The 935,000-nt window shown below is 52.4% G+C and overlaps 292 protein-coding genes across 292 annotated transcripts; 138 read left to right on the top strand and 154 right to left on the bottom strand.

Annotated features, from left to right (window-relative positions):
- Positions 1-5,967: 5,967 nt before the first annotated feature.
- Positions 5,968-6,924, bottom strand: ACET3X_000636 (uncharacterized protein; the record flags this gene model as incomplete). The annotated part of the gene is made up of 2 exons (XM_069447953.1): positions 5,968-6,198; positions 6,358-6,924. 2 exons carry the CDS (start codon positions 6,922-6,924, stop codon positions 5,968-5,970), a joined length of 798 nt encoding a protein of 265 aa, XP_069310878.1.
- A 1,935-nt stretch (positions 6,925-8,859) lies between these two features.
- Positions 8,860-10,231, bottom strand: ACET3X_000635 (uncharacterized protein; the record flags this gene model as incomplete). Its single annotated transcript, XM_069447952.1, has 3 exons — positions 8,860-9,712; positions 9,775-9,930; positions 9,984-10,231. 3 exons carry the CDS (start codon positions 10,229-10,231, stop codon positions 8,860-8,862), a joined length of 1,257 nt encoding a protein of 418 aa, XP_069310877.1.
- A 1,389-nt stretch (positions 10,232-11,620) lies between these two features.
- ACET3X_000634 (uncharacterized protein) lies at positions 11,621-12,703 on the bottom strand (the record flags this gene model as incomplete). Its single annotated transcript, XM_069447951.1, has 1 exon — positions 11,621-12,703. The coding sequence occupies one exon, from the start codon at positions 12,701-12,703 to the stop codon at positions 11,621-11,623; it is 1,083 nt and encodes a 360-aa protein (XP_069310876.1).
- A 503-nt stretch (positions 12,704-13,206) lies between these two features.
- ACET3X_000633 (uncharacterized protein) lies at positions 13,207-14,292 on the bottom strand (the record flags this gene model as incomplete). The annotated part of the gene is made up of 3 exons (XM_069447950.1): positions 13,207-13,651; positions 13,705-14,222; positions 14,275-14,292. The coding sequence occupies 3 exons, from the start codon at positions 14,290-14,292 to the stop codon at positions 13,207-13,209; spliced, it is 981 nt and encodes a 326-aa protein (XP_069310875.1).
- Positions 14,293-17,030: 2,738 nt separating this feature from the next.
- On the bottom strand, positions 17,031-18,730 carry ACET3X_000632 (uncharacterized protein; the record flags this gene model as incomplete). Its single annotated transcript, XM_069447949.1, has 3 exons — positions 17,031-17,380; positions 17,438-18,573; positions 18,621-18,730. 3 exons carry the CDS (start codon positions 18,728-18,730, stop codon positions 17,031-17,033), a joined length of 1,596 nt encoding a protein of 531 aa, XP_069310874.1.
- An 859-nt stretch (positions 18,731-19,589) lies between these two features.
- ACET3X_000631 (uncharacterized protein) lies at positions 19,590-21,246 on the top strand (the record flags this gene model as incomplete). The annotated part of the gene is made up of 5 exons (XM_069447948.1): positions 19,590-20,559; positions 20,613-20,909; positions 20,965-21,091; positions 21,156-21,179; positions 21,234-21,246. The coding sequence occupies 5 exons, from the start codon at positions 19,590-19,592 to the stop codon at positions 21,244-21,246; spliced, it is 1,431 nt and encodes a 476-aa protein (XP_069310873.1).
- Positions 21,247-21,660: 414 nt separating this feature from the next.
- ACET3X_000630 (uncharacterized protein) lies at positions 21,661-22,850 on the bottom strand (the record flags this gene model as incomplete). The annotated part of the gene is made up of 3 exons (XM_069447947.1): positions 21,661-22,260; positions 22,313-22,744; positions 22,827-22,850. 3 exons carry the CDS (start codon positions 22,848-22,850, stop codon positions 21,661-21,663), a joined length of 1,056 nt encoding a protein of 351 aa, XP_069310872.1.
- A 363-nt stretch (positions 22,851-23,213) lies between these two features.
- ACET3X_000629 (uncharacterized protein) lies at positions 23,214-23,682 on the top strand (the record flags this gene model as incomplete). The annotated part of the gene is made up of 2 exons (XM_069447946.1): positions 23,214-23,225; positions 23,278-23,682. The coding sequence occupies 2 exons, from the start codon at positions 23,214-23,216 to the stop codon at positions 23,680-23,682; spliced, it is 417 nt and encodes a 138-aa protein (XP_069310871.1).
- Positions 23,683-25,560: 1,878 nt separating this feature from the next.
- Positions 25,561-27,709, bottom strand: ACET3X_000628 (uncharacterized protein; the record flags this gene model as incomplete). Its single annotated transcript, XM_069447945.1, has 2 exons — positions 25,561-25,919; positions 25,984-27,709. 2 exons carry the CDS (start codon positions 27,707-27,709, stop codon positions 25,561-25,563), a joined length of 2,085 nt encoding a protein of 694 aa, XP_069310870.1.
- Positions 27,710-28,163: 454 nt separating this feature from the next.
- Positions 28,164-30,536, top strand: ACET3X_000627 (uncharacterized protein; the record flags this gene model as incomplete). Its single annotated transcript, XM_069447944.1, has 1 exon — positions 28,164-30,536. The coding sequence occupies one exon, from the start codon at positions 28,164-28,166 to the stop codon at positions 30,534-30,536; it is 2,373 nt and encodes a 790-aa protein (XP_069310869.1).
- Positions 30,537-30,659: 123 nt separating this feature from the next.
- On the bottom strand, positions 30,660-32,705 carry ACET3X_000626 (uncharacterized protein; the record flags this gene model as incomplete). The annotated part of the gene is made up of 1 exon (XM_069447942.1): positions 30,660-32,705. One exon carries the CDS (start codon positions 32,703-32,705, stop codon positions 30,660-30,662), a length of 2,046 nt encoding a protein of 681 aa, XP_069310868.1.
- A 354-nt stretch (positions 32,706-33,059) lies between these two features.
- On the top strand, positions 33,060-34,634 carry ACET3X_000625 (uncharacterized protein; the record flags this gene model as incomplete). Its single annotated transcript, XM_069447941.1, has 3 exons — positions 33,060-33,117; positions 33,171-33,218; positions 33,343-34,634. The coding sequence occupies 3 exons, from the start codon at positions 33,060-33,062 to the stop codon at positions 34,632-34,634; spliced, it is 1,398 nt and encodes a 465-aa protein (XP_069310867.1).
- Positions 34,635-34,702: 68 nt separating this feature from the next.
- On the bottom strand, positions 34,703-36,301 carry ACET3X_000624 (uncharacterized protein; the record flags this gene model as incomplete). Its single annotated transcript, XM_069447940.1, has 4 exons — positions 34,703-35,229; positions 35,276-36,085; positions 36,162-36,182; positions 36,286-36,301. 4 exons carry the CDS (start codon positions 36,299-36,301, stop codon positions 34,703-34,705), a joined length of 1,374 nt encoding a protein of 457 aa, XP_069310866.1.
- Positions 36,302-36,825: 524 nt separating this feature from the next.
- Positions 36,826-37,792, top strand: ACET3X_000623 (uncharacterized protein; the record flags this gene model as incomplete). The annotated part of the gene is made up of 2 exons (XM_069447939.1): positions 36,826-36,909; positions 37,037-37,792. The coding sequence occupies 2 exons, from the start codon at positions 36,826-36,828 to the stop codon at positions 37,790-37,792; spliced, it is 840 nt and encodes a 279-aa protein (XP_069310865.1).
- Positions 37,793-39,790: 1,998 nt separating this feature from the next.
- Positions 39,791-41,141, bottom strand: ACET3X_000622 (uncharacterized protein; the record flags this gene model as incomplete). Its single annotated transcript, XM_069447938.1, has 4 exons — positions 39,791-40,364; positions 40,414-40,744; positions 40,798-40,888; positions 40,938-41,141. The coding sequence occupies 4 exons, from the start codon at positions 41,139-41,141 to the stop codon at positions 39,791-39,793; spliced, it is 1,200 nt and encodes a 399-aa protein (XP_069310864.1).
- A 797-nt stretch (positions 41,142-41,938) lies between these two features.
- ACET3X_000621 (uncharacterized protein) lies at positions 41,939-43,600 on the bottom strand (the record flags this gene model as incomplete). Its single annotated transcript, XM_069447937.1, has 3 exons — positions 41,939-42,149; positions 42,200-42,782; positions 42,832-43,600. The coding sequence occupies 3 exons, from the start codon at positions 43,598-43,600 to the stop codon at positions 41,939-41,941; spliced, it is 1,563 nt and encodes a 520-aa protein (XP_069310863.1).
- A 476-nt stretch (positions 43,601-44,076) lies between these two features.
- Positions 44,077-44,787, top strand: ACET3X_000620 (uncharacterized protein; the record flags this gene model as incomplete). The annotated part of the gene is made up of 4 exons (XM_069447936.1): positions 44,077-44,536; positions 44,584-44,590; positions 44,634-44,652; positions 44,710-44,787. 4 exons carry the CDS (start codon positions 44,077-44,079, stop codon positions 44,785-44,787), a joined length of 564 nt encoding a protein of 187 aa, XP_069310862.1.
- Positions 44,788-45,137: 350 nt separating this feature from the next.
- On the bottom strand, positions 45,138-46,862 carry ACET3X_000619 (uncharacterized protein; the record flags this gene model as incomplete). The annotated part of the gene is made up of 4 exons (XM_069447935.1): positions 45,138-45,496; positions 45,544-45,967; positions 46,020-46,369; positions 46,418-46,862. 4 exons carry the CDS (start codon positions 46,860-46,862, stop codon positions 45,138-45,140), a joined length of 1,578 nt encoding a protein of 525 aa, XP_069310861.1.
- A 1,268-nt stretch (positions 46,863-48,130) lies between these two features.
- On the top strand, positions 48,131-50,893 carry ACET3X_000618 (uncharacterized protein; the record flags this gene model as incomplete). The annotated part of the gene is made up of 4 exons (XM_069447934.1): positions 48,131-49,920; positions 49,969-50,056; positions 50,658-50,677; positions 50,878-50,893. The coding sequence occupies 4 exons, from the start codon at positions 48,131-48,133 to the stop codon at positions 50,891-50,893; spliced, it is 1,914 nt and encodes a 637-aa protein (XP_069310860.1).
- Positions 50,894-50,922: 29 nt separating this feature from the next.
- On the top strand, positions 50,923-52,441 carry ACET3X_000617 (uncharacterized protein; the record flags this gene model as incomplete). The annotated part of the gene is made up of 7 exons (XM_069447933.1): positions 50,923-51,103; positions 51,218-51,378; positions 51,519-51,595; positions 51,643-52,029; positions 52,078-52,121; positions 52,183-52,263; positions 52,317-52,441. 7 exons carry the CDS (start codon positions 50,923-50,925, stop codon positions 52,439-52,441), a joined length of 1,056 nt encoding a protein of 351 aa, XP_069310859.1.
- Positions 52,442-53,830: 1,389 nt separating this feature from the next.
- Positions 53,831-55,116, bottom strand: ACET3X_000616 (uncharacterized protein; the record flags this gene model as incomplete). Its single annotated transcript, XM_069447931.1, has 2 exons — positions 53,831-54,438; positions 54,486-55,116. The coding sequence occupies 2 exons, from the start codon at positions 55,114-55,116 to the stop codon at positions 53,831-53,833; spliced, it is 1,239 nt and encodes a 412-aa protein (XP_069310858.1).
- A 927-nt stretch (positions 55,117-56,043) lies between these two features.
- Positions 56,044-56,628, top strand: ACET3X_000615 (uncharacterized protein; the record flags this gene model as incomplete). Its single annotated transcript, XM_069447930.1, has 4 exons — positions 56,044-56,109; positions 56,163-56,455; positions 56,530-56,561; positions 56,621-56,628. 4 exons carry the CDS (start codon positions 56,044-56,046, stop codon positions 56,626-56,628), a joined length of 399 nt encoding a protein of 132 aa, XP_069310857.1.
- Positions 56,629-57,199: 571 nt separating this feature from the next.
- Positions 57,200-57,627, top strand: ACET3X_000614 (uncharacterized protein; the record flags this gene model as incomplete). Its single annotated transcript, XM_069447929.1, has 3 exons — positions 57,200-57,341; positions 57,451-57,518; positions 57,586-57,627. 3 exons carry the CDS (start codon positions 57,200-57,202, stop codon positions 57,625-57,627), a joined length of 252 nt encoding a protein of 83 aa, XP_069310856.1.
- Positions 57,628-58,416: 789 nt separating this feature from the next.
- Positions 58,417-59,529, top strand: ACET3X_000613 (uncharacterized protein; the record flags this gene model as incomplete). The annotated part of the gene is made up of 3 exons (XM_069447928.1): positions 58,417-58,665; positions 58,722-59,206; positions 59,256-59,529. 3 exons carry the CDS (start codon positions 58,417-58,419, stop codon positions 59,527-59,529), a joined length of 1,008 nt encoding a protein of 335 aa, XP_069310855.1.
- Positions 59,530-59,789: 260 nt separating this feature from the next.
- On the bottom strand, positions 59,790-61,605 carry ACET3X_000612 (uncharacterized protein; the record flags this gene model as incomplete). Its single annotated transcript, XM_069447927.1, has 2 exons — positions 59,790-61,386; positions 61,436-61,605. The coding sequence occupies 2 exons, from the start codon at positions 61,603-61,605 to the stop codon at positions 59,790-59,792; spliced, it is 1,767 nt and encodes a 588-aa protein (XP_069310854.1).
- Positions 61,606-63,075: 1,470 nt separating this feature from the next.
- Positions 63,076-63,708, top strand: ACET3X_000611 (uncharacterized protein; the record flags this gene model as incomplete). The annotated part of the gene is made up of 3 exons (XM_069447926.1): positions 63,076-63,085; positions 63,137-63,176; positions 63,234-63,708. 3 exons carry the CDS (start codon positions 63,076-63,078, stop codon positions 63,706-63,708), a joined length of 525 nt encoding a protein of 174 aa, XP_069310853.1.
- Positions 63,709-64,334: 626 nt separating this feature from the next.
- Positions 64,335-65,716, top strand: ACET3X_000610 (uncharacterized protein; the record flags this gene model as incomplete). The annotated part of the gene is made up of 4 exons (XM_069447925.1): positions 64,335-64,442; positions 64,502-64,664; positions 64,724-65,469; positions 65,546-65,716. 4 exons carry the CDS (start codon positions 64,335-64,337, stop codon positions 65,714-65,716), a joined length of 1,188 nt encoding a protein of 395 aa, XP_069310852.1.
- A 6,929-nt stretch (positions 65,717-72,645) lies between these two features.
- ACET3X_000609 (uncharacterized protein) lies at positions 72,646-76,021 on the top strand. Its single transcript, XM_069447924.1, has 8 exons — positions 72,646-73,268; positions 73,320-73,446; positions 74,147-74,408; positions 74,461-74,721; positions 74,770-74,900; positions 74,956-75,310; positions 75,360-75,472; positions 75,526-76,021. The coding sequence occupies exons 1-8, from the start codon at positions 73,226-73,228 to the stop codon at positions 75,776-75,778; spliced, it is 1,545 nt and encodes a 514-aa protein (XP_069310851.1). The 5' UTR covers positions 72,646-73,225; the 3' UTR covers positions 75,779-76,021.
- Positions 76,022-82,200: 6,179 nt separating this feature from the next.
- On the bottom strand, positions 82,201-84,240 carry ACET3X_000608 (uncharacterized protein). The gene is made up of 2 exons (XM_069447923.1): positions 83,107-84,240; positions 82,201-83,057 (listed from the first exon to the last, which is right to left on the bottom strand). The coding sequence occupies exons 1-2, from the start codon at positions 83,554-83,556 to the stop codon at positions 82,359-82,361; spliced, it is 1,149 nt and encodes a 382-aa protein (XP_069310850.1). The 5' UTR covers positions 83,557-84,240; the 3' UTR covers positions 82,201-82,358.
- A 4,448-nt stretch (positions 84,241-88,688) lies between these two features.
- On the top strand, positions 88,689-91,411 carry ACET3X_000607 (uncharacterized protein; the record flags this gene model as incomplete). The annotated part of the gene is made up of 2 exons (XM_069447922.1): positions 88,689-88,854; positions 88,905-91,411. The coding sequence occupies 2 exons, from the start codon at positions 88,689-88,691 to the stop codon at positions 91,409-91,411; spliced, it is 2,673 nt and encodes an 890-aa protein (XP_069310849.1).
- A 441-nt stretch (positions 91,412-91,852) lies between these two features.
- ACET3X_000606 (uncharacterized protein) lies at positions 91,853-94,251 on the top strand (the record flags this gene model as incomplete). The annotated part of the gene is made up of 2 exons (XM_069447920.1): positions 91,853-93,840; positions 93,900-94,251. The coding sequence occupies 2 exons, from the start codon at positions 91,853-91,855 to the stop codon at positions 94,249-94,251; spliced, it is 2,340 nt and encodes a 779-aa protein (XP_069310848.1).
- Positions 94,252-95,022: 771 nt separating this feature from the next.
- Positions 95,023-97,313, bottom strand: ACET3X_000605 (uncharacterized protein). Its single transcript, XM_069447919.1, has one exon. It carries the CDS (start codon positions 97,241-97,243, stop codon positions 96,182-96,184), a length of 1,062 nt encoding a protein of 353 aa, XP_069310847.1. The 5' UTR covers positions 97,244-97,313; the 3' UTR covers positions 95,023-96,181.
- Positions 97,314-98,340: 1,027 nt separating this feature from the next.
- Positions 98,341-100,481, top strand: ACET3X_000604 (uncharacterized protein; the record flags this gene model as incomplete). The annotated part of the gene is made up of 3 exons (XM_069447918.1): positions 98,341-98,373; positions 98,425-98,629; positions 98,683-100,481. The coding sequence occupies 3 exons, from the start codon at positions 98,341-98,343 to the stop codon at positions 100,479-100,481; spliced, it is 2,037 nt and encodes a 678-aa protein (XP_069310846.1).
- A 551-nt stretch (positions 100,482-101,032) lies between these two features.
- Positions 101,033-101,846, top strand: ACET3X_000603 (uncharacterized protein; the record flags this gene model as incomplete). Its single annotated transcript, XM_069447917.1, has 3 exons — positions 101,033-101,092; positions 101,155-101,650; positions 101,704-101,846. The coding sequence occupies 3 exons, from the start codon at positions 101,033-101,035 to the stop codon at positions 101,844-101,846; spliced, it is 699 nt and encodes a 232-aa protein (XP_069310845.1).
- A 158-nt stretch (positions 101,847-102,004) lies between these two features.
- On the bottom strand, positions 102,005-105,011 carry ACET3X_000602 (uncharacterized protein). The gene is made up of 6 exons (XM_069447916.1): positions 104,840-105,011; positions 104,136-104,770; positions 103,552-104,089; positions 102,435-103,504; positions 102,238-102,384; positions 102,005-102,187 (listed from the first exon to the last, which is right to left on the bottom strand). Exons 1-4 carry the CDS (start codon positions 104,971-104,973, stop codon positions 102,859-102,861), a joined length of 1,953 nt encoding a protein of 650 aa, XP_069310844.1. The 5' UTR covers positions 104,974-105,011; the 3' UTR covers positions 102,005-102,187; positions 102,238-102,384; positions 102,435-102,858.
- A 483-nt stretch (positions 105,012-105,494) lies between these two features.
- ACET3X_000601 (uncharacterized protein) lies at positions 105,495-106,015 on the bottom strand (the record flags this gene model as incomplete). The annotated part of the gene is made up of 2 exons (XM_069447915.1): positions 105,495-105,757; positions 105,811-106,015. The coding sequence occupies 2 exons, from the start codon at positions 106,013-106,015 to the stop codon at positions 105,495-105,497; spliced, it is 468 nt and encodes a 155-aa protein (XP_069310843.1).
- A 1,621-nt stretch (positions 106,016-107,636) lies between these two features.
- Positions 107,637-108,787, bottom strand: ACET3X_000600 (uncharacterized protein; the record flags this gene model as incomplete). Its single annotated transcript, XM_069447914.1, has 4 exons — positions 107,637-107,826; positions 107,879-108,206; positions 108,267-108,445; positions 108,534-108,787. The coding sequence occupies 4 exons, from the start codon at positions 108,785-108,787 to the stop codon at positions 107,637-107,639; spliced, it is 951 nt and encodes a 316-aa protein (XP_069310842.1).
- A 2,939-nt stretch (positions 108,788-111,726) lies between these two features.
- On the bottom strand, positions 111,727-115,936 carry ACET3X_000599 (uncharacterized protein; the record flags this gene model as incomplete). Its single annotated transcript, XM_069447913.1, has 6 exons — positions 111,727-111,906; positions 111,963-113,676; positions 113,725-114,617; positions 115,004-115,259; positions 115,310-115,712; positions 115,765-115,936. 6 exons carry the CDS (start codon positions 115,934-115,936, stop codon positions 111,727-111,729), a joined length of 3,618 nt encoding a protein of 1,205 aa, XP_069310841.1.
- Positions 115,937-116,223: 287 nt separating this feature from the next.
- Positions 116,224-118,001, bottom strand: ACET3X_000598 (uncharacterized protein; the record flags this gene model as incomplete). The annotated part of the gene is made up of 3 exons (XM_069447912.1): positions 116,224-117,341; positions 117,391-117,649; positions 117,699-118,001. 3 exons carry the CDS (start codon positions 117,999-118,001, stop codon positions 116,224-116,226), a joined length of 1,680 nt encoding a protein of 559 aa, XP_069310840.1.
- A 771-nt stretch (positions 118,002-118,772) lies between these two features.
- On the bottom strand, positions 118,773-120,257 carry ACET3X_000597 (uncharacterized protein; the record flags this gene model as incomplete). The annotated part of the gene is made up of 5 exons (XM_069447911.1): positions 118,773-119,029; positions 119,082-119,449; positions 119,502-119,762; positions 119,817-120,183; positions 120,239-120,257. 5 exons carry the CDS (start codon positions 120,255-120,257, stop codon positions 118,773-118,775), a joined length of 1,272 nt encoding a protein of 423 aa, XP_069310839.1.
- Positions 120,258-121,364: 1,107 nt separating this feature from the next.
- On the top strand, positions 121,365-122,852 carry ACET3X_000596 (uncharacterized protein; the record flags this gene model as incomplete). The annotated part of the gene is made up of 4 exons (XM_069447908.1): positions 121,365-121,646; positions 121,703-122,125; positions 122,175-122,590; positions 122,648-122,852. 4 exons carry the CDS (start codon positions 121,365-121,367, stop codon positions 122,850-122,852), a joined length of 1,326 nt encoding a protein of 441 aa, XP_069310838.1.
- A 163-nt stretch (positions 122,853-123,015) lies between these two features.
- On the bottom strand, positions 123,016-124,378 carry ACET3X_000595 (uncharacterized protein; the record flags this gene model as incomplete). Its single annotated transcript, XM_069447907.1, has 3 exons — positions 123,016-123,099; positions 123,148-124,264; positions 124,314-124,378. 3 exons carry the CDS (start codon positions 124,376-124,378, stop codon positions 123,016-123,018), a joined length of 1,266 nt encoding a protein of 421 aa, XP_069310837.1.
- Positions 124,379-125,023: 645 nt separating this feature from the next.
- On the top strand, positions 125,024-126,387 carry ACET3X_000594 (uncharacterized protein; the record flags this gene model as incomplete). The annotated part of the gene is made up of 3 exons (XM_069447906.1): positions 125,024-125,258; positions 125,338-125,799; positions 125,852-126,387. 3 exons carry the CDS (start codon positions 125,024-125,026, stop codon positions 126,385-126,387), a joined length of 1,233 nt encoding a protein of 410 aa, XP_069310836.1.
- Positions 126,388-129,518: 3,131 nt separating this feature from the next.
- ACET3X_000593 (40S ribosomal protein uS13) lies at positions 129,519-130,757 on the top strand. Its single transcript, XM_069447905.1, has 4 exons — positions 129,519-129,573; positions 129,721-129,745; positions 130,067-130,272; positions 130,323-130,757. The coding sequence occupies exons 1-4, from the start codon at positions 129,570-129,572 to the stop codon at positions 130,553-130,555; spliced, it is 468 nt and encodes a 155-aa protein (XP_069310835.1). The 5' UTR covers positions 129,519-129,569; the 3' UTR covers positions 130,556-130,757.
- Positions 130,758-133,268: 2,511 nt separating this feature from the next.
- On the bottom strand, positions 133,269-134,221 carry ACET3X_000592 (uncharacterized protein; the record flags this gene model as incomplete). Its single annotated transcript, XM_069447904.1, has 2 exons — positions 133,269-134,095; positions 134,149-134,221. 2 exons carry the CDS (start codon positions 134,219-134,221, stop codon positions 133,269-133,271), a joined length of 900 nt encoding a protein of 299 aa, XP_069310834.1.
- A 620-nt stretch (positions 134,222-134,841) lies between these two features.
- Positions 134,842-136,544, top strand: ACET3X_000591 (uncharacterized protein; the record flags this gene model as incomplete). Its single annotated transcript, XM_069447903.1, has 2 exons — positions 134,842-135,331; positions 135,385-136,544. The coding sequence occupies 2 exons, from the start codon at positions 134,842-134,844 to the stop codon at positions 136,542-136,544; spliced, it is 1,650 nt and encodes a 549-aa protein (XP_069310833.1).
- Positions 136,545-137,324: 780 nt separating this feature from the next.
- Positions 137,325-139,190, top strand: ACET3X_000590 (uncharacterized protein; the record flags this gene model as incomplete). Its single annotated transcript, XM_069447902.1, has 1 exon — positions 137,325-139,190. One exon carries the CDS (start codon positions 137,325-137,327, stop codon positions 139,188-139,190), a length of 1,866 nt encoding a protein of 621 aa, XP_069310832.1.
- Positions 139,191-139,504: 314 nt separating this feature from the next.
- Positions 139,505-141,417, bottom strand: ACET3X_000589 (uncharacterized protein; the record flags this gene model as incomplete). The annotated part of the gene is made up of 6 exons (XM_069447901.1): positions 139,505-140,041; positions 140,097-140,202; positions 140,269-140,508; positions 140,568-140,844; positions 140,909-141,317; positions 141,370-141,417. 6 exons carry the CDS (start codon positions 141,415-141,417, stop codon positions 139,505-139,507), a joined length of 1,617 nt encoding a protein of 538 aa, XP_069310831.1.
- A 1,777-nt stretch (positions 141,418-143,194) lies between these two features.
- Positions 143,195-144,490, bottom strand: ACET3X_000588 (uncharacterized protein; the record flags this gene model as incomplete). Its single annotated transcript, XM_069447900.1, has 1 exon — positions 143,195-144,490. The coding sequence occupies one exon, from the start codon at positions 144,488-144,490 to the stop codon at positions 143,195-143,197; it is 1,296 nt and encodes a 431-aa protein (XP_069310830.1).
- Positions 144,491-145,013: 523 nt separating this feature from the next.
- ACET3X_000587 (uncharacterized protein) lies at positions 145,014-146,144 on the bottom strand (the record flags this gene model as incomplete). Its single annotated transcript, XM_069447899.1, has 1 exon — positions 145,014-146,144. One exon carries the CDS (start codon positions 146,142-146,144, stop codon positions 145,014-145,016), a length of 1,131 nt encoding a protein of 376 aa, XP_069310829.1.
- A 554-nt stretch (positions 146,145-146,698) lies between these two features.
- ACET3X_000586 (uncharacterized protein) lies at positions 146,699-148,417 on the top strand (the record flags this gene model as incomplete). Its single annotated transcript, XM_069447897.1, has 1 exon — positions 146,699-148,417. One exon carries the CDS (start codon positions 146,699-146,701, stop codon positions 148,415-148,417), a length of 1,719 nt encoding a protein of 572 aa, XP_069310828.1.
- Positions 148,418-151,037: 2,620 nt separating this feature from the next.
- ACET3X_000585 (uncharacterized protein) lies at positions 151,038-152,235 on the top strand (the record flags this gene model as incomplete). Its single annotated transcript, XM_069447896.1, has 2 exons — positions 151,038-151,307; positions 151,693-152,235. The coding sequence occupies 2 exons, from the start codon at positions 151,038-151,040 to the stop codon at positions 152,233-152,235; spliced, it is 813 nt and encodes a 270-aa protein (XP_069310827.1).
- Positions 152,236-152,306: 71 nt separating this feature from the next.
- On the bottom strand, positions 152,307-155,709 carry ACET3X_000584 (uncharacterized protein; the record flags this gene model as incomplete). Its single annotated transcript, XM_069447895.1, has 7 exons — positions 152,307-152,513; positions 152,569-152,850; positions 152,916-153,208; positions 153,273-154,425; positions 154,560-154,721; positions 154,784-155,490; positions 155,562-155,709. 7 exons carry the CDS (start codon positions 155,707-155,709, stop codon positions 152,307-152,309), a joined length of 2,952 nt encoding a protein of 983 aa, XP_069310826.1.
- A 1,062-nt stretch (positions 155,710-156,771) lies between these two features.
- ACET3X_000583 (uncharacterized protein) lies at positions 156,772-158,012 on the top strand (the record flags this gene model as incomplete). The annotated part of the gene is made up of 3 exons (XM_069447894.1): positions 156,772-157,449; positions 157,502-157,716; positions 157,766-158,012. 3 exons carry the CDS (start codon positions 156,772-156,774, stop codon positions 158,010-158,012), a joined length of 1,140 nt encoding a protein of 379 aa, XP_069310825.1.
- A 581-nt stretch (positions 158,013-158,593) lies between these two features.
- Positions 158,594-159,098, bottom strand: ACET3X_000582 (uncharacterized protein; the record flags this gene model as incomplete). The annotated part of the gene is made up of 3 exons (XM_069447893.1): positions 158,594-158,864; positions 158,914-158,972; positions 159,024-159,098. The coding sequence occupies 3 exons, from the start codon at positions 159,096-159,098 to the stop codon at positions 158,594-158,596; spliced, it is 405 nt and encodes a 134-aa protein (XP_069310824.1).
- Positions 159,099-160,482: 1,384 nt separating this feature from the next.
- Positions 160,483-162,144, top strand: ACET3X_000581 (uncharacterized protein; the record flags this gene model as incomplete). Its single annotated transcript, XM_069447892.1, has 2 exons — positions 160,483-161,090; positions 161,217-162,144. The coding sequence occupies 2 exons, from the start codon at positions 160,483-160,485 to the stop codon at positions 162,142-162,144; spliced, it is 1,536 nt and encodes a 511-aa protein (XP_069310823.1).
- Positions 162,145-163,378: 1,234 nt separating this feature from the next.
- Positions 163,379-164,482, bottom strand: ACET3X_000580 (uncharacterized protein; the record flags this gene model as incomplete). Its single annotated transcript, XM_069447891.1, has 5 exons — positions 163,379-163,700; positions 163,753-163,818; positions 163,869-163,950; positions 164,003-164,140; positions 164,302-164,482. 5 exons carry the CDS (start codon positions 164,480-164,482, stop codon positions 163,379-163,381), a joined length of 789 nt encoding a protein of 262 aa, XP_069310822.1.
- A 258-nt stretch (positions 164,483-164,740) lies between these two features.
- Positions 164,741-166,822, top strand: ACET3X_000579 (uncharacterized protein; the record flags this gene model as incomplete). The annotated part of the gene is made up of 3 exons (XM_069447890.1): positions 164,741-164,753; positions 164,807-165,056; positions 165,106-166,822. The coding sequence occupies 3 exons, from the start codon at positions 164,741-164,743 to the stop codon at positions 166,820-166,822; spliced, it is 1,980 nt and encodes a 659-aa protein (XP_069310821.1).
- Positions 166,823-167,026: 204 nt separating this feature from the next.
- Positions 167,027-168,228, bottom strand: ACET3X_000578 (uncharacterized protein; the record flags this gene model as incomplete). The annotated part of the gene is made up of 2 exons (XM_069447889.1): positions 167,027-167,904; positions 167,955-168,228. The coding sequence occupies 2 exons, from the start codon at positions 168,226-168,228 to the stop codon at positions 167,027-167,029; spliced, it is 1,152 nt and encodes a 383-aa protein (XP_069310820.1).
- Positions 168,229-168,474: 246 nt separating this feature from the next.
- ACET3X_000577 (uncharacterized protein) lies at positions 168,475-169,791 on the top strand (the record flags this gene model as incomplete). The annotated part of the gene is made up of 4 exons (XM_069447887.1): positions 168,475-168,599; positions 168,652-168,701; positions 168,753-168,815; positions 168,869-169,791. The coding sequence occupies 4 exons, from the start codon at positions 168,475-168,477 to the stop codon at positions 169,789-169,791; spliced, it is 1,161 nt and encodes a 386-aa protein (XP_069310819.1).
- A 191-nt stretch (positions 169,792-169,982) lies between these two features.
- ACET3X_000576 (uncharacterized protein) lies at positions 169,983-171,485 on the bottom strand (the record flags this gene model as incomplete). The annotated part of the gene is made up of 1 exon (XM_069447886.1): positions 169,983-171,485. One exon carries the CDS (start codon positions 171,483-171,485, stop codon positions 169,983-169,985), a length of 1,503 nt encoding a protein of 500 aa, XP_069310818.1.
- Positions 171,486-171,549: 64 nt separating this feature from the next.
- ACET3X_000575 (uncharacterized protein) lies at positions 171,550-175,905 on the top strand. The gene is made up of 3 exons (XM_069447885.1): positions 171,550-171,823; positions 171,897-174,730; positions 174,788-175,905. Exons 1-3 carry the CDS (start codon positions 171,593-171,595, stop codon positions 175,713-175,715), a joined length of 3,993 nt encoding a protein of 1,330 aa, XP_069310817.1. The 5' UTR covers positions 171,550-171,592; the 3' UTR covers positions 175,716-175,905.
- Positions 175,906-176,483: 578 nt separating this feature from the next.
- Positions 176,484-178,460, top strand: ACET3X_000574 (uncharacterized protein). Its single transcript, XM_069447884.1, has 6 exons — positions 176,484-176,620; positions 176,673-176,765; positions 176,812-176,930; positions 177,007-177,235; positions 177,296-177,396; positions 177,446-178,460. The coding sequence occupies exons 1-6, from the start codon at positions 176,569-176,571 to the stop codon at positions 178,169-178,171; spliced, it is 1,320 nt and encodes a 439-aa protein (XP_069310816.1). The 5' UTR covers positions 176,484-176,568; the 3' UTR covers positions 178,172-178,460.
- Positions 178,461-181,353: 2,893 nt separating this feature from the next.
- On the bottom strand, positions 181,354-183,077 carry ACET3X_000573 (uncharacterized protein; the record flags this gene model as incomplete). Its single annotated transcript, XM_069447883.1, has 3 exons — positions 181,354-182,091; positions 182,140-182,489; positions 182,543-183,077. The coding sequence occupies 3 exons, from the start codon at positions 183,075-183,077 to the stop codon at positions 181,354-181,356; spliced, it is 1,623 nt and encodes a 540-aa protein (XP_069310815.1).
- Positions 183,078-188,091: 5,014 nt separating this feature from the next.
- ACET3X_000572 (uncharacterized protein) lies at positions 188,092-188,695 on the bottom strand (the record flags this gene model as incomplete). Its single annotated transcript, XM_069447882.1, has 2 exons — positions 188,092-188,510; positions 188,599-188,695. The coding sequence occupies 2 exons, from the start codon at positions 188,693-188,695 to the stop codon at positions 188,092-188,094; spliced, it is 516 nt and encodes a 171-aa protein (XP_069310814.1).
- Positions 188,696-190,058: 1,363 nt separating this feature from the next.
- On the bottom strand, positions 190,059-191,897 carry ACET3X_000571 (uncharacterized protein; the record flags this gene model as incomplete). Its single annotated transcript, XM_069447881.1, has 3 exons — positions 190,649-191,897; positions 190,460-190,584; positions 190,059-190,395 (listed from the first exon to the last, which is right to left on the bottom strand). Exons 1-3 carry the CDS (start codon positions 191,720-191,722, stop codon positions 190,059-190,061), a joined length of 1,536 nt encoding a protein of 511 aa, XP_069310813.1. The 5' UTR covers positions 191,723-191,897.
- A 1,371-nt stretch (positions 191,898-193,268) lies between these two features.
- ACET3X_000570 (uncharacterized protein) lies at positions 193,269-194,255 on the bottom strand (the record flags this gene model as incomplete). The annotated part of the gene is made up of 1 exon (XM_069447880.1): positions 193,269-194,255. One exon carries the CDS (start codon positions 194,253-194,255, stop codon positions 193,269-193,271), a length of 987 nt encoding a protein of 328 aa, XP_069310812.1.
- A 1,160-nt stretch (positions 194,256-195,415) lies between these two features.
- On the bottom strand, positions 195,416-198,015 carry ACET3X_000569 (uncharacterized protein; the record flags this gene model as incomplete). The annotated part of the gene is made up of 5 exons (XM_069447879.1): positions 195,416-195,933; positions 195,983-196,203; positions 196,258-196,678; positions 196,733-196,912; positions 196,962-198,015. 5 exons carry the CDS (start codon positions 198,013-198,015, stop codon positions 195,416-195,418), a joined length of 2,394 nt encoding a protein of 797 aa, XP_069310811.1.
- Positions 198,016-198,550: 535 nt separating this feature from the next.
- On the top strand, positions 198,551-199,212 carry ACET3X_000568 (uncharacterized protein; the record flags this gene model as incomplete). Its single annotated transcript, XM_069447878.1, has 3 exons — positions 198,551-198,747; positions 198,805-199,065; positions 199,125-199,212. The coding sequence occupies 3 exons, from the start codon at positions 198,551-198,553 to the stop codon at positions 199,210-199,212; spliced, it is 546 nt and encodes a 181-aa protein (XP_069310810.1).
- Positions 199,213-199,430: 218 nt separating this feature from the next.
- Positions 199,431-200,815, bottom strand: ACET3X_000567 (uncharacterized protein; the record flags this gene model as incomplete). Its single annotated transcript, XM_069447876.1, has 2 exons — positions 199,431-200,675; positions 200,726-200,815. The coding sequence occupies 2 exons, from the start codon at positions 200,813-200,815 to the stop codon at positions 199,431-199,433; spliced, it is 1,335 nt and encodes a 444-aa protein (XP_069310809.1).
- A 260-nt stretch (positions 200,816-201,075) lies between these two features.
- ACET3X_000566 (uncharacterized protein) lies at positions 201,076-204,533 on the top strand (the record flags this gene model as incomplete). Its single annotated transcript, XM_069447875.1, has 12 exons — positions 201,076-201,111; positions 201,165-201,210; positions 201,261-201,291; positions 201,349-201,388; positions 201,440-201,536; positions 201,584-201,916; positions 201,964-202,090; positions 202,178-202,213; positions 202,263-202,347; positions 202,395-202,440; positions 202,493-204,309; positions 204,378-204,533. The coding sequence occupies 12 exons, from the start codon at positions 201,076-201,078 to the stop codon at positions 204,531-204,533; spliced, it is 2,850 nt and encodes a 949-aa protein (XP_069310808.1).
- A 433-nt stretch (positions 204,534-204,966) lies between these two features.
- ACET3X_000565 (uncharacterized protein) lies at positions 204,967-206,391 on the bottom strand (the record flags this gene model as incomplete). The annotated part of the gene is made up of 3 exons (XM_069447874.1): positions 204,967-205,180; positions 205,232-205,827; positions 205,891-206,391. 3 exons carry the CDS (start codon positions 206,389-206,391, stop codon positions 204,967-204,969), a joined length of 1,311 nt encoding a protein of 436 aa, XP_069310807.1.
- A 246-nt stretch (positions 206,392-206,637) lies between these two features.
- Positions 206,638-207,186, top strand: ACET3X_000564 (mitochondrial 54S ribosomal protein mL49; the record flags this gene model as incomplete). The annotated part of the gene is made up of 1 exon (XM_069447873.1): positions 206,638-207,186. One exon carries the CDS (start codon positions 206,638-206,640, stop codon positions 207,184-207,186), a length of 549 nt encoding a protein of 182 aa, XP_069310806.1.
- A 383-nt stretch (positions 207,187-207,569) lies between these two features.
- On the bottom strand, positions 207,570-208,797 carry ACET3X_000563 (uncharacterized protein; the record flags this gene model as incomplete). The annotated part of the gene is made up of 3 exons (XM_069447872.1): positions 207,570-207,574; positions 207,778-208,432; positions 208,519-208,797. 3 exons carry the CDS (start codon positions 208,795-208,797, stop codon positions 207,570-207,572), a joined length of 939 nt encoding a protein of 312 aa, XP_069310805.1.
- Positions 208,798-211,537: 2,740 nt separating this feature from the next.
- On the top strand, positions 211,538-214,075 carry ACET3X_000562 (uncharacterized protein; the record flags this gene model as incomplete). The annotated part of the gene is made up of 9 exons (XM_069447871.1): positions 211,538-211,657; positions 211,770-211,781; positions 211,960-212,003; positions 212,056-212,079; positions 212,130-212,158; positions 212,209-213,072; positions 213,124-213,612; positions 213,671-213,774; positions 213,824-214,075. 9 exons carry the CDS (start codon positions 211,538-211,540, stop codon positions 214,073-214,075), a joined length of 1,938 nt encoding a protein of 645 aa, XP_069310804.1.
- A 716-nt stretch (positions 214,076-214,791) lies between these two features.
- Positions 214,792-218,957, bottom strand: ACET3X_000561 (uncharacterized protein). Its single transcript, XM_069447870.1, has 6 exons — positions 218,057-218,957; positions 217,652-217,989; positions 217,562-217,599; positions 216,995-217,512; positions 216,532-216,947; positions 214,792-216,478 (listed from the first exon to the last, which is right to left on the bottom strand). Exons 1-6 carry the CDS (start codon positions 218,163-218,165, stop codon positions 216,233-216,235), a joined length of 1,665 nt encoding a protein of 554 aa, XP_069310803.1. The 5' UTR covers positions 218,166-218,957; the 3' UTR covers positions 214,792-216,232.
- Positions 218,958-219,768: 811 nt separating this feature from the next.
- Positions 219,769-220,311, bottom strand: ACET3X_000560 (uncharacterized protein; the record flags this gene model as incomplete). The annotated part of the gene is made up of 3 exons (XM_069447869.1): positions 219,769-219,864; positions 219,928-220,237; positions 220,307-220,311. The coding sequence occupies 3 exons, from the start codon at positions 220,309-220,311 to the stop codon at positions 219,769-219,771; spliced, it is 411 nt and encodes a 136-aa protein (XP_069310802.1).
- A 2,276-nt stretch (positions 220,312-222,587) lies between these two features.
- On the bottom strand, positions 222,588-223,356 carry ACET3X_000559 (uncharacterized protein; the record flags this gene model as incomplete). The annotated part of the gene is made up of 3 exons (XM_069447868.1): positions 222,588-223,102; positions 223,175-223,270; positions 223,335-223,356. 3 exons carry the CDS (start codon positions 223,354-223,356, stop codon positions 222,588-222,590), a joined length of 633 nt encoding a protein of 210 aa, XP_069310801.1.
- Positions 223,357-225,973: 2,617 nt separating this feature from the next.
- On the bottom strand, positions 225,974-226,941 carry ACET3X_000558 (uncharacterized protein; the record flags this gene model as incomplete). Its single annotated transcript, XM_069447867.1, has 3 exons — positions 226,819-226,941; positions 226,756-226,768; positions 225,974-226,707 (listed from the first exon to the last, which is right to left on the bottom strand). Exons 1-3 carry the CDS (start codon positions 226,900-226,902, stop codon positions 225,974-225,976), a joined length of 831 nt encoding a protein of 276 aa, XP_069310800.1. The 5' UTR covers positions 226,903-226,941.
- A 151-nt stretch (positions 226,942-227,092) lies between these two features.
- Positions 227,093-228,788, top strand: ACET3X_000557 (uncharacterized protein; the record flags this gene model as incomplete). Its single annotated transcript, XM_069447865.1, has 7 exons — positions 227,093-227,124; positions 227,179-227,458; positions 227,507-227,681; positions 227,751-227,958; positions 228,226-228,281; positions 228,340-228,422; positions 228,504-228,788. 7 exons carry the CDS (start codon positions 227,093-227,095, stop codon positions 228,786-228,788), a joined length of 1,119 nt encoding a protein of 372 aa, XP_069310799.1.
- Positions 228,789-228,892: 104 nt separating this feature from the next.
- ACET3X_000556 (uncharacterized protein) lies at positions 228,893-229,835 on the bottom strand (the record flags this gene model as incomplete). The annotated part of the gene is made up of 2 exons (XM_069447864.1): positions 228,893-229,463; positions 229,513-229,835. 2 exons carry the CDS (start codon positions 229,833-229,835, stop codon positions 228,893-228,895), a joined length of 894 nt encoding a protein of 297 aa, XP_069310798.1.
- Positions 229,836-230,149: 314 nt separating this feature from the next.
- On the top strand, positions 230,150-231,565 carry ACET3X_000555 (uncharacterized protein; the record flags this gene model as incomplete). The annotated part of the gene is made up of 1 exon (XM_069447863.1): positions 230,150-231,565. The coding sequence occupies one exon, from the start codon at positions 230,150-230,152 to the stop codon at positions 231,563-231,565; it is 1,416 nt and encodes a 471-aa protein (XP_069310797.1).
- Positions 231,566-231,808: 243 nt separating this feature from the next.
- ACET3X_000554 (uncharacterized protein) lies at positions 231,809-236,005 on the bottom strand (the record flags this gene model as incomplete). Its single annotated transcript, XM_069447862.1, has 7 exons — positions 231,809-231,941; positions 232,023-233,661; positions 233,709-234,258; positions 234,324-234,807; positions 234,863-234,917; positions 234,974-235,945; positions 235,996-236,005. The coding sequence occupies 7 exons, from the start codon at positions 236,003-236,005 to the stop codon at positions 231,809-231,811; spliced, it is 3,843 nt and encodes a 1,280-aa protein (XP_069310796.1).
- A 504-nt stretch (positions 236,006-236,509) lies between these two features.
- On the top strand, positions 236,510-237,261 carry ACET3X_000553 (uncharacterized protein; the record flags this gene model as incomplete). Its single annotated transcript, XM_069447861.1, has 4 exons — positions 236,510-236,687; positions 236,745-236,864; positions 236,917-237,120; positions 237,170-237,261. The coding sequence occupies 4 exons, from the start codon at positions 236,510-236,512 to the stop codon at positions 237,259-237,261; spliced, it is 594 nt and encodes a 197-aa protein (XP_069310795.1).
- Positions 237,262-238,051: 790 nt separating this feature from the next.
- On the top strand, positions 238,052-239,211 carry ACET3X_000552 (uncharacterized protein; the record flags this gene model as incomplete). Its single annotated transcript, XM_069447860.1, has 4 exons — positions 238,052-238,109; positions 238,161-238,321; positions 238,377-238,949; positions 239,011-239,211. 4 exons carry the CDS (start codon positions 238,052-238,054, stop codon positions 239,209-239,211), a joined length of 993 nt encoding a protein of 330 aa, XP_069310794.1.
- A 3,106-nt stretch (positions 239,212-242,317) lies between these two features.
- On the bottom strand, positions 242,318-244,904 carry ACET3X_000551 (uncharacterized protein; the record flags this gene model as incomplete). The annotated part of the gene is made up of 3 exons (XM_069447859.1): positions 242,318-243,344; positions 243,396-244,396; positions 244,833-244,904. The coding sequence occupies 3 exons, from the start codon at positions 244,902-244,904 to the stop codon at positions 242,318-242,320; spliced, it is 2,100 nt and encodes a 699-aa protein (XP_069310793.1).
- A 564-nt stretch (positions 244,905-245,468) lies between these two features.
- On the top strand, positions 245,469-246,095 carry ACET3X_000550 (uncharacterized protein; the record flags this gene model as incomplete). The annotated part of the gene is made up of 1 exon (XM_069447858.1): positions 245,469-246,095. The coding sequence occupies one exon, from the start codon at positions 245,469-245,471 to the stop codon at positions 246,093-246,095; it is 627 nt and encodes a 208-aa protein (XP_069310792.1).
- A 3,978-nt stretch (positions 246,096-250,073) lies between these two features.
- ACET3X_000549 (uncharacterized protein) lies at positions 250,074-250,552 on the top strand (the record flags this gene model as incomplete). The annotated part of the gene is made up of 2 exons (XM_069447857.1): positions 250,074-250,185; positions 250,311-250,552. 2 exons carry the CDS (start codon positions 250,074-250,076, stop codon positions 250,550-250,552), a joined length of 354 nt encoding a protein of 117 aa, XP_069310791.1.
- Positions 250,553-250,946: 394 nt separating this feature from the next.
- ACET3X_000548 (uncharacterized protein) lies at positions 250,947-253,592 on the bottom strand (the record flags this gene model as incomplete). Its single annotated transcript, XM_069447856.1, has 1 exon — positions 250,947-253,592. The coding sequence occupies one exon, from the start codon at positions 253,590-253,592 to the stop codon at positions 250,947-250,949; it is 2,646 nt and encodes an 881-aa protein (XP_069310790.1).
- Positions 253,593-254,025: 433 nt separating this feature from the next.
- Positions 254,026-254,771, bottom strand: ACET3X_000547 (uncharacterized protein; the record flags this gene model as incomplete). The annotated part of the gene is made up of 4 exons (XM_069447854.1): positions 254,026-254,318; positions 254,374-254,538; positions 254,587-254,668; positions 254,715-254,771. 4 exons carry the CDS (start codon positions 254,769-254,771, stop codon positions 254,026-254,028), a joined length of 597 nt encoding a protein of 198 aa, XP_069310789.1.
- A 1,083-nt stretch (positions 254,772-255,854) lies between these two features.
- ACET3X_000546 (uncharacterized protein) lies at positions 255,855-260,135 on the bottom strand. Its single transcript, XM_069447853.1, has one exon. The coding sequence runs from the start codon at positions 259,667-259,669 to the stop codon at positions 256,259-256,261; it is 3,411 nt and encodes a 1,136-aa protein (XP_069310788.1). The 5' UTR covers positions 259,670-260,135; the 3' UTR covers positions 255,855-256,258.
- A 678-nt stretch (positions 260,136-260,813) lies between these two features.
- On the top strand, positions 260,814-263,094 carry ACET3X_000545 (uncharacterized protein; the record flags this gene model as incomplete). The annotated part of the gene is made up of 3 exons (XM_069447852.1): positions 260,814-261,065; positions 261,228-262,820; positions 262,879-263,094. The coding sequence occupies 3 exons, from the start codon at positions 260,814-260,816 to the stop codon at positions 263,092-263,094; spliced, it is 2,061 nt and encodes a 686-aa protein (XP_069310787.1).
- A 441-nt stretch (positions 263,095-263,535) lies between these two features.
- On the bottom strand, positions 263,536-267,215 carry ACET3X_000544 (uncharacterized protein; the record flags this gene model as incomplete). Its single annotated transcript, XM_069447851.1, has 9 exons — positions 263,536-263,703; positions 263,757-263,993; positions 264,044-264,072; positions 264,122-264,184; positions 264,239-264,304; positions 264,386-264,464; positions 264,759-264,913; positions 264,988-267,073; positions 267,138-267,215. The coding sequence occupies 9 exons, from the start codon at positions 267,213-267,215 to the stop codon at positions 263,536-263,538; spliced, it is 2,961 nt and encodes a 986-aa protein (XP_069310786.1).
- A 754-nt stretch (positions 267,216-267,969) lies between these two features.
- Positions 267,970-272,334, bottom strand: ACET3X_000543 (uncharacterized protein; the record flags this gene model as incomplete). The annotated part of the gene is made up of 11 exons (XM_069447850.1): positions 267,970-268,036; positions 268,088-268,532; positions 268,580-268,636; positions 268,690-268,788; positions 268,842-268,974; positions 269,034-269,069; positions 269,122-269,191; positions 270,528-271,564; positions 271,627-271,744; positions 271,798-271,891; positions 272,247-272,334. 11 exons carry the CDS (start codon positions 272,332-272,334, stop codon positions 267,970-267,972), a joined length of 2,244 nt encoding a protein of 747 aa, XP_069310785.1.
- A 3,050-nt stretch (positions 272,335-275,384) lies between these two features.
- On the bottom strand, positions 275,385-276,190 carry ACET3X_000542 (uncharacterized protein). The gene is made up of 2 exons (XM_069447849.1): positions 275,786-276,190; positions 275,385-275,737 (listed from the first exon to the last, which is right to left on the bottom strand). The coding sequence occupies exons 1-2, from the start codon at positions 276,026-276,028 to the stop codon at positions 275,615-275,617; spliced, it is 366 nt and encodes a 121-aa protein (XP_069310784.1). The 5' UTR covers positions 276,029-276,190; the 3' UTR covers positions 275,385-275,614.
- A 150-nt stretch (positions 276,191-276,340) lies between these two features.
- ACET3X_000541 (uncharacterized protein) lies at positions 276,341-277,161 on the top strand. The gene is made up of 2 exons (XM_069447848.1): positions 276,341-276,647; positions 276,701-277,161. Exons 1-2 carry the CDS (start codon positions 276,400-276,402, stop codon positions 277,053-277,055), a joined length of 603 nt encoding a protein of 200 aa, XP_069310783.1. The 5' UTR covers positions 276,341-276,399; the 3' UTR covers positions 277,056-277,161.
- Positions 277,162-277,975: 814 nt separating this feature from the next.
- ACET3X_000540 (uncharacterized protein) lies at positions 277,976-281,928 on the top strand (the record flags this gene model as incomplete). Its single annotated transcript, XM_069447847.1, has 2 exons — positions 277,976-279,769; positions 279,820-281,928. 2 exons carry the CDS (start codon positions 277,976-277,978, stop codon positions 281,926-281,928), a joined length of 3,903 nt encoding a protein of 1,300 aa, XP_069310782.1.
- Positions 281,929-282,839: 911 nt separating this feature from the next.
- Positions 282,840-285,605, bottom strand: ACET3X_000539 (uncharacterized protein; the record flags this gene model as incomplete). Its single annotated transcript, XM_069447846.1, has 1 exon — positions 282,840-285,605. The coding sequence occupies one exon, from the start codon at positions 285,603-285,605 to the stop codon at positions 282,840-282,842; it is 2,766 nt and encodes a 921-aa protein (XP_069310781.1).
- A 567-nt stretch (positions 285,606-286,172) lies between these two features.
- ACET3X_000538 (uncharacterized protein) lies at positions 286,173-289,039 on the bottom strand (the record flags this gene model as incomplete). The annotated part of the gene is made up of 3 exons (XM_069447845.1): positions 286,173-286,694; positions 286,744-288,681; positions 288,752-289,039. The coding sequence occupies 3 exons, from the start codon at positions 289,037-289,039 to the stop codon at positions 286,173-286,175; spliced, it is 2,748 nt and encodes a 915-aa protein (XP_069310780.1).
- Positions 289,040-291,057: 2,018 nt separating this feature from the next.
- Positions 291,058-294,821, bottom strand: ACET3X_000537 (uncharacterized protein; the record flags this gene model as incomplete). The annotated part of the gene is made up of 8 exons (XM_069447843.1): positions 291,058-291,256; positions 291,309-291,451; positions 291,501-291,659; positions 291,708-292,470; positions 292,521-292,789; positions 292,845-292,938; positions 292,984-294,701; positions 294,753-294,821. The coding sequence occupies 8 exons, from the start codon at positions 294,819-294,821 to the stop codon at positions 291,058-291,060; spliced, it is 3,414 nt and encodes a 1,137-aa protein (XP_069310779.1).
- A 559-nt stretch (positions 294,822-295,380) lies between these two features.
- On the bottom strand, positions 295,381-300,283 carry ACET3X_000536 (uncharacterized protein; the record flags this gene model as incomplete). Its single annotated transcript, XM_069447842.1, has 8 exons — positions 295,381-295,392; positions 295,446-297,984; positions 298,049-298,195; positions 298,350-298,371; positions 299,294-299,670; positions 299,724-300,032; positions 300,085-300,124; positions 300,175-300,283. The coding sequence occupies 8 exons, from the start codon at positions 300,281-300,283 to the stop codon at positions 295,381-295,383; spliced, it is 3,555 nt and encodes a 1,184-aa protein (XP_069310778.1).
- Positions 300,284-301,115: 832 nt separating this feature from the next.
- ACET3X_000535 (uncharacterized protein) lies at positions 301,116-304,600 on the top strand. Its single transcript, XM_069447841.1, has 5 exons — positions 301,116-301,356; positions 301,406-302,049; positions 302,102-302,608; positions 302,699-304,069; positions 304,119-304,600. The coding sequence occupies exons 2-5, from the start codon at positions 301,480-301,482 to the stop codon at positions 304,218-304,220; spliced, it is 2,550 nt and encodes an 849-aa protein (XP_069310777.1). The 5' UTR covers positions 301,116-301,356; positions 301,406-301,479; the 3' UTR covers positions 304,221-304,600.
- A 2,507-nt stretch (positions 304,601-307,107) lies between these two features.
- On the top strand, positions 307,108-311,939 carry ACET3X_000534 (uncharacterized protein; the record flags this gene model as incomplete). Its single annotated transcript, XM_069447840.1, has 3 exons — positions 307,108-309,811; positions 309,870-311,602; positions 311,655-311,939. The coding sequence occupies 3 exons, from the start codon at positions 307,108-307,110 to the stop codon at positions 311,937-311,939; spliced, it is 4,722 nt and encodes a 1,573-aa protein (XP_069310776.1).
- Positions 311,940-314,206: 2,267 nt separating this feature from the next.
- On the top strand, positions 314,207-315,817 carry ACET3X_000533 (uncharacterized protein; the record flags this gene model as incomplete). The annotated part of the gene is made up of 6 exons (XM_069447839.1): positions 314,207-314,334; positions 314,384-314,477; positions 314,537-315,011; positions 315,067-315,505; positions 315,571-315,740; positions 315,792-315,817. The coding sequence occupies 6 exons, from the start codon at positions 314,207-314,209 to the stop codon at positions 315,815-315,817; spliced, it is 1,332 nt and encodes a 443-aa protein (XP_069310775.1).
- Positions 315,818-316,285: 468 nt separating this feature from the next.
- Positions 316,286-317,206, bottom strand: ACET3X_000532 (uncharacterized protein; the record flags this gene model as incomplete). The annotated part of the gene is made up of 1 exon (XM_069447838.1): positions 316,286-317,206. The coding sequence occupies one exon, from the start codon at positions 317,204-317,206 to the stop codon at positions 316,286-316,288; it is 921 nt and encodes a 306-aa protein (XP_069310774.1).
- A 2,266-nt stretch (positions 317,207-319,472) lies between these two features.
- ACET3X_000531 (uncharacterized protein) lies at positions 319,473-323,221 on the top strand. Its single transcript, XM_069447837.1, has 7 exons — positions 319,473-319,996; positions 320,045-320,224; positions 320,272-320,367; positions 320,421-320,521; positions 320,567-320,619; positions 320,682-320,917; positions 320,987-323,221. The coding sequence occupies exons 1-7, from the start codon at positions 319,813-319,815 to the stop codon at positions 321,604-321,606; spliced, it is 1,470 nt and encodes a 489-aa protein (XP_069310773.1). The 5' UTR covers positions 319,473-319,812; the 3' UTR covers positions 321,607-323,221.
- A 335-nt stretch (positions 323,222-323,556) lies between these two features.
- On the top strand, positions 323,557-326,232 carry ACET3X_000530 (uncharacterized protein; the record flags this gene model as incomplete). Its single annotated transcript, XM_069447836.1, has 4 exons — positions 323,557-324,259; positions 324,312-325,183; positions 325,683-325,864; positions 325,989-326,232. 4 exons carry the CDS (start codon positions 323,557-323,559, stop codon positions 326,230-326,232), a joined length of 2,001 nt encoding a protein of 666 aa, XP_069310772.1.
- Positions 326,233-327,444: 1,212 nt separating this feature from the next.
- ACET3X_000529 (uncharacterized protein) lies at positions 327,445-327,841 on the bottom strand (the record flags this gene model as incomplete). The annotated part of the gene is made up of 3 exons (XM_069447835.1): positions 327,445-327,533; positions 327,584-327,677; positions 327,812-327,841. 3 exons carry the CDS (start codon positions 327,839-327,841, stop codon positions 327,445-327,447), a joined length of 213 nt encoding a protein of 70 aa, XP_069310771.1.
- Positions 327,842-328,519: 678 nt separating this feature from the next.
- On the top strand, positions 328,520-329,932 carry ACET3X_000528 (uncharacterized protein; the record flags this gene model as incomplete). The annotated part of the gene is made up of 1 exon (XM_069447834.1): positions 328,520-329,932. The coding sequence occupies one exon, from the start codon at positions 328,520-328,522 to the stop codon at positions 329,930-329,932; it is 1,413 nt and encodes a 470-aa protein (XP_069310770.1).
- A 5,473-nt stretch (positions 329,933-335,405) lies between these two features.
- On the top strand, positions 335,406-339,564 carry ACET3X_000527 (uncharacterized protein). The gene is made up of 4 exons (XM_069447832.1): positions 335,406-335,706; positions 335,775-338,307; positions 338,356-338,453; positions 338,504-339,564. The coding sequence occupies exons 2-4, from the start codon at positions 338,212-338,214 to the stop codon at positions 339,222-339,224; spliced, it is 915 nt and encodes a 304-aa protein (XP_069310769.1). The 5' UTR covers positions 335,406-335,706; positions 335,775-338,211; the 3' UTR covers positions 339,225-339,564.
- Positions 339,565-340,145: 581 nt separating this feature from the next.
- ACET3X_000526 (uncharacterized protein) lies at positions 340,146-341,197 on the top strand (the record flags this gene model as incomplete). Its single annotated transcript, XM_069447831.1, has 2 exons — positions 340,146-340,645; positions 340,696-341,197. 2 exons carry the CDS (start codon positions 340,146-340,148, stop codon positions 341,195-341,197), a joined length of 1,002 nt encoding a protein of 333 aa, XP_069310768.1.
- A 3,263-nt stretch (positions 341,198-344,460) lies between these two features.
- On the bottom strand, positions 344,461-346,183 carry ACET3X_000525 (uncharacterized protein; the record flags this gene model as incomplete). The annotated part of the gene is made up of 3 exons (XM_069447830.1): positions 344,461-344,647; positions 344,701-345,404; positions 345,452-346,183. 3 exons carry the CDS (start codon positions 346,181-346,183, stop codon positions 344,461-344,463), a joined length of 1,623 nt encoding a protein of 540 aa, XP_069310767.1.
- Positions 346,184-346,649: 466 nt separating this feature from the next.
- ACET3X_000524 (uncharacterized protein) lies at positions 346,650-347,617 on the bottom strand. The gene has a single exon (XM_069447829.1). The coding sequence runs from the start codon at positions 347,348-347,350 to the stop codon at positions 346,712-346,714; it is 639 nt and encodes a 212-aa protein (XP_069310766.1). The 5' UTR covers positions 347,351-347,617; the 3' UTR covers positions 346,650-346,711.
- A 5,842-nt stretch (positions 347,618-353,459) lies between these two features.
- On the top strand, positions 353,460-356,884 carry ACET3X_000523 (uncharacterized protein). The gene is made up of 3 exons (XM_069447828.1): positions 353,460-353,609; positions 353,671-354,110; positions 354,194-356,884. Exons 2-3 carry the CDS (start codon positions 353,911-353,913, stop codon positions 356,649-356,651), a joined length of 2,658 nt encoding a protein of 885 aa, XP_069310765.1. The 5' UTR covers positions 353,460-353,609; positions 353,671-353,910; the 3' UTR covers positions 356,652-356,884.
- A 229-nt stretch (positions 356,885-357,113) lies between these two features.
- Positions 357,114-360,294, top strand: ACET3X_000522 (uncharacterized protein; the record flags this gene model as incomplete). Its single annotated transcript, XM_069447827.1, has 4 exons — positions 357,114-357,200; positions 357,257-359,736; positions 359,787-359,908; positions 359,957-360,294. The coding sequence occupies 4 exons, from the start codon at positions 357,114-357,116 to the stop codon at positions 360,292-360,294; spliced, it is 3,027 nt and encodes a 1,008-aa protein (XP_069310764.1).
- A 1,503-nt stretch (positions 360,295-361,797) lies between these two features.
- Positions 361,798-363,046, bottom strand: ACET3X_000521 (uncharacterized protein; the record flags this gene model as incomplete). Its single annotated transcript, XM_069447826.1, has 2 exons — positions 361,798-362,976; positions 363,026-363,046. The coding sequence occupies 2 exons, from the start codon at positions 363,044-363,046 to the stop codon at positions 361,798-361,800; spliced, it is 1,200 nt and encodes a 399-aa protein (XP_069310763.1).
- Positions 363,047-363,981: 935 nt separating this feature from the next.
- Positions 363,982-368,785, bottom strand: ACET3X_000520 (uncharacterized protein; the record flags this gene model as incomplete). Its single annotated transcript, XM_069447825.1, has 2 exons — positions 363,982-365,253; positions 365,306-368,785. 2 exons carry the CDS (start codon positions 368,783-368,785, stop codon positions 363,982-363,984), a joined length of 4,752 nt encoding a protein of 1,583 aa, XP_069310762.1.
- Positions 368,786-369,515: 730 nt separating this feature from the next.
- ACET3X_000519 (uncharacterized protein) lies at positions 369,516-370,855 on the bottom strand (the record flags this gene model as incomplete). Its single annotated transcript, XM_069447824.1, has 2 exons — positions 369,516-369,961; positions 370,009-370,855. The coding sequence occupies 2 exons, from the start codon at positions 370,853-370,855 to the stop codon at positions 369,516-369,518; spliced, it is 1,293 nt and encodes a 430-aa protein (XP_069310761.1).
- Positions 370,856-371,053: 198 nt separating this feature from the next.
- Positions 371,054-373,132, top strand: ACET3X_000518 (uncharacterized protein; the record flags this gene model as incomplete). Its single annotated transcript, XM_069447823.1, has 2 exons — positions 371,054-371,650; positions 371,756-373,132. The coding sequence occupies 2 exons, from the start codon at positions 371,054-371,056 to the stop codon at positions 373,130-373,132; spliced, it is 1,974 nt and encodes a 657-aa protein (XP_069310760.1).
- Positions 373,133-373,509: 377 nt separating this feature from the next.
- Positions 373,510-374,066, bottom strand: ACET3X_000517 (uncharacterized protein; the record flags this gene model as incomplete). Its single annotated transcript, XM_069447821.1, has 5 exons — positions 373,510-373,532; positions 373,581-373,622; positions 373,693-373,771; positions 373,862-373,994; positions 374,044-374,066. The coding sequence occupies 5 exons, from the start codon at positions 374,064-374,066 to the stop codon at positions 373,510-373,512; spliced, it is 300 nt and encodes a 99-aa protein (XP_069310759.1).
- A 303-nt stretch (positions 374,067-374,369) lies between these two features.
- ACET3X_000516 (uncharacterized protein) lies at positions 374,370-375,912 on the top strand (the record flags this gene model as incomplete). The annotated part of the gene is made up of 4 exons (XM_069447820.1): positions 374,370-374,518; positions 374,570-374,700; positions 374,750-375,174; positions 375,223-375,912. 4 exons carry the CDS (start codon positions 374,370-374,372, stop codon positions 375,910-375,912), a joined length of 1,395 nt encoding a protein of 464 aa, XP_069310758.1.
- A 1,682-nt stretch (positions 375,913-377,594) lies between these two features.
- Positions 377,595-378,208, bottom strand: ACET3X_000515 (uncharacterized protein; the record flags this gene model as incomplete). The annotated part of the gene is made up of 3 exons (XM_069447819.1): positions 377,595-377,650; positions 377,704-377,996; positions 378,153-378,208. 3 exons carry the CDS (start codon positions 378,206-378,208, stop codon positions 377,595-377,597), a joined length of 405 nt encoding a protein of 134 aa, XP_069310757.1.
- A 368-nt stretch (positions 378,209-378,576) lies between these two features.
- On the top strand, positions 378,577-379,488 carry ACET3X_000514 (uncharacterized protein). Its single transcript, XM_069447818.1, has 3 exons — positions 378,577-378,867; positions 378,970-379,129; positions 379,185-379,488. The coding sequence occupies exons 1-3, from the start codon at positions 378,702-378,704 to the stop codon at positions 379,273-379,275; spliced, it is 417 nt and encodes a 138-aa protein (XP_069310756.1). The 5' UTR covers positions 378,577-378,701; the 3' UTR covers positions 379,276-379,488.
- A 559-nt stretch (positions 379,489-380,047) lies between these two features.
- Positions 380,048-381,486, bottom strand: ACET3X_000513 (uncharacterized protein; the record flags this gene model as incomplete). The annotated part of the gene is made up of 2 exons (XM_069447817.1): positions 380,048-380,519; positions 380,576-381,486. The coding sequence occupies 2 exons, from the start codon at positions 381,484-381,486 to the stop codon at positions 380,048-380,050; spliced, it is 1,383 nt and encodes a 460-aa protein (XP_069310755.1).
- Positions 381,487-382,110: 624 nt separating this feature from the next.
- ACET3X_000512 (uncharacterized protein) lies at positions 382,111-384,582 on the top strand (the record flags this gene model as incomplete). Its single annotated transcript, XM_069447816.1, has 2 exons — positions 382,111-382,231; positions 382,280-384,582. 2 exons carry the CDS (start codon positions 382,111-382,113, stop codon positions 384,580-384,582), a joined length of 2,424 nt encoding a protein of 807 aa, XP_069310754.1.
- Positions 384,583-385,702: 1,120 nt separating this feature from the next.
- ACET3X_000511 (uncharacterized protein) lies at positions 385,703-387,483 on the bottom strand (the record flags this gene model as incomplete). The annotated part of the gene is made up of 8 exons (XM_069447815.1): positions 385,703-386,056; positions 386,105-386,370; positions 386,423-386,765; positions 386,813-386,872; positions 386,920-386,989; positions 387,040-387,082; positions 387,158-387,234; positions 387,323-387,483. The coding sequence occupies 8 exons, from the start codon at positions 387,481-387,483 to the stop codon at positions 385,703-385,705; spliced, it is 1,374 nt and encodes a 457-aa protein (XP_069310753.1).
- A 712-nt stretch (positions 387,484-388,195) lies between these two features.
- Positions 388,196-391,604, bottom strand: ACET3X_000510 (uncharacterized protein; the record flags this gene model as incomplete). Its single annotated transcript, XM_069447814.1, has 5 exons — positions 388,196-389,912; positions 389,964-390,277; positions 390,324-390,555; positions 390,609-391,480; positions 391,557-391,604. 5 exons carry the CDS (start codon positions 391,602-391,604, stop codon positions 388,196-388,198), a joined length of 3,183 nt encoding a protein of 1,060 aa, XP_069310752.1.
- Positions 391,605-392,253: 649 nt separating this feature from the next.
- ACET3X_000509 (uncharacterized protein) lies at positions 392,254-393,382 on the top strand (the record flags this gene model as incomplete). The annotated part of the gene is made up of 3 exons (XM_069447813.1): positions 392,254-392,357; positions 392,419-392,969; positions 393,021-393,382. The coding sequence occupies 3 exons, from the start codon at positions 392,254-392,256 to the stop codon at positions 393,380-393,382; spliced, it is 1,017 nt and encodes a 338-aa protein (XP_069310751.1).
- A 1,317-nt stretch (positions 393,383-394,699) lies between these two features.
- ACET3X_000508 (uncharacterized protein) lies at positions 394,700-395,873 on the top strand (the record flags this gene model as incomplete). Its single annotated transcript, XM_069447812.1, has 2 exons — positions 394,700-395,198; positions 395,263-395,873. The coding sequence occupies 2 exons, from the start codon at positions 394,700-394,702 to the stop codon at positions 395,871-395,873; spliced, it is 1,110 nt and encodes a 369-aa protein (XP_069310750.1).
- A 724-nt stretch (positions 395,874-396,597) lies between these two features.
- ACET3X_000507 (uncharacterized protein) lies at positions 396,598-398,437 on the bottom strand (the record flags this gene model as incomplete). Its single annotated transcript, XM_069447810.1, has 4 exons — positions 396,598-396,873; positions 396,933-397,433; positions 397,481-398,231; positions 398,280-398,437. 4 exons carry the CDS (start codon positions 398,435-398,437, stop codon positions 396,598-396,600), a joined length of 1,686 nt encoding a protein of 561 aa, XP_069310749.1.
- Positions 398,438-398,546: 109 nt separating this feature from the next.
- ACET3X_000506 (uncharacterized protein) lies at positions 398,547-400,533 on the bottom strand (the record flags this gene model as incomplete). The annotated part of the gene is made up of 4 exons (XM_069447809.1): positions 398,547-398,555; positions 398,638-398,695; positions 399,700-400,361; positions 400,414-400,533. The coding sequence occupies 4 exons, from the start codon at positions 400,531-400,533 to the stop codon at positions 398,547-398,549; spliced, it is 849 nt and encodes a 282-aa protein (XP_069310748.1).
- A 2,074-nt stretch (positions 400,534-402,607) lies between these two features.
- Positions 402,608-403,580, top strand: ACET3X_000505 (uncharacterized protein; the record flags this gene model as incomplete). Its single annotated transcript, XM_069447808.1, has 3 exons — positions 402,608-402,698; positions 402,787-403,052; positions 403,104-403,580. 3 exons carry the CDS (start codon positions 402,608-402,610, stop codon positions 403,578-403,580), a joined length of 834 nt encoding a protein of 277 aa, XP_069310747.1.
- Positions 403,581-405,020: 1,440 nt separating this feature from the next.
- ACET3X_000504 (uncharacterized protein) lies at positions 405,021-407,332 on the top strand (the record flags this gene model as incomplete). Its single annotated transcript, XM_069447807.1, has 3 exons — positions 405,021-405,187; positions 405,238-406,774; positions 407,141-407,332. 3 exons carry the CDS (start codon positions 405,021-405,023, stop codon positions 407,330-407,332), a joined length of 1,896 nt encoding a protein of 631 aa, XP_069310746.1.
- A 2,190-nt stretch (positions 407,333-409,522) lies between these two features.
- ACET3X_000503 (uncharacterized protein) lies at positions 409,523-411,202 on the bottom strand (the record flags this gene model as incomplete). The annotated part of the gene is made up of 2 exons (XM_069447806.1): positions 409,523-410,997; positions 411,046-411,202. The coding sequence occupies 2 exons, from the start codon at positions 411,200-411,202 to the stop codon at positions 409,523-409,525; spliced, it is 1,632 nt and encodes a 543-aa protein (XP_069310745.1).
- Positions 411,203-413,424: 2,222 nt separating this feature from the next.
- Positions 413,425-415,694, top strand: ACET3X_000502 (uncharacterized protein; the record flags this gene model as incomplete). The annotated part of the gene is made up of 2 exons (XM_069447805.1): positions 413,425-414,357; positions 414,402-415,694. 2 exons carry the CDS (start codon positions 413,425-413,427, stop codon positions 415,692-415,694), a joined length of 2,226 nt encoding a protein of 741 aa, XP_069310744.1.
- Positions 415,695-415,997: 303 nt separating this feature from the next.
- ACET3X_000501 (uncharacterized protein) lies at positions 415,998-416,957 on the bottom strand (the record flags this gene model as incomplete). Its single annotated transcript, XM_069447804.1, has 5 exons — positions 415,998-416,032; positions 416,094-416,138; positions 416,202-416,363; positions 416,449-416,586; positions 416,648-416,957. 5 exons carry the CDS (start codon positions 416,955-416,957, stop codon positions 415,998-416,000), a joined length of 690 nt encoding a protein of 229 aa, XP_069310743.1.
- A 1,678-nt stretch (positions 416,958-418,635) lies between these two features.
- Positions 418,636-421,794, top strand: ACET3X_000500 (uncharacterized protein). The gene is made up of 3 exons (XM_069447803.1): positions 418,636-419,954; positions 420,012-421,370; positions 421,426-421,794. The coding sequence occupies exons 1-2, from the start codon at positions 419,409-419,411 to the stop codon at positions 420,771-420,773; spliced, it is 1,308 nt and encodes a 435-aa protein (XP_069310742.1). The 5' UTR covers positions 418,636-419,408; the 3' UTR covers positions 420,774-421,370; positions 421,426-421,794.
- Positions 421,795-422,067: 273 nt separating this feature from the next.
- On the top strand, positions 422,068-423,043 carry ACET3X_000499 (uncharacterized protein; the record flags this gene model as incomplete). Its single annotated transcript, XM_069447802.1, has 2 exons — positions 422,068-422,622; positions 422,672-423,043. 2 exons carry the CDS (start codon positions 422,068-422,070, stop codon positions 423,041-423,043), a joined length of 927 nt encoding a protein of 308 aa, XP_069310741.1.
- A 648-nt stretch (positions 423,044-423,691) lies between these two features.
- Positions 423,692-425,301, top strand: ACET3X_000498 (uncharacterized protein; the record flags this gene model as incomplete). Its single annotated transcript, XM_069447801.1, has 2 exons — positions 423,692-424,464; positions 424,530-425,301. 2 exons carry the CDS (start codon positions 423,692-423,694, stop codon positions 425,299-425,301), a joined length of 1,545 nt encoding a protein of 514 aa, XP_069310740.1.
- Positions 425,302-427,135: 1,834 nt separating this feature from the next.
- ACET3X_000497 (uncharacterized protein) lies at positions 427,136-428,092 on the top strand (the record flags this gene model as incomplete). Its single annotated transcript, XM_069447798.1, has 1 exon — positions 427,136-428,092. The coding sequence occupies one exon, from the start codon at positions 427,136-427,138 to the stop codon at positions 428,090-428,092; it is 957 nt and encodes a 318-aa protein (XP_069310739.1).
- Positions 428,093-428,729: 637 nt separating this feature from the next.
- On the bottom strand, positions 428,730-429,626 carry ACET3X_000496 (uncharacterized protein; the record flags this gene model as incomplete). Its single annotated transcript, XM_069447797.1, has 2 exons — positions 428,730-429,329; positions 429,384-429,626. 2 exons carry the CDS (start codon positions 429,624-429,626, stop codon positions 428,730-428,732), a joined length of 843 nt encoding a protein of 280 aa, XP_069310738.1.
- Positions 429,627-430,233: 607 nt separating this feature from the next.
- On the bottom strand, positions 430,234-431,034 carry ACET3X_000495 (uncharacterized protein; the record flags this gene model as incomplete). Its single annotated transcript, XM_069447796.1, has 2 exons — positions 430,234-430,857; positions 430,912-431,034. The coding sequence occupies 2 exons, from the start codon at positions 431,032-431,034 to the stop codon at positions 430,234-430,236; spliced, it is 747 nt and encodes a 248-aa protein (XP_069310737.1).
- A 1,926-nt stretch (positions 431,035-432,960) lies between these two features.
- ACET3X_000494 (uncharacterized protein) lies at positions 432,961-436,578 on the bottom strand (the record flags this gene model as incomplete). Its single annotated transcript, XM_069447795.1, has 8 exons — positions 432,961-433,527; positions 433,578-433,837; positions 433,899-434,409; positions 434,466-434,819; positions 434,873-435,008; positions 435,063-435,781; positions 435,830-435,955; positions 436,345-436,578. The coding sequence occupies 8 exons, from the start codon at positions 436,576-436,578 to the stop codon at positions 432,961-432,963; spliced, it is 2,907 nt and encodes a 968-aa protein (XP_069310736.1).
- Positions 436,579-439,177: 2,599 nt separating this feature from the next.
- ACET3X_000493 (uncharacterized protein) lies at positions 439,178-442,488 on the bottom strand (the record flags this gene model as incomplete). Its single annotated transcript, XM_069447794.1, has 4 exons — positions 439,178-440,046; positions 440,093-441,140; positions 441,195-441,626; positions 441,673-442,488. 4 exons carry the CDS (start codon positions 442,486-442,488, stop codon positions 439,178-439,180), a joined length of 3,165 nt encoding a protein of 1,054 aa, XP_069310735.1.
- A 591-nt stretch (positions 442,489-443,079) lies between these two features.
- Positions 443,080-444,013, top strand: ACET3X_000492 (uncharacterized protein; the record flags this gene model as incomplete). Its single annotated transcript, XM_069447793.1, has 3 exons — positions 443,080-443,286; positions 443,340-443,737; positions 443,785-444,013. 3 exons carry the CDS (start codon positions 443,080-443,082, stop codon positions 444,011-444,013), a joined length of 834 nt encoding a protein of 277 aa, XP_069310734.1.
- Positions 444,014-444,278: 265 nt separating this feature from the next.
- Positions 444,279-447,466, bottom strand: ACET3X_000491 (uncharacterized protein; the record flags this gene model as incomplete). Its single annotated transcript, XM_069447792.1, has 3 exons — positions 444,279-444,430; positions 444,488-447,386; positions 447,443-447,466. The coding sequence occupies 3 exons, from the start codon at positions 447,464-447,466 to the stop codon at positions 444,279-444,281; spliced, it is 3,075 nt and encodes a 1,024-aa protein (XP_069310733.1).
- A 382-nt stretch (positions 447,467-447,848) lies between these two features.
- Positions 447,849-449,525, bottom strand: ACET3X_000490 (uncharacterized protein; the record flags this gene model as incomplete). Its single annotated transcript, XM_069447791.1, has 2 exons — positions 447,849-449,054; positions 449,109-449,525. The coding sequence occupies 2 exons, from the start codon at positions 449,523-449,525 to the stop codon at positions 447,849-447,851; spliced, it is 1,623 nt and encodes a 540-aa protein (XP_069310732.1).
- A 3,960-nt stretch (positions 449,526-453,485) lies between these two features.
- On the top strand, positions 453,486-455,391 carry ACET3X_000489 (uncharacterized protein; the record flags this gene model as incomplete). The annotated part of the gene is made up of 5 exons (XM_069447790.1): positions 453,486-453,491; positions 453,548-453,703; positions 453,771-454,670; positions 454,724-455,194; positions 455,248-455,391. The coding sequence occupies 5 exons, from the start codon at positions 453,486-453,488 to the stop codon at positions 455,389-455,391; spliced, it is 1,677 nt and encodes a 558-aa protein (XP_069310731.1).
- A 651-nt stretch (positions 455,392-456,042) lies between these two features.
- ACET3X_000488 (uncharacterized protein) lies at positions 456,043-456,966 on the bottom strand (the record flags this gene model as incomplete). Its single annotated transcript, XM_069447789.1, has 1 exon — positions 456,043-456,966. One exon carries the CDS (start codon positions 456,964-456,966, stop codon positions 456,043-456,045), a length of 924 nt encoding a protein of 307 aa, XP_069310730.1.
- Positions 456,967-457,692: 726 nt separating this feature from the next.
- ACET3X_000487 (uncharacterized protein) lies at positions 457,693-458,856 on the top strand (the record flags this gene model as incomplete). Its single annotated transcript, XM_069447787.1, has 2 exons — positions 457,693-457,906; positions 457,958-458,856. 2 exons carry the CDS (start codon positions 457,693-457,695, stop codon positions 458,854-458,856), a joined length of 1,113 nt encoding a protein of 370 aa, XP_069310729.1.
- A 768-nt stretch (positions 458,857-459,624) lies between these two features.
- On the bottom strand, positions 459,625-461,397 carry ACET3X_000486 (uncharacterized protein; the record flags this gene model as incomplete). Its single annotated transcript, XM_069447786.1, has 1 exon — positions 459,625-461,397. The coding sequence occupies one exon, from the start codon at positions 461,395-461,397 to the stop codon at positions 459,625-459,627; it is 1,773 nt and encodes a 590-aa protein (XP_069310728.1).
- A 283-nt stretch (positions 461,398-461,680) lies between these two features.
- On the top strand, positions 461,681-464,590 carry ACET3X_000485 (uncharacterized protein). Its single transcript, XM_069447785.1, has 3 exons — positions 461,681-461,844; positions 461,904-463,538; positions 463,587-464,590. Exons 1-3 carry the CDS (start codon positions 461,740-461,742, stop codon positions 464,445-464,447), a joined length of 2,601 nt encoding a protein of 866 aa, XP_069310727.1. The 5' UTR covers positions 461,681-461,739; the 3' UTR covers positions 464,448-464,590.
- Positions 464,591-466,556: 1,966 nt separating this feature from the next.
- ACET3X_000484 (uncharacterized protein) lies at positions 466,557-467,441 on the bottom strand. The gene has a single exon (XM_069447784.1). It carries the CDS (start codon positions 467,320-467,322, stop codon positions 466,780-466,782), a length of 543 nt encoding a protein of 180 aa, XP_069310726.1. The 5' UTR covers positions 467,323-467,441; the 3' UTR covers positions 466,557-466,779.
- Positions 467,442-469,002: 1,561 nt separating this feature from the next.
- On the bottom strand, positions 469,003-469,906 carry ACET3X_000483 (uncharacterized protein; the record flags this gene model as incomplete). Its single annotated transcript, XM_069447783.1, has 3 exons — positions 469,003-469,268; positions 469,318-469,794; positions 469,846-469,906. The coding sequence occupies 3 exons, from the start codon at positions 469,904-469,906 to the stop codon at positions 469,003-469,005; spliced, it is 804 nt and encodes a 267-aa protein (XP_069310725.1).
- Positions 469,907-474,172: 4,266 nt separating this feature from the next.
- On the bottom strand, positions 474,173-477,449 carry ACET3X_000482 (uncharacterized protein; the record flags this gene model as incomplete). Its single annotated transcript, XM_069447782.1, has 4 exons — positions 474,173-475,232; positions 475,289-477,139; positions 477,225-477,279; positions 477,380-477,449. 4 exons carry the CDS (start codon positions 477,447-477,449, stop codon positions 474,173-474,175), a joined length of 3,036 nt encoding a protein of 1,011 aa, XP_069310724.1.
- Positions 477,450-489,375: 11,926 nt separating this feature from the next.
- ACET3X_000481 (uncharacterized protein) lies at positions 489,376-495,960 on the top strand (the record flags this gene model as incomplete). Its single annotated transcript, XM_069447781.1, has 3 exons — positions 489,376-489,653; positions 489,700-495,862; positions 495,916-495,960. The coding sequence occupies 3 exons, from the start codon at positions 489,376-489,378 to the stop codon at positions 495,958-495,960; spliced, it is 6,486 nt and encodes a 2,161-aa protein (XP_069310723.1).
- Positions 495,961-499,653: 3,693 nt separating this feature from the next.
- ACET3X_000480 (uncharacterized protein) lies at positions 499,654-500,486 on the top strand (the record flags this gene model as incomplete). The annotated part of the gene is made up of 6 exons (XM_069447780.1): positions 499,654-499,679; positions 499,726-499,736; positions 499,787-499,827; positions 499,878-499,945; positions 500,006-500,342; positions 500,394-500,486. 6 exons carry the CDS (start codon positions 499,654-499,656, stop codon positions 500,484-500,486), a joined length of 576 nt encoding a protein of 191 aa, XP_069310722.1.
- Positions 500,487-501,074: 588 nt separating this feature from the next.
- Positions 501,075-502,840, bottom strand: ACET3X_000479 (uncharacterized protein; the record flags this gene model as incomplete). Its single annotated transcript, XM_069447779.1, has 3 exons — positions 501,075-501,925; positions 501,974-502,667; positions 502,721-502,840. The coding sequence occupies 3 exons, from the start codon at positions 502,838-502,840 to the stop codon at positions 501,075-501,077; spliced, it is 1,665 nt and encodes a 554-aa protein (XP_069310721.1).
- A 1,020-nt stretch (positions 502,841-503,860) lies between these two features.
- On the bottom strand, positions 503,861-505,138 carry ACET3X_000478 (uncharacterized protein). Its single transcript, XM_069447778.1, has one exon. The coding sequence runs from the start codon at positions 505,080-505,082 to the stop codon at positions 503,871-503,873; it is 1,212 nt and encodes a 403-aa protein (XP_069310720.1). The 5' UTR covers positions 505,083-505,138; the 3' UTR covers positions 503,861-503,870.
- A 227-nt stretch (positions 505,139-505,365) lies between these two features.
- ACET3X_000477 (uncharacterized protein) lies at positions 505,366-507,668 on the bottom strand (the record flags this gene model as incomplete). Its single annotated transcript, XM_069447776.1, has 8 exons — positions 505,366-505,566; positions 505,617-506,131; positions 506,181-506,592; positions 506,643-506,915; positions 506,966-507,259; positions 507,311-507,386; positions 507,438-507,525; positions 507,581-507,668. 8 exons carry the CDS (start codon positions 507,666-507,668, stop codon positions 505,366-505,368), a joined length of 1,947 nt encoding a protein of 648 aa, XP_069310719.1.
- A 356-nt stretch (positions 507,669-508,024) lies between these two features.
- On the bottom strand, positions 508,025-508,618 carry ACET3X_000476 (uncharacterized protein; the record flags this gene model as incomplete). Its single annotated transcript, XM_069447775.1, has 3 exons — positions 508,025-508,208; positions 508,259-508,399; positions 508,452-508,618. 3 exons carry the CDS (start codon positions 508,616-508,618, stop codon positions 508,025-508,027), a joined length of 492 nt encoding a protein of 163 aa, XP_069310718.1.
- Positions 508,619-509,043: 425 nt separating this feature from the next.
- On the bottom strand, positions 509,044-509,498 carry ACET3X_000475 (uncharacterized protein; the record flags this gene model as incomplete). Its single annotated transcript, XM_069447774.1, has 5 exons — positions 509,044-509,052; positions 509,102-509,188; positions 509,246-509,316; positions 509,367-509,404; positions 509,458-509,498. The coding sequence occupies 5 exons, from the start codon at positions 509,496-509,498 to the stop codon at positions 509,044-509,046; spliced, it is 246 nt and encodes an 81-aa protein (XP_069310717.1).
- Positions 509,499-509,673: 175 nt separating this feature from the next.
- Positions 509,674-512,335, top strand: ACET3X_000474 (uncharacterized protein). The gene is made up of 3 exons (XM_069447773.1): positions 509,674-510,095; positions 510,147-510,334; positions 510,381-512,335. Exons 1-3 carry the CDS (start codon positions 509,745-509,747, stop codon positions 512,194-512,196), a joined length of 2,355 nt encoding a protein of 784 aa, XP_069310716.1. The 5' UTR covers positions 509,674-509,744; the 3' UTR covers positions 512,197-512,335.
- Positions 512,336-512,556: 221 nt separating this feature from the next.
- Positions 512,557-515,414, bottom strand: ACET3X_000473 (uncharacterized protein). Its single transcript, XM_069447772.1, has one exon. It carries the CDS (start codon positions 513,643-513,645, stop codon positions 512,605-512,607), a length of 1,041 nt encoding a protein of 346 aa, XP_069310715.1. The 5' UTR covers positions 513,646-515,414; the 3' UTR covers positions 512,557-512,604.
- A 469-nt stretch (positions 515,415-515,883) lies between these two features.
- On the top strand, positions 515,884-517,499 carry ACET3X_000472 (uncharacterized protein; the record flags this gene model as incomplete). The annotated part of the gene is made up of 2 exons (XM_069447771.1): positions 515,884-515,980; positions 516,031-517,499. 2 exons carry the CDS (start codon positions 515,884-515,886, stop codon positions 517,497-517,499), a joined length of 1,566 nt encoding a protein of 521 aa, XP_069310714.1.
- Positions 517,500-520,525: 3,026 nt separating this feature from the next.
- ACET3X_000471 (uncharacterized protein) lies at positions 520,526-521,176 on the bottom strand (the record flags this gene model as incomplete). The annotated part of the gene is made up of 1 exon (XM_069447770.1): positions 520,526-521,176. The coding sequence occupies one exon, from the start codon at positions 521,174-521,176 to the stop codon at positions 520,526-520,528; it is 651 nt and encodes a 216-aa protein (XP_069310713.1).
- Positions 521,177-521,375: 199 nt separating this feature from the next.
- Positions 521,376-522,277, bottom strand: ACET3X_000470 (mitochondrial 54S ribosomal protein bL31m). The gene is made up of 2 exons (XM_069447769.1): positions 521,911-522,277; positions 521,376-521,845 (listed from the first exon to the last, which is right to left on the bottom strand). The coding sequence occupies exons 1-2, from the start codon at positions 522,253-522,255 to the stop codon at positions 521,708-521,710; spliced, it is 483 nt and encodes a 160-aa protein (XP_069310712.1). The 5' UTR covers positions 522,256-522,277; the 3' UTR covers positions 521,376-521,707.
- A 191-nt stretch (positions 522,278-522,468) lies between these two features.
- ACET3X_000469 (uncharacterized protein) lies at positions 522,469-525,204 on the top strand (the record flags this gene model as incomplete). Its single annotated transcript, XM_069447768.1, has 2 exons — positions 522,469-522,535; positions 522,585-525,204. The coding sequence occupies 2 exons, from the start codon at positions 522,469-522,471 to the stop codon at positions 525,089-525,091; spliced, it is 2,574 nt and encodes an 857-aa protein (XP_069310711.1). The 3' UTR covers positions 525,092-525,204.
- A 253-nt stretch (positions 525,205-525,457) lies between these two features.
- ACET3X_000468 (uncharacterized protein) lies at positions 525,458-526,069 on the top strand (the record flags this gene model as incomplete). The annotated part of the gene is made up of 3 exons (XM_069447766.1): positions 525,458-525,471; positions 525,522-525,571; positions 525,738-526,069. The coding sequence occupies 3 exons, from the start codon at positions 525,458-525,460 to the stop codon at positions 526,067-526,069; spliced, it is 396 nt and encodes a 131-aa protein (XP_069310710.1).
- A 370-nt stretch (positions 526,070-526,439) lies between these two features.
- Positions 526,440-527,764, bottom strand: ACET3X_000467 (uncharacterized protein; the record flags this gene model as incomplete). The annotated part of the gene is made up of 3 exons (XM_069447765.1): positions 526,440-526,803; positions 526,868-527,046; positions 527,105-527,764. The coding sequence occupies 3 exons, from the start codon at positions 527,762-527,764 to the stop codon at positions 526,440-526,442; spliced, it is 1,203 nt and encodes a 400-aa protein (XP_069310709.1).
- A 503-nt stretch (positions 527,765-528,267) lies between these two features.
- Positions 528,268-535,397, bottom strand: ACET3X_000466 (uncharacterized protein). The gene is made up of 2 exons (XM_069447764.1): positions 534,647-535,397; positions 528,268-534,596 (listed from the first exon to the last, which is right to left on the bottom strand). Exons 1-2 carry the CDS (start codon positions 535,255-535,257, stop codon positions 528,503-528,505), a joined length of 6,705 nt encoding a protein of 2,234 aa, XP_069310708.1. The 5' UTR covers positions 535,258-535,397; the 3' UTR covers positions 528,268-528,502.
- A 178-nt stretch (positions 535,398-535,575) lies between these two features.
- On the top strand, positions 535,576-536,446 carry ACET3X_000465 (uncharacterized protein). Its single transcript, XM_069447763.1, has 2 exons — positions 535,576-535,985; positions 536,044-536,446. The coding sequence occupies exons 1-2, from the start codon at positions 535,721-535,723 to the stop codon at positions 536,319-536,321; spliced, it is 543 nt and encodes a 180-aa protein (XP_069310707.1). The 5' UTR covers positions 535,576-535,720; the 3' UTR covers positions 536,322-536,446.
- Positions 536,447-538,084: 1,638 nt separating this feature from the next.
- On the top strand, positions 538,085-538,635 carry ACET3X_000464 (uncharacterized protein; the record flags this gene model as incomplete). Its single annotated transcript, XM_069447762.1, has 3 exons — positions 538,085-538,303; positions 538,364-538,463; positions 538,511-538,635. 3 exons carry the CDS (start codon positions 538,085-538,087, stop codon positions 538,633-538,635), a joined length of 444 nt encoding a protein of 147 aa, XP_069310706.1.
- Positions 538,636-540,172: 1,537 nt separating this feature from the next.
- ACET3X_000463 (uncharacterized protein) lies at positions 540,173-541,090 on the top strand (the record flags this gene model as incomplete). Its single annotated transcript, XM_069447761.1, has 2 exons — positions 540,173-540,246; positions 540,307-541,090. The coding sequence occupies 2 exons, from the start codon at positions 540,173-540,175 to the stop codon at positions 541,088-541,090; spliced, it is 858 nt and encodes a 285-aa protein (XP_069310705.1).
- Positions 541,091-541,765: 675 nt separating this feature from the next.
- ACET3X_000462 (uncharacterized protein) lies at positions 541,766-543,530 on the top strand (the record flags this gene model as incomplete). The annotated part of the gene is made up of 4 exons (XM_069447760.1): positions 541,766-542,128; positions 542,177-542,649; positions 542,699-542,816; positions 542,871-543,530. 4 exons carry the CDS (start codon positions 541,766-541,768, stop codon positions 543,528-543,530), a joined length of 1,614 nt encoding a protein of 537 aa, XP_069310704.1.
- Positions 543,531-544,573: 1,043 nt separating this feature from the next.
- Positions 544,574-545,607, top strand: ACET3X_000461 (60S ribosomal protein uL11). The gene is made up of 3 exons (XM_069447759.1): positions 544,574-544,681; positions 544,835-544,951; positions 545,010-545,607. The coding sequence occupies exons 1-3, from the start codon at positions 544,678-544,680 to the stop codon at positions 545,384-545,386; spliced, it is 498 nt and encodes a 165-aa protein (XP_069310703.1). The 5' UTR covers positions 544,574-544,677; the 3' UTR covers positions 545,387-545,607.
- Positions 545,608-545,943: 336 nt separating this feature from the next.
- Positions 545,944-547,207, top strand: ACET3X_000460 (uncharacterized protein; the record flags this gene model as incomplete). The annotated part of the gene is made up of 2 exons (XM_069447758.1): positions 545,944-546,370; positions 546,438-547,207. The coding sequence occupies 2 exons, from the start codon at positions 545,944-545,946 to the stop codon at positions 547,205-547,207; spliced, it is 1,197 nt and encodes a 398-aa protein (XP_069310702.1).
- Positions 547,208-548,512: 1,305 nt separating this feature from the next.
- On the top strand, positions 548,513-550,354 carry ACET3X_000459 (uncharacterized protein; the record flags this gene model as incomplete). The annotated part of the gene is made up of 1 exon (XM_069447757.1): positions 548,513-550,354. The coding sequence occupies one exon, from the start codon at positions 548,513-548,515 to the stop codon at positions 550,352-550,354; it is 1,842 nt and encodes a 613-aa protein (XP_069310701.1).
- Positions 550,355-550,868: 514 nt separating this feature from the next.
- ACET3X_000458 (uncharacterized protein) lies at positions 550,869-551,438 on the bottom strand (the record flags this gene model as incomplete). Its single annotated transcript, XM_069447755.1, has 3 exons — positions 550,869-551,095; positions 551,210-551,308; positions 551,405-551,438. The coding sequence occupies 3 exons, from the start codon at positions 551,436-551,438 to the stop codon at positions 550,869-550,871; spliced, it is 360 nt and encodes a 119-aa protein (XP_069310700.1).
- Positions 551,439-554,108: 2,670 nt separating this feature from the next.
- Positions 554,109-554,792, bottom strand: ACET3X_000457 (uncharacterized protein; the record flags this gene model as incomplete). The annotated part of the gene is made up of 1 exon (XM_069447754.1): positions 554,109-554,792. The coding sequence occupies one exon, from the start codon at positions 554,790-554,792 to the stop codon at positions 554,109-554,111; it is 684 nt and encodes a 227-aa protein (XP_069310699.1).
- Positions 554,793-555,001: 209 nt separating this feature from the next.
- On the top strand, positions 555,002-555,897 carry ACET3X_000456 (uncharacterized protein; the record flags this gene model as incomplete). The annotated part of the gene is made up of 2 exons (XM_069447753.1): positions 555,002-555,341; positions 555,398-555,897. The coding sequence occupies 2 exons, from the start codon at positions 555,002-555,004 to the stop codon at positions 555,895-555,897; spliced, it is 840 nt and encodes a 279-aa protein (XP_069310698.1).
- Positions 555,898-556,603: 706 nt separating this feature from the next.
- ACET3X_000455 (uncharacterized protein) lies at positions 556,604-557,838 on the bottom strand (the record flags this gene model as incomplete). The annotated part of the gene is made up of 2 exons (XM_069447752.1): positions 556,604-557,493; positions 557,550-557,838. The coding sequence occupies 2 exons, from the start codon at positions 557,836-557,838 to the stop codon at positions 556,604-556,606; spliced, it is 1,179 nt and encodes a 392-aa protein (XP_069310697.1).
- Positions 557,839-557,963: 125 nt separating this feature from the next.
- ACET3X_000454 (uncharacterized protein) lies at positions 557,964-559,962 on the bottom strand (the record flags this gene model as incomplete). The annotated part of the gene is made up of 5 exons (XM_069447751.1): positions 557,964-557,980; positions 558,048-558,079; positions 558,744-559,134; positions 559,184-559,837; positions 559,887-559,962. The coding sequence occupies 5 exons, from the start codon at positions 559,960-559,962 to the stop codon at positions 557,964-557,966; spliced, it is 1,170 nt and encodes a 389-aa protein (XP_069310696.1).
- Positions 559,963-561,651: 1,689 nt separating this feature from the next.
- Positions 561,652-567,420, bottom strand: ACET3X_000453 (uncharacterized protein; the record flags this gene model as incomplete). Its single annotated transcript, XM_069447750.1, has 5 exons — positions 561,652-562,941; positions 562,990-566,883; positions 566,933-567,082; positions 567,143-567,267; positions 567,321-567,420. The coding sequence occupies 5 exons, from the start codon at positions 567,418-567,420 to the stop codon at positions 561,652-561,654; spliced, it is 5,559 nt and encodes a 1,852-aa protein (XP_069310695.1).
- Positions 567,421-567,699: 279 nt separating this feature from the next.
- Positions 567,700-568,155, top strand: ACET3X_000452 (uncharacterized protein; the record flags this gene model as incomplete). Its single annotated transcript, XM_069447749.1, has 2 exons — positions 567,700-567,717; positions 567,766-568,155. The coding sequence occupies 2 exons, from the start codon at positions 567,700-567,702 to the stop codon at positions 568,153-568,155; spliced, it is 408 nt and encodes a 135-aa protein (XP_069310694.1).
- A 12,162-nt stretch (positions 568,156-580,317) lies between these two features.
- On the bottom strand, positions 580,318-581,622 carry ACET3X_000451 (uncharacterized protein; the record flags this gene model as incomplete). Its single annotated transcript, XM_069447748.1, has 1 exon — positions 580,318-581,622. The coding sequence occupies one exon, from the start codon at positions 581,620-581,622 to the stop codon at positions 580,318-580,320; it is 1,305 nt and encodes a 434-aa protein (XP_069310693.1).
- A 336-nt stretch (positions 581,623-581,958) lies between these two features.
- Positions 581,959-584,019, top strand: ACET3X_000450 (uncharacterized protein; the record flags this gene model as incomplete). The annotated part of the gene is made up of 2 exons (XM_069447747.1): positions 581,959-582,280; positions 582,338-584,019. 2 exons carry the CDS (start codon positions 581,959-581,961, stop codon positions 584,017-584,019), a joined length of 2,004 nt encoding a protein of 667 aa, XP_069310692.1.
- An 863-nt stretch (positions 584,020-584,882) lies between these two features.
- On the top strand, positions 584,883-586,172 carry ACET3X_000449 (uncharacterized protein; the record flags this gene model as incomplete). The annotated part of the gene is made up of 6 exons (XM_069447746.1): positions 584,883-584,963; positions 585,089-585,229; positions 585,295-585,463; positions 585,513-585,730; positions 585,807-585,947; positions 586,029-586,172. The coding sequence occupies 6 exons, from the start codon at positions 584,883-584,885 to the stop codon at positions 586,170-586,172; spliced, it is 894 nt and encodes a 297-aa protein (XP_069310691.1).
- Positions 586,173-587,706: 1,534 nt separating this feature from the next.
- Positions 587,707-588,392, top strand: ACET3X_000448 (uncharacterized protein; the record flags this gene model as incomplete). Its single annotated transcript, XM_069447744.1, has 2 exons — positions 587,707-588,218; positions 588,269-588,392. The coding sequence occupies 2 exons, from the start codon at positions 587,707-587,709 to the stop codon at positions 588,390-588,392; spliced, it is 636 nt and encodes a 211-aa protein (XP_069310690.1).
- Positions 588,393-589,782: 1,390 nt separating this feature from the next.
- On the bottom strand, positions 589,783-591,594 carry ACET3X_000447 (uncharacterized protein; the record flags this gene model as incomplete). Its single annotated transcript, XM_069447743.1, has 3 exons — positions 589,783-589,931; positions 590,006-591,263; positions 591,325-591,594. The coding sequence occupies 3 exons, from the start codon at positions 591,592-591,594 to the stop codon at positions 589,783-589,785; spliced, it is 1,677 nt and encodes a 558-aa protein (XP_069310689.1).
- An 870-nt stretch (positions 591,595-592,464) lies between these two features.
- On the top strand, positions 592,465-593,251 carry ACET3X_000446 (uncharacterized protein; the record flags this gene model as incomplete). Its single annotated transcript, XM_069447742.1, has 2 exons — positions 592,465-592,851; positions 592,919-593,251. The coding sequence occupies 2 exons, from the start codon at positions 592,465-592,467 to the stop codon at positions 593,249-593,251; spliced, it is 720 nt and encodes a 239-aa protein (XP_069310688.1).
- Positions 593,252-595,939: 2,688 nt separating this feature from the next.
- Positions 595,940-602,121, top strand: ACET3X_000445 (uncharacterized protein; the record flags this gene model as incomplete). The annotated part of the gene is made up of 2 exons (XM_069447741.1): positions 595,940-598,861; positions 598,912-602,121. 2 exons carry the CDS (start codon positions 595,940-595,942, stop codon positions 602,119-602,121), a joined length of 6,132 nt encoding a protein of 2,043 aa, XP_069310687.1.
- A 742-nt stretch (positions 602,122-602,863) lies between these two features.
- Positions 602,864-604,103, bottom strand: ACET3X_000444 (uncharacterized protein; the record flags this gene model as incomplete). The annotated part of the gene is made up of 3 exons (XM_069447740.1): positions 602,864-603,963; positions 604,011-604,038; positions 604,089-604,103. The coding sequence occupies 3 exons, from the start codon at positions 604,101-604,103 to the stop codon at positions 602,864-602,866; spliced, it is 1,143 nt and encodes a 380-aa protein (XP_069310686.1).
- Positions 604,104-604,687: 584 nt separating this feature from the next.
- On the bottom strand, positions 604,688-605,511 carry ACET3X_000443 (uncharacterized protein; the record flags this gene model as incomplete). The annotated part of the gene is made up of 2 exons (XM_069447739.1): positions 604,688-605,415; positions 605,472-605,511. The coding sequence occupies 2 exons, from the start codon at positions 605,509-605,511 to the stop codon at positions 604,688-604,690; spliced, it is 768 nt and encodes a 255-aa protein (XP_069310685.1).
- Positions 605,512-606,422: 911 nt separating this feature from the next.
- ACET3X_000442 (uncharacterized protein) lies at positions 606,423-610,534 on the top strand. Its single transcript, XM_069447738.1, has 3 exons — positions 606,423-606,692; positions 606,752-609,656; positions 609,717-610,534. The coding sequence occupies exons 1-2, from the start codon at positions 606,494-606,496 to the stop codon at positions 609,490-609,492; spliced, it is 2,940 nt and encodes a 979-aa protein (XP_069310684.1). The 5' UTR covers positions 606,423-606,493; the 3' UTR covers positions 609,493-609,656; positions 609,717-610,534.
- A 796-nt stretch (positions 610,535-611,330) lies between these two features.
- Positions 611,331-613,320, top strand: ACET3X_000441 (uncharacterized protein; the record flags this gene model as incomplete). The annotated part of the gene is made up of 6 exons (XM_069447737.1): positions 611,331-611,425; positions 611,475-611,594; positions 611,648-611,908; positions 611,963-612,310; positions 612,434-612,871; positions 613,014-613,320. 6 exons carry the CDS (start codon positions 611,331-611,333, stop codon positions 613,318-613,320), a joined length of 1,569 nt encoding a protein of 522 aa, XP_069310683.1.
- A 450-nt stretch (positions 613,321-613,770) lies between these two features.
- On the bottom strand, positions 613,771-615,856 carry ACET3X_000440 (uncharacterized protein; the record flags this gene model as incomplete). The annotated part of the gene is made up of 10 exons (XM_069447736.1): positions 613,771-614,095; positions 614,145-614,694; positions 614,742-614,856; positions 614,921-615,031; positions 615,085-615,182; positions 615,237-615,301; positions 615,355-615,380; positions 615,431-615,512; positions 615,605-615,627; positions 615,677-615,856. The coding sequence occupies 10 exons, from the start codon at positions 615,854-615,856 to the stop codon at positions 613,771-613,773; spliced, it is 1,575 nt and encodes a 524-aa protein (XP_069310682.1).
- Positions 615,857-618,267: 2,411 nt separating this feature from the next.
- On the bottom strand, positions 618,268-620,098 carry ACET3X_000439 (uncharacterized protein; the record flags this gene model as incomplete). Its single annotated transcript, XM_069447735.1, has 5 exons — positions 618,268-618,301; positions 618,351-618,521; positions 618,576-619,334; positions 619,386-619,483; positions 619,754-620,098. The coding sequence occupies 5 exons, from the start codon at positions 620,096-620,098 to the stop codon at positions 618,268-618,270; spliced, it is 1,407 nt and encodes a 468-aa protein (XP_069310681.1).
- Positions 620,099-620,651: 553 nt separating this feature from the next.
- Positions 620,652-621,382, bottom strand: ACET3X_000438 (uncharacterized protein; the record flags this gene model as incomplete). The annotated part of the gene is made up of 4 exons (XM_069447733.1): positions 620,652-620,730; positions 620,782-620,951; positions 621,026-621,251; positions 621,303-621,382. 4 exons carry the CDS (start codon positions 621,380-621,382, stop codon positions 620,652-620,654), a joined length of 555 nt encoding a protein of 184 aa, XP_069310680.1.
- Positions 621,383-626,546: 5,164 nt separating this feature from the next.
- On the bottom strand, positions 626,547-628,570 carry ACET3X_000437 (uncharacterized protein; the record flags this gene model as incomplete). The annotated part of the gene is made up of 3 exons (XM_069447732.1): positions 626,547-626,729; positions 626,782-628,359; positions 628,418-628,570. 3 exons carry the CDS (start codon positions 628,568-628,570, stop codon positions 626,547-626,549), a joined length of 1,914 nt encoding a protein of 637 aa, XP_069310679.1.
- Positions 628,571-629,269: 699 nt separating this feature from the next.
- On the bottom strand, positions 629,270-631,028 carry ACET3X_000436 (uncharacterized protein; the record flags this gene model as incomplete). The annotated part of the gene is made up of 3 exons (XM_069447731.1): positions 629,270-630,216; positions 630,264-630,856; positions 630,925-631,028. The coding sequence occupies 3 exons, from the start codon at positions 631,026-631,028 to the stop codon at positions 629,270-629,272; spliced, it is 1,644 nt and encodes a 547-aa protein (XP_069310678.1).
- Positions 631,029-635,581: 4,553 nt separating this feature from the next.
- Positions 635,582-638,316, top strand: ACET3X_000435 (uncharacterized protein; the record flags this gene model as incomplete). Its single annotated transcript, XM_069447730.1, has 9 exons — positions 635,582-636,092; positions 636,131-636,199; positions 636,338-636,542; positions 636,575-636,820; positions 636,873-637,017; positions 637,385-637,499; positions 637,548-637,976; positions 638,013-638,218; positions 638,281-638,316. The coding sequence occupies 9 exons, from the start codon at positions 635,582-635,584 to the stop codon at positions 638,314-638,316; spliced, it is 1,962 nt and encodes a 653-aa protein (XP_069310677.1).
- A 385-nt stretch (positions 638,317-638,701) lies between these two features.
- Positions 638,702-639,553, bottom strand: ACET3X_000434 (uncharacterized protein; the record flags this gene model as incomplete). The annotated part of the gene is made up of 1 exon (XM_069447729.1): positions 638,702-639,553. One exon carries the CDS (start codon positions 639,551-639,553, stop codon positions 638,702-638,704), a length of 852 nt encoding a protein of 283 aa, XP_069310676.1.
- Positions 639,554-640,248: 695 nt separating this feature from the next.
- ACET3X_000433 (uncharacterized protein) lies at positions 640,249-642,590 on the bottom strand. The gene is made up of 6 exons (XM_069447728.1): positions 642,497-642,534; positions 642,190-642,409; positions 642,092-642,139; positions 641,605-642,026; positions 641,075-641,551; positions 640,361-640,940 (listed from the first exon to the last, which is right to left on the bottom strand). The coding sequence occupies exons 2-5, from the start codon at positions 642,380-642,382 to the stop codon at positions 641,282-641,284; spliced, it is 933 nt and encodes a 310-aa protein (XP_069310675.1). The 5' UTR covers positions 642,383-642,409; positions 642,497-642,534; the 3' UTR covers positions 640,361-640,940; positions 641,075-641,281.
- Positions 642,591-642,729: 139 nt separating this feature from the next.
- Positions 642,730-645,981, top strand: ACET3X_000432 (uncharacterized protein; the record flags this gene model as incomplete). Its single annotated transcript, XM_069447727.1, has 5 exons — positions 642,730-642,767; positions 642,928-644,713; positions 644,765-644,852; positions 644,908-644,921; positions 645,135-645,981. The coding sequence occupies exons 2-5, from the start codon at positions 644,379-644,381 to the stop codon at positions 645,979-645,981; spliced, it is 1,284 nt and encodes a 427-aa protein (XP_069310674.1). The 5' UTR covers positions 642,730-642,767; positions 642,928-644,378.
- Positions 645,982-649,305: 3,324 nt separating this feature from the next.
- ACET3X_000431 (uncharacterized protein) lies at positions 649,306-650,074 on the bottom strand (the record flags this gene model as incomplete). Its single annotated transcript, XM_069447726.1, has 3 exons — positions 649,306-649,343; positions 649,393-649,571; positions 649,635-650,074. The coding sequence occupies 3 exons, from the start codon at positions 650,072-650,074 to the stop codon at positions 649,306-649,308; spliced, it is 657 nt and encodes a 218-aa protein (XP_069310673.1).
- Positions 650,075-652,199: 2,125 nt separating this feature from the next.
- ACET3X_000430 (uncharacterized protein) lies at positions 652,200-657,763 on the bottom strand. The gene is made up of 3 exons (XM_069447725.1): positions 657,269-657,763; positions 652,842-657,204; positions 652,200-652,790 (listed from the first exon to the last, which is right to left on the bottom strand). The coding sequence occupies exons 1-3, from the start codon at positions 657,643-657,645 to the stop codon at positions 652,233-652,235; spliced, it is 5,298 nt and encodes a 1,765-aa protein (XP_069310672.1). The 5' UTR covers positions 657,646-657,763; the 3' UTR covers positions 652,200-652,232.
- A 353-nt stretch (positions 657,764-658,116) lies between these two features.
- Positions 658,117-661,143, top strand: ACET3X_000429 (uncharacterized protein; the record flags this gene model as incomplete). The annotated part of the gene is made up of 1 exon (XM_069447724.1): positions 658,117-661,143. One exon carries the CDS (start codon positions 658,117-658,119, stop codon positions 661,141-661,143), a length of 3,027 nt encoding a protein of 1,008 aa, XP_069310671.1.
- Positions 661,144-661,286: 143 nt separating this feature from the next.
- Positions 661,287-665,278, bottom strand: ACET3X_000428 (uncharacterized protein; the record flags this gene model as incomplete). The annotated part of the gene is made up of 4 exons (XM_069447722.1): positions 661,287-662,099; positions 662,149-662,502; positions 662,550-665,157; positions 665,271-665,278. 4 exons carry the CDS (start codon positions 665,276-665,278, stop codon positions 661,287-661,289), a joined length of 3,783 nt encoding a protein of 1,260 aa, XP_069310670.1.
- Positions 665,279-665,772: 494 nt separating this feature from the next.
- On the bottom strand, positions 665,773-666,919 carry ACET3X_000427 (uncharacterized protein; the record flags this gene model as incomplete). The annotated part of the gene is made up of 2 exons (XM_069447721.1): positions 665,773-666,743; positions 666,793-666,919. 2 exons carry the CDS (start codon positions 666,917-666,919, stop codon positions 665,773-665,775), a joined length of 1,098 nt encoding a protein of 365 aa, XP_069310669.1.
- Positions 666,920-667,080: 161 nt separating this feature from the next.
- ACET3X_000426 (uncharacterized protein) lies at positions 667,081-670,757 on the top strand. The gene is made up of 5 exons (XM_069447720.1): positions 667,081-667,516; positions 667,567-667,965; positions 668,097-669,339; positions 669,393-669,946; positions 669,995-670,757. Exons 1-5 carry the CDS (start codon positions 667,360-667,362, stop codon positions 670,654-670,656), a joined length of 3,015 nt encoding a protein of 1,004 aa, XP_069310668.1. The 5' UTR covers positions 667,081-667,359; the 3' UTR covers positions 670,657-670,757.
- Positions 670,758-671,099: 342 nt separating this feature from the next.
- On the bottom strand, positions 671,100-673,824 carry ACET3X_000425 (uncharacterized protein; the record flags this gene model as incomplete). Its single annotated transcript, XM_069447719.1, has 5 exons — positions 671,100-671,821; positions 671,874-672,145; positions 672,195-672,420; positions 673,444-673,713; positions 673,767-673,824. The coding sequence occupies 5 exons, from the start codon at positions 673,822-673,824 to the stop codon at positions 671,100-671,102; spliced, it is 1,548 nt and encodes a 515-aa protein (XP_069310667.1).
- A 795-nt stretch (positions 673,825-674,619) lies between these two features.
- Positions 674,620-675,801, bottom strand: ACET3X_000424 (uncharacterized protein; the record flags this gene model as incomplete). Its single annotated transcript, XM_069447718.1, has 1 exon — positions 674,620-675,801. One exon carries the CDS (start codon positions 675,799-675,801, stop codon positions 674,620-674,622), a length of 1,182 nt encoding a protein of 393 aa, XP_069310666.1.
- Positions 675,802-677,125: 1,324 nt separating this feature from the next.
- On the bottom strand, positions 677,126-678,362 carry ACET3X_000423 (uncharacterized protein; the record flags this gene model as incomplete). Its single annotated transcript, XM_069447717.1, has 4 exons — positions 677,126-677,183; positions 677,238-677,784; positions 677,848-678,290; positions 678,349-678,362. The coding sequence occupies 4 exons, from the start codon at positions 678,360-678,362 to the stop codon at positions 677,126-677,128; spliced, it is 1,062 nt and encodes a 353-aa protein (XP_069310665.1).
- An 897-nt stretch (positions 678,363-679,259) lies between these two features.
- ACET3X_000422 (uncharacterized protein) lies at positions 679,260-682,381 on the bottom strand (the record flags this gene model as incomplete). The annotated part of the gene is made up of 4 exons (XM_069447716.1): positions 679,260-680,307; positions 680,355-680,542; positions 680,592-682,162; positions 682,213-682,381. 4 exons carry the CDS (start codon positions 682,379-682,381, stop codon positions 679,260-679,262), a joined length of 2,976 nt encoding a protein of 991 aa, XP_069310664.1.
- Positions 682,382-682,797: 416 nt separating this feature from the next.
- Positions 682,798-684,556, bottom strand: ACET3X_000421 (uncharacterized protein; the record flags this gene model as incomplete). The annotated part of the gene is made up of 8 exons (XM_069447715.1): positions 682,798-682,889; positions 682,939-683,196; positions 683,248-683,799; positions 683,854-684,193; positions 684,245-684,272; positions 684,322-684,381; positions 684,434-684,458; positions 684,511-684,556. 8 exons carry the CDS (start codon positions 684,554-684,556, stop codon positions 682,798-682,800), a joined length of 1,401 nt encoding a protein of 466 aa, XP_069310663.1.
- A 451-nt stretch (positions 684,557-685,007) lies between these two features.
- Positions 685,008-685,889, bottom strand: ACET3X_000420 (mitochondrial 54S ribosomal protein uL29m; the record flags this gene model as incomplete). The annotated part of the gene is made up of 3 exons (XM_069447714.1): positions 685,008-685,133; positions 685,184-685,491; positions 685,544-685,889. The coding sequence occupies 3 exons, from the start codon at positions 685,887-685,889 to the stop codon at positions 685,008-685,010; spliced, it is 780 nt and encodes a 259-aa protein (XP_069310662.1).
- A 183-nt stretch (positions 685,890-686,072) lies between these two features.
- On the top strand, positions 686,073-687,260 carry ACET3X_000419 (uncharacterized protein). Its single transcript, XM_069447713.1, has 2 exons — positions 686,073-686,636; positions 686,684-687,260. The coding sequence occupies exons 1-2, from the start codon at positions 686,570-686,572 to the stop codon at positions 686,995-686,997; spliced, it is 381 nt and encodes a 126-aa protein (XP_069310661.1). The 5' UTR covers positions 686,073-686,569; the 3' UTR covers positions 686,998-687,260.
- Positions 687,261-689,017: 1,757 nt separating this feature from the next.
- ACET3X_000418 (uncharacterized protein) lies at positions 689,018-690,318 on the top strand (the record flags this gene model as incomplete). The annotated part of the gene is made up of 4 exons (XM_069447711.1): positions 689,018-689,097; positions 689,151-689,217; positions 689,265-689,348; positions 689,398-690,318. The coding sequence occupies 4 exons, from the start codon at positions 689,018-689,020 to the stop codon at positions 690,316-690,318; spliced, it is 1,152 nt and encodes a 383-aa protein (XP_069310660.1).
- Positions 690,319-690,715: 397 nt separating this feature from the next.
- On the top strand, positions 690,716-693,827 carry ACET3X_000417 (uncharacterized protein). The gene is made up of 5 exons (XM_069447710.1): positions 690,716-691,121; positions 691,217-692,406; positions 692,485-692,497; positions 692,557-693,224; positions 693,275-693,827. The coding sequence occupies exons 1-5, from the start codon at positions 691,032-691,034 to the stop codon at positions 693,486-693,488; spliced, it is 2,175 nt and encodes a 724-aa protein (XP_069310659.1). The 5' UTR covers positions 690,716-691,031; the 3' UTR covers positions 693,489-693,827.
- Positions 693,828-695,259: 1,432 nt separating this feature from the next.
- On the top strand, positions 695,260-696,987 carry ACET3X_000416 (uncharacterized protein; the record flags this gene model as incomplete). Its single annotated transcript, XM_069447709.1, has 5 exons — positions 695,260-695,307; positions 695,356-695,485; positions 695,540-695,594; positions 695,654-696,117; positions 696,170-696,987. 5 exons carry the CDS (start codon positions 695,260-695,262, stop codon positions 696,985-696,987), a joined length of 1,515 nt encoding a protein of 504 aa, XP_069310658.1.
- Positions 696,988-697,219: 232 nt separating this feature from the next.
- On the bottom strand, positions 697,220-699,082 carry ACET3X_000415 (uncharacterized protein; the record flags this gene model as incomplete). The annotated part of the gene is made up of 1 exon (XM_069447708.1): positions 697,220-699,082. The coding sequence occupies one exon, from the start codon at positions 699,080-699,082 to the stop codon at positions 697,220-697,222; it is 1,863 nt and encodes a 620-aa protein (XP_069310657.1).
- Positions 699,083-700,892: 1,810 nt separating this feature from the next.
- Positions 700,893-706,285, top strand: ACET3X_000414 (uncharacterized protein; the record flags this gene model as incomplete). Its single annotated transcript, XM_069447707.1, has 8 exons — positions 700,893-701,187; positions 701,252-702,099; positions 702,523-702,563; positions 702,619-702,739; positions 702,793-704,829; positions 704,881-705,255; positions 705,302-705,975; positions 706,027-706,285. 8 exons carry the CDS (start codon positions 700,893-700,895, stop codon positions 706,283-706,285), a joined length of 4,650 nt encoding a protein of 1,549 aa, XP_069310656.1.
- A 3,083-nt stretch (positions 706,286-709,368) lies between these two features.
- ACET3X_000413 (uncharacterized protein) lies at positions 709,369-710,216 on the bottom strand (the record flags this gene model as incomplete). The annotated part of the gene is made up of 2 exons (XM_069447706.1): positions 709,369-710,021; positions 710,114-710,216. 2 exons carry the CDS (start codon positions 710,214-710,216, stop codon positions 709,369-709,371), a joined length of 756 nt encoding a protein of 251 aa, XP_069310655.1.
- Positions 710,217-710,538: 322 nt separating this feature from the next.
- ACET3X_000412 (uncharacterized protein) lies at positions 710,539-712,966 on the top strand (the record flags this gene model as incomplete). Its single annotated transcript, XM_069447705.1, has 2 exons — positions 710,539-710,772; positions 710,822-712,966. 2 exons carry the CDS (start codon positions 710,539-710,541, stop codon positions 712,964-712,966), a joined length of 2,379 nt encoding a protein of 792 aa, XP_069310654.1.
- A 4,201-nt stretch (positions 712,967-717,167) lies between these two features.
- Positions 717,168-720,390, bottom strand: ACET3X_000411 (uncharacterized protein; the record flags this gene model as incomplete). Its single annotated transcript, XM_069447704.1, has 5 exons — positions 717,168-719,225; positions 719,272-719,427; positions 719,475-719,882; positions 719,932-720,310; positions 720,362-720,390. 5 exons carry the CDS (start codon positions 720,388-720,390, stop codon positions 717,168-717,170), a joined length of 3,030 nt encoding a protein of 1,009 aa, XP_069310653.1.
- A 955-nt stretch (positions 720,391-721,345) lies between these two features.
- Positions 721,346-722,966, bottom strand: ACET3X_000410 (uncharacterized protein; the record flags this gene model as incomplete). Its single annotated transcript, XM_069447703.1, has 4 exons — positions 721,346-722,154; positions 722,203-722,427; positions 722,473-722,791; positions 722,844-722,966. 4 exons carry the CDS (start codon positions 722,964-722,966, stop codon positions 721,346-721,348), a joined length of 1,476 nt encoding a protein of 491 aa, XP_069310652.1.
- Positions 722,967-723,675: 709 nt separating this feature from the next.
- ACET3X_000409 (uncharacterized protein) lies at positions 723,676-724,761 on the bottom strand (the record flags this gene model as incomplete). The annotated part of the gene is made up of 3 exons (XM_069447702.1): positions 723,676-724,229; positions 724,288-724,606; positions 724,717-724,761. The coding sequence occupies 3 exons, from the start codon at positions 724,759-724,761 to the stop codon at positions 723,676-723,678; spliced, it is 918 nt and encodes a 305-aa protein (XP_069310651.1).
- Positions 724,762-725,110: 349 nt separating this feature from the next.
- Positions 725,111-727,317, top strand: ACET3X_000408 (uncharacterized protein; the record flags this gene model as incomplete). Its single annotated transcript, XM_069447700.1, has 2 exons — positions 725,111-725,164; positions 725,215-727,317. The coding sequence occupies 2 exons, from the start codon at positions 725,111-725,113 to the stop codon at positions 727,315-727,317; spliced, it is 2,157 nt and encodes a 718-aa protein (XP_069310650.1).
- A 1,674-nt stretch (positions 727,318-728,991) lies between these two features.
- On the top strand, positions 728,992-729,566 carry ACET3X_000407 (uncharacterized protein; the record flags this gene model as incomplete). Its single annotated transcript, XM_069447699.1, has 2 exons — positions 728,992-729,058; positions 729,109-729,566. 2 exons carry the CDS (start codon positions 728,992-728,994, stop codon positions 729,564-729,566), a joined length of 525 nt encoding a protein of 174 aa, XP_069310649.1.
- A 499-nt stretch (positions 729,567-730,065) lies between these two features.
- On the bottom strand, positions 730,066-731,028 carry ACET3X_000406 (uncharacterized protein; the record flags this gene model as incomplete). Its single annotated transcript, XM_069447698.1, has 1 exon — positions 730,066-731,028. One exon carries the CDS (start codon positions 731,026-731,028, stop codon positions 730,066-730,068), a length of 963 nt encoding a protein of 320 aa, XP_069310648.1.
- Positions 731,029-733,764: 2,736 nt separating this feature from the next.
- ACET3X_000405 (uncharacterized protein) lies at positions 733,765-735,414 on the bottom strand (the record flags this gene model as incomplete). The annotated part of the gene is made up of 4 exons (XM_069447697.1): positions 733,765-734,095; positions 734,151-734,576; positions 734,624-735,173; positions 735,228-735,414. 4 exons carry the CDS (start codon positions 735,412-735,414, stop codon positions 733,765-733,767), a joined length of 1,494 nt encoding a protein of 497 aa, XP_069310647.1.
- Positions 735,415-737,019: 1,605 nt separating this feature from the next.
- On the top strand, positions 737,020-738,744 carry ACET3X_000404 (uncharacterized protein; the record flags this gene model as incomplete). The annotated part of the gene is made up of 3 exons (XM_069447696.1): positions 737,020-737,407; positions 737,455-738,159; positions 738,212-738,744. The coding sequence occupies 3 exons, from the start codon at positions 737,020-737,022 to the stop codon at positions 738,742-738,744; spliced, it is 1,626 nt and encodes a 541-aa protein (XP_069310646.1).
- Positions 738,745-739,504: 760 nt separating this feature from the next.
- ACET3X_000403 (uncharacterized protein) lies at positions 739,505-740,506 on the top strand. The gene is made up of 4 exons (XM_069447695.1): positions 739,505-739,676; positions 739,766-739,906; positions 739,962-740,064; positions 740,120-740,506. The coding sequence occupies exons 1-4, from the start codon at positions 739,578-739,580 to the stop codon at positions 740,296-740,298; spliced, it is 522 nt and encodes a 173-aa protein (XP_069310645.1). The 5' UTR covers positions 739,505-739,577; the 3' UTR covers positions 740,299-740,506.
- Positions 740,507-743,497: 2,991 nt separating this feature from the next.
- On the top strand, positions 743,498-745,724 carry ACET3X_000402 (uncharacterized protein). The gene is made up of 2 exons (XM_069447694.1): positions 743,498-744,998; positions 745,059-745,724. Exons 1-2 carry the CDS (start codon positions 743,806-743,808, stop codon positions 745,297-745,299), a joined length of 1,434 nt encoding a protein of 477 aa, XP_069310644.1. The 5' UTR covers positions 743,498-743,805; the 3' UTR covers positions 745,300-745,724.
- Positions 745,725-747,376: 1,652 nt separating this feature from the next.
- ACET3X_000401 (uncharacterized protein) lies at positions 747,377-747,814 on the top strand (the record flags this gene model as incomplete). The annotated part of the gene is made up of 3 exons (XM_069447693.1): positions 747,377-747,413; positions 747,467-747,526; positions 747,594-747,814. 3 exons carry the CDS (start codon positions 747,377-747,379, stop codon positions 747,812-747,814), a joined length of 318 nt encoding a protein of 105 aa, XP_069310643.1.
- Positions 747,815-752,764: 4,950 nt separating this feature from the next.
- On the top strand, positions 752,765-753,277 carry ACET3X_000400 (uncharacterized protein; the record flags this gene model as incomplete). Its single annotated transcript, XM_069447692.1, has 1 exon — positions 752,765-753,277. One exon carries the CDS (start codon positions 752,765-752,767, stop codon positions 753,275-753,277), a length of 513 nt encoding a protein of 170 aa, XP_069310642.1.
- A 257-nt stretch (positions 753,278-753,534) lies between these two features.
- On the bottom strand, positions 753,535-755,197 carry ACET3X_000399 (uncharacterized protein; the record flags this gene model as incomplete). The annotated part of the gene is made up of 2 exons (XM_069447691.1): positions 753,535-754,173; positions 754,226-755,197. 2 exons carry the CDS (start codon positions 755,195-755,197, stop codon positions 753,535-753,537), a joined length of 1,611 nt encoding a protein of 536 aa, XP_069310641.1.
- A 1,609-nt stretch (positions 755,198-756,806) lies between these two features.
- ACET3X_000398 (uncharacterized protein) lies at positions 756,807-758,464 on the bottom strand (the record flags this gene model as incomplete). Its single annotated transcript, XM_069447688.1, has 3 exons — positions 756,807-756,899; positions 756,947-757,203; positions 757,258-758,464. The coding sequence occupies 3 exons, from the start codon at positions 758,462-758,464 to the stop codon at positions 756,807-756,809; spliced, it is 1,557 nt and encodes a 518-aa protein (XP_069310640.1).
- A 541-nt stretch (positions 758,465-759,005) lies between these two features.
- ACET3X_000397 (uncharacterized protein) lies at positions 759,006-760,142 on the bottom strand (the record flags this gene model as incomplete). Its single annotated transcript, XM_069447687.1, has 4 exons — positions 759,006-759,065; positions 759,112-759,118; positions 759,218-759,879; positions 759,939-760,142. The coding sequence occupies 4 exons, from the start codon at positions 760,140-760,142 to the stop codon at positions 759,006-759,008; spliced, it is 933 nt and encodes a 310-aa protein (XP_069310639.1).
- A 1,570-nt stretch (positions 760,143-761,712) lies between these two features.
- On the bottom strand, positions 761,713-764,486 carry ACET3X_000396 (uncharacterized protein; the record flags this gene model as incomplete). The annotated part of the gene is made up of 4 exons (XM_069447686.1): positions 761,713-763,204; positions 763,279-763,485; positions 763,885-764,092; positions 764,339-764,486. 4 exons carry the CDS (start codon positions 764,484-764,486, stop codon positions 761,713-761,715), a joined length of 2,055 nt encoding a protein of 684 aa, XP_069310638.1.
- An 8,485-nt stretch (positions 764,487-772,971) lies between these two features.
- ACET3X_000395 (uncharacterized protein) lies at positions 772,972-773,598 on the bottom strand (the record flags this gene model as incomplete). The annotated part of the gene is made up of 4 exons (XM_069447685.1): positions 772,972-773,127; positions 773,189-773,228; positions 773,324-773,433; positions 773,491-773,598. The coding sequence occupies 4 exons, from the start codon at positions 773,596-773,598 to the stop codon at positions 772,972-772,974; spliced, it is 414 nt and encodes a 137-aa protein (XP_069310637.1).
- Positions 773,599-775,833: 2,235 nt separating this feature from the next.
- ACET3X_000394 (uncharacterized protein) lies at positions 775,834-778,874 on the bottom strand (the record flags this gene model as incomplete). The annotated part of the gene is made up of 4 exons (XM_069447684.1): positions 775,834-776,336; positions 776,388-777,431; positions 777,487-778,218; positions 778,268-778,874. 4 exons carry the CDS (start codon positions 778,872-778,874, stop codon positions 775,834-775,836), a joined length of 2,886 nt encoding a protein of 961 aa, XP_069310636.1.
- A 4,931-nt stretch (positions 778,875-783,805) lies between these two features.
- On the bottom strand, positions 783,806-784,632 carry ACET3X_000393 (uncharacterized protein; the record flags this gene model as incomplete). The annotated part of the gene is made up of 3 exons (XM_069447683.1): positions 783,806-783,890; positions 783,939-784,043; positions 784,097-784,632. 3 exons carry the CDS (start codon positions 784,630-784,632, stop codon positions 783,806-783,808), a joined length of 726 nt encoding a protein of 241 aa, XP_069310635.1.
- Positions 784,633-784,809: 177 nt separating this feature from the next.
- On the top strand, positions 784,810-787,369 carry ACET3X_000392 (uncharacterized protein). The gene is made up of 3 exons (XM_069447682.1): positions 784,810-785,164; positions 785,222-786,833; positions 786,882-787,369. Exons 1-3 carry the CDS (start codon positions 784,962-784,964, stop codon positions 787,227-787,229), a joined length of 2,163 nt encoding a protein of 720 aa, XP_069310634.1. The 5' UTR covers positions 784,810-784,961; the 3' UTR covers positions 787,230-787,369.
- A 408-nt stretch (positions 787,370-787,777) lies between these two features.
- Positions 787,778-788,378, top strand: ACET3X_000391 (uncharacterized protein; the record flags this gene model as incomplete). The annotated part of the gene is made up of 2 exons (XM_069447681.1): positions 787,778-787,885; positions 787,956-788,378. 2 exons carry the CDS (start codon positions 787,778-787,780, stop codon positions 788,376-788,378), a joined length of 531 nt encoding a protein of 176 aa, XP_069310633.1.
- Positions 788,379-788,528: 150 nt separating this feature from the next.
- ACET3X_000390 (uncharacterized protein) lies at positions 788,529-789,047 on the bottom strand (the record flags this gene model as incomplete). The annotated part of the gene is made up of 1 exon (XM_069447680.1): positions 788,529-789,047. One exon carries the CDS (start codon positions 789,045-789,047, stop codon positions 788,529-788,531), a length of 519 nt encoding a protein of 172 aa, XP_069310632.1.
- A 968-nt stretch (positions 789,048-790,015) lies between these two features.
- On the bottom strand, positions 790,016-792,001 carry ACET3X_000389 (uncharacterized protein; the record flags this gene model as incomplete). The annotated part of the gene is made up of 2 exons (XM_069447679.1): positions 790,016-791,708; positions 791,772-792,001. 2 exons carry the CDS (start codon positions 791,999-792,001, stop codon positions 790,016-790,018), a joined length of 1,923 nt encoding a protein of 640 aa, XP_069310631.1.
- A 611-nt stretch (positions 792,002-792,612) lies between these two features.
- ACET3X_000388 (uncharacterized protein) lies at positions 792,613-794,469 on the bottom strand (the record flags this gene model as incomplete). Its single annotated transcript, XM_069447677.1, has 1 exon — positions 792,613-794,469. The coding sequence occupies one exon, from the start codon at positions 794,467-794,469 to the stop codon at positions 792,613-792,615; it is 1,857 nt and encodes a 618-aa protein (XP_069310630.1).
- A 689-nt stretch (positions 794,470-795,158) lies between these two features.
- On the bottom strand, positions 795,159-796,748 carry ACET3X_000387 (uncharacterized protein; the record flags this gene model as incomplete). Its single annotated transcript, XM_069447676.1, has 1 exon — positions 795,159-796,748. The coding sequence occupies one exon, from the start codon at positions 796,746-796,748 to the stop codon at positions 795,159-795,161; it is 1,590 nt and encodes a 529-aa protein (XP_069310629.1).
- Positions 796,749-797,192: 444 nt separating this feature from the next.
- ACET3X_000386 (uncharacterized protein) lies at positions 797,193-801,368 on the top strand (the record flags this gene model as incomplete). Its single annotated transcript, XM_069447675.1, has 9 exons — positions 797,193-797,369; positions 797,418-797,710; positions 798,158-798,301; positions 798,354-798,430; positions 798,598-798,614; positions 798,673-798,797; positions 798,849-800,057; positions 800,103-801,248; positions 801,302-801,368. 9 exons carry the CDS (start codon positions 797,193-797,195, stop codon positions 801,366-801,368), a joined length of 3,255 nt encoding a protein of 1,084 aa, XP_069310628.1.
- A 916-nt stretch (positions 801,369-802,284) lies between these two features.
- On the top strand, positions 802,285-804,091 carry ACET3X_000385 (uncharacterized protein; the record flags this gene model as incomplete). Its single annotated transcript, XM_069447674.1, has 5 exons — positions 802,285-802,357; positions 802,413-802,554; positions 802,673-803,548; positions 803,598-803,955; positions 804,020-804,091. 5 exons carry the CDS (start codon positions 802,285-802,287, stop codon positions 804,089-804,091), a joined length of 1,521 nt encoding a protein of 506 aa, XP_069310627.1.
- Positions 804,092-804,586: 495 nt separating this feature from the next.
- On the top strand, positions 804,587-805,205 carry ACET3X_000384 (uncharacterized protein; the record flags this gene model as incomplete). The annotated part of the gene is made up of 2 exons (XM_069447673.1): positions 804,587-805,112; positions 805,165-805,205. The coding sequence occupies 2 exons, from the start codon at positions 804,587-804,589 to the stop codon at positions 805,203-805,205; spliced, it is 567 nt and encodes a 188-aa protein (XP_069310626.1).
- A 4,556-nt stretch (positions 805,206-809,761) lies between these two features.
- ACET3X_000383 (uncharacterized protein) lies at positions 809,762-810,972 on the bottom strand (the record flags this gene model as incomplete). The annotated part of the gene is made up of 3 exons (XM_069447672.1): positions 809,762-810,541; positions 810,605-810,772; positions 810,823-810,972. The coding sequence occupies 3 exons, from the start codon at positions 810,970-810,972 to the stop codon at positions 809,762-809,764; spliced, it is 1,098 nt and encodes a 365-aa protein (XP_069310625.1).
- A 2,535-nt stretch (positions 810,973-813,507) lies between these two features.
- Positions 813,508-814,932, top strand: ACET3X_000382 (uncharacterized protein; the record flags this gene model as incomplete). The annotated part of the gene is made up of 3 exons (XM_069447671.1): positions 813,508-813,817; positions 813,897-814,564; positions 814,624-814,932. 3 exons carry the CDS (start codon positions 813,508-813,510, stop codon positions 814,930-814,932), a joined length of 1,287 nt encoding a protein of 428 aa, XP_069310624.1.
- A 179-nt stretch (positions 814,933-815,111) lies between these two features.
- On the bottom strand, positions 815,112-816,683 carry ACET3X_000381 (uncharacterized protein; the record flags this gene model as incomplete). Its single annotated transcript, XM_069447670.1, has 6 exons — positions 815,112-815,486; positions 815,535-815,612; positions 815,662-816,140; positions 816,243-816,325; positions 816,379-816,536; positions 816,585-816,683. 6 exons carry the CDS (start codon positions 816,681-816,683, stop codon positions 815,112-815,114), a joined length of 1,272 nt encoding a protein of 423 aa, XP_069310623.1.
- Positions 816,684-816,954: 271 nt separating this feature from the next.
- ACET3X_000380 (uncharacterized protein) lies at positions 816,955-818,583 on the bottom strand (the record flags this gene model as incomplete). The annotated part of the gene is made up of 4 exons (XM_069447669.1): positions 816,955-817,086; positions 817,139-817,404; positions 817,468-818,280; positions 818,331-818,583. The coding sequence occupies 4 exons, from the start codon at positions 818,581-818,583 to the stop codon at positions 816,955-816,957; spliced, it is 1,464 nt and encodes a 487-aa protein (XP_069310622.1).
- A 1,521-nt stretch (positions 818,584-820,104) lies between these two features.
- Positions 820,105-821,415, top strand: ACET3X_000379 (uncharacterized protein; the record flags this gene model as incomplete). The annotated part of the gene is made up of 4 exons (XM_069447668.1): positions 820,105-820,152; positions 820,204-820,484; positions 820,535-820,623; positions 820,673-821,415. 4 exons carry the CDS (start codon positions 820,105-820,107, stop codon positions 821,413-821,415), a joined length of 1,161 nt encoding a protein of 386 aa, XP_069310621.1.
- Positions 821,416-821,854: 439 nt separating this feature from the next.
- ACET3X_000378 (40S ribosomal protein eS17) lies at positions 821,855-822,543 on the top strand (the record flags this gene model as incomplete). Its single annotated transcript, XM_069447666.1, has 3 exons — positions 821,855-822,024; positions 822,216-822,393; positions 822,448-822,543. 3 exons carry the CDS (start codon positions 821,855-821,857, stop codon positions 822,541-822,543), a joined length of 444 nt encoding a protein of 147 aa, XP_069310620.1.
- Positions 822,544-826,124: 3,581 nt separating this feature from the next.
- Positions 826,125-827,840, top strand: ACET3X_000377 (uncharacterized protein). Its single transcript, XM_069447665.1, has 2 exons — positions 826,125-826,371; positions 826,425-827,840. The coding sequence occupies exons 1-2, from the start codon at positions 826,299-826,301 to the stop codon at positions 827,621-827,623; spliced, it is 1,272 nt and encodes a 423-aa protein (XP_069310619.1). The 5' UTR covers positions 826,125-826,298; the 3' UTR covers positions 827,624-827,840.
- A 312-nt stretch (positions 827,841-828,152) lies between these two features.
- Positions 828,153-828,807, top strand: ACET3X_000376 (uncharacterized protein; the record flags this gene model as incomplete). Its single annotated transcript, XM_069447664.1, has 2 exons — positions 828,153-828,233; positions 828,283-828,807. The coding sequence occupies 2 exons, from the start codon at positions 828,153-828,155 to the stop codon at positions 828,805-828,807; spliced, it is 606 nt and encodes a 201-aa protein (XP_069310618.1).
- A 2,585-nt stretch (positions 828,808-831,392) lies between these two features.
- On the bottom strand, positions 831,393-833,878 carry ACET3X_000375 (uncharacterized protein). Its single transcript, XM_069447663.1, has one exon. It carries the CDS (start codon positions 833,464-833,466, stop codon positions 831,568-831,570), a length of 1,899 nt encoding a protein of 632 aa, XP_069310617.1. The 5' UTR covers positions 833,467-833,878; the 3' UTR covers positions 831,393-831,567.
- A 3,685-nt stretch (positions 833,879-837,563) lies between these two features.
- Positions 837,564-839,411, bottom strand: ACET3X_000374 (mitochondrial 37S ribosomal protein bS1m; the record flags this gene model as incomplete). Its single annotated transcript, XM_069447662.1, has 1 exon — positions 837,564-839,411. The coding sequence occupies one exon, from the start codon at positions 839,409-839,411 to the stop codon at positions 837,564-837,566; it is 1,848 nt and encodes a 615-aa protein (XP_069310616.1).
- A 485-nt stretch (positions 839,412-839,896) lies between these two features.
- Positions 839,897-840,796, bottom strand: ACET3X_000373 (uncharacterized protein; the record flags this gene model as incomplete). The annotated part of the gene is made up of 1 exon (XM_069447661.1): positions 839,897-840,796. The coding sequence occupies one exon, from the start codon at positions 840,794-840,796 to the stop codon at positions 839,897-839,899; it is 900 nt and encodes a 299-aa protein (XP_069310615.1).
- A 426-nt stretch (positions 840,797-841,222) lies between these two features.
- Positions 841,223-845,013, top strand: ACET3X_000372 (uncharacterized protein; the record flags this gene model as incomplete). The annotated part of the gene is made up of 3 exons (XM_069447660.1): positions 841,223-842,927; positions 843,136-843,168; positions 843,218-845,013. 3 exons carry the CDS (start codon positions 841,223-841,225, stop codon positions 845,011-845,013), a joined length of 3,534 nt encoding a protein of 1,177 aa, XP_069310614.1.
- A 651-nt stretch (positions 845,014-845,664) lies between these two features.
- Positions 845,665-847,365, top strand: ACET3X_000371 (uncharacterized protein; the record flags this gene model as incomplete). Its single annotated transcript, XM_069447659.1, has 1 exon — positions 845,665-847,365. The coding sequence occupies one exon, from the start codon at positions 845,665-845,667 to the stop codon at positions 847,363-847,365; it is 1,701 nt and encodes a 566-aa protein (XP_069310613.1).
- A 3,294-nt stretch (positions 847,366-850,659) lies between these two features.
- ACET3X_000370 (uncharacterized protein) lies at positions 850,660-852,337 on the top strand (the record flags this gene model as incomplete). The annotated part of the gene is made up of 3 exons (XM_069447658.1): positions 850,660-851,046; positions 851,103-851,723; positions 851,774-852,337. The coding sequence occupies 3 exons, from the start codon at positions 850,660-850,662 to the stop codon at positions 852,335-852,337; spliced, it is 1,572 nt and encodes a 523-aa protein (XP_069310612.1).
- A 104-nt stretch (positions 852,338-852,441) lies between these two features.
- Positions 852,442-853,260, bottom strand: ACET3X_000369 (uncharacterized protein; the record flags this gene model as incomplete). Its single annotated transcript, XM_069447657.1, has 1 exon — positions 852,442-853,260. One exon carries the CDS (start codon positions 853,258-853,260, stop codon positions 852,442-852,444), a length of 819 nt encoding a protein of 272 aa, XP_069310611.1.
- Positions 853,261-853,491: 231 nt separating this feature from the next.
- ACET3X_000368 (uncharacterized protein) lies at positions 853,492-854,110 on the bottom strand (the record flags this gene model as incomplete). Its single annotated transcript, XM_069447655.1, has 2 exons — positions 853,492-853,988; positions 854,047-854,110. 2 exons carry the CDS (start codon positions 854,108-854,110, stop codon positions 853,492-853,494), a joined length of 561 nt encoding a protein of 186 aa, XP_069310610.1.
- A 3,329-nt stretch (positions 854,111-857,439) lies between these two features.
- Positions 857,440-858,445, top strand: ACET3X_000367 (uncharacterized protein; the record flags this gene model as incomplete). The annotated part of the gene is made up of 2 exons (XM_069447654.1): positions 857,440-857,734; positions 857,793-858,445. The coding sequence occupies 2 exons, from the start codon at positions 857,440-857,442 to the stop codon at positions 858,443-858,445; spliced, it is 948 nt and encodes a 315-aa protein (XP_069310609.1).
- Positions 858,446-868,283: 9,838 nt separating this feature from the next.
- Positions 868,284-869,174, bottom strand: ACET3X_000366 (uncharacterized protein; the record flags this gene model as incomplete). The annotated part of the gene is made up of 1 exon (XM_069447653.1): positions 868,284-869,174. One exon carries the CDS (start codon positions 869,172-869,174, stop codon positions 868,284-868,286), a length of 891 nt encoding a protein of 296 aa, XP_069310608.1.
- A 272-nt stretch (positions 869,175-869,446) lies between these two features.
- ACET3X_000365 (uncharacterized protein) lies at positions 869,447-872,484 on the bottom strand. Its single transcript, XM_069447652.1, has 3 exons — positions 872,252-872,484; positions 869,785-872,204; positions 869,447-869,732 (listed from the first exon to the last, which is right to left on the bottom strand). The coding sequence occupies exons 2-3, from the start codon at positions 870,772-870,774 to the stop codon at positions 869,508-869,510; spliced, it is 1,215 nt and encodes a 404-aa protein (XP_069310607.1). The 5' UTR covers positions 870,775-872,204; positions 872,252-872,484; the 3' UTR covers positions 869,447-869,507.
- A 572-nt stretch (positions 872,485-873,056) lies between these two features.
- On the top strand, positions 873,057-873,965 carry ACET3X_000364 (uncharacterized protein; the record flags this gene model as incomplete). The annotated part of the gene is made up of 1 exon (XM_069447651.1): positions 873,057-873,965. One exon carries the CDS (start codon positions 873,057-873,059, stop codon positions 873,963-873,965), a length of 909 nt encoding a protein of 302 aa, XP_069310606.1.
- A 2,218-nt stretch (positions 873,966-876,183) lies between these two features.
- ACET3X_000363 (uncharacterized protein) lies at positions 876,184-877,323 on the top strand (the record flags this gene model as incomplete). The annotated part of the gene is made up of 1 exon (XM_069447650.1): positions 876,184-877,323. The coding sequence occupies one exon, from the start codon at positions 876,184-876,186 to the stop codon at positions 877,321-877,323; it is 1,140 nt and encodes a 379-aa protein (XP_069310605.1).
- Positions 877,324-877,697: 374 nt separating this feature from the next.
- Positions 877,698-878,302, bottom strand: ACET3X_000362 (uncharacterized protein; the record flags this gene model as incomplete). Its single annotated transcript, XM_069447649.1, has 2 exons — positions 877,698-878,002; positions 878,053-878,302. The coding sequence occupies 2 exons, from the start codon at positions 878,300-878,302 to the stop codon at positions 877,698-877,700; spliced, it is 555 nt and encodes a 184-aa protein (XP_069310604.1).
- A 451-nt stretch (positions 878,303-878,753) lies between these two features.
- On the top strand, positions 878,754-881,132 carry ACET3X_000361 (uncharacterized protein; the record flags this gene model as incomplete). Its single annotated transcript, XM_069447648.1, has 4 exons — positions 878,754-878,792; positions 878,954-879,138; positions 879,186-880,055; positions 880,106-881,132. 4 exons carry the CDS (start codon positions 878,754-878,756, stop codon positions 881,130-881,132), a joined length of 2,121 nt encoding a protein of 706 aa, XP_069310603.1.
- A 320-nt stretch (positions 881,133-881,452) lies between these two features.
- Positions 881,453-882,415, bottom strand: ACET3X_000360 (uncharacterized protein; the record flags this gene model as incomplete). Its single annotated transcript, XM_069447647.1, has 2 exons — positions 881,453-881,649; positions 881,722-882,415. 2 exons carry the CDS (start codon positions 882,413-882,415, stop codon positions 881,453-881,455), a joined length of 891 nt encoding a protein of 296 aa, XP_069310602.1.
- An 874-nt stretch (positions 882,416-883,289) lies between these two features.
- ACET3X_000359 (uncharacterized protein) lies at positions 883,290-887,260 on the bottom strand. The gene has a single exon (XM_069447646.1). The coding sequence runs from the start codon at positions 887,178-887,180 to the stop codon at positions 883,605-883,607; it is 3,576 nt and encodes a 1,191-aa protein (XP_069310601.1). The 5' UTR covers positions 887,181-887,260; the 3' UTR covers positions 883,290-883,604.
- Positions 887,261-889,343: 2,083 nt separating this feature from the next.
- Positions 889,344-891,013, top strand: ACET3X_000358 (uncharacterized protein; the record flags this gene model as incomplete). Its single annotated transcript, XM_069447644.1, has 2 exons — positions 889,344-889,526; positions 889,589-891,013. 2 exons carry the CDS (start codon positions 889,344-889,346, stop codon positions 891,011-891,013), a joined length of 1,608 nt encoding a protein of 535 aa, XP_069310600.1.
- Positions 891,014-893,912: 2,899 nt separating this feature from the next.
- Positions 893,913-894,620, top strand: ACET3X_000357 (uncharacterized protein; the record flags this gene model as incomplete). Its single annotated transcript, XM_069447643.1, has 1 exon — positions 893,913-894,620. The coding sequence occupies one exon, from the start codon at positions 893,913-893,915 to the stop codon at positions 894,618-894,620; it is 708 nt and encodes a 235-aa protein (XP_069310599.1).
- Positions 894,621-895,111: 491 nt separating this feature from the next.
- ACET3X_000356 (uncharacterized protein) lies at positions 895,112-895,894 on the bottom strand (the record flags this gene model as incomplete). The annotated part of the gene is made up of 3 exons (XM_069447642.1): positions 895,112-895,337; positions 895,391-895,752; positions 895,799-895,894. The coding sequence occupies 3 exons, from the start codon at positions 895,892-895,894 to the stop codon at positions 895,112-895,114; spliced, it is 684 nt and encodes a 227-aa protein (XP_069310598.1).
- A 1,548-nt stretch (positions 895,895-897,442) lies between these two features.
- On the top strand, positions 897,443-899,122 carry ACET3X_000355 (uncharacterized protein; the record flags this gene model as incomplete). The annotated part of the gene is made up of 7 exons (XM_069447641.1): positions 897,443-897,571; positions 897,724-897,989; positions 898,048-898,193; positions 898,246-898,448; positions 898,502-898,581; positions 898,638-898,805; positions 898,870-899,122. The coding sequence occupies 7 exons, from the start codon at positions 897,443-897,445 to the stop codon at positions 899,120-899,122; spliced, it is 1,245 nt and encodes a 414-aa protein (XP_069310597.1).
- Positions 899,123-899,417: 295 nt separating this feature from the next.
- On the top strand, positions 899,418-902,960 carry ACET3X_000354 (uncharacterized protein; the record flags this gene model as incomplete). The annotated part of the gene is made up of 1 exon (XM_069447640.1): positions 899,418-902,960. One exon carries the CDS (start codon positions 899,418-899,420, stop codon positions 902,958-902,960), a length of 3,543 nt encoding a protein of 1,180 aa, XP_069310596.1.
- A 983-nt stretch (positions 902,961-903,943) lies between these two features.
- Positions 903,944-905,753, top strand: ACET3X_000353 (uncharacterized protein). Its single transcript, XM_069447639.1, has 3 exons — positions 903,944-904,324; positions 904,374-904,576; positions 904,628-905,753. Exons 1-3 carry the CDS (start codon positions 904,061-904,063, stop codon positions 905,649-905,651), a joined length of 1,491 nt encoding a protein of 496 aa, XP_069310595.1. The 5' UTR covers positions 903,944-904,060; the 3' UTR covers positions 905,652-905,753.
- Positions 905,754-906,381: 628 nt separating this feature from the next.
- ACET3X_000352 (uncharacterized protein) lies at positions 906,382-907,197 on the top strand (the record flags this gene model as incomplete). The annotated part of the gene is made up of 1 exon (XM_069447638.1): positions 906,382-907,197. The coding sequence occupies one exon, from the start codon at positions 906,382-906,384 to the stop codon at positions 907,195-907,197; it is 816 nt and encodes a 271-aa protein (XP_069310594.1).
- Positions 907,198-910,369: 3,172 nt separating this feature from the next.
- ACET3X_000351 (uncharacterized protein) lies at positions 910,370-912,282 on the bottom strand (the record flags this gene model as incomplete). Its single annotated transcript, XM_069447637.1, has 6 exons — positions 910,370-911,016; positions 911,081-911,418; positions 911,465-911,748; positions 911,799-912,045; positions 912,092-912,197; positions 912,249-912,282. The coding sequence occupies 6 exons, from the start codon at positions 912,280-912,282 to the stop codon at positions 910,370-910,372; spliced, it is 1,656 nt and encodes a 551-aa protein (XP_069310593.1).
- Positions 912,283-913,775: 1,493 nt separating this feature from the next.
- On the top strand, positions 913,776-917,118 carry ACET3X_000350 (uncharacterized protein; the record flags this gene model as incomplete). Its single annotated transcript, XM_069447636.1, has 2 exons — positions 913,776-916,868; positions 916,921-917,118. The coding sequence occupies 2 exons, from the start codon at positions 913,776-913,778 to the stop codon at positions 917,116-917,118; spliced, it is 3,291 nt and encodes a 1,096-aa protein (XP_069310592.1).
- A 1,960-nt stretch (positions 917,119-919,078) lies between these two features.
- ACET3X_000349 (uncharacterized protein) lies at positions 919,079-923,944 on the top strand. Its single transcript, XM_069447634.1, has one exon. It carries the CDS (start codon positions 919,879-919,881, stop codon positions 923,437-923,439), a length of 3,561 nt encoding a protein of 1,186 aa, XP_069310591.1. The 5' UTR covers positions 919,079-919,878; the 3' UTR covers positions 923,440-923,944.
- A 1,392-nt stretch (positions 923,945-925,336) lies between these two features.
- ACET3X_000348 (uncharacterized protein) lies at positions 925,337-926,263 on the top strand (the record flags this gene model as incomplete). The annotated part of the gene is made up of 1 exon (XM_069447633.1): positions 925,337-926,263. The coding sequence occupies one exon, from the start codon at positions 925,337-925,339 to the stop codon at positions 926,261-926,263; it is 927 nt and encodes a 308-aa protein (XP_069310590.1).
- Positions 926,264-926,524: 261 nt separating this feature from the next.
- ACET3X_000347 (uncharacterized protein) lies at positions 926,525-928,105 on the bottom strand (the record flags this gene model as incomplete). The annotated part of the gene is made up of 1 exon (XM_069447632.1): positions 926,525-928,105. One exon carries the CDS (start codon positions 928,103-928,105, stop codon positions 926,525-926,527), a length of 1,581 nt encoding a protein of 526 aa, XP_069310589.1.
- Positions 928,106-930,613: 2,508 nt separating this feature from the next.
- ACET3X_000346 (uncharacterized protein) lies at positions 930,614-931,944 on the top strand (the record flags this gene model as incomplete). Its single annotated transcript, XM_069447631.1, has 3 exons — positions 930,614-930,694; positions 930,759-931,312; positions 931,362-931,944. 3 exons carry the CDS (start codon positions 930,614-930,616, stop codon positions 931,942-931,944), a joined length of 1,218 nt encoding a protein of 405 aa, XP_069310588.1.
- A 553-nt stretch (positions 931,945-932,497) lies between these two features.
- ACET3X_000345 (uncharacterized protein) lies at positions 932,498-933,738 on the top strand (the record flags this gene model as incomplete). Its single annotated transcript, XM_069447630.1, has 4 exons — positions 932,498-932,649; positions 932,869-933,001; positions 933,054-933,555; positions 933,713-933,738. 4 exons carry the CDS (start codon positions 932,498-932,500, stop codon positions 933,736-933,738), a joined length of 813 nt encoding a protein of 270 aa, XP_069310587.1.
- Between the last annotated feature and the right edge of the window lie 1,262 nt (positions 933,739-935,000).

Below are 935,000 nucleotides of genomic sequence, written 5' to 3'. Positions count from 1 at the left end.
TATCGTATCTTAAGCCCTTTTCTAGATACTTACCTCTCCTCTCTTAACTTATTAGATAATACTACTAAGGATTAATATAAAATTCTCTTCTATATAGATAGCCTATTTACTATAACTCTTATTTACTTAGGTAGTATTACTTTATTAGCTAGTACTAAGATAAATATAGAAGTAAGGTTATCTATTACTATAGAGTAGAATATTTATATTAAGAAGCTAAGAAATATAATAGTAGCTAGAGGTATACTTATAATAGAGTAAAAGGTATATATTAAGATAGTTATAAGGGAACAGCTTTAGACTACTAGACTATACACCTCTTAAAAGAGTAGTAATAACTAAGTAGTTATTTCTTATCTAGAATAGTATATATAGTATATAATACTTCTTCCTTACTAGTCTCTTTACTAGGTAAAAGTAAGTCCTTATACTACCCCTCCTCTTTAGAATAGAAAGTTCTAGTCCTCTAGAATATAAAGTAACTTAGTTCTTTCTAACTAGTTCTTTCTTATTCTAAAGTATCCTAGATATATATACTAAACCCTAAGTAAGCTTACCTTTTATCTTCTCTATACTATTCTAGACTACTAGTCTCTAGATAGACCTAGTCTAAGTAATAAGTATAAAGGGCTACTAGGCTTCTTAGTAAATTAAACCTTTAACCCTTAGGTTTACTTAGTTATTTTATAAGGGAATAGCTCTAGACTACTAGACTATATACCTCTAAAAAGAGTAGTAATAACTAAGTAGTTATTTCTTATCTAGAATAGTATATATAGTATATAATACTTCTTCCTTACTAGTCTCTCTACTAGGTAAAAGTAAGTCCTTATAAAAAGGTAGTTATAAGTAAGGACTATAATAGATAGCTATAGTAGGTCCTTAGCTAGCTTATCCCTATCTTATAATTATATAAAGTAGGTATAGCTAATAATTACGCGTATAAGGTAAGTATTAATAAGGTAGTAGATAATTAATTTAATAATAATAATAATAATATAGGAGGCTTAGGATATAGCGTAATAGGACCTATTAGGTGCGTAGCGGCTATAGAAGAGTTTAGGTAATAGTACTACTAATATATAAGCTTTATAGCCGCTTAAAGGGAATTATAATTATAACTATAACTATAACTATAACTATAACTATAACTATAACTATAATAATAGTAGTACTTATAATCTTAAAATATAATTACTATAATATAATAGAGTTTAATCTCTAGGTAGTATTAGTAGTATTTATAATAGTAGGGATATTAAGGTAGTATAGCTAAGTATAATATAAGTAAAGTAGATAGAGAGGTATTATAAGTAAAAAGAGACTTCTAAATATATTAGGATAGTTTAGGCTTAGTTTTAAAATTTCTTAATAATATAATATAAGATTATACTATAGGCCCTATCCCTAAGGCCTAGGGGGGATAATATAAGCCTTATATATACTTAGAAGCTAAATTTAGTAGTTAATAAAGAGCTAGAAGAGTAAATACCTCTAATACTCTAAATCTTTAGTAATAGTAAATCTATTAGCTAGTACTTTATTAAGAGGTCTAGAGTTAGTAATATTATTATAAAAGTAACCTATAAGTAAACTAGAATATAGTATCTAAAAAGTGTTATAAAGTATAAGGAGATTATTTATACTAATACCTACTACCTTATTAATCTCTTTATATTTAGCTACCTTACTTACTTAACCTTTAGTAAGTAGAGTAAAGAGACTAAGAGATAGCTATATTACTAAACTATTAATATTAAAAGAGTATTTAAAGACTAGTATTAAGGGAAACATATATTCGTATATAGTGCGACTCGATCGTATGCGGTGCGACTTATTCGTATATAGTAGCATACTTAAAGTAAGTTAGTATTAGTATAAAGGTTAGAAGTAGCTAGGCTTTTATAGAAATGTACGAAATTCTAGGTAAGCTTAATTGTAGTAAAGATACTATGTCTTCCTCCCTTTATAATACATTATAATTGTATCGCTAGCTAATGCTAGCGATCCCTATTAGGCCTACTAAGGTTTAATAGGTGTCTTTTTAGTTGCCTTTAGTAAATTTTTTTAACTTTAGTTTTCGCGTATAGACGTTAGAGCTTTACTACTCTAAAACACTAATTAGTCTAGCGTTTAAATCGCGTTGTTACTTTATCTTTTTTTTTATTAACTTTTGTAACTGATAAGTAGAGGGATAGCTGCTTTTTACTTTTTTGAAGTTTTATTTTAATGATACCCCTCCACTTACAGAAAATAAAAAATTAAAGACTAGTATCTTAGGCTTAAAGAGAAGGAATTTAAAAAGATATTATAAGAATAAGAGAATAAGGCGTAAGCTATACTACTATTAATATTCTTCTAACTAAAGCTAATTATTAAGTAGTAGTAGTAGTAGCTATACTATAAGTAGTTAGCTTTAGCCTTTATAGTACGTTTAGAGACTTTTTTAAGATAAAGTACTAACTAAGTAACTATAGGCTTATACTTATATTTAGTATAGCTAGTATATATATAGTATATTATAAACGCTAAATACTAAAGATATATAATAGTATTATATACCTACTAGAGATAAGATAATTTATAGTAACCTTCTAACTTATACGCTATCCCCTACTATCCTCTACTATCCTTTACTATATCTACCCTTTATAACTACTACTACTACTTCTACTACTACTACCTCTACTACTACTACCTCTACTACTACTACCTCTACTACTACTACTTCTACTACTACTACCTTTACTACTACTACCTCTACCCCTTCTTAAGAATAATTAACTAGTTATTTATAGTATAGCTATTACTATCTAATAATTAGCTTTAGTTAGAGGAATATTAGTACTAGTACTATCTATACCTTATTCTCTTATCCTTATAGTATCTTTTTAAACTCCCTCTTCTTAAGCCTAAGATATTACTCTTCTAATACCTTTTTAATATCCTTTATCTACTAGTATAGCTAGTTCTTAGTTTCTTAACTAAAAGTACCTTATTTAGGAATAATAAGGTAGCTAAATATAAGGAGCTTATAGCTATAGTAGCTATCTATATAAGCTATATATACTAGCTCCTTTACCTTCCTCCCTATCTATATCCTCCTCTACCTAATAGCTACCTCTATAATAATATTATTAATACTAGAGATATTAACCTAAGAGGCCTTTCTATTCTAGAATAGGAAGTAGAACTTAGGTAATTACTTATCTAACTTATTAAGGACTGCTCTAGGTAACTCCTAAGTATATATAGGGTAGGTATATTATATACTTATAGATATATTAATTAGTACTTATCTAGCTAGGGTTTTTAGGCTAGGCTAGAAGACCTCTTAGATAAGGATAAAGAGGAAATATATATATTTATATATAGTATAATTTAATTATATATAGTAGGATACTTAAAGTAAGTTAGTATTAGTATAAAGGTTAGAAGTAGCTAGGTTTTTATATAACCCTCTCTTAGTTATAGTAAATATACTATATCCTCTCTCCTTTTTATAATATATTATAATTATATTACTAGTTAATAATAGCTAGTAATCCCTATTAGGCCTACTAAGGTTTAATAGGTATCTTTTTAGTTACCTTTAGTAAATTTTTTTAACTTTAGTTTTTATATATAGATATTAGGGCTTTACTATAATAAAACGCTAATTAGTCTAGTATTTAAATTATATTATTACTTTATCTTTTTTATTAGGTTTTATAACTAATAAGTAAAAGGATAGCTACTTTTTACTTTTTTAAAGTTTTATTTTAATAATACCCCCCTACTTATAGAAAATAAAAAATTATACTATAAGTAGCTAGTTAGTAATTCTTAAGACTATATAGCTATTAGATACTTATAATATACCTATTATAGTAATTTAATTTTCTAGTATATATAAGGGTAGTAGTAGTAGTAAAGGGTAGAAATAGTAAAGGATAGTAAAGGATAGTAGAGGATAGTAGGAGATAGCGTATAAGTTAGAAGGCTATATCTTATCTTTAGTAAGTATATAATAGTATTATATATCTTTAGTATCTAGTATTTATAATATACTATATATATACTAGCTATACTAAATATAGGATTATATAAGCCTATAGTTACTTAATTAATACTTTATCTTAAAAAAGTCTCTAAATATATTATAATAATAAAAAAAAAATCTATAAAGGCTAAAGCTAATAGCTTAGTAGTATAGCTATCTCTTAGTCTTTTTACTTTACTTACTAAAGGTTAGGTAAGTAAAGTAGTTAAATATAAAGAGATTAATAAAGTAGTAAGTATTAGTAAAGATAATCTCCTTATACTTTATAACCCTCTTTAAATACTATATTCTAGTTTACTTATAAGTTACCTTTATAATAATATTACTAACCTTAGACCTCTTAATAAAGTACTAACTAATAGATTTACTATAACTAAAGATTTAGAGTATTAGAGGTATTTACTCCTCTAGCTCTTTATTAACTACTAGATTTAGCTTCTAAGTATATATAAGGCTTATATTATTTATATTTAATAAGTTAAGGGGCTCTTTACTAGAGAGAGTATACTAGCCTAGCTAGATAGCTATAATAAGTTACTTTTAGGGATATATAGTATTAATATATAGTATAATTTAATTATATATAATTTAATTATATATAGTAGGATACTTAAAGTTAGTATTAGTATAAAGGTTAGAAGTAGCTAGGTTTTTATATAACCCTTCTTAGTTATAGTAAATATACTATATCCTCTCTCTCTTTTATAATATATTATAACTATATTACTAGTTAATAATAGCTAGTAATCCCTATTAGGCCTACTAAGATTTAATAAGTATCTTTTTAGTTACCTTTAGTAAATCTTTTTAACTTTAGTTTTTATATATAGATATTAGAGCTTTACTACCCTAAAATACTAATTAGTCTAGCGTTTAAACTATATTATTACTTTATCTTTTTTATTAACTTTTATAATTAATAAGTAGAGGGATAGCTACTTTTTACTTTTTTAAAGTTATATTTTAATAATACCCCCCTACTTATAGAAAGTAAAAATTATAACTAAATAACCTTCTACTTACCTAAGCTTAGATATTTTTAGTATACTTTATTACTACTAACCCTAAATAGAAACGTTTACTAGTATTTATCTTAAAGTTTTAGTACCTAGAGAGGTTGTGGAGTAACATCGCGGACTTAAGCGGAGCGAGCACAGTAGATAATAAAGCCCGATAGGTGCCTCATTTCCTATATTAGGTAGGTTTTTATCTACTTATTAGTATTTTAAGTCTAACTAAGAATATTATATAAATAGATAAAAAATAAGATATTACGTAACTTAGTGTAATATATAATAAATAGAGTCCTAGGTTTATAGTTATAGTATATTAGGGAAGTATATAGAAGGCTAGAAACACGGGCCGACAGCCTCCAGCGGTGGCTTCGCTTAGCCCCGCCGCTCATCTGCCGCCCACCCCTCCTGCAGGACCTGAGCTCTCGACCTCATTTCTCTTCGCATAAATCCCAGACGCCCAAACTGACGCAGTTGCTTTCGCCAACGAGATGCGTTTATTAAAAGGTTAGGAAATTATTTAACAACGACGTGCCTAAGGGCGCCCAATAATAACAGCTCAGAACAAGCGCTGAAGTAGGGCGGGTGTCCGCGCGATTTTGCAACTCTGAAACCGTGACTTGCTGACAATTCGTGCCGATGCGCAAACTCCATAGCGATTTTGGAGACAAAGAGCTATGTTGAGTCATATCATCTGCTAATTCGAGCATGATGATTATGAATGGAGTGCGAAAGATATAGCTTTTATATATAGGAAGGCTAAGCCTAGGACCCTATTAAGTAATATAAAGTTTATAATTTACTAAAAGAGTTTAGTATCTAAATCTAGACTAGATAAATACTTTAATATAAGTAAAAGTAAAAATTAATACTTTAAGCTATAAAAGGCTTTATTAACTCTAAAGACTTCTCTTATAAAGCCTTTTCTTTCTCTTTATTATATACGTAAGGAGCGTAACTAAGCTCATTCGACGCAGCATCGGTGTTGATGACACTCGCGATCTGGCAATCCTCAAGGTACTTTCCGCCTTGGCCTTCCAAAGCGTGGGCCGTAGCTGCCCAGACTGTCGTGGCCGCACCTTGCTGTGGGCTCTTGAGCGCCTTGCCAATGTTGGGGTCCTTGTCCCATGCCTCCATCGTGTCCTTGTCAATGTGTGTCATTAGGCCAGTGAAGATGAGACCGGGGTGGACCGACCATGCATTCACACCTTTGCTTGCGTATCGACGGCTAAGTTCGGTCGCACAGTAGATATTAGATATCTTACTCTAGCTATAGGTAGTCTAAGGGTAGTACTCTCCTACTAGGTTAAGGTTATCTAAGTGGATGCCGCCCATGCGATGGCCAGTGGATGCAAGAACGACGACCCGCGACTTGAACTCCGGGGTAGCCGACTTGACCAGAGTGGGAAGAAGAAGTTGGATCAACAAGAAGTGGGCGAGATGGTTTGTGCCGAATTGTGTTTCGAAGCCATCTGCCGTGCGTCCTTCTGGGCATGCCATGATACCTGCGTTGGCAATGAGGATGTTGAGACGATCATGCTGTGCCAGGAATGTATCGGCGCACTTCCGTACGCTGGCAAGAGAGTTGAGATCGAGCTCTAGGAGGTGGACGCGCTCGCTTTCCACCAGGCTTCCGAGTGCGGTCTTTGCTTTTTTGAGGTCTCGGGCAGTGAGAAAGAGAGTAGCACCGGTCTCGAACAATGATTTGGCGGTCTCGATACCGAGACCAGAAGAGCAGCCAGTGATGAGGACTGTCTTGTCGGACCATTTGCCTTGGAGCTGTTCGTCCTTGACGATCTGATCGGCGGTGGGACGTTGATCGCCAGCGCCGTTGGGGGATTGATGAGCGGATGCATATCGGGTAGTCATGTTGACGGTGATTATTGGAGGGTTGGCAGTGGTTTGAATGCTTAGAATCTGAATGTAGAAGTTGTGGTGCTTGATGGGATATGCAACGGGTAGGAGCTACTAAACTTATATTTCTTTAGCCTTTACTACTTAGTGCGCTTCTTATCTATAAACTATAATTCCTTATCCTAAATCTTACCCTATATCTAACTAAACTCTAGATTTTATAAAGAGCTTAGAAATACTATCCCCTAGGGCCTTATATTATATATAGTTTAAAAGAAGGTCTACCTTACTAATTTCACTACTCTTCTACTTATATTAATATATAATTCTTAACCTAGTCTTATTAAGGAAACTTCTTTTACCTTGGCGCGTCGGAAACGCTACGCTACACTAGTTGTGGTACTAGGAGGGCGGAGTGGGAGTGAAAGCAGTCGGCCCTACTTCTCACCAGCGACGCATATTACAGTACAGTGTCTATGCGCGGGTCGAGCCAGTTCGCGGGTTAAGCTACCCTACTAATATTAGATAATTATAAATATAAGGATATATAGCTAGACTAAATAGCTATTATTATAAGGTTTTTTAGAGTATTATATAAGGGGTAGTTATAAGTAATAGTATTTACTTTATACTATAAGAGAATAGTAGGGGATAGCTCTATATTCTAATAGTATACTAAAGAAAGTAATAATAATAATTCTTACTAGTCTTCTTACGCGTAAAGTATAAGTAAAGAGTAAGTTCCTTATTTATAGAGATAATAAGAGAAGTAATTATATTAGGACCTTAGTGCCCTTCTAGCTAAGATATATCCTATATATTATATATTAATATATTAAAGCCTCTAAAGCCTTTAACGAAGGTGTATACTTTATAGCCTAGGAGGCTTTATAGCCTACCTATACTAAGACCCTATTATATAGGGGTTTACTATACTTCTCTAGGCTTAGTCTGTACTAAGGTAAGGTAGACTAAAGTAGTAGTCTATAAGGTATTATATAGAATAATTAAGTAGAAAAGAGTTATCGTTATTAACTAAGAGGTAATAATACTAATTCTATAAATAATAGAATAACTAGTTAATAATCTATATAAGAGATAAACTATTTAAGTTAACTATAATAAGTATAATAATAAAATCTATCTATCCTATATACTTATTACCTTAGGTCCTATCCTCCTTACCCTCTCTTCTAAGAGGGAGGCCTAGGAGGGCCGTAGCCTCCTAATCCTTACTAGCCTCCTAGAGGCTAGGTCTTAGCGGGATACTATTCCTTTTACGTAATCTAGGCCCCGCCTTAGATCTACTTTTGTCTATTATGTCTGCCTAATAGTCTTCCTTTATGCAACCTATATAAGAGGGAAGCAACTCCTTGTTACCTTATAACACGAACTAGCTTGACCCGCGCACAGACACTGTACTGTAGGTACTATACAATTATCTCGCTCCGCTAATTCCGCAACCTCATCGCAACTATTACGACATCGTCAATTAAGCCGGGACAGCGCGGATCGTGTCGCTAGCTCCTTCGATCTTTGTCCTGTTATCTTCGCAACAGGTTCACTGCCTGCTACTTCTCAACTCTGTTGTTTTCCTGAATTAGCGAGCAGCATGACGGTCAACTGAAAAGGACAGCCTTTGTAGACAACACCGCCTATTCCGACGGCTGTTTAATGTCTTGCCCCCGAGATAACCTTTCAATCGCCACTGTCACCACCGTTTCTCTACCACCAAATCAAATTGGAAAGCAGAAATACCCAACACGACTGCTCAGGAGAAGACGGTCGAAATCCAGTACATTTAGACAAAATTCTAGGTTTGGCTTTTCGAAGATTTCATCAATCACAATCACAATCGATACCCAGCCCACACGCACCGCGAACGTATTCATATAGTCTAAACGCGGCTATTAAATTCTACAAAAGGCAACAAAATTACAGGCAAACATTTTATACATAGGTGTAACAGAATGGCGCGCCACCCATAGTGCTTGAGGCATCTTCAATGGTGATTGGCCCAGGATACGCGAATCCCATGTCCAAAGTATCCTTGAGAGTTGCGGGGGGCGAGCTGAGATCTGAAATGTAGGTAGGACCATACAAAGCAGTGATACGCTCACTCGGCTTCAGGTTCTGCCAAGTCCAATAGAGTCGGTCAATGGACGCATGGTGGAAGAAGAAGAACGGGTCACCAGGAGAGGCCGAGAAATCACCTGCCGGATCGCCGCCGATGATGAAGTGACCAGCCGTGTGCACGCCCATGAAATTGTTCTTGAAGGTGTCTGGAGGGGGACCACCTTGCAGAGTTTCCCAGAACGATTGATAACTGTCGCTCTTGAGCAGAGATACCACGTCATCATCCTTCAACCACCCTTCGCCGGTGAAGCTGGTAATGTCGCGCATAAGACAACGAGGGTTGTAGCCTAGGCCAAAAACAGCATCGAAATCCGTGTTGGGGTTTGGTCGAACGCACTCCGATGCGGGAAACAATGGGCCAATATTGACGGACCAGTCCTTGAAAGGTCCAGAGGTTACGCAGCCACCGCCTGGACCATGTGGAATCTTTATTTTCACATCGCTGTTTGACGGAATCCCAGTAAAGGTCTGATTGCTGCAGCCCTTAGCACCCTGACCGGATAATGATGTGTCAGACCCATCAAGCAGAGGCGACTTCGTAGGATCTTTGTACCACCTGGAGTAGCTGTAGTAGGGTTGGGTGCCCTTGTAACCGCACTCGTTGCGTAGGGTCTGTTCGTACGCCCAAGTGAAGTATCGGTGCCAGGTAAGGAAATTCCCTGTGACGCTAAATGTTGTATGCGATGTCAGTGCATGCCTCATATGCAATTCGCGAAGGGGATATTCTACTGGATATTGAAGGTTTGCTGGATGTGGGTAGCAACAAAATCGTCATAGCGATTCCTACAACCAGGGCATGTCTCCTTTGGTGTCTTGGACGGCAGCTTCGCTAGACACTGGACTGCGCTGATGTATGCCTTCTTCTCAGTCTTGGAGAAGGTAGACCTTTAGCACTGTCAGCATGGAGATCGAGAAGCGTTACGGCACTGGAGACATACCATTCCTGCCGGACTTGAATGTTGGTGGGGTTGCATTTCTTGTACTGCGCCGGCTGTTGAACAGCTTGATAGAGTTGCTGATTGATTGCAGCACCACCGGCCATCAGGTCCTGCTTAATGCTACCTAGGCCAGCGAGAATGTCATCAACGCGATCGAAACTTCTCTTCTCGAACTGCTTGCCCTCGTACGGGAGCGCATTCCCTAAAGCCAAAGGCAGTAGCAACGCCGCTTGAAAGGAGCCCCGCATGTCGTCTGGTCTGAGGACGATGGGATATATCAAACCAGATACATGAAAGCACGCCGGATTGAATGACGGGACGACGAAATTTTCAGTCACTGTAAAAGAGACGAGGGACGAGTAGCTTGCCGGCTGTGCTAGAGGTGCGCCTTGAATCTCTTCTTATAGGTTACCAGATGAGATGAGAATGTCGGTCGGACTGATAATTCCAGGGAATTTACCTAAGTGAGCTTCGGAACACTGCCATTTGGGGTCACTATTGCCGGCGTATGGAGGGGCCTTACCTGTCGTTGCCTCGTATGCATGGTACAAGAATTCAGAGAGGCATAGCGTAGCGTTCACCTAGAAGAATCCCATGTTCTCGAGCTCGTGTGGCGTAGCTAGAACCGCAATCTTCTGCCGTGTACATGCAATTTAAATGCTTCTAGGCGTACGCGATGGTTCGATACCCATATTCTACGAACCCTGAAATACCGTGTAGTCCGAGCGACGGGGCGTATGGATTAAATGGTACTGTCGGCGGCCGAATACCTGCATTGGTATATCAGCCGGCGTCCGCGCAGCTAGGATGCTGTACGCTTGACTACTACCCGCAGGATTCTATGGTTCCTCGGACCGGTCGCTAAGAATTGTTGCCGCGCCATTCCCGCTGATTGAGCCTCACGAACCTCTATATTTCTTCCAAAGACTAAGATGACGATGTGTCTGTGTACTAGACCTGTGTGTGCTACAGATGGTCGAGACTCCCGTGGAGAGAAAAATCGAGCGTTGCACGGCAGTTGCGCTGTGGAAATATGACCGCTGGAGAAAACCCTGAGCTTGGTTTGCAGACTGCGCCGCCTACCAGCAGGAAGGCACTATCGCCTACTCAGTGTGGCGTCTCGTAAGGATGCAATGTGCATAAGCGAGACTGATTTAGCCTATCCTGCACCCTACCAGCCGATGCGAGTCCCATCGCTTCGCAATCGTCACCGAAAAAAAACTGAATGCGGCAGAAGAACTAGTACGCTCAAGGGAAGAGTTGTTGATGATAACATATGCGAAATGGCTGGTTACTCTGATGGACGTCCAGACTCATGCGTGAGTTACAATCGAAGGAACCAAGCTACGCGTTCCGGATTTTCCACAATGCCTTCGCGCGGCTAGACTTCCACTGTAGGTTCATCTCGCATCCATACGTATAGAGACACTGGTTGCAAAACCACTTGATCTGGCTGGCCCAAACAAACATCAGACTTCTGAGCTTTTCTGTTGGTCTCATTGTTGATACACTCTACGACTTCCAACAAATCGATCAAGATGACTGTGAGACAAGTATCTGAACCGTAAACCAGGCTTAGAGGATGTACATATACCCGACTGCAAGGCTTGTTGTGTGGTTATAGCAATGATCGTTCATCACACGTACTCCAGCCCAACAGGAACACCAACATCCTCAGTATCGTTGTTCAACACCTTGAACACTGGTCCCCTTCCACTTCCACTCCCTCGCCACACGACCTCAACTAGCTTCCCAAATACCGTTCTTCCGGCACTACTAACGACGAACCGGACCTTCTGTTCCACCCCATTGCGATAAACAGCAAAGCTTGTGATAGCAAGAGTCTGTTTCTCGCCTGTGGAATCATTCTCAAAGAACAGGGGCGATTGGCTTGACGAGATGAGAGTGCCTGTCGGGATCGGAGTATTCAGAGAACCAGATGTGGAAAGCTGGGACAGATAACGGTCGAGATACTTAATAGCCGTTGGAGAATCACTCTGTCGACCGCCTTCAGTCCAGAATAGCGAGTCCTTTACGACACGGATTTGGCCTGGTGTCTGAATCCCACTGGCCAAAATTTGCTCTTCCCCAAGCCCACTTAGAGGTACACGCCGTATGCTTCCATCATCAACACCACGGACAGAGCTCCAGTACAGCCAACCCCTTTCTTCGTCTACTGCTATTCCCCCTGCGTAGGCGACGGCTGAGGGATAGGAAGGGATAGAATAGTCTAGACCTTGAGACACATTCCGCACTGCAGAGTCGTATGATCCATCGAAATTTGCTTTCTCGATTAAACCCGTAAACGAGTTGCCATAGTAGACCTTTTGTTCTTTTTCTGCAACCGCCATGCTCGCAGTTTGCCCATAGTGATCTTCTTCATCGTTCAGGATAATCACCGCATCGCCACCATCTACACTTGTCCGGACTGCGCCGTGACCTGTCGCCGAGAAGAGAAACGAAGTCGACGATGAGTATGCGAGTGCATATGCACCAATGGGCTCACTGACTTGGGTCGCATTCGAGTTGGCACTAAACTGTGCGAGAACAGTTGCGTTGGTACCGCGCGTGGTCAAGCTCCGGAGTGAGGTAAGCCATCGAGGGATGGGTGTGCTGCGGTGACCTACACCTGTGTCGAGGACGATGAGGAATTGTGGTTCTAGACCAGCAACGGCAGTGTAAGCCTGGAAGCAGGTAAGCAATGAAAGTAAGAAGATCATGATCTGCGTCCAGCTGGCTACTCAAGACGTTGGAACCTCACAGTGCGAATTGAACCATTTCATACCCATCCTCTCCTCCGTCCAAGCTCGTGTCTGCATTGTGATATATGATACGAGCATTCCTCTTGCAGTCTTGTTCATCACAGTAAACCAACGAAAGTACAGTGTGCATTAGCCTGCATTTCACATATATGCATTCAGAAACAAGTCTGAAATATGCCTGTCAGATGTAAGCGCTTAGGACTAGCGCACGTGGAGATGTAGTCTCATGCGTCGGTTTATGAATATATATTGCTCGCGTGCGTTCTCCGATGCAGGGACGAAGGCTGCCAAAGCCACCAATAACACGACTAAAAGAAAAAAAGCCCCGCCTAAGATGAGTGCTGTAAGCGTAGATAATAATGCGTGTCTATTCAAACGCTTGAACGCGGGTATCGTAAGCATATAAAACCAAATACTCCAATGCTTTATGCAATGCTACTCTTTGCACACCTTCTCGTTGCTCATGGAATAGCCGCGGGGTCCTTGGGCCAATTGGCCGCGAATGCTGTCCATGGTGTACCTCTCATGACCAGGTTGCCGTCCTTGTCAGGTACGTACAACTGTGGTTCATAGCCTTGTACACTTGCCCATGACCAGAAAAGTCGCCTCCAGTAGCAAGTTACTGCCGCTGGTGTCAGATACCTTCGGGTAAATGTCTCGTAGCTGTTCCTCGCAATCTCCTCTGCTTCGTTGTCATGCGCACGGTAGTACTCCATGGCCGATTCGAGGTTTCCAAAGTTCTCAGATGCTTCGATGTAGTTCACATCAGGGCCAGCTAGTCTCATGAGGTGGGTATGGAATTCTTGCCATTCGAGAGGGTGTGTGATCAGGGCTGAACGACATAGTTGAAGGTATTTAAGGCGGCCGGAGTAGGAGGTACCTTCGGTTTGGACGGTAAACTTGTACCTGAGAAATGGTTAGCATTGTTCTGCAAGTCTTTTCGTGGCTTTTTATCATACCCGCAGAATTCCCTGAGATTCATAACGTCCTTGGTATGCGGGTCGCTGGCGTTGTTGATGACAACGGGCTTGATGTCACTCCACTCTTTGCCTTCACTGACCCGGACCAGCTCCTTCCTAAGCTTGGCCATCTTGACCTTGCCCCGCCATACGACTCTAGGATCTTTCTTCGCCCATGGAAGTTCAGTCTCCTTGAGCTCGATCTCCTTCCTGATGCTATTCCAGCTCGGAGCGTGCGTATAGTTCCAAGCCCAGTACGCGTAGTTTGGCATCATCCAAATATCCTTGTACTCTGGCCCTTCCTTCCGTGTGTAGCCAAAGAATGTTCCATGTTTCCTGGATCGCCGTGGCAGATCGTCGAGAGAAAGCGAGAATTCGACGTTCGGGATGGCGGGGTCGGATGTTGAGGCAGTCGTGACAGCTCGATCGATCTGTGCAAGAGTTCCGAGAATGCGTTCTCTCTCGTTTCCGTTCGTTACGTAGCATTCTTCTGGCTTTCCGGCGTCGATTACGAACAGCTGCGAGTACGATGTCAGATACAACGTGGAAAGCTTCCAAAGGGGTGTGTACCTCGCCCTGATAAATCATGACCCGCAGCATACATCTTCCTGCCTCGATCTCGATATCTTGAATGTGCACCTTCCTGCCTTGTCGGAAGCTCACCGCCTGATCCAGACTGTGATACAGCTTTGGAAATGCCGAGTCGCACTGCTCATGGCTAAGTGTATGCACATTGGCGTGCACATCGGGATTAAAATCCCAATCCCGCTGAAGATTCCTATGAGAGAAAGGGAGGTAGGTGTGTTTCGATTGTCCCCATATGGACCATAACTGCGTCGCGATTACAAAGGTAGAGATATAGAAAACGAGGTGTGAGAAAGAAAGACGGTACGCCTTTGGAATCATGATTGCATAACGAGTGAACAACGCGCGACTGTATTAACGAATGACTGAGGGTAAGGAATATGTCCAAAGGCGAAGTTGACGAGAGGCAAGATCCCCAAGAGACGGACAAGACTCGAGAGGAAAGAGCCCGTCACATAGTGCTCCATTTGATACGAGCGTCCATTCCAAAAAGCCGCGTCTGAACAAAGCTAACCATTTGTGGCGGATGCGTGTCCATGCGAACCCCTGGGCTATCCTCACGCCATCACGGACCAGGCAAGTGAGAGTTGACAGTTCGAGTGAGGCCCTATCAGAGAGCCGCTGGAGCCGGATGCGATAAGAGCATGGCTTGAAATACGACCAAAAGGATCTGAAGGTGTCAGGAAACAATGGATAGGAGTGGCGTGCCCGGCGCGTTCAGGGGCTGAAGCTTCAGTCAGACTCTTGCGCTAAGACGCTTTAGGCTCGGCTAGCTTTCTCTTCAGTTAGCTAGAAAGAGCACGTGCATGCGAGCGACTCTTACCACGAACGCTAATGTGCATCACTAGGTGCACCGCGTGCAAATCGCCAGATTGCACTCCGCCGGGAACTATACAATTACAGTTCAGCGAGGTAGAGGTTTTGGAGAAGTCTCCGATGCAATAACGATAAGCAATGCCATGCAACCGGAGAACTCTTGGATAGCATGCGCGCCTTAGCGCGGGAGCTTAGGTAGGCTTGTCGTCCCCTGACATCTACAGCTCTATGCCCTGGGCTGACTGTACGGGGACGTGATGAGATATTGCCAGACGGTCATTATAATCAGGAAGGTAGGATCAGCAACATGCTATGAAGATCAAAGCACCCCAACCTGAATGCAGCAGCCGTTGGACCCTGCGCCGCATAGGGGGGTCTGCATGCCCCTCTATCTTATCATCAGCGAACGCGTGTTTGAGATGCTTATTCGTTCAGAAGTATCGCTCACTCCTCAGTGCTCTCACGAGAAGTCGTGAGCTAAGTGTACGAGGTACTCAGCTTTGTCTAATTTGGACCCGTGTTCTTTCATTTACCGATACGGCATGATCCGATGGAGGATCGGGTGGGTGCGGCACAGAAGATTGGTAGAATGCCTACGAAGAGAGCATGGCCTGAAGCTCGCGCTTGACCACCTTTCTGTCCCAACGCATTGAGCTGTCTTCAGATGACACCAAGGCATGGTCATGCACGATACATTGCGCGTCGGTGCCGTCAAACACCAGATCGTGACGCTTTGATGCTAGAGAAGCAAAATGGCGAAAGAAGCTGGTTGTCGATATGACACTTCTGGTGGCCTGACACTAGCTTTTTCCTGCATACCGTTGAGCGGTTTGGAACTAAAAACAACATGAAACTAGTCTACCCAAGTGACAATGCGAGAATGGTCCTGCATACCAGTTGCGCGCACCAGAAAACAACATTTGAGCGCTGCTCGACAACTGACTGTCACATACAGTCATAAGGAAACGCATATGCACTGAACACTATAGAGTACTCTTCCATTTTTCGAGAACTGACCTTGAATTCTGTCGCGGCTCACGGGGCGTCCAGGCGCAATCTTGGAAATCCTCACACGGTCGCCTCAACATTTGCGGCACTCAGATCATCCTTTGGGCAACGAAAACAACTTTCAATAGCAGCACGTCGCTCAGTAAGGACATCAAAATACTTGCCAATCTCAATGCACATTCTTGTCTCTGCGAGATTTCGTTTTCCTTGTGGCGCGTGCCAGAAGTGAAGAGGGCTTCCTGCAGTCGTGTCCATACTCATTGGCGACCACATAGGGCCGGCGCCCTATGTCCAAGTGTCTTGTCTGTATGGTTATATACTACAATAGATGGAACGTTTTCTTGTACATTCAACAACTGTACGCCTGCCACATGAGTGCTTCTTCAAATTTTACTCTTTGATCTGTCCTAGTCATCTACACTAGACAGCTTGCCATCACTTAGACAAGACTGTACAAGCGTTTCCTTCTGATCGAAACGGACCTCCCTGGATTCCAGTTCCATCGCGCACTGAATGCCTACCATAGCATGACAAAACATGTTTGTCAGACCGTATCCGGCGCGCTGCGTCTCAACGTTGCGAGTTGACACAATCTTGCAATTAGCATACGTTGTTTCAAGACGGAGCCACAAGAGCTTTCGAACAGAAGATAGCTCGAAATGATGTTTCGAGTTGTCTTCTCTTTTGTTCGATCATACTGTACACTGCTTTCAATGTGATGTAGGATTCCATGTATACTTGGAAAGACAGGGGCAATATTTTCCCCATCATCAACAGTGAGTCTCATGGCTTTGTTGTTGGTTGATTGATTATGTACAAGTCCCATGGACTCGTAATGCTTTCGAAGAGGATATGAAGAAGCCCAGGATATTCCACCATCAGCAGCAGAAGCCCCTGACCACGGAAGACCATATCCACTACCTCTTCTTATTCTTCTTTCCCCTATTCGCAACCGATTTAAGCGCGGCGTGTTTAGGATGCTCTTTCAAGTGTTGGTGTAATTGCGTCTTGGAGGGAAAGCCAGCACTGCAACCAGCGCACTTGTTTTTTACATCGGGCTCCTCACCCTCCGCCTGTTTTGCAGCTTTCTTCAGGCGCTTCAACGCAGCTTTGCCGAGCTTAGGTTCTGGAGGGGCAGCGACTTCTGGTTCTGTGTCATCGCTAGGCTTCAACTCGAGTTCTTCCGTTATTGCCGTGGAAGCCTCTGTGGTGGCACCAGCAAGTCGAGCCTCGATTTCGGACCGCGAAGCGTACTCGTCATCCATATCTGAGCTTGTTTCTGAGCCAGTAGCTAATGCAGACACTGTGTTACTAGGTGCCATACTCTTTGACCGCGCTTCTTCTTTATCCACACTGTGATCGTCTAAATCTAGCTCGGTCGTTTTCGTCGCAAGGTTTTGGACAGATACGTCAGACCCTTCATCACCCGAGACCTCGACATGGTTCGCAAGGTCGTCCTCAGCTGGTAAGATCTCATCGCTCTTGAGAGCATCCTCATCCAAGTCCAGATGGGCATTGTCCTTTTGCATCTTCCTCTTAAGGGCCTGGATTGCTTTCTGATGCTTCTTGCTCTTCTCGTGGGCGTCGTATTGTCGCTCACTCTTGAACGTCTTGTTGCAAGCCACGCATTCGTACAGATCCTCCTCAACTTCTTCTTCACTCTCTTCCTCAACCTCATCAGCCGGACGTGCTGTAGCCCAATGCGGCACTGCTTGCTCCTCTTGTTCCATTTTCGCCATCTGAGCTGCCCTCGCGCGTGCAGCCTGGGCTTTTCTGGCGTCACGCTGTGCCTTGGCCTTGTCTTCGGCCGTCTGTGTGTTTGGGGTGTATCGCGGATCTCGCTTCCGTACGAACGCAACCAGAGTCCTGACCGCATCGTTGAAATCCCGTCTGCCTTCGTCGCGAATCTTTTGGTTTTCCTTCTCAGCAGCCCGACGGTAACGACGGTCGGGTTGTAAAGAAGGATTGTATTCGTCCAACCATGCAAAGCTCTTCACTGTAGCGAAGCCATTCCAAGCTGAGTAGAAGTCGCGTACAACGCCTTCGTACTCATCATCCTTGTGACCAAAGGTGGGGTAGTCTGGTACATCAAGGTCGTCGTAGTCTGCCGCGTACTCTTCTTCGCGGGCAAGTTGTTCGAATGTCTCCCGCACGAAGCCAAAGAAGCCATTCGGCGAGTCTGAAAAGTCGACGTTCCCCCTGAACTTGCTCATCATCTGAGTGATGTCATCGGCCGTCGTAACCTTCATGTCACCCTGGTAGTGGTCGCCAGACTCGTCGCCCGTGCTACCCCGCAGTATGTCCCTCTCGTGTGCATCGTACCATGCGCGTTCCTGATCATCGGAGAGTACTTCGTATGCGGATCGGACTTCGGCGAAGAGGGCAGTGGTACGTTCGACATCGCCATAGTTTCGGTCGGGGTGTAGTTCGAGCGCCTTCTTTCGATATGCCCTCTTGAGCCTGGGACGTGTTACTACTGGCGTTGCTATCAGGTCGGATTAGTTTACTCGTCTGGTGTGGCATTGCGTTCTACACCCAGCAGTTCGTAGTAACTCGTCTTCACCTCGCCCCCACCACTGGGCGCCTCCCCGCCACCAGTCGACTGCGACGCGCCCATATGGATTGCTGGCTCTGATGCAACTAGTCACTATGGCCTGAACTTAGTCCACGGCTCTCCCGGTCTCGAACTAGTTGCAGTGGTCGGGTGCTATAGTCGGATTGCGTGAGGCGTATGTGGGTGTGGGCGTGTGATTTTGTAGATGAGCTTTCACTACACTCCCGGTGCGCGTGCGCGTGCGGACAGGCATGCGATCCACCGAGACTATCCCAGGGTTCACATGTTATTATTTTGGTGAGTCGCGAAGAGCCATGTTGCGTCACGACACGCAAATCGCCTATGACTGTGCGCTTGGCGTTGATTGGTCGCGGACAGGCACCGCGAAAAGTTTGAGCAGACGGTGAATGAAGAAGAGCGCTATTGGAGCCACCACAGTCTAGACAACGCCGAAAGCCGGCACAAGCCATGTATTTGTTCTTCCCTCATAAGAGAGGCGTTTCCCCCGTGTCTTCGCGATGGCGTAAGGATATTCTCCATTGAATCCTCGGGTATCTCCATTTAGCGGCATCCTTCGCAGGCAGACAGGCGCATGACCCGCAGGGCAAGTCGACGTTGTTGACCAGTCGATATTCCCTCATTCGTTCGTTGCCACTTCCCCTCCACCCACACGCCCTCCATCCATCGAAACACCATCTTCAAGTTCCATCCTCGTCTCCCCCTACTCGGTCGCATCTGTGCTGCATATCCCAAGCGTGGGTGATCGCTGAAAGGCCCCGTTAGCCTGGTCGACGGAACTGCGGCGGAACAAGCGTGGAAGGTACCCCGCTAAGCGTTGCAACCACTCACCTCCCCACGTGCCTCCTCTGCGCCTCCTGATCGGCCAGTCTGACGACGCTTCCTCGTCGGCCTTTCCCCAAACATGAAGTTCGGCCATCTGTTCAAGCAAACGCTCCGGGACGAGGGCTTCCCGCCAGAGTGGGTCGATTCCGCCATCTCATACTCGCAGCTCAAGAAGTGCATCAAGAGGCTTACCGACGAGCTGCAGCAAGTGGGCCTTGATCCTGCAACCTTGTCCAAGCTGCTGAAGCATGTCGAGGACTACAACGCCTCTGCACAAGATGATGACGACGAACAAAAAAGACCGTTTGAATATATCCTCAACCCTGATAGCTCCGCCGACAATGCTTCGTCGTCGCGGAAGGCTTTCCATCCAAAGCTGCTCTTCTACGTAAACGAGACAAGCGGAGAAGTCTTGAGCGCCCAGCTAGATGATGAGACCAGGCGCAAACTCCAAATGCTGGCCGTTGAAACCGGCATGTCTGATTTGCGCGTCTTGGACGACTCGGGCTCGTCCCTGCAATCCGTCAACTCCGTAGATCCATCGAATCCCGTGACGACCACTCCAACGAATACATCTCGCAACCGACCGGGTTACCGTACAGTCGAGGTTCCCATTACCTCAGACACGGAGTTCTTCACCAGGCTTACCAGTGAAGTCACCGGATTGGAGAAGCTGCAGGAGCGCGAACAGAAACGCATGAATGTTCAGATCGAAGCACTAGGGAAACAAGTCGCCAAGCTGACCAACCCTGACCGAAGAGCCAATAGGAAGATGCTCACTACTTGGCGTCAGATCTTCCAGATATACGTTGAAGAAGGCATCTTCTTTGGAACGACGGAAATGGACCATAAATCGCATGATTCGGAAAAGGCAATGGCAAGATTAGCTGGCTTCTCAAACAAGATTGCCAAGGCCGGTCTGGTAGAACAGTTGAAGAAGAAGGAGAACCTGCAGGCATTGAACACCTTCATGCACATTAACCGTGAGATTCTCCAAGGCCTGCGATTCGGCGAGATCAATCACAATGCCATGATCAAGATTCTCAAGAGTACGTTTGCGAACCTGTCAGACACAGGACGCGCTAGGCTAACGTATCTCTAGAATTCGACAAACGCACAGCTCTGGGCGTCAAATCCACATTCCCCCGTCAAGTAGAATATCCAGAGTTCTCTGAACATCTCGCCAAAGCCGTCTGCGCAGAGGTAAACACACAGATCCTCTCGCACGTCCCGCAAATAGACGACTATTCGTGCCCCATGTGCATGGAAATCCAATGGCGGCCCGTCAAACTCAGCTGCAACCACACCTTTTGCATCAGGTGCTTGATTGTCATGCAGAACAACAAGCAGTACAACTGTCCCTTTTGCCGAGAGAAGACGGTTTTTGATGCAAACTCAGGTAAGCATTCCTTCCTTGTCCACCTGTCGCAAATGTGTTAATGACTTTGTTGCAGATAATCTGGATACCGAACAAGCCGCCTTTCTCAAAAAGTGGTTTCCAGAAGAAGTCAAGAACAAGCAGCGATACAATGAGCTGATGGCAGGCGTGGACCAGTATGGCGAGGTGTATGCGACTGAAAAGTGCGTTGTCATGTAACCCATCGCTGCTCTTTTGAATCGCATGCTAAAATTGTCGTGTCTGAAGGTTCTTGCGTGCTGGCTCCCTGTGGTAGGTTATATGCATACTCCGTTTCGAGAGGGTAGTAGGCTAACACTCCACCAGGCACATGATTTAATATTATCGAACGGGGTGCAGTACAATCTAACAAGAGTCGTTTTTTTAAGAGTTTCGCCCCCAAGATACCCAGCGCAGTTTGTGCATGTACTAGAATCAATAGACTAATTCAACATGTCTCTACCATCGCTTGTACTCTATGAGCTTTATTGTGGTATCATCACCAGCACTAATGTAAACGCATCAGCGAGGTGTGCACATAATAGACCTTTGTATAAACGAGACCCGTGGATCGGGATATAAACGGTAGTGTAGTAGATAAGCAAGGAAAATCGTGCAGTAATGTGCTGCTACAACAGCGAGACTTGCATCTTTCCATCTGTCTTTAACCAAGAAGAACTCCTGCCTAGATGCAACCAAATAATACGCTATGAAGAGAGAGAAGAAAATGCCAGTCCAAGGCTATTTGAAGAAATTATACACTGCGCTCTGGGCTCTCACCCTCGGCGACGACAGCTACACCCAGCCCCCGGTCTGGAGACTGGAGAACAAGTTGTTCGTGCCGCCTTGCCCTGATGAAATCAGATACACTCTTGATCAGGATAAACCAGCCGACAATCATCAGCCCGTATGCTATCCAGTCACTGCCTGTGATGGCACTCGCCGCGGGTGTCATGTCACTGCCACCCGTGCTTCCACTGCCGACCTTGTTGGGGTCAAAGTCGTGGGCATTTGGGTCGTTGGGAACGCCCCCGTCAAATCCTTGCCCAGGGTTGTCATTGCTGCCGTTGTTCGGACTAAGTACTGCGGAACGGAAACCAAAACCGAACTGTACGAGTGTGATACCGAGACCAGCACGGGATCCATTCTTTGCGGCATGTGTAGTGTGGAGCAGGTAGGTAAGGAGGAAACCAACGAGTTGGAAGGACATGGAGATCATGGCGTTCCAGAGGAAACTGAACAGGGAGCCGACGGGAAGGCCTTCGACAAAGACTTCGTCGCCGAAAGTGCCAGGGGCGAGGATGGTGGTTTCCCAGTAGGGTGGTGTTGCATCTGCGGCAGCTTGTTCGTAGGTCTGGTAGTTGTTAGCAATGCTTGACATGATTCATGCGTAGTCGAGTACGCACCGGAGGCTTCTCCTCAGCGTCCTCCCCTCTGGTCGGCTTTGCGCTGAGATTTGCCCATACACCACCGTTTCCTCCACCGTAGACGCGTCCGCTGCTCGGCGCCTGTGTGTTGAATACTGGCAGTTCCGTCACTCTCCGCTGGATGCCCGGTGCGACGGGCTCGTCTTCTGTCGTGGGAGTTCCCCGCATCAGCCGCTGCCGATCATCGCGCCCATCGTTATCGTCGTCGTCATCGTCGTCGGAGTCCGAGTCGAACGTGTCGGCCAGTGTGCGGTCTTCCTCGTTTGTGGCCGGATCCTCGGATAGAAGACGTCGTGATGTGCCGTTTGGTGATGATGCGCGCGAGTGGAATGACGGTGGCGGCGATGCAGGCGGCCACTGCTGACCAGCCTGCAGCCTCTGGGGTGATTCTTCGTCGTCCTGGGCGGCTACCTGGGTGGATGCGTTAGTTTGGGCATTGTGAAAGCCATGCAAGGGGGTTGCGCAGGCGCATGATGCCTGGGACACGGCGTACCCTCTCGTAGCCCTGGCTAGGCATGTTGCGCGGATAACCGGATGTGTGACGTGAAGGGAGCGATGCTGTGTTTACTATTGTGTGTCGTCGAGCGAGATGGTCGTAGGAATGGGCCGGGCAGCAAGCGGGAACGAGGGAAAGGCGGCGGTTGGAATAGGGAAGTGCAGGTGGTGGAGCGTGTCAGGCGGGAGACGCAGTGGGCGGAGGAGGCGTTTCAAATGCAGTTGCCTGACTTTGTCGCTTTGGGCCATGGCGTGCTGCGCCACGATCCAATAATGCACGGACTGTGAATCTGGACTGGACCCTGGCTGCCAAAGCATCATCGACTTTTGGATCGCCGCGCAAAGTGCTTCAAGGCCCGTCGTCGACATTTCACACACCGCAGCCATGGCAAACACGGTGAGTCTACAGCAATGCATCACACCATAGCCAGCTGACATGCCTCCGCCAGATCGCAAAACAATACACCCGTCTCCTCGCCCTCTGGCCAAAGGACGCTTTGCGCCCCAATCTTCCCTTCACACGCGCAATCGAGCATCATGGCAAACCATTCGGCGTGCAGCCCATAACTCCCGCCCCCGAAGAAGGCGCAACGCCCCAGGCCCCGGCATCCACAACACCAGCTGCATCATCACCACCTGCGAATCCGAAGCTCGAGCAAGCCCAAGTCAACGCACTATTTTCGCTACTGGAGAACCGATATAGTACCAAATATGCACTGTCGCCGGGTGTGTTAAAGCCGAAATCGGTACCAGAGCACTACACAAGGTTAATGGAAGAGATTGAGCGCGCGCCTAAAAAGACGTGGTGGGAGGCCAAGCTGGATCAGTGGAAGATGAAGATTCGATGGTCATGAGGAACCAAGTCACGACTCTGTACTATATCATGATGTAAAATAGACACGAACAAATCATCGATACCCTAGTGTGTCCTCCCTATGAATTTCAATTCACTACGGCATCCATGGGGTTAGAGGAGCCACTTGAGAAAATGACGAATACATAAGAAGACTTGCAGAAATTTGACATTACATTCATCTGTAGTGGCATGCAATGGAATCCATCAACAGGTACGTCTCTCGTAAGGCGCTGCGTCCGGGATTCAAAGTCACTACACTCAAGAATTAGTTCCAGACATCTAACCTGATCAGAACTAGCTTACCCATCGTCTAAACCGAGGATGCCTAAACCCAACGCACCTGCCTCAAGACAGTCTTCCTCAACTGACCCTCTTTCTCCCTAAGTCGCACCCATCACATCATGAACGACACGAGCAGACAACACAATATACCTCTCACCAAGACTCACGTCTCACCTGCTTTACCGGCCGAGCTATGGCTCAACATATTCGACCATGTGGGCACCTACGACACTCACGTTTTTGATCATTCTCTTTGTCATGTCCGTAAAAGCACTCGTCATCTACAGAAACTGCAAAATGTATGCAGATCATGGAGGGTACTGCCTTTTCGAAACTAATCTCATCCTTCATATGCCTGACACTGCACAGGACATGATAGAGCCAGCCGTCTATCGCCATGTAGTACTTGGCCGCAACAGTAGCCACCCAGGACTCAAAGGCAGTCCTGGTTTGGCAAGAGACCATATCACAGCTCTGGCCAGTCTCCTGCATAGCACGACCGATTCTAGTACCACCAAGGCTTCCTGGGTTCGCTCATTCTGCATTCAGGAAGATATCTGCGAGAAGGGTACTACAAAATTCACAAAATCGCTGCAAGCATCATTACCCGGCCTGATGTTGCGTATGGAGAACCTCCGTGAACTCTGTTGCCGCGTCGCCCTCGACCACCCCAACATGGCATCCATTGCCCACTCGCACGGACCACAGCTCACAAAACTGGGTCTGGGTTTTGGCGATCCAATCCATACATCAAAATGTCTTCCACTTTTGAAGCACTTTACAGCTCTGAAAGACCTTCGCCTCAACGTTCCCCACCCCTTCCGGAATGACATCGAACCACTCGACCTTCCGAATCTACGTTTACTCGAAGTGGTCACGGAATTTGCCACCGATGGACTACTGGCTTGGCTCACGCAGTGGACTATGCCCATTCTCTCGGCTTTTGCTTTCCTGAAGCCACATTATTGTGGTAGGACTATACGACCCGACCTCGGTCTTCTGACGGCTTTCATGGCAAAACATGGCACTGGCTTGAAAACAGTAACTTTTGACAATACTAACCCAACCCTCACAGTCTTTCCATATACACCATCTCTGGACATATATAAGCAGTTTGACATAACAGATGTCATTGAAGGCCTTCCGGTATCAGTTACGCAAATTTTTATCTGCCAGTTCGGTGAGAACTTGGGCTACCAGGTGCGGATACTAAGGCATCTATTCCAGACTGTGGAATCGCTGCCACCAGAAAGAAAACTGCATACAATTCGCGTAGTTTCGAGACGTAAGCATCTCGGCGGAGCGCCGTTTTCCTGGCGGGACAGAATGCAGTGGGTAGATACAAGAAGACTGAATACTTGGAAGGATTTCAACAAGCTTGCGAGAGGACTGCTGGAGTTGGGTGTCTCAATTTTAGATGAGCAGAACCTCGCTCTTACAGACGTCCTCGAGGAGATGGAGCCGTCGCAAGAGTCAATGTGCACAGAGCTTCTAGAGAGCGCAACTGATGCATTGCTAGGCTCAGAGGAATAGTGTGCGTTGTATATATTGAAAAGAAAATGAGCTCTTGGATCACTTCGTAACACATGGCTACTCACATGCCTCTCGTGAAACCCTCACACTCAACATCCCAATGTGACGGCCAAACCGGCCCCTCATACCCATCCCAACCACCACACATCATCCCAACAGCAAGCAATAGGCCCGCCGCACTCGGAAAGTACGGCGTAGGCACCCTCGTTCCACCCTCCGGCATACCCACCTCGTCAAAAGCATTGTTCACATCAAGCAACTGACTAACCGCTCGTTCTGCATCACCCCTCCTCGCCTCCGTGATGGCCAACAGCGGAAAGTCCCAGCCGTACGAGAAAGGAAAGTTCCAGGTCTCGTGCACTTTGGCAATAGTATTATTGAATACTGTCGTGTTAACGCGCGAGTCTGGAGGTAGCCAGCCTAAAGGTCGCGTGTACCAAGTCAGTGTATGTTTCTTACGCAATCCGTACATGGGAGTGTTTACCGTAAATACCTAGTATACCAGGGTGATCTTCTGTATACTCTGGTGTGCTCCACATGTCAGGTATGCCTTCATATGTTACATAAGCATCTTCTTCAGTGGGAAAAAGTGCGAGGTTATCATGTACGTGTATCCAAGACTCTGGAACAGACTTGTTTTGCCGTGCTTGCCACTTGGAAGCCACGTCGAGACCAAATCGCCAATATGCAAGCTCGAAAGTAGGGTTGATGGTGTCGTTGGGTTTAGTGTTCTCAGAGACTGGGTACATTGGAGGCCCAAGATCATAACGATTCGTTGTGGAGTTCCAGAAGGCATAGCTGGCCATGAAGTCTGCCACGCCCGTCAAGATGTTGTCCCATTTTTCAAGTGTCTTTTCGTTCGGGAACGATCGATATTCCATCTCCGCAAAGTACATTGGATGCGGCTGTTGCCAGATAAGAAGGCTGTTGATTTCGCCTGGCGCAGACCGGCCGCTTGGATCGCTCATCTTGCCGATGCGGGCGCCTTTGTATCCTTGCTTTTCTGCCCTGTCGAAACTGCTGGGCAGGAAGCGCTGGTAGACGCCGATACTACGATCGTACAGGTCCCATTTGTCCCAAAACATCCAATGAGCCAGATGCCAAAACACCATTTCCATGTGAAACTTGCCATACCAACCATTGTTCACCAGGCCGGATTCTTGTGCAGGATCTTTGCCAGCCCCGTTGACAGCGAGAAGGTACTGTGAGAGGATCGTGCGGCGCTGCAACTCATCAGCCGAAGAGTTGCTAGCTGAAGGTAGTGACAAAAATGCGCCGGTCGACCAGTAGTCTGCCCACCACGTCTGAGCCTTTTGCTTGACCGTTTCGGGAGTACAAGACATGTTGACCACGCGAGGAGCGTATGTAACAGTGAACGAAAGCTTCTCGGAGTTTTGGCTGGCAGCCAGGATATACTTGTGCTCATCGCTGTGTAGGCGCGAGAGCCGAGCATACCCATCCCAGGCAATATCCACTACATATGTTGTCGCATCCAAAGTGTGGATGATCGTCGCACCTCTATTTCTATACTCATCCGTCGTGGTGTGGTTGGAAGTAGCGTTAAAAAGGCCGACGAATGGCGCATCGAATTTGTTCTTCCCGGTCGCATGAGGGAAGTCGAAAAAGGCACCCAATCCTGCTGTCCTCACTAGGCTTGAGGATATCTCTACAGCCACAGTGTCTGTCTCCGGACTCGCAACAGTTGTCACCCGGACCTCTGCTCCATGAATAGAGAAAGACGAGCTGATGACGCCTTCCCAGAGGTCCAGTACCTGCTCTCTTCCATCAAGTAACTTTTCGGTGACATTGCCTCCGGCAATACCGCCGAACCACAGTCCAATTCTTCCCAGGTTGATTCGATGTGGGTTTGCAATCATCCATTGACTGATGTCCTTTTGTTCAGGATTGGGTTGCGCGTAGTTGACAAGACGACCATGAGTCCACCAATCGACGCCGGTATAGTCTGCTGGAGTCTGATTCGTTGTCGAGTTGTGCCATCCCCATGATGAAAGAGTATTGTGCGGAAGGAAGGTCTGCAGTCCGGTAACGTCAACACCAAACGCAAAGTTCCCGTTGCCGACCTGGACTGGGCTGTATGGGTGCGATTGGTTAAGCCTGAGATTATACTGCTGGACAATTGATTTACGATCAATCTTACTCTCCACGCCTGTCGACGCAAAAGAGAGCAAAAATAAGGCTCCAGCCCACATCTTCCGCTGTATTGTAACACGATGGCTTCGTGATTCGTTGATACTAGGTTCTACCAACGCATCTTTATAGGGCTCATGACGGCGTCCTCCGTGATGCAGGCTAATTTACCGGTTGATCATCTTCTAGTTGATCACCGCCATCGGCGGGGTCAACCATAGAGCGCATGGTATCGGGGCAATTCACTCCGAAAGACACGGAGCCGTACAGTGTACGACTGCATCCTATTCGGCGTCGTCATGAAAAGGCGAGGAGCAACTAAGAATGTGGGGTGGAGGTGGAGGTGGAGGTGGAGGTAAAGGTGGATCCCTATTCACGCTAACTCTGTTCAGACACGCGTTCTTATCGATAAGAGTTTCTAGAAGTTCGAAAAAATTGGCAACGCGCAACGCGTATTCAGTTGCAAGCGCACATACTCAACATTCGCACTCAGTCTATTCAGTCACAAGCACGAGGATGTCCAAGGAAAAGAGCGGTGAACTGCATGTTGAACAAAAGGAAGATCAAACAGTAGGGTTAAAGAAAGGAAAGAAGAGAAAGAGAGCTCAGCCGGCGAAAGATGGCTGGAGCGGCAAGAAGGGAGCTGGACAACTGTTGAAATTCGACGATTCTGATGATGAGGTTTCCAAAACTACCCCAGAACGCGTGGCTCAAGCCGGCGAAATCAAGAAAATAAAATCCGAGTCGACGCAACCCAGCAAACCTGAGCAAATACCCAATCAACAAACACAGCCGAAATACAAGCAGCCTACCAAAGCCCGGAAATTGCAACAAGACCTAAGAGTACCGTCTCACGTGATTCAAAAGCGCGATGAGTTACGGCAGGTCCGTAAGTCGCTTCCGATCTGGCCACAAGCGGACGCCATCAGGGCAGCTCTCCAGAGAAATAACGTGCTTGTGTTAACCGGAGAAACTGGTTCCGGTAAATCAACACAAGTGCCCCAGTTTCTGGTCAACGAGTCCTGGTGTACCGGATGTATAGCAATAACGCAGCCTCGAAGAGTAGCCGCGATTTCGCTGGCACGTCGTGTGGCAGATGAGATGGGCAGCTTGCTTGGCGACAAAGGTCCTACAGCAAAGGTGGGATACAGCGTCCGTTTCGATACAGCCGCAGGGAAGCATACCAAAGTCAAGTTCTTGACAGAGGGTATGCTGCTTCAAGAGATGCTCAGAGATCCGAACATGCTGCAGTACAGCGCGGTAGTCGTAGACGAGGTCCACGAGCGAAGTGTTAACGTCGACTTGATCCTTGGATTCCTCAGAAATCTGTTGGCCGCTAAAGAGGGTAGCACAGCAAGAAAGCAGCCGCTCAAGGTCGTAGTAATGAGTGCTACAGCAGACGTGGAGAGTCTAGTCAAGTTCTTTGGAGACAGCCAGTCTGTGTCGAACACCGAAAAGACGGTCGCGAAAACTGCGACAGAAAACAAAAGCAACGTCTCGACCTGCTACGTAGAAGGTCGCCAATATCCAGTCAAAACGGTTTACCTCTCACAGCCAACGCAGGATTGGGTCGAAGCAGCCCTAAAGCTTGTCTTTCAGATACATTACAAGGAACCTTTGCCAGGTGACATCCTCGTATTTCTGACAGGTCAAGACACCATCGAAGGGCTCGAGAAACTCATAAATGACTACGCTGAGGGTATGGACGACGAGGTTCCCAAGCTTCTTGCGCTGCCTCTTTTTGCCGCCCTTCCACAACATGCCCAGCAACGCATCTTCCAGCCAACGCCTTATCGCACTCGACGCGTCATCCTTGCGACCAATATCGCTGAAACATCCGTTACTGTCCCTGGCGTTCGTTTTGTGATAGACTGTGGCAAGTCAAAGATAAAGCAGTTCCGCAATCGCCTGGGTCTCGAATCGCTACTCGTTAAACCAATTTCCAAGTCTGCAGCTATTCAACGAAAAGGTCGAGCTGGTCGTGAAGCACCTGGCCAATGTTATCGGCTGTACACTGAGAGCGGATACAATTCTATGGAAGAACGCACAACACCCGAGATCCTGCGTTGCGACCTTAGTCAGGCAATCCTGACGATGAAGGCGCGAGGTGTCGACGACGTACTTAGCTTTCCGTTTCTCGATCGGCCGCCGCGAGAAGCCCTGGAGAAAGCTCTTCTACAGCTCTTAAATCTACAAGCGCTTACCGAGACTGGTGAGATCAGCGACACTGGTCTCAAGATTGCTAAATTTCCGCTCACGCCTACACTCGGACGAGTGCTAGTTGAAGCAGCGAAACCAGAGCGGGACTGCCTACTCGACGTGGTCGATGTCATATCAGCGCTCAGCGTCGAGAATGTCTTCCTGAACCTTGTGACTGAAGAGCGCAAAGAAGAAGCAGAAGAAGCTCGGCGTGAGCTATATCGCCGAGAAGGTGACCACTTAACACTTCTCATGGCCGTCCAACGATACGCCGCTGAGCAAAAGTCACAGCGCAAAGCCTGGTGCGATAAGCACTACGTATCTCATCGTGCTATGGAGAATGTGATGAACATCAGGAAACAACTGAGGCAGCAGTGCACACAACAGAAGCTACTTTCGGCCGACGACAACGAGTCCGACAGTGCGCCCTCGGAAGCTAGGAGTCAGGCTATACTCGCATGTATGTTACGGGGATTCATCTCCAATACAGCAAGATTGATGCCGGATGGAAGCTACAAGACGTTGATAGGCAACCAAACTGTTGCGATTCACCCCAGTTCGGTGCTTTTTGGAAAGAAAGTGGAGGCTATTGTGTTCAATGAGTTTGTGTTCACAGGCAAAGCCTGGGCTAGGGGTGTCAGTGCGGTTCAGTTGGATTGGGTGTCGGAAGTGGTTGAAGCTACTATGTAGATTTAGCAGTAACATGGCCGTTTGCTGAGTTACTTATTTTGTCCTTTACTGTTCTCCTTTACTAAACTTTTGTACATCTACAGCTCCTATGCTTCAGAGTCTTAGCAAGCTCAATGTATATTTTTACCTTCTCCTTCCCACTCCAGCACCCTCTTTGTCCGCCAGACTGACAACTTCACCGATACCTGCTGCCTCCTGCTCGTCCTCCAGCGCACGAATCTCCTCTCTACAATCCCACCATTTCTCCTCTGCCCTGTCGAAACCCAGTTTCTTGATCTCTTTCGGGCTCTTCTCAGCGATCTTGCCCTTCTTCTCCAACTCCTCCAGAATAATGTTCTGCCACTGCTCTGATGTACGGGCGTAGAAATCTCGTAGGGATTCGAAAGGACGTGGGTGTGGAAGAGTGTCAGTAAGCGCAGAAATCTCTTCCTGGGGTCCAAGATCTTCGGAATTGATGGGAGCAACAGCAGGGGACTCTGCAACGCTCGTTGGAGCTGTCGATACAGACTTGTCATCCTCGTCGCCTTCCTCATCTTCAGAGTCCTCCTCGTCTTCTTCATCCGAGTCGGCTTCGTCTTCACTGCCTTGCCAGTCTTCAAGCTCACGCTTGAATATCTCAGTCACGCCGTCCAGATGATTGAGGTTGATAGACCACAGTTCGTCGAAGGTGAACTCGCGATCGCCTTTCTCAAAAGTTCCTCCGTAGATGTAGAGCGTGTCAGCCTGCACTGTGAGCGCGGCGTTGAATCTTGGGTGTGGATATTCGAAAATCTTCGGCTTTTCTGGTCGCGTGTTTTCTTCTTCCTCGTCTTCTTTAGATTTTTTAGCTTCGCCATCCGAGTCTGCATCTGCAGAGACACCAGCCTTCATCTCGAGAGCTTTGAGATTAGCCAATAGCTCCTCCTCTGCGGCCTTGCCACGATCTCGACGGCTGATGTTCGCCTGCTGAGCAGCCTTCTTGTTTGCGTTCATTTTTGGTCGACGAAGAGTAAGTGGCATGTAACGGTTACGCTCAATGTTCCAGATAAACAGCTGATTGAAGAACTCGGAATCAATGCCCTCTTCGCTTTCCTCTACATCGTGCACACCACCGAAAAGAACACCTCGACCTTTGTGGTAAGCCATTGTTGCACCCGCGCGCGGTGGGTTCGGTGCATTCGCTGGTTTTTTACGCTTCTCCCACGATACGGTCGGAGGCGTTGTAGACGGCTGATCGGCAGGTGGAGGTGTGATACGTATGAACCAGGTATCATCGTGAACCTTGGGCTTCAGTACCATGCGCGATGCCGGACCACCACTGCTAGTCTTCTTACCCTTGCCTTGCTGCTGTTGCTTGCCGCCAGCCTGGGTCTTGACGCGAGAGTAACCACCATAAATAACCGCACCTTGCTCATGTGGCAACAGACTGAAGCTCGACCGCGCGTCGGGTATTGCGCGGGCTGCTTGGAGCTTTGGTGTATGCCACGAAAAGTTGATGCAGTCGTAAATCCAAAGATCATTAAGATACTTTGTGGTAGCAGATGTATCCTGGAAACCTCCAAACAGGATAATGTACTGTTTGAAGCCAACCATGCGATGTCCGCTTCGCGCTGGCGGAGCGGCTGTCTTGCTCTTCCCCTCCATGCGCGTCCATTCTCTAGTGACTGGATCGAGCTTCCAGAAGTCGTTATAGTGATAGAATGTTCCTTGCTTCGGAGAACTGAACTCTCCGCCAAACAGATAGATTTCTTTTGTATTTGCAGCCCGACACCAGGCATGCCCAGATCGAGGCAGTGGCGAATTCGGACTTGTAACTTGTTTCCAGGAATCTTGCTTGACGTTATAGATCATGAGGTCATTGAAGAACTTCGCGGTCGCTCCGTTGAAGTACTCGCCTCCGAACAAGAAGATCTCATTTTCGTTTGCTGGACTAGCGATGAGCGTGCTTGAAGTCCGGGCAGAGGGCGGTTCAGCGGGTATTTCGGTTATCGCATGATGTTGTTCCTGCTCTTTCGCGTACTGCGCTAAGATGGCATCTAGGTCGACATCTTCCGCGTCAGAGTCAATCTCTTGTGTCTTCGAGGCGACCTTTTTGTCTTTTTTGCCTGCTTTCTTCTCTTGCTTGGCTGCCTTTGCTGCTTTGACTGCGGCTTTGCCTCCCACTGCCGCCTTCTTCTTGTCCTTAGCCATTTCTCAACCTGGTTCTTGAATCAATGCAGTCGCAAATCGCAGTATTTGTGGCAACTATTCGGTCTGCCGATAGAAGTTCTCCGCGTTTTGCCCCTCAGTTGGAAATTTTCCAACGTCAGCGTCGATCGTACAGCACCTTACTTCCGATTTTACGAACACCCGAAATGATTGCGATTAAGCCTCCAGATCTGAGTTATCGTAAGAAACAAATGCGTTCCTGCAAGTGCGAGTACAAATTGTCGCGTGCAGCATGTTCAGTATCGTGGATCCTTCGGAGCAGGCGCTACGGGGTGGGCTTCCTTATCGATAGCAACCATACATCCACTCCCCGCCTTACGTCTACGACTACAAACAATGACGAAGATGGTACAAGCGGCAAAGATCCTCGGGCAGAAGAGCCACTTAGTTCCTGGTATCGCACTAACCTTGCACCTTCAGTCAGATTTTTGAACTAATTACAGACAGGCAAGCTACGGATAACCGAGCACTTCTTCGAAGTACCTCGTGACTATCGTACGTTGCAAAACCCCCTTTTCAAAACGTCATCTTCATCTGAAAGTCATGTTCTAGTGCAGAACTACCGGCTTAGGTATTATAAGAGATGAAAATGCCCTACTGACACTTCCTTCCTGTTTAGGCAATCCTTCGGCAGGAACGATCCAGCTCTTCGCTCGCTCAGCTCTGAAAGCCGAAAAACCCGCAGACTATACCTCAAAATCACATCTTGAACCCTCCAAGACCCAGCTTCCATGGCTCGTATATCTGCAAGGCGGTCCAGGCTTCGAGTGCCGCAGCCCCGAAAAAGTCTCCTGGACTCACACAATCCTCGATAAGGGTTACCAAGTGCTCATGCTAGACCAACGTGGAACCGGTCTGTCAACTGCAATAAGCCAATCGAGTTTACAATTAAGAGGCGACGAGAAGGTGCAGGCAGATTATATGAAGAGCTTCAGAGCTGACAGTATCGTCAAGGACTGTGAGGCCGTAAGAAAAGCATTGACTGAGGATTATCCCGAAGAGAAGAAGAAATGGAGCATCATGGGACAAAGTTTTGGAGGATTCTGTTGCTTGACTTACCTGTCTCACTACCCCGAAGGAGTCAAAGAAGCGTTTCTCTTCGGCGGCTTGCCACCACTCAGAGACGACCCAGATGAAGTTTACCAGCGCCTCTATGCACGTGTCAAGAACAGGAACGAAGGGTATTATGCAAAATATCCTGAAGACATTGATCGCGTCAAACGCATCGTCAAACTCCTCTCTCGCTTCGGCGATACAACTGTGCGCGTCCAAGGCGGCGAAGGCTTCCTTTCCGCACGTCGCTTCCTGCAGCTTGGGATATACTTTGGCAAACATGGAGGCTTTGACGACGTCCACGAATTTGTCCTCCGCGCCGATACTGATCTGACCCAATTTGGACATTTGACGCGACCCACCGTTCTCGCACTAGAGGCAGCACAGAGCTGGGACACGAACGTCATTTACGCTCTTCTCCATGAGCCAATCTATTGCCAAGGCAAGGCATCCAACTGGTCTGCGGAGCGCCTCATGCCTAAACACCCTGAGTTCTCGCTCTCTCGCGTGGACAGCGACCAACCCGTCTACTTTACAGGCGAGATGATTTATCCCTTCATGTTCGATGTTTACCCAGAGCTCGCCAAGCTTAAGACTGTTGGCAACCTTTTGGCAGAAGAGAAAGACTGGCCGCAGCTGTACGACAAGGAGCAGCTGAGAAAGAACGAGGTGCCTACTTATGCCGCAGTGTACATTGACGACATGTATGTTGACCTTGATCTGAGTATGGAAACGGCAAACACTATCAAGGGATGCAAGACTTTCATGACGAACACGATGTACCACAACGGAATCGGTGCGAAGACGGATGAAGTGCTGAGGCAGATCTTCTCTCTAAGAGACGATGTTATGGATTAGGCAAGAGGTTTCTTCGAGAGCTGATGTGCATGCTATTCAGGGTACGAGTTTAGAACCAACTCTCACGTCTATTGCTTCATAATCTTCTTTGCCTGCTCCAATTGTGCCTTCAGATCAATATCCCAGATCCATCTCATCCTGTGCAAATAGCTGTCTTCAATTTTATCTAGGTCATCTCCGAACAGCTCGAAGTCGTACAGCTTGCCAGCTTCATAACTCGTTTTCACGTTCTTCTGTGTTCTCTCTCGTCTGACTTGGTCGAACGCGCCAAAAGCCCGCTGCAGCTCGTCAACGTTGTTCGCGTCCTTGACCAGGTTAGCGAGGATATAAGAGTCTTCTATACACATGCCAGCGCCAGCGCCTTGATGGGGTGTGGTCGCATGCGCTGCGTCTCCCAATAGACAGACGCGGCCTTTGGTAAAGGTATCGCAAGGTGGATGCTGGAATAGTGCCCAAATATCTGGCTTCTGCATTGCCCCGACAATCTTCTGGACATGCGGACCCCACTCTTTGAAGTCTGCCTCCATTTCCTCTTTCGATGTAGTCACGACCCATCTCTCATTGTCCCAGGTATCGCGAGAGCCGAATGCAACCACTGCAATAGTCAGCAAACGTCCTTTCTTGACCATGGTTGACCTTACCGTTCATCGTCTTCCCTTGCTCAATCGGAAAGGTGAGCAAGTGGCCATGATAACCAAGATACATTGAGCTGTTTCGTGCTACGTCGTCGCCCAACATCTCAACGGCCTTGTCCATGGGTATCAGCCCTCTATAGGCGTATTTTCCAGAAAAGACGGCCTTGGACGCGGGGTTATCTCTCCCAAGTAGCCACTTTCTCGTCAAGGACTTTATGCCATCGCAACCAACCACGGCGCTGTGCTGTGCTGTCGAACCATCGGCGAACTTGAGAACTATATCCCTGGAGCCATCCGGAGCTTCATTCATCTCCACAAGCCTCTTGTCAAAGTTGGCAACACCATCGGGTACGTCTTTGACGAGTTCGTCCAAGAAGCGCGCTCTGTACACACCGCCGCTCGCACCGTTCGAATGCATGGGTACCTCGAAAAGTGCATCTCTGACTTTCTTGCCCTCTCTTACGTATCCATTCTTGTCCTCTCTCCTAGCATCTCCCACCCGAATTGTAAACCAGGAATCCATCTTGGAGTTGTCTGCGTTCCCTGTCTTGCATTTCATGAAAGCCTGGTATATCTTAGGGGACATGAGCTCCATTGCGCGTCCGGCATTGGGACCGAGTGAGACGCCAGCCCCGATTTCGCCAAAGTGTGGTGCGGCTTCATAGATGGTGATGGGGACATCGAATTCGAGGAGGGCTATCGCAAGGCAGAGGCCGGATATTCCGCCGCCTACTACAGCGAGGGAGTAGGGTTTCGAAGAGGAGCTTGGAGCCATTTCGTGCGCCGGGTGGTTGGGCTTGGGACCGAGGAAGATGTCTTTGGTGGTTGGCGTTAGTTACTGTATATGCAATGGAACAACAAGCCATTGCCAGCCGTGGCTTTGCGCACTCACTTTGGTCTTTACCAATAGGTACTCGATGACGCGTGGGATGCCGGCTCGCTCGATGTTATCTACTGCGAACTTGTACAATGGTCCTGCAGTAGCCAGAATAAACACGGCACTCGCCTGCTCGTACGCGACGGCGTGTGCATCATATGAACGAGTGCACTACCCGATACTGAGCATGCTGGAGAAGAGCCCATCCGAGGCAACAAGCGTCAGGTGGCATTGGACAGCTCGCGGTGGTGTGGGGTAGACGACGGTCCGGGAACGAAGTCGGCGATTGGGGCATTGCGCATACGTCACTCAGGGACCTCCTCTATTGGGCGCTAAACCTAACCGAGTGCCGAACTGTATCCACGACCTGACCACAATCCGTTTGGTAACACAGGCTGTGGTCATCGTGTTTCCTCGTCTCATTGGACTTCTTTCTGTATCTGTAAGTGTTGCTGTTCCTGATTTGAGGTAGTTGACAGGCCTGTAAACGTGCCCTTTCCCAGCCTCATCATGTCGTCATCAACTCGCTTCGTCGCAGCTGCACATCATCATTACAAGCAGTACCGTTCACAGCGCCTTCACACGGCATCTCCCGCTGCATGTGCTAACACTACGGTAGTCTCTTCTGTTTGGTTCATCCCATTCTTCCAAGTCTGTCATCCGCTAGGCCTGGTTACCAATGCCGCCATCAAGTTATGCTGCGCTGCAGCCCCCGAATGAACAAGGAGAGAAACCAGTAACCGTGCTGGTCACCGGGTTCGGTGTATGTCAATATCTCCCTCCAACCTCCCGTGACTTCCCCAATGCTCTGCAATCCGGCCCACGTCTCCTATTGTGCTTCTAGTCAGACACCTTGGGTGCGATCATTCGCCAGACTAATATCTATCCAGCCATTTTTAGAAAAAATACCCAAAAACTCCTCCTGGAGTATCGCCTCTGCGCTCCCAGCTCTGATACCAAAGTCATCCACAAATCAAACTCCAATCAACATTCACGTTCACTACGAGCCTATCCGCGTAGCATATAATACTGTCGTCAATCTCGTTCCCAAGCTTCTTCCACCAGCCAACCCTCTCTATCCTCCCCCAGATATTGTGTTGCACATCGGTCTAGCAGCCGGACGAAACTATTTCGCCATCGAGCAAGGATCCCATAGTCACGGATATGGAAAGATTCCCGACGTAGACGGCCAGCGATTCGAAGACTCTGCAGCGGAAAAGCACTTCCCATCTTCAAAATACCCACACAAGTTGAAGACCAGCTTCGATACATCCGACGTCCTCGCACGCTGGAAAGCAAACCTAGGACGTACATCTGTCGACGGCACGAAAAGCGACGAAAGATGTACAGACGTGCGCATCAGCATCGATGCCGGAAACTTCTTGTGCGGCTTCATCTACTACAACAGCTTGGCGCATTATTTCAACATCAAGGAGGACGAGAGGCCTGTCATATTCTTACATGTACCTGATTTGAGCAATAGTGAAGATAAGCTAAGAGAAGGGTGGGAAGCTACAGTCGCTTTGATCAAAGCACTAGTCGAGAGTAGGCGGATTTCGGGTGGCAAGGTTATTGATGGGGATAAGAAGAATGGAGGACAGGAGAATGGCAAAGAGAAAGAGCGAATGGACAACAACTTTGTATAGCCGGATCAGGCTCCAGCACGAAGATTAGAAGGGGGACAAACCAATCCTTCATCCTAGATTGGCTAGAGCAGGACGCCCTTTTGAGGCCCGCATCATCCTTGTATGTAAGCATAGAGGCTCTCTAATTGGTTAGAGATCATCTACACATCGCCTTCGAGCAAGTTGACGCTCGCGAGGAACACTCTACATAGACGGCTACTGTGAGTCACAAGGAGCTGGGCGACAAGCCAAGTCTTGGCCAACATAAGTGCTAGTGGTATATGATGATGCAGAATACATTCATATGCTCATTCATCGATTGCGCTGTCTGTACTTCATACCTCAGCCTGGCCATCACCCTCGAATCACCTCCAATGTCTCCATCAACGCACTCCCAGACAGCTACCCATATCCTTGACCTCGCAAACTACACATCTCATCACTCTGTTCCCCTCGCCCCAAAGCCCACTACTTCACTTCCACCCTCCTCTCTCCGCCTCCGTACCACCATTCTCAGTCTGACAACGAACAACCTCTCCTACGCACGCATCGGCCATTTGATGGGCTGGTACTCTACATATCCGCTTCCCTCTACGACATCCGCTCCATATAACGATTCTTCAAAATACGGTCGCGTGGCAGCATGGGGTTATGCTGAGATCCTAGAAAGCACTGTCGAAGGCATCGAGAAGGGAATGAGCGTGTATGGCTATCTTCCCAGTAGTACAGAGTGGGAGGATATAACTGTAGAATGGGCGAGGGATGCACAAGACGGGAGTGTGATCAAGGACCAGATTGTCGTGACAGATGCGCATAGACAGCGTTTGTGGAAGATTTACAACCGGTATCGGATTTGCGGTCCGCTTCCTGAGATGACTGGTCAGAGTGAGGGGAAAGACGCGTTGGGCTGGAATGCGCTGATGATGGGCCCTTTCACTGTTGGATATAACCTCTGCAATTATGTTTTTTCACCACAGGAAGTGGGTGAAGGGACGAGGGGACAAGGGAACCGAATACATCCAACAGGAAATGGGGAGTGGAGCGCGGGAGACGCAGACTTGAGAGATGCAACAGTTATTATGCTGAACGCGAGTGGCAAGACGGCCTCATGTTTCGCATATGCCCTCCGACGTTGTCGACCTGCTGAGCACAAACCTACTCGCATTATTGGTGTTGGATCTAGAACCTCCATCAAAGTGATCCAGAGAACTGAATGGTACGACAGCGCAGTTCTCTATGACGACTTCGATGATACCGCCATGGAGATCAGAAACTCGAACACGAAACGTATCGTCTTCTTCGACTTTGGCGCCCGAACTGGAGCAAACGCAAACTGGCGATCCGCTCTATCCTCGCTCTTGCCCACTGTCCCCTTCACGCTAGTGACAGTTGGTGGTGAGGTTGCGCCTCAAGATCCAGAGAAGGCGGCACAACGACTCGCTAACAGAGCTTCCTTGAACATTGTCAACGCGGGCCTGTTGCAAGAAAAGGGTATTGAGACTGATGGAGGCAAGTTTTTTGACAACTTGTATGCTGCGTTTCAGGGGTTCTGGAAACAGGCTGGAGACGTAGGAATGTTAGAGTTGAAGTGGGGTGAGGGGCTGAAGGACTGGGAACAAGGCTGGGAGATGCTATGCAGGGACGAGGTTAAAGCTGATGTGGGCCTGGTGTACAGTATTTAGCTGTCTCATGTGTTGTTCACATATGGCTCTTTCAACACCAAGGCGGGAAGAATATACTCAGGTCTTCCATGGTCTGTGCAATGTTTTAATGGGAGTGAAGATTTCAGCTAAAAGCGCATATTGGGTATCTGTAGGCTGCACCGTTGATGAGATTTTGAGCCATTTTGTATGATGAGATATCTGAGACTACTGGGCAGAGCAAAGTACTTCCGTCTCGGCCTATCGCTAATGTTAGCATGAAATGTAATCACAAGAAAGACTGTGCAACAGGCCAAGGTATCCACTCTAAAACGCGCGCTGAGAAGAAGATTGATGTCGAAATCGTCGGCGTCGCTCATCATCGCTTGCCCCACAGGCCTTGCTGGGTCTCTCTAATCCTCCGCTCTTGCTCCTGTATCATTTCTTCGGTCTGACCGTGTCCGTTTCCTCTACTGTCAATCTCCATGGGGTCGTCTGGCTCCTCAGCTGGTTGAGGAATGTTGGCGTGAGGGGCACCTCTTCGTGGTTCAGCAGAACGCTGGCCGTCCATCATACCAGCCGCACCACCTGCTCTCAGCTGGTTGATGGCACGAATCGTATCGATAGCTGCGTGCAGCGTACGTCGAGCGTTGAAGTTCTTCTTGATAGTGGGCAGTAGATCCTCTTCACCATCAGCATTGTTCTTGCCGAGCTCCGTGATCCAAGGATGAGACAGCGCTTCATGAGCTGTCATGCGTGCTGCTGGGTCCACGGTCAAACACCGGCGGATGAACTCGCGCGCTGTGAGAGAAACACCTCTCCAATACTCCAAGGGTGTGAAGGAATAATCCGCGACTAAAATGGCCTGCATCTCTTCGAGGTTGGAGTCGCGGTCGAATGGAGTGTAACCGCAGAGGAGAAAGTATGTGATAACGCCGATAGCCCAGATGTCACTGATTCAAACGTTAGCACTCAATCGCGAAATGGCGCAATATGCCTTACACTGGCTTGCCATGCCCAGTCTTGCGGAAAATTTCCGGTGCCATGTAACCTGGTGTCCCGCACGTCGTCGTCAAAACATGGAACTGCTCTTCATCCATGATGCGAGACAGCCCAAAGTCGGCAATCAGCAGATCGGCATTGTCTTCCGGTGTTCGGAACAGGAGATTCTCAGGCTTCAGGTCTCGGTGTACAATGCCGTGGTCGTGGAGGTATGCGACGGCAGAGAGTGTGGCACGGATAAGATCGCCAGCGTCGGATTCGTAGTAATTGCCCTTTCGGCAGATGCGGTCGAAAAGCTCGCCTCCAAGCGCGAGGTCGGTGACAAGGTAAACTAGAGAAATCCATATCAGCAAAGGGTTTGGTCCAAGCAAGGTTAATGCGTACGGTTGTTCATAGTCTCGAAGTAATCGACAAGTGTCAGAATGTTTCTGTGGCCCATGGATACTCTCTTGAGTACGGCAATCTCATTTCTGACCTGGCAATTGTAAGCCTTATCGTCCTGTGTCGCTCAGTACCAAGCTGACCATGTGTTCCCGGCCTGCCATGAGCCGCTTGTTGATGACCTTGGCGGCATAGTATCTTCCTGTATCAATGTGTACGCACTCCTTCACTACAGAGTAGCTGCCTGCGCCTAGAGTCTTGCCAGTCTTGTATCTGCAAGGCTGAACTTGCGCTGCCGTCTGTGTACCCTGCGCTCCAGACGCGCCGTTCGAAGTCCTCGTCGCCATGGTTTAGCTCAAAGGGAATTCCAGAGAACCGAGGTGACCGGAAGTGTTGTAGCACGAGTGTCTTGTGTTGGTTGCGATTACGAGGGTCTTGGGAGGGCGCAGTCGGGCACCGATGCCTGAAGCTAGCTACCGTAGATCACAAAACCGACAGGTGAGCTTGTCGATACAACACAAGGTAAGCTTATGACAAGTTGTGTCGCAGATTGAGTATCGGGGAGCGGTAGCGCAAGTTTGTGGAGACTCGGGAGTATTGCGACGGCTCCTGATCGACGTTGATAGTGGGTTCGCGGAGCTGCTTGGTGGCACGTGGTAAGATAGTATTGGTGACGACGGAGACTGACGCCAGTATCTCTGCTGGCGGTAAAACGAAATTGCGTTTCAAACACTATGGATATAGCAGACGAAGCTTTGGGGGGAAGGAAAAGAAGGCTGTCGGGACTTGGAGTGCGCAAGGAGGGGTCCACACGATTCCCCGCCGGTGACTTTACCCCTGCTGTTGCCAAGGTTGCGCGTGTTAGAATAGTGGGATGGTGGCCGCTCAGCCGGAATTGAGGATCCCAGTTACAACCCATGGAGCGCAAAATGTACAGCCAGTCGTATGCAAGCGACACCTGGAGCAAGAACCTTCCGGGAGAAATGGCAATGCACGTCATTTCATCGCTGTTTATTCATTCCCGTCTATGTGAGTTTCTATACGTCATAGCTCTTCCCGTCTAGATCTGTTCCGACCTAAGCAAAGAATGTCAGGACGATGCGTCCAAAACCTGTCGCCTCCAGTCTCTATTGCAAACGGAACTCTACGACTTGACGAGCAAGCTGTGGCAATCCATGTCTTCAGGCTGCTGAAGACCCATGGTTGCAAGTATGGTAGGCGCAACGTCACCAAGCACGCCGTCAGACTTCTTCAGGCTCCAGCCTTCGGGCGCGTTAGCCATGACGAAAGGCACCTTGTTAGTTGTGTGGGAGGTCTTGGGAGTGCCCTCTTCTGTGAGCATCTCTTCGGCGTTACTAGCAAAATGTCAGCCCTGTCCCAAAAGTTGCGGATCACAAGGACTTACCCATGGTCAGCGGTGACGAACAGAACGTATCCGCTCTCCTTGCACTGGTCATAGACCTTCTTGATAGCCTTGTCGGTCTCTGTGCATGCTTCAATGGCTGCCTTGTAAACACCAGTGTGGCCAACCATGTCTGGTGGCGCAAAGTTGTTCATGAGGAACTCGAACTTGCCGGTCTGAATGCGCTCGCACAGCTTCTCTGCGACAGCCATGGCGCTCATCTTTGGCTCCAGATCGTAAGTAGCTACCTTTGGGGAGGGAACCATCTCACGCTCCTCGTTCTCGAACTGCTTCTCGACACCGCCGTTGAAGAAGAAGGTGACGTGAGCATACTTTTCGGTCTCGGCAACGTGACACTGCTTGACGCCCTGCTTTCCTAGTGTTTCGGCAAGAACGTCGGTCATGCGCTGGGGCTTGAAAGCAACGTTGAAAGTGTACTTGGGGTTGTACGAGGTCATGGTCGTGAGGTGAATGTTCTGGGGGTACGGGAAGTCGGGCTTGGGCGAGCGGTCGACATCGCCCAAGAGCTGAGTGATTTCTCGAACACGGTCGGAGCGGTAGTTGAAGAAGAAGACGGTGTCGTTGTCTGGACGAATCAGCAGGGAGACATGCAGGTGCTCAGCACAGTGGCATACCTTGTATTCTTCGTTCCTTTCCTCCCACGATGATGGGCTTGAGGAACTCGTCGTTTTCGTCTTTTGCGTATCGCTCCTTGATGGTCGCGACTGGGTCGCTGCTCTCCTCGCCCTCTCCAGTGACCAGACCCTTCATACCAAGCTCGACACGGTCCCACCTCTTGTCGCGGTCCATGATGTAGTATCGTCCGACGATTGTTGCGATGTCACCGAGGCCGATTTCCTTGGTAGCCTTAAGCAAAGTCTCCAGGTATCCGACCGCGGACTTGGGGTCAGTGTCTCGGCCGTCTCCGAAGAAGTGGATGTAGGCCTCCTTGACGCCCTGGTCCTTTGCAACCTTGAGGAGGGCAATCAAATGGTCCATGTGGGAATGGACACCGCCGTCGGAAACCAGACCGCAGAAGTGCAGCCTTCCGTTGCCGTCGATGGCACGCTGGAACGACTTCTTGACATTTTCCACGTCCTTGAGCTTTTCATTCTTAATGGTCTGGCCAATTCGGACGGAATCCTGCCATACAACGCGTCCTGCGCCAATGTTCAAGTGGCCGACTTCGCTGTTGCCCATGAGGCCTTCGGGAAGTCCGACGGCGAGAGAGGAGGCTTCGAGTTCGGTGTAGCCCTGTGCGGTTTTGGAGCCGTCCCTGGCGAACTCGTCCATAGTAGGCGTGTCGGCTGCGAGGATAGCATCGCCATCCTTGCGCGACTTCTCCGTCGCGACGCCCCAGCCGTCGATAACGATGAGGACCGCCTTCTGGTCGACCTTGGCCATGATTGTGAGTCGGTCAGGTGATTTTGGGAAGGAGAAAGGAGGAAAAAAAACTCGAGGATTCACTCGAGCAGCAAAGTTTGCAAGGCTGGTGAGAAGAGGGTATGTAGGGAGCAACTTGTTGACCGAGGGGCAGGGTTGGCGGGGCTAAAATGGTCAACTTCGAAAAAGCATCGCCGGTTCACGTCACAACCAAGCTTGGATCCTGACCTTTGCACCGCCGCTGATCCACCTTGCCCCCCACAACCCACGTCCGGAAACCTATCTGGAATCGTGGCCAGCAGCCGCGCTATTTGTCTATCGCTTTGACATTCAACAACTCCTACCAGACAGACATAGCCATTATCATCTGCAGAAGCTCCGTCCAATCAGCACCCCAGCCTTCAGCCTTAGCCGTCCAAGGAGCAGGGGGAGCATCATCCCGTCGACGCGTGCTGGCAAGACATCTTCGATTCGGGCTCGTTGTATAACCCACAGCCATGTCGGCAGCCGCGACACCCTATGCGCCTGCCTCAGCGCGAGCCTCAGTCGCACCTACAGGCTCTCAAACGCCAGCCCAGCCTGCGCCGCCGCCTCCTAGCACGAGCACCCCGACCCTCCCGGCACCCTCGACGTTTGACATGCTCCCCGACCTCCACACGCTGCTCAAGCGCATTCTCGAGACGCCTGCCCAGCCGCCCGCTGCGACGCCAACACCAGCCCAGCTTGCCGCAGAGGGGCCGCTCGAGATCCAGCACGTCGCGACGGCAGCAAACGACATCCGCCTCAAGATCCAAAAGGCTCGACGCGCCGTCGCCGCCTTGCCGGACATGGACCGCACGTGTGAGGACCAGGAAGATGAGATCAAGGACCTGGAAGCGCGTATTGCGCGGCTCAAGGCTTCTCTCAACGACCTCGGTCGGCCGGTCGCTCAGGCCGAGGATGCAGAGGGAGACCAGAGTATGACTGGCTGAGACGCCGTCCGGACTACCATTGATCCCTTCTAGGACCACTGTCTGTCGACTGCATGGACGCACTCGACCTGGCTCTCGCCCAGGGCTCGTGACGGGCTCATCGTACGCGACTTGTTTACGCCTAGTTGACCGAGCACTGATCACTGATCTTGTACACAGAGGGCGAGTGTCGCCACGCCAAAGATGCGCGTTGCGTCGTATTGTGCGCATAGCTACCAGCACCTCACACAATCTTGATAGCCCTCTGAGCCTCACATGACCACGCGATAACGCGTCGAGCGCGTACGGCCAAGAGCGCGCTTGGCTTCGTAGCCTTGTGGCATATCTTGTATCTAAACACTGGCAAGACTCTCTGTGGAGACCTCGCTATACGAAAGGGGGATGCGTACGTATGAGCGGTCAGGGGTGTGGAGTAGATACTCATGACAAGTCATTATCATTCCAAGGCGATATTACCGGATATTTAGTTGGCTCTACACTTCATCTAGAAGCAGAAGCCCTCATGAGCTTGGATATACATACTATGGAAGGAATTTCATCGTTCAACGATATACTCCCGATCGTCCCTCGTCTCTCGTATCTCGTCTCTAGGCACGGAAAGCACGACGTCCAATGCCAAGCTTGCTCAAGTCGAGGCCTGCGATTCCGCCAGCCTCCTGTTGGCCAGCACCAACATCCGCTGCGGCACCACCGCCAAGGAGGCTGCTGATAAGACCTTGGATGCCGCCCTGCTCCTCCTGCTCCTGTTGCTGTCCGCCCGCCTGAAGAGCTGCTTCAGCCTCCTGAAGAAGCTGTGAAACGCCATTGTTTCCGTTGTTGCCGTTGTTCTTGCCCTTTCCCTTTCCCTTGCCTTTGCCGTTGTTGTTTTCAGCGTCGTTGCCGTTGCCGTTGTTCGCGTCTTCAGTACCGTTGGCTGCTGCTCCGCCATCAATTACTTCGGTCGCGTCTAAGGTCGTTAGCGATGAACTGGTCATAACGATATATGTCACTTACTTCCACCTTGAGCGGCTTCTTCCATGGCAGCTTGGTCGGCAGCGGCTTGATCAGCAGCGGCCTGGTCAGCGGCAGCTTGGTCCTTGCCCTCGGCGGCATCTTGTTGCATCTGCGCCTGGTCTGCCTCCATCTGAGCCTGATCCTTTGCCTGTTGCTCCTGGTCAGCTTCCTGTTGAGCGGCCTCCTGCTCAGCAGCCGCTTGCTCTAGCTCTTGCTGCTGTTGCTCTGCCTGGTCTTGCTCAGCAGCAGCCTGATCAGCTCCCATCGCACCCTCTTCTTGCTGGGCAGCATGCTGGTCGGCCGCGGCCTGATCTGCCCCCATAGCATCCTCTTGCTCTTGGGCGGCTTGCTGATCAGCTGCGGCTTGGTCCATTGCATCTTGTTGCTGCTGTCCATCCTGATTTTGCTCCGCGTCCTGAGCAGCCTATCGTGATCAGTTAGTCATCTCGGTTCATTATATGGGTTTCACTACATACCTTTTGGTCGGCCGCAGCTTGATCGGCCGCGGCTTGATCGGCTGCAGCACCGTCCTGCTCCGCATCCTGTGCCTGTTCTTCACCACCAGCCGCGGCATCTTGCTGCGCATCTTGATCAGCAGCCGCTTCGTCCGCCGCCTGTTGATCGTGGGCGTTCTGCGCTTGATCTTGGTTCATGCCCTCGGCAGCGTCCTGTTGAGCAGCATCTTCAGCAGCCTGCTCATCGGCGGCAGCTTGGTCTGCTGCTCCCATCGGGTCGGTTGCATTCTGTGCTTGACCCTGGTTCATCATCTCAAGGGCCGCAGCATCCTCCTGCGCCTGTTGATCGGCAGCAGCTTGTTCCTCCTCAGCTAATGAGAATCAGCAAACTGTGTGAACAGCAAATTTGAGAATCTTACCTGCTGCAGCGTCTTGTTCAGCCTGCTGATCGGCGTTCTTCCCCTTGCCTTTGCCTTTGCCATTGCCATTGCCCTTCCCCTTGCCCTGAGCAGCATCTTCAGCAGCAGCATCTTGTTCAGCAGCGGCAGCATCCTGCGCTGCCTGATCCTGAGCATCATTGTTACCAGCGGCCGCAGCGCCCTCAGCGTTGGCTGCCTCGGCTTCAGCATTACCATTATCCTTGCCCATGCCGCCGCGTGCAGCCAAGAGCGCACCACGGAGCCTGAGCGCTTTCTCTCCAAAACTCTGTACAATATCTTCCTCTCTGCGACCAAAGTTTGTAGAAGGAATAGCTACATTCTCGGTACCAGCCGCGACTACAGGTCCCTGGCCCACAAAAGGCGTTGGGACTGCTGCCACGAACGAGGCTGAAAGAAGAGTAAGAAGGGAGACAGAAGTCTTCATAGTGACGGTAGGGGGTTGATCTGGAAGGATTGAAACGAGATGTGTCGAAACTTAAAGTGAGCACAGCTCTTGAGAATTGAAATGAACTGATGGTGCTCTGCACAAAGGAATGATTTGGAATGTTGAAGCTGAGCGTGCCGTTCTATCCGCCTGAGGAGACTGCTTTATATAGGAGCGTTGGCTTATAGGACCTCCACGAGTACCTGAGGGATACAGTGACTAGAATAGATCAGGCGACGATGGTCGGGATGACCGTTCGTTGCCTGCCGTGCATGTCATACATGCGCCGTTGGAGGATGCCTTGGAAAGACCAGGCGCGAAGGAAGCACATCGGCCATCCCCACAATTCTCTCACAGGCACGAAAGCCTTGTCTCGCATGACAGCTGTAGATCAAGATGGACACGGGATCGGGTCCGTAGCCTGGCTGGAAACGGTCGAATCAAACGCATGAAGCAGAGGGTACAATTGCGCAAGAGAGAGCCGATGCCAGCAGAGTCGTCGTAATGGCGAAGATCCAGGCTGGGGTCGAACGTGTGTGGTTTGAGAACATGTTGCAGATGGGGCAGGGGCGGTATATGCGGAGAGATGTCTTCCTAAACGCATAAGTTTGGTGTATGACTGAGGTTCGCCGGCATAACATGGGCCTGAGTCTCTGCCGGTTTCAGGCACGCCGACGCGCCCACTGGAAGTTCCAAGCGAACTGCTGGACATGCAAAGACGCAAGAACATGCTCCCCCAGCTTCTGAGATCATTACAAGCTCTGTTCAACCTGAAAGAGCTCTACGCTTCTGCTATACAATACTTGGTGTCGCACGAGTATTCTACTGTTGCTGTGGGCCAATCACCGTCTCGTTGCCGGAACATGTACCGCGTGTCAATTCACGTGGTATCGCGCATGAGTTCGTCCGCACAGAGGTGTGGCTTCGAGAAGGTTTCAACGATGAAGATGTTCAGGTGCGGTGACTTTGACATGTGCGGAGAGAAGGATGCGGAATGGTTTGGCCAATGACGTGCTCGGTATTGCAATCCCGCACTTAGCCTTGTAGCCTCGGCTGCAACTTTTAGACATCGTCATCTCAAGGTTTAGCATTGGCGACGAGCGTACATGTTGGGTGCCGCAATTCTGTCGCATTCCTCACCATTGAGCACTGTCAGTTCCGGCCTGTAGTGCGCCGCCGGTCGGTCTCGTAGGAAGCGCAAAAATCTGTCGAGTCATTCATTCTCGCAATCAATTCCATCTGTTTGCCTCCCCAACACGTCCTACATCATGGCCTCCAGATCAGTCCCCGCATCCGTAGCACGGCAGTTGCTTGCAACTTCTCGATCCACACGCATATCATCAAGACCACTCGCGTGTGCACCGGCCCCGAGGCGAAATGCATCTGCCCTGTACCGTCCTGCAGTCCGAATTGCTGGTCAAAGAAGAGGCCTTTCCACGACGCCACGTACACGGCTCGCCGCCGTAGACGACACATTCGATCCAAAGTCAATAGAACGAGAATCTGATGAGGTGGATGTGCTCATTGTGGGCGGAGGTCCTGCTGGCCTGTCTGCAGCCATCAAGCTGAAGCAGCTTGCAACGGCGGCAGGCAATGAAGACTTTAGGGTTTTGGTCTTGGAGAAGGCGGGCGAATTGGGCGACCACATCGTGTCTGGAAATGTCATAGAACCGTCTGCGCTTGACGAACTGCTGCCCGACTGGAAATCAGAGGACAACCTGAACCGCTTCGCCGACATCACCCCCGCCAAGGAGGACCACATGTACTTCATGACTAAGAACAGTGCAATCCCTCTACCCAAGCCTCCGCAGATGAACAACCATGGCAACTACATAATAAGCTTGAACCAAATGGTCAAGTGGCTCGGCGAGCGTGCCGAGGAAGTTGGTGTTGAGGTTTACCCTGGATTCGCTGCGTCGGAGGTACTATATAACCACGAGGGCGTTGTACGGGGTGTGGCTACCAATGACCTTGGTATATCGCGAGAAGGCAAGGCCAAAGACTCATTCGAACGAGGAATGGAATTCCATGCACGCGTCACACTGCTTGGTGAGGGCTGTCATGGCAGTTTGTCCAAGCAAATCATCAAAAAGTACGACCTGAGGCGGGACAGTCAACACCAAACATACGGACTTGGCATCAAAGAAGTATGGGAGGTACAGCCCGAGAAATTCAAGTCTGGCTTGGTGGTTCACTCCATGGGCTACCCGCTGCCAAAAGACACATACGGTGGTGGTTGGATGTACCACTTTGGCGATAACTTGGTCAGCATCGGTCTGGTTGTTGGACTCGACTACCCCAACCCGTGGTTGGCTCCCTACGGCGAGTTCCAGAAGATGAAGCACCACCCATATTACAAGGATGTGTTGGAAGGCGGCAAGTGTATCTCTTACGGTGCGAGGACACTGATTGAAGGCGGTTTCCAGTCCATACCTAAGCTCGCCTTCCCCGGTGGCGCACTTCTTGGGGATGCCGCCGGCTTGCTCAATCTACCAAAGATCAAGGGTACACACAATGCCATGAGGTCAGGTATGCTGGCTGCCGAGGCGACTTGGAATGCCCTACAAGCCAATACCGACGGTGGTACCGTGTTCTTGTATGACTACGAGGACAAGATGCGTAAGTCGTCGATTTGGTCAGAGCTCAAGACTGTGCGCAACATGCGCCCATCTTTCCACACCCCACTAGGCATTTACGGAGGCATTATGTACTCCGGCCTTGAAGCATATGTCCTTCGAGGCAAAGCACCGTGGACGTTGAAGCACGGCAAGCCCGATCACGCAGCGACCAAGACTGCAGACGAGTGTCCGAAGATTGAGTATCCCAAGCCAGATGGTAAAATCAGCTTTGACATATTGACGAGCGTCAGCCGAAGTGGCACAAACCATGAAGAGGACCAGCCCTGCCATCTTCAAGTCAAGGACCACGATGCACATGCTCAGAAGGAATGGCCCAAGTACAAGGGTGTCGAGAACAGGTTCTGCCCCGCCGGCGTCTATGAATACGTCGAGGATGATAGCAAAGAGCTGGGTGTCAGGTTCCAGATCAACGCCCAAAAGTAAGTTTAGCCGACCGAGTTGCTGAAAAGTCCGCTGACAACATACAGCTGCGTTCACTGCAAGACTTGCGACATCAAAGTGCCCGATCAGGACATCAACTGGCAAACACCCCAGGGCGGCGAGGGACCAAAATACGTACTTACTTAATTTGGACACCGGAAAAATAGAAACCATGGCCCAAGCCGTGATCCACGCGATCAGAAGACATGTACATTAGGAAGGGTCGCATGTATACATACTACGCAACGGCTTCAGCCCGAGACTTGTTGCTGCCCAAGTGAATTTGGGATGTCTGTAGAGGCTTGGACCGAGGGATTGATCACGTTGCTCAGAAACTAATCAATACCTGGAAAAGCTTAAGCGTGTTCTGACCTTTTAAAAACATAGCATTTCATCCGTTTGGGATAGTCACAGTCCACTAGTAGCCCTGAGAGGGCGAGCGGTTCTATTGGAGGCAAGACGCACGTGATGTCCGTGCCCGAAGCTTGGGAGACTAGGGCGAGTGAGGCGTTGGGCGAACTTCCTTCTCCACCCTTCGTCACCGTCCACCCATCACCATCGCCGGGGCCTATTACATCAATAGCATTCCGGCCGTCATCTATATTTGCAATCTGTTGTCGCGACACTGGGCCTACTAATCCTCTGCCCAAAAATCGATTGCGCGACTTCTGCACTTACCCGGCTCCTTCCTGGTCCTCTCAAGCTCTCAGGTTCTTCACGGCCACCCTGCTTCCAGCGCCCGACTCTATCTCCAAGGTACGACTAGCCGCCTGTATTGTATGCACTGGAAATTCCTTGCGCGTCTCCCTGGTTCCTGTGGTTTCGCACGTCGCTGGACACTGGCTTCCTGCCGTCGCGTCTCTGATACCGAGGCAACCCGTCTTTGGCACGCACCATGCGCGCTCCCTCGATGGCTTCCCGCTTGCTCATGGACATTTGCTCACGATTCTCTCCAGACTAGGTTATCTTTAGGATAAAGCTCTACAGCAACAGCCGTCACCATGACCGAGGTATCCTCTACGCGCCTGTACCTTGGCAACCTTCCTCGCAATGCCACCAAGGCAGATGTGGAGGGCCACTTCGGGACGCATGGCACTGGCGAGATCACTGAGATCAAGCTCATGAACGGATTTGGCTTCATCGAGTACAAGGACGCAATGGACGCTCGTGATGTCGTCCCTGGTAAGTTCAACTACGCGCCAATCTATTGAATTTACGCTAACCTTCATGCAGCATTCCGTACGTGACTTGTCGTGTCCAGAGTTCTGAAATTACGTTCTAACTGACTGATTCAAGATGGTTCCGACTTCATGGGCGAGCGCCTCATCGTCCAGTTCGCTCGCGGCTCGCGCGCCCGTAACGAGAACTTCACTCCCCACGAGCGCGTCCCCCCGCGTCCTAGGCGCACACCATACCGGATGAGAATAGCAAATCTTCCTGTGGAGACCAGCTGGCAGGTCAGACTCCCCGATCCTTGGATTCCTTCAGTTGCCTGTTAGCGCCAGTATACCGTTCCTGGACCAGTAATGGCCTTTGTTCTCGCTTGCTTCCCGTTCTACGTTCTGGATTTGGGCCTCGCTTAACTTCGAATATATAGGACCTCAAAGACTTTGCCCGCCAGTCTGGATTGGACGTCGTCTACTCCGAAGTTGGCCGCGAGCGCGACGGCACTGGGTACGTGGGTAGAACTGCAGCAAGTCACATGTGCTAATCCACTACAGATTTGTCGAGTATGAGACGGCCGCTGATCTGAAGACCGCAGTGGAGAAGCTGGACGGCCGTGAGTTCAAGGGACAGGAAGTCACCTGTGTCCAAGACGTCTCTGACCCTCCCCCACCTCCACCTTTCAAGCCGCGCGCTCCTTACGGTGGCCCTGGTGGTCCTGATGACCGGGGCCGTGATAGATACCGATCCCGCTCTCCCATGGGCCGTCGCGGTGGCGGATACCCGCCCGCGCCCTACGATGATTACTACGACCGTCGCGGGCCCCCTCGTGGCTACAGCCCTCGTCGTGATGACTATCGTCGACGCACACCTCCTCGCGAGTTTTACGACAGGCGTGAAGGCGGTTATGGACGTTCACCGCCCCGTGGTCGCATGCCTGATGAGTATGGCCCACCGCGTGCGCGTTACCCTGACGATCCTTATGATGCTAGGGCCCGACCTCCTCCCCGCGGTTACGATGACCCATACATGAACGGTCATGGACGCCCTTACGAAGGAGGCCGACCACCGTCCCCACGTGGTGCCCGTCCCCGTAGCCCCGGAGGCCGTCCGCCTTACGACGCTGCAGCGGCTGACTACCCACCACGTGGCCGCTACTAGACAGACGTCAGAAGTAGGTTCAAGTCTATGTGTATTCTGTTCAGAGGACATGCTGACAGTGACTAGGTAGGCGTGCTTACCCTTGAAGACTACTCACCTCTCAGAATATCTACCTTTAAGACTATTCTACCCGTGGATATGTATTATGCGATGACGGAGCCCAAATACAGACGGAGGACCAAGTGTGCTGCATGAACCCAATGTGACTGCTTATGTGTTTCCTGTTTCCTGGTTTCTTGGATGTTCCATGTGTTTGTTATTTCAGTACGATTTCCTTCTTGGTTCACCGGCTGTCATGACAGGGCAATTCCCTTCATGTTGGCTTTCCTACTGTTCTTTCGGCTGCACGGGGCTGCTTAATTTTCTGTAACATCAAAAAGTCCTTTCAGTACACGTGGACATATTCTATCTGATTGTGTGCAGTTTATGGATTATCATGTACTCTATCCGTGGCTCTGCTTGCAGACTGACCGCTATGAACACGAATCAATGTACTCCATACATGACCACTCTTTATTTGGCACTGTCTTTCCTGTTAACGACCATCGGGTTTGTTCTTCGAGTACAATATTCGTTTGCTTACTTTGTCAGAAAATCCTTCCTAGGGGATTGCTTTGGTCTCGAAGAGAACCGCTGACAATGCGAACTTGCTGTGTTGCTGCCCAACACCTTGTTACTGTCATCGCAGGAACTCATCCGTTTCGATGGTCAGGCCAGCCTGTGTTCCTGAGATACTCTCAATATCACATTGTCATCCACACGAAGACTACAATATTTCCTGCATCTCTAGGCAATCACATTATACTGGCACTACATTAACCAAGGCTAGACCAATTCTGTCAGCCAAACGGACTTCACGGCCAGTCATAGAGTAGGAGCAAGCCCATGCAGCTGCATTCTACATTCCTCTTCCAAAAATAGTAAGTTGTACCTCATCTGCACATGTCAAAGCTGCAAAAGAGTATACTAGAGAATCTATATCTGTGGAAGCACAAACAAAATGACTGGTGCAACATGGGAAGTCAGACATATACACTCGGCACTGGACCGATGTGCCAATAGAGCATCGCGATGAACACGGGGAGCGTGCAGCGGAGTGCAATATTGGAAGTGAAGACGCTCTTGAGACGGACAGGGAGGACTAGGAAAATCTGATGTCATGTTTGGGTTTTAGCATATGACAATATCGATGTTGATAGAAATCACAGCAATAGTAATCAGTGCATAAAACAACTGAACCGATAAGGTGCATCTCTTAATCTAAATCCAAGAGGGAATAGAAAAATACAACGAATGTGCCATTTTTCAACAGAAACTTGCCTATCATCAATGCAGAGTATTTTGAGCAATTCGTACCGACGTAATGCTGCACCTATACAATTTTTTTCGTTGCATCGCCGATAACGCCCTCACCACAGAATTGGAAGCAAACACCTATATAGCTGGATGCCAAAACGATTGTGGAATTAAAACAACCTTTCCTAAGAGACTCATGCATGTGACCTAAAAGTACCTACGAAGGACGCCATTTAACGCCAGATCCAGAATATTTCGTAGATTAGAGACGATGATGATTCTTTCAGCTCACATCCCAGTCGTAGAGATCATATCCCAGTCATCGTCGTCGTCGCTGGTGTAGTCGGTGCCGCTCGCAGCTAGGATGTCGAGAACAGGAGTCGGAAGCATCTCAGGACTGGACATCGGTTCGTCAATCGTAGCCAGGGTGTGCGGTTTGGGTCGAGAGACTAATGTAAAACCCTGGTCTTCCTCCAAGGCGTCATCATCAGGTGTTGATTGCGTAGCAGCTGGATTGAACAAAGCGGGCGCTGAAAAGCTAGTAGTTGTTCCAGAGAGCTTCGACGTAGAATCGTCTTCGGAGCGACCAGAGTGAGTATCCATGGACTGCAGATCGACGTTTGTTTCTGCGAAGGTGACTCTCCGCTCGGCCTTGGGCCGATGCACAAAGGTTGTAATAGCTGAATCGACCATGTTATCCTGACTCGCCTCCTCATGGGTCTTGTACGGAGTGGCAGCCAAGTGATCGCCATGAGAGTAGTACGATTCGCGTGGAGTGTTTGTAGAATCGCCACAAATCATCTCTTGTGGTAGGTCTCTTGAGGCAAGGAGGGTGGGGCGAGCGCAAGGCTGAGTCCGAAGGGTGTCAAGGCTAAAACGTACAATGTCCAGTGCGCCTATCGAAGTTAGCCTGAGTATTTCTGATAGTTACAGCAAACCTTACATTCATCCTCGAAATTGCGCCCCATGTTTGTGCAACAGAGGTCCTGACGAAAGTCTGGAATGTCGGCTGCAACCTTGAGGAACTCGGCCTCCTGTCCGAGTTTATGCGTCAGGAAAGTTGAGATGCAGTAGTTGAGGATTGTGCCAACAAGAGCGTGTTGTCGACGGGCCTTCTGGCTCGCGTAATGTCGGTACACGAAACGTATAGTCTCGAATAAGTCTTGTGGAGGAGCGGGTAGAGAGCAGGCGAAGTCAATCTGGATCGCGATATTGCCATGCGCAAGGAGCTGTAGCTCTGGAACATCAAAGTCTTCAGCGATCTTGTAGGTTTCGACATGCGGAAGAAGCAGTATTGGCCCATACTCTGCTTGTGGAGGGAGGTAGCTACCGGTGTAGCAGTAACGGAGAAGCGATATGATGGCATATTCGGACGGAGCTTCAAGGCTAGCTTGTAAGCGACTCTGGAAACCGTACTCGAATGCATGGTACAGCAGAGGGCACTTGTCCAAAAACTTGAAGGGGCAGATGCGATCCGAGATCTCGCGAACCTCTCCGTTGGGAAGAACTACCTTCAGTGTCGCATTGCTCTGGCCTCGCTCGAGGTGTGCGTCTAGGAAAGAGAGGTCGTCCATGTTGATTGTGAATGGAAGGGCCCAAGAGCGCGCAAAAGGCTCGAGATCCAGCACTAACTTGTCATATGCTGTACAGCTTTTCAGTTAGTCTCAGTCGTCCGGATGAAGCAACGAGGCTGCTGGCAAGGCGTAGCAGTGAGGGCAGCCCTAGCTTGTCGTCGTAGGCAACTCAGGATTGGTGCGATAAAGCAGAGTGGTGTAGAAGGGTGTGTTTAAAGTCTGAAAGCATTCTATGGAGAGGAGGATGCTACCTGAGTGTCTGACAAGACTCAAGACTCGAGGTGGGTAAGGCCAGGCAGCCGTCTGCGTGAGCAGGGCCAAGCGCCCGTACTGTGGGAGGCCGCCGGTCAACGGTCAATGTAATAAAGACGAAGCAATACCAAGATCTGCTTGATCCCCACTCAAATCAGTGGATAAAACTGTGTCCGAATAACAAGTGGTATGGCAACGGAGGGGCATAGCTTCTTAGGAGCTGTCTCCCTGGAGGGGTGGGCGTGCTGCTGCCAGTATGCCGGACATGGCTAATTGGCTTCGCAAAGCTAACGCCAGGTTGCCACCCAATCAGGGTAACAATGATTGTACCGCCTCACATAAGGCTGAGATGTCAGCTGCATCTAATGTTCAGTGGTTCATGTTTAGTGGTTGGTGTTGGATCGGTGATGGTGAGGCCGGTGCCGAGCTGGGGAAAGCTTCAGCCACGACCCACTTCGGTCCGCATCGCGGCGGCTTGATGATGATGACGGCCGATCTCTCCACCAAACGTAAACATCACCCACCTTTGTCATTGGAATTCGGAGTCGTGGGTGGGCGACTAGCGTCAATCCAATTGTAATTATTCGGTGCATCACCAGACGCTCTGCACTCCTCACGCGACCATTATCCCCAGCTTCATCTTTCTTCCAGTGCACATATCCGCTGCGCCCCGCCATGGGATTTCTCTCTATTCTACCGGCGAACTTGGCCGTGGTAGAAACGTGGATCACGCGCATATTCGTGAGTATAAAATGGCGCCTTCAACCAGGTTCTGTCTTCTCACAGTAGAATAGCTCTTTCTCGGCCTCGTGGCCATCGGCCCATGGGCAGCGCTGCTCGTCTACGACCTACTCCTCTACTGCTGTCGCGCCGGCGCACACGAGATACCTTTCATCGGCGGACGCGCTCGCGGCAAAGCGAGACCTCGTGCCCCAAGTCTCACGGAGCGGCCGAGCGGTCGCCGTCGGAAGTTTAGTATTGCCTCTCGAGGTATAGACAGGCCGGTGCTGAGTACAGGGGGCATGGAGGCCGACTCTCAGGATGCCCGGCATCGTCGTATAACAGAAGAGCAGACGACGCATTCTTCGTGAGTGCGTGATTGGAGATGAACGTACAATCGAACCTCGGCTGGCGGACTCCTGCCGGGTTGCTGTGAACGAGAGCTGGATCTTTGGGCGTGTCTGTGGATACAGGTGATTCAAGGTTTCAGAATCTCAGATGCTCGGGCCCTGACATAGAATCTCACCCGCAGAATGGTAAACGTCGAGGTACAATCACCACAGTAGAAGTCGTTCGAGCACTAAAGGACCCGTTGCGCCCCTGTTACGACAAACTAAGATGCACGAGGATCCGTATGGTCACGCGAGCGACTGGGCCACGGTGGCCCAATCCCGTCAGACTGCCTTGGACATGCCATTGAGCGTCCCCGAAGGCCAACACGTTGCTCACGTCAGCTCTATGGTTTGTGCAATGAGATTGTGCACTCTCGGTAGGCACGATCGCGCATTCCATGCTGCTATCCCTCGCTTCTGGAAAGATTGTTAGGGGCGCATATTGCTATCTGTTTCATGTGATGACCAGCACCAATCGCATGAGACCATATTTCCAACGTCGTGCAAGCATCTAGACAGGCTATCTAGTCCATCGGGGAGGCGCATTGAAGATTAAGCGTAGCTTAGTGCGGTCTGGGTCGCGCCTTCTCTCAATAAACCTTCAGTTCACACCCACCTCCCATCAATGTTACAACTACACCACGACTTCACCATTTATCAAACAAGATTTTCCCATTTGACGACTCTAATATAACGCCTGTCACTATCTGCTGCCCAGCATGGCCAATCCCACTACTGCCAAACCTGCGACACCGAAAGCGATCAATGGCGCGGGTGTCAAGAAGGCTGCTCCCAAGGGCCGTCGCGTTGGCAAGAAGAACAACAATGCGAGGGTTGCCATGGCAAATATGCAAACATACTGTAAGCCTGTCACGTTTGACGCGTTTTGACGCGTTATTTGAACGTGTTATTCGAGGCGCAATAACATTACAACCATGAGAGGCTGGCACCTGCTAACGAGGAGTAACAGTCAAGGCCCACCGTGACGAGTACAAGGACCTGTCTTTCAAGGAGCAACAGCAAGAGCTCGGCAAGATGGTATGTTACTCGACCGAGCTTAGGACATGACCATGCAACGACGAGTGACTTGGCTAATGTTTGGCAGTGGAAGGCTTCACCAGAGAACCCAAAGAACAATGCCCCATGAGCTTGCCCACTGACTTTGACTCTCTTTGGGTGTCTCCGATCCACCTTGATCGGCCATGTCTTTTCGATGGGTTAATATGGGTTGGCAGCATGCGGGTGGAGTTCGGGATGATGGGTGGGAACAATCACGGCGCACATGATTACAGTTACGATACGCTTTAACGGCAATATGGAAGAAATTGACGCATCTCGTTATTGTCATAATTGCATGCATTGACTGCGTTGTTCCTGCAGCTTTAGTGACACAACATGTCTAGGCTAATTGCCAGGCAATCGTACCGACCATGGTTCACAGCGTCAGTAGTTTCCCGGAGTCTACTCAGGTACACTACTGTACTATTCCATGGAGCTGCCAGGGATGGTCATGTGTTAGCAAAGGTTGTGATTGCACAACTGAGGCTGCTTGTAAGCTCTTGGTAAGCTGGCGCTGCGAGCTGCCCCGCATCCCAGGTACCGAAAGCCCCCCCCCCGACACCATTACCTCCGCCTCGTGAACTCTCTGCCGGCGCCTGCAACTCTACGCTTTCCAGCTATTCGACCTATAAGCTTTCCGGCTTGGTCAGCGGCACGCTTCTGGGGTGGATCCGATGGAGGTCTCTCGTGTTAAGCTATGCGGCTGCTTCCCGTTCGTCAAGGTTACGGCTAACTGCAGCTGAACGATCCTTTGGACCGTTCCGAGAGCGTTGTTTCATTTCTCAACTGTAGCACATCGTTACCGCTGTTACTCTCTATCTCTGTTGCTCTTTGTGCCTCTACACATCCCTACTACCTGGCCGTCTCGTCGCACATCATGACATCATCCAAGGGCGCAGATGCCTCTACGGTTCCCGTCCTCAAGGACCTCACCATCGAAAACATCACTGAAAATGTACATCGAATAAATTCGCAATGCAGCGATCCACGTCTCAAGTACGTCATGGAACGTCTGGTTTCGCACCTGCACGACTTCGCGCGCGAGACGCGATTGAGCTTCGATGAGTGGATGGCAGGCATCCAATTCCTCACCCAAGTTGGGCAGATATGTACCGACGTCCGACAAGTATGCTCCCCATCTCCTCTCGCCTATAGAAAACCAGAAATACTGACTTGTTGTAGGAGTTCATTCTCCTCTCAGACATTGTCGGTCTCTCCCTCCTCGTGGACTCCATCGACCACCCAAAACCGCCCTCTTCAACCGAAGGCACAGTGCTCGGCCCCTTCCACACGCATGACGCGCCATCCGACTCAAACGGCACCTCAATCTCGGCCGATCCCAACGGCGAGCCCCTACTCGTCCTCTGTACCGTCAAGACCACGACCGGCGAGCCTGTACCAGACGTCAAGGTGGATGTGTGGGAGACAGATTCTCAGGGCAAATACGACGTGCAGTATGAGGACAGGGGTAGTAAAGCAGATGGCCGTGCCGTCATAAGGAGCGACAAAGATGGTGTATTTTGGTTCAAGGGTATTGTACCCGTGCCGTACCCGATTCCTAATGATGGGCCTGTCGGCAAGTTGCTTGAGAAACTAGGGAGGCACTGCTGGCGACCAAGTCATATGCACTTCATGTTCGAGAAGGAGGGTTTTGATAACCTCGTTACGTAAGTCTTCTTGCTGCCCCTTTGTTTACACGTGCTGATCGATGTGTAGGGCGTTATATGTCCGTGGTTCTGACTACGAGACATCCGATGCCGTCTTTGGTGTCAAAGAGTCTCTCATTGTCAGCTTAGATACCGTGACAGCAGAACAGGCTAAGAAATATGATGCTAAAGAGGGGTCAAAACTGCTCAAGTACGACTTCGTACTTGTCACAGACGAGGAAACGAAGCAGTTGCGACACGACGAAGCGGTCAAGGCGATGAAGATGTTAGGAAGAGAGGGCATGATGATTGTCAATGGACTACCCGTCCCAGAGGTCGACTAGTCTGTAAATCGATGTTGCACGTTTAATAAACATCAAGACATTCCACCATTTGCATCGGGTTGTGAACGCGTGTGTTGAGTATCATAACTAAGGGGTAGTCGATTCATGAACAAGTAAAAACAGGCTTAGACAAGCCTTGACGATTTGAGTCAGAGAAAATGTAACCAGAGACAGTGGTACCAACCACCCTATGCAAATGCTTCAAAGGAAAAGAAGAAGAAGAAAACATTCATATCATGCACCAACAACGCGCCCTCGCTTTAACTGGTAACTCTCCTCACCCACAAGGCACTGCCGTTGGAGTTTGGATCGTCCCTCTCCCTCTTCTTCCACGCGCGATGGAGCTTAAGCCCAATGTCATGCTCCTCGGCGCGAATCTCATCCAACTCTTCCTGAAACGCCTTCTTCCTCTCTTCTGCCGCCCTGGCCTTTTTGAAGTCGGTGACTAGCGGGTTTGTCGGCGCAGCGTTGTTCAAGTCCTTTAGCAGACGGTACACATTGTTACGGCGGATGCGCAGGTCTTCTTGTTGCGATTCCAGGTAGGCAATGTGGTCAATGGCACTGAGGGCGCTGGGAGGATGGGGCAGTGCCTTCTTCGAGGAGTTGGAAAAAGTGGATGAGGCGTAAGGAGAAGTTGGGTTACGGGCGTAGACTTTGGCCATGCTGGGCGCGTTGGCGCTTTCTGCCGAGGGCACTGGGCGGCGTCGATTCAAAATTGACGACGCGGCTGATATGGGTTCTGTTACGACGCGCTTCGCAGCCGGTGGTGAAGGTGGTGGTGAGTGTTGGGCGGTTGTCCCGCTGTTGTAGGTAGTCCACGAGAATCGACTGATGGGTGCTTGCTTGTCCCTCTCCGAAGGCGGGGTCGTGTTCCGTAAGCTGGGGTATAGCGTCTGTTCTACTGGTGTCACAGTGGCCGGGGACTGGTTCAGTTGTGTGCGCGTTGTTGGAGTAATAGGGCTCGGATACGAAGTTGTAATTCCCAAGCCTTGAGGTGAGGTGGGAGCATTCTTTCCTACTTTAAGCGGAGCAATCGGCTTAATGCTATCGTTGTAGCGCATCTCGTTGTCGCGCGGATCCTTGGGCGCCATTTCGGTTGTTACAAATTGAGTATCAGGCAGTTTGGTATCGAAGATGATTGCGGCCGCAAGCGCGTTTGATACCTCCTGGTCCGTGCTCGGTGAGACTGTCTTTCGTGGTATCTGTAGTGGTTTGTCTGCAGGCTGGTATTTCAGCGGAGGTGCGATTTCTGATCGTCCCGTAGCTCGGCTCCACGGCTCCACGGGTGGTGGTGAGCGCTTCGACCCGAAGCGGCCAACGCGCTCTCCGAAGCTTGTGTTCTTTTTCTGAGGCCCACTGACTGACACCTGATACCCCATAGGCCTGCTGTCTGATGACGCCACACCTTTCGCATAAGACACGGGATCAACTGACGCGGCCTTTCCTGCACTATTGGGCTCGCCTGAATACTCGTCCCACTTCACTTTCGAGTTTGGTGCAAGCTTGCCTTCCCAAAACTTCTGCTTTGGTCCTGGCTCTGCGTCGCCATTTCTAACCACGGATGGTGCTCTGCGTAGAACAGGAATGTGGCTACCCGCGCGGGGATTGTCTTCGAGCTTCTTGCGGTCTTCTTCCATGGGTGATACGTCGCGCATCGAGCGGAATCTTCGAGGTAGAAAAGAGGAAGAGTACTGTTCTGGTTCGGGAGAGCTAGGAGGCGAGATGTCTTCGTATGCAGAGGGCGATGTGGCTGTGGGGTTGTCGTTGTTGTAGCAGAGAGTGTCTTGTGAGTAAATAGACGAAGCTGTTGGTACTTCTGACGACCTATAGTGGGGAGGCTCGTGATGAGACGAGAAACTACCAGACAATCAGCGACGACGCGGGCATTGAGGATTCCAGTACTTACTGCGAGAGCGGGGGGAGCGCATAATTGTGGTGACTGCCATTTTGGAGGTCGGTCACTTTGGGATTGCGATTCAGTTGATCCTCGTCATAAGTGGTTTCAAGAAGTACGGGATTGCCTATTCGTGCATGCCTCTCCTTATCTCGAACGGCACCCTGTAATCGTTTCCACATTATTAAGGATTCTGCATGAAACAAAGATTAGCCCGAATTGATAGAGGTAAAGGTATACATGAGCATCACGAAGTAGGCAAAGCGACATGCTCAGTGGCCGAGGGCTACTTATTGCGACGGAGCCTCTCCTATTCTCAGCGGCCTTCAGAGTACATTGCATGATTTGTTCGGTGCTTTTTGAAACCCGTTGACATCGCGAGACTTGGCAAGGTCCCAGATCTGGTGGAGGCAGCTGTGGGTGCGGGCGATAGGCGAGAAATATGGTCCGCCGATCAGAGGTGTGGGCGGCGAATACCATGGGATGCCCCTACAGCAAGGCAGATAGGACGTGCGATGTGCTCCAGTACTGTTGGCGAGTTTGAGAAAGGCGAGAATACCGACTCTTGCTAGGCCATGCATAATTCTTCGTCTCGAGGAACACGATCTGGAAACCAGCACGAGCGGATGCCGATGGTCGATGTCGATAATGCAAGTACCAAGTGCAAAGAGCTGGAGACAATATAAGGAATATACGTACAGGATATTATTATGCGTAAAGCGGACTTGTTGACGGGGTAGTTGATTGTTGATAGTGGATGTTGACGCTCAGATTCAACAAAGAAACAGTATGTATGTAGATTGAAGCCTCGGATCCTTCGTCAGGCGTGGATCCGAGGGCGTAATCTTGGTAAATGAAGGAGGGCGATCAAGTCGACGTCGAGAGGTAATGGTGTCAGCTCACTCTAGGAAGACCAGACCAGCACAGCACAACAACCAAGTAGGAACTGCGCCTCGACCAAAGCGCCAGCGGCACGATATCGCACCGGTGCCGCAAGTCTTTGTCTACAAGCAGCGGTTCGACGGCAGCGAATTGCTCTCTGACAATTGTTTGGATGCGCCCAAGGCGACAAGTGCAGCGTAGGCGAATCAGCGCATCCCAAGGGGGCGGAAATGAATCGCTGTCGCGCGTTTCAGGGCCTCGTTTCAAAGGGTGAGGCGCAGGGATGAGTTGGTGGAGCAGCGCGAAAGGTCGTGTTGCGCGCAGGTAGGCGCGTGCTTGGGACTGTGAAGTGGAGGTGAAGAGGGAGTGAAAGTATCTTAAGATTGCATGGCGACTCTCCGGTGAAAGAGAGAGTAGGCAGGTGGTTGCGCAAGGTGGCTATGTCTCACGTGCGCCCAGGTTGTGAGGTCAAGTGCAGTACAATACACCCACCCCCCTTTCACGACCGGCTGGCGATGCGAATCCATTGCTTGCACAACTAAAATCGAATGTCTGCAATATGTGGCTTGCAGGTTTGTGATAGTGGTGGCGGTGGCGCGCGGCGGCGGAAGTCCGTCGTGCATGTCTGGTTGCCGGTAGTGTTGAGCATTCGGAGTTGTTGCATCATCGTCAGCAATTAAGCTCCCCGCGCCGTCTAAACTCTACCACCCACCACGACAGCACCGTCGATTGTCACTCACGTAGCACATCTTTGACTTGCCGTTCTCGCCATGGCCGATGGTTAGTTCTGCCAACTGTGGGCGTGAATAAAGGTCAAACTAACGGCAACAGCACTTCCTTCACCTCTTCCGGAGCCCTCGGCAACCCACGTGTAAGCAAACATCATGAGCTCCCCAGCAAGCACTCGCCTCGACTCACAGAACCGCAGCGCCTCCATCTTCACGCCGATAAACATCCTCCTCCTCTCCCTCTTCGGCCTTCTCGTCTATCTCCGCCTCAAACCAGCCGCCCCGCAAACCCTCCCACGCGCTCCGCCGCCAACCGTCTTCCGCACCTTCACCCCGCCCTCGCTTTTTCCCTACAATGGCCTGAACAACATGCCCGTCTATCTCGCCGTTCGCGGCCGCGTCTTTGACGTCACTTCCGGCCGCAACTTCTATGGCCCGGGTGGCCCTTATGCAAACTTCGCTGGCCGCGATGCGTCGAGAGGCCTGGCCTGCGGCAGTTTTGATGAGGACATGTTGACCAAGGATCTCGACGGCCCACTCGACACTCTGGAGAACCTGGATGCTGAGCAGCTCGATGCCTTGAGGGGTTGGGAAGAGAGATTCGAGGAGAAGTACCTTGTTGTGGGCAAGCTGGTGCCTGTAGGTCACCCGGAAGCTGAGGACGCCAAAGCATAAACACACCGACGGCGACGTTGCGTAATACATACCATGGCTCAGATGAGGAAGCAAAAAAGGCTTCGTGGATTCGAGGAATAAGTGTGTAGGAGATGATGACACGGAGGCAACCAAGTCTACTACAAGTCTGTACCGAGTTAGACAGTTTCAGACGCAGCATCGAGACAGGATATCATGTAGAAGTAAGCATTGGAGAATCAACTCAAGACTGCGACATCATCGTGAAATGACAGCAAGGCATGGCTTCGTTCCAATAGCCCTCGACTGCGCATTCCAGGATTGTCTACCAAGACAGTCAACCTCAGAAACTAGTCCAGTGTCAAGGGAACGTGCAAGACCACATCGTTGTGACCTGCCCCGTTGCTAGTACGGCATCTTAGCGTAACCGCTCCAATGCGGGGTTAGCTTTAATAGGCAACTAAATCCCATTTGTTTCGACAACTGATAGCATTGCTGTCGCGATTGGAGCGTCTGAAGCGTCTACCACTTCATGTCTTCTTTCTTAGATGACACGACGACGACTTGTCAACTCGACGCCCTACGTGCGCAACATATACATTGACGTTGAACATAATTCATACACGGCCATCCTACATGATACATCTGAACAGGCCGTCGAAGTCATCATGGATCAACTTGACGTTACCAACAGTCCGCTGCCATGGATCCTTCTGCTATTGGGAGCAATCGCATATGTCTACTCCCAAAGAGCTCGTCTACAGAATAGCATCCGTGTACGTTCACTTGTCCACTGATCTTCCATACCATCATGTTGACGCAACCTCTAAATCAGCAGTCACGATATCCATCGTCGTCAGCACCTGTCAAAAACAGATCCGAGGCCGTATACTCGGAATCCGCATACGAAGATATCGCCCCTCTTTTAAACTTCCATCTGGATACAGAGCAACCTCTCAAGCTTCGCCCTTTCAAACCAAAATACCACATGACAATGGGTATAGTCTCTACCACCTACCAAGATTATGAGTGTGCACTAACGGTGATACCGTACTAGCGCTCGAGAACACTACCCTGAATGATCTAATTGCAATGGACAATACGCACCGCGAACGGCTACAAATCCGTAAGGAACTAATCGAGAAGGAACGATACGAAGTCCTCGCATGTAACCCAGAGGCCGCCCCGGCTATCTTGGAACTCTACGAATGGCTTACAAGAACATATCTGCCCCGCCGCTTTCCAAGTCTTTACACCGTCACAGAATCAAGAACGCATCTGCGAAACCACGTCACAGATGGCCTGATCCCACTGCACATGACAAATGGTGAAGAAGCCTTGGAAATCCTAGGCTCCAATATCGACACGGAATTCTTACTACTCACCTCCTCTTCCAAATCTCCCAATACTTCATCGTTCGCTACCACTGCCCAGACCAAATACGTACTAACCGCCTTTATAAACTGTTTCCCGAGCGGCTTCAACACACGCTCCAAGCTCAATCAGCTTCTCGCCGCCATACATAACCCTGTCCCTGGCTATGCCGCCAAGCTAGAAAAAAGCATGGATCGCTTCTTTGCCAACCTGCCCGTGGGCAAGATTGTCAAGCGGAGCAACTGGAGCATCAGTACGAATGGACAGTTGTTCTGCTTGGAGGGCAACCACATGACTGAGGAGGATCTGGCTCTCAAGCAGAAAATGGAAGCCGAAGAGGAGATTGACTTGGACAAGACAGTGTTGAGGTGTGAAAGGCAGACATTACATCGTTTACCAAAGACTGGTGCGCTGGTCTTTGCTTTCAAGGTAATGTAATCTTGGCTAACTTTGAGGGCTTCGGATTGAGTTCATTTTCGCATGAGAGTCCACTGACGACGTTTAGACGTATCAATACCCGTTATGCGAACTGAGAGATGAAGGGAGTGGAGAGGTGCTTGCGGAAGCTATTGATGGGTTGGGCCTCGGCAGTGTTCCTAGCATTACAGTCTACAAGCGTCAAATCATCTGGGGTGATAAAGTGAAAGCGTTTCTAAAGGGAGAGATTGACGCCTGAAATGCAGCATGATTCTAATGCAAATTCATGACTCGGAATCGTCTGTGGCGCGTGATCTCGATGTCATCTATAATCTAAAAGTGTACATGTGAAGACGTGCTTCGGTATTCCACCCCATGATACATCTGTTGCTAACTATGTCACATAACTCAGTAAGCCGAACGGGAAGTGCTTGCTCTCCGATACGGGTAATACCGCTCCCCCATCCCAATAGTCGTCGACCTCAGCGTAAAGAGAGAACACGCTTGAGAGCTGTAGACAAACAGCGTCGCAAGGCTGGCGCCCGGTCCTACGGCAAGGAAAATGAATCCCACTCACTTCGAGAATCAGGTTTCTTTGCTGCTGTTTAATGCAACTAGCGTCCTCGATTCCAGAAACCAGTCCGATGAATGCCTGGTAACTCCCTGTGTTAATTCCCCATACTCCGGATCCCACACGGATACCCAGGCGCCCTCCTCGAAGACAGCCCATTACCTCATGCTGAAAGTAAAGAAACAGAACAACGCCAAAAGTCAATAGAACAGCAACGCTAAAAATTTCAATTCGCTGTGCTTACCGGCGAACACCAGGTGTACCGACTGGGGTACCACGCTTCATCATGGGCGGCTTGACGACAGCAGACTTTGTAGTTGGGGCAGTCTTGGGCGCAGGGGTCTTGTTAGCAAAGAACTTGTGTGCAAGAGCTTCCTTTGGTGATATGCGCTTCTCGACGTTCATGTGTAGGCTTGCACTCAACAGATCCGCTAGATCGTTCAACTCGCCGACGGTTGGTCCTCCACTGGATATGTTTCGGGCGGCGTCGTGGACTCTAGTCTTCATATCGCGGCTGACCTTCTTCTGCTGCTCGATCTTGCGAATAGAAAGCTGCGAAAATTTAGCTCCATCTCTCAAAAGAATAGCGAAGCGTACCTTGTTGTACTGATCAACTTCACGGCTAATAAACTTCAGTGGGGGTCCCAGCTCAAAGTTGTCCAGAATGTTGTTCACGAGGCCCTTCTTGAGTAGTTTCTCGCTCGGCCATCCCAAGCAATCCATAAAGGATTTGATCATCTGGTTGTTCGATCGTCCAGTGAAGAGGATTTTACCAGTCCATAGCTCATATATGGTGCAACCTACAGCCCACATGTCTACGGGATAGCCAACGTCCATACCGAGTATGATCTCAGGTGCACGGTAGAACCGACTGACAAGGTACTCGGTGCGCTCGATAACGTCTCGTTTGTCGACCGCGGTACCAAAATCGGCGAGCTTTATCGTCTTCTTGTCAGCAGAGACCAAGACATTGTCGGGCTTCAGATCGAGGTGAATGACCTGACAATTCTGCAAGTGTTGGAGACCAAGGAACATCTGACGCGCATAGATACGCACAGCCGGAAGCGTGAGACCATGACCGTTAGTTTCTTCCTTGAGCAAGTCCCGCAAGTTCTTTGACATGTGCTCAAACACAATACACAAATGCCCCTTGTGGTCGAACGATCCCAGCAAGCGAATAATGTGGCGCTTATCTTGCGGATCTGCGTCGTTGACTTTGCGCAGAAAGTCCATTTCCTTCTGACTGGCCCTTCTCATCAAGTCGTTCCTGCGGATCATCTTGATGGCGACAATTCTTGAATGTGTGTTCCCGTTGTCAGTATTGATCTCCTCAGCCTGTGCGACATTGGCGAAAACACCACGCCCAAGACCCTTGATCATGCGATAACGTCCACCATCCACCAGCTCGTTGCTAATTAGCTTATAGTATCCTTCGGGATCGTCCCAGTTATCGAGCATCTTCTCGTCGAGTACAGTGCCTTTCGCAGCGACAGCCTCCTCAGTTGCAACATCTTCCTCCTCGTCTTCGTCGTCCGAAGCGAACATGTCGAATTCCTTTTTCTGTTTCTTGACAGGCGCTACCTTCTCAGCTGGAAGGGTAGAAAGGGCTTTCGGGTCGGTCTCGCGGTACGCATCTGAGGATACTTCGGCGTTCTGGTTCTTCTTGGCCGCTCGGTCACGGTCGTCCAACATATCCTGTAGCGGATCGTAATCCGCCGCCGATGGACTCGCTGCGGCAGGACTGTTACCGGCGCTGAGCCCCCCTTGCTTGTCGACTATCATGACGTCTGGAGAGGCGGGTACGGAGTCGAGGTCGCCGTTGCGAGGCGACGCAAATGGTGAGATGGGGCTGTCTGCGTAGGCTGCTGGAGAAGCAACATTAGGCGTCGTCGCTTCGGACGCGTTAGTAAGGACGGCCTGCTGAAGAAGGCTCTCCCTCGACTTTTTTTGCTCAGCAGCTGCGCGTATAGCAGCCCAGCGTCGACGCTTCTCTTCACGTGATTCTTGGGTAGGGACTTTTTCTTCGACGGGAGCTGGGGTGTAATCAGTAGTATCGTCGACAGACGTCCTGTTGCAGAGTCAGCCTTGAACGGGGTTAACTGACAGCTGGTGCACCTACATCTCAACATCCTCCGCCACGCTTGCCTGTTTTTCTTGGGAATTGGACTCTTCAGACGGTTTCGGTCTGTTCTGTTGCTGCGTCTGGCGAGTCTTCTCACGCTGTTGGTCACCGTAATGCGAGTTCTGGAGTGGCTTATCGATTGGCAGAGGCTCTCGAAAGTCTGGGACAGGATTGGGATTCTCGACCTCGGCGTACGATATAGGCTTCGCGTGCGGTCGGTCTGGCACACCCTTCTGCTCCTTCACAAAACTGGCCTGGTGAGGTCCCAGGGCTCGTCGAGAATCACCTTGTCTGCCATGATCAGCATGGTATCGCTTGTCAGGGCGACTGCGTGGCGGAGAGGCCTTGCGCTTGTAGCCCCTTGAATCACTCCCAGCGTGATCAGCTCGGCTTCGTCGGTAAGGCGATGGCGATCGGTCGACGGCGCGGCTCCTCCGATATGGCGACGGAGATCGTGATGGCGTGCGCTTGCGGCGGTATGGCGACGGAGAGCGACTCAAGGCGCGGTAATTATCATAAGCACCATCCAGTCCCAAGGACCTGTTTGAGCCGTTAATCGCAGGTTCGTTGCGCGAGTTGACTGTGTTTGCCTTGTGTCGGGTATCCAAGATCTCGCCCTCTGAGGCAGAGCTTGAGCGAGACTTTGTCATGTTGGCTCTTGTTGTAGTGCTGTGCGACGCTATCTTGCTTTAGAGAATAGATTCTGGGCGTCAGCTTGCTTCTTGTTGACGACAAGATTGAGTGTCTCTATCACTGACTGTGTAGCAGAGAAGAAGAGACAGGCGCGATCACAGCGATGCGGCTAGCAGGAACGCGCTGGTGAGTGAGGAATTCGTCGTCGTGTTGTCGCGATTGGCTTCGCGATACAGCGGGGAAAGTGCAAATGAAGTCAGAGCTTTTGCTGTTACCTAAGCGGTTCACGTGATCTGCGGTGCGTGGCCTTTTCGACCAGGATACTATAGGTAGGCATGTTCACTGTGACCACTTCCACGCCAGCCTTGATGTGCTCCAATGATCACCGCAGTACACCAGGAACGACCTTTGAAGAGAATCGATCCGGAGCTTCTGCGAGCTGCCTCGACGTTGCTTGCCAAGTTCTTACCTACCTGTTTCAACGCGCTGCCAGGGTCCTACGCTGAGCTGTATGCAAATCGATAGCTGAACGAAGCCGCTGGCATGCATGCGCACAGAGGGTCCCATCGGAGTTGGCTGGCAAAATATTTAACACGAATACCATTCAGCGCCAAGACCATTCAGTCAATGTGACACAAAAAAAGTCGAACTCAACTTGCCTCATTGCGTAGACTCGACACCGCTGCGAGATCCAGGTATATTGAAACAGCATCTGATGAGAGACTAGCAAAATCAAAAGAGCGCTAATGCCTCACCGTCCTTTTTCTGCGACTTTGGCCGTGCAAGAAACACGAGCTATGTGGTCTGATTCTCATGATTAATGCTGATTTCCAAACCCAGATATCATGACTCTCTTGACCGGATCTGCACAGAAGAAACTGTTGCGTGACGGGTTCATTGTGTCACGCCTCGGGCTCAACAGTACCTATCTAGGCCTGAATGTGTGGAACTGATTGCGTCGGCGATATCCTCCCGAACGGATACCCATCCTTCATACCCACATCTACCGAGGCTCTTCGACCCTTGATTGTATGCACCAGGTTAAGCACTTGGTTGTTTACGCCTCCCTCCGTCTAGCTTCACGCACTCGAAGATCTTCCGCATCTAAGATTCGCGAGCCGATCCATGTAACAGTAACATGTCGGTTACAGCCCAGCAGGGCAGTGCAATGCTAGTGGCATGTCAATCTTCCTGTGTCCGCAGAAGTATGTCACTGATGATCACCGTAAACAGTACAGATGCATGCTGAATTTGCCTCGCAACTGTCTAAGCGATTGGGCCCCAAATGCCCCTTGGGTAGAGGTGCAGCAGATTACTGAGCACTTTCCACAATTTGGGGCGTATTGGTATCAAAAAGCACGGTCCGCATCATGTTGCAGCGGTGAGCAGTAGGCTCCGTCTCTGTAGCCAACTTCCAAACTACGAAATCGGAGTGTATCCTATTGAAACACGGGCCATATGTTTGGCGGTCACAAGAAACACATTGTACACCTGGTCTCCGAAACTAGGAGGTAAACATGGATGTTCGAGAATGCAGCGTAATGGCGAAGCTCAGATGAGATAAACTTTGCACTACATCGAAGCGAAGGTCAAAACCCTCGCAATATGCAGGGACATGGTATCTAGCAGAGTCTATTCATTCTAAGAGGTGGAACGGATCCGTCAAATAAGGCCCGTATCCAAAGGGTGCCTCATCTAGTGGCTTTGCTAGCCACGTTTTCAGCATTCCTCTGTGCCAACAACCTGTGTTTCTCACCGAGGATCTTCAGTGGTTAGACGACCCTGTGACTGAGCTAGGCGAGCAGGCGAACCAGTCATATTCAGCGGAGTCGCCTCCGCATTCGCGAGGATACGAAACGGTAGGGACCCTGATATAGCGTTTGCCAGACTACTGGGTCGAGATAGAGAACCGACAACAGGGGACTGCGAGAAAACCAGGTCTGGACCTCGATCTATAGCCTCCAACACATTCGTCTTCTACGCCTCTTCGACGCTTGCAAAACAAGCATTCGTAGTTTGCGGCGCATACGCACTTGTATCCCAACTTGACGAACGATCCATCGATGTCCTACGTCATCAGCCGGCCAAACCCGGCCACACCAGAGGGGTACCATGGCACACCTAATAACGAAGTTTGTCCTGAACTCCTGAACTCCAATCTATGCCAAGATAATTCTTCGGTTCCAAGCCTCTTTGTCAATAGTGCATAGTAATAGGTAAACATTAGAGATGCACAATCCCTGAAGACTGTAAGAGTGAGATAACTGTGCAGCTTAAGGCGTACGCCTCAGATTTCACGTGGATTGAGGCATTGCCGAATCTTGATGATTCTCGGCCTGCCCGGTCTAATACTAATCCACTGAATGGCATGTCACTGAACGGGTAGCATTACAGCAACCACCTTGGTAGTCTTGCTGAGTCCTCTGAGACATTGAAGCCACGATATCTAGCGCATGTCTGTACGTAGCCGCAAAATCTGCGAATTTGAGCTGGCTGTTTGCGTGTCCGTAGCTCAAGGTTATAGATGGAATGTGAAGGAGCCAAATCTCGGTGAGGACGTCGGCTTTGCCACGTTATGTCAAACATGGTAGGCGCCTCCGTCTCCGTTTTCGAGCAAAGCAGAATTTCTGCCCAAGCAGAATTTCTGCCCGGGCAGAAGAAAGCATTTGAACGCCAGTCCAAAACCACGACGGCAACGACTCAAATCTGTGAACATGAGGTGGGAGCATCCCGAACCCGCATCGTGATAGTAAGCTCGAGTCTAGCTTCTGTTCTTAGAGGCATGAAGCACGTGGGTGTCCCTAGTACGGATGAATGCTCGGTGAAATGGCGTTACCTAAGTCATAGATGCGATCGGAGGCCCAATCACACATGGCTAGAGCAATGGACTAGAGAAGCGTTGGTGAAGATTTCCCCGTACCTGTGTCTTCTGGCCAGACGCTAGACGAAAAGCCTCGTGTTCCGTCCTAGGGTAGAAATGCCATCTTGGGCCAAGTTTGGGCCGACTTCAGATAATTGTTTGATGACAATTAAAAGGCGTCAGGAACAAGCTTGAAGAGGGGCACTACAATAGCATCAACGCAAACGGCGACCTGTAAAGGTTGACAAAGACGATGGTGTCGGAAGTTTCAGACTTGACGCTATATCGCCATGTAGTCTGGTTACGGTGTATTCGAGTATCGAGTATCTAGACTTAGTGAAGAGAAGATCTCGGGTGTTGTTTACTCCTGTACATACTGAGTGGAGCCGCAGCCGCAGCCGAAGAAGAAGCATCACGCCTGCCAGGTTGATTGATTACTTCGCTTTGTAAGAGTAACTCTATCCGTCTCTGACACAACGTGGGAGGAACAAGCGCATCGATGTGAATTTCTCTATCAAGCGCATGGCATGGCTCGTTGATAGTGCTATGCACTCTAATGCGCGTGCGGGAGAGTGTTCCTGCCCAGCTGCGTAACTATTGACCCTGTGGAAGCCCCTTGGCCGTGTTGGCCTTAGCCTCCGGACGTCCTGAGGGTCTCACATGAAGCGGACATTGGCAAACTTTAAAACTACGTCACATACGACTATGCTCAATGGTCTAAACACACTGCGTTTTTCTCCCGGCGGATCCTGGCCAGGCGCTTCGACGCGGCAACGCATCCAGCGGGCTCTGATGGTTATCGGTCCGATTAGATGTTACCACTCCGGCTTGGGCCAAGAGGAGCGTGCTGCATACATTCTACGTGTCCCTAGCGAAATACCAGCAAGCGTCCAGGTTAGATTGAGCTCATCCAGCATGCTAAGCCAAGGGGGCCTGGAACTTGGTTGAAAGTTGATTCGAGGACGATCTGCCGCACGTCACTGCACCAGTGAGGATGCAAAGTGATGATCGGCAGGCGTGATCTAACTGTACCTATGTTTACTCCCAAGAAAAAGGGTCCGATTGTCCGATTCCACATACCAACCTTGATCGTGCATACGACGCGTTGGAGGCGACTGAGCAGATTAAACTACTTTCGCGATCGCGACTCGTACAAGACGAAGAGACTATGCCATGGAATCATGGGGTAACATGCCCGCGTTCGGTATCGCATGCCTTTGCAAGCACCTTGTAGGAGCGGCCGTTCTAGCCTAGTCTAACAGTGCCGTCCGCTAACCCGATTTCCCCGCGGTCGTCGCTGTGTGGTGCGCTAAAACACTAGATCCAGCTGCATCCGAAAGCTGGTGTTTAGATGGGCGACGCTTTTGAAACTTCGTCCCAGCTCTATGTGCGTGTCAGCAGTTCCGCATAGGAGTTCGCCGGGCACTAATGAACCTCAGGCTCAGTGCTCTAGTAAAGGATATACAAAGTTAATGCCCGATATGCATTGCGGATCTTTCATATGAATTTTGCAGAAGCAAATCCTTCCCTCCACCACCTTACTCCGACATAGCTCCTTTTGTTGATAACTCCGCCTTGAGATATGCTCGCATTCATGCCGGCACAATCATCGAACTCGTCTCCGGGTATGTCGGCAACATGACCAGCTCTTGATCTCCCACTAACATACACCTCAGGATTGAACTACTGGTATGGCAGTGGCAGCTTGCCTGACACCTTAGAAGGACTTCCGCAAGGTAGCGCAAGTCCCCGCTTGATGCGTCGTGCCTCAGAGGCCGTTGGACAAGCCCAAGGGATCCAAATGTGAGTATGTCGGTCTTCGCAGACTATCCCCACCATCATACGCACGACAGCAATCGATTTCCCTTCCCTGGACCGGACAGGACACATCTCGCGCCCGCCTGTCATCCTGCGACGATTCGGCAAACTACGCAACCGACACCTGGAGTGTGACAGATGGCCTTCCAGTACGACGAGCGATGGCGTTTGCTGCAAACCTGCGGACGGCTCCAACTCACATCATCGACCACAGAGACAGAGAGCATGTATCGAAGTACCGGTACGATCCGGACATGCCAAGAAATATACGGCAATCGTGAGGGATTGCCCAAGACGTAGTCGTCCCAGGAAAGGATCGGCATTTCGTCTTACGTTGGCCCGTGGCTGTGCGATTCGGCAAGTTCTACTGGCGACGGAGAATAAGCCCCTCCATTTAGGGTCTCCTGATTATCATGGCGGTAATTTCAGAGACCTGCCCGTTGTGGCGTCAAGATGACCCGTGCATTGCCACCCTCCCAAGGTTGTCCTTCGGCATTGTTCTCTGGGCTGCCAAATTTGGGCTTCAGGCTCGGGGTCCAGTCCAAACCACCATCGAAGGCGCGCATATCGATGCATGTTTTACGCAACAAGACGCGCAAACCGGATGCGCAACTGCCAGGATGCATCCGGACTTGAAACTGCAATTTTCACAACTTCGGCCTGGATTTCGCTAACGATTGATCAGCCAGGAGCCCTCTGAATGGGACGAAAGCCAAGTGCCCCTCCACCTCGATACCAACCAAACGAATCTTGTGATTCGCCCATTGGCAGCGTCCGCCGCTGCAAATCACAAAGCCCCGCTGGCACCCAAGCAGGGACTTGGGGGCGCCCGTGCAAACGCTCGAGGACAGCATCAGTCTCCGATTGCTGGCACCTATGCGTTACGAACTCCTCGTGGCAAGATCACATCTATAGCATGTGAGAGCTGCAGAAAACGTAAATCCAAGGTACATATCCACTTCATCGATGTTGGACCGAGTGCACTAACAGGTGCTCCAGTGTGATGGCGTGAGGCCCAAATGCAACACCTGCCAATCCAAAAATCTCACCTGCGTCTACGATGTGGCAGAAGATGGGAAAACAACAACCCAACTGCGGGCCCACGTCAGGCGATTGGCCAAGGAGCTGGATGATATGAAGTCTGTCGTGTCGCTGCTGGCAATGGCACCAGATCGCGTGTCGGCAGCGAATTGGGCGTCCGAGCTCGAGAAGAATGGATTCGCACATTATTCCGCCGAAGAAGTCAAGAAAGCACTTTCGGTAGGTTTGCTTCCGCCTACGGCTGGGATACCGCTGAGCGAGAAGCAGGAGTCTTTGGGTCCAACACCAGCACTCCCAGACGCCGATTCGTTTGGAACTCCGAGTAGCAGCGAGCCGTTTGCTGGTCACACGCATCCTATGGGGGGCTCCTCGTATGGTAGTTCCTCTCGAGAAGAAAGGTGAGATCGACCTAGTCAAAATGTCCAGAAACATCATCTAACGTCGCTTGAGCAGAGAACAAAGCCAGTCCTCGCTAGCCTATTCGCACGACAATGCCGTTGATGTTGCCGTGACCGCGAACCCATCCCCCCTCAGCCTCGAGGCTGCAGCGAATGCCCTGAACAAGTTCGGGTTCGATTGCGCATTTTACCGGAGGACGAAACGAGATCTACTTGCGAATGGGTGGAGTGAGGTACAGATATTTGGAAGGTCGGAGATCGATGTGGACACTCTTTTACTGGGTTTCCTGGATCCGCAGGATGCGCAGCCAGTCTCGACATGGTGTTCCAGAACAGTAAACAAGCTGCTTCCGGCGTCTCCTCTTCCTGTCAGACTCGCGTCCACATGGCTTTTGACCAAATTGATGCGGGTAAGTCCATCGTTCCGGAGGTATCGAGTCGCAGCTAATGTATCTACAGTACCTCATCTGGCCAAGTGTTGAGAACATGAACGCCAATCCGGAATGGTTGTTGCCTCCAGTAGGGAAACAAGAGACATCGCCATATGATCTGCTAATCGATCTGGTTCCCTGGTATGTGTCCAGACTCTTTCTTCAAAATAGGCTTCCTACTAACAGTTTCGCAGGCCCCAAGTTCGCCAGCTACTATATCAACATCCCCAGGAATATCCAGTCGCTCATATCGTCGGCCTGATTGGTGTTACGTGGCCATACGCGGACGATGCGTGCCATTACTGGGATATTGAATCAGGGTACACCCGCATGACGCCGCTGTTTGAGAGTACCATCGCCGATCTGAACAACTGGACAGTCGACCCAAAGGTTCTTGAGATGATGCCTCAACTAGAGGGGCACATTCCAGTAAAGCCGGTAGCATAATATAGTTGTAGAGTCTCGGGCCATGAGGTTTGTAATTCTGGAGTTTGGTTCAATGTGGGGGGTTGTCGGGAAGACCTTTTTTTTGCATTTGGTGGTCATGATTGGTGTGCCTATCGTTTAGTTTTGGGCGTTGGTCATCTAGCAGGGCGGCTGTCAGTAAAATCCGCATTTGGTAATTAGTTCCTTTGATCAACGATCCTAGAGCATGTTCTGGGTACAATAATTGGGGGAGGTAAAGGGACGACAGAACAAAAATGTAACATACTTCGATGCTGGCAACAAGTGCAAGATTGGTAAAATAGAACCAGACGCGTTCTAGGCAGCGCGAGGCTATCCATATAACAATCGTTCGAGTCCGCGGAAAGCAGTCCAGCCCCGAGCTCCACTACCGGCCTTCAGCTATGTGGCTCTCCTAGCCCTGCCGTATCCACTCTGATGTTTGTGATGCCAAGGCCGTACCGGATGAATCGTACCGGTGCGGCGATCGGTGGAACGTCTCGATTCTTTACAAAGGCGATCCCGCTAAGAACTTTACCATGGCCAATGGTGATCCTAATCGAGAACCTACTCGAGTCGGCGGACATTTCTGGTTGGATGAATTCTAACACTCGCAGCTGCTGCGCAGATATCTCGGGTTTCCAAACGGCTCTGAGTCGGTGTATATCCTCAGGACGACGATTATTTTCTGTACCTGAAAACGACGTATCTTGGTTGCAGCTCCGCACCTTGCTGATTCCGGTAATCTAGAGGGCACGCGTGGGGACTTCGGCTTCTGCCGTAGTTAAATGACCCACTCGCGACAGGTCGTTCTCCCGGGTGGGCGTTAGGAAGAGATATCCATCTTTTGATCGGTAAGGGCTTCTAGGGTGTTGTTGTATGGGCTGAGCAGGTGCATCGGTCAGGGGGCGACAGCTCTGGCCTTTTTGTGAAGTATGCTCTCCGCGGAAGCCGCAATGGCCGGGCCAAGTATCTTCCCGCCCTCCTGTCCTGACGTTGCAACCATTGTCCCACTATATTCTAGCTTGGACGAACCGATCTCCCGGAATTTAATTATCCCCGAATACATGTCTCCCGATATGGGCTGCGACATGCCATGCCGCCAGTGGAGATGAAGCTGCCCGCGGAACGAAGTGGTGTCGAACCAGCAGACAGGCATACCAACTTTGGCCACGTATTTCGTCGTGCCTATGTAATTCCTCACCAACGGCATTTTGTCCCGCTCCAACATGAGGCTGCACACGTGAAACGTTGCCTCTGGGAGGGGTGGAGCGGTTTGAGTATCTCGATACAAGAATCCGTATTCGGACTAGCATGTGTTCTGAATGCTAGATGCTTGAGCCACAACCAGATTTTGACCATTTCGCCTGCCAATCAGCATGTGGCGCTTCTGCACCGAGCATCATCCCGCATTAACGCGGTGGGGAATACCTATTCAGGCTGACGCGCATGCAACCACGAGAAGGGCGGAAATCAAACGACACCTACCTATGGTGTCACCCGGTAGAAGAGCCGATGGACAAATTCATATAAACTACTGCACGGAAACGTCAAGATGGATTAAAAATCACATGTGCTTGCTTATTGCCAAATATGGACGAATCAAATCCCATCTTCCGATACCCACCACCTTCACACCACATGTCAAGTCCACTTTGTCATGGTGGTCAGAAAGATTATGTTTGCGCGATGGGAAGGTACAATTTCGATTGGCTCCAAGCTAGTGTATCACCACCATCACCAACTATGCGTGCATCTGAAGTCAGACCGAAACTGCCATCAAGCACACTTCGGCCGTCACTTCCGGCACCTCTGTCACAAAAAAGGATGCGATTTGATCGCGATGCCTCGGGCATAGTGTTGGCAGGTTGGAAATGCATTGTCTGTGGACTGCGTGAGCGGAGAAATACCGACATACTATTGATTTATCTTATATTTCGGATTGCTACATGGCCTCTCGCGCTCTTCATCGAATCTGCATTTTGTAGGTGAGACTGTTGCACCGGCTGACTTTACCGGACGTGCGGACTGTTTCCGCATTAAACATTACTCATGCTGGGCCAAACGAAAACTCTGCATTGTACTGTGCCGCATGTGAAAGCTAACAGTTTGAAGCATTCGGCATACCAGCGGATGGTCAAGAGCAGGAAAGATGATCCCAAAATCCGCCAAAAGAACATCTTACTTCAGAAGAGATCTTCGACATTCATAACGCCGAATCCAGTTCCTCCGTTGACAAGATGTCCACAAGATCGACGACTACGCTTAAGGGGATCTGTACTCTGGTCGCCGACCAAGTCAGCTATCTCCAGAATCCACTTACTCCGCCCAGCCGTCTTCATGTCATAAGTGATCTTACTGTCTATGCGGCCCACATAGCTTCCGACAACTTTGTGCACTCTGACCTTGCCCTCGGGGTCAAAAACGCGAATGCTCATGTTTGCACACTTTCTAGTAGCAAGGATACGCGACTGCGCTGCGAGACGCGATCGCATTGGTGTAAGAATGACCTCTGTACGACTTGAATCGAACATCGGAGAACTGACTACAGAATCAACACGTGATGCTGATGCTGCCCGGTAGGTGGAGGAGTTATGTGTCTTGGATGTAAATGTAGCAGACTCTAGCATTATGGAAAATCCGTCTGAAGTGGAGATGCGTGATGCGGTCGCAAACTTGGACGTATCAGACGGGAGAAGCGCTGTCGCGAGAGGTTTACAGAGCGATTGAATGACGCCTTGGGGATCGTGAGGTATGCGAATGCGACTGAGCGATGGGAAGGCGTGTGCCTGGATAGCTGCCGCAAGCAGAAATGTCGCGAGGCAAGCGGTTGGTTCGTGGTTCGTAAAAGGAAATGGTTGGGATTCCGGCAGTTCTATCGATGGCGAAACGAACGGAGGCAGAGAAGAAGCCTCAGAGCATAATTCCCAGTGAACGTATTGAAGCGACGACGACCGAAAGCTAGGCTCCGAGCTTCGACATGGTAAGGTGGGCGCTCTTGCTTGAACAAGTGAGAATTCCCTTAGACTGGAAAGGTGCGTAGACAGTATGTCTGCTATGGTGAGAATGCTCTCAATGTTCAAGTCTATGAGTGCCAACTTCCGGATAGACACGGCCTGCTGAGAGGTAGCAAAGCGCTGTATGCCCCTTTCCGTTATGCCCGGGAGGTTCTCAAGGCGCAGCGACTCTAAATTAGCCGGTATAGCATTCAAGGCCATGTTGGTAAATGAGTTCGCCGATAATCCAGATACCGTAAGATGACGCATGTACGGCGAATTGCGGAAAGTTCCAACAATAGCTCTAAAATTGAGACTTGTCGAAATTTGTTCCTTTTCTTGATGCAATACCAGAGTGGATAGCGCGGAATGGGTAGAGCTGAGTTCAAGGAAGCGTTCGATTGGGTCGCATTCGGCAACGTATATGCCTCTCAGCATGTCTTCGTCTTCGTCGTCGTCTACTCCGACGTCTGTATCTCTATCCGCCAATATCAACACCCGCTCCTTAAGATTTGGCCTTGTTGAAAGCGCGTGTGACAACCGATCAAATGTCTGCGAGGTGGGGACGTGAAACCCTACCAGGCGTTCTAAGCATGGACAGGCCATGACCAAAGAAGCTACCAGGTTCGCAATCTCTTCTCGCTCGATCGTTGCGTTTTGATAAAGCGACTGAAAGCCATGCATGTGTAGTTCTCGTACGCGTCGGGCTAATCCTGAGTTGTCCCGAAGTGTCCTCCGTAGTAATTTCAGTCTACTGGTGCCCTTGGTCCTGAGCTTCGGGAGCCCATCGTGTTCTTCACTAGCAAGTAGTAAGGCTTTGTGATACATGGTTGTATTTGCAATTCTTCCCCATGCACGACTCGTCAAGGAAAGGCTGTGAAGGTCTCGTAAATAGCATGATGAACAAGATTGGCCGCGGTCTTGGTAGATCTGTTCAAGTTGCGCAACTATGCAGTTGTATACCTCTGTGGGGAGGTTCTTGAAGATATGCATAGGAAATCGGTACACGGGCCTTGAGCGTCTTTGTGTTGAGTTCTGCTTGGCTCGTTCAAGCTCCCATGGGGTTTTGATCAAGCGCGGCACAGCCCAAGCATCGTATGCTACGGCTTGACGTGGGCTCAGGACTAAGCCTTCAGTATGGAATGAAGGATCCGCTGGTCGTTGAACCGCTCTTGGGACTGGCACTGATTTGGATGTGGTAGATGTCCGATTGGTGGATTCGTTGATGGATCTTGGTCGAGACGGCTCATATCTAATGATCGTTAGTAAGGTGATAGAATACCACATTAGCGATAAGCTGCCTGCGATGTTTCAAAACATTCCCATGAAAACGCCTTAGGCATCGCAGTGGTTGCGTACTGTTGCCTCTATATTCAATGTGTTTTGGATAAATGGCGTTGCTTGAGCAAACTTACAGATCGATTGGATGTTTCTCCCCTTTATCTTTCCTAGATCTCGATCGACGGAACATAATGCGATATCCTGACCAAAACGATGCCGCAGCTGCTGAGGACGGGGAAAGAGAACGAGCGTTAGTATAGAATGGACGGTATTTGGTGTCGCATCGTTTGAATCATGAACAGTGTGACCCAGAGCCAATTCAGCGTTGACGCAAGCGCATGTAAAACGGACCGCAATGTTTCAACTTTAGGAACCTTCATATGGTCCCTGTACCCCACTTGGATATCGCTCCGCACGGGCATCAACCGAGCATAATGCCGTTACCAAATCATGAACTACCCTCTCTTGAGCTAAACGCCGTGATGGTAAATCTGCAGCGGACGAGATCAGCGGTTCAATCAGAAAAATGCATGTACGCCACGAGCGAATCATGGCGGCAACGCTAAGATTCGACAGGTCTGTTCCTTCGGCTGTTCTGGAGATTGCGAATTCTGAGCTGGGTTGGCAAGGGTTTAGCGCCACCGAAACCGCGAATAAGGGGAATGACAGATTGCGGAACCAGGAACGAGACGTCATTTCTTGATCGCTATTGTTGTGCTATGGTTGTGCGACTTTAAGACGGACGTTCACAGCGTGCACTCTCAACAAGTCGCACAGACCCACGTCCTCTGAGCGCTGAGTAGATATGGTTGTTATCTGGAACATGAGGCAAACCTTGAAGTACTTGTGATGTGGAAGGCTGGATGAACTGTGAAAGGGACGATGAGATCTCGGAACCACCACGGCCCTGGTTGACGATCCAATCTCTGATCTTCGGATTCCTTTCGCCAATCGAAAGCTCGGACGCTACGAAACACTAGGGCCTGTTCCAAGAAGATGCATGCGTCCGCTGTTGTGGAGAGCTGAACATTAGCTTTCTGTCGCTTCGTCTGATAAGATATACCGCGATAGCAGAATCCTATTTGATACCATGGTAGCGCAATTTCTCGTGGATCACGTAGGTTGCCAGAGTCGTTCCTGCATTGATGTTTCCATGACGTCCGTGCTATGGAAGGATCAATATCCGCTTCCTTCGAAATCTCGACGGCCTTCCTGATCGGATCCGACATTATCTCGCTTGCATAATTGAGTAATGTACCTGTGTACAAAGGAACCCCTGTGTCTGATGTCCTTCCTGATATCAGCCCGACACTGCTGCGGGCGGGTACCCGTGTGGTGACATCTTTTACGGTGACATCTCGGATGGTGACATCTCGTATAAGCACTCACGTTTGCTTTGTTATAGAAGGTGGGGGTCCTTACATCCAGGGGGCAGCCGTGTCGACATCATCGCGCCAGTGATCAGGATGCGCGATAGGGTATACAAGACCTGTGTGCTTTCTCAAAATATTGCCAAAAATTAAACTTGCCCTATGCAGTAGGTGTTGAATGCAGCACTAAAATGTCGTGAGTGTTTAGCGTTTGGATCCTTGCCGGAGTAGCTCATTAGTACGGAACCTTGTAGGCTCCGAGCATGCCGAAGCTGTTTTAATGGGGCAGCCGGTGCGGTGGCTTGAGCGCTACTTTGTGGCACAGTTCGTCCAACACCAGTTTAGGAGGCACCAAGTGCAAGGCCTCATTGATGAATGGTCTCGGTTAAACTGCAACCGAAGAAAGGGTTTGCGCAAGGACCTATGTCATCAGACACCCGCCATGGTCTCATCTCCTTTGGCTACACTACTGCTATGTCATGTTGTAGACCATTGTGCAAGGATGGGAGCTATCCCTTGTGAACATTGCACAACGTCATCATCTCAAAAGACAGCCGTGCGGTTGGTGTGCTACCTGATAAGTCTTCCGAGATGAAACAGAGCTATTATTAGTATTTGAGAAATGAAATACTGTTACAGCAAGCTACGAATTTCAGTCAGACCCAAATCGTTAGCTTACGTGAGTGCGAACGCCGTGACGGTTGTCCAGTCGCTACCTAGGTAATCAGAGCAGAACCGCAATATGGTCACATGCATCAACACACGCGTACTTCCTCAGTTTTTGACAAAAAGCAAGGTTTAAATTCATATCTAACGACGTAACTGGGTGAGCGAATGAATTGCTCAGGTATATTACATTACAATATAATGATCGTCCTTCACATAGGTTCCTCTTGGATATCATCTTCGCAACAAGCCTGGCACAGTACACTAGGCTTACAAGAAGTAAACAGCAGCAGCACCGAAGAGCGCACCCATGCCAATGGCACCGGTTTGCCTAGGGGCTGCGTTCTGAGGAGCGCTGGTGGTAGCAGAGCTGGTGGGTTCCGCAGCCTCGGTAGCCTCCTGGTTGATGCTGGTAGTGGGAGTGGGCTGGCCACTGGTGTACGGGGCATCAGAAACAGATGAGGCTCCCGCAAATGCAGGCTCTCCCTCGTCAGAAGAAGGGTCGGCAATGGTAGCATTGGCAGGGTTCAAGACCTCATCAATGACGTGAACGACGCCGTTGGCAATGAGGATATCGGAGGCGACAACACGAGCATTGTTCACAAAGATGCCATCGTCACCGATGGTAATGGTAAGACTCTCGCCGTTGGCAGTAGTGAGGGTGGTGCCATTCTCAAGAGTAGAGGAGTAGCCAATACCGCCCTCAGCAATGACGTGGTAGGTAAGAATGCTGGTAACATCCTCGGTGCTGATGTTGCCAAGCGCAGATCCAATATTCTGGAATGCCTCGTTGTTGGGAGCGAAGATAGTGATGTCGGGAGTGTTGTTGACAGTATCGAACAGGTTGGTCGCATTGATAGCTCCACGGAGGGAAGCAAGACCAGCAGCGGAGAGTGTATCGGCAGTGTTCTGGGGAATAGACAACACAGTGTCGATGATGTGAATCACACCGCCGGTGAAGTTTACGTCCTGGAACTGTTAGCACTAGAAAGGGGCAGAAAGAGAGAAAAACACATACAGCTGTCGTAACAGTGGAGTTGGTCAATAGACCACTGTAGAACACCACATTATCGTCGTCGGTAACTGCCTCAACAACCTGACCTCCGGTGACGTTGGTGAAAAGAGGGTTGGTCAACGCGGTAGGGACGAAAGCGCTTGTGTTGGTGATGGCGGTGGAAGGGAATGTGCCGTTGAGGACGTGGTACTGCAAGAGGGCAGTCAGAAGTCCCTCACTAGAGGTAAGTGCCGATAGTGTCGCATTATCGATTTTTCCAAAAGCAGCGTTGGAGGGTGCGAGAAGAGTGATGTTGGTGAGACCAGCCAATGACTCCAATACGCTCGCAGGAACGACCGACTGAAGGATTGAGAGCTCCTCTGTGGAGCCCAATGCCGCTGCAAGGTCCGGAACGGACCCGTTCTGAGCAAGCGCGAAGCTCGCAAGTGCAAGTACGGAGAGTTGCTTGAGCATCTTGTTGAGCGTTCAAATTGACGTTACTACGTGATCGATGCTGGAATGGAGCGAAAGAGGGTAGTATGAGGTGGATGATTTCCAGATGCCTCACCACGAGAGGGGAACTTGGGTAATAAGTACTATGGCACCCATGCACATAGCCACAGACGATCTGTCTCGCGAGGTATCAGTAGCGTTGGCATTGCTCTTCCAAGCACATCTCCAACCAACGCCATCGGCCAGTTCTGTCCGGAACCCATGTTGACCAATAAGCCGTCTATGCGTTGCACGGTCGTCCGGGGCGAAGCTTGTAGCTCTCAGCGTTGCCCAGTGACAACTAGAAAGAGTTTGCCAAGTGGTTGCGTAAGTGGAGCTATGACACACAGCTGAAGCCGTAGATGCGACCAGTATATCGTGATCCAAATTGGCTAGCATTCTCCGCATGCATCTTGCGTGGCATGGCATGCCGGCATTGGGGCTGTTGATCACCCGCAAATGTTTGTTTCCAAGATGCATCCAGCTCTTGCTCCATGATCTTCTGTCAACGGTTTTGATCCATAGTGGCAGTTTCTCCCGGCAGTGCTTGAGCTACCTGGCCAGAGTCTACCTATATTTTGTCGGTCAGATTCCAATTGACAAGCGTCGCGTTGTCTGAACCTGGGATACAGGGCTGAAGTGAGGTGCAACAAGCACCAGCGCCGGCCGATCCGACGATGTGTGGGGTAAGCAGCACTAGCCTCTTGGCAGACGACACCATCACCCAATCGAGCGTGTCTCGAAGGTCTTGGGCGCGTACCTAAACTCCGTTCTTTGGGCACATACGATGCGCGCATCGAATATTGCTGCAGAAGATCGAGCCGGGAAGCGATGTGGCTAATGGAGCATTGCGCGTCTTTTCAACGCGGCCTTGGATGTTGTCTTGTTTATCCGCCACTGTCGAAGGAGTTAGAGAGGGCTTGTACCAACAGAATAGTCGCATCCTCTAGCAAGAATCACGCGTGAACAGGATGACTTATCCCCTCAAACACGACGTTCAAGACAGAAGTCAAGGATCTGTTATGTTCCAAGGTTTCACTAAGAGTAAACACAGTGGTACATGACGACACCATTCACCAAAGCTTTTACTCGTTTGAGGTTGCTTGAATCTTCCCTCTAGTTACCAGAAAGCCGTTTCTAATCAATCCGAGACTAACCTTACTATACCAATAAAAACAAAGAAATCACGGCAGCTTTTCGCCGGCCACCCTGCTCCAAACCCGAAACATATATTTTACCCGAACCCGGCAGACAACACTGCCACAAACGCTCCAGGAACGCAACGGGCCAATGTTGTCGCTCCGTTCTAAGCGACTCCGTCTTCGTCTCTACACACCCCTGTATCATTTGCCCTGGACATCGAGCACCAACAAGACTGCCACTAGACTCAGGTACCCTTTCAGGTTTTGTATATCTCAGACCCTGATCTGGTAGGTTGACTCACATAAGCTTACGGAGCGGACCTCCGCACCACTTTTTCTAGGCATCGTGGACTGTGCTACCAGGAAGCCTTAACTCTGGACAAGGCGACTCATAGCATTTGTCCAACAAGATTTGGTGCCCAGCGCAACATGGACCATGACTGAGTTGTACCGGTTAAGGCCTTTTTTCGTGCATCACATGTGAGACTTGTCAACGTCATACTAATTAATGTAGGACAATGCTCCGCTCTTCTTGAGCATCACGCCATAGCCGAAGCGATGGCGACTGAGCTTGTAGATTGAATTTTCTACCCCCAAGGTTCTCATCCCTCTCCCAAGTCTTCTTGTTGTCCCCTCCGATCTATATAATGTTACAACCGGCGAGGATCTGGAATCGCCCACACGGAAGGAAATGTTTTTTCTTGGCATCCGTTCTGACCATCCGTTCCCAGATACATGATGCAATCCTGGCTCCCAACCGAAAATTCTAGAAGGAAACCCACATCTCTTTCCGTGGTGTACGATCTAGAAAGATGTAAAGTGTTACCGCCTGTTGGCTGCCTTTTACGATTGTACCTAGTCCACAACCGTCTTCCTTACTGTATGGTAATATACAGTGCCTAACCGAGGCTTTCCAAAGCGCGCAGAAGTTATTTCACTGGTGGTGCACGTTCTATTCCATCGTCGCGTCGTCGATGTGAAGAAACATTGCGAAGGCTTCTTCGGGGTGAGCGCCTTTCGTGCAGTTCGGAAGTAACAAATCCGGTCCTGCATCACTATCTGTCGATCGTAGAGTGTATGGTACAAGCGTGTTGCTGTACATCATCCGTCTATTCAAGAGCTCAAGGGTGAGCATCAGAAAGAGAAGGACCAACATATGGATAAGGCTAAGCACTATTCTCGTGCCTGAGTTCCAGCTCAGCTCGCATCGTAGAAGTTGTAGTGCTCTAGGTTGACAGGCGCAGCATCGTCTCGTGCAATGAAACTCGATGACTGCATAGGTATGTATTCGCTGAACAAATCAGCCATACTTGCTTCCGGACCAAAACCCAGGTTTTGCATAAACTGTGGTTGTGTATCCGATCTAGCTGCGCTGTCTAGCGACGCCAATTCGTCAAAGAAGCTTTCTAAATCGCTGGTGGGCTCTGGACAACGAGGGTCGATTTGTGAATGACTAGGGCCGGGAAGAAATGCATGATGAGGAGGTGCCGCTGGCGGGGCTACCGGATATGTGTCCGAAAACAAAGACTGCAATGAACCTGCAGATAACATTTGCGCATCGGTCGTATGCTGTCTGAAAGGCATGACTGTGCTCTCGGGCACTTGTGTTTCGTCTTGTGTATTGTAGTCAGACATGTTTCTCTCTCGAAGCTTCTCCAACCGCATGCGATTTACATCATGCAAGACAAGTCGCGCAGCCTGCCTGTTCGCAACCTCTAGGAGACACCGGACTGTTGGTGGTAGGGTTTGGGAAGTTGGATGCTCGAAACATCGATCCAAGACATCCAATAACCGGCTGAGGCTTGCATCAGACGGAGCGCAAGCGAACGAGGCGCAATGGTATGTTGCCAAAAGAAGAGCAGCTGGTGGAGTAAGGGCCGAGAAACCATTGTCGGTGCATATGTGAGCTAGTTTTGTGGGCAGCGTCGCCCTCCATTGTTCAAGACACCCGATGGTGTCATCGTGAATGTGCCGCGTAGATGGCTGCTCGATGCTGATAAGAAGGTCGACAAGTTCAATAAGTCTGTTAAAGATGCTGAGTGAGAGCAAGGGCGCTCTTCTTCCTGCGTGTGAGGGGTCAAGAAAGCCAGACCACGGCTGCCACTCTTCCAGACCATCCTCGTCAATTATTCCGAGATGTTCCAAATCGCTCCTTCGAAAATGCGGACGCCGTTGGAGCTGGAGGGCGAGCATGCCGTCGAGTAAAAAACAACCGTAATAAACATGCTTGTGCCTAGGATTGCCCATAAGTGTTAGTTGGTCCACACTTTCCAAGACCCTCGAAGCAGACCCAACAAGCAGCCATGCTTCCCCATTTTGCCCTCGGGCCATGTTAAACACGGCCAAATTGAGAAGCGCCTTGATGCAGCCCACATCGAAACGGTCCAGTTCATTTGGTACCAAGGATTTGGCACTCTCATACAGCTCAGTAGGCTTTGCTGATGAAGAATTCAACGGATAGTGATTCGTTGTGTTCGTTCCATATAGCGAGGCTACCGCCAGAACACTCCACAGCTCAGCATGCAAACCCGAGTCAGGTCGGTTGGACTTGGTAGAGGGTCCTTGTGTGGGGTAATCATAGGCAGTCTTCAGGATGTCATGCTTCTCGCAGATAGGAAGCCAGGATTGTATATTGGCGAAGTAGACCTCCAAGAGCTTCCAGCTTTCTGGTGGCATGGCTGTTGAGACAATCTCTCCTGCTGCTAGTCCGGATGGTGGTGCTACAAGCTGACCAAGACTTGGAGACTCTGCATCGTCTTGTGGGTAGCAAATGTGATCCTGGGTACGGCTAGCATGTGCAGCGAAAGCCTCTTCTGCCCCAGAACCCTCATCACTAGTATGAGGTGAGGCTGCCGCAGTCTGTTCATGACGCGAAGTTTCTCCTCCAGATAGCAGCTTGTCAACATCGGTGTAGAATTTTGCTTTCCGCCATCGCCTGTGAAGCTTGTTTGACTCTTTCGAGTCGCCACGACCCAGCAGTAGCGAGGACGGTCCCCCCTGCGCTAGCCTTTCATTGAGGGCAGTTTCGTTTTCGGGATTTTGCTGAAACAAGTACGCCAGTGCCAACTCGAGAGTGCGAATATAGCCGGGCTGAATGCCTCTTTTCTTAGGGTTGGCTGTGTACGAGCATTCTCTTGACGTTCCTGAGCAGGTAGAGCACGTCGGTTGTACTCCGTCGCACTTCTCACGAGCGACACGGCATTGATCACATGCTCGTGAGACTCGTGTTCGTTTAGCAGGCTTCTCTTCCGGCTGGGGTGCGGAACGACGCTTTGTCTGAGCTTGGGCAGGCATGAGCCTGATTCAGACGCGAAGGCGGCAAGTGAGCAGGTACCGAAGCTAATCTCGGATGACAAGATTGCCAGTGACGTTTCTGCATGGTTCGCGTATTTGTTTTCTGCCATAGTATAAGTAAACACGGGGCAAAGATCGGTAATAAGCACCGCGAACCCACCGTTTAATCTGTTCACCAGCGCCGCGGGAGCTCAGCAGCTGCAGGGCTGGAAATGTAACATCTAGAGGCGACAATTGGCCCGCAGATAGGATTGTCGTAGGGGTTTGAGGCTTGCAAAGGAGTGCAAAGCTGTCGTGCGTCCAGGCGAAGTCGGAAAGGCGCAAAAGAGGGGGGAGAAGGCTTATCCGGAACCTGCACTGTGCGGGTGCTCATCTCATCAGAACCACCATTCGTCAGCACTCAACCACCATCGCGACATGGCGTCGCGTGAACACTGTTGTCGCAACACTTCCAGCTTTTTCCTGTACGCTCCAGGCTGATTGCTTGCCACTTTCTGTCTACGACCTTACCATGCATACCCATAGAGGTCGCAGACACACCCGGCTCCGCAGTTTACGCATCTCACCTCTTGCCCTTTGCAGTACAGGAGCTTCGATACAGGCTCAATATCCCGCCTTCTAGCATCGGAATCAAACGTTGTTGGAACTACAAGTTGCGCACCCATGGAAGTCTCGACCATGGGCTCTGTAGCTGTGGGGAAGCGCGTCTTTGCGACTTTGGACGAGGACGACGGAGCCACCAATGACTTCTACCGTCGGCACCACGGCTCAATCCCAGAGCACGCCACGACATCCAGGACTACTGGACCCCGTCAAAGGCGAAAGATCAACGAAGACGATATGGGTAGGAACCAGCCCAGTACTTTTGTTCGGCCGAATACTGACCAACGACAGCCTCCACAGCATCTAGTACCCGATCCACCTCCCTCTCTATCCCAACGCCTGTCTCCCCTGCGAGCTATCTTCGCCGTACGTTCAAGGCCGACGCCTCGATTGTGCTCCTTGGCATGCCAGGGACTGGCAAGTCTACCTTGGCCGTCATTGCCTCAATGGCTTGCCGAAGGCGCATTATCGACGTTGACGATGTGTTTCAAGAAACGACTGGGTTTTCCACTGCCAAATATCGCAAGCAGTTTGGTGCGGCCAACTACAATCTACGTCAGGAAGAGCTGCTGAGAACGCTCCTTCTTGAACATAACCACGGTGCGATACTGATATGCAATGGTGTTTCCCTGGAGAGAAACGGACAAGTCTTACTGCAAGACTTTGGCCGAACGCACCCAGTAGTCCACGTGCTGCGCGACCTTGCTAGTCTGCATAATTACTTGGGAGGACTTGACATGCAGAGACTCAACGACATGCTCGCCTATACCGCACCTATGCTTCGGCGCTGTTCTAATTACGAGTTCTACAACATCTCTGAGGTCAAATCGCCGAATAGCAACGCGTCTAATGCCCAGTCGGCGGCTCCGGCGTTTCTCGCGTTGAAGAGAGCGCAGAGAACCTTCCTCAAGTACTTGTCACTTATAACGACTCCGGAGCTTCCGCACGAGTCGGTTGGAGCATCCATTCCACCATTGGAACCCGGATACCCGCTTTCTGACGTTGCAACCGAGCTCCGCAGATATACATACGCCGTTCAGGTATCTGTGGACGACATATTGGCTGAAGATGCCGATATTCAAAGCCTGGAAGTTGGAGCAGACGCCTTTGAAATTATCCTTGATTTGAGTCAACGACGCCCTATGACCAACCTCATGGATGATGTTAGCGCGTGTATATCGAAAGTTCGAAGAAGCACTGTAGTTCCCATCATATATCATGTGCTGCCTACTTCGACTTCTGACGGCAGCAGAGCCACCTACCTGGAGCACGTACACCATGGATTACGACTGGTACCTGAGTACGCATCTATCGATCTGTCGCTAGACCCTACCGTGCTCGCCGATGTGGTGAACACTCGTGGTACCACCAAGATGATCGCACATCTGCATGCCGACAAACCATGGGACGACCCTTTCTGGGTGACTCAGTACGAAAAGGCTGTACACTTGGGCTGCTCCGTCGCACGACTCACTCGACCAGCATCTTCCATCGACGACGACGTTTCGGTTCGCAGCTTCAGTAGTCGAATGGAAACACACGAGGCAAAAGTCCCTGTGATTTGCTACAACACAGGGCGAGCTGGTCGGCGCTCGATATGTTTCAACAAATATCTCACGCCTGTTGTTGCTGCGTCCAAGAGAGAGAAGACCAACCAGATGGCGTCAACGGCACAATACCCTCACGACTCCTGGCTCACTGCCAAGGAAGTAACACAAGCCCTCTACAGCTCGTTCACATTTGATCCCATGCAAATGTACATTATTGGAGTACGCCTAGGATATAGCGTTTCACCGGCGATGCACAATGCAGCCTACGGCGCGTGTGGCATGCCTCACACTTTCAGTCGCATCGAGAGTCCGTCTGTGAACATACTCCAAGAGCTGGTACGTAAGCCGAACTTTGGTGGCTCTATTATTATACAGCCCTTCAAGATGGAGGTGATGGCGCTGGTGGATTCGCTGAGCCAAGATGCCCGAGCAATCGGGGCTGTTAATACTGTAATACCCGTACGTCGAAGAAACGAAGACGGGAGCATTCCCAGCGACCTCGAACTCTTCCACGAGCGCAATCAGTCTGGTCCGGTTCAAGCTCTGTATGGAGACAACACGGAATGGATTGGAATTCGATCTTGCGTGCGGCGAGGTCTCTCTCCGGCTAACGCGGTGCGTCCGTCGACTTGCGGACTGATTATCGGAGCTGGTGGTATGGCGAGGGCAGCTGTTTATGCACTGTTGCAACTGGGGGTGATGAACATTGTAATCTTCAACAGAAGTCATGAAAGAGCCGAGAGTCTCGTGGCGCATTTCTCCCGCCTTACGTCGAGTTCAGCAGATGGCACCACGGCATCAGCCATGATGCGCCAGAAGCGGCCAAACTTGACGATATTGAGATCGCGCGACGAGGCATGGCCAGAGCACCTCCGGGATCCTACCATAATTGTTTCGTGCATACCAACTGATCCGATAGATGGGGGCCCGGCAGCTCAATTTACGCTTCCGCGGCAATGGATTCAGAGTCCTACGGGCGGTGTGGTGATGGAGACGGCGTACAAGACACTCAAGACGCCCTTGTGGCAGCAAGTACAGGCCTGCCCGAAGAAGTTGTGGACCTATATGGACGGCTTGGACTTTATCCCAGAACAGGCTTTTGCTCAATTTGAGCTGTTCACAGGCAAAAGAGCGCCGCGACGGGTTATGCGCGAGGAGGTGCTGCGGGCATGGAGGGATGAGCAGGGCAATACCGATGTAGAAATGGTGAGGAAGAGGCTCAAAGCCATCGACGACCAGGAGCCATGAGGCTTGCATGATGATACGAAACGTAATGTTGAATGACTCTTGTTAAGACGGCGGGGTACTGCTCGAGCATGTCAGCGTGAAGATTGCATGTGTGAGGCTCGTTGATGGACGGTGTCGGAACAAGGATCCCTGTGGCGATCTCGTGTGGCGCACGTTCCCGGTGAAAGTCACGACGCGTCGGATGACAACAAGTGCAGCACAAGCTAATGCGCCAACCTCTGCAACCACGTCAGAACATTGAATAGCCCCGCATATATTCCGACTCGACGCCGAACAGATTACTATGCACCATCACCATCGAAGCGTTGCACGGAAATGACAACGCGCCAGCCCCTCCAAGCACTTCCCCCACCGTCGGCCAGCCTCGTCAATACACGCTACGCCCACGTCCAGCGGCCCACGACCAACACCACCGCCAGAAGCACAAATGGGCCCGCAGTCATGGAGGCGCAGGGACACGGCCAGGAAGACATGCACGATGCAGCTTCGGTGGGCTCTGCCCTAAGCGAGCTCGAAAACGATGCCGAGGACGAATTCGAGAAGCGCATGATACAGAATGCGCGCGACGAGCGGCGGCTGAGCCAGGCGCTGGGCGGCAGACCCCAGGCCTTCAAAAAGGCGCGGACCCATCCCCGTGTCGGACTGACTCTGGACAACCTGGAGAGGAACAACGCGGCAGCTGCTGCAGCGGATGCGCAGGTCAAACTGCAGAGTCCGCCGAGCAGCAGCGGGAGCACGAGGAGCGATCCAGCCATACGTGCGCCAGCGTCGTGGGGGAGGAAAGGCCGGACCAACAGGAGCTGGATGCGGACCATCACCTACGAAGAGGAGCAGGAGCAACAGCTGCAGACGCCAGTCCCGGCCGATGACAGCATACACGGCCACTTTGACCACGCCGACGCGAACGTGGCACACCGCCCTGTGCCGGACAGCCCGCTCTCGCACAAGGGCACACCACGCAACGACGAATCGCCAGAGTGGGACCTTACCTTTGAGCTCAACGAAGCCTCCATGATCGCATCCACGCCCTACATACCACGAAGCACTGTGCTGGACGACATACGGCAGAGGGAGGCGGAGAGCGCCAGAGAGCAGGCGACGCAGGCCTCCCGTTCGCCCAAGAGGAGGCTGCGCAGCCGAACTCAATCGTGGCAGTCCATTGGGAAGGCGCAGCCCGTCACGGGCATGGGCAGCCGAGATCCGCCTGTGGCCATGTACAAGAGCGTGGAGAGCATAGCGACAGTAGATCGTGAAGTAGTCGCCACGCCCCACGTGGTGCCTCCGAGACGCATGCCGAGCCGAAGAGAAGATTCGCAGGATCTGCTGCGACGGCTAGCAAGAGTGTCCAATACCCCAAGCCCGAAACAGGCAGCACCGTCGCGACCAGAATCGGCGCCTCCAGGACCACTGAATCCTTCCTCGCACACGACGGCGACAGACACGGCGCAAGCAGAAAGTCAACCGGCGTCTGTGGAAAAGGCGCCTGTTCCTGCCGAGACACCCAATGAGGCAGCTGCGCCCTCGGCCGTTCAGCAGGAGCAAGACAAACCAAAGGAAGCTGAACGACCGTCAGAGCCAGAGCCAGAGCCAGAGTCAGAGCCAGCACCAGAGGCTACAGGAGATGCCCATAGTGTGGACGCCACCCCCATGCCGAAAGAGCGACCCGTCCTGAACCCGAAGACACCAGTGGTGACTGGTGCTTGGGTCGACACACCAGGCCCGCGTACTGTACAGAGACCTGCAGCAACCTCAAGGTCACGTTCACGTTCGCCCGAAAAAGCCAATCCGCCCAGGCAGAGCTCATCTGAACAAGGCGCAGGCCCCACCGCAGAGGAGCCATCGGAGGCTGTCGCTATAGAGCCCCTTCGCCCACAGCTGCCAAAGTCTGCCTTGCAATCTCTTGTCGACGAAGCAAAATCCAAGGGCAGGCGACCGTCGGCAGACTACGGCGACTCAACTATCAACTCTCTGGAAGACCTCATCGCCCCATCTGCTGAAAGTCCAACAGAAGAAGATACGCTCCACGGTCTTGAATTGCCAACCGAGACTCCTCGCAGTGAAGCAGAACGACAGCGACAACAGGAACTGCTACATCTCCACCGCATGAACGACCGCCTCCGTGCAGCGCGAACCAGCATTCGCGATGCAAGTCGTGGCATGAAGCGTGTCGAAGACCAAGTGGAGCATGTTGAACACGCGGAGAATGGCGACAAGGTCAAAGTAATTAGTCGCGCATGCCCTTGCGCGATTGATGGCCATGTGCAGACTTTCTCAATGTGGAAATGGTCCAAGGGTCTGTTTTGGGAACAACGGTTGAAGACCCTGCGACAGAAATCAGGCAGCCTTTGGAGGATATGGGGCGGGCTTACAGGCTTGAGCATTTTCTTGATACTTCTTTTCACTTGGTGGATGAGTGAAGAGATTGCTTGGTATGTACTTGAGCGTCTGCCCTTTTGCGTCAAAGAAAACCGGCTAACCTACTCGGCAGTGAAATGTACTGCCAGCCCATGTACGCTTACTCGTCGCCTTACCCATTCAGCGTCAACGCGAATGCTCCCAAGTACCCCTTTGTTATTCCTACTCTCGTCTACCGCACCTTTATCCAAGGCTGGTGGATACCAATATATTCCTTCTTCTCGTGGATTGGCGCTACCATATGGGCATCTTTCTTTGGTTTCGAAGAAGCGCATCTTGTCAACCACAGTGCCAGCCAGACCATGACAAGTACTGCTACTATAAGAGAAAACCGCTGGATTAGTGAAGAAGCGGCTCAACTCTTGGAAGAGAAAGGCTGGGATCATAGTATGTTTGAAGATGAAATTTTGCCAGGAGGCCGGTGAGCATAGAAAAGCGCTTTTGGTTGTTGTCATTCATTATTTTTCTTTTGTGGCATTGGTTCAGCGAGGCGTTTTTTTGTTTGTCAAGGGTCTGGATCGGGAACAGGAGTTGCATACCGCCATGATTGTATCATTATGATAGCGTGTTGTATAGCAAGATGAGCGGCAATGATCTGGTTGGCTTATGCACAGGTCATTGATTCAACTGCCGATGAAATGAAATTATCACTTATCCCACCCTCGCAGCTCCATTTCATCATGGCTTAGCGACAGTGAGAAGATAGGCTGTAAACGCCATCACACAAGTGAAGGTAGACTACACAAGCAATGCGTTCTTTGCAGACCTTGCCTCCATTCAACTCCAAGCTACATAAGCCGCCGTGTGTAGATTGCTCAGCCGGAGTCTGATGATGAGCGACAGACGCCAACCTCCAGGCCCGCGTGGACACACCATCGAGCCGCTACCCCAGTCTATTGGCGCGTACCCCTCGCTTCCAGATAAGCTCAGTTCTGTATCGGGCATGGTGTCGCGGACTCCAAACATGTGCTACCACAAATATCCTTGCAACAGACTATCTGAAACATGCTGATTGGTTTCAGGCACCGCCCGCCAATCCTCCCTCGAACCTTACCACTAATAGTCTTTCGATCTGGGATGTCGTTCACAGGATTAGGGCCGGACTTGCAACGCGTCCACGGGTACCCTGTGAGATTATGAGATTACAATGTCTCAGTGTGCGGCGGTTTGTGGGGGGCTTGACATGATGGTTAAAAGGTGGAGGGGCTCGCTGCTGCGCGAGAGCAGGTAAAAGCAACGTGAATCAAGTCCAACAACTTGCGGACGTCGCGGTGTAACACCAGTTCTTCTCCTTCGAGCGCGGGCCGCACAACACTTTCGTTCACTTCTTATTGACCAACACGCCGCATTTGCGCCGTAATTTGGGTCTAACAGGATTACCATCACACCGTCTCGTCGACCGTCCCTCGCCCACGACCTCGGGACCGTCAGCTTTGCAATCTGGCTTCCATTTACACATACCATACTACGATCTCTAGTCAATCAAACGGCCCAAGGCCACGATGTTCGTCGCGACCATCAAACTCTTCTCTTTCCTGATAACCCCCGAGTTTTGGTCCAGAACCGGCTTCTTCATTGGCTACATTTTCGCCTTCCTTTTTGTTCTAGAGGTCGTCCGTCTAGTAGGCACAGATGCCAATCGCAAAGAAGTGGAGAAGATGCTAGACGCGTATGCCGCGTCGAGGAGCGATGTGCGCACAAGAAGACGCCCGGAGGAAATCGAGGCGAAGAAGGTGGTGCAGGTATCTGTGTCTGTTGACGAACTGGAGGATATGGAGAGAAGAAGTGTGGCAGCAGAGAAGGAAAGGATACAACAACTACAAGGAGCACGAGAGCGGATACGAACACCTAGCCCTGCAGTGGCTCGGACGTCAGAAATCAAACATGGCGAGGAGAAGCGCAGACGTAGAGCGACATCTACCTCTTTATCTCCTCACGCCACCTCCCAATCGCATTCACAGCCACAGGCCTCCTCTTCGAGTCCGACTCGTCGTCTAAGGAAGCGTAGCGATACGCTCAACTCCTCCAGCAGCGCAGAAGCCAAGGGTGCTGCTCCACGGAGACGTAGGGAGATCTCGCCTACCGAGACAAAAACTCGCGAGTCTAGGCATGCGAGTCCGACGCCGAGACCAAGAAGCAAAGAGGCGAAGATTTTGGGTGGCTCGTTGGGCAAGATGCTCAGGAGTAGGGGATAAAGATGGCGGAAAACTCAAAGCGCATCTCAGGTGTTTGTTCACGCTCATCAGTCATGACTTTACGAGGACTATGTGAATCTGAAATGTATAACACTTGGGTATCTCAGTGACATCATCTATGCTGCATTCTTCTGTGCCAAAGCTTGACGACACGTCGAGGTTAAGCACCAGCTATGTCATGCATACCTCCAATCTCCTTTTCAAACACCTCAAAGTCTACACCTTCGTCCTCGAACATCTTCTTCACCTTCTCCGCAGCTGCGATTTGCCTCTCTTGCGTAAAACCACCCGGCGCGTTGCTTTCGTACTGGATAAGCTCGACCCAGCGGAAGAACAAGCTCTCCTTGCCCATAGCCGTGAGTCGTTCTTTGAACTGTATGACCTTATCCCTCGCTTCCGTCTCCGAGCCTTCGTCAAGTTTTGCGCATTCCCAGATAGCCCATTGTCCATTTTCCGCCTCAGGATCGCCGACGTAAACGAGGACGCTTTTGCGGAGGTGTTCCAGCGTAATGTCCTTGCGATCAAGAAGTTCAGTTGCAGCGACCATGCCGAAGAAATCCAGATCATAGTCTGCATCCATGAGTAGGTATCCCGTCTTCTCTCTTAATCTCGACTCGTCGACCGCGGGTAGAACTCTGGTTTTGAAAAAGGGACTGTCTGCTCCGGCCCGGCCACTCCCACCCTCGGCCTCTCCAAGCAGGTCTTTCGCTCCCCATGACCTGCTCACTCTCACATATACTTCTTCATCTCTGAAACCTACGTTCCACCGCCAGCTCACCGGATTGCCTGGCTGCTCCACAAAGAATGTGAATGGCCAGAGTGCCACAAAGCGGAACAGCAAGAAATCCAGCATGAACATGAGCATGCGTTTTCCCACTCTCCATATCAAGGACCCCCATGATGTGCTGGCCCAGTATATAGTAGTTTCGTTATGGTTTCCGAGGACGGAGAGGAGAATGGCCCAGTAGTGGGGTCCGATTGCGTACAGGCGCCATAGCACAAGCGCGAGGATGGTCGTGTTTAGGAGCACAGGGACGGCGAATATGCGGCGTTTGAACCATGCTGGATGCACATCGACATGGGTTACGTACACGAGCGAGCGGTCAAAGGTGGAGAGGAGGGTTTCGAGTTCGGCCGGAGCTGCGGTGAAGGGCTGCGGGATGGCTTTCTTGAAGGCAGAGTTTGTGGGCTTGGCTGCGCGTTGCTTGGACTTTGGCGGCATTATAAAAGACTAGAAGAGCGCGGAAACTACCACAGGGTGTGAACGAAGCATTGACCGGATTGCGTGTGGTACGCGTTATTGTTGGGCATGACGTACAGGCAAGTTCCGACCTCAATCCAAGGTTCCGATAAGTTTCACCGCGCCGAAAATCTGGGGTAGCTGCCATCAGCCACACACACACACACGACACCTCAAGACAACTATTGCCCGCCTTGGAAACTACAACTCCTTTCCCCTGGCTCGAAATCAGGCGAGATAACCTAATCCGCTCCTTTATGCAAGGGCAATACCATCTTTCTTCGACCGCCTGTATGGTTTCACATGCAACTTCTATTTCGGGATAAAAGCAGAATCGGTCTTTTGTTCTGCATAGCGCCCGATACACGCATCATTCACTACCGTGCCTTAAATAGTGGTCTGTTTTGGGTTCATCTGGTCGGAGCTCGTTTGACGTTTTCACCGATCCTCCACTCAGGAAGGCACTTTGCTGATCTCCGGCATCATTGAGGAGACCCGGTACTACCATCAGCAGTCGATAACGTCAACATGGAGGCGCCTTATTGAGGCACAGCAGAATACACGAAAACTCAGGCTGCGCTCTTGTTCAAGAGAAGGGTGCCTTTCAGACCGCAAGTTGCGGCAACACCTGGACACCGTAGACAGGAGACCGGATGAAGAAAAAGCATACCATGCGTTGAGATTAGCAAGGCGTTGGATCGGCGGAATGATCGCTCGCGTACCACGGGTGCGGTAAGCATCCACTCCCCGAAGACGCCGGCACCCCAATTTAGTGAAAGCGTTATGCTGCCCACATCTGAGCATGGCTGCGGATAGGGCACGCACACCACATGGAACTATTGTCCATCCAATTGGAGGCAAGTACGGCATCTTGACTGCATACTCGTCATCTAGTTTGCTTATCTGGGGCTGCTGGTGCCATGCCTAAGCGATGCATACTATCGTCTAGATCGGAGCATTGCATGGTCGTGGAACCTGATATACACCACCTCTTTCCCGCCTCCTTCGTGGAGCTTTGTGGTTCTCTCCAACCTCCTCCGCAGCAAACGTTTCACACGTCGAACATCAAACTGGCAAAGATGTCTTCGCAGCAAGGGACCCAGGGTCCTCCAGTGAGTGATGTCAAGTTCAGCCACCTGCTACGCACAACTAACCATACCCAGTCCGGAGCATCTGGGCAGGGCGGGCGAGGTCCCCCGTACGCACCTCAGGATGCTGGCTTGGGTGGAACACCTATGATAGTGCCTGACGTGCCAGTATCAATCATTTTTCTTATCCTATACCTCATCTTCGGTGTCATCCACATCAAGATCCTAAAGGGCAACAAAGGTCGCGGACACAAGTTCATTTTCAATGGCGCTATTCTTGGTATACTCTCACCACACCCTCCAATCGGCATGGTCACGACTAACATGTCGCAGGTCTCTGCAAGATTCGACTCATTACCATGGCCTTGCGGATAGCATGGTCCAATTATCCCAGGAATGTCGGCCTTGCTATCGCAGCGAACATCTTTGTCTACATTGGTACCATTATCTTGTACGGCGTGAACTGGTTCTTCGTCCAACGCGTTATCCGCGCCCAACACGCACGTCTAGGATGGTCAACGCCGTACCGCATCTTCCATAGAGGCGGGCTTGTCGTGCTGGTAGCTACGCTGCTCATGCTCATCGTAAGCCAGATATGGCAGTTCTTCACGCGCAACCAAAGCAAACTCGACTCTTTCCACGTTTTGTTCGTCATCGCGCAGACATACTTCACCATATTCTGTTTCGCACCAGCTATCCTTGTCGGCATCTCGCTCCTTATTCCACGAACAGAAATCGACAAGTTTGGAGCTGGTCGACTGAGATATAACATCACTATCCTGCTCATCTCGGTGTCCCTCCTCTCGATTGGACAGATCTTTCGCTGCGTATTGGCCTGGATTCCCGCAATCCCATTGGTCGATGTCCAGCGCGGCATCGTCGAGTTGCCGTGGTACCTGAGCAAAGGAAGCTTCTACTGTTTCAACTTCGTCACGGAGATCCTCGTCATCATCATGTTTGCTGTAGTCCGTGTCGACTTACGTTTCTATGTACCGAATGGTGCAAGAAAATCAGGCGACTACTCTAGAAGTCATGTTGACCTACAGGACATGAACGAGAAGAATCTATCCCTCCCGGCGCCCGTCCTTCCTATTTCAATGATGCAACCGAACGACTCAAATCAGACATTACACAGATATCAGTCCTCGGTGTTCGAGGATACACAGACACTGGCTGATTCGCTACAATACCCTCACTCGACACTAGAGGTAGACGACAAGACAGGCAGCTGGAAGGTCAAGCGCCTTTCGGGTGATTCTTCCAGAAGTCGGCATACGACCATTTCTTTCGCGACCTCCTCTAGAACGACGCTAAACGACAAGGCTCCGCGCGGCGAAGCCAGCGTGCCTCCAGTTCCTGAGCTTCCTGCCGAGTGGCCGTTACCAGCTTCTACCCCGCCGCCGAATGCAAGCTCCGTTCTGGAGCACACAAACCCACCCTCGCGTCGAGCCACACCATCGCAGCAGACCTATGAGCTTGAGAATCACCACTTCAACGACGTAGACGTAGGTGACGCGGTGACCGACGCTCTGGCAAAGTTGGAGATGAACAGTGAAAACCCCAAATCCAGCCTTGTGACACCGCCTTCAAGAACACATCGAAAGTCTCCAGTACAATTTTATACGCCCACTCTACCGTCCGCAAACGATCGTCGCTCGCCATCTCAAAATTCCCGCAAGCGCGTTACTTTCCCACAGAAAGAGGTCATTCGCAGTCGCGCGAGTAGCGGTAATTCTCAGGGGGGTCGAAGAACTCCTGCTGTCGAGCAGATACCCGAGATCCCAATCCAGAAGCCTGCAGAGTCATTAACCAGACCCCCTCACCGCCCTGGTCCGGCCAGAAGTCCTAGTCTGGAAATTATCTCACTGCTAAACCATATGAGCAGCGATTCTACTCGCATCGTAGACGCATCGCTCCAGCGAACACGTGCCACCTCAGTCGCAGGATCGGAGGACCTCAAGAGCCCCAAGACTCCCGTGACCCCAGCGACCCCTGCTTCCTATATGATGACACGACAGACAAGTTCAAAGTACAGTCCGGATAACAGCTCCACAAGCTCCGACGCAAGAGAAAGGGAGTTGGCGAGGGTGGAGTTCCGTCGTTTTAGCTCAGAAGCGCCCCACAGGTACTGATGCAGCGGCGCCCACGATATCATGACTTTCATTAATTTCTAGTGGCTATCCATTGTATATCGACATTTGGCTGTTGCCTCTAGCACGTTGTACCTATGGTACGCTACGCATACAGTGGTCCATACACCGTTCTCTACGAACGTTTTCCTTCTTGTAACATTCCTACAACTCAGATCAGAGAATTTCCTATACAAGTCTCTTAGGCGTCTAGTTTTATACAACCAAACTTTGATTTTCTGTTGCCCAAGCGGCACGGCACGTTTCTCAATATCCGCTCCGATTCGTTGTCTCCACCTAACATTTCAGGCAGCAACATTCTTGCAGCCACTATTCGCTTGTGACAGTGAACCCAATCTGAACGTGCACAACAACACAGAAGGATGGAAAGAATGGGTAAATATGTATGGTAGTGTAGACGGAGCGGGATGTACTGGTACACCCGGTGCGTACGATTAAAGTTGTATAAAGTACCAGGCGACGATGACCCATGGCTCAAACAGGAACAGCTCTACAAACTCCAAGTACTTTCTAATTATCCCAATACCACTGCAATGTCCTCGACTAAGACTCCCATCCGTGTCGGCGTCCTTTACGAAGGAACTCAAATGACCGTAAGTGTCTCTTGTTCCAGACATACGGGAGATATACACTGACTTTGAACGCCCATATCCAGGACCTCGCAGGCCTCGACCTCCTCGGCAACCTGACTCCCCAAACCATCAACATGGTTACATCTATGCTTCCGCAATTCGCTTCCATGGTACCCCACGCTGTCCCCATGGACTTTTTCTACATCTCCTCCTCCATGGATCCCGCCCATGTCACACCAGACATGTACGTGCGTCCCACGCACACCTATGCAACTGCTCCGCGCGACCTCGACATCTTGCTCCTTGGTGGCCCGAACCCAGCGACTGTCAAAGAAGAGAGTCTGGTCTTCTTAAAAGAGGCGAGTAAGCAGACCAAGGTCATTCTTACAACGTGTACGGGAGCCATGTGGCTGGCAAGGAGTGGAGTGTTGGAGGGGAAGAAGGCTACTACGAATAGGGTCATGTTGGGCTTGGCAAGCAAGATGTTTCCGGGTACGGAGTGGGTAGATCGCAGGTGGGTGGTTGATGCGGGGTGGTTTGATGGTGCGGAGATTTGGACGGCAGGTGCTGCTGGATGTGGTAAGTCTTATCGAGATGTGGATTTGACCTGGCTTGTGCTAACTACGATGCAGGTATTGACATGTTCATTGAGTACACGTACCAGAACTTTGACAAGAAGATGGTCGAGTTTGGATGCATCGGGTTGGATTTCAATCTTGAGGGGCGTAGTGAGTTCTACAAGGGAAAGCTGCCTGCTGACATGACCATGGATTAGTCCTGCGAAGGGGCTAGAGTTCGTTGTCTGGAGCAGTCGTGGCAAGATTCGGCTTCATTAACATTCTCGATTTTCCCATGCTATGTACTTGGTATATGAGGGTGCAATATCCATGTACATGTAGTCGTACAAGGAGTTCCAATTCAAAACAGGCACTGCGTCTCCTTTTCCTACTAACATTACTTTGGTGCCGTGACCACGCCTTCGTACTCTCGACTCGCTATGTAATCCAGGGTGCGCTGAAAGTGTTTCCTTGGGTTCTCAAGCGAAGAAGCATTCTCGTTGGATTGCAAGTTTGAGTGGATAAGCTCGATGAGGCCGTTGAGGTACTTTGTTGTGACCTGATGATTGTTAACAAATGACATGGGAGAGGGGGCAGATTGAGACTTACAGCTTCGTTCTCTTGATCGAAATAGTAGACGTATCTATTCAGTATCTCGACAAACAGCTCAACAGAGACCGCAGCGTCCATGCATGCATCAGCCACACGAAGAGCACGCTGTAAGCACTCGAGCACACGCTTGCCATCGCGGTAAAGCTGTAGCTGTCAGTATCAATCTTGTCGCAACTGGACTTGATCTCACTTACGTTCTTTGGATCCTCCTCGCCCAACGCACGGATCTCAGTCGCCCACCACAGGTGACTTGCAAGGTACACCGCACGGCATTGATCCGGCTTCTTGAGTAGCTTGCTTCCATGTAACGCGCACTTTGTAATCAGAGTATCATAGTTCTCCTTGCCAAAGTTTCTTGTTGTATGCAGGCCACTGGCAATGACACATACGGCTTGGAACTGCGCTCTTGAATCGCTGATTGCTTCCTCGTATATTGTAAATGCTTGCGCGAAGAACTCGTACGCGACCTCTTCGAAACCATTTTGATCTGCGACTTGACCGCAGGCGACGAAGAGGCGGAGGGAGAGATCCGCGGAGCCTGCAACGCGGGTGTAGAGCGTCGATAGGGTGCTGTGCATGAACTTGTAAAGAGCGGATGATTGCGATTGCCAGTTGTCTTCAAAGTGTTCGCGCTTCTTGTATTGACGTGCCAGCTTGAGTGATGCTGTGATAATGGCCGGGGATGTGTACTTGACGCGCTCGTTGCCCTCGGCAAAGGACTTGCGCGCAGTTTGGAGGAGCTACAAGAGTTGTTAGCGTACATTCTGGTTGAATGTCAATTGTACTCGCCTTGAATTGGGTATCGTTGTCCTTGCCGCGGATGAGATGCACTATCCGCGCTAGCCATCCTTGCTCTTCTATAGTCTCCTCTGTCTCCTGTGCTCGTCTTTGGATCGGCCCACCTGGGTATCCTTGGGCTTGTTGGATGCCTTCGCGGATAAGAACCTTGAGGATCTCCAACACGCTTTCGAGGTTCTCTACAGATGCAATGGAGGTTTGATTTCGCATTAGACTCCTTGCAACTTCACCGGCAACTGCTCTCCGAGTCGGGTATGGCTGTGAATGTAAGAGAGGGATGAAGTTTGGTAGTGCGAGCGCAGTGAAGAGAGAGATGTAGGTCTTGATCGGCGAAAGGAGGAGGCTGAGGATCTGGCTTTGGGTGGCTTGCGAGTGTAGGTCGGCACTGTTTTGGTATTCAGTGACTTTTTGGTTTGCAAAGGTCAGGACTTGGTCAATGTAGTCGAGTCGTTCGGGGTAGATGTTTCTAGTAGAATTAGCGCAATGGCCGTTGTAAGTGTCTGCAAAACATACAAGGCGAGATTTGCCAGCGACACCAGTAATCCGATTGTGTCTTGTATTGGCAGCCGCTGCATCTTAACCAGCGTCTGCACCTGTTCGTGGAAGATCTCGAACAGCTTGACATTGTTGGGTATACCGCGCCTCTTCTCGACTTCGCCATCTGTCTCGGTCGCTTGATGTTCTTCGCTCTCAGCAGAGGCCTCAGCTGGTTTGGATGGTTCTTCGGAAGCCTCTTCTGTGCTTGGTTCCGCCTCCGAAGTCTCTGGGGCGTCTCCATTTTGCTGCGCCGGCGCCGGCTCTGGCTCTGCGGCCTTCTTCTCCTTTGCTATCCGCATTTGCTCCATGAGGTGTGCTATCGACTCCTCTTCCGTCTTCTTGCGCTGTTCTGGGCTTTCGGATTCGGCTTCTCTTTGCGCATACGAGGATAGGCGGTCCATGAGGCCTACAACAATGGCCTTGACGTTTACATGTGGATTCAGGCGTGCGACGGCGGAGAGGAACTGATCGAGCGTGTGTAGGTGGAATTCGTCGGGGAAAACCTGTGTGACGACTGCTGCATGTTAGCGGTTTCCTCGTGTCCAGCGTGTGGTACGCACCCTCGAGTAGGTATTCTTGCGCCAGAACATCCCGACACTGTACAATCTGCTCGAGCAAGGGATTCAAGATCTTCTTGTAGTTGTCCAAGTCGACCAATTGGCTGAGCCTGACCAAGTTGCTGCCGACGAGAAGTTGCAGTTCCTGGCGCTCCTTGGTTCGCTGCTCGCGCTCCCTGGAATGTCCCTGGTGTTGTAGGCGCACCCACAGCTTGTTCATCTCGACAAAGTTTGTCAGGATGAAGCTGATGGAGTCCTGCAGATTGCCTTCAGGCCCCTCGCTGTCGCCAGACGGAAGGTAGTCGCGTGCCTGGCCCGCAAGGTAGTAGCGCAGAAACAGGCCGCGGATAGGGTGCTGGACGCCGCGACTCATCTCCATCATGTCCTTCATAATCTCCTTGACGGGCGCATCCTCAATGGCCATGTAGACGGTGCCGACGGTGACCATGAGGTACAGGCGGGGGATGATGTTGCCGGCATACTGGACGAGTTCGTAGAGGTCGGCGAGATGGTTGACGGGGTGGTTCTCGCGCAGGTAGACGGCCAGATGGCGCAGGGCATCGAAGACGGCCATGTAGAGCTCGTAGTACTGCTTGGGGCCGAGGCTGCTGGTCCGCAGTTCCGAGACGAGTGTCGAGCTGTGCATTGGAGTCGTTAGCACTGCAGCGCATGGCCAGGACCGCCCTCATGTCACGGCATGCGCGTACCTGCACTTGAGCGCATCCATCAACTTGCCCGGCGTCTCGAGACACCGCCGCATGAGCATCGTCTGCTGGCGCACCACGGCCAGGGCATCTTCAAGCAGACGAGCCTGGTCTTCTACGGGGGGCGGCGACGCCATTGTGTGCGAGAGAGAGGCGGATCGTCCGGGGTTGTGGAGGTGGAGAGCTGGTCGTGCTCCCATACGCACCGCCGCCCTGGGCGTAACCGTTCGCCAAGCCCGGCAGGCATGGGAGCTTCCTCTTCGAGCTGCGTCATCACTACACGAGTCTGGCCATCACGCCTCCACTCCAACACTTGCGCTTGTTCATCACTCTATTGACTAATCTAATTATACATGTGCACTCGTCTCGCAGACGCGTCTAGTCATCAATCTTCATATCCTCGCCGTCACATGCTGGCGTCCAACCATTACTCGTATATATCGTAAAACACAGTAGAAGAAACGAACAGGCAAATGGGACCAGTCCACCGCCCAGGTTAAAGAAGAGAACCAAGGCCCCGTTCAAGGTACCTCAGGATGCGAGAGAACAAGATCATGCAGCCGGCTGCGGGGCCGCCGTGACAACCGCAGCAGCCTCAAACGTTTTGATGCGGTAGTACGTGTGCCACATGCCATCGTCATAGTACTCGGTAGGACCTTCATTCTCCGAGATTGTGACGGTAACGATGATTGGCTTTGGCGTCGAGATGCTGCTTGAGAACACGCTTGAGATGGTTGGTGTTGGTGTTGGGGTCGATGTCGATGAAGGTACCGATGGGCTGGGGGTTGATGAGGATCCACCTGCAGACGAGGTCAATGTCGTCGTTGGTGCGGGCGTTGACGACGATGGCCTGGGCGTCGACGAAGATGAAGACCTTGATGCGCTGCTCGACTTGCAGCTCGTTGTCGGTGCTGGCGCTGGCTGGGGCTTGATGACGGTCGCAGTAACTTGTTGAGTGACTGTCTTTTCTGGACCGACAACTTCGACAGTCTTTGTCGTCTCAATCACCGAAGTGGCTGTTGCAGGCGCTGGAGTTGATGCATCTCCACCAACATTGACAACCGAATAGCTCTTGTCGCGTCGGCCAACATCGCGGGGCTTTGGCGAGTCAAAGGGCCGACCGGTGACCAATGTGGAGAAGAGAGCGGCCAGAGCCAGAGTGTGAGCGTTGAAAAGCATAGTCTCAAAAGTATCGAGGCTTGTTGATTGTCCGGCGCCAATGATAGTCGTATACACGTATTGAGCACGGCTTCTGTATTGGTGTGCGCTGGCAGAGAGCAGTGTGGGAACTGCGATGTAGGTATCCGTTTATTAGATCCATAGTCGCTGCCGTTGTGTTGCGTACTTTCTCGAAGGCTGGAAATGTGGTGGTTGGGCGATGGCTGGTGACGCACAGGCCATCTTCGACGCGACGTGGAGGCGGCCGGCTGGAACCATCCAAAACTTGGAAACCTCTACTACTAACCACATACCTTGGAACCGTCCGCTCTGTCCAGAGCATGTTGTTATCAGTCAAAATCTCGCGCCCTTATATCAGAACGCTGATGTGAAACAGAACTCTGGCATTGCAACATGAAATAACTCAGCGCCTCTCAACACCCCCGCCCTGCGTCCCTCCTGGCATTTCCTGCGGAGGATGTCGCTGATAACTCAAAGGCATTTCCTGAGCATCGTGTGTTCCTTGTGCTTCCGATATCATGCCACCTTGGAACTGGCTATCATACGGATGCGCATTCATCTCCTGGGCCTGGTATCGCTGGTACTGGTGCGGGTTGTTTTGTGCCTCGATCTCAGTCCTGTATGCCAGCCCGTCCACTTCGTTTCGCTGCCCTATCCATGGTTGTGGCGGGTGCGTCTGCTGCATGTTCTGCTGCAGTAAATTCGCCTGTATCTGTGCCTGTTGGTTTATCTGTTGCGTTCGTTTCTTGCTGTGCCGTCGGAACGCCCAAATAGCCAGGCCAGTGAAAAGCAGAAACAGTCCTACTCCAACCCCCACGCCTATGCCGATTGTTCTCTGCTGCGCGTTCACGGCATTGTCTGGTTCAATAGTCAGTTTGACTAAAGAGCTTCGAGGCTGCAAAGATGGGCTCACCGAAGCTGCTCTGCATACTGTCTGACATACTGTCTGACATACGAAATTAGATATTCGATCGTAAGCCAGAACCGCATGGTATACTAACCGAAATTACTCCCTGAAGCAGACGTGCCGCAAATGTAATTGCCGGACGATTCCTGGTCGCAGTCCGAAAGATTTATGGAAGTTGGGAAGGACATGAGAGAGTGGTCTTTCAGTATATCAATTCGCATCAACGTATACCGTATCAAAGGGGATGACGGTAAGCACTACCGATATGCGACAGATGACAGAATCGTTCTACTTATATCACCACGGCATCACAAGGCTATGTCCATCATTCTCATGGTCAAGCAGCACAACGCTGGCTCTTTCAGGTATAGCTCCTGTGATCCAGGAAACGCCCTGCGCACCAGCAGAGCTGATTGGCAAACTCTCAAGGTGCCAAGTACGCACACAGCCTCGTCATTGTGGCATTGAACTGGACGCCTAATTTGGCAGGAAGATCAATATCCTCTTCTGAGGTATGCGGCAATGATCATTTTCAGGAATCCTGCCTTGCACCGCGGTTAAATCAGATTTATCCCGACGTCATATCGGTTCTTCCTCTCCAGTCTTTCGATATGTATCGATGGTGGCGACAGCGGCACAGCACCAATTCGCAAAAGCAACACATTTGACTGTACAGTGGTTCAGATGACCCATCTATTCTTACTCATCAGCTTATCAAGGCGTCTTCGCCTGTCCGTCCGCCATGCTCGGTTTCGGGTTTCCCTCAAAGCTCTTTGCATATTTCCAGCCCTCTTCCAAAGAACTCGCAAAGAGTCTTGTAGTACCCCAGACATCAAACTGCACAGCAATCCCCCGCATACCTGACTGAATGGCCATCGGTATCTGGTCTAGCCCCATCACACCACTAATCATCCATCAGCTACGTTGTTCAAGATCGGAAAGGACAATAAACTTACCCAAAGATAGGTAGGTCATGCTTCGCAGCCGCAGCACTGAACCTACCCATCGCCTCAAAGAACTTGGGGTCAGGATTTCCATTCAAGAACCCACCGATATCCATACCGGCCTCGATCATGTAATCTCCAGGACCGAACATCAGACCAGAGATGCCTTCTACTGCAGCAATCTCCTCGCAGTTCTCGACTCCCTTGATCGATTCGATCTGCGGGATGAGACAGATGTGATTGTTCGCCGTCTGCACGTTGTAGGGGTCGTTGGGGTAGAGAGACTGAACCATTCCAGGAGTGAAGTTCCAGGGGCTGAATGAACGACGGCCTTTACCGCCTAAAATAAACGTATTAATACCATGGGAAGAAAAACGAAGTTGAGGGAAGGGTGACGTACCACCAAAGTACATCTCTTTCATAAAGTCCTTGACTTCTTGGGCGGACTCAACATGCGGGATGACGATTCCGGCGCAACCTGCATCGAGTGCTGTTGTGAGGCTGAGCTCGTCATGTTTTGGCACACGGCAGATGACCATTGATTTGCCCTCTGAGTGATGCTGTGCGGCATGGATACAGCTGTGTCGCGTCGGTCAGCGGTATGCTCTCATGTATACCCCGGCCCTAGAACTATCTCATGGTTGAACGAGTTAGGAAGACAACTTACTCGTGTAATGTTAACCGGTTGTACATGCCATGTTCCACATCCATCCAGATGAAATCTGGCTTCGCGGATGCGATCAACTTGGTCACAAAGGTACTTGGAATGCCTTGGGCGATACCCATGAGGGTTTTGCTCGCATCGGCCTGAGCGTCTTTAAGCGCTTGCTTGAGATTTGCAGGTTGGGTGAGCATAGCGGCGCGGTAAGGCGCTTTGGCGTGGAGCTCGGGCTGCTCGCTGTAGGGCTTGAAGTCTGCCATAGTGAAGGTTTGTTTCCAACGTAGCGGAAATGGGTAACAAGGGAAGTGTAGGATAAGTGAGAACGATACAGTAGCAAGAGATGTTGGGAAGAGGAACTTTGAATGTTCCTTTACAGATGGTGCGTTCAGTTCGGTAAGAGTGCTCTGGTATTTATGCAGGTTGAATACCTCTCCATGTGTTTATCGTAGAGAGTAAGCGGTAGCACTGGAATGGAATGGCCACGACAGCTGCCTTGATAGAGCGTCTACTCCACTGCTAAGATATGAATCGTGGAGCATGACGGTGGCCTCGTTTCTTGGTGCTTATTACCTAAGACGTTTCGCGCTGGCCGTCACACGCGTTAGCAAAGTGCTATCATCACGCCCCATGCATCGTTGCTACACCATCTACGCAGAAGAGGAAGCAACTGCCTTTTTAAGAGCACATATATTGCGCAGCACGTCGATATGAGTCGCTGAAGCATATGCTAGAGACTAGCAATCAAAGGATCTGTTCCTTCTACGCGGGGCGTATCAAAGCCTTCATTACTACTGCAAGCGCTGACGCTGACTGATTTTACAAAGCTGCAACCTGTGTCAGCCGTATTTGGCATGACAATGATGCAGTGTGACAGCCGCGAATCGGACCAAGACGCCTGAGGATAGAAAGAAAAAAGGACCTGGTGCCTGGACCACAGTATGCTCGACGGTGCTCGAGAAAAGCTAAGGCTGGTACGCGAAGCTCAAGCGTACCTAGTCTTGTACTGCACAGCGGTGATAGCCGTTAACTCCGAACACCGTGTAGACAAAAGGTATCATATTTCCGAACATAACGCCTTGATCTCATTGCAACAACACGTACACAAGGGTTGTTGAGATCATTCCGAATGTTAACGCCGAGCAAATGTGTAACAGTTGTCCTACAGCCCGGCTCGGCCGAGATGGTGTAGGGACGGACGGATATTACGAAGAAGTTTGTAAGACCAATGCCAGGGTCCTAGTAGCCTCATGACGACGTCGAAGTACTCGAATATACCGGCGACGGATGTATTACTATAGCAGGATGTGCGCATTGACACTCTGGCGACGCCGACCGATCCAATTGTGTGCTGGAGTATTGGCTCGGGGATTTCTTCGATGTTTTGGTAGTCGGGGATTTGGGAGCGCCTCTTTCCATCTCGTTGATTCCCATGGACTTTTCCTCAATATCCATACTCTTCTTCTCCATCTCTTCCGCTGACATGATGCCTGCGTTCTTTTTCTGCCTCATCCGCTTGGGTATATCCATGATGACAGCGGTGATGACGATGAGTGCCAGAAGACCTCCTATGCCACCCACGGCAATTACGGCGATGATACTGGTGGAAAGACCACCGACCTTGCTTGGTCCAGACATTTTGATCGAACAAAATGCTTGGCGTTGGCTACTGTGAGGTTTGCCGACGCAAGATAGGAAGATGACGATGATAGTAGGAAGAAGTCTGGATGAAGGAAGTTACAGTGAACTGGAGCAGTACACGGCTGAGCTGAACAGATGGGGATAGAACGAGTGTAGGTGCGTTTGCAGCGCTGCTTTGGAGATGTGGTTACACTTCAACACCATCACTGCGCACCAGTCTCCTTATACAAATCGTCTCATGACCTGTTATCCACTTCTCCAAGCAAAGAAGCGGGCAAAGTTCCCATGTAGAGCCATTCTAGCCCGGCAAGCGTCCGCATCGTGTCAATAATTCAGCTGGTGGCTTTCCCACGAAGCAGATTCAGCAACACTACCACTTTCCCGAAGCCAGCAACGCAAGCCACGAGACTGGGCGTCATGGGCATGATGTCTGTCTAGTCGGCCGGCATCGCTGCTGTACGAGTAAAAATAGTGGATTATCCCAAGCGGCACTGGTAGCCTCATGGGCTGATTTGCTCAGGGGTACCAAGGCTGAGCGCTAACGCGATGAGGTGTGTCGCGCTTGTTCGTTGTATCGAATTCAGAGCGCTTTCATTTTTACCGGCTCATTCTGTGTTCGAAGCGAGAAGTGTGTTGTGAAGCGCGTCACCTAGCGGCATGCTAGGCCGGTACTTGAGGAGATGTTGTTGTATGCCTATTGTTCACAGGCTGGGGATATCTGGTTATTCGGTCTGGAAGTCTGCTGGTGGCGTCTTACGTGGATGTGTTAGCTGGTCCGGTGCCTGCCTGCAAGCGCTTGACCTTGGAAGGCAAGCGGCAGTTGAGCTGCTGAACGGTGAATGAATTCATAAAGGCCTCTGTTCAGCATAATAAGAGGAGCTTGTCGGGGCGGCCGAGGTCTCGCTGGAAGGTGCGTGAGAGCTAGTCACTGACTTGCGCTTTTAGCGCCTGCCTGACTCCACGTTTTCGGTCGTAGCCGCGGCGGTTCTCGACTAGGACAAGGCTTCGCTTCAGACTGTCACAACGTGGAGATTTGCACTGGCCTTGGTCGTACAATCACCCGGCTACCAGTTTGACGGGCTGCTATCGCTTTTGGGACTGATGCCTCCCCTGCTGTCGAAACAAGCTTGAACATTGTAGCAAAGGCATCAAGAAATCTTGGAACTGACTTTCAGCTCCACACATTAAGAGATTGCGACGGAAGATGTCTGTCGCAGCCGAGTAGCAGAGAGCACAGTATACACCATCGAACGTTCAAGCGCCACTACCATAGATCGTCGATCGCTGAGATGGTTCCCGGCACTAAATTCCATGGCTCGCGAGTTATGCTTAAATCAAGAATGCAGAAGTCGAGAAGAGAAGAATAATCAAATGGTGATGGTGGTATTCACCAGAAAAACTTGACATGAATACAATGCCGACCTAGCAAAGCCGAAGCCCAGCGCTACATACGAGATGTAACCCCCCCAACCCAGTGGATGCAATGTTGCCATTCTTTCACTCTACGCCCAAACACCACGGAAATGCAAACTTTGCTATACAAGACATATATATACATATGTCAGCCGAGCCTGTCGCTCGCGCGGCTCAATATATCAGCCGTCTTTTTGATGGCTTTGGCGGCAGCTCCCCAGTCTTTCTTTTCGATTGCCTCGCGTGCAAAAGGAAAGACGCTAGCTTCGAGGCCATTCTTAAGGTCCGGGGCGAAGATGACGTGCTTGTATTGATCACGGTTGGGGAGCTATGCGTGTGTTAGTTCAAGTCAAACACATGTGTAAAAGAAGGAGCAAAACTTACGCCATGTGGCCCTTTGTCATCCTTGCCCCTTGCAAGATCAAGCAAGTCGGTCTCAAAGCCCGCAATCCTCCCGTTATGTGCGACTCTTTGTATGGTGACACCGCTGCTCTCAAAGCCACCAGTCGCATAGACTTGGTTATACCAAGTTTGCTCCCAACGCCCAAACGCCTCTGCCTTCTTCTTGAACATACTCAGGCTGTCGACCAGAGGCTGGAAAATCTCAATATCGTACTCCCCACTACCGCTCACTTTCTCAGTCCAGTCCAGCAGTTTCTGGCCCTCTTCTTGCAAAGAGCGGGCATAGTCGTCGATCTTCATGGGAATGATGGGCTCCTGGGCGAGCTCGAGGATGAGGAGGACCCACAGTTGGGCGAGCAGGGCGTGGTAGGAGAAGGAGGGGTCGATGTATTTGCGCATCCAGGAAAGTGTCTCGTAGCAGCTGCGCGCGATAGGGTTCGATTGGCCTTCTTTGGTGGTGAAGCCAAAGTCAAGCGAGGAGGTACCGACAATAGACTGGAAGGCAACGTAATCACTTCCAGCCCCTAGGTTGCCAATCTTGGAATCTGACGTCTCCCAAAGTTCTTTCAGAGTCTTGTTCTCATGGGGATCGGAAAGTCGGTCGAGCACGCGCGTCCACGCGTGTTGGAAGATGGGGGAGCCGTTGGCCCAGAGCTTGTCACCTGTCACACCCACATCGACATTGAGGTAGGCAATAGCGCTATCGCGGAGGGCTTGGACGTTCGCTTCAACGTGCTCTGTGGAGCCGATTCTGTTGTATTCGCCAGCATCCCAAGAAGCAAACTCGATAGTACGGAGTGGTCGCCACCCTTGGGTACGCAGCTCGCCTAGTACACGTACGACTTCGAGCATGACAGCAGTGCCGGAGCCCGGGTCTGCTGCGCCGAAGCACCAGGAGTCGCGGTGGTTTCCAACGACAATCTTGCTAGCGGGGTCTTCGCTGCCCTTCAGAGACCCGAAGACGTTCGTGATGCGCTGTTGCTCGACCTCATCCTGGTGGTTTTGCAGGAACACCTTTGGAGAAGTCTCGTGATGACCAGAGAACCATTTGTCGCCAACGTCCGGTACACCGCCGACCCAATCATCCGGCAGCTGCTCGCCTGAGCCTTGGAGCGACTTGAGGAGCTTCTGGGCATCCTTCCAGGAAAGTGGTAGACTGGGGATCTTGGGTAACGCGGGGTTCTTGTCTCGCGGCATTCGCTCCACCTTGCTCACACTCGGCCGTCCAGGGGTCAGAACATCTCCCATGATCATGTTTGTCTGCGCAACGGATCCTCGTTGCACGCTGTCCCCAGGCCGCCATTTGCCATCTGGCCAGGGGTTTCCCTTTTTGAAACCGTCGTCTGCTGGATCCGAGTATACCAAGACACCGGCAACTCCAGCGTCTTGCGCATATTTGACCTTCATGGCCAGGTCTGGTTGAGTGCCGTAGTACCGGCAGAGCACGATTGCACCTTGTACATCCACCCCGCTTTCCCATAACCGCCTGAAGTCTTTCTTGTCGCAGTAGTTGACATAGATCAAGGGCCCAGTAGCGTTTCCACTGGCGGACAGGGCGTGATAGGCGGGCGTTTGCGCTTTGGCCGGGTTGAAGACGGACGGTTCTTCGAGTTTGGCTTCCCATTTCTTCTCGGGCGGGTCCACAATGGCGACTTTGCGGCCGCCCTTGGTCGCGTAGTTCATGTATACGTAGTATCTGCTCAAGTCAGCGTGATTCCAAATCATGTCTCAATGTCTGGCATACTCGTCGTGGGTATAAGTGTCCATGTGTGCGTCCTTGAATTTGCCTTCGATCCACTGGCCCAGCACATAACTTCCCTCGGTTCCGCCTATGTGGTCGTAGCTTGTGATGTACTCGAGGTTCTTCTCAATTCTCCAGCCCTCGACGCTGTCCATGGCCGTGGACCGCACCCACTCGGGGTTGAATGGCGTGCCGAATCCACCGCCCATGGGCACCACCTCGCTGACGACCAAGAAGTAGACGAGGATTATGATCAAAATGAGGCCGAACAGCCGGGCAATGATGGACCATCCTGGCCTGTACTCTTCGGGTATCGTGGGTATGTGGTCCGTCACGGCGCTGAAGTTGGGACGCCAGCTCGGCCAGGGTATCCGGGGCAGGTTCCAGCTCGACAGTGAGTGTCTGATGCTGTAGAAGCGCTTTGAGAACCTCCCTCTCGACCTGTTCCGCCGCGTGCGCCCTTCCTCGACGGCCTCTGGGTCGAGGATGTCCATCTCCTCCATGGTCTGGCGCAGGTCCTCGTCCTGGCTCTCCCGCACCGGACTCCCGAGATTCGAGTCGTCATCGTCGTCGACCGACTGGACCGAGGGCGCCTGGTAGTAGCCGTTGCGCCTGCGCGGATCCGACTGGATGCGGACATCTGGGCTCAGGAGGCCCTGCCGCTCGGCGTCGTCGCTGGTCTCGTTGGGTCCGAGGCGTGCAGGGGCATTGCGCGACGACGTTGCCTCGTCGTATGTGGGGATGGGCGGCGGCGATGGCTCGCGCACATAGCCATGCTTCTCGTCGCTCATGGCGAGCTGCGGGCAGGGAGAGCGGGTGTCGTCGTGCACGTGGTGCTCAAGGTCGTGGTAGGGGGTGCTCGCCCGCGGCGAATGGTCCGCGAGGGCGACTGATGGCTAACGAGATATGCGGATGCTTCTCCAGAGGGCAATTGGTGACACGGGCTATCGGTTGCGCGTGTACATGACGGACGCATCGAACGAGTGACGGCTGTGATAGGAATACACGCAACAAAAGAGCCGACGAGGGGCGGCGGCGTCGTCTGTCTGGATGCTGCGGCAGACGACTGGTGGCAGATGCACAAGGGCATGGCGGAGCGGAACACGCGCGCCGAGACCCTGTCGCAAGATGCTTGGTAGTTGAAACCATACCACGGCCTCTTGCGACTCCATCACCACAACAAGTGTTTGGGCTGCGAGCCGAGTCGGCACACTGTCGCACCACTCTTCTACTTTGTCTACATGTTCCTGCCTCCCGTCACCATGATCGTCTGCCCGCTTACATAACTAAACAGCGGACTCGCCACCGCCAACACGGCACTCGCTGCCTCCGTCGCCGTACCCGCTCTCTTCAGCGGAATGTCCATGTACTCCTGGCCCTGGACTGCGCCCGCCTTTTGTGCCTGTGGTATGCCCAGCGCCACCTTCTCGCCATCGGGCGTCGTGACAAAGGCGCCAGCCTCCTTCGCTGCCGTCAAACGTGTCTGGATGTAGCCAAAAGCAACCGTGTTTGCGCGCACGCCAAACTGAGGACCCCATCTGAAGATACGTTAGCCGGAACATAGCTGTGGAATACGACAGGGACATACTCTTTTGCAATCGTCTTGGTCATACCAGTGACACCTGCCTTTGCCAGCGCGTAGTTGATCTGTCCGGCATTGCCATTCACGCCACTTGTGCTCGAGATGTTGATAATGTTCCTGGGCTCGCCGTCCTTGACCCTAAAGTACGGTGCGGCAGCCCTCACAATCTTGAATGGCGCGGTCGCGTGCAGGTCGACAATGGTGTGCCATTGCTTGTCCGTCATCTTGTGGATAACACCATCCCATGTGTAGCCGGCATTGTTCACAATGATATGGATCTTGCCGCCTCCAAACTCGGCCGCCTTGGAGATGAGCTTCTTGATGTAGGCATCGTCGAGCACGTCGCCTGCTACGGCTATGGCGCTACCACCAAATCCGTTAATCTCCGCCGCTACAGATTCCGCCTTCTCTGCGACCCGTTAGTTGCTATTTGGACATCCAGAATACTCGCATCAACCCACTCGCATCTACATCGGCAACTACAACCTTCGCGCCCTCTTTCGCGAACAGCTTCGCGGCCTCGGCTCCAATTCCCTGTCCAGACCCTGTAATGATGGCAGTCTGGCCAGCCAACATACCCTTGGGGTAGTTGAGATGGCCTGCAATCTGTTCGATGCGCTTCGACGAAGACATTGTGCTTACAAGTTCGCTTATGTTCTGACTGTAGATTAAGGACCGTCAAACTTCACTTCGCAAGGGAGCTCAGTGTTTATACACGCTCTTGCTCGAAATGCGGAGTAAGTCACCCGCAACGACCGACATTATTTTCTCAACATGCCGAGGTTCGCAGTTAGCGCGTTTTGCGGCTGCCGTGGACGCGCTTTCCTAGGTTTGGCTGACTCGACTAAAACACCATCGTCACACAACAGACAACGGAGAAAAGTCGGCTGGACTTCGCGTCAAGTGTCATTCAGACGAAACTATAGTCTTCTGGCTCTCTCTAACTGCGAATACGCCAGCTCAATTTCCTCCAGGTAGTCTTGTTCAACAGCTTTCCTTTGCACCACTTGCTTGAAGTTGACCTGGAGCGGCTTCTCTTTCTTCGTCGTCATAACCGTTTCCCTCGGAATCTTGATTTCGTCAATGTCGTTCTTGTTGGCGCCGACAATCACGCTCTCGTACAGCTCATCAAGCAGCTGCGCCTCGCCCTTTTCATCTAGTACTCCCTCCTTTATTTGAACAATGACGTACGGTGCAGGACGACCTTCTCCGCCCACTACCACGTTCTGCACCGCCTGGTGTCGCAGAATCCGGCTCTCGATGCCCTGCGCATGGAACTTCGCCAGCCAGTCCAATTTGGTCAAGTCATCTTTGCGAGCGGAAAATACCCATCGCGTGCGACCATCAGAGTCCTTGACAGGCCGGTACAGCTCGTTGGTTTCAACAAGCTTCAAGTCCCGGTGCCCTGAGTTCCAGAAAGCTAGCTGGAAAGGGTTGGTACGACCATCTTTAGCATTTTCGAGGATAAGCTCATGAAGACCGTCCGAGCCCTCCGTGTCCAGAGGCACCATCTTATGACCGTTTTCCGGAACGAAATCGTGCGTGTACCAAAGGCTCCTGTCCGCTGGTCGTAGGCCAATCTGGTCTCCATTCTCCGTGGAGCCGATCAGTGGGCTCAATCGCGTATGTTGACAGAGGTCATCCCCAATCGCTCGATCCAAGGGTGCGCCCATATATACAAGGAACTCCAGCGATTTCAACATATCTCTAGCTACTGGATCCTCGTAGAGGCCGGTAATAGTAAAGGGCGGACACTTGATGCCGTCGATCTTGTTCATCGAAGTGATCTTTTTGAACAGAGCAGGAGTCAGGGCGACTTCGCCTCTGGGCATCATCACACATGGAGCATCCAGGAACAATGGCGCCATGATCATCGCATGCAGGCCGGCTATCCATTGTGGCGGACAAGGGTTGAGAGCTGTCTTTCCGATCCAGCTTTCGTATACAATGCCTCGGGGCCAGTGTCTTCGGCTAAGTAGGGTTACGTTTTTCAGCGCGGCCCACATTCCGTTGGTATGGAAGATGGGTTTAGGATTGCCTGAAGAAAAATGAGCTTGTGACATCCGAAGGCGTTCTACTTGACTTACCAGTGGTACCGGATGTATGGATGATGACTATCTCATCCCACTTGGCCTCTTCATATGTTTTCTCGTATGGGTACCGCTCTTGTCCTTCGTTATCGAGCATCCACTCCAGTGACGGCACTGCACATAGCTTCAAGCCTGACTCCGGTCCGACCAATGGTCCTGCAGCGTCGTCCTCCGCATAGAGCCAAACGTTGCAACTGGTCAACTTTATAAGGCCCGCCAGCCCTTCATTGGTCACACGACCGTCCGGAACCAGCAACTACAAGAGCTATCAGCCAGAAACTTTTATCTTGCGAATCGAAACTTACCCTGCGTCCATTTTTAGCTACCGCCGGCACCAGGATGGCATATCGGGGATCGTTCGGCCCAAAGTAAGCAACTGTATCGCGACCTGACGCCTTACCAAACTGTTCATCAAACCAGAAAGCCAGCTTGTCGACGGCGTTGGCATACTGCTTCCACGTAATTGTTTTGTAGCCGTCCTGTTCCCAACCTTCCAATGCATATCTCATGTACATGTTGTTTGGTATCCATTGTGCTTTTTCCTCGATGGCGTGCACTGGGAGTTGGCCTGGAGGATATTCCGGTTCGTTCTCTGCTATGGAACCCATACTGGTATCTTGAAGATGAGATGAAGTCCAATGGTATCAAAGTAAAGTTTGAACAAAGATGCTGGTGCGGATGCACCTTTTATGGACTCTCCATCCATCTACGCCTCCTTTAGTCTTTGCCAGTATCGCATAAATGCTGGCAGAGTAGCCAGCCAGCCAGCCAGCCAAGCCGGCAAGTACAACCCAAGTTTATTGCTTGCTTGGTCGAATCAGCTGTCGCGGATTTGCACGTCTTTCCCGATTTGAAGTTCTCCGACTTCTTCATTTGGCTAGTGCTGAGCTCATCGGCTACGTCAAGCTCTCACATACAGGCCTGAGACGTATGCTTATATCGGCTTTCGCGGCTACAGTGAGAGTCAGCACGAATGGACGCATATCCGCGAAGGAATTGGGGCCGGGTGGAAATGCTAAAGGAGCAAGTCTCTTCACTAGTAAAGGATTTGGCAAAAGGTGGCTTGGAAAAGAGTTATCTTTCGTTGGAACATGTCAGCGCTTGAGAACGGCATGAATAGAAAAGAAGCGCTGATATTCATGCAGGATGCCCTATTGATGACGGTGAGGCGGCTAGACAGTTAGTGGCTCATGGCTCGTCTGCGCGTTTCTCTCTCAAGCCCCGCCGGTAACGGCGAATTTGGAATTGCAAGCCACGAGATTGCGGTATCGTGGAACACCAAGTCTGAAATTACGTCGAATACTGTGCTCATGATTATACTATGTTCGCACAAATGGCTCCGTTCCCAATCCTCCAACGAAAGGTTCATGAGGTAAGCCTCAGACCTTGGTCTGGACCTCAACACTACCCATCTTCTTTTCTTCGCGGTATTGTTCTTCTGCAATCACATCTGCAGGGATGCGATCGGGCGTCGAATTCACCAGCACCAGCATCGGGCCCAGAGCAAGAGCCATCAACCCGAAAGTGACGCAGAAGCCGATTAAAGGTGATGTCTTGATCTGCGTGTTCATGCCGTATGAGATGGCTTGTCCGATGGCCTCAAGACAACGGAAAGCTGCGCCATTGCGCACGTTTGCTATGTTATATTAGTTCTTGACCTGTTGGGGCTACTGAGCCATGAAGCATACCTTGAGCGTCTGTTGCAAAAGACGAGAGTAGCCAGTACATGTACGACTGCGACAAAGGACCTGTAGTCTGAACAAAGAAGTATGGCAAGAAGGAACGCGCATACAGCGAGTCGTCCCAGTCGATCTTTCCGGGGTTGTTGCTGTTGAAACGAACTTGCATAACAATCGACCAGATGTAAACGCCAAGGTTGAGGACCACAACCGTGAAGAGACCGATCTGCGCGCGACGTCGTTGACTGACACCCTTGAGATCAAGTATGAAGCCCAAACCGAAGCAGCCAACGATACAGAAGAAAGGTGAGATGAGGGAGGAGAGCGCGCGGGCGCGGACACTGAAGTAGGTACCAAGGTAGGTGGACCATGTACCACTAATGCCTTATTAGCAAGTGTTCTTGTCAGCATCTGGCAAGATTGACGAACCTGTAGAAGAACGACCATATGGCCCAGAAAGCAGATAGCAGGATCAGCTTCGAGGTCATGGTTACCTTGATCTGTTTGAATTCCATCTTCGTGCCGATTTTCTCGGACACTAGGATACGCGTTCCGTCCGAGCGTACGACTCGTTCAAGAGGGGATATGAGGAAGGCGAAGGGCAAGGCCATACATTCGATGATCAAAAAAGCGACATATGTATCGGGTGTCACGCCACCGACGACACCTTTCTCGTGGTTTTTCGACAGACTGTAGGGCAAATGTCAGCTATCACTTCATGGGTTCCGCGTTGGGAACACTCACTTAATAGCACCGCCAACGAGCTGCCCCAAGTTCCTAGCAACGATCCAGAGTGCCAAGTATTTGCCACGAGATCCGGATGGTGCAAGAGACATGATAGTGCCCGACTCGGCCACATACCAAGTGCCGGTCCCAATGCCAGTGAAGAAGCCACCCAAAATCAGGTACCATTGGTTTCCAAACTTGGAATTGCAGTAGTACGAAGAGCCTCGAATTGGAAATGAGCAAGCACCGATGACCAACGCCCATTTGGTTCCAAGCTTGTTAACGATGGGTCCACCGAGAGCACAGCAGACAGCCAGCATCGTATAGTTGACGGCTGTCGCGATATTCGACGTTTGAGGAGTTGCGAGACCACCTCCACCGAGACCTGAAGCCTTCTTAGCTTGAACTGCTGAAGTTTAGCACGGCGATAAGGAGCCTACCAGCGATAGCATCAGCCATGGCAGGGCCACAGAAGGCCTGCACACTTAGTAACAGCATTTGCGTCAAACTATGTTGCCAGATCCTCTTCCATCTTGGCACTGTTCTGGCATACTCTTCCATGTTGATTCTTTCATCCGCTACTTCGTGTGTGGGAGGAGGGGCAGCGTCGAACTTGGACATCTTTTAAGACTCTTGTTGGCAAGACCGGAAGGGAATCGAGTTCGGTGTGAGCTGAGCTCCGGTTTGAAGTGCAATCAAAAGCATACCACCCAAGCCTTATATATACTAAGCTGCCATCACACATATCTTCCACCTGCCGTCTACACACGCATCCAGCATCCCGGCTTATCTGTGGACTTCGGGCCTACATTACCCCAGGATGGGGTAAATCGAATAGTTCCCGCCGAAGGGTCCAGCTGATAGCGACATGTGGAGTCAATGATGTTGGTGATAGACGGGCGTTCGAGGGAGAGGACAGTTGGGATGAGAGTGCAGACTAGACTGAACTAGGAAATGCGACCAGTCGGGAAAGTGGAGGCTCGATGCTAGTATGGTTAAGGCATGGTAAGCATGCGCTAGCCATGGGATGCAGCCTTTGCAAGGCTTAGATGTTGGGTTGCTACGTTTGGGTTACAGCATGCGAGTCAGATGCAAGATGCTCCGCGGACTGAGTGCCGGGCCCGCAACAGTTGGAGCTTGTTGATATCGCAGTACAGCTGTATCGACCCATTTCCGTTATCGCGATGTGAAGGATGGAAGAAGACCAGCATTTGTTCGATGCGCAAGCCGGGTGGGAACGGAGATAGCCGCAGCTTTACGCACCACTGACGTCCGCCAGCCTAGCCCTATTTGGACACTGTAACAGTCGGGATCACCAAGCGAGGAGGGCCGGCGATACTTGGGACGGCAGGCCTCTATTACTCAATCAAAACCTCCTGAGCTCGCATCTGACGCGTGGAGAATGGATCGCCATCGTATCATCTCACTGGTGGCGTGTGCAGCCTTGATCGATACTTAACCGGCGGAATTACACCGCGGATCGGTACTGATAACGACTTCCGGCATCGCCCTTTGGTACTACAGCACGCGAGAAGTCTCAAGCGTGACAGACACTGTTACTCCAACATGACACCTACCAAGGCAAACACCTCTGTCATTGTGGTGGGTGGCGGCGGTACCATTGGGTCTTCAACAGCCCTTCATCTTGTACGCTCAGGATACACACCGTCGAATGTCACAGTTCTGGACACTTACCCGATTCCATCATCGCAATCAGCCGGCAATGACTTGAACAAAATCATGGGTATCCGCTTGCGGAACAAGGTGGATTTGCAGCTGAGCTTGGAGGCGAGGCAGATGTGGACAGAAGACGATCTGTTCAAACAGTACTTTCACAAAACAGGGCGGGTGAGTGACAACACGTCAAAAAGTATGCGCACGCTTGAAGTTGATGAGTCTTGTAGCTCGACTGCGCACATGGCGAGAAAGGACTCGCAGATCTTAAGCAAGCCTACCAGGCCCTGCTCGATGCGAACGCTGGTCTGGAGGCGACTACAGAATGGCTAGATTCCGAGGATGAGATTCTAAAGAAGATGCCGCTTCTCGATCGCGAACAGATCAAGGGATGGAAAGCCGTCTTTAGCCAAGACGGCGGATGGCTTGCTGCAGCAAAAGCCATCAATGCTATCGGTGGATACCTGCGCGACAAAGGCGTCAAATTCGGCTTCGGTGGAGCAGGCTCTTTCAAACGACCTCTTCTTGCCGAGGGCGTTTGTATTGGCGTTGAGACGATTGACGGAACAAAATACTATGCTGACAAGGTCGTGTTGGCGGCTGGTGCATGGAGTCCTACATTGGTCGATCTTGAAGAACAGTGTGTGTCGAAGGTATATTACTGCAATCCAGTCGTTAAACAAGCACATCTAAAATATACAGGCCTGGGTATACGCTCACATGCAGCTGTCTCCAAGCGAAGCCACAGAATACAAAAACGTTCCCGTAGTCTACAACGGCGATGTGGGCTTCTTCTTCGAGCCCGACGAGCACGGTGTCATCAAAGTCTGTGACGAGTTTCCAGGATTTACGCGCTTCAAGCAACATCAACCTTTCGGCACATCTTCTCCGAGACTCATTTCTGTCCCGAGATCTGCCGCAAAACACCCTACAGATACCTACCCAGACGCGTCGGAGGCCAGTATCCGCAAGGCCATCGCGACGTTTCTGCCCAGATTCACCGAGAAGGAACTATTCAACAGACATCTGTGTTGGTGTACTGATACGGCAGATGCAGCGCTGTTGATGTGCGAACATCCTGAGTGGAAGAACTTTATTCTGGCCACGGGTGACAGTGGGTAAGACTTCATCCTAATGTACTATACATTTTTACACGTTTCTAACACCATGTGTAGCCACACTTTCAAGCTTCTGCCTAACATCGGTAAACATGTGGTCGAGCTTCTCGAAGGTAGATTGTCAGATGACCTAGCGCATGCGTGGAGATGGCGTCCCGGTACTGGCGATGCGCTGAAGTCACGAAGGGCGGCGCGTGCTACGGACCTCGCGGACATGCCAGGATGGAATCACGACGGTGAAGCGCCCAGAGCGAAGATATAGTTTCAGCCGAGATGGTGTTAATACAGTGCCATGTGATCGATGATAGTTATATGATCGTCCTGGATGTGCGAATATCTCCGCTTTGAGGTAACACATTAATGCCCGCTACCCAACCTAGGCTATGAGAGTTTCCATCTGCTATCGCGGTAGAACTACTACACAATCACAAGCTCGCTGTAGCAGCCCCAGTGGTCCTGTGAGTGTCCCGAATGAAGAACTCAAGGTGCTTTCGCATGATTCTCAGCGTCTGCAACCAGTTTTAGTTCAGTCTCTATACAAGTCTTGGGGTTCTTACTCGTTTGCACCGCTTTCGAGGCAGTCCCCGTGGTAATTTCTTGATTTCTCTAGCTTTCATGTCGAGCCACTCTTCGGGTGTACCAGCCGTGAGATAATGGTTGAGTTGTTCAGAAAAGATGTCTTCATCATCGTCTTCGGTGGTGCTGAAGAAGTCGTAGCCCAGGACTTTGATGTCTATGTTAGCTTCGCGAAGCGTCATGAACACTGGCTTGATGGCCTCGAGCGCCTGATAAAATGCTAAGCTCGATTGCATGCCCGCTTCCAGATAGATTTTGATGCTGATATCTTGGTAATCTTTCAACATGAGCAGACTGTTCATGCTGTCGGTCAGAGCGTCCAAAGCTATTCTTTTACCTGGATAGATAGTCATAGCGGTCTCTTCGATCTTCATAACAAGGCACCGAATGTCCTTCTTGACCGCGAATACCATGGGACCAAAGTGGTTGCGCTCGAGATGGGCACGTACGTAACGGTAGTCGAGCTCTGCACCTGACAAGACCCTGAAGTACCTAGTCGCAGCCTCAGATGCGAAGTCTACGCCAACGAAGGTGACGTTTGCGAAACGCGGCACAGGCAGCTCTGGTGCATTTGTGGCAGCTTCGTCTAAGAAATATTGCTTAGGAACAAACGAGATAACCTCGTCCATGCTCTCGACGTGTTCCCCCGTCCAGAGATAATCGTAGACATGGTCTCGAAGTTCGCGAGGAAGCTTCGCAAGGATGATTGCTGTAAGGGATGAACATAGCTGCAGATCAGCGCAAGCCGTAGCGATATGATCAATCGAACAGTTGACGGCTTCCATATCTCTCACAAGATTACAGAGCTTGGTGTCCTTGTCCATCATGTTTTTGAGTTTCGCATGTCTGAGCTGCTCCTCTTCAGTTGCAATAATACCGTAGTCGTATTCAAAATTGAAGTCCCCACGAGCCAAACACTCCAAGTCATCAGTGAGGTTCGCGTAATCCTCGTGCAGCTTCCGCCTTGCCCAGACTTCTTCTTGAGATTTGTTGTAGTCCGTCATGAGCAGCCTCCCCGCATCGTAGAGATCAGCGACACGAGCGCTGTCGTCTCTGTTCAAGCCCCAGAATCGACGGTCTGCAGCTGTATTTGAAACACTACAAATCTTTAGCAAGATGTCATATACCAAGCTGGATGGAATCATACATTCGCGGCCGTTTCGCTGCTGTGAGGTCGGAGCGATGCGGACCTGAACTCGCCGTACGTTTCATCTCGTCGCCTGGTATGACAGAAGGATAAAAGACAGAGGGAGAGAGGAAGAAACTGGAGGGCGTGATGGTGTTTGTTGACCATCCTGGCCACGAATCAGGCACCAGGGTGATGTGATTGGCTCGGGAGGTGCTGCTGCTTGCGCCACAACTACTCTTCACATTGTGCGCCGCATGTTCATTTTCGACGGCATATTGATAGAATCTAAAGATCTCATGACCATCTGCGGTGTTCACACAGGTCAACCTTCCAGGACGATGAACGAGACCAGTGGCCGTGGTGCTGCGCAGATGGCGACGCCGCTTTCGGGTTACTGGTAGCCGAGAGAGGCTTGCAGGGCGCTACGTCATGCAGAATATGGAGGACGCCGGCACGACTCCACTGGAGCCACTCAAATAACCAGCTTCCAGCAATACTCATGTGAGCCCACACCGACAATGCGCCGCCATATGCATGGCCACGCTGCCATTGCCCGTCTGCGAAGAGTTGACCTGACATTGTGCATCGCGAAACGCCGTCGATAGCATCTCATCCTTCGTCTGACGGCCCCAACTCGAAACCGGGATAGCTACGCTTGCCAATAGTGGAGCTACTGCTGCCATCGCGTGAGCGCGCATGCCAGTACGACCACGACTCTGAACCACGACATGGCGCAACAGTTTCTTGCCGACCGCAATGGTTGGCTGTCGTTCAGGAGCAGCACGCCCGTGCTGTACATCACCGCCGAAGATGCCGAGTTCGATATCGAGACGATGAAGGCATGGCGCGACGAAGGCTTCATTGTTGAATACATACCCTTCGGGAAAGGCGGAAAGCAATATGTACAGACGCTCCATAAACTAGGCGACAACATGGGCATCGGGGAACGGTATGCCATCGTAGGTATACAGCCCCCACAAAGCCTGGCACATGTCATGCGCCCCGTTACCTACCCAAACACGTACTGACTACATCGGTCCAGCCTTTGGTGACGCTGCAGCCGTATGTCTAGACGTCTTCTCGGAACCAAAAACTGCCACCTCGAAACTCTGCTCCCTCATCGCGTACTACCCGACCTCCATTCCGGATACGCGACATCGCTTTACATCCTCTTTTCGCGTGCTCGTGCATCTTGCTGAGGGAACATCTGGCAACGAGAACACTGTAGGCGTGACGCGTCGCCCAGAAGTCCTGGGTATACAGGGCAAGCGGAAAACGGTGCAGAAACGTGTTACACGTGGTATCGGCGCCGGAGGCTTGCAAGACAAGATCCTGTATCCTTGCTTCACATATGAAGGCGTGGATCCAGGGTTTGCAGAGCATGATCTGGATGAGTACGATGCCGTCGCCGATGCGCTCGCCTGGAGTAGGAGTTTGAGTACCGTTCGCAAGGGTTTCAGCGCCGAGGTGGATCTGGAGCGCGTATTGGAGGAAAACGAAGAGCGTGCGCATAGTAACCCCTTGTCCTAATCCATACACGAGCTGACACCAAGCAGAGAAGTACCGTGGAAAATCGCTCGATAAACTCCTAGAGACCTACACTAAAAAGCCCACGCCCTACACAAATTTCACACCAACCATGACTGGTGGAAGCGGACTCCCCGATCTGAAGCGCTTTTACCGCGACTACTTTCTCAAAACCTCTCCACCGTCCATGCACATGCGACTCATCTCGCGCACAGTCGGCGTCGACCAAATCGTAGACGAACTCTACATCCAGTTCAAGCATACCTGCCAGATGCCGTGGATCCTTCCTGGCGTTGAGCCCACGAACCAGAAAGTCGAGATAGTGGTCGTGAGCATCGTAGGATTCAGGGCGGGGAAGATATGGTCTGAGAGAGTCTACTGGGACCAAGCTTCAGTGCTATTCCAGGTCGGTCTTCTCGACCCTGAAGAGGTGCCAAAAGATTTCAAGAAGACAGATGACGACGAAGATGGACTGGAGATGCTACCCGTTAGTGGAAGTGAGGCTGCCAGGAAGGTCATGGATGTGGAGAGTGAAGAGTTTAATGATATGATTGATGATTGGTAAGAAGCAATAATGCATGGCTCAGGCTTATTTGAGAGCTTGCATGGGAGTATCAGAAGCGATAGTGTTAATTACGCTGTATACAGTGCATACATACTATTGGCAACAGGCCAGTATCGCGATATAATACACTTTTACTCCACTTCATTATACCTGATTGTTGGTATCAATAGCGGCAATTGCATGTTTTGCTCAATGAAAATGATGTCGACCTCAGTACCTGGGTGACCGTCCAGTAAGACTTCACATATGAAGAGAACCTTCTCCTCATTTTTGCTATCGAGATGTCGTAACAGCAGACACGATTTAGAAGATGGTCCTATTGAGAATCGTTCATTTGTACGCAGAATGCTTATATCTATCTGTACTTAAGGAAACCCCAAGCGAATGGACACATCGTGAACTATGATCGTAATTGACAGATCTCGTCCCAACCTGTTTGACTCATGACCGTAGAGAGCGAAAGACCGGAAACGCGCAATGCAGTGATGTAAAGTCGAAGAGAGTGTGTTGAACGAGATAACGTCGTATACTAAGATGAAAGTTGACTTGAGAGATGACACAACGGAACAGACACTTGGAACGCATCCACTTCTAAAAATCGTAAGAATCCCCAACCACACTGTGCGTTCAACTCTGTAAGCTTATATCGGCCTCGGGCATCGGTGACGGAACAGAAGGCGAACCTACACGTCCTGGTGCCTCTGCGTGTTCACTCTCTTCGTTTAGCGGAGTTGGGTGCGTGGGGTTTGCGGTTCCGTACCGTAAACTGAGGAAGTTCTGTTGAGCGAACTGCGGGAGAGACGATTGCTTGCACGCCCTCTTGCGGTAGTAATGGTCCTGACAGCATTTCCAGTTGCAGCCGAATCGATCGACAAACGAGCATCCCCACGGTTTAGACGTGTTTGCTGCCACTCGTTCATGACACTGTGCATCGAGAGAGGGCGAGGAGATCCCGATCCACGACGATCGCGTTGAAGGCTCTCAATCAACAGCTGATGTGGCGTAGGAGCCATCATCACTCGCTCAACAGCAGTTTCGGCGTCTGAGAGATTCGTTTCGCTCATGCTGAATGGCCGACTGTCTAGAGTATGGGTACTTCCCCGGAAGGTATCCCAGTATTCGTTAGTACCGAATATGTTTCCAACGTAGGCCAAGGCAGAGTGACGTCTGGCAAGTGGTCGATGATTGAGGAGTAGCAAATCCTCAGAAGCGTCAGCTTGAGTTCCGGTATCACTCATAACAGGAAGGGCGGCCAGGGTAGCAGATCCCGTGTAGCGAACTCTAAAGTCTGTCATTTGCCTGCGGCCCCATTCGATACGCTTGTGTGGAGGTAGAGTCTGGATGGCCTGGGTGTCGACCGCTCTGAGCGCAGCTAGCGCACCTGCAGCGGTAGTGGAAGGAGTGCAGACATCGAAGTAACCTTGGCTAAATTCTTCGTCAAGATCTACGCGGGACTCTGTAGGATCCATCGGAGCTGGCGAAAGTGCTATGGCGGGCGCTACAAAGGGCGACGAAGGCGTGATAGCCGGGATGTGGTAGTCTGGGATGGTATGACCCTCGCTCGGGAACAACGGCTTGTCGGTACTTGCTCGTGGCGTGCGGAAACTTGCTGCTACTTTGCGTTTGAGACGAAGAAAAGCTTTCCAGCCCTTGGATACCACAAGTTTGCCAGTGTTTGTATGCTTCTGGCTGGAGCTTGGTAATCGGACCGCACCGTTGGAGTCGGAAGAGACTGGATTGGACTCGCTGTCTATAGCAGCTGAACGCCGCTGGATATAACTACGCCCAGTTGAGCGCACGGAGGTCTCCCGTGATGGACTGAGCGATGCGACTTCTGGAATGGCCGTAAGAGTGGGAGGCAATGCGACGATAGAGTTGGCAGCCTTGATGATATGGACCAGGGTGCTATGGAATTCGGTCTCAGCTTCGAGCGACTCCGGATCTAAGCTCTTCGTGGAAAGAAGAGATAGTCGCCTGCCATTGCCTTTCCCGAAGGCTAACCACAACTTCTTGCACTTATCACAGCGGACGTCACCGACGGCAGGAGAGTCGCCTGATATACGAACACGCACCTGCACAGAGTTGTGGTGGTGGTGGCAGCTCGGACAGTTGCCGCTAAGATTCAGTGCCCAATGACCTTCAGACAATCGATTTGCACTTCCGGTAGACGATGCCGTGTCATGTCTGGCGAGCTCGACCGTATGGACAGGAGCCGTTGTATATCCGAGGCTGTTGCATGATCCACCTATATGGACTGAGGGAGCCTGAGAGTCCATCCTGGAGAGATGTTTCCCGGTTGCGGGCCGTTGCTAAGCAATGAATCGAGTTCCGCGACTGTGTTGCCCCAGACAGTGCCTCGCTTGGTGCATGGGAATGATCCGGTCAGAGAAAACGGTAAACAAACGGCAGATGAGAGGTATTTTCTGGAACGGATGTGCCCGCAGGCTGTATGGATGAAGGCTGATTGGTATGAAAAGGTTGAGGCGGAGCTACCAGATGCATTCTGACCATGGATGGTAGAAACCTTTAAGGATCAGGCCTACATGTGAACGCAAGGCATACACACCGACTGATAGCTTGTGCCTGATTTTAGGCATCACGAATTCTAGCAAATGACTTGGAGACGAGGGAAACTGTTGAGGCCAACTGTGGCGCAGCCATCCTGGAGAAGTTTGGCCCCTTCACGAACCAGTGGAGGCTGACAGAGATGTGGCTGGAATCATGGCATCGTGACAACAGGGCCTGTATGGGATGAACTGGGAAAGAATCAAATGACGTACCGGTCGTGTGACAGGCAGTAGTTTGGGTCGAACGCATGAAGAGATGCATTGTTAGGCGTCCTGTGGTACTTGTGCACAGCCACAAACTCATAGCCACAGCATATTATCTGCAGAGGCAGGGCGACAAGAGCGGTGAAGCAAGACAGCATCGGAAAGTGGTGTAGCCGAAATCTCGCGGCTTGAAACCGATTGCGCTGAGTCGCAGAGACTTGGTGAATGCAAGGGAGAGGAGTTGCAATGCGTGGCTTCCGTGCTTGGTGATCGTCACGTGCAGCTCCCGTTTCGGAGTGGCTGGCTCGCTTATCTTATCAACAAGAGTCTGCACACACTCCTACTCACAGAATTAGACCTGTCCTCATCGCCAGACAACACCACATCGACGACGTACGACAAGCCGCCACCATGTGTGAGTATACCCGGACACTGTCGACTTGCATCACTTCCTGCGATCCGGGCATCATTTGCGCCGAGTGCGCCGCCCGCAGCGCGTGGAGTGGGGACGCAACAATCGATGTCGAGACACTCAAGTAGAGATATGCTGACTATCTTACAGCGCTCGTCTCCGGAGAGAAGTCCAAGTACGTACAGAATATAGCCTGCAGAGTCCTGTTCAGTCCGCTGCCTTCGCCTCGATATGCCTGGTCCGATTAAAGCCGCACAATATCGCGATTCGCCCTTCCAGTCCAGCAGCAATCCGAGGATAGTGAGAGAGGATAGAGCGATGCATGGACGCAACAAGCGTTTCAGGAAAATGATGAGAATTGCAAGCGAAGGGAGGATTTCGACATGCTGTTTGGACTGGAGTGGCCAATTGCGGTAGCGGATGGCTCTCGACTACAGAGACCTACGAACAGAGACGATGCACAACCGTGTGATTAGAGCAGTGCTGACTTTCCCAGCTTCCAGTACATCATCCGTTTGTTGAACACAAACGTCGATGGAAAGCAGAAGGTCATGTACGCCTTGACCAAGATCACTGGTGTCGGTCGCCGCTACTCCAACTTGGTCTGCAAGAAGGCCGATGTCGACCTCACCAAGCGCGCTGGTGACCTCACCTCCGAAGAGCTTGAGCGCCTCGTTACCATCATCCAGAACCCTCTCCAGTGTACGCAATGGCAGTTTCCATGGCAAAGGTCCCGCACTGACACTCCACAGACAAGATTCCTTCCTGGTTCCTCAACAGGCAGCGCGATATCGTCGATGGCAAGAACAGCCAGGTCCTCGCCAACGGTGTCGCCTCCAAGCTCCGTGACGATCTCGAGCGCTTGAAGAAGATCCGCGCTCACCGTGGTCTCCGTCACTACTGGGGCCTCCGTGTCCGCGGTCAGCACTCAAAGACCACCGGTCGCCGCGGCCGAACCGTCGGTGTCTCCAAGAAGAAGGGTTAAAGGTTTTCGCATGCGCTGGGCAGCTGGGGCTGGAACATGCCTTTACGAAATGGGTGGTGCACTTACGGTGTTTATCAAACGGCTTTCATTGGCTTTCACGCTTACACTCCATGCGGCAATGCACGATGTGGAGTGAGGTGGTGCGGCACGGTTAGGGTTGGCCGAATACAGCCTGTACCAAAATCACACATTCAAATTTCGACTTGTTCCAACATGACATGTGCTCGCTTTCGACAGTCGACAGGTCGTATTGGCCAGCTTGGGGGGACGGCTCTATGGTGCCTAGATGGGCCTAGATAGGCCTAGTAATTGGTGATGAAGGACTAACTTCGCATACGCGGCCATACTTCGCCCACCACGTCACACAACCACCACGCTTGTTAGGACCTCGCTACGCACTATGTTTCCTGACTACTGGTTCTTGATATTGGTAAGCAGAGCCATCGGCTCGGTCCGCTAAAGGCGTCTAGGTTGGTTCCCTTGGATCCCACAAGCATACACAACAACAATCACGGATTAAGGTTGCGATCGGTGGCGGCTGTCGCGGGCAAAAATAACCTCCTGAGTTTTCACATACCCAACTAAGTGTGTCGGTCCTTTGTGACCTATCTGAATGATAGATCAAGCGCCAAGTGTGGAGTGCGCTGTCCCACGCATCCTGCAGCAAATCGACCTCTCCCGATCGTCGGCATCTGCGGTATCATTGTCTCCTGTTCGTTGGTGATCCCGTGTTCCCCGCAGTTTACGCCTTTTCTCAAAGGAGGGAACGCGGAAGACAATTGACTTTCTCGTATGGCGCCGGATTCGTGGCATGGCTGCATATTCGACATGCAGGGCTAGCGAAACGGCCGCATGTCTGAGGTGATTACGGTGGATATAAGCCTTACTGACGGTGCCGACACTCGTTAGGCCGGCAGAAGGCCTCTTTTTCGTGGTTTCTCCTTTCGTCTGGAATTTTTTTCCATTCGACCGCAGTCAGTACTCCGTCATGGCACTACTCACAGCACCACCCCGTACTCCTTCCCCAAGAGTGCGCATACGATCACAATCGTTCGACTCGCCGTCATCGCGTATCAGTATTACCCCTACGGAAGAATCTCCACTGTCAAAGTCCACTGGCTCGCTCATCACTCTCTCAAGCTACGATGCCATCAAAGCTGCGGCACAGGGAGCAATGCGCTCCGTCCGAATGCTACTCCCCCTAAACACCAAGATGAGCGATGAATCTATTTTCTCCGGTGCCTCTAGTCCCGCTTCTTCAGCGGCAAGTTCTCCGAGCTCGGCTGGAAGCGAGACGGAATTTTTCACAAACCCACCACCATCATCGTCGCATTCGTCGCGACGTCGTCGTCCCCGTCCTCACCCCCTATCGTTCACACAGCAGACCAGCCGTGAGGATGATGCTGTCATCGTTGAACCCACCTCCCCGTTCCTCTACCAAGACACCAGTTGTCCAATGTACTCGCCGTGGCTAGTTCGCGTAGTACTGGACATGTACGACGTCAGGGGTCTGGATTGGATGGCGATTGCGGATCCGATTGAGCGGGTGTGGGGAGTACAGACGAGCAGTGCGGATGTACTTGGGATATTGAGCGACAATGGGCGTGTGCCCAATCGCCGGTGGTGGGATTGAGCCAGTGACTGGCAAGGTCGCTACAAAGATGCGTTCAGCGAGCTGAATGCACGCCTGAGCTGGGACGGCACGACTTCAACGATAAGCTGGTGTTGCAAGTTTTCCTTTTCACTCTCTGTCTTTTTGTTGTTGTTGTTGTTCTTTCGTCGACTTTCTTTTTTGGCGGGTTTCTTGTTTCACAGCATGGTTCAGGTACGGCATCCGCATAGTAACGATAACGACTCAGGACTCCTGCACACGAAGCACACGACGACAATTGACGCATACAACGAGAAAGCACAACTTGACGACCCCTTTTCACGACTTACGATCAGCAAACATGTGTAAACTACTGCCAATGAATGAAACTCTGTTGCGCATCCACAAAGCCAACCTGTCTGACCACTGCGTATACGCATTTGTGATTACTATCGCTTCCCGCAGTTACAAAAAGATCCCTAAGCATCTGAGCTCGGGACTCCGAACCCATATCGTCCAGAGCTCAATCTTGACCACCCCACGTTTCTTACATGCGGGAGGATGCAAGGCTATGCACGTCGGAAACAGCTGTCCCGCAGTGAGTGGCTCTGCGGTAATGCATCAGGACTGTCGCAGATAGCACTGCATTGGTGGATGATTTATAGTGGTAACATGCCAAAACGAATAGAGAGAGAAGTCGTGGTGCTTCATGTGAGGCTGACGACTATGCATATAGTTTGAACGGGGCAGGATTGTTGTGCATTGTGAATACAGGCAGCTGATTACGCGCTCGCTTCACTGTACGCGTCTACCAGGGTACGTTCTAGAGTGATGACTAGCTATGAATCCGCAGTTCTCCAGGCCACGGACGCCGTGGTAGGTGGCAGTATGCAGGTCCATCAGGGCGAGCTTGGTGGAACTGGCCCAGAAGCGGTCTTTTGTGGGGTGGCGGACATGTGCGTAAAGACCATGCTTGCCTTGTTCCTTGCCTATTGATAAAGCAAGTGCTTCATCTTCAAGAGGCACAGGGAACTGGCCTGTGAAAGGTAGTCTCTGTCATATCGCTGCGGCATGCGAGGGCGAGCGCCCTGGACGATGCGTGCTTGTAAGACGTGTCACCACTCAGTCGTCGGCACCGACAGCCATCTCAAGGACCTCGACGTTACCCCTTCCTTTTGTCTGGCCCTCGATGAGCTCGTTCAAACCCTTGAAGGCTCCAGGCTCGACAAGACCGACAGCTTCCCACTCGGCGCCTATTGTGTCTTGGCTCTCAACGTTCTCCATGAATCCCAATATCGCATCCTTGACAGTGCCGGTAGTTCCCTTGTCGTCTGTGCCTGCTTGCGCCTTGGGTGCGGTCTTTATGGCTTGCTTGAGAACGGACGTCGGGCAGGTAATGCGCAGCTTCATCTGCATACGGGCGACGGGTATGGGTTGGTGGGCTATAAGCGCCTTCATAGCGAACAGCGCCTGCGACTTGGCCGACTTGTTTGTGACGATGCCCGACCACTTGGGCAGTTCTTTTGCTTTGCCCTTGTCCTCGCCATCCTCCTTGCTTTCACTCTTGTCTCCTTGCTGCGTCGCCGCTGCCGAGCTCAACTGGTCGAGAGCCTTTTCGATCATGCCCGTGGTATAGACACGCTTTGTTTTGGGATCCACAAGTTTCCCCGCCACGATATCGATGACCTCATTCTTTGTTCTCTCCAACTCGGCGTTGCGCTCCTTCTCCCCCACCTGCAGCTCGCCATGATCTAGTATGTCGATGATGATATCTTCGAGCGACTTTTTTGGGAAGGCCTTTTCGAGATCGGCTTTGGGTGCGACTTGGCCTTTGGATACGTTGAGAAAGACGTTTTCAATTTGCAGGACGTTGGACAGATCCTTCTCGATCTTGTTGCGCCATTCGAGGACCTTGTTCTTGTAGCATGCGATTTCGAAGCGCTTCTTGCCTTTCGAGTGTTAGTTTTCACAAGCCATGAAGGGTCTAGCGGGGTCTGCGCACCCTTCTTCATGCGCACCAGCGAGACATTGGTGAGCTTGATTTGGTTAGACGGCTGGTTGATTCCGACGGGCATCGTGAACGACTACGGGTGTTGGTATGGGTGTAATCGTGGTTGGAGTGCAGATGTCGGGCGCAAGTTGTAAAAGTTGCATGACATTTTGGTGGGGTCTGCGCGATGACATGCGTAGGTGCACTCACTATGAGTGAGAACAGCGCTAGGCCGGATGTGGAGCATGCAGGTCCGGCTCTAGCTTCCCGCCGCTCCCAGACCAGACAGCTCGGAAGCAGGAAACTCGCCACGGCTTCCATCTCAAGGCGGCTGGGGTGAGGCTGCCGGCGTCATGATGTCTATGATAGCTGGCCGTGGCCGTCGCGTGTCCTGCCAGACGCGCCGATCAACCCTATCGTGAAACGCTAAGCCCATGTGATGCTGGAGCTCGGACGGGCTGTCCAGCCACTCTGATAAGCTGTTGGGATGCGTCATGCTCCGTTGCCTGGACAAGCCGCGCCTCCTCCGCAAGAGCTACCCATAGCTCGACTTAACTAGACCCGCCCCATCTCTCCTTCTCCATCCATCCCTCTTCCTGCCCATCCATCATCGCGTGCTTCTTCATTCACTTGTAGAGGTGCCCGTCTTCCATCTGCTCTTTCACTTATCCACCGCTACAGCTCCGGAAGCTTAGCACCGCCATCATGAAGGTCGCCGCATCGGCGCTCCTCGTTGGAGCCGCTTCGGCCGCTATTGCGCCCCAGCAGCAGCAGCAGCAGATTCTCAAGTTCCCTGATTCCTTCAGCGAGCTCAAGGAGTCGACATCGTCATGGACCAAGCCGCTCCAGAACCTCGAGGAGAGCCTCAAGTCACTCACGGGCGAGGCTCGCGCCGTCTGGGACGAAGTCGCCATGATGTTCCCTGAGAGCTTCGAGAAGGCTGCTTTCTTCTCCCAGCCCAAGCCCCACACGCGCAAGCCCGACAGCGAATGGGACCACATCGTCAAGGGCGCCGACGTCCAGAGCGTCTGGGTCGAGAACGAGAACGGCGAGAAGCAGCGCGAGATCGACGGCCAGCTCGAGCAGTACAGCTTGAGGGCCAAGAAGGTCGACCCCAGCGTGCTCGGCGTCGACAAGGTCAAGCAGTACTCTGGATACCTCGACGACGACGACGAGGATAAGCACCTCTTCTACTGTGAGTACCCCCATGGCCAGCAGACACTCACCCGTATCTAACACACGCCCCAGGGTTCTTCGAGTCGCGAAACGACCCCAAGAACGACCCCGTTGTGCTCTGGCTCAACGGCGGACCCGGCTGCTCTTCGCTGACCGGCCTCTTCATGGAGCTCGGCCCGGCGTCCATCACCAAGGACCAGAAGGTCAAGCACAACCCCTACTCGTGGAACGCCAACGCTTCCGTCATCTTCCTCGACCAGCCCGTCAACGTCGGATACTCCTATTCGAGCGGCTCAGTCAGCAACACTGTCGCTGCTGGCAAAGACATCTACGCCCTGCTTACCCTCTTCTTCAAGCAGTTCCCCGAGTACTCGCACCAGAGCTTCCACATCTCTGGAGAGTCTTACGCCGGACACTATATCCCCGTCTTCGCCTCTGAGATTCTGTCCCACAAGAACCGCAACATCAACCTCCAGTCCGTCCTCATCGGCAACGGTCTGACCGATGGCCTTACTCAGTACGAGTACTACCGTCCCATGGCCTGCGGTGAGGGTGGCTGGCCCGCTGTCCTCGATGAGTCTCAGTGCCAGTCCATGGACAACGCCTACCCTCGTTGCGCCAGCCTCATCGAGAACTGCTACAACTCAGAGTCCGTCTGGTCTTGCGTGCCCGCATCCATCTACTGCAACAACGCCATGATCGGTCCTTACCAACGCACTGGCCAGAACGTCTACGATATCCGCAAGCCTTGTGGCAGCAACTCTCTCTGCTACGACGAGCTTGACTGGATACAGGGCTACCTCAACAAGAAGGAGGTCATGAAGGCCGTCGGCGCTGAGGTCTCCAACTACGAGTCTTGCAACTTCGACATCAACCGTAACTTCCTTCTCCAGGGTGACTGGATGAAGCCCTTCCACCGCGTCGTTCCCGGTATCCTTGAGAAGATCCCCGTCCTCGTCTACGCTGGTGATGCCGACTACATCTGCAACTGGCTCGGCAACAAGGCCTGGACTGAGGCGCTTGAGTGGCCTGGTGCCAAGGGCTTCAAGAAGGCCGAGATGGAGGACTTCAAGATTGACGGTGATGGCAAGACCGTTGGTCAGGTCAAGTCTAGCGGCAACTTCACCTTCCTGAAGCTCCATGCTGGTGGCCACATGGTCCCCTACGACCAGCCTGAGGCTTCGCTTGAGATGCTCAACAGGTGGTTGTCCGGTGACTTCTGGGAGTCGTAGAGGATTTCATTGTGCATTTGAGTGGTACAAATTGTCATTGGGAAAAGTGATTATGCAGTGATTGGAACACTTTCCGCTCCTTACTTGCATCATACGGACTTTGCTGGCTTTTGTATCGAATAGCAATCAACACAAAGAACCATTCTCCGTTCCCGTGATGATATCGTCTGTATGGTTCGTTGCAAAGTGCGCGACTGACCCTAACGACAAGAATACCCAGTTGTCCTAGTGGATGGATGATGTTTATCATCTTCGTCTTGCTGAATGCCGCGTTATCTAGTATGACAAGTGAAGTATGATGAGAAGCTTTTGTGATTTCTCAGTCATGGAGTAATGGCCTGCAACCGAGCAATGTGATTGAATGTTCTGTCGACTTGCTCGTGTCAACGAAATTTGAATCACTGCTCATGTGCACTTTCAACCATCGCCCAGTGAGACCTTCTACTCATCTAGACTGCACTAATCACGCAGGCGTAACCATCGCAATCGCCACTTGCCAGTTTCCCACGGCCTTGTACGCCTCTCTCTGACTTAGCTACATGCGCGTTCCGAACTAACCTTGGAACGCTTTGCTCTTCCACTTGAATCTTAAAACACTGGAACTTTCTCCCAAAAGTTTCTCCTACAATATATAGTCTACCCTGATCAGTTTAAATCCACGGTTATAACCTAACACGACTCAAGATTGGGAAAAGAGTTGAATTGACACAGAAGCGTAAATCTACGGATTTAGAGAACGGCGCCGAATTTGTGACTACCTACAACACCACCTCTGCGACCATGAAGCGTCCTAGAATGATACGACCAATAGCGACAAAAAAGCCACGCACACCTGCTCTCTCTCATCCCGGCGCGGCTAACGACACGAACACCACAGCCACTAATACGGCTTCCCTTTTGCAAACACGCCCCTGGCTTAGGCGTCCCCAGCAGATATCCGAACAAGATCTCTGGATCCTACATCACCGCGACAATCTGATTCCAGGAGCGACGGGACCGCAGGATTGGCATGTGCTCGCGGCAGAGTTCAATAAGCGTTTTGAGGACGAGCTGAAGAAACCACTAGCTTACAATACGTTGAGCAAGCGATGTGGAGTCGCGAGGAAGACGTTCTTGAAGACCAATCCAGAGTATGCTAGAGTATGCGTGTACCCTGTTCCAGAGGCCGAAGCTGAAACGGAAGAGGAATCCGAAGATGTGGAGATGACTGATTCGGAGGAGAGTGTCGATCAGACCGATTCACAAGAGCAGGGACTATGGTATCCGCCAAATCTGGATAATACTAACATGTTCCACGAGCATATACCCAATCTCGCTCAATGGCAGACTATTGCAACGCCAGCCGATAGTTTGGAACAAGAGACTCCTAGTGAACGAGCCTCTTATTCCAGAGTCAATACTCCAATCCCGGGCTCATTCAATCCTTCCACGGTTCAAGACAACTACATACCTCCCACTACCCGTGCAAAGTTCCACCTACAGCACCGCACCAACAAGCCAGTCACATTCCACTTCTTCGATCCGCATGAAGAAATTCTCATGAGAGACGATCCACAGTACATTGACGCCGATATCCTGAAGTTTATCTCACCGTCGTACTCCCGAAAAGCGTTGAGAAGTCCCGAGAGCGGCGTCATCAATCTACCAGAGCACACTGGTCCACGAACAGTAAACATCTTCATCCAACTCGTTTCACCTGAGCGTGCCATTGAGTTGCCTACGCATTATCTTTGGAAAGCGAAGGCACCAGTCCCAGGTGTGTTTGACCGATTTGGTGCCATCCATGTGGAGAAGATTGCTTGGACTGTAGATGCCCTTCTTGAACTTTTGCTCCTCGCTCAGTGGATGGAAGTGTACTGGATCATCGATATGGTAATCGACCGGATGCACTACTTATTCACTCAGCAGGCTAGATACAAGGCCTTATTCGCGGCCATAGGCAAGTCCCCCAGAGGATGCGATGGTGTTGGTGGCCAGCAAGTTCTTGTTGGGAGCCAACTACCGCCTGTGGACAATACCTTCGCCAGTATTGCACCAGAAGACTTTGATGCGGAAACTTTGACCCGTTTCGTCAAGTTTTTTGTGGAAACGCCTGTTTGGAGATTCGTAGCGGACATGATCTACGCATTGGGAGGCGAGGCGGAAGGTGGCGAATGGGTTACCGCGATATCGGGAGATGTGCAATACGCTTTCTCACACGTAGAGAAAAGGTACCTCGATGCAGATACTACGCGACAGGACTTTTGTAAGCGGTATCATCATCACGCTTCAGGTCCAAATGCTTGCTACACATCCCACCCCATTCATTCGGCCAACTATATCATCGATACTCTTTACGCTTCGTCGTACCCACAACGAGAGAATGGTCTCTCTGATGAACTGGCCTCAAGAGGCAGTTTGGTCGACAGCATCTACTCCAGTATCGGCGTTGTTAGTAGGCTGAACAATGGTAACTTGACGCGCCCAATGGTCGCATTAGAAAAGATGATACTGGAGATGGAAACTCGTCTGCACGAGGCGAAGAACGCAATGTGGAGGGCGCTGAAAGCTTCCGATGAAGAAGAGGGAGAAGCAGCTACAGATGAAGTGCGTAGGGCTGTGCTATCAATGTACAGTCAAACGCGCTGCTCGGTGACAGATTCGTGAGCACTTATGTTTGTTAGAGTCGTTCATCATCTGGGATTTTGTTAAGGTCAGATGTCTGAAAGTAGAATTCCAAGTTTGGTTCAATGTCATAATCACCAGTATAATCAAGGCACGCAAATAAACCTAGAGAATAACAACAGAGTGTCTCGATGCGAACAAGGGCAGAGAAAAAAGCACATGTGCAGACAGTGGTTGATGCATGAGTTTGGGAGAAGGGTATCGCGAGAATAAGTACTACCACTATGTTGAAGTTGCAGTATTGCATAATGGTGTGACATGCATATTGTCCGCAGACAAACTGAATGACTTCCGACCTAGATCTTCTCGACTTCGAGAACGTTTCCTTGCGCATCGGTGGCGACCTTCTTCTTGACGAGCGATGCGTTCCTCGGGTTTGGCGCGTTGAAAATGTCGTCGATTTCTTCGAGCGTGCGGTTCTTGGTCTCGGGGATGAAGAGCCAGACAACGAAAGCCTGTATCGGGCACCAGCAGGCAAAGACGATGTACAACCTCCAGCCGATCTTCTCCAGAGCGATGGGGTAGGCAAACTGGTTGATCAACATGGCCGCTGTAAGCGACAAGTTGGAGAAAGCCATGCCCTTAGCACGCATCTCGAATGAGAGCACCTCGACGGGGTACAAAGCCTGGAGCGGCGTGATACCGAAAGCGAAGACAGCATTGAAGAGGAAGACCAGTGCGACGAAGGCGTTACCAGCAGAAATGCTGTCCGTCTTGTTCTGGTAAGAGACCGCACCGATAGCTCCGGCCCAGATAACGGTTACAGTCGAGAAAGTGCCGATTAGCATAGGGCGTCGACCCAGTTTGTCGACACAGAGAGCGCCTACAACAGCCTGCGTACAAACTATCAGTACCCCTAATTGGTGATCTTCATGTAAGTTGACTTACGAAAGCAAGCTGCATACAGCTCTTGCCCAGGTTGATGTTCATCTTCTTGATCTCATCTGTGACGCCTGCGGATTCAAGCACACCGGAGATGAAGTAGTCGACAGCACTGTTTTACAGAAGAATCATAGTCAGCCTCGTTTCTTCTGACGCTGCATCTGGAAGCTTGACATACCCGTTACCTGCCCATTGACCAAAGATAGCAACGATACAGTTGCACGCGAGACGGTAGCGCGCGGGGCGTGTCTTGAAAAGAGCGCCGTAGTCCCACCAGCGCTTGTCACCTCCATCCATGTTGAGGTACTCTTCGTATTCGCGGATTTGCATGGAGACCCAGATACTGTCCTCGTTGCCACAACCATGGTATTTGGCAAGAGTCTTCTTGGCTTGGGTGTGTTTACCGCGGGTGTACAACCTAGATCCTGTCAATATGCATTCTCATGCACGAAACATAGGGAGAAGCATGCTACTCACCAGCGAGGACTCTCGGGAAGAAGAAGCGGAAGTACAACGAGCAGGGCGGGGAACAGCATCTGCAGCCAGACAGGAATCCTCCAAGATTGGTTGCCTGCAAGATTGGCGGATCCACGTGTGACACCGGCTGCAAGAAGCGATCCCACAAACCAGAAAGTGTTGTAAAGACCAGTAATGACACCTCGGTGGGCTGGATGCGCAGTCTCGATGACGTGAAGGGGACCAGCTGTTGTCATGATTGGGACCGCGAAGCCGAGTAGGAAACGACCACCCATGACTAAATGTTGGAGCGATAAGTTAGCGTGTATTCAATGTAAGCATCTCATATGGGCGTCTCTTACATTGGCCGACGGGGTTGGACGCAGGAGCAGTCGACTGAATGATTACTCCAATGCAACCAAGGACTCCACCGATCATCATTCCAATTCTGCGGCCCCAGGTATCGCAGGCAGGGCCAATGAAGGGAAGGGCGACAACTCCACCAATCTGGTACATGGAAGTGACAATGCCAGCCCACGCGCCCGTGCTTTCGACGTTGTAATACTCCTTGAACGTGTTGTTGGTGAGGAGGGAGTTGAACATGGATCCGTCGAAACCGTTACATGTCGAGCAAAAGAAGCCAACAAATGCACAGACGTAGAGCAGCATAGCAGAAGAAGAGAAGCGAACTACAGGCTCCTTCAGCTTGGCCTCGGCTATGGCTTCAGAGCCAGAGATGATGACGATATCAGCCACGGCACTTTTATGGTCCTGTTAGGGTGTAAGTAAACTCGACGCTTCATGACTTGAAGATGGTCCTTACGCCATGCTCTGAGGTTGTAGTGACATGAGACTCCTTGATGTCCGACATTGCTGCGGTGGAGATACTCCAGGCGAACTGTGCAGAACACATCTGGGATGCAGCTGGGTTATTAAACAAAATCGGGAATGCACAAGGGTAGACCTGCAGTGGCCAGAGTGCCGGGCTATGGCCCGCAATGTCCGGCTAATGCTGCATCCTAGCGGCGTGCCGTCGAAATCACAGTTCTGGAAACACGTTTCCGAGCTAAATGATTACGGAGGGCTCTGGTCCGTGGGCCTGATTAGGAAGCGGCTCCAGCTCCTCAAGAAAGCCTCAACCGTCCCGTTTACGTGCAGACGCCACACGCTTGGGGAGTATGGTCACAGCGAGAGTTGAATCTTGCGGAATCGTGGGCCGTAGTCAAGTGTTCTGACCGCTCTATGGCAGCTGCCACTAGTCAAAGACACTTCCACCACACCGAACACATTCCTGATAGATAGCGGCGCCGCAAACGCGGGGGATTTGATGGGGCCCCGAAAACCGGGATGTATCCTGGTTCAACAAGGGTATCTATTTTGCTGTCCTCGGCAAGGCTGCCCCAGTGGATGCGCATCAGCGTTGAGAAAAGATCGCCTGTTCCCGAGTATGCCTCCCGCCTGGGTTTTAGAAGCGGAAGGGTAGTCCTTAATATCAGCAGATAGCGTCCAACACATGCTGGAACGTAGATCGCTAGTTTGAACAGAGGCGCTGGGCGATCTCTGCGCAAGACTATCAGCATGGTCACGCTGTATAGAGGAACCAGCGCTGGCGTGCGGCCGCCTCAGGTGAAAATAGCGCCCATCGTGATAGTAGCAGTTTTATCCGCGAATAAGCTCGAAGGATTGGCGCGAGCGCATCGTACAGCATACCTTAGGGGCGTTTGCTGAGAGGTTGCTGACGCTTCATCCTGCATGATAATCGGCTCTAAGCGCCTCGACGCATGTCCGGGGTCAAAAGTAGAATCAACTTAATGAGAGCTAAGTGTTTCCAAGTTGGCGTGTCATGGACAAGTGATGGGGTGAGGATGTTGTGGTGCAACGGAGGAATCCCCATCCCTCGAATGCCCAGCCGTAAGCGACGGCGCTACTGTGACCTTCCCGCGGGGTTAACACAAAGGGGGACAGGAGCTACGGAGTGGCCGTCTCCGTGCCAGCTTCAGTCAAGTAAATATCCTCAAGCTAACGGTTCCACGACGCCTCCATTGTTCGCCTTGAAAGGGACCTTGACTGCTTGGCTGAAATGCAACGTGCGGTAGGCGATGCATGATCTTTGACCTGCCAAGGTAAAGCAAACCTGTCACACATCTTCTGGGCACCGGTAACCCGGTCCGGCTCGGTCGCGCACTAGATGTTTGCACTGGGATCGTTTGAGCTTAAAACATGTCCTTGAAGTCTTGTGATTTCTCTAGACTTCGTTCCGGATGCATCCCCATTCGAGCAAGACTCCCCGAGTCCAACTTTAAAGGATTCAGCAAAAGGAAATTTTAGTTCAACCTGAGCTAGACCTGGCCTTCCACCGGATTGACTGCCGTAGGATTACTCTTGTATCTCGGAGTTGTTCACGACTTTCCCGCGCCCTCCATTCCGCTCTACACAAGAAAGATACTAGTCAGTACAACCCGCGGAAAGATTGCAGGTGGACCACGAAGCAACACGATTCAGAAGAAACTACAGCACAAAGGAATAGACTAATTGATTCTGGACAAATAGGTCATTTACATGGCGCCGAGCTATATCGATCGCTGGATACTCATGTGATCAAGAGCCCCGGATCTCGTTGTGGCAACTAACTATTCTTGAGGCATTATTCACACGGGAGCTCTCGCCACCATGTCCTGGATCTCGGCGATCAAGTCCACACTACACTCGTCCATCTGAACGAATTGAGCAGCCAATCCCGCAGTACGAACGGTGGTAGCCCAAAATCTCCGCGCTGGATCCTCGCTGCAAGTACACTTAAAGAACAGGTTGAGATCTTCGACATCTAGACTGACTTTGGCGTTCGACTCAGCGAAACGGCGCCAATGAGCTAATATCAGCTCACGAACCCAATCATCTTCGAGCTGAGCGGCGAAGCAGTACAGGTGTATGAGCGAGCCATTATCGTGAGGGAGATCAGCCGGCAGTTCAGCCAGCCCCTTTGATGAGACACAACGTACGTACCATTGAACGACTCTAATGTCACAGCAATCAAGCTGCACTTGTATGCTAGCATTGCCATTCATCAACCGTTGTAGCACAGCCGAACTTCCAAGGTCTTCACGGTTAGCAGTAACAGTCCCTAGTGATACATCCTGCGCATCAACAACCTTGATCACTATTTCTTCGGTTTGTGTTGACCTCAGTTGATCTAGGTATGTGTCCAGGTCCGCCGTCTCATTACGAATGTCGTCTGGTGGCATCCATCCACCGATACGATGGTCGGGGATGTAATCTTCGAACGGGTCGGCAGCTGTCTGCAACTCGTCGGCGCCAACATCTCCCGTACTACGAATCTCTTCGTCTCCGGTGCCACCTTGCACGCGATGATTATGCGGCTTGACGACTAGGATAGCTGAATGCCGACCCTGCGATGGCTTGGACTTCTTCGTATATACTATGCTGGTTGGATAAGTTGGATGCTTTTCCATCCAAGCACTTCGATGTTGCCGTGCACGCTTTTCCATCGCCGCTGGACCGACGCTCAGCTTATACTTCTCGTTGTATGCTTTGGCGACAGTTGGCCACGAGAGGGGGCCATGCGTTTCTGACGTTGCACCGTATGCGTCCGGCTGGTTGTTGTCACGTGTCATAATGATGAAGCCGACCTGCTCGTCAGAATGACGCTGTTTTGCTTCTTTATCCATGTTGTTCATGGTGTGGGAAGCACCAGTGTGCGTGATCTTCGGTGTATCCATCATCGATGCGTCCTCTTGGTCGTCCTCGACCTCATGGTCGTCCGGCTGGTATTCATCTGCGCTGTCATCCGCCACATCTGTGGCAAGTGAGCTGTCCTGATGATGAGTTGGATCTGCACCTTTAGCAGCCTCCGAATTATTGACAGTGCATATTGGTGTGCTTTTGGAACCTGTTTTCACAGCATCCTGTTCATGTGAAGACGACATGTCAGCGGTGAGGCTTGTCGTAGAGTAGCGAGGTCTAGGTAGTAATATGGAAGGGTACTAATAGATCTGTTAGGCCGTTGTGTGTGATTCATGTAGAGATCGTTTACTGGACGTTATACGTTCACATTCGTGAGCTTTCTTCGCATTTTTTTTTCACACCGAGAGCCAGCCACAACCTACCACACATGTATTGGAAAGGGCGGTACCCCTATAGTACAACCACATGTCAATTGGGTCTCTTCAGGAGTGTCCGAACTTCCCTGGTGTTTACACAATACATCGATCTTACGAAGGCATCGAAATTTCAATTAAAATAAGGAATACATATACAAACTCTGTTTGCACTGTGTCTGCAGATACGGCTCGAATCGCAAGGAAGTATTGAGGGTGGTAGACAATTCCAGGGAAGACACTCTATTTCGTCGCAATTTTGCGCATACAGTTGATGCGGATGAATTGCATTAGAGGTCTACAAAAGGAGTAAATGAACAAAGACGGACACTGAGCAAGCATTGCTACCCCCTCAGTGAATAGAAAACCTTTTCCCTACAAACTTCTTCTTTCCAGATAGACCAAATTTTGCCTTCACAGCTGCCCATGTACCTGGCTCTTTCTTCAGACGCGCTAAAAAGTTTGCGACATCCCCTTTGATTGAGGTTAGGATTTGTAGTATATCTTTCGCGCTCTTCGAGATACCATTGAGATGTGTGCGAATATGCTCTTCCGCAAGCCCCGAATCTTGGCACATGGTTCGGTGCACCTCGTTGTAAACGTACAAGTCCTGGATGGCACTATCGAGAAGCGGATCCAGTTCGAGTGGCAAGCTGGCTATGTCAGAAGTGTATGGATCAGAGAGCGATTGGAAAAGCAGTTGGTAGATTTGCAGCACTTTGAGAGCACGAGAGAACAAGCGATGTAGAGGTGCTACCTCGCTATAGATAGCGTTGTGCAGCATTTCCATCTTACGTAGTAGAGTGGCCTTATCATTAACAGAAGTGGCTGCGGATGATATCTCAAACTCTAGCTTGTCAATGAGCGTGGTGAACGTTTCGTTGAATTGTTCGTTTTCGTCCTCGATCTGAGAAGCGTGTGACAGAATGTTAGCAATACGCGCTTCATTCGTTGCTATCATTTCTGCGTCTTGTGCTCGGAGGTCAGCGAATGTCTCAGCCATGCGTTCGTTTTCTGTTTGTAGCTGCCGGATCGTAGACTCATGCTGGCCAAGCTCATTCTGTAGACGCTCTAGTTTGGCAGTGACTTCATTGGAGGCAACTTGGTCTTTGACAGCGAGACATAGATCGCGCTGGTAGCGTTGCGCACGTCGTTGGGCATCCTCGGAAAGCTCACGGTAGTAGTCGATCTGGCGTTGCGCTTGTTGGAGATCGACCTTGAGAGCCTTGAATTCTGCTGGCTGGTCGTCGATCTCGGTTTCTTTCTCCTTGATTTTGGCTCGCAGGAAATTGTTGTCGGTCTGTAGATCCTGCTCATGAGCCTGAATCTCCTGAATGTATTGGCGTGCTGCGTTCAGCTCACTCATTTTTGAGAAGTGATTCTGCACATTCTCTGGGATGACGTCCGCGATCTTGTAGCCTTTTCTTCTCCCCTCTTCCACAAGCTGGAATATCTGCTTCTGCATATCGCCCAGTGTAGACATGGCGATGGTGATGATTAGTGACTGGCGCTCGGCGTTTAGTAAGCTCTGCAAAGTTGATACAGTGGAAAGGACCGAGAAGGTTTTAGGGTTGAAACCTGGGTAATATACAGTATTGCCATGATATGCCTACAGTGTGGTTATCAAGGTACTTTAGGTCTGCTGCAAATGACTACCTATGACGGAAAGGCGAGACAGCATCGTGCTTGTACAGTGTTTTGGTTCAGGACGAGACACAAACTTGACCTGTAAGAGTGGACCAATTGGATGATGAATAGCTAGATGCCTATCGTGGTTGACTTGGAAGCAAAGCAATCGGCCCGGTGAAGGGGTCCACAGTGGGATTTCTTACTTTGTGAGCACCGCCGGGTGGGTGCCAAGAGAACTCGTCGAGTCTGGTCCAGCGAGGTGGAGTTGGCGAACTCCGCGCGAAAGCCCCACATGTCGGCAAAACCTTCCGCCGCCCAAATTTTCGAGCCAGGAACTTTGCTGCGCGCGCCTTCCAAGTCTCACGTCTCACGTCACCATCCCATACCCGGCTCTACTCGCTCGGCACCATGTTCGCTGTTCCCGGGTGGAACGTTGCAGTACAGGTAAAGACTCAGGTCGAGGCACCTAACCAGAAAGATTCCACGAAACCTGGGAAGAAGGCGCAGAAGAGGAAAGAGAAGCGCGAGGAGCAGCAGGTCAATGCGGATAACCTGGCAGAACAATGGGACAGCATAGCCAATGGAAAAGGAACGCAAGTGGAGAAGACTAAGAAGCCAGAGGCGGATGGCGTAGAAGCGACAGATGAGGCTGCGCAAGAAAAGCGTGGGAAGAAGAGGAAGCGAGGAAAAGCTGGAGGCAACAAGGACAAGGCAGTGGATGGTGATGGCGAAAAGGGAGTAGAGGCAGAGGCTACGACGGTAGCCGGAACTTCAAAGATCAAATCAGATGCTACTGTGTCTGCTGAAGAGAAGCCCTCAATGGCTGAGAGCGAGTCAAAACGCGAGAAGAAGAAGCGCAGGAAGGAGTCCAAAGCCGACAAACTGCTCGCCGCGAATGCTGCCGACGCGAAGCCTGCCGCTGAAACTTCAGTCTTGGAGAACCTCCTTCCCGAACCCAAGGGCCTCACACACCTCCAGCGATCTATGCGCAGCAAGCTAGCTAGTGCGCGATTCCGTCACCTGAACGAAGCCCTCTACACGAAGCCCTCCGCCGACAGCGCGTCTCTCTTCAAAGAAGACCCATCCATGTTCGAGGACTACCACCGCGGATTTGCGCAGCAGGTTGAGGTATGGCCATCGAACCCTGTAGACGGGTACGTGAACAGCATACTCGTCAGAGGCAAATTGCGGAACAAGGACGTGCGGAAGGACAGAAGAGGACCAGCAAAGAACGGAGTCCGCAGGGGCCCAGGCTTTGAAGAAGAGGAGCCTACAGGCATAACACCTCCCCGAGGCGACGCGAAACCACTGCCCAGAGACCTCAAAGGCCACAGCACAATCGCCGATCTCGGCTGCGGAACAGCTTCGTTATCGTACCGCCTGCAGCCGCACCTCAAGTCCCTCAACCTCACATTCCACTCGTTCGATTTATCCAAACCTACGGGTCCCTCTGCCGACCTCGTGACCATAGCCGACATCTCCGCCCTCCCCATTCCCGACAACAGCGTCGACGTAGCCATCTTCTGTCTCGCTCTGATGGGAACAAACTGGCTCGACTTCATCGACGAAGCATACCGCATCCTTCGCTGGAAAGGCGAACTGTGGGTTTCGGAGATCAAATCCAGATTTGGACGCGTAGATAAGAAGAAGGGCGGCGTACCCATAAACTCTATTGGCTCGCTCAAGAAGACCATGGACAAGAAGCCGCCCAAGGCGAAGAAGGCAAAAGCGGATAAACCATCCGAGGAAGGCCCTGTCGACTCGGAAGACGAGGCCGAACTTGCGGTCAATGTGGATGGACAAGAGGGCAAAGAGGGAACGGATGTTTCCGCGTTCATTGAGGTGCTGAGGAAGCGGGGATTTGTGCTTGATGCTCTGCCGGAGAGGCCAGGGGATGCGATTGACTTGAGCAACAAGATGTTTGTCAAGATGCAGTTTGTCAAGGCGGCACACCCGAGCAAGGGCAAGAATGCGAGAGAGGACCAGAAAGCAGGAGCTGTGGCGCAGAGGGGCGGGGGTATGAAGTTTGGGCTCAAGGGCAAGAGGCTCGGTGCGGGTGAGGGAGAGGGCGAGGGCGATGAAAAGGACGGAGCGGTGTTGAAACCTTGCCTGTACAAGATCAGATGAGCGGAGCGTATGATTGGGTGGGCCTGCGAGTATACTATCACAACAAGAAGCGCGCAGGTGGCGTTGAAAGCCTTTCGTCAATTGATCTATCTGATCTTCGTGAAGATGTGTTTATGCATAGGACACTCTTCAGCTTCTATTTCCGATCAATGATAATACATGCATCCATGCTATCCGATGCCATGTCGTGAGCTCGTTTCCTCATCTCCTCATGTAAAGAATTATTTGAATCATCCACGTCTTTTGAAATGGCAAACACCATGTCAAGCGAGTCGTAGGCAAAGGCAGGCAAGCGCCGTGTATAGATACCGGGAATATCCTGATGTCCCTGCATTCGCTAACCGATGAGAAAGCTTGCAGCGTGTTCGACATTGCCTCCAAACATCTCCAGGGCCTGTATGGCTTCTTGTTCTGAGCAGCCAAACATGCCGGTGAGTTGCTGCACGTGCTCGCGGGGGAAGTTGCTGCTAGGTGCAGACGGTGCGGGTGCCTTGGATGCTGTGGGTTGGGCCTGCGGCTGTGCGGGCTGAGACGACGACGATGAGGCGCCTGTATTTGAGGAACCAGCTGCAGCGCTGCCTTTTGGTCGTACAGCACCCGTCTTTGCACCAATCTCCTCTCCATTGGGACCAGCCACGGTCGGCTCATTCAACTCGGCCTCCTCGAAGCTCCTGGGAATTTCCGACTCGTGCAAAAAGGGCACTTCCTGACCTGCAAAGCACAGTGCGTTCTTCTCGAGATCAATCTTGGCACGGTAGCGCTTGAGCATATCCAGACCAAATAGTAGATCAACGTCCTTGCCTTCCATGACTGTGAAAGCGCAGGGCATGACTGCGCCACCAATCTTGATCTCGGCGTGATGGACACGGCCCAGAATGCGCGCTGTACCGACACCACGCGCCATGCCGGCGTATCGGACGTCCATGAGCCGCATGATACCACATCGCTCTGCGCAGTCGGGAGACATGATTGTGGCCTGGGCGCCAGAGTCGACAAAGGCCTTGACGGGCACGCCGTTGACCTCGGTATTGACGTAGAGCATGTGCACGCGAGTGAATACTGTGCGAGGTTAGCGAGGGCTCAACAGAGTCGGACTTGTGTTTATGTTTGTACCTTCGGGGTTCTCGTCGTATGCCTTTTGCAAATTCTCCACCACACGGTCCTGGCGAATGATGTCTTCTATCTTCCGTTGCGCCTCGACGTTGAAGGGGTCCTCGTTGAGCAGGGCGATCTGGTTCTGGCGCTCGCGCTCCGACTCCTCGGCCTGTCGTTGCCTCATGGCATATGTATCTCTCCAGCGGGTGGGGTCGTTGACGGCGGCGGCGAGCTCCGGGTCGCCCTGACGCAACTTGTTCATCTGCTGGGGGTCGTTGAGGACGAGCTGTCGCACGCCCTCTGGATCGGGTTGGGCGGGCCTGCCCGGGTGCTGGACGTTCCTGTTCTGTCGGGGTGCGGGGCGCATGACGACGGCCAGCATCTCGCCATCCCGTACGCCGGCATCCTCGAGCGTCTGCGTGTCTATGGCTACCGGCTGGCCGTTCAGGTAGAGGCTCTGTGACGCCGCGGGCAGGTTGGTGTCGGCCTCGATGAAGCCCTTGAGGTCCTTGACGGTGCTGCCGGGCGGCAGTTCGAGCGTCAGCAGGTCCGTGTCGGCCGGTGTGCCGGGCGCGGTGATGGATATGGTGACGCGAGGCCTGGCAGCGGCGGGTTAGCAGCGTGCTTTGGGGGGGCACATGTGGTGGTGGCACAGCAACGGTTTCGGTAGAAACTCACATGGTGGAGCGGAGCGCGTTGGGGCGTATGCGGGCACGTCTGGATGAGGCCAAAGGGTGTGACACGCGGGGGGGTGGTTGAGGTTGGCGTGGGCCGGGCGGGAGCTTATAGGGAACGAGACACTGGGCCGGGTGGTGTTTTTGTCGCAACCTTGGGAACGCGGTCGTTGCCTGGGCTGGAAGGGACTGGAATGTCGTGGAGCCGCGATCCCAGCGTCGGATGAATCAGCGCGCAGGCGCAGTCGAGGGCGTGGGCGTGAGCGTAGTCGTCGGCGAGTATACGGAACCACGACGTTGGCCGTGTAGGCCCAAGCTAGCACAGCGTCTGCCATGCTTCGACGTCGGCCCAACGCAGCATGCAGGAGAATCATCTGGCCGCTGCACCCGTCCTCATCCTACTGCACGTCATCCGTAAATCAGTGCCTGCCCCGTTGCTAGTCAGGGCATGCACGAGACGAGCGACGGCCGTTGGGCAGATGCCGCCAACACGACTTTGCTGCCGCGTTTGAGCAACACGGTCACGGTCACGGTCACGGTCACGTCTGGGATGAGTACATGATCCACGACCACGACCACGACAAGAACACCTGCGAGACATGCCCCCCCGCCAGCTCCCCGAGTCAGCTCCCGTCCCCAGCTAACCCGGAACGATCTGCAACGGCTGCGCGAAGCGAAGCGAACCGCTAGTAAAGGCGGGGCTGAGGCCGCAGAGTCTCGTGACTCTGCCAGGAACCACGAACCCACAAACTCACCACGGCAATCCGGCTTTCTGCGGCTGCATCCACCTGCCTCGCTGCCGTACCCTCCCCATCGCCAGCCCACGACGCCTGGCGCCACCCACCGCCAACATGCCACGAGACTTGCTAGCCGACAAGAAGACGCTGGATGCCATGCCCCAACTATCAAGAGAACCCGAGACCGTCTCCAGCCCGGAACCCGTCGAGCAATCTGCCGGCAGTCTGGTGCCCCATCGCAGCTCCAACATCGCCCAGGAAGAGAGACTGAAGCAGATGGGAGTTCGTCCATATGCTTCTCTGCTGAACATCGACGACCTTGATGACTGCGACTGGCTTGAGCATGCCGCCTTTGATCCGGTGGAAGCCGCGTCGCGCGAGAAGGTGAGAACGACATTTTGCTGTCTTTCCTGTTTCCCTGGTATCACATTCGGTGCCTGCATCTCTTGTTTCAGTACCACCGTTGGGCTCCGTCAGTCCTTGCCTCATGCGCTCTTCTCCATGACCAGGTTACTCCAGTCGTCTCGTCTGCATGCTTTTCGTCTGCCTTGATCTCCATCCAATGCTGCACCAAAATTCATATCTCCTTCTTGCTTCCATCAATGGCGTCAATTGAGTTTGTCTTGTCGTGCGCTGGCCGGTCGCTCTTTCCTATTTCGGCCGTTTGCGTGCTACGCCCCTTCCCTCTCCAGACTTGGTCCAATAGACTCTGAGCTTGCAAGCCAACCGTGATACAAACGTTTCCAGGTCTGGCGCTGACCAATCGCAGCTCGAATATCGCCTGCGAACCTGCGGTGAACTCTGCAGCGGCCTCTTCTCTTCCGCCTACCCCACCACATCAGGACCACTAGGCGAGACCATCAAACTGCATTCGTTCCCCTCATTGGACTCGACCGACACAGACCGGAAGCGTGTGATCATCGGTCACATCATCTCAACCAAAGCGAACTCACCTGTTGTCACTGATGACGCCATGGACTACCCCAAGGACTGGAAGACCAACTACCAGCTTACGCCAAAAATAGGGCATAACGAAGACGGTCAGACGGTATGCCTGCATTCGCTATGTGTGCATCCGAACTTTGCACGCAAAGGGCTCGGCTCGATATTACTGCAGAGCTACATACAGAGAATCAAAGACTCAGGTGTCGCAACGAGGATAGCGCTCATCTGCAGAGACCGATATATACAGTTCTACGAAAAGGCGGGATTCAAGAAGATTGGTCCGAGCAAATGCCAGTACGGTGGAGGAAATTGGGTCGACATGGTGCTAGACTTTGAAGACAGTGGCGATGATGGGTGGGAGTATTGAGTGAAATTGGCAGGATGGATTGATAGCGATAGACTAGATCATGTGCTACAAAATAAGGCGCCTGCCAAAGTCTACGCATACTGACTCCTATCCTCCCACCCACTCTGCAACGCCTTTCCATCAATGTTCGCAAACGCGAAGCCACTCTCATATCTAGCATACTCAATCAACTTCAGCGTATCCAACTTCGCACCAGCCTCGGTCTGCGCCCACATCACCACACTCAAAACGTTCTCGCCATTCGTGTTGAGAATACCAGGAGGAATAGGGAAACGAGTCTATAAAGCAAGGTCAGTCTATGTCTCACATGCATTCCGTACAGCCATGACATACCTGCGGTCCAATGTGCGGAACGTATTTGCCATACTGATACCCGTTCATGAAAAGCAGCATCCGGGCAACGGTACCTTTCGGTGCACCGACTTCAATGCCGAGAGGGACGTCGAGGTCGGAATCAACAGAAAGAGAAAAGGTCGTTGTGAACCAGCCGATGGCGGCGCCTTGGACGCCGTCAGTGGTGGGGCTAGCATCTTCCCAGGAGGAGGTATCGAAACCGGGAAGATGCCATCCAAGACGTTCACCGTAGAGACCGCCTTCGTTCATGGGGCCGCGAACCTAAACATCGTTGTACCAGGTCAGTATATGTTTCACATGCGTGTTCGTAAAGGACAGTTACTAACAGGGTCGATGTTACGCTCTCCGCCCGCGTTACCTTGTATCTTCCATTGGTCAAAGGATAGCTTGGTGTTGTTGCCGCTGAGGAGCTGTGCACCGAGTATACCACGAGGGTTCTCTGCGCCTGCTGGGCCTGTGGACGTCTGGTCGTGGCCGGTATAGTCCGTCGCTACTGTCAACACATTGCCTTCGTCCTTCAATGTGATGTTCTTGAAAGACAGCAATGCTGTCGTCGAAGTCTGCGACGCGTTACCGGGATGGTAGCCAATCGACTTGCCGTTCAACCATGCGTTCCATCCTAATGTGATCATGTAAACGTCAGTATGAGTCTCACATGCAATCCGTACAAGGGCCCGTCTTACCTGCAGCCACACCACCCTGAACTGTGATATTGAGAGATGTTGCAGATTTGCCTGAGAAGTACCCGCGGTAGATCTTGGCCCCAGTATAGTACTTGTAGTCGCTGCTGAAGAGTACAGGAAGAGTGAGGGGCTTCACAGGGCTTAACGTGGTGCTCTTGTTGGCGACTACCCAATTGCTGTCGTCGTATGAGGGTTCTATCTCGGGCGAAGATCCAGCCGCTTTGAAGTTGGAAAGCTCCGGAAGAGTGATTTTGCGGTCCTTGGTACCATTGATTGCGGCAGTCAGGGAGCCGTAGGGCGTCTTTGTTGTAGCGAGCTCCTTTCCATTCCAGGATATGGTATTCACACCAGAGCCAGCGTATACCTCAATGGTCGTCGCATTCGCATTGTCGCCAACAACAGAAACTTTGTCGCCCGATATGCTAGCCGAGCGAACCAGATATGGTCCTTGCACAAAGATCTGGTGCTCGGGAGTGACGTTGGGATCTTCAGTCGTTGGTGGCGCAAAAAAGGTATAGGCAGTTGGTATATCGAGCAGGTAAGCAAGCACGCCGTTTGAGAACTCGACCACCGTTGCACCCTTGCTCTGGGTGTAAGAGAAGCTTGAGTATGTGCTATTCGCTGGCGCGCTTGCAATGTCCGACTCTACGCCGTACGTTTTGAAGGTCAGGTTGTTCTGCGATTTGAACGCGAATTCTCCCGTCTGTCCTTCGCGTGTGTAGAAGACGATGACAGGTCGATCGAACAAGCCATAGGTCGCGATCTCAGCCGACGAGTAAAGTAGTGTCTCTTTACCCACAGAGTAATCTGTGACCACCCATCGACTTTGTCGACCAGCAAGCTGTAAGCTCGAAATCTTGACATCGCCTTCAGATGTCTTGACCGTCATCGAAAAGTCAGTCACGGCACGGGTGCGTGTGTTGTTGTTTTCGGCGAGATAGAATCTGCTCTCTGTATCGCGGTTCTTGAGTTGCCAGGTCCAGATAGCTGAACTGTCGACTGCATTTGCGGTGCCGTTGTTTTCCATAAAGGTGTTATGAAGACCCTTGCTAACACGAGTGAAGAGGGCGAGAAGCTTGTACTGCTTGAATTTGTCGCGTACCTCTCGGGTCTCGCGTAGTGGTGCGTCGTAGTCGTAGGAGGTGTACACTACCTAGATACAGGAGTACAAAGTCAGTATATGTCTCACATGTAGTTCGCAAATGGCAGTTACGTACGGGAGCGGCACTGTAAAGGTAGAGGTACGAAGTCAGTGTATGTCTCAAATGCGTTTCGTGCAGTCCCAACTAACCTATGTCCCCAGTTTGTACCTCCGTACGCCATGTACAGGTTCAAAAGACTAGCTCGTTGTCCAATCAGTCCTTTGTAGAAGACATCCGCGAATTCAGGGCTCTGTTCAGCTAAGCACTGATCGAAGAAGTAACCACCCCATGGCTGGAACCATCCTCCCTAGAGAAGTGAAAACAGAAAATTAGTGTGTGTCTCGTGTATATTTCGTTTGTTCAACTTACTTCAAACTCGGGGAGATATTCAGGTTGAGTGGGGGAGACCTCCTGGAACCACTGGTAGTAGGTCCTCGGCAAGTTGAATCCAGTATCGAGATTCGTGCAGCTCATGCCACCGGGGTAGCTGTCCAGACCGTAAACGTTGATCGCACCACCGACATTGTTGTAATCAGTGGACCAACTCTTCGATCTAAAGCCCTTCTCGTTGTGTGACAAAGGTACGATGATGCCTGCGTCTTTGAAGGCGGTCTTCAGTTGCTCCATGTAGATGACCAACGTGTTGTCGGCTTCGTAGCGAGTTTGCTGGAGTTCGTTTTCGACTTGGGCTAGGATGACTGGTCCACCGTTGGTGATCTGGTTCTGCGCAATGATTGTGCCAACTTCAGCAATCCATTCCGACCATGCTTGCCGATATGTCTCATCTGATGTGCGGTACTTGCCACCACTCCCGTCGCTGGTCCAAAGTGCGAAGCCACCACCGTTGGTCTCGGCGTTGCAGTACGGCCCTGGCCGTGCAATCACGTAAAGGCCGGCTTCTTTGGCCATGTCAAACAGGCGCTGAATGTCCTTTCCAGGCGTCGCGAAATCGTACACGCCTTTCGACGCTGAATGGTATGACCAGAAGAAGTAGATTGAGACAGCGTTCATGCCATTGGCCTTGAACTTCTGGAACACGTCGAGCCATAGTTCTGGAACAGGGAGACGAGCGTAGTCTGAAAAGCACACACGCAAGGGTTAGCATATCTTTCGTGTAGGATCTGTGCATTCCATCTCATCAACGTACGGAATTCTCCACTCATAATCATTACGCGCTTGCCATTAACCATGAGCGACCCATTATCCCATTCGACGTCCGTTTGAAGGCCATTGTCGGTAGCCAACACGCCAAAGAATAGCGAGATCGCGACAGCAAAAAGATGGAAGAACCTCATCTCGACTTCCTGTGTAACCAGACAAGGTCCAACACTGGACGCGACGCGACTTTTGCTCAAGCACCCAGCCTCAAAGCTCGCATGTAATTAACCCGTAAATTTTTACCGCGGTCAAAGACCATGCTCCGGGCCTGGGCTTCACGCAACGATATCATTGACGGTATAATGTTCGCCATGGAAGAACTACTGCAAGCGAGGCCGTGGGGTAATATATGCAAGGTACTAAGACCCCAGATGTGGCGTTTTGCGGAGAAGAGGGGACATCATCTGCCCGAAAATGCCGAGGTGCCTGTAAAGGGAGCTTGCCCAGGTGCACACGCGGAAGGTTTGCCCCAACAGGAAGGCACAATTCCGATGCGCGTCATGGAAGAGTTCAGCAGCGCCTGTTCTGTGTCCTTTGCTGGCCTTCGACACGCAGCCACAGAGACGGGAAGGAAAGCACGAGCGACTCGTGAATCGCCGGGAATAACGCAGGTGCGTAATCAGTATCCGGTAGACGGGCTAGCCGTTTTTGTGCGCTACCTCATCCATCGCAGAGAGTTTTCTCATGGTTCTCCCCTGAAGTGGGCTACGGCAGAGTCAAGCATTTTAGTTTCCGTATTTCCCGATGCTTGTCACGCGGCTCTAGCAACGCATTGACACGGCAACGAGCGTGCCTTTGGACGACAGGTCTGGACATGTCCACAGGTGGATTTTTAGTGGGTTCACCTATTGGAGGATATTTTCCTGAAACGAAAGTCCCCTGGCGACACACACGCACTGAGCAAGTGTTGCTTCGAGCGATCACGTCTCTCTCAACTCGTTTCGATGCTCTCCACTTATTGGAGGACTTCGAAACAGTCCTTCATCTTTCAATATGGAGAAACTCGACTCGGGAAATGATGGGCACGTCAGCTCTACCACCGATACACCAGTAGGAAGCTGATGGCTAAGTCATTGACGTGTGTGTATATCATTGCTAGAAATGTATATATATGTGTGGCGTACCAAGCATATAGGCCAAGCGACCAAGCATTTCACCCACTCTTTTAAGCTTTTCTTCAATATCAAACATCTTTCACAATGGTTGCCTTAACTCTTGGTATCTTCTTGACGTCCCTGGCGGCGTCTGCTGTTGCAGCTCCGGCCCCGGCCATCACTCCTGCACCCAAGCCCGAGGTCGTGAAGCGTGTCTCCAGCTGCACCTTTTCAGGCTCCAGCGGAGCTGCTGAGGCTTCCAAGTCACAGTCCTCATGTGCTACCATGGTCCTTTCCAACGTTGCTGTCCCTTCTGGCACAACGTTGGACCTCTCTAAGCTGGCTGATGGCACCACTGTCATCTTCGAGGGCACCACCACTTGGGGTTACTCGGAGTGGGCGGGCCCTCTTCTTGACATTCGCGGAAAGAAGATTACTGTCAAGGGCGCTGCGGGATCTGTTCTTAATGGCGATGGTGCTCGCTGGTGGGACGGTGAGGGTGGCAACGGTGGAAAGACCAAGCCCAAGTTCTTCTCCGCTCATGCTCTCACCGACTCCTCCATCACCGGAATTACCATCAAGAACCCTCCTGTCCAGGTTGTCAGCATTAACGGCTGCGATGGTCTTACCGTTACAGACATGACCATTGATGCGTCCGACGGCGACAAGGACGAGCAGGGCCACAACACAGATGGTTTCGATATCGGCGAGAGCAACAACGTCATCATTGATGGCGCCAAGGTTTACAACCAGGATGACTGTGTAGCTGTCAACTCGGGTACCGTACGTATTGCCACAGGATTGGGGTGTCCATACCTGCTAACAACTCGGCTAGGAAATCACCTTCAAGAACGGCCTCTGCTCTGGTGGACACGGTCTATCCATTGGCTCGGTTGGTGGTCGTGACGACAACACTGTCGACACGGTCACCTTCTCCAATTCCGAGGTCACCAAGTCTGTCAATGGTGTCCGCATCAAGGCCAAGTCTGGCACAACCGGCAAGATCAACAAGGTTACCTACGAGGACATTACTCTGTCTGATATTTCCAAGTACGCTGTCTCCCGGTTTTAATCGTCATCTAATACTAATTCGTTCCAGATACGGCGTTCTTATCGAACAGAACTACGATGGCGGTGACCTTCATGGTGACGCGGACAACGGTGTCCCCATCACCGGCTTGACACTCGACAACGTCACTGGCAGCGTTTCAAGCAGTGGCTACGACGTCGTTGTCACTTGCGGCGAGGGCTCTTGCACTGGCTGGACCTGGACCGGTGTCGACGTTACTGGTGGCAAGACCTATGCCAAGTGCTCCAACGTACCTAGTGTTACCAAGTGCTCGTAGAGACTTGATAGCATGCGGGCCCGGCTCGGTTGAGATGAAGCACAATTCCTCTTGACGTCTGGCATGTCGCTTGAAATCTGCAGTCTTTTCTTATGCTGCGCTGTAAATATTCGTTTCCTCTTTTTACGTCTTCGGAAAGGCGGGGGGTTAGGCCCTCCTTGGAACTCGTGTAGCCAATACATACTTTCTCTCGCTCAATATGCTGAATCTTCGAGATCGGAACCGGACATGCGCGACACTCTGTGTCTTGTGGGAGGCACCGCGCCATCTGCACAATGTTTGAAGACAATGGCTGGTATTGCAAAGGGTCGAGATCGCGAGCATGCCGGCGACCGGAGCAGTGCGCTTAGTCCTGCCTTCTAACCTTAAACGTCTTAGCTTGCCCGGGCATGACGCGACTGTCGCGGCAGCCATGACCGACCCATCGCTCCTCACACATGCCGCATTCCTCGCTTCAAGATCAATGCACCAAGCTCTGGAACCACAATCGCCTTGAAGCACATGTCAAGTATAACCTCGTATCTTGCCCGCATGCTATCTGGCCCTCCAAACGGATTAAGAAACTAGAAAGCACTAGCCGGCTATCGCCAGTACGCGTGCCGTCCTTCCTCCAATCCCTTCCTCTCAGAAATCTGTTCATTCATCGAATAGCGACTCAACGCTTCCTGCGAACCAAAACACTTTACCGTGTCCGCTACGAGCCCCGCGACCGCCGTGACCTCATTCTTCGCATCCGGTGTGGCCTCTTGCAGCGTCCGGCTCAACCGCTTGAGGTTCTGGATTTGCAGCTCGATACTGTGTAGGCTAGAATGGACCACGAAGCTAAGGGACTCTGTTGGGTCTGATTCACAGCTGGAACCGTTTGTTAGCACAATCGTCTTCACATCCTACAGGCACATACCTGTTGTCATCTCCATCTTCGAACAAGCTATCGTCGTCGACTTCAGGAAGCGCTCTGAACTTTAGATCCCTTGGTTTAGCCCTAAAACAAGCATCGTCCAGGGTCGTTACCTGATCCAGCAGACGATCAAGGCTTCGCGATGCAGCGTCCACGACCTCCCTTTTGCGTGAGTCGATCCTGGCCATGCCTTCAATATTTGCAAGATGAGCCCACACCCGCAAATCGAAAGCAAATGCTTGAGTCTGTTCAACTATTTTCTCAAAAGTGAGGTCTTGAGGCTCCGCTGCTTCGACATCGATGTATGGCGCACAGGTGCTGCTGATTTGGTGGAGCTTGTTTTGAATTGTCGCATATTGGTATTGAAGCTGAGGTTGTGCAGTAGGTAATCTTGAGCTGGCGCTTGGGCTCCTCTTTAGCGCAAGGGTTGTGCCACTCATCGGCGAAGGAGGATGATCTTGGTGGATTTCCACCTTGATGCTTGGCTTTTTCCGGTGTTGCAATCTTCGCTCGTATTGAGCAGGTGACTGACTGGGTAAGATTGGCTCGCTGGTCAAATCATACCTGTCGACCGGTGCGATACTAGGTCGCACCTCCTGTGTGTTGTACCTTCGCTCTGGTTCTCTGGGCCTCCTGCTAGCATCTGAACTCGACCGAGCTCTTCCTGTTGTCTCGAATACAGGAACGCCGAGCCGATCGGGTGCGGGCTGATTTGAAAACCTTGGATCTGAGGCTGTACCATGGCGGCTGTTATGGTAACGTTTCATCTCTCTCTCTCGGCTTCTCCGGTCCCATCTTGTCTTCTCTTCTATGTGGTCGACATAGCTTCCTGAACGCGACCGAAGGTGGCTCGGATGTCGATTGTCGCCATCAATTTCAGGTAGAAATGTTGCCATGGCGTAGGATTGAGCCAGGGGAAGAAACCGGTTTGCTCAAGAGCTTGTTCTGTTGTGCCAGTCGAGAGGCGCCTGTGTCAATCCTAAGGTACTACGGGGGTGACAGACATGCATCAAATCTCTCTTCTGCCACCGCTCCCACTGTAGAGAAAACCCATGAGTGGAGTCAGAAGCTCAAAAGAATCTCGGAGGTGGAAGGCAGTCACGCTCATTAATCAGTGCGACCCAAGTGCCTGAGCAGGCAGCCCGATTCTGACATCTTTGGGGGCCGTTGGGGGCTGAAGACCACCAAACGGTGACCTCATCCCTGTGCAGTGTGCTTACAACCAATCTTGTCGCGATACCCCACACCAGAACCGACGAGCTGAACGTTCGCATTAGTTCAGCCGCAATAGTTTGTGGGTCATGTTACCATCTATCTAACATTCTTGATTGCTCTCTTTCTATCCATCATATCGATCCCCCTCTGCTCGACCTGCCGACACGCAATACCAGCACTACGTTCCACACGGCATCGCGCGATACAACATCTGCCCTGCGTAGCTGTTATGAGGATGTTACCGAGTTGCGCATAACTCAAAGATTCTTTCCGTCAACTCTGCGTGCGCGTTTGCGTCATTGAAATTACGTTCCATCTACGCCTTCAAGACAACACGGCAGTCGTTCTGAACACAACATGGCTGGAGTCATACGTGTCATTTCCGGTCTCTATGCAGCAGTAGAAGCTCTGCATACCTTCGCACTGCAGGTTAAACCATGGAAGCTACTCTCTGAACGACTTTTCGACATCAACGAGGGCCTCGAGTTCGCAAAACTCTCTCTTGACAGCTGGCAACGCAAGTACGACATTCAAGCTCATCGATCTGATATCTATATTAGCATTCTCTTTGGGAAAGAGGGTCACGAGCGCATCAAAGCCATAGTTGGTACTATCAACGTAATCGCAGGGAGCATCGAGAGCGACGTCAGCCAAATCAGAGATGTCGCTCTCAAAATTGAGTATAGACACGCCTCCTATGGTGAACATCAGGGTATTGGTAACGAAGAACGAGTCAAAGAATGCCTCCGAAAGATACAAGGCAACAGCACATGGTCGCGCAGATTCTTCTTGAGCGTTCTAGCAAAGACATATGATTTGGAGATGCGCCTCAAGCGACTGAATCAGAAGCTCACCATGCTGGAACGCTGTTCCGATTTCTATCTCGAAAAAGAGCACGCGGATGTTTTCTCGGAGATTGAACGACTCCCTGGACGGCACATGATCATCACGGCCGGCGATGGAAGGTCAGACACAGTCCAAAGCAGGGTACTAGATGTTGTCCGTGCCCAAAAAGACGCGGAGCGGCTTCATCGATGTAGTGCATCGAGACATCGACTGCACATTGGCATTGCAGTTCCTCAAGTCCATAGGCGCGACTTTGCGTTTTTACTCAGTATGGATGGTACAAATCACGAAGTCCTTGCCCAGCCTGTTACCATCAAAGCCGTCCACGATCCATGCATGGTCGCAAATGACCTCGCTACTGCCGTGTCAACTCTCGCGAAAGATGTGCAGGATAGTTGCTACATGGTGCCAACTTTGTCGACATCGGCAGGGTTCATTGTCAAGAACCCGCCGACGAGTCTCCTCTCTGACTTGGAATACAAGGAGCCTCTATCGAGTACGATTAGCGACCAGAACGTCTATCTTGGCTCACAGAAGCTATACTCGCAAGATCAAAACGCGATAGCGACTGGCGTCGCGCAAGGCTGTTTTCGATTGATAGGAAGTCAGTGGCTGTCTTTCCTCGACTGTTCGAACATTCGCTGGCGCAGGACCAAGGATGGAAAGTGGGTGAGCATGCTAACCGCAGCGCCTGGCCAGTCGTCGACGACACGCATTCTAGAGCGATGCTACAAAGCCAATCGTGAGAGGAGAGACAGTCGCGACCTGTCCAAACATATCCAAATCTTCCGTATCGGGCTCGTCCTCGCCGAGATTGCGCTCAAAGCGCCGCTCTACTACATCGACTTCGACACTGCGACATACACGACGAAGTTGTACATTAACGACGGCGAAGAAGTCAGTGCCCATGAGGTCGCATCGCAAGTTGAGATGAAGAGCAACATCTTCTTGGGAAACATGGTGTTCTTCTGCCTCAGTGTGCTACAGGACGACAATACCATGGATGAGAGGAGCATCGAGGGCGGTTACTTCCATAATGTGATCAAGCAAGCGGAGGAGCTCGAAAACATCCTTGGGTCTGACAGACGAAGAGGTGGGTTGGGTCTAGGCTCAAGTCCGATGGGAAGCGGTTCAAACACCCCCAGATCAGCTGGGGGCGTATATGTGTATTGATGTTTGTGGAACTTAGGTAGCAATCTGAGCTGTTTGAACTCATCTATGAAGTCACTGCGTTGACTGGAGCGAACAATGCTCCTATCCAAAAGATCGAGATTTGCTGACCTTCACTTTACTTGAGGTACTGGTCAAAAAATGCTTCCTTTAGTAGATGTATCAGATTCACTTTATAAGGGAGCAGATGCAATCACTTGACCGCAAAAAGCCCACCAGCGCATGTCCCTCTCATCTGATATCGTTGCTCTAGCTCAGCCATGAGCAACTCCACGAGACGTCTTGCGTGCCCCTCCCTCAACATAACTCAGGTTTGCCCCTCCACGAGCACCCCGCGGTGCCCCTCGCACACTTGCCCCTCATCGTTGTGCCCCTCTGATAGTGCTGCAATCTACGCTTTGTTGAAATTGCCGTTTTTGGTAGCGTAACGCTGCGGTGAAGTTTGCTAGATGCGACAGACGTCACCACCCATTGACAAAAACATGTAGCATCTGCGCAGACGCGATGCAGGAACCACCACCACGCATATCGGGGTCGCAGTTCTTTATCAAAAATTAGGCTCACAAACTGATGCACGAGAGACTATTACGTTCTCAACAACCTCAATATTACTATTTTCAAAAACTCTAATGTCCAGCCACTTGTGTGCAGCACTGCAGAACGCAAGCCTCACCCCAACATGACCTTCCATGCGCAAAAAATTGTCCCCTGCCAGACTCGAACTGGCGGCCTTGGGATATCTGCTGCTGAGAGCAGTCATACATGACGATATGAGACCCACGTGATAACCAACTACACCAAGGAGACCGTACTACACCAAGGGACCTCCGCCCCGAGGGATTCACTACACCAATCGCGGTGAGACTGCATTGATGGAGGATTTTTGAGAAAGATGAAATGTATTCACGGTTGTTTAAAACAAAAAGCGACATTTGGGTTTTGAAAAATCTCGTTGGTGCAGCTGGTGGGGCGAAGAAAGAGTTCTTTGGGTGAGGGGCACCAGGGGTTGCAGAGTTAGTGTCACTGGTTGCAGATGGCGAACCATGGTCGAGAATAAATGGATCTGCCTTGAGAACATTAGAATTATGCCGTATCGCGTCGCGTACATGTCTGTACAGAATAACCAATTGTCCATATCACAAGCACTACAACACACCTCAACGCCTCGTGACGTAGACTCCGAGCAATGCAGAAACGCCGGTAGCAAATTGACAGCCCAAATTCCTCGTTGACTCGACTATGGCCCGAGTCGTTGTCCGCCGTCAGGAGTCCTACTGCTCAGTGGCACGCTCGTTGTCGGAAGTACACCATATCGGCCGTATGTCTTCTGGTCAACACTGACGTAGTGCGGCAACCTTCCAAGCAGGTTCAGCTTCGTCTCGACCCATCTCAGAATCTTCTCGTGTGGTACGAGGAACTTGATGCATCCGGAAGCCCAGAGGTAGCCGAGGCCTGCGCCGCACAGGTGGCCCACAAGACTGACGTGCGGGACGAGGATGCTGGTCAGAACGATGAGAATGAGGGGCGTGGTCCAGGTAGGAATCTTGTAGGGTCCGACACTGGGTACGGTTAGTAACAGTTGGGTCTGGGAGGAGAATAGTGTGACTGTACCTAAAGTACGGGTTCGCTTTTTGTGTCTTCATCACTTCGGCTGATAGAAGGAGGAACACCCATATGCTTCTTCTGTTAGCAAATCGCCATGCACGGGCTACCTGGAAGTGGCATACCTCGCACCCATGACCGAGGTATTGCTCCTCAGCACGAACTTCTCCAACAGAGTATATACGCCTCCCGGTATGGTCCCGAAAGCTGCCACATGGTCAGCCTGATATCCGTGCATGTCACTGCGACTATATCTTACGCCCGGTGAAGAGCGCCAACGTGACTAGTGTCCCGTATTCGGACTCGAAGCGCTCGATAAGTGGTGTTACGGCGAAGAGGTTGAAGATCATATGGATGAAATTCCAATGTAGGACGGGAAACAAGTTGAGTCGGTGCACTACAGGTATATACTATTAGCTCTCTGTCTTCTTCCTCTCTTCTTCCCAGCTCCGTGACTTCCGCGCCCGGCCGCGCCCATGATACGCCTGCGCCGCAACACACGGCCACAGGTCGAGCATTGTCGCCAACCCTGACCCCGGTATAACAAAACAAACATACTCTGCGTCAGATCCATCTTGGCCGGCTCCAGAGCCCCAAAGTCCCTAATCCACGGAAACGGAATCGTCGCAGCCCATAGTCCTACAATGGCCGCCACTAGGACTTTTGTGCAGAATGGCAGGCGCAGGATATACGACCGTATCCGCGCAGGGCTGATCTGGGGCATCGAAGTTATAGGCATCGTTGTCGCGAGCACGCCAGGCGTTTGGGGTGGTTGTTGTGCAGGCGCGTTGTGTTGTGCTAAGATGAACAGACTGGAAGATTACAATGGGACTAGGGTCCAGGGTCGACGGCGCGCTAGTGACGATCCTCCCGCTTGAGTCGACTTAGCACCTTCCCAGACGGATTGTGTGGGATGCTGGGCAGAGGGCAAGGACACGATCCGTTTTTCTGCTCTCTCTCTCTCTTCTCCTGCATGACGGCCGACTGAGACGTCAACATGGCCCTTCTGTGTAAGTTCTGGCTCTGGGTGCGCGCAACAGTGGCCGACAGCTAACATGTGAAGCCTCGATACTGGCGCTCCGGCAAGATAAACGCCTACTCAAGCTTCCGCCCTATCTTTCCGCGCTCTGCATAATCATCGGCATAGGATGGCTACTGGTCCTTCCGTTGAACGACTACTCGCGGAGGACCTATGTCTCTGAGAATGCGCTTCTCCCTGGACAAGTACATACCTACTTTACCGGCAGCGAGCACAATGTCTTCCGAGCCTATCGCCATGAGGTCCACGGACTGATAGATAAGCCTGTCGCAGAGTGCGTATGCATACTGGAACTTGAAAGCCTGAAGCTCATCGTGCAACAGGCGCTCGCAGCGACTCGAAGCCATCTTCCGTGAACAGAACCTCAAAGTCGCAACCCAGCACTACAACTACACCGTCTCGAACCGGACAATCGCAAACGAAAACGTCTATGCTATCCTCCAGGGTCCCCGCGCAGACGCCACCGAAGCCATTGTCTTGATTGGGGCATGGAAGAACATGGCAGACGAGGTCAACAACTCTGGCGTCGCATTGGTTCTCACATTGGCGCGCTACTTCAAGCGCTGGAGTCTTTGGAGCAAGGACATCATCCTACTTATTCCCGGTGATAGCACCATTGGGTCGCAAGCCTGGGTCGATGCCTACCACGAGGCGCACGATACACGTTACGTTGAGAGCTTGAAGATCAAGAGCGGGGCACTGCAAGGCGCTGTCGCAGTAGACTATCCCGCTGGTCCTTGGGGTCATCGGTACGACAAACTGCACGTCGTGTACGATGGCATAAACGGCCAACTTCCCAACCTGGATCTTTTCAACACCGCAGTGCAGATCGCGTCCGGTCAGATGGGCATTGGCTGTGTGATCCAGCGCATGTGGGACCACAAGGACTCATACAAGGAGCGGCTTCAGACCATGCTTCGAGGTATGCTCTCGCAGGGCCTTGGTCACGCAACTGGACCCCATTCGTCCTTTATTCCATACCACGTCGACGCCGTTACCTTGGTGACGGTTGGGGACGGCTGGCATGACGAGATGTCGCTTGGAAAAACCGTCGAATCGCTCTTCCGAAGCTTGAACAACCTCCTCGAGCACCTGCATCAGAGTTTCTTCTTCTACCTTTTGCTACAGGATAAACGTTTCGTCAGCATTGGCACATATCTCCCCTCGGCCATGCTAATCGCCATCAACTTCAGCATCGCGGCAATGGCGTTATGGGTGAAGAGCGGACGTGCCACAGAGCCCGTCAGCAATCCCGCTGCCACAAACCCTAAAAAGGCACCGACCGAGAAGTCCTCTCCCGCCGACATCAAAAAGGCCGAAAACGAGACTACCAAAGACGAGCTCAAGAAGAAGGACACCGACTCCGAGACAAAGCAAACAGAAAGTAAAAAGGAATCCGCACCTGAAGAACCAGCGACCGAGCTCGTCGAACAAGACGGCTCCTTGGCTGTTGTCCCCAAAGCCAGCACGAAAATAACAGAACGCCATCTCCTCCTTCCCCTCGTTCTCGTCCTCGCCGTCCACGCCTCTGGCCTGGTCCCCCTATACCTGTTCAACAACTGGGACGCCGACCACCTCGCCAACTTGTTCCTCACAACCAGCAATCTAACCACGCTCGCCCCACTCATCATAACCTTTCTCTTCTGGTGGTCTGCCCCCGACGTGCTGACACCGCAAGCCCTTTGTCTGTTCCAGTGTTTCTCCTTGCTACTGCTGGGTATGTTCCTTGCGGCCTTGGCGACGCTGAACTTTAGTTTGAGCGTCTTGGTTGGCGTGCTGTGCGTGCCGTTGAGTTTTGTACGCAAGAGTAACAAGCGTGGGGTTACTGGAGTGCAGTTGCTGGTGCTGGCCACGTTGAACCCTGTCATGGTTGTGCAGACTGCGACGAAGCTGCTGGGAGCCGACCTGATGGATGTGCTCATACAGAGCGCGATTGGGTGGCATGTGTGGGGTATGTGGACGCAGGTTGTTGTCTGGTTGGTTTGGTTCCCTGCATGGCTTGCGGGAGCTATGGTAGTCTCGACTGGGTTCTGGGAATAGAAGTGGACTATACAGTACATAGTATACAGTCATGGAGTGCAATGAAGTCGTCAGTCTTTTCATTCGTTGACCGTTTATGGCCACTACCTATGATTACATGAAATCGAGCGTCTTGCTTATAGCTGATGCATGCCACGTGCTGAGAGTGGAGACGACGTCTTCCAAAAGGCGTATACTAGTGACCTAATGCAAGACGGTACCGGTTCAAGCAGCCCAGACGTCCTTGCCTACACCCTCGATCCAGTTACCCAGCTGGTTGACACTGGCATCCCACTCCTTCAACCTTGTCCTCATGCCCTCAATCTGCTTCATGTCCAGAACTTTGGGCTGCACCCAGTTGATACGCGCAATCTCGGCCACCTGGTCGATTTGACCCTTGAGCAGTCCCAAGCTCAGCGCCTTCATGATCAGGTGCTCAATCTCGTTGGGTTGTACCTTGGTCTCCTGCGAGATCTCAGAGAAGGTCATGGCGCGGTCGTGGGGTGGGCGGCGGAAGACGGTCTCTGTGAGGGCGGAGAGCGAGATCTTCTGGTAGAGGAAGGTCTGGTGCTCCTTGAGAAGAGGGACCTTTGTGATGTTGTTGGAAAGCACGTCGTAGGCCATCAGGTCGCCGCGGTTGAAGGCGAAGAGGAGATCGCGCAGCCATGCATGTGGGGTGTTGACCAGCGAGTCGAGGATGGGGTGGAGCAGCAACTCTCCAAAGTTGTAGATGGAGTCTGAGACGAGCGCGGCGATGCTCAGGTCGTAGGCGCGCGACTGGCGTTCGCGGAGTTCTAGGTCGTTGAGGTCGACGCAGGCGAGGAACAGCAGGGCGTTCTTGTAGTATGCCGCGAATTCGTGCTTAGATTTGTAGTACTCTGCGCTTGCCCGGTAAAAGGACGCATGCACGACGGTCTCGACCGAGTCGAAGGTATCCAGTATCTGCTCGCACTCCTCTAGCTTCTTCTTGGCTCCCTCCTCGTCCTTTAACCGTAGCTGTATGCTGGCGGCAGCGACTGTGGCGTATACGTAGGCGTCTTGTGAAGCGGGCTTGTTGACGCTCTTTGCGAGGTCGTTGACAAAGGTGAGGCGCTCCTTGTCATCTGTCGAGGGTCAGCTCTTGTTCCAGTCTAGCAGGAAAGGGCCAGGCTACCCTTGTATTGTGAAGCTGCGTTGAGTCCCAAGGTGACGAGCTTCAGCTGGTTGATCTTGTTTGCAAAGCTCTTGATGAAGGTCTCGAAGAAGGGTATCCGCTGTTTGGCGCTCTCTGGGTGGTCGAAGAATTCAATGAGCTTGTCGGTAAGCTCGTGCCACAGCTTTCTCTCCCAGAAGTCCTCAAAGGCGATGAAGTATTCCTGGAGTTCCTCGGGTGCCTCGTCCCGCGCGTCGCCCAGCAGGTTCGGGATCGTGTCTGTGTCCATGGCCATGATTGCCGCGTAGTGGGTTTCGATGGGGTGAGAGAATACGGGTGTCGGGTTGGGTGGGAGAGGAGGGAATGGCAGGAGCTGGGCTGTTGTGTTGGAAGGCGGGACTCGCTGTTGCTGTCATGGCGTTGCGGCGGAAGCTACGATTAGCGCATAGCGCCAAGACCATCAACCACGGATGTCTGGACATGGCAGCCGCCTCGCAAGCAGCTCCCTTCGACATACCAGCAGCCATTGAACGCCGCAACTATGCTGCCACTCCGCTGCGCTCGGTCGCCAGTGGCGCTGTCGGCGCAAATGCCCTTGAAGCGTGTCGCCAACCTGTCCACCTCGGCCTGTCGACAACAACTCAACTCGGACGTCAGGATAACCAGGTCCGCCCGACTGCACCCTACGACGCCAGAACGAGTGCTGACAACGGCATAGGACTGGAAAGCCGATTCTGACTGTCTCCGGTGGACGATCCTCGCTCGGAGGTGCGCTGCGACCCGCATCCGCCTGCTAGACCAACGCTCACACACATGCAGGATATACCGCGACTGTTTTCGGAGCCACTGGATTCCTAGGACGATACATTGTGAACCGATTGGGTGTGTGCACGTCGTGAGAAAGCCGAGGTGCACTGCGCTAACAGCACAAACAGCCCGTTCAGGATGTACAGTGGTAGTCCCCTTCCGCGAGGAGATGGCCAAGCGTCACTTGAAGGTCGCCGGAGACTTGGGCAGAGTCATCTTCATCGAGATGGACCTCCGAAACACTGCGTCTATTGAGGAGAGCGTGCGCCATTCTGACATTGTCTACAACCTCATTGGTCGCGACTACCCCACCAAGAACTTTGACCTGGAGGATGTACACGTCCACGGCACAGAGCGCATCGTGGAGGCCGTCGCCAAGTACGACATTGACAGATTTGTCCAGGTCTCATCTCACAGCGCACGCTTGGACTCGCCATCCGAGTTCTACCGCACCAAGGCTCAGGGTGAGCAAGTAGCACGCTCCATCTACCCAGAGACCACCATCGTTCGCCCTGCGCCCATGTTTGGTTACGAGGACCGTCTTCTCCACCGTCTCGCTTCCCCCTCGAACATCATCACCTCGAACAACTTGCAGGAGCGCATCCGTCCCGTCCATGTCATTGATGTCGGCATGGCCCTTGAGAAGATGCTCCACGACGACACCACTGCCGCTGAGACTTACGAACTCTACGGCCCGACAGAGTACTCCATGGCTGAGATCAACGAGCTCGTTGAGAAGGAGGCCATGAAGCCGCGTCGCCATGTCAACATTCCCAAGCGTCTCCTGAAGCCCATCGCACACTATGCCAACAAGCTTCTATGGTGGCCCATCCACTCGGCTGATGAGGTCGAGCGGGAGTTTATTGACCAGATTATTGACAAGGATGCAAAGACTTTCAAGGACCTGGACATTGAACCTGTTGAGTTGAAGAGCTTGACTTTTGAGTACCTCAAGGGCTACCGAAGCTCGAGTTACTATGATCTACCACCCATGAGCGAGAAGGAGAAGAGGGAAGAGAAGAAGTATCTGCACGTCCTCGACGACCAGTAGACGGGTACTAGCATGGCTAGGATTATGGAAAATTTTGTAAATACCTGTGCCCCTATGCTGGGCGGACATTGTCTGTAGAATTGAGATTATTTCCTTTGTGCCTTTTGCCTCTGGTGTGTTCAAGGTGCTCGTAAATTTAGAGTGGGGTATCATTGCGCTAAAATGCCATCGTAATGCTCTCGTTGTTGAGTTCAAAGCTTCGTCTCCGCTAACCTCTCCAGATGACTCCTCAGTAACGCCTCGGTGCTCTCCGGGTCGTCCTTGCCCCTGCGCTCATCCCAATGCCGATAGAACTCAAGCACTACTTCCACCGCAATGAGGGCAATAATCGCCCACTCAAGTCTCAGCCCATGTTTCTCACTCAACTGCTCTCTCAACACACTAGCAATTTCTTGCGCAAACCCAATCTTCTCGTTGAGCACTTTGATTCGTACCCCAACGTCGAGCGCACGTCCAACTTGGTCATAGTACTCGCCCAACCCCAGCTCGTGTCGCGAATCCCAGAAGATATCGGGCATGCTGTCGGTGAGCTCCGAGTATAGGTTTAGCTGGGCACGGAGAGACAGCAGTTCGCCGGTTTTACGTAGGATGAAGGAGCGTGTAAAAGGGGCACTGCGCCGAGGGGAAATGGTTTTGGAGGAGGCGAGCATGGCGGGGATATCGCGGGTCGAGTTTTGGTAGTCTGATAGTAGAGTTTCCAGAACGGCGAGCTTGGTGCTACGGGCGAGACCAGAAGAGAAGGCTATTTTTGCCAAGACAGTGTCTACTTCTTGACGTTGGTCAGTGGGGTTGGCAGACTCATCGGGCTGCGATGACGGTGGGTTGTCGGATACAGGCTCTGCTTTTGTGCCGAGGACGATGGTGTCGCCGACTACCTCGCTGGTTTCTTTGCTGGGGTCTTCGAGGTAGTCCAGGTCTTCGGTTTCGAGCATGTCTAGATGCGAGCCTTCAGCTGCTGCTGGCAGCACCTGGTTGACCAGCTTCAGCGCTTCTCGTTCCCTGACATTCCATGTCACCACCGTGCCAGAGGGGAAGATGAATATATCGCCTTGCTGGAAATCCTTGACCTCTGACGGTCGTTCGGAAGTCTGGACGTGTATGACCTGCGGGTATAGGCCGGTCTGGAAGGGATCGAGCTCATAGCCTTGGGCTTTGACAAGCCGAGCAGCAGTGGTAATGTCATAGGTTTCGGCCGCACAGTACGCGGTCACCGTCTTGGTCTCGGCGTCGGGATCTATGAAGCGTGTTCTTCCCCGTGACTTGACAAAAGCCCGCGACCTCTGTGCCTCAACCGCAATACTCCGCAACGACGTCTTGCCAGCATTCTTCCGGGGGCCCTTGCGGTTCGTATTGTGCTGCGTCCCCCCGGCGGCCTCATCTTTCGGGACTATATCCTCGTGCTTCTGGATCAAGTCGACCTTTTTCGCATATTTGCTAGTCGTCAAGAATAGTCGGTTTGCGGGGGTGCGCAACAAGGGAGGCGTGTGTAGGGTGTTTAGTGGAAGGCGCGTAGCAGGACACCGTGTCAAGGCGTTGAAGGCGTAGTGTCGGTAAGCCGTCATGGCCAGCGCGAATTCACCTCGGACATGGTTTCCAACAGCAAGCAAGCAGCGGAGGCGATCAATCTTGAGAGTGGTGGAGCATTTGCGGAGAGCTAGACCCTTGCAAGTCCGCGGGAATGGCTTGGCCAGCATCATAGGCCTAGATCGACAGGGCATCGACACCGACAACACTTACACGTCTCCACGCGCCGGAGCTATCCCAGGCCTCTACCACGCCCGCCGCAGCTCATGCCGCCAGCATGGCTGCGGAAAACACCCCAGACGAGCCGCACACGCCTGTACGCGACGCCAAACTTGTCGACAAGGTAGCGAGCGAAGGGAAAGAGAGCGTCGACCACGACTCGGATGACGACGACGACGACGTCGACGAAGAGCCCAAGCTCAAGTACAGTCGTCTGACAAGAGACCTGGGACCCGTGTATCGCAATGGTGACGCGACCGCTACCTTTGTCGTCGCTGGGGACAAGATGGTACGGTCATAGCTCCCTGCTGGATGCGCATGAGCACTGCCAGCTGTCGACTGGATGCTGACACTGCACGTAGATTGTAGGCACCCACAATGGCAACATCCATGCCTTCAGCATCCCTTCTTTCCAAATCCTTCGCACCTACAACGCCCATCCCGCGGCCTCGGTGACTGCCCTATCGGTATCGCCGCTGTTGGCCTCGCAGCCCTTTGTGCCCACAGCCTCGGATCTCAGGTCAGCAGACCAGACAAACGCATCTTCCAGACGAACAGACTCGCCTGCGGGCAACGCAGGGTCTCCTCGCACACCGCGCCAAGCCCAGGTGCCGTCGACGCCGTCGAATCAGATATACATAGCCTCTTCTTCCATTGACGGGCACGTGTGTGTATCCTCCCTGGTCGATCCCAAAGACGTCACACTCCGAAACTTCGGTCGCCCTGTGCAGGCCGTTGCGCTTTCGCCGGACTACAAGAACGACCGCTCATACATATCCGGTGGATTAGCTGGCGAGCTCATCCACACTGTAGGAGGACCAACCGGTGTACGTTCCAACGCCAATACCAGCTCCGCATCACAGACAGCTCAAGGATGGCTTGGTGCGATAGGTCTTGGCGGACACAGTGGGAAGGACACTATCCTGCATTCTGGAGAAGGCACCATAACTGCCATCAAATGGTCCCTCTCCGGCAAGTTTGTAGCTTGGTCCAATGAACATGGCATCCGTATCATGCGCACCGATCTCCACCTCGACAGTGCCGACTCCGACAACGCTTGGAAAAGAATTGGCTTTATCGAAAAGCCAAACCGTCGGATATGGCAAGAGATGGCCGGCGTATGGAAAGCACGGATCGAGTGGGTTGACGACCGGTCGCTCGAGTCGGACGATGATGCTATAATGAGCATGAATGGCCACCACCTTGCGGATAAAACCGAAGGCACATTACCACACAACCGCTCGTCCCAGGCACCCAAGGACCCCAAGAAGGAGAACAAGTTCGAAAAGCTCATTATAGGATGGGGCGATGCCGCATGGATCGTCAACGTTCAGCCTGGCGGGGCTGGCGTTGGCCGCGATGTTGGTGAGAGATCGGTCGGAAGCGCCGAGGTGTTTCGTTTCCTTCGTTTCGACGACTGTATTGTTTCTGGCATTTCGCTCTATACCCCTTCTTTGCTTCTTGTTCTTGCATACCGAACACGCGACGATGATGACAATCCAGTCTCGGGGCCTGACACGACTCCTAGGGGAGGAAGGCACCGTCGCACAAATGGTCTTTCTCCAGAGCTCAAACTCATCGATGCTGCAACCTCGGATGAAGTCGAAGTAGATTCTTTGACCGTCAGCCGATTTGAGAGCCTCTCGGCTGCCGACTACCATCTGGGAACTCTGTACGTGCCACATCCAAAGATAATGACTCCGGCACAGAGAAGCGCACTGGAAGCCATCGGGGGAGGAATATGGGACGTGGGTGCTGCCACCGCACGCATATTCAGCTCTGGAGCAAGTGTGATGAACCTCCAAATTGGTTCTGATAAGCCGCCGTCGAGGGCACCGTCCATGTCGTCAGCAAGCGCCGGAAATGCTGCTGGTTCGATATCAGGCAAGCGTCAACAACCGGTACATCCGAACGCTGCAACAGCAGGGCTGAAGGTCTTCATACAGAGTCCATATGACTGTGTACTAGCCATCAAGCGAGAACTCTCAGATCACTTCCAGTGGGAACTCGAGCACGAAAACTACAAGGACGCATGGGAGCTTTTGGAAGACCATCCTGAGATCATCGCGTCTGTCTCCCAATCAGCTTCAGAAAGCTCAGACCCCAGTACGCCTACAAAGCAACAGGGAAGCTTGCACGAATTCTTCGCAGACGACAGCGCATCCCAGACAACCTTATCTGCCACGAGAGCGAATCAGAACTCGGCAGTAGAGAAAGAGAAGCGTCGCATCGGAGATCTATGGGTGCAACAGCTTGTTAGTTCTGGCGACTGGAAGCAAGCAGGCAAGGTCGCTGGTCGCGTACTCGGCACTTCCACAAGGTGGGAACATTGGGTGTGGAAGTTTGCACAGACCAACCACTTCAACGAGATCTCTCCCTATGTTCCCAAGAAGCCCATACAACCGCCACTGCCTTCCATGGTATACGAGGTGATCCTTGGTCACTACATCATACATGATCGCATACGCTTCAAGCACCTGCTTGAGGATTGGGATCCAGACTTATTCGATATCAACAGTGTCGTTGAGGCTATCAAAAGCAAGCTCTCTGCTGGCGATGTCACTGAGGAATCTATCGAGGGTGGTGTACAAGGCCGAGACTGGCGGATACTGCAGGATGGCCTTGCAAAACTGTTCCTTGCCAGTGGCAGGCAAAGAGAAGCGCTACGCTGTTACATTCGGTTGCAAAACGCGGAAGCAGCCATGACTCTCATACGGGATTTCCATTTGGTAGAAGCTGTACGAGACGATATTCCTGGCTTCATCATGATGGGTGTTTCGAAGGAGCAGATGAAGTCAGCTTCAGCGAAGCTAGAAGAGTTGGAAGAAGCCTCGGCAGAAGCCATCAATGTTCTCGTAGAGGAAGGCTGCCGTGGTACCATCCCTGCGAGTGATGTTGAAAGCCAGTTACAGGCGAAAGGCCCAGCGTTCAGACCATTCCTGCACTTTTATCTACGGAAGCTCTGGAAGCCAGAAATGCATGAACGAACAGCGAAGACGGCTAAAGAGCGGGTCGCTGAGGACCGCCTGGCGGCTGACGGCAAGATTGTTGCAGAAGAGTTTGCGGATCTCATGGTGGAGCTGTTTGCTGAGTACGATCGACCGCTGTTGATGGAGTACTTGCGCAAATCTCAAAATTATGATCTGAGCAAAGCCACCGCCGAGTGTGAGAGGAGAGAGTACATTCCAGAGCTTGTGTAAGTCGAGACTGTTTCCAGTGCACCAGTTTTACTTGATTTGCTGACCTACTACAGACACATCCTCTCCAAGACTGGCCAAACCAAGCGCGCTTTGTACCTGATTATTAAGAATCTCTCGGACGTCAGCTTCGCCATTTCCTTCGCCAAAGAGCAAGATGATCCTGATCTCTGGAATGACCTCTTGGAGTATTCCATGGACAAACCTCACTTTATTCGCGGTCTACTCGAGGAAGTCGGCACAGCAATAGATCCTATCAAACTCGTCCGCCGCATCCCCGAAGGCCTCGAAATTGAAGGGCTAAGGGACGGCATAGGCCGCATGGTGCGCGAATATGAGATACAACACTCCATCTCAGAAGGCGTTGCGAGAGTTCTTCGGGGCGAAGTAGCAGCTGGCATGGACACGCTACGTGCCGGCCAAAAACGGGGTGTCAAGTTTGAAGTCATACCATGTGACGGCAAAGGTCACGAGAAGCATCGCCACGCAAAAGGGCAAATCGACATTGAGCCCAAAGGCATTGATCCGGCAACCGCAGCAAAAGCAACAGCTAAAGCTGATAAGAGAACTACAGCCGTATCCTCAACTACCACGGCCCCGAACCTCGACCCCGCTCCTGCCGAAGCACCTGAAGGCGAAGCACCACCTGGCCACTGTGTAGGGTGCCATCGTCCCTTTACGCTCCCCACGGCCGAAGAAGAGGCCGCCACCGTCGAAGGTGGGCCTATGCCTCTGTCTCGTGACACGCTTGTGGGGTTTGCATGTGGCCACGTCTTCCATCTCACTTGTCTACTTCCCAAGACGAGTGCTAGCGCGAGTGTCGCAGCTGGCCTACAACAGCAACTCGCCGCTGATGCTCAAGAGAGTGGCGGAAGATGGACAAGAAGTGTGGGCGCTAAGGTAGCGCATGCACATGTTATCAAGAAAGCAGTAGGCCGGGGCTGTGTTGTTTGTCGGGAGCAGGAGGTAGTTGGCGAAGAATAAATACGAACGACAAGAGACATGCTACGAAGGATGTATATACGACAGAGATCTGTAAATTTGGACAAGACGGGTGTGTACCGAGGTGGATCACACACTGTATCATTAGGTGTCAAGTGGTGGGCTTGAGCCACCGCAGCATTGCATTGGAGGCGCTGGAAGCTAGTTGGGTTGATACGTGTGTATGGAAACATTGGGCCATGTCCATGGATATGATTTCTAATGCTTATTTCCGATTGACGGATCTTTCCCAAAGAAGCATCTTTGACAAAGCTATTGAAGACTGTGGAAGGGCGTGGTGACATGCAAAGAGGTAAGGGGCATGAAGGGCGTGAAATTGACATGCCGTCGCTATCAGGAAGCCGAGGCGTCTAAGCCGTATATGAACGCGTTGGTGCGCTCCAAAAGTACTCATAGATGGCCACTTAGACTCTCGCGCTTATCATCAAAGCCGTGCTTTGGTGGAGAGGATGATCGTGATGGCATTGGAGAGCTGTTCGGAGTGTCTGACGTGTCACTGCGTTTCCGTGGTTGTTGGTGGGTCTCTAGGGCACACGCTCATTTTCAGATATCAGACAGAGAAGAACAAGATGCTGCCGACGACCCTAGACTGAGAGGTACGTGAGGACATTTGCATGTTGGAGTGCAAGTGCTAAAGGCGTGGTAACAATAGACTACCCTATACCCCAAGCAGTATCGGTGACGCACTAGCTAACGCCGGCGGATCTCCGGCGTCTTGATGGTCAGTTGTTCGCATCAACGCTCCGACAACGAACAGTTTGCGCCTCTCTGCACCGCCCTCGGCAGCCTTGATCGCTGGAGAGGATGATTGTTGTCAGAGGCCCGCGACTACGACATGGCATTTGAGGTGTCGTATGACCTCGAGAATGAGCAACAGTTCTGGGATGGTGAGAGCGTCTGGCAACCCCCACCAACAGCCTCGACTAACACGCTACACAGAACTCGACGATATAGTCTCGACGCGCTGTCACCAGCACGACACCATCGACAACTCGCTGCGATCCTTTCTTAATGTCACCACAAATTATAGATGTACGCATCTTCGACCCTTGCCGTGACCGACGTTGACCACCAACAGCCGAATACCTCCAAACCGACTTTAGCGTTGCGAAATGCATCTTTCGTATGCTCGAGGGCGAACTCTTCGCTTCCAACAAGACATATGTACGGCGGCAGATAATATATTGCCTCTTGCAGGTACGTTGGCCCATGTCTGGACCGCATGGATGCTGGCTGGAGCTGAGGCTGAGGTTGAGGCTGACCAACGCGATAGGAAGATGATAACCCTACTCTTCACATAGTGGCCGCCTTCCTCCTATACGATGGTCGCAACAGCAAAGACGATGACATTTTTGAGATGATGCACTCGGAGGGCACCTTTGCCAGACTTGTTGAGTTGGTGCAGACGCCAAGTGTGCAGGAGGAGACTACTCTGCATCAACTACTCCTACAACTGCTCTACGAATCTTCTCGGGTTCAGCGACTGACGTGGGACGACTTTTGTATGAAAACGCCACCATTGCCCATTCTTCTTGGAACCACTGCTAATGCTTGCTGTGTAGCTGCGGTGAACGACGCCTTCATCATCTACCTGCTGGAGATAATAGAAGGTGCTTCCGACGATGCTGATGATCCATATCACTATCCCGTAATACGTGTTCTGGTCAGTCTGCTCGCACCTGTGAACAACTGTCAAGCTGACTCCAAAGCAGTTGGTTTTGAACGAACAGTACCTTGTAGCGTCGACTAGCCGTCATAGCGATGGACGACCTGGAATAACAAATCGGGTCATTAAAGCCATCTCGACCCATGGAATGACCTACAAGACTTTCGGATGCAACTTGATTCTTCTTCTGAACCGCGAGTCGGAGACCTCCCTCCAGCTTCTAATCCTCAAAGTGCTTTACCTACTCTTCGGCAATCCTTCCACGGCCGAATACTTCTACACCAACGATCTTCACGTCCTGGTCGACGTCATCCTTCGGAACCTTATAGATCTGCCACACGACTCGGCTGCTGCAAATGCATTACGACATACATACCTGCGGGTCCTACATCCGATACTCATGTACAGCCAGATCAGCAAGCCACCACATTACAAGCGTGAAGAACTACTGCGGCTCCTCCACCTCCTTGTATCAAGCGGTAACCATTTCGCACCTGTTGACGAGACCACCGTACGACTTGTGAATCGATGTACTAGTGTACAATGGTTACAGCCTCCGGCTGCCATCGCGGAACACGGCTCGGCCAATGGTAATGGTACCGTAAACTCCCAGGTCGACCATGTGGCGAACGGCCAAAAAGAGTACGCACGACGAGCGCTGGGCATGACTGTGCAAGGTAGTAGCGAGAGCTCAACGAGCGTCTTGGAGATCGCAGGTCACACTGCACAACCTGGCGTGCAAACGCCAAGTATGTCGAAGGTGGCGCAATAACATGTCGGAATGTTCTGAAGCTATGTTGAGCGACAGGCGTCTTGTGGTCATTGTTTAGTGGTTGCGCGGAGTCTGGCGATGTCCCTTATCAGCGGTTTCAGATATCCACGCGTCAGTGGGGGTAGGTCGTACTTGCACTTGCATGGTAGGAGTTCTGGGCACGTCTAGCGTTCTGTCACCGATCATGAATCTGTTTCCATTCTACAATCACCTCGATGTCTTCCAGTGGCGGGCTTCCATTATCAATTTGTCTTTGTTTCTAATGCATGCCACTGTATTGTTGTTACCGTCTGCTTACGCAGCCGGCTGTAGCACCTGCACGGACAAATTGAAATCTTGGTCGGGACGTTTATTGAGCCCACAAAGTTCGCATTGCCAAGCAGTGGTTGAGGTATCACACTCCACATGTGGCACCCAGATGTTTTTTAGTCACATGATGTAGGTCGAGCCCAAAGGTGAATCCGATCTAGACTGTAAATCTGTTCTCACTATAAGGATCGACATTGCGCAATGCTGCCAAGCTTGCCGCGCTACTTGGAACCATGTACAGCGACATCATGTACCTGCTGCCCAAGCGGCACTTATCAGATACCAACCTCTTGTATACGCCAAATAGTTTGGTACTACCCACCTGCGCACGTACACAGTCCATCGGACATAAATTTCCCACCGACGCTATTTAATCTACACACCATGAGAGCCCTGGCCCCGCGCCCACCACAGAAGGTGCCGCGACAAGACGAGCGGATTGCTTGGCTTCCCGCTATGTAGATGAGCCACAGCCGCAATTAGTGCGGGTACCAAAACTGCGAAGGAAGGTCAAGACGGGCTGAGAGATTTCTGTATCGCTTGTTTCGGCTAAGGCTTGCTTATTGCTCCTTTATGATGGTGGGCATGTCGTTGCAGGCTTGGTCGTTACGGTGGTGGCTGAGTATGCATGTCACTCCGTGGAGGCGTCAAAAAGTGCGCAAGTTACCCTGTTTCGTCATGGACCGCTTTTGTTTGAAATGTCTTGGGAATGCTGCTAAGACTTTCACGACTTTTGGAAAGGTGGTTCGCTTTTCCGTTCTATCGAATTGCCAAGTAAGTAGACGACCACGACAGAGCGGCATCTGGCACCGCGATGATGATCAACAAGATGGTAGACTTACCCCATAGATCAAACATGACTCTTATCAATATCCAGATGCGTTAGTCAAGGTGACTTCCACCAGAAGCGCCACAATACTAGGTAGTTTGACTACACCAACTTACTTCGTTACATCGCTCGCCACTCCACACCTCATACCTATGTTTCACAACCAAAGCTCCTTCTTCTTGTTCTAGGCTTGGCTAATCCGGCGTATTTCGGCTGTCTGTCTGGCTACTCTTCACACCCGCTGCACCATTGCACGGGTCCGCGGTGAGCACTGCATCATCTAGTAACAAACCACTGCAGCGCACAGATAGTCACACCGCTCAGCATCCAAATCACGAACCAAACAGCCATACGCATTGTTTTCCAAACGCCAAGTAATCGGGCTCTCGGCCCAGGCTTTTGAACCAGACTTTGCGGTTTGTTGCACCGGGATATGGTTGTGGTAACACAGGAGTGGTCACTTAATTTATCCGGGATGTTGAGGCTGTTGTTTTCTTCATGTCTATTGCCTGGCATTCATGTAGTGTGCTGACATGTGTGAGATTGAATGCAAGGGATGAACCTGTATAAACATGGACACGTACACGTGGGCAAGGTATACTCGGGACCCCACAACACCATTGCCGTAGCGAAACATCTGCCCTGGCTTCGGTGATGGCGTTCTATGCTGGCTTGACTATTCTTGCTGCGCAGTCTAATCACGAGTGTCCATCTCTGATTGAGTCTGAGACGAGAGTCCTGTGCTATGCAGTCAATATCGTAGCAGGTGCTGCTACAGTGACAAGGCGACGACGGGATGGGTGAGCAATTATCAGTACAACGTCTTCAGTCTTTCGAGCACATACAGACCGAGTGTGTCTTTGTGGGTTCGAAAGTGTGTGGCTTCAAAACTGTTGCTCAGACCTTCTACCGTAGAACCCATGCTTCTCGAACAAAGAGCAAAGATGACCAGTCGCTACCTGTGTGTCACCGCACCTACGGTATCAACGTTCGGTACCACGGAAACCGCGGAGAGCGCACACATTGTTGCCCAAACACGACAATGCGTCGTCACACCTCTACGCCTAGATTCTCAAACCTGTTAGTCCAATATTTGCAGCGATTTGAATGCTTTCCAGGTATACATGATCAGAAATCACGGTGCTCCAAGCATTAGTATACCAAAAGCGGAAGAAACTTCAACTAGGCAGACGCCACCCAGCCAAGTCATCACATCACGAGAATGTCTGTTTACTAACAGCGTCCTAGATCCGACACGAGATCAACCGGACACTCGGACATTGATATATGCCGACCTCGTCTACCGAACCGCCATGAAAGCTAGTTGTCTAAAACGCGAAGCGAAACTTCTGCACGCCCGATGGGAAAAAAACAGATTACGATCTTCGTGCTGTAAATCCAAGATCTACGGGACGTGCGTGGTGGAAGCCCAAACTGCCGTGCCGAGCCGGACCAATGATGTGATCAATTTGAACCACTGCCGCGGAACTTGATGATGAACTCGTGATGTGTGCGCGTAATATAGATATAATTCGTGTCCGTGGGGTAAATGCAGCCCGTAAGCCTGGATTTTGCGGTGTGAGACTGTGATTGAGCGAGTCGCAGGGGAATGTGCGGGAATCTCGGGTACAACAGTTGTCACTGGAGCACCACGTTCAGGTAGTCATGTCACAGCTAGAAGTGGATATGTGAAGTAGGAGTGTGATGGAAGGTTGTGATCTTAAGCATTATGAACCGTAAACTGATGCTCTACCCATGGTCGAGGGAGCTCCGTGCGCCTACGATCGTCTCGGAAAGTAATCGGAGACAGAGAATTTTGGTCGACGGAAATCCTCAATGTCCTCCGCGAAGCAAGTCTAGGTACAACAGGCCGCCAAAAGACGAGTGGATATAAAAAGCGCCCAAATGAACAAATCCTCGTACCCTACGTGCAAACAGGAAATCTCGTGCAAGCATTCATGACTTCGTAAAAGCGTCTTCCAAACGCCTCGCACAAAGTACAATCAAGAAAGAGAAAGAGAAATCGCCCAGTAAATGAAACTCTTTAAACCATCTGGCCGGCATCGCTGGCGTTGTCGGAAGAAGCGCGCGGTGAGGGAACCCGGGTAGGGGCCTGTGACAGTGGGTCTGGTGATGAGGTAGGGTCACTGCCCCTACGCTTCTCGGATGTCTCAGCCTTGCTCAGTCTGCGAACGATTGCCTCCTTCGCATTCTCGCCATTATCGCACGGTAGGTACCAGCGAGAGATGATCATGCAGATACATGAGAGCATGAGATTGACACCAGACCACATCTGTACGGTGATGTACGTATTGTATTTTGTGATGAGATGACCAGAGATAACGGGACCAGTAAGGGCGGGGATGGCTGCGAACGTGTACATCATACCAGTCCAGTGGCCAAGCTTCTTCTTTGCGAAGTGTTTCGTATCAGGTGTAGTGTAGGAGCAGTTGAGGATGTTGCCGATAGACGCAGGAGGGAGACCAATGACCATACCGGAGAAGACACCGAAAACAACGCAGAAGGCAATAGCGTCGGTCTCTGATCCAGCCAATGTCCAGAGAACCAGTGTGAGCATCGACGCGGTGAACTGAGAGCTGATGTGCATATTGAGAGCACCAACTTTGTCCGAGAAGTGCGCGAGGAGCATGCGTCCGACAGTCGAAGCTCCGTTCATGATGACGAGAAGCCAGAATGTTTGAAGAGGTTTGTCGGTCGTCTTGGATGGGCTCACCGGGGAGCCTGTTCGGTCGCGAGTGCCAAAGCCGCGCACTGATGCCCACTAGAAATTGTTAGCTATCCGCATGGTTGTCAGAACAGAGATACTAACCTCTTCAAGGTTGAAGAAAACCGGATAGAACCCGAAGAACATGAACGCAACGGCAGCTGTGAACCAGCACCAAGCCTTGTTTTTGAAGGCTTCAGTATCGAACCAAGTCCTGAGCTTACCCCAGCTCTTCGGTTCATGATGCTCGTGGGCAGGGTCCGGTGTGCAGAAGATGAAGGAGAAGATGCATGTCACTGAAGTAAGAGTGGCCACGTAGCGTACTGCGTTGTTGAAACCAACCGATTGGATCAAGTAGCGGAGCATGGTGGGATAGATCACGCCCGCTACACTGGCACCACAAGCGACGTAGCCTACAGCAAGGCCCCTGCGCTTCGGAAACCATGTTGAAGCAACTAAAATTGGTGTCAGCAAGAACAATCATAGAGAGATGATGACTGTGACTCACCTTGGGAGCTGGAAACGAAAAATGTGCCCATACCCAGGCCAACTACGAGGCCTTGAGTTGCCCAGATGGAGCCAAAGTTTCCAAGAGCCTCAACGTCGCTGGGGTGCGCGACGGATAGCATAAAAAGACCAAAGGGTACAAGGAAAGTACCACAACCGATAACCTTGCGAGAATGACCTGCATCCAGAAGGCGTCCGACGACGTTCGAGAGCAGAAGCACGATGAAAGACTGTGTCGAGCCGATCAGGTTAAGTTCAAGCTGATCAATACCTCGGAGCGAGTGGCCAACATAGTATGAAGACCATGTGCCGTAGGCGTTGACTAGTCCCCATGAGTTGAACATGAGGAAGAAGCAGCCCAGCAAGCATGCGTAGGCACGCCATGATTGGGGCCAGTTAGGCTCGTCGAGTGTGTCGACACTGGCGTGTCGCGCTTCGTTTCGCATGGAGTTGGTCGCGGTTGGTGCTTCGGAGAGTGGCAGCGTCCCCTCGCTGTACTTCCGACTCTCTTTGTAGGTAGATTTTGTGGGTGGCATGTTGGCTGTAGTTGCTGTATGTGAAGGCCGTGGGGCGAAGGGGGGCAAGAGCAATCAATCAATTGAAGAAGCGTTTGACGTATGACGTGATAAGATGCTCAACACAGATAGCACGTGTTGGAGGGGAGGCGCTCAAAGGAACGCACTGGTGATGGATTGGTGCAGATTCAAACAACTGTCAAAGCGGCGGGGACGGGGTATAAGTATGGTACTCATGTGCAAACACTCACGGGAACTGGGGAACGAGCCTAAGGCTTGGGTTGATAGAGGGTTCTTTTACGGCTCCACTCTTGCTGAGCACGCGCGTAACCCCCATGTAGATTGTGGCTACCTTCTCCCATAGTGACGTGGTAGTCAAACCGGTCGTGTAATGGGGAATGGATGCCGCAGGGCACAAGCAACGCAAGGGTGCAAAACCAAGAGAAGCCAAGGCCATACGGAAGTCTGCACTCCGCCGGTAGCAGGGTATACTTCATTACTCTTTTAGAGGCTTCAGATGTCCTGCGGCCCAAAGCTTAGTGCGGCGCGTTAATCCGGTGGAAGAGCGATCAGCGGTGGTAGATTCTTCGGCACATCTTGCCTCTGGGCTTCCCCACGCTCACTCAGTGTCGTGGAAGCCATGCAAACCATGCCGTCTCCCGGGAGTTCCTTTGGATACTGGTAACAGAATTTGTTCCAAACCGGGACATTACCACCTCTTGTTACTGAACGTACGTAACACTAGACGGTACTGGACCACGCTGGGCGAGACTACCATGGTACATGGACCACGCATCTCCTTTCTCGTAGTTGCGTGTGCGAATATCGAGATTGCTCATCGGCTGTGCAGTCTTGGCTTGTTCCACCAAAACGAAGTTGTCGGTGGGCATAGACACTCGGTAGATGATGATGGGGGTCGATGCGTCTAACAAGGTTGTATAAAATAGCGGAGCGGGCCCCAGCGCTTGGCGGAGCGTCAGCGGGAGGCATGATGAGTGATGCGGCTCGATTGGGTCTGTGTGCCAAGAATGTGCTCGAGTAGTGGTGTACAATCCGCCTTGGCCGGCCCAGTTATATTGCAAGGGCCAAAGATGAGTACTCTCGCGGTACTACTGCTGAGACTTCTACAACTCTGGGCAGTCTTTGGATCGAGGCGGATGCGACGGCCGATAATCTGGATGAAGACGCCCAAGCCCACAGAGAGTGTGGACACTAGACACGCGAAGCCACCGTGGAGGAGGAGGGTCGAGTGTCACCCGCGATATCTCGAGTACATGACCGAGAAGTCACGCTAAAGTTGGCGGCGTAACAAGATCAGCGGGCCGGTGCAGTTCGTTGCTTCGTTATCTTCAGTTTCAACACAGCCACAACCACTTCATACAGCCAGGGATCGACGGCTAGGGCGCTCTGCCAAGCATGAGCACCCACGCTGGCGTTGATGCTTTGTTCTTCCCGCCGCAGCGAAGATATGCCCCCAAGGAAACGTATCATATTGCGAGTTTGTATCGGAGGATGCGGTTGTGGCTGCAGGAGATTCATCACCCTGCATTGCGATGACTCGTTCAGCGACGCCCACCTACGCCAGTGCCTTGCCGTCAGCTAAGATGCATGTTTTTGTTGACGGACGACGCGCGGAAAGCGGACTCCGCGATTCTGAAAGCGCATGCGGCGTGTTGGGGTAGAGTGGTGGAGAAGAGTTAAGGCTAGGGATCAGCGACGCTACCTTCAGAGAGTTTGCCTTGCCAAGGCTCGTTGTTGACTGGGGCCATTACGCGTTCAGGAAGCCCTTGCACAGTATCAACCCGATCCAGCGTCGAGACGAGCACCAGATGCTATTTCTAATCCGATCTGCAAACAAGTCCAAGCCCGATAACTTCCTAGGTCTGTGCAGATCTCCCCTGTCGGGAAGTGTCAAGAGCCGAGAAGAACCAAAGAAGCATCCCGCGCAGAACTGCGCTACACGTTACACAAATGACAAAGGCAAAACAGAACGTTATCTTGCCCGGGTCTTCGTAGTCGTCTTGTTGAATGACAGCCAGAGTTAAGCCTCGCCACGGTAGCGGTCAGCTGGCGGCTTCAACTCTCCGCCGCAACGGCTAGTCAGTTTCCTGTAATGATGGCGAGACACGAGGTGGGTTTCCGCGGACGCCATCGGCTACGTCACAAGTGTTCCACATTAGTCCCAGGTCCCATGGGGAGCAGGACCCTTTGAACACCGGGGCTTGTCCAACGCTCTAACGAATGTAACGAAGTTGTACCGGAGCCGGACGTTGAGTAACCGGTATCGTCATGCATGCTACTTTTCAGTGCCACATGCATGCTGCCGCAGTCAGTCCGCACAGCGGAACCATGTGGCGATTTAGCTTTCAAAGGCTGGCCTTTTGGGCCGGCTGGATCAGGCTTCCGTGTATCGTCCGTTGAGCAGCCTGTGACAGCGGAAACGGCGTTTGGGCCTCGATTGCAGTTCCACGGCTAGATGCTCGGAGATTTTGATTGAATTGACTGACGGTATCAATCGCGTGGTGCTGTCAGCGACATCTGAACATGATCTGTCGGTTCGCTTGTCCATGTGAAATTGCGGGAGCGCGGCCGTCCGCATTCTCGTCGAATAATCATCAGCGAGCGCGAGCCAAATTGTTGAGATTTTAGAACTCGTATCTTGTTGTGGCGGTAGGCATCCTACCTGATGTGTGTTAGCTCAACTCGTGGTCAGTTAAGGGGTATCAGTTGTCATCTCAGCACTCCCGCTGGTGCATGCGATAATGCCAAGTCCTGCAGTGAGATGCGAATTTACACAGGAAACATTTCCACCCACTTTAGTCCTTCGAGCCACATGGAAGAGAGCCTTTGCATCTCCGTTTCCACCGTCACTGATAGCGCTGTAGAAGAAACAAGCAAATACGAGCGGAACGCCACAACAAAAAACCCCTTGTGGAGGCGTGCAGTTTCCGTGCGTCAAAATCAGGCCACTTCAAGATCCAACTCCGAGACGCGATCCCGCACCCAATAGACGGCGGATTCGAAGCGACAGGCGCCGGGGGCGGGGCGGAGAGCGGAAGAGGTTGAAACGAAAGAGATGATGTTATGGCGAAGCGATTCAGATACCTCTTGTCGTCTGCTGGGCGCAACTGGGCGGGGCCGACTCGCCACGTTGTTAGAGGTCCGACGACTGTTCCGACTCGGAAACGACAAGGCGGCAACCAAAACCGACAACCGCCGCACTCCATGTCAAAGATCATTTCGAGTCGAACCGCTGCCCCTAGCATGCTTTGGCCTCTGGCGGAGCGGAAAGCCCAGCGCTGGCCGTGGCGCTGGGTTCCGAATTGCATGCGGCAAGGGGTTTTGCTATACGCCGACAAGATTTCGTGACTCGCAAAGAAATAATCATTCGGGCAATGACAACTGCGCTGACATGCACGCGCACTGCGCTGAGACCTCCCGTTGGGCGCCGCCAGGCTTTTCGATGCCTGCTTCGGCACCCAAGGCACTGCGAGGCAACAGGCAACAAGCAACAAGCGTCTCGCACGCTCACCACCAGAGTGTCCAAGCGCCGCCTCCGAGAGTACCGCGAGTTCAACAAATATAACATTGGGCTCGCCACAGGTAGGTGCGGTCTTGTCGTAATCAAAGACCTCTTGGAGTAAGCATGATCCTTTCATTCGGCCAGCGGCAGAACGCAGCCAATTCTATCACGTACTTGGCATGGTGTCTTGACAACACTCAAACACTACCTAGTCAGCGCTTGGGCAACACTCTGACAACATCCCAACAACACCAGCACTAGGCGTGGAAGTGATTTAATTACGCCATTTCGTATCCCAGACTTCGATAAAGTCAACCATGTTCTGCTGCAATCATCTTTTCATTCACTACAATTGTAGGCGAAACAAGCTTGTTGAAACAGCAGCCACATATGGCGACACCTGACACCAGTATCTTTTCTTTCCCACTCTACACGCCTACTCCAGTCTCTCCCTCCAGTACACCCCTCTCGGTCTTTTTCACTCCATCATTGAACGTTTCCGGTCAGACCCGCGAAGCGCCCGCCCCTCAACCCGGACGCATCCGAGGAAACCTACTTTACAAACATTGCTTTCATCCTGGCAAAACAAGCAAATGTTCGTTTTCAATATTTTCTAGATCCCTGGTGCTTACTGTCAACACCGCTACTCTCAATTCTTTCCATGACGTCTTTTCTTGATTTCAAACATTGATTATATGAATTTCGCGATACTTTCGGCGCCGCAGACATAGTACGCGCGTCAAAGTATTTGCAAGCAGAATAGGTTTGTTGAGGGGACCCGACACACGTCCGACCAACAAAACAATCATACAAAGAGGTGACAACAACAAAGTATGCTACATCGTGTTGTCACGACTTTGCTCCGAGGAGGAGTCAAGATGCTGTGGCTTGCCTAGGTAGAAGGCGTGGCTGCTGTTTGGCCACGCAATGGTATCATTCATTTTTCCTTGTCGATTTCATCTATTTGTCATGTCCTTGCCGTACTGAGATTCTTTTCCACGACTGGGTAAGATGGTCGTTCGGCACTCGATGAATTCTCATGAAATGAACATGGAAATCGTTGGTTGTCATGGTGCCTACTCTACTCTCCTCTCCTCTCCTCTCCTCTACTATACGTGGGACAGCTCTCCGGACAACTAAACGACTCGGCAGCGCAGGACAATGTCTCATTGGGTAATTAATAATGAGACGACCTGAGCGTAAAGACACACAGTTAGTTGACACGTCACACGACATTGCACCACAACAACCCAAAGCACGTCATGAAATACGAATGGCTGTCATTACTCTAGCTACAAATACAAGTTCGCTAGACGCTTGCCTCATAACGCCATGCTCCAGGGACGAAAGATTACTGCCCCATGTACGAGATCAAAAGCTGTAACAATCAGGTAAACAAATAAAAGCCCCCCCAACGCCACTACGTCAAGGCGCGGAAAGCAGAGCTGCAGATGGCCGTGGCCAAATCGCCCGAGGGGATATCGTGTCTGCAATTGTCGCATGTCCCGTCATCTACACACCCTTGATAGCAACGGTGCGCTCGCTGTTGAGCTTATCGGCATTTCGGTTGTGGCTCTCCTTCTTGCAGTCCTCGAGACCCTCGCACTTGTGGTCCTCGAGCATGCGATGACGGCTGCAGTGCCTGCCTTGGCAGAAGCCGCAATCGCCGACAATGGGCTGAGCGCGGTCCTTGCAGTCCTTGAAGGAGCAGCGAATCTTCTTTGGGGGCATGCCGCCGCGCAGTGGGAGTGCGAGGTGGAGCGTCGAGTTTGGGCCGATAGCGTAATCAGCCAAGGTGGTGTCGGGTGAGGAAAGGTGCTTGCCGGCGTGGACGATGCGCAGGTCCGAGGGCGACGAGAGGTTGGTTCGGAGCGCGAGCAGAGAGCGCAGAGTGCTTATCGATGTGTTTGAGGGGATTGTGAGGGGAATTGCTAAGGCACCGTGTTAGCCGTGTCCTGCTGTTGTGACTGGACAACGCGGCCTGTTCCGAGCGTCGGAACGGTGGCGGGAACGACTTACTGTTGCTGCCGGACACGGTCTTGACGAAGATCTGAACCGTGTCCTCGGACTCTGAGCCGGACGAGCTGATGCTGCTGATGCTGGACGAGCGGCGCATAGTGGCGGTTGCGACTGTGGTTATGGGTAGATGTTCGTGTGCGTGTGCGGAGAGGCTGAGTGAGAGCAGTGAGGCTGGTGTGATGACGATGACGCTGCGGTGGTCGGCGAGTTGTGGCGGCGAATTGACCGGCTAGATAAGGGAGATGGTTGAGCGGGTAGATGGTATAGACAAGCAGGAGAGGGTTGGGGCGGGTGCTCTAAGCCGCAGAGTGAATGGCTAGGTAGTAGGTAGGTAGTAGGTAGGTAGTGAGTAGTGGGTAGTAGGTGGTAGATGGGTAGTAGTAGTAGTGACAGATGGAGACGAAGCAGGTCAAGGTGACGCAGACCGCTTCTTAAACAAAGGCAGGCAAATGGAGCCCCATGCTGTCACTGGTGCCTTGGTCCGACCGATGGCACTGCATTGCGCTGCGCGCGCTACACTGCACACGACTCGAGCCGGCATGCGTTCGCAGCGCCGCCGTCCTTTGCCTCCCCGATGCAGGGCGGCTGCCACTACCATAGCCGACCTTGTTCCACGGTATTCCATATGCCTTTTCAACCCCCTTCAAAAACAAGACGCCACTCGTCGCCAGCCTTGCCTTTTTGCAAAGACTCAAGTCTCTTTGAATGTCGACAAGACGCTCGTGCATGTACGTCCACATCATCCCTCGCCCGACTTGCCGCTTGCATGTGACACGTATCGGCGACATGCCTCACCCACTCCTGGTATGCTACTTGTGACGTGCAGTCTAGATCGTGTCTCATGCACCCTGTATACCACCAACTCGCTTGTTGCCGCCGCCTCAAGGCCTCTAACACGCCGCCGACGACGGCAGACAGCAGACAGCCAGCCCCGGCCGCTCTGTTGTGTCGCATGAGGCGCATCCTTCGGCCTGCGCCAGTGTTTGCGATTCGTGGCGCGTGCATGCCGGCTATGCGCTGTGTAATGCTGTACCACTATCGTCACAAAACAACAGAGCCCATCATCATCATCATCATCCTTGGTCTTGACCATTGCCTTGCCGCTTATACTCGACATGCTTAACCACACATGCACAAGGCCTAATGCTCCGAGTCAATGCAGATATGCCGTTGATCACTTCGAGTCACGCTACCGTCCGCCCATCATGTCGTCTGTGCGACGACCGCTTAGATCCGTGTGCAGTCGGAACCTTGGTACTCGAGACACGTTCATCGCACTGTACGCCTACATGGTCAAACACCTTCCAAACATGACCTTCCCCACACGCACTTTATATCCGTCCTGTCACATTGCCGTTGCTTCTAGAAGCGTTTCACCCTCTTCTGAATCGCCTTGGAGCCTGTACCAATATGTTTATTACTACCTTACTATCATACAGTGCACCGCTTCCAATCCGTGTTTACAACATGCTCTTTGGGAAATCCTTCATTGCTTGTCGTACACCCAAGTCGCCCAAAATCTCCTCGGTACCCCCGAGAATAGCATCAAACTTGTATGTGCGATGGAACTCTTCGATCACACGACCCATTCCACTTTGGGTGAGTCCGCGACCTCCGAAGATGTTGACGGCCTCGTCGGCAATCTCGTGTGCTGAGCGAGTCGCAAACGACTTGAGCAGACCAATGGGTCCGCCGAGCAGCTTCGATTGTTGCGCGTACGACATGTGCGTCATCTGGTAGGCGATGGATTCTAGCCATGCTTGGTTGGCTTCGACGTGTGAGATCATCTTGGCAAGCCTGGGGTAGTGTAAGTACGAGCAAGGCAGTAGGACAAGAAACCATCTCTCGATGCAACACTCACTTCTGACGGATAGCTGGTTGCTCGATGAGCTTCTTGCCAAAGACAATTCGCTGGTTGCACCACTTCAAGCACTCCTCGACAACGGTGCGGCATTGTCGGATAACAGCACAAGCCATCATGAAGCGCTGCAGAAGTGAAGATACAAAGTCAGTACATGTCTCACAGACTCTTTGTAGGGCCCGGGCTTACCTCGTGGTTAAAGTTACTCATAATCACAATAAAGCCCTTGTGCTCTTCACCCAGAAGATGGCTCACTGGTACCTTGGCGTTGTTGAACTCGACGAATGCAGTACCCGCCGTTGTGGAGTAGCTCGTCTTGATGAGCTTAGTCTCTACAGCTTCATCGCGTTCGATGAGCAGGACAGAGAATCCCTTCTCGGTTCTGCAGCCTGTGACGAAGTAGTCGCAGAACATTCCATTGGTGATCCACTTTTTGGTGCCTCGCACAATGTAATGCTTGCCGTCTGGAGTCAATGTTGCAGTGGTCCTGATGCCAGCGACGTCAGATCCGGCAAAAGCCTCGGTGATGGCTAGACACATCTTCTTCTTGCCAGTCAAGACCTCGTTTACCACGCGCGTCTTCACCTCAGATTCGGGCATCCACTGCAAGACGGCTGTCAAGCTGATGGTCATGCCAGCCATGTTTCCGTCTTGGAATCCACGGGCGTTTGCGCGCACGCCTTCCTGTGCCTGAACGAGATCATGGAGGTAGTCGAATTCCTCACCCTTGACAACCCCCATGAGGGTCTTGCCATGGAGATGCTTTCCAGCCCCGAGACGCATGGCCAGCATGCCGTTCTCGGCCATTTTGTCGATCAGTTCTTGGCTGATATATGTACCGTCCTTCTCCTTCCGTTGCGCCTCGGGTGTGATGTGTGTGTCAACGAACTTACGGATTTCCCTCTGTAGTGCCCGGTGGCTCTCCTTGAAGTATGGGCTCTTGAATTGCGGTCGCAACCACAAAGGCTCTGCGTATGGTACTGGGCTCAGATCGCCAGGCTTTCCGACAATCACCTCTGACTTCTCGCCCTCGATGGTGCCGATGCATAGCTCCTGGTACTTGTCCAAGACCTCCTGTCTGTGTAGATTGTAGAAGGCCGTTGTCGCATCTTGACCCGCTACCTGCTCGAGCACGACGGAGCCGCCAGGGTGGGCGTCGACGAAATCGCTGAGATCGTAGACTTTGTGGTCGATGATGCACCAGAGATCTTCTGGCGTGTTGTGCGAAGCGACCGACTCGCGTGTGAGCGTGGCGTGGGGCATGGTAGCGGTAGTAGGAAGGGACGCGACAAATGGGCGAGCAGGGAGCGACGCGATGCACAACAGAGCGGTTTGGACGAGTTTAGGATGAAAGGAGAAGCGGTCGCCAGCACTGTACTACAATATACGCGTCTCTAGACGTTTGACCTCGGTCTACGACATGAGCTAGCCGGCTCCATGCAGCACTCCGTCTTGTGTGGAGCTGGTGCAGCGAACATCCGGGGAACATGCCGAGGCATAAGAGGTAATCATGTCTCTAACACTGCTGATTGGTTGTAACATGCCCACGGCTTTCCAACAGCAACCACGGATTCCGCTTTCTCCGTGCCAAAGTCCTTGCTCTATTAGTCGGCGCAAGATTTACCAACCTCTGCACATTATCGTCAAGTCAGTCCACTATAGAATCTGCCCTTCAATCAGATCTCGCCGTGTGGGCGTCTCACCCTCACCGCAACCTGCCGTCTGCATCAGTGACCCATGACGTGTCGTCAGCATGGCTCCGCGTGTTTGTATTGCTCTCTTTGTTCTGATCTCTCACTTCGTCTTCTGCCATCATATCTATTCCATGCCGAAGACGATGTTGTGAAAAGACGACATTGGAGGCGAAGCGCAGCCGTTTTCTCTCGAGAACTTTTTGATGTGTTACTCGGTGTCCGACCTAGCCAAAAGATAGCATAGGAGACAAGAAGAGCTGGGGCGAAAGCAATATCTGGAAATCATCTGTACATGCTAATTTCTTGACGAATCTCGTAGGATTTTCGGTGGTAAATCACTCGCGGCAGATGCTACGCAACAATCAAGCCGACCAAGTTCCCTCCGGTAGACCTTAAGACCGATGATCTTGTTGTTCGCCATGAAAGGTCGCACGAGCTCAGAAATACATACTGTACTCCCATAGGTCAGAAGTAAATATACAGGAGAACGGAGAGTGTCTCGTTTCGTGGCGTCAAAGTCATCTGCTAAGACTTGGGGAAGAGCAGTCGATATAGCAAACAAGCCTCAATTTCCAGATGACAGAGTTACTTCTCATATATATTAACCACCCAGTGTTTTCTTCCGCACAATTTATTACCCCGATACACTCTCACCAGGAAATGTGCCTGTGAAAGCAAGCGAGTCATGTCGTGCCCCTCCATTCTCCATCCACTCCAGACACCCCGCCATGCCCTCGTTGCCTCGATAAGAGCGCCTGCTCTTCTGCCCCTCCAATAGTGCCGTAATCGACAGCGTGTTGCTCAAATTCCCGCATCTAGTAACCTTACATGACGCTGCCAACGCTGTGTGGACGAAGGTTGGACTTCCGCCAGTTTTCCAACACATGCGCACAAATGCGCTCCCGGATCCGATTAAATTGATTTCACACGCCAGCAGAAAAGCGCTCATATACGAGTTTTCAATCATCACATATGTGACTTAAAATGTTCAAGCATGTTGCTACTCGTATGGTTGTAGGAGGGGTGATGTCTATTTCAGCCCTTGAGTATCATCTAAACGTCTCCATCAAACCATATAGTCATATGTCCAGCCTCTCTTGCTCGTGTACGCCATATCACCCCTCGAGCTTCGCCAATGCCTTCCTCAGCTCATCTTCCCTCTTTCCCAATACAGGCAGACCTCTATCCACACAAGCCCTCTGGAGTTCCTCCTTCCCAAGACCCGCCCATCCGCCATCTCTCTTGATCAACCTGTTGTCTGTCCTCAAGTACTCCAACTTCTTCCTAACATTGCGCTGTAAGAGGAACTTGGGTGGTGTCAGAGGTAGCCAATCAAACAGTGCGGGATAGCAGTCGAGTTGTGCGGCGGTAAGCGAGAGTTCGTAGAGCGTCATCTCGTTCCAATTCTTCGTGGTGACTGGCATCGACAGTCCACTTTTCGGTAGAGAAACAGATATCGCGTCAGAAGATGCGCTGCCAATAGGTGGGCGGTCTCGGCTCATAAGACGCATGGCGTCCAGAGCGACCCTTCTTAACCGGTCTTGCCGCTTGTCCTCGAGCTTCCGTATCGTGCGTTGGACCTGCTGGGGTATTCTGCACGCCTCGGGAATTACAGGCGTAATGTACATGACAACAATTGGTAGCCACTCTCCAAGTAACAAGACCAAGAGGCCAAACGCTGGTAATCTCAACGTGTCCAACCTGCTTCTCCGCACGACCTGCCATTCCGCTCTTGTCAGAACCTCGCTCATGTCTTTGTTGGGTGTTTGAGCGGCCTTTTGGCGCAGCGTCTTGGCGAATTTTGATGTTTGTCGGACATGCGAAATGCCCGTTTTGTAGAAGGTGAGGTATGCGCGACCGGCGCGATATAACCACTTGACAAAGTTCTGGTCTGGTTCGCGTGCGGGAACGGATATTTCGGGGGCATAGGTAAAAGGTGGTGGGTTCAGCTTCTCCTTCGCTCGCAGCGTTGGGACGGTTGTAGCCGTCGAGGTGGGTGTCTGTGCGGGAACGAGGGGGGAAGATTGAGGCTTTTTGGCAAGATGCAGAGAATTCGGGTTCTTGAGTGCATTCGCTTGGGTTATTTTGGCAGGTGGTGGCATGGCCCCGTCGTATCCTGTCTTCTTTGCTGGCGTCGCTGAAGATGAGGCATGCCGTCTGATTTGTGTCTCCCACCTCCTTGCTTGCATCCCCCATTGTACAATATTCCGGGACCCATCATGCCATATCTGACAGCTCAATGCAGGCGTCGGAGCCCGGATGCGTATGCTGCGACGGCAGTTCATGTTTGCGAAGTTGGTATAGAAAACGTGGGAGACATGTCGTGTTGGAGCGGACGCCCAAGAAAAGACTGGGTCGCCGCGGAAGGAACACACGCGACGTCATGACACCTCGCGTTAGCGCTAGCTCGACTTGGTCGACTAATGACTGTCATGATAAATGCATGTTGCAAGCTTGCTGCTGGATTGGAGTTGTGCAGCTTTATTTGAGTATTTGAGAATATTCCCCGTCTATCTCATGGTTGACAGTACATCACCTCGTTAAAACCATTGCTCGCGCCTTGCTGATGCCAATATATACAAAAACGCGAAAACGTTGCAAAAAACGCCAATTTGCCTCTAAGGGGTTGGAAGAAACTCCAAGCACAAATGCATGGCATAATATTGTGCGACCATCAACACCTTGCAGAACGCTAAGTCAGATCAAATCAAAATAGGAAGCTACCATTTACCGGAACCAAGGAAATTCGTAGAAGATACAAGGATCCAACCGTTACAAGCCAGAAAATATGAGTGTAAGTGTAGCAAACCCTTGAATAGAAGTGGTCAATGTGGTAGGGCCTCATCCGGAATTTGCAACGCACGTGGACGGGGAAGGTAGGCCGTCGCCAGGAATTCTATAAGTCGCGTGGGTTAGGACGAAGTCGCCAGGAAGTTGTCGCATAGGTACTCCATGAGGTTGCTGCGCGGAACAAGGATGCGAGGGCCTTCGAGGTTCATCATTCAGGGCCAGGCGAACAGCACGAGTCCAACGGCTTACTGTGTTTTCGATGAGCTGGTTCGTGGGAGATACATGTCAGGGGGGTTTGGGTGGATGGCGCAGTCGGGTGTGCTTGGTTGGGATATACAGCATGTCGATGCATGTGCGGATGGAGTGGCATACAGGATATGGGTTATTGTAGCAATGTCGGGTTTATCTGGTGGTAACTCCCGAGACAGCCGTGTTTGATATCTAGGATTCTGGCTGTAGGGAAATAGTTTGCTCAGCGTTGATACTGAGCGAGCTGGGCCATGATTTCAGACATGTCTGGTGCGGGGCCAGCTTGGGTAGGCGTTTGCACTGGTGGAGCGGCGGCCTGGCTCTGGTTTGCGAAGAGAGAAGCAAGTGCGGGGAACTGGCTGCTCAGCTGCGCAAGATGTGGCTGAGCCGAGCCACTGAAACCGGGGGTTTGAACAGGACTAGGCACCTGGGCAAGCAGGCGTGCAAGATCGGCATTTAAGCCTTGATTCGGCGCGGGTTGCGCGTTTTGGGGTATGTTGTTGCCAGACATTGCACCGAGCAACTGTGACAAGCTAGCACCGTCGAGGGATGCTATGAGATTGGAGATGTTGGGCTGAGTAGTTGGCAGAGATGGGAACGGGTTGCTCGGTTGAGGGAAGTGCGGTGGCAGAGTCTGACCGAATCCGTACGAGGATGATGGCGGCATGACTGGTCGCAACTGGGTTTGTTTGGCATTGTTGACGAGTAGACCGGCCGTCGTGGGGTCAAGATCGGCATATTCTAGGAACACGAGTCAGTCGTCACTCATATAAGTCATGGGCGATCATACCATTGAACTGGACGTTGTTGGCACCACCACGTCGGTCGAAAATTTGGACGCTGACCTTACCCTTGGTCAGACCAGTAGTATCCAGCCTTACAATAGCTAGGACCCCTTCGAGGATTTGTCTGCGAACTACAGCTGGTTCCGGGAATCGACCACTCAATATCAAGACATTACTACGTAAGTTTTGCGAGCGGAAAATGTCCTCGACGTAGCGAATAAAGTCACTACAACACTGTTAGCGCCTGCTATCGCACAGCAAACGATGATAATCAACTTACCGAGGAAGGCCCTCATTGAGCACGAGAATCTGGATGTCAGGTACTTCGTGGGGTAAACGGCGTCGAAGGTCCAATCCATCTTCTGTATAGTCGCGACGTGGAGACGGGCTTCTGTGTCTCCGTGGTGGTGTTCTGGATCGGCTACGATATCGCGTATCGAACCTGTCGCGGCTCCTGTCTCGTGATCGTATGCCCCGAGGAGCCCGTGGCGAAGGCGATCGCATAGGTCGGTAATCATCCCGGTCGCGAAAGCGTCGATCCCTCGGCGACATGGAGTTTGGATGTCCTACATAACGATTATCCCTGGGCGCCGGTCCCGTCCCGCCCCTAGTGTAATCCGGGGAACGCGAGCGTCTTCGCGGTGTCGGATTCGGTGGTTCGATCTTCTTCGTGTTTCGCTGGGGCTTGGAGATTTCAAGGTCTATTCTCGTTAGTCGACTGTCTAACAGTGGCGCAGAGATGTAGCTTGACATACGCATCTTTCTGCCACGCACTGCCTGCCCTTGTTCGGCATCCAGGGCCCTGCGACATGACTCCGAGTCCAAGAATTGAACGAAGCCGTATGCCTGCTTGATCGATATCTGCGCGAGTCTGCCGTGGCGGTAGAAACGATGGAAGATGTCGCGCTTAGTGACTTTTTCGGTGGGGAGGTTTCCTAGGAAAAGGTTAGGCGCATCCTTGGTGCCAAAACAATCCCATCTCACCAATGAAGAGACGCGAGCCCATGGGAAACTGGTCCCATTGCCCCTCTGTCACAAACTTTCTCTCTTGATCCAAAAACTCCTCATATCTTCTATTCACCTCGGGCGGCCACCTCTGGTCCTCGTCGTCGGGCGTTTCGCTACGTTCACCCGGCTGCTGCTGCTGAGCATGGGCAGGCGTTGCAGAGAAGTTGTGATTCGGCACATTCATGGGCTGAAAAGAGCCGTTTCCTCTCTGCTGGGCATTGGGCGCTTGCTGATTCTGTGGATGATAGGATCTGATATCATCGTTGGGATCATAGTTTGGGTGTGTAGCGGGCTTATCTTGGGTAGGTGGTCTCGCAGGGAGATGTGTGGCCGAGGGCAACGACGAGGCATGGTGTTGTGTCTGCGGTGACTGGGCGGACACTTGTGCAGGAGCATATTGAGTCGAGGGCGCATTGTTGGCAGCAGGTGTCAGAGAGTCCAACAGGGCTTGTACGTCAATATTGGAGCCAGAATGCGCGTCAGTCTGGTAGTGAGCGCCTTGGGTAGACTGGGCGGGCGCATGCTGTGCAGCATAGGCATTGTCATGGGAGTATGGGTACGCAGAAGGAAGACCTTGACCAGACGCGTGCTGCGCGTCACTGGCCGAAGCAGCGCGCGACTGATGCTGTGGGGTGAAATTCTGCATTGAAGAGGTACCATGCGGCTGCGTACCCATGCTGCCACCAAAACCAGTCGACTGAGAGAACGTCCCCGGCGCATCATGTCCTCCGCTCTGTACGCCTACAGTCTGGAAATTGGAGGTCGCGGACTGGTCGGCGAAGTACGGCGTGGACGTGTTCGCGTTCGCGTTCGCGCTGGAGCTGTGCGCCTGCTGGGGAAAATAGGGCGCGGAAGGAGCTGCAGAGTCGGTGTTGCTGAGGGAGACATCATTATAGTTTGCATCCATGTGCTCTACAAGGATGGGAATGTTGGCGGGCGACGGGACGTTTTGCGGACGCGGGCTCTCCGGCGTCAGTGACTGGTGCCGTACGTGCTCAGCTTCTTGCGGTGGACTGGAGTTGGGTCTCATGTAGACTGCGGAGCCAGAGCGCAGAGCTGGCAGACAAGGCGTGGGTGAAGGGGGAAGTCAACTCAAAGCATCTACGGAACGCACCGTCGCGACAAGGGCTGGAGAGCTGCAGCAGATTGAGCACTAGTAGTAGACGAAAGAAGTAGAAGAGGAAGCCGATGGCGGGGCTGGCCAGGTGCTATATGATGGTCGAGGGTTAGATGGATGCGATGGCAGACGCGCGAAAGCCACAGGTACGGAAGCGAGGAGCGGGTCCCGCAAAAGTGGCAAGAGATGTTGGGTGCAGTGCAGTCAGGCAAGGTGCAAGAGGGAGTGTGGTGCAGCAGAGGTTGGGACACGGCGCAGTATCGACTCCGAGGACAGCCTAGAATGTCCAACTTCTCTGGTTAAGCTTTGCCCACGTGATGCGCTCTAGTGCGCTTCTAGCGTCCGTTGTGTGGTTAAAATGGTCTTTCTAACCTTAGCCTGTGCACATGCCTCTATAACATGATTTCATCTTGACAAAGCCCACCCCGAGCACTTTGCACAAGCGGTGATGCTGCCTCGACGTCTCGTCTTCCATTCGCTCGTCCCGTTTCAGGCTCGAGCAATTGCCAGCAGTGCTACTGGCGACGAGTTTCGCGCAGCGCGCACCTGGCTCGCAAACCTTGATGCAGAGACGATCCCCCTGCACAGCATTGGCGAACTGAGCTTCAGCAGATCATCAGGCCCCGGTGGCCAGAACGTCAACAAGTATGACACACTACAATAAATTTCCAACCTCGCGCTATACTAAAAACGTGCACAAAGAGTCAATTCAAAAGCTACTCTAAAGGTGCCTCTGGACGCCCTGCTGCACCATGTCCCCGCCGCTCTACATGGCGAGATTAGACGTTGCCGCTACGTAGCTGCAAGGTCAAATACCATCATAGTGCAGGCCGACGACAGTCGCAAGCAGAGCGACAATGCCCAAAGTTGCTACAAGCGCTTATACGAAGCCATTGCCCAGGCCGGACAAGATGCTGTGCCCGCCGAGACACCCGCAGCACAGGTGCAGCGTGTCAAAAATCTGTACGTTTTCGTCCAATCCGACGGCCCTAGCGACGGCCCGAAAGCTGATAACCGGCCAGACAAAAGTCTGATAACGAGCGCCGCCTTAGGAGCAAGAAGCAGCAGAGCGCTAAGAAGACATCGCGGCGAGGCCGGGGTGATGAGTGAAGCGGTCTGCGGGGAAGCGGCTTGCCACAGCATCATTGATCAGCTTGACGCGCAGGTGACGTGGTTCGACCGTTAAACTGTAGCACGTCTCACGACAGTGCGAGTGTGGCCGTAGCGGTGTAGCTTATGGCGTTCGATCCGATAAGAGATAGGAAGAATACTTCATGCAGGGAGTGCTCGGTACAATTAGTGTCTGCTGACCAAGGTCTCTTGATCCTTTACGCTTCCCCCGCCGACGACAACTTCTGGAGCGTTTCGTTTGCAGGCCAGTACTTGACGCCCGTCTGGGCCAACAACTCTGAATCGTCTCTCTTTCCCTGCTGCCGTAGCGATTCGGCCAATCTAGCGACCTTGTCGCCTTCACCATCCTCCATGGCACGTACGTACTTGCGCAGTGCTGCTCGCGATGCCTTTTGCAACGACAAGTCGCTATCCGCAAGTAACCGATGTAGAGATAACAGCCGTCGGACGGCGATCTCGGAAACCCTGACAGCCTCGGTGGGATATTGCTGAATGGTGGAGCTTATCGTGTCCAAGGCCCTGCTTAACGCAAGGGCGATCTCTGGGTCGGCAGGATCGCAGCCAAACAACTGCATGCGGAATCGGCAGATGGCGGTCTCTACGGCTTGTGGAGAATTATCTTGCAGGTAATCTAGCACGTGCTGCAAGATGCGCGGTATGCAGGCTAGCTGATCAAATTCGGCAAACATGTCGAAGAAGTTGTCGGCGAGTTTGGACTTGCCCTGGAACTGCTTCATGGCGGAATCAAAGACTGCCAGCGGAATAGCGCCAGTGAGTACTGGTGCAGAGGCCAGGTTCTGCAGGGCTACCTCATCCACACCATCATCCTGCTTCAAGCTGGGATTTACATCCTCTGCGGTCACCTCGGGGAGCGCAATCATGTCTTCATCCCCATCCTCGTCTGTGCGCGACTTGTTTGTGCGATCAATATCCAACCCGAGAATCTTCCTCCGGCCAGCGATCTTGCCAACGTAGATAGTCTCGAGCTTTGCATACTCGAGCCACATGACCTCGGAATTCTTGCAGAAGCGCAGCCCTCGCTGCATGTAGCTTCGCGCATTCGTAATGTCCGCCTGTGTATCCATGAAGTAATTCGCCGCGAGGATCCATATGTCAGGCTTGGTCGGGTGGAGTCGAGCGACAGAGGTGAAGATGTCGTTTAGTCTTTTGTATGCCTTGTCCCTGCGCGCAAAGTCGATGTACTGCATCCATAGCACCAAGTCGCCCGGGAACTTGCGCGTGGCCCGATTGTAGAGAAAGTAGATTGTCCGTTGGCCAGAGCCCTTGTACCGTACACCAAGTCGCTTTACTCGCTTGCGGCGGAGAGCATCGACGCTCTTTTCGAATTCAATGTACCGCATGTAGTCCTCGGGGTGCGAGCCTCTGGCATTGATAATGTGTTCAAAGTCGGAGCGCTTCTTCGCTATGGAGCCGATCTCTTCCTGCAGGTTGTTAGAAACCATGGCATAGCGCGAATGTGCGTCCATCTTACCCGTGTGAAGATTTTTTTGCGCTCAAGCTCGTTCAGCTCCGTCGCCGACTGCTCGAGGTAGAAGCGCGCCTTGTCACTCGGTCCGGCCATGTTTGCGCGCGCGTCAAGTGTGTGTTGCTGGCAGACTTGAGATCAGAAAAGTTGGCCGCGCTTTAGAAAAAAGCCAGGCTAGAGCTGCTCCCGCCGATAGCGCCTTGGCTGCGGGCCTCGGAAGCGCGAACCCTGGCCGTGGCAGCTTCAGGAGACTCGCGTGTCTGACGACTGTGAATCATCAATTCACGACGCTCTTTTGCTTCTTTCTTCTCCTCCAATGCTCGAGCGTCGCTGAGAGGCTACCTGCATCTTCTACAATGGTCAAGGACAAGGACGGCGACACCGTCGCTACGGTATGCGCGGGCAGACCTCACCCCCGAGAGCTCCGCATGCTCACAAAACGTAGTTCAATGGAAAATGGATATCATATTCGCATACCGCCATGGCCTACTGTATGTCCACATGACACTCCAGTGATCTTCTGTGCTGACGGCAAGTACAGGTGCCTTCGTTGGCGCCCTCGTAGTCGGAATGTAAGCACTTCCAAAGTTGACTCTCAACTACCCCACGACGCGACTGAACACCCACAGATGGCTACACTACCACAAGATTGTACAGAATGAGTTCTACGTTAGTCCCATGCTGCACATGAGGCTTTCAATCGACTGATCAAATACTCAGGGCTACCCAGATGAATGGTTCCCATCCGTGTCCGCGACTATCGGCGACCGCTACCCAGAGCGTTCAGTGTTTATGCTCTTCATCGCTCTCACATCTGGTACGGAACAAGACCGGACACATGGACGACTATACTGACATACGTAGGCCCCCGATTTGCCCTGGTCGGCCTCTGGTACATCTTGACCCGTCGTCCTAACTCGTCCCTCCCCACATTCATCGCTGGCGTTGGCATCTTCCGGACCTTGACTTGCGGTGGATGGACATATGTGACCTCTACCGACGACCACGACTGGCACGACATTTTCATGATCTCATACCTGGTCGCAACGCTTCCTTGGACCTTGGGCTGTGTTGCCCTCAGCCCCAAGAACCCCACTGCCCTCAAGTACCGAAAAGTCCTTGCTGGCAGCTTCTTCGGAACCCTTGTGCCATTGATATACTTCTTTATTCAACACAAGGTGCACCGTGTTGCTGGAGGTATGTCATCTCATCGTATTGTCCTGTCCTCGTTAATGTGTTTCTAGCCTACACCATTTACGCTTTCTTCGAATGGGCCCTGGTTCTGCTCGATGTAGGCTTTGATGCTGTTACGATGATCGAATTCCAACACTTGGAGGTTGTCGTTAAGGATGTTCGAGGTGTATCCCGCCTGTACGTTCCTCGTCTCCCGATATAGATAGACACTCATCACCAATGTATACTTCTTGCGATCATATTCTGACAACACACCCCTTGTAGTGCGGGCTCCAAATCTACGTCAGACAGCATTCAAGAGTAAGCTGTCACTTGATTGCGGAACATGAAGCGTTGCTGACGATGGTAGAAAAAACAAGGAGATGAGCGCGACCTTCGCAGGCGCCTTTTCCTGGTCTGGACTCATTTACGCTGCAGCAGATGTGTACAATGGAGTAAGTGGCATATCAAGATGCTATTAGACGCAACTGACTGGTTACAGTTTGTCTTCTGGTCCATGCTGACTTCACTTGGCGTCTGCGTCTGGTGTAAGTTCAACTCCTGCTTCACGATGGTAACGCCCTTGTTGATGACATCTAGACTTCCCGCTTTGGCACATGGGTATCTCTGGCTACGAGGCCTTGGTCATGTGCACCGTCTCTCCATTCTTCCTTGGCATCAAGCCCGTACGCTACCTTGCCACCCGCTACATCTGGTTCTTCCATTTGCTCTCGCTTTCCGGACTTCTCGCGTTTCTCGCAAAGACGCCTGTCAACCGACTATTTGCTGTTGGATTCGGCGTATCAATGTCATGCCTCGCATGGTGTGCTACTTTCTTCGCCGAACGATCCCAACCACATCGTCTCGAAGCACGCATCTCTGCTTTTGCTATCGGTCTGATAGCTTCTAGTGTTGCCAAGTTTGCCTTTTGGACAAACAATCCAATCTGGCCAATCATGCATGAAGCGAACGGCGGATGGAACAAGACCGGTCTCGTGGTTGCTTTCGTATCGATGCTTATATCGACCAGATCTACCGCCAGCTCTGGTGCTGATGTGCCAGCTCAGGGCCCTACTAAAGGATCGTCTGTTTTTGCGAGCTTTGGTTTGGCGGGAGTCATGTTCGCCATGCACTCGTTGCTCTCCGATTCGAGCACGATGATCTCTTGGGTATGGGAAGGCTACCCCGTTCGGGGCCCCCTGGCTGTTCCCCATGGCACTTTGACTTTGTTAGCCATGGGACTGGGTCTTATGATTGGATTGTTCGCGCCAAACCTGTCAAAATCATGGGCCTTCTATGGCGTAGGTTCAATCGGTGCTGCCGTCCTAACGACCACTAGTCACTGGTCTGGGTTCTATGGTGCCCTCGTTCTTGCCGTGTACACCATGGCAGCAGCACCCATCCTGATTGCCCACGCGGCGCGCCACTCACCAGGCCGGACTTTCGGGCTTGGATTCTTGGTCTATAACTTCATGGTGCTCTTCCACGTCTGGGTTGTAGCCTACGCGTTTGTTCCCGGTGGCCCGCTCGTCCGCGAACATACGGACTGGGTCATGACAGCCATGATGCTCCAAATCGGCGCTGGCGTCTTCAGTGTCTCCGCGCAACCGCCTGCACTCAAAAGCTACAAGGGCAAAGCTGTCATCACGGCAGCCGCTGGTAGACAACGGTCCTACTATCTGTACGTGCTCGGTGCTCTGGAGCTGATTGCCATTGCTACCGCCTACCTACGCTTCCCGTCATATGACTACACGCCCTACCACCCCGAAACCAAGTCCATTACTGCTGGCATCTGGACCATACACTTCTCCCTTGATAACGACATGTGGTCTTCTGAATACCGCATGCGTGATCTGATCAAAGAAATGGAAGTCGACGTCATAGGTCTCCTAGAAAGTGATCTCCAACGCATTATCATGGGCAATCGTGATACAACGCAGTTCCTCGCCGAAGACCTAGGCATGTATGTCGACTTTGGCCCGGGCCCGAACAAGCACACATGGGGCTCAGCGCTCCTCTCCAAGTTCCCAATTGTAAACTCGACACACCATCTCCTCCCGTCGCCCGTCGGCGAACTCGCGCCCGCCATCGAAGCCACAATCGACGCATACGGCGAGATGATTGACATCTTCGTCTTCCACTCGGGCCAGGAAGAGGATCCCGAGGACCGCCGCTTACAGTCAGAGTATCTAGCTGAACGCATGAAGGCTACGCCCCGCCCTGCCATTCTCCTATCGTACTTGGTCATCAAACCTGGCGAGGGCAATTACAACACCTATGTGGGCGAGAAGAGCGGCATGAAGGATATCGATCCGACGGACTGGGATAGATGGTGCGAGTACATTCTCTTCAAGGGCTTGAAGAGGAGTGGGTACGCACGTGTTTCCAGACATACCATTACGGATACCGAGTTGCAGGTAAGTTACTCCCTCTTTGTCCCGTCAATCATACCGGAATGAGTACGTACTAATGATGTTTGATGCAGGTGGGCAAATTCGTCGTTGGCGAGCCAGAGAACGGAAACGAGCTTGTACATGAATCACAGGTTCCTGCGGGCTTGAGGTTCCCGGAACTGTTCAAGGGGCAAGGTGTCAGGGGCCATAGGTATCACGTCTTTGATGAGCCGAGATATTATGCCTGAGGTGGAGGCACAGGCTGAACAGATTGGGAGTGCCGGAAAAAGGAGATGTTCTTCTACTGAGAATTGACTTGTACTGTATGATAGTGGGAACGGGGAAATTACAATTGTAGTGTTATTTCATCGTCCATGTCAGTTTTCGGATACTACTTGTTGTCCACTACCGACACAGCGCTTCATGTGCTGTTGCCTAGGAACACAGATGGCTCTACAAGAGCCATAGCAGGACGCCCATACCCATGCATGCAGTGCGCAAGTATTTGCCACGCCCAGTTCGTAAAACCCTAAATGCCGAACCCATACTTTTCGATCATTCCTTCATCCCTCCCATGATCGTCATCATCTCCCCAATTGTAACCTCCCCAGAAGCTGTTGGCTCTCCCTCCCATAGTAAAAAAAAAACACGCAAATGCATTGGATACAGTGTGCGTCACGCTCATTTCGCAACAGCCGCACTCAGAACTTGTGTCCTGAAGAAACCTCCCTTTGTCCTCTCGATGACTTGCTGGTAGACGGACTGTGGTGGGTGGTTCATGACGACTGTGCCGGCTTGGTAATCGATCTTTGCATCTACACGAGTGTCCCGGATGAGGTTGACAATCCACTTCTCACCCTCGTCTTGTGAAAGACCGAGACGAGTCGAAAGATCCCTGGTCGTATATTAGTGTGATGCCAAGTGCGTGGAAATGGCCAGTACTCACTTGATGTCAATTCTCTGGTGAATCTTGCAGTAGCTCTCCGAGATGAGATGCCTCGCTGCATCTACAAACTGTTCCGCCGCACCCAACAGGAAGAAGTCGTTCTTCAGAATCTCCTCAGTCTCGCTGAGCTTCTTCTGCGCCTCCTCAAAGTCAAAGTCGATGTACAGGGCCTTGATGAAGTCGGTGACGGGGTCACTGTATTCGTAGCCCTCTTGTCGCACGATCCTGATGAGATCCTTGAGCTGCTTCTGGTACTGGTTCGAGTTGCGGCCCCGGTTGCGGCCGGTGATGACGGCAGCCGAGAGGTAACGCAGGATCCATGGGCAGTTTGTCTGGATGGTGTTGATGTATGCGGGGGAGAAGAACATGTCGGTGAGGGTTTCGCGCGAGGCTTCGTGGTTGAAGAGGGGGAAGAGGGACCAGTGGATCAACCAGGTGCGGTGCTGGAGCTGTGCGAGAGGGTTGTTGAAGAGGCGTGTGTCGATAATCTCCTTGAGCTTGTTGATCTCCTCCATGGCCGAGTCCCAGTTTACGGAGAGGATCTCGCAGGCGAGCTTGCCCCAGGTGGCTTCGCGCTCCTTGTCGCCGTCTGTAGTCTGTCATGACACGGAGAGTCAGTAAGCAGGCCAAGTGCAAGCGCCATGTTGTGCAAAACATACCAGAACCCTGAATCGGTAGAGCAGCTCAGCGGCGTGGGGGTATACGCCGCACGAGTACTGGAACTGGCCAAACTCGAGCAGCTGGTTGACCATGTCCATGTCAACACCATGGCTCTCCTTCAAGTATGCCAAGTTTTGCTGCTTGTCGCTCCTCAGGTTTGTGACGACGTTCTCGTCGTCGAGCAGGCCGCTGATCTTGCTGGTCGCCTCGTCGAGCTGGTCGCGCTTCTTGAGGACCTCGTCGCGCTTGGTCTTGAACTCGTCGGACATGTCGTCGAGGCCGTGGACTTCCTGGTGCAGCTGTCCGACGAAATCCGTCATGTTGGTGGGCTTGAGGAGCTCGAGCAGCAGCTTCTTCTGCTCGACGGTCTGGTCGGCTTCTTCATCGCTCGAGAAGTTGAGGAGCGGGTAGATGAGGTGACGGTCGAGGTTGGGCATGAGCTTGGGGAGCAGCGAGTACTGTTCGGCGACGTTTGCGCCGCTTGCCGCTGAGTCGGCCATGTTGGGTGGATGTGGCAGGTTGTGCGGGTGCAACGTGGTGGGTGAGGGTGGTGGGCAAATTCGCTATGTCGGCCGTGGCGGGGTGAAAAAACCCGCGACTGTGCGCAAGCGAGGAACCCTGTACGCTAGACTTGTGGTGTTGAGCCGCAAACCATGGCAGCAGCCTTCACGTCGCTATCGCGTTATCCGCCTCTTGTTCGCTGCTGCGCTTGCTGTACTTGAAACGGGCACCTCCTCTGCCACAGCATGCCTCGCCTCCCCTCTCTGCTGCCGCTGCTGAGGCCATTGGCTGCCCCCAGAGCAGTCGCATGCCGACAGCACGCCCGCTTCTCTACACCCTCTTCCGAACTCCCACCAACCCCGTCAACGCCCCACGAGGCCCAGCGAGCCGCCGGCCTTGCAGCAGCAGAGTCGCTGACCGAAGGCGACAGCGCCCAACCGCCCCAACCGAAGCCCACACTGCCGTCCAAGCATCCACGAGCCGACAACAAGCCAACCCAGAAGCCAAAGACGTCACGCGCACCCAAACTGTCTCTGCCACCGCCCAAATATGCAGTCTCGAGGTCAGCCAACAAGAACCTGCCCATCTACACCGACTACAAGCGAGGAGGCAACCTGCACCTGACAACAGTGCGCAAAATCACTGGAGACATATCGGCGCTGCGCGACGAGTTGAGAGTGTTCCTGAACAAGAAGAACGAGGACGTCAAGATCAACAGCGTGACACAACACGTCATCGTCAAGGGCCATCATTCTGGTGAAATTGCCGAATTCTTAAAGGCCCGGGGCATGTAATCCCACAAGGGAGAGACGTGTTTCACGGGAAAAGAATGGAGCGCAGAACAGAGCGTACAGACGAGTATACCTCTGTTGTAGCAAAACTTGTATCATATGGGAAAGAGTGCAGACGATTAACCTTGGCTACCATCAGGCGCCAAGCAGCGACGAAAGAGCATATTGTACATATTGTACACCACCACGACTGATAGAAGTGACGTCACAAACTAAACACCCGAATCGCATTACTATTATGAGTTTGCTTTTATCTGTACCTCTATATCACTGGTACAAGGCCTCGGTATTTCCCAGACACTTCATTCCACGTGTCGACATTACTGAGCTTCAACTCCGCTCTTGTCCTGCTGATAGTCGTCGTGCTCCAACACCTCGCAGAACCGTCATACTAGTGAAAGTTAGTTAGAGATTGTAGAATCATCATATGCTGGCTACCGTACCACAAAAGGCCCTTCTACTCTACCGGTGGACGGGGACAGACGACCCAGCACTTGTCGTCGTCACAGCGTTCGTGACAGGGTCGAGGTGGTGTACCGCGCTTCTCGGCCACCTCTCCTTTGGTCGGAGGAACGCAGCATGCATAGCACTGACCGAAAGAGCACTCCCAGCTGCATGTGTGAGAGGATGCCTCCGTAACAGAATTGGCATCCGCGGAGCCGACAGCCATCATCGGACCACAGACGGCCCAACACTGGCCAAACATGCATTCCCAGTGGCACTTTGGCCCGCGGTAAGCAGTGTCAGCCTGTTCAAAGTCGACACTCTTGTCCTCGTTTTCATCCACATCACAGATCAATCCGCAGAGCGACTCGTCCGTGGCACAGACCTCGCGACAGACCTTGGTTGGAATATCCGGAATCTCCTCAATCCTGATTTCGGTACCAGCTACCGCTTGGCGAGGGGGATCTGTCCAGCATATACCAGAGGTCCAGTCGCAGTGGTAGAGAAAAGGCTTCTTCAGTTGCGCATGGCTCGAGGCGACGGAGATGGTCGTGTCGGTTTTCATATCGGCTTCGTCGATGACGAGTGCGTTATTGGCCCTGAGAGCTGCAACGGCATCATCGCCGATGCACTGACGCGTGCAGTATGTATGAATGCAGACCCAGAAGCACTTCTTTGCTTCCTCGCGCTTCATTGCTGAAGCCACAGAGGTCGGAGAGCTCTCGGCGACGACACTGTCGACAGTAGCAGAGCCGGAGCCATCAAATTGACGGGTCTCGCGGCAACTATTACGGCATCGGTAGCACTGCGTGATTGTGAGTTCATGTTTTAGTATACTCTAGGTTTAACCTACGCACACTAGGTGGTACAGTGTTAGGGGAATGAACTTACGTCAGGATCCTTGCATCGCAATTCGAAGCATTGGTCCTCATTGAGGCGAACTTGCTTGCAAAAGAGGGTGATGTATACACAGCGATAGCAGTTGATCTGAGTTGACACCTCGTCGGAGACATCGCCTGAGATACCGGCTGGGATAGCGATTGAGACGTCGCTGGGGACAGTGATCGGAACCGAGACACCTTTAGTAGTGGGAACTGCGATGGGTGAAGCCGTGGTCAGTGCGACCAGCAGAAAGAGCACAGAGATCTTGAAGAGCTGGAGCAGAGTCATGTTGATGGCCTGATCGTGGTGGCTTTGTGTGTGTTAGGAAAGGGTGGAGTTAGTAAAGGAAGAAGGAAGGAAGGAAGGAGATCAAAGGTCATAAGAGCAAGTACGGACCTAAGCGAATCAATGCAAACGGAGCGTGCCCGAGGAGGAAGAAGGTGAGAGTCTGCCAGAAGCAGGAGCGTGTTTGCGCTCGGTTCCAACAACACGTGCCCTTGATGTGGCAAGCGAAAGTCAAAAATGAATGTAAAAGTGGGGGTGAAAGTGAAAGTGAAAGTGAAAGAAACAGAGAACAATTTGGCGAGAAAGAAGTTGGACAGAGTATACATGTATGATGCGCACAGTAGAGTCAATGGCAAAATCCTTTCCACTTTGTCACTGTCCTGTTGGAGCATCATTGGAACCATCGAGAGCTTGCAAAGACTTTTGTAGTTAAAGGTTGCTCTGCATGTATAGTGCTTCATTGACGTTAGACGTTGTCATTGAGTAGCCCTACAGCGCTGCAACGTAGATATGAAAGTCGCCTGGACGCCGAGGGTAGTAAACTTCCGGTATTGGCTCTTGCTGGCGATCAAATGATCACATCTGGAAGTCTCGACCATTTACACTGACAGTGGTCTATACACCAGGAGTCTAGCCTGACGTACGGTCGCGCATTGAAATCGCATGGCAAGCGTGTTTTGATGCTTGCATCACACGTGTTGGTGCCTGTACGAAGGAGAAATGCGTACACACCAGCGCGGAAAGAATCGTCCAAGGCGCCCAAGCGCACGCCTTAAGCCCTACAGGCCTATGTTGGTGAATCATCATGCGTCATAGTATCCATGTCTTCTGTACTCGAACACTTTCCCCCTTGGGCAGCTGTGCCTTTCTGAGGGTCTGATGAACCGACGTTGACTTTACCTTCAAGCCATGATCAACTATACCTACTTAAGCCGATCCGACGCTCTCGATCGTCGTGACGAAAGGCCCAGAGGAGAATCCTCACTAGTAAGTCATAGTGTAGCACTTAGCGCGAGGCAGTGGTAGGACCACTGTTCCGCGGAGCGTACTCGCGTTCGACCAATCCCGTTCCATTGTGTATACCTTGGTCTGTCGCATGCCAGACATTCCGAGACTTTTACGGATATAACGTCCGCGTATCGGCCGATCGCGTAAGGCTGTCTAGTTGGTAGCTCGCAAATGCCATCATGGTCCATGCAATTTCGCTAAAGCCGATCTTGTGGAGACAATCCGATCTCACCGCATCCGTGAATTGTCGACTGCCGTGTGATCGATGCGCTGCATGAAGCTTTACTCCGACATGGAAATCGCTCCACACGTCCAGCATTATATGGCTGTTTTTTTACAATGCTGAGCTCACCGGTGACAGAACTACTGCTTTTTTGGATCGATCTTGACTTTGACTGACAGGAACGATAATCCAAAAAGCTTCAGATTGTGCCGTCTTGTGCTCGTCTCGGTCAAAAAAGTCGGTTCAAAATCGTTGAATGGAGTTACCACCATCCTTAGGTCACGTCATGGATCACGGTCTGCTCACTAAAAGTCCTATATCCGAAGGGAATGGCCAGCGAAGTCTGCTAGTATATTTTTTTCCCTTGTGTATTTTGTCTTGTTACGGTATACACTAATGCCTTTAGATTATGAAGCACACCATGAAAACCAGATCCGTGGTACAGACTGGAAGGTAATGCTGCAAGTTCCATTTTGGTATCGTACACAAACCGGGACTCCACGAATTCGTGCAACCGAGACAATCCACTGTTCAGACGTAGGTCGGCCGTGTCTTCGGGCATACAGATCGCGTTCTGATAAGTGGCGACGAATGTTCCGACTACATGATCCTAAAACCTTTGTAGTATCGTCGAACCTTGTCCGGAAACGAGTACGTGTAGGATTGCATTATCGGAACTCGCGGACAATATGTATGCCTAGGAAGGACTCGATGAAACAAAACACGGGATGAACTCGACAGATACCCAGGCTGGCGGAATAGCGTTGCAACAGCAGAAATTCCACGTCATGCGCTGTGTAGGAACGATTCCTCCTACGAGTGTCTTGGCTTCCAGACCCTGTTTGTTGCGGCTCAGACAGGTCAAGATACAAACCGAGTCCACAGATGTTGGAACACGGCCTTGAATGTTCAACAGTCGTGCGTCTCTGGAAGGCGCTGCGCCCACAATTCGGACGAGTTGGGTACAGGAGGATGCACCTAGTCCTAGCCTACCGGGCCTACGCTCAAGAATGCGGCTAGGCAGTGGGACGCTCTGACTGCGTTCAGAAGTGACCCTGGTCAGCCCTGGCTACGCGGATCTAGTTGTTTTCTCTCGGGATTACGGTGGGGACGACGGCGTACGACTGTCGGTGTTCGTAGGTAGGTACGGCTGGAGAAGCCCGTGGGTGGGAGGTGTGAACAGTTTCGGCTAGGATGAAGTGGCGTGGTAAGGGCGCTCATGAGCGCATGTGTGGACGACGGGACCGCAAACGCGTCAACAACGGTCGCCTGGTGAGGGCGCGAAGTTCCAACTTCCAAAGTCGAGACGGCGTCTGGACCTTGCTGAATGGAGCATGTTGGTGGCCGTCTGGCGAGACGTTTGACCGACGGGTGGGGAGGACTGGGTGGGACCCTCAGTACCTTTGGACAAAGGCGCTCTTCTCCAGCAGTTTAGAAGGCATCTGAGACAGCTGGGGCATAGCAAATCACCAGCTCTTCCGACAGCCACTTACCTAAGCACCTACAGAGCATATGTGGTCCAAGCGTCTCGCTTTCGCCGGCTCTGACTGGCTGCGGGATCTTGTTCCGTCCTTTGACTTTCACCTAGCCAGGGCCCACCAACATCGAGCGCACCTGGCAGCATTGATCCGAGTGAGCATAGGCTCTGCATGGATACCGTATACTCAGCACACAATCGATTCCACGGGCACAAAGTGGCGTTGCACCTTGGTCTAGCCAACACCACAGACATACCGGATAGCAGTGTTTTAGCCAGGTCAGTGATAGGTCCAACTCCTTTTTCATCGCATCAGAGATCAAGGCACATGTACTGGCGAATTAGCAAACGACTAATGTTATCGAGACTACGTTAGACCTGGTCAGCGTTTTACCTGGTAGCGTATCTAGCTCGAGGCGCAGGGCACAGTCCAGGGCATCCGCTAATACGGCGACAGGTGCACTTCGATTCGGACATTAGATTCGAATTTCTATATATGGGGTAAGTACCGGTACCCAGCCAACAGCTGAAACATATTACTGACTGTATACAGTAAATTCCGCTCTAGGAGCGGCTGGTAAGTGGACCCATGAGGTTACGGTGACAAAGTCCGCTGATCTGCACAAGCCTTACCTGTCGAGCCCGCCGCGTCAAGTGTGAGTCTTTTGTTGCAGAGCGCTCCTTCCTACGCTGATACTGCACGCAGGCGACGAAACCCGTCCAGTATGCAAAGCCTGTGGCAAAAAGAACCGTCCTTGCCAATGGGAAGAGCCACATACCAAGTTCAAGGACTACCGGCCTGACAGACCATCGTCAAGTCGTTCTGCTGCCGGTGGCACCGACGATGAAACCGAGACCAAGGGGGACATGATGCAAGTCGACGGCGTCGATGGAGTCGATGGCATCAGTACAGTGGATGAAGCCGTCCACGCAAACAGGTTCAGCGAGGGAAGCTTCAGCCGGAACACTTCACCGGGACGACGGAAAAACAGTCGGACCGACAGGGTATCGGAAGGCCAGTCTACCAGCGTTTCCTCACCAGCGGCTCAGTTGTCGCCAGGCTCACCATACTTTGTTCCTAGGTCCAAGAGTACAACGGGTGGCGTGTCAGTGGCGAGTCTGCTGCAGTCGCCTAACCCGGACGGCATGTCAGAGGGCTCGCTGCCGACGCATACCCGTCAGGCGATGCAGCAAGCACATTTACACTCGCATAGCCGCAAGGACACGCCAGAAGGGATGAGAAAATATTCACCTCAACCTGTTTCATTGACACATGAAGAGGCCCTACTGGTGCACCACTATACCGAACATCTTGGTCGCTGGCTAGACTGTACAGACGCCACTCGCCAGTTTACACTGGGCGTGCCGGAAAAAGTCAAACAATGCCCGGTCTTGTGCCACGCCGTCATGTCCTTTGCGGCTCGTCACTGCAGAAAGGATGCAACAGCGGAAGCGGCCTACCAGCGCTGCATTGCCCTGCTCATAGAACGATTGAATGAGCAAGCTGCTAGTCATGACGAAACCCTTTTGTGTGCCATCGTCATACTGCGTTTCTACGAGCAGCTGAATGGTAGGTGCTACCTCACCCTTTTTGCTTCTCCTCCCTAATACGTACCTCTAGTCCCGTCCAGCACTGGTTCTGATGATGAACAGCATCTCGCAGGCTGCTCGGCCATTATCCGATCGTCTCAAGGAAATCACTACGTAGATCCATCGGCGCCTACACTGCGCGAAGCTGCCTTTTGGGTTTACGTTCGTCAGTGTCTCTACAATGCCACCATCAATCAGCAACCGCCTGATATCGACTTTTCGTTACAACTGCACCCGACCCCAAGCTCCCTACGAGATGCACACCCGCTGGCGCGATTAAGATTGGAGACCGCTTGGGCGAACCAAATGACGTGGAATCTTGCATGTGTCGTGAATTTCTGCTTCCATGGCAAGGAGCCACAAAATGAGAAATCCTACAAGATGCGACGATGGACTGAGCTATGGGAACTTGTCCAAACGTGGATGCGTGACAGGCCCGACGGTTTCAATCCGATTTTTGAAGGTCCAGCCGGCGACGGGGGCTCGTTCCCTGAGATCCTGTTCACAGCCGACTGGCATAGTAAGTTCTGTATCCATCCCGAGACTCATTCTTGCGCTGATGCTCCCAATCTCATCAGCCGTGTCATTTGGCTTTTACCATTTTGCCTGCATTATGCTGTTGCGCTACAAGCCAGGTCCCAAGTTCGCAATCCGCAATGTTGGGAGCCTTTCTGACACAGATGTAAGGACTACAGCCATCAAGAAGAATAAACATTCATTAATCCAAACAGCATCAGATCTTATCACATGCACGCGCTATTTGCGGGGCCTGTAATAGCTCACAGGAAACGGTTCCATTGGCAATTACCGTCTGCCACACCATCTTCATATGGGGTCCTCTTGTATGCGACCCCAGAGAAAGGGAACAGGTAGTACAGCTCCTGGATGATTTCGAGAAAAACCACGTATGGCCGACAACCTGGATCATTAATGCGTTGAAACCCGAATGGGGTATTACTGACTCGACCGTCTCTCCGGCTTAGTACTGTGGAGCACGGTTCTGGGTCGGCATTGACCTTTCATTCGCATATACTGCGGTCAAGGGAAGTCACTGGTACTAAGCAAAGTCCATATTTGCCGGTAGTTCTATAAAATCACCGAAAGGTGGCCATTGGAGAAGGTGTTGGAGACGATGAAAGACGCCCGAAGTAAGGAATGAGCTGCTCCAGTCTCGGGTAGCCAGTGTGATCATGCTCTGTATGGATCAACATAATATTGACAAAGTAGCCGGTCAACATTATGATCGACTCTATACCTATGTCCATCTACATGTCGTGTGATTTCAATACGGTTTTCTCCCTCCCTTTTACGACACACTAAATCTGTAGATATAACCCCGGACATATCAATTTTCAAAACTGAATATGTGTTTTGGTATGTTTCACATCTCGAAACCCAAGTTTCCGGGTGATTGTTCCGAGTGTATCATCAGCATATCTTGTTTTTCCATTCTTGATGCTTCCAATAGTGCTGACATATACCATGTTGTGGAACACTTGCTGAGGTCTGATCAAGGCTCTTTGCGCAGTATAGAATATATCAGATCCTATACGTATCTGGTTGAGCTTGGAGACACACATGAAGCTCGCTATGACCTAATACGAGCTTCGCCACTGGGGCCGTTAGTGCGGCGCACAAGACCCAAGCAACGAATGTCTTTCAGCATCACTTTAACCACCTCCAAGTCCTCGGAAAGAGGCACCAATTCACGAAAGACTATCTGTTTATTGCCTGACTTTGGGAACTTTTCAAGTGACACGACTGCAGTAGATACGTGCTTGCATAGTCTTCTGTGTATTTCCTCATTGTGGATGTGCTGATGAGTTTTCATAGGAATGCCTGTCGAGCAGCTACGTCAGTTTTGATAGCCGGGAGTTTGTTCCGGTCGACTCTCCCCTTTCGCGTAAGTCGTAACGAACTGCAAATACATCACATGATCCTCAGTATGGCGAGAGCTCACAGGATCTGTTGACTCTTGCGTAACGTTCTTAGCTATTCCTCTCCATCTCCACAGCTCACCTTCAGCATGCATCTTCCTATGCAACGTGTCTTACGGGAATATGGCCCGAACTACCTCTGGCGACGGCTCAGTTATACGCCACTGGACAGGTACCACCTCCCAGACTTAGATATTTATCGACTCCGCACCTAGGGTGTTCGAATGCATTGCTTGACCGAAGAGCATTCAAGCCTAGCATTCACCGCAACGACTCGGCAAAGGATTATAGTAGCCGGTAAATTGATATGGGAGAGATAATGAAGAGTCCCCAATCCGCACTGGACATCCAGGTACTGAGCGTCTGTTGCGGAAGCGGACTGAATCAACTCGACGTAGGCATACCGTGCGATACATACGAGGCTGTGCGCTATGCGCACCTTGCGCTGGAAGCTGTGCTTGGGCAACCCGTACGCTATTCTTCACAACTATCACGGCCTTGGAGCCAGCCGGGCCACGATGTCGTGCTGGGGAGAGTTGTGCGCGGCGAGAACTGGGAAAACCTCACCACACGGTTGCAGAACTTTGCCGGTGGGAAGCCACGACGTCTCGCAAAAGCCGTGGGGATAGCTGGTAGCGTCGAATCCGGCCTGAAGAACCTCGGAGTATAACGATGGGACAAATACGAAATTGTATAGTGAAGGTGGCAACGGGGTTCGGAAGTGAGACGAAGCCATAACGCGCTTAATTCTTGGAGCAGACCTATCAGGACAACTTTGCCTTTGTTCCACAGAGTCCTGCTGAGAAAGACTATTCGCGTTATGAAGAGATTTGGAGCTCGAGATGCAACAGGGGAATCCAGTATGAGGAGCAATGCGATCGCATTCGACCCAAGTGTTCAAGTTGCACATCCATGTTCGTCGGGCCCTGCTCTTGCAACGAGGCCTTTGTGTTACATGCCCAACGAAAATCCAGACCCCAGATATGAAAAGAAATCGATGCGACATATACCGCATTTCTAGGTACGGCGATAAGTTAATAGAGCTTGTTACTGCATAGAGCCAGCGTAACATATTAGCGACATGAGGTTGACGATTATGTGCCTGCGTGCAAAGCTGTTCGAAAATTCATTATATTCAATTGTCTGCTCATCATTTGATAGACATGTAACGAAGACGGCGCGAGGCTGTCATTGTAATCCTCCTCAAGGAACCACATTCACAGTTTCGTTCCGTTTGCCTTCTACAATATCGCGCATGATGCGAGCCTTCTGTTGCTCTTCTGCCTCGCTGCTGACATCCTTGAAAACCTGGTCCATCTCCTCGAGCGTTTTTCCAGAAGTTTCCGGCACAACAAAGAAAGTGAAAACGAAGGCGAGCAGACAGAAGACAGCGAAGAAGGTGTAGGCTCCGAAGCCGGTATTTTGAATGAGAGGCGGGGTAATGAGACCCTGATACGTGTTAGTCGCTGGCTATGTGGGTTACAGAGGAAGTGTAGTCTTACGATGATGAAGTTGTTGAACCAGTTCGAACACGTCGAGAGTGCAACACCCTTTGCCCTCAATGAAGACGGGAAGATCTCTGAAGGCATGGCCCATGGGACTGGTCCCCAAGTAGCTCCGAAGCTGAACATGAAGAAGAACAAGAAGGCGACAGCAACCCAACCTTCCGCTGCGTAATCCAGCCATCGGCTACCAAACTTGCCAACCAGGACCGCGATGATGAGATGGCAGATGAACATGAGGCCAGCACCCACAAGGAGCAGCGGTCGGCGTCCAAAGCGGTCCATAGTCCACAAGCTTGTTACGACACCAACGAGCTGTGTGCAATTGATGATTCCAGAAAGCAGAAGCTGCATTTCGTAGTCCTGGCCTAGCGTTTCGAAGAGAGAGGGCGAGTAGTAGATGAGAGCGTTGATGCCTAGTGTTGTTAGTTGTTTGCAATGCTGGAGCCAATGGGGTACATACCAACAAACTGCTGGAAGAACATGATGCCTACTCCAACGACAGTGCGCTTCCAACATCCATGCCTGAAGCAGTCGAGCCAAGATTGTACCTCCAGCTTGAATTCATTCATGCGGGTTTTGGCCTGCAATTGGGGATGCCTCTCAACGCTGACCTCGTGGTTGAAAGTGACCTCAGCGCGGATCTCACACCATTCTTGGAATATACGAGGATCATCGGTAGGGAGCATGCGAAGCTTGCCCAGTACGACCAGCGCTTCGTCGTCGCGCCCTTTGCTAGCGAGCCATCGTGGAGAGAACGGCAGGAAAACGATTCCAGCACCCAAAACAAGACCTGGGAGCATCTGGATGAGGAACGGAAGACGCCATGACCACTCGCCGGCCATGAAGCGCGTACCATAGGTTGTCCAGAAGGCGATGACAATGCCGAGAACAATGCTGAACTCCTGCAAAACGAGAAGAGCACCGCGAATCTCTGGAGGTGCGATTTCGGAAATGTAGAGTGGAGCGATAGTTGCAAGACTACGTATAGTTAGTACATATCCAGTGGATAGAAATGGGTAGAACTCACGCTCCGATTCCCCACCCACCAATCAAACGTCCGACTGTCTGCAGAAAGTCAGTCTGTGTCTCAATTGAGTTTCGTATAGTTACAACTTACCAGCATCGCGTAGTCCATTGCTGCTGTCTGTAGAATACTTCCGATGGTAAAGATGATGACTGCAACGACAATAGAGTACTTCCTGGACAGCTTGTCTGCGATCCAACCGGCAAACAGAGCACCGATCAAGGCGCCTAGCTCAAGCATGGCAGTCATCAACCCCTTCCAGAAGCCGGCCCCTGACGCTTCGCTTGAGACACGCGGGAATCGGTTTAGGAACTGATCCATGACAAGGGTCACCGAGATGACACCTTGGTCGTACCCGAAGAGAAGACCACCGATCGTAGCGAACGCTGCACACATGGCAACGTATGGGTTGGAGAAGAGCCCACGGAAGCCTAGCATTGAAGTTAGTTTCCATACATATTGCAATACGGTTCAATTCTGGTAGGTGAAGATGCATACCTCCTGGTCCATAGGGCTCTCTGGTTACCATTCCCTGCTTGCTGGAGTACGGGGGCATCGACTCGCGCTGCTCATAAGGCGCGCTCTTGATGGAATCTTGTTCACCCATGATGCCGTTCAGTGGTATGGTTCGTGACGCGCTGAAACCGCCAGGTGTAGTGAATGGCTCTGCCTGAATGAAGCAGTGATTGAGGGGAGGCAATCGACAGCTTTATGCACTTTCGATATCTCGCTTGATGTCGCGTTAACTCTTGTCCGGTGGGCCCACACCATGTACAGCATCTGCCAACGCTAGTGCCAGGCATATGACTGCCGTTAGGCGCTCATCCGGCTATTTCCTGGGGCAAACGCCAAGACGGACGGGTTGAATGCTATGTATGGAGAGCGGCCGACGTTGCCTCAAGCGAATGCATTTTAATTGGTCTTGATAACCACCTTTTGGGAGCATGTCAGTTGGTTTTTGGGTGGCTTTGGATCTGACCGCGTTGTGCGCGTGTGGGGGTCCTTCTGTTGAGGCAGCGCCGCTTGGGTCGAAAGGTTCGCTCGAAGTTTCTGTGGGACCCTTGCGTCCGAGACTGGCCGAGCTGCTCTGCTACAGATCGTAAGAATCGGTAGTGGAAGCTCGATGAATACCTTGACCCTAATCTTGCTCTTCCGATGTCAGGTTGCGTGTCATTGACCCGCGAAATAAGCTTCTAAGAGGCTGAAATGAAACCGCAAGCCTTCAACCCCCCTGCCACCGTCGTCATAAGCCCGTCTCCGCATCTTCAAAGGCCGCGGTAACGGTATGGGGTGCTCGGAGACCCCAGAAAACGCGCATGAGCATGTCTGTGCTACCCCAGATTCCCCATAGTTAGCCTCGCGTCGTTCCGCGCAGTGCTGTCGTCCAGTTGGGTAAACGTCTTTTCAAAGCAGACCATCCTGAGGGAAAAACTGCCGAGCAAAGTGGACGTGGCGGCGAGAATTACTGAAGAAGTCTAGATAGGCAGACGCTAGACAGGACGCTAACCCTGATCATCATCGCAAGGAAAGAGTCGCCGACGAAGTGGGGCGCACTACCGATCTACAGTAATGTCCACCGCCGACGTAAGTATCCTTCCGACATTCTGGTATAACACCAAACAACGTCACCGTCTCTTGTGATCACCCATCAGCCCAATTTCACCATAGCTAGAAAAGGTGGGGTCCCCACAAACCCCCTTGTTCATTCTCTGGGGAAACTACTGCGACGGCGACAGCGACGACAAGTTTAAAGCTTCCTTCGAGGTTGCGCAGCGGAAGCGCAGTGAATGACCTGATTAATGAAACGCTTGCGAAGCGCCTCCTCCTCCTCCCTGAGATTAGCACTGAGCGCCTGAGCGTCTTGTGCGGTCGTTGGTAGTAGCCCAGGCCCGTTAACAACACACCCTGGCTGCAAAAGCTCGTCATGTATGACCCTATCCTTGACTTGCTTAGCTGTAAGTACGTCGTACCTAGGTATGTTTGTTCTACAGTTTGGCTGGATTTCGTGGGTTCCTCGCATGATTCGGCGACGTCGTCTGTTTCACGAATCGCCTTGTCTTCGCTCTTCGAATGCTAGATTACGAGTTGTTCCGCGTGCGGTATCTGTCCAGGTCAGTGATCCTCTGCGGTAGCAAGCAGACATTGGCAAAAAAGAAGACACACGGCGTCGTGAACCTGAATTCCATTACCAAAAACCAAAAAAACCATGTTCACTCCGGAGGCACGTTCTCCTTGTCCTTCTTCTCCTTGTCCTTCTTCTTCTTCTTCTTCTTCTTCTCCTTGTCCTCGCCCTTCTTCTCGGCAGCCTAGTAAATGTGAGATACAAATTAAATGGAAGTGTCACCTAAATCCGCCTGTACAGAACGTACCTTGGTCTTCTTCTTGGGTAGGGCATCATCCCCCTTCTCCTTCCTTGTTCGCTTCTTCTTCAGCGCCACCTCCACTCCAGTGTCCTCCCCTTCCTCGTTGGGATCTGCGGCCTCGACTTCCTTTTCCTTTGGCGGAGGTGTGAAAGGTAGGGAGGGTCGCGACAGCTGGAGTGGAGGTGTGCAAGGACGCACGACAAACACCGATTCATCCCATTCGGATGGGGGAGCAACTTCCTCCCCCGGCTGGGTGAACACCGGAGGGAGGTGCTGCGGTATGCGGTTACCCGCGGCGGTGATGGTGGTAGGGAATCTACGCACATGTTAGCTCTATTACACCCATCCATTATGCTCTAAGACACATCGACAGGCGGAAACTCACTTCATCTTGTGGATAACTAAAGATGAAGTGAGTAGCCGCCTGTATTTTTGTTGAGCTTCGGAGCGCCAAGCGCTGTGTTGACGTTCGAGGATGGAAAGAGCACTCAGGTGGAAAGAGCACTCAGATGGAAAGCGCACCCTCCTCGTCTCGACGAGAAGGTCCGCAAAGCAACTGTAGTGCAACGAAACAAGCAATGCATCTCGCTAGACGCTCCGGTGATGCGAGAGGCGAAACTATGTGCTTTGTGATGAGAGCGATGCTCCTTGTGGGTGAGCCTCTACGGCACGTCCTGATACTGAGATAGCATGATGACTTCAAAGCTGTTCAGATGTTTGGCACAACCCGAATTGTCGCGACTTCCATCTTCGCGACTTCGTAATCTTCAACGAAAGCCAGAAAGTGTAATTCCAGCTGTAGCGACAGCGAAAGCGAGGATAAAGGCGACGGTAACAACGAAGTGTGTGAAAGGCGGAATGCGGCAATGGGCTACAGATGTTGAGAAAATGGTAAGCAATGACATAACAGAGGTACACTGCGATAACTGATACCAGAGTATGGCCACCACAGAGGCGCGCAGGGTGCCGGTAATCCTTAGCCGTATCATACAGTGAGTGCAGTAGGCAGTCCGACGTGATCTGAGGATACAAGGCCTTAGCTTAGACGATAAGTTAAGAAAGTCAATCGCAAACTGATAAGAGTAGAGGTTCGAGAAAAGATCTAGCTAACCCACGAGCATGTTTGCAATAGATACAAAGGAGTTTGTATCACTCAAGGCATATCTAACCTTATGATAAAGGCCTACATCATGCTATGGTTTGAACACCACGCAGACCTCAAGCCCATTCCCAAGCTTGACCTTCCGACTCATCACCTTCTTGGTCAATCTCCATCATCTGTGGATCGGGAACTGACAGCGCGTCGCCTGTTGAGCCCTCAAGCCCATGAAGAGCCTTCCGTATAAGCGCGCTCGCGGTGTCTCCGTAATGCGAGGTCTTTGAACGTGTTTCCAGCACTCGTAGGCGGAATATGGAGAGTCCAAGAGCAGGCTGGTCGTCCAAAGACCCAGAGGCAACTCTCGCAGACTGTATTTCCATCCTTGAAGGTGCAGCCGATAGTGTTTGTACCACGATTATAGAACACGCAGCAGTCACACTTGTCTCTAAAGCGGGGCCATTTGCCTGGAGCAGCTTTCTTCGCGTCGGCCAGCGTGCGACCCACGTTGTCAAGTCCAAAATACCCATGTACATCCTTCCCCTGCATCTCTTTTAGGATATCTTCTTTGCTCTTGCGGTTGCTGGATATGGGTGCAGTGGTAGTGACTCCTTTGCCAGCTTCGAGCGTAATGAGCTGGCGGACATGATCGTGTTGGATGACTTTCACAGCAGCCATAGGCGGCGTCTGAAGCCAACGATGTTGTTGACCACTTGGTATTCTCTCGTTGAACAGCCAGTGAATAACCTAGAGGAATAAAGTCAGTATAAGTCGGATTAATCTCGCCGCGTTAAAGTTCACTCGTGGTTCTTACCTCAATGCCCCGCGCGTAAGGCTGAATGCTGCCCATAGACTCCTTGTTCAACATCATATAAGGGGTTTCGCAATGGAGGTACTTGGGCCGATCTTGTCCGGACGCATCAACCCAACTAATTGACATAGCCCAGCTGTTGGCTCGATCCCAATCTTCAAATGGACCGATCAGTGGTAAACGAGCCCAAGAGCAGGGATGAGGCTTCCAATCTGTGCGAATTTCGAACGTGACACTGAAGAAGGAGTTCTCAGCTGGCCACTCCACGCCGTCAGAGGCAAAATCTTTTGGTAGCACTCGAGTAGTGCGCCATGTGTAGCCTTTCTTCGTTTCGGATTTGTAATCGGTCTTCAGGTCAAAGATGATGAAAGACTTATTCTTCGACGCCGCCTTTGCACTAGGAGTTTGAATCGTCATCTTCTTTGGCACCTGGGAAGTAAAGTTCGAGATCGGAACCGAACTGCCTAGGTCTTTCGGATCTTGCATGTAACCACGAGACTCAAGCCAGACCCATGGCTCATACATAGGTGCTTCTGATATGGGGGATTGGGAGTTGAGGCCTTCGCATGCGGAAAAAGAACCTTTCCAAAAGCTGTCCCTCTGCACTGCCCCAGTCCATCCGCTCTCATTGGCGGATACAGTGGCAATCTTGTCCATTTCCAAGTAGGCCTTGATATGGTAGTTGTCTCGACCGCCTTTGGGACGTACTTTTTAATTTGCAAGTCCTGGTTTGTATGTTTGGAACAGGGATGTGAACAGTTACTCGATGATGTACTTGTGGTCTTGATAGAACGTCATATCCAGGCGGCATATGGTGCGCATTTCAATGGTGTCCGACTCCTGAATCAAGTCGGCGTGCTGCGTCTGTCCTGGCCGGCTCCAATCGCCGCAGCGTCGGTAAAAATCCTTGGCCTGACCAACATACATCGAGCCGTGTTTCTTTAACTGACCCGGATTGACCTTGGAGTATATGCGGAGATAGAAACCAGTCTCGCCCTGAGCTGCGAGATGCTTGCAATCAAGGTTGGAGTTATCCCGGATTGCTTGAATGGTGAAGTGGGGATCGTTCAACACACTGAGGAGACCAGCCTTTTCGACGCCCTTGATGACCCTGTTGGTGATCCACAGAACCTTATTTCCCGACACACCGCCAAGCCTCTTATGAGTCTCCTCAGTGAGACATTGCGGCTTTGCCGCTGCCAGCTTTATGAGAAATGTACTGATACCACGCGCGAGATGCCGATGCTTCGGGTCCTTGAGTTCGCCAAGTTCTTCTGACGTGAATCTTGAAGGTGTTCATGGAACGTTGCACAGGTCCATTTTCCATGTATCGTAGAGCTTGGTACCGATGTGAATACAGTCTTCGTGGATCCAGTCTTCGAGAAAGTTCCCGTTGGCGTCGAACAGGCCTTGGACCATTACACGTACTTTGTTGTCTCGACCTGATGTATTCAATTAGTCAGTATGTTTATCATTAGATTAGGACAACGATTTGGGCGGGCTTACGGTAGAGGGCTTGTCCCTGCATGCCTGGCAAAAATCGACTCTTTAGCCGTGTTGGAGCGGTGAAAGGCTTTATCACTCGGAAGCCGACTGTCGGTGGAGGCAAATTCTTTGTCATCTTCCCATCTCGAAGCATCGCCCAGATGTTGGTGTCCGAGAGGATTGGAGCATCTGTAATCTGAATCCAGAGCATATCTGATTGTTATTTGTCCAACAAGGACCTCAGAAAGATTGGAATTAGAACAAGAGGGCCGTTGAGACTGGGAGTGGAGTGGATGCAAGTTTGACCCCGCGAATCAAGTGGTGATCCGTGTATTTAAGTAGCTGTAGTGAGTGAGAAACGGTTTGGAGGCTTCCTTATGCGCACTGACCTGACCCAAACTACCTAGCGTCAGTTGTGACCGCAGGCCGCGAGAGTGGGACAGCAAGCGGCTAGCGTGATCACAACAAACAAAAGGCCAGTGAGTGGGAAGACAGTGTGTCTGAGATGTTGGCCATTTGCCCAGATGATGCCGCCCGTGGATTTTCTCTAGACCCCTAGGTAGGCAGCCACCAATCTTACCCGGGCGTTGATGAAAGGCTACCTAGGTACCCCACGAGTTTGACTACCAAGAGTGAAGTACACTTGGATAGGGCACATTAGAGCCACTGTAAGCCCCCGACGTACTTGACAGCGGATTTTAAGCATATAATATTCGCGGGCATGTTAGGGGTCGCTACCTAGGTATACGGTGAGTACTGTGAACGTGACAGAAGTGAGGTGAAATCTAACCTAAATCAGCACCATGAGACCTACCTACCCATTGACGCGTAAGACGACCTCTGACATCATGATGCAACCAGGTCATCAGCACAAATAAATCTAGGTACATGTGCAAGTAGCTCTACTACCTGATTTGTACTGGCGATGAAGTCGCCGCGGTTTCCTGTTTGCTCGATAAAGTCCTGCGCTCGATTGACACACGGCCACTTCACAATCACCTTCAGGCCTCAGCTGGTCGCTACTCCAGGTCGCCTGCAGTACGTAATAGGGAGTCATTGTTACCTAGGCACCATCCGTTTGCCAAACACAGTCGGTGCGCACGCGCCGTTCACCTGAGCAGAAAACGATGCAAGGTCGGCGCGTCGCCACTTGGGCACGGAGTCACCTGCATTGGTAGGTAAGTACTGTTTCGTTTGCCAATCAAAACTGTCGGGCTCACATTTAACAGGGCCCTACCACAACGATTACTCACCTACACAAGTACCCCCAGATTTCTTAAGCTCTCAGTCGGCCGATCAATTCATACCACAACTGCGATCGAAGCAACAACAGACTTCCAACCTTGGAAGGTTCGCATCCGCCGATGGTATACAAACCGAGTGAATGGATGTAGAAGAAGCCCAGCAGCTCTCAAGCGCTCTTGATCAGTGCCCTTAGGATTTCTGGTGTGATTGTATCAACGAAAGATCTTGATGCAAAGGAAAACGTGGGTGCGGCCGAAAAACTTATGGAAACCCTCGAGGAGCTTTATCATCCTGGCGATCGAAATACACTGGCCATATTCGACAAAGAACACAAGTACTCCTGCTGGGCTCGTCACTTTAAGAGAGGGCTAGTCATTGTAGGTCCTGAGCTCAAGAAGGACCGCCAGAACTGGCAGGCCTTTAAGCAATGCGACCCCACACGTCGCTCTGCTATCCGTGCACGATATAGCACTGGATACCAAGAAGAGTTCCCGCCAGTTATACTTGGATGTCTTCCTACCGGTCCAGTTACAGTTCAATGGTTCTACTTAGAACCAGTAGAGATCGCCAAGCCAAGCTTTGCGGATTTGTGGAAAAGGTACGTTCAGAGTCTCAGACACAGTTATCTTTCGAAGTACATTGCTGACTATTGCAGCTGCGACTGGGCTAGCCAGGCGTCCAGGTTTGGCTATAGCGACACCGAGAAGTTTGTTCGGGCCGCTGTTCTAATCCAACGTTCGATCGTGTTGCAAGCTGCCTTGATTAGAGACCATGAGGCAATACGGGAAGTATATTACCGGAGGTGGTTTTGGTATCGAAAACTTCAGCTACAAAATGTCGGATTACTCCTCATCCTCCCCAAAGGTCACCTTCCACGAGCTCACCCGGTGGATCCTCGCTTCCGGCGGGAACAGCAGCGCCAGGCGTCTCGCGAAGGCCTGGGACAACGCCATGTCGCTCCTCATTCTCCAGCGAAAGTCGCTGACTGTGAAAGACTGGCAGAATGTTATCAATGCTTTATCTGCTGTGGAGATGAAGAAGTAGACGCTTGACGTCGGGGTGGGGAAAGGATGACGTCGATGGACCTGGGTCGTGCGAAAAAAAAAAGACGTGGTTGCCCATCGAACAGATGGTTTCGTCGTGAAAGAGATTCGAACTCTCGAGGCCGAAGCCATTAGATGACTGAATGAAGAATTCAAGTCTAACCCATTAACCACTCTGGCATCACGACTGATGATTCGATGAACATTGAGATCAGAAAATCATACATAATTTTAGAAATTTTACTGACAGTCTTGACAACGTCAGGCGACATCGACCGAACAATATGTGATGAGAGTGGTGGGGCACAGTCAAGTTTCGAGCAAGTCGCTTATCAAAGTCTCGCCATGGCAAACTATGTGTCATTGGAACATCTAAAGACTACTCTTCCCACTAAGGGCCCACATCATTTCTCCGTCCACCTTGCCTTCCAGCTGCAACTTATCAAGAATCTGTCGTATTCCCCTCTCTGCAGGTTCCCATAGACTCTCTGGATAGTCCTTGTATATCACCTTGACGATATCCATTGAGCTCATCCCACCCCCGTTGTGCTCTGCTAGCACATCTAGTACCTGCTTCTCACGTTGCTTGCGGTGCTTGATGTATTCGGTGATTTTTGATGGGCCGTCTTCGATGACGGGTCCATGGCCAGGATATGCACGACCCCTGAACTGTTTTGACATGGCGTCGAGGCTTTTCATGTACGCTGACAGATCCTCAAATACCGCTGTGCCCTGTCCTAATACATTGTCTGCTGTGAACATGGCGTCTTCTTCCTCCAACACAAACGCCATGTGGTCTGTGGTGTGCCCCGGACAGAAGAAAGCTCGCAGGGTCGCGCCTTCGGTCTCAAACTTCTGTCCATCGCCTATGGGAAGCCAGCCATCGTGTGGGTCTTTCTTGTAGACTGTCGTGTCTGGAGAGTGCTCGAGGAGATCGGGGACGCCTTCAGTGTGATCGTGATGCCAATGTGTCAAGAGCACTTTGTCAATTGTAATGCTTTGCTGTGAAAGGACATGTTTGATCGAGGCTATCCATTGCGGCTTGCCTTGACCAGTATCGATGAGGAGTCGTGATGCGCCGCGACCGACTATATACGTGTTCGTGCCTACGATGCTTAGAAACTCATCAGCCTAGCGTGTGCAGACGCGTCTACCTTGAAGCGTGAACTTGAGGTTTGTCAGAGTGCGCCGTGCTTTGGTATGCTAAGTGCGCTTACCTTGCTAGGGTTCCCTCCGAGAATCCTAATCACCCGGTCACTAACCTGCTCAACGTCCGGGAGCGATGCCAAAGGTTCTGCCATCTTTGAATACAGTCTGCGCGTGCAGGTGGCTGACAGACACCGCAGTCGCAGGTGCATTGTCGCTCTTACTTCAGGCTACAGCCGAAGATGACTTACCGAGGCACGTCGCTTATCGATAGTGGGGTGCGACTCAGACAGACCAACACTTTTCAAGTGCATTTCGCGACAATCGCTTTTAGCCAAAATTAGCATGGCATCAATCGAACACGACGACGAGATCCCGTAGGTCGTCCCTACTCGGCTCCAGGGTTGCAACACAAATGCTGAAAGATAAAGACAGCTCTCCGGCGATGCTCTTGCCGCCCTGAAGGAATTTTATGGCGAGCGGGACGCACGACAAAAACAGTTTGAAGAACTAAAAGGCCAAGCCGAAGATGACTTTGCGGGAAAACTATCCATGGATGCGTTCACCGAGGACTGGAATGCAAGTCAGTTCTGGTATAGCGATGGAACTGCCATGGTGCTCGCGCGGCAACTTCTGGAGAATGCGACCGACGAGACGAGAATAGCAGTTGTGTCTGCTCCGAGTGCTTTCATCCAGCTAAAGAATCTACTAGTAAGATTTCAGGATCGGTGAGAGGAGCAAATGTTGACTTCAGTTCAGAACTCAGGCGAAGTCAAGTGTCGACCACAGATCAAACTGTTGGAATTCGACGAACGCTTTGCTGTCTTCAAGGAGTTTGTGCGCTACGACTTTGAAAAAGCTATTCAACTACCAGCTGAGATGAAGGCTTCATTTGACGTAATCATTTGCGATCCGCCATTTCTAAGTCAAGATTGTCAAACAAAAGGTAGGTTCTGGTTCTGCTCCGGACAAGCGTGGGTTAGATGTCGCTAATGGCACGTAGCTGCGTTGACTGTGCGATGGCTCGCCAGGTCCTGGTCACAAGACTCTCTCCGTCTGATTGTGTGCACTGGAGAGCGAATGGAGACTTTAATCACAGACAAGCTATACGGGAAAGTAGGAACCAAGACGACCGACTACGAGATCAAGCACGCGAAAGGATTGAGCAACGAGTTCAGATGCTATGCGAATTTTGAGTGTGCATCGTGGAAGTGGGCGCAGTCATGACCCGCAAGGACATGATGCCTCGGAGCTACAATTGAGAGTATACGAACAGTCATGAATAGTAGTAGCGTCCAAAAAGACATGTCTTTGAAACTAGAATATCTCACGTTAGGCAAAGCGGAACCGTCCCGCCAGAAAGCTACCCCACATGTCCTCGGTCAACCCCACTTGGCTCACAACAAGCTCCCTGCGTCATCCTCACTGCTCTCTCCAATCCACACTTGTACCAACTAACCAACCAACCAACACTCCAGATCCGAGAGTACCACAATGTCTTCTGCTGCATGCATCTTTTGCAAGATCATCAAGGGTACTCTCTGCTTCCCTTGACCCCTGTCTCAATCAACAATGGCTGACGGAATAGCTAGGCGAGATCCCTTCGATGAAGATCTTTGAGAGCGAGAAGACGCTTGCTTTCCTTGACATTGGCCCACTGAGCAAGGGCCATTCGGTGCGTGATCCCGCTCTCTCCATCTCACTCGATGCCGCCGCACGGCAAGCGCCATGTGATTGATGCTAATGTCCCTACTAGCTAATCATCCCCAAACACCACGGCGCAAAGCTCCATGACATACCCGACGACCAACTTTCCGAAGTCCTGTCCGTCACGAAGCGCATTGCCATCGCGCAAAACATCCAAGACTACAATATTCTGCAGAACAACGGAAGGATTGCGCATCAGGTTGTGGATCATGTGCATTTCCACCTCATTCCCAAGCCAAATGAGCAGGAAGGGCTGGGTATCAGCTGGCCGACCAAGGAGGCGGACAAGGGCGAGCTAAGCAAGCTACTGGAGGAGATTAAGAGTAAGATGTAGAAGGTAGCATGTAGCACAGGACCCGGTAATGCAGAAATGAAGCATGTCGGCTCAGGCTAGGTGCGCAAGTGTCGATACTTGATGGCGACACGGCCAATATTTGTCTACTCACCCTTGAAAACAGGCTTCCTCTTCTCCCTAAAGGCAAGAAGGGCCTCGTCGCGATCCTTTGTCCTGACTACAAGTTCATACGCAGCATTCTCGGCCTTCTCGCCCAGCGCACATCCCTCGACGGCTTGGAGCGCAGCCTTGATTGCTATCGGCCCACCTTCACATATCTCCCTCGCTAGTCTGACTGCCTCATTCAAGACCTTCTTTCGCGCAGCACCTTCTTGTTGTCCTTCTTCAGCAGTAATTTCCACTAAACGGTCACACAGCCCTAAAAAGTAGGCTTCCGGCGCTCCTACACGGCGGCCTGTCAATATCATGTCCCGTGCGCGCGAGAGGCCAATCAAAGCAGGGAGACGGTATGTTCCTCCTGCGCCAGGAAGGATGGCGAGACGAGTCTCTGGGAGGGCAACGGTGGTGGTAGAGGCAAAGACGCGCATGTGTGTGGTAAGGGCTAGTTCGAGGCCACCACCGAATGCCGGTGCCGCGAGCACGGAGATTGTGGGAATGGGCAATTGCGAGATGGATGCAAATGTTCCTCGTAGTGTGGTTAGAAAGTTGGAGGTTCTAATGTCTTGTTAGCTGCTGCTCTTCCTGCGTCAATGACTAGACACACTCTTCCTGGGTGAATGTAGCCCTCTCTTTTAAATCTGCGCCCGCACAGAAACTGGTGTCGATATCGCTCGCCAATATCAACGCCCTTGTTGGCCCATTGTCCCCCTCATTGTGGATGCTGTTTACTTGGTGGGTTAGATCCGCGAGCAATTGCCGTGATATCGCATTACGTGCGGCAGGCCGATTCAGAGACAGTATACGTATGCTTCCACAATGCGGTGCTGGGATGTTTGTGACGTTTATAGCCGGGGCCTGGGCGGTGGCATAGGTGCGGCTTTGGAGAGCACGGTGCAGGATGCGGGGACTGACACGGAATGAAGGCATTGTTGATGATGTGTGCGTTCTGTATGCGACCGCAGTGATTTAGTTCAGTCCTTGCCCGAATATAATAGTGTTCAAAGCTACCGTGCCGTTGCTGTGGGGGATGAGGTTTGGCGATGGCATAGTAGTAGACCGCGGTTAGCCGAGGCAGCTGCCCGCGCGCATTGCTGCTGGAAGTGTCGCGCGAACAAGGGCCGGGGCAGGTCCAGCCGATGCGCTCATGGCGCCCCCACCCCGCATGCAAGGGGTCCGTCAGTCCAAAGTTCGACAGGGAACATTTGCGTCACGTACACCACCGTCACGGTACTGCTGTCAACATGGAGTTCCAGCGAGGGGAGCGCGTCAACTTGAACTTCGATACCGGCGCAGTCGAGAAGCTGGATCAACAAGAGCAGGATGAGTTCCGTATGCCGTCATTCCCTACCTTTGTGAGCGACATCCAAGAGCGCGAATCGTCACCAGCCGGTCCTCCAGTCGCGCCCTCGCTCAAGCCAAATGTCAACGGATTTCCGGCGCACAAGAAACGCGTACCCAGAGTGTCGGCCTTTAAACAGCAGCGCGCAGCCAAAGAGCAGCAGGCGGCGGCGGCGGCACCAAAAGCACCTGCGAAGACGCAAGATGCGCCCAAACCACGAAGCGCATTTGGACTCGACCGCGACGAGGAGAGACGAGCGATAGACGAGGAGAACAGACAGACATTGGCGGGCATGTCGGATGCCGAGATTGAGCAGGAACGGCAAGAGCTCATGGCGAGTCTCAATCCAGCCCTACTGCAGAAGCTGCTCATGCGGTCCAACATTGACCAAGGGAGCAATGAGCGCGACTTTGACACAGAGCCGCCAGCACCAGCAGCCGTTGCGCCCCCGGTGACTGACCAAGCCCAACCAGAACCCCAGCCCAAGACCCCAAGTAGCAAGAAAGTTTCCTTTGCTGCACCAGAGCCAACAAAGGAAGAAACGTCGCGACCAGCATCGAGCTCCATACCCACCACACAGTCCCCGCCAGACGACAACACCACATCGACGGCCATGCCAGACACCTCAGACTCAATACACTTCCCGCGACCCCCACAACCACCTGACCTCGACCCAAACGATCCCGCGTTCCTCAAAAACCTACACGAGAAATACTTCCCCACGCTACCCTACGATCCCTCCTCGCTGTCATGGATGTCGCCCATCGACCCCTCCGATACCAAATCTCCCTACCACCCCTCTCAAACCGCCCTGAATCCTGCAGAACTGCGCTTCGACTTCTCTGGCAACCTACTCCCACCTAGCGTCGCACGAGCTATACCCACCGACAGGGGCCTTCATCATCACGCCGAAGCCCCAGAGGCAGCAGGATACACAATTCCAGAACTTGCAGTGACGGCGAGGAGTAAAGTGGCAAGCCAACGATGCATCGCGTACCAAACGCTAGGGCGCATTCTATACAGACTAGGCAGAGGAGAGTTTGGCGTGGAGAGCGCGGAACAAGCGACGGACGGACCGGCAAAAGTAGCCAAGAACCCAGAGGTTGTAGAAGATGAGGATGGAGAGGAGTGGGTAGAGGAGGATATTGGCAGTGCCATGGCAGGAGGGTTGTGGCAGTGTATCGAACAAGGAAGGGTGATTGAGACGCTGACTGAAGAGGCGAACAAGGAGAGGGGTCATCTTACTGCGCGCACATTTGCTCAAGAAGCGCTGTGGAATTGGCGGAGAGGTGGCGGGAGGAAGAGACAAGCTGTGTGAGCTTCATGTCTGACTTCAGTGATTATGACAAGGAGAAAAAAATGCGTCACATGCGTGTCATCCTACATCAGCCTTCACCAGTCACGAAAATGGTTCCTGTCGCTATGCATTATTCCTCTTTTATTTGTTGAGCCGTTACCAATACCAGTGCCAACCCAAGCGCAATTCATAAGTCATGCCCGTCAACATCGTTGCGTACGCTCAGCGTAGCCCGGTTGGCACATTAGCCGTATTCTTCTCTAATCAAGCAATCCCATTAGGTCCATCGTTGACCCCAACATCGCCTCTGCCTCTCTTGGTCGGAGACTCTAGACGCCCGCCTACTCTCTTCTCCGGGGAAGTGGTCACATAATCATCCTGGAGTAACAAATCCATGCTAGAATAACAGCCAAAATCAGCAAACGGACAATCAACAAGGGGGGAAAAGGAGCAGGGGCTCAGAAAAAGAAGAGCTTACTCCTTTTCCACACCCTCAATGACAGGTACGTCCTTGAGTTCCACCGGTTCCACCGCCGGCATTTCATCGTCGGCACTCGCAACGTCCTCCATCTCCACATCCGCCTGTGTACCCTCCTCGGATTTCTCAGGTCGGCGACATACAGCCTCAGTGTACTTGTCCGCGAGATCAGCTCTCACGTACACCACTCCTGTGCTGACCTTTGGTCGGGATCCTCCCTCCTTGTCGAGCACTGTACCCTCCTCCACAACGGGATCTACCTGTTCGTCGTTATAAACTCTCCAGTCGTTGTTCTGGAAGTCGTAGATGTAGATCCAGTAGTGGCCACCTTTGGTGTCGCCGCGGTGCGTAAAGACAGCATGGAGACGGTAGGGAACAGAAGTACAGTCCTTGAAGACGGTGTTGATTTCCGACTCCAGCGTGGTCATCTGGTCATCAATGCCTGATCGATCGGCGGCGAGGTCCGTGGCCCGAGTGTGGAGGGCGTCAGAGAGTTCGGGAGGTGGAGTGGGTAAGAATGCCTGCCGCGATGGTGTTTGCTCATGCTCAGACTTCTCTTCAGTGAGGCTGTCAACAAACTCGCCCGTGGCCTTTAGGCAGTCAGGTAGGTTCATGCCCTCCACGCCTGTTGTCTGTAGCTTTGTTCTCTTTGCGTCTAGCTCGCGCAGCTCTTTCTGTTTCGCCCACTGCGCTTTGCGAAGTTCTAGCAGTTGTGCTTCGTCTAGTGTTGGTGTTCTCGCCAAGTAACGATCTAGATACATGGTCTTCTCCAGACCGATGTGCGAGTGATCGTATACGGGCTGGCCCTTGCGGAATTGCAACCGCTTCACGTTGATGATCTGAATCGGCGCAGCCTGTTCGACGTAATCGTATCTTGTTCCACTGCCACCTTCTATCTCGACTAGCCCAAAGTCTTCGTCAAGAGTAGCATAGAGTGAGCGATCTCGTTGTCCAGTAGCTACAAGGAAATGATCTCGGAGCTCCTGGACCTTCTGTACACCATCTGGTTTCTCCATGACTGTGGTGACATCACCAAAGAATAGCTTCTTGATAGCGTCTCCTTGCTCGCCTTCTCGTAGAATCTCATCCCCCGTTATGGCGCAGGAGATGAGATCGAATATGTTGGCCATGACTTCTGAGACGTCCTGCTGCCGGGCACTCTCCTCGATCCGACCAATCTTTGTACTTGATTGAACGGCAGGCTTCATGGCCGGCTTAGGATCTGCTCGTGGTGGGATCGGGGGAGGTCGAGTGGGCGGAGCAGGTATGTCGCTGTCGCCCTTGCTTTCTAAACCATCATTGGCCATGACCAAGTCAGCACGTGCAATTGGGGCTGCATCGGTATTCTCCATGACGGAATCCACAGGCTTTGCCTCATCATCAGTCATGACTGAACCTGCTGGGGCTTCTGCAGGAATCGACTGCATTTCAGCAGGTGGCAGCATGGGTCCGCTGACCGCTGCTCCATCGATGGTACCTAAACCAGTGTGATCGGTATTGTCCGTTGGTGGCACCTGTGCCGATTCTACAGGGTTGTCCGATTTACAGAGTGCGAGAGAGGCGAGATCTATCGCAGGCTGTACCGTGTCGGTTGGAGCGGTAATCATTCGCTCAAAGAGAGCTCGTAACTCACGAACGACTGCCCAAAGTTAATCTTGATCCGGAACAAGGGATGCTTATACTGACACTTCTGCGCCGTCAAAACTCTTTCGGATGTGACGAGCATGCGCCCAACTTTCTTGTTCTTCAATGCCTCCGGGGAAGGGTCTTGCATATGCTTTTCGATATCGAGAATAAGGTCTCTTAGAGGCTTGATGGTGAACAAGAACTGAAGTACGCTATTGAGGTAACAGGTGTTGCCGATATTGCGAAGCCCGACTGGCCATTTGTCGAGCGGGTAGAGATTTCGTCTGGCTTCTGAGCGATTCGGGTTGACATGATTGTCGCCAAATCTCTGTGATTGATCGTGCTGGATGAGAGCATGCGCTTTCTCCATTCTTAACCTCTCGCTTGTGCCGATTTCATACGTGCTAAGAACAGATTCCAGAACTGCAGGATCTAGCGGGACAGTCCTGTCGGTTTGGTCAAAGAGGGCGTATGCGTCGCCTATGTCCATTTCAGGGTCGCTCATCGTCCCGAATTTGGCAAAATGGCGTAGTCGTTCGCTATCGCGCGTCTCTGCTATGATTTCCACGGCCTTTCTTGCAGTTTCTATGCTTGAAGGGTTGTCTTGAGTCTAGTTTGCGTGTTAGCAATTGTTGTAGACAACAAGCAGTCCACGTAGGAATCCGTGTACGGTACCTTGAGCGAATACATGGTTGGAACGAAATCGTCAGCTACGCTAGGATCAAGGTCGAAGAAGGCCATTGCTTGTTCGTACGTCTCAATAGAACCCGAAGCTTCTGCTCGTATCCTGTCGCTCTCGCGCACGTCTCCCAGAACTCGCAGTTGCTTTCGTGCCTCGTCGGCTTGCATAACGCTGACATCGGCTAGCCGGGATCGGAAACACCCAATGATGTGATCGTCGCCTATTACACTTGCGTGTGTTGGGTCGATACCAAAGTACTGATATGCGCGCTCGGCCTCCCGTTTGGTTGTGAGACCCTGTGAAGCCAGCATAGCTACCTGCATCCCGAGCATGTCACTTTGGCGACCGGTTGCGAGATCCTGCAGGCATTCGAAATAATACGCCTTGTTCTCAATGTCAACAGCGCCTTGTCGAGAAAAGGCGAAGAGGATCAACGAGTCGTCAAAGTCACCAACGGCACCTAGACTAGCGTAGTAGCTGCTGCCTGTGTCAGTATCCAGGGGACAAGTAAAGGTGAAGGCAGAAGACGTACGGATGATCTTCTTCGTGGTTTGTGCTGCGTGTCTCCCGTCCTTTTACCTTGGCGTCTGTGCAGCATGTCAGTATCCGCATTGTGTAACGAGCAGCGTGTACATGGACATACAATCCGCGCATGCTAATGCCCTTTCCATGTCGCCCCGTGACGGGGTAGGATACATGGGTTGGTGTCTGCAACCGGTGCGCTCGCTCTCTGGCATGTCCATGATTATGGTGTTCAATTCATAGCGAGCATCCTCGATCTTGTTGCGCAGGGTTGACTCGAGAGGAGACATGGCCTCCTCAGGCTTGGGAAGATACCAGGCTTCTACAATAGTATCCTCGTCTTGTTCCTCGTGTTTCTCGAAGCCCAGACGTTTCAGTATCGAGTCACAATCTCTGCCAAAAGTCTTGAGAAACTTCTTGTTCAGCAGGGGGATGCGCGCCTTGCCCTTTGCTGGCTTCAACGAGTCTTGCAGGTACGTGTTCAGGTAGTCAGGAGCATCGACCCTCCGTGCCATGCTTGTGTCTGCTCGGTCGCCGGCAATCTGTTTGGCTGTTTCCCATCGCCTTCTAAGTTGAGCCTGGTTTGTCAAGGTCTCGATGTCGTGCTCCGAGAAGCAGGGCGGTTTCATGCTAATCCGTACGCGGACGGCACATTCTGGCGCAGAACAGCGAAAGGTATAGGTGCGCGGCCGCAGCTGGGCCTCGAGCGTGGCCGTGGCGTTTGGGTCATCCTCTCCTTGGTAGAGGAAGTGGTGCAAGGCGTAGTCCTCGTTTCCCTTGCCACACGACTTGACCTTGGCAGCATCGTTGCGATGGTCGACCAGTACATGGACATGGTAGCGACACTTTGTGCAGTAGGAGGCGACCTTGTATACGGTGCTCGAGGATGGGTCTTGGCCTGCAACGGGTAACAGCGACTGCTCCGACTTGGTGAAGAGGTTGTGACGGCAGTTTCTAAAGGGCACGGCAGGGACGGCGGGGGCTTTGCTGTCGTGTTGCGGCGGGGGGCTCGTCAACAGGTTACGGCCGGCGCGTTCTTCGTGTCGCGGGTCGTACGTGAAGAGGTCCTGGAGCAACCGCGGCGCCGTCTTGCCTGGCAGCCATGGTTAGCACACGCTTGTGGCACGAGGGCGGAAAAAGTACCGGGCGCCATGTCTGCTGGGCGTGGTAGCGAGGAGCAGCAGCAGCAGCAGCAGCAGCAGCAGTGCAGCTTGTGTGTTATCGATGGCAGATGGCGAGGTGGAGCAGCACAGCACAGCACAGCACGCACGGCGATTATGGGTGGAGAAGGGCGAGGAGAGGTTGCAACTGGGCGATTGAAGCGTTTACCGCGAGGGCATCATCGCAGACGGCAACCGCCTAGTATACACTACCGTGCCAGTGCTAGGTTCCAGAAGGAACGGAACAACTCGCACGCGTCGACGTGAGCTTCACGCCAAGGGCCACTGTATGCATGGCCGCAGGTAGAAGCAGGGAGACACGAGCGGCGAGGCAAAGAGCCTCGCCACAATCCATGCGACGACGCGGCGCGCGATGATGCAGTGCCCTGAGCCCTGAGCGCCAAGACGCTTGCCCTCTGGCGCATCGTGCCGCAGCCGACTTCAACGACGACGTCGATAGAGCTTCCACGACGACACCCACGCCCACTCCGCCCGCCATGGCCGACCAGCACGCCACCTTCCACCCCCGGGATGCCCTCGCCAACACGGCGAATACCACTCTCCAGACCACGGCCCTCGGCGCCGTCATTGCCGGTGTCCAGAACACACTGCGCAAGCAGAATGTCGGAGCCATGGGCATCCTCACCCGCTCCGGAGGCACAATCGCCCTGTACGGTCCGTAGCACCCCAATTGCAGCAAGACACATCGGGACGAAGCTAATTGACCTGCAGCTGGCGTGGGAGCCGCCTATCAATTCACCCTCGACGCGACCAGCAACCTGCGACAAAAGGACGACTGCTACAGCGAAGCAGTCGCTGGTTTCGTCGCTGGATGCGGTGTCGGTATTGCCAGTACGCATACACGCCCGACACTCGTGCATACGCTGGTACTAACGGACCACAGGGCGGAGCCTTCCCTTCATGCTCGGCGCCGGAGCATGCTTCTCTACCGTCCTCACTGCCTACCGATACACCAATGGTATGCGCGGTGTAGGCGATATCAAGAACCAGGTCGACGACGATGGCGAGGTCGAGCGCAGGGAGGAGCTCAAGAAGATTCGCAGGCGGCCACTCTCCGAGACGCTCCAGCAACTGGGCGAGGGACGAGGTATGTTGAGCACTGGACAGCACACGCTCACTGGGGCTGACTCTCCTAGGAATCTATGGCCCCGGCTACGAAGAGAGGAGGCGGCAACGACTGTTGGACAAGTACGGCATCGACGTCAAGGCAGCGCAAGAGTCGGACTAAAAGCAACACATCTTTCCTTGGAGTTTACCGCAACAAATACCTCATCACAAAGACCGGGGCTGCATCTGGCTCGTGTATATACCATCTCGACAATCAAACTGTTCATCAAGATTGTGGCATTGCCTTTGGCAGAAACCTGTGGTGGGCGGAACCTTCTTAGCCTCAACGTGGACGAAAAGAAAAAGAATAGTAGACTCTTTTATGAATTGGTGAACATTCTGAACACTGATGTCACAAGCCATGCAGCGCTGGCCATGTCCAAACTTGGGTTTCAGCTATCCGCTTTGTTAAAGGCCATCTAGTCAAATCAACGAGAGGAGGGCGCACAATATGGCGTGATATTCAGATAGCTCTCATCGACTGCTGAACACAATGTGTCTGTCGGGGATAACATTCTCGCTTCTGCAATCAGTGATAGTAGATATACCAGATGTTATTGGTGAAATGCGGGGTAGCGTGCATCCCACCAGTTCGACCACATCGCGTCGCTTCACCTTTACCTTAGATGTACTCGCTACTACAGTGCTGAGGAAGAAGCTCCCTGGAAACCCTTTTCTCACTGTAGCACAATCGAATTCCAAGTCTCGGGTTTTGTAGTCCAGCGTTCTGCGTGATGATGCTGTTTTTGTCGCGCTCTTCTCCAACCCCACCAAACCCCCAACCACATGACGCGTGAACCTTTCTCAAAACCCATCAAGGTTCAGCACGTTTTCCAAGGCGGTGAATAAGAACTTAAATTTTGAGCGTATTCAGGCCAGTCAACCCATACCGCAACTAAATCCTGCGCACAATGGCCGAGTCCAACCTCAAAGAGACCTTCTACCGCCAATTCCACCAGGATGTCGCAAGTGCGTAGTTCTAACCAACAGCATTGGACACACTGAAATAACATAGGCCAGCACTCCAAAAGCAAATTGAAGGCCTGTCTTCCCTGTCCACATCCGGTGGCGAGCGCAACCAAGCGATAGACGACTGTCTCGCAGGCATAGACCGATTGTCCCACGATGTCCAAGACGCGTCAAGTCTTCTGCCTGCGTATGATCAGCGGACATATAGCGAAGTGAGTTCACATCGGAAAGCGACTAGGTGAGGACTGAGCTAACAGGAAAGTATAGGCGATCAAGAAGTTGAGTGAAAAATTGTCAAGTGTGAGGAACAGCTTCGATCCACCCAAAAAGTTCAATTTCAAGAACAAAAGGAAGGACATGACGAAACCACAAGCTAAACCGGAGACATCCAACACATCGACCTCGCAACCGTCGTCTCTACCTGAACAACCGCCACCACCACAACAAAAACATCAAGAAACGGCGCAAACTGATGCATGGACGTCGGCCCTCTCCAACAAATCGCACGCCCATACAACTCTCACCCAGACCCCCTACACCACAAGCTCACCAACCGTGTCCCATATCACCCACTGTGTCGTCGATCTCAGTGCCCCAACAAAAGCCAACGCACCCTTCGCCGCTCTTTACCTCCGCTCCATAACCTCCTCGCTCATCATCACCGGTCAAGTCGCAGGCGCAATCCATATAACAGACGTCTCCAATAGTGTCATAGTAACAGCATGCCGACAGTTCCGTATCCATGGCAGCAAAGACGTGGATGTGTATCTGCATAGTGCTAGTCGACCAATCTTTGAGGACTGTGAGGGCTTGAGATTTGCGCCACTACCCGATTGCTACGTGAGTTGATCTTATGATACTCGAAGTCTTTGTTGTTGCGATAGTTCTAATAGTCGTATAGAAAACACCGGAGATCGAGCAGTCAGCGAATCGGTGGGATCAGATCGACGACTTCAAGTGGTTGAAGGCTGAGCCAAGTCCGCATTTCAACATACTCCCTGCATCTGAACGTGTTTCAGAGGATGTTTGGAGGGAAAAGGTACCTGGTAACGATGAAAGTTTGGATGATACCCTGAAAGCCGTTGGTATCCAGTATCGATGAATGACCACGAGACCATTTGGTTTACCGTCGAGTCACCAGTGTCTGCCTGGCAGATCATTCGTCACGACAAGCCCTCAGCAGAACTTCACAGTGCATCCAAGATGTTTTTAACGGCCTTAGTAAAAGGTGTTGTATATTGTATGCTGATCTGTTGCGGCCGTGTAACTAGTAGTACATGTGAGGAAAACCCTGCCTAGCTAAGAGAACACTAAAAAGATTGTACCATCACCCTGTTACCCGAAGAAACCACGGTAATTATATGTATAGAGCCAGGATGCTCCATGCTAGACGCGATACGCGATGCAAGAATGTCCCACCGGGCCCACCTACCCAGCATACTTCCGTCACAGGCAAAAGCAGATTGCGTGAAAGAGTAAAGTCGCTGACTCATGCGAGATGAGCGAAGACGAGAGCGATGACAATTGCTACAAGAGAGCTCTTTCCGGCGCCGACAATATGACCTGTGTTGATGGGGACTTCGATGTAGCTGGGAAAGGGGGCAACAATTGTACCGTTGATGCCGCCGGATGGGTATGGGTAACTAAAGGACTAGTCAGTGAATGTTCAAAAGTACAAAAAGATTGCAAGACATACCCAGATCCAGACGGATAACCAGAAACACTTGAAGGGAAACTTGTCGCTACCGCCTGTGTATTCGTACTTGTGTTGTTTCCAGGCGGCCCAGGCCCGGCTGAGGAAGGTCTCGCAGTGACGTATGACGTGAACGTCTGCGTCTGGTAGCTCGTAATCCTAATCGTGCTATCGGCAACGGTAGAGTTAGGACCCGCTGAGGGCGAGGGGTTAGCATAGCCAGACGTCGCAGACGTGCTAGCCGGATAGGTGCCAGAGACACTGTCCGAAGATTCTGTGACAGTCCCGGATGGAACAAAGTAACTACCTGATGAAGGCGCGGCCGAGGAGCTACCAGACGGAAAGGAGGTGGACACAACGTACGTCTCGGAGCCTGTGAGGAGCTTACTCGAGGAAGTTGGGGCAGAGCTGGCACCTGGTAAAGAGGCTGTGAGAGAAGTAGGTAGAAGGGCAGTGTCGGTACTTGTCGGTGCGTCTGAGCTACCCGACGGCACAATGTATCCACTTGAAGACATACCAGCAGAGCTTGAAGGGATAGCCGAGATGCTTGACGACAGCGTATATCTGCTTGAGGATGGACCTATGGACAACGAGACCGTGAAAGTAGTCGGCACAGCGTCGGTGTAAGAGCTCGATAGTTTAGTTGAAACGCTGGACGTAACACTGTACCCACTCGACGATGAATCAATACCAGTGGCACTGGGAGAAGTAGGCAAAGCATCTGTATTGCTGCTAGGTGGGGTTGCTGGGCCAGAAGGAGCATAGCCTGGAGTCGAAGGAGTAACTGAGTTACTGGAAGTGGCTCCCGAAGATGGTGCGACCAATGAGGTAGGTACTACATTGATGTTACTGTAGGATGAAGCTGCTGAGCCAGAGGAAGCATAGCCTGGTGTTGAAGGTGAGTTGCCGGAACTGGATCCTGAAGGTGGCACGACTGATGGGGTAGGTACGATATCGGCATTACTGGAGGGTGGAGTTGCTGAGCTACCGAACGGAATAGAGCCTGGGTACGACACTGATGAGACCACTGAGCTACCAGTAATCACGGGAGCTGTGTTCGTCAAGGATGTGACGAATGAGCTGTCAGGAGGTGCGACGTATCCAGTCGAAGAGCCAATGGGACTGACTGCAGTCGATGAACCGGAATAAGACGAACCGATGTCATCTACGGAGGTAGATGAAGGAAGCACAATGACACCGCTTGACCCGGGGTACACGGACGTAAGAGTAACAACGACAGGGCCACTGTGAGACTCCGACGGAGTGATTACGCTCACACTAGGGAACGTGGCATAGGCACTCGACGAGGCGTCTGTTGGCAGAGCGCTTGACGAGGCGTCTGTTGGTAGAGCACTCGGCTGGGTAGCAGAGGCACTGGGATATCCGGAGCTGGTAGGAGAGATTGAAGGACCTGGAATGATGCTGACAGTGATACCCGCAGACTCGGTAGGGTACATAGAACTGGCAACCGATGAAGGAGCAGCTGTCGTTGCAGGTGGCCCATACCCAGGAGGCGTCGATGAGAGAAGACAGATAGTTGTTGTTGCAGTGACATGGACTACAGATGTCTGAGCAGTCGTAGTATAAGGAGGGCAGCTCGCAATGTCCGTGCAGATCTCGGAGACTAGATGGGTTGACGTGATCATAACGACCATGGAATCCGTATCTGTGAGAGCGCGCTGGACACCTGTTCACATGTCAGAGTTGCTTGAACGTTCACGATCACCGGTTTGGGATCCAAGAGTATCGCTCCCCTATTGAGCAGCCATAGTAACCAGCGACTATATGAAGGAAGGGTATGACTTACGAGGAGCTGCAAGAGGCTGGACTGCAAGAGCAGTACCTCCGAAGAGAGCGGCAAGCTGAGTGACCTTCATTTCAATCGTCGAACTGGCGGTTGAAGTGAGATTGGATAAGAGAGTGCACCTGGTGAGCAAGATGATCAGAGGACCAGATCAGTTGCTAAGGAGGGCGAGGATGATTGTGCCAAACGAGTGTAGGAAGATTGTGCAGGCAGAAGGGAGATGATAAACACTCGGCGATGGACTTTATCTGAGGAGGCACGAGTGCCAAGGGATGGGCGACCCCTGTGAAGCTTTGAGGTCCGGGAAGGTGCTCTCAGGTCACAACAAACAAGTCCAAGTGGCAAGGGCAACAACCCTTGGAGGCCATTGGAATGGTATGACACTGCAGCAACGTCACGAGATAATCTTCGGCAGCTCCGAGCGCAGTCGCAACTTTTGAGAGGAAGCTGCACTGTTGCAAGAGAGCAGTCTTTCAGGTCAAGGCCGAGTGAGGTTGGCACCACAGATATGCCTAATCGACGACTCACGGTGCTGTCTGAACACGTCACTGCCAGAGATCGGGATCAACAACATGAAGTTTAGGGTGGGAAGAATGAGATTCTACATGCGGGTATACTATAGCTAGTCATCTTGATGCTTTTACTCCCCCTAAAACGCCCGAATACACCTATCCGCATAGAACACTTTGAGGTCTAGCCTAGTACTAAATGCTACTGGCGTGTTGGTAGATACGCACCGCCGGCAAGCACCAGATTCATCCGGGTGAACTGTACCTTGTACACGGGACTGTCTTTAGTCGGAAAGACGCTGATCTGGTCTGCCGACACACCAGCCTCCTTGCTGGCCTTCTTCCCCGTGACTGTGGTACCACTCGCGCCCTTGGTCGTCATGGCGCCATCTGCCTTCGCAGCCACACCGTCAGCAGCCTTGTCGCTAGTCTCTTGCAGTACATCCCAGACACGAACTGTCTTATCCGCACCAGCTGAGACAAGGACGCTCGACTCCACACTCCAAGACAGCGACCAGATACCGCCCTTGCCGTGTCCGCGCATGCGCTTGCGTCTCCGCCCAGTCTCAAGGGTCCAGAGAATGATGTTGCCAGCGTCATCGGCGGATGCGAGGGTTCTGCCGTCCGGAGAACAGGCTATAGCAGTTACGTTGCCTGTATGACCGGTAAAGAGGCGCAGGCAGTTACCACCAGCGATGTGCCACATGCGCACTGTGCGGTCGCAAGAGCCAGTAAAAACGTAGAGATTGTTGGGATGGAAAGCGACGCAGTCGACGTCGTTGTCGTGGCCAACATAGATGCGTAGAGGTTCAATGTGGTCGGTTGACCACAGACGCGCGGTACGATCGTTCGAGCCAGTGAGGAAATAGTGTCCGTAAGGTCCCCATTGTACATCCCAGACAGGATTGTCGTGTCCGCGATACGCTACAAGACAGGTGTATGTATCTAATGACCAAAGTCTGACAGTCTTGTCTTCCGAACACGAAAGCAGGCACTCTGAATTTGTGGGCGGGCCGGACGGATACGGATTGGCTGTGGAGGGTGAAAAGGCCACCGCGGTAACGGGACCCGAGTGGCCAACCAACCGCCTGGACGACGATGGCTGGGCGTCTGGGTTGTCGTTTGGAGAGGTGAGAGGACTGCCGTCCATGGACCAGACGCGGATGTAGGACTCGTTCATACCGGCCGCAACAAGCTGGTTGTCACCAGAAAAGTCGATGCAGTTGATGCTATTGCCGCGTCAGTCATGAATTTTACAAGGGCACAATGAGTATACTGACCTGTCATACGTGTTATGGAAGGTATACATGGTCACGCTCACAGCGGGACCAACACCGCCTGTTCTGCCTTCCATCTTGTAGCGATCTCGGTGCTCGATGATCTTCTGAACCTCCATGGACACATCGCGCGCTAAAGAGGGAGGCAGAGGAACAAACTCCCGCGAAGGTCCGTCTTCTGTTGGTTCCTGTTTTATGCGTTGCTCAAACTCCTCTACCAGACTTGGTTGTCCTGGTCTTGGCGCATTCTTAGCGTCTTCGTCTTGTAGAGCTGCTCGGACGTCTTCCTGCAGATCTGCCTCCTGCGGGTATGCTCCTAACTGTAGCCTTATTCGGGCGGCTTCCGCTTCGGGATCGTGGCGCGCAGTAAGAGGATGACCTGGGGCGTGCCCTGGAATACCTTCGTCTTCTGCCGGGAGCTCGTCTTCGCCGTGTCCACTGGCAAGAATTGCTGCGATGCTTTTCTCGGCGGTGGCTGTCCGGTCAACAGTGACGATATTTAGGTGTTCCCGGATCACGTCGATTATGGTCGCACCACCGTCAAAATGCTTGGATTCGAGGAACTGGATGAGGTTGAAAAATGGCATCGTCGTGAGCGTAATCCGGTACTTGTTGTCGATATACAGCTTCGCTATTCGACTTTCCTGCAGATGTGCTTGTAACCGTACTTGGCGAAGTGTCTTGATGTCTTCGTCGTGGTCGCGCTCAAAGAGGCCCTGATACGTCGCAAAAAAGGTCTCCGCATCTTTCGTGTAAAAGTCGCGCACCAGGTCCAGAAACGAGTACACGAAAACGGGCCACAACAGTTTTCGCAACTCTGGTCTGTACAGGTCGAGGTTGTCTTCGGTGTATTTGCGCAGAAGCTCGAATGCTTTTGTGTATTTGGCGCCGCCTGCTTCGGTGCTCTGCGCCGTGAGAGGTTGGCCGTTGGTCTGTGGCTCAGACTCCTTGCGGAGCATCGCCTCGGTGCGAACGTAACCTTTTTTCGATAGGTACTCCAAGACCTGTATGGATGTTAGCAACAACGCGCTTCAATGTACAATCATGCCCAGATTTGAAGCAACTGAAGCCCCAAGTGCACAGTACCGTATTGTCACCACTGGAACTCGCCGCATAGGTCTGGCTGTACAAGGATCCGCTCATATTTGACTGTCGTAACGCTGCCGGCCAGGTTGTAAAGCAAAGCGCGCAAAGCCGAATACCCGTCGCAGTAGGGAAACAAGGTCGTGATATATTTGTAGCAGTAGAGTGCGTACAGAGTGAGAGCGGAGTGGCGTACAAGGTGGAAGGAAGCGTAAGTCAAGAATACAGCCAGGGACAGCTTTCTTTCACCAAACGCGACAGCCAGAACCCGCGCGAACAACGCGCTCTCACCTGTCGCAATTGTGCAGGCACTACAATAGCGGACAATAGGATGATAGGAAAAAGAAGTGTACCTACAATCTGATTCAAGTTCTGCTGGGATTGCGGGCCCGAGGCACCTGGCGGCGGAGGGCCGCCTTGGGGAGGCATGGCGTTGTGCGGTGGTAAACCTGCGCTGGGGGGTCCATTTCCTACACTCATTTGCCTTACAGGCCCGGGCCCTTGCGGGGGCCCTGACATGGTTGTGGTGTTGCTCCTTCTCTTCTATGTTGGCAGATGGCTGCTCCTTCACCTCGAGGCTGGGGGAGACGAGTCGCAATGCGCATCAAAGGCCGGGCACGCCTTCCGATGGGTGCTTCCGCGTCGCAAGTGGTAGCAATGAGGTATTGGCGCGTGGTTTCTCCGTGTAGATGGGTGAGTCGCGTCTGAAGCTTCCCAGGACGCCACCGAGGCTAGCCGTGTTGCGGAGTGAAAGACGGAAGTGAGGTTCGACTCGCGCGGGCCTGCCAAGAAGGCGGCGCGCATACATGGCGGGCGGCCCTGAGCTTCCCCAGCTTTGGCTCAAAGACGCAAAGACTCGCGCCAGATATACGTCGCATTGCTTTCCGGCAAATTTGCTCTTGTCGCAAACGATTCCTTTTCAACCTCATAACCCAGTCGACCTGTCTGGTACTTTGGTTGCTGCTATTGTCCGCAATCTCGACGCATCCCACCATGTCCACCGAAGCCGATCCACAGACCGCAAACGAGATGGACCAGCAGCAGGCAGGAGCCGCCAAAGCTTCTGAAGAGCCGAAAACATATCGTGAGGTCGCTGCCGAACACATCGACACCCTCAACGAAATCAACCACCAAATACCCAAACTGCTCAAATATTTCGCAACCGCCCTCAGCCAGCTCACCAACGACCCGATCCCCTTCCAACATGACGCTATGGAGTGTACTCCTGGCACCCTCGAAGCGCGCAAGGAAGCTTTTCGAATCAACGCTCTCTTCGTAGGCGCGTCCTGCGAAGTAATACGAACAGAGTTGGTCAAGCAAATCAACGCGCTGGAGCGGTACAAAGTCATACCAAAAAGCCACCCCAAGTTCACCGTGACGCAGAGACAAGGACAGGGGCAGAAAGGCAAGGAGAGTGAGACTGAAGTTGTGGATCCAGAGAAGGAAGTCAAGAATGGAGGCTACGGGGAATTTGATGTTGGCGTGCTGAACGCAAGGGCGAGCTCGGGACAGGTTGGGACCGAAGATGTACTGGATCGAGCCAAGGCCATACTAGAGGAGCTACAGAGACGAACTGGCGGTGCAGTAAGTGGAGAGGAATACATGGACGTTGACGGGTGAGGGGGGCTACGATATACGGAGTGAGATGCGTCCAACCGAGCCAAACAAACGAGCAGCACGCACGCGGTGCACTACAAGTGACGATCCTAGAGCGATGGATCATGTCCCGAACAGCGGAGTATTTGCGTTCAGAGATCCTGTGGAGTGTTGCCAAACCAGTCATCTGAACAGACAGGAAGTATCTGGAAGCTTGATGGCGGCCATTAATGCCCAATAAAGCCGGGTCAGAGGGTCGCTCAACTCCAAGGAGTTCAACAGCACACTCTCATCTCCCCAGCACGAGGCATGATGGAGGATTATATGCTAAGTGCGGGGATTTTGTCATTACCCAGCGAGTGGATGCAGCGAAAGGGGTAGTCTAAGATACATTTACACATCAATCGAGCGTCTACAATATAGCAGCCGTGACTTTTCCAAATCACTTCTTGAGCCTTTCTTCGCTCGATGATCTAATGATCCCCCTCGAGCGCCTTCTTCATGACCCTAATGTCCTCTGGCGTAGTCCTGCAACAACCTCCAATCAAACCAGCGCCAGCCTCGGACCACTCCCTCGTTTTTTCTGCCAATGTAGACCCTTCTGTTCTCTTGCCTCCCCACTTCCTTGCCTGAGCATTCCACTGCTCACCAGAATTGGGATACACAAGTAACGTCCCCCTCTTCACCAACGGCTTCAAATTCTTCAATGCAGCCAATGCCAAATCATCCGGTACGCAATTGAAGCCCAGCGCAACCACCTGTTCCACATTGTCAAAAAGTGCTGCAATCTCCGACAAAGGCGTTCCATCGCTGATGTGCGAGCTATCCCGCAGTGTGAAGCCAAACCAAGCTTCTGTGTTTCGAAACTCTGTGGTAAGGAGGTCGAGGAGAGCTTCGGTTTCGCCTTTGGACGGTATGGTCTCGCAGGCTAGAATGTCGACGCCGGCAGACACAAGGGCCTGAATGCGTCCGCGATGGAAGTCCTTCATCTCTTCTCGGGGAATAGAATAGTCGCCCCGGTATTCCGAGCCATCTGCGAGGAAAGCGCCGTATGGGCCTACACTGCCCGCTATGAACAACTTACCCCGGACATCTTCACCTGTTTCGCTAACGTATTCGTCTCTTGCTTGCTTGGATAACTCCACGCTTTTCGCCACAACTTGCTTGGCCTCCTTTTCACTTAGGCTCAAGTGCTTGACTAATCCCGCAACGGACGCTTGATAGGATGCTGTGATCGCTACATTGGCGCCTGCACGATAGTAGTCGAGGTGCGTTTGTTTGATCAGGGATGGCTGATCTAAGAGGATCGATGCAGACCACAACGCGCCGCTAATGTCTGCTCCCAACGTCTCCAGATAAGTTGCCAGTGCGCCATCTAGGATTATAGGAGAACCTTTGGCGATGTGGGCAGACAATACATTGAGTGGTGGTGATGCCATGGCGAGTATTCGGGGGAAATGCGCGAGAAGTTTGGAGAGGAATAGATCGTTCAAGTCTCGACCGAGATTGAAGTCTGATCGTGTGTTGGAGTTGTGTGTTGAAATTTAGTCATTGTCCGATGTGCGGAGGTTTGAACGCCGATGCTCAATGGGCACTCAAACGTCTGGAGAGAGTTCTACTTGGGAAGCCGTTGACCCTGCTTTGTTGACACTTCCAATGTGTTTTACCTGCCCAGGTATCATCTTCCAGGACAGTACAACACATGATAACCTGTCATTGCCCGACCTGATCGTGGGTGAAGTGAATGCGTGCAATCTTGGAGAAGCGACGAATGAGCAGGAAGCACTAATAGCAATTGTGGGTCCCTAATCGACGCGTCGCGAGCATCACCTTCCTTCCGCCTTGTTCCTGCATGCACGACATGACTGCTACAGCCAACCACTACACCCGTCGGAATGCCGGTCGAATATGAACCATTTCTAGTATTTCGCTGTCAACCTAGCTCAGCACATCTTGGGCCTATATCGGCCGCCGCCTCCCTCTAGCCGTGTTCACTTCATCGAAGAGTCAGTCAGAGGCATGGAGAGCTTCGACCCTTCATCTGGCCTTGTCTACAGGGAGACTACATCAGCTTCCGTCCGTTCAATGGTTCCAAAATGGACAAGCCATTCTCGGGGCAGGCGAGTAGATCCATCGAAGCATCGTCGCCCAACTCCAGGATGCGATACTCTGCAATCAATGGCCTTCCGTCATTGCATCTGGAACATTGACAACATGGAACCCGAGGCTCTGCAGTGGCTCGGGTGGTCCTACGCTAGTCGCGTGTATGATTATCTAAAGTCAACGTGGGTCAGAGGTCGCACTTTGGGCCTCTGTGCTCTGGCTAATCTATGTGTCCAGCGACACAATGACTTTTCGGACTTGGAGTCTTTTTCGAAAAGCATTTCCCGAAGAAGGCAGTCGCCACTCTACCTTCCATGTGTATGACGGGAAATCCGAAGGTCTCTTGCCCTCTGTCGTTGATCGTTTGGTCAAGCTCGATAATGGCATATTGACGTTCCTCTGTATCCGGATCGCCGACATGACAATTGATCAACTCGTTTCTCTTAACACTATCAACACGCTTGCAGTTCTCGCATTAGAGATCGGAAGGAACACTCAACTTGGAGAGAATCGCGAAACACTGACTGTCCAAAGGCTACGCGACTGGGGACGAAGCGTTGGCGAAAGTGGTGCTTTCAAAAAACTGCGAGTACTCCTTATGGATGGCTGCGACCCATTCCAAACCAGGTTTGTCTTAAAGTGCATCTCCGCCTTCCCCAGATTGACCGTTGTTGGAATTTTCGGCCTAGCAGACCCATCTCCAGGGGAACCATACTGGGGGGGCTGGCGTCCACATCCACACCCAGAGTAAGTTACCTGAGTTCAGATGTTGGCTCGTTGAAGTAACAGTGGTTTTAGCCGTGGGAACGAGACAGATGCAGACAGCTGGGAGGGAAGCTCTTCGACCACAAGAGCTTCCGACATGCGAAGGCTGTATGATGCCTCGCTCGCATTTTCGCAAGACGTATCCACTGATATTGGAACATACCGGTCACTGTCCATGCACTATATTCAGTGTAGCATGCCTGACACGGCTAGAGAGATTGCATGGTTCGTCCGTGAGCTGAAAGACGAATCTGCTCGACCTGTGAAGCGTGTCCAGCAAGACAAGTCTCGACCTGATGGTAAGAAGAGGAAATTGCGCGATGATAAGAAGGTTGGCATAGGCTCACTGCTGGAAAGCTTTACCTGAGCACTGTACTGGCCAAGCAGATACAGCAGAACCTAATCATACTCACCATATTCTTTCAGCGTACCCAGATGGACGTGAGGGAATCTAAGAAAACTCGACGTTTATGTTTCTTTGCTTGTTTGGGTATTTTTGTACACCAATACTACAAGGAGGTCACACGAGAGTCATCTGCAATCATGGGAGCAGAGAGTCTGTGACCAATAGGGGCTTCATATCTCTGTGGAAGGTTCTAGAAAGGTCAGCAAGTCGCTCCTGCCATACTCATGAATCGTGGATAAGCTTGCTTTCCCTTGAGCGATAAAGCCTCAAGCCTGTTGGTGCGCCATGCGCTTTTGTTGAGGCGGGTGACAATGCGCATGTGCATGATAAGACAGTGACACGGAATTAGAGAAGACGCCGTGGCTGCGAAGACAGCCATGGTTCTGACCAGCGATGAAGTCTTGAGAACCGTGATGCTTATCGTGAGCGGTACCTACGCCAACAAACAAACAGGAGGATTGGTGAATGCAGGCAGCCCTTGGAGGTCTGTGGATCAGCGCTAATCACTGTTCCGGAGTTGGCGCTTGGCAGCGGGGGCTGAGACCGCCTGCAGGCTCCCCCATAGATGGTGGTCCCCTCGCCACTCTTCCCTTCGCCGGTTAATACCCTCAGCCGCTCCGCCCAACTGCTCCGACCTTTATCACACACAACTACGCTCTACTTTCCTGCCGCATCCACAAACGATCGCCCTACTACTCAGCACCCACAGAGCGCCCCCAGTCGATTTCATGACCACGGACATCCAGAATCTCAAGTCCTTCGATCCGTTCGCGGAGGCTGATGATGCTGGAGGAGAAGTAAAGTCTACTCAGCAAAACTACATCCATATTCGTATCCAGCGTACGTATGCCATCTAATATTCCGTTGCTCGATCTCGTCTTCTGTGCGTTATCGGAGCGCCGTTCTTTCCCCTCTTTCCCCCATGTCTCAAGAAATCGCGCAACGCTGACGTCAACCCCCTACAGAGCGCAATGGTCGCAAGACTCTAACGACGGTCCAAGGCCTGCCTAAGAAGTTCGACCAGAAGAAGATTCTTAAAGTCATTAAGAAGAAGTTTGCCTGCAATGGCACCGTCGTCGCAGACACTGAGATGGGAGAGGTGATCCAGTTGCAGGGAGACCAGCGCAAGGATGTTCAAGACTTCTTGACCGACAAGAAGGAGGGCCTGGGCCTTGATGGCAAGACCATCAAGGTCCACGGTTTCTAAACCCACAAAGGATGTGGATGCGATGCACACCGCCGCTCCTCCCGCCGAAGCCGAACGACCGCTTCAAGGTCGAGCCAACGATACGGTCGAGGATGGACATGCCAGCATGCCGCGTGTGTGGAACACACTCGATAATGCTGAGCCGCGGTGCCGCAGAGCAGATATGCCACATTGGAGGAGGATGACGCCTTTCCTATCTCCATCTCCTTGAAAGAAACAGATAAGCACATCTGAGGTTTCGCACGCTGAAGTATCAGGTGCTCTGGGAACGTTGGGATGCCGATTGAGATGCCAGTTTCGAAGGATGCATTTAATCATGGAGTGCTTTCACATTATTCATCTTTTCAAGTGACTTGCTCCAGGGTATCCAAATGTTGCTATGCAGTGATTTACTCTACTCATCATCTTCGTCCCCGACCTCCTTGATGGTATCGTTCTTCTTAGGCGCTTTGGCCTCTTGTTTCCGATAAAGACTGGCTAATTCCTCTGCTTCAGTAGCCTCTTCGATGCCCTTATCCTCCCTGACCTTCAAGAATCTCGGAAATCTTGTACTCAACCCTCTCTCCTCACTGACCAAGCCGATTGCAGCCGTATAAGTCGGACTCAAAGTCAAATCCGCAAAAGCCACCTCCCAGACCTCTTGCGGCTCAAACCAAACAACTGGCGTTCCAGCGCCACCATTGTATTCGACATAATGTGGTTTCCCAGAGAGCACGTTTGTGCAATCTGGGTCGTCTGGATCGTACTTTGCGCGGTTGGCTTTGTAAAAGGCGTCGGTGAAGCCGGACATGCACTTGGTAACTGCTTCTAGTTGTCCAGTTTCTGCGTTGCGGATGGCAAGGAGGATAGGTGACCACCATGCTGCTTTTCGACCAGAGCCATGAAAAGCGGCGATGGGAATCAGGTCGAGAGTTTCGGACGTGGTACTGTAGTCCTTCTTCACTTTAAGCCAGCTGTCTAGACGTTTGTCCGGTTCGTAGGTTGACAAAAGTGCTTTACGGCGGCCAGATGTCTTTGGTTCGTCCTTTTCGGCCTCGTTGGACTTTAACTTAGCTTTGCACTTGGCGGGTTTCTTCTTCTTAGGTGTTGGTGGAAGAGAGGGCGTCTTCTCAATAGCTTCGTCGACTTCGGCGAGTAGGTCGGGGTTAGAGAGGTTGTCGAGAATCTTCACCATGATGCCTTCGCATTTGATTTCCAAGGCACTCTGAAAGAAGGCCTGGACTGCTTCTACGTCGGCAGACGTGGCATCCAGGCTCTTGACCCAGGTAAAATGATGTGGTATCTCCACAAAAAGACTCCTGAGTAGAGACCTCCGTTCTCTAAAAGGCCGATTGAGCAGCTCTTCCCCATTCAGGTACATCAGGTCGAATGCAAACAGACAGACGTCGATCGTCACAGCACCAATGACGACGTCTTTTCTCGCGCGATTCGCAAGTGTCTGGAAGGTCTTGAGATCTCCACTCTCCCGATCGACAGCTACAACTTCGCCTTCAAGGATGAAGCTCGAGACACCCTCGCCTCGTATCTTGGGCACCAGCGCTACCAAATCTGGATACTTGTCCGTCATCACTTCCAGATGTCGTGAAAAGATTGTGACTTTGCCCTTGGCATCACAATGTACCTGCGCCCTTTGTCCATCGTACTTGTACTCGCAGGCAAAGTCTCGTCCTTGCAGTTTTGTGAGCATCTCTCCCATATCACGAGTGATACTCCCTAACATAGGTCTTAGAGGAACATGTAGTGACAGCCCACAGCGCACGAGTAGTTCGTCGCAAACACCAATCTCGAGAAGCACAGGTATAAGGTCGTTGTAGTTGGGTCGTCGGGCGAAACATGCCTTTGCGATCTCTTCGTTCTTGCTGTAGATCTCCATGAGTTCTTCCTTTTTTAGTTTTGCCATCTCCTTTTGGTCACGGACCTCAAACTTAGCACCTGCAGGTTTTGAAAGCATGAAGGCGCGGGATAGGGCGATAAGCATCGTGGTTTTCACAGCTCCAATCCGCAGATGCTGTACCAGCGTCCGGACGATGTAGCGACTTTCTTCAGCACCCCGTGCATCCTGGACCAATCTTTCGACAATTCGCTGCTTGTTCTCCACGCTGCCATGGCCCTTGCTGTTTGCGATCTTGACTAGTGAGTCGAAGACGCTCCTGATTGTCAGGGGCTTCGGTTTGCGCAGGGTGAAGCTCTGCTTCTTCTTCGCCTCGAACGCAACATCGCCAGCATCGCCATACTTTGCATTCAATACTTTCAAGCCTGCATTATCCAGTCCACAAACTTTCTTAAGTGCTTTCGAAATCGCTGAGCCTCCCAACCCAAGCTCCATATCGATGTAGGGGGGTGATATCGCATTCGTCGCGAGCCAGACGGCTGGAAGTAGGCTGCTAGGATCGCTTTCGACAATCGTCCGAATAAGGTTCACGACGGTATCGACTATCTTGATGCGACTTGTTGTGCTATTAACCAGAATGAAACATCGCGTCAACAATGCGTAAGTGGCATGCCCTCCATCGTTCGCCCAATGTTTCTGTAACTCTGGTATATATCTTCCCGGTTCGAATTCGAGAGGACTCTGATCGAAGGGTATGTTTGCTGTTATCGCGTCTTCTTCGGATGCGGTCGATTGGAGAGATAACGTGTTCTTCTTCTGGATGAGTTCGGTAGCCTTCGTGTTTTCTACGGTGGCTTCACGTATTGCCAACTCTGAGTTTCCACTCTGTCCTTTTGCGTCTTCAGCCGTGTCTGCGGGAAACTTGTCAGGCTCCTCATACAGCTCGTTCGAGTTCACCGGCTCCACCGGCTCCTGGTTTGATCGTTGCTGTTTGTCTTCTTTATCCCACTGCTCCTGGAGTTTGCGCGCAAGTTCTTCGTCGGTCAGACCTATGTGGTCTTGATCCGGAGGCGGTTCACTGGGGCCTGTGTTCGTCGGTGTATCTTTGGGTGTCGCTCTAGCCGTTTGCTTTGCGAAGAAGTAGTCCAAGCTGCGTATCGGCTTCCCTGATCCATCATTCTTTTTCCGGCGTTTGGAGGGACTGTTCATGATGTGAAGACAGGTTCAGGTGACATGCGTCCTGAGGAAAGTGGATGGGGACGTGCTAGAAGAGTAATGGTACGTCATGACGCGGGCGCTTGGACCCAGTCAAACTCCACTTCACGTGCACACGCGTCGCGCTTCCAAGCGGAGAGGTTCGCTGGAGCATCCTTGAGTCCATCTGGTCTGAACATCCGGTTCAACATATCAAAATCTTCGTATCAAAATCACTGTTGCCAAAACATTTTACGCTGATCACAGGCACATGGACGACCTTGGGGTTTGTCACGACACCTGCATTGATGAATACTTGGTGGAAGCCTGGACACTCTATCCTTGACTATACTAAAGTTTCATCACAATGTCTAGTCAAATGCTAGCCCAGACTCTCGTCCTCCTGAACTCCTAGTACGTAGATAGTACCCCGGTCCTTCATTCCTTACTAGCCATAGTAATCGAGATCAACAATCTCCGCCTCAACCATGGGCTTCTCCGGACGTTCGACGGGCCTCATGCGTTTGTTGTTCCGACCATTATAGCCATCACCACGGGGACCTGACGGGGGCCGACCATCAGCTCCCGGCGCGTCACTCCAGCTGCGAAGAAGGCCTTGCGTGTCATCGTTAGGACCACGAATACGCTTCTCCTGTGCCTCATCCCATAACTCGAACTTTCCGGTCTCCGTGTTGGTGAATCCTTGTTGGCCTCGAATCTGCGAGCCCACTGCGTACTTGACTACACTCTCGAGTCAGTAACCAACTAGAGGCGTCAAATATGGCAAAGAACGTACGGAACAACTTAGCGGTATCTTTCTGAAGACCATCCACTAAGGTACGAACCGCCACGACAGGACACACGCTTAGCTCGGTGCGCAGAAGTTTTGTCTGGCCGTCTTGGTTGCATGTCAAGATAGCAGCAAATCTCTTGGTATCCTCGTCCTCGCAGATGACAATATCTGGCCTCGTGTCAGCCCTAGTCTCGAGCATTCATATGCAGACTTTACCGTAAAATTTGAACCGCTCGCTGCCGTAAAGAAGACGACAATTTCCTAGGCAAATCTCCTTGAGAGTCTGCACTGTATTGAGCTAATGCTATTAGCCAACTTGAATAATTAAGGAATAGATCGCATACCTTGTCGGTGTTCTCCAGCCATGGCTGTGTAGTAACATCCATCGCATTAATGTCCATCGTGGACGTCTGGCGTACTAGCTCGCTAGTATCGATGGTACTGTTGGAGCTTACAGCGACAGGCATCGTACTTGATCCGATGATCTCTTTGGAAGAGATGTAGCCTGTATTATGAAGAGTTGAGTGAATTAAAGCCAACAGATGTCGACAATCTGCGTAGATCGTCTACAGGAACAACCCCGGGTATAGTACTCAAGCCTCGGAAGCAGAATATATGAGCAAAGAGAAAGAGAGAGGCCGGGTGCTGGTTTGTATGACCAGCTAGCGCCAACGCTTCGGGTCAAAGGAGTAATCGCGAACAGGTAAAGGCGCTACCCTCCGCACCACCTTGGGGTAAGAGAGCGGCAAGAGATCTGCCAGTGATACAGCTGATCATGACGAATTTTGAGCCTGATCCTTGTCTTTGAGGGGTAAATGTTTACCATGGACTTGGGTGCTCCTACGGTATACTTGCGGTATCTGAGGGACCCACCTGGGCAGTGTTGAAGCGCTTCTAAATGATGCTTGCTATGACCCATGGTGTTTGCAGACGTCGAAGACGAACAACTAATATAGCTTAGACTACAGTCGATCAATTAAAATCATCAATGAAATGTGAAAAAGCGTCTTCGCTGAACTTATCGTATAGTCCCTCCCTTGCGTTCCTCCTAGAGTCGTTTGCAGAGACGTTCCTAATCAATAGCTCAGGCGCACATAATGATATGATCGCGATGAAAACTAGTCGAATACAATTCCATACATGACATAAATGACTCGCACTCAAATCCTGAGCGACACCCAGTTTGCGGCCGCACAAAGCAATTACTGAGTTGATGCATATTCATTTCAAGAAAGAAATGTTAAGTAGGAAGTGCGATATAACTACCAAAAAGACTGATTGGGGAACTGTTGGTAGTCTATTCACTTTGTATCGTCGAGAACAGAGAGAGCTATGTCGTCAGTCAAGACTACCTGAGAAAGGAACTTGGGTATAACCAGAGGTGGTTGCGGCACGACATATTTTTCATACTGTCGTTTATAGGAATGTGACTTGAACACTGTACGCAAGAGCAGTTGCAACATAAAGCAATCTGCTGTCTCTAGGTTGTAACACATGGCATGTAGATATTGATCGTTTATTGAAGCAGTTGCGTGTACCACTCTAAGAGGTAAAACGACTCCGTGCGTAAATCCCGTGCCTTGGTTTTCCCACCACAGGAAATTGGTATAAGTAGTATCATACAAAGTACGAAGAAAGAAGAACAAAGTGCAGGTGAATACACCAGTAGCGCATCTAAACCAGGTGAGGTGCACACGACAATAGGAAACCCTGAACAAACCACAAAACAGAAAGGCGTGTTAGAAATGCAAGTTATACCGTAGTCCCGCTAACCCAATGCAAGAAATGTGAAAACGTGAAAGAGAAACATGGTACATGCATGAATATAGAAAATAGTCATGGTTAAATGTGATCAGAGGCATTGCAATGGCCAGGTTCGTCTCAACCACTAATCGATAGTGATCACGTCGTTTTTAGACTGTCCTGGACGACCTCCTTGACCACCCCGACCTTGCTGTTGCTGCTGTTGCAAGGCTTGCTGACGGCCGTTGGGCATTTGCTGTTGAGATGGTCTGCCGTTCGGTTGTTGGCCCCTCGAATGTTGCTGCTGGTTCGGGTGCTGTTTCCCTGATTGACCCTGCCTCTGTTGTTGCTGCTGTTGTTGACGTGCCTGTTGCATCCTAATCTGTTGCTGTTGTTGGTTCCCCTGCTGGCCCCCGTTCGCCTGTGTTTGACTCTGCTGTGTGGGTTTCTCAAGTGGTGGAGGCGCAACATAACCACCGGCCATTCTACAACTCAAGACACATTTATCAAGCTCCTCGAGGGCTCTATGAATTGCATCCAATTCCGCCACCATACCATTGCGGGTACCAAACCACCCATTACCCTTCCCACTGAACAGCTCCTTGAGCTTAGCCTGTAGGTTGTCAAGGCGTCTATGACCCGTTGCACGCTCAGGAGTTGGTAGTACATCGGGATTCTTTGGGCGCAAGTTGTCTTCGATGAACCAAAACACCTTGTCGTCTTTGGGCTGAAGATGCACATCGAAAGTGCAGACGGGATTGTCATATGTAAGACGATATTTCAAGATGGTGTGAACATGGATTGCAGGGTTGCTGTAGTTGCCTGGCGATCGTTGCTCGATTTCGCGCAGGATTTTGAAGAGAGGTCGAGTGGCAACGAGTATTGTACAGAAGCGATCTAGACCATTGGTATCACCGGAATCGATGACCGGGAAGGAAGGCGACCGATCGTTGGCAATCTCAGTGAGTTGAGACAGGATTCGGTAGTGCGGGTTGCTGGGCGATAGCTCGATTGTGAGCTCTTTTTCGGAACCAAAATTAACGGTGGCAGAGTATGGCGATGGACCGTATTGAAACTGTACGCGTTGTAAGGAGGAGGATTTGAGCGACATCTTGCGTTTTTGGAGTGTAGTTGCAAAGGTTCGAAGACGACTGACATCTCGCAGTCGTGCTCGCAAGTCTCCAAGTACATGTTGTCCAAAGGGTGTGGCAAGGAGGATCCTGAAGTTGCCATCCTCTGAAAATTTGAAAGCGTGTTGCGGTGAGGCCGCCATGAGCTTGTGCATATCTGCAGCAACAGTTTTAATCATCCTACCAGCAGCCATGTGCCAAACGTGCTGACCTCCGACTTTCATGCCTTCGCAGGTGATCTTGATGTCTGATTCGAGCCAGGCGTCTTGACCTGCTTGAGCCGGGAGAAGATCAGCGGTTTGTACATGCAGAACCCACCGACGGGCGACGCGACAAGCTTCCACGGAGGAACCGATCTCACTCTTCAGGCTATAGTTCTTCTTCTCCTTCCCAAGTTGACGAGCTGTGACACGGAATGACAGCAGCTGCACGGCAACTCTTTCGAGACTTGCCAACGTGTTGCGGTTGATGGGCAAGGGGCTACCGTCAGGCCTGTCCATTCTGATCTGCTCAGCATACTCTATGCTGCTTCCATCAGATCCGATTTCTAAAATCCACCACGACTCACCCGACGAGTCGATCAACGCTGCCAAAGCCCAGCTTGGCGTCCAACCGCGAGGGCAATACAGAGTGGATGAGATAACATCCAACCTGACAGCAGCCGAAACTACCTGTTGATGTAAAGCTTGTCTCGCTACTGATTGCCAGCCGAGTTGTTGTGCGTTCTTCTGGATCAGGCTGAGCAGTGTACCGGCAAGTACTTGGGTCATTACATTGGCGATTTGCCCAGGCTCTCTGCCTTGATTGAACGCGTTCTCCGCCCGCGCAGACAGTGCACTGGCTGGTCGTAAAATATAGTTGCCAGTGACTTGCTCTAGTGACAGTGTGAGTGAAGTGGGTGTAGCACCCAGTGTTGCGTCGAGTGTGCAATCCGCAGGGTCAGTCTCGGAAAGACGTGCATTCGCTATCACCCCAGGTTTGAAACTGTCCTTTGTAGAACGCAGAATTTCGCTCGTGTGGCATGCGATGACTTGCTTGAGGACGCATTCCATGGACAGATCCTTCCAGTTGAACTGGAACTTGGCATCTTTCACCTCCTTGCCTTGACGAAACCAGCGTGTTGTCAGTGACGGGATGGGCGGTCCTCTCCACGAGACCTTGCCGTTCTTGGGCTTGTTGTTGGATACGCCAATCTCGATCCAGTTTTTCTTTCCGGGCTTGTTGGTCCAGTACGACACTACGAGCAAGCGATGCACAGGCTCAACCTTGAGAGAACCTGCCCAGCCGGTGCGGATGAGGTCTACTGCTTGCGATCGGAGTACAGAAATCTTATGCGTCAAGATGAAATTATGCAAGAAATCGAAAAGACCGGTCAGGCCCTTGTCTTTCAAGACCAAGTCAGCTTGCAGCTTAAGCTGCATGAAGAAGCGGCTACCGACGGTGATTGTGGGCGCAGGGGTAAACAGTAACCGGACATCAATGAGGAACCACTGTTCTGAGGCATCCTCCACAAAGGACATGACATCGAATTCCAACTCGTTGTCGACGACAAAGGTCGCGCGTCCAGAATGCACGCGCCAGTTTCGGAGATGCCGTGGAAGGCTTTCGTGCACGTTTAGGCGTATCGACAGGGAAGTGTTCATATAACGTAACAATTTCAGGGCTTGCTCAGCAGAGATGGGCTCAGGCGGTATGTAGCCAAGGCTGGGCATCCACGGTGCTTTGCCAGTTGATAACACCTCCAGAGCCGTCGCGATATCCGGATTGTTCTCCCTTGCATTGTTAGAGAGAACCTTGATTCTCTCCAGTTTGTAATCAGCAGCATCCATGTGGGCTGCCTGTGTACTCGCGTGGGCCAGCAAGTCAATGAGCTTGGAAATGTCAGAGGCAGCCTTCTTTCCCCACTCAGTAAGGACCAGCAGCTTGATAAACTTTGCCCGTTGCTCTTGGGCGAATGATAGGAGAACCAGCTTCTTGCGCCTGTTTGCATCAGCATTCCCTTGCATGCTCGCTGCACCAAGACCATTGGGAAGAGCGCCATTGGTTACTGGAGCCATTTGAATAGCGGCCATGTTCTTCAATACTTCCTCGAGCTCATTGTAAGATTCCTGCGATATCCGCAGCAATAACGTTGAGAGGGAGTTGTACTGCTCAGGGCCAATGTGGGCGATCTCCGGTGGCAGATCCGAGTAGTGTTCGAGCGTGGAGCCCGCCGTTGTTGCGACTGCTATGGATGCGCCGTTGGTATTGGTGTCTTTCGAAGCACCTCCATTGACGGCAGGTCCTCCTGCCGGTGTATCGCTTCGCATCCCATTGAGTCCGCCGTTGGACATGTCGGCGTCGTGGTTGCGCTTCCTGCCATCTGCATCGCGTGAAGCTGTCGCTAAGTCTGACCCGGTGTGGTTCATGGTGAGAATGCCTGGCATGCTACGTCGTCCTCCGTCCCGCGACCCTGGGGCGCCGTCTGCGCACCCGCTCTGCGCGCGTCTAGTCTGTGCCTAATGTGCCCGGCGAGTCTGAGTCTCCGTGATGTTTTCGCGAATGCGTCGAGCGTGGTATGTACAGTAGGACGATCGGGTCAGAGTGCCCGGGGCCAGGTTCAGCGGGCTGGCGGTGGAATGCGTGGTGACTTGGGCGATTGAGGAGAGGCGCGCGATCATGAAGCGAATGTTTTCTGGCGTAACAATGGATGCGCACAGGTAGCACAGGGCGCAGCGGCTGGTGAAAGGGCGCTGATTGAATGCAGCAGGTGAAAGAAAGCGAGGTTGGGGCACTGTCGATTAGCGCATCGTGAACTGCGAATGTCGCAACAGGTCGTGGGGGCAGGCGCGGTCGTGTAAAAGGCGAAGTCGGACTGGAGTGGTTGTGGATGGGGTGCGCGACGCCGCGTAGCTGAGCGATGATGTTGTTTCAGCGATCAGGAATGAGGTCGTCGAAACGGGAGGGATTGTATTGGGTTTAGCGCCTTGGCGGTGGTCACTCCACCCATGCAACCTGGCGTGCTAGTGGAAAGCCCTGCGTCCTTCGCATCCAGCACATCGAGGATGCATCCAAAATCGAGGCAGGCCTTGTAGGTGCAGTGCGCTCCCCGAATGTGTGTCAAGGAACGCAGGGTCGCTTCTAGAGTGGGTACGATACAGCTAGTCAATTTAATCATTGGCACATTCAATCATTCACCGCATTCGCGTCCACGGTTCGCCGAGCTTGCGGCTGCGGCGGCCAGTAGTCTGTCCAAAGGCGAGCTTGAGCGCAAGCGCCTTGCCCAATGCCTTCTCGGATAGCCTCTACTGCAACTAGACGCATTATCAGGATGCTCTGTCATGCCGCCAATACTTCAATCCTCATGACCCCAGCACGACCATGGGATCGCCCGCTGCCCCAACAACTCCACATCTCTCCCCAGCTTGGTCCTGACCTCGCCGTGCCCACTGAAACCTGCCCTCCAACCTGAGTCCCGGCCCGTATCAGCTGTCGCGCTTTTATTCTCTGATCCTTCATCATGTCTCAGTTGCGGTGACGCACTTCCGCCAATTAGTGTAGACCCTGCTTGCGGAAGGCTGCGTTTATTCGATGGCACCGCGCGCGCCCGAGCTCCCGCCCTACCAGCGACCGACCTTCACGCGAAATGCATCCTCACAGTCCAAAGTCTCGGTGCCGTCCATATCGCAGTCCAACGAGGCAGACGATGAGCAGAGTCTCTCGTCCGATCAGAGCCTCGACATGGAGTCCAACGACTCGCAGCCCCACTACGAGGGCGAAGACACGCGGTTGACGAGCGACAAGGAGCTCCGCGGCTTCTACATGTACGGATGGGCTGCCGAGGTACTTCTTCCCATGCCCTCTACCACCATTCCAACCTGCTTCGGACCTGTTGGAGCTTCCGCCATACCTCCGACGTGTGCGCTTCCTCGCTGCCATGTTGCTGCCTTTTACGCGCCGCGTCAAGCGCAAAAGCTACGCGAATACCACCACTAACAACTCCAGGTCTTCGTCGTTTGTGGCATCGGATCCTTCATACCCGTAACACTCGAGCAGCTCGCACGCGAAAATGGCGTCCTCCTGTCCGACCCGTCCATGCCATGCAAAGCCTCGAAGCCTACCGGTCACCCTAGCTTCTCCTTCTCCACCCACGCCCTAGGAGCCCTGCTCAGACCGAATCCTGAAAAGGGACAATGCGTCGTCCATATCCTTGGCGTCGAGATCAACACTGCGAGCTTTGCCATGTATACTTTCAGCATATCAGTCCTGATACAGGCTCTGCTGATCATAAGCATGAGTGGTGCTGCAGACCATGGGAGGTTCAGGAAAACGTTCCTCTTGTGGTTCGCATTCGTGGGAAGTATAGCGACCATGCTGTTCCTGCCCGTGGTGCCCAAGGTATACCTTCTAGGCGCACTGCTGGCAATCATCGCAAACACATGCTTTGGTGCTAGTTTCGTACTGTTAAACAGCTTCCTACCACTCATGGTGCGTTTTCATCCGACAGTCAAATATGCCGACTCAATCACCGAGACTTCGTATGCGGACGAAGAAGATGAGCCAGAGACAGAGGAGGACGAGGAAAGAGGTGGGGAAACGCCTACACAAGAGAACATCATACGAGGAGCGCAATATGCGAATCAGCTTGGAGAGAGAGAAGGCCTTCTTGACGAAATTGCCGATGCGACAAGCGCGCTGATTCCAAGCAACCCTTCAGCCGCGGACTTGACCATCCCAAGGGCGAAGAGCAGGGCCGCTCCTTCAGTTGAGCTTGCGCTCGCAACCAAAATCTCATCCTACGGTATTGCAATCGGTTACATCGCCGCTTTGCTTGTGCAGACCCTCGGCATCCTCATTGTCATCGCATTCCAGTCCTCCAACTTTGGTCTCCGGCTCGTTCTCTTTGTCATTGGCGCGTGGTGGTTCGTCTTCACACTGCCCACCGCCCGCTGGCTGCGCCCTCGTCCAGGACCGCCTCTGCATATTGGTGCGCAAACCTCCAACTTCGGGACTGCACTAGCGTACTTCTTATACTCGTGGAAATCCCTTGGTCGTACAGCAATGCATGCGCGACACCTCAAAGATGTCCTGCTCTTCCTTGCAGCGTGGTTCCTCCTTTCAGACAGTATAGCTACTGTATCGGGTACAGCAGTGCTCTTTGCGAAGACAACACTCGGAATGTCGTACGCTATGCTCGCCCTGATCAACGTCATCGCCACAGTCTTTGGCGTCTTGGGCGCCTTCCTGTGGTCACGCCTGTCAGCTTTCTTTCGACTGTCACCAACACAAACAATACTGCTCTGCATCACGCTGTTCGAAGTGATACCCATATATGGTCTTCTCGGCTACATTCCAGCAGTCCAACGCCTGGGATACCTGGGCTTGCAGCAGCAGTGGGAAATGTACCCTCTAGGCGCAGTCTACGGCTTCGTCCTTGGCGGACTAAGCAGTTACTGCCGCGCGCTATTCGGCGAGCTCATCCCCCCAGGTTATGAGGCGGCCTTTTACGCCCTATATGCTATTACAGACAAAGGCAGCAGTGTCTTCGGTCCAGCAATTGTTGGCGCCATTACCGATGCTTATGGAGAGATCAGACCGGTAAATAATTCCCAAACAACCTTCCTTCATAGACGCGGCTTACTAATGCAAATTGAAGGCCTTCTGGTTCCTAGCTATTCTGGTCGGTCTTCCCTTCCCGATCATGATGCTTATCAACGTAGATCGGGGTCGCACTGAAGGCGCTGCCCTCGCCAAGACTCTCGAAGAGCTATCGCGCACACGGGATGCTTATCAAATAGACGAGGACGGTGACAACTTGTCGCAGGAAATCAGAGATGACCTCCGCAGTTCGTTCTCTTACCAGCGCTCTTGAATCGCCGCGACTCCATGATACTTTACACGTTGCATATAGTTGCATTTGTTCCCTTGTGCTTCCGTAATAGCTCCTTGGTTTATCAGCTGCCCTGGTCGGCTGCAGCGTGCATTTCAAACACCAGTGTTGGATTTGCATTGTAGAGACGTTTGTTTGCCATTGAGGATACATACTCCCTCTCTTTCTCAATTCTTGGTCACATTAGTGTTATCTGTAAGCGCGGCGTTGGAAAGGTCAGATGAGCGACGCCTACACACGATACGTATAATTATATATATTGTAGAGATGCCCATTCGGATGTCTTCAAACACGATCTCTATAGAACCCGAGTTCTGATTGGACTCATTACACTACCCACATGTTTCTCCATCTGCGTTTGTACAGCATGGCCAGCACATGATCCTATCTGGCATCCACTACATCCCTCGTAACATGATGTGCCTATCCATCTAGATCAAATCTCTCCCGGTGCTCCTCTCTCGCTTGTTGATCAGGCAGCATGTCCTCGATTTCCTTCCACATCTCCGTCGCAATCTTCTTTCTTGTCTTCGCCACACGAATGCTCTTCTTCCACTCCTTCTCAATGGCTTCCCGCTCCGTTGCTGTGATCTTATAAAATCAACACATGCATTTGTCAATGTCTCGAAGTGAAGTGAACTTACTTTCTTCGCTTTTCCTTTCTTCAGTCCATCCAGTCTGGTCTCGATTTCCGTCCTCTCCGTCTCAAGAGCACTGACATTAGCGATGAGCTCCGCAGTGCTGAGTGTGGAGTTGAGGCTGGAGAGTGAGCTGCGGAGATTCTTTGCACTAGCGAGAAGAGAGGTGGTTCGCGTGCGCACATCGAGAATGCTTTCGTCAAGGGCGGCCAGTTGTTCAGTCGTGTATGCTTCAGCGACGTTCTAGGAGTGTAAGTTAGACTTTGACAGGAAGAGCCAAGAGCGCAGCCTACTTGGAGAGCATGATAGACGATCTGTTTGCCTAGACATGTCAACCTAGTTGAGCCGGAAGTTAGACTGACAAGGCTCACCAGCGGCTCGTCCCTCGATCGCTTTTTGCTCATGGAGATCTTTCAGAATCTTCGCTGCGGAAGCTGCGTCGTGATCAATGGTTGCGCTACGGGGTAGTACGTTGTCAGCAAACACACCTTTGGTGACCTTGTTGTGCAAGTTTGCGGAGACATCGATAGCTGAGTATGGGCGGTTTTGCTTGCCTGTGGCCGGTTAGTGGTTGAAGCTAAGCCATAGTCTGATTGTAGAGCTTTTCGGATGGGAGGGTAAGGTGAGTGACTTACGCAGGTATTCCAACACCAGATCCGATGCTTCGTTGGCTGTCGGCTTCTCTTCTGTCTTCTTACGTGGTGCCATGCTATACTGTGAATGTGAGAGAAGGTGTCGTGTGTGGGATATTCAGGTTTTGCTGAGACGGCGCTAGGCCATGAGCATAATTCACATGGAAGCAGCCACCCACAACCCAGGAAGGTGGGGTAAACATGTAGTGCGGAATCAGACTGATCGATCCAGGTATATTGGTAGCCTGAATACAATCATGTAAATAACTCCTTCGTTGCAAAGGCGCGCTGCTAGTCCCTAATTAGTGCTTCAACCTCCACGCTCACCAAATTGCGTAGCCCAATCCTCAAACTCCTTTAATCCTTGCTTACTCACCGAGGGCCTGATAGTCTGCAGACTCGCTATGAAGTCCTGGAATCGTATCGGCCGTATTTGATCCATTGTCATGGACAGCAGTTTCTCGCCCAGTGACCGTAATGGTCCCATAGCGGCGTCTTTCGCGAGCGCAGTGATGTCAGAACCTGAGAAGCCTAGACCAAAATCAGTATCAGATCTTTGTCTGCATTATTCCTTCCATTTTTAAGTATAAAATGAAAGCACATACCTTCAGTGAGCTTGACCAGACAGTCCAAATCGTGGTCACTCAGTTCATGTTTCTGATGGCTCAACAACGTCTTCACTTGCTGCTTCCGGACCCAATCTTCCGGGAGTGGGATATATTGTCTTCTTACGAATCTTCGTCTTGCTGCTTCATCGATTGCCCATGGCAGGTTTGTCGCCGCGAGCACTAGCACCCTGGTGGCATCACCTCTCTCTTTGTCCTTGTCGTTGACTGCACTCCCGGCAGCTGCCTTTTGTAGGTCAGACCACTGGATGAGAAACTCGGTTTTGATGCGTCGAGACGCTTCGTGTTCACCAGATCCTGAGCGCGACGAAAGAAGCGAATCGATCTCGTCAACAAAAATGATCGATGGTGCAAGCATCTTCGCAAGCTGGAACAGCGCACGAACAAGCTTTTCAGACTCGCCCAGAAACTTCGACGTCAGACTGCTTGCAGAAATCGCGAAAAAGGTGGACTTTGACTCCGTAGCCACGGCCCTCGCCAACATTGTCTTTCCGGTACCTGGAGGTCCAAACAGCAGCATACCGCGTGCCGGTTCTCGCAAACCCATGAACAAATCAGGTCTCAAGAACGGGTAAACCACCGTCTCTTTTAATGCTGATTTCGCAACTTCAAGTCCTGATACGTCATCCCAGTGTACCTCATCTCCCTGTATCACAATTTCGTTCAAAATCTGCCGCGCTGCTTCCTTATCAACACCTCGTGGTAAGTTTTTCATGATCTCCTCTGTCCGCTGCTTCCATTCATCCGTTTCCTCTGAGTCTTGGTCTGCTTCAGTGCTGTCTGTACTTGGGGTATCTGGTAACTCTGCGCGCATTGAGTTTCCTCTAGCCCTACCCTTCCGCACTGGCGATGGCCTTTGCTTGAGCAACTCTCCATCCTCTTCTAGTGGTATAGACTCAGGCGAGTCTTCTTGCTCCAAATTGTTTCCGGCCTTGGAATAACTACTCGCAGGTTTCGGAATTAGTCTCCTTGTTGTGGGGTCCCAAATGACTCCACCTCGTTCAGCGCCGTTGTCGCCGTACGAATACGCTGCTGCAGACGCAGCGAGCGATCGAGGGTCTGGGGTGGGCTTTGGGTATTCCTTCCGGTATGAGGGTAGAGCTGTGCTGGTCCCTTGCGAACTAAGCATCTGGGTCAAGCCGACTGATTTGCGGGGTATTGTTGGCGTTGTTCGCTCAGGCGCTGGGGATTTGACAGGCTCTGTATTGATTTCGCCACCGGGTGGTGGTACCGCGTACGCAGTCGATGCAGAACCTTCGCCAGCTCTGAAGTAGAAGGGCGCTTGTGTGGGCGGTTGCTGTACTTCTGACTTGGAACAATATGCACTCGGTCTTCCAACAGCTGGCTTGTCGATGGACGAGCGAGCTGAGGGCGTGATCGAATTGGTCGATGAATTAGTTGCCAATGCTGGTCGGCTGGAGGCTGCTGTAGCTTTGACGCTCCATGCTTGAGTCGCCGCCTTTGAAGCATCCGGGCGACTTCTTAACGAGCTAGGTAACTTGGCTGAAGACGGTTTGCTCTCCCTTCCAGGTCTCAACGTTCGTAGCATTCTGCCGCTCTTCTCCGGCGATGGTGTACGCGTCGCCTTCTCTCCCACTGTTCCCGGAGAAAACGTCGATGCGCTCCGAGTCTGTGTCAAGCTGTTGTCTGCTATAGATCCAGTACCAGAGCTCTTTCGTGGCGCCATAGCAGGACGGTATGGTAACGGTGGCGGTCGCGAAAGATCCGTATACTCTATGGGTGGTATAGATCCGCCTCCGAGCCATGGAGAAGTTCCGCTTGCATCGTTCTGCGAAAGGGGCACGCCATGGGGAGGTGGTGTTGGCGCATCGTTGTCTGACGACTGTGAGGCAAGACTCTCCTTTGACTCCTTCCTACTTTTCTCCAGAGCTTCCAGCAAATCCACGCGCTCTTTGCATTGTAGCTCCAACTGGCGCAGCGATTCGATCAGGGCCTTCTCTGTTTCGGACGCAGGACGGTACGTGGAGGGGTTGCGACGAGCATTATGGTAGTAGATATGGTCGAGGGCGGTTTTCCACGATCGCAACGCCTCTTTCTCGTTACTCTACACGCCGTTCTGTCAGTATTGTCAAGCATGTGCAACCCTTGGCGGGTGGTTGGGCACTGACCTGGCCCTCAAAGTATACTGCGGTCGAGCAGGCTAGAAAAGCCTCGTCGTAGGCCTTTTGCGTCGTGTTTGCGCGCATAGCAGAAAACATGTATACCGTGCGCCCAATTCGTGCTGTGAAGACGGGAATAAGAGTCTCGCGTTAAGTCTTGGGCTCGTGTTTGTAGACTGGTTTGCTGCATGCGCCGGCCTTAGTTCGCGCGGATGTGTGACGTAGCCCTGGGTTGCATCCTGGCCCAGATGCTTCGCAACCTCGAAGGCTGAGCAGCGGCGACCATGGAAGGCACTGTCTTCCAGCATTATCCACGCAAACTAGCCACGCCGCACACTAACACATCAGATCACAGGATGGTATCATCAACTCAGCATCCGCATCTTCACAGTTTCGCACGAGGAAGATGTATGTTTAAAATGGGTGGGGCCGCTATTCGGATCGCTGTTATCGATTACGCACCTGGACTGGACTGGACTGGATAGCATAGCGGAAATGCTGACGGGTCTTGAGCGACGCCGATACTGAATTTTCTCTATGGTACAAGTACGCGCATGCCATCATGTGCTCGCATAACCAAGCATCCAGTACGCCGCCAGATGAGCTTCCTGGACAGCCTCTATGACTATACAATGGCAATGGAGAAGCGTCGCGACACAGCTTTCTCCTCTGCCCACGCAACACAAAATGCTAGACCTAGCCTTGAATGCCCAGTACTGCCATGGTCGCTGCTCTCCGCGACACTGCGCGTATATCGTTCCGTTGATTATGCGTATATTGTGCGTAGCATTGGAGAGCTCTCGTAACGGTTCAAAAAAGGATCAGTCAAATCGTCGTCTCCCTATATGGCAGTGGAAGAGTTGGTGCTCCTCCGAATGAAGAAAGCCTTTGCCATTTCATATGCAGACCTAGGTACTGTCAGATGGTTACAAGCTGGTTGTGTGCAGACGAGGACTCACCAGCAAATCGCAGTGCTTGGCATGGTGGTGATAATTCGGGGCTTCAGACCACGGAAGTATCCTCTATATCCTTCCCTTTGATGGATTATCTTCGCTGCCTGGAAAAGACCAGAGACGTTCTTTAGCTCTGCGTCTCTAGCATTTCCGCGTGTTTGTAATAGCGTCTTGATGACATCGAGCGGAGTTGTGAGCCCCGCTGCAAACCCTCCGGCGATTCCTCCGGCGAAGCAGTGCGTGTAGGGATCGTAACGGCCGGTCGGGTTCATGACCTTTGACATGGATTCGTACGCCATGAATTGCAGCGCGGTGAATGGCACCGTCATACACAGTGTGGTGGGGTACGAGACGTAGAAGGCGCCAACTCCCTCGGTGCGGAGAACCTCTCGGGCGCATTGAGGCACAGATTTGTAGACGGAACCGTGCATTTGCATGCGCTGCTTTATGACTGCGAGGTTCAGTAGGCGCGGAGCGAAGCCGTGATGCGCATCTTACCGTCAAAGGGGTTCATCAGCGCGTCGCTGGAGATGGTGGCCGCAGCGCCACTGGCAGCTGTTGATAGTCAGTAACTGCCCCCGATTGTACGTCGTAGTGGTTGTGTGCACCTGCCGCAAGGGGATGATGCTCGTGGCTCTCTCCCTCGTTGCCCCCGAGGGCGTGCTTGGTGGCTTCGTACGATGCAAAATAGACGGCATGGGCGGGACCTGCACGCTGTCAGTTCGGTCTGACCCCCAACTCTGCACACAACGTTGCCTACCTGCACCCATTACCACACTCGACAACCCCCTCCATAATGACCAGAAGCCCTCTGCTCGCGATATAGTGACCATGGCGTTGGAGATGCCGCTATACATGGCGCTCGGCGACGGGTTGACAATCTGCATCCTGGTCTGCCCCAAGTCAGCGCACTGTCGGCCGTGGATGAAGAGCTTGATGAAAAGCTGCGCACCTTGAGTAGATCGACCGGGTACATCACCGAGTGTTCCTGTCGTCAAGTCAGTGGACATGTGTACATGGCGGCGACGTCGGGGACGTACGGCGACGCCCGCAAATGCGCCTGCAAGCATATTCGCCGTGAGGGAGAAGTTTGGCGGGAGCGCTTCATAACTGGCGCGCAGGTCAGCGACGGGTGTATCCCATGTGTGGTGGTGCAATGGAGCTGTACTCGTGTTCTTCTTCGATAGGAACTGATGGCCGATCATTGGGGGCCATAAGTCGGCCTGTCACTGGCGCCGCGGATTCCAGATTTGCGACTATGGTGGTATTTGTTTTTGGGCGAGATATGGTAGCTTCGGAAGTCGTCGCAAGAGGGGCGGGCAAAGTGAGTGGGCAATGGTACGAAATTGAAGTTGTTACTTTTGTTTGCAACTAACGGAAGCGCGAGATGACTTCAGCCGAACGCCGAGACGTCAGACCTAAAATCCGGCGACTAGGTACTCTCTCTCGCATCTACGCTCAACGAACCCATGCCACCAACAGCGATGCCGGAGCCTGCACGGCAAACCTACACACGCGCGTGCCAGCTCATCTGCTGGCGAATTATGCATCGTGATGTCTTTTGCAAGCTGGCCACAGTTGGCCACTTGCGACGAACCTTCATATGCGCAACGATGGCTGACAGGTGCCCGCGGAGATCAAGTACATCATCAATGCGATAGCTAGACTCAGCCAAGGTGTCTCGGACGCGGGAGGGGAGATAGTTGGACTCAGCTATATCTTATCAGATCATCTCCGCCCGCACACACACACCGGCCGCCACACTTCTGTGTCCTGTCGCCACACGCTTGCTTGTACGCAAAGCCTGACTTCACTCACGATACCCCGCAGAGACGCCGGGTTTGAGCTAGCGCATCCAGAATTGCATGCCGAACAATGTCCCGATCTTGGAATAGTTTGCATAGTGCATGTCCGCTCAAGCCCGGTGCCGAGCTCCTGCTCGCTAAGTGCTCCTAGCACAGTGTCTAGCAAATGAACAAACAACAAGCTTATATCGCTAGTCGACGCTGAACTGATGGCAGGGCACACCTACACGTATCACTGTAGACATCTGCGGGCGCCTCCGACACAATCAATTTCGACTGGTCCGAGGTTACTATATCCATTTTCGACTATCGTCAACTGCTATCGTTCAGCAATTTGTCCATCGCACAAGTACAATGAACGCGCGGTTTTCGCAACCTGCAACTAGCAATGCTATCCAGTCCATCTGCCATGGCACGTTACGAGGCAACACGTCCGCGAACAGCTGGCGATGCCGTGATCCGGGACACCGGAGCTCCTTATATTTTGTTTTGCGCATCAGCAGTCGCAACGTTTGTGCCACCTGGGGAAGCTGACTACGTCCCTGATATTAGGCACACCAGCGAGGTAGCACAGGAGTCGATCGAATCCGAGACCAAAGCCTCCATGCGGTACACTGCCGTATCGTCGGAGGTCCACGTACCACTGCAAGGAGCCGTCTGGTGCGTCGGTAGAGTCATCCGACGCTCGTCGGAGGCCCTGTTCGTCCATGGATTTTAGGAGTTCTGCTAGTCGGTGCTCACGCATAGAGCCTCCCACCAGTTCACAAATCTCAGGTACAAGTAGATCGAAGCATGCGACTGTCGGTCCAGTCGGTTCATCAGCTGTCGCGTCATTTGACGGCGCCATGTAGAAAGGCTTGATATTGCGTGGGTAGTCAGTGACGAATATGGGTCCACTGCGTCCCAAGCTCTCAGCCAGAAATCGTTCGTGCTCGGTTTGTAGGCCGTCTTCATGACCGGGTGCATATTCGAATTCCACTTTGCCTTGGGCCACTGCGTCTTTGAGGTGTTGTATCGCGGCCGCGTATGAGATTCGAGGCCATGGACCTTTTGCCAGCCCTTGCCACCGTTGTGCGAGGATAGCGTGCGACACGGATGTGCTTTCTTGATCCTGGTCTCGTGCCCTTGCCTCAAGGAGCTCTTGGCCCACAACTGACTCCTGTAACTTCAACGCAACAGAACGTAACATGTCTTCCACGACGTCCATGACGACATTGACGTCGTCGACAAAAGCTAGCTCTGCTTCCAGCATGTAGAATTCGCTGAGATGACGAGCCGTATCACTCTTTTCGGCTCGAAATGTTGGGGACAACGTCCAGACCTTGTTTACTGATTGAGCCAAAGCCTCTAGATGAAGCTGGCTAGATACGGTAAGGTATTTGGGAGAGCCGAAAAACATGTCTTCGTGCTTCTTGATCTGGTTGGAAGAGGATTCGTCTGATGGCGATGGTGCCTCAGGCGCAACAGTAAATACCTCTCCGGCGCCCTCACAGTCGGAAGATGTGATGATAGGTGGATGGCACTGGACGAAGTCATGTTCCGCAAAGTAGTTGGTCACTTGCGCCGTGACTAGAGACCTCAGCCGCAACAGAAGAGAGTTGATTGGCAGTCTACTTCGAAGATGCGGGAGGGTGCGCAGAAATTCTGGCGTTTGGTATTTCTTTTGGATTGGGTAGGCCTGCAGTGGGAATACAGATCAGAACCCAGAGACGACTCCAACGCTCCCTCAAACCAACTTACTGTAGCATCATTCTCGCCCAGTATTTGCACTTGGTTGACTTGAAGTTCGTGGGACTGGCCTTGACCTGGCGAGGGTGTCCACTTTCCTGTGACTGTCACTGCAACACCAGTCGAGAGACTGATAGCACAGCATGTCAGTACTTACAGATTATATGGAAGTGGACTACTGACCCTTCCGCTAGTTGAGGGGGCAGCACTGCCTGCACTGTCTGCAGGGTCGAGCCATCTCCTATGGCAGCGAATGCAATACGCTTTTGCTTGCGCACTGTCCGCACGTAGCCGTTTATCGTCAGCACCTCATTGTCCTGTGGAGTCCGTTGAGGGGAGATTGATTGTGGGGATGGCCTCAGTAGCTCAGCAATATTACTTGGGCAGAAGGTTGAACTGCAGCGAGGACGACATAGTGACGGCGCATATGCGCGAGGCAGAGCGGTTCCCCGGTTTCGAAGTAAGTGCTGGGGGCGGATAACACTCCTTTGAACAGGCAGGAGCCAACCCATCTACGCGTCGGCCAATTTCGATTAGCCAGTAGGAAATGTGCGGTGTGCTATGTAGCGTAGTAACAGCTGCCTCTCTCGGTATGCTGTCCATGAAACCTTTAGGGCTGGGAAAAAAAGTACAGACGCTTTGACCACGCGCTAGGATCTGGCGGGCCTCGCCCGTACCGTTCTTGTGGCTCGTTAATCGTGACTGTGATACTTCAGCCATGGCTGAAACACTGTGTGCTCCAAGGACCGACCATGAAGGTGCACGAGATTTGCGACCCATGAGCATAGCGCCGATGGACTTTGGAGCCTGGTGCCGTCGTGTTTCTCCTGAGTGACCTTCTTCACCATCATTGGACGGGCCAGCTTCCTCTTCTACTCCGCCCCCAGTCAGCACACCAAGACACGCCCCACCAAGCGAGACGGCCGTTTGTACAACTCTCATCGTACGCCGAGATGCTGGAAGCATGCACCCGTCATAGGAGCGGCAGACTTGTTTGTTACTGGACGTTTTCGTGTAACATGTCCTGGCGGTGAGAAAGACGCCTCGTAGAACGCCAGCACTCGAGCAAAGTACAGTTACCCTGCATCTGAGATCTTAGTGCCGACGCTATCACTGCGCCGCTATATCGTGCAGGATCTTGGTTAGCAGCTGTCATCATCGGCTTGCTCAACGCCGCCAGATCTTTCTAACCCGCTTTTAACTCTATGCAGATCGCTTCAAGGTCTGGACGATCGATCCAGTCACACATCCCTGTTCCAACAACTCCCAGAAACCCGACACGGCATTTAGTGGCTTCAAGGTACCTGGCAGCTGCGCGGGCGCACAACATCGCCCCCAGGACCAGGATGGGTTTTTCGATCACAAGGCGCGGCTGCTACCGGCCATCGGCCACTGTGCCTACCCTAAATTGCCTGGGTATACGACTCATGTCCCATCTTCCTGCAGGTCTGCGCTACGGCTGGTGTAGATGTCACCCGCGATGACTGCATCCAACAGGGGAGGGCTCGATTCCCGCAGACGACTACCGTTTTGGTAACTGGCGTAGCGGAAATGCGCCAGCTTAGTCTCCGGCTGGATCTGGAGCCATTATTTAGCTGCGTTATCACACGCTCCTGAGTAATTGCTCAAGTGATATCCTACCCTCTTACCAGTAGGGTCACGGACTTGTCGTCGTTTCTCCCTACCTCTTCTTGCTTCGAAGCCGTTTCACGCTGGTACTATACATACCCTCACTCTCCGTATTATCGTACAAGAATTCAGATCAAAAGCTATTCACAGTATTTCATTACCATGCCGCCATCAAGACCCAAGCCATCAGAGATAGCAGCCGAAGCAAAACGAGTATGGATGCCACACATCTGGAAACACTACATTCGAGACTCCAAAACCTCATATCTATACCCCGACTCAGCACAAATAAGAATCAACGTGGACAAACGATCATCACAACGCACAAGAGTAGCAGTCATGGAAGGTGACCCAGTGAACTACGCTTTGGGCTGGTATCAAAGCGCTGTCAACGCAGATTCAGAGTGCAAGCGGATTCCAGTGATCAACGTAGCGAACGAGAAACGCGCTGGAGGGGACTGGGAATCCGGGCTCATGGCACCAGAAGAATGCTTCGCGCGGAGAAGCAATCTCGTACATGCTCTGACGATGCCGTGGAACGCGCAATTGGGCCGAGAAGAAAACTACTACCCCATACCACAGACAGGCGGCATATATTCCCCTGAAGTCTGTACGTTGAGATAACAGCGACGCTCGTCTCGAGTCACACGTCACTAACGGGCCGCAGTCGTTTTCCGAGCAGGCCCAGATCAAGACTACGCAACCTTTACAGACATAGCATCTCTCCCTGTGATATCGGTTGCACCGGTGCGACGTCCCAAGCTCGACGAGAGCGGATGCAAATACTCGTTCGCACAAGAGAAGGAGCTCATGAAGGAGAAAATGCGGGCAGTACTGCGAATCGCATCCTACTGCGGGCATAGGAACTTAGTGCTGGGGGCGTTTGGCTTAGGGCCTATATTTCGCAACCCAGCACAGGAGGTAGCGCGGATGTGGAGAAAACTACTCTTCGAAGAGGAGGAGTTCCATGGCGCTTTCCAGGATATCGTGTTTGCTATCGACAGTAGTATGGTTGGGTCGCCGAGCAAAGGATGCGCGTCCGATGTGGAGATTTTTAGGCGCGAGTTCGATCCTGCGACTATTTGGCCGACCAAGTGGTGACAGACATTGTCGGCGACGACGCCGATGGTAAAAGTAAACCGACTCACAGCAATGCAAAACTGCTATCGAATTTTGGATACCATGGGATATGGTCACGAAGCACACGAACCGACACGCACACACACACACACACACACTCTCTCTCTCTCTCTCTCTCTCTCTCTCTCTCTCTCTCTCTCTCTCACGTACACATGACGGCAGGATCCTTCCGAGACACGCCAACCCAATGGAGGGGTAAAACAAGCCACTTGACTCGGATGAAGTCTTGGAATGGTGGGGTGGGGGTTCTCTGTATGCACAGATAACCGAGACAAAGCTCAGATCTCGGCGACCCGAGGACTCGAACCAGGTGGCGTACTGCTGCTACTGCCGCTCGATTATGCGGCTAAAACCTGCACGTTTTAGTAGCCAATCAGTTTTAATCAACAATATTGGGTAACACGCTGTCTTGTGGTCAGTTATTTGTCATGCCCTTGCACTTTGCTAGTTCTGTGCATGGAGGATTTTGGGCTTGACGTGTCGATGCTGATGTATACTCGTGGTGATCAGGCTCTTGTGCTGATGAGGGGTAGGTATGAAACAGAGTTGACGACTCGCACGTGCCCCCTATACAGCAGAGTTTCTGCTGTCAGCAACAAGACTCGGGCAAAAGGAAACTGCCGACAAACGTCCACATGCGTTTCGAGGTATGGTGACAAACAAAAGTAGACAACACTTGACAGCATGCCAAGACGCGGCCTGGTCTCCCTACTCACGCTACGATTCTGCATGTCGATACAACTCCCGCGCGTAGGCTTGCACGGACAAGCTAGGCCCCGCGACTCCCCGATTCGTCGTTGCGTCTATGCGATGAACACCCCCTTGATGCAAGGAGTAGACTTGACAGGCGCGGCTCGACGCCTCGGATACCTAGGCTACATCGGTCGGCGTTCCCAAGACACAGTGACGACATTATGCGAGCTTAGTCACAATTTGAGTAATGTAGTGTGCTAGATGGTTGGTTCGGGTTACAGCTCCGCGTCGAGCGTGTGAGGTTCATGCACGATTATTTGTTCTAGATGTCGGAGGTAAACGACGCAATGTCTTGCATGGGATTCAAAGGCATAGCGTGTGGGTGACATATCCTATTTAGTGTAGAACGTCTAGGAGTGCAGGGGAGGCCTTTGTGTGTGGCAGCTGCAAACGCTTTTTTCCGAGCGCTATGAGAGTAGTATACATATAGTACATTGGTCGTGAGCGGCGTTATTAGGACTGTTTGGCCATGCTTCATCTATTTGTTCTGGCCCGGTAGTGGTAGTTGCGGCGCTGTAATTTCCCCGCCTTGCATCTCGATCTTTTTGATCGTCTGTTCTCTTTGGTAGTTTACAACTCGTTGCTTCTTGAAGTATTCGACCTGCAGACTGTTAGTGCACTGCTGTTGCCGTGTAGGAATGCAGCGTACCCAGCTGTGTGCGCAGTTCTTCTCGAACTCCTGATCAAAGGATGCGCAGAAGCTTGCCGCTTTGTCTCTGCCGGCCTTTGAGTTTATGCTATCCAAAATGTTGTTCTTGTCGAGACATTCGAAAAAGGCATCGCGTGCTGCGTAGCATTGCTTCCGGTTGGAACGTGACGGCGACTCGAATGCGCCGCCGTCTGTCTTCTTGACACCCCCGTCGTCCTTTGAGCTTGAGCCGAACCAACCCATGGCTATGATTTTCGAGGCTGCGGAGAAGATGCGGAGGTGGAGGCGACTGTCGAGCCTGGCGCGGGGGTCAATCGCACGGGAGGCGGATGTCAGACGAGGCTGTTCGGGGCGGCTGTGTGCGTCAGTAGGGGGATGTCTGAGGTCGGATTATGTAGACTTGGGTAGGATTGTCGACAGGAGCATGTCCAACAGCGCAATCATCTCGAATGCGTGCTTGGCGGGCCCAAAAGCTATGACATCGGCGCTGAGTGCCCACGTTTCGCCGAACCGTTACGGGGGACCTGTGAAGCAGCAGGCAACCTTGCACCTCCGATAACTCAACCCTACATCTCCCCCTTGTGCTCATGTCATAGCGCATCGCCTGCGTATTGATGCCACGCCGACGCCGCCCTCCACGACCTGGCGCACTTGCGGATCTCTCCCCCACCCGCATCCTCTCCCAGATCGTCCTCCTGCAACTTGCATACTATGCATGCGCCGGCATCCTTATTGTCTTCACCGCGCTGGTAGCGGGCAACGAGGTCAGCACCGATCTCTTGTTCAGCTGGCAAAGCCTCCGCGGCGATACCACAATCGGATGGACGCTGGGTCTGGTCTGGGTGCTGAACAGCCTTGCCTGGTAAGTGCTACGACACGCTGGTCCAAGCCATGCAACCATCTAACACGCTACAGTGCCATCTTCATACTGCTTCTCATCGCCCGCTCGAAACTCGTTCTCGACTTCGCCCTGACTGTACACTTTATCCACTTGATCGTCACCTCCCTATATTCGCACGCGATACCCGCCAACCTGTTCTGGTGGGTGCTGCAGCTATGCAGCGCGACTATTATGGCTTCACTGGGCGTTTGGGCATGCCAGTGGCGTGAACTGAGACCGATCAATTTCGGCAGCAAGAAGCCTGCGCCATCACAACCAGTCGCAGAGGACGAGGGCGGAGAGTCTAGGGGAAGAGGCAGAGGCAGGGGGAGAGACGGCGCTGGTGAATACGAGATGGTTGGCATGGGCGAGGGGGACAACAACGTCTGATCGCATGTCAGATTTGCATAAACGGCGTTTTGGGTGCACTGGCTTGGAAACATCTCTCGGATTCCAGGAGGCCATTGAGGGCCATTGTACTATACCCTGACAAAGCATGCGTCATTATACACTAACATTTGCGTTATACTCCTTTCCCATCTCTGGCTCTGGTTGCCCTGTTACCAACACTCATAGCTCTCTATTCCTCTGCCTCCGAGAAACCATCTGGAACTACTATCTTCGACTTGCACGGCTCCATCTCTTGCTCCAAACCACGGCAGCACCTTGAGCTCCATACCCAATTCCACTGCTTCTTGTTCCTCCTCGCTAATCTTTGCTGTGATTCTGCATATGACCTTGTTTGGTCGCTGTATTCTCTATGGTGCTGAGGTGACTTGGCGGCTGTGTCATGTTTTGGTATGTTGAGAGCGGATATGGTGAAACATATTACAGGTTGATGACGAAATGTTCCGGTAACATAGTCGTGATTAACCTGGAAATAACAGCCGCAAGACGCACGGGTAATGAGGTATATGCTTCTAGATGGGTTGATGCAGGTGATAGGACTATCCAGAAGTGCAGTCACGACGGTGTTAACAAGACAATAAACAGGCTCTTTCAAGATTCTAGGTCGGCATCTATCCTAGATACAGTCGGCATGTTACCTGAAACGTTTACGAAGGCCGCTTCCAAAAACAAGATTTAAGGAGGGTTCAGCTGCTAAAGAGCCTCGAGTGTCGGGTACCTGGATATTGCCGAGATGCACGCCAGGTGCTACCTAGCGCGAAGGACGTGCGCCAGGCTTTGCAACGGCCACATCCCTGCCACCAAGCTTCCATCACCACCACCATTTTCTCGGTACTATATACCACAATGATTGATCACTAACACGCCTGAACTAACACAAGTGCAAGACAATCAAGCCCATAATGAACCCTAATGGTGGATACTATGGGCAGCAATGGCCGCCGGGGCAGTCATCGAGCAATAGACGCTTCTTACCTGTTGCAGGTACCTTCGGAGCTGCTGCACCAAGCTTGATGCAACCACATGTACAGCATGACAGGCAACAATACCCCGTACAATTCCCGCCAAATGCAGGATTTTCTCCCCAGGAGATTTACCCACAACCCTCTGCATTCCAGCATCCGCTTCATCATCATCAGCCGCCGGCCCGTAATCCTTTCATACCTCTTATTCCACTCAGCGCTGTAGAGGATCTAGATGAGGAAGAGCCCCCTCCTTTCACCAGCGGCGGGTTCCATGATCCGTTCAATAGAGCTTATGCTACTAGTGGGCCGGTGGTCTTTGAGGGGTTTATTCCAGCAAATCCCGGACAAGAGGATGATGATGACTTTACCAATGCGACCGGATTCCGGGATTCGCGCTACGACCGCGACTTCGATAGTTCAGATTCTGATCAGGATGATTGGCGGCGTGCCATGGAGGAGGATGAAGAGCTATCTCGATACGAGAACAAGGATGATTCAGAGGTCGATGCAGACTACGAATCAGAAGACGCAGAAGAAGACGAAGGCGACCCGGATGAGATGGAGCTAGGTGTCGAATTTGAGGATATTGAAGAGCGAACGAAATACAAGCGAGGGAAGAGCAGAAGCAGAGGTACACTCCAAGCTGCAGTCACACCCAATATCATACCTACCAGAGGCCGACGTGGTGGGAAACGAGGTCGGCCTTCGACTAGAGGCCGTGGTGGCCGAGGCGGCAATAATGGTGCTAGGCCAACCCCCAGAAAGAAGCGAGGCAAGCCTGGAAGGGAGAAAGGTCCTAGAGGTCCTCGACCTGTTGCCGACCCAGGCGCAGAATGGAAGTCGTTGCAGCAACAGGCTAACGCCAAGTTCATCGCAAAAGATTACGAAGCGGCGCTTTTGTTCGCCCAGCAGGCTATTCAGCTTAACCCGGAGATTTTTGATGCTTACAACATCGCATCCGAGATCTACACCGAGATGGGTCGGGAGGAGGACTCATTGGCTGTACTACTGGCCGGTGCACCAACCAAGCGTGATCCTGGTCTCTGGCAGTATATCATTGAGCGTATACAACAGCTCGATCCTGAAAAACATCCACAATTTACGGATGAGAACAAGTCGGCTGCCATTCTTCCGTGTCTAAACGAGATCATCTTGCTCAACAACGATTATGAAGCTCGTAGTCACAAGCTCGAGATCGAGGCACAACTAGGTCGCTCGTCCAAATGCGTAGCGCTCGGTCTCAAGATGCTCAAAACGCGCAAGGAGCAAGGAGAAGACCCTGATACAAGTGTACTGAAGATCATGGCAATGATGGGTACTGCCTCTCCGAAACAGACTAGAATACACCTCAACAAGCTGCTGAATAGCTTCGAAGAGGCCATTGATGTATTCACACAGCCTGACCGAGATCCAGTCAATAATGAGCTCGATTGGGAGCTAATCAACATCTACCTTGATCTTTTAGACCGAGCAGGTAGCTATGAAACAGGCATCACACGACTGAAGGAGCTTGCCCGGTGGAAGCAGGGTAGGCGCTCTGAGACATTCTGGGATAAACTCGAAGACGACTGCGAGTTCGATATCGAAGATGAACCGAGACGCGTCACTGTGCCTCCCTTTGTTCGAAAATCGCAGGATGCTGCATATGGCTCAACTCTGCCGTTGGAAATCAGAGTGAAATTAGGCTTGTTTCGGTTGCGCAGGAGCAAGGACGACTTTGAAGAAGCTATGGTAAGCCCCAAACACGTACTATACTCCGGACATCACTGATAAACATCTAGCGCCACCTTGAGATGTTAGAGCCAGACAACCATGGTCCTGAGGCATTGATCTGGGACTATGAAGATCTTTTCCGTATAATTGGCGACGCCCTTCACGCTACAGGCAACGATAAACATGCGCTGCGTTTCTACGAGCCTCTGTTCGACAAAAAATCGAACGAATTCAACCTGCAGAGCTACATTGGCCTGCACACATGCTTCAAGAATCTAGGGAGGACTGAAAGGGCGGCAGAGGTCATCCCCATCCTGAAGAGGTGGCCCGCGGAGAACTATGATGATCTCGCTGTCCTTGCGAAATTCTTTGAAGACCAGGGCATGTGGCAGGAAGCTGGTCAGCGTGCTGAGACCATTTACCGCGACAAGTACGGTCACAAGCTCAAAAATTTAGGGTTTCAGGCATATGATGAGCTCAGGGTATACTACTATAATCAGAGAAGGCAAGCTCGTGGTAGATATGGTGTTCGAAAGAGCACAGTCCGGAGGAACAGGAAGAGGATGCAAAAGGCTACCGGGCAGACCGGCGAAGACGAGGATTCTGCAGACGAGAACCGCAACAAGGAACTTCCTCCACTTATCGCCCCGACCGAACGCCCTAAGAAGGGGTTTTTCCGCACGAAAAGAGAGAAGGCGCCCAAAGTCCAGGCTTTCTTGGCTGTCCGTGACGAAGATGCTGAGCAGCTTCCTGATATCGAACCGAGACGAACTACACTCGAGGGTACTGACGTACCATATCGAGCGATCAACAACAGAATGTTCCGTAACAAGCTTCAGAGACTGGCAACCGACTATGCTGACGACCTTAAAGCCGCTCGAGCTCAGCATCGGGAAATCGTCTCTAGTTTCAAGCGACTAGATGAGATTTGGGAACCAGCAGAGGAAGGAGACGATGATGCCGTACAGGAAGTGTTGTCCATCACTCGGGAGCTCATTGAAGAGTTTTCTACGTTTGATTTGTTCTTCTCGAACCGAAAGGAAGACTTGATGACTTACTTCCGACGCGTTACGGGCGGCGATCTATGGAAAGAGTCTTCACTGATGGTACTTGCTGTGGTGGCGAATAATGTCGAGGACGGCGAAACAAATCCTGAGCTACGAGAGCGACCAGACTCAGCTCCAGTTGATTTCTGGGGTATACACTTCGACAAATGGTGTGATGCGTTCTGTCGCTATGCTATCCTGCTCGCTAGCGAAGGGGATGAAGAACAGTGTTTTGCTACACTTGATATTGCCACTCAGGCCAACATCTTCCATCGTTCCCAAACCTATCACCAACAACTACAGTTATGTCGCCTCACTTGCGCTCTGGCTGTAGATAACTCACGCCAGGCATCTGTTGCAACGCGCTGGTTCCTAAAAGAGTACCCCTTCGGAACAGACCTCTTTCGTCTTTATGGTGCCGTCAACCGTCTGTGTTCCTTCCCCGAAGGATTCGCGACTGGCCCAGCGTACAAAGTGCTTATGCGCTACATCAAGACTATCGACTACGCGCTTCTTACCCCAGCGCAACGCACCGCGTACAATTTCCGCGATGCAAAGAACAGCAAAGGAGGCTTCAGAAACAACATCAACGTCGAAGACGTCGACCGGGTCAAAGACCATGATCCCGCACTCTTCGCACTGTATGGGCACGTCTTGATGTGCGGTGGTAGTTATGTGGCCGCACTGAATTATTATTTCCGTGCCTTCACCATCTCACCGGAAGATCCAGTATTGAATCTGAGTATTGGCGTTGCGTATATTCAGCACGCTATGAAACGGCTCTCCGAGAATCGGCAATACCAGATTCAACAGGGTCTATCGTTTGTGTATAGATACTACGATCTCCGTACCAAAAGCCCGCATGCCATCCATCACCAAGAGGCGGAGTACAATGTGGGAAGGATGTGGCATAGCCTGGGTCTTGTCGCGCTAGCACTTCCAGCATATGAAAGGTGCTGTGCGCTAAGTGACAAGGTTAGACAGGAGGCAGAAGATCAGTGCCAGGATGGGAATTGGGGGTACGAGGATTTCAGCACGGATGCGGCGTTTGCAATGCAGAGCATCTATGCCATCAGCGGTAATTTTGAGGGCGCTCTTGATGTTACAGAGAGATTGCTTGTCATTGAGTAAGGGAAAGAGGGCTCATTACTTAACTTTGTTCTTCCTCCCACCGATCATAACCGCTTTACATCTCTTGGATATCACCCCCACACCCGCTAGCAGGTCATCTGCCGTCCTTCTTCCTTCTCTACATGCATTCCGACCAATGTGTCTTCCAAGAAGTGTGATTCAACTTGCATATAGATTATGCAAGGGCGCCTCGATGCATCCGGCACGAAAAGCACAGAGCAATGGATACATTCCTCGCTTATCGATCCCGTGTATACACGCTACTGCAGCTCCAACTGCACTGCGCCTCCTATCCGCATCCGCGTCTACTGGGTACGTATGCGGCACGGCAGGCAAATGTCTTATGCCGGATATGAAAGATTCCGAGATTTATCGATGCATGCTTACGCGAAGCCATTTATCTATTATATGAGTTTGCATTGAGTAATCGCCGTCCATCACGACCTTCAGTGCTTGTCTCAGATGGGCTGCACAGTACCGTACAATAATAATAATAATACACTAGTGCCACCACATTCAAGAGGCTTCTATCCGTCTGTTACACGACAACGCATCATGCTATACACGCCGCTAGGCTGTTCGCATAGGACGTGTAATGTCTGATGCACGATGAGTGAAGCTAGGAGTCGTGTAGCCATAGTACAGTCTCATCTACAAACTTATCCGTAGATCTTTGTGGTACCAAGGTAGTTTCCCCGAGTCTACTGGCCACGTTGTACAGCGAGATTTGCTGAGGCGGAGATAGACGGGCAACGAAGCTTCATTGTCCAATGGTAGAGAACGCCATGTTTGTGTGTAACGTATGTTTATAGCAAGTAGTCCGAGGCGGTGAGGCGTGCGTCACTGATGATGTGTAAGTCGTGCGCTTATTTAGAGTTTTATACTACGGTAGCACACCTACCAAGAATGCCTCATTTTCTGACGCTCCAGACATCACCACCCATGCCAACAACCTTGCCGTCAACTTCTAATTCGCCCAATAGCGTCTTCACTTCTTCAGGTCCGAATGGGAATCCGCCTTGAACCATCATTCGCATCATCATGGCTATGCGGGCCACATTCATGTTGCCCTGATTTGTCAGCATACCCAGTATGAAAGCCGTGTAGACATCCTTCTTCTCCTCTAGCATCTCGCTTTGCGACTTGACGGTGTTGTTTGTGGCGTTGGCTTGGATGGTCGCTAGTTCTTCTGCTGCAGCTGCAGCGTCGGCATCGTGCGCGCCAGTCTTAGATGTGGGTTTAGGGAGGGACTCGATGATGGAATATGTGGACGGAGCGTGGAAGCGAAGCACGGATTTGCCCACCCAGAATGAGAGGGCTTGCTGCACAAGGCTTTCGTCCATCTCCAACATCTCCTCCAGTTGAGACACAGTGCGTGTTACACCCTCACCGCCTTTGTCTGCATGTTTTGTTTCTTTGTCGGGCTGAGGTTGGAAGGCATAGATTACACTAACTTGCCAGGGTGTAAGGTGATCAAAGTCTTCAGTACGGTCATCAAATGTGAGTGTTATGGAACCGTCGCCCAAGGCATTCATCCACCGTAGTTTGCGCATTCCCTTGATACGCTCGAAACGTGACTCGTATTCCTTCTGTAGTGCATCAATCTGCGCAGGTACGCGGAATGTGTCGTCACGAAGCTGGGGCCAGAAGAACGATGATAAAATCTGTGCGTTGAGCGTGGGACCAGGAGGTGTTGCGGCACTAGAGATAGAAGGGGTGGTGTTTCGAGTTGATCGTGTTTTCCTTCTAGGTTGAGGCGTTTGCGGATGTCGGCCATTTGGCGTTCGAGGCTCTATGCTACGATGGTCTGGCGTGACAAGTGATGCTGCAGTTGGCACACTGATTGTCGTGCGGATGGAACTGTTGATGCGTTTCGATTCCAAAACGTCTCGCAGCATGACTTCACAAGCCTGTAGCTTGTCGTCACCCAGCCGCACTTTGATGAGCTCCAAAAGTCGGATTTCCTTCTCGTACTCAGGGTCTTGACATCTAAGCAAGTGTTCTCCGTATATATTCTTCAGTTCATTGATAAAATCCTCTCGCTCCCAAAGTGTTAGCAAGTACCATATGACATCCTCAATCTTTGACTTTTTGTAGTCTGGTGATGCGTCTTGTGGGAGCGGCTGCCAGTTCATGTCATTCCAGTTGAGCTCCTCGTCGACATCCTGCCCATAGTTTGCGAACGGCTTTCCCATTTCGCTCGCAATTTTGTATGAGAGCTCGCTGTTCGACAAAAATTTACTGCCCGTCTCATCGCTGAGATCAGTAAGTAGACTTGATATGATGATCCGTGCTGTATCTTCACGCTCCTTCAGATACCGCCTGATTGGTCTAGCTACGCGCTCTAACAGCACGCCCTTTGGTTCTAGCTCGTGGAATGACCGGATAATGGATATGTAGACATTCAGTATGTAAGTCGTCGTAGCCCCAGGATGTAATAGTCGTCTCGATACTTGCTGGGAAAAGCTCGAAGTAAGATGCTGCTTTGCGTTCGAAACTCGTAGATACTCTTTGATGTCCAGAATGGCACCCAAACTCTTGTCCCAGTTGATGACAAAATCAAACAAGTTGTCGACTCTTGCTCGCCCCAGCCTACCCAGCGCCATCTCTTGCCATGAGGTCAATTCGGTGGGTTGTATACTACTCTGCTCGCACCGCAGACATTCCAATACCAGTTCGACAAGTGGACAGAAGCCATCTTGAACCCACAATCTTAGCTGCGGCACGATAGACTTCTTGGAGTACCAATCTACCTTCAAGTAATGGCTTGTAATGAAGGAGTCAAACAGCTTGTTCATCGCATGCGCAAAGGCCTTCTGTGCGCTATCTCCACCGAGCCCAACGCGCTCCAGACTCTGTAGCAGCATGATCATCCGCTTCCTGAACTCCTGCGTATTTTCAGGTGTGGCAGTCGGCTGCATACCGTCGTTCCGGGTGTATATGCGAAACAGCCGGCATCCTGCATCGTAAAGAACATAGCTCAGTGTCTTCCCATATCGTTGTAGTGGCAGACAGTGTGCAAAGACAGCTTGTATATCCCGGCGGAACTTCCAATTCGCCGCACTCGCAGCATCCGAGTTGGCGATCTGTGTAGGTCTACTCGGCCGAAGGGTCGTATTACTGGCGTTCTGCTGTATAAGGGGCAGCAAGTGCTCAGTGAAGGGTTGGAGATACGCGTTCTGCACCTGCTCGAGGATAGACTGCGTTTCGTCAAGAATGTCCCAGGACCGCCCGAGCTCAACCTCGTCCCTCCACAGCTCTTCTAGCACTGGCCGAACATGATTTGCAAAGTGTAGCCTGCACTCGTTTGTATACCACTCAACGAGAGTCTCTTCCTTTGCATCATCACTCTTACCCTCTCCATTCAACAGAAAGCTCAGCGCCTCTTCGACCTCTCTACTCTTCTGTATGCTCGGAGTGCAGTTGATGTCTTTTGGCAAACTCAGAAATCGTGTCGCGCAGCTCCATGCTATGTTGCGCTTGACTGCTCTGTGTTGTCCCTGTCCCTGTGCTTGTGCTGGTGCTCGGCTCTCAGCATTCCTCAGAGCATATGGACTCCCAAACGAGGTACCTGGCGCTATGTGACCCAGATCTGGTGTCGCAACCGGCGTCGGTGTGCTATGCGAGAAGGAGAGAACCGGGAAGACGGACGCGAAGACGAGGGTCGAATGGTCCATGCCGGGACGGAGGCGCTGAGGGGCCCCACTAGGCCAGTGTCAAGGTTCGTGTTCGCGATGATTTAGGACTTTGTCATAGGTGTGTGAGTGACGAGTGTTTTGAGAGGAGATATGCGGATGCTACAAGACTGCTCATGGTTGAGCTTTGGGCTTGTAATGCTGTTTGCTCGCGCATCCAGTAGTCGCGACCTTCACCAATCGAGCTCGGACCATGCACAACGCGTATTCACGTGGGGCTACCTTTATCCTACCCAGCGAGGCACCTGGCTATCCCACCGCGTCAGTAGAGAGCACACATGAAGAAAAAGGTATCAAGTCGGCTTTTACTGTAACTCTGCATTAGATGATGATGAATTTCTTACATCTAATATCAAAACTGCTTTGAAACATGACTTCGCGCACAAAAGATTCCTAGGTCTCGAGACCACATACCTGATGAAGAATTATCAAGGATATCTACCATATGCGCCGTCCTACTCCATTCCCTTCCATGCTCCATTCCATGCGTACAGTAAATGCTGCAATAACACTATATAACACCGTACCCGTCGTGACAAACCCATCGTCTTAAGGCCTTAGCACGCCATGTCGCCTTCTAAATGCCTCGACTCGTTCCTCGTAGAAGAGTATCTCTCGAACACGTAACTTGGGGCCTCGCTGCGAGTCTTGCACAAACGATCCATCATCGCTTTCTGCATCCACATCATCGCTCGCTTCGCTCTCTGTGTCGTCACCACCAAGTGGCATAGCACCTTCGTCCATGTCGTCGTCATCTTCGTCTTCTGTTGCTTCGCTCTCGTCATCAGATAGCATGGGGTCGTGTGTTGCGTAGGCAGAGCCACTACCATCAGCGTGCGTGCCATCGTGTCGAAGATCGTAGTTCGATGGCCGGTTCTCCAGGATCTCAAAGCACTTGGTAGACAGACCCATGTAGCAGAGCTCGATTTCCGGTCGCAAGTGCACAATGTCAAGGATCTGGTAGGCGAGCTCGCGCGGATCTATGTTGCTGCCATGTGCGTGGTCCGCAATGAAGGGAATGTAAAGAGAGCGGATGTGAGGAATGTACGGAAGACGCTGGAGGAAATGGTGCTACAAACGTTAGTCAAACGTGTCTAACTTGCAAGGACATGCAACATACCCAATCCTTGTAGTCGATAGATACTGCGAGTTCTCGCAGGCTGTTCATACGACCGCTTGTTATGTATGTCAGAATCTCACGGTTCAACATCCATCGCCGCCATCTTGAACTATTATTCGTATGTCCGTCTGGTCCTTTCTCGCCACTGTCAATCATTAACTTCTTCAGACTGCCTCGATGTCTCTTCAACGGCCCCTTGTAGATTGCATCTACTGTCACAGTAGATGAGTAAGAACGGCCTTCTTGGAGGAAGAGCACCTCAAGACTATTAGGCGCCAGTGTCTCTTTGAGGAAGGAGATCAGCGAAGGAGATACCGTATTGGTGTGGATTCGCTTGAGGTTGAGCTGATACTCTGTTCGGAGAGTGTAAGACGCCTTGTACGCCTTGGACGAGGATGGTGAGCCGGGGTAAGGGGGACGAGGGGTATATGTCCTTCGAAGTATCTTCCACAGTTGTTCGTGGTTACTGCAATGAAGAAGAGTCAATGTCGACAGAATCGACCAGTCAAAGGCTCTGCGAAGGACAGGGACGGAGAGAGGAACGCGTTCGAGTTCCAAGACTTCTAGCTTCAGTTTGCCGGTCAGTAGGGGCTCATTTTGTGAATCGGTGGTCTCGCCATGAGAACGAGACCCCGCATATGTCTTCCGGGCCGAATTATCTGTATTGGCAGATTGTGCCGTTTGATCCGACCCATTCGGCTGGTTGTCGCTAAACAGACTAACGCCCTCTGTTATTGAGTTGTCTTCCATTGGGTTACCAAAATGGTCTACGTCCTGTTCCAGATCCCGTTCTTGCAACGAGAGCGAGGCGATGGATGGCAGGGTTAGGGATGCAGCCGACTTGGCTGGCGTTGCTTCCACTGATCGCTCTGTAACACCAGTAGCACCGGGTTTGTGAGATGGAGACTCTTCCGAATGGCGCATGTTGTGTATGCGGCCAACCAGGATGCCCAGAACACCCCCTAGCCTCTTCTCTCCTATGGAAGATGCTAGAGTCGTCGTAGCGTTGTAGTCGACTTGCTGCAGACCTTCGCCTTCCCAAACAGTCACCCAGTCTCGCTGCTGTGCGTGAGCAGCTATGCCAATCCTCAGTTCGCGTAGCTTCTTCTGAGACCTTGCAATCAAGATGCTCATCTCGTCGAGGTATGGCAATTCGTCGATATCCAGGACACTCAAGCTCTTCAGCGCAGGTATGGCGGAGAAGGTAGGGTGCTCAACTCGGTCCAGCGCAGACATGCTACTCGGTGCGTACGGGGGCACGACGACTATGGGAGCTTGCACGGTGCCAAGGCCGCTTGGATGCGTAGTGTTTGGAGGCGGAGGAAGGTTCTGGTTGTTGAGTATCATGGGCGGTGCGGGCGGGGGGATTGGCGCGTCGATGGTGTTGTCGTGCCATCGTATCCAGAGCCGATCCAGACGGCATTCCTCGCCGTCACTCCGGTGCGCGAGGCTTGACAGGGCGAGCCAGACGTCGCGAAGCACACCCGTAGGCATGTCCCACACGAATGTCTCGAGGTTGACCATGCGCGCAACGGCAAGCGCTACCAGCGTCCCCAGCATCTTTCCGCCTTCCTTGGTTATCATGTACTCCTGAACCCATGCTTGCGGACCGTTGCCGAGTGAGAACTTCTTTGTGAACTGTCCGTAGTAGTTGCCAAAGCGCCGCTGCGGAACAGGGTATGGGTTGGCGGCGGTCCTCATGATGGACGTGGGCGTCTGTCCCTGTAGTCGCAGCCGGTTCTGGTGGGGGAAGCAGTCGTCGCCCATGACCAGTGTCGCCAGGCCATAGGTAAGAGCGTCCACGCCGGCGCGAGGCTCGTTGTGGGTGCTCTCGTCGGGCCACACAATGTCGAAACGCGAGTATATGCACGGGATGGTGAGACGATGGAGGGCCGAGTGGCAGAGGCAGAGCGACGTGAGGTCGTTTGTGTGTGGAAGCTGTCGAGTTGCTGGTCAGCATATACCGTGCCGCACCTGCAGGGCGCTGCGCATAAGCCGCCCTACTCACCTGGTGGATGATTTCCTTGAGGATGTCCATGGGCAGGTCCAGCAACTTCAGCGGCCCCTTGGTAGCCTTCTCCTTCCCTTTCGCTTCTCCGCCCTGCTCAGCTGGCGCCGTCGCATTCACCATGTCCGGCGCTGGGGCGCTCGTCCACACACCCTCGGCGTGAGCTTGCATCTCGGCGGCATGCGCATCGTCCAGGGAAGGCGAAAAGGCGCGGGCGAGGTCCCTCTCGGAAGGCAACGGCGAGGCAGTTCGTGGAGTGTCGGGTGTTGAGGGTGGGGAGTCGGCCATGATGTGTGTGGGACCGACACGTCGCGGTGGGGGGTGGGCAGCATACAGGCTCCCGGAGGAGGTTTGGAAGCCAAGTGCGGGAACAGCACGAGATTATGCTTCTCACATGTGCCCAAGGTTTGCCAGCGAGCCGTCGAGTGCAAGGCATGTATCAGACGTCGCAATCGACGTGGTTGGCCAAGAGACCCTGTGCACATCATGCCAACTCGGTTCCCCTGCACAACAGCCCCGGCCGCCGCTTACGCCCCAACTACGCTTTGCGCGGCAAAAGGTTGGTCTGGCAAGCAACGATACGACCAAACCTCGCAGCATAAGAAGAAAGGAGGGCGGGACAGTTACAACGAGCACACTTCACGGAGCTACAACCATTACATTGATTCAATACATCAAACACGGCTTCGGCCTTTGCAGACTTTTTTTTTTGTTGTTACAGCACGTTTGGAGACTTTTTTGAGATGAAGCGCTAACTAGGTGACCGCGGGCTTATGTAAGCCCATGTTCAGCACAGCTGGCACGCACGTGGTGTGTCACAAACGCCGGACACTGAAGACATGTGATAGTATTATGCGCCTACTGGAGACGAGACGCAACCTTCCGACACACACGCCATCCTCCGCCATTTCCGCCCTTCGCAACCGCCGCCGCCTCCGCTGCCGCCGCCTCCGCCGCCCCTTCCCGAGAACGACTAACTAGCTACCCGTGGTGTGGCTGCTGCTGCTGCTTGACAATCAGCTTTGGTCGGAGGAATGTCAACAGTAGCGCAGCCCACGCCTTGTTCTCTTGTCCCCATAGCATCTCTTCGAATTCCCTCTCCTCAAGCCCAGGATATCGATCGTCAATCGCCCGTTCAATGTCGACTACTTGCCCACGCAGCCAGGCCTGGGTTTCCTGCCTGAAGCCCCCCCGGTTAAGGAGAAAGATGTAGCTGAACACAAGGAGCTTGCAGCCACAGCGCCCGTCAAGCCAAGCCTTGCGCCTGACCTCCCTAACCTTCTTCCACCATATCCATGTCCTCCTCTCCTCAACAGTCTCTTCTATAACAATATCGCTAATACAGGTGTCGATCTGATCCCTCTCAGATGCTCTGCTGTCCTGGAATATGCAGCAGAACTTAGGTAATCGCTTATCCAACTCGTCGAGGACCGCTCTAGGCAGCTCCCGAGTGTATACAGGGCGGGCATATCGCGTACTCATAGACATATCGATCGGCACCCGTCCAGCTAGGGTTTTTGGGCTAGGCCAGAAGACCTCCCAGATGAGGATAAAGAGGAAATACATATATTCATATGCGGTGCGATTCGATCGTATGCGGTGGGATACTTGAAGTGAGTCGGTATTAGTATGAAGGTCAGAAGCAGCTGGGCTTTTATGGAAACGTACGAAATTCCAGGCAAGCTCAATCGTGGTAAAGATACTGTGTCCTCCTCCCTTCGCAACACATTGCAATCGTATCGCCAGCCAATGCTGGCGATCCCCGTTGGGCCTACCAAGGTTCGATGGGTGTCTTTTTGGTTGCCTTCAGCAAATTTTTTCGACTTTGGTTTTCGCGCACAGACGTCGGAGCTTCACCAACCTGAAACACCGATCGGTCCAGCGTTCGAATCGCGTTGTTACTTCATCTTTTTTTTATCGACTTTTGTGACTGATAAGCAGAGGGATAGCTGCTTTTCACTTTTTTGAAGTTTTATTTTGATGATACCCCCCCACTTGCAGAAAACAAAAAATCATACATCAAACACAGACGCAGCTGACAGCAGCTTGATTCGAGAGTCACCACCATCACAGTCAACACACAGCACAATTCGACTAGTTACTTCACCAGTCTGTGCAACTGTGGAGACAAGCTAAGCCTTGCGTCCGCACCGGGACCACGGTACTTTATATGTATACTGCTTGCCATGAGGTAACCATGGCCTTTACGAGTGGGTATAACCATCCAAAAAACTCCATCGCCAGCAGCCTCATCGAACAACGCCGACCCAGTGCTCACCTAACCAACGCCATGTCCCATGGGTATTTCAACTTCGTTCTATGTTCAGTGTCGTCTGCCCACGCTCTGGATCCGACATTTTGATAATCTTCACGTCCGAGGTTTGCTTGACGCTGCCCATCGACTGTGGGGTGATGAAAATGAACTGTCGGCCAATTGAGCGGCGAGCAGCACCGATGATCATTTCCAAACTTCTCTCGCGGTTGACACTGTCCATGAAGACGTCACTGGGTCAACTAGTTAGCTCGTGCAGGGAAAAGGTGGCATTGGACAACTTGCAATTCGTCGAGACAACGAATGGGTGAACCCATTGCATCCCATAGTGAGAGGAGCAGACACACGGTAGAGTACGACTTTTCTCCTCCAGAGAGCGTCCTTGTTTCCCTGCCGTCTCCGCTTCGCTCTGTGATATCAGGTTGAACCTTGTAAAGTTAGCGCTTTGCGCGACGTCAGTCTAACGTTCATACTTACGTGAATATCAAGAAGACCCCTATTGTGGTCGATCCTGAGCGTCCCTCTAAATTTGCGTTCGCTCAGTAAATAGTTGAAGGTGACCCGCGCTCGAACAGAAATCCCGGACCGGAATTGCTTCCACCGGTTGCGTCGGTTGTTCAGGGTAGTAATGAGTTGCTGTATCACGTTAGCACAAGTCGCACTCGTACATGCAATCAGACCTACATTACGTAGACTTCTGATATCCTCAAACTCCTGCATGGCATTGTGGTGCCTCTGCTTCGCTTCGCTTGCTGCCCGCGTAAGATCCAGCTGCGATCCACCGAGCTGTCTTTCCGCCTCTTTTCTTGTTTGCTCCATCCTGACCATCGCATCTCGGAGCTTTTCGGATGTCTTGTCAGGGGGGACAAAGACACGCTCTTCGCAGATAGCCTTCGCACCCTCAATCACTTCTACCAGTAAGGCCTGCTGATCCGCAAGCTCTGCCTGCCACTGCTTCTTAAAGTCTTCAGCTCTGGCAACCTTGTCAATCGCAGCGTTCTTGAGCCTGAGCTGTTCTTCTCGTGTGTTCTGTAAGTTTCGAACCGTCGATTGTGCCTTCCCGAGGCGGAATTGGCAGTCAGCGACTACCTTTTGCGCTTCATCCATTTCCCTTTTGTTCGCCTTGTTTTGGTCATCAAGCTGATACTTTTCGATTTTCAAGTCTTCAAAGATGTTCTCACAATCCTTCACTTTTTCTTGGGCCTTTGCGAGATCTGCCTCGCGCACCTGAATAGCTGCAGCATCGGGAGTTGCTTCGTCCAACTCGTTCTCAAGTCGGTCCACTTCTTTGGCGGCTCGTTGGTAAGCAACTTGAAGGTTTTTCTTCTGACGTTCGTGGTCTCGTATCTGAGCATTGCATGTGTTGACCTGACCAAGCCGTTGACTAGCAACCTGCTTAAAGGCCTGGAGTTCTCTATGAGCCTGAGCGAGATTCTCCTCTTCTGTCCTACAGATCTAGTTAGCAAATCTCTTAACATGTTGAACAATTGTGCACACTTGATTTGAGCAGCCCGATCTACCTGCATACGTAGAGGTCCGGAGAATTCCGCAATCGGACTGTTGTTGATACCACCGTTGCCGGTGTAGCTGATGACGCGACCTTTTCGAGTGTCGCCGTCTGCAAAAGTAAAGCACATTCTAACATGTTTAGTCGATGGCCCACGGGCATCCATGAACTGGGCACCCTCCTTCATGTCCTCGATGAGCACGGTCTGCTCGATCGACTGATTGATGATAAACTGATTCCGAACAAGGTCCTCTTCAATCTATGTATTGGTCAGCTGGATGTCTCCACACGTTTCGTGCATGGACCGTAGTTACCGTAAGAGCTCTCATCCATGTCACAAACTCAAGCGGAGGCTCACTCTCCGTGGTATCGATGTGCGCCTTTTTGCCAATGTATATTGGAGCAGACCTGGCATTGTTAGCTTCGTTGGCGAAATGAGAAGTAGACCCGTACCAGCCAATTCTGTTCATCAATTCTGATAGTATGTTTGAATCTTGCCTGCTGGTGACGACAAACCCATTCAAAGCCTGGCCGAACTGCTTCTCTAAGATCCGGCCCCACTGGGGCTCCACCAACTTGACGTGACGACCGAGAGGTCCGAATGGTGGTTCTCTAAACCTGCGCTCGGACTCGATCGCATTGAGTAACTCACTCAGCTTTCTGTGATTTGTATACGCTTCTATCCAGTTAGTTTGGCCACTTTTTAGTGCTCTGATAGTATTTTCGATGCGTGTGACACCGGCCTGCGCCTCTTCCACATTACGATCCGCTTCTTGTTGTTCCTTCTGGGCGTCCTCGAGCTTCTCCTGCAGGGCTGGAAGGCCCGTATCATGGGCCTCGAATGCGGCCCGGGCATTGTCGCGTTGAACTTTGGCTTCATCACACTCCCGAGCCTTCTCGGCATGACGACCATTGTCCGCTTCAGCCTGTCGTCGTCGGTATTGCTCGATCTCTGCCTCAAGCTTCTGCACCGTGATCTTTTTGGCTTTCAACTCACTGTGAGCATTACGTTCATCAGGCTGTAATTGCTGAAGTCTCGTTTTGATATCCTGAAATCTCCCTTTGGTCTCCAATAAAGATTGCTCTGCAGGCTCTAATTCAGCTGTGATATCAGTCACAGATTGCTTGGCAGCTTCACAAGCTTGGTCGGCCTGCTCGTAGAGCTGTGCAGCCTGTCCTGCTTCCTCCTGTAGCCCTTGTATGACCTGGTCGCAATTCGCAATTTCCTTTAAATTGTTCTCCACCTCTTGTTCCTGTTCCCGGACAGTCGCCCAGGCTGCTTGTCTGGCGAGCTCCGCTTCCTTGTCTCGCATGGTTTGTAGACTTGCCGCCCGTTTAGCTTTCCTCGCCAGCGATTCCATCTCGTTTCTCAGAACGCTAAGGTCGGCTTCCTTGACCTCCGCTCTCGCATTCATCACTTCCAGGGACTGTTCAATCTGCTGATAATCTCTGTTGAGGTTCTCGAGCTGTGTGCCCTGGAGGAAGAACTTGTATTTGTCTTTTGGTGTTGAGTCGTTCAGGAACTGTCTTGCCATGTCCTGTGTTAGCACGTTCATCGGGTTGTCAATCTGCATGGAGAACGCGTCCAGGATGTCTTCAAGCTCAGCTTTTTTGTTTGTGACAAGTTTGTTGTTCACGTTTTTGAGCTTGAACCCCGAAGTGCCGGATCTATTGAAATGTCGTTCGACGATGATCGAGTCGCCGTACTGTGCAGGTTTATAGGCGAGTGGCCCTTGGTTCTTGATCTTGACAATCACAGAGGAGTGGTCTTTGCCGTGCTTGATGAGGCTCTTGAGGTTCTGGGCGCGGTTTGTGGCGGTAGCCTTTCCACCCAGGCAGATTTGGATTGCTGTGAGCACTGCGCTCTTGCCGCTACCGTTGTGTCCAATGATGAAGTTGATCAGAGGTCCCAAGGTTACCGTCAAATGTTCGTGACACATGAAGTTGATACACTGGACTTCCTCAATGATGCCAGAGTCAGTTGCCTCATTTGGCCGGTCTGCAGTCTCCTTGCGTTCTTTCTGCACCTGCTGTGTTGCCCATATCTCATGTTCGCGAGTGTCTTCGCCTTCGTCGTCGTCATCGGATGATTCACTACCACTTGCCGCGTGGGATCGCTCGCTGTCTGACTGATCGCTGTCTTGGGATTCAGATTGCCGGGGTCGTTTGCCCTAGATGGTGTCAGCATATGTGTTCGTGTTGGCTCGGGACGGTTGGCGTACGCGACTATTGCTACTCGAGCCGCTAGGATCAACCCCATCTGTGAAAGCGCGAGGGCGCTTCGCAGCCATCACTGCGGCGGCTACTCTCGTCGCAAGAGAAAGAGTTGAGGGGCGCGGTTGAGCTGCAAGGGCGTGATGGGTGTTTGCGAGCGAGGCAGTTCAGAACGCGCTCCTCCCCCGCTGAACCATTGAGGAACCGCGCCACCGGTAGTGTCCGTGCCTGGCGATCACACATCCACGGTAATATGAGGGTTCACAAACGACGCAAAGTCGGGACGAATTGAAGTTGAGAAAACACAAAGAGTGTAGAACAGTTTTAGGCTGACGATTGGGGCATACTGCAGTTCGATTCGACAATACTAAGACTGACCCTGGCACGTGATACCGCGTCACCGCGTGATTGTCTGGGCCACACATTATATTTGAACGTCCAGCCATGGCATTAGATTGCGGCATGTCTTTCACGATTGTAATTTTTAGGTACTAGATAATCACCAACGCCGCCTCAAGGGTTTTCAAAAAGGGGTATATCAAGTGTCAGTGCTGCGACTGATGACTACTATGCAATATTAAGATGTTCCGCTATGCAAAATTCATTGAACATCGCGCCGTACCAGCACTGTTCAGTCTACATGACAACCTGGAGTATGTTAGCAAGCGTTTCCGGTTACCAGTAGAGGTGTTGCAACTTACACAATCGCTGTCCTTGGGCGCCTGCCCTATGCCCATCTCGTCAAACGTCTTTGGTCCTTTGCCTGGCGTTGAGGCGGCTGATGGTGTCTGCTTAGGTGGCGTAGGCGTCGCCGGTTTACTTGCTTGTACTGGCGCAGACTTGGGAGGCGGCTGCTGTTGTTGCAATGTTTGTACCCTATTCGGCTTAGGCATGTTGTCGTATCCGCTGGGACGACCAGATGAGCCCGGCCGTGATGAGGGCCGAGAACCTTGACCGGGTGTAGTAGTGGAGGGCCTATCCATCCGTGAAGAAGTCCTACTCTCCTGACCTGGTTGAACGGTAGACGGACGAGTGTGCTGGCGGGGCTCGAGGGGTGCGACGTAGCCAATATCTGGCAGTGTGGGTGCTTTCTTAAGAGGCGCCCCAGTCGGTTTCTGCAGCTTGTTACGTCCATCTGGCGCACTGTATCCAATATCAGGAGGCTGCGTCGTTGATGGGCGGTTCTGAGGCTCTGGACGTTGAGCACTCGGTCCTCCAGGCTGTCTGTAACCCGCCGGTCCTCCTGGTGCCAGCGGCGCACCCCGACCACCGCGTCCTGGGCCCATGTTGTCCACACTCGTGTGAGGACGCATTGGCATCGGTCCCATGTCATAACCTGAACCGGGATTGGGGCGGGGACTACCGTGCCCGTAAGGATCGTTTGGAGGATATACGTTAGGGTTGATGTTGAACGCCGAGGATGCAGGTCGGGCACTCGAAGCCCTCACCTCTGGCGCAAAGCCACCAGCAATACCTGGCCGCTGCGGGCTTAGTCGAGGAGGCCCGTTGTCCATAGGGTATGGCGCTGCTGAAGAGGGACGGTCATAGGGAGCCGACACGGGGGCATTCGCAATCATCGGGGGCTGGTCAGACATGGGATACGGCGTTGTACTGTCGCCCCTGGGCGGAAGGCGGCCACCTGCAGGAGTAGCTGGAGAGGTGTCGCCGTAGTCAGAAGGGCTGTTATCGTTGATAGAAGGCATAGGAGCATGTGATTTCTGCAGTCTCACTGGCCGCTGCCCTCGCATGGAGCCATGCTTTGACTTGATCATGTTGATGGCAACATTTTCATGGTCCTTCTTTGACAACGTCCGTGACAACTTGGAGATGCTCTCTATACGTGCAGTCGCGTCTCTGTTGCCGTTTTTCTCTGCCTTTTCGTACCATTCCAGGGCTTTGTCAAGATTGACCGGCGTGTTCATGCCGATCTCGTTGAAGTAGCCCATGGCGAACTCCGCTGTCGCGAGGCCGGCCGCTGCGGCACGTTGCGCGTATTGGTATGCCAGCTCTTCGTTCTTGTTGAACTCTCCTTCGTGTCCACAGAGGAACCATTTGCTGATGGCCATGTCTGCCTCGGGCTCACCCTGCCTAGACGCGAGCGCGTTATAGTGCAACGACAGCGTAGGGTTAAACTCACAGCCCAGGCTGCAAAGCTCATAGGCGGAGCCCATCTTCAGCTGAGCCTTTGCGAACCCGAGATAGGCGGCTTTCTCGATGTTTTGTCTGGCGCCCTTTTCATCATAGGGCAAAAACATCTCCGGCACATTGATTTGGGGCAGCTCTCGCGCTTGAAGCATGCCTAACACATAGGCACCTTGTGGGGCATTCTCGTCGGCAGTAGCCGCAGCGAGCTTGATCAGTTGCACTCCTCTTGCAAAGTCTTGTGGCTGGCCGTGCTGTCCGAGTAGCGTCATCATACCAAGGCGGTAGTTGGAGGCTGAGTCGCCTTGTTCGGCGCCAGCTTTGTAGTTTTGCAGAGCCTTGATGGGGTCGTTCGACTGTTCAAACTGCATGCCCATGCGGTATTCTGCCCTTGCGTACCCCTTTGCAGCCGCGCGAGAGTAGCACCTGAACGCCTCCTTCTTGTCTGCGCGCATGCCAAACTTGCCAAACTCTAGCCACATGCCCCGCATAAAGGTCGCTTTCGGGTGGCCTTGGTCCGCCAAGAACGTGACTACGTTCATGGCGTCCAGACGGAGCTGGTGCTCGACTTGTGGTGTGGCCGGTCTTGCCCCCTGGATCTCTGAAATGCGCTGCTCATGCAGTTGCGCGGCGTCTACGTACTGCAGTGCGTCTTGTGCCCATGCCAGCTGCATCTCGGGATCGTTCGAGTTGAGCACCGGCAGGCGCGCATTCTCCAAGACCGCCTCCTTCTCATCGTCGGACGGGGGCACGTTTGGCGGCTTGTTGGGGAGCTTGGGAAAGGGCGAGAAGTTGGGCGAGTCGTAGCTCTGGGCGAACTGGTTGTAGTCGTGCGACGGCTGCTGCTGCACCGACTGGGGCTGCACGTTTGGTGGTTGTCGGAAGGCAGACGAGATGCTCGCTTGCCGCGCCGGCCATTGATCGTTGTGGACAGGCAGCTCGTTCTGGTAGCTCGCCTGTCGCGGGGGGAAGTTCTGCTGTGACTGATTGTAGCCCTGCATGGGTGACATTGCGCCGTTGGTACCACGAGGGCCGTTGGCTTCCAGCTCCAGATGGGCAATGTTTTCTTGCATGTTCTCGGGCACTTCGGGCATTATCCTACCGCCAAACCTAGGTCAGCCGCAATTTCAGGGCATGCATATGGCGATGGGCTAGAACAAACCGCTGAGGCGCAGGCGAGATGACTTCAGGCGAAGGAGCCGGCATATAATAGTCATCGAAGCCTCCTGGCACAAATGTCGCCCCAAGCTGGGGCTGGCCCTGGTGGTAGCTCATTGTAATGGTGCGATAAGGTACCAACTGCTGCACGCTGTGATGCTTGAGATGTATGCGTCAGCCGTTGTCCAAGAGAAAGCCTTCTATGCACGTTGCCGCCTGGTTCATGGACCGTTCCGCGAAGCAGTCATCGAGGCCGCCATGCATGCCGAGTGACGCGTGGAGCAGGAAATGAGCGTACCACATACCTTAACTTGGTGGGGTATGTCCCTGAGTCGCCGTCGCTAAGTGCCAAACTCGCCGACGACCCTTGCGATCTGTCGGGTATCGTATACGAGAAAGCCGTCGATCCTCGAAGTCGTATGCGGTGTAGGTCTATCGCCAAAGGCAGAGGTATGGATAGCGGAGGCGGCGGCAGTGCGCGGCTGAGGAGCGGCGCAGGCGGAAAAGAATAGGTTTAGGAGGGATTCGAAACGACGGAGCAGGCTGTTTGCTACTGAAACAGACGCTGAAGTAATCGCGGCAGTCGAAGCAATCTGAGTGTGAAAGGGGCGTTGTTTGACGTAGAGGCCCGAGTGAGCTCCTCAGCTTGCATACATGTGCGCTTCTGGGGTCACAGGAACAAGGAGCGGATGGTCCCTGGGGGGGTGATGACCAGCATTTATTGATTAATGTCATTCTATGCCCACCTGTCGTTCCTAGCTACTATAAGTGTTTCGACACATGTCGGAAACCAGCCGCCGAGCTCACGTTACTGTGCTATTCACTTCGAGGCTGTGCGGTGAAGTTGACGTCGCCCCGAACCACCACTTTCGGTCGCGCAGGCCTGCCGTAACAAATTTCGGGCCTGACGGCGGATCCACCAGGGCTGTGGACGGCGACGAACAGCAGCGCTGGCTTGCGCGGCTGCACGCGTTCTTGTCATCTAAGCCTCAACACTCAGGTTTATACCACAGCACGCATTTTGTCATGTAGAATGTGCTGCTACTTTACTAGGGTATTCGTATTTCAACTTCTTCGTGATAGGATGAAGACTAAATCGTGTGGACAGAGCGACACTGCAGCTACAGTATACATATCTAGAATGAAACCACAAAGCGGCGGGGATCCCTTACTGCTCTAAGCATCCGCAATGATGAAGTATGCAAACAACAGACGTGGCGCCACACCTAGTGGACCATCACGTCCGCACCAGACTGTTGCTGCGCGGCACCTCCAGGCTGTTGTTGAGCTGGCTTGTCGCCGTTGGCGGGGCCTGCCTCACCCTCATCCATCTCCATGTCATCGTCTCCACCCTCCTCGCCCTCCTCCTCCTCATCGTCTTCTGAATCTTCAATGTCAATCTCCTCACTGCCGGCCTCAGACTCGGCATCATCGTCGTTGGCGGGGCCTGCTGTGTCCTCGGCGCCTGCCATGGCAGCATCCTCGCCCTCAGCGGCAGCACCTTCGCCCTCGGCCTCCTCCTCCTCTTCTTCCTCTTCCTCGATACCGTATTGGTCTCCGTCTGCGGTGAGGTCGGCCTCTGGCTGCTCAGGGGGAAACTCCGGGGGTGCAGACTCGTCGGAGTCCCTATCAAGGTTAGTACTGGAAAAAGGAATACAGGCGTATGTAGTCGAACATACCACTTGATGGCAAAGCGCGTGACTCGTGGCTTCTCTGCAAGAATCTGCCTCTGGACCTTCTCGATGACGGGCTTGGTAGGCGGGTCTAGTGCCAATGCCTCGTCTGTGTACTCGTTGTTGACGTAGTATCCGACACGCACGAACTCGCGCTCATCGTAGCTGCAGCTGAGCAGAATGACCGTGACGCCGATGATTTCGCTGTTGGGAATGCGCGACAGATTGGGGGGGTCGGCCTTGAACTGAAACTTGTTGACACCAACCGGGAGGGGACCGACGAGGACAGAGTCGAGTTCTTGGTCATACTCGTTTCTGCAGGGTGCTGATCAGACGTGTTCACAAAGGGATACAGGAGTCGTCTTACGAGGTCGCGGAGCCAACGTAGGTCAATTTCCACTCGAGGTCTGAACATCAGTCAGTGGCCGTAGCGAACATGCACATTGAGCGCGCTTGCCCTTCTGTAGTTGCTCGAGACACTCGAAGGTGATCTCAAACTCGTATGGCTCGTCGAAGCGCGCGGGGTTGTTCTTGACCTCGACACCGAGAAGCGATACGACAGACATTTTGAAGTCGGAGGTAATTGATCGGGGACAAACGCGGGTGGGACGACTGGTCTGGGTAATGTGATGGGTTTGGGAGTCGAGAAGCGTGCGTGGTGGGGATTCTGCAAAAGGCGGCAGGAAAAGGTGTTTGTTATGGAAGCGGTGAGGACGTGCGTTAGATAGACCGCGGCGGCAACGATCAGTGGATCATTGTCTTTAGGCCTGTCGCGGGTCGCGTCCTTTGGAAACGTGACTAGGCGTTACGCGTTCGCGTCGAGATTGTATGCTGTTTGTTCCCCACGTCTGGAAACAAATGGGACGGGCTAGTCAGGCGCAGCACTGCTCCTTGCTTGATTCCAGGCCTACCAATTGCCCATGTTGCAAAAGTTTTCGTGCTTGGTTGACCTTGGTAGGTACTGAGTAGCGAGACTTGGATCCAGCCAGCTGCATTAGCTTCATTGGATCCAGGAACGCCGCAATTGCAGTCAAGACTATCTGTAGTCTCTGGCTACAAGACAACCCCGTCTCCTTGTTTTGGTGCACGACTCTCGGTGTAGTGTTGAGGGAACCCCATCGAGCCAGATCTCACGACGGTGAGGTTTCGCGTCGCAGGCGTTGGTCCCGAGAGAGATAGCTCATAGGATCTCATACGTGGGTGATGAACGCCTCGAGACTACCAGCCACATGGAAGCTTCCACAATCATGTCTCAGCCTCATCTTTGCAGGCCGGATAGATTTGAGTTTGGGCGGGAGAACATGAGACCGGGCTAATGACGCTGACATAAACTAATCAGCCGTAGTCAGTGCTTCACGGAGAGCCAAAGTGGGGCTCACAGTCTTGCTAGGTCGCAATAAAGCTACCAACACAGTCACCACGAGACAGTCGTTCTGGCATCTGTGATTTAGGAACGAGGAGAGTTTCCGACCGCACGACCTTGTAGAGATTTGACATCACCCGCAGCTAGGCCGTGAGGGTCCCGGGTACCTGCGCAATCCGGTCATCCCAATTCGTACCTAGGTACCGTACGGAGTTGCACTCACACTGCCGTATAGCTGTCGAAAAGGTGGAGGACAGGTTGCCAACCATTGCTAATGTATGCCATGTCCTGTTTGGTACCCTTCCTCTCGCTAATCGCTGCACAGCTGTGCGATATCTGGGGTCTTACGTCCGTAAGGAACAGGCCCTTCCACTCCTGGACTGCATCAACACCTCAGACATGTCCAGCCCACCGTTGCAGAGCCAAAATGGGACCCAATCGTCCCCACCAGTAGTCGCTGACAGGACGACACATCAGCCGCCACCGCGTGTTCGTCGTCGCAACCGCCTCATCACTTCGTGCCTCGAGTGTAGGCGTCGGAAACTAAAATGTGACAAGTGTCATCCGTGTGCACACTGCACCAAGAACGCGCGCCAATGCGTATTCATCGCCTCCGGGCTCGACTCAAGCGCCCAGGCAAAGCTCGCCGAGGTTAAGGAGCAAATGGGCCGTTTGGAGCGGAGCCTCGAAGAAGATGTTGCACGCAAAACAGCATCAAATACTCGAAACCCTTCTGACTTCTCCAGAGCCGGCGCGCTGCCTGGCCAAGAACAGTCGAGCGACAAAGAAGACGATGAGGAGACTCAAAACCTGCGGCCGACTCATCTTGTCAGCGAAGATGCCACTTACTATGAGCCTAACGACGATGTCAACCTCAATGAAGATATAGACGATCTAGGTTTTCGCATGGGTAAAATCAGAATCACAGAGCGTATCGGAGGACTTGTGCGCCCAAGATTTTCCGAAGAAGTGAGTTTATAACTCTTTGACATGCACACCTATACTGACACCTCTGTCCTAGCTTACCCGGGCTCTCAATCAGCTGCCAGACTCGCAATATTCTCACCAGTTTACCATCGAAGATGATGCTGCCGATTGGCTAGCACCTACACAGGATTACGTTGCTCCGTCCTCAAATTTCATGTTGGCATCGGGTATCAATCAAACATGTCTTGAAGCCCATCTGCCCGCACGGGTTGTAGTTGACGAATTGCTCGCTCACTATTGGGACTTTGTTCACATTGTAGCTCGAACAGTGCATCGCCCCTCGTTCGAGCGACAGTATCAGAACTTCTGGATCAGAGTCAACATGGGCACAGAGCCTCGTTCAACTTTCCAGGCTGTGCTCTTTGCGGCATTACTAAGCGCAGTCGTTTCCATGACCGAGGATCAGGTGCGCGTCAAGTTTGGCGTGGAAAAACGAACAATGGTAGACAGCTTCCGTGAAGCAACCGAAAAAGCACTTGCCAAAGCCAACTTCCTCCGCACTACCAAGTTGGAAACCCTCCAAGCATTCGTAATGTACCTTGTAAGTCTAACATGTACTAGAGAGAGCCAAGCATTACATCCTGGTTTTTGCCGCTCAAACCAACAAGACTAAGCTGACACTTGTTTACAGATTACCCTGTGTCGCGATGAAGTATCCCGCTCACACTCTGCGCTTACCGGATCGCTTATCCGCTTAGCTGAGTGCATGGGTTTGCATCGAGACCCAACCAACTACAGCTCTTCCCCGGTCGAGATTCAAGTACGGCGCCTCTTGTGGTATCAAGTCTGTTTCTTGGATCTCCGGACGTGCGAGGCTGTTGGCCCTCGTCCACAGATCCGGCTCGAAGATTACGATACCCGCTTTCCACTGAACATTGACGATGTTGATCTCGATCGTGCCGAGCATGGTGACAGTAACGTAGACGTCAGCAAAGATCGCAAACAATTTACCGATATGACGATTTGTCGTATGCGATTCGAGGCTTACGAGATGCATCGCTTTCTTTGGGGCGAGCGACCAAAACTGGATCGTAAACGTCCCGACGGGAAACGCGAAGTCACAATCACCTCGATTCTGTCGCGTGTTCAATCTTTCCAGTCTGCTATGGAAAAGAAATACGTTCCCATGCTGGACCGCTCAGAGCCATTGCATGTTTTGGCGTCTGAACTGTATGGTATCGTCTCGAACCGCCTCTATGTTTCGATGTTACAGCAGTACATCACTTCTGCCCGCAGCAAGATGCCGGAGCGATTACGACAGCTGACTATAAGCACAGCAACCATGATCTTGGAACATGGTATGGAAATCGAGCTGCATCCTGTTCTATCCTCCTGGTCATGGATCGTTGGTTCTCTCCATCAACACCACTGCGCGCTCATTCTTGTGAACGAGATCTATATAGCGAAACCAGAGCCCGCCATGGAACAGCGTATCTGGAGGTGCCTAGACTACTCGTTCAATCTACCGCCTGGAATCCCCAACGTTGAGAAGACAAGGATGATTCTAGAAGAACTCATCGGAAAAACCAGAAAGTACGCAAACCTGAAAAGAGTACGAATCCCGGCCGACATGCCACAACCATGTCCAGAGCCTAAAAAGCTAGTGCAGAGAGAGGACAGAGAGCACAGTGGAAGCACGCAATCGAGTCTGAGTAGCCCTAGTCCCTTTTCGCATCTACAAAACGGAAACACGGTTGCGCAAGACTGCACGTCGCCACCACAAACGCAAAGCTCGCCGGCTGGAAGCATATACGCAGCCGGGATAAACACATTCCCTGGTGCCATCCCGCTTTCGGATTGGGGTACTTTTGATATGCGAGTGATGGTGCCTGTGTCTCCTTACAATGGTTTCCCCCCCATGAATTATCCCTCGGTCGCGAGTACTGCACAGCAAGATGTAAATGACGCCGACAGTCCGAACTCGGTCATCTACCGAGGCGATGGAGTGTCTGGGAGGCCAACGTTTGGTAATGCTATGGATGCCATCAATGATATTGACTGGGTATGTGACACCTCATCCTGCGGTACTACCCCTGCTGACTACTATACAGAGCGATGTTGAGAAGATGTTTGGTGGTGCTGAGGTTGGGGCAGGCAACATGATCATCCCGCCTTTTGCCTTTCCGTCGTTCTCGACTTCGGATTTGCAATAGTCAGCACATGGTCCGACAGTGAAAGATGAGTGTGGTGCTGCTGCCGCTAACATAATGGTCACCGTGTACCAATCCTTTCACATACGACCATAGGATCTTGAGAGCAAGGCTTCCCGTTCGCTCAGCCCTATTTAAGCAAGATACCGGCGGATTAGTAGTTAGGTGGGTGACCACTAGCGAATCCCCGCTGTTGTATGTTTTTGTGGCCTTTTTTTTTTGCAAGTGGGGCGACTGGCTTGAACATCGCAAGGCGTATGAAGGGCGGTACGACGGGGGTTGTACAACTACATGATGTAAACCTGAATTTGCTGTTATATTTAGTCGTTCGTGACTGAGATAGATTGTATCACATAATTAAGCATCAAATAATTCTAGTGAGCTGCTTGTTACAGTGAGCAACTATCCGAGTGGTTGAAGCAATGCTTATGTAGTAGTCGGCCTTTGGGGCAAATCTGATGGTATCGAAAACAGTATGGGGAAGCTGGCGCCTTGATCGTATACTGCTGTTCAAGGCTGCCTTAGAGCGAGGTCACATTCGTAGAATCTGCAGTCTAATTCACTGCATTGTGACTAGTTGTCTCTTCAGTTCTTTGACATCATCTATCCCCACTGCAGTGGTAAATCCATAGTTTTTAGACTAGTAAAAGGTCGAGTTTCTTTGGACGTATCTTGCCCGGGTTGTTTTGTTCGTTTTCTCAATCTTGACGGTTGTCTTGGAGTGGGAACGTCAAAGGTTCCCCAAAACGCAGCCATCAGGTGTCGACCTGTGTCGTCTCAGTAACTGTCTCAGATTTACTCGTGAGCTAGGGCCTATCGGTTGACGGTACGGAACGAGTCCCGGCGGTAGCGTAAGGTTCAGATACAACAAGATGGTGTATCAAGAGGGTAGATTTGGCGCAGATTAGGTTGAGCCCCTGCTAGGCGTTCCGTTTCGCCACCAAGTCGGACTGCGTTTGACGTTGTTCTTATCGCAAGGGAGTCATGTGTCGAGCCAGAACGACGGGTAAAAAGGGGTTTCGAGATTGATTTGGAAGACAGCGAGTAGTATTCGCGTGTGATGGAGGCTAAGGTCTAGGATTGTGGCATATTTGCTGCACCAGTATCTGGAAAATGTGTGGCGCGGTCACTCGCTTGCCGTTGTCGGCTCTGCAAGGCCAAGTGTAGGGTTCACGGCGGCAGAGGCAGCCAGAAGTTCAGCATGTGAGATTACGTAGGCAAACACAAACATGTCGGTACGGACAGCATGTGAAGCATGTACTGGTTTGGAGGATCAACACTAGGTACTGTGCTACTCCTGTTCAGTTGGGGCGCGGCCACCAAGAGGCGATCGTGGAGGGTATATCGTCGGCCCTTCCTGGAAGTATTTGGCCGCAGTGCGGTAAGTTTAGCAGGGAAATAGAAGAAGAAGGAGAAGAAGAAGAAGAAGAAGAAGAAGAAGAAGAAGAAGAACAGCAAGAGGCCCGGTTGCAGGGGCTGTTGAATGTGACGGACGGTGCATGATGGAACGAGTGAGAGCGATACACGACCGATGGTTGGTTCAGTATGCTGGTCCCGTCTTGGTATATTGGAATGATGCAGCGTAAATATACCGCCGGCGCGACAATGGAAAGCGCGCATGTGAATTACTCGAGATGTCAGTTTCATCTTATGCGACCGGAGCAGCTGCCCAGGAGCAGAAGGTCCACAGTTCACGATGTCAGACGTTGGAGGGTTGTGAAAGGATGTTCCCTGTGTGGGGGAGGTTTTGCAGGGCCCAGTGACAGGGCCGGAGATGTGTACCGCTTAGCGAAGCTTAGTATACAGCACAACGTGTCACTGAGGAAGTTGCGATGAGCAGTAGACGGGTGCTTGCGCTGAGCTGTCACTCAGGGGTTGCACGGTGTAGACTTGTGCCGCTTGGGGAAAGCACGTCCAGCGATGCTTTTCTCCACCACCTTGGCGCGCAAAAGAGCGAGAGCCTGGGAGAGTATGCAGGAAAGCGGAGTTTGTGGATTGCCCGCAGGAGGCGCGACCCGTTGTCTCAAGCCGTGCTGCAGCTCCCCCCCCCCCCCGGCCATGGGTGGCTTTCGGTGTGCTTTGGGAGGCGAAACATGAGTTGGTGATGCTGCAGTGGGTAGTTTAGGCGTGGCTGGCACTGGAGTAGTTTGGCCTCTTGGCTGGCCAGGTTCGGTGTGTACATATGAGCAGCCGTGGTGGGCGCTGGTCAGGGCTCGGGGTGCAAAACAGCGTTGACTCGTAGGATGCGAGCATGCTGGGTGCGCCGGTCGTGGGCGCGCAGGGGTGCGAGGGACAAGGTTTGGATCGTGTGCACCTCCATCTCAAAAGTTGCTAGCTGCCTCTCTCTCCCTCCTGCATTGGGGCCGGCAGCGCTTTCGTTCCACTCTCTGCACACGTCTGGCGACGGCGCGACGGCGTCTTCCTGCACTGCACTATCCCATTTATTCCGCCCCCGTCCTTGTTGTGTAGCGATCCGCACGCATAGTGGTCGCGCGTGGCTCTTTTCGGCTTCGTCGTGCAACACGACCAACATCGCGGTTTGGGAAACCCCTGAAGCCCCCGCAGCTCCTCGTCTCGTAAAGTTAGTTTAGACCGACGTTTCTCTACGCGTGTCATGCGACTGGACGACGCCTTGCTCCACCCCTAGCATCTTGTGCCGCAAGCCGCGGGCTTCCCAGGTACGAGGAACGGGCGCGCCCAAGCAGCATCGCGCCATTGACCTGCATCGTCACCTGTCGGTGCAATCTTCTTGTCACGGCAAGATCCCTCCCCAATTGCTGCCGTACAGCCCTCGCAGACGTGTCTGGGCTTTGCGGAGAATGCTCCTGTGCCCCAGTGTGGGAAGGTACTCGACGCAGACAATCGTTCACAGAGCCCGCTGCCCGCTGCCATGGCCGACTACGCCCACCACCATGGCCGCCCATCCACGCCCACGGGCTCTGCCACGACCTACAGACCAAACGGGCCCATGCGAGCCCTCAATACCGACCAGCCCAAGCACGAGACCTTCTTCGACGATGCCACGCCCGTAGACGCCTTCAACGACCACGCCAAGCACGACCCGCTGCGCGACTCCCACGATCTTTCCTTCGCCGAGGGCGGCAACGTCAGAGACTCGGTCGTCGACAACATGCTGCTCTCGCTCGACCAGTTCGCCACGGGCAGCCTGTTCGGGAGCTCAGCACCGCACTACGCCAGCTATGCCGACGACGACGACTTCTTCCTGCGCGACACCTCGTACCGCCCGCCCGGCGCCCGTCATCGCGGCCACACGTACACGTCGTCGCGCTCCTCCGACTACGACCTCAACCCCGACGACCACTCGCGCTACACGGCCCACCACTCGCGCGCCCGTCGAAGCAACAGCAGCAACAACATCGGCACCCCAATCCACCGCAAGGGAAGCACGCGCGACATGTATCCAGCGAGGCAGACCACCGCACACTACGGCCAGCTGCCACAGGCTGGCCATCTGCGAGGCAGCAGCAAGAAGGGGAGCATGGGCAGCGGCTCCTCGAGCATCGACTTTGGCCAGTCTGGGATCCTGGGAAATCAGCGTCTTGGGTTTGGGAAGCGTTCGGCCAGTTTCGACCACAGCAATGCAAGCGACCGGGGGAGGATCTCGCCCCTGCGAGTCGAGTCTGTCCTGGACAGAGGCCGGGTCGCCTACCAAAACTACACCGATGAATACGATGCGGCTCCCGAACCCACTATTCCTGCAGGCCCTCGGAGGCTTCAGGAACCACCACAATCACCCCTCGCTTTCCCCCCTCAACCATCCTACGCCGCACCGCAGGCGCCCCGACCGGGTCGCAGAGGCAGCGTCCGCTCCAACACGAGCTACAGAACGCTGCGGAAGAACAAGAGCCAGCCAGGACCAAGCATGAGGGCCCAGGCGCAGGAGTTTGTTAATGCCAGCACCTTGCGAGAACTGCCGCCCGTACCGTCGTGGCACGATCCTTCTGCTCCATCAGCATTCGTGGCTTCACAAAGTCCACTGTTCCCTCCCCAGGCTCCAGCTGCGCCAAAGCCTGGCTTCTTCCGCCGAGTGTTTGGTGGAGGCTCTTCCAAGTCTACACCACAACTGTCTGCCCCCTTAGCAGGCCCAAACTCGGCACAAGAAAACTCAACCCCGGTCCCCAGTAAGCCCCAGCCGGCCGATGTCAACTCCGTGTACTCTTCCGCGCGACCGCGTACGACACCCAGCAACGGCGGTCATATTGCTTCTCAGATAAAATCGCTGCCAAAAGCTCCCCAGACTGCTAATCCCGCCCACGGCGACGCACAAGCACTACACCCACCAACGCTCGGCAAAAAGCCATCATCATTCTTCCGTCGTCGAAAGAAGTCTATTTCTGAAGGCACAAAAACCCCCGTCACGGCTCTCGAGTTTATCCAACCAGCCAGGCCGGTCCTGCCCCCACAGCCCAGCCCTGGAGTTAGCAGTCTGCGACAAGTTATGAACCCTTACCTCAACGACGGAGGGCGCACTGGGAACCGAACACCAGACGCGCGTGATGAGCAGTCGGGTGATGCTTCAACGAATGGATTCTCACCAAACTACAAACCACACAAGGACGCAACGGTCCGCGCAATCAAGTCAACTTCACGTGCGGATGATCAGACACCTCCTGCATCTCGGGGCGAGCAATTAAGAGCTTCTGAATTGAGCAGTACAGGCAGTCCCAAGCTGAAGCTAAAACTGAAGCATGCGAAATCACCTGTCCCGACTCAGCAGGAGGACACTTTCCTTGCGGATAGCAGTAGCTGCAACGAGGATCGAAGTGGTCGCGCAACGCCAACGGGCGATTACAGCGGTACCGAGGAAAGGAGACCGAGCACAGGACCCACCCCCTCGTTACTCAGACAAGCTGAAGCAAAAAGCAATCGCAAGCCTAGTGGCGACCACCGGGCCGAGCTCCTGTCTCCGCACGACGACCCTATTTCTAGACGTGGTTCGATGTCGCAATCCGCTTCAGAAGCCGAGGACGAAGGCTGGATCATCACCGAATCAACCGACAAGGTGCACCATACTGACAAGAAAAGCCCGGCTGCAAAGCGTGTATGGCTTGACACTACTCTTTCAGACCCAGTTGCTGATACTACCCTCGACCTAAAATTACCCTTGGAAGGCGCGCGATCGTCCCAGCAGTCACTCGACAAGGTATCGCCAGACGCCAACACCCCAACTTCACCTAATGACGTGTTCCTCTCTGCTACAAGTCTGCCTATAGTGCAGATTGAAAGTCGCGACTCCGACACCATGCCTTCTATTGTCGAAGACCGGTCGATGCACAGCGAGCCTACTGATGCAGAGCGTGAACGTGCGTTCCAGATCTACAGCGGCGACGATTCCTCTAGCCTGAAGGCCCAAGCAGCTACCCTCCTGGGAGATGTTAGCTTGTCTAGCACACGCATGCGAAAGGCTTTTATGGACCTCTTTGACTGGACTGGCATGAATATCTTGGCCGCTATGCGTGACCTTTGTGGCAAGATTATTCTCAAAGCCGAGACTCAGCAGGTTGACCGCATTCTTATGAGTCTCTCAGAGCGCTGGTGTGAGTGCAATAGCAGCCATGGCTTCAAGGCAGTCGGTAAGTAATTTTTTTTAAAAAAAAAACGAGAAAGAGACACGAAGCTGACCTCCGACAGATGTCGTGCATACTATTTGCTACTCCATTCTGCTCCTCAACACAGATCTGCACTTGGCTGACATTGAGTCAAGAATGACACGAAGCCAATTCGTCCGCAACACACTCCCTACCGTCACTCGCGTCTGTCAGGATTCGGTCAAGGCCGCGGGAGAAGAGACGCTAAGGCCACATTCCACTCATTTCCGAAGGCCCTCTCTGCCATGGAACGAGAAGTCAGAACCCAACTCGCCGGGTGCTGACGCTACTGCATTCTCTGCAGATGCGGAGGAGCCTGCGGAAGCTAGGAAAACCCGCAGTCGTCTCTCTATCCGACCTCCTGCTAGAAGTGGCTCAGAAGGTCTACTTTCCTTTGACTCTGCAGTATCTGAGTCTAACACACTTGTTAACTCACCATACAATGGTCCCATGCGAGGATGGGAGTTCCAGGTGGAGACGGTGCTTAAAGAGTTCTACGATTCTATCCGTAAACAACGCCTGCCCCTCCATGGGTCTTCCGAACCTGTTGTTCATCACCAACCTTCATCCAACAATCTATCAGTTACCAACATGCTCCGTCGCACTCCCAGTGTGTTGAGCAAAGCACCGTCTGACAACACGAGCTACCGTGGCCGATCCCAGAACGATTTCCGTACTGTAGGCAGTCGCTGGGCCTCTAAGAACCGCTCAAAGCAAAGATTGTATCCTTCATCTACCGTGGCATCTAGCCGAACCAGTCTCGACGACGGGTCAGTATGGAGTCCCGCTGGATCCAGCTCGTGGAGTCGCTATTCCTACGGCAAGACCGGCACTTCGATGTCGGTGGACTCACTGGGCTCACACTTTGCGCATGGCGATTACCAACAGGCTATCGGTTTTGCCAATGCCCTTAGTCAAGCCATCATTCGTGAAGAGGGCATGACTATTTCCAGCGATGAAGAGTTCTCCCGTGTGGCCCCGCTGTTGGAAGACGAGACACTCGAGCTTGTCGGAGCACCATGGGCTAAGGAAGGCATCCTCAAGCACAAGCGACACCTTGATGCAGTGGACAGAAAGGCAAAGGACCGAGCGTGGAACGAGTGCTTCGCTGTCGTCGAGAAGGGCTGTATGCGGCTGTTCTCTTTCAGTATGAACTCTAAATCCGTCAGACAGAAGAGCAAGCTACGGCCGTCTGCTGGTGGTGTTGTCGGAGGTGGCAACTGGATGGACAATGCGGAGGCTTTGGACAGCTTTCCGCTCCGCCAGACTATCGCCAGCGCGCTACCTCCTCCAGGGTACTCAAAGACAAGGCCTCACGTATTCGCGCTTTCACTCCCTACAGGAGCAGTTCATCTGTTCCAGGTTGGAACGCCTGACATCTGTCGAGAGTTTGTGTGCACCGTCAACTACTGGTCGGCTCGTCTCTCGAAAGAACCTCTCATGGGTGGTGTCAGCAGCATGGAATACGGTTGGGGTGAGAATGTCATCAACCCAGCTCTGATCCGTCAAGACAGTGCGCCGTCGGTGCAAGGCCATATGCCCCGTCCGAGTGTCACAAGCTCCCTTCGTAGTTCGATGGACCATGCCACTGGCACACCGAAACCCAGACTTCCCGGGGACAAGGTCGTCTTATCGGACTGGAGCCCACCAGCATCGAGCATGATGGCTAGTACCCTGATGGAAGTGGATCAGCTTAGGGCCCTCACCGACTATGTCAAGAACATTGAGAACGAGCTCGCTCACCACAACGAACTCAGAGCGCCGTTGCTCATTGCTGTAAGTATCACCGTCCCGCTTTTCCGTAATGATAACTAACACACAAAATCAGTTTTCGCCTCGCCACCCTAACGCTCAGAAGGCCATGGCCAACTGGGAGCGCAAATCGCAATACCTTCTCCGGGAAATTGTCAAGTTCCGGACCTATATTGACACCCTAGCAACTGCACAAGCGCAGAAGCAAAAGATCTATGCCGAGCGCGAAGCTCGTGAACAACAAGAGGCGGAGGAGTCGGAAAAGGAAGCAGGCACTACTGCGAAGGCAGCTGAAGACGATGGTGCGAACAAAGCTTCCGAGCCTGCTCCATCCAAGACCACACCAAACCCGGCCCCATAAACAGCTTTCCTTTCACATCCATGATCGCCATCTTGTTTGATTATGGCGTATACTGACGACTGATTTCTTTGTTATGAATAGTTACTCCTCTGCGGCGCACGATACGGCGTTTGCGACTGCTTCATTCGTCAAAGCCGAGTTTGAGACGGCGGCCGTTCTCGGTGGCCTGACACATTGTTATACCTATTGTAATTTGTACGATTTCTGTACGTGCGGCGTCTTCAGCATTTTTTTTTTTCTCTATCATCTTTTCAGTTTAGCATGTTACCGCTTCGTTCCAATGAACAAGACGATCACCCGCGAGAGTGGTTTTGTATGGGATGGTACTGTGTGTACGATTATATTCGCGCTCAGCCATCATCAAACTCGGGAAGATTGATGATGTATTATGGTTATTATGGGACGGGGCTTAGTTCTTTGCAATTGTTTACTAGAAAGGGTGGAAGAGCACGACGAAGAAGCAGGTGTTCAAACATTATACCCCACGTTTTCGAATAGCATACTTTCGATACTGCCTCTGTGTCATGGCTTTGGTGACATGATGATGCGCATCTATTCCTGGTGCAGTGCTGTGGCATGCATGGCAGCTGGGAGCAGACACACTTGGTCTATGGCACAGCTTGCATGTGTATACACGGATTGACGAACAGCATCCCGTTACATCGCCCTCAGCCACTCCATATTACCCCAGTCTGGGACTACGCACATGGCTACGATAGGTTCACAGTACTGTAGCTTACTGCTCGATGTAACTCCCATAGCCACCACGACGACATCAATGATGCTATTCAAGAAGCTCATTGCGCCCATGCTAAACTACGGCTGCAGCTAGAGCAGCAGAGCGCTACGAAAGCGCAGCAGCGTTACGCCAAAGACATTTGTAGTGCCTACTCTCGTCCCAATCATCGTGACTCGAGCCAAAACACCATTCGGTCTTCACCGTTGGCGTGCAGCGTTCTGCGCAAGCCACACAAAGGGCTAGATTGTCCTAGCGCCAGCCTCTGCAGACAGGGTGCAGCAGCCAGCGCTCTGATGTGCTTTGGGGGCAAGGACCTGAATTGGACTGAAGAGTGCCCGAAAGGTGCCATGCTGCTAGGCAAAGGTGGGATCGCGTAGACGGTGACGGGACAGATTGAGAAGAGGGCGGTGGCATGGCATGTAGCCAAGTCGTGTTGTGCACCTATCGCGCTGCAGGCTGCATTGGGTGGGGCGCATGGTGCTGTGTAGGGGATGTAGGGGATGTGGCTAGGGACAGGGTGAGTGAGTGGTAGAGGGCTGAAGTAAGGGCCGATGGGTTCGTTTCGGAGATGGGGTGGGAATATCCACGTTAGACGGTTCAGAGAAATGAGACGAGCGATTTTGTAATAGGTAAGCACGCACTACTGGGTAGTGCAGAGCAGTGAACGTCAACTAGGACTAGCAAAAGCACAAACACATGACTGAATGTCGTCCGAGACGTTGCAGCCTCTGTTTCTCGTGTCGAGAAAAAATGGCGTACAGCAGCATTAGTCCAGCCCAGCTCTGAGGAAACAGATCTGCCCCTAGTTCGACCCACCCCGGCCCTAGGGATCGTCGGTGTTGCCGTCTCGCGTACAACGCCGGGCGAGCTAACTAGTAGCCTTGTAGCTTGCTGGCATCGTGGCATCCCACGCAACCCCATGTCGCGCATGGCACAAAGAGGGCTTTGCTGGGAGAGAAGAGGGACGAATTGGGCATGCCGGACGGCTGGACGAATGAGAGGGCTGAGGCGACGGGAGATGCGGCACTGGGGAGTCGTCTTGCCTTGGACCCACCACCCAGACCTGCTCGACTGGCCTTTTCTGTCTTCTTTCGTCTCCTTAGCGACTTGGTTCTGCCGTGCACGCCCCCTAAATTGTGCGTATTTCCTATTGCTCCCAGAGATCGTCAGTCGTGTTGCCCGTTGTTGGAATTGGTCTTGCGCAATCAGACCTCTCGCCACGAGCGAAATTCGACAAGCCCACGGGTTTGGAAGCTTGCATGCATCGGTAGCTTTGTCAGAGCTCAGCCTTAACCATCCCTACCACCCCTACTCCCGCATCTCTCGACGTTACCGACACACCGTCAGCCGCACTCTATTACGGGACTGGCGACAGCTTTCTTCGAGTCGTATTTGAAGCAGTGAAGCGCGCGCGCTCCCAAACGGGCATTTGATCTCCCATCCTCGACGGCTATTCGGCATCTCCGCCACAACGCGCGCACTTTGCTTTGGAAGAAGCCCCGACCTCGATCCTACACTGTACCTCGACATGTCATACTATCCCGGACAACAATACCACAACGGCGGCGGCTACGGCGCCCCTCCTCCGCCCCAGAACGGCTATGGTGGCCCGCCGCCGCAAGGATACCCACCTCCACAGCAGAACTACGGTGCTCCGTGAGTAGAGAATGACGGGTAATGCCTCACGGGTGCTGACGGATATCAGTCCTCCACAGCAGTACGGATACCAGAGCCCACAACCACCCTACAACAACTATGGCCAGCCTACTCCGCCTCCGCAGCAGTACGGATACAACCAGGTACGCATACAACATGCGAACAAGCAAACCGTTGCTGCATTCCAGGCTAATTTGCACAGGGACCACCACCACCACAACAGCAACAGTATGGCAACTACGGCCCACCGCCTCCGCAGCAACAACAGCCTCCGCCTCCCCGTCCAGGCATGATGCCCACAGCCAACAGTAATCAATGGACACATGGCAACCACAACGCACCCCCACCACCGCCCCAGGGCGCACAGAACTTTGGACACGGCGCACCCAACGGCTATTCGTTTCAATACTCGGCTTGCAACGGGCGACGGAAAGCCCTGCTGATCGGCATCAACTACTTCGGCCAACGAGGACAGCTCCGCGGCTGCATCAACGATGTGAAGAACATGAGCACATACTTGAACGAGTTCTTTGGCTACAAGAGGGAGGATATGGTTACTTTGACCGACGACCAGCAGAATCCCATGAGCCAGCCGACCAAGGCGAACATCTTGAGAGCGATGCATTGGCTGGTCAAGGACGCAAGGCCAAACGACTCTCTGTTCTTCCACTACTCAGGTGCGCCTTTCCTATTATACCATGCTGCCTTCAGCCATGCTAACTCTCTCTATAGGCCACGGCGGCCAAACCAAGGATCTCGACGGCGACGAAGACGATGGCTATGACGAGGTCATCTACCCAGTTGATTTTCGCACCGCCGGCCACATTGTCGACGACGAGATGCACCGCATCATGGTCATGCCCCTCCAGCCCGGTGTGCGGCTCACCGCCATCTTCGATTCCTGCCATTCCGGCTCCGCCCTTGATCTACCATACCTCTACTCCACTCAAGGTGTGCTCAAGGAGCCCAACTTGGCCAAGGAGGCTGGCCAAGGTCTGCTGGGCATCGTGGCGAGCTATGCCCGCGGCGACATTGGTAGCATGATTGGTGGTGCCACAAGTCTGTTTAAGAAGGCGATAAATGGCGACGAAGTGCACAAGAAGAACCTGAGAACAAAGACGAGCCCTGCCGACGTAATCATGTGGAGTGGATCCAAGGATACGCAGACTTCGTAAGTGTCTTCCCAACCCACCCCTGGATCTGACGCGAGCAATACTAATGCTTGACAACCAACAGGGCCGACGCGAGTATCGGTGGAGAAGCTACGGGAGCCATGTCTTGGGCCTTCATCTCTGCGCTCCGCAAGAACCCCAACCAAAGCTATGTACAACTGCTCAACAGTATCCGTGATGAGCTGCAGGGCAAGTATGCTCAGAAGCCTCAGTTGAGCTGCAGTCATCCGTTGAGTGAGTGCTTTTCCACACTTCGCTAAGGGAACAGTAGGCTAATCGAAATAGATACTGACTTGCTGTACGTTATGTAAACATACTTTTACGCACATTAAGTGTTCATAAGATGAGGCCGTGGCTCCGAACCTGGTTGTACGGAATACCATCCGAGAGAGTGATACCATGACACATTCATCCTTGGATGAGAAGGAAGTCGTAGTTGGGTGCAAAAATGCCTTTTTTCTTCCATGATCGAGTATACAACTTCTTTTTGTATATACTTGGGAACGAGATACGACGGCGTTTTAATCAGGTTGCTAGCAGCACTTGTAAGGAGGGCGATGTTGGGTTAAGAAGACTCGTAATTCATTGTAGTGGGATATCGAACTGTCTTGTCTATCAAAGCTCGTCGACATGTATTGCCCCCTTGTAGCGCCATCGCTATCCATTACCATTGTTAATCATGATCCAACCATCCACTTCTGTGGTTCTCAAAGACGCCCTAGAGCACCCTCTATAAAAATAAAAAAAAATGAAATCTTGACGTCTCACCTCCCGACGTGCTAAATGTCAGCCATTTCCTCATCAACCCAGTCCCTCCAACTCCTCCACTCGCCCCAGCCCAGCGCCACCTTCTTTCCCTGGTACCTCACCACCCTCAGCGAGACCTTGTTCCAATCCGCCTTCTTGCCATTCCATCCAGCCTTCCTCATCAGACTAACCAGCGTCTCTTCCTTGGTCCACCCTTGTTCGCTCGCCACATCAGGCAGATACGTGCTCCCGTAGCGTCTGCCCTTTTCATGGAAGCTGATGCGCAAGCCATGTGTGCCAATCTCCCAGTCCATGGCATCGTCAACAGGCTCAAAGTCTGTGAGCAGAGTAACGGCGCATTCGAGGGTTGGCAGTTCGCGTGTGCTAATGGGCGAGAAACGCGTATCGTCGAATGCGGCCGTTAGTGCGTAGTCGGAGAGACCCTTGGTGAGGGGTTGCGCTTCAAAGGTGCCGATACAGCCTCGTAGTCGCTTGTCGCCAGAACGTGAGATTGTGTTCCATGTTACGAACAACGGATGTTCTTCTTCTTCTTCTTCTTCTTCTTCTTCCTCCTCCTCATCCTCGACCTCGTTGTCAACCAGATTTGTAGAACTGCTGCTCTGGCTTGTAAGACTGCTTGGTGTCTCGCTGCTCGGACCACTGGGCGTCGAAATTCCGCTTTGCAGGCTCGAGGAACTAGCTGACGAGGGCGGAGAGGCGAGGATACGCGATATAGCGGCAGGTTTGTACGAGCCATCTACTGACGCGGACGCGAGTGCGGCTTGTTCTGCTTGTTCTGCTTCGGTCTCATCTTCGAGCTCAGAGGTCGTGGTGGGCTCCGAGTTGTATTTCGCCCAGAGGTGTTCGACTTGGGCCAGAGTGAGAGAAGGGCGCTTCTCGAGGCTTGCGACGAGGCTTTCGAAGCAGTATGCGCAGTGCGCTTGTGTGGCCATGGTGGGATGTTGGAAGGACGGATGCGGGAGTTTGGCGGGAGCGAACAGACTAGGGTATCGGGGGGTAAACGCACGACCGGAGAGGACTGGAGGGTGGGGAAGGAAGTATTAGATATACGACGTCTTGCAACACAGCAAGTATGACGGCTGAATCCGGGGTGTAGGGCTGCTAGTTGATAGGGTCGGGATGCGGCAGGGCTATGCAGTAACGTCAGGAACCGGAACGTCTCGGCTGACTTGCCTCCGCGGAGAGATTCCAAGAGCGTGATGGGTGCTTGTCGATATGTAGAGGTTGTGCACGCTGTCGCATCAACTCCGGGGGTCGACGTGGTTGCCAGAGGGAGGGAGTAATGGCGGAAGTGGTGAGGCGCCAGAGATAACCCCGCCGATCCGGCGAATGGTGCGTTGGGGAAGCGTCATCAACTGGAATGAACAAAAGAAGATGCACAATCTGGAAAGTAAAATGTTATTCATTGCAGTACAACTGAATGTAAACTATGTTGCGAGGTACCATCTGCACAAGCTCCCTAAGAGATGCACCGAAAGTCCCAAAGTTCCGTTCCAACAGTTGGTATGTAACCCCATCTTCATGCACACGTACCTTACGGGGTAAAAGGTCGTGTGTTTGGTAATGATGGGGATGATTGTTCTTGCCACGATAGATTTTCCTTCAGCAGGTCGAGCATGGGAGAGCTCTGTTGCTGTACACACTAATGGCTGGGTTGGGGTATGCACCTCGTTCATGTATCTCACTTACCTGAAGACGTTGCGAAGGGTCAAACAGCCTAACACATCACTGGGACAGTCGCGCGCTCGTGGAACCGACCTGACTTTTCGACTTATTTCATTGCCACATTTCATGCCTGCGGTAGGCGTGAAGCCGCGTGCTCCAATCCCTCGAGTTCGAAGCTGTCATAGAAAGTCCGAATGCCATTGACGCCGACCAGATGTCTCATAAAGGAATCGAAAACCGCCATCGTCGCTCGCTCGTAATCGTATCGTCCTTTATGCCGCGTCGCGCTTGCCCTCCTTGACCTCCTTCTGCGTGGTTGTTAGCGAGCCGCGTTTCCGTGTAGGAGCGAGCCGTCGGTACGCACCAGAGCGCGCATGGTGCCGTGAAGAGCATGCCTGTGGTTCCTCCTGAACTTGGGGTCGGTTCCCTTGAGCGAGGGGTAACGGTGGGTCTTGGCCTTCTTGATACTGCATTGTCATTGCATCAGCTTTGTGTTCTCGACAACGCGTTCATAGTCCTCCACGTTGTACATGGACTATCCGCAGGTTCACGGCGCGTTCGATGGATGGGGGTGATGCGTACCCGTTTCGGTGGTTCTTCTTGGACTGGTTGTGCTGGGACGAGTTCTTGGATTCTGTACAGCTGGATTAATATCTTGGCGGCATGGAGTGAGTTCTCGCAGACGTACTGGCCATGGCGACGGTTGTTGGTGTCGATTTGGCTTTGTGGTATTGTCGAAGAGCTGATGTCGGAACTGGGTCGAATTTGCTCCTTCTGTGGTCACCAGTAAGCGAGTGGTTGCTCGCGCTAGTGCGTCTTGGTGCATAATCCCTGGTCATGGCGCCTCAAACTGCGCCATCACCATCGCCATCACCACATCCAAGGTATCATCGACACTTCATACCAGTACTCACAAAACGATCACAGGTATTTCAAGGATCAGTCGTGATAGCACCGTTTGCTCAGATCCTGCGCTGCCGTTGCATCGCCTTCGAATGCACTACTGCAGCGTTCACCGCAGAGCCGATGTCGTAACTAGCAGACACTCGCCTGTCGCATAAGGTAAGTTCATGAACAAGCCGGGTTTTCACAAAACCCACCAGGCTTTGCAGGTATGTTTAAGGACAGTCGACGTTTACGTCCTCTCGACCCAGTTGGGCGCATACCGTTTGTCTCCATTGCCTAGTGCCAAACCTGTTCGCAAATTCGTCATCAGGATCTCTTGTCCGGCCCATGCCATTCAGACACATGGTAAACACATCTCGAAAAACTGGGGAGAGCCGTGTGTTGCGGAACCACCCAGAACGTGGTCCCGACGCATCACAGCTGTCGTACAAAGAGGTTCAATCCTATCGGGTTGCACTCCAATCATTCTACTCCCTAAGGTCTACAACGTGTTTTGTATTTACGATGTTAATATAGAATGCATCGTGTGCATCCAGGACAAACCCAATTGTAGGTCTGACATAAGCGTTGGATATAATTCAATAAAAACAAGGTCATTGGTACGTGCTGCCTAAGCTGCGGCGCTACTGTTTCCTTTGTCGCATTACCCTACCAACATTTCAAGTCATGCAAGACTAGTCACCACTTTGACCTATCATGACTGACCCTTTGAATATCAGCGGAGAACGAGCGGTACTGTTCCATCACCTGGCTTGCTTCTTCCCCGCAAAGCGGAAGCATAACCGTTCACCGGGTGTGCAAGTCGGCGAGAGGCGACCTCATCTGATTGGCTTCAACCATCAATCATCCCCTTACTGATGTACGTAGACTTGCATGCAGCTACAAAGCGGTCGTCACGCCCGAATTCCTACTATTTGTTCTGCAGCCCAAATTCTTAGCAAGCGCGGCGTTCACTACCAAATCAATCATGGCGAACCCGGCGGCGAAACCATCGAGTTTGCTAGACAATAAGATCGAAACCATAAACGATACACACGGCACCAACATCGACCCAGTCGCCGAGAAAAAGCTACTCCGCAAGTGCGACTTTCGCGTTCTTCCGCCTCTCTTTGTTTTGTTCCTGTTAGCGTTTCTGGATCGTGTCAATATTGGTACATGACTCCATCCTAGTAGTATGTCCACTGCGTTGACATGTTCAGGCAATGCGAAAATACAAGGGCTGGTCGAAGACCTGGACATGACAGGATCGCAGGCATATCGCTACAACATCGCTCTATTCATATTCTTCGTTCCCTACATTCTCTTCGAGGTGCCATCGAACTTGATCTTGAAGAAGCTCAAGCCTTCAACATGGCTCAGCTTGATCATGGTACTCTGGGGTGAGTTCTGACTTTCTTCATACATGCGCCATGCTAATAGGAACCAGGCCTCTCAACCGTCGGGATGGGACTCGTGAACAATTTCGAAGGCCTGGTAGCCATGCGCGTTCTACTAGGTTTCTTTGAGGCAGGATTGTTTCCCGGTATGTAATACATACACAGTGGAACATGGGATGTCAAGAATAACTTCGGATAGGGTGCGTGTACCTCATCTCGATGTACTATAGGCGTTATGAGCTCCAATGGCGCCTCACCCTGTTCTTTACTGCGAGCATCATCGCCGGAGCATTTGGAGGTGTAAGGATTCCCGCGTCAATTCGTGGCTCATACTGACTTTACCAGCTCTTCGCATTCGCTATTGCTAAGATGGACGGCATCGCAGGCTATGGAGGATGGTAAGAAGCCCAATCTATCAAACGCAGGTGGAACAAACACTAACTACAAACCAACGCTCCAGGCGGTGGATATTCATCATAGAGGGTATCATCACAGTTGCGGCTGGTTTTGTCACAAAGTTCTGGGTCACAGACTGGCCCGAACAGGCAAAGTTTCTCAACGAGGAAGAGAGAGCCCTTCTCATAGCACGACTCAGTGCCGACACCGGTGATGCTGTTATGAACAGGTTGGACAAGAAAGCAGCGAAGAGAATCTTTTCCGATCCTAAAATCTACCTGGGGACTGTTGCATACTTTGGTGAGAGTTCTTGCTTTCATTTCCATGTTTTATCGGAGACATGTGCTGATTATACGCCCCTGCGCTTAGGAATTGTCAACACTGGGTACGCCGGGTCTTTCTTCACCCCAACCATCGTCAAAGAACTCGGCTACACCTCCGCCGCCGCCCAAGTACGATCGATCCCCATCTTCGTGGTAGCAACCATCACAGCAGTCATAACAGCATGGCTGTCCGATCGCCTCCGCCATCGCTACTGGTTCTGCATATTTGGGCTCGTCGTTGCGTCGGTCGGTTACATTATGCTTCTTGCGCAAGACAACCTCTCGGCTGGTGTCAAATACTTTGCTCTATTTCTCATTGTACCTGGTGGGTTCATCACTCAGCCTGTTGTGCTCGTCTGGATGTCCAACCTTGTGTCTGGACACTATAAGCGATCCGTCAGTTCTGCGATGCAAGTCGGGTTCGGAAATCTGGGAGGTATCGTGGCGAGCAACATCTTTTTACAGAGTGAAATGCCAACCTATCCGACGGGATATGGAGTTAGCCTGGGTATGTTGTGGATTTGTGGTGTTGCTTGCACGGCGCTTTTCTTCCTAGTCAAGTGGGAAAATGCGAAGAGGGAAAGGGGCGAGCGTGATGGAAGGCTGCAGGAGGTGGATGCTGATAATTTGGGCGACGACCATCCAATGTTCAGGCTCACGTCCTGAGTCAAGAATGTGGGAACTTCACGTTACTTCTATCAGCAATATCTCTAGCAGGTTTACAAGAATCAGAGTGAGAAAATGTGACAAGGGTGGCGTTCATCGAGCAAGTGTTCGGCCTTTGTACGAGTACTCTGATTTCCATGATACTAGATGTAATTTCTATAGCATCTGCCAGTCTTTTTCGGTGTCGATAGGACTCATCGCGGCATCAGTCCAATCATCTTCAGACTCGCACTCAAGTTCGGTATCGGATTTGATGACTTGAGATGAAGTCGACGCTTCCTGAAACTCATCGTCACGCTTTGACTCATCTTCTGCCGTGTCAAGCTTTTTGTGTAGAGCTTTACCAGTATCATCCTGTTCGCCCAAGTTGTCTTCCTGAGTCTCATCGTGTTGAAATTCCTCCCTGGACGCCTGTTTGCGTATTCTGCGTGGTACCGCACTCATGTCTTCCAAGAACACTCTAGGGTCGTTGTACTCTCTAGTCTCTCCACCCCACCGGTTGCATCGGACGGTAATTCTGACGCCGTCTCTATGCAGAAGGATACTGAATTTGCCCGCTGCACTGTAGAGTTTCATTCGATCATCCCAGATGTTGAGGTACAGCATCTTGAATCCTGGCAAGTGTTGTAGAATGTATTCGCTTAGTTCCGAGTATGCTCTCCCAGTCGCAGCATCAGAAGCGTCTTCCTCGTATGGTTGGACTAGAAGGGAGAGACACGAGACGTGTTGACGAGCTGATACACTTATGCTATCCAGCCACTTGTGTGTGGCATATGCCTGGTACCGTCCCCGTGGACAGGGGCCTGTCAAGAAAAGAAAGCTCCGACTTCTATACGCTGTCGGCTCCGCGTCTTGGTGAATTTCAGCCCGTCGATCCTTCTCCTCCGTTGTCGCAGGCCTCAACATATTGATCGGCCCATGAGGGGCTTGCAACACCCATAGTCCCTCTTGTTCAGTTTTGAAGTGGACTATTGGGCCTGCACAACGATACCGGGTGTAGATGTGACCTGGCTCGTTTTCGTGTTGTGGAGGGAAATCGCATCTCGGACAACGACAAATGTCGATCTGAGTTTGCCCAGCAAAGGTGGTATTACTGGGATTCTCAAGATGAGGCCAGTCCAGGGTGTAGTTGAACGTCGTTACGTCATCTGGTGTTGAAAGATGTGGCATTGGTTGGGTTGGACTTTGGTACATGGGATCGGCTTGAGGAAAGACGCTTGGTCTCAGATGCGTGGTGATGGGATGCTACAGTTCCGACTGGAGTCAAGACTCCCTCACTGCGACACGAAGTTGCCGCCCAAGTCAAAGGAAGGGACGCAAGGGACGCAGTGACTGAACTCGGTTCACTTCCTTACTTTTTTTGTCAAATCGCCCAAACACGAGGCCGTTAATAGGTCATGATGCATACCGCTACTCCCACTACGCCGGAAATACCAAGCACGCTCTATGGGAGTCTGGCTAAGAATAGTAAGACACGTCGACACAGCTGAGTACAAGACGAGGCGAGAATGTGTCAGCGCTCGAATGCGTGGAGAGCAGAGCAAGACACGGCGGCAACGAGGAATCAAGGCGGAGCGTGAGGGAGGTCAGCGATGGTGTTGATGTTGTCGGTGAAGTACATTAGAGCTCAGAAGTGGGCATGGCGGGTGAGACGTGCATATGGGAGCTATTTGTGGGGTCCGGTGAACAGCCAGCACACGTATGAGGTGACGGTATGCCACGGATAGTGCGCTCCCGCACATGTTGATGCGCAGGTGTCTCTGGAGGCGACATGGCAGTCCGACAGCGCTCGAGTGGTGGATGATGCGGTGGTAGCAATGACCGGGCAGCAACGTCATTGGTCCATGCGTGGGGGATTCCGTGGGTAAGCGTCACAGTCACAAAGCTGCGCGACATGGACCGCTTCTGTTGACGCGCCATGTCATAAACAAACACCAATACGCTGTCTTGATGGCCGAGACAGGGAACGCTGAGCCCCAGACGCCGATCTCTGAGGGGCCCAGCTCGCCCACGACGCCCACGCAGAAGAGCAGCAATGGCTCGACCAAGTCGGCGACAGGAGAGGCGGTTGAGCAGCACGACTTTGCCAATCCGACGCTCAGCATAATACGAAGATACTCGCGTAGCACTTCTGCAGGCTCACTGGCGTCAACAGACGAAGGCCCGCCGCCGCCACTGCCACCGCGACCGGGACTCGGACTCGGACTGCTCTCGCGACCCTCGACATCGCATTCCACGGCTGCCGGGCGACCGCAGCTCCTTTCCAAGGCCACGACACAGCTGTCTATTGCGAGAACACAGGCATTCGCCACGGACGCGAAAGATGAGTCGCCAACGTCGTCCGGGCCCAAGTCGCGCGACGTGCTGGGCGCAAACCTCGCCTCGCACAACCTCAGCGACGCCGACGACAGCGCGAGCATACGCAGCTATGCACCGACAGTCGAGGCGGCAGGCTACCAGGAGAGCCTGCTGGGCGAAGTCATGGGCCCGGCAGAAAAGTCGGAGCAAGAGAAGACGCTGCTCAGGACGTTAGGTCACAAGTTCGTCGATGGCGAGGCGCAGAGCATGTTTCCGCCAGACCCGTACTTTGAAGCGGCTTTCCGTCGCGAGTTTGACGACGTCGAAGACATGGCCATGGACGGATCAAACGAAGGTCAGACGCACGGCATGTACCTAGAGGTAGCGCTCGCTGATGTAGTCAATAGAAGCCGTGATGCAACAGTGGCGCGCAAAGCTGAAGCATTTCCTCATCCTCTCGAGTGCTGGCAAGCCCATATACAGCCGACACGGCGACGACCAGCTCATCACAAATTACATTGGCGTCGTGCAGACCATCATATCCTTCTACCAATCCACAAACGATGTACTGAGAGGCTTCACAGCAGGACATGTACGCTTCGTCGTCATGTCAAAGGGTCCGCTCAATCTCGTCGCCATCACACGGCTTCCAGAGAGCGACTCTCAGCTTCGGTCGCAGCTGGAAGCACTCTACATGCAGATCCTATCCACTCTTACCCTTCCGAGTATGGAGCGCATGTTTGCTGCACGCGCCAACTACGATCTTCGCAGGCCGCTGCAGGGCACGGAAACGCTCTTGTCAGCGCTTGCAGACGGCTTCACAAGAGGCTCACCATCGACATTGCTCTCGGCTCTCGAGTGTCTCAAGCTTCGCAAGTCCCACCGCACCACCATCAACAACACCCTCTTGAAAACCCGCTCCGAAAATCTCCTCTACGGCCTCTTGGTAGCCTCCGGGAAGCTCGTATCCGTCGTCCGACCCAAGAAACACAGCCTACACCCCGGCGACCTCCACCTGATCTTCAACATGCTCTTTGAAGCTGGCAGCGTCAAGGCTGGGGGCGGAGAAAACTGGATCCCGCTGTGCTTACCGGGTTTCAACAACACCGGTTACTTGTACATGTACGTCAGCTTCCTTGACCTAGAACATCCAACGGAGCCGATGCAAGAGCGTCCTCGCACGAGCGACGGCGCGGACGACGAGGTCGCGGTCCTCCTGATTAGTGCGGAAAGGGAAAGCTTCTTCGAGCTTAGACGCATGAGGGATGATTTAGTCGAGGTAGGCTCACCCGGTTTCGTTACACTCCTTTACAAAGTCTCCTTAATGTCTAGGATGCCGGGATGGGTACATCAGGACGCGTGGATCAGTGGTCGAATGGTCTCTCCGTTTCGCCACACGACGTTGTCCCGTGCCTTGAGATTATGCCATCGAACCATGTGGGCTCGCACAGGATCCGAGGGCATATTCCTTGATCCTCGGTCTTCTCTCATGGTTTATCATGGGACCATTGCCGTGTGTCGCACTGTACATGTGCCGTACAAGGCTCACGGACCAGTGATGCCATTCGGCTTCGGACATCAGCAACCCCGACGCTCCTTGTCGTGCTTCCGCCTCGGGTTCCGCATCCCCCCTACCCTTCGCCCCTTTCTCACATCCCCTCGGCCTTCGGCCGTACCGCTCGTCTGGTTAATGTCCGACTGCGATTACCTAAGAGGAGAGATTTGCATAGAGATTTGCACTAACTAGATGGATTATGGGCTAACGGCTACTTCCGCAGAACTTGCAGCGCAATGGATCCATTGAGGCTATACGTACAGCAGTCCAGCAAGGGCGTCCCACTTGCACGGATATCGTGCCCGGAAGTCCGTTGAGACACTTTCTGTACAAGTCGAGGGGTAACGTGCAGTTTACCATGCCTAGTTACACACCGTACTTTGAGGGTGACTTGGAAAGGAGACGGTACGTGCCTTTTGCATCTATAATCTCACCTCTATTTTTTACTCGGCACTGTTCCGCTTTGCCGGATTCGGTGTTGTCATGTACTGTTACCAAGACGGATTACTGATAGTCATCTTGTGTCTAGATTGATCGACCTCTACAGCAAACTCCATAGTAATCTGCACAACAAGCCGTCGACGCTCAAGGTGCATCACGAGACGAACACGACATGTATAGCGTTGGCATGGAGTACACCGCTATTTGAGCTATATGCGGTTGCACCGGCCAACACATCGAGGGCTGCGCTGGCGCAGGGTGCGAATAAGGTGATTCAGTGGGTGCGACGAGAAGAAGAGAGGGTCTTCATTATAGGAGGCGCTGTGTTCTGATACATGACGTATACAAGGTTTTGAGAACCACGGCGCTGTAATACCCATAATGCAACAAATCTACGAGTATGTATAAGAGACATGGTCAAAATTATTAGACACGATCAGTGGGATGAGACATACTCGCCCAACGAAGGGTTTGGCAAGACACATACTAGATCAAACTTGTGTCCTAATACGAAGCCCAGAAAAGCCCAGAAAAGCCTAAGTCGCTGGCTCTAAAATCTCCTTGTCCAGACCTTCGCGCTCAGCAAGGCTTAGCCACCCACAACTCCCGCAATACCATCGCCACAATAGCCAATATGTACTCGCATATGTGTCCTCAACCTCCGTTGTCAGCAAGGCTTTGTCACGCACGCTTGACATGGTCACGTTGCGACCACTCGACCAGATCAATGGCAGTGGAAAGATTCATGATGCTTCCCATGGCAAACCTAATGACGTCGTTGGGATAAGTTGCAATCCATTCTTCGGAATGGATTCTTGAAGAGGTCGTGCAGGATGTTTTGCTGGTTGTAGTAAAAGTTTGGATGCCATTTTGATGTATTAGGGAGCCAGGGAGCATTTTATGTCACGGGTTATATGGGCATTCTTGGATGATGTAGGACAAACTCGCGGCTCAAGATGCTCGAGGTTGCTAGTGTAGGGATGCATCTCCGGCTAGTCCATCTGAGGACTTGCACGGATGCGGTAATGCATCAGTCACAAACGTGTGCCGTAATCGGGGGATCCGATCGTTGTTGGATTCAAGATGCATGACAGTAGCAGAGTGATGTGATCATTACAGACTACATGAACCTCCAAAATCAATATCTGCATACCCAGTGCTTCAACCCCCAAGTGAATTTCTCCCTGTGCCATGTCCCTCTAGACGGTTCACAGTTCTCTTGTCGGGCTAGAACAAATGCAACCCAACACGCCTAGCAAGAAGTGCAGTGAATGCCAGACACACAACTTCACATGATATGTGTGGGTGTGTCGAGAATGCGCTGCTCTTCAGACATACGTTCAGCTCTCTCATGTCCTTGTTCCGAGAAACGCCTCGTCGTTTGCATGTTTCGTGTGTAGCGCGTGCGGCAGGATGTTTGACCGTTGTGTTACGACGTCATGCCATGACAGCTGCCACGTGTCGCGGGGACGCAACGTAACCGTTATGCGTTTCGTGTATATGGCGTGAATGAGTGGAGTGTGCGACGTGAATCGAAGGCGCTTTCACTTGGGAGGGCGCTTTTGCCATGTGAGCTCGCGGAATTGGTTCTTCACCTCGTCCTTGAAGTGGTCGAGCGACGACGGGCCTGTTCCTACGGTTTGTTAGCAGCTGAGAGTTTGTTCAGATGGCGGAAAGACATACGGCCTTGGCCATTCTTCTGCTCAAAGTCTGGCAGCCTGTTAATCTTTCGATAGGCCTTTTGCACAGCGCGATTGAATGCCGGGGAGCGGATGAGCTTGGAAGAGTCAGCGACGGGAGCGGTGTGTGTGGGCGTGAAGGGATTATCGACGTGCCTTTGCGACGGCCCAAGCCTGTTCCGAGCTGTCAGTTTGATGTGCATGTTTCGTTTGGACATGGCGCATAGCATACCTCGAAGAGTGCAAACCAAGGTGCAACCATGGTGTATTCAAAGTGACATTCACAGATGACGATGGCTGCCACGGCAAAGCAGCAGGTGTGTGCAGACGTTGCGTTTGTTGGTGGAGGGATGGTGGTGGCGATGGAGGGTGGGTGTGGATGCAGAGCGGAAACCACCAAATGGACAGGGAATGGGCCTGCCCGCAGCTGTGACACGACAGCGCCTGACGTTTGGCAGTGCATCTTGCGCGCTCGAGGAATTGTTTCTTCTGTTTTGGTATAACTTGTTGTGCTCTGCACATGTATATCAAAGACTGGCCAACGGCTACATTCTTCCATCTGCTCTGTTGCTGACACCGACGCGACGTTCGCCTTGCCCCGACGACCCCCCGCCAGCTCGCTCCACTACGAGGCTCGCGTGCAGCCCCTCGTCGTCGTCTAGCCCATCTCTCGCTCGACCTGGTTCTGGGACACTATACCATCGCAGTCTGCTAGCCGCACACGTGTCAGTGGATCGCTATCATTCCTTTCTCGGGCACGCCACGACCTGCATCGATCCGCCGCACCGTCACCATTCCGTCTTCAAACTTTCTTGTCCCCCCACTGCCCGAAGCCGACTCGTCTCACCACATCGACTGCAACTTCTTCAAGCTGCATAAACTCCGCGCCCTCCGGCGCAAGGCGAAGCTCAAGGGCGTCCTTGCCAGGACCGACCCAGCCATGGCCACGGCCGGCGTCCCCATCTCCCCCTCGTCGTCCAAGCGGTCCCGTAGCAAGGACAGCACGCGATCAATCACCACGTCGTCGCTCAACACGCCCGCCGCCCACACGCCCTCGGCAAGCACCACCAGCCTCGCCCTTGCCTCGTCCGCCACAAGCACCCCGGCACACGGTCCAGACGCTATCCCGTATCCCGCCTTTCTAACGTCGCCCAAGGACGTTCACGCAAAATGGAATCGTTTGGAGATGGCCCAGGTGGAGCGCCAGAGGGACGGCATCCAGCCCACCGCGTCTGAAGAGGCTCCCAGGTGGGCGAGGTGCTTCGGCGAGGACTATGCCAACCGCAACCGCTACGTCAACGTCGACCCATACCAGTCCAACAGAGTCCACCTCGACGTACCAGAGGGCCATTTCGACTACATCAATGCCTCGCCAATACTCCTCGAGACGACAAAGTCCGCGACGCAGCTCAAGTACATTGCAACCCAAGGGCCCAAGGCCGACAGCTGGTCGCACATCTGGCGCATGATCTGGAAGGAGAACGAGTCGCCCGCAGTCATTGTAATGCTGACCCAGACCCACGAGGCCAACCGAGAGAAATGCTACCCCTACTACCCGCAATCGCTTTCGGAACCCGATATGCGCATCAACGAGCACGACGAGTTTCAAGACGGCTTCATACACAACCTCCACCTGGCCTCGTACACGATAGACGAAGAGGCTAGGACACAAGTAAGGGAGATTGACATGACAACAGATGACGGCAGCGAGTCAAAGAAGATCTGGCATCTGCTCTTTGCTGGCTGGCCTGATTTCTCTGTGCCTGAAGGCGACGATCGCGCTGGTATGCTGAAGCTAGTCGACATATCGCGTGCCAAGAACACGGACAATTCGACCAACCCACGCATCGTTCACTGTAGTGCAGGTATCGGCCGCAGCGGAACCTTCATCGCCCTCGATTGGCTCATGCAGGAGCTCCAAGAGGGTGCACTGGACCATGTACCCGACAACGAAGATCCTGTAGTAAAGGTTGTCGAGATGCTCAGGGATCAGCGAGCTGGCATGGTTCAGTCCAAGGTTCAGTTTCTCTTCATCTATGACGTCCTCCGTGAGCAATGGTGCGAACGCTGGATTTCTCAGCATCCTGACGAAGCAAACCGACTCGGTCTCGCCACCGTAGCAGCAGCTCCTTCTGACGGCACCGGGGCTACTTCTGACAATGAGCAACCTGCACTCAAGCGCCAGAAATCCATACACAACAGTGAAGCCGCCGACATCCTCCAGCTCCCGCTACTAGCATCACGACCGCCGAGTTCACGAGGTGCCTCCAGTTCACCAGCCCCAGATGCGCGCGCGCAGTTAGAGGCCGAACTTCAGGAGGCCGACTTGGAGTACGAAAAGGGCAAGACTTAGTGGTTTTTACCAGGAGCTCGTCGACCGCGCACCAAGGTGTCACCGAGGATTCCATCTCCAACCGTACATTCATACCATACCTTTGATCTTGTCCCGCCTTCTGGTCCTGGCAATCCGCCTACAATTGTGGTTACTGGCGTGGATGGCGAAATCGAGCAGCACGACGGTGCTCGCGATCTTGAAGCAAACGATCCTCCACCTCCTGCTTGCGGTTGCACATTCCCTAAAATCACCTTGTTAGATTCGCGTCCTGCTTCCACGTACGTATGCGGTCGTCACCATATCGTTCTGTTGACAATGGGTATTACTTCGGTCTTGGTGGTTGGCTTTATGTTTGTGTACTGGGATGCCCTAGATAGAGTTTAATTGTGCGTGGTTTTTCTTTTTCTTTTCTTCATGTAGGGACGCGGGAAGCATAGCGTTGCGAAATACCCCTTGAATTGGGTCGGTTCGGTTTCGGTCACGGCGGCGGTAAGCAAAGCGAACGTAATGGAGCCTGTTTTTCGCCTTCATCGTCGGTAATTTTTTTTTGACTCGCATCGTACGTTTTCTACTTGGCTTCTATACTCGTTTTCGATTAGTGAGGTTGTTGTCAATCACCTACTGCTTGGCACGACGGACAAGTTCATGTCTTCTTCTGTATCGCAAATCCAAAGATCGCCGTAAAGATGTTCGCTGCAACTGCCGACGAGATATCTTGACAACACGGACCACCAATGTAAGGTCCTCGAGCATGTCCTGACAATCCTGCGTCGAAAGGGGCAACTACGTATCTTTACTTCTCACAAAACACACTACGGCCGTATTTTAGGGCTTACTTTGTTAGAGTGGCTCCCAAGGTCGCTCCGCTCCCGTCAAATCTAGACTCACCGACAAAATGCCTAGCATGTTTAGTAAACAGCATGAAGTGCCCAAGTCTCTCCAAGAAAAACGCTCATGTCGCAAACAGCATGCGGCATGATCATGTCCCCTGTAACAAGTATCCACATTACCCCGGAATACTATTTCGCACTCGCTTTGCTTTGTTATCCTAGTCAGGGTCATGCAATAAGCTTTACTATGTCGGGATGCTCTGTTGCTTGCTCGGCTCATGACTCAAGCTGGCTTGTCGGTAGATGAGACTGCGTTGTGGAACACCTTGCTTATCTAGTATACGTGCATTCGTCCGTGTATTTTTTTCTCTCTTCCTTACACAGGATAGTCCGTGTCGTACAGATAGTCGCTGGACTTTACATTAGACAGTGTGGGTACTGTTAGAGTGCGCCATGGCGTTGGCCTAGATGAGAAAGAGGACTGTCTTGGTATCCAAGAACGCGGATCTTTCTCAGCTCGAGTCGCCTCAAGCGGTTGGTACACACTGCTCCAATCAACCTGACACATCAGTCGATTGGCTGGCTCACCAGCTGTCTATTCGCCTACCTAGCTCTACGCGTCCTGCTACTAAGCAGCCACAAGACTACTGCTTCGCACCTGCAGCCATGTCATCGATTTTATGCAGCCATCTCTCGCCTTGGGGAAACTAGCAGCCAGGACTTGTTGTGGTGCTCTTCAATGGAGCGGCTTGGCAAGATATCAGGGCCTGGACCATGCATCCAGGTTGCTAGCTGTCTCGCTTATCGTCAGTTGTTCTTGGCTGGTTGGATCGCGCTGTTTCTTGCGGGAGGTGCACGATCGGTGTGGGGTGCGGGCGTGTGTAAGCTTACTTGCGCGGGGCTATCAAGCATTTCTGGGTTTTGCGATGTATGTTGTTTGATATCATGTCGCTGATTTGGAGGCTGTGCTTTGCTCTGACATACCGTCATTCTGATGCTTGTTCCTGTGGACATTGTGGTGCTACTACCGGGCCCGAGATGAGGTGGTATGGGATACATGAATTTACATTGCTGCTCTGTACTTCTCGTCTTAGGTCTGGCGTGTTGAACGAGAATGTTACGCATTGCACATCCAAGAAAGACATCCTGAACATATTCAAAGGATGAGGCGGAGCAGAATCCTTGGGCATTCTCTATCTTCTCATCGTATCGTTTTCAATACACGGATATACATACGTGGCGCACATGGTTGCGAACAGTACCCAGCCTCGCCTCTTTACCTTATTAGTATCTCACCTCAGCGTTCTCACGTTGAGAAACATAGTTTGACGGCATTCCTTTTGAACCAGGAATCCTAGAGGAAAGTGGGGCTTCACTGCTAAGGCGGGATTTTGGCTCAGAGAATGGTCAGAAGCCCATTACTGTAGTAGCAGGCCTGGAAATGGGGTTTGTGACGTTATCCTGACTCTGGAGTTGAGAATACGATACCCAGTCACACATCATCAAGCGGCGGTCGTTGTTGGAGAAAAGATGTGCCACGGGCTGGGTAACGTCATGATCTTTGCGATATTCGAGCGCGGTGTCAAGAGCCGCGAAGTAAGGGGCGATTGGTTGTAGTAAAGAGACAACGGTTGAGCACGTGGTGCGTAGCAGTGGCTACAGATTGAGAGTCTTGACACGTTCTGTAGAGATTGACGAGATGACGTGCCAGAAGCAGCAGCGTTAGGTCGATACCCATCAGAATACAATGGTGATCGACAGACTAACACGTCGTTCAGATTAGCCAGCGGGTCCGTATCACGGCATGTGTTCTTCGAATACAAACGTCAAGATTCAGCTGCATCTGGACATTGATGTTCTATGATAGCCGTTTGACAACGCTGCCAGTTGCTGATTGGCTGTGGCCAAAACATCCGACTCAAAGTTTGGACCACTACGGCAGGTCGTCTTCCTTCATTTCGCATGAATCCTGACCGAGAACGAACATGGGTCCAAATCGGGCAATATAGCCTTGTCGTCATGACCCACGAACTCTAGATAAGCTTATAACCGATCCCGGTTCGGCCTGTCTTGAGCACATGGTGACGTTACTGAAAATCCTGCTTGTGCAGAGCTACCATCTGCAGCATACCGTTTATGTTATGAAGACATCGAAATCAACATATGTGACAAGGTGCAGTCGAAAGCTGTGTAAGGCTGCTGCGAAGCCTAAGCGAGTCTGTTCAGCCGTTCTTGGTGGCCGTTTTTGTGCAGATGTGGAAGGCTGTGACTGGGGTGCGACATGGGTGCCGATCAGCCGCATGTAAAGCCGTTGCACAAGGCCGCTTCGATACGTAGGTTTCTTAGATATCTAGAGTGGTGCGGTACAAGTAGCTTGCTGTCGTTCTGTTTATCGCACGCTCACGATAACCAAGGTAGTGCATTGCGCACACCAAGAATCTGCTGTAATAAGAGAGATGCATGATAGTGCATTGCAATACGCATCGAGTGTTTTGATGCCAACAGCAAAGTAGTGGGGGTCGCTCGCATCCCTTCCGAATATGAAGGCGCACGTGTTGCATGAGAAGCTTCTTCACCCCACAAGCTGCCAACTAATATCTCTTTCTGATCAGGCAGGCTGGAGTACAGATATTGGTGATCGTACGTGTGCAATAGCACCAACGATACCATATATCGACACCAGTGGCCTTCCCAGTGTAATACTGTTGCTAGACAAGATGTCGTTCATCCGCCAGTGAAGACTTTCTGAGGATAGGTGGGCATCCAGAGGTATTTCGAAGTAATCAGTACGGGCGTATGGAATGCCAATTGTCCCGTTCCGCCTGTCGATCTCGGACAGTCATCTTCGTCCAAGAAATTAGAGCGTCGGAAGGGCCGAATAGTTGTGTACGAGAAGCCGAAACTAAGTTATTTCGAACAACGTTCGTACGATCGCTGAGATTGGCATCAAAAGAATGCTCCATCCTTGGACCCGCTGGCCGTCAAGATCGTGATTGACTTTTGACCTCCCTTGGCAGGTTTACCGCGTTCTTAGAGAGACACTTTGTGCTAGTCGGACTGGTGAGAGCGGAAGGGCGATGGCCGACGGCCGACGTGGAAGCATTGCACAACAACGTCATAAATGAAGCTCAAGACTGACTGCCGGTGGCTGACACGAAGCCGCGCACTCATGAAATGAGTCTCGACCATCGCGATCATGATCCAAGTGGGGTCGCTGTTTACTCTCGGCGAAACCGGTGAGCTGGCGCTTGGAGCTGGGGTTCCCCATCCAGTTGTGGATATGCTGTAAACGGGTCGATCATGATCACCAGGTCCTTTGCGGTTGCGTTACGGATATTGCCGAAAGGTGATTCCTGCAATTATTTGTGATGCCGTCACATGGATGATGCATGCCACAAAAGTCGGTATGTCGATATCGTCAAGTGCGATGAGATGCGTTGTGCTATGCAGACGGTCTGAGCATTCCAAGGCTTTCTTGAGAGAGGATATTCCTCCAGAACTCGACTTGCGACGGAAGGACTTGTCAACAGCGATTCAGCTTTGTCGTTGGTGGTGTACGGCTCTCGGGTCGACTTACCTCCCATGGGTCATTTCAGGGCCACAGCGCAATGATCATTGCAAATGTCCCTTGTTCGAGACCTCAACAACGTGGGTTGCGTGCACTTGGAATGCGCTGTGACGTGGGTGGATATACCGCAGGGCTAAGTGTTGAAGCTTTCAGCCCTAAATTGTGTGATGGGGCCTAAGTGGGAACGCTTTGGTGATTCGCCTCATTGCTATTCCTGTCTATGAGGCTCAATTCGACCTTGGCTGGTCTAAACAGAACGATTGGCAAGTTTAGGCAAGCCAGGGTGAATTGCGAGACTCGACTAATCATTGAGTCCGGAGAAAAAAAACCCACAGCGAGCCAGCAAAATAAGCAAACATGCCTTTCCTGGTTCGTTGACATCATTTCACTTTGGATAGTGAGAGCAAAGCCAACCAAACCAGAGCTGAAGTCGCAAAGAGCCTTCCAGACTGTGCTCGGACGTCGGGTTCACGATAACCTTGGAATCTTGTGGCTCGGCTTCGGATTTTGGAGACGGAGGATGGACGGCCCATTGCCGAGCATGAAGACAGGTGCCGAGGATTTTCGTCCCTGGCGGAAGATGGGTACCACGCTTGGCGCCAGACTGCTCCTCAATACAGTGTACACGTCACCCTGAGGCTTGGGGAATCGAATTGTCCAGGATGCGCCCAAATGAGCGATAGGGTGACCAGATATTTCAAGCTGGGGTCTTGAATTGAAACGAGACCCTATACGTCGTCGGGGCCAGAAGGGATCCCGTGACCATCGATTCTCGCGTTTGGGAAACGACTAGTGGAGATCATGAGGCGGAGTTCAGGACTGACCTAAACAACACCTGGGCGGAAGTCTTGGTTGACCGACGCTGCGGCATGCCCAGCAATCACACTCCGTGAATTAGTGCGGAGGAAGGTTACGACTAATACCCCTTTGCGCAGTAATTACACGATAGAGACGGGTCGTTGTGCGTATGTGAGCAGGCGATTCCGTCGCGACTCGATTGGCAGCTCGGCAGCCGGCACGTCTGCGATCCGTCCACCTTTGCCTCAGGGGGCATTGTGGCGCCTGTGGCTAATGGCTCGCTCATCTTGTACGAGCAAACGCGAAATACGCATCTGCCTCTTGATCGCCTGATCGTCCTGACATGTCGAAACGTGCGGTGAGCAGTCTCAACGTCGGCTCTATCTATGTGGAACATGCATAGATCAGCGACGTATTCGATGTCTTGCGATGGGCAGGACCCTGTTTGTTGGCAGTGCAGGTGCTACAACCGGGCTTGTTTCTAGAGTAATGCCGCCTGATGGACGCGGCCTCGACAATGACAACGGCTCAACGATGCGTCCAATGCGACAACCCCTGTTGTGACCAAGCTTTGTGGGGCACATTCATCAACTTATGTAAGCCAGACAGGTTGTCGATCTTGCCAATCATGTTGGGCAGAGTACTGATGGTTTCACGGGAGCAGTTGTATTCATGCAAGGCCCATGTCAGCGCAGCCAGACTCCTGACGCTACCATGATAATGCAACAAGGCTTTGTATGGAGAGACAGAGATTTGCATCACGATTCCCATAACCGCCATGAAACTCTACTGAGCTATGGTTGGGCAGGGCCAACTTTCCTCGCCCAACGTGGCAAGGAAGACCGCTGTTACCTGCCTCTAAGAGGCGGCTACAAACCTGCTAGACTTTGGACACGAACACCTTCTGTTTTAGAAACAAGAAAGAATTGGCATCTGATCATTCTGAGCGATGATCTCTACAGCTTCAAGAAGCTTGGTGGCTACCTAGGTACGATGGAATGAAGGCCTGATAACAGCGGGGTTGATCGTCACGAACCCTGAGGTGTTCGAGAACCGCCGAATTTACAAACGAGTTGATGGGCTTACATGATGACTCTTACCAACTCCGCACTGGTCAGGTCGTAAGCCATCCAAGAACGCGAGATAATTCGCCGAGCCCGCACTGTACTTCAGTAGACTGGAGACATATGCCGTTACCACTAACAAGCCATGAGCTCCGGGAGGACAGCCGATATGCTGAAGCCTATGTCAGCGGTCTGCATCACGGCAATGGTGAGGTCGCGAAGAACCGCCTAAATTGACGGTCAACAGTGCTGGTGTGTCGCATGCATTCCACGCTTGGACTGCATGCGCTGACACTCATTACACGTGAAATGTATCTGCGTATATGAGCCACATCCCGCCAAGACATTACAGGCCTTGTCAGCGAAGGTGTCGTATTAGACGCATCGAGCCTGATGGATACGGCATTCGCAAGAATGTACGAAAGTAACGGCTTTCAGCCCCTTTGCCTGACGACGCTTCGTGGGGGTCGCCCAACACCAAATCTCCCAGACCAAGAAGATATGTGCTTTGCCAATAGTGTAGGTGTGCAACGATGCATGATGCTTGATAGCGAGTAACTCTTAAGCTTGCAGGTGAGCGTAGATGAGCGTAGGTGGGTATGGATGAGTGAACAATCGGGTGGTTAAGGGTTGTGGTGGCTCAAGCAAGGGTAGTCATGTGTAACCGAGACTACCTGGTTAGGAAAGACAGAAGACGATGCGACTGCCAGTGAAGCCAATGCGTAGTAGCGACTCTCAGAGAGCAATGTTAGCCAACCTTGGAAAGCTAGTTTCACATTGACCATACTGAGATCTGTGGCTGGAGCAGAGTCATATGCAGAATGCTGTCAGCAACTCTACACGACGCAGTCTGCTGAATGTAGTGCGCTTACAATGACAAGCGACGGCGCCCATGAACAGTAGACAGTTACTGGAGCTCTGTTTTGTTCCCAACAGTATTTCTGCTTGTTCAATGACATGCAGACGGGACGTGGCGTGAGTCTTCACATGGAGATTTGCGCATATTCACTGAGCTTATCTCGCTCCACTCCCCTTTGAGACCGGACGGGTCACTTGGAGACAGACGGGTCCTCTGAAGTTGCCGCCAGCCGTTTCTAACGTCCGAGAGAGCGAATTTTCAGCCAGAAAAAAGATCGCTCGGCTGTCAAATCGGTCAGCTAGTTCTGCCTTTGTTCGGCCGAAGCTTGAGCATGTACAGAGTACACCTTGTAGTTACCAGAAAACACGGTTGAACGAATGTTATTAGTGATAAAGCATAATGATTACAGGTGGACTGACGATCAACCTTGCACCTGATGAAGCACATGGTCGACGTTGATGACGAGCTCGGCAAAAAGCCCAATGGCTGGCAACCCGCGCCTTTCTCGAGATTCGGGAAGCGCGTTTTGTCCGCACATTTTTGGTCGTGGAAGTCGTGTTGCCGGTACCCGAGTACTGCGATGCGATCCAGAGAGATTTTCGAGCTTACTTACGCCCGCGTATTCGCCGAACTCACGTCACCTGTTCTGCTGCCACAGGGCGGATTTTTCTCCATAGCAAGTTTCGTGGGCCACGGTCACGGTCCGCTCGCTGGCCGACTCCGCGCTCTCGCTTTTTCAAGTCCTCCGCCAAATGAGCCCAGTCCTTGAATGGTTGGTGCCCTGCAACAGGCCAAGCATCCTTGCACATCGACTAATGTAATCCAACGTACGTGCGCCGATTGATGATGTGTAAGAAGACAGGGGTCCTTAGCTGCCCAGGGCCGGCGGATTTCATAATTACAGTTTCATTACTGAGCTTTTGCGTCCAAGGGCGCAAGGTTAACGCCGAACGTCCGCCTTAACTATCCTCTGACGTGAAAAGATATAATGCTTTGCTACCCGCAGAAGGCTACGCTCTTATTTAGAGCCTAATTTCCACTTCCACTTCTCGACACAAGTGTGCTTGAACATCCTACTCCATCAATCAGATACCCCATCGACTACAACATTGACTTGCCATTCACATCAGCCACACCACTCACATTGTATACTATCCACCCAACTCAAACCAGCCACCATGTCTCCTCATAGGTCAGATTCCATGGAGGCTCAGGACAACATCAGGAAGCGAGTGTGCAAAGCCTGTGACCGGTGCCGCTTGAAGAAGTCAAAAGTATGCATCATCTCAAGCATGTTGTGTGTGTCTCTCTAACCGTATTAGTGTGACGGATCAAGCCCCTGCACTCGATGCAAAGCCGACAATGCCATCTGTGTATTCGGTGAGAGGAAGAAGTCGCAAGACAAGGTCTACCCCAAAGGGTACGTTTGCTCGTTACTCCTTTAGTCTTGTTTGGTCTAACAAAACACAGATACGTTGAGATGCTGGAACAGCAACAAACGCAATTGGTAGCCGGTCTTCGTGAGCTCTACAACCGCCTACAAAGAGGCGAGAGCTGGCCAGGACAGCCGTTGCAGGAATCTACAGGCGGCCATCCATTGACACACGACATTCTGGAACGCCTTGACCTTCTGCACTCATCCGGAGACGACAAGAGCCATTACGAGGGCTTCGAAGAAGACACTGCTCGCATGCAACAAAGACTGATTGAAGGAGGAGCTCCTTACACACGAAGACGCGCATCCGTCAGCTCAGACTCTGATCACGGCCATGTTTCACCAAACTCATCGTATAACGGCACCCCGACCACCAAATCGTTCGCCTTCGACAGCCCATTTGCACGCCACAACGCGCCGCCAACACCGCCAATGAACAGCCCGTTTCCCCGACAGTCTCAAATAGTATCGCCAGTCAAGCAAGAAGCACCAATGGTACAAACACCCTTTATGAGCAGTACTGCGATGGATCCCTCGACGCTGTCGCGAGCGCCATGGATGAACGACACCATGATGATGGAAGACCCTGTAGATTTCAGCAAACCCATGTACGGATTCGACAATTTTGGCGCGTACGATCAGAACATGACGGTGGATCCGATTTCGATAAGCCAAAGCGACCCAATGATGCCAGACTGGAACATCCATAGCGATTTGGATTTCAGCAGTTTCATACAAAACCCCGTCGGCGCATGATTGTTGGTCCGGGCTTAACTCCGCTTCCTCCTCCGTGTTTTCGTTTAGCGTTCAAGCGTTTTGGGATACCTTTCATTCCTATACGGCGTTCACTTGGGTCATGGCAATCGGCGTTGGTCGGCCGGCTTCCAATGGTCTTCTGGCGAATTTCCTTTATCTTTTGTCGATGTTTCGACGGTTCACGATGACGTGAAATATTGCGCAAAGCATATCTGGGACGAAACTCCGCGGATCGGCACTTTCGAATAAAACACTTTGGTCGAATCTACCGACCATTCAGGCGGTCATTCATGGCGTTACTGTAAATCTCGAATGTATCATAGTCGAAGACGATGTTAATCACCATGCTCGCGGCTTTCAGTGTGCGCGTTTTGACTTTCGATTACTAATTGCTGCTTTCAGCCCCACGCCCCCTTCGCTCTTACCCGCACTGCCACAAGTTCATCAAACAAAGCGACCCAGGTCCCTATACGGCATGCCGTCCGACGCGTCGTATGCGTACTCGCGAGTGAACACATTTGCCGTACTGGTGACGACGGCAGAAAGGATGGCCACGAACGCTCCACATCCTCATTAGGCTAATCAATCGCCGCATAGGTACCTAACGTCTGCAGCGCGCACTCTGTTCTCACAGCCATAAGCTCCAGTATCCAAGGAATCTTTTACGAGCATTATCCACCTCTTTTTTCGAGACAGGCAATACTTGAAGCAAAGACTACTAGCTGAGGTACGTCGCCGTCCTATAGCTGCCCCGCTTCTGAACGTTTACCCCTCATCACACCACATCACACCTCACGAGAGTGCAGCAATAGTCGCAGCTGCACACAGCGCCCGAACCATCCAACTAATCAGGAACGTGTAGTTTAACATACGGGAATTCGCCTATCGCCAAACTAGATCAGCCACATTGACGCTCGTATCATGTCTTCTACCGAGGCCTTTACATTTCTGCCCCTGGGCGCTATTATTCAAAAGTTCGTGGTGAACGGAAAGAACGTTGTCCAGGGCTTCCCGTCTGAAGAACTGTACAAGCAATACAATGCCCCATACTTTGGTGAGACCATTGGTCGTATAGCCAACCGCATATCCAAGGCAAAGATCAACGACCTCAACGGGAAGTCCTACCAGCTACCAGCCAATAACGGTCCTAACTCTCTTCACGGCGGAAATCTTGGCTGGGGAAAGCGAGAGTTTGAAGGACCATCCACTGTTGACCGCAATGGAAAGGAGGCTACCTTCTTCAAATACATCAGCAAAGATGGCGAAGAGGGCTACCCCGGTACTGTAGAGGTACGCGTGTGGTACGTACAAGCTAAGGAGGAGGTGGACGGTGCTCAACAGGAAGTCCTGTACATTGAATATGAGGCTGAGTTGGTTGGCGATGAAGTCGAAGAGACCGCAATCAATATGACTAACCACAGGTAAGTTCTGCGACGAACCTCATACGAATGTCAATACTGATAGCGTATAGCTACTTCAACTTATCTGGAGGACCCGCCATCACGGGGACAGAAGTGAATCTCATCACAAACAAGTACCAAGTCGTAGATGACGGAGGCATTCCAACTGGGCCTATCGAAGAGTACCCTGGCGTCAGCGCCAAGAAGACCTTCACCTTGGGCGAAAAAGAGCCCGATATCGACGACTGCTTCGTTGTCAACACTGACCCGAGCAGCATCCCCATCGACACTCGGTCCTCGCCTCTGCAAAAACTCGCGTCCTTCTACCATCCAGAGAGCAAGATTCACCTTGAAATCCACTCGACTGAACCAGCTTTCCAATTCTACACCGGCAAATATATCGATGTACCTGCTGTTGGCGATGTACCTGCCAGAGGCGCCCGTTCTGGCTTCTGTGTCGAACCCAGCCGCTATGTGAATGCCGTCAATGTTCCCGAGTACAAGTCTATGATGACACTCAAGAAAGGCGAGAAGTACGGGACTAAAATTGTGTACCGCGGCTGGTCGGCTTGAGCCTTGCTTGGAGCATCTATTTGGGATATTCGTCTCAGACATTAAGAGAAGCTAGCTTAAGTCACGATGACCGTGGTTTATTCGCTGGTCAACATTATAGTTTACGAACACCGACATTCACTCTTGATACGTTTCGACTACTGTCTGTCTAGGACGAATAACCGCCACATCATATTTGATACTACGCTCAAATGCACAGTCTTCTAGATCTTATCCTTACGCACGTATTGCTCACACCACTACGTCATCCCAATGGGTCCGACTGTCTAGCGGCTCGTCTTTTAGCAACAACCCCCCATTGATCATGACTCGGCTTTCTCCGTTCGAAGATCTAGACGTCTAGACCTTCGGCAACCAGTCCGTAGAACGACGTCACACAAATGTGGTTTCAGGGCCGCCTAATATCTAGCTCTGAGTCCGGCGAGGGACAAAGGCTCTGCTGCCGCTTACCCGTGGTAGAAAAGTTTATCTAAACCTCATCTTTTCTAATGGTAACTAGCATATGTGTAGATCACAAACTGTGGGGCACCCGCACCCAGTACTCCAAGGTCGATATCACCATGAGTGGATGAAGAACATAAATTGACTTCTACCAGAGTCGGTTGACGCACAGACGCAACGGGATGCACTCATGAATCCGCGACAATACTGAAGAGACCCTGTGAAGTACAACATGTATTCCCACATGGGAACAAGGTGACGGGTATCTGAAGTTTGCGGCTTTTGGCGCCAAACTGCAGTTGCCGATCCTATGGGCCCTGCTGGAACTCTCTCCGCATTCAACCATGCCCTACCGTTCCGGCATTGTTCCTCAACCACGTTATCGGTAGACTACTATTTGTACATTTCCGTGACATGTGTTTGCACATGAACGAACAGCGCCGCGGGAACAGCGGCAAAGTCCAATACCGGATTACGATCACCGATGCGACGTTGCCTGGGCATTGTCACACCCCGATCTTCTCCCGAGGTCGTAGACGAGAACGGGAGCGTTTCTGATGATCAACAGCATTTTCCAGGTCAATCAGAGCTTCTTGAGTGAGTATGGATATAGGACACGCGGTTAGTACACCTAGTACCAATCAGAATTGTGGAGTAGGCTTGGCCGGACCGCTGAAACTGGTATCGTTGTGCAGCCTTCCTTTCCCCGCTGCGCGTCGCTCTTTTCGGTACCACACATTTGGGATATTCCACATCCCGGTCATTCGATGGCATGAGGTCGCGCAGGCGTGTCCACTCAGTCCAGTCAGCTCCTTCCATATGATTCGAAAAAATTTCAGTCGACTCAGAAATTTCTCGTACGACCGCTACTGACGGCTTTACGATTGATAAGGCCACCAGATACGAAGCAAGCAACTGACTCGGCACTTTATTGCCGACCGCATGTCGCGCGTATCACAACGCGTGTGACAGCGCGTGCGCATCGACATCAGTATCGTAATCACCCAGCAAACAGAGTCGGATAGCAGCCTCCAAGTTGGGCCGGGAGGCTCGATTCACTTGCTTTGCTCGATCACGGCCAGATGCGCGAGGTTTTGCTTTCGATACACGACCAACATGTGCTAAAACGTCTAAGCCCCGTTCGCTAACTGAGAACAACGTAGAAGAAGCAAGGCCATGCGGCTAGCGTAGATATACCGAAAGCATATTGGTGTTCCCTGAGGGTTGCCGATCTCAACGCCGACTGCGATGGCTAATCGTGGTGTTTGCACCACGAAGAATCGAGCTCGTGGTGGCTGGCTGCTGGCGTAGCGTCTGGATTGAGCCTCACGGTAAGCAATGTTGCGACAGCTGTAAACTCGGTCAGTTAGGCGTGATTGCATCAGTGATGCCAGGGGGAGCCATCTTACACCCAACATACCCACAGTACCCGCCTGCAGGCACGACATGCTTTACAGTCACTCTCACGTCCACAACCCCTCATACTAATCATCCTTCGGCTTGATCCGAAACCCAATCTAGAGCACCGAACACCACAAGAAACCTGACTTTTCCCTCCTGCACACCACGCGTTCCTGCAAACTAATGAAACGCCTTACGACTCTCCGCTCCCGCGTGCAATGTTCTCAATACAGCGACCACACTACCAAACCCCCATAGCCCTGTTAACTAGCTTGGTGCAGGCTTGATACGACACTCACATCGAGTCTGCCCTTGGCTACATCAGAAGCCCAGCAAACGGAAACTTGTTTCGATGTATGCTCCCTTGTCCGCATTCGGCAACATGGCATATTGCATATATGCATAACAAATGAATGATTAGTTTGGCCAAGGAGGAAAGACAGCTCTAGAAAGGGACCGCTACATGTACAGTATGCATACTATGGTCGATTTGTCGATCTCCCGAAATGTTTCGGAGAGCAATTATTGGTTCGCCCATTCGGATACCGGCACGCTCAGTATCCGATATCAGCAGTCCGTGTAAAGGGGGGCCAAAGGAATCAAAAATGATTTGTTTAACACTTTTTTTGCGATGACGTCGACGATCGTGGGTTGTTTCCATCTGCGATGTACATGTGTGTTCTTTCTTGGCAGGAAGGGGTGGCTGGTTGGTCTCGGTTCAATGTCGGGTCCAATACCAATGTAGTGGTATGGCGTGAACAGGTTTTCCTTTTCGCACGTGGACTAGAAACGAAAAGCAATCCTTTTTCCTCGTATTCACCCCAGGGAAAAACGGAACCTGCCGCTGCAGTGCCCAATGAGCTGCTCATTGCTTCTTCGTATCGACTTTGGGACGACTGTTAGGATCAGCATAGTACATAAATACCAACGTAGCATGCCATCAACAGTACCAACGATCAACGTGAAGTGACCTTGCTCTTTCACGATTTCACAATCGGTCGATGGCCATGGTGATCTACGTGTAGGTGTTCAGCTGCTCGTCCAATCGGCCTAATGGACGGCAAGCATACAGCGCAGACAACGAACGTAAAAACGCAAGGAAATAGTGGGACATGAGGTCGTTTGACCAAGAAAGAGACGGTGGTAATAGATTCTCGAGCTATACTGGAAGCACCCACTTTGTAAATGTTGACCTCCTCCAAAGGAAAATGACATTCGACGACGATACTGACGTCGTATACTGGTCTTTAGGTATGCCGCCTGTAATGCCAAAGAAACACACCAGCGGATTCGTCGAATCCCCAAATGCACCAAAAACTCCTCGCTGTGCGGTATGATTGGTCCTTTATGATGAATAATCTCTATGGGTTGGGTATTGGTCTTGCGATCATGTTGTCCTCAGAGTGTAGAAGAGGCGGCGTTTAGAAGTTCTTCTTAGGCCTCATGTCCACAATCTCCAGCGGCGCATCGGTCAGCTCAACTACGTGGCCTGGTTTCAACGCTTCCGTGTAGACGTTATCAATATCATGAGGGTGGAAGATACCGGGTCGGCTGCAGTTAAGAATGGCTTGTTTGCCTGGTGGGTCGGTGAGGCGGAAGCATCCCCAGCTGTCATATGGTCAGTGTCTTGAATGCAGGCATGAAGGAGCATATGAGCATACCTAGGCTGTTTTGTCGGAGCGCACACGATTGCGATGCTTTCCGGCATCATGACCTGGTATCCGACATGGGTATGTAAGTCTCTGCTGCTCATAAAGCAGGTTTGTGTTGGATGTGTATGGATCCAGCCAAGGACCATGAGCTCCTCTTTGTCGCAGTAGTCGAAGAGCTCCTCCTCATTCAACGTCTCGCATGTGTCGCTTGTGCTTGTTTGCTCGGGGATGATAAGGCGTGTAATGAATAGGGCGTTGGACTTCAATATTCCACCCAACATACCGCATGTTTCCAGGTTCAGACGTGTGTTGGACGAAGCAACGGCCAGGAACTGATTGCGCAATTGGGACGGCAGGAAGACAGGACGAAGGGGATCGCCATTCTCGAGGAAGGCAGAAGGCTTGAATGTAAACTCGTCGAGTTCAGCTGAAGGAGTCAGAGGTCTTTGGGGTAAAGGTGGCGCGCTCTCCGAGATCTTGCCTGGGACAGGTGGAGGCCGTGAGTGGCCGAATCGCGCATCGTACGTAGAAGCTGGCGACTTGGGCGGCAACGGCGGTGGCGCTGATGGTGTTCCAGACTGTCTGTATATCTGCTCTTTTGGAGGTCGTGCAGGTGCTGCGTCACGCGACTGTGAGTCTGACCATCGGTCTTGAGCGGTCTTGTAGGGAATGGTAGGGTAGTGATATGGAGACGCGGACTGAGACGTGGGACGCTGGGTTTTTCAGTACATGAGCCACAACAATGTTGCACGAAGCTCACCGAGGAATATGATGTTCTATGGCCGCTCTGCTGGAGCCTTGCAACTTCTTGCAGTTGGTTCGAGATATCATCTCCATCGCCTGCTGGCTGCCCAAGCTGATTCTGCCAGCTGTCCCAGGTACCTCCACTTTGGCGTGCCTGCCCCTCGTCTGACATACCATGCTGTCGCACACCTCTTCTGATGGTGTCTCTCCGCCGTACTTCTCTCTGCGCCAGTCTTGCGGCCAGTGACTGGTTCTCAAGAGAACGTGCATCGATTGTGGGTCTGGAGTCGAATGACCTTCTCTTGGATCCTCGGTCTTGAATCGCCAGCCCGTCCAGCTCCTGGGGAAGCGTTCCGACGCCGTTTCCCTCCAGCGACCTCAGGGCCTCCTTCTGTCTCCGTCTCCTGTCTTCGTATTCCTCATGTCTCTTCTTGATGCGCGGCGCGATCTCCTCGAGCTTCTTCAGGTCGCGACTGACGGCTGCTGTTGCAGCATTCAGCGCTTTCCGGTTTTCTGGTTTATTTCTATCCGGGTGGCCTTGTAGTTTCTGGAGGACGAGATCGGCGTGTCGGTATAGGAGGAGATAGGTCTGCGCATCGTTGCCCTCTGCTTCATAGACTTGGGCCTCTTTTTGCATAGTACTGGCCGTGCGCAGCCAATTCGCCAACGGGATGTGCGCATTGTATGTGTAGTTCCCGGCTTGCTCCGTCACCTCGGGGAGGCTCACGGGGGTGTTGATGGTAGCCATGAGAGTGGGTGTTGTGAATGCGGCGGGGTGGGCACGAGGTACAAGTACCTGGGTCTTCGCGAATGGTGCCTCAAGGCAACAACTTATCGACGACAAGCAGGACCGCTACCGGTGTGGGTGAAGGTTACGCGTCCTCATCAGCGACACGTGAAGATTATCTCGAGCGCTGCATCACGACAATCAGGTCTGTGGCACTGTGATGGGTGAATGCTGCATCAAGGCGGGGCATTCAGGGTCCTGGTGCGGCGCGTGGCAAGCACGGCCAGTCCGTCATGACATAGTTGGGCATCAAGCACAGGGAACACCAAGTGAAAGGGGCACAAAGGGGCAGATGGAGCAAGTAGGAACCATGGCGACATGGTAACAGGAACTAGTTGGCAGCGACATTCCACATGCCGGGCAACAGAGGCGGCAGCGCGTGTTCACGCGTAAGGACATGGATGTACAGATCCACACAGTCTAATCGCGTCTAGCATCCAGATATACGGAACAATGTTGAAGAGCGTCTAACAGTATCATGTTGCCTTTTCATTTGTCCTCAGAGTCCTCGGACAGCTTGTCCCACTCGCTGTCGGTTGATATATCACCAGTTGATTCTCCCATGCCCTTCCGTCTCTTCAGCGCATCCTCTACAGGTGCCGCCAGACTCGTCGTCGCGCCCGTGGTGCTAGCAGCAGTAGGGCCCCCGCGACCCGCAGAAGCCGAGAGCGGTGTTGGGCTGTCTGGTTCACTTCCGTCAGGCTTCTCAACGAATACGGTGCTCTGCGTTTCTGGGCGTGGCGCACGCGGCGCGTTTGGTTTGGGCTTGAGAGTCTGCTTCTGCTCGACCTCGGTGTCGACCTCGGTGTCGTCGCCTGAGTCCATTCCCTCTCCATCGTCGCCTGCGTCAGCCTTCTCTTTGCCGCCCCTTCTGGCTTCCCGGATACGCTTTGCCTCCTCCTCCTTGGCTTGCGCAGCGCGGAGCTCCATCGCAAACCAGTTGATGGACCACCAAAGCCCTCCGCACAAGACGGAGAGGATGACAAAGTGTATGCTGTACGTCGCAATGAGCATGACGAACAGAAGGACCTGGAGCGCGGCGAACGAGGCGTTTGTTGCGATAAGGAGCGTCGGCGTCGGCCCCGCAATGAAGATGGACTCCCATAGCTGTTCGAAGAAGGATGCCATGGTGAGAGTCTGAGTTTCGGCTCGTCGGGCGGTTGGTAGTCGTGTGTGTCTCTGTCCAGTGCTGTGCTGTGCTCGCTGTCGGCGCTGTACTTGTACGGCCCCACGATGCGGCTGCCTAGCCAAGTGAACAGAGTGGAAGGTTAGGTAATGCACTTCTGCACACGTATGTAGAACTCGCGTGCGAATGCGACTGCGCCGTTTACCAGCGCCAGCGTGAACTGACGGGACGGCGTGCTGGAGACTGGAGAGATGCTCGATTGCTGCTTGATGCTTCGGCGGGGCTGGCTTCGGCAGAACTGTTTAAGCTAAACCCTGACCCTTTCTTACCGCGTCACGCGTCTTGCCCCGTTATATTACTCCGACTACTAGCCGTCTAGAGACGGGCAACCATACCTCGTGATCCGTCATTACTGCATCACGACTTCAATGCCCTCTTGTTGCGGTACAAGGATACACGCTGGTATCTAACAACATGCTACAGAACAGGTCACCTGGATTGGTAGCGCCGGGCCCTTTTCTCCATCACCCCGAGAGTGTAGAGTCTCGGTGGCCGCCTACTGTATCGCGATAATCATTCCTCCATCACCCCCGGACCGCCTCCCCCTCCACAGCTCCGTAGTGCTTCAAAAACCTCCCCCAAACAATTCTTTCCCCCATCTCCGCCACAGCAATCGGCCACAACACCCTCCCAGCTCCGTCTTCCCACCCAATCGGTCTCACCCCCTCGAAAGCATCTTCATACTCAGGCGCCGCACTCATGTATCCAGGATCAACCGTGTTCATGGCGACACGCTTCTTACGCCAAGCAGGCTCTGCCTCCGTCTCAGTAAGCATATTGAGCGCGGCTTTGGACATGTTGGTGTGCACGTGTTTGCCTTGTTTCGCCGACGAAGACGTGTGAGACTCGAAGATGCCTTCGCGGGAAGAGACGTTGATTATGTAACCCTGGGGTTTGGTAGGTTTCTTGAGACTGCTGCAGCCCATAAGAGGAAGGAGCTCCCGGCAGAGGATGAAAGGGACGAATGTGTTGACCGAGAGAGCGGAACCAACGTCTTCGTATGGTATCTCGGATATAGATTGGACCCAGGAGGATTTGGTGTAGGGCGCTGTTTGAGCGGTCGTTTCGTAAGATGCATCAAGCATTTCCGCCGAGTCTGCAGAGCCTGTCTGTTCTTCCAGAGAGCTCCATGGCTGCACACTACTCGGCCCAGGGTCCAGCAGTCTCATTGGCAATTCTCGTCCTCGCACTCTGGTAGTGTAGCTCCCCTCAATCAACAGATCCCTGTGCGTTAAGCGTTTACTCAAGGCTTGTTCTCGCTTCATGGCCAATTTCTTCCTTTCCACGCTGCCTGTAAGTGTCTGCGCTGCGTTATTGATCAACGCAGACAACCTCATGCACCCTCTATCAGCCCATTGCTTCAGGCATTGCTTTGTTTCATACACCAAATCGTGGGCGTCCTTCGCACACCTGAAATCTGCACCTATCACTCTTAACCGATCCTTCCATACATGGGAGTCTGGCTCTTCAATGTACCGCGATATAGCATCATGCGGATACCGCGTTGTGGCGATTACTCGGGCACCGCAGCGCAGAAGACGCAACGCCGTGTGGTAGCCAAGATTGACTCTCGCTCCTGTTACCAGCGCGGTGAAGGTATGTGGTAAGACCAGCTTCGACGGAGTCGAAAGCATGGAAGAAGAGTGGTTGAAAGATCCGCAGGGTATGCACATGGCTGGCTGAGGAGGGTATGGGGTCGTCATAACCATACGACAGATGTAGCACAAACGTTTGCGTGGCGTCGGTGGTGGCCTTGGGATTTCCGTCTCCTGTGGAGCAGATTCTGAGACGGTGTGTCGACTAGGAGCAACTCGCTCCTCCAACCAAGCCATGATAGTGATAGCTGTGGTGTCTCGTTGGATTATGGCAGCCTCTTGTAGATGCGCAATAACTCTCAAGGTAGTCGAGAGGTCCGCACGAGGTATCGCATTCTCAGCCATTTCCATTTCGTGGACAGTTCCGTCTGGCGTCATGTTTGATCCACCTCTCTTCAGATGCCGCCGAATCCTGCTGAGGATGTTTTCGTACACTACGCGCGCCTCATCGCACCATGGCTCCCACGATTACCCCCGCAAGCCACAGCTGTATTCTCCAAAGTCCCCGAGCTAGGTAACAAAGACGCCATTTGCCGCCGGTACGGATACCTTTCGAACGACCTACCATTCAGTTTCAACGACCTGGCAACATTTATCGATATGTACCAACAGTGTCGTTTGTTCAGGGCAGAAGAACTGGCAGCAGAGCTCTACCGTCTGGCAGCTATCTACGAAGCCCATCCAACTCGTCTCAAGGAGCCGTTTAACCCCAAGGTTCGTGCACCCGAAGACCTCAACACGCGACATGTTCCCACTGATATGCGTCGCCGTGCGAGAGAAATGATTAGGAGGGCGAAATACGGGAGGTGGAAAACCGGTGAAGGACGCATTGCCTGGTTCGCATGGCCGGCTCTCGTGCCGTATGAAAGTCAAGTGGAAATGTTCCAAGAACATCTTTCAGATGCCGCAGATATACAGGTTGCGCCGGCGGATATCGTGGACAAATGTCGTGCTGTCATCGCGAATGCTCCATCCTGGGCGCGAGATACTACAGAGGGAGAGGTTGATACGGTGACGCACCTGTCTGAGGCGCTGGAGCAGCAGCACCTGAGTTCGCATAAGCTCAACCCCAAGGTTCTGATACGGGCCTACAATGTAGAGCTTTTAAGAAAAGCACCTGCAGGATTACCAATTCTTCCACGTAGCGATGCGGAGTTGGAGTGGCTAGAGAATTTTGCAGTGGTGGCAACGTGGATGGAAGGCAAAAATACCCGGTAGTCTTCAGAATCATTGGAGATAGTCTTATTGCCTGTACTCGTATGTTCACATGAAAAGTACAAATCAAAGGTTGTCGAACACGACGAAAAAGGGAGTCCATTGGCATAGTATCTTCATCTAGCGTCCTCCAACGACAGGTGGTCCCGATTTCAATTGATTTTTGAGATACAAATCGACATATTCTCGTTCGGGCCAACCACCCCACTCTTCGACACTTTCGATTTGTGTTTTGATAAGAAGTGCTATATCTTCTGGTGCGCCAAGTGGATAGTCGGCTTTCGACTCTGAACTCTCACCATCGACAGCCAATCGCAATGCCACGAGTGTCCTGAAAAGAAAGTTCTTGCCTGAGTGCTGAGCTTCTGCGCGCGCCGTCACTTCGACACGGTTTTTGGTGAGCCAGATGGTGAAGGAATAAAGGCCCTCATAATCGCGGAGAAGAGTTAGTGCTCGTACATAAGCATGTAGATCTGCAGGTCCTGGAATGTGTGATGAAACGACGTTACTACCAGTCTGGCGACTTAGAGGTGACTGCGCGTCGGCATCAACACCAACCAAGCTATTGAAGAGCGTCCGGAGGCGAAGGGAACCGGTGGAAAGGACATGTCGCGTGTCTTCATTAGATGCGAAGCCTCCTTGGATGGCCTGAGCAGCGAACCGGGTCGACGTACAGACTAGGCGGAAAATGTCGTCGTCGACGTCGAGATCCAGCTGCTGCATCTGTTCAAGGATTTCACCGACACGTCTATATCGAGAAACAATGGCAATTCGGTCGTCAGGGTTGGTATCTCTCTGCCATACCAGCTTGTCTATGATGGCAGCCCAAGCTGGTCGGTAAGGCAGCCTATAATGTCTAAGAAGCATGTACGCGTATTCGACAAGATATTGCCTGCTCGACCTGAGCTGGAGGGCATGCTGTTCTGGTGGTAGAAAATTAATTTCCTTGGGCAGTAACTGTTCGACGCGTCCAAAACGACACAAGAATACAACGATGGCTTTGAGAAGATAACCCGGGATTGGCTGGTGTGCCATATCCTGGTCGTGAGTTCCATCAAGGATTTGGCCTATCCTGCCATTGGATTTGTTCTTAGCCATGGCCAGTATATCTAGACCCATATGGAAATCGGGACACGTCTCTATTAGGAAGGCGAGCAGGCGGGTATCAAGCTCGACCTGAGCGGTCTGCATCCGTTTAAATAGCTCCCGGTAAGTGGGAACCGGCTCGCTAATGTAAACGTGGTGTAACGTGGACAGCGTGTCTGGCAAGACTTCTTTCATATCTCCTGGTAACAAATAAGTGGCGCCTTGTTGTGGAGTGCCACCTGTCTCGGATGAGGACTCTGGGCTTGTCGATCTTTGTACTGTACCATAATGCAGCTTTTCGAACATTGCAAGATATATTGCGGGATGGGTAGGTTCTCCAGAGAGCTCTTGTGAAAGGAAGCATGCCCAGGCCTCCCTGCGCGTGCGTGTCGCTCGTATACGGCCAGCCCAGAGTAGAGCACGAAGTCTGTTAGCGTTGCGATATTGCGAAGAAAATAGGGGGAAAGACGTTCGAGTTTGTATCGTTGGACTAGCGTCTGTGTCCCAGCCAGCATAGACTTGGGCTATGTCTTCCCACAGTCGGCTGCTGTATCCAGCTTCGTGCATACGGTGTAGAAGCTGGGAAGCTCGGGAAGCACCGAACTCGTAGCCTTTGTCCTCATCCATTGCTGTACGGTTCTCCTTCCACGGAGGCCAGCCATACCCTTTAAGCTCAGCCCACTCTCTTTCTTGTGGTGTCTTGGCATGTGCCAGCTGATTGCGCGCTACAGCGCGGAAGCCGAGATGCGTCACTACTATTGCCGGCGACTGACTGGCCATGTATGCAAGGATCCTGAACTGAGCCTTTTCTTGGTGGGCAGCGGCCAGTAAAGGTCGAGATGTTGCCGGCAGTGATAGCAGCTGGAGGAGAATGTTGCAAAACTGCGTCAAGTCTGATAAGCTTTGTGGTGACGGAGTATCAGGTCCAGACGTGTCGTCGTAGAGGCGGCTTGCTTCAAGGACGAAGAAGGACGCGACCCATGGCATTGACTCAGGCCGGTGTCGTCGCACATGGCGGAGTAAACGGATGATGATGACTTTAAGTTGGGACCAGCTTATCGACTCGGAATGCGCAACACGGACGAGGTGCTTCATAATGATGCCAAGGGCAGGTCCTGTGATGTGCCTACGACGTAAGAATAACAAAAGTAAGAACAGAGGCGGCATCTCGTGGCTTTGTTCGAAAACCCTTGCTGCTTCAATTGATTGCGGCACCACGAGAGAAACAGCCCATCGATCTACGCTTTCCATTGTGTAGCCTTGGCTTTGTAGCAGGTCCAATTCCAGTGGAGCAAAGTAGAAGTGCGACTCTGGTGCTGGTGTCGTTGTGTGATGTTGGAGAAAACGGGCAAGGACAGAGTAAAGCGAGACGGGTTGACGCCGCGGAATAGTGCTGCCAGGAGGTTCCGTCTTGGGCTCGCGTTTGCGCAAAAACAGTCGTGGCACAGTGTAGGACAGATCGGACTGGTTGCGTGGGGCAAAATAAAGGTCTCTGGCCGGGCCGTTTATCGAGGCAAGGACTTTTGCAGGCCTACTTGTGCGCAGAGCCTTCCTGGCTGCGCGGGACAGTTGTGGCCGAAACATGCCATCGTCCTCGGTAACGTCCTCGGTAACGTCCTCGGTAATGTCCTTGGTAACTTTCACGGTATCGTCCACCTCGAGAAAGCCTTCGTTGCCGGAAGCGGGTACGGAGTAGCGCCTCGGAGGCCGCTGAAGCTCGTCATGGCGATGGACGGCTATGCTGTGGCGGGGGTTGAGAGTCGTAGGGCCATGGGAGAGCAGCAGTCCCGAAGGGGTCCAGACACGACATGTTGAAAAGAGGGACGTATGTCGCTTTTGAAGATGGGTGACGAGGCTGCAAGAACACTGGCAAAATAGGTCAGTATGTATGAGCCTTGAAGCAGCAGCGGCCGACACACACCCGGTAAGGTATCAGGCGCGTCGCACGACGGCCGAAGCGGTACGTATTACCTGGAACTGCCAGGGAGAGTATAGAGGGCATTCATCTGACGCAACCAACGTGGATAGACGCGTGTGGGGGGCAATTGCGGCTGGTTGTCGAGGACGGCAGGAAAATCGTGGGTAGCGTATGCTCGATTGTCACTAGCGCAGTAGGTATGCTCCAGTCGCAAACCACGTCTTGGACATGGTCACCACCACAGGCAGCGGATAAGACTGTGAAGAGCGAGCACAGTTGTGGAACAGCAGACTACAGTAACGAGGTCGACGACGCAGCCAAGGAAGCACGGCAACCGTCACAACTCGTGAGGTCGTGTTTCCCCGTGGCACGCTGCGGCACTCTAAGGTTTGTCTTGGCACCTCGCGTTGGATTCATCGCTCGCTGCACGCACTCTGACCAAACCAAGTCAACTGTGGACAAGTTTCCAACACGACGACGCAGCCCCTGGAGAGATATTTGCGCGTCAACAGGAGCCGTCTGGGGTCCGATTACGCGCTTCTGCCAATTTCACCGTCGCGCCTCCGGATATATCGCGGCGAGGGAATGCTGTGAAGGAGACAGACTAAGAACGACTGCGGCCGCCCTGAGCGCGTTCCATCCCACGGCATCACTCGCGCATCGCCAACAGCAACCCCCCAAAGTCACCATGGCCGCCGCAAACGGCACCCTCAGCCCGCCGTCGCTGCCGCCCGCGCCCAACTCGCCCTCTGCCGCAAAACGCAAACTCGCAAAGCCCCATGGCATTGCCGCCAACGGCGCATCCACGCCGGCGCAGGGAGAGAGCGCAGCCGCCAACACACGCTCGCTCCAGGCGGTCCTGGGCGATATACTCGCCGTCCTCAAGAGGTATGACGCATGCAAACACTGTCCCGCGCCTACGCGTTTTGGCTGAGGCGGGCCACCTACGCTCGCATGTTGACACTGAACAGCTACGACACAAAGCCCTCGATCCTGTCACACCCCATCACCTCGTCGATAACACGATCCGCGTCCGGAGAAGCCGACTCGAAGCGCACCAAGCTGACCCCGCCCAACGGCCCTGCGACCATTGCCAACTTGATCCAAGACGGCTCCTACGAATCTTTGCATGCATTGGAGAAGGATGTCGACAGCGCTGCCGCCGAAATCCTGGCATCCAACGGCCCAAGCGACTCGCCAACCGCGCCAACATCGCCCGAGGATACTGCGCTTCAAGGCAGAGTGCTTGCTTTCCAAACCGTCGTGAAGAACCTGGTTGCTAGGGAAGATGCGCGCAAGGCGCATGGCCCAGCAGAGGACGCCAACGGCGATGCGGATGCCCAGGTCTCGACAGAGGATGGCACCCCTGTGCCAATAAAGGAGGAGGAGCAGGATGCCGACATGCCCCAGAGCAGGACCGTTCTTACGCTGTACGGAAGCGCACCCCCAAAGCAGCTCTTCTCCAGCTTGCAGCAGCCCCAGAAGATACCGCCCGCCCATGGAATATCTACGCTCGATACCGCCGTCAAGGTGACTCTGCCCCTGCGCGAGACCAACCTGCCCAACCTCATCTCGACCACCGAAGTATATCCTCTCTCGGATTCAGACAGCAAGAAGAAGATTGCAACTATTGGAGAGGTCTTCCGCGCACCTCCCCACCTGCCTCAGATCAGCCCTCCCAAATCTGCTCGACCAACGACGAGCAAGGGCAACAGCACCATCACCTTTGCGCACCAAGAAGCGCCCAAACCCCGTCGCAAGGCATCGCAATCGTACGCGCATCAAACTCTGTCTTCGGGCTTCTGGCTTGGATATGGCGGGGTGGATATGCCCAAGGACCAGACCTCACCCACGGCAAAGCAAAAGAGCAGACAGCGGGCGTTGAGCATGGGTGAAGCGCAGCAGCCACCGTCCGAGGCGATCCTGGTTGCAGTCCAACAGGCCAAAGAAGACGCCTTGTTCCGCAGTGCCTACTCGAGCTTTGCTCCGACCCGAGATGACAGCTCCGCCATTATCCCGGAAGAGACCAAGAACATGGTATGGTGGCAGAAGGTTGGCGAGAAGCGCTTCAACGACATGTTCCCAATCGATCCTGCTCTGCTTGATCCCGAGGAGGCTAGGCGAGCCCTTACGAATGGCACAGCCGACGAAGACGAACTGTTCAAGGAGGCTGTGGAGAATTTCACACCAATCGAGGGAGGTGAATTGCCTGGCATGGAAGAGAAGACGGAAGAGGAGAAGGATACAGACGAGGTGCTCAAGGAGATTTCCGAGCTCTTGGAGACACTCGCATCTTACCAAAGGATACGAAACCTCTCCCTCACAACCAACCCGCGCACACCTGTCGTACAAAACGCATCCCTCGCGACTCTGGCCGGCAGCCCATCCACACCCTCGTCCGAAGAGTTTGATGTCTATCAGATTCTCAAGTCCCAGCTTACCTTGTTGATCTCACAGCTTCCGCCGTACGCTGTCGCCAAGCTCAACGGAGACCAGATGGACGAGCTGAACATTAGTCGAACCATTCTGTTCGATGCCAAAGAGTACAAGGGAGTTTTGGAGGAGGACCAGTTGTCTAAACTGGCAAAGACACCAGGAATGACTGCTGCGACACCAGCTACTTTGGCTCGGACAAGCTCTGGAACCAATGCGCATTATCCCACGGCTAGCCACCAGTACAGCCGTCCAGGACAGTCAGTGCCTCAGTCTGGCGCTCGTCCAGTATATACGCAGCCGCAGCCGCTCCATCGGTCATCTTCGATGCATCTGCAACGCTCGCCGTCGGGTGCCGCGCAGACATTCCAACCAGGCGGCACATCCTATGCCCCTAATGCTCGACCAGGGTATTCGGCAACCCCATCGTACAGTCAACAGACGCCGCGACCAAGTTATGGGACCACACCTTCAGGGCAGTACTATCCGCAACGCTCTGCACAGCCAAGTGGCTACAGTGGCGCAACGGGCTCGCAGTACTACAGCTCGACACCGGCACAGGGTCAGAATCGATATGCCGCACAGCAGAATCAGGGCAATTTCTATCCCCGCTCACAAAACGCGGCGCCTCTGTACAACGGCACACAAGCACCGCCGCCACGCAATGTGTCGCCCATGAAGGGCGCACCACCTACGCCATCAGCTTATGGTACACGGCCAACATACGGCACGCCGGTGTCTGGAGGCCAAATGCGCAGCACGTACTATGGTGGTGCATCGCAATATGCTGCTCCACAGACGCCTGCTGCCGCTGCCCCTTACAATGGCGTACCCGGCAATCCGCAGCAAATGATGCTTGAGCGGCAACAAGCCCAGCAGGCACAGGCGCGGCTCGCGGCACAGAACAGTTTTAGCAGTAGCAGGCAAGGGTCAGGGACGCCGCAACCTCCCAACGGGCCAATGTATGGCGCCAACGGGGCGTCCATGTCGACGTAAGATGCTTTGATGAGTAAGTGTGAATTCGCATGGTGTTCTGGATACCATAGATGAACTTGCGGCGTTTCGGAAACTCTGGCAATAAGCGGAGGAGGGATTATCATTGCCAGCATGTCCTTTAGTTGGTGTAGTCAGTGTACTTGGCGGTGATGACGCGGTGTCAGGGTTCAGCAGGCGCCTTGTATTGACTATATCAGCATATTCATCGTAACCAAGGTTAATCTCAATTCACTGGACCAACTGCCACGAGCATCCATCAAACGTGAAGCATGACCTGCCTGCTAGCTGTGGCTGTGACGTGGCGTGGCGCGGCGTGGACCCTGCATTCCGCTTAGAGTTGCCGAAATGACGTCGCGCAACGCGTTCTTGCCGGCAAAGCAGCTGGGCGTCAGTCAAGTCGCAGATCGCAATCCTCAACGCCGGCCTTGGGTGCAACGGTATCAATGAAATCCACTCCCGGCCATGGCTCACCTCTTGCGCGGAAAGCAGGCAGGTGTCAGCAACGACCTGTCCCAAGGCCTGAGCCCTGATCTGTTTGTGCTCGACCATGTACGCGCTCGCTGCCTCCCCCACCCCGCCCTTCCCGCAGCTAACAGCATGTGAAGATCCGCAACTATGGCATCAACTCCAAAGTGACGCAGGTCGCATACGACCCCGTCCAGTCCCTCATAGCCGTCGGCACCAGCGAGAGCAAGTTCGGCCCTGGCCAGATCTACGTCTTTGGCCAGAAGCGAGTCGAGCTTGTCCTGCCGCTGCCCACGCGCAGCGCCTCGGTCAAGATCCTGCAGTTCTGCGCCGAAAAGCTCTTGTGCGTAGACTCGAAGAATGACTTGTCCGTCTTTTCGCTCGAGACCAAGAAGCTGCTCAATGCCCATTCTCCGCCCGCCAAAATCACGGCCCTCCACTGCGACCCAACCCTCGACTATGCGCTTCTGGGCACCCAGCAGGGCGATGTCTACGCCTACGACCTGGCCAGAGAGGCTCTGACCCCCTTCAAGATACCCAACTTGTGGCGAGAGAAGTTTCCCCGCGCACGCCTCGTCTCTGTCGTCACGCTATCGCTCCACCCGCGAGACATTGGCTCCCTCCTGATTGGATACAACTCGGGCGCCGTCATCTACTCGTTCAAGCAGAACAAGGCCTTGCACTACTTCCACTACCTGCTTCCCAAAGGAGCTCCCGGAGGCGACTCCGATCCCGCCTCCGTCCACATGGAGCGCGAGCCTCCGTTGACACAGGCTGTCTGGCACCCCACTGGCACCTTTGTTCTGACCGGACACGAAGATGGCAGTATCGTCATATGGGACTCCAAGGATGGCCGCATTGTGCAGGCAAGGACATTGACGGATACAAACGTGGACAAGCCAGGCCAAGGGAGCTTTAGCCCAGGTGCTATCGACGGTTCGTTTGCGCTCAAGTCACCCATCTTTAAGATCGCCTGGTGTGCAAATCAGGATCCAGATGATACCGCTATACTTGTCGCGGGTGGACAGCCATCCAACATCTCCGCCAAGAGTCTGACTTTGTTCGAGTTGGGCCGGACACCTGTCTATGCTACCGCGTCCTGGCAAGTACTATCCAACCACTTCGAGAGCCCTAAGCGGCAAAGAATACTCCCATGCCCGCCCGGAACCGAGGTGGTGGATCTGTTCCTCATTCCACGTACTTCCCCTCACTATGCTGGCTGCCACGATCCAATTGCGATTATCGCTCTACTTGCTTCTGGAGAGTTGATCACTCTGTCGTTCCCCAGCGGAATGCCCATCACACCCACTAACCAGTTGCACCTCTCCATGACACTTGTACACCCGTACATCAACTATGCGAATATGGCACCAGTAGAGCGTACGCGATGGCTCGGCATGACCGAGAAGCGGCAACACGGTCCACAGTTCCTTATCGGTGGTGCCGAAGCTATACATCCCCTCAAGCGATTCGAGAACCGCAACATCGTCCAGACAGCTCATGCAGATGGCACTATTAGATTATGGGATGCAGGTCATGCCGATGAGATCGAGAACGCTGCCTTGCTACAGGTAGACGTCGCTCGAGCCGTCGGCCGACCAGAGAATGTCCACGTCACACAGACCTCATTTGCAGGTGCGGCCTCTGAACTGTCTGTAGGATTGAAGAGTGGTGAAGTAGTCATATTCCGATGGGGTGTAAACGGTCATGCTGGGCAGGAGTATCCACCAGGTGAAAACAAAGCTCAAGCACTCACAGACATCTCAGAAAGAAGTGAAGCGGCGCTTAAAGAAGGACTTTTGCCGTTTACATTGCTTGACGAGGGCAATGGACCAGTCACCGCCCTGAAACACTCTGACGTAGGCTTCGTTGCTGCGGGCTTCGAAGGGGGCAGTTTGGCCGTGATCGATCTGCGAGGGCCGGCAGTCATCTACAGAGCGTCGATACAAGAATTCATCAGACCAGACAAGCGCGGCAGCTTCCGACGGAGTTCGACTCAGGCGACTCCTAAAGCAGAGTGGCCAACCTGTATCGAGTTCAGTGTCATGACGCTCGAAGACGAAGACTACTCCAGCATCTTGCTTCATGTCGGCACCAACCTCGGTCACCTTGCAACCTTCAAGCTACTGCCAGAACCAAGCGGCAGATACTCAGTGAAACCTGTGGGCGTGTGCTCATTAGACGACAAAGTCATCAGCATCTGTCCCATGCACGCTGAAACTGGTCGACCAGCTTATGCTTCGCAGTCTGCCGTTGCTGGACTTCGAAATGGTTCCAAGATTGGCGGTGTGCTCCTAACCACAACAGCGTCGGGAGCGAGGTTATTCCGCCCTGCCACCAGCAAGGGAGCGCACAAGACCTTCGATCAGTTCCTGTGCGATGCGGCGACTGTGGTCAGATACGAGGATAAAGGATATGCATTGCTTGGTCTGTATGGCGATGGGTGTGCGAGAGCTTTCTCACTGCCTGCATTGAAGGAGATTGTGTCTGTCAATCTCAGTGAACTGCTAGACGTCCGGCGCTTCTCCGAAGCAGTCATCACAAGTACGGGTGACATCTTCGGTTGGAAAGGGCCCGCAGAGCTGGCTCTACTCAACGTGTTCGGAACAGGACTTCAGTAGTGAGTCAAGGCTTCTGCTAACTAACGATACTTGTGCTGATATTTTCTAGTGAACGCGCCAAGGATGTTCTGCTCAACCCAGAGCTCTTGATTCCGCCACGACCGACTATCAGCAACATCCAATGGATCTCCGGCACGCAGTACGTCACACCGGCCGATATGGATCTACTCAGTAAGTCATCTCGCCAATCACTTTCACCTATCGACTAACACGCCCTAGTCGGGGGTCCCGATCGCCCCTTGTCAAGTCGTCAAATGGCCCAACAACGGGCAGAGGCTGAGCAAGAACGCCGTCGCGCCAACCCGTCTGCTGCCAGTTCTTCTGCCGCAGGGTACCAGTCCTACCCCACTCAACCGGCGACCCCAACTCAAGAGGGCTGGGGTGCCTGGGCGAGTCGTCAGCTCAATGAGCGCACGGAGAAACTTAACATTGTTGGAGACAGCATGGATAATCTTTCGCAGAACAGTGCCGGTTGGGCAAACGACGTCAACAAGTTTGTTGGTAAGCAGAAGAGGGGGCTCGTCATGGGCGCTGTGAAGAGCAAGTTTGGATTTTGAGGTAGAACATTATGTTTTCCATGCTTGAACCTCCCCTTGTCAAAATGGCAATGTAGAAGTGTGCCTACATGCTCAAGACAGGATTTTGTGACCTTGATTGGAACAAGCTTATTCGTATGCAGCCTAAACTGATACACTCTCGCCACCTCTTGCCTTCATCGGCGACCCCTGCTAGCGCAACGCGACTCCTCCAACCGCGCGCAGCTGCACACTTCTGGACGTATCATCACCTTCTCATGACCACACTGATAACAACAACTGTGACTTCTTCCAAACCATGAGTCTTTTAAGCAACATCCGACAACTGCTCCCGAGAGTGGACTGGCTGTTGGGCACACCTGAGCCAGCTGAGCCAGCTGGTCCTTTCACACCAACCTACGCCGACGTCTGTCGCGCGCGCGCCCTCCTCAAGACACTAAAGCTACCCACTGAACTAGTGCTCAGCATCCTAGAGCACTCGCAATACTGGCCTGTCGCTGAGTTCTCTCAGAGCAGACGCAAAGTCCATGCCAACGCCAGCGCTAGCGCCAACGGCTCATCCGCAGCAGCATTGTGTCTAGAAGCCGATGTCTATTCTGCCCCTGTCGTGGAAAGCATCCGTCTTGGTGGCGAAACAGCAAAGATCAAGCGCATTACGTTTGAAGTGACGAGTAGAGACCAGGGATGGACGAGCGAAGATACACAAGGCACTTTCTCGACGTCTTCATGGCTGGAAGTATCGATCCTGCGAGATACTACCAACACTAATGGCCGGCTTCCTACTCCGCGGTTGGTCGATACTTGGCTCGGCAGTCCACTAGATTACCATAATAATATGGTTGATCGTGGCTGGTCGCTTGTTAAAAGGCCTGAGAGTGTGATGCAGGGACCGCAGGATGGGGAGGGGGATTATGCGTGGTATTTGCAGGGTAATCGCGTCATGTCTTTGGGAGAGGCGTACCATGTTGCTTGGGACGAGTATGGTTTGAGTGAAGTGAATGAGGGGAACGAAGGCGCGGGTAGTGGAGAAGGCTTCTTGGATGCGTTGAGACAGGGAGATCGGGTGTTGGTGTGGGCGAGGGCCAAGGTATGGTCAAGACTGCGAATATCGTTTTGACGTTACAGCTAACTTGTTGAACAGTATCCAGGATGGCGGTGCATTGTCGACAACGTTAACGTCACTGTCTACTATGGCTTCTGAACTCACATTACACATCTTCTGCAGTAAGGCGTTGGCATTACTCAATATAGGAATACAGATTCATTCGTTCGAGCTCCTAGATCGACCACGCTATCTCTCCGCTGTGCAGTCAGAGGGCGTGTGATGAGAAGACGTATACGTAAGCCACCAATCTTACACGCATCCAAGCAGTTGACTTTTCCCATCCCAGAAAAGAAACGTGCTTGACGCTGCGGAGCATAACCTCAATGATCAAAACACCCTAGATAAAGATACCATCCGCTATCAGAGCGCTCACGCTTTCGCCCTATTTGTTCTCTCATACCGCTGTCATCCCGCTCGTCTCACTTCGCATCGTCCTCCAAGACCTTTCTCAACTGCCGCAGATGCTTTCCAAATTGCCCAAAATTGTCCAATTCCATTCCTCTTGTGCTTTTTATCAGATTGCCAGCGGCGAATTGAAGAGTATCAAACTGGTTCTTGACCCTAAGGTAGACTTTTCGAACATTCTCTTCCTTGCGTTCTTGGGTAGCAGTACCTGGCGCGCACGGCGTTGGGGATGAACGGGCGGGAGACATTGCTTGCGAGGCGAATATGGAGGGATTTCGAGACGATTGTGGTAGCTGGGATGATGGGGGTGTCAATATGGAGGGCGGAGCAGTTAGGAACGGGGAGTGTGGTGTAGGTGATGGTCGTGTGGCTGTGGCTGCGGCTGCGGCTCGAAGGGCATCATTTTCCGCTTGAAGTCGCCTGTTTTCAGCAACCAGGGAGTCGTTCGCGGCGTCCGAGGTTGGTCCCTTGGCCTTTATGATATCATCGATTGCACGTTCGTGCTCTTTTCTCTCTTCCTCTGTCAAACGTCTCTCTTCCTGCAACTCTGTTGCTAATTGATCATTCTTTGCTTTGTCGCTGTCAGCTTCGATACGCTGCTGATCTTTCTCCTTTATGACAGCCCTTAGATTGCTCCTTGCTGTTTCAAGTTCTTCTTGGAGTCTTTCTGTCGCCTGTCTTGCAACGCTGCTAGACCGAACTTGCATCAAGTCATTGTCACCTTTTTCTTTCTCATAAAGTCTCTTCATTTCATCAAGCTCTTTGCGGAGCTGCTCCTTTTCTTGCTCATGTTCTTCTGGCTTTTCGGCTTGTTCAAGAGCAACAAGAGGGGTTCGTTTTATTGCGTGCTGGTCAGGTTCCGGGTTTGGTGTGAGGGAGGAAATATTAGGCTTCACATCGTCGTCCTCATGGATGTTTATCTTCGGCGCATCAATTCTTGTCTCCACTTTGTCGCTAGAACTCAAATTGTCCTTTCGCGTAGGATGGAATTCGTCATCTTCGCTATCTGATATCACGATAATCTCAGTGTCTTTGTCAGGCTTTGTTGTAGCAGTTGTTGTCAGGCGGTTGCCCATGTCTCCCTTATGATCGAGCTTCGGTTTGCTGTTCGCTCCAGTCTTTTGGCGCTTGGCTGCTGATTGAGATGCTGGACGTGCGGGTACAACGCGCTTCTTTGGGATGTTTGTTGTGGTCTATCCAGCATTCTTAGTGTATGCTTCACAGGACAGCCCTGCTACTCACTTTAGGTTTCCTCGACACCATGGCAGGCTTTGATCTGCTTTGGTGGGCCCTCTGACGATCGAATAGCAAAGCAGCAAAAAGTTCACCAATGGGCGGGTCATGCGATAGAATTGGCGGCGCTGGTCGTGGTGTCGCTGGCCGTGGTGGTGTTGTAAGTATGGTGAACGGGTAAGGTGAAGCTTGGGATCGACGACTGGTACGGCCTGCAGATAAGCGCTGACGAGCGGTCTGGTAATTACTGTAAGTAACATTGGTAGAAGCCATGATTTTAATCTTGCAAAAGTGTATCTCAATATCCTATGTATCGTATGCAACAACGGTGGTGGTGAGAGAACAGCTCAAATATTTAAGGACATACTAGTAGCAGCTGGGGTGTTGCCAACGCAAGCGAATGAGGGTGCTGCCTTACATTGTGGTTCGAGCGCGCGGACCAGTGAGTGAGCCGTGGATGGCAAGTACGGTGTTTGCCGTGGTGTGTCACATGCCGTAGCGATGCTTCGTGATACCAGAAGAGATTGGAAGCACTTAGCTAGAGAGTCATAAAAGACCTCTTTGAGTGAGAAACGACTTGTAGCCAGGTGAAGGCAATCTGGCGCTACGTTAGCGTATCTCAGTGGTGCTCGACAACTGCTGAGACTATTGTCTGGATGAAGTCAGTAAAGTCGAAGATCTCAATGTGTACACTGAGTGCTTGGAAACATTAGCCATCAACCAAGAATTGTAAGGAAACACTGTTGATTAAAAGCATGCTGTACGCCCACTCCTCTAATAGTTGGTATGCAATGCTGATCCACCAGAAATACACCCATAGTGCCTACGTGCGCCAACCAAGCAACCTCGTTACACATTATTTCGTAAGAAAAGATAGACAAAGAGACAAACGCAAATCTCTAAAACGTCTACCAGGAAAGAAAATGGTTGATACAAGAACAGAAACAATCAACATAGGAAACGTACTAATACATCTCCTCGGCCCTTTCCTTGCCACTGCCATTAGTGTGTCTCACGCTGCCAACCACACTGGCACGTCCACTGCCGCCAATGCGACTGCCGCCTGCAGATGCACTTCTTTGGATGTTTTCAGGACCATCTTCGTCCCTTCGATCCCGCTCTTTTTCGAGCGCAGCCCTCAGATCTGCATTCTCTTCTACTTTTTGCTCTAGCCTCTTTCGGGCACCGCTTCGGTCAAGAAGTCGCGCTTCACGCTCAGCCTTCAACCGCCGTTCAAGTTCCTTGAGTCGATGTATCCACTTCTGCTCACTAGGTTGAAGCGGACCAGCGGCAGGATACGGGTGGCCTGGCGCAGGTGTCGATGAAGTAGAATAATTCTCGACCACAGAAGCCGAGTGAGCACGCAGCAGTGTTTGTGCCATACTGGCACGCTTGGAAGACACAGGCGACGCAGCACGTGATGGCGATCGGCTAACGATAACGTCATTACCGGATTGCGTCGTGGTCGTGATGGCACGGAGGGTTTGAACTTCCGATCGTAAAGTCTTGTTCTCAGTACGCAGTTTGTTTAGTTCTGCGGTGTTGAGATCAACAATACCTCCGCGAACAGTGCTAGGTCTTCCAATCGACTGTCGTTGGGCCATGACAAGCTTCTCAAGCTGATCAAGTCGCTTGGAACGAGCGTCCAGGCTATGCTCAAGAGTTTGGTAGTCGCGAATGAGATTGTTCTCTATGTTGCGAATTCTTTGCTTAAAAGCACCGATGACACTCTCCACAGTCCGAACCGCAAGGATGATGTTCTTATGGAAGCCTTGAACGTTCCTGGAAATGAGTTCCATCGAAGTAAGTTCTCCATTGATGAGAGCATTGTTGCGGGACCATTCTGCACCACAAAGGGTGGATAGTCGGTTCCACAGGGCATAGAGCAGATTGTTTCGCTCGAGCAGTTGCTCCTTATATTGTTTCTCCAGAGTGTGAAGTTTCTGGCGATCCTGGCTACGAAGAGTTTCAAGTTCCTGAACTCTCGATTCGTGTTGCTGGATTGCCCTGGCAGTAGACTGGTGACCACGTTTGGCGTTCTCGAACGCGGCTTGATCTTGTCGACGGGCTTGGCGTTCGCGTTCGAGCATCTCTGAGAGACGGCGGCTTTCCAGACCGGCGCTCTCCAGGAGGGTGTCGCGGGCACGCAACAGACGGTCCTTCTCTGCGAGATCGGCTTTGACAACTTCTAGCTCTTGCATAGTCGCTTGAAGATCTCGTTGAAGCTTTGCAATGTCCTGAAAAATGATTGTTAGTGCATCTCCAACTGCTAGAAATAGCTTTGCTTACCTTGAAGAGGCTTGACCTTGTCCCGTTCAGGTTTCCTAGGGACTCACGAAGAGTCTGCTCCAGTTCATCATGGCGTTGCTTCCAGGTGGATGCTTCAACTTCTTTGCTTGACAGATTCTTTCGTAGCTTCCTGCTGTCCTCCTTGAGCTTCGTCAATTGACCGTTCAGGTCATTGATGATCTTCTCCACCTCTTGCTTCTCTTGCGTCTCCAAAGCATCGCGTTGTTGCCTTTCTTCAGCCATGCGCTCCTCGAGATCTCGAGAATGTTCTCTGGCCTCTTGCAACGTGGCTTGAGTGTGGTTCAGGGCTGACTCTAGCTCGCCAATCTTGATCTTGTCGCCTTCTTGTTCTTCTCTCAGGAAGTCAATCTCACCCTGGCAAGACTCAAGCTGGACATCCAATCGCTCGTTCTTCGACCTTTCTTCACTAAGAAGCTTGTCTTGCCTGTTCAACTCCTCGTTGGCGTCTCCGAGCTCAGCTTCAAGGTTCTGGATCTTGCGTAGGCTTGCGTCTCGATCGTCCTCGAGCTGTAAGAGGCTCTCGCTAACGTTCTTCATTTCTTGTTGTAGGGCGTGGAAGTCTTCAGTGATATTTTCGAGATCGTTGTAAAGACGGTCACGTTCCGCTTGCTTCTGTTCAAGATCAATCTCTAGCCTTTGAACCGTATCCAGCGCTTCCTGTCTGAGCTCCTCACATTCCTGCTCTTTGTCTTGTAGCAGCTCCAGTGCTTCGTCGCGCTCGCCTGCTAGTGCTTGGAGATCTTCGGTCTGTGCTTCGATCTCCCTCTCGAGCTCCTTGACCTTATTTTCAGTAGTTTCAAGCATATCAAGATGGCCATTGAGCTGGTCGTCAAGCTCTTTGTAGGAGAGCTTGAGCTGAGATAGCTCGTCTCGCAGAGCAGCATTTTTGCTTTCAAAGTCCTCTCGATCAGGATCGCTTTGCTGGGTCAAACGCGTCCCGCCGCTTGCTCTCGAAACAGACCTCATGTGGTTGCGGGAGATGGAGCGCTCCAGAATACTATCGCCGGCCGTCGATCCTGCATCTCCTCTTCGAATTGTGAGTTTCAGGCCTTCGTTCTCTTCCCTCAGACGGAGATTCTCTCGATTCCTTGATGTGAGCATAGAGGCTTGTGCGTGGAGGTCCCGTTGCAACTTCTCGTTGTCGCTCTGTAGGTGTTCCACCAAGGTGCTGCTTGTGCCGCCAAGCGAGATTGGCGCAGTGTTCTCATTACCATCCGAGCCGGAATTGGAACGGGCAGCAAAAGATTGCTGAACGCGCCGTGAGTTGTTCAAGGTTCTGTTGAAGTGATGATTCGTCGTCGAGTGTTGCATCTGTTGCATTTGTTGATTCTGCTCCTTCAAGCGTTCAAGCTCTTCTCGAAGCCTTTCGCTTTCGGTCTCTGCTTGCTGACAACGAGTCTCGACCTGCTCACGCCTCGCGCGTTCCTCCTCGAAATCTTCTTTCCACATATTGATAGCCTCGTCAAAACCAGCAGAGTCTTCACCAGACCCCTTCTCTCGCATTGTCTTGATGTAATCAGCCATGCGTCGATTGTCCGCTTCTTTCTGGAGTGCCTCCTGCTGCCACTGGTCCACAGTGATCTCTGTAGATTCCAGTCGCTCTCGTAGAAACTCGATCTCCTCCTCCAGCTCCGCTTGTCTAGACGACTGAACACTTCTTCCATCCTCTGAGCCGCTGCCGAGGTCCCTGGAACTAGCATTACCTTCCTCCTGAGCTTTGAGTCTTCGCTCCAGATCACGAATCTTCTTACGCATTGACTGGCTTTCCTTTTTCTCAGTCGCAAGGTCAGTTTGCAGTTGGACGTTCTTTGAGATCATCTCCTTGACTCCCTCATCAGATCGGTTCTGAAGTGCTTGGTCGAGGAAATGAATCTTGAGTTTGAGATCAAAGTTCTCTTTGCTGAGCTTGTCAATTTTGCTATTCTGTTCCTTTAGGGTAAGGTTGTGTTTGCTCCGAGTGAATGGGGTAGCCATGTGCCGTTTGTCTGGCGACCGCGAGTGCTTAGCTCGGAAATCGCGCGCAATAGAGTCTGGTACTTGTATGTCTTGAACATGCCTGGCGATAACCGTGTCTGTAGGAGCAGCAGGCTGCACGCTAGGGGCGCGAGGTGTCTCGGGTGGAGTTGCGCTGTTAGGAGCTTCCTCATCTAGACGACCTAGACTGTTATCTGGCTGGAGGAAAGCAGACAGAGAGTTGGCACTGATACTCCGGCCCTTCTCCCAGGGGTTGGTATCGCTGTATCCTGACATTGACGAAGCGATACTACCTAAGCTCGGCAATCGTGATAGTCCCAGGCTCATCCCTCGTGGTCCACTCGAGCGAGGGATTGCGCCACCAGTTTGCAAGGCATAGTCTGCGCCGAGACTCGCTGTGCTTGCGCCGTCTCCAGACGCATCGGAACGGTTAGTGAATGAAGATACGGATGACCGTTGACTAGAGTGGCGATGCTGTAGGTAGCTCGGTCGCTTGCTGATCTTCTGCGCGGTCGCAGGAACTGGTGGTGGTGGCATAGCTATGCTATCTATGCTAGATTCGTTCTCGTTTGTAAGAGACGAGCCTTCTTCAACTAGAGAGAAGTCGGGAGCTTTTACTGTCGAGGCACTGGATGTCGGCCGTCGCACGTCCACTTCTTTCTGCTGGGCGCCTGGAACAGCCTGTTCCTCTTGACGCGAGTCGTCCTCCTCGGCCTCGTCATCCTCCTCCCCCTCTGATTGTTCCGTAGTCTGACTGGCTGAAACCCGCGATCGGCTCCGTCGCGCGGCTTGCGCAGCGGGTGAGGAAGGCCCAGCTTCCGATGTTGCGGTGCTCGTATCCATCGAGTCATCAGCCCCAAAGTCCAAGCGTCTTACAGCAGGTGTCTTGTAAGCGTCCGCGGGCGTGGGAGTCTCGGAAAAGGATGAAGAGTTGCTATGAAGAGTATTCCTGGAATGCGACTTGGTCGGTGTGTTCCCACTGCGTACTTGAAGCTTTTTGGGTTTCTTCTTTGGCTTTGTCAATTCTTCCAGGTTGTTCATTACTCGCTGCATGCTCGCGTCGTTGTCGAGAGGTCGAGCTGATTGTTGGGAATTTCCTGGTGAGCCCCCGAATAGGTAGGTATCGTCTACGCCGGACGGTCCTTGAGGTGCTTCGACGTGGATAGGTGCCTCTGGGATAAAGCTCGATTCAATGTCCATCAATTGGCGCTTCATTTCGCGATCCTCGAAGACGCTCTCGTCATTATGCGCGTCTTCCTCCTCGATAACATGATGTATGATGCTATCCTCCTCCTCCTCGTCGATTGGCAAGGGCGGCAGATCAGCGTCGGGCTGGTCAAAGGCCGTGACATCGTCGGCCTCTGAGATGTCGTGCGCCATGGAGTTTTGGTGTGTGGGTGCCAGCGTGGGGGTGGAGGGTGTGGAGTCGAGTTCGTCTGTTTGCGAGGCCTCAGCACTCGAAGCAGGAGCGTTGTCTGTCGCCATGGGGGCCGGTGCGCGCGCGCTGGGTGGGGAAGTCGCGTGGTATCGAGTATTTGCGAGGCCTGCTCACCAGCATAGTGCACCTGCCGAGGCTGCGGTGAAGTGAAAGTTGACGACAAGGGCGGTGATTCCCTGCACTCGCCTGTGAGTGACAACAGAGCGCGCGTTGTTTGCGCTAGTATGAATTCGTCAGGTCGCCCTACCTTTCTGCCGGTCCGTTCCTAGACCGACCGGATTGGCTGCCGGACCATGTGGGCATGCCGTACCCAGATGTGGGTTTGATGTGATATTAGATGCCTTTGTGTTTGGACCGCGCGGGTGCCTGATTTGTCTGCCATGTCTGTGTTGATTATTGAATGCTTCAGCGTGCGCAGTTCATCATAAACACACAGACCATCCACATAGTCCAGACTGCGAACCTTGAAATAATGAGGAAAAAGTAACAAGTGTACATCTTTATTGTGGCATAGCCTGATGCTACAGACTGGCCCTACCAAGTACTACCCTTCCACAGATCAATGCTCATTTTGACTCTCGCTAGACGCTCATGGCCTTTCGACGTGCCAGCGTTGTTGCTGAGGGTGTTCCGATACATGTATACGTATGTGATGTAGAGTGTATGTACCGGCCCAGCGGAGCAGCACAGATGTTGTCTCTGACTGCACGCGCTCTCTGGTATGAAGATTTTGTGTGCATGGATGCCATGCTGGTTCAAGTAGTCGTGAAGCGTTTCTCAAGCCATTGCCGCTTCCTTCGCCCGCTTCTTATCCTTCTTCGCTTTCTTTTCCTCCTTCCTCTTGGTCTCCTCTGGATCCCGGTGCTTCTTGGTCTTCTTTGATGGCACTTCAGGCGTATCAACACCATTAACGTCAGCGTGTTTCCTCTTTGGCTTCTTGGAGGGTAGATTGAGTCCATTCGGCATCCCAAGTCCCGCAGTCTGCCGTGGCGCTTCCGTCTCGCTATCTGAATCACCGATAATCCCGGCGTCATTGCCATGAAAGCCAGTGGGAAGGAAACGCATCTTCAGTCCTGTGACCTGTGGTCGTGGTGCACGGATAGTCGATCGTGTTATCGAGGCGGCCGCTTCTGAACCCGTATTCTGGTCTGCTTGTTTTGTGCTGAGGTGAGGAAGTCGCACGACCGATCGTAAGCGTAATGTATGTGATATCCGCGTAGAGACTAGCCGGGTCAGTACAACCAACATAAGCAGCATTTGGTGAACAAACCAGGCTCCATGCCGTTTTTGCGAGGCAACAAAACCTCCCGAGTGCCATCTTCGCTCTTTTCAGTCTGAGACAATCCATAGTCAGTGCCTTTGTAACTCAATACAGTATCGCCCTTCATAGCCTTGTCCATGGCAAGCTCGCTCAGATCCTTCAAGGAGACGCCTGCTGGAGCGGTAATGTGCCATATCTGCTTTCCTTCTAGATTATCGAATAAGCCTGTCGACTTGGAAATGGTCTTGTCGTTCAACGCGACTGGATTAAATCCTTTCGGGGGCACGTAGGCCTGTGTCGGTCGAAAATCAACTGCATGTGATTGTGGTTGTGCTGGGGGTGGCGGCTGTGTTTGAGCTGGTGTGGGTGTTGGTTGCGGCGCGTCATCTATGTCTGAGTCGTCACTGGAGGTGTCTGAGCTGCTTGTGCTGTCGCTGTCGCTGTCGCTGGATACATCTTTGCTCTTCTTGTTGCCCGGAAGCTTCGTCTGGATGTCCCTGGTCGGCGCGTCGTCGTCGCTTATTTCTGAGCTCGACAAGTCTGCGACGTCCTCTTTGGTTGCGACATGCTTGGATGCTGGTTTCTTGGGCGAAACCTTTGACTTGGACGTGGATTTGGAGGCGGGCACGTCTTTCTTGCTAGGCTTGGACTTGGCTTTCGGAACGCCGTTCACGTGGATACCGATAGTTGCTTTCGGCTTCTCGACCTTCTTGGACTGCGCGGTGCTCTCACTGGGAGAATCACTGTCGCTGTCGACAAATTCTTGGCTTAATGGCGCTTTCGATGTGGCGTTCTGAGGTTTCGGCTTCTGCTTGGAGCCTGGCAGCGGCACCTTGGTTTTGTGTGTGTCCTTCATGGTGTGTGTGAAGCCATGCTCTTTGCGACGAGAAAGTCCAAGTTCGTAACTTTTTTGCGCCGCGGTCTGTCGCGCTCGGGCGGAGAAGAGCCGCATCGCCGCTAGTCCTAATCAGATGCTAGCGCGCCAAAAATCATTGGCCTGGTCGTTGAGATGATGAACAGATGCAGAACACCAGCATTAACATCGAAAATCAGCATGTCGGGGAAACGAAAGAGAGGAGAGGATGCGAATGCAGCCGGATTTGTCGGCGGAAAGCCACTCACTGCGATTGCGGCAGCTCGACTGCGAACGGAAGCCGCAGCTAAAGTCGTAAATACACCCAAAGTCACGCTTGAGCAGATTCCTGTACCCGCAAGTCCATTACTCCAAGATGGAAAATCAGAACAGGAAGAGGAAGAGGAAGAGGAACAACACGTGCCTGTCCAGCGCAATCTCAAACTTTGCAACTGGCGCAACGAGCCACAAAACATCCTCTCAGACACCGACACTGAACTCACCATCAATCTGAACAAGCATGCAACTATCACGTTGATCGGCTGTTTTGACTTGTTGGTTCTGAAAGGCGCCGTCAACATCAATGGTGCCAATATTGGAACAGTCAATCGTGATGGCCAAAAAAACCAAGTTCATCGAGTGTGCGTACCAGCCACGCACCCTATGTCCAAAATCCGTGGACTAGATGGTACAAATCACATAAGGTTCAAGACCTGCAAGACACCCGCATCCCTGGCGCACATCAGTCCAGTGTTTGACGGAATCTGGAACGATCGCAATGATCGATCGTTCCGTGTTGTGAGTGCACCTCTTTACATTTACAGCTCGACTTGGCCATTATCAAATTCGCATAGAACAGAACGACTAGTTGAAATTATATGGAAAAACTGACTCTTCTGCTAGGTGACCAACTCAGATGCAGATGCGCTTTCCCGACCATTACGTCCTGAAATGACACCCGAAGACTGGCTGCGCGCGATTGAGGACTGTGCTAGCAATCCTTCCATCACCGCTGTGACTGGGTTACCTAGCTCGGGGAAATCGACTTTTGCTAGGCGGCTCGTGAATCGCTCCCTTACAGGACTAGGCAAAACCGCTGCATCTGTGCCAGCTGTATGTTGGATGGACCTTGATCCTCAGAAGCAAGAATACGTCCCTGGAGGTCAAGTCTCTCTCGTCGTGGTGAGAGACTTGAATCTGGGCCCAAGTTTCACACATCCCTCTGTTATACCAGACCAGAGAGAAGCGACCAGGAATGAGGTCATCCGTGCACATCCAGTTCCTACGAATTTTGCCAATTATGCCGACTATTACCACTCCTGTGTTGAGGATCTCTTCCTGGCATACAGGAATCTGTCCTCTCGAGATCCGTCTCTACCATTAGTTATCGACACACCCAGCTTTCTCTACTCGTCACATTTTGACTTGCTAAACAAACTGTTGGCGAGGATCAAACCGCATCATGTCATACACCTCAGCGATACACGAGCCATCGACACTGAAACTGCGGCACGGCTGCACTTGCTCCAGACATCTGCGTCGCAATACCACGGCACAGTCTATGAGGTCACTGCGCAACAGCCTCAGTCAGTCCCTATAAGGTCGGAGAATGAATTAAGCGCTATGCAAATGCAATCCTACTTCCATCTCAAATCAAGCAGTACGAGCCCGGGTCAGCCCCAAGTTCTCAGTTGGACGCCAGATCCTCTTTCACAGCTGGTACCCTGGGAGTTTTGCTACAAAGAAACCGCCGAGCGAGAACAGGATGTGGTTGCTTTCGCAATGTACTCCGAGCCAGTCGAGCCATCCTCGTTGTTGCATGCACTGAATGGATCCATTGTTCAAATCATCCAATCCACGTCGTCTGCTGTTCCTTCGTCACATGGCTCGCTCCCCAGGACACGGAAATTTGGGATTCCATATCTTCCAGAGTCTGAGCGCACAGGCATGGTAGAACCGCTGGATCCCCGAACGACGAGACTAGTTTGCACAGCGTTGATTAGGGGCTTCAACCCTGAAAAGAAGGTAGTAGAAGTGCTGGTGCCAAACACACACGAGCCTCTGTTGTACAACCTGTCGCCCGAGAGGACCATATTTGTCGGTGGATGCGGTGACGTGCCGGATTGGGTATTCCTGGAGGACGCATATGCACAGGGAGAGGCGACCAAAACAGCAAAGACTATCGATGACATGCCCCTTTGGGTTGAAAAGGAGGGCCTCGTAGATGACATGGGATATTTAAGCACTATACGCCGAGTGAGGAAGTTTCAGACCGGATGAAGTGCTAGGGGGCCTTTCATCAGCACTTCATGAGGAGAAACTAATGTGAAAATCACAATATTCTTTTCAAATCTAAGACTACATGCACTGAACTGCTGCTGCACCGTCGACAGCTACGTGTTTGCTTTTGCGATGTTGGTGAGGCTAACAGGCAGCCATTGGCAATCACTGGTAAGAAGCTGGACTTGGAAACGTGAGCAACGGTCGTGAAGCAGAAGAAAGTACGGAACAGGGACAGAAACATCCAGGTCATTCAAGTCGGTAGTCTCGTCGAAGGAAGAAACGGATATTTTGGCTTTCTTGTTGCGATTTACTGTTTGGTCGCACTATCGCTGTAATATGTACAAGTGGACACAGACTCATTCTCATACCCCCGATTACAAAATCATCTTGGGTGGAGCTTGGGGTTGTTAGCAGATGGTGTGAAGATGATGGATGATGAACTCACGATCGATGATTGGGCAAGGCAGGTTGCGCTCGTACTTTGACCCTATAACACCCGTCAGTTACAGTCATATCCGCGGCCGATGCGGAAATGTATCCGGGCATGAGCAACGAACCTCCAGGAGCCGTGGGTGGGCGGTAAGGGTCCGGGTGCTTCCACTTCTCGAGCAGGTTCTCCGTCTCCTTGATCAGTTCCTAATGCGACTCATCAGCAGAGTCCCCTGTGTAGCTGTAATGTGTGTCGGGTTGTCGACGTAATGGCCGTGGTGGAACAGGGAGACGCACCCTCATCTGTCGCGGCTCAGTAACATTTCGCTTGGCCTCGAACAGTTCGCGGATGTACAGGGCCTGTCCGCGCCAGAGGTACCGGTGGACGCTCCAGTCGAGGGCGAGCTTGAGGGACCGCCTGTAGAGGCGTCTGCGGCAGCGTCAGTTTGTGCGCGTAGCAGGGCGAGGGTTTGGCGTACAGGACGTGTATCTTGGAGCTCATGACGGCAATGGCCCTTCCAGTGCTGCGTGTGGCGGAAGGGAGAAACGTGGTTCGTGGCCGCAATGCCTCGCTGTTGTCGCAGATGGCTTTGGTGAGGGCCGCGTGAGGTCGCGGGCTTGGCACTTGTGCCTGTGACGGAGAGTGGCTTCCGAGACGTCAGAACTGGTGCCCTGTGCCTGCTTCAGTACCATACAATTGCCTCAGGAGGACTCGCACGCAAGACTTCGCTCGCTCGAAGCTGTCCATCGCTCTCGCACGCATTCGGATTTTTCTTTTTTCCCCTTCTTCGCTTGGCTACCCATCATGTCCGGCCAGCAGTGTCTACGCCGTCTACCGGCGGCTATGCGCTCTGTGCGAGCTTTGCGCGCAAGCCCACGAGCCATTCCAGCCGCGCGCAGCTATTCCGCCGTCTCCAAAGCAAACTCGACCGGTCTCCTCGGTCAAGCCTCAAGGTACTATTAAAATCCCTATACATCAACATGCCCACCACTGACGGTTTACAGACGGCCTGCTCAGCTGTCTTCGCAACGCCTATGGTCCCTCGAGCAGACAAGAAGCTATGCCGACACCATCGTCAAGGTGCCTGAGATGGCCGAGTCGATCACAGAGGGAACCCTGAAGCAGTGGTCAAAACGTGCGTCTCCCCTGTTGAAATAAATAACCCACCAGCTCACAACATGCAGAGGTCGGCGACTACGTTGAGCAGGATGAAGAGATCGCTACCATTGAGACCGACAAGATCGACGTTGCCGTCAACGCGCCCGAGGCTGGTACCATCAAGGAATTCCTCGTCAACGAGGAGGACACCGTCACCGTTGGACAGGAAATCGTAAAGCTTGAGGCTGGTGCTGCTCCAGAGGGCGGAAAGAAGGAGGCCACCGAGCAGCCAAAGGAACCCGCATCCAAGGACCAGGAGACTGCATCGCAACCCGAAGGCCAGCAGGAGCAGTCTCAGCCTCAGCCAAAGGAGGAGTCAAAACCTGAGCCTCCCAAGCAAGAAGAGAAGCCTCAGCCGCCCAAGCAGGAGTCCAAGCCCGCACCTCCCAAGAAGGAGTCCAAGCCAGAGGAGTCCAAGCCAGCCACACCTGGCAGCCGTGAGGAGCGCCGCGTATGTACCCTCGTGCACATGGAGACACTTGTACTAACAGCGCTGTAGGTCAAGATGAACCGCATGCGCCTCCGCATCGCTGAGCGCTTGAAGCAGTCGCAAAACACTGCCGCCTCGCTGACCACGTTCAACGAGGTCGACATGTCGTCCATCATGGAGTTCCGCAAGCTCTACAAGGACGAGATTCTCAAGAACAAGGGCGTCAAGCTTGGTTTCATGTCCGCCTTCTCGCGCGCCTGCATCCTCGCCGCACGCGACGTACCTGCTGTCAACGCTTCCATCGAGGGCCCCAACGGCGGTGACACCATTGTCTACCGCGACTACGTCGACATCTCCGTTGCCGTCGCCACCGAGAAGGGACTCGTCACCCCCGTTGTCAGGAACGCTGAGAGCATGGACATGGTCGGCATTGAGAAGGCCATTGCTGATCTTGGCAAGAAGGCGCGCGACAACAAGCTCACCATTGAAGACATGGCTGGTGGTACCTTTACCATCTCCAACGGCGGTGTCTTTGGCAGTCTAATGGGTACTCCCATCATCAACCTTCCCCAGACCGCTGTGCTTGGTCTGCACGCCATCAAGGAGAAGCCGGTCGCTATCAACGGAAAGGTCGAGATCAGGCCGATGATGTACCTTGCGCTCACATACGACCACCGACTGCTCGACGGAAGGGAAGCTGTCACTTTCCTGGTCAAGGTCAAGGAGTACATTGAGGACCCCAGGAAGATGCTCTTGTAAGCTTCGGTTCTGTAGTCTTGTATTTTGCATATACTGGTGGGTGGGTTGTCGGGCGAATGCGCGATAACTCGTAGCGGGGTAGACGGCCATGTGGTCGGATGGATCAATGAGACATTTGACATGCATTGATTGGTCCATGACGTGTACTTGTCGCGAGGAAAACAGGTTATATATGATGGGGTGGTTAATTGCATGTTGAACGTTTCCTCTCCTGTTGTATGCGTTAGTGTGTATGGGTGTCAATGTCGCGTCTTTGCGCTGGCGGGCAGGAATTGACGCGTCAATGTTCACAAATAGTGTTACAGATCTCGTTCCAGATGTCTTTGTGGGTTCATTATGTCTGTGTCATGCACACGGAAGTATGTTTACACGTATATACACGCCTCGTGTGTCAATAGTTCGTAGTCGCGTCTGGTGGTCGTGCCTCTCCGATGGCGTCATAGGAGGACAACCTCACCACCATCGAATTTAATTCGGAAAATGCCTTGGAAGGATAATGTCACAACATGTTAATCGATTTGCTCAGTTTTATGTGTATCGAACAGGTTGGTGGGTTGTGCCGAATTTTTGAATGAGTAGTTGTTCGGTGCTAAATATGAAATTTACGTGGAGAAACAAGAGTATCTTGCCAAACAAGAGCAGCCAACGAAATAAATATACGACTATAGAAAATAACCGAGACCCAGTATTCACGAAGCTAATACATACTGCCTCACAGAAATTAGATATAGCTCAAATAGAAGGTGGTTCTTCACACGTCGAGGTTGCAGCGCAGGTGGCTACAAAGCCGCAAGAAGACACGCAACAACACGCCCAACGCAAATGCTTCTTGTTCGCAAACTAGCATACATGAAATAGATTATCAGACACTAGATTAATACCACGAGGTGACTGCACATATGGAGTCACACCGTGTATTTGGATGCATGCGCATACTTGCTGACGTTGGTAGTAGTATCCAAGCATACTAACATGTCACTCTATGGCTCAGACTAAAACAACATGTCTTCTACACAACCAATAATTATGAGCCAATAGTGCATCACGGAGTAAGTCAACGCAATGCGCTTATGTGGAGGACCTGGGGTAACCCGTTGCGCCGTTTCTGGAGCGGCAACTGCCTGGGTAGTATAATTCGGGACGTTTATTTTGAGTATGCTGCTGAATGCCATACACATTTGATAAAATGCCATATCCTCTCTCAAATGGTCCAAATTAATGCGATTCCAACTACGCGATTTCCACGCGAAATGTCTACACAGACTACGTTGCGCAAGCTGCGCAGTCGCTGAGACTCGCTCGATGCAACGTTGTCGCGCCAGTTGACCGCCTCGATATCGCGTGCCGCCTCAATCTACCGGTATCAGGAATGGCTGGGGCGAGGCCGATAGCTTCCCCGTGTAACCCCAACCCTGTAGCTTGCAAGCGTTGACTCGCAGATAAAGTGCAAACCTAGATGTTAACCAAGGCAAAGTCACGGTAAAAGACAAATGATGAAGTGATATGCTCGATTCAGCTCATGAGCTCGCGGTCGTCAATACAACCAGCTAATATACAGCTCTGGTATAAATCCCGTAAAAAGCCGAGAACCCAAACCCAGACCGACTCCCATTATCATTGCAGATGAAAAAGACCCATGAAGTAACCACGCCGTGAAGAAGAAACTCAAATGCAGGACGCGTTTAGAGCTCCTGCGAAGGACCCTTGCCAGGCTTGGCTGTCTTCTTGGGCAGAAGGTCTGGAAATATGTTAGCAGCTGATGCGATGCGATTGAACCATGATGCGACGTACTCTGGTGAATGTTGGGGAGGACACCACCCTGGGCGATGGTGACGTGTCCGAGAAGCTTGTTCAGCTCCTCGTCGTTCCTGATGGCGAGCTGGAGATGACGGGGGATGATACGGGTCTTCTTGTTGTCGCGGGCAGCGTTACCGGCCAACTCGAGAATCTCAGCAGCGAGGTACTCAAGGACGGCAGCGAGGTAGACGGGGGCACCGGCACCGACACGCTGGGCGTAGTTGCCCTTGCGGAGAAGACGGTGGACACGACCGACGGGGAAAGCGAGACCGGCCTTGGATGAACGGCTGAGGACGAGTTAGCGATGATGCAATATTGGAGATGCAATGCGAAAAGACGCGTCAATCAAGTAAAAGACGCGTCAAAAAGATGCAAATTGAAGCTGAAGAATGCGCAAGGCAAACTCAAGCTGCGGACGCGATGCAGGCGATGGGAGTACTCACGATTGAGCGCTGGACTTGGAGCCGCTGGCCTTGCCTCCGGATTTGCCGCCAGTCATTTTGAAGGAGTTTTGTTGGGGTGGGTTATTTGGGAAAGTGGGAGTGGTGAGAGAGATGAGTTGGATGAGCGGGTTGAGCTGGTTGTGGGCGTGGAGTGTCGAGACGATGGATTGCTTGCTGCTGTTGGGGGGCGGGGCCGTCTTATAAGGACGGCGCTGGACTGTTGTGAGTGCGCGAGATCAACCTGTCCACGCTAGCGCGCGAAAAGGCAGCGACGCCGTCTAGCGCCTGCCGCAACGCAGCGCAAGACCACTCGCGGGCCTCGCTTAGCCACCAAACTGGCAAGAGCTGTCGCACGGGCCTCCCAGCCGCCTGCTGGATCACAACATGAGAGCGCGCTCCCCATAAGTAGCGCGTCCCCCGCCGTCGACGACCTTTCCCTTCATCCATCGCAAACTCCCACCACGACACTCTGCCAACTCCATCTCACTCCAAGCTTCTGCTTTTAACCCAAACCCACACTTTTTCCCAAACTCCACCAAATCACCCAAAATGCCCCCCAAGGCCCAGAAGACTCCCACCACCGGCGGCAAGGCCCCGGCCGGCAAGGCTCCCGCTGAGAAGAAGGAGGCTGGCAAGAAGACCGCCGCGCCCTCTGGCGACAAGAAGAAGCGCACCAAGACCAGGAAGGAGACATACTCCTCCTACATCTACAAGGGTGAGTTTGCCATTTGCCCGCCATTGAGCGCGTTTTCCAGTCCTTGACGCAATCTGCCTCATCGCCTTGCATTGAGCAAAATTTGCTGACGCGTCTTTCCAGTCCTCAAGCAGGTCCACCCCGACACCGGTATCTCCAACCGTGCCATGAGCATTCTCAACTCTTTCGTCAACGACATCTTCGAGCGCGTTGCCACTGAGGCCTCCAAGCTCGCTGCCTACAACAAGAAGTCCACCATCTCATCGCGTGAGATTCAGACATCGTACGTTTTCCACATCTGGTCTCCAACCAATCGCATATACTGACTTCATTCACAGAGTCCGTCTGATCCTGCCCGGTGAGCTTGCCAAGCACGCTGTGTCTGAGGGTACCAAGGCTGTTACCAAGTACTCCTCTTCCACCAAATAGAGTGCTTTCTTTTCGCTGGATGTTTTCTTTGGGTCTTTCTTGTCTATTCCGACAAGTGGTTATGGGGTGCGGTGTTCACGGGTCCTTTGCTAATGTGATCATGGGTCGGTTTGTCTGTCATCGAATCATCTAGTCGTGTTCGACTACGAGGTCCATCAGGGTCTGTACATTATACCACAGCAGACGGGAACGAATCAATTATTTCGAACTTCACACATGAGTCCAATTTCTCCAATGGTTTCCTTTCTTATTTCTGTTTCTGTTTGTCAACTAATCACCAGTTATACCGACCACGAAGAGATGCTCCGTCTTGGTACTCAACTGTCTACCTTGCGCAGGATGGATGACGCGCGACGTTCGAGTCGAAGCGCTGTATTGACGCGCTCGAGACGGTCGCGTGTACCGCATCCGGATACACGCGTCAAAGCGCGTCTTTCACTACGTCGCATCCGGAGCTGTCGCGTGCTATGCGACTTTGGCCGACATGACGTAGAAGCCCGTTTTACAACAACGTGTCGATTTCACAGTCAGAATGATAGGCACGGACTCCACGTGCCAGCTTTGGAAGCGCCGCAAAATGAGCAAATCGTTACGACAGGATGTGGGTTGCACACGAAAACGCGGCATTTACGACTACACACATGTGCCAACCCCGAGAAACCCATACTAAGAATGCCCAAACTCCAGACATGCATGTACCCGTATGATATCATTGCGAGACCCAAAAGAGAGCGGCCACCGAGAGAGCGAGGGAAAGCAAGACAACATGGGCCTATGGTAAGCCATCCTCGTCGAAGCTTTCAACTTCGTCAATAGCGCCCTCTCTCTCCTGTCCTCGCGGCGCTGGCTCTCTGTCTTGCACGTGAACCACGCTCTTACCCTGCACGCTGCGGACGCCTTCTTTCCAGTTGTCGTAGTCTTCCTGCGATGTAATGAGGAAGGCAAGGAGCATGGAGGGATCCATCTCGCGGATCTGCAGACGGCGGACGCGGCGTGTGTGGCATGTTGCGAGTTCCTCTGCCGAATACGATGATGTGTTTGATGAAGGGACAATGGTCGTGGATGACGAGGTGGATGTTGCCGAGGCTTCTAGCGTGGAAGATGACGCTGCTGCTGCTGCCTCGCTGTCGGTGGATGCTGGAGGAGGGCGATAGGGTAGAAGCGGGCGTGTGCTGTGGGGATCGAGATAGAAGAAGTTGTTCGCCTGCGTGGCTACAAAATAATGTGATGCTGATGGTCGGCCACTAAGACAGTCAGTACAACTACTAATGAAGCATGCCAGATGCTCGCTGCGCCTTACCCTGCAATGCCAATACTCTGCTTCATCTGCAGGCTCGCCTTCAGTGCTTCCCAATATACTGGAGTAATCTTGTCGATGCCCAACCTCGTGCCGACTAGGATTAGTGTAGGTTGCCATTCGCCGTCATCTTCCATGGCAATCTCCTTTAGCTTATCCTCGTACACATCGGCGCCATCGCCTGACACGTACACCCTCAGTCCAGCTTCCTTGTTCTTGTGCACTAGATCCTGTATGCAACGTGCTGCTGCCGAGGGACCGAACCACTCGCCAGGGTACTTTCCGCATACAGCAGCGCCGTGCTCGACGAAGCGATGAATAGAAAAGGGCGCTCTCGGGTCGTCGGCAAACATGGAGAGTATTTCCTGATGCTCCTTCGCATCAGGCTTCTCTTGATATCTCCAGTCCCGCCCGAGACGTAGTATCTGCAGCGCGTTGGCGAGGATGCACTGCCCACTCCTGATCATGCACCCAAAGCCCGTGTCCGACGTGAAGCCAGGGGAGGCGAGGTTCTGCATGCGCACGCGAAAACTCATGGCGCTTGTTGCCTTTGGGTCCTGGCTCTTCTGGATGGCTGCGAAGCCCGAGCGGTAGGTCATCCATATGCGCGACTCGAAGTCGTCGAGGAAGGCAGAGGGCCAGTTGCCGTATTGTGCCGGGTCCTCGCCATTTGGAGCTTCTTTGCGCTCCGTCTCTTCGATACTGGTCCTTATCCAGCTTTCGTCTTCGTTGCGCTCGGACAGGGGCGTGGCTGTCCCCGCGGATGGCGAATCAGTCGGCGTAGGCTTGGATGACGGAGGACGGGGATCGTAACGCTGGCCCAGCAGCCATATGGGTTCGTTGGAGTCATTTGTAGGCGGAGGGTCGTAGAAGGTGCGGACAACGTTGCGGGTAACGCGCTCAAAGTCATGCATGATGGCTGGAACTACAGGTGGTATGGCCAGGGCGACGAGGGATGCGGAGGTGATGCGGAGGTCCGAGATGAGGTTGCCTAGAGCTGCCTGCATGCGTTCGTACTTGCCACGACTATTCACACATGTCCACGACACAGGGGGTTGGACGAGAGATGGATTATCAGCACAGAGTTGGATTTGCTCAGTCGGCGCAGCGAGCCGCAGAGGTCATATGCGGCTCTCCGAACCAAGGTTCCCGCGGGGGAGGGGCCCGCGGTTGCTATCACCTGGCTGTCCACGGGTGTCACTTCACGTCAATCACGCTTGGGGAATGCGCTGGCGAGAACATGCACAAAGCAACACAGCTTGTGTACACCGCGCTTCGTTCAAGTGCGTCAGCTTCACTTGCTTAGAATGGATTATCCACCTGGGAACGTGTTGCTGCTCGCTCGACATGCTGAGAGCTCCCTACAGCGCGATAACCAGCGGCCCTAGTCGTCATAAGCTCCGCTAAAGCTAACCCTGCGCATCGTTACTAGCCCCGCGCCACTCGCGACGAGACATTCAAGAGCGTATCATCTCCAAAGCTTCCACCGCACTCTCCCTTTCCGTTTCACCGCAAACTCTCGTCGCACCGCCATCGCCATGTCGCGGGGCAAAAAGGGCAAAGGCAAGGGCAAGGGCAAAGGCGGCTCAGCCAAAAACACACCACAGCGCGCGCCTTCCAAACGCCACTCGTACCAGTCATGGCCAGTCCATGAAGAGGGTACGTTTGCGGTCCCCAATCAGTGCGTTGTGTTGACCGTTCGTGCAGCAGCCGCGTCCAAGTTCTCCCTCAAAGACGAAGCAAAATGGATGTCCAGTCACCGCACCGCTGCGTTTGAGGTTGGCAAGAAACTGCGACACATGCCCATTGAGTTCGTAAGCGCCGGCCACCTCGAAGGCACGCTGAAGAAGCTGGACACGCCTGAACCAGACACTGCTCAGGTCTCGTCTGATTCCGGTGCCGACTCAAATACACCGTCCTCGCCCTCCTCCACGCCCGACAACACAACGGCAATGGCACACATGGCGATTCGCAGCCCCTCGCCTGCACTCTCCGAGGCCTCGTCATCGAGCGCTGATGAGGTGCTGTTCAGAGGCCGTGGGAATCAGTCATCAGCTGCACCTGTCGCCACTCCATCTACGAGACAGGCACTCAAAGCCACGCCTACCGCCACGCCACAACCTTCCGAAGACGCACCATCACGACCATCACAGCCTGCTCCTTCAGTGGAAACACCGTCTCTTCAAGAGCCTGAGCTCGAAGCTGCCTCGGCCGGCGATCGTGCGTCAGTGACCATGACTGGAAACGTTCCAGTATCGGTTGAGCTTAGCATTCGAGGCAACGCTGCTTCTCAGCTAGAGGTAGACATGGGCTCCGATGCTGATGACGTTGATCAGAACCAATTTGCAAAGCGAAGAGGCGGCAGACCCGCGTGGGAAGGCAAAACTACCGAGTGGCAACATCGAAGCAAGCCAAATGTTGGATGGTTGCCTGACACTGCCCGTCCCGGCATGGACTCTTATTTGCGTGGCGAGGTGAACCCCCGCGACGCAGCTATCGACGACTACATGCAGAACATGGAAGAGTTTGGTCTCACCGAAGACCTGCTGGCTACGTCTGGTTTCGCTCGTCGGCAAATGGATCTGGATGCAGGCAGTCACAACGACTGGGAGTCGGTATCTGGAAGCCAGGACGGCGGCAACGAAGGCGAAGGCAGCGACAACTGGGATTCGGACATGTTGCAGGACTTTGAAGACATGAGCACCTCGTCAGATGTCATGGAAAAAGTCGTTCGGATTCTATCGAAGCGCACCCGCAAGAGTGGCCTTCAATATCTCTGCGTCTACGAAAACTCTGTTACCGACGATGCCCGTTGGCTGTCATACACACATCTCAAGACTGCCGACGAGAAGCGCCTGATTAAAGCTTTCGAGTCAGAGGCCTACGAGCGTGAACAGCAGATGCTTTCCAGTAGTGACTCCGAGGACGACGATGAGGATGAAGATGACGAAGACGATGATGACGACGATGACGACGACGAAGAAGAAGACGATGATGAACTCGACGACGAGACTATCGCAAAGATCCTGCAGAAGCAAGAAGAGCTTGGCCTAGGTGGCGATGAGGTGATGTTGTACGCGGGCGACGATTTCTTCGATGGGTCGGGCCCTGCCAAAGACTACTCATATGGCACTTACAGCAGGCCTAGCAGAAAGAAGGGGCGTGGACGAGGTAATAGGGAACCTACCTTCCCTTCGGCCTCTGCTATGGTTGCAGCCCTTGAGATGGACCCATATGGCGGTTTCGATATCATGGATACTGAGCGCCCATCGCTAAAGCCTAAGAAGAAGGGTCGACGTGGCCAGCCACCGCCAGAGTTGGATGACTCCGATCTCAACGAACAGCTACAGAGCGCGTGGGCGAATGACAGAGAAAAGAAGCGGCTTAAGAAGGCAGAGCGTGAGGAGCTGCGTCAACAAGGCTTGCTAGGTCGCAAGGGCAAAGGCCCCAATCTCAAGGTCAAGTACCAGGGCGGCATCGACATGGAGGACATTGTCGAAGAGCTACGTGAGTTCTTGTTGGGTGACATGCAGACACTATCTCTACCACCCATGGAGGCCTATCGCCGTGCCACTGTCCACCAAGCCGCTGCATTTTTCAACTTGAACTCTCGTTCCCGTGGCGATGGCATGGACAGATTTACCATCCTCTCCAAGACCAATCGCACGCGCACCTATACCGACGATGAGTTTGATATCGCGATTGCAAAGAAGGGCTTCCAGAAGCGCCTCAAAGGTCCTCTCTATTCGCAGGGCGGTGGTGGCCGCCCCGGCAGGTTCTCTACTGTCAAACACAAGCAGGGCGGCGTACGTTCTCGCCCTCAGCTTGGCTACAAGGATGGTGAGACCGTTGGTGCAAATGCACCAGAGCTGGGTCCGGAAAACAAGGGCCATGCCCTGATGATGAAGATGGGATGGTCCAAGGGCACTGCTCTTGGTACTGCCGACAACAAGGGCATTCTGCAGCCTATCCCGCATACTGTGAAGACCAACAAGGCTGGTTTACAGTGATCTGGTTGTTTCGGTCACAACACCGCCTACCAACGTTGTTGCTCCTGTAACGTTTGCGAGCTCGTGTCTGATAGGACATTTCCATCTATCATCCTCGGACACGCAACACCGGTCGCGTCCGATGTGGATGATAGGACCTTGTGTATATCCTTGTTTGTATCAATACTGGCGAATTTCTGGCGTATGATGGTTTCTTGATAACAGCACGGTTACAAATAGGGCGATGGTATTGCATTGCATGGCGGAATACTGGCGTTGTCTGGATCTTTTAGTACCGCCTGCATACTCAACGCAGCGGTTCATCGCGTAGCTCCCATCTGGGGCTTGCGATGCTTTCCACAATTCCGCTTAGTCGTGTCTTGTCGACAGATGATCATGTCGCGACATTGCTGAGCTGGACATTGAAATTATAGAAAAATCAACAAAACCCCACGATTACACAACTTTGTTTTTTCTCTGATGACTGTGATCATTATTTCAAAGTATCCCAGGATCGATGGTTATAACTTGAGCAGATACATAATTGAAAAGCACCTGGAATTTGCGCAAAATGTTTCCGTAGTGTTGGTGGTCGTTTTGTATCTTAAATGGCATCATCAACACCGGAAGTAAATTCATACCATGCAACCGCACATAGTCATGAGCCCAAAATCAATCCCTGTATTCATTCATTGGCATAGACGATTATTTACTCTATTCAATATGTCCTAAATATGTTCAAGTATCTGGTTTCATATGTTGCGATTTGTTGCTTAGGGATAACGTAGGTGCTTTGGAATGATTATTCGACAAGTCATGGTTCCCACCAAAGGGGTCAATTGACAGAAAGCCTTTGTATCAAGGCAAGCAGTCTGAGAGATCTATTCGTAAGATAATCGTGACAGAAAAGACACAAACACCATGTGTAGGTCCCAATGTTATGTACGAGAACGCCGAACAAGCCAATGCTCCCCTCTTCTTAACCAACCAAAAAGCGTCCCGATATCGCCAACGATGCCAAATGAGGGTGTTGTGTTCCCCGAAGAGTCAAAAGGTAGTGGATGTCGTAGTGAAAGTCCTGCTATACTGGTTCGTCCGGTTCTGCAATTTCTTCCCAACATGCGAGAAAGAGAGGATGCGATCAAAAAGCGGCGTATTCCTCGTTTGGCGGCAGTTGGTAGTTCTCCGCGTGCAAGCCCTTCAGAGCTTCCTCACCGTCCTTGGTGAGGTCTGGTCTGCCGATAGGCGTGACTGCTCCAGTGAAGAATCGCGGCTTCCATTCCTTGTCTGCCGCCTTTCGCTCCGCAGCCTTTTGCCGTTGCTTCTCCTCGATCTCGGTCTTGAGGGTCGTCGCCAGTCCATATTGCTTGCCTACTATGGCATTTGTGACGCCATCCCAGAACTTGAGAGACTCGTTGGGAAGCTGCTGGTCGAGCGGGGGAACAATCTTGGCTACGGGGTCGAGCGGGTTGAGGTCGATGATGAGGTTCTTCTCCTGCCGAGATGTTAGACTATGATGCAGATTGATGATCAGTGTACTTACAGCAACCTTGACGAATGGCTTGCTGCCGAGGGTATAGTAGACCTTGTCTTGCCAGTTGCCCTCTATCCGCGCCAGGACATCCTTATCTGACACATCCTTGATCTTGGTAATAGTGTCGTTCTTGGGGTCGTACTTGAAGATGACACCCAAAACCTTGTTCTGTGATCGACCGAGCCAGCCCTCCTCTTGGTATTCTAGGATGACCTTCAGCCCTGTCTTGGGGCAGGTGACGAAGCAGCTATCCGCGACGGATACGTTTAGGGAGCCTGTAAATATGGTAAGCACGATCACACCGCATATTGTGCTCTCACGACATACCTCGTAGTATACCCCCGAGGTAGGCTGCTGGGTGAGTGAGTTGGTACTCCTCATTGTCCCGGTTCTTCAAGGTGATGAAGATGCCCAGGTTGTGCGCTCCAGCCACCACACGTACGCTTGTACCAGTAAATTTGGCGCTCAGTTGATCGTAGCCTCGTGCGCTAATGCCCTTCTCGGGACAGTCGACGTAAAAGGCGGAGACGGGTGGGTGGTGAGACGTTTGCTCGGTAAGGTAGGAGACGGTGACGAATTTGCCATCGCCTTTGACGCTGTTGGCAGCGCTTGTGGGTGCGGAGTTGGGGGTCTTGAGAGTGGGATGTGTATCCTCGATCTTCCAGTTGCACTGTGAGAGTCAGTAGGTAGCCCGTGTCGTTGTAGATCAGAGCATACCCTGAAGAATTCGCCCAATGTGGAGTTGTAAGGCTTGCACGGCTTGCCCTTGACGTATTTCTGCGCCGGTATTAGCTACGTCTTTCGCGATGACACGTGCGGCATACCAGGTCCTTGGTAAACCAGAAGCGCAAGCACCCCAGCATGCGCCCCAGGTCGTCATCTGAATCTCCGATACTGTGCAGGTCAGTAAGGGCTCCTGCAGCTCAAGATGAAGCTATGCTGACCTGATGAATGTGTCGGGCCTGTCCAAGTAGTGCCAGTACTCTGCTCTCCGTCAGATGATAGGCCAGCCGCAGCGACTTGCCATGGTAGCAAACCGAGATTTATGGTGATGTAACGTACCCAAGTTTGGCCTTGGTTCGAGGAGTTGTGCGGGGAGGGAGAAGCGAACAGCAGCGAGGTCGGAGACACCAATGAACCTGGAGGCAAGACGCAGTTAGCTTTGGCGCGTCGAATCTCGCCAGCCGTGCCAAGTAGACATGCGGTGACTGGGCGGTGCTACGTTACCTCCTCAATATGCCCAAGAAGGTCTTGAACTTTGAGCTGTCATCGGGCGCCTTCTCGACGGCGGCGTTTGAAGGCGTTGCAGCCCGCGAATTATCTTTCGAGTTGAGGGCGGACGTGGTTGCAGAGCCCGGTTGGGCCTTCTCTGGCGCGAGGTCCGCCATGGTGATGGGATACGTGTTTTGCTCGAGAGAGTACCAGCAAGTGGAGACAGGAGCGCGAAGCTATATCTGGGTAAGGATCGATGATGTCGTCAGGTGCTGAGGCGTTGAGGCGTTGCACTTTTCGGGGTCACTTGGCAGCTGGCACACGCGCGGAACTCTGACGTAGCGCAGCCGATAGCCTTCAACCTTGTCGCAGCGGGGTAGTGGAGAAGAGAAGGAGAAAGGAGATCAGATCGAATGCAGCATACGCATCCAAGTCCGAGAGACGGTTATCGCCAACTTGCAGGGGCTGCTGTTCTTTTATTTAGCGTTGCCGTTATCGTACCTCTAATCCCAACCTGCGCGTCTGCTGCAAGGTCGAAATGCGCAATAGGGACATGCATTGACGGATCGTGCATCACTTGATTGGGTGCAGTCTCGCCACCGACTCTCACCCCTACCACGTTTCACAACTCCGAATACCTTGCTTCACAATCATGGGAACCGCACCACGTGTGTAAGACAACTTCTCGTCTATTCTTTGCTACAACTGACCTGCACAAACTCAAGTGTCATGATGCAGCCTGACGTGCTCCTTTCCAACGTCTGCACACGACGATGCAAAAGTTCCAGACATACCGACTAATGCATGATCGCTATGATCGACAATGCAAATGACTCTCGGTCCACCCCTACACCGTCCCTGATCATACTTTGCCCTGTCGGAAAGTCATCAGTCGTCCCATTCCCGCCATACGCCAATCTCACATGCCTTGGGCGTGTCCGTGTAGATTTCCACGTCGTACCATTCTTCTACCGGTCCACCAGAGCCTGACAACCTATCCAACACAAGCCATAGTTCGCCTTGCGTCGTGAGCTTCGGATCAATGTTCACGCTCTCGGACCGAACCGTAGCCGTATCCGAATACTCGCCTTGTTCGCTCGCCATGATGAACTTGCGCTCTGGGCCTCGACCAATCTCAACACTCAGTCGAAGCGGACTGCGCGCCAGCTTGCCCAGATCCATAGCACGAGGACTTGTCGCCTTGGCGAATCTGGCGATGATGGTATACGAAGCCAACCGCATAGGCCACAACGGGGCAGCAACTTTATGTATGTTGGCACCGAAGCAGGCCGGAGCGAGCTTCATGGAAAGTAGACCTGCTCCATCGCGCGGCACTTGCTTCAACACCACCTCGCTCGTGCTGTCAACTCGGAGTTTGTAGTCGCCAGTCAGACCAGCTTCGAACAACGAGCAGATAATCGTGTAGGAGCCCGGCTGAAGGTCCTTAATCTCCGCTAGGACACATCCACTGCGGTGATCACCCGAGTCTGCAAGTACATCGCGACTCTGGAGACGATATAACCTCTTTCCGTGTCCCAGCGCAAGTTTGACATGTAGGGGATGCTCGTGGTTCGTACTCGTGAGCAGGATGGCTAGTGAGCTACGTTCCTTGATGGTGAGCGAATACTGAGGATTGTCAAAATATTTCGAAGAGTCTGTGCCACCACCAGCCGTCTGCCTGGTCCATGCGCCTTCCTCCGTCTTCTGGAGGGGGTACCGTTGCGCCGCCTGTTCCAGTGTGATTGGCGAGTTTGCGAATGCTGACAGAGAAAAGCTGTACAGTGACGGAGGCAAGTCGTCTTGGTCAATCACCACTGTATAGGTCGAGCTCGCGTCCGTATCACAGCGAAGAAGACACTGCGGTGTTGTGACGTAGTCGCTCGACTCTAGGTAGGTATCTTTCATATACAGTCGCTCTCCCTGGCCATTACAGATAGCTATACTCATGTATCCCTTTGGTGCATCTCCGTTGGAGTTGACTTGAGAGTCAGGACGGATGCTTCCGTCGTTAAAGGCATCTGACTCTTCCTTGGTAACTGCTGTCGTATCTCGGAAATGGCGGCTAAGGAGGAACCACACAGGGCCGGCATGTTTGGAAGTGAAGGCGAACTGCGGATGCTTCACAAGGCAACCACCTGGCGACGACTCCACATTCCACTCGAAATGAATGTCTTGTCGATACTGGAAGAGGCCAGGGTTCCAGTTCAGGTACAGGCTCTCGAAGTGCTGTATGACCTGCTCAAGCCCGATCCAGAATGTCGTTGGGTGCGGTCGATCCTTAGTTGGAACGCTGTCCCTATGATAGCTCTCGAGGCTGTTACTAGAGTCGCCACTAGAGACAGATGCAGATGCATCCATGGCCGTCACAGCCGAAGGGCGAGGACCGCGCCAGCCTTTTCCTTCGACCCAAGGGTTCTTGATAAGCAACAGTCGATCCTGATCCGTCTCTTTCATATCCAGCACGACATAGCTGTGCTGGCCTTCAAGACCAAGTTCGCGCTCCTGTCTAGTGGACATCTTCCCAGTACCTGCGGTAACTAGAACATCGCCATACATGAAAGCGTTGTATATGCGCTTCCAGAGTTGCTCGGGAACTGTGTCCGCCCTATAATACTCAGTATGGCCAGACGAAGACAAGAGCCAGGAATTAGCTTACTCTTGCAAAAACACTTGTTCTGGTATCCAGCCGGTCATCGCCCAAAGATCACTGCATGAACTGCTCCCAGGGAAGTCGTAACCGCCGCGGACCTTCAGATATGCTTTTTCGAGTAGTGCTGGCCACAAAAGCGCTGGATTACGGCGATCGATTACGTGCAGCAGCCGATGGGTACTTGATACCGGTAACCGGTCGTCGATGACGACCTTTCTCCAGCAGCCATTGAAATTAAGCCGTACAATGTATTTGCCGTTGGATGACGGTACTGGCCTCCCAAGGTGCTTGTCGTATGGGTATATCTTGTTTGTGAGCATCTGTCACGATTAGCATCAGAGCCGCTGACCTCTCCGCATGACAAACCTCGTCGTGGCCCCGTTCAGAGCGAGCAATGCCAGCACATAAGCTCGTAACCACTGAGCAATCTGAAGCTGCATCCTGTACGAGATCTAGAGGCCTCGTGCTGGACATCAAAGGCCCGATGCCAGCCCTACCGTTGGGAAACTGCGAGGGTGGCGGGACAGCGTCTTTGGCACGTAGCCAACCCAAGAAGAATTGCTGCTGGTATGACGACAGACTCAGATCCCGGGTGTCCCTGTTGCTGTCAGTCTCTTTGAAGAACCGCTTCTCGAGCATGAGGTCATGTACGTGTAGGGGGCCACGCCCTCTTCCAAGGTAAATTCATGCGCAGACGGCGTTTTGTCCCAAGGCGGAAACTTGAAGCCATTGACTATGGAAGCCTTCAACAAGATGATGCTCTCTTTTGCGGGCAGTTTCCTGCTTGAAACTGGCTCCCGTAGCCTGTGTATCTGAGTGTAGGGTGCAGTTGATGGTGCTAGAACCGATGTTTGCGGAGCAAGAGCCCTTGGCTGAGGTTGTGGAGTAGGAAAGTGCGCTGTTGCAGATGAATTTAGTTCCACGTTGCGTTTGTTTCTGGTGTGGTAATCATGGCCAATCTTTGCGTTTGAGATATCTTCGTGCCAAACATCAGTGATTGCGCTTGGCATGCCGACTGGAACAGTACCATCCGAAATATCGGTAAGCGGCATGCAATCTTGGTAGATAGCTTGCCTGACAATAGGAACTGTTGAAGAGACGTCTGAATGATGAATGAATGTTGATGAGGAAGAAGAAGAAGAAGCTGATGATTTACCTGAAGCTGTTGGGCCGCCAACAGGCCCTGTGGTTGAAGAAAGATCACCATGGGATGTGTTGGAACGCGTGGCAGAGTCTTCAAAGGCTGTACTCGGAGTCGCACTTCCAGCGACCTGGGCAGCCCATTGACCGACCCGCTCATCTCTCGCATTTGAGGACTGTGGTGCGACCGAAGGTGTCCATGTTTCGGTGTTCTTGATGCGATCGGCAACATTCATCATCTCACCGCATTGCGCCTTGATTTGTTTCTTTTCGTCTGGATTCGACGAGAGTTTGAGCGCCTTCATCAGATTCTCAGCCACACTGATGGCCAGAGTGAGCGCCTCATCTTTGGTAGCGGCTGTCTGAAGCCGGGAGCGAAAGTTCTGGTAGCCTGATTAGTTGGAGCTACAATAGAAAACTTGCTGCTGCTACGAGAGGTTAGTTGTGAGTATCACATACGCTTGCAGCAGCTTTACAAGCCTCAAGCTGAGCGGCGCGGTCGGCCATGGTGAATGGCCTGAAACCGGGTATGGTTAAAGAAGCTTGACCAATACGAGCAGTGAACAGTGAAGCTACGTGCGTCGTGCCATAACGATGCGACTCACTCGAGGGATTTGAGTCAAAGGCGCACCAAGAAGTCGTGGTGGTCGTGTGTTGTTTGCAATGGCGCTGAGGGTTTTAGCGCGACGCACGTTCCTGCCAGCCGCCTGTCGTCGCGACTGCCAGTTGCAGCAAGAGATGCAGATTCACAGCAGGTGCGCGACCCAAAACGGCACTCACTCACGTGTAAGGTATGCCGAGCCAACAAGAGCTTGCGTGCGCCCGCCGAAATGATCAACAGATGGTGACGGGGAAGGAAGGCCCAAAGGACCAGGCCAAGACGTCATCCGACCCTGGACCTCGGCCTCTGCAACCTCGGGAGAAGTCAGCCATGCATGCGACAAGCGCTATCGCGTTGCGTGCTCCATGAACATCCCCTGCCCGCTTTTTCCGACTCCCGGTGTTGCTATCTCCAGTCCCCAGATTATTGTTGTCACGATGAGATAGGAGGATTCCATAACTTGTTCCACACGCCCATATTCCTCTGCCTGTCACATTCTCCGTAGTCGCAAGACTCCAAGCCAAGCCCTAGCAACTTTACTCAACCACCGCTACCATGGCCGGGCAGTCCAAGGTAGACACTCTACCACCATGGGGTAACGCCGTCGCAGGCGCCGCTGGTGCTGTCATCGCGAACACGCTTGTCTACCCTCTCGACTTGTAAGTTCCACATATTCCGAGTCGTCGTGTGCAATCGAGAGAAGTACTAACAAGGCCTCAGGATCAAGACGCGGCTGCAGGTCCAGGTCAAGATCTCTCCCACCTCCAATGACGCCAATCCCGCCGATGGCGAACACTACAATGGTGCCGTCGACGCGCTGCAGAAGGTCTTTGCAGAGGAGGGTCTGTCTGGCCTGTATGCCGGCATAGGAGGCTCTCTGCTCGGCGTAGCATCGACCAACTTTGCCTACTTCTACTGGTATACCGTTGTACGGAGTCTGTACGTGGCGAACCGTTCGCTCCAAACATCGCCGAGTACCCCAGTCGAACTCTCCCTGGGAGCCGTTGCGGGAGCGCTCGCCCAGCTCTTCACAATTCCAGTCGCGGTCGTAACGACGAGGCAACAGACCATGACCAAGGCAGAGCGCAAGGGCTTGGTCGCTACGGCCATGGACGTGGTCAACGGCGATGACGGCTGGACTGGTCTCTGGAGAGGCCTCAGGGCCAGTCTGGTGCTTGTGGTCAACCCTTCCATCACATACGGAGCCTACCAGCGACTACGCGAGGTCTTGTACCCCGGAAAGAAGACGCTGAAGCCTCTGGAGGCGTTCCGTAAGTCGAGACTACCATCATTGCTCAAGTGAAGCTGCTAACAGTTTTCAGTCATCGGCGCTCTTTCCAAGACTCTTGCCACAATTGCAACACAACCCCTTATCGTCGCAAAAGTTGGGCTGCAATCAAAACCTCCACCAGCCAGGAACGGCAAGCCTTTCAAGTCCTTCACCGAGGTCATGCAATACATCATACAACACGAAGGTCCCGCAGCGCTCTTCAAGGGTATCGGACCTCAGATCCTCAAGGGTCTGCTCGTCCAAGGTTTCCTCATGATGACCAAAGAGCGCATCGAGCTATCCTTCATCCTCCTCTTCCGATACTTCCGCCAAGTACGTGCCGAAAAGCTGCAAAAGCTGGCGAACATCGCAGCGGAAAAAGCTGGAAAGGCGGCGCCGATACTTGCCAAATAGGCCTTGGCTTGCTGGAATATTTATACCTTCATCTCCAGTGTACATATCCTGCTCTGGGCTTGTTTGCGTAGGCGGATAGAGCGAGCGTTGTATTGAACTTCCTCTGGCGTTTGGCACTCGTTGATTGGGTTATACACATAGTTCGTTTTATAAACATTGTTGCGTTCTTGCCACAGCATACGAGCCTGCGTCACCAAGCGTTTGCAGCTATACCAACTGATGTGCTGTACTGACGCTGTGAAGGAACCCGAGCGACCAAGATCATTCACACGAACGAAAGTGCCCCCCCCCCCCCCAAATTACTCAGTTATAAGCCTATTGACTCCCTCCATCACATCCTTACTATTTCACTTGTCGCTTCTTCTCCTTCAAGTATAAGCAAGAGCACTCTTTTAGCACAAACGAACCCACGACTTAACAACCGTGCCACAAGTCCGATCAACACCAAACTCCAACACAACCTTGTACAATACTGAACCCCTCGATACATCAACATGTGTCATCTACGCCTCACGAAGTACACATGCGGCCACATCTCGCCAATTCATACACCAGACTACCAACACCCGAGCGGAACCGTCAATGCCAAGCAATCAACTCCAGAGACTGAGGTAAGACATATTACCCGAACTGCATTTGAGACATCAACCGATTTTGTACAGTGGCCGACACACAAGGATACAACATGTGGCATGTGTCAAGATTCTTGTCGTAGAGGTGCGCGATGCTATACGCCCTTAGACGAGATGATGGTGGTTTATGTAGAGGGTACACGCGGATGTGACGAGTGTAGAGAGAAGAAGTGGGTCGAGGAGGAGTGTTGGGGCGGGAGAGGGTGAATGGATGTGTACGGATGTCACGATTACGTTGACCGGTCAGCAGATAGACGCAGAGATAACAGAGCCTTGTAGTCTGCAAATGTACTTGTGATAGCTCAAGGGTGCCCCGGTGAACTGCTGAGATGGGACTGCTTGAGGGTACTGGATATCTGTTACATGTGCTGAAATTCGTTGCGGTTGAGCTAGTGCATGGGATGGCAGCTTTGATGCAGCGAGGTCTGGAGTTCGTGTTCGAGCATGTGATACTTGTGTATACACTTAGACCATATACTACATCTCGATTGTCTTACAGCCTGAATATAAGCTTAGAAGAACTCATACGCAATGTGCAACAGTAAGTCTTAGTGAGATGTCCCATTGTAGCGATGACGTCAACTGCATGGTCACTAACTCAAATCTCAAATGTCTTCCAAGATAAAATCCCGAACATCTGATTCCCGACTCACGAGCAATTCATCTTCACCATCTTATCAAAACCATGACAGAGTCATCAGTCCAGCTGCCATGGCATTCCATACCATCCTCTACCGCAATATGCAATGTCCATCTGATTCAAGCCGGCGGCATTTACATGCCCACGGACATGATCTTGCTTCCTGGCCCGGATAAGCCGCAAGAGCCAAAGGACCTCAACGATGAGAGCGGGAACAGAGAGACGTTTTACGCACCAGACTACGTGTTCTTCATCGAGCACGCCGCAACCGGGGATAAGTACATTTTCGATTTAGGCATGCGAAAAGACCTCGAGAACCTCCCGCCTGTTCTTGTCGAAGACGCTCTACCATACTTCACGTGCGAGCCAGAGTCACCGGCAGACATTCTACGAGAGCATGGATCGGCCGAACAGCAACCTGAGAAAGTCAAGGCAGTCATTTTTTCGCACATGCACTTTGATCATGTTGGCGATGGGGCCAAGGCTGGGTTTGGGGAGGCAGAAATGTGGGTTGGCCCAACTTGCTGTACATACGCGAGGCCGGGTGGGTATCTTCCGTGTACGAATTGTATTTGAGCCTTTTGCTGACTCTGGATACTGATTTTTAGGTTATCCGATTGATTCGAGAGCCGTGACGCTCAGTGAGACTTTGCCGGTGGATGGTAGCCGAAAGATTGTAGAGAGCTATGTGCCTGATGATGTGTTGAGAGAAGCAGGCGACAAGAGAGCAGGCCAAGTTACGGAGGGTATGGCGCAGGGTAAGTACGTTGCTGTAGATCTCAAAAAGCCCGAGTGGATCGGTATCGGCGCTTTTGATCGAGGATACGATGTGTTTGGAGATGGGTCAGCGTATATCGTCGACGCTCCAGGACATTCGCCAGGCCATCAGATGATGCTAGTGCGAACGACATCAGGCTCCACAGAGAACGAGCACACTTTTGTACTGCTGGCTGGCGACTGTTATCATCATCCAGACCTTCTCAAAGAGCCGAGACGTACTGCCAGGCCACCTTATTCGGAGTCGGGCATGCACGCCGATCCAGAACAAGCAATCGACACGATGTTCCGTACCAGAGAATTTGCGCGGAAAGACAACATATGGGTCATTGGAGCCCACGATATGACTGTAGGCGAAGGTATCGATTCGGGGGTCAAAGAGCTAGAGGGACTTGTAGAAATCAACAACTGGTTAGAGAAGGGATGGAAGAAACAGTTGTAGCTTAGCGTAGCACGATATCTTACCCAATTCGTCTAGCAGCATACGGTCTAGTTTTCTATACACGATCTCAGTCCGTGGAGCCTTTCACGTGCTCAAACCCCAAGCCCTTGGCTCCCGAGACACCCAAAGCTTGACCACTGTCTCCTCTCCCGACCTCGCGTCCCACCGTCCGTCCTGCGCCCTGAATCGCTACGCGCTGACAAGGACCACCCCAATCCCATCGCTCGGTATGAAGCGTAGATCCCGCGGAGTCCGAGCATTGCCGTTACCCGAGGCGATGTGGAGTTTAACCTTGGTGTTGCGGCGTACAGGGTTTCGGGATGTTTGGCTGGCTTGAATGCATGAATGAGAGTGGCGTGATTACGCATATGTAGGATCGTACGATTGCGTGAAATTTGAGGGAAAAACAGGGTGGCAATCAGGCTAATCTTTTGGGTTGGCATGTACGAACAAGTGCAGCCGCGGAGGAGGCACTTGTGAATGGAATGCGTTCAGTCTTCATCATTAGAAATTCTATGGGATATCGTAGCCTTTGAAAATACTTCTCAAGCCGCTTGCAGCTTTCAAGATTAACAAACAAATAGACGAAAAAGTGGAAAGAGACGAGCGAATTATATACAACCGTAGTAATAAGTGACAATTCGCTCTCAATATAGCAAATGGTATAACCCCAGTCCCTTCGTCTTTCTCCCCGTATCATTCTCTCCAAAAATGGCGATGGCATTTAGAAGTTCTCCTTACCCCATACGAAACTGAAGCCAGGCTCAGAGTACATGTTGCACTTGACGTGGAGTGTAGAACCGAGACCCTTGGGGCCACAGAAAAAGACACCAGCCTCGGCGGGTGCGTGGATTTTGCGGATGGACTTGAAAATCATGTCCCAGTTGGGTCGACCGAAGTTTGTAGGTGCGCGAAGACCGGTGATGGCGTCCTGTTCGGCGTTTGCGTCATTGATCATAATGTTTGTCGCGTCGTCTGCCTTGATCTTTGCTGTAAGGTACTATGGGGGTAGTTAGTAAACCATTGTTTCGAAGAGCCACTGATGAGTATAAGACTTACGGTGTGGATTTCGATGTGGTCATCGACATCCTGTGCCTCGATGGCCAGCAACAGCGACCTGAACCATTCGAAAGACCCAAAATCTCTGCAGATCCAGAAGAAGTATACCTTCCTTAGCCTTGTGCGAGATCCCTGAGGGTAGTTCATGCGATACCAGATACTCTTGAGGATCGATGCGAAAGGTGTGACACCAATACCAGCACCGCAGAGAACGGCGACTTCGAACTTGAACACATCCTCAGAAGCGGAACCGAAAGGACCATCGATATAGACTCGGGGGAGGATCTTTCGCAAGGCAATTTCTTCGCTCGATCCGCCCTTTTCGCTCTTTTCGCCGGGCGGCTTCCTCTCGGTGCTGCAGCCAAGGGCCTGACCGAAGGCTTTGGTGAAGTTTCCGACCATACGAATATGCACAGAGATGTAGTCTTCTTCGGGTGCGCTGGTAAGAGTAAAGGGATGGTATTGCCAGATGGAGATTTCAGGGCAGCACAAGAAGATGTACTGTCGTCGTTAGTACACAGTCATATTCGAATGACGAGGCGACATACCTGTCCAGCACGAGTTTTGGTATGCTCCTTCTTGATCTGAACCTCGCAAACGTTGCTGGGATGCTGGATGACCTTGGAGATGTACGTCTTGTGTCGTCCTCGTACTTCACGGGCGATGCGTTCGGCCAGGTAGGCGAATCCACCGTACATCCAGTACTCCCAGAAAACACCAATGCCGTCGCAGAAAGGCGCAAAGTCAGGCTGAATCATACAGAAAGCTCCGTGGATCGACCAGAAAACGAAGAATACAATGAACAGATGGTGCATGTACCAGAAGCGTTCGAAGTTGGCACGACGAGCCTTCTCCGCGGCTGTAAAGGCGATCGCGTTGAGCGCAAGCAGCATGACGTAACCGCTCCATCCAGGTCCAGTCGCAAGGTTGGCTAGGATGAATCCCATGAATCCTAGATCGTTCGATGCCGAAAACCTGGCGAGGTTGTTCCAATGGGCGATAGTGTGGACCCAGGAGAAGAATACGATGGACCAGGCTACCAGTTTGTGAAAGGTAATGTTCTTGTCAAAAGGAATTACGTCGTTCAACGGCGTACGACGAGCCATGGAGATTAGGTTCCTGCATACTGGAAAGAGGATGAAAGCGACGTCGACGTGGAGCACGAGAGCAGCGGAACGAGCAATGGGGAATGTCAGACCAAAGCGCTCCCTTGAGCCAATGGAGTTATCCTTCAGGCCGTAATTCATCATACCAAAGACGAAGACCATGACGTGTAATATCGCAAAGGTGAACACAAAGCTGGATACGTTAGTCAATTTGCTTCTTTGACCCTGTGCTGTGACCTACAATCTTCGGTAACCCTCGTTGACCATCCACACGTCAAATTTCTCTTTCCGTGTCAACTCTCGCGCCTTTTCATCCGACATCTCCCCGGACATGAGCATGCGCGTTAGCGGTGGCCATCTTGACCGCTCGCGACCTGTAAGACTGGTGGTGTACGACATAGCTGCTGGGTGGAACGAATGGAGCAGCGATTGAATGACTGGTGTGGGTGCCGATGATCTTCAGACCTGCTGAATGTGGCCGAAGTGGAGCAACAAGTTCAATGAGTGTCTAAGTAATCTGTACATAGGTTAGATCGAAGCCACCAGGGACAGCGACAGCGCAGCACGAGAAGCCCTGGGAAAGAATGAGTGTGACTTACTAAGAGTGCCCGCACAAAAGAAGAGAAATAGTACAAGAAGAGGCGTTCAGTCACCCGGCTAAAGAAGCACCGGCATGAAATCGGTCGAGTCTTGGGGTGAGTAGGGGAAACAAAAGCCTATAAGCCCACGTTGCGGCGAACAGAGGATGAAGCGGCACCGACGACGGGGGTCAGGACAAGTCAGGTCAGCTCTGCCATTAGCAAAAGTGGGTAAAGGGTATCAGTCCATCAGAGAGTCGGGAGGATGGGTAATCCAGGGCCCAAAGAGCGAAACGGTAGCAGAAGTCGAACCATCTTCCATGGCTCTGCAGTGCAAAGCTGCGACACCGTAAGATCCGCTGTCTACGAGCGCGTATCGCAACGGGATGACGGCCAATCAGGGACGCGAGATGGCGTGACTAGGGCTAGATCTATGCCAAGATCCAGCTCTGAAACGTGAATGGCCATGCATTCTAGTCTTCGCCATGCGAAATGGCAGAGCGAGGCGTTTGAGAGGTGTTTGGGACGTGGTAGGCTAAAACCTAGTGCGTTGGAGTGCAGCGCCTCCATCCAGCCCCTGGTCGGTGCGTTGAGGCTCAACTGCCGACGCCCTTACGACTTCTACATTGTGCTTCGAGCCTCCGACGGCTTTCGACCGCCTTACCATGTGGACCTGGACACAAGCTTCAATGGCGCACGATAATCCTGCGGCATGGCTGAGAGTGACAGCTGTAAGAGATGAATGCCCTGCTGCTCGTTCGCCTTGGCTGAAGCTTGCGACTACTCAGGCCCGCCCAAGAAGTCTTGATCTCACTTTCTTTTCACAACTTGAAGAACGCGACCTCTAAGCACGCATGTTCACCTGTCGACGATCCAACGGCTGTGGCGTCATCGATTTTCACACAGATGTGTACTCGCTCGGTCATACTCTGCATGTTTGTTTGAACGGTCGTTGCCGACTAAATCCGATTTATTCCCGTCCAAACACCTCCGGTCTTAGAACCCAAACACGACCGCTGAGATCCACTCCAAGCTTCCATATCAAACAAGCAGTATTGCCAAACATTGACAGAACGCGCTTACAACTTCAGGAAACCACCGCTGGCGGAAATGGTCTGACCCGAAACCCACTTCGCATCGTCGCTACAGAGCCAGGCCACAATTCTTGCGATATCGTCCGCGGTGCCAACTCTTCTCTCGACTGCAGTCTGCTTCAATTGGACCTCCACAACCTCTTTTGGTACATCGTCCAACATCTCCGACTCTGTAGGACCCGGCGCCACAGCGTTTACTGTATGTCCTGCAACGCCTAGCTCTTGTGCCAGACTCCGGGTCACACCTTCTATCGCTGCTTTGGATGCTGTGTAGAGGGTCAAATTGGCGATGCCTAAGCGGGCGCCTATGGACGACATGTTTATGATACGGCCTGGTGCTCGTAAATGGGGCACTACCGCGGCTGTGAGAAGGAGAGGTGCGCGGACATTGACATCGAATATGCTGGCATAGTCTTCTGCTGTTGTTTCCGTGATAGACTTTTCAAACAAAACGCCAGCGTTGTTGACCAAAATGTCGATCTTGTCACCAAACGCTTCTCTGGTCGCTGACACAATCTTTTCAGGTGCGTCAAGTTGCTTGAGGTCGGCCTGAACAATTTTCGAATCGCTACCATTGCCGAGTGACTTGATCTTCGAGGCAATCGCTTCCGCTAGGTCTCCGCTTTTGGGGGAAGTGTAGACGAGGGTGACCTGTTCCATGTGTAAGCGGCTTGGTTGACTTGGTTGAAGTCGGTGGACTGACCTTTGCTCCCCTTCGCGCCAGCTCTAACGCCAAGCCAGCCCCAATTCCTCGCGAGGCGCCTGTGACTATAGCAATCTTGCCTTGTAGAGGGAGTGCTGTTGGGATCGATTGAGCAGACATGATGACAACTGTCTCAGGTGTGTTGGTGTGTTGGTGTCTTGTGTGGTGGTATCATGTCGTTCGCTTTCTATCCAATTTTATAGCACTCAAAGGCACCCACATATTTAGTAACATAGGCAGCAGTAATCGGACATAAGCCGTGTATTCGTGTATACGTGTATCTGTTGCGTTTTGATATGAGTGGGTAGGTCATACGTCATTGGCTCGTAATCCCCGATAGGCCTCATGAGTGCCGACAAGCTTCGGAAGAGACTGCTTAACAAATCATGTAGAAGACTTGCCAAATTAGGTGTCAGTGTTCTGATCAAGAAGCGTTCCGATTTTTCGTGTATGATGAGAATTCGCCATGCGATGGGTAAGAATTATGTATTGAAATTGAAAGTCTAGCAAGTCATTCACTCAAAGGTATGAATCCCGCATACTCCTCGGTGGCCTGTCTGCACCATTTGCGATGAGTAGTAAGAGGTCCGATCCATCCTTCAACCCTCCTACAAGACAGACTACGCGCCATGTGTTGAATCAAAGGGAGACCAACGTCGATCGAGGTGGCTTCGATGTAGATTCGATCAAGATTGCGTTTGGTGATGTAATATGGGCGTCGCAATTATTCTCTCGATAGTCGTGTCGTCTTCCATCGACGGGATCCCACTCTTCTCAACTCTGGCCCAGCATCCCCCGCTCCGCCCTCTTCCACCAACTATCGCTTGATGAAGCCGAGCAGCGGGCCCTTCTTGGCATTGGGATCCTTCTTCTTCGGATACATCTTAGATGTAACGAAGTGGACGTACCATATCAGGACGCCGAAGACTGAGAGGCCAAAGATTACAAGAAAGAGGGTAATGACCGGTCGACCGTCAGCTTGTACGGAGCGCAGGGCGGCGGGTGTAAGGATCGGTGCCAGCCACTCGAAAGCCATTTTGATGTTGTTTGGTAGGGAACGGTCGGATTAATCGAGGTGACTGGAATGATATTTGTTTTGTCGGAGCGTTCACGAGCTTGCGATAACGATCAAAATCAAGACAGCCGGCTGCCACCAAAAGAATGTATGAAGATATCGCCTGCGACTTGAGAGAATCGAATTAAGGAAAGAGGACGTGGTGTTGAATGACAGCGACAGGGACAGGCAAAATGCGACGACGGTTAGCGTTCATGTACCCACTGCAGAGCCGCTCAGGCGGCAGCGCGACGGCCAAACCAGACTCGTTTCGCGCATGACTGGACCACTATGTATGCTTGGCAGATCGCATGATGTTTACAGAGAAGGCCATACGCATGGCGTGTAGAAGCATGTTGAGTGTGAGGCGACCGCGTGATATGGTGACTGTTTCAAATGCAAGGCGGGCCAAGAGACTATGGTGAGACGCTTTCGTTGCAGAACGTTCCGAGGCCCGCTTCGGAGCTTACTGAGTACTGTACATACATTATCTGCAAGCAGCACTACCCTCGAGGCTACGGGAGTTGTCGGTGTGAGCAGTGACTGACGCCGAGCTGACTGCGCTTTCGGACCTCGCTTGACACTGGGTTTCGCCGAGCCAACGAACGACCTGGCATGGAGTCAAACAGCGTCGCCCGAATGGACAGCCACGTTGCATGTAATCACTAACTAAGGCGGCAGAATGCTGCTTGCTTCCCACATAGCGCCGATGCAAGCTACTGTCGTGCTCTTGCATGATAATATAGACCGGCGAGTTGGTGGTGAGAACTACTCTGGTCAGTCGGTGGATTATCCCAAGGATCGTCTTCTCACGTAATCATGCCACTCGCCCGCCTATGATTAGTCAAGGGAAAAACGCTGTTTTCACCGACAGTTCGCACAAATAGGACGCGTAGTTCCCCAGCCATTGCTCGAGCTTATCGCATATCCACCGCTTTTTTCCTCGACCAGAAGACACCTCGTCGACACTGGTGTGTAAGTGCATTCGCAATTGCTGACCCTCAAGTGCCCGGACAAGCGACTCATCGACTTCTTCCCTTTTCTCTCTCTGCCTGGGACCAATCTTTCCGCGCCACAGGTCACACACGCACAGACTTGTACAAGGTTGTTCCAGTGACTTGCCTTTCACCACACGTCAACATGGCTCCCCTCCCCAAATCCGAAGAGTCCAAGTCGCCAACAGAAAGACCTACCTCCCGAGACTCGGCCGAGCGGGGAAAGAAGCGCGCAAGTATGTCGACTGCGAGTTCCTTGGTGGCGCCATCGACTGTGCTCACCATCAATCGCCGACAACGCTGACACTACGGTACCGCGCGCAGGAACACAATCGATGCCTCCTCCAGAGCTGCCCAAGCTAGTCGCCGAGCAGCACACCCCCATTCCGGCCAACGACAAAGACACGCAGCGCCTGATCGTCGTTCTGTGCAATGCGACCCTCGAGACGTACAAGGCGTCACACGGCACTGGTCGGGGCCCCGGCGCGCGCGAAGACAAGTACAATCTGCTCAACAGCGACGACCACATCGGCGTAATGCGCAAGATGGGCCGCGATATCAGCGAGGCCCGGCCCGACATCACACATCAAGTGCGTACAGGAGGAGGCTAAGTTGGATCGTCAGCTAACGTAGCGCTACAGTGTCTGCTCACGTTGCTTGACTCGCCAATCAACAAGGCGGGCAAGCTCCAAATCTACATCCACACCTCCAAGAATGTGCTTATAAGGGTCAGCCCTACAGTGCGCATTCCTCGTACCTTTAAGCGATTCGCTGGACTTATGGTCCAACTCCTGCACAGACACCAGATCCGGTCGACGTCATCGCAGGAAAAACTCATCGAGGTCATCAAGAACCCCATTACTGATCACCTTCCCCCCAACTGCCGCAAGGTCACGCTCAGCTTCGACTCCGAGGTCGTACGTGTCAGCGACTACATTGGCGACCTCAACAAGGGCGAGAGCATCGCAGTCTTCGTAGGTGCCATGGCCAAGGGTAATGACGACTTTGCCGATCACATCAAGGACGACAGTATCGCCATTAGCCAGTTTAACCTCAGTGCCAGCGTTGCATGCAGTAAGTTCTGCCATGCCGCGGAAGACGTTTGGAACATCTTCTAGTTCAGCAGCACGACCAAGGGTCGGACCTATCCATACCGGACACGCCAACTAGCCCACAAGCAATAACTGACTCACGGCCGACGAGTCGGATCACGGACCGCACATTGCTGAAAGATAACCAGGACCGACGGGCTGCAGGACACGTTCATGGCTTAGATCGCAACATCGACAGCCTGGGCGCTACTGCATCTGATTTTGGGCGTCTGCTTGAGGTTTTTTTACAACAAAACAACTACTCTGGCTCAACGCACAACAATCAATCTTCTTTCGAAGATCGCGGGGCAGCTCAACCTACCCCGCACCTCCTGTTTTTCTTTCATCTTGTTCTGTCAGCACAGGACGCTAGTCTGTATGCGCCCTGTATCCGGTGTCATACCGCTGGGTCTAGTCATGGCCTGTCGTTCGATTCTGAAACGTGTCTGTCAGTAGCTAGCTTGCGGGATGTCGCGGCTCTTCGTCTGCTCTAGGAACTATGAGCAGGAGGATCATCAGTGCCGGTAATGACATATCTGGCGAATGAAATAGTATACTTCACGTCATATTCGCAGTACAATCCCTTGAACCCCTCTTTCAAGCATGTACCCGGTTATTCGCTCATTCTATACCCCATGAGGTTAGAGACTTCCTCGAGGGGACTCATCGCATTCTGCGCATGTGGCGGGAGGGCAACGGGTAGCACCTATACATGGAGCCGCATCGCCGATCTCCCATGATGATCTCGCGTAAACATCGAAAAAAAGAAACAGCATGGCAAGTCCTACCGACTTTTTCTGGTGCGACTCCAAGAATCTACCACGATGCCTGCGATCGTAGCCTCACTGCAGCACCATCTTGGTTCTTGTGCGAACGGTGCCCCGTTGTCGACGTCACGCCATGTCCAGTGGCGCGTTTCGACGACAAGTGGCGCGTCCAGACCGCAAATACTCTGTTGCACGCGACAAGCGACTAGAATGCTTCGAGTCCATACATACCATAGCGCAGTACGCAAGGTGAGGCGTGCGGCGACTTAAACCTCTCGCGGCTCCGGGCCGACGTCGAGGTCCAATGTCATACACCGACACCTCGCTTACTTTGACAAATTTGTTAGCTGCAGACGCAGGACATGTGGCAGCATCACAACATCTTGACAGCGACCTCCTTGATAGCTAATTGCAGCAGTGGGGCGTGCTAGTAGGGAGTGTCCCGCAACGGTATGGAACGCCCTGCCACTCGGTTCACGATGCATCGAGACGCTGCACCTGGACGGGGTTTCTGATATAAACCTCGAGGCCGTACCGACACTCACCCTCTTTACTCACACCATACATCTCCAAGCGCTCCCACACGATCATACCTGATTGTGTGTACGTTCACATCCTGTTTTCTTCTTAACTATCCTCTTGGCGATTGTTCTATCCGCGTCCTGTCGTTTTAGTTTTTGCTCACCGCCGCCGTTCAGCAATGCCCGTCTCCCACATTGGTCTCACGGTATCGCATCTTCCTACGTCAACGTCATTCTTTCTCTCTGCGCTCCAGCCACTGGGCTACCGCTACATTGGCCAATTTGGCAACCAAATTGGCCTCGGAATCAACGATGCCGATTTCTATCTCTGCCAAGAAACGTCTGGGTCAGTACCACAAATGATCACCAGGCACACCGCAACTGACAGCTCAGTAGTCTAAGAGCCGGCGCTGCACACATTGCGTTCACCGCACCTAGCACGACCGCGGTCCGGAACTTCTATACCGCTGCACTAACTGCCGGCGGCCGTCCTAATGGGTCACCGGGTTCTCGTTGTGCAGAAGACGGCCACTTCAATGCCGCAGTACTGGACTTTGACGGAAACAGCATCGAGGTCGTCTACCGAAATGGACCAGACATGAGGAATGATGGCACCATCATCGAACACAGCAGAGTCATCACGTGGTCGAGGACAGTTTCGCAGAGCTTCCGGGAAAGCCCGAGTGTTTTCAGCGCCCACACATGTGCTTCAAGAGCCAGCGCAACACCAGTCGCACCACCGGCCGAAGCAGCCGTTCCGAAGCCACCGACCGTGGCCAGAAGCGTCTCTGCACCCTCCATCACTCCTGTGCCCGAAGCGACGACAAAATCCGACTCCAGCAGTGGGGCGGCCACGCACATCCTCGGAACATTACTTGGAGCTGCTGCAGGTGCAGCCGTCACATATGCATTCATGCGGAGCGAGAAAGATAGTGCGAAGAAAGAGGCGGAGTTCAGCGCCTTCATGGACGCCAAAAACGCGGTCAACACTGCGGCTGGCTTCTTCGCTCAGGCCTCATCCCAACCCCCGACACCCCAGCAGGACCCACAACCCGCCCAACCACCTGTCGAGACTGCTGCACCGCCAACTCCTGCTCAGCCAGTAGTACCAGTAGCACGCCGCATTGAAGACGACGCGCAATCATGCTATTCGCGCGCTTCCCAGATCCCCAAGACCTCTGTGCCACGACAAATCGAGGCTGCGCCCGCTAGCTACTACTCACCGTCTCAGTTTGAGGCTCCTCGCACGCAGATCGCGGAGCCTCTTGCCATCGAATATGCCCCTGCATACTCTACCGCCCCGTCACGGGCTCCTTCGAGGCTCATACCAGCTCACCGCTCCAACACCAGCCCTGAGTTGCTGATGATTGAGAGGGCGAGAAGCACTGTCTCCACAGCCAAGCCGGAAAGTGTCGCAACAACTTCAAAGCCACCACGACCGTCATCCAAGCCTCAAAGTGTCGTCTCGAAAGCATATAGCGCGGCCCCTAGCTCTTTCATCTCATCGTTCGTAGCAGACCGTAACGATGATGATGGCAAGAGCAGCTCGGGCAGATCAAAGGCCAAGTCCTCTTACTCTTCGTCTTCAAAACACACCTCGCACAAAGAGCACAGTAGTAGCAGTCGAAAGGAGCGTAGCTCATCGCCTCCTCCATCAGCGCCTGCATCCAAGGCTCCATCCAAGGCCCCCACCAAGGTTGCATCCAAGGCTGCTTCAATTGTTAGCAGCATTCTAGGCCGTGACAAGTCCAAGCACGATGATGATGATGACGACGACTTCATCGACGACCTTGACATTGAAGAGCTAAGCGAAGATGATCTTGACACCGTCGTTCCTAGCGACAGTATCTCCCAGATCGGCGATGGTCCACGACGCAGGCACCGTTCCCACCGCAGCCACAAGTCCAAGAAGGATGACGACGCTGAGACCTCTGTGAGCCATCGCAGCAGGAAGCATAGCGATGACAAAGAGTCGTCCCGTAGTAAGAAGCACGATGATGAGAAAGAGTCGTCTCGCAGCAAAAAGTACGATGATGAAAAAGAGTCGTCTCGCAGTAAAAAGCATGACGATGACAACGAGTCGTCCATCAGCAAGTCATCGAAACGCTCTCACCGCTCTCACCGCTCGCGCAAGACATCTGCCGACTCTGCCGACGACGAGGACTCATCACGCCCTCACCGGTCCTCCCGCTCTTCCAAGACTAAGCCATCCATCATTTCTGAACCTAGTGAGGTATCAACCGTCCGGCCTGTAAAGCCTCTCAAGACGTCAAGAAAGGATAGTCTGACCCAAGGCCAGTACGACAACCTGTTTGACGAAGTGCAATACGGAACTGGTGCGGTCCACGCCTCCAGACACCCTCCTACACCCAGCATGGTTAGTGCGGCACGCAAGAATCCCATTCGCAGCATGATCAACCACAACCATGCAACCAGGATGAGGAACTTTGAAGGAAGCCAGGCTGGTCGGGCAAGGGATGACAGTGATTAGTTATCACTCTTCTCTCTCGCTTTGTTTTGCATGTTGTATCATTGCACCACGTCACATGTTTGCTTTTGCTTTCTTGCTTTCTTAGCTCATGCATCTGCGTAATGCTCATAGCTTATCGCGTGTTTGTTGCCCTCTTTTTAGCGGTCTGGCATTCTATGGCGCAGCATTGGTATGGCGTTTTGTCTTGGCTTGTATGATTACTATAGAATGAAACCTCAGGCAACGAAATGAATAGAATGAATTTATGGGTGGATGGGAAAAAAATCTGTTTGGTGCAAACACTCGTGCCTGTGCGTGCTCTTGTATCGTGCATTGCATTGCATCGCTACCCGTCCTCGAAACATGGTGTTTTCGACAGTATACGATCAAGCTTACTGCGCTCTGTACGCTTCTCATCTTGTTGTCGAACGGCTTAGATCTGCTCTCTGGGCCCTCGATCTCTCTCTCTCTCTCTCTCTCTCTCTCTCTCTCTCTCTCTCTCTTGCCACTCTAGTTCCGCTCCTGGGGCTCAGTACTTGACCAGGGGCCATGACACAGCTGAGTATTGCACCTCGCATCTACATCGATGAGGTGCTCATCTGATCATCGCTGGGTTTTCTGCTTATGTGACCTTGGAGGCTAGCATCTGGGTGAACTGGTGTCGCCGTATACGTGGTTGACGATGGGTTGTGTGTATACTTAGGTATCTTGTTGGCTGTTTGTTATTAGTTGGCTTGGATTCAGAGAAATCGGTGGCGGACAGGGTGGATATAGGTGTAGATATGTGTGATGATTTAGAAGGGGCAGTACTGGTGGTGAGGAGATTGCAAGGGGAGTAGAGGAAGTGGACGAGAATTTAGAATCCCACTTTATTTTGGTGGATGTAAATATGCAATCTGATGAACATATGGTAGGATGATGAGGTATCTGCATACCTTGTCCAAATTCTAGACGCATATGTTGAACGAGACGTTGATAGTTACACACAGGACATGACACCACCTCCACACTTCAAACACTGGCAGGCCCTCCTTCCCTAACCTTGTTTCTAACTCTTCGCCAGCTCACCTTGCGCCGAAAAACTGCTTGAGGCGGGCCTTGTCCTGGATCACATTCCCAGCATTCACCACCTCGCTCGCGATTGACTTGAGTAAGAAAGAGGCACCCCGGATGCCGTGTGCAGTTGCGCCTCACCCAGAACTCGTGTCGACATGTACTGTGCTTGAGGATAACTTTCGTACACATCTTATTCAGGCGCTGACTGGCATGTTGTAGTGTAGAGGAGTATCTTTCGCACTCTGCAAGCTCGCGGTAGGTCTTGGTGGGCTTCAACGTAGGTCGAGTAGGGCTCGGAGGCGTGCACGGGGATCGACGTGTCCTTTAATCTGACGACTTTGATACCCTCTGCAGGAGATGACGGGTGAAACAAGCACCTGGTTCGACTGGTAGAGCTGTAGATGTCGGATTGTCAGCGGCGGACAAGTGCGCAAATAGACGGCCAAATGGCACACCACGACAGAAGGAAGGACAGGCGATCACTTACGGCCTCGAGGCCCGCAGTTGGAATGACTCTGACAAGCTACCAATATCACCCAAACAGGAAGTCCACGATAGACGGCACACCAGCGCTACACCAGCGACGATCAGGGTCCGTCGACGACCTTGAACTCTCAATCTCACACATACTTATACAAGTCCAAATTCTGCAGTCACCCCGCTTTACTAAGCCCGCGCGCCCAAGCAGTGCTGAAGTGAACCCTAATCAAGTTTTACCATAGGAGCTCAGCCTGCGATCGCCGATTCATCTCCTTTGGGGTGCTGTGTCCCACCCGTATCCCCATATAATACTCACGAGAGATAAAAAACAGCAGGCTAGGCTTCATCTGGCCGTGGGCACGGTTGAAGAAGGTGTGGCGTGTCGTATCGGTAATGGGTTGGGTGGTCCAATGGTGGTACAGTGAGGTGTTGATGAAATGTCATCGCCGATTGCCAGCCTTGTCCTCGGCCATTTCGGAGGGTCGTGCGCTCACACGGTCCGAAGAGCGTAGAAATGAGGTTGTATTGGGATCTTCGTCTCCATCAGTGGTGTGTGAATGTCAAGTGCTAACGCAACGCAATCTTGGTGTGTGCTGAACGATTCCGGGTATCTCATTAAACAGTACATACTACCATGACCGAACTCCTCCAGTTGGATATTTGCACAGCCGGGGCCTAGTAGAAAGCATCCGGATTGTTATCGTGGCTCCGGTTTCCATAGCTGTGGTCGACATCATCCAGACTTCTATACTGTCCACCACCACCGCCACGACCACGTCCGCGACCACCACCACCGCCGCCGCCACGATCACCCCGGTTACCACTGCGAGCGCCTCCTCCTCTTTGGCCGTACGAGGGGTTTCTGTTGTTACCACGGCCGCGATCTCGGTTGCCACCACGGTAACCACCTGATCGATCGTCTCTATCCCTGCCTCCTCGACCGTGGTTTGGTCGGTAGTTGTCGTGACGGCCGTTCTGGTCTTCTCTACGGTTGGCTTTGTTGGGGAAGTAGCTCTCGTACTCGCTTTCGTTTGGTGTCTCTTCCTCAATGCGCAACATTTGCTTCTCGCCTACAACGCTGTCAAACTCGAACGCCTGATCCTGGGGTACGGGATGCCAGTTCACGATTCGTGCGGCATCTGCTGGTCGACCGTTTTTACGAATAGCCAGGACTACCGTGGGCACGGGGTTCTCTGAATAGAACTTGGTCCCTTTGGGCACAGCTTCCACTCTCGCAGCCCAGAGTTTGTTCTCAAAGCAGGAAATGGCCGTCACCTTCCACCTGACCCTTGCCCCTATACCGCCAACCTTGTCAAGTATGCTCTTTGGGCACGGTTTTGGTGTGATGAGTATGCTGTTCGCGAGATATCGGATATCGTCTCTCGGCGCGCCCTGGGGCAAGGCGACGAGAGATGTCAACTTCTCGGTTACGTCAGAAGGAATCATGTAGCCGGTGTAGAAGACAGTCTTCTTGATCTGATAGGGCGGAGTGCCGGGCGGAGCGTCCCCCGACTTGACCTGTATGTTGTGTGCGTTGATGAGCTTCTGGATTTCGGCGATTTCGGCGACGGGATCGAGCTGTGTGGCATTCTCTGGAACCTGAATGACTTCGGTCGTGATGGGCCGGCGCGACGCCTGATTCTGTGCTCTCAGCAAGTCTTCGTTGAACTGGAAGAAGAAGTCGCGGAAGGCCTTGGTATGCTTGACGCGATCCTCGTATATGTTCAGCTTCTCTGCATCCTTGTATGTGTAGACAATGTCCTTGAGCAGCTCTTGCTTGAAGTCCATGGTATTCCTGAACTTCTGGCCTGCAGGGCCTATCGCGGGCTTCAAGCAGACCATGTCGAAATCTAATCGTTTGCTGCGAACCATGCGCTTGACGAGGTCGGCGAAGTCGGATTCTCCTCTTCCCGTGAGAAGCACACTCAGCGCGTCCTTCTGGGCCATGGAGGATTCAACGAGCTCGACAATCTGTTCATTCCACCAGCCTTGCCATGCGCGCGGTTCTTCCTTGTCAATGCCCTCGCCCGTTGCCGCGAGAATGCTCGAATCGTGCCACCAGCCTCCGTTGAGGAACATGTCGGGTGATCCCAGCTGGCCTATGGTCGCGCTGTTCCATAGCTGCTTGTTGGGGAGAGGGCTTGCGAAGACTGCAAAATATCAGCTCTGCTTGTCATGGAGAGTCGCCATGTACATACGGGTATTGTCGAAGTCGTAGACGTGAATCGCCTTGACGTCAGATGCAGAAGGCAGCTCTTTCTCATCGCATGACCACCTCTTCAACGCGGTTACTGTGTGGTGAGTCGCCTTTCCATTTGGCCCTGCGACAGCAGGCCGGGTTGAAGTTGCTAGCATAGCCGGTAATGAGCGTCGGATAGAACGGGAACTGACGTGTCTAAGAGCAGAGATGAGCATTCAATGCGAGGAATGCTCTGCGATGGGCGCTAAGAGGTCCGCGACGGATTGCACGCCCTCGGACACGTGCTGCGAGAGGAAAAGTGGATGTTGAACGACCAGGCTGCGTGTGAGGGCAAGTCGCGACCAGTTTGGTTGGCCCAAGCTCACTCACTCCCGTCGGCATGTGCTCGTCATCAGGGCCGTTTCTTATTCTCCTCACCCCACAGCACGAGAAGGAAGCGCATGCCAGCAAGCACGGCTGGCTCGATCTCAGACGACTCAGAGGACACTTGTGTGATATGTCTCTCTGCAGTAACAGAGAGGGCCATTACCTCTCCATGCAACCACTACACGTTTGACTTTGTGTGTCTAGTGTCCTGGCTGCAGGAACGGTCGACCTGCCCGCTATGTAAGGCATCTCCTAAAAACACACAACATACTCTCTCTGACGAAAAGTGCAGGTAAAGCACAAGTCAACGCTGTGCAGTACGACTGGCGCTCTCCGACCGACTACAAAAGCTATACTGTTCATCGCAGTCACCCACCCAACAATCCTCCACCTGAAAATGCCTCTCATAGCCGCACCGATCGGCCTGGCTCTCTCTTCGCGCCCTACGGACTGCCCAGCAGACAACGCGGTCCACGTCGTCCATATTCGCCGCCGATAGAAGATGTTGCGTTGCGCAGACGCAGAGACGTGTACCGACGAAAACTGTATTCGCTGCATGTCGGCAGTAATCGCTTTTCGGGATACCGTGAAATTTCCCCCCGTTTGATCTCAAATTCGCCTGAACTGCAGTCGAAAGCACGTGCTTGGATTCGGCGCGAACTCCGTGTCTTTACCTACCTGCACACTGAGTCTGAGGGTTCTTCCTCTAGTGCAGCTACAACGAGTAACAACGCTGAATTCTTGCTGTCATACATTGTATCTATCCTGAAAATGGTAGATCTGAGGGCAAGTAACGGACACGCGGAGAATCTCTTAGCGGAATATCTAGGCAGAGACAACAGCAAGCTTTTCCTTCATGAGCTGAACAACTTTCTAAGAAGCCCATTCACGAAGGTCGAGGCATGGGATCGAGAAGTTCAGTATCAAGAAGGTTTGGAACAAGACTAGAGCCCTTTGCCATGTCTAGTATGGGCTTAATCAGCCTCTGCAGCATAGACACGCATGAGACATGTTACTCGGAAGCCAGCCTTGTTAGCACTTGCTGTATCGCCAACTGAATCGTCACGAGGAGTTACTCCGCGGATGCATGTGACTATTTGGGGTGTTCGCTCTGCAGTTGGATGCCGTTCGAGACGCTGCATCCTAGAGCTAGGCCCATTCAGGCTTAGCACTTTAGCACGTCAATGTTTCGTGTCAGTTTCGCGTACCGCACATACGACCACTCTCCATCTCCGCCACTCCTCGCATACGCTGCGTAACAAAGCCTGGCTTCTTCATACCAAATCCTCTTGACATGATCTCTGATGGCTCAGCCAACAACATGTCCTCGTTATGGCTCCAAGAAATTGCCCCGGAATGCCATAACTTGTGCTTTCGACGGAATGTGGACACAGACATTGTTTCGACTTCTCCACCTGCTTTGCTTGGTTGGGGCTTGATGTTTCGATAATGCAGCAACGCTGCTACACTCTGTATTAACCTTCCTTAGCATTGCCCCGCTGCAACGGATGCACCATGTGCTTCATATGTGGGTAGGTAGACGCGGCTCCAGCACTCTACCTTCTTCTTCTCTCTCTTGTCGGTCCGCCGCACAAGGACTCTTCTTTACGCCTTAACTTCTTGTTCCTTGTTTGAGTACACTATTGGCGCTGGATCGCTCTTTTTAATAATTAATTCTTGACGGCAGAGATCTGAATCCTCCTTTAAATTCCGGGTCTAATATACCTGCGCTTTACGATTCGATCACCCCTCTGGAATCAAAATGCGTTCTTCCGTTGTACTATTCAGCGCTTTTTGCGGCCTGTCAGCAGCAAATCCCCACCCATGGATGTATGGTGTCCCGGACTATCCCGATCTCGATATGAACGAGGTCATGACGCAAGCAGACGTAGATCTGATGATGGCAGCAGCAGTCGAAAACAGCGCTGCCACCTCAGGTTCAGCAGGTGCTTTGAATTCGTCAACCCCCTCATCAGCTTCTCCTGGACAAGAACCCTGTGCGGTTGTCAATATGGCCTTAGCCGCTTTGCCCTCTGGAGCCCGACCAGTCATTCCTGCAGAGTTGGGAGTAAAGTGTCTGCAGTCTGTACCTCTTGATAAGGAAGGAAATGTCAAGTTGATCGACGATCTCAAGGTCATGGTCAAATGGCAATCGAATGTCGCTTACCTCAAAAACCCACCGAAAGACTACACTGAAGAACCCGTCGACATCGTAGGCGAGCTGGACACGATGCAAAAACAACTCGCTACTGGTGGCTTCAAGACTGAATACGACTTCCAGATGAAGATGCTGAACCTCTTTACCAAAGCTTACGATAACCACTTTGCTTATCAACCTGATATTCTTGCTTCGGCGATGCAGTTTCAGAGACCTACTGGATCGGAATTGGTCTCTATTTCTTCGGATGGCATGGCGCTCCCGGAGATATACACATACAGAGATGTTGTGAAAGCCAACAACGATTCTTCCTTCAAGCCGTCGCCCGTCCAGATGATCAATGGCATGAGCGCTCAGAACTACCTCGCGAACGTGTCTGCTGACGCTGATTTCCACGATGCAGACACACGATGGAATGCGCTTTTCCCTTCTCAGGCTCTTCTTGCATCTGGTACTACGTATTTTGGAAGTTTCAGAACTGGGCAATATCAAGGTCCGAATACAACCATGACGTTTGCCAATGGCACTACCTGGTCCCAAATGAACGTCGCTGTCGTCTTTGGAAATTTTACTGGTGTTGACAGCGGCAAGGCCTTTTTCCAGAGGTTCTGCACTGGACCGAAGCCTGTTTCTGCTGCCCCTGCGCCCTCTCCAACTAGCAACTCCACAAGGACTGTGACTCCCGCAGCTACGCCGAGTCCCTCGCACATTGGTTATCCAAAGGCTGAGCTGATCAATGAAAATCTCGCCGTCGGAGGCTACTATCTCCAGGGCCCAGGATACGAGGTAAGTTGCACATATCAAATCTCTTACTTGTCTGACCGCTTTAGGATGTCGCCGTTCTCAGTATCCCATCCTACGAATCCCCCAATGTCCAGAGCTTCCAAAACACGATGCGCGACTTCATAAGAATGTCTCAAAAAGCCGGCAAAACTAAGATGGTATTTGACTTACGAGGCAACGGCGGAGGCAATGCGATTCTCGGTTACGATACTTTCAAGCAAGTGTACCCGCAGGCAGTGGCAGAGCCCTTTGGCGGCACACGCTTCCGCGCAAACGATGCTCTAAACGCTGCTGGCAAAGTCACCGAGAGTTTTCTCGCCAACAAGACGTACGCGCAATCTAACCAAACCGCCTTTGTGGAAGCGTTTGGTCGCGGTGCTACACAGGATGATGTCTTCGGTTTCACAGCCGGATTCAACTACCAGCACATTCTCGATATCGACAACAAAGCTGCTACCGGATGGGATCAACTCTTTGGTCCTCAACAAGCGAATAGCGACTCTTTCACCACAACCCTCCGGTACAACTTCTCGGACAGCGTCAGCACGACATACAATGGCTTCTCTGTAATCGGGTACAATGACAACGTCAATGAAACCAGCACACCGCAACCTTTTCGAGCACAAGATATGGTCATGCTACACGACGGCATGTGTTCTTCAACATGTGCCATCGTCTCTGAGCTACTTAAGAACCAGGGCGCAGTCCGTACGATCGCTATTGGTGGACGTCCTCAAACTGGACCGATGCAAGGTGTAGGCGGCACCAAAGGCGCCCAAGTCTTCTCATGGGACGATATCCAAGTCCGTATGCAGGCCATCTACTTCCTCGGCTCGCCCGATGAACAAAATGCCTGGATGAACATGGATCTGGGTAAAACTGCTTTCGCCACACAACTCTTCAAGCGATCTGCGTATCAAGGTGGACGTATCGCCGGCGGCGTCAACCTCAAAGACAACCTGAGACAGAACGATGCTAGTGCCACTCCTCTAGAGTTCATCTACGAAGCTGCGGATTGCAGAATGTGGTTCACTGGTAAGATGATTACGGATGTGACGGAGGTGTGGAAGGGCGTTGCTGATCGCATGTTTCGTGGGAACGGCACGATGGGTTGTGTTCAGGGAAGTACAATGGATCCCTCCAGTGTTAGTGGTGGAGGCCAGCTGAGGGGTGGAGATGGACAGTTGACGATGAAGAGCGAGAGCACAATTGCTGTTGCAGGACAGAGCGCGAATGCAAGTGCACCGCAACAGTACACTGGTAGTGCGGTTAAGACGACAGTGGGCAGTGTAGGTTTGAGTGTTGTGGCTGGTGCCATCGGCCTGTTCATGGCCTTGTAAATGCAAACGGCAACTCATATACTTATTGGGATGTTTGTTGAAGATGTATATATACGTTTGAGTTTCAATGCATCTAAGTATCTACAGAAAGGACTGAAGTTTTGAGAGGTGCCAGTGCCACATACATCGAAACTACTAGTTGTGTCTCGCCCCCAAGATATTGTCGTGGGCAATTTACTGTCGGCGATGACAGGCAATTATACTGTCAAACCTCACGGTAAAGGAACAAAGGAGAGTAGGAGAGTTACTAGGAGTGTACCCTCCGTAGTTACAACTATTGTCTCCACTCAATACTTTCAACATTTACCAAGCATTGGCAGACCACTGGTTCACAGTGACTAGATATGGGGGTACTAAGTCAGCCTATGTATCACATGAAGTTCGTACAGTAACACTTACACGTTGCAGGTCCACCAGTGAAAGCCTCAGTACCGAATTGGTAAGCTATCATAGCGTTAGTAAACATATAATCATACCAATCTTGAACCAACACGTGAAGTAGCGTACTAATAAGGTTTTGGCTCGAGGCAGGAAAGCCTTTGTTGTTCTGGAGGTAGGTGAAGAAGTCCTTGAGGTTCGCCTTGAAGTTGTTGATGGGACTAGAAGGTACGAAGCTGTAGACTTTCATGGAACCGTTGGGGCCATAGAAAAGTTCCCAAGTGCGACCAGCTAAGTGTGGTGTATAAATTCAGTGTGTCTTACATGCAGTTTGCAGAAGGACACTTACCAACTGTCACCCTACCCTGCGAGGTACCAATGGGATAGACATCGTATCTGGCGAGCCAGACCATTAGCTCGTAGTCACCACTGCTGGTGTCGTGGTTGATGTTCGCAGCAGTGAACAAGTCGTATGCAACATTGCAGCGGATATTATTGCTGTCATAGACCCAGTCTAAACACAAATGTATGAAGTCAGTGTATAGCTCACCCGCACTGTGTACAAAAACACTTACACGCCTCCGTCTCCAGATTGCTGTACTGGCTGACAGGTTTCTTGGTGATCTGACGTCCAGAGTAGACGTAGGACTTGACGTTGTCTTTTCCCCCCGTCCACTGCCAGTGTGTGTGCCATTTTGCGCCTGTGCTTGACACGCTGTCAACATAGGTACACTGTTGGCCGGAAGTTGCAGCGCTGCGACCCCAGATGTTGTTGTTGAGCTCGTAACCGTTGCTGGAAAAGTATTCGTAGTCCTTGCAGAGTGTCTGCTGTTGTGCAAAGGCAACAGAGACGAGGGCGCCGAGGATGAATGAGACGGCCTTCATGGTGCGCGATCAATGATTGGACGTTTGCTTGAAATGTTTCCTGCTGTCTTGAATCCATCTCTTCGTGCAGAGCACCAAACCTTTTGTAGTCTCCAATGTGCAGAGCTTCCCCCTCCCACAACATTGCTACTCGAATTTAGACGGTGGTGGTTATTCAGAGTGGACCTTCATATAACATGTGCTTCGTCAAGCGCGATCCGTCCCTAGACTCCGACAGATCATCCTGTTAACTCTAGTATCAACCACCTCATGGCCAGCATTGCTATCGTAGACACCTGACATACATGAGACCGTTATGGGGATTTCAATATACCTCACCAATAAGAAGAGCATAGGCTTACCTGTTCTAGGCTCGTGCATTGGCGTTCCTGGTCTCCGCACGTATTTCAGCCTCGGAAGATTACCTCTGTCATCTTAACATCTGCCGTGATCTTTTCCCGCAAACGCAGCCTTCTCAGAATCGTGCTAGAGCTCGGGAATATACCTGAGAACGCGGGTCCTTCCGGCTACAGTTTTCATTACTTGTAGCATTAGCCACGCTGCCATTGGATCAAATATGTATAGTCCACGTGCAAGGAAGCATGATGGAATACTATTGGCTAGCATGACTGAGGTCCATAGGCCCTTTACGCATGGTTTCTGTCAAAAGATGCTTAGTCGGCGGAACCTTTGCCCGATATCCCTGGCGGAACGCGTCGGGAAAGTGCAGTACGTGATATGACGAATGTGCACTGGTTGACAACTTAGGTATTCCTTGTAACCATCGACCACAACAGCCGCTGCTGAGATGCCCAAGATCAGAAAATGGGTCTGTAGAAGACAGTTTGCTTCGATGATGGGTACTAATTACTGATGCATTCTGGTATGAAGGAGTGTGTTCCGTCCATGTAGCCATTCGGCTTAGCGTGCGTACATGTGTTCGTCCGATGTTTAGGAAACATCTGAAAGCACATTGGTTAGCACGAAAACTGTTTCTTCAAGCGTTATTCCTTGCCAACGCGAGCAGTTGCACATTACTGCACCACCATTGTTCTTTTCTTTACTCCTTGCTTTGCCCTTTGCGTCGCTCTCCTGGAACTTTGCAGAATCTGTTGATCAGGCTTAAAGCTTTCTTTGTGCCGAAGACCCTCATGTGTCTTACGACATTGTCGGCAGGTCTTGAGAGATGCGTGCCCAGGTGTACTGCAAGGAATGGCAAATGTTCTGTGTAGTGTTGAGCAAGACATCGACGAGACACCCCTTGACGACGGAGTACCTAGGTACCAGTATGGACCATGCCACGATGGCTAGGTACCTATCGGGTTGTGTCTAACCACCTTTCGTAACCGCATGTTGGTTCTGTACATAGTAGGATTGACACATGCACACAACACGGGCAGTGATCGGTAAAACCGCCGCACCCCAGTCCGTCAATATTGCCCCTGACTCCGCTTCTTGTTGGCGTCTAGCATGTGTTGTGGGCCACGTCGAAAGTGACTGTACTGCGCGATCGTGGCCACGCCTGATCAGCCGATGGACATGTTGGTCTTGATATGAGGCTTACATGATGTAGTTAGCATGAAACGCACGTAATCTTGCACAGCAAACATTTGTGTTCTCGGCGGGTTGATCGTCCCGTCTTCAGGATTGATTTTGCGAATGCCAAGCCACGGAACCGCGGATTTGGAAAGTGCCCAGATGTCAAACGAGGGGCCGTGCGGGCACGAAGGATCAACGCAATCCCTTCTACGGATCATAACAACTCTAGTAAGGCATCATCGCCATTGTCACGACAGCGGGACTACGCGAAGACTAATATCTCCGCATACATCATACCTGGCGACGCCGATTTTGCACTTTTGCTGATAGGAGCATCGGACACCGCGCGATAATGCGCGTCTCCTCGCTCATTTCCACCTGCGCAGGTGTCTGCGGCATGACGGAATATCATGACGCCGCTGTACAGTGCCGTCCCGCGCGGTAATACATGGCGTTTTCAGGTACTGAACCGAAATGACGCCCCCCGAAAATACCTTTCGCGCCTACCGCGATTTTGCAAGGCTTTCAAAGAAGGCTTTGACCACATCACCTACTCGTGATGGTCAGGTAGAATACCGCCGCACGTCGACCATCGTCACCATGAAAAGAGTAAGGAAGAAGAGAATACCGAGGCTCTCGGAGTTGGCTGGCTCCAAAGGGGTTCATCGCCAGATCACTCCAAGGGATGTCCTCGCTCATGTTTCAGGTCTTGAATCAGGAGCCCAAAATGTTGCACCTAGAACAGATCGTCACAGGGAACGCACATAGTCTCATCACCGCCTCTTGAGTCCTGCTTCCCAGAAATGGTAAGGCTATGGCTTCAACTGTCGTGCCAGCCTTCTCCCCAACGGCCCCTGTGCTTCTAACGGTGGATCTAGCCTCTTCCCGGTCCTAGTGTCCTGTAGGATACGATGAAGTCGGGTGCCTGCCTGCATGGCTAACCGCCGCCACGTTCCTGGTGGCTGTTTTAGTCAGGGCACTGAAGTGACATGCAATCACCAAGCGAGATGGCCATGTTTGGGGTACGTGATTCTGTATACGGAAGGATTCCGTGCGTATAAAGTCCACGGTGCCCACCTTTGTTGGAAAGGCACGCTTGACGCTCAACACACTCATTCTATACACGTTCTTTTCCAGTCTTTGGCTTCTTCGATCTTTACTTCGTGGTTCTCTTCAGACAGTCATTCTTTACAAGAACAAATACTCAATCAACCAATCAATTCTTTCAATACCACATTCGAAATGAAGGCCTCCATCTTCGCTCTCGCTCTCGCTGGCGCTGCCAGTGCCCACACCACTGTCTACAGCATCTCCGTCAACGGAAAGTCTCAAGGTCTCGGAAATGGCCAGGGCGGCTACATTGACTCTCCTCCCAACAACAGCCCAGTTGTTGATGTTACCTCCAAGGCCATGGAGTGCAACGTAGCCAACATCAAGGCTTCCAAGTCCGTTGCTGTTAACGGTGGTGACAAGATTGCCGTACGTACATTCATGGTTCACATAGTGCATAGGACCTGATCTGACAAACACCCTTAGGTCGAGTGGCACCACAACAACGCTGACGCCAGCGACGACATCATCGACCCATCGCACAAGGGACCCATTACCGTCTACATGTCCAAGGCCGGCTCTTCCATGTCATGGACGAAGATTGCTGAGGATGGCTATGATGGCAAGTCCTGGGCCGTTGAGAAGCTCATCAAGGGCTCATACACCGGCAAGCCCGGACAGCATGAGTTCACCCTGCCCAACGTTGCACCGGGCGAGTACATCATCCGCCCTGAGATCATCGCTCTCCACGAGGGTGACCGTATTGGTGGCGCTCAGTTCTACCAGGAGTGCATCCACGTAAAGGTCGGTGGCTCTGGCACCACTGCGCTGCCCGCCGGTGTTGCCATCCCCGGCCACCTTACCGCCCAGGACCCAGGTGTCTACTTCAACCTCTACGGCTCCTACTCCAGCTACCCCATCCCAGGACCCAAGGTCTGGAACGGTGCTGGTGCCGCTGCCCCCGCTAAGCCTGCCCCCGCTGCTCCCACCACCACCAAGGCCGCTGCTCCTGCCCCTACCAAGGTCACTGCCCCTACTACCACCAAGGCTGCTGCTCCTACTACCACCAAGGCCGCTGCCCCAGCCAAGACTACCCTCGCCACTGTCGCTAAGCCTGTTCCCACCGCCGGCGGTGCCGGTGCTCAGAAGTACGGCCAGTGCGGTGGCAACGGCTTCACAGGCCCTACCTTCTGCGCCTCAGGCTGCAAGTGCGTCAAGCAGAACGACTGGTACTCTCAGTGCTTGTAAGCGCATGTCCGTGATGATGGCGTTGCTGGGCCATAAAAAGACGCGGTTTGCGTCGGGTGTTTTTCACGATTGATAAGGGATCTATTTGGCCTTTGTTAGTGTTTAGTGGGCTTGTCTCCTGCAATGAGCGGCTTGAGCGTCGCCTTTTTTTCAATTCTTGTGTATATAAGTAATCACCACGACGAATTGGATTCGTTGCCTCTTCGGCTTTGACGTACATTGTTGACTTGACTGAAATCTCTTGGTGCTTTGACATGATGGCATTCTAATCAACACAGAAAAAGGTAGCATGCTGATGCGATCTAGTGCACTCCAAATGTGCCAAAGTGATTCACGACTGCAATGCCAGCAAAGGCCTCGTGGGCTTCGTCACGGTGGAAACATGTCATACGACAGTCCTGCGTGGCCACGACCCCAAGACCTACGTCTCAAGAGTTGTCTCCACTCGCCCACTTACAACTAGAGCTTACCCGATGAGACGCAATGGAGACTGCACGCATCCAGGAAGAAGACAAGTGTCTGCAAGAGCTGTAGCAGTCGAGGGGATCCCGATGTACTTCAAACCGCGCATGTATGCGCACGCAACAAAATACAAGCGTGAGCTCCTTATTCTAACGCATATGGACGAGGCCGGCCTAACTGCTCGGCCCAGAGTCGCTAGACTGCAGGGTTTGGTGGTATCAGAAAAGGTTACCATCGGCATGTCGAAGACAGTGACGCCATGGCCCAGCAGCAGTACCCACTTGCAGAGTCCTGGCCTTCAGGACAGCACGAGTTGCATAAACAGTGGGAATAACAACTCACAACCGTGGTACGGGGGCTGCATGTCGGTGATATTGTGTGGGGCGATCCCGATGGGATGAATGCTGTTGTCGACGAGAAGACGGAAATGTGGACTGTTGACTCTGGGGGATGAGCAATGGTGACTGGCAGGAAATCACGGGGCTGTTTCAGGAACGGAATCCAGACACAGCAAGACCGGAGGCAGTCTTGATGAGGGCGTGTGGAGTAGGGACGTCAGGTGTGCCACGTGTATTGGTCTGTCCTCTCAACACGCATGTGTGCCTGGGTCTGTGCAGGGCGCTGTCGAATGCCATGGATGACTAAGGCGGTTATTTGCGCAATTGGACCCTGAATCTCATCATTTGCGCGCGCCGACACTCGGACAACCATCTGGGCTCTGTGCGGACATGACAAGTCATAAACCACAACAGACCACAACAAACCATGCCTCACTCTGCTCTGCCCCCTTGATATTCCGCCCCCGCCCCATGAGAGCTCACAAACCGCCATCATGATCGCTCCTTCCTGCGCCTGGACTCGTGTTGGCTTGAGGCGCATGCCCAACGCCCCTTGCTCCCGGAACTCAAACTCCGGCACCAACTTCGACCGCGCACGCATACGCACACACGTCCATCCTTGCAATGTCACCCGGCGATGCCATGTCGACAAGTCGCACGCGGGCGGCCGTGTGACGGAAACCGCCAACTCGATTCCCGGGCCGAGCTGGCTCTGGCTTGAACCAATCATTGAACCTTTCCGCGCATACGGCCGCGTGCAACAGAGGAGGCCATACAGAACACAGCTCATATCCTCGCTCGTCATCTACTTGATCGGCGACCTGGTCGCGCAGAGCATCGCGCCTGACGGGTCCAAGCAAGTGCCGGAACTGGTCGACGATGCAGCGGAAAAGGGCTGGGTCCAAGAATGGAGCGACAACCGTGACTGGGCCCGTACAGGACGCGCCCTCGCCATCGGAGGCCTGAGCTCTATCCCATCGTACAAATGGTTCTTGTGGTTGTCCAACAACTTCAACTTCAGCTCAAAACTACTCTCCCTATCGACCAAGGTGCGTCCCCTCCACCCCTAATCGTCAATGCTTGCTCATCATTCAACAGGTCTTCATCAACCAAGCCTTCTTCACGCCCTTGTTCAACTCGTACTTCTTCGGCATGCAGTCGCTTCTTTGCGGCGCAACCCTGCCCGAGATGCTGGAACGGATCAAGAATACCGTGCCGACAAGCTGGTACAACAGCTGCAAACTCTGGCCTGCTGTCACAGCCTTCAGCTTCACCTACATTCCCATGCAATACCGAAGCATATTTGGTGGCGTCATTGCTATTGGGTGGCAGACATATCTCAGTCTGCTAAACACAAGGGCTGCAGCCAAAGAGGAGATGGAGCATTCAGCGACGCACGATGCGCCAGTAAGCGTGCGAACAACACAAAGGCTGGAGCATGGGCTGTTTAAGCAAAAATGCGCTGCGTAGGCTGCATCCGCTGCAAACCGACCTTGGAACACTCTGGACTCGTTCAACAAGGCCCACAACGCGGCTAGCGTTGAACCACTTCACTTGCTGAATCTCCAGCGACATATTTTTCTTATGTTTGATTGCGCAACTTTCCAAGATGGGTGCATTGCATTATAGAGACGGAGTTAGATTTGATTCGATTCGATACCATGGGCGCTGCACAAACGACGCGCAAACACATCAGTCATAACATTGGCATGTTATCAACACCTCAACATATCTCGTTTGTTTCCGCTAGGCCTTGTCAACCCTAGCCCATGGCCCACTCAGCAACAGGAGTACGCCGGTTCTCGGCCCGCGGCGTTAGCAAGAACCCACGAGGATCCCACTCTGCCCCCATTCTGCTATGCCAACCGGACGTCATTTAGACAAAAGAAGGCCCTCGGGGTGGGAGGTTTTACTACAGTTGTGGTTGCTGTCTGAATCAGGAGCAAGAACCGTGGCAAGCGTCGTGTGATGTCATTATGTCGACCATTGTAAATATGAACTTCAAAATAATTAATGGGCCGCTCACGCCACGCTTTGTGTCGCAATATAATTATCGACTTCTTGACAGACTATTATAGTTTCCCTTTCGTTATTTTTTCTAAGATACCCTGTTCCACCATGTCTTCTTCAGCAGACCAGCGCATAGACGAAGAGTCGTATGCATCATGGCGCCAACGCTCCGAACTCGAGAAGATGGCGGATTTACCCCAGGCTCTGGACGACGAACTCGCGCGTCTTGATAATCAATTTTGGATCTCTAAAGCCAAACTCAAAGAGATTGTTGGCCGCTTTCGTGAAGAGCTGGAAGAAGGTCTCGCCAAAGACAACCAAAACATCCCAATGAACATCACTTGGGTGCACAATCTACCAACAGGAAAAGAGAAGGGCACGATATTGACATTGGACCTCGGTGGCACGAATTTGAGGGTTTGCAAGGTGGACTTGTATGGAGATGAAGAAAGAAAAGAAGGAGGCGGAAAACATGGCATGGAACAGGAACAATACAGGTTACCGAAAGAGCTAAAGACCGGAGATTCCGATACCCTCTGGAACTTTATTGCAGAAAAGGTCGAAGCTTTCATCAAGAATCGTAAATTGGACCAGCAGTATAGCGCGGAGAAGCCTATGCCACTGGGGTTCACTTTCAGCTATCCAGCTACACAAGAACGTATCGACCACGCAATCTTGCAGACATGGACAAAGGGGTTTGATATAAAGGGCGTAGAAGGCGAGGATGCTGCGGAGCAACTCCGAGAGAAGCTACAAGAGAGAAAGCTACCAGTCGACTTGATCTGCGTCATCAACGACACTGTCGGTGCGATGATCGCATCTGCCTACAGCGATCCAGAGACCATCATAGGCGGCATCTTTGGTACAGGATGTAATGCAGCGTAAGAACTGTCCCTGTACGAAATACATGTGAGACATGCACTGACTTTTTACTCGCAACTGTTAGGTTCATGGCCAGCCTCTCCAGCATCGCAAAACTAGACCCAAATGACGAAAGAATCACAGATGCATCATCCCATAATGGAGCGACAAAGGGGGAAGAGAAGATGGCCATCAATTGCGAGTATGGCGCTTTTGACAACTCGCACCGTGTCCTCCCTCGCACGAAATACGACGAGGAGATCGACGCAGAAAGCCCTCGGCCTGGCGAGCAAACCTTTGAGAAACTCTCTGCTGGTCTGTATCTAGGTGAGATCTTCCGTCTCATACTAGTCGACCTCTTAGATCGCGACCTCGTCTTCAACCACGATCCAAACAAAGATACAACAAAGTTGCGTGAGCCATACAGCATAGACACGGGTTTCCTTTCCCAGATTGAAGACGACGAGTCACACAAGTTCACCAAAACACGCGAACTCTTCCAGTCTACACTCTCCCTTGAGCCATCAGACGTTGACATTGAAGTCTCACGCCGACTGGCCGAGATGATCGCGGTGCGCGGTGCCAGGCTATGTGCTTGTGGTGTCGCTGCCATCTGCACTAAAGAAGGTATCGAGAAGGGCCATGTGGCTGCAGATGGCAGTGTAGCAAACAAACACCCCAAGTTCAAGAGAAGATGGGCTAAAGCTTTGGGTGAGGTGCTAGGGTGGACGGAGGAGGAATGTGGAGAGGGCGGAGGTCCAATCATCATTACCAGTGCTGAGGATGGGAGTGGGCTTGGTTGCGCTATCATTGGCACTATGGAGTTGGAGAGAAGGGAAAAGAAGAAAAGTCATTGAGGGATAGGTTATGGGTGTGGCAGATGGGAGGTTGAGAATACGGCATTGTGGCTGTGCAGTACGTGTTACTCTAGACTGGAACAGACTGTCTTTATTAGAATGACAGTACCAAAGATGGTATTTCCTCGGACAAACAAACAAAGTGTCGTTTTGATGTTGAATGAATCGAGAGTAATCATGATGCGCACATCTGCTTGTGTAGCTACGTATGTTGATCTACAAGAAGACGCAGATGACATTGCCGTCCAAACTCTCAAAGACCATGTTTATCACATTATACGGGTATTATACGTCACCAAACCTGCACTGCAGATCCAGATAGTAATCAACAATTCGCAAATGTTCCTTTTTTCCTGATCCGCTTGTGGTACTACAGCGTGACTTCTGGTGTCTGGACAAGGCACCATCCGCTTGTGGAGGCCATGCGATTCTAGAGTAGAGACTTCGTTCAGCTGAGCGCCATAGACGGTTTCTCCAGATCTTAGCTCATGGCTATGTCCTGGGAGCAACACTACCGGTATTCGGTTCCGGTCGGCGAGCAGGTCAAATCTTGGTACAGAAGACGGAGAGATCAGCACGTGTGCCCTGTATCTCCGGTGTTCCTATAACAACTCCCAGTTCTCACCTTGCTTTTGATGCTGTTCTCCGCGATCGTTCGCATGGCGCGCTAACATGTCCGGATCTAGATGCCCTGAGATCTGTCATGGACCCTGGACACAATGCCAAACGGCGCTAGTCGGCGATCTCGCTCACTTCCTCCCACGGTTCACCCACATTCAGACACACAACTCATCCACGGAAACCAGCACGGCACGTCGCGCCCCCGCAACCAACCAGCGATCTGCTTCACCAGCAACGCGCCGTCATAAACTAGTGTTGCAAAAAGACGTGGGACCTGGTCACGATGTGCGGTGTGCTGTTGGTTGTACCGCTGGCAGAGTGGTGGTGGACCCACAGGAACGGGTGGCATGAGGCGTAAAAGTGATGTATGATGACAGGAGGTATCGACAGGTTCCTTTTTCAGCTTTTTTGGAATATCCGGGGCTGTAGGTGTCGAGGCATGCAATGCACCGGTTGAGAGGTGGTGCACGTCCAAGCGTACCGGTGCGGTGAGGCAAGTTGTCGGCGAAGTTGCGCAGATGCGTTGCTGCAGAAAAGGCGGTATATAACCTGAAACCGACTTCAGCGGTCAACAGCACAACGAATTGTCATGTCAGGCTACCGCGGCTACCACCACAGCGACGATCATCAAGCCTACACCGGTCTACTCCAGCACACCTGTTGCACCCCCGGACCCAATAGCCGAGCACCATCAAATCACAAACACATGTCTGGAGGAGGCTTTCAGGTCCACACCGCAACTCCAATCCGCAAGCGGGAATACATCGGAGTCACATCCGCGGCCTGGGCACGCGACCACACCCACGCCATCACAAGTCAAATGTTCGCGCCAACACCATATGACTGCACCACGCCCCCATGGCTGTCGCAAACCAGCCCTTTTCCGAATTTCCCCGTGCAGCAAACATCGACCAACACTTTGCCGACTTCGCATTTCGCGCCAGACCCACGTCTCCCACGACCACCGCCTCGTGAACAGCACCTGCAAGATGACTTGTTCTATGCATTCACACGAGACGCCTACTTATCCAGTGAGACAACCGCCGCGAAAAACGTAGCACGGCATTTGCAACCATATTATCCTCCAACAGTGGGCACCAACCGTACATTACCATTACCAAGGTACACCAAGCAAGCAACACATCACCACAACACCTTGCAATTCTTCACACCCTTTACAACACTCACACCTGCGATACCAAACGCCTTCAACATGGAGGTCACAAGCAGACCACTGCCATCACTCCTGCCTCACTCCGCCCCCATGGCCATGGCAGCGAAACCAGCGAGCGCTGCTCCCTGGTCATTTCCCAACCTCAAGAAGAGGCGTCGTCGTCGAGCAAGCCAAATCTTCAACATGAACTTCAGCTTTGGCTTTGGTTCTCGACGAAAGAGTCAAGACCAGTCGCCTGACATTAGTCCGCGAACATCAATATCATCGGCCTCAGGCTCCCCAAGGTCAGAGATGGAGCAAAGCTCCAAGAGACAGAGAATCGATTCGAGAGCATCAGATGCCGAGGTGGTGTTCTCAACCGAGCAGAGCATCAAGGTTCCGGAACCCGCGAACCCAGCGATAGTCTTGTCACGATGTGACAGCACAGGTGAAGTGCATCCAGGCCAACTCGTCGACTTCACCAGCAAACCCGTTCCCGTCGCACCGGAGCCTATTGTGATTCCTGCTCCTCGACAAAGAAGTCCTGCAAGCGAGTTCGAGCTTCGCTTGAGTAGCGACGCATACCACGACTACCTCGCCACGTCTCAACGACGGAGATCCTTCCCTGCCGGCGAGTGGGCAGCAAGACGGGTCCGTGACGAGTTCCAGATGCTGCACAAGCTCGAGAAGGTTGAGACCAAAGCCGAGGACCCTTTTAGGAGGTTCAGAGAGTCTGCACGGAAGAGGATATGCACAGTGGAACGAAAGACCAAGGCGTCGACACCCACTCCTTCCACCACCACCATCGCACCAACACCAACCATGGACGATGCATCAAGTGTGCCATGCGAGCTCCGCCGCACACCAAGCGATCCAAGCACCGAGGCCTTCCTCACCCACATCCGCGCCAGCCTCGAAGCGAGGAAGCGAGAGAACAAGACGGGAGAACGCTGGCGTTCCTATCCCGTGTTTGCCGACGAAGGCGAAAAGGGATTCCTTGATGACGCACCGCTATGACGGTAAACCTATGTATAACATTATTACGAGAGATTATGAGCAGCGGCTAGCCGTTTGGAAGACGACTTTGCATATCGATATTGGCGTTTTTGAGGGTGGGAATACCCGTGGTATATCCACAATTTTTAGCGTGCATTTATACCCAGGGGTCAATCGGCAAGCTGACCTCCCGATGAATGAATTGATATGATTATTACTATAGCATGACTTGCTGCTTCCTTGTTCTCAATGCTTCTTTGTCTTTCTAGTTTGTGTCTCAACATTCTAGTCTACAAGGCACCCACGGGTATACTCCATGGATGCCACATCGATGATTCCAAGAGCATAGCACTGCCGTATGGTGTTTTCAAATGATCCGTTGTGAGGATGGATGTGACGGCGGTGATGAGCGAGAAAAAGAAGAGGTAGAGCGTTACGCAAAAGGCGGTATAGAAGATTGATCGCAGCATGGTCGACTGGTGTAGCATATAGAAATCCGACGTGCTTGCGTGCTGAAGATGGAAAGAAAAGGAGGAGGCAGAGAAGACACAGAACACTGTTGAACGATAGAGCACGAATGTGGAAGCAGAACATCCAGAAACGAGTATATACGTCCCACGACACGCATATCCGCGAGGAAGACTTATGCATCCCATTCTCACCTACTCTTCCACCGCACCCCTCCAACCCACTTGACCCATCCCTCCACACTCTCCCTCTTCTCCACGTCCTCCTCCACACCACCCCTCTGTATCAACTCGACCGTATAAAAGCTCTTCGCCAGCTCCTCATTCCCAGCCAGCCTATGCACAAAACTGTGACAAGCCCTACACAGCCACGCCACGCTATTCAGCTTATCTTCTGTATGCCACCCCCGCTTCCTCACGCGCGCATGTGCCGCTTTAGGAATAAGATGGTGGTACGTCAACGGCACCCAGTCTCTGCTGCACAGCTCACATGCCGTAGCACGCGTGCTGCTCCATATGGGCGGTGGCGCGGTGACGGCAGAGAGGTAGGTTGAGAGGAGAGGGGTGAGCAGGTTGTGTTGGTCGATGGTGTCGGAGGAAGGTGGGAGGAGGCCGTAGCTTTCTAGGCTGTCGATTGCGGTGGGTGGTATGCGTTGGAGGAGGGTGGTGTATGTGGAGGCTGAGAGGGGGGTTGTGTAGAGGTCTTGGAGGTTGGACGAGTCTTTGAAGACGGTGTGCGTGAGGGTGCGCAGTTCGTGAGGTAGGGATGGGAAGATTATGGTGCTTAGATACTGGATTGTTTGTCAGGGAGGTTCTGGATGCGTGCGTGTGTGGTGATGGCGTACTTCGATGAATTCACCCAAGTCTTCGGCATCTGTGCCTTCATCGCTTCCACCAATGTTTGTCGCTGTAGATTCCTGCCTCACGACTTCACTCTTCCCGCTCTTTGATCCTTTCTTCGCATGACGTTTCTTCTTCGGCTTCGGTTTCTCGATGGGTGCAGCTAGAGCTTTGATGATGGGCTCGCTCATGCAGTCGCGGAAGGTCTCGTAGTTGGATTGCTCCTCAGCAGGGATTGGTTCAGCCATGTTCAATAGAGGCGCAATGCAATGCGTAGATAGACAAAACACTCTGGACGTGTATGCGCATCACTGAAAACACCAGTGGCGCCATGGCGACGTTCAAATAGAGTGGAGCGAGTGATGACGGAGTCGTGAACTTTCGCGTTCGCGAGGCGAGGCACTAAACTGGCGGGGAGCAAAAGGGCGTCTTGGGGGCTTATGGCGCCCATACGGACTCGTATCTGCCGTCAAAGCTACGAGATGCCATGCCGTATGAACGTCGCTTGACGATGAGATGCTGTGGTTCGCTGTATGCGGTGCGTTAGTTTGTAGTCCATAGTACATCAGGCATGAGGCAGCAAAAAGTAGTTTCTGGTTCGTGAACTCTGGTCATATTCGTCTATTCTTCGGAGCATGCGGTATGTCGCATGGTGGCCGCCATGCCGTCTTCTGACTGCTTTCATCATTCCATCATGAGCATTGATTAGCTGCTCGAAGCAAGATGGCCACTCGCGGAGCATGCAGCCCACCAGCACGCAGCCACATGCGCTCGGACATGTACACTGGCGGTCTGGCGCTGTAGAGATGGCTTGCGACATCACCAAAGCTCCGTGTCTAACAACAAGTGTCAGACTTAGGCCTTCTTCTTGCCGCCCTTTGCAAGGCGTTCGGCCTTGCCCTTGGCCTGTTCTCGCCGCCTGTTCTCACGCTCCATGAGCTCCTTCTTCTCCTTCTCCAGCTCAGCACGCTCTTCTGCCTCGGCCTTCTTTCGTGCAGCCTCAGCGTCCCTGCGCTCGCGAACCAGCCTCAAGCGCTCCAAATCGGCTCGCGCCTGCTCAGTCTTGCCCTCAGCGTGTAGTTTGTCGTATCGATCCTTGTTGGCCTGCGCCTGGAGAGCCTCGCGCTCGCGGCGAGAGAGCTGCGAGAGGTCCTGCTGCTTTCCCTTTGCCTTGGCGGCGGGTTCAGCCTCGGGATCGACCGGTGCCTTTGCGGCTTGTGTACGGGCTTTCGCAGTATGGTTTGGGTTCGCAGGCATATCGTCGTCTTCTTCTTCCGAGGAGTCGGTGGGCATATCGCCTGCCTCGGGGGTCTTCTGTGACTTCTTCGCAATCGCGGCCGCCTTGCGCTTCTTTGCGAGCTCACGACGCTGCTCACGCGTCAACTCTTCTTGTGCGGGCTTGCCATCCTCCTCGCCGGACTCTTCCTCGTCGGATTCTTCTTCTTCAGAGGACTCTTCGTCGACTTTGTCGGGTTGCTCCTGTAGTACTGTGTTAGATGGTGATTGTATACTTTGGTTACCGCAGGCACTCACACCCCACATGCCAACGACCTCGCCATCTGCATTCAGCGGTTGTAGGTCGCGCGAGAATTTCTTGCCGCCTCCGCGCTTGACCTTGTTGAATTTGCCGCCGCGGCCTCGTCCTGCTGAAGACATTTTGTGTGTCTGGGTTGTTGTGTGCAAGTTAAGTTGAGTTCACAAGGACGAGTGATGTAGTCGAGGAAGTATGAGTCTGTTCAACCACGGCTCGTTAGCCTCCACCCCACGTTATGCATGCAGAGAGACTCTTTGTTCACCTTTTGCAACCAATAATTCACTCTGATTGTCTCCTTCCAAAAGAGTCACTCCTACAGGCCATCGACAAAACCCCGCGCCCTCGCCCAAATTCCCCTGCCCCACTATCCTCGTCACACCCAACGCGCCATTCTTGATTCGCTCAGGTGACCCATGCTCTCATGCTAACCCCTTTCACTCAAGCGTTCCTTAGTCATCCGAAATCTTCGCAGCCATCAAAATCAACGCGTCGCGCGATCCTCTTCTGCTCATTAAAACTGAATACCCCATTATTCACTCTGTGTCTTCCACCTCAATGAAGATTTGGAGGGGAAAATGGAGGTTAGAATGATCATGCGTTCGCTTACCCCCTTCTCTTCTGCGCTCTGCGCTGGTGGAGCGAAGGTAAATATTTTGGACGGTACATATTTTTGCTTGCATGTGATGCTGCGCTTGGGACGGAAGCGTGTAACGGGCTTGCTATCGGCTCTCCGCGTGTGCTGAAGCTGTAATGGAAAGCTGGCGGCGTTGCTACTCGACCTTCGGCGTGAAACGTTTCCTGATGATGGTTTCGCGAAGCGCGCCCAGGCAAGCTATCTAGATCGTCAAACCACCATCTCCTATCGATTCTTATGGCATCTTTACCTTCGATCGGTATGTTGTCTGTGTCATGCTCAGAGCTCTGCGACAGTTCTCGAGTTTCTCAAGTACGAGGAAAAGCTGGCCGATGACTCCGAAGGCTGTTGCTTCGACTTCACACCTACCCCGTTCCCATGGACGGTTACCTTAAGCGACGCTTCTTTGGCTTGTGAACAGTTTTGTAATGCAAACAAACGGCAGTTGTCTCTTTAATTGGCGCAAATACCCGAATGTCCAAGGCAGAAACCCCTCCTGCACCCGGACCGCCGACTCACTCTCTACCAATTAGTCTTTTCCGACAGTTTCAGAGTCTATTTAAAACATGTATCTTGACTCCGGCTACCCCTTTGCTGGTTTCTTCCTCAGCTTCGTACTAACACGTTCATTTGGCCAGCTCCTCTCTAGTACTCTGCCAAATACGATCTCCGACCCTTGATAAGACCAACAACGATAGGGACCCTGGCTCTGAATGCCCGGTAGTCATACTGAATAGGACAGTCTGCGCCGGATTGCAGCGATCAGCTACGAAGAGATCCAGACTCGAAAAACGCTCGAAGGCCCACGATAGCTTCGGCAAGTTCACGGCCAAGCAGGCTGCATATCACCTTCTTCAGAGTCGACGCCTTCCTTCGCCGTATCAGAACCGTCCCCCAATTCTGTCGCGCTTAGGATATGCAAGCTGGAACTGGCAAAAGTTCGGTATCTGGGTTGTTGGCCTAAAGAACAAGGTAAATACCGTACTGAGTTCTGCGACTGCCAGGATCTTGGACACCCAAATAAACTGGTGAGCTCTATCAAAGAAAGAATCTCGGCCGCACTGGTATTACTATTAAGTTCTGTAGCTTGTCAACAGATACAGGAGGGTTGAGGGCTCAGGCGCAACATCACAAAGCACAAAAGCAGCAAGCTTAACTTGACCATACCCATTTTGCTCTACCGACGATGGGTGAGGTAAGCTATCGTATTTCCTAAAGACCTCCTAGGACCGTAAAAGTTGGGTATCGCAAAAGAAGATTAAAGAGAATACCCAGATCCCTACCTTTTGATGCACCATGGAAGAACTCACGCCATCGCCGCAACTAACTCATTTGTGTTTCCAAACAGTCTGATCGCCATGGTATCACACCATCCTATCCAGCGAGACCCGCTAGAGCGAACCTCTTTCGTGATCTAGATGTACCACATGACATCCTTGAGTCCACGAGCGTTCTGCATCTCCATCAGAGGAGCGATCTCAAAGTTCTGCTTGGACGAGCCTGTTGAGGACTGCTGGTCGACCTTAGACTCCTTCTTGCCGGAGGAGACCGGGTTGTCGTTGAGATGCGCGCGGGAGCGATCGGCGGCCAGGTGGGCATAGTAGATAGCAGGATGAAGAGAAACCGGAGTAGTGGAGCGAACGTATTGGTACGAGTGCTCGAAGATGAACTGCTGGAGCTCGGCAGACAGCCACTCACCCTCGTTGAGGATGCACTGGTAGTGGATGGGGCGAGCTGTACCTTTGATGGCGACGTGTGAGCAAAGGTAGAAGTCGAACTCGAAGGGATGAGTGCAGCCAGACTCTACCAAAGTACCAGGAAGTGGGTTGCCGTTCCTATCGCCCTTCTCAGGGAAGAAGCGGATGTGGTGGCGCTTGCCGGCGATAACAACAGTGAACTTTGGGATCTCCTTGCAGCCCAGCTTCTTGAAGCATTCCTTCATGTCATGGACTTCCTCCTCGAGAACGGCTGCGTATTGTCCCTGAGAGGAGATTAGTAAACGAGTGTTTGCCATGGACATATGCGACGTACCTCGGACACACCATCGCGGATGTAAAGCACACGTTGAGGAGCTTTGCCCTGACCGATCTTCTGCATCCAGTTCTTGGCCATGAAACCGAAGTGCTGCTCGATGTTGGATGTGGTCACCATCTCAACACGGTTTCCGTTGGTCTGGACCTCAGCCCAGTATCGAGCAAAGTGGACGTCGGCGGAGACCGTGATGGCGGCAAACGATGCAGCCTCACCCGAACCGGCTCCAGGAGCAGGATGAGAGACGTCAGCGCCAACGACTACATGGTTCAAGATGTCAGTACTTGTTTCACACGCAGATGGTACAGGGATACTACTTACCCATTGTCGGAATCGATGCGGACTTCGGGGCGATCTTGGGGATGAGCTGAGATTTCGCAACGCTCGTTGCACCTCCCAGTTTGGCGTTGACTTTCATGCAGACATTGGAGATGTACTGCGGTGAAGCTGACATGACGTGCTTCGCCTGGAGGACCTGCGAAGCCACACCAAAGCGGATGTCGCAAGACTTCTTGATACGGCGGTATACATCGACGTTGCGGTCGTTGACGACGAATAGGAGCAGGTTGGGCGGCATCGCGTACTTGTTACCTGTCTGGATCCAAACCTTCTGAATCATCTCACCGCCGTCAGCAAGGTTGCCAGGACCCATCCACGGCTTCTTGCCATGTTGAGGATGAGAGGCAACGAGACCGCCGTGGGCTTCGTAGATCTGTACAAACTTCTGGACGAAGGCCTCGATAGCTGGAGGAGGAGGGCTGCCACGTCCTTGGACGCAGCACACACCCCATGCCTTGATTGGGCGCTCTTTGTTGTTCATGATGAACTTGCGCTGTGAAGGTTATCAGTAAACTGTCTCGCTTGAGTAGTGCGGTTTGCAGAACTTACTCCATCGAGCCTCCATCGACCTGCGATCATGTCTGCAGGCTTGATGGTAGCCTCCTTGGATCCGGGTGCGAAGTGGACGTTGGGTGAAGGAAGAATACGAGCCCGCACCTTGGCGGCATCTGGGTTAACCTTCAAACCATAATGGCGGAGATAGGGATCAGTTCCCCAATTGAGAAGTCGAACACCATGCTGAACAGCAGCCCAGCGCTCCTTGGGAAGGGTGACGGCGAACCTAATCATTTGGGACGTCTGGGTGTCGCTCAATTTGGTGGTGTATCGCTGGTTTCCGTCGATCTTCAAGACATCGATAGGCATGTAGACAGGCTCCTTGCGGATCTTCTTCGTCATCTTGACCTGGTATGGAGTCAGTACATATCTTTTCCAGTTCGTCCAGGAACATCACTAACCACAGGAACTCCAGCCATACAAGTGACATTGTACTTCTTCTTGAAGTACTGAGCCACGGAAATCTTCTTAGAGCGATCATCTGGATCGGGGAAGGTGGCGGTAGAAGCATCCAAATTGACGAACTCATCGATGGTCCTGAGATTCGAAGTTAGCACGGGTCTTCCATGTATTGCCAGGCGGAGCTCTTACCATTGTGTAGGTTCCTTTGTGTGTGTAGTGGAAACTCCAACTTTCTTGAACTTGCGGAGGTCCTTCTTGAGCATCGAACCTTTCCAGTCGCGCAGGGCGGTCTTGTACATGGCTGCAAACTGAGGTGGGGTACAGTTGAAGACCTGTCCGATGGCGCGAGTGAGCTCTTGAGCACGCCAGAAGGTACCATTGGCGACGTCGACGTTGACAGACAAAGACTTGTTGAACTTGTCATCCAAGACGGGACGGAGAGAGGCGAATACACCCTTGAAAGCCTCAACACCGCCGCCAAGGTCGAAGCGAACCTCTCCGCGCTGGAAGAAGGACTTCTTGATCTGGGTGTATTGTTGGGAAGGCCACTCGCGCATGACGTGATCGAGGAAGTTGATGGTGTCGATGCATTCGGAGGACCAAGAAGCTTGACCGCTGAGGAACGCGTTCAGACCAATGAAGTCAACTTGGCGTGTCCAGCGGACGTGGATGGTATGCTTGTTGCCACGCGCACCTGGCTTGGTGGGACGACCTTCCTCTTCGTCGAGATCGACAGTGATGCGGGTGTCATCACGAGGCAGACGCTTGCCGGACCATGCCAGCTTGTTCGTGTCCCAGACCCACAGGTTGTTGGGCTCACCAAGCTCGGACTTGACACCACGGGAGTTCCAGATCTTCTTCAGCAGGACGCGCTTTGTGTAGTCGAGAGCGTCTCCGCTGTAGTTGAGCTTGACAAAGTTAGCACCAAGTCAAGATCAAGGGAGGAGAATACTTGCATCGTACTGGTGGACCACTGTATTGGGAGCCTTCATGACGTTGAAGGTGTTGAGCATGACATTGGCAGCCTTACCGAACTGGTTGAAGTTCTTGGGGCGCTGAGGAAGGGAACCTGGAATGGTGATCTTGTGATCGTTAGCAAAAATAAGGTTGTCGTGCCTCGAGGTGTAGAGGGAAGTATTCTGGTAGAAGCGACGGGGAGGGTCATCTTGGCCAAACATGATGAAGATGGGATATGTGATAGGGTTTTTTGAGACAAGCGAATGACTGAATCCAAATGATGTTTTGGAAAGATAAGAATTTGGGCAGGGATAGGAGAACAAGCGGCAAGGTTTAAAGTCTCTTATGCTCACAGCTCGGGTTGCGCGACCATACCGATGCTGATGCTTACGATGCGAGCCCGAAGCTGTTTGCATATTCGACAGTGTGGAGATGAGAGATGTGTTTGTTCGGGGACGGATGTATGCATGCGCGATGCACATGCAGGCTAACACATAGGAACGTTTGTACTTACGCCGCGAGCCTGGTACCAACCGGCCATACCAAGGAAATCGGAGATGTTCTTGAGGTCTCGAGGATCGGAGTAATCAACGGGAACGCGAACATTGGGATCGCGGTTACCGTCAAGACGAGGAATGGACTTTGGGGCGGAACGCTGAGTAGGGTCGCGAGACTGAGAGGACGAGCCATTGGACGAGCCGTTGGACTGCTTCTCCGCCTGCGCGCGCTTCTTCGCTGGACCTGCCATTGCGGACTACGGACTATAGAAGCCATGTGAGCGATGTTCGTAAATGAAGAGGTGTTTGCCAGCTGTGCCGAACGCGACATGAGGCTAGCACGATGACGGAGACACGTACCTTGATCTCAAATCGGAGTCGCGTGAGGGACTTGCGTTGAGGGCGTGAGCGTTTGAACCAGATCGCAGATCGGGTCTGAAGCAAGTCAGTAAAGTCCAAAAGTAGGAGCTGAGCACCTATGTGCTCGAAGGAAGATTGCGAAACAAAAGAGGCGTATGGCAGAGTATGGGAGAGGGCGGCATACAGAAATTGCAGTGTCGTTGATGATGGAGCAGAGAGGATGGGAAACAAAAGGTGAGGTGGGCAATGTTATGAAGAGCTTCAAAATGATGCCAAGGCGGGGTCATGAGATTGCGTCAAAACAAAATGAGCAAGAGCGATGAGATTGCTGTGGTGACCGCGCTGGCAAGTGCGGTGACCGCGCGGTAGGTACCGGGAACTCAACGTGATGTAGAATCCGCAACAGCACTGCGGTAGTGCGGTGCCACTGGCGACGATGACCATGACGGAGAGGAACAAGGAAGTATGTTTGGCTAGGAACTTACTCGAGGATGAAGAAAGCGGAAGACTGCCTGCAATGATGTTGACTGAACTGCCTGCAGCGAGGATCTTGAGACCGGCTCTTGTTGTTGAAGAAGGTATGCTTGTTGCTAGTAGAGTAAAAGAGGCTTGTAGAGGATAGAAGGCTTGTTCCCTTAGGAAGGTTGTCAAGATAGCAAGGGAAGATGTGGTGATTGTCGTTGTAGTGTGAGGTAGAGAAGAGGGTTGAGGCTGTGGATGGGCAGATTTATATGGACGGGCACACTACGCTGTACACTAGCTCGTGATGCTCGGGGAACAGATCGGAGTTGTATACAGGTGAGAGATGAGGTTTCAGTGGGGCTGGTGCTTGTAGACGAAGTGAGAGTCGTGGGATTGTAACCCTGTTGACGTGGCGCCGGGTGTGCAATGACCGCCTTTTGGGGCCTGGTGAGAGACCATCTAAGAGTTGTAAAAGCCAAGCCGGTGGTGGGATTGCCAGACAAGGTTGCGAAGCTTATGCCCGGTGATACAGGAAATCTAGCGGAAGCCAGTGGAGCGAGGAGCAGGTGCCATGTCAATCTCCGCGAAACCTGGGATGAGAATCTGGAGAGAAATTCCCACGACATGCGTGCCACTCAGTATATGCGAGAAGAACGATAACCCAAAAGGAAATCCCAGATGTTGAGATATCGAGGTATAAAGAAAGCAATTCAGAACAGACTTCCACAGTATCGACCAGAGCACACTGACCAACATCACCACCATGTGTAACTTCTACTTGCCGAAGGGGGGGATTCTTTTCGGCCGAAAAGATGACTGAAGACCAACGGAGAACACGCTCAATGGAGCCCTACCATCGAAAAAGTAAAAGAGAAAGACCAAGAACAACGACTCGTTCCACCATCGACACCAGGACAGATACTTATTCGCTAGATATGCGCAATGAGCAACCCCTAAAGATCACCAAAGGGTGTATGACGCCAGCTTACCTGCCCAAGTACCCTTGCGACCTATTTCGCATCCAACTCTTGACAGCGATTCCAGCACGGATAGGAGACCATCGATCCATCAACATGCCTGATTCAGGAAACGTTGTTGAATGTACAGACTGCAGTTCCATTGACCAATAACTGAATACTCTCCACTGGGCACTGCGTTCTATCCCAAGCTTTTGTACACGACGACCCCAGTCAGAACTCCGCATCTGGTAAACTTCAAAGACTGTACTGCAAATCGATGCTATCAATCGGCGACGAAGCAGGACATTATCCCGAAAGTCAAGGCACGGCACTCGGACATGTTGTGTGCACGAGTATGTGCATGTGCGCAGTACGGGAGAAGGAAGGAAGGATGAATGGCGGAAGGCGCGACGTTGTTACTTCGGCCGCTACCGGTAGCATGATGCCGAGTGGGGCAGTGAGCCATACGTAACGTTACATACCCTTGACAGGCAATACCGCACTGTGGAAGCTAGGAAAACAACCGTCACCAGTACATAGTATACATCGCAGTAAATCTTCAACATTAGCAACTCTCTCTCGTCGCAAGCAAAGTATATATCCTGTCAGCACCCCCCAAAACACATCACAGCGAAGAGCAGCATGATAGACCAATCTCATCCAATTCCCCAAGGATATCTAAGAAAACAGACTACAAGTCTTCAGCTCAGATTTTGATAAAAACAAAGACCACCAGAAGGCGCTCTCAAACCCAACGCCTCGCTCACACACAGAGAGGCCGAGACACAGCAAAAAGCCCCACCAGACCCCAATTAACAATATCTCAGACTGACCACCCCTTCCCTTCCCTACACCTCTCAATGTTCCATAGAATTCAGTCATGAAAAGCTTGCCCAGTTGAGTAGAGAATAACAAACGCCAGCCCATGCAATGCTTTGATCTACGCGGGACCAATTTTTCTTTCGTATGTAGACAATCCGGCTCTCTTTTCTCCAATGTTCACGCAAGACTATACCCGAGGTGCATAGTCTAGCAGTTTAAGAATGTTCAGCAATTCGTACAGCCCATTCTATTGGCCCCAACCGTTTGCGCCAGCCATCGCCGGGTGCATCGGCATGTGTCCGCCATTGCCGTACTTCTCCTGTATGCTCTGTAGCTGTTGTGCCGTTGTCGGTGTAGTGCCCCAGCGCTGCGGCTGTGGCGGTCCCTGGCCTGGAGGAACTGGGATAGCAGCGACGTCACGCAACAGGGCCACCAAGCCATCAGCCTTGAAGCGCGTCTCCTTGTATGTGTGCGCAGGAGGAATGATCCCGAGGAGGAAGTTGACTCCACGAGGCAGAGGTGGCGGGCCTGGAGCCTGACCGACGGGTGTGGCACCGGTCGTGGCTAGGTTGCGACGTGCAGCATCGAGACGGCGACCTGCTGCGCCCTTGAGAGGTGACTCGCCGCGAGCAAGCTTGCGGGGCTGTGCCATCTCGTCTGAATCGTCTAGAGGGCGCTTCGGTGAGTTGGTCACAGGGGCAAGGTTTCCAAGATGTGGGGAGTTTGCAATGCCGGGAGATTGAAGGCGCTGCTGCTCGGCTACGATCTGTGGTGGTATCGCAGGCATCGGCTGTTGCGGTTGTTGTTGCTGCTGCTGTTCCTCAATAGAGGGCATGACCGATGGCATGACTGGCTTCATTTGCGTGCGAGGCGAGATTATGTGACGAACGGAAATAGGGTCGAAGGTCGGGCCTGCGAAGCGCTGCGAGAAGCGGTGCAGGTGAGGATCCTCGGGAAAGAGAGTCGCCATGCGCTGTTCGAGTTTTGTAATCTGAGCCAGCTCGCCGAACTGGGCTTCGTAGTCGTGGAAGAAGACGAAAAGCGACTTGGCCCTATGGACGGTCTCGGGCTTAGCCGTGAGCTTGCCAACAACTGTCTCAAAGACAGCACGAGCATCTGCGTATGTTAGTTTTGGTTCTACAGCACGAATTCATAGACTTACTAGTCGAGTCATTAAGCTTGATGAGATGCTTGATGTACTCCAATGCGAATTGCTCGTCCTCTGGGAATAGCTTCATGCCTCGCTCAAAGATCTTCTGTGCAGCCGGTTCCTGATAACAATGGTGCTCGATGAGCGCACTGGCAACATAGGCTTCACTGAGCAGCTTGCCCTTCTTGCGAGCCTCTGTGAAGATACCACGGAAGCCACCAATCTCGCCTCTAGGATCTCCCTTGCCCTGGACACGGCGTATAGCCCGCATCAAAGCTATCCATGCGTACGTGAGCGTCTTCTTAAGGTTTTGTGTCTGCGCATTGTACCCGGCGGACATGGCCTGGAGTTGGAGGTTAAAGGCGTCCTCCTTTTCTTTCAAGCGTCGCTGCTGCACGACCTCGTCCTCGTCGTCAGCGTCTTCGTTTTGTTGTGCGATTGCGCGAGCGGCTTCGTCGGCAGCCTTCTGTGCCTCGAACTGCTCTTTCGCGCGCGAGATGGAATGCTCCTCTCGTTTCTTGACTTGCGCTGTCAGATCGTAGATGGTGTCCAAAAGCCTTTGGTATGGCTCCCGTACAGCTTTGCCCTTGGCTACGATGCCTGCCTGACCGTCTTCGAAGTCGGTGCTTTGCTCGACCTGATTGGCCTTCTTGAAGGCTAGGAGACAGCTCTCGGGGTTTGCATCAATGCCGTCGTTGAGGAACTTGTCGCCTTCAGCCTGGAGGTTGTTCTCGTAGCACCACTCGGCTGCTTCGTACCAGAGTTCCGGCCAGAAGCGGAGGGCCATGAGGGCATTCTTGTACAGATGAAGAACACGCTTGTTGTACAGCTCCCGGTTGTCAGTCATGCATTCAACAGGGTCACTCTTCTCCCACTGGATCCAGTTCTTCCATAGCTTTACTTGATTCATGTACTCTTCGTAACCGTCGAAACCGGCAGCGGGTGGAAGCTTAGGCAAGGTGGTTCGGTTGACGCCCCTCGTGATGTTGTTGTCTAGGACGTTGATCGCGCTGCGTGCAGTCATGTAGGAAGGCGACGTCTCTTGAAGTTGTTTGCGACCCTGCCACTCGTGTTAGTATCGTCGACGCATCAGGCAGAGCGTGGCATGACTCACCGAAACCTTGTTCACGCTCATTTCAAACTTGTCGTATTCTCGCCAAATCTCCAGGGTGGCGTTGTGTGGTACTGAGACGGCGCGCTGGTACACCTTCCGCAGAGTATCCATCTTCTGCATGTCCTGCCAGCTGCTGCCACCAAGGACACCTGGACCAGTCTTCAGCATCTCGATGTAGTCAAGCCAGAGCTTGCCAGCATGAACATCGAAACCGACAGAGGTGAGCACGAACTCGTAAGCTTGTGTGACGGTCTGACGATTCTGGCCATTTTGGTCAGTGGTGAGGTTGAAGCGCCGGCGGATGAAGTCGATGTAAGCAGAGTAGATGCCGAGATATTGGGCTGAGGGAATGGAGCGGCCAAAGAGCTGCTCAACCCTTGGCAGTTCGTCAAGCTCAGTCTCAAAGGCAATGTACTCGAGCCATTGCTCGCCCTAGACAAGTTAGCACGTCACATGAGATGACAATGGACCTGCTTACTGCTGAAGGAAAAACCTTGAGGAAGCGCTCAAAGACGGCGCGTGCATCGTCGTGCTTGTGTCGCCTACGGTGCTCGTCGATTAGACTCAACCACGCTTCGATGTCACCACGCGGATCTTCAGCAATGCGATCTTCAAGAATACCCACTCGGTCCTGAGGTAGACGAGCCTTTGGCAGAGAAGCAGACACAGGAGCTGGAGTAGGCGGAGCCACTGAGGGGCGTGCTGAAGCAACAGTCATGACGTCTGGAGCACCTGGCTTAGTAGCGTCTGCAACAGGCGTACTGCCGTTAGGAAGAGAAGCAATAGAGGGAGCAGGCTCATTGACAGCGACAGAAGCAGAGATGGAAGCGGGAGCCTGATCTTGTGCACTATGTAACTGTACATCTGGGTTGGGAATGGTATTTTTTGGAGAGTTTGTAAAAGATGGCTGGGGAGTCTCTGAAGCTCCAGCAGCATTCAGTGTAGCATTGGCCTCTTCTGGCTGCACAGCGGGCTCCTCTTCCTCGTCCTCGCTCTCGTCGACAAAACCACCCACAGTTCGCGGTCGCTTGGACTGCGGCGCTGCGGAGTCTTCTGCAGACGTCTGAGTGGGCTGGGGCTGCAGCCCATTCTCGCCCTCGGTACCGGCGGGCCGTGGTGAGTTTGCGCCAGACTCGGGCGGCATCGATGCCGACTGGTACGAGTGCGGCGAGTATGTGGCGGCCGGGTCGTACTCGTCCTGTCCGGAGGGGGCGTCGTTCATGGTGTAGCCGGCCGAAGGGTCGTATTCGTCCTTTTGCGCTTCGAGGAAGGCGAGCTCAGCGTCGTCCGCCATGGCTGTGCGTGCGTGGGCGGGTAGGTGAGAGCTGTGGTGAGAGCTGTCGGAAGCGGTCGGGAAGCAACAGCGGGCGGTGTATTACAATGTGCGCAGGCGTGGTTGTGTCGTAAATAATGCGTCTCTTTGTCGCGTGGTTAGTGTCTAGAAGGAGCGTCGAAAGGCGCGCGCGAGAGAGGAAGCGGAAGGCGTGGGGGAGGCCTTGACGGGTGCTCTCGGCAGGTGCAAAAGGCGCGCAGATGGCTTCCAAGATGCGCGCGGGTCGTTGGGATGATGCGCCGTTCACCGTGGTTGGGTTGGGCGGGCGCGTTGTCTAGAGATGATAAAGGTTGCGAGTCGGCGCTGCGGGCTTACTCTCGGCGGCCGCCTGTCAGCCTCGTCCTTGGCACTGGCGCTCAACGGCGATGTCATAGCCAGGTACCGAACACATAGCCAAACATTCACTGCACCTCCGGACGATTCACGCGCCCCTCCCCACGATGGAAGTTTGGGACTCGCGGTGACACACACACACACATCCCAGACGCGTACTCGAATTCCCCGATTCCCAGCACAGCATTGCGCCTGCCTACTCTCTGGAGCCCATCCAGCATGAACCCACACATCTCGCTCCCAAGGCCAACAGGCGGCCCCTCAAACTTTGGATCCACCCCATCGTCACGGCGGAGCGAGGTCAAGATGCCGCGCTTCTTCAAGCGCATGTTCAAGTTCCCCCAGATGGACTTTGAGATGGCCATTTGGGAGATTATGAGCCTGATCATAGCACCCAAGAAGGTGTTTCGGCAAATCTACTATCATGCATGCATTCCCAGCCTCTGCTGTGTGTTGCGCGCTCAACTAACCATGTGCAGAAACAAACCACCAAGACATACCACCGCCCCGACCCGTCCTTCACATACCTGCTCTCCTTCTTCCTCACCCTCACATCACTTGCGTGGGGCTTCGCATACGCCGATGGCTTTACACAGACCCTTCACATAACCATGGTCTTCATATTCGGACACTTCTTGGTGCTATCGCTGTTGATTGCGACAATGTTCTTCTTCCTAGTCGGCCGGCTACTGGGTCCCGACAACACATTGCTGCCTGGGCGACGGAGAGGACTGTACAACTTGGGCGAAGACTCGGGCAAGGAAGAGCTGGAGTTTGGCTACTGCTGGGACGTCGCCATTAGAGCATTTGTGCCAGTCTGGGTGTTTCTCTACGTTGTGCAGTTCCTGTGCATGCCATTAATAGGCACCCACCACTGGTAAGACTTGACATACCATCAGCTAGAACACGCTCTGACAATTCCAGGTTCTCACTCCTACTCTCGAACACGCTCTACCTCCTCGCGCTAAACTACTACTTCATCATAACGTTCTTGGGCTACAAGGAATTGCCCTTCCTACACCACACCGAGCTCCTTCTCGTTCCCGTGGCTGTCATGGCGATACTCTGGTTTGCGTCGCTTTTTGGCTTCAACATGGCGACACACTTTGCGCCGGTGCTATGGACCGGTGCCAAGTTGCGGAAGCACATCTGATACTATGCGCAGGGGAAAAACGTAGGGGATGTTCATTGCACATGAAGCACGTCTGGAATTAGGCATTGGCCCATCCTGGAATGCAAATGATTTAGCGACACAGCGACCATCTTAGATACATAGCGAGCGCGTGCTCAATACCACCTAATGTCGTAACAATCGGCGTATCGATATATACATTCATTCATATACATAGATACACGATGGATGGGACCCATCGACCCTCAAATAGTCTACGCTAGTGTACACACGGAGCTGCACTATCTTACAAGTTCCTCTTCTCAAACTTCTCCTCGTAACACTGGATGCGATCACCAACCTTGAAGTCTTCCCAGCCTTCAAATCCGATACCACACTCGGTATCCTTGCGCATCTGCTCCACATCCTTCTTCTGGTTCTTGAGCGACTCAATCACACCTAGACGGATCCGTTAGCATATTTTTCATCCCCAAACTACAAGCTGTAAAGACTTACCATCGTAAACAACGTTCTCGCCACGGAGTACCCTGGCCTTGGTACCCCTATCAACAACACCATTGCGGACCTTGCTTCCCGCAACCTTCATCTTCTTCTTGCCGCCCAGACTAATCTCAAAGACTGCTGCGACTTCCACTTCACCCGTAACCTTTTGGGTGACTTTTAGCGGGAGCTTCTCTGACAGCAAATCTTTGACGTTTTCAACGACGCGGTAAATAATGTTGCTGTCCAGGATCCGAACACCCTTCTCCTCCGCTAGCTTGGCTACATGGTTAGGGATCGTGGTGTTGAAGTTGATAATGTGACCCTTTGCGTCGGAGGCGTGCGAAATGTCGAATTCAGAGGGCGCGCCAACACCGTGGCGGAGGATACGCGTCGACACTTCTGCATTGCCGAGTGCAGAGACGGAGTCCATGACTGCTTCCACAGAGCCAGACACATCACCCTTGATGATGAAGGAAACAACTTCGGGCCCAGTCTCTTTCTTGTCAGCGACTACGGCTTCCTCACCGTTCTTGATAGCTTCGGCAGCGGCTTCTTCAGCCTCGCGACGTTCGGCCTCCGCGCGGCGAGCTTCATTGATGGCTTCCATGTCACGCGCCATCTGCGCTCGATCGGCCTTCTCGCTGCGGAGCTCAGTCACCGAGGTAGCGTGTTGCTCATCCTCTGCCTGAAGCACCTCGTCGCCAGCGATGGGTTGATCGCGCCAGCCGTCGATTTCGACAGCCATGCCAGGTCCCACTTCCTTGACCACGGCACCAGCCTCGTTGCGCAAAGTGCGTACGCGCGTCCAGGTAGTTCCTGCAACAAGTGCTGTACCCTGGCGGAGAGTACCGCTGCGAACGAGGACGGTGGCCACACGTCCAGATTTCTTAGTGGTACCCTCGAGAACCCATCCCTCGACCGCGGCTGTGGGATCGGCGCGGTGGTCCAGCATCTCTGACAACGTTGAGATGGCTTCTTCCAGGTCCGGAATACCCTGTCCAGTCTTTCCGCTAACACAGACGGCTTGGATGTCACCCCCAAAGTCCTCAATCTCAATACCGTGACGACCGAGATCAAGCTTGACAGCATCAGGGTCGGCTTGCGCCTTGTCAATCTTGTTGATGGCAACAATCATAGGCACATTCGCGGCTTGTGCGTGCTTAATGGCTTCGACTGTCTGGGGCATGACAGAATCATCCGCAGCAACGACCAGCACCACTATGTCTGTCACGTTGGCTCCACGGGCGCGCATCGTTTCAAACGCAGAGTGACCGGGCGTGTCGAGGAATGTAATCTTCTTTCCGTTTGCCAGAGGTACACTGAACGCGCCAATGTGCTGTGTGATGCCGCCAAATTCCGTAGCCGCCACACTGGTCGAACGCATGTAGTCGAGAATAGTCGTCTTGCCGTGATCAACATGGCCCATGATTGTGACAACAGGCGGCCGCGCAGGAAGCTCAGCGTAAGCTTCGGGCTCTAGAGGCGGTGCAGGATGGAGGTCGCCATCGTCTTGCTCTGACTTGAAAACTGGCTCAAAGTTGTACTCTTGCGCGATAAGACCAGCATGCTCCGCGTTCAAGATGTGGTCATTTTGAACATCCTCGAACCCAAGCTCGTTCAGCTTCTGCACAAAGTCTTCCACCCTCAGCCTCAGAGCGCCCGCCAGGTTGGCTACACTGATGTACTCGGGGAGCGATATCGGCGTGGGCTCGTTCTTCGCAGATTGTGCTGCCTTCTTCGCCTCAGCTCGTAATCGCTTACGTTCTTGCTTGCTGACCCGTGGCCGATCTTCCTCCTCCTCTTCATCCCGTTGTATGCGCCGGCCCCTGCCCCTGTTGCCGCCTTGTCGCCGCTGGGGCTCCTCATATCGATTCTTGACCTCTACTGCCTCGTCAAAAGCAAAGCGACTTCGCCTTCTCTCGCTCTCCATGTCATTGCGACGCCTGTTGTCTTCTTCCATCTGCACCTGTGCCGACGGTTCGATTTCCAGGTTGCCTTTGGACTTTTGCACCCACGCCTCTGCCGCATCCGATATCGATTCCTGGTAACGCTGAGGTGGTGTGTATGTTGTCGTCCTCTGTTGCGATCGTTCTTGTGGCGGCCGCTCGCGGAGTGTGGGTTTCGTTGGACAGGTGTTACTCATGTGCTCCTTGGAACCACAGTGGAAACACGTTCTTTGGGCATTCATGTCCCTTGCAAGTGGTTGATATGGCTTTCGATTTGTAGACCCATCACCCAACAGCCTGGATATCTCATCTTGGTCCATCATCTTCCTTTGCGGCGGAGGTCTCGAAGCGTGGGGTGACCTTTGGTCGTCTAATTCGAAGGGTGTGCGTCCAGTCTGTGGTTCATTTCGTCGTCTCAGGTGGGCTGAGCCAAATGCTGGAGTGTTGACGGGCGGTCTTGAATCCATGTTAACAGTATAGCGACTCTGCGCTGGAGGTCTATACTCATGGCCCCGGTCGTTCACCGTGTTTCTCCGGATCCCAGGTCCGAAGCGGTCTCTGCTCTGATTCCGTACCGGCCCGTCGAAGACGCCACCTCTGTTCATTGTGCGCCTCTCTGGCTGGGCTTGCCGTGACGATTGCGATTGCGATTGGGACTGTGAAGGTGTTTGTGATGCCAGTGCTGCTCTCATCCTCTCTGCCGGCGACATAAATCCTCCCTGTTGTTGCGGCGGAGGGGCATATGGAGCGCTGGCTGCCAATGCTCGCCGCATGAGTTGTGCCTGCGACAGCGGCTCATCACGCTCATTTGCATCTTTGTATATAATGCCCTCGGCCGATTGCGGGGCTCTGCTGGACGAGTTGAGCTCTCTGCGTTGGGTAGCGTTGGCGGATGTAGCGAGCGTATTCGAGACGGCTAACTGGCGAGTGGCGCAGAAGATGCAGATGTCGCGGGTTGACGAAACCTGCCGCTGTTAGTCGAGACATGTTCAAAGGTCAGTCGACTTGTATCAATCCTCACCCGGAGTCCACGCGCTCTCCTCATATTGGACGATGTGGTGCGTAATGGTTCCGAAGATTGTTCGAGTGTATCAAAAGTTTGGCCCTGTCCCGCCGGCGGATCCTTGCCTTGCCCATCACTTACTAGCGCAGCGCCACAGCCTCCCGAGCGGCCATGCTCTTCGCGGCGCAAATGATTCACTATTTGGCATACCAAGTCTTGGACATGGGATATCATTCATTCCGATTAAAGCAAGAGATTGAATACTTCCGAGAAAAGCAATGAGCAATTCTTTTTCTTCTCCGCACACATTGAGATGCACAAGTAGACTATCTGCCATTGCCTCAGTACCCAGGTATTGCACCGAATGAGAGGCTTGGAAAATAAGCATCCTGTGATTGCGCCCCAACTCCCATGTCCAACACACCTACTCCCTAGCCTCCTTCATGCGAAGCTTGACACCATCCGCCGGCGAAGTCGTCAAGTTCAACCAATTCCTAACGTAGCCCATGCCACCCTTCTCCACTGGCTCCCAACTGTTCCCAACACTCTCAATGGTCTCGAATCTCTGCACCAACCTTACAATGGTGTATCCAGCTTCCGTCAGAGCAAACTGCTGACCGATGCAGATTCTTGGACCACCGTTGAACGGGAGATACTCCCATCCACTCTTCCTGCCATTCCAGCGCTCGGGTTTGAATTCGTCAGCGTCGGCACCCCAAAGGTCTTTACGACGATGCATAACGTATACGCTGTAGTCTACTTGCGTGCCCTTCTTCACATAGACGCGTCCTGTGCCGTCTGGGCCGCCACCGACAGGCAGAGTGGTATCTTTGAGGGCACGGCGACCATCGATAGGGACCACTGGGTAAAGACGCAGAGTCTCGTTCAGAACCCACTGCAGATAGTTGCATGACTTGAGGCCCTCAAATGTTATCTCCTGTGGGTTGGAGTAGGTACCAAAGGACTCCAGGACGATGTTACGTAGGTTCTTGAAGGCATCCTCGTGCTGTGACAGCACCATGAAAACATACGACAGTAGCGACGCTGTAGTATCACGGCCGGCTAGGAGAATTGAGATGCATTGATCTCGAAGCTCAACGGGGTCGCGTGTCGACTCCGCAAGTGCATCAAGGAAGACGTATCTCTGCTTGCCATGCGACTTTTCTTGGATAGGGCTTTTTTCTTTCGACAACGCGCGTTGGACGAAATGGTCGATGAATGCGTGGCAGCGTCGGCAGTGTTCTTTGAATTCCTTATTGTAGGCGAGCCAATAAGCTTCTTGCAGTCGGCTAGCTGTAGCGATCGTGCCCTGGGCCTTGTCGAATGAGATGGTAAAGTCTCGTTCGCTCACAGCCATTGGGGGTTTGCTGGACTTGTATTCAGGCAGTCCCGCAAGTTGAGAATCAACAGTTTCGCCAAAGAGAAATTCTGTGGCGCTATCGATGGTCAGGCGGAAGAAGAGTGGCTTGAGATCTGTGACATCTGTCCAGCCGTCCGAGTTGGTGTGAATTACTCGCATCATGTTCTGCACATGCTCTTCTTCGAGGTCCAAATCGCTTACCTGTTCTCGCGCAAACTGAGGCCGAAGTAGTGATCTTGAATGCGCCCATTTCTCGCCGTCGGTAGAGAACTGCTGCATGTCAGCATCTGATATGCTCGTAGCACAACTTGTAGCAATGCTTACAATACCGTGACCAAGCAGTGGAAAGAAGTTTCCATTTCGCCTCTCTCCTAGTCCAAAGTCTTTGAATTGCGTAGCCAAGATAGCCTGAATGTTTCTCGGTTCTACCGTGAAGAAGGACTCGGCACCCATCATGTTCTGGTGGAATGTGCTGACGACTCGGCCCTTTCTGGCACTTACGTCATCGATTTGTTCTTTAAAATACTGTGGTAGACGAGCTTGTTGGTCTGCCACGAGTACTTCTGCCATGTTCTGAACCCCGAGAGGATCAAACGGCGATTGCTTCTTTGGATGGGCAGGCAAACAGCCGAGTTGACGCGCTGCAGCAGCATGGCGGCGTGAAATGATGATCGAAGAGATGATCCTGTAGAGGACAAATGACACGCCAGCCCAAGCAGCCAAGAGGATAGTGCTGTGCATTTTGGAGGCGACTCTCTGCTGTTAGAAAGGGTGGTTGGAGGTGAAAGGGTATTGTTGATGAGCAGCAACTTTGCAATGAGTTGACCTGTTAAAGTATGGTAATTTGCCAGACTACACCCTGTCACTAATGCACCGGGGTCCCTCCGGCGCTTCCTCTGCATCGTTTGTTTGGGTACTTTGCCACAAGGACTTGCACCTGTTCACGGCCCCCTTGGCTCCTCAGAATCGTCATTGTGCACTAGTCGTGGGGGGGGGGGGGGCGGATAGACATAAGCTCCGAATGCGTAATCATCTAACACAGCTAGGAGTTGGCCTCGCGTTCACTGGCTATTTAAGAAACCGCTGCTCTTCTCCGCCTTTTTAGTTTGGATTCCTTGGCTCCTCGGAATCGTTATTGTGCACTAGTCGCGGGGGGCGGATAGACATGAGCTCCGAATGCGTAATCATCTAACACAGCTAGGAATTGGCCTCGCGTTCACTGGCTATTCAAGAAACCGCTGCTCTTCTCCGCCTTTTTGGTTCGGATTCCTTGGCTTTTTTGATGCCCTGCTCGGACGGGTTCTGTTGTTTTCTTGCATAGAATACGCCTCGGTAATTATGGCTGTGCACCCGTCGCATCGGGAGCCTAGATTATTAAAGCGCACCCAATGTTCGGCTACAGCCAAGTGTCATATTGTCAAGTGGAATGGGTCCACTTCAAGCGGGTTTTTTGATAGTTCGATATGCCGTGCCTAGTACATGGCCTTCTCGTACGGGAGTCTGCAGCGACAGACGTCGGACGGAAGTGGAAGCTCGTAGATGTGCAAGTGCGGCGTGTGTCTAGCTGCCAAGTGTTCCGAAATCCGGGTTGGGGAAACTTTGCGACTGCCAACAGCGTCCCTCAAAGACAGCCCGCTTCCGACATACGAGGACTACGCGTGCGCTTGCAGACTGTGGAAGGAAACCTCAACAGCGGGTGATACTGACTGCGGCATGGTTCGCATGCAAACTGATCCGTTTCCCAGTTTGTCCTGAGCGGCGCAGCTGTGCACTAAGCCATCTTTTGCTTGTTCCCCGTAATTTCCTTTACGTTGACGAGATGACTTGTTGGGCGGTATAGGTAAGTGAGTATTCGGCATTGAGCACACATCCTCAAGGAAGCGTTTTGATCACAGGATCGAAAGCTACGGGAATCTGATCGAATGGATGTCGTGAGAATGTCCACCTGCAGTCTGATGGGCGGAAACATTGATGCAGAATCCCAATGCAGCCTAGTTAGTCCGAATTGGCTCCGAACTTCCAAGCGAGTGTGTCGCTCCTGTGACTCTCTCTCACTCATGCGACGGTAAGGCAACCACCCCAATCACAGAAACTGCGACTCAGGTCATAGTCATCAGTTACGATGAACCGACTGTCTGAAACCAGTAGAGGGGCAATTGCAGTGGCATGAAGAAAGACTCTCAGCGTACGGCTTTAACCCTCATGCACTCCATCTGAACTCCAACCCCGGAATTCAACTATACGAATACAGATGCCAAATGGAACGGTTCAGAGCGCATGTAGTATCCGCCGCCAATGCTCAGGTCGCGTCTCTGTACCGCGCACCGGAGACGACTATCGAGCGCTGGAAACAGCTCTCCAGGTACTTTCTGTTGAGGCTATCCGCCCCGTGGGGGACCAACGTGCAAATGGTTAGTAAAACAAACTACTTCAAATCTCGAGCATTGGGAAAGTTGCGTATTAATTATACTTACAATAACCCGAAAACGCATCTCCAGTGATCACCGAGAGTTTGTCGGGACCGAAAAGGAGGCCTAGGGCTTTGGTTGCGATATTTGCGAGCAGAACCTTCAATTACTAAAAGTCTTCAAAGTCGGTTCAGGAGTCGTAGTCTGCACATAGCCCGAATCGAGGAGTTGGAACGGACCATCTTGCGTGCCGGTGCCTCTTTACAGTTTTGCGTCGCGCATCAGCCTCAAGGGCACGGAGTCTACAGGCACCACTCTGATCACGAAGCTCTAGAACTGAAGTGACGTAACGCGACTACATCAACGCAGAACAACCCCTAAGAATAGTGCTACCATCAGTAAGCATATCCTGAAGATAATTCGACGAATCAGCATCTCCCAAGCCACCTTCCCGATACCGCTTACGGCCAGAGGAACAGCAGCCACAAGCTGCGGCTGTCAGCACTACCCTTCAGCTTTGCTGATACATCACCACGCGACAAGTGAAGAAATCAGTCAATTACTGTTTGAAGCCCGCAAAGCTGAAGCTGTTGATGCAACAGCACGGACATCATGATGATGATCTCCGTACAAGTAGGAGGACATGGTGCGGCGCAAGGCCACACAAAACGTCTGAAAGATCGCGGTTCTTTCAAAAAGGTGCTGAAACATCTTTGAAGTAAAAGAAAGAAGCAATGGCTGCACGTGCATACTATACTTCGCCGTCCTCTGTTTCACAAGAGCAAGATCTACAACATTTGCTACCACCGACCATGACTTCTTCCAAACTTCCATCTGTCAAGCCATCTCACTCGATGTTACTTCAGTCCAAGCACAACAGCCAAACACTACCCTATAAAGATTTGGAGGATCTCAAAGCAGCCGAGATCGAAGACAGGGTACGTCATTCCCAATACAGAAGCACTACGAGGATGGTGATGTCTAGACTAACATTTTATTGGAGCACCTGAAAACACGCATACGCAAACTACGCATCATATCTCGTACCCTTTCCTTGTTCATATCCATCGCAGTCCTTGTTCCCACCGCGCTCACCCTCTACAAGTTCCTCAGCACACGAACAATCTACCGCACAGTCACACTTCCGAGCGGCCAAAGTGTTTCACGTACACCATGGGCTCACAGCACGCGCGCATGGCCGACATACATGTACTTTGGCGTTGCGGCCGTCTCCGTGCTACTCAATTTCGCGACAATTTTTTCGTATAAATTTGGCATCGACAAGGCTAACGTAGCAAGCGTCATTACAAGTACTTTCAGCTGGATCAATATGATTGGGAACTTCGTGGTATGGTGCGTAGCTGCAAGCTTGTATCGCACGGAGAAAGACAAGAACGGAAAGAGCAACGATCTCTGGGGATGGACGTGTAGTGCAGGCGCGAGGGCGATCCAGAAAGAATTTGTGGGCGATATTGATTTTGGCAGATATTGCGACGTGCAGGTAAGTCAAACAGTCTGTAGGCTGTTGGAATAAGACTCGACTGACTCGATAGTAGAGTGTCAGTTGGTATATCGGTATCGTGCAGGCTTCTGCTGCGTTTCTGACTGTCGTTATCTATGTGTTGGTTTACTTAAGAAGAGGAACCAAGAAAGAGGTAGGGCAGCGATTGAGGATGAGTGGATACGAACGGAGCAGACATTGAACATGCGAGAAGTGCCATCGCGCATGAGAAACACCTACCACAGCAATCCCTCTCATCCGGATTCCACCCTTACCTTCCATCAGGTACCTGGAAGAGAAATTTCTGTATGCGTTCGTATCCCCATCAACCACATTATGCCATCTCTTTCCCGTGCCTGTCGCACCTACCAACCGGCCCCCAAGCCCGCTGTTTTGCGTACGCATGATGCATCTAAATCTGCATATTCCGCATTTCTCGCTCTTACACGTTGCCTCTTCGGTGGCTTGGCTGCTTGTACCAATGCCCATCCCAGACCCTGCTTACCAAAACAAGCAAGATCCTGGTCAGAAACAGACACTGCACAATGGTTCACACCCGAGAAACAATGGACCAAACAGGTGACATTACATTGGGAAAGTCGGAGAAAACGTGCAAGCAATGCAGGCTCCACACATGTCCGCTGCATGGGAAAAAGAGCGGCGGGATGAGAACAACGATCTGCAGGATACGGAGAGTTATAATGCGGAGCGACCCACCGTGCTTACTTCTTGGAAAATCACTACAATTTGTGTGCTTACTCTGTCCTCTCCCTTTAGAAAAGAATTTGCAAAATGTTGGTATGTCAGGGAAGAGTACGTGTTTCGTGGAGCAGGAAGACTGACGATATGATTAGTGCGCACGTTGGTTACCCGCGCGGACATGTATGACGGCACTCCTACTTGCTGCAGGAGGCTTGGCGCAACAAACACAAGATGCATGTGATCAAGACTGCTTGCTGGAGCGAGTCGAGAAGCTTGAGAAGGATTATGCGCTGATGGATGTTTTCGTGGTAGGTTTAGGCTGATTCATCTGCCAATCGTACACGAGACGATCTAGCATGCTGACCACGAGTATAGTTTCCACATGACGTTACCTCTCCATCGTTTACAACCTATTCGGATGTTGCTCCACCCGGTGATCCTACATCAGCGTTCAGCCCATCAGACCAACACACTACATTCATTACTTCTGCGTTTCCTTCTTCATATCCTGTATCCGCCAGCCTTACGAAAGAGCAGTCCTCAACACCAGACACGCCTTCTTACTCGACTTCTCAACCGCAACCTTCAACAACCGATATTCCACCCAATCCCGCTGAGCCCAATATCACTCTTCGTCCTGGCTACCGCTCAGTAGCGTACTATGGAAGCTGGGACATTTACGCGCGGAACTTCCAGCCCCAGCAAATACCAGCAGAGAGGCTAACCCATCTACTTTACTCTTTCGCCGATAACAAACCCGATGGCACAGTTTTCTTGAAAGACTCATACGCCGATGCGGAGAAGCACTATGCGACGGATTCCTGGAACGACGTGGGCAACAATCTCTATGGATCGCTCAAGCAGCTCCAGATCCTGAAGGCCAAAAACAGAAACTTCAAGTTAGTATTGAGCGTCGGCGGATGGACGCACACCAACACCAAAAAGCACATGGATGGCCCCATGGCTACTGCTGCAGGCCGGCAGCGCTTTGCATCTTCGTGTGTTGAATTGATCCGCGACTATGGCTTTGATGGGATTGATGTAGATTGGGAATATCCCAAGGACAATGAGCAAGGACATCAATGGTTGGAACTGTTGAAGGAGATTAGGGGCCAGATGGACGAATATGCCGATACGCTTGTGCACGTGGACGACTCTGAAAACCAACTGAAGCCAAAGTTCCTCTTGACGATCGCTGCGCCAGCTGGCGAGAAGTACTACAAGAATCTGCCATTGAGAGAGATGAGTGAAGTTACGGATTTCATAAACCTGATGGTAAGCATTTTGGTTTCCAGTCGCAAAAGGCACGTGAACTGACAGAAATATAGGCCTACGACTACGCTGGTTCCTGGGATAAACAGACCGGCCATAACTCGAATCTCTACCCTTCGACGTCCAATCCCCTAAGTACACCTTTCAACACGGCTTCTGTTCTGGCCACCTACATGGCTGCTGGCGTTCCGTCCTCCAAACTCAATCTTGGCATGCCGCTTTATGGCCGCGCCTTTGCCAACACCCAAGGCGTAGGGAAGCCATTCGACGGTGTCGGCGAGGGCTCGTTCGAGAAAGGCATCTATGACTTCAAGGACTTGCCGGTAGCAGGTGCACAAGAGTATTACGACGAGGAGATTGGTGCGTCCTACAGCTACGACAAAAAAAGCGGCATGTTTGTCAGCTACGATACGGTGGCCATGGCACTGAAGAAGGTTGACTACATTGCGCAACAGAAGTTAGGTGGCGCAATGTGGTGGGACATTAGCGGTGACAAGACGGATAACGACGGCAGTATTGTGAGGAATGTAAGTCACACGCACAAGATGGTGGAGATGAATTGTGTGCTAACTTTTGAAAGGTTGTAGAGAAAATGGCCGGCGGCGAAAGTGGCGTAGGCATTGAGTCGTCGCCCAACTGGCTACTGTACCCAGACTCAAAGTTTGACAACATCAGGAATGGCGTGCTCACGCCACAGGTTGCCCAGCGGCTGCGCAGAGTTTGAGCCGTTAGCACAGGCGCAGCTACAGGCGAGTATGTCAGGTGCTGCGAACCTAAAATCGCGTAAGCTGTCAACGATTCAACGATCGTCATCGGTAAACATTGAGACGGGGTATTGGTGGCGCGAGCGTTCATGCGTTCGCATAGATGTAGTGATAAAACCCGTGTCATATACCTTACCCGTAGGAAATTTCGCTTATTGCCAAGCTGGAACACGCTGTGGTACTGCATCTCCGTGACACAGTTGCAGCAGTGTTTGAGGCTCTGTTGAACCCTGAGTGTACGCAACCGCGCGGAAGCTATGCTGCTTCTGGCGTAGATCTTCTTCGATATATTGCCAGTGTTGGTATTCTGATGGACCGAAGTCCTGCCACGACCGACTGGGATGCTAGAGGTGGAAAAACGTTTACACAATCACAAAGGCGGCAGATGTGCTGCAGGTGATTGTCGTTGAATTTGCGTGGTGTCTGAGCGCGCATGAAGGCTAGGATATGCCCGCCGCGCGCCTGTGTGCCGCCTGCCGAATCATATATACAGGAAGTAAACGCCCTAGCTCCATTCGTGCGGCGAAGGTAATAGCAGTCGTACGATATAGCACCAAAATGTGCTTTCAGGGTATAACCGAGTCTGTGTTGGGCACCAGAATGTGCTCATTTCACTGCCTCCTGACCTCTTCTGGCGAGCACGTGTCGGCGGGCGGGAGCAAGCGCTGATAGGATTGCTCGCCAACAATGGTCGACTCCCTATGCTCCAGGAAGGTGCGTATGCGCTCGTCGCGATCCCCGCTTGCGCTCAGTGTGGCATTCCTACTCCGCCGGTACTCCATGCTCGCCTCTCGGTGTATCTGGTCCCGCCTCTCAATGACCGAGTTGTTGAAGGTGTTGAACCTGGTGCCCTGCACGACACCACCTATGCTTACAAAGGCAAAGATGAGGGCCATGAAGGTAAAGTTTGACATCTGGATGGTTCGCGCGTCATCCTTGCCGCCACCGCTGTTCTCGTAGTGCCAGCGCTCCCAGTCTTCCCATGTCGCATTGGTGCGCGGGTCGGTAGCCCAGCGATGCGGATCATAATTCCAGTCGTTATGGCGGGGCATGGTGGGTGTCTGGTGGTGGCCGGCCCAGCCGTGGCCCCAGGCATCATACGCCTTGCGTTTCTGGACATCGGAGAGGATGTCGTGTGCAGCGACAAGCATGCGATAGCGCTCGAGACGCACGTGGAGGGGCAGCTGGGCTATAGCAGCTGAGGCATGGCAGCGGTCGGGGTGGTAGAGCTTGACAAGGGCATAGAAGCGGTGCTTGGTGTATGCATCGCCCTTTCTGCATTTGAGGATCTGGTAGGGCGTGGGTGTCTTGTGTGGTTTTTCAGCCTCTGGCCATTTCAGCAGCTCTACATCGTCGTGGTACGCGGGCGCGTCCTGGTGTTGGGCGTAGCTTCGCCGTTGTTGTGCGGGCTCACGACGACGTGAGAATGTATGACGGCATGACTTCCCCGGCTGAGGAGGAGGGACCTGAGCATAGCATAGGGGACTGAGGTTAGTGTAGGAGGAAATGAATATCGACGACTTCTTAGACAGCATGGTCAAGCAACGGCAGCCGTGGACGGGCGCGCATCTCAGAGCGTCAGTCAGGTGTCAGCGCCGACGTGTGGGGTGGTGAATGGTGGTGGTGGTGGCGTCGCGCATGGGCGATCGCCTCGCACTCGGCCGTCCTTTGGGCGCATGCGCGATCCATCCATCTATCCACCAGTACCTCGCGCTAATCTACCTACACTCGACATGCGACACTCTGGATGCGAACAGGAGTTGCTGTTTTTTTCTCCCTCTCTACCGACCAACTTCTCCGACGGCGCCGGCGTCTCAGAAGGGAAGCCACCATGCAGGTGCGGTCTCTTCCGCTCCCCTCCAGTTGCTCAGACCCGACGCCAGTGGAGCCTTTTGCTCCGCGACTCAGCTTGTCTGTTTGACGTGAACTCCTTCGCCTCGCTTACGCATACCTTGGGAAACTGCCCCTGCAGCCAGACAAACACTCGGGTCACGACGCATGAAATCTACCCTGGAACCAGCCAGCCGCCTATTGTCTTTGTCCTCTGCACAGTGGGCTAACTGTGGGGTCTAGACGGGGCATCCGCTCTTCTATAACCGTTTGCTATCACTCCCTCTTGTGCCCTTGCTCTCCTCAGCTCCCTCTGCACCTTTGCTTCTTACTGTCCTTTCCGCTCATCATTTGCATCAATGTCTGCCTACCTTTCATGTTGACTGCCTTCCGTGCTGCCCGTCCAACTTCCACACCCCTGCAAGTAGAAAATGGAAAACATCTACGACAGTAACCGACGCCCCCGGGAAGGCTTCTTGAACCTTACCCGTCGCATGGAGAACGAAGAAGAAGACCAGTTTGATGTCGACTTGACCATCTTGGACTTTCTCGTCTACAAGGCCATTGGATTGGTATTCGAGTGGAGATCAAGCAGTGACCCGTATCATTCCGATTTGCCCAATGCACTCGTCAACATGACCGCGGGTATGAACAGCCACCGTCCTTTTTTTCTTATTGATCACTGACGACATGAAGATTGGAGAATATTCTTGGGTCACAGGCACCATGGCCGACGCCTAGACCCCAAGGCGTCGTTTCGATCACGGTTGTTGCAGTTCGCCCTAATCTTCACGCACAGACTGCATCACGACGAGACATGGACAACCGAGGAATCACTCGATAGTCTTCGCGAGCAGAACAAGAGCCGCGGCGAGTACTGGCGACAACGAACTCAGCACCCTGCTGCGCTCCAGCAACCTTTCGACCAGCAAAAGGACTTTCCGTTGTCCGATGGCGCACTTTACGAGAACCGATCAGCCCTTGCATCCGCATTGAGCATGCCTCTGGATCAGAGGAGATGGGTCACTGATGTAGCAGGCACACCCTCACTCCACTGCCTATTGCCAGTCTTCATCGAACTTACGGCTGCCCGTGTAAACCTGGATGATGACTGGTTCCCGACTTCTGAATGGTTCGACCTGGCCGCGCAATTCATGCTGCAAGCCGTCATTGGCGAATATCTTCGCAATGGCGCCTACGGCGACGAGACGTTCAACACCATCTTCGCCTATGGCTGTCCCGGTGTCGAACGCTGGGCCGATGAACCAGCCGACGTAGCCGCTATGCGGCAACTCTTTTGCGCTGAAGGCAACCTCCGAGAAGAGAACCGCGAATGGACGAGGATCAAGCACCAGTACGTCCGCGAGCTTCTGCCACGAGACCCATCGCAATCGAGTCTCCAAGCGATAGAAGCAGCTCAGGAGCGGCATCCATATGCTGCTTTTGAGGAACAACTACTCTCCTTCCTAAAGTACCTACACGAGGGTATGGTCAAGCCAGATCTCGCTCAGGTTGAGGAAGGTCGTATCAACATCGACGGCAACGAACTTTCTGAAGCCGAATCGAGAGCCATGATTCAGCGCATGGGCCTTTGAAGCACTCTGCCATATAATAACCTCTGATCTCGGTCGATTTCCATGGGAGCTTTACGGACGCCTGTTAATTTCCCCAGCCGTCCAATCTTGCGTCTTCATCATAGCGTATGCCGTTCTTGTTTATACCTTTTGAGGCATCGACATTTTTTTTTTCTCTTTTCACCTTGCCAACTATTCTTCCAGAACTACAAAGCTTGTACCGAAAAGTCATGTAGCTTCACACATCTTGTACCATATACCCAAACTAGCTAGCTAAGACATCGACACAGGTATGTAGTCGGTGCAGTCATTCAATTTTTTACAACAGGATAAGCTCATATCCCCCGCCACATCTCAAATTACCTTCCTCGCTCCACCACTCAAGCATGTACATGGTCCCACGCGTGGTGACACAAGCGTCATTGTTACTTATCGGTTTCAGGATCATACGGATTGGGTGGACGCGTGGACCGCTTCCTTCCGATTTCAAGTTGATGAGGAGTGGAGTCCAGAGGCCCACGAAATATGCACGCGAATATCCGGCGCATTTTTTTTATATCCGACCCCAGGAGGCTAGGTAGCCATGGAAACACACTAACGAATTTATAGACTCCACCATCATTGCGAGGACACGATTTTGCTTATCAAATACTTTTTATTTGATTTGAGAGAGAGATATCGCATACCCTAAATCCTAATCTTACAACATGTCATCAAACGTAGCGATGCGCGCCCTAAAAGGCGGAGGTATATGTACAAGAATGCAAAAAAGTGGTGCGTCTAGCAAAATCAGACAGCAGAGTAAACAGCAGTGCATCCGCGTCCACATTCCACCTTTTGCTCAAACTCGACTGTCCGGCCGTTGACTTTGACCTTATTTCTTGGTGTGATTTGGAACCGATGCATTTCCTTCTCTCTTAATTGTCTCCCAAACCCACCAGCAGACGCAGCGCGTTCTTGCTCAGCGGCTTGGTCGAGTGGCTGGATGTAGGCTGGCGTGGCTAGGTTGCTTCGCTTTCCACTGCCGATCTGGTAGAACTCGTTGTTGCCCCAGAACAAGATGTCGCGACCCCAATTCGTGTCGTTGTCTGTGAGCTGTCTCGATCGGCCGGATACAGCGACACTGGCGACATTGTCGAGAACGGCGGCGGCATGTGTTGCACCGACGGAGATGGTGGACAGGCGAATGGGGATCGCAGTGTTCTTGACTTCATCCCATTCGAAGAGACCGGAGAAGGCAGGGACCTTGACAGGGTCTGCCTGTGTGTGCACCCATCGACCAGTACCTAGTTGGCCGGTCAGACCGAATCCGAAGGCCCAGGTGTCTGCGGTGGTCTTGTTGCCCTTGGTCGCTTCCGTAGCAAGGAAGGACGTGTTGCCGCCAGCGAAGACGTTTGTCACTTTGCCTGCCTGACCAGAGAAGAGCTTTTGTGTCGGAAGTAGGGACGGAGCATCGATGCTTTGTGCTTCGGCATTGTACGGGAAGCCCAATTGGCCGGAGGTATTGTCACCAAAAGTAAAAGCGCGTCCTTCGGAATCGCAAACTAAGCTGTGGTAGTCGCCAGCAGCGATCTTCGTGACAGGGAAGCCTTTGAGCGTAGTAATCTCGTGGGGAATGTCGAAAGCGCCAGGCGGCCGGGTCTCCCACGACAAACCGGGTATTCCCATTTGGCCCTTGCTGGGAAAGTCTTGTGAGCCTGATGCGAAAGAGAAGACACGGCCAGAAGACGTAAGCATGAGCGCGTGCTCGAGACCAGAGGCAATATCGGTAACGCGCTCATTCCATGCCAGATTCTCAGGCGTGCGCTTTCGGTAGGAGATGTTGTTGGAACCGCCCCAGAAGGGGATCCAGGACCCGGATGGAGGCTTTGGGCCTTCCATCTGCTCCGCCTGCGAGACGGGTATAGAATATACGGAGCCATTTTTGGAAAGGCCAATAATTCGATCGCGTGAGATGGCCAACGATGTAAGGTTGTGACCGGTAAGCGTCTTGGTAGGCTCCTTGATATCGTTGGCAAAAGCGGTGCCCCACTGTAGGAGATCGCCCTTCTCGTCTATGGCAGCGCCGAAATTTCTGTCCAGCTTGATGTCTCGCAGCAACTTTCCGTCAAAGAAACTCAGCCGTCGCGGTGTCTTGATGTACTTCTCGTCCGAGTCGGGTGCCACGACCTTGCCCGCATTCGAGCCCCATGTGTAAACTCCGGGATTCTCCCAGCTCTTTATCACCTGGAGGTGCTGTGAGCTGATGATGTTCCTGTTGTCGTCGCTCGATGTTGCCTGCCGCCGTGGCGCTTCGAACTTTATCTCGGGTTCCTCTTGCTCTTCAGCGTGCGCATCTCGTATAATCGACTCTCCATTGCACCACTGCCATGCGGTGGCGGTAGCCCAGAGCGCGCCGACAGTAGCTATGGACCGGACGAAATGCTGTTGTCGTCGCTGTGCATAAGGATGCGAGGCTGCGCGAACATGGGATGGCGGGGGTCTGGTCGCTATGTGCCTACATAGCCGCGGGGCATGAGGCGTTGGTCGAGATGCGCGTGCCACACATCTGGTGCTGAGCATGGTGTAGTATGTAGAGACTCGTGGGTTGGTGGTGGCAAGTGTCGACCCAAAGCTGTCTGGTAGAATTAAGAGAACGGCATCTGCAACATGTGCAAAGGTCCGATTATAGTTGGAGCCCTGATCATTCGACAGCTTCGATAGTTTGTCGAAATCGCAGCGGCGTGATCATGACGCTCTAGACTTTCTCCACACTCGACAGATGGGCTAGCACCGAGTGAGACTAGCGCCATCTGCTACACCCCCACGAGCATCACCGAGCTCCGACATGTCCATGTGGAAGCTTGCGCCGTCGTGTTTCCTGTCCACAGACAAGAACCCCACCAGCATCCCAAGTGCGCCAGAATGTACGAGGCAGACTCGTGGTACACGGCCTTTGTCCCTCGCACAGCCAAGCCGCAGGAAAAGGGCAAGCACCGCCGGAGAGAGAGCCTGCTCAAACAGGAGAACGTAAGCCCACCATCCGCTGCCGGGTACGTTTGAGCACTTCTGATGATTGTACCTTGCAGGAGAGTCAGGCTGACTTGGAGCGCGTAGAAGCCATCCCCGAGGCGGCAGAAGAGGACCGACCGGGCAAGCTCAATGGCCCTCCACCGGCCACCGTGGCCAGACGCGCCAAGTCGTACAGCGACTTCTACACGGTTGTGCGCGCGCATCTGAGGAAGGAAAAGGCACTGGAGAAGAAGAAGTCGCGTGAGGACATCAGCACCGAGCTGGAGTTTGCCAAGTGGTATGGCGGCCTCAGCGACGAGTTGCTCGAAGCCAGTCATGACGAGTACACGCTCTACCAGCACCAGCTGCACATGACGCGCAGCCACCTCGACAACATCAGTGCCGACACTGCCGCCACCCTCGATATCCTCTCCTCCCTCTCCGAATCCTTCAAGGTCGTCGAAGCGCAGACAAACGCATTCCGCACACAATGCGAGGGCCTCATCGACGACCAGAAGCGCATTACCAAGCTCGCCGACGACATGGAGCAGAACCTCCGGTACTATCTGTACCTCGAGCCTACGACCAAACGGCTCAATGCTCCGGGCGCAGGCAAGATAGTGCGGGGTAGCGAGTTCGTCGAGATGCTGGCAAATCTGGACAGCTGTCTAGAGTACATGCAGGCGCATTCCAAACATCGCGAGGCCGAAACGTACCGATCCAGATACCGACTACTCCTCACCCGCGCCCTTACGCTCATCCGTGTTCATTTCACCGAGGCGCTTCGAGAAATTGCAGCCGATGTCTCCAAGCGGATAGCGGATAGACAACTGAACGATACGACCATGTCTGCGCTGTTGTACGCCAAATTCCGCGTCGGAGCACCAGAGTTGAAGAGTATAGGCCTTGAGATACAGAAGCGGGCAGTGCTGCCAGCTGGAGCAGCGCCAGGCGGCGAAGCAGAGTACCAGAGTCTAATGAACGAGTTGTACCAGAGTTACTCGGCCACCCGTGGCCGCCTCATCCTCCCTATCGTTACGAAGAAGATCGGAGACATCGCACAAGCTCCAAGCACATCGACAGACCTCGTGGCTTTTGCACGGAGCAGTATAAGCTACATACGAGGCATATGTTTCGACGAGTGCGACCTATGGCGCGAGTGGTTCGAAGGCGACGGCGGATTGTACGACTTTTTGGAAGCCGTATGCGAGCCTCTCTACGACTATCTCCGACCGCGCACCATCCACGAGACGCAGATACTCAAGCTGTGCGAATTATGTACCCTTATACAAACACGATACATGGAGGAGGAAGAGGAAGAATCGCCTGTCGAAGCGAACAAGCTAGACTTCTCTGTTATCGTACATCCCGCACTGCAGGATGCACAAAACAGATTGGTGTTCCTATCGCTTGCAATTTTGCGGGATGATATTGAAAGATACAAGCCCAAGCCAGAAGATCTCGACTATCCAGCAAAGAACAAGAAGCACGCCACATCGGGAACAAAGTCAAATCAACCAGTCTTGTCTGGCAAGAAGGAACCCAAGTCCGAAGTGCCGCCCACCCCATTGATGCCAAAGACGCCTACAATAGTGGAGGATGACGACCCAGATGCGCGGTGGAACTACAATACCGAAGCGGCCTTCAAAGACTGGTACCCTACATTGCGCAAAGCGATATGGTTGCTCAGCAAAATCTACAGGCTTGTTCATGTACGTTTTGAACAGTCGCACACCCTGTCCATGCTAATGTGCTCTCAGTCCTCCGTGTTTGACGACTTGGCTCATCATATTGTCCACAGTACCACGCTTTCCCTCGCTCAAGCTAGCACGCTGCTTGCTAAATCCGCCTCGCCGACCGACGCCGCCCTCTTCCTCGTATCGCACCTCCTCCTCCTGAAGCAACAGATTGTGGCTTTCGATATAGAGTTCGTCACACCAGAAACCGAGGTTCAATATAACTTCTCCAGTGTCACAAATACGTTTTGGGAGCTGCGTGCTCGTGGTGGCCTCTTCAACCCGCGCAACCTCGTCGGCCTACTCATTCCCAAGGTTGTAGAGAACATGTTGGATGCCAAAGCTGAAGTAGACGCGCGCCTGCGCCAAGCGATCAACGACTTCACTGGACAATTTGTCACCCGGATAACAGCGCCAATCGATATGAAGAACAACAAGAAGGTGCCACCAAGCGAGGCCCCTGCGCGCACGAGCAAGATCCGGCAGAACATCGAACAAGAGACACCGTTTCTGCGATCGAAGCTAGAAGAATACATCACCGACGCACGTACACGTGAGATGCTCGTGGCAGCTGTCATGGAATCTGTCACACAAACATATGAAGACTGGTACGACACGTCATACTCCCCTTCTCTTGCCAATCAAAATGGGACTAGCAGAAGCACAAAGGGCAAAGGCAGGGAGGATGGCGTGTGGGACCCGGATGTATTCAGCGAGTGGTGCAGCAACACATTCAAAGTCGGCACGCTAGGCTTGAGCATTATGGATGATGAACAAGAAGATTATCAAGATCGAGATGATAGCGACGCGGATAGTATGGGTGCTGCCAGCGATCGATCTGGCACGGAACGGACAGGGAACACCGGCTTGAGGATCAAGATGTGATACTCGTCGGTGGATCGAGCAGGTTATGATGAAACGACTTTATACTTGTCTATAGGTCCCCAGGAGTGTGGTCGACATACTGTCACCATGCAACAGGGAGGAAATCTACCACTACCTCCTTGCCACACTCTAGATTCGCCAACACAGGTGTTCTTCTCTCTGATTCTTTCCGTCCTGTGATATCCATTTCTATTTGTGGTTCACTCTCCGATCCACTCTCCGATCCACTCTCCGACTTACGTTCTTTCCTCTTTCGTACATTTCGCCTCTGCTGCCTTGCTTTCCGCCGTCGCAATGCATTCTTCTCTCGGCGCTCAATCACATCGCTTTCTTCGCCTTCCTACTGTACTTGATTAGTATCATCAACACATTCTCCTCGAGAAGAGAAGAAAAAAAAAAAGAGCGGAAAATTGGGAACTTACCGAACTGGTCTCGACGGAATCTGTTGATCTGTGAAGGGATTGGTAGGATGATGTTGTGGAGAGGACAGAGAGAGCCTTGGTCGGTGGATACTTGGCTTCATCGTCAGTGTCGCTTGCTACCTCTGTTGCTGCATCGGATGAGGTTGAGGAGCTGGAAGAGAGGTGCGTGGTCTAGTTGTTTTAGCATGTAGTGGAGAAGGCGGAGAGGGGTATGTGTGCTTGGAGGCTTACTATTTCTCCTCCATTTTCTTCGCCTTCTGTTTCTTTTCGCCTTTTCTCCCGTTCAAGTCTCTTCCGCGTTTGTTCATTTAGTTCCCGTTGCTTTCTCGGCAACACATCTTCCTCTGTCTTCCGCTTAGACTTTCCTACTTGCTTCTCTTTCCCATCTACTATGTTCTCTCGATCCACGCAGGTTTTACGGTCCTCAACGCTGCTATTTGGGCTATTGCGCGCTTCAATCAGAGCGCTACTGCCATGTTTTTCCAAGTGCTCTGCCACGTCAAGAACAGATGCCATGGATGCTTGTGCAGCTTTGTATGCTTTACCCGAGAGCCCAGAGACTGAGAGTTGAAAAGCCATGTACGGACGCAGGAGATCGAGAGGTGAGTTGGGGAGAGACATCTTCCCATTCTTTCGATAACTGCCGATGTTTTTGATCGTACTGTCACATAGCTTAGACTCATGTTCTGACTCGCTGTGAGTTTTCGTATCGGTGTCAGAACGAATACTATCCGGTTTGGTTCTCGAAGTCAAGGTCTTCGAACGTGTAGTACGAGTAGTAGAACTAGGTGGAGATGGCTTCTGTTTCTTCGTTGCTGGAGCTTTTGAACTTGTGTCTTGGGCGTGTCTCTTCGGCCATGCTGCGACCTTCATTGCATCCACCATGTCATCATCATCCTCTTCTTTCTTGATTTTTACGGTATTCTCTTCTGCATCGCACGTACCTCCCAGAAGATCTGTAGAACAATGCGCTCGTCGCTCGTTTAGAGGACTAAGTATCTTTTTTACCTTGTTCTCGTCCAATTCTATGGACGTTATTGATGCACGGAGTGCTTCGACTGTAGATTCGCGTCTTGGAACGACCCTAGTAATGGTGCTGCGAGATGGCGGCCGAGGACGCCCTTTGGTAGCGCGCGTACGAGCCATGGTGACCGTTCAATTAAACTACTTTGGCGCAGATATTTACGTTATGGTGAGGACGATTTACGGCAACCAAGTATATTTGTAGTCTGCGAATTCGCAGTTAGGAAGCGGACATTAGATACGTGAGACATACAAAGAACTACTTAGGTATCTGTGAGATAGCATCCATTCAGGGAGGAACCCGAGAGCAAACTTTACGGTGGCTGGCAAACTCAGGTAGGTCATGATTGGTATGTTTTCTCCGAGGACGATATCAAAGAACACATGGTCATGGAATTGCGAAAAGCTTTCGCATTACCCAATAAAAGCAAACCTCATACTCTAGAAAGCATCGGTATCGTATCGAATTGGCGTAGTGTGTAAGCTTGTCAGAAGTCTGCTCCAGGCAGCTCTTCTCGGTCTTTGGGTTCGTGTGAGACTTCTTATGCAGCTTGGGAGAATGTTTGATCACGGAGGCAACTCGAATCATGGGTTTGACTATCGTGGATAACACCTTTGAGCAGTGGTATGAGCTGAGCGAGCTAGACAGAGCGATGTAAATCAAGTTAGAGTGAAAATGACTGTTCTGAAATTTGGTAGAATAGAGAAAACTAAGCTTCTAGCAACAGCAAGTGTAAGAAGGATAAAACATCAAAAGCCAACTCCAACGCAATGCAGATTAACAAACAGAAAATTCCACGCCAAATGCTATGCAGGAGAAAACTTAAAGGAAAAGCCGTGCAGCCATTACACTGCCCATGCCACGCACAACCACTACAGCCAAGTGCTCACAAAGGCACATTTGGCAGAATCATCCCACCCTGAGAATTAAGGGGATCACAAGAAGGCTGTTTGGTGACCGTGTTGACAGCATTCTCCTTGTACTTTGCGAGCGTCTTGTCGGAGTTAAAGTCCTGGTTGATCACACCGCTCATGCCTCTCTGGCAGTGGTTGCCGTTGGTCTGAGAGCAGTAGAACCAAATCGGATTCTTGTCTAGCACCATGAAGGTAAAGACATTTGGTGCCTCGCCCGCAGTAGTGTTGAAGTTGAAGCCAGAGAAAATCGCATCATCGCCGCCGAGAGGCTCACATGGCTTGTCGAAGGAAGATTGCACAAACGTGTGCGCTTTGGGGAGGAAGTGAAATTCCATCAGATCGCCAGGTTCAGCGACGACATTTTCAGGCTCGAAATGAAGACCGTTGTTGGCGGTTGTAGAACCGGCGAAAACGCGATGGATCACACCCGTAGACCGAACTGCTTGCGCTGGGATAGCAGTAGCGAGACTGATGAGCGTCGTGGCTGCCAGAGTAATTGATGTGATAGCGACCATATTGAATGATGAGTTGGTAGGTTGTGGAGTTGTATAATTGGTAAGATGTGATGAAGATGTTGTGAAGGAGATACTGTGATGTTGTACTTGACGAAGAAGAATGTCTGCATATATGTACTCATGTAGTATCTCCACCACAGACTTGCTATACCACATACTCCGCACATAGCCTCAGGATGATGGTGGTGATGATGCTCGGCGGTAAGCTGTGCCATTCTTGCTGCGCTTTGTCGCTAATTTGGTCAGCTCCTCAGCCTCACCTGGGTAGGCTTGCCATATGACAAAAAGGCGGAGAATAGTACAGCAGCATCTCCAAGATAGACATGCCTAGTCTCATGCAACCATTTAGAATTTGAAATGTTCCAGCTTTTGCCAAACAGCCCTGGAGAGGTCCAACGAGCGTCTGACAGCCCTGATAAGGCCGCCAAAGTGGCTGACCCAGGGTCCGGACACCGTCGTGGCTGAGCTCTACTGTGAGGGAAGTCCATCTAGCGTGGTTGTCATACATCTGCCTCTAGGCTTCAAACGCGTCTTGTTTTTTTAGGAAAACCACGCGTTATCACAAGATTGACTACGTCTTGGGATGCTTGTTGTTGCTCATTGAACATGTTTCAGTTCCGTATCTTCGATCGTGACCTTTGCCTCAACGCCGGATAACAGGAGATCCGCAGGCAAGGAATCGCTGAGGCCTAAAAAATGACGACTGCGCCGCAGTACAATTTCTCCTTCAATTTTTAGGTGGTTTTGATGTTCTTTGTAATGTCGTCTATTTTTGGCTTCGACGGAGCGCTTCCTGGAGATATTTGGAGTGCCGCCATCTCGCTACATGCTGACGGGTATTTCGCAGCCCAAATTTTCGCTAGGCTATCCACGAAAGTAATGCTTGCGGTCTCAAACAGTCGGCCCGTCTCCAAGAAGTTTTGAATCACAGTTGTTGATGCAGCGATAAAAACAGCGCATCATAATGGAGGTGGCGCATACAGCAGCCAACATCGCAGTAGATCTCGCGACCGTCCCGAGGTCGCCTTACGTGCACCGCCCTCGAACCAAGAATGGCTAGGTACCACCGCTGCCATCACAGATGCAGCTGCATTCCTTCGATTTTTTTGTTACTTAGTCATACCATCTATTTCAATATCGCATTCTGTACTGCAAAGTCTCGGGGCTGTCGCCTAGCAGATGTGCTGAACGTGCATTAACTGTGGAGGCTGGTTGCCAGAGGCCGCTAGCAAGGTGAGACGAAGATACACGTGTGAAGTGTTAGTCGAACGTGCGAAGGCGGGGCTGTTTTCGTTACTGTGGTCGTGAATGGTAGTATTTTCTTCCCGTGCGCGAAAAAGGATTTGAAGGCGGCGGTGAAGAAGAAGTTATGTGTGAGTGGAGGAGGCGGTCAAGACATGTTAATACATCTCCAAGATACCTACGTAGCCTAGACCGAAAAAGAAAACAAGATGTGCTCAAAGTTCCCACACCACCACCACGATATAGTGGTGTGCGAAATGATAATTGCTTTGCCGGGTACCGGTGAATATGGGTCACAGTGAGGGCAAATGGGCCATGAAAAATGAAGTGTGCTTAAGTGTTCCATTATCTTCTTCGCTTGGGAAGAACGCCAATACATGCTAGCTCATGACTGCGGAAAACATCCAAAGAAAACATGCTCTATCAAAGATGACCCGCTTACATGCAAGCAGCACCATCGATGCCAATGACCTTTCCGTTGACCCAGTCACCGTCTTGAGAAGCAAGGAAGCAGACGACGCGGGCAATGTCTACTGGCTGGCCAACACGGTTGTGAGGGGACCATGTGCAGGCGTACTCGTCGACCTGGTCATCAGAGAGCTTGTCGCCACCAGGAATGTACTCGCGGCACACTGCGTGGTACATGTCGGTCTTGATGCCACCGGGTGCAACGCAGTTGACGGTGATCTTCTTCTCGCCAGCATCTGAAGCTTCGTCAGTAGATGAAGTCGGTGTGAGAAGAATACAACTTACCGATAGCCATGCACCTGGTGAAGGTCTCAATGGCACCCTTTGAGCCAGAGTAGACAGCGTGCTTGGGCACACCCTTGGCCTGACCAGTGATGGATCCCATAAGGATGATGCGACCACCCATCTCCATCCTCTTGTACGCCGCCTTGGCGACGAAGAATTGACCACGAGTGTTGATGGTGAAGACACGGTCGAACTCCTCGGGTGTGACGTCCTTGAAGTGACCGAAGGAGACAACACCAGAGTTTGAGCAGCAGATGTCGAGCTTGCCGAAGTGGGCAACAACATCATCCATCAGCTTCTCAGACTCCTCGACGTTGCCAACGTTGGCCTTGAAGGCAGCGGCGTCTGAACCGTTACCAAGGGCCTTGATCTCCTTGACAACCTGCTCAGCTCCCTCGACAGCGTTGGCGTAGTTGACGGCGACCTTTGCGCCACGCTTGGCCAGCTCAATGGCCATCGCCTTTCCGATACCACGGCCTGGGCAACAGTTAGTATTGTAGATTGAGTGTTAGATATCCTTGAGCTTACCTGAGCCGGTAACAACGGCGACCTTGCCGGCAAGGCTCCATGTCTGCTCGATTGAGGCCATTGTGAATATGTTGTGGTGGTTGTTTGGTGTTGGAGTGAGGATTGAAGTGGAGAGGTGGTTGTGGTAGTGATGAGAGTGGTTGTGATGATGATTTCCTTCCACGGTCAAGACGAAGACATATATACCCTTTCGCTATTCGGAACTCCAGCGGAGACCGCGTTCAATGAGTAGCTCTTTTGCCATCGAACCTGCCACCGGTATCCCAACATCCATACGACTCCCCCAACTCATTGCCTCCGGTTCGGCACATAGCATCGCCCCCAAGAGTCGTGAGTCCTAGGGCTGAAACAGTGTGTACCTGCGCCGCACCTGTCCGGTAGTGTGGTCCCCGTCCCCGTAGGAGAGCCTGAGCCTCAGGGACAGACTTCGGAGGAGAGGGGCCGAGGGGTTCAGGGGCTCTCGTCATTGGTCGACTCGCGAGATACTAGGGCCCGCCCAGCAACAACAAACATCTAGGGCCTGTTCGTGACGCACCTGTCCGTTTCATGAGATCAAAATATCTTTTTTTGTCGACTGCGAGTAATTTTGGGATCCCGTTGAGTTTGCCAGGTGAAGCAAGAGGTATGGCAACGTGAACAACCGGCGTTTGGCGTTGAAGACCACTCGCACAGCTGGTGCAACGCCGACGGCATCGCAACATTCTATTTTCGTATGCTCGGATGTCCGCAGTCCACGGACAGCATCCGCTGCGCATCCTTACATCGCGCTGTGAAGTGAGCAGAATACCCTTCCGCTGCCATTGACTCTGTCCATCGTAAGCCCTAAGGCCATGGACGTTCATGACGTTCTTGACGTTCCAGTGCAGTCAAGTGACTTTCCAAGGTGGAAATCCCTGGAAGGTTTAGCCCGCAAACTCACTCAGGGTTCGGCAGGACCTCGCTCGATGCCTCTCAACACCACAGTGTGCTGGAACCTCAATGGCTCCCCATGCACCAACGGTCATCATGAATATCTTGGCCGTGCGAACTCCGGACGCAATCCGGTAAGTGCAAGTGTCCTAGAAGTCGGCACGATTCCGTAGCTAGGTGTCGCAATCAACGAGGGGCGCGGCCGGCTTCCATTGCGGGGATCCGCCGACGTCTTCGTTGTCCGTGTGTATTCTGCTTCGCTTCATCTTCAGAGTGTCGTACTGATGAATGGAGAAACTCAGACAGTGAATAGCGAGCTGACTGCATCCTCATCTCGAGCTTGCGGATCGTTCGAAGATAAGAATCCTGCGCGTAAATTAAACCGTGTCTAGACACGAGCCATCGACACCCAGCATATACGACAACCACGCACCTCAGTCTTTATCCAGATTGCATACCTGGATTGCCAGCACAATATGGCCACGCGTCTGTGCGCGGTATTGGAGTGCTTACAGGCTTCATCTTGCAAGCAGGAATGAGTTTGCCAGCCACGGCGTCTCACCAACTGCGCGCAACGGCACAAAGATCCAAACCATGCGCATTTCCATGCCGTTCTATTGGCTTGTTCATGCCGAAAATGGTTCGCCGTTATACGATGGATTGACAGTGCAGTGTCAATACATCCAGCACTTGCCAGAGTTTCGGATCTTTTTGTGTGACGCTTCGGCTCGTGTAGATGCTCTTTCGTATCGGGAAAAGGGTGACAAGCTGATAGAGCCACTTGGGGCTGGCCATTGCCCACTCGAAGAGTGCCGAAGAGCAGTGATGGCAGGGCGATACTTCCCGTTAAAAGGTGCTTCGCGTAAAGAAGCCCACCATCGGTACCTCCGCATCGTTCCAACAACACAGCAGAACGCGGCCGATGATACGATATCATCGCTGCGTCATTCATGGACGCCCATGTAACCTTGAAAACTATCTTCCAACTGATTTTTAGTTTTGCTGTTTGATTGTTCGAAGATTTTGGGATGGAGCATCACCGTACGAATCACCGACGTGCAAATGCTTCCCGGCCTGAAAAAAGGGGTAGCATGTCATCCTGGACAGCTCCTTTGTGGAGTCGACGGAGCCATACCTAAATCGCTTCGTTTTCCCCTCAGTCCGTTTCCCGTCAAGCACATAGCGGTGAAAGAGGCTGTCGCCGTGCCCTCCACGCGGCCATCTGCTAGATCGCCCTGTGCTAATGCGTTCATCCCCGGGACGATCTTGGTAATCATAATCGAATCCTCGCACTTGTGTTCGTGGCATGTTGGTGATGATGTCGGTGTCTTCGATGCCGACACAGATGTGTTGTGATGACCGAGAACCTGAAGTGATACTAGATCTTTACAGAGATTTGTGGAATGCTACGTAGGGCATGAGTAACACAGAAAGGCTTCCCTGGCCACAAACCGTTCGGATACTACCCGGTAAGTCCCCGATGCTTAAATTCGAGTTCGGCTGGCATACGGAAGTGCATTGATCGACACTAGGCATGTCTTTGACTAGGATAGCGCAACCATATCACTACATCCACCACAACCTCTTGATAGGGTGTAAGGCACCAACGGCGACAAAAACCTCCGATTCACCGACCGTTATATGGAACTCACGAGGGGTCCCTCGCGTGTCCACCACGCCGTGGCTGGTGATATACAACAAATCCTGATGGCACGGTCCACGTTTCCTGGCAATTACGGCTATCGTGCGGGCATCTGTAGGCTTGGCATGATCCTCGTGTTAGCCATGCAGATTGAGCAGAGGCGACCGACCTGTGTTCATTGATTCTGCAAACGGTCCTTCATGTCGTAGGTTATTGGGATGTGTAACAAGGTGTGCTTGCGCCCGAAGTACTCTAACCACTCTTGTGCATTCTAACAACGAGCCATCTCAAACAGGGCTGCGTATCTGGTCTCTGGATGCGAGTAATCACACTGAACGCGTAAGCTTGTCAAGCAACGAGCCTGCAGGTAGACGTCTTGGTACCGGCTTTCTGTCATTGTGATACCGAGGCATGCTGCATACATCCAACCCTCAACTAAACGGGCAGAAGTAATTTTGTGTAGTAGCTGCATCGGGAAAAGACTTTCATTCTCCGAACACCTTCAGGGCTTACCAAGTACATGAGGCCGCCATTGTAAAGGGGCGTTGCTAGTTGTTCGGATATGATGACGGGGTTGGAAGCATCAGCACGGTCACCGGAGGGTTCGTCGATACATAGTACGATCTGGATAGAGCGGCGCCTCCATAGTGTGACGAAGCACTTGCATAGCGTCCGGGGAAAGAGGAGAGGCGAAGTAACTACACGGAGGAGGTTGAGGGACGTGCCTCGATACTGCTTGCATCTCTTCGTTGTTTAAACAGCCCATAGAAACATATTGCAAAATCGAGTTGAGGAACCCAAACGTGACCTACTAGCTCTTTCGACTTCCTTTATTCTTTCTTACTGTTCGTACCCAGAGCCGTGACTGCTCTCGTGTCCTCGCATATGATGGATACGCGTTCTCTCATGGCCTGTCTGCCACATACGGCACATGATTTGAACACCCCGCCGCCGTAGTGCCGCCCTTACACACACACCACTTGCTCTCTTAGCCGACCCCGCCATCAAGCCTTCGAACGCGAAAGACACCAATTACCTACGCAACACGACCCATGCTCTGCTTACACTTGAAACACAAGCACGGGTGGAGGCAACAACGGAGCAATGAAGACACTGGAAGATATCGATGACGGAGGGGCTTGGCGGGATGAAAGGCTAAGTGTGTTGCACTCCAGCCACTACGCATGTATTCATCTTATCCTCGCTCGTCATGATAACGAGAGGACCCACATCCATCAGCGCGATAAGAGAAGGATCTGTCTTGAACTCGAGGCCACCTGCGGATGGACGTCGTCAGTAAGCTGGCATTGATAAAGCTGCACGGAAACCACCTACCCTCATCTTCATCAAGCCCTTCGAAAGTTTGTGGAAAGCACGTAACATCCTTCATCAGCACCAGTCATTTTTGATACACAGGTTTGTCGTTCCCGAATCCGGTAGGTGCCATTTGATCATCATGTCTATGTAATGTACATTAATGGACTGCGTTGCAGTCGATTCAGATGACCGCATTCCAGGCACGGCGCGAATCAGCGACCGAGACGAACATCACTCGACGCCGAAGCTATGTGTATGCCTTTGAACGCCACCCAACGCTTGGAACCTGACGTATATCCCTCCCAGGCATCCTGGGTTGCTGATGCTGATAAAACAATACCGAAAGAGATGGAAAAGAGGCAGACAATGCGGATGGAGAAACGCCGATGAAGACCGCTAATACATCATGAGCTTGTGTTGGTGCGCTAAGAAAGGAAAAGAAGAGGCGGAAGTACGGTGTCAACCACGCGCAAGTTTCTCGAGTTTACTACGAATGCCATCGGAAAATCTGGTGGCGACGCCCTCGTCAAGGACGTCGATACAATGCGACAGGATAGCGAAGCCGTTATCCAGTGGAACGGGGTTTCCGTCACGCTTGGTCAAGGTGGGGATACCCTCCCTTCGTGACATGTACCTCAGTATGGTAGGGTGGTCAGCAGAAAGGCGATCCACAGAGAAAGCAGTATTAGATGGCTGCTGATATGTTCCTTGGTGGTTGGGGCTCAGAGACTCGTTATGGGCGAGCGAATCAGTCCAGAACACCAACCCTGCCCGATAGACAGCACCAGCCCACCACGGCGGGCGGATGCCTCGTGGCATCTCACGGATGAGGCGAAGAACTTGACCAGCATGGGTTATGGCCTCCTGCACATCTGACAAGCACTTCTTGTGCATCCACAACATCTGCTGGTACGAGCCGTCCACGCCTTCTCGTCGCGCGAGGCGCTCGATCTCTGGGAAGTTCGACACAGCATTCATGCTGATCAGATGGAACATGACGAGGTTTGCCTGCATCATCGGACATACTGGGTTCGCCTTCATGTATCTTTGCGCCAAGTCGAACCACCGCCCCAGTAAGGCCTGTACCTCTTCTAGGCGCACCCGAGTCGAAGCGGCAGTCAGTGCCCGATTTCTCGATCGAGAGGCTACGCTATCTGAAAAGCAGCTGAGGAGTTGACAATACTGGCACACAAGGGTCTGCAGAGGGTGGAGCAGCAGCCGCAGGTGCATCGGGGTCAGATGAATCTCCTGGACATCCTGAACGACTATCTCGTCATCTAGGAAGTAACGGAAGAGATCTCTGAGACTCGGTGGTCTTGCTCCAGAGCCTACTGAGGAGTACCCATTGGAGAATTCATGCACTTGGTTGAACATCTCCGACCACTCTGAAGCGGTCTGCGCCTGCCAGAGCTGATCTGAATCAGGCATTGGCGCGCCGAATTCTGTTACCGAGAACAGCGGGACGGTATCATGGAAGAGCGATAGGTCCTGGTCTACCATGACCCAAGAGTAGATGAGGCTACATCATATTAGTAAGTGTGCGCACGTGACTGTACCGAGGTTTTCAACACTTACCGGCTGCGGCTTTCTTGCTGAAGCCAGTCCTTCCACAACACATCCGTCGACGTGTTTCCGTTCATGTGAGGCGTGGTAGGTGGCCGAACATCAAGAATACCCGAGTGCCGTAACATGGAAAAATACATGCCGCGCTGACCCATGGCGATGTCCATCTGCCACTTGTCGCCGCTCCACGCCGCTTGGACAGTGAAGAGAAGGGCCGCTCTCAGGACGATAGGATCGCCAGCCATGATGATATTCTTCTCGATCAGGTCGAACAGCGATATCCGACATGCCTCGGTAAATCCACCGGTCAGCCATCTCGCTTCTATGGACGGAATGGTCATGGCGCCCTGCGCAATCATCATGAGAATGAGCAAGCTTGATGCCTTGTCATTGTAGTTCTGCATCAACTCGTTGGCGTCAAGGACTCCTCTGGCGGAGGTAGGATAATAGCGTTCGAAAGAGTTGGCATACGACTTGAGGAAGTACTCCAGGACGCGAGCAGGCGGAAGAAGGACGAAGTTGGAATGCGAAGCCGTGGACCCTGGAGATTCACCACTACTGGACGTGCTGCTTCCGTCTTTGTGGATGTCTAGAGCTTTGTGAAGAAAGCTCTGTGTGATGGCGAGGAGTTTGTCTCGTGTGGCTTCCTGTAATTTCGACACGGCTATTTGCCCGCCTTGTTGGAAATCGGATTCATCCCAGGATGGAGCCCAGTTGGCCCAACCCTCATGGTTCTTCAGGCTCAACTCTAGTCGCTCAAGATTCAGCCTTGCAGTCCGCGGACATGAGCTGGAAGCAATAGAAGGAGTGCAACGGAAAACAGTCCAGCCGTCTTGAGCCGCGATAATGGCTCCAAGATCAGGGATGCCGGCGTCCGCTATCGAAGAATGTCTGTTGGAAGGGTAGAACATCGAAGCCGAGCTGCCAATCTGCAAGTCCGAGAATGATTCGTCCACCATGCGAGGAGTCTGGACAGGCTGTCCGAATGTCTGCGCAGGTGGCATCTCTGGTATCATACTAAGAATGCCGTCTTGGGGTGGTCCCATAGTCATATCCATGCCCATGGTCATCATCAGAGCGGGGTCAATCCGCATAGGATCGAAGTTCGTGTCCATAGGCATCGAATGCCAAGGATCCATCATGAATTGCGGACTCTCATTCTCCGGCTGATCGCGCACTGTCCTGACAAAATCGTCGTATCCAGACATGGGTGTCGAGGAGACAAAGCTATTCATGCCCGTAACCGGTGTGGGAAGAGGCGAAAGTAATGACGAGGAATGAGCTAGGCCATTGGACGGTGACTGGTCGAAGAATGGGGGAGTATTTGAAATCGGCATGTGTATATGGAGCGACTTCTCCTCGGGGTTCATGTGCGGTGGTGGTTGCACTGGATGCGAGATGGAAGGATTCCGCGAGTGGGGCGCTGAAGGCGACTGCGATTGTCGTTGTGACGGAGGTTGGCTGTCAGTCATCAGGGCAGGCTGCTGAATCTGAGATGGAGATGACTGTGCGGTTGCTTGTTTCGATTGGCCGTCGTGGTTTGGAGAGACATTGCCGGATGTGATCTGGTTGTCCGCATTGCTACCACTCTCGCTCGAATCACCACTCCCTGTTTCAGGAGGACCCCCCACTCGCTGGACACCTTTCGATGCTCGACGTGTAGGACGCAGAGTACATTTCAGGTTCCTCTGAGCGCACCGGGTGCAAGGAAACTTCTTGTCGCATTTCGTCTTCGTCTTTGCACAATTACTGCAGGCGATGGGTGTGCGACCAGCAGATTTGGGTATGATCCCTTGTGGTGGCAGACCTTCCTCGTTGTTCTGGTTGCGGCCGTGGACGGTATAATGTCTTTGCAAAAGATCTCTGGGAGGATCGTCAGCGTTTCGTTCGCTACAAGGGTTGCCACCGGCCGAGAAAGAGCAAGGAGCACACGATGGGTAAGACTGACCGTCGAGCGAAACTCATATGGCATGTAAAGCACTTGAAGGGCTTGACATTTGTGTCTGTTTGGCAATGGCGGTTAGCGAAGATCCCACGGAACGACCGGACTGTGCTCGTCACTGCGGAAATCAACCCTCAAGGACGGAGCAAGAGCCAACTTACGAGTTAGGATATGTCGTTCGAGATGCTCGTCCCTGGTGAACGACTGTCCACAATATGTGCAGAAGACCATCTTGGATCACGGATTGGAGATGTGTAGTCCGGGGGAAGGAAGGGCTGGCTTTAGATGTTGTTCCACACAACAGTAGTTGAGCGAGATTTGGCAAGAGAGGTGCGGGGATGGTGTGCTGTACCAAGCTTCAACAAGAGGACAATGCCATAGACTGCAAGGCAGGGATGTCGAGGCAAAAGCGTAGTCTGCAAGGTTCAGTCCAGTGGAATTGGAATCGTGGAGTAATAGGTCCGAAGTCCGGTGGTCCTGGAAGGTCTCTAAGACGGGGCGGACATGGAGACCAGTCTGGAGCTAGGTGGAAATAGCAGACGTCAAGTAGATGGCAAGACGATTCCGTTGGGACGTCAGACGGAAGCCGTGATTAAGACGGCTGTGGAGCTGACTGCAGAGGAAAGCGACTAGCAGTGGTCTGAGAGAGACAAGGTCAAGATCAGGCCCGGTTGTACGGTTGTCTTGGAGCGGGCTGAGCAGGCTCGAGCGGGCGGAAAGAGATGTATGAAGATGGAAGATGATCACGGGAGGGGAGTTGACGTGGGGAAGGGTATTTCTCGACGTCCGAGTACGTGTAGAGGTAGGCAATGCAAGAGCGGGTTTGACTAGCGGGTGTTCCCAACAGGGAGTGTTGATTATGCATCTGGGCGACGATGAATTCATCAATTGGGGAGGGATCCAGCTGCACGAGAGGATGAGCTAGTGCCTCGCAGTTACATGCAGCGCGCCAGGCTCTTGGGTGGGTCGAGCCTGACCGGGTTAGCCCAAGATTTGTTTGAGCGACCAGGGGCATCTGCACGGCGTTGATAACAAGACTCAGCAACAGCAGGGATGCATCTTGGAGATCTGCACCGCGGACTAGATTGGTGGAGGGGGAGGCCCAGCGAGGTGGAGGTTCGTGCTGAGAGTGACGGGGGACGAGCGCCGAGCCCGCGTCAGCCACAAGTCCGCAAACCGAGCGCTTGCCGCATGGCTCCCTGGAAAAAGACAGCGACACACCCGTACAGCTGTAATGTATTCTGTAATACGACAATATTACTGCCACGATCTGCACCCGCACACACGTCGGATCAGCACCAGCAGGGCTCTTGGATCTGCTGTAAGATACACCAACGTCTCTATATAGACGCTTTCCGAGCAGCCCACTAACGTATCTGGCAGCGGTGAGCTCGCCTCAGCCCTCGCCGCGAGCGATGCGATACGCAGCCTCTCGCGTCTTCGTACTCGCGCGGGTACTGATGGGCAGCGCACACGAGATAACACACAGGCATGTCAGCATCACGCGGCTGAGTCGTGGTTGACAGGTGCCGCCGAAGATGATGAGCACCTCTCTTTCTCGTATCAGGGCCTCGATACAGTTTACCGTCTTGTCGCGTGGCCACTAAATAAAGTCAACGACTGAAATCTTCTGTCCGGCGTCCGAGGCCATTGTCGTTCAAATCGTATTGATTTCTGGCCAAGGTTCGCGCTTCCCAAGGCCACTGCAACAGTGCCTCTACGCCAACCGAGTACCCCACTTCGATGCCACGCTTACACGGTTCACCCAGACGCTCTTACTCTGTCCCCGTACTTCGGTGGGTCGTCAACTGTTTCGAACGGTGAGCCGAGTGCGTCACTGGCGCTGGCGTGGCTATCATTATCGCGGGCGCCATGGCAAGCTCGAGTAGCGTGTGCGTGCTGCTCTGCTGGTCCTACTGCCGCACGTGATGCCGGAACACAAAAAGTGGTTCTATTACAGCTTCATCCTTAGTCAACGCAGGGCGCTTTCCAGACGGCAAGGCGGTGCGTTTGACACGTCTGGATGCATTGTTCCGCCTCTAGTCACAAGCTGCTTGCTCACCGTCAAAGTCTGTTGTATTCAACAGTGAATTGCTTTGTTTGGCGATCAGTTGCGGTCTACTTCGACAGCTTTCAATTCTGCTTTTTCCTCTGGTCGCGACTGTAACCAAAGTTCGATGGGCGGTCACGGTACCGCACGAATCAGCTGCTGACCCGGGCTCAACTGGGACACTCGCGGCATGCCGCTGAGGCTAATGTCGCGAATGCACCACCCAGTCAGTGTGTAATCATCACGCCTTTTACCTGATATTTTCCATGATGCAAATGATATTGCGAGTACTCCGCAACGCCGAAGCACGCCATGTATGTAGACGTGCGCTGGTCTCACGAGAGAGGCTACCTGAACATCGCAAGCAAAAGGCAAAGATCTGCACGTCAGTCCGACACCTCCAATTGAGAGAGGCAGCAGGAATCGCTTCTCCCAGCAACGTGCCAAATGCGGGAACCCCACGCCAGCCCTAAGGCTGATCTCGACAGATACAGGGTGCTTGAGCCAAAAGATCGGCCGAACAAGGTTTGGGCCTACAATTCGCTTCCGCTTCTATTCCGGGCTCTGCGCCACACAGCATGGACGCGTTCGCGAAGACACGAGAAACATCAGCTACGGGAACACTTTGCTGTGCTACGAGGCAAGACGCACGAATAATACTGAGAACAACTGCCAAGAACGTCATTCTCATCATCATCACCCACCGGATAACTGAAACAGTTTCGACTTTTATATAGACTTCGAAGTCGCGTCACGAGCCGCCTAATACCACCGATGTTTGGAGCACGGCCGTTGGCCATTCGGAACTACTGTTTCGCGTCTGCCGTTGCCTCAGAATCGCGCACGCGAGCGAACAGCCTACGTACTCAATTCACAGCCCGCAAATCTCTTCTTTACCCCTTATCTCAGGCTCCTACAATACCAGAAGCCTGATTGTCGCGGCCCGTGATGCTAAAATTGTAATCAATCTTCAATCAAGAACACGAGGCTTCTTTTGGCGCGGAATGGTGTGTGGAAGCAGAAGCGAGCCTGTCTCCCAGCACGCGACATGCCGCTACTGGGCTCTCTGCTCAAGGCTGTATCGTGCCTCATTACACGTCGCCTCATACACATGAGATGGCTCGTTCGAAGAAGTTTTCCTGTCATTCGACTCCATGGGTTCGCTTTCCATTGCATCACCACGAAGTAACGCAGGGTAGATGGTCGAGTTCGTTCAGGTGGCTCGATGATTTGGAATGCCTCTTCGTATCACGACGGTACGTAGAAGGGTTGGCCAACAGCAGTGCCGAGTGTTGCCAACGCTCCGGCAGCAAGCTTATTTTCCGGTCACTAGGCTTTGACGCAATTGCAGAATCCCAAAGTTTCGTAAGAATGCTAACTTGAGCCCAAGTCAGTACCAAACATGCATGTTGCAAGCCAGATTGTCTCGCGCAGAAGTGGGATGATCTACACCCCAGAGATCCATGGGTAGCATCCGGTAGTGTGCGATAAGGACCGTAAGGCTACGGATTGGGCCCCCGCTGGAACGCCTATCTTAAATGTACCGCTTCGAGGCACAGCAGCCAGTGACAGACTTCGCAATTGAGCTTCGTACTGTGTGTGCGACATAGATATCTGAACGGGTAACTCATGATCGTCATGAAATCTCCGTGAACTCCTATTGGACGGAGAAACAAGGCGGGAGCGGAGACCTGGTGAGCTGTCTGCCGAGAAATCCCGCTGTGGAGAAGTTGCACGCCTGTCAAACACGAAGACACACTGCTACAACGTGGATAGGCAACACGTCCAAAATGCCGGTTCCCCGTCCGGCACATGTCGCTGACTGGCTGCCAGTCTGAGCCCAGCACACTGTCTCACCGTTTGGGACTTTCCACGATAAGAGCAACACGGCCATCACGGTAGTTTCACACGAGGAAGATGACAGCATTTCCAGCAAACCATTCGCAGTGGTCATCGATGACGATCATGCAGGGCTTATGTATAAAAATATTGGTGGCTCAATAGTTGTAGCCAATCAGCATTGGCGTCGTCCACGTTTGCGCTAGCAGGCTGCAAACTCCCCTCATTCCATGATTCTGGGGATCTACATCACCAGCTATTTCAAACGGTAAGCCGTCATGAAGGGTCGCCAATTACTACCATGAAATGCACCGAAGCTTCTCTCAAGGCATGTGAAGTGGCTCAGAGGTTTAGCCTGCGGGCGGAAGGCTCCTTTGGTCAGGCTTGTTCCTCTCGACACCCAACAGGCCCCCAGAGATCACACCACTTACTGCGCATCAGTCAGCTTCGTGAAACGATACTTTAGTTGTATGCGATGCGACACCGAAACCGATTTTGGTAAGCCCGCTCTCGCATCGAATTCGCTCTTCCGACCATGTCCTGTCTGGCAAGGAGTTCCTAGATGACTGCCTAGGTACTTGCCGCTCGAGGAGCTCCGTGTGGCACCGGAGTACCGCATCGTTGTTCGGCATTATTTCCATCCAAACAACCTTGTACACTGTGCGGAAGCCCTATCGAATATACTAGCACGATTTACTTTGCCCGCGTAGGTAAGAGTCTCGCGGTTGTGTTACCTCTGCGAGTTCGCGCTACCATTCCCATGCACATCTAGGTGTAATGTGTTCCTTCGTTATCGGCCCCTAAGCATCATTTCATCTCACTAGTCTCCACATTTTGTCCGATCGCACTGCAAGGCGGACCATGATGGTCATCATCATCCTCTGGGTGAGCTTTCGGCTCAGCATTGCAGCTTCAGGCTGTGGACATGGCTCAGCTTCTCACTTTGCATAACCAAATATCAACAGGGCAGCTCCCGTTGCTAGGTGCTAGCTAGTGCCATCGCCAGCGGATGCTTAAGTCACTTGTGGCGTTCGAGGCATATTCTAGACTTGTTCCAGTGCATTGGTGTATGAGCGATGATGATAGGATTGAGGTTTTCCTCTGCATGTTAGAACCACGACATGGAGACTCGGTGATTCTCATTCAGCGCACGCGCATCGTTCACAGCCCCACTTCCGGGTTTCTCGAGGCTATCTCATTCGAGTGTAGGATCCGAAACATGGTTCTAATGGTAATCAGATCAAGTTTGTAGGCGCGTGTACCTATGGTAACGAGATGCAATATTCTTCACACCCTTTCCGTTGGCTCAACCGACTGCATTGCGTGTACTCACATTCGACAGATCATACGACAACCACACACATTCAGGACAGTCTTGCTCATACCCAGAGTGGTCGACGATAGGACAGACACATGGTACCATAGTCTTCACAAGAGAAAGGCTGGAGAGTAGCCTCCATCGTTACCCCACGGACTTATGCTAGATCGACTACATACGTTATCTTGGACGTCGCTTCTTCTGTAGTCCACATTTCTTGCGGCAATATGCAGACACCATCTTGGGTGCTGGCTAGCAGGCTATTGAGGTGCGTTAAACCGTTTATACAACTGTGGTCGTCCCGTTTGCTATATCCATGGATGTTTTTATCGGCAGGGTCTGCACGTCTGCACCCACGCGGCGGAAGCGAAAGTCTCGTATCACGCTTTTATCCTCATAAGCGGCGTCTAGAAGGCGGACCGAGAAGGCCTCGCCGGGTCGGTATTTATTCCTGGTGGCCGCGCAATCTAAGCTGTAAATTCATTCCATGATTTGCTGTCCAGCTTACCTACTTTGCCATCCGCGGCTCCAGCATGTAAATTGCCTCACTTCCAAGGTTGCAGTCCCCTTCGCGATGCATGCATCCCGGATGATGCGCGCAAGAGAACTAGGCTCACGGGTAGTCATAGATTTGCAAGTAGCCTGCGAGTCAAGACCGCAATGCCAATACGCCTTTTGCATAATGGTACTAAATCATGGCCGCGAACTGGTTTATCGATTTGTCCATATCCTTGTTCCATTGGTCAAATGCGGAGTCAAGTCGTCACTACAGTAATGTGGTGAGCAGAAGATTGACTCGCAAAAAAGCCGAGATTAGTACGAGAAAGACAGGGATAGCATTCTCGGTTGCCCGCAAGATGGAGGGCTTGAGATGATTTTGCCGATAGGGAACAAAACCCTCTCCATGTGGCACCTACATGCAGCGGATGACAGCTCCGGACAGTCACGCCCGGCGTATCGGAGTGGTATTTTCATCACTCAAATACCTAGTTTCTCGGAAATAGCAAGAGGCCTGGATCGGTATGTCGACTCAGTGAAGCCAGAACAGACCCTGCATCCTATCTACTGGATATGTATGTATCTAGAGGCATCGGTGTTTCCGCAGTCAGACGAAAAAGACAGTCCGCTGACAAATGGCCCTGCTTGCGCTCGCACGACTGTGATTCCGAAGTTGTTCCACAAGCTAGATTATGCACCACGAAATTAGATGCGTCGTCTTTACGTGGCGCAATGTCCACGCGCGTGGCCTTCGTGGTACACAGAGTAGCACTAAGTGTTCGCGGATGTCAGATACTCGAGATACATGAGGCCCATTCGAATTTTGAAGGCGTCATGGTACAGTGGATGGGTGCGATAGGTAACGTAGTACCAGATTGCGTGGTACAAGCTTCCCAAGGCGTCGTAAACGAAATATCTGAGGTATGACAACGTCCAAGAACACATGTAGACGGTATTGACTAAGTCAGGAATGTAGTGTGCCACAGATAAGGCGGTAACTTGATGTCCTTCAAGTATAATAGTTCTCGTGGTGAGATGGTTCATGTCCACGGGTATTGCGATGATCTATGGCCGGACGAGAATGATGTTTTCGTTGAGTGTTCGTGACAACCTTGCTTTATTGGACGTTCAAGTGCAACCAGGTACCTAGGTAGCGACCAGGTACTCTTGGAGGCTGTGACTGAAGCCAACTCGAATCCCACGAGAAGCCTTATCAAATTAGGACGCGTTTCTGCCGTTTTTCACACTTTACACGCCAAAAGGGTGTTCTTAATTACACTAAAGTTCCAAGGACCCATACAAGTGCAAAATCAATGCCGTGATCCAAAGCAGAGATTTGGACTGTTATTTTCTGATCGCATCAGAGAGACAGAGCAACTACTCCGAAGATAAGAATGTTGGTGTGCTAGATGTTGCTGGAATTCAAAGATTAATTTGCCAAACAATTGCTGTTTGAACTATTTGAAAGCGTTGGAGATATTGGACATTCGTGACTTGAGTCTGATATATGCTTATACAACTACAGTGATACCCAGGCTGATGCAGAATCCGAATGCATCTTTTCATGTACCATCAGATGTGGCTCACGACTCCATATTGTACCATTTGATGGCTTATGTTGCCCTGGTGTCACCGGGTGTCACTTTAGCACATACTGACAGCCTCATATCGGGAGACATGGCCTGACAAACCAAACTAGGTCGTAACTCGACCTCAGTAACACTGATCCTTATGTCCTACGTACCATCCATATTGTGGAATTGCTATGGATGGCAGTGGTTAGTTGAAGTCAAGAGTACCTGGATATCGATGTACATTTATTCCTCTCGTTTTGAAGATTGCCTATTTCGACTGCAGTCTGTAGTGGATCGTGATTCAAACGTCATAATGGACACATGCTTTTACCATGTCATTGTCAATCCCTTCGGAACAAATTTGCTTTCAATATATTATGATCTTCGCAAGAGCCTAACGCAATCTTAACTATCGGAACAAATCCAAGATTCTTTCCCACGTGCAGCTCGTGCTAACCTAGACCGAACTATCTAAGTAGTTGACAAGCACATGAAAAGGTATCTGCAGATCCCGCACTGCGACGCGATGACGTCAGGAAATTAATCATTTACATGTCCGGTTCCTGGCAAATTGGAGAGCACCATCGTAGCAGAGTTCTAGCGCCACTATCGCAACCTTCGACTCTGATAGTGCTTGTATTGCTATCTCCAATCGATGATACTAGTTCCACAATGTCTATTGAAAACTCACAATAATTTCTCTGACGTAGAAGCCAACCAGAAGTACCTAGCTAGGCAGCCCCCGACGTTCTGAGAACCTAGCTAGAAACAAATACACAGTCTAGAAACTTTTGAGTCTCATACATTCCTCATACTCATGAGGCGAAAGTATCCACATGTGCAACTTCGATTTCACCATTAGGGCGATGATCCGGCACGAATGCGCGCTAGGCCTCATCGTCTTTTGCCGCCGCGCTATCGTTTCAAGATCCAACCAACATGAAGCGGATCTATGGGCGATCGCTTTAGGCACTGGCACTTCTACATTTGGAGTAAAGGGGCTGCTAGGCGTGCTGCAGCTAATTCCCAAGATCTTCATGTGGGGTGTTCGCTGATCGCGGAAGATAGTTCCGAAGCCTGAGACGTATCGCTACGGAAGATCTGATCTCGAAGACTTGGTTCTAAGACTTTTCAACGTTCCTGCTGCGCTTCAGGGCTAGGTGTATGCAATGCATTGTTGTAGGCGAGTTTCTAGCTCCATGCAGGTAAAACTTGAAGGTGCATGTGTAAATAACGCACACACGAGACATGCAAAATGCCCGCATCATCGATCTTGCCATTGCCTTCGGCCCGCACTTGTCATCTGTACGGCCCGTTAGAAGTAGAACTAGAGAATTTATTGTCTCGGTTGAGGAACCACCGTGATGAGATGACGGGGGAGAGCCAAATATTCGAAAAGATGCAAAGGCATAGGGCGAATCGGCGGAGGCTAACAGGCGTTCTCTAGTCGAGGTCTCGCAAGCTTCCAGACTAAGTAGAGTAGGCAACAAGCACTACACACAAGTGACCTCATATCCAATTCAGCTGGGTGAATAGGCGAAGTGTCAGAACGCATCGAGCTTGGCGGATTTACCTCCCGACGGATGATGACTCTGGATTTGGTGCTATTAGTTGTCCAAGCCATGATCGTTTATTTTGCGAGCTCAGATATTTCCCCTTCTCGAATATTGACACTGATCCGCGCGCTTTATCTCCCGTGTGCATCAACAATGGTTCGGGATTTGTTGAGCTTGACGTGATGCCAGACGGAGCCCTGCACATTTGCCGTTACGCTAACACAACGCTCCGGACAGTTCCACCCACATGTGATCATAGATATCCGAACTAGTCGCAACGAACGAAAATACCATCGCATGGGTTCACTGCAGTGAGCGAAAAGGATGTAGACATCTCCAGTGGTCGGCCGGATCCACATCTCGTAGCGATACCCGTCGAGCAAGCGCCAAGCCGAAGAGTGCAGGCTGCTGATGCGAGACTTAGGCCAGATGGTGAGATCACTATGCACAATGGACAAAGCATCCTCCGGCTGTTGTATGCATGACGCATGTCGAAGTTGACGCCGTAGGACATTTCTCAGTCGAAATTAGGTTTACTGTGGGGAATGGCCTGTAAGATCGAAATGAATCCTTCTCTCAACAATGTACCGCTACATACATGCGGACAGGAATTTGGTCGACGTGGGGCCGAAGCTATAGCTGCAGCAAGCGTCGTGCATCTTTCGAGGGTACTAATGCCTAGGGCTGGCTGGCTGGTAGTTTGAAGACTCACGGACGTCGACACATGCTCGCGTGCAAGGTGTTGAGAGATGTGCTGGCCAAGTGAAAGCTGACCTAATCACCACTGGCGGTTACTCAATCACTGGAGGTGGAATGGGATCGATCCGACACGCGCGTTGGTGGGATGGATATCTCAGTTCTACGCATGATGTCAAGCCATGGTAGGCGTAGCTGCACAATTTGGCCCAAACCCCTATCTCAGGTTTCTTGGTCTTGAATACGCAGGTATCTTCCGTTCCTGGCTGCCGCTATCAGTCTAAAAGTAACGCCAATGAACAAATGTGATGGAAATGAGGGAGGTAGGCGCTCAAATGGGAAAAAGCCTTTTTGTGCAAAAGGAAGACTGACCAAAGCGCTTGCCGCCACCCGATGTACTAGTCTGCGACGTGGTGTCAAACAAAGTGGTTGTGCCTTTTTTGGCAGACTTCAAAATAGAGAATGAAACGTGAGTCGCGATGAACCATTTCAGGGCTTCTACGACGCGCGCAGGGCGTTTAGACTTTTCGCCTCGCTGACTACGCGACTCGCGACGCGGCCACCCCACTCGCTGTCGATTGTTTCGTAGAGTAGCAAAACGCAGCCCACAGAGGGAGTTTCTATTCTCAGCCTCAAACATGAAGTCTCTCATGGCGGTATGGATTTGGCTGCTGTTAGTGACAAGGCGTGGCAGACAGTTGGCCAGGTGTGGCTGGGTAACTAACGACACGTGTGCTGGGCGGTGATCAGAGGCAGAAACGCGACGTCGATCGTTGACAGATTTGCTTATTCGGTTCTCCGCTCTCCGTAATGAACGTCACCTCGTAATCACCAACACGCTCTTCGTTAGCACGCTCGATTAACGCTCCCGCCTGATTCCATTCGCGCCACGAATCTCATCCACAATGTCTACATGGCCGTTGTTCGATGCTCTAAGGACGGTCAGGCCTTCCGCGATGCTCCCGCGACATCCGTCCGAGCTTGCAGTCCGTTCATTTCGACCGCGACTCAATGCCAGGAGTTGCGCGGAAACAAGCGGGGACCGCCCGGATCTACCGTAGCAGGTAGCATGTGCTCAAAGATACCCTAGTAACCTCTTGACTGTATACTGTTATACGCTCGGAGTACCGCCTGTGGCGTCGGTAATGGGGACGCCGGGTTATGGGCAAGCTGACTGTAGTACAGGCAGGGAGATGATCCTTCAGCCCTCAGCAACCGAATACCGTATTCGGCCGTGACTCGAAGATACCACGAGCAGTTCGTCAACGGCGCTCTTGTCGTGGCTTGCGGCTTGCGGCTTGGACGCTTGGGCCCTACCATGGTCAAACATCGATCTCTCGTCCAAAGAATGGTTTTTCTCTGTGTCTATTCGAAGAGTAACCTAAAACGGTCGCCCCGATGAGTTGGTGCACCGACGATCACTGAGAGATTATGCGACTCCCAGATTCCGAGACCTAGGCTATGCCTCGTGCTAGCCCTAACCAACAAGCACCTTTACCCAGTCACCAGTCCGAGCGGGGACTCCAGAAGCTTGACTGACGCCTGCAACGCTGTGGCACCACTTTACTTGGTACACGGCCGAGGAATTGCTGACTGAAGCTCGGCAGCTTCTGTAGTCCACAGCCGTATTCTCTTGACTCCTGGCTTATCAATCCCATGTCTGGATCCAGAGCACCGCTTAGGATACTTCGGTACGACATGTCGTTGACCCGAAGAGCACACTAGCCACGAGGTCACGGCTCGCATGTGCCACGAGAAACCTAGTCGATTTCCAGACCCAACGGTTGCGTGGTGCCTATAGTAACAAGCGTGGCATTGACAGGGTACACTGCGAACAGCTTCGACACAACGATTCGACCATCATCAATTCATCCTGACTGCATAGATCTAAGCCTGAACTCGCTTGGGAGATGCTGTAATTGATAGCAAAACACACGGACGCCATGTCTATCGACCACGGCTTATGAGAGGGGATCCGACACACTAAACCCGAATTTGAGACAGCGCCCTTACCATCCAGGTCCCCACGTCTCATGTTTGCTATCATTCGTAACGCATTGGCTCGATACCTCAGCCGCTTGTCTCCACGCCTAGCATGCGCCATCTATCAATAGGCATAGGAGCATTCGGCGACATAGCCGGCACCTGCACGCCATTAACCCTCGGAATCATGGCTGGACTATCCAGGACAGGAAGTGGTCCGGGATCCACTCTCGCTCTCACGTCAATATGTTTCTGCAGTGCTTCGTTCCGCAATACATGGGTTGTCACAGATCCGGCATCCACTGTGCTTGTCATCGCGCGATCCACGCCCTGACCACCATCTTGATATCTTACGCCTATCTTTGCCTCCTAGTCACATACATATAGGAGCAGCTCGAAACCCAATAGTCCTCCCATCTCATCCATCCTACTCCAGTTTCTTGGGCCACTACTCAGCCGCCAAGTACCATATCCCCATACTGGATACCTTTCTTTCCCAATCGACCACCCTTGCCTTGCTTCAGTCTCGAAGCCCCTCCATCTGACCACCACATCCATCCTCAGTGAGGATCCTTTGCCCTAGACGGCAACAACTTTTTACATCTTTCCACCTTTTTATTAATTCTTTTATACCCTTGCCATCATGAACGTCCTCATTTTTGGAGATCAGACTGCCGACCAGTACCCGCTCCTGCGGAAGGCTTGCACCTGGAAGAACAACTCGACTCTGACCAGCTTCCTCGACCGTGTCAGCCAAGTTGTTCGTGAAGAAGTGCAGAAGCTGCCACGAACACAGAGAGACCAGATTCCCAACTTCCTGACAACATGGGACCTGGTTGAAGCCTACTATGCTAAGGGACTGAAAATCCCGCAGCTTGAGAGCTGTATGGTCACCATCGCGCAATTGGCGCATTACATCGGGTAAGTCTAACTCCGCACATCTTCGACGACCCGACTAACTCAGCAGATACTATGCCGAGAACCCATCAGACTTGCAAAACCCGGCAAACACTCGTGTTGTTGGTCTTTGCACTGGTCTCCTTGCTGGCTCAGTCGTCGCATCTGCAAGATCACTGAGCGAGCTTCTTCCTCTCGCGACTGAGGCTGTCCGCATTGCTTTCCGCACTGGTACCGTTGTCGGAGCCGCAAAGGACGCAGTGGAGCAAGCTTCGGCTCCCAAAGAGACCTGGTCCACCATTGTGACCAACATGAGCGAGAAGGCCGCCAAGGACGCTATCGCTGCGTTCCATCAAGAGCAGCGAACACCAACCTTGGCGCAAGCCTACATTAGTGCCGTTAGCACCATGGCCCTAACCATCAGCGGTCCTCCAGCCACCACCAAGCGTCTACTCGAGGGTGACGCCTTCAAGGGCTGCGCCCGTGTAGCAATACCCGTTTACGCCCCTTACCATGCTGCGCACTTCTACGGTCAGGCTGACATCGACCAAATCCTCGACAAGGACGCTATCAGGCACTTGCAGCAGTTCCGCCCGCTATCGCTCGTCCACTCTGCTTCCAGTGGAAAATGCCACACTGCCACCAGTACATTGGACCTCGTCCGCGCAGCTCTTACCGAGATGCTTGTCGAGCCAGTTCGCTGGGACAACCTGCTCACAGAAGTCGTCTCTCAGATCACCGCTACATCCAGCCAAGACTGCTCGGTATCTGCAATCGGCGTCACCACTATTACCAACAGCCTCGTTTCAGCGCTGAGGAACGGTGGTCAGTCATCGGTCACTGCTCGCGACCACACTACCTGGGTGACTGCCGAGCATGACAGCCGCGGTCGTACTCAGAATGACAAGATTGCCATCGTTGGTATGTCTGGTCGATTCCCTGGTGCCGCTACCCCCGATGCGCTCTGGGACCTGCTCGAGAAGGGCCTAGATGTTCATCGTGAGGTGCCTTCTGACCGTTTCGACGCGAAGGCTCATTGCGACCCTACTGGCAAGGGCAAGAACAAGAGTCACACACCATTCGGCTGCTTCATTGATGAGCCTGGTCTATTCGATCCCCGCTTCTTCAACATGTCTCCGCGTGAGGCTGCCCAGACTGATCCCATGGGTCGTCTTGCTCTTACTACTGCGTACGAAGCCTTGGAGATGTCCGGATATGTACCCAACCGTACCCCTTCCACCAAGCTTGAGCGCATCGGTACCTTTTACGGACAAACGTCTGACGACTGGCGTGAGATCAACGCCGCCGAGAACATCGACACCTACTTCATCACTGGTGGTGTGCGAGCCTTTGCACCTGGCCGCATTAACTACTACTTTAAGTTCTCTGGCCCATCTTACAGCATCGACACTGCTTGTTCGTCATCTCTGGCTGCTATTCAGCTAGCCTGCACTTCCTTGTGGGCTGGTGACTGCGACACTGCTTGCGCTGGTGGCTTGAACGTCCTTACCAACCCCGACATTTTCTCGGGTCTCAGCAAGGGTCAATTCTTGTCCAAGACTGGTAGCTGCAAAACTTACGATAACGATGCTGACGGTTACTGCCGTGGTGATGGCTGTGGCTCAGTTGTTCTCAAGCGCTATGAAGACGCCATTGCGGACAAGGACAACATCCTTGGGTGCATTCTTGGTGCCGCGACCAACCACAGCGCCGAGGCCGTCTCTATCACCCACCCGCACGCGGGAGCTCAGGAGTACCTGTACAACAAGGTCCTCTCCAACGCCGGTGTCGATGCGCATGACATCAGCTATGTCGAGATGCACGGAACCGGTACCCAAGCTGGTGATGGTATCGAGATGACCTCTGTCACCAATGCTTTCGCACCTCGTCACCGCCAGCGTCGTCCTGAACAGACTCTTCACCTGGGTGCCATCAAAGCCAACATCGGTCACGGAGAAGCTGCCTCTGGTATCAACTCCTTGGTCAAGGTGCTGATGATGATGAAGAAGAACGCAATCCCCGCCAACGTCGGTATCAAGGGTGTCATGAACAAGACCTTCCCCAAGGATCTCGGCCAGCGCAATGTGCACATCTCAACCACGCAGGTCCCATGGCCCCGCAATGGTGCTGAGAAGCGCAAGATCTTCTTGAACAACTTCTCTGCTGCCGGTGGTAATACCGCTGTCATCCTTGAGGATGGACCTCTACCTGAGGCGCCCAAGGGTGTTGACCCGCGCACTATGCACATGGTGACGGTCAGCGCTCGGTCTATCTCCTCGCTCAAGAAGAACATCAACAACTTGATGCAGTTCATCGATGAGAACCCATCAGTGACACTCCCTAGCTTGGCCTACACAACTACTGCTCGCCGCATTCAGCACAACTACCGCGTGGCGTTCTGTGTGTCCGACATCTCCAAGGTGAAGGATGGTCTCCAGGCTCAGATCAAGGACACCTACAGCCCCCTTCCCATGGTTTCCACCAAGACTGCCTTTACCTTCACTGGTCAAGGCTCGCAGTACACTGGACTTGGTCAGAAGCTGTACGAAGACCTTGAGACCTTCCGAATTGACATCGACCAGCTTGATAAGCTTGCACGCCTGCACGATCTCCCTTCAATCCTGCCTATCCTCACAGGTGCAGATGTCGCAACTCTTTCTCCGGTTGTTGTTCAGCTCGGCATGGCCTGCATCCAGGTTGCTCTTGCTCGCATGTGGGCATCATGGGGCGTGAAGCCTGTTGCTGTCATTGGTCACAGCCTAGGCGAGTATGCCGCCCTCCACGTAGCTGGTGTCATCTCTGCGAGCGACATGGTCCTGTTGGTCGGCCGTCGTGCTCAGATCCTAGAGCAAGAATGCACCGCCAACACGCATGGCATGCTGGCTGTCAAGGGTAGTGTTGATGCCATCACTGCCGCTCTTGGTGACAAGATGACCGAGATCGCCTGCATGAATGGACCGGAAGAGACCGTTCTTTGCGGCACTGTCGAAGTTGTTGAGTCCACCAATGCAGCTCTTGCCTCCAAGGGCTTCAAAGCTACCAAGTTGAACGTGCCGTTCGCTTTCCACTCTGCCCAGGTTGAGCCTATTCTCGAGAAGTTCAAGGCTGAGGCTTCCTCGGTGACCTTCAACGCACCTGTTGTTCCAGTCATGTCGCCTCTGACTGGCGAGATCATCCGCGAGGCTGGCATCATCGGCCCCGACTACCTCGCTCGCCACGCGCGCGAGACGGTCAACTTCTGGACTGCTCTTACTACTGGTCAAGAGAACAAGCTCTTCGATGCTAAGACTGCTTGGCTTGAGGTTGGCGCTCACCCCGTCTGCAGTGGTATGGTCAAGTCTTCTCTTGGCGGTTCTCCTGTCGCTGCGGGATCCCTCCGCCGTAACGAGGACCCATGGAAGACTCTTTCCAACAGCATCACCACCCTCTACCTTGCTGGTGTTTACTTTGACTTCAATGAGTACCACAGGGTGTTCAACGATGCGCATGAGATGTACACTCTTCCCACGTACGCTTTCGACTCCAAGAAGTACTGGCTCGACTACCACAACAACTGGACCCTCACCAAGGGCGAGGTTCTTGAGGCTCCCACGGCCGTCAAGGCTATCGAGGCCGCGCCAGCTGTTGAGGCTCCTTCCAAGCTGTCGACCACATCCTGCCACAAGATTGTCCGCGAAGACCTCCAGGCCAACTCTGGTACTGTTGTTGTCCAGTCGGATCTCTCCGACCCCAAGTTGAAGGCGACCATCACTGGCCATCAGGTCAATGGCACTCCTCTCACACCTTCGTCGCTTTATGCTGACCAAGCCATGACTGTTGCGGACTACCTGTACCAGCAACTTCGTCCTGGCATGACTACTCCTGGTCTCAATGTCTGCGCCATGGAGGTGACCAAGACTCTCATTCCTCAGTACCCTCCCCCAGCCAGCGGTCAGCACTTGCAGATCGAGGGTAACGCGGACCTGGAGACTGGTGAAGTCAAGATCACCTTCCGCACTGTCTCTGCAGACGGCTCCAATGTTCTCGCTGAGCATGCTGTTGGAATCGTGAAATACGAGGACGTCAACGCTTGGAAGGAAGAGTGGGGCCGTATCCAGTACATGGTTCAGGCTCAAATCAACAGCCTCGAGCAGAAGCTCCAGACTGGTGCAGCACACAAAGTCCTTCGCGGCATGGCTTACAAGCTCTTCAAAGCTTTGGTGTCTTATGCTGACAACTACCGTGGTATGGAGGAAGTCATCCTTGACGGTAAGGAGACTGAGGCCACCGCTCGAGTTCAGTTCCAGACAACTCCTGCCGATGGAGAGTTCTTGTGCTCACCTTACTGGATCGATTCTCTCGCCCATCTCTCCGGATTCATCGTCAACGCCTCTGACCACCTCGACTCTGAAAACTCAGTTTACATTTCTCACGGATGGGGATCGATCAAGATTGCCGGAAAGCTCTCGCCTGAGAAGAAGTACCGCTCCTATGTCCGCATGCAGCCCGCTCCTGGAAACATCTCTGTTGGCGATGTTTACATTATGGATGGCGCTGAAATCATCGGTATGGTCATGGGCCTCAAGTTCCAGAACATCCCTCGTCGTGCTCTCAACATCATGATGCCTCCCTCTGGCAAGGCTGCTGCTGCCCCCGCAAGCAAGGCGGTCGCTAAGCCAGCTCCCAAGGCGCTGCCGGCTGCCGCACCTGTCAAGACTAAGCCTGCCGCCGTTAAGGCTGCCAAGCCGGTCGCCAAACCTGTCAAGGTCGTGAAGGCTGTGAAGGCTGCTGCTCCTGCTGGCGTCACCTCCAAGGTGATGAAGATCGTCGCTGAAGAGATTGACGTTGACATGTCTGAGCTTGTCGATGAGGCTGCTTTCGAGAACCTTGGTGTTGACTCCCTCTTGTCGCTCACTATCTCCGCCAGATTCCGTGAGGATCTTGATATGGACATTCCTTCTACTCTGTTCACCGATTGCACTACCGTTGGAGAGCTGAAGAAGCACTTCTCGCAATTCGATGGCGCGGTGATCGTTGAGGATGACTCCTCCGAATCTTCCGACGACTCATCTCCCTTCGAGGAGGCCGCGGATGAGAACGACGATACCCCTGCTAGCTCTACTGGCAGCGACGATGAGGATGAAGAGATCAAGCCCTCCGTCGTTCCCACCGAGGGCGGCGCTAGTCTCGCTCGCAAGCTCGTCGCTGAAGAGATGGGTGTTGATGTTTCCGAGATCACCGACGACCTCGACCTCACTGATATTGGCATGGACTCCTTGATGAGTCTCACCATCCTCGGTTCCATGCGCGAGGCTACTGGTCGCGATCTCCCGGCTGATTTCCTTACCGTCAATGTCACCATCAAGGACATCGAGACTGCTCTCGATATGCGACCCAAGCCTCAGCAACAGGTCAAGGCCACAAAGCCTGCTGCTAAGGTTTCTGTTCAGCCTCCCCAACTCGCTGAGGTTAACAAGAAGCTCGCATCTCTCCCCGACGTGTCTCACCTTCCTCCCGCCACCTCTGTTCTCCTCCAGGGTAACCCCAAGATCGCCACCAAGAAGTTCTTCCTGGTTCCTGATGGCTCTGGAAGTGCGACCAGTTACATCTCTATCCCCAACATTTCTCCTGACATGGCCGTCTACGGGCTTAATTGCCCGTTTATGAAGTGCCCTGAGAAGTGGAGCTGCGGTGTTGAGGGTGTTTCCCGTCTCTACCTCTCAGAGATCAAGCGCCGTCAGCCCAAAGGCCCCTACCTTGTTGGCGGATGGTCCGCTGGTGGTGTTATGGCCTACGAGGTCGCCCAACAACTTATCAACTCCGGCGAGAAGGTGGAGAACCTCGTCCTTATCGATGCTCCTTGCCCTGTTGCTCTTGACCCTCTGCCTGCTCGTCTCCACATCTTCTTCGACCAGATAGGTCTCCTCGGTACTGGTAAGCCCGGCGGTACTCCGTCTTGGCTCCTTCCTCACTTCGCGTCCGCAATCCAGAACCTCAAGGACTACGACCCGAAGCCCATGGACCCCAAGATCGCCCCTCCTGTGCTTGCCATCTGGTGCACAGACGGTGTCTGCCCCAACCCTGAGGACCCCCGTCCCCCACCAGGTGAGGGAGAGGACCCAGCTCCCATGAAGTGGCTACTCAACAACCGTACCGACTTCTCGGACAACGGTTGGGCACAGCTTCTCCCCAAGGAGAACTTCCAGTACGCCGTCATGGGCGGAAACCACTTCACTATGATGAAGGGTGAGCACGTAAGTCACACCACTACCACTACCATGATACAATGACGCTAACATTCTCTCAGGGTGTCACTCTAGGCAAGCTCATCCAGCAAGGTCTCAAGCTATAAGCTTCGACTCTTCTTCATCCATAGACATTGCACGCATTGCAAATTGCATACATCTCCTTTGTTCAAGTGTTGAATAACGAGATGTTGGCGTTGGGCTCTCGCTTGTTGGTTTTCGGCATACATGTATTTTGGCGCCAGCGAAGGTATCATGATCTGTTGGCGTTGGGATACTACCTGTTTGTGGCTCTATTTGTCCTTTACGCACACACTGTACTTCTTGCTCATGTTCACGCACGTTATGATTTATACTGTACTTAATGCTTGGTTTACCCAAAATGGCAAGGGTTTGTTCACAACAACCAGTTCCCATTGCATCGTGACTTTCCATGTATCCAACCCCGACTGCCTTTCGGCCTCACCTCACTCGGCTGGCAATACGCACACTTCACTTCTATCCTGGCTGCTGACTGACATCGCCTTCTCAGTTCCACTGCTTCCCATCTCTTTCCAGTGCCATGTCCATATTACCAACAACCGAAACCCAAAAAGTGCGCAACCCGTTACCCCGTTTCGTCTCCGGCTCCACAGTCCGACAAGCATGAGTGCCGTTATCTGCGTCTGTTGGGCTCTTCCAAAGAGATACCCCACGCCATCATATATGCAATCAACGTGTCATGATCCAAAACGGTTGCGTGCGTGCGTGCGTGCCATCTGCGTACAGCCCCTGTGCGTGATCGTGAACCAACAACCAGCACATCCGCATACGTAGGACCAAGCATCCATGTTCCGCCACGCCTTTGACACGTCTCTCTACTGGTAATGGAAGGATGCGACGGTGTATTTACCCAGGCGCTTCTGTCCCGACCCCCTGGCTGTAGGTTCTACGAACCGCCCAGCTTCACGGATAAATGCCTGCATCCTAGACCCATATCTCGCTGATCCCGATGCGATACCCGTTATCCCGTCGCCCGCACAACTGCTCATGCAAGATAGATTAAGCCTTGTCTAGCACGATCCAAATGGTCTCGGTCCGCGGTGAGGCTATCTCTTTAAACGCTATGCAGCTGCGGTCCGACGGGAAGGCGGTTGAGCGCGCAAGCCTTTCTTCCCATCGCCAGAAGCTCAGCCATGGTATAACTGGCGTTGCTATAGTGCCATCGCGCACCGTGCTTTGGATATTAACAAGTTCGGGACCGACGTACTGATAGTCTGCTTAGCCAGTCGGCATGTATGGTTTGCGGAGTAGACTGAAAGTCCGGTTCGTGGCGCCTCGCATAAGTTGCGATGAACTGTACGCTCGCAGAAGATACTAGGCTTGATGGTGCCGTGGTTGTTGTTCGGCGTGGTACCGAAACGGGAAACTCTGGACGTCGGCAAACCTACAGGCCCATAGTTTGGAAAGCACTATAGAGCCCAAGTATTGCCATCTCGGCCCAAGCACCCAGCGAATAGCTCTGGTTTTGTGTACCTCCGCGGTACAACGTGGTAGCCCTCGATTACATGTGTGCTTTGCAGATGGTGGCCAACGCAACATGCTTGATGGATACGGCTCGTTCACCCGTTTACGCTTGACTGTCGGCTGCGGATGAATCCGTCGCATTTCAGGTTGTGCAAAAACAAAGCGTTCTTGCTACCGCCGGGACTATGGTGCAGCATTGGAATCTCATGCGACAGAGGACCATCTTTCTCGATATCAGTAGGCATCTGCAACACATTTCATCCTACCAGCGGCCAAGAGATGTTCGTGCATCCTCCCCGATTTCCTGGTACTTTCTTCCGGTTTCCGGATCCGATGAAGGGCCGAGCACTTACTCAGCAGCATCTGTTCACGTGATTGAACCAGTCTTAACCTGCCCAGGTATGTTTATATGTAATCATGCATCATGATCTCAGGCGTCGGACGACACCCACAGCGCATTTCCGGAAACATGGTATCTGGAGCGAAATTGCCGGACACAGCTCAGCCAAGCCCCTGGCATGGCTCAAAATCGCTATCGTGGTGGGGCAAATGCCAACTGCGGGTCGCCTTGTACACTGCCCATCACAGGGCTGCCTGAGGCGTGTTTCTGAGTCAAGCTTCATGTGAAATGGTGGCTATCACATGAATCCTGCGTTCCTCAGCTAGCAAGCGAGCGCCCGCCACGTCATGCCATCGTTGTGATGTGCAGGGCGCCTTGCGCACCTCCAGCTACTCAGCCATCTCACTGCAGGTGCTATTCCTACCGGTACCATGACAGTGCTGAGAGCTCGCAAGTCAAGGAATGCCCAGAGAAGGGTCGCGCCGGTCAGCACCAATCCGACTTGCAGGCGTCCCAAGTACCAGTCTGACAGCTATGTCGCCGTGTATGCAGTGGGCTGAAGCATGGCGATCGCTGCGATAATCAATATCGTATTCCTTCTTTGATGCGAAGTAGCTTCCCAGAAACGGACGATCAGAACATGCAAGCCGATCTATCCGCTTCCGGGATATGACCCTGATTCATGAAGCGTAAGTGTAATGCTCGGCCTTAACGAGACTAGATCTGGTGTTGCGAAGCTTAAAGGTTCCTAGGCTGCGGATTACATTTGGAGTTGATCCTTGTATCATCCGGTGTCCTCCGTTCGTGTTCAAGTCGAAATGTGAACAATTGAAGACCTGCAATTGTTCGTTGAGCGAATAGACCCACCTCACATACAGACAATCTAGACCCTCCAAGTACGAGTACGAATTCCAATGTGCTGACAGAAAAGCTTGGTCGGTGAGGATTCTCGAAGATGATATGCTCGGAGAATAGTGAGGAGGCCCGAACGTGCATCCTGCAAGGCCGCAGGCCGCTATGCCTGAAGCACACTCAACAGTGGCGGCTGCAACCGCTGATCGCAGCATGCAGCGTATTACAGCTCAAATTTTGTTTACGATGATTAAGTTTGTGGCTTGTATCGATACAGTAACCTGGAGGCCCGACGTAGAGTTTGCGGTCCGAGGAACGATTGGTTCGGTTCTGGCCTGGCTGAGCAGTTCACAGGCATTGCCGCCTTTATCTTACCTTGGGTTAGCCTTGCAGTAGTTTTCGATAGTTCTCGATGGGGAGACCAGGGCTGCAGATTGCCGTGTCCATAGGGCGCAAAGCATGGCCACCACCGCCCGTTGCGCTAGACGTTTTGTTGTCGGCGTATGCGATATAGGCAAGGGTTTCCAGTATTTGAAGTACACACTGAATAGATCCAGCCATAGATGTCGCAGTTACCCCGACCTTGGGTGTGCTGAAGGCCATCAAGCTGCCGTGTTGAATGTATAACGACCTCATCACTGTCTCGGCTAGCTATCGGGCTGAAGTGTCCGTGCTATCCTGTCGAGTCCCAGGACAATGGAGTCTTTTCGTGTGTGACTTTAATGCTTATGCCTTCGAGGTCCTTCCCGCGTTGCGTCTAGTGGTGTACCAGGTATAGAACAGGGTCGTGGCATGCAAGATGCTGGGTGGTGAGATCATATATAATTAGCCAGATCGGTTGCTGTGTTGGCCAGAAACGGGTACGGCAACCATTCCTGTTGGTCTGCATGCATAAGCAAACTAGCGTGATCAGGTGGCAGAGTGGAGGATGGCGAAGGGCGGGGTGGAGCGGAACAAGTTGAATGTCTTGAGAGGCGGAGAGGGTGGCATCATGGAGCTACTCTGCCAAGAACGGACATTGCGGGGCATTTTCTCCGAGACGCGAAACCTTGGATGAACGCGAACAACGCGAACGGCGTCGAACTATACAACTTTAAGTACAATGGCCGATGTAGTCAAAGGTGGGAGGTGAGTAATTTGACAACCAAGACGATCAGAGCTAATGCTGCAATAGCGGTCCCGAAAGTACATCCCCCAATACCTCCAGTCCAAGCGTTGCCCTGACATATCCTCAGCGAACCCTCGCGGCATTCCCGTTGCGCCCTTTATAGATCGGGTGCGAAGTCCATTGGTCAGCTCGAGGGGGGCTACATCTAACATCAACAGGTTGAGGACTATGTCACCGACCGTGCAGATGTCGAGAAGACCATCAACAATTTCAAGGAGATGATATCGTATGTCTTACCAAAGTGGACACACTCATACGAACAACAGCGCCTAACGTGCCTCCTCAGAAAGTACCAATTCATGCAGCAAAACACCCAGCGGCGAGCAGCAGGCCTCAAGGACAAGATCCCCGATATCCAAAAGACGTTGGAGACTGTGCGGTTCCTCAAGTCACGGAAGGACGATGCGGAGCCTCTCGAAACTACCTTCGAACTGAACGATACACTTTACGCCAAAGCCGAAGTACCCCCCACCAATGAAGTCTACCTCTGGCTCGGTGCCAACGTTATGCTCGCATACCCGATACCCGAAGCCGAAGAACTGCTGCAATCGAAGCTGTCGACTGCAAAACAGAGTTTGAGTACATGCGAGGAGGACTTAGACTTTCTGCGTGAGCAGATCACGGTACCTATACTCTATGTGGTAGATTGAACTGGAAAACTGATAGGGTCACAGACACTCGAAGTCGCGTTCGCACGGGTCTACAACTGGGACGTCGCACAACGGAGAAAGGAGAGGGAAGGAGAGGCAATAGAGCAAAAGAAGTAAAGGCATTCGATTGAATAACAGCCAGGACGCCTCTCGCCTATCGGCAGAGAAAGACAGCCTACGGAACTGATCGGCGCGCGAGGCAAGATACAAAAGTCTCGACCACATGATATGATGACGACAATAATGGAACCATTGAAAAACACTGAAATGGCTCTGAATGAGTACGCAATCATCTAAGAAGCGATCTGGATCTTCTGGGCTTTGACTCGTACTGCCAACCCAGATGTATTGTATGCGACAGTGAAGAGCCTGTTCCCAAGCCAGTGCAGCAGTAGACAGGTTTTCACGAACGATTCGATGCTTTGGAGACAAAGATACCTGATTTACAAACGAGAAAAGTATACATCACCCGAGACGCCCGACATGAGAACATGCGCGACAGACAAGCCAAGACAGTGCATAAGGACAAGGTAAAGCCCTCACCAATCAATTTTATATACAACTAATAAATATACTCGAGAGTGTGGAAAGGGAGAGCATCAAGCCCTGCCTAACAATCCTATTAACAGCCACTTTCCCTCCTATGCATACAGAATGCCCACGACCTATCACTATGCACATTACCACCTATCCATTCGACCCGGCTCAAACAACAATCTTAGCACCAGCCTCTGCAGGCTCAGTGCCGTTGTTAATAGGTGCCATGTCCTTGCCAGTCTGCTCCTTGACGTATTCGCTCATCATCTTAGTGATGGCAACTTGACCGCCCCAAGTGACCATGTTGACCATGGTATCAATCTCCTTCATAGTCATAATGACAGCGCCTTTGGGTGCCTTGTCGAGGCCGTACTTGTCCTTGCCCAAGTCCTTGTTCTCCTGGCGGCGTTCGGGTTTGGCAGGCTCGGTGCTGTTGCCGGCGGAACCTTCCATGGCAGGCCTCTTCTCACCCTCGGCAGCTGGCTTCTCGCCTTCGGCCGCCGGCGTCTTCTCGCCCTCAGCTGCGCTGGCGCTTGATTTGGGTGCTTCGCCGGTGGGTGTCAAGCTGGATTCGGCGGCAGGCGCAGCAGCAGTGGGTGTTTGTCCCTCTCCAGCAGCAGGCTGAGCGGGTTGTGCGGGTTGCGCAGGTTGCGCACCGCCCATGACCTGCATAGTGAGGATGTACTCTCCATCGATCTGGCGGACGGGAACAGCAATGCGCATGTTGGCCTGGTCGAGAACGGCGTTGGCCTGAACCGGGGTGAAGGTAGGTGCAAGAAGGAGCTGAGCCGCCACGGGGTTGTTGCCGTTAGTGGGTGTGCCCTGCTGCTGGCCCTGCTGGATCTGGCGTCTGAACTCGTCACGGCTAAGACCACGACGCTGGGTAGCGGCTCCGCCAAGGTTTGCTGTTGCGCCTCCGGGGTTCTGGAGAACACCACGCTGAGCGACAGCGATGGCGACTTGGCCGGTAGGGGGGACGCCCATGGCTTGCATCATTTTCTGGATACGGATCGCATTGACTGGACGTTTATTAGCTTTTTACATGGCTGAGACGTGGGCGAACTTACTGGGCATTTGGATAACGGTGACTTGCTGGTTCAGATCAGGAGTGACGGCAGCCAGGTTGGACACCACCGAGTAACGGTAGTCGTTTACTGGGTCCTGGCCTTGAAGAGCAGCCAGCATGCTTGAGTCGATGCCATCCTTGACATCGACGTTCATAGACATGGGCTGTGTAGCGCGCGTTGACATCCTGAAGCCATCCTGGAACTCGTTTTCTTGCAGACCAGTACCTTGGATAGCAACGGATGTGCTGCCATCACTACCGAAAGGAGTGACGAGAGTGTTGGTCTCGACCGTCTGACGACCAACAACCATGTACTCGCCGTCCATCTGAGTGCGCTTGACCATGCGAACTGTCATATCAGTAGTGTTGACACTCCTCATAGTCTCCTGAATCATCCAGGATTGGCGGTCAGGCGACAGCATCGCCACGTATGTGTTGTCAGGCTGGACAGCAACGGCCTGCAAGTTCTGCATTGTCATAGCCATTTCAATTTGGCCACCAACCAGGTCCGTAGCGCCGTTCGTGCTAATGATCATCGATTGCGGCGAAACAGCCACGAAGGGTTGGCCAGTGGTTCCCGTGACCTGGTTTGCAGGGATGGCGGGTGCTTGTTGATTAACAATTATTTGTTGTTGTTTTTGGGAGAATGTCTCGACCTTTGAGCGGTCGGGAAACTGGAAAGAGTTGAGTTGCATCTACGTTTATCAGCTCAAATTCGGTAAGTATCTGCTGGCAACAGTTGACTTACATCGCCATTGACATTAAGGACTTGGTTGAAGGACACCTGTTGTGTGTTTGCATTTTGAGCGAACACCTGTGTACAGCTCAAAAGCAGGAGAACAAGCGAGGAGACAGTGCCAGACGTCATGTTTGCAATTATGAAAGCCGCCTGGGCCTTGAACAAGTATTAAGTAAGAAAAAAAAAGAGAAATTAATAAGAGAAGAGCGGAAGAACAGCGGAGCGACCGACAAGACTTGCTGCGGTAGAGAGGTACTCGAACAATAAATCATGGCACAGCGGCTTAATATGAAGACTCTTGGGCTCCGTAACATGACTTCAGCTTCTTGCCCGGCGAGTCCTGATCCGGTCAATGGGGTTTCGAGTCGTGCTCCAGGACTTGATAGCGAGATGTCCCGGAGCGTAAAGTTCCATAGCATTCAGGCATACTCAACCCCTTCGGATTGAGAGGCCCACATAATACCTGCCGTGACTTGCTTGATTCGTTGAAACCAATTGACGAGACCGTTGTCCTTACAGGTATGGTGTCGGCCAAGGAATTGCTTGAGTGACTGTGATGCTTCTTTGCGAATCCGGTTTCAAACGTCAGGCAAAACGTTTGGTTTGCGCATGTGGGACGGATTTGCCGGAAAGCTTAGCCCCAGTGGCCTACGAGACACATCGATGCATGGCGACACTGTTCTATTAATCGCTCGATAGTCCGACTGGTCGTAACGTTTGTATTCATGGAACAGTCTGGAAAAACGGTGGGATATCTGGTTCATAATAGAGCTTCATGTGATGGAGAGACCTGATGTTTCTGGCGTTCTTTTGCTGCGCAGCATACAGCCGTACATGTGATTGCTTCCGGATTATTCTTGATTGGTTTGTCGAGGCTGGCAGCAGAGGCTCATCTGTAAGACTGCGAAAATTACCTGAATATTTGCCTGCAAAGCCTATCGATCGCGCGGTGCATGGTCAAACCACAATGTTTAGAGTGGTGTTTCGCGGAGGCAGTTTGTCGCACGAACACGATCGCCTTCGGCTACTTCCTTACACTAGTCTCTAAACGGACAGGGCATAATCAATGGTCACCTTGGTTCCCGAGCAGTTGCAACGGGCTCAGTCGATCTGACAGAAGTTTCCTAAACTTGATCCTGCTTTCTAGTTGCTACAACAACTATGATGGCAATCTTTGGTAGCCTCGCCCACTGGGTGCTTTTACACTGCCACTCGAAAAGGTAGCCTTGTACTTGCCATCCATAGCTTTGGATCTCTGCTTGCTTCCTATCCCAGTACGATTTGTTGTGGGATGTGCAGCCATGAAACTGTCGAACTCATCGTCATCCGCATCATCCTCCGCAGGCTCGCTGTCATCCTCCTCGTCCGCCTTGCCATTTCCCGGTGCAGGTTCGATTCGCGGTATACGTTCGGGTATCGTCTTTTCAGCCTCATCTTTGTCTTCGTCCTCTTCTGCATCTTTTCGTGCGGGGTTGGTGAAAGGCTTCGATGCCAAGACACGGCGCCTTAGCTCTGCCATCTCCTCGTCGTCGTCTGAGGACTCTGGGATATCGTAAGGATTTCGTGGGTCGATCTTGTCTTCTTCATCCTCGTCATCCTCTTCGTTCTCGTCATCATCGTCATCATCTGATTCGTCAATGACCCTTCGGTTCATGTTTCCGCCAGCCCAAACATCCTCTTCAGCGCCATCTTCTCTCTCTTCTCGGCTCGTGTTGTATTCGCGCTCTATCTTCTCCAGCCAGACTTCCTCGGCCTTCTTGATTTGTTCTTCATTCTCGCATGCCATATAACGTTTGAGCAGCGCGGCGTTGATGTCCAAGAACGCTTGGCCGTAGGAGAAGGTCGACAGAATCGATTCGGCCCACTCGGGATGCCCAGTGATATAGTAGCATGCGGCGAGAGCTTCGACGCAATTTAGCCGCCACGGTCGACCGTAGTTTGTTGGGTTCGCAGCGACGAGGTATGGAAGTAGGCGTTCGCATTTGCCACCTATCCTGCCGAAAGGAACTTCGTCTATCCTATTCCAGCTGGCTTCCACAACAGCAGCGCCATACTGCTCCATCAAGTCCTTGTCTTCGCGACTTAGTATTTTCTTCGCCTTCGGACTAACCACGACACCTGCAAACTTCTGTCCGACGTGAAGCTCGCGCATCATGCCCAGGCGCATGAGCCTCTTTCCAGAGCATCGCTTGGCATCGCAGTGTCCGAGGTCCCAACATGCGGCTTTGAACTCTGGCTTCGCGGGTCTTGGGGTGTCGCCATCGTTGCCCTCATCTGCATCCGATGCTCGGCGGGGGCGGGGAGGAGCGCGTGCTTTCGCGGGATTTTTGAATTTGTTGTTGCCTTTGAAGTCTTTCTTGTGGCGGACCATGTTGGATAGTTTGTCAGTGTATAGGAGAGGGGCGATTTGCGGGTCTTAAGTTGGGCGTGAGTCGCAGAGAGAGAGGGGCAAGATTGAGGAATAACATTTGTTGGACATCGTAATCGATAAGACGCGCTAGTCTGATGACGTTGCGATTCCTTCTATGAAATGGCGTCAAGCGCAGCTTAGCGTAGCAACAAGAATGCCTTAGAGAAATTCATCTCGAGGTTACGGAAAATGTTTGATTCATGTTCTTTACGGGTCGACGGCTCCGGCTTCCGTGTTGCGAATGCTATGAAACACCGAGGCTCGGAATCTCTCCCATCTCGTTCTTCTGCTGTCCACCGAGGGAGTACGCAGCCTTCCACCTCATTTTGATATTGTTACCCGATCCTCTTTGCACATTGTTCACACGAATGTTCTGAGTGATGCCAAACTTCTGGTTTGGTCCAAGGTTGACGCCAGACTGTGGTTCCAACTGCAGTTGGGCGCCCTGGTGGCTGTTAGCTAATGACTTCAATATCACGATATCGCGTTGCTTACCTTGGACGCAGCAACCTGCAGCGTTAAACCGGAAACTGGCAGGGGTGTATTGTTCGATATCCGCGACTGAATCAGGAGGGTGGTGTCCGATTCTCTCGAGATGTTGAAAAGAACATTGACGCTCGTGTTGGTTACAGTTATCTCCTTGGAAGTATCTGGCACAGCTGAGGCAAAGTTCCACTCGTCGTCGTCATCAGTAGCAGCGCTGCTTTGTGCCAGGTTGGTTGACGGCGCAGGCATACCGCCGCCGAGCAGATCGACGGCACCAGATGCAACTGGTGGGGGCTTAACCGACTGTTGGTATTGAAAGGGCGATCCTTGTCGTGGTGTGGATGTGAGAGCAGCGAAAGGGTCTGGTGTGCGCGCTGACTGTGTTGGCAGCGGTGAAAAGGTAGACGGGGTCGGTGACGTGATTTGGGATTGTGGTGGTTTCGGTCCTGCGCTGAAGAGATCGGTGATGGCCTGGTTTGATGCCTTTTGTGATTGTGGCACTGCCATTCCGGACATGCCTAGGACTATAAGACGTCAGTTGATGGACGCACATTGCAACAACAAGCAACGTACCTGAGCCATTCGATCCTCCCAAAGATATGCTGCCCGACTGTCCGTATGTATCTCCACTCAACGACAGTCCTAGAAGGTCGTCTTCAAGAGCATTGCCTGCGGCTGCTGGCTGTTGAGGCGCTTGTGACGACCCTGCTGTCTGAGGCGCGGGCTCTGGGTCTCCGAAGTCGATCAAGTTCAACGTGTTGTTTGGACCCTGAGAAACACCAGCGCCACTGCGACCAAGCGTGCCTTGAGGTATATTATTCGCGGCTTCTATGTCACCCTTCTTGAAAAGCTTGTATCTCTCTATCGTTCGGTGTATACTGTCGTTGATCTCGAACAGCTTCGCTACGGCTTCGTGGTCTTCGGAGTCTTCTTCGCACATTTTCTGGATCTTTGGCTGGGCGCTTTGGAGGGCGTTCGCAAGTTCCTATCGTCCGGTCAGCTAATATCACGATATTGACACCTCATTTGACATGCCTCGAAGACATCGCCCTCTTTGATCTGATCGCCCGGCTTGTAGCCCTGCAGCATCTCCTCGAGTATCTTTGCCTTTTGCTGTATTCTTCCAACTTCCTCCGCAGCCTTTGCGCGCCAGTCGGTCTTGTTCCTGGTATCGTATCCGGCCATGACTTTCATGAGCTTGTTCGCTTCTTGCAGGTCGGCAGGCCCACCACGACGAATCAGTTCCTGGAGTTTCGCAGATTGTGCCTCTCGTTCCTCCTCGGCCATTTCTTCTGCTGATCGGAGATTCTGCGCCATGTCAGCAGCATACTTGAAGCACCAGTCCACCATGTACATACGTCGCTGGGGTTTAGGACCGCTGCATCTTCCTTGCGCACTTCGGGAAAGATGTAGCCCTTGTAACTCAGCAGCCTGTGCATGTCCCTTATGAACCCTAAATCGTCCTTGTACCGAGATGTCTGACATATAGTTTGGCGCCATTCTTCTATCAGCTCGAGAATCTTGTTTTGTACACGCGTCGAATGCACAGGCGGGCGTTCGGGGAATCGGCGGACAAGCTCATTGAGGAATTCCTTTGTGCTTATCTGAAGGTGGAACGGGTAGCCGCAATTCTTGACACATATGTCCAGAAGCTATCCAAGGGTAAGCTGTGGAAAGTACAAGGTGGGGCAGTGTGGGCGTACATTGAGCGCGAGGAGGGCGACGTTCTGATTGCGGTGGTTGACATAGTGCACGATGGTAACAGCTGCTTCTCGAGGCCTAGGACACGGTTAACCTCGTGTGTGTAGCGGAAAAGTGGCATGATCGTACGCGGAGCCTTTCTTGCTGTTGATCAAGTCGGAAATCTCGAGATTCAAGGCCAGGTTGGGCTCGAAGTTTTGCGGATCGCAAGCTTGTACTATTCCATAGTGCATCAGTTTTGGTTCGTATCCGGGGCACGGCCTTGTGCATACATATGTAGCGCTGCAGTGGTGAACTGGGCGCCTCCCCGAATGCGCCGTACCGATCCCGGGCGGCCATGCGCGCAGACGCTGCCTCCATTGCGCCGCCGGAGAATTTGAATATTCAGGCTGTAGACTGCGAGAAGGGAGGGATTCCAAGGTTTGGGAGGGTGGACACGGGGTTGTCGACGCTGGCTGTATGAATAACGTATGTTCTAAGAATTGGTGGGGATTGGGAATCGCGGCAGCTATCCACCTGCTCGATGCCTTGGCGCTACAGCTGCTACGTAATGCGCCTCATTTCACATGCGCCTCAATTCATAAGTAGCTTCGAGGCTCGGCTTTTGCTCATGTACGCACATGCATGGTTCAAGCTTGTTTGCTCCCGGTAGAATTGGTTCGTATTAACTAACTACATCGAATCTATTCCTGATCATCTCATCATGAAATCTCCACTCAGATCATCCAGAAATCCGTGATCAAGTACGTGGCATATCCAGCAAGACCTGCAAGTATAGCCTGAGTGCCGTAGTAGCCAACAATCCTTCCGCGACCCGTAGAGCCCTTGACCATCACACCAAGCTCTGCGTGACTGACACGGAAGGCAAGGAGAGCACCAAGCGCGTAGTTGATATAAGTCCTGATGCCGCAACTTAGACGCGTTATTTTGTCTCGGCCGAATAGACTTACCTGTTGGCTCCGTTGAGCTCAGCGAGGAGCGCCACTCCTAGAGCCAGTGGCACGTTCTCCACAAAGTTCAGTTGCGCACGCGTAGCCATATATAGGGGATCTGCGGTGCCTTGCGAGTCGTCCGACTTGTCACCCATTAAACTATCGTCCGCGTCAGTAAAACGGTATTGGCTAACTAACGTGAGCTTCCTACGTCTTTGAGGTGACGCGTCTGTAAGTGATGCGGTTCTGGAGGAAAATGTAGTATGCCGCAAAAGGAAAAGCCCATGTAGCAGTCGCAGGAGCGAGGAGCGGCATTGGAACGCCGAGACCAACTTTGGTTGCCATGCTTGTTTCAGGGACGGAAAGGTAGTTGACCATCGAACCGATCAAGTGGGGGAAGTGAGGTTATATAGTTGTGGGGACTTTCAAAGTGGATTTGGTGGAGTGAGGAAGACAGTTTTCCGAAATACATGGATCTCAATGGTCGACGTCATCCAGGGGCCTAGCGCAGTTGTACGCAGCGGCTCGATCAGTTTTCTTTGGTGCACCGTTGAACAGGGTAGACCTCAAAGAATGTTCGGGAATGTATCTTGCACGTCCAAATAAATAGTCTGCACGACAAAGGTCGTGGCCTCCGAATGGTGTGGTGGAGATCAAGTGCAAGTCCTATAGGTTCAATAAGCTGTTGTCGACATGCATTGCTTCACTGCACCAAAAGAGAACAACTGAGAACTCACTTGATGGGAGTATGAAGTGTTAACACGTCTGTGGTTCTATGAAATGACTATGGCATGCCTCGGTGTTCATCGGTTCTGTATGCAGTTAGTTTCGGTGGCATCGCTCAGGGAAGATGGTACCCACAGGCTTCATATGCTCGGCATCGTTTTCTTTGTTGTCGTCTCGCACCTCCTTTAGCATTTTGTCGATGCCACGCTCATTCAAAGCCCTCTGTTTGCTAGGTTAGCCAGCTTCAAGGGCAGAAACCTTTGGGGCAGAGCGGCTGACCGAAAGACATTTCTCATACTGCTCGAATATGGGCTTGCATTCGTCGGTTGTGGCAGCGCCTCGTAGAAATTCTAGATTTTGTCAGAAGTCGTAGATGGCTGGGGCGTGCACTACTGCCTACTCTCGCTGTACCACTTGAGGAAGCAGTTGTCGTATCGTCTGGGATGTATCAGCCAGCTGTACCAGCAGTACCAAAAAAGATCTATGCTCACTCCTTGACTTCATTGCATTCAGGTGCTAGAGAGGCCGACATGTTGGTGGATTGTTGGTTGAACGACGGGCTTCAGCAGCATGACGGAGGCGGCGGGTGAAGGTGCGCGGCTGCGGCTATCGATAGGGAAAGCGCGCTAATGCGGAAACCATTGAAGGTTTCTTTCTTAACCTTTGCGACACGCGCTCCCTCTCCACCCCAACACGACCTACGACTCCGACCCGAGACGCCACCGTAGACCTCGTCACGCAACATCTTTTTGGAGGATGAGCGCACAGTAACCGCGCCATGGATTCCTTCAAGACGCTCCAGACAGAGATCTCGGCCGCCCTCAAGTCGACTACCAAGTCTGCCTCCCTGATAGGCGCAGCGGACATTCCCTTTCAACGGTCACTCAACCCCGATGCTGGCACACAGCTGGACGCCCAGAATGCGCGCCTTCTTCACCTCGCGCAGCGCCTGCTCGAGAATGCTGCTGCGAGCTCGGACGCTGTAGGTCCCAAGCTGCCCGACGTCGAAGCCATAGACGCCAATTGGAGGGGGGTTGTTGATGTCATCGACAGCTTGCTTGAGAAGGCCGACACCAGTCTCGACGAGTACACGGGTGTTGTTAAGCGACTGAGTCCCGCGACCGAGCAGGTAAGGAACATGCGGATTCAAAGGGACGCGCATCCTCTGACACGTTTGCAGACAACCGCGAAGCCGCGCCCAAATATCGCAGACAGAAAAACCATCGCGAAGCCACAACTCCAGTTTGAGCACTTGCCCACCAACTACGAGACTGGCGGCTTCCGCCCTTTGGTCACAGCCAAGCCGCATGCCAAAGTTCCGCTCGATGAATGTTTGCAGACTTTCAAAGACAAGCGCGGACGGGAACAGTATGATACATATGCTACGCTAGCACCACAAGCTTACCTTCCACAGATACCCCCACCCATACCAGACCGAGATCGAAACCTACGAATATCCTCCGACCGTATACGAGTACCACGAGCCGCAGCAATACCCCCCCTTCGAGTCTACCACCGCAACCTTTGTTGATACCCCTGAAGCGCTAGCTGCCATGCTCCGAGAGCTGAAAACGGCAAAGGAAATTGCTATTGACCTGGAACACCACGACACCCGCTCATACATCGGCATGGTTTCGCTGATGCAAATAAGCACGCGCGACAAGGATTGGATAGTCGACACACTGAAGCCCTGGCGGCGGAAGCTCGAGTGTCTGAACGAGGTGTTCGCTGATCCCAGCATCTTGAAGGTTCTACACGGTGCATACATGGACATCATCTGGCTTCAACGTGACCTTGGACTGTATATCGTCGGCCTCTTTGACACGTACCATGCTGCTCGAGCTCTTGGCTATCCTGGTGCCAGTCTGGCTTACCTGCTTGAGAGGCATGTTCAATTCACAGCCCAGAAACAGTACCAACTGGCAGATTGGCGCACCAGGCCGCTCAGCAAGGAACTGTTCGAATACGCACGCGCCGACACCCACTTCCTCCTATACGTATACGACAATATGCGGAACGAACTAGTCGAGAAGTCCGACTTCTCTAATCCCGAGAAAAACAAGATTCAGGACGTACTGCAAAAATCCAAAGAGACAGCGCTACAACGATACGAGCACCCTGTTTACGATATGGAGATGGGTCTTGGAACAGCTGGCTGGTACAAGCTCATCTCACGGACACCTGTGCAGTTTACCCCACAGCAGTTTGCGGTCTTCCGAGCTGTGCACAGGTGGAGAGACGAACTCAGCCGGAAAGAAGACGAAAGCCCGCTTTTCATCATGCCCAACCACGCCGTGTTTTCCGTAGCTCGTACGATCCCTGCGAACAAGGCTGCTCTCTTTAACGCTATCCAACAGGTAACGCACATCATCCGAGCCCATGCGGACGAGCTCGTAGCTGTGATCGCAAAGGCTAAAGAAGAGGGCGTCGGGGGACCAGAGTTGCATAACATGCTTCAGACAATCGCCGACATGCAAAGAGCGGAAAGGGCTGAGTCGTATGCGGCTGTAAAGGCAGCAGAGGCGACTGCAGTCCCAGCTGTTGAAAGTGCAGCATTTGAGAGTACCGTGGCCGTCCCCGCTACCCGCGCTGCATCTTCTGAGTTCTGGGGACGATTGTGGAAAGCCAACGAGGCGTCGCAGCGGCGGGAGATTCACACTCTGGATGTCGATCTCGCTCTGCCGTTACCGCCTCTGACTGCGCAAATATTTGCTGATGCAAATGGAGTGACACAAACTACACCAAAAGCAGAGAAACCGCAGCACACTTTTGTACCAAAAGAGCAGAGACCCGCCGAAGACCATCGAACCGACACGTTCGTCGTCAAGCATCTCGGTGGTCGCAAGCGAAAGCGAGGAGACGCCGTAGAAAACGAGCCCTCCACCACAACACCGGCCCTCGATCCTATGACGAACGACGAAATCATGCTAGACGCATCCGAGGAGGCATCGGATGCAGATCGCGCCCGTGCAAAGGCCGCTAAGAAGGCCGCACGGAAGCAAAAGAAGAAGGAGGCCGCGGGTCTCAACTACGGTGACGAGCCTGCCTTTGACTACGCGAACGCAAAGTCGGTACTGCATGCAGAAGATGGCGATGGCAAGAAAAAGAAGAAGGACAAGAAGAAGAAGAGCGCAGCTTTTGCACCCTTCTCCGGTATGTCTGATGCACCAAAGGGACTACCGAGGGCGCAAAAGGAAGTTCCAGGACGAAGCAAGACGTTTACGAAATAGGTGTAGCAGTCTGGAGGGAAGGGAGAAGGAGGAGTGCTTTGCATTTTTGCGTTCTTGTACATATACCTGCATCATGATACCAGCCTAATTCTCGAGGTGTCGGAACAATTCAAGGAGAACTGCCTCGATGGGCTCACTGCTACTTGGTCGCCGATTTTGTGAAATTACTCTGACGATCAGTGGTCCGCTGCTAATCTTGAGCTGTACCCTGTGCTGCATAGACACCCTAAAGGTATACACGTATAATATTCTGGGGGTCTTGGAACAAAAAGGACAGCAGATACATTCAATGTGCATTCTGAGCATTGCATAAAGCTATAGCAATAGTGTCAACTGCCTGCTTCCTTGGTTGTGAGACAGTTGGAAAACCCAAACACACAAATCGCTGCCAACCCTGCCTGCCACTATTTACACAACTTGTCCGTGTAGAACCTGGTAGAACTGACCATAGTTTCCCTTGCCGGTCTTGCCACCATCTGGTCCGTTTACATTATCCATGACAGCAAACACAATCTTCTCCCACCACCCTCCTTGGAATTCCGGTTCTCTAAAGACCTCAAGAAAGCACTTTGCGACATCTCGTGGCGGGTTGGCAAACACACCGCAGCCCAGTGCGCCCAAAACGAGCTTTGTGTGTCCATGTCGAGCAGCAACGCGCAGGATGAGGCGAATGTTCTTCTTGGTGTGAGACCGTACGCCCGGATTTTTAAACTCTGTGCCGTCGTCTGACAGTTCTGGGTGACGGAGCGCCGCTACGCTGATGACAGACACCGCAGGGAGTTCGAGCGGAGGAGTATGATTGAGTAGTTTGTGGCCTTTTGACATGGCCTCGCGGATTATAACCACGTTTGGTGAGTAAATGGCAGAGAGGGGTGGTATTGGGTATAGTTTCCGGTCCAACGAGAGGTAGAGTGAAGAGCGGTAGCATAGACATTCTTCTTGGGCAAGGGCACCGTTTTGCCAGCCGCCTCCGGGTGAACGTTCGGAAGCAAGGTTCAAGACTGCCACTGGGGTCACATCTCCATCACTGGCATCCATAACGTGCTTTTCGACTGTGTGGGATGGGTCTAGCTGAATTGCTGCATCGAATGAATCCATGTCGAGTACTTGGATAGTACATGGTGCCGTTAAAGCTGGGCAGAGGTCCGCTGGGAGAGGAGCTGAATCTCGATGATTCAGGTTTTCGAGACAAGACCATTTGACATCGAACTCTGGAGGAAGTTGGGTCCGGATCATGGGGAGTATTTTCTTGGTCTCGTCGGCGATCATTTTGAGACCCATGTTGCGGCGGCGGTCAGGGGCTCGCTTTTGGTCCGATGAGTGATCTTTGCGAGCGTTGGTATTATTGCGGCGATAAGGTTGATCTCGATGAGAATGTTGTGTTGGAGAAGACTCGGGTCGTGCCGAACCTGGCTTTTTAAGGAAATCGAGGATAGAGCGTTGTTCCATGGCTGCTGAAGGGGAAAGGTAGGAGGCGAAGAGCGCTTTCAATGTCGAGGAAGCAGGAAGGGGCAAGTTGACGAATGGTTTCTGTGAATTTACACGGTGCTCGTAAACGAATACTGTTTGCGGTACGGGTTCTGCTGCCTGAAAAGTGTATAGACCAAGGGATCAGGAGCTGCCAGTCAGAATCCCGTGACGCATGTATCGTTTACAGCAACGCCTGATGACAGTAAACGATGTATCAAGAATGGGGAAGGCGCGTAGAAACCAATGTAAACAAAGACTCATACAGTCATATCAGGCAGCAGCAGGCAAGCAGGTGCAATGTGAAATCCGGGCTAATCCAGCTGAGGCAGGCATCTATACCAGTATTGAGTCGCAGCCGCTATATGCATAAATGGCTGGCAGTGTTAGACGTGCATATGGCAATGACGGTCAGAGTCGGTCCGCATATACAGTACCATGTGCCTGCGAGTGGTTCCAACAGGGGTCGCTTCCAGCCCTACAGCGGGCCTGTGCACCTGCCCCACATTCGCGTAACCAACAGCCATCATGTGGGATTTGGTTGCTCTTTCACTCACCACAACAACGATACCTTTGCCACCTCCACCAACATACTTCAGCAGTATCGTTCCTCATGTAACTCTGGCACCCTACCATCGGCGAAATGCCTACGCACCTGGCGCACCCATCTCCGAAGCGCAAGCGCGACCAGCCCGCGCCTGTTCCCCTGCTAAATACGGCCCTGGCCCTGCGTCCCGCATCAACACCACCACGAGGAAGTCCCGCGCCTTCATCGGGCGCCGATAGTCCTCGGAATGCAGTCGCAGACACGCTGCGAGGTATGACACTTACTGCACTCGCGGCAATACCCATGTCCCCACTCACACCCACCGACGATGTAATACGCAAGAAGCCGAAGCTTGATGCGATGAGAGTAGACAGCGGAACTGGAGCAGAATCATATGCAACCAGCGAAACACCAAACAGCTACCTAGACGGGAACGATCTGGACATCATCGCTGTGACGCCTGAGGTGGAGGTCTCTAGGGTGATACCAGAGACCCCTCAGTCGTCGCAACCCCGCTTGTTGCCAGATATCGCTTCTTTCGCGCAAACCACCAGTTTTGCCTCGTCGCCCACACCAACGCAACCGCAGCCATCTGCATCCGCACATGAAATGCTCCGCGCACAGAATCGGTCGTCTTCGCAACCCCGCCCTCGGGCTAGATCCCCGTCACCGCCATTGTCAACCCTCACGTGGCGAGATAGTGAAATTACGGGACACCTGGTTGATCCGTCAACTGACCCAGATGATGATGGCACTGGACTCAATGGGATTGGCTTTAGACCTACACCAGCATTAGCATATGCTAGATCGCAGAAGCGACGACAACAGTTGATGGCGTGGAAGCTACGAGAAACTCGCGAGGCGAGAGCAAAACGTAGCGAGAGGCGCAAGAGGGGCATCAGAGACACGCCCTCACGTGAAGTCACTGTCGAACGGGACGTCGTGCCCGTCACTAAGATCGAGACCACGAAGCGGACAGTCAAGTTCGCTATATGAAGTGTCGAGGAGCTAATCGTAATTTTCAGGGAAGTGTAATCAGATGGGCAAGCCCCAGTAGGGACGATGACGATATGACGATATCTATGATACGGGCGATGTTGGATTAGCAGCACATCCGGAGTATGGCGCAAAAGGGAGTTTATCGTTTTACAATTCATTTTGCTTGTATGACCATGGTACATTCTACTCGAAACACGATATTCAACATTCATGTTCAAACATGCTTTGCCGTCTTGCCAGCTGAATTGGTTGCGTCTTGAGCCTTTGGCTACCTGTCCGGACTTAACCGCCTATTAACCGGATTCAAGCACGTGCAAGTGCCTACCTTAGTACGCGTCCACGACTTTCTATCCATCGCTTACGCCTCAGTTAGCATACATAGTAAAGTTCGCAAAGCGGATCTAGACATGGAACATGCGATATCTATGCTGCTATACTGCACGAGTGCATGCTCTCCGAGCGGTTGTTCGTATCTACCGGTGGGCAACCGGCGCTGGCTGATCCATGCTCCCGAGCCATCTTGGTCATCGCCGCATCCTTACATTGGACGTCCTTCCTACCATACCGCCATGACTTGAGAAGTAATCCGAAGCTAGCAACGCTTCGCTGTACTCAATCCCCACCCATACCACGTAAAGACACAATACAGCAGTTCGATCAAAAGAGCGCCCATGATGGTGCAATGGTTACGCCTTGTCTCGCTGCTGCCTTGTGCACTTGCTCTCAGAGCCGGTGAATCGCCGCATCGCGCAAAACAGGTCGCTATTATAGGTGCGGGTGCCTTGCTAGAAGATAACTATACTAGTACTGATTCCCAACAGGTGCAGGTGCAGGCGGCTCATCCGCCGCGTACCATCTCGCCCAGTATGCCGCCGAAGCAGGCATTCCGACAAACATTACTGTTTTCGAACGTAACGATTACATCGGAGGCCGCACAACGACCGTGAATCCCTGGGACGACCCAACAATCTCCGTGGAGCTGGGCGGCTCCATCTTCGTGCAAAGCAACCGCATAATGGTAAAAGCCAAGGAGGAATTCAATCTGTCGGCTGCGGAGCACGATGTCATAGCCCAAATGGACATGCCTGATCTGGGCGTCTGGAATGGCCGTGAATTTGTCATCGTAACAAACGCCGAAGACACTTGGTGGGACAAGGCGAAGCTGCTATGGAGATACGGTGCTGCGCCACTCTGGACAAACAGACTGATGAAGAGTGCCGTGGGCAAATTCTTCCAGATGTATGATGAGCCGGTGTTTCCGTGGAAGAGCTTGGGTGACGCTGTCGAGCAAGTGGGGTTGTTGGAGGCCACTGGAGTGACGGGAGAACAGTATCTCAAAGCAAACGGCATCGGCGAGGCGTTCTCCAAGGAAATCATTCAGGCTAGCACCCGTGTCAACTACGCTTCAAACTTGCCCTACATTCACGGCCTGGAGACGATGGTATGTATGGCAACAAACGGAGCAATGCAGATTGAGGGTGGCAATTGGCAGATCTTCGCACACATGCTGAAGGCCTCTCGCGCCAATGTTCATCTCAACACTTCTATTGCCGGGATTTCCAAGCAACAGGATGGCAGCTACGAAGTCACTACAGCTGCCGGCCAGACCTCCGTGTTCGACGAAGTTATCCTTGCAGCACCTCTTCAGTACTCGGATCTCGACATCCATCCTGCGCCACACCACATCCCTGACGAGATACCTTACACGAAGCTGTACACCACGCTTTTTGCGTCACCTTTGAGGCTAAACCAGAAGGCTTTCAATCTCGATGCAAAGACGCCTGTGCCACAGTACGTCCTTACGACGCTACCGCCATCTGAGATCCCAGTGGATGGCGTCGGTTCTCCCAGCTTCTACAGCGTATCTGTGTCCGATGCTGGCCTGAACCCAGAGTCTTCCCCGGTTCGGTTCGAATACATCTACAAGATCTTCTCGCCCTCCCGTGTGAACGCCACGTTCCTCTCCCACATCCTTGGCCAAGATGTCTCCCATGAGGAAGCCGAACACGGTATAGCCAACGGCACTGTGAGCTGGATACATCACAAGCTTTGGTATTCATACCCAAGAGAATACCCGCGCGTGACGTTCGAGGAAATCAAGCTCGACGACGGCCTGTGGTACACTAGTGGAATCGAAAGCTTTATCAGTACTATGGAGACAAGTGCGTTGAGCGGGAAAAACGTCGCCAGATTGATCAAAGACGAATGGGTTGCCCAAGGACTCGATGCGAGCTATTCGACAGTTCGGAAAGACGGCACCGACGAAGAGCATTATCAACAAGAACTTTGAAGGTGGCGCCTTGCCAAAGCCAAGCCAAGCCACTATGTTTTAAACCTTAAAGAAGTACATGAGAACTGATATGTGAAAAGTGGCCAGATTACTGATACGACAGCCACATCGGTGAGGTAGCAGCACAGACACTACGTTTCAGGCGCACTGTGCATCTAGCCAGCTCTTCGGATGCGCGACATTGGTCGCTAGTACAAAAACCGGCGAGGCTGTTCTTCTGCTAGTCATGCTCGGCATGTGTGGTCCTTTTTTTGACACTTTTAGCCATGTCCCTGAACATCTCAGACCAATCGGCTCGAGTACCGCTGTATGGAATCTGGAACGCTAGGTGGTCGGAAATCAACGACAGCCAGGCGAAATGGCCGATCCGACGTTTTGCCTCGATACCAAATGTAGGGCTGGTCGACCGTTGACCTTGTTGACGTGATTTCCGTTTTGCATGAACGACTGAACAATGTCCTGGTGCTATCTCACGAGTTAATCGTCACAATCTACGTCAATGTCTATCTACCCCTCCCGACTCTTACCTCATGATGATCACGAACCCACTAATTAACCGTGCGCTACAAGAACAAACTCGCATCAAGATCGTGATAAAAGTGCATGAATGAAACTAATCTGCCGTCCGCCGAACTGGTTGTCTGGCCTGTGTATGGCGCTCTCATGGGGCCTTGGGTTCTCCCCAACAAAACCATGGCGATCCCCCGGACATCCTTCCGCCACAGACATTAACCTTTCGGAATTCACGCTAATCGACATGCAGACGAAGTTCCTTCAACCCTAACAGAAGGAGTAGCATGATTAGCTAGGGCTGTCAGTGGGCAAGATTGAATGGCGCAGGTTCCAGCCTTGTCGTGCTTAAATGCGGGTCCGTAAAAGGGTCAAATGTACATGGGCTTCTTACTTCTCCCTGTCGTACCCTGAGCTGAGGCTCGAGACCTGGCTCGTGTGCTTTCATTCCTGTTTCGTCTTTGTCATACCATTTCTTACTCGCTTGCCTGCTTCCGCCATATCTGATTACTTTAATCTACAATACGTTGATCAGCCTGTGAGGTGGATACACAACACAGGACCGGGATCATGGTAGCTCAAGACTATGTACCTGCGCTGGTACCGCGGGTTGGAGAGATTATCAGCATTATGCTCCAGATCAGCACATTTGGTGTACTCTCCGTTTGCATAAGTGAGTTGTAGCTTGTAGATGCTGCTTGGTAGGAACAGAAATGCTTACAATATACGACAGTGCGACGAACACAATTTATTCAGAAATGGGCAGCACTGCCTTTGGCTATGTGGCGTAAGTGCAACACGATACCCGCTTCTGAGCATCTTGGCGAAGTACATGATTCTGACAGCACAAACCAGTAATTCTAATCATCTACTGCGACTCGGCATTATTCGTCTTCACAACTGCAATTGTGGTCCATGGCTTTGGTATCAATTCCTCGCCGCAGGTGTGCGAAGGAGGAATCTTATTGTGTAAGTGCACAACAGTGAATACGCGAGGGTGCTCAGGTTCAAAGCTCACTGCTGCCCAGGTTTGATATGTTACATGTCTACCAAGATTTTCATATATTACTTCCTCGTCGAGAAAGCATATGTGGTTCGAGGAAGTTTGAAGCCTCGCATAAAGACGAAGCTGTGGCTCTTCAACTGCCTTTTCATGCTGTTACCATACACCATCTTCGTCATTATGAACTTCATCTTCCGAATCACCTACATCGACGACTCAGGCGTGTGCATCATCGGTATGCAAAAGATTGCTATGCTCCCGTTGATTACTTTCGAGGTCGTTGTCAACGTACGTATTCCCTTTTCCTCGGGTGGTTCATATCGACACACGAGACTGATTCAACTGCAGGTCTACCTGACCGCCCTCTTCATCATTCCCATCCGCAGTCTCTACTCTTACAAGCACAACGTAAACACCACGCTCCACCGCATGGCCAAGCGCTCGCTCACTGGTTCCCTCGCCACCCTCACCACCTCGGTCGTCAATCTGACCATACTCATGGTATTGAAAGGCGAGCCAGGTTGGATTTGTCTCATGTGCTGCAACGCCGATATCTTGTTCTGTGTACTAGTTCTACACTGGGTCACATCCAAAGACAAGCAAACAGTCAGTACAAACCCGCAAAGCGGTCTCGGCAACGACACCATCGGCTCAGGAGGCGCCTCAAGATCCGGCCAAAGACGGCACAGCAAGGTGATGTACGGCGACGGTGCAAACGAAAAGAGAAACGAGATTATCGCCATCAAAGGAATATCCGATATCCAACCCGCCAACAGCATCAACATCACCAACACTTCCCGCAACGACAGCGGCAACAGCTCCCGTAGACCTAGTCTCAACGTCTTCCCGACCGTAATGTCCAGCAACCCACATCACCACCCTCAGACCTCACCGCGGCACATGCATTCCAGTGTCACAACGGAATGCAGACCTTCTTCTCCACCTACGCAAAATAGACTTCGTGCCCCGAGCCGCGGTCGGTACCGTACGCCTACGCGGGAAGAGTTTGGCGATGAGGTGGAGCTGAATAATATTAGAGTGGAGACTAGTCATACCAGAGAAGTGGAGATTGATGATGATGGAAAGGAGAGGACGGATAGTGTGAGGAGTGATGGGGATGAGTGGGTTGGTCATGAACGGAGGGTTGTTGGAGAGGGAGTTGTTTGATGTTGACGAGTATTGTTTGGGTATGATGGTCTTTTGGAGTTTTTTTCTTTTTATGCGTCTTATACCTCTTATCTAGCATTTTCAGGCCAGGGTCACGAAAAGGGATGTATGCATATCATAATGTAAAGATATAACATTCACGTCATTTGAACATTTTATGCATTGTAGTGTGAACCTGAGAGGGATCCGCTCAATGAAGAGAGCTAATTCTATAGATGTTTGACCTAGAGCAAAGGAGCAGATATCACTCGAAAGCCATGATTTACAAAATGATGGACCAAACAGCACACTGTCCGTACCATTTTCTAAAAGGGAAACCCTCCCACCCATCAGTGGCCCATGAAACTCAGATCAAAGTCCTCGCAACCTTACCGCCTTTCCATTCCTGGGCGACTGCCTTCCTCTTTTGCACCCTATGATCCAACAAGCTTCCCACGTCACGATCGAGCTTTTGCCCTTGTGTCTCGTGGCCTTCGATACATTGCATGTATGCGGAGACGTCGTCTGCAATACGCAGCGAGCGTTTGACGAGAGCTAGAATATCGCGGCGTATGACTTCCAGTGAAACTTCTTTTTCAAAACTATTGGCATCATACTCTTCGTTGTGCGAACAAGATTTGCGATCACCACGGTTCTCAGATAATGCCCGCGACTTCGCGGGTGAAGCAAGTTTAATGGAGGGTTTCTTATGTGATCCTTTGGCTTTGTCGTTGTTGTTTGTTTCGACGGCGGGTGCAGCTTTCTCCGATGGTGACTCATTTGGGTTCGAGGCGCTCCGTGTTCTCTTGCCGTTAATTATGTTCCGAGGGCTGGGAGAATCGCAGAATATCTCATCGGGCAGGACAAGGGGATGGTCTATATACATGTAGCCCTTGAAGGACTGCGTACCGCTCAGTTCGTGGCCTGTCTTCTCTTTTGGTGATGGTTTCTTATTACCGGCCTGGTTGTAATCCTGGGGCGCAAAGGAGATTGTCTTGCTGCTGCTGGGCTTTGGCATGATAGCGTATTTAGATGGGGAGTTCAAGAAGCTAGTCACTGAAAGATTGATACAGGATTAGAATTGAGGTGAGGTGACAGTGTTAGTAGGTGATTTACTCGGTGGGCTGCTGATAAAGAGCTTGAAATGCTGAACGTATGAGTCTTGCAAAGAGTGTTGAGCGGCACGGACTTGACGCGAACCTTCCCGTTGTGTGACACGACGAGTCAGGACATGAAGGACCGCGCTCTTGGTGAGTTGTACGCAGCATTCAAAATCTATCTTTCGGGGTATGCAACATCTCGTATGGTCTGCATATTAGCAACAAGCACAGCGAAAACCTTCAGGTGGCGGTACAGCTGGCTAGAACACAGCCGATCCATATTGAGTTTCTCCCATCTTTCGACTGATACCATGGAAACAGAAGTGACAGCGTGGCCGCAATGGCATGCGTATGATCTTGGACCTTCCCATGATATTTTCTACGCAACTGCAGCCTGTTGTACAATGTTGATCAAGAATGCAATCCCCATCACATCCTGAACCAAGTCATTATTTCTTCGCAGCTGGCTTCGCGGGCGTAGATTCAGGCGCTTTCGCGGGCGGTGACTTTGTGGCATCGGTCGGTTTTCCTTGCGGCTTGCCTTGGCTGCTGATGAGGTCTAGAAGATGACCCTCCGTCTGGTTGCCCTATCAAAGAATCAGCACAAAAACAGTCGCGATGTGACTTGTCGCACTTGTCCTCGTGCACCCACCTTGTCAGCATCCGTATCAGCGTCCCATGCTCGGCCAAACTTTGTTCTGAAAGAGGCCAATCTTCCAGCCTCGTCCTCTTCGACATTCAGCAGTTTTTGTGAACTCGGATTCCATAACGGCGAGTTCCGTATATCCTTTGCGCTCTTGTATACTGGCTGTGGGTTCGTGGTTCGTAGGGTGAATGAGCTGCCGTCGGAGAGGGTGATGAGTTGGGTGAAGGTGTAGGGTCGCTTTGGTCGGCGGAGAAGCGTCGCATGTCGTACTTGGGTCGTTTGCTGCACTTGGGGCTGTATGGATTGACGGAGGACGCGCAGCGCGCCCATCGAGGGTATTGGAGACGCCATAGTTGTGTGTGTGTGCTGGGCGGGTGTTGAAGTTCGGCAGCAAAGTTGCGGAGAAGAGACGGAGGTTAGCCTTGGCCGATCTAACATTTCCACCACAATGCGCCCGCTTCGTCATTTACAGCATATTGCTCTACAACACGAGTGTCTTATCCAAATACACTATTCTTTTCGTTCGCAGCGCATGTAAAAAACACATAACCCCTTGCTGTGAATATGGCGCTTTCACAGCGCCCGGCTGCGCGCTTTTTCGCCGCCTTCTACAGATGGAATCAACATGCCCGTTAGTCTTCCGTATCGCATTACTACATACATGCTAATTTTCTTCTTAGAACGTTCAAGACCATGCGCTTCTGCCTATCAATACACTGCCCGCGACACACGTCCCCGCAACGCCGTCTGCACCCCACGATACTATAATACGACTCGTCTGCTGCGACAACAGAGTCAACACCCGCCACAATCGTTTGAAGAAGACGTGATAGGACCTATTGAAAGTGCTTCAGAGTTTCCAGAAGGCGGAGGGCAAAGAACATCTCGGCCAGCAGAGAGTATACGTGGCGAGACAGCAGGCACGCAGGCAACCGTAGAAGAGCAGGATGCCCCAATTGAGCTCTCCAAGTCGGAGTTGAGGCAAGAGCAACTTAAGAATTCGGTGCGTGGTGTGATGCGTAACGTTCCGAGCTCGGTTGCAGTTCTTACCGTTGCGAGTATCGATCCACATACCAAGGAACGCGTCCCCGTGGGTGTTGCTGTGTCCTCACTCAGCACTGTTAGCCTGGATCCGCCTACTATTTCCTTCAACATCAAAGAGCCCTCCAAGACCTTGGATGCCATACGGGCGGCCGACGGCCTCTTTCGCGTTCACTTTCCCGCTGCCGATAGAGGCGGCGCGAAGCTTGTCGATCTGTTTTGCCGGGGAAACCATTCGGATGCTTACAGTCTACGATCTAAGCAGCTTAGACTCCACTATCCCAGAGATAGAAAAGATCCTAGTACCACGTCCTCGTTCGCACCGCAGGTGTTGGGAGATTATGTACGAGCTGCAATGGAGTGCAAGATTACACACGAGTTTCCTGTCGCAGATCATGTCATCCTGGTCGCAAAGGTCAATGGCGTAGAGCAGACGACTTCCAAGGACCCCACAATCATGTACATCAATGGAGGATACCGGAGCCCAAAAGGCGAGAGTATCTACACCGCTACAAGAGCTCAGTCGCCAGCAGCTAGTGCAGAAAGTGCTGTAGTCTGGGGTTATCCTTTGTTCCCAGGTGAGAAAGAAAGACGTCATTATATGGAACAGATCAAGGCTATCATCAAGAGAACTCCCGCTTATCACAAGGACCCATCTGGGGAGACCTACCGGAACATCGAGGCTAATTTACCGTATGCTGCTGCAAACTTTGGGATCAATTTAGAGCTTCTGGTTGCAGAGTGCCGACAAGAATTAGGTCTCGCCGGACGACTGAGGCCTGAAGCTGAGAGTCGCCAGGTCTTGAGTGACTTCTACGGGGTTCTAACGCCATCAATGAGAGATGAAATCGCTGATCGGGCAAAGAAACTGGTATCAATGGATGAGCAATTTCTGTCTCAACCTTACCGAACCTTTTTGTACAACTTGGGTGTCAGTCCCACCAGCAGAGACTTTCTACCAAGCGACATCATGAAGCCTCTACGATTAGCACATCTGGCACGGCGTTTCGACCACCAACGAGAACACGCGAACAAAGGAGTAGAAGACATTCTAAAAGTCGAACAGATTGAACACCGTCTGCGAGAGTATCTTCGAACAATGAAGTACGAGGCTGCACTAAGGAAACCGTTCACAGAAGCCATGGAAGCCATCGGCGAACGGCAAGGGGCAGCCATATACTTCAAGAAAGCACGAGGACGATTACTCACCCAGAGCCACCCTACACTGTTCGCTGCTCCTGCCATAGACATTAGTGGGGAAGTGACAGAAGAAGAACTTCGTGTGGTCTTGTGCCGTCTTATCAACCGCCTATCCATCAACTCTCAGGTAGGCTTTCGAAACAACATTGTACGAGACTGGCGTGAGCAGTTGCGTCGAGCTGGCGTGAACCCTACTATCACGGGTATGGACGTCGATTTTCTGGTAGGCAAGATGCAGCATTTGTACTATTCGACAAGATCATTTCAAGACTTTCCTCGCGCTGTTGAGGAGATGTTGCGACCTTTGTTTGTCTGGAACGTGAGCTGGGACAATCTGGAGGAGCGAGTCAAGTATTTCGTCCAGAGCACTCCACTACGGGCTATAGCGTGGTCAGGCAAGGATAGGCTCGCTGCTATGGGCCTGTACTGGGATGCTACGGTTACGCTACCAAGCAACAATCCATCTAAGCAGGTGACTGAACAACCGCTTGGTAAAGGCGTAATTCTGGACACGCTCGTAGCAAAAGAGCTGAAGAGTTACTACGGCAGTGGCACAGAGGAAGAGAATCAGGCCATCGCCAAGTACCTGAAGGAGACGTACGGCTTCGACGTCACACACAAACCGATACAATACACACCCGCAGCTGATGGCGCTCAATCCTCGGATAGTGAGATGCAAAAAGCTATGGCGACGACTCTGGAACCTTCTCAGGAAGATGCTTGGTTTGACGAAGACGCACTGGGACAGCTGCCTTCTACGCAGGGTGGCGCAACTCCTCGCAAGACAGCTTGGACAGCAAAAATACGGCGGATAGAGGCAGACCTGGGTTCGAAGATCAGGCGGCCGGAGTCCAACCAAGGTAATCGTGTCAAACATGGAGGTAACAAGAAGCAAGGCGAAGAACGTTGGAGCACATACTCCTTCATTGAAGGAAGGGATTCGTAATGTGATTATGAGCTCCGATTGTATGGTCGATTTGTATACGATACCCTATGTACGCGATGTGTACAGAACCTAGGGACTATGTGCAATGGACGCGAATGTACTATATCATTCTATTCAACCACGATGTAGCACTAGATGATCAAGCCAATCTTGGGAGAGTACATAGGTGAGTTTTGGCGCACGTGACTTCGGTGACGGATTAACCTTGGCCCGTGCAGCCTGAAGCTCGATCGCAATTTCCTAGTCGGAGCTTCCCCGCGAGTATACGTCGCGCCGCAGCAACGATACCTTCTACATTTACCAATCGCAACATACCGAGGCTTATATTTCAAACTCCAGTATTGCACGCTTCGGACAACCGCGACCATGAAGCTCGTCAGGTGAGCCAGCCATCAACTTTTGTTATACTAGCAGCTAACGCTTCGCGCAGGTTTCTTATGAAGTGCCAGAATGAGACGGTCACAGTCGAGCTCAAGAATGGTACGTAATGTGTCTATTTCCTGTTACTCTTTGGCTTCGATTGCGTTGTCATCGGGCGGTATTTGCTTGCTCTGCGAGCGCGTCAATCCTTGAGTTGCGCAAACACGCCTTTACCCCGATCCAGCGTGCCATCACCCTATAGATTTGTATTCCAACAGAATGACAGGCACTATTGTAAACGGCACCATCACCTCCGTCTCACCGCTCATGAACGTCGCGCTCCGAGCAGTTAAGTACACGCCCAAGTCTCGCGACACCGTAGCTCTCGACACAATGACCGTCCGTGGTTCTACAATCCGTTACATCATCCTTCCCGATTCATTACCGCTCGACACACTTCTCATCGACGACGCGCCGAAGCCCAAGAACAAGGCAAGGAAGGAGGTTGGTGGCGGTGACCGTGGTGCGAGGGGCGGAGGCCGCGGAGGCGGTCGCGGACGTGGTGGAGGTGGTCGCGGAAGAGGCGGTGGCGGCAGGGGACGTGGACGGGGTTTCTAGGTGCGGAAAACGACGACAGAGATTGAACACCAAGAAGACGACCTGCAGATGCGCATTACAACATCACAAAATGGCTTGGAGTTGCGCCATGGAATCGGGGGGGTTGACATTTTGGATTACCGCGCACCAAAGACACCAAGTTTTGACGCGCAACAGGATCACCAGCGGATCAGCTACACGAGCAGAGATAACCAGGATGCGCGGCGTCAGACATAAGGATCGGTGCAACAGCTGCGCCTCAAGAGAAGAATGATACCACATTGAAACGTAATCGTCCCGCAAGTTTCACATACTTTCTGACTTGTTCTTTATATACACATTCACCAGCTACTTACAAAGCTAGATACATGCAAATGTCTCCAACAAGCGACTACTCCGCATCGTAAGGCGCAACCGGCGGCGTATCGTTGACCTGAATACCACCCCTCTTCTTCTCCTTACTGTCGTGGAACGGCAACTTCCATCCGCCCTCGCCCTCGGGTGTGCTCAACCATAATCTCATCAAGTGCCGCCTTGGCGCTGGCGGCGCATAGTCTTTATACGCTGTCCTGGCATGAAACACGTGGTTGTTGGAGAGGAACTGTATGTCGCCCACATCAAGAATCATGTGGAGCGCAAGCTTCTGGCATGTTTCCTCGAGGATAGTGATGGCGCGTTCTTGTGCCTCGGAAAGAGGCGGGATCAGGCCCGCGTTCGAGAAGCGGGTAAGAGAACGGACAAAGTAGGGATCGAATCTATTTTTGCTTGTGTTAGTCTGCGGCTCTGCGGAATCGGGGATTTCCTGGTTCCCTTGCTTACTTGCTGTAGACTCTTGGGTTATCACCCGTCTCGAGGTAGTACACGGCGGTTTTGATCCATTCCTTCTGTCCTATACTGGTCTCGCCTTTGCGGTCGAAGTACCAGATGGGTTGGGTGAGTAGTTCTGCGACATCTGGATGATTCTTCTGAAGCTCGTTCCACACTGAGTGGCTGCTGACCTGTACAGGAAATCGCAGTTAGCAAACTGCGTACCAGGGACGGCGGAGTTCAACTTACAAGATCAGACTCCCCTCCCTCCAGCGCCTTGGCTACACACAACAAACCCACGAGATCCGAATCATCGGCATGGAAATATTGCCTCGCGTTCGTCCGGTAGATTCTCACTTTATCAATCGCAGTCGCATCCTCACCCAGATCCTTGACATGCCCAAGCACATGGCCCCGACTGTTCTGGCTAACAAAGTAGCCCAGATATGTGCCCAGACCCATATACGCAACTGCCGATTTCTGGTTTCCCCATTCCTCAACGGGCATACCTTTGAAGAGGATGAATCCCTTCCCATCGATCAACTCCTTCCTCAGCGGCTCTAGGAACTTTGAAAAGTTGGGTAGTGGGAAGAGGTCCTTTGTGATGCCTGTCAAGGGTGTTCCGGACGCGATGAATCTATCTGCTGCCTCGCTCATTTCACAAACTTCGTCGGACGAGAAGATGTGCGTCCAGCGTTCGGGATTGGACTCGTAATCTGTTTTGTCCCATGCTGTCGTGCCGGTGATTTCTTTGGGAAAGTCCGAGTAAGGACGTAGCAGAGAGTAGATTGGCTCATGTTGGCCTGAGGTCTTGATTCCGTCCGGGAAGATGGCCTTGGGTGCTTTTGTGGATGTGGAAGCCAGTGTGTGCGGCGCAGCGGGTGTGGGAGATGTAATTGCCGGCGCCATTTTGGGGAAGTGGAATTGGCCAATCGAGTAACGGAAACTTGGTCCGGAAGGTTACGATACGATTGGAACGAAGCTGATTATGCGTATCTCCTTGATTCTTCAGCTGACACGTTGTAGATGCAGTCACACGAAAAGCCGTTGAGAAGACGCAAAAGCAATGACGATTTATTTATATATATATACCCCATGTCTACCAAATCCTTGTCCTCTGAGACCTCTTGTTACCCCTCTGCCCCTCATCTCCCTATTCTGTTGCTATCGCATCATATCTCAATCCATGTTGTTGTTTGCGATATTTAGCCCGAAATGGCGTGCTCGCACGGAACCCAGCACCATGTTGACGCAAACCCCGCTCCTTCCTACCTTGTTCATGACATAACCAAGTGCTTGGCTCTCGTGTCTGGATCGATGTCATCACTGTCAATCTTGATGGACACTGGTAATACTTTGAGAAACTGATAAGACTGTCACATGTATTTGGTCGGTACAATGGACGTCGGGATAAACAAGACGCGAAGTTAGACAAATCAACACCCTTTACCCCACTTAGTCGCTACAGACGCCTCTAAATGCTACAGGGCGAACAAAGCCCAAAAAACTCGATATCAAAACCCGTGCTCATCCGTAAAAAGACCGCGAACGCCGCGCGCCCCGATTCCGCACTGATATGCAACACTAGAACGCCGTACAGATCGATCGCTGTCTTACCGTACAGCAAAGTGTACGTGCTCTTCATACTCAAAAACTCTCCAAACACTCTTCAACAACAGCTTCCAGCATACCTAGTGTATAGAATCTTGCGACGTTGCCATACACACTCATCTTCTTCTTCATGTCTTGCTTGTTCTTCGTAGCTACCCATTCGCCTGCGCAAGCACAGTGTTCCATAAACTCATTACTGCGTAGCCGCTTGCACTTGCCGCATTTGAGATCTTGCGTACACCACTCGAGTACCATCTTCTGGACTTCGCCGACGAGTTGTTCTTCGATGCGCCCCTTGTCGTAGGCTGAGTCGCAGTTGTCGCATTTCCATTTAGGAAGGACCGGAGCGGCATCGCTGTCAGGCAGAACGACCGGAAGAAGAGAAGAGTCGCGGCAGAGATCCAGATCGCGCGAAGATGTACAGTCTTCGCAAATGACGCCTCTGACGACAAGGGCGGCGCTAGGGTTGACGAATGTTGCTTCTGCGCTGAACTCGCGGATATCGAAGAGATTTAACAGCTCCTTTCGCAGCGCTCGCGCTTCGAGAGAAATGGCACGGTCGAGACTCAACACTTGCATGATGCTCTTCACAAGTTGCAAGACCGGATTCGTAAGTTTGAGATGCGAGCCAGGAAGTTCAGGGAAGACATAGTCGGACGCGAAAAGAGGATCCAGGACCTCTGCGTGCTGCTTTTTAGCGAAGGCGTTCATCTGTTTAGAAAGAGGCCTGGTGAACTGCTTGGGGAGAATCTGCGTTTGTTCATTCGGATCCACCGTAAGAGGCCGAAGCGGGATCTGTGTGACTCTGGGCGTCGAGCCATCTTCCGTGACACCAGGGCGTTTTCGCGCGTGCATGAGCTCGATAAACTCGACGACCCAGTCGTTGAACGCAGGCTGGAACTTTGGTGGCAAGAATTGTGCGAGCTGCCAGCACATGATGTTTTCGACCGGTTGCGTCTCGTCCTCATTCACCTCGCTGCAGCCCTTGCCGCCGTAGTTGAACTCGTCGTACCAAACCAGGTAGTCCCAATATTCCTTGATCTCAAGCTCCATGAACTGGAACAGAGGCTTCGATTTGATAGTCTTGATGATGTATTGGCTGTATGCGTACGCATTTCCTACTTCGGCTTTGGTCGTCTGGAGAAGCAGGCGGTTTGGACTGGCGAACACAATGTGCGAGCCGACGCGCTTGAAGTCTGTCATAAGTTGCTGTAGTGTCTTCTTCGACATCATCTGGACGTAGTAGTGCAGAGAGCGGTCGTAGAGGAAAGATCCCGGACTACTGACCCAGCGGACGAGATGCTGAACCATGACGTCGGCCATGCTAAAACCGTGGCCAGCGTTGCTAGCCTCGAACCACCATGCCTTCACCATCTCACGTAGGACCGTGATACCAGCACTTGCAAAAGCGTTATCTGAGTAGATGATATTAGAGCCATCATTTGTCGAGTCGTAAGACGGGGCTGCAGGGTTGAAGGAAACAGAGTCTGAGCCCTCAAGTTCGTTGATCAGGGAGGATGACAGAATAGTGTTGATAGCGAGGTTGCGAAGATTAATGTCAATGCATACTGACGAATACGTGCCCGGGTTGTTGATCGATGGCATGTCTACCGTCTCCAAGGGTGCGAGGATATCGTCTTTCTCATAGCCCGCATGATCAGGTTTCGCTTGACCGGACCACCAAAGAATGACTCGTTCCTTCTGCAAACGTCGCGCGTACGCAATGTCGATCAGGAAACGTGGATCGTTACTTTCAAGGTTACACAGCGGGATGTTTCCATAACGGGCAAGCTCCAACAGATGTGCAATCCAGGATCCGAGATCGAGGTAATGGCCCACTAGTCGCCTGGCGATGAAAGCTTGCCAGCCGAGTGGTGGGAGTTGCTTGTCAGACTCATCAGCGTGAAGTGGTAAGATTGGCAATTCCTTGAGAACAGGAATTTCATGCGAAAGAAGGGCCTGATTTGGTGACTGGATGACCACAATGATAGGCCCGCTTTCGTCCGCCTTCATCTTTTTGATAGTATCACCAATCTCCAAAAGAGCTTTCCTCTTTGTGGTTACCATCGTTGTCTTGAAATGTATGTCTTCCTGGTACTCGATCATGGTCTGCCATGGCTCACCATTGCTGTCCTCCATTCGTCGTTGCAGGGCATCTCGGTAGATACGATCTACGTTCGGCATCTGTGAATCTTTCGTTTTGTTCTGGATGACGATGTGCGCCTCGTTCTTCGATGTCGAGAAGATGGCATAGACGTTGCGTTCGCCACTCCTGACATGGTACAGGTATAGATAGTTGAAAGGCGCTTCAGCCAGGTATGGCTCTTTAGTCTTTACTGTCCGCAGCGACGACAAATCGAAACCTTGTTCCAGACCTTTTCCGAGGACACCCTTCTGCGACTCGTCGAACGTACAGGTACCTCCCAGTTCGAGGATGGCGCGGATGTTCAGTGGCACTTGCTTCTCATATACGCCTTCGACACTGGAGTGGTTGAACAGTGCAGAGATGCTGTTCGCTTCCTGCACGTATGTCTCTTCCGACATCTGAAGCTTGAACAGATGGATCGACGGGTGGCCGTTGGGCAGACTGTGATTGACAACCTTTTCCACGGAACACCCACTGATCGAGACATCGGGAAGGTCCTCACTCCTCAAATTCAGGTACAACGTTCGAGGTACAATGACCTTGAGAGCGTGAATCTTTTTGTCGATCAGAACAAAAGCCCTGACCTCGCCTGGTGTTTCAGTTGGTCGCAACTGAACAAGCTGCCATGTGCTGATATACAAAGACTGCGCCTGGTTTCTGAAGAAGCTGCCAATTGCGTCAGAAGCATCAACAGCCTTTTCACCGAATAGTTGTCGTCGGCGCTTCCGCGCTTCTCGTTGAATCTTCCACTTCTGTTTCTGATACACGAGCCATCCGGAATAGTCGTGATCGATGCTGGGCATAACTTTGGGCAACGCGGCATACGGGTCGACGATAGGCACAGCGGGCTCGGGCTCCTTGCGCTTGGCCACCATCTTTGTGACTATTCCCTTCTTCATCTGGGATTGGTTCTGGGTCAGCTTCGCCGAGCCAAAATCCTCGAAGTCTCCAGACAGCTTGGTCTTTGCGACGTTGGCGTCACCGTTGGTCAACACCTTCTTACTGAACATGTCCGTCATCTTTACCTGTTGAAGCTTGTCCTCCTTCTGACGGATCCTGCGGTTGAGCCAGTCGGGGTGCGGCACCCTAGGGACGGGGTTTCGAACTTTCTGGTACGCCGCAGGGATGGTGATGAGTTTCTGGATGACGGACGCCAAACGCTCGCGGTAGTAATCCCAGTCAAGGATCGTTCGGATATCCATCTGTCCAGGGTCGTCTCGTAACCACTTCCTCAAGAAGTACCTCTTCACAGACTCTTCAGCCGAAAAGATTGCCAGAGGAACAGCGCGCTCAGTGACGGGAGCGTCCCTAGGTGTCTTTGAGATGATGTACTTGCAGTTCAAACCTTTGTCCTTCACCATCTGTTCGCCCAGGAACTCAGCAAGACGCTTGGCAGTCGTGATAGCTGTTGACTTTTGCGCTCCGTACTCCTCCAATGTCTTTGTCATACTCTTGTTCTCAACAATCAGATCAATGAGCTCCTCGTCTGCGAGTGTTGCTCCACGAGTGTCCAGAATATCAAGCCATCGGTTGGCGACCTTTGCGACGGCCCCGTACGTCTCTTCGAGCGTCGTACCTTCCAAGAAGAATTTGAAGATCTGGGCCTGGAAATTCTTGATGAGCTTCAGTTCACCACGACGCTTCACCTCGAAACCCTTCAACTCCGCCAGACTGCCGTCGTGATTGAAGACTGCATAACGCTTTTTCAAGTTCTTATCCTCCTCCTTCGAAGTTGGCAAGATCATGGCTTTGTACGGTCCATCAACTTCGAAAAAGATGGAATTATCACTATGCTTCTCGTAGCGGAACGTCTCGGGGTCTACCAATGTCTCATACTGGTGATTGGTATACTGTGCGTGAACCAAGTGATTCAACATTGTACAGGGGTATGAGATGGTCAGCTTCTTGCCGTTGCTGAGTTTGAAGGCGAAGTTTTCGGGGAATGTTGCTGGTAGAATAGCCCAGATACCGTCAGTGTCCAGTTCTAAGGGTCGTCCAATGCGTTCCACGAGCGAGCGGGCCAACTGAATAATGCGAGCACCAGTCAAGCAAGTGACACCAGCCATCTCAAGAGAGTACCAACGGGATCCCTTTCGCATGACGTAACCATAGAAGGAATTGAGAATGACTTTGTGAGCCAGCTGCATAGAGTCAAAGAGAACAATCATCTTCTTTGCATCCTCAATCTCAGCAGCGGGAGCGCCGGCAGCCTTGAGTGCTTCCGTCTTGCCCTTCCAGACCTTCTGCTTGCCCTTGAAGTCGTAACGTCGGTCACGAAAACCGCTGACAGTGTCCACATAAAACGGGTTCTCACGTTGGCAAATGATAGCCTCGCGCTCGATTGTCGTGGCGTCGTGGACTTTGTGGTAGATCTTCTTGGAGTAGTCTGTCAGACGTTTCTTGACGAGCGCAGCCTGTTCTTCTTCCGAAAGGTCTTTGAACGTCCGCTTTGGTGAGTTGGGGAATTTTCCAGGAAACTGCTCATTCTCTAAAGCGTTACGAACCATGTTGTACTCGTCACGCTTGGCTGGTAGGTATTCACCTCTCCAGGCCCATGGCATTCGGCGATCGCACGTCTTTCCTGGTCGGTTGAAGTCGCAAGCCGCGCAATTCGATTCGTTAATCATAGAATCGGGCTGTAAACGGTTGGTTGTCATGATGTTGGGATACATAGACGCGACGTCCAAATGATAGATGAGTGGCCGTTCGCTACGGTTTGGTGTGTCTTTGAGCTGCAAAAGCTTCTCGACAATCTCAGCTTTGATCTCGTCGTAGTTCGTTACGTCTTCCATCTTCTTCTTTTCTTCAACCTCGATGCTAAATTTCAGTGCAGCGTCCAGATCGTTGAGCAGTTCGTCAATGGCCGTAGGGTCAACAGCGAAATTGTAGGCGATATCGCTTCGGAACACGCCAGCTTCCAGCGCTTCGACGTGACCTCCAACATAGGTCTCCGACTCGAGAAGATGACCCTCCCAAAAAGCTTCCTTTGGTGGATTGTGCTTGTTCGGGAGCACGATGCCCTTCTGGTATGCCTGCACCATCAAGAGCATCTCGCAGAGAGTACCTGTACCCTTGCGCAACGCGTCGTCCGGTCCGAGTGGAAGAATCTTGCACAGAGCGAAAATGAACGGATGTACGTACTTCATGTACAAGTAGTAAGTAGCAACAGCGTCGGAGACAGAGTACTCTGCAAGCGTTTGCGGTCGTTCGGCTGCATAGGGCGTCATGAGTTCCGGGTCGAGCTCGTCTGGGTCGTATCCAAGCTTAGCCATTGTTACAGCTTTAAGACCACGACTTCCTTGAGGTAGGTAACTGTCTCGACTAACCCACGCAAAGGCATCCATATGGGCGCAATAATCCGACTGATAGATGTCCTCGCTGTTCTTCCTGAATCCAATCTCTTGATACATGTCGATACCCTGTACACTAGATCTTGCTTCGACAAATGGCCAATCGAAGAAGTCTCCGTTATATGTGACCATGACTGTCGGTCTAGCCATCTTGATGTGTTCGAAGAATCGCTCCAGCACCGCCTTCTCGTCTGGCTCGTTGAAGATCATGAACGGTCCCTGATACTCTGGCTTGGGTGTGTACTCGAAGTCTGCAATGTCTTCTGATACAATCTCACGGTTAGTGATGAGAAATCCTTGACCGTCGATCATGTACGATATCATCATGATCTGATCGATGGCAGCGTCTGGAAACTTCAGCGGGAGTTTCGTCGTTTCTATGTCGTACGCCATGACGACAGGATCTGCCGGTGTGAGGCGGTCTTCTATGCACTTGATGCTTATTATGCCGTGCTTGGCCTCGACGGTGTACCAGTTTCCAATTCGGACGTCCTTGTCGATAGCCACCCGCACGTGGTAAGGGACGTCGTATTCTCGGATATCTAAAATAAAATCGCTGGCGTCAACGGTGGTCATAAATCGTTTCTCGTATTCGTGCTCGTCGTTATCGAAGAAGTCAAAGTCGCCGTTGCCACTATGCATATGTAAGCCGAAGTCTACGCTTAGGAAGCCAGCCAAACTCACTTTGCAACCTCTGCATATGTGTCCATCGCGTTGACATTCTTCTTGTTCTTCTCCACGATTGGATTGACAGCTTTTCGTACAGCCAACAAGTCGTTGACATTGGCGAATGTAAGCTGTAAGAACTTTCTTCGGTATCCTGTGAGATGGTTTGGCATGCTCAGGTCCTCCTTTTCCACAACCTTTATGGATTTGATCAAGCCCTCATATGCCTTTTTGCAATACTCTTCGACATCCTGTTCTCTGCCCTTCTTGATCGCCAGCAGAAAGTAGGGGTCGTATTCGAGCGTCGCTTTGAATGTGTCCCCTTCTTCGCCGATGAAGTAAAAGTCCACGCCAGCTTTGCCCCCGGGAACGTCCTCGTCTTCTATTGTTGTTGAATGCATGTTGACGAGCCATCCGACCTTCTTCTTGCCAGAATCGAAGCGCGCAAAGCCCATGGTTTCATCGATGCGGTTTGCCAAGCGAGTGGATTCGAGTTTCTCGTTCTGGGAGGTACCCTCACCACTACGCAGTGACGAGGCGTCGACCGTCTTCGGTTTCCGTGGGCCATAGGATGTGTTGCCCAGCTTGCCTACCCGGCGGAAGGGCTGGCCTGCGCGTCGTGGCGCCATGACGTGTGGTAGTGGCGGAAGGCGTGAGAGAATTAAATGCTAAATATGTAGATCAGGGTATCATTGGAGCAGCGAAGAGAGGGGAAAAAGCGAAAAGACGGGGTATCGACAATTGGCGGTGGGAGTGTAGTGGAGGGACTCGCAGGTCTGAAGGGTGGATCGGCAAATGTTGGACGCGACGCGCTGGAGCGTGTTCAGCGCTTTCCCCTTTTCAGCAAATTGATTTTGGTGCGGCTGTGCGGGGGCTTCAGCCACACTTTGATCGATCTCGTCGGATCATACATGCTGGATATTTTCGGGCCTATTCCGCATCGACAGAAAGTCGACGAGCCGCGACTCACGATACAGCCCTCGACACGACAACCACCACCAACACCTCACAATCGCTTGACGACCTCATAGAGATATACCGCGCGAACACCTCTGCCTCCCCACCCTCCAGTAGCCCGCCCATCACACCACAATGGCCGACGACACGCGGAATACCGTCGATCTGAATGCGCTGCCACCAAAGCCCCGCGCACCCGCGAACACAATGCCCGGTGGCACAGCACATACAGCAGGAGGAGAGAAGACTTCAGACGCTGGCCCCACATACATCGACGCAGTACGGAGTCTCGGTCCAGAATACTACTTGAACTTCCACAAGCGACCATGTGTAAGAGACAGCCAATTGCAAGGACTAGCAGCAGGGTTTGCGGGAGGAAGCTTAGCTGCTATAATAGGGAGTGCGTTGCCATTGCATCCTACACATGACCCTGGACAACGTACTAATGTCTATCACAGAGCCGGTCATCACAGCCTCTAACTGGGCCGTAGCAACCTGGTGTGGTGTCTCTGTCGTCTCCTATCAAGTATGCCAGTACTACCGATCGAAAGAAAAGGCCGGCATAAAGCAAGCACAAGAACTCATGGAGAAGAAGCGCGCAACTATCGAGGCCAAGAAAGAGGCACGACGGAGAGCAAGGGAAGAGCAGGATCGACTAGAGGCAGAACGAAGGGCAGAGGAGGAGAGGAGAAAGAGCTGGAGCTATTGGTACCAGAAGAACGTCAAGTTTTGGTAGAGCGTAGTAAGGACGAGGGCTTGAGAAAGATGATGCTATGTACCGTTGTGTATAAGAATATGTACTATATGCGCCTTGATGCGACATGGATCATGTGGTATGGGTCACTTGACTGCCTTTTCACATAATTCGACTCTGATGACCTGCTCATAATGTTGCCTCCAGAAGGATCTTCTGATAATAGCCACATTCAGTGACCGTGGTCCTGACATGGCATGGGGGCTATTAGGACATTTTACCCTCCCCTTGACTTGCGTTCCCTTCGACGTGACTGCTTCCATTGTGATAAAAGACGAATTGCAATATTTGTCCTGACCATCATAATGGTCTGAAACAGTGGTGGTTATACTCTACAATCAAGACAACAGAGGATGATGGGAACTCGACCTACGTCTCAACCTTCTTCAAGCATATCCTAGTTCTCTTCTTCCAGTTGGCCTGACCTATCTTCACACATCACTCCTTACAATAAAACAATGCCCAAGCGCAAAACAACCACAGCAGCCGGTACTGTTCGCTGTGTTGAGCGCACCAAGACAGAGTGGTCAAGGTGATTGTCTACAGCCTCGCAAATCCAGAACATAGGCTCCGAAGATTATCAGCACGGGGACGAGCTGAGCGATTGAATGATGCAATTTCTGAGCCGCAACCCAAACCGGAGACCTACGACGGAACGGTTGATGCACAGTATGAGTCCCCTGGCCACGGAGATTCTCAGGGACTTTGGTGGAAAATCAACTTTGGTCGATATGGACGCAAAATTGAATATCAATGGTTAAAACCAAGGTATTTTCTGGCTTCGCCCTTATTCGGTTCTACAGGCGCCATTCTCTTCACCGGCCATGTCTCGCCATATCCTCACAATCACCAACTTTTCCCAGCCCGCCTTTTTTCCGCTTGACCCTACTGTCTCCGCCATCCAACCTGAGCCCCAATTTCTTATACGCTGTTTGACCACTTCCGGTTTGTTTTGTGCACACAACAGCACATATGCGACGCCTCGACCCGTACTAAGTGTCTCCGGAACCTGTTCCAGCATCCTGTTCGTCACTACCATACCATCTTCTCCTCCAGCATACGACAGTTCCAGCAGATATGAATCTTGTTCGAACGATGTCGCTTTCTTTCCTTCTGGTATGGCATTGTACTTGTCGTGGCTCGATAGATCAGGTAGCTCGGCTGGTACATATGGCGGATTGAATATGAAGACATCGACGGAATGCGGCCGGATAGCACTCGCTAAGTCGCCGTTCACGACATCCATGAAGACGGAGCGCCCATTTTCCCGCTCCTTGATCGCATCGCGAACCGTTTGGGAGGCAGCTTTGCAGGCGAAGCTGTTGATATCGACGCCGAGTGTCAGCACATCGTGGCGGTTAAATATTGTGCGCGCATTCGCAGCGACGAACGCCAATACGACGCCTGATCCTACGCCCACTTCGAGCACCAAGGGTGGGGTTGTGGATGCGTCTCCAAATCGTCCCTTTAAGTATGCAGTTTCCGACGCAGAAGAGAAAGTGTCCAGTAGCAGGTACGAATCCTCAGCCGGTTCGTACACGCGATCAAAACATACGTGGGATGTGGATGGTGTTGGCAGCATGGTTGCGATTTTGTTTCGAGATCGGAGGGGCGGTGTGGGCCAATTGGAATGAGAGGAGCACCCTAGTCTGGAGTAGAGCCGAGGCTGAGGTCATCACTTTTCGAACGCATCACAGTTCCTCTGCCGCAATCTTTTGGAACTTCATCTTTTTTTTTTGGCAACAATGAGAGCCTGTACACGGTTACTAGCTACCGCAACAGATGCGGGCGCCTCGAGGCCCTTCAAGCCGGCGCCTGCTGCCTTGTTGCCACCAATACCTCTTTATCGACGTCTGCTACGCTCACACAGGAAAAGGCTAGGCGTGGAGGAGCGGCTACTTGGTGACATGTACGTCAAGGCCGAGTTCAGGGCACACAGGAATGTCGAGAACCCTGTGCAAATAGTAAGTCATGCACATGTCTGGAAAGTCGCTTTGTGATGTCACAGATTTTAACTTCTGTAGATTGGGTTCCTATCTGAATGGCAAACATACTGCCAAATGCTAGAAGGAGACTCATGGAAGGAAGCCAAGATGGACAAAGCCAAGATTGACAAGATGAGTGGTAAGCTTCATCGACCGGTGCAAAGATGTCTACTGATTGGATCACAGATCAACAAATTGGTCAGCTCTATGAGCTCATGCAACAAATCAAGAACCAAGCTCATGAAGATGCTGATGCTGAAGAAAAGCGGGTGACGGAATTGCTCGACAAGAAGCCGTCGACCGATCAGTGATCGAAACATACGTGAATCTCAATCTCCATCCAACAACGTTCAATGGCAAACGTGGCCGGCTTCACACCTACCGATGAATGCGTAAACACGAAGAGCTTGGAAACTTCACATGGTACTCCAGGACGTACTATATATATCAGCAATACCACATCAGTCTCCAACGTCCTCTCGCATCCACCTCTTCCGTCGCTCCATAATCGTTGTCCATCTAAGAACTTTCGCTTCACAACCTGGTGCCTTTCTTGGGCGCATCACAGTGGTCTCCAATCAGTCCCAGTCTCAAATAGCTACAGAATCTCGTCAAGAGTAACACGCTATCAAAACCGTAAACTCTTCTTACGGTCACCCAGGACTTAGGACTCGTGCAGAGTCTTTGCTTACCGGATATGTGTGGTTGCACTCTGTACGATTCACAAACATGCGGCCACTCGTGGATCTCTATGAGCCAACCTTGCGGCTATCTCTCCGACCTCCTCAACTGTCCACGTCGCGAAACCTATCAGACTTTGATCGCACCGCCCTACACCTGTCCTATGTGCAACGGCGGATTTGCAGATCGAGAGACAATTGAAATGGTGCAGGGACCTTGGGGCACCAACCAAATGCTTCGAAATCATGTTGGTGGCAGCTATGCGATCCCGGGTCAGTGGGGAAATGCGCCGTTCATGTCTGGTGGATGGGGAGGTCCAGCCATTACTTCAGGACCCATGTCTGGTGCTCTGATCCCTACGAACTATATGAACCCAGGCTTCACTTACGATCACCGCCTTAGTGGGCCTTATGGACCTCAAAACACGATGTCGCATGCTCCGATGATAATGAGCGGACCGATCATGGGCAGTCCGCCAATGGTTATGAACGAGCCGATCATGCACGGCAATGGTTTTGACGGGTACGGCGATGGCTATATCAGCGATTGTGGTGGATACCACGACAATAGGCGCAAGAAGAGGAGACACAAGAGTCATTACAAGTACAAATATACGGACAAGCCTGCAACCAACTGTACAGTTATGTGAGCTGTCATTGTGCACGAGTCTGCGAAATTAGCTGTGGGGCTCTGCTTCATCAAATACTACATCTGGGTTGTTGTTGAACTAGATGCATAGCTCAGTACTGGAGTGCCCTTGAGACAGTCTGCCTAAGAGGTAGTCGAGGATGCAAGAGTGAAGCAACCACGGTCCTGGTAGCGAATCACCGGCACGCTTGGCTTTAGGACAAGACCCTGCATCCAGAACGCCCTAGCCAACTGCTGGAGCACCCAAGAGCGCCCAAGAATGAGGCGGCGAGACGATCCCAATTAGATAACGACTATGAAGTGCACCTCCTGACCATATGAAGACATTGGGTTGATCACTAGAAAAGTAAAAAGCTTCCAATGCTCTTGCTTTGTTTGAAGCGCTACTCCGGCTACGTCATTCGTCACGGGGATCCGGCTCCCTGTACTCGGACTTCCTAAAACATTAAACTACCTCTCCTGAACCATAACCCCCTCCACCAAACACACCAAGGTCCAATTCAGACCACGCACTTCGCAATGGCAACCAATGCGCCCACTCTGATCAACCTACCACCTCCACCGTCTGGTGAAGACACGCCTGGTGATGCTCCGTAAGGCACATGCGCTTGGTGGGGCTCACTTGGATAGTTGGACTGACACTGTACATGTAGAGGCACCCCAAACTCGGTCACAACGACCATGTCTGAGCTTTCCACTGTGGCCATCAAGGACGGACATCGCGGTCACTTCCCCCACCACCGCAATCCCGCTGAAGCTGAACGTGCCGACCGGATCTCACGCCTCGCGGGTCTGGAGCGCGTTGCAGTCTCGGGTCGCAATCCGCAAGGACTCAACCCAGGCAGCGCAGCCAACCCTCCTCCAGGTTACTTCGACGCGAACAACCAGCCGCAACTCTTCCGTGAGCGCAGCACTGTTGGTAGTGCCAGCGCGACTGGCTCCGTTGGCGGTCGCACAACGTGGGCCAGTGGCAGCGATGTCTACGAGCCCGACCGCATGAGTGAGGACCAGGACATGGAAACATCGAGCATTGGGGGCTTCAGTGACGAAGCTGCTTCCCTCGTTGGTTTCGGCGAGGGTGCGCGAACACCAGCTCGACAGCATAGCCAGCTCGGCAGCCCTGCTGTCGGAAAAGCAAGCGCGCTCCCAGGTTACTTGCGAGAACAAACTCCGACTAGTCCCATGTCAGGCGTCAGTGTACCTGTCAGCTCAGGATCGACGCAGACCATGTCCAGCACCGAACAGCAGAAGAAAGAGGCACGCATGATGAACGGCATGACGTACGATGACAACGTCGTCGACACGACCAGCCATGCGCCTCCTGCCAGTGGCCGTGACGGAGACTCGACTTCAGGAGACGCCATTCGCGAGCGCATGGCACAGCGTCAGGCTGACCAGGATGCTGGTGTGAATTATGAGCAGCAGAAGGACGCTTAGGGAAATGCTTTTTGTTTCACTCGAGTCATGCTTTGAGGCGGGCGTTGGGCAAAACTGTTAGGTGCATGCATGTCTGTCTACTCTTGACGATTGTTCACGAAATGAGTACGGGCGGAAATCAAGTAGCCTGAGAGCTGCGTGTGTATGAGATTAGTTACGAATGCTATGCTGTATGATGGTTATCCTCGCTTGGAGCCATGCACCGTGAGTGATTGGCGTGTTCCCCCCCAGCTTCCGTGTCCATGCGCTTCAGTATGACGTTGAGCGCGCCGTTGAATGGCTTGGAGCGACCCTCCACCGCCAACGCTCACTGATAGTGCTCTTGTAACCCCGCAAGGCTGTGTCTATCCTTGCGCCATCATGGCCGATACTGTTGATGGTCATGGCATGCGGCAAATCACACCCCGCCTTCTGCAGCTTGCGGCCCAAGTGCAAGACCATCTTCTGGGCGTTGCACCTCTGCAGGCAGGCCCTCCCCACCTCATTCCACTTCACATGTCGCGATTAGTTCCGCCCAACTGATAGCTGACTGCTGCGCGATTGCCTGTCACGCCTCCGACTGCACTACCCAGAGCACGTACTTGTTTACAGTGTGCATGTGTATGCCCACCTACGCATTCCCGTAAACACCTCTTGCGGAGCCCCGCATTCCCCCAAAACATAGTCGTCGTCGCCATGGCCGACCACAACAACGAAGAGGCCATCGACGTAAGGGAAACCTCGCTCAACAGCTCGGTATCTTCGATAGGCCGCACGCCTCCAGCGGCGCTCAAACTGGGCTCCACTCCCAGTCCGGCCTCTTCCCACCGCTCGAGCTTCGCGGAACACATGCGAGGAGCGCCCACATCACCACGCGCGTCACGGCAACCTTCGCTCACACAACAAGCCCTGCAGGACCTCCTGAACAACCCACCAACCAAGGGCGGCGACCCAAAGTTCCAGGGACGCGATTGGAAGTCAGTCAGGCTTGGAGAGATAGTCGACCCTGACCTCGTCAGGTTCGTTGAATACGACACGAGTGTTGAGGATGCGACAAGCGTGAGTTGGATCCAGTCGTCTCTGTGCACCTTGGACTGACTTGCATAGTTGCTAGTCAAACATGGCGCTCCCAATGTCGTCCTCCTGCGCGAAGACGCAAACACACGGCATGCGACCGGCACCTTCGATTATAGCGACCTGAACGCCTACCTCCTCCTCGTTGTCGGCCTCGCACACCCCGAGGAAGGCGACATAGCGTCGTTCGACGAGCTTGCAAAGAAGGGAAGGGAAGGAAAGCCCATCCCACTCAGAGACGTCAAGGAGGTCGGCGGCAGGAAAGAGCCCCTAATCACTCTCGATGAGACAACGGATCTGTCCAAGGCTATGGAGGTTTTCGGAAGCGGCGTGCATAGGGTCTTGGTCGCAGAAGAAGGCACTTCGAATGTCAAGGGCATTCTTACGCAGTTGAGATTGGTGCAATTCTTTTGGGAGAACCGATCAAGCTTCCCAGGCGTCAGCCAGCTGTACCCACAGCTGATCAAAGACTTGAACCTCGGATCCAAGACAGTCCTGGCCATCAAGTGAGTATGACGCGTGTTGAAAATGACATGTGACTGACTGGACATCTAGCGGAGATAAGCCTCTTGCGGCGGCTCTTGAGCTTATGAATAACGAAGGCGTGTCGTCTTTGCCAGTCCTAGACGCTCAGAACAACGTCATTGGCAACATATCACATGTGGATGTTCGCGTAAGCTTCTTCTGCCCTTGTTGCATACTCAGCGGCTGACGGCTTCAATTCTAGCTCTTGACAAAATCAACATCCCTACCACTACTTCGCTCATCCTGTATTCACTTCATATCCGTCATCCTGTCCGAGCGAGGAGTCAACGATGGCAAAGACTCCTTCCCCGTATTCCACGTCAACCCATTCAGCACCCTCGCACATACTGTGGCTAAGCTCGTCGCAACCCGCTCGCACCGCATGTGGGTCGTCGATGCACCGTCGCCCGCATCATCAGGACCATCGACTCCTGCGATAACCCCTTCGATTGTCGTTCCTCCCTCGCCAATCACACCACTACCCGGAATGGCTGGCCCTATACCTGTTAATTCGACCGCTCCAACACACCTTGCTAGCACTGGAGCCGTTGCACCAGCCATCTCTGCGTCTGCAATGTCCGCCATGCCAGGGGCTAGCCTCTCCGGTAGACTTAGTGGAGTCATCAGTCTCACAGATATTCTCAATCTGTTCGCAAGAGCAAGCGGGCTCAATCCCCATGATCCTGACGAGGCACGACGTGCTAGGCGCAGGTCAAGCTCCAGTAGCATGAGGCAAAGCATGGATAGCTCAAGGAGTGAGAGTGTCTCGGGAATCGCTGGACGAAGGAGCAGCGTAAGCAAGAGAGAAGAAAACGCACCGACAACTCAGGGACTGGGTATCTCGAGGGGACGGGGTTCATAGTTTTGTTTGGACAAGGCCCTGGTCCCTAGGGAGTATCACATTGAGCTGCAGTATTGATAGGCGTTACCAGCGAGTTGTCGTTTCCGGTCGTTATAGAGTAGGCATCCCAGCTTATGTACGGCATGCATGTTATTCGGGATCATGACGAACTTACGACAGTCGTTTATTTGCAAATGCGACAATGCGAAGAACTAAATTACATGCGTAAATAGAGCTGAAATGAATTGTCAATCACCGACTTCTCCATCACATCATCCTACTTTTCTGAACAACAGACCATCATGTATTGAGGATGGAGGAAGCGGGTATTTCAGCTTCCCTTCCTCGATCTTGGTCGATCCGGGTGGAGGTACAGCGTCCGCGATATTCCTCTTGGGTACATTTTGAGCGTGTGCAGACGCTGTTGTTTCGCTGTTGTATTTCTTCGGCATGTCTTCTTTCTGTTCAACCTGACGCTGTTCATAGTTGTTATGAAATAAAGCGTAATGGCCAGGATACCGTGTGATATGCACTGGGGACTGGTGTTGATCTTTGGAGAAAGTCGACCTTTCGCAGTGTCTGTTTGTACGTTTGGGGAAAGGTTTAAGTACCATGGTTCAATGTGCGGATTACTGTAGAATCTGGAGAGTCTGATTTAACGAGGGTTCTTTGTAGGCAAAAGAAGATATTTGCTTGGATCGGTGTTAACGTGGATTTTGAGAAGAACTAAAAGACTTTGAGAGATGCTGTGGAGTTGAGAATGTTGATTGCCAGGCTCGTGAAGGCCATAATGTTTGTACTGTCGTGGTGCTGGCAGATACGTTGTTCGAGACATGGAAGATCCTGAGAAGCGCGAAGTATAAATAATCTAGGGCTTTGGTGGGCTTGTGACAGGATCCAAATGTCAGCGTTTGAAGTGTCAACTGTTTACAGAGAACATTGATAGCAAGGTGAGTAATGTGGAGCATTGCTGTCGGTATCCACCAGAGAGGCGACATGGAAGGTGCTATCGCCTAATGGGGAAGGTGCCGCCAAGGCTCGCTTCTCTCACAGGCCGACCAATATTCCTCCCCACTCGGAGATTCTGTCTCTCACGAACTTTCGAACGACAAAATCACGGCAGTCACTCTTTACAACCAGAAGCAATTGACTACCTCAAGCACTAGCCATGCGTGAGTATCATCCTTCTGGTCGGCTCTTAGCAGGATGCGCGGACTTTTCGAGTGGCTAGGACGCCCAGATGCGGGTGTTTCCTAGCACTCGGAAAATTCGACTTCCTCAATAGCCAGGCTCTCCTACAACGCCATGCGCTTACATTCAAAAAGCTCCCAAGTTCGATCCCTCCGAGGTGAAGGTCATTCACCTCCGTGCGACCGGTGGTGAAGTCGGTGCCTCATCCGCGCTCGCTCCCAAGATCGGTCCCCTCGGTCTCTCGCCCAAGAGTATGCGACAATCCCTTCGAAAAATGCATCCGGACAAGAATGCTAATCCGTTCCGCAGAGGTCGGTGAAGATATCGCCAAGGCCACTGGTGACTGGAAGGGTCTCCGTGTCACTGTCAAGTTGACCATCCAAAACCGTCAAGCCGCCGTCTCCGTCGTTCCCTCCGCCTCTTCCCTCGTCATCAAGGCCCTCAAGGAGCCTCCCCGCGACCGTAAGAAGGAGAAGAACATCAAGCACACCAAGTCTGTTCCTCTCGATGAGATCATCAGCATTGCCCGCACCATGCGCTTCAAGTCCATGGCCAAGGACCTGAAGGGTACTGTTCTTGAGATCCTCGGAACTGCCTTCTCCACTGGCTGCAAGGTCGATGGCCGCAGCCCCAAGGACATCTCCGACGACATCAAGGCCGGCGAGATTGAGATTCCTGAGGAGTAAGCGTTAGCACTAAGAAGTGTTGAACGATCACGATGGAACGATACATGCCATAGAGGGCGCTACATAGCTGAATGAGGATCATGTCTCCCACCAGGGTTAGCCGTCTCGGAACCGGTGGAGTTTGCACAGCTGCGGCGTTTGGGATTTTTGATACCATACTACAAAAGTGACCCTGGCATACGACAATGATAACATGTATTTGTCAAATCAAAACTCATCCCTTTGATTCGTTGTGATTTGGATTCGGTGAACATTAGCACACTCGCTGTACATGCCATTTTCCATTGACTGCATGAATGCTGTTCAGTATAGATGGTCGAGATCCCCACGATCAAAATACCCAAGCCGGTTCAAATGACCACCAAAGATACTACGATGGGTCTACCGAGGCTCATGCGTGGTTATTAAACAGGCAGTAAGGTGGATGCAGAATGCGTCGCAAGCTCGGAGTTTTGCACGGTATTTCCGCGACCTCGCGTCACCAGTAAGCGTCTGACAGCTGAATCACCAAAGCAGTCGCTCCAAAATGTCAACAACACGCAAACGTCACCTGTACAATGCGACGACGACGGTCAGACGAGCTGCCCCGATTCGCGAACGAGGATGAACTCCCATCATTGCGCCTGCGCCGCCGCTATGCATACTACCTCATTGGCTTCCTCTTCGTCTGCTGGATTTTGTATCCGTCGCGCAAGACAACACACACACCTGCAATCGGCGACACTATAAGAGTCAACTGGTCCAATTATGCATACAGCGTGTATGCGACCGATCGCGCGGAACTCTGTCATGCAGTCATGGTCCTGGAAGCGCTCGCTCGCTTCGGCAGCAAAGCAGATCGCGTCCTCTTCTACCCTGACCATTGGGATACTAAAGTAGATAGCTCCCAGGATCGGGACAGCCAACTGCTTACTTTGGCGCGCGATACATACAATGCGAAGCTTCAGCCTGTGAAGCTACTTGAAGTGGCTGGTCGTAGTGAAAGTATGCAGTACCCAACCACCTACCCATGCGGCGAGACAACACAAGCACCTAGCTAACGGCATGGTAGATGGGTGGAAATGGGACGAGAGCGTCACCAAGTTCCTGGCTTTCGGCCTCGAGTACTATGACCGCGTAATCGCCCTAGAATCAGAGATTACACTCCTTGACTCCCTTGATGAGCTCTTCCTCCTCCCGAGCACCCCGGTAGCAATGCCACGCGCATACTGGACGGATAGCAAACCTTGGCCATTATCAACAACACTTATGGTCATCAAGCCTAGTCTTGACGAGTTGGAGAAGTTCAAGAGGCGCATGGAGGCAGGCGGTGACCCTATGCTGGTCGAAATGCATAGGTTTGACATGGAGATTATCAACGAACGCTTCGAGGAGAGCGCATTAGTGCTTCCACACCGACCGTACGCCCTTCGTACTGCAGAGTTCAGGCGCCATGACCATTCGGATTATCTGGGCGGAGCGAATGAAACATGGAACGCCGAGAAAGTGTACAAAGAGGGAAAGATCATTCAGTTCAGCGACCGACCGTTGCCTTCCCCAATGGTCATGTGGTCAGAAGAGGCATTGAAGGACATGCAACCGGATTGTGGAGGTGGCGACGAGGAAACATGCGCTGAGAGACGAATATGGAAGGGTCTGTACGAGGATTTCAGAAAGAGGCGGAGAGACATCTGCAAACTGCTGAGCTTGCCAGCGCCAGATTGGAACGAGATCAAGGGAGAGCTCCGGTCTGCGACTGGGACGGAGGCCGCTATTGATGCGTCTTTGAATGAGACCGCTGCTGCTCCCTCTGCTTCTGGCGAAATCCTACTTGGAAACTAGCTAGCCCTGAGTATCATCAGAACCACAGCTCTTCAACATCACTTGCATATTCCACCTCGGATGCTTGAATCCGCGGCCCGACTGTAGAGCCGACGCTGACAATGACCTGAAACTGACGAGCAAACCGTGAAAACGGCACGGTTATGCAAGGACGGCACAAGACATTAAGACGTCATCTTGGAAACCGTAGTATTGCCGCCGGAAGTGGCTTTCGCATCACAAAGCAAGCTGAAGCTTGTTTGATTGCTATAAATATACATGCTCTGATTATTGATACATCATTCCTGACGAGTGACAGATTTCTGCCATGCAGCGACAACGCGGATTGTTTGATGAGACATGCAGACAGCCGAGTACTCGCTGTTTCTCCCAACGCATCCGTCCGCATGCTCACTGCTCGGAAGGATCAATGGCGGCGGCGCCACCATTCGCGGATCCACCAAAATCTCCGAAGCATTTCCTCATCAGCTCTTGATCGCATCTTTCATCGCTGTTCGCAATGCAGCAGTCATACGGGAGCCTCAAATACCTACGTGCCCCAGAGTGTCAAGCCAGATGTGTCACAACACAAAGAGCAGGCAAGGTAACATGAGACATGCATGCTGGGGTGACAGCCGTTTGTTTTAGCGCAAAGGACCCATCTGCGGCCGGGTGGTGGGGATCATCACCCACATTCACCTTAGCCCGTATTTGGGGTAGATCATGAGCCAACTCACTAGGTGCAGGTCGTCGCCGCGCAGGGTAACCATGGCTATATTTTAAGATGCAGAAAAAAGAGCGTGGCATCGCAGCTAGCAGCACACGCTTCGTATAGGGGTCGCATGGACGAGTAAAAGAGGCGGGGTACGTTACAGCACGACAGCAGCCACAAGCAACGCGGTACGGATGCAAAGCCGGGGCGGCACAGACAGGCGGGCGTGGGACGCTGTTGCAGCGGAGAGAGGCTCTGGAGAGCAGGACGTGCAGCAAGGCTGAGCAACTAAGTGGCTGGCTTAACCTAATATTTCACTAAAGGGGGCGCTTCCCGGTAGTGCATCATGCGCTTGATGATCTGTGGGCCTGCGAAGTGAATGGCCTAGCTGGGGTGGGAAAGCTGAACTCGTTAATGCGGAACTCGAGTATGTCTTTCTTCTCTTCCCCACGTTGTGTTGACGCGTAAATGGATTCCTGATTCACTTCGAATTCACTTCGCGTTGCTGTGGGGTATATATAACTACAAGCATTTCCGACCTTTTGTAGACTTTTTGTACAACTCTTGCATACTTTCTCGGTACGGATTCGATCAGGACAACCACAACGACAGCAATGCGCGATTTCGTACTGGCCGCGGTGGCCACGGCGTCAGTCTTGTTCATTGGACAAGCCGAAGCTGTCGCCGCCAACCCTCTTCCCAAACCCACGAGCATTACCTGGGACGACTCTGGCTGCTTCTCTTTTGGATCTGTCGAACTCGACGCGCCGGACCATGAAGTGCTTTCCGCCGCCTTCGATCGCGTAACCAAGACAATCGCAGAGCTGAAATGGATTCCTGCAGCCACTGAAGCCCCGGTTACATCGTTTCAGCCGTTTCCGACCCCAACTGGGGCGTCGAGAAAGAGCAGGAGGCAGTATAATGCGCCACCGGGAGGGAACTGCACTGGTTCGGTCACCAAGGTCAAGGTTGATGTCGCCGACGCCCATGCTCAGCTCGAACATGGCGTTGACGAATCCTACACTCTCAATCTCGCAGCTGGTTCGGATACCGTAGACATCACCGCGGGAACTGTCTATGGTGCCCTCCATGCTTTGACGACACTCCAGCAAATTGTCATCAATGATGGGTCTGGCAACATGGTCATCGAACAGCCTGTCGCGATCAAAGACGCGCCACTTTACCCGGTCCGTGGAATCATGATCGATACTGGCCGCAACTTTATCACGAAAGCCAAGATCTTTGAACAGATCAACGGAATGTCTCTCTCCAAGCTCAACGTGCTACACTGGCATCTTATCGATTCTCAATCCTGGCCTGTAGAGATTAACGCCTTCCCTCAAATGACGGAAGACGCCTATTCCGCCAACGAGATCTTCACCCAAGACATGTTAAAGGAGGTCGTCGCCTACGCTGCCGCACGTGGTATACGAATCATCCCGGAGATTGACATGCCCGGCCACGCCAGCTCCGGCTGGGCGCAAATCGACGAGTCCCTACTCACCTGCCAACACAGCTGGTGGTCCAACGACGACTGGGCACTTCATACCGCCGTAGAACCCAACCCAGGCCAACTCGACATCCTCAACAACAAGACGTACGAGGTCACAGCCAAAGTGTACAAGGAAATGACACAAGTCTTCCCAGACAGCTGGTTCCACATTGGCGGCGACGAGCTCTTTGCAAACTGCAACAATTTCTCCTCCGCCGCACTCGCCTTCTTCAACAGCGGAAAGACAATGGGCGACCTCTACCAAGTCTGGGTCGACCGAGCGCTGCCCAACTTCCGCGCACAAGCCAACAAGACGTTTGTCATGTGGGAAGACGTCAAGCTCTCCGCTGACGTAGCCGCCACCGGCACTGTCCCCAAGGACATTGTCCTGCAAGCCTGGAACAACGGCCTCGACCACATCAGCAATCTCACCGCACAGGGCTACCGCGTCATCGTGTCCAGTTCCGATTTCTTGTACCTCGACTGCGGATTCGGAGGCTGGGTTGGCAACGATCCCAGGTACAACGTCATGGTTAACCCTAATGCGACAGACGGCTCTCCAAACTTCAACTGGGGCGGCGGCGGCGGTTCCTGGTGTGCACCGTACAAGACCTGGCAACGCATCTACGACTACGATTTCACGCTTAATCTGACTGATAGCCAGAAGGCGCTTGTGCAGGGCGCTATTGCACCGCTCTGGTCGGAACAAGTCGACTCGGTAGTGGTATCGCAGAAACTGTGGCCGCGTGCTGCTGCGCTTGCAGAACTTGTTTGGAGTGGTAATAAAGATGAGAATGGCAATAAGAGGACTACGGAGCTGACGCAGCGTATTCTTAACTTTAGGGAGTACCTGGTTGCTGTTGGCGTGCAGGCTAGCCCGCTGATGCCAAAGTACTGTCTTCAGCATCCGCATGAGTGTGATTTGTATCTTGACCAGACAGCGTTGCATACGCCTGTTGCTTAGGAGGTTGGAGTATTCCGTTTCTGGAGCAGTAGTCTGATCATGATGGTCATGACCATGCTCTCGGTTGCTTGGGTGAAATTGTGAAGATTGGTCCAACGATCATGGTTGGAAAGGAAGAGCGATACATAAGTGTTTCGCAGATTGGTTTCTTTGTAGACACAACTATACCCGTTCTGGTCTGAATACATCATTTCTTATACATTTTGGAGTCTGAATATTCGCGCTCTGTTTGAACTCTACGTGACAGTGAACGATACTCTCGCGATAGATCCTCGTGCACGTTGTAAATGAGCTTGTGCTGTTAGGAGAGTTGTCATATAAAAATGTGTTTCCTATGCTGACTATTGTTTGGCTTGCTATGAAAACCAGAACTCCGTTTAAAATGCTTCCCTAGATTCAGAATGTGCCGCTCACGCACAGTATCTTCTGTCGTGGCCCACACTTATAGTGTTTATACATCAATTTCGTGACCCCATATTTACTGTTCTCTCCTTCAATGCCCACTCTTCTTTATCTACGGCGACTTCAGGTTCTTGTCTGCCAGGACTTCATTCGCAGCAGCCATCTCTGCGCTGGTAATTTCCTTGTCACCTAGCGTTTGCGAGTTGGACGTGCCGTCTGAATTGGTAAATGGCTTCTTGACAGCATCTTTGAGCTTCTCAGTTGTGGTCTTCTGGAGCGAAGTGTTGTCATCTTCGGCGGATGCAGGGGTAGAAGTAGAGGTTTCAGGGATGATGGGTTCTGTAGACATATGTTAATTAGTATATATGCCATGTGCTTGCGTGAATGAACAGGCAGCAGATCTCAGTGGTAGAAGGATACTAATCGAATGTGGATACGAAGAGGAACACTGACCTTGGAATTGGAGATCGATGTTGTCGTGGGACGGGCCGTCGACATCAACATGAGACGGGGTAGTGCTTGTAGCTCCTGGAAGTCCATTGACAGGGGGCTCTGTTTGTTGTTAGCGTACATATGCCTGCGCATTTCTATGCAACTGGCGACAAAGCCGTTGGAGAGTAGCGCAAAAGTGGAGAAACGTAGTCGTACCCTGGAACTGTGCCGTGTGGTCGGTAGTAGCCATAGCGAATATAATAGGTCAATTCAAGGGTTGACCCGGTTGCAATATTCAGGTGATGGTAATCTGACGTGTCGGACTTGCATCCGCGGGGCATTTGGGGTTGTGATATACATTCTCTCGCGCTACGTCACCGGCTGACTGTGCGTGTCGTGGCTGTCGCGTGCTCAGATGATTGGGACTGGCCGAGGCGTAGCCACCCCGCTATTGCGCCTCGGACCCTCACCTGAACCCTGAACCTCAGTACTATATGGGCCAAACGCTCGTCAGAGGCGCACTGCCAAAATCTGAAAGAGGATCCTGAGATCTGGGTTTCGAGGGTATTGTTTGCCGTGCTTGGCTAGGGCTAAATGGCGTTCTAGACGATCCGGATCGTGTGTAGGCCGTTCTCGTATCGTAGACACGGTAAGCGAGCCTTTGTTTCTTCGCCCAATTCTGCCAACAGCATCTCCTTTTTATGGTATGCAGGACAGCGAGCCACTCCAATTCTCTCAAACGCATTGTTCTTGGACTCTGTAAGCCTGAAGAGTAGGCACCGCAAGGTAGAGCGCGCGTCTGAACTGCCATCGATTAGCGCAGGCATAAAGAACAGCCGCTCTTCCGTATTATCGTCCTCAAAAGCCATGTCCTCGCCATACAAAGAATCGAGGTGGGCGGTTAGCTCTTGATCTGTGTCGTTGGTGTCATGTTTGGAGACGATGCTACTGCGAACGACCATGTTCCACTCTTTGCGGCCATTGCGCTTGATACTTTGCAACCTCATGGGCTTGAGACAGCCACGCAGATCTAACCACCCGCCTGTCACGGCTCCTGTAGTATCTTCAGTTGCGTAATCGAGTACAACGTCTTCAACGCGTATTAGGCTTTTTCGTTCAACGCCAAAGTTCAACCACACGAGTCCGTCTACGGATGCCCAAGACCAGGATGGCGCGCGGTAGTTTGGCGGACGCGTCCCAATGCTTGTCACTTCCCAGATGAGCATGATTTCTAAACCCTTGCGCCACATTCCAGCAACATAGGTGTCTTTGATGCGAGGCATGATATGTCTGGCCACACCCGAAAGGGCGACTAACTTGTCGCCTGGGACCGTTAGCTTTTTGCGAGAGTACTCTCTAACGAGTGGGTGCCATAAGGTTTCCCAGTTTGTCTCATTTGCCTCGTCCATGATACGTTCTTTGGAAGAGGATTTACCAGACAGCCGATGTTCGTTCCGTTGCCGGGATTTGAGAAACGGTGGAGAGTAATGCAGACTCACGGGTGGCAGTGCTTGGGGAAAGGTTTCGCATACGGTGTGCTCTCGACATTCCCAGAACAGCTGGTGTCTTCCGAAATGTAAAACCCGGGGAGCAAGATAACGCTCTTGGAAAACCCAACCGCGTTTGTTGAGGGGCGAGTACTTGAGGACATGTGGCCAGAGGACATAGTCAGTCATCAGGCACTCCACATGCTCAGTATACTGCTGAAAACCGTCCAAACAGACTTTGACGCGCGGGCGACCAATGTGCAGAGGGGGACGATGCCGGAAAAGGGCCTTTGTGCTATCCTCTGCATCTGTCGCAGATATGTTACAGTGGGAGTTTGTATATACCATATCCATCAAGCTTGCTTCTCGGTACCAGTCTTGGCGGTCATCTCCACTTTGAATTATGCACAATGAGTCGATCCATAGGTAGAAGATTCCCAATTGTCTGGATACTTGGATGGCTTCTTGAAATGTCCTGGGTAGATCAGCCAGTAGAAAACGAAGATTCGATTCAGATTCCATTGCTCGAGTGAGCTGAAAAGGCATCTTGTTGCCCCAGCAATGGCTCAAGGTAGCATAAGGACCGACGGGCAATTCTTGTGCTGTGCGTATGAGTCGAACGTAGTTTTTGTCTCCACTGTCGTCCACCAGATGCAAGAGGCGTGTTGGGTTCCAAGTGCTACTGCCTTCAGATTTGTTGCAAGACAGATGTGAACTAACACACTCTTGTAGCCACTTGGCAGCGATCTGCATAGATTCGGCAGAAGATGTTCGGTCATTGGTATAGCCAAGCTGTACATGGGAATTCTGAGATGGCGTACAATCTGTTCCATGGTCAACGAACGTACGTATTCTACTATGGAAGGACTTGCTCTCGTCAGGTTCCAAGATAAATAGGCTGTACTTGTCCCTATCTGCAAACAAATTCTCTCTGTAACGCACAGAGAAGCTAAATGTATTAGGCATTACCCATTGCCCTAGATGTGCGGTCGTAACGAATGCTAGCTCCAAGGTGCCAGCTGGAGTCGCCTCACGCTTCCTTGAGTCAGCAGCACGCACGGATTCCTGTTCAACGCTGGATAGTTTGTTCCACGCGTTCTGGCAGACAGGACACCCACGAATTGCTGATGCAGCAAGAGAAGCGCATGTGGCGTGATGACCGAACTTGTGAATATACATCAGCCGTGTCTATTTGGCGAATGTATAAACTACTTGGTTGAACGTGCTTACAGTGTATTCTGGTCCGTATCTGGCGTCATAGTCTGGATCTCCAGGTCTTATGGCGCTCACAAGACGATGCCGATGCTGCAATACGCCGATACAAATATCGCAAAACATTGTCAAGTCGACGGTGTTTGGAAATCGATACGCTCATGTTCGGATCTGGGAGATTAGGCTGCATGCTTGAGACGTTATCGGTAGTGCCCCGCCACCTATCCTGATCCTGTTGCCTTGGCCGCTGCCATCAGCCTTTCTTTCCTCCCCTCTTTCCAAGCCTTATCAAGGGCCCCCAATCTTCCGCCTAGCACCTGAACATTACTAGGCTCCAGCATAACAACACCTCTTCTTACATCCACATTACGCAGTACAAGTTTGGCTCCCATGGCCATATTGGTGTTGAGGCCATCAATGCCTCCAAGATCCATGGCATAGATCTTGAGTCCTTTGGCATCCTGCAGGAGCAGCTTGAAAGGGCCTTTGCTCTGCACGGGTGCTGCAGCCTCAGCAGTGGCCTCGTTCTCTTGTTCTACAACGCGCACAATCTCCCGCCCTTTTGTCATTTCGCCCCGCTCTTGCGCTTCGATGGCTTCGACCTGGGACCATCGCGAGTGGCCAATGTCTTCAATGTCCAGCACCTGACAGACGACGGGGCCGGGGACGATGCGGGATTGGATGGTGCCTTTGAGTACATCGCTGGGAAACAACGAGGCTGCAGGCTGACTGAGCGACGTGGTGATGTCTGCGGCTAGTAGGCGGAAGTGGGCGGTCTGCTTGATGGCGGGCAATGGCGTGTTTGGGCGGGTGGTGGAGAGGAAGCCTTGCAGCCAGGCTGCGGTAGGATAGAGATGCCGCGCATTCAGATGCTGTGTTAGCTCGGCTGCGATATTAGCTGCCATATCGGCAATCAATTGGAATCGCGGTAAGTGTGTGCATGTGGGTTTGCTTCTTCGCGAACAAGGCCGAAGGTGTGGACAACGCGACGCGTAGAATGACGTGGGGCAGCGTCCTCTCACCAACTGTGGCCTCGGCCCCTTCACATGAAGCTCGAGCTTCGGCACTCCGTCCACCAAACCTCACCAGACATATAGAGACATAATACCCCGCCATGTCGACTATAGCCTCTCCCCGCGCCAGCTCCTCGGTCCGCAGTCCCTCGTTAACCCGCACCTCGATCGACAGCAGCTCGTCGCATCGCCCACCCCCAGCCGCACGCCGCAACCGCGCCGCCCTTCGCGAGTTCTACGGCCTCAAGAATGCCCCCAGAGACGCCACGCCAGATGCCAGAATATCCGAGGAATCGTCGAGAACACAGCTCGGGCCAGAAGAAGACGAGACCCTGACAGAGCTTGACGCCGCCGACTTCAACGCAGAAGCCTTTGTAGAGAGTCTGCTCGCCAAAGAAGGCCTCAAGGGCGTATTGAAGGTCGAGGCAGACTTGGTGTCTCGTAGGCCATGACTCTGAATCTGGCAGCGGACAGACGACAGGCTAATGCTGGTACAGAAATCAGGAATCTGGATAGCGATCGCAAGTCCCTGGTCTACGACAACTACTCCAAGCTACTCTCGGCAACAAGCACCATCCGACGCATGCGCGGCAACATGGATCCTCTCGCACCCACGACGCATACCCTCGGCCCGGCCATCTCGCACATTGCCGAGACAGCCGCCTCCCTATCATCCTCGCTACACGATAGCCATCAGTCAAAAGAGCAAGGGTTGGGCATAGACATACGTGTCGAGCAAGACGACAAGGACAAGGCGCACGTGGACAAGAAGCGGAGACAACAGGACACGGTTAGGTGGGTACTCGACACACCGCGACGTCTGCAGGACATGAGAGATCGAGACCAAGACGACGATGCACAGAAGGAGTGGCAAGAGGTTAGGAGAATACTCGACAAGTGGAAAGGTGTTGCTGGCGTACAAGAGCTCAGGGAGCAATGCGAGGCGATTATGCAGGATGAAGACGACGACGAAGAAGAAGACGACGGTTCAGAGTGAAGCATTTGTTCTCTGGGACAAAGAAGACACACTGCTCGTCACATCATAATGCTCCTGCTTTGACAGGCAATCGTCACGGACCAACCAAACACCCACCTCGTACTTTGCCAACATGGACAAAATGAGCCAAGAGGAAGCGAGCAAACGACTTCAAGACACTGCCAGCCACGTACCAAGCACTACCAATACTCATCGTTTACGCCGAAACAACAAGTCCTAGAGGCATCGCTGTTCTTGTTATGAAGATTTCAACATACCTGCACTAGTTCGGGCCTCTACAAATACCAAGCAAGCATCTCCCTATGTTCCATGGTGGAGGTGTTCATGTCAATGTCGCTGCCTCACTCATGCCACAAGTGTGTAGAGTTGCCTTTGGCTCTCGAGGAGGCCTGGTTCGGCAATAATCATTGGGTGCCCCATTCACGCTGTTGCTCAAGAACGACGATATCTAAACGGGAAAGCTTTTTCGGAAGCCCCCAAAAGATTAGATGAAAGCAATTCGCCGCCCAGATCTTCTAGAAAGATCACCTAATAGACCAGGTAGAAGCAATTCACTACGTTAATATTGCCTAGTTAGGTAATAATTTATAGAAGTATTGCTTCATAAGGACGTTTAGATAGCTTAGGAGCTATTTATCTCATCTCATCTTTTTAGTGTCTGCTGAATAGTATTTAGCGTCTCCCGAAAAAGCTTTCCCTCTAAAAATCAAGCGAGCTCTGCCTCGATAACACTTTCTACAGAGTGAGGTGGCCTCCAGATGTTAAGCACCTTTAACCCCACACTCTCCACCACCGCCCGCCACTCAGCCTCCGTCCTCTCCTTCGCACCAAGGCACGCCATCATGGTGATATCGGACGTTGTCACACGGGCGAGCGGCTTCACAGAGCTAACCAAGCTCTCGTGAATGAGAAGCTTCGAGTATCCGGGTTCCATGGCTTCGGCAAGGTGAGAAAGGATCTGTTTCGCCTGTGTGTCTTCCCAGTCGTGCAGCACGTTGTGCATGAAGTAGACACGGGCACCTTTCACGGGCTGTGGTTTAAAAAAGTCATGAGGGTGGATGGTGATGGCGTTGTCAATGGTCAACTCCTTGAGAATATCGGGCAGGTCTTGGAGCACCAGGCTGCCCTCAGGGATATCAGGGTGGCGCAGATGGAATTTGATCAGGTCGTGGCCCTTGCTACCACCGACATCGACGACAAGGGGCCGGTCAGGCTTGAACCCTTTCACAACAGTCTCAGTCGGGTAAACATCAACCCAGGGCGTCAAGTTATGCTTGGAGTGACTCTCCATGGCATCATTGAATTCCCTTGCGGCGGCAGGGTTCGCGCCAAGGGACTGGAACAGATTTTCACTTGAGCCTCTCATGAACTGCCAGTTGCCGTCGTTGGGGTTAGTAGGGACCTTGTATCCTGTCTTCTTGAGGTAGGCTGGCAAGGTCCTGAACATGGGAGAATTGACGAAGCCATAGAATTCACCATAGACGTTGGCGAGGGCCTGATCCTCAGCGAGAGCATGTACCCACGGTGTGGGCTTATAGGTGTCCTCGGCGGTCTCGGTGACAAGATTCTGCCCAGAAATTTGCCGAATCATGCGTCCTGCATTGCCGTCAGAATGCTTATCATGAGTTAAGCAGGGCAGATGTGTAACCTACGAATAAGCACTACATCGACACCCGTCAACTTGGCCAGTTCCGCGCAAGTCTTCTCTCCGCCTCCGACCTCGATCCATTTGCTGAAGACACCCGCGTCAATCAACGTCTTGACGCATGCATTGGTGGCCGGGTTGACCCAACAGTGCTGCCAGACAATGTCCCACGGCTTATGTACTTTGCTCAAGGCCAGGGTCAGCGCGTCCATGGCACGGACGCGCTCTGCTTCGTTAACGAAGGAGTTTGCGTCGATGCCCTCCAGGGCTCGGATAAGTTGGTCTGCTGATGCCATGTTGGAAATGGGGAATTAACTTGTGGGGAAAGATGCAGGAACAACGGAAACGACACGCGGTGTACTGTTTGACAAAGGGAAATGTTCTTATCTACCGTAGAATCCTGGCCATATCTACCGGTTGACTAGAGGATTTCAAGCACTATAGTAGTTAGTGAATTTCTTGTAACAGATAAGCGCGTACTAAGATCTAGTTCTCTTATACGTACTTTTCCTAATACGTAATTTGTCCTCCACGACCCTATGTAACCGGAACGGCCAACTTTAAGGTATCATTCGGTCACGTGGCTACTCGATAGAGTATTTAGTCCCGAGTTGCATTGAACAAATTGCACGATTTAATGCCATGCGGGTTGAATTGGGTAGCACTGATCATTTGAGGACAGCCATGGAAGGCATCCGAAATTTGAGTGAGCAAGGATGTCTCAGGGGCAGACCCACCTGTTGGTCACGCCACTTTTGGCATGTCGCGCGAGCGAGCTTGACAAGACCTACTGGTTGGTGCCTATTGTGGCAGTTGAACTTTGGTGTTGCTGGATTGCCTGTATTGAGGACTCGAAATAAGGTTTTCACTGAGGGGAAGTGAGACATTCTGTGGGGATATGAAGTTCAATGTTGCTTTTGGTTCCCGCTCAAGTTGCCCTCTGTGATATGTGGAGATGAATGATGCATGAAGTCCATCGAGCTAACCAAGATGGGATGGCCCAATATGTGCCCCGCATGGGCCATGTTTGGCATCATGTGACATTATCTTTCACAGTTCCTCATCATAATAACATTACCTCAACGAGATCAGTATAACAACACCAAAGCTTGCCTGATCAGATCATCACCACGATCCTGCTGCCTTGTCACGCTCGTAGATGCCTAGAGGAAGTACTGGCCCCATACTGACACCAAGCTACGTGTCACGATCGTCAATTTGCTTCGACCGTCGGTCGCCCTTTGCGCTCGTGGTCACGTTAATCTCAAGTGTCTTGTGGATCTGGTCCGCGCCGTGGTAAACGAGCGGGATGTCATCGATGCTTTCGCCTGCGTGGCTCGATACCCTCTCCTCGTCATCCAACTGATGCCCTTGAAGTCTATCCCATCTTCCGCTGGCGTTAGATAGCCCTCGGTGGGTGGTGCTGCTGTGTCCTCTCTGGATGGTTGCCTTACTGCCATTGCCACTGCCACTGAGAGTCTGAACTTTGCCTCTGGCCAAGCGGAAGAGCGGGCCCAGTGTGGGCAAAGAGGCGCATACCACGAGAATACAACCCTCTCCTAGACCGAGTATATCAAGAAGCGGGACCGGGTCTAACAAAGTTAGTTGTATGCTGAGAAGCATGTGGGGTGAAGAACTCACAAGTCGGGTTCTCAGCCAGTACTTCAAAAATTTCCCCAAAGATTGTGAGTTTGTAGATGGTGAGAATGAAGGCCAGGATACTGAGGCCCAGCGCGATCGAGACCAGGATGCGGTTCTTGAGGGGCATGTTGAGGCGCATAATGAATGGAATCGGGTACACAGCGAAGAACACATCTAGGAAGGCAGAGTAGGCCGAAGTGAAATAGCCCAAATCTGCCATGACCTTGGTACTGGCACATTTTCCGCCCGGTATGGTTCTGTCCCAGCCGAACTCGACCGGATCGCATTGCTTGTACCACCAGATCGAGGTAGCCAATATACAGGCCTGGGAGCTGAGCGCGAGGCCCCAGAATAGTATCGTCGTCTTGAGGCCGTAGTTCAGAATGCGCTTGAGAATAGCGATGATGGCAAACTTGGGTAGCGAAAACGTCCATATCAGTACCGAACTGATGATTACGTTCCACTTGAGAGCTCGCGGTATCAACGGGGGATCGATGGCCTCCATTCTCCGTCCAAGACCGTACTGGGTGCCGATTGAGATCAGGACGCAGGTGACGAACATCACAACGACGCAGAATACGGTGATGTAGTCGTCCATTCCAATGCCACCGCATTTTCCGAATACGCGGCTGCCGATTCTCAACGCCACGAAGACTACGAGACAGTTAGGTGCCATTCAGCGCAACATAAGAGGACTACTCGCCAACTGTAACTGCGAACATGGACCAGCAGGCCCTATCAGCGATAGTGCCATAGTCGTCCACGTCCCACAATCCCATGATCTTAATATCTAGGTCGTGTTGCAGAGGTTTGCAGAACGTTATACAAACATTAGACGAACTTTAGATACTCCTAGCGCGATATAGCAGGCGCATTGTTAAATACACTGCCGTAGGATTCGGCGAACTTACCTAGGTAGTAGGCTGTGCTGGAGGAATCAGGTCTGAAGGGAGATCAAATCTTGGAACCCGACCAGGGTGCAAGGCGGAAGTGAAGCCGAGTATGCAGTGTGAAAGGCGATCGGAAAGCAACCGAACATCAGCCACTTAGACACAATACGATCTAAATTGCATTGAGCACCCGCTCCTGATCGGTATTCCTACATGAATCACTCCACTACGATGCGACGGAGGATGAAGCGTAGCATGCGTTTTATGTTGACAGTCAGACTCCTTCGCTAGCTCTATAAAGTATCGATCTTCGCTACATGATTAGCTTGTGTTATTTGAATCGTTAATAAATAACTACTGTGTACAGAGACATACAATCAACCGTTCCCCAAAGCACAACCCAATGATCATCGCGATGCAGTAGGCCCCCACCGAGACTGAAAAGCGACTCGATCCACGCCCGATTAGGTACAGGGGTCGAAAGTGGGTCAATCTCGGACCGTCTTGCTCAGACACAGTTCCCCCCCTTTGATCGAACAGCTTGGTGGAAAATCATTGCTCTTAACAGACCTATAGACCTCTCAAACGACAGAAAACAAGACCGACATTTTCCCTAAGCATGTTACAGCTCTACAGGGGGTCTTATAGGCGTTAGTAACTCTCTGAAAGCAGTTAGAGGTATAGTAGTTTCCTCTTTTATTCGGCTCATATCGCCGCGCCAGACAGTTCGGCCCGGCGGGGGGAGAGGGACCATTTGCCCCGTATAACCCTTGTCGATTCTATTGATGCAAAACTCTGCTCGATACCTACTGTCTACTACAGCTGTGTACCTCAACATATGACTACCAACGCCTTGGACGACGCCCTGAACAGGAACGGATTGACCAACAACCGCAGTGTCAATCTCCCTAATGACGCCTTTCGTCGTTTACGCTGGTCCATCTTCGAGGATGTATCCACGATCCTCGTCCTTGATGGTCCCGAATCGCCAAACGCTTACTTCGCGCCTTTTGTGGGTCACACTATCGCAACAGAACCAGCCTCCTAGATCCCTCTTACCAAGATTGCAATCACCAGCTGGTTTGTAGACGACTATTACCTATATGACTACGAGTCACCAGAGCCCTTGCTTGTTAGCAGAGCGAACGGCGGTACCATTACCGTTGCAGATGTTGTTGAGCAGCTCTCGGCCTACTTTGCGAGTCACAGGGAGGACATATTTATGCTCTTGGAACTCTACTTGGAAAAGAAGCCATGCCGCTTCGTAGTGGACGGCAAGGTCGAATATGATCCTCCCACGACCGCAGACGGCGAGGAAATTTCCGCCGACACAAAGGTCTTTTTCGACGGATTTGTTGGTATCATAGAGCCCGACTCGGCGCTTCCAGTAGAATTGTGTGCTGAAAAAGATCTTCCACAGAGACTGTGATGTTAGATACCCTAACAATACAACCTGGGTTCTCTTCAGGGTTCCGAGTCCCTAAATCTAAATAGAAGTGTGCAAACTCACTTGTGTTACTTGATAGCATAGACCCAAGATACTTTCTTTCTATACCCTCTGTTCTACCGTCGCTGCGCTCAGCTTGCCGCATCCTTGACCACACTCTCCCAAACACCCTGCCAATCCGCTTCTCCACCCCCATATCTCGCCTCAAACGCATTCATTGCCAAGTTACCCAAGAAAGGCCTCACCAACCGATTCACAAGCTCGCCTCTAGTCATGTCCAGCACCGCAGCGCCCTCTTCCTTCTCGAGAGCTTCAATGAGCGGATCTAGGAATAATGTCCGCTTGGGCTCATCAGTATCGGATCCGTTGAGCGCAGTTACAGGCATCGCAGGTGCTGTCGATGACCTGGTAAGAACCTCGTTGATCTCGTCCGTGAGAGACATGAGCGTTGGCGGTGTGACAGGCTTGTACACGGCATCGATGGTATCGGAGATGAAGAGCCACTCCATAAGTTGGAAGTCATCGGGGTCTAGTACCACGAGCTCGTCCAGCAACTTGCATGTCTGGATTATGCCGGCATTGTTGTAGTGTTCCTTGTTCGGAGCGTCTGGCAAGAGGGCCGATAACCCAGATGTCAACTCGCCGTTGACAACCGGCCAAAGTGACGCAAGGTGGATAGGGGAAGTCTTCAAGATGATAGCACGTAATAGCACTATGACGTCTGTACGGGTGATCGATGAAGGTGAAGACGCGGGTGTTGCCGTAAGCAACTCGACAATTTTCTCCAGCACCTGGGGTATGTTCGGCGTGAAAGCATCCTCAGGGCTACTCAGAATAAGAAGCGCAATGCGACGCAATGTGAGCTGTGTCTTGCGGTCGGCTTCCTGCCGAGCAGATGTTGCACCTACACCAAACATGAGGCCAGCCGTTGTGGGCGCTGAAAGTCGTGATAGTAGTTCTGGGACTCGCTCTTTGTCAAACTGGGTCCACTGTGCAAGGATGGGCAACCAAGCTTCTCTCAGTAGAATAAGCGGCGTGTTGAAAAACTTGGGGTCGTTGAAGGCATCGTAAATATCTTTCTTGAGCAACTTGCTGCCTTGTGCAATCTTGGTAAGACCTTGAAGCAGATCCAACGTATTCCTTGATACATTCTCGGGGAATGCTTTTGCACGGAATGTGGGGCCAATGACAGATGCGGAAATGTCAGAGACGACCTTTGTAACACGGTCGTTTTCTACTAGAATGGTCGACAGCTTTGGTACAATGGTGGTAAGAATAGACACAACATCAGTTGCTCGCTTCTGTGCGCGGACGCCATTGGTCATCGCAGTCGTCTTTTCATTTGCAGCTTGATTCGAGTCTTGCAGATAGCCCATTGAGCGTGTTGTGAAGATCGCAGTCAAGATCCTAGCAAAGATATCCTGTACAAGTTGTTAGTACTTTTGCATCAAACGAGCACACATACTTACTGCTAGCTCCCTCCGCATCTTCCGCTGCTCTCCGAAGTTGGTGTTATCAACCTTCTGACCTATGACAGCGGTGAACTCCAACAGCGTAGGCAAAATTTGTCGATGTGGAAGGGGATTCGCAAGCACGTCTCGTAAGAATAGAGTGCAATCTTGCCATATCTCGTCCATGGCATCGTCTTCTAAAGAGGTCGTATACTCAACCAAGAAGGCGACTAGTTCGGCATCCGTAAGATCAGATGTCAGTGTTGACTGACGATTAGCGTCCAAAGCCCCAGGATCAGTCCGGCTGTACACCGCGTTGAAAATCGCGGGAATTGTGTGCTTTGGCTTTGACCCGTTAAGGACATTCAGAAGCCCTGTAATGGCTAGTCCTTGCGCATCATCAGACGTCGCATGCGCCCATAGGACTACCAGTGTCTCTAGACATTCCAGCGCCTCCGCAGCAAAGAGATGTTCCAATGTGCGGCGGGCTCGATTGCGCATGCGCAGAGAAGTGTAGGAAAACGATGATGCTGATGTGTGGTCTTGTACTTCTAGCATATGTCCCCATGACCATATCGCGAAGCATATACGGACCGTATCCTGGAAGCATAGGAGGACTGAGAGTCTACTGTTCGCGGTTGGCGTACGAGTCTGGTTCGTTTCAGACGAAATCAGACCAGATACCACGTTGCTGAAGAAGCCCTGAGGTTGCTCCGGAGACTTGTTGGCAGACACCCTCGTTTCTTGTGTTGTCAAACGCTCGTGTGCCTTGGCCAAAATCTGTTCCAAACCGTTCATGAGCGATATGAGAGTCGATTCCGGAGATACGGTCGGCACGACTTGTGTCTTTGCGAATGTTGACTTGAGCTGCTCAAATGTAAGATTGATCTCTTTGCACAGACATTCGACGAGCGGAAGGAGGTTTTGGAATATTGTATCAGCAAACATTGGTAAAACCTCAACGAGGAAATGGATCCAGTCATCAAGGACCAAACGACTGATCGGGGACGAAAACCCAAACTTCAAGCACTCGACAAGCTGAGGAGGTGGAGGTATGGGCGCTGGTGTATGGTCCTCCGAATCTCTGTTTATCACTAACGACAGGCGTGACCGGTTCGCTGGGTGGTTTGAAGGTTTTGGTTCTGGTGCAGGCTCTGATGAACGGGTAAGACGGAGTTTCAGTGCGGCCAAGTCTGCACCTAGTAAAAGGCTTTGCAAAGATGGTCCTGCCGATCGTAGTCTTGCCATCAGTGGTATTTCGAGTTCCAAGTCTCCAAGGGGAGTGGCAAATGGACTTTGATAGATTTGCGATATGATGGAAACGGACAGTCGGTGTAGTTCATGTATATGGGGTTCTAGATTTGATTCCGAAGTACCAACTCGGAGCGACAATGTGGTTAAACAAGTACGCACGAGCCACTCCTGGACGGAAATCCGTGGTGATGATGGTTCTGGCCACGTAAGGGTCACTTCAGCAAGAGTTACCCAAGTGAAGTGTGTTGGTCGTTTGATGACGTTGAAGACGTGCCTTAGATAGTACAGGCATTCCTTTGTATCATCCCTTCTAGAACGCGGTTGTCGTTCCTGCGACCCCTTGGTGGGTGCCAAACTGCTTGAAGCCAGGAGACAATTGAGCGATTGGATGTGCAATGCGAGTACTTCAAAGACTTTGTTCAGGCTTGACAAGTCTGGCAACCAGTTTTGCATAAATGCCGAGGTTTCAGAGCCTTCGTCTGCCAGAGTGTCGAGGAGTAACAGTAGCGGCCTTGTCAAGACAGAATGAAAATCACCAGCGGGCGTTGGGGCTTGTGGGACGTTACCACTCGGTCGGCGGGTAATGCTCACACGCTTTTCTGACTGCAAATTCAGCTCGTGCATGATATGCGTCCACAGCGTCGCAAATCGTCGGGCACAGTCGGAAGAGCTGTTCGAGACAGAATCACGACCTGTCTGGTCCACGATGATGGAAGCAATGGCACTTTCGACCATCCGGCTCGCAGGTGCAATGGAGTGCAGCTGCAGCAAGGAGCGTGCAGTTTCGACGTGGTATTTGGGTAATGTCGGTGAGAGATAATACCAGAAGTACTGGACTAGAGGATGAATGAGCTCAGGTAATTGGCCGGCGGGGATGTGAGGTCTCGACGCGAGTGCTGTCTGAAGTGCCAGCAAGACATTTGTAACAGCACTCAGGTGCGAAAATGAAAGATGTTTGTTAGAATCATCAGACGATTGAAGAATGTCTGCAAGCATGGCGATAAGATCAATGTCTTCGATGGTCTTTAAAGATTGCGTTTTGAATACCAGATTAGACAGAATCTTGGAAGCCATCTCCACAGAGATCTCAGAGGTTGTCGACTGGATGGATGCTGTGAACATGTAGGAAGCCTCACGAAGCACGATTTGACCAAGCAGTGGTGGTTCGAAAGGGGGATCAGCTGCATCAGGACTTCCTTGAGATTCTTCGTAGAAAGCCCGTATTTGCTGGGTCACAGCGATTCGCGGTATCTTGAGGGCTGCAGATATCTGCTGGTCCGTTGCTTGGTCGCCTCGAAACGACCGGTCTGGGACTATTTGCACAAGTGAATCTGCAATCTCGAGTGCGAGACTCATGACTTCTGCGCTCGCTGGTGACTTGACAGTCTTGCCAGAGCTTTCGTTCAGAGAGACAAGTGAAGAAAGCACCATCAAAGGCATGTGATGCAGCAACATATCTTCTTCCTTGAGATTGAAGCGGGCCAGAACGAACTTGGCCAGCTTCATCTTCTGTAAAGCTTCATCATTAACTGCCACATCGGTCTGCAAAGAAGACGTGATGAGGTGAATCAGCTTGCCCCAGATGAGGCCGCTATCAACGCCATCAAAGAATGCGCTGGCACTTCGCATGACTTCGTCGACTTGGTCCTTGGTTGCAGTCTCGCTGTACGAGTAAACGCTTCGCAACGCCGGCAGGAAGATTTCAGGCACAATCAACCCACCGACTTCCCAGCGGTCCATAAGAGACAAACAGACCCGAAAAGGACGTGCTCGCTCGGAAGGTGATGCGCTACGATGATTGATCATCTTGAGGACACTGTTTGTAAGCGCCTCGAGCCCGTATCGCGAAAAGAAAGCGGCTTGGTGCGCTGAAGGATCAACTGTCGTGTTGTGCTTGTCCGCTGTTGGAGAGCTGACATTATCGTTGGCCTCAACAGCAGTGGGTTCTGGGCCCAAGAACCATGCCCACAGCCGGCGGTTCAAGCTCATATCTCTACGCGACACGACGCTGGCAGCGGCGGCTACAAGTCGCTCCAAATCTCCTTTGCCAACGCGCTCCTGCAGGACGGGTGAGTCGAGAGGTAGATGGCTGACCAGCAAATCAAGAAACCCTCGTTGGATGAGGATCTGAGGGTCTGACAAGCCTGACTCGAAGCAACGGATAAGGAGACCAGGTTCTGGCGATGTAGCTGCCTCTGCTTCATCGGACAGTGTTCCTGAGGACGTGGACATGTCAGAAGGAGGGTTGCGCCGCTCTGGCCGTCCGAATTTGGGCAAGCGACGGACGAGGAAAGCCAGTGCACCTTGCCTCCTAGATGCGTTTGTGATGGTTGCCAGGAAGAGACACTGCCAGAAGTGGGACGAGGCACTGGCTGTCCTGGAATCGACTGTCTCATATGAATGGTCCTGCACGGCGGTCCGCAACCTCTCGGTTGCAGAAACCATGCGCTCAAAGTCCTCGCTTGTCTCGTCTTCTAGTCCGGGCAGGAGAGAAAGTATTATGGCCTTCAAGGCCGGGCGAAGTGCAGCCCCGTCAAGCTTGAGTATATGTTTTTCGAAGACGGAGAGGTAGAGTGGGCGAACCGAGAGCGAGGCGAAGGAGAGGACTGGAGCAAGGCCGGGAAAGTAGAGATTGAGGTCACGCGCAAGTGCATCTTTCTGGGCATGGGTCAGCGTCTGCTGGGCTGACTTTGAGAGGTAGGCATACACCGATGGTAGAGAAGATGTAGTCATAGACCTCGAGGGCTTTCTGGTGAACGCCCGAGGGCAGTGTTGGATTCAAGCACTGCGCTAATCGCAGTGCGACAGTATCGCTATGTGGAATGGCGGGTATCTCTGGAGGATGCGCTTGCAGGGCCTGGACGGTGGTTTGTATAAGCGCTTTGTCTCACGTGGGCAGTAGCATGGCGGTATTGACCTTGAGCAGCCGGCCTAAGAAGGATATGTAGTCGGCCCATTCCTGCTGTGCCGTGTCCCAGAGGGCGAGGGCGCGTTCGACACCGGCGGCATATCGTCGGAAGTTCTTGTCTTTCTTGTACAGAGCTATGTCGCCCCAATTAGCTCGACCCCGTTGCAGACAGCCAGAGAACACATACGCTCTTCCGCTGCATGGCGCGCCGACCGCGGTGCCGGACTCGAGCGGCCAGAGCCTGGTGGAGAGAAGACTTGCAGGTTAGCAGGAGAATCAGCCGACATGCTGTGTCTGGCAGGTGGAGATGTGTCGGTGTATCAATGACAGGGCGCTGGACATGCTGCTCTTGGTGGCGGCGGTGGTGTTGAGCGTATAATGTGCTGTTGCCTGTCTCATCTTCCAAGACCATTGCGACGACCGTGGACACGAAGCACTTTGGCGCGAAGGGGTCCGTGCCGTTTGGACATGTCCGTCATCGACGCGCACCACACGCGACACGGGCGACGACACCACCATGAAGCCTGGATAGTTGCCCTGCAACATCTCACCGAGGTCAGCACAACATGCACGACGCAGCACCGGTGAAAATTCCATCGCCCTCATATCTCAGCTACAACTGACCGTAGCAGGCCTCGCACGATCCCCCGCTTGCCCCACCACCAGCCGACACCTCCCAGCCTGACCATCACCACCACCACCACCATGACCATGATCCGCCCATATATCTGCCGCCTCACGAGAATCCCCCGCCCGACGAGCCCCCGCCATCTTACGATGACGCCGTTGGCATGACTGGTGCGCCACCAGGTTATGGCACCTTCCGACCCTACACCGATGAATCCTCCATTGCAAGCAGCGAAGTTGAGCCCACCCAGCGCGCACTTCCCGAATGGTTAGGGCAGGTCTTGGTCGTACTTGTCTTCATATGCATCATATACGGCTTTTGCCATTTCATCAATACTCCTGATGTACCGTCAGAGTGGCCAGGCAATGGGCGCTTCATTCCGCCTGGCACCTGAGGTCGTACAGATGGACAAAGCCAGCATGCCAGCGAGACTCCGCAACAAGCCATCCCATATACCCGTATTCTATCCACAAGACTGATTTTCGGCCCATGCGCGACTGACGCTAGATGACGCCTACGCCCCGTATACTGGGCAAGAGCTATGGCTCGTGGACACAGTTATCTGAGAAAGGAAAGAATAGGTCTTCCGGACACCTGAAAGGATAAATGACTCTGCAATGCGACAGCGCAAGATCCTTCACTCTATTATACCAGCATCATCATGGTAAATGCATTGGCCCTCTTCATCCGACTGGCCTTATCATGAGACCCAGGCCAGAGATCCAAACAAGACGACAGAGTACTCCACGCGCACAAGGATCAGGAGAGAGTATTTCTTCCACAACAAGAGTGCTAGAGACGGAAATCATCCGTCTTGAATTGTATTAAGAGTACGACCTACTACAAAGGAATCCGTTGCTATATTTTCTTCCCATAGTCTTGGAATATCGAAAACTATGTATGCTTATATATATCATATTGGTATAACTCATCAAAGTGAACTGACCTGTAGGTGCTTGCATACATAGTAAACTTTTAGGCAACTCAAACATGCAGCATGGCTTCTTTCCACCCCAAGTGGCGTAGATGCAATTCTAATATCCATTCCGATACCATCTCACAAGCTCCTCTTTCAAACCTGATTGTGCACATCAATGTGACGGTCCATGGTACATCCAAGTAAAGCTTAAACCTAGTGTTGGCGCGGGCGAAGTTCCAGCCACCCGATAGTGAACTGGCCATCGCAAAACTAACAAACTTAATCGTGCAAATAACGGATCGTGGCTAGTATCAGCCCACCCTACTGTATGGGTTTTTCACTGGTGTGGCATTGGAAATGAGCGGCGCAAACGTTGGTGTCGCAAGCGCCCCGGCCGTGTTCCGAGGGGGGCAGCGGAACAAGGGCGCCGCTACTTGGACGACTCGTATAGCGCTGTTCTAGTGTTTTCTTCGAATCAAAACTGCGGACCTTGGACGGGTGTACCCTTTGGGAAATCGATTCGTGGTCAGGTGATTTACTTGGCGGTTAGAGGGGGGAAGGGTGCGTAGACTCTCTATCTGACTAGAAGACGTGAGGTTCTTCAAACGAGAACACACGTCTGCTCTGACGACGAACAAGCGTGACTCACCAATGCGATACAAACGAGACGTGCGAAATTAAACGCCATCGTGTTGCTGTGCTTGTGGGCAATCATTAAAATAAAACATGTCTGCCGCAAAGGTGTGACATGCACACAGCTACTAATAACTCTACCAACGCTGGCAATGACATGCTGATAAGCAGGCACCGCATGTACCTGCTCAAAGTGACGCCAGGTCGTCCGTCCGTCCCCTAGACCACCCGACATGCGACAAGCGACAAGCGACCCGACAAAGCTCTAGGCAGCTTTCCCCGAAACAAATCCCGTCCCACACCCATCACACTTCATCTCGCGTCACTCCCCCACCGCCAACTCCGGTCCCAATCCAGGTTTCCAGCCCATTCCGAACAAAGACGATCCAAGCCCCGGCCGGCAACATAGCCCCGAAGCAGAATCGGTTGTCGTCGTCTGGCGAGCAGCTGGCGTGTTCACTTTACCCCTTGCACACCAGCCCCGGTTCCCCCATCTAGTATCGAGAAAGACAGGAAAAGATCCACATACACAAGTCTAGTCTTTCTTGTTCACACACCAGGTACCCCACTTGTGCACCCTGGCTCGCAGCATCATACCTGTTACGGCAATCTTCGCGGCCATGGCACGCCAGGCAGGGGTTAGCCCGTCGAACACGGTTTTTCCTGCCAGCTGCCTTTCACAAGCAAGAGGACCTGGGAAGGAAAAGACTGTGGGGCACGTGTTGGCCCGGCTTTTGGCCCCCACGCCGCGCTACGCTAATCGCTAGGTCGGGGCGAGATCCGGGTTCCCGAACGTTGGGTTTAACCGTAGTGTGCGTTGCTGGTGGGCACGCCGTGGTAGGCATAGACGATTTTGTGCATGGTGGATAGTTGTATACGTAGTCAGTGTCTTTGTGTTTAGAGATGTGTTATGGAGGAGTCTAGATGAGAAGAAAAATCCTTCCAATGGTCTCCTACCCTCCAGAGACGGAGACCGAAGCGCTCGTGAATTATGTATTACTAAGGTAGATCAGATTTGAAGACAGGCTCCGAAAAGGCCTATTGCGGTGGAAGGAAAGTAATGTGGGGAAGGACTTCTCCGTTCGCAGTCTCAACTCTTGTCATGTGCGGTCTCATACTTCCTATCCTTATTCACCCTTCTCTTTCCATCCGGTCTCTTCCTCGAGCCCCAGTACCCACCTCCGTCTTCTACATCTTCTCTGCGCTTGCATCTTGGATATGCGTGATCCTCATGTGAGCCCATCGGCCAGATGGGTATGAAGCAGACTTCTTCATCTGCACATGCTCCGCAGTCCTTCCATGTCGTCCAGCGTAGAAACTCAACCAAATCGTCGATAAGTTCAACAGCATGTGAGGCATACACAGACGTGAATGATAAGTGAGACGTAGGCGAGGAGGCGATGGATAGGGCTGTCAGAAGTGTGTCACACAGCCGGTGCGTCACAGCATGCAGGTTGAGATGCGCTAGAGAAGCGAGTGGCTGTGGCGGCGAAGGCAACGTGGGGATGTATTGAGACAAGCAGCGTTGTGTCTCGAGTGTTGCGTTGCGAGTAGAAGAGATGAAAGGACGCAGGAGCGTGGCCAGGTAAAGAGCAAGTGCATCCTTGTCTTGTCGAATATCCTCGTCAGTGTGCAGGTAATGAAGAGGTTTGCTGTACCGCTGCACTACCATGTCGGCTACTGCTTGCCAATCGCGCGGTTCTTCGTCTCCGTTCCAGTCTTTCTGTAGGATCATCTCCGTGACATCGTCTTTGACACGCAAACGATCACTCTCTTTAACGTTTTGTAACCTGGGCATCGTATAGTCGGACTGTACGTCATTATCAAACAAACCCTCGATGTTGGCATAAGCAAAGACGCTAACGAAGTTTTGGAGATCCAACTTGACTCTATCTCCGCCAATCCCTTGGTAGCGCGAGGTGAGAGCCTTGAGGTATTGCCAACCATCTGGGCCCCCTCCAAATGCACCACGGTGCTCGTTTTGAGGTAACGCGATGACATCTTTCCTTTGCAAATGCTTCGTAAAGTCGCAGAGTATGATTTCGAAGCCAGCCTCCATGCGCAGGATACCATCAATCTTGTTTTCCCAGAGAGTTGTCGTTAGATTGCAGAGACCTTCCGCGCGCTGGTATTCACCTCCCATGGGGCTGTCCAGATCAGTGAGATTAAGGAGCAGCATGTCTTGAGTGTCGAGTGTGCCATTGGGAGTTTTCCCAGCGGAGAGACCATCAAGGTATAGTAGGCGAAGATTGTGTTTGGGCGTGTAAGTGTGTAAGTAGCCATACTCGGTGCTTTCTTTCGATTGGTGTAAGCCCAGTGACCGCTGCGAGTCGCTTCTTCTTTTGCTGTGCTTAAGGTCGTAAGCTGATGGACGTTCTCTTGGTTTTCCACGATATCGTCTTTCCGATTCATCTGCTCCATGGTGAGGTCGATCGTTCGGCGGGCCATGCCCTTCTCCTGGTGGCGGTCCTCGACGAGGTCGTGCGAAGATCAGTGCGTGCTCTGGTTCAAACGCCAACCACTCTGTCCCAGTAACCACTTCTTGTTTCGAAGTTCCATGGTAGAGCTGTGTTCCAGCTGGCACTGTGGCGAGGAAGAACGACATTCCATTGTGGTTAAGTGACGAACCCCATTGTCTCATAGACGAATGAACGGCGTTGAAAATGTGGTTTGCATTAGGTGCTTCCGAAGTTTCGATTGTAGCATGCGATATAGGAAGAACGAGAATGGAGAGTAGAAGAACAGTCAAATGCTGGAAATACATTTCGTAGTAGAGACTCTTGAATCCCACCTATAGGTCAGAATGAAGGCAGTTGCTTATTGGCGATTCTCACATAACATACTCTCAAGCAAACGTCCCGGACTATACCGGGTATGAGTTTTTCAGTAGCATACGCGTTCGATATATCACGGCAGTGATTCGTGTCGAGAGTGACGCGGCTTCAAAGAAGTGTTGCGAATGCACGCCGACTTCGGCTCGAGAGATTAGATAAGGCGTCACCGCGTGATTGGCCAGGGAAATATTCATAACCAGGCAGTCATGCTCGCATTTGTTGCCATCAACATGGACACGGATTCGCACGATGACGGCCCTCTGTCTGATGGGCGACAGAAAGATGCACGGCGAATTTTCGCCGTGCGAGGTAGAGGGCTCACAATGGCATCGGCCCGATTGGTACAGAAGACTGAAGCCCGGCTGCATGCAGCCTCGGCAAGACCATTCAGAGGACTGCATGTAGCGCCCTCAGATCGGCGACGTTGGGTTGTAATGACAGCGAAAAATGCACTTCTTCGAGACATATGCTGCGGGGCGGAGTTGGTGTTCCAGATCACAATTTTCTCTTCTTGCACCTTCCTTTGCAGACCAGATGCAGATGTCTGTGCCATCGTGCATCGTCGAGGCGTTAGCTCGCTTGCCTGCAGGCGCAGAAGTCGCTCGAGGTTAGCATCCAGGAACCAGTGCGGCTATTCCGCACATCACGTGCAAATACCGGCCTTTTCCGCCTCAGGCCAGCGCCACAACCTCACTACGGCTTAATAGCTGGCAAAGCGCGGAATTGCGATACTTGGAGCCGTCTGGCAGTGCGTGCGAGTCAACCGGGTCGTTCGATGGTTTAAACAGGTCGCACTGACTCGCTGCCATTATATCCGATGGTAATAGGTGCACTGCGATCTGAAAAGGCGTGTGCCCGCCCAGGAAATGTGGGCACTGGTGGGTATTAGCAGTATCCACGGGGCCTCTGTTCTTGCTCTGGAGATTCGGTGTTTGGAGAGTTGGAGGCCGAGACAAGCGACGATGTCATCGGGCATGGTGTGGTGTGTTGGTCGGGAGCAGTGACATGGACGCGGTTCGTCAAGGGTCGGAGGACTCGCATTGCCTTCCCAAAGCCGTTGATCATCGCCAGGGTCCAACAGGTGCATGGTGGGATCCCTATAATCATGCACAGTTGACAGCTTGGCCAGACTGTTCGATGTTGGATGTGCAGATGAAGGGAGAAGGTGGGAAGCATGCGGACGACGGCCTCTTGGGTGGAAATGACCAGGTCGTCAACGGGCTGTTGAACCCATAGCCAGCCATGGGGATCGCGTGTTTGAGAGCACACGAGCCATGCCGTGTGCGCCGTGCAACAGTCGTCCCGACGAAACGCACACTAAAAAGCAAAGGGCCAGGGCTACATGCGTTTAGCGACCAGGTTAGAACGGATTGTGGGGGCCATGTAAGGGCGCAGACGAGTGCAGACGTGAAGACGTGAGGGTTCGTTGTAGCGCGACCCAGATCGACCCTTCCCAGCAGATAAATAAGCTACTGGAGAAGAGTGGAGCGCGCCAGCCCTCGATCGGGACATGGCCATTCCCATTATTTTCACCGGTGCGACAGGGGCATGATGATAAATCGCCCTAGATCTCCTGCATGAGTTTGACACCTGGACGAGTCGCAAAGCACACCAACCACAGCACACAGCAACCTCGTGGCGGCACAGTCAAACCTCCGACGGTCATGGCCAAGCGAATCCTACTCCCGGCCTGTCATCCATCCGGCCGCCATCCTGCTTGTGCTGTGTGACTTGGACCCTTGTCTTCCATGCCGTCGCCATGCCGCGGCCATGGAAATCGCGTGTTTGGCTGCTTAACAGCCGCATCGAACGGCGCGTTGTCAGGGCCGCAGGATTACCGCCTGGAACATATGCCGTAAGCTCGTACACGCTCAGCTTGTCACTGGTCATGCAACGGGCGCGGTAAACTTCACAAACTATTGGATGTACGGTAGCCGCTTTATTATCTTGTTTGCGCACTAGCGTGGCACAATTGCAAGCGCAGCGTGACGCACCTTTGTCACGAGCAACCACCATGAGTCTGTTTACATCGATGGATGCTCGGAGTCCGCGATGGGGGTCGACCTCATCGTGCATGTATGCCTCTACCGTATGTAAGCTCGCGGGATGGAACCGCTTGGACGCCTTGCTTTCCAACCTGGGAATGCATGTGATGCAATGTGACTGGAAGCCATAGTAACAGCCCTCATCTAACGTAATGTGTCCTATTGATCCATCGGCATGCACGTCTGACTGGAAGCCATATGCATGTCCCAAATTCTTGAAACGGCTTGGCTTGTTGCTGAACCATGACAATAGCCACCATCGCGGAAATAGTGTCCAGCCGCATAGCACCGCCATCTCGTCGGGTGACATGTCTGTCGAGGGCTCGCTGCGAAACAAAAACACTTGCGGCATATCCTCATTTAGCTCGTGGTGGGGCCACCATCGCCCTCGATCGCTGAACATACCATGTTTGCAATCCGATCATTTGCTAGACGGAGCAGAACGCCCGCCAATAATCCTTGTGCGCTGAGCACAGAGATGATTCGCGACGACGATACAGCCACCCTGTCACAGGGTCCTGGTCCACATAAGTGGATGGCAGCGCAAGTCAGCCTTGTTAAGGCAGTAAGGCCTCCCACTAGCGAGCCGGAGTTGCAGACTATTACCCCCGACCATGTCGACATTCTGGCGTGACAATCTATGGTAGGACGGGTGTCGTACCTGCGATGTTGTTGGAGAGTAGCTTGGAAACATGTGGATGACGTAGTCTTTGTTGAAATGATCAGGAAATTGAGAGAACGTGGAGCGTCGTATTGGCTAGGTGTTGGGATGAGCACAATTGTCGCTATTCAACGTCACTCGTCCCAAGCTAGTGTAGGCAACAGCAGCGCCATATGCATCTCTCCACACCAACTCCCAACAAGCGTTCCAACCATGCTGTGTCCTTTTTTGAGTGGCCCAACTGACTCGACTCGATACCTAGGTATACTCTAGTTTGGTAAAACGCCATAGCAATGCAATGATGCAGAAATACTGCGTTGGTAGGGAATAGGAATGCGAATGCAAAAATACAAACAGGGTATCATGAACGAAAGTGAAGTTTTTAGAGTCCTGGCAGCCCGTGGCCTTTCGCTGCCAGCAGGTCTCCAATTTTTCCGCCGTCTGCGTTGCTAGCGAAGGTTTGAGGCCATGGATCGAACCTGGGCAGGAGATGCAGACGCTGTAAACGCTGAAACGATCCTTTCCGGGACGAGACAAGCGACAGGTGTATCAGAAGCACGAGGTCTAGGTGGAGGTTGTTGAAGATTTCCTGGAAGCTTTGAGATGAATCCTCTTGACATGATCTCTCTATCAAAACCGTTAGCCACGTTCAATGGTGTGTGTGGAATGGAGTGCATATTTACCATGTTGTCCACGCGACTGAAGACCCTGTCGCATCCTTCCCAATCGCACAAGACGCCTGGGTTGTGCTTTGCCTCATGTCTTGCCAGGTCCTTCTTACTCGAGAAGCCTCCTCCTGTTGATTGTGGACAGTCGCCATGTCGGCAAAAGAAGGACTTTGTATGTCTCTTGTAGTGCTTCCTCAGATCGCAGCCCCGAGTAAAAACTGCTCTTGAAGTGCATCCTGGAAAGGCACAACTCCATGTACCGTTCTTGTTCGGAATGCCATAGGATCGAAGGTCTGGCGACGAAGGAGAAAGTGATCGCGAGAGGGCTGGTGGTGATCTCTCAGAGGGGACATTGGAGGCAATGCCACATCCTATGGATGACGATGTCGAGTGCGATCTTGACGGTCGGGGTGCGCCAAAGGACTGTGAGAGGAGCGTTGAGTCATGCGCGAGCATTGGGGGAGATGCCATGCCAGAGAAGGACGGGTAAGAGTACGACGTTACTTGAGGTAACGATATTGACGAGGGCTGTGTCGACCAGAGTGCGTGGGGTGGGTACGGGGAGTCCATGACCGATCTGTAGTCTTGTGGTGGTGTGTACATTGCTGGGTGTCCAGGCATGGTCGTCGATGGTCGGTGGGCCATGTGGTGTAAGGGTGGTGAGTACATGATGCTGGGAGGTGATTGACATGTGCTAGAGGGGTACAAGTGACCCATGCCGTCGTCTGGCGCCATGAGCGCTAGTTCTGCTTCGGAAGAAAAGAAAGTCATCATGGGTAAGGCGAGGTGGTGTAGTGGTCGAGAGTAGCTTGCAGTGTTGCGGAAGTATATCAAGAAGGGATATCTGGCGGTCGTTAAATGGCCACAAATCGAAGCCAACGCGGGTTGTATATCATGCAAAGAATAGGCCAGTGCGTCTAAGCGGGAAGTCCAACAGATGGGTGAGAATGGCCAGTCTTAAGGCACAGACCCAAACTCTAGGGATTAGGGTATGGTAAGGCTGCTAGTCCGGGGTGTACAGGATTAGCCCGCGAGCGCACTAGGACTACTCCACAGCGGTAAGGCTGGGGCGTGAGACTCGTCGAAAAAGCGTAGCGGGCAGTGGCGGTGTTGTGATGTCTTGCAGTGCCTGAAACTCCACTCGGCCCTGGAGGACGGCCTGACAACGACCAAGTTGGAAATTCCAAAATGCTGAGTAGACGGCCGGGTGGCATACACTCGTCAACTTTAGACCAGGGGCGCAGACGAAGCTTGCAATGCTCTGCTGAAGGATAGCTGGCTCTGTCGGGTCAGATATCCGACGAGGGAGTAGGTAGTCCCTAGGTAGCTTCTGCCTGTCATGACGGGACATGGATAATTTGGCTAACGCTTGTCGCGCTCGTCCCAGCGAGATACCGTCCCATAGTTCGTGGTCCCAGTTGGGACCAGGTGCATAATCCCTTCACAATTGCGGTGGAGAGCGAGTGAGCCTCGCGGGCCGGCTAGCTAATCCCTGTGGGTGAAGGTACCGCCAACATGGCGACCGCACCGCTCTAGCGCTGGTCTGAGGAATGGCCTACTAGGGCTAGTCTACTGGGAAAGCTTCAATCATTTCGCACTCGCTTGTGAACGACCCTTTCAGGAAATAATGCGATACCCAACCAATGGCTAACTGCGCTTCGGTCGCGCATTTGATGAAATCGTCTCATCTTCAGGCTTGGGCTGACAAGGTGGCATCTCGAGTCCGACACGTTGATGGGTGCTGGGCGCGACCACCACGAAAGCCACACTTTAACTTACGCCCAGTCCCACGGGCTGTTGGACCAACACCAGAGGCGGTAGCAGATGAGGGGCAATGGCGCTCTCCATGGCTCTGGAGATGATGGCCTGCCGATCAATGAGAGGACAGCGACGAAAATGAGTCGCTTACGCCGGCAAAAAAAATGGGTGTAGTGCATGGGGTGTACGCCCCGCGCTACTCTTGGGCCGGGAGCCGTGAGATATTTTTAACCCCTGCAGCATCGAGCCCTGCGAGCAAGATACAATCAAGAATTCGTAGAGCAGGGTCTGAGTAAGCGATGTTTCGAGCGGTCTGTCAAATGGCCCAGTGTCTACAGATAACCCTACTCGGTATTCGCCGGCATTCTTCCTCCGGCAACAACGTCGCACCCTGTGACAAGCGACCTATCCATGGATGTTTGCCAAGACGGCTCCTGACAACAACGGTATGATTACGTTCCGAATCACGACTCGTCCTGGCCAACTAGCTCAGCTGCGTAGCATGCAGTGAGCCTGTTGTTTTCAGAGTGGCTAAAGGGCGAAACATGACCAACGAGCGTGAGGGCTGAAAGGACGGATCCACATGCTGGCCAAAGCCAACGACAGTCCTCGAAGCGCCCGTTATTTCCAAAGCGGTTAAACTTGGTCAGGAAATGCTAGTACATTGGTGTATCTGATCGAGATTCTGGGTGCCGATGAAGAACACCGCGTTATCTTCGGACCGTTGGAGACACGCCACTTGGTCTGAGTGGTGCGTATACACTTCGGAGCAACTCGTGGGATTGCGGACTCAGTGATCTTCTTTCCTAGTGGCGAAGGGTGTCCGACTGTAAAAAGTCACATCGCCCCATCTCAGCACGGATAACGCCCGTGTAATAATGGAATGTCCAGGAGCCATCCGGGCTGTATCGCGAGCAGCAGTCAGCATGCGTTGTCTGGCGCTTCTGCGATCTTCTACTAGATGAACAATCAGTACGCTCGATCAAACAGAGTTGGTTCTGAAGAGCGGCAACGTAGACATTACATGGCTATATGCACTGCCTCTTCCAAGCTAGGTGAAGCTCTGAAAGGTTAAACCGCCTTCGCTGGCGCAGGAGATTCAAGTGTAATGCGTCTCAAAAGGGTTACAAACATCTCTTGGAGTAGATGGCTGTCGCCTTGCTCGACGAGTGCCTTCCATTCTGGTACCCACTTCCCGCCGACTGACTGACGGTCAAAGTCAGGGACTTGCGTTATGCTACACGACCATCTCTTTCCAGTCCTCGAGAAGTTTCTTCGTCACTTGCATAGGTATTCTTGCTGCCTGGTGGTAGGACAACGCAAAAGCAATTGCCGTCAACGGCCGCGCACCAGTGCTGCCTATGATCCTTACGGACCAGCACAAACAGCTCGCACATTAGTTGGCTTGCAGGCGCTCGGAAATGAACTGTCCTCAACAGTGCAATGCGTCATAAGCTGAGCGTACCCAGTATGCATCGGAGTGATGAATCTTCATCATCCACTCACGCTATGCTGTGATTCACAGTGTGAATGGGGGCATCACGCACTAGGGCGTGGCAGATTCGGTATCCAAAAAAGAATGAAATATCATCTCAGTCAAATCCGAGACCCACAAGAGCCACTGGAACGTCGAAAACGGATCCTAGCATCCAGTTGCGACATGCCCCTTCCCCTAAGCAAGGAAAACTGGCTCGAGCTGCCATTCACTGCCATCACTGCCCCAATGACGATAGTCGCTATGACTGATCGAAGAGGCGATGATTTGCATACATGCAAACGAAGGATTCGATCCGTTCTCGGGCTTCCTACCACCACTTTCTTCTCAGAGTCATGCGCGAACGATATCAATATTTCTAGATATGTTCGAGCAGTGCAATATCGGTCCGAAGCCGATCATGAACTGAGTCTAACCTCTTTCAGGATCCGATACGATTGGTCGGGACTGTAAACCTACAAGGGCTATACAACGGTTCTGTATCGGCGCGGTCGGCTTAGGCGACCCCAGAAATGCCGAATATCCTCGTACATTAGGCATCGAGTCTTACCAGTATCGTCCCGCGGGCATCGATGACATGCAACGGGCCTTGGAGGCTTCTCTCAGTAATCAGCAACGGCAATACCCGAAGGCATCTACGGCAGCCGCTGCAGCCACAAAACCATAGCTCGAAACTTGCATATATCCCAGTCCATCATTGACTGCCACAAGCAAGATAACTTTCTGTGCCGCCACTATTGTCTCCAATCTTGATACACAATCGAGATAGCAGAATGTCTTCTGTCCTTGATTCTGGCTGAATCTAAAATTAGGTGTAGCTACACCAACTGAAGATGTCATTTAAACAGCGCGAGTAATCGGAAAGAATGTCGAGGTGAAACGTGGCAGTGTATGTGCCACATAGCCTTCTAATCGCCGACCTACAGATCTGCAATCGCCGACCTGCGGTCCACCAGACGCCGATCCACGGATTCCCCAGCATAAATCTCCACACTGAGTAATGACGCTAGGAATATTTTCCTGCATGGGTCGGCGGGTTCGTAGTCAGACGTCACAGCTGTGTCGTCCCAGTGGACATACCAGAATAACCAGTGATGATGATGTGGGAGGCCTAAGGCGCCGATTGCAAAATCATATGCAGGGTACCTGGACACACCGCCTTGAATCTGTAATTGAAGTACACAAAGCTCTACTTGGAGGCTGTGTTCATACTTCTTTCCAAGACTAAGTTGAGTCAACTTTCCGGCATCCGAGAGACATAGACCATGTGCGAGGCAGACAAAGTGGAGCAAACACGGAGTGGAGTGAGTCTCTATTTTTGGACGACATTAAACACGAAGCAGTCATCAGATAACCATAATCTGAATGATGGCATGATCTAAGGCGAGAAGTGTCTGTAGACTTTAGACAAGGTCTGCTGTGCCAAAGTACTCGACTGCGATCTTCGTTGATACTCAAAGTTGTTCGTTACCCACGGTGAGTGAGCGAGCGACATCTTTAGAATCGCCTTCTCTCGAGGGTTGATGTGGAACTAGGCATGTTATCATCCTGTCGTCGTCCAATCCTTCACCTGTCGGATGTCCATAACTTTCCCATCCGCACCATACCTCCCCTGCGCGTCCCACCAATCCCTCGCGACGCAAGTCTCCGGTCGCCATCTCATCGCTTTTCTCATTCTCTCCTCGCTTTTATCTTCTAGTATGTCTGCAACTAGAAAGCCGACTGCAGGACATGCCATGAAACCGTTTCCGGAGCCTCCGACTGCGACAGTCAGGTGCTGCACATTGGGGTGCTTGTCAATGAGAAAGATACGGTCAGCAGTATCTGCGTCCCAGCACATACGTGCGAAGCTAAAGTCTCTGTCTGCAAACTGTGGCAATGTCTCGGAAAGAAGGAGACGCATACGTGATGCTGCTTCTTTCGGAATTTGTTGGCGTGCGAACGGGACGGAACGCATGTCTCCGTTATCATCGATGACAGGGTTGATGTATCCCGGGTGTTCATCGCAGAGCTTCATCTCATGTCTCTCGACGTCCGGTTCAATGAAGAAACCTCGGTCTACACCATAGAGGACAGGTAGGTTCTGGTATTGCTTTGCTTCTTCGGCGGAGAGTGGGATGTGTGCGAGTGTCCACGCTGTGGGTCGAAGCTGTCGTTTGAAGTCTAGGAGCAGGTCGCTGTTCGCACCAGCTGATAAGATGGTATGCTGAGCCATGTGCTCTACACCATCTGTAGTCCTCGCCCCCAACACTGCATTCTTGTCTGGACTATAAAGTAGCTCGTCAACCCTTCCTTCCATGCTACCAGTGACAAACTGCACGCCCAATCTCACAGCCTCTTTATGCATAGCTCTCAGAGCCCCACTAGCAAACACCCACCCTGCAGCTTCCTTTTTCCAAAAGCCCCTCCAGCCCGGGAAATCACCTTGTAGCACTCCTTTGGGCATTGTCCGTTGGAAGTCATGCTTTGTACTCAAGGCTGTAGGAGTTGTCTTCTTCTCGCTTTTAGCATACTCTCTGCATCGCTCGTATGCTTCGTCGCCCACGGCGGCCATGATAAAACCAGTGTCGTGGTAGAAAGGCGAGAAGAGAGGATCTGTCTTCCATGCTTGCATCGCAAGCTGGGTCAGCCGGTTCCAAAAGAAGTCTTCTTCGGAGTCGGATTCGGACGGTTCGTTGCTCTCTTCAGCAATCTTGTTGAGATCGTTACCAGCAGAGACGGCAGAGGGGAATGGGCTGCCGTCGACGACTTTGATGGAGGTGTGACCCCGACGAGCAAGCTCGAGAGCGATGGAGCATCCCCATGTTCCAGCGCCTACAATGAGGATGTTGCTGTTCGTCTGCGACATGGTGGAGATGTGAGGTGGTGCATGTTAGCTGTGCGGACGCCTCATTGTGTGTGCGTGTGTTATTGCTGGCGCCACCTTCCACTTTGAGACACCCGCGCCGTGGATGGTCTGGCGGAAAAGGCGTCGTCGGCTGACGATGCAGAGCCCGTTCCATGCTCCTGTTCCAACTGTAGCTGCCTGGGCGACTGCGGCACGCAAGATGCTGTGGCCGAGCTGGAGCCGCAAGAACACGTGAGCACGTGAAGATGGGCACGCCATGCCCAAGCGGGCGGGATCCCCGCGGCGAAACTTGCCCGACGTCACTCTCAGGCCAGAGCAACAACTTCACGCGTCTTGATGTTCCGCCTACACCCTCGGATACTGCGCAATGCATGGCGGGTGAATGCAGTCGCCAGAACATGGAGCCAGGCACGACCGGCTGCCACGGCTGCGGCTGCTGGTAAGCAGGCACGTTCTGGAAGCAAAGCCAAGGAGAAATACTGGAACGAGAACAAGCTCGCAACAACCTCCAAATACCCATTGAGCCTGGATGTTGCGGATGCACTACACCCTGACAGAGAAGTCAAAACGAGGAGGAAGAAGACGCGAAATGAAGGCAAAGTGGTGACTCCGGGAGGCGTTCACGTCAGAACACAGCTCGTAAGTCCCCACCTATGTGGTACGTCAGGTCCCGTGTGTATCTTCACACAGCCCAACTGACACGAGTCTCCGCCAGACGACGTACTCAAATATGTCGGCCACACGTTAGACAAGCACAAAGGTTGCGACATCCTCGACATCAACCCCGGCGCCGGGCTCTGGTCGCGAAAGCTGCACAAATACCTCCAACCGCGCAGCCACGTGCTTCTCGAACAACGCCATGACAAATTCAGGGAATTTCTCGACCCTCTCCTCACGGCGCCCGACTCCAAGTACACGCTCGTCGACGGAGATCCGACCGTGCTGCAGACATACCGCGACTTGGTGGCAAATGGCTACTTCCCGCATCAGACTGTGCTGGATGCCGACGATCCCCGGGCACAGGAGCCAAACAACACGCTGCTAGTTACAGGCTTTTTCGTTTGGGATCCGAGACTCCCCGGTCTTGGCTTCGACTCGATGGCGAAACAGCTCGCCTACCGCTTCGCTTCCGCCGCGTGGACAAACGACCTGTTCTATGCCTTTGGACTCGTGCGTACACTCTTCTGGGTGGGGACGGATGATTTCTCTGGTATAATGGCCGACTCTATCAGTGGCTTGCAGAAGACGACTCGTTTCATAGAGATGGCACAGAACACGAGTGTCTTTGTGACCTCAGAGCGCGGCCCACGCAGCAAGGGCAGAGGTTCCTCAGCCCGTGACCCGAGATACGACATAGAGACTACCATAAAAGCTCTGATGAACGGAAGGGCCCGCGGCATAGAGCTTCCACCACACCGACGTGACAAGATTCATGATTTTGCTACAGATATTGAGCAAATTTCCAACGGCACAGGCAGAGTCAGCCATGACGAGATGCAGGATTATCTACACAAACAACAACTAGCGGGCAAGAGCCCCGTTGGCCTCCTTAGCTCAGGCCTTATCGAACATTACGAACAGTTGAGAAGCGTTGCGCAGAAATATCCCGAGTTGGACCTAGAGATCCCACCAAAAATCCCGGGTAAAAAGCAAGCAAGATCATCGGTACCTAACGATCATCCCTTTGCGGCTGGGATAAAAGCTCTCCGCCTCACTATGTCTGCTAACAGGCTTACACACAAAAACAAAGCGCAGGCATCAGCCGTCGCAGATGTCGGCGAAGAAATGTACGAGCTCGAATGCGAGATCCTCGGCATGCAAGATGGCCCTGAGAAGGATTCAGCAATGGCCAAGTTGGCCGAGCTGAATACGAAGTGGAATCAGGACCTCGAAAGTCTAAACTCAAACTACGCCAGGGCGCCCGCAGCGGAGGTCGATGACCGCCTCGCCATACGCTCGTCATCTTCCTTCCACTTGCAATGGGACGCCCGTCCTTTCGAACCCCTCGTGATGCGAAGCGATGAAGTCTGGCCTCAGAATCACCTGTCCCTCATTTCCGCCGAACCCAATCCCAAACCCGTTGCCGAATCCTCCGACTTCTACGAATGGGTAACAGACTTCATTTTCGGACTCTTCTCACATCCCCAGGAGGGTGTCAATCATGCCCTCGACAAGATGCAGCACGGACTGAGCGACATCATAAACGAGTGTCCTTCCTTGAAGGACCCGAAAAAGGGTGGCCGATTGCAAATGGAACATCTCAGGGTGAGGATGCTGACGGATGAGATGATCTTTGAGCTTGTGAGAGCGTACAGGAATTGGCCGTTCAAGGCACCGGATAGTGATAGTACTACTTACTTCAAGAACAAGCATTCGGAATTTGCGTCCATTGGCTAGTTTTTGGAACAATAAAGGGACATGGAAGTCTTTTGGGAAGACATAGTCGAACCTTGGAAGCTACCAACTCTTCTTCCGACAAACCAAGACCATATCGCAATCAAGATATACACGCATAACCTGTGGACGTCAATTGACGTACGAAGGACAAAAGTGTGATGATTTGGAAAGACGAATGTACGCAGCAACTGACTATTGCAATTACATGGCAGGGAAGATGAAGGGCCTCAGAGAAATCGATGTCAGACACAAGGAAGCTCTAAATTTGTTAGCCCCATGCTGCGGCATTCATCGCAAATACACTCCACTCATAGTTATTGATAGATGAAAAGCAAACAAAATGTTCGGCGTAGGCCGTCGCCAACCCCCTCCGCCTCAGGTACCACATAAGCAGGAGGCTTGCATCTGACAGCGTCCACGATCTGGGTGGAGTCGATCTGGCTTTTGTCCGACACATGTGCTGCGGGATGTCTGGTGGCAGTGCCCATCGGAGTTTAAGGGGAACCAAATGATAGTGCTCTGTCGCTGCAGGAATCAATATACGGGGTATGAGGTGTTTTGGACGCGTCATTGAAGTGTCGGACATCCAACGTCGCCGATATGCGACACGGAGCAAAATGACTCGAATGAGGCATTGGCGCTACCTCAAGCATGTATCCCGATGGTATTGGTGGATAGTTCCAAAGAACCTGCGCTTGCGGATGGGACAACAAGAAAAGTAGAAACATAGCCTGTACGGGAGCAGCCGCGCTAGTGGACAAATTAGGACTAGCCAGTTTTTCCTTGCTCAGTGGCTTTGACCTGACCCTCCAGCTACCATCATCACATCACCCCCACTCTCCCGCTTGATCTGGCATAAGAAAATGTCCGGAGCAGACAACAACCCGAGGAAGCGGAAAGCTGAGCCCCGCGAACGGCAAGATGGCGACGAAAAAAGAGCTAAGGTAAGTTCTTTTCTTCGTGCGACTGTCAAAACTCCGACCGTCCTTGCAGTCTTGGCCTTGTAGTTCCATTCTCGTCATGCAGCAGCATCTGCAGTAAGCCTTATCATGCTGACCTAAGGTCTCAGGGCAAAAGAAACTGGGATATGCCCCGTAGGGGTGGGATCCAATCTCGTGCTATCAAGCCCGGTGATGCGGGCATATGGGCAACATGCGCCATGAAGAAGGAAGCAAAATCCGTTTCTGACCTGCGAGATCTGTTCTCAGAGGTTAGAAAGACCTTGATATTGCACTGCGATCGAGCGGCACGGCCGGTGATGCTGACTAGTAGCAGTACGCTACTACGCTGTACGGGACGACCGAGTCCAACGGCACGGCTGCAGAGAACAGCTCTGATTCCGAAGAGCCCGATATTGAAGCTGAGATTAAGAAAGAGCTCGCTGACATTCGTAAGCCGACTACGAAGCCATTGTTCATATCCCTCAAGCTTGATACCCAATGCTGTAAGGATAGCCAGTCATGCTTCTGATAGCTCATACTGACCAATCCGAGTGATGTTCTTCCGGACACGTTCACCTATCGAACCTGTCACCTTTGTTCACAAGATCTGTCAGGACATTGCAAATGGCGCCCAGCCAAAGAATTTACGCTACGTCAAACGACTGACACCCATTACTGCAACCGACAAGGCTACTCCTCAGGGTCTTGAAGCTGTCGCGAAACAAGTCCTCGCACCCCACTTCCATGGTGCAGATCAAGTAGGGAAGAAGGTAAATACAAGCTCCTTCTACCAGACGATGCAGTCTCGTCATACAAAGATCTTTCGCTAATGCGCGCTGACCCAAGTTTGCGATACGCCCATCGATACGCAACAACAAGGAGTTTTTAAGAGATAATGTCATCAAAACAGTCGCAGCTGCGGTCGGCCCGGGGCACAAAGTCGACCTAAAAAATTACGATCTCCTTATTCTTGTGGAGATTTACAAGGTACGGTTCTTCCCCACGTAGTGGTCACGCGTCGCATCTGCACGGTGTGACGAGTTTCTGGCAGTTGCTCACATCTGACAGAACGTCTTGGGCATGAGCGTGGTTGGGCCCGACTTTGAGAAGCTCAAACGTTTCAACATCGAAGAGCTTCGTCAACCATTGTCTTCTGTCAAACCAGAAGCTGAAGATCAGCCGGGAAAGATCGATGAAAGCAATAGCGTCTGAGAAGGAGATGAGCGGATGTAGTGCGTGGGGTAGCAGTCTCACGGCCAGAACGCCCAGCGCGACCTTGTCCACAAACCGAAAGAACCTCCGATCGGGGCCACTATGGCTTGCATTTATGGTTACGTTTGGGATGAAGCACGCGCCTTGTGAAACATCAGAGGAGGTACAACAGCTACCCAGATGCTGCTGACCTGAGACCCGGCGTTCTACTGCGACTCGTCTCCGATCCGTCGGGTGCATATTTTAGGGCTTGCACGGGCCGTCACCATTATGACAGAAGGGCCTCCTCGATGGTGCGGAAGTAGTTGACTGGCCAAGTCCTTGTAACATATTACGCCGGGCAAATGGAAGGCTCATACTGGCCTGACATTGCGCTGATGACAACATTCCACTCTATATCATCACGTGGTCACTTACCGTCCCTCGGGTTTCATCAGCATGTGCTATCGAGAGACGTTAATCGTTGATGTATTCTTCATCCTTCCGCCTGCATAGCCAATCATGGCGCGCGGTAGGCGACATTCTTACCGGACGCCTAACCGCTTGTAGGTGTTCTTAACGAATGGTGACAACGTCAGCCTCGACGCCTCTCGCGTCCTTCTCCGGCTTCGCTAGTCCTATTCGCTCAGAACGAAGGCGCTTGCTTACAAGCTCCATCCACGCATGATTGACTTTTGCTTTTCCGCTAAGCAGGGAATAAACGAGAGGGTAGTCAAGGTGGCTTGTAGGACGATTGGAATTTCTAGACGTGCTACTATGTGTCGATTGTGATGCCAATCGATTTGGCCGAACGAAGGAAATGGTTCCATCAACTGGAATCCGACATACTCGGTCTTGCTCGGTCTGGCGTTACGATGCTTTTGCTTTCCGATGTTCTTCGGAAAACTTATTGTAATCAGATCGACCTTCGTCGTCATGACGAGAAAGGGACACGGTTTGAGGGTTGCTCACGTAGGATCGGGCCGTTCTTAATGCGTGGAAAGTCCCAGATATGCAGCAGTCAACAAGCTCCGAGCCTCCACTTTCGGATCACGCTAACCCTCTCGCCTGAGTCTAGTACATCGCTACCCAACTCTTCATAATGCATCTTCCCCCGCTGGACGTCGCAATCTACCCTCTCAGCAGTATGAGCCGTTTTACGTATGCTCTAAAGCCCACTCGACCCTCTTCTTCATCTTCGTCATCTTCGTCATCCTCATCAGCATCTTCACGCACTGCCGTTACTACACTCGACTTCCCTAGCATACAAAGAGTGATCAGATCAGTGTTCCGGTCCTCGGGAATCACTGTGCAGCAAGTTGAAGTTCTGCAAAGATGCCTCCATCAAGTCTATCTCACAAGGCTGGAAGACGGTAGTTGTTTAGTGCTCAAATGCCCACCACCTTACAACGTGCGACTGCTCCGGCACGAGAAACACTTCCTGGAAACGGAACGCAAGACGCTCGAGACACTACACGAGTACACGAAGATACCCGTTCCTCAACTCATCAAGTATGATGGCCACGGCGGACCGCTCGGTACACCATTTCTCATGATGAGCCACATAGCCGGTCGCAAGCTCTCGGAACTTGCCCCAGATCTTACAGCCAGCGAACGGAGTTCTATCGATCGTACACTAGGTACCCATGTCCGCGCTCTCACCACACTGTCAGCAACTCAATTCGGCATGACACATCGAGTCTTTGCCAAAAACGGCAGCAATTCCTGGCGCGAGGCCTTTCTCGCTCTCCTTGAAGCCGCAATCCGTGACGCGGAAGACATGCTCGTCAACGCACATTCTGAAAGCATACGATTCTGGGTTGGCAAGCACGCGCAATGCCTAGAGGATGTCACTGAGCCGCGTCTTGTGGCCCTGCATGTCTGCGATCCTGACAATGTGCTCATTGATGAGCGCACTAAGCAGGTCACTGGTTTGGTCGGCTTCTCAAACGTCATCTGGGGCGATCCGCTGATGAGCGGCGGTATCTCGGATGGCAGTCAGGCGTTCTTCGCCGGCTTAGGGGACTACCCGGTCAGGACTGCAAGTGCGAAGACCAGAATGCTAATGTGAGTGGTTGTGCGGGTAATTGGGAAGACTGCAGTGCTAACCGGGATAGGTACAAAATTTACAGAGCAACGGTGCGGATTGTCGCACACCACTACCGGCCGCATGACGGCATTGATGAGCTTGGTGCGAGGCGGGAGTTGAGCTGTGCGCTCAATGACCTTGCAGCTCTCTAAAAGGTAGCAGTAGAATGGCCGAGGTTGGCATTGGATTTCTCATCGTGCTTTGCATCAAGCGGGTCAGATGCTGGACGAACATACATGGCGTTACATTGGCGTTCCAAACATATGGGTACTATATTTCTTCTCTGGAAAGAGTTTGGGCTTCAGGACGTAGACCGTTTCTTTCTTGTGCTACGAATGATTGGGCATAGTAAGAGGAGTAGTCGCTGCAGACCATTGACATTGATCGACTGTTTGCGGCCAGGTGTAGCGAGCGGTGTAACGTTGCTGTATGCTACTACTGAACGCCTGGATTTCACACAAAGGGGCGTAAAGTGCAGAGTTTCACCACATTAGATTGCGCATCTTGTAAGCTTACCTAGTACATACTGTACTATGTACACTCTCCACAATACGAATTCTACTCCCCCGTGACGATACTACCATACTGTCAGTTGCCTACGTGTGTCTTTGCTCGTGAAATCGTGCCTGTCGTGTGAGCTAGTAACCGAAGCAGCGGGAAAGTGGATATAGTTGCCGTCTCGACTTTGTCCTCGATGTTGTTACTTCGCCTAATGACGCGACGGTACAGCGACTAGGGTAGGCGAACGTCACGACCCGAAGCAACATCGCGGTGTTGTAAGCCGCTCCACAGTAGAAACATGCATAGACACATGGATAATGTAACGTCCTTCCTTGTTACTCATAAGTGCTGATTTGCGAAATGACCTCGGGAGTCTGTCTGGCAACTGTGCCGTCCTCGGCCTTGGGTCATATGTGCTGACAGCCCATCTAATCTACAAATCCCATACGTGCCATAAATCGTCTACCCTTGCCGATACATGCATGTCCACTGCATACCCAAATCCAGATGCTCCATCTCGCTCACCCCTGTTTCTGGAAACGGGTACTGGTAATCGGTGGAAGCACGCGGCCAATCATTGACGGCGAGACTCGCTAAATGGTGCCGCATTAGGAGTAGCGTGAGGGAGGGGTAGGCGAAGATAGACGACACATGGCGGGCCGAAGTTCTTCGGAGTTGCGAGTCCTGTAGCTTCTCGCTACTTTTGTAGGAGATGGGTATTACTGGTTTAGCGTCAACAAAGTCGGTGACGGTGAGGCTGTGAGCCTTGCAAGGACAGCTTTGTAATCTACGTGAGGAGGTCGTACTCGCCTACCTTTTTCATATAGATTCATTGACTCGCTGGCTTCCTGACATGCGCGGAGTTCGCTTGCGAAGGGTAGCGGTAGGATTCACAGAAGATGGCACTCAATTTTCGAGTACGACAAGGACTTGGTGGTAAGGAAGATAACATACATAGCTTAAGTTACCGCTTCCCGAAACACGATGTTTCGGAGCGAAGCATGATAATGGATGCGCCATACAGTTATAATTCTCAATGGTCTACAGCTTCGCGTCAAGTCGGGTCGAGCCCTTCAACGCATCGTCGATTGTAGACATTGCTTGTACAAGTTTTTCTTCTTGCAACCTCGGTGCGACGACTTGTACGCAGAGCGGTGTTCCAAGGTAGATCGATCGATCGAAGTCAGTCCCTGGAAAAAAAAATGTTAGCCATACAGCAACTCTTTGTGCTTTCAGCACTGGCCAATGAAGCGGCACTACTTACAAAGCTCTCTGTTTGCCTTGTCCCAGCTGCCCAATGGCTTCGTGGCCGTCATCTCTCCCTCCATATCTGCCGCTCCGAATGATCTTACTGGCACAACACCCGCGGGGTAGTCCAACAGCACGAAGGAGCTAGTGTAGCTTACACCATTGTAGCGGTCAATGGGCGGTACCGGATGCGGCGCAACAGGACAGATAAAGGCATCGATCTCGCCATGCTTGTCTTTCCAGATCCGCAAAAACTCCTTTCGTAACTGCTCACGCTTACCGTGGAGCTGCTGGACTTTGGGAAGCTCTATAGGCTTCTTACGCTTGAGCCGTGTGGATAGCCAGGGCGAGAGAGGCTCGTTGAAGGACTCTAGGATATCGAACATTGCGTTTCCGCCCTCGACACCGAAAAGTGCGTTGGCGAGGGATTGGCATTGCGAGAACAGAGGCGTGATGTCCATGTCAACCACCTCAGTTCCGGACTTTTGCAACTTGTCTTTGACTTCGTCTAGAAGGCTCAGGATGGGAGGATGCGGTTCAATGACCCCATCTCTTCTAACGACACCAATCCTCAACTTCTTTCGTGTTGCCGACAGGGAAGACCATGGTGATGGCACAACATCCGGGTCCATTTGCCAAGGTTGTTGTGCTGATACTGCGGAGAAGAAGAGTTCAATGTCGCGCATACTGTGGGCGAGCGGCCCAGCACTGGCTGGAATACCGATTTTCGACGCTCCAGGTAGCATGCCACCCTCTTGACCGGCGTAGGGTATGCGTTCCCAGCTGGGCTTGATACCAAAGGTTCCATCGCACATGGCTGGTATCCTAACACTACCGCCAACATCTGTGCCAACGCCCAGTACCGAGCCGCGCATTGCGACTAATGCTCCTTCTCCCCCTGAACTTCCGCCAGCGGTTACAGCGGTGTTGAGTGGGTTGATGGTGCGCCCAAAGACGTTGTTGTGGGAGTCTAGAGCCATGAGCGTCTGAGGTACATTGGTCTTGCAGTACAAAACTGCTCCGGCGCTCAGCAAGCAATCAACTAGGACCGAGTTCTCTTCCGCTGGCTTGAAGCAAAGAGCCGCGAGGCCGATGGAAGCATCGTAACCACGCACCCTAAAGGTATCTTTGAGAGAGATAGGCACACCATGGAGTGGCCCAAGGGGTGCTTTGCCTGAAGTTAGATGGGCATCGAGTTCTGAAGCCCTCTTCAACGCATCGTCAAAGAAAATCTCCGTAAGGCAGTTTGTGAGTTGATGAGCAATCGTCGCCCTCTGTTCCAACGTCAGACACTGATCGGAGATGACGATTGTGAACTCAGTTAGAAAGACGTACTTTACAGAAGGCTCTCGTCACATCAACGCACGTTAGTTCCCTTGCCTTGATCGCTTCGGCCAGCGCGACAGCATCATATTGTTCGGTAATCTCCAACTCCTTCTTTGTCAGAACCCCAGACTTGCGTGGTATGTCCGTGTAACTCTTGACACCGGCCTCGGGCAAGCTGCTCAGCTTCCACTCTTTTGGTATGCGTCCATCCTGTTCTTCCTTCTTCCGCCTTGATACAGACTGCCAATCGCCCTTGGGTGATGAATTCTCCTGAGACATTGCCGTGTTTGAGAGTGTTGAAGAGCAGCGCCGTGATGTCTTGAAGATGGTGAATGTTAGGTAAGGTAGGAGCCGAGGTATGCCACAAACGGACTAGTGCCTTGAGGGGTAGGGAACGTTGATTGCTGACTTTCAGTGCATCGTCGAACGGGAGGCGTATGAGTGGACGATCCTACGCTAAAGCAGTGCTTTTTCGTTGCGAGCTATACCACATCTTCTTCCCACCCGACAGATTGCGTGCCGCGAAGCATACGCGCGTTTCGACATTGGCCTCGGAACGGCTTCTTTTCAATCACACTCGCCATCAGTAGCACTCTTCTCGTGAAGAGACTTTGACTTCAGGAACAATGTCCTCAGGTACCAAAACCTGATTGCGTAAGGAGAGGCTGGAGTGCCTACCCGAGGACGGCAGGACGCCTCTTTGCGCTAGGGAAATGAAGCGTACCAAGAGGATGCTATGAGGATGAGATAAGGACCGCGACGAGGAACAACAACGGACAACAACCACAGAACCACAGCCAAAGTCCTCACGATATCATGTAGGAGACGGTCACATGCTGACGTGCCTCGCATGGGTTATAGTTTGCTGACATCTGACAAGACGGCGAGTCGCGATCGCGTCTGTAATCCCTGTTGCCGTCGATAGAGGGCGCGCCACAAGCGTCTCTCCTGCAAGCTGCCCCGGAATATTTTCCCGCTTGGCTCAGGCTGGCACCGCGACGCACGCCGTGCCCCCATTGCTAGCAGCAGCCCACACCCCATTGCTACACGTCGCTTTTGTGCGCTGCTCCTTTCTCTTCTTCTACTTCTTCACAAACGTACGTCACTTTGTTGCATTCCGTGTATACTCGCATCTTTTCCCCCTTCGCCATGGCCGCCGGTAACTTTTCGCTGCCTCCGGGGCAGCACCCTTACTACCCCATTGAGAAGGAGATTGTGGGCTATCTGGCCAATAAATGGGGCACGCTGGACCTGCTGCTCATCTTCGCTGCGGGCTGTGTCGCCATCTTCAGCGTCACGTATGTCATGGTCAAGCGTCTGCGGCCCAATGCCAGCACCGGCGACCTCTCGACCATCATGTGGTTCGTGCTATGTGGCTGCATCCACTCCTTCTTCGAGGGCTACTTTGCCTACAACTTCAGGAACATGGGCGGATTGAACGATCTCTTTGGCCAGCTGTGGAAGGAATATGCTCTGAGCGACTCGCGTTACTTGACCCAGGACGCTTTCGTTCTGTGCATGGAGACCGTCACCGCTGTACGTACACACTGCTCCACTCATCCCTCCAGAGATCGACTGCAGCAACTAACACACAACTCGATAGGTTTTCTGGGGCCCTGGTTCCTTCCTCTGCGCGTATCTCATCTCAATTGACCACCCGCTCCGCTACTCTGCCCAACTCATCGTCTCGCTCGGCCAGTTCTACGGCGACGTCCTATACTACGCTACATCGCTGTTCGACCACTACATCCTCAACCTCTCATACTCGCGTCCTGAGCAGTTCTACTACTGGGGCTACTTTGTCTTGATGAACGCGTTCTGGATCGTTATCCCTGGATACCTCATGTACCAGAGCGTCATGGCTACATGGAGCGCTTTTGCGGCTGTCAACGATGCGGCAAGGCTTGTTGAAAAGATGGGCAAGAAGCGGAATTAGACGAACGTTCTGTGCATCAGGCGTATGGACACGGCTTCCGTGGACAGAAAGTCATCGCCGTTGGAGTGGAGGCGTGCTGGGGTAAAAGGTGTTATCACTGTGGATTGGTTTGTTGGGAAGGGTTGCAAAAGTATTCTGGATACAACACAGGGACGGTATTTTGATACCCTAGATTTGAACGCGCATCATGGTTTGAAGCGCTTGACTGATAGGCTTGAATAATGCTAATAGAAGAATATGGCAACTAGATCCTTAAAGGAGAGCTACTGTTCTGGTCTTTGAGTCTCCGCGCCTAACTTGGAAGTGCCGATCCCTCGGGTTAGTTTTGACTTTATCATTAGCTTTCTGCGCGTCGTAAGCACAAATCTTGCAGCGTATCACAAACAAGCTGTACATATATAAACTCTCAACAAAGTCCCTGGCCTGTTGGCATGTTAGTGTCGGTCAGTAATATTGATATCTACCGTTATGCATCAATCATCTACCTTCTTCGCATACTTGTGCATGCTCACCTGTTCAGTCGCGGCCCTACCCAATACCGGCAGCCATGCGTCTCCTCCCCTCTCCCTCAAGATGGCTCAATCGATCATCTCGCGCAACCAGGGTATCCTGACCAGCCAAGCCGACCGGTCTGCACTTCTGCAAGCCGGGTTCGTTCAAAAGACATTCCATCAAATCCTCTCTTCCTATCCGGATACGCCTTTGGCACTTATACTCAATGCTTATATCACCAAAAGCGTCGAGTCGATAGTCCCTATCGTCTCTAATGCCTCGCACGGTCCAACCTATCCCTTGGATCGCCTGAGTAGCGGGAACACATTACTACGGCTGTGGCAGGAAACGGGAGAAGAGAGGTACAAAGTAGCAGTTGAAGCACTAAGGAGGAGTGTAGACTTGCAGCCCAGGAACAACCAAGGCGGACTGTGGTATTACGTCTATCCGTACTGGAGTTATCTGGATGGCATGTTTAGCTTGACTCCGTTCCTTGCGGCATATACCAATGTTCTTGGTAACGCCTCTACAACGGAGACTGTAGAAGAGGATCTGGTCCTCCAACTCGATCTCCTATGGCAGAACTGTTACTCTGAAGAAAGCGGTCTTTTAGTGCACGGCTACGACGCTTCTCGCACGGCAGTCTGGGCCAACAACGTCACAGGCGCAAGCCCGCATGTATGGGGACGCAGTGTAGGATGGTACTGTATGGCGCTCATCGACACGCTTGAATTGCTGCCTCCAACCGCCACTCACACAAGACGATATGTTGAAACGCGGTTCCAGCAGCTCATGCCTGCTGTTGTTGCGGCGGCGGATGCAAGGACAGGGGCTTGGTGGCAGGTGATGAATAGGCCTGGCCAAGAGGGGAATTATCTAGAGAGCAGTGCGAGTAGCATGTTTGTGTATGCTTTGCTCAAGGGCGTGAGGCTGGGATTGCTGCCCACGCATGCGATGCCGAATAGCGCTGTGGATGTCGCAACGAATGCGTACGCATACATCGCCGATGCCTTTGTCGTGCATAACGGGAACGGGACGTTGGGCTGGAATGGCACGGTCGATGTGTGTAGTCTGAACTCAACGGCGAGCTACGAGGTAAGTGATGGCAAGCCGCAGGCGTCGGAGTGGATGCTAATGAGGTGGCATAGTACTATGTGGGGCAGCCGATTGTCTACAACAGCGTGCTGGGATCCGCGGCCTTTGTGCGCGCGAGCTTGGAAGTTGAGAGATTGAGCATTTAACGTGGTGAGGGTGTGTGATTTTGGCGGCCATGGCGGGCACAAAAGCAGTTATACCTCAGGAGACTAAAATAAACACGGTGAGGACCCCACGGCAAAAAAACCTCCGGGATCAGTGTTTTCGGTAATTTAACCAGGCCTTGGTAGACGGCGGGGATGTACGAGGCATGAGCCTACGAAACCTGTTGGTTGTTCTTGCTGTCGTTGTTGCTGTGTTGTATAGCCCGGGGTGTCTGTGAGTGAGAAATTGGCGGGCATCTTGGATGTAGTTGTAATGGCAGCGGATGTGCAGCATGGGTTGGATGGTCGAATCGTGGGTCGACGTGGTGTGCACTGCTGCTTAGGCGAGCATGGCCCCCATGGATGTTCCCGAGGGACAGCCCAACCTCAGCGGGCTGGCAGAGAGGCGTGTGTCAGCCATTGTGTAAACAAGAGGCTGGAGAGGCTCGGGCTCGACGTCGTCGGGGCCGGGAGGGTGCAGACTGCATGTCGAGTTTATGCTGGTGGCACAAGGACCATGGGCTTATCGCAGTGCTTGTCGGCGCCCGCTGGGACGTGCAGCACACTTGGCCAGCCCGGTTTTACTGGCGGCCCGCATCCATGATTGGGTCATCAAACATGACAGTGTCCCTCTTAGCAGCAGTTTACTCGGTCTGCGCTACGCTCAACGCTGCCCGCTGATGGGGTGACAGCTTTCACCACCACCACCTCGTCCACCACCACTCACCTATACACTCGCTGTCTGCGTTGTTGCGCGCCCCGCCCCGCCCATCTACGCACGCAGAGGCAGCTTGGGCGTAGCGTAGCTCTGGAAACGGCCCGCCAGCCACGACGACACACCGGACCACAACACCAAAACACAAACACACACACACCCCCCACGACGCCCGGGTTCGCGCATCGACAGTACCTCCGTCCCCGCGACGCCTGCCCGCAGCTCCAATGACACTGGGACTCGATGCCCGCTTCCCCCCGGCCCAGTGACGCTGAGAATACGGCTGGACAGAAGAGAAATGGCACGCCGGGCAAGAAGATGGGCGCGACGGACAAACAAGCAGCCATGGACGGCAAGGACTTTGCCAAGGCCATTGGCATCAACAAGCCCGCAAATGTGCGCGACAAGATAAAGCGCTGGCAGCAGGATGTCGACCCGGACGCCGCGAGCAAAGACGACGCCGGCCCTTCCGCCCCCGACACGACGACGACGACCAAGCCCGCTGCCTCGCCCAAGCCGCTGACAACGCCCAAGACAAAGCCCCACGACGACAAACCCAACTGGCGGCCCGTACACGAGCGAGGCAAGTCGGTCGGCGCCAGTCCAGAGCGCCCGGGCAGCGCAAAGAAGACACCCGTCCCCCACAATGAACTCGACGAGGACCTGCTCACTGCCACAGCGCCCAAGAAGCGCGTCATCAGCGACTCGCACTGGCGCGCCAAACAGTCACCGCCAAAAGATGCCGCCGGTCGCCCCCTGCCAAAGACAATCCCCAATGCCTGGGTGCGCCCCTCTCGCATCATCCCCAAGAAGCCCCCGAGCCCTGAGCTCAAGCCTCTGGCTCCCGTCACGCCCCAGTCAAACCCCCTCCTACCCTTTGCCGAGTACATAGCCAAGAGCACAGGACAGGTCAAAATCCCGCCCAAGGCCCGCCGACCATCGAAACCGTCGAGCGCAGAGAACGACCCCCGCCCGACGAGCAGCGGGGCAGGAAGCGGCAAGGGCGCAAAGAGTGCAAAAAGCGATGAGGCGCCCTCGGGTTCTACTTCGCCGCAGCCCGAGAAGGAGAAGTCGGAGCTTGTGAGAGTCAGACGTAGCAGACGGCGCGCGCGGACATCGCCACGGGCGTCCCTGTCGGCAGAGGATCTCATGCCCTTCACACCATGGACACGAGGAACAGGACGACGATCCGGCTCAGTACAGAGCGACGACCCCCGCAATGTTGTCACAGTCGAGTACGCAGAGAGCTCAGCCCCGTCGCTTAGCGAGAGCCGCATCACTTCGCCGCGCGACGATGAGCTGCGAGAGAGACGGCGCCGGCGCCGCCCGAGAAGTAATGGCGCTCGCACAGAAGACGAGAGCACCAAGCCGGCGCCAAAGCCCTCACGGAAGAAGAGTCGCAGGTCATACCCAAGGACCCAGGAGGAAGCTGCTACACCATTGATCATCCCAGCAGCCCCAGAGACGACCACTCCCACAAAGCCACCGGGAAGCCGCTTAGAAGCCTGGCTCAGCAGCACCCCGGACCCATTGGCAGAGTCCAAGCCCCGACGCAGACGCAAGTCCAAGGAATCGGTGTCGAGCCCAGAATCCGCCTCCAAGGCCAGCAGATCCGAAGTCACACTATCCACCGACGTAACATCCGAGATCCCCGTCAAGAAGACGCGCTCGCGCCGCAGACGCAAGTCCAAGGAGTCTGTATCGTCGCTTGATCTGCCCGCTACGGTCGAGGGATCAGAGGTTACTACCTCCACCAAGACAACGCAAGATGGGCCCGCCAGGAAGTCACCACGAAGGCGCCAGTCAAAGGAATCAGTCTCATCTCTCGACCTGCCCTACAAGGCTGAGCAGTCAGAAGTCAGTGCGTCCACTGAACCGACGCGGGACGAACCCGTCAAGGAGCTCCGCCGTCGCAGTAGTGGTAGTGGTGGAGGCAGCAGAAGGCGAAGAAGACGTTCGAGCCGCGAGATGACCATCAACACCGAAAATCTCGATGAGACTCCGTCTACCGTCGTTTCAGATGCCACGACTGAGACGACAACCCAGGACCTGGAAAGTGAAGTGTCCGTCACCCCAACGCCCTCACTCAAGCGCCGCGGCGCAAAGCGCGGCCAATACTCTCCCACCAAGGGTCGGTCCATGTCCTCTCCCCTTCGCGAATCTACATCCATCGACGATATACCCAAGGATGACGTTACTGACTTGGACGCTGCTTCCTCTGCGCCTTCTTCGTCTGTTGATATGCCTGTGCCTGATGCTGTGCCTATGCCTTTGCGACCACGACATATCTTAGGGCCGCGTATGTTCCCTTCGACCGGCAAGCGCCTTTCAACTATTGCTTCGTCACGGTCAGCACACTCATCGCAGGCGCCAGCTTCTGATACCATCACAACCATCTCCGAGGAAGCAAGCACCGTCCCCGGAGCACCTGCATCAGAAGTAGGCTCGTACTTGAACCCGGAAACCTCGACTATCATCAGTCGCCAGAGTACCCGCCGCAGGAAACTTGCCAGCCATGCGGATCTCATGTCCGTGCTTTCCATGCCCAGGGCAAACTCAAAGTCTAAGAGCATCGTCTCTGCCCGGAGTATCCGTACTAATAGAAGTCGCTTGGCCACTGCCACGATTGACGATATCATGAAAGAGCTCTCTACTGATGAAGAGAAATATATGCGGGAGCTCCGCACCTTGGTCGATGGTGTTATTCCCGTCCTTCTCAGCTGTGTCCTTTCCAAGTCCGAGTCTGCTATCGCAGCTGGCCTGTTCTCTCGCTCTTCCAAAGCAGATCCAAGTGAAGTAACCAAGCCAATTGTTGACATGGGAGTCTGTCTAGAGCGACTCAAGAGCTTGCACAAGCGTGTTCCCAAGGAAGACTCCGATGCGCTCATCTCTTGGGCTCAGAGCGCGCAGCGAGTCTACTCCGACTACATCGCCGCATGGCGCCTCGGCTTCCAAGACGTCGTAATCAGTCTTGCACCAGCAGATGACGATCCTTTCAAGCCAGCCAAGGTCGTCAATGGACCAGAAGACGGCGCGCCATGGGACGAAGGCATGCCGCGAAACGCTGAAGGATACGTAGTCAACAGCGACGGCGAGCGTGTCGACGTCGCCTACATGCTCAAGCGCCCGCTGGTGCGACTAAAGTATCTATCGAAGAGTTTGAAGGTATGTTGAGGTGACCAGTTCGTGTTAATGCAATGCTAACGTCAATCCAGGGCATCAACCACGTGAAACCCTCTGAACGAGTGGAGCAAATCTCCAAGATCTTCCAGGATCTAGTTGCGGCAGCACGCAAGCGGTCGAACGACGAACAAGCCCGCCTCGAAGACGAGGCTGCGGCTAGCGTTGATCCCACTCGCGCCCGTGATCCCCGAAGTCTCGCCCCCCTGGCGGGCGTCCGGGTTGATCCCACGCGCTGCGTGCGAGCCAGAGATCATTTCGATCTACACCTGTTCCATTCAAGTGGTCAGGAAATGAGTTGTCGCGTTGAGCTCCTGCTCCGTGACAACGCACCAGGCACGGGAGCCGGAGGTGACCTGCTGTTCTGCGAGGTGGACCCTACAGGACGCTGGTTACTCCTCCCACCTGTTCAGCTCAGCAACGCCTCTGCACGAAATGGCGATTTGCAAGGCGAAATCATCGTCATGATCCGCGGGACACAAAACGACGGATCAGAATGGAGTGAAGTCATGTCCTTGATATCCGATGATGAACAGGCCGGTTTCGAATGGGTGCAAATGCTCGGTCTCAATCCCATTCCGCCCCCAATCGAGGAAGTCAGGAAAAATCAGGCTACATCCAACAATGCGCAAAGACCGGCCAGCAGCCAGGGATCATCTTCCCTGCTTTCAGCTGCGACTCAATCTACACCTCCACAGAAAAGCAGGACACCAAGTCCACATGAGATTGACATCCCTATTGGCGAGCAACATACTGAAGTATCAAAAGTATGGCACTACGACACCCCCGATAGGCGCAGCCAGTCCCGTACCATCTCACCTATCACTCCACCCAGTGGTGACGGCTCTCACATTAACGCAGACGACTCAGAGCCCCACACGCCCGTCGATGCCACGCACACGGCTTACCAACTCCTCAACGATCCTGACAGAACGCCCCGTGGTCTTGACGAGGCAGTGCGAGCGGAAGGCACTGGATCACCTTCGAGCTTGAAGCGAACAAGGGCTAAGAGGTTGTCTAAGAACCCCACCCTTTCCCCACACGCAGCACGACCGTCCCGCCAAATCACGCTAGAAGATCCGGCAGAGCCGGAGCCGACTAAATCGCCGGTGCAAGAGAGTAAACCACGCCGGAAGTCTACTAAGAAACGCCCTCAAAAGAGCTACAGTGTCTGGATGCCATCCTCTCAAGTAGATGACTCTGACGAATCCGACGAATCATACAGTTCTGAAGAAGACAAGAACACTGTTAGAGATTCGGAGATCTCACCACCTGGCTCGCCTCCCTCTCCACAGCGTCCGCAAGCAAACCGGCGAGTGTCCTCTGTTCCCTCGCTGGAATTACCGAGCATCCCGAGACAAAGGAAGTCAAGCCGTCCATCGACGCCAACACAGGATGCAGAGGATGAAAACGACAATGTACGACAGACCTCAGCCTCTGCACCACCTAAGATGCATGGAAAGAGCCACGATATAACCGTCGAAGATGTCGTGGAACCCAAAGCACAGGTCGAGGAGGCACCGCCAACACCACCACACCGATCCCCGAGTCCCGCAACCCCTGTAACCCTCAAGGGAACTAAGACGCCAATATTCACCCCGACACTACCTGGCTTCAAGAACAAGAGGCGATCATCGTCGCCCTTGAAGCATGAGTATGAGCCTTCTACCTGCACAGAGGAGTCAAGCGAGAGCGAAGAAGAATCTCCCTCTGAGGGCGAGATAGACGAGGAAGACGAAGAAAGTCTCACTTCCGAGTCGTCCGAAGATGAGCTGGATGACGATGTCCCCATGCCACTTATGCCAATCGGATACCTCGGGCCACGCGGGTACCCTGGGCGTACATACACCACTGGCAGAGAAGCTAGCCGTCCTGCCCCCGTTGAGAAGGTCGAGAAGACTGAGAAAACTGAGAAGGTTGAAGAGGAAACCAAAAAGTTCCCCAAAGTCTCACCTCCCGCATCAATCTACACTCTTCCCAATGGCACCATTACCCCATCACAATCCGCGTCGAACACACCATACAGAGCTGTTCCGCAGGGTTCCGGCAAGGCTTCAAAGACCATTGCATCCATCTTCGCTTGGTCTGATGCTGGTCGATGGGACAGTCTGCACCCAGACGAATGTAGCATCGTCGTCACGCCAGGCAAGATCGAGGTCTTCGAGATCTCGATCAACCATTCTAAGCCTTTCCTGGCCGACGGCGACGAGATCATCACCCCAGAAGGAGGTGCTCCCCTAATTGCGGTTGAGCTTACCCCTCTGGTGCCGTTGCGCAAATCGACGGCCATTGATATCTCCATTCGCTCACCACCTACCGCGGAGTCGCGCATTAAAGCTGGCAACAACATCATGTTGAGAAGTCGTAACGCAGCGGAATGCTCGCAACTATATGCCATGATCAACCAGTCCCGCATCAACAACCCGACCTACATAGCACTTCAAAACGCCCGCGGCCCTTACGGACAATCGAGCTGGGCCGAGGCAATGGACCGTCAGAACGCAGCTAGGACAAGCACAGAGTCTTCCGGTTGGCTGGGTGGCACACTAGGCAGGAGAAGCAGCTACCGCAAGTCAAGCACACGCGCTGCTTCCATCTCCGCAGCCACCGAATCGTCCGTTGGCACTATGAATTCTGCTCTCCGCTCGGCATTGGGTCGCTTCTCGTTCGGCAAGAGCGGCGTCTTCAGCATCCGCAACTCGACTCTCGGATCTCGTAGTACAGGTTCCTCGTTCGATAACGGCTCCAACTCTCGACCTGGCTCGGGCGCGACTACACCTACCGGTGATGGATCGCGAGCGCTCGGCGCACCAGCTGGCATTACAAACACCAAGTGCAGGCTTTACGAGCGAGAATCACTTAAGAAATGGCGCGACATGGGCAGCGCACGGCTAACGATCATGCTGCCGTCACCAAACCCAAGCGAGCCATCGTCGCCTAACCCACGACAGCGCGCGCCCGGCACAAGAGACCACACACAGGAGCGACGCATTCTGCTCACTGGCAAGAAACATGGCGAGACATTGCTTGACGTCACTTTGTCCGAGACGTGCTTTGAACGTGTTGCACGCAGCGGTATCGCCGTCAGTGTTTGGGAAGACCACATGAACGAAGACGGTGAGGTGGGTGGAGTAGGCAAGACTGGCGGTGTCTTGGGTGCAAGAGCAAGGGTCTTCATGGTGCAAATGAAGAGTGAGAGGGAGTGCGCATACTGCTTCAGTCTTCTGGGTAAGCTGAGGTACTAAGCCACAAACACAAAGAGACAGATGTGGGAGAGCGCCCAACACAGCGCACCAACACACAACACACACGCGCCACCTCGTCACTACTATCGATTTTGTGCTTTTGTACTGCGAGCAAGCGTGGCGTTCGTTTTTTTCACGATTTACAACGGGGGTATTTCAAGAGGACCTTTTTCTGCGATACCATATTCTCGATACAAATTTCGCTTTTGTAATACTGCTCTATGTTCGTTACTTTCCTTGTCCATACTGGTCTTCTCATGCATCTGGATGGAGTGTTTTGTTGTCTTTTGGGGGAATATACACGTGTCTTTTTGCGTTTGATACCAGGTGTGTATGTTTTTGAAAATTCTTTTTTTTTGGGGGTTTTCCTGAGGTGCAGGAGGTACATAGAAATAGCGCCGCGTTGGGCGGAATGAGCTGGGTGGATTAATAAAGAGATGTGTTGTTGAGACTTTGGTCGTTTTTGGTTGTGAAGTAGATTAATTGGGTTGATGAATACGTTCCCAAATGCGGCGACTATACTATCATCATATACAGCTCCACGACGCCTACATGACTTTTGGTACTTTGGCTGTGCATCCCTCCACGCATCGTCCTTCAGATGACCGCCCTTGATTGCTTCCGAAAGCACTGGACATGGGACACCGACACGACACTTCGGTGGGCTGTATTCTCTCCATCTTAGTTCGCCGAGTCGAGAGTCGGAGACCTAGTTCAACATCCATCACCTCACTCGCTCCATCTATTCAAGATCTTTATCTTTGCATCCTTCCGGCGCAATCACAGGATTACACCTTGCCGCCAATCCCCCAGGGAGCCTAGCCACATAATCCCAGCCCCACCGACTACTCATGCCCCACGCCGGGAAATCGGTACTAACAATCTGCGCACCGCTCTCAAATGCACTATCCCGCATCTCCGTGGTGCGATTCAGGACCGTGTCGATAGGTATATCAGAACGGGTTCGGATCAGGTATCCCTTCTTGACCAGGCGCTGGATCTCAGCCGTGTTGTTGTTTCCGCGCGGCTCGTTGTACTTGATGAATGCAGCATCTGGCGCGCCTTCGAGTGCGTTGGTGAAGACGGTTCGGTTCTGGAGGGATGGTGCGCCGGTGAGGTAGAGCTCGCGGGGCGAATTGGGATCAGTGGGTTTGGGGTCGTTGTCGAAGAAGAATAGGAGTCGGCCGCGTACGTCTTTTAGCTTTGGCCAGCCGTGCTGCAGGATGGATTGTTCGAGGGTGAGACCGTTCTTGCGCACGTCGTCGGGGCGGATGAGCTGTGAGCTGGGGAACACGGAGAGGATCTCTGCGTCGACGTTTAGGAGGCGGGGAAGCGTCCAGTTTGTTGCTTCGCCGGGGCATACGCCGCCTAGTTGACATGCTGGCGCATCGGTCTTTAGCTCCAGGTCGATGGTGATAGGTACGTGTCTTGGATTTGCATCTGACCAGCTCTTCAGTTGCTTGAGGCAGTCGACAAAGGTGTGACAGACAGAGTCGGGATCAAAATCCGTGACGTGAAAGACCTTGATACCTGGTTTCTTCAGAACATCGCCGTTATAAGGTGTGCTCGCGTTGGTCAAGTTCGAAAGCGTCCAGATTGCGGGGGGATAGTATAGGCTGCCCTTCTCATCCGAGTGCAGGTCGAGTTCGAAAGAGCGCACGGATTGGTGCTCCAGTTGGTTATCGAGATTGGCGTGCGAGTAGTAGTAATCCTCTGGAGAGGGAACATACTTCTCGAACACAGCTCGCTCAGCAAGGGAGACCTCGCGATGGTATGAATTGTGTGTTCCGACGACTTGGATGTGGTTGAAGCGGATATCAGACTTTGACGCTAATGCGGTTTCTGGACGCAATTAGTTTTGAGAAGCTTTTGGTGACTAGTAAACAAACGAGCAAAGAGCACGACGCTCGCGGAAGCCTGTCATGATCAGCACTTGCTAGATCCATGTATTCGTCCTCGATGCGTACCAAAGGGCTCAACATATTGCTCGTTCCTTTGTAACTCAAGTCCGTGTACAAAATCGAGACACTCAAGACACACAAAAACCCCGCGAGCAACAAGGCTCGGCCTTTATACGCCATCTTACCCATGCCGTTCAACCCGCAATGCCTCGCACTAGAGCTCAGATGTTGAAGTCGTTTCCGCCATGCATCCGGTTCGCGCTAGCCAGACGCGTGCGCTCACAATAGCTCGCGATTGGTCGATCGTGCCACGTGGGAGCAGTGTACATGCATGGGAACTTCTCAACATAGAAGGTGCAGAATTGTCAGTTGGTAGTGTCGGACGCGCATCACTTCATCATTGTGCACGGTGTCGATGAGAGCATAACCTTGGATCGAGTAAGTGGTAGCTTGATGGCAGAAGCGATGACAGTAGCAGAGCTGACAGGAGAAAAGCGGGGTAACAAACACCCCGTTCGGAAATGAGCTACTATATGTCTGAGATCATCAACAACATCAAGCAAGAGCATCGCAGAATGATCGAAACGGAGGAAAAATAAGCTCTGGAGATTTGTGCCACGAATTCGCAATCTATAGTCGGTCACATCAGGATATACTGGCCGTCACTACCAGTCATGCTTTTGTCCATACTTTGTAATGAACCCACCCACATCAGCATCTCTTTCACCCTGCACGATCTCCAGCAGGCCCTTTGCGCTTGTCTCTGAGCTTTCGATGCCGTGTTCCATTCTCTGTTCTCTGTCGCCGCCCAGATCCGTTACTACGAAGCCAGGACAGTAGGTCCAGACTTTAAACCCGTCCGGCTTGAGCTGGTAGTACTGGTATGCTGTCAACATATTCAGTGCAGCCTTGCTCATGCGGTATCCAGGACATTTAACACCAGAGTAGGGTCCGCTGTGGTCCGAGATTGAGCTGATGCTGCCGAGACTAGAGGTTACGTTGATGATGCGCGGGTTGGATGAGCGCTTCATCAGGGGAAGAAAAGCCTGGGTAATGAGGGTCGCGCCAAATACGTTGGTCTCAAAAATCGTGCGCATCAGCTGTCGGTTGGTCCATGTTTCTTCTCTCTCTGGGCAAACACCAGCATTGTTAACAAGGACATCGAGACGTCCAAAGTCCTGCTCGACTTTCTCGGCCGCTGCTTCGATAGAGGCGTCGTCGTTGGCGTCGAGTTGTACCACAGAGAGGGTGCCTTGGATGCCCGGTTTGGCTTGCAACTCTTTCAGAACGGCTTCACCCTTCGAAAGGTTGCGTGCGCCGATGATAACATGGTAGTTTGGCGAGGCAGACGCAATGTATATTGCCGTGTCCAGACCAATGCCATTAGTGGCGCCTACACGAGTGATCAGAATGACGAGCTCAGTGTATGATGCGTGAAGAGTCGATTACCTGTAATGAGCGCGACCTCTTTCTCTGAGTGAGATGTCATGATTGACTGCAGTTGATAGAGTGTTGTGAGATGGGTATGAAGATGTTCAATATGAACTGAGATAAATAAGATGTATCCTGGTGATGTTCAAGTCGAAGTAGAACAGCAGCAATATATATCCCACAAGCACCGTGGCACTAGATAACCAAATTTCTTAGGCGTCCAGCAGGCAAAGTTGATGAAGAATTGAGTATAGCTGAGGATGCGATGATTAGCAAACGGGGAATCGCAAGAGGAGTAACGCCGTACATCGCCAGGGAGTTTGCAGGTATGCTCGGGTTTAATTGACTAAATCCGATTCATTCATCCTAATGAAGTCATGCGAAACGCCCTGCCAAGACTTCATGTCTGAACTCCACTGGCCACCTCTTACACGCATTCTTACCAATCTTTGATAAAGCGTTCTGCAGTTAAACTCGGACGTTGAATGTATGTACGAGGACGGTGCGAGCACGCTATAACCTCGCTGCGTAAGTCCGAGATGCGCTTTCGATGTTACATACGGAGCCTGAGCAAATGTGTGGCGGGTTGGGTATCGTGCTATCGAGAGATGCGACTCGAACCGAAAGGCACTGTTGGGTAGTGGAAGAGACATGAGCATTCCCCGACACTAGCACAAGTGCATGGTCGGATGCTCATGCACTGGTCGGCTTTGGTGGTCTCAAGCGCTGGGCACTTTCCGAACGATAGGCTGCATGTCAAAAACAGCGGCGTTCAAGATTCCATTATTACGGCAATTCAAACCATTCTGTGGTAGACGTGACCTGAAGATTGCGACACAGCTTGGACAGCGGTGGTGATGGCAGACGCTGCGATGACGCGTAAATGAAGACGCGTGGGGTAAGAAAGCTTGACATTAGCGCGGCGCAACACGACGTCATGCCAGTCCAGCCCACCAAGCGTCTCTACGCGCCTCCCGAGAAGGAGTCCATGTCCTCTTTGTAGTCGGTCAATTCTCGAAGCGCATAGCGTCGCCGATAAGATGCCATCCCTGGTCCGCAAGCTGCTCATCTTCGCTGCCGTCGATGGGCTCATCCTCCAGCCGTCCCCACCCCGCAACCACCCGCCGGCGACGCAGCAGGCCATCAAGGTCGACTTCAAGGGCAATGTCGGGCCTCTGTTGAAGGACAGGCGCGAAGAGGATACTGCGCCCGTATCTGTGGAGGCGCATGGCATCATTGGTATGCGTGCACTCATCCGCGCATTGCGACGTGCCGTGCATGGCTGACCACGCCACCAGGACTGCTCAAAGTCGCTACTTCGTACTTTCTGATATCCATATCCGACCGCGAACAAGTAGCGCTCATACGCGGCAAGCCGATCTACAAGATCACTGATGTCGCCCTTATTCCGCTCTCCTCACAGGCCGACGCCGACAAGGCCATTGCAGCCACGCGGGATCATCTGAAGCGTCGCAATCGCGCACCAGGGCTGGATGATGATGATATCGACAGCGAGAGCGAAGATGGCGCGCCTAGTCTAACGGACTCCATCGTAGAAGATTCCTCGTCTGCACTCGGCGAGGTGAAGGACACTGTCACCGGGCAAAAAGGTAGTGCGACCCAGAAAACAAGTGTGGCCGAAGACGTCATGCATCGGAAAGGTGTATATGGCAGATTCGCGGATAAGTGGTTCTCGCGCAAGGGCTGGAGCGCTGACAACAGGCGTATGCAAGGGCTGAGCTCCGAGGAGAACCTGGCCGCGAAGAGTATGCCGCAGAACGTTGACTCTGGGGTGCCCAAAGAGGAGGAGCAACCCAAGACCGAGTCGAAGCCAGACGCGATACCAACATCTGACAAGGACATTTCAGAACCTGTTAGTCCAGAGGCGATACCCAAGGCTCTGAGCGGCGACAAGGACGCCGCGACTGTAGCTCTCTTGCCCAAGATCCTGCAGACCACCAAGATGTACTTTTCATCAGGCAACTTCTTCTTCTCCTACGACTATGACATCTCGCACGGCATTGGACAGCAGCAACCGAGTTCCAGTGTGCCACTATTCAAGCAATTCGATCCCCTGTTCTTCTGGAACCAGCACATCATCTCGCCCTTCATCGATGCTGGTCAACATCCTTTCGTCCTCCCGGTAATGCAAGGCTTTGTCGGCCAGAGACCCTTTACTATCAAGACCGCGGATGGCCAATCGAGCAGCCTCGTAGTCGATCCGAGTGCTACCCCCAACGACATTCAGCTGCAGTCGTGGCATGAGAAGCAAGAAGAGGAGTCGCAATCAACTACAGAAGCAAGTAGCGAAGCGCCCGCTCCGGACGCTTCACTCGCAGACGGTAAAGACTTTTTGTTGACACTCATCTCGCGACGGTCGACCAAGCGGGCTGGTCTTCGTTATCTGCGACGAGGGACAGACGATGAGGGATGCACTGCGAACAGCGTGGAAACGGAACAGATATTATCATCGCCAACCTTCACCACGACACAAGATAAAATCTTTTCCTTTACCCAAATCCGTGGATCAATACCTCTGTTCTTCTCTCAGTCACCCTACAGCCTTAAGCCTCAGGTCTCTACCTGGGGATCTTTTGAAACAAACGCTCGAGCTTTCAAGAAGCATTTCCTCGATCTGTCTTCGCGCTACGGTGATATCTACTGCGACTCGCTCATCGACAAACACGGTACAGAGGCCAAGATTGGCGAACTCTACGAACAGCACGCCAAGGCACTCAATGAGAATGGTGGGATTGATGGCAAGGGCAAGCAACTAGGCTTTGAATGGTTCGACTTCCACAACGTGTGCCGTGGTATGCGCTTTGAAAATGTCTCAAAACTGATGGACTCCATCGAACCCTTCATGACATCCTCTGGCTGGGTGGAAATCTCAGATGACCAAGTGCAACGAAAGCAGACCGGTGTCTTGCGCACGAACTGCATGGACTGCCTGGACCGCACCAACGTCGTCCAATCTGCATGTGCTAGAACCGCTCTTGAAGCCCAGCTGTCAATGGGTAGCTACAACATCGACCTTCAGAACGACCCTAGCACCTCGTGGTTCAACACTCTCTGGGCTGACAACGGCGACGCAATCTCTCGGCAGTATGCTGGCACCGCTGCGCTGAAGGGAGATTTTACGCGCACCCGAAAACGACAGATTACCGGCGCGCTCACCGATTTTGGGCTGACACTCACGAGATATTACAACAACATTGTCAACGACTATTTCGCTCAAGCTGTCATTGACTATCTCCTCGGTCGCGCTACCGATACCATATTTGCAGAATTCGAAGCGGATATGAAGAGCTCGGATTACTTCATTGACGTGCGCAAAGTACGGCAACAAGCCATCGAACGTTCCGCTGGTATCGTGATTGAGGATCGTGACGAAGATCTGGTACACGGATGGACCTTGAGCGTACCCACCGCTGTCAACCAAGTCAAGACTGCCACGTTCGAGGAAGCCATTCTCCTGCTGACGGAGAAGGCCCTGTACTTCTGCCGTCTCGACTGGGGCACAGAAAAGGTGCGCGAGTTTGAACGCATCCCGCTTGAGAATGTGCAGGGCCTCATGCGCGGCGTGTACATTACGTCTACATTGGCGCAACGACATACGGATACAGACAAGAATGTTGGCCTCATCATACGGTACCGAGCAGATACCCAAGGCGAGCTAATACGGCGAAACACAAGGGCTCTAGATTCAGGGGCCGCCAACGACGAGCAGCGCAAAGACGACGCCAAGAAGGACCAGAAGCAGGATTCCGCGGGCCGCTTCTTAGCGTTTAAGGCGTTACCACCGAGGAGTAGTGTTCCGTCGTCTCCTGGAGACACTCCAGAGAATGAGGCCGAGGTGGTCAAGTCGGTCTGCGATGAGATTGTGAGAATTGCCAATCAGATGAAGAAGGGAGGGAAGGACGAAGATAGGACACTGGAGGTAGAAGAAAAGGACATTATCGGCCTAGCGGACGCGAAAAAGACTACAGGCTACCTCGAGCAGTTTGAATATTCGTTGAAGAAGCTCGTTTGGGGTTAGGCTATGGAAATTTTAGGTCGTGTCATGTTGCTCTTCGCTGTACTCTATTTGGCGCACAGTACATGCTCGTTTGGCAGGTACGTCCGTGTCGTGTAGTAATGTCAGGCCATTGTTCCTTCTTTGACGATTTCATTTTTAAGATTCTCGAACGTCATAGTGGCTAGGTATACCGAATGCTCCAGAAGACAATTTGCTGAATCGCAATGTATTGATCATGATAACAGCCCATGGATACACCCACTTCCCGACATCCTTGAGCAGTGGTCTGAAGCGCAGAAGAGCGTTGCATCCAGATTGGCGGGTCCGCGGTGGATTCGCAGCGCTTCGACAACCGAATGCTCAGGTGGGCGTGGGACGATGCGGGTGGCTGACGTCCAGTTGGCAAGCATACGAAGGCTGCATCGGGAAATGTATCCGCCATGCCTGTATGGTGTTGCGCGGCAGCATCGAGGAATATAAACGATTGAAGACTTCAGAGCGCCGTTTGTGCACATTTAAGGAAGTCGCGTTGTGTTGTCACCAATGAGCTGGGAAAGTAGCGACCCAGTTGACTGCTAATGCCCTGATATCTTCTCCTCACTCCCACCTCTCTTCAACGGACGCGACAACCCTACCCTTGAACGCAATCAAGCCTTGATACCGTTGGGTCGTGTTTCCGTATCGGCACATAATTATTCGGTGCAACATGCCACGCTAGAACCTCGGCACATGTAACGCTGGACACACCACCATAAACTGCATCGGTCCAATCGCTTTACAGCGATGGTCAGGCCCCACCTAGAGCCTCAACTGGTTTGGACGGGGGATACGGCGGCATGTGCCTATGCTAATAGCATACAGATTTTTGTATCCGCTGTGGGCTCGATAAACGCCTTACCACGGGCTAACATGCCACGCCCTCTCACAAGACTTATTGAAGCTTGACAGTTACAGGCTTGCTCGGCACTCGGCATCCAGCTTAAGCTTTTGACTCGGCGGGAGGCGCCAACCTAGTCTGAACTAGCGTCCGCATATTGCATGTAGAAAAGCGGGTCGGTACCAGCGGCTTGAGACATGATTGGCCACAGCTCGTCTCAATCACGATGGGTGACGTCAACAGTGGAAACCTCACACCGTGCTGATTTGAGCGTGAATTGCAGTGCAACGCGGCCCACCAAGTGAGAAAATTTCTTGTCCATGGGGTGCCCTTGGGACAGAATTGTGGACGTCTGGAGTCTGGAGGAAAAATGGAGCGAGATGTTGTGCGGAGTGCGGAGTGTCACGCCTCAGGTCCGACGAGAACTGAGATGGTAGTCATCCATCGTCAGCATTATCTGTGGTACGACAAAACCGCTGCAGCTAAATCATCAATGAAATCACACTATCGTCTTTCCATGGCGCAACAAACGCCTTCCTTTGCCCTGTTGCCCACCCGTTCCCGTCGTCTCGGCATCTATTGTCCCCTAACCGCGCCTAACTCGACTCGTGAACACAAGCACCATGCCGCCCCATCGTGTCAGGCTTGTCATGTCTTCACTCCGCTGCAAGATTCCATGTCGACCCACCACCAATCAGCGTATTTCCCTTCGGAGACCATACCAAGGCAGGAAGCACACCAGCATGTTTTCCAACAGTCGAACGAGGATAGACGTTACCTAGGAAAGTGATGTCCGCTGCGGGGCTCCCACGTTGTTGTCCTGACCCGAGCTGCGCGCCTGGTATCCCCCGAGAGGAGCACGACATATAAACCCTTTTCACGCCCCGACGTCGCGGCTGTTCTCCGTTAACAACGCCTGTTCCGCCTTTGGGGTTGTCCAATATATCCATTTGTAGGGCTATCGGGAAGACAAGACTCCGACATGGTTTACCAGATCGGCAACATATACGGAATCACCGCCATTGCGGTCATTGGCGGTGGACTGTTTGGTTTCGACATCAGTTCCATGAGTGCCATGTATGCTGACTCTCACTACCGCCATCACAGCTGATGCTAATGTTGACAGTCTGCCAACTCAACAATACCGCTGCTACTTCAACCAGGGGCCCAAAGGCCCACCTTTCACAGGCCCTGAAGAGGACTGCTCTGGCCCTACTGCCGATGTGCAGGGAGGTATCACTGCTGCGTAAGCTGAATTCATCAATGTGTTCTAATTTCTCAAACACTGACTTCATGTAGCATGCCTGGTGGCTCTTTCATCGGTGCTCTCGTCTCCGGTTATCTCACAGACAAGCTCGGTCGTCGCAGGGCTATTCAAATCGGTTGTGCCATCTGGATCATTGGCTCCATAATCTCCTGCGCCGCTCAAAACATCGGCATGCTCATCGCCGGTCGCTTCATCAACGGTATCTCTGTCGGTATCTGCTCTGCCCAGGTTCCTGTCTACGTCTCCGAACTCGCTCCTCCTTCCCGCCGCGGTCGTGTCGTAGGATCACAGCAGTGGGCAATCACTTGGGGAATCCTAATTCTTTACTACATCTCCTACGGCTGTAGCTTCATGGATGGAGAAAAGGCCTTCCGTGTTCCATGGGGTATTCAGATGGTTCCTGGAGTTATCCTTGCTATCGGTCTCATTTTCCTGCCGGAATCACCACGTTGGCTTGCTCGACACGACCGCTGGGAAGAGACTCAAGCTGTTCTTACTCTAGTCCATGGTAAAGGAGATCCCAACAGTCCGTTTGTCAAGCTCGAGTTGGATGAGATCCGCCAAATGATCGAATTCGAGCGGCAAAACTCCGATGTCTCTTTCATGGAACTCCTCAAGCCTAAGATGTTGAACCGCCTCCACATCGGCGTGTTCACACAGGTCTGGTCTCAGCTAACGGGTATGAACGTAATGATGTACTACTGTTAAAATGTGACCAGCTAAAGTAGGTTTAGATAATTGTAGTAACGTTGTAGCTAGGAAGAAGGTACTCCTTATATCCCTTATACCTTCCTTTGTCATGAAGTTTGACTGTATAGTTGTTTGTCCAAGAACAACAACTACATCGTATTCGTGTTCGGAATGGCAGGACTTTCCGGCAATACCAACCTTATTGCAAGTTCCGTCCAGTACGTCATAAACGTCCTGATGACCGTTCCTGCTCTTCTCTTCATGGACCGCTGGGGTCGGCGACCTATGTTTGTCCTCGGTGCCCTCCTTATGATGACCTGGATGTTCGCCAATGCTGGTCTCATGGCTTCCTATGGAAAAGCCGCTCCTCCGGGTGGTGTTGGTAATATTGCCGAGCAATCTTGGGAGATTGGCGGTGCACCTGCGAAGGCTGTCATTGCTTGCACATACCTCTTTGTTGCCTCTTACGCGCCTACATGGGGCCCTGCCTCATGGGTTTACCCCCCTGAGATCTTCCCTCTCCGTATTCGCGGAAAGGCGGTTGCCGTCCCAACCTCTTCCAACTGGTAAGTACTTTGCCGCTTACAAACCATGCACGCTATACAAGGGCAGAATCGAACACTCTACCTAGGCAACTACAGAAGTGGTCTTTGATTTTCCCCTTGTATGGCATGCATACGCCGTAACAAAAGACTAACCTCACTCCAGGATCTTCAACTTTGCCCTATCTTACTTCGTCCCACCCGCCTTCGTCAACATCCAATGGCGCGTCTACCTCATCTTCGGCGTCTTTTGCTTCGCCATGGCTGTCCACACCTTCTTCCTTTTCCCGGAGACGGCTGGAAAGACGCTTGAAGATGTAGAAGAGATGTTTATGACGGGTGTTCCAGCCTGGAAGACCAAGGTTGAATACAACAGCACACGCCGTGCAGAGCGTGGCGATATTGATAATGAGAAGGCTGCTGGTCTTGAGCACAGCCCTGTCAGGGTTGAGAATGCCGAGGTCAAGGCTTAGGGTTGGTTGTGTGTTTTTGAACGACTACCGGGGATGCTACATAGCTCTGAAGAGAACCAATAGAGCAGCAGCGCTATGAGTGTGGTCTCCGTGATGCTAGTCCGTACAGCGATCTCGCTTTGTAAGCCCAGCTATCAAGACGGAGCCTTTAGATCATCAGTCCGCCTGGACTATAGTAGACAGAATTACGCTTAATATCAAATGCGCTCCCATCACGCAAACTATCAGAAAAGGTCTCTGAGATATCTCTGCGCCAATTGAACATCAATTCAGCTTGTTAGGCTGGGCTGCCGAAAATTTGAAGTGTGTCATCATCCAATTCAATATTATTAAACATGTAGGAAAGGTCTTTGTTTTTCTTCAAGATCATATTTTCATTCGTGGTATCTATGTATATTGGAATCCATAATATCTTTCCTACAGAAACCTGAAGCCCAGGGCACTGCCCACTTAACAAACAGCATGTGTCTTGCCAGTCTTGCCCTGCAGACTGTGGTCGTCGTCAAAGTGCTCTGTAGGCTTCTTCTTAAAGATGGGACTGACAAGGGTTGAGCGACGACGCATGGCGAACGCATGTTCCCTGTGCTCCTGAATCTTCTTCGCGTCGAGCTTGTCTAGCGTCTGCAGCGCAAGCTTGAAGTCGGCGATTAGTGCGTCGCAACGAGACTTGGTGAAGTCCTCGCGTACGACGACACGCAGCATCTTCATCTTCTCAGAGTGAGGCGCCATGGTATAGGCAGGGACAACCCATCCGCGCTCGCGGAGTTGATGAGCGCTGCTCATCATTAGTCATCATTCCTGCGGAATGTCTCGGGAAAACTCACATGGCGAACTCATCATACTGCTTTCCAAGATCTTCGTCGATTCGGCAAGCAACAAGAGGAAGACCAGCGCCACCCTTCTGGCTCATGATAATAAAACCCAGTGACTCCAGGTTCGCCGCGAGATAGTCGGCAGTACGCGTAAGGTTCAGCATGATCTTCCTGTATCCACGCTTACCCAATCGAATAAGCTGATAGTACTGTCCGATAATCTGGGAAGCTCCGCGGGAGAAGTTGAGAGTGAAGGATGCCTGGTCAGCACCGAGATAGTTGATGTTGAAGACGAGTTCCTGGGGCAGGTATTTGGGGTCGCGCCATACAACCCAACCGACACCAGGGTATACGAGTCCGTACTTGTGTCCGGAAACGTTAATGGATGTGACTTTGGGAAGTCGGAAGTCCCAGAGTAGACCGGGGTTAACGAAAGGTGCAACGAAGCCACCCGATGCAGCATCGACGTGGATATCGACATCGATGTTGCGTTCAACAAGAAGGTCGTTGATGGCTTTGATGTCTTCGTATTCACCGGTGTATGTCGTTCCCAGAATGGCGCCTGTTGGGATTAGTATGTTGTGATGAGATGTATGTTGGGGCAAGTACAAATTCCAATGGTGTTCTCATCAATGAGGTCCACGCATTCCTTGGGGTCGATCACGTAGCGATCAGTGGTGCAGTACACATATCGCTCCTCGACGTCGAAGTATCGGCATGCTTTCTGCATACAGTCAGTAAGTTGTGGTTTCTGACGTGTACATTGCGCGAGCCGGAATGATAAATACCTCCCAGCAAACTTGTACAGCCGAGTTCATGATCATGTTAGGCTTGTCGTAGGGCTTGCCCTCCGCCTTGCGTTTGTTTTGCCAAAGCTTCTTCTGGGCCAGGACTCCCAGCTACAACGTGTCAGTTCAATAGTCTACAACTCCGATCCGGTCTGTTTACTGACCATGATAGCCTCCGAAGATCCAATGGTAGATGTACCGATCGTGTTCGCTTCTGGATCACACGGTGCATTGAAAAGCCTCGCAATCATTGAAACACACCCTTTTGTTGTTTAGCGAGTATCCCCAAAGCTTGCGGCCTGTATTATATACGCACGGTTCTGGATATCGGCGCTCACGGGGTATTCTTCGTAATCGATGAAGTTCTTGGAGAAGGCGTCGCTGTAGGATACGGTTACTTGGCTGATCGCAGAGTGCAGCTCCAATGGACATACACCATGAGTTTCTCGGCTTCTTCTTCCTGGGCAGGCATTAGCACTTGAAATATAGGCGAAATATGGGACATCTTACCATGTACGTTGTTACGAACGACGCCAAGTTCAGTGTTGGGGTGCCATCGAGTGTGAGGTCGTCTTTGATCATACGGTAGGCGCTGGCATGCAGTCAGCAATTTGATCGCCGTCATTGCATAGCGAATGTTGAATCGCTCTCTGAAAATGGCACTCCAAGCAGCGTCATACGTACACATGAGGAGGCATTTCCCGATCCTGTTCACCGTTAGCTTACAATACAGCTTTACATGCGTTGATTGCTCACAGGCATCTCGTGTCTCGGCAGGTCTTCGGCAGCATACTTGCTTCCGTATACGGTAGCAGTGTAGTCGTCTTCTTCATCCTCCGGAGACAGATTAATGGAAGTGGTAGCATCGATGGCTTCGAATTGAGCCTTCTCCTCGGAGATCTCCTTGTGAGTTGCGACTCGATTGATGTGCACCATATCGGCGGTTGTGTAAAGTAGTTTTCTGGGGGTACGAGGAGAAACTGTGGAAGGAAGAAGGAAGGAAGGCGGGAAGCGACAAACAGGAAGCCTGACAAGATTAATCCTGCCGCGGAATCAGCAGGTTATATCCCTCAACAGGAGCTGCTGTGCTTAGCATGCAGCGTAAACACGCCGCCCGCGTCCAGCTCACCCTGCTACCCCACCATAGCACCACATGCATACGACACACGTCGCGCGGCCCTCCTGCAGCCAACGCTCCACGGCGCATATGCCGATCCCGTGTCATCCAGACCGCCTGAGCCAAACGTTTCCTAGTCCGCTCTGCATGAGGCGTTTGTCCTGGGCATAAGACAAGTAAACAGGAGCGCGGTTGCGCGTCCAATGTGCTCATGCGGGAGACACATGTCATAGCGGGGTACCACGCGTTTCGCTAAGCATTTGATGATTGAAGCTTGTCTGCCTAGCAACGAATGGTTTCCACACCGCCTCACGCTAAGGTCATTGACTAATGCTTTCTTGGGAGCTAACAGCGGGGTCTTATACATGTGTAGTGGGCAGTGCCAGGTACGATCTCTCCGGGAGTGTTGGTGTTCGCCCCGCTGTCACATTGCACAGCTGTGAAAGCCCGGAACGGTGCGCAAACGACATCAAGAGCATAAGCTACGCTACAGCGGTGTATACTTGGTTAACGAAAATCTCTCTTGCAGTAAGGCGTTCTTGTAGTACACACAATGTCAGCCTTGGCTATGCCCATGTATACACAACCTCGGTGTTGGCAACAACCAAGGTTTTTTGCTGGACGCTGATTGAACGTGTCTTACCCGCAGCTGAAAGACACGGCTGCGGGTAAGCCGCGGCACGAACCTAGGTGCGCCAAATTGAGATCCCCAAAATTCCAATATGTAACTGTCATCACTAGTGCTGAATGGAGTGAGTATGCTGTGCCATACCATTGTCGACTGCATCAAGTGTCATGTAACGCAAAACGGAAGTGTTCTGATAGGATTGCTTGCATAAATGTATACATATAGATTCCTTCAAGAGTAAAAGTATTACGCCTCTATGTATTGCTGCTCCGCCAATATGTTCAAACACCATGGAAATGCAGATCACCGAGGCTTGCCAATGAATGGTAGCTGGGATTTGAGCGCTATCGCAAGATGATAGTAGAGTAATTACAATCCCGCTGGTCGGAAGATCGACATTTGCGTAGCTTGCTCGAGTATAACCGAAATATTAGCTGCGGAAGTGTTGTTGCTTATGTCGGTGGCGCTGACAAGAAGGCGACCCGACAGTCTGGATGGCTAAAACGGATGCACCACGCTTGAGACTTGGCGACAGAGTTGCCGTACTACGAGGAAACACGGTGGGTGTATGATGCCATATGCATGAGGCTGACACTCCAAGTCGTTTCAGCCGTCATTCTCCCACCTGTCTCCAGAAGCGCTCATATGAAACGGGTTGTGCCCCATAGATCAATTTGAAAAATCCTCTCTTGTCTTATATTATATTCGCAATGCTGATGCGACTTGTTCCTGACGGTGCAGGGCTCGGGCTCGGTGTGGGTTTCGCCGGTGCAAGTGCATCATTTGCTAATTGCACCCGCTTGACGGGATTATGCGGCGGAGGATAATAGGCTGGCGGCTGCGTAGATCGGTGGAGGTGCTCGTCCATCAACTGTCTGACCATCTGTTCAACCTGAGCCCAGTCGTCTGCTCCTGTGGCACCTTTCATCGGTGAATCAGATGGCGGTCGTGAGGGTAGTGCGTCTCGCATCGGTTCGTCTCCGCCTGGTGATCGTACGGCAGTCGAGGTCGCCTCTTGCGTCGAGGGTGGAGAAGTCACATTGTCGCCCACCCAAACCCATGAATGCTGGAGGCTACTTTGAGCGTCTGCACTGACATACGCAATCATCTCTTCATCTTGTTCCAGTTGTTGACTGCTTGTCTGGCCGCTGCGTACGCGATCAAACATCTTCTCCAGGAAAAACGCAACGTTCTTTCCACATGCCAAGTTGATCTTTCGCACATTACCGATAGTTCTCGAAAGATGCAAGCACACCAACGCAGCTTTGTATTCGCCACGGAAGCAGAGCACGAGTATACATCGCCATAAATGCAGACACACCGTGTTACTTGCTATTGATGTCACCTTCTCCTCCCAACTTTTACCCGAATCCCGTTTGGGTGGATTGTGTAACGCTCTCGATACGTACTTTGCAGTATCTTGAGAAACCGAGACGCAGCGCTTCAAAGCATTTGCCCGCTCAGCTGAGGCCGATAGCGGACTGAGGTTGCGCCGGTACATATGGAAGCGAGCAGATAATAAGCAGAAGATTGTGGGTAGCGCCGTTACGTCGAACAACGCACTAGAGTCCGGCTGGTAGGCTTCGGGAAGGACTAGCAGCTTTAACCGAAGCTCCTCATCGAAGCCTTGTAAAGTCTGAGGTTGGATAACGCCCGATCTTAAGACCTGGTGTAATGGTGCGTACAGGCGTGTTATGTGTATATTAGCCACAAAGCCAGTAAAGTGCGCTGGCTTTGCCATTGAGCGGAACGAGTTGTTGGGTTGTATGTAGCGGTCTTCTAGGGAAGACGGTAGGGAGATCTCGCAATCGCTCTCGTTGATGATCATAGGCTTGCTTGTTTCAAGAGAGATGATCCTTAACCAAGGTTAGCACAAAGCAGTGGAGAAACGCGAAAGAAGCACCTCATACCTATCACGAACATAGATGGTCCACCAGAGCCTACGCCGGATTTCGCCCTCGAAGCCGGACCAGCAACCAACTTCAGGACAGATTTCTAGGTCTTGAGCCATTCGCGCAGCAGAAGCGAGCCACATAGAGCCCGCGGAACGCATGCTGCTCTCAGTGGCGTATATACTCAGCAGGAGCGCTGCTTGAGCAAAAGTCATTGATGGTTCCTGAGGCCAGGGTTGGAGCATGGCAGTTGCGCTCTCATACATTTCGTGTCCTTTGGAAGCCGTGGTAAGAGAGCTCAGAGAGCCACAAGCCAGTACTGCGAAGAAAAGCCCAACCCATTCACGCGAGCAGCCGTCGAATGTCTTTGACACATAAACTTCATCCACCTCACGCTGAAATGTTGGCCATTGAATTGCGGGATACCACTCGTGTGTTGTCTCGAGGTAAGAATGGGCGAGGTACGCAAAGTCTGCGCGTGCTGGTAATTCACATGGGCATCGATTCGGAACTACAGCGTTGCTGGGTGTATTGTGCGGCGTGGGAAAAACACCTTTGGAATGCGTGCGGATGTTGCTGCGAACGTGGTCGAAATTATTCAAAGCTGAAAAGACTGCCTGGCGTGGTCCCGGTAATGTGCCAGCGTGTGCTTCGGAAAGTCTGCGCTTCGTATCCGCTCGTTCGGTATCCCAGGCGTCTTTATCCGAGACCTTGGTTCGTAGCTGAGAGTTCATGTGTGTTAACTCGGCAATTTGACTCTGGAGGTCTTGAACCTGTCTATGCAAGTCAGCGACCTTTCACTGGCTGTGACCGTCCACAAGTACGTACTTGATCGATGACATCCGTCGATTAGTCTCTTTCGTGAACTGACACCTATGGTTACGGCTCGAACATTCCGAACAAGCCGACGTCTCCGTCGCATCGCACTGTTGTGATTGTCAGCTACATGCCATCTTAATGCCCGATCTTCTGCTCTGAACTTGCTCAGGGGAGTTATTCGTCTCGGCCAGCCTCGGATGCAGTTTAGCGCACGCTCGCTGGAGGCAACTCGGGTGAAGGATGCTTGTCCAGGTTGCCAATACGTGGTCACCCCTTCCGCGGTCTCATTCGGTCGTTTCCACTTGCATCACTGAGGATTCGCCACACAGAACTTGCTTCCCACGAACATATGAACTCTCCCCGCTGTATTCACTTACCTTCACTTTGCGTTCTCGACAAGCATCGCATGAAGGGTCTTTTCGCCGTTGCCTATAAGCACGTTTTTGAGCATTCAGATTCGCGGACGATATCTGAGTAGGGGATATCATCAGGCCAGCGCCATCGTGATTCTGATCTGGAAGGCTCCCAGATGCGGTGCTGGGTGAAGTTGAGTGACCGTAAGCGTTTGGAGAGTATCCTGGAGACCGGGAACCAAGCTGTGGGACTGCCGGCGCAGTCAGAGTAGTCGCGCGAGCAGCCGGATGTGCCATTGTGAAAGGGCTAGGTGGAGGTATCATGGTCCGTGGTGACTGTCCGCTCGAGCCTGGTGGAGTCCTGCGCATATTGACAGGTAGTCACAGCGCTTGTAGAAGGTCGAGTATGAAAAGTTGAACTTGCCCTATGAAAAGGAACTCCGGGTAAGATATCGTGGTTGTGGGGAAAGAGTAAGTGGTTTCGGCAGTAGCCGAGCACAAACCTACTGTGAACGGACCAACGGTATGCACAGCTCGTGGTACCAGGTAGACGTGGTTAGCCAATGGAAACCAGTCATCAACGCATCATGCGGGTTGCGGAAGGCGAGAACTTGGGAATGAACAAGATGACTAACAGGGCCACTCCCAGAGTGGAGAAGTCATGCAAGCGAGCGATAAGTTGGGTGAGTTGGGTTATTCGGGCATACAAGCCGGAAGCGCGATAGTCGGGTGTTCCGTGTCGCTTCAGAGAGTGTTGTCAGCCAGCCGCTCGGCTGAGTGGCCGAGATGGCACAACTTTGGGTTAGAAGCAGTAGCTAGGCCCACTGGATTGGATTGCGAAGTCGTGTGTGAAGATTGAGGATCCACGGTTGTGAGGAAATGAGGGACACTTCGGCAAACGGCAAGGGTCTACGGAACGATATTAAATCTCGGCAAAGATCCGAAGCAGGAACGCTGGGTAATTCAGGGCTGTCGCATGGGCGAGTCTGCTAGTCGTAATGCTGCACTGATCAGCTCCATGCCCAACTGCAGTGGAATTGCGACTAGCACACCTTCTGGTAAAGCGGGATAAGGACCTTGTCCAGTCGCCACGTTTCGATATCGGATGAGTGCTATGAGCGACGCTGGGATTGGCGATAGTGCTTCGTCCAAAGCACGTGTCGACTTGGCGGTGCGCTGAAATGAAAAGGAACTTCGGGGACCCTGTAAAGGTCTCCTTACCCTGGACCAGTAGGGTAGTTTAGCAAAGCTAGTCCAAGAGCAACGGCGAGAAAGCTTCTCGTGCATTCGACATACCAGTGTACGGAAGTGAGCAAAGTTTATTGCGGGTCGACAGTGCCACAGACGCCCAGGTATGTTTGTTTGGTTTCCGTCAACCAGTGGGCGGATGGAAGTCGTGCACCACTGTCTTTTTGTGTCTCGTGAGTACTGCCCAATGGTTCCGTACACGGGTGTATAGCTGAAGATGCTGCTTGGACTGGAACGCGATGAAGCGATTGTTCTAGCTCGAATCCTACACGGGCTGGTAGCTCCGTTAGTAGACTCGGACGTAGATCCGGATGGTTAGTCTTACATGACAGCTTGTCCGGCTCTGATGAAGCCTTGAGTTCCAGAAGATGATCGGTTCGTGCCTAAATGCCAGACGGTCCACATGGCTCCACCCAAAACGTCCAAGGCATACCTTTTCGGCGAGATTTATACAGGGGTATTCCTGCATGGGACATTGAAGAAAGGCCCTTCGCTAACGCCTGTAGCGATGGCAGATGCACACGGGTTTCCGAGTCTGCAGCACGAGGATTACTCGGTTGAGATGCTCTGGACTACCAAAAGACGATGGCAAACGAGGCGCAAGCCCGTGTTTTTATCGCTCATGGAGCGGGCAGGAACACCGTCATGATGGTTCACTAGCGAAGACTTCCGACACGCCTAGTGGGGTCCACGGATACTGTAGCCAGATGTGCTAAGCCACAGCACGCTGAGCGGTGGATTCGCCGCACACGGCAAGCCACAGCCACAGCAAGTGCCGCGAGAAGTCTGATTTGCTCGTGCATGTGACCTACGTAATGCTCGCACTGATGTCACAAAGAACAAGATTGTTTTGTGCCGGGGGCTGTGAAGCCGTCTCACCTCGTTGGGTAGGTGCAACAAGCGTTGAGGCAACATACTTCCTTGTTCTGGATACTCTTCCGAGAGCCGTTCTGCCCACGTCGCCGGAAAGCACCCTTGACCTTGCGGCGCCCGTCGACAGGTGTGGCACGGCTGCTTGCAAAACGTGGTTCCCCACGTTGCAGCGCGTGCCCGCGCCCGTCGCGGAAGCCCCACAGGCAAGGCCAGCATATCGCTAGACCGTCCTTCAGGATATTCTATGCTTGGCGTAGACGGCCTTTCGGCCAGTCAAACGCGGTCTGAAAAGCTTTGCGGACCCGAGAAATGACCAGAAACCAGGTCAAGGCGGGTGGAAATTTCCCCTCAACTGCCGAACCGCTCGTCTAGACCGCGGCGTTGATGACCCTCGCCACCTGAAACTGACAGCTGTCGGACTGCAAGCCGGATCGGTGCCTTGCGAGGCTTTCGGCGGGCGTCTGGAAAAGGTTGCCATGTTTCTGATGCACGGCAGGCAACGTCGTGGCATCCGCACGAGCGAGCACCAATCTCAGTCGCCTGTGGGCATCTGTTGAGCATGGCGATCTGGCCGTGCACGCCAACACGGAGACCCGCAAAATGCTTCGACTGCATACACGATTTGGGCATGCAACTCGGAGTTTTGATCTTTTTATATCCTGTGCGTCGTTGCACAGGTCGCGTGGAGCGGGCAACACGGTCTAGGTGACATGGGACATGTGCCGCCCAGTGTCGCTTCCATGCCGTCCTCTCCTGCCTGCATAGTCCTGTGTTTGCGCCCTCGACGAAGACTCTGCAAGACAGAGGTGAAGGATCTACGAGTCTGATCTCTTGTTGATCATCTATGATTGCGCGGCCCCCTGACGGGTCGGTAGCTTCCGTCACAGGAAGGCAGCCGATGGGACTTCGAGATGAGTAGCGTGGTGCGAAGCCGGTCATCTGCGAGAATGGGCCGAATGCGTCTTGGCGGACCCGAAGTTGAGTTCTGCAACCCGAATTCGACATGCGATCGGCTCTCCGATAAGGCGCCGTTGGAGGTAGGCTAAAATTTCGCCGACGATCTTTCGCCTGGCGGCTTCCGACGACGACGATCAGCACATGTCAGTCCAAAGTAAGGACGCATGCAGAAAATCTTTCCAGCGCTTGGAGAAGGAGAGGGCCGTGTCGCTGGCGGGCAGATGGGGATTGGCGCGATTTGGAGGCGCGTTGGGGTACAAGTGGCGACGTGACAACGCGTCCATTTCGCGGCAAAAGCTCCTGGTCGGCGAAGAGAGCGAGAACAGCATGCGTCGACAGGACGGTCGTCTGAAGGATCCATCATGGTGCTCCTGCAATATCCGTAGTCCTCTTGGTGGTGGTCGTAGTGGATGGTGTTTGCACAACGTCAAGTTCCTCGCACCTTCCATCCCATCCTCGGACCATGATGCCGGTGTTTACGTCCATCAGTAGAGCAGGCACGTTTGTCTACAGGTAGACACGACTCTGTACCTCTTCTCCTCGACGCCCTCACTCCAGTGGTGCATCTCATCAACTGGGTAACACTCACCTCACTTGATACCAAGGCGCAATGTCGTGGCTTCGTGAGGTGAGACATGTCTCACCCGCCATTCCAATTTGCCCTTGTGCGAGGCGCATAGATTGCCGCATACCAAGAGGCGGCAACCTTAACTAAACCTCCAAGCAACGGTCAAGACAGGCTCCCTGCTGGGACATAAATACCACAAGACAGCACATGGCTCTCTGCTTGGCTACAAATCATGGCGCAGCGTATTCGCAACGGTATTTTAAGCATTCCCTAGCAATTTCCCCGAGGACAGTTCTCCCTACAACATGCACTCAACCAGCTACCCCTCATACGGGGCTTGGCGCAACGTCCATCCTCGGTACATCCCCTGACCCTTGATGCAACTTCATGTATCGATGTCAGCACCCAGGTCGCAACAAGAACAATAGTAATATTCAATTAATCAACCCTCTTCTCCACAATCATGTCCACAGAGGCAGTCCTAGTGCCTGCACCGCTCTATAACCACAAAGTCCTCAAACCCCCATCAACAGAACCATGACGTCCGCGCAACAAGATGTCCAATTGCACGACTTTTCCAACATATTTAGCTTAAAGGGTAAAGTCGCTGTCGTGACTGGTGGCTCATGAGGCCTTGGTCTCCACGCAGCATCAGGGTACAAACTCTTTTCCGCCTAGTATCACCTTCCTAATCCTCTCCAGTCTTCTGCAAGCCGGCTGTTCCAAGGTATTCATCACCTCACGCGAAACCGACGACTATGACGCTGCCGCCGCAGCTCTAAACGCGCTTCCCAACAAATCCCCGGGTGCACAGGCCTACGCCATCCCTGCGGACAGCTCTAAGCTATCTGAAATCAATCGTCTAGTGCAAGAAGTAAGCAAACATACCGATCACGTGGATATCCTCTTTGTGAATGCAGGAACTACATGGGGTAGTAAATTTGAAGAGACGGACGAGAAGAATGCGTGGGATAAAGTCATGGATTTGAATCTCAAGGGTACATTTTTCACGATTCAGAAGTAAGTTACATCACATTCTCTGTTCTACCTTGATCTCTAGGGGAAGACTCAATTAGCGGGGATGAAAGGGCTGACGTAACTTAGATTCACACCCTTGCTCACAAAAGCCGCAACAACACAGCACCCCTCGCGCGTCATTGCAATGGGCAGCGTAGCAGGAATCGTTACTGGCGAAACTGGCGAAACAAACGCTTGATCGTATGCTGCTTCCAAGGCAGCAGTCCTTCATCTTGTACGTTACCTCGCTGTTGAACTAGGGCCCAGACACGTCCTTGTTAACGGAATTGCTCCTGGGGTTATGGTGACTAAGATGACACGCGCTTTGATGGGGGGCGCGGCCGGCGAGGAGGCGTTAGCAAAGAAGCATCCGAACGGAAGGATGGGAAAGCCAGAAGACATAGCTGCTGCGGTTGTGTACTTGAGCAGTAGAGCTGGTGGGCATATTAACGGTCATACGATTGTGATTGATGGCGGAAAGATTCATTGGAGAAACAATCTGTAGAGGCGGTAACAAGTACTAGGCTTCACCTGAGGGGATACCCATTCCATGCATGCCCCGGTACCCGCTCTTCTCAGGCTTCTTCCATTGTTTCAACACCTTCTCTTTTACCTCTTCTTTGATCTCGTACACCTCCACCCTGATGGGTCGGCACGTACTCTTCATTCCTTGGTCGTCTTCTCCCTCTTTCTCGTCTTTGCTCCCACTAGCCTCTTCCGCCTGAGTCCAGCCCCAGCGACTCAAGTCTCCACCGGGACACGTGCTCAACGCGCAGAGTAAGTCCTGCTCAGCGAAGAACGTAAGAAAGCTGTCTTTCGTTGCAGGGCTAGCTTCCATGAAGTAACGGCCCTGGGAATCTAGTCCAGTAACTTGGAATACATTGAGCACATCGTGCACGTCAAATTCTGTAAGACCGTAGGGGAGAACGGAACGGACAAGATTGGAGTGACAATGATAGTCGTACGAGGCGCCTGTTAGCACGTTTCCAACTGTAAACATTAGTTAGTCAGCTCACTCTTACCGATTTCAGGCCTAGGCAAAACTGAACTGGAGAATATGAACCAAAAAAAAAAAACGAAAGCGGCACAGCGACCTTGCTAAATAAAAAAACATACATACCATACGGATCACACCTCGTCCCCAAGAGATCATTACACCTCCCACCCCACTTGGTAACCCCACCCCTCTCGTCCCTCCCCGCCTCCCTCCCACGCCCCTTCCCCTTCCCATCACTATCCCTAATCTCACACCCATCCTCGACCAGCCCACACAACGGCCTCATAAACGGCAAACAACTCCACAACCTATCACCCTGCACCACATGACTTCCCTGCAACTGCCTCGTCCTGCTAGCCCAGAACCGCTCTCGGGGATCATGCCGGTTCCACACGTTCAAGTCGCCCACCTGCGGGCCTTCTGGCGTGGAAAGACGGAACAAGGCGCCGGCAGGTACCGTCCAGGCTTTTCCGCTGCGGGGAGGGACAACAAAGTCTTGGGTTTTGGTCAGGTCTGTGGTGGGGGAGAGGCGGCGGAGAGACGTGTACAGGGCTGTTGGGGGGTGGAGGGGGGAGTCGGCCGAGGTGGGGAAGTAGGCTGGGGCTGGGGGGATGTCGTCGGTGCGACGGGCGTCGGTGGCTACTGCTGCTGCCATGACGATAAATTGTGAGAGAGTTTGTTGGGTGAGAGATTTCGTTCGGCGTATTGTGCAGGGGTTCCTGTTTGTATGTATTGATATGGTAATACGGGTTGGGGTGGTGAAGATGGTTCGGTCCGCGGTATCTCCCTTATCGGGTCATTTCTCGGAGTAGAACCAACAGGTACCCACCCCTACGTACTAATGCGCCGGCGGTAAGCGTAGTAAGAGAATGGGCCGATGTCGGATGTGTCTTACTGTTGGCCAGGAACAAGTGTTAGGTTCGACAGCTGTATCGCTCAAATTCTCGGTTGATTGCCTATGCAATATGTTCATGTTTCCTTACCTTCTGTGTAAAGTTCTATAGTACATGACGGTGGCTGACTCTGTTTACTCATTCATTCAACTTATGTAGCACTTTTTGAACACCAATTCCCTGACCTTTTGATACCCAAATGCTGTGGGCGCCATGCGTGAAAGTAGAGCTTGCAATGTGAAACATGAAGAAAACTTAGGAAGCTTACACGCCCGCACTCTTCACATCCGCTTGATCGCCATTAACAGCAGCCTCAAGCCTATCCACTATTGTGCTACCCCCCTTCTTGTCGTTTCGGGACGGGCTTGACTCTGGGCTGGGGATGTCGAGCGTATTCGATCGCTTGGGGCGGAAGGGAATGGGTGTGGTAGGTCTCGATGAAAGGAACTGTGTTGTGTTAGCAAAGAGCTTTGCATGAAGAGTGACGAGTAAGACTTACTGAGGAAGCAGCGCTCAGCATGGCGATGAGAGACGCTTGAACCACATCCTGGTGGATACCGACACCCCAGACCTTTTGACTGCTTTGTGCAGCTGTGCAACCAATGTAGGTTGCAGCCTTTGCATCTTTGCTCGTACCGATGGTGTGCTCGTTGTAGTCTACAACGTCAAGGTCGATGCCCAGACTCCTCAGTGCATCGGCCAGCGACGACAGCGCACCAGTACCCGATCCCTGGATCTTGTGTTCCTGGCCGTCAATCTCAATGACGCCGTTGAAGATACGGCGCAGATTGCGGCTGCTGGCTGTCCGCCCGTCTTGTGGGGGCAGAGGTGTCTCTGAACGGTCGGCCTTGATCTCGTAGTCGACTAGAGAGAAGCGAGGGTTGCGCTTGAGGTGATAGGCCTCTTCGAAGAGGTTCGTGATCTCGGTAGGAAGGAGTTCGCGGCCGAGCATGTCCGTCTCCTTTTGTACGATCTTGGAGAAGGCAATTTGGAGACCACGAGGAAGGTCGAGTTCCAGCTGGCGTTGGATGATCCAGGCAATTCCGCCCTTTCCACTCTGCGAGTTGACGCGGATGATCGCTTCGTATGTGCGGCCAATATCTTGCGGGTCCAGAGGCAGGTACGGGATCTGCCATCGACTCTCGTTGGTCGCGCCGTTCTTCTTGCGCATCTGGAAGCCCTTCTTGATCGCATCTTGATGCGAGCCACTGAAGGCACACACGACAAGCTGACCTCCGTATGGTGCGCGTGGGTGTACCGGAATCTTGTTGCAGCTCTCGACCATATCGATGATCGACTTCAGATCCGAGAAGTCGATGTTTGGGTGTATGCCTTGTGTGTACAGGTTCAGGCCCAGGGTAACGAGGTCGACGTTTCCAGTGCGCTCTCCATTGCCAAACAGTGTGCCTTCTACTCGGTCTGCGCCCGCCATTTGTGCCAGTTCGGCTGCTGCAACCGCGCATCCCCGATCGTTGTGCGGGTGCAGAGAGACGCAAATCTTCTCCCTCTCGGAAATGTTCTTGCAGAAGTACTCGATCTGATCGGCGTAGACGTTGGGCGTCGACATTTCTACCGTGGCTGGGAGGTTGAAGATGAGCGGGTTCTCGACACTGGGTTCCCATGCCGCTTTGACAGCCTCGCAGACCTTGATGACGAACTCGGGCGATGAGTCTGAGAAGGTCTCTGGCGAGAACTCATATGCCCATTCTGTGCCGGCCTGCTCAGGATCGTCCTTGGTTATTGAGCGCGCGTACTTTGTGCATTCGACCGCGAGGGCAATCGTCTCGTCATCGTTCATGTTGAAGACAATTTGCTGGAAACACGGGCTGGTCGCAAGGTACAGGTGCAGGATGGCCTTGCGCGCACCCTTGAGGGAGTCGACGGTGCGGCGGATGAGCTCTTTGCGACATGGCGAGAGAACCTGGATCCATACGTCGTCTGGCACGATGCCGGGCGTTTGGATGAGGCGTTGTGTGAAGTCAAAGTCAGTTTGCGACGCGGACGGGAAGGAGACTTCGATTTCCTTGTAGCCGAGCTTGACCAGCATGTTGAAGTAGTCCCATTTTTGCGCGCCATCCTGAGGTCCGTGTCAATTCCGCGTACTGGAGCGACCATCTTGGTGGGGTGATGCTTACCATGGGATCGACTAAACTCTGGTTGCCGTCTCTCAGGTCCGTTGACAGCCAGCGGGGTGGCTTGTCGATTGTCTTGTTAGGCCATGTCCTGTCTGGCAGGTTCAGTGGTTTGAAAGGCTGGTATTTCTTCCATGGCTCCTTGAGCATAGGCATCTTGTTGGAGACTAGATCAGCGGGTTGCTTGAGGCTCTACTCTGCGCAGTGGACTGTCGTTTGTTCGCTCCAAAAAAGATGAAGAGCCAGAAGATTATTTTGGGCGTGTTCACAAGGAGCCAACACTTTCTGAGTATTGAAAAGACGTCGGAGAAGAGCGCGCAGGCAGGGTATTAGTACAGCAATAGGTATGATTCACCGTATGATTCACAACAAAAGAAAACTTTGGTCGGTGATACTAAGCCTCTAAGCCGGCTACTGGCAATGGCATATGACGATGCGGGGCGCAGAAATTCGCTTGCGCGCGCCCTGTGCATTCAATTGCGGGGTCCGATTTCGGGCTGCCTGAACTATTGCAAGCCGACAAATCAACACGACCGGATTGATTGCTTTACGAAGCGTTCGGGACTCTCCACGAAAACACGAAGCACGATGACAGAGGTGCGCATAGAACTGGTGCGTGTTCACAACCGTTGACCAGTTGTTTGTTGAAATTCCTTTTCAGCCTGTGAGTCCGACAGACAGCGGGTATTCCAGGCACATACCCATAGAGAAACGCACACTAATGCAATGGAGCGGATTGCCCGCAACAAGTAGATTTGCATTGACGTACACCACACCAGTCTGCCTTTACCATTAACGCCGTTCACGCGACCGGGAGCCAGCCGGTTTGTGGCTAGCTAAACGCTTCCAGCTCAGCTAGAAGAGAGGGACCCTCAGACCGCAGCACTCGACCTCACTGCCCTTAACCCCAACAGTGCGCCCAAAGTACAGACTGCCAAACTCCTGTACAAAGGCGCGGTCAGCCTCTGACCATGTGTCTAGTCCCATGCGCGACAAGTCGTCTCTATCGACAATCACTGCATCGCTATCATTATCATCCTCCTCCCTTTCGCCTTGGGTGTCCGCCTCGATGATTTGCGATAGCGACCGTAGGAGCAATGAGGACTGGCGGTGGAAATATGCAATGATTGCTGTCTCCAACGACTGCGAGTAAGCAGCGAGGTCACCAATCAGCTCCCGATCAGTCTCCCGCTCCGCTGTCGTGTATGCATCTCTCTCGCCAGCTGAAGCCCACCACATGTAGCCCATGTATGCAAGTCTTGACCATGTTGTCGGCTCTACCACCGTGTCATCGTATGCTTCGTTGAAGTCGTCGTCGGCACGCTTGGTATCGACCTCGTCTCGGGACAGCAGGGGCGCCGCATCGTCGTTCTCTTCGTCGGAATATGGCTCGGGCGACGTTTCCGATCTGTTGCGCTGTTTGAATAGCTCTTTGTGTAGCAGCTTGTAGCGCGCAACGTCCCGCTGGCTAGCCTTGATCAAGCTGCCATCGCTGGTCCGTATCCGTGGCCATCGTCGCTCTTGCGGCGGCGCATCATATGTAGGTGGCAGTTCGACAATGATGTCGTACAGCTGTGTCTTTGTGACGATGATTTCGTCAGTCGTACACGCGACCCAACCCTCTGAAGGCACAAGGCCGGGTGTGTGTCCGCCGTGTTTGGGGTTGCGAAGGTGTTCGAGGAGAGGAATGTCGTGTACGCCGACGGAGAAGAGGGAGGGTAGACGTAAGAGGTTTTCGGTTTCCGGCGCTAGCCGTTCGGTGTCGCGGGGAGAGATGCTAGAGAGGACAGAGAGGTTGTAGACTGGCCCGTTAGCTGAGAGAAGTCCAGGCGCGACGTCCAAAACGTACCGAATTCGCAAGCAGTCCTGACCGGGGGGATGCCCACAAAGAGAATACGTTTCCTCAGCAGAGCCGCCTGTTGCAGCCGGAAGACCAATGGGCCGAATGTATCCAGGAAGCGCTGTATCGATAGAGCTGGGTGGTAGTCTGGGAGGCTCTCCTCGTCCTTGATGACGGCGCTCACAGTCGAGATTGCGCGCGCTCTGCTGTGACCCTTGGGCTCGCCTTCGTCAGAGACATGCCCTTTGTCATGTCTTGACACCTGTTCCTGCCAGAATTCGTCCAACGGCGTCACAGCTTCCGGATCGTCCGCCAGGGACGCAGCCAACCTCTCCAAACGGCCGGCAAGCAGCCAACTCCGTCCAAGCCTGCCAAACTTGCCCTCTTTCTGCACTAATATTCCGACAGAAACGAAGGTGGCATTGCGATCCTCTTCACTCGCTTCACCCTTTGCGAATGCGCTGAGTCCGGCATATCCATCATGGGTAAAGTAGACGAGGTCATTCTGCACAGAGTGTAGACCCGAGGGCAGCGATTTGTATTCGACGGCGTTGTCCAAGGAAATATCCGGCGTCGTTGTGCGTTTCCAAGCAATGGTGTAGCTGTAGCTGGTCAGCGCCTTGCTCCGCGACGATACCTACTCAGCCTGTCCAAGTGTCGCATGACGTACCCGACTTTCTTGTCGAATTTGATAAGGAACAACGCTTCAACCCGGGGCGCATCCTCATCATGAGAGCCCACGTTAGTTGCGCTCGACTCGGTCGAGGCCGACATGGTGGCTGAGGGTTGGTTGAGGGTTAACAGCTGCTGCGCAGGCGGCTGTCGTGATGCAGCAGTCGCTAGGTACGCGTCGCTTAGCCTCGCCCGTCATCCCTGAGCTCTTGAGAACATTTCCCAACAACGCTGCACCGACACCAAATTTAAGAACGCCAAAATGTCATCAGTGCTTGATGTTACATTGCGCGTTGCATGGTGGAATCCCATGATGTGGGATCCCATGATGCAGAACGGAGGCGGGGTTTAGTCATTGCGGTTCCGCCGATGGTTGCACGCTTGCAAATGTACATGAGAAGAATCAGACACGCTGACGATGGTCTCTCAGTTCCAAACAGTTCATTTCGTGAACCCGCCATTGCGTTTGGAGAATATCGCTACTTATTACTGCATTACTGCCCTGGAGCCTGCCCAACGCTCTCGGTCAACAAGTCGGATGCGCATTCCGGAACTTATATCCTGTTACAAGGGCGACTATGTGAAAAGCCTGGCCCAAGACAGCACAGATATGGTGTATCTGGTGAGAGTGGCCCCATATGTCGAACGAGCCGGGACTGAGTCGCTCTGGCAGTCTTCCAACGAAGCAGGAAACCCCAAACAATAGGACCAATCCTTCAGTGAGATACCACTGAGCGCCGATTTCTTCACATGCACGACTCCATCCAAGTTTGCCGATGCCGTGGAAGATTGGAAGCATGGCTGTGAGTGCAAGAGCACTAAAAGTACCACCACGAAGCGTCCGCATCTTATTTCCACCACCCCCAGTATCGAACAATACAACAGCAGCGGCGACAGCAGCGCTCCCGTTGAGACACCAATATACGCGCTGGGCCACGGGATCACAGCGAGCAGCATAATACGTGGCTGATGAGCCCCCACCCAGAGCAAGGAGACATATGCCGAAGATGTCGAAACGGCCCCAGCGATGGTGAATGTTATAAGAGTGACTCCGTAGTGTGTGGAACGTCGTACTGAGTCCGAAGCACAGAGCTGCTGCGGTCAAAGAAATGCCAAAGGCAAACTTGTCGCCAGTCGTGAGATTGAGTCTGCTCGAGATGGCAAATCTGTGCAGCGTGATGCCAGCCCCCACAAATGCAGCACTGCCCAGAAGATGAGTCCATATGTTCATCGTTTCCATATGGAGGCAACGCCAGAGGCGAAAGGATCTTTTGTATGAATGCGTCGGCATGGGATGTCCGCCAACAATGAAGTCATTATCTTGGAGCCATGTTGGGATATCGTCTTTTGTTCCTATGACAGGCCAGTATGGTTCGACATCTTTCTTGTCGTGTAGTATTGGGGAATTGCTGCGAGCTGAGGATGTGGAAGCTGGTGAGAGTGTTGCGTCTTTGACCATGTTGGCAGCTTCGATGTGTTGCGACTCCAGAGCTGGAGTTGGGGTTCGGGCTGTCATGGCATTATGAAGGGGATATGCGTTCTGGGTGTGGTATCAGCTACAGGCAACAATGGTGTTAGGAGAGCATGTGGGGTCGACAACTTAACTCGCTTGGGCCTGATGTGTTTCGGTAACCTTCGCGCCTGCCACCCGGCGCTATACAATGCGTGTTCGTTGGCTCGGTTAAGCTTCAGTTCATCTCCATGTCGTATTATCGCGGCACAGTTATCGCTATGAAGCGCATTCGGTATCACATGGGGGTACGAGTACAAGTTTTTTCTACCAAGACAACGCACGTTGCCTTCCTTCTCTCAGGAAATTGGAATGAAACTGGCAGTGACAGGGCACATTTCAGCGACTGAGTCCGCGTCCTTCATATCTGAGACGTGCAGTGATGGTGAACGAGCTGTAAAGGATGCCACCACTACCAAAGGAAGCGCTTCAGCCTCACACCTCCTGCATTTACCTTCTGTTTTTATGATGATACTGATCATATACATGTAACTAGCATGTACCGCCTCAGTGACCTGACTTGGTATACATCAATCATGACCAACAACACTGTGGCCATCGTACATCCGACTGTGTCAGGGTGGGTGTCTGCCCCAGACAGTAGAGGTACGATGGATATCATCTGGTCCTCTTTTCTGACAATCTTTCTCTGTACATGGACAGCAGTCTGTCTCAACATTCCTCATCCTGACGACTCGAAGCGCGACATCTTCTTCCGCAAAGCAAAATGGATGTTCTGGGCCATAGTTGGGCCTGAAATTGTCCTTGCAATCGCTATCGGACAGTACGCATCCGCTCGACGATCGAAGAAACGATTCCATCGCTTGGGTCATACGAATTGGACGATTCGACACGGCTTCTTTGCAGATATGGGAGGCATTCTACTTCAGCCAAGGGACAGTTCCCCGTTTCTTGTCAATGGCCGGCAGCTGGCATACCTTGTTGAGAAAGAGTACATCAAGTGTCCTGATATAACGGCTGAAGAGATATGGGACAAGTCCAAAGCCGATACTTTGGCGAAGCTTATTACTTTGGTCCAGGCCAGCTGGTTGGTGATTCAGCTGTTGGGTCGGGCTGCACTGAGGCTCTCTACTACAACCTTGGAGTTATCAGCTGGAGCTATTGTATTTTGCACATTTGGAACCTTCTTCTGTTGGCTGCACAAGCCAGCTGATGTACAGAGGGGTATTGTGCTTACCACGGATGTCACGACTGCTCATATTCTGCTTAACGCTGGTCCGGCTGCTGCTGCACCATATCGACACACACCTCTTGACTTTGTTGCGAAAGAGTCTTTCACTTGCAGCTACGACGTTATGGGCTATATGAATCGTCGATGGGATCACCCGGAGCGGCCACTACGAAAATTCCCGAACGATCGCTTTCCCGACATCTGCACATTCGAGAAATTTGGGCTCTTCTGCTTGACCTCGGCTTATGCTGCCTCACACATGATCGCGTGGAACTTCTCGTTTCCAACAAAAACGGAGCTTCTGCTATGGCGTGTGTTCAGTTCGCTATTCACAGGAGTTACTGTGTTCTTCTGGATTTTTGAGACATGTGCGGCTCGACAGCGCTTTGGACGTTGGGACAAATACCTCATCTGGCTTCGATTGAAACAGGCTCCAGATATTTTACAGGCAGACGAAGAGAACGTCAAAGTCACTACGCGCCAGGATACGATCAATCGCCTGGACGCCTTCGAACAAGAGCAACGCAAGGCTAAGCCTATATTGATGTGGGAACTCGCGCTTCTTGCTCCTATCGTGCTTCTGTACTCAGCCGCGAGAGCCTATATGATAGTGGAAGTCTTCGTGAGTCTCAGAGAAGTACCAGTCGGGGTGTACAAAACGTTTGAGGTTGCAGAACTAATCCCTCACTGGTAATAAAAACCTATACGTACAAAGCTTTTCGAGTCTAAGAGCAGCACGCTGTAATTTTTTATGCATGAGTAGAGTGATGAATGTTGATGTATCGTTCGGGTGCGCGTATGGTACCGGCCTTTCGATGGTCAGGCTGCAATCGAGCCCTCATGCCGTGGCGGCTGTCGCGTTAATGGCGAATTCGTTTACACGCATGGTCGATTTTGAAATGTGTCTTACTCGTGATGCGCACAAGTCCTCGTACGAAAAGCTATTGACGCAAAACTCACGTGCGGAGATGAAGTCAGGACAGCATTTGCAAACCTCCGTTGAGGTTTGTTTTGCGCTCGACCCCGACCCCGCGGCAGCCTAGGCGCGACTTCGACCTTTCCTCCGGCAAGTGGCACCACTCTGTAGACCAGCGTAATTATTTGCAGCATCCTTTGATACAATCGCGATCCAAACAGCCCCGTACAAGAATTGTGGTTAACGCAAATGATGATGCTGGAACAACGGAATGCTGATGTCATGTGGCTAGCGCGCTAGCTCCAGACAATCATAGCCTTGAGTTGTGCGTGCCTCGGCCATGTCCCACACCCTCGCGTGCCTTGCGCTGCTTCACCGTTCATATTACCATGCAGATGACTGATCTATTAGCGCGTTGCCACTGCGTCCAAATTAGACCACTGCCTAAGTCTTCGCGCTAGTCGTCTATTCGAGCCGTCGTAATGTCCTCCTACAGAGACTTAGCACCGCGTCCTGAAGGTGTTCCTACCGTTGCGGCTGGCAACAGTAAAGCAGGATCTACCAACCGTACTCTTTCAAGAGTGGCGGCAGCTTGTGTCACATGCCGCGCCCGGAGAACCAAGGTCTTTCACTTCATCCGTCGCCAAGGCTGAAAATGCTTTTCTCGAACAGAAGCTAATGTCAAACATTGTGATGGTGTCAGACCAGTCTGTCGTTCCTGCGTGGAGCGAGAGTCAACATGTGGGTATGATCCGCCTACTGGCGCGTTGCTCGCCCAGGCGCAGAAGAGAAAGATCGAAGAGCTAGAGAACGACAAGACCTCATTATATGAAGTTGTGTGGTATCTACAGACAGCCTCTCCGACCAAAGCTGCAGCATTGTTGCGACACATGCGAGCTTCTCAGGGTGAAGATCTCAGTGTTATCTTCAAGAACTTCGAAATGAGTCATCCTAGTTCTTCCATGACTGCAGCACCCCTCGAAACCAATGTCAGCAAGAACTATCCATCGACAACGAACGATTCCCCGACCTCGGCAATGCTCACTATGCCAGAAATTATGGATCATCCCAAGTTCTCCGTTGCTCGAAAGAAGGAGTACAACTTGACGGCCGTTACCCTACTTGCTCCAAATCAGAAAGATGCATCCGTCGACAAGATCGACGGCTCACTGGAGATGTTCTTCGACTGCGTGGGTGCGCTTTTTTACGTCATGAACAAGGACGACGTTCAAGTAAGCATTGCAGCAATGAAGGCCTCAGGCAATAGCCACATACCACTTGGAGATGTGTTCATCAACGGAAATAATATCCAATTGCGTACATACGCTGTAGAGCTTGCAGGCATGGCAGCCATCGGCGTCGTACACTTCCAACTCGCTGATCCAGCAACGGCGCCGCCACCCGAATTCACTGACTACTTTTACGCAGTCGCAAAGCATGGACTAGACTCTGCCATATCGTTCAATCCGCTTCGAGCAATGAAGCTATGTGCATTGCTTTCAATGTACAATATCGTCTTCAAAGCCACAGTCGCTCTAGCTTACATTGGTATGATTCTAAAACAGGTCACCACTGACTATTTCTAGAACTTGGACTAAGTCTTCCTCGTAATCACAAGATCAGTCTTAAACAATGTCCGCCAGACTGGTCTCTCAGTTACTACGAGGATATTCGCCGCACATATAGGACTCTTGTTCACTTGCAATGGTGAGTACTGATTTCATGTTGAGTGAATCCATAGCAGCGTTGACCTTGCATTAGTTGGCTAAGCGCATCACTTGGCCATGATTCAGATTCGGTAATTCCAGACGTTCATTTACCTCAGGACGAATTGGACATACCGCCAGAAGACATGATCCGTCGTGAATGCGTCAAAGTTTCCATCATCAAGGCAAGCTTGCTCCGTCGCCTACCAACCAAAGCCCCTGTGCATGAAGACACCATACTTGAGTTTCGTGGACGATTGTCGAAATTTCATGCGCGTCTTCCTCATTGGATGTCCGTTGCTTCCCTGTTGGGGGAGAAGACAGCGATATCACAGCTACGTTCCGTCCGGTGATATACTACGTCCATCTGTTTTATCTGTCAGCAATGATGCTGCTTTTAAGGCGACTGATTATCGCGTACATTCCGCTAAATGCGGATGGTAAAGTAGCTCTCCCTACAGAAGCACGACGAGCGATCGAAGAAGGATATCAGGCCGCGGAACTGAACGCTTCCGTCATGGATCTTATGTTACAGGAAGGCAAAGTAGTGCAAGTGTGCTGGCTGTGCATGTATTTCAGACATACGCCATGAGCCCGAAAATATGCTAACAAAACATCTTAGTAACACCCCGTATACTGCAGGCGTCATGATCGCTCATAAAGCTTCGCGAAATGCATTGAACAATAAGCCCTTCGTCAACTACCTAGCTTTGCTGGGCAAATGTATAGGCGTGCTCAGATACTGTGCAATCAAGGATGCCTTAAAAGTAGACTCACTTATGTATTGATAGCCCTAAAAACATAACCACTTCTTTGATACAGGAGCCATCTGCGGTTTCTACTGGTCAAGGTGCGAAGGGCAGCCGACTGAACGAGGGTGATCAACCAGTATGCACCACCTGTTTCTGCCATTATCTTACGTCATAACCCCGCTTTCAACTAGCCACCATTGTGTACACCTGGATTGCGTTACAAAATCATTACTTTCGCGACTTCTGGAAGTTGTCATTCTTGCTTTCCATCATGACGCATCCTGCACCCAGTCACGTTGCGACGAAGGAACTTTTCAAGCTAGACAGGCGGACTATCATAAGTTTGGCTCACTGACTGGAAATCTACCTAGATCTAACACAGCCTTCAGTTTCCGGAGGTGCTGGTGCAGTGGGCACCGTTGTTGGTAAAGCAATCCTGGAAAGTGGCGGAGACGTCGTCTTTGTCGATGTTTCGAGCCCCAGCTCCGAAGCTTGGAGTATGCTAGCAAAAGCAAGACCATCAAGTCTGTTATAACAGTCCTTAGGTTTGATTCAGGGACATGCTAAATCAAACAACACTTTGGCAATTTTCCAGACTCTGGATGTCCAGGATGAAGTTAGTATCACGTCAGCCTTCACCACCCTCCGTACCACTCTCCGCCATCCGATCCGTGGTCTTGTCTCATGTGCCGCAATCTCTGGAGAGAGCGATGCATGTGACTACCCCATTATGACATTTCGCAAGATCCTCGACATCAACGTTTCCGGCACCTTCCTCATCGCCCGCGCCGTGGCAAATGAACTCCATGCCACCTCGCTCCCAGGAAGCATCGTACTCTTTGCCTCAATCTCCGGTCACATATCCAACCACGGAATCAACACCGCCGCATACAACGCCTCAAAAGCGGCTGTGCACCAACTCGCCCGTTCGCTCGCGGCAGAATGGGGTCATCCGCAGAACACCTTCCCAGGCAGCACGGTCACAGCAACGAACCCGAACCCCAGCCAAGAGCCTCGGAAAAAATACCCGCCGATTCGGGTTAACACTATTAGTCCCGGGCATATCGACACGCCGCTCAGCGCGGAGGCGCGGAAAAGGGGGCTGACGGAGGAGTGGGCTAGGCAGAATATGTTAGGGAGGATTAGCGTGCCCGAGGAGTTTCGGGCGCCTGTGTTGTTTTTGTTGAGTGAGGGGAGTAGTTATGTTACTGGTGCTGTGAGTTGATCTCGCCCATTGTGATTGAAATAGGGGCTTTGGAGCTAATCGGAGCCTTGTAGGATTTGAGAGTTGATGGTGGACACTGTGCATGGTAGAGAGCGGCTAGACCATTTGTTGTTTTGATTCATCAAAGAATTTGGAAGGTATATTTGCGCAAGAAGGATTCTAAAGATGAACCGAAAGAATGTAGGCCGATTACTTCCCTATCCACGATGCTGTACCACGGTTGCCGTCTTATCTCTGCACTTCGTCCCATGGTACTGCGATGACGTATATCAACTTGAGCTAATCAAAACCTCCTCCATTCTCAACGACCCGAACGAAGAGGTTCTCTCAGAATGAGAGAATTCGCAAGTAAAATGCTTCCCTGCCACCAACGCCTCGCTTTCTCCAATACCTCTATGCTAAAACAAAATGACTTCTTCGACCACCAAATTGTGGCTCCTCGATATGGGTGAAGATTCTTAAACGCAAGACTGTTTACTCATTGATCCTGTGCTGCCAGACCTCTTGCTCCGCCCTCGCAGAGTAGGTGCTAGCACCGAGAATAGCCCTCATCTGATCGACACCAGTGAAGAGAATCTGTCTAGCGACGAACCAGCGAATGCCCTCCGTGCACGGCGGGCTGGTCAAGCTACCCTGGTACGTCCAGAACTCGTTGAAGTAAAGAACGCTCTGGAGCAGAGACGTAAAGTCCATGGTAGTAGGCTGCTCAATACCCATCTCTGTGTAGCCAATCATGTCAGGCAGTTGCTCAAAGAAAGTCGAGTTCCTGTTACCAGGGTCGAGGCGAATAGCCATGACGGATTTCTCGTGGCCAGTGGCGTCGACGTGGACGAGATGGAGCTCCGCTTTGCTGCGATCACCGCTAACGGAGTGATCAGCTGGGGCGTGAATGTGCCAGCCCTTGAGGTACACGGTCTCGTTGTCGTAGGTGAAGCTAGGGTGCGTCGTCCAATCAATTTCGCCCTCTACTACCTCCTCCGCGTGTGCAACGGTGAAGGCGGGACCGTAGCCCCAGTTGTAAAAGTTGCCGGCGATGCTGCCGTTGTACTGAATGAAGCTAGGCACATGGTTGAGGGACAGTCCGTTGCCGAGCGAGAGGGCGATGGGAGATTGTTGGGTTCCGGTTTGGCAGAGGTGGTAGTCGGAGTGGATCCTTCCCCAGTTGAAGGATGCTTCGTAGGCCCAGTCGTTGTCCGTCACATTGCCCGGAGTGACTTGTTGTCTTGTGGTGAGGTGTACATGGCGTTTGGCGTTGGTGTGTTGGGGGCAGGCGAGCGCTGTGGGTGCCAGAGTGGCGGCGGCCAGAATGATAGATTGGAACAGCATGGTGACAGTGCAGATTCTTGCGTGATGTGAGAATGGAAAGAGTCGGTTGGATGACTGATTAAGTTACTGTGGTACCAAACGTTGTTGCGGTGCGAGGACATCTTATATGTGATCTAGAGAAGCCACAAAATGAGACTTTGCCGTTTTAATTCACGGGACTGTCCTAGCTCTGTAAGCACAAAGCTCTGCTGTTTACTGCAAAGCCGCCAAGCGCACAGTATTCACGTTTTCTATGCGCACCATGCATAGTTTACCACTGCCAAGCAGCCCATCTCTTTACTACCTTTGCGCAGCCCCCTCTGGCTGCGCAGCAAGTACGATTATGAAATGGACTTGGTTTTCTTGGGGTGCGGCACGAGCTTGTGTAATGGAAACCAAACATTCCGGTCTACCCTCCTAAAAGCCTAGATGCTGAAGCATGAACCCTGCTTCCATAACAAACTCTTGGTTGCCGAGAGCAATAGCGCAGGGGCGAGATAGCTCCGTTGCCACTTTCAGTCGATCCCGCGACCTTGGCGAGGAACGGTCTTGTGGCTGCTGCCAATGCATTAACAATGGAGGTTCAACAGTGCGGAGACTTGGCGTGGAGAAATCGTGACCACAGTGTACTGTAACAAGCCCAGCGGTTAAGGATGGCCGGGAGAGGCTGAGTTGCTTGAAACGATGACACGCAACGAGTATCATAAAGTCGGTCCGTTGCGGGAAGGTCAAAGCGTAACCTTACCACTGCTTAGCAGGTCTTGACGCGTGGCATTAGCGTGATGCGACGACAAGGTAGCCTCGTTGCCTGTAAATAACATAACTCACGATGGTTGTGCAATGGTGCATATATTCACACACGGCGGAGCGGAATGGCCTAAACGGTCGCCGACCTAGACCCGTCGAATCGCGCTGTGCAACATCCACCACCTTTAGCTTGCCCGCAGATCGTCGCTGCCGTGCAGCTCCCCAGGCATGTGCCGCCGCTACTGAGCAGAGGCGTATAAATTAACCAAGAGAATGCCAATCGCCAGACCGACGCATGGCCAGAGTCATTGAAATCTCCGCCGTCAAACCGAAAACGGTCACTGAAACCGATGCAGGTGGGCGATAGCTCTTGGATCTGTGGTCGGTCGCCTCTGCGGCAGCCTTGGTATGTATAGCGTAGAGTGTGGCCAAGAATTCACTCCACCAGAGAGGCTAACAGACGGAATCGTCTGTACTAGACGTGAGATGGGCGCATAGCCCAGAGCAGTCATTCAACGTATGACGACGTGATGCTGCTGACAGCGGAAGGAGAGCAAATTACGTGGAAGAATGGAGTCCGGTGTCTCCGCATCGACCTTGATGCCCAATTGGCTCTGCCTGTGCGCCTGGACATGGAACCACGACGGGCGGAGAGCGCGGACTGGGAACCTTGAACGTCGGCGATCAGCTGGCAGTTGGAAGCACTTGGTGAAGAAAACATAGGAGATAGAACGGGACGTTTGAGAAGATTGCGACAGGGTATTAGGAGAAGGATAAACTTTCCGATGAACGGACCTCGGAATTCCGCAAAAAGCACGTTCTGTCCGCATTCGCTGAGTTGCGCCCAGGATACTCACTCAGCTATTTAGGGCCATTCACATCAATGTCTCAGAGCCAAGGATAGTGCTTTCCTTGAGGATTTGTTGTCGCATTGGTGGCATAAGTCAGAAAACACCGACTTGCTTGTACTAATGTAGATGCCGGCAGTACCAATCTTGGCGATCAGTAACCCGGCCATACTACCTCGTCGCAGTCGGGATGCGCGAAGGCGCCATTGCTCATTTGGTACTCGTACTCGAGGTCTGGCTGGAACTCCCAGTACAAGCTCTCAGCGTCGCTTGCCATCTTGAATGTGTATGCCGCTGCATCATCGTCAACATACACCTTGGGGACGCCATTGGCGGCTGCCGCTTCAATTTTGAGTTGAACGTCGCAAGAGCGTTCCATGAGGGTGTAGAGGAATGCGGCTTCGTCGACGGTACCTCCCACTGTCTGTGTGGTGTCAGCGTCAGCTGGATGCCGAGAGGAGGCGACGTGGCACATACCAGCAGGCCGTGATTTCTCAGGACCATGCCCTTGCCCTTTGGCCCCAAAGCGGCGGCCAGTTTCTTGCCCTCTTCTTCGCTGAAGACAACGCCGCCAAAGTCTTCATACACAGCTTGTGCATCGCCGTAGAAGTAGCAGACGTCCTGATTCAGCATTTCCAATGGCTTTGCGAAGGCACTCCACGCCTTGCCTGCCTTTCCATGGCAGTGGCACGCCGCGTTGACATCGGGCCTTGCCTTGTGTATCGCCGAGTGTATAAGGAAGCCTGCTGCGTTTGCAGGCCTGCTTTGGTTGCCTCCCACCACCTTGCCCTCGTAATCGACCAAGACCATATCCGATGCCTTGAGAAGGCCAAAATGCTTTCCGAGCGGGTTGGTCCAGAAAGTATGTGGATGCTCGGGGTCCCTCACACTGATGTGGCCTAGAAAGTGAATATACAGAGTCAGTGTATGTCTGACACGCAGGTCGTACAGGGACAATTCTTACCGCTCATGCCCTCAGTCAGGCCGTTCCGTGCAAAGACGCGGAAAGCGCCTGGAATACGTCAGTTGGATGCATTCGAAACGCGTGCGTACTGCACTGACCGGCCATGTGCGATAGTATCCATGCGCGATGTTTGTCGTATGCGGAAAAGAGTGGGATGCCAGGGAGGCACACGCCCTGCGATATGGCTTGTAGGGGCGTCAATTCCTTGGTCGCGTCGTCTTTGGATCGTGGGACGACCTGCTTGGTATGCGCGACGGGCGCTGGTTCGGTCTGGATAGCAGAGGGTGCCATGTTGGGATGAGACGCGATGGAGCCTAGCTGTGAATAAGCAGATCGTGTGTGAGTTACAATTGATCAAAATCAGATTCGCGCACTGCTTGAACGTGCGGTTGATATACTACATACGAGCGCTATCAAGGCAATAACACCTCCTTATCACTTCGTAGGGCGCGTCGAGTGGAGAAAGGTGGGAGGGCCGTCCAGTCGAGCTCAAGACAGGCTGCGGGGGTGCCGCCCTAGTCGCCGGCCAGCTTTATCACCGGCTCTCTTTCCCCATTTCTCTCATCACCAACCAAATGCCGAATGCATCCAGAGACATCATCTTGTCTATCGCGCACGTCAACTGCGTGTCAAACATGTAGCAAGAAAATAGCAGGCTTTGCCTTTAGGGGGTAATGTAATCACATGTGCTTCTTCGTGATCATCTCATCCCTGCACACCGTGCTACCTTCCTATTCTCACTCTGGAACATTGCTTTCCAATGAGCTCTGCTTTGCCTCGCAATTCATCCCCAGTCTGGTCCTCATCATGCAGCAAGATACTCATCTTACGTTCAGAGAAATTCACGGCAGCCCCGAGGCTCTGCTTGCTAGCATACGAGAGATTCAAGAGGTTGCTTTGTATCGCAAGCAGCCCGACCAGCCTCTGTCGCTCCGCTTCCTCTCGTTAGCAGCCGAGAAATTACCGCACCACCAACAGCAATCAGACATTGTCTATCTTCGCCTCTCTCCTCTCATTCCGATCCCCGGACCGTACCTCACCATCTCCTATACCTGGCAACGTTCTGGACTAGTGGCTGATAATATTCCACAATATGTCATTCTTCGACCGGATGCCACATCTTTGCACGTAGCTTCAGACTTGAATCACGTCATACACCGTACATTACGCTTCGCTGCGCATCAAGGTATACATTATTTCTGGCTCGATCAATTGTGCGTCGATCAAAGAGATGTTCTGGACGTCGAAAGACACCTACAATGCATGGATAGAGTGTATGCAGAAAGCCAATGTGCTCTAGCACCCTTGTGTATACCCATCTCGAATCCATCGATGCTCGCAAGTTTGACATCTGATCTCAACGACCTACATACGGCGGAGTTGTCGGTAATCGAGTGTTTTGTGGCTACTCTTGAACACCTCCTGCAGGACACGTGGTTCTGGCGGACCTGGACCTACCATGAACGGCTATGTGCTAGCTCTGTGTATCTAGCAGTCTCTCTGAACGGCATTCACTTTGAAAATACAGACACACAGGACTGTTTTACAATCGAGGATGATTTAATCATCAGCATAGAACACATGCAGCACCTCATACAAGTCGCAAGGAAGAACGACAATGTACCTCGGGGAACCGCGCCACCTTCACCAGCTCGAGAGCAGGCTAGGAGACTCTGGGTGCTCTTTCGGGAGTTCTTCGTAGAGCGATCGATTCTCGCTGGCAATACGAACCCGATATTCTGGAACAGATACATCGTGAAGGCCATAGACAAGCGCGACAACTTGGTCGTATCTGATCGCCTGGCCATACATTCTAATATCAGAAACCACACCTGGCGATTGCGGACTACCCAGTTGCAGAATGCTCGGCACAGTTACAGCACTTCTTTGCTAGTGTTGGTGCTTTCGAACTATCTTCTCTTCAACGACAAGCTATCGCGAGAACACTTTCGTCTTCCATTAGACCAGACTGTCATCGAGGTGATCGGGATGATGGATGCTGTAGAACAATTGTGTCTCATGCATCACCCTACTGATACTGAGGGCGAAACCGTTGTCGTTTTTCCGCTCTGGACAGAAGAGTCTTTAGAAAAGGTTACTAGGAAGTCGGAGGTACATCTTGACGGCAGATCGAGTAGCAAAGGAATGCAAGCTGTTGTCGAGCGACCTGAAGGCGAGGTATCACTTCTGCCCCCAACGTCCAAGTTATTGGGACGCGGAGCATCTCGTCAGCGCGTGGACGTCTCGGTAGCTTTACAACCGAGCGTCCTGCCCCACCACAGCGCAGATGCAGGGTAAAGCTCTCCCGAACCACGATAGCGGGGTGTGTCTTGGTCGCGAGAGCACGCAATTATCCCGCCAGCCCAGCCAACACGGTGCTGTGCCTTGCTGTACACGTCCGACATCCCACGTCGTGGAGCAATTTCTGCAAGACATACATAATGGCTCCCGGCCGACACCATGGCCGAGAGCACTCAAGATGCGATACTTAAGAAGGGCGAATCTGCCCTCGTTGATGAAATCACCCATCCCACGTTATTCACTCCCCGCTTTCAGACCTCACGTATCATTCAGAATGTCTTCAGGCAAGACCGTCACCCTCAACTCTGGTCACAAGATCCCGTATGTTGTTACGGATTGTACCCTGACAATTATTTGCTGATGTTGTCATAGCCAGTTGGGATACGGTACCTGGCAAGCCGCTCCTGGTGAGGTTGGCAATGGAGTCTACGAGGCTCTGAAGATCGGATACCGTCATTTGGTAAGTGACCGCAGCAAATCTATTGTTTGAGAAATTGCTAACTTGTTGAACGTAGGACCTTGCCAAGATGTAAGTCGGCAATCTGTTCATACATACAATCTGCTCTTCCTTTCCCGCCACGTCGTGTGCGCATCCGCCCAGGGACGAGATATTCTTCCGTGTTTGTTGTTGCAAGTCCAAGTGGAATGCCCCTCAGTGGAGACGGAAGCTTGGGGAGCTATGACCACCCTCTACCGTCATTTGCCGAGAGCGCTAGCTGACGAGATATTCCGCCAATCACAGTTACGAGAACCAAAAGGAAGTCGCCCAGGGCATCAAGCGTGCCTACAAGGATGTTCCGGGTCTAAAGCGCGAGGACATCTTCATCACTGGAAAGCTGTGGAACACCCAGCACGATCCCGAGAAGGTCGAGGAGGCTCTCGATGACACTCTCGCCGAGCTCGAGCTCGAGTACCTCGACCTGTACCTCATCCATTGGCCAGTCAACTTCGGGCCGGGAAAGAGCCCTCACTCGGAACTCTTCCCCATGACCTCTGACCCCAATGAGGTCAACATCGACAACTCTGTCCCCAACAGCGAGACATGGAAGGCCATGAACAAGCTGCCAAAGAGCAAAGTTCGCTCAGTTGGTGTCTCCAACTTCACATACCAGACCCTGAAGGCTCTGGTTGAGAAGACCGGCCTCGTCCCCGCTGTCAACCAAATTGAGCGTCACCCTATCCTCCCCAGCAAGGAGCTCATCGCCTACGCCAAGGAGAAGAACATCCACATCACCGCCTACTCCGCCTTCGGTAACAACTTCTTCGACATCCCGCTGCTCATCCACCGCCCCGAGATCAAAGCCATTGCCGAGAAGAAGGGCGCAACACCAGCGCAGGTCATTCTTGCATGGTCTCAAGTGGGTGGCCACTCTGTCATTCCCAAGTCCGTCACTGCGTCACGTATTGCCGAGAACTTCAAGGAGATTGAGCTCGACGATGAAGACCTCAAGGCCATCGCCAAGTTCTCGGATGAGCACCAAGGCAGGAGGAGGTACAATGTACCATACACAGCCAACAAGCCTAGGTGGAGCATTAACATCTTCGATGAGCCCGAGGAGCAGGAGGCGCCTAACAAGGTCGTCTTGTAGATGGCCAGTGTTGGCATGTAGTCTCAATATCATCAAAGTTAATCCAAGCTTGTTGTACAATTCTCTGATGTGCGGTGCTTCTCTTGATGAGAGCCTTTTGCGTATGGGAACATATGGGTTTCGGAAGTTGTGAGTGGCTCATCGGTTGGGTCATGGCCAAAACATGGTTGAGAGGATGGCAACCACGGTACGGCTTCGCGATTACGCCCACACTGCTTGTTGTACAACGATACGTTTCGCACAGCGTGAGGTGCTGAAGCCCTTGGATAACCTGAACTAGGGCACATACTTGTTTCGATAACTCATGTCCGACGATACCATGGTACTGCGATGACGCATCAGCTTGAGCCAATCACAACTTCCACAATTCTCAACGATCTAAACGAACAGGTCCTCTCAAAATGAGAAACTTCGCAAGTAAAAGAATGCATGTACGACGACGTAGCGCGTAAGCTTCGGCGCGTATCATGAGACACCAAGTTACACAGCCTTCATGATCAAGCAATCATATGCTTGCTAGCTAGGTGGGATTCTGCTGTGAGGCTGCGAGCGATCCACTCGTGGGATATCGGTTGACCTTCACCAAGCGTGGCAGCGTTCTACATACGTCGTTTAGTGCACTCTTTGCATTCATGGGAAGGTTGAACCTATCACTCCATACTAATAGGCAAGTTTCAACATACGCCCTGCATTCAGCCCCCACACCCTCGCTTAAACTGTCCGCAGCCATCACTGCGCAGGACAGCATCACGAACTTGATTGGACTAATGATACCTAAGTGATCTTAACAGAAACCAGCCACATTCTTGTATCGCCCTGCCAAGCCATCATCGGGGCGCAGTGTCTGCCTTGGGCTCAACTTTCAGCGACAGTGCAAGAGATTGATAGGAGCTTCGGGTCCTTTCTGAGAGAATCCAGCATCTCCATCTTCTATACATCTATCTCATCATTGCTTTGTGTGAATCCACCACGGTGTCAAGCAAGACTTTGAATATGGCAAAGTCACCCAATCCCGAACTACCCGCGGAGGGCAAAGCGCCAACCGAATCAATTCCAGTGCACGATCTACGCAAAGAACAACGGGTTCTTGGAAGCTGGTCGTGGTGTTCGAAGGTAGGAGCTGTGCTTCTAAACATTACTTGCACATACCTCGTAGTCACAACGCTGCTCAGCATCGACGGCACGCTGCTGTCGAGCTGGCATCTGATGGTTTCACCAACAACTGTCATTGCTATACTTACGACCATCGGTAAAATGACACTGCTTATGCCCGTGGCCGAGTGCATCGGTCATTTCAAATGGTTGTACTTCGATCGTCCGAACTCGTTGAGCGACGTCCAGGCCTTCGACGAGGCACGTCGAGGTGCTCGGTGCGCTTCGAAGATTATTTGGGAAAAGAGGGGGACAAATATACTTGCTAGCATTGGCTGTGTCATCGCTGTTCTGTCTCTTGCTTTTGAGCCTACGGCTCAACAGATTCTCAACTTTCCATCTCGAATGGTCCAGGCAATAGATGGGACGGCAAGCATTGGCGTAGCGACCCAATTCGAAATGCCTCGCATCGAACATTATAAAGTTCCGATCTTGAAAGCAATAGAGTATCGGTCGCCTTCACTTTTTGCACCAACAACGCCATTCCAATCAGCAGTGCTAGCAGGACTAACCGGCGGAACCACTCCGGTGGCGACCAACTGCTCAACACCCTACTGTCAGTTTGGAGACGTCACTACTTTAGGCCTTTGCGCCAACTGCGAGGACTTTTCAGACAGATTGATACGAAACTGCACCCACGAACCCAGCGAGTTTAACGAACAGTCGTTTTTTGACCGAACGGGTTATTGGAACTGCTCCTTTTCGGTTGACGTGGGTCACCAACGTAATTGGTCTCACATGGTTTTTCATGATTCAGATGAATACCATGTGCAGCAGTTGATGACTATTCGTGCAAAAACGGCTCACTATGGAAACCCCTACTGGGGCACATGCGGAGGGTTTGCGAGCTTAAAAAGGAAATGGGACGGAGAGTTGGAATGGAACTACGACAAGAGCTACTTGAAGTCAACGAAACCGAGCAACCCAGTCTCAGAGCCTATCGAAGCTCATCAATGCTCGTGGAGTTGGTGCGAGCGCACCATCACAAACCTCAGCGTTGTAAACGGCGAGCTCCATAGTAGCGGAGTGAAAGAAACTCCGCTCTTACGTGTCCCCGAGTATATTTTCCCCTGGTTGGAGCAGCCAAGCTGGACTGATGAAGATGTCTGGGAGGAGCAGTACATGTTAGCCACGGACGAATCTCTTACCCACAATTACACGATCAACTGGAGATCTGAACTCTCAATTTTCGCATACCTGACAACGCTTCTGAACAAGGAACTCTTCGTCATGGATGAGGAGGGTCATCAAGATCCAATAGCACAACTTCTCCGAAAACAAGACTTGCGGCAAACTGGCCACAATATCGCCATGTCCCTCTCGAATGCGCTACGCAACCCCGCAAACGCAAATGTAACCACGCACCATGGGATGGCATTCCGAGAAGAAGTGTTTATCGATGTACACTGGATTTGGCTGTCTGTTCCAATCATTCTTACGGTAACTGGCGTTACACTCCTTGTTATTTGCATCATCCTTCGCGATGCGAGTACAACACCTCTACTCAAGTCCAGCGCATTGCCTACGCTGTTTCATGAAGCTGTAGGCTTTTCTGGCGACGACTCACTGCCGCCCAAGTTTTAGGATCCGACAATATTGACTGTGAAGACATAGTCTTTGAAGGCACGGTTTTTACGGAGCTCTGAGGGTGTACAAGGGGTTCAAAGTCGGACTAGGGCGACCGATCACTACGGTATCAAAGTGTTTCTTCCTTTATCTTTGATTTAGTTTTTGTAGTACTAAGCTATACCATGTCTCCTCGATTAAAGCATATAGTTAAGCCTTGCACGCTCTACCGACATAAGCTACATATACAAAGAATGTTGTAGTTGCAGTAATATAGATTCATCTTCACAAGCGTTGAAAGAGACTGTATCATACAAGTAAAGAAGAAGATAACCTGCCGGGGAAGATCCTACAAACGGCCTAGTTCAGCGATTGCAGGGGGTACGAGCTGTTACACATGGCTGGAAGGGCGATGAAGACTTCTACAAGTGCGACTATGATCTAGGAGATGGAAGATGGTTTACAAACCCTCCGCGTCTCTCGTATTACGCTGTAGCTTATACACCAATCCTGCATCCCCATACATTGAAACTCCAGGGACTTCGGGTCGGCGGGAGCCATTTCCATCAAAAATCCTGGCTGGAAGTTTCGCTACCTCTGCATGCTTTAGTTGATCTGAACCCCACCTGGTAGGCTTCCAAGCCCTGCTCGATATATTAGTACAATATCTCTCCCGTCAGAAGGAATGCTTACACTCGTAGCCGTCGACATCTTCTACCACCGTCTGCGGGATACTACACTTCATCGCATCTTCATCGCTCTGCCTCTCCAGCTCACTGCAGTGATCATTCCTGCACCGTGCATTGAGCGCCCTCTGCAATGCATCACCCTTCCAGCCGAACATGTAATCACCGTGGTTGCCATGACCAGTCCTACCGTCTATAGTTAGCAGCAATACGGTCATTTGGTTCCCTAACTGAAAGGAGAGAACTTACGCGTCGCCCATGCTAAACACGAAAGGCTGTGTTCCCTCCTCGCCCCATAGCTCCTTCTGGTTGAACGGCGTCGTGTCAAACATAACCTCATACATGACCTGCGGCAGCATAACCGGAAATCCCTCCGGACACTTTCCCCTCTGTTGCTCGGGCGTATACGGAAACGTTGCCAAGGGCTCAACATACGGTTCATACGGGATCTCTGCATATGCGACATGGCTCTGGTGGTCTGGGCTATCGAGATTCACGCCGTCCCAGCATGTAGGAAATGTGACTTGGGTGCGGATACCGCCTTCGCACATGCGAGTAGGTAGAAAGGTCGTGTCTTCCTCTGTGCATGGAGCGCCGCCAAAGGGTTGCGCGTTCTTGTAGATGCAGCGATGGCAGATGCCGCGAGATTCACCGGTGGTGTTGCGAAGGAGAGGGTTGCCGGCGAGCATGCGAAAACCCTACTGCGATGTCAGCAATGCGTTTGAGTTTATAACGAGCTTTTGGTGTTTCTCGTTGGCAAGAACAGTAAACTCACAGGCCTGAATGCAGTCACGTTGCTGACACCGTCATATGGAGGTATATAGTATACTGTCATACCACCTCTCTGAACCAATCCGCCATTCGGGAACTGCTGGACACGTTTATAGGTACCGTTCTTTGCGCGGAAATATAACGCTGCAGTCCAATAGTTACTACGCTCTATCAGCCATCATCGCGCTCTGACATTCTCGATCTCTTCGCTCACATACCTGAAGTCTTCACTGAATGTACATGTAGTACAATTACTGTTTTCTACCAGATCATACTCCCCAGGCTTCATTTCGGGCTGAAAACTGTTTCCTCCGACGATCTGGTGTGTATGTGGACTTCCGACAACCCCAGGGTTGACCAAAGGATCCAAACGTTCAACCGTGAGTTGCGAACATGCAAAGCGCATCATCGCTGCGCCACGAGTGATATTTTGAGAGCATACCGTGCTTGCGTACGTAAGAGCTGTTAGAGATAAGTACTTCATGGCGTTTCGATGAGCCTGTAGGTATCTCCCTGAGACAAGCGGAGGCTAGCTGGGTCATTGACGCGACATGTATATCTACGAAAGGCTGAGTACGTGTAGCAATGTGGGGCATCCAAGTGCCGTACTACAAGCGTTGCTCCAAAGAGCATCACTTCAAAACGTTCCGCTGTCGTGGTTGTTGGGATGCCGGGCGAGTGATATAAAGTGCATTCATAAATTGAGCGACAAGGATCGGCCCAATCATGCGATGGACTCATCATAGCACTACAGGCCTTGATAGATATCCGATACTGAAGCCTTCGATCGTTCAACAAATGATGTACTTTGAACTGATGTGGGATAGTATTGGAATGTATCACTTTTCAATGCTAGACATCAATAGATCCATTGAATTAGTTGGATAGAGGGTTTCTTTTCTACAAAAATTGAAGCGTAACTACTTTACTGAAGGATATCCATGTGCTCTTTGTGTTTTCTGGAGAGCTCATTCTCTCGTCTGAAGGACTGGACGATTACGTTGAGTATCATGTCGCTGACCTCTGTCGTACCCATTTCTTGGGAGAGTCTGTATGTTTCGAAGAGATCGCTCATCGTAACAGATGGAGTGCCAATATCAAGGTGCATATAGCGATCGTCTTCCCAAGGCTCCAGGCGGTACGATCGTCTTGGAAGAGTGTGACGACGCCTCAAGAAGATCGAGATGTACCATCGATCGAAGCTATCCAAGGAGTACCGGAGGAAGTGATCTTCATAGATTATCAACTGTCCCATGACCTCTTTGGTGACGAAGCGATTGAACCCGTCTTTGTGGTTTGGTGGAAAGACAACTGGTTGAAATACCTCGCCCTCATGTTCCAACGGATCGCGGACCCTTATCCTCTCTTTGGCAACGACACGTGCTTCGCCTAATCCCTTGAGCATGGGCTTCAACTCTTTGTACAGAGGTATGCCATGACCTTCAAGACCAAGCGAACTCTCGGGGAAGTGAACTCCTGTGAGCTCGAAGACTGCTCTGTTCGCTGCCTTGCTGATTCACATCTCTTGAAGTTCGCCCGCCTTTCTGGTGAGTCTGAGTGCCTATGTCCTTGAGATCAGCAATCAGGCAGACGGAGCCCAGATAACAAGCAGCAATCAGGTACAAGGAACAAAACATTCGAGGTTGATTTGCTTTCAGTGTCGAGACGCCATGAAGACGATCTATGCTTGCATTTGCCACCATCTTGTCTTCTTGATGCCTGTCTGTTATGCCAGAAGGTGAACCGCGACTGCGAGGTATGGTTGGCTATTTTGTAAGCGCGGCTGGCGACGAAGCATGTGACAGGATGCTACAATAACGATGACATGGTTTGAGAGTTGGAAGAAGAAGCGAAGGACGAGATCGGATGGTTGGGGATTCGGAAGTCCAGGGGAGTGGCCGGTGCGCGCCATACGCCATAACCATGACCAGCGGCGTTCATTGGTCGACAGGTTGCGTCTCGAGACAGCACGCTACGAGGGAGATGTTGGATATGTAGTGATATGCGGATAGCTGCATTCAGCTGAAAGTTTTTTTTTCCAACTCCCTATTTACATCAAACATAATCATTGGTACGCTACTGCAGCATACCCTCTAAGCTTTCTCCCAGAATCTCCTCCATGCCATTCTTCCACCTCTGGCACTCCCTCTCCACCATCTCATCGTCATCTTCCATGAGCTCGCTAATAAACGGTAGCATCTCAGGAAGCAAGCCCAGCCATTCCTCGCCGAGCCTCCTTGTCAAGCTTTGCTCACACAGTACTGTTGCAAGTCTTGTGTTTCTGTCCTCGCTCCTCATGTTCTTCAACAGTATGCTGTTCATCTCACGATGGTTTTCCATCGACGATGCAGATGCAACAGCGAGTTCGGTGATGGTAGGGATGACATTATTGGTGTTGTTCTCTGGAGTCGAAGTAGAGGCGGATGGAAGGTTGAGCAGAGACAGCAGGGGTGGCATGATGGTTCCGAAGTGGGACGGCGCCTGCCAGAAACCGTCTTGGTCATGCTGGAATGTCTTTTGAAGGGCGGAAAGGACTGCGCTGCGCGTAGCAACCTCCGAGTCATCCTTCGCAAGCTCAGTAAGCATCTTCGCGGCATGCTCGATGATGTAGCTTGAGTAGCTTGTTACAAGAGACTGAACATATGTTAGTGATCGTCTGTTTCCATGAGATAGATTATTACGTACCTTGAATTTGTCGAAGAAGGCGGCGAGGAACTTATAGAATGTGATAGCCCGTTGAGGCTTGGCAGAAACGGGGCCTTCCTGATCCACGAGCTGTACGAAGAAAGGACGGAAAGTAGCATCGCTGAGCTTCAATACCATGGCAATTACTGAATCCGTAAGAGTGCCCTCAAGCTGTTCAATCTCCTCATCGTCGACCTCCACGGTGGCAGACTGAACAGTCTCGCGTAGACGGAAGGTTTGCAGAAGTAGGCTGAAGAGCGGTGAGCTCGCTTTGACAAGCTTAGCTTTGGTCTGCGTGTTCACAGTCGCGCGCAGAAGCTCGAGCTGCTCAAGCGAGGCATCAAATCCTTGAGAGGCGGCATCTGACCATGTCGACTTCAGAGCAGCGAAGACCTCCTGGGCGCCCAGATGCTCAGACACACTCTGGAAGAAACCGCTGCGGCTCTCATCGCAACTCTGTTCCAGATCGGCAGCAGCGGAGCGGTGGCATAGTCGAAGAGCAGTCTCCAGATAGTCACGCGAGAACATGTACCCCAAGCGTTCTACGATGTTCGAGAGAATAGTGAACACAGCATTGTGTAGACCAGTCTTCTCCTCTTCGATAGCATGCGACAAGTATTCGAACGCTGTTGGCAAAACAGTAGGAAGAAGCGAGATGGCCTCATCCTCGAGAACGTCAACGACAGATGTAAGGCAGAGGAGAGATAGGATGCGGAGGCGGTCATCGCTGCTGGATAGCGACTGTGGTCCGGAGATGATTTGGGCCACGGATGCAACAGCAGACACGTCCTTCTTTCCGAATCGCTCGATGATGCGGTCGATGCAACTAACAGCGACCATCTTAGCGTCCATCTCGGGTGATTGCTCTAGAAGATCTTGTACACTAGGCAAGAAAGCGATCAAGGCCTCTACAGACTTGCGGTCATGCTGCTTAGCGGTGCCGGCGCGCAGCTCAACTGACTTGACGGCAGCTACTTGCACATGCGAGTCCGTGCTCGAGAGGAGTAGCTGTGCCGATTTGACCAGATCAGTTGTTGGCAGAAGGTCCAGGCAGCTGGCGAGGACACGGCTGCAACCTGCGTAAGTCTTGGGGTTCGTTGCCAGCTTCTTTGACAATTGAATAGTAGTTTCGACAATGTTGGCGAAGATCTTTCGCGGCCGTTCGGGGTCATCTTTCTTTCTGTATGCCCGGGTGACATGACCCTTCACCTTATCATCGAGCGCAAGATCTGTCAAACAAGACAGCATGCTCTGGATTGACAAGTCGAACTTGTTGTCTTTTGTCTTCTCCTTGAGGCTGAACAGCGTCTCTGAGACCTGGGGCTTCGGTCCCACAGCATCGGTGAGTAGGTCGAGGTACCCCTTGAAAGTGACCAGAGTATGGACAGGTTCAAAGTGGAGCAGCAAATCGGCACAGAATCTGCGCTGCTCTTTGCTGTGGTAGCGATCGGCAAGCAGCGCAACAATGGCCGGAAGCGAGTCTTCGGGGCCCAGTGTGCGAGCAAGCTCGGTGAACAGCTTCATCCTCCTATGCAAGGGAATATGTTCAAAGGCAGCAGTGAAGCTGAGCAGCAGATCGGACACTCCAGCAATGAAGTCCCTGTGCTTCGAGCGGAGAGAAGCTGCCAATTGAGGCACGACACGGGAAATGGTCTTGTCGACGACTTGGGCGGAATAATCGTCATGTTGGCGGAGCAGAGTAGATCCAATGAAGGTGAAGATAGGCATAAGATTATGGAGAATGAGATCAGGCACCCATGATGCGAGGTTGGAGATGAGCAATAGAGCGCTGTTCTGAACTTGAGGACTGCCAGAGTGTCGAATGCAGTCAATGAGTAGATCTGCTCGTACCGCCGATTGGTAGTCCGTGGTGTCTGTCTGTTCCTTCAAAGTGTTTACGATAGGGCTGAGTGCGCCCAGGATGATGCTCTGCAGGTACACCAACTCGGATCCAGATTGTTGCTTGAGTGGCTGTAGCTCCGCGAAGATACCGAAGAGGTGTTTGAACAGTGTTGGGTGTTGTCCAGGATTGGATCCCTCAACTAGCTCAAGAACCAGTGTGAGCTTTCGGAGCAGTCGCTGAACGTCGTCTTGAGACGAAAGCTCCACGCGGGCCATCTCACTTCGGCTTGTTCGTCTTCTCTTCGCAGACGGCCCTCCAGGCATGGCTGTGGGGGATGGGATGCTTTCCAAGAAGGAGACGAGAATAGCGGAGTCAAGGTCGACGCTGCGCAGTATCTCAATGGACTGCTCTCTGCGGAGTTTATCGAAAGAAGTGTCGCTTTCACTAGTAGAGAGGCCGAGCATGCATTGGGCCAATGCGTGTCGTGCTTCAGATCTGAAGGACGACCACGAGGTATGGATGCGCTCGAAGGCCGCAACAACTAGAGTTTCGCGGTCTTTGTTAAGGGTACCAGAGATGATGTCTTGCAGCAGCTGAGCGCTCTTTGCCTCTCTAGGCATTGTCGCAGCAATGTGAGCCTGCTCCACCTCATCAAGCGAGAGGCCTTCGCCGTTACAGCTAGCGGCCACGGTTGCAGTTGGGAGACTAGACCATGCAGTGAGCAAGGGAATAATGGTGTTATTGCGGACTGTGTCAGAAACTTTGCCACGTATATTCGCGATTGGTAGAAGGCTAAGTCGCACCCTCAACAGGGGCGTAAGACTGGCATGGCTTGCCAAGAACCCCAAAACCGAAGTCCTGGTCTGCATCTTGATTGTGTTTTTCGCGTGATTCTTCAACTGTGTGCCTTCCAAAACATCGCGAAGCGCAGGTATGATGAATTTCGAGTCCATGACGCATTCTTCGAGAATCGGTTGCAGCATCGACGAGATGAAAACCATGAAGTCTTCAGGCTTGAGCTCGGCGAGAGTCTTTGATTCTTTCCCGTAAAGGTCGGATTTTCCCCAGGTTTGCGCCTTCGACTTCGCGGAAGCCTTTCGTGCTAGGGATCCGACACATGCAGCTGCTGAACGTCGGATAAGCGGGGATGGATCAGCGAGAGCATGAACAAGGTACGGCACGATATGCTGTAGGACATGAGCAGCTTCAATCTTTTCCAATGATGACGCGGCTGCACGAAGTGCGGCAACGCGGACAGCGACCGGTCGAATGCTACTCCACACACGAGCAAGGAACGAGAGGTAGATTGGTTGCTTGAGTGCGGACTCTTGCTGCAACGCTTCTGAAGCGAGGAAGTGCCGGGTCTGCTTTGTGACCACAGCCTGCTCGAACACATCGGCGGCTTGTACGAAATCGCGTTCTGATCCAGCATCGAAAAAGCTCTTGCTGGCGATCTCCGGCAGCTGCACGAGGGGCTTCTCGGCTGTATCCTCATCGGCATCCAGCATCTCTTCGTCCGAATCCTCGTCCGGAATGTCTGTGATATCGAATGTTTGGCTAATGGTGAGTCCCAACGATTCCAGGTCGACATTGTCCTGCTTCGCCACTTCTTGCATTATGTTCTGTAACTCCTTCGATTCAGTCATGTTAGTAGCGAGCTGGAGTAGCTCCCCGTGCTCTTGGGAGCCCGGTGCACTATCACGAAGGAGTTTTACCAGTGCCGACAACACCATTTGGATGCGCGACGTGGTGAGTAGGCCAGATGCGATCAACTCGCTGAAAATCTCACGGTTCTCGTCGGAGCTATCACTGAGCGCACCGAGAGCGCAGCCCAGGACGAGTCGTTCGACGTGACATTGATGTGACAGCGCCGTCAACTTCTGCACTAGCTGAGGGACCTTGAGCAGTTTTCTTGATACTTTAACTGGGATTTGCGCCTTGGTGCGCTCCATGGCGATGATGGCCAGGCATGCGAGGCATGACTGGAGGGATGTTTCGTCATGAGCTGCAATGACAGCGTCCATCAGGCCATCCAAGATCTTGTCTCCGACCTTGGCCTGGTTAACCATCATGATGACGATAGCGTAGCAGGCCAGGACCGTGTCAGCTCCGTGCTTTGCTCGCATGCAACTGTTGAGGACGGGGAGCAATTCCAAGACCAATCTCTCGGTTCCCTGGTCCTGGATGTCCTTTGTGCCCGAGCTTGCGTTGCTCACTATGCCGTATATAGCCTCGACGGTCGTTCCTGACCAAAAGGACAGCATATGCGAGGCCTGGTGGCCCGCCTCTACCACCTTGGTCACATATGATTGGTAGGCCTTGAAGAACTGCGGAGTATTGATGGCAGTGTATGCGATGGTTCGCTGGGGTACGTTCGTTGGCGCCTGGATGTAGGGGAAGAGGAAGCGGATGGCGTGCGGTGGCTGAGCGGGCAGTATGGAGAGCAGCGCAAGGAACTGCGGTGTGTTGTGGTAGGGCAGATACGTAAAGACGAGGGTCTCGGTGTTGTACTCGTGGATGCTGGCTTCTTGTCAGCCTCAATCGTCTGGAAGGCCATCATAGGCCTCGAGGTGCATCAACTCACCGGAATCTCCTCACCAGCCACTCGAGCGCCTTCTCTGCCGGCTTCAACAGTAGCCTTGGCCCGACCAGCGTGATGAATGCCTCTAGTACTGTGTTCAACTTGGCGTTTTCCTCCTTGTTCATCTGCGTGCGATCTTCCGACTTGCTCTGTTCACTGAACAGATTCGTGGAGAAGCGCAGAAACCTTGGGTCCAATGCGCAGAGGTCCTTGTAGCCGTCGTAACAGATGAGGTAGACGGTCTCGAAGGACTGTGATGCGGCGATTTTGGAATCGAATAGCAGCGATTTGCCATGCGCCGACTTTTGCGCGCGCAGGTCGAGCTGATGGGTGCTCGAAGCCGCAATGGATGCGAGCTGTTTCTGTAGCGCCGTCGCCATTTTTGCGTGTTTTCGCTCTCGTAACAGGCTCTATGATGTGTTTCGGGTACTGCGATGAGCCATCAGACGCAGCGATACAGCGTGGATTTTGTCGTGGCGGATGGTTGGGAAAGCTCGAAGCGTGATGCGCATACAAAATTTCGGGAAGCCAAGATTTCACGCTAATGAGGTTTTACGGCGGGCCGCTCGAGCCACACATGCTGCCGGACCCCCGAGACACGTGCAACGCGCCTTACGTCTCCGTCTCCAATCATCCCCCATCTGATCTGTCTCCCTTCGCATTCACTCTGAATGCATAGATCTGCGAATCCCGGTCTAGCGGCTATGCGGAGCCCCATTCACCGCAGCAGCTTTCCCGGCTCATGACCAAAGCGCATCAAACCTGTCACTCTGTCAGAAAGCGACAGCTGTATGACACTAGTCTGATTCCCCATTCACGATATTGAGGTCGCTGTGACCGTGTCTATCGTCATGTGGTCCAACAGTACAGAATTTACGCCCTTTCGGTCAAAGCCAAAGGTAGCCTCAGAGCTGCCCAAGGAACATCAACAACATGAGAAAGTCGGAAAATCATCAAAAGAGAAAACTCCAGGCAGGAGGATATCTCCTCCGCCGGACAGAAGTACACGTGAGCAACAGTCAAACAAAGACAGGCCCTACTTCAGCGACCGACGAGGCGATCCCGACGCTTTGCGTTATGGGACAATGAATCGTTGGGATATCCCACCTTACCGTCGATTTGGTCATGGCTTCATCCTAGGGCTTTCCGCAGACCAGAAGATCGATAGAGCCGAGTCCACGGACAAGAAGATTGTTGTGACACCAGCAACACGCAGACGACAAGAGCGACTACTGACAGACAAGCGTGCAAACAAGTCGCGTGGGCGCGCTCTGCGACTGGTGAAGGCTGGACAAGACGATACAGGTCTCGACCAAGACTTTGTCTTGTTGTCTTCACGCGCAAAGAGGAAACGCGACGAAAGCGAAGATGAGGAAGACCGAGTTGAAATGGAGCCAGACTACCGGCGTATCGATGAGCCCAAATCAAGCGAGCCTGTAGACCCTGACACGCAGTATGAGTCTGACCCTGAACTTGCGATTGACACCGAAGTCATCCGAACAAACTCCCAGCTTGCACGCCGGACGAAAGAACACCCTGAAGACGTGCAGGGCTGGCTGGCACTGATTAAACACCAAGAGGCCATGCTGAAGCTCGAGCGGCCATCTGCCGAGTTGACTGCATCCGACAAGGCACACCTTGCAGACGTACGCATCTCTACCTACGAGGAGGCTTTGAAGAAGATTGGCCCGGTCAAGAACAGCCGTCTGAAGTTATACCAGGGTCTTTTGAAAGAGGCGGAGAGAGCCTGGGATGGCGCCAAACTGGCCAGCAAATGGAAGAACGTACTTGAGAAACATCCGCAGAGCGTGGATCTGTGGATGATGTATCTTGACTTTGTACAGTCACGATTCACCAGCTTCAAATATGAGGAATGTCGCGCTACTTTCTTCAAATGTGTAGAGTCTCTTCGTGCGAACAAGGCCGAAGTTTCCCCAGAGCAGAGCCTGCATCTATTGCTGCGTATAACGGCCATGGCCCATGATGCGGGTTACCAGGAGCTTGGTCTTGCAATTTGGCAAGCTTTACTGGAGCATCACTTGTTGCACCCAGAATCAGGCGCCGATATCCACGCCTTTGAAGAGTTCTGGGAAAGCGAAGCGCCCCGTATCGGCGAGATTGGAGCAAAGAGTTGGAGGCATAGCAGTACAGACGACGCGCCGCCTCCAGGGCCTTCGTCGTTGCAGGAACGAGAAACATCAGACTCTGATTTCGAGGATTTCCGAAAGCGTGAATGCGAGGCTACGTCGGTGTTACGATACCCTGGCCGGGCGACAGACGATGTAGCAGAAGATGACGCCTTCCACACAATCTTCTTCTCGGATATCGAACCGTACTTGGCCATTGTCGCGCCCGAGACTCCAGCAACATTGATCATCGAGGCTTTCTTGTATTTCTGCGCGCTACCACCGCTAGCACACCGTATTCCACAACAACGAGCTTGGTGGTCTGATCCATTCTTACAGCGCCATTGGCACTCTGCTATTCTAGACACTGATGAATCTACCGATTTCACCAAAGTCATCAAACGCTTCTCGAACTATCCAGCAAAGAGCTTCCAAATGACCACCGAACTCTTGTTCGAGCAGCACTTTTCGCTCGACGGAATCAGACTTGATGCAGACTTCATAAGACGTTTGCTCAAGCTCCTCTCCTCGGACCCTTCGAGCGAGGACATCATAGGAGAATATCTCCTTGCCTTCGAATCGAAACACTTTCCGTCGGAAGCATTTAAGACAGCGAAGCGGTTACTCAAAGCGCGGCCGTCAAGTCTGCGTCTGTACAACGCGTACGGATTAGCTGAATCGCGCTTGGGCAACTCCGCCAAGGCAGACCAAGTGTTCAGCATGGCTCTCTCCATGCAAAAGGGAGACGACCTGCTCTCAGCCCCATGGAGCACAGAGCTCTTCAGCAACTGGGTATGGGAAGCGCTCCGGCGAGGAGACCACGAAGAAGCCTACTGGCGACTCGTCTCACCAAACGGAAAACTCCCCGACGCAGAGTACAGAAACTCGTCTCCTTGGGGCCAACCCGCATATGAGAAAATCACACAAGTCACAGAACACGCACTCCTAAATCACGACTACCCAACAGCAATCATATGCACATGCCTCCACGTCCTCATCGGTGACACCGTCCGCAACACCAACCCCAGTCTGTACCCCTACGCCCGCCTCAGAGAATGGTTCGCCTCGCACCGCCTCGACACCTCCGCCTTCGAAGAACTACGCGCCCAATCCCTCGCCCACTTCCTCGCCTACCACGCCACGCAAGCCCCCATCGTCAAACCCTCCCTCATCCGCGGCAATCTCGAATCCGTCCTCGACGTCTTCCCCGCAAACACAATCCTACTCTCTGTATACGCCGCAAACGAAACTCGATTCGCAATCGACGACCGCGTTCGCCGCGTCATGGAGCAAAGCGCTCTTGACCCAGATGAACGGAGTATACCGGGCTGGGCATTCGCGATACATTACGAGACGTTGAAGGGTGAGCGCGCGGGCTCAACGACCCATTCTATACGTGCGTTGTATAAACGCGCTACGGACTCGGCGACAGGGTCTCGCTGTCCTGCGCTCTGGAAAGCGTATGCGGGCTTTGAATTACAGTGTTTGCGTAGTGAGCAGACACGGCAGCATGTGAATAAGAAACCGCGTCGAGATGGTAAGAAGAGTAAATGGGAAGTGAGGGTCGAGGAGGCGGAGCAACGGGTCAAGGACACGTTTTATTCTGGGTTGAGAAACTTGCCGTGGTGTAAAGAGTACATCATGTTTGCATTTACGGATGCGAGAGATGTTTTTGGGAGCGAGGAGAAAATAAAGCTATATCGGGTTATGGAGGAGAAGGAACTCAGGCTCTACATTGAGTTGGAGGTATGAAAAAGGGGTTGTAAAGAGAATATGGGGAGCCAGGTAAAGGATGAATTTCCTGCAGAAGTCAAGCCTACAGAAAATGTCAAATCATGTACATTAACCATCACCAACTATCCTACCAACAGGCCTCATCTAATCACGAATAAGCTCTAGAAAATGTCTTCCGTGCCTGCCTCTGCCCACGTGGTCTCTCCCTTGGCAACACGGTCCCTCACTTTCCAGTACTCATGGTTGAAGACCCAGTACTCCTCGCCCGTCGTCTCACACCTGCCCTTGCTGAACCACCTGGGTACGAATTCTTTGCCTTCAGCTTCTCGCTGTCTGCGCGTCGCTCGCTGCTTTTCTTCTACCCTGTTCTTCTCTGTAGCCGCAAAGTCGTACTCGCCATCTTCCATGGCGCGTTGGTCGGGCCGGAGACGCGTGTCTGTTGGTGCAACAACAGGACGAAGCTTGTCGGGGATGGCGTTGAGGGTTACGACGAAAGGAGTAAGGTTGAAAGGTATGCCTGTTGGGCGCTCATGAGCTTGCCAGACGAGGAAGGCCTTGTTGTCGTCGTGCTTTGTACTCTTTCCGCTCTTCTCAACATCCACATCCTCGAAGCCTGGTGTGAAGCGCGCGTAGATCTTGTCGTTCCATCGACCACCAATGCTCCAACGGACACGGTTCTGCGCATCAAAGACTTTCCCGACGACTTGGTAGGCGGAGGAAGCCTTCCAACCACGAGGCTTGAACTCAATAAGACACTTCTCTCCGGTCGTATGATTTGTGATCTCCATGGTACCGTAGTTATCGACAACCGGGTTACCAGTTATAATACCAATAACAGAGGAGGTAACCTTCTTCCAGGTGTAGAGCTCTTCTTTCCCACCATTAACAGTCGGGCGAAGACGGAGGAACCAAGTTCCGAGCGGGTTGATGTCGAAGGATTTGCCGTAGAATTTGGACTTTACTGCAGATTCACCCTAAACGTCATTAGAAAGTGTGACATGACAATAGACACCTGATACTTACATAGTAATCCCACTTCTTGGATTCCGCATAAGCGGCACCGATCGGTGGGTGGTGGCTGACCTGCTCTATGAAGAAACGGTAGCCCTTGTCTGGCCTGGCATACTCATATGTCTCAGCGAGAAGAGGGTTGAAAGGCTTCGCGACACGACCAATGGTGGAAGCATACTCTGACGCAGCAAAGGCACCAACGTAAAGGATTCGCTCGGTAGGGTCGTCGCGTTCGGCAGCGGTATCAAGGAGATCAGTGTATTCCATGTCCTCCGCAACACGTTGAAGCAGCGAAGTGGGCTCGTTGAACGACACTGGCAATGTCATTTTAGTCATGTCCTTGCCAATCATAGATTTGAGAATGCCCTGGAAACTGTTAGCGTCTAGTAGATGTTCTGCGAGACTGAACATACCCAAAGCGAGATCTTAGGCCTGTCATCGGCGTCCATGGCTAACCTCTTCCGTGGGCCATCTTCGTAGCCTGCCCAAGCCGTGGCGATCTCCATGTGCTTTTGCTCAAATGGGTCGTCTGAGGAGGCTGGTGCGTCTACTTGTGCAGTCTCTTTGGGAGCAGCTGCAGGCATTTCCACAACCTCGACCTCTCCAGCACCAACAGCATCGAAGAATTCCTCGTCATCCTCTGATTCCGAGTCTGATATGTCGGCAGCAATGTCGGCGAACGTAGCCTTTCTCCTAACTTTCTGGTTCTTAGCTGCAAGGCCCACACCCGAGGTCATCTCCTTTTGCTGCTGAGCGTCTTCTGGTGCATCGGCAAAATCGTCTTCCTCGTCCTTGGCATCCGGTTTGTGGTCAGGTGTCTCAAAGTCCTCCAATGCCTCACGTAGAGCCTTCTTCTGCCTCCGCCGTTTCTCCTCGGACTCGCCGATCCTGTTCTCAAGTTCCTCTTGCTCTTTTGCAACCTTGGCCATGCTTTCTTCCCACATGCGTCTGACATTGGCCTCGCGATCCAAGCGGTATTGCCAATAAGCATCACGATCTCGTGATATCCGAAGCAAATCGCCAATCAGCCCTTTCAGGTTTCCGATAGCAGACTCATAAGACGTGAAAGCTTGAAGCATCATAGGGTCGGAGATTTTGAGGTCGGGTGATCGACTCATCTCTGCTTGTAATGCCGCTGAAACGGATGTCAACAGGTCAAGCTGCAACTTGGCTGACTGTGCTGTGATGTTGAATGCGTCTTTGCTTTGGGGCTTCATTTCGTGGCTGCTCGTATCGTCGCCGTAGTCGTCGTCGTCTTCGTCGTCGCCGGCTACAGTAGCGGTGCCCATGTGGCTGGTCATTCTGTCCAAGCCGTTACCATTCATGCTAGGCTCGTATATACTCCCGGGATCTTCAGTAACGCTAACCGCAGTCCGAGAGGATGTGTTATCGAGGCTAGGTAGTGGGACACCGAGGGTGGAGGAAGCAGTCATATTCCGCGAGCTCGCCGCCAACTTGGAGCTGCCAACGCTAGATGTGTCGCCCTCGCCCTTGATCTGCTCGATTTTAGCTTGCTTTAGCATCTCCTGATCCTGGGTAGCCCGCTTCTCTTCTTCTTGTGCTTCGTCCTTGGCCCACTGAATCGCGTTGTTGAGAGCCCAGTACCATCGCTTAGCCTCGACCTGGTGGTTTGCCTTCAGGTGGTACTTGACCGAGGACTTTCCCTGGATTTCAAATCGCTGCTTATCCTGGGGGTCCATGTACAGTTTCGCAATCCGCATGTTGATGGCACCTCGACATGCAGACCCGGTATCGTCTTGGTGCTTGTAGTAGCTGAGCACGCCGTCCTCTAGCACGAACCATCGCAACTTGTATCCGGTTGTGTAGTTTGTCCACTTCTTAAGATAGCCCTTCATCTCGCGCGACTCTTTGGCGCCCATGCCACTTTCTGTAGCAGTTTGTCCTGGAGGACCACCAGCGAGGATCGTCTTTTCTTGGATGCCCCTCTGAGCTGCCGCCGCGGCGGGTGACCGCTTCAAGATGGCGCGCGTACGGTCGTCCTTGGTGTAGTCTTGGGGAAGCTTGCCTTTTCGGTCTCGGCGGAAGGGATCAGCTCCGTTGAGCAATAGCAGCTGCGCCAGCTTGACGTCCTTCTTCTTGGCAGCTTCGTGCAAAAGTGTACCGCCTGCATCTACCACGACCGGGTCTGTCGCCAGCTCTCCACCATTGACGTCTAGGGTGCTCTTTATCCTGGCGTCTTGTAGTAATTTCTCCAACGAGTCCATGTCTCCTGTAGTTACCATCTGTTGTATCTTCTTTACGTGGGTGTCGATGAATATGGACCGCGAGAGCTGCAGCTGCTGGAAGATGTCTGGTGTGCGGGCGAGATCCAAGGGCGTCTGGCCGTTGTAATTGGTGACTGAGTCGTTGATGCCCGGCTGGTCGAGCAGCATCCGGACGACTGCAGTTCTGCCCAGAGTGGCTGCGAGGTGGAGCGGTGTATTGCCATCGCGGTCGCGGCCATTGATGTCGATGGGCGAGTCTGGTGTTGCCGTTGCGTTTGAGAGCACAAACTCGATGACGGGCACCTCTGCGCATTGTATGGCCAGGTGCAGGATCGATGTGCCCTCTGTGCGTGCGCTGGGTAGCTGCAGCGATGATCTGCTGTCTTCGCCCTCTGTCGGCCCTGCCTGGTCCCTTATGGCTCTCGAGATGGCTGCTGTGTCTCCGTTCCTAAGCGACTCGAATACTCTAAAGAGCTTCACGGACTGCTCTATCGACGTCGACTTGGCCGTGGGCGAGCTTGGCGACTGCTGGAAGCTCGAGGCCGAGGGACTCAGGCTCTCCTGCGCGGCGCCTGTGTTGGACATGGTGGTCGAGAGGTGTGGATTTTGCCTCTTGGACAGACTGCGACCGTGTCCCGGGGGCGATGTTCTGGACTGCGAGGGCTGCGAGTTTGAGGAAACAGCAGTGCTGGGCGGGCTAGTGTCGCTGGTGTTGCCGTCTGGGGTAGGCACGTCAGTCTTGGACGTGACGCGCGACAGGAGATTCTTGACGCTGGCCGACTTGGAGCGCTTGTGCCTGCGACGTGTGGTTAGACGTGACTCTGGGGCATATCGCAACGGGCCTGCCTCATCCTCCACATGTCTCCCCCGCCATGACGGCAGCGCGAGTTTGGAGCGGGCGGCACCTACCCTTCCATGGCTGTGTGATTGGCTAGCGGGCCAAGGATATGCGGGCCTGAGGAAGCTGGGTAGAGGAGGGGGGGGGGGTTCGGTTTGGATCGCAGTCAGCACCAAGTCAAAGTGACCCAAATCTCTCGTGTGCGCAAGTTGCGCCTTTGTAGGATTTCATCACAGTCGCGGCGGGGCTTCTACCAGCTTTTGGGTCCTTCGTCAGGGCGCGCAATCCAGCCCGCTCCTCCAGCGAATCACGACTATCGCTCCGCTAGACTGGGCCTACCGTCCCAAGATCGTCCACCCGCTTGCAACTGCTCGGGCATATGTCATGGCCAGCTAGACTAGCAAATATACAGGTATTTGACCAGAGTTTCTTATCGGCAACATTGGATCATTAATCTGCCACCATCATGCCGTCCGTGGGTCATGGCTGCAGGCGACGCACGCGGGGTGGCCGCATCAACTGAGCAATGTTCGTATAATGTACATTTTATATATACATGGCATCGCAACATCTTCACGCCGAGTCTCCACCCACAAGGATAATGGCACTTCCCAGCTGCCTCCGCAAATCCTCCTTCTGCACATCGTGTGTGTCCTCTACCTCGCCCCACTGCTGTGTTTGCCACGTAACCTCCAAGCTCGACGCGTCGGTGGCTTCCTTGATGCCGAAGCGTGGCGCGTCAGTCACCTTTCGCGATTGCGCAAATGCTTCGCCCCATTCGTGGATCAGTCGCACGCTGACGAGCAGACTCTTGGATGCCAACACTGCGCGTTCAAGTCCAGCAAGCTCGTATGCTGGAAGACCTGCGCACCAGCCGCGAATCACTTGCTTTGTCATCTCGGGTTGCGCGACGGGGATGATGGTCTCGGGGTCGAGTGTGGGCTTGATTTCTACGCCTGGCCACACGTTTGTCTGGAGGTAGGCAATGATGCCCGTAGCCACTTCCTCTTGAAGCTCGCGCAGTGTCTTTCCGTTCTGGAGCGTCTCGTTCAGGACCTTGGCGGGCGCCCAACAGAGCAGTGTGTCCGTGTCGAACACGCGCATCAGATAGCTCAGGATGTCTTTCCTGATGTTTTCCCTTCCTTCTTTGTCGGCAACTTCGATGTCGATTGCACGGGCGGCGAGCGACGTCATGGGGATGTAGTCGTTCTTGAGGGCCTGCTGCGCGCTCGTGAGAAGATCCCACTCGAGAGCAATGGCGGTCGCCAGCTGGGGCTTGGAGGCGGGCACGGTGAGGATCTGCTTGTTGGGCATGCGGACGGGTCGATGGTCGAGGAAGACTTGAAGTCCACCCTCGCCCTCCTTGACTGTGACGTCTTTCCAGAAGCGCTTGGCCAGCATGCTCTTGGGCTTGTTGGTGGGGGCGTAGACGTCGCGCATCTCCCGCGCCTGCTTCATCATGTCGGCCTGCCTCCTCTTCCTCGCAACCCGCTCGGCTGCATCTGATGGGTGTGGCTGGGGCGTCTCAGGCGGCGGTCCGGGAACTGTCAGACGTTAATTGCTGGCCATCTTGGCTGCACTGCAGTGTCGTACCCGATGGATGAGGCAGCGGCGTGGCCCCGCGTGTGGCTGATGTGTGTAGACATTGGTAGAGGAGCCTGCAGGCTCGCTGGGGCGCCGAAAGCCGTATGCTGGCGAGTGCTGGGCGAATTGACTCCATGGCGATGCGGAGCGAGGGAGCAGTTTGTCTGGCTTGGACGCTGTACCCAGGCCGGGTGGGACCCGCCGGGGCGACTTTTTGCACAAACGCGCTCGGACATGGTCGCTGTAGCGTCGACCGAAGACCCAAATCTGGGGTTCTCCGCTCCGCAACCCTGACCACTCCCCGTCAACACACATCCGTCGGGTATCAAAGTCACGTCGTAGCGCTTGCCGATCTCCTCGACCCGGCTGCTCTGAATATGCACTGGCTTCTCCACAGCTTCTCGTCTTCTTGCATGTTCTCCACTGTCTGGCCTGGCTCATGATCGACCCTTGACGCGCATCTGGCACCCGTTGTTACCCCACTCAAAACTACCTTCCCTGCATCATCGAGAGAGACTGCAAGAGGCCTTTGATGCAGCCATTTCCGCTGGCTTCGGAGACCACACTCTGCTTTTCATGAATCAAGGAGCCCCTCAGACGGCCTCTGCGAACGCTGCCGTGTCCCAGCCCAAGCCTATTCGTTTTGTGACGAACCATGATGGTCCCTATGCGAAGAGGCGTCGCATTAATTCCGCCTGCCTGACATGCAGGAAGAAGAAGACACGATGTTCTGGTATGGCCTTTGGACTGCCTTTGACTAGGCTTTTGCTGACGGTAGAGCAGGCGAACGGCCTGTATGCGGAACTTGCATCCAGAACAAGCACGAATGCGCCGGCTACGGCGACGACAACGCCACAAGCGAAGCGCAAAAGGATTGCAAAAAGACAGCGAGAAGAGAGAGTACCGTCTCGACCAGTGTGCCTTCCCGGAAGCAGGAGCCGCCCATCGACCCCCAGCTCACACGACCGCACCTGCCGCATACGAAATCGCAAACCTCGGAATCAAGTCTCCAGGCCTCGCCCAAGGTGGAATCGACTGGAAGCAGCGGTTTAAGCCTGAGCACGCGCAATAGGATGCCATACTTCAGGTACTTTGGGCCTACAGCCATCGTGCCTGGACTGCGACAGATGGTCGTCAAAGTGCGAGGGAAGCAACATGGTAGTGCACAAACAACATCAGATCGTAAGTATATTCCCCCACGCGACGGACTCCAGGCTCGTGATGCGGTTATCGAGGAGCACTTGCGCCCTTGTAGCGCACACACTCTCTTGCTGCTCTGCTGTATTCCCGTCTCATGTAGCTGACTAGTCCAGAACACGCAGTCGAGTCCTCGCCTGCACAGCCATCAGTTGGCTCACCACCAGCGCCAGAAGCCCGTACGCCAGCCGAGATACCCGTATACGATGCCTCGTCCATGTCGCCAAGTCCGCTCATCACCCATCTCTGTAAACTGTTCTTCACAAACCTCGGCTGCTCGTTCCCTTTCCTACAGAGAGAGCGCTTTTTGCGCGACTTGGAAGAGAAGCAGGTAGACGCCATCCTCGTCGACGCTGTCTGTGCGTTAGCGGCCCGATTCTCGACACATCCTATGCTGACAGGCAAGAGCGACCAGCACAAGGAGGATGGGACGGACACTGCGAAAATTCCGCCTTCAGAACACGGCCAGGCCTTTGCCCAGCGAGCAAAATCAGCTATCCCAGATGCTTTCCCATGTCCGAGTGTGGCAGTGGTACAAGCGGCATTGCTTCTTGCATACGACGAGTTCGGCGCAAGCCGTGACAGTGGACTTTGGATGTATCTGGGTATAGCCATTCGCATGGCGCAGGATCTAGGGATGCAGTCTGTGGGAGGTCTCAAGTACGAAGGACGCACGGGGCCGACACCAAGTTCCGTCAAAAGTTACCCAGATGGCGGGCGGCCCGCAGAGCAAACAACAACCCAAGACAGCCACGGAAGTAGTGCGGAAGAGCAAGAGCAAAGAGCCGCCGAGCGCGAGAGGCTGGATACGTTTTGGTCTATATTCTTCCTTGATCGCGTCATATCTTCTGGTACGGGACGCCCGGTCACCCTTCGCGATCGCGATATCGAGATCTCTTTCCCTTCCCTGAGCGAGGTCGACTCTTCTGGGTGGCCTTTGCCGTACCCGGCACTGATCCGTATCATCCACCTCTACGGTCGTGTCACTGATCTTCTCAACCGGATAAGGAGCGCCGATGATATTACAACTGATCTGCAGAAGCAACTTCGAGCATGGGAAGATCGCCTGACAGGCATTTACCAAAACCTGTCGCCCAAACTTCACTTCAACGCAGTCAACTTTCAGCAATACGTAAAGCTCAATCAGGGGACGAACTTTCTCCTACTGCATTGCTGGTTCCATACTCTGATCGTTCTTCTGCATCAGCCAACGCTGCTCCGCACGTTCGAGGGAGCTCCGCAATCTTTGTCGACAAACAGCAGGGAACTCTCCATATCTTCCGCCAAGACTGTCGCTGATATATTGGCCTTTACCGAGCTCATCGATGTAAAGACTGGAATTGGCAATCCCTTTACCAGGTATGATCAGGCTACGTCTTTATCGATGGTATCGCACGCTGACCAAGCTTTAGTCAACCGATATACATCGCCGCATGTGCCTTTCTTAAAGAAACAGCACTTCACTCGGCATCGTCGCAGCCTCAGTCTTGCCCAGCAAGCCCCGGTCAAAATGGGGAGAGCGGGCAAAAAATGCCTACCCAGCATGCCCTTGACCGTCTGAACCCTTCGAACAGCTCCGTCAGAGATCTAGAGCAAAAGCATACCGCCGCTAAGCATACACTGCTTGCATCTGCTGCCAACCAAAATTACCAACGCTGTTACCGTGCCCTCAAGGCCTTGGAAACATACTGGGCTGGAGTCAAATACATTATGACTGTCCTGGATCAAAAGGCGAAAGGCGTTGGTGATCCTCTGCTGTATACAACCGAAGAGATGGAAAGTGCTTTGGAAGCCCCTCGACCTGAGCCATCGTTCACCAGTCCTGGCTGGAGAAGGAAGCTTAGCTGGGGGACTTATCTGACAGCACAAAACTCTGATGCTGATGTAGCAAAGATGGCGGCTGCGATACGCAAGGGTGCGAGGACGCCAAATATGCCCGGCTCGCCAATGGTCCACCCCAGTCAAGGTATGTTTCTTATTTACACAATTATGACCACCTACTAACTCCCCGTAGCCATCGGATGGTCCCTTACTGGTACCATGAACTCGCCTTCAACAAACGTCGCAGTCATGTACACATCCGAGAATGGTGAAGGCCGGAGCACGAAGCCACCACCCGCAAGAGTGCCTCCAGCCAGCACCCAGCCATCCATCGCGTCGTTGATATCGGATCCTCCCATCAAATTCGAGCCGCGTCACCATTCTCTCCCATCACCGTCCACTTTCTCGCAATTCAGCTCAGCGTCGATGCCACCGCCGCCGTCAAACCCATCGTTCAACCACATGCCCACTCAAGACCCGGTCTTAGTGGCAGATGCGGACCTCCTCCTAAACCTACACTCTCCGTTCTCTGCTGGCTCACCATCAGCCATGAGAACGCCACTCCAAACCCCAACGTCATACACGCGTTCATCTTCACAACAACACAGTCAATTACACCCTACCCCTCAAACAGAATTCTCGCCCACTTTTGGAACTTTCAACACACCTTCAGACAACACATTCGGTGACATGGTCATCGACACGCAAGACGTCGATATGTCGCTTTTAGGCGCTGATATGATGCCTTGGGACTTGGAGTACTTACCACATGACATGCTTTACTTTGGCGATGGCAGCTTTGAAAATGGCGGGTTTGCGGGAGATGGCGCGTCGAGGGATCATAATACGGGGTAACGATTTCGGTCACTGTTATGTAATATACACTAGGGGACAAATTTGGGTGGAGTTTTTGTGATTACCAGGGTACGATATTGGTTGTTTTCTATCTGGGGGAGGATTTTGAATTGGAGTGGAGTTTGATACCATTTTGCTTCTTACATAGTGTATGAATTGAGATGAGACGACATTATTCTATCAAGGCCCTGATCAAAGATTTTTTGCTGCAAGTTGCTGACTTGGTTTGATGCATACCGAAGGTTTACAGATATCGTGTCCTGCAATGCAAAATATGAGTGCGCTTTTCGTTGGATTTTGCTACTTGCGGTTGGCTCGAAGAAGATGATGAATAGGAAACTGTAACACAGTCGAAGAGAAGGCGCGCTGTGATCAACCATAAGGGATTGTGGCAAGTCCAATCGAAATGTTTGGCATAGAAAGTAAGCTGAAGGTGACTCAAATTACCAGATATGATCTAAATCATACACATGGCCCAGCTCGTTCGAGTTTGCACAGTTGACACCTAGGAACTTATCGAGGAGAGGCCAGATAGAGTGGTCGTTATTCGCGTCCACATCCGTCAACTGTACCGTGGCACCCGCCATAGCGTCAGGAAAGTGTGGGCAATCGCTGAGATCAAGATACTGGTTTGGATCGAAGTATTCTGGAGGCAACTCGTTGGAAACACCAGTGGCAGACAAAGCAGCTAGGCTGATAGAATCGTAGCCCGAGTCTGAAGAATCAGATACGGGATCGGCCATCGCAGGGACTGCTTCGCCTTGATCAGACGATTCGTAGATTTCCGGCTTATGTGGGATGACTTCCGATGTTGTTTGTAGATCTGCTAGCACAGAGCCGCTGAACGTGGTAGTATGATGTGTGCCAATGGGACACTCAGCGACTTGCTCAGACAGCATAGCTCTCGAGCTCAGAATGGCTTCTGGTTTCGTATTGCTTGGCCCAGCAGCTGTTTGAAACATTGTCTCCAGCTGCGTCTGGCATTGCCTAACAATGTCCACTAGCCGTTCCTTTAACCTGTCCTCCAGTGGTTGGGCCTCGTGTTCTACTATACTCTCTAGTGTGCGGCGCACGAGACGTGGAAGTTCGAGACGTGAAAACTCCTGAAAACGAGTGCTGCTGGGGGGCTCGGCTGCGCTCGCAGTATTACGTTGGTATTCGATGTCTTCAAACATCAGTACCTGTGCATTCCAGACTCAATGGGTAGGGCAACTTACAAGGACTTGGCATGTCTGCGGCATCGTCATCTGGAAACAAGATACGGTATACAGCTTTCCACTTCTCCACTTCGTTCTGGTGCACCTGACTGCCTTTCTTGCTTTTGATCTTTTTTTCTTGTTCTTTGTCAAACCCTTCCAGCGGTAGCTGCTCACGCAGTTCGCAACCATTCGTATCGCGTTGATGTTCTCGAAGCGCAATGTCGTTGGTGAAGGTCGTACAGCAACGGTGGCATTGCGGTGGAAGTAAGTGTCGCCGGTACAAATGCTCTCTGATAACGTTAGTCTCTGATGTGTAGCAACAAGACCCAACTGACTCACTTTAATCTTGCGACTGTAGTGAAGCCTGGATCCCTGCACGATGTGAAGGTTTGATGTCTGCCCGGGTTGCGCTTGTAATAAGGACATGCGAATCGCAGTTCCAAAACAGGCTGTTTACCCTTGGATACAGAGTTTGGCCTTCGTCGTTTGTTCAAATCGTCGTCATCGTCTGGAGGGGTTGAGCCATCTCCACTCAAGCTGCGCTTCCTGGGGGTGAATGAAGCCTCTGAACATGTGGATGTACTAGTAGAATTTCCTGTTGTATTACTACAAGAGCTCGGATTGTATCCATTGGTGGCATGGCTTCGGAGCGTTGCGCAGAAGACTTTCTGAAACTCTTCCATAATAGCATCCACTAGTCGTCGCTTCGCAGGGATCATCTGGTTTGGGATCTTTGAAACAACCGGAGAGCTCTCTCGAGATACCGTCCCTTCAGAGAAGTCCGTTTCTTCTTCAGATGAAATATTTGCTCTAGATGAGACAAGAGAGAGGCGACTTGACGACGCTGTCAGTTTCGCAATGTCTTTACACCCTGGATAGATGGGCTCTGGCTGTTCATCAAATTCGTTCTGCGCGTCATGAACTGACGGTGTCCCTTCGTTGTATTGGGATACCAAGGTCTCTCGAAGTGTCGTAGTTTCCATAGACGTAACGCGTGCTACATTATCTGATGCTCGGTGCATCCCAACTCTAGAATCCGCCATCCTTGTCACTTCAGTGTAAACACATTCCGGTAGGTGTGCGCACATTGATCCGGCAGTAAAGCGTGTTTTACAGATGGGACATTTTGCTATAGGGTCGTTTCTACGCCGAAATGTGCCGATTTCTACAGGAACCTCGTAAACAGGATGTATCGGTATTACTGGCGGATCTTCCGTCTCATTGGCCTCGTGATTGCGTACCAGGTGTATCAGAAACTCGGTTACTCGATCAGAGCCTGCAAAAACTGCATGATGATCGCCAGATAATGCGCAAAAATCACAGACTAGTGGCGTGTCGCAGTGTACAAGCAGATGTCGCTCTCTATCGCCAGCTTTTGTGAATCCTCTAAAGTGGCGGTCGCAATCCTTCCATGGACATAGTTCTACAACTTGTGCAGTGAAGTGGGTGCTTTGCGTAGGGTGTTGTTCGCTCTGGGCCAGGGCGGAAGTGCCGTCTGTTTCTTCCTTGCTGCGTCTGTTCAACTGCCGTCCCATGGATTCCAGCGACGTAGTGGATCTGGTTGATGAGTCGTAACTGCTCATAGTACCACCACTCATAAGACTTGGGCATCGGTTTGGATACTGCCCATCGTTCTCGGAGAAATGCAAAGACTGGTGGGAAAACGGGCTGAAAGACGGGCGCAAAAACAGGTGCGAAGACCAGTTATTGTAGAACGAGTCCGGCTCCGTCTTTCGACTGAGAACGAGTTTCCTCAGTATCTGGTTTTCATTTCCCAAGATTGTGTCGTCCAAGTGTTGTGTGGTGAAGGGTTTGTCTTCGTGCAGACAGGCCGCGTCGTCTTCTGAAAGTTGACCATCTATTGCGCAAAGTTCAGTTCAGGCTGTTTGATTTGTGATTAGACACACATACCTTCCTGGACCGCTACAACAGCGTCACAGACCATGTTCAGGTATTGGCGGTGCTCCATTGTGAGCCTATTGTCGTTGGAACGCACCAGGGGCCGAGAGCGGCTGTGACAATGGAAAATAACAGCTGTCGAGCCGTAAACTAGAAACAAAGGATAGGTTGAAAACAGCACGCGAAATAGACTACGAGAAGGGTGCCTAGTCATCAACTTCATATCAAGGACGCCACAGTGCTTAGCACCGCAGCGCGCAGCGTCGCATCGCAATTGCGCACAACCATCTGATTGGTGCACGCAGCCCGACCGGTCAGCTCGCTTCGAAGCGCGCGTTCCTGGTCCGACACAGCGAGGCATTTCTTGGCTTGACGACGCACTTCTCCATTTTGGTTTCTGTTGTTAACGCGGGATTCGATGCTGATGGCAGTTGTTGACTGATGTGGGTTGGGAAAGATGGGGGGTTGAGAGCGTACCTGAAGGAAAGTGGGGTTCGCTGTAAAGGGTTACGGACCGTTACCGTATCCAGGGGATCCTTACGTCATCCATAGAATCAAGTCCGACGTAAGGTGCGCAAGAGTATAAAGTCGCTTTTTCAGTCTCCTGGGAAGCCTACTCTGTCGCGATAATCATTAGGTTTGAGCTTTAGGAAACAGTTGATTGTATGGCTTTGGTTTTGGTTCCGACGTAAGGTGCTGCTACTAACATCTACAGCATACCTATACACTTTGGACATGGTTGCAGTGTACAGAATGTTTGATAAAGCAGAATTATGTACCTTGGACGTTTTTCTTCGTTGAATTGTTGAAGACCAGACATACTGTCGGCTACCAGTTCATCACCAATCAAACATTGCGACTTCTTCTAACAGCCATCGAACAACTGCTCAGCATAGTGCCCGGGTTCCTCATCCTCTTCCTCTCCAAAATCCAGCCACCGCTCATTATGCTCCACTCTCAGCGCAGTAATCTTCTCAACGAGCCATTCCGCCCTCTTCTCATCTTCCGAATCAGCCTCCTCATCTCGCGCCCAAATACCATTCAGCTTCGTAGCAAGCCGTTCATATTCTAGCATGAAAAGCGGGACTTTCTCCTCCATCTCGCGAGACCAGAGCAGCAGCTCGTATCTGTCCAGCGCGTTCTTTGGAGAATCGTCATCTGTGTCTTGATTATCTTCCATTTCAAGGGCTTCAAGAGCTTCCCGGCATGTATCTATTTTGATCCGCTGGAAGATGTCGTGGATGAGCTGTTCTGTTGTATAACGCGCGTCGTAGGCTGTGTGACAAGGTCGACCACGGCCATGGTACTCTGCACACACTGTGGTTGGGCTTTGGTCATGGAGCATTTGCGTTTTACCTTCTTGTTCTGACGAGCGATCGTCTAAGAGGCGCTTGACTTGCGTCGCAAGTCGAGACGGTGGGTTGTGTCCTCGGCGAATCTGGTCGAGGGCTATGTCCACTAACAAACGGAGGATTGGCAAGTCATTTTTCACTGTCAATGAATTGGCAAATTTGACAGGAAACTTTAGGCTTGGCTTGTCATCTTCGTCTTCCTCGGCTTCCTCGCAGTACTCGAGGTAATTCTTCAGAATCCTATCTGCTACCATGTCCTTGACGACTGGCGACTTGAGCGCTGTAGCCAGTTTGTACATCTTGGCACAAGCATCAAAGTTCCAGTCTATCTTTCTTGGCTTGGGGTTATCAGGCAGAATAACCAGAGCTACGTCTTCGTGAGCTAAGGATAAGTCCGGATCCGGGATGATATCGTGAGTTGGCAGTTCGTTCCGAGGAAAAGGCGAGATTGCCTGGAAAAAGGCGCGCGCAATCACGGGTGAGATTCTCCTACGGCCAAAGTCTACAACTTTGTACTCTTCGTCATTAGCAGACGAGCGCTCGCTGTAAGCGCCACACCACTTGTTCAAAGCACGTGAACTTGCAAAGTGTGAAGCACCATCAAGCTTGACCTCGACTACATACGTCCCAAAGAGATTATGTGCGGTGCGGATGCGGTCACGAATAATAAGATTGGGAGTATCAGGATCATCCATACTTGTTAGAGTGAGATGAGATTACAGAGCTGGGCCCTCCTTATCTTCAAGGTGATCTTGCTTGCCACCACGATCAGGTGGTTGCTGCTCATGCCTAGCAAGGTTGCTTACAGTTTGCTCAAGACTCTCAGTGTCAGGTGTGACCACAGCACCTTTTTCCACTTGCTCTTCACCCATCTTCTCTTCCTGCTCAGAAACGTTCCTTGGGACAATTTCCGTACATTCCATCTTTTGCCCTATCACCTTTACAACGGCTGAGGTTTGGCGATTTACTTCGTGTCCAACAATGCCTGCGCAGCCATAGTCGGGAAATGGCCTCTACCCAGCCCCATTGCCGTGAGACGTTTCCTCTCTTTCGTGCTTTGGAACTCCCAAGGAAGCACAACATTCTGCTCGAAGTCCTGGTAGCGTGCAGTGGAAAGGGAAACACTGGACCGTATTCTTTCTCTTTCAGGATTTGAAATGAAATACCGAAGGAATCCGCAGCTAACAGACAATCGACTGCCATTGTGAGACCATGTCATTAGGAAAGGACGTATGTGTGACAAGTGTAGAACGGTATCTGGTACGGGACCAGTACAACCTTAGACAACAGTTCCCACGAGGAGACGCACATTCAATCCCCATAAACAAAAACTTTGAATCATATGCTCAATTGCTATTCGCAGCTGCCCTGGAAAGCGGCGACTGCACGCCCACCAAAGATTACATGTAGACTATCCAAATCAATAGAACAAAAAAACGCCGCCTTTCATTATCAAAATGCTCGGGTATGATGCAAAGAGAACAAACACACCCCCAATCACCCCTTCCCGTCCCTTTCCCCCTTCATGCAAAAGCAAAGAAATTCGTTTCCCAGTCAAAAAGTATTAAAGTACAGTTGGTGATCGTTACGGGCGTTCGTTCGTCGCGCCCCCTATATTCCTGGCAAAAGCACAGGGAAGATGAAAACAAGAATGGTGTGAGCCTGGTAGTGTGCGAGTGGACAAGGTGCGGTGTGAAGAACGAGTGCCGTATCGTAGAGGCCAGTGAGGGATGTACAAACGATGAGCTGGTGGTATGGAGTCTGCCAAGTCGGGCCGGATGGAATCGCAGTTTAAGCTTCGGGTGCATACTCAGGACCAACGGGACGATCCCCGCTAGACAAAACATTAAGCTTGGGATGCTCCACATGGACCAGAACCGGTCTCGAAGGCGCAGGTCTTGTCGGCTGTGGTGGAGCAGATCCCTCAGACGGTGGGGAGGTAGGCATTGGGAGCCGCGACGGACCAGCCTCGCCTGTGCGCAACTCTAGGATGCGCCGGTTATCTGCCTTCACAACGTCCTACGTCGTTTTTGACTTTGCTATCGCAGGATGATCAGACGTGTAAAGCGCACTCGTACTACAGACCATTGTCAGCACACCTCCAGCTCACACACTGGAGATTTAGTGGTACCGCGGCGGGGTTCCTTGCCCGTTAGGCACACCGTTGTTATGCGGCTGGAACTCCATCTCGCGCTTCATCATCTCGAGCGTTGAGGGGAAGTATGGCTCGACGCCGTAGGTCTTGAGGTAGCTGGCGGTCTTCTCGATGCGCTTGATCTCGCGCTTTACGTCCCAGCCCTCGCCCTCGCCGAAGCGGCGCTGCACGACGTCGACCATGGTCTCGTCGAGTCTGCTGTAGAAGTCGCGGCGTGCGGCAATGTCGCCGGCATCGGCGCTGTCGATGCCGCCGTGTGAGTTGAGGTTGCCGCCGAGCTTCAGGATTAGGTCGAAGGCGTAGCGCGGGCCGGACGGAAGGAGGGTCAAGCGCTGGATGTCGGGCAGGAACTTCAGCATGGCCGAGGCGAAATGTGAGGATGAAATGGAGTCGTTGAGGTCGTCTTGCAGGCGGTGCAGGTCGAAGTTGACAATGGTGATCTTGCGATCGAGTTGGGCGTTGAGTGTGGGCGCAGCGTCGGCGGTGGTGGTGTCCATGATCTTGGCGATGGAGGCCGGGACATCTGGGGGGAGTCAGTATGGGGTGTCGAGCAATGGATGCAGCAGCAAGGGAATTGCAGGCTTACCTGGTCGCAGTCCGCGCTTGTCGATCCAGTTGTGCACCTCGGCGCGCTGCTGCTCGAGCTGGTCGACCCAGTTCTGCAGGTCGGCGAGCTGGCTCTCGAGCTGCTCAATCTTCTCCGTGTAGGGCTGGACGGCCTGGTTGAAGGCGGCGGTAATGAGGTCGGGCATGCCGAGGCCCATGGGGCCGCTGCTGCCGGTGGAGGGGATCTGCTGGGAGCGGATGGGCATGTTTGTGGTGTTGTGGGAGGGGGGAGCGCTCTGGGCGAACGTCGGCTCTTGGGGCTGCTGTTGGCGGGGATACATGTCGGGCTCGTCGGCGGGCGAGAAAGGCTGGCTCTGGTGGGACTCCTTCCGGCTCGACTCAGGGCGCTTATCTGTGTAATCGTCGAATGACTGCGAGCGCGGGTTCTCACTGTTGTCTACGTAAGAATTGGCTCTGGACCGACTTCCGTATGCAAAGTTAGCGCAAGTCGCAGCATGCCGTGGCGGCGGTGCCGACTTACCGTTTGAAGAACATTATGCGAAAAGAAAGAGTCTGCAGAGAAGCGTGAAGGCCGTCGTGGTTATAAGCTGGCTAGAGCAGAGGAAGCGAGATTGCGCCTCGACTCGTGAATAAGAGAATGGTTGGGTGTGTGCGATATGGCCTTTCGATTCGCAGAAAAAGTGCGAGGTTGAACGACGCGGAGCAGCTGGGCGGCGGTGGTTGGGGGCCCCTTGTTCTTCCAAGACACGATAACACGACAATCGATGACCACGTTACACCGCTGACAGCGCGTGCTGCACGAGACTCACTATATATCTTTGGCCCGGAAGAATAGTCGCAGGCAATGCAGGAGCACACTTAGCGGGTGTAGCAATGCGGCGGCGGGCGGTGGTTGTTGATGTTGTTGTGCTGGTACTCTGGGCTGGCCGAGTTGTTGGGTAGGACCATTATAGGTAGCTTAGCTGGCAGTCGCTGGGCCCCGCTCGTTTGTGGCAGCCGTGCCCTCCCAGCCGCCTTCCCCCCAGCCTCGCAGCCAACGCGACTCGTCCGCCTAAGCCTGCCGTGTGCTCTCACGCCATGCAGGATCCGATAAGAAATAAAAGCACGGCAATGCTTCTTGAAGCGACTTGGCCGTCCCCACGCGGGAGTGCCGTCGCTTCCACGTCCATCATCATCACATCACAACCCACCGCGCACTGTTGCCCGGCAACCCGGCTCATCTCAGAGAAGAAGCATGGTTGTACCTAGGGTCTCCTCAACGTTCGCCTGCACAGAATCCGGGACAGCACGCATACTAGCAAGTCTACGGTACCCGTAGTGAACCCTATTCTTCCCTCTCTCCCCTATTGCTATCCTAACATGGTAAAAAAAAAACATAACATACGCGCATGTCAAACCAAAGTCTAGGTGCATACTACCACTATACAACCACTACTCTGCTTTTTCACTAACCTTCCCCCTGGCTGTCCCGTTGCCCTGCACCTTCTTGCTGCTACCAAACTCCACGCCCCGTATAGTCCATTCACTGTAAATCTCCAGCCCGCTAACAAACACGCCCAATAAACTTGCAATGACAAAGTGGCTAATCGTTGTTCCGATTTCCAGCCAACTCCCCTCGTCCTTGACCATGTAGAAAAAGCTCAGTGTCATGACATCGCTGACCGCCATCACCACCATGAACAGTGCTGATGGCGCCACGCCTAGCCGGCGATTGAGGAGACCAAAGTTGGCCGAGAGGGCGGCAAAGGGCGCCATGAGCTTGATGATGAGGAGTGCGCCCTGGGAGAAAGGGTCGAAGATGGGGATTAGACGGTAGACGGCGTCGAGTGAGAAGGATGATACCGAGGCGATATTCGAGGCGCTGAAGAAGGCAGACTGGATGAAGAAGATGAAGAACAGAGCTATGCGCGCGTCGGCCAGGGTCAGAGATCTGTACTCGCCCCTCTGAAGCGAGTCAAGGCGGTCCGATGCAGCATCCTTGGTAGGCTTGGCCGGGTCCCATGTAATGGCTGTAGTCGAAGGATTGGTAGTGCTATGCAGGTAGACCTGGTGCTCCAGGCGCATCCAGCTGAACAGGCACATGCAAAACGCAAAGTAAAAGAGGCCTTCGTACGAGATGGAGAGAATGATAAAGGTTGGTGCGAACTGGAGGAAAATGACTGCCAGTCGGTGGACGTAGTGCGCGTTGGGATAGAGACCGTGGAGTTGGGGTGCCACGAGCGAGGCGAACAGTGTTGCCCGTCCTACTGTCAAAACACCAAATGGTATTCCCTGGCGCGCTTGCAAGTAGCTGACGCTGCTCTTCGTGACAATCATGGAAAGCGCTACGAGGCCGAGCTGGATGCCAAGGATGATACGAGACGAGTGGTTCAACTCGTGTTTGGCAAGCTCAGATTGGGATTTGCCGTCTTCGAGGATCGTCCTCTCAAAGATAAGGTAGAGTGCGCCAACGGCAAACATCAATGCACCTCCAAGCAGGCTGCACGTTGTTAGCTTTTAGTCAACATCAATACCGCGTGTACGTACATCAGACGAATATCCTCTGCCTTGTTGGCTGGCAGTAGTGTAAAAGCGCTCATAGCTATGCAAGACAAAGCCCAAGTGGCGACGGTCGCCATGTTCTTCTTCATGAAATCCGGACCATACACTGCTGGCCATAGTGTCGCAAGCAGGTAGCATGCTGTGTAGATTTCCCTGATGAAGTAGCTTTGGACCTATCGTTGGGTCAGTATGTTCGTCTCCACTTGTGCCGAATCTACTCACCAAAGCCTGGAGCAATCCGAAGAAGCCAACAGTCGCAAACACTAGTTTCGCGACATCAGCGCCAGAGTTGAGATGACCAAACAGAATCTTGCCGCCCTTGACAAGCGACTGTCTCTGTGCAAAGACTTCCTCCCAAAACAGGACCGGGAAGAAGGCATATGCATAGTAGATGGCCGGTGATTCCTGCTTGAAAAACACTCCATAGAGTGCAACAAGCACAGAAGAGAATATCACCATGCTAGCCACCGTTCTCTGTGCCGGAACATGCTCGGTGAGCACATGCAGATCGATAACCGTTGTGATGGCGAAAGCAATCCAGCCAACATAGCCAGCAGTCACCAACGTTCGGAGGAAAAGCCAATCGTACGTCTGCAGATACCGCAGTCCTTCGAGACCAAGGTCAATGAGCTCGTACGTCTTACGAATAGCCTCGTCTGCGTTGCCGCTGTCGATCAACGACTGAATATCAGCAACGCGATGCTCGACAGAGTGCGCCTCATCGCCCAAGCCTGAGAAGGGCTTGTACCGCAGCTGCGTCTCATTCTTCATGTCTTCTTTGACGTGATACATTTCCAGTATCTCCTTGGCATTAACAAGAAGAGCTTCTGCCTTGGCCTTGGGGTTTTCGTCAAGGTAGGAAAGCGGCAAGACTCCGACCGAGTTGGTTGGGAAGTCCAGACCCACCAGGTAAGCCATCAATGCCGCAACATCAGCCTGGTCGACATCATGTCGCTCAATCTCGTCCAGATTCCAATCAGAGGAGAACTCGGTGTGGCCTCTAGCAACGCCTGATGTGTTCTTCACAGGAGGCGCGACACCAGCGCCCCATGCAATCAAGGGAGTACGTGTATTGTCTGGGTGTCCGTCGCCATGACTTCCCCAATCGCTCATGCCGTGGTCCGCTGTGAATACAAAGGACGTCTTGTCGTCGTTGTAGAACTCTTCGATCAGCTGTGTAATCTCCTGGACCCCACGATCTACGATCTGGATATTATGCAGGTACTGCCACGAGTAAGGTCGATGCGCATGGCCCGTGGTATCCAGCCCAAGCAGGTGAAGAAAAAAGACACTCTTCTCTTGTCTTAACTCAGCGTCCAATGTCGCGTTCGTCTTGGCGTCCGCAAAAAGCTTCTTGACGCGCTCGAATACCCATTCGTCCAACACCCAGGCGTCTTTGGACGAATCCTCCTCTTCCGCGCCATAGCAGTATGCGTCGACTCTTCCAGGCACCGCACCCGTTTCAAACATGGGGAGGATATCGGGACTGCCCCAGCTCCATGTATGTCTACTGCGGTTGAAGACGCTGTCGAAGTTGACTGGGTTCAGCTTCCATCCAGTTGTGACTGCTGAGACATCCTCGTATAGGCCCGCGATCAGCGCAACATGTCCAGGGCGGGATTCGGTGGGAACCCGAGTGTGGGAAACGCCAAAGGTGCCATGTTCCAGAACGCGAGAGCGAAGGAAGGGAGCGAGAGGGCGCGGGGTGGTAGTATTGTCGGCGAGAAGGGACGGAGGATTCGGGTCGGGGTTGGGAAACGATTGAAATGCCTTGTCTGCACGGAGACCGTCGCCTTTGTTGCCTTGTTAGCACTTGCTGTTGGGCTCCTCTGACGCGACTCACCAACAAAGAGCACCAAGCGTTTAGCGGGAGCTTCTTGCGTCTCTACACGGTGCTCGCGCATGCCATGAACAATAGGGCTCGTAAAGTAGGTCGAGAAACAACTCCATATGTACAGCAGATGGAACACCACCGCTATCAGCAGGAATCTGTAGCGACCGAATTGCGCCATTGCAAAGGAGTGTGAGAAGAGCAATGCGCCTCGAGGACACGTTTTGTGGACGCGTTGCAGTACTCAAATGGTTTGCAGAGCCATGGAGGTATCCCTGCCAAGATTCTGATTCGTCATTAGGAGAGATTCAACAGCACACCTATACACACTACGCAGCTGCTCGGTCTCGATTACCAGCTACCGTCCGTCTCTGCGGGATGGCACGCTCGTCAGAAACGCGTGGTGGCCAAGTTGCGAGAGGCAAGTTCCATCGCCCAAATAGGAAATACCGAGCTCGAGCTCCGCAGCATCACACGTCGCGTTCGCACTGGTTGGGAATGCATGTCATTGTTATAGAAGCCAAGTCTTGAGCGATTACCAAACGATGTACCTAAAAGACCATTGCAGCTTGTTCATCCGTCAGGTCGGAATTCTATCTATTCTTCAACGTTGAAGTTTGCGCCCTCTCTCAGGCCCTCGACGACCAGCTCGTGGCCCTCAGCCCGCTGGTAGATGTCTTTGATGTCATCTGCCACATGTTAGCATTCTGTCCATTGCATCGGAGCTTCAAAACCTACCAGTCGTTGTCTCGAAATGGCTAGTGGCGTCGTAACTCTTCGACATGAAGATGTTGTCGTTGGCACCGCTCTCGAGTGGCTCGTAGAGTGGGATAGCTGGGCCCATGAACTTCTCCTCGATCTTTCCGAGACGTTCAAGACCAGGCTGGAGCTCAAGGTGGTGGTTGCTGTCACCCTCGGCGATCGTGGAGACGATGGCGATGTAGTAGCCCTTGGGGCAGACGTTGTGTGCAGACGAGACGACAGCGATGTAGATGTCTGGTCAGACTTGTCAGCATAGCTCCTATCATGACACAGATGCATACATACCGTGCTTGCGTCCAACTTGGGACTGAGGAATAATCAGTTGCAGAGAGTCGGCATCGGCTGTGTTGGGCACTGGGTGGTTGAGAATGCAAATGGCCTTGAGCAGGTGTCCTGTAACGCGCGCCTTGTCGGGGAAGTATGAGGGGTCGGCAAGAATCTTTCCTGCCTTGGTCTCGAACTTCATGCCCTCGCCAGCATCATCCTTCTCCGTCATGGTGGCCTTGATACCCACGACCTTGTTACCGTCGTAGATGAACTCGTCGACATCGGTGTTCAGCATGTAAGTACCGCCGTAGATGGCCGAGAGACGAGCGAAACCCTGGGGCAGCTCTCCGAGACCGTAGAGCGGGTAGATGTATGGAGACTTTCCGTACCGCGCTACAGAGTTACCGTAGAGCCTGATGCGCTCAATGGCCTCGTTGGCCTGTCCCTTCTGCGTGATGTAGTCGTCGGTGGGGTACAGGGCCATGGCGTGACCAATGAAATCGCGGGTGGTAGCTTCGATGCCAAACTTGTCGTATACATCCTTCATGGTAGAGTTCTGGATGTCGATGCCTGCATGCAATGTCAGATTTCATCCCTCGATCATGTCTGCCGGAGCGTGCCTACCCTTGTGTGTTGCTGGGTCATCCTCCTTGTATGTGCCAATCCACTCCAGGAAGTTCCTCACGCGGCGCTTCTCGAAGAGACCCATGAGGGGCGATCGCAGTGCCTCGCCAGCATCTGAAGGAACCTTTGCGACGGTTGCCTTGGCGCCGCTGCCCTGTTGCACGTAGCTGCCGGCGATCTGCTTGAACTCGAGGTACTTGGTAACGTTTGTCGAAACGAGGATGTTGGTGAGTTCACCGTTGGCCATGAGGAGCTTGGGGACAAGGTCGATGTTCCAGTCGTTGACGCGGCCGTACTTCTTCCATGGCTCGCCCTCTGTCTGGCCGTATTTCTTGAACAGCTAGTCATCGGGTCAGCATGTGTATGTTCGTTGGAAATGTTGCGAGCTTACTGCTTCGATGTTCAGCGATGCCGCCTCACTGCACCCTGTTAGCTGTCGCCCCCAATGTACCAGTCAAGATGACATACCCGCCGTAGTGGTCATTGCGGTCGATGTGGAGCACCTTCTTGCCCTTGACACTAAGGACACTGCAAGCATGTCAGCATGTGCTCAGGAATCGTCGTCGAGTCCTTGTGTTACCCTGAAAGTACACATTCAGTGAGACCTGGGTATAGTTAGCTTCCGCACGTTACGTAGGTGGGGTAACGGCAACCCACCTGTTCCCAGGACCACGACGTCGTATTCGGGTGCAATCTCGTCCATGGCTGTGAAATGTCGGTTGCAGAATAAAAAAGTTGAGGATTGCGGTGGAGGATGTCCGCTAAGAAGGCGCGTGGTTGAGCGGTGTTAGGGCGGTGTGATGGATGTGGGGTTGGTAGCTCTTTGGGAAGCGCCTCGCCAATCTGGTCGGCCTGTTTATGCTGGCATTACTTTCATAACTCACTACCTTTTGACATATACTAGATTAGTGCAATTCACTGATTTCATGACTGCTTATGATACACGCGATATGCTACGAAGCTCGGTCACCTTGCTCGATAGAGCAGCCGCGCCGCGCTACAGGCTCTCCGAGTTCGCCGTCCCAGACGCGACATGATGTGTGATGCGTAAAGTTACAATTCTCCCAGACCACAAATCTGCAGGACACAGAACAGGTGTATCTCCCGCCTACACGCTACCCAGACTCGTATGCCACATGCCCTCATGAACCTCGTTATGCGTGGTTCGCCTTCTCCTTCGGCTGTACTTCGGATTCTGGGAGTATCTTGTCTTTCGAGGGCTGTTCGCTAGGTGCCTCGGTCTCAGCGTTGTACGAGGGCTCATCTGCTTCGAGCTCATCCTGTAGACTGCGTCAGCATACAATCAACCCCACGACAAAGTCGAACGTACGTATGTTGGCTGGGTATACTGTGGGCCGTCCGTTCTTGAAAGGTCAATGTCGGGATCATGCTGTGCCAGTACATAGGCTTCCTGGTATGCCTGGTGTCGCTCGGCTAGTGTGTCCAAGATTGCCTTCATCGTCTCCTGCACAGTCTTGTCCCGCTCCTGGTTCTCGTAGTCGCCGTAGCCCGCCTCTAAGCGCTTTCGCTCGAGCTTCTCGGTCGCGAGGCGGTTCCGCTCCTTCACACATACCCACCACAGCTGGTGTAGTGAGTCCCAGTCCCGACTGCGCAACTCGCCAACAGTCCACGAGCGCCCTGCATCTCTGTCAGCCGCCATAAGCCCTCCGTCTGTCCAATTACAGCCTACCATGCCGCTGCTCGTCTACTGGCGTCTGCAAGAGCTTCTGGTCCTTGAAGAAATCCCACAGCCCATGGTCTGGTGTGCCCGTCACTTCCTGCTCAATCTTGACGGGCTTCGGCAATTGCTGCTTTGAAAAATCCTTCTCTCTGACCGACAGTGTCTGACGAGGACGCAGACCCGTGGCTCGAACTGCAGAGTTTCCTCTGTTCTTGTTGTTGTCCCTCTTCCACCGGGCGGGCGATGTGGAGAAGCGCGCGCACTGGACCGACGGGACGAGGAAAAAGAGGATCGTGTCCTGCTGCGCCAATGCGAGACTGGGCCGGAGTAGTCGTGAGGAGGGTGTCGCGGCCATGTCGTCGGTGTGGGCTGTGCTTGCCGATGCTGGAGGGCGCAGCCGACCAACATTCAAAGTTGCAGGCGCTGCAGGAAACTGCGACCGGGGTAGGCCGCTAGCGCATGCCATCAGCCCTAAACCATGGGAATCCACCGCCCTCCTCTCGTATAAAGAGATGCCACCCCGCGGCTGCTCTTCCTCTCACCACCAAACCTCGCGCTCATCACCCCGTGTTGGGCGCCCTCAGATAGTCTCCAATTCCATTTGACGAATTCCTCGATTTCACCAGCGGGTATCAGGACCCGCCCTTTAACATCCCAGGATGCAGCAATCAAACGTCACCATGCGATACGTTCCAAGCCAACTCTTCCGCATTTTCTGGCAGCCACAGCAACTCCGTGTCATCGCAAAGCCGCCCTGGAAGTCCGTCAATTAATTGGCATTTCGCAACTTCTTACTCCACCGCCGACAACAGCGGTGCTCTTCTCGATACCACTTCACTTCTTCCTACTACAACTACTTCTGCCTCTTCCTCTTCCGCCGCTTTGTCATGTGGCCTACTTGCACTGGACCCTTCTTTCCAAGCCACCCCTGACTGGGACCTCTTTCCTATATCTGACTCACATTACCTTGGCGATGGCACGCAACTGCTTCCTGGCGACTCTGCTTTACTTCCAACAGTGGAAGACAACGTAAACATGTTCACCATGCCACCCGGCATGGGCAATATCAACATTATGAATTCATCTGCACCCATGATGAGAGGTAAGGACCACGTTCCCTGGCGTTTCACTTGTGTCTAACCTGTCCAGACCACTCTCTATCTGGTTCTTCCTCTACAAGCCACAAGGACCATGGTTCGTCTCCTACTGAGCGGTCCTCTTCATCCAGATTGTCATCTACAAAAAACAGTCCTCTTGCTCCAGAGTCCTCTTCCCGGGTTGAGAAGCGCAAGGCCAACACACTCGCTGCTCGTCGCTACCGCCAAAAGCGCGTCGATCAAATGAGTACTCTCGAATCCGAACTCAAGGACGTCAAAGCTGAACGAGATGATCTCAAAGTTCGCAACGCCAGATTGGAAGGAGAGGTCGAGACGCTTCGTGCTCTTCTACGTTCTCAAAAGTAGCCCTGTGCGTATCGGTCGGTCAGCAAATAATAGTCTCGTCTTTCTTTTCTCAACACTTAGGGGGGCCTCTTTTCAGACGATGTCGGACAATGGGTCGATTCATGGGTACACCTGTTCAGGGTGTTGCTCAGATCGGCAAAATAGGGTATAATCTCAGAGGGCATCGGGACATGGCGATAGGTACTCACAGTCAATCTGGTTATGATGAATTGCATTATCTGTTCTACGAAGCTACGAACTCTACTTCACGTCCTCTATATTTTGTCCTAATCTCTACCTCTGTTTCTCAGCACAATCACTCTTACTCACCTTGAGCAAGAATGTGCACATAGTCAACCTGTGCTCTCCAAACTCATCAAGCATCCTCATAATGAGTAAATGTGAGCAATGTCGATAGCGATGCTCCACAGCAACAACAACCACCTCGTGTTCTGAGAGTACCAGCTGTCCGAGTTCATCCGTGTAAGCCTCCTTACGCCCTTTCGCTAGATTTGGGCCTGAGGCCTAACAACTGCATTAGCGTAGCTTGAAGTGTGGTTCCAAGTGAAGTTGGTCCCCACTTAATGCTTACGAGCCGTCCAATGAGAGAGCGCGACAGTGAGTCATTCTCGCTCACGATGTGTCCGACGTCTTGGCATGCCCTACACCCTCCTTCGTGTTTACCAGCGACTCATGTACGTGGCCTTCACACTCAACAATCCGCGCATCGGTGTAAGCACACCTCTCCGGATAGCGTTTTGCGCGCAACAATCTGCTGACGTCACTGCGCAGACGATCGAACGCGGTTGCTACGACAGTGCTGGCGACTGTCAGGCTGCAGGTGACATTACAATGAACAGCTACCAGCATGTATCACAATGGTGTAGCTGCATGATCAGCCTCTGCATGTACCAAGGTTGGCAATTTGCGCGGTTGACTGTTGGACAATGGGCTTTACCTCTCGTGCCAGGCGACGCAACATCTCTTCTTTGCTCATCGCTACCCGTCATCCTCACCAAAGTCATCTGTAGAAGTCACAGTCTTCATCATCATCATCATCATCAAAAATTTCTCACTTCTCAATTACGTTCAAGCAGCCGCAACTTCTGACGGATTTTTGCCTGATCGATAATCCCTGGGACGGTTCGACATAGAAACTCCTACAGAATCTCCCCTGATCAGCACACTGCTGTGAGCACGTCAGTTCTTGGCCTGTGTGACAGGATACCGAATGCGATATCGTCGTTCAGCAATCGCCTCAGGTCGCCGGTGTTGAGCAACGCATGCAACTCGTGTTTCAGCCTCAGGGTCCTCTGACACTCACGTCACAATGTCAACCCCGGCTAAAAGTGGGCTAGATGGATGTCCTAATGCCGAGTCCATCACCTCATGCAACCGTTCTGCTACTCGGTTATATCCACGCAGCATCGCCTTCTATACCCTTCACGGTTAGTACCTGTTTTGGACTTAGCGTGCATTGGTTTCGCTGCCCAGTATGGAGATGGTGTCTACATCCAGATCCTACTACTTGCGCCGAAACCGCAAGGAAGCTCGTTTTTTGTTCCTTCATCCCATCGCATTGTGGATTCGTCAAGGCTACGGACCGATCATATGGCTGCCCGATGTTATACAACCGTTTCTAAACCCAGCATCTTTCGCCACCCGTGAAGCTTCTCGATCGATTAGACCAATCACGTACTGTGAGCTCGTACTATGGTTCACTTCGCGTCGAGCCATGCGGTCGCTTAACCTGCATGATCGCCACCATTGGGACAAGAACTGCTTATCTACACGCGTCAGGAGCTTGACACGCGCTATGGAACACTTACTTGCGCTCGTGCAGAATCCGGGGAATCCTCAACTTGTATCCGCCCTCATAACCGAACGCTCAGGCCCGAATCACTCTGTCCATGTTCATGTTTGTTCATACACTCGTTTTCTTCTGCTGTTGTCCGGGCGCATAACTGCATATCTTAAACTGTTCAATCGGTCCTAGAAACGACCGACATCCATTTTTGTATCATACGTGCAGTCATACAACATGTATTTCCGGCCGGGATATGTGGTGGTGATTGTTGGGGCGATACTGACAACAATATCAACAATCATCGTAGCGTTACGGTAAGACTAACTGTTGCTGAAGCGGCATGAGCAAAGACTGATCAATCAAACAGATACTATTGCCGGTACTTCCTTATGGGATCGGTCAGTGCGAGTGATCATCTCATGTTCGTCGCTCTTGTAAGTTCAAGCTCTGTACCATCCTCTACAAAGCTTACGAGGTTCAGGTGGTTACATGGGGCAATTTTGTCGTGAACTTCTATCAAGACGAGACGAGCAGTCACTCGCGGCCAAGCTATCTGTTCAAACCAGTGAGTAAATGCAAATGCTCTTCGGGCGCCACTGTCTAACAAAACGCAGGAAGAACACCCGGAAATCATAGAACAAGTGCGCGGGAATCTTATCTCATGGTGGGTATACCGCTTGACCTACACCATTGGCCTAGGCTTCGTAAAACTCAGCATCCTCTTCTTCTACCGCACCATCGCCGCGAACAAAACATTCCGTCGGCTTGTATACGCTACGATCGCGTTCGTCTGCATGTACACATTTGCTGCGAGCATGGCGTCGATCTTCCAATGCGAAAACCCCTCCGAAGCTTGGTCCACAGCCAACTACCTGGCACAATTCGATAGCGATCCAAATACCAAGCAGAAACAGGTCAAATGCTTTGATCCTATCAAACTTTGGGTGTTTTCCTCGGCCTCGAATCTGATAAGCGACATCATCATTCTCATGCTCCCACTGCCGACGCTGCTCAGTCTTCGCATACCCATGGCCAAACGTTTGGCGCTCATTGGTATTTTTTCTGTCGGAGTCATGGCCATAACTGCGTCGTCCGTACGTGTCTGGGTTATGATGCTGTGGGCCGAGTCACCGTATAATTCGGCGCGGTTTGGAAACGACCTCCTCCTGTGGGGTCAAGTTGAGACGAACAGTGGCATCATCTCTTCATCTATACCATTTCTCCGTCTCTTGTTTCGCAGCAAACAAAAGGAAGACCGGAGCGCAACGCCAAGGAAGGTCTACAAAGTCCCTTCGCAGCCTATCCAGGTTGATGCCTTTAGCCAGCATAAAGCGCTCGACATGGACGAGTGGCCGCTCCGGGAAGAGAAGATGGTTGCGGAGCAATCCAATTGCTTCATCACCATACATGCAGAGACGGTCCGTACTAGAGGCTCTGCTTGGGGTCCTTTTATCACGATACCGGAAAGTCTAAGCTCAAGTAGCAGAGGCGAGACACAGCTGGAGTCTGTACACCACCCGCACATGACAGTATGAGGAGGCTAGAGGATAGATTCTGTATTTGTAACGATAATGATAATACGATTAGATTGAGTTTGAATCTCCGAGACGTCCATCACAGTCGTGGTCCTGTTCGTCAGCAGTCTGGTTCGTTGGTAGCGAGCGACGCGTTCTGTACCCTGGGAAACGCGCAAGCCCATTCTTCGATTGAAGCAGCCTTCAACTGCAACAGGACGTCTGCCACGAGCGAAGGCGGAGTCGACGGATGTCTAACGTGGGACGTCGCACAACCGTGCCACAACGGCTGCAGTCCGACATGGGTCCAACGATGGCACTTTCCCGCTTTTAGTTAACCTCGGGCGGACCTATCCATAGATGTCGATCTCATGCGGCTGCGCAGGAGTCGGGAGAGCGATTGAGAGGTCACGTAGACGTTTATACTCGATCGCATCATCGTCGTGCTCCTAGCTACGAGGCGCTTGTTTATTGCAGCACACGGCCCCAAACTTGCCCCTCTTCCCCACATCTCGGCTTAGGTCTTAAGCTGTTGGGTAACTACCAGCACCGTGGCTTCCTCACGCATCACCAAGCTCTTCCTCGCCGCTGTCGCTCTCTTCATCGCGACATCCGCCATCCTGGCTTCAATCCGACTCGGCGGACGCGTACCATCCATATTGCAATACGTCAAGCCCTCTCCACACCGGAATCCCCTCTATACACAACCGTTCAGGCCGCTCACCAACTCCACCATGGCTCCCTCGCAGTACAAGACCCCGCCGCAGCTGCCGCCAAAGTTCACGGCTACCAAGCAAAGCATGGTCGACGATGCAAAGCGACTGGTATGTGGGATGCCCGAGTCCTGGGACTTGTTCCTGGAATCGCTGCCGCCGACCCCGCAGGAGGGGTGTTGCGACCGGGTGCTGACACTTCTCAGATCGACAGGTCTCGCAGCGTCCAAGATGCCATCGTTCGCGATGTAAAGCCCGAGAGCGCGAACTTCCAAAACACACTCCTTCAGATCGCCCGCGATGACAACAAGATGGCCATCGAAGCGCACATCCTCGGCTTCTACAACGCCGTGTCAACAAGCAAGGAGCTACGCGATGCGTCTAGCGAGGTGGAACAGATGCTTGACGACTTCGGCATCGAGTCATCCATGCGCGAGGACGTCTTCAATCTCATCGATGCGGTACTGAAGAAAGGCGAGAAGCTGGACCCCGAGTCCCAGCGGCTGCTGGAGAAAGACCACAAGTCGTTCATCCGAAATGGTCTGAACCTTCCCGCGGGACCCAAGAGGGACAGGTTCAAAGAGATCAAGCAGCGTCTGAGTCAAATCAGCATTGCCTTCCAGAAGAACCTCAACGAGGAGAACGGCGGGTTGTGGTTCACACCGGAGGAATTGCACGGCGTACCGGACGATGTCGTCTCAGGACTCAAGAAAGGCGAGGGCGAGAACGAGGGCAAGCTGTTCCTGACCTTCAAATACCCCGACCTTTTCCCAACCCTCAAATACGCCACGAACCCGGAGACACGGATGAAGGTTTTTGTCGAGAACGAGAACAAGTGCAACGACAACGTACCACTGTTCAGGGAGGCCATCCTACTCCGCGACGAAGCCGCCCGCCTTCTGGGCTATGACAACCACGCGCAGTTCCGGATAGAAGACAAGATGGCGAAGACCACCAAGACCGTCGATGACTTCCTCGGCGACCTGCGCAAAAGGCTCGCACCAGGTGGCAAAAAGGAAATCGAGAAGCTAATTGAACTGAAGAAGCAAGACGTCAAAGAGAATGGAATCACTGGCCCATTGGCAGAAGACTATTACCTGTGGGACAACAGGTACTACGATCGTCTGATGCTGGAGAAGGATTTCCAGCTGGACCACCAAGTCATTGCCGAATACTTCCCTCTCCAGACGACTATCCAAGGCATGCTGAAGATATTTGAAGAGCTCTTCGGTCTCGTGTTCGTTGAGATTGTGGGTGAGGAAGACAGGGCCGCCCTTGCGGATGGCGGCAAGGGATCTGACATTGTCTGGCACGAGGAAGTGCAGATCTTTAGCGTTTGGGACGACAAGGGCGAAGGCGAAGGCTTCGTTGGCTATCTCTACCTTGATCTCTTCCCGTGAGTACCCTGTGCACGGACCCATGTCACGTGTTCTCATCCCGAAATATGTCCGAGCTTTTGCTAACTCAACACCAGACGCGACGGCAAGGTATGGAGACAACCACAACACTTCTAGGACATATACTGACGTCATTTTTTAATGAAAAGTACGGCCACGCGGCTAACTTTAACCTCCAACCTGGCTACATAGATGAGAACGGCAAGCGACGATACCCTGCAACGGCCTTGGTCTGCAACTTTTCCAAGCCAACGAAGAAGAAGCCATCATTGCTGAAGCATGATGAAGTTGTCACTCTCTTCCACGAGCTCGGACACGGTATCCACGACCTGGTGTCACGGACGACGTACTCCCGCTTCCACGGCACTAATACCGTTCGCGATTTCGTCGAAGCACCATCACAAATGTTAGAAAACTGGTGCTGGACTCCCTCGCAACTCCGCTCTCTATCTCACCACTATTCTTACGTCTCTTCCGACTACGAGAAGGCATACCTAGAGTCGTCAGGCGCCGAAAAGAAGCCCTCAGAGCAGATTCCCCAATCATTGGTCGCCAAGTTGATCTCTACGAAGCATGTCAATGACGCGCTCTTCAACTTGAGACAGTTGCATTTCGGAACTTTCGACATGGCTGTTCACGAGCCGGCCAGCCACGAGGAGCTCGAAAAGATGGACATCACTGAGAAGTACAACTCTTTGAGGTACGAAATCAGTCAGCTCAAGGGCCCTGAATCGCTCGAGGGAGACAAGAAGGGTGACTGGCACTGGGGCAACGGAGAGGCGACGTTTGGCCATTTGATCGGTGGTTATGACGCTGGGTAAGCCACATTCAATCACTCCACCAAACACCACATGCTAACCATAACAGCTACTACGGCTACCTCTCCTCTCAGGTCTACTCCACAGACATGTTCTACACCGTCTTCAAGGACGATCCCATGAACCCTAAAGAAGGCCGCCGTTACCGACACACGGTTCTCGAGCGTGGCGGTTCCAAGGAAGAAATGGAAATTCTGGAAGAATTCCTTGGCCGCAAGCCCGAAACCGAGGCTTTCTACAAGGAGTTGGGCATCTCGCAGTAGAAATAGGAGAAAATGCGCGTTACAGTTGATTTCCGTGGATGTGGAAGGAAAGACCTGGGGATATACGACGAAGGAGACTTTATAGGGGTTGATGGTTGGTCTTCAGAGGATACACACGTTGAACCCTGGGAATTGGTCAAAAGACGGGGTGTTCCTATCAACGGGTGGCATAACGGATGGTCGCGGTTGCTTAGAATCATGGTGGATGAGGCTGGCGGATGGGTAGATACGGGCAGTCCTCACGCGTTTGCGTACGATTGAGGGTTTGTTCGATTACATCGTCAGTATCGACATCTCATATAGACCAGCGCATTGTTAGCGGAGGTGGCATCATCTGACAATTAAAACTCCAGTAGTCGTCCGACTGAGCTATCGCACCACTCTCTGACATTGTGAGCATATTCTCAATCACATCAGAAGTCACCATACTATCTCAACAAGCTACTTTCCCACCAGAATATCGTCCTGATTCTCCTCGTGCAACAAAAACATGGCTAAAATCCTACGACCCTCACTAAGCTCTATATCCTCGTCCTTCACAACCTGCTGCAGTCTTCAGAAGCCCTGCGCTGTCCGTGGCTGCCGGAGTACAGTGCGATGGAAGCCAGACTCAGAAAAAAGAGGTGGCACTATATGCAAGCGGCATATGAAGGAGCTTATAGATGTTGTGACGGTGGTTGTGGAAGATTGGTATTTCACGCAGATGCTTGGAAAGGGCAAGTTGAGACTGGAGTGGTGGTAGAAGGTTGAAAGGTAGTAGCAATTATTTACATAGCGTTTAACGTTTCAAAGTCTATTAGTTGTGGCCTTGACGATACAAGTTCATTAGGAGTGTGCTCGATAAGAGGGGGCTGGTGACGCGTTTCTAATCTTCGCATTACACGTCGTTTCATGAACTAACTCGGAACACAAGGCCATTTACGGCTGAAGTGCGATTACCACTCGCTGCGTAGATGGGGGCGGGGCTTTGCGCTAGTGTTATCGCGGAAACCGCGGAAATCGTCCGCTGGCAAGGTACACAAAACCTCCAGCTAAGATATTGCGTGTAAAGTCATTACCGACCATAGCTCTATAACAACTTAATAGTCTGATAACAGGTGGCTGACCTATTCCACACGTGTAATAAGGCAACCCGTCACAATTGCATTCCTACAGTCCGGACCACACGTACAGGTTGTGCGCCACCAGCCCCGAACTGCGGCTCATCAGCTTATCGACTACAACTCCTCTGCAAATATGCGTGGTCAACGCTTCATGATATGAAAAAAAAACCAGCATCTACGCACAAGCTTTTGATCAATCATGGAGAGGCGGCAAAGTTCCGCTACAGTTGCTGTACCACTAACCTGGGCCGCCCCCCGCGAAATCGGCCTCTCCCATTGTCACCAACTGTTAAATGATTGGACGAAGTGACACGCATGATATCCAGGCTCTGGAAGGAAGACAAGGCGTCGGGAAAGGCCCTGTATCAACGCCACACGTCTAGTATGTAGCTTCTTCACTAATGAGGGTAAGTGGAGCAAAGATAAGCACATCCTGATAGGCCTCTTTATTTCTCTCCGATTCGACTATAGTCGCTTTTCCAGCCCGGGTTGTTCGGACTGCTTCCGCGCGTGCTCGATGGTAGTAATAAGGGATATGCGTCAGTGACAGTCTACTTCTCCGACCAAGCGCATCGCAGGTTGCTTTGCGGAAGGGAAGAAACATGAGTGTGCAGAAAGACAATTATAGTAAAGACGATGGAACGTCGGCTCTGGCCTTGCAGCGGACCATGTCCGGGAAGCATGAGCACACGCAAGCCCCAAGTCAGAATCTCGAAGTAAGTCACTGCAACATGGTTGATCAAGCTTTGCTTACTTCGTAACAGCAAAACTTCAACGTTTTGTCTCTCATTTCGACTGCTACTTCTTTGATTGCGACATGGGAAGCACTCAGGTCTACTATGGCCACCGGCCTCATATCCGGAGGCCCGGTGTCACTGGTATTTGGGTATATACGTTCGTCTCAGAAGCCTTCTCATACAATCTATCTTCTAACATGGAATACAACAGTCGCAATCTTGGGAACTCTGGCGACGGCGTTGAGTTTGTCTGAACTGGCATCTATGTGAGTCAAGAACGCATTCATTGGTATTACGATTCCCTAACCAGCCTTTTCTTCACCAGGTACCCTTCAGCTGGAGGCCAATACTACTATGTCGTTCAGCTTGCTCCGAAGAAATTTCGAGCAGCATGGGGATACGCCGCTGGCTGGATCTCTGTCTTTGCCTGGCAAACCTTCACTGCAAGTGCTCCGTTTCTGGGTGCAACAATGCTCCAGGGTATCATCGTACTCAACTACCCGGATTATTCATATCAGAGATGGCACGGTACGATGCTATACTGGGCCTTTCTTGGTCTTGCAACATTTGTCAACGTCTTTGCCATCAAGAGCTTGCCTTGGGTGTTACATGCAACCTTCTTTCTCCATATTGTCCTTTGGTTCGTGTTGGTCGTAGTTATTTGCGTTGTCTCGCCCAACAAGAACACCGCCGAATTCGTCTTCACTACTTATATCAACGAGTCGGGCTGGAGCAGCGACGGCGTAGCCTTCAGCATAGGTCTTCTGAGTAGCACGTATGTGCTTGCTGGTAAGTCCCGGCATGTTCTACCATTGCTCGCACAACCTAACAGTTTTACCAGGATACGATAGCGCGACCCATCTCACCGAAGAGATCAAAGACCCAGAGCGAAATGTCCCGCGAGCTATGCTAGCATCCATCATCATCAACGGCGCGATAGGATTTGGATGGCTCCTCGTCATCTTGTTCTACATGGGCGATATCACTGAAGCGATGGAGACAGCGACCGGATATCCAATCATCCAGATATTCTACCAAATGAGCCGCAACCAGGCGGCGGCTTCAGCCATGACCTGCGCTCTTATCGTCATGGCGGCTCTGGCAACTGTACCACTTGTTCTAACCGCATCTCGAATGCTGTGGTCTTTTGCCCAGGACGCTGGATTACCTTGTTCGAAGACGCTTTCTAGGGTGAACGAGAAACACCACGTTCCTCTACCGGCGATAGCAGTCACCAGTGTGCTCCTCATATTGATCGGCCTGCTGAACATTGGTTCTACAACCGCTTTCAACGCCATCGTCTCGTTGGGTACCGTCGCCTTATACATTTCCTATCTGATGCCCATATTGCTCATATTCTATCGACGAATGGCTCGCCCAAGTTCACTTCTATACGGTCCGTTCCGGCTCGGGAGGCTTGGTGTTGGCATCAATATTGTTTCTATCATTTACACTGTTTACGTATCTATATTTCTTCTCTTCCCACCGTACCAACCTGTCACGGCTCAGAACATGAATTACGCGCCTGTCGTGCTGGGAGGCGTTCTGATACTGAGCGCTGTGTGGTGGTTCGTCAGAGGAAAGAATGAGTTTGTTGGGCCGGTCATGGATACGATAGAGGGTCGGCCTGCGTTAAGTGATGCTCGAAGAGACGTATAGGCGAGACAAACAATTGCTTAGCTTTGTAGTAATGATCATGAGCCTCGTCACGTCAAGGTAGCATGGCTGTCCCTATGATGGCATCAATCCCGGACAATTTGAATAGCAATCTTGGATAGAAATCTAGTAGTCGCCTTTGGCAGCATCATTTCTCGATGATGATGAAGAATGCGATAAGTATGGAAAAAGCAAATTATGTTCAAAGAAGGAAAGATATATACACAACGCGTGGTTACACACGGCACAGCTTGCCATTCTCGTTAGGCAGTCCATCAACACTCTCCACTCGCCACCTCTCACTACCCACACCAGTAGTTGCAAAGAACACATCTTGCGGGTCAAGCTTCTTCTTCAGTTCCAACAACCTAGGGTAGTTATCACCAAAGAACGCGTTACCAAAGTCAGGCTCAAGACGATCAGCCTCGGCGAGGTAGGATCCAGCACCAGGGCTAATGTCCCTCCAGGCCTGCATGTCGCCGGCTTGAAAGTCCTTGCGGATTTTCAAGATCTGCTCAGCGGTACTGTTAATGGGCCAGCGCACAGATTGCATGCTGAACGAGACCAAGGGGCGCCAGTGAGTGTTCACAGCGTTGTCGGTGTTGTATGGGTCCTTTGCCTGCATGTTGAAGTGGACCTGAACGCGGTTGTTCTCGCTCGATGCGCGGATGCGTTCGTAAACCTCTTGACGCTTTTCGGCAGTCTCAAAGTTGGCGCGAGGGAATAGGCGCGATGCAGTCGCTACATTGGGCTTCTGCACGGCTTCGAGAGGGAAGGAGTTGCGCCAGGCATCGTAGAAATTGTCGTAGTGAGTGATGTTGGGGTCGAACTTGACGCCCAAGTCGTTCAGTTGATCGAACCAGGGCTGTAGGAGCGCGGTTGCCTCCTCTACGTTCTTGCCAGGCGCGAAGAAGGGCGTGAAGGCAAATGAAAAGGTACCGTTGGATGGAATCAAAGTCGTGTATGTGTATGTCCCGGCGTCTGCGTTGGCAATCCATGAGTCCATGTAAGCGCGGTAGGCAGCCCAGAATGTCTCGTTGCCGGTTTGGGCAGAAGAAAAGCCAAAGCGAGAGACTGTGACTTCGAGATCGGGATGGGCCTTGACAGTTACGGAGGTAACCACACCGAAGGTGCTGCCGCCGCCACCACGAAGGGCCCAAAAGAGGTCGGTGTTCGAGGTACTGTTTGCGACAACGAACTCGCCGTCGGCTGTGACGACCTCCATGGACAAGACGCTATCAGCGCCAGTACCGTACAGTCCAGTCATTGGGGAGTGGCCACCTCCTTGAATGTATCCTCCCATAACTCCGACTGTCTCTCCTTCGCCACCAACGACAATTCTGCCCTTCTCAGCAGCAGCCTTGTAAATCTCGAAGGCTTGCACACCGACACCGCTCTTGAACGCAGGACCGGTCCAGTTGAGCTTCTCATCGACATACTCTTCGATGTACTCGATCTCCTTCATGTTGTGCGTCCAGATACTAAGAGCATCCTTACCACCACTCTTGCCTAGGAAGTCGTGGCCAGTGTTTCTGATGATGAGTCTGACACCGGTATTGCGTGCAAAGTTCACGGCAGCCTGCACATGCTTGGGCTCAGTGGCGTTAACAACATACATGGGGAAGCCTCCACGAGTGCAGCCGTGGGAGTCGAAGAGTACTGGCGGTGTGCAGGTCATGCCCTGCCCGACTGGAGACATCATCTCGATGGGATCAACCATGTGAATGTACGACTTCTGCCACGCTGCCACAGTGTATTCGGAACATTTGGCAGCGTTGTAGTCATCGCCAGGATAGCACACTGCTGCCAGTGGAGTAGGTGCGCTGATGACACGGTCACCAGTGACTTTGTTGAGTTGTGACCATGCTTCGTCGGATGGCCATTGAGGATCATCGGGGTAGACCTTGCATCGCGAGGCGTTTGTGGGTGTTGTAACGTCAGAAGAGCCCGGGAGGAAGAGCGATCTGATGTCTGAAGGGACGCCTTGGAGGTCCACATCCACGTTGAGGGTGTTGGTCTCAGCCTGGGCCGACAGGACAGGCGATGCTGTGGTTGAGGCAGCGGCCAGAACCGTGAGCCACAAAGCGACGGACGCCATTTTTGTAAGTTCGTCTGTAAGACAACGACTCAGAGTATGACCGAGTTTACCGGTCTTTGGGAATAGATCGTCTCCCGTCGAACGGCTGCAGATCTATAAGTCGGTCAGAAAGTTTCTTTGTGCGTCATGGTCGACCGTTTCTTACTATCCCTTTCGCCTGGGGCTTGCGGCTGCTGGCGTGCTACGGACCGTTGCGCGCTGAGACAAAGAAACAAGAGGATAGTCATATTGGTCATCCTATTGACTGACTCGATATAGGAGGCAACGTCCAATATGCCGCGCTTGCCAGGATGTAGGCTAATGCTCTTTGTCCTGGGTGTGACTGCTGATCTTCTCTAGAAACTGTATTGACAGCTGAGGTAGCCAGGGTCCACGACAAGGTGTTGATATGGTCACAAATCTGCGACCTATCCGACCTTGGAGAGCGTTCATGTATGCAGGTGTTGCGCAACGCACTTTTCCTCACCTGCATATTCTCCTATATTGAACCTATCACAGTCAACGATCAACAAATCCTAATGCAAACTTTGTACGTGTGAGGCTATGAAAAGGATATCAACTGCGCCACGTGCGCTCGAATATGTCGTTGGGACTAGTCTCCGGCACATCGTTACTCGAGTCGTGAGGCTGGTCGTCCAGGGTGCGCTCGCTGGTGCCGTTCAAGCTGCCGGTAGTGCGAAGCTTGAGAGTCATGGTCGTACCTAGAACGGGAAGGAGCCGGAGATACCGTACTAACGCGAGTACCTGCAGCTCAGAATTCTCCTTTGAGCCGCGGCTCTGGCGATGGCATTGGAATCCATTCACCCTTATGTCGGTCTACGCTGCGATTGAGTTTGTTTTTTCCGGAGAAAACACGTGTGCTGACCCCCGCCTTTCACGGCTCGGGCAATAATTCCATGGCGCGGGATCGACCTCCGTCCGCCACCCGACAATCCTCCCACTCCCTCCATGTTCTGAGGATCGGCATACTGACTTCCCCTAATCGCAAGCGCCTCCAGAAAATCGACTCACCAGCATCGCAGTTATATTGCCTAGCGGGATATCTAATTACCCATGGCGTCTTGCGGGCTCGTTGCCAACTAACAGGGGTTCAGGGCGTCCATCCCGCGGTTGAGGCCCGTGTCCAGGGCTGAACTGAGTATGTCAGCCCGAATTCGGACCGTGAGGAACCACTTTCGACTTTATGAGACAGTCTAGTCCTTGTTTTGGTCAAGCGAGAGGGCAAGATACGAGCGGAAGGTGACCATGTTGCCGCGGTCATGGCCTGCATAACGAACAGCCTCGCTTTAGAACGACGTCTCCCGCGCCTGGCAGGTTTTCATCCTTGAGACGTCCAGAGTCTAGAGCAGCGGCTGGTCCGGTGCAGCTTTCCACCTCGCCGTGCATCTGTCAGCCGTCAATGACAACATCCTTCTTGGCCACCAGAACATCTGATATTAAGGGATTGTACGTGCGACTTCCCGCGTGGAGCACTGGAGGACGCGGCATATACTAGTCACATAACGAAAAACTTGAGCCTGTCCACACGCGTTGCGGGTACATTCGACTTTTTCCCCAGTGGGCCAATACTGCCTACATTATCCGTCAACCTTCAGATCGTCGCTGTTTGCGTCACTACTCCACGTTCGCTTCTCTGTGCGATCTACCGTTGCGGACCCACGATTTCCATCATCCGTCTGGCACACCCGGCTCACGATCGACTGAGCAAGCGAACACTGGACATTACGCCGTAGGCTTCAACGCCGGTTGCTCATTTACGGATTGAGCACTCCCAGGTTGCACGACTACGGTGCCAAAGCTCGGCAATACCATGGTCGAAAGCCGACAAGACCAGGTACTGGCCATTGTGGGTACTTTTACAGTCGTTGCTTCTCTCACAGTCTTCCTTAGAGTATGGTCGCGCTATCTCGGACGCAACTTTTCCTGGGATGACTGGTTGATACTGGCCGCCTTTGTGCTTCTAATAGCAGACACCGTGGGAACGTGGATGTACATCATACTGAGTGGCACTGGCTACCATGTCTATGATTTGCCTAAGAAGTCGGTTAAGGAGCAGCTTGTGGCGTTGAGATGGAACTTTTCTGTACAGATGTTGTACCATCCTCGTACGTATTCCTCAGCCGCTGGAGAGATGTCATGACTCTACTAACATGTCCGGTCCGCTTGTAGTCATGGGATTGATTCGAGCTTCTATCATCATGTTTCTTTTCCGTATGAAGGACAGTCGTCGTCGCATACGATACCCATTGCACGTTACTTTCTGGCTCAACGTCCTCTACTCCATCGGATCAACGATAGTCAATGTCGTACAGTGCACGCCCGCAGCATATGCTTGGTCCAGGCCTGCCATGGACAGCATTGACGCCAACGGGAACCTCGTACCAGGTGGTACATGTATCGACTCGCGTACATTCGTACTGGTGTCTTGTGCCCTATCGATTTTCATGGATCTCATCATCATTCCCATCCCCTCCGTCATGGTATGGGGTCTCCAGATGCATAGACGTACGAAGATTCTGGTAGTAATCGTGATGAGCTTGGGATGGATTGCGACGGGCGTGTCGGTAGGCAGGTTTATCGTGTATTATTACCGGTTTGCCCCTGACAACAAAGACCGTACCTGGGATATCGGCATTGGAATCAGCATCGCCGAACCTGCTGTACACATCATGACAGCATGCGCACCAGCGACCAAGTGCCTCTTCCGATACCTGTTTCCACAGTACGGCACCAATCAAAACACGTCATACTACCGAGACCCTACTGCGGATACGAATCGGCGTAACACCAAGGTATTCGCAGGCTTCCACTTCGGGGTTTCCAACAACATAGATGATGAGATCACCATGGAAGGGATGGGAGGCGCACCGAGGACTGCTCCACTTCCACCGGTCAAGGACGAATCCGAATACGGGCTGAAAACCATGGGTAGCTTTGAATCAAAAGAGTATGTTGCAAGGGGAGTAAGCAGAAAGAAGAGTTGTTCGAAAACAGCATGCACGGAAGCAAGCGAGCCAGTGGCAATCGAGCCGAAGCATTGCCTGGGGCAAGCTCGGTGATTGTATTTTGAGGTCCTGCGTTGATGAGCGATGATAGCGTTTGATACACCGTGAATATTTTCACACCTCTTGCAGCACATAGTAGTAATCGACGACGTTTACGGCCAGCGGAAGCTTGATCTTCTTGACAATATCATTGCAGTGTCAAGTGGCAGAGGCCCAAAGTGACAATGGACGCGTGATCGCGCTGCTACGTGAAAGCCTAGCGCGTTATGGTGGGGGCGCTACCGAGACCCTTGCCCAGGTGAGGCGGAATAACAAACATTGGCAGCAGCGCAGTCCAGCACGACAGCACATGCAGCCACCATGAGGATTATCGAACTTGTAATCGATGTGAGCGCGACCTGAGACTGCATTTGGCGCTCTCTAACATGACTCCAGGGCTACAAGTCATACGCTGTCCGAACAGTCATCTCTGGCTGGTAAGGCTTGTTTACGTCCTCCTTGCGCAGAGACAGGCGACTGACAGCTGGGCAGGGACGAGAGCTTCAACTCAATCACGGGTCTCAACGGATCCGGAAAGTCAAACATTCTCGATGCAATATGTTTCGTACTGGGAATCAATAACTTGAGCGTGGTGCGGGCGCAGAACTTACAGGTGCGTGTACAAGGGGGGGACCATACGCAGCGAAAGGGCTTACACCGCTGCAGGATCTCATTTACAAGCGCGGCCAAGCGGGCGTCACGAAAGCGAGCGTTACCATCGTCTTCGACAACCGCGACAAGTCGAAGAGCCCCGTTGGCTTCGAGGAACATGCGCAGATATCGGTGACTAGGCAGATCGTGCTCGGCGGCGCGAGCAAATACCTCATCAACGGACACCGCGCGCAGCAACAAAGCATACAGAATCTGTTCCAGTCTGTGCAGCTCAACATCAACAACCCGAACTTCATGATCGCACAGGGAAAGGTGATGCAGGTGCTGAACATGAAAGCCAAGGAGATTTTGGCCATGCTTGAAGAGGCTGCTGGAACGCGAATGTTCGAAGACAGGCGGGACAAGGCCTACAAGACCATGGCAAAGAAGGAGATGAAGGTCCAAGAGATCGCCGAGCTGCTACGAGACGAAATCGACCCGAAGCTCGAGAAACTACGGATGGAGAAGCGTGCATTCCTCGACTTTCAACAGACACAGAGCGAGCTCGAACGCCTCACAAAGCTGGTTGTCGCGTACGACTATGTTCGATACAACGAGCGGTTACAACAGTCAGCCGAGGACCTCGAGGCCAAGAAGCAAAGGGCCAAGGACCTCGATGAATCCTCTGTGCGCATGAAGAAGGAAATAGAGAATCTTCAAGAGGATATCAAGCAAACAAAGGCAACGCGCGAGAAGGAGCTGCGCAAGGGGGGTAAGTTCCAGGCACTGGAAGAAGAGGTCAAGAGGAATTCCCACGAGATCGTCCGCCTGACCACGGTTCTGGACCTGAAGAGGACGAGCATGGCTGAGGAAGCAGACAGGAAGGAAGGCATCGAGAAGAGTGTCAAGGAGCTGGAGAAGCTTCTACACGAAAAGAAGCAGACGTATGAGAAGTTACAGGAAAAGTACCAGACGGCCCACGCCGAGTTGGCCAAACAAACAGAGGAGGTGGAGAAGAAGGAAGAACTGCTACAAACCCTACAAACCGGAGTGGCGTCCAAGGAGGGCCAGGAAGGTGGTTACCAGGGCCAACTGCAAGATGCCAGAAATCGAGCCAGCGCAGCTGCCACCGAGCAAGAGCAGAGCAAGCTCAGGATATCACATCTCGAGAAACAGATCAAGGAAGATGAGCCCAAAGCGAAGAAGGCAAAAGAACAGAATTCCGGACTCCTGAAAGATCTCGAGGTATTAAAATCCCAAGCCAAAAAGCTAGAGGCAGATCTGGCCAAGCTAGGCTACAACGAGGATCAAGAGGCGGAAATGTACCAGCAAGAATCGCATCTTCAAGCGCGTATACGGGAACTTCGACAGCAAGCAGACGGCATGAGGCGACAAGTTGCAAACATTGATTTCAGTTATAGCGACCCCTGCCCGAACTTTGATCGGTCTCGTGTAAAGGGTCTTGTCGCCCAACTCTTCACACTCGAGAAGGAGCACACCAGGGCAGGTACAGCTTTGGAGATTTGCGCTGGTGGCCGGCTGTACAACGTCGTCGTCGACTCAGCTGCCACTGGCAAGCAGCTTCTTGAGAACGGCAAGCTGAAGAAGCGTGTGACAATCATTCCCCTCAACAAAATTGCGGCCTTTAAAGCATCAGCAGAGAAGATCGGAGCAGCTCAAAAGATTGCACCGGGCAAAGTCAATCTGGCTTTGTCGTTGATTGGATATGAGCACGAGGTCAATGCCGCCATGGAGTACGTTTTTGGATCGACACTCGTTTGTGAGGACGCCGAGACCGCTAAGCGCGTGACCTTCGATCCCGCAGTGCGCATGAAGAGCGTTACTCTACAAGGAGACACTTACGACCCTGCTGGTGTGTTGTCTGGTGGTAGCGCGCCGCAGTCCAGCGGGGTTCTCATCACTCTTCAGAAGCTTAACGAAATTACGACAGAGCTCAATTCGCAAGAGGCCCAGCTCCGATCCCTGCAGGAGACCATGGCTAAGGAGAAGAAGAAGTTGGACGCTGCACGCAAATCGAAACAGGAGCTCGACCTCAAGAGGCACGAGATCAAGCTCACCGAGGAGCAGATTGGCAGCAACTCTTCGTCATCGGTATGTCAAATCTGGAAGTCAGATATAAAACTGTTGCTGACTTTGTATTAGATTATCCAAGCTGTGGAAGAAATGAAGCAAACCATCGCTCAGCTCAAGGAAGACATCAAGGCGGCCAAGTCTCGACAAGAGGAGGCCAACAAGGACGTGAAACGTATCGAGCGCGACATGAGTGAGTTCAGCAATAACAAGGATAGCAAACTTGCCGAACTACAGTCATCGCTGGACAAACTCAAGAAGGCTTTGAACAAGAATAGCGCTTCCATCAAGCCACTGCAGACCGAGATGCGCGAAGCCATGGTCGAATCTGAGCAATGCGGTAGCGACCTTGCGGCAGCACAGGAGCAGCTCGACGATGTCCAAACCACCCTGCAGTCTCAACAAGCAGAAATGGACGAGCTGCTGGCTCAACAATCTCGTGTTCAGGTATATTATCCCAGCATGATGTCTTTATCAGTACTAACATTGCTAGGACGCACACGACTTAGCTGCAGCCCGTCTGAGTGACGAGCAAGCGAAGTTGACCGGCTTCGATGAAGAGCTTCGTTCGCTCGAAGATGCTATTAGATCAAAAAATGCATCCATTACTGAAGGTGGTCTGGAACAACAAAAGCTCGGCCACGAAATCGAGAGGTTTCACAAAGAACAAGAAGGCGCGGCTAGCCATGTCAAGGCGCTCGAGAGGGAACATGAGTTCATCGCGAATGACTCTGAGCTTTTCGGACGCAGCGGAACGGTCTATGACTTCAGGGGCGTGAACATGAACGATGCAAAGATCAGGCGAAAGTCGTTGGAAGAACACTTCCAACAGAAAAAGAACAAAATCAATCCGAAGGTCATGGCTATGATCGACAACGTTGAGAAGAAAGAAGCGAGTCTCAAGAGAAATATGCAGACAGTCATCCGCGATAAGTCCAAGATTGAGGAGACTATCCTGAAGCTTGACGAGTATAAACAGGAGGCGCTTCACAAGACATGGACGATTGTCAATCGCGATTTCGGCCAAATCTTCAACGAACTGCTACCAGGTAGTTTCGCGAAGCTGGATCCTCCCGAGGGCAAGACGATTTCTGATGGTCTGGAAGTCAAAGTCATGCTGGGGAAGGTGTGGAAGCAGTCACTGACAGAGCTGAGTGGTGGTCAAAGGTAATGCGCTCACCCGCATTCCTCCGAAACACACGCGCTAACATCTCCTAGGTCACTTATCGCACTATCTCTTATCATGGCTCTTCTCCAATTCAATCCGGCGCCGATGTACATTCTGGACGAGGTCGATGCCGCGCTGGACCTATCCCATACACAAAATATCGGTCGTCTGTTCAAGACTCGCTTCAAGGGGTCGCAATTCATCGTCGTCAGTTTGAAGGACGGCATGTTCCAGAATGCGAACCGTATATTCCGCACACGGTTCGTTGACGGTACTAGTATGGTTTCGGCCACATCGAGCTCTGGATAGTCGTTGATGATTTTGTAATGCGTTATGAGGCATGCTTTGGATACCCGGTGCGAATGGGTGGGAATGCGGGTTGAAATGATATCTGTATAGGCTTGCATATGATGGTGTTGGCGGAGTCTTGTTTATGACACTAGTATCCTAATTGGGAAGTTGGGTATACGCATCTCGGGCTTTACTGGTCGCTTCCTCGTTACATGTCTTGTCGTCCATGCCTCCTTCCCGATGGGGAAACTGAAGGTACAGGCTTCCTTTACACCCCAAGTTTGAACAGCACCATGTTTCCTACAATCGCGCGCTACCTATTCTTTCTGCGCACGCCTTTACGATACACCTACTGGCCTTATCGACGAAACCACTGACGGACATATCCTGGGCTGAACGGTTGGTTGATCGGGCACGCGTGCGTCCTGTCTGCACTAGCGGCACTCACCGCAGGCCCACTCATGCTGTCGGCACCATTGATTAGGGCCCCTGCAAGCGATACCTCCGCGCATCCCTCCATCGACAATCTGGAAGTATCAGGGCTGTTTGCACCCTCTGCTCACGATCTCGGTAACCTCTTGGGCCCGAGCTCCTCTACTTCTCTCGCCCGACACTACACTTCACTCCAGGAGCACGCGGATCAGATTACTGGCACGGACACAGCAGGGAGAGATGAAGGGCTCACCCCGAGACAGATCACGAGACGAGAGGGGTTTGCTTGGGGCGATCGACCAAGCCTCGAAGGTGCGAGGAGGCATAGTCGTAACCCGATGCCGATAGAGCAAGAACGACAAGGCTCACCTCCACCACTAGAGGAGATCATTCGTAGAGCGACCATCGATGATGCAGATGATCTTCAAAACACCAAGGTTCGACGAATGGATAGCATAGAGTTACACGCTTTCGACCCTACCTACCCGACCGGATCCATTTCTACGTCGGGGGAAACTAATGATTCCTATATTCGCGATAACAGAAGATCTTCCATAGCGGCCTTTGCCAAAGGCATTGTACAACATGTGCCCAACTTAAGGATGCCGCGTTCTACAGAGAGCAAGGAAGATCAGCAACGACGAGATTCTGGTGATGGAGCTTCCATGAAGCTGCACAAGAAAGATCGCATGCTATCCTTCGCGCCACTTCCGCTCGTCAAGTCGAAAGAATCATATGACAAGGTGCCAAAGCCGTCCGTTGTGATCGAGGAGCCATCGACCCCAGTTGATACACCGCCAACAACGGTAGACAGTGCGACTTCGCCGTCGAGTCAACACTCAACGCCAAAAGGCGGGCTCCGAGACCGCCGGAAGGTCAACCTTGATCTCTCTATGCCAACCGAAATGCCAGATCTGCCCGCTCGCGGCCGCTCACCCGTCGACATGCTAGGCAGCCTCGGCGCTCCACGTGCGGGAAGTCCAAAAACACCATGGATCCGGAAAGAGGAGCCAAAGTGGGAACCAGCCATGATGACCAAGTCTGCACCTATTCTTGAAGAAGAGTATATCCGCAACAACACCTTGGCGCCGAGGAACGACAACTATGGTGGCATGGGTCTTTTGCCCGATAACGACACGCTCTTCTCTTCGCAAACCCCAAAATTTGAACGACCCCCACCGAAAGTGAGGGACCGGTGTTATATCAGCCGGCCGAAGTCCAAGAGAACGAGAAGTAGTACTAGTGCGAGTGATTCCACGCTAGCTCGTACACCGGACGGCAGTTGGACCCCCTCGGAAGAGAGGACTCATCAAGAGCAACAAGCTCAGAAGAAAGCAGAGCAACAAGCCCAGAAAAAAGCAGAGTTACAAGCCCAAACAAAGGCAGAGCTGCACCAGATTGCTGGTGATTTCAAAGCAGCTCGCTCACGACGCTGGCTGTGGTCGAGCAAAACCTCCAGTGAAGATGCTCCTTCTTCTCCTGGACCAGCAGAGGCTCTAAGCCGTCGCTTTTCAATTAACCCTTTCAGGCGGTCCAATCGCATCTCAGACCAGACGGGCGCAGAAGCAACCAAACAACAAGCTCCACCTTCGTTTCGTCCTAGTCGCGGCAAGCATGTGGCTCCCTCAACGTCCCTCGCACATATACCCGTTCCTCCTGCTTTCATTCCACCTGGCGTTCAGCGCGTACCCACGCCACCCATGCTCGACGCCAACGGTGAAGTGAAGGGCAAGTTGGCAGATTTCTTCTTCGATGCTCACAGCGGCGGAACTATGAAAGCTCGTACCAAAGCTAAAGCTAGTGCCAGTCAAGGAGGCTACTGGGACTCTGATGCTCTGCTCATGAGCCTATCAAGCGACATAGACAACCGCGAAGATGACGGAGAAGACGAAGGTCCCGAAGGTCCACGTAACGATTTCGTGCAGATACCTGAACGTAGAGCCACGTTGAACGACGCCCAAGGAAATAGCGCAGGCTACCTCAGTGTCAAACCACCAGCCAGCCCTTCGCTAGCAGGGACGTCTTCGATGCTGGGCCATGATGGCTGGTACCGCATCCACCAATCGCACTTCCCCGATACACGTGATGAACGCACCCTCATAGCGCTCGCACGCCAAGAAGAAGAAGAACGCCGCAAGTTTGAATGGCTTGTGCCTGAACATCTTCCTAACAGTCCTTTGTGTCCTCTGCATGAAAAGTATAGGGGACCGAGCGCCGGCTTGTGTTACTGGCATGGACGCAGGTCCGGTGATAAGATTAGGAAGGGGGAGTATGCCAGGGCGGGAACGAGAGCTGCTCAGAAGAGCATGAGTGGAAGTAGTGAACAGAGCAAGGATGACCATCATGCTGGCGATGTAGGGGTCGTCGGGACGCTGGGAATCGCGAGAACGCCGGCTAGGAAGGTGAAAAAGAGGAGATTGATAAGTTTGTCAAGTTCTTAACTGACACAGTCCTCGGCCTGTGGGACGTGAGGGTGTTGGGATGATGACCATGACTCCTTGAGTAACGATCCTATCACACTTGCAGAAGAAAGCGAACATACATGCCAAGGTGTATAAAGTCTAAAAGTGCAGAACCATCCACAAGCCCGTTGTGTTTGATGAAATACGCCCGTGCATGAGCCCGTCGATATGGAGACATAGATACTCCATGCCCAAATCGATCGTAGTCTATGCCCTCTGGTATGCCTCGCGAGGCTTTGGTGTCTTACCGGCATCTTTCCACATCTGTTCCCTTTCACGGAAGATCTGCTGTGCCCATGCTTGGACCTCCTCGCTCTTGATGCGTCCTGCAACCCACTGGAATTCTCCCAGATCTCGCTCGCAGTTGGACTTGCGCTCGTATTCCACCATCTGTACCAGGAGCTCAATCTTGTCAATGTCGTGAACGAAGAGAGACTCGGGAGTTTCGCTGTCTTCGTATTCCTGCCATATCGCCCTGATGTCCTGCCCGTTGAGCCCGCCGTTGAACTTGCCCAATAGGGTGGTGCAGATATAGTCCATTGTCTCGGCTTCTCTCCTGCTCTTCTCCTCCTTTGAAACGCCGTCCACAGGTGTGATGTCGCCGACGAGCGCCTCGGCCATGTCGTGGATGACCGCCATGCGGCAGCATCTGGGAATGTCAAGTTTCGAGCTCAGAGACGCGGGCGCCATCATGGTGAGGATGCTCATGCGGTACATGTGGTCGGATATGGATTCGCCGTCTCCGATTTGGAAGCGCTGCCATCCTGCGCGTTTGGTAGTCTTTAGGCGCTCGAGGAGGTGGAAGAAGGGGACGGGTGAGTCGGTGTTCTCGGCGTAGCGGGGGGTGATGTTTGCGAGGACTATTGAGCGCGTCAGTGATGTACTGGAGAGAGCAAGTGAGGAGTAAGAGAGGTGCCGCATACGGACGAACTATTGCTTGTTCATGACATACCGCTCTCGACTGACCAATCACTCTGCTTTACTGTCTTCGCGTCAAGCACGCCGGCGTTGGTGTCGGGCACGCCATTGACCTGGGTTGCCTCGTCTACTGCCATGGTGGTTTTGTGTTTTGATTAGAGGCTGCGAGGACGTGTGGTTACAGAAGCACGACTAAGTGTGTGACTGGCGTATCAACGGTGACTGTTTGGTAAGAGAAGGATGGTGGGACAAACGGGGTTATCGATTGCGCCCGCCTTGGCAAACAGTGCATGGGTCCGTCACACCGTCACACCGCAACACCACGCCTGTAGCTCGAGCTTCAGCACTCTCTACTAGGAACACTGCACGAATGTATGCACTGCGATCGCAACCATGTCTCGTCCGCCGTCAACCGCCTCTACGGCCACCACGGCCACAACAAACGGCCATTCGCGGACCATGTCGGTCAAGTCCATCCCTAAACCCCAAGCGGTGAACCCCATACCCACGTCGGATATTAGACTCTTCGTGACCAACCTACGACTACTGGATTTCGATCTGCGACCAGATTGGCCCGGAATCACAGTGCAGACTTTCTCTGCAAAGAATGCAGACCAGCGGCAGAGAATTGGTGGGACTGAATGGGCCTTGTTTCGCTTGTTCGAGATCTGGGATCCCAATGAGACGGCACAAGTACGTTGGGACGAATCAGACTGCTGACATGGAGTTGACCCGGCTACAGAAACTCCAACCCTTCTTTCCACCACTCGAACCCCTCCAATCGTTGAACCTCCGCGCAGCGCTATTCCGATGTCTGAACGAATTGAAGAAGAACGGTGTCCTGGGAAGAGAGTCCGTGCTTAGAAAGACCATGTTGGACGAGTGCAAGGGCGAGAAGTTCTACGAGATATTGGCCATCTTCTCCAATGTGGTCCTCAAGAAAGTTCTTGCAGCGCAGGATGGGGGTGATACAGATGCTGCGATCGTGAGAAGACTGGCAACGGCGACAACGCTCTCGGGCGAACAGCAGCGGTCATTGCTGCCCCTGGCCATCGCACACAAGGCGTCCCTAGTCAGTGTGCTGAGACGGAAAGAAGAGAAGAGGAGGCAATACATGGAGTTTCATGGTCTGTTGGATAAGAAGGCCGAAGACATCAACCGCCGCATACGCAAGACCAAAGATACGCCCCGCGCACAGAAACCGGCCGTATCACAGAAAGAAGCCACTGCTGTCAAGAAACAACTCAAGGACAACTGGATTGGGAACCAGAAGTGGTTGGATGTAATGCTTTGCGGCGACAATGTCCAAGCGGAAGATGCGTTTCTCACCAATCGTTTTGACAAAGTCTGGGATATGGTAGAGAAGGGCCGAAAATTGGACGAGGTCGCGCCCGAGACTGGACTGCTTCAAAATCTACAGGCAAGGGTGCATGAGCAACAGGAGAGATTGCAGAAATGGAAGGCTTTCCACGAAGAGCTACAAAGGGATGAAACCGGGAAGGAGACATTGGGAAGCGAACAGAGAGCCCCTACAGTAAACGAGTTCATGTTTGAGGACCACTTACAGTACCAGCTGGCATCAGCCAAGCATGCGACTGAGTCTGCGAAAACAAGGCGACCGGCTATGCGAGCTGACTTCCAAGATATTTTATCTGACATGGACAGTGAGCTGGCTCGCGCTGCCACAGCCCGGGCTAGTATCAGACCTACAATCATACATCATAGAAGTACCTCGTCAGTAAAGACGGCTCGCCCGCCCTTGCTCACCAGGAAGTCCACCCAGACAGAGACGATACGGAAGGCACCAATAGTTCCAGCCAAGCCTGTCAAATTGCAGTCGCCTTCAAGACCAAACTCTTTGGACCAAATTCCGATTCTGCCGCGGCCATCACGACACCTCGCATCGGCTGCACCACCATCGGCAGGTTCCGAGGCTACCCTGGTCAGCCATCCATCTGCATTGAGTGCCGCAACTACTTATGATGACGATTCGCCCCCGGAAGTCAAGCACGAAAACACACCAGTACCAGAGACCACACCACCAGCTTCCGAGCCGGTCGTTGGAAATAGTTCCCCAGAAAGTACCATCATAAATCACTCTGAACAAAGAGCAGAACCGATGGATGATCTATCTGAAGCCTCACTAGGACGTACCTCTCAACCACTAATCCCAACTTTTGACCCACCAGAAGTCGATGCCGAAGAGGCACTTGCGGACCAGATCATCAATTCTATCGGTAATGCGACCCCGTCTCCAGTCAAGAAGCCCCAACCACGCATGTCTCTCTCGCTCATCGAACGTACGCGCATGACAATGGCACGAAGTCAATCCTACGAGTCTGTTCCAGAGTCGCCAGATCTACCACTTCCGTCCATGGGGCCCCCTGCCATCCCCTCCATTACCGGAGATGACGACAGCGAGCGACGTGCAACCCTGGCTGAGCGCACCCGCCAAACTATGGAGGCCATACAATCGAAACCCCACCCGTCCGAGACCGACGCGGCAAAGAAAGAGTCGCGCAAGTCCAGCCGCTCATCCCTATTCCCTGTCAACCAGTTCGATACGCCAAGGGCGCGTAAATCTTTCGAAAGCTTGGAGGATGCCAAGTCGGAAAGTATTGAGCGTACGCCAACAGAGCACTTGTTCAGTGACGAGATAGACTATGACAGGGTGTTCAAATCCAGACCGAGGATCGCTACGAGTCCGGTGTGGAGTCCGGATGGTGCTGCAGGTGGGCAAGAGGAGTTTGATGACGAGGATCCGGATGGTGTTACTGGCATTGATCTGGGAGATGTGGATCAAGATGGTGATGGAGAAGAGAGGTTCAAAGAGACTTGGATGGACAGCCCTAGCCATAAGAGGGGGACGAGGGGTATGAAGTATTAGGTACCTAGAACTGCACCCAAGTATAGTACCAGGCATATTGTCACTCGTTGTAAACTGGTCCATCTTTGTTCATGTTCATTATTCCAACATGATTCCATCGGTAAATCATGTCATGGGCTCTGTTTCACGAGACAGTCCGGTAGAGTTCCTCACTACCGCGTCTCATTCACAGCCATTCCTTCACGTCTACATAGGGGGTCTGCTTGCCACGTTTCTTCACGTCATCCTTCGTCTCGGTTCGCGTCATGTTCTGGATCGAACCAAAGCGTCCAGTTCAGATGGCGTCATTATATGCTGAATGAAGTATGCCCGTCTCCATATCGCAGAACATCTGCTCACATTCGCAGAAGAAGTCGGGTCCAATACTGCAGGAAAAATTATCTTGAGGAGTGGTAGTAGAGCTTCCTGGCTGGTAAGACGTACGTGGCAATGACGGCAAGCAAAGAACCGAAGCAGGACCACATTAAGTTTCAAGTCTGTACTTCAGGGCACAGTACTGATCTTGATCTTACACCAAGTGCAGTATGATGCTGAGAGACGTCTATAGGTCAAGTGATAGAGTCAGAGCCGTGGTTCGGTTGAAAGTCCTTTTCCCGAGATCTGCCTTGTGACTAAGGCTTGGTTTGTGCAATTAAAGGCTAGTACTCTCGTCAATCCCTGGTCCCCAGCTTCTACGACCCAAGTTTTGAATTTAGTGTACCATTCGCAGCTACGTCCAGATACGAATAGTTATCTTCCTTTCCCAGGGAAGGCCATCACTCGAAGTTATCCCCCGTCACCTGGCCAGAGTACTCCTACTGGAAACTCTATACTAACATTCGACCATCTACAAGTCAACCGCAACAGACATTCAGAGTTACGAAACACGATGGACCTTCTAGACCTACCCCAAGAGCTCTTTGAAATGATCCTATGTCAAGCTATCCTTGTCCGAGGAGTGAAACGAGGTCTGCGTTTGAGGCTGGTGAATCGTGCGGAATACCATATCATGAGAAGCGAACAGATACTGACAAGGACCAGAACACTTTGCTCGAGAGGTCATGCGTGCACTTCATACGTTCCGGCTCCTCGACCATGTGGCTTTCCGTCAAACCAGCGTCAACTCCTACAAGGAACTGGAATTTTTCAATGCCTATTTCGAGTACCGAATCATGAATGAGCCTGTTGAGGGCAACCGGTTCCTGAACGATCTCAGGAATATGGCCCTCCATATGGTATTCCTCAGCGAGGTCCACGAGGCAAACGAGAATACCGTCCACAATGTTGTCCGTACTCTGTGCGGAACAAGAAGTTCCCAGGCAAACAGAGAGCAATGGGTGGACGAACTGCGCCGCACTTCTGCTTGGGAACCCAAAGAATTAGAGAAGCAGCTTTTTGGCGCCGCATTATGCACCAACACAATCGCGTTCTTCCGGCGTTCTGACAAGTTACGGAACAAAATGATGTCCGATCTTGAGAGTTCCCGTCGCAGTTGCGCATTTGGAGTATATATCGAGCTCACTGCAAGGTATGGCAACGAAGAACTCCTGGAGTACCTTTTGACGGAAGAAGCATCTATCGTCCGCTCATATATGAAATCTCAGCTCTTCAGCTTGGCAGCGAAAGCTGGCCGTATCGATATCGTCCAATTCTTGTACAACTTTCGTCGAAGCAAAGAGTGGCCGTGGCCTTTTAAATGTGACCCATGGGCGACGGAGTACTATCTAAACACCATCGTTCGAGAAACATATGATCCCCAGGTATGGGACTTGATCGAAACTATGCGAATCGCACACAATTTGCCTCTGCTCCCGCGTGAAGTATTGTCTAATAAGTCCAATATTTGTGCAAGAATGAACTACCTAGATATGGCGGCACATCTAGTTCGAGTCGGCACACATGCTGAGGGAGCTTGGAATTGCTCTCCAACAAGCTCTTACAGATTGGCAATCAGAACTGCTAGCTCACGCGGCTTTGTGGCTCTTGTTGAGCTCTTGTTAGACCACGGTGCGGATTCTAACTACACTCTCTTCTACGCGGCGAGCAACGGGCGCGCAGAGGTAGTAAAACTGCTACTGGATCGAGGAGTCAAGACAAGCGACGCACTATTCGAGGAAAGGAGGATTTCAAGACCGTTCAATTTCCTTCTCAAACGCGGAGCCAATCTTCATTCTCCAGGAACAGCAGAGGAGTGTGTGCGACGGGCGAGGGAAAATGGCTTGGAATCTATGCTATCACTGCTAGAACAACATGGGGTTAAGGTCAATGAATGTTAGGATCAAGCTGCTCGAACATGAACCGCTATATGTGGATTATGGAATGCGGGATGTCGAGACTACAACGGCAAGGCCAAAATAGTCGCCCATGAAAATCATCTTTTGGGATACCGAGATGATGTAGAATGTTTACTAAAGGAAGCAACTACGACATCGTACAGTAGCCACACCCAAGATTAATACACTCCAAACACACCTCTTTGACTGATCATATTGAACATGGGTAACCCATCCCACGGCTTGGCTGTTGTCGAAGGGAACGTTAGAATCAACATGGAAGCCAACAGATTCGTTTTTGAGAGCACAACGAACTAGCTAGATCCAAGACATGGTCACGATCATCGTGGACCCAATTATTTCGGGAAGATTCGATGTAGCAGTCTGGGCGTGTGAGGCGTCACGTATCGCGCTCGTCTTTTGAAGAACAGGAGCAGACCAACACATGACGAATCCGTTCATGACTTTAGTTAGATCGCAAGGGAATTGTGTGTTATGAGAGATGGAGTTGATGGGCGAAAGCCGTTCTTATATACTCTACAAAGTATACTATTCCCCTTGCAGAACTACCCAATGTTTATGTGTATTCAGTGGCAGACAGGTCATAACTCTGGAGTGAGGATGTTGTCAGCTTTTGCATGGGCAGATGCTTCTCCATTTATGAATAATGATATTATTAGTACGAGGACGACTGTAAAGTCAAAAAATAACTCTGCCAGCGCACATTTTAGTGTTGATTTGAGTTTTGGAAGCAAAGAGCGAGAAGGTCATGCAGCCATTCATCGTCTTTTTTTTTGATGACACAGACCAGTAGCTGTTGGTGTTTGAAAGCAAAGGTAAAGAGGAAGATGTTTTATATCTATGGCATTCGGCAGACTAGGCCGGGATGCCGCCAAAGTGTTTATGCAAACGCATGCATGTTTGAGAAGAAGGGAGGCCAAGGCTACACTACCACAGGACATAGCTATGTGAATGTGTCTTTGCGTAGCATGTTCTCGCCGATCATGCCTTGTAACAACATGATTTAAATCAGTGTATGAAGAGCTCCTTAGCCGCGGTTATCAGTCTAGTACGACGCACATGTCTCGATGTATTGATCTTCCAAGAACCAAATCTGTCCATTTGATTCTTAGTCGAGTCATTGATAAGCATCAAGTTTTTTTTTAGTTTTTTTTCGGGGGAAGAACAGAGACGACACCGCCGCAGCAACATGTCTTGCTACATGAGCAGTTTGAATCTGGGCAGGCGAAGAGCAGCACATCCATAGCCCAAAAACCGTTCATTTGAAAGAGCCACCCCCACGCACGTCATGACGACCAACATCTTCGATTCTGGTACTCCGGCGAGAGATTCATATGCAGGAGAAGCATTATTTTTTTTACTCTCGCCCAAACATGCTATGATACATGCCAGTCATTGAGAACACAGAGTATTCGTATCCAGAAAGACCACAGCTTGCACATTTGTACGCCTGTGGCGTGTTTCTGAATACCGGGTAGCCAGGTTTCTCGCAACCCGCAAGCCATAGAATAATGGTGTTTCGGTTTTGAGAAAAAGTATCCCAAACTGGTCGTCTCATGCAGTTCTTGAATGCGGGTTTTGGAGGAACAGTCCAGTCCAGTCCAGTCCAGTCCAGTCCAGTCCAGTCCATGCCATTTTACCAAATCGGTTTTGATAAATAAAGACTGAAGTTTTAGTCAAGAAGGAAAGAAAGAAGAAGCGTTGGAGACAGAAATGAGCATTTTATATAGACCGTCCTAGAGCAGTCCAAGGATCGGGTCGCACAGCTAACCTTGGCTAGCAAACAGATGATGACGGTGATGACCAGCATAAGAGAAGACATCTATAAGCCGCCTGTGAGTAATAATGAAAGCCCCAAAAATAGTTCTCGAACTCGAGTGTACGCCATGCAATGCTATCCCTCTTGAACGCCTGATCCAGATGCGACATCACAACTCTTCCACCTCTCGCTCAACGCTACTCGTCTTCTCACGAGCTCTCGCTTTCCCTTTCTCCATGCGGAAGCCAACTTCCGTCCTCGCATCATCCGTTAGCCTTCCCCATTCAAGCAAAAGCCTGAACATGTAGACCTCCATGTCTTCCTTCCTCAACACCTTCTCAGTCCACACTTTGCCGTCACGTGCAATCTTCTCCGCTGCCTTGATCTGGCCCTCCATCATGCGCTTGTTCCTTGCCTCAACGCCGTATCCACCAAAGTAGGCGAGCGAAGAGAAGAGGTCGTGCAAGCGGAGATCCACAGGGACGAAGTGTTTCCAGGCGGTGAGACGGCCTTCGTACCATTCGCGGAAGAGGGCAGCTTTGAAGACGACAGAGTTGGATTGTAGAAAAGGGATAAAACGACCTGAAAAGCCAGCGCCATCAGTATCGAATAGGTAGCGGTAGCGCCAGTGTTGCCTAAAGTCGATGGGATCACCGAAGCCGAACTCGCGCGTCTGGTCGATGCAGTCGTGCCCTGCACAACGGGCGATTGGACCGATGAGGCGGACATCTGTCTTGGTCTCGAGGAGCCGTTTGATGTCGCTCGTGCGTTTCAGCATGTATTCCAGATGACCACTATGATCAGGTTTCGGGAGGAGGATGGGTTGACGGGAAGTTTCGTTGTTCATGAGATGCACGAGTCGCTGGCGAAGCATGCCCTTCCAGGTGCCGTGTGTAGTCACACCCTCGGTAGTTGTCCCTCGCCAGAAGAGAACATTTGCCTTGTCCTGGAAATGAGGATCAGGAAACTTTTCATCGAATCCATACTTGCTCTTTTCCATGTAATTCCACGGTGACGGGTATCTGATGTCGACAAAACCTGGGGCGCGACTCTGACTGAAAATCGGGACCATGTCATGAGTACCCATGAGGCTAGCTGGACTGAGATGCATACCATGCAGATTGGCGATATCCGGCTGATGGCAGGGCTCAGACGAGATACTCCAATTAGCTACGAAAGCGCCCATCGAGTGACTCTGGGTACAGGTGTGGCAGAACGATTTCGTATGCCAATGGCGTTCCCTCCGTGCGCGCGATTCGGGTGGGCAGGCGATGGATCCGTATGTTTCAAAAGAGGATTTGATGCGAGCATCGCTGAAGAAATGTGGATCTGACCGTACGCGGTCGACATCAGGCCACTTTTCCGCACGATCAGTGCTGAAATCCTTTGTCGGACGAGACGGCTCGGGTGTAGGATACGGTTGCGGATTGTCCAGCGCATCCTGTAAACGATCGTACGGTACAGCGACGCGACTCTCATCATTCAGGTTCAATGCGAGATCCATGTCTGGAAGCGATTGAGCAAATCGCTGTATCATGGTCGCTGCACCGTCCATCATCCAACGGTGCGTATCGGGTACGTTGTTGAACACCTCCACCTTGCCGTCTCTTATGCGAATCCCACCCACTCCCTCATGCGTGGCCAAGACGGTGGCAGTACGTAAGCGAAGGTCGTCGGCGTTGAAGGACGAGAAAGGTGCCAAGTCCTTTTCAATGTTGTCGTAGTCGTCGATTACGATGGAGTTTCGGCTGATGGCGAAGTGGTACCACTTGTCGAAATTGGGCGGAGGGTCGCGGTGGTAGCGCTGCCGATAATGAACAACAGCCTCAGCGAGAGATCGACTCCGGTACGCCTGTGATGCCCATCGGTCGTGTTGGACCGTCGCGACGTCGATCAGAGTGGTGATGGGATGTTCGAGAACAGGACCGTGCCGGCGATATACAATGACACCGATGGAGAAGGCGATCAGCAGTACTATGAAACCGGCCGACTGGTTCCTGCCCAGACGAACCGGCACCTTGGATCGTATGCGGGTTTCGATGTTGGTATCTGTGACGAGATGGAGGATGAGTGCAATGGTGAGCAAAGTCAAACACAAAACAAGTCCAACGGTTGATTTTGGTGGAAACGAGTAGGACACGCCGGTGCCTAGGGCTCGAAGAACGCCGATATATGCAGAGGAAAATGCGCCCAGGAGCAACGCGCTCATAACGCCGTACAACCGAGCCTGCGTGGTCAGTGAAAAGGTGACTAGAGGGGCCATGGTAACATACCGATTTGAGAAAACATAACATCATAAAGGGTATCATCAACGATAAACGCAAAAGACCAAGGAGATATTCAGACGGAAACGAGAGCATCCACTCGCGATGCTCGGGCATGGCGGGATATATGACGATGCCAGCGACAAGAAGGACCAAAGAAGATGCCTGTTCGGAGTTAGATGTGCAGTAACGAAGAATCATGGCCGACGTACAGTGAGTGTCAAGCCAATCAGCAGGTGATTCGAGGTACCATCCTGGAGGTGGATGGACCAGTCGTCAGGCTCGGAGATGCCATCGTCGATCAGACGGTATGCTATCTGGACAATGACGCTGTCGAGCAAGAAGGCGAGGAATTGAAGGGAAGGAATTGCAGTCGCTGTCGAGTTTGCAATGGGGCAGATGAAGGTCGAGCGCAATGCGCTGGACTTGACGATGACGAGGAAGCTGCTGACGGCGAGCAGGAAGGAAGGAATGATGTAGCGTGTGGAGCCGTCGAAGACAAAGCTGTAGACCGAGTCGAGGTGGGTGCGTGGGCGCGTGTCGGCACTCCAGGCGGGGTATTGTCGCTGGCTGGGGTGACGAATGCTGTGATAGAGGGCGACGACGAGGGGGAGGAATGCCTGAGTCTGTCAGTATGGCTCGCGCAATGGCCTCGGGGTGTATGCGCACCAGTGCAGAAGGACCGCTGCACTCGACGTCCTTGGTGACGCGGTAGAAGATGGCTATGCGGCCGCAGATTGCGAAGAGCAGGACGGCCAGCAGCGCGCCGACAGCCCTCACAGTCCAGCCCCGCCGTCTCCCTGGCTGGCCTGCCTCTGTCCATATCTCTTCGGCGACATGTCTGCTCTGGCCCTGGTTGAGCGCTATGGCGACATATCTTGCCGGCGGTCGCGGTTGGATACTGCGCGACGACCAGGCCTCAATTGCGACAACGGCGAGGCCAGTCAGCAGCAGGACGACGGCGACGGTGTGCAGCGGCTTGTCCAAGGCAAACGAGTAGTCGACGGGCGTTGCAGTGCTCAGGTAACCGGATGCTAAGACGAGGCCGCTATGGTCTTGTCAGCTACTGTAGGTCGTGGTAGCCTAGCTCTGTGCTTACCACGGGAAGAAGAGCGCCTTTCTGTCCATGACGGCCGCATTCTTCGTGGCTGCGATCTAAGCGTGCGGGAGAGAAGAGTCGGCGCGACCGTAAACAATCGACATGGCCTGGTGGTGAGCAGAGCAAGGTGAGAGTGAGCCTGTGTACTGAGGCCCGCGTCACTCCAGGCACGGCTGCTCGGCACCTGCACCTCTCCAGCGGGCTGTGCTAACGAACCCTCACTAACGGGACGGTGGAGAAGTCCGTGCCCACCCCGACTCGACAGACTAAACCTGCCAGCTATACGAAAATACGCCTCTCTACGAGAATTGCCATATACATGCTCCTGTCGCCCGCTGCTTCGATTCTACACTGGCCGGGCGACGCTGCCCTGCAGTTGCCGATCAGTAGGACCCTTGGCCACCATCTCCAGGAACCGCCCAAAGTTCCATCTCCCACACCACACGGCTATCACGGCAGATGCTCAACTGCTGCGCCTCGCCCGGAGACGTGCGCGACTTGCGATCATCACTGCGACTTGCCACGAGTAGTATGCCGACCAGCCTCAATGAGTTTCCACGACGATATTTGCCACTGCAACACCGAGTAACGTTGCGCACACATCAGTCGTCATCAATCCCAATGTTGGCTTACCACCAATACGGCCCTGCTTGCGAGCGAATGGTGGGGTACATACGTACACGTTCTCGCAATACGGGGACATGCATGCGCCTCACTTTGTTCTAGCGCCAAGCTGTCACGGCCCAGTCTGTTGCCGATGCCGTCTCCTGTCACCTTCTTCTGCTCGTATTCGTTTCGATCGGGCTGGAGTAGTAGATACCAAGGCAATGCTTTTCATTTCCGTCTTTCTCATATGTCATGATTCCAAGACTAATGAATAGCCATGCCTCCTGGCAGCCTCAATTTCCTACTTCCTCGCCATCAGCAGCCTCCACAACCTTACTGCGTCCCGTCTGCTTCATCCACCTCGATAAGAGAATCATCCTATGTCTTCCTGTCCATGTCCACCGCCTCTGTATGCGCGGGCGACTCGCTCTTACCAATCACGCCACCATCCGTCTGCTCCATCTGGCTCTCCGCATCGTTCGCATGCGCATTGCTAATGCCAATCTCAGCCGTTGAGAACCTATCCGCCACGTCGCGGTAAGCCGGCACAAAGTTGACGCAGTAAGAGTAGCTCCATGCCGCGACAAAAAAGGCCAGCGGAACCGTCATCGCAGTCGCAGTGGGCGCATATCCATCCAGAGGCCTTGCCTTTCCCAGCGAATCACTCGCCCCAAAGAGCAGCGGAGGCACCACAGCACCACCAGCCACGCCCGCCACGATGAACCCGGACCCGCGCTTGGAATACTTGCCCAGTCCGCGCATGCCGAGCGCGACAATCGTCGGGAAGATGATACTCTCAAAGAAGAGCACAATGTAGAGCATGCTCATGCCAGTATTGCCTCGCTCCGTAATAGACGGGATGGTGAAGATGATGCACATTGTCATGAAGCCAAGGAACACCCATCGCGGTTTGACAAATTTCATCAGGGCACTACCCACAAACCTGCCCATGGTGAAACAGCCCTGTGCACCCGCAAGGAAACGGGCTGCTGTCGCGTTACTTGTTGGACCGTTCGGTGTAACTCGTGTCTCGACGACGTAGTTGATGAACGCTCCGGCAATGGCCACCTGCGCTCCAGTATAGCAGAACTGAGCAAAGGTCGCGTGGAATAAGCGGTATTGCTTGCGGAATGGCTTCACGTCAGTACCGGCGTGCGTACTCTCAGCCTGGAAAGCCATGTCGGCATCTGCAGAACATTAGCGCCTTTCGACTTCTGAGCCATGAATTAACTTACCGGTGATCTCAGGTATTTCTGTAAAGTAATACACAATTGCAAGGAGGAAGACGAAACATGCGATGCCGAGGTATGTCCATTGTACGTTTTCGAGGGCGGCTTGATCGGTTCCTACGTGGTTGAAGAAGACATAGGACCCAAGGACCGGCGCAACCACAGTGCCAATACCGTTGAAGGCTTGCGCAATGTTGATTCTGATCTCAGAATATTTAGGTGGTCCACAGACTAACTTTGTCAGTACCCGATGGAACATTTCAACGATTCACGTACCAGCGAGGTAAGGGTTCGCTGCTGTCTCAAGCGAGCCAAGTCCATTGCCAATGACGAAAATGGCCACGCAGAAGCCTCCAAACGAACGGTATACGAGGCACGGCCATGCGAGCAGAGATCCCAAACCATACAGGAACAGTCCCCAGATAAAGGTGGCTTTGTAACCCCAGTGGCGCAGTAGCCAGTTGGCGTGTCCGAGTGAAGCAAGTGGATATGCGCCAAAGTATGCTGCCTGCAAGCCGGACGAGCGAGCGCGGGTTATACCAAGGACGTCCTGGAAGTGCTTGTTCAAGGTATCGATGAGGCCATACGAGAAGCCCTGAGTAGTGATTAGTCAATTGCTTTCGTTGTAGTGCGCTGTCATAGCTCACCCAAAGGAAGAAAAGAATGGTGACGAGGGAGAGGGGATAAATAGACTCGCGCAAAGTGAGTTCAGCAGCGCGCGTCCTCTGATCGTCGCGACTGCGCAGCGTAGGTCTCTTGAGGAAACCCATGTTGTGCTCGTGATGCGACAGAAATACCGATTAGCGATAGGTAAATTAGCAAGACTGATCACGTCGTGGATTGGACAGAAGAGGTGAGCATGAATGTTGAGTTGAACTTGGGGCAGTCGCAGCGTGGAGCAGTTGCAGGGTCTCGAGGCCTCTCAAGTACCTCTCACCCACGTGAGATAGCGGGAAGATTATCGGTGGGCAGGCAATGTGCATGGCAACCAGGTTTCGACGTCCAAGGCTCGATCTCAGAGGTTGGTTGATTGAACCCACCGTTGCAGCCAAGACGAGGCTTGACCTCATCAAGTGGGTGGGGAGGGGAGAAGCTGGGGTAAAACCTGGGGATGTTAACGCCGAGAAGACTAGCGTGCTGCGATGTTGGGAGAATGTTCTGACATATGATGCATCCTCGGCGGAGTTAGACCGAACGGCGTGCATCGCAAGAGGTTGGATCGGGTAGTGATCAGCCATGTCGCGTCATGTTTGAGCGGCGTTGAACAGCCGTGGGCTGCAATGCACACGTATGTGTTGTGACAATGGAAAGTGGGTCGAGTTCAGATGGCCATTACCTTGCTCGTAGAGACGGCAGGAGCGTTTAGCGCCAGATGATATCGCTTGGGTGAACCTCATCGTTGTATGCAGCAACGTTGGGACGCTACCACACGGGAAGATCATCTCGATATTCTAGAAATGCCATGGAAGATTTACCCCTCTAACCCTTGTTCCTGAAATCCAGCCCACTCTCCTTCCTCACCACCCCATACACACTCGGGATATCTCCTCGGTCCCCAATCTCACTCTTCACACCATCCAACCTTGTCTGCGCCAATCCCAACATCTTCATGCTCTCCTTTGCGCCACTGCTTTCCGCCAGTGACATGGCATGTCTTGCATCCTTTCGCGCTAAATCAATGTGGAAGAGGGGCTCCTCGCGCTGGTAATAGTCACCTGCCAACATACGCTGTGAGTACGCTGTGTAAGGACCGGGAAACATTGCAGAGATGAACGCGTGGAGGTTGTCTACCCCAAGACCAGATTTCTCGGCCAGAACGTGGCCCTCGGACAGCTGAGAGACCATGTTAAGGATGAAGGTGTTGCCAATGACCTTTAGCAGTGTAGCGTTTCCTGCTGGCTGCCCGGCGAAATCAATGTTTGCGCGGCCCATCACACCTGTTGTGTACGGGGCTGCTTTCTCGCAAGAGGCCTTTGAGCCGGCCATCACGCAGACGAGTTGACCGTTGTCTGCCATGGCCGGCGCGCCGAATACTGGAATAATGTCAGACTAGGCTGCACGAATAGCCTTTTGGTGAAATGTGGAACCCACCAGGCATGCCTACGAATTCACCACCATGCTCTGTTATCTTCTTCTCTAATGCGTTCGTTGTGTCCGGGTGCACGGTAGAGCAATCTACGATCAGTTTGCCACTGATGCCCGCTTCGAGCATCGCATCAACAGCGGAGTTGACGGCTGCATCATCGGCCAGACATATGAAGATGATTTCAGAAGACTTGACTGCATCGTTGATGGAGTCAGCGACTTTCGTCTTGGTATCACCGAGCTTGGAGGCAAGATCCTCGGAGCGGGATTTTGTGCGATTGTACAAGATCAGGGGCTTGTCGAGGTTGCCTTTCTCCACCAAGTTCTGTGAATTTCACTTAGCATGAAACCTGCACGATGGTTTCTGACGCTTCATACTTTGCACATGCCCTTTTCAAGTCAGCGACATATCGAGTGACAATGGTCTGTACTCACCCTACCCATGTTGCCGAGGCCAATCCAAGCTAGTTGTGGCGCCATAATTCCTTCTGTCGTCGGAAATGTAAGTGACTCTGTGGTTAACAAAGATACAATGCCAAGTGCAACAAGTTATACAACTCTATGCCTACAGCTTGCACACCGTGAGTAAGCGCTTCGTCATGGTGTTCATCATAGCCACCCGTCAGTAGGTCCGGGGATAAGGGTATAACCGGGCCGATGTCGGTTACCAGCAAATGACGCTCCCACGCTGTTATCCATGTTTGGCCTTTGAAAATGCTGATGCGGGCGCATTTCCCCACACAATTGCAGAGTCACACGTCTGCTCCGAGCTTTCAGTTACAAAAATTCCGCCTGCAATGTGTTCAGCAGCTGGACGGTAGCATGAAGCATGTTCATCTGGAGCAAAGCCCCCGCGAGGGGCTTGGGGAAGGCTACGAAGAAGGTGAGTGCGACATGGCGATTCGTATTTGTAGCCATACTGACGACAAGCAGCTTCCCAGGCGCGATGACAGTGGTAGAGCCTTTGAAAAGATCCAACATGCGCCTCTCTCCACGTCCACGACCTACGTTCGAAAATCGTCGAGCTCGGCGAAAGAGCGCCAGCGCGCCGAACGCCAGCAATTGACGCGCCTGCTCAAGGAGTCGCCCGGCAAACGCGATGCGCGCAACTTTTTGAAGCAATTCGATGCGCCCAAAAAGGGAAAAGCGGCTGTCGCAGTAAATACCAAGGAGCCGGCCAGCGAAAAGACACACAACGAGTCGAGTTCGCTGCGAACAGGCGTCAATTTGGGCGGCTTGTACAAGCCGACCGTCTTTACGCGCGAACCGCTCCCAGAGCAGGAGTATCAGGCCGAAGACAAGGACGAGCCAATACATCTGGCACTTGTCAAACTGCGACAGCCGCAGACGCTCGATGACCGCACATTGGGAGACATCGCCCTGACATTGAGTCAAATGGCACAGCTGGGGCTCAGCACCGCTGTAGTACTGGACTGTGACCAGGACACCGGCGCATACAACACAGAGTTCACGCTCGAATATGGAAACATGGTCAGAGAGCAGGCGTTGCGCTTAGTGACAGCGCTGGAAGAATACAACGAGCCAGGAGGTCTGTTGGTGGAGGACGCTCTGGGTTGCACACCATCAGCCAGCGACATGCCCAGTACAGTCCAGGTGCGGGAAGGAGTAGAGGTACAGCACAACTACCTGCTCTTCCCACCCATCGACGACGGCGTTATACCAGTCATTCCGCCCTTCGCCTACGACACAAATCTGAAAAAGGTCAGGGTCCAAGCAGACGACGTGCTTCTTGCCCTTGTTCGAGAGTTTGCTGGCCTCACCGGTCAGACAGACAGCAATGGCTCGGTTGGTGGTGTACTGCACAAAACAAATGACCTTTCACAAAGGCCTATCCTGGACCGCATCATCATCCTCGATCCGCTTGGTGGCATACCCTCTGAGAAACGAGCTGATGGCGCTCATGTCTTTGTCAACCTGGAGGCCGAGTATCGCGATATCAAGAAAGAGCTACTGCAGCTATCATCGGCGACCCCAGATGACAAGACCAGCTCTTCAGTATCGCTTGGTACCGGCAACCCATTCTCAAAGTTTGTCGAAGAAGAAGTTGCATCATTACCAGGCCAACAACCACAGCAGATTAGCAATTCGGCTCCAATGCGCCATCTCAAGAATCTCGAAGTGCTCGAGCGTGGCCTAAAGCTGCTACCCCCATCCTCCTCTGGCCTCGTTCTCACGCCGCTAGACGCTGCAAGGAAGGCTATACCCGACGATGCGCGCACCTCGCCTGCGAAGAATCCTCTGCTGCACAACGTGTTGACCGACAAGCCCATGACATCCTCGTCGCTGCCGACATCACCAACTTCGCGCTTCTTGGGATCCACTACACCGAACCCTGCCACATTCTTCAAGAAAGGTATACCCCTTACCATGATTCCAGACCCGCGTATCCACGGACCATGGCAACCACCTTCTGCAGCAAACCCAAGCATAGAGCTAGCAGATGACCCGCGCATCAACTTCCCCAAACTTGTTGATCTCATCGACGACTCCTTTCGACGAAAGCTCCATCCCAAAAACTACCTTGATCGCATCCGTGGCCGTGTTGCCGGCATCATCATAGCAGGTGACTATGAAGGCGGCGCAATCTGCACATGGGAAACGCCCAAATCCCTCTATGGACTCAACTTTCCTGTCAACCCTTCTCGAGATTCACCCTACTATGTCCCTTACCTCGACAAATTCGCTGTTCTCACATCGTCGCAAGGCTCAGGTGGCGTTTCAGACATTGTCTGGGCCGCTCTGACGCGGACATGCTTTCCTGATGGTGTAGTCTGGAGGAGTCGGACTAGCAACCCTGTAAACAAGTGGTATCAGGAGAGGAGCAAGGGTATGTGGAACCTGCCAGGCGATCAGTGGACCATGTTTTGGACTACGCAGGGCGTCGAAAAGGGGTGGAACGCTGAGGAGTGGGGTGGGATGGATAGGCAGAGGGAGTTGAGGAGGTGGGATGCGTATGTGGATGTTTGTAGTGGTATTGAGCCGAGCTGGGCAGATGGCATACAGAGGGCGGATTAGGCACAGTATTTGGGGTGCCGCGCGAATATCCATGTGTTTTTATGAGATTGGGACCAGTTGTTGTGATCTGCCAAAAGCGCTGACATGTGAGATCAGCCTCTCCCAAAAGTCGTTGAGTTCTCGTGATGACGCTGCGCAAGTACTTGCCTCTTTTTGCGCGAGAAAATGATGTCCAATGCATATTAGCTTGTCCTAAGCTATCGGCTTTTGGCCTCTGAAATGGGAGGATCCGAAAAGCATATATATATACCTCTAGGACCTTTCTCTCCCTCTCTTCCTTACTTCAGCTCTGCAAAAAAACAAAAGGCAATACATCAAAACCGGCGTGGAGATGCAAATATGATTTGTGTGTTTTTCCATTCTTCAGAAAATGAAGTCCAGGCTTCGTGGAAGCAGAATGAGAGAACTCTACGCAACCCTCAAACGAAAAACCCCGCACAACTTTTGCATGATCTTTCGTGAAGCCGAATTTGTTCGACATGCTTGTCACCGTTTCATTCAAAGGAGCTGTAGTTCGCCTCCGACTCATTTCATGCCGCTGTTCTTCAGAAACTCCATTCGGAGATGTTCAATGGATATGGGTAAAAGTCTACACATGTCTCCAAAAGCGATTGGCACGGTAAACATGACTTGTGCGGCTTCGCTTTCCAAAAACGTGCGAGGAACACTACATGACAGCAAGAACGACCAGCGAGCTGATGTCGAAGCCGGATGCGGATTTCGTTAGCATGCTACTTTTCACTAATCAATCCGAGCAATTTTCGAGATTTCCAGTTCACAACCTAAAGCCGATGGCGGCCGTAGCCATGGCTGCGGGTGCTCTTCTGCTTCTTCATTTGACAATGACTTTGTTTCTATGACTTTTTCCATCTGTACGCTTGCCTCAGATTCGAAGGATACTCAAAGGATAATAAGAGAATCATAGAAACCAGCCAGCAGTCTCGATAGTCTTGCACCTCTTATTCAGCGAATAGGATCAAAGGCTTGACAGCGATGTTGTGTGATTCGTGCTGTCGAGTGATGAGCACGTTTGTACAAGTACCACCTCTTCGCGAGGCAAGTTACCACTTTCGCACGCCTCTCGCTTGTGGCCTGACGCCCAAATGCGAATCGAGCCTCGCTGATTACTGCTTGGCGTGCTGCGGTATGTGCAACCGAGACTTGTAAACCCATGAGTAGAGTCCTGGTATTGTCAGAGTCATCTCCTGCCTTCGCAACAGTGTCAGCATCGCGAACCCCGCCGGTGCGTGGCATGGAGCTCACCGACTTTATCCCAGCAGACGCAAGACTTCCAGGGCACACCGATGAAAACACTTCGCGAAATCAGAGTTCACCTCCAAAATACAGACCCCTGTCGTGATGTAATCGAGATCGTCCACAACGGGGGTGCGCCTGGAGCCCTGGCGGAACGCGACGCGACGGCCGTGGGGAACCGACCTCCAGCCGCCAGGAACACCGCCATCACACCATAATGCAGGGTGGAGTGAGCCAGCGCGGGCTATGGGGTCTCGGAACGGAAATGCATGGTTGCTAGTACGCGAAATAAGTCTCGGTGCTTGTTGATGGGAATCGTTAATTGAGGTGGTCGTCGCTGAAAGTTCCTGAACGCGTTCATTCCTCCCTCTACACTTCGAGACCAACACCTAATACCACGCATACACCAAATCAATCAACATGTCAGACAACATCTACGTAAAGAGTGTTGCAGGAACCTGCATCACCTTCTCTTTCATCCTCGCTGGTGAGTCGAGAATCTCACATTTTCCCAAGTTCACTGCTCACAAATCCTAGGAAATGCCATCACCCAGTCCTACATGACCGTCCCCGCGCTCCTCGTCAACTTCCCCCGCCCAGGCACACCCGAGCACAAAGACCGCGCGCGTCTTCTGGGCCGCCAATGGCCTCTCTGCTGGACAGTCGGCAACCAATTCTTCCGTCCCATTTCCACTCTGGGATTCTTGGGTTACGCCTACGCTGGGTACTCGGTCTACCGTGAGGGCATGCTCGCCCGCAGCGACTGGAAGCTTTTCGGTGTTGCGGCCGTCATGCACTTGACGACTATCTTGCACTCCGCTCTCAACATGCAGCCGTTGAACGATAAGTTGGAGGCGTTGGCGGAGAGGAGCAACGAGAAGGAGTTGGGTGAGGCGGAGAGCATTGCGACAAAGTGGGCCAGCTGGAACAGGCTGAGGTTGGTTACACCAACTATTGCTGGTGGGTTGGCATTGTGGAACTTGCTTTCTTTGTAGAGAACTAAACTAGTTCCGGCCTTTTGATTGGAAGTAGGAGTTTGGCCATTGTGCTGCTTACCACATTGGTTTTTGTGTGTGTAGGTCCATGGAGTCTAGCATAGGATCAATGAAGCTTACGATGAATTGCGCACTCCGAATCCTCCACAAAGCCTGACGTGTGATTCTCCTACAACTGAGCGTACCCGCTACGTCGCCAGCATATGGTACTGGAAGTATGTAAGGATGAGAATAACATGTGAATCCAGGACAAAGTTTTGATGCTTACTGTTTTCGGTCCGATGCGGTATCAGCGCAATTGCTGAGTGCGAGAATGTCACAGCCAAGAATATGAGCGCGCGCCTCGGGACTGTTGGACTCCGTACTATCAGACAAGCCTTTTGTGAGGATCATGAATTCATTAAAACTACACAAGACACCAGAACAAGGGTCAAGATCTCAAAATGCTCAAAATCCGACGCTAGAGGCTTATCCCCGCCGGCATATAGGGCATCATCATTTATCGCTTGATAGCCTGTCCCTTCCACCCACTCCTCTCTGCCAACCAAGTCTCGAAATCGCACAGCTTGGGCTCCTCCTTTTTCAACTTGCTGATGTTGCAACCGTAGCCCTCAGATGCGAACCAACTGATCATGACGTTCACTTCGGCAACGGCCCACATAAGCGCGGAGCCAAAAACGCCATAGGTAGCCGGCACCGGACTGCCGATAACACGCTCGAAGCATCCACTCATTTCGTCCATGGTGAGCTCACTACCAGCGAGAGCCTCAGCGCGTCCATTCCATTTCTCGTTGTTGACGAAAGCTTTCGCACCGAAGAGGCCAATGTCTTCAACAGACACCCACTGGTTGGACTTGCCCTGCAATGTGTCGCGAAGCGCAGCAAGGAAGACTTTGCTTGGGAAACCAGGTACCAAGTTGTCCATGAAGGCAACAGGTCGGAGAATGGTCCAGCCCATGTTCTCGCCATTCTTGCCAGCCTTCTCGAGGAGATGTTTCTCGATCTCGTACTTGCTTTGGAAATGTGGGATGGGTGTTGGGTTCTCGAAACTCCGCTCGTTGCCGCCGCGGTCGACGCTGGAGTAAACGAAGTGCGTGACGCCTTCCTTAATCGACTCGTCGATTAGGGCGTTGCCCTGCACAACCTCGCTTTCGTGGGTGACATTCTTGCCTAGGGATACTTGTACAGAGTACACCCCCCAGATCTTCTCTTCTTTGCCGGCTTCTTTGAGTGCAGCCTTGGCTGAAGCGAAGAGCGCGGGGCAGTCGTCTAGGTTGCCTTGCACCAACTTGACGTCGGGATGACGCTCGACAATCTTCTTTGCAGAACCGGAGTTGGCGTCACGAGTGACAGCCAGGAGTGTATATTCGGCGTGCGATGGGTGCTTTGCGAGTTGTTCGAGCACGGCTCCGCCTTGTTTGCCAGTGGCGCCAGTTACAAGGATCGCTTTCGTGGCGGCCATGGCGGGGTTGCTTGGTAAGGTGGAAGGATTGCTTGGCTATGAAAGGCTTATATTACTGCTGTAGGTCGAGCTTGTTTTCAGCCTCAGATTTGATGATAAGAAGCAGGAAGAACGACCACGACATAAGAACAGAGGAAGCCTCCATGATATGCACAGCTTCACGTTGACGCGTCGCGCAAAGGATGGGACTGCCGGCCCCGCAACGCCTTATTATGACCGTTGCTTCTGTTCAGAACGCAGCTCCACTCTTCTGAATGCTGATCCCACGACGGGGTTGCAGGTAATGTGGACCGTACGGCGAATGATAGTCTGTTCATAATGTTCCACAGCGCCACGGGTCGGTGAAGGACCACACCGACATTGCGTTGATTATGCAGGAGCATCACGGAGACCGAGCTCAACACAACTGGACGCGAGCCATGGAGGGGTTCAGTTTGATCACTGGTGTCGCGGCTGCAGGCTGGAAGCCGCAATACTAGACGGGTCCGTAGATCATAGTCGGGTTATTTACAGCTTGGATGATCATCCGGGAGGACGCTGTAGTGCGCCGTCAGCTTGATCTTACACGCTACCAGATTCTAGCTTGAAGCGACGAACTAGCGACACCAGCGAAGGCAAAGTTGAAAAAGTTGGAAAAGTTGGAAGCCGAGACTACAGAAACTCCAGATACGAGCACTCTGTATATTTCTCGACTTCAACACAAAATCAAAGTCACATCATAATGTCAGACCTAGGATTCACTTCATCAGAGATACGCTTTGCCACCGCAACCCTTGCGGCAATCGCTGCTCTTGCTCCCATCGCATACTATCTCTACCCATCGCAGACGCAAGACTCAAGCACTCACCTCAAGACGTTCAATCAGTTCATAAACAGCTATTCAACTCTCCGCCCTCAGGCGCTGACGACAAACGCAACGCGAGACTTTACGCATACCTCACTTCCAGAAGACTTGCATCTGCCCACACGCTCAATCGAACCTTTCCGCGAACATGCAGAGACTATGTTTGGGATATTCACCGACTTCCAGGTAGTCCCGCAGGATGATGGACATGGAGGCAAAGCTGTGCACTTCTCGAGAGATACCAACACGGTCATAGCGCACTGCAAGATGGGAGGCACAGTAGACAAAGAGCACGAACTGGGGGCAGAGTTGGCAGAGAGTCACATTAGCGAGTGGTGGACCGAGGGCGTACTGTTTGTGAAGCTGAGCAAAGATGGAAAGCGGGTTGAGAGTGTAAGAGAGTTCATGCACAGCAAGAAGGCGGAGGAGCTGCATATCCGTTTGCACGGGGCAGTTGAGTTTTGAGCGGGTGATCTCGACAACATGCTTGCGGTGTTGGACTTGGCACGTGTTGACAGTCATCGATGCATACAGCGACGATTGTCGAGTATCAAAGTCACGGGGTCACGCATTTACACAATGCGGCAGCGTTCCTGAAGACGGATATGCCCATATTTGCTCTGCAATGAAGCTGTCTCCAATAAACAAATAAACTTTGGGACAAATAGACAATCCACTTCGTTTCACAAAAAAAGCAAAGATTGCCTGTTGCACATGTTGTTCATTCGCATCATCCCAAGTCCAATCTCCTCCTTGCTATCTCGCACCATACTTCCAGCTTCCATTAGCCACGTTTCAATGAACCCTCTGCCTCGCATCTCCCTCCTCGACTGCAGGGCGACCCTCAACAAGTTGCCCCTGCGGTCATCACTAGCGCGCCTAGGCAGCGTCATAGACTTGTCCCCACTCTAGACCAAATAACGAAATACCGATTGCACATCACTTATATGCTTCATGTTTCCAATGTCCGTCGGAGAGCCGTGATGATGTTTCATTTAATCACGGAAGAAGGAATTAGAGAGGTATTGGGGGGCTATGGTGGTGGTGGGCCTGCGAATATGTGTTTTCTTGCAGGCAGGGGTGGGTACGTGCAACCTGGTACGACGAAGGCGAGGAGTGATTCTCTGCATCGGAGTGTCGGTCTCAAGGCAGTTCCAGGGTGCTTTCCAATGTGGTCTGCGCGAACACATTTCCGTTCTGTGAAAGGGGTCATATCTGCTTCTGCCCTGCTTCTTTGCGATCGTCAAGTTCCGTGGGTGTCTATATATCGGCGGATGTAAAAGCCGACATGAAGGGACTCTGTCTGGGCACGAGAAGGAGAGTTTGGTCCCTAGACACCCGTTCCGAGACTGTGTTCCAAAGGTTGCGCCCGCTGGTCTAGCTAAACCTTGAGGCAGGAACGAAAAACATACTTTCCGGCGCATCTCGGTTATGGAACGTGTGCTTGCCGCGGACCTGCAGATGCTGCTTTGTACCACGTCGCTTATTTGGTTCTCGTTCCGATGTCTCGATGGGCACGATAAGTGCGCAGCTCGCGTCGGGAGCATGTGCGATATGTTGTGCTATTCAGTGTGAGGACAAGCAAATTCGAGTCAGTCAGTTAGCGGGCGCCACCATCGGAATGGCTGTTGTCATTGGTGGAGTAAGACCTCCGTAGGATCGGACACTCCCGTTGTAGGATGACTTATCCCGAAAAGGCAAGGTGTACTGACCACCAACTAAGGACTCGCGCATCAGAATTTGAAGCGAACTTTGTTTTCTTGATACAGGACCATGGCATGTTGATTGAAGAGGTCAAAATCACATGTCGCTATTTGGTCCTTAGAAGTCGTGTCTATAACGCCACGCACGCAGTATACTTTGCGGCTATGCTTCCCAATCAATGCCCATGCTTACTCCCAATCACCGGCGCCAAGGTCGATCGCCTTACCCGCCCTCATGTCCTCCATGATCTGTTCAATGCTCCAGGGCTCGTACTTGTAGCCCTTGGGGTAGTTGGGCTCGAACTTGTCCTCGTCCTTCATGTCAATGCCCTCCTTCAGTGACTGTGCACTCTTCTCGTAATTCTCATATACGTAAGCCTCAGGGTCGTGAGACCAAACCCACTTGGGAAGCTTGGGCGCGGCACGGCGAGGGTCCAGCTTGACCTTGTCCCAGTCGGTGTCTTGGAGGAGTTCTGCGTTGGAGAAACCAAGCTTCTGCGCGCAAGAATTACGGATGAAGCTTTGTTGTTGCGTTAGCATGTGCACGGAGAAGTAGGTTAAGGATGTCAGCTTACCGGAAGCGAATGTGTACGCGAACAGACTGAGGAATGTTCTCCTTGCCGCCAACCTGAAGACACGAAGCTATTGAGATGGCATCCTCGATAGCTTGGGTTGCACCGTTGCCGGAGGCTGGCAGATAGGAGTGGGCAGCGTCACCAATCTGGACGACGCGGGCACCGGGGGAGGTCCAGCTAGGCTGGGGGTTGCGCCAGAGGAGCTCGAAGTTGACGATGGTCTTCTCTGGTGTGGTCTCGACAAGCTTCTTGAAGATGGGGGCCCACTTGATCTTCTCCATACCGGGCATAGTGTCCATGCCGTCAAGAACCTCTTCCTTCTCGATGGTGTTGTTCCAAGACTCCTTCTCAGTACCAGTGACGTCGTGGTTCATGATCCAAACCATGACATCCTCACGAGACAGCGTGAGCGCATATGTGGAGGGGCTGTAAGCGTTAGTAAAGCCTCGGCTCGTGCAGCTGCAGAGACTCACCCCAACCATGTCCTGACAATTGGCTCGTTTCCTGGCATCATCTTGAAGAACTCCTTCACCTCTGGGTCTTTATCAAGAGCTTCCCTGGGGAAAGCAGCACGCCACATTGCCCTTCCAGAAGGCCTCGCGCGCACTTGTCCGCCAACCAGCTTCTGACTCTTAGATCCAACACCATCGGCCGCAATGACCACGTCTGCTTCGTAGCGCTTACCATCATCCGTGGTGCAGCCTCCCTTTCCAGTCTGCTCGTCCTCGAAGTAGTCTACAACCCTGCGGTTGAACTCCACAGACACACCAAGATTCTCCACGGCGTTCACAAACATCTTGTATACGAGCGGGCGCATTTGGAACTCGCCAGGAGGGGTATCAGGGTCTAGCCCTTGTGCGCGGAGGCGGTCCGCCACCTTCTTGGGTCCAATGACAACCTCCCCAGAGTGCTTGAAGGTCTCGATCCAGGCATTGTGGAGGGAAATCTTCTTGTACTCCTTGAGCAGTTCAGGCCAGTGCTTCAAGAAGCGGGTCGCGCTGAGACCCATAAAGTACATGTCACCTAAGTCATATTATGAGCAATGCGTCAAGACTGCAGTTTGAGGATGCTGCTCACCAGCTGTGTTGATGTCTGCGTTCCTCTCCAACACACGAACATTATGTCCTTTGCGTGTGCACTCGAGGGCAGCAACCAGACCAGCCAGACCAGTACCCACGATGAGTACGTCGATACCAGTGTTGGGGTAGGAGCCTACAGGCTTCGACTCCATCGTGGAGTCACGGGAAGTAAGTGCGTGAGGCATGATGGCGGTTTGTTGTGCAGGATGGTTTGGAGGTGGGTGTATCGTCGAAACCAAGTCCAGACCAACTCATGCCTGCCTTTCATACATCTTGAGGGTTGCCTTTACTTGCATTCTCCGTTGGGGTACCAGTCAGCGTTGCCGAAGACCCCTCGGATGTCCGACTGGCCGGCATTTCTCGATGTTGTACTTCCACCCTCGTACGACGGCATGCAGGTATTGGACGAAGCAATGAGCATTGCATTTGGCGAAAGATTGTCAGGCACACGGCTTCTTTGGTCGTGGACCGATCTCGATGACGACGAATTGTCTTCTGCGCTAGCCAAAACTCCCGATTCATTTGCGTCCGTGCACCCACGCTATGGTTCCCCACAAACTCCGGAGGCCAAGCGCGCTCAATGGCACCCTAAACCATCTCCAAACGAGATCGCGCTCAGCATCCATGTGTTGGGTTTATGCGCTGACGAGACTCGGGCGGCACTCCCAGCCTATCGCCAGTGTCACGGCTGTATCTCGTTCTTACACGTGGGTACTTGATGACAGCCGCCATTAAGATCTGCTTGCTGTGTAACGTCGCTAAATATACGACAGCCTTACTGATGACGCCGAGACTTCATTGCTCTTGAATAGTCAACGTCATGGCGCAAAGGTTGGCTGGAAATTGCACCTTCCTTTAGGGAATGTTCCACATTGAGACACCGTTTTTGGTGTATCGACAGCTGAGAGGCTTCGGTTTCAGAACTGCAGCGCGGGGCTTGTGCTCATTATCGAGTTATTGAATCTTCAACGTCGGCCACCGACAGGGAGCAATTGAGACACCCCTGCCGACAACTCTGCAGCATGTCTTGATGGTAAAGAGGGTCTCACGGCGCGGTGATATGTCGGCAGCCGACTTGGACCTTGGTATGTGCTGTTGATGTGTAGTATGGTACTAGAAAGATAACGGGTAACTTATCCAGACACAGCGGCGGAAGGGGACGCAACCACTAAAAGCGTGCTCTGTCAGCTGTATCAGGTCTTCGAGGCAAGGGGTGGCTGTTTCGATACGCTCAAGTTCATGCAAACAAACTTGGTCCATGTCGATCTCTGTGCTCTCCCGGCGCACCGATACATGTTAGCCCTGCTCCAAGCTCTTCAATATGTCATAATCGGCGCCCGCTAGCACCGACCTTTTGCTCTTCCGCTGTGACGGGAACAGATCTTGCGATCAACAAGGGTGCTAGCGAAATTGGTATCCTAGCAAAATGTGGAAATCGGTAGTTTCAACCCTTGGCTATTGGATGAATTTGCCGTCTGTCACCCCAAGTGTTCCTTAGGTCCATGTCGGCTGTGCTCGTCCAGACACCGATGGATCTGCTGCTCAAAACGGTTTCGCCGCGCCAGTGGTCCCTGTATGGTTGTACATAAGATAAGATCTGGGGAGCCGGACAAGCGGTAGTTCAACTCCAAGCTGTGGTGTGATATTTACCAGAACTCCCCACGCTGTAATTGTGTGCTATCACGGTCCTTCCACCTGCATCCCCGCTCAAGGCTCTTGGCGACAGACAGTCATCCTACCTGGCCCGACACCTTCCACACACTCTTTCAGCAGCCTCCCGCAAGAACAACATGCATCCATTCACGGCTTACGCTCTTGGCGTCGCGGTTTTCGGCCTCGTCGTGTACGCAGTCGTCGACGCTGTCGGCAAGTACGACAAGAGGTACAATGTCCAGAACATGCCTGGCCCTTGGCAGGTACCGTGGGTTGGACGCATCCACGATCTTCCCATTGAGTTCATGTGGCTGAAGTTCAAGGAGTGGGCCGACATGTATGGTCCCATCTACCGGACAAAGATGTTGGGTGCGAACTTTGTCATCATCACTGATGAAAAGATTGCCGAGGATATGCTTGTAAAGAAGGCGAAGCTGTATTCCGATCGACCCGAGATCAAGTCTTTGTTCGATGCGAAGAGCACATACGGCTCAATGGAGTACCTGCCCCTCATGGGAAAGAACCGTAAGTTCGCCGACAATGTCTCAAGCGACCTTGGCTGACCAAAGTAGAATACTGGGCTCGTCAGCGAAAGTTTACTCACTCCTACCTTACTGGTGCGACGAACGTGCGCTACAACGGTATCATGGAGTTTGAAGCCAAACGATGGATGGCTAGACTCTTGGAAAACCCCGATGATTTCAGCTTCTCGCTCGAAGACATGTGCTCCAAGGTCATGTGCCAGTTGACATGGGACGACCCCTCGCTTAGCATCCCTCTTACACCCAGCGCATGGGGACTCCTCACCCAGATGTCTCCCGCCGGTCCGATCACCAACGTCTTGACTCCACTCTGGGATTGGGTTCCCGAGCCGATCAACCCCTGGAAGCTTCGGGAGCGCAAGCGCCATGACGACCAGCAAGCGTTCTTCATGCAGTGCCTTCAGAAGACCAAGAAGAGCATGGAGATGGGCAAGCAAAGGTCCTGCTTCACCAAGAACTACCTGGAAACTGCCGAAAAGTCGAACATCTCTGGCGACTACGAAGCGTCTTGCGTGATCGGAATGATGGCGCTCGTGGGTATCTTCACTGTCACTGGACCAATCTACTACTTCCTGATCAGCATGGTTCATCACCCTGAATGGCAGGTCAAGTGCCAGGAGGAGATTGACCGCGTCTGCGGTAACCAGCCCCCTGCCGTTGCCGACCTGCCAAATCTTCCCATCCTCCGTGCGTGCATCAAGGAGACGATGCGATGGAAGCCAACTGTACCTACCGGTAAGTTTGTACTGCCGAGCTAATGGCAACCCTGGGACTAACTTGATCTTAGGTGTCGCACACGAAGCCGAGGCCGACGATTGGTTCCAAGGGTACTTTATTCCAAAGGGCACACGTATCCTTCCTCTCGACTGGGCTTTCCTTCGCAACCCTGTAAAGTATCCACAGCCCGAGGAGTTCCATCCTGAACGATGGTTGGAGGCCGGATGGCCAACTTTCCAGGAGCCATTGACTAAGTATCCCGATATCGTCGGCATGACGTCTTTCGGCTGGGGTCAGCGTCAATGTTTGGGCATGTCTATCACACGGGACGAGACGGTGACAGGCTGCGGAGCGTTGATGTGGGCCTTCAACCTTAGGCGCAAGGTTGATCCAGTCTCAGGCAAGGAAATCGAGGTACCGCTGAATAAGTCCAACTCTTTGCTTATCATCAAGCCGGATGCGTGGGAGATGGCGTTCCAGCCCAGGAGCGAGAGCCGGAAGCAGGAAGTCATTCAGCTCTGGAAGGAGGCTGAAGCCAAAGACATCCAGGAGCGTGCCGCATTTGCGAAAGCTGCGGAGGTGAATATCCTTGTGCAGCCATAGATAGCTTTTCTTTGTTTTTCGTGTTGTTTATACCTGAGGGCATAGCTGCAAGGCTGGGCGTTCATGAGCGTTTTCTTCTACTTTCCCTTATTTTTTTCTTATGTAGCTGTCAATTTATGGCCCTGTGGGCTAGCTATAATCCGCAGCCTTTTTTCTTTACACCGCATTTGATTGTTCACGATATGCTGCTCGTTCGCCGTTGTGACTCCGGAAAATGGTGATAGGAAAGAAGCACAAGTCACAATCACGGATAAGGGCAGCAGCTGAGTCTTATCTCATGTTTCGTGTCGGACTTTACGCATGAGGCTGAAGAGCTCGTATTCGCTATGAGGAGCCGACCAGAGGGCGCTATCTCGGTGCACGGTGTTCCGCGCCTCTCAGCTGTTCCCTTTCATAACAGAGGCAGGCAACGGAATTCCGTTCCGGAGACGGGCCATGGCAAGTACCTAAGTAGCTGGGTAAGCCGCGTCAAGAATTTTGCAAGCTCCACGACAAGGCGGTCTGTGAAGTGGCGATCGTTACGTCTGCCCTGACAGCGCGCGTCCATGGCGCAATTTCCCCTCCGACTACCCCTCCAAAAGTGGCCCGGGCGCGGACGTTTGCCAGCTCCAGCCTCGACAACTCGACAGCAAGAGGCCCAATCAGGCCGACTGCCCCACACTTGTGCTGCATCTGTGATTGCTCTACGGAAGTAGTTATGGTGGCTATAAAAGGTGGCTAGGCAATTGCCCCTCTATTGCGCTCCTACTTTTAAAGCTGCCCCTCATCCTTCCCATCAACAACACTCCATCACCAAAGCTTCTTCTCTACACCTCAAATCCATATCCATCACAATGTCCAGCCCCAACCCCAAGGTCTTCTTCGACGTCACCATTGGTGGTGCGCCCGCCGGCCGCATTGTCATGGAGCTTTTCGCCGACAAGGTCCCCAAGGTGAGTGCCCCGCTGTCAGAGTCTTCATCGCTGCTCTTTTCGGCTCGAGACTTTGGGAAGAGGAAGCAGCCGCTGACTTTGATAAACAGACTGCCGAGAACTTCCGCGTTCTCTGCACCGGCGAGAAGGGCATTGGCCGCTCCGGCAAGCCCCTCCACTACAAGGGCTCCAGCTTCCACCGTGTCATCCCCCAGTTCATGCTCCAGGGTGGTGACTTCACCCGCGGCAACGTACGTCGAAACCATTATACTGCTATGACGAGTACAAGAAGCTGACACAATTCAGGGCACTGGTGGCGAGAGCATCTACGGCGAGAAGTTCGAGGACGAGAACTTCGAACTGAGGCACACTGGCCCTGGTATCCTCTCCATGGCTAACGCCGGACCTGGTGCGTCTGCACTCCTCCCCACTCCTCCGATAATTGCGTACTAACCCGGGCCCAGGCACCAACGGCTCCCAGTTCTTCATCTGCACCGTCAAGACCTCCTGGTTGGACGGCAAGCACGTCGTTTTCGGCCAGGTCGTCGAGGGTCTTGACGTCGTCCAGGCCATCGAGAGGGTCGGCTCCTCCAGCGGCGCCACCTCAAAGACCGTCACCATCGCCAACTCCGGACAGTTGTAGGCGGCTGCACCACAAGAGTCTCTCCTTTGTGACCTTCAACGCAACGAGTGTTATTGGAGATGCTATCTGAAGAGCTCTCGGCGTGAATGAATTACGACATACAACGTGGCTCAATAAGACGAGGTCAATGGGCATTTTTGGTCAGTCATAGTACTACAGTTAGGAAATGGCAATGATCAGTGCGCAACATATATACACACAAATATATATATATATGCTTCAAACTATGGCTTGTTCTGTACCTCATGAATGTCCAAGTCTATCCGGTTGCAAGATACTAACTTGATAATAAAGTGCGTTGTAGTGAAACTACAACCAGAATTGTGCTCATGAGATTGATGGCGCTCCAAGAACGGTGGTGACAATGCTACAGATCCTAGGTCCCAAACTCCAGGATTCAGTGAATCCAAGAGCTACAGTCAGTTCTCTTTTATATGCCAATCTCAAAATCACACTAGCATTGACTCAACCTACCTAGAAGAGGAAGCGCACGAATCACAATACCAAAGCTCAATATTCCGACATGATGGCTGCTTTCCGCAACTAGCTTAGTATTTGTACCTTGCAGATACACACTTTCACATGCTAGTGGGCTGGTTCCGCCCGCTCGTCTAGCAAGAACACATGCTGCGAAGAGGTAACTGGCGCACGCGTAACTCACATTCAGCGCTCGGGTATAGAAACTTGTAATTGAACTTTTCTGGTTTGGGTGGTGTAGGGATAGTAGTATCAAGTTAACTCCTGAGGTCGGCAATGTTCACCTTCATTTACAGGATGTAGGAATATCTTCCGTGAATGGATGCTAGTGTGTGAGCAAAGGTACGCACCTATATGAAATGTTCTTATCAACTCTATACTACGTTACTAGATAGAGTACGGCATAATCAAAGGTAGATACTGTCGCATGAGTACATCTTGTACATGAGAGTGTCACTACTAGCCCGCAATCGAGTCGGGAGCAAAAGACATGATATCGTAAAGAGTAGCAGGAAGTGTCATCTCCTCTCCTCTCCGACTTTGGTGGGGGTTTAACATTATCCACCGACGCGCTCTTGCCACAATAACTTGACTACACCACGATGCAAAAAATATCAACGAAGGAGAAAAGACATGAATCTCTGCATTGTGTGGTACACTATTAGCTCATTCAGGCTTTGCCAAGCCTTCCCGTTATGACGGGGGTTGGGCACGCGGGAGTAGCAGTTCATCGGCGATATACCAAGTCTCGACCTATAAAGGCAGAATCTTGTTGACGCATGTCATCCTAGAGTCAGCCAGGGGCTGAGTGTTTGACAGGCGCACCGCGGAGGAGTTGAATTGGTAGTGCTTGAGTCAGATAAGACTGTTTCCCGACATCGATAGTGTCGCCTCGTTTACGGAGGCGTGGTTGGGGGCTCGACAAACCTCAAGGCAACATCGTGAAGGTCCTCCTGGGGCTTAGCTGAAGCTATTCTTTGGCAGCCTCGCACAACGTCCTCCTGTTCATACATGGCATGGATGCCTAGAGTACTCGCTTACCCTGCGCGTACTGGGAGAGCTCGCTTCGATGGGCTGTGGGATGGCATCGCCTCACTGACATACCGATGCTATGCGAGGCAGAGTGTGGGGAAGGGCATGAGTCCTTCGAATCGAGTAACACCACCGCCCGCTCAGTAGTGGAAGCCGGGGGTATGCCCAAGCTAATCGTCGCGAACTGTTTGGTCAGTATGCAGCAATCACTGCCCTCGGTGATGGCATCATTTACTAAGATCCGCAGTCAGCACCTCTTCGGGGCAAATAGACCACGTCTAGAAGCCTTGGATGCAAGTGATGGACATCCTTCGCCAGTATCCCAACTTGAATGGTCAACTAAGTGGAGAGATGAAGTGGGGAACAGGCTTCCAGAATCATTGCACACGGAATGAGCGTATCGGAGGACGATAGCGGCATGACCGCCGGATTTTCGATATGCCCAGCTCGTACATGTCGACTGCTATCGGATGGTTTCCCAACCTCCGTCATCCGGCAGCCACGATTTATTTGGGCTCTGCGCTGTTGTTGTTGTTACTGTTGTCGTGGCTGGTGTGCGAAGCCAACACGTAACTCGCTCTGATTGGCTCTCCAATATCGGTAGTGAAGCAAATTTCTTTTCTCGGTGCAAAAGGCACTGTAGAGTGACGCAAGAAGATATAGTTTTACTGTCAGGATGTCGAGGCCAAATTGTTTGATCGGTACGCGGTCATGTAGCGATGACACGTTGCCGTGCTCTTTTCCCCAGATGTTAGCGTGCATGAACAATTAGCTCCATCCTGCTTGCTTTTCTTTCAGCCAACAGTCGTCTTTTCGCAGGTTGTTGATCTTCCAGATGATCATGCTCATCAGCCGTGGACAATTCTGGTCCCTGGAAATACAGTGGAGAGGGCTAGCGGCCGGGTTGCGTATAGGCTGGTCCCTGCCAGCGCAGCATGACGATAAGTTGTGGATCGAGGGGTGAATCGGCCATTGCAGCTCAGCACCCGACGATAAATGCCCCTCTGTCGCAATGCGCATCGAGGTGCAGTTCCGATATGCGCAGCGCACGATCTACCTAGGTACTAGCTGGCGCACATGACGTCGGGGTGGTCGGGAAGGCAGCAGAGTCTTCCCACCGTCTGGTGACAACGACCGGGACAGCCCTTCCAACCGTCCGTCTAGAAGTCCGTCGGCTTGCGATTCACGTGGGATGATCAGCCACCAGGGAGCGTCCCGTAGGCGCCCGGTGCCGAGCAGTAACCAAATGTCAGCATCGGGTGAGAGGGTCGAGCATGGGATGCCTGGCCGATGCAGCCGTGTCGCTGCAAAGGCTAATTTTTGCCTCTTGATTGTGCCCGCTGAGTGAGCACTTTACGGAGGCGCTGCGATTCTCACAGCGCACAGGAGAGCAGGTCGGGCTGTTTTGGTGACGCCGTGAAGGCTGCCGTGAGCATTGGGCGAGGCCCTGGGGTGGTGCATTGAGAGGGTCAGCGAGTGGCAGTGATTCGCGCAGCTCTGGGTAAATCGCCCGATGCAGACAAGTCATGTGGTCAGTCGTACCGGTGATTTGCTGCAATGGGCCAAGGGCGTTGTGTGGGATGCAGCACTATGCAGGCATCTTGGTGGGCCGTGATCGAGGACTCTGCGAGAGATCAACCGGCGTCTCGAACCCCGCGAGACGCTCTCGTGCAGCTCCCAGGCAGCCCATTTACACGCTCCCACGCCATGCGCTGCGCCTCGACTCGCACTGCACTGCAGCTCAAACTCTGCCCGTGTTATTAATCCCCGTCTGTCCTTGGTCCGCCGCGTGCTGGGTCACCCTTTCGTGAGCTGTCTCGGATCACTGCGCCGCCTGCTTCACTTGTGCGCTTGACCTTCACGCTTTTACCACGCTCTTACTTATACGCTTGTTTGCGTTGCATGGCATTGCCATCCATCCCCATCTAATATCACTATCCCCACGATCCCCACTACTGCCATAGAGCATCACGTTACATCATCATCATCATCATCATCATGGCGCCCACCACACATTGGAGGCAGTATCAGTCGAGTAATAGCACCGCTTCTGGTCGCAGCGACCACAGCACCGCCTCTGGCCACAGCGACCACAGCGCCCATAGCGCCCGTTCCTACGACACAGCGCCCACAGAATACAGCGATCGCAGGCCTTCTCTGCGGCACAGCGAAACATGCCATCCCCGCGTACAAGGACGCGGCCGGGAACCAGACTACTTTGTGCCGCAACACCACGTCGACCAGTATCCACAGCCGCTACCCCGCGCATCCGTCGACACATATGCCTCGACATCAGAAGAAGACCTGGGCGATGAGGCCGACGATATGCCCGACTACGATGTGCCTACGTACCGACACGAGCCTGTGGCTTGCGATGCCATCCCTACCACACCCCGCGACTTTGGCGAGCTCTTCCCTACATCCAAGCGCTTATCAATACGCCACGACGACTCCACCATCGACGGCAACATGAATCTGCGCGTGGATACACAAATTGAGGAACGCGGCCACCGGAAACAGAACTACACCCTCTTCCACCTCCGCATGCAAGATCTCCGCACCCGTCAATTCTCCCTCCGCCGGTACTGCAGAGAGTCCGGACGCGAAGTCTGCCACTCGACGCGCAAGTACCAGAAGCCCGCTGCAGAGATGCCACCGGTCCTGCAACGCGCCAGCACAGCCCTCGCTAGTCTGGTCAAATCCGAATCTCGCCCCTCAACATCAGCTGGTCTGAGGCGGGCCGACTCCGGCTATGACTCCGTACAGGGCAGTGTTCATGACAACGACGACGAAGATGTTATGCCGACCGAGGGGCGCCCCAAAGCTGTGGGCTATTCCAAAGGTCGCGCCCTAATACCCACCAATACCATCAAGCTCGAGTTCTCGAATTACGCGCATCTCGATGTTAAGCGCCGCGGCGCCAAGTCATACAAAAAGTACGCCTTTGAGTACTGGGGCAACAACTATTCCTGGAAACGCATCGTCAAGAAGGAAGGCCGCGAACAACACGAGTCTGTCTCCTACTATCTTGTCCGCGATGACAACGACAAGGAACCCCTAGCGCACATCTGCCCCGTACGTTTGACGAGTGAAGAGGCACATGAGGAGGCCGCCCGCGGGGGCTGGATCCCACCGTGTTATATGCGCATCACGGACGAGAAGATCCTGTACTCGGACACTGACATCTCTGAGTAAGTACACACCGACCGAGCCAACAGTACAAGGCGGCAGTGAGCTAATTATACGAGCAGTGTCGTTATGGCGACAGGTCTCATGGCCCTCGTGGACGACTGCATCAAGCGACGGTTCCATTCGAAACAGAGCACAATGATGCATATCCCACTCCTTCGAAACCCCTCCTTTAAGATGGCCAACCTAGAATACATCGGTCCTAAGCGCCTCATCGATGAGATGTTCAACCGGAAACACCAAGACGGCAATCTGTCGAAGAGACAACCCTCGTCAGCACGCCGTGTACCCACATCAGTCTAGTGTTTTCTATATTTGGCTCATGTTTGGCCAGCGGAAGTCCGCCCTGTTAGCGCATGCTTTATCTGCAACGGGAAGTTGCAGTATGTTTCCCCATCTTGTACGACCAACCTGTCAGAACTACTCTGTTGGGACGGTTGCCTGTAGGCAGTTGCTGTTTTTGCACCGTTGGTGCTCAGTTTCTCTTTTACACCTTGGTGTCCAGCATGTGCATGATCTTCTGGTCTGCAGCATGCATAGCGTTGTTTGTTTGTTGCATTTGTTGAGCTGTTTATCGTTACACAGGATACCAATCGGCGTGGACGTCCTGCACATGCACGTATTACTGCCCCTTTTGGTTTACGAATCGCCACGTTATCATTCTTGGATCGGTACATACTTGGATCGAAGTTACGATACCACATTTTTTGGAACGAATAATGACCTGAGCTCACATTGCTCTTTACCTTTTGGTTCCCAATCTGCCATACGTGAGGGTTTATATTCTCGTTACTGTCATGGGTATACTGCAGCACGCTTCTGCTCCCAGATGAAGCTGTGCGAGTCTGAACGACGTTCATTCGACCGCAGGGTTTCCTCGGATTCAGGTTTGCTTACGCGTCAAGTTCAGGAGAAGCCGAGCTTGTCCATTGAACGTACACTTCCGGGAGCATGGTACTGACAGGTTACAGTGTTTCATGCGCCGTCGCGGCACCTGGCTCGAGGATCCGCCGTTGGCAACATGCTCAACCTCAAGTCTGCATCTTTTCTGCGCCGTCCTAGCGCTTTTGACCACGACATCTGCTCAAAGTTATTCATACGATTTGTGGCACTTTCGCGCGCACCACGTGCAATAGAGAATGAGATAAGTTTCATTACCATACAATCAAGTGATTGCCCGCAACAGTAGGTCGCGCTGGATATATCCCGCTCATCCATAACTCGTCACATTCCGCGAATATGGGATTGATCAAGAATCTCAGTCAATATTTACCGACGTCTTATTAATGGCAGGAATTCCTCACCGGCGTTGAGGACCAATACTCGAAGCAGCCAATCACGACTAGCCGTCTCGTAAGGCTGCAGCACGCGGGAACTTGAGCCATATGTTTGTGAAACCATATTTATGTAGTTTGACTTTCGCTTCACGATAAACTATCCGTTGATCATCCTTGGGTCGTGGCATTACCATCATACAAGGGCGTGCAAACGGCCGGCAGGTACCCGCCTTCGTTACCCCTATGATAGGTCTTCTTGCCTTTTCGCCACTTCAAGCATTTAGCGAGCGGAGACACCTCAATCGTCCGCCTCATGCCGTCAACAGCACTATTGATACAAGTCATCCGCTTCATAATTGACAAATGTCCCTTGTATTGTTTGGCATATCTGAAATTTGACTTGCCAAATAACATACTTTGGTATGATATCATTGCCGCCAAAACAAAGAAGAGGCAGGGACCCTGTGAACACTACTGCACAGTGACCTGGCATCGCTTCACACTAGCCGTAATGTCTTGCAGCCATGTGGAGTCAAACGAGCTTTTGGGCTGGAGTTCCAAAACACCCTCATGAAGAAACCACAGCTTTCAATTGCATGCTCTCCATGCAGCTCTTCCCATTGCGGGTGTTGGCAAGCGCCCTATCCGTACTCACTACCAGCAGCTGCCGGAATACTGCCGCCGACTCTTCGTATGCAATGGTCGGCTGCGCATTGCTTCAGCCATGTTTGGGGTCACTGCGTGCCCCATCGGCCCGCTCTTGAAGGCGTTCTTCCAACCCAATGGCTCGGGTGTGGAAAACTCATCATTGGCCACGGAAACTCACCTCGCAGACGGCTTCTAGCAGGATATGCGCATGTCACTTGCAAGAAGAGCATGACCGACGAGACGGATCGTTGCATGTGTTCGTTACTCACTGCTACAACTATCTGCTTCTCCCGCTGCTGAGTGAGGCTCTGCGTAGCTCGCACAGTTTATAAGTAGCTATCCTTCTCAAAGCATCGAGCATCCACCCCCTTCTGAACCCTCCATCTTCATCCCTTACGGTCCACGTATTGTCTTCTATCACACTCTTTCAACAATTACACACAAACATTATCATCATGACCAGCCAAGAACCGTGGTCGCAACGTCTCCGAGGTTTGTCTATCCATCCCAGTCATCGATTCACCGCACGCTGACATGCTTCTCAGACCATTGCCTTGTACGAGGCCTTCCGGAGCCAACTTACACCGACCTCTCAGATCGTCGCGGTAAGTCAAGCCTAGCTCTGCAGTACTTCATATCACTCAACAAGTGTCTCACTAACCTCAAACTTAGGAGGTCGAACAGCCTGGTCGACCATGGTCACTATCAACGGGAATAACTTTCAGGCGAGGTTCTGGTACGATGGTGCCTATCTCCCCAATGCAAAAGAAGATTGCGCTGAGATCGCGCTGCGATCTCTTACTGGGTATACGAATACAACTCAATCACCACCGCCGGCAAGCCACTATCGAGGCGTTGGGAGTCGTCAGGACTCGGCTGTCAATGCCAATTAGTTTCATGAGTCGTCTTGCTTCCAACTCCTCCCCGTTCGAGTTTTGCACTTTCTTAGCAGAGTTAGCAGCTTCGAACCACTCTCCTTTTTTCCGGTGAAATTTTTGGCTATGGATATTATGGTATGTTGGAGTCGGTGAGGCAATCTAAAAGGCGGCGGCTGTGTCATTCCTATCGTATTTCATTCGAGTGTAGCAGAATGAGTGTGCACAAGACTGGCAATTCCTTCTCTCGAACATGCTTTACATGGTCGTGCTCTATCGTTGCTTCCCTGACTGCCCATTCGTGGTACACTAAGCTCTAGCGCGCTCGCTGAAGTGACGTCTCTCAACCGTGTCGGCATCTCGAATTACACAAACTTCTTTCCTTGTCTCCTTCCCCATCGAGCCCTATCGGACAAATAAATCAGCGGCATCTACGTCAACACAGTGTCATTACGTCTTACATGACCGGGCCGGGCCTCGTCAAGACTTTCGGCTTGATTGGTAGCCATGGCATCGCTGCCACTCCGGAGGATTCCCAGACACATGACTGCCGATCAGATAACATCGCCTTATAAACAAACAGGTATCTAAAAACTATGTATAAGCGCCCGGCATATGTCCCCGCAGGCGGGTTCGTTCATTCCAGGCTAGCTGCCAGTACAGCCCCACTCGACTCGAGTCGAATGTACGGATCAGAATTTCCGTGCAGCTCACTGCCTGCTGCCTAGGGTGCCTTGGTGTGGATGAGCGAAGAATTTGGCAACCTGATTAAAGATAACAGACGTGGCAGTGCTTCCACCCATTAGATCGAAGAACCATCCCAAACAGACTTCTCATCTACGTGTCTCTCTCCTTGAGGGCTCAGCTTTCATGGATATATGAAACCAAAAGCACGTCGTGACTCATTACTTTCTGACCACAGCCATGATCCGTTGCATGATGCGCAATGAAGCCATGCAGGCCAAGTATGATACTCGTATCAGGAAGATTTGGCGACCCAACGGCCAGTTCATCCTTTTGGTCACGTCGCATACGCATTCCATGTACGCGAAATGCTCGTGGCACCTTGGACGTAGAATTGTAGGAGCCAGGGACCGGAAGAATCTGCCACGCCATGGAACTGTATTCGCCGGAACTGGATGCAATATCGCGTGAACATGCGCCTATACATTGGCGAATTGATCAAAGCACGGCGGAAGGATTGTAGGAGCGAACAGACTTTCCGGCCGGACGATCACGAGCATCAAGACAAAACAGGTAAGTTTACCAGAGCGCCTGTCCTACGTCAAAATTGCGAGTGGAGTGCAGTAGCAACGGTATAGACACTACTCAGCTATTGAACGCGGTGTACCACTGCGCTGACTGAGGGCTTCGCAAAACACGGCAAAGGGATTAGAAGCTCGCATCGCCATCTGGGAAGGCTGGTCAATACTGTGACAAATCATGGGCTTTGTGCTGTCGTTACTCCAGCGCTAAGCCACTCACTTATGGATCTCGTGCGCGCATGACAGTCAGCGCCTGCAAACCGTACCCACTCCGTTGCATCCAGGACTTTGCAGTAAGTTCACCTCCGCCTGGTCGCAGTTCGCCAAGGAAGTATCCCTGGTTTTGTGTTGGGACCGTTCCAAACGCGGTAGCATGTTGTCTGAGCGCAGCTTAGTTTCGGTAGGTTCATCGGCGCACGTAGGATTGCCGCAGGATTCATGCTAACACGCAGACAGGCATTTCTCCCATACTAAGTGCTAGGCAGTTTTCATGCCATATGGGGAAGCTCCTTTCATGTTGAGGACTCGAGCTTTGAGCGGAGGCCCCCTTGGATGAGTCGTGGTTGCGTTTAGCGACTTACTTAGTACGTTCACTCCCTGTTAGATCACTGATGCAAATCGCCGCGGAAGTGCCGTCTCGCCCCGATGCAGCTGGTCTGCAGAGTCCGCAAGCCTCTGATTTTCCTCTCCCTTCATTCAGGAAGAATTTGTGAACTGTTTCGATCAACAAGCTGTACCGTTGGTGTTTATCATCTGAATCATGGCCTTAGCGCTTAGCCATATCAACGTTGTCAGCACCCCGATCATCCGATATCTCAATTCGAGCGAGACCGATAGCCTCGCACCGACGACCTACCGATCGGACCATGCGATACCTCCCTTCCAAAGTACATCACACGACGAAGAGTACTCCTTCCCGCTATCGACCTGTCCCGATCACTCTAGCAGTGCGCAAACCCTGTATCCACGACGTCGATGGTGACGATTTCGGTCGGACAACACACTCGCACACTAGAACCTCCCTGAGGTGGCGGCAGTCATGAGACTGAGGTCAAGCCCTTGCTCAATACTGCCTCGCCTGTACGGCCGCCCGGGCAGTTCGCCGTTTCCACTGGCAGCATGTGAACCCATAGCCCGGAGGTCTTCCACAAGTACAACTCGCAACTTTGGTCCACGTTGAAGTTTGTTTCATCTTCAAGATGCAAGCAGAAGCGTTACATACCGAAACAACTTCGGGTAGCTTGGCTCTGATCGATCCGTGCATGACACTTTCGCGAAGACGAGTTCGCGAGGATGGCTGGCTACTTTGGCGATTGGTTCGTTGGGCACAAAGTTGGGGGCTGATCTAGCGCAGTCACGACGGACAAGACGCTTACGTCTCATGAACGCTGTAAGTGAGAAGTCGTAGACGACTCCGCTCGGTGGTCTCCAAAGAGTTAGATTTTTCACCTCTCCTAGCTTGACAGCGCACAGGAGTGGTTCGTCGATACATTCCCATCAAGTCCAGCTTCGGATTTGACGCGTAGCGCTAATGTATGTACTAGTAGAACGCTCTGCGCTGATGTGGCACGGCTACGAAGTGCATCCCTCGTTTAGACTGTCCAAGTACTCTGCCGATGGCCGTTCCAAACACTTTTTCATCGACAGATACCAACAAGACCTCGGAGATCGATCGGCGGGACTCTCGCACGGAGCTCTAGGAATACCAGATGCCGAACCAGAGCATAGCCACACAAAACCCCTTGCTTGCTTGCATTAGACGCGATTACGGCAAGCAATATCGTACCGAGGCACAAACACTGCGAGCAGTCGCCAGTAGCATACCAACGAACGCGTTCAGAAGATCCAAACATCTCAGACATCACCTTCGACGTGTCAGAAAAGGGGTTCTCGTCACGGCTGGGGCAGATCGCGATGATGCGCTTCCTTCTAAAGCTTCCAGCCACCAAGTGTCGCATAACCACGAGTTTCGGAACAAGCGGAAGAGATCCAATCCCATGGAAAGGGAACCATGCCCTAGTGCTGTACAATGCCTCCAAGTTGCAGATGAGCCTTGGGTCTGATCTGGGATACTTTGTGCATAACAACGGTGCCCAGCCTTGGTAGCTGGCCGCCAGGTCCAATGAAAAAAGGGCAAGCTGCATATGCTTGTGCCACAGTGCAGAGCAGCGTCGCGTTTCCTACGCGAGACGTGCGAGAGCCAGCCTAAGGCATGCTGTCCTGAAGCTCAGTATCGGTCCGACCCGACGCGCCTCGGGGCGTGCCTTCCGCGTGCTAAGACACTGGCTCCCGCTGGGGAGCGCATGCCTTAACCTACTGACCCATACAATCAGCTCGATACCTATTCCGCACATGCTCTCCATTGTAGACTGACCGCAGTACGAAGGGTTCTCGATATGCGCTATTGCCTTTAGATCACTTTTGGTGACATGACTCATACTCATAACGCACCGACACCACGGCGCATGGATACAGAGCCCCCGACAGTTCCGCTTCAAGTCTTATCTTGCATTCTTATGGTAAGTTACAGGACTTTACTGCTCAGATGCTCACAGCGCCTACTAAACACTCCGAACTTCATCTGGCGCAGCTGCACTGCTTGAAATATCCCTATGTGTTGAAGCAGGCCTAACAGGAAGACGCACTAACAGCTTAGGAATCGTTCGTCTCGAAATCGATAACGCGCTTCACATCCAATCGTTCCTCCATCACGCGACTTCGGCACTCACTGGTACCCATAGCTACGAGTTTCCTTCAAAATGATCACCTACACGTCATGATCGGATCGAAACCGCATACAGTTAGCTTATACATCTCCGGAACCCCTATATACTGCCGAGGCGCATCGCGCTCTGTTTTTACAGTCGTAGTCGCTCGCCCTTCCTTTGGAGCCCTCAATTGGAGCTGTGGCTATACAACTTCATTCTGTCATACCTAGTACACATAAGCCATAGCCCATCGTGTGGCGAACAATACGCCCTGGCCCTTGTGGATCGTACGGACACAACGAACAGCAGGCTAGCTGCCTCCTTGGTGTACTCCGAGTGGGAGATCTTGTGAAGACAATGTACTAGCTACGTAGGGTGCTGCTTTTCTTAAGCCATCACATCGTAAGTCACGGTTACAGTCGCGTTCGCAGGACTGCACCGGAACTGGCAGCGCTCCTGTATATTGTTATGACGGTAAGTATAGGTACTTGATCTCTTGTCATACTGAGCCTATGAGGCACGAAAGTTCTTAGCAGAAATATTCCGTACATTGTCGCTCGAACCCATGATATTTCTGCTATCGTGTCACGTCTTCTTCCCAATCTGGTCGCGAACGCTCGTCTCCCGAATCGGCTAAAACGTCACTGCAACCTCCTGGTGATTGGACGAACCTGGCGGAGGAACGGGAGGAACCGCGTCGGCATTAAAGAACCCCCAGTCAGTTCCCCTTGTAGAGAACTTTACAATCATTCATCGGACTTCCGTCCCATGTAAGGACTCGGAATGACATCACAGCCGTGCAATGAACGTCTCATCCGCTCTTCGCGGGTAGTCGAACCCTATTCCTGTAACACCTCAGGTGGGGATCCGTTCTACTTCCAGTGACGCCGACATATCGCCGCATTCAGCATAGTAAGCTGTATTAGACAGCTCACTCAAGCCATACTTTCCGAGTTTTCTTTCTTTTACCCAGAGCCCCAACAACCACAGCCACAATGAACAGCAGCACAGCGGGCGACTCCGCCAATCCCTTGTACCAGTCCCTCCGCGGAACAGCTCTCAGTTTCATCGAAGCTCAAGTTCTGGACAACAGTCTTCCCGAACGTATGAACTTTGCCCTTTTGCACAGTCACTGTACCCCTGACTTCCAACACTCGTGGGGCCATAATTACGCCGTATCTGTCACTCCGCCTCTCCAGGGCACTCACTCGTTCGATGGATTCGTCAAACATCTACAACTCATGTTGCCCAAGTTGGAGTCGTGGAAAGCAGATGTCACAGATGTCATCGTCGACCCGGTGACAATGAAGGTCATGCTACGGATCAGCTTTCGGATGCTGGCCAAGGGGGCGAAGGAAGCGGACACGGTAGAAAACGATTTGCTGTGGGAACTGGAAATGGAAGAGGTTGGTGAAGGGAAAGTGAAAATCAAGAGGAGCGTTGAGTTTGTGGATGGGGCTGCGGCGGGGAAATTGAGGGAGGTTATGATGGGAGTAGCGCAGGGTTAGTGGCGGTCACTTGGGCCATTTGACATTGAAAAGTATAGTTTTCTAGTTTTCTAGTAATTCCGATGTATAGACGTTGAGGTCTCGGTCTTCTATCCTGAGATACTTAGTGATCAGATGAATGCTATCCGTATCAAGTAGTATTATACCCATAACTCCATCGCTGCCATTCCCATGCCACCGACCCATATCGTGTAGAGAGATTCGTTGTATCATCCGTTGTTCGTTTTGTTGCTTGTCTTTCTTCGTTTCCATATCATCTAGTGTGTTCCGTTGGTGCTTCCCTGCCTAACCATCCAGGTCAGCAAGTCCACCTTGGTAACAATAGCGACAGCCCTCGGCTCGCCATCTACGCGCTCGGTGACAACAGCCGCGCTGTTCCACTCGAAGAACTTGTTCAGGTCGCTCAAGGTGGTCTCCTTGGTAATCTCAACAAACTCCCTTCGTCCCTTCTTGCCACCCTTTTGCGTGTTCTTCGCGTTGTCGCCATCCAGCGACAGACGACCAAGGTCCTTTACGACTTCGTTCAGCTTGCGAAAATCGAACATGACTTCTTCGACAGGCGACTTTGGTGTAGCGCGACCTGCCGCAATATAGGAGAGGAGGTTACCGAGGGTTACAAGACCCACGAGACGCGCCTTTCCGGATGAAGAGTATGTGCTGACGGGAAGCTGATCGAAACCCTTCTCACGCATAGTTTCTATGGCTTCGCTGCATGGCGAGTTCGAAGGGATGGTGGTGACGGGCTTGAGTCGGAGGGAAGCAATTGTCGCGCCGTGGAAAGCGTCGGCCTGCTTGGTGGTGGAGAGACGGCGCAGCGGCGCACCGTTTGTGTCGGGTGTGATAGGAGGCGTAGGAGGGAGAAGGTCGTTCGCTGCAAGCCAGTCGTCGTCGACAAACTACAGTGCGTTAGTATGTTGAAATAGTGAGACGAGGTAGCAAATAACGAACCTTGCTGAGGTAACTCCTGATGCTGTCCGGAAGTATGACGACAATGACATCGTCTTCAGTCAGGTTCAGGTCCTTTGCGGCCTCGACCATGGCAGCCATTGCACTGCCAGACGAACCACCAACAAGGATGCCCTCCTCAGAGATCAGCCTGCGCGCGTACAGGAACGATGTCCGGTCGTCTGTCTTGTACCACTTGTCCACGATCTTCTGGTCCAGGACCTCGGGAATGAAGTCGTATCCAATTCCCTCAACCTTGTAGCCCTCGTTCACACGCTCCTCATTGAGGCTTGCGGGGAGTGCAAGGATACTGCCGTGCGGGTCGGCGGCAACAATCTTGACATCCTGCTTGTGTTTCCGGAGACCGCGTGCGAGACCTGTAATGGTACCTCCGGTTCCTGCACCGGCAACAAGACATGTAATCTTGCCCTCTGTTTGTGTCCACACTTCCTCCGCAGTGCCAAACTCGTGCGCCATCGGGTTGTCTGGGTTCGAGTACTGATCGAGGATGTGTGCGTTGGGGATCTCCTTGACTAGTCTCCTAGCAACACCGATGTGGCTTTCAGGACTATCCCACGCCGCGCTTGTCGGGGTACGAATGATCTCAGCCCCGAGCGCCTTGAGAACCGCCACCTTCTCTGGGCTCATCTTCTCGGGAAGCGTAATAATGGTCCGGTATCCCTTGATCGCGCCCACTAGAGCCAGTCCAATACCCGTGTTACCGGACGTAGGCTCGATGAGAGTGTCACCAGGCTTTATGCGACCGGACTTTTCTGCGGCCTCGATCATGCGAAGGGCAATGCGGTCCTTGACACTACCGCCGGCGTTGAAGGCTTCGACCTTGGCGTATACGGTTGCTTTGATCCCCAGGGATTGCGGGATCTTGTTCAGTCGTACAAGAGGCGTGTTGCCAATTTGCTGCGTCATGCTATCCATGACTACTGGTGGAATGGCGGGGCGCGTCTTGGTGGACATGGCTGCGGTCGTCGTGTTCTCGGCGTGCTGGGAGTACGTATAATGAGAGTAAGCGGGCTTTTAAGCAAAGAGAGAGGAATCGCACGTCAAAAGCGAAAGGGATGCCGTGACACGAACGCAAAAGTTGTCGCAAAGAACAAACTCGACGCCCTGACCCGCTACTACCCGCCACTACCAGAATAACCGCGGTTGAGCCACCGCTAACATAGCCTTACCACGCTAGCCAGCTTTGCCACACTGACGCCGCCTTCACGCCACAGCGACGACTTTTGGTTCACGCGGTAGACACGCGTTACGCAACCGGTAGTGACCGTCAACTACCGGCTGGTCACCATACTTGCTGAGAGTTGTGTTCGGAAGACATCCTTGGCGTCAACATATACGCCGTGGGCGTGCAGAAGCGAGATGCCCGCGTCTGGCACGACGAACAACTGCACAACAAACCGAAGGTCAAAGATGCTAGTATCAGCTCAACGATTGGGAGGTTGAGTCAGAAACATGAAGCGATACTCTGTACCTTCAAAGGTCGCAGCAGACGTGCAACTACGCAAGGCGATCATCTGATTGTCGACCTCGGGAGTGTTCCATGTCCGAGGCTACAGCACCCCACATGCGTGACCAACTCGGCTGCGTACGACTATCATTCCAACCCAACTCCGCGGATACCTAGACGAGTAAGCCATAAACGCGAGTCTCAAGGCTGTGTGGGACTCCACATCGGTATTCCGCCTCGGTGGGATCAGCACGGGAAAGGATGCGGAAGAAGCGGAAGGCTGCCACTTGTGGATACAAGGCGTAATCGTCGATCCTTGAATCACTCATCTTTCCTGTTGAATGGGTACCAATGTCTGACAGAAGTCAGCTTAAGGTTTAAGCCCGTTTGCGACGTAGAAAGAGAGTGGGAGAGGGTGGTAAGCTTACTATTGTCTCAGCCGTGACTATCGTTCAAAGATTCCGGTGGAGTGGGTCCGGCGAACAGGATTACATGGCGAGATGCGCGTCCTGCATAGTGTGCATCAGTAAGCTCGCTGTTGAGACATTACCGAATAACTGGGTTGGGGTCATGGTATCATCGGTGTACGTCCCGAACGGATATGCAAGTACGAATGCATCGAACGTTCGGGCCGATAACCATGGTATCTTGCCCGTGTTTGCATTGCAGGAAAAGGTGTTCACATGGCTCATCAAACAGTCTCCAATTGGTATGGCATACAAATTTCAAAGAGACCGATCTTTTGTAAAAGAGTGGATTGAGTTGGACTATCTAGAAAAGCAAAGCGGAACGCAAGACCAAATGCAGGAACTGATGACATACTTGTGCGAAAAACCACAGAGGAAAGACTTCTTCAACTAAAGGAAAAAGACCAGAGACGAGCATGAAAGCAAAGCAAGCAAAGATGACTGCAAAAGGAAATAAGGGAAATCCAACCAAGAGTCGCTATCAGGATGCAGTAGTCAGCACTGACAGCATACCCCAGGACGGCGGAAAGACCGAAAGCGCTAGGAAACAGAGAAGGAAAAGGGGGCTGCGGAAAAGTTGGGAGAGGCAGAAACGATGTCCACCTGCATCTGAACCGCGAGCATCTGCGCTACGTTGAAAGAAAGCCGATCAAAGCAACAAGTCCAACGGGTCGCACCTATCGATCCCGTCTTCATCGTCAATCTTTTCAAGCAGCTTAGATGGTTCGATTTCGTTTGGATCCTGCCAATTTGTAAGCAATATATACCAAAAACACGGGATCTACTTACTCGACCGTAACTTCGCTCCTTGGCCAAATGTGTCCAGATCATGTCGCCCGTGTGCTCAAGGAATTGCGGGCCACCCGGTTCTAGGAGACGCAGCTCATGAATCTTTTCCTGGAGGGGCTGGGCTAGAACGCTAGCAGTCCTTGGGAAGACCTGAGTAGCCTGAGGAAATTTGACTTTGGTTAGTGGGAAGTAGGAGCCGTGCCCGTCGCCTATGAGAGGGAGGTGCTGGTGCTCGAGCTCTTTGCCGCCGTTGTAGTCTATGTCTGTGTCAGTTCTTGTACTTCATTTTGATGCTGTTGGACAGGACTTACTGGTTTTGAAATATTCGTAAACATCGGGGGCCTCACCCTCAGCTTTATCTTCAAGCTTGCTCTTGATCTTCTGTTTGATATCTTCGTTGAAAACGACCTCACGAATCAGGAACGGATCCGACCACGCTGTCTTACTCGCTCGCGTTGTCTTCAATTTGGTAGGCTTATAGTTGCGCTGCACTTGGAGGCCAACCAGAAGATCACTGATAACGGGTTGCAAGCGTTTAACATCTTTGTCGTTGATCGCCTCACCAAAGATATCCAAGAGCACTTCGTACACATTGGCGTATGTGTTTGGCGCAGTACAAGTCAAGTCGAACACCACGTGTAGCATCTTTTTGTCGAGGTCGGCCGACAAGTAGACCGATGAGTGGGTGCGTATGCGAAGCGAGTAAGGCGACTCTCCGCTCTGCTGAACATTACCTGCACGAGCTGGATATCCCTTGACCAGGGGAATGATTGAATCGTTTCCTTCTACTGCTGATTTCTTTTCTACGGGTTTCCTCGACTGCGGCAGAGGCATCTCTCCCTCGGATGTGCTGTCGCTCGGGATGTTACAGAAGAATTCGTTTGCCCTACGAAGTTGATCAGAACTTGAAAAAGGAGCAGCGTGGCGCTGCTGAATCAGAAGATTGAGACTCTTGCAGTAGAGCTGGCGATCCTTTTTGCTGGTGCTTGTCAATATTGAGATATCCGTAATCCAACATTCCATCGGTCGCTCGGGAAGACCAAGCTTCTTGTTCGCAGGAAGTTTAGTTTCGAGAGGGTATCGTCCTAGATGAATGGGCCGCACTGAGCTGGACGGGATGATGACATGGCCCTCATTCTTTTTACCAACCGAATTCTTGTTGATGGCAGTAATATCCTTGTAATCCAGAAGAACGTCCTCGAAAAGCTCCTTCCAGGCGGGTTCTTGGTGCTTGTGGTTGTATACCCTATCACAACCATCACGGTCCCGTACCCTGCCATCAACATTGGGAGCATTCCGGGCCCAGAACTCTACTCGAACGTTCACGAGGTCGGGGAGATCTTTGAGATGATAGGTAAGGCGGCCAAGTACGGTGTTGGAGGATGACCTCCACGCTTCAACCTCGGAAGCGGCCTTTTCCGCGGCCTGTTCTGCTGCCTGTGCTGCTACCTTTTCCGCTGCTGCCTTTTTCGCTGCTTTCTTCTCTGCTTTCATCTTCCTGTTTGACTCCTCTGCCATTGTTCGTGCTGCTATCGTGGATCCGAATGGGACAAGTAGCGATAGAAGTATGTGACGCAGATGCGGTGTTGAGAAGCATTAGGCGATCTCATGCACGTACTTATACAACTCTCTGCGACAGATATCCACGCTTTGTCACTGGTCATCTGTCCACGGGCCAGGACATTGCGCAAGCTCATGCGCTGCTTGCTCCATCTCAAAAGGTCACCGTGGCGCGGAAAAATGATCAACTGTTATTTGTTGCTGAAGCACGCGTCATGGTTGCAGCAATTCGTTTCAGTTGCGTTGTACCTCGACACAAGTCTAGGCTTCGATATGTCGATGGACAGAAGGAGTCTCAAGTAGGAGAACCACCGTGATCGCTTCGAATTTAGAGTACTAGTTTCTGTCATAGTGAAAAATGTGTTGGCCAGCATGGATGCGTCTCGGCGGAAGGTGGGAAATACGAAGTAATGAGAGAGCCTGGATGCAAATAACCCTTATCACTGTAAGATGTCCAGGACATGTTGGGAAGTCGTAACCTGTGACTCGTTTGCACGTACTAGATGATGCCTGCTTTACGTGAGATGAAAGGGTGGCTAGGGGTAACATGTTCCACAATCTACATTCGTCAGTCGCGACCTCAACCAAGAATAAGAGAAACTTACTAGTATTCTACATTATCAACGAACAGGGTATCGACACACTGAGCCCATATCATCCCATAGCACTTCCAAGCACGTATATCCTCTTCAAAGCTGTTCGGCAATCCACTGCCACCACTTGTCCACATCGCCAACCTCCTTGCCCGCGACAACGTTACCACCAATCACGTCCACGCTCGTGCCACTCTCCCTCATCTGCTCAAACGTGAAGGCGCCCTCACCACCCTCACCAAGCCACTCCTTCTCTTCATCCACTTCATCCTCACCTCCACTCAACGCCGCACCCGCATCCCGGAGCGCCTTAGCCCGGTTAGCCCTAATCTCCGTGATAGTCTTCTCAAGCGAGCCCTTGACCAGGTTCGGGGGCAGCGCAGTGAAGAGATCCATCTTGTTTGCCGCAACGAGGACAGGAATCTCCTTTGGTCCTTTGCTAGTAGTAGCGTTGGTGTAGCGTTTCTGCAGCGAGAGAAGGATGTCATGGAGGTACTCTCCTGCCTCGTTCAGCCCGGCTTCATCGCCTAGCTGGGCGGCGTCGACAACGAAGATTATGGCGCGGATGCTCTTGGGGTCGGCTAGCTGGGCGGTGGCATAGTGTCTGAGCTTGCCGTGGCCGGGCGTGTCGAGGAGGAGGAAGTTGCGTGCGCGCTCAAAGGCTGGGTCGCCTGGTGAGCGGTAGTGTGAAGATGCGGGGACGTGTGGGCTCGGGAGGATAGCGGAGACGGAGAGGGGGGTGGTGGAGGTGTGCGTCTGCGTGGTAGCGTTGCGCTCGGCCTAGTGGTGGTTGTTAGAAGGTACAAGACACTGTGTATTGGGGAACGGGGGCCTGTTACCAATGTCGTAAAGGCCGTCTTTCCACTGCCGCTTGGCCCAACGAGCAGCAGGGTGGGCAGTTGCGCGGCTGCAGCTGCCTTTTTGTACAGGATGGTGTGTATTATTATCGGCAGGCCCAGCGCGACGATCAGGGTGATGAGTATGGTGAGCGGGTTGGGGGAGAAGGCGGCCGTGAGCCAGCTGTCCTGGTCATACCACGCCATTGGAGCTGAGATGGGCTGGACACAGCGCCGAGTGCGCGATGCTATGGATCTGGCAGATGAGGTGCCTGTGAGAGCGGCGTCGGGGTGCGGGCGCTTCAGGGCGACGCGTGGGTGATGGCGATGACGTGCCACCTTTCAGGATCAAAGTTTTGGGGCCACATCCCCCGAGTCAGTCAGGGAGTGACGCCTGAACCGCGGGGAAGGCGGGAACATGTCCGACGGCAGGAGCTTAAGAGAACCTCATGTTTGCCCTTCCTCCCACTTCTCCTCGTCTTTGACCCGTTCCTCCAAAGTCTCGCGAGGCTACCATAATCGGCCTACATGACGCTTGCGCAATGCACAAGTACGGCGAGGCTTACGTCCAGCAGCCGCCTTCTGACTCGCGCAACATCACAAAGAGGGTGGTGCACATGATGCTAAACGACAAGGGCCGCCTGCATTGGACAACTATCACACGCTTTTGCGACACTAAATAATCATACAATAGACAAGGGGCCGCCACCATTAGCTTTCCCGTGCGTCGTACCTCTCCCATCCCGTTCGGAACCGTGCCACAGAGTCGCTTGTCGCGACCCTAACCTAACAAATCCACACTCCCTAATTGGCATTGCAGTCCCGCTGTGTGCACCCTCGATCCTGCTGAAACACACCCGTAAAGGCTATCCGTAGCCATGACCCGCTACTCATACAACCATGCTCTACTGTCGCTGCAAACTCGCAATGGCAGATGCTAGGCGGGCGTAGGCCAGAACGCACCAAGCAGAGACAGTATGGAAGAGAAGAGCATGGCCATCAACCTTTTCATCCTGCATGCGCCATGCAACATGCCTTCGCATTCATAACTCGTAGCATGCACCCATAACCCAACAACATCTGTACGTCTCGTAATGCGTAAGAAGGCCATCGTCGACCAAAACTTGAAAAGAAAAAAACCGGTATGGAAATGACATGCAAGAAACCAGACTCTATGCAGATCTTGCAAAGCAGGATACTGATAGGCCGCGCCAGGGTGTAGGATTAAATATGCCGTGGGATGACAAATGGAAAAATGGAACATAGTAAAGCGGGCCAGCAATTTGCGACACACCAAACGCCTTGCGAATGAGTGCATGGTCGGCTGCGGGTCCATGGGGACGGATGTTGTGCGTATCTCCCCCAGGTGCAGACCAGCACCACAGTTCCGTTGCGCGAGACATACTCAAGACCTGCGATATAGCCTTTGTTATGCGCCATGTGATGCATCGCTTCGTGACACCATCCTTGCCTTGTCATGCGGTAGCGGCCCGTGTGTCGTTCGTTCGGGAAGTGGTCTAAGTGTGGGGGCCGGTTGGTGTTCGTGTTGGCAACGAGTCAAGGACAGTAACAATAGCAAAGACGCCGCGGAACCGAGAAGTTTATCATCAAGCACCCATAAGCAGTCGTCTTTAGCAAAGGGTGTTCGCCTGTAGTATGCGGAATCAAAGTCTCGCTGAATTCGATTCTTGCATGCAGCAGGCTCAAATTCCTGTTGAGCCGGCCAACAATTTTCCCGGGAGCTATGACGGCGGCATCATGCATGCATGCATGTGCATCAATAGGTATGCGCCTGTACGTCCGGATAGTATCCGCGACTACTCTCCATTCCTTGGAACCTACCACAGCCTCCAAGATGCCAGCCAGCAGTGGGATACTCATCCTTGATCCTGCGATCAGGTAGGGGTAATGTGCTTTCGAGCTTGGTTGGTATCGGCTCGTAGAGGGAGGTAGGATAGTAAGAGTAATCCTGGGGAGCATCGATCATCTTCGTGTCGTCGTCTTCGGCCAAGTGGGTTTCGCCAGTGATGCCCTCAACAGGGCCTCCACTCAGAGAGCTCGCTGAACTAACCGAATGGCTGCCGACTGGGCTTGGATCGAGCGAGTACACATTGCCACGATACATGCTACCGCCCGTCCCAGTTGCGCTACCACCTGACATGCCCGTGGGCCATGGCGGAAATGATGGTCGACCGGTTGAGCCTAGTCCGTGATGACCACCTCCACCGAGGCCAGAACCAGGTGCACCTCTCGAAGTACCGGCATTATGAGGGCCCTCGTTTTGGTAGTGACTAGGCGACCTTCCGCGCACAACGACTGGGGACGACATCCGAGCTGCAATCTTTACCCATTTGGGCTCAGGGTCTCGAGGGCCCTGCACGTTTGCCCACAACTCCACGATGAGATGGTAGTACTGCTGTTGGGCCCGACGTTTTCCATTGTTTGCCGTCGCTGACTTGAACTGTATCCGCTCGAACGAATGCTGGTAGTTGCTGCTGGCGTGGCTCGTGGGAGAATATTGCGGTGAAGAGTCGCTCTCGTTTTGCAAAGGCAGGTGAGGGCCTGCAACGGTCGAGGTCTGATGAAAGTTTCCCAGCCCGTATCCACCGTGTTCATGGCTTTTCCCCGGAGGCGTTGGTGCTAGTAGCTCCTTCTTCATAGGCAGCTGCGGGCCCTTGTCGCGCTTCGGTGTGTGCTGGATCAACTCAATAGTCTTTCCCGTGGCACCATCCACAGCAGCAGCAAGAGATACGGCCATGGATTGTATCTGCAGAGCTGGCTTATTGGGCTGTTCAAGATACAAGCGCGCATTAGCAATCCAGGGCGAGAGCTCGTACGAAACGTTGACTGCGAAATAGTTCCTTCGATAACAGGTCCATACGCGATCACCGGAATAGAAGAATCCTTTTTCGATCTTGGCGTCGATCCGCACTGTCACGGCGCTACCTTCACAGGTAACATTGGCCAGGTTCTCTTGCGTGTTGAAGGGAGGCGTTTCGGGCGAGCCTGAAGTTGTGGCATACGCAGTGGCATAGGCACCGTTGTAAGTCAGAGGCATAGTGGTTGTGTGTACACTTCTGGGAGTGTCGGGCTGGGTGTTGTATCGAGGTAAATCAGAGCGAGGAGACAGAACACTGGAATATCTATGCACACCAGGTGTTCCAGTTGTATAATTGTCCCTAGCCGACGTACCCATGGATGGTGACACAGAATGGCCTAGCCCTGGTGATCTTTCCGGAGGTAACATTGCCGTCGATGAGGCATCATTTCTATTGTGTAGCTGTCAGCTGTCATGCATTGCCTCAGGTTCTACACGCACGAGTGCGCCACAGAAGATACCTACAGTCGTCGAGCCGAAGACATGCTGCTGTACCCACACGTAGTGCTAAAGTAAGTACTCGGCACGGAATATTGAGTTGGATAGTTGGTGGCTAGATTTGACGAGTATGAAGGATAGGAAGTGTAAGCCAGTGCCGACGAGGCGTTGGAGCTAGGCGATGTAGAAATGGAGCCTGATCCTGAGTCCGATAGAGCCGCACTCGACTGGTAGCTATGCACGCACGTCAGTCAAACTTTCAAAACAAAGCTATTCGGCCAAAGTGATGCCAACGACAACGATGTGTAACCAAGAGTAGAGTGGCACAGTATAAGTCGTCAACCAGTTCCAGGGGCGGTACGGCATTGCCGCTAGGCTTGTCGTGTGATCAATGTAACAGACCGAGCTGTTGGGAAGACCAAGTGCGCCATGCATCCGGAACGTGTGCGACGACAAGTATGATGAAGGACATTGACTACGTGTTTGTTTCGGGGTAGGGAAAGCCTGAGTTTGGGCTGCACCAGGCGAGAGAGGCGTCGAGGGATGCACGCTGGGGGCCACAAGGCTAGGCAGCACCACGGAGCCTGCCATGCCAGCCCGGGAAGACAGGGACCAATGAGAGTGTCTACTTACGCACTGTCGGGACGATGTGAACCGTAACGGCCTGTAATCGAGGCCTGGTGGATACCGGTCGCAGTATGTGCTAGGACCCCGTCGCGTCTTAGCTGATCGGGTACGCCTGCAAAGGAGTTATGATGTGCATGCGCGCCGATATGATCCAAGCAGTCTTGCTCCGAAGAGAAAGGGTGTTCCGATGCCAGTGGCAGCGGTGATTGCAGCACTGCTTATCCTGCACGTCAGCCAATCAACTCGAGCTAGCCGGTGTGCTGTTGAACAAGACGTGTGACAATAACGAACAACGTGCACGGATGCGATAGAGAGCAACAAAAGATGCGCATGGGACGTGGTTGCACAAGCGGCACCACAATCGGGTGGCAGAACCAGCGTGCAAAACGCGCTACAGGGACAGGGACGAATGGGGGCTCAGTGCGTGCTGCGGAAACCAAAAGGGACAAGGCGAACGCACCCGCTGTGTTGTGGTGTAATATAGGAGTGGACGCGGGGAGAATGTTGGTCTGGGAAGAGTGCGGAGAAGGGCGCCAGTTTATGGCTGAAGGTGCAGCGCTTGGAGCGAGCGACTTGGGGTTTGACGGTTCATGTACTTTGCAGGACATGGATTGCAAGTACTTCGGGATCTGACTTACCTTGATTCATTGCGGCAACAACAACAACCAGTAATGTACCGTTGTTTTGCTGAGATCTGTCGCGCCGCCTTGTGAGGATGCGACAGCCCTTACGAGAGACTGAATCTCACGCCCGACTCTGCCGCTCTACGCAGCAGTTCCGACAGTCTGGGTCGACTTCGATGGCGCCGGCAGTGGCGAAAGGATTCGCTGCTGACAGATTTCCGCTGCGGACGAACTGCTTCGCGCCGTCGCTCGAGACGCTGATTCGACCGGCCGAGTCAGGGCTTTGCGTAGCGACTGTGATGCTGGGCTTCGGGGTGCCGAGCCAAGCGTCAAAGGGGTGCTGAAAGGAGATGGTGGTGAAGGCCGTCGACTCGTCTAATCCCGCTGTTGATTCGCTTGAGAAGCAATCTGTGGGGTTTAGCCGGTACAAGGGCGGGATCCTCGATTAGCTGCCGCTGCGCCTCGCTGGGGGCTGGACTCCGGTAATGCTGATGTTCGGCCTGGGAAAGTGCGGCTAGTGCAAGCAGGCACAGCAATGCGTATGTTCAGCAATCCTTAACTCGTGTTAGGCGCCTAGTTGGCTCGATTGAGTTGGTAGTTCAGCGCTCAGATCTATCACAGAGCTTGGTCAGTCAATGGGCTCGTCATAATGGTGATGATGGTGGAAAGTTGGCGGACAAACTGACAGTTTTAGGGTTGAAGAAGGTGCGATGCAATGTGCGTTGAAGTCACCCACGGCAGCTACGCAACACTTTAAGCCCTGAAGATATAACGGCTCGTCTACGCGAGCGAAGAGGCCCGCAGCTGCGCTTTGCTCCTTTCCGTACCCTACACAGATCTGGGATCTCGAATCCTACGCACAGACAGGTACGGATAGCGGCCTTGTCGTTGCGTACTTGATATCTAGCTGCGAAGTAGGCGGTGTGGGCGCGTCTCTGACGTCGCAGTACTGCGATCTGTCAGTCTCGCAATATCGACAGAGGGTAATGTCGCAATGAGAGTGGAGCTTACAGGGTTTTGCTGCAGTCTTCCAAATACAATGATGTGGCGTCGACTGAGATGCGATCGTGGCGGCTTCGACGAGGATGCTGACCCGTTGTCGGATACTGGGTATATACGCACACCAGGTTCGTGGATGCGCTTGACAGACACACTTGACGATCTGCCTTGAGATTGATAGCCTCGAGTATAACCACAAGCAATGACCTGAGTACTGTTAAGATATTGCAATAGATGTGAGCCTGGCTTGGTGCACCAAAGATTCGTATGGTGAAGGGGCCGAAGCATATATGCACCGTGCCCTCTCTCGAGATTTGACCTCCTGCTCTCAGACTGTTGCACAAGCTTGCCAGGGCTCACCACCCCCGTGATCTGTGAGGTTGGTAGTCTACCGGTGTATGGTCTCAAAACAATGACTTGAAAACTGCTGGGAATAGTGGGTCTAGGGAATGGACTAACGGCAAGCGATGAATGGAGTGGGAGGGTCCGATGACACGGACAGCCGTCGAATGGGGATGAGTATACAGAGAGTGGACAGTTGAAGTACCGTTGACAGACAGGAAGCGCTACAGCTCGATACAGGGTAGAAGTTGGCTAGAGTGAGGACGGACTTGTTGGCTCAAAGGAGAAGTGCCTACCAGAGGAGGATAGCCTCGAAGCATGATTAGCATGCTGAATCAAGATTCAGCCCCAATGCAAATGATCCGTTCTGCTCAGACCACGGCCGTTTTCTAGCACCACGGTAGTATTGGCAAGCTGCAGCAGCGAGCCTTTCCCAATGGAGAATGTATACATTTCCGGTGTTAGGAGGATCAATTCGCCCTGATACCTAGGCTTACGTCTTTCGAATAGTCGTTGAGTTTCGCACTCCATTCCTTCACGGGAACGCAGGCCCTACTATGTCGCGGGACCGTGACCCACCTACATGCCGCACATTGACTGGCTCGCCCGGCAAAGACATCACAGTCCTGTGCGGCGATGCAGGAACATTGACCACGACACCACTCTCGAAATGGGGGCCAACTTGACACGGCAGCAGAGCGACCAGACTGGCGGGTCTATGATGTTTCATCTCGATCAGCCGCTCAGAACAACCCATGAAGCGAACGGATGATCATAGTTTGCTCTGGTCATGGCTCTGCTAGATTGGACTATCAGTCACGACGGCGTCCAGTCAGCAGCAGATGGCGAAAGGGCCAAGACCAGGCGTAGCTAGCAGCGCCACGGGCCGGTAACCGTTGGCAGACGACAGGTCGTCCCGCAGATGGACAGTGAAAGAGGAAACAAGAGGCAATAGGGGGCTGGGCCCGAGGCCGTTACCTGTCGCAGAGACGAGCGCGACGACATTACTTGGCTTCGAGGGGGGGCGGCTTGACGTGACGGCTGGCAACGAGGGAAAGCAACGACATACAAGCGCCACGGCCGGCGAGCGATGCGCAGATGTTGCATCGCCTCGAGGTTTGGGTTAGAGCACTATCAGCGCCATGATCCGGGCTTCCATCTGCCCCCAAGCACACGACGACCCGACGCTGTGGTAGGTAGATGCGCAATGCTCCGAAAGAGGGCACAGCCAGTCAACGACGCCCGCTGTCCGCAGAGCTTCGCCTTTCTCGGCGCTTGCTGTCAAGCGACGATATGGACGCGGCGAACGGCATTTCGAGTCCAGGGGATGAACGGTGTGGGTGACGAGAAGCGACGGCCCCGTAGCGGCTCCGTTACGCGTAGTCGAGATGAGGCGCGATACAGGATCGAGGGATGGGGCGTGGCAGGGGATTGGGAAAGAGCGCCCGGTGACGTGCAGCGTCGCCCGGGTATTCCTCCCTCACCTGCGGCTGCGCCTTACCGCTCTGGGCTCTAGCGCGCGTCCTGCCATCTTTCCAGTTGCGACTCGCCTTCCGCCAAATCTCCCAATTCACCATCATCGTCAGCATCGTCACGACGTCGGCACCCCGTACCGCGCCAACGTTCGTTGTTCCTAACCTCCTTGCGAGCCTCGGCCATGATGCACGCGGGTAAGGTGACATGCCAGTCCTGAGCTTCCCCGTGCTCATGTGCATCGCACGTTGCGGCCGACCACCGAGCGCCTAGGGCTGACGCACGACGACCACCCGGTTCTTCGCAATGCATTCCTTGCCTCTCAAAGAGTAGTTCATATCCAGGTTGAGCCAATCGCTGCCACACTATCAGCCTTGACTAGTGGGCGAGGCAGGCCGCCGGGCTTGCTGCAGAAGCTAAAATGAGACTGACCTGGGCGCATTCCTTTGACCTTGAACCGGGACTATCATCTGACGTGTCTCTACTCCAGGTTCATGGAGCAGCCTTTTCGCTTAGTTCTTGATCGTCTCACCGCACTTTGTGCCTGACCCCTGGTGCTTTCGGCACCGGCCATGACATTTCACTGCACCTACGCACGGCAGCCGTTGAAGTGTAGATGTAGATGGTGGCTGTGTGGACTTGCGGGATCGCCGCTTGAGACGGTGGTGCATCCAATCTTGAGGTCACGAAGCACTCGACTACCCTGCAGGGCGTCTGCTGGCGACGTACAATAAGCTGCAGCCTCCCGTATCCCCCGTGACGGCGATGATCGGCTGTCAAGCAGTCTTCGTAATCGATAGAATCATGGCGACCCGCAGCCGCCTCAAATGTACTATCGGGAAGATCAGGAACCGTCGCTGGCCCTTCTGTGCTGTCTCAGCCGACTCGAAGTAGCCTGGAGGCTGCATGATCGACAGGCTGTCGCAGCAGATGTCTGCCGATTATTGCGTATGGCGCGTTACACCAGGACAGCTTATTTCGGGTCTCCTGATCGAGTGATCGTCAAGAAACATCGATGTGACGCAGCGTCTAGAAAACAGAATCGTTTGTCCATTACTGCACGGCCCGTCGACGTCGAAGAGATTTTTGAACACGCACTGCCCGGCCAACTGTCCAAGCTACCAACAAATAGTTTATCCGCTGGACTGCTCTCTCTGGTCCAGTTTCCTGGCTGTCGGACGGAGATAGTACCCGAGCGGAATAGCAGTCTTTTGATTCGATGCTGACGGCGCTGAAAGCGATCGCGATCCATCAAGGGCGTATACATTCCAATCTGGCAACACATTTCAAAGTCTGGTCATCTGTTTTGTATTGAAGGTGTCCTGCTAGTGGAGCTACTGCGAGTTCAAACGCCTCGCTGCTGTTTTTGCGCATACCAAATCGCCCACTCCATGCTCAAGCGAAGCCGGGATATGCCAGCATGGCTCTGACTCTCAGTGGTTTCATTCACAGATGGCCTATACCAGGACACATGAAGCTATAGTGTGCTTTCACGTATAGTATGGCAGTTAGGGCCGCGGCGGGAACGGTCCATTGCTCGCCGTTCTAGGACTCGCACAACGGATCCAGTGGAACTGTTGAAGACGCACAACTTTGCGCCAACGGGATTTTGAGTCACGGAGTAATACCCTAGAACCTAATCTGACTCAGCTTCCGACTATATGCAAGTTGCAATTAGAACTTTTTGCTAACTTGCCCATATCTACAGAACCGGCACTATGAATGGTGGTTGTTCCGCAGTAAGTACATATCCCAGGGGGGCTGGCGCACCATGCTTTTTCAAGAACCATCAGTAGACCAGTGCTGCTGATGACTTGCGATCAGTGGTTGGGAATCCTTTGTCATTACACTTAGCTTTGAGAGCAGCTGCATGGCCTGGTACCGAGCTGTTGGCGTTGTACGGCCCGGCCGATGGCATCCGCAGACTACTATAACAACAACGAAACGGACCACTAATCGGCGCAGAGACAGTTTCTGATCAGCCCTGCTAGCCATATCCAGGTCTTTAACAAAGAACCGACCGGCCACCGGCTATGACCTCGTTTTGGTCTGCGCTGTGCTCAGGCATCTTGCCAGTGCGCAGACCTAGTAAACGCGCGTAATTCTCCGACCCTGACGTGTGTCCACCCAAATCTCACGTCAAAGAAGTTTCGAACCAACCTAACTTCATGATCTACCATCCAAAAACACCAGGCCGTGTTGATGTCATGTGCATGTGAGCGATATGCACACAGCCTTTGGGCGACAATTCGGTCAGTCTCCGAGATCGACGGTACAACGACACCGCCGAATTCTATCAAGGTCACGGATAGCCCACGAACTATTGGTCTGTGCAGATGCCGTGAAATCAAACAATACAGCTGTGGATGGACACAGCTTCCGGCTTACTGGATCAGTATGTTACCAGTCAAGGCCGTTTGTAACGCGGAGCGACTAACCACACATTACGTTGTGATTACATGTCTAAGCCCAAGGCGTCTCTTCAGCGGGATCACGGCGCGAGCGTCGTCACAAGATACGCCTTCTGTCCACCGAAATGTCAAAATTCTGTAAACCATAATCCGGGGACGGGTAATCAACAACGCCACAGTTGCGCGACATGTGAATGCCGTATTGATTCTACAATGCCAGCCCCGCTTTGAACAAGCTCCACCATCGGTCGGGAAATAATTTGCTGGTTAATAGCGTCCTTATTTCCTCGATGTGGCTCATATGTCTCCTGGCCAGTGAGCATATCACGAAGTCGTTGCTGGATGTCTTTGGCGTCCAGTGACTGTTGTTGACAGCAGTCGAACCAGGACTGGGCGAGCTTCCACCCCTGAAAGCTGCATGTTCTCTGTAACTTGTGCCAGCTGGGCACGACAGCTGGCATCGGACATACACACGAAGTGAGTCGTCGTAATTCTTCCCTGTTCAGGCTGGCTGAACCATCAACACTGCACTGCTGAGACAAGCAGCAACTGGATATCGACTGATGATACTGTTCGGAAGCAGCTTTTTAGCGTTTGGTGGATATCGTAGCGTTGTAAGGTCCGATAATCGGTACAATCTTAGCTGCTGCTCGTTCGGGGTGATGAATGTACCGCTTTTTGAGCCGCCGGGCAAAGGTCGAATTCATGAACGTATGGCCTTGGTCAAAACTTCAGAGACTTCAGATCCTTCGTAAAGATACTTCTCCGAGTTTCATCCCGCAAATCACACTTCCGTCGTGCACCCCGCTCTGCAGTTTGGCTCCGCAGTCACTGGCATGCCCATCCACCGAGAACATGCGCAGAATCTCGTCATACTCATTCTCGTGTCCGATCAACTGACGGCTTCCACGGCAAAGATCCTCAGCCGAACTAGCCTGCGGGTACTCAACCCTTGGGATTATTGGATCGGCCAAGTCTTCCTACATTGGAAGAGTGGGTGGGCAAACATCTTCTCAGCACATCCTCAGGCACGCAGTCACGGGTGCGTTATCCTATAGCATGACCGCAGAAATCCTGTTTCTCGTACCATGGAAGCCATGAGATGCGCTGATCGGATGATTCTTGCTGTTTCCTTTCGTTCGAGAGGTGGGTGGCGGAGCGGCGCTGCTCGTCAGACTAGTGTTGAGGCCCGCTCTAACTAGCTACTGTCGTGACAACGACAACTGGCGCTGCTTTCACGAACTGCATGCAGGGTCGGAATAAGTATACAAAGATAGTCAGGGCCGGCAACTCCCAGCCACCCCTACCCTTTTTGAGACGCAAGCCCCGATAAGAACACATCATACCGATGAATGCTATTGCTGCAAGTATAGTATCGTTGAGTGACCGATCGACCAACGGCTGCCGCAGTCGTGTCTTGTTCCAAGGGTGGGGTGGGGAGAGCCTCAGTTTCCGGGTCTCCGTGTTTCCCCTGCGATTTGGGGGAGGAAGAGGAAAGGGTCCTATCGCTCCTTCTTCTTTGAGGTATGATCACGAGACTGAGCTGGAATCTTGAAGCTGCAGCAGATTGCTTCGCCCTATACAGAGAGTATATGGACATGTGTGGTATTTATCAACGACGCTTCTAAACTTCGAGTACCCTCGCCAATCTTGTAGTATCGTGGAGCTGTTATTGTGCCATGTTGAACATGCGCTATGTCAATGGTCTCACGCCGCTCTTCCGGAGCAAGACGCTTATTGCTGCCTAACAAAACAACACACACCACATATCCAAGCATCGATCTCAATCTGAATTTTGGAGGAGTTATTTTCTCTATATTATTGTTACGGTTCCTTCAAAAGGGTATTACTATCTATTCACTATAGAGACATCTGAACGAGGTGGGAAAACTGATATTTGCGATCAACTTGGAAGGAGGTATCAGCTTTGATGTGATCCCACAGAGCTCGCTCGCTAACTGATTGAATCGAGAGACGAACAACGGTCGCAGTCAACCTGAACAACTCAACGGACTAGCTGAACGCGACCCGCACAGCTGGCACTCGATCGGTACGCACATCGCAGGACGACTGCCCAATTCCAGCTGGGATATTCGGATTTCTTCCTTAAATCGATGCTCGTACGCTTCCATCTACACATCTCTACATGTCATCTTCCTGTCTTGATACGGTAGACGGTTTTGGATAGGAATCAATACGATTGCTAGTCTGTACCTACAACGTCTACGGGATGCCTTATCCTCGCAGAGATATACACGAGTCATTGGTGATGACACTTTACATCGATACCCGAGAAAGATCATGTCTTTTCTACGAGACTCAGTGTAAGATGAGCGCGCAAGATATCGTTCGCGTATCACATACAATCTTCTACCGTCCACTCAAGATACGTAATTAGAGCAGTACCAAGGCTTACACCCAACCCCTCTTTCGTTCATCCATAGGAACTGTATTATGGATCACCCGAAGCCCGCCATCTCGGATGGATGCCAGTAGCGAACACGGCTCATAATAGAACGATGTTTCGCCGGACCTGGTTCCTCGACCACCTGTCTAGTTCTGCTGAAGAGCCTATAACAGTTTCGGAGATCCCCTTTCGTTTGTATTTCTCTCCAGACGGTTCAATGAGAATGAAGACGAGCTCCGTTTTATTCGAGTACCTTTCGACGGTGAAAACACACACCACTGATTTTACCTCTTCAGATTCGGCCTCTGGATCATCCCAGAATATTTCCGGATCAACGTTACGGTGCTCAAGAGGAAGAATGAGCCAGTGTCGGCGCTTCTCGTCGTCTCCGGTGTGTTTCACGGACATTTGGACAATATACACTGTGAGCAAGAGGTCGCGTGACACTTCACAACCTCTCGTAGCACTGTACTGACGATCACATTGCTCCCAGAATGCCGGTATGGTCGTCGCCGATAGAGGATACTGGGTCCGGCGACATATGATCTCGATTCCCTCCCACGCAAGAGGTGACCAACTCGGGAAATCGTGGCGCCGTCTAACGCTTGTTTTCAATATAGATCTCGATTTTCTCCAATAGAGGCACAAACGAAACTCAGGTGCTCTGCGCCGGCGTGAGATCTTTCCAAAAGGAACGCCCCAGACGCTTCCTATCGGGTCTTGCTCGGTGCGAAGAGATTTCAAGATGCCCAGTATAGCATTTAGAGCATCCGACTGAAAGCTGAGAGTACGTAGTGAATAAATCTTTAAAAGTCCCGTTCCTCTGCTCAACCCATCATCAGTCGATTGAGGCACGGTATGTTGTAGAGGCTGTGTCCTTGGGTAATGACCGATCCCGCTTTTTTCGTACCCAGTGAAGTCTTTGCAAAAGAACAGCATCTGGTAGGCCGTGAAATAAAGTCTTCTTCTGGAGAGATATCCTTCTTGGAGAGTCCTGAAACGGCGGTGTCAGGTTACGGGGCATAGCTTTCTGCTAGGTTCAATATATTACTCACCAGCCACGAGTTGACCACTTTGAATCCACGATCTGGAAGCCTACAGGATTTGGTTCCAATTTCAGCGTTATGAATCCAATGGTAGCGGCCAAGTCAGATAGTCTTCGTTCCCGTCCTACGCCGGGTAAACCATACGCGCAATCTTCGCCAACTGCTGCAATCAAGGTGGTCTGGGCTGAAGCATATATGATATCCATTTGCTGAATCTGGATATGCTTGTCGCTGGAATCCTGTTGATGCACACACTAAAGCGGTAGTTAGCCGAACCAGAGGTCTCGAACGGGAAAGACAGTGAGACGCACGTATTTGTCCACCCAAAGATATCGATAACCAAGACGCAGAGTAGCAGTAATACTATCTTCTATTGTAGCGGGTAACTTGATTGGCAACTTGGAAGTTTCTTGCAGCATCGAATTGCCGGCGTCGCCCCACACGTAAGATAATGCCACATAATAGCAATCGCCTGGCGCTGGGACAACGATCCTCTGGGAACAATCGATGACTCTAAGATCCCGCAATGGCCTCTGTTGCTTTAGACGACAAAGATCACGGGAGCCTACACAACGACGAATCCAACCTCTGACCAAGTCGAAATCACACATCGGAGGATAGGACTGAGCGGAGTCATAGTGACTGACTCCAATAGCCAGATCCAGACGAGAAAGGTGCGACCACGCAATCTCACTTTCGAATCGATAATGAAGATACCAACGACCATAGTCATCTTGAGACCAACGGAAGATGGGTGCTTGGATTTCCAGCGCTCTCCGTCCTTCTCTATCGTAAATTGCGTGCTCATGGATTGCCGTTCCTATTAATCGACAAACTCCACAGACCGAAGCTCTTAATGCCTGGACACTGCCGTTGAGTTTGACAGTCAGTTCCTCCTCGTACTCGCTCGGGTAAAGAGCTTTGCTAGCCGTCTTTGGAGATCTCATTACTGCTCGTGCCGCGAAGTCTGCTTTATCCCGATCAACCAGATATCTTTGTATTCTTGAAAACATGTCCACGCATTGTTCACAGAAAGTGGTATCCTCGCCTGAATGCCATGGAAGCATCCCCAGGTTCCTTGTGTCCATGCTCCATCGTGGGAGGCGCTTTTGCTATCCAGAATATGCAATGTCAAGCAGCGAAGAGGGCGTGCCACAGGAGATGTACGTAGGAGCAACAAGACCGGACAAGATGGTGTAAAAACGGAGGGCAGGCTGGCAGCTGAAGAGACATTAGGCTACAGCTTGCGAAGACCGATAGGCGCAAGTCCACGTGATTCTTATCTTGCGCTTCTCATTGGTTTGATGGTTTCTCCCCGTGGCGAACACCTACGACGCGCAACGTATACCTTCTGTGCGCTTTTATAAGATAGAATACGTTGGAAACACGAGAATGTAAAGTCGCTTTTTTTGGTCTCCTGGGACGCTTACTGTGTCGCGATAATCATTGGTTTTGAGCTTTGGGGATGGCGAACACCTACGACGCGCAACGTATACCTTCTGTGCGCTTTTATAAGATAGAATACGTTGGACACAGTCGCGTACCGTCTAATCGACATGCGCTCGCCCGCTCTTTGAAGGCTCGTCTCCAGTTTGACGTAGACAGGACGTTCCAGCTGATCCTCCACATGGATGCGCGACTTGCAAGCTGCAAAAGGAGCAACTGTACCAAATAGAGACATGTTGGTGATCTCGGCGCTTAATCACCCCACTGAACCCTCATGCAGGTGGTGCGTTAGGAAGAATAGCTAGGCGGCAAGTGAGGAGCCCCTGTCTCCTCAGGTCTCCAACGTACTAACCAGATCATGCCTGTATAGCGTGAGCACTTCCCTGGCTCTCCCCGGAGTAGTTTCCGGCGCACGTGGACAAGAAGGGCCGATCCATGTCGACATGACAGATAGGAAGGAGCGGGTAGTTTGGTGGGTACGGAACGAAACTGGGTCAGCATGTCAGTCGGAACCATATCCACTTTTCTAGTCACTTCGATGCATGATCAGGGCACCACCCGTCTTGGGAGTAAACGTATTTCATTGACGACTTTTTGGTCCCTTACGGGCAGGCTCTAGGCACACAAGTCCCGTAAGGTACACACACAGACACACCCTATCTCTATTCTATGCCTTCTCCGTTGAACAATAACACCTCGAAATGCAGTGAATGACGCGACAAACCATTGAGGTTCAAGAAACAAGTTAACATATACACTGAAGCCAAATATGACCCACACGGTCTAATCTGCGCTGCATCCTCATGAAGAATCCAGCCGATGGTCCCATGAAACTCTGCTTTGTGTTGTCGCCTGTATCCGGCGAGTTGATGTGTCTAATGCTTTTTTATTTTGATGATATGAAAGGAAATCGTAATTGCCGCCATGTGTGGTCGTAACGCCTTACGTGCCGGTCGGTCGCAAGGTTGGCTCCGGAAACTCCGATGAGAATGCATAGCCCAGCTGATTTCGACTTCTGCTGGGTAAAATTGCGAAAATTTTGGACCTCTAGTGATTTTGGTAGTGTAGAGAACATGTAGATCTCGATGATATACTGATGATACTTTGTAGTGAAGCTGTACTGTGGCATGGGTACCGCGTTCGGATTTCTGTTCGATTTGATGCTTGATAACTGTTTCTGGTGATGGAATCGGAATGGGCAACAACGCTCAGAGCTCGTCGAGGGGCGTAAAAAGACATTTCATGTTAAGCGTCAAGTCGGCGATAGCGTAGTCGTCGGCGATAGCAACCATGTCACCGATCTCGATGCCTTTCTGGGCGGAGTCTGATGCAATATAATGCCTAATCTGTTTGAGAAGATTGAACACATGTCGGCATCGAACATCGGGAGGTGCAGCCCAGTCCTCTGGTCGAGACTGCCGCAGGAAGGCCTGAGCTAGGAAGTAAAAATGGATCCCGTCTCGGCAGAATCCGCGGCGACGCTGATTCTGTGGAAATTGAATGGCGAGATCCTTGTCCCAGCACGTCTTCCATAGTTGGAGCGCGCCGACAGTGGAGCGGAGTCTGTTTTGAACTTGTTCGTTGACCCCATTTGGTGGTGTGGCTGGACTGTCGCTTTGAGATTGAGGCGTGCTTGTACCGCTCGAAGACACTCGCTGGAGCAGCTGACGTTGAATGTTGTAGATCTGGGCATGGATCGCGTGGATGACTACTGGAGACGATGTTAGAATGTTGTTGGCAACAGGGGATGGGAGGTACTTACCGAATTTTCCAAAGACGTTAGTAGCCCGCTCAGGGAATTGCCCTGGGCAGGCTCCATTGAGTACACATAACGCATCGCACATCGGTATTTGCTTTGCGCGTCTGCTCCCAGATTCGTTGCTCATTTGCGCCGCTGATCCTCTCAGTCCCAAAGCACTGGCGCATTCTTCCGAAGTCTTCGCTTCCCAAGCTGCGTCATCGGCAGGCAAAGGCACCGTAATACTTTTGGCGTCGAATATAGGCTGGGTATTGAAGAATATGGTGGAAGAGGCGTCAATGAGATAGATGTACGCTGCCAGTCGAGTTCGTTTTTCGTTCTCAATCCAAGCATTCCAATTCCATGAGTCGACCTCGGCGCCTGTGACTGGCCCTGGTTGATGCAACGCGCTTGCATTCGGATTGTCAGAAGAAAGAGGTTGGAACAGTCCTGCGCACCGTGTGACGCTGGCCACCCCCCGAACCTCGTCTCGCACTTGCTGGCGTTGTTGTTGAGACCCGTGCCAGAGGAACTGACAGTGTAAGATAACTAGTGCTTGTATCTCTTCAGTAGTCACTGTCAACTCGTGGTTCAAGTCGGCCATTTGGTGCGCTTGCGCCAATTCGTAAACATGACTGGATTTCAACATGCTCTCCCGAACACGCTCCATCAACCATCGAACATCGGAGGGGCGCATTCGATCAGAGTATGCGGCGCCAACACAGCACATGACCAGGACAAGCCCATGGTTGGCGGAGAACGGATCAAATGTTGCAACGTGTATCAAGGGCCAGTGTGATTGATAGTGTCTGTATTGGTGTAGGAACTCCTTTACGTTGTCGCCAGTCAAGAGAATTTTCAGTCTTTCGTAGGCGTGCGCCTCGTCTGAGTGTTGGTTTGAAAGCAGAGACGCATTCGGAAAGCAAAAGTTCAAAAGCGACCCTGCCAGAGCGTGCAGGGGATCAGACGTGGATTGGCCAATAAACCAGTTGTCAGGCATCGGGGAAGAGTCGGCCAAACCCGGAACATGCGAGTAGAGTCCAAACAAAGTATCATGTGGTGTATCATCTGAGGTCTAAAAGTTCCGGTCAGAACTGGGCCGATTTTTGAAAGGTTGGGCCACCTGCCGTACTGGAATTATTCATGTCGCCGTTGAACGATCCGTTCCGCCACAGTGAGCCGTCCTGGCCGTTGGTCATGCCATCCACGTTGGGCAGGGTCGAGATTCCTCCGTAGGAAGCAGGGTCGGCAGCCTCGCTCTTGACGGTCATGCCGTTCTGCGCCATAGAACCATTGGTAGAGGCGTGGTCATAGTTGTAGTGGGAGTTCGGGTCGGATCCGTTGGCCGTGGGCTGGGCCTGTTGTTGCTGTTGTTGCGCGTAACCATTGGGAACGCCGTCTGGCCGGTAGTCGTTGAAGTTCATCCTGTTGTTCGCAAAGTCCATGGCCGACATGCTCCTACGATGCGCGCTGTCCTCGACTCCGCTGCTGGGGCGCATCAAGCTGTTGGAGCGAGATGTGCGCGCAGACATGGTCTGGTGATGATTGGTAAGCGACGGTAGGCTGTCGTTGAAGCCATTCCCGCCCATCGCGGGCATCTGGGGCAAGCCCATAGTGTAACCCCCAGCATCGGCGTAAGACATGGAATTAGCACCAATGTGGTTGAGGTACGAATTCTGGTCTGCGCCGGTGGGCTGCCGGTTCTTCTGTAGATGCTGCTGCGCGTGCTGGAGGTGGTTCGCGCCAGTTGGATTGCCCCTTCGTATCGAGCACTTTTGGAAGTGACGCTTAAGGATGTCACTTCTGCTAAAGGTGTCCTTGCAAAGATGGCATTGGTAGGGTCGCTCGCCGGTGTCTGTTGGATGTTAGAAGCGGAGCATGAATTGAATTGGTAATAAACTTACGTCGCAACAGATGGCGCTTGAGATGCTTGAGGTGCAGGTACGTCTTGTTGCAGTGAGGACACTCATACTTGCCCTCGGCGTTCTTGGTAGCAGTGGTGGGAGTCTTGCCAGCGGCAGGCGCGGGCCTGCCGGGATGCGTGGGCAAGACTCCGCGACGACCTTGCTGGCCGACGACGTGGACAGGCTCCGGCTCCTGGTTAGGAAGCACGGGAGGGTGAGCGTACATGGACGCGTGTCCCAGTCCTCCCATACCAGGAGGACCGCCTAGTTGGTGGCCGTTGGTATGCGCAGATGCTGTGGACAGCATGGGCGCCTGCGAATAGGCCGAAGACATGGGCAGGTACGAACTCGGCGTGGGCTGGAGAGGTCGCAGCGGCGGGTGCTGCAGGGGAGGCATGGTGGAATTGCCATTGGCGGCAGACGTCACAGGCGTGTGCGGCGGCTGGGGCGTGTGAGGGTTGCTGTTGTGGCCGTACAACGGGTACTGGCCACCACTCTGTAGAGGCGGCAGTGTGGGTAGCTGGTTCTGAGAGCCATTGTACTGCTGCTGGCCTATTGATGGGTAGTTGTTAAGGCCAGGTTGGCGGAAGCGGTCCGTAGAGTCCATGATGAGGTTGTTGGTGGGTCGAGGGTGAGTAAAGTAATGGAGAAGGCGCGACCAATTGTTGATCGTGAAGGGACCATCCGACGAGGCTTGGAGCGGAGTAACGTCTGCAAGGCTGGCTAAGCACACCACGAGGCCGTTAGACGGATGTCGGGATGGAGGAACGATGGGCCACGAAGAAGCTTTACAGGTGGAGCCGTGTGGGGGACTGAGATGGCCAGTCGATACGCGTCGGCGGGAGCTCCACGGATGTGTGGAAATGGCGAGCCCGCTGTGGGTGAGTATGGGTGAAGATGGGTAAGAGGGGCAACGGTGTGGAATTGGAAGAGGTGACCGGTGACGATGGATTTCTTGTAGCTGGACTAGCAAGAAAGTTGCGGCGGTGGTTTGCCTGGCTCGCGCGGCAATTCACGCGAAGGGACAAGGGACCTGCTGCAGATCGGCGGCCCACACACCCTTCAGCCTCAGCCGATTGATTGCGGATAGACCAAGTGGAGAGCTGTAAGCACGAGACAGGTACGGTAGACCCACGACAGGAGTGAGGGCTGTTGGGGAGCTTTGGGGGAGGGGAGAAGAGGGCTCGGGGTAGAGAGCGGTCGGCGAAAAAAATATGCGAGTGCTTGCTGGGACGCCTTCCGCCTTCCGCACCACGTAATTCCTGTTTTGTTTCCGCGCTGCTGAATGCCGGAGCTTCCCGGACGTTGATAGTGAGCAGATAGAGGCTTGAGAAAGAATAATGTGGGTGGGTGATGCCGCGAGGAGGCAGGGGACGCGGCGGACGCGCAAGAGATTTCTCTGAACAAGGTCTTGTCGCGGCAAGCGCGTCGGGATGCCTGTGCAGCGACGTTACAGAATTTAGGGCGGGAGTAGTAGGTGAAGACGGTGGGAGAGATGCAGGACCCTCTCGAGACCCCGACTACCCATTTCCGACATGACACGTGATCATGAACTTTTTAGACTTTTCGCATACGTGATGTGATGCCCCCTCCCCCCTACTGTGTGTGCACTGCATGGGAGCGCGTATGCACCGCCCGTTTGAAAAAAAACTATTACCAATGACGACAGCCGTTCGTGTACTAGCGGACGACTGTCCAATTGCATGCACATGCACAGATGCCTTAGAAATCCTAGTCTACGCGCTGGCCGGGCCCTTGAATCGTGCGCACTTCCGAAGGACATGTGGAAGCGTATCACCGGCCTCGCAGCTGTGCTGCCCCCGACCTCGTCCATTACCATGGTCCCAGGAGTTTCGCCCACGCCACGGCCTGGTAATCGATAAGGGCAAGAGCCTCATTCTACATGCTACCCATTGCCCGTCCCGTCTTTGGCTGTTTCGAAGGCTCATTTCCCTGACCCTGTAGTTCCCATGGTACGTACCACCTTGCTCGTACATACCGTTGGCGCGCCCTTAGTCTGGGTGACTTGTCAGAGCCACCGGATCGGTAAGGCCAGCGAGCCAGGAGCGCAAGCAAGCAACTCATCCGAGCATCGACCCGACCAAGGCCGAGCTTCACGTCGCGTTGGCGGCTGTGGCTTGCTGGGGTCGTGTCTTGGTCTTTGAAACCAAGCGCGTCCGGTGAGCTCCATGAATGTTTCTGCACCGCTCATCCAGCGTTTCCCATTGTCGCAGCACTCTGCTCGCCGTCTCTCGAGCGCAGCGCGCGCGAGCAGGAGGGCTTGGGGGCAGAGGCATCTGGCACCCGCCGAGCCTGAGGTGAAAAGTTTCGTGAGCGTGACGTATGGCCAGCCGCAAGCAGACTAGCGCGCAGCTAGGATTCCTAGACGGCAGATTGCAACGGCGTCCGCTAAATCTTCGGCTCGCCACATCCTTCGGCTGTACCACCCTCGAATGAAACCTCACGTCTTGAAACAGCTCTTCGAGAAGGATGCACGGGAAGGTCGAGGCGCCGGGGCTTTAAAATCGAAACAACACATGCTGCAGCTCTCTACAGACGACTGCAATGCGCGACTTGTTGGCCGTGATCGCCCTAGGCGAATCTTGTTGAATCCCTCTCGTCCAGTCAGCTTACGTATCGCGACTTGTGACGCCGCTAGCGTCCTCTATCACGATGCCGCTCGGCCTCGTAGCTGACGGCGACTGACACTCAAAGCGGCATTCCGGATGCTGGTACTGACTCGACTGAATGCTCCCAAAGTGACACGCATCCAATGCTTGCCAGCTCACTTCCTTCATAACTGTCCTGGCATATGGCTAGGCTACTCTTGTGCTGCCGTGCATATCGTGCATCTGTCTGCCTCTTGTCCAAACGCGCAGCATATTGTTCAAGAGTTTCTGTGTGCACAAAAGCCCTCCCGCGGCCTTCGCTTGAGAGCATCCGATCTTAACGTTACATGCTTGGCAAAGTACAATGCGACCTTTTGCGGAAGAACTCGCCGAGGCTGGACAGCGACTGCAGGGCGAGGTGGTGGCAGAGAATTTTTCCTCGGCAAGCGGCATGCTGTCACAAAGACTGATTGCGCCATGCTTGTGGTTGCAAGTCAGATGGCCGCCCTGGCTTACCAGTGTGCCGTTAGATCCAGATGAACCGCACCCCACGTGTTGTGCACTATCCCCCATTGCTCCTGTGTATCAGAAGTCGCGGCATGCCAGCAATTCTTGCAGCTTGCGCCAGGCCGCCGACGCGACACCGTGCGCGCAATCGCTCTCAGGGATCCCGTCGACACCGCTCGACGTGCTAGCTGGCCGCAACTACCCTCTCCGTACGCGCAATGCTCATAAAATACTCGCACTGCGAATGCGCCCTGCATCGTGGAAGTTGGAATAAGCTCCAGTCCCACTTGCGGTTGCGCTCCCGAATCTGGGTGTGGATGATACCCGAAGGTGGGCGTCAAAGTGGGCTGTCCGCTTGACGCGCTGCAGTGATTCCCAAGACGGCAAGACCAGCGACATACAGGCGGGATGTCTATGTCGTGCAGCAGGCTCTGACCCGCCAGGCGCGTCGTGGCTTGATCATCATGCACTGAATGAGTTTCAACCTCCTGTCTTGTGAGGTCACCCCGCCGAGAGAAAGACCGGTGAGGCCATGGGACAGGCTTCCGACGACGAGATAGCGTATTGACCAAGTCATGGACGGGGGTCTTTGACCGGACGAATCTGGTACTGTCCGCCGACTGGTGCAGGCGGATGTGCAGTTCCGAGGCAATAAGAGGCTTGGCTACGAGGTGCCTCCGACTCGTCGCGAAGACGGCCCTGAAGGAGCAAGGCGACGTCTGGTACGCACCAAGGCGATGATGTTTTCAGTTGAGACACAATGGTGAGATCATAGTCGTGTGTCTGGTGGGCTCCACAGCGATACCGCCGTTGTAGATGTGCTTTTGCTCGTTAATACCATCTTGCACGGAACTGCGGTACAATGCGGTACGCGCTCTGACGTCGGTACCGTCTCTTTGTCTCATCGCTACTTTCTACTGGGCGATCCGTGTAACTGAGCTGGGGAGAGCCATTCTTGCCGGTGGTGTTGGACTTTAGGGCGTGCCAGACATATTGTTTGGTGAATTGGGTACTAAAAACCATCGTATGCTGGAGACCATGCCCGGCTTGCTTGATGAGTACCATAACTCTGCGTTCTGGCACGTGTAAAAAAGAATTACCAATGAAGAAGGAACGTGTGGTGAGTTGTAATGGTATTGTATACTCTGTCTTGAACATTTATGTTGTTGGAAATAATTGCGGAGACGCATACCACCAGCTTAGGTCTAGGTATACCGGATTGCGCCTTCTTCCGACAAGGCTGTAAGCACTCAATTTTTTGGGCAGCAACAGCTAGTACTAGGCGGTAATGGTCTACAATTCTCATCGTCATCCAGATCTGATAAGATGAGGTGGTGATTGCCTTCCCTTGACTATGTTAACCTTGACGTCAGAGCTCTTGCGCAGCTTGAGGGCCTCATCAGCTCACCTTGCAGCATCCCATGTGTGTGGCAACTCAACACGATTTACCCTATCAATGCACTGTGCGGGATGGAATTCGTTTTCTTCCTCCCTGCAGCGGCAGCGACAAAGTGCTACTGCATGTAATGGTGATCGTAGTGTTCCATGATTCCGCACTTCGTGGTGCTCGCGGGTATGCTAAGAATCTTCCAAAAAGCACAACTACAGATGTGCGACGCGTGCAACCATGCTCCGAGTAATCTAGAATACTGCTGTCTGATCTCTTTCTTTCTAGTGTACTCTTGCCTACCTGGGATCGATGGTGCGTGAGATGTGATTTTTCGAACGTTTGTGGTAGAGCTTTCTAGAAGCAAAAATGGAAGTTTCTTCGAAACATCGCGAGAGGTAGTCAGAACACACATAAACCAAGTCCAAGCCCAGTCGCAACCATCGAACAAACCCATGAGATCAACAAGAGCAATATCACAAGCCTTGCGCACCCGCTCTACTGCAACCTTACAGATTCCACGCATACTCAACAGTCGCGTTCCCCACCACATCCACTTGTCAGTTCGCGCCATGTCAGACTCCACCGATCCCACCAGCCAGACCACTCCACAGAACTCTCAGGACCAGGAGTCGTCAGAGTCGAATAAGACTCCACTACCCCTCCCAGCACCCACAGGTGAAGAAGGCGTCACGCAAGTCAACGTTGGCGGGCAAGCCGTAAAACTGGACCACATGGGCCCTCTGGTAGTCAACAAAGACGGCACCCTATCCCGAATTTCAAACTGGAATGAAATGGCGGATATTGAGAAGCAGAATACGTTGAGGATCTTGGTCAAGCGGAACCAAGTGAGGACAGAAGCTATCAAGGAGCAAAAGGGGGGAGGAGAGGGACAGGGAGAGGGAGCTTGAAGGCATATCACGGATGGAAAGCACATGTACCTATATATACGGTAACCAAATCTTTGTGGAGCCTCATGTGCACAAATGTAATATTTGTTCTTCTACTATCTACACTTTGCTGAGCGACGTGAATCTATGGTTTCTGTGTCTTTGTGTGTGTCATGCGCTCGAAGTAAGACCATTGGCCTTCTGGCGCCGCCTCCTCGAGCGGCTCCCAACTGCGACATGTTAGCTGTAATTCAACAAGGCAGACTGATTCTACTTACACCTTGGCCTCAGTCATGACATCGACGAGCTTGTGCTCGCCCTCGGCGACCTGAATAACCTCCTCAATCAGACCCGCGCCAAGTCTGCTCTCAAGGTCGGAGATACTGCACAAGTCAGTTATAGAGTCGTCACCAGTTGTGACATGGTGGGGACATACGCTTCAGCAGTGTACTGCGGCTCAGGGTCAAACTTGACGTCGTTCATGACCCGTTCAGGCGTGTAGTTGACATCGCCCTTCATCTTCCTCGCATGGGGCAGTCGCTCTTTGGACGAACGAATGCCCTCGGGGAACGTCTCAATCTTCTCCCCGTCCCACTCGGCTGCTTTTGACCGCTCGTCAACCTCGGCCTGGTTTGGGATTACGATGGTCTGTCCGGCTGATGTGTCGAGGACCTGGTATCTAGTTGGGTCCTCGGCCACTTGCATGGCGATCTTTTGCTGCCACTCGTCCCATCCCGCCGGCTTGGACTGCTCGATGATGGAAAGGCGGTGCTTTGTAAGGGCCTCGGTCGACTGGCGGTACACGGATGACTCGGGAATCTTCTTGAGCTTGTCGAGCGTCGAGTAGTAGTGGTAGAGCAGTGCGGAGCGCGGCGACGGGTGGGTGAGGAGGCCTGTGAGGCCCGTCGGGGTGCCGGCCTCGAGGAACTGGCCGGGCTTGACGCTGGCGAGGAGACGTGCAGCTGCCCTCATGTTGGCGGCAATGTCGGGTGTGGGGTTGGGGCGCAATGGGTGCTTTCCGGTCGTGATGCCGTCAGGACGAAGATGCGCCCGCCAAGCCATATGCAGCCGGAGCGGCGGTCCCTGGTTTCCCTGGCTAGTAACCAAAGCGCTCAGGGACACGATTGCCCTCACTTGCGCGCGACAACCCCTCGCCACGCCTTTTGCCATAGCCAGGCTGCCTCTAATTCCTACAGCCTCCAGTCGCTTTCGCTTCTGAACTTGACACACAACATCGATCCTCTTCCTCACTAGAGGGCCGCTACCTCGCACGAGCAGCCCGCCCCCCCTCCGCCGCAACGATGCGCTCCATACTATATTCCCTCCTGTCGCTGGCGACGTTTGCTTCCACGTTTGCGGCAGAGGCGCCGACTGCCCAGGCGACGGCCAAGAAGGATGACTGGGACGACAAGACGCCCGAAACGATATTCAACGGCGAGACGGTGCCTCCCATGACGGAACTTGGGCCCGATACAATAGACGCCGAGATTAGCAAAGGCAACTGGTACGAAGGGATCTGTCTTTCTCATAGAGGAAGAAGAGAACGCTAACAACACCCCAGGATAGTCGAGTTCTTCTCCCCCTACTGCAGCCACTGCATGCACTTCAAGCCAACCTACCAAACCACCTACGAGTTCTACTACACCTCGAAACCCTTCCTCTCCAAAGACGAGCCCGAGGGCGACTCTCTAAACTCCTTCACACGCTACTATGACTTCAAATTCGCCAAGGTCGACTGTATCGCCTACGCCGATGTCTGCAAAAAGTACAACATCCAAAGCTACCCTACCATGGTCTACTTCCAGGACGGAAAGGAGTCGGAGAGAGAGACTGGCTCCAAAGACATGAAGGGTATGAGCATCTGGGTTGAGCGACTCCTGGAGACTCTGCGACCCGGTACGCGCAAGGAGGGTGGTCCCAAGCTGCCAAAGGCTGGCGCAACGTCCGTAGAGACTGGCCCAGACACAGAGGAGGCTGTCAAAGGAGAGAAGAAGGAGGCTCAAGACAAGCAGGAAGACAAGAAAGCCGCGAGCCCGGCCACTAACCTGACCCCGTCTGCCACATCCTCTCTCACCAAAACGACCAAGGCCGCTCCCGCAAAGACCAAACCCACGTCGAACGCGAACCCCTCTGGCATCGTCGAGCCCCTCACCGCCGAGAAGTTTGAGACCCTCGTCACAGACACACGCGATCCCTGGTTCGTCAAATTCTATGCGCCTTGGTGCCATCACTGCCAGGCTCTTGCGCCGACTTGGGCAAACCTTGCGCGCCAGATGAAGGGCAAGCTCAACGTCGGAGAGGTCAACTGCGACGTAGAGAAGAAGCTATGCAAGGCAGCTGGCGTTCGAGGCTACCCAACCATGCTCTTCTTCCAGGGCGGCGAGCGCATCGAGTACTCGGGTCTCCGCGGGCTTGGTGATTTGTTGGATTATGCAGAGAAGGCTTCGGCTGTTGGTGCTGGCGTACCTGACGTAAATGCCGAAGAGTTCAGGAAGATGGAAGAGACTGAAGAGGTCATCTTCACCTACTTCTACGATCACGCGACCACCTCGGAGGATTTCCAGGCCCTAGAGCGACTTCCTCTTAGCCTTGTCGGCCGCGCAAAATTGGTCAAGACAAACGACAAGGAGCTGTTTGACCGCTTCAAGATATCAACATGGCCAAGACTGATGGTTTCAAGAGACGGAAAGCCTACGTACTACCCACCTAGGACACCTTTCGAGATGCGCGATGTAAAGAAGATCCTTACTTGGATGAAGTCTGTTTGGCTGCCTATCGTCCCTGAGATGACTTCTTCCAACGCCCGCGAGATCATGGAAGGCAAGTTTGTCGTTCTAGGTATACTGAACCGCGACCGTTCCGACGAATTCATCCTCTCTCAGCGTGAGTTGAAGAGCGCAGCGCTCGAATGGATCGATAAGCAGGAGACTGCCTTCCAGCTTGAGCGACAGGAGCTCCGCGATGCTAAGCAACTCCGCATCGAAGAGGCCGAAGACAAGGACAACCAACGAGCACTCAGGGATGCCAAGTCTATCCGCATCAACATGGATGACATCCCGCGCACTCAGGTCGGTTTCGCATGGGTCGACGGTATCTTTTGGGAGCGCTGGATCCGGACTACATACGGTGTCGATGTCAAAGACGGCGAGAGCGTCATCATCAACGATGAAGATGTAAGTCACCAAAGTGGGTTGTATATGAAGCGTGCTAACAAAACGCAGAACCGCCGTTATTGGGATAGCACCATATCCGGCGAACCTATTCGTCTCTCTCGCGCTGCAATCTTGGAGACTATCAAAATGGTCACTGCGAACCCTCCCAAGATCGCGGCCAAGTCTAGCACTGGTCGCGTTACTGGCATGTGGCTGTCGATTCGCCACTTTGTCAATAACCACCCTTTTCTCTCCCTCGGCATGTTTGTCGGTTTCTTTACTGCTGCTACATTGTTTGGCAACAGCAGACGAAGGAGACAGTTTGGCAGTACCGGCTCGTACTTTCAACTAGGAGAGAAGGATGGGCTGCTAGGTGGCATGGGTAATGGAAACTTTGGAGGCGCGAAACATGATTAGGCTTCGACACGAGATCATGGGATGGCTCTTGGGATTCTGGCGTTTGCTTTGGGGTGTATTACAGCTTTGGTTGCATGGCTTTGAGCGATGACGTTTATCTATTCTGCACCATGTACCAATACGACTTGTTGTTATCAGCATGCCTTTGATTTCGACACCTGAAACATTTTCCCTGCTTAAGCCTAGGCGATATCACGACATTTCCAAAGCCTTTGACGTGCTTCATAAAGCCACATCAGAGTCTAGAGCCTATACTACGGCATGTCACTTGCAGTTGCCCATTGGGTGGAGACCATACGTGTCTACGCGATATAGCTCCCCATGCGTACCCCACCACCCCTCCAAACTACTTTCACTCATTCTACGCATTGTGACTCGGGTACACGTACCGCACCTTCTGGATAACGTCAAAGACATTCGCCCGCGACACTACAAACTTCAATCTGTATTCCCTCAGGATTTTACGCGCAGCAAAACCTGCCCACCAAATCTCTGCCGCTTCGCAAGCATACACCACCCGTCCACTACGTCATACCACCACTCACACAATGTCGACCATATCTATCTCAGACTTGGAGTTCATAACCCGCGAATCCCTCGCTAGCGACTTCAAAGCATCAGGTTCTGCGTTGCCTGCAAACACCGCAGTAGTCGACGTAAGAAAGCCTGTCCTCCAGCAAACCGAACCTCAGGAATCACAAGACTGACACTTCTTCCTGACTTTAGGTACGGGACAGCGACCACGTCGGCGGCCACATCAAAGGCTCAACCTGGGTTCCTTCCTCGGAACTCGACTACAAAGCTCCTGAGCTCATCCGCACACTGAAAGACAAGGAGGTCGTCATCTTTCACTGCGCGTTGTCGCAGCAACGGGGGCCTAATGCTGCACTACGATACTTGAGGGAGAAGGAAAGACTGGATCCTGGTTCGGCGACCGAGTCGAAGGGTGAGATCAAGGAGCAGAGTGAGGCCGTGGAGAAGGAGGGAGAGGGAGAGCAGAAGGGACCTAGTGGCACGCAGGTCAAGAAGCAAAAGGTCTATGTATTACAGGGCGGATTCACAATGTGGCAGGAGAAATATGGCGAGGACAAGGATCTGACGGAGGGATATCAGAAGGATATTTGGGAACTTGGCACACCGGATCATTAGATGTGAAGAGCTGGACATAACAACCATCATGGTCAATGAAGACCCGAGAGACCTAGCCATGATGTTCTATTGGCACTACTGAGCAACGACCACGACACTTTTACCCAGGTCTCCTTCTAATAGAAACACACAAGATTACACCCTCCACACTCAGCACCCCTTGCTCTTCGCTTGATCCTCAACCAATCCTTTGTAATTCTCCCTCTCATACTCCATAATAGCCTCCACCTTCTTCGCACTAGCACTGCTCTTATCGAATCGGTATCCAATCCACTCCTTAACCAGCCTCCTCGCAAGCTCAATACCCACAACCCGCTCGCCCATGCACAGCACCTGCGCATCATTCGACAAAATCGCCCGCTCCACCGAAAAGCTATCATGTGCCGTCACAGCCCTAATCCCAGGCACTTTGTTCGCCGAAATAGCCACACCGAGACCGGTGCCGCAGATGAGCACCGCGCGGTCTGCTTTGCCCTCTGCGACGAGCTTGGCGGCGTCGACGGCAATGTGTGGATACGCTGTCTTGTCGCTGTTTTCGGGAACGCCAACGTCGGTTACGGAGGCGATGCGGGAGTCGGCTTCTAGGTCTTTGATGATGGCTTTTTTGTAGGAGACGCCGGCGTCGTCGCAGCCAATGGCTATGCGGAGGGGTTGCTGGTCCGCTGACATGTTGTATCTTTTAGATGGGGGTTTCAAAGTTCTGAAGTATCGTATTTTCTCTCAATGTTCCTTCTCTTCGTTTTGCTAACGACGTTCAATCGGCTCTTCTCCCTATCTTCGTTGTCGTCGTCGTCGTCTGTCTCCTGATTTCTTCGAGAAGAAGAAGAAGAACCACCACTTCGTCTCTCGCTTCTAGTCGTCGAATACGATATTTCCCCTTCCGCGGACTTGACTTTTCTCCCGTCAATAACGTCGTTGACGACTCGATTCACAGTCTTCTCAAACGGCTTCGTCACGTAACTCAAATCCGTGTGTCCGTGCGTAGGTCCTTTGCTTTCCAAGACTTTAACCCTGTCTGCACCGTCCTTGTTGTAGTCTTCGACTTTTTGGTATACGTGGTCGGCGTCCGTGTCGAGGTTGAGAGAGAACAGGGCGCGCTTGGGAGGAGCCATTTTGGGCGGACTGGGCAGACGAGAGTCTCCTTATACGATTTGGCAAAAAAAAAGAGTACTATGCAAGGGCACGGCGTCTGGGCGGCGATTTCGGTTGAATGAGGGGTTAAACAGAGGCCCCGTGGAGGGGAGTGCAATGCTGGAGATGCGGGATGCGGGGACCGGGAGTGCCAAATACGGTATGCCGATGGAAGTGTAAGGCGTGTCGTCTCGACGCGAGATGGCGACGGGATGAGGTATACCGGTCTCGGGGCTGTGAGGCCGAAATGTCTGTCTCGGTGGTTGTTCCGAGTGTTGAAAGTGATGGTGGTGGTTTTGCCATCGTAACACGCTCAATAACTTGTTGGCATGCCAAGATATGGGCAACGGATTACGTCACATTACACTTCGGATTCCATACGCTTCAGCTGGTACTTGCTTGATGCTGTCGGATAATCCAAGCTATATAGGTATCCTGAAATCCCATATATCTGTTTTCGAATTTCTGTTTCGTCCTATCCAATGCTATTTCCTTCTCACCCAACGCTATTTCTTCTCATCTCCAAACAAGTCCTTCTCGACCATCTGCCTACAGATCGGGTGGTAGAACTCCTTGTTCTTCTCGAATGTGTTAACAGCCAGATCGCGATCCGCCTCGTTCAACAACCTGAACATAGGTCGCACAAACTTCATGCGGCCAATCTTGCCCAGCAAAGTTGCAGCCGGCTCATACGTCTCTTGTGCCTTGGCCATGAGTCCAATATTCAGGTAACGAGACAGGACTTCAATGTTCTGCGTGTTGTTGTAGCCATATGTCACACCCAGCAAATGCACCTGGTCGGCTGAGAACTTGGAAGCAAAGTCTTGGAGTTTCTCGAGGAAGACAACCGATTGGTTAGATACCCAGCCCTCAATATCCGAGGCTTGGGGCTTAAAGTCGCCAGATTCGGAAGTAGCCAGGGCCTGCCACTTGTCTGCAAGCTCATAGCAGCTCTTCACCATAGTCTGGTCAAACTCTGGCTTCACAGGATAGCCGGGTGCGTAGAAGAGCTTGTCCCAGTCGAAATCATCAAGCTTCTTCTTGCTCTCAGCATCCTTCTCAAAGAACTCTATCAGGCAGCTCTTGAAGTCGTATGAATCGACTGATTTGAACTTGAAGGTGTCAAAGTAGTGTGGGATGAAGGAATCCCACTTCTCCTTTCCAAGAAGCAGTTCAAACTGGTAAAGTGCGTGGAAACCTTTCTCATAGGGAATGGAGGAGAATGCGTCATCTGGATCCTGGCCCTTGAGATCGAGAACAAGCTTAGTGTAGGGGTGGTCTGCACCATAGTTCTCGATGCTTTGCTCTAGAGCTTTCCAGCCGATGATAGCAGAGAAGTGACGATGCGCCTCTCCGTGAATGGCAGCAGCGATTCTACGCTCAAGGTAGGTGGTCCAACCCTCGTTCAGCCAGAAGTGCTCCCAGCTCGCTGCGCTGACGAGGTTGCCGGACCAGGAATGAGACAGCTCATGTGCGATGACGTCAACGTTTTGCTTGTCGCCAGAGATGATGGAGGGAGTAGCGTAGGTCCAGACGGGATTCTCCATGCCGCCGTACGGGAAAGAGGGAGGCAGAATGAGTACATTGTATTGTCCCCATTGGTAAGTGGGGGAGGCAATGGATTCGAGTGCCTTCATAAACGGTTCGATCTCGCCGTCAAGCTCATCTTTGCACGCAAGGAGCTCCTCAGGCCCGGACCATACCGTACTGCGGGGACCAATGCTTGCGCACGCTAGATCTCCACTTGCAACAGCGAAAAGGTAGACTGTCATTGGGACCTTTTGTTCGAACGTGTACTTCATGGTACCGCTCTCGCCGTCCTTTTTCGCAGGCAGATAGTCACTGGCTCCAGTTGGCAGACCCGAGGCAAGCACCGGTAGCGGCGAGCGTAGGGCAAAGCTGAAAGTTGACTTGACATCCGGAGTATCCTGGCAAGGGAAGACAGATCGTGCGTGGATGGCCTGGCATTGCGAAAACATGTACGGGTGCTTTTTGTTCGAGGTTTGAGCTGGTGTCATCCACTGGAGTGCAGTGCACTTGTCGGTAGTAGCAACCTTGATCTCAACATCGACTGTCTTGCCTTTGGGAACCTTGGATGGAAGCGTAATGGTAAGAGGACTGCCATAGGGCTCCACGCGATCGCCAACGTTGAACTTGACACTCTTACCCTCGACTTCTACGACGGAGATATCAAGGAAGCTACGGTGCAGTTAGTGAGCTCTTCAATCAAATTTGTAGCCATTTTGTATCTCAGATACGTACCTGCTATCCAACACAACATCCTTCACCTCCTCATCCGTCAAACTCTCCAACGTCAACACTACACTCCCAAACAACCGCTTCTTCTGGAAATCAATGTCAAAATCGACACTTGTATGCCTTGTCACAAAGTTGTGGTAGTTCGACAAGGTGTTTGGGTCCCTTGGGGTGCGGATCTCAATATTAGGATCCGCCATTGGCTTCGTAACCATAGCGGCGGGGGAGCGATGCATCGTGGCGAACGTTGCTGCTCTCGTAGCTGATGGCGTAAGAGTCTGATCCGACTTCGTGACTTGGCAGATGATTTGTCTCCCACTCAGAGCTGGTGGTAGCGCAAGACGAGCGTTCTGAGCAAGGAATGTTGCAGGTGATCGTGTGGTGAGGTATCGTCGGAGTGGAGTAGACTCATATGCCGATCTATGCCGCAGCAGAGCAGATGACCTGCCTAATGCACTTCTGGCGGACATTTAGGGATCTCGCACCCGCAATCTAGGTAGATAGAAGAAACGGACCGCACGGTATCTAGGTAACGGCGTTGCCAAGGGTCACCACCTGCGTCTTTCGTTTAGCCCCATACTGATGTGTAGGCGCACGGCCGTCGGCGATCGACGAGAAACTTGTCGTCCCTCCGGAGTGTCTTCGCAACCAAGCTTTCGAGTGGGAAGGCCATGCACAGAGATGAAATCGCCAAGGTTTTTGTATATGAACGAGGTCTCTGTACATGTGAAGGATATATTGCAGATGCCCCAAAAATGCCCAAACGCTTCAATGCTACAAAGCAAGCTATGATACTATGCATGCGGGTAGCTATTAACACCTTTGACACCCAATACAATAATGCTGTTTAATCCTTCTTACTGCTATCTCCCTTTCGTGTCCTATCACGCAGGACGAGGTTGATATCTGGTCGTGCTGACTGATATTGCTGTGCTGGTCTTGATACCGAGCGCTCGTTCGTTGACGCAAGCGTCTCTTCTGCCCTGGATCTGCCCCGGTGTCTTTCGTCATCTCCAATCTCAAAAGCATCGTCTTGGAGCTCTATGAGATCGCCCAGATCGCCGCCGACAGCTCCTACAACAGGCACGGCACTGCGCTTCCCCTGCCCCGGTGTACCTGGCTCATTCAAAAGCTTCTGTGCTTGTGTACCAACTTTTCTTACCCAGCCTTCTATAGCACCCCCGAGCTCTTGGAAATCTAAGCCACTACCGCTGAGCGGCGTGACAGCACCGGAACCGCCATACTGACTCGACGTCCCGGCACCTGCTTCCAGCAGGCCTGGTGCCCACGGTGTGAAATATTCCTGGCCGGGTGGGGGCGCCATGTTGGGCAGGTACTGCGCAAACTTTTTATTGAGACCATCCTGCGCAGGCCCGGGGCTCCGCACGTTTCTTCCCATTGTACCGACACCTCCTGGGCCGTGCAGAGTCCATGCTTTGCCTGACGTGCTCCTTTGGCGGCTGTGGGCTGAGGCAGACGACAGATTGCTTGACGCACGTGGTCGAACGGACTGCGAGGGAGAGCTGGTATGTGGGTTCGTGGACGTCGAGGAGCGTGGAAGGTCGACGGATGGTCGAGGTGTTGATGCGTCCGAGTAGGCGAGCGACTTCCGCCGAGCGGGTGGGAAGAAGCCAAGTGCTCTGCGTGGCATGCGGCCAATCTGTGTGGGCTGTTTATCGTTAGGAAGAAGCACCCAGGAATCATGTTTCCAAGGTGTCTCTGCTTCAGAGGGGACCGAGTTGGTCTCTTGGTCTTTCTTTTTGGGTGTGGTCCAGACATCAGGAAGACCCTGAGTATCTGGAACTGGAGCCTTGCTATTTGAACCATCACCATACTCTCCCAGGAGTAGATCTTCAGCAGGAAGAGCATCCGGACCCTGGACTGGCCTTCCCTTCACGCCACAAGCATCTACTGGTAGCACCACCTGCTTCTTAAACTGTATGCTGTCGTTTGGCCACATACGATTAGCTTTCCGCAGCACAGCTTGCTCGCAGTTGAATTTGATGCTGAGTCCAGCCAGTGTGTCCTGCGGCCGGACGTGATGGATGTATACGAGCGCGTCTCGGTCGTCGTTCTCGCTGGGAGGTGCAGACGCGCTGAGTCGTTCGTCCGAGTTCCTGCGCTTTATGCGGCCAACAGAGTCCGGAACCAGATGCTCGCCAGCGGTCAGCAGGTCTTTCCGCTTCATCGCTCTAACCATGGCCTCTCGTTCTTCGTGTGTTCCGGCCCCAACATGCGAGTCTGCGCCTGCCGGACCCCATTGTTTCGGCGGCGGTGCGCTCGTAGACGTACGTCGCCCATGGCCCGGCTTGGTGCGTCTGCGAGTGTTTCCAGAGTCGCCTGGGGTGCCGTCGCTAGCCAGGACGGTAGCGGCAATGCCCTGGATCGCCGCCAAAGAGTTCCCCCATAGTCCAGAGAGTGTTTGCGAGGGCGATTTCGGGGTCGATGTGCCGGACAACCTCTGGAAGGATGACGACGGGGCGGAGGTGAAGTTCAGACGCGACGAGGAAGCGCCGGCTGTGCGTGCATTCGGGGTGGGAGACGTGTTCCGCGAGGCTAGTCTCGACGTGGCCCTGCTCGAACCGCTCTCATTGCCGTCCGTGGCATATATGTCGTCTTCTACTGAGATCAGTCGTCGGGTTCGCGGGCGCAGTGTCGAGTTGCTCTTGGACGTGGACAGCGAGGAGCCATTGGAGGGGTTCATGGCATGCGGACGCCAGGCCAAGTGGGCAGAGGTGGTGCTGCATAAGCCAAGTGATTGGAGTGGTCGGGAAGCCGCATGACATGGGGTTACGGCACCATTGCGTGAACGTCAGGAACAAGGGCGGAGGCGCAATGGAGAGGTGGAGGCTCGGATATCGTGAGGCTTCAGTAGCTGGGGCAGGAAGCTACGTAACCCCAAGTGCTACCCCTTCATTCAAACACGGCCGTGCACCGTGCCGCCGAACCGTCAGAACATGCAATGCCAAGTCAGCTAGGCACCACAAAGAAGTCTCGCGATAGATTAATATGGATTGTGTACGTAAGTAGTGCATCCTCTTCGACTTTCACCGCCCCTCCCATGGCTGCTGGAACCGCTTCGTGACGATAAGGACAGATAACGATTAGCCTCCCGCTTCCTGAATCACGCCGAACCGGACTGGTCACCTAATAAACTTTGAAGGAACCGGTACTGCTCGATGCTCTGAATCAGACACGATACATTTTCTCGCATCGCTAAGGAATCTTTGCTGGACACTTGCCAGCCACGAATTGTGCAGAGGTATGCAAACAAGCGCCATACGCGTAAGTAGAACACACGTGGATATATCATCAGTCGTCACAACCAAGACAGCAAAAAGCAGCAAACACGCTGTAGAACAGAAGGAATCTTCACATGCGCTGGCCTGACCGTCATCGAAAAGGACTTGAGCTGGTCGTCGCGTCCACCTCTTCAAACTCGAGCTCAAAAGCATCCACTTCCTCAAACTTCTTCCTGATCGCAGCCAACTTGTCCGAGTGCTCAATTGCCGAGACTTCAGTATTGTCCTGTTCGTTCTGGGCGGCTGTCTCGTTTTCCTTATCCGATGATATCCTGCGACTGTATGTTCTGCCCGACTTTTGCGCTCCTTTGGTGGGGGCGCCCTTTTTTGGGCGAGCTGCTTTCTTTGCTGCCTTTGGCGACGCTAGCTTTAAAGTTCCCTGCTTTTGGCGAACGCGACGCGCTGGCATTTGTAGCTCATCTTGATCAGAGTCCACGGGCTCGACATCATCCGAAGACTCGATATCAAATTCATCGCGATCCCGCAGGCGGTTCCGTCGACGTGGTAACAGGGCTTTGAGTTGCGCAACGGATATAGTTGGCTCTGTCTTCTTTTTGGCCCTCTGCTTGGCTCTCGCAGGCGTCTCCGTCTCTTCACCTTCTGAGTCTTCATCCACGACGGGCGTCTTAGCTTGCCGTCCTCTGCGGCGTGGTCGCGTCTGCATCGGTGTTTGGGGCGGCTTTGAGACTTCTCGTACCGGACTACTCGATATGGGAGATGCAAGTGTCTCACTCAGTGGCTCTTCATCCTCTTGTGTTTGCTCGATGACTTCCTCGTGTGATGGAACTACTTCCGGTAGGCTTGGCGAGGGTGACCGCTCTGACTCGACATCTCCGCCAGACTGTGGACTCGCTGGTGGTGACGAGCGTGGCACTTGGACTACAGACGAGAACTTGCGCTTTGTGCCACGAGAACCGGAGCTTGAGACCTGAGTGCCGCTATCATTCCGTATCTCCTGTTCCTGTGCCTGTTTCCGTACGTTAAGGGGGGTTGACTCGGCATGCGGAAGGAAATCGTCAAAGTCAAAGTTGTCGGTGTTGTCTAGGTCGTCTTGATCGTTGTCCTCCACATCGGTAGTCTGCTGTACCTGGCGTAACAGACTTAGCTGCCTGGGTCTTCGTCTAAAGTTGCTCAGGGCCAGTATCGATCTCTCGTGTGCGGGTGTTGCGCCGACCTTGATGGCAGATGGCGGGCGCGTGCCGTGCGCTGGAGAGTCGGAACCAAGTGATGAGAATGTCAGATCGCCATAGCCGCTGTCCTCTTCTAACTGCGATTCTTCGTGTGCTGGAGCGACTGCAGCCAGCGGTGACGAATGCGCAGCTGACTTCCTCGCACTGCTTCTTGTGGCCCGTGTCTGCTTTGATACATTCGACGCAGGAGTGCGGGTCTTGGTCGCTGATACGGGCACGTCTTCTTGAGCCGGAAGCGCGCCGGTCATGGTGAGGTCTGCCTCGTCATGGACTTCTGGCGTCTTCTCTCGTGGCATTTTCCTATGCGAACGCGTTGTTCTGGTTCTTGTGACGAGGCCATCGCTATCTTCGCTGAAGCTATTGGCAGCTTCGGTGGCCTTTTTGGTTCGCGCCGGAATTGATTTCGCTGGCTCCTTGGGCGCGGGGGCGGCTTTCGGCTTGGTGGGTTTCGCGACGCGCGACGCGACCTTTGAGCGTGGGGGACGAGGCATTGTCGCAGTTCGTCGGCGTGAGTATTTTGGGAGGTTCTGGATTGTGCGCAGGCGAACGAGTGTGGTCGCGATCGGGATGAAGTGGGCGGCGACCGTGCGAAAGCAATGGGGATGAGGCGCGTCGATGTTGTGACGCACTGGATTGAATTCACTGCTTAGCGCCGATCTGGACGCGCGAACTCTTGGCTCACGTGGTGCATCATTCCATATGTTTGCCCAACTGGCAGCAGCGCTCTTAGGAGGAGCGAGATGCGGTTTTTTTCTGTCGATGTTTGGTGAGCGCCTGTGTGTTAGCGGTATCTCGAACCTATTACAGGCCGATGTTCTGGTCTGGTCGCACTCAAGGCAGCGACAATCGTAGCGTATATAGCTGCTGCCTGCACAGTCTGAGCAATCGAGTTGCATGTTCAACCCTTCCGTCTCAGCATTCAATTCATTTTTGCCATGGACACGATTCACTTTCCAGATTCTTTGCAGGAGTTTGCAGTGTCTGAAGCAGCCTATCTCCGCCAGCACCCCGAATATGACTATTTGGTCACAGGCTCGATTGTGTTCAATGAGGAAGGGAAGCTACTGCTGGTACAGCGTGCAGCAGAGGAAAGAGCATTTCCTGACCTCTGGGTGAGCCGACGAGGAAGCCACGACAGTCCCAGGGCTAACACCATATAGGAAATACCAGGGGGCAAAGTTGACGATAGTGACCTGACGATCCTGCATGCTGCTGCTCGAGAGCTGAAAGAGGAAGCTGGTCTTGACACGGTTCGCATACTGAAGAAAGTCACGCATTTCATCTTCCTGGATGAGCGGCCTGGCCGACGGACGACGACATGGCTCAAGCTGGTGTTTGAGATGTCAGTGCAAAGCGTAGACAACGTCGTCTTGGATCCGACTGAGCACCAGAAGTACTTGTTCGCTTCTGAAGAGGAAGTTGTCCACGACCAGGTCGGCGACGTGAAGGTCAGGTACATCAGCCCTGCGAACAAGGAGGTCAAGTTGGAGGCTTTTAGACAAAGACGCGGAGGAGGATGCGCGTGACGGTTGTCGTCGGCGATCAATCGAGCATGCTGTGTTGTCTCGCTTTACTGCATCTGAAACTGGCGAATAGGAGACGGCCCATATGAACGGAGACGCGAGCTGGGGTAGGTAGGCGGAAGGATCACGATGCTCTACTTAGCAACAAAGAAGACATGCAGCGTGAATGACGCCGACGTGACCAGCGTGACAGGGCGTGGAAGCCGCCCAGCTTATGTAATTGTGCACCGTCGAGGCTTTGCAAGATTGCGCTTGTCGGGCAGGAAAAAGCAGTGTTTCGAGTGTCGCAAATGGTCATGATTGCCTTGCCGTAGCCTCCCGTACCCGGCGCCCGCGCTAGTACACACTGTGTGGCCCAAGAACACGACCAGTTGCAGACGAATCACAACCTCAATCCTCGACGACCGCGCCAGAGAGCTCAGCGACAGCAGCATGTCGGGCGAACACTCTTTCATGGCCAGCTCAGTGGCCGCACCAGCAGCGCCTCCACCGCTGGCTGCGCAACCCAGCATCGGGACTCCGTAGGTCACAGTGTCGCGCGCAGCACCTCTTGCACATGCTCATACAAGCCAGGCCGTCGGCGTCGTCGCAGTCAGTTCCCCCTGGACACCCGTCCTTCAGGCGACAACGCGCTAGCAGAGCGTGCGAAAGTGAGTGCGACCCATGTTTGCGCTGCATCTCCCCTGATTTGCATGTACGAGAGAGGATCCCGCGCCGTCGGTGGGATATATGGTCGACTCGACGAGCCTCGGCACCTCGGTCAACCTGAAGAAACGGAACGATTCGACAGACGTTTGCTAACCACGACGCGATACAGCCTGCCACGCAAGAAAGGTAAGTAATCAGCCGCGGCACCACATCGCCGCCGAGACACGACATAACAGCGCAACAGGTACGATGCGACGCCGCCTCATTGGGAATTCCATGCACCAACTGCACCGCCTTCGGCATCGAGTGCCGCATCCCCCAGCCCAAGCGCAAGAAGACGCAGACTGCCAGGGCCAAGGACGCAGAGAGGTAGCGCCAGACGACTCGGCTGGCCACGGTACAGTGCTGACGCGACAGCAGTGATCGAGGAGACAGCGACGACCGCTCCCCAGCCAGCACCTCAGTCGAGCCGCGCGAGAAGTCGACCGTGTACAACACGCAAGATGGGACCCCTTCGACTACCGTCTCGCCTGAATACGCCGCCCAGCAGGCTACTCACAATGGCACCTATGCCCAATTCATGAAGCCCAAGTTTGCCCGTGCCCCCATCAAGGAAGCCGGCCGCGTCGCCTACCTCGGAGAATCATCCAACCTTTCACTGCTCGTCCACGACCGCTATGGCACCACCGATGTTGTCCACTACCCGCTTCCAGAAAACGTACGGGGTGCCAAGGCGCGGGTCAACGAGATGGACAACATGGAGATAGAGATACTGCACCAACGGGGTGCCTTCCTGCTTCCACCACGGGCGCTGTGTGACGAACTTGTCGAAGCCTTCTTCAGATGGGTGGCCCCAGTCGTGCCCGTCATCAACCGCAGCCGCTTCATGCGCCAGTACCGAGACCCGAAGAACCCACCCTCGCTCCTCCTGTTACAGGCCATCCTCCTTGCAGGTTCGCGAGTGTGCACAAATGCGCAGTTGATGGACTCGAGTGGCTCAACAACCCCCGCGGCCATGACCTTCTACAAGCGCGCAAAGGCCCTATACGACGCCAACTTCGAGGATGATCGCGTGACCATTGTGCAGGCACTCATCTTAATGGGCTGGTACTGGGAGGGGCCCGAGGATGTAACCAAGAACGTCTTCTACTGGACCCGAGTGGCTATTGTTGTAGCTCAAGGTTCGGGCATGCACCGGAGCGTCGAGGGCTCACAGTTGACACGCTCGGACAAGCGTCTGTGGAAGCGTATCTGGTGGACCCTATACAGCCGAGATCGTTCGGTGGCAGTAGCACTAGGCAGGCCCGTTGCCATTGACCCCGAGGACTCGGACGTCGAGATGGTGTCTGAAGACGACTTCATCGACGACGAGACAGACCATGCTGCCGAATACCCACCCGATCCCATCCATGTCCAGTTCTTCATCAACTACGTTAAACTTAGCGAGATTATGGGCCTGGTTCTATCGCAGCAATACTCAGTCGCATCCAAACACCGCAGGGGAAATGCTATAGACCTTACCCACAGTGACATGGCACTTGCAGATTGGCTGCAACACTGTCCACCAGAAGTGCAGTGGGAGCGTAACCGCCACCACTTCTGGGCGGCCCTGTTACACTCAAATTACTAGTAAGTCACGCGCCATCCAATTCTCACCCAAACTGACCTTTGCAGCACCACCCTATGTCTTCTACACCGTGCACATATGCCACCAGCAGGCTCTCCAAAGGCCAGTAACTTGGACAGATTCGGTGAGGCCAATGCTTACCCGTCACGGAACATTGCATACCAGGCGGCTGCCATGATTACATCCATCATTGAAAATCTCCGTGCCCATGATGAGATACGGTACACTCCCGCATTCATCGTCTACAGCTTGTTCTCTGCCCTCATCATGCACGTCTACCAGATGAAGTCGTCGAACAAGTCCGTCGTCTCGGCGACAGAGCAACGCCTCCAGATCTGCTTAGACGCCCTCAAAGAGGTGTCCAAGGTCTGGCTCGTTGCCAAGATGGTGCACACACTGTTTGAATCAATTCTAGGCAACAAGCATCTTGAAGAACGCCTACAAAAGGCCGCCGGTCGCAACCACAAGAAGAACAAAGTTCCGTCGGCGCCACCGCCACCTCCACCGAAACCTGCTCAAGAATCGTCAAAACGAAAGTTTGATGACATGGATCTAGGCTTTCCTGTTCCAAGTGGACCCCCAGCTGCTCAAGTTTCCTATGAGCGATCAAGACCGCAGACTCCTGCCGTCACGCCGTCGCGCGAATTGCAACCCCAGCAGCAGATGCCTCAGATAAGCACCGGATCCCCGCAGATGAACCGGCAGAATCACGATGCCTTCATGGGCCCTTCACGGTCCGGAACACGCCCAACCACACCATTCAATCCATCATACTCGTACCCCGGAACGCCACCTGATCTCTTCTTGGTTACCCGTGATACTCCTAACATCAGCCAAGAAGTATGGCAAAACTTTCAGCCTGACCAGCTGTTTCCAGCCGACACTCAAGTCAACTTTCCACAAATGTCGCCCATGCAAAATCACAGTCTTGTCGACCCAGCGTTAAGCCAGCCGCAGAACATGTCCATGCCTTCGCAACAGACTGCTGGAGGTCAACCACAGATGCCGAACGCACCAGCGACCACGGGCATTTCTAGCGGCTACGAACAAAACAACACTCAGTCCTGGCAGCAGCAGATAGAGATGATGTCACAAAACCAGCAACAACATAGCGCACAGGACGATGCTTGGAGTCAGAGTTCGGGAGGTCGACCTAACCCGATTGTGCCGATGAGTCTAAATGTTGACGATTGGTAAGTCATAATCTCAATCATGTTCTGACGTGTCAACTAACTTGGTGGCTTAGGTTCAACTTCTTCGGTATAAACGGCGAGGCCGATATGTCGCACCTGTTCCAGCAAGGTCCGGCTTAGACTGATGGGTCTACTTGCGTGCATGCTTTACTTGTTTTGTCCTCGGGCTCTTTTAGCGGAAGAAGCATATCAGCGGCGTCGATTGAATCTTTACACGGATCTCCATTCTTCATGCTCAAAAAGTTCAAGGTACCGATGAAGTGACTTCCTACACGTCACACGGACAAAGGTGGATGGGATGGGCATGCTACAGGACAGCATCTTCCAGCATAAACGCTAATTTATTATCCATTTAATTGTAAGCTACCATACATGCAAAATGGTAGAGTACATTAAGAGACTTTACAATATATCTAAAAATGAGTCTGCACTTCCCGCACCAAGTGAGGAGGGAGGAGGACAAGTAACCTGTGCCCGAGCTGCTTCTACCCTGTACGTCGTCATTACAGCTGCAATCATGCTCAATCTCAATCCTCAGCCAGTGTTCACTTCTCAACCGTGACGGAAGATCCCCCGCATTGTAAGCTAGCCTTTGTGGGACTTAGCGCCACTTCACTTTCGGGAACCTCTAGATGCGAGACTGATACAACAACATCGTGAGCTGGACATACACCTGCCCACAAAAGTCAAGGAGAGACGCTATCGCTAGGTTCGTAGTAACTTCTCCCCTGAAAGCCCACCGACCACACCCCTCTGCCCGGCCGCATATACCCTAAAGTTCGACCGGAATCGCACCACGCCGCACATCGCAACGAAGCTACCCACCACTGCGCTTTCGAACTCGCCCAAAGAACAGACCCATGACCATCACTGCACCTCTACCTCATTGTACTCATTGCGCGCCTTCCCCAACCGCTTCGACTTCAGCCTCGTCACTTACTCTGGAGACCACGTACCTGCTTGCGAATTGAACAATACTAACCTCTCCTCTCGCGTAGGCTAGAGCGCATCATTCCTACGAAACATACGCTCGAACATGTTCCAAACACAGCAAAATCCGGGCCGCGGTGCCCCACTGGGTGCGAATAGGTTGCAGAATGGCAAGATGGGTGAGGATGCTCCCAACGTGGTTGTACGGTATATCGCTGACTGCTGTTTGCGTAGGTGGCGCATCTCAATGGGGATTTGGAGCCCCCATGGGCGCGCCAGGCTTGCCAAACACACAAGCACGAACAAACGGCGGAGCCATGTCAAGCTTTGCGCAAGCAATGGGTGGCTCGCAGCCCCATACGCCGCTGAATCTCGAGTAAGTCACCACGTAAGATGGCGAAAAAGAAAGGAGATAGCCCTGAAGGCAGCCCCGAATCTCGGAAGTCCCCTTCGGAGAAATCGCAAGGATACAAGCTAGATATTAACAATGACAGGGAGTTTCCTTCGTTATCGGGCGCACCGCAAGCGCAACAGAACACCACCGCGCAACAGATGTGGGCGAATCCTACGATACGAGCGGCACAACAAAATCAGCAGAACACGATCGGACGTCCACAGGGCCAAGGGCAACAGCAGGGGCAAGGGCAAGCTGCACAGGCTGCGAACCAACAACAGCAGAATCAGGGACAGGATGATTCATCGCAAAGTCAGTTTTCTGGCGCTGGTGATGACTATCGATTTGGTGGACAAGGGGGTGTAGGACAGCTTGGGGGTGTCCAACCGCAGACGAGCAACGTTGAGGAATTCCCACCGTTAGGTGGCGCCGGCGGAGATATTCCACAAGACCGAAGAGCCGGCCTGATACAGAATGCTGCGGCATTCGGAGCCAATGGAAGCAACGCCTTCCCTGGCCTCGGACAGACACGGAACGGCCTCTCAAGCCCAACAGATAGCCAGCAAGACCGGAGCATCAACCCCACCGTAGGCGGCAGAGCGCCACCTGGCACAGCATCACGGACGCCCTTCGAGAACATGCGCACAGGCAACCAAGCAGATGGAAGCCAACGGATAGGACAGTCAGGGAACATGTTTTCCTTGGGTCCTCAGATGGGCATGCGAGGCAGTACTGATCTTGCTCCCGGAGGACAGCGACCGCAGCAGAATCAGTTCGATCAAACATTCGGCGCAGACGTTCTCGGCTCCCCTAACGCGCAAAATATGCTGCACAAGAAGCTGTCGGATATGACAGACTCAGAACGATACGGCTTGCCCGGACTGTTGACGATGATACCTATGGAAAGTCCTGACTACTCTTCGCTGGCTATGGGCCAAGATCTGACAGTCCTGGGCCTGGACTTGAGTCGGCCAGAGTAAGCATCACAGCTCCTGTTACGTCTTCGTTGCTAATGTTCCTCTTAGCAACTCACCGTTGCATCCCACTTTTGGTTCACCGTTCGTGGAGTCCAACGTCAAGCCAGTGATACCACCAGATTTCACTCTACCCGCAGCATACACAGTTACGAACGTCCCACCGCTGCATTCGAAAATGTCCAGCTTCTCTGCGGAGACACTTCTAGCCATCTTCTACCAGTTCCCGCGAGACATCCTGCAAGAGATTGCTGCACAAGAACTGTACAACCGCGACTGGCGGTGGCACATGAAGCTCCAGCAGTGGATGATGAAAGACCCAGATCTGGCGGCGCCTATGAGACTATCACCCAAAGAGGAGCATGGCTGGTATCTATTCTTCGATGTCAAGAACTGGAGGAGAGAAAGGGTACGTGTTCTGAGTCGCATACACATGGCTCTTTGCCGAGTTTCAATCACTAACACAAGTCCAGAAAGAGTTTGACCTCAACTATGATCACCTTGATCAGCGTCATGGTAGCCCTGCCATGGCGGGACAGATGTAGTGCATTAATCCAAAGAAGGAGCCCTCTGCTCTACTCGCCGCTCGGAAAGTATTACCACAATCTTGTCTTCACATTAAGTAGTAAATCCGAGGGACCTAGCGACCATGACGGTGTGCAAAATTTGGTAGGGACTTCAGAACGCAGCCATACGAATAAAGTTTCCCAAGGGTCTTACGCCTGAAGCTTATGACACTTTCAGGGTCTGCGCTGATATGCATATGGCTGCGAGGTAAACTGATTCACGATAGTCATTTGACTTGGTCGTACCTTCTCTAACTTGCTAGCCGTGACTTCGCAACCGCCCCACCGCCTTCCTTCTCTGGACTCTTGGTCATATGTAAATAAACCACACTAATGGCTGCTTCCGTTCGCAAGACCAGTCTTCGCAGCAGCAGCCTTCACAAATCGTCCATTCCGTGGCACTTGTTACTCTGCAAAGTGCTACCACTAGGCTTCAATACTAACACCCAGACTGACAATTAGCCACCAGACGACATGTCCTCGCCAACATCGATCGACGCTGACCATGTCCGGCAGACTTTGATGAAGCTCTCTGTTGCCGTCCGCGAGATGACGCCTGCTGGCGCGAAACAGGTGTCACAAGCACGCAATTTATTGGCTCGTCCCGTGTACAATGGCTGTCGCGTCTGTGGTCTTCCTGGCCATCAGTCTACTGATATTCAACACTCGGCCGCATGTCGGGTCGCGCTCCATTCACTGATCGACTTCTGGGACGACGTCGCAGACCACGTATCCTTCCTGTACCAGTACTCTGACCGCTTCCGGAACGCTATCCAAGCCAACGATCCGAACTACGCGATGCGTTTGGATGGCCGTCCGCTGAAGGGTGGTGACATGGAGGTTGTGCTTGTGGATCGCCTGACGGGAAACTTTCTCAAGTTTTTGGCGCATGTTCGGGGTATCCGAGCCAAGGTTAACGTCGTGCTCGATGAAGAGGGTATAGCTAGGTACGAGCGCGTGGCAAAGGACTTGGGAGGGTTTTTGCTGGGTGGGCTGACTTGTAAGTTGTCGGAGTACATTGTAGGAGAAGACATGGACTAACTCTTTCGCAGTGTCTAATCTTTACGAGCGCAGTACGGCAATTGGACAGTGAGAAGGTCGCGCCATCACTCTCTGGGATTGTCGTAGGCAGGTTCCAGAAGTACTTTCAAGCATTTTCAAGTGGGGATTTCTTGGGCAAGGCCGAACGGTTCTGGTCTAAAGCAAACTTGTACTATCCCCATTATCATCCGAAATTAGGGATAACTTCAAAGACAAAGATCAATATCTCGACGAAATTGTCCACTGTGAATGATATATCCATCTAAACGTCGTCAGAGATGTGTCAGCATTCTATGAGGGCATGTGATTTAGCGCCAGACTAGCTTGCCTGCTTCGACAAGCGCAGTTCTCCCAAACCTTCAACTGTCCTTCAGTATCCGCAAATCGGCGGTGCAAGATTTTCACGATAATCTCCATCAAATCATAGCTGTATGCATGTCGGGCCATGGAGACGCGATCTCCGCTATCGCGCATCCCTAACAACACTTCCATTGGTACGCGATCGAAGGTGCCACGGTACCCTCTCCCCCCAATCCACAATCAGTCACGATGTCTGATATACAGCCGCTGGACCTTCCGTGTCTGGTTTATTTCAGCATTACGGTATTCTGCAGTGGCTTCGACTGCTCTTCCGATAGGGAGGTTATCCCCCTAAACATTTGATTCTCTCCCAGTCCTCCCAGATCTCGCATCACTTGTCCCTCAGCTGCATTCGCATCGGCAAGTCTTCATGGGCTACTCAATTCTCCGGAGTCATTGCAAAGCCACGTAAGGCAAAGAGAAGGAGTTTTCAGTTGTGATTATGAATCCGGGATCCGATCACGGCAACGCGAAGAACGGCGATGCGATGCAGGGTCTTCTGCTGCAGTACCGGATTCGCACCTCAGTCGGACCCCACTCCGTGGCGGTTATAAGGCCTTGGAGAAACTGATTGGTCTTTCACGATTATCTCTTGTGGTCTACATGTGATGCGGTTTTGCTCGTCGGCTATGCGCAAATGGTTGACAGTACTACGGGCACAGTGAACCCTTCACCTGCCGGACAAGGCCTCGGAAGTACATGATGTTTTTTGACGTATGAAGGTCTCTCTGGGGTTTTTAATGAAGGCGTGGTTTCCCCACTGTTTTCTAACAAAAACACATCGCCATGGAGGCGGGTAACGGCGCGGTCATGGCATGCCCGTTGGGTCACGGCACGGGCACTGAGATATTGCCCAAAGCTGTTCGCCAGCTCAGACAACAGGAGGCTGAGTATGTGAATAAGATGCATGGCTGAGCTTTACTAACGTCTTAGTGGGGAAAAAAATGACACCGGGATCGCAGCGGCAGAAGGGGATGACGTTCCATCTCCAGAACATACCCAGGTCATCGAGGACAGATATATTTCAGGAAACCCAGTTGGATCATTCATATCATTGGAAAGGAATCCCAAACGCGTTCAAGTCGCACCCAGTGCGAACGAGATGCTATCTACGCTATCCGCATTGGAACAAGAAACAGATACTCCGACGTTGGATGATGTGGGCGCATCAGAACCGCGTACGCATCTGATAGTACCGACGATCCAGTCCTCGATCGTGGCCGATATAGCGTATCAGGCTGACGCTCTTACTTTGACACGCCACAAGCCCTCGTCAAGTATGTCGCACAGCCAGCTTACTGCTGTTATCGAACACAAGCTACCAACTTACCATCGGACAAACCTACCTCTGGGAGAAACCTTCTCGACGATCAACATTGCCGAAACTGACGAAGTCGTCGCAAGACATGATACTGTCACCAGTACCTCGAACATGCCCTTACATCTGCCATCATCACGTGCGTCCTCAATTTGCTCGGCTGTATCTGCGAGATCACATCAAGACCCCGGACCTATTCATATCAGTCCATCCGCTCAACTCCAGAGCATGCAATCTGTTAGTAGGCTAGATTCGAGGCTCAATGAAGTCATTACTCCACATGAGTCGTGGACGAGGTTCCAGTCCGGTCGTATACACAATCAAGCGGCTTATATACCTACCGGTACGCCAGAGTCTATAACCAATATACCATTGAGAGCCGACATCCTCGAAGCTCATTCGAGGTTGAATAGTAGTATTCTCTATCAATACGCCGATGGAGTAAACAAACACGAATGGGCGAGATCGAGTGAATGGGTTGAGCCCTGTGCTATTGAAGATGGACCGAAGAGATGGATCGAAGACTTCCTGACACGCCAAGAGCAAGCAGATCGCGATGAGGATAGCGAGAGGCAGCGCCAAGAGAAACAAGACAAGAAGCATGGGGGCATCCGCTATCGAGTGAACAGTGCTGATAAGTTCAGGCGCAAGCTCAGCAAGAAGTGTGGTTCTAGAGAGCGGGCAAGTTTCGAGGCCAGGCAAGAAAGACAGATCGGAACTAGTCTTAGTACTGATTTGGAGCCGTCTGCTTATGGAAAGACATTGATCTCAATTCCCGGAGAGAATCTGGAGAGGCCAGAGAGAGTAAGAGCTTTCTCATGGACTGCTGAAACATATCAATCTTTGATGTCTTCGGCTATTCTGCCGGACCGGCCATCTGGGTCACCCAGATTATCAACGTCTGCGTCACCATTCCCACCGCACCGTACGCATACGGCAGACAGAGTGCATATATCACTACCATCACAGCACCCTTCTAGGAGAACATTTTCCAACAGTTCTTTCGCCCCAAGCCATCAGCGCTCGACCTCTGCTCTACGAAGAGTGACGACGAGACAGCATTCTCACAACCATTTGAGAATTCGCAGCTGGGAGAATTTGAAAGTCAAAAGGATCACTTCGATGGGCTCGGGACTCAAGAGAACCTTCTCCACCGGGTTTATACCTGCGATTACAGAGGGAAAGGACAGTATGAAAGGCTTGGTGGGAAGAGTGGAGCGGGTCGGCGAGAGTGTGACTAGGAAGCTTAGCGCAAGTTGGAAGGGGAAATGGAAGGGCTTGGGCAAGAAGAAGAAGAACATGAACGTTGGAGGGTTATATATCATCGGAAGAGAGTATTGAGGCTTTCTATGAGATGATAGTAGTATCAGAATTAGGATCAGAATCTTTACTCCCGTTCCATACGCCACTGTATCAATTGATATTCTCTCACCTGTTGGAAAACCATGACTTTCCTACATCATGTCAGATTCCTTCTATGCTCACCATGACTATTTTACTGCTTGTCTCTTATCGAGCCAGTCAAGCATAGATAAGAGACTGATACTCTATCATACTAAAGTTCATATCGAGTTACTTACGTCGCGCGATACACGTGAGTGATACCTAAATCTAGCGTCCCAATCGCTCTTGCCTAAAAAATCGTCACCACCATCCCTGACCCACACATTCTCTGACCCTCTACCCAGATCTGACAGTATTCCTGAAAAACTATACCGGAAACCATGTGTCAGGTACCGATGCATTGGGCTTATGACGCATAAGTGGATGGTACCCCTCAGTATCGGCTCATTGGCTCTGTTCGATGCTGATCTTCTTGAAAAGTCCATAAGATCGAAGACCTGTCACGAGTCACTGCCCAATAGTTGACGGGTTGTTCTTTTCAGGTGTGTTGGTCATCGTGAGCCGAAGTTGAAGCTACACACAAGATACATCTCCGAATCACCTGCATTATTTGATATCCTTCTTCGATCATCTTCAATGCCACTATATGTGGCTGCTACCAATTTACAAGGTCTCTCATACTCTATAATACACTCGGAGCAATGCCTAGACTCTACCAAGAAGCGGAAACGATACCACAGGACCTTCCAACAACCTCGATGCAAACTACTCAGCCTACAACCCACTACCACGACTTTAAAGCATATTTCCTGAACAACCACCCAGTCCTACATACAAAACTCCGTACGTTTAGCACAACCTATACGCACCCCTCCCTTTCTTCGTACTCTGTTTCAGCAATTTGTCCCTGGCCGTATGTTGCAACATCCAATTTCCAAGCAACACATCCAACATGCACTGACACAGTAGCAGCCTTGACGCCATCGTCTTGCCACAACGAAGACCCAACGAAACCCCCTTGGACCGAATATACGTAATGTACCACTACCTTATCCGCGGCGACTACGAAGTTCTTCGCAACGAAGTACAAGACTTCTTCGACCACAAGCACTGGCACGTCAAATCCATTCCTGACCCTCGCGACCACGATCCAGAACGCTATGCCATACTCGCAACTATAACGCAATATCTTGCACATGGGATAAATCGGCGTATTATGATTTCTCAGGGCTACCGGAAGGATCCAATAGGTCCGTGGCGGACGGCGGCGTACGAATTTTTCCGTGGTACAAAGGGTCATCTGCCCGTCTTTGAGACACTGGAGAAGGAACCGAAATGGGCGGGGAGGGTTAAGAAGGTGGACGGTGGGCTGGAGATTTGTCAGGGTTGGACAAGTGAGGTCTGGGGTGGCAAGACTAGTTCGAGGTTCGCGGCGAAGGGAATCATGAGTGGGGAGATTGTGGAATGCTTCATTTAATGAAGAGAAGACAAGTAGGGTACACCGTGTGAGTGTTGTGTCTGTACTTCCTTGTGGGATCGCTTAATCAGCTAGGAGTTTCTTCTATTTCTCCGTTGAATCTATACCCCTACGCAGCTTCGTCCTCGATCTCCAAATCCCCTACCTTGAACTTCTTCCCTTTCTTATCCGCGTAATCCGTATGATCATGGTAGTCCTTCACCCTCTCTCTCACATACTCTAATCCCCTCACCGGCTTCCTGTCGGCCGCATCATCGCCAACCAGACCCAATCTCCTTAGCAAAGGCGACGCCACTGGCTTGATATCCACCTCGTTTCCTGGTCGAACAAAGTAAAACAAGCCCAGTCGGTGGATATGCGCTTGATCCTCCGGCGGTCTTACAACCCGATGAATGGTTGACTTCAGGTACCCTGCGGACCAAAAGGATAGCGTATCGCCAACGTTACAAACGATGCCGTTGGGTACAGGTGGGACATACTTCCATTCTCCAGCCGGCGTTTTGAGTTGAAGCCCTGCAACATCCTGGCTCCAGAGCAGGGTCAAGCTTCCGAAATCTGTGTGCGCGCGAGACCAGGTATTCTGAACCTTGGCGTCGTCCTCCGCAGAACGGGGGTGGTAAATCATATAGCGAAGATGATCTTCCGATGGATCGTCGTAGCGATGTTGGTCAGAGAAGTAATGTTCTGGTAACTCTAGTATTAGGGAGAAGAGCTTGAAGATCTTCGAGGCGATGTCCAGGGATCGACGGGAAAAGTCCTCGATTTCAGTACGGAACGAATGCAAGAATGGCGGGAAGGGTTCGTGTGAGTTTGAAGGAATGAATTTGGGTATGTTGATTGATTCGACGTTATCGAGAACGGCTGTACCCATTATCGTCTTCTCGTTCGCCTTTTCCTTGCGTTAGTGTGCATGTCCTGCTGAAGCGCTTGCTGTAAAGACGGAGAGGCCTACAGCACGATACCCGAAATAGTTTCCCTTTGCGAAATCGCATCGGTACTTTGGGTCACCCTTCTCTTCCAATGGCAAGTTGAAGTAAGCTTGACCGATATCATATTGCCGGTCAACCTCTTCTTGGGTGAAGCCAGTGCCGGTAACGCTGAAGAAACCTGTGTGATGCACCTCCGTGCTTGTCAGAATACAGGCTCATTGGACAGCGTCTATTAGCTTACGGCGTCTCTTAATTCTTCGGCGAGTCTCTGTTTCCCGTTAGGCTCGTCGAATGTGGATAGGTCGATGATCTTGATGTCTGCCCAGTCTAATTTCTGGGTCGTATGCTTGGGTCGCTCCCATCTCGCGATAGAAGGTGGTTCTTGCCGCATCGTTGAATGCGTGTTGTTGGTGGCAGTAGCGAAATTTGAGGTTTGCAAGCATGCTGATTACACATATATGCATACCATGAAATCATCCACCGTTCTCTCCAGCCTATGGTGGTCGTTTGTGTTTCCTGGCACACATGCGGAGGTGGCGAGCACGCAATACCCCGCTAGACGTCGTGCTCGCATGACCGCGTCACATAACCCACGCTCTTCTCATTAATACCTCATAATTCTTCAGCTGAATTCATACTCCGCATGAAGCGTTGTCTTGAACCGCAATCATTATTTTGGCCATATCGAGGCCATTTACAGTGCATTGTCGCGATTTGATCGTGTGATGGGCAGGGGAATTTCGCTCATCCGAATATTGTGTGAGAAGGTATCATAACGCCTGTTGTGCGTTTCCGCCGTCCTTTGCAGTCGACAAGTAGCATATACAGTCACCGTCAAGTGTCGTTCGGTGTTGCCGTCAGCCCTTTGTCTTACACTATAGCATGAAGCTACTGGCCGTGGGTATCGTAACGGTGCCTTAATCGTACAGTTGAGACGCATGCTATAGTTATACGACTACCTAGAGCGAGGCGGGGAGTTTCCCTTGCTGCTACAGTGACGTCGGCGACGGCGTGGGAGCATGAGGAAGTCATGTTTTCGAGAAAATCCCATGTAAATCGACCGTCTCTTTGGTAAGCTTCCAATGCCTGGCTCTTTCCTTCCATTCTTTGTAATTCGTACTATCGAAAGAGACGTGAACAAGGCATGAATGACGGCACTTCGACGATTTGACAAAGGCCTGACCAAGAGGTTGGCCATGTGCAACCACCTAAGGCGCCCAAAACCCAACGCGCGAACATTGCGCTCAAGAGGCACACCGGAAAGTGGACGCCCGTATGAAATACAGACATGCCTTCATCTTCTTCTTCATGCACATGAACGTCAAGGGCGTCTCGAACACGGCGATTCCTGGATAAAGAGGAGGGCATCGGCACAAGGAAGCAACTTGGTAATCTTCCTCCATCCCAATGGGCCTGGGCTTTGAGCATCCTCCAGTATCCATATACGCTTGTTCCAGCCGGTTGTAACACTGATATTGAAACGTTTCCCCCCAGGCATCTAGATGAGCCGAGTAATGTTCAGTATTGATGTGTCAGGCTACGACGCGTAACTACTCCGGTATCCTGGCTTGTCACTTCTTCTTGGGGTAGCCGAGGCAGGCCACTTGAGACTGCAAAATGCCGGTAAGATATAAACCGACTTTGCATCTTTGCCTCTGCAAGCTTCTACCCGGCGTGTTGTACCATCTCAACTTCAGGTATCCTGCACACTGCCTGCCGTTAAGCAATTTGGTTATGTATGCGTGTGGCATGTTGGTGGGCACGGTCTGTGGGCTACTCGGGCATGCGATAAGCTACACGAATGGAGTTGGCGGGCTTGCTGGTTAGCGATGGGCAGGTGACCGAGCTCTTGTTGAATTCATATGCTAACAAGCGTCAGTTTTGCATCATAGAGGGTGTATTGCCCATAACGTCTTCAGTATAAACGTACTTCTGTTTACCGGGATACCCGCAGACTGTCAAACTGCTCAGTGAAGACGAGTACGCGACCATATTGGCTGATCTACTACAGCAAGCACCCGCTATGCGCGCAGGGGTCAATAAGTTGTCTAATCATCAGGTAGGTATGAAGGAGGCTTGAATGTATAGAGATGCTATCCCTGGCAGACAATACACGCGTCAGACCCGCGTGTGTTAGTCATCAAGCTAGGTAGCGTGTCATTCCACTCTCAGCCCAATCAAGCGCAACTCCGTGCTATCACCTGACTGCAAGTCTCTGAATATGCACACTCTGATGAAAACATGTTCCGATCACAGAAATAATCTTCGGCGACGGATGCTGATGAAAGGTTCGATGCATCGTCGTGTGGAGGCCTTACCAGCGTCATTGAAATCCTGCCGGGACTTTCGCATCCCCCGATGCAACATTCAGCCTGTTGAAGCAAAAATTACGAGCACCTTCGTCCCTCACGGCATCGGAACATAATTGGCGACCGACAGTCTTTCGAGCTCTTGTTCACGCACAAGCGCACGCCTGGAACCTGAACAATTCTTGGGCTTCTGGCGATTGGATACAGAATTAAAGTTAGCTGCGTCCGGGACGACCACCGATTGTCTTGGAACCTTGGTGATGTCATTAGTGACGGTGAAATTTCGCCGTAGCGTCTGAGAGCCCGATCTGCAAGCTCGAAGCACGGAGTTCCGACTCGTGATACTGTGTATCCTAGTGGGCTGCACCTGGGGTAAGGGAGAGCGGTACGATCAGGATGCATGCAAAGGACCGATGGACGAATTGATGAGAGTATAAGTAATTTGGGTGTACGGACGTCCGGTTCGAGAATATCGCGCTTGCAGTTTCCATTTCATCCATCCTGTGGTACACGTTCAGCCGCAACACCTTGCATATCGTTGTCAGAATCATATCTCAGCCACTCAGCACCCAAAATCTCTGTCCAGACCTTTTTCGAATTCTCTTGTCGCAAACGAGATGCCATCAGCCACAAGTCCTCTCAAAATTCTCATAAATGGCTCCGGTATTGCCGGTCCTGTCACTGCATACTGGCTGCATCGCTTCATGCCAACGTGCCAAATCACCATCCTAGAGCGTGCGCCCGAACCAAGACTAGGCGGACAAGCCGTAGATCTGCGCTCGTCATGCCTACCAATCGTGAAGAAGATGGGAATACTAGACAAGGTGAAAGAGAAGACTACAACAGAAGTTGGCATGCAATTTGTGTATCGGGACGGCCAAAGGCGGGCGACTTTTGAAGCTACTGGGGAGGACGAGAGACAAAGTGGTATGCTAGCCCCAATACTTTGCTAACAGGAAGATGCCGGTGAAGACACGATAGGAATCTCGATCTAACCTCGTCTCAGCAACAAGTGAGTACGAAATCCTACGAGGAGACATGGCACGCATCGTGTACGAACTCACAAAGGATAACCCACAAATAACCTACATCTTCGACGAAATGGCCATCGACATCCAACAAGACGAATCAAAAGACAGCAAAGCCCTCGTCACCTTCAAGAACGGCAAACTCCCTCCCACAGAGTTCGACGTCGTCATAGGCGGCGATGGCCAAATGTCACGAACCCGCCGCATAGTCTTCGGTCACGGGCCCAACAACGACGATTACCTGTACCGTCTCGGACAGTACTCTGCGCTCTTCACTATGCCTCGCGATCCCTCCGACACCCAGTATGCACAGTGGTACAATGCATCGCGCGGCCGGCTGTTTTTGTTACGACCGGACCAGTATGGCACGACGAGGGCTTATCTCGCCGTCACCGATGCGAACCTGAGTCGTTTCGACGAGCTAGATAAGCTGCTGAAGAAGGGCACCAGGGAAGAGCAGCAAGCATGGTTCGAGAAAGAGTTTGAGGGCGCAGGATGGCAGACGGAGCGTTGCATACGGGAGATGAAGAAGGCGGACGATTTCTACATGCAGCAGATCGCGCAGGTCAAGATGGATACTTGGCACAAGGGGCGAGTAGCTCTAGTGGGCGATGCAGCATATTGCCCAAGTCCAATCTCTGGTGTTGTAAGTTCCCTTAACATATCTGCTCAACAGTGAGAACTTGATACTAACGTCTACGACAGGGAACCGGAGCAGCCATAGTCGGCGCCTATGTCCTCGCGGGCGAGATCTCCCGCAACCAAGACGACATTCCCACCGCACTAGCAAACTACGAACGCGTTGCTCGGGAATACGTCGACAAGGCGCAGAAACTCATTCCAGGCGCACCGCAGATTGCAAACCCGCAGACGGAGTGGGGCATCAAGATCTTCAACACTATAACCGGCACGCTATCACATCCATATATTCAGAAATTCAGTGGTGTGATTGGAAAATATATTCCAGCTTTTGGGTCGTCGAAGATTTGGAGCCCGCCGGAGTATGGATCATAGAGTCGATGGGTGCCTTGTGTGTTGAAATTCTAGTTCGAGATAATCGATTTTGCGCTCGTGAGATATCGAATGAGACTAGCATTAATACTTCAGTCCTTTCTCCTAATCACTTCTCTCAAGTAGTCATAAAGCAGATTGAGTTTTACGTCTTATCAGTGGTAATACTTTCTATCCGTCTACTAGCTGAGCAGGTCTACACCAACACCTCTAAGCGCGTCGACTGCCCATTTAGGATACTTGTCCTTGTCCCCGTTGTGCAGCTTGCTGAAGAAGTCTTTGACGAACTGCGGATATCGATCTTGCAGGATGGCCTCTCTTACCCCTCTCATCAAGTTCAGTTGGTAGTACACGTTGTGCATTGTAAGAAGATGCGCTCCAGCGGTCTCTTTGGCGGTAACGTGGTAGATGTAGGCTCTGGTGATACCAAGTCCGCCTTCGGTCGTTGGACGGCAGCATGTGCATTTACAACCTTCCTCAATAGGGCCAAAGTCTTCAGAAAAAGCGGCGTTACGTAGATTGAGGCCACCTTGGGCAGTAATGGCGTTACCGAAACGCTGCAAAATATTAGTAAAGTCTAGAGAGAAGCAGACGGTATGCCTTACAGCCGTGCGGGTTGGCCAAACGCAATCGAACATGTCTGCACCAAGTGCTACGGACACGACCAGATCTTCTGGGTAGCCCTGGTTCTGTCAGCAAGCCGTTATATGTCGCAGGTCATCCAAGACGTACCACGCCCATGACATATCGAGGCTTCTTCTCAGGTAGCAGATCGGTGCACGTCTTGACGACGTCACAGTAAGCCGCTTTCTCCTCTCCACCAGACAAGCCTCCTATCGCAATGCCTGGCGTGTCTCGCGCAACCATCTCAGCCGTACACTCTTGGCGCATGTCCAAGTCCAAGCCTCCTTGTATAATGCAGAAGAGGTTCTGCCTCTCTGGATATCTGTGCGCTTGTATGCAGCGGTCAAGCCAGCGTACCGAGCGTTCCATGGCTTCCTTCATACGCGCATGATCGGGCGAGGTGGTCGCGATAACGTCGTCGAGCTGCATGATGATGTCGGACCCGATGGAGTTCTGGAGGGATATCGAGTGTTCGGGCGTGAGCAGCATGGGAGACCCATCGTGGGGACTGAGGAAGCGGACGCCTTCCTCGGTGACTTTGGCGAGTTTGAGGAGGGATACCATCTGGAAGCTGGTGTCGGCATCAGCTGTTGCTCAGTTGGGACGAGATTGGAGGTATCACCCACCCACCGCTATCTGTAGCAGTCAGCACTTCCGCCTCTTCATCTTGTTATGGTGTCGTGTGGCACCTGTGAGGATATTGTGTGGCCATGACTGCAGCTTGTGCGCGCCGCCGATGGCATCAAGTGTCGCCTGTCCCGGCTTCAGGCCTCTCCCTCAAGTCAGCAGCTGCTGGCACGGATAGAGGCGAGCATTCTTCCGTACAGATGATACGTGTTGTTCAAACATAGCCGACAGCCCTGATCTTCGAGTTGGTCTGGCGTGAGGCCTTTAAGGGAAGCCTGCGTCGCAACGGGCATGAAGATGGGGAGGGGTACGGGGCCATGAGGCAGGTGTAGCGTTGCGGCGCGTGCTTTGGTCACCTGAGGCTGTTAGACGGTGCTCAACTGTCAGGTCCGGATTTTACATACTGAGCACTTCCCCAGCAGCTCAAACGTGAGCGCTGAAGGCATCGATACAGGCGCCATTATGCGATTGGAGGCGATGCATCCCGCAATAAGACGCGACATTGCGACCGATGACTCGGTTACGGCCCGTTCGCTTAGCGCGGCTTCCTGGCGTTAGTCGTCCTGATCCATTCCAGAGCCCGTCAATTACGTTGAACAACCTTGAGCTTGATATTCCCATATAACAGAGAAACAGTCATGTGTCGGGCATTCACGAAATCTGGTAGCGCTGATTCCCAAGAAATGTTCATATCAATCCATAATAATATATTTGCACACCAGTTAAACCCAACAAAGATTAGACCATACGCAGGCAAGTAAAGGAGGATATGTCCTAGATGAACATCTTATCACCATGGTATTTTACGTTCTCCCTGTACGCCGTAGACTTGACCGAAGCCTCAAGCTCTCGTTTCGGGAAACCCTTGAAGGAGCGCGCATATGTCGCGACGGAGTGTGCGATGAGCTGCGAAGTGTTAGCGAGATTCCTCTCCATATTGAGTTTTGCAAGTACATACCTTCGTGTTGACGACCCACGCGGTCTCGTTGAGGTTTGAGATATCGTCGCAAAGCTGATGGTAGCAGTTGTCATACCAATCTCCCGCCTTTCCTCCAAACATCTCAACCTCCTCCTCAGTCTTGATACCCTCCGCTCCCGTGGCAATACCACCACCCGGAATACCATTTCGGATGAAGCCGTCATAGTCGCTGCGGCCGTCGAAGGGAATGAAGGTGTAGTTCAGTCCTTGGTCCTTGTACCATTCGATGTACAGATCGCGCAGCTCTTCCGAGCCAGTGGGGTTCAGCGCGTTTGTAGCATTGTAGATTTGGTAGGCGAAGTTTGGGCTCGCCATCATATCGTAATCCATGAAGAGACGGATCTTCTGATTCTCCTCCTCGGGCAAAGAGGCGACATAGTAGTCCGAACCCAATAGGCCTTCTTCTTCACCTGCCCACCAGGCAAACCTCACACAGTTGCTCACGTTGAACTTGGTGAGTTGTGTGGCTACCTCAAGCAGCGACATTGTGCCTGATCCATCATCGTTGATTCCTGGGCCTTCGGTAACACTATCACTGTGGGCACCGAGCATGACACAGTTGTCTGGGTCGCCAGCTGTCGTCTGTGCGACAATATTGACGGTAAGGATTGTGTTGACTTCGGCGTCGATATAGGCGATCGCATCAACGCGCTTTCCCTTCTCAAGCTTCTTCAGGATTGGCTCAGCTTCTTCACCAGATAGGCCAAATGTGGCAATGTGATCGGGTGATGGCGTTCCAAGGGTACCTGAGACGGCGTCTTTTTCGTAGTTGTACACAATGGCAGCAACCGCACCTTTGCGACCAGCATGCTCGGACTTGGTGCCGAAGGGGCATACACCACGCTTGACGAAGGCGATGTTGCCGGCTACGGAGTCTGGGAAGTCAGACTCCTGGCAACCCTCGTTTTCAACAAACACAAGATCACCATGCACAGGCTCTTTGTCCTTGGTGGGTGGCGTCAACCCCATAGGCCTTGCAGACTTGGGCACACCGTCACCGATGACAAGACGCGATTCAAAGACATTGCCGGAAACAGCTGGGAAAGTCTGGTTGGTGATTGTGTAGTAGTCGCCAAGCTCAAGGACAGTTTCGTAAATGTAAGATAGCGTTCCGAGGTGGCCTACAGGTTCATTAGCATTAGCAAGCAACATGTCACGGGGGCAGACTCACCAGCACTCCCGATGACTCTGGTGGGATGGTTGTATTCCTCCTCGCCGAGCTTCGCAATCTCATACATCTTCTTGGCGCGCGCCATCAGCCTGTCTCCACTGATGAGGTCCTGTAGCTCTGTGGAGTTGACTAACGGTTTCGTTCCATGTGGATGGCCGAGTGGCGCTTGGTTACTGGACGATAGGAGCGGAACCTGGAGCGCAGCCGCGCCTGTGATGGCTGCGCACAGCGCGAAGCCCGAGTAGAAGACCATGTTGTGAAATGTGGAGATGGAAAGGTGTGGGGTGGAGTGAGATAGATGGATGGTGTTTGTATGTTGTTGATAAAGGTGTCGCTGTTGCCATGACGCTAGCACGCGCCTACTGATAACACATGTCCCCGTGCACGAAGGCAGGTGATCACGCTCGAGCGTAAATCACATACTCGCGGACACTTTGGGGTGTCTTCAAACATCGTCATTGAGGATTGCGGAGTGCGAAGTGGGCAGAGCAGCACATTGTAGAAATGCAGCCCTGCATAGGTTCACGCGTAGCCATCCCGACACTAGTCTATCGCATGCAAGGTACGACGGCCGTTCAAGAACCAATCAGCGTGAGCTCGAACCTCAACCTGATCATCACGTTCCGGATATTTGGTGGGAGGATGCTCTTTGTATATGTACGCAGGTTGAACCACAATCGACGTTCGATCGTCATCATTCGCAACCCCTCGGGCCTTTTCAATATTGCGATCGGTAAGGTCATGTTCGTGCAAAACTCCGCAGCCGTCTCATCAGAAGCATGTTTCTGCGTTTGTGTTCAATAGCGCACTCGATGCACGCGATGTCTGGAGGTTGGTAGCGTCCAGCCTTCCATCGGGTAGCTCGCATTTGCGCAGTGGAGATCGAGACCCTCCCCCCCCCCCAGCCCCTTGTTAAACCTGAGATGTGGAGTCTGGGCCCACGTCAATGTGCATGGACCTGAAACCCTGTTCTGAAATCGGCGTCAGGATGCAGCCAAGGGGTGTTAAGCATTGCCAGGGACGTTGTGCGGTGCTTGGTGACGTGTCTAGGGCAGATAAGCTCAGCTAGACAACTGATGAACATGTGGCAGGACGAATGGAGCACGATTGAAAGGCGGTCTGGTAGCCACTCGCAGAGTTCCGGTGTAGCCCCGCTGCGACATTTTCGTTGTTTGGCGATCCTGGCGCTGAGGCTGTGTGTTGTAGTTGGACGCGCCCGTCCGCGACCTCCTGCACGTCGTAAACAAGGAAGTCTACTACTCCTCCCGAAATGACGCCCGGCCCTTTTACAATGTCTAGTGTCACCGGCCCTCTTGTTTTTCCTTTTGGCCTACACTCTTACACTTTCTCCTCGATTGCAGCCTTACAGACTGCAGCCGCTGCAGGTCTACTCATACGCACGCCCTGAAACACTCACCGCAGGGCCCCGGTTGTGCAGTCTTCGCCCGCAACCAGCACCCATTGCCTGTGAATACTACAACCTAAGCAGCCTACATTTAACAACACCATGGCGCACCGTGAAAGAAGCTCGCGAGACTACCCGAGCGGCCACGGGCACCGCTCATCGCGAGAACGACACTATACCTCCGAAAAGACGACACGCCGCGACGGCGATCGCCGCGATAGATCTAGACGGCGGTCGTCTCTGCCGCAGTATAACCACAATGGTCATAGGGTGACTCCAGGCCTGCATCCTGAGGGCGAGAGTGGCAGAAGGGGGTTCAATCCAATCAAGTTTCTTGTCATCTCTGGCAGGAGTAGCAGCACGCCGTCTATGCTAGTCAACTGCTTGTGGCCTATCGTACCCATCGCCATCGCATTGGTAAGTCTGGTATACCAACGTACCGGTCGTATATACTGACAACGTCAACAGCACTTTGCGAAACCCAAGTGGCATCTGGCAATCTTCATCACCAATTACATTGCCATGTTGCCCGCAGCAAACTTGCTCGGCTTCGCTGGACAGGAATTCTCCCGCAAGATGCCCAACAAGGCCTTTGCCGTTGTCCTCGAGACGACGTTCGGTTCAATCGTTGAAATCATTCTGTTCATGGTCTTGATCGGGACATCAGAAGGCGATAGAAACGTACAAGTTATCAAGGCTGCCATCCTAGGTTCCATCCTTGCCAACCTACTCCTGTGCCTCGGATCATGGTAAGCACTCCCTTGTGCATCAGTTGACCTATCGTGCTAATTTGCTGCAGTTTTGTATTCGGCGGTCTCAAAAACGACCACCAAGAGTTCCACCCTGCCGTCTCCGAGAACGGTAGTGGTTTGATGCTTGTCGCTGCCAGTACGTCTCTCTTCTGTATCTTGTTCGACTCCAATACTGACCTGTGTAGCGGCGCTTGTACTTCCTGCCATCTTCTACGCATACCTCTACCAAAACCCTAACTACGATTTGACGACCGTGGATATCCCGTACAACACTCGTCTGATTTCCCGTGGCGTAGCCATCATATCAATCATAGGCTACTTGGTCTATGTGTACTTCCAAACCGTATCGCACGATGGTCTGTTCCACGAAATCTACGAGGCGGACGACCACAAGGACAAGGACCGCCATGAGGAGTTGGCGAAGCCCAAGCTTACCATGACCGAAGTGATCGTCGCCCTTCTCATCTCGCTGGCTTGCGTAGCGCTTGTCGCAATCTCTCTCGTTCTAGAAATCCCGTATATCGTAGAGGAGCGGGGTATCAGCGATGCCTTCGTCGGTCTTATTCTGATCCCGCTTGTTGAGAAGATTGCCGAACATCTACTCGCTATCGACGAAGCCTATGACAACCAGATCAACATGGCTCTTGCTCACGTCCTGGGTGCGTCTATCCAGACTGCCTTGTTCAATGCACCGCTCGTAGTACTGGTTGGCTGGGGCATCGGTGTCGGCATGGACTACAACTTCGCCATCTTTGACGCGGTCGCTCTGATTCTCGCCGTTTTGGCGGTGGGCTCTTTCCTACGTGATAGGAGCTCCAACTATCTCGAGGGCATGCTTTGCGTGATGACGTACATTATCATCGCAATCTGCGCGTTCTACTTCCCCAATCCTGCGCACCACGGTGGCAGCACTGAGGGCGGTCACTAGCGGCGAGTCGGATGGAAGTAATTGGGATCCCTCACCTTAGATTGGCACTCGCAGGGCTAAGGAGCCTGGAGTCTCAGCATAAAGTGGTCTTCGAGGAGCCTGGTGCATTGTTGTTAGCGAGCATCTGTGATGAACTTTTTTTTGAGCGTTCTTTTGGATTAGCAGTAATTAGCGAGCGACCGTGAGATAGCAATACTACATATATGACACCAATTCTTCTCCTATGCGACATGCCGCAAGATGGTGTTCGTGATGGTCAACTGCGTATGGACGCTAAGCCCCCTACGACTAGCGCTGCGCATTGACCAGCACACACATTACGCGAATTCTCGAGCCGTCCTACCGACTTCTACTTCTCAGCGACAATCCAACTAACCCGACAGCCACCGCCCCTTCCCACGACAACCTCTTCTCCCAGCTCACACAACAAGTCGCCAAAATGGGTCGCGTCCGAACTAAGACCGTCAAGAAGTCCGCCAAGGTCATCATTGAGCGTTACTACCCCAAGTTGTCGCTGGACTTCGAGACCAACAAGAGGATCTGTGATGAGATTGCCATCATTGCCTCCAAGAGGCTCCGAAACAAGATTGCCGGATACACCACTCACTTGTACGTCGCTACGCCAGGGTTGAGGCAGTGGTAGTGAGGGCAGGACCTGGAAGGGCTGGAGCAGTTTGCGCCGAACATTGGCTCTGCGCAGGCTCTCTAGCACTTCAACGGGAAGCCACTCCTATCCCAAAGCTGAACGCCTAATGAGCAACTCGCTCTTTTGCAACAGGCATCGGACTAACGACTCGCAGGATGAAGCGTATCCAGCGTGGTCCCGTTCGTGGCATTTCCTTCAAGCTCCAAGAAGAGGAGCGTGAGCGAAAGGACCAGTACGTCCCCGAGATCTCCGCTCTCGACTTCACCCAGAACAGCGAGTCTGGCTCGCTCGACGTCGACCAGGAGACCAAGGACCTGCTCAAGTCCATGGGCGTACGTTGCTCCTTTCTCACACTGTATCATGTCATTTACTGACACACTCAATAGTTCGACAGCATCCCCACCAACGTCATTGCCGTCTCTCAACAACAAGTTGTCGAGCGCGGTCCCCGCCGCTTCAACGACCGCCCCGCCCGCTCGTAGATACGAATGCGCACGCGCGACCCACCGGTCTCCCTTCTTCCTCCTTTCTCGGCTTACTGAAAACATGGTGTCTGGGAAAGGGTTTCTGCCACGACTATGGCATGGTTTTACGGCTATATACGGCGGCATGATGATCAGGTGTCAATGAAACAAAAGGTTCTCTCCCCACTAGGTGTCGCTGAGTCCGAGTGTCGCAAGACATGACGATGATGCTTGATTGCCATTTCCCCTACCCATGCCCTTTGCGTGACGTTGTGCTGGAGTGATGTCGAGTAAGAAGGATTGTAGATAAAAGGTAGGTAAGTGAGTTCCCTTACCATTCTCAACTGCAACACGCAGAGAAGAAAGACAGAGTGACACTAGATGGTACGCGCGTGTGTCGTGAGCTCTCCAGCCCCCAATGCTGTCGAAAAGAACAAATTATGCATTTTCTCTATCCACACAATAGAATCACTTCACTATAAGAAGCCGTTACCATTAACTGGATCTTTGTCGAGAAAGATCAGCACCATAGATTTCCTTCGTTCGTCGATCCTCGAAGGCAGCGTTGATCTCGCGCTGAGGCCAAGCTCCAGAATATGGGTTTCCTACAGGGCTATGCTTCAACTCTTTTGCCGTAGCAACATCATCGGCCTTCTTGACAGCATCATTGTCACTCTTTTGGTCGTCTTCCGCACCCGCATCCAACACCGCTTGATACAGGCTACTACGATTGTTCGATGCCGCATTGTCAGGGGGCTGCACCCTAGTACTTGATCGAGACGTCGTAGGTGTAGCTGTCACTGCTCTAATGGTATCGATCGTCGGTGTTTCGGGACCAGCCTGTGTGATGAGAGTTGGACCAGGTCCGTGTTCTAGGCTTGGATAACGTATGTGATGTTGTTGATCTGAGATTCCAGCGCGCTTATTGATACCATTGAACTGTCTCAGAGATGAGATTGCTGGAGAACCTGAGTTCGTGGGGAGAATAGGATCTGTTGCTTCGGGAGGTGTGTTCCGCTGGCTTCGACGTTTGGTATAGTAGAAGGCTCCCAAGCCAAGACTTAGAATGACTACGATTGCCACGATTATACCAGCTGTTGCTCGACCGGACAAAGTCATCGTGTGTGTCTGTTTGACCAAAGGTAGTGCTTGAATGGAAGAAGGTAGGATCGTGGGGGACGGGCGAACTATCGATCTTCTATACTTTGCAGTACATAATAGGGATTTGCTTGATCAAACAAGGAAGCAGCTAGAATGCGGTCGTGCAAGCGCATGTTCACTCTGTTTGTGGATGTTCATTGTGGCATCCGTCGGGTAAGTACATGTTACACGTAGAACTATCGAATACACACTATCAAAAGTCATTGCATTGACACTGTGCGCGATAGTCATGGATATCAGAGTCGGTGGAAGGACCAAATCAAGATGTCACCTACGTACTTCAAACACGAGTCGTCGGAGAGACATCCTCGTTGCGCTGGCCTAGTTCTCAAAGTTGGCATGGCCACATGAAGGACCATTACGAGCCCCCTAATCATCCCATACTTATATACTGTTATGAGCCACTGGTAACGGCCTTCGGTCCTCTGAAAACCTTGAGCGTTCGCTGAACTCATCCCAGTTATGCCCGCTCGAACAGCGACTTCAGCGTTTTCTTTACCCTGTTCGGCCGCTTCTCCGCGAACATCTCCCTTGACTTTTTCCAAACAAACATTGCCGGCTTCCTTCTGGAACAACTCCTCGTTATACCCATCTCATCTTCCCATTCAGCTTCCCAACCCTCCCTCAGTAACGCACGCCACTCGCGTGTCGGGCACCATCGTACACTCGTAGTAGTGCCACGTCGACGCGTGCTCTTAATGCCGTGTGGATATACGAGCCGACGAAGCCGGCCACCGTCAAGAGAGTGATCTTCATCATGGAGATTCTTGAGGCAGAGAACAATTTTCCTGACATTGCACTCATTCGCTGGCAGTTTCGGTCGCTGAGAGGGGGATGAGCGACGGAGATACATGGCGTTGCCTGACCGGTGTTTTCCGTTGCAAAGGCCTGGCGCAACGAGACAGTTTATCGAGGTCGCGAGCCTGATGATATCCGAGTAAACTGTCTTTTGAAAATAGCCATCCCTGATCGTTGGTTCTCCAGGTAAGAACATCAAGCCGCCAGCTGATCGATCCGCTTTGTTCATGAGATGTTGCCATAGATGTGGGGATTTGATGCTGAACATCTGCCAGAGATCATACTCGCACTCTATCTCCTCGATTCCGATGGTCAGGCTGGCCAAGTGAAGCTCCAATAGTGGTACCATAGCGGAGAATATGCGGTTCGTGATTGATCTGCTGCCTATCGCCCAGCGCTGTATTCCGACCTTGACGTGCATTAATGAAGCAAAGTTCGTTGGACGGAGCGGTTGCAGCTTCATTGGCGCCGCGTTAGCAGTGTATTGGATTCCGTGCAGAACGAAAGGTGCGAGGCGGATGGCTTCGATTGTCAATTCGTGGTAGATCTGGGAGCATGAGAGCAAGAGCCCAATGTACGTTTTGTGGTGCGCATTCGGGAGGAAGCCCCCAGGGACCAAGTGGTTGTAAATGAGCAGGCGAAGCTCGGCCGGCAGTGCGAGAATGTGACATGATTTCGTGATTGGGACAAGGGTAGCGTTGGCTTGAAGGACAAGTGGTGCCATGGTAGAACAATTTAGCGATTGTGGCTCAGGTGGAGGATGAAGAAAGTCAGGGTCGCGAAAATGTCCTCTCGCCCAGAGGAGGGCTTTGGCTCTAATTTCCTTCTACTATCTTGTGCTCCAAAAGTGTCCTTCACCGCCAATGGTCTTACTCCCTTGGTAGGCTGGCGATTCATGACGTCTTTGCCTATAACACAGCCTCATTAGATGTATTTAATTCTCGGTCTTAGCTAGCCGCCATGGTCTTATTAAAAGCACTTTTTCTGGCCCGTCGTGCAGGGTAAATGATTGGAAAACACCTTGCACCTTATGCGCCTCAAGCTCCGATGCCATTCAGGCTTTCGCGCATACCACGAATGTCGTTTTGGACGTGAAATCGTTGTGGTCCGACTGAGTAATTGTTGCATCATGCTATTGGTGGGGAGGCCATCAGTTCTGGCACCATACAGTCTACGGAAATCTTCCATGTTGTTCGAAAAACGACATAAGAGTCTGATCGCCAGGAATAGCATTCGTGACATCTGTGGATGTCACTAGGTCCGGAATCCTTTGATACCAGTCTCTTCATATACTTTACGGTAAATGAAAGATGCAGAATAATTATCTGAGAAGACAAACCAAACGCGGATGGATCGGAGGACGTGCGGCAGAAAACCGATGTGAGTAGCTTGTAGCTTACACGCACTCGGGCCCACTCCGGCGAAACCTGGTGCGTGTAAGAACATGTAAGGCATTGATACAATTATCCTTAATGGACTGTAAAATGACGGATGGGGGTTCCTGCTGGATGGCCAGTATCATTGTTGCGATTGAAAGCGCTAAGCTATGAAGTTAACCCGAGGTTGGTTGGGGCCACATAGTGGCTAGTCATGCAGTCACGTGCTGCTAGTTACGCGAGCGTGAATGTTTTTGCCTACCACCTCACGCCCCGACAACCCAACCACCCCGCAACGCTTAAGCCCACTGCGAACCTCACCCTCCAACACCAACTGACTTCATCGAGATCTGGCTGCTTTGGGTCGTCTGTGCCAGTCTGCAAGTGTTCAAGTTACCTTTTTCGGTACAGCAGGCCATATACTGCGCTTGGATCATTATGTCGCCTGCCCCAGTTCTCCAAACCGCTGCTGCCTCGCCTCCTTCACCACAGCAACCCCACACACCGACTTGTACGCGAATACATGATGCTGTATTTCCGATCAAAAGCTAATATGACATATAGCGACTGCTATCCCTGCATCAAAACACTTTGATGACATATTTCACGCCAAGTTTATGCACATCATTCAGGAATGGAAGAATGACCCCTCGCGCGGCCAACTTACCCAAAAGGATCGAAAGGCTTTCATTGAGAATGCTTTTTTCGAGACCGATGAGCTTTACTTCGGCCGGCGAATGATGACCGATCTTGAGATCAAGCTACGCGCACTCACCAAGGTCTTCTACAAGGTCCTCGCCGAAGAACCTTGGTCGGAGGATTGGATTCGCGCCCCTGATGTTGAGCGGAAGCTGTCAAAGTTTGAGATGCACGAAGACTCCGTAGCCCTTGCCAAGGAGTATGGCTTTACTACACCCCGTGAGGCGGTCAAAGCGGCACGTGAGGCTGGTATCAAGAATGCCGAAACTTACAAGGAAGCTCAGAAGGAGGGAAAGACTCTGAAGGACATCAAGCTTGAGCGCGGTCCATTCGACGATATCGAGATCGTCTATATCGCTGGCACGGTCTCCTCATCTGCTACAAGCAAGATCGACCGCTCTAGTATTTACCCAGTATCCGTCTCTTCAGTCGCCAATGTCCTCCAGAACCACATATGCAGGGATATGGTGCGCCCGTTCTCCATGGCCGAGCGCTTCGTCAACTGCACCGACACCAAGGAACTCGAAGACATGCGCCGCTTTGCCTGCAACGTCTGCGACTTTTGTCCCCATCTTCTTGATAACGACAACGTAAGCCTTCTCGTTGTGTTACTCATTCTCTCGCGGTCTGATTGTTGTCGTCGCTTTGAGGCCAATGGCATTCGTATTGAAGGCTCAACGATTAGCCACCGCAAGGCGGAGTGCATGAAGAACAAGATGGGTTGGAAAACGTCAGAAGACAAGAAGCCATATGACAACTTTGCTCAAGAGTTTCAGACTCGTGTCAAGAATGCTTGCTTTCCGGCTCCTCGAGCTCAGCGCATTGGTGGTCGGAAGCCGCCGCGTAACTCTTCTGGTCCGGCGACACCTCCAATCTACGCCCAGCCTCACATGGGATATGTCGCGCCTCCTCAAGTTCGCAACGATAACGTCAACACCGGCATCAACGTTGCTGCCCCGGCGCCCCAAAATCCTTTCTCGCAGGCTTCCCCTTTGGCGATTAAAGAACAGCGTGCATCAATTGGTGCCGGTAGCAGCGCCGCCGAACCCATGGACCTTTCTTAGGTTATCTAGCGGTCTTGATCTGCCATTTCTAACCTGATTTATTGCATGGCCGTGGCGTTCTTCTGGTATGGTGTGTTCTGCATGGAGGTATAAAAACGGAGTTATGTGCTTTTTCTCGACAACATCTATATGTACAATGCCATGTAGGCTGCAACTTCTTCTTAAACATATTCATGTACATAGTTACGCCAGCCTATCTATAGCTGTCTAATACATACATAACTGAATAAATGGTTCCGGGATCTACTATAGAGACGTTGTACAATGATATTGGCATCTTAGACCAAGACACGACGCAACACCTGAGAAGATGTCAGCGCATTACTATAGTGCTATGTCAGCCCGGCAGCTACCTGAAGCTACACGAGATCCGTCAGAATGTGATACTAGTGTGTGAGCCAATATACCATCCCATCTACTTACAGTCACAAACTCGGCTAAACTGCCAAGACAACCCTTCACTTGGGCTCGATACGGCTTGAGCATTATCTGCTCAATACCTCACCTGCCCACAAAATACACTGTCACCATGGAGTTCAACAGCTTCGATTTTCTCGCCATCTCCCTGTGCTCGACTATCTTTGGTCTCCTCTTGGGAATTTGGTCCAAGGTACGTCAATTGAACCGGTTTCCAAGGACTGAGATACTGACTGCTCCAGACTATGCTCATCACTGACCGCGAAATATTTCTCTTGGTCGCAGTCTTTACCGCTGTGGCCATCGGGATTCTCGCGCGTCTAAGCGCCAGCAGAGCGCTCACCAATTTCCTCACGGGTAATGTAAGTGAGGTACATGAAAAGCAGCTTCGAGATCTCTCTGAAGCTCATCGTCGCCACATTGCGAGTGTCAAGCTTGAGAGTCATCACGAACATCTTCGCCTTCAAGGTGATGTGAACAATGGCGCCCTCAAGTTCGACCGTTTGTACAACGAGCACGATTACATCTCAAGCATGTATCAGGAGCAAATACAGCACGTACGGGAACAAGAGGATCGCATCCGGTACCTTGAAACGAAGCTTCGGGAGTTTGGTCAGTCTACGCCAGATACGCGCGTTCCTTTCTCCGCGCCATCTTCGCAGATTAGCTTCTCTTTTCCACCGCGTCGCCAGCAATCTGATGAGGTTCCGCACCCCACGACTTCGGCGAGCCTACTACCTCAGGTTCCAGAGGTCGAGGACGAATAGATGTGCTGCCAACGGTTCCCACGGGGAGAGATTCTAATGAGGGGGATGGAAACTGGCCTGCGCTTTTGGGATACGCGGAACGTATAGCAAGGCTCGCTGTCGCTTAGGTCTACTGCTGTAACCATGCACATATTGCGATTGCCAAAAGACAGAAGATGTTTTGAGTGATATCATTCCCTTTCTGAAGGCTCCGAGATAGGGTACGAATGTGTCTCGAGCTCGGTCTATGAGTGTGCGAATGCCGTGACTCGCATATTTTTCCGCTGTGCCTACTCCGTGTATCAGTATACGCAATTCATAGACGTATAATGTCCTGTGCCTACGATATCGAGCTACAAGACTTCAGCGACGCGGCGCAAGATAGGCGATTTCATGCTCAAGCAGCAGCCATCCCAGGAATACCTTCACATATACGCATCGCCTTACATCGCCGTGCATTACTTGAGCGCACCATGACACTCAAATACCGCCTCTTCTTTGTGGTCTTAGCGGCATCAATTACAGTCTTGAGCGCAACTTCATTGCTTGGTCTCGGTGGCCAACCGACACGTAGCTTGTTATCCTATAAATCTGCAGTATCCTCCTCCAAAACCGCGAAAGCCACGCATGTCCTCCATCGAGGTTTTGTCTGGCCCACACCCACTGTTACAAGAGCAGTAATTGTGTCAAAGTCATCGATAATCACACAAGCATCTGCGATGGATCCGGCATCCACGCCAACATCGAGTCGACGACCATCGCGGGAAAGGAGATCGCCCTTCCTCGCAATGCTTCTTTTCGTTTCCTTTGCAGTACTGACGACTGTACTAGGGACGATACTGGTGTATAGAGAGTGGATGTTTTGTACGCATCGGTGGGACCGTATGCTCGATGAGGGGGAGCCGTTCTTGCGCCAGCGTATACGACGGCGTGGCTAGCTTCGCTATAATATCAGGACGCGGCACATCTTTGAAAGTGCGCTGCGTATCCTTAGGCAGGTGTATGACGTTGGTGAAAAGGAGATGGAAGGTTTGCGAAGTGTGCCGTGAGTGGCTAAGATTTCGGATGCATTTGGCAGCCGGCTTCCGGCTTGTGTCGCTTCCGAATTGGCGGGTTCCCGTCTCAGCCAGCCACTCCGCCAGCACCATCGTCCACATTTCTCCTGTTTTCCCCCGATCATCCCTCTACTATTGACACCCGGTAGTGTTCAATAGTAACGGAAGATTAATAGAAAGCACACAACGTCAAACTACCAAGCACCATCACTGTGGCAGCCACACGCTTCCGATGTTGCCAACGAACGATCACAAATACGCGATCTGCCCTGAATTAGCAGTCCAGAGATCTTGTTGCGCGAATCGCGTCTAAAGAAGAGAGTCATCACTTCCCCAGCAACAACATTCCTGCAACTCAGGAGCTGCAAGCCGTCATCGCCGCCACCAAGCCCAGCACGGCGACGATGGTGTACCAAATGCGCAAAGATCTTTACCTCTGCTGACTTTCTATGGTTTGGAGTACAGTGACTTACCACTCCTCCCCATGACCAGCGACATGGCCTTGGACCGAGATGTCGGCTCTCAGATGCACATGCCTGGACGTAGTTGTGAGCCTTGACTGACAGTCGTTTGCGATTCTTGTGCATGACAAAAAGTGTCATTCCACTCCTATCTCGTGATACATTTCCTTTGCGCAGCAGATGTCGCAGCAAGCACCTTCAGTGTACATCAGTACAAGATCTGAAGAGACAGGACATCTTCAAATGGTCTTTCGCTGAACCCAAATTTCCGCAATGTCATCACCACATTACAGCTTTGCTGGAAGCAGTGCAGAGATAATTAACAAAATATCCCGGGAAATTAAAGAGGTTGACACCAGCGTCCCCGCTACCCTCTACAACCACCGTCGCTACCTATATCTAGTTCGTCGTCTCGCCGAAGAGATGGAAGGCCAAATTGACTCTTGGGCGGATCTCAACTCTCTTGCCGAGTCTAACTCTTCGCTCATCGCTGCTGTAAACAGGGAATTGGGTCTAAAACCCGAGCGCTATGAGCACCAGAGCGAGGATGGAGGTAGAACGACTCCGCAGCAATCTGGCGATATACATGATGGATCTCCAGATATGCGCCCAGCACCACCCCATCGCCGTAAGCGTGGCACAACTCCCCAGCAAATAGGTGCCCGGTTCGGGGATTTCCCAGATATGCTGCCGGCACCATCTTTTATGCAAACCGCACGTTCACTAGGTTTCGCGACACCCCTTCAGTATACAGCAATGTCGTCATCCCGACCTACATGTGCACCGCGACCGGACTACCGTGCCACGACAGAAGACGAGGAGCAACGTGCAGATACGTTTCCGACGCAAGACGCACAGAGAATACAGATGGAGACTGGAGCTGAAAGCCGTGACGCCTATCTTGGGAGTAGCCAGGACACTGCAGTGGACTATCCGTCGAGTCAATCAGAGGAAGAAGACGAGAGAACATTTGCAGAGTTCCAAGATGCCTGAATCGTGTACACAGAGTAGACTGAATGCAGCTGAGTGTGGTGAACAGGAGAGTAAAGATTGGACAAGGTTTCATTAACGAGCTATACAAGATGTGACCCGACAACTTATGATGACAATATCATTGATCCTGACTCCCTAAACACGCGCAATAAAGCAAGGGGTATATGTATCCAAAGTCTAATCGTGCGAGAGAAGGGTATCGTGAGAAAAAGCAGAACAACGCAAAACTCCAACAGCAAAGATAAAAGCGGTCAGCAATGTAGATGTAAAGCTCAATGCTTCCTCTTCGACCCCTTACGGCTCAGCCCCGTGCGCGATGCATAAGCAGGCTGGATGTAATCCCCAGATGGACTATCAGAGTCTGTCGCAAAGGGATCAACATAGCCATGAGACTGTGCCGTGCCGTAACGGCCATCGGTCTGCACTCTCGGAGTCGGAAGCGCACTCTCGACGTTGCGCAAGTCCCATGGATCTTGCGATGTTACGGAAGGCGACACGATCGATGAGGAAGCTGCAAAGGGATTGTCCTGACCACCAAAGGAAGGGCGCCTGGAGGACGATGGCCTAGTAGCGTAGTCCTGGTTGAAGTTCTTTGGGAACGACAACGGCGGTGGCGCGCGTTTCCTCGAGCTAGAAGGTCGGTATGTCTCGGTAGGCGCTTGGGCATCAAGTGCTGGGGGGTTCGATTGCGAGATGCTTGTGCGACGCTTGCTGGGAGTCCGGGTCAAATCGGCAGGACGCGAGGTGACGCTATCGTGGCGATTCATTGATTCTCGTCGACTCGAAAGGGAGCGATCTCCGCCACGCGGGTCCCAGTAACCAGGTTTCTCCTGTTGACTCTTCAGAGATGCCGCCAGTTGTTCTTCTCGTTCTCGAGCTTCTGCAATCTGCCTCTCACTACGCATCTGCGCCTTCTCAGCTTCGATAAGGCGTTGCTGGTCTGCTAGTTGAGCTGGCGTCATGGTTGAGGACAGTCTGCGTGTTGCAGATGGCCGTTTAATTGAGTAGTCAGTGGCTGGAGGCCTCGACCGATCCTTCTTCCGGTCTCTGGCTGCCTTCTCGAGATCTTTCTCCTCTTGACGCAAACGCTCCTCTTCTTTAAGACGGCGCTCTTCCTCTTTAAGGCGGCGAGACTCCTCTCTGGCTGCTGCTCGATCCTTTTCCTTCTCAGCTAGGTGATTTTCTGCTCTCTCCTTCGCGCGACTCTCTGCGCGGCCAAGTTCGAAGCGCACGTGCCTCTCATTCTCCCTCTCTGCCTTTGCAGCTTCTTCGGCTGTCTGCCGCTCAGACTCCTCTTGACGTCGGCCTGATTTGGACTGCCTCGGTCGCTCGTCACTGTTCTTGGGACGACGGTTGGCTTCAGGCATACCCGAGCCGCTGTACGAAGAGTTGTCGGCAAAGACGTCGTTGTCAAGTGGATCCCGATAGGAGTCTCGCGGAACAATCTTTGAAGTCCGGTATGAACCAGACGACGTCGCAGCAGGGCGTTGAGACGGTGAAGATGGGGTGGCAGGAGGCGGGTTGTGGACGACTACAGCAGGGTATCTTGTACTCCGCTGCCTAGCCGGTGGGTCATCGTCTGCATAGAGCGATGGTGTTTGGCTGGAGGATGCCGATGGAACATGCGAAGGACGATATCCGTAGGATAAAGTAGGAGTGGCAAGATAATTATTGGGATGATCAAAAGTCGCCGTCGGAGGCAAAGGCGCTTCTGGAAAGCCTGTCCGTACAGGGTATGAGGCGTCGGAGCCTATCGACTCAATGGCAGCCTCATGAGATCCCCTGGAGCCGAGAGAAGACCGGTCAAATGGCTTGGTGGAGACAGAGATGGATGGATACTTCTTGGTCTTGTCCTTCTTGGAACCAAACCCGATGATGATTTCGGTGCTGATGGGTCGCTGGCCATCCTGGGTAGAAGGGCGGCTGCCACTGCCAGAAGGACGACGTGTCTCAACTAGGTATGTTCCACTACCGGTGGGGGTTGGTGGGTCTATCGGGGATGGTGTGTTGTCGCGGCCTGTAGAGCCTCTCTTGGAGTTGTATCGATAGGGTATGACTACTGCGTCCCGGCACGGTTTTCTATCGCGTGCCTTCTCACACAGGCGGATCCGGGAGGATGTCATGGGTCGCCCATCAGGGTTGTACTCGACGCGTTCCTCTATCCGACACATGGCGATAATGTGGAATAGTTAGTGATGAGGTTGAGAGATTCAGAGACGAGAACGGCGGTAGGGCTCTCCGCCTGGAGTTCAAGAAGGTGGTATCAGTCCAACTTGACTGAATTGATAAACCAGTTGGAGAATGGGCAGACGCGGAAGTATCTGGTGTAAGGGATGTATCCAGTGATAAGCGTAAAATGACCACACAAAGTACAATTTGACCAAAAGATGCGTCAATTTGTATTTGCTTGATGCTCCGGCAATGTTGGGGATACGGCCGGTATTTGAGCAGCAGGTGACGGCCCGAATGAGACAAGCGACAAGCAGGATGAGTGTACTCGTCAGTTCAAGTAAGAACCGAAAAGCGAAAGAGTCAGAGGGGCGAAGGGGTAATAATAGAGTGTGATGTGCGGGGAGCCATGCGACTTTGGAGAAAGTAAAGTGCAGCCCTACTGGGCAAGGGGTTCTTTTAAGCACCAGGCGGCGCAGAGTGCAGCCTGGAAAAGTGCGCAGTGAGTGGACAAGGGAGCAGATTTACCAGCGATGACCGAAACGGGCGTGCAGAAAAAAGTGCCAGTGCCAGGCCGCAGCGCCGGACAGGACAGAATGCATGAACATGATCCGGGCGTCTTTGGGGCCATCCCTTAGGGCTGCGCAGCGGTGAATTGCACAGCCCGCGAGCGACCGAGGACACCGCCCAGCCACAAGTGGACCCTGGCCGTGACCGGATTTTCTGTGCCTGAGGGTGATGATGAGGGAGATGGGCCCGCTGCAATTGGGGAATGAGAGAAATTGTCGAGTTTGGCAGCCGGTTTGCGCATCCGCGCGGCCGCGCGACCTGTCTCAGACTCGATGGGCAGCAATGACAAACTGCCGGTGCTCGAGCGCATCCCTCGTCTCCCTCATCATCATCGTCCCCCTAAGCTCAAACCTAGTGGTTTTGCTCGATGACATTCGTCTTTCTTGGAAAGACGGGGACGTGCTGGTGCTGTTAGTGATGGAGGAAATCCGGACTGACAGCTTTCAGCTGAGAGACTGGCGAATAGAGGCAGGCGCCATGCAGTCATTCCCGTATCGTCAGGCAGGCGGCCCTCGATGCCAGGCACCAAAAGCCAGGGATTTGGTCGGCGCCCAATGCCCGACCATATTGCTTTACACTGGTGATTGATTGAGATGGGTGGAGGGAAGTGTGCTTGGCCGCTCGACTGGTTGGTGGCAGTGGGGTCCCTCACAGTGCGGCGGGCACTAGAGGGAGATGCACACCCACGCGAGCAGCGGATGCATCGTTCGCATACTGGCCTCATGCGTCGCATCCCAAAACTTCGACAGCGTGATTCTATTGTTGCGCGCTGCTAGTTTCTTGCACATTCGCGAAAGAGGTGCTGATGGATTGCGGCCGTGGACATGTTGGTTGATGATGGGGGGCAGGCCCAATCGCTGAGCATGTGAGTGTGCTGCTGCTACCTTGCTGCCTTGACTCATCCAAAGTCGGGAAAGAGCAGTCGACACCTGCGGCCGGAAGGTGAGTCTTGGTCAGCGCCTTCCCCCAATATCGAGCACATTGTCCCTTAGCGCCGACTCGTGATGTAACACCGAGAGGCTGCAATTCGCCGACCCTGACGACAAACCGCACTCCTTACAAATCTCCACCATCGTCAGCGCGAATGCGATAGTCACACAAGCGTCTTTGTCTGCCGAATGTGGCTGTCATCCGACGTATCCTCCTGGCGAGCCGTTTGGTCCACCCCTGGCCCCCCCCCCCCCAGTCTTTTCCACGGCTTCACAGCCTCAGTCTGCAATCACCAGCCCTAAATGTTGTGCGTTCCGTCCACTTTCTGTTACTTTGGGGGTCGAAATTCGTGAATTTCAGACAGGTGCAAGTGGAAGAGCAAGCGAGCCGTCCCTTTAATTTGCGACACCGCTACTTGCGTCTCCCAGCACACCAGAGAGGAGATGTGACCTAATCAGGAAGCACGGCCATCTCAAGCAGCCACAGTTCTCATCTGCAGTGGCGCACACTCTTCCAACTGCTGACATAGAGACGGACGATGGTTTCAATTCTGGTTGCATGTGGCATCATAGTAACATGCGTCTTTACTGCGAGAAGCGTGGTCGATCCATGAATCATCGCGACAAAAGCATGTTCCAAGACACTTTGCTCAACATCCTCTGCGATTCACTTTTCCGATCAACAGTCTGTCTTGACCAAAATATCGTCTCACCGTGTTTTCGCAAACACCATACCGGTTAAATTCGATGGTGCACGTCAGTGTCCACCGATTTCTCTGCCTCAGCCACGACGCCTCGATAGACTAGACTGATCGCGTCTTACTGCATGCCGCGCCACAGTATACCACCAATCTACTATCAGTGTCACATAATCCCTCAGCCTCGTTGGCCGCCTGATGTACCCAAAAGTTTGCAGGACGCAAACTTTGCTCACGCTATCGATGACCTCGCGATGGCCCGACCAGCGGCTGCGGAAACCACTGCGAACCCCAGACCCACCCAAATCACCGCCATGCTTGGACACCCTGCACGCAACATGTGATATCGTTGAGTAGTGGCGCCAATGGCGTCGCTGTGGTATCGAAGTGGTTGTGGTGTTTTCCTTCCATGTCATTGTCACACCGCCATGGACGATTTCGTGGCAAGGAGCGCTTCCCAAAGACTGCAAATCGAGCAGCTAACGACAAGCATATCTTCTGGTCCTTCTGAATTTTAATCACCACTGCCAACGCAATATTATCAACCGCGTAAACCGCCCACGGTTGCTACGACTCAAACGTGCCAAGGTCTCGCCAGCAGGTTTGCTTGATACACATATCCACACACAGCCACCTCTTTCTCTTATCTTACTGGCACAATGTACGCGCCGGCCCGTCCTGCCTCGCCGTCCGTAATCAACACGCAAACTACTACCAAGCCTCGGTCCCATAGCCACTGGGCACCAACCACGGCCTTGCGCAGGAACAATAAGCTTGATTGCATGGGTACAATGACAGCTGAAACAGCTGCTGAGGCCAAGGATCAGGTATCAACACCAAAAATTCTTTCATGTAGCCGAATGCGATCAACAGCTTCTGAACGGTATCTTTTGCGAGATATTGCCAAGCATGGCGAGATTTCACGGGCAAACATGTAAAAGTCAGGTCGAGTGAGACCTTGCCATTGCAATGGCTTACATTCTCGAATGAACCAAACAGAACACGACTATACACTAGCCGCCATGTGACGATTGGCCACCAGGATCATAATGCATGAATGTAGATGACTGCTTCCGTACGGACCAACTCAGAGTAACCCAGATCGGCTACTACCACCAGGCGTTTGTCTCACCTCGAAAGAAGACTGCGAGTTCTCTTCCCAACCATCCTTGTCCAAGACGCGTGTTGTTCGGCATGCTAGCCACCACCATGATGCGGCACAGCAGCCGGACATTTCTTTCTTAGCATCTCCGACCGACTTTCTCGTCGGCTCCTCCTAAGCCGAAGTTGGTGCCTGCCAGAATGTCTCACAATGTAGGCAACCATCATGTTCAACACTAGTACGGCCCGAGGTCTCCTAATGCATAACCTCGGTCATCGGTATCTGTCTGTTTTGTCAGTAAGTGATATCTGGAAGTTTCTTGGCCATTCTGTAGGCATGTCATGTCTCACTGTCAGTCTTGGATCCACAGTCTCGAGCGAGCGATATCGCCAATATAGCGCATGGGCTGATGTCTCATCCAAAGGACCAAACTGCGCTGCATGGACAGGGCCTGCGAAGATATCGTCTGTCAGATGACGAGCAGATCTTGGGATACTTTTTGCCATCAGTCACTCACTTCTTACGCACTGTGATCCGTAAAAACATGATGCCGTGTACATGCTTGGCTCTAACTGCCGTCCATACCACTTGGAATTCCTTCTCGTTATCCTCTCTCATGACTACCTGATGTATTTGATACATTTGACATTTGACGAAATCTCATACAAATTTGTTCTCTATAAGACTAGCTGGGCCCACCACCCAAGGGATCATTCGGAAACGATATATGCATATCTCATATTCATTTCATACAATACAGTACAACGGATGCAGTATACTACAAGATCTCTTTCTACCATCTACCTCAACGCCTCCGCCATCCCAGGGAAACCCTTTGCCGGCTGCGCCCGTCCTTGTGGGCTCTCGCGCTGCAAAAACTCACTCAACTGCTGACCCTTCTCACTCATCTCATCCAATTCCTTGATGCCACTCTTTCCCACTCCACTGACCATGCTCTCCAGGTCGCCGTTATCAATGTTCTCCCTAACAGGCGGCTTATCATCCAGTTCACCCCTCGCAATCTTGACTTCAGGGCCCACGGCACGATCAAGCTTGATGTGAATGCGGCCATCATTTGTGACCTGAGCGTATTTCGGTAGCACCATGATCTTCTTGCCACCAGGCGTGTCGACATCGATCGTCTCGACGTCCTTTGCGTTGGCCAAGCGCATGTTGCGGTTCGTAGGTGAGTAGTCTGTCATCTTGTATTGATCGTTTGCTACGAAGCCGCCTACTCCGAAGCGTGCGTAGAGCTCATTCGAAGTGCCTGTGCGTCTGGCTTGCAAGAGACGGGCTGTGATGGGAGTGGGCTTGGCCTGGGGACCGAGAATGGGGTGGTTGGCGAGGTAGGAATAGTGGCGGAGGTAGCCGAGTCCAGCTGAAGGGTGGGTGGAGAGGGGTGCGGATTCTTGCTCGAAGTGGAACATTTCGACGTCGCGCTTGGCGGCGTCCTCCTTGAAGGTCGTGTTCTTGAACTTGATGGCCGGTATCCTCAAGAAGGGAACGATCAATTTGCTGAAGAGCTTGCTGGACAATGGATCGTTTGCAGCCTCTATTCGCAGCGCCTTGATGCCAGCTTCGATCTGAGGTATCGTGATCTGGCGCCAGGCGCTCTCTCGCTGCTCGTTCCATGCCTCGGCTTCTTGGGCGTCAATTGGCGGGACCTCACCAGTTTTTGAAGCTGCAAGTCGGCGGGCGGTGTAGATCTCATTCTTGACATACTCGACCAGGTAATCATTGAACTCCTTCTTACGGCCTGTGATCTGTTTGCTGAGGTAAGAAACAAATTCGTCGGCGCTCATGCCAGGAAGCCAAGGGCCATCGTGCTTCCACCGCCTAGTGTTGTGGACGACTGGATCCACAGGCGGTGGGGTAAAAGGTGTGAATGGCAACAATTCTGCGGTCTGAGCCAGTTGCTGTTTCAAGGCTTTCTTTGCTTCATTTTGCTCTTTCTGAAAGGCCACGAACTCTTCCAACCAGGGCTCGGTCTCTGATCCTTTCCTCGCCGCTTTTCTTTGAAAGGCCTTGTAATCGACAAGGCCCTCACCCCATCCACGGGCCCTGAAGCTCGCGAGTTTTGATTGCCATTTCTCATTCCAGGCAGTGCTGAGAGCCTCCCGCTGGGACTTGACTCGCTTTTTTGGCATACTCTTCTTGAGTGCCTTCAAATACAGTCCAGCCTCATCTAGTCCCATCTCGGTATCGTAACTTGTGGTATCGTCCCGGACCTCAAAGGCTCCCAGCGGTGGCTCGTTCGTTATCTTGGACGAGCCCTTCATCATCGGCATACCCATCTCCTCCCATTTTTGCCTAGTCCGCACATGGTCTGCCGCAGAGTCGAAGTCGGTAACATGTTCAATGGTATCAAGTTGAGTGACCCTCAGCACTGGATCGCTCGTCTGAACTATGTGACTCCTCGATGGGATTGGTCGCTTGAGACCCCAGTCACCACGTGCCAACGATGACTTTGTTGTCGCAATGGCCTGGTGGGTCGGGTATGGAAGCGTGGCGGTGTCGGAGGACTTGGAGATGCCCGCGCCGTAGGTTTGGCTCACGGGCGGTCGTGGGAGCGGGTTTGGCAGCGAGAACAGGCGGGAATTCCGGAGGAGGTTTGCAGTAGGCGAAAGGGACTGCCGACTTAGAGACATCTTGGCGATGCGACAGCCGCGTGTGGGCGTTCAATGGCGGCTGAAGTGACGATCCCGCTGTGCGTCGTACAGAAATGTCGATGGAGTTTGCGGCTAAGGTCCGTGCGAGACCTCCGCGGCTTCTGATGGGTCACAGCATCGATCACATCACCATGTCAAGACGGTTGGATATAGCTTCTATTGATATAATTTTCCAAGGTGAATTATCTGCAGCTATCTAGCAGGAGCAAGCTTCTTGAAAGATTTCTAAAGCGTTGTTAGATTTTGCACTTTTGACAGCAGGACTTCTGGAATGCCTTGTGTCCTACAGAGCGCAAGATTCCCACCATTTCCAGGCTGGGATCTTTCTCTACAAATACGTTCGGCCAATAGGTTCTATCCGCATGGTCGACCGAATTTCTTTGTGAGTCAAACGTTTTGTGCGTTTCATGGTAGTCTCATATATAGCGAGGACTGTAATATGACAGGACCTCGGTCTTAACAGCTCAACCAGGCAGGTGCTTGTCCCAGTCTTGGTCATCGTCCTCATCGTCGTCGTCATCTTTGTCTTTGCGGTTGATACGTGGAACGTGGCCTTCGATGGCCATGGTATGGTCAGAGGTTTGGGAAGGAAGCGAGGGTGGCTGCGGCGGCGCGGTGCTGGAAGAGCGCTCGAGAATCTGGTCTTGGATGAGATCGTTATTTGCCTTGGTTATGTTACCCGGCTTTTCTCCACGCTCGAGCGCCAGATTTTTTATCGCATCTGCTTGAGCAGCCCAGGCTGCATCCAGGTCTGCTTCGTCATCTACATGCGCCGTGGTCGCGGCTTCCTGCTTCAAGCGTAGTGGTAGCGCCTTCTGGTGCTCTTCGGCGTTCTCCACCATGAGCTCAATCTTATCGCCGTATCCACCGTGTCGCATCCACGCTGGCTCTTCGTTCAGCTGCACCTTGACGTAGAGTGCCCGTTTGGCGCAGTCGTCTGAACACCACACCTCGAGCACCTTCCTATCTACGATCTGCACACCGTGGTCTGTGTCGACAAACTGCTTCCTTGCGGTGGACCGCGCCTTCTTCTTGGGTTTTGGGCATAGCGCATAGCCACACTTGTCGGCGATGTTGCGCTCCTCGATGAGGGCATCGTAGTCGGCAGGCTGAAAGGGGATGATTGCCTTCTGGAAGAAGTGCGCGTCTGCGGGTGAGGGCCGCTGAGGATCGGCGTCTGGCGAGGTGGGATAGTCCATCAGCGTCATGACGGCCTCGAGGACCTCTGCCTCGACGCGCTTGCGGTCTTCGAGTACCGTCGCATGGTGGCGGGCAACGGCGAGGTGGCGCGGATTCACGGGCTTTTTTCCAGGGGGTCCGTTTGTGGAGACGGTCGTGTTCTTGAGGATGGACTTGGGCGGCATGTCGGGTGTCGGTTGGTGTTGGGATCGCCGTGGCTAGTAGAGTGTGAAGTGGAACCTCTTTGGGCGTGTGCTTGGCGGAGCGTCGGGGGACTTGGGCGGGGCTGTTTTGAGCTTCGTCACCACACTTGTTCGCACGAGGCACCTGCAGCAGCCCTCATCCTCGCCCCCTTACCCCTCGCCCAGAGCTGTGAGGGTGCAAGCATTGCATGGTACGTCGTCACAGTGTTCCGCGCCTCCCGCATTGCTGCACCTGCTGACATCCGCGGCATCGCAGCTCCACGTCCGCGACCCGCCGTGCACAGCGCCCTAGAGAGAGAGCTCCCACACCATCTTGCCGTAGCGCTGTTAGGCAGGGACTGCAGCTGTCACCCCCATTGAGCATCCTGCAGCTGGAACGACTGCACCCACCACTTGTAGCCCGCCGCCATGTACAAAGTAAAGGCCGTCTACGACTACACGTCCCCCCACGAAGATGATTTGGGCTTCAAGGTCGGCCAGATAATCTCCGTGACCGAGGAGGAGGGCGACGACTGGTACGTGGGTGAATACACCGACGACAACGGCACCAAGCACGATGGCCTCTTCCCCAGGAACTTTGTCGAGCGCTACGAGCCAGAGCCGCCGCCACGGCCCAACCGAGCATCACGGCACAAGCCCTTGGAGCAGCCACCTGTGCAAGAAGCTCCGCCCACGCCTCAGGTCCCCCAGCAGGAACCAGAACCAGTCCAGCCTAAAGAGCCAGAGCCGCCCAAGCCACAGCCTCCCCCCATCGACGTGCCCCAGGCCGCCAAAACAACCCCGTTGCCCATGTCGCCCATGTCACCCCGCTCTGCGTCGAGCGCAAAGGCCCCAGAAGCTCTGCCACCGCAGCCAGAGTCGTCCAAGCCAGCTCCTCCTGCGAAGAAGGCCCCGCCACCTGTCGCCGCTAAGAACAATGCTTTCCTGAGCCGCATTGCCGCCTTCAACAAGACGAGCGAGCCTCCGCCCAAACCTATCAAGCCATCCGGCGGTGCTCCGAGCTTCGTCAAGAAACCATTCGTTGCTCCTCCGCCGAGTCGGAATGCCTACGTTCCTCCTACCCGAGAATCGGCAGCTGCACCAGTCAAGACATACCGCCGTGAAGAGGATCCCGAGATTGCAGAGCGCCAGGCGCAGCTCCAGAACGATGCAGAGCGTGCGGGTCTGGCTGCTCAGGATGCTCCGAAAACAAACGAGGGCGAAGAAGAACAGCAGCCCAAGATGAGTCTGAAGGAACGCATTGCTCTGCTTCAGAAACAACAGCAGGAACAGGCAGAAAGGATGGCAGCTGCGCACAAGGAAAAGCCAAAGCCTAGACCACCTGTAGTCAAGAGGACTGAGTCCCAAGACGCCCACGCTGAAGACAGTGAAGACCCTGGCCTAGAGCGCGTGACAAGCGGAGCGTCCAAAGGTCGTGCGTCCATCGACCAGAATCGACCTCCGCGGGCATCTCATGACATTCGGTCTCCGGACTCGGAAGCCCGCAATCGCGAACTACTCAGCGAAAACGATGCCGATCAATCCACCGCTGGAGACACTGAGGATGCCGGCGGAGAGTCCACAAGTGTCGAAGAGGACGAGGACCGACCCAAGAGCAGGCACCCCCCGCCGCCACCCCCCAAAGCAGCTAATGCTCCTACGGAAGAGCCCAATGTTGGCGACGAGCAAGACGCTCCCGAACAAGAAGAGGAAGACGAGGAGGAAGACGAGGAGACTGCGGAGCTGAGACGCAAGGAGGAGCTACGTGAGCGCATGAGGAGATTGGGCGGCGGCATGGGTGGAATACCCATGTTTGGCGGTCCTATGCCCATGGGCGGTCTTCCACCAAAACCAAAAAAGAAGCCGACTCTCGAGAAGAAGCCCGAAGACGCCGAATCGTACAGCATGCCTCAGCAACGTGTGCCTATGTTTGGGTTCGGTATGCCCGGCCTGGCACCCGTTAAAAGTCCAGAGCCAGAAGACCGCGCGCTCTCCGTCGAAAAGGAGGACGACACCTCGCACCCTGTAACCAGCGCTCATCCTGCGGACGAAGTGCCCGATGTTGAGGAAGTCATATCTCAGCCAGTTCAGCCAGCGTCTACTGGCGATGGTCCCCCACCCGTCCCAACAGACCGTAAGTTTTTGATTCCTCGCAAACCAATCCACGCTTTCGTACGCCATGCCCAAGACTGCTTGCAGCCACCATCTTCCGAGACTTTGTCAAAGACCTATATTGCTTATGATGGTCTATCGGAATATGTCATGACTGTATGCGTGTCTAGTATGTGTGTGCATGGGCTTGTGGTTTGCGTTCTTATTGAGGCTGTACTGACAATACTCAGGACGACCTGCCCCTCCTTCGGTGCCAGCAGCGTGTAAGTCACATCGCCTCGTGGAAATCAAGCTTGTGCTGACATTACGTAGCTCGACCAGTGCCGCCGCCCCCTCCTCAGGTTCTCTCTCCTGGACCCGGATCTGAGTCTGGTGATGAATTGACAGACACTGCCAACACCCCCTCCGCCCCAGTGCAAGCACCCAACAAACGGCTCTCATATTTTGCTCCCGGTGAGTCGTCACAGGATTCATCAGAGAGGCGTGCGCCACCCCTTCCGTCTGCGAGTCCTGCATCTACAACAACAATGGGCCGGCCGCCTCCACCACCTCCACCAGCACAAGCACCCCCTTCGCGTCATGAGGATCTACCAATCCGCAAACTAGACCGTAACGAGGGCGAAACCGACTACGAAGGTGATTATGACACGGATATCGCACCAGAGGCACCTCACAAAGATGCCTTGAAGTCACATGCTCGGGATTCGAGTGTAGATGACGGCACCCTGACAGACGAGCCAACATCAGCAAAATCGCCTACAATTCCCCATGGCATGCCGCCCCCACTTCCTACTGCACCTCGTGCAGTTCCGCCTCCTCCGCCCAGTCGGCCATCGACTGATGCCCCACGTGGTGCTCCTCCTCTACCACCGGTACCACCGCCAACTCGCAACGCTCCTATGGATGACGACGACGACGAGTATGATCCTTACAAGTATACTGGGCCACCACCTCCACAAGCTGCGGCGCCTCCAGCTCCGAGGTCAGTTCCGCCACCCCCGCAAAGCCAGCCGCCTCCTCCACAGAGCCGTCCACCGCCACCGATGCCCCCATCGATGCCCCCAATGTCACAGCGTCAACAATCAGACGATGAGGATGACTTGTACTCTTCGCCTCCGTCCCAGAAGTCTCACGACCGGCCGCCGCCTCCTCCGCCTCAGGCCCCGCCGCACCAGCATGCACCTCCACCTCCTCCACAGTTGCAAGCTCCGCCGCCCCAAGAGCGTCCTGTTTCCATGTTCTCGCCCATTTCAACAGAGACACCGCCTCGGATACTGAACACTCGAAAGTCGCTTGATGCCGCCCAGATGCTTACAACTCGCTCCTCTATGGACCAGTCTCGTCCGGCGACGAACCAAGGTTTCATTGCAAGCGATATCGATCTGGGGGTCTCGTCGCATTGGTGGACTCAACCCAAGCTGCTCCCTCCTTCGCTGCAAGGCCGCAAAGACGTTCTGGTCGACATGAAGGAGTCGCAGTCAGGCAACACTGTAGAGAAACTCATCAAGGTTCTCTACCTGGACTATTCGCAAACAGTCATCTCCGCTCGCTTCGAGGCCACCAATGTCTCTGACGTTGACCTTGAGCAGCGCAATGAGCCGCCACCTCCCAGCCAACGGCCCGATCAGCTGGAGAACGCATACGAACAGTTCGGTCGCTCGATAGCCAAGACCATTGAATCGAAGCAGAACACTGTTGTCGGCAATGGTACGCCGCACGGTCTCGTTGATGAGCTCTTGAAGCCCTTCAATGACGCATTGCCTCCGATCTCAACCCGCTCCTACGGCGCGCTCGTCTACGCGAACTTGGCCAACGCGTCAACTCAGTCTTATGATGAGATTCGCCCTGGCGACATTATCAGCTTCCGCAACGCCAAGTTCCAAGGCAAGACTGGACCAATGCATGCCAGATACGCAATGGATGTAGGAAAGCCAGATCACGTGGGCGTTGTTGTTGAGTGGGACGGTAGCAAGAAGAAGGTACGGGCTTGGGAGCAAGGCCGCGAGCACAAGAAGGTCAAGCCTGAGAGCTTCAAGATGGGAGACTTGAGATCAGGTGAAGTAAGGGTATGGCGTGTCATGAGTAAGAGTTGGGTTGGTTGGAACTGATTGGGTGGAGGGTCGTTTGTAGGTGAGCAAGGAGTGTAGGATTGTAATTAGAACCTAGTTTTGTATCTGTGCTCCCTGTCTGGCCTGCAGAGCTTTCTGCCATCACCACCGTCACGTATATGAATCTACCTCGATACCTCGAAACCTGTCTACCATCATCCACGTCAAGCATTCCGACAGACCTCAATACCCTTCGACAGTTCTGACAAGCCTGCCAAGTTCGACCGCAAAGCACACAAAGCCAAGAAGGGGTCTACCGATATCTCTATGGCGCATATATTGTCCTCCTGGAAGCCGTGTAAATGTAGGGGCTGACGAGAGGGACGATGAAGATCTGGAAGGTTGATAAGTACCGGTCTAGGACAGGATACAATTTCGTCGATGCAATATGAGCAGCATGAATGAACGCTAGAAGTCTAGAGCTAAGCCAAGCACACTATGCCCGACCGTATGGACGTCCGATTATCTCGACTGTTTTGCATCCAGTTTGTCCAACAGGCCGCAAATAGATCACTCGATTGGGTACAACCATTCCGCATGATCAGGATCATAATTGCTATCGATTTGGAAGAACCATAAAGCCAAGCCAAGGTGTCGCTGAGGTCGCTGTTTTCTCTCATCATTCTACTCGGTTACCAGCTGTCTTGAGACATGGATCAGAAAATGACGGGCGATACGACACCACCTCAATACAGCCCCACGAACGAACCGAGTCAGACAGATGATCTGGAATTGCCAGCAACTTCTATCGTAGTCGATCCTGAACCAGCTAGCGAACAAGACACCCCTACCCCAGACGAGATCATAGTTCCTGTCGCGTTGGAAGAGTTATGGCTAGCACCAGTAGATCACGCTCGCTGCGTGGAGGCGTACAAAAAGGCCAAAAAGGATAAACAAATAGAGGACATCATCGCTCGTAGGAGACCTAAATACATGCGAGCCAACTGGCAGTATTTACTCTCCAGCTCACTGCTGTGGTTTGATGATATCCATCAAGTCGACAAGAAGTCAAAGGAACCATGGAGTAAGAAGATAGTACCCAGAGGAAACGTCAAGCTTGGCATCTTCAAGGTTGCTAATGAGGAAGCCATGAAACATTATGTTGAATTCGAGGTTGCCATCGGACGCCCAGAGGTAGACCCGCTACACGCCAACACCGCTGCATGGAAAGATTTGAGGGGCAATGTCGCACGAAGTCGCCCGGCCGCTGATCCTGCCAAGACGGAGGTGGAGCATGAGCAAGTTCGCAGGGCTAGCCAACGTTTCGCAATCTGCGATAGCTCACCTCAAGATCTGGCGACGGCCGTGACTGGTGGAGAGAAAAGGCAGGGAGAAATGCGAGCACCGCAAACGCCAGATCTGATAGCTGAGTCGAACTCGGCCTTTTCTGAAGATCCAGTGAACACTGTGACCTTAGACGGCTCTTTCAATACTTCTGATCATACTGAACGCTACAGAGACGAGATAACTGAAGAGGTGTTGTTCAATCAGATTTTGCACCGGGCACAAGATGAAGATTTTTGGAAGGGGAGTGTCTCCCCACAAGACTATGACTTCGAGAGACCAAAGTATCAGGATGCTGCCGAGGCACTGGGTATGGCGACAACTCAGGATGTTCTTCTCAAATTCTTCGAGCAAAGCCAGCGATTCCAGAACACGTCAGGAAAATGGACGAATGCTTACAGAAACATCAGCTTACTCTTCAACAGGATAGTCGATCCTAAAAGTGCCGACAAGCAGGCTCAAGTACTCCGCGAACGTGGCCATCAAAGACCCGGTATTCCTGTGACTAAGGTGTTCAAAGTCCTGTTCGAGAATCTCCAAAGAGTTACTTGTCAGACACTGCTCGACATGAAATACGACGATAGGAAATCATTCGTGGAACCTATCTTCGATTATGCTCCTCATACGCTCAAGAAAACTAGTCCTGTACTACTGCTGCTCATCACTATACTGACGCGTAAAGACTTTGACTACGGCCTAGATAATGTCAGCATCATTGTCAGTCCGAATTTTTATACTCGCCGTCGACGGAGGCTTCTCCTGGAACTCAAAGACGAATGCTTCCCTGATTCGGACGACTCCGAGATATTCGTTGCTTTTGAAAAACTCAAGGACACGATGCACGCAGGAAAGGAATGGAATGAGCCAGGTCCGCCTTTGGACGGTGAGGGTATCGACGATTATCCTATGCCGCGCTCGCCGTCTTACGATCCAGATCACCTTTCGCCGGGTGTTGAGGAACCGGTTCTTTCAGATGTGGGAGTTGACGGTAGTGTGGCTGATGGTGGCTATTCACCTACATTGAGCGACATGGATATGGGATGTAGTGAGACTGATAAGGTCTCCTGATCGTCCGAAATGAGGATAGAGATAAACGAGTCCGAGAGTGTGGGAATGGGGATGTAGAGTGGTGACAGATTCCGGTCTGTGTATATGTCAGAGCTAGTACGAAGCATGCGAGCTCAGAATCGATACAGATATTTTACCGCCTCTTGGATCACCATTCAATGAGTAACCACTATCTTGCTTTTTGGCTCACTTTGTCGTGATTACGTTTTGTCGTCGCCATCAGGTGCCGGCGTATGCCTTCGCCAAGCCTTCTGTACTTTACTGGCATGGCTTGTGTGACATGTCAGGTTTTGTACTTTTGTAAAAAGATCTTTTCATGATAGCTGTCACTTCATGTTCAGAACGTAGAATATCATCTAAACAGCCTAGGCAGCTACCTTGAACTTGATGAAGGCACTCGTGACGTATAGCAAGCTTGAAATGATCAGCACAGATGGTCTGCCGCATGATGGATAGCACACCCGAAAGTGATACAAGAATGAGAGAGTGTTGCGAAGATCTATTCCTGATTTTCACCTTTTTTTGGATCAAATCTGAGATATTAGACACGATATGTCAACCAACGACCTGCAACCAGCGGAGTCCAGCCAAAGTGATGAGCTACAACTAGAGCCCGAGACAACCACGACGGACTCTAGCGGGAGCACGGATTCGACAAGCAAAGACGAGATCACGGTTCCCATCGACATGGCAAGGCTCTGGCTGGAAGACTCGATGCCGAACACAAACGATCCAATCGTGAATGGAGATATCATCGCTGTAAGATGATGGGGTAGTCTGAAGGCAAACTACAACTACCTAATAACCTCATCGATAAGAAAGTCCCCCCGTACCGAAGAAGAGAATTCAGAAGCTTCCGGAGACCTGTTAGAGTCAGGGACCTGGTATTGGCCAAAACGCGTCTTGAAAGAGGCGAAGAACACCTGGTCCAACCTAGAGAACAGAGCTTCTATGCTAGGGCAGAATCTGGACATCAAGGGCCATCTAAGTCGATTCAATATGTTCCTGATTCGGACCGATTCCGATAAGGTAAACCCACTCTACGGGGTCACTGACCGGCAATGGGAAGAGGTTGGCAAAGCTCGATACTCTACACCGGTATATGCGAAGGGCAAGAGCACTGGGTCTGGAAAGACTACAGGATCTAGGGATAACATGAGTACGGTGGCAAAGAGCAATAAGTCAGCTCCTAGTACACTTCAAGAAGCGACGCTGGACAATGCTGTTGTTGATAGCACGTCCAGTCCTTTATCTGAGGAGCGAATGCTTGAGGCAATCTTGCTACAAGCGAAGGCTCCTTCCTGCTGGTCCATATGCGGAGCGGGCGACTATAGCTTCTATGGTCATGAGGATTGGAACAAAGCTAGAGTGTGTTCTTTTCAGACGGTATCCGAAGTACTTGAAGCTGCCTTCAGTTACCACGAGGAACCATCGAGCCTAACTGCGAGGCAAGGAGAAGATCTCAGTAGCATCAGAATGCGTTTTATAGGACTCATCGATCCTCTTTCTCTCCCTCCAAGATCAAGCGAAGTGCACATCCCGCGGCAGGGGCCCGAGATATTTCCAGCACTGATGTTCGAAAGTGTCTCCAATGACTTGGAAGGCAGAAGTGCCGAGAACCTGTTGGCCCTAGATCAGACAGAACGGGAAAGTATCGTCAGATCAATCATACACGAGGCGCCTCACACGTTACACGGACACAATTGGATCTTACTCCTCGTACTCGCTCTTGGATCTGAGGAAGGCATCGAAAAGGAGCTCGACGCGTGCGACATCCTGGTCGAGGATGGATGGTATCAGCGCACTTATCAGAGTCTCTTTCTCAAACTCAAAGGTGAGTTCCCGGAACTAGAGGCTTCTTAACTCCATGCTACGTGGGAAGGGTTGAAGCGCATGATTCGGACGAACGACTGTGAACCCGGTATCAGAAGAAAGCAAGAGTGGTTCAGCGGCAATGCTGAATGGGGGTTTGAGGCAAGCCGGTCCGATAAAGAGACGAGTCCTGGAGATCTTCAGCTACAGCCGGGGTGTATGGAGGACACAATAGCCAGGATAGACACAGAGGTTCATGAGATAGAAGACCAAGAGTATTCTTGTGCAAACAAGGCCCCAATGAAGTATCTCCAGCCATAAATCGGGTCGGCTTCTACCCCTGCGCATCCAACTCTGTGGTTCGAAATTATAATCCCGGACTTGCAAGGACGTGTTTCTTGCTACCGTACGTAGGGGTTACCGGCCGGACCCATCCCCTTCTCCTTGTTGGTATCGATCACCATTTCAGTGTGCTACTCTAACATTGAAATCTCCCGTTTAGGAGCCTACTTGCTGGTATCTTTCCTTGGTATGAAGAAGCGTGGTGAAGCCAGACTGACACGTAGGGCCGTCGACGTCGGAGATGGGTAGCAGGTCATTGAGAATGCGGAGCGCGTGTTGAGAATGACATATGGGGCGACCCTGAAATAAAGATCCCCGCACGTCTACGCCCCAAAGGTGTGCGGTCCGTCGAAATACGGGTCTTCGTAGATGTTGTCGAAAACATTTCACGTCCTGCCTGCTCTTATCAGTGTAGTGAACTCCGAGCTGGGTGAACTGGAAAAATTTGATTCCGGAAAGAGAACATTCGGATGCTGTATGCTGATAGTAAGCATCAAAAAGACATCATCCATGACATCGCCACAGTCTGTTGCCATCTATCGAATTTTGCGCGGATGCCTGTGCTGCCTCGGCTTGTGAATTGCAATCCTTCATTTTCTCCAACAAGCTCGCGTCAAGCTAGTTTACGAAGCGCGAGCGTAATACGCACCCTGGATTACGAGAACAGATGTACGAGGGCGCAGCTGCTCTGTCACGTTGTACGAAAGGGCTGACTGAGATGATGTCGGATGAAGGTTGGTGGGGCGCCCGGAAAAGGCGGCCCACTATTGGTTTTGCGCTTATCAGCTTCAGGAAAAGCGCCTCAATGAGTCGATGACGCGGTAACTCCTTTTTGCTCAGAACGCCATCCTTCCATCGTAGACCTACGCGATCAGGCACTTCAGCCGAGGAGCCTCATCATGGCGCGACAGCATCAAACGCGCAACAAAACGCCAAGTTGCCCTTCGCTTAGATGGCGAGGCGCTGGAGGTGGGTCAAGGAGGCGGTTGCAGAAGATCGTCGCTTGCTTATCGTTAAATCCCTCCAAACTCCGGGAATAACTCCATCTACTGATTCAAGTCGGACATGATACAAATACTCAGTCTCCCGTCGTAGTAGCTAAGAACCCGTATCGACGACTCTCAAACTGCTTCGATCGCTATGGCAGACTCCAGCATAGGCCTCCAGCCTACACGGGTATCGGCGCAGCCCCAGCCGGTTCCAGAACCAACACCAGATGCAGGAGAGGACGATTACAGAAAGAGCGAAGAAGACACTACACATGACTTGGAGAAAGCTTCGAGCAGCACCGTGCCACCTCTAACAGAAACAGAGCGCTTCTTTGTAGAATTCGATGGACCGAACGACCCTGATAATCCAAAGAACTGGACGCCAAAACGAAGATGGGGAATCACCATCTCCATGGGCCTCATGGTCTTCACAGTCACCTTTGCCAGCTCGATATTTAGCGTCAATATCGGTGTTGTCCAGGAGAAGTTCAATGTTGAACTGGTCACAGCCACACTCGGCGTAGCATTATTCGTCCTGGTACGTTAAGCCACTCCTCAGTGATCGGCAGCTCGGTAGCTAACACACGGTTACAGGGTTTCGTATTCGGCCCAATTGCCTTTGGGCCAATGTCAGAGGTGCTCGGCCGGAAGCCTCCCCTGATGTTCGGCTTCGCACTATTTGCCATCTTTCAGATCCCAGTAGCCCTTGCGCAGAACATTGCAACGGTATGCGTTGGTCGATTCCTCGGTGGGTTCTTCGCCTCTGCGCCTCTGGCCGTCGTAGGTGGAGCTCTTGCAGACTTGTGGGATCCCATCCCTAGGTCTTATGCCATCTGTGTATTTGCCGCCGGTGGATTCGCCGGCCCGGTAGCAGGCCCCATTGCTGGTGGCTTCATCACGGAGTCACACCTTGGATGGCGATGGACTTCGTGGATTACCTTGATAATGGCCGGCCTGTTCGGAGCTATTGGCTTCTTCATCATTCCGGAGACTTCAGCCGCCAGAATACTGCAATTGCGAGCCGCCAGGTTACGAACTGAGACAGGCAACGACAAGTATCACGCTGCAGCCGATGAGAACAAGTTGACAATCGACAAGGTTGTTAATGTTTACCTCTTGAGGCCTTTCATCATGTTCATCCAAGAACCAATATTAGCACTTGTGACAGCCTACATGAGCTTCTTGTACGGCATTGTCTACCTGCTATTCGAAGCAGTGAGTATTCATTCTTTTGGTTGTTGCCATCAAAGTCTAACAACCAACAGTTCCCGGTATCATTTTACGAAGAACGAGGATGGTCTTTAGGTGTTTCGCAACTGCCATTTGGTGCCTTCATAGTCGGCATTCTGCTTGGCGCTGGCTGCATCGCTTATAGTTCTGCCACAAACTTTACTCGCGCATTCCACAAGCACGGCAAAATTATCCCAGAGGAACGTTTACCACCTATGATAATAGGAGCTATTGCGCTTCCAGCCGGTCTATTCTGGTTCGCCTGGACCAGTGATCCCGGCATTATCTGGGTACCACAGGTGCTCTCAGTAGCTCTCCTCGGTTTTGGCTGCATGGTGCCTTTCTGGCAAGGTATGAGCTACCTCATCGACTGCTACGGATTCTACTCCAACAGTGCTATCGCGGTCAACACCTTTATTCGTTCTTTCGCCGGTGCTTTCTTCCCACTGTTTACGCATGCCATGTACCATAAGCTTGGTGTACCTTGGGCGAGTAGTCTTTTGGCGTTCATTTGTGTAGTCTTCCTTCCTGTTCCTATTCTTTTCTACATCTACGGTGCACGAATAAGAAAGAAGAGCAAGTGGGCACCAACAGCTTGATAAGTCAGGAATCGAGCGTTGTATTCGATCAGCGTTCGAGTGCTCCGCACGTAGGTATCCATTTCTTGACCAATGGTCATCCTCATCAATTCCCATACATGTGTTTATGTCCCCGAGTCTCTACCCCCGTCGTTCTTTCCAGACTTGGATGCCCATTCGTCGAATCCAGTGAGCTTTTCTTCGGCCATTTCCTTAACGTGCTCGAGACGCTTGATTGGTTCCAAACCCTTCAATTCCTCCCAGTCCAGCTCTTTGAACAGTTTCTTCAACTGCTCGAAGGCAAAGGCCCAATACCCGCGTGCCATTTCTGCTGCGGCACTTTCTACCGAGTCCTTGGACTCCTGCAAAGGGTATGACCAACCACTGGACCAAGCCAAGCGCTTAGCACTCCACTCTTGACGCGTTTGAAGCCAAGTCGATGCTTCCCAAAGATATTGCCTTAGGGTGCCGTCCATGATCATCTGTCTGCCATCGCCTGTCTCGACCAAGAGTACGGAGTGTATTGGCACTATGGGCTGATTTGCACCTCCGTACCAAGTCAAGAGGCGGTCGATCTTTGGCCAATACATCAACCACTGCGCACCTCCGCCGAATAGCTTGCCGACCAGTCTGTTCACTTCCGTCTCCATGACCAGGCAAAACCAGTCGCACATGTTTAAGCGTGTGAGCACGTCGTTCAGCCACGGCGGCAGGAATGTGCAGCGACTGAAGTCTTCGACGTCAGGCGGGCTGAACTCCAGGTCTTCCATCAACCAATATTTCCAAATCGGGACTGGAAATGAGGGGTGGCGGAACTCCAGTGCGTATACGGGGAAGGATCTTGGGAAGGCATCGGCGGCGGCGTGGAAGCAGACGAGGAGTACGTGCAAGACCTCTTTCAGGGACAGAGATGATGCGTTTGTGGTGGGTGTGGCTGATGCCATGATGAATATATGAGTAAGAGGACGGCTTCTGCTCGAGGGTATGTTGTTCTGGAGATTGTGAGAGTATGGAGGGACGGCGACGATGCATCTTGAATTAGGCGCTAGTGGTAAGTCGGTGCACCCTTGCAAATTTGAAAGCGGCTTCACTGACTACTTCACCGGGATGGAGACTCAAGAGAACTAATTCGTATTGTCTTTGGAGATACAAGCAGTACCTTGACTTTGGCAAGGCTACAAAGATGTGTCCTGCTGTGCCATTGTCTCCTCAAATGCACCCGCAAAGCTGGCCCTGCTCAGAAGGCGGATCCGTTCTTCGATCTCGCCTTCTGCACATCCACGTAGAGCATCCCAGTCTATCTGCCGGAATATCTGCTCCATACGCCTACTCGCGATAGCCCAGTACCCGTACTCGTTGTCCATGCCCATTGCCACCGCACGAGTAGCCTTGACATCTTCGAAGTCGTCGTCTTGAAAACACGGGACTTGACTCAGGTCTATGTGGCTTTCCATAAGCTCTTTCTCAGTCATGAGCCAATTTGTCCGCCAGTCCCATCCGTATTGATCGATAGTACCATCGAAGAAGTATTTTTCGCCGTGACTGTCGGTGGTAATCATCAAAACGGAGTGATCGGGTGGGTCGTCAAAATCTTGCACCTCCGTAAGAAGAAGAAGGTCGGGTACGGCACGAAAACTTGTCCATATAGTCGGGTTGCTGAGGCCGAGAAGCTCTGTCAATGGTCAGTTAGTAGTCGACGGCGCAACTCGTAATATGTCTGGGGATCTTACTGTCGAGGTGCTGATCTACGAAAGGCTGCATGATGGCGCAGAAGGTATCGCATTTCATCCACATTATCGAAGCGCGATATTGACGATCTGTGTTGATTTTTGATATGTCGGGGCGCCTCGGTGTCGACTCTCTGTTCCACGCAATCAGGCGTACCGGAAAGAGTGTCTTGAGAACACTTTGTAGACATTCGACAACGCTGAACTCATGGACATGGTAGCTGAAGACCGCCTCTTGGAATACGACGAGGTGTACAAGAAGGATCTCGCGAAGGGAAAGGGGCGGGGGAGGTGCGGTGACGGGCATGCTGACTACATGTGGATTGGTAGCCATAGCTTTAGGAGAAGATATGATATGACGCGAAAGAAGGGAGGGGTAACAAGAGTTGGTGTCAATTGTGCTCGTAGTGTGGGTGTTTGGGTGATATTGCTAGCGCGGAAGCGCGAGCGCCTTGCTCCTCCGAAACGCTTCCTCTATCCAAGTCCCTCACACAAAATTGGCGTCATCTTCAGAATTTTCTGCAAAGTCGCCCTGAGAAGCTGCTCGTCACGACGACGTGCGGAATCAGGTCAGCTAGAAGCAGGTCATGGAAACTGCACTGGTCGACTACGCAAAACAGTACGGCAGAGATCTCTTAGGGGAACAAAGGTCAGTCAACTTCAAGATGGCTATATCGGCCAGCAACCTGACAAGCGAGCCGTACGTCTTTGTACGATGATTACTATACCAGACCAGAATTAGGAAGCTCGAACTCAGACTATCCCGCCGCCCTTGCAGCAATCGAACAGGCTTGTCGGATCAAGCCAAAGGATGACGGCCATATCAGCGTCCTTCGCACCAAGACAACTCTCCATATCAATACGAATTTCGGCGCCCGAACATACAGTGTGACTGCATGGATATACCACTTTCTATTCCACACTGCCAACGACGTCGATCCAAATGCCGAAACAAACGTACTTTGATCGGCCTGGCCAAGACAACATCGCATTCAAATACTTCCAGGTCAAGCTCTGCAACCTCATGCATGAGCTAGATCTCCTCCAAGGCGAAAGTCCCTTTATTCTCCTCGCTCTCGTTTCCCAAAAGGCAGGTAAGGTCGAGGTGATTCTGGCTGCCATTGGCGCAGAGCTCATCGAGGCGGATCACAACGACATGGTCGTACGCCAAGTGGAGCTTTGTCAGATACAACATGAAGGAGATGGCTGAGCGCCGGCGCTCGAGGACCTCTGCGACATTATGACAATAGGTGGCACTTCGGCGTGGCTGCGGACTACAAGCAACACATGGACGCTGGAAACGACTCAGATAGTCTCTTTTCAAGAACGGAACCTTTTGAACAGACATGGGAGCGCAGCTAAGGTACGTACAGTTAAACGATTATGAGGAGCCGCGAACTGACATGTCTTAGGCTACTTTGTCCCTGCACTCTACTGCCCACTCACCCGTCCTGCAGTCGTCACTACCACCTATCCGCGCCATCCAAAGAAACAGCGATAACACGCTTTGCCTCTTACCAGCGGGCTGGAAAGGCTCGACGTACACGAGTGATCAGCGCGCATGCTTGGAGACGGTCGGACGAGCGCATGCAAGGGAGGGTTTATAAAACGTGGTGGAATACAATGCTTTGGTGGTTTCAGATACGATAATGTTGGATGTCACGTCTTCAGTAAGATACGGTTCCGGACTGCTGTCATACGATTGGCAGTGCGCTGCCGGCAGCAAGTCGCGCGACAGCTTATGTGACCTGGAGCAGTCTTTAACGGCGTACGACTACATGTCAAGACCTTCGTGAACATGGCATGCTTCCTGTTTATCGCATTTTTTACCAAAGAACTGTGCGCGTGATTGTTCTGCACCATAAACAATTCCGTACGATGATTCTGTATCGATGTACAGAAAATCCACGATGCAGCATGGATACTGGATGCATACTAAACCATATCATGCACGCAAATCATATGAATGAATGAATGCATATGCCTTGAGTATTAATCTGCGATGGTGATGATCACATATTCGTATGGAGAAGCAAACTCGTTAACAGGTCAAAAAGCGCTGCCAGGCAGATGGTGTCTTCACTGACGAGATAAATACCAAATACTGGTGCAAACAGCACCAGATCCGTGCCAAAATCATGGAAGATCCTAAAGGGAGGAGGGTGAACTTTACAAGACACACGAGCTTGGCGTTCGTACAGGCTCCCGTCGTTCATCCTCGCGAAGGCGGTCACTAGATCTCATACCCCACTATACCAACAGATACCTTTTTGACTATATATTACACTTAATTGCTCTTCATCTCACCACTACTAGGCTTAACCAGAGTGTGTACTATGTATTAGATAGTTTGGTGCAAGCGTTCCGCGTCCTGCGTTTATTCAAGAACTCGCTAATCTCTTTTCAAACAGTGCGAATCTCCAAGGAGTATAAAGCCGCGGTACGGCATCTTTTTTTTGCTTCGATCACTGACCATGACAGGGAGTTGGAGCAAATCTTTTTTGCTTTTCAGGTTCACCTGTAGGAGTTGTGTGGCGGGGGTGCGGAGATTGGCCAGGTGACAGTGCGCGCAATGACCTGTTTCCCATCGCAACATGGGCCAGGAAAGCTAACACATATCCTAGAGAACAACTAATTGCACTACTGAGAGCCTCGCAGCCTTTGTATGGTTGAGATACATCCATTTTTACAACCCCGTGGCTCATCAGCAGATCTGCCAAACTGGAAATTCACTGCCTTCATTTCGTGTCGGCCGCGCTTGTCTTAGTTAGAAGCATCAAATCTTCTGTTTCATAGTTTAATCCAAGACCCAATAGTCAGGTATTGTCCGGCTTTTGCATACGGTCATCCTGCCGCAGCTATATAGAGTACCAGCGCGTGAAGTGACAACTCGTGGTGGCCCTCCAGCTCTTCTACGTGAGCATCCCGTAAGGATCGCGTAGTCTTTGCCAACTATTCTCTTCTAATAGCTTGCCTAATCTCGCTTTCGATCTGTAGACTCGCTTCATCAGATTTTGGCGTGGCTGGCCTTCTGAAAGCTTGCGCATCGGGCCATCAAACCCCACCGCCCTTTCAGACGGGCATCTAAGGTGTTTGCGGTCAACAGATGCAACGAAAATGCAGCCTTCTAGCTGCCTGACTTGTGTGTTGACAAGAGAAAGTGAACGTGAATAATATGGTTGGCCAGTTTCGCAATATGGCGTGGGGAGGTCCAGTCGCTGGGAGATCAAAACACCAAGGTCGATAGCTCTCCTTCACTTCCGACACACCCCGCACACACGTTCGACCTTTTTGAGCCCAAGACACTTTCCAACCTTGAAAGAACCATCACTGCGACACTCTCTTCGCCGCGGCCTTCCTATCCTACACAAACACGACAAGCAAATACGCTTCAACATGAGCAATCCGCAAGCCGTGCAACAGCGACATGCCATCAATCGCATATTCACACTTGTGATCGAGATCTTCACACTCGTCACTAGAGTGGCTGATCCCCGCGTACTTCTGCGTCAAGAGACGGTCAACAACGAACTACATCTGTTCTACTGCCACAGAGAAGACTTGGGCGACGAATTCGTTGCTCAGCAAACTGGATACACCTCCATTGATGCAGAGGACGCTTTGAGATCCCACAACTATTGCGTCTTCGTGTGCAAGATCTTTGCTGGTATCCTGGCTTGGTTGATCGAGGGTGCGTCGAAATCCAGTCGCAAACAGTAAACCCTGACCGCTAACAAGACACCGTCTAGACCTCCACCTCCCGATCACAGTCGAAGAAGTAGACTTGAACGACGTCTCCGCCACCCAACCCGTCGTTTGTATCGATGTCATCAACTGGGAGCAGAAGAGGGTCGCACCTATCCACACAATGTTCAAGATCCTCGACTCCGGCGCCTACCCACAATCTGACGGACTCGTTGAAGAAGACGGATCGTACATTGACGCTTCTGCGGCTCAATACCTTCGCCCAGCGGGAATATACGCCGTCTGTAGTTATCCTGCACGACCACGATCCTCCACACGGCTTGGTGGTGCCTACAAAACCCAACTCGATCGGCTACACCGAATCGGTATGAATAAGGGTTACAGGGCAGAGGCGATCATCCGAACAGTCAACAACGAGTTCTACGCGAAGATGGTTGCGCTTGGAGGACCTAGGATTCTACTGGACAAAGACAAGGCGAAGTGGGCAGACTTCGAGAGGGAGATTGTGGCTTCCATCGAGACCAGTCTCCGGTCGCTGGTGACCAACCTAGATCGCCAGGATATTGATGACCACTACACGGAGACACACCACAAGCTCATCGCCCGAGCATGTTTTGGCGCCGGGCATGACATGATCACAAAAGCTCTGGAGCGAGTCTCGGGTCATGAAGGGATCGTTTTGTTGCAAAGCATTTGAGTGATGCTGATCGATGGTTACCTTACGTACGGGCTTGATTTGAGGCTTGAGCGAGTGGGTTTCGAGGGCAGGTAGAACTGTGAAGATGTTCATCTCGAGAGGATGTAGTTTAGACACCAGCATAATCATGATACCCAAACTCTTGAGCACCATATGCCGCTCTTTAGCCCCAGATGATCCTGGCACCAACATGAGCTCTTCTTCCCAAATCTCCACGTATGTAATCCCATTCCTCGCGATGGTGACTGCAAGTTCTGTCGAGATTCCAAGCGCCTGCGACTGTATAGTTCGCATTGGCATCGTAATTGCAGTGTGAAATTGAGAGACCCACATCCTTGTTCACTGCGACCGCAAGGTCTCATGCAAACGGTCGGCCTGAGTACGAATCTCCCTAGACCGTTCGAATAGCCTCACCTTCTTCCAGTCCACGATATTGGTGACATTTTACTGAGACGACCAATTCATATCTCCATTACACACGAAGCACCCTCAAGCCATACACGAAGATGTCTCAACCGCGAGTAAGCAACACATGTCGCGAGATCGCTTGCGGTCGTCTGGTTCGCAATGCCAAACCATACTTGAGGACGCGCGGGAGTGATACACAGATCCCCGTCCATTTCGATCCCGACGTCTACTGTAGCTTCAACTGCCAGAGACGCGACAAGAGCATCCGGCACCTGCACCGCATCGAGCGGTTGATCCACATGTTGTTCCTCAAATACGCCGACACGACCAATCTCCTGCCGGTCATAGCAGAGAAGGTGTATCGAGAGCAACACGGAGACTGGCGTCAAATCGTTGTGCTTTTCGAAGCCGCCTATCCAGACACGGTGTCACTCGTCGAGGACGATTTCCTTTCTCTTCGCGGCCGGCTTGCCTTTCTCTCTTTCAACAGATGCACCGCTGTCCTCACAACATTCGCGCCCCTGATGGCGTATCTTTACCAAGGTTCGTCTTTACTTCAGTCTCCTCCAAGTCCAATCAGGATCTAACGTGAACAGACCTTGACCCCTCGATCGAGATCCATGAAGCGCATATCAGTAATGTACTTTCAGATCAGAAAGTACAAGTCTTCTACATAGGCCCGAACGGAGAGCATGAGCAAACCGCGGTCGCACCAATACACTCAATGTTCCGGATCACAAACACCAAGGAAGGCGATGCCACAGTGCCGCCTAGACCCGATCAGTTGAACGGTACTGGGATATACTGCGACACTACAGCGGCTCAATACGGTCGCACCGCAGGACTGCAGGACGCAAAGGCCTACCATCGCCGCCATCCTCATTCGAAGACAGAATACTGCGCTAGCTTAGGCAATTACTACCACACACGCCACCACGTCCAGGTGGACTGGCGCACTGCAGAAAGCGAGCGAAGCCGCGCTCTCGCCTTGCGTGAGGAGGCATACATCCGAACGATAAATAATGTTGTTCAACCAGGGATTGAAGACATCGGTGGAGTCGAGCATTTACTGGATATGACCTCCAAAGATTTCGAAGGCGCATGTACAAAGATAGTGGCTCGAGTCCAGTCTGCACTCCTCACCGTTGCTACTGAGCTACACGAAGTGTATCTCGACCAGCCTTGTAGTGCAGACCCCAGGAGCATAGAGGACTCAGACAGATACGAGGAAGTTGTGGATCGATGCCTGGGCGAGGGCCACGACGCGTGCATGCAAGCTCTAAAGAGACGCTCTCCGGGCACCTGGGAGTATTATAGCGGTAGATTTTGGTACCAGTAAGCTGAGGAAGATCATCGGGAAGCAGACAAAGTCGGCGGAGGAGCACGTAGCTATACCCCAGAATAGAATATATCCGCTGCGGGACTGCAGAAAGCAGTACCAAAAAAAACCGTTTACTGCGAACATACCTGCAAGTGAGGAATAGATCAACTCGTACAAACTCAGAGTATCCTAGCGTAGGAATCTTGATTTGGATAACTTTTGAATGGAGTCGTCAAGATTCCACCAGAAATGGTTCGGTTTGGTGAACTGTTCTTAGAGTGGTACTCATGCAACACTGGATCAGATCCGCTGCCCCAGGATCTCGATATCGACCAGCATACTTGTGCTGATTCCTCCCCGTGATATGAATGGCGTCTGTCTTTCAATTGACCCAAGTTCTAACAAATTGCGACATTCCCCAAAGTCGTCAAGTGTGGAGTGCTCGTTGTCGAAAATACATCTCGTCTGCTGCGTGCATCATGGCTTCCGTGCAACGAATACAGCCATCAGCTCCACAAGCATTGTGACTATTGCTCTACAATTCTCTGCATGCCTTATGCTTACCACGTAGTTGCCCGAGCTTTAGTAGTGGTTTGCATGTACTATAAATGGCTCATTTGCTGATGACCGAGGACATGAGGTTGTGCTACACAATGAGGTCTCAGCAGCTATTCGCGTTCACTACAACATCACAAGCAAAAAAGAAAGGTCCAACTTCACGTAGAAGCGTAGACGGAGTCGAACACCAGGGAAAAAAGAAAGTTCGGCTGCGATGTCGAAAGCCTGCATTTTTCACCTATGCCACGAGTTAGTGAGTTTCTTGATGGAATAGAGATCAATATATCAGTATGTATATACCCAACAGAACTCTGTTGGTGTATGGACATTGCGCTGTGTCGACGTTGATACTATCATTCCCGTTCACCAATACCCAACTGGCGCAAAAGAAAAGGTCACGTAGAACTTCCGTGCCACCAAAGACACAGAGAGTGCCAGGATACCACTGCAAAAGTGCGGGGCCAGCGATATGGGAAGCATCAGAGTGCAAAAGTTTCGACGCGCGGCTCAATGTTTGACCTTACGGAGAGTCGAACACAAGAGCAAAAAATGAGTTCAGCTCGGTGTCGATTGCCTACATCTCATGCCGTCGTTTGATTTGAACCTAAGCCACGAGTTAGTGAGTGTTTTGTTGATGGAATAGAGCCCGGTTAATCCATACATATATCCAACTGGATTGGGTTGTGGTATGTGCCAGGCAAATTCAAATCACCGCGTCACTTCTGGTGAGCGAGCAACTCAACGAGGACAGGCGGTTGCTCTTAATCACCCAGCAGCTTAAAACGCAGACTACCCCTCCTAGTATCAAGGAGACTGACTTTCTTACTAGTTCTCGCGAATCACCGGCCGACTTCTCTACGAGGATGAGGCACTAGAATGCAAAGGCGCGATGATACACACAGATCATTCAGGCATTGCAAAGCCCTAGCGCCTTGATGACTCTCATCGTGTACTTCATGGCAGTATTCATGAACTATGCGTGGAGCACGTTGGACGAAGATGATAGCGTCCATGGCAAAATGCCACGCATCCAGGATAGTAGTGCTGGCTAATCATCGCATTCATCATGCGCGCAGCATGGTCCAAATGACCAACGAGGGATGTGATAGCGTAGCCATGTCACCAATGTTACGTGCTTCAGGCAGCATCGCTTTCCTGGTGGGCAGCAGACACTGTGATTCAAATCTTGATACAAGCTCGTTGCAAGCCTCCCATGCAGTTGAAATGTCTAAGTAGCCAGCCGATGTGAAAATGTGACAGCAACATGTAGAACGTAGTCGAACTCCGTAGATGCATTTGATGTGTCAAAGCCCTGCAACAAGTAGGGAAACGGCTCGATAGGGTTTTCATGCAGCAGTCGCAATCCCTAGGTCCAATGCAGTGGTGGTTTGGCCGCAACATGTCCTGGACTCTGCTACCATCATCCCGTCCGGGATAATAACAGCATGCATAGAGCGCCCGGAAGTGCTGTAATGATACGAAATCCGTAGCCGATGGAGCCGAATGCAAGGCCACTACAAAAGAATAGAGGCAAGCCCTCGCGCTTCAAGTTGTCCGGTTGACTTGATATCTGCACTTCCACGAGAGTGTGTCGATGCCTCAGCTTCCTATTTGCATTCTCGTGCGGGAGTCCGTGGCCACCCCACCAACAATCACTCCATGCCAACAAAACCACCTCAAATTGACGGCAGAAGCAGGCGGAGAACTCAGTGCGACAGATCAAAAAGTCAGGCAAGTCTGTAACACTCTTCGATCGCATCTGCGGATGTTGCGCTGACGAGGCAGCCAGCCGACAACAACCTCTCCGGTGGTACCGCCAGCGCCCATACGAAAAGACCGGGCATCGGAAGGGAACAGTCTCAATCGTATAGGTTCGTAAGTCACTCTTCTCCCGATTATAACCCTTCTCTACTCTTGGGAGAGAGGTATCACGAGAGAGCGCGTTCAAGTCGCAGCTTCAACGTCCGTTCCCAGCGACGAGCAACAACGCGACAAGCATACGGTGCTAGCACATCGCTGACACACTCTTCTTCTTCAGATAAAGCGATCAGCGACACAAACTCAGTACGCCACTCGAGGCAGTCACTGACTTCTGGCTGCGGACAATCCACGTCTACACCACCTCCGCGGCATCGCGACATCAACACACGCAGAGCTGAACCGTCGATCTTACGAAAGCGAAGAGCAACATGCAGCGTGCAGTCTGCTATGCGCAGGCTGAACGTCTCATGCCATCCAGTAGGTAACATCTTGGAAACACAGCCGTAGGGATAGGCAGCGGGCAGTGCCTTTCGTGGATAATGCGCCGACCATGCCTGGTGTCCACTGACAAACCACAGTCATTTCCCATGTACAAAGAAACATGACTCCGCTCATCGTCGGCATTATGACTGGCATTGCTTTGAGTGTCGGTTGTGCAATGACTTTCAAAGGAGAAGACAAGCAGCAAACAGCGGGTCCAGCCTACATGACTTCTCAACGGCGGAAGGCAAGAGTTTTACTCCACTATGTCAGCTCAGGTCCTCGGGAATTGACCGGACTAGTGCGTTGAAGCGTCGGTAGTGGCTGAATCGCGGCGACTGCAAGTCTTGGGGGAAGGCGATCTGGACGACAAGCTCCTCTGGCGACAAGGGAGTCGGACGGGTTGGTCATTCATGCGGAAACCAAAAATTCCATCCCTTTCGACAGCCGTTGTCTTTGGTGAGGGACAAGTAAGGTATAACACAGACATCTGCGCCAGCTTCTCATAGCAAAGACATTCAGTGTGCGGACTAACAGAAGCCAGGCAAAGTCCTGCACGTACGACCAGTTGCCATACACCCCTTCCCGATAGTCTGGCCGAACGAAGACCGCTATCCTTCGCATGCGATCACACGTCCATCGTTGACCGCGGCCGTCCCCAAGCGTATACGAGCTCAGCGACAATCATGGGCGGTATATGGGGAGCAATCCAAGAACCAGGACAATTTCGGCATACCTGAATGAGTGGAGGCACAACGAGAATCATGGCATAGGACGGGAGGTCGGGCTGGCCGAAGCTCTCGATGCGTGGGCATGCTGGGAGGCCTGCACGGCACATCTGGCGAAGACATTCCCTTGCGTACGAGTGCTGGAAGATGTAGCGACGACAAAAAACAACGGAGCCGCAGCGGGAGCTTCAAGAAGGTTATTGGAATTTTCTTCCATTCGACTGGTGGTAGCCATGTCGACTGGAATGACATGCTCAAGGCGGTGCGAAGTTCGGAACGCACAATGTCCGTCGGAATGTCGGTCCAGATCTGCGTTGTCCAAGAGGCTCACGCCCTGCAAGTGGGCTTACGGCAAACCCTTCGCCCGTGTCAGAACACAGCCCGTTTCTTAAGTCCCGAGAGGACGGCGGTCAATTGTCTCGCTACCGGACAAACCGCGAGACGGAACGTTCATTGAACATGACCTCTAGCGAGAGCCTCGCGGAATGGCACCACCAGCCAATCACAGCTATTGAAAAGCTTGAGGCTCAACTCATACACGGAAAGAAGGATGAAAAGAGATGGAAAAGAATACAAAGAGATGACCGGAAAACGGAGTGGTAGAGAAAGAGTAACGTCGCTAAGGAAGAGATGGTCAGGAGCTTGATGCACAGAGGGGACGTCGGAAGATTACATGGCGGGATATGCCGTCTTCCTTCAACACGGCAGGTGCCCCTGGCGAACTTGGAAGCAGCGAAAAGACCGGCACTTGCAGCAACCAACTACGTGCAACAATCAGGCTCACCAGCATGGTCGCGCTGTGACAAAGGTGTCCACGATATCCAGGAGACATCATTTGATGTCTGCAGCGTGCAACATCGCCGAATTGACCCAGAAAAAGGTCTGCCACGGCGTGACAGCAAGGTGTCTGTCGATCCGGCTACTCTGGCGCCCATCCTGCGCAAGTTCATCGTATCGTCTCAGCAGAGGAATACCTGCTGAGCTCGAAGCAATCGCATCAGTCGTGCCACAAACTCCTTGTGAGAGTGGCTTAGTATTCTCGCTGTCGGATGATTACGCCAGAAGTACGAGCCACACTCAGTACACTTCAACTCCTGTTAGGTCCGCTGTGATAGCAGCCACACGATGTCATGCCCGTGGCCCCTTGAGCTTGCGCCATAGCCGTCCTGGTGAGGCCAGCATGGTAGAGGCACCTACACAGAACTCACTGTCATTTGATATGACCAAAGCTGCCGAAAATGGAGATCGGTCCGGTACGCACATGCTCTCCGTTACCTCGAAGGATGTACTGGAAATGGATCGACTTGTCTCATCATCATGAGTCCTGGTCGCAAAAGCTCCTTGGCGTGTTCAGGTTCGCCAAAGTTTGTACCGCCTATGAGGACAGCGAAGTGTTCAGCTTACATGACTGAACGCTCTCTGGGGACTCCGTCATTGTCAGAAGGCCTGTATTGCGAAGGCCACGCGGTCTTCTTGATCATTGGATACGCGGCCTCGTTCGGATAGCCAGATCTCGTGTATGGGAAGCCTCATGTCGAAAGCGCACTAGGGTTGTTGGGATGGAAATTTGCCATCAGGCTCGTGTCAAACACATCAGCCTCCCACGAACAGAACCCTCTCCTTCCAGCGACGATCAACAACATTGACCATACCACACAAAGCTTCCAAACGGATGCGTAGGCCCAAATCTCCTAGACTGAAGCGCGCAGCAGCTTGACTTTTGCATGGTGCGCTGATGCTTGACAGTTCTAGAACGGCTGAGGGTCGCCCGAATTGAAAGTCGGAGGCTGCTCTCACCATTGCGGATCATAGAGCTAGTACTGAGAATGAAGAGATAGACGGGGTAGGAGAGGCACGAAGTTGAACGATCTATCCCTTCGCTCCCGGCATTCGGTTCGACTGCAAGCAGTGGATATCGAAGAGGCACTGAGAAAGGGGACGTCGACTTCGACTTCGTGAGTTTGTGGTAGACGATGGTGTCTGAGGATTGCATATCAGCAATGACGTTGCATAGGACACCGTTGTCTGTGTTCAGGGCAGACTTCGGAACAAGACATGGCCCTGATCGGATCGCCGAACACGTGTCTTGTGGGAGCTTGAATCTGCCTCCCGGCTCCCTTGTGAAGCATCTCCTTGGAGATGAATCGGAGAGCAGTGCGCACCACCATGGGCGTAGGCCTTGCTGCCGCCGTCTGTCAACCCATCCACACAGGCCGAGACGCCCGCCACATGCCATATATGGAAGCCAGAACATAGGATTAGGTATCGACGAAGATCTGGAACCGGTATGAGGATATGAGAACGGAGGTAAGAGGTATCCGAGAGTCATTCTTGACCATATAATGATTCGATAGTAGGTGTCAGGGTATGGTGGTGGACGCGGCGATGCGTCCGCAAGCTTGGCGGCTCAGAGTATTTCCGGGCAGGTTCGACTGCGCCGTCGATGTAGCGAGCGAAAATCGAGGATACGTTGAAGGCCGTCAGACGGATGACTAGCAACGTGATGCTCCGGCTCTGGTATACAGTATGGTGTCAGACAGGTATGCTAACTGTGTTGTAGGAAGTCGGGTGCGGGGCAGGATAGAGTTGGCGGGATGCTCGCGACGGACGCAGGGAGTCGCTAGAGACGCAGGGAGTCGCGCCAACATCGCCTGACCACGCCCATCGACAGCGCGAGGTGATCGCTGTGAGTATTCACAAGCTCTCGAGCATCTCCGAAGTCTTGCTGGGATGTGCGGCGATCGTAGGCAAGGTGGTCGAGGACGTGGATTCGGCGGCTTCGGTCAAGCTCTCGGGCGTCTCCTGTGCTATGGGGGCAAGCGAGCAGCGAGCAGAGCTTCTGCACGGTATGAGGAGGAGTATTCTGTCGACAGTAGTGGCTTCAACATCCTTGCACCGCTGTGTTGGGGATGATCGAGTTGGGAAAGTCTGTGGTCTTGAGGGAGGAATTGGTATAGAGAATTGAAGCAACAACGAACTTCAACCGGTCCGTGCGCTGGAGGAGGTGCCTTCTTCCACCAGCTCAGCGACATCGCCACCAACCTCTCAGAGCGTTACCACGCATTCCAAATCCTGCGCTGTATGCGCAAGATCCTCCTCCATAGAGTCTCCTGTCCCATCTGACGGTAAAGGTGGCTTTTCTGCTGGCTTTGGGTTGGGAAACCCCGCATGGTAATAGAACCTTGGAAAGCCTGGGGCCGACGACATGCATAAGAGCGGCGATGCGACTCCAAAGCCTTGAACAGCAGAAAGAAGGAACCATCCGTACTTCATCAGACACGTCTGACTCCTCCCATCTCCATATGCGGTCTTCGTCCCAATCCACGCGCATCGCTGCGCCACAGGGATGGGAAGCCCCTCCCTGAGCCATTGGCAATAGCTATTGCTGCACTAACGATGACGGCTCGTCACAACTACAGCCTCCGATGTCCCGCAGTCTTTGGCTTTACTCGACTTCACGGGTGTCGCTTCCTCGAAAAATCAACTCGGATGGCCGTGGCAGATAATGAAAAAGTCTGGGAAATAGGACCGGGGATGTGCCAGCTCCCTTGCGTTGGACTCTGGTGGCCTACGTCACCAGTCGCATTTCGAAAGAACTACACTCCAACCACCCTCTGTATAGTTCTTTTCTTTTCTATGCGTCCGCTGAATAGGTATCGGTACATCTTGAATCAGCAAAAACTGGACTCGAAAAATAGGCCAGGCCTGAGTAGTTCAAAGACTCGAACTTGACACATTGGAGGTTTGAACGAGGCGTCTGGCTCTAGAGCTAACAGCGACCTTATTCAGTTTGCGACCCCCCTCGACTACGCTCTTTTCTTACCTATTAAAACACGACCTACAGGATCCAAGCGACGTCGATACTGCATTCTCCCTCGAGCTGGGCGTAGTTGGTCCCATTGTTCCTCGTCTACACACCCGTTCATGGAGCCAAGTCGAAGCAATCATCATTTATCTTCAGCTCAGGCGCTTCTGATAACTTCTCGATGTCGTCCTCGATCATTGTCGAGTCATGTAGTATCTTCTGTTGTTCTTCGGCTACAGCATTCTTCGTATTCCGCCTCGAATGCTGTATCTTCTTACTGCGATTATTTCCTGACACTGTTTGCAAGTTTATATATCATCTGATGCATTCTACTAGCAGCTCCAATACACTCCTGTTGGAGACTCGATTGTTGTCAACGCTCTGGAACGGCTTGTTGATCTTGTATCATTCTTGTAGGGCTTAATTCCGCCCAAGTCGAGTAACGCCACACAAGGTCAGGCGTCGTGTTCTCAGTTGCTAAGCATGACCTCATTACCAGTACGAGTGTCGGTATGGGTCAAGCGGTTCTCTCAGAGATGACAATGTACACGAACCAACTCTATAATCACGCGAACAAGAAGCCACCTGGCAATGTCGCAATATCATGGTAGAGGTAATCACCCACAAGATTGCACTATGTCGATGCTGTGCAGTGCACCCGCCTCTTCCATCGGCCATGTCAATAGTACTTACAGAAGACTTGAGATATATCATGCTAGAATATTCTACTTCTGTTCTCATTCCTGCCGTCCGCTGCCTTCGTCAACTCCCTTCGACCTACAAGTCTCTATCATCAATGATATCTATACCGCCGTCTTCAATCGCCTCTCTAAGCTCCTCAGCTGTGACCTTTGGCTCCATAATGAGTTCCATGACCTCCGTTAGCCTTTCCTCATCGTAGAGTTCCTTCATCAAGGCCGTCGCCTCATTCACCCAACTACTCTTGAGATCATCCCATGATATCCTCCCTTCCAGATCATAGTTTGCAATGAACGAATAGAAGTCATCACCGATCCTCAAGCTGTTGGTATCTTCGTCTTCAATGACATACTTCAGCTTGTCTCTCTTCTTGTTCGTGCGGTATTTCTCCGGTATGCATGATGCGCTGTTAGTGAGATATCGTAGCAATCCGATCACCTGATCGACAACGGCTTGCTCATCCCAGACCCTGATACCCTTGAGATGCACAATTCTCACGATTGGCAACTCCTCCTTCTTTGCAGGCGTCAGCATGATGTTGCTTCCCCTCAGATCCGCGTGACAGATCCATTTCGGCATGAGCTCGGCACCCTGTGCAGCCATGACTTCGTCAAAGATCTTGCAGATGAGGAAAGGTGGGAAACCGTCTTGGAAGAGGTTTTCTTTGAGGTATTGTAGGTCGTAACCGTGGCAGAAAGACGTGACGTACCAGTTTCCTCTTAGGTCATAGTCGATGACCTTGGTGATGCGGCGAGAGTTGATATCGAGAAGGTTTTCTAGCTGTTCTAGGAAGGCTTCACGTTCTTCTTTCGCACGAGGAATCCTGAGTGCTAGAAGAGAGGAGTGGGTTGGGCCAACAAGGTTCTTGGGAATGACGGCAAGGATGAGGCCATTTGCGCTTTCGCTAATGAGCTTGATAGGCACGTACGTGTCCATAGCAGACTTGGGGACATTGGGTGGTAATGCCATGGCATGTAATGAATGCGTGTCTGGAATGTAGCGGTGAATATGTATATCGTTCGATAGCAAGCTAGAAGGAAGTAGCAAACCGATTGAGGAAACGGAAAGGCCTGTGACTGATCGCGGGCATAGACTAGCTGCTGGTAAGCTGCGTTTGCGGAGTGAACCCCCCAACCAAGCGGGCCGCAAGGACACTGGCAGTGAATGAGGAAGAGGTGAGTCGAGAACAACTGTTAGTGACTATAGGATAGACATATATTGTAGAATAAGTGAATGCCTGGGCTTCTTATGCTAGAGCAACAATAAAGGCTACGGATGAATGGACTGAGGCCCTTTGTGCTTTCAAGGCTTCTCTTCTCTAGAGGATATCACACCAGTAAGCTGAATAGCTTCATCCACTAAGTTGTTGAGTTGATCGAATTCGCCGTTGAGCCACCTGTCGAGCAAGACCTGATCTTCACTAACGAATTTTGGCCTTTCTGCGGGCAAGACCTTGGTGCATTCTTTGAGATCGTTAATGTTGTTTACGCCTAGAAGAGACAAGCGGGTGTAAGCCTTAGCATAGTCCTACATGATTTTGTTAGAGGAGCAATTTTTTTGGGATCTTGTGTAGTCATACCGCATTCCATCGGCCCTGGGCAGTAGCTGGGTCACTGAACTGCTGCCACGAAGGCTTTGTTCTAGAATCCTTGCTCAAGTTGATGTCGCTTTGGAATTTGATGACACGGACAGGAGCGTTGTTGGTAGTTTGTGGATAGAAGGCCATGTCCCAGATACCGGGAGTGGAGTCTTGTGGGTCACCGTCGCGGCTGGTGTCGACGAAGTGTTGTTGCGAAGTAGTGTGCGCTCCGACGAGAGCGACAAGATCGTGAGCATCAATGGTCTTATCTTGGAAGAGTTTGATGAGCTTGTCTGCAGAGTCTTTTTCTCCAGGAAGAAGTCCAGTGGGGCCAGCCTTGCTGTTATCTTTGCGCCCAACGAAAGTCCGAATTCGTGGTCCGAGCGGACAAACTACCGTCGCAACGTTGGCACCAAATTGGATGATATCTGCCATACTCATGCCATATTGGTTGTATTTGGTGTACCACTTCTTCGTTTGATCTGCAATATCCGAAAGACCGTTGTTGTCTGCGCGCGACATCTCGTTGCTGAGGAGGATACTGCCGTCTGCTCCACCAGAACCGCTGGTCTTAGACCACACCGCTGCGTCGTGAAAGCCCAGACGAACAGCTTGACGAGCGAACTTGCTGCAGCGACCAGAAGTACCGTTGAACTTGGCTGTCATTTCGTACGCCAACCATTTCCAATGGCAGCACAGATCAGCTTTGCAGGCGGCACTTCCGATGTTGCCAGCTGGAATTGAGCCGTCTATAGTCGCTGACTCGGCAGTCTTTTGGTCCAGGATGATGGCCTTGATATCTTTGCCGATGGCAGTGAGTTTGGAGTCTGCCAGGGTCTTGAGATCGCCGATGAGTTCTTTCGATGTTTGACGCTTCTCACGAGCAGCGAGATAACGCATCTCGTTCATCGTGTCACCCATCCCTGGGTGAGCTTCAATGAGGGAAGCACATGTCAGGAGGGTATAGCTGAAGTAGGAGAAAGCCTTCATTTTCGCCCACGAAGATGAAGTAGAAGTCAACAGAGACAATGAATGGTGGAGTTAGATTTGGAAAGAACAGCCATAAGACATGTTCGACTCTTATAGAAATGGCTTCCTACACATTTGGAGACTAGACCTCGCTCCATGAGCATATTAGATTGACAAGTTAGTGTACCCAGTTACCTTGAATGCTGGTATCACGACTAAATGAATACGAGCGCTGCCTGCCTTGCATATAGTCTGATATACCATTGCATTCAGCTTTCAGATCAATGGTAGTTGGTTGTAGCCAGGTCGTGTGATATCCAGAAGTAAGGTCAATGGAATTCTGGAAGTCGGAGTTCCCGGATTGGGAGGAACTAACTGCCAGGAAGTCAGGTCAGCGGCCCTTCAATTGGTTCAACCCAGGTGGGTTGATGAGCAAGATGCGCCTGGTTAGCGGATAAGCGAACATGGGAGGCGAGACTTCAATTGCAAGCTGTCAGGATACATAAAGTATATTGCATATGCATCTGGACCTCGGATACGAACAGTCGCCTCATAGAGCGAAGCGGCATGAGTTACTTGAGAGTCGCTCTAGTCGGGTTTCTTTTCTTTTACTGCATCGCCATTAATGGAAGCCCCGTGATGCTGGCCAAGGCATACTAGTATATTCGAGAGGACCCCGAAAGCGCGATCTCTTGAAATGGTTTCCATCCAGTTGTCAGCTGCATCAAGCATGTCGGATGTGGGAAGGCAGTCAAGAGGATCGACACGTTCAGACGCAGGTAATATACCGCGCTCGTATAGGGGACGTTGAATAGGTTCGTGCGGTATACGACTATTCTTAGAATCTGCTGGGTAGTTAGTCCCTGGATCAAAGTCGTAGATCGTGCAATCGCAATATCAAGCCGTCGATGGTGTAACCATTGCACATTAGTGCTTCAGCCTCACAGCCAAAATCGCCACACACTTTGGAGATCTCCGTTGGTCGTATTCAGCACATTGCGGCCGCCCCTCTAGAGTTCTAATGCGAAAAGCGTTGAGCTAGAAAGCCTTCTAGAACGACAAGCCAACTATGCACGTTGGAGACCATTGCAGTCAACCGGTAAGCTGCAGGCCAGTGCAGCCAGGCGATTACCATTTAGCCGGATAACGTACAGCATCCAGAGACCCTTTTGTTCCAAGCAGTCGTTTAGAACAGACACGGGACGCTTTCTTTCTGATTGTTCGTTGATCCGCACATTGAACGGCGTGGTGGATGCTGTAGCTCAATTTCCATGTGTTATGCCGAGTTTGATCGGTCTCGAGACGGGACAGAGAAACGAACTTTGTTCCACCCGAGTATCGCTTTGATAGGATAAATTTAGCCGCACGTTCAGAAAGCCACAGGTCGGTACCGGTGGGAAGGATTTGTTGCCGCAGCAGCATACCACAACGACGGGTCTTCGAACTCGTTTCTGAGCAAGGTCAGCGCGTTATGGCGCAAGTGTCCAGTGGTAAGAACCTCAAAGATGGGACTATAGAAACTGGAGCCAGCCATTTAGGTATCCTACTGGTGTACCAATGGTACCACTTGCAGAACCGTTGTGCTTGTTTGTTGACGACATCGGAGCTTTTATCGACAGCGCGCCATGGTGCGAGGGCGATCGCCAATTAAGTGGTTTCACAAGCCAGCAGGTTGATGCCACAGCCATAGGCGATGAGCACAAAGAGAAGATGGTTTGATCAGGAACTTTGGTGGTGGAGGTCATCGTGGCAGCTGCAGATTGTTGGGTAAAGAAGGGTGAATTGGGCGGAGGTGGGGCCGAAATCGCGCCATCCGAAATCAGCCTAGACGAAATCTAATTTCGTCCCGCCCGCGCTGAATTCCTGGGTGGCTCCTCACAGCCACCACCCGACGACCGCGATGCGCCGAGTAGACGCATCAACAACCAACAGCGAAGCTGCAAAGAGTTTAAAATATGACTACAGTTATGCTTCATGCGGCTTCATCACCAAATGCGCTGAGAACAGTAGTAAACATGCGGCTATGCTGCTGAACAGGACCCGTGCCTAAAATTTATGGCGCAGCTCAGCTGAAATCCTGCCATAAGACGGGCTTTGTTGCCCGCACTTATATGTTCCTCTCAGGCCTTCCCAATCTTCCTGCTGACTTCCGTAGCCCTTCCTCAGCGTAGATACCCAGGTTCATCTTTCTCGCGGCGCTTCTATTGTAGAACGCAACCCGCCCCCACCCGCACCTTTTCCTATACCTAGTCCACGAATCCGGCGCCGCGTAAATCCTCATTTCAAACGACCGTCCGACAAAGATGCTGCCCAGCAAGATGCGACGCTTATCTGGCCTTTTTTCTGGCCCGAAGACTTCTCTCCAGGTCCTTTCCGATCTCCATCTAGACAACGAGTCGCAATATCTCACATTTCACATACCTGTCGCTGCACCGTTTCTTGTTCTCGCCGGAAACATTGGCAAACTCATAGACTACGAACAATATCTCTCTTTCCTTGTTCGGCGGTGTAATCTCCACGAAAAGGTTTTCTTGGTTCTGGGTCCCTTGGAGTTCCACGGCATTGGCTGGATGGATGGCTTGCAGCTGGCGCATAAAATGGAGAAAGAGCCATCGACAAGAGGAAAGCTCGAGGTACTATATGAGACGAGGAGTGACATTCCGGGCACAAACATCACGTTGTTAGGGTGCACACTCTGGAGCAGGATTCCAGAATCAGACACAGCTGCTGTGCTGAGAAAGATGCCCGAGTTCGACGAGAAGGAGGGCATACAGCTTTGGGATGTGGCGAAGCACAACTCGGAGCATAAAAGAGACTTGAAGTGGCTTACCGATGAAGTCAAGAACGTTAACGCATCACCAAGCGGCGCTTTGGCACCAACGGGCTCCAGTACTTCGAAAGATGAGCGACAGCTCGTTGTCGTCACAGCTTTCGCGCCAGAGCTACATGATTGTTTAGATCCCTGGCAAATCGATGCGCCTTGGGCTTCAGCATATGGAACGAATCTGCTCAACGGCTCCCACTTTGGCAACGTTAAAGTATGGATCTGCGGTATGACAGGCCGAACATGCGAGTTCAAGCGAGGCGACACGACGATTGTAAGCAACCAGCGCGGCCGGCAGGGCGAGCATGTCACAGGTCTTCTGAAAGATGGCATGTCAGATAAGCAGAAGATAGGCGTATTTGACGTGATGCGAGTGGTCAAATTATAGAGCGTCAGCCGATCGTAGGGATGTTGCCCACTTTCGAATCTACTAAGCCGCTAACTACGAGTTTCTGTGTGCACATGACTAAATGCGATGTAGAATGCGAGGTACGACGAAAATGCGAGCCCCGCTTACGCTAACCAATCTCCCTTTGCGCCCTATGACACAACATCCACTGACATACGTAAGCGTTACGTCGGAAGCAACACCTGCAACGTACTTTCAGCATAGAGTCTTTGTTAGAGTGCTTACGGCATGGTACATGCGGCGCGGTAATTGGAGGGTATCCCTTCGAGTAACGATACGTCGTTATTGCATGAAACTTGGTATACCTACCCTACAAAACCCCGCAAGAACACCAGGCTCGGTTTCAGCTTCTATCTATAACATGTCTTCCTCGACTGAGACGGTAACTCTAACAGCATCATGCCTCTGCGGCACCCACAAATACAGCACCACCTTTCCCGCATCCGCTCTTCCTCTACCTGGTCACACGTGCCATTGTACAAGCTGCCGGCATCTTAGTGGCTCACTACACACCTCTCTCACAGCTTGGCCCGAGCCTCGCGCCAATGTCGATATCAGCGGCCTCAAGGTTTTCAGTGCCTGGGAGCGCTTCGAGCTGCTGTTCTGTCCCACTTGTTCGAGCCCAATGTTCTGCGCTTTCAAAGATCCAGGGAGGAACTTGGGGGTGGTGACTGGTACGCTGGATAACGTGGATATTGGAGATCGCCAGCTGATCAAATTCGGTGGCATGGGATATGTGCTCGACACAAAGGATGGGGGCGCCAGTCCCTGGATCTGCGCTCTCAATGGCGATGGCGTGGACTTGAAGAGCTACGAGGAGATACCACCCGGCCGTGGTGTAGAGGCAAAGGAACTACCTGCAGACTGGCCTGGATGTTCAACTCTCCCGGAACTCGAAGCAAAGGAGGAGGACAGCGTGCCAATACGCTGTAAGTGCGGTGGTGTGGATCTGCTCCTCAGCCGAGGCGATTACGGACAAATGGCCGAGAAAGATCTGCCCACCTGTGTTGAGCCTGCCAGCAGGAAGCTCAAAGCCAGCTTCTGTGGTTGCAACAGCTGCCGGCTGCAAAGCGGAAGCGACGTCTTTTACTGGACCTTTACAGAGACGAAATACATATCTTTCGGAAAAGATGACAGCAAACCCTTTCCAAAGAACATGTTCGATCTCAAGAATCTCATCGACGCCAAAGATTCTGTTGTCGGTACAATGAAGTATTACACTTCCTCACCGGACGTGTGTCGTTACTTTTGCGACACTTGTTCGGCCGCTGTGTTCTATGCCACTGCTCGCCGACCGCAGATTGCCGATGTGGCTGTCGGGTTGCTGGATTCTAAAGACGGAGCGAGAGTTGAGAATATGCTTTCGTGGCCTTTCGGGAAGACGATGAGTTTCCAGGAAGACGGCGATGGCGGGTGGCGGGAAAGTTTGTTCGAAAGGCTAAGATGCAAGGCGGATGAGTGGCGGGTCAGGAGAGGGTATCCGAAGAATTGGACGAGTAATGAGGAGTATGATAAGATTGAATAGGATGACAATCCAAAGACGTACAGGTAGCGTAGACTGTGGGTTTGGTGCATGCCGGGTCTGAGATGTGTCTATAGCCGCTCAAACCAATATTTTGTGAACAGAACACCATTATATCTATACGAGCCACGCCGGCAGCCTTTCCAGCCTAGAATATTACGCCGTATGCTCAATCTTCTTTGGACTGTCTTCATCACAAAATCCGTGCACAAAGCCCAACATGGTCATCACGTAGTCATCATGATGAGATGGATCCCTAGATCTTGAGCCCGAAACCCGCCTGCTGTGCTGGGCCGTCGCGATAAAGAGATGACAACTTTGTCGGAGGTGAGGTTGTTATAGAAGACGGAGTATGTGTGTAGGTTTCTTAGCGTGATGAAGTGGCGATCGAAAATGGCGTAGAACTTGTCGTCCTTGAAAGTCACCATAAAACTACAAGTCGCATCGAGCATCCTATTGAGTTGATTTGTATGGGCAAATCAAACACGGTAGTCCGGTGAGACCGTCTACGTGCAATGTGATTGCCATGACCTCACTGTAGTGTTTTGAGTGAGTGCACTATCGTCCGCACAGTCACCGCGACTCTGAATTTCACATCAAACCCTAGCAGTCTCACCTCTGAACTCTTTCCACACTCAAGTTTACAATTGTATCCTCTACCACTACATCACAACCATGGATTCCTGTTCCAAGACGCCAGATCAAGAGCCTCCTACAGACCCTTCTGTCACAGCCGCGCCCAAACCCCCAGACCAACTCTTTCGCGTTGTCAAAACACTATCCACACCGACATCCTCCGCAGGAGTCTACCTTTGTCTACCCCGCACGCTGCCCCCTCCATTCGAACCGACGAAAGAAGTGGACGTTGACCTTCAGGATCGGACGGCCGACGTTCACAACGTTTACCAGACAGTGCGCGGAAATACGCGTCTTCGTCAACAACTGTCACTTCTCTCGTACAAGAACTGGAGCGATGTCCTTTACGAGAACATGCAGTACAACAGCGCATCTTTTCTCGAGGACGAGCATTTAAAGATGCTGCCGCAGCTGGTGGTAGTTAAGATGCACAAGAACTCGAACGTTCTTCGGAACGAGGACTCGCAGATTGAGAGACAGCACAAAAGAGGGGGACGCGCTACGCTACATGTCGGTTCGTATGTTCTGCGCGCTCAGTTTACCACCTCGCCATTAACATCGTTCGTTTGTCTCCGCCCTGTTTTCGGACCCACGTTAGCGCAGTTCGGCGAGGCCAGCAACAAGAACCAAGGCAGCATTCCAGGTTGGTTCGTGGCACATATCTGCGCCGCCCTGATCGATGCCGTGGACTTTCTGCATGACGAGGGTACAGTGCATGCAAAGATTGAAGCATCAAATGTAATGCTGAATCTCTACCCTACGTACATGCACCATCGGTACCGAGGATATCCAGATGTACAGCTCATCGACTTCGCCTTAGCTAGTCAAAGCGACGAAGACGCCGAAGAACGAGACAACCGCGCTGTGCTGGAGTTGATGGAACATGTTATTACTGAGTGGAGCGATGTGGCGCCGTTCATGCCGTCCGTGAGCAATTTTCCTGCGTTGAGCGGAGAAGGCGACGACCCAATCCTCGTTCTATTAGCTTTTATCCGCATGATGCTTGCAGGAAATCACGATGGATGTACTGGTCTTTCAGGACTTTATGCACGAGCTGTGGATATTCGACACGAGGGCCCGCGGAGCATGCCGTGGAATGTGATGAGGTTACTGCACGCAGACCTGGTGATAGCCGAAGAGCTTGATCGTGCCGTCCGAGATCCGCTAGTGCTTGAGTAACGACCGGAAGAGAGACGATGACGAAGATGCTGAAAGACGCCCCAGTGACTATGGGTGGAAAAGGTCATGCGGGTAGGAAGGGGCGATATGTAGCAGATTCGACAGACGATAGCACCAGGTTCTCTGAAACAGAGATGCGAATCTGGCAGACGACGAGATGAGTAGTGCGGAACCACGAGTGCCGATACTTACCTCGCTGTTATCTGATAGTGATGAGGAGATGGGTTAGGAGAAAACGACACGAGTTCGGAACTGAGAGACAGATGATCAGGAGTAAGAATAGGAAAGAGCTGGACATGATGATGATGATTTTCATCGATAGTTCCTTCAATGAAGGCGGCAAGACAATACCACAGAATACGTATCCAGATGGTTTACAGCCACTCCTTGGGTACTGCTCTTTCTGACCATATCCTTTCGCTCTCCCATGCCAGCCAATCTGATCTTGTTGTCGGTAAGAGTCCCATGCCATTAACCTTCCATATACCCAGTGCCAGCATCAACATGTTGCATGCAATGTAAACCAGCTTGGCACCGAGGAGCCGTCCAGAGGTGCCGGGAGTCTCGTAGGGAGCGAAAGTGCGTTGGAGGCCGAGTACAGCAAGCACTGGGGTTTTGAACAGTGTGAAGACCATGAAGACGGAGAAGATTTGCAGCGTGTTTCCAGTCATGTACATTCCTGGTGTTGTTAGTCAGCTGGTGGTGGGATATCGCGTGACATGTACGTACCAAAAGCATTCATGGGCAGTTGCTTCGCAGGCGCGATGGCGACTTCCCAGGCCTTCTTCATCTTGAGTGTGTCCATCTCTTCTGGTGTCGGGGGCTGTCTCTGGGTCTTTGATGCCTGGGAACGCTCCTTCTTGGACAGAGATGGCGTGTAGCCTGGCGGGTCTGCGAGCGATGCGTTCTTCGGTTTGGATGCGGGCGTCGAATTGAGGTCAATCACCCACTGCGGGGGAGGCGGAGGCGTGGTGGACATGATGGCTTGGCTTGGTAGAAGCGTAGCAGCGGACGCGAAATTCTAGTATGTGGTTGCTTTGACCAGGATGCGCGGTCTCACAATGTTGGAAGTTGGCTGGTGGTGGTGGTGCGGAGCGGGCGTCTGGAGAGGTCCACACATGGCGGCCTTGGCGGATGCACGTCCCCTCCTCCGTGTTGACCGCTGTCAGGCTTCCCAAAAGTTGTAGTTCCCAAACCCGTCGAAGCCTTCACCTCTCCACGTTTCTCCGACCGATTCCCACGTTCCTCTGCCATGCGCGACACGATAAGAAGGCAATAGACGAGCGAATCAGCCATCGGACCCCGCACGCAGCCTCCGGACGGCAAGGGAGGGGCGCTAAGTCGCGAGGGAGGTTATCCTGATTGTGCCACGGCAGGCACATGCAGTGAGGGAACAGCCCAGCTGGCACACGCGACATTATTAGCCCAACATGAGCCAGGGCGGCCAAGATGCAAAGCTCTTTGCGAGGGTACGTTGGCCTTGTCATCCGGACCACCCACACCTCCCGACGCGCAGTCTACATGGTCTCCTATTCAGCCTGCCTCCCTGCTGTGAGCATGTGTCGGCACCATGATGTTTCTCCCCTACACCTTTGACAACACGCGCTTACAGAACCTCCGCACTCCACAGGGCAAAGTCGCCGAACTACGCATCGAGTTGAACAATGGCAACAAGAAGGACAAGAACTTCTCCGCGAAGAAGACGGCCCTCAAGAAGATTGTCGCCAACATGACCATGAGCAACAACGACATGGTCGCGCTGTTCATGGACATTGTGGGCTGCATGCACATTCCGAGCTTGGAGATCAAGAAGATGTGTGTAGTGACGTTCCTGTGAGCAAAGGCAATGCTGACATGGGCAGGTGTTTCCTGTATCTCGTCAACTATGCCAGGATAAAACCTGACATTGCGCTCAAAGCACTGCCCATCATACAGGAAGACATGCACGACAACAACCCCTTAGTCCGAGCCCTCGCCCTACGCACCATGTCCTACGTCCACGTCCGGGAATTCGTCGAAGCGACCGTACCACACCTGAAGAACCTGCTGAAAGACTCAGACCCATACGTCCGGAAGACCGCGGCCTTCTGTGTCGCGAAGCTCTACGACCACGATCGGCATCTGGTGGAACAATCAGATCTCATCGACAGGCTGAATGGCATGTTGAGAGATGAGAACCCCACAGTAGTGTCAAGCGCACTGGCAGGTCTCATGGACATTTGGGAGAGGAGTGAGAACATCAAGCTCACCATCGACTATGCCAGCGCATCCAAGATTGTTCAGATTCTTCCAGATTGCTCAGAGTGGGGTCAGACGTACATCCTGGAAGCCATGATGAACTATGTCCCACAAGATACGAGCGAAGCTGGGCTGCTTGCTGAGCGTATTTCACCGCGCCTTTCTCATTCAAATTCTGCCGTCGTTCTTACCTGCATTCGCGTTATTCTCTACCTAATGAACTACATCAGCGATCCGAAAGTCGTCACTTCGTTATGCAACAAGCTATCACCGCCGCTCGTCACGCTTCTCTCCAAAGGACCCGAGATCCAATATTTAGCCCTTCGTAATGCTCTTCTGATCCTACAACGCCGGCCAGAGGTACTCCGGAACGATATCCGAGTCTTCTTCTGTAAATACAACGACCCTATATACGTCAAAGTCACGAAGCTTGAGCTCATCTTCATGCTGGCGACTGAGAGGAACATCAAGGAGGTGCTGACGGAGCTTTCCGAGTAAGTCTCTTCCAGCCACTCTACGTAGGAGCTACTAACACCGGCCCTAGGTACGCTACTGAGATCGATGTCGACTTTGTGCGCAAGTCCGTACGGGCCATTGGCAAGCTCGCTATTAAGATCGCACCAGCAGCACAACTTTGTATCAGCACTCTTCTCTCGCTCGTCAGCACCAAGGTGTCTTACATTGTACAAGAAGCGACAGTTGTTATTCGCAACATCTTCCGAAAATACCCCAACCAATACGAGTCGATCATCTCGACACTGTGCGAGAATCTCGATTCGCTTGACGAACCGGAAGCGAAGGCGGCTATGATTTGGGTCATCGGACAATATGCAGACCGAATAGAAGACTCCGATGTGCTTCTCGAAGACTTTTTGGACACCTTCCAAGAAGAGACACATGAGGTGCAACTAGCACTGCTCACTGCCACTGTCAAGCTGTTCATTCAGCGACCTACTCGCGGCTCCAGTCTGGTACCAAAAGTACTAAAGTGGGCGACCGAAGAGACAGACAACCCTGACCTGCGCGACCGAGGCTACATGTACTGGCGGCTGCTCTCGTCAGCACCTGAGCAGGCAAAGCAGGTCGTCATGGGCGAGAAACCTCCGATTACAGCTGAAGAGTCTGAGAAGCTCGATCCCGGTACTCTTGAGGAAATGTGTCTAAACGTCGGCACGCTAGCTACAGTGTACCTCAAGCCAGTCAACCAAGTCTTCCGCAGCGCCCGCCCACGTAAATTACAAGACTCGCCTGCACTGCAAAAGCACGAGCTACCCACCGTCAAAGCAGCACAGCAGGCTCGGGAGCGCTCCGCGGCAGAACGCTCAAAGCTTGACACTACTACGAATGGCAACGGTCACCTTTCGCCAACAAGCGCAAACGGTATGGCGAATGCTGTCAGCGATGCGGACATGTACTTTGCCAGTGTGGGGAGGCAGAGTACGTTTGGTGGCAGCCCTGTTGCCGATCAAAGCAGTGGTGCAGGGGGTGGATGGGTGGTTAATCAGAATGAGCCGCAGCATATGGTCATGAGTCCTGGGCCAAATGACGGGAACCAGGATCTGCTGCTTTAGGGCGGGTGGTATATACATGACTGTGGATAGTGTAATGAACATGCTGAGTTGGATGTCACCAATGAAATCATCAAGATGAGCCGTATACGTTACTCAGACGGTATTTCTCAATAGTTTTGAGCGAGCTATCGGTAGCCTGGGTTCACCATTGCATACACGTGCCAACCCAAAACCAATGCGGTATGCGTCAAATTAGCATATCACCAAGCCTCGACTTCCAGAGCTTGCACCTATTAGTTGCCCAGCCGCATGTTCGTCCCCTCATTCCAAAGCAAAATAGCACTCGAACATATTCGCTGTGCCTTTTCGACAACCACCGCCTAGTCATCAGCCAACAAAGGTGCCCTCTCCCTGTCCTCGCTGACAATCTGGCCACGAGGGAAGGGATCGCGTCCAAGCAAGCCGGGCATGCCAACAGCAAGCGAAAGCAAGAAGAGCAGGCCACCGATTGTGAAGGCAAAGATCCACTGGAACTGGAAGAGATGCGGGCGAGTGAGGAACTGACCAACGCCGGTTGCTAGAAAGCCAAAATTAGCAAAGATCTTCTTCAACCAAAGCAGGGCAAAACTGGAGGGCAAAAAGAACTTACAGAAACACAGCACACTGAGGGCAAATCCCATCGTGTAGTCCTTGTACGCAACCAAGAAAAACATGCCATAGCCCAACCACCCCCAAATAAACACATTCGCCACGATCCTCGCCGCAAAATGGTTCGAATGCACCGCAATAGCACCAACCCAGTACAATGCAACAAAGTTCCACGCCAACGGTCCACTAACCGTACCAATATGAATAGCCCTTGGCGCAGTGCTATGCCTGAAATACGCCATACTCAAATTCGCAAAGTTGAGCACAAGCAAGAACAGCGCCAGCCAGTAATGCATGCGCGTGAAGAGCTGCACAAAGCCGAACAAAAGCAAGTTATTGGCGATGAAGTGGCTGCCGAGGTTCGCGGCTGAAGTGACGTATGTGGTGTCGCTCATGTACAGGGCATACGCGTAGCCGAACTGTAGGACGAAGATGATCAGGACGTAGACGGAGGTGAAGATGCTGGACTGGGCGAAGGGTGTGGAGGGGTTGTTGTGCCAGAATTTGTGTGAGTGTGGGCCCGAGGGCGCGGCGAAGGTGGTCCAGATTGCTGAGACGACGAGGAGGAGCCAGGAGATTGTGGTGGTGATTTTGTAGAGCAGGATGGATTGGTCGGAGTGCGAGTCCTTTTTGGCAAAGGGGTTGAGGCTGCTGCCATTGCCGTTGGACTCGGTGGTGGGGGCCGTGTCTGCCATCTTGGTGAGGTTCAACTGCCTGTAGGTGCGAGGTTTGTTGAGGGTGCGATGGATGTTGATGTTGGTGGTTTCGTGGCGAGGGGGCAAAGTAGATGAAGGAAGAAGAATGAGCCCAAGTGGTACGACTATGAGCAAACGTGGAGCCAGGTAGAGGGGGCGTCCGCTCAATCGGGTACTTGCACCTTTGCACCCACTATATTCGCCTTGACTAACAATGCACGCGACTGTCCAAGCTTCCTGTCAAAGGTGCCAAAGAAGAAAAAGAGAACAAGAACTTGGAACTGTACCAACGAAAAAGAAAAGAAACCCCCCATCTGTCAGATCCATCAGCCACCTAAGTACTCGCTCGCTCGCTCGCTCGCCCCAGCCAGCGTTTCACCCTCCCAAGTCCCTACACACACTCCGCCCAAGGCAGCCAGCCAACTAAACACCACCAAGAATCAAGGCCGGGACCCGAAAGTACGTCACCCGTAAGCCAAGACCTCTAGGACATGCATGATGCGCATGTCGCGCGTTGGTCTGCCCAGGTGCCCCACACCGGAACCTAGTCTCATGATAGGGAATACGCGCTAGGCATCGGCTCCCGCCCATGCCACACCGGTGCTGAGATGCTGCATGCTGGATGCGGCCTGCAGTAATGGCGGCGGCCCAGTACGGCATTCGGACGGGCGCTTAGGCAGGGTTTTCCAGGTGGGTACAGGCCAAGTGGCAGGAGGGGTGTATTGGTACTTTGCGTCGTGTTGGACTTGCCAGTCCTGCAGGCGTCGGTTCAGCCGTCATGCCAGATTGCATCGCCAAAATTGTTGTTCAAGTAGTCATGCCATCAAGGGATGTCGTGGGAGAGAGAATTATGGCATTGCTCCCACACATACTCTTCCGCGGGGGGTATCTATCTTCTACATGCGCATATCCTAAGTGAGTCTACAATCGACGATCTCTCCCCAAAGAAAAAGACAACTCCAATTATTCGCGGCTAGTGCGCCGATTCGCTAAAACCAAGTCAAGGTCCACCAATGAACACCAATCCGGGTAACGTCAGGCGTAGTATGCCTGGCATAAGCCGGCAATAACCACTGAAGGATGCAATCGCGACATTGCAACGCGATGTGCATAACAAGAAGTTGATAAAGTCAAGAGGAACCCACTTGCGTGAGCTACAATGGCGACTTGTTCTAGTATCAAGGACCTCTCAGACGTCCCTCACGTTGTCTTCGTTTTTGATCCCTACTTCGGGGTACTCGGGCCTAGGCTTGTTTGCTGACTCGTTCGAGCTTGATGCGAACGGAATCGCACCGTTCGCTGTGAACACAGGTAGATCAGCCCTCTTGCTTGGCGGCGACATGTGCGGAACACCAGGCATGGTCGTATCCTCTGCGTGTGTATTGGCAACCCATTGTAAAGTTGCGGATCCCTGTGGGCTCGATGTGTCCGGCGGCGAAGTTACAAAGTCCAGGTTTGCACCAAAGCTTTGCGCCGTGTAGTTGACAAACTGTGACATATTCGACGGTGGCGGTGGAGGAGGCGTGTCAGCACGAGAGGGTGGTGAGACGTCCGAGAGTGGCTCCGACACGGTTACAAATGCCGGCATAGGGAGTTGTTCACGTATTTGTTCTGGTGTTATAGCCATATCATGCAACTCAGTAGGCGGTTGCACGATTCCACCAGAAATCCGACGATCTACAGCTGGAGGCTCCATCAAAGGTTGTGCATCCGGGAACGGCTCTTGCACGGGAGACTGTGGCAGGACGTTAGACGAGTCTGTCTGTACTGGCTGCGGTTGTTCGAGAGGTGTAGTAGCCGCAACTTGCATCTGCGGGGCCTCGGGAACAGGTGATGGAGGTTTCGACGACTTTGCCGGCCGACCCGGGCCTCTCTTAGCGGTCGTTGCAGGTTTAGTTGCCGGTTTCGCTGGAGGAGCGCGAGCAGCGGGTGGCTTCCGTGTAGTGGTCTTCTTTGGTGCTTCGGCCGCCTTTTGCTTCTCAGCTTTCTCCTGCTCTCGTGCATCATGCTCCTCCTTTGAAGGCATCTTCAACGTGATCCTCTTGAGGCCTGAAGTGAGTGCATCAACGCCGTCGTTCTCCTTTCCCTTGGTCGCAGCCGCCTTGACAGAATAGCTGGAGGGCACTCTTGCTACTGCCGGACGTTGAGGGACACGGGCTGTCGCAGCAGTCGTCGCTGTTGACCCTCTTGCTTTCTTCGTAGCCACTCCATTAGTTGAAGCCGCAGAAGGCGCAACGCTTCTTCGGCTTGCCGCCATACTCGGCGCACGAACGCTTCTGTTTTCCCCTATCGATGAGACGCTAGAAGCGATACTCATGCGACGAGAAGCAGAGCGCGCCGGTGCTGGAGCTTCTGAACTGGCTGGTGCAAAGTCGGCAATCGTCTGGCGCCTACTGGCCCGTGACTCTTGGCGAGAAATGCTTTCGTCATCCGATCCAGGCTCAGCGTAAGATGGAGCAGCTTTACGACCACGCAACTGTCGTCCTGACTTGTCGACATGAACTGCGGCTGGCGCCGGTGCAGCGGCTTTCTCTTTCTTCGCTTTTACTTCTGCTAGATCTTCTGGCCTGAAACTGCGGGTCTGACGATCAGAGGGTATCAGCAAACTACTCAAAGCGTGTGCAGCGGTAGCCCAGTCAACTTCTGGCGGTGGTGGAGTGGGCGCTCTCAACGGATTAGAGGCGTACTTGGCGGAAAGGCTACGATTGATCTTTGTTGGATCCACGACTTTGGCGACGTAGGACTGTGTGGGTGAAGAGAAATGGGCCAGACGCTCAGCGCGCGTCACCTTTGAGGCAGTTACAGGCGGGGGAGGAACGAGACCTTCCAGCTCGGATAGATGGCTTGCCTGCCACCATAGAGGATCGTAACTGACAGGTGTGAGTTCTGGCTCGACGGACTGCATGGGGGCGTCTTCATTCTGTATACCAAGTCCACTCAATCGGTTTCGCATAGAGGAGGCGAGGCCCTTGGATGGTTCTGACTCCTTCCAGACTTGACCATCAACAAGACCGCTCAAATGACTGAAGACGCCACTGGTAAGTGCTCGGTCGCTGTAACCGCCCTCCAAGACGGAGACGACACGACCCTCTACAGATGTGCCCTCCTCTTCGGCCAAGCGGACCACGTCGCGGGTGAACCGAGCGTAAAATTCGGTGGGCACGTTGACGCTATGACGCTGCATGCCGGCAGTTTCCCACTCGCTGGCGTCGAAACCAGCAGACAGGAAGATGGCGGCCTTGGGCGCGGGGTGGTTTGGTGACGCCCGCAGGCGGTTGGTGTGATGTTTGAGATACTGGCGAGTCTTGTCGAGCAGTACCAGGTATTTGTCCTCGTATATGGCCCAGAACTGCTCTGGTGTCTTCCACGACTGCAGGTGCACGTTCCAGATGGACTGGCCGTGTGCGTTGTCGATACACAAACTAGCGGCCTGAACTTTGTCGTCATCACCGTCTTCGCAAGGATACGAGTTGATATCGTGTAGACTGAAGTAGCCGATTGAGGTCTTCTTCCAGTTGGGTGTATTCTTGGGCATGTTTTGGACCTTCTTGTTGCGGGCCCATGTTATAGCTTGCGAGCCATCTCCGTGATGCAGATCGAAGTCAATGATGGCTGCGTGCGTGAGACCGTATGTCATCATGGCGTGTTCGATGCCGACGTGAACATTGTTCAGCCAGCAGAATCCGGAGGGAAAGTCGTCGGAGCAGTGGTGGCCAGGCGGGCGGATACAGACAAAAGCTCGGGAAGGACCACCACCAAGGCTGGTTCCCTGAAAGACAGCATCGACGGCATCCAAAACACCGCCGAGAGCACCCTGAAAGGCGTTGAGCGATTCGGGGCAGAGGTACAGATCTCCAGCATGTAGTTGTTGCTTGGGTGGTTGTCCCGGAATTGCAGGGGTATCCCTGGCCAGCTCTTTCCCTGTCGATGCCAGCTTCCGCTCTGCGTTCTCGCACAACGACTTCAGCTCGCTCATCCACTTTGTTCCGTGTACGTTGGTGACGACCTGTGAGGTGATGTCGACTGATCGGGTAGTCTTGCGGATCTTGAACGGTACACGCTCGGGCGGATTGTGGTGTGGGTGTGGTGGATTGTCCCCCTCGGCGTGGCGCTCACCCAGTCGCACATAGGCTGCTGAGATGCCCAAGACGCTCGCCAGTATCCGCTCTGGTCGCTCCATGATCAAGCTGAGGTGGCTCTTGGGCGTCTTGGGCCGCGAAAAGCGATGGCCATAGCACTGGTCGTGTACGATGACAATGGTGCCCGCATTGACTGCGCCTGCCATGCCCTCGTGTCGCGCCATGTCCTTCTTGAAGTACTCTTCGGCGACATCACAGGCGCGCAGTGGTGGCTTCTCCTCTACATACGTGGGGCCGAGCGGGCTCTTGGGCATGGGTGCCTGCATGTTTGGGTTGAAGGACGAGCGGCGGGATGCAGACGTGCCGGGCCGGGGAGGGTCGCCGCGGAGGGACGACGTCGATGCCTTGCGTCCCAAGGCGGGCGTGGTAGAGCGGAAGCTGGCTACACTCGGGCTGCGTTGGACGGCATTCGCCTTGAAGTTGGGCGTCGAGGGCGTCCGGCGGAGACCAGCGGAACTGCGGGGGGAATTGAGGGCGGGAGACTGCGGCAGCGGGGTGTTGGAGGCCGAGTGCAGGGAGAGGCGCTTGAGGGGGAGTGAAAGGGGATTCGCGTCGTTGGGTGTTTGTCGCGCCCCTCGTGGAGTGCCGGGCCTCGCGGCGGGGCTGGACCGCGGTGAATTCTGCATCTTGGCACTGTATGCCCGCGATGCAGGACGTGGCCCGTCGTCGTCCTGTTGGTGCCTGGCTCTGGTCGGATGGGTTGGAGGTGAAAGAAGAAAGGCGCGCTATGACGAAGCTATGTCGCGTCCGCCATCAGAGCCACGACCAAACAGGGTCTCGCGCCTAAGCGAGCCTCTAGCTCAACGGCTCTTCACATGTGCATTCCACAAACTGGATTTCCGCCCTGGCACACTGCACCAGAGACGGGGCGGACAAGATGTCGACTACTCTATTCAAAAACATCACGTGTCACAGCCTCCACGCTCACGCCGAGCTGTGCTGCAACATCCAGCCTAAACCCAGCTTCAAACTCTGCGTTTTCCTTACTATATTCCTTCCACAACGATGAATCAATTGGCATATTGTTTGCTTTGGGCAGAGTACTCAGCGTCAAGGTATGAAAAGTTGAAGGAAATCGTCGCAACTTAAGAATGCGGACGAGAAACGCCAAATATTGTAAGTTTTATATACAACATGAACCTTGCGTACGGTGGGCTGACGGCTAAAAAGGCAACATCTTGCATCTTCACTTCACTTGTGCATTCAAAGGACCTTGCGCTGAAATCTGGCTGTACGTTCCTTGTCAACTTCTGGAAAGACATAGAGCCTACGAGACTGTGATAGCGGCCAGACCCATGCTATACGACAGACTGGACAACAATACCTAGGCAACATCGTTACATGGGAAGTTGTTTACGATTCCGGCCAAATGGCGGGGTTGCCTCCTACCTCTATTCATACTAATGGAGAAGACTACTGCATGGTTTCACCGTGCGAGCATACTCTCAACACAACATGAACCTAGCGTCTACCTCGCATGCATCCAAACGCTACTTGCTCCAATGTTACACGAATCATGCATAATGCCAATTCACCAAAGTGTTCTTCCCGAGAGGTTGGCCGCCACCTTCTGCACTGGACCATTGTTCTCGCTTCAGTCGGGCATCCTGCTTCTGCCTTCCAATGTCTCGATCTTTCACGGCACCAGTTTATTCGACTTCCCCTTCGAGCTCGCCCGTGTGCATTCCGGGTCGTTCTTTTCCGGTATGTTGTGACTTAACTCGCGCAAGCCAATCCATCTGCTTCCGGCTAAATCTGTTCCACATCGACGCCTACGACAGGCTCATGCAGGGACACGAGAAACTTGACTACGTTGTCGCTACAAAAGGCCTCGGTAGGTTTCGAAGACCTTGGAATCAACCGTGGTTGAACACCACTCAGGGGTCAATAGGCTCTATTTTGAACCGAACGGACGACGCCGTGGGGTATCACCACGCAAATTGACGCCATCATCGCAATGTCGATCTTTGATAATGGCGCTATCTAGGACGGTACAGGCAACGGAAAAAGTAAACTTCAATAGACCATGAGAAAGGGACAACACGCCGTGGGGCTGCCCATACTCCTTGAGTCTTAGTGTCGACCCATTCTTCCGGTTTTCGTATCCGCTGCGGGCCGTTTCCCCTCAATCACGAAGCCGCGAACCACGACAAACAGCCTCGTCGCCAAAGTGTCGCGGAGCTGTAGAACTCCATCAAACATCCACGACAAATCTGCGTCTGGAGATCGCATGAGATTCATGCGCCCATAATTAACAGCAGCGTTATGGATCACCTTTTCCGACGTAACCTATAATGCACTACGGAGTAAGTCTGCAGCTGAAGAGTATGCCTACAAGCGCGAGTATGGTACCTGGGCGTTGCAAGTGGCCTGCTAAACTATATGGGCGACCTAGATCTACATACGGAATGATCGACTAGCCAATGCAGCGTACGTTTCAGCCCCAAGGTCCAAGTCGAGTGTGGTCCAAGATCCATTCTACTCGCTCTAGATACTACCGCCGCTACCATGACTATCGAACATTACCCGATTGGTTTCTTGGATGCAATTTCATCAGCTGCACATTATCCTCTAAGCAAGCCATCGCGGTAGTGCATAGATTCCGTGTGTACCACAGCTTGCCACTACCCGGAGTTGGGCCCGGAAGCAGCAGAGTGGCCAATTAGGACACCCTTCGGCATACAACACAGATGCCCTGAGTTCTATAAGACGAACATGCTTGACTTATGTTATGGCATCGTTGTTTGTGGTGATACTCTCATCCGCTTCATAGCCAAGAGCCTGTCACGATGCGCCTCGGCAAGATCATCTCCTTGAGCTTCTTCCCTGTGGGAATACTCACACAAAATGTATACGAGCCAGCCGACTTCGACGTTGCTGCGGCACTGTTGCAGAATGGTGTAGACATCAAGACTATTCCAGGCCTAGCCGATCTCTCCAAGCGAACTAGCTCGAGTGGATGCTCGATCGCAGTAAGATTCTTCCTGCCATCATGCAAAATTCTCAAAAAGAATCGGTACTGACTCCAAACCAGTGCAGCTCTCTCAAACGCATCTTTGGCGATGCAAAGGTCGAAAGTCGAGAAGAGACTGCCTATACCATGGCCATTGATTATTTCTGGTCAGCTCAGCAGAAGGTCGCTCAACCATACTGCATATTCAAGCCTGAGAAATCGCTTGATGTATCTACACTTGTGCTACTATCTCGCCTTACTCAGTGTCCCTTTGCAGCGAGAAGCGGGGGGCATGCGGCCTTTGCAGGTGCATCAAACATTGATGGCGGCATCACAGTGCTTTTCGAACGCATGAATGAGATCACTTTGTTGGAAGACAAGAAGATTGCTTCTATTGGACCCGGCAACCTCTGGTACGATATCTATACGACTCTGGCCGAAGACAACCTAGCAGTAGTTGGCGGCCGCGTCTCCGGCGTCGGGGTTGGAGGTCTTACAACAGGTGGCGGCATCTCGTTCTTCTCAAACGAATATGGCTGGGCTTGCGACAACGTTGCATCTTATGAAGTCGTTACCGCCTCGGGATGCATCATACAAGTCAGCCAAAAGTCGTACCCAGATCTGTACTGGGCGTTAAGAGGCGGAGGCAACAATCTCGCCCTCGTCACAAAGTTCAATCTCGAAACGTTCCCCCACGGCCCGCTGATGTTTGGCGGACAAAGGAGATTTTTCAACACCAGTTTCCCCGCTGCGATCGATGCCTTTGTCAACCTGGGCAAAAGTATAGCAAAGTATCCCAAGGCTGCACAGTTCCTAGCCATGTTTCTGGACGCCCCTTCCAACACCCAGATCGCGGTTGCCGAGTTGGAGTATGCAGATCCAGTCGCTGTGCCTCCGGTCTTTGAAGAGTATCGCAACGTTCCAGCCTTCCAAGACACTACGGAATTAAACACCCTGGCCTACTTTACTCAACAGTTGAACATTAGCAATCCAAAGGGCTACCGCGAGTCATTCTGGACTTCTTCATCTAAGCTAGATCGGGACTTGGTCGAGTTCATGACCGACGTCACTTTCAAAGAGTTCGCAAAAATTCGAGATGTCGCTGGTATCTTACCTGCAAACACGTTCCAAATCATCACCGTTCCGCAGCTCGAACAGATGCAAAAGAAGGGCGGAAATGCGTTGGGGCTCTCACCTTCTGACGGGCCGATCCTTATCATCAATCTGAGCAGTCGATGGGACAAGGCTGAGGACGATGAGCGTGTCCTGAAGGCCAACGCCAACATCGTCAGAAAGATGGAGGCAGAGTCGAAGCGCAGGAACTTGGTGAACGACTACATCTACATGAACTACGCTAGTCAGTTCCAGGACGTTGTTGGGAGCTATGGAAAAAGTGCAGACAAGCTGAGGCGAATCGCGCGCAAGTACGATCCCACTGAGGTTTTCCAGAAGCTGCAACCGGGCTACTTTAAGCTGCAAGGACCGCCGAATAAGAACTGGCCATAGGTGTGCCTAGAATCATTGGTTGTAAAGAATATATCGTAAGTTTCGCGCGAGGACTAGGCTGAAAATACAAGCTCACGATTGCAGGTGCTTTACCGCTATCAGAGTATCGCGTGACTAACCCGCATCCACATAATCCATATCAATCAAAACACAACATTCATCTTTCACGAAACAAGTTTATTGTGGACGTTCTGCGCCATTGGTACCCGTACATATAACCTGCCTTGTCTGATAAAAGCAACAGCCGATTGGCATGGCTGTTCTGGGAATTAGACCGGAGTGGCTTGCAGCGCATCGCGTCTTTCCCTCACGCTGACAGGCTCAAGCACACTTGGCCCCCATTTCCGTACGGTCAGCTGGGGCGGTGCTAGTCGAGCGACGCGCCCCGCAGCCTACTTAACATCATCCTCTTTCCTACAACCATAGGTACCAGCCTATGCACAACACAAACATCAACGACTGCATGGCGCCCGACAGTCTAGAGGCGTGTATTGAAGAATTCGAGATACGTGATCGAGACGATGCTCGCGGTGGCACCTCAACCAAGACACCCTATGGCGAACGCCTGCTCCATTCCGATAAGATTCGTCTTCTCACCATCGAGAACGATATGGGCGCATTGCGACTGCGCATTACTCCACACGAATTCCAAGACGACCTCAAATACGACGCAATATCATATGTGTGGGGATCAGCAGAAGCCTCAATTAATGTCGCATGCAACGGGACGGACTTTGCAGTGACCCCAACCATTTTCGAGATGCTTCAATACCTGGAACCAAGCACTCCATATTGGCTTGACTCTATCTGTATCAACCAGCAAGATGCCGAAGAAAAAGCGATTCAGGTACCCCTGATGCATCGAATTTACTCGCGCGCTGCAACTGTTGTTATATGGATGGGCATACCTACCATGCAAATTGAGAAATTCATGACAGAATTTCCTAGGTTGATGGAGAAAGGAAAAAAGTGGAACTCTGTGATCGCCCAGCGTCAACAACCATGGACTGATCTCTTTATCACTGATAAAGATATCCTGCAGGGCATTTTACATGTACTCAACAACGAGTGGTTTGACCGTTTGTGGACTTTCCAGGAATGCATTCTCGCAAAACGAGCCATAATATCACATGGACACCTTTGGATAAACCTCGACGAGTTTCTTATCTACGTTCATGATGGATGGTACTTACGACTCGCATACCTAAATGTCTGTCTGCAAAATGTAGATATGCTCGATTCATCGCTCAGATCATTTCCGGCGTGTAGAACTCTGAAGATATATCGCGAGGGTTTTGGACTAGACGGGATGATCCCCCACAACGGGATGCCTTACCTTCTCTACACGCTACGGACAAGAAATGTAAAAGAACCAGTCGATCGAGTCTGGGCCATCACTGGGTTGTTCAGCGAAGCCTTGAGATTGAAGCTAGATTCATTGGTCGATTATACCGACAACGGTCGATCGGACTTTTGGAAAACGCATATACACTTCGCGAAAACGATCATGGTCGAAGAACAAACGCTAGGTCTACTGATGATACCACCCACGGTTGGAGAGAGACCTCATTCAGTCCCGTCATGGTGTCTGGCTCTCATGGGAACCTCTAAATGCGGTATGCTTATAGTAGGCAAATGGACAAGACAAATCAGTGGACAAGACAATGCACTACTCCTGGAAGAGGTCGTAGATGAAGCGGACCATGCATTATCGACTAGTCCTCTGGAACAGCTTTCAAGCCTGTACAAGTCCCGCAAATTCATCTCATTCGAGACAGGTAGCAACCACCTGAAGGGTTGCGGTCATACAATTGATACAGTATCAGAGGTCGTAGATTGTCCTCAACTACAAGGGCGCCACGACTATATTAATAGCGGAAATATCTCAACGCGCAACATTAGCAATGCTATACACGTTGCAAACGTAGATCATTACAATCGCGGTCTTCACCTGGCGCGACGTACAGTTCAGAGCACAAACGAAGACACAACACACGTACCACCAGAGTATTTGATGTCTCTAGTCTTGGACACTAGGCTTTGTAGAGATGCAACTACAGCCTACAAAGATGCGTGGACTGTATTCACCAACCGAGTACATAAGAGGCTGGAAGCCTCGAGCGGGCGACTATCACAAGCCATGACCTTCTACAGGATACTGACAACGCTCACTGGACATTCGTTCTTCAGTACCACCGGCGGTCGCTTCGGTATCGCCACACCAGGATGCAAACCTGGCGACAAAGTTTGTGTCTTCTACGACGAACTTCCCCTCCACATACTACGATGGTCGGAATCCGAAAACGAAACTGGCGCGATCCATGGCGACGGGCCGGCTGAGTTCTGTGGAGTCGCATTCATCCCTCATCTCATGAAGCCGCATGAGCAAGAAGCGGCTCGACTTGGACCAGACGAGATCTTTGTTATCAAATGAAAGGATCCCGGAGCATGCATACGATCCGAATATTGCGGGCCTTTGGCAACTTGGTGAAAGTAAAGAATCGGGATGTTGACAACACCCACGCTGTAAACTTGCTGTCCCATGACGGAACCGTGTCACCACAGGACCATTCACTGTTCTTAGAATTCACCTCTCGTGCTTGTGCCACAATGGATAGCGATCTGGTTGTCCCTTTTCTAGAGTGCTCCCTTACCGTTCCCTGACCAAGTCCATTGAGTTGCAACACTCGACACGATACTGCTTCAACCCAACAATCACCCAAACCCTTCAAACATCGCAACCAAACGATCTAGTCCATCAAATATGGCCACCAGTTTCCCCTATACAGCCTACCCAGGCGTCGGCGTACCCACAACCTTCCTTGTTGGCCCCACCACCAACCCAACACGCTTCGATGTCCACCACTCGCTACTATCCAAAGTATCCCCATTATTCACCATGCCCAATGGGCTCCCCCGAATCATCCTCTCCAACATCTCACTTCCCAACATCGAACCAGATACATTCCGTACACTTTTCACGTGGCTATACGAGCGCAAGCCCCCTGAGTACACATCCGATACGGGCCTATTAGATCTGATGAAACTCTGGGTTTTAGCCGGAGAGCTCGGCATCTGGAAGACACAGAACACGATAATGAGACTGGGCATGGCGCTGATGCAGCCAGCCTATTTCGTCTGCAGGATAGAAACGGTGAAGTGGGTGTACGAGAATACGCCGGTAAAGTCGACGCTTCGAGACTACATCATCACGATTTTCTGCCAGCGCGGTCCGCCGATCACACCCTCGATGTTCGCACCAGACCACGAGCGTTTGGGTATATTTCGCGACGCGGCGCGGTTTATGCGTACATTGAATTTGGTTCGCGCAGGCAATTCTAAGGGGCTGGATGGATATGAGCTCCATGAGCAGTTTCCGATGCACCATACGTGGTCGCCGAGCGAAGACGGGCTCGCACCAGTGCGGGTTCGTGGATGTCTGTCAACGGGCGGGGAGGAACTAGATTGGAGCAAGATCGAGTACCCACTTCCTTCTTTCTTGGTCTGGGGCACAAAGTGGGAAGTCTTACCGGACATGCATTTTGTCAGCGAAGAGAACGTTCGCATGGCGGGAGAAAACGTAGTGAAGCAGATTGAGTTCACCTAGAGGGCGGGTGCGTAGTAGATGTGGCAGAGTATGGGACCTCTCGTTCACATTCTCGAGAACCTACGATGTGTGTAAAGAGGTTGTACGTGGTTAGAGACCTTGCAGTGACGGGCAGCTGGTGCAGGTTGGAGCTTATGTAATTGGGTCTAATTGTGATGTCGATATCGACAAACTTGTACTTGCGTTACGTGAGTACTATGAACATCAGGTACAAAGGAGAGGGAAGCCGACAACCGATATAATCCTTTTCGTATCCAAGTTTCCAAGAGTCAAATCCACAATAGTTGGATGACAGAAAGCGCAAAGTAGCAGGCCGCAAAAATCATGAGCAGCGCTTGCTATGAAAATCGGGAAGGGGTATTACCAGAGGCTGTAAAACATGCGTGCCGAACGCCTAGATCATAGGAAACCTATTTTGTGGTAAAATGAAACAAACATATAAAGGAAATGAGGTGCGAAAAGGTTCATAATTCGTGCAGTTCATGCAGCGGCTACCTCTTGAGGTGTTTGCGCTGGTGCCGCAGAAGATTATCCCTACGAGAGAAGCCATCGAGGTTATCGCAGCCGGGATAAGGACAATAATGCTTGATGGCAACCACCAACGACGGGTCATTGTGTGTCGGGAGGTGCCTCCGGAGGTCCTTGGGGTACAGGAAACCCATGTTACATGTCGAGCATACATGAGGAGCCTCTGTCGAATGGGTCTTTTGGTGGCGGCTATAACCAGTCAGTTGGCGATCGATTGACCTTATTTTCACAGCGAGGCTTACTTCAGGTCACATTGACGGTCGAAAGTCCTATTGCAGCCATCTGTGTTGCAAGGAAACCCGCCGGGTCGAGGGGCCTGGCGCCTTTGGACTGCCCTGCGGGTTCGAGGGCGTCGTGCAGCTAGCCGATCGCCAGGTGTGTAGATGTCTTCCACGTGCGCTTGCACGGTATCTGGTTGCACCGTTGTCTCGTTCACATCGATGATCTCCATGTAATCGTTGATCAACGGCTGCCCATGACCAGCGTTGACATAATCGTATAGCGGTGCTAGGTCGGCTGGCGTCTGTTCGAAGTCGAGCGGCGGCATGGGGAAGAGACCGAGGTCATTGTTGAACGTTCTCGCGGCGACATACTGGACTTGTGGCTGGGACTATCAGCAGCGTATACAAGAGCAAGAGAAGGAGTCTTACTATGGCATGAATACATTGGAAGAAAGGCAGGCAGCAAAGCTCGCACAGCATGTCGTCGAGGTCGGCATAGGAACCGTCCATAGGAGCGTCAGACATGCTGAAGTCCACAAAGGGACTCGACGCTGTCACCGGCTGAAGGAGGACAGCAACAACCACTGTGCAGAGCAGCAGTGAGTACATGCTCTGAGGTGTATCTGGATGCCTAAGGACAGGACGATGTGAGAACCAGCGAGGTGATTGCAATACTAGAAGTTGTGTAAGAAGCGCAACAGCGTGTCTAGTAGACGGCGACAATGTCGATACACTATGCAGAAGAGTAGCAATGCTTGAAGGAAGAAAAGTAGAGGGAAGAGCGCAGAGTCGAATTGGGCAGATGCGTGCTACGGGCAGAGGACTGCGGAGGCCGGCTGCCTGAGGAGCCACAGGTCACGGGCAGGTGTGGCTATGTTGATGATGTAGGTGTCGAGCATTTTGGCTAGCTTGCTGTGTCTTCTGCTGCAATCCTGTCAGGTCTGAGTGTTAGCAGTGATGAAAGTGCACTTTTGCAGCGTTGAAATGTGCAAACTGAGGTTGTGATGAGGTGACAGACGACGGCGCCGTGCAGCGATCAAGGGATGCGCAATCCCTTGACGGGGTTACGCCATACCGTATCGGGACTTGGTGAGGGGTTGTGTGGCTCTACCGTGCCCGTGATTTTGACACCCTTCAGAGTATGAAGAAAATGGCGGTCCCAATACCTATGAAAATTATTGCGATGGTAGACTGTTGGTCAGTTAGTTCTTTAGTGCCAACTTCGAGGTTTACCAGTTCTCGCTGTTGCTTTTCCTCTCACGTGCTCTCGTGCCATGACGCCATCGAGTCGACATTCGCAACACCAAACTCTGCAACCCAAGCTGCAACTCTCACGCTTTCGTTCATATACTCTCGTAGAGCCTTTAAATTCGTTTCATATTGGCAACTTCTGCTTCTTGATCCCGGGGGGCTGTCGATGTACTCAGATGCCTCGGTGGTAATACGAACGTTCGTAAGCCCTCAAATGATACAGAGAGACGTCTAACATTATTATCGATAATCAGAAGAATTACAAGAGACTCAAGCTGCGTTCAACTCGGGCTGAGGATGCGTGCTCGATATATAACAACGCGACTCCTCTGCAGTCCGCGCATGATCCAACACACCACGACTTAACAACAAAACAAGGCAGCCACTTCAGCTGTGTTTGTTACTATTCATATCTCGGCTTCATGAAGCTGATTCGAGATTGATCCTCTTTTGAGGATAATAGCGCATACTTTACATTGCACGCGCGTTCCATGTCCAATCGGTCATTCAGGCGTTCTGCCATGTTTGGAGCGGGCGGCCTCCCAGGCATCTGTCGAACAAGGACTGGTGAGCAAAGCCCCACCACAGCGCACGTTGTCATGGGTGGAGACAACCTTTCCAATACGCTGCGCCCTCTGAATCACAGCCCTCTGTAAACTTGATGATTCGGGTAGGTACCGTGATGTGCACTCTGTGCACAACAATGGCCTGCATGCGGGGCTGCCCCGCATTGCAAATTAAAGCCTCGTACGCGACGCTCTTTAATGAACACCGCCGCCTTACAGTCGGGTGCTTCGGAGCTCAAAATCTGTCCTACCGAATATGCTGTCTACTCGAGGCCGCAGATATGCGGCTTTGGATCTGGCTGCAAGCTACACTAAAGATCGTGGCCATTTCTACGACAAGACCAAATACCCAACAGGTCTGGTGTCTTTCAGAAATGCTGAGAACGTTAGTCTGAGTTGGCTGGACTTACTGTCATAGCCTGAATACCAATGCTAATGACTGACAGTTGCTGATGCGAGAAGAGGTCCTAGACTACATTAAGACCAAGGTCAGCCCTCAGCACCACACGAGGGAACTGTATTCTAAACGCGGCTCAGTGCATTCCTAGTCTTGATTTCGACACCTTGACCTATCATGACGGCCCATTCGGATCCAAACGCTTGCGACAAGCAATGGCTGCCTTCATCAACAAGCGCTTCTCGCCCGCATCGGCTGTAACGATGGACCAGGTATCTTTTGTCAGCGGTGTGACTGCCTTGAACGATATTTTGTCACTATGTATGACGGACGGTGAGACTGATGGTTTGCTCCTTGGTATGCCAATATACGGATCCTTCTATCCGGATATGGCGAGCATGTCCAAGTGAGTATGAGTATTATCAAAGCGGAAAACCCTGTCTGTAAGTACTAACTTATCCCAGCTGCAAGCTGGTTTATACCCCGTTCGATGGCAAAGACCAGTTTACTACCGCGGCAGTTGAACATTACGAGCGCGCTGTCGAAGAAGCTGGCCGGAACAGGATTCAAGTAAAGGCACTTATCATATGCAACCCACATAATCCACTTGGTAAAAGTTTTGCATGTCAAGGAAGAAAAGCAGGACTGATCCGATTTTCCAGGCCGGTGCTATCCCCGTGAAGCAATAGAAGCCATCCTCCGCTTCTGTAATAAACACGGCATACAACTTATCAGCGATGAGATATATGCTCAATCGGTTTATGACTTGGGTCCGGCCTATGCAGAGTTTACGTCGGTACTCTCTGTTGATGTGACAGGTATTATTGACGAAAAATTCGTTCATGTGATGTATGGAATGTCAAAGGTAACGTGACTCTCCACTTGGACAATATCTTCAGCGCTGATTCTGTTGGTTAGGATTTTGCCGTCGCTGGCCTAAGACTCGGATGTTTAATCTCAAGAAACAAAGAACTGGGACAAGCTGTCCAGTCTCTAGCGTACGTATGCTGAAACCCCGAGGGAAGGCTAAACATTGATTTCCTTGTGTTTGCAGACGATTCCACGGCGCATCGCCAGTGACTGACGCTATCGCCACGACCATCCTTGAGGACGAAGAGTGGCACACCCAGTTTTTGACAGAGAGCGCGAGGGTGTTGAGTGAAAACCATAAGCTGGTGGCTGAGGCACTTGACAAGGCGGGGATTCCTTTAGATCATAACGCGTAAGTAGACTCTACGTTTCTGAACATTCATAGGACGAGTGACTGACATGTTCCCGCGCCTCAGCAATGCTGGTTTCTTCCTTTGGGTTGATCTGTCAGCATGTCTACGCGACTCAACTTGGGAGGCAGAGGATGAGCTGAAACAAGCACTCTACGATCATGGCGTGGAGATGTCGGCTGGACAAGCGTATCACGACGAGAAGCCGGGCAATTTCCGCTTTCTGTTTTCACTGGATAGGGATACTGTGGAAGAGGGTCTGAGGAGGGTCATCGAGTTCTACAAGACTCGTCGGACTGATCGGACTGATCGGAGCTAGCAAACAAGCAATAATCATCCGTGTGGAAACTTGACTAAGAAGTATGGTAATAAAATATTAGTGCTAGAAACTTGGACATCGCGAGGGCCTGGTATGACGCGCGACGCGTGACGCTCGTGACCGCGCGAAAAGGTGCCACGCGATGACTAGATCCCTGCACGAGATCGTCCCGCCAGATCGGAATTGCGACAGGGGAAAGTGCGTCATCATTCTAGCCATCGAGCTTCGACTACCAGAAACAAACCGTACCACCTTTGTGCCTATGTCGCGATAGCAAAGAAAAACAGGCACCATAATGCCACCAATACTGTCTCGAAAGCGCTCGCGATCCGCCTCCCCTCAACCAGAGCCGCAGGCGAAGCGTGCGCAGGCCCGCAAACCTTCTGCACCCGCTCGTAGAGGCAAAGAGTCTGTCTTCCAGACTCTGGATGCGCTGCCGAAAGTCAAGCGGACGCTGTCGCAAACAAAAGCATTATTGGAACAAGAAGATGACGACAGTGAGTCGTCAGAGCTAGAGAGCAGCGAGGACGAGTTTGAAGATGTTCCGCTGAACGGCGCAAATAAGGGGAAAGGGAAGGCGCGAGCTGGTGGCGATAGCGATGAAAGCGAGGACGATGATTGGGAAGACGCCCTCGGTGCGCATCACCACACGAAACCGGATCATGGCCCTGCGCCTGTCATTACCGGCGACATCGCCCTTACCTTATCCGCCGCACCGAAGACTGCCTTTGATACAAAATCTGATGGAAAGAAGGGGCCATCCAAGGTCCAGCGGCAGATACGGAACGTCACGCATTGCATGCACGTACAGTACTTGATGTACCACAACCTCATCAGGAACGCTTGGATACAGGACAAGGAAGTGCAGACGATACTGGTCGAAGGCATGTCAGCCGGGTGTTGGCGCGAACTGGAAAAGTACTGGGCCGATGCAGGCATCACAAATGGACCCAGTTGCGTCGTTGTGCAGAAGGCGCCAAGTCCTTTGCCCAAACAGGCCACAAAAGACAAGAAGGGAAAGTGGAAGGACAGTGGGAGCAACGGCATCAAGGTGTACGAGAGCCCGCAGAAGCGATCCTCTGTTCGCGAGGACAAAAAGAAGACTCCGCAGGGCAAAGACAAGATCGGCAGCAAAGGCGACAGGAAAGGGCGCGATTGGGGCGCGACATCCGAGCCACTCGAACCGAAAACTCCGAACCTGTCAGCGGGTGATCCTCTACTTCGGCTACTAAGATATGTTTCTGCGTATTGGAAGTCAAAGTTCCGAGTCACAGCTCCGAGTCTACGAAAACGTGGTTATCTGTCGCCCTCGACACTAGAAGCCGAGATCAATGCATGGAGGGAGGACCCGGATTATCCAGATACTTTTGGCGAGCGAGTGGAGAGTCTAGATGCTTTCCGCGACAGGGCTCGAAAATGCGAGGGGAGTAGAGACTTGGGAGAGCAACTCTTCACGGCTTTGCTACGAGGCCTAGGCATTGAGGCTCGTATGATAGTCAGTCTACAGCCCGTTGGGTTTGGCTGGAGTCAGAGCGAAGAAGGCAGGGCTAAGAACCTGGAAAAGCTCAAGAGAGCAAAACCTGCTGACAAGGACGCATCGAAAGCAGCAACAACAAACACGAAAGCGAAGTCTGATTTAGCTACAAAGAAGAGCGGAGCATCCACTGATGTGGACATGGACAACAGTAGCGATCTAAGCAGTGTTATCTCTATTTCTTCTGACTCTGAAGACGAAAGACCAGCGAAGAAGTCGCCAAAGTCACGCAACTATAGCGAAGAGCTACCATATCCGACGTACTGGACAGAAGCTATTTCCCATCTGACACATACTCCGGTATCAGTATCTCCGCTTCCTAAGACGATCATAGCAAGCGCGGCTTCCCCAGACAAGCTCATGGACTTTTACGCCCGTGGTGCGGCGGCCGACAAAGCGAGACAGGTATTAGCCTACCTCATTGCCTTCTCCTCTGATGGCACAGCCAAAGATGTCACGACACGCTATCTACCAAAACACCAGTGGCCTGGTCGGACGAAAGGCTTCCGTATGCCAGTCGAGAAGGTACCGATACACAATAAGCATGGAAAGGTCAAGCGATGGGAGGAATGGGATTGGGCCAAGTCACTCTTGCGCCCCTACGCCAGGCCCCATGACAAGCGTCAACCATGGGATGAAGTTGAGGACGAGGGTGACCTTGTCCCTCAAGAGCCAGAGAAGAAGAAAGACATGGACGAAGAAGGTGGCAAGGAGACGCTGCAGGGCTATAAGAATTCCGCTGAATACGTGCTCGAGCGTCACCTCCGTCGGGAAGAAGCACTCAAACCCGGCGCGAAAATTGTTCGATACTTCGTCACTGGCAAAGGCGACAACGAGAAGTCGGAGCCCGTGTACCTCAGGAAGGACATTGTGAATTGCAAGACTCAAGAGTCTTGGCACAAGGAAGGCCGCGAAGTACTGGAAGGTCAGCAGCCCCTCAAGCTTGTGCCCATGCGTGCTGTCACAGTGACGCGCAAACGCGAGATTGAAGAACGCGAACGTATTGAAGGCGGTAAAGTAAAACAAGGGCTCTACTCCAGAGCACAGACCGACTGGATCATTCCCGACCCTATCGTTGACGGCCAAATCCCACGTAACTCGTACGGAAACATTGATGTTTACGTGCCCACCATGGTGCCGAAAGGCGCTGTTCATATTCCACTCAAAGGCACAGCGCGCATATGCCGCAAACTCAACATCGACTACGCGGAAGCGTGTACCGGATTCGAGTTTGGCAAGCAGCGCGCTGTGCCTGTTATAACTGGCGTTGTGATTGCGCAGGAAAACGAGGACATGCTAATAGATGCTTGGGAGATTGAAGAGGCGGAGAAGCAGAGAAAGGAGAGAGAAAAGAGGGAGAAGTTCTTATTGGGATTATGGAGGAAGTTCGCAAGTGGTCTGAAGATCGTAGACAGGATGCGAGAAGAGTATGGAGAGGATGTCGAGTTACCAGCGAAAGAGAAGCTGGTACTGCCAACAGAGGAAGAGACTACAGAAAAGAAGTCGCAGTGGGAGGTGTTCCAGAACCATACAGACTTTGAGGGCGGCTTCGTGCGCGACGACAATGCGGCTTCTGGCGGTGGCTTTATGCCTGAAAAAGCGCCCCAAATGACACGGCAATATGATGACATGGCTGGTGGGTTTTTCACAGCAAGCCAAGACGACCCTGGACATGGCGATCTCACCATTGATCACGGCGAGAAGAAGGACGCATCACGCATATCCGTGGCAGACAGCGCACATCGCACACCAGTATCGCTTACACAGGCGTTGCAGCAGCCGCCTAGCGAATCTGGTGGAGATTCGGATGAAAATGAGGACGACGGTGCGGATGCGCCACAGGCCGAGCGAGGCGAACGGAAAAAAGAAAAGGAAGAAAAAGAAGTCGAACCTCAAGCCACTCGCCGCAAGTCAGCTGTCACAGCTTCAGTTCGTGGTCGTGGCCGTCCACGTGGTCGCGGCCGTCCACGTGGTCGCGGAGCCAAGACCCCGACAGTATCCGCGCGGAAACGTAAATCCACGGTAACAGACTCAGGGTCTGACGATGATGCACTCTCTGATGCGCCCTCGAATCCGCCAACACCACCGCCTTCTACCCGCTCAGCGCCAAGGCGTAAGGCTGCCAGGAAAAGTGACGCACAAGTCAAGAGCCACTTTTTTGCCGAAGGAAGTGATGACGAGACGGATATGACGGACCTGAATGAGCGCAATTCGCCAAGGAAGAAGGCTACAACACGAGGACGCGGGAGTGGCAAAGGCAGAGGGACTGGACGGGGAAGAGGGCGAGCGGGGAAAGCCAAGTAATGATACGAGAGTGGAGTATTGATACCTACACCGGTGTGCAGTGGATGTGCAAAATCATTCGAGCTAATCTTGACGATACGGCCACAAGGCATGAATTTCAGTCAGCCAGCACTAGGGCTGGCCAACAGGAAAAGATCTCGCGATCTCTCAGCGCCACTGCTGGTGCACTTAACGCATTCGATGGCTTCGCTACTCTCCCGATCCGACTGCCGCATTGCATCATCCTTCCCCAGATTTCCACCACACTTTTTAAACTTCCGAAGCGCAAACCTGCAAAAATCGCAAAAACCAAAAAATCAAGAGCAACTAAGTATTACCGGATCGAGAAAAAAAATTATCGACTCGATAGCATGCACGCAGATCTGTTTTTAGACCTGCCCAGTCTCGCTAGGTGTGTCTGGGCATATCTTGGTTCCGCCATTGCAGGCTCCCGGTCCTTGGCAGACTTCGGTACCGTATCTCCCCCCCTAAATCAATCCCAAACAGTTGGTCTGTTGTAGCCAAGCTGCGCCATTGTGCAGTCGCAAATTGCTTCTTGGACGCCTATATTTCCTATCGCGCTGGGTCCTTGCTCGATATGCATGACAGCGTGACAGCTGCGGCTGCCCGGTCTTACGGCAGTACTGCCCATGGTAGCTCCGCGTTGCTAGGGAGTTTGTTCCAGCAGTGGCTGTTCCAATGGCGTCGGTAGAGTGCGGTAGACGAGCTTTCGGCGCCGCCCATGTGGGGATCTTCCCAACATCCACCCTAGTTCCACGCCCGCCGTCTTGTTCGTATTCGTGCTCATCACCTGTTGCCGGCGCGAGCGAGTCTTGGCTACAATGCACATTGTTTGATCTGCGATCCCTAGTCCGCCCGCTCATTAGTTGCCAGAAACGTTGTGCCTCTCCGGTCTTTTTGCATCGATGGGTCGAGATGCGAGTCTGGGGCTGGCGCACATAAGTACATATGTTCTCCTGTTATTTCGTTTTCTTGCGCCCCATTCCGACTCAGGTCTTTATCAGTCTCTCGCTTTGCCAATATTTTTTCTTTGGCAGCTGTCTCTCGCTATTCCGACTCTTGAAACCAGTCTTATCCTTAATTCTCTAATTTCTTAAAAGATGCGTTTCACAGACGTCTTTGCTGTCGGTGTGATTGCGCCTTTGGTGGCAGCTCATGGTGGAATCCCAGGAGCGCCTAAGATTTTTGGTCTACCCAGAGACTTGCTCGACGACTTCAAAGCTCCCGTCGCTCCCCGTACGCTTCGACACCCTCCTGCGCCCAGGGGCGGTCTGTTGGAAACACGCCAAGGTGGTCAAAACGGACGTTGTGGACCTAGCTTCGGCAATGCCAAGTGTGCTACAGGATACTGCTGCTCGGGTGCCGTATGTTGGTCTTCGACTTTTGATACCTGCAAGTGCTAATTGGAAAAAGGGCTACTGCGGAACTACAAAGGAACATTGCCAGGCTCCCGACTGCTTGATTGATTTTGGCCCAGCTTGCGATGGCAACAAGACACCCGCTGGAGCTAGCACCCGCAACGACGCTCGTCCTCAAAAGGGCAGTGTCGCATATGGAGGTGGTGGTGTTTACGCCTGCAAGAAGGCTGGAACAGTCGCCATCACCTACGACGACGGGTAAGCTCTTTCACCCCGCCATACCTCAACACTCGACTAATAAAACCTTAGTCCATATATTTACACTGACCGCGTCCTCGATCAATTCGCCGCTGCCGGCTTCAAGGCTACCTTCTTCGTGACTGGTATCAACCTTGGCAAGGGCGCCATCGACAGCACAGCGCAATGGTCCAACGTGATCAAGCGCATGGTTGCTGATGGTCACCAAGTCGCATCCCACACCTGGTCCCACCAGGATCTCAGCATCATCACTGATGCGCAACGCTACGACCAGATGGTCAAGAACGAGATGGCTATTCGCAACATCATTGGAAAGTACCCTACATACATGCGTCCTCCTTACTCGTCTTGCAACGCCGCTTGCCAGACCGTTATGAAGAACTTGGGATACGTCGTCAGCTACTTCGATCTGGACACGGATGACTACAACCAGCTCGCCAACATCCAGGTTGCCAAGGACAACTTCAAGAGGGTCCTTGACTCCACGGCTGGCGGTCCCAGCTCCGGCCACCGTCTCGCTATCGCCCACGACATTCACGAGCAGACTGCCCTTAACCTTACCGGATATATGCTTTCATACTTGAAGTCCAAGGGCTACCGCGGTGTCACCATGGGCGAGTGCATGGGTGAGCCCGAGGCCAACTGGTACCGTACTTCTGGCGAGAGCGGTTCTACCACCCCTCCTCCTACCTCTGGCGGTGGCAGTGGCAGCACCCCTGTTTCTACCGATGGACAGTGCGGCTCTGGCAAGGGAACGTGCGCTGGTTCTTCTTTTGGCAACTGCTGCTCCCAGTACGGATGGTGTGGATCATCCGCTGGTCACTGCAGCGCTGGCTGCAACTCTGCCTTTGGCACTTGCACTGGCAGTGGCAGTGGCACAACTGCCCCTGCGCCAGCTCCTACCACTCCAGCCCCTACTAAGCAGGTCTCTACTGATGGTACTTGCGGAACTCAGGGAGGTGCTACTTGTGCTGGCTCTACATTCGGTAACTGTTGCTCGCAGTACGGATGGTGCGGCTCTACTACAGGACACTGTGGTTCCGGTTGCCAGAGCGGATCGGGTACTTGCAGCTAGAGGGTTGCTGTTGAGAGGAGTATCTAAATCATGTTTGCGTGGATGGCGTTGGTGTTACAATCGCGCCCATGTAAACACATCACATAATGCAAACATCAAAACATCAAAACATATTATACTTCATTCTCTTCTTTGCTACTCCAGCTTCATTGTATATATTGACTTTTGTTCATATTCGCTCCCTTCAGACATGGCTGCAAGTCGATTTTGGGTACATATTGACATCATACAAGATACATAGGAAAGTCGGAAGTGTAGTGGCAGTTGCGCCGGTACGGCCGTACCCCTCGCTAGGCTGCATCTAGCCAGTAGCTACGGGCCAACCTGAAGAGCCTAGTCCTGGTGACTGAAGCTAACAGCCTGCAAGATGCAGAAGCGCTACACCATTACTCACTCTATTGCTGCGCACATGGTACCAGTAGGTGCGTACCACAAGTTCTGTTGGTAGAGCAGGTCGTGACGTTGATGGCGCTTTGTTCTCCGTCATACATTTCGATGATGCATTCGTTTTCGACTGTCGTCTTCGTTGCATGAGCTCATGGCTATAAAACCTCCATAAACCACTATCATGTCAGACATCCAGAGAGCAGATTGCCAACGCCTTCCACTCCATCTACACCTTAACGACTCCAAGAGCGTTCGTATCTTCCAGACCTTCACCAGGTTGCTGCAGCAAAGCGGATAGCAAATTCATCAATCACATACCAATCTCCTTGAAGGAATTTCGACAATGCAAGACGTCGACTACTCCGCTACGACCGCGCTCGTGACCGGTGGCTCCTCCGGAATCGGCCGTGCGATTGCAAAAGAGCTTGTCAAGAGAGGCGTCCGTCGACTCATTCTTGTCGCTCAGAACGAAGAAAGACTGGCCGAAACAGTCAGCGACATTGAAGGATCCACACCTGGAACGACTGTGCGCACGATCAAAACCGATCTGAGCCAGCGAGAAGGCCCTGAGAATGTACAGAAGCAAGTTCAAGAGTGGGGGTGGACAGTCGATCTGCTTGTGAACAACGCGGGTTTCGCCAGAAAGTACTATTTCGCACGTAACCCTGAGACTGATACCTCGTTGGCTACTGTCGATCTCATGGTTCGCGCCGTCGTCGACCTAAGCCTCCGATTCATGCCAGAGATGATCAAGCAAGGCAAAGGTGGCGTCTTGAATGTTGGATCTACTGCCGGGTACCAGGCAGTCCCATACACGGCAATGTATGCGGCTAGCAAATCGTTCCTCATGTCATTCTCCCAAGCGATCCACCAAGAAAATCTTGAGACTGGCGTCCGAGTAGCTTGTGTCGTTCCAGGTATCACTCAGACCAACCTCGACGGCAAGGGGCATGGCGAAACTCGAGGCGCCATCGACAAATTCGGCATCTCTCAGCCTGAGGATGTAGCGAAGGTTGCGGTGGACGTATATGAGAACAACGAATCTGCTCGTGTAGTTGGCTGGAACAATACGATACAATCAACCCTCTTCAGCTTGATTCCGGAGTCTATTACCAGTGGCCTTATCGCTTCGGCGCGAGGACCGCCAGAGGAGAAGTGAGTTCAAGTAATGTAGGACACGGATAGGTGGCTCAATGAGTACGCAAAGTCTTCATGCAACAGATTAGTTTCAGATTCGAACAATACAATGAACACCTTATAGCAGTTTCAGCATCTCAAACACCATAGTGAAGATTCACTTTCTCATAGACAAATTCAACTTATGAGAAGTGAGTGGCTCGGCAACGAGTTTGAAACGTATACTCAAAAACATTGAAGGATGACCTGTAGCACAACAGGTAGGTCTGAATATATATCGAGACTGTTATTGAAGAAGTTGATTGATCCTACTGGATGGACAGGACTATAATTGTTTGTACACAGCAATGGAGTTCTTGTCCATGCTACGCTGGCCATTGAATTACACACTCGTGTCACTGAACACGTGTGAAGGCCCATGTAGGTATGTTCTCTTCGGAACTTCCCTCCAACTCATGATATTTCTTTGGAAATCTACTTTCCGTAGCTTTATTGCCACAGCCCTTTATACGCGATCATTGCGGAAGGCAGTATACTTCGCACATCATGGCGTTAGCGATACTCCCTATCATCATTGTCAGTTTTGTAGTCATCGTAGCATTATTTGGCACGTACTACGTCTATCAGGGATACAAGCGAGTGCGGTTCGCAGTACCAGACGTGGAGCGCACTCGCCATGTCGAAAATTCCGAGCATTTCAAACAAAGCCCAATCCAACCCTACGATTTCGACCCTCCACACCAGCATTACCAGAGCAGCCCGTGGTACGGTTCCGAGAATGTGACTCCCACACATGTCGCGCCGGTCGCGAAGGCACTTCCACGTATCTCTGAGATCGAGTACACAGGAGGTGAGGGTCTCGTTAGCCTACCTGGCCGGGTCTTCTTATCTTCCGAGGATGTCAAAGGAAAGAAGAGAGAAGGAAAGGAACTAGATCAGTTCCAAACGCAACACCTAAACGCAGGAAGTATGGGGAACTCTACAAAAGAAGGGTACGGCAACTCGATAATAGATCCGCCTGAGTTAGTTTCCCCAAAGCCTGTGAGAACAGTAGCGCGGAATCATCCAAAGACTGAGCCTGCAACCACCGCATACGACCCTGCGCAGACAGTAGTGGCGGACATATGGGACAAGATCAACAAAGGCGAGCTGCAGCCCTCGCGACGTAAGGCAGAGAAGAAGCAGCCAAAGTCACTGGTCGCACCAACATCGGAAGCGCTTCGAGACCCTACAGAATTCGAAAACGATCTTTTGGAGGATAGCGACCTAGGTAGCAGTGCCAAAGAATGGGCTAGGGCAAGAGTTTCATCTGCTTATATCAAGAAACTACCAAGTAAGAGGGACTCTTTCGATAGCACGATCACAGCCGTCGATGCAAATAATGTCGATATTGAAAGGCCAGTGTCATATGTCAAGCGCAAACAAAGTATAGACACCAATGCCATCAAGCCATCGCAACCGCTGGATCGAGCAGCTGAGGCACGCCGCAAGATCCTTGAGGCTAAAGAGCAGATGGCGGACAGGAAGAAGCGGGAGGAGGAAGAACGTCAAGCAGAAGAGCGGAGACAGGCAGAAGAGCAAAACCAGCGGATTGCAGAACAACAGAAACTGTCAGAGGAAAAGAAACGACAGAAGGGTAAAGAAAGAGCTCGCTCATTGACAGAGGCGACCAAGACCGAAGACGAAGACCGCTGCGATGCGAATAGTTCTCGATCTCGAAGATCTTCTACTGGCCGAAAATCCGATTCATTTACCGAGTCGAGACGGACACGAAAGAGTCTTGAGAAGCCTCCCACGCGGTCTTTCAAGCGGGCGTATACCTTCGCTAATGATGCGACTTTACTTACCAAAGACTCTATAACGGAGAAGAAGCCCGGTGGTGGTCGTGGTAACACGGCTAGGAGTATGAGTATGAATGACCAGGAACGACCAGACTTCAATGCGACAATGACTTCAATTGCGGAAGGCACCGGTACTGATGATGATGAGCGAGACGTGGACTATGAAAGAACAAGAAAGGCCGCAAACCCATTCTCTGACAGACACTCAGGACGTTCGGATGGCTCCAGATCTTCAGCATCTTCGGGCTATCGTTATAAGTACAACAACGGAAGACCTGGCTCGAGAGATATCCCGGAAAACCCATTCGCTTCTTCTCACGATGCCCAAGCATCTTTTGCGCCAGCTCAAAGAACCTCGGGCTTGTCTAGCATCGAGAGCCGGTCTCAAGCCCAGCGACGCTCAAACGCTTCCAGCAACGACAGCCGACTCAGCTCAGACAGTCGTCTGAGTTGCAGCTATCCCGAACGTAACAATAGTAGATCTAGTGCTCAGTTCCGTGCCTCCGCGGATAGCCAGAGTAGTAAGCATTCAACAGCTGATCGTGAAAAGCCCGGACGCAAGTCCTCCCTTGCATCTCGTACACTCGGAAAACTTGGTCGCAAGTCTTCCCATTCTGACAAGAAGAAGGATAGTGACTCCACGGGTTCGACGCAGGTTTGGGAGCATGACGGACCGGGGCTGAGAGGGAAAGCCATGGAGTTTGTTGCCGAGCCGGAGGAGATGTCAGAGTCGGACGACGGATATGAAGACTCCAGACGTCCAAACGAAGAGACTGAGGATGGTGTGAGGATGCGTGGTGGTGCGAGCGAGAAGACGGTGGAGTCAGGGAATGAAAGTGAGGCTGGCGCGGAAAAGGATGGCGACAGCGATGCTGGCGAAGATGCGTACTCTGATAACGACCACTCTGAAGACGAAAATTCAGAAAATGAGGATTCTGAAAGCGATGATGACACAGAGGAACAGGACTCCTCTGAAGATGAGGTTCCAGAGGAAAATGCCTCAGAAGACGAACATTCCGAGTCTGACGTCTCCAGCGACGAAGTTTCTGATGCCGGTACATTGGACGACGAATCTGGAGGCGAAAGATCGGATGATGAGCATGAGCAGACTTTATTGCAGAAGTCAGTTGAGAGTGTCTCAGCAAGGACCGTGGGTTAGGTCAAGTCATGAGGTTTTCTTGTGTCTCGCTGGTACGACCTTCTGTTGTGTTTTGTGTTATATATTCATGACCTGGTCTTATGGTCTCGATACCTGTGTTAGCGTCTTCCGTATTGTGCATAAGCACACTTCGACCCATGAACAAAACTTTCTTGAAGCATCGTGATTCCCATCTTGCATGGCCCATTTTCGTTCTAGACAGCATCGTCCACTGCACCGGGCGGTCCGCCAGCAACGCCCGCTGGTCCGAAAGTACCGCGATGACTATGACTGGCTTTCATGCCCTCCGCATCTTCGTCATCATCACCATCTTCAAAGGTAGCTTCCGACATGAACGGACTCTTGGCACGGATCTGGCGGCCCTTGATCAGCAGTACCACCGGCACCAGACTCAGTGCCAATCCAACGAAGCCAAGTAAGCTGCCTGCCCAGCCAAAACCGAGGTTCTGGAAAAGCGAGTAGGACGCCAGAGGCAGAAAGGCGCCAAACAAATTGCGGCCAAGAGATGCGGCGGAAAGCGCGGAAGCAGCGTACTTCTCGTAAGCATCGGTGAGGTAGTTGACTACCCCCATGTAGATGGAGTAGATACCTACGCCCACCATACAGATTCCTATTGCAGGAACAATCCAATGAATAGACGGTCTGCACGTCCATCCATAGACGAAAAGACCAGCAGTGAAGAGCAGCGAGCCAGGAATACTGGTGTATAAACGGCCTTCTGGGATCGGCTTTCCAGGACGTTCTTGGTTTTTAGACGCGGTTCGAAGATACAGCCAATCCTGTATCGGATTGATGAGTGTGCCAATGAGCGCTCCGACAGTTATGGCGAGTTGAATCATACCTAAAGGTACGTGTACGAAATCAGCACATGTCTCACAACCAGTTCGTGCAGGGACATTTCTTACCAGTCTGGAAGGTATCAAAACCATAGCTTGCACTGAAAGTTTGCACGACCGAGGAAAAGAATAGAAACAGGATACCCCAGGCGAAACTGATCCATAACGTGAAGAAAGTGACGACGGGCTCGGTGAGCAACATCTTTGTGGGTCGCATGAAAGAAACCTTGAGTAAGCTGGCTATCGAAGGCTTTTCGAGCTCAGACTCGGCATAGACTTCGCGGCCCGTGTCTCTACGAATCTTCTGGGCGCGCTTCTTCAGGATGACGTCGCCACGGGTCTCCTTGAGAATAATGTAGAAAACGGGAATCAGAGCGGCGTTGTAGATGATTTGGATGTAGTAGATCCTTTACATATGTCAGCGATGTGAATCAAGCACGGTGAAATACACACCAGCGCCACGGAGATTGCAGTCCAGTGGAAGGATAGCCAATCTGTACAATCGCACTACCAATAAACGGCCCTAGAGCGATACCAGCGACAGACGTGAATCCAAAGATGGACATGGGTAAACTTCGAGCCTTGTCGCCTTTCCACACATCACTAATGCTGCCGCCGACAATGTTGATGGAAACCGATGACGCGCCACCGCCGAAGAATCGGGTGATGACGAGCGTCGCGAAGTTGTCGGCAAAGGCAGAGCCGAACAGGAACAACTCGAAAACGATGTATGCAATCTTTTTATTGTCAGAGTTGCTTGTTGTCCGTCGTTGTTGCAATGACTTACGAAGTAGCCAGGCATACGGCCAGTGTTCTCGGTCAATGGTACGAATAGAAGTGGGAAAAGAGCAGCACCCATGTTCCAGCTGCACGTTGCCCAGTAGAGGTTCGGAAAAGGTTCATTCTGGACGCTGAAGCGACTTGCCATCCATTCATTACCAGCACCATAGGATCCAGCCGGGAGACCTGTCAAGATGGAGATGAAGCAGACCGTGATTGTCAAGAACCACTTGTACTTGGTAGACCAGTTGAACCTAGGTTTGATCAGCGCTTGTTCCAGTCATGGGGCAATGTACGCACGGGTTCTCGGGATCTCGAGGGCCATTCCAGGTGTGAAGCTCAACCTTCTTTCCATCCTTCATGCGTATAGGCGCTTTCCTCTTACGCTGGGGTAGAGATGCACTGTCTTAGGGACGTTAGCAAGGTCGGTTACAAACCCATGGCGGACATACCATACCTTTGTCTTCATGGAGTGATGAGAGATCTGACATGATTTATAACTGGCTGCTAAAATACTACTAGACCATGGAGTGGACGAAGTTTGAGACGTGGTTGGAGTGAAGTGAAGGTTGTTGCATTAACAAAGTACAACAGCATGATGATCATGAAAAGTGATATCATAGCACAGTAGCTACAGTTTTTTGGCCGTGTGACAACGTCCGCCATCGGACCGGACCTCAAACCGTTGGAATCAGTGGAACGCGATGACGTTGGCGTGAACATATCGTGAAACTTACCATGGCGTGGGAAGATCGCCCGCTAACTGACGCAAGGCGTGGAGGAGCCAAGAGAAGACTAGTGGATCTTCTACCCCAATTGTTGATCCATCGTTGATTACCGATAACGAATAGGCCGGTCGTTCTGCTCTTCGGTCGCCGCCATCTCGGCGAGATTGCACAGGACGGTGCAAGAGCAATGCCGTCTTGATATGGAAGGTGACATCATTGCAACCGTTCAGTCTTTAACCGTTGACATGAAGTTCTATCACGGGCTTGTAACCGCAGCGTTCAACGCTCTCAAACATTTTCGCATTGCTATCAGCATCACAACCTTTGAGAGTCTTGGCGCCAGCTCAGAACATCTCGTGAGCAAGATAGTGCAAGACGAATTGGTGCTTGAATCTTGTTTACACATACGCGAGTTAGTGCAGCGTGCAGCAAGCATGCGGAGGCATGGCTTCCAATAATGCTCTCGTGTGTAGCGTCACGTGAGCGCGCGATGGGTTTCGCGACGATTTGGATAAGCACCTGACCTGCCAATGGCCCGAGCGTGTGGCCACACTCAATGCGTCCCGAGGCTGGCATTCCTGTGATGGATCGAGCTGAGTCGTGGGCACATGGGCGTTGGCGTACATGTACATCAGACGGTGTACAAAGTAGGTACGCGCGATACTCGGACTGGCTGCTCAGGTCAACAGACGACACGGCCAGGGGTGCCTCTGCTAATAACCATTGCAAGATTGCGGGAGTAAATGTATTAGTCGCATATATATGGTACTTGGTAAGCAAGCACGGGCGGCCGTTCTTCGCTGTTTTCTATTGGATTCGATCATGTTCTACTCGATTGGAAATGTAGACGACGAGCGTGGAGCGAGGCCGACGTCGGGTGGCAGAATAATGAGGGCGCGCAGAATGAATAGGATAATCCTAGAGAGGGGGAGAATCGGATGGATGCAATTGTCAAAATGGAAAGGTCACTGAGAGGTGGATGGCAGTGGAAGTTGGAATGGCAGTGTCGCGTGGTGCCAAGGGTTTTGCCATCGGGGCTATCGGAGAAGCTTGGGCGGTGATGATGTCGAGATTCGGAAGTCGCTGAGCAATTCATACGCCGCCACTACAATCTGTCATTCTTCATTGTACATTGCACAAACTTGTTCTTAGACTTTGTGGGTGGTACGCGAGTGCTGCATGACCCTGCGTGCATTCCTTCCATTCTTTGTATAGTATTACCGTTACCCACGCCCACATAGCCTCCAATCAGCATCATGTTCCAGAGCCAGAGTTTGCCATGGCGGGCAGCCCTCCGCCAGGCTTCGCGCTCAAATGCCAGGAATATCACTACCAGAGCCTCATCGCGACACCTCCCCGCCCAATGCACAGCATCTCTGGTCGCGAGACAACGCGCACGATGCTCCTCGCCGCCCGCCGCACTCTTCGCATACCGCACCTTCTCCACGTCTCTGAGTAGGCGGAAGGAGGACGATTCAAAGGCGCCACCGGAGCCGCTAGAGAAGACCAAGGAGGAAGAAACGGAGGAATCTAAGAAGCTCAAGGAGCAGCAAAGAGCACAAGAGCTCGAGGGCAAGAGCGATGCGCCCGAGCCAATACCCCCAAGAGCGAGTTCTGGACGAGGCAGCGCAGCAGGGGGAAGTGGCTCAGGCGGTGATGGCGGTGGCAAGAAACGAAAGGGCGCCGAGAGAGGGCTCGTCAAGCCCTCGATACCCGACGTCTATCCTCAAGTCATGGCGATACCGCTCGTCAAGCGGCCTCTATTCCCCGGGTTCTATAAGGCTATCACCATCAGGGATAGGGAGGTCGGACAGGCGATTGCTGACATGGTCAAGCGAGGACAGCCTTATATTGGTGCCTTTATGTTCAAGGACGATGCTGCCGACAAGGACGTCATCCATGACCCCAGCGAGGTATACGACGTCGGCACCTTCTGCCAGGTCACGAGCGCATTCCCTGTAAGCGGCGCCGACGATAACTTTGCCATGACTTGCGTTCTCTACCCGCACCGCCGCATCAGGATGACTGGGCTCAAATCGCCACCCCAAGCGAAGGAGGAGCCATCAGTGGCTGAGAGCACACTGGCCGAGAGTGCGGATACCCCGGAGTCAGAGGCAGCTGCACCGCAGAACAAGGGAGATGTTGTTGCTAGCTTCGAGGAGGCAACAGAGGAGGCCAAGGCAGCTCAGGGAGCGCTGGTGCCCACCATTCTCAAGGGTCGCAACGTCAGCATTGCCGATGTTGAGAACATGGTCGAGGAGCCTTTCGATCTGAAGACCAACAAGACAATTCAGGTATTGGTCAACGAGATCGTCAACACCTTCAAGGGCGTTGCACTGCTTAACCCGCTGTTCCGTGATCATGTGTCGACCTTCTCGGTTCACACCACTATGAATGTTGGCGAGGATCCCGTCAAGCTTGCTGACTTTGCCGCTGCGGTTGCACAAGCTGAGTCACACGAACTCCAGGACGCACTTGAAGAGATGGATATCGAGAAGCGTCTTAGCAAGGCGTTGGAGGTACTCAAGAAGGAACTCATCAGTGCCGAATTGCAAAAAAAGGTCGCCGACGATGTTAATGCCAGAGTCACAAAGAAGCACCGCGAATACATGTTGATGGAGCAGATGAAGGGCATCAAGCGAGAGCTTGGTATCGAATCGGATGGCAAGGACAAGCTGATTGAGAAGTTCAACGAGAAGGCCAACAAGCTCGCTATGCCTGAAGCCGTACGCAAGGTCTTTGAAGAGGAGATGAGCAAGCTGCAAGGGCTCGAGCCGAACGGATCAGAGTTCAATGTCACCCGCAACTACCTCGACTGGCTCACACAGCTACCCTGGGGTCTGCGCAGCGCGGAGAATTTCGGTATCCAGCATGCGCGAGAAGTCTTGGACGAGGATCATCACGGCCTAAAGGACGTCAAGGACCGCATTCTCGAGTTTATCGCAGTCGGAAAATTGCGCGGCACCGTTGAAGGAAAGATTCTTTGCTTGGTTGGCCCACCAGGTGTGGGTAAGACGTCGATCGGAAAGTCCATTGCTCGCGCTCTGAACCGCCAGTACTACCGCTTCAGTGTTGGTGGCATGTACGACGTAGCAGAGATCAAGGGTCACCGGAGGACGTACGTCGGTGCGCTACCTGGACGCATCATCCAAGCTCTCAAGAAATGTCAGACGGAGAACCCGCTTGTCTTGATCGATGAAGTCGACAAGATCGGACGCAACAGCAACCACGGTGACCCAGCATCAGCCCTGCTCGAGCTGCTCGACCCGGAGCAGAACAATAGTTTCTTGGACCATTACCTGGATGTACCTGTCGATCTGTCAAAGGTTCTGTTCGTATGCACAGCAAACATGGATGAGACGATCCCGCAACCACTGCTCGACCGTATGGAAGTGATCCGATTATCCGGCTATGTTTCAGACGAGAAGATCGCCATTGCCGAAAAGTACCTGTCACCCGCAGCGAAGGACATGAGCGGACTGAAGGACGCTGATGTTGTTCTTGAGAACGATGCAATTGTTGAACTCATCAACAAGTACTGTCGCGAGTCGGGTGTCCGAAACCTTAAGAAACACATCGAAAAGGTATACCGCAAGGCAGCCTTGAAGATCGTCACCGACGTGGGTGAAGATGCACTGCCAGAAGCTGCAGCGCTCACTGAGGAGGGCAAGGCTGCGCAGAAAGAATCGGATAAGGACAAGAGCGATCCCAAAGAGACTCCACAGAACATCGAAGAGCAGACAACAGAAAAGCCACGCGTTGCGCTCAAGATCCCAGACTCTGTTCACGTTTCCATCACCAAGGACAACCTGAAGGATTACGTCGGGCCCGCCATCTTCACTTCAGATCGCCTCTACGACTTCACGCCACCTGGTGTTACTATGGGTCTAGCATGGACGTCAATGGGTGGCTCCGCCCTCTACATTGAGTCCATCCTTCAGAACGCGCTCTCAGCATCATCAACACCCGGTCTTGAGCGCAGTGGATCCCTTCGAGACGTCATGAAGGAGTCGACGAGCGTAGCGTACTCGTTCGCCAAGAGCATTCTTGCCCGCGAATTCCCCAAGAACAAGTTCTTCGAGCACGCCAGGATACATCTCCACTGCCCCGAAGGCGGTACACCAAAAGACGGACCAAGCGCTGGTATCACCATGGCGACCAGCATGCTCAGTCTGGCACTCGATAAGAAGATCAGGGATGATGTCGCCATGACCGGTGAGTTGACTCTTACCGGTAAGGTGCTGAGGATTGGCGGACTACGCGAAAAGACTGTCGCTGCACGGAGAGCGGGCGCAAAGACGGTCATCTTCCCACACGACAACATGAGCGACTGGCTTGAACTGCCTGAGGTATGTTTCCCCTGTCCTAATGACCAACAGTGCATCTGCTAACATATCACAGAACATCAAGGAAGGCATAGAAGGCCGTCCCGTACAATGGTACAAGGAAGTATTTGACATTGTCTTCCCAGACCTGGACAAGGACGCCGCGAACAAGATGTGGGAGAAGGAACTCAAATCCAAGAAGGGCGACCGCAAGAAGCGTGAGCAGAAGAAGAAGGAAGAGGAAGAGGAAGAGTCTGGTGAGGACGACGACTGAGCAAGTCGCCTCCAGAACGGGATATGTGTAAGATATAGCGAATAGCGAGCTCAGGAGCGCAACGCATTTTGGGCGTTTTTTTGCATAAGCATTGGCTACAGCGCCATTACGATTCAACTGCATTGATAATGAATGATAACAATTCTCTCTTCTCAACGTGTGGACCAGCATCGAAAGATGGTCGTGGTGATTGATAATCAGGACTTGTGAGCGGATAGGAAGAAAGCGTATCCAGCATGATCCCTTCTGTCCTCTTCCGCTTTGCAAAATCCCGCCAGTGGAACGGTCCGTACCTAGCCATTCGTGTCAGTCAGTCACTCTGTTGTTCACACATGAATGTTCTCACCTTCGACTGCCGTCGCACGCAATTTATTTTTTTCAACGGCACTAGCATCATTTGAGCTACTTATCCAGGGTCTCGACCGTTCGCTGGCGGCGTCTCAGGTACCTAGATACGTACCGATGATGTGTTTTTCCCAACCCCTCGTGGGTTTTTCCGTACACAGCTCTCGTGCATGAACCCCACCATGCCACCATGCGTGGCAGGGGATCGTGGGATACTGCGCATATCTGCCACGGGAAAGTTTTCGTGACGGCTACACCATGTAATCATTATCAATCGAGTCTTCCTCGGCTCCAGAAATGTTGAATTTCAAGAATGCCGCGATATGCTCAGCGCACTTGCATGTGAGAGTAGGTAATGCGCGATACGATCTGTGACGCGGCGACCTACCTAATGCCACATGTTCGAAAGCCACATTTTTGAAACGGCGGAGCTAAAGAATGACAGGGAGAATATGTATGCCAACAACGCTTCAGCGGCGTTTTGCTGGTAGTGCATGTGGTTGTTGTTTCAGCGCCTTACGCGCAGCTCTTGTGCGTTAGTCGTTCGACTCCTTCGGCTGGTGCATGAACCACATTGACGTGTCAACGGGCGCCTTGTGTCTATGTATGTACTATGTATGAAGAAAGGGACAACGCATACTGCGAACTGGAGGGAACGAATCATAGTCAGGGGGTGGGAAGAAGCTGAAGTCGTCGTCAGACTTTTTTTGCGGTGGAAGCTTCACTTTTGTTTTTGGTTCAGATTGTCAAAGTCGGCGGCATGGCGCGATCCAGTCAAGTGGATGAGGGACCTGGTTGTTGTATCAGGGCCGCAAAGAAAGAAAAGGTGTTTAAAAAACGCAAAGGGGGGTTGGGTGAGGCGCATGTCACGGTGTAGGTCCCTTTGTCAATGCTCTGATGCTTCGCCATACGCCGCGTCCACAAGTTGTTGGGAACACGGCTGGAACCACGACACCAGTGAAGGATCGAGATACATTAGCGAGCGACATCCCTCCGACGTGCAGCAGCAGCTTTACTCGAAGCTTGCCGGAAGCGACTCTGTGCGACAGGTTGAGTGGGGCGGTTCGTGTACTCATTGCGACGACGGAGTACACTCCCGCAAGTACCATGAGGTGCAGTAGCTGCCCTTGTCTGCGCGTGGACTAATGTATGCAGGCCCAAATGAGGGGTTTTGCTCATATCGTGATTTGAAGGAATTGATGAGGGGCGGCGGTGGGTGGACCCAGGGTGGACGAAGCGACCAACACCTGGGCGTAATATACTGGGAATTTTTTTCTTTCAGGGTTGAAGAGGGAGAGGAGGGTGGTTGAGGAGGCAATAGAGCAAGATGCGACGGTGAGATGTGTGTGACTCTCACCGCAGGTTGGTAGAGTGGCTGTCACACGCGGCCAGGAACCAATCAGTATGTCATCGGTGCTATGTCACGGCGGGACCCAGGGCGCATTCGTGCCTGATTTGACGAGAGAAGGACCAGATTCGGGTTTTTGTTGCTGCGGAAGCTGCAGGCAGAGGGCCTTTTCTGTCCAATGTAGTGTTGGCGCTTGACCGCCAGCTGTACAGAAGATACATGGCCTAACAAAGGGGCCGGCTGCACAGCGCAAAATTTGTTCTCTCTCTGATCTTCTGAATATTATTCTTTCCCGACACTCCCTTCCTTTCCCCGCTTCTCTTTTGCTCGTGAGACTTGGGACCGAAGGCTCTGGGCGTGTGTGAGGTGCCGACACCTCGCCTCTGCAATATTTGATTTGCTGCATTTTGCCTGGGATACGCTAACGCCGTGTCCGACCGTTCGCCCGCCTGCGAAGGTTGGGCCTTAGCTGAGCTGATTGGTCAGACGCCCCCCAGCCTCAGTCGCATTCATCCCATCTTACTTGGGACGACTCATCATCGCACATTGCATCGCGTCGCCGTCGTCGCCCGCCTCGACTCGCATACCGACGTCAGCCTGCCCCCAGTAGCCCTACTGCCTGCTCCTCTGCTGAGCCTCACCCCCAACGACGCAGCTCGTCAGCCGCCGCCTGTTTGCCAGTCTGTCGTAGAGTTAGGCGCCAACAGCTGCGCATGTTGCTTGGGCGTCAACAGTAGACCAAAGGCGGTACTTTCGTCACTACCACGGAGATTGTCGTGCAGAATTTTCTGCAGCCGTCGAACTCTGCGAGGCAAGTGGCGTGGCACGGAGCATGAAGTAGATCCATGGACGCAGGAAGCCACAGTTACACACGACCGCGACACAGCATGCAGCCGGCGCCAAATCGATAGCATCCGTCCAATCCACCCGAATCCGACCAGGACGCTCCCCGCAGCGCACCCACACGGCACCCCGCGCCTGCCTGCATTGCTCCTTCCTCCCCACCGCGAAGGCTGGCCGAGGGGGTTCTGAACAAGGCTGGGAGAGCCGAGCGTGACTACTAGAAGATGCCGCTGCTATCACCCGACAATGGCGACTCGAGCAGGAGTGCCAGCCGGCAGCGCGCGCGAACCGAAGTTGCTGAGCACAGGAGCATGTGGGACCGCCTCAACTTCCAGAAGATTGGCTCCTGGCTGAAGAAGGACGAGCACACTCCGCCGCCCTCGCCCACAAAGTTTGCCAAGCAGGCTGCTGCTGGTGCCAGCAAAGAGAACAAGGAGGACAAGAAGGAGATGACAAGGCCGCACTCGAGTGGCGGGCTGCTGGGCAGGAGAGGCAGCAAGAAGGTCATCCCGGGGCTGCCTAGGCCCCTGACTTTCAAGCGCATGCAGAGCGAGAAGAGAGACAAGCTGCTCGAGGTACCTGAGACCGAACCACGGCGAGCCGTGTCCGAGGACCGCAAGAGTTCCGTCCCCTCGAAGCGAAACCCCTCGCCGCCTCCAATGTCCGTGCCGTCCATGTCTGCCCCCGACCTCCTGAGTCCGCATGAGAGCAACGGGGAGAAGGAAAAAGAGTCGTTGCGAGAGATGGACTCACTGCGGGGAGTCAAGTCGTTCCGGGACGAGTCATTGCGAGAAATGGACTCGCTGCGAGAGGCGTCGTTGCGAGCGGCCGAGTCATTCGCAGATATAAAACGTGGGGAACGCACAATTGGCGGAGGACCGGACTCCAACATACCGGCAGGCGCACGGCAGGTGGACTACGGCATAGAAGAACCTGAAGACTACATGTCTGCCGGCGAAATGTCCACAGCCGAAGGGCCGCCTCCAGTAGAGAGGCCGCCGCCCCTGCCAATGGATGTAGCCGATGCCTACTCGGAACACGGCTCGCACCGCTCAGGCTCATTAATTGACGATGAACAATTACAACTGGAGCTCGAGGCAAAATGGATCCTGAACCTGAGCATGCACTTCCGAGACATGTCGGATCGTGAAAAGTTCTTCGTTACCTTCGCCGAGCAGCCAAACAAATGGAGGAGGGTAACAGTATCGTGCGACTACCGACACCTGGAGCCCGACTCCCTCGAGGCCGATCTCAAGACGCTACACTACCAGCGCGACAAGAGCTCACGCATATACGAAGCGATCCGTGACTCCCTGGCGAGCGTCAATTTCTACGATACTGTCACAAACCTCAAGCTCGAAACAACAGACGGCCAACTCCATGTGCACGTTACTGAGGATGTTAATGAGATCATCCCGTACCCAGCCACGTCAGCAATTGAACATCTAGACTGCAAGCACTTCCGGGAGAACGCAGTCTCCTTCGACTCCCACATCTCAGGCTTTGTATACAAGGTCACGGTCAACAACAGGACATACATTAAGAAGGAGATTCCCGGCCCAGATGCAGTCGAAGAGTTTCTGTATGAGATTAATGCTTTGGTCAGCGTGCAAGAATCCCAATCAGTCATCAGATTCGAAGGTGTTATAGTTGACGAGCAGAACGAGCGCATCAAAGGCCTGCTAATCAGCTACGCCGAGCAAGGCGCGTTGGTGGACATGATCTACGACTGCAAGACGACAGGCCATCTTTACTGGGAGCGCCGCGAACGATGGGCACGACAGATCATCCAGGGTTTATCCGAGATCCACGAAGCCGGTTTTGTGCAAGGGGATTTTACCCTCTCCAACATCGTTATAGACAACGACGACAATGCGAAAATCATTGACATCAACCGTCGTGGCTGTCCTGTCGGCTGGGAACCACCTGAGCTAGCCAAGCTGATCGAAAGTGGACAGCGGATATCGATATACATCGGTGTCAAGTCGGATCTCTACCAACTCGGTATGGTGCTGTGGGCGCTAGCAGAACAGCACGACGAGCCGGAGCGCCAGCAAAAACCACTGACCCGCACACTCGATCGACCAAACAGTGACGTTCCAGTGTACTTTCGCGACATCATCAGAGCCTGCCTTAGTGACTTGCCTCGAGCGAGACCATCAGCAGCCAACCTTCTCAAAATGTTCCCCGAGGATACACTAGATAGAGACTTCAAGCCCAAGGCTGCTATCAGAAACAGTGCCTCCACGCACAGAAGCGACAAGGAGTACATCGACCCCAGGACGGCAGTTGATCTTGAAGACATATCGCAACACCGCCGCCACTCAAGACAGCAGTCGTCGTTCGAGGAGATTCACGTGTCACATACGGAGTATCCCGCATCTTCTGGCTCGTATATCATTCCCAATAACGGCTCTGATCGTGGACGCTCCCCCGGTCCTTTGAGCATCGGCGACAGGACCGGACGGAGTGAATACTCGCCTTATCCCGCACATCGATCCGTCATGTCACTCGACGACTCTGAGCTCGAGAACGAGCTTGCAAGTCTGCCAGCCAGTCGAGAGACGAGATGGGAGCAAATTTACATCGATGGTGATACCAAACTTGTCCAGAGAGGATGCGCCGACCTCGACGTCCACGACTTTACCACACAGGAGCCGAAAGACATACACATCACCGGGGCTCCAGGTGATATGGAAAATTCGTTTCTCGGTAGCAGATCAGATGATCATACTCCTCTGAGGGTCTCCTTTGTTAGTGGGCTCCAGCCAACTGAGCCGCATTCCATGGAAAGCAGTCTACAAGAATCATCTGACCGAGGTCGCGATCGAGAGATAGAGAACAAGGCTTCCTTTAGTAGTCGAGTGCATGAGCTATCACAAGGGCCGCCAGATCACACCCCCTCGGAGCTAGATGCTACGCCAGACTACTACGAGGGTCGACAGTTTCACATACCTGACTCTGCCGTGCTCGCCAATCTAGAATACGACGTTGCCATGGACTCTTCCGCCTCCAACACTGCACCCCCATCACGGGTCAGCACTGGCTTCTCTGTCTTCGACCGCCCGGAACCCTCGCGGAGAACTGGAGTGGGTTTCTCAATGGCGCAAGGATACCGTATGCCACTGCATCAAGACTCCGGCTTTGGGGAGCCCGAGCGGAGATCATTCGACAGCGAGCGGATGCGCCAAAGTATTGAGAGTATCAAGGATCTGAACTTCTCCAGTGAAGACGAGGCAAGAATCGACGAGCGGCTATGGGACGAGAAAATTGGCCCAGTGTTTGGCGATGGTGTCCGTGGAGCTGAGCTAGAGATCAAGCCAGAGCCCATGCCCATATTCACCATCCCAGCATCGCCGCAGAAGAAAGAGAAGCAGAAACAGGCGCACACGTCGATGCCACCTCCACCGATACCTAGTGTCGGACCGTCAAACGTACTGAAGGTTGAAGATGTCCAAGACAAAGCTCTGGAAGAGAAGAACTCGAATACCACCATCCGACCAGCCAGTATCCGTACTCCAGTCTCCCAAAACATAGGCCCCAAACCCGTGGATTCCATGGACGTTGTTTCAACTGAAGCCAAACAAGCTCCAAAGAAAGCATCTAAGAAAGCAAGCACTGTCGGCTCATCATCCAAGAATAAGCTGTCACGGAAAGCTTCACACCACGACCCCTTACTCGATGACTACATGTCACCCGCCGAAGAATCTGACGAGGACGAAGATGAAAAACATCGCGCATCGAACGATCTCTCTGCATACCTCTCTCAGTCCATTTCCTTTTAACCACTCCATCCATTTTTCTATGCGCAAACATGAGAAACAGAAGAAGACTTTACGTCTCGGTTCGCAAGGACCAAAAGTTTGACATTGAGAGCGATCATTCGTTACTCCTTTCTATTATATCAAGTCACACGGTTTGGTTACTTTGCCATTCGTTCCATCTGTCTTCATACCAAGTTTAGTATCATTTTAATTCCTCTCTGTGTGTCTATCCGTTCGTTCTCAACTCCTTCTTTTAGGTTTTCATTTAGCGTTTTGTGGGTCTTCATGTTTGAGCGAGCGTTTGTGTTTTGGTCGACTGGCGTTAGTACGTGCGGTTGTGTCGTGGTTCATGTCATAATGGACGATTCGGAGCTTCTTTGGGAAATTGCGGTAAAGAACAGGTTGTGAACATCTCCCATTTCAGGCGTTTTTTTGAAGGTTAGGTTAATTAAGAGCGGGGATACCAGGTCGATTTTAGCATTTGGCAGCATGGTATGGATGGGCATTTCGGAGAATTATATTGCATTCATCTCCTTGATCTAGTCGTTCTTCACATGCAAATATGGTTCGAGTCTACTGCTAATATCTCTGGCGATGACGTACATTGTGACACAAACTCAAGCTCAAAAATGAGGAGAACCCATGACGATAGTCGAGTGAAATGGTGCAGTCGTCGGTCTAGTCAGAACGCACTGATGTCGGCCGGGTAGGCACCAGTGGTAGAGCGGAGTTGCCTGTGCGGGCAGACTACATCGCGATCGAGTCAACGAATCCCTCTCTCCTATTTAACCGCCTTTACGATTCATCCGTTGGACGTATGGTCACGACTTGTGTACACCCTATTGTTCGCAACCAACGCGACCATATCTGGACTGGTTCACAAGACATCCAAAACTCACCCCCCTCCCCTTCCCCTATTTCCCTCTCTCCCTTACTCCATATACGGACCCGTAACTACAACATGGCGAAGGCACCACAAGGACTATTCAAGCTCCCAAATGAGCTTCTCCGCGAGATCGCTACACTTCTCGGCCCTGCCTACCTCCGGCGCCTCAGTCAAGTCAACCACCGGCTTCTCAACTTTGCCCTCGATCATTCTCGACCCCATGTCAGCAGACTCGCCGCTCTACCCGATGATGTCGTACTGAGGATCGCTGCAAGCTTGGATGACAGAGGTCAAAGCCGACTCGCACGAACAAGTCATCGATTCTATTCTCTTATCATGGACCTCATCCTGCGCGAGGAGGTTCGCCTGGGGAAGACCCGCCTGATGGCCTTGGCTGTGGGGAAAGGAAGGATAGGACTGGCAAGAAGACTATTGCAGAGGGGTGCGGATGCGAACGCGTCGATTTATCTGCAGCCAGGCCTCACTAGGGACCACACTCGCGGCCAAGTCGGCTATAAGTGCGGAAGATATATGTGCTGGAGACCGCCTTTATCAGTCGCTACACATCACCGTAATGTAGAGATGGTCAAGTTGCTCCTGCATTTTGGCGCAGACGTGCACGCATCGTTTTCAAAGAACCATACTTGCGGTTGCTTGATAGAATCTACGCGCTTTTCTACGTCACTTTTGGTTGCAGTGTATTACGGTTATGAAGACCTAGTCAAACTGCTCCTACAAGCTGGCGCGAGTCCAATTTTCCGGGATTACTCCTGCTTCCAAGATAACGTTTGCATACTTTCTTCAGCCATAAGCAAGCGACATGAGCATATCGTGTTGCTGCTTTTGCAAGCTCTGGACGCTACCAACGAACTTGGCGAGCCGGTTATCAAAGACCTCTTCAAAATAGCTTCCAAAAAAGATTTCCGATCACTTTCCACCGAAGTGATTCGAGAACACGAGCATGTCATTCTACGCCGGTTACCGCCTGTGGAGTCAATCGAGGAACACCCGGAACGCGATATCGCAGCGATCATGGAACTAGCGGTGGCTGGAAAGCTCGTCAAGATTGTCGAGTATCTCGCTCAACTGAGAACAAAGCTACACATGAAACAGGCCATTTCCCTTGATTCAGCACTATACAACATCATCTCTTACGATACCTGCATAGGCGAGATCCGCAAGAGGGAGCTGCACCAAGAGGTCTACCAAATCGTCGATATTCTGCTAGCCCAAGGTGCCAATCCTGATGCATTTGAACATATGGGGTCTGCTCGAGACCTGGCGTCGACTCATCCAGATCCTAGAGTGAAGAATAGATTCTTACACGCAGCACGCCCAAAGCAGCATTCTAAAGAGTTGTCTTCGCAGGTGGGACGGTCATGGGTCACTCCGTCGCAGGCCTTGCCGACACGTACCCCGAAGCGAGCAAAACGATTGCGCCAGGCCCCTCGAGTGAACTTGTGGGATTATGTAAAGTCTCACAATGGGCAAGAACAATCTGGAAATCAGGAGAGCGATGTGGCAGCTGTTCTAGAGAGCAACGACAATGGTACAGGTGGTGGTCAAGTGACAAGTGTTTCGACTTCAGCCTCAACAAATGCAGTCGACGCCTCCGGAGACCATGCAGGCCTACAGCCAGATCTACCATCTCCTCTAGCCTCGTCCTCACCACATGATGGTTCAAAGGTGCCCGAGGTTCTTCCACCGAAAAGGGTATGGGGCGAGGTTCGTTCCGCGACTACACCTGCTACAGCACAGGCAAAGACAAGTCAAGATGATGAATTTCCAGTCTTATTATGGAAATACCAGACGGATACGGCCGACATGAACAGCAGCAGCAAGGCTAGTACTTCACTCAAGGGCAAGGCTGACGCTGAGGCAAGTGACACCAAGCAGACGCAGAAGAGCGGAAAGTCGCTCAAGGGGAAGAAGAAGTGGGAGAAGCTAGTCCTTTCTTAGCTTTCATTCTGGCTTCAGGAGGAGCTTTCTTATGAATTGTGTTTTAACAACTATTCCTGGAGGTAATTACTAGTGGATGCCCAGGCCACATGACATGTTTCATACAGGTACAAGAGCAAGGACTATGAAGGTTCTACCTGTGGACATTACTTGTATCTACTGAAATACTACATTCTCAACCATCTTCTAAACCCTATGCATATCCAAACGTGCGCCTCCAACTACACATCAAGCTCTTGAACATTCAGATACTCATACAGATTAAAAGGCGACGACCTTCATACCACGCTTCACAGGCATATCGGCCATCTCAGCGCGCCGGCGAGTGGAAGCGGTCAGGAAACCAGCGGGGTACTCAACGACAGCGTCTCCGGCGTCAGGGGCTGGTACTGGTACTGGTGCTGCAGGAGCTGCAGGCTGGCCATTTTGCTCTTCAGCAGGGACTGGCTCTGCGTCAGCAGCGTCCTCCTGCTGGTCTTCTTGCTGGTCTTCCTCCTGGTCACCCTCCTGGTCGTCTTCTTCAGCTTCGTCATCTTCAGCCTCATCCTCTTCATCCTCGTCTTGCTGGTCAGCTTGCTCTTGCTCCGCCTTCTTTTCCTCCTCTTCCTGCTTCTTCCTCTCTTCGTCTGCGGCTTGGGCGTCAGCCTCTTCCTTCTGCTTGGCCTCTTCCTCGGCTTTCTTCTGTTCCTCAGCGGCCTTCTTTTCCTCCTCTTTAGCCTTCTTGTCCGCTTCCTCTTGCGCCTTCTTCTCCTCTTCAGCTGCTTTCTTGTCGGCTTCTTCTTGCTGCTTGGCCTGCTCCTCAGCCGCCTTCTTTTCTTCCTCGGCCTTCTTCTTCTCTTCCTCAGCGGCGCCGGGCGCTTCAGTGGCTGCAGGCTCAGTAGCATTTGCAGTGGATGAAGCGACCAGCATGGTCGAATTTGCAGCCTCGCCCATCACCAAAGAGAAGCTCTCAGTGACCGTAGGCGCTGGTGGTGCTGGGTGGGTTATGGTCGCATTATCGGCCGCAGGGGCTTCGGGAACGACAGTGACTGCAGCAGGAGGGGGTTTGGTGTGTTCTGGCGGTGCCTGAGTCTCCTGAGCCGGCATTTCAGCTGCTGGCGGCATCTCGGCAGGTGGAGGTGGTGGGGCAATGGAATGCTCTGGTGCTGCTTGAGTTGTGTGCGCGGGCATCTCAACTGGAGGAGGCATCTCAGCAGCAGGGGGAGGTGGTGGCATGGGATGTTCAGTGACCACAGGAGCCGCAGTCTCTTCGACCATGGTTGTAGTCTCTGGCGCAACAGTTTCGTGAGTAATGGCTTCGGCCGTAGTTGTTGCCACAACTTCCTCGGTGGTAGTAGCTGCTGCCGAAATACTGGCCAACTCCTGGGAAACGTGCATGGCCTCCATAGCATCCGCCGAGGCCTTGTGGGCAGCATCCTTAGCCTTCTCTGACGCAACATGCATGGACTCCATGGCATCTGCAGAGGCCTTGTGAGCGGAGGCCTTGGCTTGCTCAGAGGCTACATGCATGGCTTCCATGGCAGCGGCAGCCTCTTGATGGGCTTTTTCTTCTGCTTCGGCCTTGGCTTGGTGCTCAGCCTCCATCTTTGCTGCCGCTTCTTGGTGGGCTTTCTCCTTGGCCTCCGCTTCAGCTACGTGCATTGACTCCATAGCGTCAGCGGCAGCTTTAGCAGGATCAACTGCTGGGGCGGGAGCAGCCTCGCCCAGATGTTCAGTGCGCGCCACAACCCGGGATGGAATGTCGATATTAACACGGGCAGCCAGCTTTGCGTTCCTGGGGAGAGGACCAGCAGCGATGGTGGCTGCCGAGAGGAGCGTAAGAAGCGGGTATATAGTCTTCATTATGGGCGTTTGGGTTGATCTAGAAGGACAGTAATGGAACTTGAGTCTTCGTTATTACAATGAGAAAAGAGAGAATGAAGAGCTCAGCTCAATAAATTAAACACTAGTGCACGGCACTTTGAAGAAAAGAAGGTGGTTGTTTGAAGACGACTTGATGAAGAGCAGGCAGAATTTGTTAGGTTTGGGACTTTGCGATATATGTACCCTGACCGGCTCACACGGCATGGGTAAGATTCAGACCGTACCCCTAGAAGCAAACACATCATCTGGAGCAGTTCCATAGTTGGTGGTGTTTGATTGATTGCCGGTATTGTTTTCGCCTTGTCGAGGATGCCTTCAGGCGGCTAGGCAGGGCAACGACGACACTGTTCCCCCACCTCTCTCGAACACTTACAGCCGTCGAGACAGCATTAACAGTGCTTGGCGTAGACGTTACCTGGCCAGATCCATGTGCGTGGTAAGGCGCAGGACGCAAGAGACCAATTAGATTCGTGGAGGAAGAGAAAGAAGCATCAAAGCCTGGATCCGCCCGTTAAAGTCTTGGCCTGACAGGAACCGTCGGAGAGTATGTAGCAAGTCAGGCTGCAGGAGTAATGCAGTGTTGAGGCTCGCTTCATCAGCGGGGATGCATATATGCATGTTCGGGATGTGATGCGGACAATGTTTCAGCGGCCCAATACAGAGTAGTGCCTGAATATTATGGCAGCCATGAGCCTCAGGCCCAAGCCACAACGACCACCAGAGGCCGAGATGATGTCAAAATGATAAGGGAACTGTTTGAACGTTCGCGCAACCGAGGGCAACTGAGGGTGCGGTTGCAGGATCTGCAGTCGGGGGTCTCTTGGTTTCATGCTACACCAGGCTCCGGGTGCAACATGATCCGAAATCGAGATGGAAGTTGTGACTTCATAAACATCCAGTTTCTTCATAAAGGACAGGAATGTACGATAAACTGAAGTACCCAACAAAGCCAAGTGTATGCTGTAGCCAAAGGGGCAATGATGCAAGCACGAAAACGCCCGTCAACGATTCCTGGCGACGCGTGGGTAAGTCGGAGACTTTTTGACACGACAACGTTCGCGGGACGAATGCCACGCGTGCTTATGTTCGTTGTGTGGTGAGCGATCGGTGAGCGTCAACTTGGTTGGTTCAGGATGGTAAGTCAAATGAAAACCAGCTCCATCTTTACGGAACCCTCCAAAGAGGTATTGCTCAACGCTCCCAGGACGAACATGTGAAGGCCGTCCTGGCGAAATACGGTGAAGACACACGTTGAGATGGTGTGTTGTATGCTCGGGTTCCGTAAAAAAACGCCATGGCTGAAATGTGGCTGTCCGGACTCGGTAGGAGGATTGACCGGCGGGTTTAGACGATGCTTATTGCTGGCGCTTTACCGCCTTTGCGCGCCAAGCACATCCGCTTCAATTCAGGCCCCTTCTAATAAAGTCAAGCGAGAGCCTGAAAACTGGCTGTCGTTGTCAACATGTTCGCTGAAGTTTCCTCGCGCTCAGGGGCTCCGGCGCGGCTACCCAGCGGGTCAGTACGGAGGGAAGAGTGACCATCCGAGTCCGAGACGGACTGCAGCGACAGCATCATCACAACATCAAGTAGTGCTATCCGCCTGGATCCGCTGAGCTGCCAAGGCAGGCAGTAGAGTGGCAGTGTTGAGGCACCGAGTGCGGTATAGCAAGTACGGTGTCTTGTAAGGGCGGGCGTGTTGAAATGAAATATCATGGCATGGCATAAGATCTGGGGCAGCCAACCGGGTTAGGCCATGATTAGGCGAGCACTTGGTTGGACGCTCCCTGCTTCCTTTCTTTCTTTGCAGGACGGTGTACGGCTCAACTGCGCCCCGATGAGATGAGAAATTGACGTCACAATGCCTGGTGCCTAATGCAAGCCTGTGTGATTATAGCAATGGCATGCAATGGCGCCAGCAAACCTCAGTGTTGGTCGCGTGCGCAGCCAGCGATGAGCACGCGACACTCGGACGGATAGAAGCGATGATGGGGGAGAGGCATCGGCACCAGATGGGCCAAAGAGAGAGACGATGGGTGGAAGCGTGTGCCTCAGCGGCCTGCGCGCCGCAGCGAAAGTCCAAGCCGCTAAGAGCTGAAAAAGTGGGACTTTGATACGCAGTACGCACGCTTTGATCAGGACGTCTGACCTCCTTTGCCGGAACTCGGGCTTCAACGCGAAACTTCTAGGCAAGCACCATCATAGGTCCGCTAAGCATCGAGTGCAGCAAGCCGTCACCCGTCGACTCTCCACTTTTGGTCTTGAACCCTTTCCCCTCCTTTGTTTCTTGTCACTCCTTTACCTGTGTTGTCGACATACCTCGGGCCAGACGACCACGCTCCGCGCGTATCCGGGAGAAAACAGAGCCGACAACTGCACCTCGCGAAGGACCACTTGGACCAGTATACTCTATCCCACGACTATCAACAGCCAGCATCCGGCAGATCCCTTGACCGACACGGCTCCGAACTTGCACGCACGCGATACAACATGGCAAACTCGACCCTGCCAGACAACGACCAATGGAACAGCAAACCCGCGTGGAAGCTGCCAGGATGGTGCGAACCAGTTGTATGTACCCCGAACCGCACCCGAGTTTTCAGAGTATGGCATACTGACAGGGTCCTGCGAACAGATGGTCGCCAGTATCCTTTTCTTCGCCATGTTCATAACACGAAAACGCGACTACAAGATCTTCGGTCGATCATCACAGCGGACCGGCTATCTTGACAACACCCCCAACGAATCCACAGACCGCCTTCTGCAATCAGACAGCGACAGCGACTTTGACGAGATCAGCGCGACCAAGAACCCAAACGCTCCCAAAGTCCGCAGCATCCTCTGGTGGAGGGTCACAACACCAAACACATCGCGTTTCCGAAACAATGTACACAGTCGCATCCTGCAGCGCTTCCCATTCTTGATTGAGATGTTTTACTGGGTCATCAACTATGCATTCTACCGCATGACCGCCGTTGCATCAGCCAAGCTCTTCGCCGGGCGCGGAATTTGGGACGTGGCACAGGAACATGGAATCGCAGTACTCGAAGCGGAACAATATGGTTTCTTGAGTTTTCTATTCCCCGTCCGGGAAAGAGATGTACAGCAGTGGTTCATGCATGGACACCAAGACGCGCTTACCGTGCTGAACAAGTGCTATGCCCTGATCCACATTCCGGGAACAGTTGGGTAAGTTTCCTGCTGAAGACCGTGTCGCATGTCCGCTAATTTCTTCAAGCTTCATCTGCTGGTACTACTACGTCGCACCGTCCTTTGACACCTTTGCCATCGCCCGCCGAACCCTTACCCTGACCAACTTCTGCGCTTTCATGACTTTTGTTGTATACCCATGCATGCCACCGCGACTTCTACCTACCGAATACGGCTTCCTCGACACTGTCCGCCACGACGACGCACAAAGTGTATGGATGAGCGGCAAGTTTGTCAACCAGCTTGCAGCCATGCCATCGATGCACTTTGGCTACTCTTTCTGCATTGGTATGACCCTCATCTACCACTCCGGTCTTTTCCGCCGCACCTTGGAACAGGGCGAAGTTCGCAAGAACGCATTCTGGAAGATCTTCTACCTACTTCTAGGAGTTGGATACCCTTCCTTCATCCTGACGGTCATTGTTGCTACGGCCAACCACTACTTCATGGACGCGCTGGTGGCCACCTGCTTCGTCTTCCTTTCCTTCCTCTGCAACAAGTTCTTCTACGTCTTCATCCCGCTTGAGGACCTTCTACTTTACGTTATCCGGGCGGACAAACCCGTTCCCACGACCGGCGATCGCTTCCACGAGAAGGGTGGCCGTCTGTAGTCTGACGGACCGACTACTTTTCCTTAGCCTTTGGCTCCGGTTGCGAACATTGTTCACTTTAATCTCGTCGCATTTATGGAGCATAGCATTATCGGCGGCGTTGGTTAGAGCATCTGCAAATTTCACCCGTCGCAATTGGATATCACGCAAGCAGCGATGTTGTATGTACATATTTTAGATCTGAATCTAGATTATCTCTATTGTACGCCCTGTCGTTGCTATGGCGTTGGTGCTGACACCTTTGTGCGATGCCGGCCAACGCCAGCCAAGACCTGTTCCTGCGTTAGCGTGGAGGGAGCTCTGAGACGCTTACAAGCTCCCAAGAAGCTTCTCCCAGCCATGTCCACCTAACACTCTCTGAATTGTTCCACGCGCTTTGACACGCGTTTCTTGTATAGCGCTTTCGCCTTTGCACGCTATCCGCTGTTCGCGATTCATACTACGTGCTGTGTGCTGACATTGACATTGCGCATAGCTATCTCCGAGCTCCGAACAGCTTCACTCGCTTCCACACTCTTCCCTTCGTTATCGCATACATAAACTCACAATCGCTATGGCGGACATCGAGCAGCAGACGCCAATTGACGGCACGCCCGTCGAAGATATTGAGATGGAGGGTGCAGGTGACGCCGAAGCTGGCGCTGGCGAGACAACACTCTTGCCTGAGATTGAGCCAAAGACGCCCAAGCTGGTTCTCTTTGCTGAGTAAGTCATGCTCGTATACATGTCTTGGGGCTGGGGGATCGGGTGGCAGTTTGGCAAAAGCGGGGGCGCATTGTTTGCGCCCATGAGGCTTGACAGCCACAAGGCAGCTGGAGATGATGCGCGCAACCACTGCCTCAGCTTTGCGGAATCGTGACACCTTCCTTGTATCCATCAAGGCAAGCGATATACAATATGAATGCGCAGCTAACACGCGACCAGTCTTATGAAGAGCCCGATCGTCGAGGTCATTGTGGGATCCGGAGACGACCGGACTACATACTCGGCACATGAGGCAGTTCTCGTCAAGTCGCTAGAGTTTGCCAAACAAGTTGAGAAGTTTGCGCCAGGAGGGGTACGCTACCAGGTCCTCACTCGGTCAGATGTCGCTTACTGACAATCTTCAGCCTCGCCAGATCGTCTACACAGACTGTGACATCGATGCCATGGGCTCAGTAGTCGAATACCTCTACACCGGCGAGTACTTCCCGAAGAAAACATCGGCCGCACGCGACGCACCCCTCGAGAAGGACCCGCGCCAACCGTCCACTGACAACGAAGGCTTGGGTCTTCTTGTCCACGCACGCATCTACACCCTCGCAGACCGTCTCCAACTCCCAGAGTTGAAGTCCCTCGCACACTCAAAGATCCACCGCACAGCCTCGACGGCAAAGGGCGAGCTCGCATACGCACGCTACGTATACAAGGAGTCCAATCCCGAAGACGCGACAATCCGCAAGCCCGTGGCTGCTTTCTGGGCTACACGCAGCTACAGCCTGCGCCACGATGCGGAGCCAGAATTCAAGGCCATGTGTCTCGAGTTCCCGCAATTCTCGTACGACGTGCTCCAGCTCGTCTTGGACCAACAAGAGAAGAAGCGTGGTGGTGGTGATGATGGGCCGAGTCGAAGTGGGCCGAGCGTGGTTCCTGGAAGCACGAGGAAGAGGGTGAGAGTGAGTCAGGTGTAGATACGAGATTTAATTTTGCATCGTGCTTGATTCTTCTTACCGCCCTGGGAATGCTTTGTTGCTCTGCATATTGAGAATCTTTCTGATTTCTGTCGCAGCTCAGTCCGATGGTCCAGTTGCGTAGTGCGCCTCGTTCCGACGAAATACTGCTTCCAGGCCTATAGGACGCAATTTCTGCTCACATCGGTTTCCTTTGCCACATCTGATTTCGGGGTTGTCAACCACATCTACTGCCGAGCACTCAGCAGCAGTCATCATATTCTGACATATCGAGAAGCTTTGCTCAGCGTGCAGGCTGAGGGTAGTGCTGACTTAGACCGTAGGTTGTTCGGGTGTAATACCATGTACAGTGGCCGCTCGAGGCGTTCTGGTGGCAGGAAAGCAAAGCGTATGTATAGCAGGCAACAAGCTTGTCGGTTTCACATGTTCAATCAACAGATTGTGCGATAGTTTGATAGCGCCGTGCTATACGCAGGGAACTGTTGAGACCAGTGTCCTTATCATGGAGGTCATTCCGCCACAGCGCAGTGGTACGTCTCCCCCAAACTAAGTCGTACATGCTCAACATCGAGATCCAAGTAAACGCTCAAAACACAGCAGGATGTACATATATGCGTATTATCACATCCCCATGCATGACTCGGAGACGTAGCGAAGGATCCACTGCAGTACTTGACTATATTCGGTGTCTGGTATCGCAATTACTTGCGTTCACCCTTGTTTGGAGAAAAGCCACTGGATGCATGATGACGTGATGCAAAGCTTGCTGCAGGGACGGGGGGGGGGCATGTAGTGCAAACGTAGTGCTGAGCTATAGAACTGCACATTTGTTGGGACGACGGTGCTACATGCACAATGACCTTTGCCGGAATGTAGAGTCATTGTTGCTTGCATAGGGAGCTGCCAAGTATGGGCGAAGAGGGGTCAGTGCCGCTGCGGGACGTGGAGGACACGGGACGTAAGCGTTGTGGGTAGAGAAGGTTGCAGAGAGAGAGAGAAAATGCCTCGATCGTGTAGAGCGTATAGATCTCTGGTAGGTGAGCAAGTTGCCGGGCAGAAGAAGCTAGCAACGCCGTCGTTTGAGAGAGTCGACTATCCAGCGGACCAAAGGGCTGCGGTAGTAACCACGCTAGTGCACGAATGCTGGGCGTGGATGTCTGTTTCGAGACCTTCCACAGCTCCCATAGTCCGGGTAGCTCGAGGCATGGCGTCGATGTCATCATCTATTGGCGATGGCTGCGGACAACAGTCCTCTCTTGACATCTGTCACCCATCGCTTGGTTGGTGACATTGCGGTCCGGCTATCGACGAGTGGAATCCGCCACCCGAGGGTAAGAAGGCCGGTCAAGACTGCGCGAACACGTGGAGGTGCATCACAGTGCGCAT

Source organism: Alternaria dauci, chromosome 1 (assembly GCF_042100115.1).
Source record: "Alternaria dauci strain A2016 chromosome 1, whole genome shotgun sequence".
In the NCBI taxonomy this organism is placed as follows: Eukaryota; Fungi; Ascomycota; class Dothideomycetes; order Pleosporales; family Pleosporaceae; genus Alternaria; species Alternaria dauci.
This window is presented reverse-complemented; position numbering and strand designations above follow the sequence as displayed.

Excerpts from the sequence above, each read along its gene's own strand:
- ACET3X_000359 (XM_069447646.1), bottom strand. The coding sequence starts at position 887,180 with ATGCAGAATTCACCGCGGTCCAGCCCCGCCGCGAGGCCCGGCACTCCA.
- ACET3X_000403 (XM_069447695.1), top strand. The coding sequence starts at position 739,578 with ATGTCCAGCCCCAACCCCAAGGTCTTCTTCGACGTCACCATTGGTGGT. Across the intron at positions 739,677-739,765 it reads TCGCCGACAAGGTCCCCAAG|ACTGCCGAGAACTTCCGCGT; the intron begins GTGAGTGCCCCG and ends TTTGATAAACAG. Across the intron at positions 740,065-740,119 it reads CATGGCTAACGCCGGACCTG|GCACCAACGGCTCCCAGTTC; the intron begins GTGCGTCTGCAC and ends ACCCGGGCCCAG.
- ACET3X_000478 (XM_069447778.1), bottom strand. The coding sequence starts at position 505,082 with ATGGTCCGCCACAAGAAAGACTTCAAAGGCAACAACAAATTCAAAAAT.
- ACET3X_000605 (XM_069447919.1), bottom strand. The coding sequence starts at position 97,243 with ATGCCGCCAAAGTCCAAGCAACGCGCAGCCAAGCCCACAAACTCTGCC.
- ACET3X_000541 (XM_069447848.1), top strand. The coding sequence starts at position 276,400 with ATGCCACGCCGACGCCGCCCTCCACGACCTGGCGCACTTGCGGATCTC. Across the intron at positions 276,648-276,700 it reads GTGCTGAACAGCCTTGCCTG|TGCCATCTTCATACTGCTTC; the intron begins GTAAGTGCTACG and ends AACACGCTACAG.
- ACET3X_000484 (XM_069447784.1), bottom strand. The coding sequence starts at position 467,322 with ATGGTCGCTATCACATCAATTACTCTGGCAGCCACGACGCTCATCAGT.
- ACET3X_000442 (XM_069447738.1), top strand. The coding sequence starts at position 606,494 with ATGCCATCCCTGGTCCGCAAGCTGCTCATCTTCGCTGCCGTCGATGGG. Across the intron at positions 606,693-606,751 it reads GGAGGCGCATGGCATCATTG|GACTGCTCAAAGTCGCTACT; the intron begins GTATGCGTGCAC and ends CCACGCCACCAG.
- ACET3X_000465 (XM_069447763.1), top strand. The coding sequence starts at position 535,721 with ATGGCCGACGACACGCGGAATACCGTCGATCTGAATGCGCTGCCACCA. Across the intron at positions 535,986-536,043 it reads CTTAGCTGCTATAATAGGGA|AGCCGGTCATCACAGCCTCT; the intron begins GTGCGTTGCCAT and ends TGTCTATCACAG.
- ACET3X_000531 (XM_069447837.1), top strand. The coding sequence starts at position 319,813 with ATGGCGAACCCGGCGGCGAAACCATCGAGTTTGCTAGACAATAAGATC. Across the intron at positions 320,225-320,271 it reads CTTGATCATGGTACTCTGGG|GCCTCTCAACCGTCGGGATG; the intron begins GTGAGTTCTGAC and ends AATAGGAACCAG. Across the intron at positions 320,620-320,681 it reads ATCGCAGGCTATGGAGGATG|GCGGTGGATATTCATCATAG; the intron begins GTAAGAAGCCCA and ends CCAACGCTCCAG.
- ACET3X_000353 (XM_069447639.1), top strand. The coding sequence starts at position 904,061 with ATGCGTTTCACAGACGTCTTTGCTGTCGGTGTGATTGCGCCTTTGGTG. Across the intron at positions 904,325-904,373 it reads GATACTGCTGCTCGGGTGCC|GGCTACTGCGGAACTACAAA; the intron begins GTATGTTGGTCT and ends AATTGGAAAAAG. Across the intron at positions 904,577-904,627 it reads GCCATCACCTACGACGACGG|TCCATATATTTACACTGACC; the intron begins GTAAGCTCTTTC and ends ATAAAACCTTAG.
- ACET3X_000377 (XM_069447665.1), top strand. The coding sequence starts at position 826,299 with ATGTCGCCTGCCCCAGTTCTCCAAACCGCTGCTGCCTCGCCTCCTTCA. Across the intron at positions 826,372-826,424 it reads GCAACCCCACACACCGACTT|CGACTGCTATCCCTGCATCA; the intron begins GTACGCGAATAC and ends TATGACATATAG.
- ACET3X_000365 (XM_069447652.1), bottom strand. The coding sequence starts at position 870,774 with ATGAAGGCTTTCTCCTACTTCAGCTATACCCTCCTGACATGTGCTTCC. Across the intron at positions 869,733-869,784 it reads CCCAGGGCCGATGGAATGCG|GACTATGCTAAGGCTTACAC; the intron begins GTATGACTACAC and ends AAAATCATGTAG.
- ACET3X_000417 (XM_069447710.1), top strand. The coding sequence starts at position 691,032 with ATGGCTCCCTCGCAGTACAAGACCCCGCCGCAGCTGCCGCCAAAGTTC. Across the intron at positions 691,122-691,216 it reads TCGACGATGCAAAGCGACTG|ATCGACAGGTCTCGCAGCGT; the intron begins GTATGTGGGATG and ends GACACTTCTCAG. Across the intron at positions 693,225-693,274 it reads ATCGGTGGTTATGACGCTGG|CTACTACGGCTACCTCTCCT; the intron begins GTAAGCCACATT and ends TAACCATAACAG.
- ACET3X_000419 (XM_069447713.1), top strand. The coding sequence starts at position 686,570 with ATGTTCACCATGCCACCCGGCATGGGCAATATCAACATTATGAATTCA. Across the intron at positions 686,637-686,683 it reads ATCTGCACCCATGATGAGAG|ACCACTCTCTATCTGGTTCT; the intron begins GTAAGGACCACG and ends TAACCTGTCCAG.
- ACET3X_000466 (XM_069447764.1), bottom strand. The coding sequence starts at position 535,257 with ATGGCGCCACGACGCGCAGGCCAGCCCTTCCGCCGGGTAGGCAAGCTG. Across the intron at positions 534,597-534,646 it reads ACATATGCAGAGGTTGCAAA|TGGCAACGGCGACTTTGACT; the intron begins GTGAGTTTGGCT and ends ACATATGCATAG.
- ACET3X_000392 (XM_069447682.1), top strand. The coding sequence starts at position 784,962 with ATGCGCTCCATACTATATTCCCTCCTGTCGCTGGCGACGTTTGCTTCC. Across the intron at positions 785,165-785,221 it reads GAGATTAGCAAAGGCAACTG|GATAGTCGAGTTCTTCTCCC; the intron begins GTACGAAGGGAT and ends ACAACACCCCAG. Across the intron at positions 786,834-786,881 it reads TCATCATCAACGATGAAGAT|AACCGCCGTTATTGGGATAG; the intron begins GTAAGTCACCAA and ends AACAAAACGCAG.
- ACET3X_000524 (XM_069447829.1), bottom strand. The coding sequence starts at position 347,350 with ATGGCATCCTTCTTCGAACAGCTATGGGAGTCCATCTTCATTGCGGGG.
- ACET3X_000402 (XM_069447694.1), top strand. The coding sequence starts at position 743,806 with ATGGCGCCCACCACACATTGGAGGCAGTATCAGTCGAGTAATAGCACC. Across the intron at positions 744,999-745,058 it reads TCGGACACTGACATCTCTGA|TGTCGTTATGGCGACAGGTC; the intron begins GTAAGTACACAC and ends TTATACGAGCAG.
- ACET3X_000349 (XM_069447634.1), top strand. The coding sequence starts at position 919,879 with ATGCCGCTGCTATCACCCGACAATGGCGACTCGAGCAGGAGTGCCAGC.
- ACET3X_000535 (XM_069447841.1), top strand. The coding sequence starts at position 301,480 with ATGTCCAGCCCACCGTTGCAGAGCCAAAATGGGACCCAATCGTCCCCA. Across the intron at positions 302,050-302,101 it reads GCCCAAGATTTTCCGAAGAA|CTTACCCGGGCTCTCAATCA; the intron begins GTGAGTTTATAA and ends CCTCTGTCCTAG. Across the intron at positions 302,609-302,698 it reads AAGCATTCGTAATGTACCTT|ATTACCCTGTGTCGCGATGA; the intron begins GTAAGTCTAACA and ends ACTTGTTTACAG.
- ACET3X_000574 (XM_069447884.1), top strand. The coding sequence starts at position 176,569 with ATGGCATTTGAGGTGTCGTATGACCTCGAGAATGAGCAACAGTTCTGG. Across the intron at positions 176,621-176,672 it reads TGAGCAACAGTTCTGGGATG|AACTCGACGATATAGTCTCG; the intron begins GTGAGAGCGTCT and ends CACGCTACACAG. Across the intron at positions 176,931-177,006 it reads TAATATATTGCCTCTTGCAG|GAAGATGATAACCCTACTCT; the intron begins GTACGTTGGCCC and ends CCAACGCGATAG.
- ACET3X_000546 (XM_069447853.1), bottom strand. The coding sequence starts at position 259,669 with ATGCCAGGCATTCTCACCATGAACCACACCGGGTCAGACTTAGCGACA.
- ACET3X_000523 (XM_069447828.1), top strand. The coding sequence starts at position 353,911 with ATGGCCGCCGCAAACGGCACCCTCAGCCCGCCGTCGCTGCCGCCCGCG. Across the intron at positions 354,111-354,193 it reads ATACTCGCCGTCCTCAAGAG|CTACGACACAAAGCCCTCGA; the intron begins GTATGACGCATG and ends GACACTGAACAG.
- ACET3X_000500 (XM_069447803.1), top strand. The coding sequence starts at position 419,409 with ATGGCTAACCGCCGCCACGTTCCTGGTGGCTGTTTTAGTCAGGGCACT. Across the intron at positions 419,955-420,011 it reads ACGGTGGTGACAAGATTGCC|GTCGAGTGGCACCACAACAA; the intron begins GTACGTACATTC and ends AAACACCCTTAG.
- ACET3X_000485 (XM_069447785.1), top strand. The coding sequence starts at position 461,740 with ATGTACGAGGCAGACTCGTGGTACACGGCCTTTGTCCCTCGCACAGCC. Across the intron at positions 461,845-461,903 it reads GCCTGCTCAAACAGGAGAAC|GAGAGTCAGGCTGACTTGGA; the intron begins GTAAGCCCACCA and ends TGTACCTTGCAG. Across the intron at positions 463,539-463,586 it reads AAATCTACAGGCTTGTTCAT|TCCTCCGTGTTTGACGACTT; the intron begins GTACGTTTTGAA and ends ATGTGCTCTCAG.
- ACET3X_000542 (XM_069447849.1), bottom strand. The coding sequence starts at position 276,028 with ATGGGTTGGTTCGGCTCAAGCTCAAAGGACGACGGGGGTGTCAAGAAG. Across the intron at positions 275,738-275,785 it reads AGAACTGCGCACACAGCTGG|GTCGAATACTTCAAGAAGCA; the intron begins GTACGCTGCATT and ends AACAGTCTGCAG.
- ACET3X_000527 (XM_069447832.1), top strand. The coding sequence starts at position 338,212 with ATGTCTCCTCATAGGTCAGATTCCATGGAGGCTCAGGACAACATCAGG. Across the intron at positions 338,308-338,355 it reads GCCGCTTGAAGAAGTCAAAA|TGTGACGGATCAAGCCCCTG; the intron begins GTATGCATCATC and ends TAACCGTATTAG. Across the intron at positions 338,454-338,503 it reads GACAAGGTCTACCCCAAAGG|ATACGTTGAGATGCTGGAAC; the intron begins GTACGTTTGCTC and ends AACAAAACACAG.
- ACET3X_000473 (XM_069447772.1), bottom strand. The coding sequence starts at position 513,645 with ATGGAACAACGCTCTATCCTCGATTTCCTTAAAAAGCCAGGTTCGGCA.
- ACET3X_000461 (XM_069447759.1), top strand. Across the intron at positions 544,952-545,009 it reads CCTCGGTCTCTCGCCCAAGA|AGGTCGGTGAAGATATCGCC; the intron begins GTATGCGACAAT and ends TCCGTTCCGCAG.
- ACET3X_000470 (XM_069447769.1), bottom strand. The coding sequence starts at position 522,255 with ATGGCGTCTCCAATACCCTCGATGGGCGCGCTGCGCGTCCTCCGTCAA. Across the intron at positions 521,846-521,910 it reads CTGATACGGATGCTGACAAG|GGCAACCAGACGGAGGGTCA; the intron begins GTGGGTGCACGA and ends ATTCTTTGATAG.
- ACET3X_000375 (XM_069447663.1), bottom strand. The coding sequence starts at position 833,466 with ATGTGTCGGATAGAGGAACGCGTCGAGTACAACCCTGATGGGCGACCC.
- ACET3X_000561 (XM_069447870.1), bottom strand. The coding sequence starts at position 218,165 with ATGGGTGAACAAGATTCCATCAAGAGCGCGCCTTATGAGCAGCGCGAG. Across the intron at positions 217,513-217,561 it reads GGTGGGTGGGGAATCGGAGC|TCTTGCAACTATCGCTCCAC; the intron begins GTGAGTTCTACC and ends AACTATACGTAG. Across the intron at positions 216,948-216,994 it reads GTTCTTCCAGCAGTTTGTTG|GCATCAACGCTCTCATCTAC; the intron begins GTATGTACCCCA and ends TAACAACACTAG.
- ACET3X_000433 (XM_069447728.1), bottom strand. The coding sequence starts at position 642,382 with ATGGCACCCTCTGCTATCCAGACCGAACCAGCGCCCGTCGCGCATACC. Across the intron at positions 642,027-642,091 it reads CCTGACTGAGGGCATGAGCG|GCCACATCAGTGTGAGGGAC; the intron begins GTAAGAATTGTC and ends TTCACTTTCTAG. Across the intron at positions 641,552-641,604 it reads TGAGAAATCACGGCCTGCTG|ACAGTGGGAGGTACCGTCGA; the intron begins GTATGTGCCACG and ends GACACCACACAG.
- ACET3X_000593 (XM_069447905.1), top strand. Across the intron at positions 129,746-130,066 it reads GTCTCCGGAGAGAAGTCCAA|CTTCCAGTACATCATCCGTT; the intron begins GTACGTACAGAA and ends TGACTTTCCCAG. Across the intron at positions 130,273-130,322 it reads CATCCAGAACCCTCTCCAGT|ACAAGATTCCTTCCTGGTTC; the intron begins GTACGCAATGGC and ends GACACTCCACAG.
- ACET3X_000608 (XM_069447923.1), bottom strand. The coding sequence starts at position 83,556 with ATGCTCAAGCAACTCTCCGTACTTGCACTTGCGAGCTTCGCGCTTGCT. Across the intron at positions 83,058-83,106 it reads ACTCCACTGTTACGACAGCT|GACGTAAACTTCACCGGCGG; the intron begins GTATGTGTTTTT and ends TAACAGTTCCAG.
- ACET3X_000426 (XM_069447720.1), top strand. The coding sequence starts at position 667,360 with ATGAATCAAGGAGCCCCTCAGACGGCCTCTGCGAACGCTGCCGTGTCC. Across the intron at positions 669,340-669,392 it reads ATTGGCAATCCCTTTACCAG|TCAACCGATATACATCGCCG; the intron begins GTATGATCAGGC and ends ACCAAGCTTTAG. Across the intron at positions 669,947-669,994 it reads AATGGTCCACCCCAGTCAAG|CCATCGGATGGTCCCTTACT; the intron begins GTATGTTTCTTA and ends AACTCCCCGTAG.
- ACET3X_000575 (XM_069447885.1), top strand. The coding sequence starts at position 171,593 with ATGGCTGCGGAAAACACCCCAGACGAGCCGCACACGCCTGTACGCGAC. Across the intron at positions 171,824-171,896 it reads TCGTCGCTGGGGACAAGATG|ATTGTAGGCACCCACAATGG; the intron begins GTACGGTCATAG and ends CACTGCACGTAG. Across the intron at positions 174,731-174,787 it reads GAGTACATTCCAGAGCTTGT|ACACATCCTCTCCAAGACTG; the intron begins GTAAGTCGAGAC and ends GACCTACTACAG.
- ACET3X_000474 (XM_069447773.1), top strand. The coding sequence starts at position 509,745 with ATGGATTCCTTCAAGACGCTCCAGACAGAGATCTCGGCCGCCCTCAAG. Across the intron at positions 510,096-510,146 it reads TGAGTCCCGCGACCGAGCAG|ACAACCGCGAAGCCGCGCCC; the intron begins GTAAGGAACATG and ends ACACGTTTGCAG. Across the intron at positions 510,335-510,380 it reads GACAAGCGCGGACGGGAACA|ATACCCCCACCCATACCAGA; the intron begins GTATGATACATA and ends TACCTTCCACAG.
- ACET3X_000602 (XM_069447916.1), bottom strand. The coding sequence starts at position 104,973 with ATGGCGTCGCCGCCCCCCGTAGAAGACCAGGCTCGTCTGCTTGAAGAT. Across the intron at positions 104,771-104,839 it reads ATGGATGCGCTCAAGTGCAG|CTCGACACTCGTCTCGGAAC; the intron begins GTACGCGCATGC and ends TCCAATGCACAG. Across the intron at positions 103,505-103,551 it reads TCGCTGGCAAATCTCGCCTT|AAACATCTACCCCGAACGAC; the intron begins GTATGTTTTGCA and ends TAATTCTACTAG.
- ACET3X_000514 (XM_069447818.1), top strand. The coding sequence starts at position 378,702 with ATGCCCCCCAAGGCCCAGAAGACTCCCACCACCGGCGGCAAGGCCCCG. Across the intron at positions 378,868-378,969 it reads CTCCTCCTACATCTACAAGG|TCCTCAAGCAGGTCCACCCC; the intron begins GTGAGTTTGCCA and ends GCGTCTTTCCAG. Across the intron at positions 379,130-379,184 it reads TCGCGTGAGATTCAGACATC|AGTCCGTCTGATCCTGCCCG; the intron begins GTACGTTTTCCA and ends CTTCATTCACAG.
- ACET3X_000430 (XM_069447725.1), bottom strand. The coding sequence starts at position 657,645 with ATGGCGACGGCGCTACAGAAACAGCTCGCATCCATTGCGGCTTCGAGC. Across the intron at positions 657,205-657,268 it reads TGGCTGGTGAGGAGATTCCG|CATCCACGAGTACAACACCG; the intron begins GTGAGTTGATGC and ends ACAAGAAGCCAG. Across the intron at positions 652,791-652,841 it reads CCTTCTTCGACAAATTCAAG|TCTCTTGTAACAAGCTACTC; the intron begins GTACGTAATAAT and ends ACATATGTTCAG.
- ACET3X_000609 (XM_069447924.1), top strand. The coding sequence starts at position 73,226 with ATGCTCGCATTCATGCCGGCACAATCATCGAACTCGTCTCCGG. Across the intron at positions 74,409-74,460 it reads GCAGAAAACGTAAATCCAAG|TGTGATGGCGTGAGGCCCAA; the intron begins GTACATATCCAC and ends CAGGTGCTCCAG. Across the intron at positions 74,722-74,769 it reads AAGTCAAGAAAGCACTTTCG|GAGTCTTTGGGTCCAACACC; the intron begins GTAGGTTTGCTT and ends AGCGAGAAGCAG.